Genomic DNA, 1,153,433 nt, shown 5'->3' with positions numbered 1-1,153,433 from the left:
TTAATGTTATTTTTAAGATTATTATATTTGTTAACGAAAAAATAATAAAATTTACAAAATCCCTAGAAATTTAGTATTGACTTTCAGTTAGAACTAGGATTGACTTTCATACAAATTGTGGTTTGAAAGTATTCGCAACAATGCTAGTTTTTTATTTTTCTCACATTGAAAACTGTTTGAGAAATTATTGAGTAGCGATGCATTTAAATTTGAGGATTACAATTGAGAAATTATTGCTATTTTGTTGAATTTTACTGTTGAGGGTAATGTCTGTTTTTTGTTGAGAACGCGATTTTCTCAACAATTTCTCAACTTGAATATTACCCTAATTCTTTGAAAAAATGTTTGAAAAATTATTGAATTTTAGTATTTTTCAAACGTTTGTGTTTATTGGGATGTATAATTTTATGCATTTTTTTTAACTGATTTAGTTTTCACTTTAGTGAAAAAATGACGATTTTAGCGGATAAACTCGAACTTAATAACCACCTTAATGTGTGAATAATTTAAGGACCCTGCCAGCATTTACACTGATAGAAAAGTACATCATCAAATTAATGAAAAAAAAATCATCAAAAAATCTTCATCAAATTGATGTAGAAATTACATTGTTTTGATGAAATCGGTGTTCAATTTGATGTATTATGTTTTCATTTGAAAAACACCATCATCAATTCAATGAAGAAACTTACATCAATTTTTGGTCATCAAGTTGATGAAAATCTTTCATTGATTTAATGAAATCAGTAATCAAATTGACGAAAATTTTCATCATCTGTTTTTAGTTTCTAATTTTCCGCCCCGTATATGAAAAAAACTGCAAAAACTGCATTATTTCCACATATTTTAATTAGTATAAGCCTTTTTAAGTGATGAATGATTTAAATTTGAAAAAATTAGGAAACAAACTACAAAAAACGTGAAATATGATATTCTTGTTGCGTTGCAAAGTTGTTTGTGCTTTTATTGCTAAAACACACACTCACACACACACAAAAGAATTGTGTGTGTTGTACACGTATGCAGGTATGGGAGTTATTACGTGTGAGCAACGTAATATTGAATAAGAATATAGCAGTGTTCGTTTAAATATAAAAACGAGCATAAAATGCAAAGTCACATCTCTGACATGCCAATAGAGGAAACCCCGTTATGTCTGCAGCGTGTTAAATAGTGGTTGAAGAATAAATACATTCATTTTTAAAGTGACATTCATTGTGATCGGACGTTGAAAAACTTGTTTTTAATATTTTTGTGAAGTAGAGATATTGTAAGTGTTGTAAGTTTAAATGGAGTGCTTTATTATATTATAATATTATTATTATATATATAATATTATTATTATATATATAAACTAATTTGCTTTTTAAAACTAATTTGAAACCAAAATATCATTTGTTACTTCATTATCCGGAAATAATGAGAAAATGCGGACCAGTGAGGAAATTCTGGAGCTTCCAATTTGAGTCTAAACACCGCAGTTTTAAGTTGTACACACATGCTATAACTTCACGAAAAAACATATGTTTTTCATTGGAGAAAAAATATCAGTTCATATTTTCAAACTATTTGCTAAACTCTTCTACAAGTAAAGATCTTGTTTTATTACAGAAAGATATAACCGTATGTGAATTAAATGATGAAATATGTGCTCAACTTAAAATACCTAAAAGAAAGTTATGTTTTTACAATAAAGTTTTGTTTAAAAACATTGTATATAAAAAGGAACTTTTTGTTGCTGAATGCGACATTGACTACCATATTTATAGAATCATAAACATATTTTGTTTGGACAACCAGATTTATATATTTGGAGAAAAATTAAAAGACATTGTTTATTGTAGCCATTATAGAGCTTTTGAGATACACGTCAATAAAGTGGAGGGAGTCTTTGCATTCAACATCAACAATCTAATTGGACATCCAACTACAGCCATAAGAACCCATACAGGCAAATATATGATAAGAATAAAGGAGATATATTAATAGATATCAATATGGCAGCCAGTGAAGATCAATTAGAAATTCTACTCGAAAAATGGAACGTATTTACTTCCCACATTAAAAGGTAATTATAATATAATATGATTTAAAATTTAAGCTTATTTATTTATTGTATTTTTCAGATGAAAATATAACGATTGATGTCTTACAAATCATTACCAGAAAACATTTAGAGGAACTCACACGAAGATTTAAATTAGGAGACAAAATAGTTTTTGAGTTTAATATTAATAAATGGAGAGAAGAAACCGGAAAACCTATTCACGACGAATATTACTTAGACGTGGCCAATATTTCGACTTCCTCACGGAAATCTAGCTGCTCTTCAATCACATTTTCTCAGGAACCTCTGACAGAACGCTTTGACTCAAATACTGGTGTAAAGCTGTCGACAATTTTAAATCACAATAAAACTGGAAAAAGAATTTTAGAGACCTATAAAAAATACGAACATATAAATGAAGATCAACGAAATTTAATAATTACAACAATAGCTAGTTATTTTCATGCCAATGGGTTGCACATGTCTTTACAAGAAAGCTATAATTTGGAAAAACAAATAATAGAAATGTTTCCCAATGAGAAACTCCATTCTTACCGCACCGACAGACGTGGAAAGCTATATGTAAAATACAACAACATGAAAAGAAATCAAATTTACCAGAAAGATAGAGATGATGTTAATTTGCACAAGGGATCTAAACCTGTGGATAATATCGGTAAGATATTCAAAAAACTCAATTTTGATTTATGAATTTGTAGTAAATTTGGTATTTATTTTTTTAGTTTCTGAAGAAAACGCAAAAGAAATAATTCATAGTCTAAAATATGATAATTTCGACCAAGAACAATTTTTGAAAATGTGGCAGTCATGCGCGAATTACCGAATACGTCAAATATTTGACAAACACGACAGCCTTAAGGATATATTTAAAGCTTGGCCACAGTATAAAGAGTGTCTTGGAGCAAAGTTGGTAAGTAACTTAATTTAAACATCCACTTAATTTAATATTTTTGCTACATGAAAATGTTAATGTTTCGTTTAGATTAACATGGACTTCGGAGTACTATATAAGGACTACACACCAATATTCGAATGGGAAACAAAACTAATATCTGTGTATAATGTGATTAAGAAGGAAAAATATATTAAAGATGCTGGAATTAAGTCAGTTTTCGATAAAATTGATCTATCAAACGCAGGTTAGTTACGAAAAAATTTAATAAGTACAATTACGCATATAATTAAATAACTACTATTTATATCTATCTTTATAGCCTCAAACATGTCTTTATTTATGATGCGTTTGATTTGGTGCCTACATGGCTACCTGTATCCAACAGCAAAATACGTCCGAAGAGATAAAGATGGAAAGAAAACGTATGGAAAATACACCATAAAAGACTCCCAAGAATCGTCAATATTCCTGGCAGAAAGTTTTCAAGAAGTAGACAACCATTTAAAATTTTTAGAAAAGAGAAATTAGAATATTCAACCATTTATTTTTGTTGTTGGAGATGTTAATTTAGAAGATAGTGAATATAATTACTACGTCTATCTAGACCATGCAATGCTGCATTTTGCTGATTTCCAGCGAGCACTGGATACTTGCTTCAAAAGTTTTTTATATTTAATTTAGAATTCCCCGGGGCATCCAATCAATTTTGGATCTTTGTACAAGAGTACTTTTATGATATGAAATCAGCTCATACAAACAAATTTTCGAAAATACTAAACATTTTGAACGAATTAAATTATAGCAAAAACGAATAACCTACAATATATTTATGTTAACATTATATTGAAACACTGGAAGTGTCTTATATTTATGTAAGTTTTTAATTTATATCATATACATACCAAATATTAAAATGTATATTAATGTCCGAAAAGCTTTTGAATAATTTTAAGTTTTTAAGTTTTTTAATAAAATAATATTTCATAACAGCCGTAAAACATTTGTAGTTGTATTGGATTTTGTAAAATTTAGAACGGCGTTTCTAAGGCGGACAGCAAAATTCAGTTCTATGTTATGGTTTCATTGATTAAATGTAAAATATACATTAGATTGATGAAATTTATTCATTGAAGTAATGTAATTTTAATGAATAAATTACATACTTTTGACGAATACCTTTCATTGAAATGATGTAGAATATTCATTATATAGAGATTATCGGACATCAAATTGAATATCTTTTTTCATCAAAATGAAGAAAAAATACATCAATTAAATGATACTTTTTCTTCAAGATGATGAAAATATTTCATTGAATTGATGAAGATATTTGATGAAAATTTGATGTAAAATTCTTCATTATGATGATGAAACGCGTTGTAAGCTCAAAATCGAAGAAACATTTCATCAAATTGATGCTGAAAATCATCATATTGATGAAAATTTTCCGTTCAGTGTACATATACACAAATCAATTATTGTATGTATTATTATACAATTCAATTATTGCTAATTTTGTTTCGGGTAATGCGCCCTAATCCAACTCTCGGATTCACGGACACCAGCCCTTCACCCTGAGCACGGTCGATGTTATAGGTAGCAAATAGTTCGATAGTTGGGATGCCAATCGTTTGGTTACAGCCTATACAGTTTATATCAATACCGATTTTACTCTTTTATCTCTCGATTTCCTGGAATCCCCCTGATGTCATTTAAGCGACATAATTCAAAGATATGACGACTAAAAGATATTAACAAAAAATATTTATAAATAATATAATATAAATCATTCCTTCTTATCATAATAACCATGTCATATGTAGATGCGCCTAGATTTCCAATAAATCAGAAAAAAATCAATAAAAATTTTATTAAAAGGACCTCAGGCGAAATAATAAAATAAATTTTACGATTTTTACTGTCCATTCTAGAGTATGGTTCTATCGTGTGGGATCCTCAGCATGAAGTTTACATTGATAGGATAGAATCGGTTCAGAAGCAGTTCTTGTTGTTCGCTTTGAGACATCTTCATTGGAACAGTGATTTTGTTCTTCCTTCATACACTTCTAGATTGAGGCTGATTAATTTGCCAACTCTTAGGAGCCGACGGACGATGTTGAGCTCCAACCTAACCTAACCTAGTTAGTGGGGATATTCCTTGCTCGGAATTGATATCCAGGATTAGGTTAGGTTAGGTTAGGTTATGTGGCAGCCCGATGTATCAGGCTCACTTAGACTATTCAGTCCATTGTGATACCACAGTGGTGAACTTCTCCCTTATCACTGAGTGCTGCCCGATTCCATGTTAAGCTCAATGACAAGGGACCTCCTTTTTATAGCCGAGTCCGAACGGCGTTCCACATTCCAGTGAAACCACTTAGAGAAGCTTTGAAACCCTCAGAAATGTCACCAGCATTACTGAGGTGGGATAATCCACCGCTGAAAAACTTTTTGGTGTTCGGTCGTAGCAGGAATCGAACCCACGACCTTGTGTATGCAAGGCGGGCATGCTAACCATTGCACCACGGTGGCTCCCCAGGATTAGGATAAATGTTCCTTTTAGGGCATCTAGGAATTACCAGTTTCTTTACATTGATTTTCAACGTTCGAATTATGCTTCTGTGGAGCCTATTCGTAGGATGTGCATTATTTTTAATTCAATCTATCATCTAGTTGACACTAACCTTAGTATTGATATGATGAAGTCTAGAAATTTAGCATATTTGGATAACTAATACATTAGCTTTATTGAATAACCTAATATTTGGTATTGTGCACGCACAGAAAAAAACATGTTTGGACATGATTGCCGCATCCATTTAATGCTTATTAATCCATGGTGGAGGGTACATAAGCTTCGGACTGGCCGAACTTACGGCCGTATACACGCAGAGAAGAAACATGATTGTCACAATCATATTCGAAGAACAAAATAATATGATAGGAGCTATTTTTGCGGCGACCATTTAACATTTTCACCTGCAACCATGTTGGCTCAGTGAACATGGTTCTAAGAAAAATAAAATTGTCCTCATCTAAAATGTTATTATATTGATAAAAATAATTTTGTTTGAATCAAAAGACAATGGTCACGATCTAAAATGTTATGGTATTCGTCAAAAATGTTTTTCTTCCAGTTAAAAGAACATGGTCACCACCTAAAATGTTTTGATCTTATGAAAAAACGTTTATCGCCGTCGAAAAAAGGACGCCACCTGAGAAAAGAAAACACAAAATTAACTTTATTTATTGGTTTTTATTTATTTATACATGAAATCATTGTTTATTTGTATTTATAATGTCGTGCAAGCAAACATCATATATTTTTACACACTCTATTTTGGTTCAATTTCAACAATAAGTAATCATTCCATATTTACTTCGTGCCCAACAAATGTACCAACGCAGACATCATGTAACTGCAAATAAAAATAAAATACCATATATCAAAATGCAGAACAAAAAACAGGTACATTTTTTTCAATTACACTTTCCTTTTTTTGTGGTCACATAAAACCACGTGTCACTTCTGAATAAATAAACAAGTATATACGGCCGCAAGTTCGGCCAGGCCGAATCTTATGTACCCACCACCATGGATTGCGTAGAAACTTCTACGAAAGACTGTCATCCACAATCGAATTACTTGGGTTGTGGTATCTTAAAACTTCTTATTCCTGCATGGTTGTTGGATACCATATACTAACATCACGTACCAAATTTCAAACGAATGGGAAGAATTTTGCTCTTCCAAGGGGCTCTGGAGGTCAATTCTGGGGATCGGTTTATATGGGGCCTATATATAATTATGGACCGATATCGACCAATTTTTGCATGGGAGTTTGAGGCCATATATTAACACCACGTACCAAATTTCAACTGAATCAGATGAATTTTGGTCTTCCAAGAGGTTCCGGAGGTCAAATCTGGTGATCGGTTTATATGGGGGCTATATATAATTATGAACCGATGTGGACCAATTTTTGCATGGTTGTTAGAGACCATATACTAACATTACGTACCAAATTTCAGCCGGATCGGATGAAATTTGCTTCTCCTAGAGGCCTCGCAAGCCAAGTCGGGGGATCGGTTTATATGGGGGCTATATATAATTATGGACCGATGTGGACCAATTTTTGCATGGTTGTTAGAGACCATATACTAACACCATGTACCAAATTTCAGCCGGATCGGATGAAATTTGCTTCTCTTAGGGGCCTCGCAAGCCAAATCGGGGGATCGGTTTATATGGGGGCTATATATAATTATGGACCGATGTGGACCAATTTTTGCATGGTTGTTAGAGACCATATACTAACACCATATACCAAATTTCAGCCGGATCGGATGAAATTTGCTTCTCTTAGAGGCCTCGCAAGCCAAATTTTGGGGTCCGTTTATATGGGGGCTATACGTAAAAGTGGACCGATATGGCCCATTTGCAATACCATCCGACCTACATCAATAACAACTACTTGTGCCAAGTTTCAAGTCGATAGCTTGTTTCGTTCGGAAGTTAGCGTGATTTCAACAGACGGACGGACGGACGGACATGCTCAGATCGACTCAGAATTTCACCACGACCCAGAATATATATACTTTATGGGGTCTTAGAGCAATATTTCGATGTGTTACAAACGGAATGACAAAGTTAATATACCCCCCATCCTATGGTGGTGGGTATAATAACACAAAACACAGTAATTCCGTATTCTCCGTCCATTCCAAGAAACAACCAAAACACGACTGACGCGAAAAATTAAAATCGTGTGTACCTGCTCAATGTTTTTATAAAATTCTTTTCGCTGCAAAAAAATTAAAAAAGTAAATGGTCACGAAAACAATGTACATGGTCTTTATGGCCATGTAATGGTTCTAGACATGTTTATATGTAACCTATAAAAATACTTTTTTCTCTGCAAAAAAAGTAAACAAATTGAATGATCAGGAACATAATTTTCCCGACCATGTAATGGTCTCAAATTCTATCATTTAAATAATAGAACATGTTTGCGGCATTTGAGAACCATTTAAATGCTTATTGCCAAAATATATTTTTCTTAGGTCGAAAATTATTTTTACAAAGACAAAATACATCGCGACAATTACCTACTCTATATAAGCATTAAATGGATGCGGCAACCATGTCCAAACATGTTTTTTCTGTGCGTGTATATACACCAACACGCACATTTTATATTGTTTTGTTATTAAAGAATAAATACTCTTCTCCGGAAACAACTTTTAGACAATTAAGATAAATTAATCCATAAAGGTGGGTATTAAGTTCGAGTTTTTTCACTAAAGTGAAAACTAAATCAGTAAGAAAAGGCATAAAATTATACATATTTGTTGCACATTTTATTATAACTTGATGGGGAATAGCCCAGAGCAAGTTTTCACAAAGTTTGTATTCCTTAAAAAGTATTATTAAAGAAAAGTAATCGTGAAAAAATGACAATTTTAGCGGCTAAACTCGAACTTAATACTCACCTTAAAGTATGACATGCGATGAAAAATTTTCTTTTTGTTTGTCTAAAGTTCTCAGAAATAGGATTTTTCATTCAGTGAATTTGAAAACTTGAATTAGAAACAAGCATGTACGGCCGTAAGTTCGTATGTATGTACCCTCCACCAAGGAAGTTCTACTAAATACTATCTTCCAGAAACGAATTACTTGAGTTGTGTTAAGGGATCGGATGAAATTTCTTTCTCCATGAGTCTCCAGAGGTTAAATTTGGTGATCGGTTTATATGGGGGCTATATATACTTATGAGATATGGACTAATTTTGGCATGAGTAGTAGAAATGATATACACCACGTACCAAATTTTTACCGGATTGGATGAAATTTTCTGGGGATCGGTTTATATAGGGGATATATAATTACGGACCGATATGGATCAAGTTTTGCATGGTTATGAGATGGCATATACTAACATCACGTAACAAATTTCAACCGCACTGAAAAAATATTTACCTGATATTAAAGATTACGCAACATAAATTTTAGGATGTGCAATTTACAAAATATTAAGGACAAATTTCTTTAAAAAATGCAAATTTAATTAAAATAAAGTTTATAATCTTTGCTTCAACATTTTTTTCATTAAATTTAGTACTCAAATTTTGGAAATTTGCGTCCCTCCGTTAAATTCGCATGTCTTTAAACCAAAGCAAAATTTCCTTAAAGTCTTTACTTTAAGGAAAAACATTTTTGATTTAAAGAAATCGTCCTTAAATTAACTGAAATATTGAATGTTTAAATTTAAGATAAAAACGCTTCGAATATAGGCTAAGACTTATTTTGAGGATTTAGCATCTTCGGTTTAAAGTTTTTTTTTTGGAATTAAGAAATCGCTGTTTACTTTGAAGTATCTGTTATAATTTAAATTTTTAAATTGGTATTTGTTTGTACGTGAATAGCTTTGTCAATATACTGCGAAAGGAGAATGAAAATTCGATAAATGAGTTCTGCATACTAATTTTAATTTTATTGATCCTAGATTTAAAGCCAGATAGGTCGCTAAAAATGTCTTTATTTTAAAGAAGCCGCATCTTTGGCTCGGAATCAATACCAAAATCCTTAAGGGAAGTTGAAAATCTTTGGATCCAAGTAAACTTTTTTTTTGAGTGCGGAACGGATGAAATTTGATCCTAAAGATCCAAAATCCTAATATGGGGGCTATACCTAAAAGTTGTCCGATATAGCTCATTTGCAATACCATCCGACCTACATCAATTCGTCATTCAACCGTCGAACGGAACGGACGTGTTTTTTTAATAGCGGACTAACTCATCGTAATAAGTACCTACTACGAATTTCAAGTGTGGTGGGATATTAAGCCACCATGCAGCGAAATTCAAATTCATCCACTGGGTTGCTAACTTCAGGGCCCAGTGGACGGGTATCGACTGGAGTTATAAATTTTGGATTGAGAGTGCTTTGTCTGGCGTCTACTCACAGGTGCTGGAAAAGTTTCCCGGCCCAGATCCTCGACACCAAGAGGCTGGTTGGTATCAAGGACGATTTAAGCTAGTCGCATTTGAGGACCAGAGGTCTATAGAATGTTTTAAAGCTGCTTTGATACTAATTGGTGAAGTTTGGGAAGGAGCTGCTCTACAGTTAGTCGAGAAGAAAGACATACCGGCTAGACCAAGAGTACATGCGTGGATACTTGCAAACCCTCCAGACCCTTAATCTATTTTAAATAGACTGAAATGCAATCCAGATCTTCCAACAGCTGATTGGAAGGTTGGCCGTTTGGATGAAGTGGATGAAGACGGCATGCAGTGTTTATATTGAACACTCAGTCTTTGACACATCTAGCAAATTCCCAGGGCCGTGTATGTTATGGCTTTCATTATATCCAAATGAAGGTATATAAAAACGATCAGCTAAAGGATTCAGAAATGGACAAGCCTCTGTCTGAATCAGAAGTAAGCGGATCCTCTTGCGAAGTCGAGGGAGATACCAAAGTTGAAGTCATGGATATACACCGTATGCGAGAGGAGGTTTATATTGCCTCAGAAGTCACCAAAGTTGAACCTATGGTTATTGCGAGAGTCACCGAGATCTCTGAAGAGAACATTCTTGATGACTCGATTGAAGCGGCTGATGTGACGGTTGTTGAAAATCTCGATGGTCCTACGGATCCTCCAGATAAATCTTCATCATTGTAAGGCTGCATGTGCTGCCTTAAAAGTTCTCCCGATGAAAGGGGACATAGATATAGTTCTTATTCAAGAACCATATGTTTATAGAAACAAAATATGTGAATTAAGTACTCCGGGGTTCAAACTATTGCAGTATACTGGTAACTGGAGCCTGTATAATTGCTAAAAACGAGCTCAACTTGTTTCTGCTTCCTTCAATACGCAATACGAGGGCGGTTCGGAAACTTCTTAGCCTATCAATGAAAGAGAATAGTTAGTTTTTCAAAAATATTTTTATTTTTCAATATAATCTCCTGAAACTTCAATACACTTAGTCCAACGCTTTTCTAGCAATCCCTTGATTAAAATAGTTTTCCTCAAGGTCTTCAAAATAGTGGTTTACAACTGTAATTGCATCTTCATTTGAGATAAAACGCTTGCCAGCAAGGATTTTTTTTTTAGATTTGGGAACAAGTAAAAGTCACTGGGAGCTAAATCAGGAGAATAAGGTGGGTGGTCAAGCAACTCGTTCTTTAATTCGTTGATTTTAGCCATTGTTAAAACACTCTTGTGCGCTGGTGCGTTGTCTTGATGAACAATTATTTTTTTTTGTGTTGTAAGCCAGGACTTTTTCTCGAATTTGTACATTTAATTGATCCAAAAGGTTGCAATAGTACTCTGAATTTATTGTTTTACCTTTTTGCAGATAGTAAATCAATAAAATACCTTTGAAGTCCTAAAAAACCGTTGCCGTAACCTTACCAGCCGATTGAATTGTTTGGGGCACTTCCTCCAGCCTCAGTCCATTTTTTGATTGTTCTTTTGTCTATGGAGTATAGTGGTGAATCCATGTCTCATCAACAGTTATGAAACGACGTTTAAAATCCAAGCTTGAGAAATTGTCATTATTATGCGTTTTTGATCGACTGTTAACAAATGCGGCACCCATCTTGCAGAAAGCTTTTTTATCTGCAGTTCTTCATGCAAAATTAAAGGGAGTCGAGCATTTGAAATGCCCATGATATTAGCAATTTCACGCACTTTTATTCGTCGATCATTTAATACCATATCATTCATTTTGGCTACAATTTCTGTTATTGTTGCTGTTTTTGGACGTCCACTACGTGGTTCATCTTTAATGCATGTACGACCACGTTAAATTCAGCAACCCAATTTTTTACTGTTGCATATGAAGGAGCACTTTCACCTAACACATTCACCATATCATTATGAATTCCTTTCCCGATAATCCTTTTTTGTCAATATTTAACGACAGCACGCATTTCTAATTTTTCCATTGTAAAAAAATTGGGGATGCGTCTTTTTTGAACACCTGTTTCCAAAGATACGTGTCTGTTCTGGTACACACATGTACAATTTTCGTGTGTTGTCACACTTAAAAGGTGTTCTGGCCAACACTATACACCGTCATAGACCTGAAAAATGTGCACGAACATTTATTTTGTGTAGGCTTAGTGTACAGCCATCGTATGCAAAGTTAAAAGTTTTTATAACAAATAAATAACAGATTCTGAAACTTTAATATGTTTTTTTTTTATAAATATTTGCAAATTTTATTGGGAAAGACACTTATATATGGCAGAAACCACGATTTTAAAAATTCATCTAAAATTTGAACCGAAATTTCCTCTGATTGGTGTATAAATTTTGGGGTTGTTTTATCAGCTGAATTTCAGTGTGTTCGAAAGTATAATGTTGCCACAATTTTTAAAAGTTAACACAAAAAAGTTTTAAGCAAAATTATCATTGATTTTTGTGAATACTATCCGCTTTCCTAAACAAATCAAAGGTCTTTTTGAAAATATAAGGTAATTAAATTATAACTTTTACAAAATCAATGGGCTAAGAAAAGTGAATCTTCAATTCTGCAAAGTGTTCTTGGTGCACAAATCACTGATCAAATTAAAAAAAAAAAAAAATAACGCCGCCAATATCTTTCTGCACATGGAGGTCGCCACGATAGAAAATTTGTTTGCAATATTATTGTAAATATTTAAGCAATACAAATGAGAAAAACCTTAACAGAATAGTTAATTATGCCCACTATAATTAAATTTCCTTTAATGTATGGATGTTAAAAACTGTTTGACCAAAACCAAAATAAAAACTTCTCCGCCGTCAAAAACAAAAACGAGAACGACACGACGATCGTTTGTTCATGAGTAACAAATAGAAAACAAAAACAAATCAAAACAAAGGTAGAAATCGAAATGTAATGTAATTGTCGCCTTCTTATTTGTTCTTGATAAATTGCTCTTGTCCTTACATTATTCACTGCTAACAAAAATCCGGCAGGCATTTTATGGCTTTGAATTACGCACTTACTTTTAATTTTTTATGTTTATACCGGCAAAATATGTTTTGTTTATAATTTCTGTCTGCAAATAAAATATGGCTTGCAGAAAAAATCAGCTGTCATATTTTTCGATTAAAAGTCCGAAAAAAGTGTTCACACGTGTGACTCAGAACAACTAACTTTGTGTGTGGTGTGTAGAAAATGTATAGTGTGGTGCACCCAGAACAGGCATGATAATTGAGTATAACAAGATTGAGCATTGTGCTCTTATCAAGAGAAGACAAATGTCAAGGTGTAGAGGGCTATGAGAAAAAAATTGTTTTATTTGTCAATTTTTTCCAAAGCAGCTCTGCCCAAGAATAAATTTAAACGGCAATATTCACATAAAACCATAATGAATATTTGCTTTAAAATACACATACGTTTTATTTTAATTTTCTACAATCGTTTTGGTACTGCTTTTGTGGGTTTTTATTCAGAAATTTATGAAAAACACAAATGTTATGATATTTTCCGACGCAAACAGCAGTACATTTGAGAGACACGTCGACGCAAACTTTATGATATTTTGTTGGCAGAGTCCTCTGGTGCTTCAGTTTTGCTATGACAAGTCTGCGTCTTCTTCTCAATTATCTTTGATACTGTCAAATGCTAGCATTACCAGATCTCATTTATTTAAATTTCCTGAAAAATATCCATACATTTTAAAAATTATTTTCCATAAAATTCAATCGAGTTACGTTACGTCTTCGTTCGCATTGACTTTCGTTTCTAATTTCGTTTAGACACCCCTTAGAGAAACCACAATCAGCTGTTTTTCGTTTTGTATGCGAACGAAGACTAGAATTCGGATAGCAGAAATAGGCTGTTAAAGCGCACACTAGATATGCTAGAGTTCTCGAGACGTCAGATATCACTCCTGTTATCTGCTATAACGGGTCGCTGCCTGAAAGGCGATTTTGCAAAAACTATAGGCGCGAAGTATAATGACTATTGTATGAGCTGTCATGATGCGGAGGAAAAAGAATCAATTAAACACCTCTTGTGTGAGTGTCCTGCATTTTGTCTAAGGCGTAAGCAAATTTTAGGGGCATATAGCTTTAGATTACTGGCGGACCTGGAATACGTTAACTTAAGCAGTCTGCTAATGTTTTTGGAACAATCTGGTTGGTTCAACAAAAGAAAATAATCGAGAAGGTTCAGCGGTTAAAACTAGAAGTGCCCATATGTAATAGGTACTTTTAGTTAATGTGATATCACAATGGACTGAATAGTCTAAGTGAGCCTGAATCTTAATCGGGCTGCCACTTTAACCTAACCTACATCAATAACAACTACGTAAACCAAGTTTCAAGTCGATAGCTTGTTTCGTTCGGAAGTTAGCGTGATTTCTACCGACAGACGGACGGGCGAACATAGCAAGTTCTACTCAGAATTTCACCATACTTTTTTGGGTCTGAGATTAATATTTCGATGTTTTACAAGCGGTATGACAAAGTTAGGATACTCCCATCCTATGGTGGACGGTAAAGAAAACACAAAAACAAAAAAAAACAGTTTTAAAGCTGAACATTTTTATTGAAAGCAAAAAGGTTTACAAAAAAATAATTTTTATTTTCATATGAACAACCATGATAAAGTGCTCTGAAACAAACTTATTCCCAAGGGGATATTGATGCAACCATTCTGGAGGTAACTTCACTAAATTACACTGGGACAATAATGTCTACATACATAAATTTAGAGAAATATATACTGTCAAATAATATGAGGTTGAGAAAATGAAACGTGGATACGACTACGTCCTAAATGCTAGTGCGTGTCTAGTCCACAGGAACCGAAAAATAATTTCGACCACTATAATGTTATGAACTAAATATACTCTTATATAAATATGAATATTTGTAGATAGACTTGTAATATTGAAAATATTGTTGTTGTATTTTTTCTTCTCTTTTTATAAACTTAAACATTAATAACGCAGTTCACAGTACTCGGTACTAAAAAGAAAAATAAATGTGTGCATTTGCTCGTTCATTATTTTGTATCTTTTGATTGTAAGGCAATTTTGTTTTAATAAAATTGTTTGTTTCACTATACTATCTAAATAAGTGAGTTTATAAATCCATGTAGCTTTTCAATAAAAAGGACTATAGTAATAATAATACACGATCATAACAGTCATGGGAATTTAACAACTCTATTTTTTGCTGAGACGTAGGATACGCTCCTTGAGACCTCCAGGTTTAATTTTTGTAGTTTTTACGGTTTTGCGCGATTGTACCGCCTTAGTTTTCTTCAATCTGAAATAATAAAAAAATATTTGCTTGTAATTTATATAAATATTTCAAAATTCCAAATATTTCTCAAACAGCAAATAAACTGTTTGCATATCGCATTTAGGATTTTAGAAGGCAGTAATTTACAAAAAAAAATATTTTACATATTAGAACCTACAACTTTTACCAATATTATTCACTAGAGCATGAAATACAATAGTATAACAGCAAACACCTGCTGCTGTTTTCAGCAGACTTTTTTCTATGAGTGTATGAACATTTACTTATTAAAACTGGAAGGTATAAATTCAAACAAGTATATAATCAAAACAAATTTAGACCAGGCCGATTTATGTACTCCCACCATGAATTCTGGTGAAGACTGTCATCCACAATCGAAATATTTGGGTTGTGGTAACTCAAGGTATAGTTTTATTTCTGTTACCAGTTTATCCAGAACACGTAACATACAGAACAAAAACAATAACAGAAAGTAATTATAATACTACATTTTTAATGTATACATTTTTAATTATAAATTAATTAACTATTAAGAAATTATTGATAGTGCGATTATTTATGACTTTTTAGTGCTTTTAATTTCATCGAATTGCACAAATTTGTTTATGTTCTGTATACACCCAGAAAAAAGTGCCTTCGAAACTAAAGGAAAAAAATTTCATCAATATAGTTTATCCATTTTATTTCCATTAAGGTAAATTTTTGTGAAAAATAATAAAATTTACTCGTTTCAGTAAAAAATCCTAAACTGTAAGCAGTTAGGAATAGTTCATTAACTAGAATAAGGCATGGAATTTTACTCATACTATTTTCTTCGCTGAGTATAAGAATTTACTACTGAAAAAGAAAATTTTATTCACCGATAACAAAGCATTCGTAAAAATAAACAAAAACCGAACTAAAACCAAGTTTCCTCAAAATTAGTAAAATTTCTTATAAAATGATAATTGCGACTTCCTTTATAATAGAAAGTTTTTCATACATACGAACAACACTTGGCATAGAAAAATATTTTAGTTCATTCGTACTAAGAAGTATGCAATCCTTTCAAAACTTAAGGAAACACACTTGTTAGAATATAGGAAATTTTCCTAAATTTCTATTGTCTACCTGTAATCGATACCTGTCATCGTAATCGATGTGTTTGCGCGTGGGTGTAATCGATATATTTGCGCGTCGGTTGTTTTTTTAGTTGGAATCGCGTTGTTTTGGTATACGGAGAGATTGTTAAAAAATAATATGGTAAAATAATATAATAAATAACAAATAAAATATATAAAATATTTGTTATTTTAAATTAGTGAGAAAAATTTTCGTTTTTTTAAATAAATCTATCAATGTTCGTGATAGTGTATAAAGAAAGAAAACACCAGCAGAATAACAACCCTTTCATTTGTCTTCATTTTGGAATCTTCAATTATCAGGTAATATTCAGTGACGCTAACCTTTTGCAACAAAAATGTTTTATGATTTTTTTATATTTGTAGGTATTGAAATTGTAAAAGGAGGACAAAATCGTTAGGCAGCAACTTATTAAAAGGGAAAAGTACAAGAAGAAGAAAAAGTTCGTTTTACAGTTGATAATATCACACGGAAATTGGAAATAGTGGAATAATAAACTAATATTTCAAAGAGATTCGATGCTGTTGATTCTTAATAAATATATTCAATATATTAATAAAACATGTCTTTTATTGAAGATAAAATTGCTTATAGAAATAAATAAAATTGTATTTAAAAACGAAGGTAAGCAGTTCTAATTATGAAGTAAAAGTTTTACCACAAATGTGTAAGATTTGTCGAAATGAATGAAAAAATTTCAATAAAATCATTCCATATATGAATTCAAATTAGTTAAATTTTTTCATTCTGTAGTATAGTGGTATATAAATATAGGAAAATGTTAACTAATATATGGAATGCATTATTCCTAATTTCTACGAAAATCACATCGTTCAAACAAATAAAAATGTCTTTGGCGCTATACGAAGTTCAACTTTCTTCACAATGAGTTCATTTTAACTTAAAGAAGGGGTCACTTTTTTCTGGGTGTAGCTCATACACATGTTTCATCCAATACTAAAAAACAGGTCTATGAACCAAGTTTTTCTTGACTATTAGAATGTATATACTGATATCACGTACCAAATTTCAACCGGATTGGACGAAAATTGTTCCTCTAAGAGGATTTCGCTATATATAATTCTGGACCTATTGACACCAATTTTTGCCTCTAAAACACTAAATTAAGAGGACAAAAATTATATGACGACGATTATATTTTTATTGAATCTTTCCAAATAATGGATGGAAAAGATTTCATATTTATAAATTCATTGAATTAAAAAAGTAATCGTGAAAATACGCTAAGTTTTGCCGCGGAATGCGAACGTAGTATTCATCACTGAAATTTTACTAGTTGTCATTCCAATAGAGTTAAATTTAAATTTCCAGGCTCACTTATTCTTTTTGTTGAACAGTCCAAACCAGGGATAATAAATAGCATTATTGATTCAGTACAAAATCAACTTCGAAAATGTACTCTTTTTGAAGCCAAAAGCGACTTGTTCAGTTTTATGAAAAAGATCCGTCTTGATAAAATGGTTAGCATGCCGGCTTGCCATAGAGTTTGTCATGGATTTATTGGGGTCTTTGCTGAAATTATGCTGTAATTCATAAATTGCTCAAGTGAACCAATTTGCCTTTCAAGTCTTATTGATGCCTTGAAAACGTCAATTAAGTGAAACTATGGGCATTCAAGGCTAAACCGGCTCAACTGATGTTTAGAAATTCGTGACCTTGGATCTCACTCAATCGGATTCAGTACGTACTGTAAGGATAAACTGATTGCGATTAGCCTTCACATTTTAATTTATTAACTAAAAGAAGTTTGAAAAAGGTACCATTTGTGTCTCGGTGGTATTTATTTTACTCAAATAGTGTCAACTTTATCAACCCTGGCCCGAATGGTATGTCACACTATGTCGGAAGCCACTAACAGAAGCTTAGAAATTCTCTGAAATGTCATTACTGAGAGGAGATAAACCACGACTGAAAAACTTGTTTGTGCCGAAAGTAAATTTCAACCCATGGTCCCTTGTATGCCAGGCGTTGGCTCCCACCGAGTCTTATCTCTATTAATTCTATATGTATAGCCATCTTTCCAGATGGTATTGATTTCTTTTTTAATTGCAGATATGCTTACTAGAATATTTTTATAACACCCTACTAGGAATGACGAATTTAAAATACGAGTCACTAAGTTGAACTACTTACAATTCATTCCACAGCACAGCAATTTCTTTCTTCATTATATCTTTAAAGTCATTTGTAAAATTGGTCCAATGCTCAAAAAATGTTTTGGGTGTACACGATTCCAGCGTGCCAGTCTTGGGCGAGTAATGGTAGAACTTCATGGTCTCCACAAACATGTCACGACAATCGTCCAACTCCTTGTAAAGTTTGTCAACGACTTTTGTAGCATGTTCTATGAACTCTTCCATTTTTGATTTGAATGGTTCCATATTTTCGGGTGTTGAGTTAGAAATTACTTTTTCCGTAATTGCTTTACTTGCTGCAAAGAGTGAATGAAGGAGGTCACAATCAGCCCATTATGTAAGCGCAAGGATTTTACTTACATTTTAATTGACGATTCAATTCGGATATTTGCCGCTTAACTTCATCGAAATCCACTTGACTGGCTCTCTCTACATCGGATGGCTCTGGTATGGGGAGAGGTATCTCCAGGAGTTGCATGCCTTCTTTGCGTTTTCGTCCAATATAGGTACGCACTATGAAATGCAGAAGAGTGGTTTGGGATTCTTTTGATTTGACATCCTTGAGTTTACTGAGAATCTCCAAAGTAAAACCATCGGCCTGACCTCGCTGTCGATTACCACCATTCATGTAATTACCCAAAGTCAAGATGATGGCAAAAATCAACTTTAGCTCCTCACTCTCCATCAAGAACTGGGATAAATGCATGACAACCTCTAGTTTGCGTTCAATAAGCGTGGCGGACTCCTCAAATTCTGCCATGAAGACTATGCAGGATATTCGTTCGGTAGACATGGATATTTGTGAGATTTTCAATAGGAACTGTTCGGGATAATCTAGTGGAATATCACTTTGAGCAGCCTCCTTGATTAATTCCAACTCTTCATTAGTTGCCTTGATGTTTATTATTTGCTGTAGAGTTTCCAGACTCACAACGGAGGTATCCACATGATAGATGGCATGCTCAATTTCGCAGAAGTCCACATGTGAACTGCGTGATATAATACCGACATTTTGAGATCTTTTGCTGTCGAGCACCTTCGTATGCCGTACTCGAACTTCAGTTTTTACCTTAGGCTTACTAACTGGCACAACAGCCTCACGGGAGAATAACTCGGTAAATTCATCGATATTGTCCAGCGATGTTTCATCGATTTCCTGCCAAATTTCTTTAGGCACATGGGGCTTACTAGCGGGACAATCATCAGGAGAGCTTGATGGACTCGAATCGGTTTCATCTGAGGGTGTCGATGATAGCACCTGCGGAGGCTTGGGTGGTGGAGGTTGTGTCACTATGCGTGTCCAATACAGGGGTTTCATTGGTTTTGGTGGATTAACGGCAGTCTTTCGTAAAGCTATGTGGTGGGCATTTTGCGGAATTACTGATAGTTAGTTTAGATAGGGATCTTGGGGGAGAAATACTTACTGTTTGATTGATTGAACCAGCCTCCTTCGGTTGGATTTGGAAGAGGAGCTGGTGTGGAAGGAGTTTTGGGGGTACCAGGTGGTGGTGGAGGTGATGTTGTGCCAGAAATAGACGTATTGAGGTTGTTTAAAGGAGGAGTTGATTGGTTAGGGCAAGGAGGAGCTGGAGGTGGCGGCGGAGGTGGATGTCCTGAATTCAAAGGCGGTGGTGGTGGTGGTGGAGGAAGTACTGATGCTGAAGGTAGTGGTGGAGGTGGTGGTGGTGGGGGTGGTAATACGTCGACTGGTATCATATCTGGCAAAGGAGGTGGTGGAGGAGGAGGTGGTAGCGGTACACTCTTATTGGAATCTGTATTACCATCTACTTGAGCTGTCTTATCATCGCATAGCGACACTTGTATAGCTTTATCGTCTGTCGCTTGTTTCCTTGGTAAATCATTACCAGTACAACTACATTTACTGCATACAATTTCATGCATTCCTTCATCATCAGTTTGTACTCCAGCTTCTTGTAGGCCTCCAATTTCAATACCGGAACTACCTTCACTTACGTTCTTGTCATATTCATACACTGTAGTCTCACTGGCATTCAGTAAATCCGTTATTTGGATGCAACGTTTGGAAGATTTTCTCAGAGGTTCTCCCGCTGACATGAGATCATTAACCACCGCATGGACTTCGGCGATAGTGGAACAGCTAAGAAGTTTTTTCCTTAACAGAGTCTGGAACCCGTATTCCTTTTCCAATTGTGGTGTATCAACTTGTATGCTTTTGGGCAAGCGTGTGATCACGGCTGGAGTGCTGCAATAGGGCCACACATTCACTTTATCTAATTTACCGGGGGTGTGAGGTTGTGATGTGGTTGGGGCCTCTGTGTGGGTCCATTGGTACATATGGAAAGGCTGTAAAGAGAGAGAGAGAGAGAGAGGTAAAGAAGATTTGTTTTTAATTTCAAAGCTTATACTATTACCCGATATTTCAGGCTCAGACTATTCAGTGGTACCACAGGTGCTATTACCTACATATTGCTATACACGCAAAAAAATAATTCTTTCCTCCGAAACAAAATTTTAGACAAACAAAGGTCGTTTCTCATTTGCTTTTCGTTGTGACGAAGTTTATTTGGAAGAAAAGTATATACTTTTGGTGATAAACGTTTATTTTTTTCCAGGATGTAAAAACAATTTCATAAAGACTAACTCAAAAAACAAAAAAACAATCTTTTCTGGCTAATTGGATTTTCCCTTACATCTTTCTCACTTCCACGAGGTTTTTTAGTTTTTAGCACCTTTTTCTGTAATACAAAAAATGTAGAACAAATTATTCGATTTTATATTTTTTTTTTTAAATTTTGCCTTTCGACTGGATGGAGAATCGAACTGTGGACCATTCAATTTGTAAGCTAACACACTATCCACTGGGCTACATAGCTGTTATTGTCATCAGCAGAAAATTATCGTTATAGCCACCAACGCAAACAGTCAAACAGTTATATTTATATAGCATAGTTTTCGGCGCCCACGACCCGTTTAAACAAATTTTATTTAACAGAAACACATTTAGTTGGGCACCGTGGAGCAATGGTTAGTACGTCCGCCTTGTATACCAAGGGTCGTGGGTTCGATCCCTGCGACCAAACACTAAAAAGTTTTTTTTGTTGTTTTTTGTTTTAATATATTCCAGATTTATTCGGAAGATTTCGAAAAGATATTCAACATTACATACTACTATATTAAATTTTTACTATGAAACTGTAAAATGTGTCTTATTAAAGACTTAAAGTTAGAAAAGAACAGTGCTTGATATAAACCAAATGGACTGTGTTGTTGGTTCAAAAATATGTTTTTTTATTGAAAAAATAAAAATTTTGCAACAAACGATTTTTTTTTGTGATAAAAGTTTTAAATTTTCGAAGAAATTCAAAAAACTCTGACAAAAGAAAAACATTTTCGATAAGAACAGTACTTGACATAGATGAAATGGACTGTGTTGTTGGTTAAAAAATAATTCTGTTTTATTGAAAAAAAAATTTGCAACAAACGAATTTTTTTGGTGATAAAAGTTTAAAATTTTCGAAGTAATTCAAAAACTCTGACGAAAGAAAAACGTTGTCGGTACAGGTTTCCAAGAGTTTTTTCCTTTGCGTGTACATGCAGAGTAAAATAAAGGGTGATTCTTTTGAGGTTAGGATTTTCATGCATTAGTATTTGACAGATTACGTGGGATTTCAGACATGGTGTCAAAGAGAAAGATGCTCAGTATGCTTTGACATTTCATCATGAATAGACTTACGATCTGCCACAACGTCGAATTTTCAGTGAATGGGCCCTAGAAAAGTTGGCAGAAAATCCGCTTTTTTATCGACAAATTTTGTTCAGCGATGAGGCTCATTTCTGGTTGAATGGCTACGTAAATAAGCAAAATTGCCGCATTTGGAGTGAAGAGCAACCAGAAGCCCTTTAAGAACTGCCCATGCATCCCGAAAAATGCACTGTTTGGTGTGGTTTGTACGCTGGTGGAATCATTGGACCGTATTTTTTCAAAGATGCTGTTGGACGCAACGTTACGGTGAATGGCGATCGCTATCGTTCGATGCTAACAAACTTTTTGTTGCCAAAAATGGAAGAACTGAACTTGGTTGACATGTGGTTTCAACAAGATGGCGCTACATGCCACACAGCTCGCGATTCTATGGCCATTTTGAGGGAAAACTTCGGAGAACAATTCATCTCAAGAAATGGACCGGTAAGTTGGCCACCAAGATCATGCGATTTGACGCCTTTAGACTATTTTTTGTGGGGCTACGTCAAGTCTAAAGTCTACAGAAATAAGCCAGCAACTATTCCAGCTTTGGAAGACAACATTTCCGAAGAAATTCGGGCTATTCCGGCCGAAATGCTCGAAAAAGTTGCCCAAAATTGGACTTTCCGAATGGACCACCTAAGACGCAGCCGCGGTCAACATTTAAATGAAATTATCTTCAAAAAGTAAATGTCATGGACCAATCTAACGTTTCAAATAAAGAACCGATGAGATTTTGCAAATTTTATGCGTTTTTTTTAAAAAAAAAGTTATCAAGCTCTTAACAAATCACCCTTTATGTTTGGACGTCATCGTCGAAAGTATTTTGATTACACGACAAAAAATATTACGAAGCGTGATAAAAAGGTACCGGTATTTCTTTAAGATAAATTTAATGCCGATAAAATAAATAATGTAAATTGTGACTATAGGCCAAAGATATAATCACAACCATTACATGGTAATAAACACTCAAAAAAAAAGTTTACTTGGATCCAAAGATTTTGACCTTCCGTCCAAAGATTTTGACCTTCCTTCTACTCACATCCCAGCAAAAAAATTTGGAAGTTCTTCCAAAGGCACAACTTTAAAAGCACTTCCAGAAGATGCACTCCCAATGATGTTCTTTATTTTAACTACCCAGAAAGTTCTTTTTTTATAACTTGGTTTTTTCACACTTTTAATGGATAATTTTAACTTTTTTTGTTTCAAATAGGTTAAAAACAGAGTAAGAATTCATAAAATGGTACAAATCATTTAAATTTTGTCGACAAAAATGCTAAATCCAATCTGAAAAAATTGTGAATTTTTAAAAATATTTGAGGTCAAACGTTTCCGACAAGCGTTAGAATCCATTAAAAATTATAAAAATTATTAATTTGACAAAATATCACAGAATTTTTTAATTTACATCCAAAACATTGAATTCGGATCACATTTAAAGAAGTGATGCAAATTCAGTGCAAGTGCTGTTGAAATGGAGGACTTCCGTCCTATGACAAGTCCATGTTAAATTCATCGCTTCTGCTTCAATTTTGCACCACTTCCGAATCCAAAAAGAACTTTTTTGGCGACGCTTTTTTTGCAGGGATATCATGCGCGAGTAAAAATATTTCTTCGTGAGTGAAATTTTACTCATGCACACACCTTGTTTGTAATCCATAAAAGAAAGTCGTGATGGAAGGGTGCCTATCGTAAAAAAAATACACTGAAAACAAGAATGCCCGGTCCCAAAGATCTAACTAAACATTTTGGTATTGCTTCCGAGCCAAAGAAGCGGAGAAATTAATTAAGGATACATTTAAGACACAAATCTCTTTTAAATTAAAATTTTGCGTAATTTATTCTAGGAAACAAATTTTAATCGAATCGTTTTTTCATCGTTTTTCTTAAAAAGTGTTTACGACAACATAAATTTCCAAATTCAGGATCGACTTCAAAAAAAGTCTTTAAAATAAAGTGTGGAAAAACAACTCCTATTTTTGAAAGCCTTTTTGTTTTGTAGTCAAGATACAACGTCAACAAATTTAAAGATGATTTCATTATTTTTGAATATTTTTCAGAATTATTAAACCAAGTTGACCTTAGTTCAATAAAAATCCTTTCATGTAAAGATACCCGTTGTGAAGTCTAATCACTTACCTATAAGGACAAATCAACTTTATTGAAAAGTTTTTCGATTTTTGGACAAAGAAAAAACTTTACATCAGAAAAATGCGTCTTCTACGCTAAGCAAAATTCGCAATCTCACAATAATATTTTTTTTTTTCAGTGTATATAGTTGGTCTCCAATGAATTGCTTTCACATCCTGGAAAAGACGTCAATAAATTCTATTTTTTTCTCCAAACGGATTTTTAAACAGTCAAAAGAAAATTACAAGCAACGTTTGTATACCCAACTTAAACCCATTTACTATTTTTACTATGAACAATTTGTGGAGTTAAATCTTGTAAACAAAATTGTAAGAGTGAGCGTCACGTTGGCATTGCTTTCTTAAAATGTTCTACTATATGTGCTAGTTTGTGGGTATCAGCGTTGCCAATTTTAGCGATTTTTATTTTCGGCATGTTTCCATTGAAATATGGACAAAACGGCGTTTTTATCTAGCCTTTGCTGCCAGAATAAGAGTTTCCACATATTTCAAAGCTCAATATGGGGCATTTTTGCAGCAAATGCAACTTGTTGTAAAGTTTTTGACTTGTTTATGGTGTCTTCATTATGTTATTATAATATGCTAGGGAGCCACCGTGGTGCAATGGTTAGCAAGCCCGCCTTGCATACACAAGGTGTGGGTTCGATTCCTGCTACGACCGAACACCAAAAAGTTTTTCAGCGGTGGATTATCCCACCTCAGTAATGCTGGTGACATTTCTGAGGGTTTCAAAGCTTCTCTAAGTGGTTTCACTGCAATGTGGAATGCCGTTCGGACTCGGCTATAAAAAGGAGGTCCCTTGTCATTGAGCTTAACATGGAATCGGGCAGCACTCAGTGATAAGAGAGAAGTTCACCACTGTGGTATCACAATGGACTGAATAGTCTAAGTGAGCCTGATACATCGGGCTGCCACATAACCTAACCTAACCTAACCTAACCTTCCGTTAACGATTTTGGTATTGATTCCGAGCCAAAAATGCGGCTTCTTTAAAATAAAGAAATTTTTTAGCGACCTAACTGGCTTTAAATCTAGGACCAATAAAATTAAAATTAAGATACAGATCTCATTTATCAATTTTTCATTCCCTTATTAATAAAGGTACTCACTTATAAACAAATGCCAGTTTAAAAATCCAAATTATAACGGATACTTCAAAGTAAAAAATGTTTTCTTAATTCTAATTTAAACCAAAGACGCTAAATCCTATATTTGAAGCGTTTTTATCTTAAATCTAAAGTTTCAATATTTCAGTTAATTTAAGGACAAGTTATTTAAATCGAAAATGTGTTTGTTTACTTTAAGGAAAATTAGCCTTAGTTCAAAGACATACGACTTTAACGGAGCGGCGCACTTTTTACAAAATTTGTGTCCTAAATTTAATGAAAAAAATTTTTAAAGCAAAGACTATAAACTTTAATTTAATTAAATTGTCACTATTTTAAAGAAATTTGTCCTTAATATTTTGTAAATTTCGCATCCTAAATTTGAAGTTGCATAATCTTTAATATCACGTAAATATTTTTTCAGTGAATACATTTACATATATCCCAGCTATTTATCCATTTTATTGTTAACCATAGAAAACTTAATCGCGTTGTTCGACCGTGTATCTTTCCAAGGTTCAAATGGAAAGTCAGTCACCATGGAATCAGAGTGTATTTGAAAAATGTCAATTAAAATGCAGAAAAACGTCGTTTTGGTATGGTTTATACAGAAAAAAGTGCGTAGTTAAAACAGTGCGAATTTTAACAGTGCGAATTTTAACTTGTTTGTACTTAAATTTTACAATTTTTTACGAAATTTTCCACAGCTCAATGAAATTTACTTTTTTTTAAATATGTCTCAAACATCTTATGAACTAAAAGTTTATTTATTACTTACTTTGTTATGATTACAAATTATAAATAAGGGCACTAGTAACTAGTTTAGGCAGATAACATTATCTGCCTAAACGTGGCTATAAAGTTCAATATGAACTAAAACAGTAGATCATTTTCGTACGATTCCCAAATATTCATTCGAAAATTGCATTAAGATTTTCTGGTTTTAATAAAACTTTGTGGAATTCTCAAAATGTGGAGTAAAATTTAGTTCAATTTTCGTACGAGATAGTTTATTCTTCCTATAAAACAGTTTACTTCAACATTCAACATCTGTCCTTACTAAAATTTTATTGGGGACAATTTCAGAGAAAATGTCGATGTTTAGCGAAAATAGTAAGAACAATTCTTATTATATTAAAGTTTGCGAGAAAAGAACTAGATTTTTTTGTACAATTTACATAGCACTATATTGGAATATGATATATTTCGCAGTAGTTCTTTGTCTCTCCCTGTACCGATGTTACGTTTACCATGTTAGTTTTCCAATAGAATGATTTCATTCCTATTCCCCAAATGGAGCAAATAATGCAAACCATTAAAGTGTAAATTCTCAATGAGATGGAAATACAATGAACTGCCCACAAAATAATACTTATCTTAACTCAATAACCCAAGAATATTGTCCATATCATAAAATGGGTACAATAATCGTTTCCGCCTCCGGCTTCATTCTAGTCGATATTAGATATTAGCCATTATTATTGCTGGTGTTAAAGCTTACTCTTGTCAACAATAAGCCACTCTCTGTTACCACTTTTAATCTGTCAGATATCAACCAATAGGGGCCAATAATAATAACAATTATGAATGTTTCACAAGAAATTAGCATTAAGCTTTATTGGCTGTGGTAAAATTCATGACAAAAGCCATCAAACTCCCATTCTCTCCCCCATCAAACAATTTCATAAAATACACACACACACTGACTCACAAATCCTATCTCTTATGATTGCCAAAGTTATCATTTCCCAAAATATTGTCTTATGTTTGCCTGAGAGCTAACGAAAAATGAGAGAGTATGGGTGAATGTACACTCAGAAAAAATATGTGTAAGTGCTAACAATTTGAAAAAAATTTCCGACACGGTTAATGCTGTATATGCTCATAATGTGCAAAATGTCATAAGGAAGCACTTTGCAGAAAAATGTTGAATAAGACGGATGATAAATGAGAATAATAGCGTATATTTAGAAAAACCGGATAGGGTTGATATTTTGCCGGTTTCAGTTCACCGGGAAAACAAATTTCGTCGAATGAGGATGTATTCAAAATGCTGAATTTAGTCCCTAATGATCCGATGTTTGTTAAGTTTATGTATCTGCACCCAAAGAAACAATACTTTCCTCCGGAACGAAATTTTAGACAAACGAAATTCTCTTTTAAGGTTAGTACTATGTTTAATTTTCAAGCTGAACAACAGCTTATTTTCTCTAAACGTTTCGCAATCAATATATTGGTTCTTTTCCATTGTCTGTAAAACTTATTTAACATCATTAGTTACAATTTAATATAGTACTATATAATGCCGCACAGTCTTTTTTGTAGCAAAAGCAATTTGCAAACTATGTTCTTTTGTTTAATATTTCGTTTGGGAGGAAACAATTATTTGGTGAGTGTGCTTATTCAAGCTTATTACGATTGAAAAGTAGATTTTAAATGAATACTCGTATAGTGTATATAACGTTCTTTCAAATATCGTATCGTACTTCGAATTTGTCTAAAATCTACAATATCTTACAATCCGATTAGATTAACTGGATTATATTTAGCTTATTATACTTTCTATCATCTGTTAACATCAAAACTTTCTCTGAGTGTAAGCTCGAATCAGAGAGAAATTTGGTTAGGGTGAAAGTATGTTGCGAAGAGATTACAATAAAGAATAAATGAAAAAAGTTTTGTTTATGACTCTTTGATTTTTTATCCTCTACAAATCCTATGATGATTTTGATGTGTGAATTGTTGATGTAGTATTGTAGTACGGCAAGAGAGAATGAGAGGAGTGATATCATCTCGCTAGTCAACAGACACATGTTTCCATAAGTCAGTGTATGTAACTGTTACGAGAAGGGGATTTGGTACTACACTCAAAAAAAAAAAGATTACTTGGATCCAAAGATTTTGACCTTTCCCTAAGGATTTTGGTATGGATTCCGAGCCAAAGAACGGCTTCTTTAAAATAAAGAATTTTTTTTACCAACATATCTGGCTTTAAATCTAGGATCAATAAAATTAAAATTAGGATACAGATCTCATTTATCAAATTTTCATTTTCTTTTCGCGGTTTATTAATAAAGGTACTCACGTACAAACAAATGCCAGTTTAAAAATCCAAATTATAACGGATACTTCATTTAATAAAAAGATTTCTTAATTCCAAAAACGCTTTAAACCAAATACGCTAAATCCTCAAAATAAGTCTTAGCCTATAGTTGAAGCGTTTTTATCTTAAATCTAAAGTTTCAATATTTATTTCAGTTAATTTAAGGACAATTTCTTTAAATGAAAAATGTTTGCTTTAAGGAAAATTAGCCTTAGTTCAAAGACATGCGACTTTAACGGAGCGACGCAAATTTACAAAATTTGTGTCCTATATTTAGTGAAAAAAAAATTTGAAGCAAAGATTATAAACTTTATTTTAATTAAAATTTCATTATTTTAAAGAAATTTGTCCTTAATATTTTGTAAATTTCGCATCCTAAAATTTAGGTTGGGTAATCTTTAATATGACGTAAATATTTTTTTCAGTGTAAAGATATTTCAAGAAGACGGCTTTAGTTTCGTTTGTTACCACAGGTTATTTTGGAAAATGCTAAATCGGTGTCTAGTGTCGTATTTATTGATTGATTGATACTTGAATTAGTGATAGTGGTATGACTAGAGATTTCATCTTCGTACTTATTTAATGCGCCATAAAATTACCAAATATACGAAAAGAAAAAAATTAAAACGTTGTGAAAAATGCTATCGGAAATGTTGTTAATTTGATACAATTCTTTGTGTTTCAATGAAAACTTTACATTTTTATAAAGAAAAAATGATAGGTATCGCATATCAAAGCCGACTTGAGACAGGGAAACCTGGAAAACAAAACGTAACCTAAAGGCTTAAGCCTTGTAGTAAGACCGTTTGCTGCAAAAAATGCACATTTGCAGCACCGTAGTTATACTAACGATAAATTTAACTTATTTTGATTGCAAATAATTATTTGTTTGTAGTTGAATTTTATTTTCCGTTTTTAAAGTATGTCTCTAACATTTTATGAACTAAAAGTGGGTACAAAGTTCATGGTCTTTGAATTTTATACACATAAGTTCAATACACCCTCAAATAAAATCGCTTCTTTAACATATGTTCCAAACATATTTTGCAGGAAGCACATATATTATTGGATACTGACGAAACAACAATATATTTGTTTTATGTGAACATATTATATGTTTGGAAGCATTTTGAGCACAAAAATATTATATGCTTGGAAGAATTTTTCCCAAAGACGATTGTGCTCATTCCCTAACATACTCGTAATTTTCACTTCCACGAAATTGTTTAGTTCGTGGCACCTTTTTCTGTAATACTAATAATGTTGAATAAATTATTCAATTTTGTAAACATTTTAAATTTTACCTTTCGCCTGGACGGAGAATCGAACCGAGGACCATACAGTTTGTAAGCCAACACACTAAAGGGTGATACGGCCAAAATTTGGTCAATATAAACTTGACGTATTTCTTTCAATTTTGCATTTAAAAAACCTGAACACCCCTCATTTTGAAGGTGTGTGTGTAGAATGTTGCTCCTATTTTGATTTTGGAATTCACTCTTCAGTTGTCAAAATGCCGTCCAAGCAAGAAAAGCAGCGTATCAAAATTTTGCTCGCGCATCGCGAAAATCCGAGCTACTCGCACGCAATGCTGGCAAAATCGCTAAAAGTTGCCAAATCAACCGTTACAAATGTAATTAAAGTGTTTGGGGAACGTTTGTCGACAGCCAGGAAGTCTGGATCGGGGGGAAATCGAAAACCGGAAGCCGCTGAGACGACAAAGAGAGTTGCCGGTAGTTTCAAGCGAAACCCTAACCTCTCTCTCCGAGATGCCGCAAATAAGCTGGCTGTATCGTCTACAACCGTGCATCGAGCCAAAAAACGAGCCGGACTATCGACTTACAAGAAGGTAGTGACTCCAAATCGCGATGATAAACAAAATACGATGCCAAAGCGCGATCCCGGAGGTTGTACACGACGATGCTGACGAAGTGTGACTGCGTGGTAATGGACGACGAAACCTACGTCAAAGCCGACTACAAGCAGCTTCCGGGACAGGAGTTTTATACGGCAAAGGAAGGGGAAAGGTAGCAGATATTTTCAAGCACATAAAACTGTCAAAGTTCGCAAAGAAATATCTGGTTTGGCAAGCCATCTGTACCTGTGGCTTGAAAAGCAGCATTTTCATAGCTTCCGGGACTGTCAACCAAGAAATTTACGTGAAAGAGTGTTTGAATAAACGTCTGCTGCCTTTCCTGAAGAAACACGGTTGTTCCGTACTGTTTTGGCCGGATTTGGCATCTTGCCATTACGGTAAAAAGGCCATGGAGTGGTACGCCGCCAACAACGTGCAGGTGGTTCCCAAGGACAAGAACCCTCCCAACACGCCAGAGCTCCGCCCAATTGAGAAATACTGGGCTATTGTCAAGCGGAACCTAAAGAAGACCAAAAAAACTGCTAAGGACGAGCAGCAGTTCAAAGCAAACTGGCTTTCTGCGGTGAAGAAGGTGGACAAGTTGGCTGTACAAAATCTGATGGCAGGTGTCAAGCGTGAAGCCCGGCAATTCGGATTTGGAAAAGCGAAAGCCTAACTGAATATTTTTCCTGAATTTTATACTAATTGAACTTGAAAAAGAAATTTAATTTGATTTTTTAATAAACGATTTCACCGATTTACACGCGTTTTCCCTTGACCAAATTTTGACCGTATCACCCTTTATCCACTGGGCTACGTACACAGTCTTACACAAGTTTACATACGGTTTAAGAAATTGTATTTTCTTTAATTATTAAAATATAATAAAATATGCATATATATGCTTTAGATTTTGTAAATTAATTTGAAAAACAAAGTATTTGTTCATTTTCAAGAAGATGTTTTTAGTCTGGATTATAAACAACAATAAGAAACATGTTTAGTTATAAGGTAAAAACTTCAAGGGTATGTAAACTTATGTGAGACTGTGTAGCTGCTATAGTCACCAGTAGATAATTATCGTTATGAGTTACATTTATATAGCATAGTTTGCAGCGCCCACGAGCTCATGCAAACATAACATTATTTAACAGAAACATACATTTGTTTGCCACGTGGAGCAGTGGTTAGCATGTCTGCCTTGCATGTAAAAGGTCGTGGGTTCAATCCCTGCTCCGACCGAACACGGGTTTTTTTAATTTACATATTTATATTTATACTATATTAAATTTTTATAATGAAACTTCGAAATGTGACTTATTAAAGATTTACAGTCAGTAACTGTGCTTGATATAAACGAAATGGACTGAGCTTTTGGATAAAATATTATTTTTTATTGCAAAAATAACAATTTTGTAACAGAAAACTGTTTTTGGTATAAAAGTTTGAAGGAATTCAAAAACTCTAACAAAAGAAGAACGTGGAGTCGAGTATAAACATACATAAATAATTGTATAATATAAACATAGATTTATTTAGGCGTGAACACCATCGCTCTAAAATGCCTTTTACTTTTTCTTTAATTATTCATTTTAAAGAAAATAAACTTTTTAAATTGTTTTAGCAGCAAAACTTGAACTTAATGCCCGCTACTACTTATTAATAAAGAGGAACTAAACTTTGTTTTATACATTTTACTGTGTAATTTTTCACTATTTCCTCCTTATTTCATTTTACTGTCCCAACTCTAAAAAGAGTATAGTGCCCCTTTGGTTATTTTTATGAAGACCCCTGATTTCTTTTAACGAACCAAGAAAAACATTGTGCCCATAATGCCAAAATGATAAACAAAACACATGTCCACACATTCAACGATTATAGATTACAGAAGATGGGAGATTGGCTACTGAGCACATCAAACCATTTACCACATTAGTTTAATACTCGAACCAAACGCGTATACGACAAGTATTGACATAGCATTAAAATGCAAATAAAAAGAAATTAAGAGCACGAACTAAATTTCCATAAAGGGGAAAATGTATTTTTTTGTTGTTGCCTAAAATTTAACATTGTTTCATGAAGAAAATTACATTTTTCATTTAAAAAATAAAAACTAAAAACAACAAAAAGATTACAAACATGTATTAAACTGGTAAATGCAACATTAGGTATGACGCAAGCCAATTTCCTATCTTCCTCGAATCTATAATCTTTGCACACATACATAAAATGCTGCTCTCAAGGCGAAAACATATGCTGTTTGTTTTTCAAATGTCTATTCCCTTTATTCAAATTAAATAATATTTAGACTTAAGCATATCAAATTTTTGGCCTTATCATAAAACAGTTTTCCGAAACAACATACAAGCGGTTTCACAGAAATTGTTCTCTTTTGATTCTTTTTCTGTGTTATGTTGATATCTTTCGTCAAATCTCCCGGTTTCCACTCTATTTCTTTCTCTATACTCTCTCTGTCGCTTTGAATAAAATATCACAACATATGTATGTTTAGTCGAAATTTAATTTTGTATTTTTATATATGTTTGCATTCACACATATGATTTTTATGAAACATTCATGCCCCAAACATAATATATTTTAACATATTAACATAGATGTCCCAAACATTTAGTGTTAGTTTCGGAACATTACATGTTTGCACTTAAATATATTGTGTTTTAAAATTGTGCCCGTAACACATTTTGTTTATATCGGAACATATGAAAAACATATTTTTCTAACAGTGTAGGAACTAACACAAAAAATTTCGTATGATTTTTAGTTCATTTTTATACCCTGCGCCACACTGTGGAACAGGGTATTATAAGTTAGTGCATATGTTTGTAACCGGCGTTGCCAGAATTGTTTCACCAAAAACCGCTAGATTTGCCCAAAAAAATAGCTAAAAAAGCTAAAAAATGCTAAAAAATAGCTAGAAAAAAAGCTAAATTTTTTTGTATCAAAAGTCACATTTTTTATTGAAATTTAACAAACTTAAAGGCTTTATTTCACTTACAATGCATACTATTTTCATTTTAATTCCACTTCTGTGAGACAGTAACAATATCTAAGGCATATTAGCTCTGTTTGCGTATTCGATACATTTTGATTACTATCACAAATTTTTTCCTGGAAGTCCTTCGTTTTGTGGGAGCTACCTTCCCAACACCTCTATTTTATTTACTTGTTATTTTAAAATATTAAATGATCTAAGCATGCTTTGGATTTGGTAAAAAAATGATTTGTCATTTTTTTAAATAAAATTTTTGTTTGGATTTGAAATTGTGAAAAATCCGAAATACATTACTTTTATTTAAATTGTAGAAAATACCTATAGTTTACATTTCCCAGTAAAAACATTTTCCTTTTCTTCATGAGCTATCAAAGTGCTTTAAAAACGTGCTAACGCCAACTTAAATTTCCAAATTCAGACTCGACTTCAAGTAGAAATTATTGTATATATACGTTTTTAAAATAAAGTGTTGAAAAACATCTTCTATTTTTGAACGCTATTTTGGTTGGTGGTTAAGATGCAAAAACCCCTCACATTTAAAGACTATTTCATTTATTCTTCCTTCTTTCATGAAAACATACCCATTTTTAAGTTGAATCACTTAATTATAAGAACAAAACGACTTTATCGTCTTTTGGACAAGGAAAACAGTTTATATAAAAGAAATTCACAAATGCTATTGTAACCAAAATTCGCGTTCGTATTTTAAGGAGACGACAATATTTTTTCAGTGCACAAAGCTATTCACATCTACTATTTTAATTTAGTAATATCGTAATAACTTTAGAATGTTATAATAACATAAAAAGGATAAACGAGTCAAATGATAATATTCCCAATAATTTACTGAAAGTTTATCTAACAAATTTGTATGGTAATAGTAGATTTAAAGTTTACGATAACCTTTATGTATATAATGAAAATCTTTACAACAAGGTGTATTTGCTACAAAAATGCCCGCATAATGGCTGGACTCATTATTAATGTTTCAACTGAGCTTTGAAATATGTGGAAATCCTTATACTTGCAGCAAGGCTTAGATAAAAACGCCGATTTATCCATATTTCAATAGAAACATGTCGAAAATAAAAAAGCCAAAAATAGCTAAAAGGGTCATGAAAAAAAGCCAGAAAAAAAGCAAAAAGCTAAATGCATTTTTTCCCCGCTAAACGTCTTCAAAAAAAGCCAAATCTAGCGGGAAAAAAGCTAAATTGGCAACGCTGTTTGTAACACCCAGAAGGAGACGAGATAGACACATGGTGTCTTTGGTAATAATGCTCAGGGTGGGTCCCTGAGTCGATATAACCATGTCCGTCTGTCCGTCCGTCCGTCTGTGAACACATTTTTTTTAAGTCCAATCGCCTTCAAATTTGGCACATGTTCCTAATTTGGGTCAGAATAGAACCCTATTTATTTTGGAAGAAATCGGTTCAGATTTAGATATAGCTCCCATATATATCTTTCGCCCGATATGCACTAATATAGACCCAGCAGCCAGAGTTTTATACCGATTTGCTTGAAATTTTGTACAAACATAACACTTAGTCGTATAGTCAAGTGCGCAAAATTTGATTGAAATCGGTTCAGATTTATATATATAGCTTTCGCTCGATTTACACTCATATGACCACAGAGGCCAATTTCAGTTTTTTGCTGAAAAAGGTTGACGAAATAATACAATTTTATTAATTAACTGGAAGCATTGGTGCTCATATTTATAAGTAATAAAAAATATTATAAAATGTTTTTTACTCGCAGGACTTTAATGCGGTTTTTATACCCTGCGCCACACTGTGGAACAGGATATTATAAGTTAGTGCATATGTTTGTAACACCCAGAAGGAGACGAGATAGACACATGGTGTCTTTGGCAATAATGCTCAGGGTGGGTCCTTGAGTCTGTCCGTCCGTCCGTCTGTCTGTGAACACATTTTTGTGATCAAAGTCTAGATCGCAATATAAGTCCAATATCAATAATTAAGAGCATATACAATAAATAGAAATAAAATGTTAATATTGTTTGATTTTATTCTTAATTAGTGAAATTCATGTTTATTGCCTAATTTATAAACCAAGTGTATATATTTTATAGAAGTCTAGCAAATTTTGCCCAGATCGGAAAATGTGGATCTACAAGGTGGTGCAGGGTATAATATAGTCGGTCCCGCCCGACTTTAGACTTTCCTTACTTGTTTACCTCTATGAGAGTGTGTACTTCCGTGAGTTGTACATAGCTAAAAAAGTACACTTGGGCATACAATTTTTCTGGTTTTAACAACGTTTTGTGCAAATCTCGAACGACGTTGTTTATTCCAAAGATTATAGATTTGAGGAAGATAGGAAATTGGCTTGCGTCATACCAAATGTTGCATTTACCAGATTAGTTTAATACATGTTTGTAATCTTTTAGTTGTTTTTCGTTTTTATGTTTTAAATGAACAATTTAATTTTCTTTATGAAAAAATGTTAAATTTTAGGCAACAACAAAAAAAAAATACATTTTCCCCTTTATGGAAATTTATTTCGTGCACTCAATTTCTTTTTATTTGCATTTTAATGCTATGTCAATATTTACTTGTCGTATACGCGTTTGGTTCGAGTATTAAACTAATATGGTATATGGTTCGATCTCCTCAGCAGCTAATTTCCTATCTTCCTACAATTTATAATGTTTGGTTTATTCTTCCTATAAAGCACTTTAGTTTTTTTCTGTGTAACAGCTTAGATGCGCAACGTAGATGTTATTTTTATTAGCATCATGTTCACTGGGCCAACAGAGAGGGAGAATGTTACAAGGGCTTTATTAAAACGACCCACTGACATATTTCGCCCTTCGAATATAATTGTGACAACCATTTCTAAATAAAACCCGATATTAAGTTCGCATTATCACGCGAAAACAGTAATTTTTTCACTGTTACTTTTACATTACTTTTATTATTATTTCATAATTAATTTTGAAGGTAATTAATTTATTAATGATTTGGACCATTCCCTTTTCATATTAAAATCAATTTTAACAAAAACAAGTAAGGAAAGCCTAAAGTCGGGCGGGCCGACTATATTATACCCTGCACCACTTTGTAAATCCACATTTTCGATACTATATCTAATCAAATGTGTTGGGTGCTATATATAAAGGTTTTTGTCCCAAATACATACATTTAAATCTGACTCCATCTGAACAAAATTTACAATCTATAGACTTAAAATTTAAGTCGGCTAATGCTTAAAATACGAATACGAATTTTGCTTAGAATAGAAGACGTATTTCTCTGAAATAAAGTTTTTTTCTTGTCTAAAAGTCTCTAAACTTTTCAATGAAGTCTGTCCTTATATCTAACTGATTCGACATAAAAATATGTATCCTAATATGAATGAAAAATTCGTTTTAATGAAGTCAAAATGGATTTAATATTTCTGAAAAAATCTTCAAAATTAATAAAATGTTTCAACACATTGTTTTAAAGTCATTATACCCTAAACCACATAGTGGTTAGGGTATAATAAGTTTGATCTGCCAAAAAATGTGCCTACCAGAAATATTGATTTTAGACCCCATAGAATATATACCGATCGACTCAGAATCACCTCGATCTAGCGCTTGGTGTCCGTCCGTCCGTCTGTCCATGTATTTGTTGTTCAAAGGATTTCGGTCGCAATTATTAACCGATTTTGATGAAATTTGGTACAGGGAGTTTTTTGGGCACAAGGACGAACGCTATTGAATTTGGAAGAAATCGGATCAAATTTAGATATAGCTTCCATATATATGTATCGCCCGATTTCGACAAATGGGGTCACGCTGTGCCCCCATAAAATAAAACTCAATTGAACAAATTATACAATGTTTGTACTATAATTTTCTCGAAGAGGAGCGGAGCGATTTTTTTTTTCTCGGAGCGGAGCCCTGGGGTGGTACAATATGTTAGTAAACAAATATGTGAAACATTTTAATCTGTACCAATTTTGAGGCAACTTCGCAAAAGTGTATTTTTGGTTTATCGGTCGATAGATATGTATTAGAAATAAAGGAAAATTGGAGTTACTTTTACAAATTTTCGACTTAGCAGTGGAGATTTTATAAGGAAAATGTGGGTATTTTGGCCATTTTTGCCCAAATCGGAAAAACATATATATGGAAGCTATATAGAAATCTGAACCGATTTCAAACAAATTTGACATGTATACTTAGTATTTTAATTCTACTCCCTGTGCAAAATTTCACGTAAATCGGACTACAACTTTGACCTCTGTGGTCATATGTCGGAAAATCGGGCGAAAGATATATATGGGAGCTATATCGAAATCTGAAACGATTTCAACACTACTAATTGTACTCCTAGTGCAAAATTTCAACCAAATTGGGCTAAAATTCTGTCTTCTGGGGCCATTTAAGTCTTTATCTGGCGAAAGATATATATGAGAGCTATATGTAAATCTGAAGGAATTTCTTCGAAAATCAATAGGGTTATATTCTGACCCAAAGCAGGAACTTGTGCCAAATTTGAAGGCGATTGGACTTAAACTGTGACCTAGACTTTGATCACAAAAATGTGTTCACAGACAGATGGACATGGCTAGATCGATTCAGGGATCCACCCTGAGCATTATTGCCAAAGCCACCATGTGTCTATCTCGACCAGGGATCCGGAGCGGAGCGGAGCAAGCCCTTTTTTTGCCGGAGCGGGAGCGGAGCGGGAGCGGTATTTCTAAATTCCAAATGAAAAACCGCTCCGCTCCGAATAAAATATTACTTGAATGAAATGTGTAACTTTGAAATTACACTGTGTAGGTAATTTCAAATATAGCTAGTACTTAGCGTAGTGTGAGTAAACGTTTAAAATGTACGATATGTATTTTTGTACGTACGTGCATTGGGGAAAACACAACGTGTTTTTTTAGTAATTGTTTTCAAAAACGGCAAATGTCAAAATATATCTCTAGTATGTGTTGTAAAAGTAAACAGTACTTTCGATCAATTTCATCCCGTATTACTACAAAGATGTTTGTAATGAACGTCAAATAAATGCAATTAAATCTTAATTATATTTAATTTTTTAGTTTTCTACACTGAAAAAAATATTGTCATGAAGTCAAAGATTTCATGTCCTTAGAATAAGAATGCAAATTTTGCTTAACATGGAAGACGCATTTCTCTAAAATAAATTTTTTTCCTTGTCCAAAAGTCAATAAACTTTTGAATGAAGTTGTAATGTCCTTATAATTAAGTGATTTTACTTAAAAATGTGTATCATAACATGAAAGATAAAATTTTTGAGGTAAGGTCAACGTGACTTTAATAATTGAGAAAAATTCTTTAAAATTAATAAAATTATCTTTAAATTTGTTTCCTTTTTGCATCTTGCCTACAAAGCAAAAAATCGTTAAAAAATAAGACATGTTTTTCAACACTTTATTTTAAAGACGCTTTTCACTTGAAACATAGCATAATTTCTACTGCAAGTCGAGTCTTAATATGAAAAATAAAATTGTCGTTAACTCGCTTTTAAAGGATTTTGATAACAACTGACGAAAAAATCTAAAAAAATTAAAAATTAACATTTGCTTCCTAGAAGCAAGTACATAACCCCCAAATTTAAAAGAGAATTGCGTCTTTAAAGTATCCTTACTTGTATTCTCCGCTTCTTCGGCTCGGAATTAATACCCAAACTGTTAAAGTAAAGACAAAATCTTTGGAACCAGGCATGCTTTTTTTCAGTGTAAGGACATTCATATTTGCTTTACTATTGTACTATATCCTAGCATTCTCTTACTTCTGATATTAGTTCTCGAAAATTTAATTAAAATTATGGATAGTTTCAATTTTGGTTGGCATATACATTTATTTTAATTTTTTCTCACATTGAAAACTAATGACTTGATTTGTATTATTGCATGTTATCTACTTTTTTTGACAACGAACATTTCTTAAAAACGCTGTTCGAAAATGTATTTTTACAATAAAGGGGAAAAAAGCGAAATTAGGTAACACTAGATCTGAGTAAGAATATTCGTAGGTATACCACGGACTGATTTCGATGGAAGTAGTTGCAAACATAAACATACACACATTACAAATATAACAAAACTTCTTCTCTACGTCTGTTGCAAAACAAAAAAAAAAAAACTTTCGGAGAGTAGTTACATCTACTCTGTGTATAGACTTTCAATTCCAATCAGCGTTGCCGTTTTGGTCCGATCGGACCAAAATTGGTCCAAAAGATTTCTAATTTTTAAATTTGGTCCGATGGTCGGACTAAACAGAATTTGGTCCATTTTCGTAAATTTGGTTTCTATCACATATTAAATAGTAGATGGTGCACCGCAAAGAATATTGTCGGGAGGCCAAATATTTCACATGCTTAAAATACGAATACGAATTTTGCTTAGAATAGAAGACGTATTTCTCTGAAATAAAGTTTTTTCCTTGTCTAAAAGTCTCTAAACTTTTCAATGAAGTCTGTCCTTATAGCTAACTGATTCGACATAAAAATATGTATCCTAATATGAATGAAAAATTCGTTTTAATGAAGTCAAAATGGATTTAATATTTCTGAAAAAATCTTCAAAATTAATAAAATGTTTCAACACATTGTTTTAAAGTCATTATACCCTAAACCACATAGTGGTTAGGGTATAATAAGTTTGATCTGCCAAAAAATGTGCCTACCAGAAATATTGATTTTAGACCCCATAGAATATATACCGATCGACTCAGAATCACCTCGATCTAGCGCTTGGTGTCCGTCCGTCCGTCTGTCCATGTATTTGTTGTTCAAAGGATTTCGGTCGCAATTATTAACCGATTTTGAAGAAATTTGGTACAGGGAGTTTTTTGGGCACAAGGACGAACGCTATTGAATTTGGAAGAAATCGGATCAAATTTAGATATAGCTTCCATATATATGTATCGCCCGATTTCGACAAATGGGGTCACGCTGTGCCCCCATAAAATAAAACTCAATTGAACAAATTATACAATGTTTGTACTATGATTTTCTCGAAGAGGAGCGGAGCGATTTTTTTTTCTCGGAGCGGAGCGTGGAGCGGAGCGGTTTTCTTTTCTCCGGAGCGGGAGCGGAGCGGAGCGAAAAAAATGGACCGCTCCGGATCCCTGATCTCGACTCCTCCTGGGTGTTGCAAACATATGCACTAAGTTATAATACCCTTTTCCACAGGGCTTTGTATGCAAGGTCGTGGGTTCGATTTCTGTTTCGACCGAACACCAAAAAGTTTTTCAGCTGTGGATTATCCCACCTTAGTAATGCTGGTGACATTTCTGAGGGTTTCAAAGCTTCTCTATGTTCACTGCACGGCGTTCCACATTCACTGCAATGTGGAACGCCGTTCGGACTCGGCTATAAAAAGGAGGAGGTAAAAAGGAGGAATCGGGCAGCACTCAGTGATAAGAGAGAAGTTCACCAATGTGGTACCACAATGGACTGAATAGTCTAAGTGAGCCTGATACATCGGGCTGCCACTATACCTAACCTAACCTAACCCAATTTAATGTCTCTAATAGATGATCCTGACTTTAGTCCTTTAGCCATTTTTAAGTGGTTTTCGTTTGACGGTTACAAACTCTGATTCATCCATAAAAAAGGTTTTTGTTTACATCCGCTCTCATGTGAAAGACAATAAAAGATGAACATTTAACTCGTGTATATTCTAGACGCAATCAGTATCCTGGCATTTTTATTATAAGAGATGGAATGTAGTCTGCCAAGCAGCTGCGTAATAAAAACGGCAAATTGTACAATACTACTCAAGAGCCATTAGTCTTATCCAAGGTCATAAAAGTGGCATAAAGTAATGACGGCAGCAAACCCGCATCTTTTGCATGCACATCTAGTGTCTCCCAGGACTAAGATCATATTCTAATCAACCGAAGAAGCTTGAGTAATAAAAAAATATGGCAGGATTTTAACACCGTTCCAAGATGCTCTTATCATATTTAATGGTACATCCTCCACCTCTGTGTGTAATATTCAATTTTTTCTTCCCATTGACCTTTAACTTTGCCATGAAGTCTCAACAAGTGTTAATGTGTGACTGGGTATGTGTTTCGTCATTTATTTCAAGAGCTCCAGTTCAAGTTCCCCCTTCGTTCGCTCAGCTTATGTTATCCTTTTAACGTATATTTAACACGCCACAACATGCAACTGTCACTTAAACAAATCCAGCCAGCGTTAATGTTTAGCGGTTACCAGTAAATGCTGACGTTAGAGCCAGCAGAGCCACCGCAAAAGGGGAAACTTTTGCTTTCTTTAGAGACAGGGATGTCGTATTGGGAAGGCAGAGAATTGTAATTAAGGTAGGTTTGACATATCTTACGAGTATATTGTACATACACGGAGGCTGACACGAAGTGTTACCAATTTCACACTGGTCTATCCGTCAAAGTACAAATAATTGCTACTTTGTATTATTATTGTGCGTAGTATTGCGATTGAGTTATTTCTATCTATCGTGATCCGTGAACGTCCCAACAAGTGGTAATGTCAGTTTCTTGTTGAGAACGCGGTATTCTCAACAATTTCTCAACCTAAATTTTAGCCTACTCCTTTCAAAATATATTCGAAAGCATGTTGAATATAAACATTTCTCCAGTGCTTGTGTTTATTGGGCATAAACCGCAATTGATTTCGTCCATACTGTTCTTTGCGCTATGAAGAATATGGACCCCAAAATTCACGCCAAATCTTTAATGGTGCAGATCCCCAACTTATGGACAGCAACAACACCAAATATTAATACTTATTACTTTGGGGAGTAACTTCATTTGTTTTGGGTCTGTTTGTATTATGATAATAAACCCAAATGTTACAAATTAGATTGGGTTTCGTTTTAAAGTTGGCTCTATTTTCGAACTTGGATTTGACAGTGATGGCAACTATCCACCATTTTGTTGTTCTCAATAACACACACAGAAACTAAAGGAAAAAATGTTCATAATTTTTTTTTATTCTGTAGTATGGTGCTACATAAATATAAAAAAATGTTAACTAATATATAAAATGCATTCTTCCTAATGCCTACAAGATTACCTCGTTCAAAACAAATAAAAATGTCTTTGGTGCTATACGAAGTAAAACTTTCTTCAAAATTAGTTCATTTTAACTTAAAGAAAGGATCACTTTTTTCTGGGTGCATGATGATGATTATAAGACCTACATGGCCCACTGAAAAGTGTGTTGGCCTGCAAAATGGATGGTTCGTGGTTCGATGTCAAAAAAAGGTTTTATTAAAAAATGTGTAAATGCAGTTGTTAGATCTAAATCAATCATGTGGAAGTGAGAAAAGTATGGGGAATATGGAATTAGCCAGAAAACAACAAACTTTCCTACTGCAAAAAGAAAATAGAAGACTATGTTCTTTTGTGATAAAATTTTGTTTTGGGAGTAAATAATTATTCCTTTGTGTGTAAAACTTTTCCTTTGTATAAAATTTCGTTCCGGAAGAAAGAATCGTTTTTTTCTTAAGTGTAATACATTATGCAAAAAGACTAGGCCAAATAAATTGAACAATAAATATGACAATCTTTGTTATTAAAAATTAGATTTATAGTAATGATACAGGCAAAAACATGTTTGGATAACAAGTTGTTACATTTTATAGAATTTCTTCGAAAATTGTTCTGTTACAAACACTGTTCATTTGTGTCTTAAATAACGCGTATTTAGACGTTTCGCAGTAAACAATTAGCACAGTACTATGCAATGTCGAAAATGCTTTAGAAATCTTGCGATCCTTTTTGGAATATACATAGGTAAAATTACATTACGTCGTTTGTAGAAAATGGATTAATAATAAGTGGTTTGTCTTCTCTTTAAATCGGCTTGTGTGTACCCAACAATTTGGTCTATAAATAGAACTGCATGACTGCATGCATTGCTTATGCGTTGATGGCAAGATCTGAATGGCCCAGTTGATATTATGTTTGCTTAAAAACTCTATGGTTCACGATTGGTCCTGTCATGTCATGAAAGGCAAAATTCAAAACTTTATAAAATCGAATATTTCCTTCTGCACTGTGGTGAGAATTAAATAAGTCACGCGAGAATGTTATAAAGGAGGATGCAATTAGTTTGATTTAGTTTTTATTAAACTGTTTTCAAATCATTTAACGGAGTCAACGTTTATCACAAAAAATCTATACTTTTCTAAGTATAAGTTGTGGTATCACTGAATAGTCGTAAGTGAGCCTGAAAATAAATCGGGCTGTCACTTTAACCTAACCTAAGTATAAGTTTAATTTTTGTACATTTTAATATTAACGTTAACATTCGAACTTAAAAAAAAAAAAAAAAAAAAAAAAAAAAAAACAAGTAAGGAAAGTCTAATGCGCCGTCCAGACTATAAGTAAATATTAGTAACCAAATGTGGGAAATATTTAACTTTAAAGCCATTTTTATGCAATTTCCCAAACATGTAAATTTATTTATTATATTTATTTATGGTCGATATATATGTATTAGAGGTGCAGGAAACGTCATTTTTATAAGTTTTCGGCGTAGCAGTGGCGATTTTACAAGGAAAATGTGGGTATTTTGGTCATATTTTGAAAAACATATATATTGGGGTTTTGTCTGAATCTGGGCTGATTTGAACCAAATTTGGCTTACATTGCAAAAATGGTACTTGATGCCTATGCGCAAAATTTCAAAATATTCGGATTGAAACTATAGCCTCCATCGTGGAAAGATATTTGGGAGCTGTATCTAAATCTAAATTGATTTTGACCAAATTTGTCATACATAAATAGAAAGATAATTCTACTTTCTGTGCAAAATTTACAATAAATCAGCATGACATTTTGACCTCCGTCGGCCATATGAGTGTATATTGACCGAAAGATATATATGTGAACTATATCTTAATCTGAATCGATTTCAATCAAATATGACATACATAGTCAGAATGTTGATTCTACTGCCTGTGCAAAATTTCACGTAAATCACGTTACTGCACTAACTTATAATACCCTGTTTCACAGTGTGGGGCAGGGTATCAAAATCAGCCGTAGTTAGGTTAGGTTAGGTTAAAGTGGCAGCCCGATTAAGATTCAGGCTCACTTAGACTATTCAGTCCATTGTGATACCGTATTAACTAAAAGTACCTATTACATATGGGCACTTCTAGTTATAACCGCTGAACCTTCTTGATTATTTTTCTTTGCTGAACCAACCAGATTGTTCCAAAAACATTAGCAGACTGCTTAAGTTAACGTTTTCCAAATCCGCCAGTAATCTGAAGCTATATGCTCCTAAAAGTTGCTTGCGCTTTACACAAAATGCAGGACACTCACACAAGAGGTGTTTAATTGATTCTTTTTCCTCCGCATCATGACAGCTCATACAATAGTCATTATACTTCGCGCCAATAGTTTTTGCAAAATCGCCTATCAGGCAGCGACCCGTTATAGCAGATATCAGGAGTGATATCTGACGTCTCGAGAACATTAGCATATCTAGTGTGCGGTTTAAGTTGAAATGGGGCCTTATTTGCTTGGTGTCGTTACAACCCTTGCAATTCTCCCATCGAACATTTGCCATCATAACAGCCTTCTCACGCAGCATGAGCTTGCAGGTAGCTAGGGGCATACCAACAGATTCTAGTTCCCCTGGAATATGTAAGGTAGTCCCTAGCCTTGCCAACTCATCCGCTTCGCAGTTCCCCGGTATGTTCCTATGGCCCATATTAGGTGAATATTGTACTGCTCAGCCATCTCATTGAGAGATTTGCGGCAGTCGATGGTCGTTTTCGAGTTGAGGAACACAGAGTCCAAGGATTTTATTGCAGGTTGACTGTCTGAGTATATATTAATGCCCACATTTTTTGGAACATTACTTCTCAGCCAATTCGCCACCTCTCTTATTGCTAATATTTCAGCCTGAAAAACACTACAGTGATTAGGTAATCTTTTCGCTATTCGAAGTTCCAGATCATTAGAATATACTCCGAACCCCACTTGTCCATCCAATTTGGAGCCATCAGTGTAGAAATCTATATATTCTTTATTCCCCGGGGTCTGTGTGCACCACGCCTCACTGTTGGGGATTAGAGTCTCAAACTTTTTATCGAAAAGTGGACTCGCCAAAGTGTAATCCACTACGTTAGGCACATCTGGCATTTTTTTGAGGACAGAACTTTGACCGTAACCTCTTTCCGACCACAGCGATAGTTCGCGCAACCGCACAGCCGTTGTTGCAGCTGACTGTTTGGCCAAAATGTCTAAAGGCAATAGATGCAGCATGACATTAAGGGAATTTGTTCCTGTCTTGCTGAATGCGCCTGAAATACACAAACACGCCATACGCTGCACTTTATCTAAACAAGTCGGTTTCTGAAGTGCCGGCCACCAGACTACAACACCATATAACATTATAGGTCTAACCACTGCCGTGTATAGCCAATGCACAATTTTTGGTTTTAGTCCCCACTTTTTTCCTATTTCCTTTTGTACGAGTACAAAGCTACAGTTGCCTTTCTCGCCCTTTCTTCAATATTAAGCTTAAAGTTCAGCTTCCTGTCCAAAATAACGCCAAGGTATTTTGCACAATCACCAAAGGGAATTTCAATACCCCCTAAGGAAATAGGCCTAACCGTGGGAGTTTTGCGATCTTTGCAGTACATGACTAATTCTGTCTTTGCAGGCTTTACCCCAAGACCATTGTCTTTCGCCCATTGTTCAGTCATCCGGAGGGCCCTCTGAATAATATCTCTGATTGTGGATGGTAATTTTCCCCTGACTGCCAGAGCCACATCATCTGCGTATGCTACCACTTTTATCCTTTCTTTTTCTAGAGTAACCAGAAGACTATTTATAGCAACATTCCAAAGAAGAGGTGATAGAACTCCTCCTTGGGGAGTGCCTCTGTTCACATACCTTTGTATGTTTGCTTGTCCTAGTGTGGCTGAAATACGTCTCTTCATTAGCAGTTCGTCTAACAGCCTGAGTATACATGGATCAACATTCAGAGTTGTCAGTCCATTTATTATCGAGCTCGGATGGACATTATTGAACGCCCCTTCGATGTCTAGAAACGCCACGATTGTGTATTCTTTGACAGATAGTGAGCTTTCAATAAAGCTGACTAGTTCATGTAGTGCGGTCTCAGTAGACCTGCCCTTCGAGTATGCATGCTGTCGTTTCGAGAACAAACTTGAATCGATGCTAGTTCTAAGATAAATATCTATCATCCTCTCCAGAGTCTTAAGTAGGAATGAGGATAAGCTGATTGGTCGGAAATCCTTCGCCCTCGAGTGTGAGGCTTTTCCCGCTTTAGGTATGAAAACGACTTTTGTTTCCCTCCACTTTCCTGGGATATATGATAAGTTGATACATCCTTTATATATCACCGACAACTAGGGGATAATTTTGTCAGTTACAGCTTGTAACTCCGCCGGAGTAATTCCATCAGGTCCGGGGGATTTGAATGGTCCAAAGCTATTTAGCGCCCATCTTATTCTAGTTTCCGATACAATTTCCTCGACAGGAAACGACCGCTGAGCAACTGTGGCACCGCCAGTACATGGTTCAGCCGTAGTTATGTCATCCTTCGAACATCCTCTAACGGAATTTGATCGGACTTATTTAGGATACAGATAGATAATCCGACCCATTGAAAAAATATAAGACTTCACAATATGTTCCCTTGTATCTGCCCTTAATGCCGGAAGTAAGATTGGCATCCCTATGTTAAAGTTACAAAATCCAAGAGCAAATATTATCACCACCACCACCACCACCAACGGTTCATCATTGTCATGCTTCTTTGGCCATGACATTGTCTCTTTTGTTCTAGACTTTTTTTCTTGTTCCAGCTGATGGAGAAAAGTTGACATATATAATAGTCGCCCCCTTAAATCCACTTGAATTGTGTTAATGAAAAAACTTTTCGATATTTTTGCATTATCTGATGAGCATTTAGAAGGAGTTTCTTGTTGAGTGGATCAATGAGGATTAGTTTTGATAGCTCACAACTTTTCTATCGTTGTCGTTTTAGTCATCTTCATCATTGTAGTCGGCATCCTGGTCGACCTATTCTTTGTTAGAGGGACTACTACATAAGACGTTCCAATTTTCAAATCTTGGTCTTAGCCCACACCCGAATTCTAAAGTAATTTTGCAAATTCACCACAGAGTGCAAAGATAAAAAGTCATGTTAATTTTCTGCAAAATATTTGGCAAGCAGTGGATGATTGCTAAATTTACACCCATCCCTTATCACAACTTAAGGGAAGCAAAATAATACTTCAAGGCAATTTCAACTTTTGGACTCAATCAAATACTTAATAAAATTGTAAGCCCTAAAGTTAACTATCTTCCCCATGTTTGTAGTATTTTTCCAAGTCATTGGTCTAGCCAATTTAATATCCGTTTCCCCTTGACACACTGATGCACGTACATCAATGGACTAACCACACACATTAAAGAAATCTTTCTTCAAATCTATGGAAAAGAGTTGATCCCTAAAGTTTTGTTAGTGGCTGGTATTGTGGTGTGTGCAGGCCAGTTACAAGAAAACTTTTCTTGAATGGTGACAGTGTCGTTCCATTCAAGTGCGGCAAACGCCATTGGGAGCAATTCACAGCGAGACATTGATTTATTATAGACCACTAGTGTGCCTACCTTAGGTTGTTCGAAGTTATAAATCCCAAGAAATTAATGATACTTATTTTTGATAGGCTGCAATCTAGTGAAGTTTAAAGAATAAGGAAGGTGTTAATTTTTATATGTGGCGAATTTATTAGAAATTAAATATCAAGATTAGAAGGCTTTTGGCATCACTCCAAAGTGCATTGCTGGGACTTTTACATTAACATTAACATTTTTCTAATTTTATTGTTTAATTTAATTTATTTTAGAATCTGTTTTGGTGGCCCTTGTGCGATAGAATGGAACCGATGAATCTCAATTTGAAGATATCTTTGGTTGACGCGTGCTGAGTGCGATGGTGCTGAGACCTGTGGGAATGACCCTGTTCTGCGGTCGAAATGTTTTTTTTGCGAATGGCATTTACTTTGAACCCACGGTCGATAAAAATACAAATTCAGACTCGACTTCAAGTAGACGTTTAAAATAAAGTGTTGGAAAACATATTTTTGAAGGATTCTTTTCTTTGTATACAAGATACAAAAAGTCAACAACAAAGCAAAGTTGACCTTAGTCCAACAATTTTTTTTCATATTAAGATATATATTTAATAAAAAAAAAAAAGCTTTCGTATTTGAAGGTAAACAAATTTTTGGCTTTACGACAATTTTTTTAGTGTGGCCAATGGAAGATATACATTATCAGCTGACTTCTTTGACAAGTAAATCCGATAATTTTGTTTCTTCGCTTATTGTTCAATTTGGAATGACTTCTCATCAGAGGAAACAAAATTCGGAAACTGAGCACATTGGTACAAGTGCAGCAACTCCTTGGCTTTTTCCAGCCTAACTTTATTTTGTTCATTGATGAGGTTTGTACTTTTTTGAACTTCAATGTCTTTAGTCGAAGCTCATTTTTCAATATGTGTTTCATCCGTTCTGGCGATATATTCAGTTCACGAACAAGCTGTTTATCACAGCGGAGTGGATTTTAATCATTTGTAGTGTATCAACCGTTTGTTTTCATCCGTTGTTTGGATGGGATGCAACGCTGCCAGTATCACGGTAAACAGCATTGGTAAGAGAAACAAAATATTTATTCACATTTAACTGCTAGAGGGCATTTAAATGTTAATAAAGCCACAAGTGGCTATGGTGGCTTTCCACAAGAAAAAGCCACAAGTGGCTATCGTGACTTTTCCGCCAAATGTAAAACAATCACAATATTCTGCTTGAATCCATCACGAATAACTTTCTTTCTGAATGCAATATAACGAAATTCTCTTCTAAGCTTGTAAGCAATAAAGCAGTTCAATGGAATTTTGTTCTCTGTAAAGATGCTCACTTTAAAGCCGAATTACTAAAACCTAATGAGCCACCCATGAATAGTTTACCAACTTTCCTCGAGAAGTCTCGAGAAATGCAATGATTGCTTACGACAATCATTTTTTCAGTGTACATATGGAAGGTCTCCATTTTCTTTTCTTTCATTCTCTATATTTATTTATTTGTATATTTCTACACAGCAATACAATGTCTTATAATTATAGTGCAGATTTCGATAGTTGAAATAATATCCATCTTAACTAGGATTACAATAATTAATAATTTATAAAAAAAATGAGGAAAAACATTTCTTTTAAAAAGTAATAATTTATATAATTAATGATTTTTGAAAAGTAATATGTTATTAGTATTTATAATAATATCGTAGAAAATTTAACATTTAAATGCAAAGACATGATAGTATGTAAAAAAGAAGTTTATGAAGGACAAAATAGATGTAAAGTAATTCCGATACAATTGAAGTATTCGCTTTTTAAAAATAAAGGGGTTGCTGATGCTTTGTATGTTGCTTGGTAATGTGTTCCAAAGACGTATTGTACTGATAAAGAAATGCCATTCGGAAATAAGACATCGACGCCTAAATGGTATTATTTTTCTTCTTCTGCTTGATCTTGTGAATCTCAATTTGCAATATAAGTTATCTGGTGTTCGTTTTACTATAAGTTTCTGCAAAAATATCAAAGCCTTTGAATTGAGGAGAGTCTGAAAACTAAATCCATACAGGAAATTCGCTAGATGGGTGACACGTTGTCGCCTATTCAGTCCATACACATAACGGATGATGCTATTGAAGGCAACATTTAACCTACGTAGACTCCCCGAGTCACAATTAGCAAAAAGATCACAGCCATAAATCAGTCCTGGTACCAGTAAAGTTTTCGCCAAGAGAATTCGTATGTTCAGTGGCGTATAGGAATGGCTAAACCACAGCGCTCTTAACCTAGCATAAGTCTGGCCCGCAGCAGAATTGACATGATCTGTCCAACTAAGTGAACTATTGAAAATTACTCCTAAATTCTTCGCTCTGGTGACAACATCTACCTTCTGACCATTTATAATAATATCCGGCGCATGTGGGTGGAAATGCTTGTTCCTGTGTATTATAAGGCATTTAGATTTAGTAGGGTGCAGCAATAATCCGTTAGCCTTCGCCCAATTAAATACAAGGTTAAGATCATTGTTAAGCCTTTCTACAGTGTCCCTGATACTGCCAACATTGCCGCTCAGGAAAACCTGGACTTCATCAGCATACATGACAGTCTTGCAATGCTCTAATTGTAGGGGGGGGATCGTTGGTATATAGTGAGAATAATAACGGACCTATAATGGACCCCTGTGGCACACCCTTATATACAGGTAGAGGTCCCGATCTATCACCTCCACTATAAACTGTTCGAATCCTGTCCTTAAGGTACGACGTAATCAGGTCCAATGCGGTTGATGTGAATTTAAAGAAACGTCTCAATTTCATGGCTAGATTTTGATGATCAACAGAATCAAGCGCTTTTGGGTGGTCCAAAAGTACAAGAAATCCAACTTTGTTGCCATCAATATTTCCTCTCAACGATTCTGAAACCTCCGCCAGGGCAGTGATGCAACTATGGTCCGGGCGAAACCCAGACTGCCTTTGAAGTTTTTGGGGCACGGAATCTTTTTTTTTTCAAAAGTTCCGATTTTTTGGAAATTAAAAATATGAATTGTAACCTTAATAACTTTTGAACTAATTGTGATATCGTTATGATTTTTTAATTTTTGCAGGGAAATTTGTTTAAAGAAATATTGCTGAATATACTATTCCTAAATTGGTATTAAAAATCCCCAAAATCCCCAAGGTGGGGACATATATTGAAAAAACCTTATTTTTTGTAATTTGCATATTTCTCAGCTGTTTATTAGTAGGACACGTAGGGCTTTTTGGAAAACATATCGGCTTAGCAATCGGTGCTTTGCCGAATGAAAATTTTTGAAAACAAAATTTTTTCTTTTTGAAAAATTGCCAATTTTGGGAGGAGAAGAACTTATATACTACTTGACCGAGATGGCTTAAAACGTATCCTTATTTGGTGGTCTATAAGAAACAAGCAAAAAAGATTGGGAGAAATCTATAAAAACAAGTTAAGACAGAAAGAATGTATGTGCCTTTTTCCAAAAAAAATGGTCAAAATTCGATATTATTTTTAAATTCTAATTTGTGGAATTTACAACGTTTAATCTGAAGCACATGGGTGCACAATTTTTTCTAGAATTCGTAGAATTTTGTAGGAAAAGCAAAAACGAACTTCTAGGTTCAAAATACTGAGCCCACTTTGTCCAAATTCTGCAAAAAATTAAATTGTGGGGCCTATATCTTGCGAACGGTAAAAGATAATTGCACACGTGCGCGAGCTTTACAAGTTCTACCCAGCAAAGAAAAAATCATCTAAATCGGTTCAAAATTGCGGTGTTGACAGCTAAAACAAAATTTCATACCCCCGAGGTGACCAACTTTCAACGCCTACAGGTCAGCTCGTGGAACCACTAGGGACCCACAAATTTTCAAACTTAGAGGAAAACACTTCAGCTTTCACATCTTTATCCGTTCAATAGTTACAGAAATATTTCCAAAAAAGCGATTTGGAACCACTGTGCGCCGTTGTGCTAACCCTGCTGATCCTAGAATCAAGGAACTGAATCTAGAGATTAGTCGACGAGCGCAAGCGGAACACATGGTTAGAGAACCTGAAGCAGGATCAGTAGGGACTACAAAGTTTAAGTGTATAAGATGTTGGTAAGTAAGGACCAGGTTGAGACAATAAGGGATACGCGGCTCAATAAGTTTCAGCAAATATAAACAGATGGGTCAGTAGTAGGGTTCCAAAACCGACACCGGTTATCCGATTAACCGGATTCAGTAACACAAACCGAAACCGGGTTTTGACCATCGGTTAACCGGTTTTCTGTATTTCAACGAAATTCCTTTCTATTTTTCATATATTTCTTTCAAAAATGGAACTTTTTGCAAAAATATACTGAAAGTGAGAAATAAATGACTACCCTACGAGTAATTAGTGCAAATTGCTACTAATGGACCCATTACAAGACTGGTACTAGTGCTCCAGTTTATCAACATTTTTAATTGTCATATAATTTATTGATTTTTATACACGCAAAGAAAAAAAAACGTTTGGAAAACGTGTATCGAAACCGTTTTTCTTTTGTTAGAGTTTTTTGAATTTCTTCGAACATTTCAAACTTTTATCATCAAAAAAATTTGTTTGTTACAAAATTTTTATTTTTTCAATAAAAAAAATATTTTTGAACCAACAACGGAGTCCATTTCGTTTATATCAAGCACTGTTCTTTTCTGACTTTAAGTCTTTAATAAGACACATTTTACAGTTCATAGTAAAAATTTAATATAGTAGTATGTAATGTTGAACATATTTTCGGAATCTTTCGAACATATCTGGAATATATGTAAAAAAAAAATAAAAAAAACTTTTTGGAGCATGCAAGGCGGACGTAGCAACCACTGCTCCACGGTGCCCAACTAAATGTGTGTTTCTGTTAAATAAAGTTTGTTTAATCGGCTCGTGGGCGCCGCAAGCTATGCTATATTAATATAACTTATATGGATAGTTAGCTATTGATGACAATAACAGCTACGTAGCTCAGTGGATAGTGTGCTGGCTTACAAATTGCATGGTCCGCGGTTCGATTCTCCGTCCAGGCGAAAGGTAAAATATTACAAATTTATAAAATCGTATAATTTCTTCTACATTGTTTGTATTACAGAAAAAGGCGCTAAGAACTAAAACACCTCGTGGAAGTGAGAAATATGTGAGGGAAAATGCAATTAGCCAGAAAAGATTGTTTTTTGAGTTAGTCTTTATGAAATTGTTTTTACATCCTGGAAAAGAGTATACGTTTATCACAAACAGTATATACTTTTCTTCCAAATAAACTTCCTTACAGCGAAAAGTAAATTAGAAACGAACGTTTTTTGTCTAAAATTTCGTTTGGGAGGATAGAATTATTTTTTTGCGTGTACTCACTTGATATTAAAATCTTTTTGAATCCAAACTTTTACTACATACAATTTATTTATTGCTCAACACATTCCTTTCTGGTGCGATACGGATGGAAACAGGCTCCTAAAAGTTTGCCCCATACTTTTTCAATAGCAGTTGTCTATGGGGTAGTCCTACTAAGTTGTTCCTGGACGTGTCATTTGGGATGAGTCCAAGTCGTGTCCTAAGTGTACATTTTCCCAGCCAATGACAAACCCATGTTAAAGTGACCTGTCCATTCCATACGCTTGGACCAGAACTGTGACTGGTCCATACACACCAGGAACTAACCCTGTACCGTTCCTGGGGTTGATCCATTTCCCGTAGGATACTTACAACATAGTATCACTAATTAAATGAAGAGATTTTAGTTCACTAAGTTGTAAAGTCCTTTCTTTGAGCGCAAATAAACCCGAATTTATTAGAAGCGTTGTGACATTGTCTCAAATCTTTTTTTATTTGCTTGTAAAAAAAATCTGTTAGAAAACTTATAGTTGGGTATCTACAATCAGTCAACGAGTATTTTCAGCGCAAAAGGAGCATCTTAACTGCATTAAATTTTCCTGCCAATGTTCTATAAATAGTTAATTTTATTACAATGAATTTTCATTTATTTTTTTTAATAAAATGAGTATTTAAAACTCATTTTCACGAATTTTTATAATTTCGATTTTAACCGGTTAGCCGGTTTTGAGCAAAATAAAAAACCGAAACCAGGTTTTTAGAAAATTGGGATTTTCGGATAAACCGAAAACGGTCTTTTAAAAAAAATCGGTTATTTGGAGACCCTAGTCAGTAGGGACACCATTGAGCCAAACAAGGTTTAAAATTGCAGATATCAGAGAAAGTAAGGACGGATTATGTGTTCTGCAATCGGCAATCGGGAGAAAAGAGTTGGATCAAATGTATAACAATACCAACTTATAATGGGCCAGAAAGGACCCCCCAGGAGCTTTAACTCAGTAAGGACCACCGCGAGACAATAGGGACTCCCGCAGTCGGATGAATATAGCAGGCTCAAATGTATAGCTGAAAAATTAGAAAACAACAACCCTTGGCTCAGCAACCTTTTTGGCCAAATTAAGTATAGTTTCCTTTATGGCAGGAATAGGTTCCGATAACGAGAGCAATGTATACACCGTGTTATCGTTTCTACACAAAACGTTAAGTGGATTAAATACTTCATAGTATGTCTACAAAAGTCAGTCTTTAAGAGTACAAAGTTCCTAGGCTAGAATAAGGGGGTAAGTCATATAAATTATTCCAATCAAGCCCTCTCAAAGCAAAAATAAGAAACTGTTTCTGGACAGATTCAATACGATCAATAGAACATGTAACATGTTTGTTGCAATTATGTGTCTGATTTCGGCAACCATGTATATGTTCGGCTAGAAAACAAAATTTTCGCTACGAAAATGTTCCATGGTCCCCGTCCAAAAATAACATTTTGCTCTTGAAACTTATTTGAGGTGATCATGTTCCTTCTCTGCGTGTATGCTAATTCTGAAGCATCTGGGAATACTGTGGGTTGAGTACTCTCAACTTGTCCTTGGAATCGCACATTGTACTCGATGTCTGGAAAACGGGTAGGGTGATTCCATTTCTGAAGCCAGGCAAACACTCAAGCAAGGGTGAATCGTACAGTCCAATTTCCCTTCTCTCGCTGGTAACCAAGATATTTGAGGTCAATTCTCTCCAGTTGTGTGGAGAATTTTCCAGCAGACAATCATCAAAATGGATTCCGCAAAATGGATTTCAGCATACACAACTATGGGACTAAATCAGCCCAAGCCGTGTCACAGGACGGCCTTCGTGGCGATTGACCTATCGAAGGCATTCGATACGATCAACCATGCGAGACTATTCGAGGACATCGAGAACACGTCCCTACCGGCAGTAATCAAGCGTTGGATTACTAATTATCTGTATGGGCGCTAATCGTAAGCGGAATTTAGGGATAAGAAGTCAAGAACACGTACAGTGAATCAGGGAGTTCCCCAGGGTGGGGTGATATCTCCGGCACTGTTCTTACCAGTTATTTCACTGTTAGAAATTTGAGGATATCCGCCTCCAAATCCTTAGTCACACAATTCACTACATGGACGACAGATGTATGTAGTCAGTTGAATATTCGTGTCGATGGCGAATCGATTCCGACCATAAATTACTCAAAGATTCTCGGGGCTATATTTGACAGCCTTTAAAATCGGCTGCCCATGCCGATACAACTTTTGGCCAGAACGAAATTTGTAATGCTAACTTTAGGAGGTGTAGCATTGTATGGTACATATTTGCTGCGTACAGCCAAAACAGAACAATGCTTGATATAAACGAAATCACCTGTGGTTTTCGAATAAAAAGGTATATCAAACGTTTTTTGTTTTGCTAGGGCTGTATTGCAAAAGGATCGATATATACTAACTTCTCATTAGACTATGAAATAATACTAAAATCGGGCTGCACTCTTTAAGATCAGAGAAGTTCGTCCTACTACCTCATAGGATTTTCGAGTGTGTCTGTTTAAGGGATAGAAATATCAGGAATATTGTTAATGTGGTAAATGAAGCTCTAGGTTGAAACCAATACTTCCCCACCTATGATTGAGTTCAATCAGGCAACAATTTCTCATAATCAAAACACTGTGAGATATGGAGATATCTTCATCCAATGTAGGCGTAGGCCGACATCCACCAATGTGTCAAAGTGTTCAACATTTTCCGTTTAGAAAAACTGAAACTTTTTTTTCGTTCAGCAAAATGGAATTTAATGTCGTTAACCTTGTGAGTGGCCAACAATTTCAGTTAGACTTCATAAAAAGAGGTGTCATGCAAGTGAATGAAAAATGATGTTCGAAAACAAGAAAACGAAACTTTGGCTTCTGTTACCTCATTGGTTTTGCGGTGAAAGCAAGAACGGCGAAGTAATTAAATATTTTGAAAAGAAAATGTATAAAATTGGCAAAAAGTTTATATTAAGTCATCAAAGTTGAAATATCTCCCACCACAAGAGATAGGTCTACAAATTTTGTATGAATTTCAAAAGAGATGGTGTAGAAGACATCAATTTCGGAATCTTCTAGTAAGAGAATATTTTATATCATGATTTAAAATATATTTTCTTAGAAAATGAAATAGAAGGAATATGATGGGATATTTAATTCGATCAAGTATTACTTTACAAAAAACTATGTACGGATTTGGGCATATTTTATATTCATGATATACAAAGAATACCAGGAAAATGGAAACACATAGTGTTTGTTTTCATTCATAAGTCGGGAAATACCTCTCATTTGGTTTCTAACGATTTCAATACATTCTCATTCCTCTTGAGAGACGGACGGCTATTGTTTCAAAGTTGCTCTAAAAACGACACAATTCGAATTTGAACTACAGATCTACTGAGACTAGTCGGATTTATTGGAGCCTCACTGTCTGTTTATGAATACACATTTGTGGCTTTTCTCGTCATGAAGGCATCTTGTATTCGAGTTCAAGCATAAATGGATTGTCAAATTTAAATGTTCATTAAGAAATACAGAGATTGATATGTAAATTCTCATTGAAGACATGGATTTTAGCACCAGCAGGGGAATCAATAGCCAAAGGTATGTAAATACACTGAAAAAACAGTGAACCCACCAGAAAGAAAACTTTTGGTTAATTTTAGAAAATTTTGAATATTTTTAGAAAATTTTAACTAAACATTACTACAAACGCTGGCATCACGCCGATATCGCAAAAATAAGTAAATATTTTTCGACAAATTCAAGAAAATTTATTAGACATAATTACTACAAAGTTCATGATGGACGTATTTGTAGTAAAAGAAGTACGGAGAATTTTCCAGAAGCAATTAGAGAACCCACAAATATTATATATGTGATCTTGTTCCGACAGAAATTAACAATAACAAGAATATACGGCTGAAAGTTCGAAAAAGGTACAACATTGGTCCCATATTAAATCTTGATTTTTTATGTGTGAAGTGTTTAAATATTAATAAATATGTATTGCTTTGATTATTTATGACACTTTGCCACTTTTAATTTCATTTGTCTGGACAAATTTAATCAAATATATGATGAATCAAGGAAACGTCACATTATCAAAACGCAACCTGGCAACTCCAACGCAATTTGCACTGATGAGATGTTCGTTCGGAAGTAGGCGTGACATCAAAAGGCGAACTGACATCGCTATATGGACTAAGAATTCCACTACGACCCAGAATATATGTACTTTATGGGGTCAGAGATCAATATTTCGATGTGTTATAAAATGAATGACGTTAGTGTACTTCCGTCCTATTTTTAACAATGCGCTTTTTATAGCCGAGTCCGAAGGCGTAAAACCACTTAGAAAAGCATCGGAAAGCTCAGAAATGTCACCAGCATTGCTGCGGGGGGATAATACACCCCTGCAAAATTGGTTGATGTTCGTTCGAAACTGCGATTGAACTCATGACTAAAGGTGTGCACGTGAGTAACACTTTACTCACGCTCACGCTCACGCACACTCACGCTTACCATCCCACCTCGGTGGATCACGATAAACATATTTTTTGTATACATAGACCAATTCTACCAATTCGTTTATTTAAAAAATCAAATTAAATTTCTTTTTCAAGTTCAATTAGTATAAAATTCAGGAAAAATATTCAGTTAGGCTTTCTCTTTTCCAAATCCGAATTGCAGGGCCTCACGCTTGACACCTGCCATCAGATTTTGTACAGCCACCTTGTCCACCTTCTTCGCCGCAGAAAGCCAGTTTGCCTTGAACTACTGCTCGTCCTTAGCAGTTTTGTTGGTCTTCTTTAGGTTCCGCTTGACAATAGCCCAGTATTTCTCAATTGGGCGGAGCTCTGGCGTGTTGGGAGGGTTCTTGTCTTTGGGAACCACCTGCACGTTGTTGGCGGCGTAATGGCCTTTTTACCGTAATGGCAAGATGCCAAATCCGGCCAAAACAGTACGGAACAACCGTGTTTCTTCAGGAAAGGCAGCAGACGTTTATTCAAACACTCTTTTACGTAAATTTCTTGGTTGACAGTCCCGGAAGCTATGAAAATGCTGCTTTTCAAGCCACAGGTACAGATGGCTTGCCAAACCAGATATTTCTTTGCGAACTTTGACAGTTTTATGTGCTTGAAAATATCTGCTACCTTTCCCCTTCCTTTTGCCGTATAAAACTCCTGTCCCGGAAGCTGCTTGTAGTCGGCTTTGACGTAGGTTTCGTCGTCCATTACCACGCAGTCAAACTTCGTCAGCATCGTCGTGTACAGCCTCCGGGATCGCGCTTTGGCCGTCGTATTTTGTTTATCATCGCGATTTGGAGTCACTACCTTCTTGTAAGTCGATAGTCCGACTCGTTTTTTGGCTCGATGCACGGTTGTAGACGATACACCCAGCTTATTTGCGGAATCTCGGAGAGAGATCCAGACTTCCTGGCTGTCGACAAACGTTCCCCAAACACTTTAATTACATTTGTAACGTTTGATTTGGCAACTTTTAGCGATTTTGCCAGCTTTGCGTGCGAGTAGCCCGGATTTTCGCGATGCGCGAGCAAAATTTTGATACGCTGCTCTTCTTGCTTGGACGGCATTTTGACAACTGAAGAGTGAAATCAAAATAGGAGCAACATTCTACACACACACACCTTCAAAATGAGGGGTGTTCAGGTTTTTTAAATGCAAAATTGAAAGAAATACGTCAAGTTTATATTGGCCAAATTTTGACCGTATCACCCTTTATCAATAATATGACCATTAGGCACAACAAAAGTGTCGCCAGATTTCTGGTTATCTTATTTGTTTTTTTTAATAATTGCATTATACCCAAAGACAATACAAATGACTCTGATGCATATTTTTTCCTTGAATCAATGGCAAATTAAATTATAAGCAATTCTGAATTCATATACACATCCACATTAAGCCGATTTCATTAAAAAATGGTACTTACACACACACACACACACTCAGGCAGAGTCAAACGTACATGCACATATGCATATTCAAACGAGTAAATGCGACTGAAGTCCTTGTGAATGATCGTTTTGATGCGGAAACAGACTCCAAGTTTCTTGGCTAATGACGCCGTCATTTTTAAGTCACTTCGAACTCATACAATTCATTTCCGGTTTGTCCGCATCCTTTCGGTTGGTTATTGCACAATTTCCGTTTGATGAAACATTTTGCTGCAGTTTTTACTAGATGCTCGCGGCTTCATCACTCACTCTGACAATTGCGTTCATGGAGTCACAATAAAATGAGAATGCAAGATAGATAGGAAGGACGGACAATTGGCAGATATGACGCTGAAGAAACGCTGTTTGTATTTGGCCATTGAGTGGAAATACATTTTGTTTCTGAAGTGGCGAATACGAGTATGTGTGTCCACAATGCACTTCACTTTACCCAGTAGTAATGGCCAGAACTTCTTTCTGTTCTTTTTTCTTTTGCCAAATGCAGTATATTTTTTCTTTTTTGCATTTAAAATCAATTTGAAAAGGAAATTAAAAGGGAAGCATTTCAAATTGTCCCGAATACGAAGAAAAATGAATTGGAATCTCGAACATCAAAAGGGGAGTCATTTTTTTATTCATGGACATGCCTCTAGACTCTGGGTACCCATAGAAGTAATTCGAAAAAAAAAATGCATTTAGCATTTCAATTGGATGATATAACAATGTTATAACAATTTACTGGGTCATTGACAGAAATCAACATTAATAGTAGCTAATGGACCATTAGGATCTCAAGAATGTGTCAAAGAAAATATTGTCTTAGCAATTCTGCCATCATTTGAAATATCTGTTAGTAATCGGGAAATATTTGGAAAGTGAGTTTTTAAACTATGATGTCGAAGAAGAAGAAGAAGGTAATCTTCAAGGCTGATTATACAAAGAAATAATGCAATAATTGACTTTACTACACTAAAAAATTGCATAGTTAAACTAACGTTAAATTTAACTTATTTCTATTGTAAACAAAAATTATTTGTATGTAGTTAAATTTTATTACTTTTTTCGAATTTTTCCACGGCACCATGAAATTTTTCTTTTGTTAAGTATGTCTCAAACATTTTATGAACTAAATATTCAATATGAACTAACGCAAAACTAAATTTTCGTATGATTCTCAAAAATAGTTAGAATGAACTGCAATATGGTTAAAATGGTCATGATTTGGCGCCAATGATTTAGTTCTGTATTTTTAGTTCATTTTTTCTTCTATGAGAGGGTGTAAGTTCGTGAGATGCAATAAAAATAATAAATTTAACGTTAGTTTAACTATGGAAATTTTTTTCTTTGTAGATATTGTTGAGCACACACGATGAAAATAAACTTTATTTGAGGAAAACAAACCCTTTAGTATATCTACTTTTGAAAACGGAAATAATGCAATTAATCCAAATCCAAGAACGTTTCGAAGATTTCTAAAGGATGTTACAGGCGCTAATTACTATTACATTAAATATGTACTACGAAACCTCAAAGTACGTTCTATTTAAGAAATAATTTCAGGAAATAAAATAGAATGGGAGTTTGGAAGAAAAATAATTGTTTTTATTTATGTGTAATATTATTATTTATGTTTATGTAAATGTGTATGTGTGTGTAATGAAATAACAACCCTGTAGGAATTAAATTATTAACTTTTTACTAACTAATTTGAGGCGATTTTTAGCTAACTTAATATTTATGCAGTCTTGAGTCAGTTGAATTTTTCCCAAACTCACTTTTTCTCGATCAGCAATGACTTACCTTTTCGCTCACTCTAAGCTGATGCATATTTAAGTGAAGTAAAGTCATGGAAACAATTCAAATAAACAAACAAAAAATATGTATTGACTTCTATAACTGTCAATTTGGATTTGGCTTTTTATGTTTGTATCAATTGTAATTTCAGAGAACTTTTGTAATTTTTTGTCACGGATAGCGGTAAGTAACATATAAATGCATAATTAAAATGGAATTTAATAATTAAACTTTGCTTTTTTCCACTAGAACCCATCATTATCAGTGACGGAATAAATGGAAACTTTGAATAAAAGTATTAAATGGCTGTTTGAGGACGAAGATATAGGGAAATACACTTAAGCCTTTTGGACTGCACTGAAGAATGCCACTTCCATTCAGTGTGCGTCATTACAAAAGTAGGTACAACTCCCTCTGAGTTAAACGAGAAAATTAAGACAACACTCAAACTCAACACATGATGAACTAAACTAATATTACCCGAATTTTTATTTACGTTATATTTTATTTATTGTAAAATAATTTAAAAAATCTGAATTGTTATTATTTTTTAATTAATTCAAAATAAAATGAATTAAAAATAATAAAACAAAAACAAAATATTTTATTATCTACAAAGAGCTCACCATAAACTAATCAGTTAGGAGCTAACTCATAGTATGCTCATATATTATCAGCCTAAAGCTAACTCACTTTGAGCTAACGTTTGGTTAGCTGAAGCTTATGCAGGGTTGAGTGAGGACTGACTCGTTCCAATGATAACACGTGTTAAAACTGAATAGGATTTTACATGGGAAATGAGTTAGGTTTTGAGCCACCTATGACTCAGTTATAACTAACAATTTATTAACTTAAAGTCACCTCAATTTCCTACAGGGAACGTTTGTTTTCTTTGCGTGCAAGTACTCAGAAAAAAGTGAACTGTTTTATGGGAGAATGAATTACTTTGTGCGAAAATTGAATTAAATATTATTCCACATTTTGAAATTGAGTGAGAATCGAATGATTCGACCTGTTCAAAACATTTGCAACTACCTAGCACCCTGTAATATTTTTTTCTTTAAGGCGATATTTTTTGTGTTTTTTATCTAACACAGAAAAAAATGAAGCAATAAAAAATTAATTATTGGAATAATTGAACAAAAAATAAAATTAATACGATTTTTAGTAAGTCAATTACGAAAATAATTGGACGAATGGAAAACAAGCTAAAATATTCAAAGTCTATGATAATTGAAAATTTACAATCCATCAATTGAATCACAAACAAATTTTGTTTTTCACTCACGCTAACGCCCAAATATTTTTTTCAGTTCTACGCAAATGTAGGAACAATTTTCATTAACGTCAAAAAATATTTGATGTCTATCAGGATGTATGGTTCATGGTCGTCCTAACAAAAGGTAAAAATCTTATAAATATATAAATTCAATCATTTCTAAATCTTTCGTATTACAGAAAATAAAGTGGAGGCGATTAAAATAATCATGTCAAATGAGTATTGGACCAAGTGGTACAAATCAGGGATCCGGAGCGGTCCATTTTTTCCGCTCCGCTCCGCTCCCGCTCCGGAGAAAAAAAACCGCTCCGCTCCGAGAAAAAAAAAAAATCGCTCCGCTCCTCTTCGAGAAAATTATAGTACAAACATTGTATTATTTGTTCAATTGAGTTTTATTTTATTTAGAAAAATCGGGCGGTACATATATGGGAGCTATAGCTAAATCTGAACCGATTTCGATGATTTTTTGCACATATAGTTAGTGCTATAGAAGATTACATTTCGCCAACTTTGAGTAAGATCGGTTGATAAATAAGGGTTTTATGACCTAATTTGACAAAATCGGGCGATACATATATATGGGACCTATATCTAAATCTGAACCGATTTCGATGAAATTTTCAGACTTAAAGGGCGATACAGAAGATCGGTTAGTAAAAAAAGTGCAACGTGACCCCATTTGTCGAAATCGGGCAATACATATATATGGGAGCTATATCTAAATTTGATTCGATTTCTTCCAAATTCAATAACGTCGTCCTTGTGCCCAAAAAAAACTCCCTGTACCAAATTTCATCAAAATCGGTTAATAATTGCGACCGAAATCCTGTGAACAACAAATACATGGACAGACGGACGGATGGACGGACGGACGCCAAGCGCTAGATCGACTCAGGAGGTGATTCTGAGTCGATCGGTATATATTTTATGGGGTCTAAAATCAATATTTCTTGTAGGCACATTTTTTGACAGATCAAACTTATTATACCCTAACCACTATGTGGTTTAGGGTATAGTGACTTTAAAACAATGTGTTGAAATATTTTATTAATTTTGAAGATTTTTTCAGAAATATTAAATCCATTTTGACTTCATTAAAACGAAATTTGCATTCATGTTAGGATACACATTTTTATGTCGAATCACTTAGCTTAAGGACAAACAGACTTCATTGAAAAGTTTAGAGACTTTTAGACAAGGAAAAACTTTTTTTCAGAGAAATACGTCTTCTATTCTAAGCAAAATTCGTATTCGTATTTTAAGCATGTGAAATATTTGGCCTCCCGACAATATTCTTTGCGGTGCACCATCTACTATTTAATATGTGATAGAAACCAAATTTATGAAAATGGACCAAATTCTGTTTGGTCTGGCCATCGGACTAAATTTAAAAATTAGAAATCTTTTGGACCAATTTTGGTCCGATCGGACCAAAACGGCAACGCTGATTGGAATTGAAAGTCTATACACAGAGTAGAAGTAACTACTCTCCGAAAGTTTTTTTTTTTGTTTTGCAACAGACGTAGAGAAGAAGTTTTGTTATATTTGTAATGTGTGTATGTTTATGTTTGCAACTACTTCCATCGAAATCAGTCCGTGGTATACCTACGAATATTCTTACTCAGATCTAGTGTTACCTAATTTCGCTTTTTTCCCCTTTATTGTATAATAAATGTATATGCGCACATTTTTCAACCAAAATTGAAACTATCCATAATTTTAATTAAATTTTCGAGTACTAATATCAGAAATAAGAGAATGCTAGGATATAGTACAATAGTAAAGCAAATGTGAATGAAAAAAGCATGCCCGGTTCCAAAGATTTTGTCTTTACTTTAACAGTTTGGGTATTAATTCCGAGCCAAAGAAGCGGAGAATACAAGTAAGGATACTTTAAAGACGTAATTCTCTTTTAAATTTGGGGGTTATGTACTTGCTTCTAGGAAGCAAATGTTAATTTTTAATTTTTTTAGATTTTTTTTCGTCAGTTGTTATCAAAATCCTTTAAAAACGAGTTAACGAGTTATTTTTTCCATATTAAGACTCGACTTCCAGTAGAAATTATGCTATGTTTCAAGTAAAAAGCGTCTTTAAAATAAAGTGTTGAAAAACATGTCTTATTTTTTAACGATTTTTTGCTTTGTAGGCAAGATGCAAAAAGGAAACAAATTTAAAGACAATTTTATTAATTTTAAAGAATTTTTCTTAATTATTAAAGTCATGTTGACCTTACCTCAAAAATTGTATCTTTCATGTTATGATACACATTTTTAAGTAAAATCACTTAATTATAAGGACATTACAACTTTTGGACAAGAAAAAAACTTTATTTTAGAGAAATGCGTCTTCCATGTTAAGCAAAATTTGCATTCTTATTCTAAGGACATGGAATCTTTGACTTCACGACAATATTTTTTTCAGTGTAGAAAACTAAAAAATTAAATATAAATAAGATCGTTTAATTGCATTTATTTGACGTTCATTACAAACATCTTTGTAGTAATACGGGATGAAATTGATCGAAAGTACTGTTGTTACTTTTACAACACATACTAGATATATATTTTGACATTTGCCGTTTTTGAAAACAATTACTAAAAAACACGTTGTGTTTTCCCCAATGTACGTACGTACAAAAATACATATCGTACATTTTAAACGTTTACTCACACTACGCTAAGTACTAGCTAAATTTGAAATTACCTACACAGTGTAATTTCAAAGTTACACATTTCATTCAAGTAATATTTTATTCGGAGCGGAGCGGTTTTTCATTTGGAAACCGCTCCGCTCCCGCTCCGGATTTTAGAAATACCGCTCCCGCTCCGGCAAAAAAAGGGCTTGCTCCGCTCCGCTCCACGCTCCGCTCCGCTCCCTGGTACAAATCCCCCATTTTCTTGTCTCCATTAAATCAGATATGTACATAAGTGTGGCTGGGAGATTCTGTAAAATTCTCTTTTCGACTTTACTCGAATTACATACGTTTCTTTGTGCGAACATTATTACTAATAAAAAGAATAAACACATTTTTCTAGGTGTATTTATTCATCTAAAAATTTATATTCTATACAGTTAACTCAATTATTATAGTAATTTATTACCATCGTAATAAATTTAATTACGGTTCAATTACGACGGGAATTAAAAATATCGTACATTTGAAAAACGAATGTATTTGGATTGATATCAGTATCATTTAAATGATATGACAAATTCCAATTACTTTTCTACTCAGTACAAATATCCATTTATTTGAAATTAATTTTACGACGACTTTACAATTTTGGTAATTGGATTCATGATTTTTGTAATAAGCTGAAAATCAAATACAAAAATATTTGAAATCCCAATTTTTGTATTTGATTCAAATATTCACTTTTTTCTGTGAATGTAAATATCTTTAAAATGCTAATCAAAATGGTCACATCTACCACTTCTATCATGTTTACTACGTAAGAAGTCTTATCTGCCACTTACTATGATAAAAAGTCACATTGACCAAATTTATTGGCGTTTAAGCCATTTTTTTCTTAGTATCTCCGATTTTATGTACAATATAACGCACAAATTTGTAGAATTTGATATGAAATGAATCTTTTTTTATTATACCCTCCATCATAGGATGGGGGTATATTAACTTTGTCATTCCGTTTGTAACACATCGAAATATTGCTCTAAGACCCCATAAAGTATATATATATTCTGGGTCGTGGTGAAATTCTGAGTCGATCTAAGCATGTCCGTCCGTCCGTCCGTCTGTTGAAATCACGCTAACTTCCGAACGAAACAAGCTATCGACTTGAAACTTGGCACAAGTAGTTGTTATCGATGTAGGTCGGATGGTATTGAAAATGGGCCATATCGGTCCACTTTTAAGTATAGCCCCCATATAAAGGGACCCTCAGATTTGGCTTGTGGAGCCTCTAACAGAAGCATATTTCATCCGATCCGGCTGAAATTTGGTATATGGTGTTGGTATATGGTCCCTAACAACCATGCAAAAATTGGTCCACATCGGTCCATAATTATATATAGCCCCCATATAAACCGATCCCCAGATTTGGCTTGCGGAGCCTCAAAGAGAAGCAAATTTCATCCGATCCGGCTGAAATTTGGTACATGATGTTGGTATATGGTCTCTAACAACCATGCAAAAATTGGTCCATATCGGTCCTTAATTATATATAGCTCCCATATAAACCGATCCCCAGATTTGGCTTGTGGAGCCTCTAAGAGAAGCATATTTCATCCGATCCGGCTGAAACTTGGTACATGGTGTTGGTATATGGTCTCTAACAACCATGCAAAAATTGGTCCACATCGGTCCATAATTATATATGGCGCCCATATAAACCGATCCCCAGATTTGGGTTGCGGAGCCTCAAAGAGAAGCAAATTTCATCCGATCCGCCTGAAATTTGGTACATGATACTGGTGTATGGTCTCTAACAACCATGCAAAAATTGGTCCACATCGGTTCATAATAATATATAGCCCCCATATGAACCGATCCCCAGATTTGGCTTGCGAAGTCTCCAAGAGAAGCAAATTTCATCCAATCCGGTTGTAATTTGGAACATGGTGTTAGTATATGATCTTTAACAACCGTGCCAGAATTGGTCCATATCGGTCCATAATTATATATAGCCCCCATATAAAACATTCTCCAGATTTGACCTCCGGAGCCTCTTGGAGGAGCAAAATTCATCCGATCCGGTTCAAATTAGGCACGTGGTGTTAGTATATGGTCGCTAACAACCATACCAAAATTGGTCCAATCACACAAAAATTGGTCCATATCGGTTCATAATCATGGTTGCCACTAGAGCCAAAAATAATCCAAATCCAAAAATTGTATGTCTACTTTGTCAAACTGAATTATATACGTATTGGATTGATCTTTTTTGATTTAATATATACCACGTATGGACTTACATACAATTTAGAAGATGGTGTTAGGATACCTTACCATCGGCGAGCGTTACCGCAACTTAAGTAATTCGATTGTGGATGGCAGTGTTTCGATGAAGTTTCTACGCAATCCATGATGGAGGGTACATAAGCTTCGGCCTGGCCGAACTTACGGCCGTATATACTTGTTTATTTTTAATTTTTTATATACGAAACACAAAAAAAAAAAATGTATGGGAGGTACAATAGGTCGTGGACCTACACGCTCACAAAAAATCGCTTCTGTAACATATACTCCCAAACATATTTTGCTTCAAGCATATACATTTTTGGGTATTGCCCAAACATTTATATGTTTGATCTCTTCCAATATATAATATGTTTGAAAGCATATTGGTCTAAACAATATATGTTTGGGTAGTCTAAGTTCCAAACATTTTGTATTTTTGCATCCAAATTCAATAATGTTGTCTTCCAAAAAACAATATGTTATTATGTGAACATATAATATGTTTGGAAGCATTTTGCACCCAAAAATATTATATGCTTAAAAAAAATTCTCCCAAACAATATTATGCTCAAAATTTTATTTATTTATTTATATATTTACAATCATAATGCATTATGAAAATAAACAGGTAATATAGGTGTTAACAACATAGGTTTTCGACCTGAATGCTCAAAATTTTGTTTCTGCCCAATTGTATATTCCCCCACATCTTTCTCACTTCCACGAGATTTTTTAGTTCTTAGCACCTTTTTCTGTAATACAAACATTGTAGAAGAAATTATTCAATTGTATGATTTTTTTATTTTAATTTTACCTTTTGCCGGACGGGGATTCGAACAGCGGACCACACAGTTTGTAAGGATCAAAGAAGTAGCTGATCAATTGCCCAAGGAAAAATAAAATGTTAATTTTGTAATAACAAGCAACAACCACCAACTTAATTTAATATCGCCCCCTGTTAAATAGCGCTCCAAGCTACTAAACACATATATGTTTATAAGCTATTTCTAAATTAATATATATTTGCATCCAAGCATATTATATTTACAAACATTTTATGTCCCAAACATAATATGTTCTAACATATTAACATATATGTCCCAAACATGTTATGCTAGTTTATGAACATTATATGCTTGCACTCAAAAATATTGTGTTTAAAAATTTGTGTTCCAAACATATAATGTTTATAGCCAAACATATGAAAAACAGTCTTTTTCATCCGTGTAGGGATCTAAGTGTACACATGGGTGTTAAAAGTCAATGTGCAAAATTTCAGATCGCTAGGATGACGACAAGTGGGCCATTTTTGACTTTTAGTTGACTGTGAAGTTAATATAAAGTATTTAAGAAAGTTATGTCCATTTACTCTACTTTATCATAAAAATGTCCCCTATTTGCTACGATAATAAAATTGCATAAGTTTTTGAAATTTTCAAAAAACATTTAACTTAAAGGCGCGAAAGACAAAAAACTAAAAAGCTTAATATCTCAAAACTACTAAAATGGAGATAAGACCTTCTTGCTTAGCACGGCAGTATAAGAGGATAGATTAAACTTACAAAAAGGGAAATTTAGGAATATCATTGCCTAATTTGCCCATAAACTGATCCTGACATAGGCCTTTGTGCTCTAATTTTAGAATAATTCGATAAAATGACCGGCAATACCTATACACCCAGAAAAAAGGCGCTCTAATGCCAACTGAACTTTATTTTAGTTCATGAAGATTAGTTGATTTTAGTTAAATTTTGCACAATATGAGTAAATGTTCCTTATTTGAACAAATTTTTGCTAAATTTAATGACATGAACTAAAAATAAGAAAAAAAGTTGTATACAAATATAGTGCACAATTTTACTAAAAAATAAAATAGTTCATATTATCCTAAAATGGCAGAAGTTTGCTTAAATTGAGTTCATAAGTCTCTCAAATGAGTAAATTTTACTAAAATTGTACCTGTCATGAACTTCGTATAGCGATAAAGACATTTTAACAATTTTTAAATCCAATTTTTGAAATTTTCTTAAACAAGAGAAAAAAATTAATTATTTTTAAAAATTTTCTTCAATTTGACAAAAATCATTAACTTATTTGTAACATGTTGCAATTAGAAAACTATTTTAGTTAAAATTTTCTAAAATAAACCTACATTTTCTTCCTCGGGTTCACTTTTTTTGGGTGTAATAAACATATTAAAAAGCAAAATATCGATGATTTTAAAGTAAGTGTATGTATTTCGGAAGAGTACAATGTCAAAAATCAACTGCGTCTCGAGTTATAAACAAGGGATGCACTAAAACTGTGCACTGAGGTAAAAGAAACCCCAAGACTACGCCAGAAGAAGATCATATTATTAAATGAAATATGACACAATTCACTCAAATATCATCTAAAGGAGTCAAAAATTAAATTAAACTGGATATATTAATCATAGTGATCAGATATAGAGCGATTATACAAAAATGTCAAAAACCACTTATATCCAAGAAAAATTGGTTAACGCACCTTCAATTTTCACAAAAATTTCTAAAATGACCTGAGGAGCAGTGGAAATGTGTAATATTATCCTACGACTCAAAGTTTAGCTTGCATGGATTGGATGGTAGAGATTTAGTACGAAGGCTGAAAGGAAATTCTTAATCCCAGAAATACAAAAAGTTCCGTTATGTTGGGCTAATATTATGGTCTGGGAGTATTTTGCTCGACAAGAAATTTGCCTGATTTATAGAGTCGAGGGTGTTATACCGTAGGTTAGGTTAGGTTAAAGTGACAGCGCGATTAAGATTCAGACTCACTTAGACCATTCAGTCCATTGTGATACCACATTAGCTACAAGTACCTATTCTAGTTTTAATCGCTGAACCTTCTCGATTATTTTCTTCTGTTGAACCAACCAGATTGTTCCAAAAACATTAGCAAACTGCTTAAGTTAACGTTTTCCAGGTCCGCCAGTAATCTGAAGCTATATGCCCCTAAAATTTGCTTACGCCTTACACAAAATGCAGGTCACTCACACAAGAGGTGTTTTATTGATTCCTTTTCCTCCGCATCATGACAGCTCATACAATAGTCATTTACTTCGCACCAATAGTTTTTGCAAAATCGCCTATCAGACAGCGACCCGTTATAGCAGATATCAGAAGTGATATCTGGCGTCTCGAGAACACTCGCATATCTAGTGTGCGGTTTAAGTTTAAATGGGGCCATATTAGCTTGGTGTCGTTACAACCCTTGCAATTCTCCCATCGAACATTTGCCATCATGACAGCCTTCTCACACAGTAAGATCCTGCAGGTAGCCAGGGGCATACCAACAGACTCTAGTTCCCCTGGAATATGTAAGGTAGTTCCTAGCTGCTAGCTCATCTGCTTCGCAGTTCCCCTGTATGTTCCTATGGCCAGGCACCCATATTAGGTGAATATTGTGCTGCTCAGATATCTCATTGAGAGATTTGCGGCAGTCGATGGCCGTTTTCGAGTTGAGGAACACAGAGTCCAAGGATTTTATGGCAGGTTGACTGTCTGAGTATATATTAATGCCAATATTGCTTGGAGCATTACTTCTCAGCCTATTCACCACTTTTCTTATTGCTAATATTTCAGTCTGGAAAAACACTACAGTGATCAGGTAATCTTTTCGCTATTCGAAGTTCCAGATCTTTAGAATATACTTCGAAACCCACTTGGCCATCCAATTTGGTGCCATCAGTGTTATACCGTAGGAAGTCTACAAAAACATTTTGTCCCATGTGATATTGCCATAAGCATTCCGGGAAATGCAATTTGCATGGATTATTCAGCGCGATCATGACCTCCAGCACACTTGTAAGGTGGTAAAACAATAGATTTCCGATGAAAAATTGAGGGTGCTTGACTGGCCTTGAATTGTAAAAGTGAGTTTTTAGACTTATGGGCTTTTGTCATAAATCCACAGAATTATTATCCGATATGGATCCATTTACGCGTGCTAATTAGAAGCGTACAATAAATGTCAACCTGATCGGATGAAATCTGTTCCTCCATGAGGGTCTACAAGTTAAACCTGGAGATCGGTTTATATAATTATGGCCCGATATAGACCAAAGAAAAAAACAACATTTGGAAAACGTGCACCGAAAACGATTTTCTTTTGTTAGAGTTTCTTCGAAAATTTCAAACTTTTATTACCAAAAAATTTTTTAATACAAAATTTTTATTTTTGCAATAAGCATCAATCACTGCTCTTTTCTGACTTTAAAACATCTTTAATAAGACTTTTGGTATGCAAGGCGGACATGCTAACCATTGCTCCTCGGTGGTCAACTAAATGTATGTTTCTGTTAAATAAAGTTTCTTTTCATCGGCTCGTGGGCGCCGAAAACTATGCTATGTAAATATAACTGTTTGACTGTTTACGTTGCTTGTGCGTTGATAGCTATTGAGGTAATTGTCTGATGATGAAAATAACAGCTACGTAGACCAGTGGATAGTGTGTTGGCTTACTGTATGGTCCGCGGTTCGATTCTCCGTCAAGATGAAAGGTAAAATTTATCAAATCAAATAATTTCTTCTATAGCGTTTGTATTACAGAAAAACGAGCTAAGAACTAAATAACCCTCGTGAAAATGAGAAAGATGTGGGGGTAGATACGTTTAGCCAGAAAATATTTTTTTTGACTTAGTCTTCATGAAATTGTTCTACATCATGTAAGAAATTTCAACCGGCTCAAAACATCACATCTAGATGAATAATCATATTAAATTATATCGGATGAAATTTGCTACTCCCTGAGGAAGACCAATCTGGGTTTTGGGTTATATATAAGGGATATGCATAAAAGTGGTAATATGGTAATTTGCAATACCTTCCGATCTACATCAATAAGAACTACTTGTTTCAAGCCGATATCTTGTTTCATTCGGAAGTTAGAGTGAATTAAACAGACGGACGGACTTCGCAAGATCGATTCAGAATTTCACCACGACGCAGAATATACAGTGACTCACACGTCTAACCGGACGCGTGCAACTTCAAATAAAAATTTATGATATACATGTGAAAAATAGAGATAAATTATTATTAATATACACAATCTCAATATTATCGAGCACGTTTGGAACAAAATTGGACAAAAAATTTACCAAAAGAGGCATTCCAATGTCCAGGAGCTCAAGTCATTTATTTTGGAAGCGTGGATCAATATGGATCCTGAAATTTGCAAAAAATCTTGTGTCTTCAATACCAAAGAGGCTAGAAGGTGTAATATCTGCTAAAGGATATGCGACAAAATATTAATAATAATACGCTTTTTGCATAATCCGGTTAGACGTGTGGAATGAATTTCATATGTTTTGTTAAATTTTTGATTTATAATACATAATAAACAAAATTTCCTTTATTTTGGTGTATCATTTTACCCATAAATCTATATTTTTCACAGAGATTTGATAAAAATTAAACCTAATATTTCGAGATTTCAGAACGACAAGGTCCTATGGAGAAGGGTATAAAAATAATAGGCTTTACACTCTAAGAAGAGTTTCCTTTTCCCAGGAAATAAACAAGATGTCACTTATCTTGTTTATTTGCTTTTAAATTCATTCCAAAACTTTTCATAAATTCCGGTTTTCTCTAGGAAAATACTTAATAGAATAACAGCCTATTTCTGATATCCGAACGAAAGCAATTGCGAACGAACGGTAGTCACTCACTTTTGTCTAGATTTGGGTTTCTCTAATTTCTTTCGTTCGTTCGCATGGCTTACGTTAATTTCAAATGCTTATATTACCAGATCTCAATTATTTCAATTACTTGAAAAAGGCCCATACATTTTAAAAATTATTTTCCAATTATATTCAATCTGGCATCTCCGTTTATTTTGCAAAATTTTCTCATTGTTGATATTTGGTTTAGCTCAATATTTTTTTTTTAAGAAATTAGCCCTCGTAGAGAGATAGTATTTGTATTTCTATATATCTGCAATAATTAGGTTTCGGTTTTCCTTTTAATGAGTGTTTCATTCCAAATGTATGTGTTTGTTCGTTTTAGAATTTCCTTCAAAGGGTCTATATGGCGGTTATAAAGAGAAATAGATCGATATAAACCACTTTTATCATATATTTGCACCAAAAATCGTTAATCATTTTATCAATTATTAAGTTTTTCTCTATTTATGAATGCCTTTTTCCACGAAACGAAAGGTTTGTGCAATGTGAGTGGATTTGACATTTCTGTTCGACAAAATGCGAACGAATGGAGTTAGAGAACCCCAATTTTAGTGGTAACGTTACGTTTTCTTTCGCATTGATTTTCGTCTCACTTGTCGTTTAGATAGAGCTTAGAGAAGCCGAAATCAGCTGATTTTCGTTTTGTATGCGAACGAACAGCAGAATTCGGATATCAGAAATAGGCTGTAATACTTTATCTTTATCTACAATTTCGTTTGGGAGAAAATATTTATTTGAGTGTGTAAGGAATTCTCTTTTAGCTGCTTTGTCATATTGATAACCAACGTGATAATTTATTTGATAATTGAAAATATCCACTCAATATTGGATCTTTATAATACTAATGCCACAAAACAATTTATTAATAGAATGTGCTTGAAGATTTATTTTATTTTTTTACTTACGCTGAATGCATCCAAATCATCTCGCTTCTCCGATATTTGCTTGAGAACACCAACATTAATTAAATTGTTGCAATATTGCAGTGTCAATACGTTGATGTCCTGTTCACTTAGATGAGTGCCATTGTTCTGCAATGATGATATGAACCATTTCATCAGCATTTGACCTGGAATCAGACAAGAGTAACAATCAGTCAAATCACTCAACTTGATAGGATAGGAGTTTCATTCAAATACGCGATTAAAATGTCCAAATTGGATTGTGGTCTTACTTAATTTGAATGGTTCACAGAACAAAAACAAAACGTCCATCATTGTTGCCATGGACTGAGTGAATGAGTGCACTCAAGTCAATGGGATTTGTGGACTAAAAAATTTTTGACAATAAATAAATATCTCCATTCACCTTAAAAGCTTGTGACACACTTCTCTCCAATGGAAGATGGTTTATTTATGGAAATGTGGGAGAAGTATTTTTAGAAATAATTTTAAGATTTTTTTAGAAGGAGTAGATACCCTACAACAGGCTAGGGTAAAGAAATAAAGTATGAGAGTTTACACAATTGTGATAATAAATATTTTGAGGAATTCTACAAAAAACCGGTCGAATGCTATTTCCATTAGAAGCTAGCATATAAGAGTCAAAATGAAAAATCTCCCTCCGACAGACCTATACGATAGACTATGAAAATGCGCTCTAGTCGGCACTGAGACATGTACAGTATGCAAAATCCGTATTCGTACACCCGCGAGGAAATAGGAAAATCGCTATAATTTTAAGGTGTGTAATACCAAAACCAAAAACTTTTTCATATTAATATTGTTTATGCAAAATACAAACCATACAAAAAAATACGGCACCGTATTGCATCAATTCTAATGTAGATGGCGCGTTTTTCATTTTATTTGAAACAAAATCCGTATTTGTACACAATAACATATATGAAAAAAAATTATTTTACAATATATTATAACTAAAGTTAATATTTTGTTGGATATCCTTTTTGTTTTAGAACTGCATTTAGACATCTTGGAGTGGATTCGACAAGTTTGGATGTTAATTCTGGGGATATTTGATCCCATTCAGTTTTTAATGCTGTTTTGAGGTCCTTTACGTTTCTAATATCGTATTTTTTAATTTTTCTTAAAAATTGACCATTGGTTCACAATAGGATTGAGGTCTGGGCTATGGGGTGGTGTCTTAAGATATTTTGGACAGTTGTACAGGATCCAAAGTCTGGAATCTAGAGCGGTGTGGTTTGGATCGTTGTCCTGTTGGAAGATAAAGTTCTGGGACAAACCTAATTTTACGGCACTCTGTTTCAAGTTTTGCTTCCAAATGTTTATATAATCCTTTGCTGTCATTATTGCATCCACAAAATTAAGGTTTCCAACGCCTGCTGCGGAAAAGCACCCCCATACCATCACTGATCCCCCACCATGCTTGAATGTACGAATTAGGTTATGGCGTGATAAGCATGTATTTTTCTCTCGCCAAATTTTTATGCGTCCATCGTATACTTTCATGTTGAACTTTGACTCATCAGTAAAAATAACTCTTTTCCAGAAGTTAAAATCTTCATTTTTGTATTTTTTAAAGAATGTAATTCTCTTTTGCTTATGAAGCCTGCTGACAATAGGTTTTCTGACAGCATACCGGCTCTTAAATCCACATTTTTTTAAATAATTTCTCACTGTCTGGAGGGTAACACGTATTCTAAAATGTTTTTCTAAACTTACAGCCAGTTATACCTCATTTACTGTCGGATCGATGCTAATTTGATGGCGAAGGAATGAACAGTGTCTCCTTGATAGCTTGGAACGGTTAACTTTTCGACGTTGTTTTTTTAACTGGCCACAAGTTTTGAATTTTGAAATAATATATTGTATTGTAGAAGCACTGCGCTTCATTAATTTTGCGATCTCACGTAAAGATTTTCCACTTTTATGCAGATCTATTACAATTTTTCGTTGTTCGGCCGAAAGTTCGCTTGATTTTTTACCTATATAGATTTTCGCGTGCTACTTGCAGAAACAACACTAAATTTGATTTATTTCGATAACACAGGGCTCTATAACCAAAATGCAAAACACCGAAACAAAGTTTTGTTAAAAACTCCCATTAGAATGAACAGTAAAAACAGGGATGTCAAGTGTACGAATACGGGTTTTGTTTCAAATAAAATGAAAAAAGCGCCATCTACACTAGAATTGATGTAACACGGTGATATATTTTTTTGTGTCGTTTGTATTTTGCATAAAAAATATTAATTTGAAAAACTTTTTGGTTTTGCTATTACACACCTTAAGTTTATAGCGATTTTCCTATTTCATCGAGGGTGTACGAATACGGATTTTGCATACTGTATAACTAGACTGAGGAAGAGTTTTATTTTCTGAAGAATAAAACTTTGTATGTAAGTTACAAAATTTTCTTTAAAAGCAAATAAAAATATTAGAGGCAATCGTCGCATCGTTTGTCACAAATTCGTATTCATTTGTTCGTAAGGAGGATACATTCCATTAAAGGAAATGAATTTCGTTCAGGAGGAAAGTATTTTTTCCTTGGATGTAGGTTTGTATAGATTGTAATCTGACATTTTTAGTCCAACGGAGTTTTCTTTTATGTAAAGTTACCCAAAGAGAAAAGAAATAGTTAATTTATATGTTTGCCTGATAACAATACTGACTGCTTCTTCGTCCAAATTAAATAATTACATTATTACATATTATTATTACAATTTTAATACGCGCTTATTGGAATTGAATATTAAGGAATTGATTGATTACCAAGAAAAAGATAACACCACACGGACGAAAAAGACTGTTCACATATGTTTGGGTGTAAAAATTATATGTTTGGAACTCAAATTTTTTAAAACAATATTTTTATGTGCAAGCAATGTTCATAAACTAGCATAACATGTTTGGGTCATATATGTTAATATGTTAGAACATATTATGTTTGGGACATAAAATGTTTGTAAATATAATATGCTTGGGTGCAAGTCTGGATACCAGTCTCAGAAGTCTAACTAGACATATGTATGCTGACTAAATAGTTAGCTAGTCCAAATTAATTTACATATTAGTAGAACACTCTTTTTACTTGAAAATTTGAAACCAACTACGCAGAAAAGCACACATCCTCCGGTTATATGAAATACAAAAATTAATATATACGTATTAACAATATATATACTTCTCTTAATTAATTGAGATTTTGATGAATCGATTAAAAAATGCAAAAATCGAGATAACTAAACGACGACTTCGGCTTTTCTGATAATTGTGTATCCCTTTGTTAGGGTCATTTAAGTCGACTTAAATTGCCTAAATAATTTTCTTAAAACAATCGTTTCTCCTGCAATTCGCCCACAACTAAATGCATAGATAGGTTGAAGGGGAGGGATGTATTGGCGCATGCTATTGTTTCTGGCCTACTGCTACCTAGGAACTGAGATGATGACAAATGCGTGTTTCTTGTATTTTCATTTAGATGTACTATAAAAGTTCATTGAATCTATTTCTGTGTATTTCTAATAAAAACTTGTATCTTTACATTGAATTTTTCGGAACAAAAAATTAAAAACATGAAGAGATACTTTTAGAAAACATTATTATGGTACGATTCATGGTTTATTAGTTTATATTAATTCAAATACTGATATGATGTATTGTATCATATCTATATCGATCGCCTTAAATTAATTAGTCAATTGACAGGTCAGGTGGAAAATCCTCGGTCAGAGGCATATATAACGCCATTAGAATTAAATTGCACACCAAAAGAAAAAGTACGAAATTGTAGACAAATGAAATTCTATTTTTTACTTGTTTCAGTAAAAAAAAATCTAAAAAGAAAGCAGATAGAAATAGTTCATTAACTAGAATAAAGTATGGAATTTTACAAATCCTGATTTCCTCTCGGGGTATAAAAATTTACAACTGAACAAGAAAATTTAGTAAAAATTCTTATAAAATGATAAATCTAACTTCTTTTCCTTCATATATATGAATAAGAAAAATATTTTAGTTCAGTCGTACTTTCACTTGTTGAAGGAAATTTCGTAGTTTGAAGGAAAAAATTGAACTTGGGCGCATTATTGGAAAAATTTACAAATTTTAAGAAATTCTGAACTATTTTGTGGGAGACACGAATTTAGTTAATCTGTATGCTTCATTTGTGTATAATTGTTTCCTATGTTTTTGTTAATTTAACTAACGTATGCAAAGAATTATTAAAGTCATGGAAACATTATTAAAAAGTAATAATACCATGAACTAAAATAGAATTAAATCGGTTTTAGTGAAATATAGGGTTCACTTTTCTTGAGTGTAGCGATTGTAAAAAATAATATAAAAGTCGGAAATATACAAATAAAATATTTGTTATAAATTAGTGACTAAAATTTCCAGTTTTTGTTTGAAAATTATTGTAAAACAATAACGAAACAATATAAATCTATTAATATGCGTATAAAGGAGGAATGAACAAGAAAACACCAGCCGAATAACAATCCCTTCATTCGTCTTCATTTTGGAATTTTCAATTATGTGGTAACATTCAGTGACGCTAACCTATTGTGAAAAAACATTAGTTTATGATGTTTTTATACACCCAGAAAAAAGTGACCCCTTCTTTAAGTTAAAATGAACTCATTGTGAAGAAAGTTGAACTTCGTATAGCTCCAAAGACATTTTTATTTGTTTGAACGATGTGATTTTCGTAGAAATTAGGAATAATGCATTCCATATATTAGTTAACATTTTCCTATATTTATGTACCACTATACTACAGAATGAAAAAATTTAACTAATTTGAATTCATATATGGAATGATTTTATTGAAATTTTTTCATTCATTTGGACAAATCTTACACATTTGTGGTAAAACTTTTACTTCATAATTAGAACTGCTTACCTTCGTTTTTAAATACAATTTTATTTATTTCTATAAGCAATTTTATCTTCAATAAAAGACATGTTTTATTAATATATTGAATATATTTATTAAGAATCAACAGAATCGAATCTCTTTGAAATATTAGTTTATTATTCCACTATTTCCAATTTCCGTGTGATATTATCAACTGTAAGACGCACTTTTTCTTCTTCTTGTACTTGTCACTTTTAATAAGTGGCTGCCTAACGATTTTGTCATCCTTTTACAATTTCAATACCTACAAATATAAAAAAATCATAAAACATTTTTGTTGCAAAAGGTTAGTGTCACTGAATATTACCTGATAATTGAAGATTCCAAAATGAAGACAAATGAAAGGGTTGTTATTCTGCTGGTGTTTTCTTTCTTTATACACTATCACGAACATTGATAGATTTATTTAAAAAAACGAAAATTTTTCTCACTAATTTAAAATAACAAATATTTTATATATTTTATTTGTTATTTATTATATTATTTTACCATATTATTTTTTAACAATCTCTCCGTATACCAAAACAACGCGATTCCAACTAACAAAACAACCCACGCGCAAATATATCGATTACACCCACGCGCAAACACATCGATTACGATGACAGGTATCGATTACAGGTAGACAATAGAAATTTAGGAAAATTTCCTATATTCTAACAAGTGTGTTTCCTTAAGTTTTGAAAGGATTGCATACTTCTTAGTACGAATGAATTAAAATATTTTTCTATGCCAAGTGTTGTTCGTATGTATGAAAAACTTTCTATTATAAAGGAAGTCGCAATTATCATTTTATAAGAAATTTTACTAATTTTGAAGAAACTTGGTTTTAGTTCGGTTTTTGTTTATTTTTACGAATGCTTTGTTATCGGTGAATAAAATTTTCATTTTCAGTAGTAAATTCTTATACCCAGCGAAGAAAATAGTATGAGTAAAATTCCATGCCTTATTCTAGTTAATGAACGAGTAAATTTTATTATTTTTCACAAAAATTTACCTTAATGGAAATAAAATGGATAAACTATATTGATGAAAATTTTTTCCTTTAGTTTCGAAGGCACTTTTTTCTGGGTGTATTTGTTATTGAACAAAATATGCGCCTATATAAAAAATAAAACTGTAAAACATAAGTAAGAAGTTCTAATTTGAAAGTAAAAGGTTTACCGCAAATATGTAAGATTTCTCCACATGAATGAAAAAGTTCAATAAAATCATTCGAAATCGTTCAAACAAATAAAAATATTTTTTGCGCTATACGAGAAAAAGGTAATGTTTTATAAAATTAAAAAAATACATATATTACTAAACTGTTTGTATAGATAATTCGTCCGTATCATCTCAATGTTGTATTGTTTGAATGGAAGATGTTTCTATCTATTTACATTTATGCAAGGGTTACCTTTTATATCTAGGGATTAGATAACCCTAGTCTTACAAAGCTTGTATTTTGACATACGAGGACTATTTGAGTTGTTTACAGCTTCGGATCCCACACAATCGTTCAAAACAAAAAGCTTGTGTCAATTGGTCGAATGAAATGCACCAAAAATACCAACGCGGTGCTTCGAAACAAGTCCATGACATTGTGATAGGTGATGAATAGTGGATTTACACGTATGAGCCCGAAAGTAAACAGCTAAATCCAACAAAATGATTTTTTCGGAAAAACTGTACAAGTTTTCCAAGAATTCAGGAAAACCAATTGTCGAAGACAGATCACTTTGCACCACGACAAGTTAGCTCTCACTCATTTATGAACACTCAAAACATCGACTTGATAGGCCTGACTTGGCATCGAATGGCTTTTTGGCATTTAAAAAAAATGAGAGGTGAACGTTTTTCGAATCCTGAAGAAGCGGTTGATGCGTCCAGAATGCATTTTTTGTTGAGATACCTCAATCAGAGTGGCAAAAGTGCTTCGGAAATTGGTTCAAACGCACACTATCAAATCGCTTCACTAACATATGTTTCAAACATATTTTGCAGGAAACACATATATTCTTGGATATTGCCGAAACATTATTATGTTTGTGTTATGTGAACATATTATATGTTTGGAAGCTAAAATATTATAAGTTTGGAATAATTTTCTGCCAAAGAAGAAAACGCCATTTTTTATATTTATATTTATATATTACTATATTAAATTTTTATAATGAAACTTCCAAATGTGCGCTATTAAAGATTTACAGTCAGAAAAGAACAGTGCTTGATATAAACGAAATGGACTGAGCTTTTGCATAAAATATTATTTTTTATTGCAAAAATAACAATTTTGTAACAAAAAAATGTTTTTGGTATAAAAGTTTTAAATTTTCGAAGAAATTCAAAAACTCTAACAAAAGAAGAAAGTTGAGTATAAACATAAATAATTTTACAATATAAACATAAACTTATTTAGGCGTGAACTATTTTTTACTAGCATTTAACATCATTTTAATTGCATATTAAGTTATAATAATATAAGTTATAATACAATTTGCCAAAAAGTTATGTAATTCTGCTTTTAGAGATTCGAGCTTTGCTGCTAAAATGAAAAATAATTTCATAATTTCCTTTCTTCCTAAATATTTTGACTCACTCGTTCTACGCTTCGATTTCTTTTGACGAACCAAGAAACAAACTTGTGCCCATAATGCCAAAATGATAAAAAACACATACGTCCACACATACACAAAATGCTGCTCTCAAGGCAAAAACACATGCTGTTTGTTTTAAATGTCTATTCTCTTGGTTCCGAATGTCTATTCTCTTTACTCCGAATACGCAATTTAATATTCAAATTAAATAATATTTAGACTTAAGCATATCAAATTTTTGACGAAGCCTTGTTAACATGCCAAGCGCATAGCCAAAACAAATGAACACATAAAACAGTTTTCCGAAACAACATACAAGCAGTTTCACAGAAATTGATCTCTTCTCTCGCTGTGTTATGTTGATATCTTTCGTTAACCCTCTCGGTTTCCATCCCTATTTCTTTCTCTATACTCTCTCTCTATTGCTCCCTGAATAAAATATCACAACATATATATGTTTAACCTAAATTTGTAAATTTAGATATATTTACATCCACACATATTATTTTTATGAAACATTTTTGTCCCAAACATAATATATTCTAACATATTAACATATGTGTCCCAAACATTTAATGCTAGTTTAGGAACATTACATTTTTGCACATAAATATATTGTGTTTAAACAATTGTGCCGAAACACATTTTGTGCATATTGGAACATATGAAAAACATCCTTTTCTAACAGTGCATGCAGAAGTATAGAGATCTTAATGGGGAATTTTTTGAAAAACAATACAGCTATTTTCGATGATTAGTATTTGTTTATAATCTCTAATTCCGAAATATAAAACACAACCCTCGTAATCTACAGGAGAAAGTGGACAGAGCTAAATAAGGAAGATATGGTGGGATTTCAGTCACCAAAACCGACACTGGTTAACAGGATTCCGTTACAAAAAACCGAAAGTGGATAGTGAAAATTTGAAATTTTCGGTTAAACGGTTTTGAATAGCGGTTAAACGCGTTTCTATATTTCCATTAAATTTCTATGTTCTTTCTTCATGATTTAGATTTAGTTCAATTTTCGGTTCAATTCGGTTTTGGGCTAAATAAAAAAAACGAAAACCAGTTTTTAACAAAATTTAATGATTATGGTATTGATTCCGAGCCAAAGAGCGGAGAATTGAAGTAAGGACACATTTAAGACACAATTTTGCGTACTCGATTTTAGGAAACAAAATTTAATGTACTCGTTTTTTCAGCTTTTTTCTTGATGTGATATTAAAGTCCATTAAAAAGTTTTTACGACAACTTAAATTTTCATATTCAGACTCGACTTCAAGTAGAGATTATGCTATGTTTCAAGAAAAAAAATGTTTAATTATTGAATTTTTTAGATTAAAACATTTCACATTTTTGGTGATCATCGTTCATTCGCCAGACGCACATAAAAATGAATTCAAGCACATTTATCCACAAAAAATATGTTTCTCAAGAATACCTACCACCTTTTGCTCTCATTTGATTCTCTCATTGTGTTATGGTGATGTCTTTTTATATCTATGTCTGTCGCCTTCTTTATATTTTTTCTCTATTCTCTATCGGTCTATCTGACGTTTCTAAACAGATGTATGTTTATACGAAATTTGTAAATTGATATATGTTTGCACCCAGAGACATTATATTTAAGAAAATGTGATGTCCCGAACATATTATGTTCTAACATATTACCATATATGTCCCAAACATGTTATGTTTATGAACATTATATGCTTGCACTTGAAAATAATTCACTAAAAATTTCAATTCCAAACATATAATTTTTACACCGAAACACATGAAAAGCAGGCTTTCTTCGTCCGTGTATAAGTTTTGGTCTTTATGCAAACTATCAAGATATTTCACTTTCAATTCAAATAATCAAAAATTCTAGTTTTTCACATTAATCCATAGCGATTATTTTTGCTTGAGGAACTAGTGTGCTGAAGTCTAGATGATGTCTACTTTATAATTGCGTTTCATTCAATCTGCCTCAGACGTGCCGCTACAAGAGTGTGGGTTATTATTTAATTATTGCCATTCATTGTTACTCACATTGTGCCGGTTGAAGAGAAGACATTATGACGTGTCTATCGGTGGAGCTGTTGTTTATTGTGTCAACAAAACTGTCGTCTTTGGATATGAAGCCCGATGCTCTACATTTGGAAGCGGTGGCGATAGATTGTTCACTGTGAATTCGACATTGTTTATCGATATCTTCTTGCTTCCATTGTGGCGTCACATAGTTTACCATAAACTCTTCAAGGTCATTGGGAGTGGTGGAGGTTAAGATCGTTAAGAAGTGTGACAGAGATTCTAGTGGTATTGTGACGAGTTTCAAACTTGGGTATAGTCTAATGGACAGCATTGGGTTTACGACAGCATTTGCTTCGCCATTATTCATTTGGTCACTATTATTGTTGGTGCAATGGTGCTGGATGTTTTTGTTGTTCAGTCTTCCTTCAATCTGTGGCATAAACAATCCCTGATTTTGCTGTGGCTTATGGAGCAGAGGCGGTGTTTCTGTCCTCAACTGTTTACCAATGGCTGTGAGGAAAGGACACCATGCTCCTGAGAACTCGGGTGATTTTATAGTCGGTGAGGAAATCGCCGTCAATCCCGGCTGTATCCTGACAGTCTGTATGGTCAGTGAAGCAGACAGTGGAGTTTGTGGCATTTTAGAAGGATTACTTTGGTTACTTTGTGTGGAATAGAATTATTTTTTGCATTTTTACATCACGTCATAGTTAAAAGTGCGACGTTTATAGGACGGCACGGTCTATTTGCTTAGAGATGCGATTTAGTACTAAAAACTCTTTCAAGTTAAAGAGTCAATATTTTGTTGTGTCTTGGCGATTTGTTTTTCTTTCTTCTTCTTCCTTCCATGTTTGTCTACTTAATTTCGTTTCTAAAACTAATCGTCATCGTCATCAATATCGCCTTCGTTATCTATGGCATTAGGTCGTCCATAGATTGGAACGTATGTATAGTCCCCTTTCCTCGTTCCCTTACAATGTTTATTACCTACCAATGTTTGATTGTTTAGCACAGTGGTATGAAGGGTACAAATGGAAAACTCAAATTAGAGACTATGCCCGACCTTACACGTAGTGAAAAAACACTAATTGCAATTATTTAGTTTCGTTTTTTTCGTGTAGGCATTACTTGTGTATTGGTGGCTATAGCCCCAAGAAAAATAATTTTCTCCAGAACGAAATTTTGGACAAACTTAATTCCCCCTTTTGACAAAGTATATTTTTTAGAAGCAAAAACCCCGAATTTATGACGATTGTTATTAATATTTTTAATTTGCTTCTTAAGAGAATATTCATGGGACGTATGTCCACCATTTCAACAGACGTTGCATCATATCTTAAAGTGTGATCCGAATTCAGTGTTTTGGATGTGAATTAAAAAATTTTGTGATTTTTTCCAAATAAATAATTTTTATAATGTTTTATGATTTTTAATGTATCCTAACACTTATCAGAAACGTTTGACCTCAAATATTTTAAAAAAATTGCAGTTTTTCTAGAATGGATTTAGCTTTTTTCGACAAAATTTGAATAATTTGTACCATTTTATTAATTCTTACTTAGCCTATTTGAAACAAAAACAACTTAAAATAATCCACATCCAGAAAAAAGTGCCTTCGAAAAAATGTTCATAAATTTAGTTTAGTCATTTTATTTTCGGTAAAAAATCCTAAACAGAAAGCAGTTAGTAATACTACATTAACTAGAATAAGGTATGGAATTTTACTAATCCTGATTTCTTCTCGGGGTATAAAAATTTACAACTGAAGAAGATATTTTAATACGCATTCGTAAAAATAACCAAAAACCGAACTAAAACCGAGTTTCCTCAAATTTAGTAAAATTTCATATAAAATGACTTCCTTTATTGTAGAAAGCCTATCATATATATGAATATTACTTAGCATAGAAAGTAATCGATATATCCTATATGTTTGCTAATATATGATGCTAACCTTTTGTGAAAATATTGGTTTATGAATTTCTTATACGTAACAGGTTGGCTGATAAGTCCCCGGTCTGACACATAGCTAGTATTAAATGCATATTATTTTTATATAGTACCAACCTTCAAATGATTCGTGTCAAAATTTGACGTCTGTAAGTCAATTAGTTTGTGAGATGGAGTGTCTTTTGTGAAGCAACTTTTGTTATTGTGAAAAAAAAGAAAAAAAAGGAATTTCGTGTTTTGAGAAAATACTGTTTTCTGAAGGGGAAAAATACGGTGGAAGAAAAAACTAGGATTGATAATGAGTTTCCGGACTCTGTCCCAGGGAAATCAACAATAATTGATTGGTATGCAAAAATCAAGCGTGGTGAAATGAGGACGGTGAACGCTGTAGACGCCCGAAAGAGGTGGTTACCGACGAAAACATCAAAAAATCCACAAAATGATTTTGAATGACCGTAAAATGAAGTTGATCGAGATAGCAGAGGCCTTAAAGATATCAAAGGAATATGCTGGTCATAACATTCATCAATATTTGAATATGCGGAAGCTCTGTGCAAAATGGGTGCCGCGCGAGCTCACATTTGACCAAAAACAACAACGTGTTGATGGGTCTGAGCGGTGTTCGCAGCTGTTAACTTGTAATACACCCGAGTTTTTCCGTCGATATATGACAATAGATGAAACATGGCTCCATCACTACACTCCTGAGTCCAATCGACAGTCGGCTGAGTGGACAGCGACCGGTGAACCGTCTCCGAAGCGTGGAAAGACTCAAAAGTCCGCTGGCAAAGTAATGGCACTATTTTTTGGGATGCGCATGGAATAATTTTTATCGATTATCTTGAGAAGGGAAAAACCATCAACAGTGACTATTATATGGCGTTATTGGAGCTTTTGAAGGTCGCGGCAAAACAGCCCCATATGAAGAAGAAAACAGTGTTGTTCCACCAAGATAACGCACCGTTCCACAAGTCATTGAGAACGATGACAAAAATTCATGAATTGGGCTTCGAATTGCTTCTCCACCCACCGTATTCTCCAGATCTGGCCCCAGCGAGTTTTTCTTGTTCTCAGACCTCAAAAGGATGCTCGCAGGGAAAAATTTGGCTGCAATGAAGAGGTGACCGCCGAAACTGAGGCCTATTTTGAGGCAAAACCGAAGGAGTACTACCAAAATGGTATCAAAAAATTGGAGGTCGTTATAATCGTTGTTTTGCTCTTGAAGGGAACTATGTTGAATAATAAAAACGAATTTTGACAAAAAAAATGTGTTTTTCTTTGTTAGACCGGAGACTTATCAGTCAACCTGTTATTTGCAGATATTGAAATTGTAAAAAGACAAAATCCTTAGGCGGAATCTTATTAAAACCGGAAGGTAGAAGTTGCAAAGATTACTTTTTACAGTTGAGGAAAGGTAACATTACATGGAAATTGAAAATGGTGTAATAAACTCATATTTCAAGGCCAATCGAGGCTGTTGATTCGTAATAAATATATTTAATATATTAATAAAACAATGTCTTTTATGGAAGAAAATATGGGTCTATATAAATAAATAAAACTGTGTATATAAAAACGTAAATAAGGAGCTCTAATTTTGAAGAAAAGGGTTACCATACATATGGTAACCCTTTTCTAACCCTGTGGTACATAAATATAGGAAAATGTTAACTAATATGTAGATTGCATTGTTCCTACACTGAAAAAAATATTGTCGTGAGGTCTAATATTTCATGTCTTTAAAATACGAATGCAAATTTTGCTTAGCATAGAAGACGCATTTCTCTAATATAAAGTTTTTTCCTTGTCCAAAAGTCGATAAACTTTTCAATGAAGTCGTATTGTCCTTATAATAAAGACATTTTACTGCAAAAGGGGTATCATAACATCAAAGACAAAAATGTTTGGGCTAATGCCAACTTGACTTTAATATTTCAGAAAAATTCTTTAAATTTACTGAAATTGTCTTTAAATTTGTTGTCTTTTTTTACATCTTGACTACAAAGCAAAAAATCGTTCAAATATAGGACATGTTTTCCAAAACTTTATTTTAAAGAAGTTTTTTACTTGAAACATAGCATAATTTCTACTGCAAGTCGAGTCTTAATTTTGAATATAAAGTTTGTTAACTCATTGGGAGCCACCGTGGTGCAATGGTTAGCATGCCCGCCTTGCATACACAAGGTCGTGGGTTCGATTCCTGCTACGACCGAACACCAAAAAGTTTTTCAGCGGTGGATTATCCAACCTCAGTAATACTGGTGACATTTCTGAGGGTTTCAAAGCTTCTCTAAGTGGTTTCACTGGAATGTGGAACGCCGTTCGGACTCGGCTATAAAAAGGAGGTCCCTTGTCATTGAGCTTAACATGGAATCGGGCAGCACTCAGTGATAAGAGAGAAGTTCACCACTGTGGTATCACAATGGACTGAATAGTCTAAGTGAGCCTGATACATCGGGCTGCCACATAACCTAACCTAACCTAACCTAACTCATTTTAAAGGATTTTGATAGCATATGAAGAAAAAAATTCCCTGTTGATGCCTGTCATTTTGTATTATTTAGAGGTGTTTTTTGGGACGTTAGGATTTGTCTTCAAGAGAATTCAGCTGATTTTTAATAGAATAATTAGATTTGTTTATGCTCTCAATGTTCGTCAGCATGTGACACCATGTGTCATTGACTTTTTGGGATGTGAATTTTGCAAATTTGTAGATATTCGTGTTTTGTTGCATTTCCATAAGGTATATAGGGCACAGACGCCTAGGTACGTTGCGGAATTGTTTACCTTCTGCAGGTCGGTTCGTAACCCACAAATATTTATACCTAGGTTAACGACTTCATTAGAAAAGTCTTATTTTGTCCGCGTTGCTCGTATTTTCAATGCATTACCTATTTCTCTCAAGATATTTAATTGTTCCTCAACTACATTTCGTAAAAGACTACATGTTCATTTTTCTAATTCATGAGTCAAATGTGTGATAAGTACTAAGTCTTATATAATTTATGTCAGATAATAATTTTAATTTTATTTTTATTATTATTTTTTTTTCTTTTTTTTTGTTATGTTAAATGTTAATTTAATTTTGCTGCATGTATTGTCTCATCCCTAACGTTGTGTTAGCAGATGTTGACTAGTTACTGAGTAGCTGTAAATTCTTTAATTAATTTGTTTAATTTTTATTTATTTATTTATATATATATTTTTTTTATTTAGTTTTTAGTTTTTTTTTATTTAGTTTGTATTATGTTATATAATTTTTTTATTTATTTTATTGAGTCTCTTTACTAGCTTTTTATGTTAGTATTGCTGTCTTACTCACATATTCATGTTTTTTTTTAACTTTTTTATATTTTTATTTTATTTTTATTGTTCTTATTTTTTAATTTTTTTAAATTGATAATTTGATTTATTTTTTTAATAGTTTTTTTTCTTAATTTTGTTAATTGTTTTAATTATTGTGTATTTGTTTGTTTCAAATTCAGCTTAGTCACTTATTGTTACTATTTTTGTTATAAATTTCTAGTTTTTAAGCGCATAATTTTTATAATTTGTTATTATTGCTATGTTTGTGTAGTTTTGGAATCTGTATATGGCTTTGCGGCTTGGATTCGCCAAGAAAAACTAAATAAAAATAAATAAATAAAAAAATTCTGAAAATATCGAAAAATCAAAATTTGCTTCCTAGAAGCAAGTACACAAAACCCAAATTTAAAAGAGAGTTGTGTCTTAAAAGTCTCCTTACTTGTATTCTCCGCTTCATTGGCTCGGAATCAACACAAAGTAAAGACAAAATCTTTGGAACCGGACATGCTTTTTTTCAGTGTAATTTCTACGAAATCACATCGTTCAAACAAATAAAAATGTCTTTGGCGCTATACGAAGTTCAATTTCCTTCGAAATTAGTTCATTTTAACTTACTTTTTAAACCTTTTTTCTGGTTGCATTACAAATATGAACAAAGCGAGTTATAAAAAAATTATTTAAAAGAACTTCCTGCGTACATACAAACAATTTTTTTCTAGTTCAATCACGAAATTAATTAATCCAATTAATTTTTTAATTGAAATGTCTTCAATCACAGACATGATAGTATCAATTAAAAAATTAATTGAAGGTCAATTAAAAATTAATTGATTCAATTAAAAAATTAATTGATACTCTTAATTTTTGTTTCAATTAAAAAATTTGTTGAATCAATTAAATTTTTAATTGAATATTTTTTGAAACTCAATTAAAATTTTAATTGGAAAAATTTTCGTGAAATTTTTCAAATTTTTTCAAATTCAAATTACGTTGCAGTCATTTTGTGTTGGACAGACATTTACTAGTGTTAATTTGGTAAAATTTCGTGCTAGCTAACCTCCATATATACATATATATGAAATAAATCTTAAATATTAAATGCAAATTTTCATTTATATCTTCTGTGTATACGATTAAAATTAATTACTTTTGTGCGTAGTTAGTAGTAACCACTGTCCTTTGTGTCGATCAGTGCCCTTATCAACCAAGTTTTTGATTGATCAGTTACTGGTGGGTTTGTCTTTCTTTAGAAATCACTAGAAAAGAAATACATGAATTCGCTTTATTTTTAACCCGTTCGTAGGGATTTCTCAAAAGTTGTAAATTTCGAACGAAACGAAAAAAACCTATATCCAAAAAAAATATTCTCCTCCTTTCGGATAAAAATTAAGAGCAATTAAACCCGAATTTATGGCAAGCGATTCAACGTTTGTCTCTAATCTTTGCTTGACTATAATGTCGTTTTTAGAAAAGAAAACTATTTTTACTGTGTATGTGTGTCTCCGTTAAATTTGAGAAAAATAATCTGTGAAAATGAGTTTATTTTATTTATTTTATAGAAGTATTAAAAAAATACAAGTAAGTGCGACCGAATGTTTGGCAGCACCGAATCGTATGTATACTCCATCATGGATTGCGTAAAAAGTTCTACTAAAGACCGTCGTCCACAATCGAGTTACTTGGGTTGTGTAAAATAATAAAATTTACTTGTTTCAGTAAAATATCCTAGGTTAGGTTAAAGTGGTAGCCCGATTAAGATTCAGGCTCACTTAGACTATGTTAACAAATATATCGAATGCATTCTACCTAATTTCTACGAAAATCATATAGTTCAAACAAATAAAAATGTCTTTGGCGCTATACGAAGTTCAACTTTCTTCATAATGAATTCATTTTAACTTAAAGAAAGGGTCACTCTTTTCTGCGTGTATGTTTATATGAAAAATCTAAATTAATCTAAGTTTGCATCCAGAGATATTATATTTAAGAAAATGTCCCAAATATAATATGTTCTAACATATATGCCCCAAACATGTTATACGAGTTTTTGAACATTATATTCTTGCTCTTAAAAATAATGTGGTAACAATTTGAGTCCCAAACGTATAATTTGTATACCGAAATATATGAAAAACATAATTTTTCGTCCGTGTACACATATTTAAATCCGAACAGATTTGGACAGAATTTTTAAAACTTCTACAAAATCTCTAGACTTTAAATTTAAATCGGCGATTCACAATATGTTATTAGTAATATAAATCCATGGTGGGGGTATATAAGACTCAACCTGGCTTTCCGTCGTATATGGCGTAATTTTTAGTTGTCTAAGAAAAGCTTCTAAAGTAACAACTACCGTCTTGTTGGAAACCTGTTTATGTTTTATAGAAAAACGCTTATCATTATCATCTTCAAATGCCTTGTACCTGTGTTAAATTCAATTATAATCCCCACATTGTTGTTATAAGGATTTTAACTTTGAAAACCCAATATGCCAATAAATTAAGCGCCTTTCACAATTCAGTTTAAGCACGATTGTGTTTGCCATAGCAGAAGCTGTGAAGTGTGATATCCAATCAAGCGAGAGAAACCGCGGATAATTTTCTAGAGAATTTAATCATTTAAGTTTTAACGCATATATCAGCGACTATTAATAATAGAGCAAAAACTATTCTTCTATAATAAAGTTGCTTGTGTTTATGTGTGAGAATATAAATATGTGTGCAAGTGCCTATGTGTGCTTAGGACGTACATATATGTTTCGCCAAGGGAGAAATACACGAACGAGTGAGCATTCATGGTATGCAACACAAAAACAAGTAAATTATAAATTATTAAAGAATAATTAAACGAGAAACAGGAACTCATGTGCACTTCATTTAAAACTTAATAAAGTTACGACTTTTCTAGGCTCTCTCTCTCTCTTTCTGACACACATACACATCGCGGAAGCAACTACCGACGGTCATACAAGTTTATGAATGTTAGGCCGCATATGGTGACGAGTTAGTTGGCAAGTGTGTTGGCAAAAAGTGTTGAAACGCGTCTGAGTTTATGTATGCGTATATGTGTGAGTAAGCGTATCATAAAGCCATTAAATTAGATTGGAAAAGAACTTCCACTACACTTCACTCTCAACAATGAGGGTATTTGCACGAACACATGCTGTATGAGTATTTTGAGTTAATCAGGATGTACCAAAATGTACGTTTTTTGTTTTGGTGTTGAACATATAACTCAATCGCTATTTGACCTTATTTAAGGATAGTCTAGTTAATGAGCTACGTTTAACGATCATCCAGGTTATAGCAAAATGGATCCGTGCAATTTAGATACAGTATTAGAGTGTCATTTTATATCCTAACAGAAGATTAGGATTAATTTTACCAAAAATATTACATTTTTAATATCAGTGCATGCAAAATAATATATTTTCTGGGAAACGAAGGTTTGGACCAACAAGGTTTTCGTTTGCTGTTAATGTTGCTTTATACCTTGAACAAATCTGTGGAACAGGGAATTATAAGTCCCAATGTTGCTCAGAGCCGGTCCGGAAGTCGATCTAGCCATGTGCGTCTGTCTGTAAACACATTTTGGTAATCAAAGTCTAGGTCGAAGTCGACTTCAAATTTGGCACAACTACACTGTTAGAAAAATATGTTTTTCATATGTTTCGATATAAACAAAATGTGTTTCGGGCATTTTTAAACACAATATATTTAAGTGCAAACATGTAATGTTCCTAAACTAAAACTAAATGTTTGGGACACATATGTTAATATGTTAGAATATATTATGTTTGGGGCATGAATGTTTCATAAAAATAATATGTGTGAATGTAAACATATATAAATTTACAAATTTCGAGTAAACATATATATGTTGTGATATTTTATTCAGAGAGCGACAGAGAGAGAGAGAGAGAGGGAGAAAGAATAAGAGATGGAAACCGGGAGGGTTGACGAAAGATATCAACATAACACAGCGAGAGAATTTATTTCGGCATAAGCCGGCTATCGTTAACCTTTTTTCGGAAGGTTCAAGTGTGGTTCACTTTGGGTTTAGTGAACTGTCTGAATTTATTCTGATAATTGGTTGATAGTTTTGCTGCAAGTAGAGGATGCTGATGAGGAATGTGGTAATTCCGAAATGTGCGTCCATCCAACCATTTTGCAGTCTATAGGGCTTTGCCCAAATAAATTTGACAAACATTATTTTCCTTTGTTGGTTAAGCTACACTTGTAGTTCAGTCAATGCATGGTTTTAAGCTGAAATCAAAAACAACAGCAAAGATATAATGTTAAATTAGCATAACATAATATGTTATAATGTATTAGTTTGGTACATAAATTTTTCGTAAGTATAATGTGCGTGGATGTGAATATACATTAAATCAGAAACTTCGAGTAAACATATATATGTTGAGATATTTTACTCAGAGAGAGAGAGAGAGAGAGACAGTATAGAGTAGATATATAGAGAGAGTTAACAACATCACACAGCAGTGCTGCCGCTACTACTTCAATCGAAGTATTTTGCTTCATTTTCACAAAATTTACTTCGTCACTCCTTCTTCCAAAAATCTGCTTCACTTTTTGTTCTGCTTCAAATTTTTAAATTTTTCCCCATATTACCTAATTGTTTTTCCTATTCCTTTAATTTCGATGAACATATCGGTTTTAATCATTGAATTATTAACCGATGTGGACCAATTTTTGCCTAGTTGTTAGAGACCACATACTTACACCATGTACCAAATTTCAGCCGGATCGGATGAAATTTGGTTCTCTTAGAGGCTCCGCAAGCCAAATCGGGGGATCAGTTTATATGGGGGCTACATATAATTATGGACCGATGTGGACCAATTTTTGCATGGTTATTAGAGACCATATACTAACACCATGTACCAAATTTCGGCCTGATCGGATGAAATTTGTTTCTCCTAGAGGATCAGCAAGCCAAATTTGGGGGTCCGTTTATATGGGGGCTATACGTAAAAGTGGACCGATATGGCCCATTTGCAATACCATCCGACCTACATCAATAACAACTACTTGTGCCAAGTTTCAAGTCGATAGCTTCTTTCGTTCGGAAGTTAGCGTGATTTCAGCAGACGGACGGACATGCTCAGATCGACTAAGAATTTCACCACGACCCAGAATTTATATACTTTATGGGGTCTTAGAGCAATATTTCGACGTGTTACAAACGGAATGACAAAGTTAATATACCCCCATCCTATGGTGGAGGGTATAATAAAATGAATTCTATTGCTTTGTTTTCAAAAATGAATGCTACTTCAATTTTATTCAATCTACTCCACTTCTTTCCAAAATCTACTTCACTCAATTTTTCACTAGCGGCAGCACTGTCACACAGAGAGAGGTACGAATGAGAGCAAATGGTTATTGCTCTGAAACTGCTCGGTAATAACTGTGCTTTAATAGTTCATGCATGTTGGCTATGCGCTTGGTATTTTATTGAGGTTTCCCAAAAACTTGTTATGATTAAGTTCATTCATAGGAACACTCTAAAAACTCAATTTGTGCCACTTCCACGGGTATACTTCATATCGAATTTAATAGTAATGTTTTTTTTGCATTATTTCACTATCAAGACTTAAGGCGCCTGAAAGTAGGCAAATATTTCATTTCGTATATGTGGAAGTATTCAAATAGAGTTCGTTTTGTCCAATTTTTTTAAAAGAGTACCCTTTGAAGAATTGAAAGAAACCATTTATTCTATTACGATTCACAGGTTTTTGTCATTTTTGGATTTTTTTCAGCGGTAACACTGAGAGGGTACCGAGAATAATTAAACATTTGTAGCAACTTTAATGTGCGAATATATACATGTACAAAGCATTAGATATTTCAGCAATTTATAATGTGGTGGCGACACATATCATATGAGCGGGTACCACCTATACATAAGCACTTGTAGTATTGGCGAATGTGGTATGGCATACCATACATAAACATATATTATTTTCTACAGCCGCAATGTAACATATGCGACCAGCACCTTGATATGGGTAATGGAAGAAATGTAACCGAGTGGGTGCGTGTATGTGTCGCTGTTTGTACGCTAAAAGTGATGAATGGTTGGTTACTGAACTTCTGGAATGGTGTGAGCAGTGTTGGGTATTTCCCCTAAATTGGGGATGTTTTTTCGTGGATGGGGACGACATTTTTGAGTTGGAGACTTGGGATTTGGTGGGGATTTTTCATAAATTTGGGGATTTTTGTGGGGATTTATTCGAAATCGGTTCAGTATTTTAAGGTGTCAATACTCAGCAAAAAAAGCGTCGCCAAAAAAGTAATGAAAATGTTCTTTTTGGATCTGGAAGTGGTGCAAAATTGGCGCGGAAGCGATGAATTTTCCGTGGGCTTGTCATAAGACGGATGTCCACCATTTCAAAAGCCGTTGCACTGCATTTGCATCAGTTCTTAAGATGTGATCCGAATTCAGTGTTTTGGATGGGGACCGGAAAATTTTGTGATATTTTGCAAAATACTTAAATTTTATAATTTTTTATGATTTTTATTGCATTCTAACGCTTGTCTGAAACGTTTAAGCCCAAATATTTTCGAAAGTTTGAAATTTTACTACACGCAAAGAAAAAAAACGTTTGGAAAACGTGTACCGAAAACGTTTTTCTTTTGTTAGAGTTTTTTGAATTGATTCGAAAATTTTAAACTTTTATCACCAAAAAAAATCGTTTTTTACAAAATTTTTATTTTTTCAATAAAAAAAAATATTTTTGAAACAACAACACAGTCCATTTCGTTTATATCAAACACTGTTCTTTTGTGACTTTAGGTCTTTAATAAGACACATTTTACAGTTCAAAATTTAATATAGTACAATGTAATATTCAACATTTTTTCGGAATCTTCCGAACATATCTAGAATATATGTAAAAAAAAACAAAAAAAAACAAAAAAACTTTGGTCGAAGCAGGGATCGAACCCACGACCCTTGGCATGCAAGTCAGACGTAGCAACCACTGCTCCACGGTGCCAAACAAACTGTTTGTTTCTGTTAAATAAACTTTGTTTATTCGGCTCGTGGGCGCAGCAAGCTATGCTATATAAATATAACTTATATGGATAATTATCTATTGATGACCATAACAGGTACATAGCTCAGTGGTTAGTGTGTTGGCTTACAAAGTGCATGGTCCGCGGTTCGATTCTCCGTCCAGGCGAAAGGTAAAAAAATTAAAACTTTATAAAATCGTATAATTTCTTCTACATTGATGGTATTATAGGAAAAGGTTTTAAGAACTAAAAAACCTCGTGGATGTGAGAAAGATGTGAGGGAAATGCAATTAGCAAGAAAACAATGTTTTTTTTTTTTGAGTTAGTCTTTATGAAATTGTTTTTACATCCTGGAAAAGAATAAACGTTTATCACAAAAAGTACATACTTTTCTTCCAAATACACTTCCTTACAGCGAAAAGCAAATGAGAAAAGAACTTTGTTTGTCTAAAATTTCGTTTGGGAGGAAAAAATTATTTTTTTGCGTGTAGAATTAATTTGAAATTTAATGGACAAAATGTAAATAATTTTTACCATTTTATTTATTTTTACTCTTTATTTGAAACACAATTAGTAAAAATTACCCATTAAAAATATGAAAAAACGATTTATAAACAATTGAATCAAAAAATTTCCCTTTGTAGTTATTAAACTAAAGAACACCTTCGGGGGGACATTTTTGGAAGTGCTTTTAAAGCTGTGCCTTTTTTTTGCTGGGAATGGTTTAAATGAAATTAATTTTATTTATAGAATATTATTATTATTATAGAATATTAAAAAAGACACAAGGAGATTCGTCAAAATTAAAAAAGTAAACTTTGCTCCTTTTTATTCCACGGCATACAACAAGACAAAATCGATACTACAGTTTTTTTAATATTATCGATAAGGCATATATCGATATCTTACAAACACAGACATTTGGTCCGCATAAACTTATAAAATGAACGGCTCATAAGACAGTTCCCAATAAACACGGGATGAGCGTTTTTCAAATGCAACAACTTTTTAGTTTGAGGGTAAATATAATATTCAACATAAATTCAACTTGACTTGAAACAGCTCATCTTCAATACGTCTTCAAATTGTTTGCGAATTACTTCCAATTTGGCAAAATGTTGATGAAATCTTTGAAAAGGTGTTGAAGATAATATGAGAAAACTTTAACAAAACACTACCCTAAAATACAACGAAAAAACCATGTGGTTTTCAATACATATTTGTGCAACGAAGTTCGTGGTCCATTGGAAGAAATAAAAAGTAAAGGTAAGTCAAAATAAAAAATGAAATAAAACTTTAAAGGAGTCACTAAATGTATATAACTTTGCAGAAAACTAAAATTATGGATTCTACGTTCTTGAAAATATTAAAAAGCTGACCGGTGACAAAATGTTGGACAATTAACTGGAACTGCTTCAAATAGTTTATAATAATTGGTAAGTCAATATGAAAAATTAAATCAACACTTTAGAGAAGCCACTAAATTTAAATCTCTTTGCAGAAAACTAAAATCTTTATACGGAACATTTTTGCAAATATTAAGAAGCTGACCAATGAAAAATTAATGGCTTATCGACAAGAAAAAGTTTCCAGAAAGTTTCAAAGTGCAACCAATTAAAATTGTTAAAATCAGCAACTTCTGGATGAAAATGTGCATCACATCGTTCGTTTAATGTATATCCTATTAACAGTTTAAAATGGATATTTTGTGAATTCCTTCTATTCTAAGACTCGATCCAACACGTTCCTAATTTCAAATTGCCCGCATATTAATAAATTTTAATGCTGTTTTATGACACCAACAGGAAGGAAATCGAATTATCAATGCAAAAGTGTTTACAAATAATGTTTAAGTTTTTTCTTATTTGTTGATATGTTTAATTATTGGTATTGTAGTGTATTATATAGTTTACTATTATATATTTTATTCTGACGAAAATTGATAAATTATACAAAATTCATAGAATTTTGGCTTTGACTTTTAATTTGAAGTGGGGATATCATTTATACAAATTTTGGTTGAAAAGTATTTGCAACGGATGTTCATTTTTAATTTGATTCGCATCGAAAATTGTTTGAGAATTTATTGAGTAGCGATGCATTTCAATTTTAGGATTACAATTGAGAAATTATTGCTAATTTTACTGTTGAGGGTAATGTCTGTTCTTTGTTGAGAACGCGATTTTCTCAACAATTTCTCAACTTGAATATTACACTAATTTTTTGAAAAAATGTTTGAAAAATTGTTGAAATTTTGCATTTTTCAAACGTTCGTGTTTATTGGGTTGTCTGCAATTGTGAAATCATTTTGTGGGGACTCGTGCCAAAATGTCCCCATCATCAGTGCTTCTCACTGATTTGGACAATATATGATGTAAATATAGAAATGATAAAGATGATTTTCCATTATATTGATCTGCCAACAAATTTAATAAGTCGAGTATGTAGACGTAAATTTTTGTTCATATATACATGGTGGCAGAACTCCCATTTTCATTTCTTGGTCATTTGGAAGATTATATCCGTCTCCTGGTTTGGTGTTTCGAAATCTTGATCATATTGCAAACATTTTATATATTTTTTTAAATCTTTAAATTAGTACTGATTTTCTTAATAAAAACTTGTCCAAAATTTATTGTTTTGAGGACGAAAGCATTCCAATTTGGGGACAATACCCAGAAAAATGCTGGCAACACTGGATGTGAGTGAGTGTCAATCAGTGTTACCATTTTGGTCCAATTGGACCAAAATTGGTCCAAAAAATTATTAATTTTCAAAAAATTATTAATTTTCCGATGGATTTTTAAATTTGGTTGATTTTGGTCCATTTTCGTCAAATCTGTAATTTTTCAAAATTTTCCATACAATTTTGACAAAATTTTCTATAGAAATAAAATGTTAACAAAATGTTCTATAGAAATAAAATTTGAACAAAATTTTCTCTAGAAATAAAATTGTGCCAAATTTTGTACAGAAATAAACTTTAAAAAAATTGTATATAGATACAAAATTATGTAAAAATATTGTATAGGAATAATTTTTTTTATAACTTCTATAGAAATAAAATTTTGACAAAAGTTTCTATAGAAATAAAATTGTGACAAAATTTTCTACAGAAATAAAATTTTGACAAAATTTTGTACAGAAATAAAATTTTGACAAAATTTTCTATAGAAATATAAATTTTGAGCAAAATTAAATATTTGACAAAATTTTCTATCGAAGTAAAATTTTTAAAAAAAATGTAACTTTTAAACTTCTGGATGAAAATGTGCATCACATCTTTCTTTTAATTTCTATTATCAGTTTAAAATGGATATTTTGTGAATTCATTCTATTCTAAGACGCGATCCAGCACGTTCCTAATTTCAGATTGCCCGCATATTAATAAATTTTAATGCTGTCCAATTTTGGAAATATGTTGGTCCAAAATTTTAGCATCTGAACTCGTAGAAACCACAAAAACCTTACCATCAAAAGAACAAACTTATACACTGAAAGAGCAATTTTCTTCCCTGTTTTGGACAATCGTTGAAACGGTATTTGTTGTCCGTTACCGGGGAAAATATTTTTTGTGTGTGTAGCAGTAGTCCAACGCGTACAATAAGTTGGTAGACTGAAAATAAGTCGCGGTATTCACGTCACCAGATGTGACCCTCCATGGTGTCTGTGTGTGAAAAACTTTCCTTTGTTTTAGTCCCCTTTTCCATTTGTATTCTTGTCTCCCATAGTCACTTTAACCCTTTGCTATTCCATTTGTGGCGAATGTAGAAACTATTGTACCCGATAAGAAGGATTGGGATTAAATAGAGGTATTCACGGCCGTAGGCCATCTTCTGTGTCTGCTTGCTGCCAAACAATTGCTTAGCAGTTCACAATGAACCTCGTGAAAAAAAGTTCGTTGAAAAAAGGGGAGAAATGCTTGGATAAAGTTAATTGGCCATAGCCACAAGCAAACTCACTTAGACCTTTCATTCTGGCTGAATATGTCGAGAAAATTCCAAGGCGACAACCAACCAGAGAAACCATCAATGTGGTTTCCGGTTGTTGTGTGCTGCAAATGGAGAGATCACAAACCACGATGACACTGAATAACCGGTGAGTCTATGAAATCTTAATTGCTGCATCATTTCCGAACAAGTACTTAGGTGAACTATTGGTCACTAGTACAAAGAGGATTCGATAGAGAGGAGTGGGTGAGTGCAATTGCATTCGCGTTGAAAATTTATTATACACTCCTGAAAATTGTTGTATATGCTCGCGGACTATTATGAATCAGGGCAAGAATTTGAGATAAAAGATTAGCCTTGTGGATCGAAGCTCCAACAAAATTGTTGTTGGAGAAGCTAGAGGAGCTTTCTACAAACGCTGGGAAAATATTTATTTATGAAATAAAAGGAAGCTATGGCTTTGACTGTGTTACTAATAGTACTTCTTGTGTAAAATCTGAAATCAAAGTAGAACTCTGGCTTCTGGGTAATATAAATTCAGTAATAGCGCATTTTATCGCTATCTTATATGGGGGTTATAATAACCCAGCAAAAAAATTTGGAAGTTCTTCCAAAGGCACAACTTTAAAAGCACTTCCACAAGATGCACACCAAATGATGCTCTTTATTTTAACTACCCATTAAGTTATTTTAATTCAATTGTTTATAACTTGGTATACTTTTAATGGGTAATTTTAACTTTTTTTGTTTCAAAGAAGTTAAAAAAAAACAAATATATACGACCGTAAGTTCGGCCTGGCCGAAGCTTATGTACCCTCCACCATGGATTGCGTAGAAACTTCTACTGAAGACTGTCATCCACAATCGAATTACTTGGGTTGCGGTAACACTTGCTGATGGCAAGGTATCTTAAAAATTCCTAACACCGTCTTCTAAATTGCAAGGTAGTCCATACTTAGTATATATTAAACTAAACAAAACGATTAAATACGTATATAATTAAGTTTAAAGTTTCTATAGAAATAAAATTTTGACAAAATAAAATTTTGACAACATTTTCTATATAAGTAAAATTTGGAAAAAATGTTCTATAGAAATAAAATTTGGAAAAAATGTTCTATAGAAATAAAATTTGGAAAAAATTTTCTATAGAAATAAAATTTTGACAAAATTTTCTATAGAAATAAAATTTGGAACATTTTTTTTTGAAATAAAATTTTGACAAAATTTTCTATAGAAATAAAATGTTTACAAAATTTTCTATAGAAATAAAATTTTGACAAAATTTTCAATAGAAATAACATTTTGACAATGTTTTCCATAAAAATAAAATTTTGGTAGATAATTTTTGGCTCGAGTGGCAACCATGAATATGAACCGATATGGACCAATTTTTGTGTGATTGGGGATCGGCTATATATAACTATAGACCGATATGGACCAATTTTGGCATGGATATTAGCGGCCTTATACTAACACCACGTTGCAAATTTTAACCGGAGAGAGAAGTTCACCACTGTGGTATCACAATGGACTGAATAGTCTAAGTGAGTCTGATACATCGGGCTGCCACATAACCTAACCTAACCTAACCGGATCGGATGAATTTTGCTCCTCCAAGAGGCACCGGAGATCAAATCTGAGGAACGGTTTATATGGGGGCTCTATATAGTTATGGACCGATATGGACCAACTCTTGCGTGTTTGTTGGAGACCACATTCTAACACCATGTTCCAAATTTCTACCGGATCGGATGAATTTTGCTCCTCCTAGAGGCTCCGGAGGACAAATCTGGGAATCGATTTATATCGGGGCTATATATAATTATGGACCGATATGGACCAATTTTTGCATGGTCATTAGAGAACATATACCAACACCATGTACCAAATTTCAGCCGGATCGGATAAAATTTTCGTTTCTTAGAGGCTCCGCAAGCCAAATCGGGGGATCGGTTTATATGGGGGCTATATATAATTATGGACCGATGTGGACCAATTTTTGCATGGCCATTAGAGAATATATACCAATACCATGTACCAAATTTCAGCCGGATCGGATGAAATTTGCTTCTCTTAGAGCGATCACAAGCCAAATTTTGGGGTCCGTTTATATGGGGGCTATACGTATAAGTGGACCGATATGGACCAATTTTTGCATGGTAGTTAGGGACCATATACTAACACCATGTACCAAATTTCAGCCAGATCGGATGAAATTTGCTTCTCTTAGAGGGTCTGCAAGCCAAATTTGGGGGTCCGTTTATATGGGGGCTATACGTAGGTTAGGTTAAAGTGGCAGCCCGATTAAGATTCAGGCTCACTTAGACTATTCAGTCCATTGTGATACCACATTAACTAAAAGTACCTATTACATATGGGCACTTCTAGTTTTAACCGCTGAACCTTCTTGATTATTTTTCTTTGTTGAACCAACCAGATTCTTCCAAAAACATTAGCAGACTGCTTAAGTTAACGTTTTCCAGATCCGCCAGTAATCCGAAGCTATATGCTCCTAAAAGTTGCTTGCGCTTTACACAAAATGCAGGACACTCACACAAGAGGTGTTTAATTGATTCTTTTTCCTCCGCATCATGACAGCTCATACAATAGTCATTATACTTCGCGCCAATAGTTTTTGCAAAATCTCCTATCAGGCAGCGACCCGTTATAGCAGATATCAGGAGTGATATCTGACGTCTCGAGAACATTAGCATATCTAGTGTGCGGTTTAAGATGAAATGGGGCCATATTTGCTTGGTGTCGTTACAACCCTTGCAATTCTCCCATCGAACATTTGCCATCATAACAGCCTTCTCACGCAGCATGAGCTTGCAGGTAGCTAGGGGCATACCAACAAATTCTAGTTCCCCTGGAATATGTAAGGTAGTCCCTAGCCTTGCCAACTCATCCGCTTCGCAGTTCCCCGGTATGTTCCTATGGCCAGGCACCCATATTAGGTGAATATTGTACTGCTCAGCCATCTCATTGAGAGATTTGCGGCAATCGATGGCCGTTTTCGAGTTGAGGAACACAGAGTCCAAGGATTTTATTGCAGGTTGACTGTCTGAGTATATATTAATGCCCACATTTTTTGGAACATTACTTCTCAGCCAATTCGCCACCTCTCTTATTGCTAATATTTCAGCCTGAAAAACACTACAGTGATTAGGTAATCTTTTCGCTATTTGAAGTTCCAGATCATTAGAATATACTCCGAACCCCACTTGTCCATCCAATTTGGAGCCATCAGTGTAGAAATCTATATATTCTTTATTCCCCGGGGTCTGTGTGCACCACGCCTCACTGTTGGGGATTAGAGTCTCAAAATTTTTGTCGAAAAGTGGACTCGCCAAAGTGTAATCCACTACGTTAGGTACATCTGGCATTATTTTGAGGACAGAACTGTGACCGTAACCTTTTTCCGACCACAGCGATAGTTCGCGCAACCGCACAGCCGTTGTTGCAGCTGACTGTTTGGCCAAAATGTCTAAAGGCAATAGATGCAGCATGACATTAAGGGAATTTGTTCCTGTCTTGCTGAATGCGCCTGAAATACACAAACACGCCATACGCTGAACTTTATCTAAACCAGTCGGTTTCTGAAGTGCCGGCCACCAGACTACAACACCATATAGCATTATAGGTCTAACCACTGCCGTGTATAGCCAATGCACAATTTTTGGTTTTAGTCCCCACTTTTTTCCTATTGCCTTTTTGCACGAGTACAAAGCTACAGTTGCCTTCCTCGCCCTCTCTTCAATATTAAGCTTAAAGTTCAGCTTCCTGTCCAAAATAACGCCAAGGTATTTTGCACAATCACCAAAGGGAATTTCAATACCCCCTAAGGAAATAGGCCTAACCGTGGGAGTTTTGCGATCTTTGCAGTACATGACTAATTCTGTCTTTGCAGGATTTACCCCAAGACCATTGTCTTTCGCCCATTGTTCAGTCATCCGGAGGGCCCTCTGAATAATATCTCTGATTGTGGATGGGAATTTTCCACTGACTGCCAGAGCTACATCATCTGCGTATGCCACCACTTTTATCCTTTCTTTTTCTAGAGTAACCAGAAGGCTATTTATAGCAACATTCCAAAGAAGAGGTGATAGAACTCCTCCTTGGGGAGTGCCTCTGTTCACATACTTTTGTATGTTTGCTTGTCCTAGTGTGGCTGAAATACGTCTCTTTATTAGAAGTTCGTCTAACAGCCTGAGTATACATGGATCAACATTCAGAGTTGTCAGTCCATTTAATATCGAGCTCGGATGGACATTATTGAACGCCCCTTCGATGTCTAGAAACGCCACGATTGTGTATTCTTTGACAGATAGTGAGCTTTCAATAAAGCTAACTAGTTCATGTAGTGCGGTCTCAGTAGACCTGCCCTTCGAGTATGCATGCTGTCGTTTCGAGAACAAACTTGAATCGATGCTAGTTCTAAGATAAATATCTATCATCCTCTCCAGAGTCTTAAGTAGGAATGAGGATAAGCTGATTGGTCGGAAATCCTTCGCCCTCGAGTGAGAGGCTTTTCCTGCTTTAGGTATGAAAACGACTTTTGTTTCCCTCCACTTTCCTGGGATATATGATAAGTTGATACATCCTTTATATATCACCGACAACCAGGGGATAATTTTGTCAGTTACAGCTTGTAACTCCGCCGGAGTAATTCCATCAGGTCCAGGGGATTTGAATGGTCCAAAGCTATTTAGCGCCCATCTTATTCCAGTTTCCGATACAATTTCCTCGACAGGAAACGACCGCTGAGCAACTGTGGCACCGCCAGTACATGGTTCAACCGTCTGATTTCCAGGAAAATGTGTGTCCAATAGTACCTCCAGCGTCTCCTCACTGGACGTTGTCCAATTGCCCTCCGATGTTTTAATGAAACCTGGAGCGGAGTTGGTGGATGCTAGAACCTTCCGTAGTCTGGAAGCCTCGGACGTATTCTCAATACTGCTGCAGTAAGCATTCCAAGAGTTATGCTGAGCCTTTCTCAGTTCTCGCTTGTATCCTCTCAGATTCTTCTTGTAAGCGTCCCAGTCCTCAGGGGCTCTGGTGGACTTTGCCTTGTTAAAGAGCTTCCTGCAGGATTTCCTCATATTACTTAATTCCGTAGACCACCATGGTGGTCTATGTTTCCCCCTTGGCTTTCCTCTAGGGCATGCAGCTTTCAGTGAGATGTTGAAGGCCTTAGTAATCCGCTCCACTGCGTGTTCGATATCTTGCACATTTCTCATATTTGTCTCTGTTATTTCCGGTATCATCATATTGAACGATTCCCTATACCTATTCCAGTCAGCTTTCCTAACATTTGGCGGAAATATGATCTTGGTGATATGAACATCAAATTTGAAACTGATGTAGCGATGATCTGAGAAGCTGTGTTCACTTAAAACCTGCCACTCAGATATCATTTCATTCAGTTCTTGCGAGGCCAAGGTGATGTCCAAAACCTCTTGCCTGTTTTTAGTGACAAAGGTTGGGACATCTCCCTTGTTGCAAACTACCAGATTAGTACGCAAAATAAACTCTATTAGCGACTCTCCCCTTGCATTAGTATCACTACTTCCCCATATACTATGATGTGCATTCGCATCGCATCCCATAATGAGTTTCGTCTTTGTTTTCAGTGACTCCTCCACTAAGGTCTTAACGGCATATGGAGGCATCTCCCTGTCATGTCCCATGTAGACCGAAGATACCCAATATTTGCATTTGGCTATTTCTAAACATGCAACGACAGTGTCTGTATTGCACATTGAAGGAAGCAGAAACAAGTTGAGCTCGTTTTTAGCAATTATACAGGCTCGATTTACATCATTACCAGTATACTGCAATAGTTTGAACCCCGGAGTACTTAATTCACATATTTTGTTTTTATAAACATATGGTTCTTGAATAAGAACTATATCTATGTCCCCTTTCATCAGGAGAACTTTTAAGGCAGCACATGCAGCCTTACAATGATGAAGATTTATCTGGAGGATCCGTAGGACCATCGAGATTTTCAACAACCGTCACATCAGCCGCTTCAATCGAGTCATCAAGAATGTCCTCTTCAGAGATATCGGTGACTCTCGCAATAACCATAGGTTCAACTTTGGTGAGTTCTGAGGCAGTAGAAGCCTCCTCACGCATACGGTATCTATCCATGTCTTCAAATGTTTTGGTATCCTCCTCGACTTCGCAAGAGGATCCGCTTACTTCTGATTCAGACAGAGGCTTGTCCATTTCTGAATCCTTTAGCTGATCGTTTTTATACACCTTCATTTGGATATAATGAAAGCCATAACATACACGGCCCTGAGACTTTGCTAGATGTGGCAAAGACTGAGTGTTCAATATAAACACTGCATGCCGTCGTGGCCCATCCACTTCATCCAAACGGCCAACCTTCCAATCAGCTGTTGGAAGATCTGGATTGCATTGTTTCAGTCTGTTTAAAATAGATTCAGGGTCAGGAGGGTTTGCAGGTATCCACGCATGTGCTCTTGGTCTAGCCGGTATGTCGTTCTTCTCGACTAACTCTAAGGCAGCTCCTTCCCAAACTTCACCAATTAGTATCAGAGCAGCTTTAAAACATTCTATAGACCTCTGGTCCTCAAATGCGACTAGCTTAAATCGTCCTTGATACCAACCAGCCTCTTGGTGTCGAGGATCTGGGCCGGGAAACTTTTCCAGCACCTGTGAGTAGACGCCAGACAAAGCATTCTCAATTTCCCCCCATTTTTGCTTTGGAACCATACCGTCCAATGCTCCTTTATTTATGATAGCCATCACAAGGCTGTCTTTAGCAACTGAGGCAAACGATCGTTGATCCCTTTTGGAGGATGGCAGCTCATCCGGTGATCGTTCCCTTTTTCCAGCCTCAAGAATTCCTTGAGCCCATTTTAAGGAATCGCTTTGTTTAGCCGACAACGTGCTTGGGTCGACTGATCCTAATTTCTTTAGGATAAACAAAGCATTTCTGCGTTCTTTGAATCTCTTTCGTGAGGGATTACCTCCTTTTGATGCCGTAACCTTGGAAAAGGTCCGACTTGTCAAATTGTCGGCTATACGTAAAACTGGACCTATATGGCCCATTTGCAATACCATCCGACCTACATCAATAACAACTACTTGTGCCAAGTTTCAAGTCGATAGCTTGTTTCGTTCGGAAGTTAGCGTGATTTCAACAGACGGACGGACGGACGGACATGCTCAGATCGACTCAGAATTTCACAACGACCCAGAATATATATACTTTATGGGGTCTTAGAGCAATATTTCAATGTGTTACAAAAGGAAAGAGAAAGTTAATATACCCCCATCCTATGATGGAGGGTATAAAAAACAGAGTAAGAATTCATAAAATGGTACAAATCATTTAAATTTTGTCGAAAAAAATGCTAAATCCAATCTGAAAAAATTTTCAATTTTTGAAAATATTTGAGGTCTAACGTTTCCGATAAGCGTTAGAATCCATTAAAAGTTATAAAAAATTATAAAATTTATTTATTTGACAAAATATCACAGAATTTTTTAATTTACATCCAAAACATTGAATTCGGATCACACCTAAAGAAGAGATGCAAATCCAGTGCATCGGCTTTGAAATGGAGGACTTCCGTACTATGGCAAGCCCATGTTAAATTCATCGCTCCTGCGTCAATTTTGCACCACTTCGGGCGAGGCTTTTTTTTTTGCTGGGAAGTTTGTCATTCCGTTTGTAACACATACAAATATCGATTTCTGGCTATAGAAATAACATATAGTCTTGATCATGGAGAAATTGTAAGACGACATAACAATGTCCGTCTGTGTGGCTGCCTGTTGTAATCATACTACATCCTACTCGTATTTTGTCTGCAGGATGGTCAAGTTCGAAAATGGGCTACATCGGTCCAGGTTTCGGTATATGTAAACCCCATATACCGAATCCCCATTTGGGGTTTTTGGCACCTAGACACCACAAATTTTATCCGATTTTCATGGAATTAAAAAAAAGCTCGATCATATTGTTTGCTGATATTTTTATCCATTCAAAAGTTACAGGATTATTTACCAAAAAAGCGATTTCGAACCACTTTGAGTGGTAAAATTTATAAAGTAAACAATTTTTTTTGTCATCACATATCTACTCCTTTTACTCGGAAGAATTTGTCGAGTAATTTCTAGTAACTTCTGAAGGAGATGCATTTTGATATTATTCCCTTAAAATTGTTTACTAAATGCTTTTACTATTTTTTGGGGTTGGGGAACGGTTCCTAGTAAAAATTAGTAACTAGTAGTAGGTAAAGGAAAACAAATATTATACAATGTTTCAAGTAAAAAACTATTATCGAACGCTTTTTTTTGTAGGCCAGATGAAACAAGTCACCAAATTCAAAGACGATTTCATTAAGCTTGGATAAATTTTGATACATATCTATACAAATTAGGTTCCTTATCATTGGGCTAAACATGAAATCGGGCAGCACTGAGTGACAAGAGAGAAGTCAAAGTAAGTCTAAAATAACGGGCTACCACTATACTTGATCTAACGCCAACTAAAAAATTAATTGTTCGAATTAAAAATGTAATTTTGATTGATTGATTGTTATTTTGATTATAAAGATAATGAAATCATTGACTTTTTATTTGATAATTTTTTCAAACTCAATTAAGATTTTAATTGAAAAATTATTAACGATATATAGGCTGGTTTGCATCTCTTGCGAAATTTTCAAAAATCTTCGACAAACAATAGTTTGTGTAGATAGTGTAGAGCAATATAATGTAGACAAATTGTAAACCATTTGTTCGCTCTTAAAATTTGTTAATATTTGTTCCAAATATTTCTCAAATAAATTGTTCATTTTTTACAGACCTCTTAAGTTTTTACTCATAAATTATTAAAAGTATAAAACGCATAACGTTGGAAAACAATAAAGTGGTTGCTGCCATGAATTGTCAACAACTCTCCAATATTTGCTGTTGACAACCCTATTATTTATTTAATGGTGATTTCGATTGGTAAAAAATATGTTGCATTTTTTACACCTTACCCCCATAAATCAAACATTTTTGTTCGATTGGAAAATTCAGTGCAGCCTACCCAAAATATGCACGTTCGATTGACGAAGTGTTACTCATCGCAAGAGCAAAAGCGCAACCCATTTTACACCGTAGCTGGTCTACGGTGCAGATGGTTACACTTTCAATCAGATGTTGAAGACGCTTTTATTCTTCGACCTAAACAATAGCGTTGTTGCAAATACAAAAGAAAGTGCGTGACGCGTGTATTGTGGTTGCTTTTCAATTTCTTCAACACACCTGCAGCGTTGCCAGAATTGTTTCACCAAAAACCGCTAGATTTGCCCAAAAAACTAGCCAAAAAAAGCTAAATTAAATTCTAAAAAATAGCTAGAAAAAAAGCTAAATATTTTTGTAACAAAAGTCACATTTTTGATTGAAATTTAACAAACTTAAAGGCTTTATTTCACTTAAAATGCATATTATTTTAATTGTATTCATATTAATTCAATTTATGTGAGACTGTAAGAAAATCTAATTTGATTACTATAGCAAATTTTTACTGGAAGTCCTTCGTTTATATTTCCTAGTAAAAACATTTTTCCCAATAAACTTGCAATTGTCAGCTGGTTAATCATCAGCAAGTCCAATGTGCGATATATTGCAGAATGTCACATAGAACTGCATTAGAAAATATCAATATATTTCGTTTTAACTGAATTAATGATAAATTCGAAACCCATTCTAACTGTCTTGCAAGTTTATATTGAATAACTTTTATTCGAAAATTTCCCATACAAACCTATTGTTGTCCAATTTTCGTAAATGTAAATCCATTCCATTAATATAAAGCAGATTTGTTTTGATCCTATCACTACGAATTTTTTATTGCATTTTTTGATGTTAAAACATAATACCACATTCAAAGCTTTATTTCCTTAATTATTTCTATGTTCGCTTATAAAGATTTTGTACACTAATGATTTTGGTATTGATTCCGAGTCAAATTTGAATTTATTCGTTTTTTCAGTTTTTTCTTCATGAGCTAACGACAACGTGCTAACGACAACTTAAATTTCCAAATTCAGACTCGACTTTAAGTACAAATTATTCTATGTATACGTTTTTAAAATAAAATGTTGAAAAACCTCTTCTATTTTTGAACGCTATTTTGGTTTGTGGTCAAAATACAAAAACTCCACAAATTAAAAGACTATTTAATTAATATAAGAGAAATTCACAAATGCTATTATAACCAAAATTCGCGTTCGTATTTTAAGGACATGAAATCTTTGGCCTCACGACAATATTTTTTTTAGTGTACAAAGCAATTCACATCTACTATTTTAATTTAGTAATATCATACTTTAGAATATTATAATAACATAAAAAGGATAAACGAGTCAAATGCTAATATTCCTAATAATTTACTGACAGTTTATAGAAGGAATTTGTATGGTAATAGTAGATTTAAAGTTTACTATAACTTTTATGAATACGAGGGAAAAACTTTACAACAAGGTGTATTTGCTTCAAAAATGCCCGCATAATGGCTGGAATAATTATTAATGTTTCAATTGAGCTTTGAAATATGTTGAAAACCTTATTCTGGCAACAAGGCTTAGATAAGTACGATGTTTTATCCATATTTCAATAGGAACATGTCGAAAATAAAAAAGCCAAAAATATCTAAAAGGGACATGAAAAAAAAGCTAGAAAAAAAGCTAAAAGCTAAATGCATTTTTTCCCGCTAAACGTCTTCAAAAAAAGGCAAATCTAGCGGGAAAAAAGCTAAATTGGCAACGCTGCACACCTGATTAATTTACAAAGAAGAAGCATAGCAATTGTTTAGTGCCGCGGCAACAAAATTCGATATTAAATATTTTCAATATAATAGCAAAATGCAAAAAGCAAATGCGTTTTTTTTTTGCCAACACCATTGTAGTTGCACTATTGGAGAGTAGTTCTTCTGACGACGATGAAGAAGTTACAACATCATTGCTTGGACGAAATGACCAACGGCGAGTTAGTTGCGTGTTAGTTGAGATTCCAATAATATTTGTTAATAATAATCGAAATATTTCCGCCAAATTTCTTTTGTTTTGATTTTATATCAGTGTTGCACCTTTTTTGTTCGATTTCACACATAAACGATGTTGTCAGTGCAAGGGGTTTCGGCAACGCTGTGGTAACACCATAAAATGTTGTACTTTTTTCCCAAACGAAATCACCATAAGTCTATAGAACAATATAGAATGTTATAGGTAGAAAATTCATTAGAAGTGGATAACAGCTTGTGGAATCTAACGAAAATTTTGTCAGCATAAATAGAATGCATTTCATATGAGAAGGAGATTCTGGCGTGAGGCGCAAACTGGTTTAAATACAATATCGTTGGTACTGGATACGCTGTTTTTACGCTAGATTTTATTTTAGTTTATTTCTTGTTTGGTGTAGAATCGTGTAACTTTCGGTACAAGTAAGTATTCATCTTGTCATAGTTTCCTTTTTATATAATGTTTGATTCTATCATGGAATAGTGGAGTTAATTTCGTTAAATTCGAACCATCACTTACCGAAAAATTTTTATCCCCACTATGGCAATATTGGCAACGCTACCAGTATTATTATACGAGTAAGTACTTGAGTGCGATACTCATTATTTTTGAAATATTGTTGTTCACTTTAAAGTATTTGATGAGCTGTCAACAATACATACATATATCTTGTATTTGACAGATAATTTAGTTTGACATATATACCAGAGTGGTCTATTTTTAATCACAAATGTGTATAATTCTAATTTTTGCTAAAGTTGCTTAACTTAACAGACATTCATTCAGTAATGCAAGAATGTAACCTTTAAAGATATGTATTCTAAATTTAATGTGTTTGTAGTAACAAAGTTGATGTAGTAATAAATAAATCTTTAAAGTTTTGTCAAACTGTATCACATAGATAAACAACGTTGTCAAATATTGCATTGGGTCCGTGTACTAAAATTTCGATTTCATATTCAAAATCATATCAAGTATTCGTAAGTATGAAAAGGGATTGATAGAATACAAGGGGATTCGTGTACATGACTGTGTGTTTAATAAACATTGTTATCCTTGTCCATATCCTGTGGAAGACAAATGAACAAACATCTAAATTGTAACTGTCTGCGCGGTTATTGTTGCCTGTCCGCCATATACAATCATGGCTGCATACGCTCCATTTCGCATCGTTGAATGTAAAGTGAGGGACATGCTACCATTTGCAAATTTTCAGTTTCCCTGCTTTCCAATCTTCTTTTCCTGCTGCTACTGCTTAAAAGTAAATATTTCTCATTGGTGACCATCACACCACAGCCGCAACTGAAGAACAACCGAAAAAATGGCCAAAGTGGAAACGGAAACAAGAGTAAACATTGCTTCCTAATACGTCTACTGGCGCGGATTCAGAGAACGGATAACGAAATCAAGTGTTGTGAAAAAAAGGATTTATTTGTCAATAAAGTGTCAACATGGAGAAGATTGAAGTGGGGGAGCGCAGTAACATTGGGTAAAGTGGTCAAATGGATGGATGGATATGGGTTTTCATGTGCACATGTGAAGCACAATCAGGGATAGTATGGCCATAATTTGTCATAATATGTATCTTTCGTTGCTTGTCCACAAAAACAATAAGAGTGAAGAAAAATACAAGGAGTGCTGAAAGGATACCACTGCGAATAAGTGGACATCACATAACGGTGGTTACAGTAGCGAATATTTTTTTTGTGGATTGCAAAATTATTACTCCCACAGTGGTAACCGCAAAACAGCGTAAAAGGGATTTTTTTTTGGGGAACAGTTGGTTATGGTCGGGGTTTACTAGCGATTGAATTCAATGAAACGGTTGTCATGTGGACTGATTGAAATGGGACGAAACAGAGAGAATGAAGTTGTGAAGCTATCAGTAAGGACACAAAGAATCCATTTAGCCATTTTCAATATTGTAAACCCCAACGGCCACTAAATGTTGGTGATTAATTTCAAATACAAATCAGTCTCATCGAAATATGTAGGAAATAAAGCATATCGATTTAGACCTTGGAAGATCTGCAAACTGACAGCTTGACATTTTTAAGGTTGAACGTACTCAGAACGTTTTGACATATGAGCGCTATTTGTGTTGTTTGCAGCATCTTAAAAGATTTACCTCGCCCATTAAATACAAATAATTGGCTTTTGTGCCCTACACCCTCAAAAAATCGCCTCTGTAACATACACGCACAGAAAAAACATGTTTGGACATGGTAGCCGCATCCATTTAATTCTTATCTAGAGCATGTGATTGTCGCCAAAAACTATGTATTTTGTCGTTGTAAAAATAATTTTCGAGCAGAGAAAAAAATTATGCTGGCAATAAGCATTTAAATGGTTCTCAAATGCCGCAAACATGTTCTATTATTTAAATGATTGAATTTGAGACCATTAAATGGTTGGGAAAATCATGTACCTGATCATTCATTTTTTTTTACTTTTTTGCAGGGAAAAAAGTATTTTTATAGGTTACGTATAAACATGTCTAGAACCATTACATGCCCATAAAGACCATGTAATTTTTTAACTTTTTTGCAGCGAAAAGAATTTTATAAAAACATTGAGCAGGTACACACGATTTTCATTTTGCGCCTCAGTCGTGTCTTGATTGTTGCTTGGAATGGACGCCGAATATGGAACTACTGTTTTTTGTGTTAATTTATTTATTCAGAAGTGGCACGTGGTTTTATGTGAAGACAAAAAAGGGAAGTGTAATTGAAAAATGTAACTGTTTTTTGTTCTGCATTTTGATATATGGTATAATTTATTTTTATTTGCAGTTACATGATGTCTGCTTTTGTACATTTGATGGGCACGAAGTAAATATGGAATGCACGGTATTATAAATACAAATAAACAATGAATTGGTTTATGAATAAATAAAGTTAATTTTGTGTTTTCTTTTCTCAAGCGGCGTCCTTTTTCGACGACGAAAAAAGTTTTTTCATAAAGATCAAAACATTTTAGGTTGTGACCATGTTCTTTTAACTAGAAGAGAAACATTTTTGATGAATACCATAACATTTTAAATCGTGACCATTGTCTTTTCATTCAAACAAAATTCTTTTTATCAATATAATAACATTTTAGATGAGGACAATTTTATTTTTCTTAGAACCATGTTCACTGAGCCAACCTGATTGCAGTTGAAAATGCTACATGGTCGCCGCAAAAATAACTCCTATCATATTATTTTGTTCTTCGAATATGATCGTGACAATCATGTTTCTTCTCTGCGTGTGTACTCCCAAACATATTCTGCTTCAAGCATATATACGTTCAAAATTTGTTCAAACAAACAAATTTTTGTACTGTGCAAACATGATATGTTTCATCCTAAACATATCATTTTTTAAGGCCCCAAATAGTTAATTACAGTTTCTATACATTACAGAAAGATTCACAACCTTTGTTATGTAGGTTGCTGAAATTTTAGACTTTTATACGAAATTTTTAAATCAATATATTTAAAAATTACAACACATAACTTTTACACCTAAACATATGAACAACAGTCTTTTTCGTCCATGTAGGGAGCACTAAATAGATGCAATGGGGAAACTTAAAATTCGCCAGGAAATTTGTTGCTTCACTTTGTACGATCTAGGCGGTCAATTATCTGAAACACAAAGTTCGCCGAACTCGCCTCTCAGTAACTCCAGTATGGCATGTAGCAATCAAGCTCTTGCATTTTGGACAAAAAAAGCGCTCACCATTCACGTTACGATTTGCATCATCCAATGATTGGTACAATGCTCATGTTGCGAAATTCGGACTCGCACTTCAACAAAATTTTAATTTGAAATTCTAATTAAAGATAACTATATTACCAAGATTTAATGGTGTTTTCTTTTCCGAAAAAAGTGCTTTGCCTTCATTTTGTCTGTACAGAATGCGCATTTTTAAAATGTTGCCAGCAACCTAAAAAATGCTGTCGTTTCAGCGGGCAGAAAAGATTTCAAAAAAAGAAACAGGTGAATCGCAGCACTCTCGTTTGTCGGCGGTGCTGAAAATGCCCGCACTTTGCCTCTATGCGTGGCGCTATTTTAACAAAAGAATTCGAAGCCTTTTCACACTTTTTTTAGAAAAGAACCTAAAAAATGCACTTTCCGGGCAAAATGCAAAAAAGTGCGCATTTTATACAAGAAAAGAAAACGCCATAAGTTTTAAAGTTTCAGGGTATAGAAATTAAGGCCAAACAAAATATGTTTTGGCCGCGAAGCAACATAACTTTACGGCATTTTAAAACATATTTTATGTTTTATTAAAATTTGTGGAATAACTTCCAAGTTTTGTTACTGGGATATATTATGTTACGAGCTCGTAGAGCTCAATACCATTTTTAAAATACGACAAAATTATTAGGAATTTTCGATACATTATACTTAATGTTTTTGTCAAATATATTCATAACAAACACATATTTCTTCTACATCGTTCATACCAAAAACAATGGAAGATGAAGATGGGAAAATGGCAGCAGAGGGTATCAAACCATTGACGGCGTTCGATGCAAACGTGTCGTTTATGATTTTTTGTTCCACAAATTAAACTAAGAATAAAAAGAAATTTATATCAGGGAATGACGTAGAACAATCGGTCAAAAGTTTCTCATTATTATTTACACAAAATTTAACATCATTTGTGAGTTTTTAACAAAGAATATTGCAAATTAAAAATGAACGAACGTGTATGTATCGAACACCGTAAATGCAACTTTTGGTATGACGTCGCCCATTTTCCAATCTTCCTTTTCTATTGTTTTTGGTTCATACCTTAAATGTGGCATACCAGGCAATGGTGTCCTTAACAAAAGATGACACCAAACCCAATTAAAGTCCCTACAATGTTGGTATACATAAAAGCAATTGTATCCGGAAAGGACAGAACAATTGACGCACAGAACAATTGGACAAATGAATTTAGTACAAATTGCTGACCTTGTCCACTGGCGTGCGGAACCATTGTTTACTTACCATGTTAAAGTTAATTGATGCGTTATGTTTAATTAAACCCACAAAAATGATACACCCCAATGAAATGGAACAATGGACGAGGAACAAGGAAAAATATGCCAAATTCTCATACAAATGCTCAAAATGTAACAGTCGAAGACAAATAAAAACACAAACTTAACAAACTCTAAGTGAAAATGAAAGCCATTACGACTGAATGCTAAGAGCCATGGGCATCACGGAAAAACTCTTTGCTCGATTAAAGTTTTTCCAGTTAGATGTTAGCTTTAGTTCTTCGTCTTCTTTGCAAAATGATTTTCGACATAGCAAAAGTTTTCTCTTTCTTGGCGTTTCTCGGCGGGTTTTCTAGTTCTTATTGTGGCAAATGCGATTTTCAAGAATTACAATGGGTTACAATCGCTTGCATTATTTTTAAGCGAAACAGGGGCGATACGAAGGCCTTATAGTGTTTTTATTGACTTCAATTATTGACATAAAGTAGGTGAAAGATTTCTACTCGAAAAGGCTACAAAAAACTCATTTTAACTTAATGTTCGAAAAGAATTGCTATGTTTTTATGCAAATCTTCAAAATTTTTCACAAGGAAACATGTCCATTGATGGTAAATATAGCATTTGTAAAGCAAATAAAATATATATTTTGTTTTAGTTAAAATATCCCAAGTATGAACTATAAACATCAATAACCGTATAATAAGTTCAATGAAAATATTCAAATATTGTGCTCATTCTCTTTCGACTGCTCTTTCATTTCTGTTTAATGAATCTTTGCGCACAGGTCACTTTCCTACGTTGTGGAAGAATTAATTTATCATTCCGCTATTTAAAAATGGAAGCAAGTCAGATATTACGAATTATAGAGGCATTGCTAAATTAAGTGCTATTCCAAAACTGTTGGAGAAAATTATTTCTGATAGTTTGAATCATCAAGTCTCCTCTCTTCTATCGCCTAAACAACACGGCTTCCGTAAATCTTGTTCGACCATAACAAATATCTTGGAATTGACTACAATGGTTAATGAAGGCTTTAGAGATCGTTTACAGACTGATGTCATTTATACTGATTTTAGTAAGGAGTTTGACAAAGTAAACCATTCACTTTTACTGTACAAACTGCATCGCATGGGCTTCAGTGAATTAATGGTATCCTGGTTTGAAAGTTATCTAAAGAATCGTACACAATTTGTAGTATTTGATAACATTATTTCAAAATCAATACATGTGCCTTCTGGTGTTCCACAAGGCAGTCATCTTGGCCCTCTATTGTTCTGCTTATTTATAAATGACCTTCCATCAGCCATTAAATATGGTTACACTCTCATGTATGCTGACGATGTTAAAATTATAAAGGTTATTCGGAATAGTGATGACCAATCCTTACTCCAATCTGATCTGAATAGCATGTACAGATGGTGCTCATCAAATATGATGGAACTGAACATAAGGAAATGCAAGCATATCTCTTTTTATAGATTAAATTATATCGACACGAATTATAACTTGAATGGCACAACGCTTGAAACTGTTGAATCCTTTAAAGATCTTGGAATACTTTTGGATCGTAGGCTAAATTTTAGATCTCACATTTCTATGACTGTAAATAAGGCCTATGGATCATTTGGATTTGTCAAGCGCTGGAGTAAGGAATTTTCTGACCCATTTGTTACAAGAAACTTATATACTTCACTTGTGAGTCCTATCCTGGAATATGGATCTGTAATTTGGGACCCACAGTACCAAATTCATTGCAATCGTATTGAATCTGTTCAGAAACAATTTTTACTGTTTTGTTTAAGTCGGAATAACTGGACACCTCAAACCTTGCCGTCTTACAAAGAAAGACTATCGCTCATCAAATTACCTACACTGAAAAGTAGACGTACCATGCTGAATATCTGTTTTATGGTTGATTTAATTAACGGAAGATTTAAATCTGACTTCCTTATTAACATCATATCATTCAATGTACCCTTTAGACGTACCCGCAACTTTGAACTGCTCCACATTGAATACTTTCGAACGAACTTTGAAAACAACGATCCACTTCGCCGTCTTTGTAAAGAATTCAATAAATTTTATTATTATATTGATTTGTCAGAAGAGAAATACAATGTAAAGAAAAAGATAACATTATTATTAAATACTTGATATATTAACAAACGATATGTATATAATGTAATATATTACTGTTAGTCTGTAAGGGTTTAATCCATAGATGAAAATAATAAAAAAAAGAGAACATTTGTACATTTTCAAAAAATAGTAAGAATGGACAACGAAATTGTTAATATGGTGATGATTAGGCGCCCATGATTTTCTCTTTAGTTTTAGTCCATTTTTTTGAGAAAGATGGTAGTTTAATTTTTAATCCTTTTAATCCTTTTAATTATTGTCCATCTTCAACTGTGTTTATGTAGATTTGTTCTTCCGTTTATTTATTACACTTGAAATTTATCCGATATTTTTATTTTTAAGCCTACACTGAAAGAAATTATTTACGTGATATTAAAGATTACCCAACCTAAATTTTAGGATTCGCAATTTACAAAATATTAAGGACATTTGTCCTTTATTATTTTCTTTAAAATAACGAATTAATTAAAAAAAAAAAACAATTATAATATTTGCTTAAATTTTTTTTTTCATTAAAATTAGGACATACATTTTGGAAATTTGCGTCCCTCTGTTAAAGTCGCATGTTTTTGAACTAAGGCAAAGTTTCCTTAAAATAAAGAAACTCATGTTTACTTTAAAGAAATCGTCCTTAAATTAACTGAAATATTGAATCTTTAGATTAAAGATAAAAACGCTTCAAATATAGGCTAAGACTTATTTTGAGGATCTGCCATCTTAGGTTAGGTTAGGTTATGTGGCAGCCCGATGTATCAGGCTCACTTAGACTATTCAGTCCATTGTGATACCACAGTGGTGAACTTCTCTCTTATCACTGAGTGCTGCCCGATTCCATGTTAAGCTCAATGACAAGGGACCTCCTTTTTATAGCCGAGTCCGAACGGCGTTCCACATAGCAGTGAAACCACTTAGAGAAGTTTTGAAACCCTCAGATATGTCACCAGCATTACTGAGGTGGGATAATCCACCGCTGAAAAACTTTTTGGTGTTCGGTCGAAGCAGGAATCGAACCCACGACCTTGTGTATGCAAGGCGGGCATGCTAACCATTGCACCACGGTGGCTCCCTCTGCCATCTTTGGTTTAAAGTTTTCATACCCTCCACCATAGGATGGGGGTATATTAACTTTGTCATTAAGTTTGTAACACATCGAAATATTGTTCTAAGACCCCATAAAGTAAAGTATATATATTTGGCTTGCGATTGCTCTAAGAGATGCTAATTTCATCCGATCCGGATTAGTACATGGTGTTAGTATATGGTCTCTAACAACCATGAAAAAATTGGTCCATATCGGTCCACTTTTACGTAGAGCCCCCATATAAACGGACCTCCAAATTTGGCTTGCGATTGCTCTAAGAGAAGCAAATATCATCCGATCCGGCTGAAATTTGGTACAGGGTGTTAGTATATGGTCTCTAACAACCATGCAAAAATTGGTCCATATCGGTCCATAATTACATATAGCCCCCATATAAACCGATCCCCCGATTTGGCTTGCGGAGCCTCTAAGAGAACCAAATTCATCCGATCCGGCTGACATTTGGTACATGGTGTTGGTATATGTTCTCTAATGACCATGCAAAAATTGGTCCACATCGGCCCATAATTATATATAGCCCCCATATAAACCGATCCCCAGATTTGACCTCCTGAGCCTCATAGAGGAGCAAAAGTCATCCGATCCGATTGAAATTTGATACGTGGTGTTAGTATATTGTCTCTAACAACCATGCCAAAATTGGTCCATATCGATCCATAATTATATATAGCCCCCATATAAGTCGATCCCCAGATTTGGCTTGCGGAGCCTCTAAGAAAACCAAATTTCATCCGATCCGGCTGAAATTTGGTACATGGTGTTGGTATATGTTCTCTAATGACCATGCAAAAATTGGTCCACATCGGCCCATAATTATATATAGCCCCCATATAAACCGATCCCCAGATTTGATCTCCGGAGGCTCTTAGAGGAGCAAAATTCATCCGATCCGGTTGAAATTTGGTACGTGGTGTTAGTATATGGTATCCAACAACCATGCAGGAATTGGTCCATATCGGTCCATAATTATATATAGCCCCCATATAAGTCGATCCCCAGATTTGGCTTGCGGAGCCTCTAGAGAAGCAAATTTCATCCGATCCGGTAAATTTCATCCGATATCGGTCCACTTTTACGTATAGCCCCCATATAAACGGACCCCCAAATTTGGTTTGCGATTGCTCTAAGAGAAGCAAATTTTATCCGATCCGGCTGAAATTTGGTACATGGTGTTAGTATATGGTCTCTAACAACCATGAACAAATTGGTCCATATCGGTCCACTTTTACGTATAGCCCCCATATAAACGGACCCCCAAATTTGGCTTGCGATTGCTCTAAGAGAAGCAAATTTCATCCGATCCGGCTGAAATTTGGTACATGGTGTTAGTATATGGTCTCTAACAACCATGCAGAAATTGGTCCATATCGGTCCATAATTACATATAGCCCCCATATAAACCGATCCCCAGATTTGACCTCCGCAGCCTCGTAGAGGAGCAAAATTCATCCGATCCGGTTGAAATTTGGTACGTGGTGTTAGTATATGGTATCCAACAACCATGCCGGAATTGGTCCATATCGGTCCATAATTATATATAGCCCCCATATAAATCGATCCCCAGATTTGGCTTGCGGAGCCTCTAGAGAAGCAAATTTCATCCGATCCGGTTGAAATTTGGTACGTGGTGTCAGCATATGATATCGGTTCATAATCATGGTTGCCACTGGAGCCAAAAATAATCTACCAAAATTTTATTTCTATAGAAAATTTTGTTAAAATTTTATTTCTATAGAAAATTTTTGTTAAAATTTTATTTCTATAGAAAATCTTGTCAAAATTTTATTTCTATAGAAAATTTAGTAAAAATTTTATTTCTATAGAAAATTTTGTCAAAATTTTATTTCTATAGAAAATTTTGTCAAAATCTTATTTCTATAGAACATTTTTTCCAAATGTTATTTCTGTAGATTTTTTTTCCAAGTTTTACTTCTATTGAAAATGTTGTCAAAATTTTATTTCTATAGAAAATTTTTGTTAAAATTTTATTTCTATAGAAAAAATTTTATTTCTATAGAAAATTTAGTCAAAATTTTATTTCTATAGAAAAGTTTGTTAAAATTTTATTTCTGTAGAAAATTTTATCAAAATTTTCTTTCTATAGAAAATTTTGTTCAAATTTTATTTTTATAGAAAATTTTGTTAAAATATTTTTATGTCTATAGAAAATTTTGTCAAACTGAAGTATATACGTATTTGATCGATCTTTTTTGATTTAATATAACCACGTATGGACTTACATACAATTTAGAAGACGGTGTTAGGAGTTTTTAGGATACCTTGCCATCGGCAAGTGTTACGGCAACTTAAGTAATTCGATTGTGGATGGCAGTGTTTAGAAGAAGTTTCTACGCAAACCATGGTGGAGGGCCTGGCCGAACTTACGGCAGTATATACTTGTTTTATTTTTATTTTTTAGTATCCGTTATAATTTGGATTTTTAATCAGGAATTTGTTTGTACGCGAATACCTTTATTAATATAATGAAAAAAGAGAATGAAAATTCGATAAATGAGATGTGTATCCTAATTTTAATTTTATTAATCCTAGGTTTAAAGCGAGATAAGTCACTAAACAATGTCTTTGTTTTAAAGAAGCCGCATCTTTGGCTTGGAATCAAACCCAAAATCCTTAATGGAAGGTCAAAATCCTTGGATACAAGTAAACTTTTTTTGAGTGTACACTGAAAAATAATCACAATATGAAGAAATATGTAATAATAACGGATAATCTTTTTTTTACTAAAATTCCTGCACTTTAGTTATAAGACTTAAATCTTTTTGTACATGATACCGCTTAAATAAATAATAATAAAAGATTTGGGCCAAATCAGTTTTGATACCACAGAAGGTTACCTTGTGCTAAATTTGAGTAAGACCTGTTAATGAATAAGGCGATAATCGGGCGATACATATATATGGGAGCTATATCTACATCTGAATCGATTTTGATGAAATTTTGAACACTTGAAGGGTGGTAAATTGAATTATGTTGTGCTAAATGTGACGTCGATCGGTTGGAAGAAAATTTGTAGTTCATTTTAGAATATTTAGATTAGTTTTAGAAATTTTTAACTAAACAGTACATCACGCCGATATCATAAAAATATATAAATATTTCAATATTCAAGAAAATTTTTTAGACACAATTAATTTTTTTCACTTGTAAAATAAAATTTTGTAGTTTGAAGGAATAAATTGGAGTTAAAAATTGCAAGAATGTCTTTGGTGCCATACGAAGTTCAAGATGGACGCATTTGTAGTAACATTTACAAATTAAAAGAAATAATGAACTATTTTGTGAGAAGTACGAATTGCGTAAATGTTTATGCTTTATTTGTGTATAATTTTTTCCCGGTTTTTAGTTCATTTAACTAACGTACGGGAGCCACCGTGGTGCAATGGTTAGCATGATCGCCTTGCATACACAAGGTCGTGGTTTCGCTTCCTGCTTCGACCGAACATAAATTGGCTTTAGTGAAATAGAGTTCACTTATTTCGAGTGCATCTAGCGATATGGGGCGATCATATATGTGGGACCTATATCTAAATTTGATTCCCTTTATTATTCGAATTGGAATCAAAAAATTAATTGCAATAGAAGCAAAGTTGAACTAATAATTTTTTCTATATGTGTATATAAGATTCATATTTTTGGCCCATTCGGTTGGACCCCATGATTCCTATTCCCTATTTCCCGCTACTGTCTGACAATTGAATTGGCTGTACGCTTTCCTAGTTATTTGTGGCGTTACCACCATGCCTGACATCTGCTATTGAGCCAAGTGTCTAACAAGACATGAAAACTTTTGATTTGCTGCAACTGGGGGAGTGAAAACAGGCGATTCTGCTGTATGGGATACGTCACTTACCTTCAAACTTTTCATATGCAGCGAAGCTTAACTTCTCGGGCACAAATAATGAACGTTTCATGCCATTGCTCTCCAATGCTCCCGCCATGCAAGAGTTGCTATCGCCATTATTGATTTTACTGCCACTGCCAGCCGCAGCCTTTTCCGCTGTGAAAGAGGCAACTTTCTTCAGGACATTATTGCGCGGTGTGCCAGGAGGCAAAGGAGATGCCATTTGCCCTGTCGCTCCAATCAGGCTACTCGATAGAGTTGTCGTTACTGTCGGTACTGTTGGTTCAGCATAATCGTTATTGTTCCCGACCGCACATTCATGCGATGATAATGTTTCGTTCGATGGTAAAGGCGATGCAGCAGTAACGGGACTGGCTAATGTCTGCTGAGATAGAACAGGTGTTTGGGATGATTTAAATGAAATTATAACGGTTGATTGGGTTTCCGTGGAAGACCCACCGAGAGCTGCCGTTGAACTCGAATTTAAGGATGACAACGAAGGTGTTGATGATGATGATTGTAAAGTTGGCAAATGTTTGGCATCTGAAAAAAACCACGTGCAAAAGAAGAAAGAATAATGTTAGCCCATTGTGTGCATCGACTGCCAAGTAGTATGAGATAAAACAGTTTTCGGATTATTATGGACGCAAAAACAATTGAAATATGTAAAATAAGTTATAAAAACTTTATCTGGCCAATATTTGTTCTTACAAAAAGAGGTTTCACAAACAGTTAGGTGGAACTAAGAGTGCGAAAAAACAATTCACAATTTCGTCGAATTTTACCTTTAATTATTGTTCGACATTTTTTGTACAAAGTACGTCAAGGAACTTCATTAATATGGAGTTATTGAAAAACAAATCATATATGCATACAAATCTATACACAACGAACTATACATGTTCAGTCCGAGCGAGTGAACATTTCAATAGCCTTCAGGAGCCACCGTGGTGCAATGGTTAGCATGCCCACCTTGCATACACAAGGTCGTGGGTTCGATTCCTGCTACGACCGAACACCAAAAAGTTTTTCAGCGGTGGATTATCCCACCTGAGTAATGCTGGAGGCATTTCTGAGGGGTTCTCTAAGTGGTTTCACTGGAATGTAGAACGCCGTTCGGACTCGGCTATAAAAAGGAGGTCCCTTGTCATTGAGCTTAACATGGAATCGGGCAGCACTCAGTGATAAGAGAGAAGTTCACCACTGTGGTATCACAACGGACTGAATAGTCTAAGTGAGCCTGATACATCGGGCTGCCACATAACCTAACCTAGATTAGGTTAAGGTTAGGTTAAAGTGGCAGCCCGATTAAGATTCAGGCTCACTTAGACTATTCAGTCCATTGTGATTCCACACTAACTAAAAGTACCTATTACATATTAATAGGTACTTTTAGTTTTTCTTCTGTTGAACCAACCAGATTGTTCCAAAAACATTAGCAGACTGCTTAAGCTAACGTTTTCCAGGTCCGCCAGTAATCTGAGGCTATATGCCCCTAAAATTTGCTTACGCCTTACACAAAATTGCAGGACACTCACACAAGAGGTGTTTTATTGATTCCTTTTCCTACGCATCATGACAGCTCATACAATAGTCATTATACTTCGCACCAATAGTTTTTGCAAAATCGCCTATCAGGCAGCGACCCGTTATAGCAGATATCAGGAGTGATATCTGGCGTCTCGAGAACACTAGCATATCTAGTGTGCGGCTTAAGTTTAAGTGTCGTTACAACCCTTACAATTCTCCCATCGAACATTTGCCACCATAACAGCCTTCTCACGCAGTAAGAGCTTGCAGGTAGCCAGAGGCATACCAACAGATTCTAGTTCCCCTGTAATATGTAAGGTAGTTCCTACCCCTGCTAGCTCATCTGCTTCGCAGTTCCCCGGTATGTTCCCATGGCCAGGCACCCATAGGTGAATATTGTGCTGCTCAGCCATCTCATTGAGAAATTTGCGGCAGTCGATGGCCGTTTTCGAGTTGAGGAACAAGGATTTTATTGCAGGTTGACTGTCTGAGTATATATTAATGCCAATATTGCTTGGAGCATTACTTCTCAGCCAATTCACCACTTCTCTCATTGCTAATATTTCAGCCTGAAAAACACTACAGTGATCAGGTAATCTTTTCGCTATTCGAAGTTCCAGATCTTTAGAATATACTCCGAAACCCACTTGTCCATCCAATTTGGAGCCATCAGTGAAGAAATCTATATATTCTTTATTCCCCGGGGTCTATGTGCACCACGCCTCACTGTTGGGGATTAGAGTTTCAAACTTTTTGTCGAAAAGTGGACTCGCCAAAGTGTAATCCACTACGTTAGGCACATCTGGCATTATTTTGAGGACCGAACTGTGACCGTAACTTTTTTCCGACCACAGCGATAGCTCGCGCAACCGCACAGCCGTTGTTGCAGCTGACTGTTTGGCCAAAATGTCTAAAGGCAATAGATGATATTAAGGGAATTTGTTCCTGTCTTGCTAAATGCGCCTGAAATACACAAACACGCCATACGCTGAACTTTATCTAAACAAGTCGGTTTCTGATGTGCCGGCCACCAGACTACAACACCATATAGCATTATAGGTCTAACCACTGCCGTGTATAGCCAATGCACAATTTTTGGTTTTAGTCCCCACTTTTTTCCTATTGCCTTTTTGCACGAGTACAAAGCTACCGTTGCTTTTCTCGCCCTACCTTCAATATTAAGCTTAAAGTTCAGCTTCCTGTCCAAAATCACGCCATGGTATCTTGCACACTCACCAAAGGGAATTTCAATACCCCCTAAGGAAATAGGCCCAACCGTGGGAGTTTTGCGATCTTTGCAGTACATGACTAATTCTGTCTTTGCAGGATATACCCCAAGACCATTGTCTTTCGCCCATTTCTCAGTCATCCGGAGGGCCCTCTGAATAATATCTCTGAATGTGGATGGGAATTTTCCCCTGACTGCCAGAGCCGCATCATCTGCGTATGCCACCACTTTTATCCTTTCTTTTTCTAGGGTAACCAGAAGGTTATTTATAGCAACATTCCAAAGAAGAGGTGATAGATCTCCTCCTTGGGGAGTGCCTCTGTTCACATACCTTTGTATGTTTGCTTGTCCTAGTGTGGCTGAAATACGTCTCTTCATTAGCAGTTCGTCTAACAGCCTAAGTATACATGGATCAACATTCAGAGTTGTCAGTCCATTTAATATCGAGCTCGGATGGACATTATTGAACGCCCCTTCGATGTCTAGAAACGCCACTTTGACAGATAGTGAGCTTTCAATAAAGCTGACTAGTTCATGTAGTGCGGTCTCAGTAGACCTGCCCTTCGAGTATGCATGCTGTCGTTTCGAGAACAAACTTGAATCGATGAATATCTATCATCCTCTCCAGAGTCTTAAGTAGGAATGAGGATAAGCTGATTGGTCGGAAATCCTTCGCCCTCGAGTGAGAGGCTTTTCCCGCTTTAGGTATGAAAACGACTTTTGTTTCCCTCCACTTTCCTGGGATATATGATAAGTTGATACATCCTTTATATATCACCAACAACCAGGGGATAATTTTGTCAGTTACAGCTTGTAACTCCGCCGGAGTAATTCCATCAGGTCCGGGGATTTGAATGGTCCAAAGCTATTTAGCGCCCATCTTATTCTAGTTTCCGCAACTGTGGCACCGCCAGTACATGGTTCAACCATCTGATTTCCAGACTACTATTGTGTGTCCAATAGTACCTCCAGCGTCTCCTCACTGGACGTTGTCCAATTGCCCTCCGACTTTTTAATGAAACCTGGAGCGGAGTTGGTGGATGCTAGAACCTTCCGTAGTCTGGAAGCCTCGAACGTATTCTCAATACTGCTGCAGTAATCATTCCAAGAGTTATGCTGAGCCTTTCCCAGTTCTCGCTTGTATCCCCTCAGATTCTTCTTGTAAGTGTCCCAATCCTCAGGGGCTCTGGTGGACTTTGCCTTGTTAAAGAGCTTCCTGCAGGATTTCCTCATATTACTTAATTCCGTAGACCACCATGGTGGTCGATTTTTCCCCCTTTGCTTCCCTCTAGGGCATGCAGCTTTCAGTGAGATGTTGAAGGCCTTAGTAATCCGCTCCACTGCGTGTTCGATATCTTGCACATTTCTCATATTTGTCTCTGTTATTTCCGGTATCATCATATTGAACGATTCCCTATACCTATTCCAGTCAGCTTTCCTAACATTTGGCGGAAATATGGTCTTGGTGATATGAACATCAAATTTGAAACTGATGTAGCGATGATCTGAGAAGCTGTGTTCACTTAAAACCTGCCACTCAGATATCATTTCATTCAGTTCTTGCGAGGCCAAGGTGATGTCCAAAACCTCTTGCCTGTTTTTAGTGACAAAGGTTGGGGCATCTCCCTTGTTGCAAACTACCAGATTAGTACGCAAAATAAACTCTATTAGCGACTCTCCCCTTGCGTTAGTATCACTACTTCCCCATATACTATGATGTGCATTCGCATCGCATCCCATAATGAGTTTCGTCTTTGTTTTCAGTGACTCCTCCACTAAGGTCTTAACGGCACATGGAGGCATCTCCCTGTCATGTCCCATGTAGACCGCAGATACCCAATATTTGCATTTGGCTATTTCTAAACTGGCAATGACAGTGTCTGTATTCCACATTGAAGGAAGCAGAAACAAGTTGAGCTAGTTTTTAGCAATTATACAGGCTCGATTTACATCATTACCAGTATACTGCAATAGTTTGAACCCCGGAGTACTTAATTCACATATTTTGTTTCTATAAACATATGGTTCCCTTTCATCAGGAGAACTTTTAAGGCAGCACATGCAGCCTTACAATGATGAAGATTTATCTGGAGGATCCGTAGGACCATCGATATTTTCAACAACCGTCACATCAGCCGCTTCAATCGAGTCATCAAGAATGTCCTCTTCAGAGATCTCGGTGACTCTCGCAATAACCATAGGTTCAACTTTGGTGAGTTCTGAGGCAATATAAACCTCCTCTCGCATACGGTGTCTATCCATGCCTTCAACTTTGGTATCTCCCTCGACTTCGCAAGAGGATCCGCTTACTTCTGATTCATACAGAGGCTTGTCCATTTCTACATCCTTTAGCTGATCGTTTTTATATACCGTCATTTGGATATAATGAAAGCCATAACATACACGGCCCTGAGACTTTGCTAGATGTGGCAAAGACTGAGTGTTCAATATAAACACTGCATGCCGTCTTGGTCCATCCACTTCATCCAAACGGACAACCTTCCAATCAGCTGTTGGAAGATCTGGATTGCATTGTTTCAGTCTATTTAAAATAGATTCAGGGTCAGGAGGGTTTGCAGGTATCCACGCCTGTGCTCTAGGTCTAGCCGGTATGTCTTTCTTCTCGACTAACTCTAGAGCAGCTCCTTCCCAAACTTCACCAATTAGTATCAGATCAGCTTTAAAACATTCTATAGACCTCTGGTCCTCAAATGCGACTAGCTTAAATCGTCCTTGATACCAACCAGCCTCTTGGTGTCGAGGATCTGGGCCGGGAAACTTTTCCAGCACCTGTGAGTAAACGCCAGACAAAGCATTCTCAATTTCCCCCCATTTTTGCTTTGGAACCATACCGTCCAATGCTCCTTTATTTATGATAGCCATCACAAGACTGTCTTTAGCAACTGAGGCAAACGATCGTTCATCCCTTTTGGAGGATGGCAGCTCATCCGGTGATCGTTCCCTTTTTCCAACCTCAAGAATTCCTTGAGCCCATTTTAAGGAATCGCTTTGTTTAGCCGACAACGTGCTTGGGTCGACTGATCCTAATTTCTTTAGGATAAACAAAGCATTTCTGTGTTCCTTTAATCTCTTTCGTGAGGGATTACCTCCTTTTGATGCCGCTACCTTGGAAAAGGTTCGACTTGTCAAATTGTCGCCACCAGTCGACCCGTCTACAGGTCGACTAATTGGGCCTAACTCTTGGTCATTGCCCAAATTTATAACTCCACACGCAAAAAAATAATTCTTTCCTCCCAAACGAAATTTTAGACAAACAAAGTTCGTTTCTCATTTGCTTTTCGCTGTAAGAAAGTGTATTTGGGAGAAAAGTATATACTTTTTGTGATAAACGTTAATTCTTTTCCAGGATGTAAAAACAATTTCATAAGGACAAACTCAAAAAAAAAAAAACATTGTTTTCTTGCTAATTGCATTTTCCCTCACATCTTTTTCACATCCAACATGTTTTTTAGTTCTTAACACCTTGTCCTGTAATACCAACAATGTAGAAGAAATTATACGATTTTATAAATTTTTAAAATTTTTTTACCTTTCGCCTGGACGGAGAATCGAACCGCGGACCATGCACTTTGTAAGCCAACACACTAACCACTGGCCTATGTACCTGTTATGGTCATCAATAGATAAATATCCATATAAGTTATATTTATATAGCATAGCTTGCGGCGCCCACGAACCGAGTAAACAAAGTTTATTTAACAGAAACAAACATTTAGTTTGTCACCGTGGTGCAGTGGTTGCTACGTCCGACTTGCATGCCAAGGGCCGTGGGTTCGATCCCTGCTTCGGCCAAAGTTTTTTTTTGTTTTTTTTTTTTTTTTACATATATTCCAGATATGTTCGGAAGATTCCGAAAAAATGTTCAACATTCCATTGTAGTATATTAAATTTTGAACTGTAAAATGTGTCTTATTAAAGACCTAAAGTGAGAAAAGAACAGTGTTTGATATAAACGAAATGGACTGTGTTGTTGTTTCAAAAATAACTTTTTTTATTGAAAAAATAAAAATTTTGTAACAAACGAATTTTTTTGGTGATAAAAGTTTAAAATTTTGGAAGCAATTCAAAAAACTCTAACAAAAGAAAAACGTTTTCGGTACACGTTTTCCAAACGTTTTTTTTTCTTTGCGTGCAGTCGATAACCTAACCTAATAGTCTTCATTAGAGATCTGTCGTTGTTGCAGCAGCTTGGAGAAGCTGATGTGATAATCCTTGAGTTGGAGAGGACTTCGCGCAGTCTTCATTACTTGGCATAATTTATTGTTATTGATGTAGGTCAGATGGTATTGCAAATGGGCATTATCGGACCACATATAAACCGATCCCCAGATTTGACCTTCTGACCCTCTTGGAGGAGCAAATTTCATCCTATCCGGTTGAGATTTATTACGTGCTGTAAGTATATAGTATCTAACAACCATGAAAAAATTAGTCCATATTTATAAGACAATGTAAAGAAGTTTTGAGATACCTTGCCCTCGGTAACATAAGTATTACCACAACCCAAGTAATTCGATTATGGATGGCAGTCTTTAGTGGAAGTTTCTACGTAATCCAGATTCGGCCTGGTCGATCTTACAGTCTATTTAAAATAGATTCAGGGTCAGGAGGGTTTGCAGGTATCCACGCCTGTGCTCTAGGTCTAGCCGGTATGTCTTTCTTCTCGACTAACTCTAGAGCAGCTCCTTCCCAAACTTCACCAATTAGTATCAGATCAGCTTTAAAACATTCTATAGACCTCTGGTCCTCAAATGCGACTAGCTTAAATCGTCCTTGATACCAACCAGCCTCTTGGTGTCGAGGATCTGGGCCGGGAAACTTTTCCAGCACCTGTGAGTAAACGCCAGACAAAGCATTCTCAATTTCCCCCCATTTTTGCTTTGGAACCATACCGTCCAATGCTCCTTTATTTATGATAGCCATCACAAGACTGTCTTTAGCAACTGAGGCAAACGATCGTTCATCCCTTTTGGAGGATGGCAGCTCATCCGGTGATCGTTCCCTTTTTCCAACCTCAAGAATTCCTTGAGCCCATTTTAAGGAATCGCTTTGTTTAGCCGACAACGTGCTTGGGTCGACTGATCCTAATTTCTTTAGGATAAACAAAGCATTTCTGTGTTCCTTTAATCTCTTTCGTGAGGGATTACCTCCTTTTGATGCCGCTACCTTGGAAAAGGTTCGACTTGTCAAATTGTCGCCACCAGTCGACCCGTCTACAGGTCGACTAATTGGGCCTAACTCTTGGTCATTGCCCAAATTTATAACTCCACACGCAAAAAAATAATTCTTTCCTCCCAAACGAAATTTTAGACAAACAAAGTTCGTTTCTCATTTGCTTTTCGCTGTAAGAAAGTGTATTTGGGAGAAAAGTATATACTTTTTGTGATAAACGTTAATTCTTTTCCAGGATGTAAAAACAATTTCATAAGGACAAACTCAAAAAAAAAAAAAACATTGTTTTCTTGCTAATTGCATTTTCCCTCACATCTTTTTCACATCCAACATGTTTCTTAGTTCTTAACACCTTTTCCTGTAATACCAACAATGTAGAAGAAATTATACGATTTTATAAATTTTTAAAATTTTTTTACCTTTCGCCTGGACGGAGAATCGAACCGCGGACCATGCACTTTGTAAGCCAACACACTAACCACTGGCCTATGTACCTGTTATGGTCATCAATAGATAAATATCCATATAAGTTATATTTATATAGCATAGCTTGCGGCGCCCACGAACCGAGTAAACAAAGTTTATTTAACAGAAACAAACATTTAGTTTGTCACCGTGGTGCAGTGGTTGCTACGTCCGACTTGCATGCCAAGGGCCGTGGGTTCGATCCCTGCTTCGGCCAAAGTTTTTTTTTGTTTTTTTTTTTTTTTTTTACATATATTCCAGATATGTTCGGAAGATTCCGAAAAAATGTTCAACATTCCATTGTAGTATATTAAATTTTGAACTGTAAAATGTGTCTTATTAAAGACCTAAAGTGAGAAAAGAACAGTGTTTGATATAAACGAAATGGACTGTGTTGTTGTTTCAAAAATAACTTTTTTTATTGAAAAAATAAAAATTTTGTAACAAACGAATTTTTTTGGTGATAAAAGTTTAAAATTTTGGAAGCAATTCAAAAAACTCTAACAAAAGAAAAACGTTTTCGGTACACGTTTTCCAAACGTTTTTTTTTCTTTGCGTGCAGTCGATAACCTAACCTAATAGTCTTCATTAGAGATCTGTCGTTGTTGCAGCAGCTTGGAGAAGCTGATGTGATAATCCTTGAGTTGGAGAGGACTTCGCGCAGTCTTCATTACTTGGCATAATTTATTGTTATTGATGTAGGTCAGATGGTATTGCAAATGGGCATTATCGGACCACATATAAACCGATTCCCAGATTTGACCTTCTGACCCTCTTGGAGGAGCAAATTTCATCCTATCCGGTTGAGATTTATTACGTGCTGTAAGTATATAGTATCTAACAACCATGAAAAAATTAGTCCATATTTATAAGACAATGTAAAGAAGTTTTGAGATACCTTGCCCTCGGTAACATAAGTATTACCACAACCCAAGTAATTCGATTATGGATGGCAGTCTTTAGTGGAAGTTTCTACGTAATCCAGATTCGGCCTGGTCGATCTTACAGTCTATTTAAAATAGATTCAGGGTCAGGAGGGTTTGCAGGTATCCACGCCTGTGCTCTAGGTCTAGCCGGTATGTCTTTCTTCTCGACTAACTCTAGAGCAGCTCCTTCCCAAACTTCACCAATTAGTATCAGATCAGCTTTAAAACATTCTATAGACCTCTGGTCCTCAAATGCGACTAGCTTAAATCGTCCTTGATACCAACCAGCCTCTTGGTGTCGAGGATCTGGGCCGGGAAACTTTTCCAGCACCTGTGAGTAAACGCCAGACAAAGCATTCTCAATTTCCCCCCATTTTTGCTTTGGAACCATACCGTCCAATGCTCCTTTATTTATGATAGCCATCACAAGACTGTCTTTAGCAACTGAGGCAAACGATCGTTCATCCCTTTTGGAGGATGGCAGCTCATCCGGTGATCGTTCCCTTTTTCCAACCTCAAGAATTCCTTGAGCCCATTTTAAGGAATCGCTTTGTTTAGCCGACAACGTGCTTGGGTCGACTGATCCTAATTTCTTTAGGATAAACAAAGCATTTCTGTGTTCCTTTAATCTCTTTCGTGAGGGATTACCTCCTTTTGATGCCGCTACCTTGGAAAAGGTTCGACTTGTCAAATTGTCGCCACCAGTCGACCCGTCTACAGGTCGACTAATTGGGCCTAACTCTTGGTCATTGCCCAAATTTATAACTCCACACGCAAAAAAATAATTCTTTCCTCCCAAACGAAATTTTAGACAAACAAAGTTCGTTTCTCATTTGCTTTTCGCTGTAAGAAAGTGTATTTGGGAGAAAAGTATATACTTTTTGTGATAAACGTTAATTCTTTTCCAGGATGTAAAAACAATTTCATAAGGACAAACTCAAAAAAAAAAAAACATTGTTTTCTTGCTAATTGCATTTTCCCTCACATCTTTTTCACATCCAACATGTTTCTTAGTTCTTAACACCTTTTCCTGTAATACCAACAATGTAGAAGAAATTATACGATTTTATAAATTTTTAAAATTTTTTTACCTTTCGCCTGGACGGAGAATCGAACCGCGGACCATGCACTTTGTAAGCCAACACACTAACCACTGGCCTATGTACCTGTTATGGTCATCAATAGATAAATATCCATATAAGTTATATTTATATAGCATAGCTTGCGGCGCCCACGAACCGAGTAAACAAAGTTTATTTAACAGAAACAAACATTTAGTTTGTCACCGTGGTGCAGTGGTTGCTACGTCCGACTTGCATGCCAAGGGCCGTGGGTTCGATCCCTGCTTCGGCCAAAGTTTTTTTTTGTTTTTTTTTTTTTTTACATATATTCCAGATATGTTCGGAAGATTCCGAAAAAATGTTCAACATTCCATTGTAGTATATTAAATTTTGAACTGTAAAATGTGTCTTATTAAAGACCTAAAGTGAGAAAAGAACAGTGTTTGATATAAACGAAATGGACTGTGTTGTTGTTTCAAAAATAACTTTTTTTATTGAAAAAATAAAAATTTTGTAACAAACGAATTTTTTTGGTGATAAAAGTTTAAAATTTTGGAAGCAATTCAAAAAACTCTAACAAAAGAAAAACGTTTTCGGTACACGTTTTCCAAACGTTTTTTTTTCTTTGCGTGCAGTCGATAACCTAACCTAATAGTCTTCATTAGAGATCTGTCGTTGTTGCAGCAGCTTGGAGAAGCTGATGTGATAATCCTTGAGTTGGAGAGGACTTCGCGCAGTCTTCATTACTTGGCATAATTTATTGTTATTGATGTAGGTCAGATGGTATTGCAAATGGGCATTATCGGACCACATATAAACCGATCCCCAGATTTGACCTTCTGACCCTCTTGGAGGAGCAAATTTCATCCTATCCGGTTGAGATTTATTACGTGCTGTAAGTATATAGTATCTAACAACCATGAAAAAATTAGTCCATATTTATAAGACAATGTAAAGAAGTTTTGAGATACCTTGCCCTCGGTAACATAAGTATTACCACAACCCAAGTAATTCGATTATGGATGGCAGTCTTTAGTGGAAGTTTCTACGTAATCCAGATTCGGCCTGGTCGATCTTACGGCCGTATATTCTTGCCACCTGTTATAAATGTTTCAGCTAAAACACCAACAACTGATGAAAAACCAAGGTTACCGTTTAGATTGAAATATACATGTGTTCCTTTACTGGCACACAAAATGAAGATACCGTCAAATAAATTCAAACCTTTTGATTTTTTTCAGAAGGATTATCTTATCTTTCGAAATATTCTGTAAACGATATGGTTGATGCAAAATGTCTCTAAAATTGCGATATTTTTTTAAACAAATAGTCTTTCCTCAGTTTTAAAAAATCAGGAAGACAAACCGAAACGAGCCGGGTAAGGCTACATTATTTATTAGTTATAAAAGTATCAACTTTATCAGTGCTAGACCATAGTTCATGATCAGCGTTAGCATCGCCTCAAATAATGAAATCCATTTATACCCTTCTCCACTACTGTGGTACAGGGTATAATAAGTTTGTGCATTTGTATATAACGCTAAGAAGGACCGGTCTTAGAACCATATGTTAGTATACCGATCGTCTTAGAATTAAATTCTGAGTCGATTTAGCGATGTCCGTCTGTCTGTTGATGTATTTTTGTGTGCAAAGTCCAGGTCGCAGTTTAAGTTCGATCGTCCTAAAATTTAGCATAGGGTCTTTTTCGGCTCAAAGACGATATATTTATAACCGATCTGATCGGAAATGACGTATTTATCAACCGATCTTCTTTCAATATCTTATAATCGATTATTTTGTGAGTCTCGTAAATTTTTGCAAAATATCAGTCAAATCGGTTCAGATTTAGATATAGCTCCCATATATAGCTTTCGCCCGATTTACACTCCTATGGCCCCAGAGGCCAAAGTTTTAACCCGAATTACGTGAAATTTTGCACAGGGTGTAGAATTAACATTATAAATATGCACACCGAATTTGGTTAAAATCGGTTCAGATTTAGATATAACTTCCATATATAGCTTCCGCCCGATTTAAACTTCTATGACCACCGTAGATCAAAATTTTCCTCCGATTTACTTAAAATTGTGAACAGGGAATGGAAATAAAATTTTTACTATGCATGCCAAATTTAATTGAAACTGGTTCAGAATTAGATATATCTACCAGAGGTCAAAATTTCACTCAGATTTACTTGAAGTTTTGCATAGACAGTAGGACTAGCATTCTTGCAACACATGCCAAATTTGGTTAAAATCGGTTCCGATTTAGATATAATTCCCATATATATCTTTCGCCCGATTTAGATTCATATGACAACGGAGGCCAATGTTTCATTTCGAAAATTGTGATGTTTTGCACTGAGAGTTCAATTAAAATTTTAGCAATGTGTGCCAAATTTTATCAAAATCGGCACAGAATTGGACACAGCCCCCATATATACGTTCTTCCGATTTTAGCAAATATGGCCAATATACAAACATGTTACTTGTAAAATCGTTACTGTTAAGTCGAAAACTCGCAAAAATTATTCAAATTTACCTATACTCGTATATATCGACCTATAAATCATAAATGAAGATTTGCGAAATTTTATGCAATTTAAATATTTCCAATATTTCCATCTTGGGAATAACCTTCAATTTGGCTCCTTCCCATAGTTCTACTTCCTCTAAGGTTCTTAGCCAAGCGAGGGTTTCTATTGTCTTACAGTGTCCCCGCTTTAATTGAATGTTACCGAGGCCTCGAACAGTAGCTTACACTCGAGTCCGTTCCTCGTTTATTCTTCGATCCGCACTTGAGCCGCTAATAATACACATTTATATATTACTTGTTGTATACACACAAAAAAAGTATACATTTATTTTATGAATAGTGTTCAAAAAAATTCTCTGAACACGGGATTCATAAATTGTATGAACAAAATTCATAAAATAAAACAAGTAACGAAAGTCTAAAGTCGGGCGGGGCCGACTATATTATACCCTGCGCCACTTTGTAGATCTAAATTTTCGATACCATATCACATCCGTCAAATGTGATGGGGGCTATACATAAAGGTTTGTCCCAAATACATACATTTAAATATCACTCGATTTGGACAGAATTTGATAGACTTTTACAAAATCTATAGACTCAAAATTTAAGTTGGCTAATGCACTAGGGCGGAACACAATTTTAGTAAAAAAATATGGGAAACGTTTAAATCTGAAGCAATTTTAAGGAAACTTCGCAAACGTTTATTTATGATTTATCGCTGGATATATATGTATTATAAATTTAGGAAAATTAGTTATTTTTACAACTTTTCGACTAAGCAGTGGCGATTTAACAAGGAAAATGTTGGTATTTTGACCATTTTTGTCGAAATCAGAAAAACATATTATGGGAGCTATATCTAAATCTCAACCGATTTCAATCAAATTTGGCATACATGACTATATTGCTAATTATACTCCTGGTGCAAAATTTCAACCAAATTGGGCCAAAACTCTGGCTTCAGGGGCCCAATAAGTCCATATCGGGCGAAAAATATATATGGAAGCTATATCTAAATCTGAACCGATTTCAATCAAATTTGACACACATACTACCAATTATACTCCTTGTGCAAAATTTCAAGCTAATCGGGATAAAACTCTGGCTTCTGGGTCCATATAAGTGCGTATCGGGCGAAAGATATATATGGGAGCTGTATCTAAATCTGAATCGATTTCAACCAAATTTGGCACGCATAGCTACAATGCTAAATCTACTCCCTGTGCAAAATTTCAACCAAATTGGGCTAAAACTCTGGCTTTTAGGACCATATTAGTCCATATCGGGCGAAAGACATACACAGTCTCACATAAGTTTACATACGCTTGAGATTTTTACCTTATAACTAAACATGTTTCTTGTTGTTGTTTATAATCCAAACTAAAAACATCTTCTTGAAAATGGACAAATACTTTGTTTTTCAAATTACTTTACAAAATCTAAAGCATATATATGCATATTTTATTATATTTTAATAATTAAAGAAAATTAAATTCCTTAAACCGTATGTAAACTTGTGTAAGACTGTGTATATGGGAGCTATATCTAAATCTGGACCGATTTCAATCAAATTTTGCAAACTTGACTATACTACTAATTGTACTCCTAGTGCAAAATTTCAACCAAATTCGGCTAAAAATCTGGCTTCTGGGGCCATATAAGTCCATATCGGGTGAAAGATATATATGGGAGCTATATCTAAATCTGAACCGATTTCAATCAAATTTTGCACACTTAACTATACGACTAAGTGTTATGTTTGTAAATTTCAAGCAAATCGGTATAAAACTCTGGATGCTAGGTCCATATTAGTGCATATCGGGCGAAAGATATATATGGGAGCTATATCTAAATCTGAACCGATTTCTTCAAAAATCAATAGGGTTCTATTCTGGCCCAAATTAGGAACATGTGCCAAATTTGAAGGCGATTGGACTTAAATTGCGACCTAGACTTTGATCACAAAAATGTGTTCACAGACAGACGGACGGAAGGACGGACAGACGGACATGGTTATATCGACTCAGGGACCCACCCTGAGCATTATTGCCAAAGACACCATGTGTCTATCTCGTCTCCTTCTGGGTGTTACAAACATATGCACTAACTTATAATACCCTGTTCCACAGTGTGGCGCAGGGTATAAATACAGGTTTTCATTGACTACGAATGTACACATAATATTAATGAAATTTTTAATATTATAAATGAAGTATATATATTTTTCAACGTTGAAAAATATGCAGTTTTACATAATATATATTAAAAACGTCATTCATTAAATGTAACTCTTTTTTTCCTTTGTATTTTGTCCCTATTCCTAATATCGACATAATTGGTTAAAATGTGTGCACCCTTTTATTAAAAGTCCAGCAAGTAAAGAATATAATTTTGTAATGTTTTATGTTACTTATAAACATGAGCACCAACGCTTCCAATTGATTTATAAAATTGTTTTATTTCGGCAAATTGAACTGAAAAACCAAACACAGCAAAGCCACGTGTTGCCTTCAAAAACGTCATGTTTGTTTTTTTTCTGTCTCGAATTGTATGCTTATATTGTATACGCTGAAAAAAATATTGTCGTGAGGTCAAAGATTTCATGTCTTTAAAATACGAATACAAATTTTGCTTAGCGTAGACGCATTTCTCTAAAATAAAGTTATTTTCCTTGTCCAAAAGTCGATAAACTTTTCAATGAAGTCGTATTGTCCTTATAATTAAGTGATTTGACTTAAAAATGGGTATCTTAACATGAAAGAAAAAATGTATAGGCTAAGGTCAACTTGACTTTAATAATTCAGAAAAATTCTTTAAATTTAATGAAATTGTCTTTAAATTTGTTGTCTTTTTGCATCTTGACTACAAAGCAAAAAATCGTTCAAATATAGGACATGTTTTTCAAAACTTTATTTCAAAGAAGTTTTTTACTTCAAACATAGCATAATTTCTACTGGAAGTCGAGTCCTAATTTGAAAAATAAAGTTGCCGTTAACTCGTTTTTAAAGGACTTCTTTAGCATATGAAGAAAAAAAGCTGAGGAAGCGAAAAATTAAAATTTGCTTCCTAGAAGCAAGTACACAAAACCTAAATTTAAAAGAGAATTGTGTCTTAAAAGTATCCTTACTTGTATTCTCCGCTTCTTTGGATCGGAATCAATACCAAATTTTTTAAAGTAAAGACAAAATCTTAGGAACCGAGTTTGCTTTTTTTTTCAGTGTACATATGAGAGTAACTCTATGTTGTGGGTCTCTCACGCTTAGAGAAAACCTGTATGTTTGGATATATTATGTAAAGTTTCATTAATTTTATGAAAGAGTTCAATCCTATTATTAAAAATGTAATCATTAAATAACAAGTATTTACGAAAAAATATATTTAGTAAACATACATCTATTTGATGGAGGAGTCCATAAATTTTCAAAAATGTACAAATTTATGTACAAATTCATATTTTATTTTTTTGTCTGTAGGTTCCTGACTTCATCGTCACGGGGTTTACAATAGCTACATCAGTAGAAGTATTTAGTATATTTTGTCCCATTCCTCTTGTGGCGCAAATACCAGAATTTTGTACCTCTAGACTGCTGGCGGTATTTCGAGTTACTCGGCTGGACGTGCACAATATCTCCGTACTGCCTATCCTTTCCCTGACGAGGGAGCGAGAAGCCGAGCGTGGCTAATCTATCCCGCCCATCTTGCATCCATCTTCAGCTATATTCAGCTACATCGGCGCACGAGGTTGGGCGAAAGTTCAATTTCAAATTGCTGTTCACTTTGGAAATTACATTACCTTCTAGAATTTCCTTGTTTGTGACCTACCATTTTTTCACGGACTCCTTCGCCGTAAATAGCCGTGTTCTGTCATCTGCAGACATAACCATCTTCCCTTCTAGCTTTTACCTCACCCTAAATGCCTCCTTGATCCTAAGGAAGAAAAATGCATAATCTCGCATTCTTCAGAGATCCCTTGTACATATGGAACGCCAAGAAGGAAACAAATAACATGGCTAAAAATTGCGTACTTTAAGACTGATTTAACAGTTGCGATTTTTATTTCGTGGTAAATAGTTTTTTTTCTTGAAGAAAATCTAGAATTTTTAGTTTTCTGCGTGTGCTCAATATTTTGATTTATTGTTAATGTCACCAAACCGTTATTTCACAACTGACATCAACGAAATTTGTTTTATTTTTAAATTTCGTGCCAATCGATACAAAAACCCATTGTGAATTTTCAATTGGATGAAATATCTTACAGAAAAAAGTCCGTAGTAAAACTAATGCCAAATATAACTTATCTTTATTTAAAAAAAAAAAATTTCATTTGTTTTAAGTATGCCTCAAACATTGTATGAATTTAACGTGGGTATAAAGTTCAATGACCGAACAAATAAATTCAATAAGAATTAAACCAGAAGAAAAATTTCTCACGATTCTTAAAAATAGTAAGAATTAGTTAAATTTTCGAACGGGGTAGTTCATTCTTCCTATAAAACAGTTTACTTTTGTTGTTTATGACCCTAGTAAACAGCGATTAATGATAGTGATTTAAATTTAATTAAAAGTCCTAATAAAAAATATTAACGTGATATTAAAGATTACCCAACCTAAATTTTAGGATGCGAAATTTACAAAATATTAAGGACAAATTTCTTTAAAGTAATGAAATTTTAATTAAAATAAAGTTTTCAATCTTTGGTTCAAACATTTTTTTCATTAAAGTTAGGACACAAATTTTGTAAATTTGCGTTCCTCCGATAAAATCGCATGTCTTTGATCTAAGGCTAACTTCCCTTAAAGTAAAGAAACACATTTTTGATTTAAAGAAATTGTCCTTAATATAACTGATATATTGAAACTTTACATTTAAGATAAAAATGCTTCAAATATAGGCTAAGACTTATTTTGAGGATTTAGTGTCTTTGGTTTAAAGTTTTTTTTTTTGGAATTAAAGAAACATTTTTGAATTTGAAGTATCCATTATTATTTGGATTTTAAAACCGGCATTTGTGTGTACGTGAGTACTTTTTTTAATAAACCGCGAAAAGAGAATGAAAATTTGATAAATGAGATCTGTATCCTAATTTTAATTTTATTTAAAGCCAGATAGGTCGCTAAACAAATTCTTTATTTTAAAGAAGCCGCATCTTTGGCTCGGAATCAATACCAAAATCCTTAAGAGAAGGTCAATATCTTTCGATCCAAGTAAACTTATTTTTTTTGTCATTGAGCTTAACATGGAATCGGGCAGCACTCAGTGATAAGAGAGAAGTTCACCACTGTGGTATCACAATGGACTGAATAGTCTAAGTGAGCCTGATACATCGGGCTGCCACATAACCTAACCTAACCTAAACTTATTTTTTTAGTGTAGATTGTTATTTTGCTATTCCATAATCTAGTATATATATTTGATTTATTTTACACAATTAAAATTTCTCTCTGATTATGTGTGTTCTATATTTAAGATCACTACGCAAATAGTAATACAACCTCTCCCAGCCATTATGAAAATTACCATTTAGGATTGTTATTAACTCATTTCATTAAAATATGTACCGCCCAAATACCTTACCCTGAATTCTAGTAACGTTAGACATTTGGCTATGAAATGTGGCAAATCTTCAACTTATCTTTGGCTGCAGATGGTACATTGGTTACTTGCAACTCCAAAATTGTTTCCATTCAACTGAAGTACGTCAGCCCTTCATTATAATTGCAATTTACCAAGTTCCAAAAATTGCTCACATACTCTATTCCGGCATCTGGATTCAGAATTCCAATTTCTCTATATATCATTGTCGTTTCAGTTCAGTTATGAGTGTCTCAGTTGTTAACATACACTGAAAAAATATTGGCTTGAGGCCAATGATTTCGTGTCCTTAAAATACGAATGCGTTTTTTGCTTAGCATAGAAGGCGCATTTCTCTGATATATAGGTTTTTTCTTTGTCGATCAACTTTTCAATAAAGTCGTTTTGTCCTTATAATTATGTGATTCGAATTAAAAATTGGTATCTTAAACTGAAAGAAAATTTCGTTTGGCTAAGGTCAACTTGTCTTTAGTAATTGTGAAAAATTCTTTAAAATTAGTGAAACCGTGTTTAAATTTGTTGGCTTTTTGCATCTTGACCACAAAGGAAAAAATCGTTCGAAATTAGAATATGTTTTTCCAAACTTTTTTTTTAAATACGATGTTTACTTCAATAGTGGCATAATTTGTACTTGAAGTCGAGTCTGAATTTGGAAATTTAAGTTTTCGTTAACACGTTTTTAAAGGACTTTAGTAGCACATGAAGAAAAAAAAATGAAAACATGAACAAATTAAAATTTGTTTCCTAGAATTAAGTACGCAAAACTCAAATTTAAAAAAGATAATTGTGTCTTAAATGTCTCCTTACTTCAATTGTACGCTTCTTTGGCTCGGAATCAATACCAAAATTATTAGAACAAAGTCAAAATCTTTGGAACATAGCATACTTTTTTTTTGTGTATAAGACCAAAGTTATTAGCACATAAGACCCAAATTGAATTATCTCACCCCGCCAGATCTACGCTAAAGGCTATGGAAACTTGCATTTGCCAACAAAGAAACATATGTCTAGTTACACTGAAAAAAAGCATGCCCGGTTCCAAAGATTTTGTCTATACTTTAAAAATTTTGGTATTGAACCTGAGCCAAAGAAGCGGAGAATACAAGTAAGGATACTTTTAAGACACAATTCTCTTTTAAATTTACGTTTTGTGTACTCTCTTCTAGGAAGCAAATTTTAATTTTTCATTTTTTCAGCTTTTTTACTTCATATTTAACATATGCTATCAAAATCCTTTAAAACCGAGTTAACGACAACTTTATTTTGCAAATTCAGGCTCGACCCCCAGCAGAAATTATGCTATGTTTTAGTAAAAACGTCATTAAAATAAAGTGCTGAAAAACATGTCCTATATTTGAACGTTTTTTTGCTTTGTAGTCAAGATGCAAAACGACAACAAATTTAAAGACAATTTCATTAATTTTAAAGAATTTTTCTGAATTATTAAAGTCAAGTTGACCCTAGCCCAAAAATTGTTGCTTTCATGTTATGATACCCATTATTAAGTGAAATCACTTAATTATGAGGACAATACGACTTATCGACAAGGAAAAAAACTTTATATTGGAGAAATGCGTCTCCTATGCTAAGCAAAATTTGCATTCGTATTTTAAACACATGAAATCTATGACCTCTCGACAATATTTTTTATACCCACCACCATAGAATGGTGACGGGGGTATAATAAGTTTGTCATTCCGTTTGTAACACATCGAAATATTGATTTCCGACTATATAAAGTATATATATATTCTTGATGAGGGAGAAATTCTAAGACGATATAGCCATGTCCGTCTGTCTGGCTGTCTGTCTGTTGTAATCACGCTACAGTCTTCAATCATAAAGCAATCGTGCTGAAATTTCGCACAAATTCGTCTTTTGTCTGCAGGCAGTTCAAGTTCGAAGATGGGCTATATCGGTCCAAGTTTTGATATAGTCCCCATATAAACCGACCTCCCTATTTGGGGTCTTGGGCTTATAAAAACCTTAGTTTCTATCCAATTTGTCTGAAATTAGAAATCTAGAGGTATTTTAGAACAATAAAGAGGTGTGCCTAAAATGGTGAGGATCGGTGCGTAAAATGGTGAGGATCGGTCCGATCTCCTGATTATATTTCTAGGGCTTTTAGAATCGATAGTTTCTATGCAATTCGCCCTGAAATTGGAAATCTAGAGGTATTTTAGCACCATAAAGAGGTGTGCCACAAATGGTGACTATCGGTTGATGTTTAGGTATAGCCCCCATATAGATAGATTTCCCGATTTTACTTCTTGGGATTCTAGAATCCGTAGTTATTATCCCATTTGGTTGACATTTGAAATCTACAGGTATTTTAGGACCAGAGAGAGGTGTGCTAAAAATGGTGAGTATCGGTTTTGGTATATCCCCCATATAGACCGATCTCCCGATATGGGGTCTTGGGCTTATAGAAACCGTAGTTTTTATCCAATTTGCCTGAAATTGGAAATCTAGAGGTATTTTAGAGCAATAAAGAGGTGTGCCGAAAATGGTGAGTATCGGTCCATGTTTTTGTATAGCCCCCATATAGACCGATCTACAGTTTTTACTTCTTGGGCGTCTAAAATCAGTAGTTTTTATCCGATTTGCCTGAAATTAGACATCTGGAGGTATTTTAAAACCCTAACCCTGAAACCCTGAAAATGATGAGTATCGGACCATGTTTTTATATAGCCTCCATATAGACCGATCGCCAGATTTTATTCTTGGGCTTATAGAAACCGTAGTTATTATCCAGCTTGCCTCAAATTGGAAATCTGGAGGTATTTTAGGACCATAAGAAGGTATGCCGAAAATGGTGAGTATAGGTCCATGTTTTGATATAGCCATCAGATAGACCGATCTCCCGATATTACTTTCTGGGCTTCTAGAAACCGTAATTGTTGTCCACTTTGCCTGAAATCGAAAATCTGGAGGTTTTTAGGAATATAAATAGGTGTACAAGAAATGATTTTATTTTTTAGGCTTCTAGAATCCGTAGTTTTTATCTAATTTGCCTGAAATGAGAAATCTAGAGGTTTTTTAGGCCTTAAATATGAGAGTCGAAAATGGCGTGTATTGGTCCATGTTTTGGTTTATCTCCCAAATAGACCGATCTCCCGATTTTACTTCTTGGGCTTTTAGTAACCATAGTTTTTATCAAATTTACATGAAATTTTAAATCTAGAAGTATTTTAGGAACATAAAGAGGTGTGCCGAAAATGGTGAATATCGGTCCATGTGCACTGATAATGAAAATTGCATGAAACTGAATTATAGTTTCCAGATTTTACTTCTGGTAATCATTTAAAAAATGGGGGGGTAAAAATCTACAGATGTTAGATTTTAAATCAAGGCGTTATTTCATCGTTTTCTTGCACACTTGCACACGATATTTATGATTCCTCTAAAACTCAAACAAATATGGTTCTTATAAATCCAGAATCTGATCTAGTCTTCATAGGTAAAATCTTTGAATTTATCTTCGGGAAGTGTACTGGTTGAACTGATCTGCTTGTCATAAAATTCCCCTGAAATTTTCACAGGAAACTATAATATTTGATTCATGGTGGTGGGTATTTAAGATTCGGCCCGGCCGAACTTACTGCTTTATATACTTGTTTCAGTTTAAGCTTGTGGGATAGGTATCTGGCATTTTCTTTTCAAAAGCTTCATAATCAATCAATTCCTTAATCTTCATGTCCAATTAGTTCGTATTAAAATTGTGATAATAATATGTAAAGAATACATTTGATTTGAAAAACGTTTCATTTGATTTGAAAACGCTATAAATTTTGTCAAGATTTAACCCTTTCACTACCGATGTCCACCTGGGAGGACATGATTTTGAGAGTCGATTATACATTATCCTTATATGCTTTATTTAAAATTTTTATTGGAATATGTTAAGGGGGTCCTTATAATATTAACTTACCAGTTTTATATAGTCGAACATGTGTTTCGTCAATTTTATGCAAGTTTTTTCTATGGAAAAAGTGAAATCCCCATTTTTTGTCATTTCTGAGCAGTTAACGTGACCTATTTATAGTATACAATTTTTCTGTATGAGAGGAAGTGTTATTTAACTAAAAGGACATACAAAAATTAAAATTGCGTGTAGTACGGTAAGTCGATTAAGTCATGTCCTCTATAGTGGACATCGGTAGCCAAAGGTTGCAAAATTTATAAAACCGTTTAAATATTATTAGACTAAAAATGTTATATGCAATGACAAAATTCGAAATTATTATAAAAATGGATTGCATCGGGCTCTGTAAATCCTATAGCAGCAAAAAAATATTTTCACGACTTTGAGATTTGAAGGAACTCGACACAATTTTAGTAAAAATAATTCAAGCACAGAAAAGTCTAAATTTAGTCTAAATCTAGCTAACCGGTTCGTAAAATAAACAAATATTCATCCTTTGTATATCCTATATACAAAATTCAAACCTTAAGGAGTTTTAATAACCCAGCAAAAAAAAATTGGAAGTTCTTCTAAAGACACAACTTTAAAATGTTCTCCCAAAGATGTTCTTTATTATAACTGTAAAGGAAGTTCATTTGAGTCAATTTTTTATAACTCGCTTTTTTCATAATTTAAATGGAACATTAAATTTTTTGTTAAAAACAGATTAAGAATTAATAGAATGACACAAATTATTTAAATTTTGCCGAAAAAAGTGTTAAATCCCTTCCAGAAAACTTGAGAGTTTTTGAAAATATTTGATGTTAAACGTTCCAGACAAGCGTAAGAATGCATTAAAAATCATAATTTTTTTAAATTTATTTATTTGTCAAAATATCACATATTTTCTTAATTCTCATCCAAAACGCTGAATTCGCATCACACCTTAAGAAGTGATGCAATGACAAGCACATGTTAAATTCATCGCTCCTGCGCCAATTTTGCACCACTTCCGGATCCGAAAAGAACATTTGCACTACTTTTTTGGCGACGCTTTTTTTACTGGAAAAGCATTTAATACCCAATTTGCGTTTTTGAACTCGTAAACCAGAACTGGGATAAAAAAGTTATCAAAACTAAGCTTTCGATTATTCAGGAAACTAGCAATTCTATCGATGGTTACATATCAGATCGTGTATTATAATCACGCTTAAAGGGATGGGGCTCAAGTAAATGCTGAATAATATAGCACAAAACATAAAATCTTTATTAGAATGAAAATTTGAATACATTTTAGAAGTCAGGTTATAAAGTCAGCCTATAAGCTCCTATAAATATTTTGAGAAATACTTCCAAAAATATTGGTTTAGACATTGTTACTTATTTTCCAAACAATACTACTACTTTCCAAAATACACGTACACAGTCTTACACAAGTTTACATACCCCTGAGTTTTTAACCTTCTAACTAAACATGTTTCTTGTTGTTGTTTATAAACCACACTTAAAATTTTTTCTTAAAAATTAATAATTACTTTGTTTTTCAATTTATTTTACTAAAATTAAAGCATGTCATATACATAGTTTATAATATTTTATTATTTAAAGAAAATACAAATTCTTTAATTGTATGTAAACTTGTGTGAGACTGTGTAATACCAAAATACATGCAAAAAAAAAAGAACAACATATTTTAACAGAATTAAAATGAGTTTAAGTATATTTAGGTGAATTGACTCTTTTGACTACCAATGTCCACCTAGGAGGACATTTTGCTACATCCATGTTTACATAATTGTGCACTGAAAAAAATATTGTCGTGAGGTCAAAGATTTCATGTCTTTAAAATACGAATACAAATTTTGCTTAGCATAGAAGACGCATTTCTCTATAATAAAGTTATTTTCCTTGTCCAAAAGTCGATAAACTTTTCAATGAAGTCGTATTGTCCTTATAATTAAGTGATTTGACTTAAAAATGGGTATCTTAACATGAAAGAAAAAATTTATAGGCTAAGGTCAACTTGACTTTAATAATTTAAAAAAAATTCTTTAAATTTAATGAAATTGTCTTTAAATTTGTTGTCTTTTTGCATCTTGACTACAAAGCAAAAAATCGTTCAAATGTAGGACATGTTTTTCAAAACTTTATTTTAAAGAAGTTTTTTACTTCAAACATAGCATAATTTCTACTGGAAGTCGAGTCCTAATTTGGAAAATAAAGTTGCCGTTAACTCGTTTTTAAAGGACTTTGATAGCATATGAAGAAAAAAAGCTGAGAAAGCGAAAAATTAAAATTTGCTTCCTACAAGCAAGTACACATAACCTAAATTTAAAAGAGAATTGTGTCTTAAAAGTATCCTTACTTGCAAGGCCGTAGCCAGGATTTTAATTCGGGGGGGGTTCAACTTAAAAAAAAATATTCATATAATCTCATGTGTAGAAAATTTTAATTATGCATAGGTATGTATACAATATTTTTATAATATTAAATTGAACCGACGGGCTTTTTGGGCAGCAAATAAATCAATGACTTCTTCAGTCGGCACATTTATTCGGCGATGAACCGACATTAATGCCAATCCTTTGAGTCTACTCTCGCTAGTCGAATTTCTAATATACGTCTTTAATCTCTTCCATGGCTGAGGTTGAATCATGATAACAAAAACAACAAATTTCAATATGTTGTTTACAATTTTAAGAAGTCAAAAGCTGATAAAAGAATCGTATGGCATTGGTAAAAGTGGCAATTATTTATTCTTTCAATTGTCCTGAAAAAATAATTCAAATCCAGAGAAAAATAAAGGTTCAAATTTAATTGCGTCACCTATGAGTTATTGTGAAGTGGATAATTCATCCGAGGAACGCCGATATGAGACCAAAGTAAATAATGGAAGTCAGTCAAATGGATATTCGCCATCTATTAATAAAAACAGTTTATGATGCAGTTTAAAAACTGATGTGCGTGGTATTTTGGGTCTGGAATATGTTATCAAGATACTCAAGTCAACAATGTCCAGCTATGAATGCGCGAGTTTGTTTGAGATGCATTTGCTATGCAGTGTCATTTGGAGAGCTGCAATCACCATAAACATATGATTTTGACATCTTAAAATTTGGTCGAAATAAAAAAATTGTAATCATACACTGAAAAAAATATTGTCGTGAGGTCAAAGATTTCATGTCTTTAAAATACGAATGCAAATTTTGCTTAGCATAGAAGACGCATTTCTCTACTATAAAGTTTTTTTCCTTGACCAAAGGTCGATAAACTTTTCAATGAAGTCGTATTGTCCTTATAATTAAGTGATTTGATTTAAAAATGGATATCATAACATGAAAGAAAAAATGTTTGGGCTAAGGTCAACTTGACTTTAATAATTTAGAAAAAATCTTTAAATTTAATGAAATTGTCTTTAAATTTGTTGTCTTTTTGCATCTTAACTACAAAGCAAAAAATCGTTCAAATATAGGACATGTTTTTCAACACTTTATTTTAAAGGCGTTTTTTACTTGAAACACAGCATAATTTCTACTAGAAGTCGAGTCTTAATTTGGAAAATAAAGTCGTCGTTAACTTGTTTTTAAAGGACTTTGATAGCATATGAAGAAAAAAAGCTGAAAAAGCGAAAAATTAAAATTTGCTTCCTAGAAGCAAGTACACAAAACCCGATTTTAAAAGATAATTGTGTCTTAAAAGTATCCTTACTTGTATTCTCCGCTTCTTTGGTTCGGAATCAATACCAAATTGTTTAAAGTAAAGACAAAATCTTTGGAACCGGGTATGCTTTTTTTTTCAGTGTATGGCCCCATGATTTAACCTTCTAGTTCAGCCATGAATCTCTTCATTGTTGAAAATGAACGTTCGGATGAGCACGTAGTAACTGTAGGTATGGAAAATGCAGTACTATAGTACTTTTTCAAAACTTTTTCACCCCGGTCAGTAACGTAGTACCCCCGCGAATGATTTAGTACCTTTTGTGTAGACATTTTTGAGTCGACATCAGATTTATGGTACAATAGCTTTGACAAAATATTTTAATATTTTGAGAAAGTCTTTATCAACCTTATTTGCTAATAGTCTTTTACAAATATGGCAAAACAGACATGTTCATGTGGGAAGAAAATTGTAAAAAACATAGTCAAAAACAGGATTTTATTGAACTTCAAGAATGTTTTAGTAGAAAAAAGAATGCGATTCTATAATATCGATTTTTTATTTCGGTAGAAAATGTTGTCAAAATTTTATTTCTATATAGAATTTTTGCAAAATTTTATTTTTATAGAAAATTTTGTCAAAATTTTATTTCAATTGAAAATTTTGTACAAATTTTATTTCTATAGGAAATTTTTGCAAAATTTTATTTCTATAGAAAAAATTTTGCAACATTTTTTTTTACAGATTTTTTTTGCAAAATTTTATTTCTATAGAAAATTTTTGCAAAATTTTATTTATATAGAAAATTTTGTCAAAATTTTATTTTCTTTAAAATTTAGTCTCTTGACAATAATTTTCCAGTGAAAATTTTGTTGAAATTTAGTAAAAAGTACCTTTCCGCTCAAAAAATACCTTTTTGTACTTTCTTAAAAATTGTATTTTCCATCCCGGAGTAACTGGCAAAGTGACCAAAATTTTTAAAAGAATATGCACGTTTGGAAATATCTATTTATTGCACTCTCCAAGTGCTTCCATCGCAGGTTCTTTTCGCAGGTTTTGCGCCATTTAATTTACACATGTGTGTTTGGTTGTTTCGTTGTTGTTGCTATGGCCAAACAAAGCGAGTCATGTTCACAAAAAGAACAAACACAAATAAAAAGCAGAAAGACATTTTCCAAAAATGAAATTTGTGGTGCGAGAACAAAAACAATCAGTTTTTTTCGACCGTCGTTTGACGGGCTTTTCAACTAGTATTCTATGATTTGTGCAAGTTTTATAGGTAAGCGTTTTTCAAAATAAAACCTCCAGCTTTTCTTCAACATCTTCGATAAGATTTTTCTATGCAGCTAAAAATATATATTTATTTATATAAAAATATACATTCATTTCGGGGGGGGTTTGATCCCCCTCATCCCCCCCCTGAATACGGCCTTGCTTACTTGTATTCTCCGCTTCTTTGGCTCGGAATCAATATCAAATTTTTTAAAGTAAAGACAAAATCTTTGGAACCGAGAATGCTTTTTCTTCAGTGTACTTCCAAGATTTGTTGTTTTGTGCTCTATATCACTAAAATACACTAGTTATGAAGAAAAAATAAGTTTGCAATGGCTACTTTTAATTCGGTAGTGAAAGGATTAACAGAAGTATGCTTGCCTTCTTGTATAGTTTTCATTGCTTTAATAAAACCAAGCGCGAAAATGAAGTGATTTGCAACTATAACACCAAACATAGTACCGGCCTAAAGACATGAAAAAATCTTTTAATTAAAGAACTATTTTTAACTCGAATTAACTTGTTTTTGTGTCAACTATTGGCATATTTCTTTATATGCTTTTTTTATTAAAAAAGGTAATTATAATAATATAGTATTACGCCCAGTAGAACGTGAAAAATAAAACTCATATTTATAGACCCAAATGTCCATTGGATTAAAAATGACGTAAACAAATCATAAAATAAATGCTGGGAAGATGCTAAGAGCATTTATTAATTTTTCAATTACGGCGTCTTTTCCTTTTAAAGTGTTCATTGAAAAGTTATTACCAAAGTTTTGGGTAGTATATCTTTGCAATAGAAAGTCAATTAAAATAAGGGGTCGATTATAAAAAAGAGGAAACTTTTTTATGATTTTGATTGAAAAATGCTTTCACATTTTCACTCAATGGAAGGAGACAAGGAAAAATTCATATTTTCGCACGTGTTAATTACAAAGACTATGCTGTAAATGGATCATTGATTTTCCATAGACAAGGGTCGGACTGTCAACTTTCAGGCTAAGAAAATACCCCACCACCGCCACTGCCATCATCATCATCATCATCATTGGAATACCTGTCGCACCTGTCCCAAACGGAACTTATTTAAGTATGAAAATATTTTGGAAGGTTTTTAATTTTTATGTTTATGACTTGGCCTGGCATTTCTTTTAAATTTCATTTGAAACCTGCCAGAGAAAAAGAGTTTTTGGCCACAATTTTAATGCTCTATTACAAGGGACGAGAAGGGTTGAATTTGAATTTGTTTTTCGCTCCTTTCTTAAGACTCTTTGATGGGTTGTTATTCACTGATGACTGTTGTTGCCGAGGCAACCGGCAGGAGCCGTTTGTCCTTTATAGGCTCAGGAGACTCGATCATATAAACTGGAAAAATAATTCCCAGGAAATTCTTTTAAGACAAGCACTGAGTACGGTATGATGGTGAGGACGTGTGGTGCGGGGAAATATTGGCAAGATTCGCGTACACCATTCAGTATTCCAAACAGAATCCCGTGAGTGTCGTTTATTTGTACGGACGCGCTTATGCTGTGCATTCTAAACAACTTGATTTAATTAAAATTTAACTTTAACCATGGCCAACCTGATGTCTGACCCACCGACCCAGCACTCTAGTCAGGCAAAAGAATGGTAATTCTACACAGAGAAATCATCCACAAAAAGAGATGCTAAAATGAATAATGAGTCTTTAGGGCTGGCGAATAGGCTTTCCCAAACAAAATTATGTTCAGTTACATCGAATATTATAAACCCTACTAAATAGTAATTATTTTAGGTGTTTTATATTAATGGAATTAATTAATAAATAAAAGTAAGATCTTTATTGAGTCATGACTGATTAGGTTTGGTTTAAAATGGTTGCTCGATCTGATTAACGATTTTCCTGGACTAGCTTATATCACTGATGCACTCAATAAAACTTTTACTACACAGAGAAATCATCCACAAAAGGAGATGCTAAAATGAATAATGAGTCTTTAGGGCTGGCGAATAGGCTTTCCCAAAAATAAATATGTTCAGTTACATCGAATATTATAAACTCTACTAAATAATAATTATTTTAGGTGTTTTATATTAATGGAATTAATTAATAAATAAAATTAAGATCTTTATTGAACCATGACTGATTAGGTTTGGTTTAAAATGGTTGCTCGATCTGATTAACGATTTGCCTGGACTAGCTTATATCACTGATGCACTCAATAAAACATTTACTAAGATCCAAGGATTTTGGTATTGATTTCGAGCCAAAGATGCGGCTTCTTTAAAATAAAGATATTTTTTAGGGACCTATCTGGCGTAATTTTCTCTGTTAGTCGAGTCAGTAGTCGTTCACATTTTTAATGGACTTTGGTAGCACATGAAGAATAATGCTGAAAAAAATTAATAAATTAGAATTTGTTCCCTAGAATCAAGTAAGCAAAACTCAAATTTACATTTATCCTTACTTCAATTCATCCCTTCTTTGGCTCGGAATCAATACCAAAATCATTAGTGTAAAGAAAAAAGCTTTGGAACCGAGCATGCTTTTATTCCCAGTGTATTCATTGGTTTCACTTGAATTTAAATGTGTAAGAGAAAGCGCACAGATTTAAAATTTTTAATAATGGAATTCCATTAGCAATAAGAATAAAAACGAATATCGAATTGGTACCGAATCCTTTGTGTTTCCAATTTCTTGGAGTTTTTACGGGTCTTTCATTATTTGGGGGAAATGCGAAATAAAAAATCATTAATCTTTGTACATCCCAGCAAAAAAATTGGAAGTTGTTCTAAAGGCACAACTTTAAAAGCACTTCGAGATATGTTCTCCCAAAGATGTTCTTTATTTAAACTACACAGAAATAACGTTTATTTCAATTTATTATACATGCTTTTTTCAAATTTTTAATTAAGTTTTTTGTTTCAAATAGGTTAAAAACAGAGTAAGAATTAAAAAATTGTACCTTTATTAAAATTTGGTCCAAAGAATACCAAAACCATCCTAAAAAAATGCGATATTTTTAAAATATTTTAAGTCAAACGTTTCAGACAAACGTTAGAATGCGTAAAAAATTATAAAATTTATTTATTTGGCAAACTATCACCTTTTAATTCATATCCAAAACACTGAATTTGGATCACACCTTACACTCAAAAAAAAGTGAACTCTCTATTTCACTAAAGCCAATTTAACTGTCGTTTAGTTCACTGAAAAAAATATTGTCGTGAGGTCAAAGATTTCATGTCTTTAAAATACGAATACAAATTTTGCTTAGCATAGAAGACGCATTTCTCTAAAATAAAGTTATTTTCCTTGTCCAAAAGTCGCTAAACTTTTCATTGAAGTCGTATTGTCCTTATAATTAAGTGTTTTGACTTAAAAATGGGTATCTTAACATGAAAGAAAATATTTATAGGCTAAGGTCAACTTGACTTTAATAATTCAGAAAAATTCTTTAAATTTAATGAAATTGTCTTTAAATTTGTTGTCTTTTGGATCTTGACTACAAAGCAAAAAATCGTTCAAATATAGGACATGTTTTTCAAAACTTTATTTTAAAGAAGTTTTTTACTTCAAATATAGCATAATTTCTACTGGAAGTCGAGTCCTAATTTGGAAAATAAAGTTGCCGTTAACTCGTTTTTAAAGGACTTTGATAGCATATGAAGAAAAAAAGCTGAGAAAGCGAAAAATTAAAATTTGCTTCCTAGAAGCAAGTACACAAAACCTAAATTTAAAAGAGAATTGTGTCTTAAAAGTATCCTTACTTGTATTCACCGCTTCTTTGGCTCGGAATCAATACCAAATTTTTTAAAGTAAAGACAAAATCTTTGGAACCGAGTATGCTTTTTTTTCAGTGTTCATGGAATTATTATGTTTGGAGAAAGTTTCCTCTACTCTAATAATTTTTTGTGTACGTTAGTTAAATTAACTAAAACCGAGGAAAAATATACACAAATGAAGGATAAAGATTAACTAAATTTGTGTCTTCCACAAAATAGTTCAATATTTCTTTAAATTTGTAAATTTTACTACAAATGCGTTCATCATGAACTTCGTATGTCACTAAAGACATTCTTGCAATTTTGAACTCCAATTTTTTCCTTCAAACTACAAAATTTTCTTTAACAAGTGAAAAAACTTAGTTAAGTCTAATAAATTTTCTTGAATTTGTCGAAAAATATTTACTTATTTTTTTGACATCGGCGTGATGCCAGCGTTTGTTATACTGTTTAGTTAAAATTTTCTAAAAATATTCAAAATTTTCTAAAATTAACCGAAATTTTTCTTCCTGGTGGGTTCACTGTTTTTTCAGTGTAAGAAGTGAAATGGTGGACATCCGTCCTATGACAAGCCCATGTTAAATTCATCGATTCACCACTTCCTGATCCCAAACAAACATTTTCAGTACTTTTTTTGCGATGCTTTTTTTGTTGGGATGTTATTGTTATAAGCACTATTGCCAAAGATACCATGTGTCTATCTCGTCTCCTTCTGGGTGTTGCAAACATGTGCACTAACATATATTACGCTGTTCCACAGTGTGGCGCAGGGTTCCTTGCCCCAAAAACTTTATATGGGGGGTTATATCCAAATTTCAGAATGTTAATTACACTACCCATACAAAATTTCAAGTAAAATTGAGTAAACCTGGAGTGAAATTTTTGTCTGCGGTGGACATATGAGAGTAAATCTGTCCACCAAATTAAGCACACTTGACTAATTGTACTCCTTGTCCAAAATTTTAAGCAAATCAAAGTAAAATTCTAGCTTGTGGAGCGGCACATTTGTCTGAAAATATTGTGGTACACACAAAGAAAAAATTTTCTGATTCAATCACGAAATTAATTGATCCAATTAATTTTTGAATTGAACTGTCTTCAATCAGAGAAATGATAGATAGTATCAATTAAAAAAACAATTGAAGGTCAATTAAAAAATTAATTGAACCAATTCAAAAATTAATTGATACTATTGATTTTTGTTTCAATTAAATTTTTAATTGAATATTTTTTAAAACTCAATTAAAATTTTAATTGGAAAAATTTTCGTGAAATATTTTTCCGTGTATGCCAACACGGATGAAAAAGGCTGTTTTTCATATGTTTGGCTATAAACATTATATGTTTGGAACACAAATTTTTAAACACAATATTTTTGAGTGCAAGCATATAATGTTCATAAACTAGCATAACATGTTTGGGACATATATGTTAATATGTTAGAACATATTATGTTTGGGACATAAAATGTTTGTAAATATAAAATGTTTGGATGCAAACATATATTAATTTAGAAATAGCCTATAAACATATATGTGTTTAGTAGCTTGGAGCGCTATTTAACAGGGAGCGATATTGAATTAAGTTGGTGGTTGTTGCTTGTTATTACAAAATTAACATTTTATTTTTCCTTGGGCAATTGATCAGCTACTTCTTTGATCCTTACAAACTGTGTGGTCCGCTGTTCGAATCCCCGTCCGGCAAAAGGTAAAATTAAAATAAAAAAAAATCATACAATTGAATAATTTCTTCTACAATGTTTGTATTACAGAAAAAGGTGCTGAGAACTAAAAAATCTCGTGGAAGTGAGAAAGATGTGGGGGAATATACAATTGGGCAGAAACAAAATTTTGAGCATTCAGGTCGAAAACCTATGTTGTTAGCACCTATATTACCTGTTTATTTTCATAATTCATTATGATTGTAAATATATAAATAAATAAATAAAATTTTGAGCACAATATTGTTTGGGAGAATTTTTTAAGCATATAATATTTTTGGGTGTAAAATGCTTCCAAACATATTATATGTTCACATAATAACATATTGTTTTTTGGAAGACAACATTATTGAATTTGGATGCAAAAATACAAAATGTTTGGAACTTAGACTACCCAAACATATATTGTTTAGACTAATATGCTTTCAAACATATTATATATTGGAAGATATCAAACATATAAATGTTTGGGCAATACCCAAAAATGTATATGCTTGAAGCAAAATATGTTTGGGAGTATATGTTACAGAAGCGATTTTTTGTGAGCGTGAAGGGTGTAGTGATAACAAGTATACGCGATTACTTGTTAAGGTCCCGATTACATTCGTAATCTTAACAGGATTTGGGATCAACATTTATGAAATATATTCAAATATAAAATGAATTAAATAAAAAATGGCACACTATGACAAAAAAGTTGATTAACAATTTAAAAGAATCGTATTTAGTGGCACAAGATACCACTCTATGTTGTGCCACTAAATAAGATTCAAAAGTATCAATGCTTGAAAAATGTGGCAAATTTGCCATTAAAGTGGCACAACGGTAACACTGTTACCAAGACTATTGTATGCTTGTATATTTTGTTCTTAAAGTTGGGTACTAAGTTCGAGTTTAGCCGCTAAAATCGCTAAAGTGAAAACTAGATCAGTAAGAAAAAGGAATAAAATTACACATATTTGTTCCAAATTTTTTTTATAACTTGAAAGCCCGTTGAAAAGCCCAAAGCAAATTTTCACAAGGTTTGTATTCCTTACAATAAATTATTAAAGAAAAGTAATCGTGAAAAAATGACGGTTTTAGCGGCTAAACTCGAACTTAATACTCACCTATTTCATCATATTCCTTTGCTCCTCAATATACTAAAACCAGTTTTTTTTGTTTAAGTAGGCCATTATGTACATGTCGTTATTCAAAAAATTAATTAACCAATGCACAGTCTCGTACATTCTGCACCCACTTGCCTAAACGAATATATTTCCCTTAATGTAGGGGAAAACTGGAGATGTTAAAGGCGAAATAAATAAACAACGTTTAGATGGAAATTCATGAATTCACATTGCCGCATAATGGCGTGCATCATTCAGGCCACACGCCAGTCATCACAGCTGTTGTCTGTTTGCAATTTGAAAGTTAACTTAGTCTTCTTCAAAAACAAGGAGTATCCATTAACGAGGCTCTATGTCCACACGTACAAATTTCGACGGTGTGGATCATGACCATTTTTGACAATACCTCCCATTTTACATTATTTACCCAATGGGGCTATACTTATCCCCCACTCTGGCCATAGGCATAGCCTATTTTTCCCTAGAAAGGATGAGAAGGTTGGTTTTCAATGGTTACCTTTTTGAGTAGGAAAGCTTATTGCATTTTATAATTTTTATTATTATCATTGTGCGTTCAAGTCCTTTGTTTTGTCTATCCTGAAATTATATTCTCACAAATGAGAATTTGGTGGGCGTATACCATGAGCCCCAGGGGATTTTAGGAATGGAAGAATGGAAGTTGAAAGATTGTTATTATGTTGTAGTGACAGCTAATGATACACAATGTAAATGGTTAATTATAATTATTTACATCCACTTTACTAACCTCCTCCCAAATTGTCTGGTTAGTATGAAAAAAGTAGAAGGGGATGGTGAGCTTCCAAAGCAATTAATTCAATATGAAAATTAAATGTATTGCTAAATAGCTTTAATGGTCAGTTCAGAAACGAATTGAATTGAAAAGAATTCCATTTCTACTACAAAGTTCAGAACAGTGGCTTGAATTTGAGTAGAACCCTACTGAAAACTGGACAAGAAGTGCAAGTTAAAAAGTGGTTACTAAGAGGAAATATTTCCTTACCTTCCCCAATACGGTATGATTGGCTGTAATTTCTTTCCCTTAACTGATTACCACTCAAAACTTTTCCATATACGGACGAAAAAGTGTGTATTTTCATATGTTCCGGTGCAAAACAGTATATGTTTGGGACTCATATTTAAAATTTATAGTGTGTAATATTCAAATAAATTACAAATTGGCTTGTCTGCACAGAGGTTCCAAATCGCTTTTTTTAGAAATAATTCTGCAACTTTTGAACGGATAAAGATATCGACATAATTTTTTCTTTGTGTAAAAGGCTCCAGAGGCTTGAGTTTTGCTTTAATTCGCTTCAAGGAGTACAATTGCGATATGTTCGGTTCATAATTTGCGGATTTGACAGCTGAAACAAAATTGGTACCCACACTGAAAAAACAGTGAACCCACCAGGAAGATAATTTTTGGTTAATTTTAGAAAATTTTGAATATTTTTAGAAAATTTTAACTAAACAGTATTACAAACGCTGACATGTCGCCGATATCACAAAAATAAGTAAATATTTTTCGACAAATGCAAGAAAATTTATTAGGCACAATTAATTTTTTTCAATTGTCAAAGAAAATTTTGTAGTTTGAAGGAAAAACTTGGAGTTAAAAAATGCAAGAATGTCTTTAGTGATATACGAAGTTCATGATGAACGCATTTTTGGTAAAATTTACAAATTTAAAGAAAAAATGAACTATTTTGTGGGAAGCGCGAATTTAGTAAATCATTTTGCTTAATTTGAGGATAATTTTTTCCCGTTTTTTAGTTCAATTAACTAACGTACGCAAAAAATTATTAGAGTAAATGAAACTTTCTCCAAACATAATAATTCCATGAACTAAAATAAAGTTAAATTGGCTTTAGTGAAATAGAGAGTTCACTTTTTTTTGAGTGCAGGGATATTATTATTTCCAAAAAAGCGATTTGGAAACACTGTGCGATGTCCCACTCGACAGTTTCGACTAAGTTATTCAGCTGTAGATTATTTCTCTCAGTAATGCTGGTGATATTTCTGAGTGTTTCAAAGCTTCTCTAAGTGGTTTTACTGCAATGTGAAACGCCGTTCGGACTCGGCTAAAAAACCCAGGTCCTTGTCATTGATTTTAACATAGAATCGTGCAGCACTCTGTGATAAGAGAGAAGTTCAGCACTATGGTATCACAAATATCGGACTGCCACTATACCTAACCTATTCACGACCTACAAAAAATCTTCCTTCCACACGTGATAAAAGAAAAAATAGGGAGAGTTCGAAATGGGACAAACATATCGTGAAACCTCTTAGAAGTAGTCATCCACGGTCGCTTAAAGTTTGTCCACATTTGGTAGGTGTCTACACCCTCAGAAAGATCGCTTCTGTAACATATACTCCAAAACAGATTCTGCTACAAACATATATATTTGCAGGATTGGTCCAAACAAAATATTGTTTGTATTTTTAAACATATTACGTTTCACCTTAGGCATACACTTGTAGAAAAAACTTTTAATGAAATTTTCTTTGTTTGTATATATTTTTAAGGCGCCAATTGTTTAATAAAAGTTTTTTACTTGCAACGTACTCTCTCGGCCTATCTTTCTAAACACATATATGTTAGTAGGCAATTTCTAAATTAATATAGGTTTGCATCCTCAGATATTATATTTAAACAAGTATATACGGCCGTAAGTTCGGCCAGGCCGAATCTTATGTACCCTCCACCATGGATAGCGTAGAAACTTCTACGAAAGACTGTCATCCACAATTGAATTAATTGCATTGTGGTATCTTAAAACTTCTTAACATCGTTTTCTAAATTGTTAGTTAGTGGTATATATTAGACAAAAAAGGTATGTATAGGTAAGTCTACAAATAATTACGAATCGATATGGACTTTTGCACGGTACGTAGAGAGCCAGAATTGAAATATGGGGGACCAATTTTTAGACCGATATGGACCTAGTTAGACATGGTTGTTAACGGCCATATACTAGCACAATGTACCAAATTTCAACTGACTCATATGAAATTTGCTCCTCCAAAACCATATGATATGAACCAATTGTTGTTGGATACCATATACTAACTTCAGGTACCAAATTTCAACCGAATCGGATGAATTTTGGTCTTCCAAGAGGCTCCGGAGGTCAAATCTGGTGATCGGTTTATATGGGGGCTATATATAATTATGGGCCGATGTGGACCAATTTTTGCATGGTTGTTAGAGATCATACACTAACACCATGTACCAAATTTCAGCCGGATCGGATGAAATTAGCTTCTCTTAGAGGATTTGCAAGCCAAATTTGGGGGTCCGTTTATATGGGGGCTATAGGTAAAAGTGGACCGATATGGCCCATTTGCAATACCATCCGACCTACATCAATACAACTACTTGTGCAAAGTTTCAAGTCGATAGCTTGTTTCGTTCGGAAGTTAGCGTGATTTCAACAGACGGACGGACGGACGGACATGCTCAGATCGACTCAGAATTCCACCACGACCTAGAATATATATACTTTATGGGGTCTTAGAGCAATATTTCGATGTGTTACAAACGTAATGACAAAGTTATATATACCCCCCATCCTATGGTGGAGGGTGTAAAAAGTGTTATGTCGCAAACATAATACGTTCTAACATATTAACATATATGTCGCAAACATGTTATGCTAGTTTATGAACATTATATATTATATGCACTTAAAAATAATGTGCTAAACATTTGAGTTCCAAACATATAATTTTTACACCGAAATATATGAAAAACAGTCTTTTTCGTCCGTGCAGTTATGAGAGGTAAATTTTTAACTCTTATCCTGTACTTAAAAAAATACCGCATATTGTAAAGGGTGGTTAAATTGTAAGGGCCGATGTTGAATGTGAACCACACCTAAACGCCAAGTTTTTTTCCGAATTTTATTTGACATTTCTCTATTTCGGACTTACTCAATTTGAACCATGGACGTCGTGAATGGGCAGAATGGTTCCAAGAAATGGCAACAGTGGATGATCAATTTTCGAAGAAATTCATCTTCAGTGATGAGGCACATTTTCACCTCAGTGGATTCGTCAATAAACTGAATTGCTGCATGGGCTGGCGGCATCATCGGGCCGTATTTTTTCCAAAATGAGGCCGGTCAGGCAGTTACTGTGAATGGTGTTCGCTATCGTGAGATGATAACGAAATTTTTATGGCCCGAATTGGAAGATATGGATGTGGACGAAATGTGGTTTCAGCAGGACGGTGCCACTTGCTACACAGCTAACGAAACAATGGCTCTTTTGCGCAACAAATTCATTGGCCGTGTTATCTCACGTAATGGCGATGTCAATTGGCCGCCAAGATCATGTGATTTGACACCGTTGGATTTTTTTCTTTGGGGTTATTTGAAAGAAAAGGTGTACGTCGATAAGCCAGCAACAATTCACACGCAAAAAAATAATTCTTTCCTCCCAAACGAAATTTTAGACAAAAAAGGAAGTTTCTTTGGGAGAAAAGTAAGGAAGTTTCTTTGGGAGAAAAGTATATACTTTTTGTGATAAACGTTTATTCTTTTCCAGGATGTAAAAACAATTTCATAAATAATTATGAATAATTTCACAAACTAAAAAAAAAACATTGTTTTCTTGCTAATTGCATTTTCCCTCACACCTTTCTCACATCCACGAGGTTTTTTAGTTCTTAACACCTTTTCCTGTAATACCAACAATGTAGAAGAAATTATACGATTTTATATTTTTTTTAATTTTTTACCTTTCACCTGGACGGAGAATCAAACCGCGGACCATGCACTTTTTAAGCCAACACACTAACCACTGAGCTATGTACCTGTTATGGTCATCAATGGTCATCAATAAGTTATATTTATATAGCATAGCTTGCGGCGCCCACGAACCGAATAAACAAAGTTTATTTAACAGAAACAAACATTTAGTTTGGCACCGTGGAGCAGTGGTTGCTCGTTCCAACTTGCATGCCAAGGGTAGTGGGTTCGATCCCTGCTTCGACCAAAGTTTTTTTTTTTACATATATTCCAAATATGTTCGGAAGATTCCGAAAAAATGTTCAACATTACATTGTAGTATATTAAATTTTGAACTGTAAAATGTGTCTTATTAAAGACCTAAAGTCAGAAAAGAACAGTGTTTGATATAAACGAAATGGACTGTGTTGTTGTTTCAAAAATAACTTTTTTTTATTGAAAAAAATAAAAATTTTGTAACAAACGAATTTTTTTTTTTTTGGTGATAAAAGTTTAAAATTTTCGAAGCAATTCAAAAAACTCTAACAAAAGAAAAACGTTTTCCAAAAGTTTTTTTTCTTTGCGTGCAAGAGCTAAAGGATGAGATAATTCGGCACATTAACGGCATATAACCTTCATTATGCCTCAGCGTCATCGAAAATTTGGACCATCGGATGAAGGTGTGCCACCGAGGTCGCGGCGCCCATTTGGTCGATATTTTGTTCCATACATAATTGAGTAATACCATTATATCATAATAAAATAAAATTACAATAATTTCCTAAATAGTTTGTGTTTTATTCAAAATCAACATCGGCCCTTGAAATTTTAACCACCCTTTATTAGTGGGTCAAATTTGCCCGATATAATACGGAACTTTTTTATAGTGCTCAGCCAAACAGAGCTTTAAACTCAACTAGTTCTTTAGAACAAAATTGTTAAAAAAAAAATAACAGTTAAGAAGTTTCAAGTCGAAATATGATCATACAAAAAATATACCCATATAAAAATGGTTTGGGCAATTTTAACCCACTAAAGGGTGATACGGTCAAAATTTGGTCAATATAAACTTGACGTATTTCTTTCAATTTTGCATTTAAAAAAACCTGAACACCCCTCATTTTGCAGGTGTGTGTGTGTAGAATGTTGCTCCTATTTTGATTTTGGAATTCACTCTTCAGTTGTCAAAATGCCGTCCAAGCAAGAAGAGCAGCGTATCAAAATTTTGCTCGCGCATAGCGAAAATCCGAGCTACTCGCACGCAAAGCTGGCAAAATCGCTAAAAGTTGCCAAATCAACCGGAGGCTGTACACGACGATGCTGACGAAGTTTGACTGCGTGGTAATGGACGACGAAACCTACGTCAAAGCCGACTACTAGCAGCTTCCGGGACAGGAGTTTTATACGGCAAAAGGAAGGAGAAAGGTAGCAGATATTTTCAAGCACATAAAACTGTCAACCAAGAAATTTACGTGAAAGAGTGTTTGAATAAACGTCTACTGCCTTTCCTGAAGAAACACGGTTGTTCCGTACTGTTTTGGCCGGATTTGGCATCTTGCCATTACGGTAAAAAGGCCATGGAGTGGTACGCCGCCAACAACGTGCAGGCGGTTCCCAAGGACAAGAACCCTCCCAAAACGCCAGAGCTCGCCCAATTGAGAAATACTGGGCTCTTGTCAAGCGGAACCTAAAGAAGACCAAAAAAACTGCTAAGGACGAGCAGCAGTTCAAGACAAACTGGCTTTCTGCGGCGAAGAAGGTGGACAAGGTGGCTGTACAAAATCTGATGGCAGGTGTCAAGCGTGAGGCCCGGCAATTCGGATTTGGAAAAGCGAAAGCCTAACTGAATATTTTTCCTGAATTTTATACTAATTGAGCTTGAAAAAGAAATTTAATTTGATTTTTTAAATAAACGATGTCACCGATTTACACGCGGTTTCCCTTGACCAAATTTTGACCGTATCACCCTTTAGTACAGGATAAGGGTTAACGTGTATAGTATAGCAAATGTCTCACAATTGTTGACTTTTCACGATTTACGAATTTGCGAGTGTTATACGGAAAGGATTATCTTTGTAAAAAGAAAAAATATGTAATTGTTTTACAACAGAAGAAAGTTTTCATTAAAAATGCTACGTAATGATACGTTGCTTTAACAATTTTTTTACGAAAATGTGCGAAGAATAATTAATGAAGAATATTTAGTGAAAATGACGAGAATTCTTTCAATGTATGCCATTTTTATTGTGCTCTTAGACAATTTGGATGGATATTTGATTCTTCAATTAACTGTTTTATATTTTCTTAAAATTCTCCCCAAAAAAATAATAAAAGTTAAATGGCAATACATTAGAATTTCTACATATGCCGTATGTTCTAAGTGATGAGCAACGAGTATCTTATGTAGCAATTAATTTCCTCTCTTCAGACGAGTTTAAGACAATTTTAATTACCATCACTCAAATGCCTGGGGCTACCAAGTGTGTACGGAAGGTAATATCTAATCGACATCTAAGGAATCACAGGTTCTTTTCTCTTTACATTTGGGACTTTGGGATTTTAAGAACATGCGAATCATTTTGGGTAGGTTTGATTGTGCGAATTTCTGGGTGAAACTTATGTGAATCACTTCTAAATGTTTTTGTTTCCTTTTTTGGCAAAACAAAAGATGTTGATATTCTTATCCAGTTCCAACATCCTTGCATTACTCACTTCCAGAGAAGGCATCATTCTGTCGATTCTTTTCAAATGTATCTAATCAAACAATGAACAAAAGGAGCAGGAGCATCAAATAGATTCAAATCACATCAACAGTGTATGTCTGATGAAAATGTCTGACAGAAGAGATCTCCTTACACACACTCACACACTGACACATATGAGTTTCCACATATACCAGCATTCATATCCCACACACAGGCAGCAATGATGTTTAAGTACGTGTATTATTGTTATTGTTAAATTAAATAACATTTGATTCGTTTTGAAATAAATAAAATTTTAAATAAAAACCAACAACAGCATCAACGACGATATCAAAAAAAGGACCGAAAACGTCAGCAACTAAACGGCAAGGAATCCTGTTTCGAAGGACGAATTGAAAATACTTTGAGATAAAGTCAGTTGTATGAAGACTTCGAGACACCCACATGATCAAAAGGCATATGTCCCTGCTTACTTTTGGGTGGGTAAGAAAGAAATTACCTTCGAGTGTTTTGTAGCAACAATCAACCTGAAGAGTCTCTCCTCTTTGACAATGAAGGAAAATAAACAGTGTCGACAAACCAGTTTTTATTCAACCAGATGGAAAAGTAATCCCATATACTCACATTGGGGGAAGCTTGAATCCATAGAATGACTTAAACTTTAAATTTATTATATACACACAAAGAGAAAAAACAAAACATTTGGAAAACGGGTGTGGTAAACGATGGATGTTCTTTAGTGACACTGATTTGAATTGCGGAAACTTAAAGTTTGTCACCAACATTTTTATTGTTGCATTAAAAAACGTTTTTTTTAATCCAAAATCACAGTTCATTTCGTTTATATGAAACACTGTCCTTTTTTGATTTTGACATATTTTGAGGTTTCGTAGTAAAAATTCAATATAGTACTATGCAATGTCGAATATCCATTTGAAATCTTCCGAAAATTTTTGGAATAAATATAAAAGTACATTATTTAAATTTCCAAAAGTTGTATTTGGTACGACGTTTGTAAGAAAGGGACCAACTAAAGTCGTTTGTTTTCTGCAAATGAAGCTTATTTAAATCGGGTGAGTGTGTACCCAATAATCTGGTCTATGAATAGAACTGCATGACTGTTCGTTGTGCGTTGATGGCCTAGTAGACTAAGTCTTGCTTACAAACTGTATGGTCCGCGGTTCGATTCTACGTCTGGCCGAAAGGTAAAATTTGAAAAATTTATAAAATCGATTAATTTTTTCTACATTGTTATAGAAAACTGAAAATGAATTTTGTTAAAATTGGAAATTCGATTGTTTGATTCCGATTAAACACAACCTATTTCAATTCAAATACTACTTCCCGAATTTGAAGTAAACACGATTTAAAACTTTATTTGCAGCTTCTAACTAAGAAACAGAATTGACTTAATGGAGCCCGATTTTGAGACAGAAATCAGTTTTGGCAATAAATTGATAATTTGTGTCGTCATTGCACCCTCAAAAAAACGCTTCTGTAACATATACCCCAAACACATTTTGCTTCAAGAATATATATTTTCAGGATTGGTCCAAACATAATATTGTTTGCATTGTTCTAACATATTATGTTTTTGGTATATATATTTTTAAGGCGCCAATTGGTTACATCCATTCTTTTACTTGCAGCATACTCTATAGGCCTGTCTTTCTAAACACATATATGTTTATAGGCTATTTCTAAATTAATGTATATTAGCATTCAAGCATATTATATTTACAAACATTTTATGTCCCAAACATAATATGTTCTAACATATTTACATATATGTCCCAAAAATGTTATGCTAGTTTATGAACATTATATGCTAATTGTGTTAAAAAAAAGCCAAGCCAAAAACACAAATTCGATATCAAAATTTACACACACAATGTTTCATGCATGCGAAAAAATTAGTTTTTGGTGGTTAAATATCTGTGAGAGTAATATGGACGGCGCAGACTGTAAAACTCTATTTTGTGCTCTCATTCGCTAATTCTCACTGGCGTGTTAACCCAGTGGTAAAAATGCAAACCCCTTACCAAAAAGATCGATTATGTTCTTGGGAAATTTGGAAGATTAAGTAAGTATGTTGTATGTAAACACACATATAGTTGACAATGCTACTACTTATACCTTAGCATTGAAAAATCGAACAGAATGTAATTCCATCAAAACTTAAACAAATAAAAGCTATTACATAGTCATCTAGTTGGTTCGTAGTGGGACAACCAGTGCTTACGACTTCCACTTATTGGGTAAGGGGTCTGTAATTAGGAATAAAAACTCAAAAATTTGCTAGGCAACGTTTCCAAGCAACATTGGTTTTTGTTTGTTCGTTTTTTTTCTTCAGTTTTCTGAAAAAATTTTCGGGCATAAATAAATTTTTATTTACATCTTTTTTTCTTTTCCAGATTATCAATTAATTTGTATTGAGTTGTACATCCTTTCCAAATATACAGCTAGACCTCGCTTTACGTCGCAGATACGCTCCAAAAAACACGACGCAAAGTGAATTATGAGTTTCTATGGCAAACCATGCAAAGATTGGAGACAGATAACAATGATAACAACGCAACTTCGAAAATCTAAGGACGCAAAGTGAAAACTAGTACTAAGTCAGCAGCGACACAACTTCGAAACAACGCAAAACGAAACGACGCAAAGCGAGGTCTAGGTGTATATGTGTAAAGGTAAGTGTGAAAATAATTAATTGAAATATGGAGGGATTTTCGTCCAGAAATTTAAAGCGATTAGCGCGTAAGGAAGAAAATTTTAGAGCGATTTCCCTGCGTTAATTAGCACCTTTCCAAGCGCCAGATTCAGGGGGAGCCAGGGAGCCATGTGCCAGTTTCAGGTAATATTTCTTATATAACTTTCTATTTGTATATTTATAGGCTAATAACATATAATCTTTTATTTCAGATGATGTCAAGACGGAAGAGTACACAGAAAAAGATTATATAGCGGAAATTAGTCGGTCAAAAACTTTAAGGGTCGCCATTTTCTGTAATTATACAATTTTCGCAAAGTTTGTGTGAAAAAAAAAAATAAAAATGTAATGAATAAATATATACCAGTTATTATAACAGTATTACCTAGTATTAAATATTGTATAGAAATATTATTACCAAATATATATTAATTGTTATAATATATAAAACCAAAAAAAAATAGTTATTTAGAATATTATTTGCATATTTGTAGGAAAAAACTATAAAATATATTTTTATAGTTTACCGGCGAATCCGGTGGTAAATAGGGGTGCTTAGCTCTAGATTACTTTTATAAATAGAAAGTAAAACTGGTTTACTCCATCGTTCCCATTACCGAGTAAAACACAATATTCAATAATCGTCATCCGAAGCCCTTAAGCATTGGTAATACCGTTGTAATGGGCTATCATTATGCTTTCATTTACCTTGTCATGGAAATTGCGAAGTACTTGACTGCCTATGACACGCCAACGTAAAAGTAATGCGGAAAATTGATCGGAAACGTGTAGTAGTTGTCTCGAAAAAATCGGTAGGATATAATCGATTTGGTAATGACGTTTTTTACCACTGGGAAGTAACAATTTTCTTGTGTTAATCCAAAACCAGCTTAATTCAAACTTTAAGTACTTGAATTACACAAATGAGCACGCTTTGTACTTAATATGAGTATAACCTAATATTTGCGTACTTAAAATTTTAAAAGTGAATTCAGGCTAAAAATAAGAATTTGAAACTTGCTTTTAGAAGTCCACTTTTCTTTGGGCGTATTCACTTTAAAGCGACAACCAGTTGCTCCTCTTGCTATGTTGCGGTATATAATTTGTACTTTGATTTTAAAGATGAGTACCTCGTTGTGATTAGAAAAATAATATTGATCTAGTAGTATTAGTTAGATAGAGAAAAGAAAAACAATACTCTCGTAAAAATTTGAATAGAAAGAAAAAGGGAAACGATTTTTAGTGTTGGACGCCACTAACACATCTTCTTAAAGAGATTGCATGGAACGATTGGAAATTCATATTCTAAACGGAAATAGAATTTGGTTGGGATTTCCGCTGTAGAAATCAATTAGCTCAATATTCTTAATTTATGTCCAAAAAAACACCACATTTCATCTTAATCAACGATAAATGAGGATAAATTGGAAAACGTAACGAACCAATAAAAGAATTATCTGGATTATGTTGGCTTACTGAAGAATGGAAACCCGTATTTATGGAGCAAAATACAAAGATCTGAAACCACTCCTGCATCGCATCGCATTGTCTTTTCATAACTATTGTTATAATTAAATTAACCAATCAATTTATATACATCACACACTGAAAAAAATATTTACGTGATATTAAAGATTACGCAACCTAAATTTTAGGATACGAAATTTACAAAATATTAAAGACAAATTTCTTTAAAATAATGAAATTTTAATTAAAATAAAGTCTATAATCTTTGCTTCAAATATTTTTTCATTAAATTTAGAACACAAATTTTGTAAATTTTCGTCCCTCCGTTAAAGTCCCATGTATTTGAACTAAGGCTAATTTTCCTTAAAGTAAAGAAACACATTTTTGATTCAAAGAAATAGTCCTTAAATTAACTGAAATATCGAAACTTTAAATTTAAGATAAAAACGCTTCAAATATAGGCTAAGACTTATTTTGAGTATTTAGCGTCTTTGATTAAAAGTTTTTGTTGGAATTAAGAAAACATTTTTTACTTCGAAGTATCCGTTATAATTTGGATTTTTAAACTGGCATGTGTTTGTACGTGAGTACCTTTATTAATAAACCGCGAAAAGAGAATGAAAACTTGATAAATTAGATCTGTATACTAATTTTAATTTTATTAGTCCTAGATTTAAAACCAGTTAAGTCGCTAAAAATTTCTTTCTTTTAAAGAAGCCGCACCTTTGGCTTGGAATCAATACCAAAATCCTTAAGGTTGACCTTCCCTTAAGGGTTTTGGTATTGATTCCAAGCCAAAGATGCGGCTTCTTTAAAAGAAAGAAATTTTTAGCGACTTAACTGGTTTTAAATCTAGGACTAATAAAATTAAAATCATTGGATCCAAGTAAACTTTTTTTTTGAGTGCACATACGAGTATATCTTGATTGAGCTAAGCGTTTTGGAAGTCAAACTTCTGATATAATTAATTAGAATTCGAATGAACCAGAATCCCAACCAACAGGCCTGTAAGGTGAAATAATTTTGTTTACCTTCCAAATTATGACAGCTATTCATTTATGTTCTCTTAGCACCTTATAACTGCATTATCAACTTTAATTGTACTTAATTTCAATATTTAACTACTAAGTTTATTTAATTATTTTCATGATGTTCATACCAGAGGTGTGCACGTGAGTAATATTTTGCTCAAGCTCACGCACACTCACGACACAGAAATCTTATTCGCGCACACTCACGCCCGATATTTTTAGTAGGACTCACGCTCACGAAAAGAAAATCTTTTTAATGTCGTGACTTACGAAAAAAGTCGTGACTCACGGAAAACCTCGTGACTCACGAATAATTTTATGAGTGATTCACCTATAGAACCTGACTGAAAACATGAGTATGGTTAAAATCGAGTGCGTTATAGAATTCTTTCCAACTAGGATATCACTAAAATTATAAATGAATTCAACTCGTAAGCATTTTATGTTCGTAAGCGGGATTATTTTCGTGAGCGTGTTTTTCCGAAATTTGTTACTCACGCACACTCACGAAGATATTATTTGCGTGACTCACGCACGACATTTGGTTGGTTAATCACGCTCACGCCCACTCTCGCCGTTGCGGTCAGCGTGGCTCACGACTCACGCATGAGTCACGAAAATTTTCGTGAGTCACGACAATTTCGTGTCACGTGCACAACTCTAGTTCATACTATTTGTTATGTATCAAAAATTGATTTCCTCTAAATTGAATTAGACATCTCATTAACTTCACCTAACCAAAATTAGTTGATGTACTTATCCATTTCTTCGCGAGTGTAAGACACTTTTACATGTTTAGCTGACGTTTTTAATTATTATATGTTTACATCCTCAATACTATATATTTATGAAAAATTGATGCCAAACATATATATTTTATTACATTAGTAACATATGTGTTTTTAACGCTAATTTAGAAACTTTAAATTTCAGCATTTAAAAGTAATGTGATAAAAAATCAAGTCGGAACAAGTGGTGGTACTTAGCTCACGAAATGGTTAAATATCTTGTATCACGAGAATTTTGTAGCCTATACTTTTGGAAGTTAAAAGATTTTAGTTGCTAATACCTTGAATTTGCTTTGAAGCACTCAATGTAACTCCTTAAACTGCAATCGTAAAACATTACAAATTCAAAAGTTTCAATCATTCTTCCACTGTTCTCTTGGGATATAAGACTATGTAAAATATATATTTGAACGATACCTTTGGTCTCAGATGGGCAATACCAAAGGGGACAAATGTACTGACAGGTTGAAAATAAAAACATTTCTAAACGCATTTGCAACCATGTAAACATTAAATACCAAATTTATTTCGAAACACACACAATGTGGCCATGTAATGCTAACATACGTATGCAAGCACATACAAATATATACGTTTAATAGGTTGGGACGAATTTAAAGTAAAGAGTATTCTTTCAAATCCCTAAAAACGGGGATTCGAAAGAATACTCAGAGCAGAGTAGAAATACACAGTGCTTGACAGATTTTACAGTTCTTCGTTGTATTTATTAAAAATGCAAAAAGGAAAAATTTTACCTACACTGTTAGAAAAATATGTTTTTCATATGTTCCGATATAAACAAAATGTGTTTCGGGCACAATTTTTAAACACAATATATTTAAGTGCAAACATGTAATGTTCCTATACTAACACAAAATGTTTGGGACACATATGTTAATATGTTAGAATATATTATGTTTGGGGCATGAATGTTTCATAAAAATAATATGTGTGAATGTAAACATATATAAATTTACAAATTTCGAGTAAACATATATATGTTGTGATACTTTATTCAGAGAGCGACAGAGAGAGAGAGAGAGAGAGAGAGAGTTAGTATAGAGAAAGAAATAGATATGGAAACCGGGAGGGTTGAATAAAAAATATCAACATAACACAGCGAGAGAATGAAATGAGAGCAATTTCTGTGAATGTATGTTGTTTCGGAAAACTGTTTTATAATAAGTCCAAAAATTTGGTATGCTTATGTCTAAATATTATTTAATTTGAATAGTAGAATGAGTATTCGGAATAAAGAGAATAGATATTCGGAACCAAGAGAATAGACATTTGAAAAAAAAAAAAAACAGCATATTTGTATTACAGAAAAAGATGCGAAGAACTCAAAAATTTCGTGGAAGTGAAAATTATGTGAGGGAATGAACATAATCTTCTTTGGGGAATTCTTCCAAGCATATACTATTCTTGGACTCAAAATGCTTCCAAACATATAATATGGTCACATAAAACAAACATATTAATGTTTCGGCGGTATCCAATAATATATGTGCTTCCTGCAAAATATGTTTGGAACATATGTTAGAGAAGCGATTTTTTTTGAGGGTGTACGAGGTAAAAGAAAATAATGATATTAATAATGAAGCTCTCATTACATCCAAGCCATGCGAATAAGCTCCTAAGAGAATTGTAAAAAGCTAAGTACTCTTCGACGATGTTCGGCTACAATCCAATCTATACAAATAAATGAGGAGAGATTGCAGAAGAATCCCTAGGGGTAGGGATGATCCCCCTAGCATTAATATAATATATAGGGTAAGGGCACAACATTGCCAAAACCTATGGCATGCTTCGTAACTTATGGGCTGTACAATCTTCAACACCTCTTCAAATCAGAATGCTATTAGCAAAAACGTACCTAATTACTGTTCTTCTACATGGAGTAGAAATATTTGCAAATTGTAATAGAGCCGATATGCAAAGACTAAACGTAGTTTACAACTCCATTGCACGATATGTCTGCATTCGCTTACCAGCTTTTTGACATGAGCCTGGAGAACCTAATCAAGTATAAATGTCTCGTTTTTCTTCAAAAAATTATCTATACCGCTGAACCAAAATATGCACTGTTAGAAAAATATGTTTTTCATATGTTCCGATATAAACAAAATGTGTTTCGGGCACAATTTTTAAACACAATATATTTAAGTGCAAACATGTAATGTTCCTAAACTAAGACTAAATGTTTGGGACATCTATGTTAATATGTTAGAATATATTATGTTTGTGGCATGAATGTTTCATAAAAATCATATGTGTGAATACAAACATATATAAATTTACAAATTTCGACTAAACATACATATGCTGTGATATTTTATTCAAAGCGACAGAGAGAGTATAGAGAGAAATAGAGATGGAAACCGGGAGAGTTGACGAAAGATATCAATATAACACAGCAAAAGAGTCAAAAGAGAACAATTTCTGTGAAATCGCTTGTATGTTGTTTCGGAAAACTGTTTTATGATAAGGCCAAAAATTTGATATGTTTAAGTCTAAATATTATTTAATTTGAATAAAGAGAATAGACATTAGGAACCAAGAGAATATACATTTGAAAAACAAACAGCATATGTTTTCGCCTTGAGAGCAGCATTTTATGTATGTGTGGACGTGCGTTGGGTTTATCATTTTGGCATTATGGGCACAATTTTTTTCTTGGTTCGTTAAAAGAATTCAGGGGTCTTCATAAAAATAACGAAAGGGCACTATACTCTTTTTAGAGTTGGGACAGTAAAATGAAATAAGGAGGAAATAGTGAAAAATTACACAGTAAAATGTAAAAAAACAAACTTTAGTTCCTCTTTATTAAAAAGTAGTCCACGAGGAGTTGACGGACACCATCAAATATAAAAGCGGGCATTAAGTTCGAGTTTTACAGCTAAAACAATTTAAAAAGTTTATTTTCTTTAAAATGAATTATTAAAGAAAAATAAAAGGAATTTTAGAGCGATGGTGTTAAATGCTAGTAAAAAACTGTTCACTCCTAAATAAATTTATGTTTATATTATAAAATTATGTATGTATGTTTATACTCGACGTTCTTCTTTTGTTAGTTTTTGAAGTCCTTCCAAATTTTAAAGTTTTGTACAAAAACAGTTTTTTATTACAAGATTGTTATTTTTGCAATAAAAAATAATATTTTATCCAAAAATCAGTCAATTTCGTTTATATCAAGCACTGTTACTGACTATAAATCTTTAATAACGCATATTTCGAAGTTTCATTTAAAAAAATTAATATAGTATAAATATAAATGTGTAAATTAAAAAAAAAAAATGTTCGGTCGGAGCAGGGGTTGAACCCACGACCCTTTGCATGCAAGGCAGACATGCTAACCACTGCTCCACGTGGCAAACAAATGTATGTTTCTGTTAAATAATGTTATGTTTGCATGGGCTCGTGGGCGCTGCAAACTATGCTATATAAATGTAACTTAAAACGATAATTATCTACTGGTGACTATAACAGCTACGTAGCCCAGTGGATAGTGTGTTGGCTTATAAACAGTATGGTCCTCGGTTCGATTCTCCGTGCAGGCGAAAGGTAAAATTTTAAAAATTTATAAAAGTGAATAATTTCTTCAACATTATTTGTATTGCAGAAAAAGGTGCCAATAACTATAAAATTTCGTGGAAGTGAAAATTACGAGTATGTTAGGGAATGAGCACAATCGTGTTTGGGAAAAATTCTTCCAAGCATATAATATTTTTGGCTCAAAATGTTTCCAAACATATAATATGTTCACATAAAACAAACATATTAATGTTTCGGCAGTATGCAATAATATATGTGCTTCATGCAAAATATGTTTGGAACATATGTTAAAGAAGCGATTTTTTTGAGGGTGTGTATATGAGAGATTGCAGTTTTCAAGATCCAATCGCGGAAAAAGAATAACTCAATTGCGATATAAATACACCAGGTCTGAACAACAGTTTCTAATACCCTCAATCCGCCCTTGGAACAATCTCCCAACTAAATTACAACTACACACTCAAAAAAAATCGCCTTTTTAACATATGTTCCAAACATATTTTGCAGGAAGCACATATATTATTGGATACTGCCGAAACATTAATATGTTTGTTTTATGTGAACATATTATATGTTTGGAAACATTTTGAGCCCAAAAATGTTATATGCTTGGAAGCATTTTTCCCAAAGACGATTGTGCTCATTCCCTAACATACTCGTTATTTTCACTTCCACGAAATATTTTAATTCTTGGCACCTTTTTCTGTAATACAAATAATGTTGAAGAAATTATTCACTTTTTTATTTTTTTAAATTTTACCTTTCGCCTGCACGGAGAATCGAACCGAGTACCATACAGTTTGTAAGCCAACACACTATCCACTGGGCTACGTAGCTGTTATGGTCACCAGCAGATAATTATCGTTATAAGTTACATTTATATAGCATAGTTTGCAGCGCCCACGAGCCCATGCAAACATAACATTATTTAACAGAAACATACATTTGTTTGCCACGTGGAGCAGTGGCTAGCATGTCTGCCTTGCATGCAAAGGGTCGTGAGTTCAATCCCTGCTCCGACCGAACACTTTTTTTGTTGTTTTTTTTTTTTTAATTTACACATTTATATTTATACTATATTAAATTTTTATAATAAAACTTCGAAATGTGGGTTATTAAACATTTATAGTCATTAACAGTGCTTGATATAAACGAATTTGACTGATTTTTGGATAAAATATTATTTTTTATTGCAAAAATAACAATTTTGTAACAAAAAAAACTGTTATTGGTACAAAACTTTAAAATTTGGAAGGAATTCAAAAACTTACAAAAGAAGAACGTGGAGTCGAGTATAAACATACATAAATAATTTTATAATATAAATATAAATTTATTTAGGCGTGAGCAGTTTTTTACTAGCATTTAACACCATCGGTCTAAAATGCCTTTTATGTTTTTTAATAATTCATTTTAAAGAAAATAAAATTTTTAAATTGTTTTAGCTGCAAAACTCGAACTTAATGCCCGCTTTTATATTTGAAGGTGTCCGTCAACTCCTCTTGGACTACCTATTAATAAAGAGGAACTAAACTTTGTTTTTATACATTTTACTGTGTAATTTTTCACTATTTCCTCCTTATTTCATTTTACTGTCCCAACTCTAAAAAGAGTATAGTGCCCTTTCGTTATTTTTATGAAGACCCCTCATTTCTTTTAACGAACCAAGAAAAATATTGTGCCCATAATGCCAAAATGATAAATAAAACACATGTCCACACATACAGAAAATGCTGCTCTCAAGGCGAAAACACAGGCTTTTTTTCAAATGTCTATTCTCTTGGTTCCGAATGTCCATTCTCTTTATTCAAATTAAATAATATTTAAACTTAAGCATATCAAATTTTTTGCCTTATCATAAAACAGTTTTCTGAAACAACATACAAGCGGTTTCACAGAAATTGTTCTCTTTTGATTCTTTCGCTGTGTTATGTTGATATCTTTTGTCAACTCTCCCGGTTTCCATCTCTATTTCTTTCTCTATACTCTCTCTGTCGCTTTGAATAAAATATCACAACATATGTATGTTTAGTCGAAATTTGTAAATTTATACATGTTTGCATTCACACATATGATTTTTATGAAACATTCATGCCCCAAACATAATATATTCTAACATATTAACATAGATGTCCCAAACATTTAGTGTTAGTTTAGGAACATTACATGTTTGCACTTAAATATATTGTGTTTTAAAATTGTGCCCGAAACACATTTTGTTTATATCGGAACATATGAAAAACATATATTTCTAAGAGTGTAGTCAGCAACACACTACAATTCAAAAAAGAGCTTAAAGAATTTTATACATTACATAATGAATAATTTGTCGAATTAATAATAAAAATTTTGTATTATTTAATATGTATACATTTTTATGTCTCAGAAATATTAAAATCATTGTTTCAACAATTTTATACAAATAATGAACATACATGTAACTCAGAAATATTAAAATCATTGTTTCATAATTTTTACACAAACATACATGTAACTAAAAGTATATAACCTAGTGCTATAATTTATAAGATTTAATATCTTGTTGTGCTAGGCTGTTATAACCACAAATAAATAAATAAATAAATAAAATCAAATGTGGTATACCCATTTGTTTTTCGATAGCCAAATTTTTTGTTCATCCACGCAACTATGAGCGAAAAATAAGAAACCCATAATTTCAGATATATGTCCGAATTTATTAAAATACTCATTACGCATGAATCCATAAAATGTGCAGGTAATCTGGTACACCATAATGATTTTTTTGCAAATAAAAAAAAACATAAATCCAATATATATCGCAATTGCGTACATTTTATGCTTATTAAGTACTTATCAGTTATTTACAATTATAATAAATATTAATATAATTATAAATATGATATATATGATTAAGACCAACCAAAAAAACGAAAAGTCTGTTAAAGAACTTGAAAGGTTGCGACTCCAAGGGCCCATGTGGCGCTATCTAAACTTGATGGGTACTCTACATTTTATAATTTTCTCAGTGTGTCAGTTGTAAATTCTAATATCCTGGTTCTGTAAATAGGGGTCCAACGAAAATAAGCTCCAAAATCTAAATGAAGCAGGATCCCTAAAAATTACAATAAAAACAATATCACCGATTCTTTTATATTTTTTGGGAGCCCGTTTGCATTTCGAAAATAATCCCCAACATTGCAAATGAAAATTGACCCCAAGTAGTTTAAATTTGGCCTTGTTTACACTTTCTGGGATTTGCCAATGGTGCCAACTATACAATGTGTATTTGGGGTGAAATATCAAGAGCAACTGCAATTTATGTATGTTGGTAAGTGCAGGGTCTTGAGGCATCCAATCCAATTTTTATTATGAGCTATCATCAAAATTTATATAAGAATCTACTATGTTTTATCAGTAGCCAGATCTAGTTCTATATCTGAAGGTGACTTTTCATTTGTAAACGCGTTAAACTCCGAGTGGTTGTGGATTAGCCTGGATGACTGCTTTGCAGACACTGGAAGGAATCATTGATTTGAACCACCCTAATACACACATATCCTTATACATGTCATATGTCTTTGTTTACGTTTGCTTACATTTAATGTGAATTGTTTGGCCAGAGGGTGTGTGGGTAGAGTACCCAGGGAGCGTACGTAGTTATTGTGGGTGACGAAAACCTGCAATATAATGTGCGAATCTTTATCGACTACTGTTTGCAAATTTTCATTTTATTCCATTGCCTCATGTAACGCATCTTGGAAGGTCGCAGTCATGTCGCTTAGCAACCTATAAAATCAGGAAACAATCCAAGCATCAAACATCAGCAGCTGATGCCAGCTGATCATACCGGATGATGATTGCCCGTTGTCTTCCTTTTGCTTTATCCTGTTATCCTAGAGTTCTTCAGCATTGAAATTTTATTTACTTTTTAAATTGCTTTTTTGTTTTGGTTTTGTGAATGTGCCAAATTGTTAATGGAAATTGATGTTGTTTGCTCCTTAAGGATCATTGTTGACTTGTCCGCTATGTCCCGGGAGTAAGTTTTATTGCCTAGGAAATCATTTACATTTTCAAATATGTATGAAGAAAAACACAGACAGTTGGACATTTGAGAAAGTAGTGCAGAAGGTTGGAAAACGCTCTACCAAGAACTACCTCAAATCAACCCTTCAAGTCTATTTGTGAGGGGCTAAAGCTATATATAACTCAATGGGCCCGACTGCTTCTTCTACTTAACCTTAATAACAATTTAGGGTAAATATTAGGTAATCGTAAAAGTAATTTTCATCTCCCTTATCAATTCCATGTAAAGCTCAATGAAAAGAGACTGAGGGGAGAAAATCCACCGCTGAAAAGCTTTTTAGTGTTTGGGCGAAGCTGGGATTGAACCCATGACGCTTTGTATGCAAGGGTGTGCTAACCACTTCCCTAGGCTGGTTCGCAATATATTCTTGTACTGCAGCAATGGTTCGCCTTGTACTGCAGCAAAGTGCACCCTCAAAAAAATCGCTTCTATAATATGTACTCCCAAACACATTCTGCTTCAAGTATATATATATTTTCGGCTTTGGTCCAAACAAAATATTGTTTGTATTGTTTAAACATATTATGTTTCACATTAGGCGTACAGTGGTAGAAAAAACTGAAAGTTTGGTTGTGTGTATATAGTATTTAAGGTGCCAATTGGTAACTTCCATCTTTTTACTTGCAGCATACTCACTCGGTCTCTCTTTCTAAATACATATATGTTTATATTATATTAAAAAAAATGTTATGTCCCAAACATAATATGTTCTAACATATTAACAATATGAACATTATACACGCAGAGAAAAAACATGTTTGGACATGGTTGCCGCATCCATTTAATGCTTATCTAGAGTATGTAATTGTCGCGAAAACAATGTATTGTGTCTTTGTAAAAATATTTTCGAGTGGAGAAAAATATATGTTGGCAATAATGTTCCATTATTTAAATGATAGAATTTGAGATCATTACATGGTCGGCAAAATCATGTACGTGACCATTCAATTTTTTTACTTTTTTGGAGAGAAAAAAGGATTTTTATAGGTTAGGAATATATATGTCTAGAACCACTACATGGCCATAAAGACCATGTATATTTTTTCGTAAAAGTAACATTTTGCTCTTGGAACATGGTTGAGGTGATCATATTCCTTCTCTGCGTGTACCTGTTTTTATACCCTCCACCATAGGATGGGGGTATATTAACTTTGTCCGTTTGTAACACATCGAAATATTGCTCTAAGACCCCATAAACTATATATATATATTCTGGGTCGTGGTGAAATTCTGGGTCGATTTGAGCATGTCCGTCCGTCCGTCCGTCCGTCTGTTGAAATCACGCTAACTTCCGAACGAAAGAAGCTATCGACTTGAAACTTGGCACAAGTAATTGTTATTGATGTAGGTCGGATGGTATTGCAAATGGTCCATATCGGTCCACATTTACGTATAGCCCCCATATAAACGGACCCCCCAATTTGGCTTGCGATTGCTCTAAGAGAAGCAAATTTCATCCGATCCGGCTGCAATTTGGTACATAGTGTTAGTATATGGTCTCTAACAGCCATGCAAAAATTGGTTCATACCGGTCCATAATTACATATAGCCCCCATATAAACCGATCCCCCGATTTGGTTTGCGGAGCTTCTAAGAAAACCAAATTTCATCCGATCCGGCTGAAATTTGGTACATGGTGTAAGTATATGGTCTCTAACAACCATGCAAAAATTGATCCACATCGGTCCATAATTATATATAGCCCCCATATAAACCGATCCCCCGATTTGGCTTGCGGAGCCTCTAAGAGAAGCAAATTTCATCCGATCCGGCTGAAATTTGGTACATGGTGTTGGTATTTGTTCTTTAATGACCATGCAAAAATTGGTCCACATCGGCTCATAATTATATATAGCCCCCATAAAAGCCGATCCACAGATTTGACCTCCGGAGCTTCTTAGGGGAGCAAAATTCATCCGATCCGGTTGAAATTTGGTACGTGGTGTTAGTATATGGTCTCTAACAAACACGCAAGAATTGGTCCATATTGGTCTATAATTATATATAGCCCCCATATAAATCGATCCCCAGATTTGTCCTCCGGAGCCTCTTGGAGGAGCAAAATTCATCCGATCCGGTTGAAATTAGGAACATGGTGTTAGAATGTGGTCTCTAACAAACACGCAAGAATTGGTCCATATCGGTCCATAATTACATATAGCCCCATATAAACCGTTCCCAAAATTTGATATCCGGAGCCTCTTGGAGGAGCAAAACTCGTCCGATCCGGTTGAAATTTGCAACGTGGTGTTAGTATAAGGCCGCTAATAACCATGCCAAAATTGGTCCATATCGGTCTATAGTTATATATAGCCGATCCCCAATCATACAAAAATTGGTCCATATCGGTTCGTAATAATGGTTGCCACTCGAGCCAAAAATAATCTACCAAAATTTTATTTTTATAGAAAACATTGTCAAAATGTTATTTCTATAGAAAATTTTGTCAAAATTTTATTTCTATAGAAAATTTTGTCAACATTTTATTTCTATAGAAAATTTTGTCACAATTTTATTTCTATAGAAACTTTAAACTTAATTATATACGTATTTAATCGGCCTTATTTAGTTTAATATATACCACGTATGGACTATGTGGTACATGTTACGGTGTTAGGAAGTTTTAAGATACCTTGCCATCGGCAAGTGTTACCGCAACCCAAGTAATTCCATTGTGGATGACAGTCTTCAGTAGAAGTTTCTACGCAATCCATGGTGGAGGGTACATAAGCTTCGGCCTGACCGAACTTACGACCGTATATACTTGTTTGTTCTGTTTTTTGATATATGGTATGATTCATTTTTATTTGGTACATTTGATGGGCACGAAGTAAATATTTAATGATTTCTTATTGTTGAAATTGAACCAAAATAGAGTGTTTAAAAATATGTGATGTTTGCTTACACGACATTATAAATACAAATAAACAATGAATTAGATTATAAATAAATAAAAACAAATAAATAAAGTTAATTTTGTGTTTTCTTTTCTCAAGTGCCGTCCTTTTTTCGACGACGAAAAAAGTTTTTTCATAAAGATCAAAACATTTTAGGTTGTGACCATGTTCTTTTAACTAGAAGAAAGACAATACCATAACATTTTAGATCCTGACCGTTGTCTTTTAATGGAAACAAAATTTGTATATCAATATAAAAACATTTTATATAAGGACAATTTTATTTTTCCTAGAACCATGTTCACTGAGCCAACATGGTTGCATGTGAAAATGTTACATGGTCGCCGCAAAAATAGCTCCTATCATATTATTTTGCTCTTCGAATATGATTGTAACAATCATGTTTCTTCTCTGCGTGTGTGCTTGCACTTAAAAATTCACTTAAACTTTGAGTTTTAAACATATATTTTGTACACAGAAACATACGAAAAACAGTCTTTTTCGTCCGAGTGGTCGGCCTATAGTTACAAAAGTCTACGAAACTATAAATAATTGAGAGTCGAATCATAAGCAGTCATGATATTGTCAAGAAACAAAATATTCATGATGAAATTGTTTTAACCATTTAGAAAAGACTGGTATTGCATTTAAAAAAGAAATTCCAGGAATGTTGGTACCACCTGTATTGTCTGTGGAAGATTTTATGAACCGAAACACGCGAGTTTGATTATTTGAGTTTGAGTCGCCGTCGCGATTTGAAGATTTTTTATTGCTGTAAAAAATTTACGAAAAAATAATATTAACTGGAGACGTTGGTGCTCATGTTTATCAATAATATAAAATATTATAAAATTATGTTCTTTGCTGGCTGGACTTTAATGCGGGTTTTAATAAATGTGTTCATACATTGTGACCAATTATGCAGGCATTAAGAATCAGGGGAAAAAATTAAAAGAAAAGTTGCATATAATGCATGACGTATATATTTTTCGATGACAAAAATATGTATACTTCATTTGTAATATTAAAATTTCCATTCATATTATGTACACATTCATAGTCAATGAAAACCTGCATTTTTGATTTTATGAATTGTTTTCATATAATTTATGAATCCTGTGTTTGGAAAATTTTTGCGAACAATATTCATAAAATAAATGTATTATTTTTTTGTGTGTAATGTGAAACGCCAATCGAACTAGAATCGAGCTGCACACATTGATAGGAGAAGTTCACCGCCTTTTGTGTCACAATGGGCTGAAAAGTCCAAGTGAGGCCAGCCAATAAAAAATAATTATATCTAATCTACACACAAAAAAAATTATTAATTTATTTTATGAATATGTTAGTGTTCACAAACACGGAATTCATAAATTGTATGAAAAAAGTTCATAATTTAAAAAAATACTGGTTTTGAATGACTACGAATGAATACATTATGTTAATGAAATGTTTTATGTTATAAATGAACTGTACATATTTTTCGATACTAAAAAAATATGCACTTTTACATAAATGATATTAAAAACGTCATAAATGAAATGTTTCTTTTCGATTTTGTTTGCCCTAATTGTTAGCATACATAATAGGCCCATATATTACAACAAAAAAAACAATTAAATCCAGCAAGCAAAAACATAATTTTATAGTATTTTATTTTACTTATAAACATGAGCAATTGCGTGGTTAGGGCTGTTTTATTTCATCAACCTTCCGATCGCGACGGCGACTCAAACTGGACTGAAAAAAACCAAACACAGTAAAGACACTTGTTGCCTTCAAAAACGTTATGTTTGTTGTTTTTTGACTCATGCTGTATTCATGTATTCATTGTATGGATGCAAAGACAATATACTTTAGAAGATAGGAAATTGGCTTGCGTCATACCAAATGTTGCATTGACGGCACTAGGTCCATACATGTTTGTAATTTCTTTTATTTGCATTTTTTTAAATGAAAAAATTCATTTTTTTTTAAATTGAACAATGTTAAATTTTGAGCAATAAATAAAAAAAAATATATTTTCCCGCTTGTTCCAAGATGTTTCCAATTCTTAATTTGCATTTTAATGTGACGAACCAAACGCGTAAACGACAAGTATGGTCCTAGCGCTATCAATGGTTTGATGTTGTCAGCAGCGAATTTCCCATCTTCTTCTCTTCTATTGTCTTTGATGGTATGTCTTTATTGGAAACATGTGAGAGTAACACTATATTGTGGCTCTCTCACGCTAAGAGAAACCCAGTATTTTTGGATATATTAAGTAAAGTTTCATGAATTGTATGAAAGAGTCCATGTACATTATTGAAAAGTTAATAATTTAATAACAAGTATTTACACAAAAATGCATTACGTAAACATACATCTATTTTATGGAAGAGTCCATAAATTTAAAAAAAAATGTACCAATTTCAACAGAATTTCCACCTTCACGAAGATCCGGAAAACAAATATGGATATCGGTTTATATGGGGGCTATATATAATTATGGACCTATGTTGACATCATGTACTAAATTGTAACCGGATCGAATGAAAGTCGATTGCTGGTTTCGTTCGGAAGTTAGCGCAATATAAGCAGACGGACGGACATCGCTAGTTCGACTTAGATTTGCACTCTGAGTCCAGAATATATATGTACTTTATGGGACCTGAGACCAATTTTTTGATGCATTTTGCCTTTATTTTAAATATATTATAATACCTTGAATTTGCTGTCGTGGCACTAAAAATTAGAATGCTTCTTCTTGGTAAATTAATTATAGATATTGAAAAGCAACCACATAACATAACAGCATCTTCTCTGTTTCAATATGCAACCATCTGCACCGCAGAGTACCTACAGAGCAAAATGGATTACACTTTTGGCCTTGCGATGGGTCAGTCTATTTCGATTTATAGGGGACAACAAATTTTTTATAATCGAAATCATAAGGACAAAACGACTTCATTCTAAAGCGTATCGACTTTTGGGCAAGGGAAACACTTTATATCAGAGAAATGCGTCTTCTATGTTAAGCAAAATGAGCATTCGTATTTTAAGGTCAAGAAATCTGTGGCCTTACGACAATAATATTTCCAGTGAAGGATACAAACTGTTTCCGTAGATTTGTTCCTGGCGTAAGTAAGCGTTTAGTCGATTTGATGCGTAACTTAGAATATGTATTTGAGGTTGTATAACAATTACGTTACCATAATATTTACTGTATAATTCACAATTGTTTATAGTTTATACAGTAAATCCTCTGCAGTTCATATTATATTTTTGTTTGAGTTTTCAACTAGAGGAATAAATTCCCTTGCCACAGGTAAAACGTTCATAATCAACATTTAAATCTCAACCGAAAAGAAAAACGTTATTTAATTTCAATGTAATTTGCCTGGGGTTTCAGTTCACAAACATGTTTATGCATGCATTTTGTCTTCTCCATCTCTCTATCTTCCCTGCTCCTATTTTTCGGTATTAGATTCTTTACTGATGCTTCGGGCAAAAAGTCAGATTTACTATCGTCTGTCGATGGATGAATGAGTAAATGGATGGATACTCTTCACCTTTCCACCTTCTTCCGTTTCCACTCACCTCAGCTTGCAATTGCATGCAAATATACCATTTCAGTGGAAAGTTCAAGGAGTGGAAGCAAAACAGGGCATTTGAATAAAATACTTTAGCACTCCTCGAAAAAAAGTTGCCATTGAAGCTATGGAACATTAGAAGAAGCAATGCTACAAGAGCCAGTCCTTGAGCCCAACAAGGAGAACATTCATCGGTTTGTTAATTTGGCAAATTTTCTTTTCAAAAGACTTTCGAGTGAGTACAACCGAAAAAAAACGGCCTGACCTGTGATAACAAAGACTGGCATATGTGCGTCGGACAGATTGAATAAAAGATGTGAATGTAAATGGAATTGAAGGAAAGCATTCCGATACTTAGGAGAAGCAGTCCATACCAAAAAGGTAATTAACCTTTGTGGCTGATTCAGCAATCCCCAACGAATCACTATCACTCTCAACAGAGATATCATCAAGAGGCTCTATCGTTTGGGGGCCGACAGCAACACTGTGTCTCTAAATCTCTACGCAATTATCCTCAATGTTTAACTTTTTCACTTGCCCCAAAATGGGGTGGAGACAGAGGAGCACCGAACATTTTAATTATTGACGCATTTAAGTTTAAACTAGCCTAAAATGTTTGCAAATGAAATCAAATGGCACCGCCCAACCCTCTAACACTGCATCCAACCGATATTTTGCGACTCCTGCTGTCTGCTCAATTAAATAGAGTGAAATGAGTTGGAGTACATTTTGAACGCATCCAATGCAATCTTCATGCTAATGGAAATATATGAACCAGTTGGAAGCATGTTCAAGTTAATTGTTTATGGAAAGGGCATCTCTAGAATTTCATCATTACCAACAAATGTTTGTTTGTTGGGCATAGAATGGACAATGAATCGACACGGTATATGTATATACAGTTATGTGCAAAATTATAGGGACAGTGTCCTCCCACATTTAGATAACATTAAAAACCGAACAAAAAATCTAAAATTCTTTCTTGTTTAAACGATTTATTCTTTCTTAAAAGGTAGAGACAAAATGGGAAACAAAATTTTTGTTACTATTATACGAGTAGTTCGCATTTCTTGCGATTTGTTATAAATTGACATGATTTACGTGTGAAAAAAAAACAAGGACACTTCATGAAAGTTTATACCTATTACTAAATTAAATAAAACTAAATAGATATTTATACTGAATATTGTTCCATAAAGCCGTAGTGCTACATTAGCACTTATTTGCGGATCCTTTGTTATCCAGAACGGTTGAACATCATCTAGGGATTGAATAGACCAAATTTAGGCAAAAATGTAACGGTATTTCATTCTATGCATCCTGTATTAGATTCCAGAGCTCATCGCAATTTCATGTACACTTTGCCCGGATAACCCGCTTAATTTCATTGCACAAATTTTCTATTGGGTTCAATTCTGGGGATTGTACCGCTCATTCTAATACATTGATTTTATTGTCCTGGAACCACTTCTTTGTGTAACTTGCCGTGTGCTTTGTGTTATTATCCTGCGGAAAGACCCATAAGAGTGGCATATTTTCTTCGGCATACGACAACATTGTATTTTGCAAAATATCAGTGCAATTATCTGATTTCATTATATTCTGTATACGGTGGAGAGAACCCACAGAAAAAAAATATTTGGGATTGAATTCTTAATGGATAGGTCTTCTTACATGGTGAACGCCTCTATCAGAAGAAAACAAGTTCACTTTTGTTTCATTGGACCACAAAATATTACGCCATTTTTGCTTAGGCCTATCGATTTGATTTTTAGCAAACTTTAGTCCTCGTTGAATATTCTTTTTGGATAACCCTAAGTCCATCTGCAATATGTGTTTTGCGAATAGTTTATGCCTCATCGTCAATATTTAAATCATTTATTATTTATTTAGATGCGAAAATTACACAATTTTCGGTTTTCTGGCACGGGTTTCTACCTTGGAAATCTATTTATTGGCATTTTCGCCATCAGTTTTAGATATTTCGAAGATTTTTATAATATTTCTGTACGAATTTCAACTTTGAATTAAATGTTTCTTACTATTTTGGGTAGCGCAGTCGTAGTGCTTTTTTAAACCCATATTTCACAAAAAGATAACAACAGTGCAACTTATTTAGCTATTAATCTGAAGCTATGAATACGTTCTATGCCTTTATATACAAACACGAAAGGGCTTTTAGTTTTTATTATCTTTTTTTACCAAAACGCAAAACTGTCCTTATAATTTAACACAGCAGAAATCGCCCATTTTGCAAAGAAAATGTTTTGTTATGAAAACAAAAGGAAGAGAAACACAAATTTTAACAGCTTTCTTAATTTCGTCTACATATATATCACACCAAATTTCTTTTATCAAAAAATCTTTCATTTTATACGAATTCGTAAACACAAAAGACGATTAATGCGACTGTCCTTATTATTTTTCACACGACTGTATGATGAACAAAATGCCAAATTCAATCACTTGTTTTAATTAGTGGGATAAAAACCCAAAAATTTGCAAACACTTTTATCTACAAAATGAGCGTGGTCTTAAAAATAAATAAAGTTAAGATGTACAAAAGTACAGGTTCTCAGACGAAGGTAACCTGCCAAGATTTTCGTGTATTTGTATGCACAAAGAAAAAATCTTTTCCTCTGAATTGTCTTTTCCTATGAAGTACATTCTTTTTAACCAAATTTACCTATCTTTATGTCGAGCAATTGAATCTGTTTTATTTGATTTTAAAGAATACATTTCACGAATAAAAGAAAACTTTGTCTAAAATTCGTTCCTGAGAAATGAAATCTCTTCTTTCGGTGTAAGCGAATTAGCGTTAGTTTAATATTAGCCCTACGAGGAAATGAAGTTCACAAATGTGGTATCACAATGGACTGAATAATCTAAGTGAGCCTGATACATCGGGCTGCCCCCTAACCTAATCTAACCTACGAGAAATGCCACCTGGTTCTTTTAACGTGACAATTTGGCAAAATCTAATGTTGCATATATACTCATAAATTATTTGGAATGGAAATTTTGAACTATGTGATTCTAAACTCCAAAGCAGACATAGACAGCCACAAGTCTCCCGACGATATATCAGAACAGTACAATCTTCATCTAATATGGCTGAATAGCCGCAGAAAGACTAGGAACTATCTTGATAATGACTTACACCCATGGATCCGAAGATTTTAACCTTTCATTAAGGATTTTAGTAAATTGCGACTTCTTTAAAATAAAGTCCTTTTTTTAGTTATCTAGCTAACAATTATAAAAAATAAAATAGATCCCGTTCTATAAGAAACCAAATAATGACAAATACTTCACAGCAAGAAACAACCTTAATTAAAAAAAAAAACTTTACATCGATGATTAAAATCCTGAAAATAAGTCTGAGTATACATTTGTTAATTCATGAGTGCTTGTTTAAATCAAATTGCCACCGTGGTACAATTGTTAGCATGCCCGCCTTGCATACATAATATCGTGGGTTCGATTCCTGCTTCGACCGAACACCAAAAAGTTTGTCAGCGGTGGATTATCCCACCTCAGTAATGCTGGTGACATTTCTGAGGGTTTCAAAGCTTCTCTACGTGGTTTCTCTGCAATGTTGAACACCATTCGGACTCGGCTGTGAAAAGGAGGTCTCCTGTCATTGAGCTAAACATGGAATCGGGTAGCACTCAGTGATAAAAGAGAAGTTCACCAATGTGGCATCACAATGGACTGAATAGTCTAAGTGAGCCTTATACATCGGGCTGCCACCTAACCTAACCTACACACGTTTAGTTCATAAAATGTTTGAGACATTCTTAAAAAAAAAAACGAAAATTTCATTAGGCTGTGGAAAATTTCGCAATAAATAATAACATTTAACTACAACCAATATTTTTTTAAAACATGGGTTTGTTTGTTTTTTTTTTTTTCATTTTATTATCTAGCTATCATTTACTTTTCTTTGCAGTTACACGATGTCTGCGTTTGTCCGTTTGATGGGCACGTTGTAAATATGGAATGATTACTTATTATTGAAATTGAACCAAAATAGAGTGTATAAAAATATGTGATGTTTGCTTACAGGACATTGTAAATAGAAACAAAGAAGGAATTAGTTAATAAATATATGAATATATATTAATAAAATTACTTTTGTGATTTCTTTTCTCAAATGGCGTTCTTTAAAAACATAATTGATAAATTAATTTTTTAATCGAAATAAAAGTCAATTAAGAAAGTGATTGATAAAATTACTTGATACAACCCCTTTCTTAATCAAACTAAGAACACAAAGTTAGTTAAGGAAATGAGTAAAAATTTGTATTGTTCCTTCTCTGTATTGATCCAATTAAGAATTTAATTAAAAAAATTAATCGATGTCGATTGCAAACACTCAATTAATGGTTTAACGGATTTAGTTAAATCGTTTAACTTAATAATTAAACGACATCAATTAAATTTTTTTTAGCTAAATCAATTAAAAAAATTTGATTTTTGCTATCAATATCAAATACATCTTTAATTGAATCAATTACAAAAATAATTGAAATTTTAAAATCAAATCAGTTAATTTATTAATTCAATATTTTTTAATGGCCAATTAAAGCTGTGATTGATACTAAAATTTTCGTGGTTGAAGACATTTCAATTAAAAATTAATTGTATCAACTAATTTCGTAATTGAATCATAAATTTTGTTTTTGTGTAGCTGTGAGTCAAACAAAACTCCACCATGTATAGAGTCCAGCTATATTGTCTATTTCCCGAAAAGATTAGGAATATTTTATTTACTACTTTAGTTTGAGTTGGTATAATAAGTATATATATAGCAAAAGTCGTAAACCTAAAGTAGAAAACCTAATTTTGAAAAAAAGAAATTGAGAATATTTTTATACCCTGCGCCACACTGTGGAACAGAGTATTACAAGTTAGTGCATATGTTTGCAACACGCATAAGGAGACGAGATAGACACATGGTGTCTTTGGCAATAATGCTCAGTCCGTCCGTCTGATTGTGAGAACATTTTTGTGATCAAAGTCTAGGTTCCAGTTTTAGTCCAATCGGCTTTTGGGTCATAATAGAGCCTTATTGACTTTAAAAGAAATCGGTTCAGATTTAGATATAGCTCCCATATATACCTTTCGTCCGATTTACACTCGTATAACAAAGGCCAACGTTTTAGTCCGATTTACTTGAAACACTCATATGACAACAGAGGTCAAAGTTGTAATTCGATTTACGTGAAACTTTGCACAGGGAGTATAATTAACCTTGTAACTATACGTATGAAAAAGACTGTTTTTCATATGTTTGGCTATAAACATTATATGTTTGGAACACAAATTTTTAAACACAATATTTTTGAGTGCAAGCATATAATGTTCATAAACTAGCATAACATGTTTGGGACATATATGTTAATATGTTAGAACATATTATGTTTGGGACATAAAATGTTTGTAAATATAATATGCTTGGATGCAAACATATATTAATTTAGAAATAGCCTATAAACATATATGTGTTTAGTAGCTTGGAGCGCTATTTAACAGGGAGCGATATTGAATTAAGTTGGTGGTTGTTGCTTGTTATTACAAAATTAACATTTTATTTTTCCTTGGGCAATTGATCAGCTACTTCTTTGATCCTTACAAACTGTGTGGTCCGCTGTTCGAATCCCCGTCCGGCAAAAGGTAAAATTAAAATAAAAAAAATTGAATAATTTCTTCTACAATGTTTGTATTACAGAAAAAGGTGCTAAGAACTAAAAAAAATGTCGTGGAAGTGAGAAAGATGTGGGGGAATATACAATTGGGCAGAAACAAAATTTTGAGCATTCAGGTCGAAAACCTATGTTGTTAGCACCTATATTACCTGTTTATTTTCATAATTCATAATTATGATTGTAAATATATAAATAAATAAATAAAATTTTGAGCACAATATTGTTTGGGAGAATTTTTTTAAGCATATAATATTTTTGGGTGCAAAATGCTTCCAAACATATTATATGTTCACAAAATAACATATTGTTTTTTGGAAGACAACATTATTGAATTTGGATGCAAAAATACAAAATGTTTGGAACTTAGACTACCCAAACATATATTGTTTAGAACAATATGCTTTCAAACATATTATATATTGGAAGAGATCAAACATATAAATGTTTGGGCAATACCCAAAAATGTATATGCTTGAAGCAAAATATGTTTGGGAGTATATGTTACAGAAGCGATTTTTTGTGAGCGTGTAGATATAGCTCCAATATGTGTAAATGTTTTTCTGATTTGAGCAGAAGTGGCCAAAATACCCACATTTTCTTTGTAAAATCGCCACTGCGTATGTGGCACTTACAACTTTGCGACAGTCACAAGCATAACAAGTATATAAGGCCGTAAGTTCGGCCAGGCCAAATCTTATTGCGTAGAAACTTCTACGAAAGACTGTCATCCACAAATTTCAACTCACTCGGATGAAATTTGCTCCTCCAAGAGGCACCAAAACCAAATCTCGGGATCGGTTTATATGGGGGCTATAAATGATTATGGACTGATATGGACCACTTTTGGCATGGTTGTTAAATATCATATACTACCACCACGTACCAAATATCAACCAGATCGGATGAATTTTGCTTCTCCAAAAGGCACCGGAGGTCAAATCTGGCGATCGGTTTATATGGGAGCTATATATAATTATAGACTGATAGGAACCAATTCCTGCATGGTTGTTGGATACCATATACTAACATCACGTACCAAATTTCAACCGAATGGGAAGAATTTTGCTCTTCCAAGGTGCTCCGGAGGTCAAATCTGGGGATCGGTTTATATGGGGCCTATATACAATTATGGACCGATATCGACCAATTTTTGCATGGGTGTTTGAGGGCATATATTAACATCACGTACCAAATTTCAACTGAATCAGATGAATTTTGGTCTTCCAAGAGGCTCCAGAGGTCAAATCTGGTGATCGGTTTATATGGGGGCTATATATAATTATGAACCGATATGGACCAATTTTTGCATGGTCATTAAAGACCATATACTAACATCATGTACCAAATTTTAGCCGGATCGGATGAAATTTGTTTCTCTTAGAGGCTCTGCAAGCCAAATCGGGGGATCGGTTTATATGGGGGCTATATATAATTATGGACCGATGTGAACCAATTTTTGCATGGTTGTTAGAGACCATATACTAACATCGTGTATTAAATTTCAGCCCGATCGGATGAAATTTGCTTCTCTTAGAGGCTCCGCAAGCTAAATCGGGGGATCGGTTTATATATGGGGGCAATATATAATTATGGACCGATGTGAACCAATTTTTGCATGGTTGTTAGATACCATTTACTAACACACTGTACCAAATTTCAGCCGGATCGGACGAAATTTGTTCTCTTAGAGGCCTCGGAAGCCATGGGGGCTATACGTAAAAGTGGACCGATATGACCCATTTGCAATACCGTCCGACCTACATCAATAACAACTAATTGTGCCAAGTTTCAAGTCGATAGCTTGTTTCGTTCGGAAGTTAGCGTGATTTCAACAGACGGACGGACGGACGGACATGCTCAGATCGACTCAGAATTTCACCACGACCCAGAATATATATACTTTATGGGGTCTTAGATCAATATTTCGATGTGTTACAAACGGAATGACAAAGTTAATATACCCCCCATCCTATGGTGGAGGGTATAAAAAAGTTTGATACAGACCATCTCTGGATATGACGTAAACGGCATTTCTTTGTAACTGGGAGTGCCCCATATTAAATCATCTTGTGGGATTCTCTATGGATATTGATAACCTTGCATTAGAAAATTCCCCTAAATAAATGACAAATATTTTACAAGTACTTTACTTACCTGTTGAATTTGATGTGTGTCCATCTAATGATGGGGCGGCTGTTGCTACCAAACGTGATGATAGGCTGGGCAGTTCAATTTTTTTCGCTTTTGCAATATTAAAAAGTTCATTTGTGGCCATTGTAGCTGGTGTCGTTGCAGCACTGCAAAAATTTCCATTATCTGGTAAGGGGGAGGCGGGAGTGGTGCCTGCACCACTGGTATTTGAAACCCCATTACCATTGCCACTTCCCGTACTACCACTCAGCACTTGGGCCAACTTTTTACCCAGATGCATTGCCATTTGCTCATCGGCACTTTCTGGACTGGATTCAGTGGGCAAGTCAGTTGGCACAATTTCCAAATAGCTAGTTTTGGCTACCGACAACACTGATAACTTGTCGGCCTGATGACGTCTTCGCAGTTCGAGTATAGCTCTCGCTGTTGTTGGTGATAGAATACCCGAAGTATCACCTGAGGCCAAGCTTATTTCACTGAGGGGCCGTTGTCGTTTAGCCGTGCTTGTTGCATTCGTTTGAGCAGCTGTTGTCGCTAGATCCTCTAGCGTTATTGGCAGTTGTACTGCCCTGTAGGATGTTTTGGTGTGCGTTTGATTTTGATTTGTTGTGGTCCTGTTTGCTTTTGTGTCAGTTGTTGCTGAGCTATCGTTGTCATTATCATCCGAGGCAATGGTACATGGCTCATCGGGTGTTTCCAAGGGCGCTGTAATACTGACACTTTGGGGTGTTTGTAGGGGGTCTGTAAAGAGCGAATCAGAACTTGATGACAAATCTCTAAGCAAAACAAGGTCGCAATTATCATTAAAAGTGTAAAGGCTATGACGACGTATATTACAACCAGTACCCCCACCGCCACCATCATCTGTAGTGCCATGTGTCCTGGTATTTTTCCTCATCCTTAAAGGACCGGGCATATTTTTATGGTAAATTTCATCAATGTCTTCCTGTTCACAAAAGGATTCTTTGAATATACGCTCTATTGGAGAGGATAGCGAGTGTATGTGTGTATAGGGGTATACGTAGGTGCAGTAGATCAACATTGAAGTGATAGAATTAAAAATCCAACAGAACGCAAGGTGAAATACATACATACACAATATCCAAACATGGGACGTAATGAGACATATTAAACAGAAGCGAATAAGTAAATATCCGTAAAGTGAGCAGTATGTTGGTATTTGTGCGTGTGTGTTTTATTGGAGAGAAAAAAAGAGAGGAGAAACGAGAAAGAGAGAAGTTAAAAGTGTATGTAGAAATTCATGATCATTGTTAGAATTGTGGAGTGGAGTGGAGCTATGCAATCACTTGTGTTTGTGACACACAGACAATTACTAGTTTCCGGAATGTTTCAAATAGTGACAATCCGGATTGTAATCGAAAGGGATAAATGAAGTTAGCAATAACACAATATGAAAGCGGACACTCATAATTGCAAATAATAATAATAAAAAAGAAAAAAGTTCGCTGTGAAATGTAATAAAATAATATTGACATCTAAAAAATTGCATGATACACGCAAAGAAAAAAAAAACGTTTGGAAAACGTGTACCGAAAACGTTTTTCTTTTGTTAGAGTTTTTTGAATTTCTTCGAAAATTTTAAACTTTTATCACCAAAAAAATTCGTTTGGTACAAAATTTTTATTTTTTTAATAAAAAAAATATTTTTGAACCAACAACACAGTCCATTTTGTTTATATCAAGCACTGTTCTTTTCTAACTTTAATAAGACACATTTTACAGTTCATAGTAAAAATATAATATAGTAGTATGTAATGTTGAACATCTTTTCGGAATTTTCCGAACATATCTGGAATATATTGAAAAAAAAAAAAAACAAAGTTCGGTCGAAGCACGGCTCGAACCCACGACCCTTGTCATGCAAGGCGGACGTAGCAACCACTGCTCCACGGTGTCCAACTAAATGTTTGTTTCTGTTAAATAATGTTTGTTTAATCGGTTCGTGGGCGCCGCAAGCTATGCTATATTAATATGACTTATATGGATAATTATATATTGATGACAATAACAGCTACGTAGCTCAGTGGAGAGTGTGCTGGCTTACAAGTTGCATGGTCCGCGGTTCGATTCTCCGTCCAGGCGAAAGGTAAAATAAACAAGTATATACAGCACTAAGTTCGGCCGGGCCGAATCTTAAATACCCACCACCATGAACCAAATATTAGGGTTTCCTTTGAAATTTCAGGAGGGCTTGAGGACATTTAAAGATTTCACCTATGAGAATTATATCAGATTCTGGATTTATAAGAACCTTTTTTGTTTGACTTTTAGAGGAATCATTAACATCTCTTGTAAGTTTGCAAGAAAATTATAAAATAACGTCTTGATTTGAAATCTTATATCTGTAGAAGTAAAATCTGGAAATTTTACATTGAGTTTCAAGCAATTTTCATGATCAGTGCGCCTTCTACACCCTCAAGAAGTGAAGTCGGTCTATATGGAGGCATTACCAAATGGACCGATAAAAACTTAATCCGATACACGTTTTTGTAAGCCTAAAATACCAGAATATTTACAATTTCAGGCAAATCAGATAAAAACTACGGTTTCTAGAAACGCAAGGAGTTATATCGGCAGATCGTTCTTATGGGGGCTATACTAAAATATGGACCGATACTCACCGTTTTCGGCACACCTCTTTATGACCCGCAAATACCTCTAGATTGCCAATTTCAGGCAAATATGAAAAAACTTCGGATTCTAGAAGCCCAAGAAGTAAAATCGGGAAATCGGTCTATATGGGGGCTATACCAAAATATGTACCGGTACTCACCATTTTCGGCACACCTCTTTATGGTCCTAAAATACCTCTAGATTTCAAATTTCAAACAAATTGGATAAAAACTACGGTTTCTATAAGCCCAAGACCCCAAATCGGGAGGTCGTTTTATATGGGGACCATACCAAAACATGGACCGATACTCACAATTTTTGGAACACGTATTTGTGGTCCTACAATACCTCTAGATTTCCAATTTCAGGTATATTGAATAAAAACTGCGGTTTCTATAAGCCCAAGAAGTAAAATCGGGAGATCGGTCTATATGGGGGCTATACCAAAACATGGACCGATACTCACCATATTTGGCACACCTCTTTATGGTCATAAAATACCTCTAGATTTAAAATTTCAGACAAATTGGATAAAAACTTCGATTTCTATAAGCCCAAGACCCCAAATCGGGAGGTCGGTTTATATGGGGACTATATCAAAACCTGGACCGATATAGCCCATGTTCGAACTTGACCTGCCTGCAGACAAAAGACGAGTTTGTGCAAAATTTCAGCACGATTGCTTCATTATTGAAGACTGTATCGTGATTACAACAGACAGACAGACGGACATCGTTATATCGTCTTAGAATTTCTCCCTGATCAAGAATATATATACTTTATATAGTCGGAAATCGATATTTCGATGTGTTACAAACGGAATGGCAAACTTATTATACATCCTTCACCATTCTATGGTGGTGGGTATAAAAAAAATATAAAATCGAATAATTTCTTCTTTACATTTACATTGTTTGTATTACAGAAAATGGTTCTAAGAACTAAACAACCTCGTGGAAGTGAGAAAAATGTGAGGAATAATGCCATTAACCAGAAAATGGACAGGAAAATGAACATTTTTTCCTTTAGTTTCGAATGCACTTTTTTCTGGGTGTATATATGTATTTTCCGATTAATCACAAATGATTTGTTGCACAATCGCATAAAAATTGCTTTAGCATTTTCATATTTTTTACTAACATTGGGCTAATGCCCTGGCATGAAACAGTGCATAGATTTTGTAGAAGGGTAAAAAGTTTTGTCCAAATCGGCTCTGATTATTCATATACATGAATATGTAAATATAAAGCTCTATATAGCTCCCAACTAATTAGAAGGATTTCAGATGGTATCAATAATTTTGGCCCCAAAGTGGTGGAGGGTATAAAACAATCGGCCCTGCCAGACTTTAGACTTTCCATACTTGTTTCATTTCATTTGTATTTGAGCTATAAAGTCAATGATCGCATAAACAAGTTCAATATGAACTAAATGAGCTTACAATTTTAGTAAAATGTCAATAAAAAGTAACAATGAACTTGATCATGATTTGACGTCAATGATGTTTATATCATTCACCATTGCATAAGGTATAACTAGCTTTGTCATTTCATTTGTAAGACATCCAAATATTGGCCTCAAACCCCATCAAGTCGGTCATCGTTAGATCGATTCGTAATGAAATTCAGTCCGACAGTTGAAATCAACCTAAGTTTCCAACGAAACTATCTATCGGCTTGAAATTGGCAAAAGTAGTTTTTATTGATGTATATCGATTGGTATTGCAAAAGGGGAGCTAAGTGGACCATACCGGTCCAAAATTATATATAAATAACCCCCAGATTTGTCATCTGGAGCCTACTGGAGGAGAAAATGTAATGCTAATATGTGCGCTTTAATAACCATTCAAAAATTTTGCATATTGGTCGATAATTAGCCCCTACACTTTTAAAAAAATATGTTTTTCATATGTTCCGATATAAACAAAATGTGCTTCGGGCACAATTTTTAAACACAATATATTTAAGTGTAAACATGTAATGTTTCTAAACTAACACTAAAAGTTTGGGACACATATGTTAATATGTCAGAATATATTATGTTTGGGGCATGAGTGTTTTATAAAAATAATATGTTTTATTCAGAGAGCGACAGAGAGAGAGAGAGAGAGAGTATAGAGAAAGAAATAGAGATGGAAACCGGGAGGGTTGACGAAAGTAGGGCTGCCAATTTTGCCGATTTATCGGCATTTTGACGATTTTTTACTCACAAAATGGACAACTCCGATTTTTTTCCGATTTTAACGATATTAGACACATAGTTTATGGAGTTTAAGTTTTTTACATTTTGAAGAAATTTTTGAAAATATTAAAATAAATTTGAAAAATGTTGGGAAAAAATTCGGAAACAGAACGTGGAGTACTTTGGCTTTTCGAGTTTTGTCAAAATTCGTAATCATGATTCTTCCAAACTCCACAGCAAACGTAGACATTTTTAAGCAAAAAACTAAAATTAGATGATAGCTGGAGAATAATTCATTGGATGGAATATTCTGTTTAAAAAACAACCTAAAATGAAATAACTCAAGTTGTTTTAATACCAAAATTGATAATGATTTACACAGAATGTGCAATAGAAACTTTTACTTATTATTATTATTATTATGATAAAATTCTAGTACGGTATAAAAATAACCACCATAAAAAATCACCTATTTTGGAAAACATGGGACTTTTTCTTTAGTTTCAAAATATATAATTAAAAATGTTACTCAATTAATTACAATATTTTAGAAAAATAGATTTTTTATACAAAAATTACGAAATATTTTTGTTTAACAAAAAATGATTTTTATGGTAATGTTATTTGTATACAAAACTGATTTCTTTATTTACTTTGTTTTTAGTTTACCCAAAAAATACGTTTAATTTTAATATAATTTATATTGCCGATTTTTTGACGATTTTTAAAATGGAAGTGCCGATTATGACGATTTTTATCGAAAAAAGTGACGATTTTTTTTGAAATTTTATTGGCAGCCCTGGACGAAAGATATCAACATAACACAGCGAGAGTATGAAAAGAGAGCAATTTCTGTGAAACCGCTTGTATGTTGTTTAGGAAAACTGTTTTATGATAAGGCCAAAAATTTGATATGCTTAAGTCTAAATATTATTTAATTTGAATATTAGAATGAGTATTCGGAGTGAAGAGAATAGACATTCGGAACCAATAGAATAGACATTTGAAAAAAAAAAACAGCGTGTGTTTTCGTCTTGAGAGGAGCATTTTATGTATGTGTGGACATGTGTTTTGTTTATGATTTTGGCATTATGGGCACAAGTTTTTTTCTTGGTTCGTTAAAAGAAATCGGAACGTGTGCTAACCACTGCTCCACGTGGCCAACAAATGTATGTTTCTGTTAAATAATGTTATGTTTGCATGGGCTCGTGGGCGCTGCAAACTATGCTATATAAATGTAACTTATAACGATAATTGTCTATTGGTGACCATAACAGCTACGTAGCCCAGTGGTAGTGTGTTGGCTTACAAATTGCATGGTTCCCGGTTCGATTCTCCGTCCAGGCGAAAGGTAAAATTTAAAAAATATAAAATTGAATAATTTCTTCAAAATTATTTGTATTACAGAAAAAGGTGCCAAGAACTAAAGATTTCGTGGAAGTGAAAATTATGTGAGGGAATGAGCACAATCTTCTTGGAGAGAAAATTCTTCCAAGCTTATAATATTTTTGGGCTCAAAATGCTTCCAAACATATAATATGTTCACATAAAACAAACATAATAATGTTTCGGCAATATCCAATAATATATGTGCTTCCTGCAAAATATGTTTGGAACATTTGTTAGAGAAGCGATTTTTTTTTGAGGGTGTATATAAACCGGTCCTCAGACTTGACATTTTGAGCCTCATAGAAGAACAAATTCGAAATTTGGTGTAGGTAGGTATTTAATCTGTAACAAAAACATAGGCTCCATATGAACTAATGCCAAGAGAAGACAATATACACACTCTTAGAAGTATATGTTTTTCATATGTTCCGATATAAACAAAATGCGTTTCGGGCACAATTTTAAAACACAATATATTTAAGTTCAAACATGTAATGTTCCTAAACTAACACTAAATGTTTGGGACATCTATGTTAATATGTTAAAATATATTATGTTTGGGGCATGAATGTTTCATAAAAATCATATGTGTGAATGTAAACATGTATAAATTTACAAATTTCGACTAAACATACATATGTTGTGATATTTTATACAAAGCGACAGAGAGAGTATAGAGAAAGAAATAGAGATGGAAACCGGGAGAGTTGACAAAAGATATCAACATAACACAGCGAAAGAATCAAAAGAAAACAATTTCTGTGAAACCGCTTGTATGTTGTTTCAGAAAACTGTTTTATGATAAGGCAAAAAATTTGATATGCTTAAGTTTAAATAGTATTTAATTTGAATAAAGAGAATGGACATTCGGAACCAAGAGAATAGACATTTGAAAAAAAGCCTGTGTTTTCGCCTTGAGAGCAGCATTTTCTGTATGTGTGGACATGTGTTTTATTTATCATTTTGGCATTATGGGCATAATTTTTTTCTTGGTTCGTTAAAAGAAATGAGGGGTCTTCATAAAAATAACGAAAGGGCACTATACTCTTTTTAGAGTTGGGACAGTAAAATGAAATAAGGAGGAAATAGTGAAAAATTACACAGTAAAATGTATAAAAACAAAGTTTAGTTCCTCTTTATTAATAGGTAGTCCAAGAGGAGTTGACGGACACCTTCAAATATAAAAGCGGGCATTAAGTTCGAGTTTTGCAGCTAAAACAATTTAAAAATTTTATTTTCTTTAAAATGAATTATTAAAAAACATAAAAGGCATTTTAGACCGATGGTGTTAAATGCTAGTAAAAAACTGCTCACGCCTAAATAAATTTATATTTATATTATAAAATTATTTATGTATGTTTATACTCGACTCCATGTTCTTCTTTTGTAAGTTTTTGAATTCCTTCCAAATTTTAAAGTTTTGTACCAATAACAGTTTTTTTGTTACAAAATTGTTATTTTTGCAATAAAAAATAATATTTTATCCAAAAATCAGTCAAATTCGTTTATATCAAGCACTGTTAATGACTATAAATCTTTAATAACCCACATTTCGAAGTTTTATTATAAAAATTTAATATAGTATAAATATAAATGTGTAAATTAAAAAAAAAACAACAACAAAAAAGTGTTCGGTCGGAGCAGGGATTGAACCCACGACCCTTTGCATGCAAGGCAGACATGCTAGCCACTGCTCCACGTGGCAAACAAATGTATGTTTCTGTTAAATAATGTTATGTTTGCATGGGCTCGTGGGCGCTGCAAACTATGCTATATAAATGTAACTTATAACGATAATTATCTGCTGGTGACCATAACAGCTACGTAGCCCAGTGGATAGCGTTACAAACTGTATATATGTTACACATATATGTTACAAACTGTATGGTACTCGGTTCGATTCTCCGTGCAGGCGAACGGTAAAATTTAAAAAAATAAAAAAGTGAACAATTTCTTCAACATTATTTGTATTACAGAAAAAGGTGCCAAGAATTAAAATATTTCGTGGAAGTGAAAATAACGAGTATGTTAGGGAATGAGCACAATCGTCTTTGGGAAAAATTCTTCCAAGCATATAACATTTTTGGGCTCAAAATGTTTCCAAACATATAATATGTTCACATAAAACAAACATATTAATGTTTCGGCAGTATCCAATAATATATGTGCTTCCTGCAAAATATGTTTGGAACATATGTTAAAGAGGCGATTTTTTTTGAGGGTGCAGAATTTTGAAGATGCCTTGCCATCAACAACTGTTATAACAACCCACGAAATTCGATTTGGATGACACTTTTTAATAGGCTTTGTTTTAACAGCGCATTAGAAATTTGATGAACTTTTCACTTTCTATTCGGTTTCTAACACCCCAATTCCCACCACAAAAAAATATCTACACGGACGAAAAAGACTGTTTTTCATATGTTTGGGTGTAAAAATTATATGTTTGGAACTCAAATTTTTAAACACAATATTTTTAAGTGCAAGCATATAATGTTCATAAACTAGCGTGAAATGTTTGGGACATATATGTTAATATGTTAGAACATATTATGTTTGGGACATAAAATGTTTGTAAATATAATATGCTTGGATGCAAACATATATTAATTTAGAAATAGACTATAAACATATATGTGTTTAGAAAGAGAGACATAAAGTGTATGCTGGAAGTAAAATAATGAAAGTAACCAATTGGCGCCTTAAAAACATATATACACAAAGAAAATTTCATTAAAGATTGGAAAAATACTATGTGTGAATATAAACAAGTATACATTTACAAATTTGGAGTAAACATATATATGTTGTGATATAAGACCGCCAAAAATTCTATATGCTCAAGTAAAAAGATTAAAATGAGTATTCGGAGAGAAAATTCATTCGGAACCAAGAGAAAAGACATTTAAAAAAAAGCAAGAGTTTTATTTATCATTTTCCATTACGGGCACATTGTTTTTTGTTTCGTCAAAACAAATCGGAACGTACACTGAAAAACCAGTGAACCCACCAGGAAGAAAACTTTCGGTTAATTTTAGAAAATTTTAAATATTTGTAGAAAATTTTAACTAAACAGTATTACAAACGTTGGCATTTATTAGACATAACTACAAGCTCACAAAAAATCGCTTCTGTAACATATACTCCCAAACATATTTTGCTTCAAGCATATACATTTTTGGGTATTGCCCAAACATTTATATGTTTGATCTCTTCCAATATATAATATGTTTGAAAGCATATTGGTCTAAACAATATATGTTTGGGTAGTCAATTTCCAAACATTTTGTATTTTTGCATCCAAATTCAATAATGTTGTCTTCCAAAAAACAATATGTTATTATGTGAACATATAATATGTTTGGAAGCATTTTGCACCCAAAATTATTATATGCTTAAAAAAATTCTCCCAAACAATATTGTGCTCAAAATTTTATTTATTTATTTATATATTTACAGTCATAATGAATTATGAAAATAAACAGGTAATACAGGTGCTAACAACATAGGTTTTCGACCTGAATGCTCAAAATTCTGTTTCTGCCTGTTTGTAGAAGAAATTATTCAATTTTTTTTTATTTTAATTTTACCTTTTGCCGGACGGGGATTCGAACAGCGGACCACACAGTTTGTAAGGATCAAAGAAGTAGGAAAAATAAAATGTTAATTTTGTAATAACAAGCAACAATCACCAACTTAATTCAATATCGCTCCCTGTTAAATAGCGCTCCAAGGTACTAAACACATATATGTTTATAGGCTATTTCTAAATTAATATATGTTTGCATCCAAGCATATTATATTTACAAACATTTTATGTCCCAAACATAATATGTTCTAACATATTAACATATATGTCCCAAACATGTTATGCTAGTTTATGAACATTATATGTTTGCACTCAAAAATATTGTGTTTAAAAATTTGTGTTCCAAACATATAATGTTTATAGCCAAACATATGAAAAACAGTCTTTTTCATCCGTGTAAGTTTTTCCACTTGTTAAAGAAAATTTTGTAGTTTGAAGAAAAAACTTGGAGTTAAAAATTGCAAGAATGTCTTTAGTGACATACGAAGTTCACGATGGACGCATTTTTGGTAAAATTTACAAATTTAAAGAAATTCTGAACTATTTTGTGGAAGACACGAATTTAGTTAATCTTTATACTTCATTTGAGTAAATTTTTTTCCTCGGGTTTAGTTAATTTAACTAACGTACACAAAAAAGTATTAGAGTACAGAAAACTTTCTCCAAACATACATTTCTATGAACTAAAATAAAGTTAAACTGGTTTTAGTGAAATAGAGAGTTCACTTTTTTTTGAGTGTAGGACGAGTAAGTCAAAATATTCAAACAAAGGTAATTAAAGGGATCTTCATAAAAACTAACGAAAGGGCACTATACACTGAAAAATAGCATGCCCGGTTCCAAAGATTGTGTCTCTATTTTAAAAATTTTGGTATTGATTCCGAGCCAATGAAGCCGAGAATTCAAGTAAGGATACTTTTAAGACACAATTCTCTTTTAAATGTGGGTTTTGTGTATTTGACTCTATGAAGCAAATTTTATTTTTTCGCTTTTTCAGCTTTTTTCATATGCTATAAAAAGTCCGTTAAAAACAAGACAGTAGAAATTGTGCTATGTTTCAAGTAAAAACGTCTTTAAAATAAAGTGTTGAAAAACATGTCCTATTTTTAGCGATTTTTGCTTTGTAGTCAAGGAAAAAAACTTTATATTAGAAAAATGCGTCGTCTAAGCTAAGCAAAATTTGTATTCTTATTTTAAGGACATGAAATCTTTGGCCACACGACAATATTATGACACACGACAATATTATGAGTAAAATGAAAACATTGGGAAACAGTGAAAAATTAAACAGTAAGATCTATAAAAACAAAGTTTAGTTCCTCTTTATTAATAAGTAGTCCAAGAGGAGTTGACGGATACTTTCGAAAATAAAAGCGGACATTGAGTTTGAGTTTTGCCACTAAAATTATTTCTCATTTTAACGGCAAAACTAGCATCGGTAAAACCAGAATAACATTATAACTTTTTTAGGCAAATTGTATTATAACTTGGTGGGGAATGATCCAAAGCAACAATTGAATAAGTTTATTTTCTTTAGAATAAATTATTAAAGAAAGCAAACAATTGTTCACACCTAAATAAATTTATGTGTTGGTTGTAAAATTATTGTTTCGAATTTAAATATAATGTGATTTTGAATGGTTATCGTTAACTTTAGGATTCGATGGAAAATATTTATATATTACTCGACTTCACATTCTTCCTTTGTAAGAGTTTTTTGAATTTCTTCGAAAATTTCAAACTTGTGTACAAAACCCTTTTTTGTTACAATTTTTTTATTTTTGCAATAAAAAATAATATATGATTTGAAATCAGTCCATTTCGTTTATATCAAGCACTGGTCTTTTATAAGACACACTTTACAGTTTCGTAGTAAAAAGTTAATATGTTGAACACCTTTTCGGGATATTCCGAACGTATTTGGAATATACGTAAAAAAATATATGTAAAAAAAAAAAATAAAAAAAAATGGTGTCGGTCGAAGTAGGGATCGAACCCAGGACCCTTGGCATGCAAGGCGGATGTACCAACCACTGCTCCACGTCGCCAACAAATGTATGTTTAACAATGTTATGTTGTTAAACAATGTTATGTTTGCATCGGCTCGTGGGCGCCGCAAGCTATGCTATATAAATATGACTTATAACGATAATTATCTCTTGATGACAGCTACGTAGCCCAGTGGTTAGTGTGCTGGCTTACAAACTGTGTGGTCCGCTGTTCGAATCCCCGTCCGGCAAAAGGTAAAATTTAAAAAAAATTATAAAATTTAATAATTTCTTCTACAACTAAAGACTCATGGAAGTGAGAAAAATGTGAGAGAATATACAATTAGGCAGAAAAAAAATTGAGCACAATCTTCTTTGGGAGAAACTTCTTCTAAGCATATAATATTTTTGGGTTCAAAATGTTTCCAAACATATTATATGTTCACATAATAACATATAGTTTTTTGGAAGACAACATTATTGAATTTGGATGGAAAAATACATAATGTTTGGAACTTAGACTACCCAAACATATTATATTGTTTAGACCAATATGCTTTCAAACATATTATATGTTGGAAGAAATCAAATATATAAATGTTTGGGCAATACCCAAAAATGTATATGCTTGAAGCAAAATGTGTTTGGGAGTATATGTTACAGAAGCGATTTTTTTGGAGGGTGTAGCCAGTTAAAATTCAGTCCGTAAAACAAACAAAAAAATCCTTGGCACTAGAATATTGATAATATATGGATATGGATAATTTAAAATATATATTATATAGTCAGATAACTTTTAAAATAGGTATTGATGTGACACAATTTTAAAATTATGAACCTTTATAAAAAATTAATCTGTTCGATGTACGCTGTACACAGTGCTTATATCAATTTCACTCTACTCATTTTGATCATTTGAGTTAAAAATTCTTCGACAAATTTTTAGTTATGGTTTTCAGAGGACAAAATAAATTTGTCGATATTAAACATGGAAAGATGCAATTTGATGCTTTTTGAAAATCAAAATGCCCTAAATTTTGTGCTAAAATCACCAAATTGGCACCACTCGTTTTCAAAATACGAAAAAATCCAAAGATTTCCATTTTATAATTAATTCAACCAACTTTATTCAAAAGTGTTTGAGAATGAACTAACCAAAACTAACCTTGTGCTAAAATCGTTCCATGTTCATTAGAATTCAAGAGGAAAGATACAGATATATACGACGGCTGCATTTTATATTTCCGGATTAGGGAACAGCATTCTGAACGCATCAATTGAAAAATGTTGATCTCACATGTCCCATAAAATCGATGTCTTGAGTACTCAAAAATGCAGTTATTTGTGCCGATGTGTGAGAGCTCTCATTATCGTTGTCAAGAATAATCCGCCGTCGGCGGTAGATTTTTTCCTGGAAGCCAACTGGCAAATAAATGGTTGTGTAGCACTAAGAATTGACTGTTCTGTATGCCTAAAGATGTCGCAATCTCACAATAGGACACATGATCAATGGTTTTATACCATTTTTTAAGTAAGATTAATTTCTGTAAGTTTCTGTAAACAACACAAATAGCGTTCATATATCCAAACGGTCTGAGTACGTATAACCTCAACAATGTCAAGCTTTACGATAGAGCTGTCAGTTGCCAGATTGCAACAATAGGGCTGCCTGATCCCGGCATATAAAAGCCAACCTCGTATTTCTTAATATTAAGTACGCGTTCAAACCAAAATCATCAAAGTTAAAACAAAATATTTAGATGTGATATAATAGAAATAATGCCAACCTACAAAAGGGCGTATTCAAAACTTCCAATTTATATCATTTATGCATTTTTATTTAGCTCCAAAAACATTTATTTATCCAATTTACAGCGAACCCAAAGGAATAGCCATCACAAGTATGTATTTTAAATTTTAATATCATTGATACCATAACAAACAAATGGATTAATATCTAGATTGCTTTATGTCCGACCATTTATCCCTTGGTAGAAGATGCCACAAAAATAAATGCTGTCAGAATACAAATTTTCCATCACAGCTAAATGTAACAATGTAATGGAATGAGAATTATTCCTAGACAATATGAAAATGGTGCAAACCAGTTTCTACATTCACGAAAAAAAAAACAAAGTAAATGAAAATTTCAGGAATTTTCATTTACAAGTCTAACTGAAATAGATAAGTTTACACTAAAAAAAATATTTTGACTTCCATTCTACAATTTTGACCTTATTTAAGTACCATCACACTCAGCTCGCGTCAACCTAGACTGACTTAAGAAGCATATTCTTCACTTTTCTTCCCATACAATGGGCACCAAAGTCTTGGTGTGTTAATCAGTTGGACTTTTGCGCTTGAGGTATTTTGGGGAGTAAGATTGACACTATAAAATACAAAGAAGCAACATGTGATGGCTTTGTCGGCCTTTGAAAGCTTTAATTCGTGGCAAAGAGGAGTGATGTACAATTTTTTCGAAAAAAAAACAAGCAGAATTGTCGAAATTAATTTCCGTTAAAGAGGGAAGAAAAATATGACAATACGCCGGGAATTGCCGTTATCCCGTTCCCAGAAAAACTCTAAGTGAAACTAAACCATTATATATCTGATTGGACTGAATAACTGATCATTCTGCAAGAAGTCTACTAGTTGAGAGGTTTCAAAGCTTCTTTAAGTGGTTTGACCGCAATGTGAAATGCCGTTCGGACTCACTATAAAAAGCTACACGTGAATAAGGCAGCAGTGATAAGATGGAGTGAATAGAGTGCAACAAAGGGATGTGTGTGAAGATAAATTCGAATTTAAAATTGCGGCAGAGGCCTTAGCCGAGACACAAACCAGCACCTTCAATGTAATTTTAAATTCGAATTTAATTTTTTAAATTCGAATTTAATTTTACAAATATATCATTTTTTTGAAAACGCTAAGAATTTTTAAATGGAATTTGATAGAATTCGTTAAAGACAGCCCTGAGTATCCTTAATTTGAACAAATTTCATCACAAAAATAACTTAGAAACCGGCAAAATTAAAATTTTGTTTAACAAAAAAGGGACCATTGTGCAAAAACCTTTCGGGGTTCCAAAACGAAACTACCACCATTGGATAGGTCTCAGTGCGCACTATTCAAATTCGAAATAATTTCATTAGAAAAGTATTTCAGAAAGCGGAAAATTGAAAAATATTTTCCGAGTGAATTTACATCAACGGGGCCACTGTGCCAAAACCGTTCGGGGTTCCAAAACGAAACTACCACCATTGGATAGGGGTTAGTGCACCCTATTCAAATTCGAAATAATTTCATAAGAAAAGTATTTCAGAAAGCGGAAAATTGAAAAATATTTTCCGAGTGAATTTACATCAACGGGGCCACTGTGCGAAAACCGTTCGGGGTTCCAAAACGAAACTACCAGCATTGGATAGGTCTTAGTGCGCACTATTCAAATTCGAAATAATTTCATTAGAAAAGTATTTCAGAAAGCGGAAAATTGAAAAATATTTTCCGGGTGAATTTACCCAGGTGAGCCCACTGTGCGAAAACTGTTCGGGGTTCCAAAACGAAACTACCACCATTGGATAGGGGATAGTGCACCCTATTCAAATTCGAAATAATTTCATAAGAAAAGTATTTCAGAAAGCGTAAAATTGAAAAATATTTTCCGAGTGAATTTACATCAACGGGGCCACTGTGCGAAAACCGTTCGGGGTTCCAAAACGAAACTACCACCATTGGATAGGGGTTTGTGCGTACTATTCAAATTCGAAACAATTTCATTCGAAAAGTATTTCAGAAAGCGTAAAATTGAAAAATATTTTCCGAGTGAAACTCTTAAACAATTGCAAAAAAATATTTCTTCGACTGGCGAAATAATTATAACATAAATAAATAATAAAAAATTATTCAATGGATTGTCTCAAATAAAAAAATTGAGTTTTCTACCAAAATCAATCAAATTTTTAATTGAAGCAATTAAAAATGAAGTGAAAGTGCCAAGAAAGCAATTACTTTTTAACCAAGAATATTTTTTATTTCAAATTAATTCTGTGATTGAATCAGAAAAAAATACCAGTGCAATTAAAATTATAATTGAAAATTTAGTAGAAATAATTATTGTAGTTTCTATATAAATATTTTCATATTCACAAATTCCAGAAAAAAATCCAACCACAATTGTAAACGGAAAAGACATCTTATGTTCAGTCATACAGAGAAAAAGAAATATTTTTTGTATTCAATCACAAAAGTAATTGATCAAATTTATTTTTTATTGAAATGTCTTAAATCATTGAAATGATAGTATCAATTAAAAAATGAATTGTTCCAATTAAAAAAATAATTGATACAATTATTTTTTTTTGATTGATTTTTATTTCAATTTAAAAATTTGTTGAAACAATTAAATTTTTATTGTATATTTTTTTAAATTCAAGTAAAAGTTTAACTGGAAATATTTTGGTGGTATTTTTTCTGTGTATGCACTGTTATGAAATTCAAAGAAACCTTAAAGTGAAATGTTTGCACAGAAAAAATATTTCCAATTAAAAAGTTGAAACTCCAATTAATTACAAAATTAAAAAAAAGAAAATAATTAAACAATTTTTATTGAATAAGAAATATTTTCAATGAAAAATATAATCGAAAATTTTGAAATACTTGGTTGCAATATATAATTAATTAATGTTTAGTTTTTTTGCACAATTGTTTTTAAATTTTTTTTTATCACGAAATTAATTGATCCAATTGAAAAATACTATTATTTTTTTAGTTTAAATAATTATAAATGAGTAAATTATTTTATTTTTTATTTTACTTACATCTTATAAGTGGCAGTACTAGTTTCAAGTTGTGATACAGAATGTAATTTTGTCACAAAACAATGAAAAATAATCTTAAATTATCAAAAAAAAGTGTATGTATAAATAGGTACAATGATATATACAAAATTTCTAAATTACTAAGAATTACTGCGAGTTTAAGAAATTATTTAATTTTATTTTAAAAGTGTTAGCATTGCCAATTGTTTGCAAATCCACAGACGGATGCTGAATATGAAAAATTGTCGTTCCGATAAAAGAGTCTTTATATATAATTAATTAATTTTTAGTAATGATACAATAAGCAGTTTATTAGCTTAATTTAAAAATTAATTAAATTAACACTACAATTGATTGTAAATTCCGAATTAATTAATTTAATTTATTAATTTCTAATTAATTCTGTGATTGATGCTATCTATTTCCTTATGTAAGCAGTTTTAATAAAAAAAATTAAATAAATTAATAAAAAATTGCTTCAGTGAAGAAAATTGTGTTTTACGATCTTAATCAATTACACTTTTAATCGAACCAAACCAATTAAGTGAATTTGCGATTCGGAACAAAATCTTCGTCACACAGCAAAAATACAACCAATATATTTTAAATTAAAGTTTTATTCAATAATTTAATTTAAAATCTATTTCATCACAATTTAATTGATTCCATTATTTATTTAATTAAAATAAAAATCTATTACAAAATTTAATTGGAACAACTAATTTTGTATTTGTTATAGATGATTGATATTATCATTTTCGTGTTAGAAACAATTTTAACTAAAAATTGATTGTAGCAATTAATTTTGCGATATTTTCTCTTGTAAAAGTACGTTATTGCAAAATTTTACTTCTTCGCATTTAAACCTAGTGAACATAAAAGTTTATTGATAAATATCACCTGTTCCCAAAGTGTGAGTCCTACACAGAAAAAAATATCACCAACACATTTGATAGAAGTTGAAAATTTTTCCAATTAATAAATTAATTGATACAATTAATTTCAAAATGGAAACATAAAGTTAATTAATAATCTTAAAATTTTTAAATAAAAAACTAATTGATACACTTAACTTTTTAATCAAACTCGGAAGACTATGTAATTGACAAAGTGATGTATTTTTTTAATTTTTAACAAAAAATTTATTTCACAAAAACAATTTTTTAATCAAATTAAAAACACTAAGTCAGTTAAGAATTTTATTGAAAATAGGTCCTTTTTTATTGAAAAATTAATTGAAATTGCAATCAATATCAATCAATTTTAAATTGTATCATTTAAAAAATTAATTGAAATTAATTTTTTAATCAAGTATATTTTTAATGTCATTTTCATGATTTAAGACATTTCAATTAAATAATTAATTGTATCAATTAAAAATTATTGTGTGTATATAGAAAAGTTTCTTTAACATTTAACTAAAACTTTAAAATTTAATTATATCTATATATAGTGAAGAATTTTGTGGGTATTAAAGCTGGAACCCCGAACCGTTTTCGTACAGTGGCCTCACCTGGGTAAATTTACCCGGAAAATAATTTCCAATTTTCCCCTTTCTGAAATACTTTTCAAATGAAATTATATCGAAGTTGAATAGGGCGCACTAAGACCTATCCAATGGTGGTAGTTTCGTTTTGGAACCCCGAACAGTTTTCTCACAGTGGCCCCGTTGATGTAAATTCACTCGGAAATAATTTTTCAATTTTCCGCTTTCTGAAATACTTTTCTAATGAAATTATTTCGAATTTGAATAGTACGCACTAACCCCTATCCAATGGTGGTAGTTTCGTTTTGGAACCCCGAACCGTTTTCGAACAGTGGCCTCACCTGGGTAAATTCACCCGGAAACTATTTTTCAATTTTCCGCTTTCTGAAATACTTTTCTTATGAAATTATTTCGAATTTGAATAGTGCGCACTAAGACCTATCCAATGGTGGTAGTTTCGTTTTGGAACCTCGAACGGTTTTCGCACAGTGGCCCCGTTGATGTAAATTCGGTCAGAAAATATTTTTAAAATTTCCGCTTTCTGAAATACTTTTCTAATGAAACTATATCGAATTTGAATAGGGCGCACTAAGACCTATCCAATGGTGGTAGTTTCGTTTTGGAACCCCGAACGGTTTTCGCACAGTGGCCCCGTTGATGTAAATTCAGTCAGAAAATATTTTTAAATTTTCCGCTTTCTGAAATACTTTTCTAATGAAATTATTTCGAATTTGAATAGTACGCACTAACCCCTATCCAATGGTGGTAGTTTCGTTTTGGAACCCCGAACCGTTTTCGCACAGTGGCCTCACCTGGGTAAATTCACCCGGAAAATATTTTTCAATTTTCCGCTTTCTGAAATACTTTTCTAATGAAATTATTTCGAATTTGAATAGTGCGCACTAAGACCTATCCAATGGTGGTAGTTTCGTTTTGGAACCCCGAACGGTTTTCGCACAGTGGCCCCGTTGATGTAAATTCACTCGGAAAATATTTTTCAAATTTCCGCTTTCTGAAATACTTTTCTAATGAAATTATTTCGAATTTGAATAGTGCGCACTGAGACCTATCCAATGGTGGTAGTTTCGTTTTGGAACCCCGAACGGTTTTCGCACAATGGTCCCTTTTTTGTTAAACAAAATTTTAATTTTGCCGGTTTCTAAGTTATTTTTGTGATGAAATTTGTTCAAATTAAGGATACTCAGGGCTGTCTTTAACGAATTCTATCAAATTCCATTTAAAAATTCTTAGCGTTTTCAAAAAAATGATATATTTGTAAAATTAAATTCGAATTTAAACAAGTATATACGGCCGTAAGTTCGGCCAGGCCGAAGCTTATGTACCCTCCATCATGGATTGCGTAGAAACTTCATCTAAACACTGCCATCCACAATCGAATTACTTAAGTTGCGGTAACGCTTGCCGATGGCAAGGTATCTTAAAACCTCCTAACACCATCTTTTAAATTGTATGTAAGTCCATACGTGGTATATATTAAATCAAAAAAGATCGATCCAATACGTATATAATTCAGTTTGACAAAGTAGACATAAAATTTTGACAAAATTTTCTACAGAAATAAAATTTTATCAAAATTTTCTATAGAAATAAAATTTTCACAAAATTTTCTATAGAAATAAAAATTTTGCCAAATTTTCTACACGCTCACAAAAAATCGCTTCTGTAACATATACTCCCAAACATATTTTGCTTCAAGCATATACATTTTTGGGTATTGCCCAAACATTTATATGTTTGATCTCTTCCAATATATAATATGTTTAAAAGCATATTAGTCTAAACAATATATGTTTGGGTACTCTAAGTTCCAAACATTTTGTATTTTTGCATCCAAATTCAATAATGTTGTCTTCCAAAAAACAATATGTTATTATGTGAACATATAATATGTTTGGAAGCATTTTGCACCCAAAAATATTATATGCTTAAAAAAATTCTCCCAAACAATATTGTGCTCAAAATTTTATTTGTTTATTTATATATTTACAATCATAACGAATTATGAAAATAAACAGGTAATATAGGTGCTAACAACATAGGTTTTCGACCTGAATGCTCAAAATTTTGTTTCTGCCCAATTGTATATTCCCCCACATCTTTCTCACTTCCACGAGATTTTTTAGTTCTTAGCACCTTTCCTGTAATACAAACATTGTAGAAGAAATTATTCAATTGTATGATTTTTTTTATTTTAATTTTACCTTTTGCCGGACGGGGATTCGAACAGCGCACCACACAGTTTGTAAGGATCAAAGAAGTAGCTGATCAATTGCCCAAGGTAAAATAAAATGTTAATTTTGTAATAACAAGCAACAACCACCAACTTAATTCAATATCGCTCCCTGTTAAATAGCGCTCCAAGCTACTAAACACATATATGTTTATAGGCTATTTCTAAATTAATATATGTTTGCGTCCAAGCATATTATATTTACAAACATTTTATGTCCCAAACATAATATGTTCTAACATATTAACATATATGTCCCAAACATGTTTTGCTAGTTTATGAACATTATATGCTTGCACTCAAAAATATTGTGTTTAAAAATTTGTGTTCCAAACATATAATGTTTATAGCCAAACATATGAAAAACAGCCTTTTTCATCCGTGTATAGAAAGAAAATTTTGACAAAAATTTCTACAGAAATAAAATTTTAACAAAATTTTCTATAGAAATAAACTTTTGACAAAATTTTCTATAGAAATAAAATCTTGGTAGGTTATTTTTGGCTCGAGTGGCAACCATGATTATGAACCGAATAAAATTTGAACAAAATTTTCTATAGAAATAAAATTTTGACAAAATTTTCTATAGAAATAAAATTTTGACAATGATGAAAATTTTATTATGAACCGAATAAAATTTTAACAAAATTTTCTCTAGAAATAAAATTTTGACAAAATTTTCTATAGAAATAAAATTTTGGTAGATTATTTTTGGCTCTAGTGGCAACCATGATTATGAACCGATATGGACCAATTTTTGTGTGATTGGACCAATTTTGGTATGGTTGTTAGCGACCATATACTAACACCACGTGCCTAATTTGAACCGGATCGGATGAATTTTGCTCCTCCAAGAGGCTCCGGAGGTCAAATCTGGAGAATGTTTTATATGGGGGCTATATATAATTATGGACCGATATGGACCAATTCTGGCACGGTTGTTAAAGATCATAACTAACACCATGTTCCAAATTACAACCGGATTGGATGAAATTTGCTTCTCTTGGAGACTTCGCAAGCCAAATCTGGGGATCGGTTCATATGGGGGCTATATATTATTATGAACCGATGTGGACCAATTTTTGCATGGTTGTTAGAGACCATACACCAGTATCATGTACCAAATTTCAGGCGGATCGGATGAAATTTGCTTCTCTTTGAGGCTCCGCAACCCAAATCTGGGGATCGGTTTATATGGGCGCCATATATAATTATGGACCGATGTGGACCAATTTTTGCACGGTTGTTAGAGACCATATACCAACACCATGTACCAAGTTTCAGCCGGATCGGATGAAATATGCTTCTCTTAGAGGCTCCACAAGCCAAATCTGGGGATCGGTTTATATGGGGGCTATATATAATTAAGGACCGATATGGACCAATTTTTGCATGGTTGTTAGAGACCATATACCAACATCATGTACCAAATTTCAGCCGGATCGGATGAAATTTGCTTCTCTTTGAGGCTCCGCAAGCCAAATCTGGGGATCGGTTTATATGGGGGCTATATATAATTATGGACCGATGTGGACCAATTTTTGCATGGTTGTTAGGGACCATATACCAACACCATATACCAAATTTCAGCCGGATCGGATGAAATATGCTTCTGTTAGAGGCTCCACAAGCCAAATCTGAGGGTCCCTTTATATGGGGGCTATACTTAAAAGTGGACCGATATGGCCCATTTTCAATACCATCCGACCTACATCGATAACAACTACTTGTGCCAAGTTTCAAGTCGATAGCTTGTTTCGTTCGGAAGTTAGCGTGATTTCAACAGACGGACGGACGGACGGACGGACGGACGGACGGACGGACATGCTTAGATCGACTCAGAATTTCACCACGACCCAGAATATATATACTTTATGGGGTCTTAGAGCAATATTTCGATGTGTTACAAACGGAATGACAAAGTTAATATACCCCCATCCTATGATGGAGGGTATAAAAATTAAATTCGAATTTAAAATTACATTGAAGGTGCTGGTTTGTGTCTCGGCTAAGGCCTCTGCCGCAATTTTAAATTCGAATTTATCTTCACACACATAACAAAGGGCTGCCAATACCTACCTACACTGAAAAAAATATTGTCGTGAGGCCAAAGATTTCATGTCCTTAAAATACGAATGCAAATTTTGCTTATCATAGAAGACGCATTTCTCTAATATAAAGTTTTGTTCCTTGTCCAAAAGTCGATAAACTTTCGTATTGTCCTTATAATTAAGTGATTTGACTTAAGAAAAAAAAGAAAGAAAGAAAGAAAATTTTTTTGGGGTAAGGTCAACTTGACTTTAATAATTCAGAAAATTTCTTTAAAATTAATGAAATTGTCTTTATATTTGTTGTCTTTTTGCATCTTGACTACAAAGCAAAAAATCGTTCAAAAATAGGACATGTTTTTCAACACTTTATTTTAAAGACGTTTTTTACTTGAAACATAGCATAATTTCTCCTGGAAATCTGAAGTCTGTACTTGGAAAATAAAGTTGTCGTTAACTCGTTTTTAAAGGACTTCGATAGCATATGAAGAAAAAAAGTAGAAAAAACGAAAAATTAAAATTTTCTTCCTAGAGTCAAGTACACAAAACTAAAATTTAATTTAATTGTGTCTTAAAAGTATCCTTACTTGTATTCTCCGCTTCTTTTGCTCGGAATCAATACCAACATTTTTAAAGTAAAGACAAAATCTTTGGAACCGGGCATTTTTTTTTTTCAGTGTAGGTGAGAGGTTATTTTCATTATGATTTTCAAATTCATGTTAGAATCTCAATTTTAAGTTAGAGTAAACAATAAGCTTGTCTCTACGCTCTTAGCAAATCAAGTATCGGTTTGGGATATGATAATTTAGTGATGTCCCTCTGTCTTTTATTACATTAAGGATATTTTACCATCCATAAAATACGTCCGACTTTAACGTCATTCAAGAAATAAGAACCAAGTTGATCAAGGGGTCTGAGACCCCAAATCAGAACCAACACATCACATTTGATGAACATTTATGAGCAGAAGTTTCAAGAATATTTATTACCTTATGGGACGGCACAAGAATTAATATATAAATTATATCTCAAATTTATCCCATTGTGCAGATGCCACCTTTGTTCAGATAAACAGCACCCATTCCAATGTAGATGTATAAATCAATAACTCTGTGTCTGGTCAATTTGGGAAATTTTGCATGTGCTATACAAACCCCTCTTTGTTATGATGATATCTGAAATTCTTGTTATTCGACAAAGACACACTAAAACGAGAAAAGCGAAATTGTTACAAAAATAATGCATTTTTAATTTAGCAATTTGCCCATCATGCCAATCCCAGTGTATTTCATGTCATGCATTATTCCACAATGATAGTTCAGTTTTCCCAATGTTGAGAGTATTAAATGCATAGTAAATTGAGTTTTTATTAAAATTGTCCAATGTTTAGTACAATGATTTTGAATGAAACTTCATTTCAAACAAAACTTATATGAGCTCAAAAATTTTTTTGTGCCGTTTTGAATATGTCTAATCAATGCCAATATGTCTAATCAATGGAATCAGTAGTTTGTCCCATAAAAAGAGCTGAGGACGATCTTAAGAATGGAGGATGTGAGACCAGGGCTGTGGAGCCGGAGTCGGAGTCTTGGAGTCGGAGTCTGAAGATTTTGCTGGAGTCGGAGTCGGAGTCGTAAAAATTTTGCTCGACTCCGACTCCGGCTAAACCAAATTTTTTAAAACACTTCACATTTTTGTAACTAAGCAAGTTTTTACGCAAATTAGTTTCCATTGCGTTATTCATTCGATCAATGTGTAAATGATGTAAATGAAAATCAACTTCCAATTACGGCTATCTTTTTATGTTTCCTAGAATGTTAGACTAGCAGATGGGCTGGATCGATCCATTTCAATGCCCATATCAATTTATTTGAAATATTTCGAACAATCGATATTATTTTTATTTTAAGGCCATATACATATGTGGAATATTGACAGAAAATTTTTTCAAAGTTGTTTTTTATAGAAAATTTTGTCAAAATGTTATTTCTATAAAAAGTTTTGTCAAAATTTTATTTCTATAGCAAATTTTGTCAAAATTTTATTTCTATAAAAAAATTATTCAAAATTTTATTACTATAGAAATATTTTTTTCTATAGAAAATTTAGTCAAAATTTTATTTCTATAGAAAATTGAGTCAAAACTTTGCTTCTATAGAATATTTTGCAAAATTTTATTTCTATAGAAAATTGTGGAAAATTTTGTTTGTTACACAAAATTTTTTTCAAAATTTTATTTCTATTGATAATTTTGTTTTTATAAAAATTTAAGTCAAAATTTTATTTCTATAGAAAACTTTGCCAAAATTTTATAGTAATAGATTTTTTTTTAGAAAATTTGGTCAAAATTTTATTTCTATAGAAAATTTTGTGAAAATTTTATTTCTATAGAAAATTTAGTCAAAATTTTGTTTCTGTAGAATATTTTGCGGAATTTTTTTTCTAAAATTTTTTTTTCAAAATTTTATTTCTAAAGGGTGATTTGTTAAGAGCTTGATAACTTTTTTTTAAAAAAACGCATAAAATTTGCAAAATCTCATCGGTTCTTTATTTGAAACGTTAGATTGGTCCATGACATTTACTTTTTGAAGATAATTTCATTTAAATGTTGACCGCGGCTGCGTCTTAGGTGGTCCATTCGGAAAGTCCAATTTTGGGCAACTTTTTCGAGCATTTCGGCCGGAATAGCCCGAATTTCTTCGGAAATGTTGTCTTCCAAAACTGGAATAGTTGCTGGCTTATTTCTGTAGACTTTAGACTTGACGTAGCCCCACAAAAAATAGTCTAAAGGCGTCAAATCGCATGATCTTGGTGGCCAACTTACCGGTCCATTTCTTGAGATGAATTGTTCTCCGAAGTTTTCCCTCAAAATGGCCATAGAATCGCGAGCTGTGTGGCATGTAGCGCCATCTTGTTGAAACCACATGTCGACCAAGTTCAGTTCTTCCATTTTTGGCAACAAAAAGTTTGTTAGCATCGAACGATAGCGATCGCCATTCACCGTAACGTTGCGTCCAACAGCATCTTTGAAAAAATACGGTCCAATGATTCCACCAGCGTCCAAACCACACCAAACAGTGCATTTTTCGGGATGCATGGGCAGTTCTTGAACGGCTTCTGGTTGCTCTTCACTCCAAATGCGGCAATTTTGCTTATTTACGTAGCCATTCAACCAGAAATGAGCCTCATCGCTGAACAAAATTTGTCGATAAAAAAGCGGATTTTCTGCCACTGATTTTGGTAATAAAATTCAATGATTTGCAAGCGTTGCTCGTTAGTAAGTCTATTCATGATGAAATGTCAAAGCATACTGAGCATCTTTCTCTTTGACACCATGTCTGAAATCCCACGTGATCTGTCAAATACTAATGCATGAAAATCCTAACCTCAAAAGAATCACCCTTTATAAGAAAAAATTGTCAACTTTTATTTCTATAGCAAATATTCTCAAATTTTTTTTCTATATAATATTTTGTAAAATTTTATTTCTATACAAAATTTTGTTTGCTACAATTTTTTTTTAAATTGTATTTCTATTGATAATTTTTTCAAACTTTAATTGCTATAAACAATTTCGCCAAATTTTATTTCTATAAAAATTTTATTCAAAATTTTATTTCTATATATTTGGTCGAAATTTGATTTCTATAGAAAATTTTGCCAAAATTTTATTTCTATAGAAAATTTAGTCAAGATTTTGTTTCTGTAGAAATTTTGGAAAAATTTTATTTCTATATACAATTTTGCAAAATTTTATTTATGAGACAAAAATTTTTCCAAAATTGTATGCTCACTGATACTCACGGCTAAGTCGAAAACTTGTAGAAATGACTCAAATTTTCAAATTTTTCAATGAGTGAATCATAAATGCATTTTTGCGAAATTGTCAAAACAATTATAAATATTTCCCAAATACTGCCCGAGATTTTGTAGAAGAGATTTTATCAAAATATAGATATAAATACAAAGTTGTGCAGAGTATATTATAATCGGCCCGCCCGTTTTTAGACTTTCCTTGCATTTTTATTTTTTGTTAAAATTATGTTACGTCCCATAACGTTAGATTTAAATTTTAAGTACATAGATTTTGTAGGAGTATATACAATATTGTCTAAATCGATTCAGATTCAAATTCATGCATATGGGAATATAAACCTTTATATAGCTCGTAACAAATTTAAAGGATTTGAGATAGTATCAATAATTTTGGTCCACAAATACATAACATATACTGTTGGTATCTTGTCATATTATGATGGGTATTTATATCATTATTTTATTTTTTAAACATTGCCTTAAATTTGAAATATAGAGTTCAATTGACATCTAATGTGAAATAAAACCTTTTTTTGCACACATAAATAAATATGATACTTTATATCGATCCACTTACGGTACCCCCACAATAGAACCACAAATTAGTGGTATTAAAATGAGATTTAGTTATATTACCCGGAGTCGACTCCGGAGTCGGAGTCGAGCTGATGAAAAATGCTGGAGTCGAAGTCGAGCAAAATTGGCTCGACTCCACAGCCCTGTGTGAGACATCTGTCTTATCGACATTTTTGGGCAGCATTTTAATTTTTTCAAACATAAACGAGTTATCACAGTAGTTGTTGTTGACTAGAAACAATACATTGTGTGATCGTTCACCAATCAGGTGAATTCAGCAATGCCTCTAAAAATAGATTTCAATCTGTTGTTGCAGTAATGTAATAACAAATTGAAATCGAAAAAATAAGATTAAGGGATTGTAGCTATATGAGAAGATGATACACAGTGGTGGTGAAAAAATGATTCAACTTGGGAGAAATGATTGTCGTGATTCTATATGAGAAGATGATACACAGTGGTGGTGAAAAAATGATTCAACTTGGGAGAAATGATTCTCGTGTGTAAATTCCATAAGAAATTAGCATATAAGACCCAAATTGAATCACCTCACCCAGCCAGATCTTACTAGAGACTATGGAAATGTGGATTAACCAACACTGAAACATATGTATAGTCAGGCTTGTATGATGGGTATCTGGCATTTTCTTTTCAATAGCATAATAATACCAATTCCTTAATCTTCATGTCCAATTAGCTCGCATTTAAAATTGTAATTAATGTAAAGTAATTGATTTTGACGAAAAAACCAGCCTGCGTTGATATTAGGCTAACATAAAAATAATAAACAAGTAATGATTGGAGTAATTTTTAATAGCTATAGGGAAATTTTTCAAAATAAAAAGAAACAGATACATACATTTCTTAAAAATGTATGAAATATTTTTCTGATCCGATTCGGACAAAATGTGCTCTAGATTTAAAATTTAAACCTGCTAATGAACGGGGAAGATGTACAATGTTGGTACCGATAAGGAAAGTCTAAGGTAGGGCGGTAGCTGCTACCTTAGACTACATATATTTAAAACCGAACCGATTTGGAAAAAAAATTTTACACTTCACCAAAATCTCTAGCTTTAAAATTTAAACCGGCTAATGCTCTGGGACGCAAAATGTTAGTAAAAATATGTAAGAAAAGCCTAAAGTCAGGCGGGGCCGACTATATTATACCCCGCAACACTTTTTAGATCTACCATCTCAAATCCTTCAACTATGCTAGGTGTCATATTCAAAGGTAAATATATTTGGACACCATTCTTAGACTTCTGCACAATTTCCAGACTTAAAATTTATTTTGGATCATATCCTAGGACGAAGCAAAATGTTAATGTTAAGGGGAAATAGTTAAATCAAAACCCATATTTATGCAATTTCGCAAAATTGCAATTATGATTTATCGCACATTTACGAAGCAAAATGTTTATTCATGTTTGCAAATTTCGGCTTACCAGTGGCGATTTTAAAGTGAAAATGTGTGTATTTTGGCCATGTTTGCCCAAATGAATCTAAACCGATTGTGGCAACTTTCTCACACTTTGCTAAACTGTTAATTGTACTATCTGTGCACAATTTCAAAATATTCGAAGTGGAACTTTTGTCGAAAGATATATGTGGGAGCTATATATATAAATATCAAACAATTTTGACCAAATTTGGTATACCTAGTACAAATGACAAAAATTCTTAACTTAAATATATCATTTCCCAACCGTCTAAATTTTAAATCGAAAATGAAACTACACGCCGTCATGTTGACGATGGGTCCCGAATCCCTGGTATAAAGTCGTTAAATCGCATGATATAGGTGGCCAATTTTCTGGTCCCAAGCATAAAAAAAGTTCACCGGACCCGCCTCTCTATAACCCCATTGTTACGCGTGCTGTGTGGCATGTGCTACTGTTTTTTATACCATCCACCATAGGATGGGGGTATATTAACTTTGTCATTCCATTTGTAACACATCGAAATATTGCTCTAAGACCCCATAAAGTATATATATTCTGGGTCGTGGTGAAATTCTGAGTCGATCTGAGCGTGTCCGTCCGTCCGTCTGTTGAAATCACGCTAACTTCCGAACGAAACAAGCTATCGACTTGCAACTTGGCACAAGTAGTTGTTATTGATGTAGGTCGGATGGTTTTGCAAATGGACCATATCGGTCCACTTTTACGTATAGCCCCCATATAAACGGACCCCCAAATTTGGCTTGCCGATCCTCTAAGAGAAGCAAATTTCATCCGATCCGGCTGAAATTTGGTACATGGTGTTGGTATAACAACCATGCAAAAATTGGTCAACATCGGTCCATAATTTTATATGGCCCCCATATAAACCGATCCCCAGATTTGACCTCCGAAGCCTCGTGGAAGAGCAAAATTCAACCGATTCGGTTGAAATTTGGTACGTGGTGTTAGTATATGATATTTAACAACCATGCCAAAAATGGTCCATATCAGTCCGTAATCATATATAGCCCCCATATAAACCGATCCCGAGATTTGGTTTTGGAGTCACTTGGAGGAGCAAATTTCATCCGAGTCAGTTGAAATTTGGTACATTGTGCTAGTATATGGCCGTTAACAACCATGCCTAACTAGGTCCATATCGGTCTATAGTTATATATAGACCGATATGGACAGATGAATAGACCCCAATCACAGAAAAATTGGTCCATATCAAGTTCATAATTGTATATAGCCCCAGAATTGAAATATGGGGGTCGCTTATCCCCCATATTTCAATTCTGGCTCTCTACGTACCGTGCGAAAGTCCATATCGATTCGTAATTATTTGTAGACTTACCTATACATCCTTTTTTTGTCTAATATATACGACGTATGGACTAACTCACAATTTGGAAAACGATGTTAAGAAGTTTTAAGGTACCACAATTATTTCGATTGTGGATGACAGTCTTTCGTAGAAGTTTCTACGCAATCCATGGTGGAGGGTACATAAGATTCAGCCTGGCCGAACTTACGGCCCTATATACTTGTTTTTTTTTTTTTTTAAACCACATGTCATGCAAGTCAAATTCTTGCATTTTGATCAAAGGTACTAATCGCAGCATCCTTGTGCAAATCCAATAATACCACCTGCCCAAACTGTGGCGAAAATTTTGCTTATTTCTGTACCCATTGATCCAAAAGTAAGCTTCGTTTCTGAACACAATTTTGCGATAAGAAGTGCGCGATAAACATGCTTAACAGAGAACGCATTTTGACACTAAAATTCAATAATTAGCAGGCGTTGGTTGTTTGTAAGACGATTTATGGATAAATTTTAGACAAAGAAGATGTTTGACAGTGAAACAAAACACGAAACGTGCGTCAGCCCTATATAAACCGATACCTACACGCTCACAAAAAATCGCTTCTGTAACATATACTCCCAAACATATTTTGCTTCAAGCATATACATTTTTGGCTATTGCCCAAACATTTATATGTTTGATCTCTTCCAATATATAATATGTTTGAAAGCATATTGGTCTAAACAATATATGTTTGGGTAGTCAATTTCCAAACATTTTGTATTTTTGCATCCAAATTCAATAATGTTGTCTTCCAAAAAACAATATGTTATTATGTGAACATATAATATGTTTAGAGGCATTTTGCACCCAAAAATATTATATGCTTAAAAAAATTCTCCCAAACAATATTGTTCTCAAAATTTTATTTGTTTATTTATATATTTACAATCATAATGAATTATGAAAATAAACAGGTAATATAGGTGCTAACAACATAGGTTTTCGACCTGAATGCTCAAAATTTTGTTTCTGCCCAATTGTATATTCCCCGACATCTTTCTCACTTCCACGAGATTTTTTAGTTCTTAGCACCTTTTTCTGTAATACAAACATTGTAGAAGAAATTATTCAATTGTATGATTTTTTTTATTTTAATTTTACCTTTTGCCGGACGGGGATTCGAACAGCGGACCACACAGTTTGTAAGGATCAAAGAAGTAGCTGATCAATTGCCCAAGGAAAAATAAAATGTTAATTTTGTAATAACAAGCAACAACCACCAACTTAATTCAATATCGCTCCCTGTTAAATAGCGCTCCAAGCTACTAAAGACATATATGTTTATAGGCTATTTCTAAATTAATATATGTTTGCATCCAAGCATATTATATTTAAAAACATTTTATGTCCCAAACATAATATGTTCTAACATATTAACATATATGTCCCAAACATGTTATGCTAGTTTATGAACATTATATGCTTGCACTCAAAAATATTGTGTTTAAAAATTTGTGTTCCAAACATATAATGTTTATAGCCAAACATATGAAAAACAGTCTTTTTCATCCATGTAGGAGTAACAATTTCTCAATTTTCTTGACCAATTAGCTCGAATAAAATTTGTAATTATATGTAAAAATTTAACATCAAAAATCAGCCAATTTTAAGATTGCAAATAGTAGACATCGACTTTTTGACTTTGGTAGCCCCAGCCCTGTCATTGTATTTGTCACCGGTACTTAGAGTCAAATTGCGTTTATATACAGCATCCTTCATCTATGAACAGTCCATGAAAATGTGCAACAGCCTTCTTTCCGGAGTATCAAATCTGCTAGAAAAGTTTGCGATGCAAAATCGCTGTAAAACCTTAGATTGTAGTAAGCATCCCAATTTTTCAGAGCACCCCAGGACCTTGTTAGCTTAAAAGTATTTTAACATAAGCTTAAGTCTAAATAAATCCTTATCCTTGATTTTCAACACGAAGAAATGAGTAACAGCAAATTTCTAGCGATTGGGAAGGTGGTAATCACTTAATCGATTTCCTGTTGACATTAGGCAATCTCTATACTTATATCGAGGGGTTTACGTATTATAAATCACATACAATGGTTGGCAAGTGTCCCAATGTCAATGTTATCGTGATGCCGGTCCTTTCTCCTGACAAGTGGTCATTTGTTACGCGTCCTCCTTATAAATTCCTCCCATAGTTACTCCTTTCTGATATCACATTTAGTTGTAATAAATATCAAACTGGTCATACAATGGCCCATTCTGTTCAAACAAACACTTAACGTACTCCACTTTATGCCAAGATAATCTAAAGGGCAATTTTCAAAAAAAAAAAAATCCAACATTAATAGCTGAAATGGTATCAAAGCAACACAATGGTCTCCGGCTTGAGAGGAGAGGCTACCTAGCCCACTTACTGGGACGTTGGTTAATCGCACACTATTATCGGAAGAAGTGAAAATTATTCTGTAAACCTTCATGCTGTGGCGGTCATTTTCTGTAATGGCCGTTATGCGTTGAAAACTATGAGAAATTACAGGAAATGCGATAAAGACGAAGGTTATTCAAGCACGTCAATGACACCCTGTTGCCACAGCCAACCAAAGGTTGGGCGCCAACAAACAAAAGCCGGCCGGTGACATTTGAGTGACTGACCGCCGCGAAAAAATGAGCAAACAAAAATTGAAGGAAGGTTAACTTATTCGCCCAAAAATCACCGCAGCCATTGCCATTGTGGTATGAAGAAGTGGTTGCGTGTTCGTGGCCACAAAAAAGGAAAATATCCAAGAAAAAAAGCGAAAATGAATGTCGTCTGCCACACGAATTCCAAGGGACTGTTTTTGATGAATAAAAATGACGTGATTAAGAGAAAGAGGTGCAAAACAGTGTAAAAAGAAAATCCATAAAGAAATGTGTAATGAAATGAGACCGATGGCCCAGGGACAAAAGAAAAATCTTTTATAAGCCATATACCAACATATGACGACCTCGAGACGAGTTTTAAGGTTGAATAGTTAAATTAAATAAAGCTATGACATAGCGGTAAACTTGAATTTTTCTCTTTGAACATCTAATAGTTCCTTTCGAAACGGAATTTATGACCAATAAAGTTCGGTTTTGTTGTTGTGTTATTGATGGCAAATAATAACAATTGCCACCAAATAAATTCGGTTTGTAAAAGCTTAGTAATTGCAAAAAATATAAGAAAACTTTGTTTCTAAGAAAATAAATTATTTATATGTGCGAAGATAGAGTAAGTGTTTATTTATTAAAGACCTAAACCACTTTTTTGGCAGAGTTATGTTATGTTAACAGAGCTTTTAACAATGCACTGTAAACAGTTACCACTACTCTGTTCAGTGCTTCCCGTACACATACAAATGTTGCCTTAGAAGAAAGATTGTGTAACTTAAATTTTGGAACAAGCAATTTACATCATATTAAGGATGAAATTCTTTAAAATGGAGAAAAGACAAATTCATAATATTTGCCTTAACATTTTTGTCATTAAAAGTAGGGCAACAATTTTTGAAATTTGTTTCTTTCCGTTGATATCGCACGTCTTTGATGTAAGGAAAATTATCCTTAAAAGAAAAAAAAATATTGAATTAAAGAAACAATCTTTAAATTAACTGAAATGTTGAATACTTAGATTAATACATAGGATGTGGGGTATACTAACTTTGTCATTCCGTGTGTAACACATCGAAATGTTGGTCTCAGACCCCATACATTATATATGTTATACTCTGGGATATGGTGAGATTCTGAGTCAATCTACCGATGTCCGACCAACTGTCCGTACATCGGAGGAAATCCCACTATCTACCGAACGAAACAAGCCATCGACTGAAAAAGTTGATTGAAGTTAAAATTTTTTTTTTCAATTAATAAATGAATTAATTTAATTAACTTTTTAATCAAGATAAAAACATTAAGTTAATAATGGAACATTTTTCAATTTTTAATTAAAATATTAACTGATACAATTAAGTTTTTAATCAAACTCGGAGGACTAAGTCAGTTAAAAAGTGTTAAAATTTTTTTTTTAATTTTCAATTAAAAATTTATTTCATACAATCACGTTTTAATCAAACTAAAAACACTAAGTCATTTAAAAAATAATTGAAATTCGTTACGTTCTTAATAAAATAGTTAATCGAATTTTACAATCAACATCAATTAAATTTTTAATTGAATCAATTAAAAAATAATTGAAATTAGACAATGAATCAATTAATTTTTTAATCAAGCATTTTTGGAAGAGGAAGTTTCATCCGATTGGAATTTGGTACAACAAGTTATTATGCCCTCTAACTACGGTGCAAAAATTTGTCAATATTGGTTCACATTTATGCCCCTAACAAACCGACACCCAAATTTGACTGGAACTCTAATAGTAATTATTTATATACTCCTCTATATAAAATGATCAAGGTCTAAGGAGGCTTATATAAGTATAGGTGTTCAATTTGCCTATTTTATCTAACATAGGCTCCGTATGGACTAATACACAATTTAAAAGACAATGTTAAGAAGGTTTAATATACCTTGCCATCGGTAACTGTTACCACCACAACCCAACTCGGTTGTGGATGACAGTCTTTAGTAAAACTTTGTAAGCAATCCATGGTAGAGGGTACATAAGATTTGGCCGTATTTACTTGTTTGAACTTAAGAATTGCTTTGTAGTATCTGTTATAATTGGACTTTGTACACCGGCATTTATTTGTACAAAACATCGATAAATGAGACCTGTAAAATGATGTAATTTTATAGGGCATAGATTTAAAGCTAGACAGCTCCCTTAAAATATCTTTTTTTGGAAGAAACCGCCTACATGGATCGGTATAAATAGGAAAATCTTTAAAGAAAGGTAAAATCTTTTGCCCGAATCTAAAGATATATACCATCCTTTAAGAATTGTTGGTATTGACTTTGTATAAAAGACGCTACTTACACCCAGAGAAGGAATATGATCACCTCAAACATGTTTTAAGAGCAAAATGTTATTTTTGGGTGATGACCATGTAAGGAATGTTTTTCTTAACGTTAAGGGCGATCTGATTTATTTCAAAGACATACGATATTAACCGAATAAAAACAGAATAAAAAGTGATAAAATTATACAAATTTTTTAAATGTTGTCGAAAAAATGCCAATTTCAGTTTTAGAAATTTCAGTTTTTCGGAGGGGTGCCAATTTCAGTTTTTCGGAGGGTTCAAGTGTGGTTTTTGTTGGGTTTAATAAACTGCCTGAATTTATTCTGATAATTGGTTGATAGTTTTGCTGCAAGTAGAGGATGCTGATGAGGAATGTGGTAATTCCGAAACGTGCGTCCATCCAACCATCTTGCAGTCTATAGGGCTTTGCCCAAATAAATTTGACAAACATTCTTTTCCTCTGTTGGTTAAGCTACTCTTGTAGTTTAGTCAATGTATGGTTTTAAGCTGAAATAAAAGAAACGACAACAATGCTTAAAGAACAAAACCAACAATAACAAAACAAAACAAATGGAAAAAGAAGAGGAGGCACGCTCAAAATAAACCCAGCCATGTGAATTCAAATCGATGATTTGACAGTGGCATAGGAAAAGAGATATGTTTGTTTCGAATTTATTTGGCATAAGCCGGCTATCAATGTAAAACCTTTTTTCGGAGGGTTCAAGTGTGGTTTTTGTTGGGTTTAATAAACTGCCTGAATTTATTCTGATAATTGGTTGATAGTTTTGCTGCAAGTAGAGGATGCTGATGAGGAATGTGGTAATTCCGAAACGTGCGTCCATCCAACCATCTTGCAGTCTATAGGGCTTTGCCCAAATAAATTTGACAAACATTCTTTTCCTCTGTTGGTTAAGCTACTCTTGTAGTTTAGTCAATGTATGGTTTTAAGCTGAAATAAAAGAAACGACAACAATGCTTAAAGAACAAAACCAACAATAACAAAACAAAACAAATGGAAAAAGAAGAGGAGGCACGCTCAAAATAAACCCAGCCATGTGAATTCAAATCGATGATTTGACAGTGGCATAGGAAAAGAGATATGTTTGTTTCGAATTTATTTGGCATAAGCCGGCTATCAATGTAAAACCTTTTTTCGGAGGGTTCAAGTGTGGTTTTTGTTGGGTTTAATAAACTGCCTGAATTTATTCTGATAATTGGTTGATAGTTTTGCTGCAAGTAGAGGATGCTGATGAGGAATGTGGTAATTCCGAAACGTGCGTCCATCCAACCATCTTGCAGTCTATAGGGCTTTGCCCAAATAAATTTGACAAACATTCTTTTCCTCTGTTGGTTAAGCTACTCTTGTAGTTTAGTCAATGTATGGTTTTAAGCTGAAATAAAAGAAACGACAACAATGCTTAAAGAACAAAACCAACAATAACAAAACAAAACAAATGGAAAAAGAAGAGGAGGCACGCTCAAAATAAACCCAGCCATGTGAATTCAAATCGATGATTTGACAGTGGCATAGGAAAAGAGATATGTTTGTTTCGAATTTATTTGGCATAAGCCGGCTATCAATGTAAAACCTTTTTTCGGAGGGTTCAAGTGTGGTTTTTGTTGGGTTTAATAAACTGCCTGAATTTATTCTGATAATTGGTTGATAGTTTTGCTGCAAGTAGAGGATGCTGATGAGGAATGTGGTAATTCCGAAACGTGCGTCCATCCAACCATCTTGCAGTCTATAGGGCTTTGCCCAAATAAATTTGACAAACATTCTTTTCCTCTGTTGGTTAAGCTACTCTTGTAGTTTAGTCAATGTATGGTTTTAAGCTGAAATAAAAGAAACGACAACAATGCTTAAAGAACAAAACCAACAATAACAAAACAAAACAAATGGAAAAAGAAGAGGAGGCACGCTCAAAATAAACCCAGCCATGTGAATTCAAATCGATGATTTGACAGTGGCATAGGAAAAGAGATATGTTTGTTTCGAATTTATTTGGCATAAGCCGGCTATCAATGTAAAACCTTTTTTCGGAGGGTTCAAGTGTGGTTTTTGTTGGGTTTAATAAACTGCCTGAATTTATTCTGATAATTGGTTGATAGTTTTGCTGCAAGTAGAGGATGCTGATGAGGAATGTGGTAATTCCGAAACGTGCGTCCATCCAACCATCTTGCAGTCTATAGGGCTTTGCCCAAATAAATTTGACAAACATTCTTTTCCTCTGTTGGTTAAGCTACTCTTGTAGTTTAGTCAATGTATGGTTTTAAGCTGAAATAAAAGAAACGACAACAAAATTGCGAATTTTTGAAAATATTAAAATGCATTAAAATCTGTAGATTTATGTAGATGTCTGTTGTATAAATAAAGAGAATTTTAAGATTCCCTCTACAATTAAAAATATTTCCCAAAAATTTAAATCTACCGACTGTCTTGAGAAAGGAAATTCATTAGAAATTCTAATACATACTAAATACATGCCCTCAAATGTCCATAACAAAGTCCCTGAATTGGAGCGATCGTGGTGTTAGCTAGCCTACATTGTATACGAAAGGTCATGGTGACAATTCCAATTTCAACCAAACATTGAAATGTTTTTCAGCGATGGATTTTCCCCTCTCAGTAATGTACTCTCTCTCCTCTAAGAGGTTTCAAAATATTGTGAAACGCCCTTCGGGCTCGGCTATACAAATTAGGTTCCTTGTCATTGAGCTAAGTGTTCCTGAAATATCAGGCAGCAACTACACCTAACATAAATTAGGTCCACAAACTGGCGTATCTTTGTTTTTTACTTCAACTAGGAAAAGGTAAAAGATTACAATACAGACTAATGATTCAAATCCATAGTTGAAGGCAAATGAGTGAGAAACAGTGAACCGGCCAAACTCTGCGACTTTCTTACTTGTTGCTATTTCTTAAGCAAAGGTTGGTGTCATTTATTTGGCTCCAAAATGAAGAAGACAATTAAAAAATAATTAAAAGCAAAATAATTTCCATCCATTCATGCTTCTTCATTTCACTATTCCACTATCGTTATGAACACGGGCCGCTAAGCAAATGTTTGGATGTAGATGATGTGACAGAGGGAAGAGTTAAATTTTTTCTCTCGTTGTGGTGAAAAACTTTGCAAGCCATCAGCCAAAGTTTCGTAACGGTACCTAAAGATGAAACTTCAAGAAAAACAAAAACAACTACAACAAAGTGTGAATAGCAGCCTAAGAGGAGGGAGGTAATGTGAATCTCTACAAGAAGAGTTTTGGTTAAGAGCGATTGTTTCACCAGGAAAGTTTTAAATGTGCCACAAGGGGAGAGATAAAGTTGGAATGAACTTCATTGTTCATTGAATTCAAGAGTGGTCCTCACCTGTGGCTTCTCTGCTTGGGCAGGGATTTGGGGGAAATTGAATCTTGTTTGACCACTTTTCTGGTGTTCTTTGTTTATTGTGATTGTTTCTTTTGTTGTTTCTGATCTTGGTGATGCGGTTTGTTCTTCTCCATGCTAACAAGGGAGTGTAATAATGAAGTTTGTTGTTGCTTTTGATCTTTTATTGGGACACTATTTTCACATTCTATGCTTTCGATTTCTCTTTCTTCCCATTCGATTTTCTTTTACTCTTTCCCTTTTTCTAGGGACTTTTCACGGTCAACATTCGCCAACCTATGACGAATGTGTCGCAATTGCTGAATGATTTTTCACACTAAAACAACCACCACTACGAAATGTATTCGCATTTGCGTTGCGAGTTTTTTCAATTCTTCACCCCGGCTTCGGCGACGTCACAACAACACTCGTTTGCCGTTCGTTCCGGCTTCGACCGAATGCAAAACAAAACTGAGTCGAATTGCTTACGACTGGAAGTAGTGCGAGAATGACTATGGCAGCGGCGGTCGACTGCGACGTTGACTGATGGGAATTATGGTAATGGATTTCCAAAAGACAGCCAACAAAAAGCCACCGTTTCTTCTTCCGCCGTCACCGACACCTTTCGGGTTACCCTCCAGCAAGAGGAGACCATAGTGTTGTGTTTTTTGTTTGTTTTTTCTCTGTTTTGGGATAAGAAGCGTCTCGATAGCGTGTCGGACATCACGTGCGTGTGTGTGTGTGCACATGTACATTGTTGCTACCATTAGTAGAAGAACTGTGCCTCACGTGTGATATTGGCCGGTTTTGTTTTTGGATTTGTTTGTTTATTATTTGAAACGGTAGAATGAATGGCTAGAACCACAATAACAATTTGTCTGCTGCAACCAAACGGGAAATAAGTCATTGCAGTCATTGGAACCGGGGTTTAAAATGCGTTTTCACTAAGCAAAGAGTACGATCGTAACTACAAGGTAGCTGGTGTTGAGTGTTATCTATTCCAACTACAATATATTTTTCATTAAGTCAATTTACTTATATATACATATGTGCAAATATTCAGCATTTCAGAATTTATCCGCTTTGTTTTGTTAATGGTTTCTACACTGAAAAAACAGTGAACCCACCAGGAAGAAAACGTTCGCTTAATTTTAGAAAATTTTGATTAAAAAATTTTAATTTAAAAATAAGTAAATATTTTTCCACAAATTCAAGAAAATTTTTGTTGAAGAAATTTTTGTAGTTTGAAGGAAAAAATTGGAGTTCAAAATAGTAACAATGTCTTTAGTGCCATACGAAGTTCATGATGGACGCATTTGTAGTAAAATTTACAAATTTAAAGAAGTAATAAACTATGTTGTGAGAAATACGAACTTAGTAGATCGTTATGCTTTAATTGTGTATAATTTTTCCCTGTTTTTAATTCATTTAAACCTTCTCTAAACATAATAGTACCATTTTTTAATGTAATTGCGTTTTCTTTTTTTGGTAGTTTTGCCCGGAATATGACCATTTTTGGTTTTTTTTTTAAACAAGCACCAATTCGAAAAGGCTTCGAATTATGTTGTGAAAATAGTGCCCCGCGCAATTGCAAATTGAGGGCATTTTCAGCACTGCCGACAAACGAGAGTGCTGCGACTGCCCTCATAAGTTGGAGACCGTGGGTGTCCACCTTTCAAAGGTTTCACTTTACATAGTTGAGACAAACATATTACATGTTCCCCTTTCAAAAATAGCATTATGCTCTTGAAACCTATTTGAGGTGATCACATTCCATCTCTGTTTTAAAACTGTGCACAGCTTGTTTTGCCGATACCTATTCTAGTCTCTCAATTATTAACAAAAAGTAATCAAAATGCATTCAAAAATTAATCAAATTTCTAACGGTACCTTTGTATACATACTCGTTGTTTGCACTATGGCATTTTCTGCGTTGTGCAAAGTGCATGTGTTTTTGCAAGAACAATTTGAGAGCCTACTGTTTTAAAATTCTAACAATCACATTCGCTACATGATTTTTTAAGTCTGTCCATATTTTTGTGAGAGAAGGCTGTTGTTTTCACTTTTTTCAAATACTATCAACAGCCTTCTCTCACAAAAGTATGGACAGACTTAAAAAATCATGTAGCGAATGTGATTGTTAGAATTTTAAAACAGTAGGCTCTCAAAGTGTTCTTGCAAAAACACATGCACTTTGCATAACGCAGAAAATGCCATAGTGCAAACAACGAGTATGTATACAAAGGTACCGTTAGAAATTTACAGATAAACAGGTTTTGTGTTCTAAATGCCTTATAAATTAATTTCGTAGATGTGAATAACGATGTGCATGTCGTTTCGATCGGACATCATGACAACACAACAAAAACTATTTGGTGGTGTGTAGGGTGACCTATTGACTTTTTAAAATCTCTGTAACTTTTTTGTTTATGAATATAAGTAAATACTTCAAAAGCAAAAGTTTCATATTTTGTTAAGGTATTTATAATGGTTGTAAGAAATGGACACCATAGGGGTATACGAAGCGAAATAAAAAAATTAAAAATCAAATTTGACGTCAGAGTCAAAAATGACCAATGCACGAAATATAGCCCCTGATCAACCACGAACAACGATATGCGTTTCTTTTCAATCGGACTTCAAATGACGACACAGCACAATAAATTGTATTTCGGGGGGTCGTAGGGTGCACGGAAAAAAAAAGTTTTGGTGTTCTGAAATTGTCTTCGAATATGCTACAAAACTGGGGGGTGACCGCATCAACTTTTTGTTTTCCTTTAGGCCGTGACCCTATCTAATGAACACAACTAATAAAATCATTGGAAACTACTCAGTAAACACAAGGATGAAAATCATCCATATCAATTTGAGGGTATACTCGATCCTAAACATAAATTTAAATGGCCTTACAAATTACTTTGCCTTTACACATTCTGTAATATGTTTGAAACATAGAAATTAATTTCCATTTGAGAAATCATTGCTAAGGCATTGATTAGTTGAATTCTACTGTGGAGGGTAATGATTGTTTTTTGTTGGGAACGAGATTTTCTGAGTATTTTCTAATAATAAAATTGACTCTACTAACTTTTTGCCTATATTTTCACTATTGGAACCACTGTGCTTTGCATCAAGTCTTTGTTTTTGTGCCGATAGTTTCCCCTCAAATTGTACTACTAATCCCGTGTTGTAATGAACTATAGCACAAATACTACAATGCCCAAGTCAGATAGATGGGGCAACAAAATAACTACAAAATTTTACCATTGTTTCTCTCATGCATAACATAACTCTGCTTCGGGTGCTGTTGGCGTTCTTCTCTCAACGACGCTTCATTGTTTGTTGTTTCCAAGGCTATTGGGAGATTTAAGCCACCACTTTTTATCGTTGGCTTTGTGCGATTTCCAGTTATTGAGCGCGGCTGATGAAGAGTAGAACTTCCATCAGTACTTTTTATCTCATGTTTTGCTATCGATTTTCGTTGCGTTGTTGTCGTTCTCACAAAAGAGTCCGTTGTATGAGTATCCATTTCCAAACGTTTTCCTTTGTCATTCTCATCAATATCGTATTCCAATTTACTCAGCGTTATGGTAGAATCAGTAAGCCTCTGAAGTCTGGGATGAGATTGTTGTTTAGTCACTTGCTTTTGTGTATGATCTTCAGAGTTGCCACCTTGTGCTGTCGACATTGAACTACAAAGGGTTGTTGTCTTTGCTAACACCGTTAGTTGATCGTCGGCAACCGTAACACAGGGTGGTTGTGGTGCCAACCGTTTCTTTGGCAAAGTGGAGATTTTGTCTCTTGATGTTGATTTTTCGGATATTTTATTCGGTTTGTATTTGATCGGGTGTTTAACTTTCTCACCTGCAGTGTAGAAGTAAACCAATAAGGATAGGAAATACACGAGTAAAAATTATTTTTTTTTTCATAGAGGTGTGGCCAGGATTAAACAACTGCATTAGCTACTGGGTTTTTACTTTGCTAGGTTGAATTAATTAACTTGTTTGAGGGGAAAATGTAAACAAACCATAAAATACAATAAACGAACACTCAAAAACCTACAAAAATCATGCAAAGGATCCATTTAATGATATATGTATGAATGTAACGGCGTGTTCTTTCCCAAAATATTTTGGTAATTCAGAGTTTAAGGTAAGTACTATGTTTAGTTTTTTGAATCAATTAATTTAGAATTATAAAATGTTGCTTTGGATCTTTTCCATCCATAATTTCACAAGACTTGCACGCAGAATTCACCCTATTTTCATCGATATATTTTGAACCATTTAACTTATCACAGATCCCATTATACATATTTGTTCGTCACTTCAATACACCCAGAAAAAAGTGCCTTCGAAACTAAAGGAAACAAGCATATACAGCAGTAAATTCGGCCGTGCCGAATTTTAAATACCCACCACATGAATCAAATATGATAGTTTACTTTAAAAACTCTTCGTCGTAGTGGGTTACTTGATAATATATAGAATTGTAGGGGGTTTGATGACAAATCTTCTCCCAAGGCAGTCAGCTCCCGAAGACAAACTTTAAAGGTTCTACCTTTGAAGACCAGATAAGATTCTAGATTTATGAGAACCAATTTTGTTTGAGTTTTAGAGAAATTATAAACATATCGTGTATGTGATTAAATTACGCCTTGATTTGAAATCTTAAATCTGTAGATTTTTTCTGCCATTATTTAAATAAATACGATGAGTAAAATCTGGAAATTTTACTTTCAGTTTGAAGCAATTTTCATGATCAGTGCGCCTGCTATATTAGAGAATTTTAGAGTTGAATAAACGAAAATACTTTATAAGAAAAGGAAATTTCGTTTGTCTAAATTTTATTATAGATTTCCAATTTCAGCCAAATTGGGTAAAAACTACGGATTATAGAAGCCCAAGAAATAAATTCGGGAGATCGGTGTATATGAGGGCTATACCAAAACATGGACCGATAGGTACCATTTGCTGCTCACATATTTGTGATCTTAAAATACCTCCAGAATTTCAAACAAATCGGCTAGAAAACATAGTCTCTAGACGCCCAAGAAGTAAAAATCGAGAGATCATGGTTATACCCCCATGGTTATACCAAAAAATGGACCGATATACCTCAATTTCGGCACACTTATTTGTGGTCTAAAAATACCTCTAGATTTCGAATTTCAGGCAAATCGGGTAATAAATACAGTTTATAGAAGCTCAAGAATTTCAGGCAAAGCGGATGGTAGATATAGTTTCTAGAAGCCCAAGAAGCAAAATCGGGAGATCAATCTCTATGGGGACTATATCAAAACATGGACCGATGAGCACCATTTTCGGCACACCTTTTTATGGTCCTCAAATACCTCTAGATTTCCAATTTCAGGCAAATCGTATTGTAAATATAGTTTCTAGAAGCCCTAGAAGCAAAATCGGGATATCGGTCTATATGGGGGCTATACCAAAACATGGACCGATGGGAACCTTTTTCGGCACACCTTTTTATGGTTCTCAAATACCTCTATATTTCCAATATCAGCTAAATTGGATAAAAACTACGGTTTTTATAGGCCCAAGACTCCAAATCGGGAGGTTGGTTTATATGGGGGCTATATCAAACCATGGACCGATACGGACCATTCTCGACACACCTCTTTATGGTCCCAAAATACCTCTGGATTTCCAATTTCAGGCAAATCTGATAAAAACTACGGTTTTTATAGGCCCAAGACCCCAAATCGGGAGGTCGGTTTATATGGGGACTATATCAAAACTTGGACCGATATAGCCCATCTTCGAACTTGACCTGCCTGCAAACAAAAAACTAATCTGTGCCAAATTTGGGGACGATAGCGCCATTATTGAATGCTGTAGCGTGATTACAACAGACAGACAGACGGACAGACGGACATGCTTATATCGTCTTAGAATTTCTCCCTGATCAAGAATATATATACTTTATATGGTCGGAAATCGATATTTCGATGTGTTACAAACGGAATGACAAACTTATTATACCCCCGTCACCATTTTATGGTGGTGGGTATAAAAATGTTTATCAATTTAGTTCAGCCATTTTATTTCCATTAAGTTAATTTTTTGTGTGAAATAATAAAATTTACTTGTTTCAGTAAAAAATCCTAAACTGAAAGCAGTTAGGAATAGTTCATAAACTAGAATATGGCATGGAATTTTACTAATACTGTTTTCTTCGCGGGGTATAAGAATTTACTACTGAACAAGAAAATTTTATTCTCTGATAACAAAACATTCGTAAAACAAAACAAAAACCGGACTAAAACCAAGTTTGCTCAAATTTAGTAAAATTTCTTATAAAACGATAACACTGACTTCCTTTATTATAGAAAGCTTATCATACATACGAATAACACGTGGCATAGAAAAATATTTTAGTTCATTCGTACTAAGAAGTACTTAATCCTTTTAAAACTTAAGGAAACACACTTCTAGAATATAGGAAATTTTCCTATATTTCTTTTATCTACCTGTAATCGATACCTGTCATCGATGTAATCGATATGTTTGCGCGTACATAAATATAGGAAAATGTTAACTAATATATGGAATGTATTCTACGTAATTTCTACGAAAATCACGTCGTTCACACAAATAAAAATGTCTTTGGCGCTATACGAAGTTCAACTTTTTCACAATGAGTTCATTATACCCTGCGCCACACTGTGGAACAGGGTATTAGAAGTTAGTGAATATGTTTGTAACACCCAGAAGGAGACGAGATAGACACATGGTGTCTTTGGTAATAATGCTCAGAGTGGGTCCCTGAGTCGATATAACCATGTCCGTCTGTCCGTCCGTCCTCCGTCTGTCTGTGAACACATTTTTGTCATCAAAGTCTAGGTCGCAATTTAAGTCCAATCGCCTTCAAATTTGGCACATGTTCCTAATTTGGGTCAGAATAGAAACCTATTGATTTTGGAAGAAATCGGTTCAGATTTAGATATAGCTCCCATATATATCTTTCGCCCGATATGCTCTAATATGGACCCAGCAGCCAGAGTTTTATACCGATTTAATTGAAATTTTGTACAAACATAACACTTAGTCGTATAGTCAAGTGTGCAAAATTTGATTGAAATCGGTTCAGATTTAGATATAGCTCCCATATATATCTTTCGCCCGATATGGACTAATATGATCCTAAAAGCCAGAGTTTTGTCCCAATTTGGTTGAAATTTTGCACAGGGAGTAAATTTAGTATTGTAGCTATGCGTGCCAAATTTGATTGAAATCGATTCAGATTTAGATATAGCTCCCATATATATCTTTCGCCCGATATGCTCTTATATGGACCCAGAGGCCAGAGTTTTATCCCGATTAGCTTGAAATTTTGCACAAGGAGTACAATTGGTAGTATAGTCATGTGTGCCAAATTTGATTGAAATCGGTTCAGATTTAGATATAGCTTCCATATATATTTTTCGCCCGATAAGGACTTATATGGCCCCAGAAGCCAGAGTTTTGGCCCAATTTGGTTGAAATTTTGCACTAGGAGTACAATTAGTAATATAGTCATGTGTGCCAAATTTGATTGAAATCGCTTCATATTTAGATTTAGCTCCCATATATACGTTTTTCTGATTTCGACAAAAATGGTCAAAATACCAACATTTTCCTAGTTAAATCGCCACTGCTTAGTCGAAAAGTTGTAAAAGTGACTCTAATTTTCCTAAACTTCTAATACATATATACCGAGCGATAAATCATAAATAAACTTTTGCGAAGTTTCCTTAAAACTGTTTCAGATTTAAATGTTTCCCATATTTTTTTTTACTAACATTGTGTTCCACCATAGTGCATTAGCCAACTTAAATTTTGAGTCTATAGATTTTGTAAAAGTCTATCAAATTCTGTCCAAATCGAATGATATTTAAATGTATGTATTTGGGTCAAACTTTTATATATAGCACCCAACACATATGACGGATGTGATATGGTATCGAAAATTTAGATCTACAAAGTGGTGCAGGGTATAATATAGTCGGCCCCGCCCGACTTTAGACTTTCCTTACTAGTTTTAACTTAAAGAAGGGGTCACTTTTTTCTGGGTGTACCTTCATTCAAGTACCAACAATGATAAAATCGGACATTTCTAGCTCGAGTTATAATTTGTTTAGTGAATAAAGTCCGAAAAACTAAAAATAACGGGATATCTCGAAAACTGTTCCATAAAAAAATATTAAACTTCATTTTCGAGTTCAGTAGATCAAAATACAAAAGAAAATTCACCTCTCATCAAATGTACATTTTCAGTGTAAACTAGTGTTACATGAATGCGTAAATAGATTTCATTTGCAGAACGCTTCCATTTGGGTACATAAACTTGGTGCTTCCCAATATTTTCTAATACAAAGGTCACTTGCAGTACATTCGGATGCGTTTATAAAGGGTGATTTGTTAAGAGCTTGATAACTTTTTTTTTAAAAAAAACGCATAAAATTTGCAAAATCTCATCGGATCTTTATTTCAAACGTTAGATTGGTCCATGACATTTACTTTTTGAAGATAATTTCATTTAAATGTTGACCGCGGCTGCGTCTTAGGTGGTCCATTCGGAAAGTCCAATTTTGGGCAACTTTTTCGAGCATTTCGGCCGGAATAGCCCGAATTTCTTCGGAAATGTTGTCTTCCAAAGCTGGAATAGTTGCTGGCTTATTTCTGTAGACTTTAGACTTGACGTAGCCCCACAAAAAATAGTCTAAAGGTGTCAAATCGCATGATCTTGGTGGCCAACTTACCGGTCCATTTCTTGAGATGAATTGTTCTCCGAAGTTTTCCCTCAAAATGGCCATAGAATCGCGAGCTGTGTGGCATGTAGCGCCATCTTGTTGAAACCACATGTCAACCAAGTTCAGTTCTTCCATTTTTGGCAACAAAAAGTTTGTTAGCATCGAACGATAGCGATCGCCATTCACCGTAACGTTGCGTCCAACAGCATCTTTGAAAAAATACGGTCCAATGATTCCACCAGCGTACAAACCACACCAAACAGTGCATTTTTCGGGATGCATGGGCAGTTCTTGAACGGCTTCTGGTTGCTCTTCACTCCAAATGCGGCAATTTTGCTTATTTACGTAGCCATTCAACCAGAAATGAGCCTCATCGCTGAACAAAATTTGTCGATAAACACATTTCGAACCGAACACTGATTTTGGTAATAAAATTCAATGATTTGCAAGCGTTGCTCGTTAGTAAGTCTATTCATGATGAAATGTCAAAGCATACTGAGCATCTTTCTCTTTGACACCATGTCTGAAATCCCACGTGATCTGTCAAATACTAATGCATGAAAATCCTAACCTCAAAAGAATCACCCTTTATAAATGTAGGATTTTTATTCCGGAATAAAAAAACAGTTTTACGCTGTTTACCTATGGGAAAATTATATTCATAATAAAACCATTCCACACCGAAAGAATTCTCTTCATTAATTTTACGATGAATTCCTCGTTAACTATTCTTCGTGAATTCTTCATTAAAACAACAAAATTTTCATTCATTTTCGTAAATTTTACGAAGAACATTTTACGAATATACGAAGCGTCTACGAAGTATTCTACATTAGGTTCGTATTTTAACGAAACTTTCTTCAAATTTCATGATTTTTTTGAAGAAGATTTTACGAACTGATGAATATATTACAAAACATTCTGCGTTAGAATTTCTTAATAAAAGGTACGAAACATTTTCTTTAAAATAACGAAGAAGTTTCATTGAAGTTGTAAAATTTCCGTTCGTGTTATAAAATTGTCTTTGGTAATGTGCATGCATGTCTAGGCTACTTCTCATTTGGGTGACAGCATGCTATGAATAAAAGTTAAGCAACCAAACTAAAAGTTATTCAAAAACTTAAGATGTAAAGTAGTGATTAAATTTTTCTAACTTGTTAATACAACCAAATGCACTTTGGATTATAATTTTTTTTTTCTAGAAGTTCGAAAATTTTTCACAAAAAGTACGAAAGTTTTTCATAAAAATTACGAAATTGTTTCATTAAAAGTACGTAATAATTTCATAACAAAAATATGTCAAATTTTCGTAAAAAGTACAAAACTTTTTCATATAAAGTACAAAGTTGTTTCTTACAAACTAAGAAAAATTCTTCATAAAATAACGAAATATTTCGTACTTTTAATGAAAAGTTTCTTTGGTTGTAAAACAATGACATATTTCGTACTTTTAACGGAAATTTTTGTTCTTTTAACGCAGAAAATTCTTTCGGCGCAGCAGAATTTAGAATTGCAAATTGGCTCACTGTTGAATTAAAGGGTTGGCTAGAGGCGGTCGGAAATAACGATTCTAAATGTCATTGCATTGCTTGTGGAAAGTTCGTAAATTGCGGAAATCAGTCCACAAGAAAAATTTTGGTATTGTTAAAAATTAGCAATGATGTTGCAAAGTTCGCAATCCGATTAAGAATGACAGTATTCATATTATTCAACATTTGGTCCCTTTATTGAAGGATATAGTCCATGACTATTAATTTTAAGGAAGTTGAATTCAATTTAAAATATTTGTTATTTTCTTGCCATATTTGTTTGAATTTAGTAATTTGTCACCGTAGGGAAAAACATGTTGGGCGTAGGGAAAAAGGAATTTTTAGGAGCCGCGTTGGGAATTTTCAAAGATTTTCCTGGCATCACTGACATGTGGTTTCTTGTTGAAACCACATGTCATGTGTGTCAAGTCATTGCAGTTTTATTTTTGCTGTAAGTCAATACCTTTATTCTAAATTAGAGATATGCGTGAGAGAGAAGTTTCGATAACACATTCAGGAAAAAGTATTGTTACTCACGCACGTATAAATTTTATCGTGATATTTTTAAATTTTACTCTCGCGCACTCACAAACAAATTTTTTCCTCATACGGTCATTCACGATATATTTTGTCAGTCCCATACATATATTTTTATTGGTGTGAACTGTGTTTTTACTTTGAAAACGTGGTTCGATTCTTCGTCCGAAAAAAGGTAAACGTTTTGTAAATTTAAATATGTGCTTCTAAACTGTTTGTATTACAGAAAAGAAAGAGAAGACTATAAAACAAATCAATTGAAAATGAGAAATGAGGATTGCACCGGATGGTATAGATAATTAAAAATCAGTTTTCGTGAGTCCCCATTAAAAATAGGAAAAATATTATCTATCGACTATATTACTATTATATACATCTCTGTAAACCAGCATTATTTATAATAAAAATCGTACACATATTGGAAGGTATTGCTAATGGGTCATATCAGACTACGTTTACGTATAGCCCACATAAAAACCGAACCCCAAATTTGACCTCCGGAGTCTAATGGAGGAGCAAATTTCATCTGATCCGGTTGAAATTTGGTAAATTGTGATAGTATATGATCACTAACAACCATACAAAAATTGGTCCATAACGGTCGATAGTTATATATATCACCCTGATAAACCGAACCCCAATCCCACAAAAATTGATCCATTTAGGTTCATAATTGTATATAGCCCCCCTAAATAAAGCGAACACCATATTTTAATTCTGGGTTTCTAATTACCGCGCAAAGGTTAGGTTAGGTGTCAGACCGATGTAGCAGGCTTAGACTATTCAGTCCATTGTGATGCCACATTGGTGAATTACTCTCTTATCACTGAGTGCTGCCCGATTCCATGTTAAGCTCAATGACAAGGGACCTCCTTTTTATAGCCGAGTCCGAACGGCGTTCCACACTGCAGTGAAACCACTTAGAGAAGCTTTGAAACCCTCAGAAATGTCACCAGCATTACTGAGGTGGGATAATCCACCGCTGAAAAAATTTTTGGTGTTCGGTCGAAGCAGGAATCGAACCCACGACCTTGTGTATGCAAGGCGGGCATGCTAACCATTGCACTATACCGGTTAAGAACTAAATTATATACATATTTAATCTGCTGTTTTTGTCTACTATATACTTAACATAGAATTTAGAAGACGATGTTAAGAAGTTTTAAGATACGTTGCCATCGGTAATTATTACCACAACCAGAGTAATTCGATTGTGAATGGCAGTCTTTAGTAGACGTTTCTACGCAATCCATGGTGGGGGGTACATAAGATTCGGCCTGGCCGAACTTACGTTCGTATTTACTTGTCCATGGTGTATTTATTCATATAAAAATGAGTATTCTATGGATTTGGTTTACTCTAATATATTGATTACCTTCACAATTTATTAATTAAAAGCGTCGTATAGTTTAAGTATTAATGTATTTGGATTGATTAAGTCTCATTTGAATGTCATGACAAATTCCATTTACCTTTCTATTCAATATCCCATTATTTGAAATAAATTTTACTACGACCTTGCAATTTTGGTAATTGGATTCATGATTTTTGAAATTAGCTGAAAATCATTTCATTTTCATTTTATTTATTTTGCTTTCCTAATACAAAAGATATAAAGGGTGATTCTTTTGAGGTTAGGATTTTCATGCATTAGTATTTGACAGATCACGTGGGATTTCAGACATGGTGTCAAAGAGAAAGATGCTCAGTATGCTTTGACATTTCATCATGAATAGACTTACGATCTGCCACAACGTCGAATTTTCAGTGAATGGGCCCTAGAAAAGTTGGCAGAAAATCCGCTTTTTTATCGACAAATTTTGTTCAGCGATGAGGCTCATTTCTGGTTGAATGGCTACGTAAATAAGCAAAATTGCCGCATTTAGAGTGAAGAGCAACCAGAAGCCGTTCAAGAACTGCCCATGCATCCCGAAAAATGCACTGTTTGGTGTGGTTTGTACGCTGGTGGAATCATTGGACCGTATTTTTTCAAAGATGCTGTTGGACGCAACGTTACGGTGAATGGCGATCGCTATCGTTCGATGCTAACAAACTTTTTGTTGCCAAAAATGGAAGAACTGAACTTGGTTGACATGTGGTTTCAACAAGATGGCGCTACATGCCACACAGCTTGCGATTCTATGGCCATTTTGAGGGAAAACTTCGGAGAACAATTCATCTCAAGAAATGGACCGGTAAGTTGGCCACCAAGATCATGCGATTTGACGCCTTTAGACTATTTTTTGTGGGGCTACGTCAAGTCTAAAGTCTACAGAAATAAGCCAGCAACTATTCCAGCTTTGGAAGACAACATTACCGAAGAAATTCGGGCTATTCCGGCCGAAATGCTCGAAAAAGTTGCCCAAAATTGGACTTTCCGAATGGACCACCTAAGACGCAGCCGCGGTCAACATTTAAATGAAATTATCTTCAAAAAGTAAATGTCATGGACCAATCTAACGTTTCAAATAAAGAACCGATGAGATTTTGCAAATTTTATGCGTTTTTTTTTTAAAAAAAGTTATCAAGCTCTTAACAAATCACCCTTTATATCTTATAATGAGTATTCGAATCTGTAATGTTATAACAAATATAATAAATACAATAAGTAGAAAGATAATTTAATAAAGATGATAATAATAAGGAATTGGATTTACATATAATATGATACTGAATTAGATATTGTTGTTTATACATAAAGATTTCTTTGTGATTAACTGCCCTGAATTAGATATTTCGTCAGCTTCATCTTGAACTGCACTGTGTTGTATATAAGTTGAAGTTGATTGGGTAAATTATTCCAGAGACGCGTCGCGTATATATAAAACTGCCGCTCAGATAACAGACTTCTATGTCGAATCTGTATCAAATTGTTACCACCTAGCGAATGTTAATCGTTCGTAGAGATATGGTGGTTCCTTTGTGTGTATAATCTTTTGGAGGAATATCAGAGTTCTGAGTTGAACGTATTTGTCAAACGGGATACCAAAAATTTTGTTCGCAAAAATTGTCACACTACGTAACGTTTCAATTCGAAGACATAACGGGCAATGTTGTTGAACGTGGTTGTTAGTCTTTTTAAGTCAGTGGTGTTACATCCAGAGAAAATTTCACAGCTATATAACAAAGTAGGCAGAACATAGGATTTGGCCAACAGCAGTCTTATACGAAAAGGTGTAAACGATTGAGTATACCAAAGATTACGCAACATACCGTATATTTTACCGCAGTTAGCATTCATATGATCAGACCAAGTTAAATTCTCATTGAAAGTTACTCCAAGATTCTTCACTTCCTTGACAAGTTCTATTTGGCAGTTACCCAGAAATATGTTAACATTCCCCACAGTTGTGGACTTCTTATGAATCAGAATTGCCTTCGATTTATTGGGGTTTAGAGCCAGACCATTGCCATTCGCCCAATCCAGGATCCTGTTGAGATCATTGTTAACATTCATTACACACCTATCGATTGTATCAGTAGTGGCAGATGTGTATAGCTGGACATCATCAGCATAGATTCTTATGTTGGTATGTTCAAGCTGGTTCGGTAAATCATTCGAGTACATCGTATATAGCAAGGGTCCAAGTATGGACCCCTGAGGAACACCCCTTTTTGTTGTTATCTGTGACGATGCATTGTTGCCAGAAACGGTTAGTTGCTTTCTGTCTTCCAAATAGCTAGACATTAGTCGTACAGTAGATTCAGAGAAAGAAAACAAGTGGATGAATTTATAATACAAAGTCGGATAGTGGACAGTTTCAAATGCTTTCGAATGATCTAACAGTACCAAAATAGAAACTTCATTTTTGTCAAGATTGTTACGTATCGATTCCACAACGTCTACTAAGGCAGTGAGACAGCTATGCCTCGGTCTGAATCCAGATTGACGGTCAGTTATAATCTTATGTTCAGTTAAATATTGAAGACTTTGTAGATTAACAAGTCTTTCAAACACTTTCGAGATAAATGGCAATGGACGGAATTCGTTGGAACCCTTTGGAACAGGTATGATTTTAGCCAGTTTCCACTAGTTGTTTATAATATGAGTAATGTATTGAAGTATTCTCGGAATAATAAGTTTGACAAATTTTGGGCAGATTTCGTCAGTACCGATAGCGTTTGACTTTATTGTCATGATACTATTGAACACCTCGTTATCAAATGCATGCTTTAGACTAAAATTACGTTGAGAGGTGGAAGTTACAGTTCGGGAACTATAGAAATCAGCATTCACCTCAGGCATGGGTATATTTACAAACGTTTCATTAAGTACGTTAACATCCAAGTTCGAGTTATGATTAATAGTCTTTATTTCAATCCACGTCTTCCTTGTGCTCGTAGCATTATTGAATTTGTTAGTATCAATCAAATACAAAAATGATTGAAATCACAATTTTTGCATTTGATTCAAATATTTAATTTTTCTGTGATTGGCATCATGTCCGTAAATATGTTGTACTTTTTTTTGAAATGCGATTGTTGCTACCATTAACGAGACCAACAAAATTAAAAAACCAAGTAAAAATAAAAAACAGAAATCATTTTTCAAATGTGGGATTCGAACCCGGACCCCAAGATATGATGTATTTGCTATTAGCGTCTGATAACCGATATTTTTTGTGAATGGTAATTCATATATGTTTTCAGCGTTAAAAGTTAGCATATAGCGCAACTGTTGCCACAGTTGGAAGAATTTTACCAAAAATGGTAGATTGATAGAATTCTTGATGTTTTGGTAGATTTTTGCGAAATATTCCTCTCTTTCTATTGAAATGAAATGTTGACAACATTTTAGAAATGAAATTTGGACAAAATTCCCTATAGAAATGAAATTTCGACAAAATTTCCTATACACGGACGAAAAAGACTGTTTTTCATATGTTTGGGTGTAAAAATTATATATTTGGAACTCAAATTTTTAACATAATATTTTGCAAGCATACAATGTTCATATTCTAGCATAACATGTTTGGGACATATATGTTAATATGTTAGAACATATTAAGTTTGGGACATAAAATGTTTGCAAATATAATATGCTTGGATGCAAACTTATATTAATTTAGAAATAGCCTATAAACATATATGTGTTTAGAAAGAGAGACCTAGAGAGTATGCTGCAAGTAAAAGAATGGAAGTAACCAATTGGCGTCTCAAAAATATATATAAACAAGTATATACGGCCGTAAGTTCGGCCAGGCCGAATCTTATGTACCCTCCACCATGGATTGCGTAGGAACTTCTACTAAAGGCTGTCATTCACAATCGAATTACTTAGGTTGCGATAACACTTGCCGATGGCAAGGTATCGTACAACTTTTTAACACTGTCTTCTAAATTGTAAGTTAGTCCATAAGGGGTATATATTAAACAAAAAAAAAAAGGCCGATTAAATACGTATATAATTCAGTTTGACAAAATTTTCTATAGAAATAAAATTTTGACAAAATTCTCTATAGAAATAAAAACTTGACAAAATTTTCTATAGAAATACAATGTTGCCAAAATTTTCTATGGAAGTAAAATGTTGACAAAATTTTCTATAGCAATAAAATTTTGACAAAATTTTCTATAGAAATAAAATGTTGACAAAATTTTCTATAGAAATAAAATGTTGACAAAATGTTCTATAGAAATAAAATGTTGACAAAATTGTCTATAGAACTAAAATGTTGACAAAATTTTCTACAGAAATAATTTTTTTACAAAATTTTCTATAGAAATAAAATTTTGACAAAATTTTCTATGGAAATAAAATGTTGACAAACATTGCTATAGAAATAAACTTTTAACAAAACTTTCTATAGAAATGAAATTTTGACAAAACTTTCTATAGTAATAAAATTGGACAATTTTTACATGGCTGTTAGAGGCCATATACTAACGAAATGTACCAAATTTCAACCGCATCGGATGACTTTTGCTCCTCCAAGAGGCTCCGGAGGTCAAATCTGGGGATCGGTTTATATGGGAGCTATATATAATTATGGACCGATATGGACCAATTTTTGCATGGTTGTTAGAGACCATATACTAACACCACGTACTAAATTTCAATTGGATCGGATGAATTTTGCTCATCCAAGAGGCTCCAGAGTTCAAATCTGGGGATCGGTTTATATGGGAGCTATATATAATTATGGACCGATATGGACCAATTTTTGCATGCTTGTTAGAGACCGTATACTAACATCAGGTACCCAATTTCAAACGGATCGGATGAATTTTGCCCCTCCAAGAGGCTCCGGAGGTCAAATCTGGGGATCGGTTTATATTGGGGCTATATATAATTATAAACCGATATGGACCAGTTTTTGCGTGGTTATTGGAGACCATATACTAACACCACGTACCAAATTTCAATCGGGTAGGATGAAGTTTGCTCCTCCAAGAGGCTCCGGAGGTCAAATCTGGGGATCGGTTTATATGGGAGCTATATATATTTATGGACCGATATGGACCAATTTTTGCATGGTTGTTAGAGACCGTATACTTACGTCAGGTACCAAATTTCAACCGGATCGGATGAATTTTGCCCCTCCAAGAGGCTCCGGAGGTCAAATCTGGGGATCGGTTTATATGGGGGCTATATATAATTATGGACCGATATGGACCAATTTTTGCATGGTTGTTAGAGACCGTATACTTAGACCACGTACCAAATTTCAACCGGATCGGATGAATTTTGCTGCTCCGGAAGGCTCCGCAAGCCAAATTTGGGGATCGGTTTATATGGGGGCTATACGTAAACGTGGGCCGATATGGCCCATTTTCAATACCATCCGACCTACATCAATAACAACTACTTGTGCCAAGTTTCAAGTCGATAGCTAGTTTCGTTCGGAAGTTAGCGTGATTTCCACAGACGGACGGACAGCCGGACAGACGGACAGACGGACAGACGGACGGACGGACGGACATGCTTAGATCGACTCAGAATTTCACCACGACCCAGAATATATATACTTTATGGGGTCTTAGAGCAATATTTCGATGTGTTACAAACGGAATGACAAAGTTAATATACCCCCATCCTATGGTGGAGGGTATAAAAAAAAGAAAAATCATAAAATGTTTTCTCCCAGTGTATGCCTAAGGTGAAATATAATATGCTTGAACAATACAAACAATACTTTGTTTGGACCAATCCTAAAAATATCTATGCTTGAAGCAAAATGTGTTTGGGGTATATGTTATAGAAGCGATTTTTTTGAGGGTGTAGAAATAACATTTGCAATTTTTTTGTTTTGTTGTTTTTTGGTAAAAGTTTCTCCAAAAATTGATAGATTTTTTTTATCTCGAGTGGCAACCGTGTATAGGGCACTAATTGAATATCTACCTCGGGCAGATCTATACTAATTTCCTTAATTCTGTCCATAATTACGAAAAGACTTTTTGTTTACACAGGTAAGTTATTATTTTTAAATACCGGTAATGCTGGAGGAATTACTAGTGTTTATTCAATTTTTTCTCTGTAACTACGTATAATTATTTGATTGTCGCTTTCACAACAATTAAGTAATGAAATGCTTCTTCTGGCTCAGCTGTACTCGTATTGTAGAAAATGAGTAGGAATTACAATGTGAGTATCGGAGATGTTCATTTGATACAGTAGCACGCTATTATTTAGGGAAGACAACAAACCCGTTCAGATTTTCTGCTTTCGTCATGTGGACACACCACCTTCAAAAATCAAAAACAAAAAATTTCGATATATATAAAATACTAGCGTAACCCGGCCCGCTTCTCTGCGCCTTCCGAAGCGTACATTTTGCGTTAACTTAGTCAACCATATCGTTCGTGCTGAAAACAAATTCGAAAAGATTTGAATTCTTTCAAACAAATCGGACTACTTGCTTTTTCGTTTATAGGTACAAATACGGCGGATATGCATACGTAAAACGGTTCGTCTTAAAAAATGTCGGGGAGAGGGTGTACCCTTTCCTCCAAATTTTGTTAATAATGTTCTGCATTCAAGTAGTTGGACAATCTTCTATATTGCATTTTAAGTGTGGTTTGTCAAGGAAAGGTATCCTTCTCCTCAACATATCTGAAAATTAAGCACTATATTATAATAACATACAAAGAATTACTGTTTCCCATCCAATAAATCGGTAGTAAAAAATTTTACCACATTAACATTTGCTAAAATGTTGGAAAATGATGCACTCTCTACGTTGACAGCCAATTTCATGTAAATTTAAGTTCTTTACTAAAAAGAAGTCTGGCAGAAGCCTGTGCAAAAACCATAAAATTATATACCGAGTTCCCATTTACGGACAACCCCCTACTTTCAATTTGAGAAAAAAAACGGACCAAAGGGAACCCTCTCCCCACCTTCGCTCCACTCCGACCTGATATCGGACTATCACGTACCCCAGATTAATTTCACAACTACTCAATGGTCCCTATAAACTCTATCGAAGAAAATCGACAAAGTTTATTTCAATTTTTCCCTTCCCCAACCAGATATCGAAAAATCATATACTAATTTAAAAATCATGTATAAATATAATCACCTCCTCCCACGTTCCCTGTAAATTTCAAGTAGATGGGATGTTTAAATTTTGATCTATTGTGTTAAAGGGACGTCACTTTCCCCGATACAATATCGACAAACACCGTAGTGAATAGCACCCCTAACCTTCCCTGAAAATTTTTGAAACTTTCAAGTGTGGGGCAAGAAAAGAAAAGTTGCCTCTTTGTTCATAACCTTCCCCACTGCCTTTGTAAATTTCAAGAAAACTTTTTTTTGCAGTTTTAGAGGAGGACCTCCTCCCCGACCAAATATCGAAAAGTGATGTAGCGTGTCTTTTGTAAACATCCCAGAAAATGTCAAGCAAATTATAAGCCTAAAGGGGCGGCCTCTCTTCCGTCCAAATATCACAAAATCAGGTATTAACTATTAATATCGTAACCTATCCCAATTTTACCGAGTTACTTGAAATTTACAGAGGGTACATTTCAAGTAAATCGGTAAAATTTAATTGTTTCTCTGTATGTACATAAGAGAAGCGGATGTCTCCTTATGCCCTTTTATTTTTATTAAAAAATCAGGAACCTGATATAAATGTCATAACCTCACCCATTTTTTTCTGTAAAATTTCAGTCGGGGGAGTTTAGTTTTGTTTTCACTGTACTTTAAAAAAATGTCGGGCAAATGGGTGGTCCACCTCCCCGACCAAATATCGAAAAATAATGTAGCATTCAATGAAAATTTCAAGCAAATCGCATAATTTTGTTCCAAGTTTCAAAAAGGTGGGCAAGGGGGAGGTCCCCCTCCCCTTCCACATATGAAATCATCAGGTACCTCATATTAATTCCATAACCTCACCGCATGTTCTCTGTAAATCTCAGATAATTTAGAGAATTTTAGTTTTTTCTCTGTACTTAAAAAAAAGTCGAACAAAGGGGAGGTCCCCCTCCACCACCAAATATCGAAATATAAAGTAGCGGATCTTTGTCTAGAAGCCAACCCCAAACTTCAATGAAAATTTCAACCAAATCGGTCAACTTTGGTCCGTTTTTCAAAAAGTCCGATAAAGGGAAGGTCCCCCTCCGCGAGCAGGTGTCAAAAAATGAGGTACCCTATTTTCACCACATGAACGCCCCCTACGATCTCTGAAAGTTTCAAGTAAATCGGTTCAGCCGTTTCGGAGGCAACTCGGAACATACAAACAAACAAACAACCAAAAAAACAAACAAACATAGATTGAATTTTATATATAGATGCATGTTGAGCAATTAAAATCAATCGAAATTTCATTTAATGCAGTTTTGCACCACATCCGGTTCCCAAAAAATCAAAGTAGTTGATTTTGTCTCAATATCTGCTTATAGGATTTATTCTTGAAGTTGCTATAGAATTCACTAAATTTCTCGTGGTTCCGTGCCAATTCCAATAGTCTATTTCTCTTTATTTACATACACACTATTTTCTAATTAAATAAAGCGGAAAGTTGTGTTATGCTTCATAGCCTGGCATATTGAAATGTAAAAATATGAAAACAAAATAATTGTTTATAACTTGGCTGACACAGCAACATCAGAAATAATTAATTGGCCACAAAACATGATTTATTAGCCTCTGAGGCTTGGTTGGGACGTGAGCGTGGGAAGGCCAATAATGATTTCTATAGCACAAAAATATTCGCATGTTTGCTTTCCACCAAACCTACTCATCATGATACTTTCATTCGTGGACCGACCACTCGTCCATCGTAAACGCAAGGACTTTCTTTAGACACGTACTTGGCTTAGAACATGATTGGTGACTGGTAAAATGTGGTTACATGTAAAGAAATCAAATAGCTATGAGGGAAACGATAACTTTAGTCCTGCAATTAAATTATGGCTAATTGCATTACGTTTTAATGCGGGAAATTCAATATGATTTTATGAAATAGAAAACTGTAGGATAAAAATATTCCCCGTTTCATCTCAGTCCTTTGCGAACACTAACAACATTTGTAGGAAAGAGTCTTTTATAGATAATTCTATCGGCCATTTTCATGTAGCTCCGTTAGGTAAAAATGGACATTGTAAATAAAAACTTGGATTTTTGGAATAATTGCTGAATGAAAAAATCGAATTTTTATAGTGACCCATGCTGAAAAAGTCGAAACCCGAGTCAAAAGCTGACTCTTAAAATTTTTAAAAGTAAAAAACTCGTAATTTTGGAAGTCGTTAGATTTTGAAAAAACTCAACTTTTTTAGATTAAAAAATCCGAAAGTTTACCTTCTCAAATTTCAAAAAAGGTATTTAGACCATTTCTTTCAAATTTATTGAACGCTTGATTATGTAATTATCTAAAGAATAACAACTTTTCCTATTAATTTTTCTTTCGACTGTGCCATACGATGACTTTTGATAAGTTTTGTGTATTTTATACACAGAACGAAAAATCAATATTATGTGATAAAAAATACGAAAATTGAAATGAAATATTATTCAATTATCCTGCGATATACTTTTTCAAGAATCCAATGTTCATAATTGTAGTTGTTTTATCGAAAATATTTTCTAATTGGAACTGATAACAAAACCCCACAATTCAACAAAAATATCGTAAGCATTTTATCACTTACAAAACCGATAAAGATATCCACAATTCAACAATTAGGTCGTAGTAGATTTGTAAGTTTAATATCAGTAAAAAACAAGTATATACGGCCGTAAGTTCGGCCAGGCCGAAGCTTATGTACCCTCCATCATGGATTGCGTAGAAACTTCTTCTATACACTGCCATCCACAATCGAATTACGTATCTTAAAACCTCCTAACACCATCTTCTAAATTGTATGTAAGTCCATACGTGGTATATATTAAATCAAAAAAGATCGATCCAATACGTATATAATTCAGTTTGACAAAGTAGACATAAAATTTTGACAGAATTTTCTACAGAACTAAAATTTTAACAAAATTTTCTATAGAAATAAACTTTTGACAAAATATTCTATAGAAATAATAAAATCTTGGTAGATTATTTTTGGCTCGAGTGGCAACCATGATCCTAACCTAACCATGATTATGAACCGAATAAAATTTGAACAAAATTTTCTATAGAAATAAAATTTTGACAAAATTTTCTATAGAAATAAAATTTTTGACAAAATTTTCTATACAAATAATCTACCAAAATTTTGGTAGATTATTTTTGGCTCTAGTGGCAACCATTTTGGTATGGTTGTTAGCGACCATATACTAACACCACGTTCCTAATTTGAATCGGATCGGATGAATTTTGCTCCTCCAAGAGGCTCCGGAGGTCAAATCTGGAGAACGTTTTATATGGGGGCTATATATAATTATGGACCGATATGGACCAATTCTGGCACGGTTGTTAAAGATCATATACTAATTGGACCAATTTTTGCATGGTTGTTAGAGACCATATACCAACACCATGTACCAAATTTCAGCCGGATCGGATGAAATTTACCTCCCTTTTAGGCTCCGCAAGCCAAATCTGGGGATCGGTTTATATGAGGGCTATATATAATTATGGACCGATGTCGATCAATTTTTGCATGATTGTTAGAGACCATATACCAACACCATATACCAAATTTCAGCCGGATCGGATGAAATATGCTTCTGTTAGAGGCTCCACAAGCCAAATCTGAGGGACCCTTTATATGGGGGCTATACGTAAAAGTGGACCGATATGTCCCATTTTCAATACCATCCGACCTACATCGATAACAACTACTTGTGCCAAGTTTCAAGTCGATAGCTTGTTTCGTTCGGAAGTTAGCGTGATTTCAACAGACGGACGGACGGACGGACATGCTTAGATCGACTCAGAATTTCACCACGACCCAGAATATATATACTTTATGGGGTCTTAGAGCAATATTTCGATGTGTTACAAACGGAATGACAAAGTTAATATACCCCCATCCTATGATGGAGGGTATAACAATTTGATAAAAATATCGTAAGCGATTTGTCAACATTAAAAAAATCCTGCTCTCGATAAAAATGTCGTAAGCATTTTATCCATTTTTACTTAATTGTAATTAATGAAAAATCCATTTATTTATTTATTAAATTTATAGTAAATATAGGTTATCAACTAACGATGAAAAAATATCGTCGTCAATTTATCAACATTCAACAAAAAAAAATGTGGTTGAAATAAAACACACTTTTACATAAAAAGAAAAATTTTATTATTTGTATTTAGAAATAATATGCAAAAAAAAAAAACATAAAATAAATAACAGGTTGGCTGATAAGTCCCCAGTCTGACACATAGATGGCGTCGCTAGTATTAAATGCATATTATTTTTATGTAGTGCCAACCTTCAAATGATTCGTGTCAAAATTTGACGTCTGTAAGTCAATTAGTTTGTGAGATAGAGCGTCTTTTGTGAAGCAACTTTTGTTATTGTGAAAAAATGGAAAAAAAGGAATTTCGTGTTTTGATAAAATACTGTTTTCTGATGGGAAAAAATACGGTGGAAGCAAAAACTTGGCTTGATAATGAGTTTCCGGACTCTGCCTCAGGGAAATCAACAACAATTGATTGGTATGCAAAATTCAAGCGTGGTGAAATGAGCAGGGAGGACGGTGAACGCAGTGGTGGTTACCACCGAAAACATCAATAAAATCCACAAAATGATTTTGAATGACCGTAAAATGAAGTTGATCGAGATAGCACACGCAGAGAAGGAATATGATCACCTCAAACATGTTTCAAGAGCAAAATATTATTTTTGTATGGTGACCATGTAACGTGTTTGTGACTAAAATGTTATTTCCTCGTCAAATATAACCTGCTTGCCGAAATCAAATACATGATTTCCGAGAAAATAACATGGTTGCGAAAACCATGCTACATGGTCACCACCCAAAAATAACATTTTGCTCTTAAAACATGTTTGAGGTGATCATATTCCTTCTCTGGGTGCAGAGGGCTTAAAGATATCAAAGGAACGTGTTGGTCATATCATACATCAATATTTGGATATGCGGAAGCTCTATGCAAAATGGGTGCCGCGCGAGCTTACATTTGACCAAAAACAACAACGTGTTGATGATTCTGAGCGATGTTTGCAGCTGTTAACTCGTAATACACCCGAGTTTTTTCGTCGATATGTGACAATGGATGAAACATGGCTCCATCACTACACTCCTGAGTCCAATCGACAGTCGGCTGAGTGGACAGCGACCGGCGAACCGTCTCCGAAGCGTGGAAAGGCTCAAAAGTCCGCTGGCAAAGTAATGGCCTCTGTTTTTTGGGATGCGCATGGAATAATTTTTATCGATTATCTTGAGAAGGGAAAAACCATCAACAGAGACTATTATATAGCGTTATTGGAGCGTTTGAAGGTCGAAATCGCGGCAAACGGCCCCATATGAAGAAGAAACAAGTATATACGGCCGTAAGTTCGGCCAGGCCGAAGCTTATGTACCCTCCACCATGGATTGCGATGGCAAGGTATCTTAAAACTTCCTAACACCGTAATATATACCACATAGTCCATACACAGAAAAAATATCACCAATATATTTCCAATTAAAAAGTTAATTGAAGTTGAAATTTTTTTCAATTAATAAATTAATTGATACAATTAACTTTTTAATCATGATAGAAACATTAAGTTAATTAAGTCAATGATTGAACATTTTAAAATTTTTAATTAAAAAATTAATTGATACAATTAATTTTTTAATCAAATTCGGAAGACTAATTCAGTTAAAAAAAGTGCTGATTTTTTTTTTATTTTTAATTAAAAATGTATTTCAAACAATCATTTGTTAATCCAAATAAAAACTCTAAGCCAATTCAGAAAGTAATTAAAAATAGTTACCTTTTTTAATGAATAAATTAATTGAGTTTTGCAATTAACATCAATTAAATTTTTAAATTAAAAAATTAATTGAAATTTGCTGAAAAAATCAATTAATTTTTTAATCAAGAATTTTTTCTATGCCCAATTAAAACTGTGATTGATACTATCATTTTCGTGATTGAAGACATTTCAATTAAAAAATTAATTGGATCAATTAATTTGGTGATTGAATCAGAATTTTTTTTGTGTGTACGTGGTTTATATTAAACTAAAAAATGCAGATTAAATACGTATATAATTAAGTTTAAAGTTTCTATAGAAATAAAATGTTGACAACATTTTCTATAGAAGTAAAATTTGGAAAAAAATTCTATAGAAATAAAATTTGGAAAAAATTTACTATAGAAATAAAATGTTGACAAAATTTTCTATAGAAATAAAATTTTGACAAAGTTTTCTATAGAAATAAAATTTTTACAAAATTTTCTATAGAAAAAAAATTTTGACAAAAGTTTCTATAGAAATAAAATTTTGACAAAAATTTCTATAGAAATAACAATTTGACAATGTTTTCTATAAAAATAAAATTTTGGTAGATTATTTTTGGCTCGAGTGGCAACCATGATTATGAACCGCTATCATATGCTGACACCATGTACCAAATTTCAACCGGATCGTATGAAATTTGTTTCTCTTAGAGGCTCCGCAAGCCAAATCTGGGGATCGATTTATATGGGGGCTATATATAATTACGGACCGATATGGACCAATTCCTGCATGGTTGTTGGATATTATATACTAACACCACGTACATAATTTCAACCGGATCGGATGAATTTTGCTCCTCTAAGAGGCTCCGGAGATCAAATCTGGGGATCGGCTTATATGGGGGCTATATATAATTATGGACCGATATGGACCAATTTTGGCATGGTTGTTAGAGACAATATACTAACACCACGTACCAAATTTCCATCGGATCGGATGACTTTTGCTCCTCTAACAGTCTCCGGAGTTCAAATGTGGGGATCGGTTTATATGGGGGCTATATATAATTATGGGCCGATGTGGACCAATTTTTGCATGGTCATTAGAGAACATATACCAACACCATGTACCAAATTTCAGCCGGATCGGATGAAATTTCTCTTAGAGGCTCCGCAAGCCAAATCGGGGGATCGGTTTATATGGAGGCTATATATAACTAGGGACCGATGTGGACCAATTTTTGCATGGTTGTTAGAGGCCATATACTAACACCATGTACCAAATTTCAGCCGGATCGGATGAAATTTGGTTTTCTTAGAGGCTCCGCAAACCAAATCGGGGGATCGGTTTATATGGGGGCTATATTTTATTTTTTTATTTAATAATTTGTAAAACTAGTACAACAAGATGATACATCTTATAAATTACAGTACTAGATTCATGTTTTATCAGAAATAATGTGTAAATGTGTTGGTGTAGGAGGAAACAAATAAATATTAATATAAATATGAATATGAAAATTAATTAATATAACATTTTTCTTTTTAATAATTGAATATTTTTATAAGTTAGCAATATTTTATATTGTGAACAAGATTGTTAAACAGTTAAGAAAATATTTTAAATAATTCATTTTTAAAGCGGATAGCATTGCTTGTAGTTTGCAGTTTGAAGGGTAAGGAGTTCCAAAGACGAATAGTGTATATGTAATTATGGACCGATATGAACCAATTTCTGCATGGTTGTTGGAGACCATATACTAACACCATGTACCAAATTTCAGCCGGATCGGATGAAATTTGCTTCTCTTAGAGCAATCGCAAGCCAAATTTGGGGGTCCGTTTATATGGGGGCTATACGTAAAAGTGGACCGATATGGCCCATTTGCAATACCATCCGACCTACATCAATAACAACTACTTGTGCCAAGTTTCAAGTCGATAGCTTGTTTCGCTCGGAAGTTAGCGTGATTTCAACAGACGGACGGAAGGACGGACGGAAGGACGGACGGAAGGACGGACGGAAGGACGGATGGACGGACATGCTCAGATCGACTCAGAATTTCACCACGACCCAGAATATATATACTTTATGGGGTCTTAGAGCAATATTTCGATGTGTTACAAACGGAATGACAAAGTTAATATACCCCCATCCTATGGTGGAGGGTATAAAAAGTGTTGTTCCACCAAGACAACGCACCGTGCCACAAAACATTGAGAACGATGGCAAAAATTCACGAATTGGGCTTTGAATTGCTTCCCCACGCACCGTATTCTCCAGATCTGGCCCCCAGCGACTTTTTCTTGTTCTCAGACCTCAAAAGGATGCTCGCAGGGAAAAAATTTGTCTGCAATGAAGAGGTGATCGCCGAAACTGAGGCCTATTTTGAGGCAAAACCAAAGGAGTACTATGAAAATGGTATCAACAAATTGGAAGGTCGTTATAATCGTTGTATCGCTCTTGAAGGGAACTATGTTGAATAATAAAAACGAATTTTGACAAAAAAAATGTGTTTTTCTTTGTTACACCGGGGACTTATCAGCCAGCCTGTTAAACACTCGAATTGTTGTCTTCAATGCAAATATAATTTTTGACTCAATACTCATTCCATCTCGAATTCAAATCGACGGCAGCTGGATGTTGTAACTCAAAATCAATTCCAATGCAATTCCAATAATGATAATAAAAATGCTAGCAGCACAATTCTAAATCACAAAATGAACTAATACTTACCTAGCAAAAAAACAAACGTCGCCAAAAAAGTAGTGAAAATGTTCTTCTTGAATCCGGAAGTCCTGCCAAATTGGAGCAGAAGTGATGAATTTTGTATGTGCTTGTCATAGGACGGATGTCCACCATTTCAACAGCCGTTGCACTGAATTTGCATCACTTCTTAAGGAGTGGTTCGAATTCATTGTCTTGGATGTGAATTATAAAATTGTGTGAAATTTTGTCTCATAAAGTTTTATATGTTTTATGATTTTAATGCATTATAACGCTTGTCTTAAACGTTTGACCTCAAATATTTACAAAAATTTGCAATTTTTCTAGAATGGATTTAGAATTTTTTTTCGACAAAATTTAAATAATTTGTACCATTTTATTATTCCTTACTTTCTTTTTAACCTATTTGAAACAAACAATTTAAAATTTCTTCTTAAAAATATGAAAAAAACCGTGTTTTAGAAATTTGAATCAAAAGAACTTTCTGTCTAGTTAAACTAAAGAACATCTTTGGGAGGGCATTTTTGGAAATGCTTTTAAAGTTGTGCTTTTAGAAGAAATTCAATTTTTTTGCCATTTCTCTAAATTAAAAACGCGTGTTCACTGTTTAAATGTTACGATATGAAGGATAGAACAAGTATATACGGCCGTAAGTTCGGCCAGGCCGAAGCTTATGTACCCTCCATCATGGATTGCGTAGAAACTTCTTCTAAACACTACCATCCACTATCGAATTACTTAAGTTGCGGTAACGCTTGCCGATGGCAAGGTATCTTAAAATCTCCTAACACCATCTTCTAAATTGTATGTAAGTCCATACGTGGTATATATTAAATCAAAAAAGATCGATCCAATACGTATATAATTCAGTTTGACAAAGTAGACATAAAATTTTGACAAAATTTTCTACAGAAATAAAATTTTAACAAAATTTTCTATAGAAATAAAATTTTCTATAGAAATAAAAATTTTGACAAAATTTTCTATAGAAAGAAAATTTTGACAAAAATTTCTACAGAAATAAAATTTTTACAAAATTTTCTATAGAAATAAACTTTTGACAAAATTTTCTATAGAAAATCTTGGTGGATTATTTTTGGTTCGAGTGGCAACCATGATTATGAACCGAATAAAATTTGAACAAAGTTTTCTATAGAAATAAAATTTTGACAAAATTTTCTATAGAAATAAAATTTTGACAATGATGAAAAATTTATTATGAACCGAATAAAATTTTAACAAAATTTTCTCTAGAAATAAAATTTTGACAAAATTTTCTATAGAAATAAAATTTTGGTAGATTATTTTTGGCTCTAGTGGCAACCATGATTATGAACCGATATGGACCAATTTTTGTGTGATTGGACCAATTTTGGTATGGTTGTTAGAGACCATATACTAACACCACGTTCCTAATTTGAACCGGATCAGATGAATTTTGCTCCTCCAAGAGGCTCCGGAGGTCAAATCTGGAGAACGTTTTATATGGGGGCTATATATAATTATGGACCGATATGGATCAATTCTGGCACGGTTGTTAAAGATCATATACTAACACCATGTTCCAAATTACAACCGGATCGGATGCAATTTGCTTCTCTTTGAGGTTTCGCAAGCCAAATCTGGGGATCGGTTTATATGGAGTCTATATATAATTATGGACCGATGTGGACCAATTTTTGCATGGTTATTAGAGACCATATACCAACACCATGTACCAAATTTCAGCCGGATCGGATGAAATTTGCTTCTCTTTTAGGCTCCGCAAGCCAAATCTGGGGATCGGTTTATATGGGGGCTATATATAATTATGGACCGATGTGAACCAGTTTTTGCACGGTTGTTAGAGACCATATACCAACACCATATACCAAATTTCAGCCGGATCGGATGAAATATGCTTCTGTTAGAGGCTCCACAAGCCAAAGCTGAGGGTCCCTTTATATGGGGGCTATACGTAAAAGTGGACCGATATGGCCCATTTTCAATACCATCCGACCTACGTCGATAACAACTACTTGTGCCAAGTTTCAAGTCGATAGCTTGTTTCGTTCGGAAGTTAGCGTGATTTCAACAGACGGACGGACGGACGGACGGACGGACATGCTTAGATCGACTCAGAATTTCACCACGACCCAGAATATATATACTTTATGGGGTCTTAGAGCAATATTTCGATGTGTTACAAACTGAATGACAAAGTTAATATACCCCCATCCTATCGACGCCTCCAAAAACTAACGGTTCTTTTGCACATTCTCATACCAAAAGTGAGAAGATCAATTCAGTTTTTCTGTTTTCTCTCTGGATTCTAAAAATTAATGTGCAGAGGTATGTATGTATGTGCGCAACATCAGAAATAAAACTGATACGATATTTTTATCAATTGGTTTTTTTTATCGATCAACTAATTGATAAAATCTTAGCAATATTTTTATCAAAAGAAGGATGTTTTTTTATCAGAAATACAAAAAAAAAAATATTAATAAAATCCTCGCACATTTGGTTGTTGACTCTCAACTTTTTTATCAGAAAGTATTCTCAAATATTATTGATAAAGCACTAGAACATTTTGCCGTTGAAATCCCAACATTTTTCATCAGAAACAAAATCTATAAAAAATTCAAAATATCTATGCAAAACTTTATCAAATTTTTAATAATTTTCTTGATAAATATATTTTTGTCAAAATTTAACAAGACGTATTTTTTTCTGTGTAGTGATTTTTAGTGACCGTGAACTAAGTCGGGAGCAAGAATTTTATAGTGAGTATGAATTTTATGTGAGCGTCAATTTTGTGGTGGTCATGATTTAGAAGAAATTTTACTCACTCACGCACAGATTTTTTTTTCATTCACACTCCCGAACAAAGTATTTTGTTTCAGTACCATTCACGTACATTCACGTGTTCTGAATTTTTTTTCACGACTTTATATATGTATCACGACTATCTCGTGTCACGCGCACACTTTTTTTTATCTCCACATAATTTAAAAATTTAAATATAATAGAAAATTATTTCTGGCCAAATGCCGAATGATAACCGTGTATGTGTCTGTTTTTATGGAAATCACATCGGGGAACCCACTGCTGATGTCATTCATCAGAAGTGGGATAAGGAAATTCTTCTATTGTCTGTAATTGGTAATGTAAATAAATGAAATTAAAGTTCTATGGAAACCTCTTCAAGATGCGTTTTACAAATTCCAATGCTCAAAAGCGAACATCAATTATTCTATTTTCATATTTACATAGAAAAGAAGTCAAAGAAAAAAAAAGAATAAACCTAAAAATATTTTTAATAAAAATTTGAAATGCACTACAACAATAAAAAGCAGAAACAGCAAGAAAAATATCATGAAATTCCAAGACTGAATATTCAAAGGAAAAGTGTGGTGATAGTATTAAAAAAAACACAACTTTGATGTATTGTTGTAGTTCTTACTTTCCACAGGCAAGGATAATAAAAGCAAAATAACTTCTTTGTACAACCACATCAAGGAGAAAAGCAAAAATTTATGTATAGGGGAAAGGGACCATGGATACATAAAGCAAATTCAAAAGTAAACATCAAATTTATCTTAAATTTTTGATAAAAGTTTTTAATTCAAATTTGAATCAACCACTAGGGAATTTAAGACGGGAAGGAAACCAATAAAAGAAATTTGAACTACTTACGGATTTCCATTTGTTCGAATTCCAATTGGCGTATAACAGCGTCATGGCTTCTTCGATGCAACGCCATGCGATCCTCTTCGTCTATCATTTCAATACAACTGGATGTGGAAGTTCCTCCTGTGGTATTGGCCGCATTTGTCGAACCGAATTGTGGTTTGGTGGAGGAGACTGTTGGTGTTGTCGGTGTTGTTGATTCCTTTGATCCTTTCTTTTGGCTCAATAGACCAAAAACTTTTGCCCGACTGCCACGACGATTTTTCAAGGAGGTCCTGCTGAATGTGGACGAAGACGAAAACCCACCGCCTGTGACAGTGGCATCCTCGCCATCTGCTGCCGCCGTCGTTTTCGCCTGGCTATTGCCCATTGTGAGGCTGGTAGTGTTGGTAATGCCGCTTCTGGTTTCTTGGTCAGTCAATGATGTGCTCCAAGATGTTGAACAAAACTGTGGGGCATGGTTGATTGAAATCCATGGTCGAAATGTTGATTGAGAAAAAAAAAATAAAAACAACAGAAAAAGAAAAGAAACTTTGTTATTAGTCAGGCCACAACAGCATGGGATTCGTAAGAAATCTGAAACAAAGACGACAGGACATGCCATTGAAGACAAGAATTGTTGGCCCTACAAAGTTGCCTCAATGCGATGAGGTTGAAAGAGATAAAATCAAAAATCAATTATAACTTTCCAATCAGATTATGAGCATGTTGTTCTTGTTATCCTTGTTAATTTACTATAAAATGAAATGCTCTGCCTGTCCTTGGTAGAGATCCAAGGATATGGCTTGTGATGCTGCCAAAAGCAATTGGCTATAATATTTGGTTTATTCGTTTTGATTTGAATTCTATAGTGTGTTGGGGGACGTTGTTAATAGGCACTGAGAAAATTATGGTAGTGAGTAGAAAGATTTGTTGTCATCATTGGATTTCTTGTCATCATTTTAAAGAGACTTTTTTAAGCGCATTTTTTACTTGGAACATGACATACTTTATACACCGAAAAAAAAGTTGACTATTTTTTATGAAAAATGAACTAACCCATAGTAAGAATGACCATGATTTGGCGCCAAAGATTTTTTTCATCTCGATAAGTTCATGATTTTCTTATAAATTAGTTCGTGTATTGCATCGTATTTTAGTTCTTTATTACTATGCTGTGGGAAGAATATAGTTAAACTCATTCAAAATATTCCTGCTATCCGGAAAAATGAACAATTTTTTGGGAAACCTGTATTAAGAAAGTGGTTTGAAATAAACTGTTTGTCGGTATAATTTTCAAAAAAGTAGAGAAATGGAGGAATCAAAGGTACAACAAGCCTGTATACAACTAAGAAATTTTTCGTACAAAACAAAACCATTTTCTATAACCACCAGTATTTTATTTCAAAAAATTATTATTATAAAGGGTGATTCTTTTGAGGTTAGGATTTTCATGCATTAGTATTTGACAGATCACGTGGGATTTCAGACATGGTGTCAAAGAGAAAGATGCTCAGTATGCTTTGACATTTCATCATGAATAGACTTACTAACGAGCAACGCTTGCAAATCATTGAATTTTATTACCAAAATCAGTGTTCGGTTCGAAATGTGTTTCGCGCTTTACGTCCGATTTATGGTCTACATAATCGACCAAGTGAGCAAACAATTAATGCGATTGTGACCAAGTTTCACACTCAGTTTACTTTATTGGACATTAAACCAACCACACGAATGCGTACAGTGCGTACAGAAGAGAATATTGCGTCTGTTTCTGAGAGTGTTGCTGAAGACCGTGAAATGTCGATTCGTCGCCGTTCGCAGCAATTGGGTTTGTGTTATTCGACCACATGGAAGATTTTACGCAAAGATCTTGGTGTAAAACCGTATAAAATACAGCTCGTGCAAGAACTGAAGCCGAACGATCTGCCACAACGTCGAATTTTCAGTGAATGGGCCCTAGAAAAGTTGGCAGAAAATCCGCTTTTTTATCGACAAATTTTGTTCAGCGATGAGGCTCATTTCTGGTTGAATGACTACGTAAATAAGCAAAATTGCCGCATTTGGAGTGAAGAGCAACCAGAAGCCGTTCAAGAACTGCCCATGCATCCCGAAAAATGCACTGTTTGGTGTGTTTTGTACGCTGGTGGAATCATTGGACCGTATTTTTTCAAAGATGCTGTTGGACGCAACGTTACGGTGAATGGCGATCGCTATCGTTCGATGCTAACAAACTTTTTGTTGCCAAAAATGGAAGAACTGAACTTGGTTGACATGTGGTTTCAACAAGATGGCGCTACATGCCACACAGCTCGCGATTCTATGGCCATTTTGAGGGAAAACTTCGGAGAACAATTCATCTCAAGAAATGGACCGGTAAGTTGGCCACCAAGATCATGCGATTTGACGCCTTTAGACTATTTTTTGTGGGGCTACGTCAAGTCTAAAGTCTACAGAAATAAGCCAGCAACTATTCCAGCTTTGGAAGACAACATTTCCGAAGAAATTCGGGCTATTCCGGCCGAAATGCTCGAAAAAGTTGCCCAAAATTGGACTTTCCGAATGGACCACCTAAGACGCAGCCGCGGTCAACATTTAAATGAAATTATCTTCAAAAAGTAAATGTCATGGACCAATCTAACGTTTCAAATAAAGAACCGATGAGATTTTGCAAATTTTATGCGTTTTTTTTAAAAAAAAGTTATCAAGCTCTTAACAAATCACCCTTTATTACAAAAAATTATGGGTTATGATATACAGTAAAGGAAATATTTTTATTAGTACGTTGTATGCAGTTACTTGTCGGTAGTTAGTAATTGCTTCTTCAAAAGAGTAATATTCTATGTTATTAGGACTAAACTAATTAATTTAAATTTCCATGTTTTCTATCCATACGAAAGATATATGTGGCATAAGTTGCTATATACAATTGAATTGTCCAATTTCATCGATTTTGACTAACTTTTGTTGGGCGGATCTGAAATTGCAAAGTTATACATCATATAAGAAAAATATTATCAAATTCTATCGTTCATATTGATTTTTAACTTATGGTTTTCAAGAGTATTTCCTAGAACCAATAAGGATATCAGCTTAATTAGCATTAAACAGTAAGAATATTCAAAAAAATTACCATTACAAAACCTGTCTACCTGCAAGTGAAAATAATTATTTTTAATAAATTGAAATTTTGGTTTTATTAAAAACGGACAAAATACCGTTTATAGAAAAACTTACCACATTGAAAAATCCATCCAGTATGTACATTATTGGAATCATATCCATGGACTAATGGGACGTTTTTGAAATTATTCTCAGAATATATTTGAAATAAAAAATATTATAAAATTAGACACTTGTCAGTATAGCATTTAGTATTTAAGGTGAATATTAAGTTCGAGTTTAGAGGCTAAAATCGCAATTTTTCTTTAATAATCCATTATAAAAAAATATAATCTTTATAAAAAACTTGGTTTGGCATATTCTCCATCAAGTTATATTTAAATTTGTATCGAAGACGTATTTTTAATTTTAGCGGCTAAACTCGAACTTAGTACTCACCTGTAGGAATTGCTGTAACATAAAAAATATAGATTCAAAAAAATGGTTGCAGCTCCAACCTGTGATCCAGATGTAGAATAAATATAGATCATCCTATTACCACTCATGTTGTATATTTTTTATGTAAATCAATTAAAACTCCGCACTAATTTTAAACTATTAACAGAAATATACAGTTCCTTAATCTGTTATTTGTTTTTTTATCAATAAAAAGCGTTTTTGATTACTCTAACATCACATCATTCAATTCTCAGTTTCTAAAATGTTTCGAATAAATGTATTTTCATTAATAAACACCAATACCGCACGTACAATTTTGCAAAATTAAATCCACGTGTGCACTTTATAAATGCATCAACAGAACTGAATGCAGCAATAAAACTCAAAGACACAAATAGTCATAAAGGATACATACCTGCCGTAAAGAAAAACAACTCCACACACACACACGATCCCTTTCTGATCTCGCTATTGCAAGAAAACAACTCTCCCCACAAAATATTCCATCGTCTCTAGAATCAAAACAACCAACAACAGCATAAATGACGCAATAACAAACACAAACAATCATACGAGATATACACAAAATGTCTCTAAAAACTCCCTCACATAATGCACTCACATTTTCCAGTATCACGTTTATTGATTAGTTGGAATTCTATCTATAAGTTAAGGTAAAATATATACCAAATCTATGAGGAATCTCTAAAAAATTATATACACCCGTCAAGGATTATATTAACTACTTTTTATTCTACTTTATCTAAAATTTTCAATGTGAGTAAAAACACTCCAACATATAATAAAAAGGGAAATAATCTGTAGGTAGCCATCGTACAAATCGGTAATGTCGTTAAGTTAATTTTTACTACAAAAATTTTTTTCCATACAAAATTTTTTCTTAGTAAATTGTCCACATTTCGTAGTAAGATTTTTATATTGCCCATTTATTTTTATAATAGAATCAACGATGCATTAACTACTGTGTTGGAAATTTATTTAAGGAAAAATCCTTCCCATTTCGTAGTTAGTGAACTAAAAAACATTTACTGAATTTTTATAAGTTTTCCTTTAACTAAGTTAATTTTCGTAGTGGTTACGAAAAATGAACTATATTACAGTAAATTTGTTGAACTATGTGAAAGTTAAAATGGTCCTTAAATTTACAAGACACTTTTTTTTTCTGTGTACTTGACGTCAAGTCTGAATTTGGTAATTCAAGTTGTGGTAACTCGTTTTTCAAGCACTTTGGTGCCAAACAAAAAGAGGGCAAACAATTAAAAAAAATCAAATTTGTTTTCCAGTATCCAGTATGAAATATTCACATCTTTTTTTTCTTGAATTCAAAGATTTTGGCCTTCTTTAAGGAAGTTGGTATTTATTCCAAGCCTTTGAACTCCATTTTTTCCTTCAAACTACAAAATGATCTTTAACAAGTGAAAAAAGTTAATTATGTCAAATAAATTTTCTTGAATTTGTCGAAAAATATTTACATATTTTTGTGATAGTGGCGTGATGTCAGATTCAAAGATTTTGGCCTTCTTTAAAGAAGTTGGTATTTATTCCAAGCCTTTGAACTCCATTTTTTTCCTTCAAACTACAAAATGATCTTTAACAAGTGAAAAAAGTTAATTATGTCAAAAAAATTTTCTTGAATTTGTCGAAAAATATTTACATATTTTTGTGATATTGGCGTGATGTCAGCGGTTGTTGTACCACCGTGGTGCAATGGTTAACATGCCCGTCTTGCATACACAAGGTCGTGGGTTCGATTCCTGCTTCCACCAAATACCAAAAAGTTTTTCAGCTGTGGATTAGCCCACCTCAGTAATGCTGGTGACATTTCTGAGGGTTTCAAAGCTTCTCTAAGTGGTTTCATTGCAATGTGGAACGCCGTTCGGACTCGGCTATAAAAAGGAGGTCCCTTGTCATTGAGCATAACATGGAATCGGGCAGCACTCAGTGACAAGAGAGAAGTTCACCAATCTCACAATGGACTGAATAGTCTAAGTGAGCCTAATACATCGGGCTGCCACCTAACCTAACCTAACCTTGTTGTACTCTTTAGACAACATTTTCTAAAAATATTCAAAATTTTCTAAAATTAACCAAAAAGTTTTCTTCCTGGTGGGTTCACTGTTTTTTCAGTGTATGTTGTTAAGATTAGTTAGATACTAGATTTGAATAGTTTCCGTTTCGCTTAATGTTATGAGGAACAGACTTCAATGCCGCACAGGAATTAATTTCCTACCCCTGTTGGATTTTGTAAAACGAAGACTCTCATATAAGTACCTTGGTTCATGCTGTTGAAAAAAACCAATCTTGATTTAAACTTGTGAAACCGTTTATTCAAATTTTGGTATCTTTTGGTAGAAGTTTTTCAACAATTAAATTATTTTTATGTATACTGACCATATGTGAAAAGTTATACAAATTTCAATGCTATTTTGATTTATATAAATCTGGTATGCACAAGTAACAATTATTAACACATGCATATCAATAACCCTATGAAGGAACGAAAGTTGTCGGATTTTCAACAAATTATCGAATGATACACCATAAAGAAGCTCCCTGTATCCGGTGCCTTAATCCTTCTGCTTCTTGAAAGATTTGATAGTTCCTGTTTGGCAGAGTTCAATTTGTATGTACACCCTCAAAAAAAATCGCTTCTCTAACATATGTTCCAAACATATTTTGCAGGAAGCACATATATTATTGGATGCTGCCGAAACATTAATATGTTTGTTTTATGTGAACATTTTATATGTTTGGAAGCATTTTGAGCCCAAAAATATTATATGCTTGGAAGAACTTTCCCCAAAGAAGATTGTGCTCATTCCCTAACATAATTTTCACTTCCACGAAATTTTTAGTTCTTGGTACCTTTTTCTGTAATACAAATAATGTTGAAGAAATTATTCAATTTGAACAAAAATGGGGCTTCAGGAGAGGATGTCAAATGCACCAACTGACACCAATAGCGCTAAATGAGTATACGACTCCAGAGGTTGTGTTTATTGTGGACTGTATGTGGATATTGGATATGCAGAGAAGACAGAATCCCAAAACTTCACAGAAGGTTCGATGGATGAGGTTGCTAGACGAGATAGTATTGTTATTTTGGGTTGGGAATGGTTCCTCGAGCAATGGGAAATCATAGCCCAATTCAAAAATAATTCATGAAAGAGAAATGAGACAAACACAAGTGGGTTAAATTTTGAGTTAAGTCTTTATTCGAGGATGATCTCACCAAGTAGTTCTATTCGTGGCTGCGGGAAAATAAAAAGTGTTTTATTGAATGTTTCCTGCCAGCCAGGAAACCTATCGATTTTCTATTTAACTAATTTTTAGAACTAGTTGAAAACAGAAATTATCTTTTGACATTTATCGATATTACTATCTTTAGTGTAAATCGAACAATTTCAAGTGATTCTTAAACCATAATATTTTTCCGTTACAATTCAATACAATTCAAAATTCAGAATGATTAATTTCTATACATAGTAAATTCACAAATGGGTTATAGTTAAATTAAGTCTAAACAGTCTTGTTTAGACACAATTTTATAAATTTTTTAAATTTTACCTTTCGCCTGGACGGAGAATCGAACCGAGGACCATACAGTTTGTAAGCCAACACACTATCCACTGGGCTACGTAGCAGTTATAGTCACCAGTAGACAATTATCGTTATAAGTTACATTTATATAGCATAGTTTGCAGCGCCCACGAGCCCATGCAAACATAACATTATTTAAAAGAAACATACATTTGTCGGCCACGTGGAGCAGTGGTTAGCATGTCTGCCTTGCATGCAAAGGGTCGTGGGTTCAATTCCTGCTCCGACCGAACCAATTTTTTTTAATTTATTTATTTATACTATATTAAATTTTTATAATGAAACTTCGAAATGTGGGTTATTAAAGATTTACAGTCAGAAACAGTGCTTGATATAAACGAAATGGCTTTTGAATAAAATATTATTATTTTTTTTTGCAAAAATAACAATTTTATAACAAAAAACTGTTTTTGGTATAAAAGTTTGAAATTTTGGAAGAAAATCAAAAACTCTAACAAAAGAAGAGTATAAACATTTTTACCTTTAAGGCCGTTAAAAAATGTGTGTCCATATTGTCAAAATGATAAACAAAACACGTGTCCACACATACATAAAATTCTCCTCTCAAGGGGAAAACACATGCTTTTTTTTCAAATCTCTATGCTCTTGGTTCCGAATGTCTATTCTCTTTACTTCGAATACTCGTTCTAATATTCAAATTAAATAATATTTAGACTTAAGCATATCAAATTTGTGGCCTTATCATAAAGCAGTTTTCCGAAACAACATCCAACTGTTTCACAGAAATTGTAAACATATATATGTTTACTCGAAATTTGTAAATTTATATATGTTTACATTCAACATATTATTTTTATGAAACGTTCATGCCCCAAACAAAATATATTTTAACATATTAACATATGTGTGCCAAACATTTAGTGTTAGTTTAGGAACATTACATGTTGGCACTTAAATATATTGTGTTTCAAAATTGTGCCCGAAACACATTTTGTTTATATCGGAACATATGAAAAACATATTTTTCTAACAGTGTAACGTTTAATTTTAATATTTTCTTATCCTTTTTATACGCATACAGGGCTTTCATATAAAATTTTTAATCGTACTATGACATAAATTTTGAAATAATCATCAGCATCAGGTGAGTTTTGTTTTTAGTGTTATTCCTGTTAAGCGTGGAGTTGGTAAATTAATTTGGTTGCAAATATTGTGAAACATGATATCAAAATTCTCATTTTTTTTAGTAAGGAACTCCATTAATGCGTAAATAACATGCAACTAAGGAGTTTTCTTGACGTACGCCCTCAAAAAACATCGCTTCTCTAACATATGTTCCAAACATATTTTGCAGGAAGCACATATATTATTGAATACTGCCAAAACATTAATATGTTTGTTTTATGTGAACATATTATATGTTTAAAAGCATTTTGGGCCCAAAAATATTATATGCTTGGTAGAATTTTCCCCAAAGAAAATTGTGCTCATTCCCCTCACATAATTTTCACGTCCACAAAATTTTTTAGTTCATGGCACCAATTTCTGTAATACAAATAATGTAGAAGAAATTCTTCAATTTTATAATTTTTTAAAATTTTACCTTACGCCTGGACGGAGAATCGAACCGAGGACCATACAGTTTGTAAGCCAACACACTATCCACTGGGCCAAATAGCTGTTATGGTCATCAATAGACAATTATCGTTATAAGTTATATTTGTGTAGCATAGTTTGCAGCGCCCACGAGCCCATGCAAACATATCATTATTTAACAGAAGCATACATTTGATGGCCACGTGGAGCAGTGGTTAGCATGTCTGCCTTGCATGCAAAGGTTCGTGGGTTCAATCTCTGCTCCGACCGAACACCAAAAATTTTTTGAATTTATACATTTATATTTATACTATATTAAAATTTTATAATGAAACTTCGAAATGTGGGTTATTAAAGATTTACAGTCAGAAACAGTGCTTGATATAAACGAAATGGACTGAGCTTTTGGATAAAATATTATTTTTTTATTGCAAAAACAAACAATTTTGTAACAGAAAACTATTTTTGGTATAAAAGTTTGAAATTTTGGAAGGAATTCAAAAACTCTAACAAAAGAAGAACGTGGAGTCGAGTATAAATACACTGTTAGAAAAATATGTTTTTCATATGTTCCGATATAAACAAAATGTGTTTCGGGCACGATTTTAAACCACAATATATTTAAGTGCGAACATGTAATGTTCCTACACTAACACTAAATGTTTGGGACATCTATGTTAATATGTTAGAATATATTATGTTTGGGGCATGAATGTTTCATAAAAATAATATGTGTGAATGTAAACATATATAAATAAACAAATTTCGAGTAAACATATATATGTTGTGATATTTTATTCAGAGAGCGACAAAAAGAGAGTATAGAGAAAGAAATAGAGATGGAAACCGGGAGGGTTGACGAAAGATATCAACATAACAAAGCGAGAGAATGAAAAAAGAACAATTTCTGTGAAACCGCTTGTATGTTGTTTCGGAAACCTGTTTTATGATAAGGCTAAAAATTTGATATGCTTAAGTCTAAATATTATTTAATTTGAATAAAGAAAATAGACATTCGGAACCAAGAGAATAGACATTTGAAAAACAAACTGCATATGTTTTCGCCCTGAGAGCAGCATTTTATGCATGTGTGAACATGTGTTTTGTTTATCATTTTGTCATTATGGGCACAATTTTTCGTTAAAATAAATCAGGGGTCTTCATAAAAATAACGAAAGGGCACTATACTCTTTTTAGAGTTCGGACAGTAAAATGAAATAAGGAGGAAATAGTGAAAAATTACACAGTAAAATGTAAAAAAACAAACTTTAGTTCCTCTTTATTAAAAAGTAGTCCACGAGGAGTTGACGGACACCATCAACTATAAAAGCGGGCATTAAGTTCGAGTTTTACAGCTAAAACAATTTAAAAAGTTTATTTTCTTTAAAATGAATTATTAAAGAAAAATAAAAGGAATTTTAGAGCGATGGTGTTAAATGCTAGTAAAAAACTATTCACTCCTAAATAAATTTATGTTTATATTATAAAATTATGTATGTATGTTTATACTCGACTCCACGTTCTTTTGTTAGTTTTTGAATTCCTTCCAAATTTTAAAGTTTTGTACATAAACAGTTTTTTATTAAAAAATTGTTATTTTTGCAATAAAAAATAATATTTTATCCAAAAATCAGTCAATTTCGTTTATATCAAGCACTGTTACTGACTATAAATCTTTAATAACACACATTTCGAAGTTTCATTAAAAAAAATTAATATAGTATAAATATAAATGTGTAAATTAAACAAAAAAAAAAAAAAAAAAAATGTTCGGTCGGAGCAGGGATTGAACCCACGACCCTTTGCATGCAAGGCAGACATGCTAACCACTGCTCCACGTGGCAAACAAATGTATGTTTCTGTTAAATAATGTTATGCTTGCATGGGCTCGTGGGCGCTGCAAACTATGCTATATAAATGTAACTTAAAACGATAATTATCTGCTGGTGACTATAACAGCTACGTAGCCCAGTGGATAGTGTGTTGGCTTACAAACTGTATGGTCCTCGGTTCGATTCTCCGTGCAGGCGAAAGGTAAAATTTAAAAAATTTATAAAAGTGAATAATTTCTTCAACATTATTTGTATTACAGAAAAAGGTGCCAATAACTAAAAAATTTCGTGGAAGTGAAAATTACGAGTATGTTAGGGAATGAGCACAATCGTGTTTGGGAAAAATTCTTCCAAGCATATAATATTTTTGGCTCAAAATGCTTCCAAACATATAATATGTTCACATAAAACAAACATATTAATGTTTCGGCAGTATGCAATAATATATGTGCTTCCTGCAAAATATGTTTGGAACATATGTTAAAGAAGCGATTTTTTTTGAGGGTGTATACATAAATAATTTTATAATATACACATAAATTTATTTAGGCGTGAACAGTTTTTTACTAGCATTTAACACCATTTTAAATGCCCGCTTTTATATTTGAAGGTGTCCATCAACTACTTTAGGACTTCTTATTAATAAAGAAGAACTAAATTTAGTTTTTATACATTTTACTGTTTAATTTTTCACTGGTTCCTCCTTTTTATACCCTCCACCATAGGATGGGGGTATATTAACTTTGTCATTCCGTTTGTAACACATCGAAATATTGCTCTAAGACCCCATAAAGTATATATATTCTGGGTCGTGGTGAAATTCTGAGTCGATCTAAGCATGTCCGTCCGTCTGTCCGGCTGTCCGTCCGTCTGTGGAAATTACGCTAACTTCCGAACGAAACTAGCTATCGACTTGAAACTTGGCACAAGTAGTTGTTATTGATGTAGGTCGGATGGTATTGAAAATGGGACATATCGGCCCACGTTTACGTATAGCCCCCATATAAACCGATCCCCAAATTTGGCTTGCGGAGCCTTCCGGAGCAGCAAAATTCATCCGATCCGGTTGAAATTTGGTACGTGGTCTAAGTATACGGTTTGCAACACCCAGACGTCGAACTGAACGGACGTGTTTTTTAATAGCGGAGTATTTCATCGTAATAAGTACTTATTACGAATTTCACGTGTGGTGGAAATAATAAACCACCATGCAGCGAAATTCAAAGTCATCCACTGGGTTGCTAACTTCAGGGCCCAGTGGACGGGTAACGACTGAAGTTATAAATTTGGGCATCGACCAAGAGTCAGGCCCAATTAGTCGACCTGTAGACGGGTCGACTGGCGGTGACACTTTGGCAAGTCGAACCTTTTCTAAGGTGACGACATCAAAAGGAGGCAATCCCTCTCGAAAGAGATTCAAGGAACGAAGAAATGCTTTGTTTATCCTAAAGAAATTAGGATCAGTCGACCCAAGCACGTTGTCGGCTAAGCAAAGCGATTCCTTAAAATGGGCTCAAGGAATTCTTGAAGCTGGAAAAAGGGAACGATCACCGGATGAGCTGCCATCCTCTAAACGGGATCAAAGATCGTTTGCCTCAGTTGCAAAAGACAGCCTTGTGATGGCTATTATTAATAAAGGAGCATTGGACGGTATGATTCCAAGGCAAAAATGGGGGGAAATTGAGAACGCGATGTCTGGTGTCTACTCAGAGGTGCGAAAAAAGTTTCCCGGACCAAGTCCTCGACGGCAAGATGCTGGATGGTATCAAGGACGATATAAGTTAATAGCTTTTGCAGACCAGAGGTCTATGGATTGCTTTAAAGCTGCATTGATGCTAATTGGTGAAGTTTGGGAAGGAGCCGCTTTGGAGTTAGTCGATAAAAAAGACATACCGGCTAAACCTAGAGCACATGCATGGATACCGGCAAACCCTCCTGATCCTGAGTCAATACTAGAGAGACTAAAAGAATGTAACCCAGATCTTCCAACCGCCGATTGGAAGGTTGGTCGTTTGGATGAGGTGGATGGACCAAGACGGCATGCGGTGTTTATATTAAACATAGAGTCGCTGCCACCTCTAGCCCAGACCCAAGGACGCGTAAGTTATGGCTTTCATGATATCCATATGAAGGTATACAAAAGCGATCAGCCAAAGGATTCCGAAACGGACAAGCCTCCGGTAGAGTCAGCAGTGGAAAAATCTCCTAGCGAAGCCGAAGGAGACATAAAACCTGCAGACTATGGCGAAAATCATATGAGGGAAGTTTCTACAGGCTCAAGCCTCACCAAAACTGAACCGCGGATTGTTGCGAGAGTCACCGAGATCTGTGAAGAGGAAGCCCTTGATGACTCAATTGAAGCGGCTGATGTGACGGTGGTTGAAAATTTGGATGGTTCTACGGTTCCTCCAGATAAATCTTCACCATTGTAAGGCCGCTTGTGCTGCCTTAAAAGTTCTCCTGATGAAAGGAGACATAGATATAGTTCTTATTCAAGAACCATACATATATAAGAACAAGATCTGTGAATTAAGCACTCCGGGTTTCAAACTTTTGCATAATACCGGTACCGATATAAATCGAGCATGTATAATTGCTAAAAACGAACTAAACTTGTTTCTGCTTCCTTCATTGAGCAATGCAGACACTGTCGTAGCCAGTCTAGAGATATCCACATGCAAATATTGGGTATCTTCGGTCTACATGGGACATGATAGGGAGATGCCACCCTGTGCCGTTAAGACCTTAGTTGAGGAGTCACTAAAAACAAAGACAAAACTCATTATGGGATGCGATGCAAATGCACATCATAGTATTTGGGGAAGTAGTGATACTAATGCAAGGGGAGAGTCGCTAATAGAGTTTATTTTGCGTACTAACCTGGTAGTTTGCAATAAGGGAGATGCACCAACCTTCGTCACCAGGAACAGACAAGAGGTTTTGGACGTAACGTTGACCTCTCCGGAACTGAATGATAAGATATCTGAGTGGCAAGTTTTGAGGGAACATAGCTTCTCAGATCATCGCTACATCAGTTTCAGATTGGCTGTTCGTACTTCAAAGACCATATTTCCGCCAAATGTTAGGAAAGCTGATTGGAATAGGTATAGGGAATCGTTCAATTCGATGATACCGGAAATGCCGGAGACAAATATGAGCACTGTGCAAGATATCGAACACGCAGTGGAGCGGATTACTAAGGCCTTCAACATTTCACTGAAAGCTGCTTGCCCTAGAGGAAAGCCAAGGGGAAAAAATCGGCCGCCATGGTGGACTACGGAGTTAAGTAATATAAGGAAATCCTGCAGGAAGCTCTTTAACAAAGCAAAGTCCACAAGAGCTCCGGAGGATTGGGACACTTACAAGATGAATCTGAGAGAATATAAACGAGAACTGAGAAGGTCTCAACAAAACTCTTGGGATGATTACTGTAGCAGTATTGAGAATACGTCAGAGGCTTCCAGACTACGGAAGGTACTAGCATCCACTAACACCGCTCCAGGTTTCATTAAAACATCGGAGGGAAATTGGACAACGTCCAGTGAGGAGACGTTGGAGGTACTTTTGGACACACACTTCCCTGGAAATCAGACGGTTGAACCATGTTCCGGCGGTGTAACAGAGGCTCAGCGATCATTTCCTATCGAGGAAATTGTGTCGGAATATAGAATAAAATGGGCTTTAAATAGCTTTGGACCATTCAAATCCCCCGGACCTGATGGAATTACTCCGGCGGAGTTACAGGCAGTGGCTGAAAGAGTTATCCCATGGTTGACGGTGATATATAAACGATGTGTAAACTTAGCATATATTCCAGAAAAGTGGAGGGAAACAAAAGTCGTCTTCATACCTAAAGCAGGAAAAGCCTCTCACTCGAGTGCGAAGGATTTCCGACCAATCACACCCTCAAAAAAAATCGCTTCTCTAACATGTGTTCCAAACATATTTTGCAGGAAGCACATATATTATTGGATACTGCCGAAACATTAATATGTTTGTTTCATGTGAACATATTATATGTTTGGAAGCGTTTTGAGCCCAAAAATATTATATGCTTGGAAGAATTTTCTCCCCAAGAATATTGTGGTCATTCTCTCACATAATTTTCACTTCCACGAAATTTTTTAGTTCTTGGCAATTTTTTCTGTGATACAAATAATGTTGAAGAAATTATTCAATTTTATAATTTTTTAAAATTTTACCTTTCGCCTTGACGGAGAATCGAACCGCCGACCATGCAATTTGTAAGCCAACACACTATCCACTGGGCTACGTAGCTGTTATTGCCATCAAAAGACAATTATCGTTACAAGTTATATTTGTATAGCATAGTTTGCAGCGCCCACGAGCCGAAGCAAACAAAACATTATTCAACAGAAACATATATTTGTTGGCCACGAGGAGCAGTGGTTAGCATATCCGCCTTGCATGCCAAGGGTCGTGGGTTCAATCCCTGCTCCGACCGAACACTTTTTTTTAATTTACACATTTATATTTATACTATATTAAATTTTTATAATGAAACTTCGAAATGTGGGTTATTAAAGATTTACAGTCAGAAACAGTGCTTGATATAAACGAAATGGACTGAGCTTTTGGATAAAATATTATTTTTTATTGCATAAATAACAACCGGGAACCATGGAATTTGTAAGCCAACACACTACCACTGGGCTACGTGGCTGTTACAGTCACCAGTAGACAATTATCGTTATGAGTTACATTTATATAGCATAGTTTGCAGCGCCCATTAGACCATGCAAACATAACATTATTTACAAGAAACACACATTTGTTGGCCACGTGGAACAGTGGTTCGCATGTCTGACTTGCATGCAAAGGGTCGGGGGTTCAATCCCTGCTCCGACCGAACCAATTTTTTTTTTTAATTTACACATTTATATTTATACTATATTAAATTTTTATAATGAAACTTCGAAATGTGGGTTATTAAAGATTTACAGTCAGAAACAGTGCTTGATATAAACGAAATGGACTGAGCTTTTGGATAAAATATTATTTTTTATTGCATAAATAACAATTTTGTAACAAAAAACTGTTTTATATAAAAGTTTGAAATTTTGAAAGGAATTCAAAAACTCTAACGAAAGAAGAACGTGGAGTCGAGCACAAACATAAATATATAAATAATTTTATAATAAACATACACATAAATTTATTTAGGAGTGAACAATTTTTTACTAGCATTTAACACTATTTTAAATACATTTACAATTTTCTCTTTACTTCGAATAGTCATTCTGATATTCAAATTAAATAATATTTAGACTTAAGCATATCAAATTTTTGGCCTTTTGATTATCTCGATGTGTTATGTTGATTTCTTTCGTCAACCCTCCCGGTTTCCATCTCTATTTCTTTCTCTATACTCTCTCTGTTGCTCTCTAAATAAAATATTACAACATATATATGTTTACTCGAAATTTGTAAATGTATATATGTTTACATTCACACATATTATTTTTATGAAACATTCATGAGCCAAACATAATATGTTCTAACATATTAACATATGTGTCCCAAACATTTAGTGTTAGTTTAGGAACATTATATGTTTGCTCTTAAATATATTGTGTTTAAAAATTGTGCCCGAAACACATTTTGTTTATATCGGAACATATGAAAAACATATTTTTCTAACAGTGCAGCTTATCCTCATTCCTACTTAAGACCCTGGAGAGGATGATAGACATGTATCTTAGAACTAGCGTGGATTCAAGTTTGCTCTCGAAACGACAGCATGCATACTCGAAGGGCAGGTCTACTGAGACCGCATTGCATGAACTAGTCAGCTTTATTGAAAGCTCACTATCTGTCAAAGAATACACAATCGTGGCGTTTCTAGACATCGAAGGGGCGTTCAATAATGTCCATCCGAGCTCGATATTAAATGGACTGACAACTCTGAATGTTGATCCAGGTATACTTAGGCTGTTAGACGAACTTCTAATAAAGAGACGTATTTCAGCCACACTAGGGCAAGCAAACATACAAAGCTATGTGAACAGAGGCACTCCCCAAGGAGGAGTTCTATCACCTCTTCTTTGGAATGTTGCTATAAACAACCTTCTGGTTTCCCTAGAAAAAGAAAGGATAAAAGTGGTGGCATACGCAGATGATGTGGCGCTAGCAGTCAGGGGAAAATTCCCATCCACAATCAGAGATATTATACAGAGAGCTCTCCGGATGACTGAGAAATGGGCGAAAGATAATGGTCTTGGTGTAAATCCAGCAAAGACAAAACTAGTCATGTACTGCAAAGATCGTAAAACTCCCACGGTTAGGCCCATTTCCTTAGGGGGTACTGAAATTCCCTTTGGTGAGTGTGCAAAATACCTTGGCGTTATTTTGGACAGGAAGCTGAATTTTAGGCTTAATATTGAAGAGAGGGCGAGAAAAGCCACGGTAGCTTTGTACTCGTGCAAAAAGGCAATAGGGAAAAAGTGGGGACTAAAACCAAAAATGGTGCATTGGCTATACACTGCAGTAGTTAGACCTATAATGCTATATGGTGTTGTAGTCTGGTGGCCGGCACTTCAGAAACCGACTTGTTTAGATAAAGTTCAGCGTATGGCGAGCTTATGTATCTCAGGCGCATTTAGTAAGACAGGAACAGACTCCCTTAATGTCATGCTACATCTATTGCCTTTAGACATTTTGGCCAAACAGTCAGCTGCAACAACGGCTGTGCGGTTGCGCGAGCTATCGCTGTGGTCGGAAAAAATGTACGGTCATAGTTCGGTCCTCAAAATAATGCCAGATGTGCCTAACGTAGTGGATTATACCCTGGCAAAACCACTTTTCGACAAAAAGTTTGAAACTCTAATTCCCAACAGTGAGGCGTGGTGTACACAGACCCCGGGGAATAAAAGATATATAGATTTCTATACTGATGGCTCCAAATTGAATGGACAAGTGGGGTTCGGAGTATATTCTAAAGATCTGGAAATTCGAATAGCGAAAAGATTACCTAATCACTGTAGTGTTTTTCAGGCTGAAATATTAGCAATAAGAGAGGTGGCGAATTGGCTGAGAAGTAATGTTCCAACAAATATTGACATTAATACACTGTTAGAAAAATATGTTTTTCATATGTTCCGATATAAACAAAATGTGTTTCGGGCACGATTTTAAACCACAATATATTTAAGTGCGAACATGTAATGTTCCTGAACTAACACTAAATGTTTGGGACATCTATGTTAATATGTTAGAATATATTATGTTTGGGGCATGAATGTTTCATAAAAATCATATGTGTGAATACAAACATATATAAATTTACAAATTTCGACTAAACATACATATGTTGTGATATTTTATTCAAAGCGACAGAGAGAGTATAGAGAGAAATAGAGATGGAAACCGGGAGAGTTGACGAAAGATATCAATATAACACAGCAAAAGAGTCAAAAGAGAACAATTTCTGTGAAACCGCTTGTATGTTATTTCGGAAAACTGTTTTATGATAAGGCCAAAAATTTGATATGTTTAAGTCTAAATATTATTTAATTTGAATAAAGAGAATATACATTCTGAACCAAGAGAATAAACATTTGAAAAACAAACAGCTTATGTTTTCGCCTTGAGAGCAGCATTTTATGTATGTGTGGACATGTGTTTTGTTTATCATTTTGGCATTATGGGCACAATTTTTTTCTTGGTTCGTTAAAAGAAATCAGGGGTCTTCATAAAAATAACGAAAGGGCACTATACTCTTTTTAGAGTTGGGACAGTAAAATGAAATAAGGAGGAAATAGTGAAAAATTACACAGTAAAATTTAAAAAAACAAACTTTAGTTCCTCTTTATTAAAAAGTAGTCCACGAGGAGTTGACGGACACCATCAAATATAAAAGCGGGCATTAAGTTCGAGTTTTACAGCTAAAACAATTTAAAAAGTTTATTTTCTTTAAAATGAATTATTAAAGAAAAATAAAAGGAATTTTAGAGCGATGGTGTTAAATGCTAGTAAAAAACTGTTCACTCCTAAATAAATTTATGTTTATATTATAAAATTATGTATGTATGTTTATACTCGACTCCACCTTCTTCTTTTGTTAGTTTTTGAATTCCTTCCAAATTTTAAAGTTTTGTACAAAAACAGTTTTTTATTACAAGATTGTTATTTTTGCAATAAAAAATAATATTTTATCCAAAAATCAGTCAATTTCGTTTATATCAAGCACTGTTACTGACTATAAATATTTAATAACGCACATTTCGAAGTTTCATTTAAAAAAAATTAATATAGTATAAATATAAATGTGTAAATTAAAAAAAAAAAATGTTCGGTCGGAGCAGGGATTGAACCCACGACCCTTTGCATGCAAGGCAGACATGCTAACCACTGCTCCACGTGGCAAACAAATGTATGTTTCTGTTAAATAATGTTATGCTTGCATGGGCTCGTGGGCGCTGCAAACTATGCTATATAAATGTAACTTAAAACGATAATTATCTGCTGGTGACTATAACAGCTACGTAGCCCAGTGGATAGTGTGTTGGCTTACAAACTGTATGGTCCTCGGTTCGATTCTCCGTGCAGGCGAAAGGTAAAATTTAAAAAATTTATAAAAGTGAATAATTTCTTCAACATTATTTGTATTACAGAGAAAGGTGCCAATAACTAAAAAAATTCGTGGAAGTGAAAATTACGAGTATGTTAGGGAATGAGCACAATCGTGTTTGGGAAAAATTCTTCCAAGCATATAATATTTTTGGCTCAAAATGCTTCCAAACATATAATATGTTCACATAAAACAAACATATTAATGTTTCGGCAGTATGCAATAATATATGTGCTTCCTGCAAAATATGTTTGGAACATATGTTAAAGAAGCGATTTTTTTTGAGGGTGTATATACTCAGACAGTCAACCTGCAATAAAATCCTTGGACTCTGTGTTCCTCAACTCGAAAACGGCCATCGACTGCCGCAAATCTCTCAATGAGATGGCTGAGCAGTACAATATTCACCTAATATGGGTGCCAGGCCATAGGAACATACCGGGGAACTGCGAAGCGGATGAGTTGGCAAGGCTAGGGACTACCTTACATATTCCAGGGGAACTGGAATTTGTTGGTATGCCCCTAGCTACCTGCAAGCTCATGCTGCGTGAGAAGGCTGTTAGGATGGCAAATGTTCGATGGGAGAATTGCAAGGGTTGTAACGACACCAAGCAAATATGGCCCCATTTCAACTTAAACCGCACACTAGATATGCTAATGTTCTCGAGACGTCAGATATCACTCCTGATATCTGCTATAACGGGTCGCTGCCTGATAGGCGATTTTGCAAAAACTATTGGCGCGAAGTATAATGACTATTGTATGAGCTGTCATGATGCGGAGGAAAAAGAATCAATTAAACACCTCTTGTGTGAGTGTCCTGCATTTTGTGTAAAGCGCAAGCAACTTTTAGGAGCATATAGCTTCAGATTACTGGCGGATCTGGAAAACGTTAACTTAAGCAGTCTGCTAATGTTTTTGGAACAATCTGGTTGGTTCAACAAAGAAAAATAATCAAGAAGGTTCAGCGGTTAAAACTAGAAATGCCCATATGTAATAGGTACTTTTAGTTAATGTGGTATCACAATGGACTGAATAGTCTAAGTGAGCCTGAATCTTAATCGGGCTGCCACTTTAACCTAACCTAACCTAAGTATACGGTCTCTAACAACCATGCAAAAATTGGTCCATATCGGTCCATAATTATATATAGCTCCCATATAAACCGATCCCCAGATTTGACCTCCGGAGCCTCTTGGAGGGGCAAAATTCATCCGATCCGTTTGAAATTGGGTACCTGATGTTAGTATACGGTCTCTAACAACCATGCAAAAATTGGTCCATATCGGTCCATAAATATATATAGCTCCCATATAAACCGATCCCCAGATTTGACCTCCGGAGCCTCTTGGAGGAGCAAACTTCATCCTACCCGATTGAAATTTGGTACGTGGTGTTAGTATATGGTCTCTAACAACCATGCAAAAACTGGTCCATATCGGTCCATAATTATATATAGCTCCCATATAAACCGATCCCCAGATTTGACCTCCGGAGCCTCTTGGAGGGGCAAAATTCATCCGATCCGTTTGAAATTGGGTACCTGATGTTAGTATACGGTCTCTAACAACCATGCAAAAATTGGTCCATAATTATATATAGCTCCCATATAAACCGATCCCCAGATTTGACCTCCGGAGCCTCTTGGAGGGGCAAAATTCATCCGATCCGTTTGAAATTGGGTACCTGATGTTAGTATACGGTCTCTAACAACCATCCAAAAATTGGCCCATATCGGTCCATAATTATATATAGCCCCCATATAAACCGATCCCCAGATTTGACCTCCGGAGCCTCTTGGAGGGGCAAAATTCATCCGATCCTGTTGAAATTTGGTACCTGATGTTAGTATACGGCCTCTAACAACCATGCAAAAATTGGTCCATATCGGTCCATAATTATATATAGCTCCCATATAAACCGATCCCCAGATTTTACCTCAGGAGCCTCTTGGAGGAGCGAAATTCATCCGATCCAGTTGAAATTTGGTACATGGTGTTAATATATGGTATTTAACAACCATGCAAAAATTGGTCCATATCGGTCCATAATTATATATAGCAAAAGTCATCCGATGCGGTTGAAATTTGGTACATTTTGTCAATATATGGCCTCTAACAGCCATGTAAAAATTGGTCAATATCGGTCTTTAGTTATATATAGCCGATGACTTATTACACAAAAATTGGTCCATATCGCCAAAAATAATCTACCAAAACTTTATTTCCATAGAAAATTTTATTACTATAGAAAGTTGTGTCAAAATTTCATTTCTATAGAAAGTTTTGTCAAACGTTTATTTCTATAGAAATGTTTGTCAAAATTTTATTTCCATAGAAAGTTTTGTCAAAATTTTATTTTTATAGAAAATTTTGTAAAAAATTTATTTCTGTAGAAAATTTTGTCAACATTTTATTTCTATACAAAATTTTGTCAACATTTTACTTCCATAGAAAATTTTGTCAACATTTTATTTCTATAGAAAATTTTGTCAAGTTTATATTTCTATAGAAAATTTTGTCAAAATTTTATTTCTATAGAAAATTTTGTCAAGTTTTCATTTCTATAGAAAATTTTGTCAAACTATATTATATACGTATTTAATCGGCCTTTTTTTGTTTAATATATACCCCGTGTGGGCTAACTTACAATTTAGAAGACAGTGTTAAAAAGTTTTACGATACCTTGCCATCGGCAAGTGTTATCGCAACCCAAGTAATTCGATTGTGGATGACAGCCTTTAGTAGAAGTTCCTACGCAATCCATGGTGGAGGGTACATAAGATTCGACCTGGCCGAACTTACGGCCGTATATACTTGTTATTGTTCATATTTTTCGGAACACAAATTGTTTCGGATAAGTACTAGTTAGTATTTGACAAGCAAGTGTTCTATTCACTGCTTGCGCTCTGAGAGGCAAATAGTGTACTCGTGTTTACTATATTCGACAGCGAATTGCATACATGTAGTGAAAGGTTATTCGATGCAGACCTCTATTTAACATGTCCGCCTAGGCTTGCCAGACGTACTGGTTTAACCAGTACACGTAATGATTTTTGGCAATTGTACTGGGTTTTCAAATGTACTGATAACAGTACAAAAATGTACTGGTTTTTGCTTTTTGTACTGTTTTGTTTTATTTTTTTTAACAGAATATTCCATCCAATGAATTATTCTCCAGCTATCATCCAATTTTAGTTTTTTGCTTACAAATTACTACGTTTGCTGTGGAGTTTGGAAGAATCATGATTATTTGTACGAATTTTGAAAAAACTCGAAAAGCCAAAGTACTCAATGTTTTTTTTTTTCAGAATTTTTCTCAAAATTTTTAAAATTTATTTTAATATTATTGATTAATGATGACCACATTACCAGTTTTTGAGCCGACAATGCAAATATAAACTTCGGATCTAAAAAAGTGTGTTTGTAGAACTTCAAAAAAGTCAACAGAACATTATTGGTATGGGTTGCCTTTGTCATGTTTTAAATAATGCTTTCAAAAATGCATTAAAAATTTTAAAGTTCGATACCGAAAACGTTATCATATAAATATTTAACGAGTTTGCAGCTTCTAGCAAAAAGACGCGAATCTCAAAGAAATGTTTGAATTTTGCGAAATATAATGGTCTGACATACTACGTTATGTCCCAACAAAATGACTAACACTTGCTCCACCAGTGGAGCGGCTCTCGAAAAACTATCCTGCCATTAAAGCGTACTTTTGGTCGCAAAGCAATTTTCCATATGTCTTAGCTCAATTCTTTGAACATGAACTTGCCGAAGCTTATCTTGGCCTAGTGCACAAAGTAGGAAATTCAATATAATTGACTGCGAAAAAGTTGGAAGAAAATAATAACATAACAATTGATTTATTTGAAATTATTAAACAAACTTACGAAAAACTTGAATAACAAAAAAAAACGAACAATTTTATGGGTTTTTAGCTGTAAAATTTGCTCGAATTCTGATACACGCACAGAAAAAACATGTTTGGACATGGTTGCCGCATACATTTAATGTTTATCTAGAGTATGTAATTGTCGTGAAAACCATGTATTTTGTCTTTGTAAAAATAATTTTCGAGCGGAGAAAAATATAAGTTGGCAAAAACATTTAAATGGTTCTCAAATGCCGCAAACATGTTCTATTATTTAAATGATAGAATTTGAGACCATAACATGGTCGGGAAAATCGTGTATCTGACCATTCAATTTTTTTACTTTTTTGCAGAGAAAAAATTATTTTTATAGGTTAGGAATAAACATGTCTAGAAACATTACATGGTCATAAAAACCATGTATTTTTTTCGTGACCATTTAATTTTTTTTCTTTTTTGCAGCGAAAAGAATTTTATAAAGACATTGAGTAAGTACACACGATTTTCATTTTGCGCGTCAGTCGCGTGTTGATTGTTGCTTCGAATGGACGGAGAATACGGAATTAATATGTTTTGTGATAATTTATTTTTTCAGAAGAGGCACGTGGTTTTATGTGAACACAAAAAAGGACAATGTAATTGAAAAATAAGTATATACGGCCGTAAGTTCGGCCAGGCCGAATCTTATGTACCCTCCACCATGGATTGCGTAGGAACTTCTACTAAAGGCTGTCATCCACAATCGAATTACTTGGGTTGCGATAACACTTGCCGATGGCAAGGTATCGTAAAACTTTTTAACACTGTCTTCTAAATTGTAAGTTAGTCCATAAGGGGTATATATTAAAAAAAAGGCCGATTAAGTACGTATATAATTCAGTTTGACAAAATTTTCTATAGAAATAAAATTTTGACAAAATTTTCTATAGCAATAAAATTTTGGCAAAATTTTCTATAGAAATAAAATGTTGACAAAATTTTCTATAGAAATAAAATGTTGACAAAATGTTCTATAGAAATAAAATGTTGACAAAATTGTCTATAGAAATAAAATGTTGACAAAATTTTCTACAGAAATACATTTTTTACAAAATTTTCTATAGAAATAAAATTTTGACAAAATTTTCTATGGTAATAAAATGTTGACAAACGTTGCTATAGAAATAAACTTTTTACAAAACTTTCTATAGAAATGAAATTTTGACAAAACTTTCTATAGTAATAAAATTTGACAATATTTACATGGCTGTTAGAGGCCATATACTAACGAAATGTACCAAATTTCAACCGCATCGGATGACTTTTGCTCCTCCAAGAGGCTCCGGAGGTAAAATCTGGGGATCGGTTTATATGGGAGCTATATATATAATTATGGACCGATATGGACCAATTTTTGCATGGTTGTTAGAGACCATATACTAACACCGCGTACTAAATTTCAATTGGATCGGATGAATTTTGCTCATCCAAGAGGCTCCAGAGTTCAAATCTGGGGATCGGTTTATATGGGAGCTATATATAATTATGGACCGATAAGGACCAATTTTTGCATGCTTGTTAGAGACCGTATACTAACATCAGGTACCCAATTTCAAACGGATCGGATGAATTTTGCCCCTTCCAAGAGGCTCCGGAGGTCAAATCTGGGGATCGGTTTATATGGGAGCTATATATAATTATGGACCGATGGACCAGTTTTTGCATGATTGTTAGAGACCATATACTAACACCTCGTACCAAATTTAAATCGGGTAGGATGAAGTTTGCTCCTCCAAGAGGCTCCGGAGGTCAAATCTGGGGATCGGTTTATATGGGAGCTATACATATTTATGGACCGATATGGACCAATTTTTGCATGGTTGTTAGAGACCGAATACTAACATCAGGTACCCAATTTCAAACGGATCGGATGAATTTTGCCCCTCCAAGAGTCTCCGGAGGTCAAATCTGGGGATCGGTTTATATGGGAGCTATATATAATTATGGACCGATATGGACCAATTTTTGCTTGGTTGTTAGAGACCGTATACTTAGACCACGTACCAAATTTCAACCGGATCGGATGAATTTTGCTGCTCCGGAAGGCTCCGGAGGTCAAATCTGGGGATCGGTTTATATGGGGGCTATACGTAAACGTGGGCCGATATGGCCCATTTTCAATACCATCCGACCTACATCAATAACAACTACTTGTGCCAAGTTTCAAGTCGATAGCTAGTTTCGTTCGGAAGTTAGCGTGATTTCCACAGACGGACGGACATGCTTAGATCGACTCAGAATTTCACCACGACCCAGAATATATATATACTTTATGGGGTCTTAGAGCAATATTTCGATGTGTTACAAACGGAATGACAAAGTTAATATACCCCCATCCTATGGTGGAGGGTATAAAAATTTACCTGCTTTTTGTTCTGCATTTTGCTTATGGTATAATTTATTTTTATTTGCAGTTACATGATGCCTGTATTTTTAAATTTGATGGGCACAAAGTAAATATGGAATGATTACTTATTGTTGAAATTGAACCAAAATAGAGTGTGTAAAAATATGTGATGTTTGCTTGCACGACATTATAAATACAAATAAACAATGAATTAGTTTATAAATAAATAAAAACAAATAAATAAATTAATTTTGTGTTTTCTTTTCTCAAGTGGCGTCCTTTTTTCGACGACGAAAAAAGTTTTTTCATAAAGATCAAAACATTTTGGGTTGTGACCATGTTCCTTTAACCGGAAGAAAAACATTTTTGGCGAATACCATAACATTTTAGATCGTGACCATTGTATTTTGATTCAAACAAAATTCTTTTTATCAATATAATAACATTTTAGATGAGGACAATTTTATTTTTCTTAGAACCATGTTCACTGAGCTAACATGGTTGCAGGTGAAAATGTTACATGGTCGCCGCAAAAATAGCTCCTATCATAGTATTTTGCTTTTCGAATATGATTGTGATAATCATGTTTCTTCTCTGCGTGTAACAAATAAGAAATTTTGTTATTGCAGAAACGCGCAAATGAGTTTGTGTGTATATATAAATGAATATGTAAAAGAAGGGTTTGATTTGAATAATAATAAATTTAAAATACTTTCAATTTTTTAACTTAAATCCCAACATTTCTTTTAATGCTTTCGCAGAAATAACTCACGTGTTTGCAATACCTGGCATTGCAGCTGTTGAGAGAATATTGAGCTTAATGTTAAATTTTTGGAGAAAAGAGCGCAATAAGCTCATAATTGAATATGTGGAAAATGAATTAATAATAAAAAAAACAACTTTGAGTATACGTGCAGCGATTTTTTTAATTTTTTAAAAAATTTAATTTTTTGAACAGTATAGTCATACATGTACAAACCAATGACAAATATTTATAATTATTATTATTAATATTAATTATTTATTATTAATTAAATGTGGGTATTAAGTTCGAGTTTAGCCGTTAAAATAACCATTTTTCTCTGTTACTTTTCTTTAATAATTCACTTAAAACAAACAAACCTTTTAAGTTGTTGCATTGGACCATTCCCCACAAATATTTAATATAATTTGTTTAAAAAAGTTGTAATTTGTTACACTTTTACAGTTTTGTTTTTGGTTTTAGCGGCTAAAGTCGAACTTAACACTCACCTTAATATATAACAATGTGAAGGAAGAGTAAAGCTCTTTTTTTCAAATAGCATATCTCTTTTTATACCCTCCATCATAGGATGGGGGTATATTAACTTTGTCATTCCGTTTGTAACACATCGAAATATTGCTCTAAGACCCCATAAAGTATATATATTCTGGGTCGTGGTGAAATTCTGAGTCGATCTAAGCATGTCCGTCCGTCCGTCCGTCCGTCCGTCTGTTGAAATCACGCTAACTTCCGAACGAAACAAGCTATCGACTTGAAACTTGGCACAAGTAGTTGTTATCGATGTAGGTCGGATGGTATTGAAAATGGGCCATATCGGTCCACTTTTAAGTATAGCCCCCATATAAAGGGACCCTCAGATTTGGCTTGTGGAGCCTCTAACAGAAGCATATTTCATCCGATCCGGCTGAAATTTGGTATATGGTGTTGGTATATGGTCCCTAACAACCATGCAAAAATTGGTCCACATCGGTCCATAATTATATATAGCCCCCATATAAACCGATCCCCAGATTTGGCTTGCGGAGCCTCAAAGAGAAGCAAATTTCATCCGATCCGGCTGAAATTTGGTACATGATGTTGGTATATGGTCTCTAACAACCATGCAAAAATTGGTCCATATCGGTCCTTAATTATATATAGCCCCCATATAAACCGATCCCCAGATTTGGCTTGTGGAGCCTCTAAGAGAAGCATATTTCATCCGATCCGGCTGAAACTTGGTACATGGTGTTGGTATATGGTCTCTAACAACCGTGCAAAAATTGGTCCACATCGGTCCATAATTATATATGGCGCCCATATAAACCGATCCCCAGATTTGGGTTGCGGAGCCTCAAAGAGAAGCAAATTTCATCCGATCCGCCTGAAATTTGGTACATGATACTGGTGTATGGTCTCTAACAACCATGCAAAAATTGGTCCACATCGGTTCATAATAATATATAGCCCCCATATGAACCGATCCCCAGATTTGGCTTGCGAAGTCTCCAAGAGAAGCAAATTTCATCCAATCCGGTTGTAATTTGGAACATGGTGTTAGTTATGATCTTTAACAACCGTGCCAGAATTGGTCCATATCGGTCCATAATTATATATAGCCCCCATATAAAACATTCTCCAGATTTGACCTCCGGAGCCTCTTGGAGGAGCAAAATTCATCCGATCCGGTTCAAATTAGGCACGTGGTGTTAGTATATGGTCGCTAACAACCATACCAAAATTGGTCCAATCACACAAAAATTGGTCCATATCGGTTCATAATCATGGTTGCCACTAGAGCCAAAAATAATCTACCAAAATTTTATTTCTATAGAAAATTTTGTCAAAATTTTATTTCTAGAGAAAATTTTGTTAAAATTTTATTCGGTTCATAATAAAATTTTCATCATTGTCAAAATTTTATTTCTATAGAAAATTTTGTCAAAATTTTATTTCTATAGAAAATTTTGTTCAAATTTTATTCGGTTCATAATCATGGTTGCCACTCGAGCCAAAAATAACCTACCAAGATTTTATTTCTATAGAAAATTTTGTCAAAAGTTTATTTCTATAGAAAATTTTGTTAAAATTTTATTTCTGTAGAAATTTTTGTCAAAATTTTCTTTCTATACACGGATGAAAAAGGCTGTTTTTCATATGTTTGGCTATAAACATTATATGTTTGGAACACAAATTTTTAAACACAATATTTTTGAGTGCAAGCATATAATGTTCATAAACTAGCATAACATGTTTGGGACATATATGTTAATATGTTAGAACATATTATGTTTGGGACATAAAATGTTTGTAAATATAATATGCTTGGACGCAAACATATATTAATTTAGAAATAGCCTATAAACATATATGTGTTTAGTAGCTTGGAGCGCTATTTAACAGGGAGCGATATTGAATTAAGTTGGTGGTTGTTGCTTGTTATTACAAAATTAACATTTTATTTTACCTTGGGCAATTGATCAGCTACTTCTTTGATCCTTACAAACTGTGTGGTGCGCTGTTCGAATCCCCGTCCGGCAAAAGGTAAAATTAAAATAAAAAAAATCATACAATTGAATAATTTCTTCTACAATGTTTGTATTACAGGAAAGGTGCTAAGAACTAAAAAATCTCGTGGAAGTGAGAAAGATGTGGGGGAATATACAATTGGGCAGAAACAAAATTTTGAGCATTCAGGTCGAAAACCTATGTTGTTAGCACCTATATTACCTGTTTATTTTCATAATTCGTTATGATTGTAAATATATAAATAAACAAATAAAATTTTGAGCACAATATTGTTTGGGAGAATTTTTTTAAGCATATAATATTTTTGGGTGCAAAATGCTTCCAAACATATTATATGTTCACATAATAACATATTGTTTTTTGGAAGACAACATTATTGAATTTGGATGCAAAAATACAAAATGTTTGGAACTTAGAGTACCCAAACATATATTGTTTAGACTAATATGCTTTTAAACATATTATATATTGGAAGAGATCAAACATATAAATGTTTGGGCAATACCCAAAAATGTATATGCTTGAAGCAAAATATGTTTGGGAGTATATGTTACAGAAGCGATTTTTTGTGAGCGTGTAGAAAATTTGGCAAAATTTTTATTTCTATAGAAAATTTTGTGAAAATTTTATTTCTATAGAAAATTTTGATAAAATTTTATTTCTGTAGAAAATTTTGTCAAAATTTTATGTCTACTTTGTCAAACTGAATTATATACGTATTGGATCGATCTTTTTTGATTTAATATATACCACGTATGGACTTACATACAATTTAAAAGATGGTGTTAGGAGGTTTTAAGATACCTTGCCATCGGCAAGCGTTACCGCAACTTAAGTAATTCGATTGTGGATGGCAGTGTTTAGATGAAGTTTCTACGCAATCCATGATGGAGGGTACATAAGCTTCGGCCTGGCCGAACTTACGGCCGTATATACTTGTTATTTCATTAATTTAATATTAATTGTTGAATTGTTCATGTTTTTCTGTTTTTATTGCTAAAATGAAAATGTACTGGTTTTTTTGCAAATGTATTGGTTTTTTTCTTTTTTCAAAAAATTTTTTTTCTGATTCAATCACGAAATTAATTGATCCCGTGATTGATTTCTGTTTCAATTAAAAAATTTGTCGAATCAATTAAATTTTTAATTGAATATTTTTTAAAACTCAATTAAAATTTTAATTGGAAAAATTTTCGTGAAATTTTTTTGTGTGTATGTCCGCCTTGCATACCCAGGGTTGTGAATTTAAACCTAGTTTCGACCAAACTCCAAAAAGTTTTTCAGTGGTGGATTATCACACCCCAGTAATGCTGGTGACATTTCTGAGTGTTTCAAAGCTTCTCTAAGTGGTTTCACTGCAATATGGAACGCCGTTCGGACTCGACTATAAAAATGAGGTCCCTTATCATTGAGCTTAACATAGAATCGGGCAGCACTCAGTGATAAGAGAGAAGTTCACCACTGTGGTATCACAATGGACTGAATAGTCTAATTGAGCCTGAAATATCGGGTTGCCACTATACCTAATCTAACCTAACATTTCAAATTTTTGGAGAACTCGTGCATGTGCCAGACGCATACCAAAATGAATGCAAGTACATGTATTTACAACAAAATATGTCTCTCAAGCACTATTTGCTCTTATTTCATTCTCTCACTGTGTTATATTGGTGTCTTTTGTTATCTATCTCCGTCGCTATCTTTCTTTTTTTTTTGGATTGAATTTTTGATTCGAAGTTTTGAATTTTTTCTATTAGAGTGAAATTTCACTCACACTCGCGCACGATAAGTGTGGTAGCCGCTCAAACTCACGCACATTCACGAAATTAAAACCAGTACTCACGCACGCTCACGACAATTCACGTGACTCACGACAAATTCACGAGACTCACGATATTTTCCAACCGGGAATGAGCAAAGGTATACTGAAAAAAATATTGACCTAATATGGAAGATTATGCAACTTAAATTTTATGACTCGAAATTTACGCAATGTTAAGGACAAAATTCTTTAAAATAATGACATTTTAGTTAAAAGAAAGTTTATAATCCTAGCTTCAAAAATTGTTTTCATTAAATTTAGGACACAAATCTTGAAATTTTGCGTCCCTCTGTTGAAGTTGTTGATCTTTGAAGTAAGGCAAATGTTCCTTAAAATAAAGAAAAACATTTTTAATTTAAAGAAATCGTCTTTAACTCAACTGAGCCACCGTGGTGCAATGGTTAGCATGCCCGCCTTGCATACACAAGGTCGCGGGTTCGATTCCTGCTTCGACCGAACACCAAACAGTTTTTCAGCGGTGGATTATCCCACCTCAGTAATGCTGGTGACATTTCTGAGGGTTTCAAAGCTTCTCTAAGTGGTTTCACTGTAATGTGAAACGCTGTTCGAACTCGGCTATAAATATGAGGTCCCTTCTCATTGAGCTTAACATGGAATCGGGCAGCACTCAGTGATAAGAGAGAAGTTCACCAATGTGGTATCACAATGGACTGAATAGTCTAAGTGAACCTGATACATCGGGCTGCCACCTAACCTAACCTAACTCAACTGACATATTGAATTTTTAAATTTAAGATAAAAATGCTTCAAATATAGGCTAAGGCTTATTTTAAGGATTTGCATCTTTGGTTTAAAGTTTTTTTTTTTAGCATTAAGAAAACAGTTGTTACTTTGAAGTTCTTGGCATAATTTGGATTTGGAAACTGGAATTTTTATGTACATTAATACCTTTTGTAAATATATCGCAAACAGAGAATAACAATTTGATGAATGAGATCTGTATCTAATTTTAATTTTATCTATCCTAGATTTAAAGCCAGGGAGGTCCCTAAAAAATGTCTTTATTTTAAAGAAGCCACATCTTTGGCTCGGAATCAATACCAAAATCCTTAAAGGAAGGTCAAAATCGCTGGATCCAAGTAAACTTTTTTTGGAGTGCAACAAAATTCATGAACAAAATATAGTTTGACAACTAAATTAATTTCAGTCAAAGAATTAAGTTTTTTTTCGTGAGCGTGATTTTGCAGAAATTTTATTCACGCACATTCACGAAACAATTTTATTTCTCATTTGTTTCAGTCCCATTCACGCACAGATTTCGTTCACGATTCACGCGTGTCACGACAATTTCGTGTCACGCGCACACCTCTAATCTCTATTGACAACATTTTGTATTGACGTTATCAATATTTTTATTTCCGATCTCAGTTATGTATACAAACAGAGAGAATAAAAACACAAGAGGACGAAAATTTCTCTTCTACAAAAACAACTAATGTCAACCGTATAGATGTCGCACAATGCATGCAGCTTTGGTATTACCGACGTTGCGGTCGAAGCGCTGTTTTGATAAATTGTTTATAAAGGCATCGGCAGTTATAATTTCAAATTGTCTGCCAAAAAATTTAATGGAATGAAAAGATTTATATAAAAGAACATTTGTTATTACAAATAGGTTTTAAATTCTATTTTCCTTACGTTTTGTAAAGCCGGCAGAGAACTGAACTGGGTGACGCCGACGCAAACTGTGATATTTGAGAAAAACGCTGACAAAAACTGCATTATATTAGAGAAATTGTCCTCATGACTGTCACCTACTAACGCAGTTTCGCTTCACAGATTTGTCCTTTTGTCTTTTTATTCTCTCTGATACAAAATTTAAAACAACCCTCATTTTATAGAAGAGTTCTATGAGTTTATGAAAAGGGCTGCTCATCTCATTGCCACTTGTGAGCGGAGCTGTCATGTCGGCCGGCTCTTTTTAAATAATAGCGAGCTTCATGTGTGCTCCGGCACACAAATAAAAAAGGGGTTTTTAAGTTTTTTTCAGCTGATTTTTTAGCAAAATTCGAGCACGGGGATAACTGTGAAATCTATGTTTTGAAATTTTGGGGCCCTATTCACTGCGATAAATGGTGCTAAAAATTTGAGTTCAAACACACATAATTTTTAAACAGAAAATATGAAAAGCAGTATTTTATTTCCATGTAGTCATTTCTCTTCCACATACACTGAAAAAAATATTGTCGTGAGGTCAAAGATTTCATATCTTTAAAACACGAATGCAAATTTTGCTTAGCATAGAAGACGCATTTCTCTAGTATAAAGTTTTTTTCCTTGACCAAAGGTCGATAAACTTTTCAATGAAGTCGTATTGTCCTTATAATTAAGTGATTTGATTTAAAAATGGATATCATAACATGAAAGAAAAAATGTTTGGGCTAAGGTCAACTTGACTTTAATAATTTAGAAAAAATCTTTAATGAAATTGTCTTTAAATTTGTTGTCTTTTTGCATCTTGACTACAAAGCAAAAAATCGTTCAAATATAGGACATGTTTTTCAACACTTTATTTAAAAGACGTTTTTTACTTGAAACACAGCATAATTTCTAGTCTTAGAAGTCTCTAGAAGTCGAGTCTTAATTTGGAAAACAAAATTCGTCGTTAACTTGTTTTTAATGGACTTTGATAGCATATGAAGAAAAAAAGCTGAAAAAGCTGAAAAAATTAAAATTTGCTTCCTAGAAGCAAGTACACAAAACCCGATTTTAAAAGAGAATTGTGTCATAAAAGTATCCTTACTTGTATTCTCCGCTACTTTGGCTCGGAATCAATACCAAATTTTTTAAAGTAGAGACAAAATTTTTGGAACCGGGTATGCTTTTTTTCGGTGTATATTTCGTGTTATACGATGCACTTCGATCAGACAGAGTGATATCAATTTGATAATGTTTGTTCTGCTTGTCTGTTACCAAATGTTTGTACATTCATTTTCGTGATCGGATATTCTTGAATATGATAACAGTTCAGGTTGTTTTGTATTGGTCTATGATAAATCTATACCCAACTTAATATACATATTTTTCTATAACTGCAACATCAGCTTGGACGAACGCTTAAATAAAAACAAAACAATGCATAGCACGTGACTCACTTCTCAAAGAAAAGCGATAATGACCATTAGAAGGCAATTAATGGGACTTTTGTTTTGATATTTTTCCAGATAATCCCACTCCTTTTTCCAATTCAATATTAAAGGCCATTGACGACAGAGTGGGAGTAATGACTATGAAAGAATTCAATGACAAATGCAACATCATTTTATATCTTCCCATTAAAGCGGAGGATAATTCAAGAACATTTTTTACATTAATGTGTTTGCCAACAAAAACCAAAATCAATATTCGGGGATAAAACATTTCTACAACACAAACTCTTGAGATTTTCGAAGCTAATGTAAAACCAACTAGCACTAGTACGCACTCACCCACAGATATACGTCAGCACATACAAGCTGAGGTTTGTAATTTTTGTTTCACTTCCGGTTAAATTTATTCATAATTCTCCTTAATTTCATTCACTTGTAAGTGGTGCACCAATAACCACGATTTAACAGCGAATGGGTATTGCTATTGAAGGTGGACGAAGTTTGCGAAGAATCGAAACAAATGCGATAAATTCGTGACATGAACGATTTCCTTTAATTTTAGTTTAATTTTCACCATCAACATTTTGCAATGAACTCACACCCTCCCCCTCACACACACGCGTTAACGACCTTCTTCGGTCACCATGGAAAGCACGCAGCACCCCACCTTGAATGACCGACGTTTGAGAAAAACAAAAACAAAACAAACACCTGAGTATTTTCTTACTACAGTTCGGGAAATAAGGCGTTTTTGAACGTGTTCAGCGGTGTTCTAAATTACATTTCCGTTCTTTTCGTTTTGCAAATCACTTTAACGATTTAGCAGCGACACTTTAACCGTTTGTTCGTATGCCTCTTGCTGTGGAATGATTGGTGTTGGTTACGATTTAATTTGTTTTCATAACATTCGAAGCCTATTTGTAAGGGCTAACGAATTAATCAAAATCAATTGTGCTTTTAGTTTACGGAGATGAGCGTTTGAGTATGAATGGGCTTTCGTTTTAGAGTCACTGATGTTTGTTTATTGTCGACATTTCTACATTAGCAATTTGTTTTGTTTGTTTTCTTTTGCATTTCGTTGCAATCATTTTGTCATTTGTTTCTCCATTTTTTTGTGTGTGTGCCTGCACTGCAGCTTGTTCTTGCTGTATACTTCTCACTGCTGGGAATGCATGCGAGGAACAAAAGTGTAATTTAACAAATGTCAAATTATAAACAACGGTTTGTCACGCACTCTATACTCTCTCAAACACTCAGAGATTTAGACACAGAACAGTGTTGCCACATTCCCTAAAACAGTTGACTTTCGGCCTTCACTTAAAGTCACAGGCTCGGTATCTTTAGGGTGAAGGAGTTTGTAGCAAATTGGTTTGGATGTAGTCAAGGATGTATAATAGAAGATCACTTGGCATTCAAATATTTCTTTCTTGATGTTTATTTCCTGTAACGGCTTTTTATGGAACCGACATATAGTGGTTCCAAATCGCTGTTTTGGAAATAATTCCACTTTAGTTTGTTCACGGACTACCCTATAGGCGTTGATAATTGGCCAGCTCGGGTGTATTAAGTTTTGCTTTGGCATCGATTTCTAAATCTGAAACGATTTCAACCAAATTCAGTATGGGTAGCTAGAATGTTAATTTGACTACCTGTGCAAAATTTCAAGTAAATATGAATGAATCTTTGGTCTGTGGTAGTGATATGAGTGCATGCCCAGAAAATCCGTTCTACTCAAAAAACAGTGAACCCACCAAGACGCAAAATTTTGGTTAATTTTATAATTCCTTTTATCCACTTTTTGAAAAATAGTTTGAAGAAAAAAAAAACTTGAGTTCGAATTATTGGTAAAATTTATAAATTGTAAGAAGTTCTGAACTATTTTGTGGGAGACACGAACTTAGAGAAAAAGAAAAAAAATCAACGTTTGGAAAACGTGTACGGAAAACGTGTTTCTTTTGTTAGAGTTGTTCGAATTTCTTCGAAAATTTTAAACTTTTATCGCCAAAACAATCGTTTGTCACAAAATTTTTATTTTTCCAATAAAAAAATATTTTGAACCAAAACACAGTCCATTTCATTTATATCATACATAATTAGACACATTTTACAGTTTCATAGCAAAAATTTAATACAATAGTATGTAATGTTAAACATCTTTTCGGAATCTTCCGAACATATCTGAAATATACGTAAAACAAACAAAAAAACTTTTTGGTGTTCGGTCGAACCAGGGATCGAACCCACGACCCTTCGTATGCAAGGCGTACATACTAACCATTGCTCCACGGTGCCCAACTAAATGTATGTTTCTACTCGTGGACGCCGAAAACAATGCTGTTTGACTGTTGATGACAATAAAAGCTACGTAGCCCAGTGGATAGTGTGTTGGCTTACAAATTGTATGCGGCGAAAGGTAAAATTTAAAAAGTTTATAAAATCGAATAATTTCTTCTACATTATTTGTATTACAGACAAAGGTGCTTAGAACTAACAAAAAAAAACTCGTGGAAGTGAGAAAGATGTGAGGAAAAATGCAATTAGTCAAAAAATGTTTTTTTTTTTTTTTTTTTGAGTTAGTCTCTATTCTTTTCCAGGATGTAAGAATAAACGTTTATCCAAACAAGTATATACTTTTCTTCCAAATAAACTTCCTTACAGCGAAAAGCAAATAAGAAACGATCTTTGTTTGTCTAAAATTTCGTTTGGGAGGAATAAATTATTTTTTTTGCGTTTACACATCACTTTTTTTAGTGTGTAAAATTGATGTTTAATTTAATTTATTTTTATTCCAAAAAACTTATTTTGTTATACACTCATAGAAAAAAGTCTGCAAATAACAGCAGTCGATGTCTGCTGTTATATTTTTGTACTTCAGAGCCTAATGAACAACAAATTATAAAATTTTTAGTTTATACATTTTTCCCCAAAGCATATTTAAGAACCAAAAGTAATTTTTGGTATATTTTAGTACTGTAATATTCTTAGAAGCTCATAAATGCGATCAGCAAACATTTTGTTTGCTGTTATGCCTCAATTCGATAAATATTCAGATTTCATAAAATATTGTTTTAATTATGTTAGGATAGCTCCTAAATTGATATTTTTATTTGTTTCAACCAGAATAAAACATGATTTAGTGTAGTCGAGCTTAAAAAATAGCAGGAAATGTTTGCTATTTCAGCAAACAGTGACTGCTGTCCCTTTTTCAACAGACTTTCTGCTGTTTTAGCAGACTTTTCTGATGTCCCTACTAACAAATTTCTTTGGGTGTAGTTTAATTTTATAATCATTATCGAAATTTTCCACGGCCCAATGCAGCTTTCCTTCTTAAGGTGGGTATTAAATTCGAGTTTAGCCGCTAAAATCGTAATTTGCTTTGGGCTTTTCCCCATCAAAATTTGCAACAAATATGTATAATTGTATACCTTTTTCTTACTGATTTAGTTTTCACTTTAGCGATTTTAGCGGCTAAACTCGAACTTAGTACCCACCTTTAGGTATGATTTATGAAATCGATGACCGTACAAGTAAGTTCAGTATAAACTCAAGGTAATATTTGTACAATTTCCAAAATTGTAAGAATGAACTATTATATGGTTAATATGACCATGTTTAGGCGACAATGATTATTTCTTCATTTTTAGATAGATATTTCTGAACATTATTTTCCAAAAATTGTCTGATGTGCGTCACAATTTTAAGTTCATTCATGACAAAACGTAGCACTTAATTAAATGAATTTACTGAGAAATTGAATAAGTAACTTTAAAAAGTGTTATTTTAATTTGGTAACCCTGGATTTACCTGCAATTCTCTCTAGTTGCATGGGCAGGAACTGCAGCACAAGGGGTGACAAACAGCTGATTTCAAAGCCCGAGAACAATGCACTCGACAAAATATAAACCAGAGAGCCGTTGTAGCGAACTTTTACTTTATGTGAAAAATCGATAAAGCACTTTTTGGTTGGCGTTTGTTGGCCGGCAAACACGAGAGATAATGCACGGAATACAATTCTCACAGTACTATTCTGACGCATGCATACTCAATAATAGGGAACTCAAAAATTAGAGCAAGAGAAGTGTTTTGAATTCATCATTTCCTCATGCCATACCGACCCCGACCTCCAATGAGAGAAATGAGCATAACCTCCACCAGATGTTGAAATGAATGAAAGTGAATCAACTGGTCGAACGAACAAAGTCAAAGCATTGATATCACCATTGTTGGCGTCATTATCATCATCTTCATTATGACGGCTATCGTTGTTCAAATGAATTAAACTCTCGCATTGTGAATTACCCTTGCCAAGCTTCCCGCATGCATACCCCTCTTTAACAAGCAAGCAACCAAATCACTTAAATGAGCCATACTGTAGTGGAATGAAGCAAAGTACAAAAAACCGTTGAACAAAAAAATCCATTTAAATGTTTAATAATTTGTCATGAGCGATAAAGCGATTAGCAATGGAAAATCAAATATGAGATTCTGAGTAGCAAAAAGTAGAACAAGAATATGTACGATGCTTTTAGTTGTAATTTTTTGCTTTTGATAATTCAATTAAAGGTAAATTTAATGCCTGTACTATTTCATCATGTCAACTTTGCCGAAAAATTTGTATACCCTACGCCACTACACGCAAAAAAACACAATTTATTTTGAAATACGTTTATCATCAATGATGCGCATTCAAGACCAGAGAACGAAGCCGACGAGTCGCGCCGCCAATTTTAGCCGCTGCCGACCATTTTATGATAGTCGACGCCGCCGCCGAATATGTCGACTCATCTCGATTCAAATTTAGCTGCCAATTAATGAAAAATATTGATTTAAAGATGTAAAATGTTTTAATAATTGTTCTAGGTTTGCTAAAAATGTCAACCTTCCACCCACAATCAATCAGTATTACGTTGCTATAATAATTTTGCAAAAATTTAGCTCAGAAAATTTTAATGAAATGTAAATTTGATTGTCAGTTTGGTTGTACAAAGCAATCTTACAAGATATAATTGTCCTAGTCTGGCGGATTGAGATTCAGAGATTTTGGTGACCATTGTGCGGTAGAAACGAAGCGGGGAACCGCCCCTTTAAGCCATTTTTGGTTTGACACGAGTTGAGTCCTGTTGGAATTTTCATGGTGTGCGGTTAAAATGTTTGTTTGCCGAGGGCTCATTAAGTCTTTAGAACATATTTCCGATAATATCCACGGTCGATGAATACCAGCGGAGAACATCGGCCGTTATGTTAGTGCAAATTTAAAACCCGGTCCTTGTGTTTGTTCACAAACTTTATTCACATTTGAGTGAGCCACCGTGGTGCAATGGTTAGCATGTCCGCCTTGCATACATGAGGTCGTGGGTTCGATTCCTGCTTCGACCTAACACCAAAAAGTTTTTCAGCGGTGGATTATCCTACCTCAGTAATGTTGGTGACATTTCTGAGTGTTTCAAACCTTCTCTAAGTGGTAATGTGGAACGCCGTTCGGAATCGGCTATAAAAAGGAGGTCCCTCGTCATTGAGCTCAACATAGAATTGGGCAGCACTCAGTGATAAGAGAGATTCACCACTGTGGTATCACAATTGACTGAATTGTATAAGTGAGCCTGATACATCGGGCTGCCACCTAACCTATTCACATTTGAAAGCTGAAGGGTTGTAACGATATCCACTTGAGGATTGTAAACAATAAACTGATCTATCAGTGGAATAAATCTGCCAGCTGTCAGACGAGTGGTTTAGAAATGATAGCAACCTAAAATTTGTTGCAATACATATCAGCTATACTGTATACATGCTGTGTAAAGTCGACATTCTGAACATGGCACAAAAGTACTAACTATTGGACGTCATCACCCATTTGCCATATGGATATGTTTCTCACAGGTTTTTAAAATCAATTTGATATTTTACTTTAGCTGTCAAATCCGCAATTGTGAACCGGTTTCGACGATTTTTTCTGTGCCGCATAGAACTTGTAAACCCCTCCAATTAAGTGTGCGTGCGAATATCTTTTATAGTTTGAGAGATTTGGGCCCCACAATTTATTTTTGTACAAAATTTTAACAAAGTGGGGTCAGTGTTGCGGCAAGGAACCAATTTTTAACTCCGGTTTTTATGGAAGTTAAAAATATGAATTGCAATCTTTATAACTTTTGAACTAATTTTTTTGATATCATAATGATACGAGTATTTATTGATTTTTGCAGGAAAATTGGTTTTAAGAAATATTCTTGAATATACCATTCCCAAAACAGCTGTTTATCGGTAGAATGTTGAAACCTTTTACTTAGTTAGTTAGTGGACACATGAGGCTTTTTGGAAAAGAGATTGGCTTAGCAATCGGTGCCTTGTCAAAGAGATAGTCTGTAACAAATAAATTTCGGAAGAGTACATTGTCCACAAATTAACTGCGTCTCGAGTTGTAAACAGAGGATGTACCAAAACTGTGCATTGAGGTAGAAGAAAACGCCAGAAGAGGATCATATAATCAGATCAACTATGCAACAGTTCACTCAAATATCATCTAAAGAAGTCAAAAATTAAATTAAACTGGCTATATCAACCCTGGCGATCAGATGTAGAGCTTTAGAAGTTGAAGTGTGATTATAAAAAATGTCAAAAACCACTTATTTCCAAGAAAAATAGGAGGGTTAACGCCTTAAATTTTCACAAAACTACCTTAAATGGCCTCAGGAGCAGTGGAAATATGTTATATTTACCTAAGACTCAAAGTTTAACTTGCATGGATCGGATGGTAGAAATTCAGCACGAAGGCTTAAAAGAAAGTCTTAATCCAAGAAATACAAAAAGTTCTGAGGGTGTTTTTCTGGACAAGTTATTGGTCCCATTTATGAGGGTGTTATGCTGTCGGAAGTCTACAAAAACATTTTGCCCCATTTTATTTTATTGGCATAAGCTGGAAAAATCGTCGGCATAGATTATTCTGCGAGATCATGACCTCCATCACACGCGTAACGTGCTAAAACAGTGGATTTCCGATGAAAAATTGCGGGTGCTTGATTGGCCTGGTCAGTCGCCTAAGGTAAATGTCATCAACTAACCTTTGGAAGGTTGTAAAAACGAAAAGTTGTTATTAATTTTTTGCAAAAGACTTATGATATCGTTTTGAACCTGAACTATAGGATATCATTGACCATTTAATCCTAACCAATGACAAGAACTTGCGGAGTAATCAAAAGGCATGGCTACAGTATCAACTATTAACATTTATTGTTAAAAGTTACAAAAACTTTGATTAGTTTTAAATATATGTGACACTTAGCGTTAGTTGAAACTGTTGTGAACAGGTGAAAATTCTTATTTTTAAATATTTCATGAATTATCAAAACATCTTTGTCGTTAGTTCTCTTATTCCCTTAAATCTTTAAAATTGACTTAATAAACAACAACATTGCATTAGTAGGTTTTGTATATTGTTTTTAATATTTTTATTTTTATTTTCATTATAATTTCGGTTTATTTTCAACAGGGAATGTGGTTGCAAATGTTTTGAACAGCATTGTATGTATGTATATGTAACGGCATCGAAAGCTGCAGGCGTTTTCTTCAAGTTAAATAAAACAAGTATATACGGCCGTAAGTTCGGCCAGGCCGAATCTTATGTACCCTCCACCATGGATTGCGTAGAAACTTCTACGAAAGACTGTCATCGACAATCGAATTACTTGGGTTGTGGTATCTTAAAACTTCTTAACATCGTTTTCTAAATTGTGAGTTAGTCCGTACGTGGTATGTATTAGACAATACGTAGAGAGCCAGAATTGAAATATGGGGGACGCTTATATGTGGGCTATATACAATTATGAACTTGATATGGACCAATTTTTTTGTGATTGGGGATCGATTTATCTGATGGCTATATAAAGGGTGATACGGTCAAAATTTGGTCAATATAAACTTGACGTATTTCTTTCAATTTTACATTTAAAAAACCTGAACACCCCTCATTTTGAAGGTGTGTGTGTGTAGAATGTTGCTCCTATTTTGATTTTGGAATTCACTCTTCAGTTGTCAAAATGCCGTCCAAGCAAGAAGAGCAGCGTATCAAAATTTTGCTCGCGCATCGCGAAAATCCGAGCTACTCGCACGCAAAGCTGGCAAAATCGCTAAAAGTTGCCAAATCAACCGTTACAAATGTAATTAAAGTGTTTGGGGAACGTTTGTCGACAGCTAGGAAGTCTGGATCGGGGGGAAATCGAAAACCGGAAGCCGCTGAGACGACAAAGAGAGTTGCCGGTAGTTTCAAGCGAAACCCTAACCTCTCTCTCCGAGATGCCGCAAATAAGCTGGGTGTATCGTCTACAACCGTGCATCGAGCCAAAAAACGAGCCGGACTATCGACTTACTAGAAGGTAGTGACTCCAAATCGCGATGATAAACAAAATACGACGGCCAAAGCGCGACCCCGGAGGCTGTACACGACGATGCTGACGAAGTTTAACTGCGTGGCAATGGACGACGAAACCTAAGTCAAAGCCGACTACAAACAGCTTCCGGGACAGGAGTTTTATACTGCAAAAGGAAGGGGAAAGGTAGCAGATATTTTCAAGCACATAAAACTGTCAAAGTTCGCAAAGAAATATCTGGTTTGGCAAGCCATCTCTACCTGTGGCTTGAAAAGCAGCATTTTCATAACTTCCGGGACTGTCAACTAAGAAATTTACGTGAAAAAGTGTTTGAATAAACGTCTGCTGCCTTTCCTGAAGAAACACGGTTGTTCCGTACTGTTTTGGCCGGATTTGGCATCTTGCCATTACGGTAAAAAGGCCATGGAGTGGTACGCCGCCAACAACGTCCAGGTGGTTTCCAAGGACAGGAACCCTCCCAACACGCCAGAGCTCCGCCCAATTGAGAAATACTGGGCTATTGTCAATCGGAACCTAAAGAAGACCAAAAAACTGCTAAGGACGAGCAGCAGTTCAAGGCAAACTGGCTTTCTGCGGCGAAGAAGGTGGACAAGGTGGCTGTACAAAGTCTGATGGCAGGTGTCAAGCGTGAGGCCTGGCAATTCGGATTTGGAAAAGCGAAAGCCTAACTGAATATTTTTCCTGAATTTTATACTAATTTAACTTGAAAAAGAAATTTAATTTGATTTTTTAAATAAACGATTTCACCGATTTACACGCGTTTTCCCTTGACCAAATTTTGACCGTATCACCCTTTATAACTATAGACCGAAATGGACCTAGTTAGGCATATCTGTTAACGGCCATATACTAGCAAAATGTACCAAATTTCAAATGACTCGTATGAAATTTGCTCCTCCAAGAGGCTCCAAAACCAAATATCGGGATCGGTTTATATGGGGGCTTTATATGATTATGGACTAATATGGACAACTTTTGGCATACCACCACGTACCAAATTTCAACCAGATCGGATGAATTTTGCTTCTCCAAAAGGCACAGAAGGTCAAATCTGGGGATCGGTTTATATGGGGGCTATATATAATTATGGACTGATATGAACCAATTCCTGCATTGTTGTTGGATACCGTATACTAACTTCAGGTACCAAATTTCAACCGAATCGGATGAATTTTGCTCTTCCAAGAGGCTCCGGACGTCAAATCTGGGGATCGGTTTATATAGGGCCTATATATAATTATTGACCGATTTCGACCAATTTTTGCATGGGTGTTTGAGGCCATACATTAACACCACGTACCAAATTTCAACTGAATCAGATGAATTTTGGTCTTCCAAGAGGCTCCGCAAGCCAAATCGGGGGATCGGTTTATATGGGAACTATATATAATTATGGACCGATGTGGCCCAATTTTTGCATGGTTGTTAGAGACTAACACCATGTACCAAATTTCAGCCGGATCGGATGAAATTTTCTTCTCTTAGAGGATTTGCAAGCCAAATTTGGGGGTCCGTTTATATGGGGGCTATACGTAAAAGTGGACCGATGTGGACCAATTTTTGCATGGTTGTTAGAGACCATATACCAACACCATGTACTAAATTTCAGCCGGATCGGATGAAATTTGCTTCTCTTAGAGGATTCGCAAGCCAAATTTGGGGGTCCGTTTATATGGGGGCTATAGGTAAAAGTGGACCGATATGGCCCATTTGCAATACCATTCGACCTACATCAATAACAACTACTTGTGCAAAGTTTCAAGTCGATAGCTTATTTCGTTCGGAAGTTAGCGTGATTGCAACAGACGGACGGACGGACGTGCTCAGATCGACTCAGAATTTCGATGTGTTACAAACGGAATGACAAAGTGGAGGGTATAAAAACAGCTAATTTGGTTGTCAATTAACAAAAAAATTTTCATTAGTACGCACGTGTCTAAAGAAAAAAATTACAAATCAAATTACCTCAAATCAAAAATTACAACCAAAATGTTGAAAATTTTTATTAAATCTGTTGTAGTACATATCAAAAAAATATTTGTGCAATTCAAATCATAGAATTGCAAAAAACAACAGGTGAGAAATTTTTAATGTTGTAATGTTGCCTGTGGGCAACTTTGGGCAATTAGGTCTACGAGGGCGGTTCGGAAACTTCTTAGCCTATCAATAAAAGAGAATAGTTAGTTTTTCAAAAATATTTTTATTTTTCAATATAATCTCCTGAAACAATACACTTAGTCCAACGCTTGTCTAGCAATTCTATCCCTTGATTAAAATAGTTTTCCTCAAGGTCATCAAAATAGTGGTTTGCAACTGTAATTGCATCTTCATTTGAGGTAAAACGATTGCCAGCAAGGATTTTTTTTAGATTTGGGAACAAGTAAAAATCACTGGGAGCTAAATCAGGAGAATAAGGTGGGTGGTCAAGCAACTCGTACTTTAATTCGTTGATTTTAGCCATTGTTAAAACACTCTTGTGCGCTGGTGTGTTGTCTTGATGAAAAAATATTTTTTTGTGTTGTAAGCCAGGATGTTTTTCTCGAATTTGTACATTTAATTGATCCAAAAGGTTGCAATAGTACTCTGAATTTATTGTTTTACCCTTTTGCAGATAGTCAATCCATAAAATACCTTTGAAGTCCCAAAAACCCGTTGCCATAACCTAACCAGCCGATTGAATTGTTTTTGCCTTCTTTGGGGCACTTCCTCCAGCTTCAGTCCATTGTTTGTATTGTTCTTAAAAAGATCCAAGCAAGCTTGAGAAATGTTCATTCTTATGCGTTTTTCATCGACTGTTAACAAATGCGGCACCCATCTTGCAGAAAGCTTTTTCATCTGTAGTTCTTCATGCAAAATTAAATGGACTCGATCATTTGAGATGCCCATGATATTAGCAATTTCACGCACTTTTATTCGTCGATCATTTAATACCATATAATGCACTTTGGCTACAATTTATGTTGTTGTTGCTGTTTTTGGACGTCCACTAAGTGGTTCATCTTCAATGCTTGTACGACCACGTTTAAATTCAGCAACCCAATTTTTTACTGTTGCATATGAAGGAGCACTTTCACATAACACATTCACCCGTGTTACCCGTTAAACCTTTTTTATGTAAATATTTAATGACAGCACGCATTTCCAATTTTTCCATTGTAAAAAAATTGCGGATGCATCTTTTTTGAACACCTGTTTCTATATGAAGGAGTTGCCAAATCGAAACAAAATTTAACAAGTGTTCATAACAGAGATGGAAATTTCCAAAACACTTAATTTTTTTCTGTTTACACCGCGCTTTTTGTGCTAGGCTAAGAAGTTTCCGAACTGCCCTCGTATATTAAATTTTTACAATGAAACTTCGAAATGTGGGTTATTAAAGATTTACAGTCAGAAAAAACAGTGCTTGATATAAACGAAATGGAATGAGCTTTAGGAAAAAATATTATTTTGTATCTTATTCATGGATTACTTATTAATAAAAAGTAACTAAACTTTGTTTTTATACATTTTACTGTTTAATTTTGTACTGTTTCCCCCATTTTTAATTTTACTGTCCCAACTATTTCGTTCCTTTTTAAGAAGATCCCTTTGTAATTTGTATATATTTTCCACTTTTCCATTTTTTTTTTATTTTCTTTGTCTGAATATTTTGATTTACTCGTCGTACATTCCGATTTCTTTTGACGAACCAAGAAAAAAATTGTGCTCATAAAATGCTGCTCTCAAGGCAAAAACACATGCTGCTTTTTTCAAATGTCTATCTCTTGGTTCCAAACGTATATTCTCTTACTCCGAATACTCATTTTAATATTCAAATTACATAATATTTAAAATTAAGCATATCAAATTTTTGGCAAAAGCCTTATTAACATGCCAAGCGTATAGCCAAAACAAATGAACGCATAGAACAGTTTTCCGAAACAACATACAAGCAATTTCACAGAAATTGCTCTGTTTTGATTCTATTGCTGTATTATGTTAATATCTTTCGTCAACCCTCGTGGTTTCCGTCTCTATTATCTCTCTGTCGCTCCCTGAATAAAATATCACAATATATATGAGTTTACTCGAAATTTGTAAATTTATATATGCTTACATTCACATATATTTTTCTTATGAAACATTAATGTTCCAGAACATAATATATTAACATATGTGTCCCAAGCGTTTAATGTTAGTTTAGGAACATTACATTTTTGCACTTAAATATATTATGATTAAAAAATTGTGCCCGAAACACATTTTATTAACAGTGGGGTTATATATGAAAACAAAGTTGAACAATTTTGTTTTCATATTTGTAAATGACAAAGAAGTAGAAAACACTAATGGCTACCATGGTTAGGTTAGGTTGGTATGGGCTACCATACAAAATAAAAAAAAAAAATTGTAATATTTAGTGTTTAAACCAATAATTTTTATTTATTTTTAGTGTACAAGTTTTTTAGTCAAAAAGTGAAATTAACAAGTTTTGGTTTTGTTATTTATTTACCTAAACGGAAATAATTTTGAATTAAGTTTCTTTCTACTGTATCCCAGCAAAAAATGTAATGAAAATGTTCTTTTTGGATCCGGAAGTGGTGCAAAATTGACGCAGAAGCGATGAATTTAACATGGGGTTGTCATAGGACGGAAGTCCTCCATTTCAACAGCCGTTGCACTGAATTTGCATCACTTCTTTAGGTGTGATCCGATTTCAATGTTTTGGATGTAAATTAAAAAATTCTGTGACATCTTGTCAAATAAATAATTTTTAGAAGTTTTAATGGATTCTATCGCTTACCGATTAAAAGTATGAAAAAACCAAGTTATAAAAAAATGAATTAAAAGAACTTCCCGGGTAGTTAAAATAAAGAACATCATTGGGAGTGCATCTGTATGTAACAGGTTGGCTGATAAGTCCCCGGTCTAACAAAGAAAAACACTTTTTTGTCAAAATTCGTTTTTATTATTCAACATAGTGCCCTTCAAGAGCGATACAACGATTATAACGACCTTCCAATTTTTTGATACCATTTTGGTAGTACTCCTTCGGTTTTGCCTCAAAATAGGCCTCAGTTTCGGCGATGACCTCTTCATTGCAGCCAAATTTTTTCCCTGCGAGCATCCTTTTGAGGTCTGAGAACAAGAAGAAGTCGCTGGGGAATACGGTGGGTGGGGAAGCAATTCGAAGCCCAATTCATGAATTTTTGCCATCGTTCTCAATTAATTATGGCTCGGTGCGTTGTCTTGGTGGAACAACACTTTTTATACCCTCCATCATAGGATGGGGGTATATTAACTTTGTCATTCCGTTTGTAACACATCGAAATATTGCTCTAAGACCCCATAAAGTATATATATTCTGGGTCGTGGTGAAATTCTGAGTCGATCTAAGCATGTCCGTCCGTCCGTCCGTCCGTCCGTCCGTCCGTCCGTCCGTCCGTCCGTCCGTCCGTCTGTTGAAATCACGCTAACTTCCGAACGAAACAAGCTATCGACTTGAAACTTTGCACAAGTAGTTGTTATCGATGTAGGTCGGATGGTATTGAAAATGGGCCATATCGGTCCACTTTTAAGTATAGCCCCCATATAAAGGGACCCTCAGATTTGGCTTGTGGAGCCTCTAACAGAAGCATATTTCATCCGATCCGGCTGAAATTTGGTATATGGTGTTGGTATATGGTCCCTAACAACCATGCAAAAATTGGTCCACATCGGTCCATAATTATATATAGCCCCCATATAAACCGATCCCCAGATTTGGCTTGCGGAGCCTCAAAGAGAAGCAAATTTCATCCGATCCGGCTGAAATTTGGTACATGATGTTGGTATATGGTCTCTAACAACCATGCAAAAATTGGTCCATATCGGTCCTTAATTATATATAGCCCCCATATAAACCGATCCCCAGATTTGGCTTGTGGAGCCTCTAAGAGAAGCATATTTCATCCGATCCGGCTGAAACTTGGTACATGGTGTTGGTATATGGTCTCTAACAACCGTGCAAAAATTGGTCCACATCGGTCCATAATTATATATGGCGCCCATATAAACCGATCCCCAGATTTGGGTTGCGGAGCCTCAAAGAGAAGCAAATTTCATCCGATCCGCCTGAAATTTGGTACATGATACTGGTGTATGGTCTCTAACAACCATGCAAAAATTGGTCCACATCGGTTCATAATAATATATAGCCCCCATATGAACCGATCCCCAGATTTGGCTTGCGAAGTCTCCAAGAGAAGCAAATTTCATCCAATCCGGTTGTAATTTGGAACATGGTGTTAGTTATGATCTTTAACAACCGTGCCAGAATTGGTCCATATCGGTCCATAATTATATATAGCCCCCATATAAAACATTCTCCAGATTTGACCTCCGGAGCCTCTTGGAGGAGCAAAATTCATCCGATCCGGTTCAAATTAGGCACGTGGTGTTAGTATATGGTCGATAACAACCATACCAAAATTGGTCCAATCACACAAAAATTGGTCCATATCGGTTCATAATCATGGTTGCCACTAGAGCCAAAAATAATCTACCAAAATTTTATTTCTATAGAAAATTTTGTCAAAATTTTATTTCTAGAGAAAATTTTGTTAAAATTTTATTCGGTTCATAATAAAATTTTCATCATTGTCAAAATTTTATTTCTATAGAAAATTTTGTCAAAATTTTATTTCTATAGAAAATTTTGTTCAAATTTTATTCGGTTCATAATCATGGTTGCCACTCGAGCCAAAAATAACCTACCAAGATTTTATTTCTATAGAAAATTTTGTCAAAAGTTTATTTCTATAGAAAATTTTGTTAAAATTTTATTTCTGTAGAAATTTTTGTCAAAATTTTCTTTCTATACACGGATGAAAAAGGCTGTTTTTCATATGTTTGGCTATAAACATTATATGTTTGGAACACAAATTTTTGAGTGCAAGCATATAATGTTCATAAACTAGCATAACATGTTTGGGACATATATGTTAATATGTTAGAACATATTATGTTTGGGACATAAAATGTTTGTAAATATAATATGCTTGGACGCAAACATATATTAATTTAGAAATAGCCTATAAACATATATGTGTTTAGTAGCTTGGAGCGCTATTTAACAGGGAGCGATATTGAATTAAGTTGGTGGTTGTTGCTTGTTATTACAAAATTAACATTTTATTTTACCTTGGGCAATTGATCAGCTACTTCTTTGATCCTTACAAACTGTGTGGTGCGCTGTTCGAATCCCCGTCCGGCAAAAGGTAAAATTAAAATAAAAAAAATCATACAATTGAATAATTTCTTCTACAATGTTTGTATTACAGGAAAGGTGCTAAGAACTAAAAAATCTCGTGGAAGTGAGAAAGATGTGGGGGAATATACAATTGGGCAGAAACAAAATTTTGAGCATTCAGGTCGAAAACCTATGTTGTTAGCACCTATATTACCTGTTTATTTTCATAATTCGTTATGATTGTAAATATATAAATAAACAAATAAAATTTTGAGCACAATATTGTTTGGGAGAATTTTTTTAAGCATATAATATTTTTGGGTGCAAAATGCTTCCAAACATATTATATGTTCACATAATAACATATTGTTTTTTGGAAGACAACATTATTGAATTTGGATGCAAAAATACAAAATGTTTGGAACTTAGAGTACCCAAACATATATTGTTTAGACTAATATGCTTTTAAACATATTATATATTGGAAGAGATCAAACATATAAATGTTTGGGCAATACCCAAAAATGTATATGCTTGAAGCAAAATATGTTTGGGAGTATATGTTACAGAAGCGATTTTTTGTGAGCGTGTAGAAAATTTGGCAAAATTTTTATTTCTATAGAAAATTTTGTGAAAATTTTATTTCTATAGAAAATTTTGATAAAATTTTATTTCTGTAGAAAATTTTGTCAAAATTTTATGTCTACTTTGTCAAACTGAATTATATACGTATTGGATCGATCTTTTTTGATTTAATATATACCACGTATGGACTTACATACAATTTAAAAGATGGTGTTAGGAGGTTTTAAGATACCTTGCCATCGGCAAGCGTTACCGCAACTTAAGTAATTCGATTGTGGATGGCAGTGTTTAGATGAAGTTTCTACGCAATCCATGATGGAGGGTACATAAGCTTCGGCCTGGCCGAACTTACGGCCGTATATACTTGTTTCTTCTTCATATGGGGCCGTTTTGCCGCGATTTCGACCTTCAAACGCTCCAATAACGCCATATAATAGTCACTGTTGATGGTTTTTCCCTTCTCAAGATAATCGATAAAAATTATTCCATGCGCATCGCAAAAAAACAGAGGCCATTACTTTGCCAGCGGACTTTTGAGTTTTTCCACGCTTCGAAGACGGTTCACCGGTCGCTGTCCACTCAGCCGACTGTCGATTGGACTCAGGAGTGTAGTGATGGAGCCATGTTTCAACCATTGTCACTTATCAACGGGAAAACTCGGGTGTATTACGAGTTAACAGCTGCAAACACCGCTCAGAATCATCAACACGTTGTTGTTTTTGGTCAAATGTGAGCTCGCGCGGCACCCATTTTGCACAGAGCTTCCGCATATCCAAATATTGATGAATTATATGACCAACAAGTTCCTTTCATATCTTTAAGGCCTCTGCTATCTCGATCAACTTAATTTTACGGTCATTCCAAATCATTTTGTGGATTTTTTTGATGTTTTCATCGGTAACCACCTCTTTCGGGCGTCCACTGCGTTCACCGTCCTCCGTGCTCATTTCACCACGCTTGAATTTGGCATACCAATCAATTATTGTTGATTTCCCTGGGGCAGAGTCCGGAAACTCATTATCAAGCCAAGTTTTTGCTTCCACCGTATTTTTTCCCTTCAGAAAACAGCATTTTATCAAAACACGATGCCTAGGCAACACTGGTAGGCATATTATTTTCAGCACTTTTGTTGGCCGAGTCAAGAGCTACAACTTTGCTAAATACATCAAAACCGAATTCACAGCTTCGAGCTATGGCCATACGAAAATTGCAAAAACTTGCTCAAAATCGAATTTTGCGACAAAAATTTTAGAGGCTCATAAAAGACGAACGGCAACGAATCTAGTAAAATCCATCGAGATTTTTTGTTTGGTTGGTAATGGTACGAAGAATTTGGTTTTGGGTTTTTTGAGCTGAATTACGTCGGCCCATAATGGATTAATTATCTGATTATATAACAATATTTTATTTTCCATTTTTTATTTCCAATATATGACATTTTTTTAAACATCAGAAAAAAATTATAATGATTACTTATTTTTGAAATTGAACCAAAATAGAGTGAATAAAAATATGTTATGGTGGCTTGAACGACATTATAAATAAAAATAAACAAGGAATTAGTTAGTAAATAAATAAAGTTAAATTTGTGTTTTCTTTTTTCAAATGGCGTCCTTTTTTCGCCGACGAGAAGTTTTTGTTTTATAAAGATCATAACATTTTAGGTTGTGATCATGTTCTTTCAACTTGGAGATAAACATTTTTGATGAATACCATAACATTTTAGATCGTGGCCATTGTCTTTTAATTCAAACAAAACTCTTTTTATCAATATAATAACATTTTAGATGAGGGCAATTAGAACAATTTCTTAGAACTATCTTCACTGAGCCAACATGCTTGCAGCTCCTATCATATTATTTTGCTCTTCGAATATGATCATGATAATCATGTTGGATTCTCTCAGCGTGTATGAAGAGAATATACAATGAATGAGATAGAATTCGAAATAGATTGATAGTCACGCTTTGCTACACGGACGATAAAGACTGTTTTTCATATGTTTGGGTGTAAAAATTATATGTTTGGAACTCTAGTTTTTAAACACAATATTTTTAAGTGCAAGCATATAATGTTCATAAACTAGCATAATATGTTTGGGACATATATGTTAATATGTTAGACCATATTATATTTGGGACATAAAATGTTTGTAAATATAATATGCTTGGATGCAAACATATATTAATTTAGAAATAGACTATAAACATATATGTGTTTAGAAAGAGAGACATAAAGTGTATGCTGGAAGTAAAATAATGAAAGTAACCAATTGGCGCCTTAAAAATATATATACACAAAAGATTGGAAAAATACTATGTGTGAATGTAAACAAGTATATATTTACAAATTTGGAGTAAACATATATATGTTGTGATATAAGACTTCGCCAAAAATTGTATATGCTTAAGTAAAAATATTAAAATGAGTAGTCGGAGAGAAAATTCATTCGGAACCAAGAGAAAAGACATTTGAAAAAAAAGAGCATGAGTTTTGTTTATCATTTTCGCATTACGGGCACAATTTTTTTTGTTTCGTCGTTTAATTACCTTTGTTTGTTTCGTCAAACAAAGGTAATTAAAGGGATCTTCATAAAAACTAACGAAAGGGCACTATACACTGAAAAAAAGCATGCCCAGTTCCAAAGATTGTGTCTCTACTTTAACAATTTAGGTATTGATTCCGAGCCAATGAAGCCGAGAATTTAAGTAAGGATACTTTTAAGACACAATTCTCTTTTAAATGTGGGTTTTGTGTATTTGACCCTATGAAGCAAATTTTATTTTTTCGCTTTTTCAGCTTTTTTCATATGCTATAAAAAGTCCGTTAAAAACAAGACTTTTTTAAAATAAAGTGTTGAAGAACATGTCCTATTTTTTAACGATTTTTGCTTTGTAGCCAAGACGCAAAAATACAAAAAAATTTAAAGACAATTTCATTAATTTTAAAGAATCAAATCACTTAATTATAAGGACAACACGACTTCATTGAAAAGTTTATCGACTTTTGAACATGGAAAAAACTTTATATTAGAGAAATCCGTGTTCTAAGCTAAGCTAAATTTGTATTCTTATTTTAAAGACATGAACACTTTGGCCTCACGACAATATTTTTTTCAGAGTTGTGACAGTTAAATGAAAACAGGGGGACACAGTGAAAAATTAAACAGTAAGATCTATAAAAACAAAGATTAGTTCCTCTTTCTTAATAAGCAGTCCAAGGGAGTTGACGGATTCTTTCGAAAATAAAAGCGGACATTGAGTTCGAGTTTTGCCGCTAAAATTATTTCTCATTTTAGCGTCAAAACTCGAATCGGTAAAACCAGGATAACATTATAACTTTTTTCGGTAAATTGTATTATAATATGGTGGGGAATGATCCAAAGCAACAATTGAATAAGTTTATTTTCTTTAAAATAAATTATTAAAGACAAGTAAAAGGGTAAACATGGCCATTTTAAAGCGATAATGCCAACTTTATATCGACCTTGAGAAGTAAATTAAGTACACAACTATTCGTTAATAAAAATTCATATTTATTTGTATTTCTAAATTAATGGTGCTACATGCTAGCAAACAATTGTTCACACCAAAATAAATTTAGGTGCTGGTTGTAAAATTACTGTTTAGAATTTAAATATAATGTGATTTTGAATGGTTATCGTTAATCTTAGGATTCGATGGAAAAATATTTATATATATATACTCGACTTCACGTTCTTCTTTTGTAAGAGTTTTTGAATTTCTTCGAAAATTTCAAACTTGTATACAAAAACCTTTTTTTCTTACAAAATTTTTATTTTTGCAATAAAAAAATAATATATGATTTGAACTCAGTCCATTTTGTTTATATCAAGCACTGTTCTTTTCTGACTTTAAGTCTTTTATAAGACACACTTTACAGTTTCGTAGTAAAAATTTAATATAGTAGTATGTAATGTTGAACACCTTTTCGGGGTAAAAAAAAAAATAAAATAATAATAAAAAATTGTGTCGGTCGAAGCAGGGATCGAACCCAGGACCTTGACATGCAAGGCGGATGTACCAACCACTGCTCAACGTCGCCAACAAATGTATGTTTAACAATGTTATGTTGTTAAACAATGTTATGTTTGCATCGGCTCGTGGGCGCCGCAAGCTATGCTATATAAATATAACTTATAACGATCAATATCTCTTGATGACCATAACAGCTACGTAGCCCAGTGGATAGTGTGCTGGCTTACTAACTGTGTGGTCCGCTGTTCGAATCCAAGTCCGCCAAAAGGTAAACTTAAAAAAATTATAAAATTGAATAATTTCTTCTAGAATGTTTGTATTACAGAAAAAGGTGCTAAGAACTAAAAAAACTCGTGGAAGTGAGAAAAATGTGAGGGAATATACACAATATACACAATTTTCTTTGGGAGAAAATTCTTCTAAGCATATAATATTTTCAAAATGTTTCCCAACATATGTTCACGTAAGAACATATAGTTTTTTGGAAGACAACATTATTGAATTTGGATGGAAAAATACATAATGTTTTGAACTTAGACTACCCAAACATATTATAATGTTTAGACTAATATGCTTTCAAACATATTATATATTGGAAGAAATCAAATATATAAATGTATGGGCAATACCCAAAAATTTATATGCTTGAAGTAAAATGTGTTTGGGAGTATATGTTACAGAAGCAATTTTTTTGAGGGTGTAGACATGCCCACATTTCAATTTAATTATCGTTTTCAAGATCAGAAGAGCTTCATGAAATCTCATCGAAGAGCACATTGGTTCACTTCAAGGCCGTATTCAGGGGGGCGGGGATGAGGGGGATCAAACCCCCCCCCCGAAATGAATGAATATTTTTATATAAATAAATATATATTTTTAGCTGCATAGAAAAATCTTATCGAAGATGTTGAAGAAAAGCTGGAGGTTTTATTTTGAAAAACGCTTACCGCTAAACTAACTTGCACAAATCATAGAATACTAGTTGAAAAGTCCGTCAAACGACGGTCGAAAAAAAAAAACAAATTGTTTTTGTTCTCGCACCACAAATTTCATTTTTGGAAAATGTCTTTCTGCTTTTTATTTGTGTTTGTTGTTCTTTTTGTGAACATGACTCGCTTTGTTTAGCCATAGCAAAAACAACGAAACAGCCAAACACACATGTGTAAATGAAATGGCGCAAAACCTGCGAAAAGAACCTGCCTAATTCAGCGATGGAAGCACTTGGAGAGTGCAATAACGAGATATTTCCAAACGTGCATATTCTTTTAAAAATTTTGGTCACTTTGCCAGTTACTCAGGGATGGAAAATACAATTTTTAAGAAAGTACAAAAAAAGGTATTTTTGAGCGGAAAGGTACTTTTTACTAAATTTCACTGGAAAATTATTGTCAAGAGACTAAATTTTAAAGAAAATAAAATTTTGACAAAATTTTCTATATAAATAAAATTTTGCAAACATTTTCTATAGAAATAAAATTTTGCAAAAATTTCCTATAGAAATAAAATTTTTACAAAATTTTCAATTGAAATAAAATTTTGACAACATTTTCTACCGAAATAAAAAATCGATAATATAGAATCGCATTCTTTTTTCGACTAAAACATTTTTGAAGATCAATAAAATCCTGTTTTTGATTATGTATTTTACAAAATCGAGATTTTCTTCCCACATGAACATGTCTGTTTTGCCATATTTGTAAAAGACTATTAGCAAATAAGGTTGATAAAGACTTTCTCAAAATATTAAAATATTTTGTCAAAGATATTGTACCATAAATCAGATATTGACTAAAAAATGTCTACACAAAAGGTACTAAATCATTCGCGGGGGTACTACGGTACTGACCGGGGTGAAAAAGTATTGAAAAAAGTACTATAGTACTGCATTTTCCATCCCTGCAGTTACTACGTACTCATCCGAACTTTCATTTTCAACAATGAAGAGATTAAAGACGTATCTTAGAAATTCGACTAGCGAGAGTAGACTCTATGGATTGGCATTAATGTCGGTTCATCGCCGAATAAATGTGCCGACTGAAGAAGTCATTGATTTATTTGCTGCCCAAAAAGCCCGTCGGCTCAATTTAATATTATAAAAATATTGTATACATACCTATGCATAAATAAAATTTTCTACACATGAGATTATATGGATATTTTTTTTTTAAGTTGAATCCCCCCCCTCCCCCCGGATTAAAATCCTGGCTACGGCCTTGGTTCACTTGAGAAATGTATGAATTGCAACATTAATTCAGGAAATACCCCAATAGAACCATGTTAATCTGTATGAAAAGCGGGCACACTGACCATTTTATCATGGCGAATCTCTGTCATATGCACAAAGAAAAAACGGGACAAAAATGTTTGTTTGAAGGAAATTCAGCTCAAATTTCTCTCTGACGTATCCATTTCCGCAGGCTCTTGAAAGCAGCCATTGTCTTAACCATATGTATACATCAATGCCGCTAGAAGCAAGGACAAGCATAGCTGAGAGAACAGCAATGACATCAGATTTTTTTTATTGTGGATTACCGAGAAAATATTCCAAGAAGCCCTGTCTGTACAGTTCTCGGTAAGTAAACCGGAATGATTGATTTGCGTTTGTTGCATTTAGAAAAAAAGGATAGATTATAGTCATTTGCCACTCATAAATTCAAACTAGAATGTTCAAAAATTGTTTTATCCTTTACACTTCCATGTTATTTGTTTGAGGAATCCAACTTTGGGCCTATTTTTGTTACCATATGATCGACAGTAAAGATAGATACTCCTTAAGCAGTCCAAATAATATTCCCACGAGATTCTCGTTGGGAACACAAATCTATCATCCATTCATAGGAAGAACATGCGAATAAAGTTTTCTATCTTTATTAGCCACATTTCAATTAAACTCCCTTGTACTATTCTCAATGATAGGCATACTCTTCATGCTGTTAAAATACTCTTCTACACTCATTCTATCACACCCATCGTTCGTTCTCAGCAATACTTGGACAAAACATCCAAACGGAATGCACTGCAATATCACGGTGATGGATGTATTCTTTGCGCCGCCAGAGAAACATCACAATTCCGATTTCCTCTATTCATTCGCATGTCTGGACAAAAATGTCACTGGCATAAAATTGATTTACCAAAAGGAATGGTTTGTTACATTCGCGTGATTTTGACACTTCCCATTACAATCTAGCTTGGAAGCGAGGTAGCTGGTGATACCAATAGAACTTCAATGCGAAAGTTTTGCCAATGCCATCATCGGTTTTGTAATTCTAGTTACGAATTTCCCTGTGTCCCCACGTTGTTTGTCCAATTCCCGCGAAAATATAATTAAATTTCAAAATCAGCAAGGTTTTGAAGCTGGAGATGGAGACAAACAAAAAAATTAAATCATTCACTGCTAACCACCGAATTTCATGTGATTGACTCGAGTCATCACGCATGGATGTGTGTGTGTGTGAGAGTGTGGCACAATCACATCGACAGGGCGACACTCGAATTTAAATTCGAATGATTTTCACTGTCCGGATGAAGCGTGAAAGCATTGGCATTTTTCATAGCGGCAGCAGCAACACACCTAGGCATGACCATCCACTCATCCGTGACAACCAAGCGTAGGATTACTGTGGGAAATTCTACATGGAATGTTTGTGAATAATTCCTGATGGTTTCACCGAATCCCAACCGCATGGAAACAGTTGTGTGGTGCAGTGATGGAGTTTTTGGAATATTTCACAGGTGACACAATATCTACGAAGTTCATTCCTTTTTTGCAGATGAAATATACCGTCTGTTGTCTTTGGTTTGGTTAACCGATATAGCAATATTTTCATTTTCGTGGATTATATAGCCACACACGCTGAGAGCACAGTAATGACATCGAATTTATTTATTGTGGATTACCGAGAAAATATTCCAAGAAGGCCTGTCTGTATCGCTCTCGCTAAGTAAACCGGAATGATTGATTTACGTTTGTTGCATTTTGAGGGAAAAGGATAGATTGTAGTTATTTGCCACTCATAAATTAAAACTAGAAGGTTCAATAATTTGGAGAATTTAGTTAAATGTAGAGGATATGTTAGTTGACACGAAGTGCCATCAGCTACGAAGTATTGTTTTTAATTTTACATCAGCTTATTATGAGGCTAAATATTTAGCTTATTTATACAAGCGTTGCCAGAATTGTTTCAACAAAAACCGCTAGATTTCCTTTAAATATAGCTAAACTAAAAAAAGCCAGAAATAAACTAAATATTTTTTGTACCAAAAGTCACATTTTTACTGAAATGTAAACAAACTTTCGTATTCCAAACGAAAGAAAATTGATTTTTGTTCTTTTATTTCGAAAGGCAAGTCACTTCATATTTTGTTGTCGAGTAATAAACGAACATATACAATAAGTGTCAAGAAAAAAGTAAAAGCATTGTTAACATTTGAATGAATTGTCAGGCCGAACATTTAAAAATACTCATTATACCCCTCACCACTACTGTGGTACAGGGTATAATAAGTTTGTGCATTTGTATGTAACGCCAAGAAGGAAAAGTCTGAGACCCATCGTTTAGTATACCGATCGTCTTAGAATTAAATTCTGAGTCGATTTAGCGATGTCCGTCTGTCTGTCTGTCTGTCTGTCTGTCTGTTGATGTATTTTTGTGTGCAAAGTACAGCTCGCAGTTTTAGTCCGATTGTCCTAAAATTTGGTATAGGGTCCTGTTTCGGCTCAAAGACGATCCCTATTGATTTTGGAAAAAATCGGTTCAGAGTTAGATATAGCTGCCATATATATTTTTCACCGATTTGGTCATAATTGGCGTGTATAACCGATCTTCCTCAAATTCCGTACATCCGAATATTTTATGAGTCTCGAAAAACTTGCAAAATATCAGCCGAATCGGTTCAGATTTAGATATAGCTCCCATATATAACTTTCGCCCGATTTACACTCAATTGACCACAGAGGCCAATTTTTAACTCCAATTTATTTGAAATTTTGCACAGGGAGTAGAATTAGCATTGTAGCTATACCTGCCAAATTTGGTTGAAATCGGTTCAGATTTAGATATATCTCCCATATATAGCTTCCGCCCGATTTACACTCATATGACCACAGAGGCCAATTTTTAACTCCGATTTAGTTGAAATTTTGCACTGGGAGTAGAATTAGCATTGTAGCTATGCGTGCCAAATTTGTTTGAAATCGGTTCAGATTTAGATATATCTCCCATATATAGCTTTCGCCCGATTTACACTCATATGACCACAGAGTCCAATTTTTAGCTCCGATTTAGTTGAAATTTTGCACAGGGAGTAGAATTAGCATTGTAGCTATGCGCGCCAAATTTGATTGAAATCGGTTCAGATTTAGATATATCCCATATATAGCTTTCGCCCGATTTACACTCATATGACCACAGAGTCCAATTTTTAGCTCCGATTTAGTTGAAATTTTGCACAGGGAGTAGAATTAGCATTGTAGCTATGCGCGCCAAATTTGATTGACATCGGTTCAGATTTAGATTTAGCTCCCATATATATGTTTTTCTGAGTTCGACCAACATTTTCCTTGTAAAATCGCCACAGCTTAGTCGAAAAGTTGTAAAAATTACCCTAATTTTCCTAAACTTCTAATACATTATATCGAGCGATAAATCATAAATAAACTTTTGCGTAGTTTCCTTAAAATTGCTTCACATTTAAATGTTTCCCATATTTTTTTTTTTACTAACATTGTGTTCCACCCTAGTGCATTAGACGACTTAAATTTTGAGTCTATAGATTTTGTAGAAGTCTATCAAATTCTGTCTAAATCGAGTGATATTTAAATGTATATATTTGGGACAAACCTTTATATATAGCCCCCAACACATTTGACGGATGTGATATGGTATCGAAAATGTAGATCTACAAAGTGGTGCAGGGTATAATATAGTCGGCCCCGCCCGACTTTAGACTTTCCTTACTTGTTTTTAATAATCAATGTATTCTCATACAAAGGAATCGAACTTTCAAAAATAGAAAAACCCAAATTCCTTCGAATTCGAGTGACTGCCTTTCTTTCGAACTGGTTTTTGTTCGATATACAGGAACAGGGCATTATTTCACTTATGGCCTGTTCCTGTATATCGAACGGAAGCTTTCTTTCGTATTCCAAACGAAAGAAAATTGATTTTGTTCTTTTATTTCGAAAGGCAAGTCACTTCATATTTAGTTGTCGAGTAATAAACGAACATATACAATAAGTTTCAAGAAAAAAGTAAAAGCTTTGTTACCATTTGAATGAATTCTCACGTCAAAAATTTAAAAATACTCATTTTTAATAATCAATGTATTCTCATACAAAGGAATCGAACTTTCGAAAATAGAAAAACCCAAATTCATTCGAATTCGAGTGACTGTCTTTCTTTCGAACTGGTTTTCGTTCGATATACACGAACAGGGCATTAAAATCGCACAAAGTTCTACTAAAGACAGCGGGTGATGTGGTAACAGTTTCCGATAGCAAAATATGTTATGGGCGGAAATTGTGAATTTGCGGCAAAAATTATTTACAACCAATCTAGTATCAGCAAACATGGTATATCGATATTTCTGATCAAAATCAAATGTTACCAACCAAAGGGGAGTCAATCCCCTCAGAATTATAATTCCACATGGAATACTACAGAATGTACTCATATATTGTTGTAATTTATGCTTGCCAATTTTCCTTATTAAGAAAATGTCATATTCCAAAAAGTTTATGTAATTAGTTAAAACCAGTTCTCATTTTACTAAATTAATTTTATTTAATTATAGTAAACAAATATGAATCATCAAAATCACTTTCTTCAGTATCTATTTCTAATTCCGCCCGTCTGTGTTGGTTGTAAATAGGATTCCGGTCGCAATTATTAACTGATTTTGATGAAATTTGGTAGAACACTGTTTTGTGGCAAGAGGGCGAATTCTGTTGAATTTGGAAAAATCGGAATTTATGTGTCGCCCGATTTCAGCAAGTGAGATCTTATTGCTCTTATTTACTACCCGATTATCTTCAAATTTAATACAAAGTTATTTTGCATATGCCTTCAAAAAATCATCGAAATCGGTTCAGATTTAGATATAACTCACATATATACGTATCGCCTAAGCTTCCCAATTTTGGTCGTACACTCAAAACAGAAAACCCTATATTTCCCTAAAGCTGATTTAATTCTATTTTAGTTCCTGGAATTATTCCGTTTTAACCATGACTTTAATAATTTTTTGCGTACGTAAGTTAACTTAACTAAAACAGACGACAAATTTATACTCAAATGAAGTATAAATATGAACTAAATTCGTGCCTCCCATAAAATAGTTCAGAGTTCCTTAATATTTGTAAATTTTACCAATAATGCGACCATCATGAACTTCGTATGACACTAAAGACATTTTTGCAATTTTCAACTCCCTTGTTTTCCTTCAAACTACGAAATTTTCTTTAATAAGTGAAAAACAATAATTTCGTCCAATAAATTTTCTTGAATTTTTCGAAAATTATTTACTTATTTCCAGAAAGCAACGATAGCATTTGTATCTTTTGTGCTTGTCAGGCAAAATGAGAATAATTCTATATTTTTATCTTCCCTATTTCTAGAAAAATTAAATTTATTTTCAGAATGGGCAAGTATGGACAGACTAACTCTTAAACAGTACGTAACACGTAAAAGTATACGTCCTCACGGACAATAAGAAACAAAGGTTTTCATGAACAATCGGCACTGTTAAAACCACAAATACACTCTCAAAAACAAAAATATTTTTTAAAGTGGTTGAACACTTATATCTCCTCTTAGAATCCACATCAAAATCTCTTTTTTGCTCACCTTGATTACACGCAAATTGCATAAATTTCGGTAAACATTTACAGCGTTTTGCTCATGAATAGGGTTGCCAAGTTTTAAATTTACTTTCGATTTATACTATCCAAGATGTTCTAAAGTAATTTCAATTGGAACACCTAACAATTTTTCATTTTGAAAATTTTACTTTTTGTCGCAGTTTTGCCATTTCCGACTATAGTGCATTGTCTTCTTCGTTGTAAGTTTGTTACCTTAGATAACACACAAAAAAATATCAATTAATTTGGTTGTCAATACAATTAAAATTATGTTTAAATTTGAGCTAACAACGTAATTTGTAAATACAATTACGATTTTAGTCACCTTAGCAACCAATTTTGTTATATCAACAAACATTTTGTTATATCAACAAAAATTTTGTTGAACTTAAAATTTTTCTGTAACAACAATTTATTGTTAGCTCAAAAATTATAATATTTTTTTCTGTGTAAGGTAGGAAGGATCCGGAAATCAAATCTGGGGATCGGGGGCTATATATATTTATGGACCGATTTGGACCAGTTGTTGCTAGATGGCATATACTTACATCACGTACGAAACTAACGGTTCGGACGAAATTTGCTCTTCCAAGTGGCTTCGGAAGTCAAATCTGCGGGATCGGTTTATATATGGGCTATATCAAAAATGGTCCGATATTGTCCATTTGCAATACCATCTGACCTAGATTAATAACAACTACTTGTAAAAAGTTTCAAGTCGATAGCTTGTTTTTTTTCGGATGTTAGCGCGATTTCAACAGACGGACTGACATCACTAAATCGACTCATAATTTCAAAAGGATCCAGAATATATATAGGATCTGAGACCAATATGTTCGATGTGTTACAATCCCCATCCTATGATACAGGGTATAAAATATTGGCCTAATGTAAAGAACTATGCAGAAGTTCTTCAATATTTCAATTCGATGATTTTTTGTATCATGACTATACATTAAAAAAAAAAAACTTTCAAATAGGAGATAACTTTCTATACTTTCTTATTATTATTTATTTACTTGAAAAAAATGGTATAATGGAAATTTAAAAGTGAATTGCGCCTTAAATGCATTCTTAGTGCAATTTTTCATTCTTTGGCTCGTAATCAATATCAAGAAGTTTATAATAAAGACAAAATCTTCTTTTTCAGTGTATCATAATATAAATTGAATAGATTTTAAGCTAAGTTACTTCCCCAAATATGCCTTTAATTTGAAGAAGGCGAATTCAATACTAAAATTCCTGGGTGAAAGTCCAAATGATTGAATCAGTCGTCAATATAGCCGCCTGAAATGTAAAGGGTGATTCTTTTGAGGTTAGGATTTTCATGCATTAGTATTTGACAGATCACGTGGGATTTCAGACATGGTGTCAAAGAGGAAGATGCTCAGTATGCTTTGACATTTCATCATGAATAGACTTACGATCTGCCACAACGTCGAATTTTCAGTGAATGGGCCCTAGAAAAGTTGGCAGAAAATCCGCTTTTTTATCGACAAATTTTGTTCAGCGATGAGGCTCATTTCTGGTTGAATGGCTACGTAAATAAGCAAAATTGCCGCATTTGGAGTGAAGAGCAACCAGAAGCCGTTCAAGAACTGCCCATGCATCCCGAAAAATGCACTGTTTGGTGTGGTTTGTACGCTGGTGGAATCATTGGACCGTATTTTTTCAAAGATGCTGTTGGACGCAACGTTACGGTGAATGGCGATCGCTATCGTTCGATGCTAACAAACTTTTTGTTGCCAAAAATGGAAGAACTGAACTTGGTTGACATGTGGTTTCAACAAGATGGCGCTACATGCCACACAGCTCGCGATTCTATGGCCATTTTGAGGGAAAACTTCGGAGAACAATTCATCTCAAGAAATGGACCGGTAAGTTGGCCACCAAGATCATGCGATTTGACGCCTTTAGACTATTTTTTGTGGGGCTACGTCAAGTCTAAAGTCTACAGAAATAAGCCAGCAACTATTCCAGCTTTGGAAGACAACATTTCCGAAGAAATTCGGGCTATTCCGGCCGAAATGCTCGAAAAAGTTGCCCAAAATTGGACTTTCCGAATGGACCACCTAAGACGCAGCCGCGGTCAACATTTAAATGAAATTATCTTCAAAAAGTAAATGTCATGGACCAATCTAACGTTTCAAATAAAGAACCGATGAGATTTTGCAAATTTTATGCGTTTTTTAAAAAAAAAAAGTTATCAAGCTCTTAACAAATCACCCTTTATAACACGTCGTATTAAGTTGCATACATTTCTACGATTACAAGTAATATGTTTTCAAACCTAATGTCTATCTACACATAAAAATAACTGAAAACGTCTATCATTTGGGTACTAATCGCAGAGTCATTTCAACGCATTCAAATAACTTTTTAATTGTATATCACTTAAATAATATTTGCATAGCTCCATGAGATAAATAGGAAATGTAACACTATTCCCATATTGAACATGGGGACGCGTTGTAAAATTTCTTCTATGTTATCCGTAATTTTCAATTTGATATGGATGAAACAAGCTCACATTTGGGATCAAATTGAAAACCGCCAACATCAACACCACGCAGCCTGGCAAACTGCTAAAATCTAACCGAGTTACATTTGGAATAGAGTCAAACCACAAATAAATGTAAGGCAGAAATGCAAATGTTTACATGGCCAAGTGTTGTTAGGTCCATAAAGGAATTACATCAATGGAATGTATTAAATATCACCTAGGGTGTAATTGGCATATTCTCGTTCTATATTCACACACATAAAGGCATTGTAAAATGGAACAATCGTGAGTAAATTTTGATAGCAGAATACTTGTTTAGAAAAAAATTTAACCAAAATGTATATGGATGGACAATAATTTTTAGTAAAATTTTTCTATGAAGAAATGTATACTTTTGTGGGAAATATAAACTTTTTCATGAGAAATTTGTCTTAATTTTTCTCAATATATATAACGCATTGCTAAAATAGCGAACACTTACTGATATTTCTGGATTTTAACTACTACATGATTATGAATGGCTGTGATATTACATAGCAGAAACAGACAGGAAAACAAGTAAGTAAAGTCTAAAGTCGGGGGGCCGACTATATTATACCCTTTACCACTATGTAGACCAACATTTGTGTTACCATTTCAACTACTTCAAATTTGCTGGGAGCTATATTAAAGTTTGCATTTCCAGACAGTGTTACCGTTGTGCGATTTTAGTCGCATTTTGCAACCTTTTTGACGTCATGCGACTTTTTTAAAATATGTAAAATGTGCGACTTTAGTCGCACGCATGCGTCTAAAGTGGCACAAAAAGGAAGTGCTTAAATTTTAAGCAATTTTTATAAGTGGGAATTCATCGCCGTGCGCCCTACGCGAAGCCACCGCAATGGCCCGCCCTGTATACAAAGGGTCATGGATTCAAACCCAGTTTCGACCAAAGAGCAAAATGTGTTTCTACAATGTGAGACGCCAGAACTCGGCTATAAAAAAGAGTTCACTTTTCAATGACAAGTTGTCATTGAGCTAAACATAGAAGCACTCATAACTAAGAGAGAAGAAAATCACGTATAGTATCACAATGGACACCTAACCTACGATACCTACCCTACACGGTGTTCTGGTTTGTTAAGTCGTTGTTTTGTTGCATATCATTTCAACCACTAGCTCCGTTCGAGTACCCACTAATTTTTGATAATTATCACAAATTTTTACTCGAGTCTTTCGTTTATTCCAAAAAGCCAGCAAAAGAGAGCCAGAGTGAGATCAAATTTAAAATTTGAGGAATAGATAAGTTGCAAGTTTTTGCTAGGATTTTTTTTCCCAGTAAAATCTTGCACGAGTTAGCCATAAACAAATAATACGTGCAATATATTTCACATAGTCAATTAGGAGTGTATTACAAAAAATAAATATTTTTGTTTTTTTTTTTTTTTTAATTGATTTAAATGCTTTTAATTGGCTGATAGTAAATTGGCACTTGATGGCGTTCTCGTACATTTCTGCTAATTTTAGGTAGGAGAAAAAAATCCATTTTTTATTTATTGCAATTTATTGCATTTTACTGGATTTTATGATACAATAAGTTTATGTTAGAGGGAGTGTTCCTTATTTTGTTTTTGTGTTGATTTATAGAAGATTTTTTGTAATAAAAATACTTCACAAATGTATGCGACTTTTTTATTATTACGCTACTTTCTGTGCGACCTTTTTTTAAGAATGCGACTTTTTTGCGACTTTTTCAAAATTTCCAACGTAAACTGTTTCCAGATACAAATACTTAATTTGGAGACAATTTTTTTTGTACTTCTATAAAATCTCTAGAATTAAAATTTAAATCGGCTAACGCCCTGGAATGAAACACAATGTTAGTAAAAATATTTGGGAAATATGAAGCGAGAGAAATTTTAATGCAATTGTACAAAAGAGCATTTATGAATTATCAGGCGATACATATGTATTCGAGATATAGGACAATTTGTGTAATATTTACAAATGTTGCTACTCAGCAGTGGCGATTTTATAAGGATATTGGTTAGATCTCGCCGCACTGAAAAAACAGTGAACCCACCAGGAAGAAAAATTTCGGTTAATTTTAGAAAATTTTGAATATTTGTAGAAAATTTTAACTAAACAGTATAACAAACGCGGGCATCACGCCGATGTTATAAAAATAAGTAAATATTTTTCGACAAATTCAAGAAAATTTATTAGACATAATTAAGTTTTTTCACTTGTTAAAGAAAATTTTGTAGTTTGAAGGAAAAAATTGGAGTTCAAAATTGCAAGAATGTCTTTAGTGACATACGAAGTTCATGATGAACACATTTGTAATAAAATTTACAAATTTAAAGAAATATTGAACTATTTTGTGGAAGACACGAATTTAGTTAATATTTATCATTTCATTTGTATATATTTTTTTCCTCGGTTTTAGTTAATTTAACTAACGTACACAAAAAATTATTAGAGTAGAGGAGACTTTCTCCAAACATAATAATTCCATGAACTAAAATAAAGTTAAATTGGCTTTAGTGAAATAGAGAGTTCACTTTTTTTTGAGTGCGAGATATTTATGTGGTCAAGTGTGGATTGTGATATATTATTTGGTCAAGTCGGGCGACTTGGAGCCTTATTTAAAACTCAACCGTTCTGTGGAAAGTCTGGCTTTACAGAGTGTAGGATATTACTACGATATGGGGAAATCATCGAATTTTGTGTAAAATGTGGGTATTTTGGCCATATTTGTATAAACCGGAAGAACAAATGTATGGAGGATCTTACCTAAAGCTGAACCCCATTAGACCAAACTTTACACACTTAAAAAGCATATTAAATATATTCTCTGTGGACACTATCTAGTCAATTGGAAGAAAATCCCATTGAAAATGGGTCTAAAATATGAAACATTATACCCTATTTCCCAAACTCTTGGAACTTTATCTAAATATGAACCGATTTTGACCAAATTTGACATGCATAGTTAGAATTATAACTCTGCTATCTCTGAAAAATTTCAAGTAAATGTGAGTATAACTTTGGCCTCCGTTGTCATATGAGTGTAAATCGGGCAAATGATATACAGCTATTTTTTTTTTAAGAGAGCTCCAAAATATTTGGCTGTGCAAAATTTTAAGAAAATACGTTGATAAATACGATCGGTATACTTAGTCCATACGTGGTATATACTAGACAAAAAAGGTATGTGTAGGTAAGTCTACAAATAATTACGAATCGATATGGACTTTTGCACGGTACGTAGGGAGCCAGAATTGAAATATGGGGGCTATATACAATTATTGATATGGACTAATTTTTGTGTGATTGGGGATCGATTTATCTGAGGGCATGGTTGTTAGAGACCATATACTAACACTATGTACCAAATTTCAGCCGGATCGGATAAAATTTGCTTCTCTTAGAGGCTCCGAAAGCCAAATCGGGGGATCGGTTTATATGGGGGCTATATATAATTATGGACCGATGCGGACCAATTTTTGCATGGTTGTTAGAGACCATATACTAACACCATGTGCCAAATTTCAGCCGGATCGGATGAAATGTGCTCCTCTTAGAGGGTCTGCAAGCCAAATTTGGGGGTCCGTTTATATGGGGGCTATACGTAAAAGTGGACCGATATGGCCCATTTGCAATACCATCCGACCTACATCAATAACAACTACTTGTGCCAAGTTTCAAGTCGATAGCTTTTTTCGTTCGGAAGTTAGCGTGATTTCAACAGACGGACGGACGGACATGCTTAGATCGACTCCGAATTTCACCACCACCCAGAATATATATACTTTATGGGGTCTTAGAGCAATATTTCGATGTGTTACAAACGGAATGACAAAGTTAATATACCCGCATCCTATGGTGGAGGGTATAATAAAAGGCATTTTAGAGCGATGGTGTTAAATGCTAGTAAAAAACTGTTCACGCCTAACTAAATGTATGTTTATATTATAAAATTATGTTAGTATGTTTATACTCGACTCCACGTTCTTCTTTTGTTAGAGTTTTTAAAGTTTTGTACCAAAACCAGTTTTTTGTTAGAAAATTGTTATTTTTGCAATAAAAAATAATATTTTATCCAAAAATCAGTCAATTTTGTTTATATCAAGCACTGTTACTGACTATAAATCTTTAATAACCCACATTTCGAAGTTTCATTATAAAAACTTAATATAGTATAAATATAAATGTGTAAATTAAAAAACAAGTATATACGGCCGTAAGTTCGGCCAGGCTGAAGCTTATGTACCCTCCATCATGGATTGCGTAGAAACTTCTTTTAAACACTGCCATCCGCAATCGAATTACTTAAGTTGCGGTAACGCTTGCCGATGGCAAGGTATCTTAAAACCTCCTAACACCATCTTCTAAATTGTATGTAAGTCCATACGTGGTATAAATTAAATCAAAAAAGATCGATCCAATACGTATATAATTCAGTTTGACAAAGTAGACATAAAATTTTGACAAAATTTTCTATAGAAATAAAATTTTCACAATATTTTCTATAAAAATAAAAATTTTGACAAAATATTCTATAGAAAGAAAATTTTGACAAAATATTCTATAGAAAGAAAATTTTGACAAAAATTTCTACAGAAATGAAATTTTAACAAAATTCTCTATAGAAATAAACATTTGACAAAATTTTCTATAGAAATAAAATCTTGGTAGATTATTTGTGGCTCGAGTGGCAACCATGATAATGAACCGATATAGACCAATTTTTGTGTGATTGGACCAATTTTGGTATGGTTGTTAGCGACCATATACTAACACCACGTTCCTAATTTGAACCGGATCGGATGAATTTTCCTCCTCCAAGAGGCTCCGGAGGTTAAATCTGGAGAACGTTTTATATGGGGCTATATATAATTATGGACCGATATGGACCAATTCTGTCACGGTTGTTAGAGACCATATACCAACATCATGTACCAAATTTCAGCCGGATCGGATGAAATTTGCTTCTCTTTGAGGCTCCGCAAGCCAAATCTGGTGATCAGTTTATATGGGGGTTATATATAATTATGGACCGATGTGGACCAATTTTTGCATGATTGTTAGAGACCATATACCAACACCATGTACCAAGTTTCAGCCGGATCGGATGAAATATGCTTCTCTTAGAGGCTCCACAAGCCAAATCTGGGGATCGGTTTATATGGGGGCTATATATAATTATGGACCGATGTGGACCAATTTTTGCATGGTTGTTAGAGACCATACACCAACACCATGTACCAAATTTCAGCCGGATCGGATGAAATTTTCTTCTCTTTGAGGCTCCACAAGCCAAATCTGGGGATCGGTTTATATGGGGGCTATATGTAATTATGGACCGATATGGACCAATTTTTGCATGGTTGTTAGAGACCATATACTAACACCATTTACCGAATTTCAGCCGGATCGGATGAAATATGCTTCTGTTAGAGGCTCCACAAGCCAAATCTGGGGATCGGTTTATATGGGGGCTATATATAATTATGGACCGATGTGGACCAATTTTTGCATGGTTGTTAGAGATCATATACCAACACCATGTACCAAATTTCAGCCGGATCGGATAAAATATGCTTCTGTTAGAGGCTCCACAAGCCAAATCTGAGGGTCGCTTTATATGGGGGCTATACGTAAAAGTGGACCGATATGGCCCATTTTCAATACCATCCGACCTACATTGATAACAACTACTTGTGCCAAGTTTCAAGTCGATAGCTTGTTTCGTTCGGAAGTTAGCGTGATTTCAACAGACGGACGGACGGACATGCTTAGATCGACTCAGAATTTCACCACGACCCAGAATATATATACTTTATGGGGTCTTAGAGCAATATTTCGATGTGTTACAAACGGAATGACAAAGTTAATATACCCCCATCCTATGATGGAGGGTATAAAAAGTTCGGTCGGAGCAGGGATTGAACCGACGGCCCTTTGCATGCAAGGCAGACATGCTAACCACTGCTCCGTGGCAAACAAATGTATGTTTCTGTTAAATAATGTTATGTTTGCATGGGCTCGTGGGCGCTGCAAACTATGCTATATAAATGTATCTTATAACGATAACTGTCTACTGGTGACTATAACAGCTACGTAGCCCAATGGATAGTGTGTTGGCTTACAAACTGTGTGGTCCTTGATTCGATTCTCCGTGCAGGTGAAAGGTAAAATTTAAAAAATTTATAAAAGTGAATAATTTCTTCAACATTATTTGTATTACAGAAAAAGGTGCCAAGAACTAAAAAATTTCGTGGAAGTGAAAATTACGAGTATGTTAGGGAATGAGCACAATCGTCTTTTTGGAAAAATTCTTCCAAGCATATAATATTTTTGGGCTCACAATGCTTCCAAACATATAATATGTTCGCATAAAACAAACATATTAATGTTTCGGCAATATCCAATAATATATGTGCTTCCTGCAAAATATGTGTGGAACATATGTTAAAGAAGCGATTTTTTTTGAGGGTGTATATATTTTGAACCACTTAACTTATCACAGATCCAATTATATACGTTGGTTCGTCATCTCAATACCCTACGATATAATTGGATATTTCTAGCATGAGATATGAGATATTTAGAGAAAAAAGACAGAAAAACTAAAAATAACGGGATATCTCAAAAACTGTTCCATAAAAAAATTTTAACCTTCATTTTCGAATTCATAATAACTACATAAGAAAATTCAAATGTACAATTTCAGTGTAAACTAGTGTAATTTAAGTAATGGCAAAATCTTTGAATCTGGGTAACTTAACCTAACCTATGTCCAAATGGCACATGATGTCGGACCTAAGCAAACACCTTCGTTCGTCGAAAGAGCAAAGGAGTATTGTGTTTGAATGAATATCGTGAATATCGTGAGTATCGTGTTACCTGACGGAAAAAATCAATTCTTAAAGAATTCTTAAACTCCCTACACCCAAAGATTTCTTGACCTTAAAATACGAATGCCTAGAAGACGCTTTTCTTCAATACAAAGTTTTCTTAATTATCCAAACTTGGCTGTAGTAATTCTGAAAAATTCTTTAAAATTAATGATATCGTCTTTAAATTTGTTGCTTGTTTGCATTACAAGGTAAAAAAGCATTAAAAATTGCAGATGTCTTCCAACACTTTATTTTAAAGAAATCTTTATTTGAAAAATAGCATAATTTCTACATGAAGTCGACTCGGAAATGTCAGTTGTAGTTAACACATTTTTAAAGGACTTAGATAAAACAAGTATAAACGGCCGTAAGTTCGGCCAGGCCGAATCTTATGTACCCTCCACCATGGATTGCGTAGAAACTTCTACGAAAGACTGTCATCCACAATCGAATTACTTATCTTAAATCGTTTTCTAAATTGTGAGTTAGTCCATACGTGGTATACACTAGACAAAAAAAGTATATGTAGGTAAGTCTACAAATAATTACGAGTCGATATGGACTTTTGCACGGTACGTAGGGAGCCAGAATTGAAATATGGGGGTCGCTTATATGGGGGCTATATACAATTATTGATATGGACCAATTTTTGTGTGATTGGAGATCGATTTATCTGAGGGCTATATATAACTAAAGACCGATATGGACCTAGTTAGGCATGGTTGTTAACGGCCATATACTAGCACAATGTCCCAAATTTCAACTGACTCGGATGAAATTTGCTCCTCCAAGAGGCTCCAGAACAAAATCTCGGGATCGGTTTATATGGGGGCTAAATATGATTATGGACTGATATGGACCACTTTTGGCATGGTTGTTAAATATCATATACTACCACCACGTACCAAATTTCAACAGAATCAGATTAATTTTGGTCTTCCAAGAGGCTCCGGAGGTCAAATCTGGTGATCGGTTTATATGGGGGCTATATATAATTATCTACCGATGTGGACCAATTTTTGCACGGTTGTTAGAGACCATATACTACCACCATGTACCAAATTTCAGCCAGATCGGATGAAATTCGCTTCTCTTAGAGGCCTCGCAAGCCAAATCGGGGGATCGGTTTATATGGGGGCTATATATAATTATGGACCGATGTGGACCAATTTTTGCATGGTTGTTAGGGACCATACATGGGGGCTATATATAATTATGGACCGATTTCGACCAATTTTTGCATGGTTGTTAGAGACCATATACTAACACCATGTACCAAATTTCAGCCGCATCGGATGAAATTTGCTTCTCTTAGAGGCCTCACAAGCCAAATTTGGGGGTCCGTTTGTATGGGGGCTATATATAATTATGGACCGATGTGGACCAATTTTTGCATGGTTGTTAGAGACCATATACTAACACCATATACCAAATTTCAGCCGCATCGGATGAAATTTGCTTCTCTTAGAGGCCTCACAAGCCAAATTTGGGGGTCCGTTTATATGGGGGCTATATATAATTATGGACCGATGTAGACCAATTTTTGCATGGTTGTTAGAGACCACATACTAACACCATGTGCCAAATTTCAGCCGGATCGGATGAAATGTGCTCCTCTTAGAGGGTCTGCAAGCCAAATTTGGGGGTCCGTTTATATGGGGGCTATACGTAAAAGTGGACCGATATGGCCCATTTGCAATACCATCCGACTTACATCAAGAACAACTACTTGTGCCAAGTTTCAAGTCGATAGCTTTTTTCGTTCGGAAGTTAGCGTGATTTCAACAGACGGGCGGACGGACGGACGGACGGACATGCTCAGATCGACCCAGAATTTCACCACGACCCAGAATATATATACTTTATAGGGTCTTAGAGCAATATTTCGATGTGTTACAAACGGAATGACAAAGTTAATATACCCCCCATCCTATGGTGGAGGGTATAAAAAGCTGAAAAAAAAACGAATATATTAATAAAGGGTGATTTGTTAAGAGCTTGATAACTTTTTTTAAAAAAAAAACGCATAAAATTTGCAAAATCTCATCGGTTCTTTATTTGAAACGTTAGATTGGTCCATGACATTTACTTTTTGAAGATAATTTCATTTAAATGTTGACCGCGGCTGCGTCTTAGGTGGTCCATTCGGAAAGTCCAATTTTGGGCAACTTTTTCGAGCATTTCGGCCGGAATAGCCCGAATTTCTTCGGAAATGTTGTCTTCCAAAGCTGGAATAGTTGCTGGCTTATTTCTGTAGACTTTAGACTTGACGTAGCCCCACAAAAAATAGTCTAAAGGCGTCAAATCGCATGATCTTGGTGGCCAACTTACCGGTCCATTTCTTGAGATGAATTGTTCTCCGAAGTTTTCCCTCAAAATGGCCATAGAATCGCGAGCTGTGTGGCATGTAGCGCCATCTTGTTGAAACCACATGTCAACCAAGTTCAGTTCTTCCATTTTTGGCAACAAAAAGTTTGTTAGCATCGAACGATAGCGATCGCCATTCACCGTAACGTTGCGTCCAACAGCATCTTTGAAAAAATACGGTCCAATGATTCCACCAGCGTACAAACCACACCAAACAGTGCATTTTTCGGGATGCATGGGCAGTTCTTGAACGGCTTCTGGTTGCTCTTCACTCCAAATGCGGCAATTTTGCTTATTTACGTAGCCATTCAACCAGAAATGAGCCTCATCGCTGAACAAAATTTGTCGATAAAAAAGCGGATTTTCTGCCAACTTTTCTAGGGCCCATTCACTGAAAATTCGACGTTGTGGCTCTTTAGTAAGTCTATTCATGATGAAATGTCAAAGCATACTGAGCATCTTTCTCTTTGACACCATGTCTGAAATCCCACGGGATCTGTCAAATACTAATGCATGAAAATCCTAACCTCAAAAGAATCACCCTTTATTTGTTTTCTAGAATCATGAACGCAAAACTCAAATTTAAAACAGGAAGTAACCAATTGGCGCCTAAGGCGAAACAAAATATGTTTGAACAATACAAACAATATTTTGTTTGTACGAATCCGACCGCCATTTTTGACGAATACCATAACATTTTAGATCATGACCATTGTCTTTTGATTCAAACAAAATTCTTTTTATCAATATAGTAACATTTTAGATGAAGACAATTTTATTTTTTGTAGAACCATGTTCACTGAGTCAACATGGTTGCAGGTGAAAATGTTACATGGTCGCCGCAAAAATAGCTCCTATCATATTATTTTGCTCTTCGAATATGATTGTGACAATCATGTTTCTTCTCTGCGAGTACAGAGTAAGAAGTAAAAATGGCGAGGGAGATATTTGACATAACATAAGACAGTGAGAAAATCAAATGAGAGCTTGAAGCAGAATGAGTTTGAGAGTATATGTTACAGAAGCGATGTGGGTGTAGTTGGATCTGATGTTAGATCTCGGCATATATGGAGTTAGATACAATTATTTCCAATTCATCATATCTGGGTATATCTGCTTATATCTAAAGGGAGATTTAATCATACCTGATTAGATCCCCCAATTTTTACTCGGAGATATAGAATAACAAGTTAGTAGAGTCTAAAGTCGGCCGTGCCCGACTATACTATCAGCTCCTTCAAATTTGTTGGGAGTCGTATAAAGGTTAACATTCCCATATACAAATATTTAAATCAGAAAATATTTAAATCGTCGTCGAAAAAGGACGCCACTCGAGAAAAGAAAACACAAAATTAACTTTATTTATTTGATTTTATTTATTTATAAACTAATTCATTGTTTATTTGTATTTGTCGAGCAAGCAAACATCACATATTTGTATACACTCTATTTTGGTTCAATTTCAACAATAAGTAATCATTTCATATTTACTTCGTGCCCATCAAATGTACAAAGGCAGACATCATGTAACAGCAAATAAAAATAAATTATACTATATAGCAAAATGCAGAACAAAAACGGGTACATTTTTTCAATTACACTTCCCTTTTTTTGTGTTCACATCAAACCACGTGTCACTTCTGAATAAATAAGCTAACACAAAACACAGTAATTCCGTATTCTCCAACACAAATGAAAATCGTGTGTACCTGCTGAATGTTTTTATAAAATTATTTTCGCTGCAAAAAAGTTTAAAAATTAAATGATCACGAAAACAATGTACATGTCTATACGAAACCTAAAAATATACTTTTTTCCCTGCAAAAAAAATTGAATGGTCAGGTACATGATTTTCCAGACCATGTAATGGTCTCATATTCTATTATTTAAATAATAGAACATGTTTTCGGCATTTGAGAACCTTTTAATATAAATTATTTTTACAAAGACAAAATACATGGTTTTCGCGACAATTACATGCGCTAGATAAGCATTAAATGGATGCGGCAACCATGTCCAAACATGGTTTTTCTGTGCGTGTACTCTATCTCTGTTATCTCTAAACAAATGTGCATACGATTACATGAAATTTCTAAATTATTATATGGTTGAATCCGCTCATTATATGTTGACATATTGAAGAATATATTCGCGCATTTAACATTAATGTGTTAAAAATGGAGTCAAAAGCACGTATATCATTTTCTATTTCATTTTTTGGTTTAATACATTTTGGCATTACAAATGAAACTTATAAACTTAACAAAGCAAACAATGGAGCACTATTTCAGCAGGATTGTAATGGAGAGAGACAGTACCAACTGCTTGCAAAACAACCGAATCAGTTCTGATTTTTGTGGGCAATGTCCCGATTTAGAGCAGCTTCTACATAGCGCTGATATAATTACTCATTTTAATAGAAAAATTGTGTGGATCAACTGCCTACTTTATTGTATACCAAAAAACGCAACTAAACTCTTACTGCTGAAGTATTTTTTGCTGGGAATTGGCCTCTCCATAAACTGTTTGTACCTTATCGTGAGTGCAAGGAACAATCTTTATGGCATTTTTGGCCACAAATTTCAGAAGTCCCAAATGGACTTTAAAGCTTTTCAGCTTGTATTAGGAAAATTGCATAAATTAAAAAATATTCGGAAACCACATGAATTCTCTTGATTTCCTCGCTAATGTCCTTACCATCGAAAAGTGTAAATGCACTCAGGCAAAGCAGCAGGCTGTTGTCATATTCTATTCACTTAACTTTTATTTTCTCCCATTGGACCATTTGTATCCAATGCTCTCTCAGACTCCTCCGATGCAGTGGAATCTTTGAATTTGTTTGTCAGGAACTTTAATGAAGTTCAAAACAATTATGAAAAGTGGAATTGCAATTTTCGGAAAGAAATCTTAATTAAAAATAAAATTTAATTACGAAAAGTGACATTTTTACAAATGTTTGTGCAATCACTTCAGCAGCAGCTTTTACCCAGGAATTATGTGCAATCCATTTGTGCTCCAATGTAAAGTGCTGAAAAAAAAAACAAACTTTGTAAAAGTTTCAAACCAAATTCAATTTGTGCAACACTTTGCGGTGGTCGTCTAACCAACGAACTGTGTCAATGAAACACAATTGCGATTTGTGGCAAATATTGTCAGGATTTCAGAGAACCTGTAAAAATAAAATATTGGCTTAGGGCAACAATGGTTGATGGATTATGCCACAATACAAATGGATCCATGGTCTACGTATGTAGCCACTATATACATGGTTTTAAACATATTTACTTTTGAAGTGAATTAAGACTATTTGGCATTGCTTAAATTTATATTGGGAACTTGTTAGTTCGGGAAATGTGTTTATGCCAGTTAGCTATTGGTACATAGATTACTGTCGATTGACATTTACCGCTCGCCTTGCTAATTTTGTTTTTTTTTTCGTTAGATCTGGATTTTTTAAGTATTGTTATGAATTAGATATTTCTAGATTTAAGTTTATTTAAATTAGTATCCGTTAATTTAAAAATTCAAATTGTAACGATAAAATTACGTCATCACTTGTTAGAATCACCTATTTATTTTCTGGTGCTTTCCTAAACTTCTTTTGCGTTCTTAGTTTCTCAATTGCTCATTGTAATTCCTAACGTAACTTTTGGCGCAGAATATGTTTAGCGTTGTTCTTTTAAATATTTTTAAGCATTGTATTTTTGGTGAAACAAATATGGCAACACTGGTTAATTGTATTCTGAGAGTAAACACAAACAACATAGCACTGAGATCAGGAATGAGAAACTCATTCATCCTCCACCATGGAGCTTTATTCTTAACCGCCTATCACAACCTAAATTGTAAGGCGTAAAATCTACATAATATTAATTACAATTTTATTTTAAAAAAGAAGTTTTAATTGAAACAAAGTTCCAAAACGTTTTAACATTTTATTAAATAATTGTAAGATACTCATTATTGTAAAACCATTTTCCTTAAGGGAAAGAATAACATTTTTGATTTAAAGACATATGCCCAGATTCATAATAATTTACTGACAGTTTATCAAAGTAATTTGTATTGTAATAGTATCTTTGAAGATTCCCAGTGGACGGGTATAGACTGAAGTTATAAATTTGGGCAGTGACCAAGAGTCAGGCCCAATTAGTCGACCTGTAGACGAGAGGTGGCGACACTTTGGCAAGTCGAACCTTTTCAGAGGAAACGACATCAAAAGGAAGTAATCCCCCACAAAAGAGATTCAAAGAACGCAGAAATGCTTTGTTTATCCTAAAGAAACTAGGATCTGTCGACCCAAGCAAGTTGTCGGCTAAACAAAGCGATTCATTAAAATGGGCTCAAGGAATTCTTGAAGCTGGAAAAAGGAAACGATCACCGGATGAGCTTCCATCCTCCAAAAGGGATCAACGATCGTTTGCCTCAGTTGCAAAAGACAGCCTTGTGATGGCTATCATTAATAAAGGAGCATTGGACGGTATGGTTCCAAAGCATAAATGGGGGAAATTGAGAATGTGATGTCTGGTGTCTACTCAGAGGTGCGAAAAAAAGTTTCCCGGACCAAGTCCTCGACAACAAGATGCTGGATGGTATCAAGGACGATATAAGTTAATAGCATTTGCGGACCAGAGGTCTATGGATTGCTTTAAAGCTGCGTTGATGCTTATTGGTGAATTTTGGGAAGGAGCCGCTTTGGAGTTAGTCGATAAAAAAGACATACCGGCTAAACGTAGAGCACATGCATGGATACCTGCAAATCCTCCTCATCCTGAATCAATACTTAGTGTAACCCAGATCTTCCAACCGCCGATTGGAAGGTTGGTCGTTTTGATGAGGTGGATGGACCAAGACGATATGCGGTGTAAGTTATGCGGACGTGTAAGTTATGGCTTTCATGATATCCATATCAAGGTATACAAAAGCGATCAGCCAAACGATTCCGAAATGAACAAGCCTCCGGTAGAGTCAGAAGCAGAAAGATCTCGCGAAGCCGAAGGGGACATAAAAACTGCAGACATTGACGAACATCGTATGCGGGAAGTTCCTACACGCTCCAACCTCACCAAAGCTGAACCGCGGATTGTTGAGAGAGTCAACGAGATCTGTGAAGAGGAAGCCCTTGATGGCTCAATTGAAGCGGCTGATGTGACGGTGGTTGAAAATTTGGATGGTTCTACGGTTCCTCCAGGTAAATCTTCACCATTGTAAGTCCGCTTGTGATGCATTAAAAGTTCTCGTGATGAAAGGAGACATAGATATAGTTCTTATTCAAGAACCATATATATATAAGAATAAGATCTGTGAATTAAGCACTCCGGGTTTCAAACTTTTGCATAATACCGGTAAAGATAAAAATCGAGCATGTATAATTGCTAAGAACGAACTAAACTTGTTTCTACTTCCTTCATTGAACAATGCAGACACTGACGTAGCCAGTCTAGAGATATCCAAATGCAAATACTGGGTATCTTCGTTCTACATGGGACATGATAGGGAGATGCCTCCATGTGCCGTTAAGACCTTAGTTGAGGAGTTATTGAAAACAAAGACAAAACTCATTATGGGATGTGATGCAAATGCACATAATAGTATTTGAGTAAGTAGTGATACTAATGCAAGGGGAGAGTCGCTAACCTGGTAGTTTGCAATGAGGGAAATGCACCAAACTTCGTCACCAAAAACAGGCAAGAGGTGTTGGACGTCACATTGGCCTCTCCCGAACTGAATGAGAGGATATCTGGCAAGTTTTGAGGAAACATAGCTTCTAAGATCAATGCTACATCAGTTTCAGACTGGCTGTTCGTACTTCAAAGACCATATTTCCGCCAAATGTTAGGAAAGCTGATTGGAATAGGTATAGGGAATCGTTCGATATGATGATACCGGAAATATCAGAAACAAATATGAACACTGTGCAAGATATCGAACACGCAGTGGAGCGGATTACTAAGGCCTTCAACATCTCACTGAAAGCTGCATGCCCTAGAGGGAAGCCTATAGGGGAAATCGACCACCATGTTGGTCTACGGCGTTAAGTAATTTGAAGAAATCATGCAGGCAGCTCTTTAACAAAGCAAAGTACACCAGAGCTCCTGAGGATTGGAACGCTTACAAGAAGAATCTGAGAGGATACAAGCTAGAACTGAGAAAGGCTCTTGGAATGATTACTGCAGCAGTATTGAGAATACGTCCGAGGCTTCCAGACTGCGGAAGGTACTAGCATCCACTAACTCCGCTCCAGGCTTCATTAAAACATCGGAGGGCAATTGGTCAACGTCCAGTGAGGAGACGCTGGAGGTACTATTGGACACACATTTTCCTGGAAATCAGATGGTTGAATCATATTCTGGCGGTGCCACAGTGGCTCAGCGGTCGTTTCCCATCGAGTAAATTGTATCGGAATCTAAAATAAGATGGGCGTTAAATAGCTTTGGACCATTCAAATCCCCCGGACCTGATGGAATTACTCCGGCGGAGTCACAAGCAGTGACTGACAAAATTATACCCTGGTTGTCGGCGATATATAAAGGATGTTTGATACAACTTATCATATATCCCAGGAAAGTGGAGGAAAAAAAAAAACAATTCAACCACCGTCACATCAGCCGTCATCAAGGGCTTCCTCTTCACAGATCTCGGTGACTCTCGCAACAACCCGCGGTTCAGCTTTGGTGAGGTTTGAGCCTGCAGGGACTTCCCGCATACGATGTTCGTCAATGTCTGCAGTTTTTATGTCTCCTTCGGCTTCGCAAGATCTTTCTTCTTCTGACTCTACCGGAGGTTTGTTCGTTTCGGAATCCTTTGGCCTATCGCTTTTGTATACCTTCATATAGATATCATGAAAGCCATAACTTATACGTCCTTGGGTCTGGGCTAGATGTGGCAGCGACTCAATGTTCAATATAAACACAGCATGTCGTCTTGGTCCATCCACCTCATCCAAACGACCAACCTTCCAATCGGCGGTTAGAAGATCTTGGTTACATTCCATTAGTCTGTTTAGTATTGATTCAGGATCAGGAGGATTTGCAGGTATCCGTGCATGTGCTCTAGGTTTAGCCGGTATGTCTTTTCTATCGACTAACTCCAAAGCGGCTCCTTCCCAAACTTCACCAATTAGCATCAAAGCAGCTTTAAAGCAATCCATAGACCTCTGGTCCGCAAATGCTATTAACTTATATCGTCCTTGATACCATCCAGCATCTTGCCGTCGAGGACTTGGTCCGGGAAACTTTTTCGCACCTCTGAGTAGACACCAGACTTCGCGGTCTCAATTTCCCCCCATTGCTCCAATGCTCCTTTATTAATGATAGCCATCACAAGGCTGTCTTTTGCAACTGAGGCAAACTATCTTTGATCGCGTTTAGAGGATGGCAGTTAATCCGGTGACGATTACTTCAAAACCAAAATATTGAAAAGAACTGTAAAACTATTGCTTTTGAATGTGATGGCTCTGCAATGCTTGACACTGTAATCGCTTTACAGTGGTTTTGTTTTATTCATTAATCGAAGTATTCGTGGAGTGTATTGCCTTCACTAGAACATCGATTACTTCGAATAGGCTTGTGCAGGCCTTTGATAGGTACCTATTACGATGAAATAATCCGCTATTAAAAAAAACACGCCCGTTCAATTCGACGGTTGAAATATGAGAAGGTACAGTGGTTAAAACTAGAAGTACCCATATGTAATAGGTACTTTTAGTTAAATGTGGTATCACAATGGATTGAATAGTCACTTTAACCTAACCTAACCTAGTGGTGCGAGTGATTGACGAGAAGTCGGTATATTCGCTAGCTCCTTATGCACTACCCCTGGTCGTACACAATAACTTTTACATGCGGATTAAACATCGGCTTGTCCTACGAAGGGGTCTATCGCTCCCGCCTGGTTTACCGGTGACTACCTACGGTGCTACCTACCCGATTCAGCTCCTAGTGGTGCCCACGGCACCAGTGCTTGTAGACAACACACATTTCACATAACCACATTTTCCACCCAATAATTGAGGCCTGAAGGTGATAGCTCTTGGTAGATGTCACATAGGTAATGCCATTTAGCCACCGTATTAACCGCTTTTGAGGCGATATCAGTAACGTTATCCTGTTTACCGCCCATTTTAATGCGTATATAAACAAAAATTTTATGTTTCAAGATTAAAATATATGTATATTAAATAACACAAAATATATAAGTAGCAAAAATACCAAACAATCAGCATTAATAAAACAAGTAAGTAAAGTAGAAAGTCGGGCGGGCCGACTATATCATACCCTAAACCACCCCTACTGAATTAGTAAACATTGGTTATGCGATATTAATGGTGTAAGTTTTGGAGATAAGCCGCAATTCCATATTTAAGAACATTAAGGGGTACATGGTTATGGGAGTTTTATCACAATTTGAACAGAAATGTCTGGTATTAGGAGCTATATTGAAACTACATCTATTCTGAACCTAAGGAGTTAGTATGCCACTAATATTGAGTCCATTATTAATCGCTAAATTCGTGTGGGTAATAAATAAAAAATTGCGAAACTTTGGAAATATATTTATGAAAGAGCTACATGTAAGTCTAATTACGATCGGCTAATACTTCCATATTAGAATTTTGAGTAACATTAGTTAATAAATAAAAGTCTTATGGCTAAATTTGAGAAAATCGAGCGATGCATATATATGGGATCTATATCTAAATCTGAACCAATATGGATGAAATTTTCCAAGTTGGGTTGATACAATAGAAGGTTACCGTGTGCTAAATATGAGTAAGATTGGTTACTAAATAAGGCTACTATGGTCAGAAATAAAGTTATAAAGTGTAAATTTTTCAAAAACGAGTTATACATATATATGGGAGCTATATCTAAATCTGAACCGATTTGGATGATATTTTGCACATATAGTTGAAAAATAAGGGTTTTATGGCCAAATTTGTGAAAATCGGGCGATACATATATACGGGAGCTATAGCTAAATCTGGACCGATTTCGACGATTTTTGCACATATTAGATTCGGCCAACTTTGAGTAAGATCGGTTGATAAATGGGCGACTTATGCCCATATTTGGGAAAATTGGCCGATACATATATATGGGAGCTATATCTAAATCTGAACCGATGAAATCTGGCACACTTAAAGGATGGTAAATTAGATTTCTTTGTGGCAAATTTGACGCCGATCGGTTAGTAAATGAGCGCAATCTGACCCCGTTTATCGAAATCTGGTGATAGATATATATGGGAGCTATATCTAAATTTGATCCGATATTCAATAGCGTTCGTCCTTGTGCCAAACAACCGCCAAATACCAAATTTCATTTTTAAATGAGGCCCACCTAAAGGCGTGCGTGGGCATTAGAGGGTTAATTGTTGGCCAGAAAGGCGGTCCATAGCAGACGACATGTGTGCAACGCCATTTCAAAGACATTTCTTCCTGAGTCATACATTGAGAAATTCACAATTCCGTGGATGTCAGATATAAAAAGCAAAACTGAGTGGAGAGTACACGAACGTACCAAATCCAGGATTAAATATTTGATGGTGCTCTTTCAACCGGTTATATCAAGATGTTAGAACCGATATTTCTGCAACAAAATGTTATATACCAATAAAATGGTAGAAGTAGGGAAATGAAACTGAATGGTGTAAAAAATGTGATAATTTCATCACTCATTGGTGGTAGAGCAAAAGCTCAACCTTTTATAACAAAGTGAGAATATGCAAAAACAATCCTGAGACATTTTTTGAACCTTCGTTTATATCGCGGTGGGAGCCACCGTGGTGCAATGTTTAGCATGCCCGCCTTGCATACACAAGGTCGTGGGTTCGATTCCTGCTACGACCGAACACCAAAAAGTTTTTCAGCGGTGGATTATCCCACCTCAGTAATGCTGGTGACATTTCTGAGGGTTTCAAAGCTTCTCTAAGTGGTTTCACTAGAATGTGGAACGCCGTTCGGACTCGGCTATAAAAAGGAGGTCCCTTGTCATTGAGTTTAACATGGAATCGGGCAGCACTCAGTGATAAGAGAGAAGTTCACCACTGTGGTATCACAATGGACTGAATAGTCTAAGTGAGCCTGATACATCGGGCTGCCACATAACCTAACCTAACCTAACCTTATATCGCGGTAGGGAATTAGTTCACGAAAGGTACACCGGAGTTATCATGAAACCGAAGAATGTACATTACAATGCGATAGGAAATTAGCTACGGATACGGGTAGGAAATTAGTACGATGAATTTCTACGTTGTATTAACGAAATTCTTCATTAAAAGTCAGCCAACGTAGCATTTCGTTATAACAACGTAATTTTACGTTATATTTACGAAACCCTTTATGGAATACATTTCGTAGTATTAACGAATAATTACGTTGTTATTACGTAGCCTTTTCGTTGTATTAACGAATATTATTCGTTGTATGAAGGAAATTTATTCATTGTATGGATGCAGCTTATACGTTGTATGAATGAAAATCATTCATTGTATGAATGAAAGGCAAACGTTGTATAAATGAACACAAACGTTACATTAATGAAATCCAAGCAATTATTGCATTTGAGTGTAGTTATTAGTAGTGTATTATTTTTTGTTAATATCTTTGAAATATGATTTATATACAGTAGGAAATAATATTTATTGATAAATTAAGTAATTTAATAATCATATATTGTGACTTTCACTTAAGAAAAAAAATGCCTCCTATTACTAAGACCAAAAAATGATAATCGTATGTTATCGCCGTGTCCATTTATCCAATTTTTTTGCAACCAAGGTTCATTGCGTTAATTGTTCTGCCTTCTTCATCTGAAAGTTCACTTCCCCGGGGCATTTTCACTAAAGATTAAAAATGTATACTAAATTTCTTGCGAATATACAAAAAACACCAATTTAACTCACCCACCATCTTTGTTTATTATTCACAACGAAACTGTAATGAGCCTGTGCACACGGATGAAAAAGACTGTTTTTCATATGTTTGGCTATAAACATTATATGTTTGGAACACAAATTTTTAAACACAATATTTTTGAGTGCAAGCATATAATGTTCATAAACTAGCATAACATGTTTGGGACATATATGTTAATATGTTAGAACATATTATGTTTGGGACATAAAATGTTTGTATATATAATATGCTTGGATGCAAACATACATTAATTTAGAAATAGCCTATAAACATATATGTGTTTAGTAGCTTGGAGCGCTATTTAAAATGGAGCGATATTGAATTAAGTTGGTGGTTGTTGCTTGTTATTACAAAATTAACATTTTATTTTTCCTTGGGCAATTGATCAGCTACTTCTTTGATCCTTACAAACTGTGTGGTCCGCTGTTCGAATCCCCGTCCGGCAAAAGGTAAAATTAAAATAAAAAAAATCATACAATTGAATAATTTCTTCTACAATGTTTGTATTACAGAAAAAGGTGCTAAGAACTAAAAAATGTCGTGGGAGTGAGAAAGATGTGAGGGAATATACAATTAGGCAGAAACAAAATTTTGAGCATTCAGGTCGAAAACCTATGTTGTTAGCACCTATGTTACCTGTTTATTTTCATAATTCATTATGATTGTAAATATATAAATAAATAAATAAAATTTTGAGCACAATATTGTTTGGGAGAATTTTTTAAGCATATAATATTATTGGGTGCAAAATGCTTCCAAACATATTATATGTTCACATAATAACATATTGTTTTTTGGAAGACAACATTATTGAATTTGGATGCAAAAATACAAAATGTTTGGAACTTAGATTACCCAAACATATATTGTTTAGACTAATATGCTTTCAAACATATTATATATTGGAAGAGATCAAACATATAAATGTTTGGGCAATACCCAAAAATGTATATGCTTGAAGCAAAATATGTTTGGGAGTATATGTTACAGAAGCGATTTTTTATGAGCGTGCACTCTTCAGCGAAAAGAACGTAAATGTTGTTAAGGTTTGCCCATCAGACAAGTTTTCAGTTGAACTTTTTACCGTTTGTTTTCCAAGACGCACATACAAACATGTGCATATTGCTATGCTTACATGTGTATGTACAAATTACATAGACGCTACATACGTATTAGAGAAAGTATGGAGAGACGTTTTGGAGAGAGAGAGAGTAAGGAGAGGCAGAAATACTCAAACTCCCATTCGTATTATTAATGAACATATTTCATTAATATGACGAAATATAACAATTTAAAATTTATTTTTTAACGATCCATATCATTATATTAACGATCGCTTTCGTTTTATAAATGAAATTTTCAATTCCAGTTTCGGAGTATATAAAACGACTATATTAAGGGCTAAAAGTTTCCAAAATTTACTCTATGTGCAAATGATTATAATAATTCCATCTTGGAAAATTTGTTTATTCTAATTCTTGAAAAAATTACAAAGTTAATATTCGTAATATTAACGAAACGTGTTTCATTAATATAACGAAAAGCCAAAACACAAAATTGTCTTTTAACGATTGATTTCGTTGTATTAACGATCACTTTCGTTCTTATAACGAAAAATTTCGTAATATTAACGAAAAATTATCAACGAAGCCCGTTCGTTAATAGTACGAAACATTTTTCTACCAGTGTAGAATCTACCATTAACTATGAAAGGAGGTAGGAATCACTAAGCATACCACAGCACCCACAGGTCCTAAAAAATGTCATTTTAAAAACGCCAAATCTTTGGTTCGGAATCAATACCAAATCCTCAAGGGAAGGACAACATTTTTGGATCCAAGTAAACTTTTTTTTTGTGTGTGTTGGAAAGTTTATCGACTCTTGGAAATGAGCCAAATCCAACAAAAGTTGCTCGGACATGAAGCACTTCCATGCAAATGTACGCCTTTTTATGTTCGCAAAAACTGGATATGTCGAAAATCGTACTACTAGAACAACACAGAGTAATCAATTCAGAACAGCCAATTGCCTGCACCAGAAAAGGGTGTCTTCGACAATGAAAGAAAAATTAAGTTTAGCCATTTTATTTCCATTATTTGTTTAAAACAATAAAATTTACTTGATTCAGTAAAAATTTCCTAAACTGAAATGGTTCATTGGCTATAATACAGAATGGAATTTTACAACAGAATAATATAAAACTAAAGAAAGTTTTATGCATTGATAACAAAGTATTCGTAGAAATAAAAAAAGCTAACTAAATCCACCTCATCAAATTTAGTGCAATTTCTTATAAAATGATCAATCTGAATTCCTTTATTATAGAAAGCTTACAAATTAATATGAATAAGACTTAGTTTAGTTCACTCATACTAGGAAGTATTCAATCCTTTCATAACTTATGGAATACACAGTTTTTAGAATATACGATATAGGAAAACGATGTAATCGATATGCAACGTTGCCAATTTAGTTTTTTTCCCGATAGATTTCGCTTTTTTTGAAGACGTTTAGCGGGAAAAAATGCATTTAACTTTTAGCTTTTTTTCTGGCTTTTTTCATGACCCTTTTAGCTATTTTTGGCCTTTTTATTTTCGACATGTTTCTATTGAAATATGGATAAAACGGCATTTTTATCTAAGCCTTGCTGCCGAAATTAGGGTTTCTCCATATTTCAAAGCTCAGTTGAAACATTAATGATTCCAGCCAAGGCCGTAGCCAGGATTTTAATTCGGGGGGGGGGGTTCAACTTTAAAAAAAAATATTCATATAATCTCATGTGTAGAAAATTTTATTTATGCATAGGTATGTATACAATATTTTTATACCCATCACCATAGAATGGTGACGGGGGTATAATAAGTCTGTCATTCCGTTTGTAACACATCGAAATATCGATTTCCGACTATATAATGTATATATATTCTTGATCAGGGAGAAATTCTAAAACGATATAACTATGTCCGTCTGTCCGTCAGTCCGTCTGACTGTCTGTCTGTTGTAATCACGCTACAGTCTTCAATAATGAAGCAATTGTAATGAAATTTTGCACAAACTCGTCTTTTGTCTGCAGGCAGGTCAAGTTCGAAGATGGGCTATATCGGTCCAGGTTTTGATATAGTCCCCATATAAACCGACCTCCCGATTTGGGGTCTTGGGCTTATAGAAATCGTAGTTTTTATCCAATTTGCCTAAAATTTGAAACCTAGAGCCATAAAGAGGTGTGCCAAAAATGGTGATTATCGGTCCATGTTTTGGTATAGCCCCCATATAGACCGATCTCCCGATTTTATTTCTTGGGCTTATAGAAACCGTAGTTTTTATCCAATTTGTCTGAAATTGGAAATCTAGAGGTATTTTAGGACCATAAAGAGGTGTGCCGAAAATGGTGAGTATCGGTCCATATATTGGTATAGCCCCCCATATAGACCGATTTCAAGATTTTACTTCTTGGGCTTCTAGAATCCGAAGTTTTTATCCTATTTGCCTGAAATTGGAAATCTAGAGGTATTTTCGGGTCATAAAGAGGTGTGCCGAAAACGGTGAGTATCGGTCCATATTTTAGTATAGCCCCCATAAGAACTATCTCCCCATTTAACTCCTTGGGTTTCTAGAAACCGTAGTTTTTATCTGATTTGCCTGAAATTGTAAATATTCTGGTATTTTTGGCTCACAAAAACGTGTATCGGATTAAGTTTTTATCGGTCCATTTGGTAATGCCTCCATAAAGACCGACTTCACTTCTTGAGGGTGTAGAAGGCGCACTGATCATAAAAATTGCTTGAAACTCAATGTAAAATTTCCAGATTTTACTTCTACAGATTTCAAATCAAGACGTTATTTTATAATTTTCTTGCACACTTACAAGTGATGTTAATGATTCCTCTAAACATCTAACAAAAATGGTTCTTATAAATCCAGAATCTGATATAGTCCTCATAGGTGAAATCTTTAAACTTATCTTCGGGAAGTGTCCTCAAGCCCTCCTGAAATTTCAAAGGAAACCCTAATATTTGGTTCATGGTGGTGGGTATTTAAGATTCGGCCCGGCCGAACTTAGTGCTGTATATACTTGTTATAATATTAAATTGAGCCGACGGGCTTTTTGGGCAGAAAATAAATCAATGACTTCTTCAGTCGGCACATTTATTCGGCGATGAACCGACATTAATGCCAATCCTTTGAGTCTACTCTCGCTAGTCGGAATTCTAAGATACGTCTTTAATCTCTTCATTGTTGAAAATGAACGTTCAGATGAGCACGTAGTAACTGCAGGGATGGAAAATGCAGTACTAAAGTACTTTTTTCAATACTTTGGCACCCCGGTCAGTACCGTAGTAACCCCGCGAATGATTTAGTACCTTTTGTGTAGACATTTTTGAGTCAATATCAAAATATTTTAATATTTTGTGAAAGTCTTTATCAACCTTATTTGCTAATAGTCTTTTACAAATATGGCCAAAACAGACATGTTCATGTGGGAAGAAAATTACGATTTTGTAAAAGACATAGTCAAAAACAGGATTTTATTGAACTTCAAGAAAGTTTTAGTCGAAAAAAGAATGCGATTCTATATTATCGATTTTTTTATTTCGGTAGAAATAGTTGTCAACATTTTATTTCTATATAGAATTTTTGCAAAATTTTATTTTTATAGAAAATTTTGTCAAAATTTTATTTCAATTGAAAATTTTGTAAAAATTTTATTTCTGTAGGAAATTTTTGCAAAATTTTATTTCTATAGAAAATTTTGTCAAAATTTTATTTTCTTTAAAATTCAGACTCTTGACAATAATCTTCCAGTGAAATTTTTGATCAAATTTAGTAAAAAGTACCTTTCCGCTCAAATATACCTTTTTGTACTTTCTTAAAAATTGTATTTTCCATCCCTGAGTAACTGGCAAAGTGACCAAAATTTTTAAAAGAATATGTACGTTTGGAAAAATCTCTTTATTGCTTCCATCGCTGAATTAGGCAGGTTCTTTTCGCAGGTTTACGCCATTTCATTTACACATGTGTGTTTGTCTGTTTCGTTGTTGTTGCTATGGCCAAACAAAGCGAGTCATGTTCACAAAAGGAACAACAAACACACATAAAAAGCAGAAATACATTTTACAAAAATGAAATTTGTGGTGCGAGAACAAAAATAATTTGTTTTTTTTTCGACAGTCGTTTGACGGGCGTTTCAACTAGTATTCTATGATTTGTGCAAGTTTTATAGGTAAGCGTTTTTCAAAATAAAACCACCAGCTTTTCTTCAACATCTTCGATAAGATTTTTCTATGCAGCTAAAAATATATATTTATTTATATAAAAATATTCATTCATTTCGGGGGGGGTTTGATCCCCCTCATCCCCCCCCTGAATACGGCCTTGATTCCAGCCATTATGCGGGCATTTTTGCAGCAAATACACCTTGTTGTAAAGTTTTTCCTCATATTCATAAAAGTTATCGTAAACTTTAAATCTGCTATTACCATACAAATTTGTTAGATAAACTGTCAGTAAATTATTGGGAATATTGGCATTTGATTCGTTTATCATTTTTATACCCTCCATCATAGGATGGGTGTATATTAACTTTGTCATTCCGTTTGTAACACATCGAAATATTGCTCTAAAGTATATATATTCTGGCATGTCCGTCCGTCCGTCCGTCTGTTGAAATCACGCTAACTTCCGAACGAAACAAGCTATCGACTTGAAACTTGGCACAAGTAGTTGTTATCGATGTAGGTCGGACGGTATTGAAAATGGGCCATATCGGTCCACTTTTACGTATAGCCCCCATATAAAGGGACCCTCAGATTTGGCTTGTGGAGCCTCGAACAGAAGCATATTTCATCCGATCCGGCTGAAATTTGGAATATGGTGTTGGTATATGGTCTCTAACAACCATGCAAAAATTAGTCCACATCGGTCCATAATTATATATAGCCCCCATATAAACCGATCCCCAGATTTTGCTTGCGGAGCCTAAAAGAGAAGAAAATTTCATCCGATCCGGCTGAAATTTGGTACATAGTGTTGGTATATGGTCTCTAACAACCATGCAAAAATTGGTTCACATCGGTCCATAATTATATATAGCCCCCATATAAACCGATCCCCAGATTTGGTTTGCGGAGCCTCAAAGAGAAGAAAATTTCATCCGATCCAGCTGAAATTTGGTACATGATGTTGGTATATGGTCTCTAACAACCATGCAAAAATTGGTCCATATCGGTCCTTAATTATATATAGCCCCCATATAAACCGATCCCCAGATTTGGCTTGTGGAGCCTCTAAGAGAAGCATATTTCATCCGTTCCGGCTGAAATTTGGTACATGGTGTTGGTATATGGTCTCTAACAATCATGCAAAAATTGGTCCACATCGGTCAATAATTATATATAGCCCCCATTTAAACCGATCCCCAGATTTGGCTTGCGGAGCCTCAAAGAGAAGCAAATTTCATCCGATTCGGCTGAAATTTGGTACATGCTATTGGTATATGGTCTCTAACAACCATGCAAAAATTGGTCTACATCGGTCCATAATTATATATAGACCCCATATAAACCGATCCCCAGATTTGGGGTGCGGAGCCTCAAAGAGAAGCAAATTTCATCCGATCCGCCTGAAATTTGGTACATGATATTGGTATATGGTCTCTAACAACCATGCAAAAATTGGTCCACATCGGTTCATAATTATATATAGCCCCCATATAAACCGATCCCCAGATTTGGCTTGCGAAGTCTCCAAGAGAAGCAAATTTCATCCAATCCGGTTGTAATTTGGAACATGGTGTTAGTATATGATCTTTAACAACCGTGCCAGAATTTGTCCATATCGGTCCATAATTATATATAGCCCCCATATAAACAGATCCCCAGATTTGACCTCCGGAGCCTCTTGGAGGAGCAAAATTCATCCGATCCGGTTCAAATTATGAACGTGGTGTTAGTATATGGTCGCTAACAACCATACCAAAATTAGTCCAATCACACAAAAATTGGTCCATATCGGTTCATAATCATGGTTGCCACTAGAGCCAAAAATAATCTACCAAAATTTTATTTCTATAGAAAATTTTGTCAAAATTTTATTTCTAGAGAAAATTTTGTTAAAATTTTATTCGGTTCATAATAAAATTTTCATTGTTGTCAAAATTTTATTTCTATAGAAAATTTTGTCAAAATTTTATTTCTATAGAAAATTTTGTCAAAATTTTATTTCTGTAGAAAATTTTGTTCAAATTTTATTCGGTTCATAATCATGGTTGCCAATCGAGCCAAAAATAATCTACCAAGATTTTATTTCTATAGAAAATTTTGTCAAAAGTTTATTTCTATAGAAAATTTTGTTAAAATTTTATTTCTGTAGAAATTTTTGTCAAAATTTTCTTTCTATAGAAAATTATGTCAAAATTTTTATTTCTATAGAAAAATTTGTGAAAATTTTATTTCTATAGAAAATTTTGTTAAAATTTTATTTCTGTAGAAAATTTTGTCAAAATTTTATGTCTACTTTGTCAAACTGAATTATATACGTATTGGATCGATCTTTTTTGATTTAATATATACCACGTATGGACTTACATACAATTTAGAAGATGGTGTTAGGAGGTTTTAAGATACCTTGCCATCGACAAGCGTTACCGCAACTTAAGTAATTCGATTGTGGATGGCAGTGTTTAGATGAAGTTTCTACGCAATCCATGATGGAGGGTACATAAGCTTCGGCCTGGCCGAACTTACGGCCGTATATACTTGTTATGTTATTATAATATTCTGAAGTTATTACAATATTACTAAATTAAAATAGTAGGCGTGAATCGCTTTGTGTTTTGTCCTTATAGTTAAGTGATTCAACTTAAAAATGGGTATCTATTCATGAAAGAAGGCTAGGGTCAATTCTAAAATTAATGAAATAGTCTTTAAATGTGAGGAGTTTTTGTATCTTGACCACAAACCAAAATAGCGTTCAAAAATAGAAGATGTTTTCAACACTTTATTTTAAAAACGTATACATACAATAATTTCTACTTAAAGTTGAGTCTGAATTTAGAAATTTCAGTTGCCGTTAGCACGTTTTTAAAGCACTTTGATAGCTCATGAAGAAAAGGAAAATGTTTTTCTGAGAAATGAAAACTGTAGGTATTTTCTACAATTTAAATAAAAGTAATGTATTTCGAATTTCTCACAATTTCAAAACCAAACTAAAATTTTATTTAAAAAAATGACATATCATTTTTTTACCAAATCAAAAGCATGCTTAGATTATTTAATATTTTAAAATAACAAGTAAATAAAATAGAGGTGTTGGGAAGGTAGTTCCCACAAAACGAAGGACTTCCAGTAAAAATTTGTGATAGTAATCAAAATGTATCGAATACGCAAACATAGCTAATATGACTTAGATATTGTTACAGTCTCACAGAAGTGGAATTAAAATGAATTCAAATGAAAATAATATGCATTTTAAGTGAAATAAAGCCTTTAAGTTTGTTAAATTTCAATTTTTTTCTAGCTATTTTTTTAAGCATTTTTTAGCTTTTTTAGCTATTTTTTGGGCAAATCTAGCGGTATTTGGTGAAACAATTCTGGCAACGCTGTCGATATGTCCGATATGTTTTGAGGGAACATGCATGTGAATATTTTATTGTACGGTATTCCGCGTGTTTTGAATCGTGTTGTTATGATAAATGCCCGTCAATTAACAACCCACTCTTTTGTCTTCATCGTGAAATCTTTAATTATCAGTTAACATTCTGTGGCACTAATCTTTTGTGGAAAATTTTGTTTAATGATCTTCTTATATTTGTAGGGATTAAAATCGTGAGAGGAGGTTGAAATCATTGAGGCAGTAACTTATTAAAACTGGAAGTTCCGATTCCCAAAAAAATCATGCGGAAAAAGTAATCAAAACAAATAAGTAAAAGCGCTAACTAGAAAATAGTCTCATGCACTCAGTTTTGCACTTAATAAGTTATTCTCAATAAGAACATGCATGTGAATATTTTATTGTACACTGAAAAAAAAGCATACCCGGTTCCAAAGATTTTGTCTTTACTTTAAACAATTTGGTATTGATTCCGAGCCAAAGAAGCGGAGAATACAAGTAAGGATACTTTTAAGACACAATTCTCTTTTAAAATCGGGTTTTGTGTACTTGCTTCTAGGAAGCAAATTTTAATTTTTCGCTTTTTCAGCTTTTTTTCTTCATATGTTATCAAATTCCTTTAAAAACAAGTTAACGACGACTTTATTTTCCAAATTAAGACTCGACTTCTAGTAGAAATTATGCTGTGTTTCAAGTAAAAAACGTTTTTAAAATAAAGTGTTGAAAAACATGTCCTATATTTGAACGATTTTTTGCTTTGTAGTTAAGATGCAAAAAGACAACAAATTTAAAGACAATTTCATTAAATTTAAAGATTTTTTCTAAATTATTAAAGTCAAATTGACCTTAGCCCAAACATTTTATCTTTCATGTTATGATATCCATTTTTACATCAAATCACTTAATTATAAGGACAATACGACTTCATTGAAAAGTTTATCGACCTTTGGTCAAGGAAAAAAACTTTATAGTAGAGAAATGCGTCTTCTATGCTAAGCAAAATTTGCATTCGTATTTTAAAGACATGAAATCTTTGACCTCACGACAATATTTTTTTCAGTGTACGGTATTCCGCGTGTTTTGAATCGTGTTGTTATGATAAATGCCCGTCAATTAACAACCCACTCTTTTGTCTTCATCGTGGAATCTTTAATTATCAGTTAACATTCTGTGGCACTAATCGTTTGTGGAAAATTTTGTTTAATGATCTTCTTATATTTGTAGGGATTAAAATCGTGAGAGGAGGTTGAAATCATTGAGGCAGTAACTTATTAAAACTGGAAGTTCCGATTCCCAAAATAATCATGCGGAAAAAGTAATCAAAACAAATAAGTAAAAGCGCTAACTAGAAAATAGTCTCATGCACTCAGTTTTGCACTTAATAAGTTATTCTCAATAAGACGTTCTCAGTCTCAAATAAATGCTTCAAAATTTACCATATACCTTTAGGCTAAGTGATCTGTGTTACTTTCATGCTTAATAATAATACTTATGGTAAAAGAACTAAAAAGCAAATACTCAAAAAAAAAAAAAAGCAAAACAAGTCGCTGAAGCTATAAATAGAATTGGGTTAGTGGCAGCAGTTAAAAAGAAGAAACCAGGAATGGTCGGATATTCCAAAATAATAGAAAACTTGGCACAAAGTATGCCAAGACGTGTAAAACAAAGGATTATTGACTAAATACTAAAATATTTGATTTTAATTTCAATTTTTATGCAGAAAGTGCAAAACCGAGTACATCCACGCTGACATGTAGTTTATTGTAATAAATTCGCTAGTATATGTACCCAGCAAAAAATTTGGAAGTTCTTCCAAAGGCACAACTTTAAAAGCACTTTTAGAAGATGCACTTCCAATGATGTTCTTTATTTTAACTACCCAGGAAGTTCTTTTAATTCAATTTTTTATAACTTGGCTTTTTTCATACTTGTAATGGGTAATTTTAATTTTTTTGTTTCAAATAGGTTAAAAACAGAGTAAGAATTCATAAAATGGTACAAATTATTTAAATTTTGTCTACAAAAATGCTAAATCCAATCTTAAAAAATTGTGAAATGTTGAAAATATGGAAGGCGATGTTATGTATCATTCAATGGAGTAAGCTCTTATTTATATGTTGCTACTTCGGGTGTTCCCCAAGGTAGTATTTTAGGGCCTTTACTTTTTATTTTATTTATTAATGACATAGGTAAATGTTTTCGTTTTGCTAAGTATTTGATCTACGCAGATGATATTAAGATATTTTTGAATGTATCATGTTTAGAGGACACGTTACTGCTTCAGGATGACTTGAATAGGCTTGCTGAGTGGTGTAGTGAGAATCATTTGCCGTTGAATGTTGAGAAGTGTTATTTTCTTTCTTATTGTCGGGGTAATATGCGCGTTTCTTCGAATTATTGCATTCTTGATCAGTCTTTGAAAGTGATTGATAGGATCTTAGATCTAGGTGTTTATTTTGATAGTAAGCTAAATTTCAAATCCCATATTGATTATATCTTGCCTAAGGCATATTCTACTTTTGCATTTATTAAAAGGAATAGTAAGGATTTTATCAGTCCATATACCCGCAAGATTTTATATACTTCGTTTGTCAGATCAAAGTTGGAATATGCGTCAATGGTCTGGAACCCGTATACTGTTGGTATTTCTGATAGAGTTGAGAGATTGCAAAAGAAATTCATAAAATTTGCACTAATAAGTCTTCGTTTTACTGAACCTCTTCCTGAGTATGAATCCAGATGTAGGCTCATACATTTGGAGACTTTGGCCAATAGGAGAAAGAAAGATTCGTTATTATTTTTGTATAAGTTAATTAATGGTTATATTGATTGCCCGCCTTTGCTTCGTGAAATTGGCTTCAATGTTCCTGCTAGGAGTTTAAGATTTTTCCAATACTTTCATGTACCTATGCATAGGAATAATTATGCTTGCTTTGAGAGAATTTAATTCAATAAGTTTAAATTGTAATATTGATCTATCCGTTCCTTTAAAAGATTTTGATCAAATTCTGGATGTATTTTATTTTAGAAATTAGTACATTTTTAAGTAGAACATTTTAGAAGTATATATACAAATTAGAAATTAGCGAGTCTGTAAGGATTATATTGTGAATTATCCAAAGACTGAATAAATAAATAAATATTGTAGGTCAAACGTTTCCGACAAGCGTTAGGATCCATTAAAAATTATAAAAAAATATAAAAATTAGTTCTTTGACAAAATATCACCGAATTTTTTAATTTACATCCAAAACATAGAATTCGGATCACAGCTAAAGAAGTGATGCAAATTCAGTGCAACGGTTGTTGAAATGGAGGACTTTCGTCCTATGACAAGCCCATGTTAAATTCATCGCTTCTGCGTCAATTTTGCACCACTTCCGGATCAAAAAGAAAATTTTCATTACTTTTTTGGCGACGCTTTTTTGCTGGGTATATAAATTATCCAGTAAAAAAATTTGGAAGTTCTTCCAAAGGCACAACTGTAAAAGCACTTCCAGAAGATGCACTCCCAATGATGTTCTTTATTTTAACTACTCAAGAAGTTCTTTTAATTCAGTTTTTTATAACATGGTTTTTTCATACTTTTAATGGATAATTTTAACTTTTTTTGTTTAAGATGGGTTAAAAACAGAGTAAGAATTCATAAAATGGTACAAATCATTTAAATTTTGTCGATAAAAATGCTAAATCCAATCTGACAAAATTGTGAATTTTTGAAAATATTGGAGGTCAAAACTCAAAGAATGCTTTTTATTTAATAAATAGTGCAGATGTGATAAACATGCACTCAAAAAAAAGTGAACTTTCTATTTCACTAAAGCCAATTTAACTTTATTTTAGTTCATGGAATTATTATGTTTGAGAAAGTTTCCTTTACTCTAATAATTTTTGTTTACGTAAGTTAAATTAACTAAACCCGAGAAAAAAATATACTCAAATGCAAAGCGTAAAGATTAACTAAATTCGTGTCTTCCACAAAATAGTTCAGAATTTCTTTAAATTTGTAAAGTTTACCAAAAAGGCGTCCATCATGAACTTCGTATGTCACTAAAGACATTCTTGCAATTTTGAACTCCAATTTTTTCCTTCAAACTACAAAATTTTCGTGTGCAAGTGTGCAAGAAAATGAAATGAAAATGAAATAACGCATTGATTTAAAATCTAATATCTGTAGATTTTTACCCCCACACTGAAAAAACAATGTACCCACCAGGAAGAAAACTTTCGGTTAATTTTAGAAAATTTTGAATATTTTTAGAAATTTTTAACTAAACGGTATTACAAACGTTGGCATCACGCCGATGTCATAAAAATAAGTAAATATTTTTCGACAAATTCAAGAAAATTTATAAGACATAACTAAGTTTTTTCACTTGTTAAAGAAAATTTTGTAGTTTGAAGGAAAAACTTGGAGTTCAAAATTGCAAGAATGTCTTTAGTGATATACGAAGTTCATGATGGACGCATTTTTGGTAAAATTTACAAATTTTAAGAAATTCTGAACTATTTTGTGGAAGGTACGAATTTAGTTAATCATTATGCTTCATTTGAGTTTATTTTTTTCCTCGGTTTTAGTTAATTTAACTAACGTCAACAAAAAATTATTAGAGTAAAGGAAACTTTCTCCAAACATAATAATTCCATGAACTAAAATAAAGTTAAATTGGCTTTAGTGAAATAGAGAGTTCACTTTTTTTTGAGTGCATTATTTAAATGATTACCAGAAGTAAAATCTGGAAACTATAATTCAGTTTCAAGCAATTTTCATTATCAGTGCACATGAACCGATATTCCCCATTTTCGGCACACCTCTTTATGTTCCTAAAATACTTCTAGATTTAAAATTTCATGCAAATTTGATAAAAACTATGTTTTCTAAAAGCCCAAGAAGTAAAATCGGGAGATCGGTCTATTTGGGAGATAAACCAAAAATGGACCAATACACGCCATTTTCGGTTCTCATATTTAAGGTCCTAAAATACCTGTAGATTTCTCATTTCAGGCAAATTGGATAAAAACTACGGATTCTAGAAGCCTAAAAATAAAATCATTTCTTGTACTAGGTTTGTATTCCTAAAAACCTCCAGACTTTCGATTTCAGGCAAAGTTGACAACAATTACGGTTTCTAGAAGCCCAAAAAGTAATATCGAGAGATCGGTCTATCTGATGGCTATATCAAAACATGGACCTATAGTCATCATTTTCGGCATACCTTTTTATGGTCCTAAAATATATCACAATGGACTGAATAGTCTAAGTGAGCCTGAATCTTAATCGGGCTGCCACTTTAACCTATGGTCCTAAAATATCTCTAGATTTCCAATTTGAGGCAAGTTGGATAAAAACTACGGTTTCTATAAGCCCAAGAATAAAATCTGGAGATCTGTCTATATGGGGGACTATATAAAAACATGGTCCGATACTCATCATTTTCAGCACACCCTTTAGAGTTTTAAAATACCTCTAGATTTCTAATTTCAGGCAAATTGGAAAAAACTACAGATTTTAAACGCCCAAGAAGTAAAAACTGGAGATCGGTCTATATGGGGGCTATACCAAAACATGGACCGATACTCACCATTTTCGGCACACCTCTTTATTGTTCTAAAATACCTGTAGATTTCCAATTTCAGGCAAATTGGATAAAAACTACGGATTCTATAAGCCCAGGACCCCAAATCGGGAGATCGGTCTATATGGGGATATACCAAAACCTGGACCGATACTCACCATTTTTAGCACAACTCTTTATGGTCCTAAAATACCTCTAGATTTCAAATTTCAACCAAATTGCATAATAACTACGGATTCTAGAAGCCCAAGAAGTAAAATCGGGAAATCGGCCTATATAGGGGCTATTCCTAAACATCAATCGATAGGCACCATTTTTGGCACACCTCTTTATGGTGCTAAAACACCTCTAGATTTCCAATTTCAGGCGAATTGGATAGAAACTATCGATTCTAGGAGCCCTAGAAATATAATCGGGAGATCGGTCTATATGGGGGCTATAGCAAAACATGGACCGATATTCAGATATTTTGGCACACCTCTTTGTGGTCATAAAATGCCTCTAGGTTTCCAATTTCAGGCAAATTGGATAGAAACTAAGGTTTTTATAAGCCCAAGACCCCAAATCGGGAGGTCGGTTTATATGGGGACTATATCAAAACTTGGACCGATATAGCCCATCTTCGAACTTGACTTGCCTGCAGCCAAAAGACGAGTTTGTGCGAAATTTCATCACGATTGCTTTATTATTGAAGACTATATGAAGCGTGATTACAACAGACAGACAGACGGACATGGCTATATCGTTCTAGAATTTCTCCCTGATCAAGAATATATATACTTTATATAGTCGGAAATCGATATTTCGATGTGTTACAAACGGAATGACAAACTTATTATACCCCCGTCACCATTCTATGGTGGTGGGTATAATAAAAGTGAACCCTATATTTCACTAGTGCTGATTTAATTCTATTTCATGGATTTATTACGTTTCAAGAAATTATTCTTCCTAGAGGGTGAGAGTGTAAGAAAATGAAAAACAAACAAAATGGAATTAAAAGACGCCATTTAGATCCAAAGACAAACAATTTTCACTTTGGAATAATCGGTCCCATACACGCTTACAAAAAATCGCTTCTGTAACATATACTCCCAAACATATTTTGCTTCAAGCATATACATTTTTGGGTATTGCCCAAACATTTATATGTTTGATCTCTTCCAATATATAATATGTTTGAAAGCATATTGGTCTAAACAATATATGTTTGGGTAGTCAATTTCCAAACATTTTGTATTTTTGCATCCAAATTCAATAATGTTGTCTTCCAAAAAACAATATGTTATTATGTGAACATATAATATGTTTGGAAGCATTTTGCACCCAAAAATATTATATGCTTAAAAAAAATTCTCCCAAACAATATTGTGCTCAAAATTTTATTTATTTATTTATATATTTACAATCATAATGAATTATGAAAATAAACACGTAACATAGGTGCTAACAACATAGGTTTTCGACCTGAATGCGCAAAATTTTGTTTCTGCCCAATTGTATATTCCCCCACATCTTTCTCACTTCCACGAGATTTTTTAGTTCTTAGCTCCTTTTTCTGTAATACAAACATTGTAGAAGAAATTATTCAATTGTATAATTTTTTTTATTTTAATTTTATCTTTTGCCGGACGGGGATTCGAACAGCGGACCACACAGTTTGTAAGGATCAAAGAAGTAGCTGATCAATTGCCCAAGGAAAAATAAAATGTTAATTTTGTAATAACAAGCAACAACCACCAACTTAATTCAATATCGCTCCCTGTTAAATAGCGCTCCAAGCTACTAAACACATATATGTTTATAGGCTATTTCTAAATTAATATATGTTTGCATCCAAGCATATTATATTTAAAAACATTTTAATGTCCCAAACATAATATGTTCTAACATATTAACATATATGTCCCAAACATGTTATGCTAGTTTATGAACATTATATGCTTGCACTCAAAAATATTGTGTTTAAAAATTTGTGTTCCAAACATATAATGTTTATAGCCAAACATATGAAAAACAGTCTTTTTCATCCGTGTATGTATATCATTTATTGACCGATATTATTTGAGGATAGAAGATAAACTTTGTACCATTTAAATTGGCAAAATATCGGTTAAATAATCATTGCTTTTAAAATATCTTGGAGAATACATCTTATTTTTAAACGTGTACTTAAGTATAAGGTATTTATACTGAGTATAAGATATTTTTGCTTAAAATATGTACAAACGGTTGTTAAGAGCTTCCGTCTTGGGTTAAAGGGTGATACGGTCAAAATTTGGTCAAAGGAAAACGCGTGTTAATCGGTGAAATCGTTTATTTAAAAAATCAAATTAAATTTCTTTTTCAAGTTCAATTAGTATAAAATTCAGGAAAAATATTCAGTTTCGCTTTTCCAAATCCGAATTGCCGGTCCTCACGCTTGACACCTGCCATCAGATTTTGTACAGCCACCTTGTCCACCTTCTTCGCCGCAGAAAGCCAGTTTGCCTTGAACTGCTGCTCGTCCTTAGCAGTTTTTTTTGGTCTTCTTTAGGTTCCGCTTGACAATAGCCCAGTATTTCTCAATTGGGCGGAGCTCTGGCGTGTTGGGAGGGTTCTTGTCCTTGGGAACCACCTGCACGTTGTTGGCGGCGAACCACTCCATGGCCTTTTTACCGTAATGGCAAGATGCCAAATCCAGCCAAAACAGTACGGAACAACCGTGTTTCTTCAGGAAAGGCAGCAGACGTTTATTTAAACACTCTTTCACGTAAATTTCTTGGTTGACAGTCCCGGAAGCTATGAAAATGCTGCTTTTCAAGCCACAGGTACAGATGGCTTGCCAAGCCAGATATTTCTTTGCGAACTTTGACAGTTTTATGTGCTTGAAAATATCTGCTACCTTTCCCCTTCCTTTTGCCGTATAAAAATCCTTTCCCGGAAGCTGCTTGTAGTCGGCTTTGACGTAGGTTTCGTCGTCCATTACCACGCAGTCAAACTTCGTCAGCATCGTCGTGTACAGACTCCGGGATCGCGCTTTGGCCGTCGTATTTTGTTTATCATCGCGATTTGGAGTCACTATCTTCTTGTAAGTCGATAGTCCGGCTCGTTTTTTGGCTCGATGCACGGTTGTAGACGATACACCCAGCTTATTTGCGGCATCTCGGAGAGAGAGGTTAGGGTTTCGCTTGAAACTACCGGCAACTCTCTTTGTCGTCTCAGCGGCTTCCGGTTTTCGATTTCCCCCGATCCAGACTTCCTGGCTGTCGACAAACGTTCCCCAAACACTTTAATTACATTTGTAACGGTTGATTTGGCAACTTTTAGCGATTTTGCCAGCTTTGCGTGCGAGTAGCTCGGATTTTCGCAATGCGCGAGCAAAATTTTGATACGCTGCTCTTCTTGCTTGGACGGCATTTTGACAACTGAAGAGTGAACTCCAAAATCAAAATAGGAGCAACATTCTACACACACACACCTTCAAAATGAGGGGTGTTCAGGTTTTTTAAATGAAAAATTGAAAGAAATACGTCAAGTTTATATTGACCAAATTTTGACCGTATCACCCTTTAGTATTATTGTGTAACTATGTTTAATTAGACTACTCATAAATTTGTATTTTTAAGATAAACACGAGTTTTCCTTATGAATTTGATATCAATAAAACAATATGCAATTTGGCAGACGAAGCATAATTCAAAGCCAAAGAATGGGTGACAATATTTCAGTTACTTTTCCGCCTGACATATCCTTGGCACTTCCGGTGGGTCATATTGTTTGCCTACACTGAAAAAACAGTGAACCCACCAGGAAAGATAACTTTCGATTAATTTTAGAAAATTTGGAAGTTTTTAGAAAATTTTAACTAAACGGTATTACAAGCGCTGGCATCACTCCGATATGGCAAAAATAAGTAAATATTTTTCGACAAATTCAAGAAAATTTATTAGACATAACTAAATTTTTTCAGTAGTTGAAGAAAATTTTGTAGTTTTAAGAGAAATCTTGGAGTTCAAAATTGCAAGAATGTCTTTAGTGACATACGAAGTTCATGATGGACACATTTTTGGTAAAATTTACAAATTTAAAGAAATAATGAACTATTTTGTAAGAAATACGAAATTAGGAAATCTTTATGCTTTATTTGTGTATAACTTTTTCCCGTTTTTTAGTTCATTTAACTAACATACGCAAACAATTATTTGACTAAAATAAACTTTTTCCAAACATAATGATTCTATGAACTAATATAAAGTTAATATGGCTTTAGTGAAATAGAGAGTTCACTTTTTTTTGAGTGTATTTAGGTCCATGTGTGCGTGGCCGCCATACAATACTGAATTTAAAGTATCATTGCTTGCGTAAGCAGTGCCCTGAACTGTGCAAATGTGCTGCCGGAGTCGTTGATGTGCAGAGGAAATTATGTCGGCTCATCAGCGGAAACGTAATAGAGCTCACGGCAATGACGATACCAATCCAATCCAGAAAAGACATCTTCAGAGAAACTTACGATGCCGTAACACACACACACACGCACACTTAAATGAACGTTTTCGTTCACATAAATTAGGGATATGGTATTTTTAGTAAGACGTCTACACGAAGACAGGTTTAATCAGCACAGGATTATAATGAAATTCTACAATTCGTATACTTTTACAATGATTCAAAACTTTATGTTTGTTTTTACATTACTTACTTCCCAAAATCTTTATTATTCCTTTTCTTTTCAATAACCACTATACACAAAAAGAAAAACCAATCGTAATACTATCGACGTTCAACCGGATCAGATGAAATGTGTTCCTTCATGAAACTCCTAGTATTAAATTTAGGGTTCGGTTTATAAGGGGTTATATCGAATTATGAAACGGATCTAGACCAATTTGTGCACGATTGGTAAAAAGCATATACTGACATCGCGTACCAAATTTTCATCGGATCGGATGAAATGTGCACCTGCAGGAAGCGTAGGAAATCAAATCGTTTATATTTTTGGGATGGTTGGCCACACTCATAAAATTAAACGTCGTAACTGTAAGTAAATTCCATAATATTGAGTAGTTCAAAATTTTACTTACAGTTAGTTAAATTTAGCTATTGATGAACAAAATTAACTCAGTGGAAGTAAATTGAACTTATGGCCATTACTAGCAAAATGGTTAAGAACTCCCAATGAGTTCGTAAATGGACTGAAGCAAACATAATTATAGGGAATACGTATTTTCTCGAACGTAGGAAGAAGTTTCTCAGTGTTACTGAACTTTTACTGTGCGATATTACAAACTCTATTGGACACGAAATTTCTATTTTTAGTATAAATAACCTAACGATGATGTCAATTCTAGCTCTCTTTAAGTGAATCTATTTCTAGACAATAATTCGTCTCCGAAACATGTGCTCGTGTGGTGTTTCTAAAAATAGACACCCTTGACTGTATGTGTTAATGAATACATGCAGCCAAGCAAGAAAAGAATAAACAATGTTACATTTTATTGTTGATGAGTAGTTAGAAAACTGATGGTACGCGGTTCGATCCTCCGTCCGGACAAAAGGTAAAATTTTATAAAATGATAAAAATAAAATCTAATAAATGATTCTAAAGGATTTGTACTACAGAAGAGTAAGTGGTTTGTACTAAATATAATATGACATGTAGAAATGGGGATCCTCCCCCTTGAGGTCTCCTTGCTCCAAGTCACCAGGTGGTTTAGGAAATCCAGAACATTAATTTCTTTCGTTAAAAAAAATGTATTATTTAGTTAATTTTTTACTTCTGAACAGTTAAATTTGTACTTGACAAAAGTTAAAACAAATTACTAACCTATAGGAAAATGTTGAACTTACTATGGGTACAAGCTTCTTTAGCGACATACGAAATTCAATATTAACACTGGTTAGTTAAAAATAACTCGCTAATGGGTTCACCCTTCTCTGAGTGCATATGTTGACATCACGTACAGACAGTACCATAGTACCATATACTAACATCACGTACCAAATTTCAACCGAATGGGAAGAATTTTGCTCTTCCAAGGTTCTCCGGAGGTCAAATCTGGGGATCGGTTTATATGGGACCTATATATAATTATGGACCGATATCGACCAATTTTTGCATGGGTGTTTGAGGCCATATATTAACATCACGTACCAAATTTCAACTGAATCAGATGAATTTTGGTCTTCTAAGAGGCTCCGGAGGTCAAATCTGGTGATCGGTTTATATGGGGGCTATATATAATTATGGACCGATATGGACCAATTTGTGCATGGCTGTCAGAGACCATATACTAACACCATGTACAAAAATTCAGCCGAATCGGATGAAATTTGCTTCTCTTAGAGGCTCCACAAGCCAAATCGGGGGATCGGTTTATATGGGGGCTATATATAATTATGGACCGATGTGGACCAATTTTTGCATGGTTGTTAGAGACCATATACTAACACCATGTAACAAATTTCAGCCGGATCGGATGAAATTTGCTTCTCTTAGAGGCCTCGCAAGTCAAATTTGGGGGTCCGTTTATATGGGAGCTATACGTAAAAGTGGACCGATATGGCCCATTTGCAATGCAATTCGACCTATATCAATAACAACTACTTGTGCCAAGTTTCAAGTCGATAGCTTGTTTCGTTCGGAAGTTAGCGTGATTTCAACAGACGGACGGACGGACATGCTCAGATCGACTCAGAATTTCGCCACGACCCAGAATATATATACTTTATGGTGTCTTAGAGCAATATTTCGATGTGTTACAAACGGAATGACAAAGTTAATATACCCCCCATCCTATGGTGGAGGATACAATATACGCAAATGAAACATAAAGATTTACTAAATTCGTGTCTCCCACAAAATAGTTCAAGATTTCTTAAAATTTGTAAATTTTACCAATAATGGGCCCATCATGAATTTCATGTGGTACGTTTCTGCAATTTTGAGCTCCAATTTTTTCCTTCACACTACGAAATTTTTCTTTAACCAAAATTAATTATGTTTTTCTTGTATTTGTCGAAAAGGTTTACTTAATTTTGAGAAATCGGCGTTACATCTGAGTTTGTAATACAGTTTAGTTAAAATTTTCTAAAATTAGTCTATATTTTCAAAAATTTCAACCGGAAGAGGCTTCGCAAGCCAAATCTGGGAATCGGTTGATGTATCAATAACTTGGCACAAAAACTTGTGCCAAGTTTCAACTCGATAGCTGGTTTTGAAGTTGACTTGATTTCAACAGACAGAAGAACATCGCTAGATTGACAGAGAATTTCACCACGCCCCGGAATATACTTTATGGGGTCTGAGACCAATATATAGATGTGTTGCAAATAGAATAGCAATGTTAACATACCTCCCATCCAATGGTGGAGGATATAAAAAATATATTGGCCAAAGTGCAATTGGTTATAGTAAAGACAAAGAAAAATGTCATAAGTACATTAAAATTTTTTGGTTTCAGTTTGTTTGACATTTGTCTATTAATTGAAACAACAAAAAATTTTTATAAAAGAGACAAAACGTTTGTTGCTTAGCTGTCGACCTTCTATAGTAAAATTAAACCAAAGTTTCGCCAAATCAAAATTCCTAACCAATATTACACTGAAGAAAATATTGTCGTGAGGCCAAAGATTTCATGTCCTTAAAATACGAATGCATATTTTGCTTAGCGTAGAAGACGCATTTCTCTAAGTTTTTTTCCTTGTCCAAAAGACGATAAACTTTTCAATAAAGTCCTTTTGTCCTTATAATTAAGTGATTGGATTTAAAAATGGGTATCATAACATGAAAGAAAAACTTTTTGGTCTATGGTCAACTTGACGTTAATAATTCAGAAAAAATCGTTAAAATTAATGAAATTGTCTTTAAATTTGTTGTCTTTTTGCATCTTGACTAGAAAGCAACAAATCGTTCAAAAATAGGACATGTTTTTCAACACTATATTTTAAAGACGTTTTTTATTTGAAATAAAGCATAACTTCAACTGGAAGTCATGTCTGCATTTGGAAAATAAAGTTGTCGTTAACTTGGTTTTAAAGGACTTTGATAGCATATGAAAGAAAAAAATTCTCCGCTTCTTTGGCTCGGAATCAATACCAAAATTGTTAAAGTAAAGACAACTTCTTTGGAACCGGGCATGTTTTTTTTCAGTGTACGTTGGGCATAAAAATTGCGTATGCTGCAAATTGCGCTCCTCGTTCTTTTTAAAAATTATGAAGTCCCTGTGCTTCATTTCGTAAACACATTTACTGGAGTCGTCGATGTGAATTACAAGAACTTAACAAGGACTTTTTACAACGCCGCATAAAAGTGTGAGAGCATGACTGTGAATGTTGTCGTTCACTACTAAATAGGCGGCGGCAAAGACCTTCATATTTTCATTTGGAAATCCCATTCACTGTGATGTGAGAGACATGTACGAGAGGACTGTGCCCTCCGACCGAGCAACTGTAGGCCTTGTTGCGCAGATAAAGCCTATTTTGGGTCGTTACATGATGATGGCACTTGAGAAGCTATAAAAAAAATTTTTAACATACCATTGAGACTAAGTGGCAATCAAATTGATTTATTCCCGTTTACCGTGTAGCGAAATGACAAAAGTTTCACGGATTGCCTCCTCGTTGACTGGCATAGCTCGTGAAATATGGAATTTCTCGAAAATAGTGTTGTTAGCAAGGAAAACATTCTGGATGGGGGAATGGGGTATATTGGGAAACGATGGGATGAATTGGAGCTATATCTTCTACAAGAATGTAGTCCTTGATGTTTGTGTACATATTTGTACCAAAAAAAAATTCTTTAATGTTTTGATTAAGGCTTCGTCAGGGTACCTCCAACTCTGGTTGGAATATCTTTACGGCAACATCGGCAAAGCAATGTCTTTTAATTCGTCTCACCATCAGACTCCATTGTTGCCATGACATCGCATCCCAGCACAAATGTCATTAGGAAACTATGTACACCGAAGAAGAAGCATTTCCTATTAATGTTGTCGTAGTTGTACTTGATGTTGCTACTACCGATGTTGTTGTTGTTGTTGTCGCCAAGATACATTCAAGATTCAAGACAAGAACAAACGGAACAGGAAGGCGTTCCTTGAAATGATGTAGGCCAGCTAGCTCTCTTTCATTGCGTCTTTGTTTTTATTAATTATTAATTATTCCATATTTCTTTTGTGCCCAGAGATTAAGGCTTAGGTTTTATGGGCTTGTTGAAGTGGAAAATACGGCAGTTATTTTTGATGGTCCTAAGGACATTGAAGGTCTTATTGTGGCACTACTTAGAATGAATTAATGGAAATGGAATTCAGGAAGAGCTTATGTTTTGACAATAAAATAATTTAAACCAATGGAATTTTTATAACGGTTGGTTGGATTATTTTCAAAAATTAAGTTTTCGTAAATGTGAATTTGACGGTCCATAATTGTTTGTGGCTAATTTAGTGGAATTTTTTTATTCGAAAATAGCTATGTCATACTTTGACCCTTTTGTTTTTCTATCGCGTACCAAGGAAACTTCGTATTTCGAAGGAAACAGAATTAATTTCGTGTCTTCTATTTCGAAAAGCAATTCACTTCCTATTTTGTTGTCGAATAGGAGTCGAAAGTATGTTATGTAACATAATTTGCTCTAAGGACTAAATAAAACCATTTGTAAAATTTAAATGAGCCACGTCATTTAAAAAAGAAACAACGTACACTCAAAAACGAAAATGAACCCTCCAGGGCACTAAAACTAATTTAACTCTATTTTAGTTCATGGAAATTATTATGTTTTGGTTACAATTAATCCAATATAAGAAAGTTGCCATAACTTTTATAATTCGTTAGTTAAATGAACTAAAAAAATAGAAAAAAAATTACAAAAATTAAGTATGTTTCTATACGAATATGTTAAAATGTTTATAAGAATGAATGAGAGAGTTGACAAAAGATATCAATGTAACCAAAGAAGTGACCGAGAGCAGTTGGAGATTGCTGTGAAACTACTTGTACGGTGTGGCGGCAAACTGAACTTGTATTAGTGCATTCGTTTTGGAAATGCACCTTAATGAGGTATCCCCAAAAATTATATATGCTTAAGCCTAAATATTATATAATTTGAATATTAAAATATGTATTCAGAGAAAAGAAAGCGATAAAGAGAAAATAAATAAGGGACCAAATGGGCTTGTGTTTTTACCTTTTATCACACAAACGTGTGGGTATGCGTTTTTTACCTACAACTGTTTTTATACACCATAGGATGGGGGGTATATTAACTTTGTCATTCCGTTTATAACACATCGAAATATTGCTCTAAGACCCCATAAAGTATATATATTCTGGGTCGTGGTGAAATTCTGAGTCGATCTAAGCATGTCCGTCCGTCCGTCTGTTGAAATCACGCTAACTTCCGAACGAAACAAGCTATCGACTTGAAACTTGGCACGAGTAGTTGTTATTGATGTAGGTCGGATGGTATTGCAAATGGGCCATATCGGTCCACTTTTACGTATAGCCCACATATAAACGGACCATCAGATTTGGCTTGCGGAGCCTCTAAGAGAAGCATATTTCATCCGATCGGGCTGAAATTTGGTACATGGTGTTGGTATATAGTCTCTAACAACCATGCAAAAATTGGTCCACATCGGTCCATAATTATTTATAGCCCCCATATAAACCGATCCCCAGATTTGGTTTGCGGAGGCTCAAAGAGAAGCAAATTTCATCCGATCTGGCTGAAATTTGGTACATGGTTTTGGTATATGGTCTCTAATAACCATGCAAAAATTGGTCCACATCGGTCCATAATTATATGTAGCCCCCATATAAACCGATCCCCAGATTTGGCTTACGGATCCAGTGTTGGGCGTTATTCAATAAATTTTTATTCAAATAACAAATAATTTTTTATTCGTTATTTTTCATTTAGAATTTTTTGAAATCAAATTTCAACTGTTATATGTTTATTTGTGTCACAAATAATTATTCGTCATTCGTTAGTTGTTATTTGTCATACAAATAATAATTTTTTTGAATCGAAGAAAATAAATTGAATTTATTGAATTGTTCTGATAAAATAATCTTTTTTTGAGGAGCGATAATCGTCTTTATAACTAGGAATGGAACCGGAAGGTACAACATCCAAAAATAGTGATTCAAGTGAATCTGGTTTTTCCATTTTTGATGGAAAATTCTACAGAATTTTGGAAGACGGAGTAAAGAATATCAGTGCTGTGTGCGTGAAATGTGAGCCTGATTTTGTTAAGATAAAAGGAGAGAAAAATTGAAAATCAAACTTCATATCTCACCTTAAGAGGCGACATGGTAAGGATGCGTTTGAAGAGTACCAGAGCTATAAACGAGTAACGAGAATTTTTTTTTCACATACGTGTATTATTTAAAATTTTATTTGAAACTTTCGAATAACAAATAAAAAGATAAATAAATTGAAGTTATTTGTTTTCACAAATAAACGAATAAAAAAATTATTTGTTATTCTAAATAAAAACTAAATCGAATTTATTTGTTACCTTTTTATTCGTTATTTAGAATAAATTTTGCCCAACACTGTGCGGAGCCACTAAGAGAAGCAAATTTCATCCGATCTAGTTGACATTTGGAACATGGTGTTAGCATATGGTCCACATAGGTCCATAATTATATATAGCCTCCATATAAACCGTTCTCCAGATTTGACCTCCGGAGCCTCTTAGAGAAGCAAAATTCATCCGATCCGGTTCAAATTTGGAACGTGGTGTTAGTATATGGCCGCTAATAACCATACCAAAATTGGTCCATATCGGTCTATAGTTCACACAATAGACCCAATCACACAAAAATTGGTCCATATCGGTTCATAATCATGGTTGCCACTCGAGCCAAAAATAATCTACCAAAAGTTTATTTCTATAGAAAATTTTGTCAACATTTTATTTCTATAGAAAATTTTGTTAAAAATTTTATTTCTACAGAAAATTTTGTTAAAATTTCATTTCTACAGAAAATTTTGTTAAAATTTCATTTCTATAGAAAATTTTGTCAAAATTTTATTTCTATAGAAAATTTTGTAAAAATTTTATTTCTATAGAAAATTTTGTTAAAATTTTATTTTATAGACAATTTTGTTAATTTAATATATACCACGTATGGACTACCTTACAATTTAGAAGAAGGTGTTAGGAAGTTTTAAGATACCTTGCCATCGGCAAGCGTTACCGCAACCCAAGTAATTCGATTGTGGATGGCAGTGTTTAGAAGAAGTTTATACGCAATCCATGGCGGAGGGTACATAAGCTTCGGCGTGGCCGAACTTACGGCCGTATATACTTGTTTCTTCTTGTGGTGTCAAAACAAAGCCAACAAGAAGTCAATATATTTGGGCAAAAAAACTCCCAAATTAAAATGAGTGAAAATGAAAAATTACATTTCCAAAGGGATATTCTTGCAAAATAACAAAATGATGATCTATTCTTGTTAGAGGTTACAGCTATAGTTAATTGTAGCAATATGTAGAGTATTGCACTTTACTGTTCATTCGCTTTTTATGTGATAAAAAATGGAAACAGTGAAAAACGAAACATTGAGGTGTATGAAAGCTAGGTTTAGTTCCTCTTTATTAATAGGAAGCTGAGGGACACTTCAAAACTAAAAGTCAAAGTGAAAAACCAAAAAGTGTTCCCGATACCAAATCGCAACCGAGTCGGATGAAATTTGTTCCCTCATGAGGCTCAAACAATAACATTTTGGGAATGAATCTCCTCAAGGAGGCTCAATAAGTCAAATCTGGGGCTCGACTTCGGTGAGAGCAGTAACTTAAAACGGTCCGATTCTTTTCTCACATTAAGTAAAACACATTTTGTCCCATAGTAATTGTAATATAATAGCATGAAATGTGAAACTACATTATTCAGTCTCCAAAAGTTGTATTTTTAAGGAAGTAGCCAACTATAGGTATGTTTCTGTTAAATAAAGTTTCTTTACAACGGCCTGTGGGCGCACAAAACTATGCTCTATAAATAGAACTGCTTAACTTTATGTGTTGCTTGTGCTTTATAGCTATAGCGATAATTTCCTGTTGATGACAATAACAGCTACATAGCCCAGTAGGTAGTGTGTTGGCGTACAAACTGTATGGTCCGCGGCTCGATTATCCGTCCAGGCGAAAGCTAAAATTTGAAAATTTTATAAAATTTCTTCTACATTGTTTGTATTAAAACAGAAACAGGTGCTAAAAACTAAACAAACCTCGTGGAAGTGAAATGAGGGAAGATGAAATTAGTCTGAAAAATGAAAGACAATTTTTCAGTTAGTCTTTATGAAATTGTTTTTACATCCTGTAAAAGAATCAACGTTTATCTCAAAAAATAGATACTTCCTAACTTTTATGTAGTGAAAGGCAACTGGGAAACGATATTTGTCTAAAATTTCCTTTGGGAGGAAACAAGTATTTTTTTGCATGTATATAAATTTCCTCTTCATCTCTAAGGTGGGAGCCACCGTGGTACAATGGTTAGCATGCCCGCCTTGTATACACAAGGTCGTGGGTTAAGGTGGTCCAATAGTTACATAGCTTCGACGCCTGTAGGTGATTCATATCATGTTCTTGGAAGATAAATCACGCAGCGAAATTAATGGAGAGTTTGTGAGCTCTGTACAGTGACTATCAGGGATCCGGAGCGGTCCATTTTTTTTGCTCCGCTCCGCTCCCGCTCCGGAGAAAAAAAAACCGCTCCGCTCCTCTCTCCGCTCCGAGAAAAAGAAATCGCTCCGCTCCGCTCCACGCTCCGCTCCGCTCCACGCTCCGCTCCACGCTCCGCTCCGCTCCTCTTCGAGAAAATTATAGTATAAACATTGTATTATTTGTTCAATTGTGTTTTATTTTATTTAGAAAAATCGGGCGGTACATATATGGGAGCTATAGCTAAATCTGAACCGATTTCGATGATTTTTTTGCACATATAGTTAGTGCTATAGAAGATTACATTTCGCCAACTTTGAGTAAGATCGGTTGATAAATAAGGGTTTTATGACCTAATTTGACAAAATCGGGCGATACATATATATGGGACCTATATCTAAATCTGAACCGATTTCGATGAAATTTTCAGACTTAAAGGGTGATACAGAAGATTATTTTTTGCTAAATTTGACGACGATCGGTTAGTAAAAAAAGTGCAACGTGACCCCATTTGTCGAAATCGGGCAATACATATATATGGGAGCTATATCTAAATTGGATCCGATTTCTTCCAAATTCAGTAACGTTCGTCCCTGTGTCCAAAAAAACTCCCTGTACCAAATTTCATCAAAATCGGTTAATAATTGCGACCTAAATCCAGTGAACAACAAATACATGGACAGACGGACGGACGGACGCCAAGCGCTAGATCGACTCAGGAGGTGATTCTGAGTCGATCGGTATATATTTTATGGGGTCTAACATCAATATTTCTTGTAGGCACATTTTTTGGCAGATCAAACTTATTATACCCTAACCACTATGTGGTTTAGGGTATAATGACTTTAAAACAATGTGTTGAAATATTTTATTAATTTTGAAGATTTTTTCAGAAATATTAAATCCATTTTGACTTCATTAAAACGAAATTTGCATTCATGTTAGGATACACATTTTTATGTCGAATCACTTAGCTATAAGGACAAACAGACTTCATTGAAAAGTTTAGAGACATTTAGACAAGGAAAAATTTTTTTTCAGAGAAATACGTCTTCTATTCTAAGCAAAATTCGGCAACGCTGATTGGAATTGAAAGTCTATACACAGAGTAGAAGTAACTACTCTCCGAAAGTTTTTTTTTGTTTTGCAACAGACGTAGAGAAGAGGTTTTGTTATATTTGTAATGTGTGTGTGTATGTTTATGTTTGCAACAACCTCCATCGACATCAGTCCGTGGTATACCTACGAATATTCTTACTCAGATCTAGTGTTACCTAATTTCGCTTTTTTCCCCTTTATTGTATAATAAATGTATATGCGCACATTTTTCAACCAAAATTGAAACTATCCATAATTTTAATTAAATTTTCAGAAATAAGAGAATGCTAGGATATAGTACAATAGTAAAGCAAATGTGAATGAAAACAAGTATATACAGCAGTAAGTTCGGCCGGGCCGAATCTTAAATACCCACCACCATGAACCAAATATTAGGGTTTCCTTTGAAATTTCAGGAGGGCTTGAGGACACTTCCGGAAGATAAATTTAAAGATTACACCTATGAGGACTATATCAGGTTCTCGATTTATAAGAACAATTTTTGTTTGAGTTTTAGAGGAATTATTAACATCTCTTGTAAGTGTGCAAGAAAATTATAAAATAACGTCTTGATTTGAAATCTTAAATCTGTCGATTTTCACCCGGGAAGTAAAATTTGGAAATTTTACATTGAGTTTCAAGCAATTTTCATGATCAGTTGGCCTTCTACACCCTCAAGAAGTGAAGTCGGTCTTTATGGAGGCATTACCAAATGGACCGATAAAAATTTAATCCGATACACGTTTTTCTGAGCCTCAAATACCAGAATATTTAGAATTTCAGGCAAATCAGATAAAAACTACGGTTTCTAGACACCCAAGGAGTTAAATCTGGAAATCGTTCTTATGGGGGCTATACTAAAATATGGACCGATGCTCACCATTTTTGGCACACCTCTTTACGGTTCTAAAGTACCTTTTGATTTCCAAATTCAGATAAATTGGATAAAAACTGCGGTTTCTATAAGCCCAAGAAGTAAAATCGGGAGATCGATCTATATGGGGGCTATACCAAAATATGGACCGATACTCACCATTTTTGGCACACCTCTTTATGGTCATAAAATACCTCTAGATTTCAAATTTCAGGCAAATTGGATAAAAACTACGATTTCTATAAGCCCAAGAAGTAAAATCGGGAGATCGGTCTATATGGGGGCTATACCAAAATATGGATCGATACTCACAATTTTTGGCACACGCATTTGTGGTCTTACAATACCTCTAGATTTCCAATTTCAGATAAATTGAATAAAAACTGCGGTTTCTATAAGCCCAAGAAGTAAAATCGGGAGATCGGTCTATATGGGGGCTATACCAAAACATGGACCGGTACTCACCATTTTTGGCACACCTCTTTATGTTCATAAAATACCTCTAGATTTCAAATTTCAGGCAAATTGGATAAAAACTGCGGTTTCTATAAGCCCAAGAAATAAAATCGGGAGATCGGTCTATATGGGGGCTATACCAAAATATGGACCGATACTCACCATTTTTGGCACACCTCTTTATGGTCATAAAATACCTCTAGATTTTAAATTTCAGGCAAATTGGATAAAAACAACGATTTCTATAAGCCGAAGAAGTAAAATCGGGAGATCGGTCTATATGGGGGCTATACCAAAATATGCATCGATACTCACAATTTTTGGCACACGTATTTGTGGTCCTACAATACCTCTAGATTTCCAATTTCAGGCAAATTAGATAAAAACTACGATTTCTATAAGCCCAAGACCCCAAATCGGGAGGTCGGTTTATATGGGGACTATATCAAAACCTGGACCGATATATCCCATCTTCGAACTTGACCTGCCTGCAGACAAAAGACGAGTTTGTGCAAAATTTCAGCACGATTGCTTCATTATTGAAGACTGTAGCGTGATTACAACAGACAGACAGACAGACAGACAGACGGACAGACGGACATCGTTATATCGTCTTAGAATTTCTCCCTGATCAAGAATATATATACTTTATATAGTCGGAAATCCATATTTCGATGTGTTACAAACGGAATGACAAACTTATTATACCCCCGTCACCATTCTATGGTGGTGGGTATAAAAAGCATGCCCGGTTCCAAAGATTTTGTCTACTTTAACAGTTTGGGTATTAATTCCGAGCCAAAAAAGCGGAGAATATAAGTAAGGATACTTTAAAGACGTAATTCTCTTTTAAATTTGGGGGTTATGTACTTGCTTCTAGGAAGCAAATGTTAATTTTTCATTTTTTTAGATTTTTTCATCAGTTGTTATCAAAATCCTTTAAAAACGAGTTAACGAGTTATTTTTTTCCATATTAAGACTCGACTTCCAGTAGAAATTATGCTATGTTTCAAGTAAAAAGTGTCTTTAAAATAAAGTGTTGAAAAACGTGTCTTATTTTTTAACGATTTTTTGCTTTGTAGGCAAGATGCAGAAAGGAAACAAATTTAAAGACAATTTTATTAATTTTAAAGAATTTTTCTTAATTATTAAAGTCACGTTGACCTTACCTCAAAAATTTTATCTTTCATGTTATGATACACATTTTTAAGTAAAATCACTTAATTATAAGAACATTACAACTTCATTCAAAAGTTTATTGCCTTTTGGACACGAAAAAAAACTTTATTTTAGAGAAATGCGTCTTCCATGTTAAGCAAAATTTGCATTCTTATTCTAAGGACATGGAATCTTTGACTTCACGACAATATTTTTTTCAGTGTAGAAAACTAAAAAATTAAATATAAATACGATCGTTTAATTGCATTTATTTGACGTTCATTACAAACATCTTCGTAGTAAAGGGTGATACGATCAAAATTTGGTCAAGGGAAAACGCGTGTAAATCGGTGAAATCGTTTATTTAAAAAATCAAATTAAATTTCTTTTTCAAGTTCAATTAGTATAAAATTCAGGAAAAAATATTCAGTTAGGCTTTCGCTTTTCCAACTCCGAATTGCCGGGCCTCACGCTTGACACCCGCCATCAGATTTTGTACAGCCACCTTGTCCACCTTCTTCGCCGCAGAAAGCCAGTTTGCCTTGAACTGCTGCTCGTCCTTAGCAGTTTTTTTGGTCCTCTTTAGGTTCCGCTTGACAATAGCCCAGTATTTCTCAATTGGACGGAGCTCTGGCGTGTTGGGAGGGTTCTTGTCCTTGGGAACCACCTGCACGTTGTTGGCGGCGTACCATTCCATGGCCTTTTTACCGTAATGACAAGATGCCAAATCCGGCCAAAACAGTACGGAACAACCGTGTTTCTTCAGGAAAGGCAGCAGACGTTTATTCAAACACTCTTTCACGTAAATTTCTTGGTTGACAGTCCCGGAAGCTATGAAAATGCTGCTTTTCAAGCCACAGGTACAGATGGCTTGCCAAACCAGATATTTCTTTGCGAACTTTGATAGTTTTATGTGCTTGAAAATATCTGCTACCTTTCCCCTTCCTTTTGCCGTATAAAACTCCTGTCCCGGAAGCTGCTTGTAGTCGGCTTTGACGTAGGTTTCGTCGTCCATTACCACGCATTCAAACTTCGTCAGCATCGTCGTGTACAGCCTCCGGGATCGCGCTTTGGCTGTCGTATTTTGTTTATCATCGCGATTTGGAGTCACTACCTTCTTGTAAGTCGATAGTCCGGCTCGTTTTTTGGCTCGATGCACGGTTGTAGACGATACACCCAGCTTATTTGCGGCATCTCGGAGAGAGAGGTTAGGGTTTCGCTTGAAACTACCGGCAACTCTCTTTGTCGTCTCAGCGGCTTCCGGTTTTCGATTTCCCTCCGATCCAGACTTCCTGGCTGTCGACAAACGTTCCCCAAACACTTTAATTACATTTGTAACGGTTGATTTGGCAACTTTTAGCGATTTTGCCAGCTTTGCGTGCGAGTAGCTCGGATTTTCGCGATGCGCGATCAAAATTTTGATACGCTGCTCTTCTTGCTTGGACGGCATTTTGACAACTGAAGAGTGAATTCCAAAATCAAAATAGGAGCAACATTCTACACAAACACATCTTCAAAATGAGGGGTGTTCAGGTTTTTTAAATGCAAAATTGAAAGAAATACGTCAAGTTTATATTGACCAAATTTTGACCGTATCACCCTTTAATACGGGATGAAATTGATCGAAAGTACTGTTGTTACTTTTACAACACATACTAGATATATATTTTGACATTTGCCGTTTTTGAAAACAATTACTAAAAAACACGTTGTGTTTTCCCTAATGTACGTACGTACAAAAATACATATCGTACATTTTAAACGTTTACTCACACTACGCTAAGTACTAGCTACACAGTGTAATTTCAAAGTTACACATTTCATTCAAGTAATATTTTATTCGGAGCGGAGCGGTTTTTCATTTGGAAACCGCTCCGCTCCCGCTCCGCTCCGGATTTGAGAAATGCCGCTCCCGCTCCTGCAAAAAAAGGGCTTGCTCCGCTCCGCACCACGCTCCGGATCCCTGGTGACTATTCTCCTTCAATGGCTATCGTCGTTATTGGATTACGTAGGTTTTTGATACATGCCATCCACAATCTCGTATTCGCAAATCGCCAATTCAAAGTGGGCGAGATAACAGAAATATTTGAAATTTCATATAAACCTTGGCTTGCGGAGCGTAATGGTAGAGAAAATTTCATCCGATCCGGTTGAAATTTGTAACGTGTTGTTAGTCTATGGTCTCTAACAACCATGTAAACATTGGTCCATATCAGTACATAATCCAAATAGCCTCCATATAAACCGATCGTTAGATTTGGCTTCCGTAGCCAGTTTAAACGGCAACGTTCATTCCACTCGGTTGAAATTTTGGTACGTGGAAACTTAGAGATATTTTAGGTCCACAAAAAAGTTTTCCGAATACAGTATGTATCGGTTCATGTTTTGGTGTAGCCCCCATATAGACCGAATTCCCAAATTAACTTCTTGGACTTTTACACGCAAAGAAACAAAAAACCTTTGGAAAACGTGTACCGAAAAAGTGTTTCTTTTGTTAGAGTTTTTGAATTTCTTCGAACATTTTAAACTTTTATCACCAAAAAAATTCGTTTGTTACAAAATTTTTATTTTTTCTATCAAAAAAATTTTTTGTGAACCAACAACACAGTCCATTTCTTTCATTCATGGTACTTCATCAATTTTCTATAGGTAAATACAAATAAATTTTTCACAAAGTTTTCTATAGAAATAAAATGTTGACAAAATTTTTTATAGAAAAAAATTTTTACAAAATTTTTTGACAAAAGTTTCTATAGAAATAAAATTTTGACAAATAAAATTTGAAGTGACCAGGGAGAGAAAAAATATTGAAAAATGTACTATAGTACTGTATTTTCCATCCCTGATCGGTCCATGTTTTTGTATAACACGCAGATACACCGATCTGCCGTTTTGACTTTTTGGGCTTCTACAAACAACATTTTTTGGTAAGTGTTTGATAAAAGCCTTCTATAAATCTGGCGCACTAATCATCCAAATTGCAAAAGTTGGAAGTAAACTTTCTCGATTCTGGAGCTCATTCGAGTAATGCAGGTAAACATGTATAGGAAATTTCATTTAATATGAAGGGCGTTATTTCATCGGATTTTCTTGCACGCGTAGACGAGAAATGAAAGTCATTTCGATTTATAAACAAGTGAGGAAAGTCTAAAGTCGGGCGGGGCCGACTATACTATACCCTGCACCACTTTGTAGATCTAAATTTTCGATACCATATCACATCCGTTAAATGTGTTGGGGGCTATATAAAGGGTGATTTGTTAAGAGCTTGATAACTTTTTTTTTTAAAAAAACGCATAAAATTTGCAAAATCTCATCGGTTCTTTATTTGAAACGTTAGATTGGTCCATGACATTTACTTTTTGAAGATAATTTCATTTAAATGTTGACCGCGGCTGCGTCTTAGGTGGTCCATTCGGAAAGTCCATTTTTGGGCAACTTTTTCGAGCATTTCGGCCGGAATAGCCCGAATTTCTTCGGAAATGTTGTCTTCCAAAGCTGGAATAGTTGCTGGCTTATTTCTGTAGACTTTAGACTTGACGTAGCCCCACAAAAAATAGTCTAAAGGCGTCAAATCGCATGATCTTGGTGGCCAACTTACCGGTCCATTTCTTGAGATGAATTGTTCTCCGAAGTTTTCCCTCAAAATGGCCATAGAATCGCGAGCTGTGTGGCATGTAGCGCCATCTTGTTGAAACCACATGTCAACCAAGTTCAGTTCTTCCATTTTTGGCAACAAAAAGTTTGTTAGCATCGAACGATAGCGATCGCCATTCACCGTAACGTTGCGTCCAACAGCATCTTTGAAAAAATACGGTCCAATGATTCCACCAGCGTACAAACCACACCAAACAGTGCATTTTTCGGGATGCATGGGCAGTTCTTGAACGGCTTCTGGTTGCTCTTCACTCCAAATGCGGCAATTTTGCTTATTTACGTAGCCATTCAACCAGAAATGAGCCTCATCGCTGAACAAAATTTGTCGATAAAAAAGCGGATTTTCTGCCAACTTTTCTAGGGCCCATTCACTGAAAATTCGACGTTGTGGCTCGTTAGTAAGTCTATTCATGATGAAATGTCAAAGCATACTGAGCATCTTTCTCTTTGACACCATGTCTGAAATCCCACGTGATCTGTCTGATACTAATGCATGAAAATCCTAACCTCAAAAGAATCACCCTTTATAAAGGTTTGTCCCAAATGCATACATTTAAATAGAATTTGATAGACTTCTACAAAATCTATAGACTCAAAATTTAAGTCGGCTAATGGACTAGGGTGGAACACAATGTTAGTAAAAAAATATGGGAAACATTTAAATCTAAAGCAATTTTAAGGAAACTTCGAAAAAGTTTATTTATGGTTTATCGCTCCATATATATGTATTAGAAGTTTAGGAAAATTAGAGTCATTTTTACAACTTTTCGACTAAGCAGTGGCGATTTTAGAAGGAAAATGTTGGTATTTTGACCATTTTTGTCGAAATCAGAAAAACATATATATGGGAGCTATATCGAAATCTGAACCGATTACACTCAACTTTGGCACACATGACTATATAACTAATTGTACTCCTAGTGCAAAATTTCAACCAAATTGGGCCAAAACTCTGGCTTCTGGGGCCATATAAATCCATATCGGGCGAAAACTATATATGGAAGCTATATCTAAATCTGAACCGATTTCAACCAAATTTGGCACGCATAGCTACAATGCTAATTCTACTCTCTGTGCAAAATTTCAATTAAATCGGAGTAAAAGATTGGCCTCTGTGGTCATATGAGTGTAAATCGGGCGAAAGCTATATATGGGAACTATATCTAAATCTGAACCGATTTCAACCAAATTTGGCACACATAGCTACAATGCTAATTCTACTCCCTGTGCAAAATGTCAACTAAATCGGAGCAAAAAATTGGCCTCTGTGGTCATTTGAGTGTAAATCGGGCGAAAGCTATATATGGGAGCTATATCTAAATCTGAACCGATTTCCACCAAATATGACACGCATAACTATAATGCTAATTCTACTCCCTGTGCAAAATTTCAACTAAATCGGAGCAAAAAATTGGCCTCTGTGGGCAAAGGAGTGTAAATCGGGCGAAAGCTATATATGGGAGCTATATCTAAATCTGAACCGATTTGGATGATATTTTGCAAGTTTTTCGAGACTCATAAAATATTCGGATGTACGGAATATCGGTTGATATACACGCCAATTATGACCAGATCGGTGAAAAATATATATGGCAGCTATATCCAAAATCAATAGGGATCGTCTTTGAGCCGAAACAGGACCCTATACCAAATTTTAGGACAATCGGACTAAAACTGCGAGCTGTACTTTGCACACAAAAATACATCAACAGACAGACAGACGGACAGACAGACAGACAGACAGACAGACAGACGGACATCGCTAAATCGACTCAGAATTTAATTCTATGATGATCGGTATACTAAACGATGGGTCTCAGACTTTTCCTTCTTGGCGTTACATACAAATGCACAAACTTATTATACCCTGTACCACAGTAGTGGTGAAGGGTATAAAAATGTGTTGCATATTTTAACTTAACCCCCTATAAATCTAAAAAATTTGTTCGATTGTACAAACGAGTGCACACCGAAAAAGTAAACTGTTTTATAGGAAGAATAAACTAACTCGTACGAAAATTGAACTAAATTGTACTCCATATTTTTAGATTTCCACGGGAGTTGTTAAAACCAGGAAAATTTAATGCCCTGTTATACTTTTTAACCGCAGTTCACAAAATTACACCCTATCATAGAAGAAACAAGTATATACAGCACTAAGTTCGGCCGGGCCGAATCTTAAATACCCACCACCATGAACCAAATATTAGGGTTTCCTTTGAAATTTCAGGAGGGCTTGAGGACTTGAGGACACTTCCCGAAGATAAATTTAAAGATTTCACCAATGATGACTATATCAGATTCTGGATTTATAAGAACGATTTTTGTTTGAGTTTTAGAGGAATCATTAACATCTCTTGTAAGTGTGCAAGAAAATTATGAAATAACGTCTTGATTTGAAATCTTAAATCTGTAGATTTTCACCCGAGAAGTAAAATCTGGAAATTTCACATTGAGTTTCAAGCAATTTTCATGATCAGTGCGCCTTCTACACCCTCAAGAAGTGAAGTCGGTCTATATGGAGGCATTACCAAATGGACCGATAAAAACTTAATCCGATACACGTTTTTGTGAGCCTAAAATACCAGAATATTTACAATTTCAGGCAAATCAGATAAAAACTACGGTTTCTAGAAACCCAAGGATTAAATCGGGAGATCGTCCTTATGGGGCCTATACTAAAATATGGACCGATACTCACCGTTTTCGGCACACCTCTTTATGACCCGAAAATACCTCTAGATTTCCAATTTCAGGCAAATAGGATAAAAACTTCGGATTCTAGAAGCCCAAGAAGTAAAATCGGGAAATCGGTCTATATGGGGGCTATACCAAAATATGGACCGATACTCACCATTTTCGGCACACCTCCTTATGATCCTAAAATACCTCTAGATTTCCAATTTCAGACAAATTGGATAAAAACTACGGTTTCTATAAGCGCAAGACCCCAAATCGGGAGGTCGTTTTATATGGGAACCATACCAAAAAATGGACCGATACTCACAATTTTTGGCACACGTATTTGTGGTCCTACAATACCTCCAGATTTTCAATTTCAGGTAAATTGAATAAAAAGTGCGGTTTCTATAAGCCCAAGAAGTAAAATCGGGAGATCGGTCTATATGGGGGCTATACCAAAACATGAACCGATACTCACCATTTTTGGCACACCTCTTTATGGTCATAAATTACCTCTAGATTTCAAATTTCAGGCAAATTGGATAAAAACTACGATTTCTATAAGCCCAAGACCCCAAATCGGGAGGTGGGTTTATATGGGGACTATATCAAAACCTGGACCGATATAGCCCATCTTCGAACTTGACCTGCCTGCAGACAAAAGACGAGATTAGACGGACAGACGTACATCGTTATATCGTCTTAGAATTTCTCCCTGATCAAGAATATATATACTTTATATAGTCGGAAATCGATATTTCGATGTGTTACAAACGGAATGACAGACTTATTATACCCCCGTCACCATTCTATGGTGATGGGTATAAAAATTAACTAAAAGTAAAGGTTAGTTCATAAAATGTTTGAGACATACTTAAAAACACGAACATTTCATTGAGCTATGAAAATTTTCCCAAAAAATAATAAAATTTTACTACGAAATTTAGTGCCCCGACAACAAATTCGATATTAAATATTTGTAAAATAAAACCAAAATGCATATGTGTATGCTCAATAATAGGTGTAAAGAACAATCGAAATATTTCCGCGAATTCTCGTTTATTTGCAAACCTCTTATTCTTGTTCGTTTTCAAACGCAAAAAACATGGTGGTAACACCATAAAATGTTTTGTATGCAAAAGTGGTTGTTCTAAATCCAGAATGTGATGTAGTCTCCATAGGGGAACTTTAAATCTATCTTCGAGAAACGTACCATTTGAACCAATCAGTAATCAAATCCCCCTGAAATGCTATAGCCGCTACCACGAAGAGTTTTCAAAGGAAAGTATTATTATTGATTCGTGGTGGTGGGATTTTAAGATTCGGGAAGGGCCATAAGGACATAAAGTCGTACATTCCTGTTTATCTAACTTAGACTTATAGACTACATAAAGAATTGTCTTACAATTTAGAAGGCATCGGCATTTGTTACCACAATTCAGGTAATTTTATTGTGCAAGACAGTCTTCAGTAGAACTTTGTACATAATCGCTGGTGGAGAGTACACAAGATTCGGCCTGCACTGAAAAAACAGTGAACCCACCAGGAAGAAAAATTTCGGTTAATTTTAGAAAATTTTGAATAGCTTTAGAAAATTTTAACTAAACGGTATAACAAACGCTGGCATCACGCCGATGTCATAAAAATAAGTAAATATTTTTCGACAAATTCAAGAAAATTTATTAGACATAATTAAGTTTTTTCACTTGTTAAAGAAAATTTTGTAGTTTGAAGGAAAAAATTGGAGTTCAAAATTGCAAGAATGTCTTTGGTGACATACGAAGTTCATGATGAACGCATTTGTAGTAATATTTACAAATTTAAAGAAATATTGAAATATTTTGTGGAAGACACGAATTTAGTTAATATTTATCATTTCATTTGTATATATTTTTTTCCTCGGTTTTAGTTAATTTAACTAACGTACACAAAAAATTATTAGAGTAGATGAAACTTTCTCCAAACATAATAATTCCATGAACTAAACAAAAGTTAAATTGGCTTTAGTGAAATAGAGAGTTCACTTGTTTTTTGAGTTTGGGCAAACTTTCGGCCGTATGTACTTGTTTAATTATTGACTTGGTCTATTCAAATTGAATTAAATTTAAAATTATTGGTACCAATACCGAATGGCCCGTATCGTTTTGTATAAGAACGCATATTCCCATTTGTGTAGGACGACCACAAAATGTTTTTGTGTGAGGAATGACTGCGGCAAACGGATGTAAATATGCTTGAGTGTGTGTGTGGGTACCCACATTTCTGCTTTGCGGTGGAGAAATCGTCTTTGATTTAAATTTCTTTGATGTTACTATTGTACAATGGTGATGCAATTTTTTCTCAGGTACTTTAAAACAAGGAACACATTTGGATGTCACATTTCGGAAGGAAACCATAGTGGTGCAATGGTTAGCATGTCCCAAAACGGGGTACAATTCCTCTCTTGGATAAAACACCAAGTAAAAGTCAGTGGGGGAGGCTACATTTCTGGATGTTGCAGGCCCTGAACGAGATATTTTTGCCAAAGACACAAATGGTCAATCTCGCAGACATCTGGCTGTTGCCTATAAATATGTTATTGATTTAATGCTCCGTAGATTTTTTCAGTCCTTTTAATATCATAGTTCCTATGCCCACCCCACTCTTTTAAATACAGAATCTTTAAATCTAGGCCGAATAAAATTAAAATTAGGATATAGATCTCATCGAAATTTCATTCTATTTGTACGATATATTAAAATTATAATTGATGCTTCAAAGTGAAAACCCCTTCCTGAATTTCATGAAAACTGCAAATGAAAGTTTGGCAAGTATATATGGCCGTAAGTTCGGCCAGGCCGAATCTTATGTACCCTCCACCATGGATAGCGTAGAAACTTCTACGAAAGACTGTCATCCACAATCGAATTACTTGGGTTGTGGTATCTTAAATCGTTTTCTAAATTGTGAGTTAGTCCATACCTGGTATATATTAGACAAAAAAGCTATGTGTAGGTAAGTCTACAAATAATTACGAAAAGATATGGACTTTTGCACGGTACGTAGGGAGGCAGAATTGAAATATGGGGGTCGCTTATATGGGGGCTATATACAATTATGAACTTGATATGGACCAATTTTTGTGTGATTGGGGATCGATTTATCTGAGGGCTATATATAACTATAGACCGATATGGACCTAATTAGGCATGGTTGTTAACGGCCATATACTAGCACAATGTACCAAATTTCAACTGACTCGGATGAAATTTGCTCCTCCAAGAGACTCCAAAACCAAATCTCTGGATCGGTTTATATGGGGGCTATATATGATTATGGACTGATATGGACCACTTTTGGCATGGTTGTTTAATGTCATATACTACCACCACGTACAAAATTTCAACCAGATTGGATGAATTTTGCTTCTCCAAAAGGCATCGGAGGTCAAATCCGGGGATCGGTTTATATGGGGGTTATATATAATTATGGACTGATATGAACCAATTCCTGCACGGTTGTTGGATACCATATACTAACATCACGTACCAAATTTAAACCGAATCGGATGAATTTTGCTCTTCCAAGGGGCTCCGGAGGTCAAATCTGGGGATCGGTTTATATGGGGGCTATATATTATTATGGACCGATTTCGACCAATTTTTGCATGGGTGCTTGAGGCCATGTATTAACACCACGTACCAAATATCAACTGAATCAGATGAATTTTGGTTTTCCAAGAGGATCCTGAGGTCAAACCTGGTGTTCGGTTTATATGGGGGCTATATATAATTATGCACCGATGTGGACAAATTTTTGCATGGTCATTAGAGACCATATACTAACACCATGTACCAAATTTTAGCCGGATCAGATGAAATTTGCTTCTCTTAGAGGCTCCGCAAGCCAAATCGGGGGATCGGTTTATATGGGGGCTATACGTAAAAGTGGACCGATATGGCCAATTTGCAATACCATCCGACCTACATCAATAACAACTACTTGTGCCAAGTTTCAAGTCGATAGCTTGTTTCGTTCGACGGACGGACATGCTCATATCGACTCAGAATTTCACCACGAGCAATATTTCGATGTGTTACAAACGCAATGATAAAGTTAATATACCCCCATCCTATGGTGGAGGGTATAAAAATTCTCAAAATAAGTCTTAGCCTATATTTGAAACTTTGTTTTTTAGTCCAAAAACTCAATATCACTGTTAAATTAAGGATTGGTTCTTTTAACAAAAACTATTTTGTTTACTTTAGGGAAAATTGTCATACTTCAAAGCCATATGACTTTAACGAAGGGCCGCACATTTCAAAGATTCCTGTCCTAAATTTAAAGAATAGAATTTGTGAAGCAAAAACTATGAATTAAATTGCGTGTATTAAAATTTAAGTTGCATAATATTACATATTCGGTTAATATTTTTTTCAGTGTGTGTTCAGTTTTCGGGTATACATTGTTTGTCATTTTCTTCGTAAAAGGACGAAAAACTAACAAACTTCAAAAACTGATAAAAAAATGTTAGCCTCTATTTTCGAATTTAGCGGATGAAAATACATAAGAAAAGTCAACTCTCATCAAAAGTACATGAAAAAAATTATTTTGTAAACTAGTGTATTTAGACTTTCAGGCTAATTAAAATATCGATACAATCCACCTCAGCAAAAAAGAGCTTCCAAAAGAGTAGTTTGGATCCCCAATTCGTGATCCGGAAGTAGTGAAAATTTGGATCATCTCCAATGAATTTTACATGAGCTTCCCATAGGACAGAAGTACTTCATTTTTTGATCATTTGCATTACTTTAAAAGTTGTGCCTTGAAAGTTCATTTGGATGAAGAAATTAAAAAAAAAAAAACAAAAATCTTTCAATTTCACTTTTTATTTTTATCAGTATTTCTAGTTAAACTTTTATTTTCTTATTTGCTAATTTTTACAAACTGAAAAACATCTTCGCTTCCACTGCGTGTTGAACCTGGGCCAGTTGGCACCATAACAGAACGCCTTAGCACACTCAACCACAAACGCTATTGAACACGATGCATCAAAAGTCTATTCAAGTATTTGTAATATGAACCTAATATGACACAACGGCATGACAATCTAACTACTTCCTGAAATGTTCTTTATTATTATGAATGAACAATTAAAGAACGCTGGTTCAAATCTAACCAACGGCAATTTTTTCATTAAATATTTTTCTAAAAAATAATTTTTTTATGTTATACATCGTTCTTATTTGATTTTTTTTATTTCAGGTGCACATTTCATTAAAAATCAACAAAAAATTAAATATTATCGTAAAACCTTCTCAAAAGAGCTTCCATGGAAGTGAAAAAGTCAAATGGCACAGGTTCAAATCCCAGCGGGGATGAATTTTTTAATTGTGCAAAACTTAAATTTTCACTTAAAACGGTCTCATTCCGTACTTTCTAAGACTTGCCTAAGAGGACTGCATCGGAAGTGGAAAAAAAAATAGATAGGGCATCCTGGAATGCGCTCTAAAAGAAATGTTTGCGGACTTGTCCAAAAGGACTGCATCGGAAGTTTAAAAAATTGATGGGGGGACGCTTCCCAGAAGCGCTTTTAAAGAAATGTTTGTGGAACAACTTCCAATTTTTTTGCTGGGACCCTAATAAATAATCAAACTCTTGCACTGTGTGTGGCCTCACCAGCATTTGTAGACTTGGTGACACAACATAAGTATCTTTGGGCAAAATACTCTCATCATTCGATTTCTATTTGTAGGAATCTCTTTGTCTGTGTTCATTTCATGGCACTGTATGAAGTGAATATGCATGAATGTAAGTGGGGAGTTACTTGATAACTTAAGGCAACCATAAAGACTTTGTGTGTGAGTGTTGGTTCCCAGTGGTGGAATGAAAAGGACCTTAAAAAATTCAGGCATGATAAATGCCCTAAGTTGCAAAGTGTACACCCAAGGAAAAACTACTTTCCTCAGGAACGAAATTCTCCTTTCTTTGTTTCAGACCAAACAAATCCAAATTTATGATATCCAATTCAACTATTATCTCTACTTCTTTTTATATGCCTTTAAAGATAATTCTTTAGCGTCAAAAGAAAACTTTGCTTGTCCAAAACTTCCTTCCACAGAAAACAAAACACTTCTTTCAGTGTAGTGTTTATTAAATGTGATTTCGTTTGGGGAAAAAAGTATTGCATACAAAGGGTGCAACATTATGGCGTTACCACAATGTTGCCGAAACCCCCTGTTTGCGTTTGAAAACGAACAAACATGTGCAACACTTATACAAAATCTAAAAAAGTGGTTTGTACACAAAAGAAAATTTCTTGTTAACAACTATTATTAAACAAACACATTTTGTTTTAGCATTTTGCTTTTATTTTATGAATATTTAATATCGAATTTGTCTCGACACTAAACAATTGAAATGTTTCATTTTGTTTTGTTCTTTGGTTTTTTGATGTGGCAAAGAAATTGTAAAGCAACCCCAATACACTTGTCTTACACTTCTTTTTGTATTTTCAACAACGCTATTATTTAGGTCGAAGAATGAAAGTGTCTTCAACAGCTGTTTGAAAGTGTAACGATCTGCACCATATACTAGCTGCAGTGCAAAATGGGTTTGACGGGGTAACACACCGTCAATCGAATGCGCACATTTTTGCTAGGCTGCACTGGATTTTACAATCGAACAAAAATTTTCGATGTAACAGGTTGGCTGATAAGTCCCCGGTCTAACAAAGAAAACACATTTTTTTTTGTCAAAATTCGTTTTTATTATTCAACATAGTTCCCTTCAAGAGCGATACAACGATTTTAACGACCTTCCAATTTTTTGATACCATTTTGGTAGTACTCCTTCGGTTTTGCCTCAAAATAGGCTTCAGTTTCGGCGATCATCTCTTCATTGCAGCCAAATTTTTTCCCTGCGAGCATCCTTTTGAGGACTGAGAACAAGAAAAAGTTGCTGGAGGCCAGATCTGGATACAGTGGGTGGGGAAGCAATTCGAAGCCCAATTCATGAATTTTTGCCATCGTTCTCAATGACTTGTGGCACGGTGCGTTGTCCTGGTAGAACAACACTTTTTTCTTCTTCATATGGGGCCGTTTTGCCACGATTTCGAGCTTCAAACGCTCCAATTCTTATTCAGTAGTAAATTCTTATACCCAGCAAAGAAAACAGTATTAGTAAAATTCCATGCCTTATTCTAGTTAATGAACTATTCCTAACTGCTTTCAGTTTAGGATTTTGTCATTCCGTTTGTAACACATCGAAATATTGCTTTAAGACCCCATAAAGTATATATATACTGGGTCGTGATGAAATTCTGAGTCGATCTAAGCATGGTCGTCTGTTGAAATCACGCTATCTTCCGAACGAAACAAGCTATCGACTTGAAACTTTGCACAAGTAGTTGTTATTGATGTAGGTCAGATGGTATTGCAAATGGGCCATATCGTTCCACTTTTACGTATAGTCCCCATATAAACGGACGCCCAGATTTGGCTTGCGGAGCCTATAAGAGTAGCATATTTCATCCGATCTGGCTGAATTTTGGCTTGGGGGCCTCAAAGAGAAGCAAATTCCATCCGATCCGGCTGAAATTTGGTACTTGGTGTTGGTATATGGTCTCTAACATCCATGCTAAAATTGGTCCACATCGGTTCATAATTATATATAGCCCCCATATAAACCGATCCCCAGATTTGGCCTGCGGAGCCACTAAGAAAGCAAATTGCATCCGATCTAGTTGACATTTGGAACATGGTGTTAGTCCACATCGGTCCATAATTATATATAGCCCCCATATAAACCGTTCCCCAGATTTGGTCTCCGGAGCCTCTTGGAAAAGCAAAATTCATCCGATCCGGTTGAAATTTGCAACGTGGTGTTAGTGTATGGCCGCTAATAACCATGCCAAAATTGGTCCATTAGGTCTATAATTGTATAGCCAATCCCCAATCACACAAGAATTGGTCCATATCGGTTCATAATCATGGTTACCATTCGAGCAAAAATAATCTACCAAAATTTTAATTCTATTCTATTGTCAAAATTTTAATTATATTGAAAATTTTGTCAAAATTTTATTTCTATAGAAAATGTCGTCAAACTTAATTATATACGTATTTAATCGGCTTTTTTAGTTTAATATATACCACATGTGGACTACCTTGCAATTCAGAAGACGGTGTTAGGAAGTTTTAAGATACCTTGTCATGAGCAAGTGATACCTCAACCCAAGTAATTCGATTGTGGATGACAGTCTTCAGTAGAAGTTTCTACGCAAAATACACTTTTGATGAATTTTTCTATAGAAATAAAATTTTGAAAACATTTTTTATAGAAATAAAATTTTGAAAAAATTATCTATGGAAATAAAATGTTGACAAAATTTTCTATAGAAATAAAATTTTGATAAAATTTTCTATAAAAATTTTTTTTGATAAAATTTTCTATAAAAATAAAATTTACAAAATTTTCTATTGAAAAAAAAATTTACAAAATCTTCTATAGAAATTAAATTTTTACAAAATTTTCTATAGAAATTAAATTTTTACAAAATATTCTATAAAAATAAAATTTTGACAAAATTTTCCATAGAAATAAAATTTTGACAAAATTTTCTATAGAAATAAAATTTTTACAAAATTTTCGATAAAAATACAATTTTGAAAAAAATTTCTATAGAAATAAAGTATTGACAAAATTTTTTATAGAAATAAAATTTTGACATTATTTTCTATAAAAATACAATTTTGATGAATTTTTCTATAGAAACAAAATGTTGACAAAATTTTCTATAGAAATAAAATTTTGAAAACATTTTTTATAGAAATAAAATTTTGAAAAAATTATCTATGGAAATAAAATGTTGACAAAATTTTCTATAGAAATAAAATTTTGAAAACATTTTTTATAGAAATAAAATTTTGAAAAAATTATCTATGGAAATACAATTTTGACAACATTTTCTATAGAAATACAATTTTGACAAAATTTTCTATAGAGATAAAATTATGACAAAATTTTCTATGGAAATTGATAAACATTTTTTCCTTTAGTTTCGAAGACACTTTTTTCTGGGTGTAGGTATGCTTAGGATTTCGTTGCGATCTTTTGAATTTTTAACTTTTTTGTTTCAAATAGTTTAAAAATAGAATAAGAGTTAATAAATGTGAATGCTAAGTCCACTCTAGAAAAATCGCGAATTTTTGAAAATAGTTTATGTCAAACGTTTCAGACAAGCGTTAGAATGCAATAAAAATCATAAAAATATAAAAATTATTAAAAAACAAGTAAGTAAAGTAGAAAGTCGGGCGGGGCCGACTATATCATACCCTAAACCACCATTACAGAATTAGTAATCATAACCATTTGTGGGGTAACATATAGGTCTGGGAGATAAACCGCAGTTGCATATTTAAGAAAATTAAGGGGTACATGTCTATGGGTGCTTTGTGTCAATCTGACTATAGCTCATAGTCAATGTTGCCACGGAAAATGTTCGGTTTACCCTACAAGGGCAAAAAAAGTTCCCTACTTTTCCAAACAATTTTCCCTACTATATTTTTCTTTAAATTTAAAAAATTATACAAAACAAAAATGGTTCTAAGTACTTTATTATCTTAGAACATGAATATGCAACGTATATAACTTAGAATATAAATTTGTATTACCACCACGGTTGCCACAGTTAGTAGAATTCTACCCAAATTAGTAATCTTTTTTGTTAAATCTCTATAAAAATAAAATTTTGGAAAAAGTTTCTATAAACAAATTTTTGTGAGAAATTTTTCTATATAAATAAAATTTTGACAATAAATTCTATAGAAATAAAATTTTGAGAAAAAATTCCACAGAAATAAAATTTTGAGAAAATTTTTTATAGTAATAATATTTTGAAAAAAATTTCTATAGAAGTACAATTTTGACAAAATGTTCTATAGAAATAAAATATTGACAAAATTCTCTACAGGAATAAAGTTTACCACACATTGTTAAAGATCAAGCCATGCCGGCTTCACATTTCCTCCTCTAGAGCTACCAAAATTTAAAAATTATTATAAATTGTGTTGAGTAAAAATGTCCTACATTGTGGCCCTATGTCCCTACAAGACGCTAAATATTAGAAAAACCCTACATATAGGGAATTTCCCCTATTTCTAGCAACACTGGCTGTGTTGATATGGCGCCTACCGAGTTAGTATGCCACTAATATTGAGCCCATTATTAAAAAAAGAGAAAATCGTTAAATTAGTGTGGGTAATAAATACAAATTTGTAAAAATCGAGCAATATTCTTATGTAAGAGCTACAAGTACACAGTCTTACACAAGTTTACATACGGTTTAAGAAATTGTATTTTCTTTAATTAATAAAATATAATAAAATATGCATATATATGCTTTAGATTTTGTAAATTAATTTGAAAAACAAAGTATTTGTCAATTTTCAAGAAGATTTTTTTAGTCTGGATTATAAATAACAACAAGAAAGATGTTTAGTTATAAGGTAAAAACCTCAAGGGTATGTAAACTTATGTGAGACTGTGTACGTATAAGTACGATCGGCTAGTACATCAAAATTTGAAATTTGAGTAACATTGGTTAATAAATAAGAGTACTATGGCCAAATTTGGGAAAATCGAGCGATGCATATATATGGAAGCTATATCTAAATCTGAACCAATTTGCATAATATTTTGCGGGTTTGATTAATACCACAAAAGGTGACCTTGTGCGAGATTTGAGTAAGATCAGTTAAGAAATGAGGCCTGTATGGTCAAACATAAGGTTATTAGGGGCGAATTTTTCAAAATCGGGTGATACATATATGGGAGCTATATCTACATCTGAACCGATTTGCACATATAGTTAGTACTATAGAGGACTGGATCTAGCCAACTTTTAGTAAGATCGGTTAATAAATAAGGGTTCTATGGCCAAATTTGGGAAAATCGGGCTATACATATATATGGGAGCTATATCTAAATCTCAACCGATTTCGATGATTTTTTGCACATATAGTTAGTGCTATAGAAGACTACATTTAGCCAAATTTGGGTAATATCGGTTGATAAATAAGGGGTTTATGGTCAAATTTAGAAAAATCGGGCGGTACATATATATGGGAGCTTTAGCTAAATCTGAACCGATTTCGATGATTTTTTGTACATATAGTTAGTGCTATAGAAGATTATATTTAGCCAACTTTGAGTAAGATCGGTTGATAAATAAAGGTTTTGTGGCCAAATTTGGGAAAATCGGGCGATACATATATATGAGAGCTATATCTAAATCTGAACCGATTTGGATGAAATTTTGCAGACTTGAAGGGCGATGGAAAATATTACCTTTTGCCAAATTTGGACGATCCGTTAGAAAAAACGCTCAACGTGACCCCATTTGTCGAAATCGGGCGATACATATATATGAGAGCTATATCTAAATTTGATCCGATTTCTTCCAAATTCAATAGCGTTCGTCCTTGTGCCCAAAAGACTCCCTGTACCAAATTTCATCAAAATCGGTTAATAATTGCGACCGGAATCCTGTGAACAACAAATACATGGACGGACGGGCGGACACCAAGCGCTAGATCGACTCAGGAGGTGATTCTGAGTCGATCGGTATATATTTTATGGGGTCTAAAATCAATATTTCTGGTAGGCACATTTTTTGGCCGATCAAACTTATTATACCCTGACCACTATGTGGTTAAGGTATAAAAATATCACAAATTCACATCCAAAACACGGAATTCGGATCACACCTTACGAAGTGATGTAAAAGCGTTTGAAATTATGAACATCCGTCCTATGACAAGCCCATGTTAAATTCATCACTTCCGCGCCAATTTTGCATAACTTCCAGACCCAAATCGAACACTTTCACTACTTTTTTGGCAACGCTTTTTTTGCTGGGCTATTAATCATAAAGGGATTATTTAGTGAATGTTCAAAATAAATATCTTTTGAACATGAATGCGATAACGCCGACAATAGAAATATCTTAGAATTGGTCCCTATCATTAGATAGAGATTAGAGACGCATTTGTTTACTTAGGATCGCCATAAAATCATTGTACTAGCTGATAAGAGCGCATGTGTGTGGGATCTTAATGTAACAAAATAAAGGGTGATTTGTTAAGAGCTTGATAACTTTTTTTTTAAAAAAAACGCATAAAATTTGCAAAATCTCATCGGTTCTTTATTTGAAACGTTAGATTGGTCCATGACATTTACTTTTTGAAGATAATTTCATTTAAATGTTGACCGCGGCTGCGTCTTAGGTGGTCCATTCGGAAAGTCCAATTTTGGGCAACTTTTTCGAGCATTTCGGCCGGAATTTCTTCGGAAATGTTGTCTTCCAAAGCTGGAATAGTTGCTGGCTTATTTCTGTAGACTTTAGACTTGACGTAGCCCCACAAAAAATAGTCTAAAGGCGTCAAATCGCATGATCTTGGTGGCCAACTTACCGGTCCATTTCTTGAGATGAATTGTTCTCCGAAGTTTTCCCTCAAAATGGCCATAGAATCGCGAGCTGTGTGGCATGTAGCGCCATCTTGTTGAAACCACATGTCAACCAAGTTCAGTTCTTCCATTTTTGGCAACAAAAAGTTTGTTAGCATCGAACGATAGCGATCGCCATTCACCGTAACGTTGCGTCCAACAGCATCTTTGAAAAAATACGGTCCAATGATTCCACCAGCGTACAAACCACACCAAACAGTGCATTTTTCGGGATGCATGGGCAGTTCTTGAACGGCTTCTGGTTGCTCTTCACTCCAAATGCGGCAATTTTGCTTATTTACGTAGCCATTCAACCAGAAATGAGCCTCATCGCTGAACAAAATTTGTCGATAAAAAAGCGGATTTTCTGCCAACTTTTCTAGGGCCCATTCACTGAAAATTCGACGTTGTGGCAGATCGTAAGTCTATTCATGATGAAATGTCAAAGCATACTGAGCATCTTTCTCTTTGACACCATGTCTGAAATCCCACGTGATCTGTCAAATACTAATGCATGAAAATCCTAACCTCAAAAGAATCACCCTTTAGATAAGAGATAGCTGTGTGCGACGATCAGTTGGTCTAATGCACAGGCAGTTTAGTTTGTAAGAGTATATAAGGAAGAATATTTTTGTAAATAAATTAGTATGAAAAGTATACTCATCTTGTTTGGTTATTAATCCAACAGTGAATGTTTGGGCAAGGCATAGTTAACCAACTTCACTGTATATGATTCCTGCCTTCCAAGGCCTTCCAAACATTTGAAATACTTCGCTGGGTTATTAAAGCCAGCTAACAGCCATCGTACATACAGACTCTCAGTCATGAGCACATATTCTCGAACATTGGCAAAGCACCAGTATTTTGTCAATGATAAAGCAAAATCCTAGAGGTATGTGGGCAATGCTGACGACTACTACAACAATGATGGCGGCAAAGCTTATGCTTATGATATTCCAATGCCAATGAACCAAATGCCACAGGCAATACCTAATGACCTTGTTTTCATACTCATATTGTCATTGCTACTGTCATTCTGCAAAAATATTGCTCTGTAAGTTCCAATATTGCACAGTGTTTTGTATGGATTGGATTTAAAACAAATCATTTTCTTATATGTGGACAAAAAATAATTTTAATTTTTGAAAATGTTGAAATTCTTTATTTACGAAGGTTAAATTTTATATTCCGGGATTGGGCCTGACCGATCTTGACATATTTGAAGTTATTCGTACTCAGAACGTTTTCACATACAAGCGCTATTTGTGTGGTTTACAGCAACTTATAAGGTTAACATGGGTCTAAAAATCTAATTAAATCGTGAACGTCTTCGTGTCATTATTTTTTACAATTTTCAACGTGAATCGATCAACTTATTTCCAGTATTTCTCGATGGTATTGTGAAGTCAACCGAGGACGTAGTTCATCCGGTAACCATTGATGCAGTGCGCCACTGAAATTCCAAGATCGTTATGTGACTGATCAATATTGCTTGAAAATTTTACCGTTAAAAAAGTTTTCGCCTTGGATCCTATACAATTTGCCAATCGTGTCGATTGGTCGAAATCCTCCAAAAAGACGATCGCGGTGATACGAAACATTTGCGCGTATGAGACCGAAAGTATGGATGTTTCAAGATGAGCCAAATCCAACAAAAGTTGATAGCGCACGAAGCACTTCCAAGCAAATTAAACTGGGTATGTCGCAATCGTACCACTAGAACACCGCAGAACAGTCAATGCTGAGTGTCCAGTTGTCATCCAAAACATCAGGAAAACCAACTGTCCAAGAGGGATCACCCTTCATCCACAGTGCTTCGAAAACGACAAAAAAATATGTGCTCCAACTTTTATTCTAATATCTGTTCTTAATAGTCTATGATACCTTGCTTTGAATACAAAAATAAAATTCTGCTATATTTGACTAGAACTATTTTTAAAAAATATTTATATTTTAAGCTTTTAGTTTGATCGAAAATGGCGTTAAATTACGTGGACGATGTAACAGAGTGACTTTAGTCAAGTTAAATATTTTGTGTAGGTTCTTGAACTAAAACCACAATAAATTAATTTCAACAAATTAAAAAGGTAAGATTTTTTAAAATTTTGGGATTTTTATACTCAAAAATATAATTTACGAGAACACCAACAAAAATTATATCTCTAAATTTTGTACTCACACTACTGTTTGTGTTGTGTATATTATTGAATAAAAAATTCTGATATATTTGTTTCGAAATATTTTTACTATTGGAGAATATTTTTGGTAAAAAAAACATTTTTTGTAACAGCTAAGGGATTTTGAGATAACGAGTTTTGTCATGCATTGCATTTTGTGCTAGATTTATTAGGTTTGGGAATTCGACTTAGCCAGCGATGAAACATGCGTAAGTCAGTCCTATGGAAATTGGTATGTGGCATTTTCTGTTCAATAACTTTATAATAAAAATTCCTTAATCTTCATGTTCAATAATATTAAAATTATAATAATATATAACGTAGTTAATTTGGACGCATTGATATCAGGCTAACATAAAAATATTGCCAATTTTGAAAAAGTAATGATGACCAGATAAACTGATCCCCAGTTTTATCATACGATGCCTGTGCGAAGAGTTTAAATTTGCAGTTTGTTTAAATTGGCTTTGTGTGGCCCGACAATGTGGCCTATAAATAGCATTACTTGACTATATTGGTTGCTTTTGTATTTATGATTACAGCGATAATTATCTGTTGATGAGAATAGAAGTTACATGACCCAGTGGATAGTGTTTTTGCCTACAAACTGTATGGTTCGCGGTTCGATTCTCCGTGCGGATGAAAGTTATACCCCGAAAAATTACAAAATCGAATAATTTCTTTTATATTGTTTGTATTACAGTAAAAAGTCATGAGAGTAAATAAATCACGGGGAAATTAGAAATAAATGAGGCATTATGCAATTAGTCAGAAAATGTCACACTTGTACGGTATGGAAACAAATCACAAATGTATTCGTCGCTACAGCCAAAGATTATAAATTGTAGGAAGATAGGAAATTAGCTACTGAGGAGATCAAACCATTTACCGGGTTAGTTTCATACTCGAACCAAACGCGTAAACGACAAGTATTGACATAGCATTAAAATGCAAATAAAAAGAAATTAAGTGCACGAAATAAATAAATGTCCATTAAGAGGAAAATGTAATTTTTTTGTTGTTGCCTAAAATTTAACATTGTTTCATTAAGAAAATTAAATTTTTCATTTAAAAAATAAAAACGAAAAACAACTAAAAAAATTACAAACATGTATTGAACTAACATGGTAAGTGCAACATTTGGTATGACGCAAGCCAATTTCCTATCTTCCTCAAGTTTATTGTCTTTGGCTACAGCCAAACAAATAAACACTTCTAGGTCATTTTGCGTATATAACATCTTCGTAGGAGTAATTATGGAAGACGGTATCAGTTAGTTTGAAACTGTCCCTGCAAAAATGTTTGAAACTCACTTTGATCAAATATTTACGTAATGTGACCATACCCTTAGCCTTAATAAAATTGTTTTCACGTTCTGTGGAAGAGTCAACATTTAGCGCACAAATCGTATTATTTTCTTCTTTATATCGCAAAGCTATAACAAACTATTGGTGAGTTTGAAGATATATGTATAACAAATTTGAGCCGATGTTCTCCAATTTCAAATCCATTCGTCCTTGTATGAAAAACTTCTGTACAAAATTTCTTATGGATTAATAATTCTGATATCTTAAATTGCATCCTTATCACATTGTGGTGTACATTATGATTCATATATCTTGTGGTGATGTGCCATCAAAAGGTTTTTATTACCACTGTACTTGGCACATACTTTGAACTCCAGCATGTCGAGGCAATAGATTCTCTTTAAAATATTTCTTATACTTAGTAACGATTTCGCTTGGCATTTGAGAGAGAAAGTTGACAACCTCCACTAGCAATATTATTCATGCTCCAGATCCCCTTCGCTTTGTTTGGGAGTGTTTGTGAGTTTGTTAAACGGTGGCAGGAGCCAAGAGGTCAGAGCCACAAATATTATTTTCTGACATCCGGTTAAAGATTTTAATTTAAATGATGACTGTAGTTTCACTTTATTTTATAACATATAATAGTTGTGAATCCTGAAATAATGAGCATGGTATTATTGCAAGTTTCTGTGGTTGATTCTATACGAAGCTGTCTTTCATTCAATGTTGTTGCGATTGATTTTATAGAAAACCACCATAGGATGGTAATGAGGGTATACAAAATTTTGCCATTCCCATTGAAGCAGCTATGATAATTCTCAGGGGGCTTAGCCCCTCAAGAAATTTTGAAATTTTCCACTCAAAATTTTAAATCGAAAAAATTGGTACGGTAAGTTTTACTTACTTTTTATACCCTCCACCATAGGATGGGGGTATATTAACTTTGGTATTCCGTTTGTAACACATCGAAATATTGTTATAAGACCCCATTAAGTCCACTGAAAAAACAGTGAACCCACCAGGAAGAAAAATTTCGCTTAATTTTAGAAAATTTTGAATATTTTTAGAAAATTTTAACTAAACAGTATAACAAACGCTGGCATCACGCCGATGTCATAAAAATAAGTAAATATTTTTCGACAAATTCAAGAAAATTTATTAGACATAATTAAGTTTTTTCACTTGTTAAAGAAAATTTTGTAGTTTGAGGGAAAAAGTTGGAGTTCAAAATTGCAAGAATGTCTTTAGTGACATACGAAGTTCATGATGAACGCATTTGTAGTAAAATTTACAAATTTAAAGAAATATTGAACTATTTAGTGGAAGACTCGAATTTAGTTGATCTTTATCCTTCATTTGTGTATATTTTTTTCCTGCGTTTTAGTTAATTTAACTAACGTACACAAAAAATTATTAGAGTAGAGGAAACTTTCTCCAAACATAATAATTCCATGAACTAAAATAAAGTTAAATTGGCTTTAGTGAAATAGAGAGTTCACTTTTTTTTGAGTGTATATATATTCTGGACCGTGGTGAAATTCTGAGTCCATCTAAGCATGTCCATCCGTCCGTCCGTCCGTCCGTCTGTTGAAATCACACTAACTTCCGAACGAAACAAGCTATCGACATGAAACGTGGCATAAGTAAAGGGTGATTCTTTTGAGGTTAGGATTTTCATGCATTAGTATTTGACAGATCACGTGGGATTTCAGACATGGTGTCAAAGAGAAAGATGCTCAGTATGCTTTGACATTTCATCATGAATAGACTTACTAACGAGCAACGCTTGCAAATCATTGAATTTTATTACCAAAATCAGTGGCAGAAAATCCGCTTTTTTATCGACAAATTTTGTTCAGCGATGAGGCTCATTTCTGGTTGAATGGCTACGTAAATAAGCAAAATTGCCGCATTTGGAGTGAAGAGCAACCAGAAGCCGTTCAAGAACTGCCCATGCATCCCGAAAAATGCACTGTTTGGTGTGGTTTGTACGCTGGTGGAATCATTGGACCGTATTTTTTCAAAGATGCTGTTGGACGCAACGTTACGGTGAATGGCGATCGCTATCGTTCGATGCTAACAAACTTTTTGTTGCCAAAAATGGAAGAACTGAACTTGGTTGACATGTGGTTTCAACAAGATGGCGCTACATGCCACACAGCTCGCGATTCTATGGCCATTTTGAGGGAAAACTTCGGAGAACAATTCATCTCAAGAAATGGACCGGTAAGTTGGCCACCAAGATCATGCGATTTGACGCCTTTAGACTATTTTTGTGGGGCTACGTCAAGTCTAAAGTCTACAGAAATAAGCCAGCAACTATTCCAGCTTTGGAAGACAACATTTCCGAAGAAATTCGGGCTATTCCGGCCGAAATGCTCGAAAAAGTTGCCCAAAATTGGACTTTCCGAATGGACCACCTAAGACGCAGCCGCGGTCAACATTTAAATGAAATTATCTTCAAAAAGTAAATGTCATGGACCAATCTAACGTTTCAAATAAAGAACCGATGAGATTTTGCAAATTTTATGCGTTTTTTTTTAAAAAAAAGTTATCAAGCTCTTAACAAATCACCCTTTAGTTGTTATTGATGTAGGTCGGATGGTATTGCAAATGGGCCATATTGGACCACTTTTACGTAGAGCCCCCTAACAACCATGCAAAAATTGGTCCATATCGGTCCATAATTATATATAGCTCCCATATAAACCGATCTTCAGATTTGACTTCCGGAGCCTCTTGGAGGAGCAAAATTCAACCGATCCGCTTGAAATTTGGTACGTAGTGTAAGTATATGATATCTTATAACCATGCAAAAATTGGTCCTTATCGGTCCATAATTACATATAGTCCCCATAACAGGTTGGCTGATAAGTCCCCGTTCTGACACATAGATGGCGTCGCTAGTATTAAATGCATATTTTTTTTATATAGTACCAACCTTCAAATGATTCGTGTCAAAATTTGATGTCTGTAAGTCAATTAGTTTGTGAGATAGAGCGTCTTTTGTGAAGCAACTTTTGTTATTGTGAAAAAAATGGAAAAAAGGAATTTCGTGTTTTGATAAAATACTGTTTTCTGATGGGAAAAAATACGGTGGAAGCAAAAACTTGGCTTGATAATGAGTTTCCGGACTCTGCCCCAGGGAAATCAACAATAATTATTGGTATGCAAAATTCAAGCGTGGTGAAATGAGCACGGAGGACGGTGAACGCAGTGAACGCCCGAAAGAGGTGGTTACCGACGAAAACATCAAAAAAATCCACAAAATGATTTTGAATGACCGTAAAATGAAGTTGATCGAGATAGCAGATGCCTTAAAGATAAAGGGTGATACGGTCAAACTTTGGTCAAGGGAAAACGCGTGTAAATCGGTGAAATCGTTTATTTAAAAAATCAAATTAAATTTCTTTTTCAAGTTCAATTAGTATGAAATTCAGGAAAAATATTCAGTTAGGCTTTCGCTTTTCCAAATCCGAATTGCTAAGCCTCACGCTTGACACCTGCCATCAGATTTTGTACAGCCACCTAGTCCACCTTCTTCGCCGCAGAAAGCCAGTTTGCCTTGAACTGCTGCTCGTCCTTAGCAGTTTTTTTGGTCTTCTTTAGGTTCCTCTTGACAATAGCCCAGTATTTCTCAATTGGGCGGAGCTCTGGCGTGTTGGGAGGGTTCTTATCCTTGGGAACCACCTGCACGTTGTTGGCGGCGTACCACTCCATGGCCTTTTTACCGTAATGGCAAGATGCCAAATCCGGCCAAAACAGTACGGAACAACCGTGTTTCTTCACGAAAGGCAGCAGACGTTTTTTCAAACACTCTTTCACGTAAATTTCTTGGTTGACAGTCCCCGAAGCTATGAAAATTCTGCTTTTCAAGCCACAGGTAGAGATGGCTTGCCAAACCAGATATTTCTTTGCGAACTTTGACAGTTTTATGTGCTTGAAAATATCTGCTACCTTTCCCCTTCCTTTTGCAGTATAAAACTCCTGTCCCGGAAGCTGCTTGTAGTCGGCTTTGACGTAGGTTTCGTCGTCCATTACCACGCAGTCAAACTTCGTCAGCATCGTCGTGTACAGCCTCCGGGATCGCGCTTTGGCCGTCGTATTTTGTTTATCATTGCGATTTGGAGTCACTACCTTCTTGTAAGTCGATAGTCCGGCTCGTTTTTTGGCTCGATGCACGGTTCTAGACGATACACCCAGCTTATTTGCGGCATCTCGGAGAGAGAGGTTAGGGTTTCGCTTGAAACTACCGGCAACTCTCTTTGTCGTCTCAGCGGCTTCCGGTTTTCGATTTCCCCCCGATCCAGACTTCCTGGCTGGCGACAAACGTTCCACAAACACTTTAATTACATTTGTAACGGTTGATTTGGCAACATTTAGCGATTTTGCCAGCTTTGCGTGCGAGTAGCTCGGATTTTCGCGATGCGCGAGAAAAATTTTGATACGCTGCTCTTCTTGCTTGGAAGAGCAGCAAAATTTGGTCAAGATTATATTGACCAAATTTTGACCGTATTACCCCTTTATCAAAGGAACGTGTTGGTCATATCATTCATCAATATTTGGATATGCGGAAGCTCTGTGCAAAATGGGTGCCGCGCGAGCTCACATTTGACACAAAACAACGTGTTGATGATTCTGAGCGGTGTTTGCAGCTGTTAACTCGTAATACACCCGAGTTTTTCCGCCGATATGTGACAATGGATGAAACATGGCTCCATCACTACACTCCTGAGTCCAATCGACAGTCGGCTGAATGGACAGCGACCGTTGAACCGTCTCCGAAGCGTGGAAAGACTCAAAAGTCCGCTGGCAAAGTAATGGCCACTGTTTTTTGGGATGCGCATGGAATAATTTTTATCGATTATCTAGAAAAGGCAAAAACCATCAACAGTGACTATTATATGGCGTTATTGGAGGGTTTGAAGGTCGAAATCGCTGCAAAACGGCCCCATATGAAGAAGAAAAAAGTGTTGTTCCACCAAGACAACGCACCGTGCCACAAGTCATTGAGAACGATGGCAAAAATTCATGAATTGGGCTTCGAAATGCTTCCCCACCCACCGTATTCTCCAGATCTGGCCCCCAGCGACTTTTTCTTGTTCTCAGACCTCAAAAGGATGCTCGCAGGGAAAAAATTTGGCTGCAATGAAGAGGTGATAGCCGAAACTGAGGCCTATTTTGAGGCAAAACCGAAGGAGTACTACCAAAATGGTATCAAAAAATTGGAAGGTCGTTGTATCGCTCTTGAAGGGAACTATGTTGAATAATAAAAACGAATTTTATCAAAAAAAATTTTTGTTTTTCTTTGTTAGACCGGGGACTTATCAGCCAACCTGTTATAATAGTCTGTTCCAAAGGGAAGGTAAAAGAATTATTCAAAACGTCTGTAATATGAACAAATTATTGAATTTCAGTTCATCCATCATGTAATGGCCGGTAAAAATCCAAAATTTCAGGATACAAACCGTGGGTAAATTTATTTCAAGAATTATATAATTGTAAATAAACAATAAATATATTAACGAAAAATTTATTGCATTTAATTTTTGGTGTAAAGTGAATTGTAAAATATTGGTTGTTCCAATAATCTAACAGACTGCTATGCCAGACAATTGTTGGTTGTCCTAACTAACAACAAAATGGAATGGTTGTGATACCCAATTTCAATGGGTTGTAGTAACAAATAATGTAGGTTAAATTCCGATAGTAGACGGAACCAAATATTTTGGTTGGCAAAAAAATTGGTTGCCACAACAAATTTGTTTTCTGTGTGAAATCATGACCATTTGAACCATATTGTAGTTCATTCTTATTATTTTTATTATTAAAGATCGCCATTATCATCCGATTTTTTCTAAATGTTTAATAACTTTGAAATGTACATGTTTAGAAAGTGTATTTCAGTCTGATTTCTGAAATTTTTCTTAGGGAGGTTAGCCCCCAGGAACTCCCTTGCTACACACATTAAAGTATCGATTGAGGAGTTTTTAATGTATATATATATTCTTGATCAGATCTAACGTCTGTGTCCGTCTGTCTGTTGTATTTATTAATTGAGTCAAAGACAGCTGTTGTTTTATAAATCATGTGGAAGTGAAAAAATAAAATGGAAAATTATGCAATTTTCCAGAAAATTTTTAATTTTGAGTTAGTCTTTATTAAGAGGTTTTTCCATCCTATAAAATTCTACACTTTTCTTCCAAACTAACTTTTTTACAATGATGTGTGTTTGCCTCAAATTTCCTTTAGAAAGAATTATTTGTTTGCGTGTAGAAATTGGGTAAACATTTTATTCTTTTTGACCAAGTGAGTTCGTATTGTTATACAATTAAACCTCCATTGAAGCATTCCTGTCATTTGTCTCAATCTAATACGGCCTTAGGCTACGTTTGAAATTAATTCAAAACATGCTATACTTGGATTTACTAACCCATTATTTCGCAGTCCCTCTAAGCCATGGCCATTCAAATGTGAAATTAAACGAAAAACCAACAGAAAAAATGAAAGTGAGTTAAAGCAATCCTGGTATCCGTTTGAATGTCTTTGCAGGGCTGCCAATAAAATTTCAAGAAAAATCTTCACTTTTTTCGATAAAAATCGTCATAATCGGCACTTACATTTTAAAAATGGTCAAAAAATCGGCAATATAAATAATAATAAAATTAAACATATTTTTTGGGTAAACACAAAACAGAAGTATTTATTTCACATAAAAAAACAGAAAATTAATGTACACAACTATGCATTTCAATAAAATAAAATGCAAAGAAATCAGGTTTGTATGCCAATAACATTAACATAAAAATCATTTTCTAGTTAAACAAAAATATTTTGTAATTTTTGTATAAAAAATCTATTTTTCTAAAATATTGTTATTAATTGAGTAACATAATCTAATACTCAAGAAAAACTCAAGAAAAAGTCCCGTGTTTTCAAAAGCAGGTGATTTTTTATGGTGTTTCCGATAGATATTTATGTCTATAGTGGTTATTTGTTTATACTGTACTAGAATTTTTTTTAGTAAAAAATTTCTACGTTTGCTGTGGAGTGTGGAAGAATCATGATTATTAGGACGAATTTTGACAAAACTCGAAAAGCCAAAGTACTCCATGTTTTTTTTCAGAATTTTTCTTAAAAATTTTTCAAATTTATTTTAATATTTTCAAAAATTTTTTCAAAATGTAAAAACTTTAACTCCCTAAACTATGTGTCTAATGAACGGAGTTAAAATCGGAAAAAATCGGAATTGTGCATAAATCGGCAAAATTGGCAGCCCTGTGTCTTTGCCAAAATTCCCTTTCGATGGGCAGATTGTGTCTCACTCTATATTCCATTTTTACACATCTTTTTTGTCTTCTTTTTATCACATTCATAGGCATTTCTAAATGACAATACGAATTAAAGACGCACACACAAACACATTCTAACGTATCCACTCGCATACCATTGAGCCTAGGGGGAATTCAAACATGAGCGAAAGGCAAAATACAAAACCAAACTGAATGGAATCTGTTTCATATCTCACGTAAAATATAAGGTAATTTTGTGGAAAATTGATGTTTATCGTTAAATTGTTTTTTATTTTCAGACGAAATCGTAGAACGGGGCGGTTTTTTGCAGACTGTAATGCGCAGTCATGGTAGTGCTTCACTCTCCTATTTTCTGTTTTTATGACAAATCGGTGTTGCTAAACAGTGTTTGTGATTAGAAATAGCTCCCACTTAAATCACCATTTCCTTTTTATGCCGTATGTTAGCTGGATTTGAATTTTGAAACCAAAAGCAGCAACACAGAAAAATCACACTAATTTAAAAAATATTTTTTTTTAATGTACCTTTGATGAGATGTGACTTTTCCTATGTATTTTGATCTGCTGAATTTGAAAAAAATTTAAAAAAAAAATATGGAACAGTTTTTGAGATATCTCTTTTTTTTTAGTTTTTCGCTCTTTTTTCACTAAACAAACTGTATCTCGAGTTAGAAATGTCAGATTATATCGTTGTTGATTCTTAAATGAAGGGTATTAAGATGACGAATGATCGTGTATAATTGGATCTGTGATAAGATAAGTGGTTATGGTTATATCGATGTAAAAAGAGCAAATTTTCAAAAAAATCATGTTTTACAGTGACCCTTTTTCGCCGGAAAAGTACAAACCATTGCCACTCGGCCACACAAAAATGCATTTTTGTGTGGGTGAGTTGCTCATATTTGTTTTTCTTCTAGTTGGTCTTATTACTTACGTTAGAGTACCATCTATACGACCTGACATTTTTTTTTCAATGATTTGTACTTTTCCAGCGAAAAAGCGTTACTGTAAAACATGATTTTTTTGAAACTTTGCCCTTTTTAGATCGATATTTTTTTGAACCACTTAACTTATCACAGATCCAATTATACACGATTATTCGTCTCAATACCTAACTCGAGATATAATTTGTTTATTGAAAAAAGAGCGAAAAAAATAACCGGATATCTCAAAAACTGTCCTATAAAATCATTTTTTTTTCGAATTCAGCTGATTAAAATACATAAGAAAAGTCACTTCTCATCAAATGTACATTTTCAGTGTTAACTAGTGTTATTTCAGTTACGATATTAATGGAATCAATTTAATTTTTTTTAAAGATATAACTTCTATCACGAAAATTATAAAATCAATTACAAAAAGAGTGACTTTTTAACTGATCTAAATACCTGACGTACTTTTCGGGTTGTGTTTCGCAACAATGGAGATATTGAGACACGATTTCGGTAAACATTTTTTCACATCCGGGACCGGTCAATTGGCCGCCTAAATCGTGCGAAGATTGTCTAGAGGAGTTATCCTTTAGACATTTTTTTGGGTACTGTTAAAGCTCATGTCTATACAGATAAGCCCGCTGCAATTGACGCATTCGAAGGCAACATTGAGATACCGGCCGAAATGTTGGAAAGAGTATACCAAAATTGGACTAAGCGAATTGATTATTTGAGTCGCTGTTGCGGTCAACATTTTCATGAAATAATCTTCAAACATTAACCCACATGCTCCGATTTTCGGAATCGGAAATCGCAAGAGTTTATTTTTTTAACGAAAAAATAGAGATATTCCAAAGAAATTTTAGTTTGAACTTCTCATTAAAGAGAACCAAGATTTAAGTTTACCAAGATTTAAGTTTATAAGTTTCAGAACTAAGAAATTATAGCCAAGTGATGTCTTCTGCGCTTATCATCTATGATGCGCATTCGAGGCAGTTGTTGTACGCACAGAAAAGGAATATGATCACCTCCTATAGTAAAATTTTTATTTTTGATGGCGAACATTGGAACATTTTTGCCGCAAAAATTTTGGTTTCTCACCACACATAAAATGGTTGTTGTAATCAGATACATAATGTCCGATAAAATAATATGGTTGCGACAAACATGTTACATTTTCACTGCCCAAAAATAACATTTTTCCCTAGTAGATGATCATATGCCCTCTCTGGGTGTACAGAGAAAATTAAATTAATTAAAGAAAATTAATTGGCGCAAATTTCCATTGGTGCTCCATTTTGTTCCAGTTTTTAAATGTTCATATAATTTATTGATTTCTATGCTGTCTTGATATTAAAATCTTATTAGATCTTCACATTTACTGGAGGAAAACTAATCGAATAATCTATTTTTCGTCATATCCCTAAAGTTTTTACTTTCTGGTGCGATTCGGATGCTCGAAATGAAGTGTGTCTCAGACTGGTTCATGAGGACCTTTCTATGGGGTAGTCGTACTAAGTTGTCTCAGGACGTGTCCTTTGGAATGAATCCAAGTCGTTTCTTCAAGTGTAAACTTACCCCGTCAATGCCAAACCGATGTTAAAGTGATCGGTTCCTTCCATTCTGGCTCTGGTCCATAAACACACCCATAGAAGGAATATGATCACCTCAAACGTGTTTTAAGAGCAAAGTGTTATTTTTGGACGGTGAACTTGTAACATTTTTTCATATAAAGGGTGATTTGTTAAGAGCTTGATAACTTTTTTTAAAAAAAAAACGCATAAAATTTGCAAAATCTCATCGGTTCTTTATTTGAAACGTTAGATTGGTCCATGACATTTACTTTTTGAAGATAATTTCATTTAAATGTTGACCGCGGCTGCGTCTTAGGTGGTCCATTCGGAAAGTCCAATTTTGGGCAACTTTTTCGAGCATTTCGGCCGGAATTTCTTCGGAAATGTTGTCTTCCAAAGCTGGAATAGTTGCTGGCTTATTTCTGTAGACTTTAGACTTGACGTAGCCCCACAAAAAATAGTCTAAAGGCGTCAAATCGCATGATCTTGGTGGCCAACTTACCGGTCCATTTCTTGAGATGAATTGTTCTCCGAAGTTTTCCCTCAAAATGGCCATAGAATCGCGAGCTGTGTGGCATGTAGCGCCATCTTGTTGAAACCACATGTCAACCAAGTTCAGTTCTTCCATTTTTGGCAACAAAAAGTTTGTTAGCATCGAACGATAGCGATCGCCATTCACCGTAACGTTGCGTCCAACAGCATCTTTGAAAAAATACGGTCCAATGATTCCACCAGCGTACAAACCACACCAAACAGTGCATTTTTCGGGATGCATGGGCAGTTCTTGAACGGCTTCTGGTTGCTCTTCACTCCAAATGCGGCAATTTTGCTTATTTACGTAGCCATTCAACCAGAAATGAGCCTCATCGCTGAACAAAATTTGTCGATAAAAAAGCGGATTTTCTGCCAACTTTTCTAGGGCCCATTCACTGAAAATTCGACGTTGTGGCAGATCGTTCGGCTTCAGTTCTTGCACGAGCTGTATTTTATACGGTTTTACACCAAGATCTTTGCGTAAAATCTTCCATGTGGTCGAATAACACAAACCCAATTGCTGCGAACGGCGACGAATCGACATTTCACGGTCTTCAGCAACACTCTCAGAAACAGACGCAATATTCTCTTCTGTACGCACTGTACGCATTCGTGTGGTTGGTTTAATGTCCAATAAAGTAAACTGAGTGCGAAACTTGGTCACAATCGCATTAATTGTTTGCTCACTTGGTCGATTATGTAGACCATAAATCGGACGTAAAGCGCGAAACACATTTCGAACCGAACACTGATTTTGGTAATAAAATTCAATGATTTGCAAGCGTTGCTCGTTAGTAAGTCTATTCATGATGAAATGTCAAAGCATACTGAGCATCTTTCTCTTTGACACCATGTCTGAAATCCCACGTGATCTGTCAAATACTAATGCATGAAAATCCTAACCTCAAAAGAATCACCCTTTATATGATTACCGAGAAAACAACAGAAGCGACAGAAATGTTCCATGTTCACTGGTCAAAAATAACATTTTGCTCTTGACCCATGTTTGGGGTGATCATATTCTATACGTGCACCAGGGACTAAACCTGTATCGGTCCTGGGATTGCGCCATTTTCCGTTGGTTTAATATATGTAATGATCAAATGGTTTATTTATTAGCCTATCATTACTGAATTTTACTAAATTTTTAATTGAAAACTAAAGTTTTCCTCTTTTCAACGGCCCGCGCTCGTCTGAACTATTTGCTTTACATTTCTAGGGAACCGAAAAGGTTCTGAAACCATAGATAGAGACACAGAGCTAGAACATACCCGCAAACAAATAATACTTCCTCGGAAAAGAAAAATTTTCTGTCTACGTAAACTTCAGGCAAGTATTACAGAAATTGTTGCCAAAGCGGATGAGGGAGTGATCATGTTGAAATCTTTAGCATACCTAAACATTGCTAGAGTCATGAGTTCAATCCCAGTCTTAATAGAACACCAAAAATGTTCCCTTAGTTTCTCACCTATTTTCGGCATGTCCGCGGTTGTGTCATATTGTCAGTAGTCGTCAATTGGCTAACGTGGTTCGTTGAAATGTCTTTTTTGTCAGAATCCTTAGAAGGTGGTATGTAGCGGTCACCCAGTTACAATAAGATTAACATTTCAAAATCCAAAACTTAGTTCTGAAAGGTCTTGTTGCCCCCATATGAACTCTATTATATATATTTGATATATATTGTCCAAATCAGTGATGTATGCAGATGAGGGGCTAACACTTCGACCCAAGTCCTTACGAAATAATTTCACAATAATAAACAATTTCTTAGAAACAAAGTAAATTGTAATTTGCAAATTTGTGGAAAAATCCCCCATACTGGTAACACTGGCAGCGAAGGGCCATTCTATCTTACAAATTCCATATACTTATTTATTGTAACCACAACAAAGCAGAAATTTAAGGTATTGGCAAGGCAGATTTAGTAAGGTAGTTTTAGTATTACAAAAACAAAATGTCAGTCGCCATATTGAAACTTTGATTGTCAGTCAAATTGAATTAAATTTCTCACTTGTTGAACAATATGTTCAACAAGTTGGAAATTTAAAATAGAGAAAATCTGGAAATGATCGATGTATGCTTCGAAATATGATACGGTCTACAAGAATAATTGAAGTAATTCTTACCATCAATTATGAGGATAATTTATTTCGATACTTTTCTGTCATAAATTTAAAGTAAATTGAAAATTCAAAATTTTTGGTATAAAATAATTTTATTTTGAATTTTTATTTTTATTTGTAACAATTGTCTATTAAACATTGGCGTAGCTAGCAACATTTTCGTAGGGGGTAAAAGCTACGGTGTGTGCTCATTGTGAAGATACCTCAAAAAGAGAAAAAATAAATTCTTATAGATGGGAAGAAACCATAATATTTAATTCAATGATATATAATCATGATTTGAAGAAATACGGAATGGTATTTGGTAGGGGGAGATGAAAAACCCATAAAACCCCTTTAGCTACGCCTATGCCATTAAGAAGATACCGACAATCAAAGTTCTGCTCAAATGAAAAAATTGTAATCATCTGATAGCTTGAAACTACCTTCCTAAATATACCTTGAGGTATTGGCAACATTGCCAGCATGGAATGAGAACGTAATGTGGTTTTGTTCTATGCTATAGACTGTAGATTCGTCTGACACTCACTGTTAGCATCTGCTTGTAAATACAACTCCAATATTACCACCAAATATCTTCATAATAATCTTTAAAATTTTTGCCAAGTCATGCAACATGGTGAATGGAAGTCCTTCTGTGGGAGGTCCATTGCATGGATAATTGTTGATGTGAATGTGTGGGGTTCCTTTGTGTGTGATTAAAATCTTAATGAAAATATTAATTGAAATCGATTTTCGATCTTTTCCCTCCCTTCTGTTGGCCAATCAAGATTGTCAAATGGCAAAAGCTATGGCCAATTACCACTACCCAACCAACACATGAAACACTTACCAATGTATGGGAGTCCGTGGTCTCATCACATGTTGTACAATTTTCTTTACAGACGTTGACAGAATCGTAACGAGGAATTGGAATATCTTCATCGATGTGTGATGTAAAGGCCACCAAATAAAGATGTGAAATAAAAAGAACGCAACTAAGAGACAATTGGAATAGTTCTGACGCCATAGAGGCTATAAGTCTTCTCACTGCTCTCACAATCACCGAAAGATTATTCATGCACATATTTCAATTTTTTTTCTTTTCCAATTTTGATGTACTGGAATTTTGACGTTAGTTTTTCTTTTTGAAATTTGTCTTTTTAAATTTTATTATTAATAAGGTAGATTTACTATATCTGACGAAAAACCCTGCAGCAAGGACCCTACCAACATTTTTTGAATTTGACGGCGCTTCTGAGAATTCCCACCACGTCGAAAACAATCGTATACGACATCCAAAACCTGTCGGAAAAGCGCCGTCACTATTGAGAAGTTGTACCTCGCCAAGTTACTACAAAAGTATCGCATGAGTGCAATTATTAGGTGCCTTTTCATATAAATTTAAAACGACGTCAATAGGAGCACCTTCAAGCTATCAGAAAAAGTGAATTTTATGAATCATAGCGGTCAAGTAAAACACGATTGTTTACAATTCTTATAAATATAACATTTATACGACTACCACATCACATTTGAAAATTTTTTGCATTAATAAAATAATGATGTTGAGTGCTTTTATTCTCGATGGAGAAGCTAGTTGCGCTTGGTGTTTCACAAAATATAAAATGGCTCTTGTAACAATAGTGATGGCAAAATACTTTCATGTACATTTCATACATTTTCATACGCTTCCCCATCACAGTTGGCGATTGTTGCAGTGCTACTAACGAGTCTGTGGTAGCGATGAGGATAAAATGGAACTTAGAAATGCTGGCAGAGGATGATCATGTGGTGAATATACGGTACACAATGTTTTGATATCCGATCGGGGAATTCCCACTTGATCGACTCTTAGAAAATTGGATCAAAATTCTCCGATTTGCTTGCAATTTTCAGAGAAGGTTGGAGGTGATGTCTAGACAAAGACCCGCTCCTTTATTTTTCGTTATTTGATAAGGGAGGGTGACTCTCCCCCTTGCCCGAATTTTTTAAAGTACAATGAAAACACTAAACAACGTCCTCTAGACATTTCAACTAATTCGGAGAAGTTTAGTTTTTACACTGTACTTTAATATTGTGTGCGTAAATTTTTCCAAATTTGGCTAGGAAAGAGGTTTCCGATATGCTTAACATTTTAAGGGAAGGCTGGGTGTCGCGTGTATATAAAGATCCGTTACTTTATTTGGTAGGGGAAGGCATCTTCCCCTTGCCCGACATTTTGAAAGTTGAAAAAAGCTCTTCGATATTTTTAAAATTTTTCAGGGAATGTGAAGAATTTTTCGATATTTGATCGGGGAAGGGACGTCCCTTTTTTAAAAGAATAGAGAAAAATCTATACTTCTCCGATTTACTTGAAATTTATTGGAAACGTGAGAGAAGGTGATTAATGCAGTGTACATGATATTTCGATAACTGGTCAGGAAGGGAAACTTCCCTGTGAAATAGTGAAAGATCTAAACTTCTTCGATTAACTTGGAATTAATAGGGAAAATTATGAAATGAATATAGGGTATGTGTATCACAATGGACTGAATATTCGTAGTCTAAGTGAGCGTGAATCAAATCGGGCTGCCACTTTAACGTAACCTAGGGTATGTGGTTTTTCGATATCTGGTCGGGGAGGGGCACCACCTCCTTGCCCAATTTGTTGAAAATTAAAAGATATCTGGTTTTCTGGAAAGGAGAAGTGTTCTGTCTATATGGGAACTACTTACTTAATTTGTTGATATTTGTAGGGGAAGCCCCTTCTTACCATTCAAATATCAAAACCAAATATCTACATAACCTAAATTTACACGAACCTGACAAACGGTAGTTAATTTCCGTTTGAGTGCGTATGCAATTATCTTTTACCGTTCGCAAGATATAGGCCCCACAATTTTTTTTTTTTGCAAAATTGTGACAAAGTGGGGTCAGTATAGTGAAGTTCCATTTTTGAGTAGATTCGTAATTTTTCTTTTTAACTGCATTCCCTACCAAATTCTATGAGTTCTAGAAGAAAAAAATATGTACCCATGTGCTTTAGATTAAAATTTGTAAAGTCCAAAAATTAGAATTTCAAAAAAATATCGAATTTTGACCATTTTTTTGGGAAAAGGCAAATACATTCTTTCTGTCGTAACATTTTTTTTATACACGCAGAGAAGAAACATGATTGTCACAATCATATTCGAAGAGCAAAATAATATGATAGGAGCTATTTTTGCGGCGACCATGTAACATTTTCACCTGCAACCATGTTGGCTCAGTGAACATGGTTCTAAGAAAAATAAAATTGTCCTCATCTAAAATGTTATTATATTGATAAAAAATTGTTTGTTTGAATTAAAAAACAATGGTCACGATCTAAAATCTTATGGTATTTGTCAAAAATGGTTTTCTTCCAGTTAAAAGAACATGGTCACCACCTAAAATGTTTTGATCTTTATGAAAAAACTTTTTCCGTCGTCGAAAAAAGGACGCCACTTGAGAAAAGAAAACACAAAATTAACTTTATTTATTGGTTTTTATTTATTTGTAAATGAAATCATTCTTTATTTGTATTTATAATGTCGTGCAAGCAAGCATCATAAACTTTTACACACTCTATTTTCGTTCAATTTCAACAATAAGTAATCAATCCATATTTACTTCGTGACCATCAAATGTACCAATGCAAACATCATGTAACTACAATTAAAAATAAATTATACCATACATCAAAATGCAGAACAAAAAACAGGTACATTTTTTCAATTACACTTCCCTTCTTTTATGCTGACATAAAACCACGTGCCACTTCTGAATAAATAAATGAACACAAAACACAGTAATTCCGTATTCTCCGTCCATTCCAAGAAACAATGAATACACGACTGACGCGCAAAATGAAAATCGTGTGTATCTGCTCAATGTTTTTATAATATTCTTTTCGCTGCAAAAAATTAAATGGTCACGAAAACAATGTACATGGTCTTTATGGCCATGTAATGGTTCTAGACTTGTCTATACGTAAGCTATAAAAATACTTTTTCCGTGCAAAAAAGTAAAAAAAAATTGAATGATCAGGTACATGATTTTCCCGGCCCTGTAATGGTCTCAGAATCTATCATTTAAATAATAGAACATGTTGAGAACCATTTAAATGCTCATTTCCAGCATATATTTTTCTCCGCTCGAAAATTATTTTTACAAAGACAAAATACATGGTTTTCGCGACAATTACATACTCTAGATAAGCATTAAATGGATGCGGCAACCATGTCCAAACATGGTTTTTCTGTGCGTGTAGATTTCTCCCAATCTTTTTTTACTTGTTACTCTTAGACATAAAGGAGTCAAACATAATAATCAACCATGGTTCAATGATTCAATTAAAATACTTATTAACAAACGTAATGATGCATTCCATAGATGAATATTATCACGAAAATGTTGTAAAACATTAATCGAAATAAATCCAAATGCATAATAATAAGTAAACGAGTTTGTCCTATATCCGTTCGTGAAGTAAAGCTAAATGGCAACACTATAATATATGTGCCTTCATCTATAATATATGTGCCTTCATCTACCAACCTTGGAATAATAGTCAATGAAAAACTTAATTGGTCTAATCACATCAACTTAGTAGCTGGGAAAGTGTACGGGATGTTAAGAAATCTTTGGATCGTTCAATTAGCAACACCTTTCGAAAGCTACTAGCCAAAACATATGTGATATCAACATTACTTTATGGTGCTGAAGTATTTTCTAATTGTAGCTATGCCGATTTTACTAAATTAAAAACTACCTACAACAATATTACGCGATATGTATTTAACAAGAAGAAATATGAAAGAATCTCTCAATTCGCATTCAAAATATTCAACATTAGTTTTGAGAACTTGCTGAAATATAAAAACTTGGTATTCCTACATAAACTAATTTATTCCAAAGAAACTGGAATCTATATGGAAAATTATCTTTTTCCAGATCAAACAGAGGAAAGAAGATTATACAAACAAAATTTAAAAGTCTAATATCTGAAAGACAATTTTTCATTTCAACCATACGTCTATGGAACACTCTACCTCACCATATCCAAACAATTAGCAACATTTCTATATTTAAAAAGGAGTTAACTAAAATTTTTAATTGAAATTTTCAATTAATATTCATTTTTATAATAGATATATAGTTATAATTTAATATTTCGATTGTTATTGTTTAAATCTGCAAATTACCCTAGCACATATCCGATAAGATTTAGTTCTTAATAAATAAATAAATAAACAAATAAAAAAACATCACGAGCGGTCCATGTTAATGATTCTGCATGTCCTTTTCTGTTAGAGTCAAGAAATTTGAAAATTTCATTGAATGTGATCCAGCGATAAAAACTGGTTAACGAATTGTCGAAACAATTTTTAAAATTTTTTAAATTTTATAACAATTGTATCCAACATCGCCCGGTGAAATGTATATATGCACTACACGCACAGAAAATACATGTTTTTAAATATTTATCGCATCCATTTAGATTTACATACTCTAGTAATTGTCGCGATGTATTTTCTAGCCGAGAAAAATGTGTGTTAGCAATAAGCATTTAAATGCTTCTCAAATGTCGCAAACATGTTCTATTATTTAAATGATAGAACACGCACAGAAAATACATGTTTTTAAATATTTATCGCATCCATTTAGATTTACATACTCTAGTAATTGTCGCGATGTATTTTCTAGCCGAGAAAAATGTGTGTTAGCAATAAGCATTTAAATGCTTCTCAAATGTCGCAAACATGTTCTATTATTTAAATGATAGGATTTGAGACAATTAAATGGTCGTGAGAATTTAATTTTTTTAACTTTTTTGCGGCGAAAAGAATTCTATAAAAACATCGAGCATGTACAGACGGATTTCATTTTGGGCGTCAGCCGACTGTTGTTGCTCAAATGGCGTCCTTTTATCGCTGACGAAAAAAGTTTTTTTATGAAGATCATAACATTTTAAATTGTGACCATATTCTTTTTAATGGTAGAAAAAATTTTGGACGAATATTTATTATAACATTTTATATCGTGACTGTTTTCTTTTAATTGAAACAAATTTATTTTTATCAATATCATAAAATATTAGAAGATTACAATTATATATTTCTGAACTATGTTCACTGAGCCAACATGGTGCAGGTGAAAATAGCTCCTATCATATTATTTTGCTCTTCGAATTTGATTGTGACAATCATGTTTCTTCTCTGCGTGTATATGAAACTCTTCAATGAGTGGCCCTCTCTTAAAAGTAAGTGCTGTCCGACAAGTAATAATGATATGGGCGGCACCATTTGAAGAAAAAAAAGCACAGCTTAAATAAAATTGTTGTATTCGCCCGGAAATATTGTATTTTACATGGAATTTTTCTTCTTCCTTAACATCAAATAAATAAGCCGAGGTCACTCCCATCAATAAATTAAACCCATATCGATATGCTTCGGATTTTTTGCTTTTGATTTTTTTCCAGAGGGATTATATAATTATCGTATCCTTCAAAATATTCTGTGACGGATGAAAGGATGACTTCGTTAATGCAAATTGTTCCTTAAAAATGCGATATAGTTTTACAAGGCACATCGAAGTGGACCTCGGAGACCAGCGAATTTTGTATCCTATAATATCCTAAATAGAAATTATATCTTCTTAAAGTTTATTCAGTGATTACAGTCCTATTTTAATTTTCTATAATTTAAATAAAATTTTATAGTAAATACTATATCGTTTTATTTAAATCGGCTATTATGCAACTGAAATTGTATACAGTGCAACTTCTGAAACTTTAACAGTCAGAAAAGGGGACTATTACTACATTAAATAAAGGGCTGTCACTCGAGACAAATCCCGTCCAGAAATCCCGGGGTTTTCGGGACGGGATTAATCCAGAATCCCGGAATTTTTTATTTTTAATAATTGATGGCTTTTTAGCATATTTATTAATAAATTTGAGTCTTCATTCAGTGCAAACGGCCCTTAGATTTCATACTCGACAAATTGAGTTAATAAAAATTTATGGTACACCTTGAGTAAAAACTTATTATACATGAGGTATACTATACAAAACACAAGTTCATCAAAAATCGAACTAAACGATAAGGTCATCCTTTGAAGAATGAGTTCATCTGAAATGTAATTTGTGGCAATGACAAAAGGTACCCCAAGATTCTTGGGGTCACATTCGACAGCCTTTTCAGGTCGTCTGCCCATGCCACTGCAATTTGTAATAAGCTCCGTGGTAGAAACAAGGTCCTCAAGTAACTTGCCGGCAGTACTTGGGGTGCGGACAAAGAAACCTTGTTAACTACCTATAAGGAAATTGGCCGGTCAGTGGTAAATTATGCAGCGCCAGTGTGGACACCGCAGACTGGTGATACGCAGTGGAATAACATTCAAACCTGTCAGAGCGCTGCCCTTAGAACTGCGACTGGGTGTCTCCGCAGCACACCCCTGGATCACCTTTATGTGGAGACAAAGATCATCCCTGTGCGAAGACATAACTACATGTTGTCAAAGCAGTATCTCCTGGGTTGTTATCGCAGTAATCATCCAAACCACCATCTCATGGATGCACAACCACCACCCAGGAACGTAAGGGTTGATATACATAATCTAGAGCGCGAGATCCAGCGCTACAAAAGAGAACCTCTAGATCAAGCAGCGTACCAGGCAGGTTTGAACAGGATTCATGAGGATACTGTAGCTGAAGCGGTGAGAAGCTACAAGGTTAATCCTGTTCTCGGAGTCCGTCCACCGCCCATAGCACCGGAGGAAACAGACCTCCCACGGCAGACTAGGGTAGTTTTAGCCCAGTTAAGATCAGGCAAGTGCAGCCACCTCAATTCCTATTTATCAGTGATTGATAGCAGCGTAGCTGACGTATGTCCAATTTGCAACCAAGGGCCACACGACACGCGTCATCTTTTCTCTTGCCCAGCTAAACCAACCCGACTTACCGCCAGGTCACTCTGGACGCACCCCACCTTAGTCGCAGAGTTCCTCGATCTGGCCACAAGCTGAAGTACCAAAGCGTATAACATAAAAATGGATGAAATCACAATAAACTGTTACAACAACAACAACAACAAAAGGTCCGGCCGCCCTCGTTGCAGTCGGGTCTACGGCCCGGGGCGGACACAGGGTTTCCAACCCTGTCCAAGGACTGCAAACCCCCATTTGGAGTATGCTTATTTCCCGAAAAATTCGAAAATACCAACTCCAAAGGGCTACAACAACAACAAAAGGTCCGTCGACAATATGGCAAGATTGTGTTTATCTGATAAAAATTTGGATGCCTTGATATTTTTAAGAAGGTACTTAAAACGATGAAGTACAAAAGGATTAAGGATTATGAAAATATACCAAATCTAATCAAAATCCTTAAAATGTTTTGCTGAGTAAAATAGCGAAATGGGTTTTAATTTATTTTGTCATATTTTTTGTCTTTCTTTTCTTGATATTGTTCAGTTGAACTAAGTGTTCGTTAAGTATGATAGCATTTGTAATTGGTTTTTAATTAATTTTTGTGTTCTTTTGTTATTTTTTTGTTAATAAATTGAATTAAACTAAATTAGTTTAATGTACAACAATTTTTTGCGCTGTAGATTGCTATTACATATTATATTTAAAAAATCCATAAAATTTCGGGATCCCGGGATCCCAGGATCCCTAAAAATTGATCCCGAATGACAGTCTTCATTACGAGTAAATATAACCACGCATAAATGGACCTCCCTCCCAAATGTGGAGTCGTGGATGTCCATTTATTAGAGGTCTCACTGTATTTGAATAAATATTTCCTTTTAGGATTTGCATTGCTAACAAAATCCTCATTACATTCAAACTCACCTTTTAAGTCCAAACATGCGATGTAATAAAGACACAAATTTTCATTTTGGAGATTATTTTTAAATTTATTCAATCGTTTATAATGTCTATGCTTTTAATTAAATGTCTAATGTATATTTCTATGGTAATAGTAAAAGTAAAACTTAATTGTAATTTCATATTTAATACATTTACATACATTTCGCCATAGGAAAAGGAAATAACCCTTACCACTCTCTTCTTCTTTGATTATTTTAAATATCTGTAAATATGTGTGTGGGTGTGTGTGTGTATTTTTATTATTATAATCGTCATTACTAAATAAATACCAATGGAATTGCTCAGCAGAAAACAAAAATGAAATTGTATTTAATACCCACAAAATAAATATTTTCCATCAATTTGACTAAATCTATATTGATTTTTTCTTTATTATTTTGTTACTTGTCCGTTATGACTATGAAAAGTACAATTATTACGTGCAATGGCAAATGAGAGAGAAAATGCTTTATGAAAATATTGAGATTGCAAATTTAAAACCAAATTCATTCATGCAATGACAAATCGCCCCAATTTTTTGTTGATATAGATACACTAAACATCACAAAAGTACTGAAGCCAGGGATGAAAAATCAATTTTTGGAACTTCCAAGGGAACTCAAAATTGTATCAGCTTTCAATTTCTAGAAATTGTTCTAAATTATAAAACTGTTTCTTCACACTTGTCGCCGCGTATACCTAATATTGGGAAATTGAATACGAACAACTCTTGAAAAATTACTTCCAACAAGTAAGGAAAGTCTAAAGTCGGGCGGGGCCGACTATATTATACCCTGCACCACTTTGTAGATCTAAATTTTCGATACCATATCACATCCGTCAAATGTGTTGGGGGCTATATATAAAGGTTTGTCTCAAATACATACATTTAAGTATCACTCGATCTGGACAGAATTTGATAGACTTCTACAAAATCTATAGACTCTAAATTGAAGTCGGCTAATGCACTAGGGTGGAACACAATGTTAGTAAAAAAATATGGGAAACGTTTAAATCTGAAGCAATTTTAAGGAAACTTCGCAAAAGTTTATTTATGATTTATCTCTCGATATATATGTATTAGAAGTTTAGGAAAATAAGAGTCATTTATACAACTTTTCGACTAAGCAGTGGCGATTTGACAAGGAAAATATTGGTATTTTGACCATTTTTATCGAAATCAGAAAAACATATATATGGGAGCTATATCTAAATCTGAACCGATTTCAACCAAATTTGGCACGCATATCAACAATGCTAATTCTACTCCCTGTGCAAAATTTCAACTAAATCGGAGTTAAAAATTGGCCTCTGTGGTCATATGAATTGGGCGAAAGCTATATATGGAAGCTATATCTAAATCTGAACCGATTTGGCTGATATTTTGCAAGTTTTTCGAGACTCATAAAATATTCGGATGTACGGAATTTGAGGAAGATCGGTTGATATACACGCCAATTATAACCAGATCGGTGAAAAATATATATGGCAGCCATATCTAAATCTGAACCGATTTTTTCCAAAATCAATAGAGATCATCTTTGAGCCGAAACTGGACCCTATACTAAATTTTAGGACAATCGGACTAAAACTGCGAGCTGTATTTTGCACACAAAAATACACCAACAGACAGACAGACAGACGGACAGACAGACGGACAGACAGACAGACGGACATCGCTAAAACGACTGAGAATTTAATTCTAAGACGATCGGTACACTAAAAGATGGGTCTCAGACTTTTCGTTCTTGGCGTTACATACAAATGCATAAACTTATTATACCCTGCGAAACCCCGTTCAGACACGGCTATTTTAATTAGGTCCCTTCTCACTGAGCAAATCGGACAGCACCATTGATAAGAAAAAGGCTCTCCACCTGTGGTATCTCAATGTAATGAGTCGTCTAAATGAGCCTGCAATAAAGGACTGCCCCTCCTAACTTACAAAAATTGTTAATAATATCTTCTTATTAAAAGGACGAACATAAGATCTTCAGTTGGAAACGTCTCTGTTTGAGAATGTAGATAACACTCATTTTAGAATTAGGATTTAGAATTCTAGAAATAATTTTTCGAAATTGTATTTTATTACTCTACACATTTCGTTTTAAGAGCATCCCGGGATCCCCCCATCAAATTTGTTCCATTTCCGATGAAGTTCTTTTGAACCAGCCTTAGAAAATACGCTATTTGACTGTTTGAAGTCAAAATTTAAATTTTGTACTGTTAAGTGTCGCAAAAAAGAATATAAACCAACAAACAATAAAGCAATGCAAACGATCCGAAAACGAATTACTTCCGTTTTTCCGTGACAAGCCCATGTAAAATTCATTGGAGACGATCACAAATTGGTCATCCAAACTACTTTTTTAGAATCTCTTGGATTCTTAAGCATTTTCCAAATGTACTGAATAATTCAGATTGTATCATAATAGGTCATTGTGGTACCATTGTACTTTTGGTATGATGAATATACCTAGTTTAGTACAATTGTGTCAAGCTATAGATGAATGATGGTTGGTTTGTAATTGCTGGTACACTCAAGAAAAAATCAGTTAGAACAAAAAATTGTTCTAATTTGACTTGATTGTGAAACCAATTGAAAAACTCGGAAATATTACTGACATTACTTAGTCGAATCACATGGACTGAATAGTCTAAGTGAGCCTGAATCTTTAACCTTAGTCGAATCTTGATCCATTCCATGACACCATGTATAAAAGCGTGCACCCTAACCATAGACATGAGATAAGTTTATTGTTACTTAGGGGGAGATTTGACTAAAAACGTTAAGCCTTTTGTGTTTCTTATGGGTTTCGATTAATTGTGTATTAGTTGGAAGTAAACGGGTAGATTTGTTGTCCACGTTTACAATTTAGCATTTGGTAATGCTGCAGAGAAGTACTTTCCTCTTATTTTCTACCTGTTCTAATCAAGATTTTCATTTAATTGTAACCGCTTACCAATTTGAAGTTATTTCTGATGTGATCATTTGAGTTAGTCTCATAAAAATGAGTCTCCAGATTTTAATTTTTTCAGCAGATGGATGATAACAGTTTTGTCAGATTCTCTTCAAGTCAAACAAAACAGAATCCGCACATGCTAATTTTACTGTTCACAATTGAAACCATATACCAAGAGAAGCAATATGATCCTCGCAAACATATTTCAAGAGCAAAAATTTATTTTTGATCGGGGAACATCTGATGTCGCCAACCGGGTATATGATTGGAGAAAAAACAAAATGTTTGACGCAAAAAAGTTCCATGTTCTCCGTCAAAAAAAAAAAACACGTGAAGGGAAATGAAAATGTTCATCCAAGAGGGAATTTGAACCTGTGCTGTTTGGCCTTTTCTCTTCCATGAAAATTGTTTTGAGAAGGTTTTACAAATTAGAGGAGCTATTAACATCGCTTAATGTAGGATAGTTTAGGTTAGGTCAAATTAGAGATCCATTTCACTTCTTTGGAAGTTATGTGATTACTGGAAATAAACACAACGCGACTGTGTTGTTGAAGGGCTTTAGTCCAATTGGTACTAAAGGAGAATATGCCGTACTCTGAGTGATTAACGATCATTGATGCTACATATTACCAAACCAACACAGCATGCATATGCTTTTGTTTCAGAGACATTAAATTAAACAAAATACAGTTGATGCCCCAAAAACTAAATAATTTGAATATTTCATGTGAAATAATTTTTCTCTCGTTTAATAAATGTATTTTTTGCGGGGTAGATTTGTCATACATGTGTTTTTTTTATCGATTTGATTAATTTTATGTGACATCATATTTTCATATTTCCCGTATATGATATTTATTTTAATTAAAATTTTTTTCTTTTATTTACAAAATTTTGCTTAAATACACAGAAAAGAAAACAATTAAGAATACTCTTTGACATATAAAAAGGAAAATTGTAAATTGTAGAGAATTTCTTTTCTGTGTAAATAATTTACGTTTGTGGTTTTTCCTACCACTACTTTTTTAGTTTAGTTTTATAATTTTTTACGTTTTATTTTTACTGTTTTTGTTTTTGTAAAATACTTTTAAAATAAATGCCACAAATATGTGCAGTTGAATAATTTTATATTAGATCTATAACTACAGCTATTTGTGTATTTGTAAAATGTAAAATATAGGTGTATATGTAAGTACGTGTATATGTATATCACCAGTGCAATTTGCCTAAAATAAACGAAATCATATTTACACTTAATTAAAAGAAAATAAAAAAATATATATCATCCGTAGTGGAGGAAAAATAAAAATAAATCACAAACACTTTGAGTATACAATGGAAAATCTAATGGAATGGAAAATGTCAAATTATCTACACTATTGCAATGTACTTATTTTTAATTTCCATCATTCTTTGATGATTTCTAAGGTTAGAGGTAAAAGGAACTCGATAATATCGGAGAGAGACGATTCAAGAAATTTAGAACTGAAGTGAAAATAACTGGAGATATGACCTTAATTTTAAGTTTGGAGGACTTTAGCCACGGTGGTTGAGCAACCGTGGTTCAATGGGTAGCATGCTTGCCTTGGTCGTGGGTTCAATCCCAGTTTCGACCGAACACCAAAAAGTTTTTCAGCGGTGGTTCATCCCCTCCCAGTATTGCTGGTGACATTTTTGAGTGTTTCTAAGCTTCTCTAAGTGGTTTCACCACAATGTTGAACGTCGTTCGGAATCGATTATAAAAAAGTAGGTCCCTTGTCATTGAGCTAAGCAGCACGGGCAGCACTCAGTGATAAGAGAAGTTCACCACGTTTGTATCACAATGGCCTGAATAGTCTAAGGGCTGCCACTATACCTAAACTAACCTTTGTATTATTATGGTAATATGGGGTTCAGATTGCAAGAGGGCTGTTTCGAACTATGTTTTAATATGGCCACCATAAGAAGTAGCCGAAACCTTGTGACACAGATCTTGCCCATATGTCATACATCATATTCTTCATCGTAGAGTTGCAGGACAGAAAACTTATAAGCTTCATACACTCAAAAAAAGTGAACCCTATATGTCACTAAAGGCAATTTACCTCTATTTTAGTTCATGGAATTGCTATGTTTTGAAAAAGTTTTCTTGAATGTAGTCATTTTTTGTGTGCGTTGGTTAAATTAACTAAAAAAGGAGAGAAAGCCTTGAACATCGTATTACACTAAAGACATTGTTGCAATTTTGAACTCCAATTTTTTCCTTCGCACTACGAAATTGTCTTTTACAAGTGAAAAAACAATAATTATGTCTAATAAATTTTCTTGAATTTGTCGAAAAATATTTACTTATTTTTATGAGATCGGCGTGACATCTGCGTTTGTATTACGGTTTAGTTCATTTTTCTAAAATTATCAAAAATTTTCCTATCTGACAAGGCAATGAGAAGTTGCCTTCTCTTTGCCTTAAACACTGAATCGGGCAGCACTCATAAGAGATAAGAGAAGAAGTCCATCACTGTGGTATCACATTGGACTGAATAATCTTATCGAGCCTGAAATAACTAGCTGTCGCCTTACCTAACACATAACCTAAGACTTTTAAGGCCATTTTCATGTTAATCCGGTTAATTTTAACTGAAAATATAGGAACGAAGATAGACGTGTCCTCAGTAAGGTTTAAAAGTTCGTAAGCCAACGTAGCGCTAACGGTGTTTGGATGGAATGGATGTTAATCGACTTGGACTTGAAATTATAAAAAAAATCACAATTATTTTCTTTTTGATAAAAAGCCGATTAGCTGAAAATTCGCTATTTTCACCACCCTCCCTCATCACCACGATCGAATTTTTCGAATTGATCTACCCAGCAAATAAAAAAACGTCGCCACAAAGTAGTGAAAATGTTTTTTTTTATTCGGAAGTTGCAAAATTGGCGCAGAAGCGATGAATTTAACATGTGCTTGTCATAGGACGGATGTCCAACATTTTAACAGCAACTGCGCTGAATTTAATTCAACTTCTTAATCCAATTCGCAATTTTTCTAGAATGGATTTCGCATTTTTTTTAACATAATTTAAATAAAATGTATCATTTTGTTAATTCTTACTCTGTTTTTAACCTATTTGTAACAAAAAAAGTTAAAATTACATATAAAAATAAACTGAGTTATAAAAAATTGAATTAAAAGGACTTTCTACACCCTCAAAAAATCGCTTCTGTAACATATACCCCAAACACATTTTGCTTCAAGTATATATATTTTCAGGATTGGTCCAAACAAAATATTGTTTGTATTGTTCAAACATATTCTGTTTCGCCTTAGGGCATACACTGGTAGTAAAAATTTTTAATGAAATTTTCTTTGTGTGGATATATTTTTAAGGCGTCAATTGGTTACTTCCATTATTGCAGCATACTCTCTAGGTCTCTCTTTCTAAACACATGTATGTTTATAGACTATTTCCCAATTAATATATGTCTGCATCTAAGCATATTATATTTACAAACATTTTATGTCCCAAACATAATATGTTCTAACATATTAACATATATGTCCCAAACATGTTATGCTAGTTTATAACATTATATGCTTGCACTGAAAAAACAGTGAACCCACCAGGAAGAAAACTTTCTGTTAATTTTAGAAAATTTTGAATATTTGTAGAAAATTTTAACTAAACAGTATTACAAACGTTGGCATCACGCCGATGTCATAAAAATAAGTAAATATTTTTCGACCAATTTAAGAAAATTTATTTGACATAACTAAGTTTTTTCACTTGTTAAAGAAAATTGTGTAGTTTCAAGGAAAAACTTGGAGTTCAAAATTGCAAGAATGTCTTTAGTGACATACGAAGTTCATGATGGACGCATTTTTGGTAAAATTTACAAATTTAAAGAAATTCTGAACTATTTTGTGGAAGACACAAATTTAGTTCATCTTTATGCTTCATTGGAGTATATTTTTTTCCTCGGGTTTAGTTAATTTAACTAACGTACACAAAAAATTATTAGAGTAAAGAAAACTTTCTCTAAACATAATAATTCCATGAACTAAAATAAAGTTAAATTGGCTTTAGTGAAATAGAGAGTTCTCTTTTTTTTGAGTGTGCACTCAAAAATATTGTGTTAAAAAAATTTGAGTTCCAAACATATAATTTTTACACCCAAACATATGAGAAACAGTCTTTTTCGTCCGTGTATGTAGTACAAAAAAAAAATACATCTTTGACAGCACATTTTTAGAATTGCTTATAAAATTATAGCTTTAGATGAACTTACAAGTTTTTTTGCTGGGTGATGCTTAATTCAACGTATTCCTTTGATCCAAAAATAGACAAAGAATTAATAGAATTAAAAGAAACCATATTGAAAAGTAAATTGAACCTATATGAAAATTGTTTGGTCTTTTTTCTGTAGTCCATATCCTTATGCTCCTTCTAAATTGATTGTTTTTCCTCCAAAACTAATCGTAGAAACATTTCCCCCTTACAGCCTATTTTCATCTTCGTATTTTCACATCCGATTTTGTCAATGGAAATGCGATTTGGGCAAGATGATAAAAATCCAAAAAAGGAAATTTATTTTCTTCTCAGTTCTATTTCAAAATCGTTTATAGCCGATAAAAAGACAAAGAAAGAAGATAAATGAATTATAATGGAATATTCAATAGAAATGTTGCATCCCTTTGTGATGCTTAAGACTTCATTTAAATTGCATCAAAATGCCATAATCTTTGGTTGAATTGGATATTCGGCCATTTTACTAGGAGAAAAAAAACCAAGTGGTTTGTGATTTATTTTTCTCTGTCTCTGTGGTTCATTTGTTCTTCTTTCTAAATAGACTTATAAAGGGTGATTCTTTTGAGGTTAGGATTTTCATGCATTAGTATTTGACAGATCACGTGGGATTTCAGACATGGTGTCAAAGAGAAAGATGCTCAGTATGCTTTGACATTTCATCATGAATAGACTTACTAACGAGCAACGCTTGCAAATCATTGAATTTTATTACCAAAATCAGTGGCACAAAATCCGCTTCTTTATCGACAAATTTTGTTCAGCGATGAGGCTCATTTCTGGTTGAATGGCTACGTAAATAAGCAAAATTGCCGCATTTGGAGTGAAGAGCAACCAGAAGCCGTTCAAGAACTGCCCATGCATCCCGAAAAATGCACTGTTTGGTGTGGTTTGTACGCTGGTGGAATCATTGGACCGTATTTTTTCAAAGATGCTGTTGGACGCAACGTTACGGTGAATGGCGATCGCTATCGTTCGATGCTAACAAACTTTTTGTTGCCAAAAATGGAAGAACTGAACTTGGTTGACATGTGGTTTCAACAAGATGGCGCTACATGCCACACAGCTCGCGATTCTATGGCCATTTTGAGGGAAAACTTCGGAGAACAATTCATCTCAAGAAATGGACCGGTAAGTTGGCCACCAAGATCATGCGATTTGACGCCTTTAGACTATTTTTTGTGGGGCTACGTCAAGTCTAAAGTCTACAGAAATAAGCCAGCAACTATTCCAGCTTTGGAAGACAACATTTCCGAAGAAATTCGGGCTATTCCGGCCGAAATGCTCGAAAAAGTTACCCAAAATTGGACTTTCCGAATGGACCACCTAAGACGCAGCCGCGGTCAACATTTAAATGAAATTATCTTCAAAAAGTAAATGTCATGGACCAATCTAACGTTTCAAATAAAGAACCGATGAGATTTTGCAAATTTTATGCGTTTTTTTTTTAAAAAAAAGTTATCAAGCTCTTAACAAATCACCCTTTACATAATCTTAACGCATACATATTTAAATCTAGGGAAATTTTGATTACTTAATAATACTTTAGAGTTAGCATTTGAGTACATAGCTTCATCATCGTCAACTCAAGTGACTACAACTGCCTGGGATGGTTGTCAAGCATTTAATATTCAATTCATATGTTGCAGTGTGAATCCTTGAATCCTTTTATCCATGTCTGTTTGTCTACTGTATTAATCTTGATTTCTGTATAAGTGTTAGCAAGTTGGTTTTTTGAATTTTCCTGTTGGCGGCAGTGTGGCTTTGTATATTCCATATTTCTTTATAATCGTATTAGTTCATCAAATAAATACAAAAATCCTTGCAGTATTTGCAGTTTATTTACAGAAACATCCTTTTCGAATGTGCTATGATTGTAAACTACTTGGAGATTTTTATATGACATTGATTTTTGGGTTTGTTTTTTGCCTTTATTTACTTATCGGGTTTCCTACGATTTTGCAGATTTTGTTATATTTTCTATTTGATAATTTAGTAAAAATATCTAAATATGTATTTAGATAAATGAATAAATATGACATCAAGTGCATTTCTATTATTTCTGTAGCAAATCTTATTTTCAGTAGGCGTTCTTTTAGGCTCTGTTTTATTTTTGTGTTTGGTTTTATGTTTTATGACATTTGTTTCTTTTTTGTTTTTGGGTTTTTTGATTGGATTTCATTTATGTTCTGTTTGCCAGCTCTCAAAGGTTAATACTTAATTCTATTTGTATGTGATATATCTTGTGTGAAGAAAAACTATCTCAAAAATAAAATCTGTTGACAATGTAGTTTAAGGATATTCAAAATGAAATTCACATGAATTGCTATAATTAAGATTCGAAAAGGCTTCTGTCACAATGTGACAGTTTAAAATAATAATTGAAAATTTCAGGAGATAAATAACATAAATCATTGAATACTTGTATATGCATATTGTACAAAACTGGATATAGTTGTGGAAATTGCAAAGTAGTATAACAATATTTAATTTATTTTAAAATAACGCGAAATATTGAACTGAAGAACTTCATTTGGCATAAATTTTTTGGCTTTTTATTAATTTTTATAAACTAACTAGCGTAACCCGGCCCGCTTCGCTGCGCCTTCCGAAGTGTTTTTGTAGGAACATTTTGCGTTAACTTAGTCAACCATATCCTTTGTGCTGAAAACAAATTCGAAAAGATTTGAATTCTTTCAAACAAATCGGACTACTTGCTTTTTCGTTTATAGGTACAAATACGGGGGATATGCATATGTAAAACGGTTCGTCTTAAAAAATGTCGGGGAGAGGGTGTACCCTTTCCTCCAAATTTTTTAAATAATGTTCTGTATTCAAGTAGTTGGACAATCTTCTATATTTCTTGTGAATTTTAAGTGTGGAAATGTATCCTTCTCCTCAACATATCTGAAAATTAAGCACTATACATACAAAGAATTACTGTTTCCAATTCAATAAATCGGAAAAAGCAAAAGTAGTAAAAAATTTTACCACATTAACATTTGCTAAAATGTTGGAAAATGATGCACCCTCTACGTTGGCTGCCAATTCCATGTAAATTTAAGTTCTTTACTAAAAAGAAGTCTGGCAGAAGCTTGTTCAAAAATCACACCCAGAAAAAAGTGCCTTCGAAACTAAAGGAAAAAATTTTCATCAATATAGTTTATCCATTTTATTTCCATCAAGGTAAATTTTTGTGAAAAATAATAAAATTTTCTCGTTTCAGTAAAAAAATCCTAAACTGTAAGCAGTTAGGAATAGTTCATTAACTAGAATAAGGCATGGAATTTTACTCATACTATTTTCTTCGCTGGGTATAAGAATTTACTACTGAAAAAGAAAATTTTATTCACCGATAACAAAGCATTCGTAAAAATAAACAAAAACCGAACTAAAACCAAGTTTCCTCAAAATTAGTAAAATTTCTTATAAAATGATAATTGCGACTTCTTTTATAATAGAAAGTTTTTCATACATACGAACAACACTTGGCATAGAAAAATATTTTAGTTCATTCGTACTAAGAAGTATGCAATCCTTTCAAAACTTAAGGAAACACACTTGTTACAATATAGGAAATTTTCCTAAATTTCTATTGTCTACCTGTAATCGATACCTGTCATCGTAATCGATGTGTTTGCGCGTGGGTGTAATCGATATGTTTGCGCGTCGGTTGTTTTTTCTAGTTGGAATCGCGTTGTTTTGGTATACGGAGAGATTGTTAAAAAATAATATGGTAAAATAATATAATAAATAACAAATAAAATATATAAAATATTTGTTATTTTAAATTAGTGAGAAAAAATTTCGTTTTTAAAAATAAATCTATCAATGTTCGTGATAGTGTATAAAGGAAGAAAACACCAGCAGAATAACAACCCTTTCATTTGTCTTCATTTTGGAATCTTCAATTATCAGGTAATATTCAGTGACGCTAACCTTTTGGAACAAAAATGTGTTATGATTTTTTATATTTGTAGGTATGAAATTGTAAAAAGAGGACAAAATCGTTAAGCAGCAACTTATTAAAAGTGAAAAGTACAAGAAGAAGAAAAAGTGCGTTTTACAGTTGATAATATCACACGGAAATTGGAAATAGTGGAATAATAAACTAATATTTCAAAGAGATTCGATGCTGTTGATTCTTAATAAATATATTCAATATATTAATAAAACATGTCTTTTATTGAAGATAAAGTTGCTTATAGAAATAAATAAAATTGTATTTAAAAACGAAGGTAAGCAGTTCTAATTATGAAGTAAAAGTTTTACCACAAATGTGTAAGATTTGTCCAAATGAATGAAAAAATTTCAATAAAATCATTCCATATATGAATTCAAATTAGTTAAATTTTTTCATTCTGTAGTATAGTGGTACATAAATATAGGAAAATGTTAACTAATATATGGAATACATTATTCCTAATTTCTACGAAAATCACATCGTTCAAACAAATAAAAATGTCTTTGGTGCTATACGAAGTTCAACTTTCTTCACAATGAGTTCATTTTAACTTAAAGAAGGGGTCACTTTTTTCTGGGTGCATAAAATTATGTACCGAGTTCCCATTTACGGACAACCCTCTACTTTCAATTTAAAGTAGACCAAATGTCGAAAAGTGATGTAGCGTACCTTTTGTAAACGTCTCAGAAAATGTCAAGCAAATTATAAGCCTAAAGGGGCGGCCTCTCTTCCGTACAAATATCACAAAATCAGGTATCAACTATTAATATCGTAACCTCTCCCCAGTCCTCTGTAAATTTCAAGTAACTCGGTAAAGTTTAATTGTTTCTCTGCATGTACTTAAGAGAAGCGGATGTCTCCCTATGCCCATTTATTTTTATTAAAAAATCAGGAACCTGATATAAATTTCATAACCTCACCCATTTTTTCCGTAAAATTTCAGTCGGGGGAGTTTAGTTTTGTTTTCACTGTACTTAAAAAAAAAGTCGGGCAAAGGGGTGGTCCCCTCCCCGACCAAATATCGAAAAATAATGTAGCGGATTTTTGTCTAGATGGCAACCCCAACATTCAATGAAAATTTCAAGCAAATCGCATAATTTTGTTCCAAGTTTCAAAAAGTAGGGCAAGGGGGAGGACCCCCCCCCCGTCCACATATGAAATCATCAGGTACCCCATATTAATTCCATAACCTCACCACATGTTCTCTGAAAATCTCAAATAATTTAGAGAATTTTAGTTTTTTCACTGTACATTAAAAAAAGTCGAACAAAGGGGAGATCCACCTCCGCCACCAAATATCGAAATATAAAGTAGCGGATCTTTATCTAGATGCCAACCCCAAACTTCAATGAAAATTTCAAGCAAATCGGTCAACTTTGGTTCAATTTTCAAAAAGTCCGACAAAGGGGAGGTCCACCTCCGCGACCAGGTGTCCAAAAATGAGGTACCCTATTTTCACCACATGAACGCCCCCTACGATCTCTGAAAGCTTCAAGTAAATCGGTTCAGCCGTTTCGGAGCCAACTCGGAACATACAAACAAAGAAACAAACATAGATTGAATTTTATATAGATAGAGATATGAAATTGCCATAGAAAAATTTAATCAATTGATGGATTAGTTTGAAGTGAATTTAGAATACAGAATAAGTAAAAATTTCTTAATTCATGTTTTCGGGAGTTCTTCAAAAAAAAAATATTGCTTGTATTGTTAAAACAGGCTTTTGTTTCACCTTGCACTGAAAAAGCAGTGAACCAACCAGGAAGAAAACTTTTGGTTAATTATAGAACATTTTAAATAGTTTTAGAAAATTTTAACTAAATAGTATTACAGATCACACCGATATCACAAAATAAGTAAATACTTTTCAAAAACAATTCAAGAAAATTTATTAGACATCAATAATTTTTTTCAGTTGTTAAAGAAAATTTTGTAGTTTAAAGGAAAAAATTGGAGTTCAAAATTGCAAGAATGTCTTTAGTGACATACAAAGTTCATGGTGGACTCATTTGTATTAAAATTTACAAATTTAAAGAAATAATGAACTATTTTGTGAGAAATACGAATTTAGTACAACTTTTTCACGTTATTTAGTTCATTTAACTAACGTACGCAAGAATTTATTGGAGTAAAGGAAACTTTCTCCAAACATAATAATTCCATGAACTAAAACAAAGATAAATTGGTTTTAGTGACAAAGAGAGTTCACTTTTTTTGAGTGTGCCCTCAAAAGAGGGGGCGCTAATGCCAACTTAACTTAATTTTAGTTCATCAAAATTACTTGATGTTAGTTAAATTTTGCCCAATGTGAGCAATTCCTTATTTGCTTACTTTAATGACGTGAACTAAAAGTGAGAAAAAAGTTGTATAGTACACAATTTTACTAAAAAATTAAACAGTTCATATATTCCTAAAATGGAAGAAATTTGCTTAAATTGAGCCCGTCATATCTTCGTGAAAGCAGTAATGCAAAAACAATATAAGTTTTAGTAGCATCAAAAAATAATGTCAATCGTTGGGCTGAACGGGCGTATTTTTTAGTACTCAGAAATGCAATAGGTATCATTAATGAATTTCTAGATAAAATTCTCAATGAAAATAAAATCCTAACAAAAGCCAAACATTTTTTTTAAGATCCTAAAGTAATTAGATTATTTAATTTTTTACAACTCACATAAATGAACTAAACAGTTATGTATTTTTGCATTTCATTCATTTATACATGAACAAAAATCAACATTTACGATTTTTTATTCTAATGTCAATTTATGTGACATTTTAATATCTATATTTACACCTATACCCCCTCCAGTTGATGGATTTATGTTTACAAATGTATTACTATAATCATTTTAATACATTTATTATTATTATTCGTATTAATATTACTATGAGTATTTAGCGTAATTATCGGCTTATTTATTATTCATCGGGTATGGAAATGATTAACACTAAAGTTGAAGATAAAATTTATAGAAAAATGCTCTTTACGATTAATAGTTATTATAGAATTGGAAAATATGCATTCATTCAATTATTGTTTTTAAATGTAGAGAAAATCGTTTTATATTCATTTAGGATATTGATTTACATCAAATACGATTTACTAACATACACCCTACGATATCTGAGTTGAACGTTTTGCATCAATGTAGCTTTTCAAGTCATCACAAAATAACTTAAATTTTCATCGAAATATACTTTTTTTTAATAAAATTCACAATTACTATAATAAGTAATGCTATTGTTATCGTAATTATCACAAAAAAAAAACTTGATGTGACTGTTTCTAGATTTCAACCAAGTATATATTGACTTTCAATAAAGAAGCTCGTTGGTTAGGTAGTTCCTTCAAATAACACTTATAGATTTATATTCACACTATTTAACCCTAGCTTTGGCACTATATACAAATGTAAATATTTCATTTTTGATACTCTTGCCATTTGAATAATATTTATCCAATTTTTATGAAATTTGGACTCAGTGGCTAATTTTTCGTGCTCTTTCATAATATGTAAAAATTTAACAATATTTTTTACAATATAGCAATTTTTCAATGCATTTTTGTATTTTTCTTCAATATCTGCCACTATTTACAAATGTAAATATTGTGATTTAACATACTTTTAGTTGATTTGTTTTGAATAATTTCATATGAAAATAATACAAATAAAAGATGGGGAAATAAAAACTTAAAATATATATATTTTGGGCAACTGTAGCATTTGGTTTGCACCCAGCTGTGCTCCACACAGACTGATTTTTTACACTGTCCACATTTTCGCCTTGTAGGACGCTTCCTTTTTTCTCACCATGGTAGCACATACAGCCAGCCTCTATCACCTTCATCAGGCATAAAAGAAATAGCAAGCGATTGTAATTGGTTTAGAGCCGTTAAAACAAGATTCACGAAAAATTTCATGTTTTCGCTCCATTGAGGATTTTCATCCAATTTAAATCCATTTTTACTAACCAAAATTGCTACCTGTCTAATTCTGATAGTTCACCGTCGTTTTCCATATGATATTCCCCCACTTCATTCTCATGTAAATCGGAGTAAAATTTGGCCTCTGTGGTCATATGTGTACACGCAAAAAAATAATTCTTTCCTCCCAAACGAAATTTTAGACAAACAAAGTTCGTTTCTCATTTGCTTTTCGCTGTAAGGAAGTGTATTTGGAAGAAAAGTATATTCTTTTTGTGATAAACGTTTATTCTTTTCCAGGATGTAAAAACAATGTCATAAAGACTAACTCAAAAAAAAAAACATTGTTTTCTTGCTAATTGCATTTTCCCTCACATCTTTCTCACATCCACGAGGTTTTTTAGTTCTTAACACCTTTTCCTGTAATGCCAACAATGTAGAAGAAATTATACGATTTTATAAATTTTTAAATGTTTTTTTTTTTTTTACCTTTCGCCTGGACGGAGAATCGAACCGCGGACCATGCATTTTGTAAGCCAACACACTAACCACTGAGCTATGTACCTGTTATGGTCATCAATAGATAATTATCCATATAAGATATATTTATATAGCATAGCTTGCGGCGCCCACAAACCGAATAAACAAAGTTTATTTAACAGAAACAAACATTTAGTTTGGCACCGTGGAGCAGTGGTTGCTACGTCCGACTTGCATGCCAAGGGTCGTGGGTTCGATCCCTGCTTCGACCAAGGTTTTTTTTTGTTTGTTTTTTTTTACATAAATTACAGATATGTTCGAAAGATTCCGAAAAAATGTTCAACATTATATTGTACTATATTAAATTTTGAACTGTAAAATGTGTCTTATTAAAGACCTAAAGTCAGAAAAGAACAGTGTTTGATATAAACGAAATGGACTGTGTTGTTGTTTCAAAAATAACTTTTTTTATTGAAAAAAAAAATTGTAACAAACGAATTTTTTTGGTGATAAAAGTTTAAAATTTTCGAAGCAATTCAAAAAACTCTAACAAAAGAAAAACGTTTTCGGTACACGTTTTCCAAACGTTTTTTTTTTTCTTTGTGTGTATAAATCGGACTAAAGATATATATGGGAGCTATATCTAAATCTCAACCGATTTAACAAATTTGGCTTGCATAGTAAGAATGCTAAGTCCACACCCTGTGCAAAATTTCACGTAATTCGGAGTAAAATTTAAGCTTCTGTGGCCATATCTGTATAAATCGGGCGAAAGATATATATGTGGGAGCTATATCTAAATCTGAACCGATTTCAACCAAATTTGGCATGCATAGTAAGAATATTAATTCTACTCCCTGTGCAAAATTTCACGTAGATCGGAGCAAAACTTTGCCCTCTGTGGTAATATGGGTGTATATCGGGCGAAAAATATATATGGAATCTATATCGAACTCTGAACCGATTTCAATAATGTCGAACAGATAATGTTCAAAAACAACAATATTTTTTCTGTAGCGAATATCAGAATGCAAAACAAACATAAAAATGCGGCTATGAAGTTAAAAATAACAAAGGAAACAAAATATTTACATACGTAAATAGTGGCAGATAATGTAGAAAAACATTGGTGCCTAAGCTAGGGTTAAGTTAAGTACTTCTTTATTGAATAAAATAGAAATCTTCAATTATACAATTATTTAAGGGAATAATTAAACATAGTATTCAATTTAAGAAGATTTGATATATTTTTTTTGCGACTATGTAAAGAAACACCTACGTCAGTCGTATACCATATTAATAATACAATTCCATATTTTTGTTTGTTTTGTATATTCACACTATTTAATGATATATTTTTAAAGATACAAAATTTATTCAAACTCATTCAAATTGAGATTTTCAAATTCAACATGTCAAACTATGATAGATGTCACTAGATACATCCCTATCCGCAATATGTTAGGTTAGGTTAGGTGGCAGCCCGATGTATCAGGCTCACTTAGACTATTCAGTCCATTGTGATACCACATTGGTGAACTTCTCTCTTATCACTGAGTGCTGCCTGATTCCATGTTAAGCTCAATGACAAGGGACCTCCTTTTTATAGCCGAGTCCGAACGGCGTTCCACATTGTAGTGAAACCACTTAGAGAAGCTTTGAAACCCTCAGAAATGTCACCAGCATTACTGAGGTGGGATAATCCACCGCTGAAAAAATTTTTGGTGTTCGGTCGAAGCAGGAATCGAACCCACGACCTTATGTATGCAAGGCGGGCATGCTAACCATTGCTCCACGGTGGCTCCGCAATATACAGTTTTTGTTTTTTAGGTTGAGGGTAACTTGGCAATAATGGAGTCGTCAATTTTATCAGTGACATAATATTACTTTTCCACGGGAAGCGTGGAATATTTTTGTTGCAAAAATATTTTTTTCTTGCCAAATATAACAATAAATTGCAAACTGCTAAGTGACAGCTCTATCGTAAAGCTTAACATTTTTGAGGAAGTTTTGACTTATAATACTATTATCGCCCAAAAAAAGGAATTAAATCGTGGGTCGAAAACCTTTGTAGTTAGTACCCTACTTTCTGTCATTATTTATATTCATAATATATTATGGTTGTAAATATTATAAATAAATAAATTTTGTACGATTATGTTTTACAGCATTCGACATGTACTAACTCTACAACAGTACATCGATGGAATTATTTCAATATTTGGTATTTTCATTAGTTCAAATACATACGACTTTAATGAAGAGAAGAAAATATCCATGAGAAAAAAATAAAGTATATTTTAAGTAAAATTGCATTATTCCAAAGAAATTTGTCTTGTGTAAAATGTGTGTCCTAAAATTTTGGTTGCATAATAATTCATATTAGATCAATATTTTTTCAGTGTAGGTATTAGTGGGACCAGAATATATAACATATTGCATAATAACATTACCGTCAAAAAAATTTTAATTTGTGGTATTTCAGAGTGTATGGCACAATTTCGCTTGGTAGGTACACTGAAAAAAATATTGTCGTGAAGTCAAAGATTTCATGTCTTTAAAATACGAATACAAATTTTGCTTAGCATAGAAGACGCATTTCTCTAAAATAAAGTTATTTTCCTTGTCCAAAAGTCGATAAACTTTTCAATGAAGTCGTATTGTCCTTATAATTAAGTGATTTGACTTAAAAATGGGTATATTAACATGAAAGAAAAAATTTATAGGCTAAGGTCAACTTGACTTTAATAATTCAGAAAAATTCCTTAAATTTAATGAAATTGTCTTTAAATTTGTTGTCTTTTTGCATCTTGACTACAAAGCAAAAAATCGTTCAAATATAGGACATGTTTTTCAAAACTTTATTTTAAAGAAGGTTTTTACTTCAAACATAGCATAATTTCTACTGGAAGTCGAGTCCTAATTTGGAAAATAAAGTTGCCGTTAACTCGTTTTTAAAGGACTTTGATAGCATACGAAGAAAAAAAGCTGAGAAAGCGAAAAATTAAAATTTGCTTCCTAGAAGCAAGTACACAAAACCTAAATTTAAACGAGCATTGTGCCTTAAAAGTATCCTTACTTGTATTCTCCGCTTCTTTGGCTCGGAATCAATACCAAATTTTTTAAAGTAAAGACAAAATCTTTGGAACCGAGTATGCTTTTTTTTCAGTGTAGTTTCTCATCTCAAATACTTATTCACGATTTGCTGGAAAGTCATTAATTTTATTGTAAATGCTATAATTCTCTTCCAGATATTTGCCTAATATTATATTCAGCGATTATAATCCGATTTTGCACCATTCCTCCATCTAAAAAAATGTCATATTTTGGGCAATACGTTTTTTTTTAGTGGAATGAAAAAGCACATGAATATCGACCATTTTTTGTCTAGACGGTCAAAAACAGTTGTTCAATCGATTTTCGATGATAGTTCATAAAAACTTTCTACTGATAATCTATGGGCACCTCAGGACTAGAGCGCATTTCATGAGGCAATCATGCATAACTAATTTGTGATAAAAATGCATTTACGTTTGATAATTATCACGATTTATTGCAAACCAGCAGAGATATTCATTAACATATTTGTCCTGGTCATCATTTAGCTTGCACTCCCATAGATACACAAATAACATACATAGTGTGTGCAACTAAATTTGCTAAACGGCGTTATGCAGTCATGGAAAAATTTTCACCATTTTTTCTTTTTTATAGGTTGAGGACAGTTATACATATATTAAAATATTTGAAATGGAATATCTTCATTTGAAAAGCAGTCCTTGAAATGAGGTGAGTTAGCCTATGGTTTGGTGACAATTAAACTTGCGACGCCGTCACCAATAAAATCATCGTCGGCTCTATAATCTAATTCCATATACACATGGTCATAAATAAACATATTCACATTTAGAGGATAAAGGTATTAATTTCGCTAATCATTTGTAATTAACATATGTCCTTTGATATTTGCATAAAATTCTAATTTGGCCAATGTTAACAGTCCATTGAATCGTTTGCTGTGGACTTCCTTCCTCTGCTTCCGCCTATTAGCCGGGATCATTGTCTGTCCTGTGTACATGTGGGCTTATCGATGACACCCATTGATAACCGGCCTGGATGGTTCCTTTGAAATGGAAATTATTTTGCAATATCCTGTAATTGATTATTTAGATATATGCGTGTGTGTCTGTCTATGCCGGTATGTGTGTGCGTGTGTGTGTGGACATATGCATGTGGTTTGAGGGAGTATTTGTGCAAACTAAATATTTATATAAAATATATGAAATTGATTGGAACAGCAGAGCCAGCCAGCGCTATGCTCCATAGCTTTTCACAATTGAGGTCACTTAGGAGATAAATGCAAATGAAAGTGCAAATAGTCCCGACTAGATAATTATCAAAAAATAATCTATGGCGAATTAGCCATGTAAATTTTCATGTTTGTGCATACGATTACAATAGTTGTTTGCAATTACATTTTCCAAATTATTATACATTCGATAAAACCATGCATTTTTGCATGGTGTATTTCACAATTGCACAGTGGTTTTCCTTTTTATTTTTTTGAATAATTGTGCAACTTTTCAATGTATAAATGTATCAATACAACATTCTTTTTGTGAAAGTTGAGGACTTTTCCTCTCAATTTGCAACTTTGTTGGTTTGTAGTGGGTCCGGTCTCTTCGAATGTATGCTTTTCGTTTGTTTTTCCTATTTCAAATATGAACCAATTTCCATGATTTTTCTTTGCTGCACGCAAAAAAATAATTCTTTCCTCCCAAACGAAATTTTAGACAAACAAAGTTCGTTTCTCATTTGCTTTTCGCTGTAAGGAAGTGTATTTGGAAGAAAAGTATATACTTTTTGTGATAAACGTTTATTCTTTTCCAGGATGTAAAAACAATTTCATAAAGACAAACTCAAAAAAAAAATTGTTTTCTTGCTAATTGCATTTTCCCTCACATTTTTCTCACATCCACGAGCTTTTTTAGTTCTTAACACCTTTTCCTGTAATACCAACAATGTAGAAGAAATTATACGATTTTATAAATTTTTAAATTTTTTTTACCTTTCGCCTGGACGGAGAATCGAACCGCGGACCATGCACTTTGTAAGCCAACACACTAACCACTGAGCTATGTACCTGTTATGGTCATCAAGAGATAAATATCCATATAAGTTATATTTATATAGCATAGCTTGCGGCGCCCACGAACCGAATAAACAAAGTTTATTTAACAGAAACAAACATTTAGTTTGGCACCGTGGAGCAGTGGTTGCTACGTCCGACTTGCATGCCAAGGGTCGTGGGTTCGATCCCTGCTTCGCCCAAAGTTTTTTTTTTACATATATTCCAGATACGTTCGGAAGATTTTGAAAAAATGTTCAACAGTACATTTTAGTATATTAAATTTTGAATTGTAAAATGTGTCTTATTAAAGACCTAAATTCAGAAAAGAACAGTGTTTGATATTTATATCAAACACTGTTCTATTTCGTTTCAAATAGTTCCATTTCGTTTAGGACTGTGTTGTTGTTTCAAAAATAACTTTTTTTATTGAAAAAATAAAAATTTTGTAACAAACGAATTTTTTTGGTGATAAAAGTTTAAAATTTTCGAAGCAATTCAAAAAACTCTAACAAAAGAAAAACGTTTCCGGTACACGTTTTTTTTCTTTGCGTGTGGATAACCTTTCATTTTTTCTGTGTTGTTGTTTCAAAAATAACTTTTTTATTGAAAAAATAAAAATTTTGTAACAAACGAATTTTTTTGGTGATAAAAGTTTAAAATTTTCGAAGCAATTCAAAAAACTCTAACAAAAGAAAAACGTTTCCGGTACACGTTTTCCAAACGTTTTTTTTTCTTTGCGTGTGGATAACCTTTCATTTTTTCTTTGCAAAATTTTACAAAGTGGGGTCTATATTTTGAACGTTTAACGGAATTATTTATTTTTTCTTAACTGCATTATACGCATTTTCGAAGAAATAATTGAGTACCTATGTGCTTTATATTAAAAGTTGTTACATTCTTTCTGTCTTAACATTTTTTGCTAGACTTTTCATATTTTTTTGCGTGCTGCTCAGCAAAATAATAGAAGTTTTTCCCAAGTCATTACTTTTAATGTACATCCAAAAATGCTCTTGTAGACCACAAGAAAACTGTTTTTACGCAGTTTTTGCAATAAATTTAAAATTTCTAAATTGTACTGTGTATAAAACACCATAGAGATACCTTATATAATTGCAATTGCCAAAAATAGGTGAAAAGTGTTCCGATCCATTGTCCATAAAAAAAAAATTGGAAGTTGTTCCAAAGGCACAACTTTAAAAGCACTTCCAAAAATTTCCTCCCAAAAATGTTCTTTATTTTAACTACAAAGAAAATGCTTCTAATTCATATTTTTAATGGGCAATTTTAACTTTTTTGGTTTCAAGTAGGTTAACAGAGTAAAAATTAATAAATTGGTACAAATTATTTAAAATTTGTTGAAAAAATGCAAAATCCATTTTAGAAAAATTGCGAATTTTCGAAAATATTTGAAGTGAAACATTTCAGACAAGCGTTAGAATACATTAAAAATCATAAAAAATGTGAAAATATTTATTTGGTAAAATTTTACAAAATTTTTTAATTCACATCCAAAACACTGAATTCGAATCACACCTTAAGGTTATGTTAGGTGGCAGCCCGATGTATCAGGTTCACTTAGACTATTTAGTCCATTGTGATACCACATCGGTGAACTTCTCGCTTATCACTGAGTGCTGCCCGATTCCATGTTAAGCTCAATGACAAGGGACTTCCTTTTTATAGCCGAGTCCGAACGGCGTTCCACATTGCAGTGAAACCACTTAGAGAAGCTTTGAAACCCTCAGCATTACTGAGGTGGGATAATCCACCACTGAAAAACTTTTTTGGTGTTCGGTCAAAGCAGGAATCGAACCCGCGACCTTGTGTATTCAAGGCGGGCATGCTAACCATTGCACCACGGTGGCACACCTTAAGAAGTGATGTAAAACGTCAACGACTGTTGCAAGCCTATGTAAAATTCAATGCTTCTGACCCCAATTTGCACTACCTCCGAATCAAAAAAGATAATTTTCTTTGCTTCTTTGGATACGCGCCCTATAACCGCGCTTGCTGGGCTTTAACATATATAGGTCATTTTGGTTAAGAAGTTTATGAAAATTTCAAACAATAATTGTTTTCAATTAGCAAACCAGTGGTTGCTAAGCTAGATCTCTTGTACCAAAAAGCCTTATGTGTCCACTAACTAACTACAAGAGGTTTCAACATCCTACCGATAATAAGGCCTATAAATCAACCCATGGACCTATTACCGTCCCACAAACACAAGCTGAAAAGAAAATATCTCAACTTCTACACAAAAAATGACAAAATGATTTGGAACCACTGTGCAGATGCAAAAATGTATGAACTACACAATAAAAAATTGTGTCAAATCTCGTATGTAGATGGAAAATTTGTATATCCTAAGAAGGATGAATTCTTCTTTTTGCAAGTTGCTTTGGAGTCACGAAGAAAACGGTAGTAGACCATGCATATTGTCGGCTTTGAAAAGGAGATATTTTGTTATTGAGCTAAATATAGTATCAGACAGCGTTACGCTGATAATTATTAAAACGTGACACAAATGAACTAAATTATACTCCATATTTTGAGATTTCCACAAAGCGTGGTTAAGTCCAGGAAAATTTATTGCCCTGGTGCACTTTTTAACTAAAACTGACGAAATTACACCCTCTTATAGAAGAAAAACTGAACAAAAAGTAAAGAAAAAAATCATTGGCACCAAATTAGAGCTGCAAAACTATCGATAGTATCGCTACTTTTATTTTTAATGTACTATCGATATTTATTTCCGATAGCGATACTATCGAAGAACCCCAGATCAATAAAAAAATGCCGGCGACGGTATGTACTACGAGTAATGTAGGTAAATAAACCATTCTTATTTATTTTAATGTCTAAGGTTTTATGTCCATATTCATAATAATTTATTGGCAGTTTATCAAAGAAATTTGTATGGTAATAGTAGGTTAAAAGTTTACGTAAACTTTTATGGCAATAAACATTTTTCCTGTAGTTGACGACTTAGCATTTAAATGAATTGCCTCTCCTCTTATATTTTCCATTTTTTCCATACAATAAACACCGCGAAGCTCAAGTTAACATCAATTAAAAAATTAAAATTCGGAACGGTAGGCTAAAGTGGCAGCCCGATTTATTTCAGGCTGTACTGTAGTTCATTCTTACTATTTTTGGGGAATCGTACGAAAATTTTCTATTACTTTAGTTCATATTGAACTTATATGTAGGGCCATTGAAATTTATACCCACTTTTAAACAAACAAATATTTTTTGCAATAAACATAAATTAAATTTAGCGTTAGTTTAACTACACCGAAAAAAAAATTCGTAGTTAAACTAACGCTAAATTTAACTTATTTTTATTGGGAAAAAAATTATTTGCTTGTAGTTAACTTTTATTATTTTTATCAAAATTTTCCATGACTTAATGAAATCTTACTTTTTTTAAATATGTCTCAACAATTTTATGAACTAAACGTGAGTATAAGTTCAATATGAACTAAAACAAATGAAACGATTCCCAAAACTAGTAAGAATAAACTACTGTATGGTTAAAATGGTCATTATTTGGCGCCAATGATTTTCTTCTTTACTTTTAGTTAATTTTTTCTTCTATGAGATGATGTAATTTCGTGAACTGCAGTTAAAAAGAACAACAGGGCATTACAATTTCCTGGTTTTTTTAAACGCTTTGTGGAAATCTCAAAATGTGGAGTAAAATTTAGTTCAATTTTCGTTCGTGGTAGTTCATTCTTCCTATAAAACAGTTCACTTTTTTTTCGGTGTACACTTTCTCATTAACCAAAATACGAATTCAATGGATATGGGTTTTTATAAAAATCAAATAATTTCTTTCAAACTAGGTTTAAATTATCCTACCCGTTACTTTATCTTTATTTCATAAAAAATGACACCGGTCAGAGGAGGAGCCAAATTTATATACTATAGTAGGCGTATCCTAATGTGCAAATTTGACCCATCAATGATAAATCCATGTTAAAGGGACCAGTCCCTTCCGTACGTTTTGACCAGAACTGGGACTGGTCTATACGCACTAGGGACTAGTTCTGTACCGGACCCGTAGGGATACGAGAAGTGCAAGTTCTCACAGCTACAGTAGTGTACTCTTAAACGCCAGTATTTGTTAAGGCACATATCATAACGTGATTCGAGATCAAATTTACCAAATAAGTATTGGCACAGTATGACTGAAAGTGTCACAAGTTTTCCTAAAGCATGGCTTAAAGTACACAGAAAACAAATAAACTGTTTTATAGGAAGAATGAACTACCTCGGGGTTTGTTGGTGAATTTTTTAACTGCAATTCACGAAAGAGAATTCACCAGGAAAGAAAGAAAAAATAGATTAATTTTAAAAAATTTTAACTAAACTCTATTAGAAACGCAGATGTCATGCCGATTTCACAAAACTAAGTAAATAATTTTCGACAAATTCAAGAAAATGTATTAGACATATGTTAATTTACTTTTTTCACTTGTTAAAGAAAATTTCGAAGTTTGATGGAAAAAATTGGAGTTAAAAATTGCAAAAATGTCTTTAGTTCATGATGGGCTCAATGTTGGTAAAATTTACAAATTTTAAGAAATTCTTAGACGCGAATTTAGTTAATCTTCATGCTTCATTTGTGTATAATTTTTTCCTCTGTTTTAGTTATTTTAACTAAAAATTATTAACGTTATGGAAACTTTCTTAAAAAAAGTTACCTCCAAAACTATTTGGTAATGAGAATTGTTGCTAGGGTATTTCTGTGTATTACCGATTCCTTTTTGAGTTCAATGAAAACGGATGACGTTTCATGACTCACAAATGCCTTGGACAACTAGCATTACTGAGAGCGCATAAGCCACAGCTAAAAAATATTTTGAAGCTTGGATCCACATCATATGGGTGTCGGGTCATGCCGGAATAAGAGGAAACGTAAAGGCGTCGAAGAAGTGATTCGGGACCTGGCCCAGATTGGGAACATGTAATTCGTTAAGAATAAAAGAAGGGTTCGATGGAAATAAGAGCGCATAACAAGCCGAATACTGGCTTAGGTATATGTCAGCGGACATGAGATAGGGCAACCTGAATCCTCTTTTCTATCGACCTAACCTTGGTCGAAAATAGACTTGCATTCATTACAGTTCGTATGCAAGTATTTGATACATAACGAGTTGTTTTTTTTTTAATTTATTCACTAAATTAATTGATTAAATTCATTTTTAATTGAAATTGCTTCAATCAATTTTTTAGGACAAGTAAAAGATTGATTGAAGCAATTTGAATATCGTTTTTTTCATATCTGACAACTCTGTATCTCCTTTATCTATTAAAGTTCAATTTGTATTATTTTGTTTCTCATCTATTTTCTATCTAATTGATATAACATTGCAAATTTATTATACCAAGGCATTGTTTGCATGGCTACATGTAATTAAATATTGCAATTAATAATAACATTTATAGAAATTGTTTTAAAGTTTAATTTAGTTTTGGTTAGGTTATACCATTGGCCTAAGCGCATAGGTCAATATTTCATTTTTGTTTTTTCTTTTTTGTGGCAGACATTAAATGCTAACCAAATAATTATTTGGTTTGCAATAAAATGCCTATAATTGGATTTCTTTTTCGGATCTCCGGGCAGATTTCGAATTTGCAGTAGGATGAAATTTGCCATTGTTTCGATTTGTTGTGAGGTCCCGTGTGGATTGGGGGGACCACATTAAATGGGTCTGTTTCATTTTGACCGCATTTATGATTTTTGTATATTTCATTGTTTGCCGTTTATCTGTTGCAACCGCACCACGATGAGTTTGCCACATATATACTGTGTTAGTTTTTTTGTTGTTGCCAAATGAACCATCGATAATATTCTCAGTGCATTGAAATTAATGTTGTTTCGTGGAAATCAGCCTAATTTTATGCTTTGTTAATTTCCAAATAAATCGTTGGTCGCTGTGCTATTTTATTCATATGTGTCTGTGTAGGAGTGTGAGAGTGTGAATATTTCTATGTCCTAATGACTTTAGCGATATCTATGTGTGAATAGATTTGTTGAAATTAATTTATTTGCCTATTATTTTGGGTTTGGTGGATGGCATCCGATTCATTCAAATGATTGTTGAATATGTGCAACCATCATTCTCACTCACACACACACACACATACGCATTAGCACATGTTTCAGCTCCTTGCCCCGTATTGTGTCCTGAGCAAATATCACGCAATAATATTTCCGATTTGACTGCCCCTAATGGTATGCAACAATAATTGCCAATAACTGATACTGAAACCCCCACACTCGGTGGCCGCATAATTTCATTAGTATTTCAATTGGGCCGCCTTATATTACTATTGACGTATTCTCGTTATTAAATTGGAATGTTTATATATAATTGCGTACAAGGTGACCATCAAATGAACCGGATTTATGAATGTGGACATTCAAACTATGGGCGAGGAAGTCGCCGCGAAATAGAAACGTTATTCTGAATCAATTATTCGATTGGAGAAGCACTGTAATTGTGAACACTTTTACTTATCGTATCATTGTATATTCACGACATATAAGTTCGTCCCTTTTTAAATTTTAATGTTTTTGTATGAAAAACTCTCAAATGATGTTAAATTTTCAGCAATACAAAAAAAAATGAGAAACATTTGCTTGATTTTTCTTTGTCATTTTCTGACACTAATTTCTTCTTATTCTTAGTTCAATTTGTGGAACAAAAAATATTGAATGGCAAGTATGTATCGAACCATGTCAATGGTTTGAATGCCTCTGAATTTACTTATCTTCCTCTTCTATTGTTCTTGATTGTAACCGGTTTTGACAGTAACACGTAACTAGCAAAAACTGACGCTATTGTAATGAAGTTTACTGCACTTAGATTTGTTGTTTGATATTTTAATGAACCCTTTGTCCATCTGTAGTAATATTTAAGCGGAAACAGTAAATCGGAAGTTAAAATATCAAATCTCCGGTATGACACCATTAAAATGTGTGGAAGTTATTTTTAATACATATATTTTAGGAGCGTATAATATTATTATTATTCGCGATTGTAGTTAATTTATAATCCACAAAAGTGAATGCACCAACACAGTTTCACTTGTTTTGTGGAAACTATCATGCCACGAACCAGTACAAATATAGTTTTGTATTGATTTCAAGTTAGAGATATTGAAGGTACTTTTGAGATGTAATTTGCCAATATTTTAGATATTTAATTGATACAATTCCATTTAGCATACTTTGATTATATCTTAATAAAAGATGTTTCTTAAGTTGACTTTGTTTCAGAAAAAAATTTGCTGCCTCTCTATTACACTATAACTCTATTACACTACTTGTTTACATCATTGTTTTGTTTTTGGCCCAAACTGACAGTGTCATTCCGAAGTTATAATAATATTGTTAGGGATTCTGTATCCAAATTCAATCAATTACGAGAATGTCTATGATGATGTTCCATGATTTTGTAGTACAAAATTTGTACGAGAAACATTTGTGTTATAGTTGATGCAATAGCTAAAGGCCGTATGGGGATTTGAAAATTCGAAAATTTTATGGACAATTCGGACTACATTGTAAATCAATATATTGTAAAACAATATATGTAGTAACTTCATAGACATAATCGTGAAGATTATACTTAAAAAGGTCAACAACAAATATTGGATAAATTAATTTTATTTATTCTAACAAAACTTTCAAATATCAAATAATAAAACTATTATATACAACTTATAATTTTTCATTTTTATTTGATATAAATTTGTTGTTGTTTGATTTGTTTAACCACCCTACATTAGATTTAAAATTTTCGTGCCCCATAATTTATACTTCATTAATAGCTTAGAAGCAGGAAGATTTTTTTATCCCATGCTGCAATGACCCAGTTAGCATTTGCATCACCAATATTCTCAAAAAGTCCAATTCAAAATCTATTCCGTTTTATGGCCTCAACTTAAGCTCTGGACTGAGAATTTTGTTTCTTATATGCGTTTTGTTCTTATAGGCAATTATTCTTCACAGGAAAAAGAGGTATGGTGTTTTTAATGACTTTCTTATATGCATAATTTTCTTCTATGAGATGTGCTTATATCTGTTATCTACTGTAATAGAAAATTGAAAATTGTTTCAGAAATTTCTTATAAGCTTCCTGGAGATGCAAATTTAATTCGATCCGGGGGAAATTTGTTACGTGATATCTATATGTGAGCCTAATCACCATTCAAAAATTGGTCCTCATAAACCGATATGGCCCGTTCGACCTAACATACAGTGGGGAGCACTGTATGTTAGGTCGAACGTCCATTGAGTCCAATTGCTACAAAATTTATTTAATTTATACTTTATTTCCTGATAAACAAAACAGTACATTCAGATAAATTTTATACCTATAATAATGCATTTATTAAAATAAAATAAAAGTAAGTCTAAATCCACTTTTGCACTTTATTGGGAACTGTGCTCCGACAACCATTTCCTTACTATTTTGTAAGTATGCCTGGATTTGCCGTCTTTTTGAAAAATAACTTGATCCTCAAAGTGGGCGCAACCTCCACAAACTTAGGCAAATAGGATTGCACAATGTCAAGGTAGTTTCCTTTTTTGCATGATTCCTTATCACTAATGTTCTATTGCATCAGATTAAAAACGGTTTACTTTTGTTTCATCTGACCATTTAACTTATTTCCAGTCATCAACGACCCAATCTTAGTGGGCCTTGCTAGACATTTTCTATTTAATAAAGATTGCAAAAAGTGACTACATGCACTCAATAACAACTACCCAGCAAAAAAATTTGGAAGTTCTTCCAAAGGCACAAGTTTAAAAGCACTTGCAGAAGATGCACTCCCAATGATGTTCTTTATTTTAGCTACCCAGGAAGTTATTTTAATTAAATTTTTTATAACTTGGTTTTTTCATACATTTAATGGGTAATTTTAACTTTTTTTGTTTCAAATACGTTAAAAACGTTAAGAATTCATAAAATGGTACAAATCCTTTAAATTTTGTCGAAAAAAGTGCTAAATGAATTTTTGAAAATATTTCAGGTCAAACGTTACCGAGACGCGTTAGAATCCATTAAAAATTATAAAAATTATTTATTTGACAAAATATCACAGAATTTTTTAATTTACATCCAAAACATTGAATTCGGATCACACCTAAAGAAGTGATGCAAATTCAGTGCAACGGCTGTTGAAATGGAGGACTTCCGTCCTATGACAAGCCCATGCTAAATTCATCGCTTCTGCGTCAATTTTGCACCACTTCCGGATCCAGAAAGAACATTTTCATTACTTTTTTGGCGACGCTTTTTTGCTGGGTACTTATGCAAAGTTTCAAGTAGATAGCTTGTTGCGTTCAGAAGTTAGCGTGATTTCATCAGACATACGGGCGGACATTGCTAGATCGACTCAGAATTTCATTACGACCCGATATATATAATAATTTTATGGGGTCTGAGACCAATATATCGATGGGTTACAAATAGAATGACAAAGTTAATATACCACCCATTCTATGAGTATAGAAATACAATTTTAATGTTCATTCTGCGATTGAAGATAAAAGCCAGCCAGTCTGTTTGAGAATATGAGTGAAACAATGTTCCAATGAGACTGCAAATTGAAAGACCTGATTATTTACGTATTAGTTAGTGATTTGATATTAGAAGAAGAATTATTTAAGAAAGAAGCAAATAAATTAATATGGAAAATAACATATACCCAGCAAAAAAAATTGGAAGTTGTTCCACAAACATTTCTTTTAAAGCCCATCCCAGGATCCCCCATCGAGTTTCTTCAACTTCCGATGCAGTCCTTTTGGACAAGTCCACAAAAAATACTTCTAAAGAGCATCGTGGGATCCCCCAATGATTTTTTTCCACTTCCGATGCAGTCCTTTTGGACAAGTGCACAAACATTTCTTCTAAAGCGCATCTTGGGATCCCCCAATGATTTGTTTCTACTTGCGATGCAGTCCTTTTGGACAAGTATTAGAAAGAACGCAATCAGGGTACTTTAAGTGCAAATTATGGACAATTAAATTTAAAAAATAGAAAACTAATAAAAAATAAAAAAAAAAAAATAGAAAATTAATAAAAAGGTAAAAAAATAATAATAAAAAAAATAAATTTCATGCCCGCTGGGATTTGAACCTGTGCCGTTTGACTTTTTCGCTTCCATGGAAGTTCTTTTGAGAAGATTTTGCAAATTACGAGAATTTTTAATTTTTTTTGGTGATTTGTAATGAAAAAATATATTTATACGAAAATATATGCCGAAAATAAAAAATAAAAAGGATGCATAACATAAAAAAATATTTTTTTTGAAAAATATTTGATAAAAAAATTGCCGCTGGTGAGATTTGAACCTGCGTTTCATATTTTTTCGTTCATACTAATAAAGAACTTCTCGAGAAGCAATTAGAATGTTATTCCTTGGTGTCGTATTACGAACATATCACACACATTTGAATTGACCTTTCGACGCTTTATATTCAAAGGCGTTTGTGGCTGAGTGTGCTAAGGCGTTCTGTTATGGTGCCAGCAAACCCAGGTTCAACCCCTGGTCGGAGCGAAAAAGTTTGTAAAAATTAGATAATAGGAAAATAATAGTGTAATAAAACATATGGTTGAAAAAAAAGTGAAATTGCTTGAAAAATTTTTTTTTTGCTTTTTAAATTTCTTCATTCAAATTAACTTCCAGGGCACAACTTCTAAAGTAATGCAAAGGATCCAAAAAGGGAGTACTTCCGTCCTATGACAAGCCCGCATAAAATTCATTGGAGATGATCCAAGTTTGCACTACTTCCGGATCACAGATTGGGGATCCAAACTACTTTTTTGGAAGCTCTTTTTTTGCTGGGTAGTTGCTATGAAATTAAATTTGTAGATTCTGCCTTAAAAAAAAAGTCAACGAAAATTAATGAAAATTATTTCAATTCAGTAAAATATTGGCAAATGTTGCTCACATTTTCTTAATTTATATATTGCTTTCTCTTTTAAAAATAAAAAAAATAGTTTTATACAAATGAAGCACATAATTTGACTAAATTCAAAATTCACACAAAATACTGTTCGGAATTCGCACAAGCGTGTAGCGTTATAGAAAATTTTTAACTCCATTGTTCCGAAATATTATTTTTAATTAATTTTCTTCAATTTGAAAAAAGTATTAACTTATTATTATTTTTATGGAGCTATTAGTAAAATATTTTAATTTAAATTTCCTTTCAATTTTTTTTTGTGTAAAAAAATTTATTAAAATTGAGAAAATTTCATTAAATGGAGCCAACGAAAATGTTCATTGATAGGACGAAACATTTATTAACAGAAAATTCGTTATAATAACGAACAATTTTGTTGTATTAACGAATTCGTTTCATTGGCTTACATTTAATGACACATTTCGTTAATATAACGAAACTTTTTCTATAGTGTAGTATAAAATAATTAAATCATTTTTTAATTCGTACATAAATGTTAAATGGGAAACATATCAGCTTGCCTAATTCAATATAAATTACGTTATAAAGGGAGGTAGATGGCTGATTTAGCTCAATTGAACTTAGAAACAGTGACCATTATAAAGTATGTGTCAGAGGTTGATGTTTTGTATGGCTAACCATCGAACTTGATTTCAATATAAAAATAAAACAAATCATTCTCCTCCATTATCTGTGCCTTTTTTTACCCGATGTTGGGATTTTTATTTATGTTTACACCATCGGAATTGATTCTTATTGCCCTTTATTTATTAAGCCTATGAAGTTCTTCTTTTCCTTTTTGGATTTAGTAACATATTAAACCAAAGCATGGAAAGTAAAAAATAATCTCTTGAAATAGGTATGTTTAATTTCATTTTAAAAGTATTTGCGGTTGAAAATAATTTTAATTATTCTAAGTGCCCAGGGTTAAGCAAAAGTAACCCAATAATCATATTAAAGTAATCGGTATGCCCACATCAATAATAATAATAATAATAAACATAATGGACGCAATTCTATATAACAATGATTGCATACAAATACATGTATTGATATTTTATGTATATGCATATGCATCTATAGATATGGGTAATCAAATAAATATGGGATAATTACAATTAAATTAAATTGCTAAAGTGGATCATTTCAAATGAAATCAGTCTACAAATATGTTTATATATATTTTTTTCTTTTTTTTCGTTTCTATGTATGTATGTATTAGAAATAACGTATACGCCATTGGGGATATAATCTTAAATGGATGTGTGTATGTTCATGGATTTGTGTTAGTGAGTATCGATATCAAATTAATTACACCATAAAATAAACGCAAGGATATACAATTACTCTTTCTCATGTATATGAGTAGAAGTATTTGTTCGTATGTAATTTTGTGTGTGTGTCTGTTAATCGAATGATTTTGTTTGTATTTCATATTAATTTACAGTGCATGTTTGAAACAATTTGAAATCTAGCTACAAAAGTACATCTATTCATAAATTATTTTAATTTTGGAGAAACTAATTTACTTGTATATATTTTATTAATACTCGATTTCAGTTTACTTATAATACATTATAAATAAATTGTTTATATAACATCCCAAGTATTTGAGTATTTCTGTATTGGTTTCATTTTCAATTCACGCCTCGGTATGAAGTCTTTGGTCAATTTAAGTTTGTTTTTGTTTTATGTTTAAAGGAATGAAAAGGGTTGACTTATATGAGTTACCATAACAGTTTGTATTCCAATAATTGAATTTTTCACACTTTGCATTGTAACTCTTCTATTGTTTTTACTCAAATTCCATGTTGATTTTGCAATTGAAATAATATTGATGACAAAAAATTGTTCCTTTAACCTAAATATGAGCATTTAGTTTGCTGTCGTCTCGGGTATGACATCAGCTGAAATGAAAGAAATAAATAATGAGGTGTTAGAAAACTTGTTTGATTATCACAATGACAATTCATAAAATAATCTTATCAATATACGCTTGCGGTGTTGTTTTTATACCCTGCGCCACACTGTGGAACAGGGTATTATAAGTTAGTGCATATGTTTGCAACACCCAGAAGGATACGAGATTGACACATGGTGACTTTGGCAATAATGCTCAGGGTGGGTCCCTGAGTCGATATAACCATCTCCGTCCGTTCGTCCGTCCGTCTGTCTGTGAACACATTTTTGTGATCAAAGTCTAGGTCGCAATTTAAGTCCAATCGCCTTCAAATTTGGCACATGTTCCTAATTTGGGTCAGAATAGAACCCTATTGATTTTGGAAGAAATCGGTTCAGATTTAGATATAGTTCCCATATATATATTTCACCCGATATGGACTTATATGGCCCCAGAAGCTAGTGTTTTACCCTAATTTGTCTAAAATTTTGCACAAGTAGAACAATTAGTACTATAGTCAAGTGTGGCAAATTTTATTGAAATCGGTTCAGATTTAGATATAGCTCCAATACATATGTGTTTCTGATTTCGACAAAAATGGTAAAAATACCAACATTTTCCTTGTAAAATCGCCACTGCTCAGTCGAAAAGTTGCTGGGTTACTCATTTGAGAGACTTATGAACTCAATTTAAGCAAACTTCTGCCATTTTAGGAAAATATGAACTATTTTGTTATACCCTGCGCCACACTGTGGAACAGGGTATTATAAGTTAGTGCATATGTTTGCAACACCCAGAAGGATACGATATAGACACATGGTGTCTTTGGAAAAAGTGCTCAGGGTGGGATCCTGAGTCGATATAGCCATGTCCGTCTGTCCGTGAACACATTTTTGTAATCAAAGTCTAGGTTTTAGTCCAATCGACTTCAAATTTGGCACAAGTATGTGTTTTGGCTCAGAATAGAACCCTATTGATTTTGGAAGAAATCGGTTCAAATTTAGATATAGCTCCCATATATATATTTCACCCGATATGGACTTATATGGCCCCAGAAGCTAGTGTTTTACCCTAATTTGTCTAAAATTTTGCACAAGTAGAACAATTAGTACTATAGTCAAGTGTGGCAAATTTTATTGAAATCGGTTCTGATTTAGATATAGCTCCAATACATATGTGTTTCTGATTTCGACAAAAATGGTAAAAATACCAACATTTTCCTTGTAAAATCGCCACTGCTCAGTCGAAAAGTTGTAAAAATGACTCTAATTTTCCTAAACTTCTAATGCATATATATCGAGCGATAAATCATAAATAAACTTTTGCGAAGTTTCCTTAAATTGCTTCAGATTTAAATGATTTAAAATTGTATAATTAGATGTTTCCCATATTTTTTTACTAACATTGTGTTCCACCATAGTGCATTTGCCGACTTAAATTTTGAGTCTATAGATTTTGTAGAAGTCTATCAAATTCTGTCCAGATCGAGTGATATTTAAATGTATGTATTTGGGACAAACCTTTAAATATAGCCCCCAACACGGATGTGGTATGGAATCGAAAATTCAGATCTACAAAGTGGTGCAGGGTATAATATAGTCGGCCCCGCCCGACTTTAGACTTTTCTTACTTGTTTTTTTAATGCAAATTATGCTTTTCTATGAATATGACGTGAAATGTAAGCAATTTTTTATTTTTATTTTTTATTTTATTGAATAAAAAAATGTTTATTTATGTTAAACTATAAATGTTTCCGGTTAATTTTGATAACCGATGGGTTGGGTATTATTAAAAAAGTTTGGGAGATAAACCCAACTTTTATACAATATAGCTGTTGCATCGCATTTTTATTGTATGTTCGTACTATGTTCGTACTTATGAGCGGGACAAATTTATGGAAACTTTATTTAGATCTGGACCGATATACACATCAAAGAAGTGTGGCGTAGTATTGTCATATGCTACATTTTAAAAGGATCAGTTAATACATGAGGGGTTTGTATTTTTTTTTTTTGATAATTTGGTGATACACAGAGATGGTCTGTATCAAGCTATTTTAGGTTTGCGACTGTCGCAAAGTTGTGAACGTCGTAAACGTCACATACGCGTCGTAAATGTAGAAAAAGTAGCAAATGATTTTAAATCTCCGGAATGTTCATAAAGTTAATAACGTGTTTAATAACTTTAAACACGTTAATACTCTCTAACTCTATTCTTGGGAATAGAGTTACCCAGCAAAAAAATTTGGAAGTTCTTCCAAAGGCACAACTTTAAAATCACTTCCAGAAGATGCACTCCCACTGATGTTCTTTATTTTAACTAACCAGGAAGTTCTTTTAATTAAATTTTTTATAACTTGGCTTTTTTCATACTTGTAATGGGTAATTTTAACTTTTTTGTTTCAAATAGGTTAACAACAGAGTAAGAATTCATAAAATGGTACAAATCATTAAAATTTTCTCAAAAAAAAAAATGCTAAATCCAATCTGAAAAAATTGTGAATTTTTGTAAATATTTGAGGTCAAACGTTTCCGACAAGCGTTAGAATCCATTAAAAATTATAACAAATTCCAAAACATCTTTATTTGACAAAATATCACAGAATTTTTTAATTTACATCATTGAATTCGGATCACACCTAAAGAAGTGATGCAAATTCATTGCAACGGCTGTTGAAATGGAGGACTTACGTCCTATGACAAGCCCATGCTAAATTCATCGCTTCTGCGTCAATTTTGCACCACTTCCGGATCCAAAACGAATATTTTCATTACTTTTTGGCGACGCTTTTTTGCTGGGTATTTCAAGCCACACTTACTATGAACTATTTGATGGTGCAGTAAACTTGACGGTCATTCGCTCATCCTTTCTTTCCAATATTTGTGAAGAAACTGGAAAGAAACCTACTTAAGCCTTGCATAAGTAAATATTTGTTTAGAGAGAATTTTATAAAATCACTTTTTCCATACTATTTAAAAATTTTAAAATTTTAGCTAGTCATTCCATGATGCAACTAAGGCTTGGGTGGACATTATAGGCCACGCAAACCAAGAATAGCTTGAAGTTGCGAATGAAAGATGTAAAACTAGTAGATTTTTGAATAAATACAATATAAAGCATTTTTTGCATCCCATTTATCGGGGAGCCTAACTAAATAAAATTAAAATATATTCACAATTTCTTTAATTCAAAATTGGGTGTTTTACATTAGGTTTACGACTTTTGCGACATACGTATTATACCGTCATAATCGTATGTCGCAAAAGTCATAGTTTGTGGCAGGCCAAGGTTATTTTATGACCTTTACATTAGGCGACTGAACAGTTCAGTCAAGCACCCGCAATTTTTCATAGGAATTCATTTGGTTTACCACCTTACACGTGTTTTGGAGGCCATGATCGAGCTGAATGATCCATTCAGATGGCATTTCCCGGAATGCTTTTGGCAATATCACTTGGGACAAAATGTTTTTGTAGCATAATACCTTCGCCTCTATGAATCGGCCCAATAACTTGTCCATAAAAACACCCCCAGACTATAATATTGCTCCCACTATGATTGACGTAAGGTTATACCCTCCACCATAGGATGGGGGTATATTAACTTTGTCATTCCGTTTGTAACACATCGAAATATTGCTCTAAGACCCCATAAAGTATATATATTCTGGATCGTGGTCAAATTCTGAGTCGATCTAAGCATGTCCGTCCGTCCGTCTGTCCGTCCGTCCGTCCGTCTGTCCGGCTGTCCGTCCGTCTGTGGAAATCACGCTAACTTCCGAACGAAACAAGCTATCGACTTGAAACTTGGCACAAGTAGTAGTTATTGATGTAGGCAGGATGGTATTGAAAATGGGCCATATCGGACCACGTTTACGTATGGCCCCCATATAAACCGATCCCCAAATTTGGCTTGGGGAGCCTCCCGGAGCAGCAAAATTCATCCGATCCGGTTGAAATTTGGTACGTGGTCTTAGTATACGGTCTCTAACAACCATGCAAAAATTGGTCCATATTGGTCCATAATTATATATAGCCCCCATATAAACCGATCCCCAGATTTGACCTCCGGAGCCTCTTGGAGGGGCAAAATTCATCCGATCCGATTGAAATTTGGTACCTGATGTTATTATATGGTCTCTAACAACCATGCAAAAATTGGTCCATATCGGTCCATAATTATATATAGCCCCCATATAAACCGATCCCAGATTTGACCTCCGGAGACTTTTGGAGGGGCAAAATTCATCCGATCCGGTTGAAATTTGGTACCTGATGTTAGTATACGGCCTCTAACAACCATGCAAAAATTGGTCCATATCGGTCCATAATTATATATAGCTCCCATACAAACCGATCCCCAGATTTGACCATCGGAGCCTCTTGGAGGAGCAAAATTCATCCGATCCGGTTGAAATTTAGTACGTGGTCTTAGTATACGGTTTTTAACAACCATGCAAAAATTGGTCCATATCGGTCCATAATTATATATAGCCCCCATATAAACCGATCCCCAGATTTGACCTCCGGAGCCTCTTGGAGGGGCAAAATTCATCCGATCCAGTTGAAATTTGGTACATGGTGTTAGTATATGGTCTCTAACAACCATGCAAAAATTGGTCCATATCGGTCCATAATTATATATAGTTCCCATATAAACCGTCCCCAGATTTGACGTCCGGAACCTCTTGGAGGAGCAAAAGTCATCCGATACGGTTGAAATTTGGTACATTTTGTCAATATATGGCCTCTAACAGCCATGTAAAAATTGGTCCATATCGGTCTTTAGTTATATATAGCCGATGACTTATTACACAAAAATTGATCCATATCGCCAAAAATAATCTACCAAAACTTTATTTCCATAGAAAATTTTGTCAAATTTTATTACTATAGAAAGTTTTGTAATCTACCAAAACTTTATTTCCATAGAAAATGTTGTCAAATTTTATTACTATAGAAAGTTTTGTTAAAATTTCATTTCTATAGAAAGTTTTGTCAAAAGTTTATTTCTATAGAAATGTTTGTCAAAATTTTATTTCTATAGAAAATTTTGTAAAAAATTTATTTCTGTAGAAAATTTTGTCAACATTTTATTTCTATACAACCGTCGAACTGAACGGACGTGTTTTCTAATAGCGGAGTATTTCATCGTAATAAGTACTTATTACGAATTTCACGTGTGGTGGAAATAATAAACCACCATGCAGCGAAATTCAAAGTCATCCACTGGGTTGCTAACTTCAGGGCCCAGTGGACGGGTAACGACTGAAGTTATAAATTTGGGCAGCGACCAAGAGTCAGGCCCAATTAGTCGACCTGTAGACGGGTCGACTGGCGGTGACACTTTGGCAAGTCGAACCTTTTCTAAGGTGACGACGTCAAAAGGAGGCAATCCCTCTCGAAAGAGATTCAAGGAACGAAGAAATGCTTTGTTTATCCTAAAGAAATTAGGATCAGTCGACCCAAGCACGTTGTCGGCCATGCAAAGCGATTCCTTGAAATGGGCTCAAGGAATTCTTGAAGCTGGAAAAAGGGAACGATCACCGGATGAGCTACCATCCTCTAAACGGGATCAAAGATCGTTTGCCTCAGTTGCAAAAGACAGCCTTGTGATGGCTATTATTAATAAAGGCGCATTGGACGGTATGATTCTAAGGCAAAAATGGCGGGAAATTGAGAACGCGATGTCTGGTGTCTACTCAGAGGTGCGAAAAAAGTTTCCCGGACCAAGTCCTCGACGGCAAGATGCTGGATGGCATCAAGGACGATATAAGTTAATAGCTTTTGCAGACCAGAGGTCTATGGATTGCTTTAAAGCTGCATTGATGCTAATTGGTGAAGTTTGGGAAGGAGCCGCTTTGGAGTTAGTCGATAAAAAAGACATACCGGCTAAACCTAGAGCACATGCATGGATACCGGCAAACCCTCCTGATCCTGAGTCAATACTAGAGAGACTAAAAGAATGTAACCCAGATCTTCCAACCGCCGATTGGAAGGTTGGTCGTTTGGGTGAGGTGGATGGACCAAGACGACATGCGGTGTTTATATTAAACATAGAGTCGCTGCCACATCTAGCCCAGACCCAAGGACGCGTAAGTTATGGCTTTCATGATATCCATATGAAGGTATACAAAAGCGATCAGCCAAAGGATACCGAAACGGACAAGCCTCCGGTAGAGTCAGCAGTGAAAAAATCTCCTAGCGAAGCCGAAGGAGACATAAAACCTGCAGACTATGGCGAAAATCATATGCGGGAAGTTTCTACAGGCTCAAGCCTCGCCAAAGCTGAACCGCAGATTGTTGCGAGAGTCACCGAGATCTGTGAAGAGGAAGCCCTTGATGACTCAATTGAAGCGGCTGATGTGACGGTGGTTGAAAATTTGGATGGTTCTACGGTTCCTCCAGATAAATCTTCACCATTGTAAGGCCGCTTGTGCTGCCTTAAAAGTTCTCCTGATGAAAGGAGACATAGATATAGTTCTTATTCAAGAACCATACATATATAAGAACAAGATCTGTGAATTAAGCACTCCGGGTTTCAAACTTTTGCATAATACCGGTAACGATATAAATCGAGCATGTATAATTGCTAAAAACGAACTAAACTTGTTTCTGCTTCCTTCATTGAGCAATGCAGACACTGTCGTAGCCAGTCTAGAGATATTCACATGTAAATTTTGGGTATCTTCGGTCTACATGGGACATGATAGGGAGATGCCACCCTGTGCCGTTAAGACCTTAGTTGAGGAGTCACTAAAAACAAAGACAAAACTCATTATGGGATGCGATGCAAATGCACATCATAGTATTTGGGGAAGTAGTGATACTAATGCAAGGGGAGAGTCGCTAATAGAGTTTATTTTGCGTACTAACCTGGTAGTTTGCAATAAGGGAGATGCACCAACCTTCGTCACCAGGAACAGACAAGAGGTTTTGGACGTAACGTTGACCTCTCCGGAACTGAATGATAAGATATCTGAGTGGCAAGTTTTGAGGGAACACAGCTTCTCAGATCATCGCTACATCAGTTTCAGATTGGCTGTTCGTACTTCAAAGACCATATTTCCGCCAAATGTTAGGAAAGCTGATTGGAATAGGTATAGGGAATCGTTCAATTTGATGATACCGGAAATGCCGGAGACAAATATGAGCACTGTGCAAGATATCGAACACGCAGTGGAGCGGATTACTAAGGCCTTCAACATTTCACTGAAAGCTGCTTGCCCTAGAGGAAAGCCAAGGGGAAAAAATCGGCCGCCATGGTGGACTACGGAGTTAAGTAATATGAGGAAATCCTGCAGGAAGCTCTTTAACAAAGCAAAGTCCACAAGAGCTCCGGAGGATTGGGATACTTACAAGATGAATCTGAGAGGATATAAACGAGAACTGAGAAGGTCTCAACAAAACTCTTGGGATGATTACTGTAGCAGTATTGAGAATACGTCAGAGGCTTCCAGACTACGGAAGGTACTAGCATCCACTAACACCGCTCCAGGTTTCATTAAAACATCGGAGGGAAATTGGACAACGTCCAGTGAGGAGACGTTGGAGGTACTTTTGGACACAAACTTCCCTGGAAATCAGACGGTTGAACCATGTTCCGGCGGTGTAACAGAGGCTCAGCGATCGTTTCCTATCGAGAAAATTGTGTCGGAATCTAGAATAAGATGGGCTTTAAATAGCTTTGGACCATTCAAATCCCCCGGACCTGATGGAATTACTCCGGCGGAGTTACAGGCAGTGGCTGAAAGAATTATCCCCTGGTTGACGGTGATATATAAACAATGTGTAAACTTAGCATATATTCCAGAAAAGTGGAGGGAAACAAAAGTCGTCTTCATACCTAAAGCAGGAAAAGCCTCTCACTCGAGTGCGAAGGATTTCCGACCAATCAGCTTATCCTCATTCCTACTTAAGACCCTGGAGAGGATGATAGACATGTATCTTAGAACTAGCGTGGATTCAAGTTTGCTCTCGAAACGACAGCATGCATACTCGAAGGGCAGGTCTACTGAGACCGCATTGCATGAACTGGTCAGCTTTATTGAAAGCTCACTATCTGTCAAAGAATACACAATCGTGGCGTTTCTAGACATCGAAGGGGCGTTCAATAATGTCCATCCGAGCTCGATTTAAATGGACTGACAACTCTGAATGTTGATCCAGGTATACTTAGGCTGTTAGACGAACTTCTAATAAAGAGACGTATTTCAGCCACACTAGGGCAAGCAAACATACAAAGGTATGTGAACAGAGGCACTCCCCAAGGAGGAGTTCTATCACCTCTTCTTTGGAATGTTGCCATAAACAACCTTCTGGTTTCTCTAGAAAAAGAAAGGATAAAAGTGGTGGCATACGCAGATGATGTGGCGCTAGCAGTCAGGGGAAAATTCCCATCCACAATCAGAGATATTATACAGAGAGCTCTCCGGATGACTGAGGAATGGGCGAAAGATAATGGTCTTGGTGTAAATCCAGCAAAGACAGAAATAGTTATGTACTGCAAAGATCGCAAAACTCCCAAGGTTAGGCCCATTTCCTTAGGGGGTACTGAAATTCCCTTTGGTGAGTGTGCAAAATACCTTGGCGTTATTTTGGACAGGAAGCTGAATTTTAGGCTTAATATTGAAGAGAGGGCGAGAAAAGCCACGGTAGCTTTGTACTCGTGCAAAAAGGCAATAGGGAAAAAGTGGGGACTAAGACCAAAAATTGTGCATTGGCTATACACGGCAGTGGTTAGACCTATAATGCTATATGGTGTTGTAGTCTGGTGGCCGGCACTTCAGAAACCGACTTGTTTAGATAAAGTTCAGCGTATGGCGAGCTTATGTATTTCAGGCGCATTTAGTAAGACAGGAACAGACTCCCTTAATGTCATGCTACATCTATTGCCTTTAGACATTTTGGCTAAACAGTCAGCTGCAACAACGGCTGTGCGGTTGCGCGAGCTATCGCTGTGGTCGGAAAAAATGTACGGTCATAGTTTGGTCCTCAAAGTAATGCCAGATGTGGGTTTGTTTTTTCAACCGTCGAACGGAACGGACGTGTTTTTTAATAGCGGATAAAATCATCGTAATAAGTACCTACTACGAATTTCAAGTGTGGTGGGATATTAGGCCACCATGCAGAGAAATTCAAAGACATCCACTGGGTTGCTAACTTCAGGGCCCAGTGGACGGGTATCGACTGAAGTTATAAATTTGGGCAATGACCAAGAGTTAGGCCCAATTAGTCGACCTGTAGACGGGTCGACAGGTGGCGACAATTTGACAAGTCGGACCTTTTTCAAGGTAACGGCATCAAAAGGAGGTAATCCCTCACGAAAGAGATTCAAAGAACGCAGAAATGCTTTGTTTATCCTAAAGAAATTAGGATCAGTCGACCCAAGCACGTTGTCGGCTAAACAAAGCGATTCCTTAAAATGGGCTCAAGGAATTCTTGAGGCTGGAAAAAGGGAACGATCACCGGATGAGCTGCCATCCTCCAAAAGGGATCAACGATCGTTTGCCTCAGTTGCTAAAGACAGCCTTGTGATGGCTATCATAAATAAAGGAGCATTGGACGGTATGGTTCCAAAGCAAAAATGGGGGGAAATTGAGAATGCTTTGTCTGGCGTCTACTCACAGGTGCTGGAAAAGTTTCCCGGCCCAGATCCTCGACACCAAGAGGCTGGTTGGTATCAAGGACGATTTAAGCTAGTCGCATTTGAGGACCAGAGGTCTATAGAATGTTTTAAAGCTGCTCTGATATTAATTGGTGAAGTTTGGGAAGGAGCTGCTCTAGAGTTAGTCGAGAAGAAAGACATACCGGCTAGACCAAGAGCACATGCGTGGATACCTGCAAACCCTCCTGACCCTGAATCTATTTTAAATAGACTGAAACAATGCAATCCAGATCTTCCAACAGCTGATTGGAAGGTTGGCCGTTTGGATGAAGTGGATGGGCCAAGACGGCATGCAGTGTTTATATTGAACACTCAGTCTTTGCCACATCTAGCAAAGTCCCAGGGCCGTGTATGTTATGGCTTTCATTATATCCAAATGAAGGTGTATAAAAACGATCAGCTAAAGGATTCAGAAATGGACAAGCCTCTGTCTGAATCAGAAGTAAGCGGATCCTCTTGCGAAGTCGAGGGGGATACCAAGACATTTGAAGACATGGATAGATACCGTATGCGTGAGGAGGCTTCTACTGCCTCAGAACTCACCAAAGTTGAACCTATGGTTATTGCGAGAGTCACCGATATCTCTGAACAGGACATTCTTGATGACTCGATTGAAGCGGCTGATGTGACGGTTGTTGAAAATCTCGATGGTCCTACGGATCCTCCAGATAAATCTTCATCATTGTAAGGCTGCATGTGCTGCCTTAAAAGTTCTCCTGATGAAAGGGGACATAGATATAGTTCTTATTCAAGAACCATATGTTTATAAAAACAAAATATGTGAATTAAGTACTCCGGGGTTCAAACTATTGCAGTATACTGGTAATGATATAAATCGAGCCTGTATAATTGCTAAAAACGAGCTCAATTTGTTTCTGCTTCCTTCAATGTGCAATACAGACACTGTCGTTGCAAGTTTAGAAATAGCCAAATGCAAATATTGGGTATCTTCGGTCTACATGGGACATGACAGGGAGATGCCTCCATATGCCGTTAAGACCTTAGTGGAGGAGTCACTGAAAACAAAGACGAAACTCATTATGGGATGCGATGCGAATGCACATCATAGTATATGGGGAAGTAGTGATACTAATGCAAGGGGAGAGTCGCTAATAGAGTTTATTTTGCGTACTAATCTGGTAGTTTGCAACAAGGGAGATGTCCCAACCTTTGTCACTAAAAACAGACAAGAGGTTTTGGACATCACCTTGGCCTCGCAAGAACTGAATGAAATGATATCTGAGTGGCAGGTTTTAAGTGAACACAGCTTCTCAGATCATCGCTACATCAGTTTCAAATTTGATGTTCATATCACCAAGATCATATTTCCGCCAAATGTTAGGAAAGCTGACTGGAATAGGTATAGGGAATCGTTCAATATGATGATACCGGAAATAACAGAGACAAATATGAGAAATGTGCAAGATATCGAACACGCAGTGGAGCGGATTACTAAGGCCTTCAACATCTCACTGAAAGCTGCATGCCCTAGAGGAAAGCCAAGGGGGAAACATCGACCACCATGGTGGTCTACGGAATTAAGTAATATGAGGAAATCCTGCAGGAAGCTCTTTAACAAGGCAAAGTCCACCAGAGCCCCTGAGGACTGGGACGCTTACAAGAAGAATCTGAGAGGATACAAGCGAGAACTGAGAAAGGCTCAGCATAACTCTTGGAATGCTTACTGCAGCAGTATTGAGAATACGTCCGAGGCTTCCAGACTACGGAAGGTTCTAGCATCCACCAACTCCGCTCCAGGTTTCATTAAAACATCGGAGGGCAATTGGACAACGTCCAGTGAGGAGACGCTGGAGGTACTATTGGACACACATTTTCCCGGAAATCAAACGGTTGAACCATGTACTGGCGGTGCCACAGTTGCTCAGCGGTCGTTTCCTGTCAAGGAAATTGTATCGGAAACTAGAATAAGATGGGCGCTAAATAGCTTTGGACCATTCAAATCCCCTGGACCTGATGGAATTACTCCGGCGGAGTTACAAGCTGTAACTGACAAAATTATCCCCTGGTTGTCGGTGATATATAAAGGATGTATCAACTTATCATATATCCCAGGAAAGTGGAGGGAAACAAAAGTCGTTTTCATACCTAAAGCGGGAAAAGCCTCTCACTCGAGGGCGAAGGATTTCCGACCAATCAGCTTATCCTCATTCCTACTTAAGACTCTGGAGAGGATGATAGATATTTATCTTAGAACTAGCATCGACTCAAGTTTGTTTTCGAAACGACAGCATGCATACTCGAAGGGCAGGTCTACTGAGACCGCACTACATGAACTAGTCAGCTTTATTGAAAGCTCACTATCTGTCAAAGAATACACAATCGTGGCGTTTCTAGACATCGAAGGGGCGTTCAATAATGTCCATCCGAGCTCGATATTAAATGGACTGACAACTCTGAATGTTGATCCATGTATACTCAGGCTGTTAGACGAACTGCTAATGAAGAGACGTATTTCAGCCACACTAGGACAAGCAAACATACAAAAGTATGTGAACAGAGGCACTCCTCAAGGAGGAGTTCTATCACCTCTTCTTTGGAATGTTGCTATAAACGACCTTCTGGTTTCCCTAGAAAAAGAAAGGATACAAGTGGTGGCATACGCAGATGATGTGGCGATAGCAGTCAGGGGAAAATTCCCATCAACAATTAGAGATATTATACAGAGAGCCCTCCGGATGACTGAGAAATGGGCGAAAGATAATGGTCTTGGGGTAAATCCTGCAAAGACAGAAATAGTCATGTACTGCAAAGATCGCAAAACTCCCACGGTTAGGCCCATTTCCTTAGGGGGTATTGAAATTCCCTTTAGGGAGTGTGCAAAATACCTTGGCGTTATTTTGGACAGGAAGCTGAACTTTAAGCTTAATATTGAAGAAAGGGCGAGGAAAGCAACGGTAGCTTTATACTCGTGCAAAAAGGCAATAGGGAAAAAGTGGGGACTAAAACCAAAAATTGTACATTGGCTATACACGGCAGTGGTTAGACCTATAATGCTATATGGTGTTGTAGTCTGGTGGCCGGCACTTCACCAGCCGACAAGTTTAGACAAAGTTCAGCGTATGGCGTGCTTGTGTATCTCAGGTGCATTCAGCAAGACAGGAACAAACTCCCTTAATGTCATACTGAATCTATTGCCTTTAGACATTTTGGCCAAACAGTCAGCTGCAACAACGGCTGTGCGGTTGCGCGAGCTATCGCTGTGGTCGGAAAAAAGTTACGGTCACAGTTCGGTCCTCAAAATAATGCCAGATGTGCCTAACGTAGTGGATTACACTTTGGCGAGCCCACTTTTCGACAAAAAGTTTGAGACTCTAATTCCCAACAGTGAGGCGTGGTGTACACGGACCCCGGGGAATAAAAGATATATAGATTTCTACACTGATGGCTCCAAATTGGATGGCCAAGTGGGTTTCGGAGTATATTCTAAAGATCTGGAACTTCGAATAGCGAAAAGATTACCTGATCACTGTAGTGTTTTTCAGGCTGAAATATTAGCAATAAGAGAGGTGGCGAATTGGCTGAGAAGTAATGTTCCAAAAAATGTGGGCATTAATATATACTCAGACAGTCAACCTGCAATAAAATCCTTGGACTCTGTGTTCCTCAACTCGAAAACGGCCATCGATTGCCGCAAATCTCTCACTGAGATGGCTGAGCAGTACAATATTCACCTAATATGGGTGCCTGGCCATAGGAACATACCGGGGAACTGCGAAGCGGATGAGTTGGCAAGGCTAGGGACTACCTTACATATTCCAGGGGAACTAGAATTTGTTGGTATGCGCCTAGCTACCTGCAAGCTCATGCTGCGTGAGAAGGCTGTTATGATGGCAAATGTTCGATGGGAGAATTGTAAGGGTTGTAACGACACCAAGCAAATATGGCCCCATTTCAACTTAAACCGCACACTAGATATGCTAATGTTCTCGAGACGTCAGATATCACTCCTGATATCTGCTATAACGGGTCGCTGCCTGATAGGAGATTTTGCAAAAACTATTGGCGCGAAGTATAATGACTATTGTATGAGCTGTCTTGATGCGGAGGAAAAAGAATCAATTAAACACCTCTTGTGTGAGTGTCCTGCATTTTGTGTAAAGCGCAAGCAACTTTTAGGAGCATATAGCTTCAGATTACTGGCGGATCTGGAAAACGTTAACTTAAGCAGTCTGCTAATATTTTTGGAACAATCTGGTTGGTTCAACAAAGAAAAATAATCAAGAAGGTTCAGCGGTTAAAACTAGAAGTGCCCATATGTAATAGGTACTTTTAGTTAATGTGGTATCACAATGGACTGAATAGTCTAAGTGAGCCTGAATCTTAATCGGGCTGCCACTTTAACCTAACCTTAACCTAATGCCAGATGTGCCTAACGTAGTGGATTACACCCTGGCAAAACCACTTTTCGACAAAAAGTTTGAAACTCTAATTCCCAACAGTGAGGCGTGGTGTACACAGACCCCGGGGAATAAAAGATATATAGATTTCTATACTGATGGCTCCAAATTGAATGGACAAGTGGGGTTCGGAGTATATTCTAAGCTCTTACTGCGTGAGAAGGCTGTTATGATGGCCAATATTCGATGGGAAAATTGCAAGGGTTGTAACGACACCAAGCAAATATGGCCCCATTTAAACTTAAACCGCACACAAGATATGCTAGTGTTCTCAAGGCGTCAGATAGCACTCCTAATATCTGCTATAACGGGTCGCTGCCTGATAGGCGAATTTGCAAAAACTATAGGTGCGAAGTATAATGACTATTGTATAAGCTGTCATGACGTGGAGGAAAAGGAATCAATTAAACACCTCTTGTGTGAGTGTCCTGCTTTTTGTGTAAGGCGTAAGCGAATTTTAGGAGCATATAGCTTTAGATTACTGGCTGACCTGGAAAACGTTAACTTAAGCAGTTTGTTAATGTTTTTGGAGCAATCTGGTTGGTTCCACAAAAGTAAATAATAGAGAAGGTTCAGTGGTTAAGACTAGAAGTGCCCATATGTAATAGGTACTTTTAGTTAAATGTGGTATCACAATGGACTGAATAGTCTAAGTGAGTCTGAAATTTAATCGGGCTGCCACTTAAACCTAACCTAACCTAACCTATACAAAATTTTGTCAAAATTTCATTTCTATACAAAATTTTGTCAACATTTTATTTCTATAGAAATTTTTTCCAAAATTGTATTGCTATAGAAAATTTTGTCAACATTTTACTTCCATAGAAAATTTTGCCAACATTTTATTTCTATAGAAAATTTTGTCAAGTTTTTATTTCTATAGAAAATTTTGTCAAATTTTTATTTCTATAGAAAATTTTGTCAAAATTTTATTTCTATAGAAAATTTTTTCAAGGTTTCATTTCTATAGAAAATTTTGTCAAACTAGGTTATATACGTATTTAATCGGCCTTTTTTTGTTTAATATATACCCCGTATGGGCTAACTTACAATTTAGAAGACAGTGTTAAAAAGTTTTACGATACCTTGCCATCGGCAAGTGTTATCGCAACCCAAGTAATTCGATTGTGGATGACAGCCTTTAGTAGAAGTTCCTACGCAATCCATGGTGGAGGGTACATAAGATTCGGCCTGGCCGAACTTACGGCCGTATATACTTGTTTATTTCTTGGATTAAGACTTTCCTTTCAACCTTCCTACTAAATTTCTACTAAATATTTTTGTGAAAATTGAAGACGCGCTAACCTATTTTTCTTGGAAATATGTGGTTTTTGACATTTTTGTATATTTGCACTCCGACTTCTAAAGCTCTACATTTGACCGCTACGGTTGATATATCCAATTTAATTTAATTTTTGACACTTTTAGATGATATTTGACTGAATTGTTGCATAGTTCATTTAATTATATGATCTTCTTCTGGCGTCGTCTTAGGTTTTCTTCTACCTCAGTGCACAGATTTGGTACATCCTCTGTTTATAACTCGAGACGCAGTTGATTTGTGGACATTGTACTCTTCCAAAATTCATTTTTGTGATACCCCAACTTTAAAAATTTTCCAACTAAAAAAACAACCCACGCACAAACATATCGATTACATCGATGACAGGTAGATAAAAGAAATATAGGAAAATTTGCTATATTCTAACAAGTGCGTTTCCTTAAGTTTTGAAAGGATTGAATACTTCTTTGTACGAATGAACTAAAATATTTTTTCTATGCCAAGTGTTATTCGTATGTATGTTATGATAAGCTTTCTATAATAAAGGAATTCAGTGTTATCGTTTCATAAGAAATTTTACTAAATTTGACGAAACCTGGTTTTAGTTCGGTTTTTGTGCTTTGTTATCAGTGAATAAAATTTTCTTGTTCAGTAGTAAATTCTTATACCGAGCGAAGAAAACAGTATTAGTAAAATGCCATGCCTTATTCTAGATAATGAACTATTCCTAACTGCTTTCAGTTTAGGAGTTTTTTACTGAAACAAGTACATTTTTTTATTTCACATACAAATTTAACTTAATGGAAATAAAATGGCTAAACTAAATTGATAAACATTTTTTCCTCTAGTTTCGAAGGCACTTTTTTCTGGGTGTAGAATAACGTTTTGCTACGTTTAGTCTATCCTCTTTTAGGTCCTTAGGTTAGGTTAAGTTATGTGGCAGCCCGATGTATCAGGTTCACTTAGACTATTAGTCCATTGTGATACCACAGTGGTGAACTTCTCTCTTAACACTGAATGCTGCCCGATTCCATGTTAATCTCAATGACAAGGGACCTCCTTTTTATAGCCGAGTCCAAACGGCGTCCTTACAACCTTTACAGATAAAAAATACAAAAATTAATGCTCATAAAGATTAATTTTTAAGTGGAAGCTGAACAATAAAAGGGCCATAAATAGCAAATTTTGTTTATTTTTATTAAAATAAATTTGTTTTAATTCAAGGTCTTTTATTCATTCTAATTTAATTATTGCAATTTAATTAAACTTCACACAATACCAAGCATTATCCATATTGTTCATGTTTGTTATAAAATAGTGTGCTCCGTACAACTTTCTCCGTCTAAACTCCAAAATGAAAAACTTGACTTCAGCAAACACTTTCCATTATAATAACACTTGAAATGTGATATCATGCATCTTTCATAAATGGCATTTAACTGAGCTCATATTAGTAACTGAGCACCGAATAAGTACTATTAATGTTTTTATATAATGTAATTGAAATAATAAATTAAATCGAATTTAAATATTGTTAGTTTTTTTTATTTTGCAATATTTGCATAGGATCGAGTTACGCCAGTTGAAATACAATACGAACAAAAAACGAACATAATATGACTGGATTTCCATTATATATATAATAAAACGCTAAATAAATTTTGATTTTCACACAAGTTTGCACACCCACGCGTTCTGGTTCTTCAAAGTAAATATGGTTGTACATTAGAGATGGCCTTCTATTCATACATGTATTTTGTATATTACAAACAGAATAGCTATAAAATATTCAGTTAAACATGAATATATGCCTACCAGAAGTACTGGATCTAGACCCCAAAAAAATGTCCACTATGGGGCAAATGACCGGTTGCAGAGGGAAAAATGATATAACGTTAGAAGAGCTCATAGGAATTTTCAGATCGATCCGCCCACTGACGCGTCCACTGTAACCGTTAATATTTATACCCTGCAACAGTCTGCCTGCACTGACGAAAATGACTGTTTTCCATTTGTTTCGGTGTAAAAACTATATGTTTGGAACTCAAATTTTTAGCACATTATTTCTAAGTGCAAGCATAAAATGTTCATAAACTAGTATAACATGTTGGGGATATATATGTTAATTAGAACATATATTATTTTCTTAAATATAATATATCTTGAGTTAAAAATATAAAGTTTAGAAATTTCGTATAAACATATCTTTGTTTAGAAATGTCAGAGAGAGAGAGAGCAAGAGAGTGGAAAAAGATAAATAGGTTGAAACATAATATGTTCGCACAGCGCAAACATTTGTGTTTGAACAAATTCTGAAAATATATATGCTTGAGGCAGAATATGTTTGGGAGTATATGTTAGTACAGAGGCAATGTGAATCCATTTTTGTAATCAATGTATAATTGCAATTTTAGACCAATCGACTTCAAATTTTGTATGTATGTATATTAGGTATAATAATGGAACCTTATTGAAGAAATCATTTCAGATTTAGGAATAGCTCCCATATATATCTGTCTCTCGATATGCATTTATAAGACCCAAGAAGCCAGAGTTTCATCCTGATTTGAATCAAATTTTGCACAAAGAGTAAAATTGATAGTATTTTCGTATGTGCTAAATTTGGTTGAAATCGGTTTCGATTTAGAAATAGCTCCCATATATCCTTCGCCCGATTTAGACACATGTGACCACAGAGGTCTAAGTTTTACTCCGCTTTACGTGCCAAATTTGGTGGAAATCGGTTCAGATTTAGATATAGCTACCATATATATCTTTCACCCGATATACACTTAATTGGCCATATAGGCCAGAGTTTCACCTTGATTTGCTTAAGTTGTGCACAAAGGTGGCTCTATTGAAAACATCCGTTATATTATGCATCCTCGAGTCCTTCTCTGTATGATCAAGTCGGGTTTTATTATAATTTTAATTTCATATCCCGCAAGCATCCAATGGGTACACATGACGTATCTGCTACTTGTGTTTCTTCCATTTTTGATATTTCCATATTACAAGTTTTCTTAATTATTGATACCAAACAAGCTTAATTTACATTTCCCGAAAATTTGGAACGTATCTAGTTTACAATACCAAAGGGATTCCGATCCTGTTAAAATATTACGAGTTGAAAATTGGTTATTTTTAAAAACACTGAATTTTTTGAAATTTTTCATCGTAAGCCGGACGGTGACGGATTTAAGCTTAGAACCACATGAAAGTAGACACAATAACCATTCTTCTCATACCAATATCTCCGTGAATACAGAAAGTACTATTCCACGATATACAAACATTACATGAAAGCAAGTAAGGAAAGTCTAAAGTCGGGCGGGGCCGACTATATTATACCCTGCACCACTTTGTAGATCTAAATTTTCGATACCATATCACATCCGTCAAATGTGTTGGGGGCTATACATAAAGGTTTGTCCCAAATACATACAATTAAATATCCCTCGATTTGGAAGAATTTGATAGACTTCTACAAAATCTATAGACACAAAATTTAAGATGGCTAATGCACTAGGGTGGAACACAATTTTAGTAAAAAACAAGTGAGGAAAGTCTAAAGTCGGGCGGGGCCGACTATATTATACCCTGCACCACTTTGTAGATCTAAATTTTCGATACCATATCACATTCGTTAAATGTGTTGGGGGCTATATATAAAGGTTTGTCCCAAATATATACATTTAAATATCACTCGATTTAGACAGAATTTGATAGACTTCTACAAAATCTATAGACTCAAAATTTAAGTCGGCTAATGGACTAGGGTGGAACACAATGTTAGTAAAAAAAAATATGGGAAACATTTAAATCTAAAGCAATTTTAAGGAAACTTCGAAAAAGTTTATTTATGGTTTATCGCTCGATATATATGTATTAGAAGTTTAGGAAAATTAGAGTCATTTTTACAACTTTTCGACTAAGCAGTGGCGATTTTAGAAGGAAAATGTTGGTATTTTGACCATTTTTGTCGAAATAAGAAAAACATATATATGGGAGCTATATCGAAATCTGAACCGATTTCAATCAAATTTGGCACATATGACTATATTACTAATTGTACTCCTAGTGCAAAATTTCAACCAAATTGGGCCAAAACTCTGGCTTCTGGGGCCATATAAATCCATATCGGGCGAAAACTATATATGGAAGCTATATCTAAATCTGAACCGATTTCAACCAAATTTGGCACACATAGCTACAATGCTAATTCTACTCCCTGTGCAAAATGTCAACTAAATCGGAGCAAAAAATTGGCCTCTGTGGTCATTTGAGTGTAAATCGGGCGAAAGCTATATATGGGAGCTATATCTAAATCTGAACCGATTTCCACCAAATATGACACGCATAACTATAATGCTAATTCTACTCCCTGTGCAAAATTTCAACTAAATCGGAGCAAAAAATTGGCCTCTGTGGGCAAAGGAGTGTAAATCGGGCGAAAGCTATATATGGCAGCTATATCTAAATCTGAACCGATTTGGATGATATTTTGCAAGTTTTTCGAGACTCATAAAATATTCGGATGTACGGAATTTGAGGAAGATCGGTTGATATACACGCCAATTATGACCAGATCGGTGGAAAATATATATGGCAGCTATATCTAAATCTGAACCGATTATTTCCAAAATCAATAGGGATCGTCTTTGAGCCGAAACAGGACCCTATACCAAATTTTAGGACAATCGGACTAAAACTGCGAGCTGTACTTTGCACACAAAAATACATCAACAGACAGACAGACAGACGGACAGACAGACAGACAGACAGACATACAGACAGACAGACAGACAGACAGACGGACATCGCTAAATCGACTCAGAATTTAATTCTATGACGATCGGTATACTAAACGATGGGTCTCAGACTTTTCCTTCTTGGCGTTACATACAAATGCAGAAACTTATTATACCCTGTACCACAGTAGTGGTGAAGGGTATAAATATGGGAAACATTTAAATCTGAAGCAATTTTAAGGAAACTTCGCAAAAGTTTATTTATGATTTATCGCTCGATATATATGTATTAGAAGTTTAGGAAAATTAGAGTCATTTTTACAACTTTTAGACTAAGCAGTGGCGATTTTACAAGGAAAATGTTGGTCGAAATCAGAAAAACATATATATGGGATCTAAATCTAAATCTGAACCGATGTCAACAAAATTTGGCACGCACAGCTACAATGGTAATTCTACTCCCTGTGCAAAATTTCAACTAAATCGGAGTTAAAAATTGGCCTCTGTGGTCATATGAGTGTAAATCGGGCGAAAGCTATATATGGGAGATATATCTAAATCTGAACCGATTTCAACCAAATTTTGCACGCATAGCTACAATGCTAATTATACTCCCTGTGCAAAATTTCAACTAAATCGGAGCAAAAAATGGCCTCTGTGGTCATTTGAGTGTAAATCGGGCGAAAGCTATACATGGGAGCTATATCTAAATCTGAACCGATTTGGCTGATATTTTGCTAGTTTTTCGAGACTCATAAAATATTCGGATGTACGGAATTTGAGGAAGATCGGTTGATATACACACCAATTATGACCAGATCGGTGAAAAATATATATGGCAACTATATCTAAATCTGAACCGATTTTTTCCAAAATCAATAGGGATCGTCTTTGAGCCGAAACAGGACCCTATACCAAATTTTAGGACAATCGTACTAAAACTGCGAGCTGTACTTTGCACACAAAAATACATCAACAGACAGACAGACAGACGGACTTTTCAGACTTTTCCTTCTTGGCGTTACATACAAATGCACAAACTTATTATACCCTGTACCACAGTAGTGGTGAAGGGTATGATTACAAGAAAAAACTTATCACCTTAACACAACACAATGCGTTTTACACAAACACATAGGAATTTGGAATACATTTGATGTTATTATATGAATCTTCCCTCCAAACATTCTGAGAGTCTTAGGATGACTGATCATTGGAATGACTATTTTAAGACTCCGACTGATGTTCAATTATGGATTAATTATAATTATGAGTAATTTGTTACTTTTTAGTTATTCAAAAATGTGACGTTCTCACTTTTATGACTCATTTTGTAGAGTATTTTCTTAATCACTCAAGATTGTGTGATGAAACTCATTAAAAAGTAAATTCTTAATCATTTTCGTTTCAATATGCAGATTTCCATATGCGTGAAGCCTAAAAGAATTATTAAAAAGTCATACATATGATTGATAAATCATCGTTTGTTGTTTCCTTTGGTTTGACAATTTGTATGTCTGAGAAATAGAATACATATTTTTTCAGTTGAATAAAATATGCTAACACAATAAGACTATATAATTTATGATGAATTTTAGGGACATGAAACAAAACAACAATTACCATATTTCTTCAAGTTTTTTTATTTTATATGTAATAATACAAAATATTAGATAATATAAAAAATTAAAAAAGAAAACATTACATGTAAGGACTCATAAACGAATATTTCTGGGTAATGCAAAATCAATCATAGATACAAATCATTTTGAGGGCACACTTTCTTTATACTGAATACTCATATTGACTCCTAAATGTATATATGGAAGGAGTGCTAAATCAATCACAAAAATGATTATTTAAAGACTCACTGAGGCAAATCGTTTTGAGGGCACATTTTCTTTATGCAGAATACTCATATTTGTCTCCAAAACTATATCATATATGATTGATTTAATCAGTTGGAAGAATCATTTGTGAGTCAAATGTGATTGCAAATGTTTGAAGGGTTTAGTAATATATTCCATATTACACAATGTGAATTTGCTCATTAGTTTCTTTTTAGTTTTTAACTAACTTTTCAAAATTTAAACAAACTAAAAAGTGCCAACTTTGCCAAATTGTGTTAGGAACAATGAGTTGCCACATGTTTCTCATATTTTGTATTTTGGGCTACTGGGATGTCTGTAATAGATTTACATTATCAGTTTTCCCATTTCCACTATCAAAAAACTGAGTTTTTGAAGCAGAATCTGGTCATTGGCGACAATTTAATCTTCTGTAGTATCAAATAATCTTGAAATATATCATTTAAATCGGTTAAGATTAATATGTATCGTCCGATTCCCAAATTGTTCATAATACCCTGATCTTATTGGAATTTTCCATCACTTAAACATGAAAAATATCATTCATTTTGGGTAAGATTTAGATATGCCCTCCATATATCAACGAGGGTTCTTTTTAAATTTGGGATCAGTGTTGTCAGATTAGGGGGTTTCCCGAAAACTGAGGATTTTTCTCGTGATTGGGGATATATTTCTTTGACTTTGGGGATTTGGCTGGGGATAAAGCCCAGCCAAATCCCCAAACGATTTGAAATTTATGTTCATAGTATGGCAACGATAATCAGGTGATGGGCAGAGAGAATAAAAACACAAGAGAACGAAACTGTGAAGCGAAACTGCGTCAGTTGGTGGCAGTCATGAGGAAAATTTCTCTAATATCATGCAGTTTTTGTCGGCGCTTCTCTCAAATATCATACAGTTTGCGTCGGCGTCACCCAGTTCAGTTCTCTGCCGGCTTTACGAAATGTAAGGAAAATAGGATTTAGAGCCTACATTGTAAGAGCAAATGTTCTTTTATATAAATCTTTTCATTCTATTAAATTTTTTGGCAGACAATTTGAAATTATAACTGCAGATGCCTTTATAAAGAATTTATCAAAACAGCACTTCGATCGCAACGTCGGTAATACCAAAGCTGCAGGCACACTGAAAAAAAAGCATACCCGGTTCCAAAGATTTTGTCTTTACTTTAAAAAATTTGGTATTGATTCCGAGCCAAAGAAGCGGAGAATACAAGTAAGGATACTTTTAAGACACAATCCTCTTTTAAAATCGGGTTTTGTGTACTTGCTTCTAGGAAGCAAATTTTAATTTTTCGCTTTTTCAGCTTTTTTTCTTCATATGCTATCAAAGTCCTTTAAAACAAGTTAACGACGACTTTATTTTCCTTCTAGTAGAAATTATGCTGTGTTTCAAGTAAAAACGTCTTTAAAATAAAGTGTTGAAAAACATGTCCTATATTTGAACGATTTTTTGCTTTGTAGTCAAGATGCAAAAAAGACAACAAATTTAAAGACAATTTCATTAAATTTAAAGATTTTTTCTAAATTATTAAAGTCAAGTTGACCTTAGCCCAAACATTTTTTTTTTCATGTTATGATATCCATTTTTAAATCAAATCACTTAATTATAAGGACAATACGACTTCATTGAAAAGTTTATCGACCTTTGATCAAGGAAAAAAAACTTTATACTAGAGAAATGCGTCTTCTATGCTAAGCAAAATTTGCATTCGTATTTTAAAGACATGAAATCTTTGACCTCACGACAATATTTTTTTCAGTGCATTGTGCGACATCTATACGATTTACATTTGTTGTTTTTGTAGAAGAGCGCTTTTCGTTCTCTTGTGTTTTCATTCTCTCTGTGATGGGTTTATTTTGCACACAGAGTAGTTTTCGGGGTTACCAAATGTTTCATAACTTCGTGAGTAGAATCAATTTTAATATACAGAGTATTATAAATTTGTTATAGAACGTGTAAAATCTAAGTACCATAAGACTTATACGTCAATCTTTACGAATTCATTTAGGTTGGGTTAAACCGCGTTCCTGTTTACCATCACAGCTTCATATTTATGAAAAAAAAAAATATGAAAAATTGTCCCATGGAAGGGTTCTTCACTAAGAAAAAAGTGAATCCTACACTGAAAAAAAGCATGCCCGCTTCCAAAGATTTTGTCTTTACTTTATGTTAAAAATGTTGGTATTGATTCCGAGCCAAAGAAGCGGAGAATAAAAGTAAGGATATTTTAAGACACAATTCTCTTCTAAATTTGGGTTTTATGTACTTGCTTCTAGGAAGCAAATTTTAATTTTTCGCTTTTTCCGCTTTTTTCTTCATATGCCATCAAAGTCATTTAAAAACAAGTTAACGACAACTTTGTTTTCCAAATTCAGACTTGATTTCCCGAAGAAATTATGCTATGTTTCAAGTAAAAAACGTTTTTAAAATAAAGTGTTGAAAAACATGTCCCATGTTTGAACGACTTTTTGCTTTGTAGTCAAGATGCAAAAAGACAACAAATTTAAAGACAATTTCATTAAATTTAAAGAATTTTTCTGAATTATTAAAGTCAAGTTGACCTTAGCCCAAACATTTTTTCTTTCATGTTATGATTTTTAAGTGAAATCACTTAATTATAAGGACAATACGACTTCATTGAAAAGTTTATCGGCTTTTGGACAAGGAAAAAAACTTTATATTAGATAAATGCGTCCTCTATGATAAGCAAAATTTGCATTAGTTTTTTAAAGACATGAAATCTTTGACCTCACGACAATATTTTTTTCAGCGTATATGGCACTAAAGCTAATTATTTTTATTTTAGTTCATGGAATTATTTTGTTTTAAGAAAGTTTTCTTGAGTTTAGTAGTTTTTTTTGTGCGCGTTAGTTAAACGAACCCACAAAGAAGGAACAATTATGTTATACACAAATGAATCTTAACGATTACAGTTTAGTTAGAATTTTCTTAAAATTAACCAAAATTTTCCATAATTTTTTTCAGTTTCGTAGTTTCATTTCACTTTCCTTTGTTCCTACTCTTGGTCATCTGAAAATAAAAATACTAAATTTGGAAGAAATAAAACCAAAATAGAAAACTATTTTGTTCTAAACGTTTTCATTAGAACATAGTACAGCTGCGTATAAATTTGCATTATAAGGTCTGTTTCTGAAGAACAGCTTTTTAAAGATTCTTTACATGAAGTTGACAATTTTTATAGCAAAAGCCACATCAACTGTTGACCACCTGACAGACTAGTAAATGTCCTTATCTATTAAAGAATTCGATAATATGAGGTTGTTTTTATTTTTTTGTAGAATGAAATTTATATTGTTGATGTTTTTATTGCAGCTTAAAACCATACATTGACTAAACTACAAGTGTAGCTTAACCAACAGAGGAAAAGAATGTTTGTCAAATTTATTTGGGCAAAGCTCTATAGACTGCAAGATGGTTGGATGGACGCACGTTTCGGAATTACCACATTCCTCATCAGCATCCTCTACTTGCAGCAAAACTATCAACCAATTATCAGAATAAATTCAGGCAGTTCATTAAACCCAACAATGAACTACACTTGAACCTCCCGAAAAAAGGTTTTGTATGATAGCCGGCTTATGCCGAAATAAATTCAAAACAAACATGCATATTATTATATGCAAAATGCATATAATAATATGCATTTCCTATGAAAATGCATATTATTATATGCATTTCGCTTTGGGGATTTTTCGTGAGGAAAATATTTTGGATGGGGATTGGTTTGGTTGAAAAATTGGCAACCGTGTTTGGGATTAGAAGGAAAACAAATATCAATAATATCTACACACTTTTGCACGCGTTTGAACCAATTGTTGAATTACTTTTGACACTCTTATTAAGGCATTTCCACAACATGCATTTTGAACGCATCATCCGCTTATTCATGGTGATATAGACGTGTTTCGAATCACCGCGACTGTAGTTTAGTAGCATTTCTTTCGAGGTCGTGTCGAGCTTTTTTTGAGTGATTGGTCGTGGGATCTAACGCGAACAATTTTTTTTTTTTTTGATTTTGGACGACCTTCACGAAATTCGTCTTAGAGTGAACATATTAACTATAAACACTGGTCCTTGACGGAGCTTCATCGCCAAAAATTGAATTAAGTTAATTGATGCACTGTTGTTTAATTAATCCACGTCAAAAGATGTAAAAAATAGTCGCACAAAATTGTTCATGATTTAATTCCATACTTTTTGGCAAGATTAATCTTGATGATTTAATTCCATACTTTTTGGCAAGATGAATCTTTTGAATGGCTGTAAACAATACAAATAGCGCTGGCATGTCAAATGTTCTGAGAACGCATAACCTCAAAAATATCAAGCTTTACAATGGAGCTGTTTTCGATATCTCTATCGTCCAATTATCTTCAATACAGACATATTAGATCAATATCAGCAATATCGATCAATATACAGTGAACAAATATGAAGTTATATGGGACAATATCTAAATTGGATCCATAATGGACTCTGATGTTGAGGCAACTGAATCTTGTAGAGGGCATCTCAACCCGCATTTAACATAATCCGACATTTAAATCCGTAATATCAATAGGGTTAACCATTTTAATAATTATATATTTCACGATTGTGTTTTTTTTTATTTCAAAGGTGTTGCTAAGGTACAGATTTGAAAGAAATGAAGTATGTTGCTACTAGTGCGAACTTCCAAACCTTCCAAACGTTTTCAAATTGATACTCTCAGAAAATTTAACGCCGTAACTACAAGTAAATTCCATAATATTGAGTAGTTCAACATTTTACTCACAGCTAGTTAAATTTAACTATTGATGAACAAAATTAACTTAGTGGAAGTAGATTGAACTTACGGCAATTACCAGCAAAATGGTTAAGAACTCCCAATGAGTTCGTAAATGGACTGAAGCAAATATAATAATAGGGAATACGAAAAAGTTTCTCAGCGTTACTGAACTTTTCCTGTGCAATACTACGAAGTCTAGTTGGACACGAAATTTCCATTTTTAGTATAAATAAACTAACGATGAATGTCAATTCTAACTAACTACCGTTGAGTGAATCTACTTCTAGACAACAGTTCGTCTCCGAAACATGTGCTCGTGTGGTGTTTCTAAAAATAGTCACCCTTCGCTGTATGTGTTAATGAATACATGCAGCCAAGCAAGAAAAGAATAAACAAAGTCACATTTGGTTGTTGATGAGTGTAAGAGCTAAGTGGCCAAGTGGATAGTGTGTTTATAACTATAGTTAGAAAACTGATGGTACGCGGTTCGATTCTCCGTCCGGACAAAAGGTAAAATTTTATAAAATGATAAAAATATAATCTAATAAATGATTCTAAAGGATTTGTACTACAGATGAGTAAGTGATTTGTACTGAATATAATATGACATGTAGACTTGGGGATCTTCCCCTTGAAATCCGGAACGGGGATCTTCCGTCTAGGAAATCCGGAACATTATTTTTCTCGTTTTCAAAAAATGTATTATTTAGTTCATTTTTTACTTCTGAACAGTTAAATTTGAACTTGACAAAAGTTAAAACAAATTACTAACCTATAGGAAAATGTTGAACTTACTATGGGTACATGCTTCTTTAGCGACATACGAAGTTCAATATTAACACTGGTTAGTTAAAAATAACTCGCTAATTGGTTCACTCTTCTCTGAGGCACTCATAAGCGCGGTTTTCATAAAACTATTCTGAAAACTCTGATTTGCAGTAGAGTATGGGACCCCAGGCGCTCCAAGTTCGACTTTCCATATGTATATGAACTACCCTATTATAGTAGAATGGACCATTTTGGCATGTGTGTGTGTGTGTGAGGATGAATATTTGTTTAGACCGCAATTATTTGAAATATTCACGATTTTTAGTTTTGCACACATTCGATAATGGTGCCACATGCAACCGCAATTGGAATAGCCACAAACACATTCGAATGCATACAAATCACTCACTCATACATTCTCACACCTACTCAGACACCTCATCTCACACACATTAGGCCAAATGCAACACCTGCTTTTCTATCCATGCATTGCCGAACAAAGCCAACTAAAATAACTTCCTCACACTAGATCAGGTTTTCCACTGAACTGCAGCCCATTTACCGAAGAGAGACGTCAACACAGCGAAACCGCACAATCGAAATGTTGAAAAATAAATTTTTATTTCATTTCCCACCAGAAATTATTTTGGCCTCTAAATGAAACCCCGGCAGGGTGATCCTCGTTGAGTTTTAGCTTTTGATTGGAATATGTCTGCATATGCAAATGGGAGGACAGTGTAACATATTAACTAAGAATCTATAGATGTTCATCATTGTCAACAATAATATAGCACTATCATCAGTATTTCTATGGCTGTACTACATCTGTGGTATTTGATGGAAATTGAAGCATTTACCAATGGAATGTCATACAAATATGTTGTAACAATGTAGATATATTTAATGTAAAGGTTATGGATTTGTGCTTCTCGTTAGAAATGTGAAGCAAAATTTACACAGCTTTACAATGGGGTGTTTATGTTGACTCTTAGAATAAACCGATTCTAAGTCTAAGTTAATGACAAGGGAATCTTTTCTCTTTACTCAGATAGTAAACTTGCAATAAAATCCTTGGGCTCTGTGTTCCTTAACTCGAAGACGGCCACAAATCTCTCAAGGAGATGGTTGAGCAGTATAACATTTATCTAAAATGGGTGACTGGCCACAGGAACATACCAGGGAAGTGCGAAACGGGTGAGTTAACAAGGCTACCCAACAAAACCTCTCAATACCCGCACGCACAGAAAACCCATGTTTGGAAATGGTTGCCGCATCCATTTAATGCTTATCTAGAGCATGTAATTGCCGCGAAAACCATGTATTTTGCCTTTGTAAAAATAGTTTCAGAGCGGAGAAAAATGTATGGTGGCAATAAGCATTTGAATGGTTCTCAAATACCGCAAAAATGTTCTGTCATTTAAATGATAGAATTGAGACCATTAAATGGTCGGGAAAGTCATGTACCTGACCATTCAATTTTTTACATTTTTACAGGCAAAAAAGTATTTTTATAGGTTAAGTATAGACATGTCTAGAACCATTACATGACATTTACATTTTTTCCGTGACTATTTAATTTTTTTACTTTTTTGCAGCGAAAAGAATTTTATAAAAACATAGAGCAGGTACACATGATTTTCATTCTGCGCGTCAGTCGTGTGTTGATTGTTCAATGGACGGAGAATACGGATTTACTTTCTTTTGTGTTAATTTATTTATTCAGAAGTGGCACGTGGTTTTATGTGAAGACCAAAAATAAAAGTGTAATTGAAAAAATGTACATGTTTTTTTGTTCTGCATTTTGCTATATAGTATCATTTATTTTTATTTGTAGTTACATGATGTCTGCGTTTGTACATATGATGGGCCTTATAATTACAAATAAACATTAATTTTATGTTTTCTTTTCTCAAGTGGCGTCCTTTTTCCGACGATGAAAAAAGATCAAAACATTTTAGGTTGTGACCATGTTCTTTTAACTAGAAGAAAAACATTTTGAATGAATACCATAACATTTTAAATCGTGACCATTGTCGTTTCATTCAAACAAAATTCCTTTTTTTCAATATAATAACATTTTAGATGAGGACAATTATATTTTTCTTAGAACCATGTTCACTGAGCCAACATGGTTGCAGGTGCAAATGTTACACGGTCGCCGCAAAAATAGCTCCTATCATATTATTTTGCTCTTCAAATATGATTGTGACAATCATGTTTCTTCTCTGCGTGCGGCAAGGTAATTGTAGGTAATCCTAATCAAAAAGAAATAACCACTTATGGAATCGCTTCGGATTACATTTACATAAGTATGTCCTAGGAGGAAAGGACTTCACCTCAGGCATATCTTCGGCCGTGAAATAAGAAGCGTAGTTACAACATATGATCATCGAATATGTAATCAATTATTTGTAGATATAACAAAGTATGAAAAATAACCACTTATTGTCTCTGGTAACCAAGTCTCGAAAATAATGACTTCTTTTGCCTATTACAATGTATCAAAATATGCGGCGTCATGCTGTAAGATTAACACTACTTGAGTTGGAACAAATATTTTAGAAATAAAAGAGAACAAAAATGTATTATATTAAAATTACAGTATGGTAATGTATTTATTTAAAACACAATTATTATAAAATGTTTGTGAAGAATACTCCTAAATGAAAAAATCTTCAGAATTAGCTTTACATATATTTTTGAGTAGGTGTTAACCATTGCACCACAGTGTTTTCTGTTAGTGCACGATGCAACATTTGTTTGAGCTATCCAGAATATTTCATCAGTACAAGTCACGTCGGTGTTGTCAGATTGCATTTTGGTAAAGTGACGTTTCCCCGATTCTCGAACTTTATTTTTTTTGTGATTGAATCATTAAATCGGTTTTTATAGGTGTTTGAAAAAGTTTAGTGCGCTTATGCGTGATAAGGCCCAATGGGACCTTTTAACAAGTACATACAGTAGTAAGTTCGGCCGGGCCGAATCTTAAATAACCACCACCATGAATCAAATATAATAGTTTACTTTGAAAAGTCTTTGCCGTAGAGGGTTACTTGATAATATATAGAATTTCAGGGGATTTGATGACAGATATTCTCCCAAGCAGATCAATTCAACCAGTACGCTTCCCGAAGATAAATTTTAAGATTCTGCCTGTGAATACTAGATCAGATTCTGGATTTATAAGAAACAATTTTGTTTGAGTTTTAGAGAAATCATAAACATATCGTGTAAATGATGAAATAAATCTTTAGATTTTTACAGCCAGTATTTAAATGATTACGCGGAGTAAAATCTTACTTTCAGTTTCAAGCAATTTTTATGATCAGTGCGCCTGCTATACCCTCAAGAAGTGAAATCGGTAAAAATAAATGCGATACAGATTTTTGAGGATCTTGAAGGTCCTCAAGTACCTCTAGAATTCAAATTTCAGACAAATTGGGTAAAAACTACGAATTCTACAAGCCCAAGAAGTGAAATCGGGAGATCAGTCTGTAGGGGGCCATACCAAAACATGGACCTATACGGACCATTTTCGATACACCTCTTTATGGTCCTAAAATACCTCTTGATTTTCAATTTCAGGCAAATCGGATAGAAAATACACTTTCTAGACGCCCATGAAGAAAAATAGGGAAATTGGTTCATATATACCAAAACATGGACCTATACTGAACATTTTTGCCACACCTCTTTATGGTCCCAAAATACCTCTAGGTTTCTAATTTTAGGCAAATCGGATTGTAAACAGTATCTAGACGCCTAAGAAGTAAAATCGGGAGATCGGTCTATATGGGGGCTATACCAAAACATGGACCGATACACCCCATTTTCGACACACCAATTTCTGGTCTTAAAATACCTCTTGATTTTCAATTTCAGGTAAATCGGATAGAAAATACACTTTCTAGACGCCCAAGAAGCAAAATCGGGAAATCGGTCCCTATGGGGGCTATACCAAAACATGGACCGATACTAACCATTTTCGACACATCTCTTTATGGTCCCAAAATACCTCTAGATTTTCAATTTCAGGTCTTAAAATACCTCTATATTTTCAGTTTCAGGCAAATCGGATAGAAAATACACTTTGTAGACGCCCAAGAAATCGGGAAATGAGTCCATATGAGGGCTATACCAAAACATGTACCGATAGGCACCATTTTCGGTACATTTTTGATGGTCCTAAAATACCTCTAGATTTCCAATTTCAGGCAAATTAAATATAAACTACGGTTTTTATAAGCCAAAAATCCCAAATCGGGAGGTCGGTTTATATGGGGACGATTTCCGTATGTAGACATTTTTAACTAGCTATAGCCCCCCTATCTATATTATAGCCCCCTATCTATACTGCAGTAACACTATATAATGGAAAATCATATATAGGTTTTCACATTCTAGGGGGGCTAATTTTTTTCTGGAAGGGGCTAAGCCCTCCCCCCAGAGGCCTTACTACGCTTATGATGGGGACTATATCAAAACTTGGACCGATATTGCCCATCTTCGAACTTGACCCGCCTGCAAACAAAAAACTAATCTGTGCCACATTTCAGGACGATATCACCATTATTGAAGGCTGTAGCGTGATTACAACAGACAGACAGACAGGCAGACGGACAGACGGACATGCTTATATCGTCTTAGAATTTCTCCATGATCAAGAATATATATACTTTATATAGTCGGAAATCGATGTTTCGATGTGTTACAAACGGAATGACAAACTTATTATACCCCCATCACCATTCTATGGTGGTGGGTATAAAAAACACCGTAAAGAAATTGCAATTTTTATGTTTGGAACAATTAATAACACTAATATCCTTTCGGAAAATACCGTTTTTTAGAAGAATTTGTCATTTTTGAAGTATCCATTGGTTCGTATCCACTATAGTGCAGAAATGTTATTTGAACTTTATAGAAATAGTGGTCGATCTAAGTTTTTTATATTTCTAAACATGTTCCAGACTCATCGGCTCCTGGAATTTGCCTCAATTTGGACCAATAACACTACAAACAAAACGAACGCCACTAAAAGAAATCATAAATCCAGTTTTTTCAGAATTTCAACTACCAAAACAATATATTGTTGCTTGGTACCTATAAGTATACTTGTATATACCACGCCTGCGACAAACATTAGGGACACTAGAATACTTATCAAAATTTTAAACATTATCTGTATCCAATTAAAAATTAAAGAAAACTCTATATTTACAAACAAATATCTACGTATGCAATATGTGCGTCATAGAAGAGTCCACCTACAGTAAATAATCGAAAAATATCGTAGGGATAACCTCTCTACCATATTTTTTTTATTGTGGGTCCCAGGGGACCTCATCACGCTGGTATCGCATCCGGAGGGCGAAACAAGGTATAGTTTTAACCTAAAATCGAAATAATAATAACGATTGATGGATGAAGGATGATGTTTGTGCAAAATTTATGAAGGCAAAGTCGACTATCAAAACCATTTTTTCATGAGGTTCAGTATACTTCAAATTGGGTTTATGAATTTTTCGAATTGATTCTGTTAATTGGCTAATAGTTTCGCTGCTAGTAGAGAATGCTGATGAGAAAAGATCATTCATCCAAACCATCTTGCATTCTAAAGGGTTTTGCTCAAATAAAATTGACAAACAAACTTTTCCTCTGTTTGTTAAGCTACTCTTGTAGTTTAGTCAACGCATGATATTAAGCGGACATCAAACAATAATAATGGAAATTTTTACTTAGTGTAAAACCACAATCTTGTTTAAGCGTAGATATTGTTTGGGTTAAAGTGATTCCAAACATGGTATGTATATCTTCACATAAAACAAACTGCATAATGTTTCGATAGTAACCATGTACGTTTAGGACTTAAGTTACACTAGCTGAAAAGCCAATATAATAACAAGTATATACGGCCGTAAGTTCGGCCAGGCCGAATCTTATGTACCCTCCACCATGGATTGCGTAGGAACTTCTACTAAAGGCTGTCATCCACAATCGAATTACTTGGGTTGCGATAACACTTGCCGATGGCAAGGTATCGCAAAATTTTTTAACACTGTCTTCTAAATTGTAAGTTAGCCCATACGGGGTATATATTAAACAAAAAAAGGCCGATTAAATACGTATATAATATAGTTTGACAAAATTTTCTATAGAAATGAAAACTTGACAAAATTTTCTATTGAAATAAAATTTTGACAAAATTTTCTATAGAAATAAAAACTTGACAAAATTTTCTATAGAAATAAAATGTTGACAAAATTTTCTATGGAAATAAATTTTTTACAAAATTTTCTATAAAAATAAAATTTTGACAAAACTTTCTATGGAAATAAAATTTTGACAAACATTTCTATAGAAATAAACGTTTAACAAAACTTTCTATAGAAATGAAATTTTGACACAACTTTCTATAGTAATAACATTTGACAAAATTTTCTATGGGAATAAAGTTTTGGTAGATTATTTTTGGCGATATGGACTAATTTTTGTGTAATAAGTCATCGGCTATATATAACTAAAGACCGATATTGACCAATTTTTACATGCCTGTTAGAGGCCATATATTGACAAAATGTACCAAATTTCAACCGCATCGGATGACTTTTGCTATATATAATTATATATAATTATGGTTGTTAGATACCATATACTAACACCATGTACCAAATTTCAACTGGATCGGATGAATTTCGCTCCTCCAAGAGGCTCCTGAGGTCAAATCTGGGGATCGGTTTATATGGGAGCTATATATAATTATGAACCGATATGGACCAATTTTTGCATGGTTGTTAGAGGCCGTATACTAACATCAGGTACCAAATTTCAACAGGATCGGATGAATTTTGCCCCTCAAAGAGGCTCCGGAGGTCAAATCTGGGGATCGGTTTATATGGGGGCTATATATAATTATGGACCGACATGAACCAATTTTTGCATGGGTGTTAGAGACCGTATACTAAGACCACGTACTAAATTTCAACCGGATCGGATGAATTTTGCTCCTCCAAGAGGCTCCGGAGGTCAAATCTGGGGATCGGTTTATATGGGAGCTATATATAATTATGGACCGATATGGACCAAGTTTTGCATGGTTGTTAGAGGCCGTATACTAACATCAGGTACCAAATTTCAACCGGATCGGATGAATTTTGCTGCTCCGGGAGGCTCCCCAAGCCAAATTTGGGGATCGGTTTATATGGGGGCTATACGTAAACGTGGTCCGATATGGCCGATTTTCAATACCATCCGACCTACATCAATAACAACTACTTGTGCCAAGTTTCAAGTCGATAGCTTGTTTCGTTCGGAAGTTAGCGTGATTTCCACAGACGGACGGACAGCCGGACAGACGGACAGACGGACAGACGGACGGACGGACGGACATGCTTAGATCGACTCAGAATTTCACCACGACCCAGAATATATATACTTTATGGGGTCTTAGAGCAATATTTCGATGTGTTACAAACGGAATGACAAAGTTAATATACCCCCATCCTATGGTGGAGGGTATAAAAAATCCCTTCTGTAAAATATACTCCCAATGACATTCTGCTTCAAGCATATATATTTTCAGGATTGGACCAAACAAAATATTGTTTGTCTTATTCAAACATATAATGTTTCACCTTAGGCATACACTGGAAGAAAAAATTTTTAATGGAAGTTTTTTTGTGTGTATATATTTATACCCTGCGCCACACTGTGGAACAGGGTATTATAAGTTAGTGCATATGTTTGTAACACCCAGAAGGAGACGAGATAGACACATGGTGTCTTTGGCAATAATGCTCAGGGTGGGTCCCTGAGTCGATATAACCATTTCCGTCCGTCCGTCTGTCTGTGAACATATTTTTGTGATCAAAGTCTAGGTCGCAATTTAAGTCCAATCGCCTTCAAATTTGGCACATATTCCTAATTTGGGTCAGAATAGAACCCTATTGATTTTGGAAGAAATCGGTTCAGATTTAGATATAGCTCCCATATATATCTTTCGCCCGATATGCACTAATATGGACCCAGCAGCCAGAGTTTTATACCGATTTGCTTGAAATTTTGCACAGGGAGTAGATTTAGCATTGTAGCTATGCGTGCCAAATTTGGTTGAAATCGATTTAGATTTAGATATAGCTCCCATATATATCTTTCGCCCGATATGCACTTATATGGACCCAGAAGCCAGAGTTTTATCCCGATCACCTTGAAATTTTGCACAAGGAGTACAATTGGTAGTATAGTCATGTGTGCCAAATTTGATTGAAATCGGTTCAGATTTAGATATAGCTCCCATATATATGTTTTTCTGATTTCGACAAAAATGGTCAAAATACCAACATTTTCCTTGTTAAATAGCCACTGCTTAGTCGAAAAGTTGTAAAAATGACTCTAATTTTCCTAAACTTCTAATACATATATATCGAGCGATAAATCATAAATACAGTTTTGCGAAGTTTCCTTAAAATTGCTTCAGATTTAAATGTTTCCCATATTTTTTTTACTAAAATTGTGTTCCACCCTAGTGCATTAGCCAACTTAAATTTTGAGTCTATAGATTTTGTAAAAGTCTATCAAATTCTGTCCAAATCGAGTGATATTTAAATGTATGTATTTGGGACAAACCTTTATATATAGCCCCCAAAACACATTTGACGGATGTGATATGGTATCGAAAATTTAGATCTACAAAGTGGTGCAGGGTATAATATAGTCGGCCCCGCCCGACTTTAGACTTTCCTTACTTGTTTTAAACTGCTAATTGGTTTCTTTCATTTTTTTACTTGCAGCATACTCTCTCGGTCTCTCTTTCTTACATACACTGAAAAAAATATTGTCGTGTTCGTATTTTAAAGAAGTTTTCTACTTGAAACATAGCATAATTTCTACTGGAAGTCGAGTCTGAATTTGGCAAATAAAGTTGTCGTTATCTCGTTTTTAAAGGACTTTGATAGCATATGAAGAAAAAAAGCTGAGAAAGCGAAAAATTAAACTTTGCTTCCTAGAAGCAAGTACACAAAACCCAAATTTAAAAGAGAATTGTGTCTTAAAAGTATCCTTACTTGTATTACCCGCTTCTTTGGCTCGGAATCAATACCAAATTTTTTAAAGTAAAGACAACATCTTTGGATCCGGCCATGCTTTTTTTCAGTGTAGACATTTCTAAATTAATATATGTTTGCAACCACACATATGATATTTAAAAATATGTTATGTCCAAACATAATATGTTCCAACATATTAACGTGAATGTGGCAAATATAACTACGGGAAATTAGTGCAAATTGCCACCAATGGACCCATTACAGGACTGGTACTAGTGCTCCAGTTTATCAACATTTTTAATTGTCATATAATTTATTGATTTTTATACTCACTTGATAATAAAATCTTTTTAAATCCACACTTTAACTACAATACAACTATCAGAATTATTTATTGTTCAACATATTCCTTTCTGGTGCGATACGGATGGAAACAGGTTCCTAAAAGTTTGTCCCAGACTGTCTCATGAGCAGTTGTCTATGGTGTAGTCCTACTAAGTTGTTCCAGGACGTATCCTTTGGGATGAGTCCAAGCCGTGTCCTAAAGTGTAAATTTTCCCAGCCATTTGACAAACCCATGTTAAAGTGACCGTTCCATTCCACACCCTCAAAACAAAAAAAAAATCACTTCTGTAACATATACCACAAACACATTTTGCTTCAAGCATATATTTTTGGGATTTCCAAACAAAATATTGTTTGTATTGTTCAAACATATTATGTTTCACCTTAGGCATACACGGGTAGAAAAAAATTTTAATGAAATTTTCTTTGTGTATATATTTTTTTAAGACGCCAATTGGGAGCCACCGTGGTGCAATGGTTAGCATGCCCGCCTTGCATACACAAGGTCGTGGGTTCGATTCCTGCTACGACCGAACACCAAAAAGTTTTTCAGCGGTAGATTATCCCACCTTAATAATGCTGGTGATATTTCTGAGGATTTCAAAGCTTCTCTAAGTGATTTCACTGGAATGTGGAACGCCGTTCGGACTCGGCTATAAAAAGGAGGTCCCTTGTCATTGAGCTTAACATGGAATCGGGCAGCACTCAGTGATAAGAGAGAAGTTCACCAATGTGGTATCTCAATGGACTGAATAGTCTAAGTGAGCCTGATACATCGGGCTGCCACATAACCTAACCTAACCTAAGACGCCAATTGGTTACTTCCATTCTTTAACTTGCAGCGTACTCTCTAGGTCTCTCCTTCTAAACACATATATGTTTATAGGCTATTTCTAAATTAACATATGCTTGCATCCAAGCATATTATATTCACAAACATTTTATGTCCCAAACACAATATGTTGCAACATATTAACATATATGTCCCAAACATGTTATGCTGGTTTATGAACATTGTATGCTTGCACTTAAAAATATTGTGTTAAACAATTTGAGTTCCAAACATATAGCTTTTACAACCAAACATATGAAAAACAGTCTTTTTCGTCCGTGCATACGCTTGGACCAGAAATGTGACTAGTCCATACACAACAAGGTCTAACCCTGTACCGGCCCTGGGGTTGATCCATTTTCCGTAGGAATGTTATGAAATTTAAGACAACTGAATTTTCCATTTGTTATAAAGTATTTTCTTTGATATCAAATAAACCCAAATTCGTGACAAATTATTTAACAATTTTCTCCAACCAGTTTCATTTTTTTAAGAATATATTTTAGCGACGTTACGGGCGATGTGGCCTATCCGGAAATTGAATCCAAGATGGGTAAAAATACTTCCTTTTGCCAAATTTCCTTAAGTTTCTTACGCCTTTTGTTTATATCAAATGAAGCACATTTTTCGGCGTCCTTGAGTGGGGAATTAAAAACGAAATCGTATTTTTTTATTTTACCTCTACCGCTGATAATTTTCACCAATTTTCTGAACTTGTGTACTTTTAATAAAGCCTAGAAATGTTTCTCGTATTTTTATTTTCGTAAAAAAAACACACAAACAAAATCGCATAAAATACTTGGCATATAGACCTGAAAAAAAGTTATTTTATTTCACTCCCATTAATGCCGCATATGGTGCTGTTGTTAAAATAAATGGATGCTCGATTTACATCGATGGAAAAATCATCTGGGAAAATCAACAGCTCTTAACAATGAGGGGCGGCATTGGTGGGTACCACCTGTATTCGTGTAGTAAACATTTCGTTTTTTATGATACTCCACCTACACACGCACACACATACACATTCACCTTTTAGTTTGTTTGTTTGTCAGCACCATTCACACATTTGGGAATGTTTCAACGATTTGTGGCATCAATACGCGCCTGCAGTGGTAATATCCTGACTTCAGTTATATGCAAGTAGGATTGTGTGTGGGTGAGACTGAATCCTTTGTGGCTTTCATTGTAAAGGTAGTGGTGATAGTGATGTGGTGGGTGCATCAGCGTTATTTGTTGCGGGTAAATACATTCTTATATTTTGTTGCAAATTGTTGCGTCTTGTCAATGGCAGCACCGCCCCAGATATATCTCCGTGGAGGATTGTGTATCAATCAATGATTGAGATTGAGTGAACGCATTTCGCACTTGATTTAATGAACACACATTTTATGCATTTACACAAATTTAAGCGCAGAAAAAATCTCGTTATTTTTAAGGATTCATTCTTTTGGTGATGCGTATTTAATTCTTTTCCAGTGATGCGTATTTAATTCGTGAATTTATTCAACGATTTCGAAGGAATGGTTAGAAGATGAAATGCAAAACGACACTGTTGATCATTATGTGGTATCAATACAAATTTTCCTTACTCCCAACAACCCAGATTTTAAGTTTTATTATAAATTTTATTATAAAGAACGAGGTAAAATGTACCACACATTTCGTCACGTGGAATATAAGTGCATTTGGTATTGGTATGGTAAGATGTTCCCAAATATGACTTTTGTTTTAATTTCATTCATAACTTGTACTATATTGTGGCTACTATGGACAGTTTCCGCGCCGAAAAGCATTTCGTTTTCACGGTAAATTTTATGAATCAATAAGTCTAAAACAATCACTGCGCTAGTTTTGTTTCATTATTGATTTGACAAGATTTGGCACAAATATAATACAATGCATATATACTGCGACACACATAACTATTGACACACTAAACAATTTTGTTAAAAACCACATGATAAAAGTTATATGAAGCTATTTTAAATTAAAAAATATTTTAATTCGCATTGCAACTGCATTAAGCATGTAGGTCATTTTTTATTTTAGAAAATAAATAATTTTTTTTTTTAATTTTTAATGCATTCTAACGCTCATCTTAAACATTTGACCCCAAATATTTTCAAAAATTTGCAATTTTTCTACAATGGATTTAGATTTTTTTTATACAAAATTTAACTAAATTGTACCATTTTATTATGTTAATGCGTACTCTGTTTTTAACCTATTTGATACAAAAAAGTTAAAAAAAATTGAATTACCCCCATTTTCATGAAGCTCCGTTAGTGCTACGTTAGCTAACGAAATTTTAAACCGTACTATCGACTTATCTGTCATCTTGCCTATATATTTCATATGACAGTTAGGACATTAACCGCTGAAAGTAGTTTCAGTAAAAGTTAACCGGAGAGAAGATATTTGCAATTTACTTCCTGTTAACTGGGACTTCATGTGTAGTTAAAATAAAGAGCATTTATTGGACATTTTTGGAAGTCCTTTGTGCCTTTAGAAGAACTTCCAAATTTTTTCCTGGGTATATATGTATATTCTTTCTCGTGGTAAAATTCTGTTATCTGTCTTTAAATCTAGGCTATCTAAAATTTAAATTAAAATACATATTTGATCTACCAAATGTTCACTTTCTTTTTGCGATATATTAATTCCAATTATAACAGATACTTCAAAGTAAAACTACACTAACAGAAAAAGTTACGTTGTATTAACGAAATGGGTCGTGCAAAGTGAGCCCATGAGACAAATTCGGTAATACAACGAAATTTTTCGTTATTATAACGAATTTTCTGTTAATCAACGTAACTTTTTGTACTATTAACGAATATTTTCATTGTATTAATGAAAATGTTTCGTTATATCAATGAAATTTTTTCCTTGGCTTAATTTTAATGAAATTTTCTTTGTGTGTATTTTGTTAACTTCAAACAAAAAAAAAAAACTTAAAACATGCAAAATCCTTAAGATAAGCCTATATTTGAAGCTTTTTTATCTTTAATCTAAATATAACATATCAATATCTCAGTTAATTTAAAGATTATTTCTTTAAATCAAACGTGTTTTTTCTTTACTTTAAGGGAAATTAGCCTTACAAAGACATACTACTTAAACTGAGGATGAAAATTTCAATAATTCGTGCCCTAAATTTAAAGAAAATAATTTTCAAACCAAAGTTTGTAAATTTTTTGTCAATTAAAATTCCTTTATGTTTAAGAAATTTGTCTTTAAAATGTTCTAAATTGCTTTACATAAAATTTAGGTTGCATAATCTTTCATACTATGTCAATATGTTTTTCAGTGTATCGGCCCATAATTATATAAAAAAAAAACATCCAAATAAACCGTTCCCCCGATTTGGGAGATTGGTGCAAATTAAGCTTTGTACTTCACCCGTATTGTAGAGAGAGCACTCCGCACAACAGGGGCTATTGTATTTGTTTGCTTAATGGAATTTAATACCAGCTCTTGTTCTCATTAAAAGCGATATTATACTTCTGTATCTCACATCATTCAAGTAGCATCAGGGTTAAGAAATCTGTAGTACCTACCATCGCTTGAGTAAACTTTATCTTTTTTTCAGCGTAACGTAAACATTTAAGCTGATGGTACATCAAATTCGTTGTCGTTATCCATTCATGTGCACTATGAATCAAATCTGAAAATTCATGAAATGTTGAGTTTTTGAGACAGTGATTTCATAGCTGTTACCCCAAGAAATATTCACCAATCAGTTTTTAAAATAAAGATTTCGACGTAAATCAAAATTCTCTTAATTGGCAAAAATACTTTCTCGGCATACTTGCAACCTCACCCATCGCTTCGCTCTCATATATTCGCCCATTATTTATTTGAAACCATTAATGCCATTTTTCACTCCAATTTTCGCTGCTATAGGGTCCACATCAAAAATCTATGACATATAGAAAATGGTAGTATCAAAATAAGTGTGTGACATATAATTATAATTTGTTATTTATTTTGATATTAGGCTTTTAAATAATTCTGAAATTTATGGCAAATACAATTTTTCAAAAATATCATACAAACGATGACTTTTCGAACTAAGGGTGCCAGATTATATTGGCTGTTTTGCACATACTCATGGGCATAGTCATATGACCCCATTGGAGGTTCTGATTTATTCGATGATAAATAATAAATTATTTATTTCAAATTAATTACCATTTATACACATGTATAAAATTTGATATTCTTTAGAACAGTGTCATAGACTGTATACAGAGGTATTTTAGAGGTGTTTATTTTGTAAATGAAAAATAAAGGGCCTTATTGTGAGTTGAATAATAACAAGAATATAACGCACTGAATATGACATTTGTTTATCAAATGCGATCAAGTGTCTTTATTTATAGATCAGAAGCAGTATAAAGCTGTCATACGTGTATTTAAAATTACAATAATAACGGGTCGCCCATAGTTGTTTGACTTTAAACAGGTGTCCTCATATGGGCACAAAGGGCGGTAATGGTTAAATAATCGGATTTAAATTGAAAAATCGATGATCGATTTTCAACTATTGATTTTGACTATGGACTTTTACGTTTTCTGTTTTATTTTCGTTCATGCCTACACGGACGAAAAAGACTGTTTTTCATATGTTTGGGTGTAAAAATTATATGTTTGGAACTCAAATTTTTTAACACAATATTTTTGAGTGCAAGCATATAATGTTCATAAACTAGCATAACACGTTTGGGACATATATGTTAATATGTTAGAACATATAAAGTTTGGGACATAAAATGTTTGTAAATAAATAATATGCTTAGATGCAAACATATATTAATTTGGAAATAGCCCATAAACATATATGTGTTTAGAAAGAGAGACCTGGAGAGTATGCTGCAAGTAAAATAATGGAAGTAACCAATTGACGCCTTAAAAATATATCCACACAAAGAAAATTCATTAAAATTTTTTACTACCAGTGTATGCCCTAAGGTGAAACATAATATATTTGAACAATACAAACAATATTTTGTTTGGACCAATCCTGAAAATATATATACTTGAAGCAACATGTGTTTGGGCTATATGTTACAGAAGCAATTTTTTTTTTTGAGGGTGTAGGATATATTAACTATAGGGTATATTAACTTTATCAATCCGTGTGTAACACATCCAAATATAGATCTATATAACTGACGATGTGATGCATTATGCTCAATGCCGTTCGTATCCGATGGTGCTCAGGAAATCTGTTATGGTTTGAGAGAAGCTCAACTCCTGGTTTGAGAGAAATATAAGATTAGATTTTAAAAATTAAAAATATAAGCGTATAAAAGTGTAATAAAAAATATGAAATAAAATAAACTGTGAACGAATTTTCTTTTCAAATTTTCTTTTCAGATTAAAAGTTCTTTATTCAAATGGCAAGGAAAAGCAATTCAAAGGATTCAAAAGCGGAGTTCTAATAAAAGCCCCTGTAAAATGTAAAAAATCAATTTGGGAAGTAGTTTGGGGACCTAAACTACTTTTTGAAGCTCAGGAAAGTATATGAAATAAGGTCGGCATTGGGTTTGCAAATATTGTTTGTTTTTGAACGATTTTGATTTAGATATTTTCGGCACCAATAGGAACCAAAAATCATTGAAAACACTAAACTTTTACAATGCATTGCAATAAAAAGAAAGAAACTAAAGTTAGCAGTAATTCAAGCAGTACTTTCCGTTTTAACTTCTTATATGTTATATAGTTTTTTTGTAGTAATAAAGTAAAAACAGAATATAGCTGAAGTATTCACTTTGCAAACCAATTTGTTTCTTCTTTTTTATTAAACTTAACTTTTACGAGTATAAGGAACACAATTTTTGGCTTTTTTTCAGTTTTAACGAAGAATGCTAAATCGTCGTATAATATACCTTTATTACCACATCTTTATTTGTACGTCTTTTTGCGGATTTTATATAAAACGGCGGAGGAGTGTAAAAAAAGATCTTTATTTGCGCTAAGATGAGTGGTTAACTGTTTCACTTCTTTATAATAATTTATGCACATATTCATAATAATTTACTAGCAGTTAATCGAAGGAATTTGTATGGTAATAATAGGTTTAAAGTTTACGTTAAATTATATGAATATTTGGGTTTGACTTTCGGAGGGTAGATATAAAAAGAGTAGATCTAATTTATTTGAAATAAAGGGTGATTTGTTAAGAGCTTGATAACTTTTTTTAAAAAAAAAACGCATAAAATTTGCAAAATCTCATCGGTTCTTTATTTGAAACGTTAGATTGGTCCATGACATTTACTTTTTGAAGATAATTTCATTTAAATGTTGACCGCGGCTGCGTCTTAGGTGGTCCATTCGGAAAGTCCAATTTTGGGCAACTTTTTCGAGCATTTCGGCCGGAATAGCCCGAATTTCTTCGGAAATGTTGTCTTCCAAAGCTGGAATAGTTGCTGGCTTATTTCTGTAGACTTTAGACTTGACGCAGCCCCACAAAAAATAGTCTAAAGGCGTCAAATCGCATGATCTTGGTGGCCAACTTACCGGTCCATTTCTTGAGATGAATTGTTCTCCGAAGTTTTCCCTCAAAATGGCCATAGAATCGCGAGCTGTGTGGCATGTAGCGCCATCTTGTTGAAACCACATGTCAACCAAGTTCAGTTCTTCCATTTTTGGCAACAAAAAGTTTGTTAGCATCGAACGATAGCGATCGCCATTCACCGTAACGTTGCGTCCAACAGCATCTTTGAAAAAATACGGTCCAATGATTCCACCAGCGTACAAACCACACCAAACAGTGCATTTTTCGGGATGCATGGGCAGTTCTTGAACGGCTTCTGGTTGCTCTTCACTCCAAATGCGGCAATTTTGCTTATTTACGTAGCCATTCAACCAGAAATGAGCCTCATCGCTGAACAAAATTTGTCGGACGTAAAGCGCGAAACACATTTCGAACCGAACACTGATTTTGGTAATAAAATTCAATGATTTGCAAGCGTTGCTCGTTAGTAAGTCTATTCATGATGAAATGTCAAAGCATACTGAGCATCTTTCTCTTTGACACCATGTCTGAAATCCCACGTGATCTGTCAAATACTAATGCATGAAAATCCTAACCTCAAAAGAATCACCCTTTACATACATTTTTTCAAAACCCGTTTTTTCACGATTAACACAATATTCAAATTTTTTCACTATCAACTTTCGATTTTTGTAAGTGAGCTAGACATCCTAGTTCGACTTCTATTGCTCCACATTTTTGTCATAAACGTATCCACAGATCCATCTGGGTAGAAATTTAAGTAACTTCGCTACGGGAAATGGATCAACCACAGGATCGGTACAAGACTAGTCCCTGGTGTGCATGGACCAGTTCTAGTTCTGGTCAAGACGTGTGGAAGGGACCGGTCACTTTAACATGGGTTTGTCATTGACGGGATAAATTTATACTTTAGGACACGTCTTGGACTCGTTCCTAAGGACACCTCCTGGGGCATTTAGTAGTAGCACTCCATAGACAGGTCCTCATGAACCAGTCTCAGACAAACTTTTAGAAATCTGTTTCAGTTTGGTTATCCGAATCGCACCAGAAATTGAAAACTTTTGAAAAATGTTGAACAATAGGTTATCCTGGTAATTCTACTTCACTAAATGTGTAGATCCAATAACATTTTTATATCAAGCGAGCATGGCAATCATTAAAATAAAGGGTGATTTGTTAAGAGCTTGATAACTTTTTTTTTTTAAAAAACGCATAAAATTTGCAAAATCTCATCGGTTCTTTATTTGAAACGTTAGATTGGTCCATGACATTTACTTTTTGAAGATAATTTCATTTAAATGTTGACCGCGGCTGCGTCTTAGGTGGTCCATTCGGAAAGTCCAATTTTGGGCAACTTTTTCGAGCATTTCGGCCGGAATAGCCCGAATTTCTTCGGAAATGTTGTCTTCCAAAGCTGGAATAGTTGCTGGCTTATTTCTGTAGACTTTAGACTTGACGTAGCCCCACAAAAAATAGTCTAGAGGCGTCAAATCGCATGATCTTGGTGGCCAACTTACCGGTCCATTTCTTGAGATGAATTGTTCTCCGAAGTTTTCCCTCAAAATGGCCATAGAATCGCGAGCTGTGTGGCATGTAGCGCCATCTTGTTGAAACCACATGTCAACCAAGTTCAGTTCTTCCATTTTTGGCAACAAAAAGTTTGTTAGCATCGAACGATAGCGATCGCCATTCACCGTAACGTTGCGTCCAACAGCATCTTTGAAAAAATACGGTCCAATGATTCCACCAGCGTACAAACCACACCAAACAGTGCATTTTTCGGGATGCATGGGCAGTTCTTGAACGGCTTCTGGTTGCTCTTCACTCCAAATGCGGCAATTTTGCTTATTTACGTAGCCATTCAACCAGAAAGAGCCTCATCGCTGAACAAAATTTGTCGATAAAAAAGCGGATTTTCTGCCACTGATTTTGGTAATAAAATTCAATGATTTGCAAGCGTTGCTCGTTAGTAAGTCTATTCATGATGAAATGTCAAAGCATACTGAGCATCTTTCTCTTTGACACCATGTCTGAAATCCCACGTGATCTGTCAAATACTAATGCATGAAAATCCTAACCTCAAAAGAATCACCCTTTATCACTATTTAAAAACTGCGACAAACTGGATCACCGGTACTAGTCCTGTGATAGGTCCGTCAGTGGCAATTTGCACCAATTTCCCGTAGGGTTATTTTACCAAATAATAATATAGGTTAGAATAATTGAAAAGTTAAGTTAGGTTAAAATGGCAGCCCGATTTAGTTTCAGGCTCACTTAGACTATTCAGTCCATTATGATACCACAGTAACTAAAAGTACCTATTATATATGGGTACTTCTATTTGTAACTGCTGAACCTTCTCGATTATTTTCTCCTGTTGAACCAACCAGATTCTTCCAAAAAAACATTAGCAGCCTGCTATATGCCCCAAAAATTCGCTTACGCCTTACACAAAATGCAGGACACTCACACAAGAGGTTTTTAATTGATTCATTTTCCTCCGCATCATGACAGATCATACAATAGTCGTTATACTTCGCGCCAATAGTTTTTGCAAAACCACCTTTCAAACAACGACCCGTTATAGCAGATATCAGGAGTGATATCTGACGTCTTGAGAACACTAGCATATCTAGTGTGCAGTTTAAGTTTAAATGGGACCATATTTTCTTGGTGTAGTTACAACCCTTGCAATTCTTCCATCGAACATTTGCCAAATTGAATTAAAAATATGTTCTCATTTTTTTTTATTTAATTAAATTTACTTTATTTTATTCATGTTTATGAAAAGACTGAATTATAACTACTGTGTTTTTATTATTTATTTAAATATTTAAATAAATAGTTTTATTCCTCATATTTGGGAATTTACGAAATCCAGATTTTTTTATTCAGCCAACTTTTTCAAAAATTCCAGACAATAAGCCATTTGAATCTGGCAACCCTAAGTAAGAGCTTGCAGGTAGCCAGAGGCATACCAACAGATTCTAGTTCCCCTGGAATATTTAAGGTAGTTTCTAGCCTTGCCAACTCATCCGCTTCGCAGTTCCCTGGTATGTTCTTATGGCTAGGCACCCATATTGGGTGAATATTGTACTGCTCAGCTATCTCGTTGAGAGATTTGCGGTAGTCGAGGGCCGTTTTCGAGTTAACGGGCACAGAATCCAAGGATTTTATTGCAGGTTGACTGTCTGAATATGTATTAATGCCAACATTTGGTTGAACATTACATCTGAGCCAACTCACCACCTCTACAGTGATTAGGTAATCTTTTCGCTATTCGAAGTTCCAGATCTTCAGAATATACTCTGAACAGTTGAAAGATCACTTCGGGAATTAATTTCGTATGAATGTATGAGTGCAAGGTTTCATTAATAATGGATACAAAGTCCATTTTCTTCTCAGATGTTTATCTTTTTCTGCAATTGTTTGGAAAGGGTCTTTTTCGTAATAATCACGAATTCTTAATATGCTACTGGCAGTTCACGTTTCAATGATTGCAATTCGAAACTGAATCGTTCAACTTATTTATTGGCATTACAATCGCTTTCACAATCATTGTGGTCGTCATCCGATTATCGGATACGGAATGTGATACTGTCAGCTATATTTTGTCCCATTGGCTTAATAAAATTTATCACCGTTCTAATTGATTTCAAATGCAAAACTAAATAATTATGACAGCACGAATAACAATAATGAAATGAAGCATTTTAGAATTTGGTCTAATTAAAAATTGAAATTATCACAAACTCAAATTGGAAAGTGCCAGACCAGCAGTGACAACTTAAATTGAGATTACAACATAGCCAAATTCATTCAGCGTTTTTCATAAAGGCATTGTCAATGCCGGTGGTTAAATGCAAGTTCGTAATACCTTGCACTTCATTGAGTATCTGCGAATGAATTGCTGGTGGATCGATGAGATTATTTAAGCAACCCTGCTGCATATTGGAAATATTAAAACAAAGAAATTATGGTAAAATTTATGAACATTTTGTTTATTTGTTATATCTTAACCGATATGGTCGTTTTTTTTACTTTGTTAAGTCGAAAGGGAGCCACCGTGGTGCAATGGTTAGCATGCCCGCCTTGCATACACAAGGTCGTGGATTCGATTCCTGCTTCGACCGAACACCAAAAAGTTCGATGGATTATCCCACCTTAGTAATGCTGGTGACATTAGTGAGGGTTTCAAAGCTTCTCTAAGTAGTTTTATTGCAATGTAGAACGCCGTTCGGACTCGGCTATAAAAAGGAGGTTCCTTGTCATTGAGCTTAACATGGAATCGGGCAGCACTCAGTGATAAGAGAGAAGTTCAGCAATGTAGTATCACAATGGACTGAATAGTCTGCCACCTAACCTAACCTAAATCGAAATTGCACTATTTCACAGTTTTAATCGTATAGTTTAATTTGTACAAGCATTTGTACATACAAAAAGATTTCAAATAAAAAATGTAAATAAATAAACCTTTCCTCCAAGGATATACACCTATAGAGATAAAGTCAAGCATTTCCAATTATCATATGGAAATGAATCTCACCAGTCAAGATAATTTTTTTGGTGGAATTCCGTATAATTTGCAAAAACTAGTATGTCGGCCAGAGATTTCATAGCATATGTCCCAAACATGTTGAATTCCATCACGAAAAACTTTATTTTTAAATGCAATAAATCAAAATATTTTGTTAGCTTGTAAAAAATAAACAGTAACTGGAATAAATCTGGTAACTGTCATTTCTAAATCAATGATAGCAACCTAAAGTCTTTTGCAATACATATCAGTCATTATACTTTTTTAAGAGTTAGTATTTAAATTTCATTTCATGGGGTTTGGTAGAAATTCATTATTTCGCTAAAACATATTTCTTCTGCCAAATTACCAGAGCATGTTTCCAAAACCAACACGCAGAAAAAAGTGACCCCTTCTTAAAATGTAATAATTTTGAAGAAAATTTAACTTCGTATAGCGCCTAAAACATGATTGTTGTAGAAATTAGAAAGAATTTTATATTTTATATTTTAGTTAACATTTTCCTATATTTATGTACCACTATTGCTTAGCAAAAAAGACGCATTTCTCTAATATAAAGTTTATTTCCTTGTCCAAAAGTCAATAAACTTTTCAATGAAGTCGTATTGTCCTTATAACTAAGTAATTTGCCTTAAAAATGGGTATCATAACATAAGAGAAAAATTTTTTGGGGTAAGGTCAACTTGACTTTAATAGTTCAGAAAAATTCTTTAAAATTAATAAAATTGTCTTTAAATTTGTTGTCTTTTTGCATGTTGACTACAAAGCAAAAAAACGTTCAAAAATAGGACATTTGTTTCAACACTTTATTTTAAAGACGTTTTTTTACTTGAAACATAGGAAAAGTTCTACTGGAAGTCGAGTCTGAATTTGGAAAATAAAGTTGTCGTTAACTCGTTTTTAAGGGACTTTGATGGCTTATGAAGAAAAAAGGGTGAAAAAACGAAAAATTTTAATTTGCTTCCTAGAAACAAGTACACAAAACCCATTCTCCGTTTCTTTGGCTCGGAATCAATACCAAAATTGTTAAAATAAAGACAAAATCTTTGGAACCGGGCATGCTTTTTTTTCAGTGAACTACGGAATAAACAATTTTAACTGAATTGAATTGATATATGAAATAATTTAATTAAGCTTTTTTATTCATGTGAAATAAACTTACTTATATGTGATAAACCTTTTACTTTAAAATCAGAATTGCTTACTTACGTTTTTGAATACAGTTTTATTTGTTTACATACACCCAAAAAAGTGAACCCCCCATGAAGGAAAATGTAGGATTACTTTAGAAAAGTTTAACTAAAATAGTTTTTTAAATACAACATGTTACAAATACGTTAATACTTTTTGTCAAAATTTATTAAAAATAATAAATTTTTTTTCTGTTGTTTAAGAAAATTTCATATGTTGTAAGAAAAAAATGGAATTAAAAAATGCTAAAATGTCTTTACAAGACAGGTACAATTTTAGTAAAATTTACTCATTTGAAAGATTTATGAACTCAGTTTAATCACACTTCTCTTATTTTTGGAAACTATGAACCATTTTATTTTTTATTAAAATTGTGCACCATATTTGAATACAACTTGTTTTCTTATTTTTAATTCATGTCTTTAAAGTAAGTAAAAACTTTTCAAATATTTGCTCACATTGGGCAAAATTTAACTAAAATCAACTAATTTTCATGAACTAAAGTAAAGTTATGTTGTCATTAGCTCCCCTTTTTTGAATGAATGGCGCATATTTTCTTCAAAAAAAGATATGTTTTATTAATATATTAAATATATTTATTAAGAATCAACAGCATCGAATATTAGATTATTGTTCCAATATTTCCAATTTCCATTTAATATTAAAGTAATCCAAGCCACGCGCGAACATATCGGAAATATCGACATCAATGACAGTAATATAAAAGATTTATATGAAAATTAGGAAATATTCTAACAAGTGTGTTTCCTTAAGGTTTTAAATGATTGAATACTTCTTAGTACCAGTGAACTAAAATATTTTTCTGTGCTAAGTCTCATTTACTAAATTTGAGGAATTTCGGTTTTAGTTCAGTTTTTGTTCATTTTTATGAATGTCTTGTTCAGTTGTAAATTCGTATACCCTGAGAAGAAAACAGTGTTAGTGAAATTCCATACCTCATTCTAGTTAATGAACTATTTTTAACTGCTTTCTCTTTGGGATTTTTTTTACGGAAATAAGTAAATTTTATTATTTTACACAGAAATTTAACTTAATGAAAATAAATTGAAGAATATCTTATCATTTGGTTTCCAAGGTACTTTTTTTCACGGTGTAAGATTGTTAATGGCCGTAAGCCTTCGTCACGTTGACGATTCAGTTTCATCAATGCGTTTTCGCCTATGCGTTGAAAAGTTTCGTCCATGTGAGTATTTCGGTAGTCCACGTGGCGAAATCAATCATCAAAGTCAATGTTTGTTCTTTTCATAGTTCGCCACATTGACGATCTAGTTTAGTCTACGAGACGAAATTATTTGCTTCCCGATATAGGGAAAGTTAATCAAAATTAACATTTGATTTAAATTTATTTCTTTTATATGAAGTCTCATTATATGAATTCCACATTTTAATATAAATTGGACAAGAGTTTTAAGTGTTTTATTTCCATGACGTATCATGGATTCTGGTTTTCGTCAATGCGATGAAAGAATCTTCAAATTGATGAAACACACTTTTCTCTGAAATATGTATCGAAAAAATCTCAACATTAAATGAAACATAAAACGATATACGGTATAAATAGTATATAAATGATTGTAATTCACATTTTTCCATTAGTACTAAAGCGAAACACCTAAAAGTCGAATCAATTTTGTCAAAAGTTTATTTCAATAGAACATTTATGAAAAAGTACCCTTTTTACCAATCTACAAAACAGTAAAAAATTTTCCATTTTTGTAGAATTCTGTGGAAAACGGCCTAAGCTCAAGCATTATTGCTAAAGGCACCATGTGGGTATTTCGTCTCATTCTGAGCGTTTCAAATATATACACTATCTTATAATTGTGGCGGAGAAAATCACTTTCCACGTTTAACATTTGCGGACGAATGGGGTATACACAATAGTCCTTTTAAAAATGTTGAGATCCTGTAATAAAAACTAAAATATCCTCATTTAAGTTTCTCCTTTTACATGCCATTCTAAACTAGTTTTGGTATATGGTTACCCAGCAAAACAAATTGGAAGTTGTTCCACAAATATTTCTTTTAAAGCCCATCCCAGAATCCCCCATCGAGTTTTTTTCAACTTCCAATGTAGTCCTTTTGGACAAGTACACAAACATTTCTTCTAAAGCGCATCTTGGGATCCCCCAATGATTTTTTTCTACTTCCGTTGCAGTCCTTGTGGACAAGTATTAGAAAGAACGCAATCAGGCTATTTTAAGTGCAAATTTTGGACAATTAAATTTTACAAAATAATAGAAAACTAATAAAAAAAATAAAAAAAAAATAGAAAATTAATAAAAAAGTAAAAAAAAAATAATAATAAAAAAAATCTATCCCCGCTGGGATTTGAACCTGTGCCGTTTGACTTTTTCGCTTCCATGGAAGTTCTTTTGAGAAGGTTTTGCAAATTACGAGAATTTTTAATTTCTTTTTTTTTTTTTTGATTTTTAATGGAAAAAATATATTTATACGAAAATATATGCCGAAAATAAAAAATAAAAACGATTTTAGAAAAATATTTTATAAAAAAAATTGCCGCTGGTGAGATTTGAACCTGCGTTTCTTATTTTTTTCGTTCATACTAATAAAGAACATCTCGAGAAGCAATTAGAATGTTATTCTCCGTGGTGTCGTATTACGATCATATCACAAACATTTGAATTGACCTTTCGCCGCATTATGTTCAATGGCGTTTGTGGCTGAGTGTGCTAAGGCGTTCTGTTATGGTGCCAGCAAACCCAGGTTCAATCCCTGGTCGGAGCGAAAAAGTTGTTCAAATTGTAAAAATTAGGTAATAGGAAAATAATAGTGTAATAAAACATATGGATAAAAGAAAAACTGAAATTGGTTGAAAAAAATTTTTTTTTTGCTTTTTAAATTTCTTCATTCAAATTAACTTCCAGGGCACAACTTCTAAAGCAATGCAAAGGATCCAAAAAAGGAGTGCTTCCGTCCTATGACAAGCCCATGTAAAATTCATTGGAGATGATCCAAGTTTGCACTACTTCCGGATCACAGATTGGGGATCCAAACTACTTTTTTGGAAGCTCTTTTTTTGCTGGGTATTTCTTCCATGTATGCTATTCACAGTTTTTACACGCACAGAAAAACCATGTTTGGACATGGTTGCCGCATCCATTTAATGCTTATCTAGAGCATGCAATTGCCGCGAAAACCATGTATTTTGTCTTTGTAAAAATAGTTTTCGAGCGGAGAAAAATGTATGGTGGCAATAAGCATTTGAATGGTTCTCAAATACCACAAACATGTTCTATCATTTAAATGATAGAATTTGAGACCATTACATGGTCGGGAAAATCATGTACCTAACCATTCAATTTTTTTTTACTTTTTTACAGGGAAAAAAGTATTTTTATAGGTTAAGTATAGACATGCTAGAATCATTACATGGCCATAAAGACCATTTACATTTTTTTCGTGACCATTTAATATTTTAACTTTTTTTGCAGCGAAAAGAATTTTATAAAAACATTGAGCAGGTACATACGATTTTCATTTTACGCGTCACTGATGTGTTGATTGTTTCTTGGAATGGACGGAGAATACGGATTTACTGTGTTTTGTGTTAATTTCTTTATTCAGAAGTGGCACGTGGTTTTATGTGAACACAAAAAAGGAAAGTGTAATTGAAATGTAAATGTACCTGTTTTTATTTTGTTCTGCATTTTGCTATATGGATCATTTATTTTTAGTTGCAGTTACATGATGTCTGCGTTTGTACATTTGCTGGGCACGATGTAAATATGAAATAATTACTTATTGTTGAAATTGAAATAAAATAGAGTGTGTAAAAATATATGATGTTTGCTTGAACGGCATTATAAATACAAATAAACAATGAATTAGTTTATAAATAAATAAAAACAAACAAATAAAGTTAAATTAATGTTTTCTTTTCTCAAGTGGCGTCCTTTTTTCGACGATGAAAAAAGTTTTTTCATAAACATCAAAACATTTTAGGTTGTGACCATGTTCTTTTAACTACGAGAAAAACATTTTTAATGAATACCATAACATTTTAAATCGTGACCATTGTCTTTTCATTCAAACAAAATTCTTTTTATCAAACAAAATTCTTTTAACATTTTAGATGAGGACAATTATATTTTTCTTAGAACCATGTTCACTGAGCCAACATGGTTGCAGTTTAAAATGTTACATGGTCTCCGCAAAAATAGCTCCTATCATATTATTTTGCTCTTCGAATATGATTGTGACAATCATGTTTCTTCTCTGCGTGTATACCTCGGCATAAGCTGAGTAATGCAGAACAAAAAAACAGGTACATTTACATTTCAATTACACTTTCCTTTTTTGTGTTCACATAAAACCACGTGCCACTTCTGAATAAAGAAATTAACACAAAACACAGTAAATCCGTATTCTCCGTCCATTCCAAGAAACAATCAACACATCAGTGACGCGTAAAATGAAAATCGTATGTACCTGCTCAATGTTTTTATAAAATTATTTTCGCTGCAAAAAAGTTAAAAAATTAAAAGGTCACGAAAAAAATGTAAATGGTCTTTATGGCCATATAATGATTCTAGCATGTCTATACTTAACCTATAAAAATACTTTTTTCCCTGTAAAAAAGTAAAAAAATTGAATGGTTAAGTACATGATTTTCCCGACCATGTAATGGTCTCAAATTCTATCATTTAAATGATAGAACATGTTTGTGGTATTTGAGAACCATTCAAATGCTTATTGCTACCATACACTTTTCTCCGCTCGAAAACTATTTTTACAAAGACAAAATACATGGTTTTCGCGGCAATTACATGCTCTAGATAAGCATTAAATGGATGCGGCAACCATGTCCAAACATGGTTTTTCTGTGCGTGTACGGAGAGATATTTTCTTACAGTTTTTCTTATCTTTTTAACATGCGATTTCATTGCGATTTTTTTTTTAAGTTTTATAAAATTTCTAGTAGTAAAATCGTGATTCAGAGATGATTCTTCTTAAAACGGTTAAAAAAGAAAAAGTTACTAGCTATACCACTTATAGCTCTATAGCCACTTAATAAATTCGCTCATTAATATCCAAAACATATCTAAATTACAAACGTATCTAATTGTTTGCTTAACCATCCGTCCTTTTTGTCATTGCCTGAAATGAAAAGTTATTTTAGTGATATTTTTGGGGTAAGTTTCAATCTCACATAGTTCTCACTTGTTGGGTTTAGTTCAAAGAGTAAAGGTGGTCGCGCATGTCGAAAATAAAGTGTTAATTAATAAAAGTGTGAAAGTGAATAGGAAAACGTTTAATTTTTATTTCAGAACCCGAACTTCTTGCACAAGTTTTAAAGTTCGATAATTTATCTGCGGAGGCTTTTATAGATACTTCAGGGAAGTGTTCAAAATATCGCTTTAATGTGATTGTCAATGAAGAAAAAACATTATTCATGTTCTAAACTTCTGACAGCACAACAAACCTTCAAATGGACTCACATTGGTAAGTATTTACCGACTCTTCTAATTAAAAAAAGCATGAACAAAAATTAAAAAAAAAAAATTGCAACTTCAACACGTTTTCAGCACATTACACAAAAATGCATCCACAATTTTAGAGTAGGACGAAATTTGAAAAACTTTTAATTTATTTGAAAAACTTTTAATTTATGTAAAAGCTGGCAAAAAATCAGTTATTAAGGATTTAGAGGAAAATAGAAATGAAGAAGGTAATAATTAAAGATACAATTTTTACAATTTCTCTTTAATAATTTTTTTACTCCACAGGTGGCGAAAACACTTCCCTTCCCTTCATTCTTGCCATTGGTGATCCAAACGTTATTAAGATAGCAGAAAGCTTTGTATATTTAGCTGGTCATAAAAATCAATAGTCCTCGGAGAGCAGTATATATTTGCTTTAAATGTTACCATATTTTTAATGTTCAATACCCGGAGGCTTAAAAAAAATTATAATATTAATAAAGATGGACCAATGAATGGTAAGGTTGAAATTCTAATCGATCAAATTAAGTCACAATAGTGTTAATATTTTAGCTTTGTGGTAGTTGTCTTTAATATAAAAAATGTGTGCCGTGGTTACACAAAAAATAATGATCTAATCATAAAAATGTGAATTTTAATTTATTTTGTAACTAGCGTGCAAAAATAAAATAAGAAAAAAATGTTTTCAATAAAAGTTCTTTATAAGACTAGAACATAAATACACATTGCACATATAATTTTTTTACGGTGGTATATAATATTTGTATGACCAATCAATCATCAAATAGATTAATAGTTTGCATCAAATTGATGAATCGATTACATCAAATTAATGAAAGGATTTCATCATGATGATGAATTGAGTATGTCACATTGGTGAATGGCTACATCGAATTTATGGAAAACTTTCATCCCTGCGACGACCGCGATTGTAGCGATGACAAAGGAGAATAGTAATATTGAATAATTTCATCACACCTCGGATGAAAGAGAATACTCACAGATACCAAAAGCGTAATCGCATAGATGATATTTTTTCATAACCTGGACGTAATATTGTTATCTATGGGATGTAAATATGTTCATCACAGGGATGAATTTCAATTCATCGCCATGACGAAAAATCATCAACGGGATGAAATGTTACGTTAGCTCATTTGTGACGAAATATTCATCACCGTTACGTAAAAATTCGTCCTCATGACGTACATTTTCCATTTGAGTAAAATAGTTATTAGATGTTTATATACAACTTTGTTGATCTTTATAAATTTTTATATTATCTACGAAAAATGTCTAAAAGTTAAAGTTGCAGATTTTTCTTTTGTTACTTTTATCAAAGGACTGAATTACAAATGAGTTTATTGCAATTTCTCTATTCAAATAGTCTTTACCATGTATGCTATATTTTAAAATTGGTTTAAAGAATTTAGTTTTAACTATAAGTTAGAGTATTCTGTTTAAATAATGCTGTAGGGCATTCCTTTTACAATTAAATGTACATTTCATGTCAGCTCGCCACCATATGGGAATAAATTTTCCATGTCGCAAATAATCAATAAATAAATCATTTGAACACCATGCTTACATTTCATTGGCAATTAATCATACTTCGCAAATAATAAATAATGTACACCGTTGTGGGTAAATAGGAAACCTAAATGTCATTATACAACACCATTCTGTCATCTCTGCGGCCTACCTCATTTCATTGGTGACCAATTGGGACTGGGATATATATTGTATTTGTATATCTGTTGCAGAGACCTACGTTGGACGTTTTGTAAGTGGGAGAGTGAAAATTATCCCAAGCATGTTACTTCCTATAAACAAAATATATGTTTAGACCTATTAACTTCAGCTTATTTAGACCATTTTATTGTCACGAATATCGTGGTGGGAATAAGCATTTAAAAAATCATCCAACACGATAATAAAAATGTTCTATGTTCTTTGTTTGCAGTGAAAATAATATTTCCTCATATTACTTAACACCGTAGACCACCATGGTGGTCGATTTTTCCCCCTTGGGCATGCAGCTTTCAGTGAGTTGGTGAAGGCCTTAGTAATCCGGCCCACTGCGTGTTCGATATCTTGCACAGTGTTCATTTTTGTCTCTGGTATTTCCGGTATCATCATATTAACGATTACCTATACCTATTCCAATCATTTTTCCCAACATATGGCGGAAATATGGTCTTTGAAGTACGAACAGCCAAACTGAAACAGATGTAGCGATAATCTGAGAAGCTATGTTCCCTTAAAACTTGCCACTCAGATATCTTATCATTGAGTTCCGGAGAGACCAATGTTATGTCCAACACCTCTTGCCTGTTTTTGGTGACGAAGGTTGGGGCATCTCCCTTATTTCAAAATACCAGGTTGGTACGCAAAATAAACTCTATTAGCGACTCTCCCCTTGCATTAGTATCACTACTTCCTCAAATACTATGATGTGCATTTGCATCACATCCCTTAATGAGTTTTGTCTTTGTTTTCAGTGACTCCTCAACCAGTATTTGCATTTGGATATCTCAACACTGGCTACGACAGTGTCTGCAGTGCTCAATGAAGGAAGCAGAAACAAGTTAAGTTCGTTCTTAGCAATTATACATGCTCGACTTCTATCTTTACCGGTATTATGCAAAAGTTTGAAACCTGGAGTGCTTAATTCACAGATCTTGTTCTTATATATGTATGGTTCTTGAATAAGAACTATATCTATGTCTCCTTTCATCAGGAGAACTTTTAAGGCAGTACAAGCGGCTATACAATGGTGAAGATTTATCTGGAGGAACGGTAGAACCATCCAAATTTTTAACCATCGTCACATCAGCCGCTTCAATTGAGTCATCAAGGGCTTCCTCTTCACAGATCTCGTTGACTCTCGCAACAATCCGCGGTTCAGCTTTGGCAATGTTTGAGCCTGTAGGAACTTCCCGCATACGATGTTCGTCAATGTCTGCAGTTTTTATGTCTCCTTCGGCTTCGCAGGATTTTTTCACTTCTGACTCTACCGGAGGCTTGTCCGATTCGGAATCCTTTGGCTGATCGCTTTTTTATACCTTCATATGGATATCATGAAAGCCATAACTTACACGTCCTTGGGTCTGGGCTAGATATGGCAGCGACTCAATGTTCAATATAATCACCGCATGTTGTCTTGGTCCATCCACCTCATCCAAACGACCAACCTTCCAATCGGCGGTTGGAAGATCTGGGTTACATTCCTTTAGTCTGGTTAGTATCGGCTCAGGATCAGGAGGGTTTGCAGGTATCCATGCATGTGCTCTACACGGATGATAAAGACTGTTTTTCATATGTTAGGCTATAAACATTATATTTTTGGAAAACAAATTTTTAAACACAATATTTTTGAGTGCAAGCATATAATGTTCATAAACTAGCATAACATGTTTGGGACATATATGTTAATATGTTAGAACATATTATGTTTGGGACATAAAATGTTTTTAAATATAATATGCTTGGATGCAAACATATATTAATTTAGAAATAGCCTATAAACATATATGTGTTTAGTAGCTTGGAGCGCTATTTAACAGGGAGCGATATTGTATTAAGTTGGTTGTTGTTGCTTGTTATTACAAAATTAACATTTTATTTTTCCTTGGGCAATTGATCAGCTACTTCTTTGATCCTGTTCGAATCCCCGTCCGGCAAAAGGTAAAATTAAAATAAAAAAATCATACAATTGAATAATTTCTTCTACAATGTTTGTATTACAGAAAAAGGTGCTAAGAACTAAAAAATCTCGTGGAAGTGAGAAAGATGTGGGGGAATATACAATTGGGCAGAAACAAAATTTTGAGCATTCAGGTCGAAAACCTATGTTGTTAGCACCTATATTACCTGTTTATTTTCATAATTCATTATGATTGTAAATATATAAATAAATAAATAAAATTTTGAGCACAATATTGTTTGGGAGAATTTTTTTAAGCATATAATATTTTTGGGTGCAAAATGCTTCCAAACATATTATATGTTTACATAATAACATATTGTTTTTTGGAAGACAACATTATTGAATTTGGATGCAAAAATACAAAATGTTTGGAAATTGACTACCCAAACATATATTGTTTAGACCAATATGCTTACAAACATATTATATATTGGAAGAGATCAAACATATAAATGTTTGGGCAATAGCCAAAAATGTATATGCTTGAAGCAAAATATGTTTGGGAGTATATGTTACAGAAGCGATTTTTTGTGAGCGTGTAGATTTAGCCAGTATGTCTTTTTTATCGACGAACTCCAAAGCGGCTACTTCCCAAACTTCACCAATTATGTTAGCATCAAAGCAGCTTTAAAGCAATCCATAGACCTCTGGTCGGCAAATGTTATTAACTTATATCGTCCTTGACACCATCCAGCATCTTGCCGTCGAGGACTTGGTCCGGGAAACTTTTTTGGCACCTCAATTTCCCCCCATTTTTGCTTTGGAACTATACCGTCCAATGCTCCTTTATTAATGATAGCCATCACAAGGCTGTCGTTTGCAACTGAGGTAAACGATCTTTGATCCCGTTTAGAGTATGCCAGTTCATTCGGTGATCGTTCCCTTTTTCCAGCTTCAAGAATTCCTTGAGCCCATTTTAAGGAATCGCTTTGCTTAGCCGACAACGTGCTTGGGTCGACAGATCCTAATTTCTTTAGGATAAACAAAGCATTTCTGCGTTCTTTGAATTTCTTTCGTGAGGGATTACCTCCTTTTGATGTCGTTACCTTAGAAAAGGTTCGACTTGCCAAAGTGTCGCCACCTGTCGACCCGTCTACAGGGGGGGCCTGACTCGTGGTCACTGCCCAAATTCATAACTTCAGTCGACACTAGGCTTGCCAGATGGCCGGGATTCGCCTGGATTGTCCCGGAATTTGGTCTCCAGGAAGTGTCCCGAATCTTTCACAAAATTTGTCAAAAATCCCGGAATTTCAATTACACAACGCATATATTTCAAGTTTCCGATTTTGTAGAAAAGATATGATTTGATCAGATTTTGTTCAACATCACAAAAAGAAACATAACAATTTACCGTCACTGTCACTTGAGCAGTAAACATAAAAGCACATATACCCAAATATCTAATTTGATTTGAAATTCACGTTTTTCTGTGAAATGTACACAGAAAAACATTACACGAAAGTTTTTCCAATTAAAGTCTTAATTTAATTGGGTTTTAAAAAATATTTAATTAAAAATTTTTTAATTGAAACAAAAAATCAATTACAAAAATTAACAGTATCAATTAATTTTTTAAATGGTACTATCATCTCTGTTATTGAAGACATTTCAATTAAAATTTAATTGATTGAAGACAAAAAAAATATTTTTGTGCGTATTTTTAGAAATTACAATAATCAGTGCACGGTAAGTGCTACCGCAGAACCAATGTTTGTTGCCATAAATACTTCATGGGATTATTGTGTTTGGAGAATGTTTTCTTTACTCTAACAATTTATGGGGTACGTTAGTTAAATGAATTGAAAAACAGGAAAAGATTATACAAAAAAAAAAAAAAGATTTACTAAATTATAATTTTACTACAAATGCGGCCATCTTGAACTTCGTATGGCACTGAAGACATTCTTGCACTTTTAAATTCATTTTTTTTAAACAAAAAAATTAATTATGTCTAACACATTTTCTTGAATTTGTCGAAAAATATTTACTTATTTTTGTTATACCTGCGTGATGTCAGCTTTTGTAATAGTGTTTAGTTAAAATTTTCTGAAAATGGTATAAATTTTCTAAAATTAACAAAAATTTTCCTTCCTGGTGGGTTTACTGCTTTTTCAGTGTTTACTCTAATAATTGTGGTATTGATTCCGAACCAAAGAAGACTCAATTCACTTTTAAATTTGAGTTTTGCGTACATGATCCTAGGACACATATTTTAATTTATTTTTCCCTTTTTTTCAAAGTTCATTAACGATAACTTAAATTTCCTGATTCAGACTCGACTTTTAGAATTATTCTATGTTTTTGCTTTGTAATCAGGACACAAAATCACAAATTTAAAGACGATTTCATTAAGTTGGAAGTATTTTTATTAAAGCCTCGTTGACCTTCGTCAAACAAAATTTTCGTGTTAAGCTACCCACTTGTGGGTATTGAAAAGTTTATTGACTTTTTAACAAAGAAAAAAAACTTTACATCTGAGAAATACGTCGGCTATGCTAAGCCAAATTCGCATTGGTATTTTAAGGACACGACAAAATTTTTTTCAGTGTACAATAGCCTGGATTGCCAAGTGAAATGGATCTAAACATATATCCCGATAGTAATATGTCAGTGAATATGAGCTTCTTCGCTTCATCGCTGGAATCATAGGAGAAAGAGGCTCCAAGATATTTTTGAATTTCCCAGTCTGTAGGCAAAAGCGGACTTTACACCCATAGAAAAAATCATGAGTCATAACGATCCGTTCATGAAAGTGAATCAATACACATGTGTTGTCAAACTGAGAACGGACGCGGTCAATCTGACAACGTAAAAATGACACCATGCGTTGTCAAAACAACAATCAGCGTTCTGAAAACGTAATAGTTACCAATTTATAAACAAAATAAAAAAAAGATTTCCGAATCTGTGTTGTCTGCACCATACCATTTAACAATTGCCTTAGCACATTGCACCACCGACGGAGTTTTTATAACAACGTCTAGCGATTATTTTAAGACTCATGGCCAAAGAAAAAATAATGTCGTTCATGAAATCCTGAACGCCCGTGGACGAAATCGTGAACATTCCGTTTTGATTTTTTGTGAACATTTCCGTTTCATTTTGTCAACGCCCGTTTACGATTGTGGAACCTATTTTTTTTTCTATTAGAGTAAGTTCAGCAAATTTGGTCCAGGCTGGAAATGTGGTATAGTAGCTTTTTTCCCTATCTAAAAACATGCGAATAACTAAACCAAGCTGAACAGATTGTGCCTGTCAGAGAATGTTCTTTGAGTCAGTTGAAAAAAATCACGAGTACTGGGCCCTGAAGTTAGCAACCCAGTGGACGACTTTGAATTTCGCTGCATGGTGGTTTAATTTCCACCACACGTGAAATTCGTAATAATTACTTATTACGATGAAATAATCCGCTATTAAAAAAACACGTCCGTTCAGTTCGACGGTTGAATAGAATAAATTATAAGTTAGTCCATATCAATGCTACACTGAAAAATATTTTGTCGTGAGACCAAAGATTTCATGTCCTTAAAATACGAATGCAAATTTTGCTTAGCGTAGAAGACGCATTTTCTTTGTCCAAAAGTACATAAACTTTTCACCGAATTCGTGTCGCCCTTATAATTAAGTGATTGGATTTAAAAATAGGTATAATAACATGAAAGAAAACTGTTTTGGGCTAAGGTCAACTTGACTTTAATAATTCAAATAATACAAAGCAAAAAATCGTTAAAAAATGGGACATGTTTTTCAACACTTTATTTTAAAGGCGTTTTTTATTTGAAACATAGCATAATTTGTAGCGGAAGTCGTGTCTGAATTTGGAATATAAAGTTGTTATTAACTTGTTTTTATAGGACGAAAAAATGAAGAAAAAAGGTGAAAAAGCGGTATGTCTTAAAAGTATCCTTATATGAATTCTTGAAGTAAAGACAAAATCTTTGGAACCGGGCATGCTTTTTTTTCAGTGTAGATCAAAAACGGCATATTAAACTACCCCTGTAGGAATGTCTCGAACTCACTCAAAATCAAACTAACTTTTTACTAACTAATTTGAGGCGACTTTAAGCTAACTCATTATTTATGCAGTCTTGAGTCAGTTGAATTTTTCCCAAACTCACTTTTTCTCGATCAGCAATGATCAATTACTCTAAGCTGATGCATATTTAAGTGAAGTAAAGTCATGGAAATAATTCAAATAAACAAACAAAAAATATGTATTGGCTTCTATAACTGTCAATTTGGATTTGGCTTTTTATATTTGTTTCAATTTAGCTTCTATTTTCAGAGAATTTTTGTAATTTTTTGTCACGGTTAGCGGTAAGTAGCATAGAAATGCATAATTCAAACGCAATTTAATAATTAAACTTTCCTTATTTCCACTAGAACCCATCATTATCAGTGAAGGAATAAATGGAAACATCGAATAAAAGTGTTAAATGGCTGTTTGAGGACGAATATATTGGGAAATGCACTTAAGCCTTTTGGACCTCCCTGACGAATGCCACTTCCATTCAGTGTGCGTCATTACAAAAGTAGGTACAACTCCCTCTGAGTTAAACGAGAAAATTAACACAACACTCAAACTCAAGACAAGATGAACTCAACTAATATTATCCGAATTTTTACTTACGTTATATTTTATTTATTGTAAAATAATTTTAAAAAATCTGAATTGTTATTATTTTTTAATTAATTCGAAATAAAATGAATCAAAAATAATAAAACAAAAAAAATATATATTTTATTAACCACAAAGAGCTCACCATAAACTAATCAGTTAAGAGCTAACTCATAGTATGCTCATATATTATCAGCCTAAAGCTAACTCACTTTGAGCTAACTTTTGGTTAGGTGAAGCTTATGCAGGTTTGAGTGAGTACTGACTCGTTCCAATGACAACACGTGTTAAAACTGAATAGGATTTTACATGGGAAATGAGTTAGGATTTGAGTCACCTATGACTCAGTTATGACTAACAATTTATTAACTTATAGTCACCTCAATTTCCTACAGGGACTTTAGTACATATACACCTATTAATATTGACAATTTTTTTGTGTTGTTGTGAGAAAATGAATCCTAAGGCACCGGAAACATGGATTAAAATCAACTCCAGAACGTAAAATCTGGGCATTGGAGATTTATATATAATAATGAACTGATATGGACCATTTTTTTGCATGATTGTAGAGGACATATACTGGCATCACAGTCGAATATCAGCCAAATTGTACGAAAATTGTGGCCTCATGAGGCTCAACAAATAAAGTCTAGGGATTGGTTTATAATTATGATCATTACTGACATTACATGTCGAACATTAACCACATCGTTGTTAGGATTTTGAAATGTCATATTTCAACAAAATCGTTATTTAAAATAGAGATATGATTTTTAGTTTCACAATTGATGCATTCATATATTTTGAGATAAACATAAAAATTGATGAAAATCACTACATTGTTTACAAATTAGTTTTCCGCTGACATTCTATATATTTTTATTGTGCCTGCCAACATTGAGTGTTTATTTTCTAAACCAAAAATCAAAGTTGATGGCATTCCGCCTATTTGGAAATGCAAATTCCAACGATACCATTTATCTAAAATGAATGCTAACCATTAAATCGTTGTCTATGGAATTGATGGTGTGGAAATGAAAACATTCAAACACAAACATCCAGAAATGACATCGAAAATAATGGAAACCCATGTTGCCAATCACTGGAATAACTTGAAGAAGACAAACTAAAAATGAATTTCCATTTCCCGCATGACTATAGCAAAGGATTCATTGTTGCCAAAAAAATCGTTAAGTTTTTTGTTATTTGTGAAGACACAATAGAAGATTTCGTGTAAAGCGACAAAGGAAAACGAAAATTTCACACACCACAAAGCACAATTTCTTTCTTCTCTAGGAAGGCCAAACCATTGCGAATGGTATTAGGTTAGGTTAGGTGTATGTTAGTTAAACATTTCAGTCCATTGTTATACCACACCACAGTGGTGAACTTCTCTCTTCTCACTGAGTGCTGAGCGATTCCATGTTTATCTCAATGACAAGGGACCTCATTTATATAGCCGAGCCCGAACGTGGTTTCACATTATGGTGACCACTTAGCAGCGTTACCAATTTAGCTATTTTCCCGCTAGATTTGGTCGTTTAGCAGAAAAAATGCATTTAGGTTTGTTTCTGGCTTTTTTCATGACCGTTTTAGCAATTTTTAGATTTTTTTAAACATGTCGAAATGTTTCTTTTGAAATTGCGATAAAACGGCATTTTTATCTAAGCCTTGCTGCCAGAATAAGGAGTTCCACATATATCAAAGATCAATTGAAACATTAATGATTCCTGTCAGTCAGTCGATTATTAGGAATATTAGCATTTGACTCGTTTATGTGTACTTTTTATGTTATTATAATATTCTCAAGTTATAATGTTATTACTAAGTTAAAATAGTAGATGTGAATTGCTTTGTTCACTGAAAAAAGTGATGTCGTGAAGCGAACGATTTCATGTTCTTAAAATACGAACAGGAATTTTGCTTATAATAGCATTTGTGAATTTCTCTTATATAAACTGTTTTCTTTGTCCAAAAGCCGACAAAGTCTTTTTGTCAGTGTCATTATAGTTAAGAGATTAAACTTAAAAATGGGTATCTTTACATGAAAGAAAATTTTTTTAGGCCATGGTCAATTCTGAAAAATTCTTAAAATTAATGAAATAGTCTTTAAATCTGTGGAGTTTTTGTATCATGACCACAAACCAAAAAAGCGTTCAAAAATAGAAGATGTTTTTCAACACTTTATTTTAAAGACGTATTTTACCTGATACATAGAATAATTTCTACTTGAAATCGAGTCTGAATTTGGAAGAAGAAAAAGCTGAAAAAACGAATAAATTCAAATTTGACAAACTCTTTGGAACCAGGCATGCTTTTCTTCGGTGTATGAAAGAAAAATTAAGGAAATAAAGTTTTGAATGTAGTATTATTATACCCTTCACCACTACTGCGGTACAGGGTATAATAAGTTTGTGCATTTGTATGTAAGGCCAAGAAGGAGTAATCATAGACCAACCTTTTAAAGGGTGATTCTTTTCAGGTTAGGATTTTCATGCATTAGTATTTGACAGATCACGTGGGATTTCAGACATGGTGTCAAAGAGAAAGATGCTCAGTATGCTTTGACATTTCATCATGAATAGACTTACTAACGAGCAACGCTTGCAAATCATTGAATTTTATTACCAAAATCAGTGTTCGGTTCGAAATGTGTTTCGCGCTTTACGTCCGATTTATGGTCTACATAATCGACCAAGTGAGCAAACAATTAATGCGATTGTGACCAAGTTTCGCACTCAGTTTACTTTATTGGACATTAAACCAACCACACGAATGCGTACAGTGCGTACAGAAGAGAATATTGCGTCTGTTTCTGAGAGTGTTGCTGAAGACCGTGAAATGTCGATGAATGAAATGTCGCAGCAATTGGGTTTGTGTTATTCGACCACATGGAAGATTTTACGCAAAGATCTTGGTGTAAAACCGTATAAAATACAGCTCGTGCAAGAACTGAAGCCGAACGATCTGCCACAACGTCGAATTTTCAGTGAATGGGCCCTAGAAAAGTTGGCAGAAAATCCGCTTTTTTATCGACAAATTTTGTTCAGCGATGAGGCTCATTTCTGGTTGAATGGCTACGTAAATAAGCAAAATTGCCGCATTTGGAGTGAAGAGCAACCAGAAGCCGTTCAAGAACTGCCCATGCATCCCGAAAAATGCACTGTTTGGTGTGGTTTGTACGCTGGTGGAATCATTGGACCGTATTTTTTCAAAGATGCTGTTGGACGCAACGTTACGGTGAATGGCGATCGCTATCGTTCGATGCTAACAAACTTTTTGTTGCCAAAAATGGAAGAACTGAACTTGGTTGACATGTGGTTTCAACAAGATGGCGCTACATGCCACACAGCTCGCGATTCTATGGCCATTTTGAGGGAAAACTTCGGAGAACAATTCATCTCAAGAAATGGACCGGTAAGTTGGCCACCAAGATCATGCGATTTGACGCCTTTAGACTATTTTTTGTGGGGCTACGTCAAGTCTAAAGTCTACAGAAATAAGCCAGCAACTATTCCAGCTTTGGAAGACAACATTTCCGAAGAAATTCGGGCTATTCCGGCCGAAATGCTCGAAAAAGTTGCCCAAAATTGGACTTTCCGAATGGACCACCTAAGACGCAGCCGCGGTCAACATTTAAATGAAATTATCTTCAAAAAGTAAATGTCATGGACCAATCTAACGTTTCAAATAAAGAACCGATGAGATTTTGCAAATTTTATGCGTTTTTTTTTAAAAAAAAGTTATCAAGCTCTTAACAAATCACCCTTTAGTATACGGATCGGCTTAGAATTAAATTCTGAGTCGATTTAGCGATGTCCGTCTGTCTGTTGGTGTATTTTTGTGTGCAAAGTACAGCTCGGAGTTTTAGTCCGATTGTCCTAAAATTTGGTATAGGGTCCTGTTTCGGCTCAAAGACGATCCCTATTGATTTTGGAAAATATCAGCCAAATCGGTTCAGATTTAGATATAGCTCCCATATATAGCTTTCGCCCGATTTACACTCATTTGCCCACAGAGGCCAATTTTTTGCTCCGATTTAATTGAAATTTTGCATAGGGTGTAGAATTAGCATAGTAACTATGCGTGCTAAATTTGGTTGAAATCGGTTCAGATTTGGATATATATCCCATATGACCACAGAGGCCAATTTTTTGCTCCGATTTAGTTGAAATTTTGCACAAGGAGTAGAATTAGCATTGTATATATGCGTGCCAAATTTGGTTGACATCGGTTCAGATTTAGATATAGCTCCCATATATATGTTTTTCTGATTTCGACAAAAATGGTCAAATTCCAACATTTTCCTTGTAAAATCACCATTGCTTAGTCGAAAAGTTGTAAAAATGACTCTAATTTTCCTAAACTTGTAATACATATATATCGAGCGATAAATCATAAATAAACTTTTGCGAAGTTTCCTTAAAATTGCTTCAGATTTAAATGTTTCCCATATTTTTTTACTAAATTGTGTTCCACCCTAGTGCATTAGCCAACTTAAATTTTGAGTCTATAGATTTTGTAAAAGTCTATAAAATTCTGCCCAAATCGAGTGATATTTAAATGTATGTATTTGGGACAAACCTTTATGTATAGCCCCCATCACATTTGACGGATGTGATATGGTATCGAAAGTTAGATCTACAAAGTGGTGCAGGGTATAATATAGTCGGCCCCGCCCGACTTTAGACTTTCCTTACTTGTTTTTTTTTTTTAATAAAATATCGTATTGATAGGATTATTAAACGCGCGATAAAAACAAATCTGCTATTTATTAATGGAATGCAATTACATTTACGAAAATTGGACAACAATATATTTGTTTGGGTAATTTTCCAATAAAAGTTATTCAGTATAAACTAGCAAGGCAGTAAGAATGGGGTTTACTCTCTTGGGTAAAATTAGCAAAAATGTACACGTTCATAAATTTATTATTAATTCAGCGGATTTAAGCCAATTAAAACGAAACATATTGATATTTTCTAAAGATACAACTTAGATATTTTTGCAGTCTCACAGAAGTAGAATTAAAATGAATACAATTAAATTAATATGCATTTTAAGTAAAACAAAGCTTTTAACTTTGTTAAATTTCAATGAAAAATATGACTTTTGATAGCTTTTTTCCAGCTAGCTTTTTTCCAGCTATTTTTTAGCTATTTTTTGGGCAAATCTAGCGGTTTTTGGTGAAAAAATTCTGGCAACGCTTAGTATCAATAAACTCAGAAATGTCACCAGCATTACAGAGAGGGAAAGAAACCATCGCTGAGAAACTTTTTGGTGTTCGGTCAAATATGCAGCTAAATGACTTAACTAACTAAAAATATTTCGCAGCATATCAGAGTTAAACCCATCTCCTTGGGTGATATTACCTCGGAGTTGTATTGGACACCGTACTGGACTGTATACAATGACCAACATAAGACTGCATTCAAAATATACAACTTTTGGAAAGGGCATATCCAAACATAAGTAACACTTTGTTCTTGAAACATGTTTGAGGTGCTCATGTTCCCACTCTGTGTGTATGAGATTAAAAAGTACGGAAATTTTCTATAAGAAGCTCGAAATGGTTGGGTGGAAGGTACACAAAGTACTCATTAAAAGTACTAAAGTTCTTCGTTAAAAGAACATAGTATTTCGTTTTTCTAATGAAAAGTTCCTTTGGTGGTAAAACAATGACAAATTTCGTTAATTACACGAAATCTTTTGTTCTTTTTAAAACGAACTTTTTTTCTTTTTAAAACACTTTCAAAAGCCGATTATTCGATTTTAACTAACATTAAAAGTCATTTTGAGTCGATTTTCAAACAATCCATACTGTCTCTAAAATTAAATACAGTCGGCTTATTCAGAAATGACTTCTATAAAACTTCAGAGACTTATCCATTTTTAACTCAGTATGTGACATAAGCTCTGTATGAACTAACATCCAATTCAGAAGATATCCCTATGAAACTACACCTTGACATCTGGTATCGCTGTAAAAACACAAGTAATTCTATTGTGGACGAGCATCCTTAGTAGAATTTTGTACACGCAAAGAAAAAAAGTTTGGAAAACGTTTTTCTTTTGTTAGAGTTTTTGAATTGCTTCAATAATTTTAAACTTTTATCACCAAAAAAACTTGTTTGTTACAAAATTTTTATTTTTTCAATAAAAATAATTATTTTTGAACCAACAACACAGTCCATTTCGTTTATATCAAGCACTGTTCTTTTCTGACTTAAGGTCTTTAATAAGACTCATTTTACAGTTCATAGTAAAAATTCAATATAGTAGTATATAATGTTGAATATCTTCTCGTAAAAAAAAACTTTTTGGTGTTCGGTCGAAGCAGGGATCGAACCCACGACCCTTGGCATGCAAAGCGGACTTGGCAACCATTGCTCCACGGTACCCAACTAAATGTATATTTCTCTTAAATAAAGTTTGTTCTATTGATGACAATAACATCGACAGTGGATAGTGTGTTGTCTTACAAATTGCTGTTCGATTCTTCGTCCAGGCGAAAGGTAAAATTTAAAAAAATTATAAAATCGAATACTTTCTTCTACATTGTTTGTATTACAGAAAAAGGCTCTAAGAACTTAAAAACCTCGTGGAAGTGAGAAAGATGTGAGGGAAAAAATTTAATAATTAAAAAAAAATACTGGTTCTGAGTGACCACTAATGTACCGGAGAGAAGATATTGCGATTTTACTTTCTGCTAACTGGGAGTTAAAGTCTAACGGAGATACATGAAAATGGCCGTTAATTCGATTTTTTTATAAATCATTCTTTACGTATGTTTAATGGGAAATTTAAAATTTAACTCTGTTTGTTTCAAATATGTTAGAAACAGAGTAAGAATTAATAAAATTATTCAAATTGGTGAAAAAATACTAAATCCATTGGTGAAAAAATACTAAATCCATTCTAGAAAAATTGTGAATTTTTGAAAATATTTGATGTCAAACGTTTCAAGCAAGCGTTAAAAGGCATTAAAAATCATAAATATTTTAAAAATTATTTGGTAAAATATCACAAAATTTTTTAATTCACATCCAAAACACTGAATTCAGATCAAACCTTAAGAAGTGGTGCAAATTCATGTTAAACACCTAGAAAAAGTGCCTTCGAGACTAAAGGAAAAAAAATTCATAAATTAGTTTAGCCATTTTATTTCCATTAAGTTAAATTTTTGTGTGAAATAATAAAATTTACTTGTTTCAGTAGAAAAATCCTAAACTGAAAGCAGTTAGGAATAGTTCATTAACTAGAATAAGGCATAGAATTTTACTAATACTGTTTTCTTCGCTGGATATAAGAATTTACTACTGAACAAGAAAATTTTATGCACTTCTAACAAAGCATTCGTAAAAATAAACAAAAACCGAACTAACATATAACCAAGTTTCCTCAAATTTAGTAAAATTTCTTATAAAATGATAATTCTGACTTCCTTTATTATAAAAAGCTTATCATACATTCGAATAACACTTGGCATAGGAAAATATTTTAGTTCATTCTTACTAAGAAGTATTGAATCCTTTCAAAACTTAAGGAAACACGCTTGTTAGAATATAGGAAATATTTCTTTTATCTACCTGTAATCGATACCTATCATCGATGTAATCGATATGTTTGCGCGTGAGTTGTTTTTTAATCGTGTTGTTATGGTATACGGAGAGATTGTTAAAAAAATAATATAATAAATAACATATAAAATATATAATATACTTGTTATTTTAAATTAGTGAGAAAAACTTCGATTTTTAAATTTATTGACCATAAATAACAAACAATAAGTCTATCAATATTCGTGATGGTTTATAAAGATAGAAAATACCAATAGAATAACAACCCCTTTCTTCACAATGAATTCATTATACCCTGCGCCACACTGTGGAACAGGGTATTATAAGTTAGTGCATATGTTTGTAACACCCAGAAGGAGACGAGATAGACACATGGTGTCTTTGGCAATAATGCTCAGGGTGGGTCCCTGAGTCGATATAACCATCTCCGTCTGTTCGTCCGTCCGTCTGTCTGTGAACACATTTTTGTGATCAAAGTCTATGTCGCAATTTAAGTCCAATCGCCTTCAAATTTGGCACATGTTCCTAATTTGGGTCAGAATAGAACCCTATTGATTTTGGAAGAAATCGGTTCAGATTTACATATAGCCCCCATATATATCTTTCGCCCGATATGCACTAACATGGACCCAGCAGCCAGAGTTTTATACCGATTTGCTTGATATTTTGTACAAACATAACACTTAGTTGTATATTCAAGTGTGTAAAATTTGATTGAAATCGGTTCAGATTTAGATATAGCTCCCATATATCTTTCGCCCGATATGGACTTATATGGCCCCAGAAGCCAGATTTTTGTCCAAATTTGGTTGAAATTTTGCACAGGGAGTAGATTTAGCATTGTAGCTATGCGTGCCAAATTTGATTGAAATCGATTCAGATTTAGATATAGCTCCCATATATATCTTTCGCCCGATATGGACTAATATGGCCCTAGAAGCCAGAGTTTTGGCCCAATTTGTTTGAAATTTTGCACTAGGAGTACAATTAGTAGTGCAGTTAAGTGTGCAAAATTTGATTGAAATCGGTTCAGATTTAGATATAGCTCCCATATATAGCTTTCGCCCGATTTACACTCATTTGCCCACAGAGTCCAATTTTTTGCTCCGATTTAGTTGCATAGGGAGTAGAATTAGCATTGTAAAGGGTGATTTGTTAAGAGCTTGATAACTTTTTTTTTTTTAAAAAAACGCATAAAATTTGCAAAATCTCATCGGTTCTTTATTTGAAACGTTAGATTGGTCCATGACATTTACTTTTTGAAGATAATTTCATTTAAATGTTGACCGCGGCTGCGTCTTAGGTGGTCCATTCGGAAAGTCCAATTTTGGGCAACTTTTTCGAGCATTTCGGCCGGAATAGCCCGAATTTCTTCGGAAATGTTGTCTTCCAAAGCTGGAATAGTTGCTGGCTTATTTCTGTAGACTTTAGACTTGACGTAGCCCCACAAAAAATAGTCTAAAGGCGTCAAATCGCATGATCTTGGTGGCCAACTTACCGATCCATTTCTTGAGATGAATTGTTCTCCGAAGTTTTCCCTCAAAATGGCCATAGAATCGCGAGCTGTGTGGCATGTAGCGCCATCTTGTTGAAACCACATGTCAACCAAGTTCAGTTCTTCCATTTTTGGCAACAAAAAGTTTGTTAGCATCGAACGATAGCGATCGCCATTCACCGTAACGTTGCGTCCAACAGCATCTTTGAAAAAATACGGTCCAATGATTCCACCAGCGTACAAACCACACCAAACAGTGCATTTTTCGGGATGCATGGGCAGTTCTTGAACGGCTTCTGGTTGCTCTTCACTCCAAATGCGGCAATTTTGCTTATTTACGTAGCCATTCAACCAGAAATGAGCCTCATCGCTGAACAAAATTTGTCGATAAAAAAGCGGATTTTCTGCCAACTTTTCTAGGGCCCATTCACTGAAAATTCGACGTTGTGGCAGATCGTTCGGCTATTCATGATGAAATGTCAAAGCATACTGAGCATCTTTCTCTTTGACACCATGTCTGAAATCCCACGTGATCCGTCAAATACTAATGCATGAAAATCCTAACCTCAAAAGAATCACCCTTTATATCTTTCGCCCGATATGGACTAATATGGTCCTAGAAGCCAGAGTTTTGGCCCAATTTGTTTGTAATTTTGCACTAGAATTACAATTAGTAGTGCAGTTAAGTGTGCAAAATTTGTTTGAAATCGGTTCAGATTTAGATATAGCTCCCATATATATCTTTCGCCCGATATGGACAAATATGGTTCTAATAGCCAGACTTTTGGCCCAATTTGGTTGAAATTTTGCACAGGCATTGTAGCTATGCGTGCCAAATTTGATTGAAATCCGTTCAGATTTAGATATAACTCACATATATGTGTTTTTCTGATTTCGACAAAAATGGTCAAAATACCAACATTTTCCTTGTAAAATCGCCATTGCTGAGTCGAAAAGTTGTAAAAATGACTCTAATTTTCATAAACTTCTAATACATATATATCGAGCGATAAATCATAAATAAACTTTTGCGAAGTTTCCTTAAAATTGCTTCAGATTTAAATGTTTCCCATATTTTTTACTAACATTGTGTTCCACCCTAGTGCATTAGCCGACTTAAATGTTGAGTCTATAGATTTTGTAGAAGTCTATCAAATTCTGTCCAGATCGAGTGATATTTAAATGTATGTAAAACCTTTATATACAGCCCCCAACACATTTGACGGATGTGATATGGTTTCGAAAATTTACATCTACAAAGTGGTGCAGGGTATAATATAGTCGGCCCCGCCCGACTTTAGGCTTTCCTTACTTGTTTTAACTTAAAGAAGGGGTCACTATATTCTGGGTGAATTCATCGCTTCTGACCCATCTCTCAATATTTTGGTGATATTACCTTGTCGGTTTAGAAACTAATCTTTAAACTATATTTTAGTTTTTACACTGTAACATATGAAAATGTATTTTCTTGTTTGTTGAGAGGCTAGTCATAGAAATATATTTTGTCGATATAAGCATTTTTATTTTTTTCTAATTCATATTTATTAATGCCTTCTACCTTAATTCGATATTTACATTATTTTTATACCCTCCACCATAGGATGGGGGGTATATTAACTTTGTCATTCCGTTTGTAACACATCGAAATATTGCTCTAATACCCCATAAAGTATATATATTCTGGGCCGTGGTGAAATTCTGAGTCGATCTGAGCATGTCACTCCGTCTGTTGAAATCACGCTAACTTCCGAACGAAACAAGCTATCGACTTGAAACTTGGCACAAGTAGTTGTTATTGATGTAGGTCGGATGGTATTGCAAATGGGCCATATCGGTCCACTTTTACGTATAGCCCCCATATAAACGGACCCCCAAATTTGGCTTGCGAGGCCTCTAAGAGAAGCAAATTTCATCCGATCAGGCTGAAATTTGGTACATGGTGTTAGTATATGGTCTCTAACAACCATGCAAAAATTGGTCCACATCGGTCCATAATTATATATAGCCCCCATATAAACCGATCCCCCGATTTGGCTTGCGAGGCCTCTAAGAGAGGCAAATTTCATCCCATCCGGCTGAAATTTGGTACATGGTGTAAGTATGTGGTCTCTAACAACCATGCAAAAATTGGTCCACATCGGTCCATAATTATATATAGCCCCCATATAAACCGATCCCCCGATTTGGCTTGCGAGGCCTCTAAGAGAAGCAAATTTCATCCGATCCGGCTGAAATTTGGTACATGGTGTTAGTATATGGTAACTAACAACCATGCAAAAATTGGTCCACATCGGTCCATAACTATATATAGCCCCCATATATACCGATCCCCCGATTTGGCTTGCCAGGCCTCTAAGAGAAGCAAATTTCATCCGATCCGGCTGAAATAATTATATATAGCCCCCATATAAGCCGATCGCCAGATTTGACCTCCGGAGCCTCTTGGAAGACCAAAATTCATCTGATTCAGTTGAAATTTGGTACGTGGTGTTAATATATGGCCTCAAACTCCCATGCACAAATTGGTCGAAATCGGTTCATAATAATATATAGCCCTCATATAAACCGATCCCCAGATTTGACCTCCGGAGCCCCTTGGAAGAGCAAAATTCATCCGATTCGGTTGAAATTTGGTACGTGATTTTAGTATATGGTATCCAACAACAATGCAGGAATTGGTTCATATCAGTCCATAATTATATATAGCACCCATATAAACCGATCCCCAGATTTGACCTCCGGTGCCTTTTGGAGAAGCAAAATTCATCCGATCTGGTTGAAATTTTGTACGTGGTGGTAGTATATGATATTTAACAACCATGCCAATAGTGGTCCATAATCATATATAGACCCCATATAAACCGATCCCGAGATTTGGTTTTGGAGCCTCCTGGAGGAGCAAATTTCATCCGAGTCAATTGAAATTTGGTACATTGTGGTAGTATATGGCCGTTAACAACCATGCCTAACTAGGTCCATATCGGTCTATAGTTATATATAGCCCTCAGATAAATCGATCCCCAATCACACATAAATTGGTCCATATCAATAATTGTATATAGCCCCCATATAAGCGACCCCCATATTTCAATTCTGGCTCCCTACGTACTGTGCAAAAGTCCATATCGATTCGTAATTATTTGTATGATGATTCTTAATATGTAGTTTTTCAGATGTGACAGTATTTCTTCCTGGATTGTTTTAATATTCAGCGTTTGTTCGTTATGTAATGTGGTGATCAAGCGATTTTACGCAATGCTTTCGATTGGAATTGTTGTAGTATTTTGATTGTTGTATAGCTGTTCCCCATAGTTGGATGCCTTATGTCCAAATAAGTTTGATTATGCATTTTTAAATAAGTAATTTATTCTCAAGGGATAGTTTAGAGTTTGATCAGGTAACTCATTTTGTTCACTTCCAAATCGACAATTTAGTTTATTGTCAAGATGCAAACCAAGGTACTTTGCTTCAGTTTCTTGCGAAAGTACTATTTGGTTCATCTGTACTGGTAGACCGCACCCTTGTTTAAGAGTAAAAGTAACATGGATCGATTTGGATTCATTTGCTTTTATACGCCAAATGGGATTATTAATTTCAAATGGGATTATTAATTTTTGGTTGTGATTTTATCTTCTTTGTAATTTGCCACAAAACGAAATCAGATTGCATCGTTGGACCTAAGTTCTAGATTTCTCTCTCAACTTCTCGCTCTTTTTCAATTTTGAGTAGCTTTTGGAGCTCGTATGTGGCTTTATTAAGTTTACGTTTGTCTTCTGGTGACTGAGTTGTTTGCCACCTCATTTTGGCTTTTCTTTTTTCATTAGTTTACGCTTCACTAAATTGGAAACATCAGGAGGATTGTCAAAACTTTTTTATTTGAATTCCATACAGCTTTCTGAATTACCTCTACTAGGTGTTATACACTTTTATTAATATCATATTCAGTTTTAAGTAGCAATTTCTGGTTTAATGTGTTAGTGATTAGGTATCTAAAATAATGTCAGGAGTAATCCTTACGGACTAACAATGCTATACTACAATATTTACAAATGGTATCTTATGTCTAAGTTTTTAATAATAAATAGTGTTATATTTCTTTTTATATTTATCTTCTGAAAGATTCAAATATTTATAATATTTATTAAACTCTTCACATAATCGGCGAACAAGATCGTAATTTTCAAAGTTTGTGCGAAAGTACTGAATGCGAAGCAGTTCAAAATTATGAGTAGGTCTTGACGGTATATTGAATGAGATACTGTTAAGAAGGAACTCAGATTTAAATCTACCATTAATAACATCAAGCATAAAACAGATATTCAGCATAGTACGTCTACTTTTCAGTGTAGGCAACTTGACAAGTGAAAGTCTTTCCTTGTAAGATGGCATGGTTTGAGGAGTCCAGTTGTTCCGACGCAAACAAAACAGTAGAAACTGCTTTTGTACAGATTCAACACGGTTGCAATGAATTTGATACTGTGGGTCCCATATTATAGATGCATATTCAAGGATTGGACGCACAGGTGAAGTTCCTTGTTACAAATGGGTCAGCAAACTCCTTACTCCAGCATTTGACAAATCCAAGTGATCCCTATGATTTATTGACGGTCATAGATATGTGAGATCTATAATCTAGTCTCTGATCCAACAGTATTCCGAGATCCTTAAAGGATTCAGCAGTTTCAAGCAAGTCGTTATTAATATAGTAATTTGTATCAACGTGGTTCAATCTATAAAAAGAGATGTGCTTGCATTTTCTTATGTTCAGTTCCATCATATTTAGAGAACACCAGTTGTACATGCTATTTAGATCAGATTGAAGTAATGCTTGGTCATCACTATTCCGGATAATTTTAACATCGTCAGCATACATAAGTGTATTACCAAATTGAATTGCTGATGGAAGGTCATTTATAAATAAACGGAACAATAAAGTTCCAAGATGACTGCCTTGACGAACACCAGAAGGCACATGTATCGATTCCGAAATAATGTTATCGAATACTACACATTGAGTGCGATTTGTCAGATAACTTTCAAACCAGGATACCATCAAATCACTGAAACCCATGCGATGTAATTTGTACAGTAGAAGTGAGTGATTTACTTTGTCAAACGCTTTACTAAAATCAGTATAAACGACATCTCTAAAGCCTTCATTAATCATTCTAGTCAGTTCCAAGACATTTGTTATAGTTGAAGAAGACTTACGGAAGCCATGTTGTTTAGGTGATAGAAAAGAGGAGACTTGATGAACCAAAATATTAGATATAATATTCTCCATTAGTTTTGGAAATGTTCTTTTTGGATCCGGAAGTGGTGCAAAATTGACGCAGAAGCGATGAATTTAACATGGGCTTGTCATAGGACGGAAGTACTCCATTTCAACAGCCGTTGCACTGAATTTGCATCACTTCTTTAGGTGTGATCTGAATTCAATATTTTGGATGTAAATTAAAAAATTCTGTGATATTTTGTCAAATAAATAATTTTTATAAATTTTTTATAATTTTTAATGGATTCTAAATGCTTGTCGGAAATGTTTGACCTCAAATATTTTCAAAAATTCACAATTTTTTCAGATTGGCTTTAGCATCTTTTTAGACAAAATTTAAATGATTTGTACCATTTTATGTATTCTTACTCTATTTTTAACCAATAAAAAAAAAAGTTCAAATTACCCATTAAAAATATGAAAAAAGCAAGTTATAAAAAATTGAATTAAAAGAACTTCCTGGGTAGCTAAAATAAAGAACATCATTGGGAGTGCATCTTTTGGAAGTGCTTTTAAAGTTGTGCCTTTGGAAGAACTTCCAATTTTTTTTGCTGGGTAGTAATATCAGACTTGTTTCCACTTTTAAATAGTGGAATGATAAATGAATCCTTCCACAGAGTAGAAAAGATACCACTACGCAAAGATTCGTTAAATAAAATAGAAAAAGAAGTCGATAGAGAATGAGCACTATACTTTAGTATGTTACTGGGGATTCCGTCAGGCCCCGGACGAAAATAACATTTTATCTTTTCCATATAACTCAGTACAATATTAGGAGATATAAAAGGAATGGAGAGTGTAGAATGTTCCATTATCTTATATGGGTACACATCAGATTGCTTGAAATTCTTATGGGAGTATGTTGTTGCAAAGAGCTTGGAAAACATATTACATATAGATACATTATTATTCGCCTCAACAGTACCATAGTGAAGATTTCTTGGATAAACATTCGATTGATGTTTGGAATTAACAACATTGTAAAATGATTTTGGACTAAGTTTCAATTCATTTTTGATTTTTGATAGATAATTGTTGTATGATGGTCTATTCCACTAGCTGTATTCCGAACGAGCGATTGAGTAATTTGCGTAATCAGTAGCTGAGCCAAATTTTTTGTACTCTTTGCAAAGTTTATTCTTCCTGTTCTTTAAGTTACTTAATTTATTGTTGTTCCAGGGCGGACCAGTGTAATTAGTAACGCGAATTAATGGGACAGATTGGTCAATGAATGAATTCAAAGTTTCGTAAAATATATTTATTGATTCCTCAAGATAGTTCGCAGGAAGAATATCAGGCCAATTTACATTTAATAGTAAGGAGTTCAGTTTTCCGTACTCAGTTTTATAAAAACAGTATTTCTTTTCAGTTTTCGTATCAGTTTTATTTCGCACAGATCTTGAATAGGACATATTTATATTCATACAGATAGTGGGATGATAAGGGTCTTCTGGATTTACATTAGCGTTGACTGTCTGAGTATATATTAATGCCCACATTTTTTGGAACATTACTTCTCAGCTAATTCGCCACTTCTCTTATTGCTAATATTTCAGCCTGAAAAACACTACAGTGATTAGGTAATCTTTTCGCTATTCGAAGTTCCAGATCATTAGAATATACTCCGAACCCCACTTGTCCATCCAATTTGGAGCCATCAGTGTAGAAATCTATATATTCTTTATTCCCCGGGATCTATGTGCACCACGCCTCACTGTTGGGGATTAGGGTCTCAAACTTTTTGTCGTTAGGCACATCTGGCATTATTTTGAGGACCGAACTGTGACCGTAACTTTTTTCGGACCACAGCCATAGCTCGCGCAACCGCACAGCCGTTGTTGCAGCTGACTGTTTGGCCAATATGTCTAAAGGCAATAGATGCAGCATGACATTAAGGTAATTTGTTCCTCTCTTGCTGAATGCGCCTGAGATACACAAACACGCCATAAGCTGAACCTTGTCTAAACTTGTCGGCTGGTGAAGTGCCGGCCACCAGACTACAACAACATATAGCATTATAGGTCTAACCACTGCCGTGTATAGCCAACGCACAATTTTGATGATGATTTGTTCCTTCTCTCCATAAATTGCAGTTTAGATACTTTGACATCAACATTTGCATTCAGTTTAGATTTAATGTAGAATTGAATATCATCATCAGTTGTTTCAGGAGCAAAACGAGCACTAAAAATAGTTTTCATTGGCGGTAAGACTCTTATTTGTTTTGGTGCAGTACCAGCATGTAACTGATTTGCAGGCGTATTGAAAGGGGAATAGAAAGTATTAGTATCAGTGGACACAGTAGCTGACGCCATGACTGTTTCACTATTCAGTGTGGCAGAATGTGACGGGGTAATAATAATGGGTGGAACAGCTAAAGGATTAATTTCAGTATTGTTAGTCGGAGTAGTAATATCTGAATCTGTTATAGTAATAGAATGCAATGGTGCCGGAGAAATTGTCTCAGTTCCGTTTTTCGATGAATTTTTTATTAGTTTTAAATTTCTTCCTTTTTCTAGAATTTTCATTTGGTGACTGTGAATCCAAATCCAGGTTAGATGAATTATCCAGAATGTTCTTAAATCTTTTAAAGCGATCCGACAGTATATCAAAATCATTTGCAAAGTCATCAAGTCTAGCTCTACAGTTTTTTTAAAAAGTTAAAAAACTCTCTATCAGTTTGCACTTTTCACAGCACGATCGAAGACCCTTATCTTCATGTAAGTTATCTATGGTACGTGCTGCCAATTGTGCACACTTTAAATGGAAGTTTATTGAACAAATCCAGCAAGAAATCACTTGTTCATCCAATTTAGTTATACGACACGATGATATTGTGTAAGTCATCTCAAAAGTTTATTTGATATATCAAAGATAGATTATGGATTCCAAGATAATTTCAAGATTTACTAAAGTATATAGGGAGCCACCGTGATGCAATGGTTAGCATGCCCGCCTTGCATACACAAGGTCGTGGGTTCGATTCCTGCTTCGACCGAACACCAAAAAGTTTCAGCGGTGGATTATCCCACTGCTGGTGACATTTCTGTAGGTTTCAAAGCTTCTCTAAGTGGTTTCACTGCAATGTGGAACGCCGTTCGGACTCGGCTATAAAAAGGAGGTCCCTTGTCATTGAGCTTAACATCCAATCGGGCAGCACTCAGTGATAAGAGAGATGTTCACCAATGTGGTATCACAATGGACTGAATAGTCTAAGTGAGCCTGATACTTCGGGCTGCCACCTAACCTAACCTAAAGTATATATACTACTTTCAGACTTGAATTCAAATGTTGGTATACAACTTGAAATACAGAAATCTATAAGATCAGGGGTTTTGTTTAAATCGGTAGGTCAGTAAGAAGGAGAATTTGGTGATATGACTCTTAGATTGAGATCTTCTATAGCTAAGTAAAGCTGCCATATGGTGTGCTTAGCGTTATAGTTCCCGCATGACGATGTAACTGTATATCCTAAAGACTTTTCAAGAATATAAATATCCACATAAGGAATTTTAAAAGTTTTTAATAAATTTATATTGAAATAAATTATTAACGGCATGTTCTTATTTCACTTCAAGATAAAGTTTCCATTCCTTACAGTTTTCTCCTTATTATTCCTACTCGCGAATTCATCACAAGGCAAACTCCCATTTAAAAATTCAAAAAGATTGATTTTCTCTAAAATGTATTTCCTCTTTGTCGCTGCATAGAATCGTATGTCAGTTGATACTTTTCATAGGAATCTCTTTGCATTTGCATTGAAGCGTAACACCAAAAAGTCGTTTAGAAAACAAAAAGGATAAAAATGAAAAATAAACACACACACTCACACGAATGATTGAGAAGAAAAACTGAAACCGATTTATGCTAAAACTATGCACTCAACCAGACACAAAGAAATGTGTGTGACAATTTTAAGTACATTGGAGACACATTTGAATTCAAAGAAAACACACAAAATAGTAACTACGAATTTTAAGGCGAAATAGCATGTATCCAAGCCGTGTCACTTGCCAAATAGACTGTGAAAAGTAGGTTTGTGTGTATACGAGTATGTGTGGGAGTGTAAAAGAAAAAGGAGTTAGATATTGAGATGTGTATAACCGACATTGTGTTTCGTTCTCAAACAATTGATTTCTATGTATGGTGGGTAAAATTTATTTTGGAATTACATATCAGTGGGAACTGACACCCTCGTATATGGCAAAGAAAAATCCACTTCCGTTTTTTGTAGTGTTGCATAGACTACATCCCTTTTCAAGTGAGACACATTTTAGCATCCGAATAATTGTAACGTTGTTTCATTTTACTCGAAATTTCCTAATAGCTTATGTCACTGTTTTGTCATGTTTTTACATTTTAATCGTTGTATCCTCTTCTTATGCCATTTATTGCTGTTGGAGCTAAAAAAACAACGGGAAATCCTTTAGTACACTGTAATGCAAAAGTGTTAATCAGCAAAGCGAGTCTTGCTGATTGCCTGTACACTAAAACGGCAACGATTTCACAAGGTCCATTCTGTTAAACAAGCCTGCACGCACAGAAAAAACATGTTTGGGCATGGTTGCTGCATCCATTTAATGGTTATCTAGAGCATTTAATTGTATTTTGTCTTTGTAAAAATAATTTCCGAGCAGAGAAAAATGCTGGCAATAAGCATTTAAATGGTTCTCAAATGTCGCAAACATGTTCTATTATTTAAATGCTAGAATTTGAGACCATTAAATGGTCGGGAGAATCATGTACCTGAGCATTCAATTTTTTTTTTTACTTTTTTGCAGAAAAAAAATATTTTATATAAGTTACGTATAGACATGTCTAGAACCATTACATGACCATAAAGACCATGTAAAGGGTGATTCTTTTGAGGTTAGGATTTTCATGCATTAGTATTTGACAGATCACGTGGGATTTCAGACATGGTGTCAAAGAGAAAGATGCTCAGTATGCTTTGACATTTCATCATGAATAGACTTACTAACGAGCAACGCTTGCAAATCATTGAATTTTATTACCAAAATCAGTGGCAGAAAATCCGCTTTTTTATCGACAAATTTTGTTCAGCGATGAGGCTCATTTCTGGTTGAATGGCTACGTAAATAAGCAAAATTGCCGCATTTGGAGTGAAGAGCAACCAGAAGCCGTTCAAGAACTGCCCATGCATCCCGAAAAATGCACTGTTTGGTGTGGTTTGTACGCTGGTGGAATCATTGGACCGTATTTTTTCAAAGATGCTGTTGGACGCAACGTTACGGTGAATGGCGATCGCTATCGTTCGATGCTAACAAACTTTTTGTTGCCAAAAATGGAAGAACTGAACTTGGTTGACATGTGGTTTCAACAAGATGGCGCTACATGCCACACAGCTCGCGATTATATGGCTATTTTGAGGGAAAACTTCGGAGAACAATTCATCTCAAGAAATGGACCGGTAAGTTGGCCCCCAAGATCATGCGATTTGACGCCTTTAGACTATTTTTTGTGGGGCTACGTCAAGTCTAAAGTCTACAGAAATAAGCCAGCAACTATTCCAGCTTTGGAAGACAACATTTCCGAAGAAATTCGGGCTATTCCGGCCGAAATGCTCGAAAAAGTTGCCCAAAATTGGACTTTCCGAATGGACCACCTAAGACGCAGCCGCGGTCAACATTTAAATGAAATTATCTTCAAAAAGTAAATGTCATGGACCAATCTAACGTTTCAAATAAAGAACCGATGAGATTTTGCAAATTTTATGCGTTTTCTTTAAAAAAAAGTTATCAAGCTCTTAACAAATCACCCTTTATATTGTTTTCGTGACCATTTAAATTTTTAATTTTTTTGGCAGCGAAAAGAATTTTATAAAAAAATTGAGCAGGTGCACAAAATTTTTATTTTGTGTGTCAGTCGTGTGTTGATTGTTGCTTGGAATGGACGGAGAATGCGGAATTACTGTGTTTTGTGTTAATTTGTTTATTCAGAAGTGGCACGTGGTTTAATGTGAACACAGAAAAGGGAAGTTTTTGTTCTGCATTTTACTATATGGTATCATTTATTTTTATTTGCAGTTACGTGATGTCTGCGTTTGTACATTTGATGGGCACGAAGTAAATATGGAATGATTATTTATTGTTGAAATTGAACCAAAATAGAGTGTTAAAAATATGTGATGTTTGCTTGCACGACATTATAAATACAAGTAAACAATGACTTAGTTTATAAATAAATAAAAAAAAATAATTTAATTTGGTGTTTTCTTTTCTCAAGTGGCACCCTGTTTTCGACGACGAAAAAAGTTTTTTCATAAAGATCATGACATTTTAGGTTGTGACCATGTTCTTTTAACTGGGAAAAACATTTTTGACGAATATCATAACATTTTAGATCGTGAACATTGCCTTTTGATTCAAACAAAATTCTTTTTGTTTTGTTATTGTTGGTTTTTGTTCTTTAATCATTGTTGTTGTTTTTTTTATTTCAGCTTTTATTTGGGCAAAGCCCTATAGACTGCAAGATGGTTTTGCGGAGGGTTCAAGTGTGGTTTATTGTTGGGTTTAATGAACTGCCTGAATTTATTCTGATAATTGGTTGATAGTTTTGCTGCAAGTAGAGGATGCTGATGAGGAATGTGGTAATTCCGAAACGTGCGTCCATCCAACCATCTTGCTGTCTATAGGGCTTTGCCCAAATAAATTTGACAAACATTCTTTTCCTCTGTTGGTTAAGCTACACTTGTAGTTTAGTCAATGTATGGTTTTAAGCTGAAATCAAAAAAACAACAAAATTCTTTTTATCAATATAATAATATTTTAGATGAGGACAATTTTATTTTTCTTAGAACCATGTCCACTGAGCCAACATGGTTGCAGGTTAAAATGTTACATGGTCGCCGCAAAAATAGCTCCTATCATATTATTTTGCTCTTCCAATATGATTGTGACAATCATGTTTCTTCTCTGCGTGTGGTGTTAGATAAGGTTATGTTTTCAATGGGAAAGGGATCAACCCCTACACCGCACACAGAGAAGGAATATGATCACCTCAAACATGTCTCAAGAGCAAAATGTTATTCTTGGATGGTGACCATGTAACATGTTTGTCGCAAAAATGTTGTTTTCTCGCCAAACATAACATGCTTTCCGAAAACAGATACATAATTTCTGAGAAAATAACAGGGTTGCAGTGAACATGTTACATGGTCACCATCCAAAAATAACATTTTGCTCTTGAAACATGCTTGAGGTGATCATATTTCTTCTCTGGGTGCGGTACAGGTGTAGTCCCTAGCTGATATGGCATTATGGAAAGGACTTGTCTGCCTTTAACATGGGTCAGTCCGAAATAACATCTTATTTTCGAATCAGTTTATATTGATTCGAATAGGCTACCTTTTGCACAAATTATGGCCTACAAATTGTCGAAAAAGCCGCCACACACGGCTCTGCTGTATTTTAGTTCTTCGATATTGTTTAGTACCAATCATAGGTTAGGTTAGGTCAAAGTGGCAGCCCGATTTATTTGGAGGCTCACTTAGACTATTCAGTCCATTGTGATACCACATTAACTAAAAGTAACTATTCCATATGGGCACTTCTAGTTTTAACCGCTGAAACTACTCGATTAGTTTCTTCTGTTGAACCAACCACAAACATTAGCATTAAACTGCTTAACCCACTACACGCCAAGACAATTTAAAATAAAACAAAAAAAAAACAAATTTAAATTCATTTATATATTTACGAAAAAGATATAATCAAAAAGCACAAAACATAAAAAAACGAAAAGAAAAGAAACGTTGCCTACGAACAATCTGGTTGGTTCAACAAAGAAAAATAATCAAGAAGGTTCAGCGGTTAAAACTAGAAGTGCCCATATGTAATAGGTACTTTTAGTTAATGTGGTATCACAATGGACTGAATAGTCTAAGTGAGCCTAAATCTTAATCGGGCTGCCACTTTAACCTAACCTTAACCTAACCTAACGTTGCCTAATTTAATTTATAAACAAAGTTCTGCGAAATTAAATGTTGCCAATTTTCGGTACTCAAGCGAGTACAATGGCAGGAAATGGGTTAAGTTAACGTTTTCCAGGTCCGCCAGTAATCTAAAGCTCTATGTTCCTAAAATTCGATTACGCTGGGGAAATTTCTTAAAAAATGTTGAAAATAAAGTAAAACAAAATAAGAGTTTTTATAATAAATATAAGCTAATTTTAGTATAAACTGCCTTTTTTTTCTGTGTATACTATAAGATTCCTTTAAAATCATGTTAATGACAACATAAATTTCCACATTCAGACCCGACTACAAGTAAAAGTTATGCTTTGGTTCAAGTCAAAAAGTTTTTTAACCGTTTTTTAGCATAGCAATGTCAACAAGTTTAAAGAAGATTTCATTAATTTTGAATAATTGTTATTATTTTATGTCGAATCACTTAACAATGAAGACAAAACGACTTCATTGAAAAGTTTATCGACTTTTGGACAAGGAAAAAACTTTATATCAGAGAAATGCGTCTGCTATGCTAAGCAAAATTCGTTTTTTTCAGGATATGAAATCTTTGGCCTCACGACAATGTGTTTTTCAGTGTACAGTAATGAGCAATGGTACGAGAAACAAAAGATTTATTTACATTTAAGTACTTGGGGACCAAAATATAGCTGCTTTCCGCTAGTGAGCCAGCGTTCTTTATTTTTTCATTCATACTAATAAAGAACATCTCAGGAAGTAGTTAGACTGACATGCAGTGGTGTCATATTAGGTTCATGTCACAAACATTTGAATAGAGGTTTCGATGCGCCGTGTTCAATGGCGTTTGTGGCTGAGTGTGCTAAGGCGTTCCGTTATGGTGCCAACAAACCCAGGTTCAACCCCCGGTGGATGCGAAGAAGTTTTTCAATTTGTAAAAATTAGATAATAAGAAATTAAAATTGTAAAAAAATACTGATAAAAATAAAAAAAGTGAAATTAGTAAAATATTCCACCGTTTTTTTAATCTCCTTTGCCTGATTATTTTGACTTACTCGTCGTACGTTCCGATTTCTTTTAATGAACCAAGAAAAAAAATGTGCCCATAATGCCAAAATGATAAACAAAACACATATCCACACATACATAAAATGCTGCTCTCAAGGCGAAAACACATGCTTTATTTCAAATGTCTATTCTCTTGGTTCCGAATGTCTATTCTCTTTACTCCGAATACTAATATTCAAATTAAATAATACTTAGACTTAAGCATATCAAATTTTTGGCCTTATCATAAAACAGTTTTCCGAAACAACATACAAGCGGTTTCACAGAAATTGCTCTCTTTTCATTCTCTCGCTGTGTTATGTTGATATCTTTCGTCAACCCTCTCGGTTTCCATCTCTATTTCTTTCTCTATACTCTCTCTCTCTCTCTCTCTGTCGCTCTCTGAATAAAATATCACAACATATATATGTTTGCACTTAAATATATTGTGTTTAAAAATTGTGCCCGAAACACATTTTGTTTATATCGGAACATATGAAAAACATATTTTTCGAACAGTGTATTTGCACACCAATATATGTGGAATGAAAATAAAATTCCAAAAAATCTCACGAAATCCTTCAGCTCGGCTTGGTGGTTGGGATGACGATATTCAATGTTCAAGTGAAATTGGGATATACAGATAGACCTCCCTGATTATGTAATTTAACAGAATGTGCGACAATTTTATTTTATCAGAATTACCATTAGATGTGTATTATTACAGCAATTAGCTTTTACCAAGTAAGCTGAAACAGAAAAAAAGTGAAAAAGTGGCAGTCGATCTAATCACATCTACTTACATAACTTTATTTGCACATACACTGAAAAAATATTGATCTAATATGAAAGATCAAGCAATCTAAATTTTGGGACACGCAATTAACTCAATATTAAGAACAATTTTTTTGGAATAATGAAATTCTAACTTAACGAAAATGTATACTCTTTGCTTCAACAATGTTAGGCTAAGGATATTCGAAATTTTACTCCCTTCGTTAAAGTCATATGTCTTTGAATTAAAGAAATTATCTGGTAATATACGAAGCTAAAAAGTCTTCAAATGTAGGAGATGTGTTTTACTTGAAACATAGCATAATTTGTACTTGAATTCGAGTCTAAATTTGGAAATTTAAGTTGTCGTTCACAATTTTTTAAATTACTCTAATAGGACATGAAGAAATAAACTCGGATTAAAAGAGAATTGCGTCTTAATGGTATCCATACATCAATTATCCGCTTCTTTAGCTCGGAATCAATCCCAAAGTCATTAGTATAAAGACAAAATCTTTGGAACTGGACATGTTTTTGTTTTCAATGCGACATATATTTGTATATGAACTGCTTTGTTAAGATATCACTAACAGCTCTTTTCCCTTAGTTTAATTTTATAATTTTTAATATACACCATTTTAGAAAATGTTAACTCCAAAGTTTTGCTGAACATTTTTCTTCGCTTTTTAGTGATATCCCAAGAGGGTAGCTTCTCTCTTATCAATGAGTGCTACCCGATTCTACGTTAAGCTCATTGCCAAGCAACCGCCTTCTTATAGCCGAGTCCGAAGGGCATTTCACATTGCGGTGAAACCACTTAGAGAAGCTTTGATACACAATGAAATATTAGAAGCATTACTGATAGGGAAAACCACCGCCCTTTATATTCAAGGCGGGCATGCTAACCATTGCACAACGATAGCTCCCATTGAGCCACTTTATCGACTTTTGTACAATGAAATAAACTTTATATCAGAGAAATGCGTCTTCTATGCTAAGCACAACGCGCATTCGAACTTTAACGTCAAGAAATTATGATGTTCAAACTCAGCTACTGGAAGATAATTAAAGGTTTTAGCCGCTATCTACATAAGTCGAGGTTTACCTGTATCTTCCTTTCGATATATGAAGTGTACCTTGAATTAAAGCTGTGGCATTTTAAAAGTACGAATGCATGTATATATGCGGGACATTCGTTTATACGATCAATTCGAAATCAAGTGATTTTGAAATTTAATTAAACCAAGTTTGGCAAAATGTCAATGGAAGTGATTTTTCGATATAAACATAAAGCTAAATTACCAGTACCGATTGCTTAATTTCAGCAAAAGTAATTTAAGAACTTTTAATTTTCCAAAATAGCTATATGTATATGTTAGTTATAGTTGTGTCTCTTTACTTTACTAGTAGGGGAACTTAAAACTAATAAAAATTCTAGATGCTAAATGTTGATAAAAAAAAGTTATTTCTGAATTTTGGCACATATAAATCAAACATCTACAACTTTTAATCGGAAAATATTGTTTAGATTTTTAAACATGTGCTATCTGCGATATACGTATTTAAGATACACCGAAAGAATTCTCTTCGTAAAAAGAACGAAAAATTTCATTAAGTTTGTCATTGTGTTAAAAACAAAGAAACTTTTCATTAAAAGTACGAAATATTTCCTACTTACTTACGAAAAATGTTCGTACTTTTTATGAACTAACTTCATTCTTTTTATAAAAAGATTCCGTACTTTTTAAGAAAAATGTTCGTACTTTTTTTGAATAATGTTCGTGCTTTTAGAAAACAAAAAATATAGTCCAAATTGCATTCGATTGTAGTAACTTGAAAAATTTCATCACTACACTAATAGAAAAAATTACGTTCCATAGTCGTGAACGGACGGTGAAAAATGAAACGGAAACGTTCACACAAAATCAAAACGGAATGTTCACTTTTGTCCACGGGCGTTCACGATTTCATGAACGGCATTCGTTTTTCTTGGGCCATGAAAAGTCTTAAAATAATCGTTAGATTTTATTATGGCAACTCTCTCGGTGGTACAATGTGCTAAGGCGACTGTTAACGCGTATGGTGCAGAAAACACAGGTTCGAGTCACGCTAGCGGAAATCTTTTTTTTAATTTTGTTTATAAATTCGTAACCATAACGTTTTCAGATCATGAACGCTGGTTGTTGTTTTGACAACGCATGCTGTCATTTTATCGTTGTCAGATTGACACCGCCTGTTTTCAGTTTGACACCACATGTGTTTTGATTCACTTTCATGAACGAATCGTTTTGAAATGAGCACCCCGTGCATGATTTTTTCTATGAGTGTACACCCTCAAAAAAAATCGCTTCTCTAACATATGTTCCAAACATATTTTGCAGGAAGCACATATATTACTGGATACCGCCGAAACATTAATATGTTTGTTTTATGTGAGCATATTATATGTTTGGAAGCATTTTGAGTCCAAAAATAGTATATGCTTGGAAGAATTCCCCAAAGAAGATTGTGTTCATTCCCTCACATATTTTTAACTTCCACGAAATTTTTGAGTTCTTCGCATCTTTTTCTGTAATACAAATACGCTGTTTTTTTTTCAAATGTCTGTTTTCTTGGTTCCGAATGTCTATTCTCTTTATTCCGAATACTCAATCTACTATTCAAATTAAATAATATTTAGACTTAAGCATACCAAATTTTTGGCCATATTATAAAACAGTTTTCCGAAACAACATACAAGCGGTTTCACAGAAATTGCTCTCATTTCATTCTCTCGCTGTGTTATGTTGATATCTTTTTATTCAAACCTCCCGGTTTCCATCTCTATTTCTTTCTCTATACTAACTCTCTCTCTCTCTGTCGCTCTCTGAATAAAGTATCACAACATATATATGTTTACTCGAAATTTGTAAATTTATATATGTTTACATTCACGCATATTATTTTTATGAAACATTCATGCCCCAAACATAATATATTCGAACATATTAACATATGTGTCCCAAACATTTTGTGTTAGTTTAGGAACATTACATGTTTGCACTTAAATATATTGTGTTTAAAAATTGTGCCCGAACACACATTTTGTTTATATCGGAACATATGAAAAACATATTTTTCTAACAGTGTACTTTATATTTTAAGTTTTTGAATAATTTATAGTTTTATTGCTTCTCTTTTATTAATAGCATGCTATCACCCAAATGAGAAGTAGCATACACTGACAAAAGCATGCCCGGTTCCAAAGATTTTCTCTTTATTTTAACAATTTTGTTATTGATTCCGAGCCAAAGAAGTGGAGTGGACAATTCTCTTATAAATTTGGGTTTTGTGTACTTGACAAATTTTAATTTTTCGTTTAGCTTTTTTCTACATATGCTATCACAGCTCTTTAAAAACAAGTTAACGACAATTTTATTTTCCAAATTCAGACACGACTTCCAGTAGAAATTATGCTGTGTTTCAAGTAAAAAACGTCTTTAAAATAAAGTGTTGAAAACATGTCCTATTTTTGAACGATTGTTTTGCTTTGTAGTCAAGATGCAAAAAGACAACAAATTTAAAAACAATTTCATTAATTTTAAAGAATTTTTCAGAATTATTAAAGTCATGTTGACCTTAGTCCAAAAATTTTTTCTTTCATGTTATGATACCCATTTTTAAGTAAAATCACTTAACTATAAGGACAATACGAATTCATTGAAAAGTTGATCGATTTTTGGACAAGGAAAAAGCTTTATATCAGAGAAATGCGTCTTCTATGCTAAGCAAAATTGGCATTCGTATTTTAAGGACATGAAATCTTTGACACGACAATATTTTTCTTCGGTGTAGACATGCATAAAAAAAAATAAAATAAAGGAATACACTAAACCACATTATCGAAGACAATTTTATGTTGCGAACGGAAATTTTACAACTTCAATGAAAATTCTTCGTTATTTTAAAGAAAATGCTTCGTACATTTTATGAATAAATTTTAACGCAGAATATTTTGTAATATATTCATAAAAACTTCTTCACAAAAATCACGAAATTTGAAGAAAGTTTCGTTAAAAGTACGAACTTTTTACGAAGAAAAGTTAATGTAGACTACACCCTCAAAAAAAAAATCGCTTCTGTAACATATACTCCCAAACACATTTTGCTTCAAGCATATACATTTTTGGGTATTGCCCAAACATTTATATAGTTGATTTCATCCAATATATAATATGTTTGAAAGCATATTGGTCTCAACAATATAATATGTTTGGGTAGTCTAAGTTCAAAACATTATGTATTTTTCCATCCAAATTCAATAATGTTGTCTTCCAAAAAACTATATGTTATCATAAGCGTAGGAAGGCCTCTGGGGAGGGGGCTTAGACCCACCCCCCCCCCCAGGAAAAATTTAGCACCCCCCAGAATTTGAAAACCTATTTACGATTTTACATTTTTATAAAAATTAAACAAGTATATACAACCGCACAAAGTTCCGCTAAAGACTTTCATGCACAATCGAATTACTTGGGTTGTGGTAGCAGTTGCCGATGGCAATGTTTGAAGTCTGATATTTATGAAATACAGCTGTGATTGAACTTATGGTTTAGTTGAATAACTAACAGCCTGTTTCTGTATGTCGAACGAGTTCAATCGATCGACTGAAATGCATAGAAACAGCTGTTTTTTGGTTATAAATTCAGCTGTTTGTTTCCATTTAGTCGATCGACAGAGCTCATTCGACATACAGAAACAGGCTGTAAAGCTCCTTTATTACATTGTTTAGTCTGGTTTAGTCATCTTAATTAAAAAATAGTAATTGGTATTGAAACTATTCTTTCATAAATTAATATCTTAATAATGCTGAAAAAAGCGTCGCCAAAAAAGAAGTGAAAATGTTCTTTTTGGGTCCGGAAGTGGTGCAAAATTGGCGGGGAAGCTATGAATGTAATAGGAACTCGTCATAGAACGAATGTCCACCGTTTTAACAGCCGTTGCAATAAATTTGCATCACTTCTTACGGTGTGATCCGAATTCAGAGTTTTTAATGTGAATTAAAAAATTGTGTGATATTTTCCCAAATAAATAATTTTTATTTATTCGTTTTTTATTTGATTTTTGGTCGACCTTTTGTTAGAATTATATAAATATTTATAAAGACCTCGAGCTTCAAGAAACATTAATTTATAATAATTTTTATATTTCTTATGATTTAAAAAAAAAATTATCGATTTTTCTATAATGGATTTAGCATTTTTGTGGCAAAATTTGAATAATTTTTACCATTTTATTTATTCTTACTCTTTTTTTTAACTATTTGAAAAAAACAAAACAAAAATTACGTATTAAAATATGAAAAAATTGAAGTAAAAAACTTCCTGTGTAGTTAATATAATTAACTTCTTTGTGAGGACATTTTTGGAAGTGCTTTGAAAGTTGTGCATTTAAAACAAATCCCAATTTTTTTGCTGGGAAAAGTGTGGAAATACTTTTAGTTGCTTTATTATATATTATTTTGATGTCTATTTTTTATTCTTTTTTATGAAATAAAACAATAATTTAACCTATAAGTTCAGTCTATAAATTTGTAGCTAGGGGGGCTATAGCCCCCCCTAGGAAAATTGTCTAGCTACGATAATGTATGTTATTATGTGAACATATAGTATGTTTGGAAACATTTTGAACCCAAAAATATTTCATGCTTAGAAGAATTTTCTCCCAACGAAGATTGTGGTCAAAAATTTTTTTGCTGCTTAAATTATTGTCTGCTTAATTAGTTGTATATTCCCTCACATTTTTCTCACTTCCACGATTTTTTTATTTCTTAGCACCTTTTTCTGTAGTAGAAACATTGTAGAAGTAATTATTCAATTTTATAATTTTTTTTTAAATTTTACGTTTTGCAGGACGGGGATTCGAACACACAGTTTGTAATCCAGCACTCTATCCACTGGTCTACGTTGCTGTTATGGTCATCAAGAGATAATTATCGTTATAAGTTATATTTATATAGCATAGCTTGCGGCGCCCACGAGTCGAAGCAAACATAACATTGTTTAACAACATAACATCGTTAAACATACATTTGTTGGCGACGTGGAGCTGTGGTTGGTACGTCCGCCTTGCATGTCAAGGGTCCTGGGTTCGATCCCTGCTTCGACCGACACCAATTTTTTTATTGCAAAAATAAAAATTTTTTAACAAAAAAAGGTTTTTGTATACAAGTTTGAAATTTTACAAAAGAAGAACATGAAGTCGAGTGTATATATAAATATTTTTCCATCGAATCCTAAAGTTAACGATAACCATTCAAAAGCACAATATATTTAAATTCTAAACAATAATTTTACAACCAACACATAAATTTATTTAGGTGTGAACAATTGTTTGCTTTCTTTAATAATTTATTTTAAAGAAAATAAACTTATTCAATTGTTGCTTTGGATCATTCCCCACCAAGTTATAATACAATTTCTCAAAAAAGTTATAATGTTATGCTGGTTTTACCGATTCGAGTTTTGCCGCTAAAATGTGAAATAATTGTAGTGGCAACCGGGTATGCTTTTTTTCAGTGACCTTTCATTAGTTTTTATCAAGACCCTTTAATTACCTTTGTTTCAATATTTTGACTTACTCGTCCTAAAGGGTGATACGGTCAAAATTTGGTCAAGGGAAAACGCGTGTAAATCAGTGAAATCGTTTATTTAAAAAATCAAACTAAATTTCTTTTTCAAGTTCAATTAGTATAAAATTCAGGAAAATATTCAGTTAGGCTTTCGCTTTTCCAAATCCGAATTGCCGGGCCTCACGCTTGACACCTGCCATCAGATTTTGTACAGCCACCTTGTCCACTTTCTTCCCCGCAGAAAGTCAGTGTGCCTTGAACTGCTGCTCGTCCTTAGCAGTTTTTTGGTCCTCTTTAGGTTCCGTTTGACAATAGCCCAGTATTTCTCAATTGGGCGGAGCTCTGGCGTGTTGGGAGGGTTCTTGTCCTTGGGAACCACCTGCACGTTGTTGGCGGCGTACCACTCCATGACCTTTTTACCGTAATGGCAAGATGCCAAATCCGGCCAAAACAGTACGGAACAACCGTGTTTCTTCAGGAAAGGCAGCAGACGTTTATTCAAACACTCTTTCACGTAAATTTCTTGGTTGACAGTCCCGGAAGCTATGAAAATGCTGCTTTTCAAGCCACAGGTACAGATGACTTGCGAAACCAGATATTTCTTTGCGAACTTTGACAGTTTTATGTGCTTGAAAATATCTGCTACCTTTCCCCTTCCTTTTGCCGTATAAAACTCCTGTCCCGGAAGCTGCTTGTAGTCGGCTTTGACGTAGGTTTCGTCGTCCATTACCACGCAGTCAAACTTCGTCAGCATCATCGTGTACAGCCTCCGGGATCGCGCTTTGGCCGTCGTATTTTGTTTATCATCGCGATTTGAAGTCACTACCTTCTTGTAAGTCGATAGTCCGGCTCGTTTTTGGCTCGATGCGCGGTTGTATACAATACACCCAGCTTATTTGCGGCATCTCGGAGAGAGAGGTTAGGGTTTCGCTTAAAACTACCGGCAACTCTCTTTGTCGTCTCAGCGGCTTCCGGTTTTCGATTTCCCCCCGATCCAGACTTCCTGGCTGTCGACAAACGTTCCCCAAACACTTTAATTACATTTGTAACGGTTGATGTGGCAACTTTTAGCGATTTTGCCAGCTTTGCGTGCGAGTAGCTCGGATTTTCGCGATGCGCGAGCAAAATTTTGATACGCTGCTCTTCTTGCGTGGACGGCATTTCGACAACTGAAGAGTAAATTCCAAAATCAAAATAGGAACGACATTCTACACACACACACCTTCAAAATGAGGGGTGTTCAGGTTTTTTAAATGCAAAATTGCAAGAAATACGTCAAGTTTATACTGACCAAATTTTGACCGTATCACCCTTTACGTTCCGATTTGTTTTGACGAAACAAAAAAAAATTGTGCCCGTAATGCGAAAATGATAAACAAAACTCATGCTCCTTTTTTAAATGTCTTTACTCTTGGTTCCGAATGAATTTTCTATCCGAATACTCATTTTAATATTTTTACTTAAGTACACCCTAAAAAATCGCTTCTCTAACATATGTTCCAAACATATTTTGCAGGAAGCACATATATTATTGGATACTGCCGAAACATTAATATGTTTGTTTTATGTGAGCATATTATATATTTGGAAGCATTTTGAGTCCAAAAAAAATATATGCTTGGAAGAATTCCCCAAAGAAAATTGTGCGCATTCCCTCACATAATTTTCACTTCCACGAAATTTTTGAGTTCTTCGCATCTTTTTCTGTAATACAAATATGCTGCTTTTTCAAATGTCTATTCAAATGGTTCCGAATGTCTATTCTCTTTATTCCGAATACTCATTCCAATATTCAAATTAAATAATATTTAGACTTAAGCATATTAAATTTTAGGCCTTACCATGAAACAGTTTTCCGAAACAACATACAAGCGGTTTCACAGAAATTGCTCTCATTGTGTTATTTTGATATCTTTTTATTCAACCCTCCCGGTTTCCATCTCTATTTATTTCTCTATACCAACTCTCTCTCTCTGTCGCTCTCTGAATAAAGTATCACAACATATATATGTTTACTCGAACTTTGTAAATTTATATATGTTTTCATTCACACATATTATTTTTATGAAACATTCATGCCACACACAATATATTCTAACATATGTGTCCCAGACATTTTTGTGTTAGTTTAGGAACATTACATGTTTGCACTTAAAAATATTGTGTTTAAAAATTGTGCCCGAAACACATTTTATTTATATCGGAACATGTGAAAAACATATTTGTCTAACAGTGCATATACAATTTTTGGCCAAGTCTTATATCACAACATATAAAGGGTGATTTGTTAAGAGCTTGATAACTTTTAAAAAAAAAAAAAACGCATAAAATTTGCAAAATCTCATCGGTTCTTTATTTGAAACGTTAGATTGGTCCATGACATTTACTTTTTGAAGATAATTTCATTTAAATGTTGACCGCGGCTGCGTCTTAGGTGGTCCATTCGGAAAGTCCAATTTTGGGCAACTTTTTCGAGCATTTCGGCCGGAATAGCCCGAATTTCTTCGGAAATGTTGTCTTCCAAAGCTGGAATAGTTGCTGGCTTATTTCTGTAGACTTTAGACTTGACGTAGCCCCACAAAAAATAGTCTAAAGGCGTCAAATCGCATGATCTTGGTGGCCAACTTACCGGTCCATTTCTTGAGATGAATTGTTCTCCGAAGTTTTCCCTCAAAATGGCCATAGAATCGCGAGCTGTGTGGCATGTAGCGCCATCTTGTTGAAACCACATGTCAACCAAGTTCAGTTCTTCCATTTTTGGCAACAAAAAGTTTGTTAGCATCGAACGATAGCGATCGCCATTCACCGTAACGTTGCGTCCAACAGCATCTTTGAAAAAATACGGTCCAATGATTCCACCAGCGTACAAACCACACCAAACAGTGCATTTTTCGGGATGCATGGGCAGTTCTTGAACGGCTTCTGGTTGCTCTTCACTCCAAATGCGGCAATTTTGCTTATTTACGTAGCCATTCAACCAGAAATGAGCCTCATCGCTGAACAAAATTTGTCGATAAAAAAGCGGATTTTCTGCCACTGATTTTGGTAATAAAATTCAATGATTTGCAAGCGTTGCTCGTTAGTAAGTCTATTCATGATGAAATGTCAAAGCATACTGAGCATCTTTCTCTTTGACACCATGTCTGAAATCCCACGTGATCTGTCAAATACTAATGCATGAAAATCCTAACCTCAAAAGAATTACCCTTTATATGTATACTCCAAATTTGTAAATTTATACTTGTTTATATTCACACATAGTATGTTTCCAATCTTTAATGAAATTTTCTTTGTGTATATATATTTTAAAGGCGCCAATTGGTTACTTTCTTTATTTTACTTCCAGCATACACTTTATGTCTCTCGTTCTAAACACATATATGTTTTTAGTCTATTTCTAAATTAATATATGTTTGCATCCAAACATTTTATATTTACAAATATTTTATGTCCCAAACATGTTATGCTAGTTTATGAACATTATATGCTTGCACTTAAAAATATTGTGTTTAAAAATTTGAGTTCTAAACATATAATTTTTACACCCAAGCATATGAAAAACAATTTTTTTCGTCCGTGTATTTCGTAGAATTTTCGTATATTCGTAAAAAGTTCTTCGTAAAATTTACGAAAATGAATGAAAATTTCGTTGTTTTAATGAAGAATTCACGAAGAATAGTTAATGAAGAATACTTCGTAAAATTAACGAAGAGAATTTTTTCGGTGTAGATAAGGCTGATAGCAGGCGATTAAAATAAAAATGAGAACGCATTACATGTGCAGCGGTAGCTGATAACACACCAATGTGCTGCTAAAATCTTATTTAAGTGCACTGATGAAAAAGACTGTTTTTCATATGTTTGGCTATAAACATTATATGTTTGGAACACAAATTTTTAAACACAATATTTTTGAGTGCAAGCATATAATGTTCATAAACTAGCATAACATGTTTGGGACATATATGTTAATATGTTAGAACATATTATGTTTGGGACATAAAATGTTTGTAAATATAATATGCTTGGATGCAAACATATATTAATTTAGAAATAGCCTATAAACATATATGTGTTTAGTAGCTTGCAGCGCTATTTAACAGGGAGCGATATTGAATTAAGTTGGTGGTTGTTGCTTGTTATTACAAAATTAACATTTTATTTTTCCGTGGGCAATTGATCAGCTACTTCTTTGATCCTTACAAACTGTGTGGTCCGCTGTTCGAATCCCCGTCCGGCAAAAGGTAAAATTAAAATAAAAAAAATTGAATAAATTCTTCTACAATGTTTGTATTACAGAAAAAGGTGCTAAGAACTAAAAAATGTCGTGGAAGTGAGAAAGATGTGGGGGAATATACAATTAGGCAGAAACAAAATTTTGAGCATTCAGGTCGAAAACCTATGTTGTTAGCACCTATATTACCTGTTTATTTTCATAGTTCATTATGATTGTAAATAAATAAATAAATAAATAAAATTTTGAGCACAATATTGTTTGGGAGAATTTTTTTAAGCATATAATATTTTTGGGTGCAAAATGCTTCCAAACATATTATATGTTCACAAAATAACATATTGTTTTTTGGAAGACAACATTATTGAATTTGGATGCAAAAATACAAAATGTTTGGAACTTAGACTACCCAAACATATATTGTTTAGACCAATATGCATTCAAACATATTATATATTGGAAGAGATCAAACATATAAATGTTTGGGCAATACCCAAAAATGTATATGCTTGAAGCAAAATATGTTTGGGAGTATATGTTACAGAAGCGATTTTTTATGAGGGTGTGGTAACAAATACAATATAGCGTTGTATCAGTATTTGCTTATTTTTAGGTTTTAAGAATATTTAGATTGTAACATTAATATATAAAGTTGAGTAGTTTTTAGAATAAATCAGTGACTTACAACCACTCAATATGTAAGGAATATAATATCTTTACAATATTGTCGAGGAAACCCTGGTAAAAGATAATTATAGATAACGTCTTTTCACCTTGAACATATTAATATCAAAATACGTTCAATGTAAAATAAAACCAAAAAATATAGCTAAGATTGGACAAAAGCCTTTTTGTGCAATCTAACATCTGGTTTCCATCATATTCTTCATTTAAGCCAAGATGCTGGCGTGCGAATGCCCTAATTCTTTTTCAACTCCCGTTTCCAGGCTTTGTCAGGTCCTGAATCACATCCGATATGGTAAAATCATCTAATAATCAAAAATCCCTTCTCCTCAAATCCGAGGTTTTTTCCTTCGGCAGATTTCCTCTCTAGGAGTGGCGAGCTCTCCCAGAAGATTTTTAGTAGTGGCGCCATAAAGTTTTGAACATTTTATCAATGTCCACTATTCCTGTGCCCTCTGGGTTAAATCGCTGCAGGTGGCACCATTTCGTAGGAGAATTATTGAATTTACAATAAAATGTATACAATGATTACTATTTATATCCGGTAGAAAGTGAAAAGGAAGCTCCACTCCTCCTCTACTTGTGCATCAACGAATTTGGGAGAAAACATTTTCCAATTAAAAATCTTGTAGCAATATTCTTCGATTACTTTAATGAATGAGTTCAAGGAAACCAGCAAAAAATCTATCGTGATATGAAAGGCAGAGCACATTCAATAACAATAAAACGATGGTGATGAGAAATGCGTATAATGGCCGGAAATGAAGTAGACCTCAAACCAAAGATCCGCTTCATAACCACCATTTTGGTTTCGGTGTTTCTTGGAAAGAAGGAAGCTGATACGATTCTGTAGCTAAAGTGCTGAAATGTTTCTTTAATTTTAGATTTCGACTTTGTCCACTTACCCAACTGTTGTTGATGGAGGTGGTCTACGGATGTGTGTGCTGGTGCCCCCGAGGCTGCATATTGGGAGTGATGTTTGCTGGACTTCTTTAGTGTGCCGTAGCGTTGGGCTACTATTGGTGGATGGTTCGGTGAATCTCTGTGTTGTTTCTTTTCCCGTCTTTGGAGAGTGCTGCAACTGTTGGATGTATCAGCACCACCAGCGGTTGCATTGGATGTGGTGGTTGCGCTGGTCACGGAGGATGAAGCTGCATTTAAACTTGGCACATTGTGGCTGCTGCCACTTTGGAAACTGTGTTGACTCCCGGAAGCAGTCACTGATGTTATGTGTGGTGGCGGTGGCACCGGATATCCGACGTAGTCGACGACATATTGTGTTAGAGGATCTGAACCCATTCCACCAGCCCCACTAGCACTACCACAGCTACTGAATGCCGACGGTGGCCTTTCAATGTAAATCTGTGCAGAAGAATGCTGCTGCTGTTGCATTGATGATGCAGCAGTCGCTGACATTTTCATGCGCCATAATGTATCCTGATTGCTGCCAATGCTTGCACAAATGTTACTGGAATTCGTGTAATTGTTCTCCGACGAGGGATAATGAAGTGATGACCCTAAAAAGTATAGCAAAAGAAAAAAATTGTTACGCGTATGCTTAAGATACGATGCAATGCGATATGAGTTAACAAAATCTTTTAATTAAGTGCTGTGACAGGCAGTATATACTTATAGCAAACTTTACCATAAAGGAAATTATAAAAATGGATAAGAATTTTTTTGTTTTTATACCCGGAGGAGAGTATAGTTCATTAGAAATATTTCGAGATTTTAAGTATTTTTGAAAAATATTATTTTATTTATTTATTCATTACAATTAAAATTGATAACTTAAATGGCTATGACAACTAAGGTCTTCAGCTCACAAGGTGTATTTATTACATTTATTCTTTCTAATTATAGATAATATTCTTTGTTTTATAGATAATTATACAATGATGTGTCTTTCAAAAATTTTAAGATTTTACTTATGTTGTTAAATATAGGAATTGAAATTAATTCGAGCGGATCGCAATTGTGAAAAATTGTGTGTTCCAATGAGATCAAATTTAGGCCACAAAAGATGTTCCAATAGCAATGAATACGGTATATCGCACTCGCATATCTGGATCTCTCCGAGCTTTATCAAGTGGCCATGAGTCAATCTGGTGTGTCCTAGTCTAATCCTGATCAATTTCATACATTCTGTTCTTGTTATTACCTGTGATGGTTCCTTAAAGAAGTTAAGTATAGAATTTCTATTAATATTTATACGTTTGTACCATTGAAAAGTTTGGTAATATGTGGTGTCTCTCTTAGTAAACATATCTGTAATATCTTTTGATGTATCTTTAATATTGAGATTATATCTATAAAATAGAGGTGATCTTAAAGTGTCTTTAGCGATATAATCTGCAAACTCGTTGCCGATAATACCGCAATGTCCAGGTATCCAGATTATCGAAATTCTAGGATAATAATGTGTTAAGTAGTTCCGGATAGTTCTGGAATAAATATTGTTGTTGTTTATATTCAGTATAGTGTTTATTGCCGATAGAGAATCAGAACAGATAACATATCGTCTTCTCCTGGAAGTTGTAAATTTTATTGCCTCATATATAGCTATCAGCTCAGCTGACAGTATTGAACTATATCCTTGGATTAAGGCCTTTACCATAACTTTATCTTCAGTAGTTACACTGAAACCTACGAGATCTTGTGAAATCAAAGATCCGTCGGTGTAAATGAAAGTATGTTGCTGAAACTCCTCCTGGATATTCTTGCACATCACATTCGTTTCACACTTTGTTATGTCGAATAGAGATTATCTGTCCATCCATCTGTTTGGCTAAGGGCCGGTTTCCGATGGAAAACTTTTACCAACCGATGGTCTATCCTCCAATTAAGTTTTAATCGGAGGATGACAAAATGACCATAACTCTAGCAGAAATCAAGCAATAGACTTCTAATATGGTATAGGATAATATTTTTACTCACCTCAGTTTTAATGAAAAATATTTGCATTAAATTAATCAGTGCCAATTGTTCAAAGAATGACAAAAAATAAAATCTAGGATGTGTCAGCTTTGAGACCGAGCTACATCAACTTCATCATTCTGTTACTTATCTAATGGACTTCTCGATGTAGGGCCAATATGTACCTAATTAAACCATATTCTGTGGTGAAGTTAAATGCGACAGAATTTGTTCGATTGGAAATCAATCTCAGAAAGAATCTGCATCTCATGTATAATACGACCTGCTTATAGCAAGGTTGTGTGTATGTATAATTGCTCTACACAGTAGTTAGACATTACATTTGTTGTACGTTATTGCACTGTTAAAGACACAGAATCTCTCCATGTTAGATACTCCAAAGAGAGTCGTCGCTGAAACCAGACCTGCAATGGCATAGTGGTAGAGCATTCGCCTAGGACGACGAAGGCCCAGGTTCTAATCCTCGCTCGGTTGGATACACTGTTATTATAATTTTTTATTGATCTGTGTTGGACTTGGATAATGCGGATTAGGAAGCAAAAATATCCGATGGTATACCCTTAGAGTAGGATAAAGAAAGAAGAAACAATTGCCCACTCAGAATTTGAGCAGTTTGGCATTTTATTTTTATACTTGCTCAAATATTTTTTTCTCTCTTCGGCAATAATGAATATACGAAGACACTTTTTGTAAGACCTCTTCGCTGGCTCACCAGTTTTTTCTGTTTCTTTTGGTCAATTAACGCTGGCGAAGCACGTTAACTCAGGAAGACTTTTTGTTTAATACATTTCACGAAGTTAAATGATTTAAATTGTGTACAAATATTGAATTAAATCTAGTTATTTCGTGGACATCATAAACTTTTGTAAGAAAGAAATCATTGAATGTGTTTCAAATAATTTATTCGTGGTGATTATTATTTACGTCGATTTGCAAGCTTGTCAAATGTGACCATGGATGTTTCATTTTAGGACATCCATATAGCATTGGTGCTACATTATTCCGCTTATATACTTTGAGCTTTAGATTCCTTGCGATCCTAAATCGAATGGTGGACATATAACCCATTTTCGTTTCTGGTTATCCAAGAAAAAGTGATTATTGCATCTTTGTATGCAGAGGTAAGTGTGATTGATAACCATAATGTAACACGCGTGAATTATATGAAAATCATTATTTCAGGAATATATCAATGCAACAGGCAGTTATCGTTGAAAACCTCCTCACCTATGAGGGATTAAAGTCCGCGGGTGAGGAGACTTATTATGTATGTATTCCGGAGCAGCACCGAAAACCAATTAGGGCTCCACCCCTAACTGAACCCATCTGCGAATGTATTAACAACATATCCTGTAGAACTATTCGCCAGCGGATATAATTGTGAAATTATAAGTTTTACATAGCAGTTCTAACCTATTCAGCAACGGAGAGCGCCCTTTGTAATGTCGGACCCCTGTACGGTGCTCTCTTAGTCGCTTACAGCTATGTTTTCACATTATACCAAAACCTGCTTTACCACCAACTCATTGTCTATAATTCGGCACTTCAACATAACAAGGGACTATGGCCCAGTGGGTTAATAGCTAGTTTATTGTTGGTGCAAATTTTATTGATCTTAGTTCGATTCCCAGAACCGACCATTGGAAATAGTATGTTAACCTAATTTAGAAAAAAACTAAAGTCAAAAAAATAATTAACTGAATTAATGTAAAAAGGAAAATGGATTTATCTATCAGAGCGCTATGCAAAATTGATAATTAACAAATAATCTTAATTCAAATCTAGCTAAGTACCACATCATCCACCAGGAATGAAACAATTCATCGAGGCCGCGACAACTAACCTGGCTTAAGAGAAACCACAGTGTGAGTTCTTATAATATATATTTTTTTCTTTTTTTTTGTAGATTATTATAATTATAAATTTTATTATAATAAATTTTGCATACGATTTTTTTAAAGAAGATAAAATCAATTTTGGTATTTGAAATTTTGAAAAGAATAGTAGAATTTAATATTCATCGGAAAGAAGTATTTTGTAAGATAAACAATTGAATTTCTACACCCTAAAAAAATCGCTTCTCTAACATACAGTATGTCAAGAAAGTCTTTTGACATTGCCAACTATTTCAAATTCTAGAAATAATTGAAATATTAAATATTTTATTAAATTTTTAATTCTTTGTACGTATGTATACTTTGCAAAATACATAATAAAATATTTTTTTAAAATTTCATTATATTTAATTTTGGAACAAAACATAATTTTTATCCCATTGTCAAAACACTTTCTTGACAAACTGTATGTTCCAAACATATTTTGCAGGAAGCACATATATTATTGGATACTGCCGAAACATTAATATGTTTGTTTTATGTGAACATATTATATGTTTGGAAGGATTTTGAGTCCAAAAATATTATATGACTGGAAGAATTTTCTCCAAAGAAGATTGTGCCCAATCCTTCACATAATTTTCACTTCCACGAAATTTTTTAGTTCTTGGCACCTTTTTTCTGTAATACAAATAACGTTGAAGAAATTAATCAATTTTATAAATTTTTTACATTTTACCTTTCGCCTGGACGGAGAATCGAACCGAGAAACATACAGTTTGTAAGCCAACACACTATCCACTAGGCTACGTAGCTGTTATAGTCACCAGTAGACAATTATCGTCCACGAGCCCATGCAAACATAACATTATTTAACAGAAACATACATTTGTTGGCCACGTGGAGCAGTGGTTAGCATTTTTGCCTTGCATGCAAAGGGTCGTGGGTTCAATCCCTGCTTCGACCGAACACCATTTTTATACCCTCCACCATAGGATGGCGGGTATATTAACTTTGTTATTCCGTTTGTAACACATCGAAATATTGATCTAAGACCCCATAAAGTATATATATTCAGGGTCGTGGTGAAATTCTGACTCGAACTGAGCATGTCCGTCCGTCCGTCTGTTGAAATCACGCTAACTTCCGAACGAAACAAGCTATCGACTTGAAACTTGGCACAAGTAGTTGCTATTGATGTAGGTCGGATGGTATTGCAAATGGGTCATATCGGTCCACTTTTACGTATAGCCCCCATATAATTGGATCCCCAAATTTGGCTTGCGAGGCCTTTAAGAGAAGCAAATTTCATCCGATCCGGCTGAAATTTGGTACATGGTGTTACTACATGGTCCCTAACAACCATGCAAAAATTGGTTCACATCGGTCCATAATTATATATAGCCCCCATATAAACCGATCCCCCGATTTGGCTTGCGAAGCCTTTAAGAGAAGCAAATTTCATCCGATCCGGCTGAAATTTGGTACATGATGTTAGTATATGGTCTCTAATGACCATGCAAATATTGGTCCATATCGGTCCATAATTATATATGGCCCCCATATAAGCCGATCACCATATTTGACCTCCGGAACCTCTTGGAAAACCAAAATTCATCTGATTCAGTTGAAATTTGGTACGTGATGTTAATATATGGCCTCAAACACCCATGCAAAAATTGGTCGATATCTGTCCATAATTATATATAGGCCCCATATAAACCGATCCCCAGATTTGACCTCCGGAGCACCTTGGAAGAGCAAAATTCTTCCCATTCGGTTGAAATTTGGTACGTGGTGGTAGTATATGATATTTAACAACCATGCCAAAAGAGGTCGATATCAGTCCATAATCATTTATAGCCCCCATGTAAACCGATCCCGAGATTTGGTTTTGGAGCCTCTTGGAGGAGCAAATTTCATCCGAGTGAGTTGAAATTTGTGGATGACAGTCTTTCGTAGAAGTTTCTACGCAATCCATGGTGGAGGGTACATAAGATTCGGCCTGGCCGAACTTACGGCCGTATATACTTGTTTTTTTTTTTCAAATGTCTATTCTCTTGGTTCCGAATGTCTATTCTCTTTACTCCAAATACTCATTCTAATATTCAAATTAGATAATATTTAAACTTAAGCATATATCTGAATAAAATATCACAACATATATATGGTTACTCGAAATTTGTAATTTTATGTATGTTTACACTCACACATATTATTTTTATGAAACATTCATGCCCCAAACATAATATATTCTAACATATTAACATTTAGTGTTAGTTTAGAAACATTACATGTTTGTACTTAAATATATTGTGTTTAAAAATTCTGGCCGAAACGCATTTTGTTTATATCGGAACATATGAAAAACATGTTTCTAACAGTGTATAGAAGCAATTCCTAATGTAATATACTTATGACAACCGTTTTTGTCATATCGATTTTTATGTTTTTTTGATGTTGTTATTATTTTATGCAAGGTGGTGGGTTAGAACTGGGGGTGTAATTTACTAATGGGGTATTATAAAACTATTTGCCAATAATACCATCAGGGTTTTGTGGCCAGGAATTCCAGCTCCATCCGGAATTCCTAATTAGAGAAAATAATTGACGGTTTTACTATCCACCTTTCATTAATCTATTTAAATTTAACTCCAAACGTATGTAATATTGTGTGGTTATTTCATCCGAGGTTCATTTTAGAATCATTTTGCCATTCCATCCATCCTTTAAAGAAACCCGGGAGTCTATAAAATTTTTATACCCTTCACCACTACTGTTTGTGTATTGTATGTAACGCCAAGAAGGAAAAGTCTGAGATCCATCGTTTAGTATGTTATACCGATCGTCTTAGAATTAAATTCTGAGTCGATTTAGCGATGTCCGTCTGTCTGTCCGTCCATCTGTCTGTATATGTAATTTTGTGTACAAAGTACAGCTCGTGGTTTAAGTTCGATCGTCCTCAAATTTAGCTTAGGGTCGTTTTTTGGTACAAAAACAATCGCTATTGATTTTGAAAACAATCGGTTCAGATTTAGATATAACTGTCATATATATTTATCACCGATCGGGCAGCCAAACATTTTGGGGCTTTCGTAAGATATGCAAAATATCAGCCAAATCGGTTCAGATTTAGATATAGATCCTATATATATCTTTCGTCCGATTTGAACTTATAGGGCCAAAAAAGCCAGAGTTTTGTCGTGATTTGCTTCAACTTTTGCACAAGGAGTACGTTTAAGAGTATCGTTCAGTGTGCTAAATTTGGTTAAAATCTGTTCGGATTTAGATATAGCTCCCATATATATCATTCGCCCGATCTAGACTCATATGGCCTCAAAAGCCAGATGTTTGCCCTGATTTGCTTAAAATTTTGCACAAGGAGTACGTTTAATAGTATCGTTAAGCGTGCCAAATTTGGTTCAAATCGGTTCAGATTTGATATAGCTCCCATATATATCTTTTGTCCGATTTGCACTTATATGGCTTCATAAGCCAGAGTTTTGCCCTGATTTGCTTCAATCTTTGCACAAGGAGTACGATTAATAGTATCGTTAAGTGTGCCAAATTTGGTTGAAATCGGTTCAGATTTAGATGTAGCTCCCATATATATCTTTCGCCCGATTTACACCCATATGATCACGGAGGCCAAAATTATTCTCCAATTTACGTTTTTTGCAGAGATAGCAGAATTATTATTATAACTTTGCATGTCAAATTTGGTCAAAATCGGTTCATATTTAGATTTAGCACCCATATATATACGCCAGAGTAGGGGAAATATGGTAGAATGTTTCATAATTTTAAACCCATTTTCAATGGGAGATTTAACCAATATCCTTGCAAAATTGTAAATATTACTCAAATTGTCCTATATCTCGAATACATATGTATCGCCCGATAAATCGTAAATGCTCTTTTGTACAATTGCATCAAAATTGCTCTAGCTTTATATTCCCCATATTTATACCCTTCACCACTACTGTGGTACAGGGTATAATAAGTTTGTGCATTTGTATGTAACGCCATCGTTTAGTATACCGATCGTCTTAGAATTAAATTCTGAGTCGATTTAGTGATGTCCGTCTGTCTGTCTGTCTGTTGATGTATTTTTGTGTGCAAAGTACAGCTCGCAGTTTTAGTCCGATTGTCCTAAAATGTGGTATAGGTCCTGTTTCGGCTCAAAGACGATCCCTATTGATTTTGGAAAAAATCGGTTCAGATTTAGATATAGCTGCCATATATATTTTTCACCGATCTGGTCATAATTGGCGTGTATATCAACCGATCTTCCTAAAATTCCGTACATCCAAATATTTTATGAGTCTCGAAAAACTTGCAAAATATCAGCCAAATCGTTTAGATTTAGATATAGCTCCCATATATACACACAAAAAATTATCACCAACATTTTTTCAATTAAACACTTAATTGAATTTGGAAACGGATTCAATTATTATGTTAATTGATTCAATTAATTATTTAATCAAATCCGAATAAAAACCAATTAAAAAAATGATTGATATTTGTTACGTTTCCAATTAAAATATTAATTGATTCAATCAATTTCTTAATCAATTCGGAAATAATTTCCAATTACAAACGTGATTGAAATTTTTTCCGTTTCCAATTACACATGTGATTGATCCAATCACCTTTATAATTGAAACTGAATAATTTTGAGCAATGGAAAGAGCGAAAAGAGAACAAGAGAATGGGTTTTTATTCAACAATGTATGATGGAGAGATCAGATTTTGAACGCAACAACAAATCATAGCAAAGGGTTGAAATAAATAAAGTGTGCCACAACAAACGGCCACGTGGTAAAGGTTTGAAAAAATATATGACAGAACGCATTTGAAATTACCTGTGTTTGTGTTTTGTGGCATTGTAGAAATGGAAATTGTGAAATGTGAATACCGTTTTCCATTGAAGCCTGTTTACATTAACGGACTAAAATAATATATTTTTTATTCATTTCTTTTAGTGACCAATTTTATTTCGTGAAATTGACCAATCAACCCATCAACTCCATCGTTTTATCAAATATATAATAATATGTTTGCAATAAAAAAGCGGGTACCGTATTGATATTTAAAATTATAAATTTTTTCACTCCTAGTTTTCTTAAAACCAAGAGCGGTATGGGTTTGGTGGAAGATTCACCTTGAAGTTGCGAAGTAGCATTGGCATTAAATTGCATTTTTGTTTTACCTGCCTTTTTCAGTTTGAACCCAAGTAGAGAGCAGTATATCTGGTATATAAACTAATGAGCTGAATTATGTAATGGTAAAAAAGTTCTTTCTTTTGGATTTAAAAATATTAAAAATATCCGAAAATAATAAAAATATGTATTTTCCATTTATATTTTTTTTCTATTTCCAGAATTTGCAAAGTATTATTTTTGTCTTTGATTGGTTCAAATTTTAATAGACGATTTTAATGTGTGGAAATTTTGGAAAGGAATTGGTACTAAAATTAAATTACCGAGCTCCTTAATACACCTTTTTATGCTAAAAGACTACAACTGCAAACAAAGATTATAAATCTGCAAGCTGGAACTAAGAATTGAACTTGATATTCTATGCAGGTAATGTTTAACAAAATTAACTTTTAATTGAATAAAATGAAATTCGAATTATTCTGTTTACTTTCAGAAAAACTAATTTAGCTTACAGGCTGCTGATTTATTGGAAATCTAGGCGCATCTACATACTAGAAGGAACATGCTAACATGGTTATTATTATAAGGAAGATAATGATTTATATAATTTATTTTTTCACCCTATAGTTGTTATTGATAGCAGTTGTATTTGTAAGTTATGTTAGAACAAAACACAAATGACAACAACCAAATTTATCTGTCTATTGCATAATTCAAAAAATAATAAAATATTAAATATGTTTTATAAGAAACACATATTTTCTTTTATTTCAAAAGAAAACAAGTATATACGGCCGTAAGTTCGGCCAGGCCGAAGCTTATGTACCCTCCATCATGGATTGCGTAGAAACTTCTTCTAAACACTGCCATCCACAATCGAATTACTTAAGTTGCGGTAACGCTTGCCGATGGCAATGTATCTTAAAACCTCCTAACACCATCTTCTAAATTGTATGTAAGTCCATACGTGGTATATATTAAATCAAAAAAGATCGATCCAATACGTATATAATTCAGTTTGACAAAGTAGACATAAAATTTTCACAAAATTTTCGATAGAAATAAAAATTTTGACAAAATATTCTATAGAAACAAAATTTTGACAAAAATTTCTACAGAAATAAAACTTTAACAAAATTTTCTATAGAAATAAACTTTTATTTGTTTTGTTATTGTTGGTTTTGTTCTTTAAGCATTGTTGTTGTTTTTTATTTCAGCTTAAAACCATACATTGACTAAACTACAAGAGTAGCTTAACCAACAGAGGAAAAGAATGTTTGTCAAATTTATTTGGGCAAAGCCCTATAGACTGCAAGATGGTTGGATGGACGCACGTTTCGGAATTACCACATTCCTCATCAGCATCCTCTACTTGCAGCAAAACTATCAACCAATTATCAGAATAAATTCAGGCAGTTTATTAAACCCACTGCCTGAATTCAAGTGTGGTTTTTGTTCAAGTGTGGTTTTTGTTGGGTTTAATAAACTGCCTGAATTTATTCTGATAATTGGTTGATAGTTTTGCTGCAAGTAGAGGATGCTGATGAGGAATGTGGTAATTCCGAAACGTGCGTCCATCCAACCATCTTGCAGTCTATAGGGCTTTGCCCAAATAAATTTGACAAACATTCTTTTCCTCTGTTGGTTAAGCTACTCTTGTAGTTTAGTCAATGTATGGTTTTAAGCTGAAATAAAAAACAACAACAATGCTTAAAGAACAAAACCAACAATAACAAAACAAAACAAATGAAAAAGAAGAGGAGGCACGCTCAAAATAAACCCAGCCATGTGAATTCAAATCGATGATTTGACAGTGGCATAGGAAAAGAGATATGTTTGTTTCGAATTTATTTCGGCATAAGCCGGCTATCAATGTAAAACCTTTTTTCGGAGGGTTCAAGTGTGGTTTTTGTTGGGTTTAATAAACTGCCTGAATTTATTCTGATAATTGGTTGATAGTTTTGCTGCAAGTAGAGGATGCTGATGAGGAATGTGGTAATTCCGAAACGTGCGTCCATCCAACCATCTTGCAGTCTATAGGGCTTTGCCCAAATAAATTTGACAAACATTCTTTTCCTCTGTTGGTTAAGCTACTCTTGTAGTTTAGTCAATGTATGGTTTTAAGCTAAAATAAACTTTTGACAAAATTTTCTATAGAAATAAAATCTTGGTAGATTATTTGTGGCTCGAGAGGCAACCATGATTATGAACCGAATAAAATTTGAACAAAATTTTCTATAGAAATAAAATTTTGACAAAATTTTCTATAGAAATAAAATTTTGAAAATGATGAAAATGTTATTATGAACCGTATACAATTTTAACAAAATTTTCTCTAGAAATAAAATTTCGAAAACATTTTCTAAAGAAATAAAATTTTGACAAAATTTTCTATAGAAATAAAATTTAGGTAGATTATTTTTGGCTCTAGTGGCAACCATGATTATGAACCGATATGGACCAATTTTTGTGTGTTTGGACCAATTTTGGTATGGTTGTTAGAGACCATATACTAACACCACGTTCCTAATTTGAACCGGATCGGATGAATTTTGCTCCTCCAAGAGGCTCCGGAGGTCAAATCTGGAGAACGTTTTATATGGGGGCTATATATAATTATGGACCGATATGGACCAATTCTGGCACGGTTGTTAAAGATCATATACTAACACCATGTTTCAAATTACAACCAGCTTGGATGAAATTTGCTTCTCTTGGAGACTTCGCAAGCCAAATCTGGGGATCGGTTTATATGGGGACTATATATAAATATGAACCGATGTGGACCAATTTTTGCATGGTTGTTAGAGACTATATACCAACACCATGTACCAAATTTCAGCCGGATCGGATGAAATATGCTTCTCGTAGAGGCTCCACAAGCCAAATCTGGGGATCGGTTTATATGGGGGCTATATATAATTAAGGGCCGATATGGACCAATTTTTAACATGGTTGTTAGATACCATATACCAACATCATGTACCAAATTTCAGTTGGATCGGATGAAATTTTCTTCTCTTTGAGGCACCGCAAGCCAAATCTGGGGATCGGTTTATATGGGGGCTATATATAATTATGGACCGATGTGGACCAATTTTTGCATGGTTGTTATAGACCATATACCAACACCATGTACCAAATTTCAGCCGGATCGGATGAAATATGCTTCTCTTAGAGGCTCCACAAGCTTCTCTTAGAGGGTCCCTTTATATGGGGGCTATACGTAAAAGTGGACCGATATGGCCCATTTTCAATACCATCCGACCTACATCGATAACAACTACTTGTGCCAAGTTTCAAGTCGATAGCTTGTTTCGTTCGGAAGTTAGCGTGATTTCAACAGACGGACGGACGGACGGACGTACGGACGGACATGCTTAGATCGACTCAGAATTTCACCACGACCCAGAATATATATACTTTATGGGGTCTTAGAGCAATATTTCGATGTGTTACAAACGGAATGACAAAGTTAATATACCCCCATCCTATGATGGAGGGTATAACAACTAAATACGATTTTGGGGTCGCAATATATAAATTTTTTGATCGAAATGTATAGCCAATTTCAATTAATTATTTATTTGAATGAATCAAATAGTTGATTGATTTTTGTCGCGAAATTAATTAAAATTTTAATTGATTCAATTAAAACTGTGATTGAATTTTATGTTAAAAATCAATCACATTTTTAATTGATTCAATCACACAATTAATTGATTCCGTGACAAAAGTCAATTAAATTTTTAAATAAAAATCGTGTTGGGTTTCAATCAAAATGGGTGATTGATACTATCATTTTCGTGATTGAAGACATTTCAATTAAAAAATTATTGAATCCGCGATTTTCGTGATTGAAATCAAATTTTTTTTTTTTTGATTTCAATCACTCATGTGCCCACAGAGGCCAATTTTTTGCTCCGATTTAGTTGAAATTTTGCACAGGGAGTAGAATTAGCATTGTAGCTATGCGTGCCAAATTTGGTTGAAATCGGTTCAGATTTAGATATAGCTCCCATATATAGCTTTCGCCCGATTTACACTCAAAAGACCACAGAGGCCAATTTTTTGCTCCGATTTAGTTGAAATTTTGCACAGGGAGTATAATTAGCATTGTAGCTATGCGTGCCAAATTTGGTTGAAATCGGTTCAGATTTAGATACAGCTCCCATATATAGCTTTCGCCCGATTTACACTCATATGACCACAGAGGCCAATTTTTAACTCCGATTTAGTTGAAATTTTGCACAGGGAGTAGAATTAGCACTGTGGCTACACGTGCCAAATTGGGTTGAAATCGGTTCAGATTTAGATATATCTCCCATATATAGCTTTCGCCCGATTTACACTCATATGACCACAAGGCCAATTTTTAACTCCGCTTTAGTTGAAATTTTGCACAGGGAGGAGAATTAGCATTGTAGCTATGCGTGCCAAATTTGGTTGAAATCGGTTCAGATTTAGATATAGCTCCCATATATAGCTTTCGCCCGATTTACACTCAAAAGACCACAGAGGCCAATTTTTTGCTCCGATTTAGTTGAAATTTTGCACAGGGAGTATAATTAGCATTGTAGCTATGCGTGCCAAATTTGGTTGAAATCGGTTCAGATTTAGATACAGCTCCCATATATAGCTTTCGCCCGATTTACACTCATATGACCACAGAGGCCAATTTTTAACTCCGATTTAGTTGAAATTTTGCACAGGGAGTAGAATTAGCACTGTGGCTACACGTGCCAAATTGGGTTGAAATCGGTTCAGATTTAGATATATCTCCCATATATAGCTTTCGCCCGATTTACACTCATATGACCACAAGGCCAATTTTTAACTTCGCTTTAGTTGAAATGTTGCACAGGGAGTAGTATTAGCATTGTGGCTATACGTGCCAAATTGGGTTGAAATCGGTTCAGATTTAGATATATCTCCCATATATAGCTTTCGCCCGATTTACACTCATATGACCACAGAGGCCAATTTATAACTCCATTCACACAAAAAAAAATTTTTCTGATTCAATCACCAAATTAATTGATCCAATTAATTTTTTAATTGAATTGTCTTCAATCACGAAAATGATAGTATCAATCACAGTTTTAATTGGGCATAGAAAAAATTCTTGATTAAAGAATTAATTGATTTTTTCAGCAAATTTCAATTAATTTTTTTATTGATTCAATTAAAACTTTAATTGATGTTGATTGCAAAACTCAATTAATTTATTAATTAAAAAAGGTAACTATTTTTAATTACTTTCTGAATTGACTTAAAGTTTTTATTTGGATTAACAAATGATTGTTTGAAACACATTTTTAATTAAACATTTAAAAAAAAATCAGCACTTTTTTTAACTGAATTAGTCTTCCGAATTTGATTAAAAAGTTAATTGTATCAATTAATTTTTTAATTAAAAATTTTAAAATTTTCAATCATTGGCTTAATTAACTTAATGTTTCTATCATGATTAAAAAGTTAATTGTATCAATTAATTTATTAATTGAAAACATTTTCAACTTCAATTAACTTTTTAATTGGAAATATTTTGGTGATATTTTTTTCTGTGTTGTAGCTATGCGTGCCAAATTTGGTTGACATTGGTTCAGATTTAGATTTAGCTCCCATATATATGTTTTTCTGATTTCGACAAAAATGGTCAAAATACCAACATTTTCCCTGTTAAATCGCCACTGCTTACTCGAAAAGTTGTAAAAATGACTCTAATTTTCCTAAACTTCTAATACATATATATCGAGCGATAAATCATAAATAAACTTTTGCGAAGTTTCCTTAAAATTGCTTCAGATTTAAATGTTTCCCATATTCTTTTTTACTAACATTGTGTTCCACCCTAGTGCATTAGCCGACTTAAATTTTGAGTCTATAGATTTTGGAGAAGTCTATCAAATTCTGTCCAGATCGAATGATATTTAAATGTATGTATTTGGGACAAACCTTTATATATAGCCCCCAACACATTTGACGGACGTGATATGGTATCGAAAATTTAGATCTACAAAGTGGTGCAGGGTATAATATAGTCGGCCACGCCCGACTTTAGACTTTCCTTACTTGTTTTTCACTAACATTGTGTTTCATCCCAGGGTGTTAGCCGATTTAATTTTTAATTCTAGCGATTTTGTAGAAGTACAAAAAATTGTCTCCAAATCGTTTCAGATATAAATATTTGTATATGGGAATATATAAATCTTGATAATAACTCCCTACAAATTTGCTAGTGCTCATTGGCTCCCATCCCTTTTGGTTTAGTATTAAAAGTGCAATTCTTAATGTCATCTTCTCTTGCTATCTTTGTCCAATGTTAAAGGCATCCTTGAGGTACCGACTTCAAGGAAAAGTGTGTCCGATGGACTCGACCGAATTAGTTGAACATTACAATTCCTATGGATTTAAAAAGCTTCAGATTCCATATTTTGGAAACCTCAGATAAAAATAGCCCCGTTTGTTAACAGGTCTACAATAACCTCAGATTTTCAGCTAAATAGAGTATCGGATAAAAAATTTTGCACGCAAAAAAATTTTTCTGTCACTATACCTAATCTGCACGGTTACCTGAGGGCATACAGGATCCACTGTTGTGCAATATTTATGTAATGCCCAACATTCTTTCGAAATCTTACAAAATTTTTAGAATAAATATGTGTAACATTACATTATTACCGTTTCCAAAAGTTGTATTTGCTAGATCGTTTGTAAAAAAGGACCGACTGAAGGTTATGTTTCTTTTATATAAAATTTCTTTACATAGGCTTGTGGGCTCCCAGAACTATGCTCTATAAATATAACTAATTGACTGTATGGGTTGTTTGTGCGTTGATAACAGCTACGTAGCCCAGTGGATAATGTGTTGACTTCTAAACTGTATGTTAGTACGAGTATTTATGAAATTATATTCATATCCTGTAAAGTTTGAAATGTATGGAAATCGGTTAATAATTGCGACCGGAATCCTGCGAACAACAAATGCATGGACAGACGGACGGACACCAAGCGCTAGATCGACTCAGGAGGTGATTCTGAGTCGATCGGTATATATTTTATGGGGTCTTAAATCAATATTTCTGACCACTATGTGGTTTAGGGTATAAAAATATTAAATCGAATATATTCTTCTACATTGTTTGTATTACAGAAAAAGGTGCTAAGAACTAAAACACCTCGTGGAAATGAGAAAGATGTGAGGGAAAATGCAATTAGCCAGATTTTTTTTGAGGTAGTCTTTATGAAATTGTTTTTGCATTCTGTAAGATAATCCAAGTATATATATATATATATATATATATATATATATATATATATATATATATATATATATATATATATATATATATATATATATATATATATATATATATATATATATATATATATATATATATATATATATATATATATATATATATATATATATATATATATATATAAATATATATATATATATATATATATATATATATATATATATATATATATATATATATATATATATATATATATATATATATATATATATATATATATATATATATATATATATATATATATATATATATATATATATATATATATATATATATATATATATATATATATATATATATATATATATATATATATATATATATATATATATATATATATATTCCTTCCAAACAAACTTTCTTACTGCGAAATGCAAATGTCTAAATTTCGTTTGGGAGAAAGACTTATTTTAAAACAATTGAGTAAAGTACAAAGTCGGGCGGAGCCGACTATATCATACCCTAAACCATCCATACTGAATTAGTAGACATTGGGGTATCAATGGTATAGATTTGCATTTTCGTATTTAAAAAAAGGGTACATGTTTATGGAAGTCTTGTCACAAGCTGAATAGAAATGTCCGATATTAGGAGCTATAGTTGATTTTGCACCACAGAGTTAGTATGCTACTAATAATGAGTATATTATTGAAACAAGTATAAACGGCCGTAAGTTCGGCCAGGCCGAATCTTATGTACCCCCCACCATGGATTGCGTAGAAACTTCTACGAAAGACTATCATCCACAATCGAATTACTTGGGCTGTGGTATCTTAAATCGTTTTCTAAATGGTGAGTTATTCCATACGTGGTATATATTAGACAAAAAATGTGTAGGTAAGTCTACAAATAATTACTTATTAAATATGGGGCTCGCTTATATGGGGGCTATATACAATTATGAACTTGATATGGACCAATTTTTGTGTGATTGGGGATCGATTTATCTGAGGGCTATATATAACTACACTGAAAAAAAAGCATACTCGGTTCCAAAGATTTTGTCTTTACTTTAAAAAATTTGGTATTGATTCCGAGCCAAAGAAGCGGTGAATACAAGTAAGGATACTTTTAAGACACAATTCTCTTTTAAATTTAGGTTTTGTGTACTTGCTTCTAGGAAGCAAATTTTAATTTTTTCGCTTTCTCAGCTTTTTTTCTTCATATGCTATCAAAGTCCTTTAAAAACGAGTTAACGGCAACTTTATTTTCCAAATTAGGACTCGACTTCCAGTAGAAATTATGCTATATTTGAAGTAAAAAACTTCTTTAAAATAAAGTTTTGAAAAACATGTCCTATATTTGAACGATTTTTTGCTTTGTAGTCAAGATCCAAAAGACAACAAATTTAAAGACAATTTCATTAAATTTAAAGAATTTTTCTGAATTATTAAAGTCAAGTTGACCTTAGCCTATAAATATTTTCTTTCATGTTAAGATACCCATTTTTAAGTCAAAACACTTAATTATAAGGACAATACGACTTCAATGAAAAGTTTAGCGACTTTTGGACAAGGAAAATAACTTTATTTTAGAGAAATGCGTCTTCTATGCTAAGCAAAATTTGTATTCGTATTTTAAAGACATGAAATCTTTGACCTCACGACAATATTTTTTTCAGTGTATAGACCGATATGGACCTAGTTAGGCATGGTTGTTAACGGGCATATACTAGCACAATGTACCAAATTTCAACTGACTCGGATGAAATTTGCTCCTCCAAGAGGCTCCAAAACCAAATCGCGGGATCGGTTTATATGGGGGCTATATATGATTATGGACTGATATGGACCACTTTTGGCATGGCTGTTAAATATCATATACTACCACCACGTACAAAATTTCAACCAGATCGGATGAATTTTGCTTCTCCAAAAGGCACCGGAGGTTAAATCTGAGGATCGGTTTATATGGGTGCTATATATAATTATGGACTGATATGAACCAATTCCTGCATGGTTGTTGGATACCATATACTAACATCACGTACCAAATTTCAACCGAATCGGATGAATTTTGCTCTTCCAAGGGGCTCCGGAGGTCAAATCTGGGGATCGGTTTATATGGGGGCTATATATAATTAAGGACCGATTTCGACCAATTTGTGCATGGGAGTTTGAGGCCATATATTAACACCACGTACCAAATTTCAACTGAATCAGATGAATTTTGGTCTTCCAAGAGGCTCCGGAGGTCAAATCTGGTGATCGGTTTATATGGGGGCTATATATAATTATGGACCGATGTGGACCAATTTTCGCATGGTTGTTAGAGACCACATACTAACACCATGTACCAAATTTCAGTCGGATCGGATGAAATTTGCTTCTCTTAGAGGCCTCGCAAGCCAAATCGGGGGATCGGTTTATATGGGGGCTATATATAAGTATGGACCGATGTGGACCAATATTTGCATGATTGTTAGAGACCACATACTAACACCATGTACCAAATTTCAGCTGGATCGGATGAAATTTGCTTCTCTTAGAGGCCTCGCAAGCCAAATCGGGGGATCGGTTTATATGGGGGCTATATATAATTATGGACCGATGTGGACCAATTTTTGCATGGTTGTTAGAGATGATATACTAACACCATGTGCCAAATTTCAGCCGGATCCGATGAAAGTTGCCTCTCTTAGAGGCCTCGCAAGCCAAATTTGGGGGTCCGTTTATATGAGGGCTATACGTAAAAGTGGACCGATATGGCCCATTTGCAATACCATCTGACCTACATCAATAACAACTACTTGTGCCAAGTTTCAAGTCGATAGCTTGTTTCGTTCGGAAGTTAGCGTGATTTCAACAGACGGACGGACGGACGGACGGACATGCTCAGATCGACTCAGAATTTCACCACGACCCAGAATATATATACTTTATGGGGTCTTAGAGCAATATTTCGATGTGTTACAAACGGAATGACAAAGTTAATATACCCCCCATCCTATGGTGGAAGGTATAAAAAGAGAGAATTGCTCAATTAGTTGTTGGTAATAAATCCAAATTTGAAAAATCGGGCAATTTAATTTTGTAAGAGCTACATGTAAGTCTAAATACTATCGGCTAATACATCTAAATTTGAAATTTTAGTAACATTGTTTAATAAATAAGAGTATTATGGCAAAATTTAGGAAAATCGAGCGATGCATATATATGGGAGCTGTATGTAAATCTCAACCAATTTGTATAATATTTGGCAGGTATGATTGATACCACAGACGGTTACCTTCTGCAAAATTTGAGTACGATCAGTTAATAAATGAGGCCTCTATGGTCAAAAATAAAGAAATTAGGACCAACTTTGGCAAAATCGGGCGATACATATATATTGGTGCTAGTTATATCTAAATCTGAATCGATTTCGATGAAATTTTGCACATACAGTTAGTGCTATAGAAAATTACATTTAGCCAAATTTGAGTACAATCGGTTGATAATAAGTTTTACGGCCCAATTTGGCAAAATCGGGCGATACATACATATGGGAGCTATATCTAAATCTGAACCGATTTCAATGATTTTTACACATGTTGTTAGTACTATAAAATATTAGACTAAGCAAAGTTTGAGTAATAAATAAGGGTTTTATTACCTAATTTGGCAAAATCGAGCGATACATATATATGAGAGATATATCTAAATCTGAACCGATTTCGATAAAATTTTGCAGACTTAAAGGGTGATGCGGAATATTACTTTGTGCCAAATTTGACGACGATCGGTTGGTAAAAAAGTGCAACGTGACCCCATTTGTCGAAATCGGGCGATGCAAATATACACACAAAAACAAAATTTTCTGATTCAATCACGAAATTAATTGGTCCAATTAATTTTTAATTGAAATGTCTTCAATCACAGAAATGATAGTATCAATCAAAAAATTAATTGAAGGTCAATTAAAAAGTTAATTGATCCAATTAAAAAATTAATTGATACTATTATTTTTGTGATTGATTTTTGTTTCAATTAAAAAAATTTGTTGAATCAATTAAATTTCTAATTGAATATTTTTTAAAACTCAATTAAAATTTTAATTGGAAAAATTTTCGTGAAATTTTTTTGTGTGTATGGGAGCCAAAAAAACACCCTGTACCAAATTTCATCAAAATCGGTTAAAAATTGCGACCGAATCCTGTGAACAACAAATACATGGACAGACGGACGAACACTAAGCGCTAGATCGACTCAGGAAGTGATTCTGAGTCGATATGTATATATTTTATGGGGTCTAAAATCAATCGGGTATGTTCTGGGTTTCACATGAGAGGTTTGCGGGGAATTTTTCCCGTAGGGGTTGTTCTCTGAACTACTTTTCCCCTCACAGACGGGAAAAATTGTCACGGATTTTTTTTAATGGAATCTTTCTTATTTAAAAAAAAAGGATTTGAAACCGAAGTAAATCTATTATTTAAAATTTTTTCATATGTTTTCTATATGCGTGATAAATATTGGGTGATAAAATAAATAAATATCGCAAATTGTCCAAGATTCCCTTTTCACTTATTGCAAAAAAATGGTGATTGCTAAAAGCAGCTGATTTTATGTATATTCGAAACGACAGTGTTCCAATATTTTGTGAAAACGCATTGAAACTTTTGTAATTGAAAATATGTGTGTTAATGATTTTTAGATTACAACGAAGTGTGTATGAATATGATTATGCTTATTAAATTAATATATTAAATAAAAACAAACACATTTTTTAACCAGACAAGACAAATTAAAACAATATTTTTTATAATAGAAATGCTATAAACGATTGGGTAACTTAACTTCTGCAAAGCGTCGCACGTAAGAGTCAGTCATTAATAATAAAATATTAAATTAATAATAAACAAAATAATTCGCAATTTTGAATTTTTCAGACGATGAAAATTCATAAAATATTTTTGCAATAGATTTTAATATCAATATTTATTTCGGTCGTAGTTCCTCAAATTTGGAGCTTTGCTCTGAACTCTTAAATAGTAAACAAAAGATAATTGGCCAAAAACGTAAGAACGATTTCATGATTTTTATAAATATTTTACAACTCAGTAGTCTTTCTTTAGATTGCAGCACATGAGTTTCTTTGCATTTCCTTAACAGTTTGCCACAAACTTAGAAAAAAAAAGAATTGTACCACATACGTGATTATATATGTTTATATTTTCCTCTGAAAATCATATGATTTGCAGACTTTAATTTTTCGGCAAGAGATTTCGAAAAATCTTGTTTCACGGGAAACCAAGAACAACCAAACATTTTTGGGGGGAAATCAAAGTGGAAGGTGAAATCCATTTGAAGGGAAATCCATAATATACCTGAATATTTCTGGTAGGCACATTTTTTGGCAGATCAAACTTATTATACCCTGACCACTATGTGGTTTAGGGTATAAAAAATGGTCTCAAAATTGCTTATTTTTCGTTTATTGTTGAAAAAGTTTATAAAAATGCATTTTATTTTCCACTAATATGGAAAGTAATTATTTACGGCGCTAAAATGCTAGTTTAATACTTTTAAATGTAAACAGGAGTAGATGGAGCAACGATATCAACTATCCAACTAGTCATTGGAATTTAACATTTTTGTTTCGCCTGTTCAATTAATAGAAATATTTGCAAAATACACGAGGGCACATCACTAGTTAATAATTCCAATCATTTGGCTTATATTCATTATTTCGTCAATGAAACTGATGACAGTTGACATTGGGAAAACCTTCAACAGAATCATTTGTTTGGAATACTCGTTTAACTCGCCCAAACTCATGTTGTTGCGACATTAAACCAACACGGCCAAATGGATGACGAAGAGGGCATCATTTGAAGTGCTTTGTTACTATGGTTGCTGCGTCAGTGTCCGGAATTGATGCTACAGTTTTTACTTTTTTCACTCTGTTATAATCCTGTTTTTTTTTCATTCAAATACTTGCCATAGAAACTCTTTGAATAGCAATAGCATACAAAAGGATATTATTTATAACGTACCTCTGTAGCATCAATGGCGAATGGTTTCTGTACATGGGTGTATGTGTGGTGTGTGTGATTGTCTATACACCAGATGGATGAAGGGCAAGCTCTTTGCTTTGCATACCACATTTCCGTCATGGGCTTCCGTTTCAAAATGACATACCCAGCGGGAAAATTGCGAAGTACCGCAAAAATCATACCTTCTTAGCCCATGATTTTGGGATCCTTGACACCTTCCCATATGCCTTCTCCTATCATGCATTCTATAATGCCTTGCACTTCCTTTCTAAAAAATGCCCGCACACATTATTCTGTGCCTTCTTTGGGAATTGGAAAAAGAAGGACCTACATTGTTGTTATAAGAACGAAAATTCAGTTTTACAGACAGTTTTAATCAAATCTTTAATTCGTGAAATTGAATCTGACTTTAGGTGAAAGCAATATTTCTTCCTTGGAGTTAAAGAAGCAAACAAATTGTCTTTGATAGATCAGCTCGCCCATTCTCTCTAGTAATTTTGACAACTTGTTTCACGGTATGAAATTGAAATCTTTTTTAATGCGAATCGTAAAGTCCAATAGGAAAACACGAATTCTCATATTAAACAAGTAAGGAAAGTCTAAAGTCGGGCGGGGCGGGCTATATTATACCCTTCACCACTAAGTATACCAATATCTTAACACCTTCAAATTTGTTAGGAGCTATATAAAGGTTTATGTTATTTTCCCATATACAAATATATAAATATCAACCGATTTGGGCATTTTTTTTAAAAATTCACAAAATGTTTAGACTCAAAATTTAAATTGGTTTATGACACGGACGGACAACAGTGTTAGTAAAAAACAAGTAAGGAAAGTCTAAAGTCGGGTGGGGCCGACTCTATTATACTCTGCACCACTTTGTAAATCCACATTTTCGACTCTATATCAAATCCGTCAAATGTGTTGGGCGCTATATATGAAGGTTTTTGTCTGACTCCATCTGAACAAAATTTATAACCTATAGACTTAAAATTTAAGTCGGCTAATGCCCTGGGATGGTACACTATGTTAGTAAAAAAATATGGGAAACATTTTAATCTGAACCAATTTTGAGGCAACTTCGCAAATGTGTAATTATGATTTATCGGTCGATAGATATGTTTCTAACTGACATATGGAATATATAGGCAAGATTGCAGCTATGGCCATACTACGGTTTAACGGATCACTAACGGAGCTTCATGAAAATGGGAGTTATTATTTTAATTCTACTCCCTGTGCAAAATTTCACGTAAATCGGACTACAACTTTGAACTCTGTGGTCATATGACGGAAAATCGGGCGAAAGATATATGGGAGCTATATCAAAATCTGAACCGATTTCAATTAAAATTCGCTCGCATATCCAGAACCTTAATTCTACTCCCTGTGCAAAGTTTCAAGTAAATCGGGGTAACTCTTTGGTCTCTGTGGGTATATGAGTCGAAATAGGTCGAAAGATATATTCGGGAGCTATATCTAAATCTGAACCGATTTAAACTAAATTTGGTATAATTAACAATACTATTAAATACTCCTTGTGCAAAATTTGAAGCAAATCAGGGTAAAACTCTGGCTTTTGGGGCCATATAAGTCCAAATCGGACGAAAGATATATATGGGAGCTATATCTAATAATTTTGCATATTTGACGAGAGCCCCCAAATATTCGGCCTTGCGAATACGTTGATAAATACGTCAATTATGGCCATATCGGTGATAAATATATATGGCAGCTATACCTAAATCTGAACCGAAATCAATAGCGATTGTCTTTGAGCCAAGGTAAAACTCTGTGCCAAATTTGAGGACGATCGGACTTAAACTGCGACCTGTACTTTTCACACAAAATTACATATACAGACAGATAGACGGACATCGCTAAATCGACTCAGAATTTAATTCTAAGACGACCGGTATACTAAACATACAAATGCACAAACTTATTATACCCTGGAATTGGAATCATACGAAAATTTTCTTTTGCTTTAGTTCATATGGAATTTATGCTTGCTATAGTTCATATGGAATTTATAAAATGGTTGAGACATACGTACAAAAAACGAAAATTTCATTGGGATGTGGAAAATTTCGAAAAAAATAAATTTAACTACAAACAAATAATCAATAGTTATCAATAATTATTGTGCAATAAAAATAAGTTAAATTAAGCGTTCGGTTAACTACGGATTTTTTCGGTGTAGTAATATCGTCTTTTCATTTTCCCCTAATCAAGTATATATAAGTAATAATATTTTAGTTCTTTCTTTATTTTATTTATTCTTTACCAGCGTCATCGGCTTGGTTTGAGTTACGGTTTCATTTAATTTTAATCTTTTCTTTATTAATACAAAATCCGAACTGAAGCTAAAAACATGATTTCTTATAGCTAGACTTAGATGCTTTCGTTTCTTTTTGGACACATGCATTTAGATGGTATTCTTATTTCTATCAAAGTGCAAAGTCAGCGGTTGACTGCTGTGTGCTGATGACTTTGCTGTCGATGGTGAATTTTGTGGGATATTGGGTTACCCATGCAGTTTCGCACACAGCATGGTCTTGATTATGTTAATTTCTGGTTGACTGTGTTAACATATACACTGTATATAGTCGGAAATAGATATTTTGTTGTGCTACGCACGGAATGACAAATTTATTATACCCCCAATACCATTCTGTGACGTCAGGTATAAAAAGGATTTCATACTCATTCTTTGTTGGCTGCCAAGCTATTAATTTACTTATTTCTAGTTACTCCTAACTTTGGCCTTCTAGAAGGCATTCTCTGTAACATATAAAAGATCCGATACCCATTATACGTTCACTTCCAACGGAATGGAACGCGGAATGACCTCACGTGTAGCTTAAGTTTACCTTTTGGTGCCCACATCACTTAAATGTGTCATAGGCCAGTGGATGAGTGTAGGACTATCAATAACGAGGACCCCGGTTCAAATCCCGACGGAGCAGAAAAATAAAAATACACTTGAGGTAAATATTAAAATCACAAAAGTAAGATAAATTGTATAGGAAAAGTAAGTCAAATTAAATTGTAATGTAAAAGGTATGAGGGCAAATGTTCAGTTCATAGACAACCTTGCTTTCAAAATATTTATTTATACACGCTTTCTTTTATGCCTTCCTGTCCAGGCCTTTTTGAGGGCCTTCTTTGGAAGGCATGATTTTTGTACTTAGTATAAAGGCCTGATAACATGGCATCGACGACATCACCTCTAGAAGGCATACGAATAGAAGCGAGAGACAAGGCCTTGGTCTCCAATCCAATCCAATGTTATTTTGAAATGAACACGTAATGCAGCGCCCAGGCCTTATAGCTACCCGGACAACACTTCCATCATCGATTCCACGTCGCTTCCATTTCCCGCTGGGACATAGTCGGTGTTTGTGTGTTGTTAAGGACAGAGAAAGAGAGATGGTCTACCCAGCGGGAAATGGAAGCGACGTGGAATCGATGATGGAAGTGTTGTCCGGGTAGCTATAAGGCCTGGGCGCTGCATTACGTGTTCATTTCAAAATAACATTGGATTGGATTGGAGACCAAGGCCTTGTCTCTCGCTTCTATTCGTATGCCTTCTAGAGGTGATGTCGTCGATGCCATGTTATCAGGCCTTTATACTAAGTACAAAAATCATGCCTTCCAAAGAAGGCCCTCAAAAAGGCCTGGACAGGAAGGCATAAAAGAAAGCGTGTATAAATAAATATTTTGAAAGCAAGGTTGTCTATGAACTGAACATTTGCCCTCATACCTTTTACATTACAATTTAATTTGACTTACTTTTCCTATACAATTTATCTTACTTTTGTGATTTTAATATTTACCTCAAGTGTATTTTTATTTTTCTGCTCCGTCGGGATTTGAACCGGGGTCCTCGTTATTGATAGTCCTACACTCATCCACTGGCCTATGACACATTTATGTGATGTGGGCACCAAAAGGTAAACTTAAGCTACACGTGAGGTCATTCCGCGTTCCCTTCTGTTGGAAGTGAACGTATAATGGGTATCGGATCTTTTATATGTTACAGAGAATATCTTCTATAAGGCCAAAGTTAGGAGTAACTAGACATAAGCAAATTAATAGCTTGGCAGCCAACAAAGAATGAGAATGAGATCTTTTTATACCTGACGTCACAGAATGGTATTGGGGGTATAATAAAATTGTCATTCCGTGCGTAGCACAACAAAATATCTATTTCCGACTATATACAGTATATATATACTTGATTAGGGGAAAATGAAAAAATGATATTACTACACCGAAAAAAATCCGTAGTTAACCGAACGCTAAATTTAACCTATTTTTATTGCACAACAATTACTTGTTTGTAGTTAAATTTATTTATTTTTTTCGAAATTTTCCATATCCCAATGAAATTTTCGTTTTTTGTAAGTATGTCTCAAACATTTTATAAACTAAACGTGGGCATAAAGTTCAATGACCGTACACATAAATTCCATATGAACTAAAGCAAAAGAACATTTTCGTACGATTCCAAAAAATAGAATGAAATGCCAATGTTTTTGTCCTTTATTTTTAGTTCGTTTTTATACCCTTCACCACTACTGTGGTAAAGGGTATAATAAGTTTGTGCATTTGTATGTAACGTCAAGAAGGTCGTTTAGTATACCGGTCGTCTTAGAATTAAATTCTGAGTCGATGTAGCGATGTCCGTCTGTATGTCCGTCTGTCTGTCTATATATGTAATTTTGTGTGCAAAGTACAGGTCGCAGTTTAAGTCCGATCGTCGTCAAATTTCGCACAGAGTTTTACCATGGCTCAAAGACAATCGCTATTGGTTTCTATTCAGATTTAGATATAGCTGTCATATATATTTATCACCGATATGGCCATAATTGACGTATTTATCAACGTATTTTCTTAAAATTTCGCAAGGCCGAATATTTGGTGGCTCTCGTCAAATATGCAAAATTATTAGATTTAGCTCACATATATATTTTTCGTCCGATTTGGACTTATATGGCCTCAAAAGTCAGAGTTTTACCCTGATTTGCTTCAAATTTTGCACAAGGAGTGCGTTTAATAGTATCGGTAAGTGTGCCAAATTTGGTTGAAATCGGTTCAGATTTAGATATAGCTCCCGAATAAATCTTTCGACCGATTTCGACTCATATACCCACTGAGACCAAAGATTTACCCCGATTTACTTGAGTAGAATTAAGGTTCTGGATATGCAAGCGAATTTGAATTGAAATCGGTTCAGATTTTGATATAGCTCCCACAGAGTTCAAAGTTGTAGTCCGATTTACGTGAAATTTTGCACAGGGAGTAGAATTAAAATACTGACCCCCATTTTCATAAAGCTCCGTTAGTGTTCCGTTAACTAACCAACTTTTAAACCGTATTATGGACGAAGCTGCCATCTTGCCTTTATATTCCATAAACCAGTTAGGAACTTAACAGACGAAATTTTTATACCTTTCACCACTACTGTGGTAAAGGGTATAATAAGTTTGTGCATTTGTATGTAACGTCAAGAAGGTCGTTTAGTATACCGGTCGTCTTAGAATTAAATTCTGAGTCGATTTAGCGATGTCCGTCTCTCTGTCTGTCTGTCTGTCCGTCTGTCTGTTGATGTATTTTTGTGTGCAAAGTCCGATTGTCCTAAAATTTGGTATAGGGTCCTGTTTCGGCTCAAAGACGATCCCTATTGATTTTGGAAAAAATCTGTTCAGATTTAGATATAGCTGTCATATATATTTTTCACCGATCTGGTCATAATTGGCCTGTATATCAACCGATGTTCCTCAAATTCCGTACATCCGAATATTTTATGAGTCTCGCAAAACGTGCAAAATATCAGCCAAATCGGTTCAGATTTAGATATAGCTCTCATATATAGCTTTCGCCCGATTTACACTCATTTGCCCACAGAGGCCAAGTTTTTGCTCCGATTTTGTTGAAATTTTGCACAGGGAGTAGAATTAGCATTATAGCTATGCGTGTCAAATTTGGTTGAAATCGGTTCAGATTTAGATATAGCTCCCATATATAGCTTTCGCCCGATTTACACTCAAATGACCACAGAGGCCAATTTTTTGCTCCGATGTAGTTGAAATTTTGCACAAGGAGTATAATTAGCATTGTAGCTATGCGTGTCAAATTTGGTTGAAATCGGTTCAGATTTAGATATATCTCCCATATATAGCTTTCGCCCGATTTACACTCATATGACCGTAGAGGCCAATTTTTAACTCCGATTTAGTTGAAATTTTACACAGGGAGTAGAATTAGCATTGTAGCTATGCGTGCCAAATTTGGTTGAAATCGGTTCAGATTTAGATATAGCTCCCATATATATGTTTTTCTGATTTCGACAAAAATGGTCAAAATACCAACATTTTCCTTGTAAAATCGCCACTGCTTAGTCGAAAAGTTGTAAAAATGACTCTAATTTTCCTAAACTTCTAATGCACATATATCGAGCGATAAATCATAAATAAACTTTCGCGAAGTTTTCTTAAAATTGCTCCAGATTTAAATGTTTCCCATATTTTTTTACTAACATTGTGTTCCACCCTAGTGCATTAGCCGACTTAAATTTTGAGTCTATAGATTTTGTAGAAGTATATCAAATTCTGTCCAGATCGAGTGATATTTAAATGTATGTATTTGGGACAAACCTTTATATATACCCCCAACACATTTGGCGGATGTGATATGGTATCGAAAATTTAGATCTACAAAGTGGTGCAGGGTATAATATAGTCAGCCCCGCCCGACTTTAGACTTTCCTTACTTGTTTCAGTTAAAATTAACCGGAGAGAAGATATTTGCAATTTACTTTCTGTTAACTGGCAGTTAAAGCCTAACGGAGCTACATGAAAATGGCCGTAAGTATGAATGTCAAACTTGGTTAAAATCGGTTCAGATTTGTATATAGCTTCCATATATGCTTTTCCGATTTGACAAAAATGACCAAAATACCCACATTTTCCTTATAAAATCGCCACTGCTAAGTCGAAAACTTGTAAAATTGACTCAAATTTTCTTTTATTTCTAATACATATCTATCGACCGATAAATCATAAATACACTTTTGCGAAGTTGCCTCAAAATTGGTTCAGATTAAAATGTTCCCATATTATTTTTTACTAACCGACTTAAATTTTAAGTCTATAGGTTATAAATTTTGTTCAGATGGATTCAGACAAAACCCTTTAAATATATCACCCAACACATTTGACGGAGTTGACATAGTGTCGAAAATGTGGATTTACAAAGTGGTGCAGGGTATAATATAGTCGGCCCCGCCCGACTTTAGACTTTCCTTACTTGTTGTTTACTAACATTGTGGTCCGTCCCGGTCATAAACCTATTTAAATTTTGAGTCCAGACATTTTGTAAATGTTTAAAAAAATGTCCAAATCGGTTCATATTTATATATTTGTATATGGGAAAATAAACCTTTATATAGCTCCCAACAAATTAGAAGGTGTTGGCATACATATTGGTGAAGGGTATAATATAGCCGACCCCGCCCGACTTTAGACTTTCCTTACTTGTTTAATATGAGAATGAGTTAATTCGTGTTTTCCTATTGGACTTTACGATTCGCATTAAAAAGATTTCAATTTCATACCGTGAAACAAATTGTCAAAATTACTAGAGAGAATGGGCGGAGCTGATCTATCAAAGACAATTTGTTTGCTTCTCTAACTCTCAAGGAAGAAATATTGCTTTTACTTTCACCTAAAGACGGATTCAATTTCACGAATTCAAGATTTGATTAAAACTGTCTGTAAAACTGAATTTTCGTTCATATAACAACAATGTAGGCCCTTCTTTTTCCAATTCCCAAAGAAGGCACAGAATAATGTTTGCGGGCCTTTTTTTGAAAGGAAGTGCAAGGCATTTTAGCATGCATGATAGAAGAAGGCATATGGGAAGGTGTTAAGGATCCCAAAATCATGGGTTAAGAAGGCATGATTTTTGCGGTACTTCGCAATTTTCCCGCTGGGGTACTGCGGACACGGTGATATTTGTAACAAGCATCACATCACATATGTGATAAAATGTGCTCTGTATGTAAAGTTACGTAGCCATATGATTTTATCAATGTGTATGTGTTGAGATGTTTCACTGAGTATTGTTTCTATTTAATTTAATAATACGTATAAATTCATCTTTGTCATTGTAGTTGGATAAACTAAACTCTCATGTACACATACAATTTATCACAATGGACTGAATAGTCTAAGTGAGTCTGAATCTTAATCGGGCTGCCACCTTAACCTTAACCTACACATACATACACACACATATGTATACCCAGCGGCGTAGTTCATGTGCTTGGAAGGTCTTTTTCCAGGCCTATCTAGGCATTACAGAGGCCTGCTTAGGACATTACACCTTCCTTTCCATTTAACATAGGATGAGATTGGAGGGCAAGGCCTTCTTTGTAGCTTACATAAAAGGGCGTTCACCAGCCCTCTAAACAGAAGGAGTTCTATAGGGGTGTATATAAGAATTCCTACATAATTACTGAAAATAAAACCACACCTTCGCTCCTTCTTATTACAGGCATGTTGCAGCGCTACGTCAAGAAGGTGTTCTGTAGTACAGGGCGGTCTTCCCTATACGTTCTCAAAAGAATGACTTTATCATTACTAGACATAGTTATTGTTTTAATTCAGATTTATACTTACAATAAGAAGTTTCGAGTTCAAAGATAGATAAATAAATAGATAATTAATATAAAATTAAAGAAAAAAAAAATATACAAATTTTTAAGTCAGGACTTCTTTCGCCACATTTGTTGTCGAGATCTGGAAGAATTTAAATTCAAGAAATTATAGAAAAATAATGGCCCTTTTTGGGAAATTGAAGGCAATCCAATTATGTTAGATGCTTGTCTACTTATATTTGTAAGTGGGATTTTATAAAACGAGCGATTGACTTAGAAAGGCATTGAAAATGTATTGTAATTATAATTAAATAGCTCCTTCTGCATAACTTTAACACCCATGCTGTAAGTTTAACTTTTCACAATTTCACAAATTTAAAAACACAAAACAAGGAACGCGTCTGTACTTCACAAAATCAAAACTGAACGAACGAATGGCGTGAATTGTCGTCCGCAAAATTATTATGCACTTTTATTATGCACTCTCTTATAAACGAGAGCACAAGACAACTCTCTTGCTACATCATTTTAACACCCATGCTATACAACTTCTATAAAGAAGGCAAAGAGAATGTCCGGGTGTATAAAATGAAAAAGTAAATGAAATGCAATGCTTAATTACAGGTCTGATTTTAGAATGCCTACGATGAATGTAAAATCAGTACACATGCATGTCTTATAAACACAACTCCTTCCAATTTAAGGCATTTAACATGCCTGAATTTGTAAGGTCCTTCTCGATTCCGCCGCTGGGTATTCACTCTCAACACACATAAGTAAACTAAATGGAATGTATAATGAAAACGTCTCTTTGTGTTAATATGCGAGGATATATTGAAAAAGTTTCCAGACTATACGGATTTCGAGATTTCCGTTTTAAATTGAGTTCGCATAGCGATGACAATAAACAAAACTTACATACCAAACATATTCTTCACCAGTCATTTAACTCTTATGGGAAATAATCCCTGTGCTAAATGTCTCTGTTTTAAATGATCTTGGAAAGAGTTAAAAAATAGTTTTACAATCGAAAATTCATTTGGACGCGAAAACGAAAAACTGTAAATTTGATTTTTAACGGGGAATAAATGTATTTGCAAGTTACAATTAAACAAGCCCCCCTTACGAGTTTATTAAATGCCATTTCATTGCATATCAAATTCTGGGTTAGGTTAGGTATAGTGGCAGCCAGATATTTCAGGCTCACTTAGACTATACAGTCCATTGTGATACCAAGGAAGTGGTATCTATACCCTCACAAAAATCATGTCTGTTACATATACACCCAACGCATTCTGTTTCAAGCATATACACAGAAAAAACTGAAGCAAAATAAAAATCAATTATTGGCATAATTGAATGAAAAAATTATATCAAATACGATTTTTATTAAGTCAAACATGAAAATAATTGGTTGAATGAAAAACTGACAAAAATATCAAAATTCACTGGTAATTGAATTCACAACACATCAATTACTATGTTCAATTGGACTAAGTATAAAAGTTATTGATTTAAGTATAATGCGTAATTGCCTGATAAAACTGTTTATGACGTTGCTACGTAACGAAAAATAAATTAATACAAACAATAAAATGTCATTTATTGTTATTATTAAGAATCTTCTTAAGAAAATGGTCGAATTTACCCGCAAATAAACCGTGGTATCGGTACCGCGATTCGAAATGTTAACATTTACAACATTTTTGGCGCACCATATTGTATTTTTATCGCAGGTAAGTACCTTTATCTAAATACCAGTTTTTTTGGTCAAGCGCATTTTATGGAAACTACACTGAAAGAATTCTCTTCGTAAAAATGAACATTTTCATTGTGAGTCTAACCTGTGACGTGTTGGTAGAATTCTTTCTCTCTCTCAAGCACATTCAAGAAATACTCATGTACGTTCACGCAAACAGAACTTTTAAAGACGATTAACGGTTCACAACAATTTCTAGACTCACGAGAATTCTCGTGACTTCGACTATTAGTCGGGATCACGACGAAAGTATCACAGCACAAACTTTTTACTATGGAAAGTTAATTTAATATATTTAGTACATATTTCTACGTTCGTAAAATTTTTAAAATTGGCTGAAAACTCTAATAAAATATGTAAATGATTTCTTTCGTTGTATAAACTTACACACATCCTGAATTGGGTCGTTTAAAAACTTGCGAATAAGCTTTGGAATGTATATACAATTACATTCTTTCTATTTTGTTTTTGCAATTAGTTCGTGTACACGTCAAATTGCCCTATTAATGGATATAAGCCGACTGTCGAAAATATGTGGCCTAGAGGAAAATGTGTTTACTTCGAAAACGGGGATTTCGAGGATTTCTTCCCAGCAACAGAAGGTAAAATCATGTAAAACTTTGAAATATTTTCGAAACTTTGAAATGAATAGATGTTTGTATTACAGAAGAGCAGGATGCCTAAACAAATCGCATATAAATGAGGAAGATTTGGGAAATTCCAGCAGGTGGTACAGATAATTCAAAAACTTTGTGCGTTAGCCTGTTAAATACGTCGTTTATAATGAATATTCTGTATTTTTCTACCAAACATGTACTTCGCTGTATTTTCAATTATACATATTTTCAGAATTTCTTTTTTATAATAAAATGCATAAAATTTTTTTCAGAGTGTATTTGTATAATTTTCTTAAATTAATATAGATTATATAGTACAAAGATTGTATTGATTAACATCGTAATAAACACAATTACGATAGTAATTGTATAGGTTACAAAATTCTATAAACATTGTACTCAGTTCAATTACGACTGTAATTGAAAACACTATATACTTCAAATACTAATGTATTTGGATTGAGTACTATGTCATTTGAATATTTTGACAAATTCCAATTACATTTATACTCAACGCAAATATTACTTCATTTGAAAATAGTTTTATGACAACCTTACAATTTGGGTAATTGGATTTACAATTTTCGTCATAAGCTGAAAATCAAATACAAAAATAATTGAATTCACAATTTTTGTATTTGATTCAATTATTCACTTTTTTCTGTGTATGTATTAGGATTGGTCCAAACAAAATATTGTTTGTACTGTTCAAACATATTATGTTTCATCTTAGGCATAAGCTAGTAGAAATACATTTTTATGAAATTTTCTTTGTGTATACATATATTTTTTAGGCGTCAATTGGTTAATTCCGTTCTTTTACTTGCAGCATACTCTCTAGGTCTCTGTTTCTAAACACATATATGTTGAAAGGTTATTTCTAAATTACTATATGTTTGCATCCAAGCATTATATTTACAAAAATTGTATGTCCCAAACATAATATGTTCTAACATATTAACCTATATGTCTCAAACAAGTTATGCTAGTTTATGAACATTATATGCTTGCACTTAAAAATATTGTGTTAAAAAATTTGAGTTCCAAGCATATAGTTTTTACACCCTAAGATATGAAAAACAGTCTTTTTCGTCCGTGTGTAACGCAATTGGAATATACTGGTCTAATGAAATTAGATCTTAATAATGTATGCCAAAAATTACGCCAATATAAGTCAGCAAAAAAAAGTGAACTAAATATATATGTATTATACCTTAAATTAATTAAATAATTAACCCTCCAATGCCCAAGCCCGCCTTTAGGCGAAAACTTATTTGAAGCTATTCAAGAGGATTTGAAGCATATGCTGAATTTTACCGTATACATTTTTCTTGCTTAGTTCTTTTGCTTTTGTGTCGTTAACATTGAAAATTTAATCAGCAGGCAAAAAAATTGGGGCATTAGAGGGTTAAAGCTTGAGCTTCGGGCTACAATATAGAAGGAAAATTAATTCGGATTTAATTCTGTGTAAATAGAAATAAAAAAATGGAGTCTATTTGGCATTGAGTGGATTAGAGTTTTCGTCAAATCTATGGGAATTGTACTCCATATAAGGACGTTTTTGAGAGTTTGTTTGCTAAAAATGTAGCCCGGATTTAATTTAAGATATAATGCATAAATATTTAGTTCAAATTATTCATGTCGTTTCACAATTGAATTCAAATTGATAGGTGAACAACTATATATATATATATATATATATATATATATATATATATATATATATATATATATATATATATATATATATATATATATATATATATATATATATATATATATATATATATATATATATATATATATATATATATATATATATATATATATATATATATATATATATATATATATATATATATATATATATATATATATATATATATATATATATATATATATATATATATATATATATATATATATATATATATATATATATATATATATATATATACATTTTCCTTGGATATTTGTTAACATATTTTTTTTAAATGCTGTCGAAAATATGAAGAAGATAAGAATGTAGGTTGTTGGGTACACGTTCATGTTGTTGTTGGGTACACGTCATCGACTTATAAATTCAAATAAATTACAAACATATGTTTTTATTTGTATTCCTATACAAATATATTTAAAACATTTTGACGCAAGCAAACAAATGTTTTGAAACAGGAATTAACTATCACCAAAATTAATTAGTTAATTGTTCCAATTAAAATGATATATTTTGGAGATATTTTTTCTGTGAAAGAATTTTTTGTTTGAACAAATTCTGAAAAAATTATATGCTTGAAGCATAGTATGTTTGGAAATATATATTTAATGCAAAAGAGATATTGAATCTTTGGTTTAAAGATAAAAGAGGCGTTCCACATTGCAGTGAAACCACTTAGAGAAGCTTTGAAACACTCAGAAATGTCAGAAGCATTACTGAGGTGGGATAATCCACCGATGAAAAGCTTTTTGATGTTTGGTCGAAACTGGGTTTGAACCCACAACCATGTGTATGCAAGGCGGGCATGCTAACCATTGCACCACGATGGCTCTCACTTATGGAAGGGACCGTTTACTTTAATACGGATTTGTAATTGACGGGGTAAACGTATACTCTAGGACATATATGCAATTAACTTTTAAATTTGAGTTCAGGTATTTGATATTGGGAAACAAATGTGAATTTATACGCTCCTTCATGTGGTTATTAAAGCCTTTAAATTAATAATTATTATAATAATATATCTGTTTCATTTGCTCTTAAAGGCAAGCCCAAAATAAATCTTTGATTGGTGTTTGAGAAGGGAAAGTTATTCTTTGAGTACACTTAAAAAAAATTTAACTCTCTATTTCGCTAAAGCAAATTTAACTATATTTTAGTTCATACAATTATTATGTTTGGAGAAAGATTCCTTTACTCCTATATTTTTTTTTTTTGCGTACGTTAGATAAATGAACTAAAAAATGGGAAACATTTTACACAAATGAAGTAAAAAGTTTTACTAAATTCGTATTCCTCACAAAATAGCTCATTATTAATATTTGAATAACATTTGAATAATATTTATTGAATAATATTCGCACAACAAGATTTATTTTATATCTTTATTTCTTTAAATTTTTTACTACAAAAGCGTCCATCATGAACTTCATATGTCCCTTAAGACATTCTTGCAATTTTCAACTCCAATTTTTTCCTTCAAACTACAAAATTTTCTTTAACAAGTGAAAAAAGTTATTTACGTCTAAAAAAATTTCTTGAATTTGTCGAAAAATATTTACTTATTTTTGTGATATCGGTGTGATGTCAGCGCTTGTAGTACTGTTTAGCTAAAAATTTCTAAAAATACTCAAAATTTTCTAAAATGAATAAAAAGTTTGCTTCCTGGTGGGTTCACTGTTTTTTTCAGTGTATGGTCATACCCAGCAAAAACTCTCATTACCCGGTAATCTTGTTGGTAAGCCTATTTAGAAAATAATAACTACTTAATAATTGACATCGCTCCGGATTACAATTACATACGCCTGTCCTAAGAGGAAAGTACTTCTCCCCAGGCATACCTTCGGCCAAAAAATAAGTAGTCTTTTAAAGTACATAACCACCTAATATGTAATCAATTAATCGTAAATATAACAAAGCTTGCAAAATGGCCACTTATTGTCTCAGGCAATCAAATTCTCTTGCCGATTACAATGGATCAAAATATAGCGAGTAATGCAGTAATATGAACATAGAAACGAATAATGTAGCAATAAACAAAAATGTAACAAATCAAATTATAAATAATCTGCGTGTAGTCTAAATAAGATTGCATCAGATTAATTTCACACTTAAAATAAAAATAAATAGTTTTTTTTTTTTTTTAAATGAGTCGGATTCATGAATTGCGTTATAATATACCTACTAGCCCATTCACATTAGGTTCGAAATCTACTAAAAGTGGATTTCACCGCAATGTAATGCAACGTGTAATGACAGTTTTACACCTGGTAATGGTAATTGTAATGAGATGTGGTTACCTAGTTTTTGCTGGGTATTTGTATAAAGTGTTGGAAACACTTGTGTCATGTGTCGTGTCAGATGAATCATTTTCACCACATCCTCGTAGGAATTGAATCCACAAACAGAGTCTGTGGATTGTCATAATAATATCTCATAATACAACATTCATGGTACGAGTAAGCATTCACATTTCATCTAACTCAAATGGATTTAGTTATTCACATCCGGTATCACACTTATGACCGTATGCATACATGTTGAGCACGTATATGTGATTGTTAATGAAAGGATGTTGCCTTGTAAATAGTAGGAGCTGTGTTCTTGCGAGTGTGTGTGTGTGTGTGTTTATATTGGTGAATGTATGCATTTGTACTTGACTCAAATCAAATATTATATTTGCTAACATCCACTTCCTTGCGACTGATTCAGAGTTTCAATTTACACAATTACACTGATATTGTACTGCAGTGGCTAGAGTGAAAGAAGTAGAAGCGCCGACATCAGCATTTGTGGCCGTTACTTAAGTGTTGGTCTAGCCATCCATTTGATGGAAACCATCTGTCTCCATCTCTTCAACTTTCCAATTTCCTCCATTCGTTGTCCTTTAGTTATTTGGTTTTTACTTTAAGCCCGGCTGCAACGCCTCAGTTACCAGGATAAACAAACGTAGAGATGGTTGATGTACATAAGTAAGTAGCTTGTTGTGCCCGTACCCATGCATGTTGGTTTATCACCATCATCACTAATTTATTTTTTGTTTCTTATTTCTGCTTTGCTCACTAATTTATTTGTTACTTTTTGCCTTCGTTGTGGACACTAGAAACCGGGGATTGTGGTCAGGAAATGAGGAGTCATTGTTAGAGTCCAAACTAATGATAGGCAGGACATATACAGTGCTATTCAAAACATTTGCAACCACATTCCCTGTTGAAAATAAACGGTAATTATAATGAAAATAAAAATATTAAAACCAAAATTTTAACGCAATGTTGTTGCTTACTATGTCAATTTTAAAGATTCAAGGAAATAATGGAACTAACGATATTTTTTTTTTTTTTGATAATTTATAATTTTTTGTTTTGTAAATGAGAGTTTTCGCCTGTTCAAAACATATGCAACTAATATTAAGTGTCACATATATTTAAAAATAATTAAAGTTTTTGCAACTTTTAACGATAAATGTTAATAGTTAATACTATAGCCATGCCGTTTGATTACTTCTGCGTAACTTTTTGCCATTGGTTAGGACTAAATGGTCAATGATATCCTATGGTTCAGGTTCAAATAGATTTCATAAGTCTTTCGCAACAACTTCGTACCAATTTTTCGTTTTACAGCTTTCCAAAGCTTGTTTTATGACTTTTAATTTAGGCGACTGAACAGTCTAGTCAAGCACCCGCAATTTGTCATCGGAAATCCATTGTTTTACTAAGTTACATGTATACTAGAGGTCATGATCGCGCTGAATAATCCATACAGACGGCATTTCCCGGAATGCTTACAGCAATATTACATGGGACAAAATGTTTTTGTAGACTTCCGACAGCGTAATACCCTCGACTCTATAAATCGGCCTAATAACTTGTCCAGGAAAATAGCCCCAGGCCATAATATTGGCCCCACCATGATTGACGTCACTTTTTGTATTTCTTGGATTAAGGCTTTCCTTGCAGCCTTCGTACTACATTTCTGTCATCCATGTCATCCGATCCATGCAAGTTAAATTTTGAGTCCTAGAAAAATATAGCATATATCCACTGCTGCTGAGGCCATTTAAGGTATTTTTGTGAAAATTGAAGACGCACTATCCTAGTTTTCTTTGAAATAAGTGATTTTTGACATTTTTGTACAATTACACTTTTTATTATGTTGATTATGCTTATTGCTGGTAATTTTATAGAATTATTCAAAAACAAGTATATACGGCCGTAAGTTCGGCCAGGCTTATGTACCCTCCATCATGAATTGCGTAGAAACTTCATCTAAACACTGCCATCCACAATCGAATTACTTAAGTTGCGGTAACGCTTGCCGATGGCAAGGTATCTTAAAACCTCCTAACACCATCTTCTAAATTGTATGCAAGTCCATACGTGGTATATATTAAATAAAAAAAAAAAATCGATCCAATACGTATATAATTCAGTTTGACAACGTAGACATAAAATTTTGACAAAATTTTCTACAGAAATAAAATTTTAACAAAATTTTCTATAGAAATAAAATTTTCACAAAATTTTCTATAGAAATAAAAATGTTGACAAACTTTTCTATAGAAAGAAAATTTTGACAAAAATTTCTACAGAAATAAAATTTTAACAACATTTTCTATAAAATCAACTTTTGACAAAATTTTCTATAGAAATAAAATCTTGGTAGATTATTTTTGGCTCGAGTGGCAACCGTGATTATGAACCGAATAAAATTTGAACAAAATTTTCTATAGAAATAAAACTTTGAAAAAATTTTCTATAGAAATAAAATTTTGACAATGTTGAAAATTTTATTATGAACCGAATAAAATTTTGTTAAATTTTCTCTAGAAATAAAATTTTGACAAAATTTTCTGTAGAAATAAAATTTTGACAAAATTTTCTATAGAAATAAAATTTTGGTAGATTATTTTTGGCTCTAGTAGCAACCATGATTATGAAACGATATGGACCAATTTTTGTGTGATTGGACCAATTTTGGTATGGTTGTTAGCGACCATATACTAACACCACGTGCCTAATTTGAACCGGATCGGATAAATTTTGCTCCTCCAAGAGGCTCCGGAGGTCAAATCTGGAGAAAGTTTTATATGGGGGCTATATATAATTATGGACCGATATGGACCAATTCTGGCACGGTTGTTAAAGATCATATACTAACACCATGTTCCAAATAACAACCGGATTGGATGAAATTTGCTTCTCTTGGAGACTTCGCAAGCCAAATCTGGGGATCGGTTTATATGGGGGCTATATATAATTATGAACCGATGTGGACGAATTTTTGCATGGTTGTTAGAGACCATATACCAATATCATGTACCAAATTTCAGGCGGATCGGATGAAATTTGCTTCTCTTTGAGGCTCCGCAACCCAAATCTGGGGATCGGTTTATATGGGCGCCATATATAATTATGGACAGATGTGGACCAATTTTTGCACGGTTGTTAGAGACAATATACCAATACTATGTACCAAATTTCAGCCGGATCGGATGCAATTTGCTCCTCTTTGAGGCTTCGCAAGACAAATCTGGAGATCGGTTTATATGGGGTCTATATATAATTATGGACCGATGTGGACCAATTTTTGCATGGTTGTTAGAGACCATATACCAACATCATGTACCAAATTTCAGCCGGATCGGATGAAATTTGCTTCTCTTTGAGGCTCCGCAAGCCAAATCTGGGGATCGGTTTATATGGGGGCTATATATAATTATGGACCGATGTGAACCAATTTTTGCATGGTTGTTAGAGACCATATACCAACATCATGTGCCAAATTTCAGCCGGATCGGATGAAATTTTCTTCTCTTTGAGGCTCCGCAAGCCAAATCTGGGGATCGGTTTATATAGGGGCTATATATAATTATGGACCGATGTGAACCAATTTTTGCATGGTTGTTAGAGACCATACACCAACACCATGTACCAAATTTCAGCCGGATCGGATGAAATTTGCTTCTCTTTTAGGCTCCGCAAGCCAAATCTGGGGATCGGTTTATATGGGGGCTATATATAATTATGGACCGATGTGGACCAATTTTTGAATGGTTGTTAGAGACCATATACCAACACCATATACCAAATTTCAGCCGGATCGGAAGAAATACGCTTCTGTTAGAGGCTCCACAAGCCAAATATGAGGGTCCCTTTATATGGGGGCTATACGTAAAAGTGGACCGATATGGCCCATTTTCAATACCGTCCGACCTACATCGATAACAACTACTTGTGCCAAGTTTCAAGTCGATAGCTTGTTTCGTTCGGAAGTTAGCGTGATTTCAACAGACGGACGGACGGACGGACATGCTTAGATCGACTCAGAATTTCACCATGACCCAGAATATATATACTTTATGGGGTCTTAGAGCAATATTTCGATGTGTTACAAACGGAATGACAAAGTTAATATACCCCCATCCTATGATGGAGGGTATAATAGGGCATTAAGACCTATGGCGATCAGTTTATGGCCAAATTAAGCAATGAACTTACCGATATTCCTACAATGCCATATTTGTACATTTAATCCACCTTCTTATAGGTCCTTATTATTATTTCAGGTAAAAAATAAAAAAAATAATGTCTTTAAAGAAGAAAATATTACAGGGTGCTAGGTAGTTGCAAATGTTTTGAACAGGTAGAATCATACGATTCTTAACCTTTCGTGAAATATCGATTTTAATAAGAGCCCATTCATTTTCCCAATTAGAATTTGGAAATACCACTCCATAGCGATTAGTTTTTAAGTAGAAGCTAAACAATAAAGTTATTATTATGAGAGATATACCTAGATTAAGTTCATGGTAGGGCTAGTTGCAAATGTTTTGAACAGCACTGTATGTCCGCTGAATGCAACATCACAAATACAAGAAAGAAAGAGTTATGCCTTATTATACTGCCCTGAAAAAAATATTATCGTGAGGCAAAGATTTCATGTCCTTAAAATACGAATGCGAATTTTGCCTAGCAGAAAACACGGATTTCTCTGATATAAGGTTTTTTCCTTATACAAAAGTCGATAAAATTTTAAATGAAGTCGTTTGGTCCTTCGAATTAAGTGATTGGACTTAAAAATGGGTAACATAACATGAAAGAAAAATGTTTTGGACTAAGGTCAACTTGACTTTAATAATTCAGAAAAATTCTTTAAAATTAATGAAACTGTCTTTAAACTTTTTGTTTTTTGCATCTTGGAATAAATTTTCGGAATCAATACCAAAAACATTAGAGTGAAGATAAAATCTTTGGAATAGGGCATGCTTTTTTTCAGTTTGGAACGTTTGTAATAACCGACTCATAATTGGTTACATCGACGTCAAGAAAAGAAAACGTCTTCCTTTTTTAAAGGACCTTTTACTTAAAAAATGTCATAGTTTACACTTGAAATCAATTTATATTGTGTTTAACAAGTTTCTCAACGACATTCATACCATACGATAAGAATGCAGTAAAATCGAATAAGTTCAAATTACGTATCTAGTACGCAAAACTTAGTGACAAAAGAATTTGGTCTTAAATGCATCGTTGCAATTTTTATTTTGCTCGGAATCAATAAAAAAATCTTTAGAATAAAGAAAATATCTTTGGAACCATCGAATCTTGGTTTCATTGGTTAAAGAAAATTTAAAAATATTGACCTTATATTAAAAATTATATAACTATAAGGTCAGATTACTTTAGGATAAAGAAATTTTAGTTCCATATAATAATTTATGTTTGGTTACAAATTAAAATTTCTAGTGAATAGCAAAAATATATTACGACCACCATGGAGGAAAGAATTATTTTTTTGCGTGTAATTTTGAACATAACGGTATATCTCGAAAAGTCGAGCTGAGTGCAGATTTGGATTTAGCGACCTCAAATTAGTAAATATTTGCTATAAATTTCAAATCAAAACTAAAAAACTTCAGTTTTGTTCCCTTGTGGAATCCTTCAAATTAGGTCAATTGTTTTTTTTAGTGTGGTTACTTTGACGCTTGACATGTAGAAATAAAGATGTTATTAAAAATTTAACGATACGTGCATCAACAAAGTATTGAAACTATTAAAGTTTACTAGAAAAATTGTGCAATTCTGCAGTCACCGTTGGCAATCTAAAGCCGGTTTGTAAAGAGAGCAAAGACGTTTCTCTAAGTAGTTCACCGTAATGTGAAAAACCTTTCGAACTCGACTATAAGAAGGGGGTCTTTTTGTGATTGAGCTAAATATAGAATCAGGCATCATACATTGACAATGGACTGAATAGTTTTAAAATAATATGCTGTCATTATACCTAACCTAGCCTATTGTTGAATCGCAACGTCAAAGTTGGATTTGTAGGTTCAGTCGATGTTCAAAAATTTCAAAAATCTGTGTCAAATTTTAAGATTCCAAAATATGGAATTTACGACATTTAGTCTATTTCAGAGCAAAATGTTATTTTTGGATAGGTAACATGTAACATGTCTGTCGCAGCCATGTTATTTTCTCAGAAATTATGTATTTGATTTAGGCAACCTTGTATATTTTTTGGCGGGAAAACAACATTTATGGCATAAAAATATTCCATGTTTTCCGTCTAAGAATTTTTGGGGTTTCCTTCTGTGTATGTAGAAACAAGTAAGTTTTTTGTGTACGAGTATTTGGCTTTTGGGTTGACTGTTTTTGTTTCTCTTGTACGTTTAAGGATTTTTTCATTTTTAATTATTGACATCATCCTTATTTTGTGGGTTTTATTAGCATTCATTACATCTTTTGTATATGCAATAACGTGCAGTGTGAATATGGATGAGATAAGGATGAATAATGAATAAGAATAATTCTTTCATCCCAAACTATTTTCCATTCCATTTCTTTTTCGATGCAAAAAAGTTTGTGTTTAAAAAAAATATAGAATGTTAATGATAAACGTTGATATCTGTTGAAGGATATAAAACAATTTACCAACCAAATAAGATGTTTGGGACAACAATATTAAAACAATAAATGAGGGCACAAAAATATTGTATTATAAAACTAGTATATTACGAGTATGTTTGTAATCGATATGTTAATATGTTAGAACATATTATGTTAGGTGAATACATTTTAATAGAATTAATTGTTGCTCAGAAAAATGTAATTTTTACAACAAACATAAATGCGAAAACACATTTTATGCATTCATTAAAAATAAACCTAATACAAAATTTTTTTAACCTACTCACATTAGGACATTGAATTCAACCATTTTTATTTTCTTTCTAGCATAAATTAGATTGTTTTTAAATATCTTGCTTTCGATTATTTGTTTCAAGTTTATGAGAGTAAGATTTTCACCAAGCCTTTTTGTTTAATTGTTGAATTAAAACAATTTTTATTTCGAAGATATATCCTCCGTCTTTTCACCCAAAACTTGATTGGGAAATTTTATGATTTTACCAGTTTTTTATAGACCTAATACATTTCCACTACCTTCCCTGGTACGTACCCAGTTATATCCATTGTACACCTCTGTGATATCACAATGGATTGAAGTGAGCCTGGATTGAAGTATTTGACTGCCACTACACATATCCTAACTTAACCATTTCCATTGTTCACTGCCAAAAAATCATGCCCGGTTTCAAAGATTTTGCCTTTACACTAATGATTTTGGTATTGATTCCGAGCCAAAGAAGCGGATATTTGATGTAAGGATATATTTAAGACATCCGTTTTCCAACTCGTTTCTATTTTTGTGTGTATTTTTAATAAGGTTTCGACTTTGTGTCCAAAATTTTTTTAATTTGTACTTTTATTGTTTTTATTTTCGCGTTTAGGACTGTTATTGTACTAAACCATTTTGGATAATATTTTAATCTTTCAGTAATAATCAGAGATGGTCCGTGTAGTATTTTTTTGAGTTTTCTACTGTCAAAAAGTTGTAAAACGTCATATACCTATATAAAACGTAGTACATGTCAAAAAGACCTACAGGATCCCTAGATTTGATTTCAAAAATTATTTTTAATATCCTGAGTCATAGAAACGTCATATTAAAGTATTTTAGATTTTTTTCATAATAATATTTGCAAATTTTTACACAAATGCAACAATTTGCAGGCGTAAACGTTTTCAAATTGCTGAAACTGTGAAAATTGTTGTAGCAAAAATCGGATTTAGATACAAGGTGTAGGTATGCAAAATACCAAACACGCATATTGGAAATGATCCAATAAATGGTGGAGATTTATCAATAAAACGTTCGGTAGAAGTTGTAAACCTGTCTCAAGTCTAAGAGACCCTCAGGCTAGAGTCGTCTCGGATGATCAGACTAAAGTCGATATATTCAATAGACATTTTATTGAATCTATCTCAAATTTAAGAAGATAGATAGAATAGACCCCTTCGAATAATTTCAACTCACAGCGAACACTTTCTCGACAGCATCAAAAGTTCATTTTACATGACATAGACGATAGTGAAGTGATGGATGTAATTACAAACATGCTAGTTAGTAAGAGTCCCGGATATGATAATGTCTCACCCAAATTCATAAAGTAGTGCAAGGATGAATTGGTGCCAGTGTTTGTCATATTGTTTAATAAGATTATTGCAACATCTGTGTACCCCTAGGAATTTCGGATACATAAAATAGTTCCAATTCCTAAGGAAATCAATACAGCTAATATTAATAGATATCGTCCGGTCGCAATTCTTTCCACTATTGACAAAATACTGGAAAAATTGTGTTTGATAAGCTTCAAACACAAACAAACACAAAGGCAAACAAATTCTTATATGAGAAACAGTTTGTATTTAGGCGGGGATGGGGCACAGAAGATGCTGTTGTAAATGTGGTTTGGAAGGGCCTAGACGGTGGTTACAGTGGATTTGCGGCAATATTTTCTGATTTCACGAAGGCATTTGAGCTTGTTGATCATGAAATCTTATTACATAAACTTTTTTATTATGGTGTTCAAGGCAAAACAACTTATGTTGTTTAAAAGTTATTTTTCAAATAGGAGACAATTTGTTCAAATAAACGATTGTCAGAGTTTTATGGGTGGTGTACAACAGGGAGTTCCACAAGGTACTAGTTTAGGGCCTTTATTATTCACTATTTATTTAAATGACTTAGCGAATCTTGATCTCACCGGTGAACTCTAAATATATGCGGATGATATGTATCTGTTTGAGTTCTCGAGACTAAACAAATTGGCTATAAATGAATCGAACAACTTATTAGATTTATACCAACTATTACCAGCAGTAACGGTAATTTCGTGATAAATTTGAACCAGAAGTCTAAGTTTCTGATATATCATTTTTTAATACAATCACATGTTAACTACATGGCAGTCAGTTGCGCTTACAATAATGCTAATCAAAATCTGAAGGCATTGAAGTCTGTTTTTAATCTCCCACGTAACTTTTCAACATTGAAATTATTCAAAGAATTTGCGAGTTCAATTTTGCCATTAAATGGACTGCATACATACGGGCTTTTAGTCTATGTTCTCAAGTGTGTCAAGGATATTGGAAGTCACCCAATATCTTTTACAACAAATCAGATTAATGTAACTACGAGAATTTGAATTTGAGAGTAACCGTTTGTAGACTAGAAAGGACCAAGCAAAGAATTGATTTTATTGGAGCAAATAAAGGGTGATTCTTTTGAGGTTAGGATTTTCATGCATTAGTATTTGACAGATCACGTGGGATTTCAGACATGGTGTCAAAGAGAAAGATGCTCAGTATGCTTTGACATTTCATCATGAATAGACTTACTAACGAGCCACAACGTCGAATTTTCAGTGAATGGGCCCTAGAAAAGTTGGCAGAAAATCCGCTTTTTTATCGACAAATTTTGTTCAGCGATGAGGCTCATTTCTGGTTGAATGGCTACGTAAATAAGCAAAATTGCCGCATTTGGAGTGAAGAGCAACCAGAAGCCGTTCAAGAACTGCCCATGCATCCCGAAAAATGCACTGTTTGGTGTGGTTTGTACGCTGGTGGAATCATTGGACCGTATTTTTTCAAAGATGCTGTTGGACGCAACGTTACGGTGAATGGCGATCGCTATCGTTCGATGCTAACAAACTTTTTGTTGCCAAAAATGGAAGAACTGAACTTGGTTGACATGTGGTTTCAACAAGATGGCGCTACATGCCACACAGCTCGCGATTCTATGGCCATTTTGAGGGAAAACTTCGGAGAACAATTCATCTCAAGAAATGGACCGGTAAGTTGGCCACCAAGATCATGCGATTTGACGCCTTTAGACTATTTTTTGTGGGGCTACGTCAAGTCTAAAGTCTACAGAAATAAGCCAGCAACTATTCCAGCTTTGGAAGACAACATTTCCGAAGAAATTCGGGCTATTCCGGCCGAAATGCTCGAAAAAGTTGCCCAAAATTGGACTTTCCGAATGGACCACCTAAGACGCAGCCGCGGTCAACATTTAAATGAAATTATCTTCAAAAAGTAAATGTCATGGACCAATCTAACGTTTCAAATAAAGAACCGATGAGATTTTGCAAATTTTATGCGTTTTTTTTTTTTAAAAAGTTATCAAGCTCTTAACAAATCACCCTTTAGTTACAATAATCTTCCTCCTGAAATAAAAGCACATACGAGTATTTCAAGTTTTAAAAGATCAATGCAAAAATTATATTCTCGACACAGTTGAAACACTTTTACATTAAATTAAGGTAGTTTAATTGGTTTCCTAAGTTTTGTTTGCAATAGTAATTATGTGAATTACTATTGCAAACTTTTGTACAATCATGAATTTTTGTTAGCCAACTGCACTCAAAAAAAGTGAACTCCCTATTTCACTAAAGCCAATTTAACTATATTTTAGTTCATGATATTATTATATTTGGAGAAAGTTTCATTAACTCTAATAATATTTTGCGTACGTTAGTTAAATGAGCTAAAAGACGGGAAAAAACTATACAAAAACTATAAGCATAGAGATTTACTAAATTCGTATTTCTCATAAAAAAGTTCATTATTTCTTCAAATTTGTAAATTTTACCACAAAAGCGTCCATCATGAACTTCGTATGTCACTAAAGACATTCTTGTAATTGTGAACTCCAATTATTTCCTTCAAACTACAAAATTTTCTTTAAAAAGTGAACACAATTATGTATGTCTAATAAATTTTCTTGAATTTGTCGAAAAATACCTCAGTTACACTGTGACGCAAAATTCAACTTTTTGTCTCCAAGCAAAAAAAATCACTTATCCCAGTCGAAAGTACTCGATGAGAGGAGAAAAGTAATTTCTGGAGTTTGCTAGATCGAGTACTTTCGACTGGGATAAGTGATTTTTTGGGTTGCGCTGTGTTATTTATAAAGCTATATGTGTTTGTTCTTAGAACTTAATTTTCGCATTGTGACCAAATGGTCATATGAAACTTAACGCTATTTGGCCTGTAATATCTGCTGAAGGGTTGAAAAAAAATCAAAAAAGAATCTTAAATAATATAGTCTATAGTTTTTATATGAATATCCATTTACCAGAGACGTACACTAGAGAAATTGTCTCAAAATTGTGTATTTTTCGTTTATTGTCAAGAAATGTTATGAAAATACATTTTAGTGCCCAGCAATATGGAAAATATTTATAGCTTTCAAATATCATCGAGAAATAAATCGAAACTAATTGGGGAGTTAGAGTTTGGAGTCGTTTTCGAATGTCCTCTGTGGTGGACATCGGTAGTGAAAGGGCTAATGAAACGAATGCCTTTCGTAAATACAAAATTTGCAAAAAAAAAGGATGAAATAAACGGTTCTACAACAAGCGTACTGTACAAATTCTTATATTGTCAAAAACTATGTATTTTCAGAAGGTTTACGACGTTTTCGACGCATGGTAAAATAGGTCGTAAATGTATGTCAAATACCTTACAGTTTACGACAGACCATCTTTGGTAATAATAGATGATAAATACATTTGCACATTTGGTTTTGAACTTGTTTAAATTGCTCGGTAATTGTTTAACAAAATTTTATCTTCGGGGGAAATTTAAAAAATAACATTTTTCATTACAAAAAAGTTTTTCTTGAACTCATTATCGTAAAATTATTATATCTTTACTCTATTTGAGGATTTATATATGTACGCGTATTTATTGCTGCTCTACCATATGGGCTATATGGACCAACCTTCATAGTATTGAATAAAATATAATTCATTACGTAATACGTATACAATTAGTGAAAGCATGCATGTTTGTGGTAAGCACATCCTTACAAAATACATACGAATGAAATAATTTGCAGCATTATTGTATTAATATCATTCGGAGCTGTTTAATGCTTTAATCAATTTTAAAATGATTATTTGCTTTAATATGCTTACGACGAATGTGTAAATGCTAATGGGAATAATACTTAACATAATTCTGCGAAATGTAGAGCAAGAGCTATGGTGATGAACAAAAGTGCATTTATTTCAAACTGAGAGCTTTGAGTGTTATGCTAGGTTAGGTTAGGTGGCAGCCCAAAGTATCAGGCTCACTTACACTATTCAGTCCATTGTGATACCACATTGGTGAACTTCTCTCTTATCACTGAGTGCTGCCCGATTCCATGTTAAGCTCAATGACAAGGGACCTCCTTTTTATAGCCGAGTCCGAACGGCGTTCCACATTGCAGAGAAACCACTTAGAGAAGCTTTGCAACCCTCAGAAATGTCACCAGCATTACTGAGGTGGGATAATCCACCGCTGAAAAACTTTTTGGTGTTCGGTCGACGCAGGCATCGAACCCACGACCTTGTGTATGCAAGGCGGGCATGCTAACCATTGCACCACGGTGGCTCGGTGGTTTGGGTGTAAAAATTATATGTTTGGAACTCAATTTTTTTAACACAATATTTTGTTGGAACATTAATAATATTTGCGTGGAGTGAATGAAAGGGAGCTTTGTTCTTGATCACCACCAAAAAATCGGAACCTGTATCCAAATCCTGAAAAAAAACTTATTTTGCTCATAACTTCTAAACTTAACTCTCAAACCAAAAAATCGAAATTTCAATTAGTTTTAACACATGTGGTGTCAAACTGAGAACAGGCGGTGTCAATCTGACAACGATAATATGACACCATGCGTTGTCAAAACAACAACCAGCGTTCATGATCTGAAAACGTTATGGTTACGACTTTATAAAGAAAATTTAAAAGAAGACTTCCGCTAGTGTGACTCGAACTTGTGTTTTCTGCACCATACGCGTTAACAGTCGCTTTAGCACATTGTACCACTGAGGGAGTTGCCATAAAAAATCTAACGATTATTTTAGGACTTTTCATGGCCAAAGAAAAACGAATGCCGTTCATAAAATCGTGAACGCCCGTGGACGAAATTGTGAACATTCCGTTTTGATTTTTTTGTGAACGTTTCCGTTACATTTTGTCACCGTCCGTTCACGACTACGGAACGTTTTTTTTTTTAGTGTAAACACATTTCATTCTCCTACGTTTTCTATCACTCAGGAATGTATTAAGTTATTATATCTTCACACGCCTGATTCATGTTGTAAAAGGGGTTTGAAGTGAGTAAACAGCACTCATTCAAATTATTGTACTGCGTCTCATTCGTGGGAATTTTGGTAGAATTTTTGCTTGACTGAATGATGCCATTACACGCAAAGAATACGACGCAAAATGGGAAACTAAAAAAATCATAAAGTAGGGATACTCGAAAAAATTAAAAATAAAATATACCGCTCAGTGGAAATGAATTGTGTTTCGAATTCATTTGTACTTTTCATTTATCTAAATGTTATCGTATGTTTTTGCACCTCCCACGACTATCCATTAATTGGTTATTCAACCACTAGACATGGTGGCGTATACTTTACCCTTAATGTATGTGCAACATGTATACGTCACCGCGTACGTACATGAAGGAAGCCAGTAGTTGCTTTTCGATCGTGGCATTAGACAACTCGTAAGAGATTGCATTAAATGGTAAATAAAAAAGAACGCAAAAGAATGGTTAGACAAACAAAGTATCTTTTTGAAAAAGGTTACAAATATGTTATTTAGGCTATTCGAGCAGAATTGTATGCTGGGTTTTACTCATTTTTCAACAAGAAAAATTTAATTTCATAAAAATCCTATTTTAGAAAAAAAATATTGACGTGGATTTAAACTCTGACTAAGGTTTTTTTTGGGACGAACGTGATATTTGTTTCTTTTAATAATTAATTAAAATTTTTTTACTTCTCCAATTGATTCTTTTTATGAAGGGACGTGACTTACTATGCATGCGTGATTGTTAGATGGCACACCCTCAAAAAATCGCTTCTGTAACATATAGCCCAAACACATCTTGCTTCAAGCATATATATTTTCGGGATTGGTGCAAACAAAATATTGTTTGTATTGTTCAAACATATTATGTTTCACCTTAGGGCATACACTGTTAGTAAAAAATTTTAATGAAATTTTCTTTGTGTGGATATATTTTTAAGGCGCCAATTGATTACTTCCATTATTTTACTTGCAGCATACTCTCTAGGTCTCTCTTTTTAAACACATTTATAAGCTATTTCCAAATTAATATATGTTTGGATCTAAGCATATTATATTTACAAACATTTTATGTCTCAAACATAATATGTTTTAATATATTAACATATATGTCCCAAACATCTTATGCTAGTTTATGAACATTATATGTTTGCACATAAAAATATTGTGTTAAAAATTTTGAGTTCCAAACATATAATTTTTACACCCAAACATATGAAAAACAGTCTTTTTCGTCCGTGCATATACTGACAGCACGTACCAAATATCAATTCGATCGCATGAAATTGGTCCAACTGATGAATTGATTTTTGACGAGTTGATAGTTTAGGAGTAAATATTGACAGTTTTATTTGAAAGTCTCAGACAATACCCACTCTGCAAGCTAAATATGAATCCAGGATCTCACACTAATCAAATAGTAGTTCACCCTTGAAATCATGTTTATTCTCTTGTAAAGGCTACATACACTGAAAAAATATTGAATGATTATGAGACCTAAATATTAGGACACGCAATTTACACAATATTAAGGACAAATTTCCTTTAATGTTTCATTAAAATAAAGAAAAACATTTTTGGTTTAAAGAAATCGTCTTTAAATTACCTGATTAAAATAAGATAAAAAAAAATCCAACTACAGACTAAGACTTAATTTGAAGATTATGCATCTTTGATTTAAAGTTTTATATACCCCCATCCTATGGAGGGTATACACCATAGGATGGGGGTATATTAACTTTGTCATTCCGTTTGTAACACAGTGAAATATTGCTCTAAGACCCCATAAAGTATATATATTCTGGGTCGTGGTGAAATTCTGAGTCGATCTGAGCATGTCCGTCCGTCCGTCTGTTGAAATCACGCTAACTTCCGAACGAAACAAGCTATCGACTTGAAACTTGCCACAAGTAGTTGTTATTGATGTAGGTCAGATGGTATTGCAAATGGGCCATATCGGTCCACGTTTACGTATAGCCCCCATATAAACGGACCCCCAAATTTGGCTTGAGATTGCTCTAAGAGAAGCAAATTTCGTCCGATCCGGCTGAAATTTGGTACATGGTGTTAGTATATGGTCTCTAACAACCATGCAAAAATTGGTCCACATCGGTCCATAATTATATATAGCCCCCATATAAACCGTTCCCCAGATTTGATCTCCGGAGCCTCTTGGAGGAGCAAAATTCATCCGATCCGGTTGAAATTTGCAACGTGGTGTTAGTATAAGACCGCTAATTACCATGCCAAAATTGGTCCATATCGGTCTATAGTTATATATAGCCGATCCCCAATCACACAAAAATTGGTCCATATCGGTTCATAATCATGGTTGCCACTCGAGCCAAAAATAATCTACCAAAATTTTATTTTTATAGAAAACATTGTCAAAATGTTATTTCTATAGAAAATTTTGTCAAAATTTTATTTCTATAAGAATAGAAGGAAGCTGTGTACACCAGAAAAAAATCCTTGAAAACGGTTTTGACGAAGTCAACCGAAATATTGGAAATAAAAATAAAAGAAAAACATCATATCTATGTTTTTTAATCGACCTATAGCCGAAACTATGAAAAATAATTCTTAAAGATAAATAAAAAGGTCAACGATAATCATCCAGAAAAATTTTATTTCTATAGAAAATTTTGTCAAAATTTTATTTCTATAAAAATTTTTTTCCAAATTTTATTTCTATAGAAAATTTTTTCCAAATTTTATTTCTATAGAAAATTTTTTCCAAATTTTATTTCTATAGAAAATTTTTTCCAAATTTTATTTCTATAGAAAATTTTTCCAAATTTTACTTCTATAGAAAATGTTGTCAAAATTTTATTTTGTCAAAATTTTATTTCTATAGAAACTTTAAACTTAATTATATACGTATTGAATCGGCCTTTTTTAGTTTAATATATACCACGTATGGATGGATATGTGGTACATATTATGGTATTAGGAAGTTTTAAGATAGCTTGCCATCGGAAAGTGTTACCGCAACCCAAGTAATTCGATTGTGAATGACAGTCTTCAGTAGAAGTTTCTACGCAATCCATGGTGGAGGGTACATAAGCTTCGGCCTGGCCGAACTTACGGCCGTATATACTTGTTTTTAATTAAGAAAAACGTACTTTGAAGTATATGTTATAATTTTAATTTTTAATCTGCAATTTATTTGTACGTGCATAGCTTTATTACTATCTGTATACTCATTTTATTCAATTTTATTGATCCCAGAAGCTTAAAGCTAAATAGTTCTCTAAAAAATTTCATTATGTTAAAGTAGAAGATGGATCGGAATCAATACCAAAAACCTTAACGGAAGGTCAACATTATTGGATGCAAGTTAACCTGCTTTTGAGGATAGGCTACAATTAGGCCTCCATCCCCATAGTTCTGATCTACGATTACCAAGAACTCGCTAATATGGGTTCTTGCCCGATAGAAAAGCATTTTTAAATTTTAGAACTATAAATCTTTTTTACGAAAATTGAAAATAAAAAAATTGAATATATACTTTCACTCACATCAATACCAAATTCAGGTGAAATGGCATATTAATATTGCCCATTTGGATAAATTCAAGCCAATTTTAGCGAAGCTTTATCTTCTTGATGGGGTGGCACAAGACTGTCTACCTACCATCATTACTGAGGCACCAAGCAAACATGGATGCCACATAAAAATGGAAACATATTGCAATATAATAATCTATTTGTCAGGTGCATTAATCTATTTCAGAAAATTTTTGGCGAAACTTTATGCCACACTCGAATTGCATGGCATGTGGATGGTGTAGGATTCCACCAAAGCAAGAGTCGTGCGTGCATGTACAAACATATGGATGTCCTTGAGGATTAACGTGGGAGCGACCCAGAAGAGCAGAGCTGTTATAACATTTGCCATTTCTTGCAACGGGATGCATCCAACCAACCAGGCAACGAATCAGCGAAGCGTACTGTACTATATGTTCAGGCAGAAGTCTACGCACAGTGACAAGAGATATATACTAAGTATTTAGCACTTGGAAAGTAGAAAGAGATATGAAATGCCTCCTACACGGACGAAAAGACTGTTTTCCATATGTTTCGGTGTAAAAATTATGTATTTGACACTCAACACTATTTTTACACACTATTTTTACGTGGAAGCATATAATGTTCATAAACTAGTATAACATGTTTAGGGCATATATGTTAATAAGTTAGAACATATTTTGTTTGCGCCATCACATATTCTTAAATATAATATCTCTGGGTGCAAAGATATAATAATTTGGAATTTTCGTTCGTTAGAAACGTCAGATAGAACAAGGGAGATAACTATGGCGATGGAGATAGATAACGAAAGACATCAACGTAACACAGTGAGAAAATTAAATGAGAATTGGGCTCTGCTTGAGAGACATATTTTTTGTTAATAAATGAGCTTGCATTCATCAACATAAAAAATTTTAATACCTTAAATCTAAACATTAAAAAATATGCTTAGGGTGAAACATAAAATATGTTTGCACAAATTCTAAAAATATATGTATATGCTTGAAGCAGAATATGTTTGTGAGTATACGTTACAGAGGCAATTTTTTTGAGGGTGTATGAATCTGGCATGACAGTATCTTCAGTGCGGAGACTTTCGAAGTGCTTCTAGATACATATTTTTATGGAATTCACATGACTGAATTCTGTCAACTGGCAATATTAAAATACGATTGGTCGTCAGCTAGGAGATTATAATCGGGTCTGAATGACAAATATTTTTGTTTTTCGATTGTCCCAAAAGTGGTAAACGTCGAAAACGTCACATACCGCTCTAAAACATATTGAATGTTAGAAATCTAAAAAAGGTAAAATTTCGTTATGGAATAAAGATACAAAATACTAGACTCGTTGATTTAGACTTATGAATAGCCCCGATATTCACTAATATGCCCATATTATCCTAAAATTAAATCGGTGCAAAGCTTTTTTTGCGATTACAAAGCAAATGCCACATGTAAAATAAATCTGAATAAATAAATTTGTCGGTTCCAAAGATTTCTTCTTTACAATAATTTTGGTATTAATTCCTAGCCAAAGAAGAGAACGGCAACGGAGTGAGTATGCGTTAGCGTGATTACCAACCAAATGTCGTCCGTGAGCGTGAGTCACGAAAATAATATCTTCGTGAGTGTGGGTTAGTAACGAATTTTGAAAAAAATACGCTCACGAAAATAATCCTGCTCACGAACATAAAACGCTTACCAGTTCAATTCATTTACAATTTTACTGATACCTACGATGTTACTAATTTAATTACGCTCTCAAATTTAATCATGCTCATGTTTTCCGTCAGGTTCCTCAGGTACATTACTCATAAAATTATTCGTGAGGTGGCGAATTTCTCGTGAATCATGACATTTTTCATGAGAACATTCCTAATCGTGAGTGTGTGTCTTTAAAGATTTCCTTTCGTAAGCTTGTGTGAGTAAAATATTACTCACGTGCACACTTCTAAAATTAAGCTATGTTTCATGTAAAAAAGTTTTTAAAATAAAGTGTTCAAAGACGCTTCCTATTTGTGAACGCCTTTTAGTTTTGTAGTAATATACAAAAAGTCAACAAATTTAATTATTATTTTTTCAGAATTATTTATGGCGTGTTGATCGTTGTCCAACAAATTTTTCTTTAAAAGAACTTCCTGCACTAATAGAAAAAGTTTCATTATATTAACGAAATGTGTGATTAAAAGTGAGCCAATGAAAAAAATTCGTTAATATAACGAAATTTTTCGTTATTATGACGATTTTTTTGTTAATCAACGTTTCATTTCGTTCTATTAACGAATATTTTCATTGTATTAATGAAAATGTTTCGTTATATCAATGAAAAATTTTCGTTGGCTCAATTTTAATGAAATTTTCTTTGTGTGTGTGTGTGTGTAGCTAAAATAAAGAACATCTGTAGGAGAACATTTTGGGAAGTGCTTTTAAAATTGTGCATTTAGAACAACTTCCAATTGTTTTTGCTTGGTGGGATGGAATATCCCAGCAAAAAAATCGTCGCCAAAAGAGTAGTGAAAATGTTCTTTTTGGATCCAGAAGTGGTGCAAAATTGTCGCAGAAGCGATGAATTTTACAAGGACTTGTCATAGGATGGATGTCCACCATTTCAACAGCCATTGCACTGAAATGGCATAATTTCTTAAGGAGTGATCGAAATAATACTGAGTCCATTAAATCGAGGAAATCGCTCAATTAATGTGGATAATAAATCAAAATTCGGGAAAATCGGGCAATATTATTATGTAAGAGTTACATATAAGTCTAAATACGATCGGATAGTACATAAAAATTTGAAACATGAGTAGCATTGGTTAATAAATAAGAATATTATGGCCAAATTTGGGAAAATCAAACGATGTATATATATGGGAGCTATATCTAAATGTGAACCGATTTAGATGATATTTTTCAGGTTTAATTGAAACCACAGAAGGTGACCTTGTGCTAAATGTCAACGGCGTGATTGTGCGTGAGCGTGATTAACAAACCAAAATGTAGTGCGTGTGTCACGAAAACGATACACAGAGAATACAGATTGGTTGTGACAATCGAATTTATTGCCAACCTCCTTTTGGCAGTTATAGCAACTACCAGTTGGCAGTTGTGTCACCCGACTGATTCGGTCGACACAACTAATATCTCATATGGTGTAGGTTGGGTCTGCCGACGACATCGGTTGTTGCTACCTTCATCATTCGGTTGAGCTGCCCGACCTTAATAGTGCTCATGACCAATTTCTTCTCAATTAAATATTTTATTTTATTTTATTTAAATATATATAGTATAAATCGAAAAACAATGTATTTGATCAAATGTCTTGTAATTACAATACAGCCTTCAATAATGAAGTTATCATGTTGAAATTATTTTGTCTTCAGGTAGGTCAAGTTTGAAAATGGGCTATATCAGCCCATATTTTGCGTTCTTTATCATCGAGACATTGCAATTTCTATCCGTTTTGCTTGAAAATTTAAATCTTAAGTTATTATAGGTTCCCAAATGTGTGTGTGGTATAAGAAGTGTATCGGTTTCGTCTAACCTCAATAAAGGCCGATCTTCCGATTTGAATTCTTGAATCTAGAAAACGGATATTTTTATCCGATTTGATTAAAATTTGAAATCTACATGTACTTTATTTTCCTGAAATTGTAAATCTAGAACCATTAATTTTGCTTTATACCAGTATGGGTTTGATATATTCTTCATTTACACCGCTCTCCCGTATAAACTTCAGTGAAAAAAGCGTACCAATCACCCAAATTGGATGTGACTAGAAGTAAAATTTCCGAGTTTAGTTTTGGTACTCATTCGAATAATGCGGGTAAAGATATGTAGAATTTAGATTTGACATCATATTATAGGCAGATACTCTTGCACGCTTAGAAAAGAAGTTAAAAATTCCTCTACAACTCAACCAAAAATGGTTAATATAAGTCCAGAATCTTATGTTGTCTCCATATGTATAAACTTTATATTTATCTTCGGGAAGCATACCATTTGAACCAATATCTTTGGGAGAGTACCGGAACCAGCAGGATTCAAGTTAAACCACTCCTCCATGTTTGTTTGCCATACATGCTAGAAATTCGGTACATGGAGTTATTTTGAGTTATCTAAAAAAATATTTTCAATACAAACCAATGTTTTGTTTTTTTTTTTTGTCCACAGGAAACATGGTGAAGATTCCACATTCCTCGATTTAAAATTTCGATATTAAATGTGAACATTTTTCTTCTTCAATTAATTTTAATATCATCAAATGACATTTAAAAAGTATTTGAAATATCATTCGGCTGTAACTACTATATGAAAATGGTGGCTACTAACTGATACTTAAGAAATGTTTTTACGGTTGGTCGTATCAACCAATTTGAATCAAAATTATTAAAAGGAGGTAAATTTGGTTGCCACAACCATTTATCTTGTGACACGACAGAAAATTTGTTGAAAATCTCACCAAATGGTTATAAGTACGAACAAATACATGTAAATACTGAAAATTGATATGAACAACTTATATATATTTCTAAATATAGAATGTTCCTAGCTATAACCGAATTCCAACCAATCTCTTCTCTGTGTGTATCTTCGTGAGTGTGCTTGAGTAACGAATTGTACTCACGAAAATAATCCCGCTCTCCAACATAAAACGCTTAAAAGTTACATTAATTTACAATTTTAGTGACACCTAGGATGTTAAGAGTTTAATAGCGCTCTCGATTTTAATCGTGCTTATGATTTCAGACCCACAGAGAATACAGATTGGTTGTGGTAACCGATTTTTTTGTCAACCTCATTTTGGAGGTTGTAGCAACTATCTGTTGGCAGTTGTGTCACCTAACTAATTCGGTCGACTCAATCGAATTATGGGAGATGCAATTAATACTCCATAGGGTATTGATTGTGTTAACCTATGTAATTGGTCGTTATTACCTTCTTCATTCGGTTGCATTACCCAACCTAAATAGCACCCACAACCGAATCGCAAATTAATGTTTTTCCGAAAAATATTCTTTTTTATTTAGATATATTTATTTTAGATTGATAGAGTATAAATGAAAATAAACGATTCCTGTAAACATGTAAGTATCCGCGACGGTTTTAGATGAAGCTCATGTAGCCTACAGCAGGATTGTCCAATGAACGGGCAACGCAGATTGAACCACTGGTAACTTGGAATCCATCAGTATTTTTTTACCTGACTCGTGGAATTGGGTATCCAAAAACCATTATGGGTTTAATACATTACAGTCGTCAACCCACAGAAATAAATGCTACTCACGACCAAGGACCTACATACATTAATTAAATTATCTCTTTAAAACATTTTTTTATATCTACAAAAAGAGAACCCATACCGACCATGTTCAGCGCACCAGATTTCAAAGTGCAACTTTCATGGTAAAGGCTTTTGTGCAATTAAATGTTCAGTCTGGAGAGAGAAATTAGTATTATCAGTGAATATTGCAGCAATTTGATCATAAAAATTTACCTTTAAGATGTTACCAAAATTAAGCCCATTGCCTCGTTATAATAAAAAAATATCTTCTAGTAATTCCCCTAAAATATTTAAATAATGTAGTAAACACACCAATTTTGGTTTGACTTTTATAGGACGAGGTTTTTGTTTTTTCCTCGACAACAAATATAAATAATATTAAAATGAAATGAAAATATTAAAATGACAATCAAAAATATTTCCAATAACATTTGGGTTGTGCAACCGTATGGTTATGATGAGTACCGAATGAAAGTTGCAAAATGTTTTCTTGGTAGGTTGTATCAACCAATTTCCAATAAAATTATTCATAGTTGAAGCATTTGGTTAACCCAATCATTTGCCTATTATCATAAATAACATTTCCTTGATACCGCTCCCAGATGGTCTTAGGAATAGGGGAAAATTCCCATCAACAGTTCGAGATATTATACAGAGAGCCCTCCGGATGACTGAGAAATGGGCGAAAGATAATGGTCTTGGGGTAAATCCTGCAAAGACAGAAATAGTCATGTACTGCAAAGATCGCAAAACTCCCACGGTTAGGCCCATTTCCTTCGGGGGTAATGAAATTCCCTTTAGGGAGTGTGCAAAATACCTTGGCGTTATTTTGGACAGGAAGCTGAACTTTAAGCTTAATATTGAAGAAAGGGCGAGGAAAGCAACGGTAGCTTTATACTCGTGCAAAAAGGCAATAGGGGAAAAGTGGGGACTAAAACCAAAAATTGTACATTGGCTATACACGGCAGTGGTTAGACCTATAATGCTGTATGGTGTTGTAGTCTGGTGGCCGGCACTTCACCAGCCGACAAGTTTAGACAAAGTTCAGCGTATGGCGTGCTTGTGTATCTCAGGTGCATTCAGCAAGACAGGAACAAACTCCCTTAATGTCATACTGCATCTATTGCCTTTAGACATTTTGGCCAAACAGTCAGCTGCAACAACGGTTGTGCGGTTGCGCGAGCTATCGCTGTGGTCGGAAAAAAGTTACGGTCACAGTTCGGTCCTCAAAAATAATGCCAGATGTGCCTAACGTAGTGAATTACACTTTGGCCAGTCCACTTTTCGACAAAAAGTTTGAGACTCTAATTCCCAACAGTGAGGCGTGGTGTACACGGACCCCGGGGAATAAAAGATATATAGATTTCTACACTGATAGCTCCAAATTGGATGGCCAAGTGGGTTTCGGAGTATATTCTAAAGATCTGGAACTTCGAATAGCGATCACTGTAGTATTTTTCAGGCTGAAATATTAGCAATAAGAGAAGTGGTGAATTGGCTGAGAAGTAATGCTCCAAGCAATATTGGAATTAATATATACTCAGACAGTCAACCTGCAATAAAATCCTTGGACTCTGTGTTCCTCAACTCGAAAACATCGACTGCCGCAAATCTCTCAATGAGATGGCTGAGCAGCACAATATTCACCTAATATGGGTGCCTGGCCACAGGAACATACCGGGGGACTGCGAAGCAGATGAGCTAGCAAGGCTAGGAACTACCTTACATATTCCAGGGGAACTAGAATCTGTTGGTGTGCCTCTGGCTACCTGCAAGCTCTTACTGCGTGAGAAGGCTGTCATGATGGCAAATGTTCGATGGGAGAATTGTAAGGGTTGTAACGACACCAAACAAATATGGCCCCATTTAAACTTAAACCGCACACTAGATATGCTAGTGTCCTCGAGACGCCAGATTTCACTCCTGATATCTGCTATAACGGGTCGCTGCCTGATAGGCGATTTTGCAAAAACTATTGGTGCGAAGTATAATGACTATTGTATGAGCTGTCATGATGCGGAGGAAAAGGAATCAATAAAACACCTCTTGTGTGAGTGTCCTGCATTTTGTGTAAGGCGTAAGCAAATTTTAGGGGCATATAGCTTCAGATTACTAGCGGACCTGGAAAACGTTAACCTAAGCAGTCTGCTAATGTTTTTGGAACAATCTGGTTGGTTCAACAGAAGAAAATAATCGAGAAGGTTCAACGGTTAAAACTAGAAGTGCCCATATGTAATAGGTACTTTTAGTTAATTTGGTATCACAATGGACTGAATAGTCTAAGTGAGCCTGAATCTTAATCGGGCTGTCACTTTAACCTAACCTAACCTAGGAATAGAATCCATGTTGTAAATACAGAATATTTGTTGATACACTTGATATTTCATTCTATAATTAGAATGTTCATTATTACAACCGATTGCTAACCAATCTCTTTTCTGTGTGCACGTCCCTCAGGTAAATTACTCATAAAATTATTCGTGATTCACGATATTTTCCGTGAGTCACGTCATTTTGGTGTGTGAGTTTTCTTTTCGTGAGTGTGCGTGAGCGTGAGATCTACCAAGCAATATCGTGCGTGAGTAAGATTTTTCCGTCGTGAGTGTGCGTGAGCGTAAGTAAAATATTACTCATGTGCACACCTATAGTTCAAAATTAAACCAGTGTACTCGTATTTACATCCTTGAATTAAACCTACACTGGTATTCTCTGATATTTAAACGAAAATGTTCATTAGTTTATACCAATTAAAGTTTTTGCAAAATAATAAGGAAAAATAAAATAAAACACCCTTTTTTAATTCATAATTGATTATGCGTGCCGCAATAGATAAACCACTGTTCCTCGGTATCGAAATTCCATGAGCGTAACGACAACACAGAAGTAATCGAAGTAAGTAAGGATATTTACGCTTCTATCCCCCCGAAGTGAATGTATTGTAGAACTTAACTACAAAAATAAAATAAACTCGTGAAGAAAAGTTATTCCCTGATTATGTTCTTAGTTCTATTTGCATTTGATTTCGCGGTAAAATTCTTTTCTTGTTGTAACGGAAGTGCAATGGAACAATTACGCTGGGAATTTGATATTTTATGCTGTGTAGTACTGGCGTTGAAACAAATTTACAAGGACATGCGAATGAATAAATATCAGCAAAAGGATAAAAAGACATTAAAAGAAAAATGTGGTGGAGTTGGGTTAAATGGAAGAAAATTGTGAAATAAGAAAAAAAATGTACCGTGTTGTGCGTATAGAGAGCAAAAGAAATTACTGAAAACGGAAATATAGACGACTGTTAAATTACACTGCCATGCATTCGAAGATAGTTGATCCTTTTGTTCGTTAAGCAAAAATAAAATGGCTTAAGGTGGGTATTAATTTCGAGTTTAGCCGCTAACATCGCTAAAGTGAAAACTAAACTAAAAACTAAAACCAGTATAAAAAGGCATAAAATTATACAAATTTGTTGCAAATTTTATTATAACTTGATGGGGAGTAGCCCAAAGCAAATTTTCACAAAGTTTGTATTCCTTAAAGTGGATTAATTAAGAAAAGTAATCGTGAAAAAATGGCGATTTTTAACTCGAACTTAATACCCACCTTTAAGGTGACAATTGACTATAAATAAATATGCTGTGTCTGTAACATTCATCTTCAATTGAAGATCATTTATTAAAATACTCTGAATTTTCACCATATCTCTTGGTTATATGAAGAGGGGTGCTCCGCATAGCCTTTTTGTAAACAAATTGAGGTATTATACGGTGCGATTATACTTTTTCTTCATCAAGTGTGGTCGTTATACATTTCTCTAATTAACTTATGTGAAGGAATATCTGAGATCGTTTTGCCTTTCTATAGGTAGCCGATGTGAATGAACCTTACGATCAACCTGGACCAATTCTTCGACCGGTACAGCCTAGGCCCTATGGACCAGTTCTGGTCGAAACGTTTTGAATGAACCGTTAATGAGGTAAATTGACAAATAAGGATACAGAAGTAATGTCCTTGGACAATTACTAAGACAATCCCGTAAACCGATTCTCATGAACCAGTCTGGGACAAAATATTAAGAATCTGTTTCATTTTGAGCACCTGAGCATTTGAACCAGAAATGATAAACTTGTGGAATATGTTGAACAATAAATTATTGTGATAATTGTATTTCAGTAAACGTGTAGATAGCGCACTCGCAATTTCCATGATTTTGGTTGCACCAATAACAAAGATCGCATCGCAGGCCAATAATGCCTCTTTCTAAAAACAATGGCTTAATGCTGCAAATGTCATATATTATTTTTTTTAAACATTTTTGGAATATATTTGAAATTATTCTAAAGCCATTTTTAATTTATTTTATTCGTATATTGAAAGGAAGGGAGGATCAGACCTTTGTTGAAGTTTATCAGAAGTTGAATTTAAAAATAAGACATTTAGTAGGAGATAGACACTATACTTTCTTAATTAAAACAAATTCGCTTTCGACGTCGTCAATGTTTTTGCAGTATGTTTATAATGGGACCTTGAACATAAAATTCAATTGGAATTTAAATTTAATATCTAATATATAAAGTCTTCAATAGAGTTGAATTGAAAGATTGAAAAAATCAACGCTTTAAAACTCTACTAAAATTAATTCAAATTTTAATTAAAAAAGGGAGATATTGTCGTGAGGTCAAAGAATTCATGTAGTTAAAATACTAATGCGAATTTTGTTTAGAATATAAGATGCATTTCTTTAATATAATGCTTTTTCCTTGTCCAAAAGTCGAAATATTTTTCAATGAAGTTGGTTTGTCCTTATATTTAAGTGATTAAACTTAAAACTGGGTATCTTCGCATGAAAGAAATTTAGTTTGTCTAAGGTTAACTTGGCTTTAATAATTCGGAAAAATTCTTCAAAAATAACCGGACCTCCTTCAAATTTGTTGACTTTTTGGTGTCTTGCAAAAAGCAAAAAGTGGACATGTTTTACAATACCTTATTTTCAAGAAGGTTTTACTGAAACATAGTATAATTTCTACTTGAAAGCGAGTCTGAATTTAGAAATTTAAGTGTTCGTTAACACGTTTCTAAAGAACTTTGATAGCTGAAAAAACGAATGAATTAAAATTTGTTTCCTAGGATGAAGTATGCAAAACTTAAATCGAAAAGAGAGTCGTGTCTTAGAAATACGCTTCTTTGGCTCAGAATATCAAAATCATTAGTGTAAAGACAAAATCTTTGGGCATGCTTTTCTTTCAGTGTAGGTTTTGTAACCAGAATTAAAAATGGTTTTTCAAATTTTAGATTTGTCTACTTTCTAATTTCAGACATATTAGCAGTGCCAATTGGCACCCAAAATTTTCAAACTAAAATTGTCGAATCGGAAATGACACATCTTAAAGATTCATAGTAAAACTTATATATTGTTCTATGCTATGCCTATATTGACCCTTCCAAAATTTGTACGAGAATTGTTGGAGTATATGTAAAAATTACTCTATTTCCGTTTTTGTTCTAACAATAAGTTGAATTTGGAAGATCTTTTCAAGAAAGGGATTATACAACTTTGTGTACTTTAAACGAAGTCCCATTAATTGTGCTTGTGTGTTCACTGGTCTATAAAAAGCCATCCATGGCTATATGCGTTCCTTGTGTGCTCTTGACTATAGTGATATTGGTGTGTTGATGAAAACACTTAGAATTTTTGGCAAATGTTTACCTTCCATTGTAAATATTAATAATTAAGTAATCTTTCATCACATTTTGCAATATTTTTACAGAAAAAGAATTTGTTTAAACTGAGAGTCATTGATGAAAACAATTTATATATTACTCTAAATACAAACAATAAACAAATAGAAATGAGAGTAAGAGGTGAACAGCAGTCAACCGTTCACCATAAAAATTTCACACTTTTCTTCTTCTTGTTGGTCTAAAATGTCGTTTGTAAAAAATATTTCTCCAAAAATATTATCTCCAGATTTGCAAAGAACCTAATTTACTTGGTTAAGAAATCTAATATCTCCCTTACATGCAGATTTTCATATTTGCTTTCCTCGCACATTGAAATAAGAGTTTTTTTCTGAGTAACGAAATTTTTGGATAAATTGGAATATTCTTTTCATACTTTAAAAAATCGTTGAAGGTATAATAAATTCGGGTTCAGTTGCTCTTAAAGAAAATAAAAGGAAAACATGTTTGTTTAAACTTCCACTCCGGGAGAAAGCTTATTATACCTGTAGTAACGCTTTTGCCTTTTATTTTCACACAGTAATTTTTTCATTATATATTTTTTATTCCAAGTGTTTTCAAAAAATATTTGGTTTTTGTTGAATTCCTTGTAAATTAATGATAACACATGGCACTTACCACAACATTGAATTCCTGTAAACTAGTGTAAAAGTTGTAGTATAAAAGCAAGAAAAAATCAAAAATATCTCTTAATGAAAAGTGAGTTAGATGCGTTCGAGGAGAAATATTGGTCTAACAACAAAAATGAACTCCCACCAGTCTTCCTCTCTCTCTCTCTGGCTTTCTCTCTTCACTCACCTTTGTGTTTTAATAAGTGCGAGTGGTTTAAGTGGAAATGAAACCATGTTAACCAGGAAGGACCTGTAATGTTGGTATCTATGAACGTGCTTGTGGATGTGTTTGTGTGTGAAAAGAAAGATGTGACTGTGTGCCATGCAATAAAGATTGGTGCAAGTGCAAGAAACGTGTTGCAAAAGTTTCAACTCAATATAGTGACACAGAGCGAATATTGCTTAGGAGAATGAATGAAAAAAAAAACGACAATGCCCGGGGGCAGTGCAGTGCGAGTGCAGAACGACAAAAGTGCTTCTAGACGCTCTATGGTTGGACCCCATGGTCCATGGTGTAAATTGAGTGCGTGCTTATGTGTGCGAGACCATCAAGAAATTTACCTGGACCCATGGAAGGAGTATTGGCATTGAGAGCCGCCAATGTTGATGCACGTTCGAGGCTCGACATTAATGGAGATATAGACTCGGAATTTCTCAAGGAACAATTCATGCTAAAGCCTGTGGTGACGTTGTTGTTGTTTCCTCTATTGTTGTTATCTTTATTATTGCAATTTGTTGCAAGCACACATTTTACCTTTGAGGCAATGCCATTGCCACTGCCACTGTCGTTGCTGCTGTTGTTGATGATGATGCCATTATTGTTGGCAAACGAGACGTGACCACTATTCGTTGACGTCGTAGTGTTGCTTGTCTTCATGTTGCTGCTGTTATTCCTGTTTTTGATTGTGTTATTGGTGGGTTGCTGTTGGTGTTTTTGATGCTTGTGAAGTGTAGAAGTCGGTGGCGTCGCACTTTTTCCATTCAAATCAAATAGTCCTGTAAAAAATGGCCGTAGTTCCATGAAAAATGTTCCAATGAAAGAAAACGAAAGAATGCCATGAGGAGAAAAAAAAAGAGAAATTCACAATTATCCCTTGTCTATGGCAACGAAGCAAACGCCAATTTTTGCTTCTATTGCTTTCTTTGGATTACCGTTACCGTTTTGGTTTTTGTTTTTCATATGGAAATTAATACCAAACATTTTCCTTTGATATCATTCTCTTGCAACAAAGAGAAATAAAATATGATCGCTGGCATCCACCAAAGGACCATTTTTTGAAAATTTTTCTCTTGAAAATTAGTATTTAAACTTGCAGCCGATTTGAAGCTTAATCAGTCTTTGTAAAAAATCATCGACAGTTTATCCACTTACACCAAATCAGGACCCAAAATTACCCATTTACAAGCAAATGTTGGCATAAATAATAAATATACATATGTATAATCAAACAGCCTGCCGGCACAAGAAAAATCCTTGGACTCGGCAATGGCCGTAGACTGCCGCAATTCTCTCAGCAAGATGGGTGAACGGTACTTTATTCATCTAAAATGTGTGCCTGGCCATAGAAACATACCCGTGAACTGCAAAGCGAATGAGTTAGCCAAGCTACTTTACATAATCTAGGAGATCTAGAATGGGTTGGTATGCTTCTGTCTACCTGAAGCTCACATTCGCCGTCACTGCTTGAGACGGCGAATGTCCAAAGGGATATAATGACTGCTGCATACATTGTCATGATGCGAAGGAAAATTAATCAATTAAGCTCCACGCCTCACATTCTGTGTGAGGCGTGGCGAAATTTATGGGTACATAGCTTTAGATTACTGGCGGACCTAGGAAATAGTAACTTAAGCAAACGACTGCTAGTTAATCCAAACCTAAACTTTTTTAATTTCAATATCCTAAATTCAATTTCACCATTGAGAAACGAAATCTTTCATTCATCAAACTGGTTACTACCAACCAGTCGAAAAAGGCCTACATTTTTGGAAATTCCACGTTCCTTAAAGCAATTCCACATTCCTTAAAGCAATTCCACGTTCCTTAAGTAATATGCAAAATAAACATGTCGAGGGGGTATACAAACATGTATACTAGGCGTGCATGCTAGCCATTGCACCACGGTGGCTCCAACAGTGGGTGACAATTCAAATTGGGAATTCAGTATATGTGCCTACATCTGATTTTTCTGTTGTAAATACAACTATCTACCATATATTAACATTTCCAAAAAGTGGTTTTACGCTTTCAAGGGGTTTTCGAAATATTTAAAATTTTATTCACTTCACTCTCCAAAAATGAAAAGTAAACTATACAATTGAAATCAAAAGCTTTTTCTTTAGTTTCTAAGGCAATTCATCTTGAAGTCTTAATTTGTTAGCAGAAGTTGTAGGAAGCATTTGCTCTTCATTTGGTACGAGTTGGAAGGAGAAGTGCGTCTTAATTGTAAATTGAGAGTATTCAAATATGAATGTTATACACTTCCACCATGGACATGGTCTCCTAATGAATGAAATTCAAGTGAATACTAGAAAATTTCATGCCACTCTCCCTCCAACCACTTGCCAGTGAACGCATGAGTCTATGAATAGGACATTATTGAATTGCGAAACAAGTTTTCATTCAGAATAAAGTAGAGTGCTAGCAAATGAATGGGAAACTTTTTTCTGGCGCAACATTTTCAAGTGTCTCTAAGCAAGAAATATTCCATGAATTATTGCAAACGGCGGAGTATACATTTCATTACCTATCCCAAAAAAATTCATATTCACTAAAGAATACTATGATAATTTACAATAATTTTAAAAAATGTATTTATAGCATTATTTCATATCATATTTAAAAACTTGTAGGGACCTAGGGCCACAATATAGGACATTTTCACTCAACACAATTTGCAATAATTTTTACATTTTGGTGGCTCTAGAGGAGGAAATTAGAAGCCGGCAAGGCTTGATCTTTAACAATGTGTGGTAAACTTTATTCCTGTAGAAAATTTTGTCAACATTTTATTTCTATAGAACATTTTGTCAAAATTGTATTTCTATAGAATTTTTTTCAAAATATTATTTCTATAAAAAATTTTCTCAAAATTTTATTTCTGTGGAATTTTTTCTCAAAATTTTATTTCTATAGAATTTATTGTCAAAATTTTATTTCTATAGAAAAAATTCTCACAAAAATTTGTTTATAGAAACTTTTTCCAAAATTGTATTTCTATAGAGATTTAACAAAAAAGATTACTAATTTGGGTAGAATTCTACCAGCTGTGGCAACCGTGGTGCTAAAACAAATTTATATATAAAGTACTTAGAACTATTTTTGTTTTGTAAAATTTTTTAAATTTAACGAAAAATATAGTAGGACAAATTGTTTGGAAATGTATGGGAAAGTAGGGAACTTTTTTTTGTTCTTGTAGGGTAAACCGAACATATTCCCTGGCAACATTGACTATGAGCTATAGTTAGATTGACACAAAGCACCCATAGACATGTTCCCCTCAATTTTCTTAAAGATGCAACTGCGGTTTCTCTCCCAGACCTATATGTTACCCCACAAATGATTATGATTACTAATTCTGTAATAGTGGTTTAGGGTATGATATAGTCGAGTCTGAATTTGGAAATTTAAGATGTCGATAACGCGGTTTTAAAGGAATTTGATAACATATGAAGAACAAAACTGGGAAAACGGTTGAATCAAAATTTGTTTCCTAGAGTCAAGTACGCAAAACTCAAATCTAAAAGAGAATTGCTTTTGTACTTCAATTCTCCGCTTCTTTGGCTCGGAATTAATACCAAAATCATTAGTGTAGAGACAAAATCTTTGTATCAATAACAGCATGCCGTTGTTTTAGAGTACGTTGCGATCTTTATCAGTTTGAACTAAAAGGTTTATCCACTCATTAATTGGCCGATGAAAAGAAGCGGTAATCAAAAAAAAATTCACTAAATTAGCATTTGATGTTTTGCTATTTGCAATTTGCAAATATAGTTCGAAGATGCCCTTTTATATTTTCGGGCCCACTTTCACTCGTTTGCATTAAACTTGGCATTTGTGGACAAAGGAAAATTATGTTATTCTGTCGAACACGCCTTTTGTCGCTTTTCGTGTTTAGGTTTGTCACTAGAATTGTTGGATTACATGGAATTCTGTTTAACGAGCAATTTAGAGATTCGACCAATGTTTGCCTTAGCTGCTTTAGTGGCTGGTTTCCTTGCTGTTCATTGCAAATACCGCTTCTGGTCATATTCATTATTCATTGCCATTCGGTTTTATCATTTCCAAATAATTGTTTTACATTCAATTTCATGACATTGTTTGACCATTCCCTTCATGCTTTCGCTATGTTGTACTTTGATGGCTGATGTTGTTGTTTTGGTGGTCCTACACTTGTAGAAAACAGCTTCGTAATATTAATGGACGGGCTTCGTTAATTACCTTTCGTTATTATTACGAAATATTTCATTATAAGAACGAAAGTGATTGTTACTACAGTGAAATCGATCGTTAGAAGAATGTTTTGTGTTTTCGTTTAATGAAACACGTTTCGTTAATATTATGTATATTAACTTTGTAATTCTTTCGAGTATTAGAATACAACATTTTACAAAGATGGAATTATTGTAATCATTTGCACATAGAGAGTAACATTTGGAAATTTTTAGCTTTTATAAACTCCAAGACTGGAATTGAAAATTTCATATATAAAACGAAAGTGATCGTTAACATAATGATATGGATCGTTGCAAAATAAATTTAAAATTCGTATCTTTCGTCATACTAATGAAACATGTTCGTTAATATTAAGAATGGGTCTCTCTACTCTCTAATACGTCACAACACATTAAATCTGTATCGCCTATGTAATGTGTAAATACACATTTATACATGACAATAAGCACATGTTTCCGTGTGTATCTTGAAAAACAAACGGTAAAAAGTTCAAATGAAAATTTAGTGTAAATTTTTAATCTTTAGTGAAAATGCCTCGGGGAAAGTGAACTTTCAGATGAAGAACGCAGCACAATTACCGGAATGAACCTTGGTGCAAAACATTGGAGAAATTGTATATGCGATAAATCGACACGGCGATAAGATTACCATTTTGTGTTGGAATAAGAAAGATAGCGGCCGCGCAAAGAATTAAGACATGCTTTGGTCTTAGAAATAAGAGGCATTTTTTTCTTAAGTAATATTGTGACTTTCAATATAAGATAAATTGTCCAATAACATGATCAAAATTTGTCCAAATTAAAAAGAAAATAGCCCAATTCTGAACGAAATATAATTAAATTGCTTAATCAATATAAATTATTTCCTACTGCATTTAAATTATATTTCAAAGATTAAAAAAATACACTAGCAATGACTAAACTCAAATGCAATAATTCTTGTTTTCATTTATACAACGGATGTCGTTCATTCATACAACGTATAAGCCGCATCCATACAATTAATAAGTTTCACTCATACAACGAATAAATTTCTTTAATACAGCGAAAAGGCTACGTTAACTATTCGCTTATACTACGATGTTTATTTTATAAGTGGTTTCGTATATATAACGAAAAATTACGTTGTTATAACGAATTGCTACGTTGCACAGTGGTACCAAATCGTTTTTTGTTTTGGAAATAATTCTGCACCTTTTGAACGGATAAAGATATCAACATAATTTTTTCTGTATATGAAAGCTGAAGTGTTTTCCTCTAGTCTGCAAATTTGTGGGTCCTTAGTTGGTCCACGGGCTGACCTGTAGGCGTTGAAAATTGGTCACCTCGGTGGTATGAAATTTTGTTTTAGCTGTCAACTCCGCAATTTTGAACCGATTTCGATTTTTTCTTTGCTAAGTAGAACTTGTAAAGTTCTACAAAAAAGTTTGTAAGCGTGTGCAATTATCTTTTACCGTTCGCAAGATATAAGCCCCACAATTTAGTGTTTTTTTTGCAAAATTTTGACAAAGTGGGGTCAGTTTTTTGAACCTAGAAGTTCCGTTTTTGAGTGGATTCGTAATTTTTCTTCTTAACTGCATTCCCTACAAAATTCTACGAATTGTAAAAGAATGTATACCTATGTGCTTTAGATTAAAAGTTGTAAAGTCCACAAAATAGAATTTCAAAAAAATATCGAATTTTGACAATTTTTTTTTGCGAAAAAGGCACATACATTCTCTCTGTCGTAACATTTTTTTATAGATTTCTCTCAATCTGTTTTTACTTGTTTCTTATAGACCACCAAATAAGGATACGTTTTAAGTTTTTAACGGCCATTTTGGTCAAGTAGTATATGAGTTATTCTCCTCCCATTATCGGCAATTTTTCAAAATGAAAAAAAATTGTTTTCAAAAATTCTCATTCGGCAAAGCACCGATTGCTAAGCCGATCTGTTTTCCAAAAAGCCCTGTGTGTCCACTAAACAGCTGAAGCACAGTAAACAGCTGAGAAATATGTAACGTTTTTTCAATATATGTCCCAACTTTGGGATTTTTGATACCAATTTTGGGAATGGTATATTCAGCAATATTTCTTAAAACAAATTTCCCTGCAAAAATCAATATCACAGTTAGTTCAAAAGTTATTAAGGTTTCAATCCATATTTTTGATTCCCAAAAAATCTAAATTTTTGAAAAAAATTATTCCGTGCCCCAAAAACTTCAAAGTTTTGTATTTGTTGTTCTTTCCAATCGCATAGAAATAAAGCTCTCTCCAATACCTTTAACGATGTATTATATTTATACCCGTGCCTAGCCAAATGCGCCAAAAACTTGCACTAAACGTCACTAACTCGGGTACAATAATGCATTTCTGCAAATGTACGTTTATATGGGGGCTATACCTAAATCTGAACCGATTTAAATCAAACTCGGCACACTTAACGATACTATCAAATATACTTCTTGTGCTAAATTTGAAGCAAATCAGAAAAAAATCTGGCATCTAGAGCCATATAAGTGCATATCGGGCGTAAGATATATATGGGGGCTATATCTAAATCTGAACCAATTTCAACCAAGCATACGTACATAGAATGTTAATTATGCTACCTGTGCAAAGTTTCAAGTAAATCTGGTCTCGGAGTGAAAATTTAGTTGCTGGTGGCCATGTAATTGTATATCGGACAGTAGATATATGTGGGAGTATCTAAATCTGAACCGATTTCCGCCAAATTTTGCATACTTGACTGTACTACTAATAAGAATTTCTAGGTTCAAAATACTGACCCCACTTTGTCAAAATTTTGCAAAAAACTAAATTGTGGGGCCTATATCTTGCACACAAACTTTTTTCTAGAGCTTTACAAGTTCTACCCAGCAAAGAAAAAATCATGGAAATCGGTTTAAAATTGCGGAGTTGACAGCTAAAACAAAATTTCATCCCCCCGAGGTGACCAACTTTCAACGTCTACAGGTCAGTCCGTGGACCCACTAGGGACCCACAAATTTGCATACTTAGAGGAACACACTTCAGCTTTCACACATAGAAATTATGTTGATATCTTTATACGTTCAAAGGTTGCAGAATTATTTCCAAAAAAGCGATTTGGAACCACTTTGCGTTGGCTGAATTTTAATGAACAATTTCGGTAATACAACGTAGGTATTCATCGTATTAACGAAACTTTTCCTACCAGTATAGACTTTCGACTTCTAATTTCTTTGAAAATCGACCATTTTAACCTTCTTACTATTTTTGGGAATCGTACGAAAATTTTCTTTTGCTTTAGGTCATATTGAACTTTATACCCACGTTTAGTTCATTAAATGTTTGAGGCACACTTAAAACAAGGAAAATTTCATTGGACTGTGGAAAATTACGAACAAAACAAAAAATTAAATTTAACTACAAACAAATAATTTTTTTGTGATAAAAATAAGTTAAATTTAGCCTTAGTTTAACTATGGATTTTTTTCGGTACACTTGAAGGAGCAAATTTTGGTCAATAATGGTTCATAATTATATATAGAACTAAAGTTGCTTATTTAATTAATCTGCCTTTTTAGCTAACGTATACTTCACATGGACTAGCTTAAAATTTAGATGACAAAATTAAGAAGTTTTAAGACACACTGAAAAAAAGTCCGTAGTTAAACCGACGCTAATTTTAAGTTATTTTTATTGAAAAACAAAAAAATATGTGCTTGTAATTAACTATTCAGTCCATTGTGATACCACATTGGTGAACTTCTCTCTTATCACTGAGTGCTGCCGAATTCCATGTTAAGCTCAATGACAAGATACCTCCTTTTTATAGCCGAGTCCGAACGGCGTTCCACATTGCAGTGAAAACCACTTAGAGAAGCTTTGAAACCCTCAGAAATGTCACCAGCATTAATGAGGTGGGATAATCCACCGCTGAAAAACTTTTTGGTGTTCGGTCGGAGCAGGAATCGAACCCACGACCTTGTGTATGCAAGGCGGGCATGCTAACCATTGCACCACGGTGGCTCCCTGCAGTTAATAAAACAACAGGAAATAAAATTTTCCTGGTTTTAACAACGCTTTGTGGAAATCTCAAAATGTGGAGTATAATTTAGTTCAATTTTCGCACGAGGTAGTTCATTCTTGATACAAAACATTAAACATTTTTTCTGTGTACGTGCCATCGGCAACACTTTTCGCATTCACTTTTCGCATTCTACTTCTTGTGCATAGAAATTGTTTAGACTCATAAAGTGATACGAATGAAAAAAATCTGATACGGCACATTAGGAGTTTCAAACTACATGAGAGACGTCGGTATTTCGACCCATATCGATTGGCTTTTCTTCTTTCTTATTCCTTACCACACTCTCTAAAATGACAATATAAAAGATTAGCGTATTGGCATCTGGCGGATTGGACAACCATTGTGTGGATGAGATGTGGAATATGACTTTTTAATCCTTCTGGTTTAGACGTGTTTTATGTGACGGTGTTGAGTATACCATGGTCTATGACTGAAATGTTTTCGTGATGATTCCCATTTCTCCTCAGAATATTCTTAGATATGTAGTTATTTGATTGCCACTATGGGGCGTTTGTTGTGGAACGTGGAACCATAAATATGACTTTGGAGACGGTACCAGTATCATTACAACGATCTAATAGTGTACTCACAAAGATCGCGAACAGAAACTTGAACTTAACTTCAACATCATTTTATCTGCAAACCATTGTTATCCAATTAGTTCTATTTATATCATTTATCTTATCGCTGAGCAATGCATTTGACAATGAAACGCACATGTTTGTTCCAATCTTCGAATCATTTTGACACTTGGAAGTGAGTAGTGAGTAAGGATATACAAATGCTAAGAACAACGGAAGAGCGAATATTGGGGACACCATTGTATTTACAACTTACAAAGTAAAGTCCCCACAGAGAATGAAAATCGTTGATGGATGGGGGGAGCAGGGATGGTTGGGATGATGGAAAGCTATTAGATTATTTGGGAGATGATTGTGTCACTGTGCTTTTGTTGTTTGATACTTACACTCTGGACCGCCTGTCAATGTGTGTAGGCCGGACGATGGTATCACTTGGTAGCTGTCCCCTTCAACACCAATGGCACTTGTCATGTGATAACCGTATCCATTTTGTGTTCCATACAACGATGATGCTGCCGACGTGTTTTGCTGTTGCTGCTGTTGTTGTTGCTGGTGATGCATTTGGTCGTCGGGATCATGGACGGCCGTTAGTGTCAGTTCCATGGCATGTGAGTCAAGAGTTTTACTATCTAAACTGCCAGTGGGATAGTAAGGTGGTGGTGGTGGTTGCTGTTGTTGGCCACTGGTTTGGGCCACAATCGATGGCCGTCCTGAATCTAGGTCATATTCTTTGGCAGTTGTATTTGTAGACTTCTTTGTAGCCGTTGTTGAACGCCTGCAGCGGCATAGCATTATAGTGAATGCTGTAAAAAGTAGGAATGCCACTGAAGCTATTACGATTGCCACAATAGCAGACGTAGTCATCGCTGACTTCTCGGGTAGATATGACTTTCCAACTGAAAAACAAAAACAACATAGAGAAATGTTTGAAATACATTTGAGTAACATTTGGAAAAACTAACCCCCTCCCAAATCCCCTCTCCCATACACCCACAAAGCCAGAGGAAACTAGTTTCCAAATGAAATGTAACACTCCAATATCGTAGAAAGCCTTAGTGGGGAAATGGGTCTTGTAGTTAAAGTGAACGAGGTCACTTGACGCAGCACTTTGCATTTGTTCAGTCCTAAAGTTCAAACAAACATCCGCTATTGCCTTTGTTTTGCAAATGGAAATAACCAAGTCTCTTAAACGGGTGGAGATTGTAGTTTTTAGTTGGCAAAGTCTAATTAAACCAATTTCTTTTGAGTCTCTCAAGGCATGATAAGGCAATGGGGTGGTACAAACGTTGGCATAGTTCAACATCAAATTTCGCTGAATGTTCCAAGTTAATAACTGTATTCCCAGTTTGTTACTAGTCGTTGGATGCAAAGACAGTGAAAAACAAAACTATGAGCAACCACAGAAATACGCAAGTATTTGACATCCATAAAGACCAATTCTAAATCTGCTTTACATCGATCCATATTCTATTATATGCAACCGAAACCGTAATTTTGACCAGGTTTGTCTACATTCATATATATATATATATATATATATATTGGTCTACATGCAGATTAATGGGGGGCTTCCATATTTTTCGGTGTACAACATATGTATTTGGGACACAATATTCAATAATCATGTAGTGCAAATGGCGTACCTTATTTATTGGTATCTTGTTGAGAGGGGGACCCCCCTTCCCGGACTTTTTGACAATTGAATCAAATTTCTCTAATTTTCTGTAATTCTAAGGAGTTTAGATAAAGTTAGGTTAGTTTAGGTATAGTAGCAGCCTGATATTTCAGGCTCACTTAGACCACTCAGTCCATTGTGATACTATAGTGGTGAACTTCTCTCTTATCACTGAGAGCTGTCCGATTCTATCTTAAGCTCAATGACAAGGGACCTCCTTTTTATAGCCGAGTCAGAACGGCGTTCCACATTGCAGTGAAACCACTTATAGAAGCTTTGAAACACTCAGAAATGCCACCAGCATCACTGAGTTGGGATAATCCACCTCTGAAAAACTTTTCGGTGTTTGGTCGAAGCAGGAATCGAACCCACGACCTTGTGTATGCAAGGCGGGCATGCTAACCATTGCACCACGGTGGCTCCCATATGTAGCATGGGTAAGGTATGGTAGTAAGGAAAATCTAAAATCTGGCAGGGCTTTCTGAATTATTCTGTAGATCTACATTTTCGATACCATCTCAAGTCCTTCAAATTTGTTTGGAGCTACATTGGTCGAAACTGAGTTTGAACCCATGACCCTGCATCACGGGGGCTACCGTACTGAAAAAACCATGACCGGATCCCAAGGATTTTGTCTTTGCTCTAAAGGTTTTGGTATTGATTCCGAGCCAAAGAAGCGGAGAATTCATATAAGGACACTTTTAAAACACAATTCTGTTTTAAATTTGGGTTTTGTGTACTTGATTCCTGGAAGCAAATTTTAATTTTTCGTTTTTTCAGCTTCATATCCTATCAAAGTCCTTCAAAAGGTGTTAACGACAACTTTAATTTTCAAATTCAGACTCGACTTCAAGTAGTAATTATGCTATGTTTCAAGTAAAAACGTCTTTAAAATAAAGTGTTGAAAAACATGTCCTATTTTTGACAACAAATCAATACAGTGATTTGTTGTCAAGGTGCAAAAAGACAGCAAATTTGTAGACAATTTCCTTCATTTTAAAGAATATTTCTGAATTTTTAAAGTTAAGGTGACCTTAGCCGAAAATTGTTTTCTTTCATGTTATGATACCCATTTTTAAGTCGAATCACTTAATTCTAAGGACGATATGACCTCATTGAAAAGTTTATCGATTTTTGGACAAGGAAAAAAGTATTTATATTAGAGAAATTCGTCCCCTATGCTAAGTAAAATTGACATTCGTATTTTAAGGATTTTCTTGAATGTTGGGCGAAAAAAAAAATTCCCCAGGCCCAACATTATTAAACTTGAAGAAAAGTTGCCCATTTTTTTTACTTTTTTTGGAAGGTTCTAGACAAAAACGTTTATTTTTTTTCTTTTTTGACGGGGGGAGGGGAACTCCCTTTTGGCGTTGTGAAACCCCTAACCTTCTTCAGTTTTATGAAAACTTTGTAATTTGGAATGACACTATCATTTGGGTGAAAATGCAATGAAGGAAAAAGCGAAAACGCCCTTAGTTAAATTATTTAAACGATATATTGAATTCTCAAATTTTTATATTTCTACAGAAAATAAATTTTTCTGTATATGTTATATATATATAACAAGTATATACGGCCGTAAGTTCGGCCAGGCCGAATCTTATGTACCCTCCACCATGGATTGCGTAGGAACTTCTACTAAAGGCTGTCATCCACAATCGAATTACTTGGGTTGCGATAACACTTGCCGATGACAAGGTATCGTAAAACTTTTTAACACTGTCTTCTAAATTGTAAGTTAGTCCATAAGGGGTATATATTAAACAAAAAAAAGGCCGATTAAATACGTTATATACGTTTCAGTTTGACAAAATTTTCTATAGAAATAAAATTTTGACAAAATTTTCTATAGAAATAAAAACTTGACAAAATTTTCTATAGAAATAAAATGTTGACAAAATTTTCTATGGAAGTAAAATGTTGACAAAATTTTCTATAGAAATAATTTTTTTACAAAATTTTCTATAGAAATAAAATTTTTACAAAATTTTCTATGGAAATAAAATGTTGACAAAAATTGCTATAGAAATAAACTTTTTACAAAACTTTCTATAGAAATGAAATTTTGACAAAACTTTCTTTAGTAATAAAATTTGACAATTTTTACATGGGTGTTAGAGGCCATATACTAACGAAATGTACCAAATTTCAACCGCATCGGATGACTTTTGCTCCTCCAAGAGGCTCCGGAGGTCAAATCTGGGGATCGGTTTATATGGGAGCTATATATAATTATGGACCGATATGGACCAATTTTTGCATGGTTGTTAGAGACCATATACTAACACCACGTACTAAATTTCAATTGGATCGGATGAATTTTGCTCATCCAAGAGGCTCCAGAGTTCAAATCTGGGGATCGGTTTATATGGGAGCTATATATAATTATGGACCGATATGGACCAATTTTTGCATGCTTGTTAGAGACCGTATACTAACATCAGGTACCCAATTTCAAACGGATCGGATGAATTTTGCCCCTCCAAGAGGCTCCGGAGGTCAAATCTGGGGATCGGTTTATATGGGAGCTATATATAATTATGGACCGATATGGACCAGTTTTTGCATGGTTGTTAGAGACCATATACTAACACCACGTACCAAATTTCAATCGGGTAGGACGAAGTTTGCTCCTCCAAGAGGCTCCGGAGGTCAAATCTGGGGATCGGTTTATATGGGAGCTATATATATTTATGGACCTATATGGACCAATTTTTGCATGGTTGTTAGAGACCGTATACTAAAATCAGGTACCAAATTTCAACCGGATCGGATGAATTTTGCCCATCCAAGAGGCTCCGGAGGTCAAATCTGGGGATCGGTTTATATGGGGGCTATATATAATTATGGACCGATATGGACCAATTTTTGCATGGTTGTTAGAGACCGTATACTTAGACCACGTACCAAATTTCAACCGGATCGGATGAATTTTGCTGCTCCGGAAGGCTCCGCAAGCCAAATTTGGGGATCGGTTTATATGGGGGCTATACGTAAACGTGGGCCGATATGGCCCATTTTCAATACCATCCGACCTACATCAATAACAACTACTTGTGCCAAGTTTCAAGTCGATAGCTACTTTCGTTCGGAAGTTAGCGTGATTTCCACAGACGGACGGACAGCCGGACAGACGGACAGACGGACGGACGGACGGACATGCTTAGATCGACTCAGAATTTCACCACGACCCAGAATATATATACTTTATGGGGTCTTAGAGCAATATTTCGATGTGTTACAAACGGAATGACAAAGTTAATATACCCCCATCCTATGGTGGAGGGTATAAAAAAAAACAATATAAAATATAAATCGCTACTGATGTACCATAAGAAACTTTTAAAAGTCAACCTTTGTTCAATTTTATGCATGACTGCTGTATGCCCCGGGAAACTCATTAGTGACAAAATCTCAGTTCAATCAGTGTCATCATCAAACAAGTCCTCCATTCATTTGTCTTCCAAAGGGCATTAACATAGTCCCCTTCCACGCCCCCAACTTCTGCTTAGAAATAGCATCATTCCTCCATACTTACTTTCAGCATTCGCATATTCGCCACAATGGTCGTGGTTGGAGTGCAAACACAATTTCACACGCACCGCCGGACTTGCTTGCTTATTTTCTGCCAAAGCTAGAGTCATATCCTCGGCATGTCCTACAGATGTCCGATGTCCCGATATTGTGTAATGTGCTCTTTGGGCAATGTGATTAATTGTGGTCTCCCTGAAGGTGGCCTCATTGCCCGATGGCAATAATGCAACGGTGTCAACTATTTCCCATGTGGCCATGGGCGACTCACGATTCACCAACGATTCAACAATTGCAATGAGAGACAAGCAGGTGGCGGCAATGTTAATTCCTACCACATGTGAATTGGGATCATAGGTGACATGCAGTGGTGGTGGTATTTTGCTCACTTTTGTGGTGGCCTGTACCTCATTAGAGTATCCAGAACTTCCTTTGGCATTGAGGGCATAAATCTTGAATACATAACTCTGGTGTTGATCCAGTGGAAAAACTTTGCAGGGATTATCACGGAAACAGTCAAACTCTAACCATTCTGGAGATCCCATTCCACTTGGAGAAATATAGGTGTGGGCAACCGTGCAATCGGAGAGCAATTGCTCCTTGGGTGTGGGTACACGGCGATAAGTCACTAGGAATTTAGTACTCATCATGCCGCCATTGAATCCCGGTATCCAGCTGATAACAACGAAATTATGCGACGTTTCCAAAACCTTGAGTGATGTAGGCCTCTCTGGAGGACCCTTGGGCTGAAGACGTATCTGTGTGCGTATGGTATCCAGCGGATTCACAGCTCGGCATGAATAATCCCCATAATCGGAATGCGAAAGATGGTTAATTCTCAAAATCGAGGTATAGATGTCGTTGTTGTCAACTCTTGTGCTTATCTCATAGTGGCCATCAGAAGACATAGTCAGAGGTGACGGATTGTTGCCAAATTGCCACTGAAACTCTGGCTTGGGATAAGCCTGGACCTTGCACTGAACCTCGGCCGATTCACGAACATCATAGGCAACTTTGTTGTACTGATGCAGGACTATAGGTTCATGTTCTATGCGCAGGTGCATGCTGGAGTTCGCCGAGTTTACCTCATTCTCATAGAGGCACGTGTATAGGCCTCGATCTGAAGGTACCAATTGATTACCATTTGGCCGACCTTTGCCTCTAAATTTGAGAATGCTTTGCACTGTAACAACTCCGTTGGACGTTTCCGTTGGGGTTGTTCGTATATCGAACATCTTACGGCCGGCCAATATCTCCGTTCCATCCTTGATCCATCGGATAATGGGCACAGGCTTCGCCTTAGCGCTACACGTCACAGCATAATCGACATCACCAACACGACGGGTCATATGTTGCTGCAACTTTGCTATGAATTGAGGAGGTTGGTGAACCTCCAGAGTAATGGTGGCCATTTGACCTATGCCCAATTCATTGACAGCATGACAGTGATATCTACCCTCACTACCCAAATGAGCCTTAGGTATGGAATACTGCGGACCTTGGGCCAATATCTTTTGGGTATTGCTGAATTCACCTTCAATGTCGCGGAACCAGCGATATTGTGGCACAGGCCAACCCGGCGGACTAGCCGAACAACTCAGGGTAACACCGTTTCCCACATGCACCACCGGCTTGTTGGGTGTGATGTAGGCCTGGCCAGGACGGTGGCGCACCAGCAAAGCTACTGTGGAATTGCCCACTCCCTCAACTCGTTTGGTGCCATAAGGTTGCATTTGATTCACCGCTCGGCAGATGTAGTTGCCCGCATGTTCAGCTCTCACAGATACCAGAGTCAGCTGTTCGCCTGTGAAGCGAAAATCCGGTGCCCCTTCCTTGAGCCATTCGATAGTAACTGGTGGTGGATTTGCGGTGACATTGCATCGCACCACTACCGTTTCACCCTCTTCAGCCTCATGGGTTTTCGTTTCAATGACCACAATGGGTGGATACAGAACATCCAAGATGAGATCCTTTTCACCTGTTTTGCCTAGCCCATTGTCAGCGGTGCAAGTGTATTTGCCGGCATGATGGCGACTGACACGGTAAATTGTGTGCGTTGGTGTTGTGCTGACATACTGGCCATTTCGTGTCCAACGGACATTGGAAACCATTGGTTTGGCATCGACCCGGCAATCCAATTTGGCAACATGATCTCGTTCAACACGTAAGGGATTTTGGGGGCCAACTTCGACACGAGGGTAATCTGCAAATAAGAATTATATAAACAAATCAATCAATGTTTTTACAAAAACATGTTACTTTAATATTTAAATTTAAGTGAAGAGTAAAACGGAATATATCATCCATATCATATCAGATTTAGGATATATATGTGGCTAGATTTGTCCAAAATACCCACATTTATGAAACGTTTTTATATCATTATCAAGTGTATCGACTTGAATTAAGATATAGCTCCTATATACATATATGTATTACCCAATAAGATTTGGAATTACTTCGAATATACAGGGTGGCTGAGATCTAGTTCAACCAATTACAGGTTGATATAATTTCTAAACCATTTGTCTGGCAGCTAATAGATTTATTCCAGTGACAGCTCATTTTATTGTTTACAATCTTACAAAAGCATTGTGATTTTGATTGCATCCAGAGATAAATTTATTCGTGATGGAAAAAAACTAAAGGCCAACATTTATTGAAATCAAGCTCGTTTTTATCAACAATTATCAATTGGAAAATTACAGGTCATATATAATAAAAAAAAAAAAACAAAACATTCATACACTGTTAGAAAAATAGGTTTTTCATACAAGTCAATTTTTTATAACCACCAGTATTTTATTTCAAAAAGTTATTATTATATTACACAAAACTATGGCTTATGTTATACAATAAAGGAAATATTTTTATTCGTACGTTGGATGCAGTTACTTGTAGGTAGTTGGTAATTGCTTCTTCAAAAGAGTAATATTCTATGTTATTAGGACTAAACTAATTAATTTAAATTTCCATGTTTTCTATCTATATGAAAGATATATGTGGCATAAGTTGCTATATTCATTGAATTGTTGTCCAATTTCATCGATTTTGGCTAACTTTTGTTGGGCGGATTTTTCTTATAAGCATCTGAAATTGCAAAGTTATACAAAATATAAGAAAAATATTATCAAATTCTATCGTTCATATTAATTTTTAACTTACGGATTTCAAGAGTATTTTCTAGAGCCAATAAGGATATCAGCATAGTTAGCATTAAACAGTAAGAATATTAAAAAAAAAAATAACTATTACAAGACCTGTCTTTTTGCAAGTGAAAATAATTATTTTTAATAAATTGAAATTTTGGTTTTATTAACCCTTTCGACCCTAAAGTTGCCTGTGGGCAACTTTTTGTGTTTTGAGACTCACTGTCAGCGTTGTTTTTGTTCTTGTTCATAAAACTGTAACGGTATCGAAAGCTACAAGTGTTTTCTTCAAGTTGAATAAAAAATCAGCTAATTTGGTTGTCAATTAGCAAAAATTGTTTCATTAATACGCACGTGACTCAAGAAAAAAATATTAACGAATTTAAAAAGAGGTGTTTATACATGTGCCTTTTTTCAAAAATTACCACTAAAATGTTGAAAGTTTTTACTAAATCTGTTGTAGTACATGTCAAATAAAATATTTCTGGAAGTTAAATCTTAGAATTGCAAAAAAACAACAGATGAGAAATTTTTAAAATTGAAAAGTTGCCTGTGGGAAACTTTGGGTGTGAAAAACAATGATTTTGAAAAAATTTTGAACTTCGATTGGGATGTCCCAGTGAGGAGAAATGCGGCGATGATGTGGAAAACATATGTGCAGTGCAGTGGGGAATTTGTAAGGAATCGTAAAAAGGGAGGAAGCCACTTCTTCGCAACATACTAGTCGATTAGCACGAATATTGGCGCTTTATAATACTTTGGTTTTTTTACACCGCCAGTTAAATTGACATGGGTTAAAAACAAAAAACAAAAACAAATCATGTTCGTGAGTCACGTGTGATTTCGTTTAAATTTCATTCACGGCTTCGTGAATGTGCTTGGACGGGACTAAAGAAAGTGGCGCGAGAGCGTGAGTAAAAATAAAATTGTGTTCGTGATTGTGAGTGAGTAAAATTTCTCCGAAATCACGCTCCCGATAAAAATTTACTTTCACGATCCAACTCACGCTCAAGATAAAATTCACGTCAACGATAAAATTCGTGTTCACGATAAAATTCACACTCATGGCAAAACAGAGACACAAAAAGTCACCAACAAGAACAAATTCACGTTCAGGATTAAATTCAAGCTCGCCGATTTTAATCACCTTTACTTATTTAATCACGTTTAAGATTTCAATAGCGTGTGTCACGAGAAATTTCGTTAATTACCAGAATTTTATTGAGCCACAAAAATTGTCGTGTTCCGAAAATATTCGTGATTCACGAGATTTGTCATGAATTACGAAAATTGTCGTGAATCGTGCGAAAGCGCGAGGCAATTGTTCATGTGTGAGCGTGCGCGAGTATGACTTTTCATTTCGTGACTTCATTTCGTGACCGTGAATTCCTACCCACATGGCGTGCGTGAGTACAAATATTTCTTTGTGAATGTGTTTGAGCGTGATTGAAATTCCACTCACGCGCGCATCTATGTATATATTTACTGTAAAATAATAAAAAACATAAAAAATCAAATAAAACGTAATACGTCTATCATTGTAGTCACAATTGTCCAAAGTTGTCCACAGGCAACATTATCTACCGCCTAAACGAATGGGCGTGGCGACCCGAAATTTTGGCTAGACGCTTCTGAAATGACTTAAAAATGATTAAGAGTATAAAAAAATTTTTTAGCGATACCTATAAAAATTCGGGGTCGAAAGGGTTAAAAACGGACAAAATACCGTTTATAGAGAAACAACATTGAAAAATCCATCCAGTAGGTATATTATTGGAAGGGAGCCACCGTGGTGCAATGGTGAGCATGCCCGCCTTGCATACACAAGGTCGTGGGTTCGATTCCTGCTTCGACCGAACACCAAAAAGATTTTCAGCATTGGACTATACCACCTCAGTAATGCTGGTGACATTTCTGAGGGTTTCAAAGCTTCTCTAAGTGGTTTCACTGCAATGTGGAACGCCGTTCGTACTCGGCTATAAAAAGGAGGTCCCTTGTCATTGAGCTTAACATGGAATCGGGCAGCACTCAGTGCTAAGAGAGAAGTTCACCAATGTGGTTTCACAATGGACTGAATAGTCTAAGTGAGCCTGCTACATAATCTAACCTAACCTTCTCTTGTTGGTGCAAATTAAAAATATTTTAAATTTCTACACATTTTCAATTCATGGGATAATTTACACACTCAAATAAATTGTCGCTATTGGGAGTGATGAAAAAAATAATAAATTAACTTCTAAAATAAAATAATAAAACACTTCTTTTGAAGAGACTTTTTTAACCGCAAAAATTTGATCAAACACAGCAAAATAATATTTTATATTTTGGTAGTTTTTGGGCAAAATTTTCTTTAAATTTTGGAAGATTATTTTTGGCTCGAGTGGAAACCGTGCTTTCGGTGCCCGCTCGTATTCATCGACACCTACAACAAGGAAGACGACCGGATAACCATTCCTCCACCATAACATTCCTCTTTCAGTTTAATGATACAGTTTTTATACCCTCCACCATAGGTTGGGGGTATATTAACTTTGTCATTCCGTTTGTAACACATCGAAATATTGCTCTAAGACCCCATAAAGTATATATATTCTGGGTCGTGGTGAAATTCTAAGTCGATCTGAGTATGTCCGTCCGTCCGTCCGTCCGTCCGTCTGTTGAAATCACGGTAACTTCCGAACGAAACAAGCTATCGTCTTGAAACTTGTAGAAACAAGTAGTTGTTATTGATGTAGGTCGGATGGTATTGCAAATGGGCCATATCGGTCCACTTTTACGTATAGCCCCCATATAAACGGACCCCCAAATTTGGCTTACAGATCCTCTAAGAGAAGCACATTTCATCCGATCCGGCTGAAATTTGGTACATGGTGTTAGTATATGCTTTCTAACAACTATGCAAAAATTGGTCCACATCGGTCAATAATTATATATAGCAACCATATAAACCGATCACCAGATTTGAACTCCGGAGCCTCTTGGAAGACAAAAATTCATCTGATTCAGTTGATATTTGGTATGTGATGTTAATATATGATATTAAACTACCATGCCAAAAGTGGTCCATATCAGTCCATAATCATATATAGCCCCCATATAAACCGATCCCGAGATTTGGTTTGGAGCCACTTGGAGGAGCAAATTTCATCCGAGTCAGTTGAAATTTGGTACATTGTGCTAGTATATGGCCGTTACTAACCATGCCTAACTAGGTCCATATCGGTCTATAGTTATATATAGCCCTCAGATAAATAGATCTCCAATCACACAAAAATTGGTCCATATCAAGTTCATAATTGTATATAGTCCCCATACACGCAAAGAAAAAAACGTTTGGAATACGTTTTTCTTTTGTTAGAGTTTTTTGAATTGCTTCGAAAATTTTAAACTTTTATCACCAAAAAAATTCGTTTGTTACAAAATTTTTATTTTTTACAAAAAAAAAAGTTATTTTTGAAACAACAACACAGTCCATTTCGTTTATAGCATACACTGTTCTTTTCTGATTTTAGGTCTTTAATAAGACGCATTTTACAGTTCAAAATGTAATATACTACAAAGTAATGTTGAACATTTTTTCGGAATCTTCCGAACATATCTGGAATATATGTATGTAAAAAAAAAAACAAAAAAAACTTTGGTCGAAGCAGGGATCGAACCCACGACCCTTGGCATGCAAGTCGGACGTAGCAACCACTGCTCCACGGTGCCAAACTAAATGTTTGTTTCTGTTAAATAAACTTTGTTTATTCGGTTCGTGGGCGCCGCAAGCTATGCTATATTAACATAACCCAGCAAAAAAATTTGGAAGTTCTTCCAAAGGCACAACTTTAAAAGCACTTCCAGAAGATGCACTCCCAATGATACTCTTTATTTTAACTACCCAGGAAGTTCTTTAAATTCAATTTTTATAACTTGGTTTTTTCATACTTTTAATGGGTAGTTTTAACTTCTTTTGTTTCAAATTGTTTAAAAACAGTTTAAGAATTCATAAAATGGTACAATTTATTAAAACTTTATCAAAAAAAAATGTTAAATTCGATCTGAAAAAATTGTGAATTTTTGAAAATATTTGAGGTCAAACGTTTTAGACAAGCGTTAGAATCCATTAAAAATTATAAAAAATATTTATTTGACAAAATATCACAGAATTTTTTAATTTAAATCCAAAACATTGAAATCGAATCACACCTAAAGAAGTGATGCAAATTCAGTGCAACGGCTGTTGAAATGGAGAACTTCCGTCCTATGACAAGCCCATTTTAAATTCATCGCTTCTGCATCAATTTTGCACCACTTCCGGATCCAAAAAGAACATTTTCATTACTTTTTTGGCGACGCTTTTTTACTGGGTAACTTATATGGATATTTATCTATTGATGACCATAACAGGTACATAGCTCAGTCGTTAGTGTGTTGGCTTACAAAGTGCATGGTCCGCGGTTCGATTCTCCGCCCAGGCGAAAGGTAAAAAAATTTTAAAAATGTATAAAATCGTATAATTTCTTCTACATTGTTGGTATTACAGGCAGGGTTGGCCTGTCACATACTGTGACTTTTGCGACATACATTTGCGACGGTATAATACGTATGTCGCAAAAGTCGTAAACCTACTGTAGAAAACCAAATTTTGAATAGAAGAAATCCTGAACATTTTTTAATTTAGTTTGACAGCATTTGCTGTGAGTTTCTGCAGAAATTTGTGAAAGTTTTCCCATGGCCAAGCCTATTTTCTTAGGTGGTATCGAAATTCCCATTGGTGAGTGTGCAAAATACCTTGAGGTTATATTGGACAGGAGACTGAACTTAAAGCTAAGAAAGGACGAGAAAATCCACGGTTTCCCTGTACTCGTGCCAAAGGCAATAGGGAAAATGTGGGGACTAAAACCGAAAATTGTGAACATTCCTAAGAATTGAAACTTCTTCGCACATACCATCGTCTCGGATATCATCGAATTCGCTGCCTAGCTGACGCGACTAAAGTATTTTCAGTTTGCGACTTTTGTTACTTTTTCTACATTTACGACGCGTATGTGACGTTTACGACGTTTACAACTTTGCGACAGTCGCAAACCTAAAAAAGTTTGATACAGACCATCTCTGATTACAGGTGGTATTAAGGTGTTAAGAACTAAAAAACCTCGTGGATGTGAGAAAGATGTGAGGGAAAATGCAATTAAAAAGAAAACAACGTTTTTTTGGAGTTTGTCTTTATGAAATTGTTTTTACATCCTGGAAAAGAATAAACGTTTATCACAAAAAGTATATACTTTTCTTCCAAATACACTTCCTTACAGCGAAAAGCAAATGAGAAACGAACTTTGTTTGTCTAAAATTTCGTTTGGGAGGAAAGAATTATTTTTTTGCGTGTATAAGCGACCCTCATATTTCAATTCTGGCTCTCTACGTACGTTCAAAAGTCCATATCGGATCGTAATTATTTGTACACTTACCTATACATACCTTTTTTGTCTAATATATACCACGTATGGACTAACTCACAATTTAGAAAACGATATTAAGAAGTTTTAAGATACCACAACCCAAGTAATTCGATTGTGGATGACAGTCTTTCGTAGAAGTTTCTTCGCAATCTATGGTGGAGGGTACATAAGATTCGGCCTGGCCGAACTTACGGCCGTATATACTTGTTAAAATTTTGAGCTATATCATATCATTAATTAAACAAATATAAATAGATTTTCAATTGCTTTGATTAACTTTTTGCAATAATTTATTATTCTTCTTTTGATAAATGTTGGAAATTTTACATCAATATTTGGATGCATCACATTCAATTATGGCTGCAGTGCATTGCAATTCGTCGAGGCAATAGGATAATAACTTTGCTAGAGGTTTGATAATGCTTTCGAGTAAGATTTTGTTATGAAATCTGTATTTAGTGCTTAAAATTGGTTCGAGAGAAGCAATGGAGAAAAAGTCCTCATGTAAAGTCTCAGCTTGTAACAGTTTCTTCATGCACAATAATGTGTTCCATTCCTTCCAAAAAATCACTTTACATTTCCTTTGATTATTTTTTGTTGTACTGTATTTACCCTTCTCATGGACACGTACCCAAGGAACTTTGGTGCATTATGGGACCGAGGCTAATTAGCAATTCCAGTAAAAATATAAATAGAATTAAGTTTAGTTCATGTGCATGTGTCTGTGGCTGTGGCTGTGTGTATAAAAATGTATTGTACACTCATACAAGCGCACATATGCGCCAAAGGACTTACTACTCATATAAGCTTCTATGCATATATTCATGTTAAAGGAACTACATGAGTTCACGTGTACGTGGGATAGTACCAGTAGTAGTTCTAGGTCCGTATGTAAGTCGTTTCTAGTTTGGTGTATACCAGCGAAAACTTTTAATAAACACAAATAACCCGAGGTCTGGAACATTAAAAGCGCAGATGTGAGAAATAAAGAAAAAAGGAAACATCTGCATTATTAGTCAATATGGGAGGGGCTTTAGGTTATACACGAATATATGAGATTACTGATATATTAGTGTACACTTCACTTTATCCTAATAGTGTATTGTGTATTAGGCTGAGAATTTCTTTGACTATATTTTGAACAAGGATAGCAAGAACTTTCTATTTCGGTTCAGGCAATGCATGTTGACAAAAACATGCTTGAAACAACATGTAAAAACCGACATTGTACGGAGACTTTTTATTTCCACTTCATGGTTTCTCAATTATATTGCAAGGTTTGCGAATTACTTTCATTTGTAATTTATTTTTATCTCCATTTCTATTATTGTAGTCATAGCGATCAGTTGCCATGATATAAAATAAAGATGTGGTTCTTATTTAAATTTTATGGTGATCAGTTACTATTGTGAGGCTTGTGGTTCTATAAACATGTAGTGGCAAAACATTGAGCCTAGACATATCATGTACTATAACTATTTTCCCAACGGGAAATTTGTGGCAAATGCCGCTGACAGGCCTTACACAGGACTGGTACCGAAGCTCCATTTTTTCAATTTTCATATAATTTATTAATTTCTATACTATACGTATAATAAAATCTTTATATTACATTTACTGACATACAATTGCTACAATAAACTTTTGTTGAACAAATCCCAATTTTTTTTCTTTCTTGTGCATTCGGATGCTCAAAATGAAACAGGATCTTAAGAGGTTGCCCAAGACTGGTTCATGCAGACCTGTTTATGGGATGGTCCTGCCAAACTCTTCAGGGACGTGTACTTTGGAATGAGTCCCAATTGTGTCCATAAGTGTAAATTTACCCCGTCAATGGCAAACCCATGTTAAAGTAACTTGTCCCTTCCACAGGACTCACACTCACGAAATCAGAAATGACGAGACTCATAAAAAACTCGTGACTCACAAAAATTCGAGACAATTTTAGTGACACACCATTGAGTCGTATGTTACGTTTGCATTTTACTTTTGTGAGTGCATACACCCTCAAAAAACTCACTTCTAAATATAACATATACTCTCAAACACATTCTGCTTCAAGCATGTATATTTTCAGGATTGAACCAAACAAAATATTCTTTGTATTGTTCAAACATATTATGTTTCACCTTAAGCATACACTGATAGAAAAAAAACTTTTAATGAAATTTTCTTTATGTGTATATATTTTTAAGGCGCCAATGAAACAAATTAGATGTTGTTCCGGAAACCATTGATGCTGTGCACCAACCGATATTGAAAGATCATCATGTGACCTACGGTGATATTGCTACAACATTAGTAGGACTAGCAAAAAAATTTGTTCGCGTTGGATCGCACACAATTTGCCAATCGCTGAAAACAAGACTCGTGGTGATTGGTCGCAAGAAATGCTCCAAAAATGTGATCGCGATGCTTCGAAACACAGTCGACTGTATGGACGTTTCAAGATCCAAGTTGTGAGAGCCAAATCAAGAAAAGTTGTTCGCGCATGAAGCACTTTCAAGCAAATGATCGCCTTTGTTTTTACGAAAAAAAACTGGATAGGCCGCGGTAGTACCACTAGAACAACGTAGAATAGTCAATTCTGAGAGGTAAGTAGACCACAATGTGTTTGCCAGATGTCTTCTAAGAAATCAGGAAAACCATCCGCCGAATACGGATCACTCATCACCATGTCAATGCGTGTTCTCACACATCGGCTTATACAACTGAATTTTTGAGCACTCAAAACATCGAGTTGATGGGTCAACCGCCGTATAGTCATGACTTGGCTCCGAATGACTTCTTTTTATTCACGTACGTTAAAAAATATAATAGACGGTCAGCGTTTTGTGACACCTGAAGAAGTTGTTGTTGCGTTCAAAATGCAGTTTTGTAGCTTGGAGAAGTTTTTTCTGTCTACTAAGGGCATTGATTTTCGCCGATGAAAGCGTTTTTAGTATATATCCCGATTTAATGCAGATCTTGACATGGGTTTCACAAATTCTTCCTGAAATTATCTAAATTCATGTGTACTCAGATGATAACAAAATTTCGACTCTCGCTTTCGATATTGCCGATAATAAAAACAGGTCTAAGATAATAATGCTTCAGTAAAATTGTTCTTTTGCGTCCAAAATTTGGACAATTTTTTTGCCCAGATGTTTTTTAATTAAATTTCCATGAGTTAATAATTCTTTACAGTGTTTTTTTTTTAATTTTTCTAAATTATATAAATGAGCTCTAATCTAATCATTTGCTGGTTACATGTTATTTTGTATAATTCTAATGGATGTCTATACCCCTGATTACATGGGTAAGTCCAGAGGTGCTCACAATTAATTACCCTAATGAAGTTGGCCATAAAATCACAGGATAACACCTTGTAACACACACAAACACACCGACACCACCAATACATCCTTCTCGGTGAAAATTAAGCGTCATTCAATGACACTCTTTGACTGGCAGAAGCATAATTCAATTTCTCCCGTTCTCATTTTTCGACAACACATCACGGCCACTCAAACTAACACCCATATACAATGGACATCAGCAAGAGTGGAAATGAACAGGAAACCGGAAACATGTTTGTAAAGCCCTCGGGCAATAAAAATATTAGCTACGACAACATTATCATATGACAGCAACATCATTGGTGGCGGCATGCGGCAATTTGAGCTAGGCGCACTTGATGTTGTTTCTGCTTTGATGGCAGCGAAGCGTCATATGCTAGGCCAACCATATCGACCACGTTAGTAAATTAGTTAAATAGCATCATTGACAGGGACAGAGAAACAGGATGTCGAAATGAGGAAAATTTGTAAAATTTTAATACTCCGCATTTAGAATGCAGGGCTCTGCTCGGATTGGAGGATATTTGACACCTCTACCGGTATTCAGTCTGTACGTTGAATGACCACTGCATCCCACCAGGGGTTATGTGACTACTGACGGAAGTCATTTTTGCCTTTTAATTCTCGCAGTTGTTGCCGGCAACCAACCAACTGCAACCCCTTGAAGCCACAGAACACAAATGACTTTGTTGCGGGGAATCTGTAATTTGTTGCTTGACATCAACAACAACAAACAAATGGTTAGCTATTAGCATTATGGAGTTGGAGCTGCTCATCGGTTGAGGGCATATGGGGAAAAATACCAAAAAAAAGTTGATGATGTTTACGTAGAGTTCATGATTTTTACTCCAAATTGGCCACGTATGTGGGAGGAAAATGTCCATAAAATTAAATTTATTTTGCTTTGTATATGTCCATGTCGCTTTCGCTATTTTGCATGATTTGCTTTTTATGATAATTTATAGGATAAAATTTTGTGACTATTAGAATTAAACTCCATGAGGCTCTGATATTAGACAACTAAGAGAACACTACAACTATGAACACTGCAAACATGTTTTTCTGTTAAGAGCATTTGATTGTAGCAGGTAATATTATATTGGGTAACCATAATATCTTTGTATTTCATTTCATAGAGCTAACAATTGAGAACATAAGAGAAGTTCATAACCTAGTTCTACAAATTACGTCTTTACTTAAATGATTTTCGTTTTGAGTCCGAGCCAATGAAGCACTCAGAGAAGGAATATGATCACCCAAAACATATTTCAAAAGCAAAATGTTATTTTTGAACGGCGAACATTAAACATATTTGCCGCGATCATGTTATTTTCTCGAAAATTGTGTATTTGATTTTTGCGACAAAAATGTTCCATACTCACCATCCAAAAATAACATCTTGCTCTTGAAACGTATTTGTCGTGATCATATTCTATATCTACTTGATACTACACCTAAAAAAAGTAAACTGTTGTATAGGAAGAATGAACTACCTCACACGAAAATTGAACTAAATTTTACTCCACATTTTGAGATTTCCACAGAGCGTTGTTAAAACCAGGAATATTTAATGCCCTGTCGTGCTTTTTAACTGCCGTTCACTACACTGAAAAAAATATTGTCGTGAGGGCATTTCTCTAATATAAAGATTTTTTCCTTGTCCAAAAGTCGATAAACTTTTCAATGAAGTCATATTGTCCTTATAATTAAGTGATTTCAATTAAAAATCGGTATCATAACATGAAAGAAAAAATGTTTCGCCTAAGGTCAACTTAACTTTAATAATTCAGAAAAATTCTTTAAATTTAATGAAATTGCCTTTAAATTTGTTGTGTTTTTGCATCTTGACTACAAAGCAAAAAATCGTTCAAATATAGGACATGTTTTTCAACACTTTATTTTAAAGACGTTTTTTACTTGAAACATAGCATAATTTCTACTGGAAATCGAGTCTTAATTTAGAAAATAAAGTTGTCGTTTTTAAAGGATTTTGATAGTATATGATGAAAAGAAGCTTAAAAAGCGAAAAATTAAAATTTAATAGAAGCAAGTACACAAAACCCAAATTTAAAAGAGAATTATGTCTTTAAAGTATCCTTACTTGTATTCTCCGCTTCTTTGGCTCGGAATCAATACCAAAATTTTTAAAGTAAAGGCAAAATCTTTGGAATCGGGCATGTTTTTTTTTTTTTCAGTGTAAATTACATCCTCTCATAGAATAAAGAAGTAACTAAAAGTAAAATCATTGATGCCAAATCATGACCACCAGTAGTACATTCTAACTATTTTTGAAATCGTTCGAAAATCTTCTTTTGCGTTAGTTGATATTGAATTTATGTGTACGGTCATTGAATTTTATACCCACGTTTAGTTCATACGATTTTTGAAACCTACTTGAAAAAAGTAAAATGCTATTAAGCTGTGGAAAATTTCGAAAAACATAATAAAATTAAACTACTAGCAAATCAATTTTTTCCAATAGAAATAAGTTAATTTTAGCGTTAGTTTAACTACGGATTTTTTCTGTGTAGGACACAAAACTTAAATTATTAGTTTTTCTCTCTGCACTCAAAAAAAGTGTACTCACTATTTCACTAAAGCCAATTTACCTATATTTTAGTTTATGAACTTATTATATTTGGAGAAAGTTCCATTTACTCTAATAATTTTTTGCGTACCTTAGTTAAATGAACTAAAAGACGGGAAAAAATTATACACAAATTAAGAATAGAGATTTACTAAATTCGTATTTCTCATAAAATAGTTCATTATTTCTTAAAATTTGTAAATTTTACTACAAAAGCGTGCATCATGAACTTCGTATGTCACTAAAGACATTCTTGCAATTTTGAACTCCAATTTTTTTCCTTCAAACTACAAAATTTTCTTTAAAAAGTTAAAAATTTTATTTATGTCTAATAAATTTTCTTGAATTTGTCGAAAAATATTTACTTTTACTGATATCGGCGTGATGCCAGCGCTTGTAATACTGTTTAGTTAAAAATTTCTAAAAATATTCAAAATTTTCTAAAATTAATCAAAAGTTTTCTTCCTGGTGGGTTCACTGTTTTTTCAGTGTGTTTTCATTATTTTTTCTGTAATTTTAAAGTCGAAAAATCTAACTCTAAGGAAAAACCGCCCTCAATGAAAAGTTTATCAAGAAAATATTGGCCAAGCAAAAAATCTTTGTATCAGAGGAATGCGTATTATGCAAAAATGGCATTAGTAGTTGTAGGACCTGAAATCTTATGTTTGCTGCAATATTTATTGACTGTGTGGTATCATAGTCGAGCCCGAAATAAAACTACAAGCTATCCTACCGTACTGCGAAAATTATTCAAACATTGCCTAAACCCTATTTTATATGTCTCTTAATAGATCGAAAATAACACTAGATTCCAGATTTCTGACAAATCGTATAAAAAGTGTCACTACTCCCAAATCTGAAATAAGTAAGACCGATAAATCGGTCTATATGGAGTTATATCAAAATATGACTGATATATACTAGAAGCCTAGATTTCATATTTCAAAAAAATCGAGTGTAAATTGCAATTTTTTTTTCACATAACGAAAACATCGAGCTACTCTCGGACTTCTAATTAAAGAGAACTGTATTGCAAAATTTTGCGAATATCTGAATATCTATCTATATGGGTGCGAAATGATGAACTAACATTTCGTTCATTTCCCAGCAAAAAAATTTGGAAGTTCTTCAAAAGGCACAACTTTAAAAGCACTTCCAGAATATGTACTCCCCATGATGTTCTTTATTTTAACTACACAGGAAGTTCTTTTCATTCATTTTTTTATAACATGCTTTTTCATGTTTTTAATGCGTAATTTTAACTTTTTTTGTTTCAAATTGGTTAAAAACAGTTTAAGAATTCATAAAATGGTACAAATTATTTAAATTTTGTCGAAAAAAAAATGCTAAATCCAATTTGAAAAAATTTTGAATTTTTGAAAATATTTGAGGTCAAACGTTTCAGACAAGCGTTAGAATCCATTAAAAATTATAAAAAATTATAAAAATTATTTAGTTGACAAAATATCATAGAATTTTTTAATTTACACCCAAAACAATGAATTCGTATCACACCCTAAGAAGTGATACAAATTCAGTGCACCGGCTGTTGAAATGGAGGACTTCCGTCCTATGACAAGCCCATGTTAAATTCATCGCTTCTGTGTCGATTTTGCACCACAATTTCATTAATTTTTTTGGCGACGCTTTTTTTGCTGGGTTGTTAATGCTTCAAAAATGAAGAAGTCACATCAGGAGATTGGTGTGTATTTGACGACTAGGAAATTTGTCGAAGTGGCCCACTTTCGTCTGCAGATGAAGAATGAACTTGTACTAAATTTCAGGTTCTTCCCAAGTCATTAATTGTAATGTATATCCAAATATGATTCTCTAGGGTGATTAGGTGAAACATACAAATCATTTGACTCAACAAAGTAAATTTTTTCTACCGGGTATAAAACACAGTAGGGACAAATACAAAAAATTAAAACTAAGTCAAAAAAGATTAAAACTAAGTCAATTCATTTCTCTGCAGACGTATAATATTTAATAAAATTAGAGTTTGTTTTGAATAAAGCGTCATTTCATAAGAAGAGGAATATTTTTAAGTTGTTAGTTGTTACTCAGTTTTTGAAATGCAATCCGAAGTACTGAAAACGCATTACATCCGAAGAACTAGTGAGAAATGAATGCACAGAATGTTTCAAACAACGACTTCCACCATGTGACAAGTCCCTGTAAAATTCATTGCCTCTATTTCGAGGTTACATTAGCTCTGGATCCATAATGTATATTTTTTCGGTGGCACTTTTTTAATGCGCATTGAAAACTGTGCCATGATTTAAAAGAGAATTAAAAAAATGTATAAAATCGGATATTTGCTCCTACGTGGTTTGTATTACAAAAAAGAGTGATGAGAATTAATTAAATTATGTGAAAATCAAAAATATATGGTAAAGATGCAATTATCTAAAAAAATAATTTTTATTTTGGAGTCAGTCTTTGTTAACTTGTTCGACAGCCTGTAAAAAAACAAGTTTATCATACAATTCTACATTTTTCTTCTAAACTAAATTATTACGTCATGGGGACGAATTACATTGAAAAAGTAATATTTTTGCGTAGAATAGAAGACGTATTCTATATTTCTCTTAAACACAATTAGAAAAACTTTTCATTGCAGGTCCTTTTGGAGCTACAGTTATGCAATTCGTCTTTACACTGGATACTGCCTAAACAAATTTGCAAGCATATCTCTGTTCCTTTGCCAAACTCAAATCATCGATTTGAATGTAGTTGGATGGGTTTGTTTTTGAGCGTGCTTCCTCTATCTTCATTTTGAATTTGAACGATTTTTTGCTTTGTAGTCAAAATGCAAAAAGACAACAAATTTAAAGAAAATGTCATTAAATTTAAAGAATTTTTCTGAATTATTAAAGTCAGGTTGACCTTAGCCTATAAATTTTTTCTTTCATGTTAAGATACCCATTTTTAAGTCAAATCACTTAATTATAAGGACAATACGACTTCATTGAAATGTTTATCGACTTTTGGACAAGTAAAATACTTTGTTCGATGGGAGAATTGCAAGGGTTGTAACGACACCAAGCAAATATGGCCCCATTTCAACTTAAACCGTACACTAGATATGCTAATGTTCTCGAGACGTCAGATATCACTCCTGATATCTGCTATAACGGGTCGCTGCCTGATAGGAGATTTTGCAAAAACTATTGGCGCGAAGTATAATGGCTATTGTATGAGCTGTCATGATGCGGAGGAAAAAGAATCAATTAAACACCTCTTGTGTGAGTGTCCTGCATTTTGTGTACAGCGCAAGCAACTTTTAGGAGCATATAGCTTCAGATTACTGGCGGATCTGGAAAACGTTAACTTAAGCAGTCTGCTAATGTTTTTGGAACAATCTAGTTGGTTCAACAAAGAAAAATAATCAAGAAGGTTCAGCGGTTAAAACTAAAAGTGCCCATATGTAATAGGTACTTTTAGTTAATGTGGTATCACAATGGACTGAATAGTCTAAGTGAGCCTGAATCTTAATCGGGCTGCCACTTTAACCTAACCTAACCTAAAATACTTTGTTTTAGAGAAATGCGTCTTCTATGCTAAGCAAAATTTGTATTCGTATTTTAAAGACATGAAATATTTGACCTCACGACAATATTTTTTTCAGTGTGCAAGTAGAGGATGCTGATGAGGAATGTGGTAATTCCGAAACAGCTGTACATCCAACCATCTTGCAGTCTATAGGGCTTTGCCCAAATAAATTTGACAAGCATACTTTTCCTCTGTTGGCTAAGCTACACTTGTAGAGTAGTCAATGCATGATTTTAAGAGATCAAAAACAACAATAATGATTGAAGATAAACCAACAATATTTTTAATATTTGCTTTAATTATTTTTGCAATAAATTCAGGACAGATTTGCATCCCTCCGTTAAGCCGTATTTCTTTGAACTGAAGAAAACTTAAACTGAAGAAATCTGAACTTAAGGTAAAGAAAAATATTTTTGATTTAAAGAAATCGTCTTTAAAATAACTGGTACATTGAATCTTTAGAGTTTAAATAAAACGCTTCAAATACAGGCTACGGCTTATTTTTAGGATTTTGCATTTTTGGTTTAAAGTTGTTTTTTATGGAATTAAGAAAATATTTTTTACTCTGAAGTATCTGTTATAATTTGGATTTTTAAACTGATATTTTTTTGTACGTGAATATATTTATTAATATAACTCAAACTGAGAAGGAAAATTCGATATACAGTGGCGTGCAGATATGAATACATAATTCATTTTTTTCCAACTCTATACGAATAAAAACGCAGCAATAAAGAAACTCAAAATATTTTATTTTTCCTTTATTCCTTCAATTCTTAATAAAAAAAAACATAAAACTAAAAAATAAAGAATTAAGAGAGATAAATAAACATAACAAAAAAACTCGCATGTACTCAATTTTGCACTTTTTGATGTACTCAGCATAAAACCAATATATACCGTTAGTTTTTTATCTTTTTTTCTTTATGAACAGTAATACAACTTTGTGTTTAGAAACGTGTTTGCTAGAAAGAGTTCAAGCTTTATTCGAAGTGTACTGTAATAGTATCAAGTATAAATTAAAACGAAAAAGTTATCGCGTGATGTGGAGGACAACACAGTTTCCTTAACTAATAATGGGTCGTCATCGCGGAAAATAGCCAAAGAACTAAATATAACATGAGTCAGTCTGTGGTCATTCGCGTCCAAAAAGGACGAAATGCTACTCCCAAAGAGCAAACCAGAGGCCGCCGAAAACTGTTGACCGAAGCGGACGCTCGTCTTATGATGGCAGAAATGAGTCAGAACAAGTCCGTAACGCCGAACAATACTATTGTTGCCAAAAATAAGCAAGTTAGTGAATGGACAGCAAGACGAGCGCTCCACACCATTGGTTATGTTTCAGCTGTTAAAAAAATAAACCTGCATTATCCGAAAAGAATCAAAAGGCGCGAATGAAGTTTGCAAGAGAGCATAAAAATTGGACGACCGATGACTGGAAACGTGTTATCTGGTCCAATGAATCAAAATGTAACCGTTTGCAATCGGACGGAAAACAATATTGCTGGCGTCGTCCTGGTCATACCCTTCAATGCCCCCATGTTAGTTAAGCAAACTGTGAAGCATGGTGGTGGAAGCATCATGGTTTGGGTTTCTTCACTTGGTGGCACATTGGGCCATTGCAGAAAATTGATGGTATAATGAAGAATGAAGACTACCTCGCCATTTTGCAGACTCATCTTCCCGAGGGAGCCACCGTGGTGCAATGGTTAGCATGCCCGCCTTGCATACAAAAGGTCGTGGGTTCGATTCCTGCTTCGACCGAACACCAAAAAGTTTTTCAGCGGTGGATTATCCCACCTCAGTAATGCTGGTGACATTTCTGAGGGTTTCAAAGCTTCTCTAAGTGGTTTAACTGCAATGTGGAACGCCGTTCGGACTCGGCTATAAAAAGGAGGTCCCTTGTCATTGAGCTTAACATGTAATCGGGCAGCACTCAGTGATAAGAGAGAAGTTCACCAATGTGGTATCACAATGGACTGAATAGTCTAAGTGAGCCGGATACATCGGGCTGCCACCTAACCTAACCTAACCTTCCCGAGTTTGTTGACAAGAGTGCCTATACTGAAGATTAAGTCGTATTTCAACAGGATGGTGACCCGAAGCATAGTGCAAAAATAGTCCAAAAATGGCTTAGTGAGCAAAAATCATGTTATGAATTGGCCAGCGCAAAGCTCCGACCTCAACCCGATTGAGAATTTATGGTCAATCGAACACCAAAAAGTTTTTCAGCGGTTGATTATCCCACCTCAATAATGCTTGTGACATTTCTGAGTATTTCAAGGCTTCTCTAAGTGGTTTCACTGCAATGTGAAACGCCGTTCGGACTCGGCTATAAAAGGGAGGTCCCTTGTCATTGAGCTTAACATGAAATCGGGCAGCACTCAGTGATAAGAGAGAAGTTCACCACTGTGGTATCACAATGGACTGAATAGTCTATGTGAGCTTGATATCGGGCTGCCTCCCAACGTAACGTAACCTAGTGCACAAACCATAAATTTAAAGGCGAATTGCATTTTAAAGATATAATTGATGTAATTCTTCTCCTCTTTGTCTTGGAATAGAAATCATAGACATTAAAGTAAAGACGAAATCTTTGAAGCGAACTATTCAGGAATGGCTTTTTACATTTGTAAAGTTTGAAAAATGCATCCTTTTTGTTTGTACTTTAACTCGTACTTTATCGTATAAACTGCTTAGGTCGAAATTCCTGAATTCCCACAAAAAGTATATTGCTTCCAGTAAAAACAAGAAATAATCTTAACTAAAGAGTTTTAAGTATCTACATTTGTGTGAAGGAAGTAAGTGTATCCTCTGGTAGCAGGATATTTGTGCTTCAATGTACATGCGTGTATGTTATTTGCTGAATTGCATTTAATGATACCGACTTTTAGGCATTTTCCCTGTTTATTGAAAGCTATTTACGTATAATTATGTAGCCTTAACTGCGCCTTGGCTAATGGTGCTTACAGGCATTCAAACGCACGCTTTTGTTCTTCAATAAATGTTGTTATGTAAACTAAGGTGGGTCGAATGGACAAAATTGCACGTTTTGGCGTGCATTTCATCATCATCATCATTTCAATGAAGGAGTTACATGGCCGAAAATTCGGACGTATACACTGAAAAAACAGCATGCCCGGTTCCAAAGATTTTGTTTTTACTTTAAAATTGTTGGTATTGATTCCGAGCCAAAGAAGCGGAGAATACAAGCAAGGTACTTTTAAGACACAATTATCTTTTAAATTTGGGTTTTATGTACTTGCTTCTAGGAAACAAATTTAAATTTTTCGATTTTTCAGTTTTTTTTTCTTCATATGTTATCAAAGTCCTTTAAAAACGAGTTAACGACAACTTTATTTTCCAAATGCAGACTCGAATTCCAGTAGAAATTATGGTATATTTCAAGTAAAAAACGTCTTAAAAGTGTTGAAAAACATGTCCTATATTTGAACGATTTTTTCTCTGTAGCCAAGATGCAAAAAGACAACAAATTTAAAGACAATTTCAATAAATTTAAAGAATTTTTCTGTATTATTAAAGTGAAGTTGACCTTAGCACAAAAATTTTTTCTTTCACGGTTTGATACTCATTTCTAAGTGAAATCACCCAAAATGCCCCAAATGCCCCAATTTTTTTGCAAGCTGATTAAATGTTCAATGTTAACGACACAAAAGCAAGAGAACTAAGCAAGAAAAATGTATACGGTAAAATTCAGCATACGCTGCAAAGCCTCTTGAATAGTTTCAAATAAGTTTTCTTTTTATTTTGTCCATTTTTGTTGTCTTAAGGTGTGTTTTACTAAAAGCTTACTTATTAAATGAAGCCCGCCTAAAGGCGGGCTTGGGCATTAGAGGGTTAATTATAAGGACTATACGACTTCATTGAAAAGTTTATCGGCTTTTGGACAAGGAAAAAAACTTTATATTAGAGAAATGCGTCTTCTATGCTTAGCAAAATTTGCATTCGTATTTTACAGACGTGAAATCTTTGACCTCACGACAATATTTTTTTCAGTGTATACTTCATGGATTGTGTATACAGGGGCTATATATACATGGACCGATATGGGCAAATTTTTGCATTCTAACATCGCGTACCAAATTTTAACCGCATCTGATAAAATTTATTCCGTTATAAGTAAAATTTTGAAGGTCGGTTTATATGAGGGCTATATATAATTATGAACCAAAATGGACCAATTTTTGCATAGCTGTTAGAGGCAATAGATTTGGTCCTCCAAGTGGCTCCAGACGTCAAATCTGGGTATCAGGTTATATGGGGGGTTTATATAATTATGGATCGATGTGGACCAATTTTGCATGGTTGTGAGGGGCTACATCACGTACTAAATTTCAATCGGATTGGATGAAATTTCCTCCTCTAAGAGGCTCCGGACTGAATAGTCTAAGTGAGCCTGAAGTAAATCAGGCTCCCGAGGCTCCGAATACCAAATCTAGAATGCGAGTTTTGATACGCACAGAAGACACATTTCTCTATTACAAAATGCTTATCCTTGATCAAAAGCCTATAAACAATCGAATGATGGTATTTGGTCCTTACACGCAGAAAATAGTACCTTCGAAACTAAAGGAATAAATGTTCTTCAACTTAGTTTAGCCACTTTATTTCTATTAAGTTAAATTTCTGGGTGAAACAATAAAATTTACTTGCTTCAGCAAAAAATCCTAAACAGAGAGCAGTTCATTGACTATAAGGCACGTAACTTTACTAATACAGAATTCTTCTCGGTATATAAGAATTTACAACTGAACAAGAAATTTTTAGTTACTGATAACAACGCATTCAAAACAAGTAAGTAAAGTCTAAAGTCGGGCGGGGCCGACTATATTATACCCTTCACCCCTATGTAGGCCAAAATTTGTGTTACCATCTCAACTACTTCACATTTGTTGGAAGCTATATAAAGGAGACAATTTTTTTACTTCTACAAAATCTCTACAATTAAAATTTAAATCGGCTAACGCCATCCAGTTAATTGGAGGAGACTTCTATTGAAAATGGGTCTAAAATGTGTTACTGTCTACCATATTTCCCCAAATATTGTGTACGTATATATGGGAGCTATATATAATCTGAACCGATTTTGACTAAATTTGACATGTATAGTTAGAATAATAATTCTGCTATCTATGCGAAATTTCACGTAAATGGGAGTATAACTTTGGCCCCCCTGGTCATATGAGTGCAAATCGGACGGAAGATATAGATGGGAGCCATATCTAAATCTGAACCGATTTCAACCAAATTTGGCACAATTACCGATACTACTAAACGTACTCCTTGTGCGAAATTTGAAGCAAATCACGGCAAAACCCTGGATTTTGTGGCCATATAAGTTCAAATCGGACGAAAGGTATACATGGGAGCTATATCTAAATCTGAATCGATTTTGACCATATTTGGCACATACAATAGTACCGTTAAAAGTACCGCTTGTGCAAAATTTGAAGTAAGTCAGGGCAAAACTCTGGCTTTTGAGACCATATAAGTCCAAATCGGGCGAAAGATATATATGTGAGCTATATCTAAATCTGAACCGATTTTAACAAAATTTGACACACTTAACAATACTAAAGGGTGATTCTTTTGAGGTTAGGATTTTCATGCATTAGTATTTGACAGATCACGTGGGATTTCAGACATGGTGTCAAAGAGAAAGATGCTCAGTATGCTTTGACATTTCATCATGAATAGACTTACTAACGAGCAACGCTTGCAAATCATTGAATTTTATTACCAAAATCAGTGGCAGAAAATCCGCTTTTTTATCGACAAATTTTGTTCAGCGATGAGGCTCATTTCTGGTTGAATGGCTACGTAAATAAGCAAAATTGCCGCATTTGGAGTGAAGAGCAACCAGAAGCCGTTCAAGAACTGCCCATGCATCCCGAAAAATGCACTGTTTGGTGTGGTTTGTACGCTGGTGGAATCATTGGACCGTATTTTTTCAAAGATGCTGTTGGACGCAACGTTACGGTGAATGGCGATCGCTATCGTTCGATGCTAACAAACTTTTTGTTGCCAAAAATGGAAGAACTGAACTTGGTTGACATGTGGTTTCAACAAGATGGCGCTACATGCCACACAGCTCGCGATTCTATGGCCATTTTGAGGGAAAACTTCGGAGAACAATTCATCTCAAGAAATGGACCGGTAAGTTGGCCACCAAGATCATGCGATTTGACGCCTTTAGACTATTTTTTGTGGGGCTACGTCAAGTCTAAAGTCTACAGAAATAAGCCAGCAACTATTCCAGCTTTGACAACAACATTTCCGAAGAAATTCGGGCTATTCCGGCCGAAATGCTCGAAAAAGTTGCCCAAAATTGGACTTTCCGAATGGACCACCTAAGACGCAGCCGCGGTCAACATTTAAATGAAATTATCTTCAAAAAGTAAATGTCATGGACCAATCTAACGTTTCAAATAAAGAACCGATGAGATTTTGCCAATTTTATGCGTTTTTTTTAAAAAAAAAGTTATCAAGCTCTTAACAAATCACCCTTTATTAAATGTACCCCTTGTGCAAAATTTGAAGCAAATCACGGCAAAACTCTATATCTAAATTTGAACCGATTTCAATCAAATTTACCAAGCATTGGTAGAATGTCAATTCTATCAAAACTTTTTACTTCATTACCCATTTTTTAGTTAATTTAACTAACGTACGCAAACAATTATTAGAGAAAAGGAAACTTTCTCCAAACATAATAATTCCATGAACTAAAATAAAGTTAAATTGGCTTTAGTGAAATAGAGAGTTCACTTTTTTTTTTAGTGTAAGCATGAAGTTCCTTAAATTGAACTTTTGAAATTATTTGGAGGTCAAAATTCTCAGACAACCTTGTTTCTTAAAAAATAATTTTCCTTTGTTATTTAGGAGTTTCGCTATAAAATCCAAATATTTTTTGTCCCACTCTAATTTTAACATGGGCTTGGTACTCATATCAATGGTTGGTTGTCGATGTCCGATGTTATTACAGTCATTGAAATATTTTGCATGTCCAACTAGCTATAGAGGAACAGTGCTTTCTTTTTTATTAGTTTTCTGAAATGACGTTAAAAGTGGGGATGGCCAAAGTCGTAAAAATTTACCCGCAATAGGCCCAGTTTATAGCATAATTTATATAGTGTCTCAAAGCAATCATTGTATATCAATCTATAAATTGAACATTCTCCAATAACCAAATTATGTTTGAGACTTCTTCAGTATATTCCTCCAGTTCAAAGTTCTTGAATCCTAATCAACTTTTTGAAGTGTAGACATGGTGCACCAACACCATAGTGCACAAATATATTTAATGACATTTCCAACCACCGTTGCTTGCTCCCTTTTGGATTTTGCTATTCGACTTACTTCCTTATCGTTAAGAGAAAAAATAATTGAGATCGAATCATTAATTCGAGAGAGGATTTCAACATGATTATTGAGATATTCATAGGAAGTATTTAACCCAAATTGTGCTGTAATTATTTTTTTCGAATTTTGAAATGTCAATGGTATGTTTATCAGTGATCAACACGACAAAATTTAGTGACGGTCTAATGTGTGTGACCATATGTTCACGCTAGTACAGCCCGGGATAACTAAATCGTTCTTTTGAAGTCACCAAAATGTCTACATAGAGTTATTAGAAATGCCTAGAAAGTCTTGGCAGGTTGGAGCAACAATAAATGGCACGGAATGTATTTTATTTGTTTTTTTTTTTTTTATCAATTCAAATTATATAAACTTTACACCTTGTGTATATCTTGTTAACTTTGGGCCAATGTATGGTGCTCCTACATGTACACGCAAATAAGTGGAACGTCAAAATGTGTTTGATTTTGATGTGAGCTAGACGACGCCCCATTGACAATATGTCCAGCTAACTTATTGACTCGTTGAGTGACTGGCTGAAATCAACCGAGCCCAAAACCTATGACCAGTTATGCTTACGTCCTACTCCGAACGAACGGCAAATCCATCCATCGCTATAAAATTGACATAGAAACGTGGCCAAAGCAACCCATAGACAAACATACATATGTGTGCGTGTGTAAATTCATGTACATGTAAAGGTAATAATTGTATTAATTTGTTTTCGTTCCTCTAATATTATGGGCACGTAAATACGATGTACTCGCACTTACTCCTGGCCGGTGACTGCAATTGACTTCACATGGTGATGTACGAAGGTAGGTGTTTGAATTAGAAATGGCGAATTGGTTATTTGCGAACCGTGACGAGAGACATTTCCTGTTCAGTGATCATATACGATTAGCCATATTTATTTACAAATATCGGGAATAGTATGCCTCTTTTCATAGCTAATAAACTAGGCCTTCATAGAATTGGCCTTAGGCTATGGCAAAAGTTGAAGTTTTGCTAGGATTCGATTCGTCATCCGTAAATATCTATTAAATTGGTATATTGCCATCAGAGCAACATTTTTGCTGCAAAAATTTTATTTTTCTCCCCATTCAAAAATGTGATCATATTCGCTCTCTGCGTGTGGTTCAGTGATATGACTTAAAAAGGATATCCTTACCTCAAAGAAAATATTTTCTTGAAATAAAGCACGAGTTCTACTTGAAGAAAAAAAAAAAAAACAGAAAAATTAATTCAAATTTGTTGCTCAGTATCATGTAAACAAAGCTCAAATTTTCAAAAGAAATTTGTCCTAAAATTATCCTTACTTCAATTCTTTGCTTGGGCTCGGAATCAATACCAAAATCATCATAATCTCCTTTTAATAACTTTCGCAAAAAACCGGTGCATATTTGTATTGTCTTTATATATATATATATATATATATATATATATATATATATATATATATATATATATATATATATATATATATATATATATATATATATATATATATATATATATATATATATATATATATATATATATATATATATATATATATATATATATATATATATATATATATATATATATATATATATATGTATATATATATATATATATATATATATATATATATATAGAAAGATTACAATCTTTGCTTCAAATTTTTTCACTAAATTTCTGACGCGAATCTTGGAAATTTGTCTTAGTTATGGCGAAAGACTTTATAAAGTAGCATGTCTTTGAAGTAAGGGCCAATTACCTTAAATTGAAGAATAGCATTTTTGAAAATAAAAGTAACGAAAAAGTCTATAAATGATACTAAAAAGAAGTTTTACGAAAAATGTCAACTTTTGAAAGAAGTACGTTGCGGCCTTCATTAAAAAGATCTGGAACGTGACCTGAAAATATACTTAATAAGTAATAAAATTGTGGATTAATTTCTCTCTTTAGAAGGTCTTTGATAACGGCAAGAAAATTTGAAGAATTTATATTTTCAGAAAACATGAGCTATCACACCTACCCAGCAAAAACATTTTGAAGTTCTTTCAAAGGCACAACTTTAAAAGCACTTCTTTATTTTAACTAACATACACAGGAAGTTCTTTTCATTCAATTTTGTATAACATGCTTTTTTCATATTTTTAATGGGTATTTTTAACTTTTTTGTTTCAAATTGGTTAAAAACAGTTTAAGAATTCATAAAATGGTATAAATTATTTAAATTTTGTCCAAAAAATGCAAAATCCAATCTAAAAAAATTGTGAATTTTTGAAAATATTTGAGGTCAAACGTGTCAGGCAGGCATTAGAATCGATTAAAAATTATAAAAAAATATTTATTTGACAAAATAAACATTTTTTTAATATACATACAAAACATTGAATTCGGATCACACCTAAAGAAGTAATGCAAATTCAGTGTACCGGCTGTTGAAATGGAGGACTCCCGTCCTATGACAAGCCCATGTTAAATTCATCGCTTCTTCGGCAATTTTGTACCACTTCTGGATCCAAAAAGAACATTTTCATTACTTTTTGGCGACGCTTTTTTTGCTGGGTAATATCTTGAACATCGGATCATTGTTTTTGTGTCATCACTTCGTTGAACTTCAGAAAAAGAATGCAAATATTAATGTATGGCAATTTTAAGTTGTTGGAATAATGTGATTGTTCCAATAAAAAGGGTATAAATGGACACAGTTTTGTTATTTACCCAATACACTCATGACCCTAAGGATTTAGAAAAGGTCTCTGTAATATGATGATATTAATTATATTTGTCGTGTGCATGTGTATAGTACATATACACATGTACATGTAGTATGAAAGGACGTACTACGTATATCAGTATGAAGTTTCCTGGGTCAAACTTTTTTATAGATGACTGGCATTACCATTACTTTGCTACCGCCTTCCGTCACTCAACCATTCATTCAACCACAATTATTCATTCAGGCTATATGAAAATTTAATATATTAATTAAAACCATAAGTAATTGAGGAGTTTGTTGATGTGAAACATGCAAAAGGAACATTCTAAATAGTATAATTTGCAACCGTTAAACTTAAATGGATGGATATTAAATAGTTTACATGACAAGCAGATTTATATCGAAAATTCTATTAAGTGTCCCAGCGACAATCATGTGGTTGAGTTTTACAGGTGAGCTTGATTTCACTATTATTTATTTTATTATTTAATGCTTACTCTAGCAATTGTAACCATCAAATAAGTAACAATGAGGTGTAATTTTCGGAAATTTGATTTTATTTGCATTCGCATTGCTTCTGGACATAGGTTAGGTTAGGTTAGGTGGCAGCCCGATGTATCAGGCTCACTTAGACTATTCAGTCCATTGTGATACCACATGGGTGAACTTCTCTCTTATCACTGAGTGCTGCCCGATTCCAAGTTAAGCTCAATGACAAGGGACCTCCTTTTTATAGCCGTGTCCGAGCGGCGTTCCACATTGCAGTGAAACCACTTAGAGAAGCTTTGAAACCCTCAGAAATGTCACCAACATTACTGAGGTGGGATAATCCACCGCTGAAACACATTTTGGTGTTCGGTCGAAGCAGGAACCCACGGCCTTGTGTATACAAGGCGGACATGCTAACCATTGCACCACGGTGGCTCCATAGATGACAAATGTATTTTTATAAATTCTGGTTAGGGTGTCCCAATATCCGGTATTTTGAGAAGTCGGTTTATCATAAAATCTCATCTTTTCTCATAATAAATAAATAAATAAATAATAAATATAAATTAGTGAAAATGAGTTTTAAACACCCAATAAAATGGTAATTTTAAGATAAACTAATAATAAACCCATGCTGTATTGTATGAATATACTCGTTAACTGATGGTAGATGTCGGACTATAAGTTCATTGTATATATTGAAATATTTGTTTTTTTTGTTCTATGGGAGGCTAACGACATTTCATTTTGATTTTTTTATACCCTCCATCATAGGATGGGGGTATATTAACTTTGTCATTCCGTTTGTAACACATCGAAATATTGCTCTAAGACCCCATAAAGTAAATATATATAGTCTGGGTCGTGGTGAAATTCTGAGTCGATCTAAGCATGTCCGTCCGTCTGTTGAAATCACGCTAACTTCCGAACGAAACAAGCTATCGACGTGAAACTTGGCACAAGTAGTTGTTATTGATGTAGGTCGGATGGTATTGCAAATGGGCCATATCGGTCCACTTTTACGTATAGCCCTAATATAAAGGGACCCTCAGATTTGGCTTGTGGAGCCTCTAACAGAAGCATATTTCATCCGATCCGTCTGAAATTTGGTATATAGTATTGGTATATGGTCTCTAACAACCATGCAAAAATTGGTCCACATCGGTCCATAATTATATATAGCCCCCATATAAACCGATCCCCAGATTTGGCTTGCGGAGCCTAAAAGAGAAGCAAATTTCATCCGATCCGGCTGAACTTTGGTACACTGTGTTGGTATATGGTCTCTAACAACCGTGCAAAAATTGGTTCACATCGGTCCATAATTATATATAGCCCCCATATAAACCGATCCCCAGATTTGGCTTGTGGAGCCTCTAACAGAAGCATATTTCATCCGATCCGTCTGAAATTTGGTATATAGTATTGGTATATGGTCTCTAACAACCATGCAAAAATCGGTCCACATCGGTCCATAATTATATATAGCCCCCATATAAACCGATCCCCAGATTTGGCTTGCGGAGCCTAAAAGAGAAGCAAATTTCATCCGATCCGGCTGAAATTTGGTACACTGTGTTGGTATATGGTCTCTAACAACCGTGCAAAAATTGGTTCACATCGGTCCATAATTATATATAGCCCCCATGTAAACCGATCCCCAGATTTGGCTTGCCGAGCCTCAAAGAGAAGCATATTTCATCCGATCCGGCTGATATTTAGTACATGGTGTTGGTATATGGTCTCTAACAATCATGCAAAAATTGGTCCTCATCGGTTTATAATTATATATATAGCCCCCATATAAACCGATCCCCAGATTTGGCTTGTGGAGCCTCTAAGAGAAGCATATTTCATCCGATCCGGCTGAAATTTGGTACATGGTGTTGGTATATAGTCTCTAACAATCATGCAAAAATTGGTCCTCATCGGTCCATAATTATATATAGCCCCCATATAAACCGATCCCCAGATTTGGCTTGCGGAGCCTCAAAGAGAAGTAATTTGATCCGATCCGGCTGAAATTTGGTACATGATGTTGGTATATGGTCTCTAACAACCATGCAAAAATTGGTCCACATCGGTCCATATTTATATATAGACCCCATATAAACCGATCTCCAGATTTGGCTTGCGAAGCCTCAAAGAGAAGCAAATTGCATCCGATCCGGCTGAAATTTGGTACATGGTATTGGTATATGGTCTCTAACAACCGTGCAAAAATTGGTCCACATCGGTCCATAATTATATATAGCGCCCATATAAACCGATCCCCAGATTTGGGTGTTAGTATATGATCTTTAACAACCGTGGCAGAATTGGTCCATATCGGTCCATAATTATATATAGCCCCCATATAAAACGTTCGCCAGATTTGACCTCCGGAGCCTCTTGGAGGAGCAAAATTCATCCGATCCGGTTCAAATTAGGAACGTGGTGTTAGTATATGGTCGCTAACAACCATACCAAAATTGGTCCAATCACACAAAAATTGGTCCATATCGATTCATAATCATGGTTGCCACTAGAGCCAAAAATAATCTAAATAATAAAATTTTATTTCTATAGAAAATTTTGTCAAAATTTTATTCGGTTCATAATAAAATTTTCATCATTGTCAGAATTTTATTTTGTTAAAATTTTATTTCTATAGAAAATTTTGTCAAAATTTTATTTCTATAGAAAATTTTGTTCAAATTTTATTCGGTTCATAATCATGGTTGCCACTCGAGCCAAAAATAATCTACAAAGATTTTATTTCTATAGAAAATTTTGTTAAAATTTTATTTCTGTAGAAATTTTTGTCAAAATTTTCTTTCTATAGAAAATTTTGTCAAAATTTTTATTTCTATAGAAAATTTTGTGAAAATTTTATTTCTATAGAAAATTTTGTTAAAATTTTGTTTCTGTAGAAAATTTTGTCAAAATTTTATGTCTACTTTGTCAAACTGAATTATATACGTATTGGATCGATCTTTTTTGATTTAATATATACCACGTATGGACTTACATACAATTTAGAAGATGGTGTTAGGAGGGTTTAAGATACCTTGCCATCGGCAAGCGTTACCGCAACTTAAGTAATTCGATTCTGGATGGCAGTGTTTAGAAGAAGTTTCTACGCAATCCATGACATAAGCTAAGCTTCGGCCTGGCCGAACTTACGGCCGTATATACTTGTTTTAAATTTTTAATTATTTTAAATTTTCTTTAAAAGCAACAAATTTTTATTTATTTGAAACACTTCTAATAAATTAGGGTGTATTTGGTTTCAAAGTATAGAACTTTACAACGTTCGACTTATTTACATTTTGTTCCGGAGGAATATGTTTTTTGGTGCAAAACACACAATTTATCTCTTCAGTTTTATCGAAGTATGCAAAATCATCGCAGAAAGAGAGAGTAGCGTAGTAAAAGGGAATTTTGTACAACTTGGCGGAAAATGGTCAAAACCAGGTTGTCGCGATTAAGCGAAAATGACAATTTTTCACTATTTGTGTTTTTTTACTATCTGGTACAAAAATTATATTTAAAGCTCGATTTGGTCAATCAAAATATTCAGTTGAATATTTAATTAAAGAAACGGAGGATAAATGTGTAAAATTTACATCTGCTTATATATGGGCCCAATATCTAGTCCGATATAGACGACTTTTAGAGTATTTAAGTATCCGTAAAAAATAAAACAAATAAAACTTGTATACGCACAAATTTGGCCGGATCGGTACCGAACACCAAAAAAAAACAGTTTTGTATGATTGAATTTAAATATGGGGTTGTCTGGAATATATCTAATGTACACGGATTTAATCACATCTTTGTGTCTGCGGACACAAAATAATTCTCAGTGTGAACCTTATTTTGTGATAATCATGTACACGCAAAGAAAAAAAAAAAACGTTTGGAAAACGTGTACCGAAAACGTTTTTCTTTTGTTAGAGAAATTTACAATTTTAAACTTTTATCACCAAAAAAATTAGTTTGTTAAAAATTTTTATTTTTTCAATAAAAAAAATATTTTTGAACCAACAACACAGTATATTTCGATCATATCAAGCACTGTTCTTTTCTGACTTTATGTCTTTAATAAGACACATTTTACAGTTCATAGTAAAAATTTAATATAGTAGTATGTAATGTTTAACGACTTTTCGGAATTTACCGAACATAAGTTCGGTCGGAGCAGGGCTTGAACCCACGAACCTTAGCATGCAAGGCGGACGTAGCAACCACTGCTCCGCGGTGCCCAACTAACTGTACGTTTATTATAAATAATGTTTGTCGGCTCGTGGGCGCCGCAAGCTATGCTATATAAACATAACTTATATGGATACTTGTCTAATAACAGCTACATAGTGGATAGGGTGTTTGGTTCTTCTATGACGCACAGATTGCATATATAGATATTTGTTTGTAAATATAAAGTTTTCTTTAATTTTTAATAGATTACAGATAATGTTTTTTTTTTTTTTTTTTTTTTTGTTTAGTATTCTAGAGGCCCTGATGTTTGCCACAGGCGAGGTACCTACACGCAAAGAAAAAAAAAACGTTTGGAAAACGTGTACAGAAAACGTTTTTCTTTTGTTAGAGTTTTTTGAATTGCTTCGAAAATTTTAAACTTTTATCACCAAAAAAATTCGTTTGTTACAAAATTTTTATTTTTTCAATAAAAAAAGTTATTTTTGAAACAACAACACAGTCCATTTCGTTTATATCAAACACTGTTCTTTTCTGACTTTAGGTCTTTAATAAGACACATGTTACAGTTCAAAATTTAATATACTACAATGTAATGTTGAACATTTTTTTCGGAATCTTCCGAACATATCTGGAATATATGTAAAAAAATCAAAGAAAAACTTGGGTCGAAGCAGGGATCGAACCCACGACCCTTGGCATGCAAGTCGGACGTAGCAACCACTGCTCCACGGTGCCAAACTAAATGCTTGTTTCTGTTAAATAAACTTTGTTTAATCGATTCGAGGGCGCCGCAAGCTATGCTATATAAATATAACTTATATGGATAATTATCTATTGATGACCATAACAGGTACATAGCTCAGTGGTTAATGTGTTGGCTTACAAAGTGCATGGTCCGCGGTTCGATTCTCCGTCCAGGCGAAAGGTAAAAAAATTTTAAAAATTTATAAAATCGTATAATTTCTTCTATATTGTTGGTATTACAGGAAAAGGTGTTAAGAACTAAAAAACCTCGTGGATGTGAGAAAGATGTGAGGGAAAATGCAATTAGCAAGAAAACAATGTTTTTTTTTGAGTTTGTCTTTATGAAATTGCTTTTACATCCTGGAAAAGAATAAACGTTTATCACAAAAAGTATATACTTTTCTTCCAAATACACTTCCTTACAGCGAAAAGCAAATGAGAAACGAACTTTGTTTGTCTAAAATTTCGTTTGGGAGGAAAGAATTATTTTTTTGCTTGTATAAGTATCCTTATACGTACCAAGGAATAATACATTGTTTTGGTAGCTGATTGTTCTGAACAAACTGGTTTTTTGAAGGAAAAACCATACGATTTTTTAGTGACACTCGTTTTGTTCGCAGTATTATGTGCATAGTGGGTGCTTCAAACTTGGTCTAAATTGAGGAACATCTTGCCAAATTCCAGGAGCTGATGGGTCTGGAATATGTATGTATCTTTACTTTCGCTACACTGGATATATCTTCGGAAGACATAAAATTATGTACTATTTACGAAGCAACGAAACCAAACTGTGCTGTGAGAAGTTCACCACTGTTGTATAATAATGGACTGAATAGTCTAAGTGAGGCTGGTACATCAGGCTTCCACCTAACCTAAGCTATGGTGCGCGGTTCGACTCTCAGTGCGTAAAATTTGGAATGTATAAAATGGTATATTTTTTCTAACATATTGCAGGAAAAAAGAGCTGAGAGTAAACAAAAAATACAACGAAGTGAAAAATATGAATATGAAATATGAGGAACTATATATATATATATATATATATATATATATATATATATATATATATATATATATATATATATATATATATATATATATATATATATATATATATATATATATATATATATATATATATATATATATATATATATATATATATATATATATATATATATATATATATATATATTCATTCTAATTTTTTTAATAACATACACCAACTAGCTACGAAATATATTTTATTCCCCATTTCATATTAAATATTAAAATGGCATTTAAACTGTAAGTGCTACCACTGTAGTGCTTTAAACCAACACTATTTGTTTAAGAGATCCACTTGAAGAAGGACTCCGCTCATATGGCATATAATATTTATTTACATGCATTTATTTATTTATTTATTTTTGTTTTTTTTTTGCTAAAATATGCACCACAAATGGTTGGAACACATTGAAGAATGTTGTACTCGTCAAGTCGGATCTATTGTCAAGGACATAAAACGTTTCCCAAGCAATAAAGACGTGCATTTAACCATCCGTTTTTCCCTTCGCTCACACAAACCCAAATTGAATGGTACACACATTGTCGAATAAAGAGAAAAACAAAAAACGGGCTCTCCTAACCATAGGGGTAAATTGTATCCACGTACATTGATGAGGCGCCTCGGTGCTCACATTCACAACCGCATTCCATTGGAGCGGGCGAATGCGAGTTCGAATTCAGTTGTAGTAAAATTAAATTTGCAATTTGTTTAAATGTAATAAAATTTCAACAAATCTGAGCGGTATGTTATTTTATGGGATCAAATGATATAACGTGGCACTCACGTACGCCAACAAAACCCATCCCCACGAATGGGGATACTCACATCTTCAATTTTCCACTCACACACACAAGCAACCATGTCACAAGTGATGGTTTACGTGCACACATTCCTCTTTTTATTCATTTTGGTGCAAAAATGGCCAAATTCCAACTGCTTGTGGTTGTATACGAAAGCGATTGACGTTTTTCGCTGGCTTTTTATTCGGTAATAAAAACAACAAGCGTCATGTAATCCTGGTGCTACTGTTTTATCCAAAGAAACAGAAAAAAACACGGAGGACCAAAAAAGCGTAAATGAAAAACGGTGGTTATGGCACACACTTACTAACTCATTCACACGCACTGCCATCCACAATTTCACCTGCATTGCATTGGGATATGTACAATACCTGATGCCAAATACGTAAAAACGTTTTCCGTAACACTATTATTTGGCATAATTTTTACCAGATGTTGGCACTGAATGCTGGTCTCGAGGACAATGGATGATGTTTTAAAAATGTTCATTTAGTGAGCATTTTTATTCTGCAAACGAAAGAAATTGTATCCCATAAAATTCAGGCATTCTACTATCTCCTACGGTTTGCTAGCTCATTCAATTATTAGGAACAAAGGATGTACTTTTTCCACACCTTTATTCTGTTGTATGATAATTTATACACCGTCTCTTTGTAAACAGTTGGAGATTCTTTGATTTTCCACTATATTTGAATAAAAAAAACAAACGTTTTATGCATTTTTGGTAACAGCACCCAATATGTTGCATTGGTTTTCATGCTATCCATGATCACTACTCGTAATTAAACTCAGAATTTGTGTTCACAATCAAACACAAAAATCGCTTTTGTTACATTTACTCTCACACACATTCTAAACTCCTAGAATATATCATATAATATAATACACTTTATACTCTCAGAATGCGTTCAAACAAACTATTGTTTGTACCATCGAACATGTTATGTTTCACCCCAGACATACTTAGTTTTATGGCCCCAAATGAATAAATTCAGTTACTAAGCATTGTTTGCTGGCAGCAAAGTGACCCAAAATGTAATTGTGTTGAACCACAATTAAAATTCCACGTTTGTAATACATTTGAACACTATATTCCAAACAATTATTTGTATACCAAAAATGTAAATTGATAAGCAATCACAAACGCTTACTTACTAAAGATCGCAATTAATATCCCAGCAGAAAAAAGAGCTTCCAAAAAGTATTTTGGAACCCAAACTTGCACTCAAAAAAAATGAACTCTCTATTTCACTAAAGCCAATTTAACTTTCGTTTAGTTCATGGAATTATTATGTTTGGAGAAAGTTTCCTCTACTCTAATAATTTTTTGTGTACGTTAGCTAAATTAACTAAAACCGAGGAAAAAATATACACAAATGAAGGATAAAGATTAACTAAATTCATGTCTTCCACAAAATAGTTCAATATTTCTTTAAATTTGTAAATTTTACTACAAATGCGTCCATCATGAACTTCGTATGTCACTAAAGACATTCTTGCAATTTTGAACTCCAATTTTTTCCTTCTAACTACAAAATTTTCTTCAACAAGTGAAAAAACTTAACTATGTCTAATAAATTTTCTTGAATTTGTCGAAAAATATTTACTTATTTTGATGACATCGACGTGATGCCAGCGTTTGTTATGCTGTTTAGTTAAAATTTTCTAAAAATATTCAAAATTTTCTAAAATTAACCGAAATTTTTCTTCCTGGTGGGTTCACTATTTTTTCAGTGTGTGATCTCCAATTAATTGCTTGCATGGGACGGAAGTACTTCGTTTTCGGATTGTTTTAGAAGTTGTGCCTTGGAAGTTCATGTGCATGTAGAAATTTAAAAACGAAAAAAAAAATCTTTTTTCACCAACTTCAATTTTTTTTAATATTTTCATTACACTTTTATCTTCTTATTATTTATTTTTTTCAATTTGGAAACCTTTTTTGCTCCTACCGGGGATTGAACCTGGGTTTGCCGGCACCATAACAGAACACCTTAGAACACTCAGCCACAAACGCCGTAGAACATGAAACATTGAAACATTAATTAAAATATTTGTGATATGATGGTAATATGTCAACCACCAATGCATACCATTCTAACTACTTCTCGAGATTTTCTTTATTTATATGAAAGAAAAAATAAAGAACACAGGTTCAAATCTCACCAGTGGTCAATTTTTTTATCAACATTTTTTATACCCACCACCATAGAATGGTGACGGGGGTATAATAAGTTTGTCATTCCGTTTGTAACACATCGAAATATCGATTTCCGACTATATAAAGTATATATATTCTTGATCAGGGAGAAATTCTAAGACGATATAACGATGTCCGTCTGTCCGTCTGTCTGTCTGTCTGTCTGTCTGTCTGTCTGTTGTAATCACGCTACAGTCTTCAATAATGAAGCAATCGTGCTGAAATTTTGCACAAACTCGTCTTTTGTCTGCAGGCAGGTCAAGTTCGAAGATGGGCTACATCGGTCCATGTTTTGATATAGTCCCCATATAAACCGACCTCCCGATTTGGGGTCTTGGGTTTATAGAAATCGTAGTTTTTATCCAATTTGCCTGAAATTTGAAATCTAGAGGTATTTTATGACCATAAAGAGGTGTGCCAAAAATGGTGAGTATCGGTCCATGTTTTGGTATAGCCCCCATATAGACCGATCTCCCGATTTTATTTCTTGGGCTTATAGAAACCGCAGTTTTTATTCAATTTACTTGAAATTGGAAATCTAGAGGTATTGTAGGACCACAAATATGTCCGCCAAAAATTGTGAATATCGGTCCATATTTTGGTATAGCCCCCATATAGACCGATCTCCCGATTTTACTTCTTGGGCTTATAGAAACCGCTGTTTTTATTCAATTTACCTGAAATTGGAAATCTAGAAGTATTGTAGGACCACAAATACGTGTGCCAAAAATTGTGAGTATCGGTCCATGTTTTGGTATGGTCCCCATATAAAACGATCTCCCGATTTGGGATCTTGGGCTTATAGAAACCGTAGTTTTTATCCAATTTGTCTGAAATTGGAAATCTAGAGGTATTGTAGGACCACAAATACGTGTGCCAAAAATAGTGAGTATCGGTCCATATTTTGGTATAGCCCCCATATAGACCGATCTCCCGATTTTACTTCTTGGGCTCATAGAAACCGCAGTTTTTATTCAATTTACCTGAAATTGGAAATCTAGAGGTATTGTAGGACCACAAATACGTGTGCCAAAAATTGTGAGTATCGGCCTATGTTTTGGTATGGTCCCCATATAAAACGACCTCCCGATTTGGGGTCTTGGGCTTATAGACATCGTATTTTTTGAATCGTATTTGTCCAAAATTAGAAATCTAGAGGTATTTTAGGACCATAAAGAGGTGTGCCGAAAATGGTGAGTATCGGTCCATATTTTGGTATAGCCCCCATATAGACCGATTTCCCGATTTTACTTCTTGGGCTTCTAGAATACGTAGTTTATATACAATTTGCCTGAAATTGGAAATTTATAGGTATTTTAGAACTATAAAGAGGTGTGCCACAAATGGTGAGTATCGGTCCATGTTTTGGTATAACCCCCATATAGACCGATATCCCGATTTTACTTCTTGGGCTTCTAGAATCTGAAGTTTTTATCCAATTTGCCTGAAATTGGAAATCTAGAGGTATTTTCGGGCCATAAAGAAGTGTGCCGAAAACGGTGAGTATCGGTCCATATTTTAGTATAGCCCCCATAAGAAAGATCTCCCGATTTAACTCCTTGGGTTTGTAGAAACCGTAGTTTTTATCCGATTTGCCTGAAACTGTAAATATTCTTCACTTCTTGAGGGTGTAGAAGGCGCACTGATCATGAAAAGTGCTTGAAACTCAATGTAAAATTTCCAGATTTTACTTCTACTGATTTAAGATTTCAAATCAAGACGTTATTTTATAATTTTCTTGCACACTTACAAGAGATGTTAATGATTCCTCTAAAACTCAAACAAAAATGGTTCTTATAAATCTAGAATCTGATATAGTCCTCATAGGTGAAATCTTTAAATTTATCTTCGGGAAGTGTCCCCAAGTCCTCAAGCCCTCCTGAAATTTCAAAGGAAACCCTAATATTTGGTTCATGGTGGTGGGTATTTAAGGTTCGGCCCGGCCGAACTTACTGCTGTATATACTTGTTTAAGAACCATTTTTTTTTATATTAAACACCCTCTTTGTTTTGTTATTTTCGGCGTATATTTTTGTAAAAATAGATTTTTTTGCATTTGCAAATTCTTGTTTTTTACTTTTTTGTTGATTGTCTATTCTTTTATGCGACATATAATTGTCCAACATTTTAGATTTCACTTAAAACGGCCAAATAACGTATTTTGTAAGACTGACCCAAAAGAACTTCTTCGGAAGTGGAAAAAAATTGATTGAGGATCCCGGGATGATCTTAAAAAGAAATGTCTGTGGAACAACTTCCAATTCTTTTATCGGAATACTAAAACTACATGATCATATTCCTTTTCTGTGTGTACGCACTGAAAAAACAGTGAACCCTTTTCCATTGCAAAATGAACTAAACTGTAGTAATATTGACCATGATTTAGCCCTTAAGATTTTTTTCAACTTGTCTAGTTTATAATTTTCTTAAATTTTAGTTCATCTATAACATTGTAGTTTAGTTCATTTTTACAACACCATAAGATTTATATACCCCTACCAAGTTAAAAAGTCAGTATTATTTTGGTTTACTTGCTTATTTTGTGGGAAACCCGATAATAAAAATTGGTTAACAGTCTCTTTGAAATGTCGAAGACTAAACTATTTTTAAATCAATCATTCCACAGTACAGAGAAATTAAATAATTAAAGGAACAACAAACCGTTTTACAATTATGAAAATTTTCATACATTAAAATTAAACTTTCTTTAAGCAAAAGTACTTTATTATAAAAACGTATGATGAAAGTTCTTAATACAATGTTTTTTGTGAATAAAAATTATGACCACGTGGAACAGAGAGTAGTTCATTTGAACCCGATGTTTGCACATTTTGACTTATCCTTTTTTTATTCATCGTGGGTAATTTTTTCATATATCTTGCTGGAAAAAATGGAAACAACAATGAAAATTGTTAAAATTTAGCACCATGTAAGAAATATAATTTTTAATTATTCATTTTAGCTTGTAACTTACCATATTTGGGGCATTTTATCAAATGGTGTAAGGAATTCAACTTTTCTTTGGAAAACGTATCTCATAAAATTTGTACCTGAAACAATTAGAGAAATAATGAAGTTTCTAAATAAACTCATAAAACTGGGTTGTTATCGATGTGAAGGATATAATAAAATAAATATTCTAGTTGAAGAAAGCCAAAGTTTTAATATAAAACTTACCAATTCTCTATTAAAATGTACGCTGAGGGGAAATATAAAAAGTCCAAATTTATTTGGGTTACTCTGAAATTAAATATTTATTTTTCACATTAAATAAAATTATTAAATAGGTTTTCAAAAAATCTAATGAAACCAATAATAATATGCATAAAAACCAAATATTCTTGATAACCCTAGACAGTCATCAATCTTCAAAACGACGACACTTAATTTCATTTTCGATTTAAAATACATTTTAGTCTATTGGGAAATGGGAAATTTAAGTTATACTAATTCGACCGTTTTATGAAATTTTGTTTTATACTACTTAAAACCAAATTGAATAAGAAAATAAATTCAAGTTTGGTTCACTTTTTCGCTCACGATGAAAATTATAGCGTCTTGAAATCAGCCGTAGTCAAAATGACGAAGGATGACGTTAATGTACAAAAAATAAGGATGACTGTCCAGGGTTAAAAGAAAGTTAAAGAATCCTTACCAATTCACTATTAAATTACAAGCAAAGGAGTACTAACAATGTTTCCAAATTTTTAATGGGTTACTCTGAAATTAAATATTTGTCTTTTACATTAAAAATATTACATTGCTTTCCGAAAAAAATTGATTAAAGAAATACTAAAATAAGGCATTAAAAACCTGTAATTTTGATGATAAAAAGGTCACATAAACGTAAATATTCTAGTTGAAAGAAAGCCAATTTTTAAAAGAAAACTTACCAATTCTCTATTTTTTAAATTTGTTCGAATCCATCTGGAGTTGCTCTGAAATTAAATATTGTTTTTACAACAAAGAAAAATATTAAACTGGTTTCCAAAAAAATTAATTAACAAATAATAATATACATAAAAAATATTATTTTTAAAAGAAAGTCATATTAAAAAAATACTTACCAATTTATGAATAAACTATACGCTGAGATATAACAAAAATTTTCCAAATTCATCTGGAACTGAATATTAATTTTTTACAGAGAATAATAAAAATTTCAATACACTTTCAATTTCAACATATTTTCCTAAATATTCTTAATAACTTTTTTCTAAACTACCGATAAAATATTAATAACTTTAATTTAAAAAGTTTAATAAACAAACACCAATATATGTGTCAAAAATCCAAAATATTCCATGTCTTTATATTCCCTTGTTGCATACCTACTTAAAAGATGCAACAGTCCACGCCAACGCCAACTATACAACTGAAGAATGTCAAACAAAACCAAGCAAAGCCAAAACATTCCTACAACAACAAAAACACATGTGCCTTTATTGAAAACAACACCTCATCCAGCCAAATAAACCATCCGCGAATAAAAAACACACACACAAACCACAAAATGAACAAAAATAAAAACAACCCCACGCTCATGTATACACAACAAAACTCAAGTAACATCATCTTTACATTTATCACATTCCACTATGCCGATAAAGATCTCTGTACTATGCATTAGTTCATCGCATCTGCTGACAATTTACTCTAAGAATTATATTCGTAAAGGCACACCAGTTTATGAACGATGAAACGTTTAACTTAAAATTTGCAAAATTTTCATGAAATGTTTCCTACCATTTTTGAGAAAATGTCTATAAATTTAATTACATGTGAACTAAAAATATTTCATTGGGTAATTTTTTACCAACAATTATTAACTATAGGAATTGTCAGTAAGAAATTGCTATCCACTTTCAAGTTCATTTTTCGTAAAAAAATATTTTCTCATACAAAAAAATCTTATAGTAAATTGCACTTATTATTTAGAAAATACTTTACATTTCACAAGTAGTTTTATAGCATGACAAACGATTTTTTAACTACCAGTTAAGAAATTTTTTAAGGAAATTTCCATCGTATTTTGTAGGCCATGAACTAAACGTTTGCTACTTAGAATTTGTAAAATTTCCTTTCGAGTAGTTAATTTTCGTTGAAGATACGAAAAATGAACTAAAATTCTGGAAAATTCTTGTAATAAAATATTGTAAAAATCTTCTTAAATTTACGAGACACTTTTTTTTCTGTGCGTCCATTCAGATCTTGCATATTTGACAATAATTTGCTAATTTTAAAGTCTAAGTCCTTCATAAACGTGTCACTGCAAGTTAAAATTCAGTAGAAATTATGTGATGCTCGATTATGTTGAACATGGTTTTTAGTCTACACAGAAAAAAAAGTGTCTCGTAAATTTAAGAAGATTTTTACAATAATTTATTACAAGAATTTTCCAGAATTTTAGTTCATTTTTCGTATCTTCAACGAAAATTAACTACTCGAAAGGAAATTTTACAAATTCTAAGTAGCAATCGTTTAGTTCATGGCCTACAAAATACGATGGAAATTTCCTTAAAAAAAATTCTTAACTGGTAGTTAAAAATTCGTTTGTTATGCTATAAAACTACTTGTGAAATGTAAAGTATTTTTTAAATAATAAGTGCAATTTACTATAAGATTTTTTTGTATGAGAAAATATTTTTTTACGAAAAATGAACTTGAAAGTGGATAGCAATTTCTTACTGACAATTCCTATAGTTAATAATTGTTGGTAAAAAATTACCCAATGAAATATTTTTAGTTCACATGTAATTAAATTTATAGAAATTTTCGTCAAAAATTTTAGATAACATTTCATGAAAAATTTATAAATTTTAAGTTAAACGTTTCATCGTTCATAAACTGGTGTGCCTTTACGAATATTGTTCTCAGAGTAAATTGTTAGCAGATGCGATGAACTAGTGCATAGTACAGAGATCTTTATCGGCATAGTGGAATGTGATTAATGTAAAGATGATGTTACTTGAGTTTTGTTGTGTACACATGAGCGTGGGGTTGTTTTTATTTTTGTTCATTTAGTGGTTTGTGTGTGTGTGTTTTTGTTATTCGCGGATGGTTTATTTGGCTGGATGAGGTGTTGTTTTCAATAAAGGCACATGTGTTTTTGTTGTTGTAGGAATGTTTTGGCTTTGCTTGGTTTTGTTTGGCATGCTTCAGTTGCATAGTTGGCGTTGGCGTGGGCTGTTGCATCTTTTAAGAAGATATGCAACAAGGGAAAAGGGAATATAAAGTCATGGAATATTTTGGATTTTTGAGACATATATTGTTGTTTGTTAAACCTTTTAAATGAAAGTTATTAATATTTTATCGGTAATTTAGAAAAAAGTTATTAAGAATATTTAGGAAAATATGTTGAAATTGAAAGTGCATTGAAATTTTTATTATTCAATGTAAAAAATTAATATTCAATTCCAGATGAATTTGGAAAATTTTTGTTATATCTCAGCGTATAGTTTATTTATAAATTGGTAAGTATTTTTTAATATGACTTTCTTTTAAAAATAATATTTTGTATGTATATTATTATTTGTTAATTAATTATTTTTTTTTTTTTTTTTTGGAAACCAGTTTAATGTTTTTCTTTGTTGTAAAAGCAATATTTAATTTCAGAGCAACTCCAGATGGATTCGAACAAATTTAAAAAATAGAGAATTGGTAAGTTTTCCTTTAAAAATTGGCTTTATTTCAACTAGAATATTTACGTTTTTGTGACCTTTTTATCATCAAAATTACAGGTTTTTAATACCTTATTTTAGTATTTCTTTAATCAAATTTTGTGGAAACCAATGTAATAATTTTAATGTAAAAACTAATATGTAATTTCAGAATAACCCCTTAAAAATTTGGACAAATTTTTAGTACACTTTGCCTGTAGTTTAATAGTGATTTGGTAAGGATTCTTTAACTTTCTTTTAACCCTGGACAGTCATTCTTATTTTTTGTACATTAACGTCATCTTTCGTCATTTTGACTACGGCTGATTTCATCGTGAGCGAAAAAATGAACCAAACTTGAATTTATTTTCTTATTCAATTTGGTTTTAAGTAGTATAAAACAACAATTCATAAAACGGTCGAATTAGTATAACTTAAATTTACCATTTCGCAATAGACTAAAATGCATTTTAAATCGAAAATGAAATTACGTGTCGTCATTTTGACGAATGATGACTAGTCTAGGGTTATCAAGAATATTTGGTTTTTTATGCATATTATTATTTTTATACCCTCCACCATAGGATGGGGGTATATTAACTTTGTCATTCCGTTTGTAACACATCGAAATATTGCTCTAAGACCCCATAAAGTATATATATTCTGGGTCGTGGTGAAATTCTGAGTCGATCTAAGCATGTCCGTCCGTCCGTCCGTCTGTCCGTCTGTCCGTCTGTCCGGCTGTCCGTCCGTCTGTGGAAATCACGCTAACTTCCGAACGAAACTAGCTATCGACTTGAAACTTGGCACAAGTAGTTGTTATTGATGTAGGTCGGATGGTATTGAAAATGGGCCATATCGGTCCACGTTTACGTATAGCCCCCATATAAACCGATCCCCAAATTTGGCTTGCGGAGCCTTCCGGAGCAGCAAAATTCATCCGATCCGGTTGAAATTTGGTACGTGGTCTAAGTATACGGTCTCTAACAACCATGCAAAAATTGGTCCATATCGGTCCATAATTATATATAGCCCCCATATAAACCGATCCCCAGATTTGACCTCCGGAGCCTCTTGGAAGACCATAATTCATCTGATTCAGTTGAAATTTGGTACGTGATGTTAATATAAGGCCTCAAACACCCATGCAAAAATTGGTCGATATCGGTCCATAATTATATATAGGCCCCATATAAACCGATCCCCAGATTTGACCTCCGGAGCCTCTTGGAGGAGCAAACTTCATCCTACCCGATTGAAATTTGGTACGTGGTGTTAGTATATGGTCTCTAACAACCATGCAAAAACTGGTCCATATCGATCCATAATTATATATAGCTCCCATATAAACCGATCCCCAGATTTGACCTCCGGAGCCTCTTGGAGGGGTAAAATTCATCCGATCCGTTTGAAATTGGGTACCTGATGTTAGTATACGGTCTCTAACAAGCATGCAAAAATTGGTCCATATCGGTCCATAATTATATATAGCTCCCATATAAACCGATCCCCAGATTTGAACTCTGGAGCCTCTTGGATGAGCAAAATTCATCCGATCCAATTGAAATTTAGTACGTGGTGTTAGTATATGGTCTCTAACAACCATGCAAAAATTGGTCCATATCGGTCCATAATTATATATAGCTCCCATATAAACCGATCCCCAGATTTGACCTCCGGAGCCTCTTGGAGGAGCAAAAGTCATCCGATGCGGTTGAAATTTGGTACATTTCGTTAGTATATGGCCTCTAACAGCCATGTAAAAATTGTCAAATTTTATTACTATAGAAAGTTTTGTCAAAATTTCATTTCTATAGAAAGTTTTGTAAAAAGTTTATTTCTATAGCAATGTTTGTCAACATTTTATTTCCATAGAAAATTTTGTCAAAATTTTATTTCTATAGAAAATTTTGTAAAAAATTTATTTCTGTAGAAAGTTTTGTCAACATTTTATTTCTATAGACAATTTTGTCAACATTTTATTTCTATAGAACATTTTGTCAACATTTTATTTCTATAGAAAATTTTGTCAACATTTTATTTCTATAGAAAATTTTGTCAAGTTTTTATTTCTATAGAAAATTTTGTCAAAATTTTATTTCTGTAGAAAATTTTGTCAAACTGAATTATATACGTATTTAATCGGCCTTTTTTTTGTTTAATATATACCCCTTATGGACTAACTTACAATTTAGAAGACAGTGTTAAAAAGTTTTACGATACCTTGCCATCGGCAAGTGTTATCGCAACCCAAGTAATTCGATTGTGGATGACAGCCTTTAGTAGAAGTTCCTACGCAATCCATGGTGGAGGGTACATAAGATTCGGCCTGGCCGAACTTACGGCCGTATATACTTGTTTTCATTAGATTTTTTGAAACCCTATTTAATAATTTTATTTAATGTAAAAAATAAATATTTAATTTCAGTGTAACTCAAATAAATTTGGACAACTTTTTATATTCCCCTCAGCGTACAATTAAATAGAGAATTGGTAAGTTTTATATTAAAACTTTGGTTTTCTTTCAACTAGAATATGTATTTTATTATATCCTTCACATCGATAACAACACAGTTTTATGAGTTCATATAGAATACTTCATTATTTCTCTAATTGTTTCAGGTGCAAATTTTATGAGATACGTTTTCCAAAGAAAAGTTGAATTCCTTACACCATTTGATAAAATGCCCCCAAATATGGTAAGTTACAAGCTAAAATGAAGAATTAAAAATTATTCATTACATGGTGTTAATTTTTAACAATTTTCATTATTGTTTCCATTTTTTTCCAGCAAGATGTGTGAAAAAAAATACCTACGATGAATAAAAAAAGGATAAGTCAAAATGTCCAAACAGCGAGTTCAAATGAACTATTCTCTGTTCTACGTGGTCATAATAACATTGTATTAAGAACTTTCATCATAAGTTTTTATAATAAAGTACTTTTGCTTAAAGAAAGTTTAATTTTAATGTATGAACATTTTCATAATAGTAAAACGGGTTGTTGTTCCTTTAATTATTTAATTTCTCTGTACTGTGGAATGATTGATTTAAAAATAGTTTAGTCGTCGACATTTTAAAGAGACTGTTAACCAATTTTTATTATCGGGTTTCCCACAAAATAAGCACGTAAACCAAAATAATACTGACTTTTTAACTTGGTAGGGGTATATAAATCTTATGGTGTTGTTAAAATGAACTAAAATACAATGTTATAGATGAACTAAAATGTAAGAGAATTGTAAACTAGACAAGTTGAAAAAAATCTTAAGGGCTAAATCATGGTCAATATTACTATAGTTTAGTTCATTTTGCAATGGAAAAGGGTTCACTGTTTTTTCAGTGTAGTTCTAAAAAATCGTCGAATTTGTAGGACGATTTTATAGTATTTAAGAAGTGGGTCAGTTTTATTAAATACAAAGAGGACGAAAAAAGACTGTTTTCCATATGTTTCGGTGCAAAAGTTATATGCTTCAGCACATTATTTTTAACTGGAAGTGTATAATCTTCATAAACTAGTATAATATGAGTGGGACATATATGCTAATTTATTAGAACATATTATGTTTGGACATCACATTTTATTAAATATGATGCAAAAATATATTATTTTAGAAATGCTATAGAGAATTGAGAGCCACATTTGTATGAGTATGTATTTTTTATCTACAATGGCATCGTGTCGGGTCGACATTTTCCGATCAAACCAAAAAAAGTAATAAAATAGCGGATAGCATCAACAATTTAAGAAGAGATTTATTAAAAAAGAAACAAGGAAAGTGCCGTATTTTTGATGAAATATCGTTTGTGGATAGTAAATACCATATTTAAAAAAAGAAAAATTAAAAGTCGGGCGGAACAGACTATATTATCTCAAATCCGTCAAAATTTTTTGGCGTTACATATAAAGGTTTATGGTCCCATAGGTTAGGTTAGATTAAAGTGGCAGCCCGATTAAGTTTCAGGCTCACTTAGACTATTCAGTCCATTGTGATACCAAATTAACTAAAAGTACCTATTACATATGTGCACTTCTAGCTTTAACAACTGAACTTTCTCGAGTATTTTGTATTTAAATACATTTTATTTTGTTTTGCAAATCTCTGTGCTCAATGATTATCGTATATTCTTCATTCATAATTTTGAAATAACAACTAAACTTGGTTTACTACACGCAAAGAAAAAAAACGTTTGGAAAACGTGTACCGAAAACGTTTTTCTTTTGTTAGAGTTTTTTGAATTGCTTCGAAAATTTTAAACTTTTATCACCAAAAAAATTCGTTTGTTACAAAATTTTTATTTTTTCAATAAAAAAAGTTATTTTTGAAACAACAACACAGTCCATTTCGTTTATATCAAACACTGTTCTTTTCTGACTTTAGGTCTTTAATAAGACACATTTTACAGTTCAAAATTTAATATACCACAATGTAATGTTGAACATTTTTTCGGAATCTTCCGAACATATTTGGAGTATATGTAAAAAAAAAAAAAAACTTTGGCCGAAGCAGGGATCGAACCCACGACCCTTGGCATGCAAGTCGGACGTAGCAACCACTGCTCCACGGTCCCAAACTAAATGTTTGTTTCTGTTAAATAAACTTTGTTTATTCGGTTCGTGGGCGCCGCAAGCTATGCTATATAAATATAACTTATATGGATATTTATCTATTGATGACCATAACAGGTACATAACTCAGTGGTTAGTGTGTTGGCTTACAAAGTGCATGGTCCGCGGTTCGATTCTCCGTCCAGGCGAAAGGTAAAAAAATTTTAAAAATTTATAAAATCGTATAATTTCTTCTACATTGTTTGTATTACAAGAAAAAGGTGTTAAGAACTAAAAAAAACTCGTGGATGTGAGAAAGATGTGAGGGAAAATGCAATTAGCAAGAAAACAATGTTTTTTTTTTTTGAGTTTGTCTTTATGAAATTGTTTTTACATCCTGGAAAAGAATAAACGTTTATCACAAAAAGTATAAACTTTTCTTCCAAATACACTTCCTTACAGCGAAAAGCAAATGAGAAACGAACTTTGCTTGTCTAAAATTTCGTTTGGGAGGAAAGAATTATTTTTTTGCGTGTACTTTTCATTCATATTTGTTTTTACGCACTCATTCAATAATTTTGGATACCTTCAATGCACTTGTCTTTTAGTGCTTTTTACAAATATGTTACTGGTTTCTAGCTTTCATGTCTTCAGTCCGATTTTTGATTTAGATAAAGAAGTTGCAAACAATTTTTTCTAAAAATTTTTCTAAAAAAAGGAAAAAAAAAATAATAAAAATTCTGATTTCGTGTAAATAAATAGATATTTAAAATTCATTTATTTTATAAAGATCTAATCTATACGTGAAAAAATATATTGAAGATCAGCTATGCTAGTGTTTTGACCTAGCTGTCAACGAAATTTTCCTTTTAAAGTGGCAACACCCGTGTACTGAATCATAGCATTATTTTTGACATTTGTCATTTTTTCCTATTTTGGCTTGTATCGCATCATCCACGATGTTTTAACAATTTCATAACTTAATTTTTTTGTGTAACCTTCAACAAGATAATATTAAAACGTGCTTCAAGTGAAACCTAGTTTAATTCATTAATCTAATCTAATTGGAAGTTTAACTGGATTTTTTGAAAGGAATTATACATATTTTCTAAATATTTTCGAGAAAAGTATTTTGGAAATATTAATTGATTTATTAAAATCAATGATCTAACAGACACCTAAATTTCTCAGGTGAAGTGGCTATTCTGAGGAAGCTAAAATTAAAGCCCCAATCAAATTTGAGGAATCACCATTTGAAATATACGAGCAGAATTGTGTAAACTCCCTTCAAAGGCAACTACGTTTTCTGTCAATTTTTTTGGAGAAAACCACAAGCAATTCATACCTCATCGATTTCGGAAACACCATATTATAACTTCCTGGATTGACAAGAATTTTCAAATCTACAATTTATACTACCACCCTCCAAGATTCTGCATTTCTCCAAAATTTACGCATCCACGAATTTTGCATTAATCGACAGTTTCGGCTTCCACATTGCCACAATGATGTAAAACCAAGTTGCTGCAAAAACAACAAAAAAAAAACCAATCACCACTATTGTGATGTGTTCCTTCAATACAAAGAAAATCTTCAACTCATAAATTTTCATTCCCTAATTACGAATTCTGGATGAAGCCCTGCTAAATACCATTCTGCATCATCTGATTTCGACCAGAAGCTATAAAAACACAGCTAAATTGTATTGTGTTCGTTCTAAGTAAAACATGATAACACAGCAAAAACTGGGTAAGCACTAGTGATTCTTTCAGTAATACCGGTAATCAAAAAGTTACTACTTGCAGTATTACCTGGGATTTAAAAATAATAACTTACCTGTGTAGGCAAAAAGTGACTCTTTCTATTAATACCGGTATCAAAATCATATCTTGAGGTCCGGTTTCGGCTCTACAGTGGGCACCGTTTATAGTAGCGATAAGTAATGCCAAATTACATTTCAGAAAAAAATTGCCAATAAAATATACCTTTGTTTTCTAAAGTTGTATAGTACATAATTTATATCACAAAATAACATTATTGAATAGATCCATGTCGTGGAGCGTGGTATATGTTGTTGGATTACAAAACAACAGGGGTGAGTTCGCACTTTTTGGGTATCTTTATGGTAAAGATATTATTTTTGGAGAGCTGGTAGCTTGTGAAGAAGTACTTATTTTTCGACTGCTGGTATGCTTGCACGGAAGTACTTTCCACCAATGTCATGACCGTGTAAAAGTTTTACTACTGATCTATGTACGAGGAAGTTGTTACCAATTTGGCTCAGGCATACTTGTACTCATATCTGGTAATAGGAGTTTTTGCTGGGAAGTCATACATTCTAATAATTTTGAAAAATTTGCACATATTTGAGAAATGGATTTAACCAACATTTTGACAATATGAGCACTGTGCAAGATATCGAACACGCAGTGGAGCGGATTACTAAGGTCTTCAACATATCACTGAAAGCTGCATGCCCTAGAGGGAAGCCAAGGGGGAAAAATCGACCACCATGGTGGTCTACGGAGTTAGGTAATATGAGGAAATCCTGCAGGAAGCTCTTTAACAAAGCAAAGTCCACCAGAGCTCCTGAGGATTGGGACGCTTACAAGAAGAATCTGAAAGGATACAAGCGAGAACTGAGAAAGGCTCAACATAACTCTTGGAATGTTTACTAGATTTCCTATAGAGGAAATTGTGTCGGAATCTAGAATACAATGGGCGTTAAATAGCTTTGGGTCATTCAAATCCCCCGGACCTGATGGAATTACTCCAGCGGAGTTACAAGCAGTGACTGACAGAACTATCCCTTGGTTGACGGTGATATACGAGTATAAAGGATGTATAAACTTGGCATATATTCCAGAAAAGTGGAGGGAAACAAAAGTCGTTCTCATACCTAAAGCAGGAAAAGCCTCTCACTCAAGTGCGAAGGGTTTCCAACCAACCGTATTATCCTCTTTCCTACTTAACATAAGACTCTGGAGAGGATGGTAGACATTTATCCTAGAACTAGCGTCGATTCATGTTTGCTCTCGAAACGACAGCATGCATACTCGAAGGGCAGGTCTACTGAGACCGCTTTGCATGAACTAGTCAGATTTATTGAAAGCTCACTATCTGTCAATGGATACACAATCGTGGTATTTCTAGACATCGAGGGGCATTCAATAACGTCCATCCGAGCTCGATATTAAATGGACTCGCAACTCTGAATGTTAATCCAGGTATACTTGGGCTGCTAGACGAACTGCTAATGAGGAGACGTATTTCAGCCACACTAGGACAAGCAAACATGCAAAGGTATGTTAACAGAGGCACTCCCCAAGGAGGAGTTCTGTCACCTCTTCTTTGGAATGTTGCTATAAACAACCTTCTGGTTTCCCTAGAAAAAGAAAGAATAAAAGTGGTGGCATACACAGACAATGTGGCCCTAGCAGTCAGGGGGAAATTCCCATCCGCAATCAGAGATGTTATACAAAGAGCCCTCCGGATGACTGAGAAATAGGCGAAAGAGAATGGTCTTGGAGTAAATCCTGCCAAGACAGAATTAGTCATGTACTGCAAAGATCGCAAAACTCCCACGGTTAAGCCCATATCCTTAGGGGGTATTGAAATTCCCTTTGGTGAGTGTGCAAAATACCTTGGCGTTATTCTGGACAGGAAGCTAAACTTTAGGCTTAATATTGAAGAATGGGCGAGGAAAGCCATGGTAGCTTTGTACTCATGCAAAAAGGCAATAGGAAAAAAGTGGGGACTAAAACCGAAAATTGTGCATCGGCTATACACGGCAGTGGTTAAACCTATAATGCTATATGGTGTTGTAGTCTGGTGGCCGGCACTTCAGCAACCGTGGAGCAGTGGTTGCTACGTCCGACTGGCATGCCAAGGGTCGTGGTTTCGATCCCTGCTTCGACCAAAGTTTTTTTTTTACATATATTCCAGATATGATCGGAAGATTCCGAAAAAATGTTCAACATTACATTGTAGTATATTAAATTTTGAACTGTGAAATGTGTCTTATTAAAGGCCTTAAGTGAGAAAAGAACAGTGATTGATATAAACGAAATGGACTGTGTTGTTGTTTTTTATTGAAAAAATAAAAATTTTGTAACAAACGAATTTTTTTGGTGATAAAAGGTTACAATTTTTGAAGCAATTAAAAAAACTCTAACCAAAAAAAGCGTTTTCGGTACACGTTTTCCAAACGTTTTTTTTTTCTTTGCGTGAAGAAATGTAAAATTACACTCTCTAATGATTTTGTTCTGTTTGATTGTTATTTTCTGCTAATTTGTTATTTTTGCCTTCACCATATAAAATATGTTTTGTTTGATATATAAACCCTTTGAAGACAAACATAAAAATATAAAATCGTAAATTTTTTTTTATACAATGCACATAACTATATATGAAGTTATAACACAATATTTGTTTATTATCTCAATGTAATGAATTTTTGACATTCTAAAAATTTTCGTTAAATATCGTATACCTATAAACTTTTTATACCCTCCACCATAGGATGGGGGTATATTAACTTTGTCATTCCGTTTGTAACACATCGAAATATTGCTCTAAGACCCCATAAAGTATATATATTCTGGGTCGTGGTGAAATTCTGAGTCGATCTAAGCATGTCCGTCCGTCCGTCCGTCTGTCCGTCTGTCCGTCTGTCCGGCTGTCCGTCCGTCTGTGGAAATCACGCTAACTTCCGAACGAAACTAGCTATCGACTTGAAACTTGGCACAAGTAGTTGTTATTGATGTAGGTCGGATGGTATTGAAAATGGGCCATATCGGTCCACGTTTACGTATAGCCCCCATATAAACCGATCCCCAAATTTGGCTTGCGGAGCCTTCCGGAGCAGCAAAATTCATCCGATCCGGTTGAAATTTGGTACGTGGTCTAAGTATACGGTCTCTAACAACCATGCAAAAATTGGTCCATATCGGTCCATAATTATATATAGCCCCCATATAAACCGATCCCCAGATTTGACCTCCGGAGCCTATTGTAAGACCATAATTCATCTGATTCAGTTGAAATTTGGTACGTGATGTTAATATAAGGCCTCAAACACCCATGCAAAAATTGGTCGATATCGGTCCATAATTATATATAGGCCCCATATAAACCGATCCCCAGATTTGACCTCCGGAGCCTCTTGGAGGAGCAAACTTCATCCTACCCGATTGAAATTTGGTACGTGGTGTTAGTATGTGGTCTCTAACAACCATGCAAAAACTGGTCCATATCGGTCCATAATTATATATAGCTCCCATATAAACCGATCCCCAGATTTGACCTCCGGAGCCTCTTGGAGGGGTAAAATTCATCCGATCCGTTTGAAATTGGGTACCTGATGTTAGTATACGGTCTCTAACAAGCATGCAAAAATTGGTCCATATCGGTCCATAATTATATATAGCTCCCATATAAACCGATCCCCAGATTTGAACTCTGGAGCCTCTTGGATGAGCAAAATTCATCCGATCCAATTGAAATTTAGTACGTGGTGTTAGTATATGGTCTCTAACAACCATGCAAAAATTGGTCCATATCGGTCCATAATTATATATAGCTCCCATATAAACCGATCCCCAGATTTGACCTCCGGAGCCTCTTGGAGGAGCAAAAGTCATCCGATGCGGTTGAAATTTGGTACATTTCGTTAGTATATGGCCTCTAACAGCCATGTAAAAATTGTCAAATTTTATTACTATAGAAAGTTTTGTCAAAATTTCATTTCTATAGAAAGTTTTGTAAAAAGTTTATTTCTATAGCAATGTTTGTCAACATTTTATTTCCATAGAAAATTTTGTCAAAATTTTATTTCTATAGAAAATTTTGTAAAAAATTTATTTCTGTAGAAAGTTTTGTCAACATTTTATTTCTATAGACAATTTTGTCAACATTTTATTTCTATAGAACATTTTGTCAACATTTTATTTCTATAGAAAATTTTGTCAACATTTTATTTCTATAGAAAATTTTGTCAAAATTTTATTGCTATAGAAAATTTTGTCAACATTTTACTTCCATAAAAAAATTTGTCAACATTTTATTTCTATAGAAAATTTTGTCAAGTTTTTATTTCTATAGAAAATTATGTCAAAATTTTATTTCTATAGAAAATTTTGTCAAACTGAATTATATACGTATTTAATCGGCCTTTTTTTTGTTTAATATATACCCCTTATGGACTAACTTACAATTTAGAAGACAGTGTTAAAAAGTTTTACGATACCTTGCCATCGGCAAGTGTTATCGCAACCCAAGTAATTCGATTGTGGATGACAGCCTTTAGTAGAAGTTCCTACGCAATCCATGGTGGAGGGTACATAAGATTCGGCCTGGCTGAACTTACGGCCGTATATACTTGTTCTAATTATAATCATAAAAAAACATGTCTTGAATAAATAAGTTGAACAAATGTTCCATTTAGGGGTTGTAAAAGAAATGTATGCCATTAGAACAATCGGTAGGTGCGGGCTATGAGGCCTTAATCTCTTTACCATCTAAAGAGATTCTATAAGCGATATTTGTTGATACTATTGATTTCATTACGGGTGAAGTGATTAATATTAGATTTTTGGTTTTAATTTCAGGTTGGTTTAAGATTTTTAATTTTTGTAATGATATTCGATTTTATTAATATTAAAATAGATTCATTGTTATATTTTGAGCAGGGAGTCTATAATATTCTATGTAATGGAAAAGGATATTAATGGAGAAGGATACGAATCCCCCACCCGACTGTACAGCTAGTTTTTCAAAGCTTTCCGCCGTCCTTTTTCCATTTTTATGCAGCGATGCTATTAAACATATTTTGATATAAAGATTGCATCGAAAGTCCTTTTGGCCTTTCTTGTACATTACAAATTTGTTCAACCGCAACACCGAAAAAAAGTGAACTCTTTTATAGGAAGAATGAACTACCTCGCACGAAAATTGAACTAAATTTTACTCCACATTTTGAGATTTCCACAAAGCGTTGTTAAAACCAGGAAATTTGAATGCCCTGTTGTACTTTTTAACTGCAGTTCACGAAATTACATCATCTCATAGAAAAAAAAATTAACTAAAAGTAAAGAAGAAAATCATTGGCACCAAATCATGACCATTTTAACCATACAGTAGTTCATTCTTACTATTTTTGGGAATCGTAAGAAAATTTTCATTTGTTTTAGTTCATATTGAACTTATGTGTACGGTCATTGTACTTTATACTCACGTTTAGTTCATAAAATTTTTGAGACATACTTAAAAAAAGTAAGATTTCATTAAGTTGTGAAAAATTTCGATAAAAATAATAAAATTTAACTACAAACAAATAAATTTTTTTCCTATAAAAATAAGTTATATTTAGCGTTACTTTAACTACGGTCAAAACGTGTGGAAGGGAAATGCCACTTTAACATGGGATGGACATTGACTGGGTAATTTTACATATGAATTGGACTCATTCTAAAGCATACGTCCTGCAACAGTAGGACCATCTCATAGATAGGTCCCCCATGAACTCTGTTGAACAAGTATTTCAGTAAATGTGTAGTTTCAATCAGACCTATATAACCCATTTCGTATTTCCGTATAAAAACAACATTTTAATATTAAAAGTATACTTGATTGAAATTGAATGTGATTTTTTCGGATATAACATAAATAAGTAAATTAATTGTTTCTGAGGGAAATTGTCAATAATATGTTTGATTGGAAACTTTTTTTATTTTATTAAAAGCTACACTTGTTTTAAGCTGAAATAAAAACAACAAAAAATGATTTAATTAAAATGTTAATTGGAATAACTAAAATTTTAATAAAAATTATAAAAATTGGTAGCTAAACTTTTTAAAACAACTTTTGGTTAGATATTTATTTATTTTTGTTATATTTTATTCTGTGTGATTAAAATTCTTCTAAAAGTTATCCATATCTTTACACCATAATTATTCATAACTAAAGGGTGATTCTTTTGAGGTTAGGATTTTCATGCATTAGTATTTGACAGATCACGTGGGATTTCAGACATGGTGTCAAAGAGAAAGATGCTCAGTATGCTTTGACATTTCATCATGAATAGACTTACTAACGAGCCACAACGTCGAATTTTCAGTGAATGGGCCCTAGAAAAGTTGGCAGAAAATCCGCTTTTTTATCGACAAATTTTGTTCAGCGATGAGGCTCATTTCTGGTTGAATGGCTACGTAAATAAGCAAAATTGCCGCATTTGGAGTGAAGAGCAACCAGAAGCCGTTCAAGAACTGCCCATGCATCCCGAAAAATGCACTGTTTGGTGTGGTTTGTACGCTGGTGGAATCATTGGACCGTATTTTTTCAAAGATGCTGTTGGACGCAACGTTACGGTGAATGGCGATCGCTATCGTTCGATGCTAACAAACTTTTTGTTGCCAAAAATGGAAGAACTGAACTTGGTTGACATGTGGTTTCAACAAGATGGCGCTACATGCCACACAGCTCGCGATTCTATGGCCATTTTGAGGGAAAACTTCGGAGAACAATTCATCTCAAGAAATGGACCGGTAAGTTGGCCACCAAGATCATGCGATTTGACGCCTTTAGACTATTTTTTGTGGGGCTACGTCAAGTCTAAAGTCTACAGAAATAAGCCAGCAACTATTCCAGCTTTGGAAGACAACATTTCCGAAGAAATTCGGGCTATTCCGGCCGAAATGCTCGAAAAAGTTGCCCAAAATTGGACTTTCCGAATGGACCACCTAAGACGCAGCCGCGGTCAACATTTAAATGAAATTATCTTCAAAAAGTAAATGTCATGGACCAATCTAACGTTTCAAATAAAGAACCGATGAGATTTTGCAAATTTTATGCGTTTTTTTTTTTAAAAGTTATCAAGCTCTTAACAAATCACCCTTTACAAGCATATTCAAATATTTTCTAATCCCATAGAATTTAAGAATTTTAAATAATTTTGAAGATATAAACCTAGTAGGATTTTAAAATGCCCATACTCGTTCACACTCGTTAGTATTCAACTGACAGCAATGTGTGACCTACACTAACTGGCAAAAATATGAGAGAAAGTCAAATTCAGCATAGCCGGACGAATGACAGAGGCAGTGAATGGTATTATTCAATTGGATCTGGCCAACCATAAATATTTATTAGACGGTTTTTTGTCCCGTTTTTTTTTTAATGTTGACACTACCTGTAAAAACTGTCATAAAAGTTGGTTGTACTATTCGGAATACTCCTCATCTGCCATTGCACATTCACTTGAGCTATTGTAGTATACATCCTACCACTAAAATACATCAGGGTTGAAGTGAACGGGTGTTCAAATGCAAGCAGTCTTCAAACGAGGCCTTTTTTATTAGTGAATTTTAATAATAATACCACTGTTGTTTATTTCTTGGTATGTATCCTGTTTCTTTCTTTTTCTTTCATTTGGAAAAGGTGGTAAAGTGAAAAAGCCAATAATACATGTACAAGTATAAAATCGGACGAAGTATGGCTTTTAAAATAATTCGAGGTATGTATATGTTATACACAATACTCAAATCAAGAATTTGTACTTCTAATTTTAGGTAATTTAGCAATTAAGAAGTCAAATAGGGAAATCAATATCATAATGTACTCAAAAATGAAATCGAGAGATCAGACTATCGGGAATTATATCGGGAGAGTATAGACTGATATAACCATGGGGAACATATCAAACATGGACCTAGATAACTCATATTTAGCATAATGCATTACAATACCTCTAGATTTCGAAAGAGAATTGCGGCTTTTATGTACTCAAGAAGTCGAATCTTGAAATCAGGCTTTATGGGGGCTAAACCAGAACTGATATGATCAATATTAAGCACATCTATTTGTAGGCTCCACTGCTTTTAAAATTTCTGACAACTTGAATGAATATTGATATTTGATTTTCTTGACATTTTTTGAAATTTAAACCACCACAGTCATATTCTGAAGAAAATTTGCATCGATTGCAATAAAGAAAAACTCGTTGGGCTGGGGAAAATTTTCAAAATAAACTAAAACAAAATAAATTCTTTGCAATAAATGTAAGTTAATTTTTTCTGTGTATATTGGGGTTTATAATCAAATCGACAAAATTTCGACTTCGATTGCTTTTGACAAGAAGTCGCAATGTCCAAAATTTGATTTTCCACCTTTGTATCCCTAGTGCTAATGTGCATTAAGCGTCTTTAATAGTCGTATTTCCAAAGTTGGGCAAATAGTTTTAGGGCCTTGCAAACTATTCCATTTAGCATGCTAGAAAGTGTCATGGCTGCAGAGTATGGCATGAAGCCGTGGGAGTTGTATTATTTGGTTTATGCATTGTTGTTGCGACAATGTATCCACAGGGATATGTGAATACAGCAGCACTGTGTCACTGGGATGCACTTTTTGTCGTTTTTAATTCTACCTTCCCCCTTGGTTTTTGTGGCTTTGTTTCGCATGACAGTTTGCTCCATGCGGCTTGTGTTTTGCACCTTACCCTCCCAACAACCCAACGTATTTGGGGAATTGAAATTTTATGTTTATGTTTGCGGTGACAAAAAATCCATAAAATCATTTCAAAGTATTTTATTTTCAGAAACATGCATAAAATTGTGTCATTCTATGCGATTTTTTCGTATTTTATTACAAATTGATAACACACATATTTCATCAGTGCACATACACCACGCACATCGAATGCTTCGTTGAGAATTTTACTGATATGGAAATAAAAACTCGCTGTTTTTGCCGTATTAAATTAATAAAATATTTTTGTTCTGTCTTTTTTTATTTTTACATTACTCACTGAATAATACTCCCAATGGGGAGTATCCTGTGACATTGTCCCAAGAGTCAGAAAGGCTTTTGTCTATGTATTCTATTTCTTGGATGTTTAACCAAATGGATTCAACCATCCACATCAATTTGAATATATATATTATGGCCTGGAATAATAATTGCCATCAGAAATATTGATCTATACACAAAAAAAACCAAACAAATAATTCGTTCCTCCCAAACATAATGTTAAATAAATGAACTTCGTTTGCCATTTCCTATTGGCTGAAATAAAGTTATTAGGTAGAAAACTCTAGAATTTTTGTGGTAAACGTTGACGTCTGTTACAATATGTGAAGACAATATAATGAAGTCTAACTCAAAATATATTTTCTGGATAATTGCATTATCCCCCTCTTTCTCGTTTCACATGCACACAAAAAAACTTTTGGATTCAATCACGAAATTAATTGATCTAATTAATTTTTAATTTAAATGTCTTCAGTCACAGAAATGATAGCATCAATCACCAAAATCAATAAAAAAAAACAAGTAAGGAAAGTCTAATGTCGGGCGGGGCCGACAATATTATACCCTGCACCACTTTGTAGATCTAAATTTTCGATACCATATCACATCCGTCAAATGTGTTGGGTGCTATATATAAAGGTTTGTCCCAAATACATACATTTAAATATCACTCGATTTGGACAGAATTTGATAGACTTCTACAAAATCTATAGACTCAAAATTTAAGTTGGCTAATGCACTAGGGTGGAACACAATTTTAGTAACAAAAAATATGGGAATCATTTAAATCTGAAGCAAAAGTTTATTTATGATTTATCGCTCGATATATATGCATTAGAAGTTTGGGAAAATTAGAGTCATATTTACAACTTTTCGACTAAGCAGTGGCGATTTTACAAGGAAAATGTTGGTCGAAATCAGAAAAACATATATATGAGAGCTAAATCTAAATCTGAACCGATGTCAACCAAATTTGGCACGCATAGCTACAATGCTAATTCTACTCCCTGTGCAAAATTTCAACTAAATCGGAGTTAAAAATTGGCCTCTGTGGTCATATGAGTGTAAATCGGGCGAAAGCTATATATGGGAGCTATATCTAAATCTGAACCGATTTCAACCAAATTTGGCACGCATAGCTGCAATGCTAATTCTACTCCCTGTGCAAAATTTCAACTAAATCGGAGCAAAAAATTGACCTCTGTGGTCATTTGAGTGTAAATCGGGTGAAAGCTATATATGGGAGCTATATCTAAATCTGAACTGATTTCAACCAAATTTGACACGCATAGCTACAATGCTAATTCCACTCCCTGTGCAAAATTTCAACTAAATCGGAGCAAAAAATTGGCCTCTGTGGGCAAATGAGTGTAAATCGGTCGAAAGCTATATATGGGAGCTATATCTAAATCTGAACCGATTTGGCTGATATTTTGCAAGTTTTTTGAGACTCATAAAATATTCGGATGTAAGGAATTTTAGGAAGATCGGTTGATATACACGCCAATTATGACCAGATCGGTGAAAAATATATATGGCAGCTATATCTAAATCTGAACCGATTTTTCCAAAATCAATAGGGATCGTCTTTGAGCCGAAAGGACCCTATACCAAATTTTAGGACAATCGGACTAAAACTGCGAGCTGTACTTTGCACACAAAAATACATCAACAGACAGACGGACAGACAGACAGACCGACCGACCGACAGACAGACAGACGGACATCGCTAAATCGACTCAGAAGTTAATTCAAAGACGATCGGTATACTAAACGATGGGTCTCAGACTTTTCCTTCTTGGCGTTACATACAAATGCACAAACTTATTATACCCTGTACCACAGTAGTGGCGAAGGGTATAAAAATAATTGATCCAATTAACCCATTACCGCCCTCTGTTTAAAGTCGAACAACTATCCGCTACCCGTTATTTTTGAAATTTTTAACACACGTATGACAGATTTATACTCCATCTGCACTAAAAAAAACATGTTCGGTTCCAAAGATTTTGTCTTTACTTTAACAATTTTGGTATTGATTCCGAGCCAAAGAAGCGGAGAATACAAGTAAGGATACTTTTAAGACACAATTCTCTTATAAATTTGGGTTTTGTATACTCGCACATTTGAATTTTTCGATTTTTTTTCAGCTTTTTTTCGTCATATGCCATCAAAGTCATTTAAAAACGAGTTAACGACAACTTTATTTTCCAAATTTCAGACTCGACTTCCAGTGGAATTTATCCTATGTTTCAAGTAAAAAACGTCTTTAAAATAAGTGTGGGAAAATAAGTGTGGGAAAATATGTCTTATTTTTGAACGATTTTTTGCTTTGTTGTCAAGATGCAAAAAGACAACAAATTTAAAGACAATTTCATTGTTTTAAAAGAGTTTTTCTGAATTATTAAAGTCAAATTGGTCTTACCCCAAAAAAATTTGTATTTCATGTTATGATACCCATATTTAAGTCAAAGCTTTAATTATAGGAAAATACAACTTTGAAAAGTGCAACGACTTTTGGACAAGGAAAAAAAACTTTATATTAGAGAAATGCGTCTTCTATGCTAAGCATTTTAATGACATGAAATCTTTGGCCTCACGACAATATTTTTTTTTCAGTGTGATCTATAAACAAAGACACTTGGTAAACAAGTGTCACATTCAGTGCGTTATATTCTTGTTATTATTCGGATAATTTTCGTAAAATACTTTCAATAGTTTTATGTGTACAAAGTGATCTAAAATCTATAATTATTGGCATATAATATCTCGATTGTGTGTAGATAAAAGGTAAGCTTATTGTATAAAAAAGTTTAAAATTTTACTACCAGATAGTGGAGATTTTTGGAGAATTAAATGTGATAAAAATGACGGCATTTAAATGATAATACAGTTATATCGGGATGGATAGTATCACTGAAATTGATATGAATGCAGATATGTGTTAAATTTCAGCGTATTTTTTTTTTTTCTGAAGTTCTTCAGTTTCCAAACTGAGTTCTTTAGGTCATCGAATCCGCAATTTTTTTATAATGGAAAAATTAGAAATGCGTGCTGTCATTAAATATTTACATAAAAAAAGGTTTATCGGGATAAGAAATTCATAATGATATGGTAAATGTGATAGATGAAAGTGCTCCTTCATATGCAACAGTAAAAAAATTGGGTTGTTGAATTTAAACGTGGTCGTACAAGCATTGAAGATGAACCACGTAGTGGACGTCCAAAAACAGCAACAACAACAGAAATTGTAGCCATAGTCCATGATATGGTATTAAATGATCGACGAATAAAAGTGCGTGAAATTGCTAATATCATGGGCATCTCAAATGATCGAGTCCATATAATTTCATGAAGAACTACAGTTCATGAAGAACTACAGATGAAAAAGCTTTCTGCAAGATGGTTGCCGCATTTGTTAACAGTCGATCAAAAACGCATAAGAATGAACATTTCTCAAGTTTGTTTGGCTCGTTTTAAGCGAAATAAAATTGATTTTAAGCGTCGTTTCATAACTGTTGATGAGACATGGATCCACCACTATACTCCAGAGATAAAAGAACAATCCAAACAATGGACTGAAGCTGGAAGAAGTGCCCCAAAAAAGGCAAAAACAATTCAATCGGCTGGTAAGGTTATGGCAACGGGTTTTTTTGGGACTTTAACGGTATTTTATTGATTGAATGTACAAATTCGTTAAAAACGTCCTGGATTAAACCATAAAAAAAAATATTTTTTCATCAAGACAACGCACCAGCGCACAAGAGTGTTTTAACAATGGCTAAAATAAACGAATTAAAGTACGACTTGCTTAACCACCCACCTTATTCTCCTTAGCACCCTTAGCACCCAGTGACTTTTACTTGTACCCAAATCTAAAAAAATTCCTTGCTGGCAAGCGTTTTACCTCAAATGAAAATGCAATTACAGTTGTAAATCACTATTTTGAAGACCTTGAGGAAAACTATTTTAATCAAGGGATAGAATTGCTAGGAAAGCGTTGGACTAAGTGTATTGAAGTTTTAGGAGATTATATTGAAAAATAAAAATATTTTTGAAAAACTAACTATTATTCTCTTTCATTGATACACTGAAAAAAATATTGACCTAATGTGGAAGATTATGCAACTTAAATTTTAGGACTCAAAATTTACGCAATGCTAAGGACAAAATTCTTTAAAACAATGACATTTTAATTAAAAGAAAGTTAATAAAGTTTGAAATTTTGCGTCTCTCTGCTGAAGTTGTAGATCTTTGAAGTAAGGCAAATTTTCCTTAAAATAAAGAAAAACAATTGACATATTTAATTTTTAAATTTAAGATAAAAACGCTTCAAATATAGGCTAAGACTTATTTTAAGGATTTGCATCTTTAGTTTAAATTTTTTTAGCATTAAGAAAACTGTTTTTACTTTGAAGTACCTGGCATAATTGGGATTTTGAAATTGGAATTTGTTTGTCCATAAATACCTTTATTAATATATCGCAAAAAGAAAATAAAAAACTCGATGAATGAGATCTGTATCCAATTTTAATTTTATTGATCCAAGATTTAAAGCCAAGGAGGCTCGTAAAAATGTCTTTTTTTAAAGGAACTGCATCATTGGCTCGGAATCAATACCAAAAGGTCAAAATCTTTGGATCCAAATAAACTTTTTTTTGAGTGTAGGCTAAGAAGTTTCCGAACCGCCCTCGTATATATGGTGTGATCAGACATCGATATTTGGGTGAGTTACAAATGGAATGGCAAGCTTTTTATACCACCAACCTATGATACTGTATATAAAATCATACAACAATAATTTAATCTATTCTCTGACAGACTGACTTGGGATTACTTCTACACAGAAAAAAGTGAATAATTGAATCAAATACAAAAATTGTGAATTCAATTATTTTTGTATTTGATTTTCAGCTTATGACGAAAATTGTAAATCCAATTACCCAAATTGTAAGGTTGTCATAAAACTATTTTCAAATGAAGTAATATTTGCGTTGAGTATAAATGTAATTGGAATTTGTCAAAATATTCAAATGACATAGTATCCAATCCAAATACATTAGTATTTGAAGTATATAGTGTTTTCAATTACAGTCGTAATTGAACTGAGTACAATGTTTATAGAATTTTGTAACCTATACAATTACTATCGTAATTGTGTTTATTACGATGTTAATCAATACAATCTTTGTACTATATAATCTATATTAATTTAAGAAAATTATACAAATACACTCTGAAAAAAATTGTATGCATTTTATTATAAAAAAGAAATTCTGAAAATATGTATAATTGAAAATACAGCGAAGTACATGTTTGGTAGAAAAATACAGAATATTCATTATAAACGACGTATTTAACAGGCTAACTCACAAAGTTTTTGAATTATCTGTACCACCTGCTGGAATTTCCCAAATCTTCCTCATTTATATGCGATTTGTTTAGGCATCCTGCTCTTCTGTAATACAAACATCTATTCATTTCAAAGTTTCGAAAATATTTCAAAGTTTTACATGATTTTACCTTCCGTTGCTGGGAAGAAATCCTCGAAATCCCCGTTTTCGAAGTAAACACATTTTCCTCTAGGCCACATATACAGTCGGCTTATATCCATTAATAGGGCAATTTGACGTGTACACGAACTAATTGCAAAAACAAAATAGAAAGAATGTAATTGTATATATATTCCAAAGCTTATTCGCAAGTTTTTAAGCGACCCAATTCAGGATGTGTGTAAGTTTATACAACGAAAGAAATCATTTACATATTTTATTAAAGTTTTCAGCGAATTTTAAAAATTTTACGAACGTAGAAATATGTACTAAATATATTAAATTAACTTTCCATAGTAAAAAGTTTGTGCTGTGATACTTTCGTCGTGATCCCGACTAATAGTTGAAGTCACGAGAATTCTCGTGAGTCTAAAAATTGTTGTGAACCGTTAATCGTTTTTAAAAGTTCTGTTTGCGTGAACGTACATGAGTATTTCTTGAATGTGCTTGAGAGAGAGAAAGAATTCTACCAACACGTCACAGGTTAGACTCACATTGAAAATGTTCATTTTTACGAAGAGAATTCTTTCAGTGTAGTTTCCAAAAAACGCGCTTGACCAAAAAAACTGGTATTTAGATAAAGGTACTTACCTGGGATAAAAATACAATGTGGTTCGCCAAAAATGTTGTAAATGTTAACCATTCGAATCGCGGTACCGATACCACGGTTTATTTGCGGGTAAATTCGACCATTTTCTTAAGAAGATTCTTAATAATAACAATAAATGACATTTTATTGTTTGTATTAATTTATTTTTCGTTACGTAGCAACGTCATAAACAGTTTTATCAGGCAATTACGCATTATACTTAAATCAATAACTTTTATACTTGGTCCAATTGAACATAGTAATTGATGTGTTGTGAATTCAATTACCAGTGAATTTTGATATTTTTGTCATGAAAGCTTCTATTCAATGGACCCAAATTGAATAATATTTTTGGACTATTTTTTATACTCGAATTAGTATAAAAACGCCTTGTGCCTGTTGTTAGTCAAAAAACAATGACCAGAAATGACGACACATTTACTATCGACAAAAAAGCTTTTTAATTGCTACATATTTGACGACATAAGCAAAAACTGAATCTGTTCACAAAAGCGTATTGAGTGACTTATGCATGATTACATCAATGGAATCAATTATGCACGTATGAGCTACCAAACAAAAGCATTTCCTGTTTATGAAAAAAATTAACATTTAATATTCACTATTATCTAACGAGTTGTATGAACTCTGAATCAAAAAAGTCTTCGTACCAAATTTGTTGGCGTAAAACGTAGATTAAGTTTTAGTTAAAAGTTATATATACGAGTTTTTTTTCCAAAGAATATTGAAGGATAGTTCACAAAACAAATTTTATAAATTATTAAAGAAGACACTTTCCAAAAAAAGTCTCCTAACTGTATACAATGTTTCATCTAATATTTTAAAATTCTCTGTGATATCATATAAAATTTAGTAGGTTGTTGATTCACCTTTTTATTTTGGAAATTTCACTATTAAATATGTTTTCCATACACTGAAAAAAATATTACCTAAAGCGTTTTTTGCTTAGCGTGGAAAGTCGAGTCAAAATGTCAATAAGCTGTTCAATGAAGTCGTTTTGTTCTACTAATTAAGCGATAGTAATTCAGTAGGGGTGGTTTAGGTTATGATATAGTCGGCCCCGCCCAACTTTCTACTTTACTTACTTGTTTTCAATAAAAATGGTCCTTGAATAAAATTTCAATGAAATCTCCTATTTTTGAATGTGTTTTTGTTTTGTAGTCAAGATGCACAAAAACAAAAAATTTAAATGTTAATTTTGAAGAATTTTCCACAATTATTAAAGACAAGTTGACTTTAGTCAAACATATTTAAAAACATTAAGGTACATTTTATGGGAGTTTTGGCACAATCTGAGCAGAAATGTCTGATATTATATAAAGTTGTAGCTGTAGTTGATTTTTGCACCTACAGAGTTAGTATATAATTAATATTGAGTCAATTATTAATCGAGCGGTACATATATATGGGAGCTATAGCTAAATCTGAACCGATTTCGATGATTTTTTTGAACATATTGTTAGTACTATAGAAGATTATAGTAATCTAACTTTGAGTAAGATCGGTTAGGTTAGGTTAGGTTAGGTTAGGTTAGGTTATGTGGCAGCCCGATGTATCAGGCTCACTTAGACTATTCAGTCCATTGTGATACCACAGTGGTGAACTTCTCTCTTATCACTGAGTGCTGCCCGATTCCATGTTAAGCTCAATGACAAGGGACCTCCTTTTTATAGCCGAGTCCGAACGGCGTTCCACATTGCAGTGAAACCACTTAGAGAAGCTTTGAAACCCTCAGAAATGTCACCAGCATTACTGAGGTGGGATAATCCACCGCTGAAAAACTTGTTGGTGTTCGGTCGTAGCAGGAATCGAACCCACGACCTTGTGTATGCAAGGCGGGCATGCTAACCATTGCACCACGGTGGCTCCCTTGAGTAAGATCGGTTGATAAATAAGGGTTTTATGGCCAAATTTGGGAAAATCGGGCGATACATATACATGAGAGCTATATCTAAATCTGAACCGATTTGTATGAAATTTTGCAGACTTGAAGGGTGATGAAGAAGATTACTTTTTGCCAAATTTGGAGTCGATTCGTTTGTAAAAAAGCGCATCGTAACCCCATTTGTCGAAATCGGGCGATACATATATATGGGAGCTATATCTAAATTTGATACGATTTCTTCCAAATTTAATAAAGTTTGTCCTTGCGACCAAAAAACACGCTCCACCAAATTTCATCAAAATCAGTTGATAATTGCGACCGGAATCCTGTGAACAACAAATATATGGACAGACGGACGGACGAACACCATGCGCTTCATCGACTCAGGAGGTGATTCTGAGTCGATCGGTATATATTTTATGGGGTCTAAAATCAATATTTCTGGTAGGCAAATTTTTTGGCAGATCAAAGTTATTATACCCTGTCCACTATGTGGTTTAGGGTATACTCGTAAATAGCATAATTCCTACTTGAAGGCCAGTGTGAATTTTAATTTTCAATAAACGTTTTGAAAGGAATTTGATGGCACATGAGGAAAAAAGTAAAATTTGTTTTCTAGTATCAAGTACGCAAACTCCAAATTTAAAAGAGATTTGTGTTTTAAACTCTACACACACAAATATCACAACCAAAATATTATTATTTGTATTCATTAATTGATCCAATTAATTTTTTATTGAAATGTTTCCAAATACAGAAATGATAGTATCAATCAACAAGGTCAATTAAAAAAAGTTGATTCAACTTTTGTTGAATCAACTTAAATTTTAATTGAATAGTTTTAAAAATGCAATTAAAATTTTAAATATAAATATTTTGGTGAACACTTTCTCGGCATAGAGGTGTGTTTGGGATCATTATCATGTTGAAAATAATAAACTGACCCAAACCTAATTTATTGGTAGTTTCAGTTAAATTTTCTTTTAATATATTTGTATACCCTCCACCATAGGATGGGGGTATATTAACTTTGTCATTCTGTTTGTAACACTTCGAAATATTGCTCTAAGACCCCATAAAGTATATATATTCTGGTTCATGGTGAAATTCTGAGTCGATTTGAGCATGTCCGTCCGTCTGTTGAAGTCACGCTAACTTCCGAACGAAACAAGCTATCGACTTGAAACTTGGCACAAGTACACTGATAGAAAAAGTTTCGTTATATTAACGAAATGTTTCATTAAAAGTGAGCCAATGAAAAAATTCGTTAATACAATGAAATTTTTCGTTATTATAACGAATTTCCTGTTAATCAACGTAACGTTTCGTACTATTAACGATTTATTTCATTGTATTAATGAAAATTTTTCGTTGGCTCAATTTTAATGAAATTTTCTTTGTGTGTAGTTGTTATTGATGTAGGTCGGATGGTACTGCAAATGGGCCATATCGGTCCACTTTTACGTATAGCCCCCATATAAACGGACCCCCAAATTTGGCTTGTGGATCCTCTAAGAGAAGCAAATTTCATCGGATCCGGCTGAAATTTGGTACATGGTGTTAGTATATGGTATCTAACAACCATGCAAAAATTGGTTCACATTGGTCCATATAAACCGATCCCCAGATTTGGCTTGATGAGCTTCGAAGAGAAGCAAATTTCATTCGATCCGGCTGAAATTTGGTACATGGTGTCAGCATATGATCTCTAACATAACAACCATGCAAAAAGTGGTCCACATCGGTCCATAATTATATATAGCCCCCATATAAACCGATCTCCCGATTTGGCTTGCGGAGCCTCTACGAGAAGCAAATTTCATCCGATCCGACTGAAATTTGGTACATGGTCTCTAAGATTTGACCTCCGGAGCCTCTTGGAAGACCAAGAGCCTCTTGGAAGACCAGTTGAAATTTGGTACGTGGTGTTAATATATGGATATATTTCAACCGTCGAACGGAACGGATGTGTTTTTTAATAGCGGATAAAATCATCGTAATAAGTACCTACTACGAATTTCAAGTGTGGTGGGATATTAAGCCACCATGCAGCGAAATTCCAAGTCATCCACTGGGTTGCTAACTTCAGGGCCCAGTGGACGGGTATCGACTGGAGTTATAAATCTGGGCAATGACCAAGAGTTAGGCCCAATTAGTCGACCTGTAGACGGGTCGACAGGTCGCGACACTCTGACAAGTCGAAGTTTTTCTAAGGTAACGACATCAAAAGGAGGTAATCCCTCACGAAAGAGATTCAAGGAACGCAGAAATGCTTTGTTTATCCTAAAGAAGTTAGGATCAGTCGACCCAAGCACGCTGTCGGCTAAACAAAGCGATTCCTTAAAATGGGCTCAAGGAATTCTTGAGACTGGAAAAAGGGAACGATCACCGGATGAGCTGCCATCCTCCAAAAGGGATCAACGATCGTTTGCCTCAGTTGCTAAATACAGCCTTGTGATGGCTATCATTAATAAAGGAGCATTGGACGGTATGGTTCCAAAGCAAAAATGGGGGGAATTGAGAATGCTTTGTCTGGCGTCTACTCACAGGTGCTGGAAAAGTTTCCCGGCCCAGATCCTCGACACCAAGAGGCTGGTTGGTATCAAGGACGATTTAAGCTAGTCGCATTTGAGGACCAGAGGTCTATAGAATGTTTTAAAGCTGCTCTGATACTAATTGGTGAAGTTTGGGAAGGAGCTGCTCTAGAGTTAGTCGAGAAGAAAGACATACCGGCTAGACCAAGAGCACATGCGTGGATACCTGCAAACCCTCCTGACCCTGAATCTATTTTAAATAGACTGAAACAATGCAATCCAGATCTTCCAACAGCTGATTGGAAGGTTGGCCGTTTGGATGAAGTGGATGGGCCACGACGGCATGCAGTGTTTATATTGAACACTCAGTATTTGCCACATCTAGCAAAGTCCCAGGGCCGTGTATGTTATGGCTTTCATTATATCCAAATGAAGGTGTATAAAAACGATCAGCTAAAGGATTCAGAAATGGACAAGCCTCTGTCTGAATCAGAAGTAAGCGGATCCTCTTGCGAAGTCGAGGGGGATACCAAGACATTTGAAGACATGGATAGATACCGTATGCGTGAGGAGGCTTCTACTGCCTCAGAACTCACCAAAGTTGAACCTATGGTTATTGCGAGAGTCACCGATATCTCTGAAGAGGACATTCTTGATGACTCGATTGAAGCGGTTGATGTGACGGTTGTTGAAAATCTCGATGGTCCTACGGATCCTCCAGATAAATCTTCATCATTGTAAGGCTGCATGTGCTGCCTTAAAAGTTCTCCTGATGAAAGGGGACATAGATATAGTTCTTATTCAAGAACCATATGTTTATAAAAACAAAATATGTGAATTAAGTACTCCGGGGTTCAAACTATTGCAGTATAGTGGTAATGATGTAAATCGAGCCTGTATAATTGCTAAAAACGAGCTCAACTTGTTTCTGCTTCCTTCAATGTGCAATACAGACACTGTCGTTGCCAGTTTAGAAATAGCCAAATGCAAATATTGGGTATCTTCGGTCTACATGGGACATGACAGGGAGATGCCTCCATATGCCGTTAAGACCTTAGTGGAGGAGTCACGGAAAACAAAGACGAAACTCATTATGGGATGCGATGCGAATGCACATCATAGTATATTGGGAAGTAGTGATACTAATGCAAGGGGAGAGTCGCTAATAGAGTTTATTTTGCGTACTAATCTGGTAGTTTGCAACAAGGGAGATGTCCCAACCTTTGTCACTAAAAACAGGTTGAAGGTTGGCCGTTTGGATGAAGTGGATGGGCCACGACGGCATGCAGTGTTTATATTGAACACTCAGTATTTGCCACATCTAGCAAAGTCCCAGGGCCGTGTATGTTATGGCTTTCATTATATCCAAATGAAGGTGTATAAAAACGATCAGCTAAAGGATTCAGAAATGGACAAGCCTCTGTCTGAATCAGAAGTAAGCGGATCCTCTTGCGAAGTCGAGGGGGATACCAAGACATTTGAAGACATGGATAGATACCGTATGCGTGAGGAGGCTTCTACTGCCTCAGAACTCACCAAAGTTGAACCTATGGTTATTGCGAGAGTCACCGATATCTCTGAAGAGGACATTCTTGATGACTCGATTGAAGCGGTTGATGTGACGGTTGTTGAAAATCTCGATGGTCCTACGGATCCTCCAGATAAATCTTCATCATTGTAAGGCTGCATGTGCTGCCTTAAAAGTTCTCCTGATGAAAGGGGACATAGATATAGTTCTTATTCAAGAACCATATGTTTATAAAAACAAAATATGTGAATTAAGTACTCCGGGGTTCAAACTATTGCAGTATAGTGGTAATGATGTAAATCGAGCCTGTATAATTGCTAAAAACGAGCTCAACTTGTTTCTGCTTCCTTCAATGTGCAATACAGACACTGTCGTTGCCAGTTTAGAAATAGCCAAATGCAAATATTGGGTATCTTCGGTCTACATGGGACATGACAGGGAGATGCCTCCATATGCCGTTAAGACCTTAGTGGAGGAGTCACGGAAAACAAAGACGAAACTCATTATGGGATGCGATGCGAATGCACATCATAGTATATTGGGAAGTAGTGATACTAATGCAAGGGGAGAGTCGCTAATAGAGTTTATTTTGCGTACTAATCTGGTAGTTTGCAACAAGGGAGATGTCCCAACCTTTGTCACTAAAAACAGGCAAGAGGTTTTGGACATCACCTTGGCCTCGCAAGAACTGAATGAAATGATATCTGAGTGGCAGGTTTTAAGTGAACACAGCTTCTCAGATCATCGCTACATCAGTTTCAAATTTGATGTTCATATCACCAAGATCATATTTCCGCCAAATGTTAGGAAAGCTGACTGGAATAGGTATAGGGAATCGTTCAATATGATGATACCGGAAATAACACAGACAAATATGAGAAATGTGCAAGATATCGAATACGCAGTGGAGCGGATTACTAAGGCCTTCAACATCTCACTGAAAGCTGCATGCCCTAGAGGAAAGCCAAGGGGGAAACATCGACCACCATGGTGGTCTACGGAATTAAGTAATATGAGGAAATCCTGCAGGAAGCTCTTTAACAAGGCAAAGTCCACCAGAGCTTCTGAGGACTGGGACGCTTACAAGAAGATTCTGAGAGGATACAAGCGAGAACTGAGAAAGGCTCAGCATAACTCTTGGAATGATTACTGCAGCAGTATTGAGAATACGTCCGAGGCTTCCAGACTACGGAAGGTTCTAGCATCCACCAACTCCGCTCCAGGTTTCATTAAAACATCGGAGGGCAATTGGACAACGTCCAGTGAGGAGATGCTGGAGGTACTATTGGACACACATTTTCCTGGAAATCAGTCGGTTGAACCATGTACTGGCGGTGCCACAGTTGCTCAGCGGTCGTTTCCTGTCGAGGAAATTGTATCGGAAACTAGAATAAGATGGGCGCTAAATAGCTTTGGACCATTCAAATCCCCTGGACCTGATGGAATTACTCCGGCGGAGTTACAAGCTGTAACTGACAAAATTATCCCCTGGTTGTCGGTGATATATAAAGGATGTATCAACTTATCATATATCCCAGGAAAGTGGAGGGAAACAAAAGTCGTCTTCATACCTAAAGCGGGAAAAGCCTCTCACTCGAGGGCGAAGGATTTCCGACCAATCAGCTTATCCTCATTCCTACTTAAGACTCTGGAGAGGATGATAGATATTTATCTTAGAACTAGCATCGATTCAAGTTTGTTCTCGAAACGACAGCATGCATACTCGAAGGGCAGGTCTACTGAGACCGCACTACATGAACTAGTCAGCTTTATTGAAAGCTCACTATCTGTCAAAGAATACACAATCGTGGCGTTTCTAGACATCGAAGGGGCGTTCAATAATGTCCATCCGAGCTCGATATTAAATGGACTGACAACTCTGAATGTTGATCCATGTATACTCAGGCTGTTAGACGAACTGCTAATGAAGAGACGTATTTCAGCCACACTAGGACAAGCAAACATACAAAGGTATGTGAACAGAGGCACTCCCCAAGGAGGAGTTCTATCACCTCTTCTTTGGAATGTTGCTATAAATAGCCTTCTGGTTACTCTAGAAAAAGAAAGGATAAAAGTGGTGGCATACGCAGATGATGTGGCTCTGGCAGTCAGGGGAAAATTCCCATCCACAATCAGAGATATTATTCAGAGGGCCCTCCGGATGACTGAGAAATGGGCGAAAGACAATGGTCTTGGGGTAAATCCTGCAAAGACAGAATTAGTCATGTACTGCAACGATCGCAAAACTCCCACGGTTAGGCCTATTTCCTTAGGGGGTATTGAAATTCCCTTTGGTGAATGTGCAAAATACCTTGGCGTTATTTTGGACAGGAAGCTGAACTTTAAGCTTAATATTGAAGAAAGGGCGAGAAAGGCAACTGTAGCTTTGTACTCGTGCAAAAAGGCAATAGGAAAAAAGTGGGGACTGAAACCAAAAATTGTGCATTGGCTATACACGGCAGTGGTTAGACCTATAATGCTATATGGTGTTGTAGTCTGGTGGCCGGCACTTCAGAAACCGACTTGTTTAGATAAAGTTCAGCGTATGGCGTGTTTGTGTATTTCAGGCGCATTCAGCAAGACAGGAACAAATTCCCTTAATGTCGTGCTGCATCTATTGCCTTTAGACATTTTGGCCAAACATTCAGCTGAAACAACTGCTGTGCGGTTGCGCGAACTATCGCTGTGGTCGGAAAAAGGTTACGGTCACAGTTCTGTCCTCAAAATAATGCCAGATGTACCTAACGTAGTGGATTACACTTTGGCGAGTCCACTTTTCGACAAAAAGTTTGAGACTCTAATCCCCAACAGTGAGGCGTGGTGCACACAGACCCCGGGGAATAAAGAATATATAGATTTCTACACTGATGGCTCCAAATTGGATGGACAAGTGGGGTTCGGAGTATATTCTAATGATCTGGAACTTCGAATAGCGAAAAGATTACCTAATCACTGTAGTGTTTTTCAGGCTGAAATATTAGCAATAAGAGAGGTGGCGAATTGGCTGAGAAGTAATGTTCCAAAAAATGTGGGCATTAATATATACTCAGACAGTCAACCTGCAATAAAATCCTTGGACTCTGTGTTCCTCAACTCGAAAACGGTCATCGACTGCCGCAAATCTCTCAATGAGATGGCTGAGCAGTACAATATTCACCTAATATGGGTGCCTGGCCATAGGAACATACCGGGGAACTGCGAAGCGGATGAGTTGGCAAGGCTAGGGACTACCTTACATATTCCAGGGGAACTAGAATTTGTTGGTATGCCCCTAGCTACCTGCAAGCTCATGCTGCGTGAGAAGGCTGTTATGATGGCAAATGTTCGATGGGAGAATTGCAAGGGTTGTAACGACACCAAGCAAATATGGCCCCATTTCAACTTAAACCGCACACTAGATATGCTAATGTTCTCGAGACGTCAGATATCACTCCTGATATCTGCTATAACGGGTCGCTGCCTGATAGGCGATTTTGCAAAAACTATTGGCGCGAAGTATAATGACTATTGTATGAGCTGTCATGATGCGGAGGAAAAAGAATCAATTAAACACCTCTTGTGTGAGTGTCCTGCATTTTGTGTAAAGCGCAAGCAACTTTTAGGAGCATATAGCTTCAGATTACTGGCGGATCTGGAAAACGTTAACTTAAGCAGTCTGCTACTGTTTTTGGAACAATCTGGTTGGTTCAACAAAGAAAAATAATCAAGAAGGTTCAGCGGTTAAAACTAGAAGTGCCCATATGTAATAGGTACTTTTAGTTAATGTGGTATCACAATGGACTGAATAGTCTAAGTGAGTCTGAATCTTAATCGGGCTGCCACCTTAACCTAACCTAAGAACGTAACAAATTCTTTTGGCAATAAATTCAATTAAAATGAAAAAATTCACACATTGAAATTAATTCAATTTTAAATTGCGAATAATGATTCTTATTTTCTATCATTAAAATAAATGTTAAGAAATAAACATTTTTTTAGAATAAAAAATATATAAATTCTAAATTAATTAAGTTTTCATTTAGGTTTTTTCTTTTAAATTTCACACTAAAGGATATTATTTTTCGATTTTTAAAAAAAGAAAAACAATAAACTAAAAAATTCTTTAAAATAAACAAAAAATCATAAGAAATTGAATTAAAATGAAAAGAATATAAATAAACATATTGAAATTAATTCAATTTTAAATTAAGAATTTCATCCTTTAAAATATTAATTTTTGTATTTTTTTTTCTAATTTCATATTATAGAAAAAGCACTGAATAAAACATCTTAAATAATAGGTCGACTGCCGTTAGAACTTTGATTATCAAAGCTGATGGAATTTTCGTCTTTAAGATGTGTATGATTTTTGATTACTTTTTCGATTTCCATTTTGCTAGCTTAAAACACACGTGTTCAATCTTTAAATGTTACACTATAATGATTAAAACGTAATATCAACAACTAAAAGGGCATAATTGAATATTTCTCTACACTTCCGAAAACTAACGGTTTATAAATTCTTTTGTCATTCTTACACGCAAAATGAACTAACTCCAGCTATTAAAAATTATTTTATCTCATATATGTTACTTATGTATATGTTACCATGTATTGGCAACAGTTTTACTTTTGTGCATGTATTGCTTTTGAGTTAGTCTATTTGTATTGTAAGGCATGCATTCTTATAAAACCCAAACAGAAGAGAGAACACCGTTTGTTTTTACTCTACAGCTCACCCACTTTGTAAACAACGAGAAAATCAATGAGTGTTTCTCTTATGTGTATGTATGTGCGTAAAATCTGAATTAAATTAAAACTGATAAAACACATACGATATTTTTATCAATTCGTGAATTTTTTATCGACCAACTAATTGATAAAATCATAACAATATCTTTACCAAAAGAAGGATATTTTTTATCAGAAATATTTAAAAATTATCTTAATAAAATACTCGTATATTGGTTCACTGATATTTCAACCTTTTTATCAGAAAATATCTATAAATAATTTTCATAAAATACTCGTACATTTCGGCGTTGATATCCCAACTTTTTTTATCAAATAAAAAATTGATAAAGATATGTAAAGTATCAATGCAAAACTCTATCAAATTTTTAGTAATTTTCTTGATTTTATCAATATTTAACAATGCGTATTTTTTCTGTGTACCAAATTCTCTATGTTTTGGAAGATTTTCCTAACCAACTTAGAGCTCCTTCAATTTTCTATTGACAAAATTTCCCATAAATGTAAATTTTCTATGGAAGTAAGATTTTTACAAAATTTTCTATGAAAGTAAAATCTTGGCAAAATTTTCTATAGAATAAAATTTTGACAAAATGTTCTATAGCAATAAAATTTTGAAAAACATTTCTATAGAAGTAAAATTTTGAAAAAATTTTCTAAACATTCATTATCTTTAAAAATTTTAATTTTCGTGTAGATCATAGTAAATGGTGTTTTTATGAAGGTTTTGTTTAAATATGAATCACTTTGTTGTCTGACAGCTGTTTTGACAGTTTAGAGACGTCCCAGTGTTGTTCAATTAAATTCAATTAGAGAAATATCCGCTTCTTTACCGAAAAATTATCTTAAGTGATGAGGCGCATTTTTTGTTGAATGGATATGGCAACAAGAAAATTGCCGTATTTGGAGCAAAGATAATCCCCAGTTCGTTCAAGAATTACCAATGCATCCCGATAAATGTACTGTTTGGTGCGGTGTATGGGCTGGTGGAATCATTGGTCCTTATTTCTTTAAAAATGAGGAAGGCCGATGCGCTACAGTGAATGGAAGTTGATACAGGCTCATGATCAATGATTTTTTGCCAAAACATACACACAGAGAATAGAATGGGTGGAAATTGGTTGTAATAATTTAAACTCCATATTTGGAACAATAAGTCGTTTGTGTCTACCTAGACCCAGAGAAATGATTGGTTGGAATTCGATTAGGACAACAGTTTGATAGTGGAGACCCACAATTTTTAATTGTGTGGAATAATTGTTAGTTATTTCTCTTGTTTGATAGTTTATATAATCAATATAACGATGGTGTGACCAAAAGTTGGTACACATGACCAAATATTGGTCGTTATTTATACATTGAAGTAACTAACCATTTCAATTTATTCCACCCTGTTGTGATAACTGATTTGTTTTGCCAATGTGTCACCAAACCCAACTGAAAGTCCGCCTAGCCAATAAGTTGGTTGTGTTAACAAATTGTATAGTTATAAAGGAATTTGTTGCTATGGACTACATAAATATGACAACAAATAAGTTGTTGTTTGATTTCATTAATTATAAACTCTAAATTCTCAAAATTTCAATACAATTCAAATTTTTCATGTCGAGTACCCAATATTAGAGAAAATTCTGGCCATAAAGACTTTCTGTGAATTAGGTATATATTCTTTTTAAATCGGTAGCTGCATTCTTAAGTGGTAAGTAACATAATCATCAAATGAAATTAATATCACTCACTCACTTACGTTTTTCCCTACTAGAGATATTTTAACAAATGTGACGATTTCCGAGGATGTGAATGGCTACCTCGCCATCGAACTTAAAATCGATCAGAACTGAAGAAAGATGCAAAGACATAACAACATTTCAAGGTCCATGCGTGAGTCACGATCGGGTAATTGTGAGTGGAGCATCAGCAGTATCTGCATCATTTCCATTCAGTTTTTAATCTCTGTTGGGGTTTTGGGTACATTGGGGTACTGCCACTCAAATCGAATGACATATATAATCATGTAAGGCGTGTTCTATTAGACAAACTTTGCCAACAGAACACGATCAAAGGTACATTTTTTAACGTTAACGCAATTTTTTTTTATATTATGTCTGCTTTTCTTCCAGAAATTTAAAAAAATATATTTTGACCTCCTTGGACCTGAAAATTGTGTAGATTTCGCAACTCTTGCTATCTCATGGAGTTTCTTTTGCAGTTCATAAAAGGTTCTAAAGATGACGATGTTTTTTTAGGTTAATAGTCAATAAAAATATCAATATGTATTAAAATTAAATACAGACTAAAATTAATTCACCAAATGGTTTCTTTAATTTCTCAAGCATTGGTTGTCCGAAAATAATAAATAGTTGTTTCAACAAACGAATAAAATCTTATTGGTTGGGATTACCAATTAGACTTATAATGTGCCCAAATTTTAGTTATCCAAACAATTTGATATACTGTTGTGCAAGACTTCAGTTGGTTGCTTTGACAAATTTTGTCAGTTATATTCTGGTAGTAGATGGGACCGAATAATTTGGTTGGCAAAAGAATTGGTTGGCACAACAAATTTGTTTTCTGTGTGTACTCTCTCTATTTTCAAATATATTTTCATCTACTCAACCATTAGACAACTGTTATAACAGATTTTCCTTCGTGTTTTACGATAAATAGTTGTAGCAACCAAATGTATCTATTTTTAAATTGTTTGTATGAAATTGGTTGGTACAACCTTCCTTAATAGAATTTCATGGCTGTAGTTTAGTAATCATAATTTACATATGGTTGCCACAGCCGAAAGTAAATTGAATATTTTCAAATGTTAATATTAAAATTTCTTATGTCGAGAAAAGACATATGTTTAAAATAGAAAAATATTACGACGAATTTTCTGTAAGGCCTTTTTTCGGCATTTACTATGGATCTCATTAAAAAACAAGTAAGGAAAGTCTAAAGTCGGGCGGGGCCGACTATATTATACCCTGCACCACTTTGTAGATCTAAATTTTCGATACCATATCACATCCGTCAAATGTGTTGGGGGCTATATATAAAGGTTTGTCCCAAATACATACTTTAAAGTATCACTCGATCTGGACAGAATTTGATAGACTTCTACAAAATCTATAGACTCAAAATTTAAGTCGGCTAATGCACTAGGGTGGAACACAATGTTAGTAAAAAAATATGGGAAACGTTTAAATTTGAAGCAATTTTAAGGAAACTTCGACAAAGTTTATTTATGATTTATCGCTCGATATATATGTATTGGAAGTTTAGGAAAATTAGAGTAATTTTTACAACTTTTCGACTAAGCAGTGGCGATTTTACAAGGAAAATGTTGGTATTTTGACCATTTTTGTCGAAATCAGAAAAACATATATATGGGAGCTATGTCTAAATCTGAACCGATTTCAACCAAATTTGGCACGCATAGCAACAATGCTAATTCTACTCCCTGTGCAAAATTTCAACTAAATCGGAGTTAAAAATTGGCCTCTGTGGTCATATGAGTGTAAATCGGGCGAAAGCTATATATGGGAGCTATATCTAAATCTGAACCGATTTCAACCAAATTTGGCACGCATAGCTACAATGCTAATTCTACTCCCTGTGCAAAATTTCAACTAAATCGGAGCAAAAAATTGGCCTCTGTGGTCATATGAGTGTAAATCGGCCGAAAGCTATATATTGGAGCTATATCTAAATTTCAATCAAATTTGGCACACATAGCTACAATGTTAATGCTACTCTCTGTGTAAAATTTCAACCAAATTGGGGTAAAACTCTGGCTTCTGGGACCATATTAGTCCATATCGGGCGAAAGATATATATGGGAGCTATATCTAAATCTGAACCGATTTCAATAAAATTTGGCACACTTGACTATAGTACTAATTGTTCTTCTTGTGCAAAATTTTAAGCAAATTAAGGTAAAACTCTGGCTTCTGGGGCCATATAAGTCCATATCGGGCGAAATATATATATATGGGAGCTATATCTAAATCTGAACCGATTTCTTCCAAAATCAATAGGGATCTATTCTGAGCCAAAACACACACTTGTGCCAAAATTGAAGTCGATTGGACTAAAACTGCGACCTAGACTTTGATTACAAAAATGTGTTCACGGACAGACGGACAGACGGACATGGCTATATCGACTCAGGAGCCCACCCTGAGCATTTTTGCCAAAGACACCATGTATCTATCTCGTCTCCTTCTGGGTGTTGCAAACATATGCAATAACTTATAATACCCTGTTCCACAGTGTGGAGCAGGGTATAAAAATATATGGGAAACATTTAAATCTGAAGCAATTTTAAGGAAACTTCGCAAAAGTTTATTTATGATTTATCACTCGATATATATGTTTAGGAAAATAAGAGTCATTTTTACAATCTTTCGACTAAGAAGTGGCGATTTTACAAGGAAAATATTGGTATTTTGACCATTTATGTCGAAATCAGAAAAACATATATATATTTCAACCAAATTTGGCACGCATAGCAACAATGCTAATTCTACTCCCTGTGCACAATTTCAACTAAATCGGAGTTAAAAATTGGCCTCTGTGGTCATATGAGTCTAAATCGGGCGAAAGCTATATATGGGAGCTATATCTAAATCTGAACCGATTTCAACCAAATTTGGCACGCATAGCAACAATGCTAATTCTATTCCCTGTGCAAAATTTCAACTAAATCGGAGTTAAAAATTGGCCTCTGTGGTCATATGAGTCTAAATCGGGCGAAAGCTATATATGGGAGCTATATCTAAATCTGAACCGATTTCAACCAAATTTGGCACGCATAGCAACAATGCTAATTCTATTCCCTGTGCAAAATTTCAACTAAATCGGAGTTAAAAATTGGCCTCTGTGGTCATATGAGTCTAAATCGGGCGAAAGCTATATATGGGAGATATATCTAAATCCGAACCGATTTCAACCAAATTTGGCACGCATAGCTACAATGCTAATTCTACTCCCTGTGCAAAATTTCAACTAAATCGGAGCAAAAAAGTGGCCTCTGTGGTCATATGAGTGTAAATCGGTCGAAAGCTATATATTGGAGCTATAGCTAAATCTGAACCGATTTCAACCAAATTTGGCACGCATAACTACAATGCTAATTCTACTCCCTGTGCAAAATTTCAACTAAATCGGAGCAAAACATTGGCCTCTGTGGTCATATGAGTGTAAATCGGGCGAAAGCTATATTTGGGAGCTATATCTAAATCTGAACCGATTTCAACCAAATTTGGCACGCATAGCTACAATGTTAATTCTACTCCCAACCAAATTGGGGTAAAACTCTGGCTTCTGGGACCATATTAGTTCATATCGGGCGAAAGATATATATGGGAGCTATATCTAAATCTGAACCGATTTCTTCCGAAATCAATAGGGATCTATTCTGAGCCAAAGCACATACTTGTGCCAAATTTGAAGTCGATTGGACTAAAACTGCGACCTAGACTTTGATTACAAAAATGTGTTCACGGACAGACGGACAGACGGACATGGCTATATCGACTCAGGAGCCCACCCTGAGCATTTTTGCCAAAGATACCATGTGTCTATCTCGTCTCCTTCTGGGTGTTGCAAACATATGCACTAACTTGTTATGGTTGCCTACCATAGGGTGTGTATCCCAAACTGAAAGGTGTTGTTCTGACACGGTGGCTTAGCCGGCTAATTTCAGACGCTGGGAGAGGTTCAACCACCTTGAGATACACTCAACCACACCATAAACTTCGTGTCAGAAAAAGTAAGTTTCAAGATAAACTAAAAAAAAAATATATTCACAAAATAACAGTCCGAATACATATATGTTAACCCTAAAGAAACGTCCGTCAGTGTATTTGACGTGGAGATAAGAGAAATGTAAAATTCGAATTTATAAAACTCTCTGTTGTGTTCTCTCATACAGTATATCGCTGTACTGTATGCTGAGGTGAGTACCTTAATTTAAGAGTAAAAGAAATATTACTGAAAATCCCAGGAATTTGCTTATATTATGTCAAATGGGTTAATTTAATGTAATACACCAAATTTCATGGATCCGGCGAAGAACTCAAAAGTGAACTTCAGTATCTAATTTTATGAGGACCTAATGAAAAATCCGCCCTAATGAATGTACAGAAGAACTTGCAAGGAGTTAACAGTATAAGCAAATTGGGTAAATTTAATTTGTTTTATGTATTTGTCTATTTTTGCACCAGTTTTGGTCAGAGTATAAATACTTTTATTCTCAATAACATCTGGCTACACGAAGTATCGTTTCTGACATGTTGAGATAGATTCTTTAGCGATCTAGCTCTTCCTACCTTTATTCCTTTGGGAAGATCCTGCTAATTATGAATGGAAACTTTGGTTTCCATTTATGTATATCACACAGATTTCAGATTACGATTAATTTACTTATGTCCCAGCAAAAAATACTTCAACAGTAAAGGTAGAATTACATACCATGCGTTCAATGCGTACTATGCGTCCGATGATTGAAGAGTTGAAATTTCTCTTTGAAATCAAAAGCTCGAATAGTCTGTCGCAAACAGAAAAAAATCAACCCTTCCATCAACGCACGGATTGACGCATGGTGTGTAATTCAACCTTAAGAGTTTAGTTGAGCTTTTTGGCATACAATAAAGTAGGCAGTGCATTCACACTGCATGAATCGGTGGCAATAACGTAAACGAGTAATCAAAGTAGTTTATGATAATTCGTTTACGTTATTACAACCAATTCATGCAGTATAGATGGAGCCACCGTGGTGCAATGGTTAGCACGCCCGCCTTGCATACACAAGGTCGTGGGTTCGATCCCTGCTTCGACCAAACACCAACAATTTTTCAGCGGTGGATTATCCCACCTCAGTAATGCTGGTGACATTTCTGAGGGTTTCAAAGCTTCTCTAAGTGGTTTCACTCCAATGTGGAACGCCGTTCGGACTCGGCTATAAAAAGGAGGTCCCTTGTCAATGAGTTTAACATGGAATCGGGCAGCACTCAGTGATAAGGGAGAAGTGGTATCACAATGGACTGAATAGTCTAAGTGAGCCCATCGGGCTGCCACCTAACCTATAGATACATGAGAGGTAGTGCTATTTTCCATCACGCCATCAATGCTATACTCAATATTTTATATCACTTCTGAGCAATATTTCTATTAAAATGAGCGGTATGTAGAAGCTGCTCTAAATCGGGACATCGCACACAAAAATCAGCGCTGATTCAGTTGTTTTGTAAGCAGTTGGTACTGCCTCTCTTCCTTACAATCCTGCTGAAATAGTGCTCCTTGCTCACCACCCAAAAATAACATTTTGCTCTTAAAACATGTTTGAGGTGATCATATTCCTTCTCTGGGTGTGTGAACACATTGATAAAATCGTGCAGATTTAGTAAGATTTTCTACATCCAATTGCTTTCGTATCTGAAATGTAGCATCTTAAACGCCAGAACTAAATCACTGGTTACACCGAGTTGATTGCTCTGCTCAAAGTTGTGTCCAGAGTACATAATGTTACATACCTTAAAATAGTCCACTATTATATGGATATTAACAAATAAAATTAGAAAGTTCTGGGGTACATGTATCCATGTTGGAGTCAATAAAACTAATTCCAGAACATATCCACAAATGTGTCATATGTTCGATTACCTGATACAAAATGAGAGGCGCCATGAACAGTTAAAATCCACAGTTCATATTGTTATCCTATATACTATGTATATGTTTTTCGTGGTAAAATCAACATCTACGATGTAGCATAAAATTCCACTGTTTTTAGTTTTAATTTCAAACAAATAAAAATGTCTTGTTTGAATAATAAATAATTTGTTCAAATAGAAATGACATTTGGAAATTCATCAAAAGGCATTCGGCTGAGACTACCATATATCAGTGAGGACTACTAAATGAGAGTTACGACATTTATTTAAGGTAGGTAAATCAATCGAATTCAAATAAAATTTTTCAAACGAGAGACATTTAGTTGCTACAATCATTTATTTTCAATTACAAGTGAGAATCTATTGAAATTATAGCCAAATGGTATTAAGGACAAAAAAATGGTTGTGATCCAAGTAAATAGATTGGCAGAACTGATATATAACTCTGAATGTAGAATTTTCGTTAGTACAACAGATTTCCAACCAATCTGTTTTCTGTGTGTATTGACGCTTTGGAAACCAATATTCAAAGTGTCAAATACCTGTTGAAATACGCCTTCAAATGCTTGAATTGGTAGACGAAACGGACCTCCAGAACGACCTTTGTGCAAAATAGTCGCGGTGGACATATGTCCGAAATTACACGCCAAGAAAATAAAGCTTTGGAAGATGTGTACTGAAAATGTTTTTCTTTTGTTAGAGTTTTTTGAATTCCTTCGAAAAATTTAAACTTTTATTACCAAATAAAAAATCGTTTAATACATTTTTTTTTTTTTTTTCAATAAAAAATATTTTTGAACCAACAAGCCAGTCCATTTTGTTTATATCAAGCACTGTTCTTTTCTGCATTTAAGTGTTTTATAAGACCCATTGTACTGTTTAATAGTAAAAATTTAATATAGTAGTATGTAATGTTGAACACCTTTTCGGAGTGTTCCGAACATATCTGGAATATATGTAAAAAAAAACTTTTTGGTGTTCGGTCGAAGCTGGGATCGATCCCAGGACACTTGGTATGCAAGGCGGACATAGCAACCAATGCTCCACGGTGCCCAACTAAATGTATGTTTCTGTTAAATAAAGCTTGTTTAATCGGCTCGTGGGCTCCGCAAGCTTTGCTATATAAATATAACTTATATGGATATTTGTCCATTGATGACAATAACAACTACATAGCTCAGTGGATAGTATGTTGACTTACAAATTGGATGGTCCGCGGTTCGATTCTCCGTCCAGGCGAAAGGTAAAATTTTAAAGATGTACAACATTGAATAATTTCTTCTACATTGTTTTTATTACAGAAAAAGCTGCTAAGAACGAGGGAAATTGCAATTAGCCAGAAAAGATTGTTTTTTTTTTTGAGTTAGTCTTTATGAAATTGTTTTTATATCCTGGAAAAGAATAAACGTTTATCACAAAAAGTATATACTTTTCTTCCAAATAAACTTCCTTAAAGCAAAAAGCCAATGAGAAACGAGCTTTGTTTGTCTAAAATATCGTTTGGGAGGAAATAATTATTTTTCAAATGTTAAGTGACAAGAAATAAAACAAGTATATACGGCCGTAAGTTCGGCCAGGCCGAATCTTATGTACCCTCCACCATGGATTGCGTAGGAACTTCTACTAAAGGCTGTCATCCACAATCGAATTACTTGGGTTGCGGTAACACTTGCCAATGGCAAGGTATCGTAAAACTTTTTAACACTGTCTTCTAAATTGTAAGTTAGCCCATACGGGGTATATATTAAACAAAAAAAGGCCGATTAAATACGTACATAATCTAGTTTGACAAAATTTTCTATAGAAATGAAACCTTGACAAAATTTTCTATAGAAATAAAATTTTGACAACATTTTCTATAGAAATAAAAATTTGACAAAATTTTCTATAGAAATAAAAACTTGACAAAATTTTCTATAGAAATAAAATGTTGACAAAATTTTCTATGGAAGTAAAATGTTGACAAAATTTTCTATAGCAATACAATTTTGACAAAAATTTCTATAGAAATAAAATGTTGACAAAATTTTGTATAGAAATAAAATTTTGACAAAATTTTGTATAGAAATAAAATGTTGACAAAATTTTCTACAGAAATAAATTTTTTACAAAATTTTCTATAGAAATAAACTTTTGACAAACATTTCTATAGAAATAAACTTTTGACAAAACTTTCTATAGAAATGAAATTTTAACAAAACTTTCTATAGTAATAAAATTTGACAAAATTTTCTATGGAAATCTTTTTTCCTCTGTTGGTTAAGCTACTCTTGTAGTTTAGTCAATGTATGGTTTTAAGCTGAAATAAAAAAAACGACAACAATGCTTAAAGAACAAAACCAACAATAACAAAACAAAACAAATAGAAATAAAGTTTTGGTAGATTATTTTTGGCGATATGGACCAATTTTTGTGTAATAAGTCATCGGCTATATATAACTAAAGACCGATATGGACCAATTTTTACATGGCTGTTAGAGGCCATATATTGACAAAATGTACCAAATTTCAGCCGTATCGGATGAATTTTGCTCTTCCAAGAGGCTCCGGAGGTCAAATCTGGGGATCGGTTTATATGGGGGCTATATATAATTATGGACCGATATGGACCAATTTTTTCATGGTTATTAGAGGCCGTAAACTAACATCAGGTACCAAATTTCAACCGGATCGGATGAATTTTGCCCCTCCAAGAGGCTCCGGAGGTCAAATCTGGGGATCGGTTTATATGGGAGCTATATATAATTATGGACCGATATGGACCAATTTTTGCATGGTTGTTAGAGGCCGTATACTAACATCAGGTACCAAATTTCAACCGGATCGGATGAATTTTGCCCCTCCAAAAGTCTCCGGAGGTCAAATCTGGGGATCGGTTTATATGGGGGCTATATATAATTATGGACCGATATGGACCAATTTTTGCATGGTTGTTAGAGACCATATACTAACATCAGGTACCAAATTTCAATCGGATCGGATGAATTTTGCCCCTCCAAGAGGCTCCGGAGGTCAAATCTGGGGATCGGTTTATATGGGGGCTATATATAATTATGGACCGATATGGACCAATTTTTGCATGGTTGTTAGAGACCGTATACTAAGACCACGTACCAAATTTCAACAGGATCGGATGAATTTTGCTGCTCCGGGAGGCTCCCCAAGCCAAATTTGGGGATCGGTTTATATGGGGGCTATACGTAAACGTGGTCCGATATGGCCCATTTTCAATACCATCCGACCTACATCAATAACAACTACTTGTGCCAAGTTTCAAGTCGATAGCTTGTTTCGTTCGGAAGTTAGCGTGATTTCCACAGACGGACGGACAGCCGGACAGACGGACGGACGGACGGACGGACAGACGGACGGACGGACGGACATGCTTAGATCGACTCAGAATTTCACCACGACCCAGAATATATATACTTTATGGGGTCTTAGAGCAATATTTCGATGTGTTACAAACGGAATGACAAAGTTAATATACCCCCATCCTATGGTGGAGGGTATAAAAACACACGTTTTTTAATAGTAACTGCAAAAATTTGATCAAAAAATTCAAAAAAGTTTCGTCAATTTGGTAGATTCTTGGTAAAATTTTATTCGAATTTTGGTACATTATTATTTTTGGCACGAGTGGCAATCGTGGTCACTACACCTCGGTGACATATATTCATCCCATTTCCACCATCGGCAGTTTTTAGATTCTATGTGATTAACGTGCCGAATCCATTAGTTCTTGAATTACTACTAAAGAAATCATGTGATCGAGTAGACATCGCCACCCCTTAGGAACACAACCACTTTTTCACAATTATGAAAGCCAAGTTGAATTTAGTCCAAAACACGTTCTTTCATAAAGAGATAATCAAGTTTTTCGACATTTTCAATTTCAATTTGTAAAAATATAGAAATTGCAGTTCTAATGGTATTTTATTTCTAGATCATCTAAAAGATATTTATGAAAATAATATTCTAATATTATTTAGGAATCAACAATACTGCTACATCGAACGATTAGAAACTTTACACAATTCTCAATAAATTTTTACTTTTGTCTGCAGGTATCTTTCAAAGTTGAATCGTACTTATAAGAAACTTACATTTCATAAAATTAAATCCTAAGAACGTAACAAAGAGAAAACACAGATAATGTTATACCCCCTATACAGTGGGAAGAAATCAGATGTATTTATAGGCTAACTATAAAGCATAATACCCAAGCAAACAAAGGAAGTTGTTCCACAAACATTTCGTTTTAAGAGCATTCCGGGATGCTCCATCAATATTATTCCACTTCTCCATTACTTTTTATTCCATTTATTTTGAACCAGTCTTAGAAAATACTCTATTTGGCGGTTTAAAGTCCAAATTTAAATTGTCGACAATTAAATGTCGCAAAAAAGAATAGAAAATTAACACATATGTAAAAAATAATAAAATTAAATTTAAAAATTCATACTAATAAAGAACATTTCAAGAAGTTGTAAGAATTTTATGCTTTAGTGTGGTCCCAGCAAAAACTGGGTAAGCACTAGTGATTCTCCCAGTAATACCGGTAATCAAAAACTTACTACTTGTAGTATTACCTGGGATTTACAAATAATAACTTACCTGTGTAGACCAAATGTGATTCCTTTTATTAATATTTACCAGTAATTAAAATCATATCTTGAGGTCCGGGTTCGAATCCTGCTGAGACTCTATTTTAAAATTTATTTATTTTTTTGTTTCTTTATTCGTATTAAATATTAATTAATTAAATATTTTTTGAAAATTTGCTTTTTTCTTCACATCTGAGCATGTCCGTCCGTCCGTCTGTTGAAATCACGCTAACTTCCGAACGAAACAAGCTATCGACTTGAAACTTGGCACAAGTAGTTGCTGTTGATGTAGGTCGGATGGTATTGCAAATGGGCCATATCGGTAAACTTTTACGTATAGCCCCCATATAAACGGACCCCCAAATTTGGCTTGCAGACCCTCGAAGAGCAGCAAATTTCATCCGATCCGGCTGAAATTTGGTACATGGTGTTAGTAAATGGTCTCTAACAACCGTGCAAAAATTGGTCCACGTCGGTCCATAATTATATATAGCGCCCATATAAACCGATCCCCAGATTTGGGTTGCGGAGCCTCAAAGAGAAGCAAATTTCATCAGATCCGCCTGAAATTTGGTACATGATATTGGTATATGGTCTCTAATAACCATGCAAAAATTGGTCCACATCGCTTCATAATTATATATAGCCCCCATATAAACCGATCCCCAGATTTGGCTTGCGAAGTCTCCAAGAGAAGCAAATTTCATCCAATCCGGTTGTAATTTGGAACATGATGTTAGTATATGATCTTTAACAACCGTGCCAAAATTGGTCCATATCGGTCCATAATTATATATAGCCCCCATATAAAATGTTCTCCAGATTTGACCTCCGGAGCCTCTTGGAGGAGGAAAATTCATCCGATCCAGTTCAAATTAGGAACGTGGTTTTAGTATATGGTCGCTAACAACCATACCAAAATTGGTCCAATCACACAAAAACTGGTCCATATCGGTTCATCATCATGGTTGCCACTAGAGCCAAAAATAATCTACCATAATTTTATTTCTATAGAAAATTTTGTCAAAATTTTATTTCTAGAGAAAATTTTGTTAAAATTTTATTCGGTTCATAATAAAATTTTCATCATTGTCAAAATTTTATTTCTATAGAAAATTTTGTCAAAATTTTATTTCTAGAGAAAATTTTGTTAAAATTTTATTCGGTTCATAATCATGGTTGCCACTCGAGCCAAAAATAATCTACCAAGATTTTATTCCTATAGAAAATTTTGTCAAAAGTTTATTTCTATAGAAAATTTTGTTAAAATTTTATTTCAGTAGAGATTTATTCCTATAGAAAATTTTGTCAAAAGTTTATTTCTATAGAAAATTTTGTTAAAATTTTATTTCAGTAGAGATTTTTGTCAAAATTTTCTTTCTATAGAAAATTTTGTCAAAATTTTTATTTCTATAGAAAATTTTGTGAAAATTTTATTTCTATAGAAAATTTTGTTAAAATTTTATTTCTGCAGAAAATTTTGTCAAAATGTTATGTCTACTTTGTCAAACTGAATTATATACGTTTTGGATCGATCTTTTTTGATTTAATATATACCACGTATGGACTTACATACAATTTAGAAGATGGTGTTAGGAGGTTTTAAGATACCTTGCCATCGGTAAGCGTTACCGCAACTTAAGTAATTCGATTCTGCCTACACACAAAAAATTATCACCAACATATTTTCAATTAAACACTTAATTGAATTTGGAAACGGATTCAATTAATATGTTAATTGATTCAATTAATTATTTAATCAAATCAGAATAAAAACCAATTAAAAAATGATTGATATTTGTTACGTATCCAATTAAAATATTAATTGATTCAATCAATTTCTTAATCAATTCGGAAATAATTTTCAATTACAAACGTGATTGAAAATTTTTCCGTTTCCAATTACACATGTGATTGATCCAATCACCTTTGTGATTGAAACTGAATAATTTTGAGCAATGGAAAGAGCGAAAAGAGAACAAGAGAATGGGTTTTTATTCAACAATGTATGATGGAGAGATCAGTCTGTGGAAGTAACTCGTAACGAACGGTTGGGTTTTTGTTTTTCGCGTAAATTGAAAAACATGATTGGCGACATTCTGTCTGCTGCATTCGAAATGTGTGCATAAATATTTTGAACGCTACAACAAATCATAGCAAAGGGTTGAAATAAATAAAGTGTGCAACAACAAACGGCCACGTGGTAAAGGTTTGAAAAAAAAAAATATATGACAGAACGCATTTGAAATTACCTGTGTTTGTGTTTTGTGGCATTGTAAAAATGTAAAACAATCTACGTTTATTGAAGGTAAGAAATTGTGAAATGTGAATACCGTTTTCCATTGAAGCCTGTTTACATTAAACGGACTAAAATAATATATTTTTTATTCATTTCTTTTAGTGACCAATTTAATTTCGTGAAATTAACCAATCAATCCCATCAACTCTATCATTTTATCAAATATATAATAATATGTTTGCTGTTCACGCAAGTAGGGGTGAATGACCTATTATATGTACAAATGATTTCTATGTGACATCCGTACATGCGTGAACTTGCTGCTCTCCTTGTTCTTTGTTTGCCGCCGTTGCGCGTAGCAACTATGACATGCGCCTGTCATAACGAATCAAGAAGAAAGTTAATTAGAGTAAAACCAATTAGCTAAATGTGTGGAGCTTAAACTCAAAACCAATCAATTCGGCTTTTGTAAAACCACCACCATAAAAACACTCAGCCCCGCGCGCATCGGTAAAAAAGTCCACAGTGATTTGTGCACTCGTTTGAATTACAAGAAATAAACAGCGGCAAACAAGGAAACAAACAATAATCAAAGAAATCAGTGTTAAGCCATAGAAGTGAATTCGAACAAAATCATAAATAAAAAGAAGTGTTCTTCTGACCAAATTAAACGAAAAGTGAAGTGTTTTTGTCTATAGTGCTTAGAAAGATAACTTCATTAATTTGTCCCTACGAGGCTTGTGACCAACCACCAGGAGAATAGCTCCAACAATTTTTCTGCTTCTACAAGGCGATCAACAAATCCATCCCAACGTGCCAGACATACTGCCCTATTCGAAGTTGCTACAATAAGGCCGGAGAGTTGGGGACAGACCCTAACACTTGCAATAAAAAAAGTGGGTACCGTATTGATCTTTTAAAATTATACATTTTTTTCACTCCTAGTTTTCTTAAAACCAAGAGCGGTATGGGTTTGGTGGAAGATTCACCTTGAAGTTGCGTTGGCATTAAATTGCATCTTTGTTTTACCTGCCTTTTTCAGTTTGAACCCAAGTAAACAGCAGTATATCTGGTATATAAACTAATGAGCTGAATTATGTAATGGTAAAAAAGTTCTTTCTTTTGGATTTAAAAATATGAAAAATATCCGAAAATAATAAAAATATGTATTTTCCATTTATATTTTTTTCTATTTCCAGAATTTGCAAAGTATCATCAATATAGTACCAAATATTACATTGCTTTCCCATTATTTTTGTCTTTGATTGGTTCAAATTTTAATAGACGATTTTAATGTGTGGACATTTTGGAAAGGAATTGTTACTAAAATTAAATTACCGAGCTCCTTAATACACCTTTTTATGCTAAAAGACTACAACTGCAAAAGAAGATTATAAATCTGCAACCTGGAACTAAGAATTGAACTTGATATTCTATGCAGGTAATGTTTAACAAAATTAACTTTTAATTGATTACTTTCAGAAAAACTAATTTAGCTTACAGGCTGCTGATTTATTGGAAATCTAGGCGCATCTACACGCAAAAAAATAATTCTTTCCTCCCAAACGAAATTTTAGACAAACAAAAGTCGTTTCTCATTTGCTTTTCGCTGTAAGGAAGTGTATTTGGAAGAAAAGTATATACTTTTTGTGATAAACGTTTATTCTTTTCCAAGATGTAAAAACAGTTTCATAAAGACTGAAAAAAAACATTGTTTTCTTGCTAATTGCATTTTCCCTCACATCTTACCTTTTCCTGTAATACCAACAATGTCGAAGAAATTATACGATTTTATAAATTTTTAAATTTTTTTTTTTACCTTTTGCCTGGACGGAGAATTGAGCCGTGGACCATGCACTTTGTAAGCCAACACACTAACCACTGAGCTATGTACCTGTTATGGTCATCAGTTATATTTATATAGCATAGCTTGCGGCGCCCACGAACCGAATAAACAAAGTATATTTAACAGAAACAAACATTTAGTTTGGCACCGTGGAGCAGAGGTTGCTACGTCCGACTTGCATGTCAAGGGTCGTGGGTTCGATCCCTGCTTCGACCAAAGTTTTTTTTTTACATATATTCCAGATAGGTTCGGGAGATTCCGAAAAAATGTTCAACATTACATTGTACTATATTCAATTTTGAACTGTAAAATGTGTCTTATTAAAGACCTAAAGTCAGAAAAGAACAGTGTTTGATATAAACGAAATGGACTGTGTTGTTGTTTCAAAAATAACTTTTTTTATTGAAAAAATAAAAATTTTGTAACAAACGATTTTTTTTTGGTAATAAAAGTTTAAAATTTTCGAAGCAATTCAAAAAACTCTAACAAAAGAAAAACGTTTTCGGTACACGTTTTCCAAACGTTTTTTTTTCTTTGCGTGTACATATTAGAAGGAACATGCTAATATGGTTATTATTATAAGGAAGATAATGATTTATATAATTTATTTTTTCACCCTATAGTTGTTATTGATAGTAGTTGTATTTGTAAGTTATGTTAGAACAAAACACAAATGACAAAAACCAAATTTATCTGTCTATTGCATAATTCAAAAAATAATAAAATATTAAATATGTTTTATAAGAAACACATATTTTCTTTTATTTCAAAAGAAAAAAAAAACCAAATACGATTTTGGGGTCGCAATATATAAAATTTTTGATTGAAATTTATAGCCAATTTCAATTAATTATTTAATTGAATGAATCAAATAGTTGATTGATTTTTGTTGCTAAATTAATTAAAATTTTAATTGATTCAATTAAAACTGTGATTGAATTTTATGTTAAAAATCAATCACATTTTTAATTGATTCAATCACACAATTAATTGATTCCGTGACAAAAGTCAATTAAATTTTTAATTAAAAATCGTGTTGGTTTTCAATCAAAATGGGTGATTGATACTATCATTTTCGTGATTGAAGACATTTCAATTAAAAACATGATTGTGTTTTTACTGCTGATATATGTACGAAGAAGTTGTTACCTATTTGGCGCAGGCATACTTGTACTCATACCTGGTAATAGGAGTTTTTTCTGGGCTATTACTATCATATTTGAATTGACGTTTCGATACTTCGTGTTAAATGGCGCTTGTGGCTGAGTGTTCTAAGGCGTCCTGTGCCAACACAACCCCCGGTCGGAGCGAAAAAGTTTTTCAAATTGTAAATATTACATAAGTAGAATATAAAAGTGTTATAAAAAAATAATGATAAAAATAAAAAGTTAAATTCGTTAAAAAAATGTTTTTTATTTATTTTTAATTTTTAATTTCTTTATTCAAATCAAATTCCAAGGAACAACTTCCAAAGCAATGCAAAGGATCCCAAAACGAAGTATTTCCCTCCTATATCAAGCCCAAGTTTGCACTACTTCCGGTCAAAACTACTTTTTTGGAAGTTCTTTGTTTGCAGGGACACTATATACTATAAAACATAATAAAGTCGCCACAACGACATACAATTTTGTACATATTATTTTCTTATATGAGGCCTCTTTAAAATGTTGGCAAATGCAAATGTTACTCTATGTTAGGTATAGTAGCAGCCCGAAATTTCGGACTCACTTAGTCCGTAGTGATACCACAGTGCTGTTGCCTATTTTTAGCTTAATGACTAGGGACCTCCTTTTTAAAGCCGAGGCCGAAACATATTCCACATTGCAGTGAAACCATTTCGAGAATTTTTAAACACTCAGAAATGTCACCAGCATTACAAAGAGCGGATAATACACAGCTGAAAAATTATTTGGTGTTTGGCCGAAATGTTAAACATTGCACCACGGTGACTCCCTAAATAGTATTCACTATTAGTCCATCGAGGCGGAATATTTTGGAATGGTTTGCCCAAATTTAGGGCGGAAAAGAATAAAAGATAATCAAGAGTTCTAGTATAGTCCACATACATTAGGTTAAATTTATAATTATGGCCTATAAAAATATTCTCCCTCTAAATATCTAAAAAATCGTTCCCACTCTATTACACCTCAAATAAGTTTGTAGAGCATATGAAGGCAGCTCCAGTGCGAATATAAAATAAGAAGTTAACGAACATAGATAGCACAGATTGCATTCTCTATGGTTTATGGGTTTCCATTTGTACACAAAGCCTTAGACGAAAATGTGTAGAGGAATGACCAAAATCCATTGACAGCATAAAAAACAAAGTATGTGTCGAACATTTTTTAAAAGATTTAGTGCTGAACTATTTTCTCTGTAATGGAATTCATTGTTCAAGTGTTTTGCCACCTAGGCAATGTCTGAAGTTAACACCTGCTAGAAAAGCCAAGAAAATCTGTGACCAAAAATAGTCAAAAGTATTTTCAAATATCTATAGGAAGCACTTTTAAGCTTTGACTAAAGGAATAAGTAAAAACACTTCGTTTATCATGAATGAACATATTCGCATTGCATTTTCAAATGATTTTGTGAATACAACTTGAAGTAGTTTTAAGTGAAACACACAAAAACAAAAGACTCCTTCAATTTCGTCACTAAGATCTAAGATTGAAATATTCAGGTATGGGAAGTTGGTAAAAACTTCTTGATAAAGATTCATATGGAAGAGTAAGAGCATTTCGTATACACCATGGAAGGTTTAGTTGTTAACCTACCGAAGGATGTTTCCGCAATGGACAAAAGTAAAAACTTACACTTATAGAAACAGTGTTTTTCCAAATGTGTTTTAATGTAAGCATATATTGTTCATAAACTAGAAAAATGTTTGGCACATATATATTTATAATTAGAATTTATTATTATTGTGGTATTAAAGTTTTTTGCAATACAATATAATAATAAATATCAGATGGTGAAGGACCAAAGACTTAAATATTATACAGTAAGAGTATTGAATGAAAATCAATTATTGTTGCTCTACCTGAGATATATATATTTTGCGTTGTTGATAGCTGGGCCTGTGTGATCTTATGCCTGTTCCCATAAATCGAACGAAACCATTCGAAAGATAAGCAGACAATCAAATTCAAATATATTTTGGTTTTTCTAGTTTTGAAAATTCGTATAAGCGTTTGTATAAGCGATAGACGAATACTTAGTGACGTGTATTTCTTATGAGGAGCCCGAAATCCGCTACGGAATACCGTGACGACAAGCGTCGTGTCACAGAAATAAAATCTTCTCTAAATCTAAATCAATTTTTTTAAATCACCACTCGGCATTGTTGTTGCCTGACCACGTGGAATTTCTTTTTGATTGGAATGACTAAACAAATAACAAGATATTATATTTAATTCAGCTCCAATGTTGACTTTTTTGCTGTTCGTCACGGAAAAATGTTTTACCTGCCACTTATCCAAGGCTGCGGAGTCGAATTTTCCTCGACTCCGACTCTAACTCCAGAATCTCATAGTAATAACAAAGGCTGTGGAGTCGGAGTCGAAGTCTTGGTGTCGGTGTTTGAAGATTTTGCTGGAGTCGGAGTCGTAAAAAGTTTGCTCGACTCCGACTCCGGCTAAACTAAATTTTTTGATGTGAAGTATTTTAAAAAATTTAGTTTTTAAGTTTTTACGCTAATTAGTATCCATTATGTTATTCATTCGATCAATATTCAATATGACTGTAAATGAAACGCAACTTCCAATTATGGAGATCATTTTATGTTTCCTAGAATAATCAGATGGAACAATCGTGTTTATTTTTTAATTTTATTTTAAGACCATATAGCTATAATATTGGCAGAAAGTTTCTTCAAAAATTTATTTCTAAAGAAAATTTTGCTAATATTTTATTTCTATAGAAAATTTTGTCAAAACTTTAGTTCTATTGAAAATTTTGTCAAAATTTTATTTCTATAGTAAATTTTGTGAAAAATGTATTTCTATAAAAAATTTTGTCAAATTTTAAATCTATAGAAATTTTTTTGGTTATGCTACAGTTGTAGTTTAGTCAATGCATGGCTTGATGCATGGATCAAAAACAACAATAACGATTGAAGAGAAGCCAACAATAACAAACAAAACGAATGAAGATAGAGGAAGCACGCTCAAAAACAAACCCAACCAACTACATTAAAATCGATGATTTGAGTTTGGCAAAGGAAAAGAGATATGCCTGCAAATTTGTTTAGGCAGTAGCCGACTATCAAACCTTTTTTCGGAAGGTTCAAGTGCAGTTCACTTTGGGTTGAGTGAATTACCCGAATTTATTCTGATAATTGGTTGATACTTTTGCTGCAAGTAGATGATGCTGAGGAGGAATGTGGTAAATCCGAAACAGCTGTACATCCAACCATCTTGCAGTCTATAGGGCTTTGCCCAAATAAATTTGACAAGCATACTTTTCCTCTTTGGTTTAGCTACACTTGTAGTTTAGTCAATGCATGGCTTTAAGCTGAGATCAAAAACAACAATAAAGAAATAAAATTTTGACAAAAATTCCTATATCTTTGAAAAAAAAACAAGTAAGGAAGGTCTAAAGTCGGGCGGGGCCGACTATATTATACCCTGCACCACTTTGTAGATCTAAATTTTCGATACCATATCACATCCGTCAAATGTGGGGCTATATATAAAGGTTTGTCCCAAATACATACATTTAAATATCACTCGATATGGACAGAATTTGACTTTTACAAAATCTATAGACTCAAAATTTAAGTTGGCTAATGCACTAGGGTGGAACACAATTTTAGTAAAAAAATATGGGAAACATTTAAATCTGAAGCAATTTTAAGGAAACTTCGCAAAAGTTTATTTATGATTTATCGCTCGATATATATGTATTAGAAGTTTAGGAAAATTAGAGTCATTTTTACAAATTTTCGACTAAGCAGTGGCTATTTAATAAGGAAAATGTTGGTATTTTTACCATTTTTCTCGAAATGAGAAAAACATATATATGGGAGCTATATCTAAATCTGAACCGATTTCAATCAAATTTGGCACACATGACTATATTACTAATTGCACTCCTTGTGCAAAATTTCAACCAAATTGGGCCAAAACTCTGGCTTCTGGGGCCATATAACTCCATATCGGGCGAAAAATATATATGGAAGCTATATCTAAATCTGAACCGATTTCAATTAAATTTGGCACACATGACTATACTACCAATTGTACTCCTTGTGCAAAATTTCAAGCTAATCGGGATAAAACTCTGGCTTCTGGGTCCATATAAGTGCATGTCGGGCGAAAGATATATATGGGAGCTATATCTAAATCTGAATCGATTTCAATCAAATTTTTCACACTTGACTATACTACTAATTGTACTCGTATTGCAAAATTTTAACCAAATTCGGCCAAAAATCTGGCTTCTGGGTCCATATAAGTCCATATCGGGCGAAAGATATATATGGGAGCTATATCTAAATCTGAACCGATTTCAATCAAATTTTGCACACTTGACTATACGACTAAGTGTTATGTTTGTACAAAATTTCAAGCAGATCGGTATAAAACTCTGGCTGCTGGGTCCATGTTAGTGCATATCGGGCGAAAGATATATATGGGAGCTATATCTAAATCTGAACCGATTTCTTCCAAAATCAATAGGGTTCTATTCTGACCCAAATTAGGAACATGTGCCAAATTTGAAGGCGATTGGTCTTAAATTGCGACCTAGACTTTGATCACAAAAATGTGTTCACAGACAGACGGATGGACGGACAGACGGACATGGTTATATCGGCTCAGGGACCCACCCTGAGCATTATTGCCAAAGACACCATGTGTCTATCTCGTCTCCTTCTGGGTGTTACAAATATATGCACTAACTTATAATACCCTGTTCCACAATGTGGCGCAGGGTATAAAAAATAATTTGTCAAAATTGTATTTCTATAGCAAATTTTTAGCAAAATTGTATTTCTTATTGATGCTCATTGCTAAGCCGAAAACTTCTAAAAATGACTCAAATGTTTCTTTACCTCTAATACATACATATGTATCTATCGACTGAAAAAATCATAAATGCTTTATTACGAAATTGCCTAAATCATAAATGCTTTTTTACGAAATTTACTAAAATTGCCCTGCGCCACACTGTGCCCAAGTAATTAGCCGTGCCCAAGATATTGTAGAAGTCTGACAAAATGTTGTCCAAATCGGGTCAGTTTTAAATATTGGGTAATGGGAAAATAAACCTTTTTATAAAGTTCTCAAAAAATTTTAAAGAATTGAGATTTCATAAAAATGTAGATCTACACGGATGAAAAAGACTGTTTTTCATATGTTTGGCTATAAACATTATATGTTTGGAACACAAATTTTTAAACACAATATTTTTGAGTGCAAGCATATAATGTTCATAAACTAGCATAACATGTTTGGGACATATATGTCAATATGTTAGAACATATTATGTTTGGGACATAAAATGTTTGTAAATATAATATGCTTGGATGCAAACATATATTAATTTAGAAATAGCCTATAAACATATATGTGTTTAGTAGCTTGGAGCGCTATTTAACAGGGAGCTATATTGAATTAAGTTGGTGGTTGTTGCTTGTTATTACAAAATTAACATTTTATTTTTCCTTGGGCAATTGATCTGCTACTTCTTTGATCCTTACAAACTGTGTGGTCCGCTGTTCGAATCCCCGTCCGGCAAAAGGTAAAATTAAAATAAAAAAAATCATAAAATTGAATAATTTCTTCTACAATGTTTGTATCACAGAAAAAAGTGCTAAGAACTAAAAAATCTCGTGGAAGTGAGAAAGATGTGGGGGAATATACAATTAGGCAGAAACAAAATTTTGAGCATTCAGGTCGAAAACCTATGTTGTTAGCACCTATATTACCTGTTTATTTTCATAATTCATTATGATTGTAAATATATAAATAAATAAATAAAATTTTGAGCACAATATTGTTTGGGAGAATGTTTTTTAAGCATATAATATTTTTGGGTGCAAAATGCTTCCAAACATATTATATGTTCACATAATAACATATTGTTTTTTGGAAGACAACAGTATTGAATTTGGATGCAAAAATACAAAATGTTTGGAACTTAGACTACCCAAACATATATTGTTTAGAACAATATGCTTTCAAACATATTATATATTGGAAGAGATCAAACATATAAATGTTTGGGCAATACCCAAAAATGTATATGCTTGAAGCAAAATATGTTTGGGAGTATATGTTACAGAAGCGATTTTTTGTAAGGGTGTAAATACAAAGTGGTGCAGGGTATATTATAGTCGGCCCCGCCCGACTTAAGACTTTCCTTTTTTGTAGAAGTGTAAACAATTTTGTCTAAATCGGTTCAGATTCAAAATCATGCATATGGGAATATAAACCTTTATATAGCCCGCAAAAAATTTAAAGGATTTGAGATGGTATCAATAATTTTGGTCCACAATGCGTAATACGTAATACATAATACAATGAGCCCCGTTCAACTTTGCACTTTCTTTGCTTGTTTATAAATATGTACATATACTGAAGACTGTTGATAACTGCTCATATTATGATGGATATTTACATTATTATTTTATTTATTAAACATAGGACCGACATTGCCTTAAATTTGAAATATAGATTTCAATTGGTATCAAATGTGAAATTAAAATCTTTTTGCACACATAAATAAGTACGATAATTTATATCGATCCGGTTACGGTATACAAAATCACATTAGTGGTTTTTGTCCCGATAACGACAGAAAACCACTAATGTTATTTTGTGTCTCCAAAAAAACATACGATCCAAATTAAGGCTATACCAAAATCTGGAACGACAGGAATCTCATTTTCCATATTTTTTAGGGATTCCAAATTCTGGCAAATCGTATGAAAATTTCAGATTGACAACAAATGCTAGACTAACCTTACCAAAAATCGGTTTAGGTTAGGTTAGGTTAAAGTGGCAGCCCGATTAAGATTCAGGCTCACTTAGACTATTCAGTCCATTGTGATACCACATTAACTAAAAGTACCTATTACATATGGGCACTTCTAGTTTTAACCGCTGAACCTTCTTGATTATTTTTCTTTGTTGAACCAACTAGATTGTTTCAAAAACATTAGCAGACTGCTTAAGTTAACGTTTTCCAGATCCGCCAGTAATCTGAAGCTATCTGCTCCTAAAAGTTGCTTGCGCTTTACACAAAATGCAGGACACTCACACAAGAGGTGTTTAATTGATTCCTTTTCCTCCGCATCATGACAGCTCATACAATAGTCATTATACTTCGCGCCTATAGTTTTTGCAAAATCGCCTATCAGGCAGCAACCCGTTATAGCAGATATCAGGAGTGATATCTGACGTCTCGAGAACTCTAGCATAGCTAGTGTGCGGTTTTAGTTCAAATGGGGCCATATTTGCTTGGTGTCGTTACAACCCTTGCAATTTTCCCATCGAATATTGGCCATCATAACAGACTTCTCACGCAGTAAGAGGTTGCAGGTGGCCAGAGGCACACCAACAGATTTCTAGTTTCGCAGTTCCACGGTGTGTTCCTATGGCCAGGAACATTTATATGTGAGTGCTATATCTGGTGTGCCCAATGTGACCTATCTAGGGCACTACGTATATGACTATACCGTCTTAAAATAAAATTAAAAAAAAAAAAAAAACTAAATTAAATTAAAATCGATGTTTCGAAAATTTTCAAACAAAACTTTTTTTTTGTATTTTTAATATTTTAGTTTAGCCGGAGTTGGAGTAGTACATCTATTATCAATATACACCCAGCAAAAAAAATTGAAGTTCTTCCAAAGACACAACTTTAAAAGCACTTGCAGAAGATGCACTCCCAATGATGTTCTTTATTTTAACTACCCAGGAAGTTCTTTTAATTCAATTTTTTATAACTTTGGAAGATGCACTCCCAATGATGTTCTTTATTTTAACTACCCAGGAAGTTCTTTTAATTCAATTTTTTATAACTTGGTTTTTTCATACTTTTAATGGGTAATTTTAACTTTTTTTGTTTCAAATGGTAGAAATCATTTAAATTTTGTCGAAAAAAATGCTAAAAATATTTGAGGTCAAACGTTTCCGACAAGCGTTAGAATCCATTAAAAATTATAAAAAATTATAAAAAAATATTTATTTGAATTCGGATCACACCTAAAGAAGTGATGCAAATTAAGTGCAACGGCTGTTGAAATGGAGGACTTCCGTCCTATGACAAGCCCATGTTAAATTCATCGCTTCCGCGTCAATTTTTCACCACTTCCGGATCCAAAAGGAACATTTTCATTACTTTTTTGGCTGGGCATTTATATATCTGTGGTCACAACCCTTAACAGCCCAACTCGAGTTAGGACACAATTGAGTTATTAGTACCATCGTATTCAGCGTATCTAAATTTATTTGCTCTAAATTTTTCATGTTTTTATCTCTTCTAGGAATCTGTAGCAAAGGTTTCCAAAAAACACCTTCTCCTGATTTTCAGTGAAGATTCAAAACTTTAAACTCCTGTACTGAAAATATTGAAAAAACAGACTTAGGCTGTTATGGGTTGTGACCACAGATATATACATTTATATATTTTCATATTTCTCCCCTGACAACTGATTCAATTTTTAAAAATGTTTTTACTTTTTTTCTTGACACATATGCCACGGTGACTCTGATGGTTTTCGAAGATAAATTTGAAATTTTAAAATTAACACATATTTAGGAAGGTAGTTTCAATATTGCAGAAACAACAATGTACGTCACCATTATGCCACTTTGATTGTTAGTCAAATTGAAACATTGTTCAACAAGTGGGAAATTTAAAATAGAAAAATAGAGAAAATCGCAATATGTGTAGATAGATGTATGCTTCGAAATATGAAGAAATGTGTTGCGGTATGCACAAATAATTGAAATAATACTGATCATCAATTATGATACTTTTCTGTCAAAAATTTAAAGCAAATTGAATATTTAGAATTTTTTGAATAATATATTTTTTATTTTGAATGTTTACTTTTGTTTGTCAATTAAACATAGGCGTAGCTAGCAAAGTTCTCCTAGGAGGTGAATGCTACAATGTGTGCTCATTGGTAAAATACCTCTAAAAGAGAAACTATTAATTCGTGCAAATTGGAAGAATATAGAATATTTAATTCAAGGATATATAATCATAGTTTGAAGAAATACTACATGGTATTTGGTATGGAGAGAAGACAAACCCATAAAACCGCTTTAGCTACGCTTATGTTATGTCATTAAATCAAAAACATTGTAATCACCTGATAGCATGAAACTAACTTACTAAATATGCCTTGCTCACAGATTAGTTTCTAGATTAGAGATTAGGAATTTAGAAAATGCAGGGAATCTTATATTTCTCATCTAAAAGTTAAAGAAAATCGATTGACAATATCACATTCTACTTGATTCGATATCCCAAGACTGTACATGTATATATTAGGAAGGATCCTCTTTATTAGGGAGATTGGTTTATATATCAAAATACACCAATATTTATTATATACACAGAAAAAAATATCACCAAAATATTTCCAATTAAAAAGTTAATTGAAGTTGAAAATGTTTTCAATTAATAAATTAATTGATACAATTAACTTTTTAATCATGATAGAAACATTAAGTTAAATAAGCCAATGATTGAAAATTTTAAATTGTTAATTAAAAAATTAATTGATACAATTAACTTTTTAATCAAATTCGGAAGACTAATTCAGTTAAAAAAAGTGCTGATTTTTTTTATTTTTTAATTAAAAATGTATTTCAAACAATCATTTGTTAATCCAAATAAAAACTCTAAGTCAATTCAGAAAGTAATTAAAAATAGTTACCTTTTTTAATTAATAAATTAATTGAGTTTTGCAATCAACATCAATTAAATTTTTAATTGAATCAATTAAAAAATTAATTGAAATTTGCTGAAAAAATCTATTAATTCTTTAATCAAGAATTTTTTCTATGCCCAATTAAAACTGTGATTGATACTATCATTTTCATGATTGAAGACATTTCAATTAAAAAATTAATTGTATCAATTAATTTGGTGATTGAATCAGAAAAAAAATTTTTTGTGTGTAGTGTCATTTTTTGCGAACACAAAAGAAATCAGGTAAATTATGTGAAAATTTCATTTTCCATGGGCTCAAGAAGTCGGTAGGGAGAACGGCCACTGTAGGAGTTATATGGAAACATTGAACGATATAAGCTTAATTTGGCACGAAAGTAAAATAAATCCAATTTCAGCTAAATCGTATGAAAAATATGTCAATTAGGGTGATCGATCCATATATAAATAGTGCCACATTTACGAAATTTGTTGCAAAACATAAATGACTGTGATGTAGCTTTTGAAGTTGTAATCCCCGATGCATTATGCTGTAGCACACTCTTTAGGATACAGAGCAAAAACATCACCAAGCATTTCCAATTAAAAGGATGATTGAAGCTGAAAACTTTAAATTAAAAAATTACTTGATACAATTAACTTTTTATACCCTCCATCATAGGATGGGGGTATATTAACTTTGTCATTCCGTTTGTAACACATCGAAATATTGCTCTAAGACCCCATACAGTATATATATTCTGGGTCGTGGTGAAATTCTGAGTCGATCTAAGCATGTCCGTCCGTCCGTCCGTCTGTTGAAATCACGCTAACTTCCGAACGAAATAAGCTATCGACTTGAAACTTGGCACAAGTAGTTGCTATCGATGTAGGTCGGATGGTATTGCAAATGGGCCATATCGGTCCACTTTTACGTATAGCCCCCATATAAAGGGACCCTCAGATTTGGCTTGTGGAGCCTCTAACAGAAGCATATTTCATCCGATCCGGCTGAAATTTGGTATATGGTGTTTGTGTATGGTCTCTAACAACCATGCAAAAATTGGTCCACATCGGCCCATAATTATATATAGCCCCCATATAAACCGATCCCCTGATTTGGCTTGCGGAGCCTAAAAGAGAAGCAAATTTCATCCGATCCGCCTGAAATTTGGTACATGGTGTTGGTATGTGGTCTCTAACAACCATGCAAAAATTGGTCCACATCGGTCCATAATTATATATAGCCCCCATATAAACCGATCCCCAGATTTGGCTTACGGAGCCTCAAAGAGAAGAAAATTTCATCCGATCCGGCTGAAATTTGGGACATGATGTTGGTATATGGTCTCTAACAACCATGCAAAAATTGGTCCAGATCGGTCCATAATTATATATAGCCCCCATATAAACCGATCTCCAGATTTGGCTTGCGGAGCCTCAAAGAGAAGCAAATTTCATCCGATCCGGCTGAAATTTGGTACATGATGTTGGTATGTGGTCTCTAACAACCATGCAAAAATTGGTCCACATCGGTTCATAATTATATATAGCCCCCATATAAACCGATCCCCAGATGTGGCTTGCGAAGTCTCCAAGAGAAGCAAATTTCATCCAATCTGGTTGTAATTTGGAACATGGTGTTAGTATATGATATTTAACAACCGTGCCACAATTGGTCCATATCGGTCCATAATTATATATAGCCCCCATATAAAACGTTCTCCAGATTTGACCTCCGGAGCCTCTTGGAGGAGCAAAATTCATCCGATCCGGTTAAAATTAGGAACGTGGTGTTAGTATATGGTCGCTAACAACCATACCAAAATTGGTCCAATCACACAAAAATTGGTCCAATCACACAAAAATTGGTCCATATCGGTTCATAATCATGGTTGCCACTAGAGCCAAAAATAATCTACAAAAATTTTATTTCTATAGAAAATTTTGTCAAAAGTTTATTTCTATAGAAAATTTTGTTAAAATTTTATTTCTGGAGAAATTTTTGTCAAAATTTTCTTTCTATAGAAAATTTTGACAAAATTTTATGTCTACTTTGTCAAACTGAATTATATACGTATTGGATCGATCTTTTTTGATTTAATATATACCACGTATGGACTTACATACAATTTAGAAGATGGTGTTAGGAGGTTTTAAGATACCTTGCCATCGGCAAGCGTTACCGCAACTTAAGTAATTCGATTGTGGATGGCAGTGTTTAGATGAAGTTTCTACGCAATCCATGATGGAGGGTACATAGGCTTCGGCCTGGCCGAACTTACGGCCGTATATACTTGTTAATAAAACTATAACCATTAAGTCAATTAAGTCAATGATTGAAATTTTTAAATTTTTAATTAAAAAATTAATTGATGCAGTTACCTGCTGCAAGTAAAATAATGGAAGTAACCAGTTGGCGCCTTAAAAATATATCCACACAAAGAAAATTTCATTTTTTACTACTGTGTATACCCTAAGGTGAAACATAATATGTTTGAACAATGCAAATAATATTTTGTTTAGACCAATTCTGAAAATGTATATGCTTGAAGCAAAATGTGTTTGGGGTATATGTTATAGAAGCGATTTTTTTGAGGGTGTATATGGTTACACTTTTCTACCAAAACGTTATCGCCTTTAGACTATTCAGTCTATTGTGACACCACAAGCGGACCTGCTAACCATTGCGTCACAGGGGGATGGGGGAGTAATGACAATTTAAATATGGTAAAATATCTTCTTAGCTCGAATACATCGTCTTTGTGGCTCGGAATTTATAACAAAATCATAGACATGGACACATAGTAGTTGAGTCTACAGAAGTTTTATTTTTTGAAGCGCATGTTAAATTTTCAGGATATCTATTGTATTGAAATTTCTATTTAGTTGGAACATTAATAATAATTGCGTGGAGTGAATGAAAAGGAGCTTAGTTCTTGATCACCACCAAAAAATCGGAAACTGTATCCACACCCAGAGAAGGAATATGATCACCTCAAAAATGTTTCAATAGCAAAATGTTATTTTTGGATGGTGACCATGTAACATGTTCGCTGCAACCATGTTGTTTTCTCCGAAATTATGTATCTGTTTTCGGAAAGCATGTTATGTTTGCCGAGAAAACAACATTTCTGCGACAAACATGTTACATGGTCACCATCCAAAAATAATATTTTGCTCTTGAAACATGTTTGAGGTGATCATATTCCTTCTCTGGGTGCAAATCCTGAAAAAAACTGATTTTGCTCATAACTTCTAAACTTAACTCTCAAACCAAAAAATCGAAATTTCAATTAGTTTTAACACATGTGGTGTCAAACTGAGAACAGGCGGTGTCAATCTCACAACGATAATATGACACCATGCGTTGTCAAAACAACAACCAGCGTTCATGATCTGAAAACGTTATGGTTACGACTTTATAAACAAAAAAGATTTCCGCTAGCGTGACTCGAACCTGTGTTTTCTGCACCATACGCGTTAATAGTAGCTTTAGACATTGTACCACTGAGGGAGTTGCCATAAAAACATCTAACGATTATTTTAAGACTTTTCATGGCCAAAGAAAAACGAATGCAGTTCATAAAATCGTGAACGCCCGTGGATGAAATTGTGATCATTCCGTTTTAATTTTTTTGTGAACGTTTCCGTTTCATTTTGTCATCGTCCGTTCACGACTACGGAACGTATTTTTTTTTAGTGTAAACACATTTTATTCTCCTACGTTTTCTATCACTCAGGAATGTATTAAGTTATTATATCTTCACACGCCTCATTCATGTTGTAAAAGGGGTTTGGAGTAAGTAAACAGCACTCATTCAAATTATTGTACTGTGTGTCATTTGTGGGAATTTTGGTAGAATTTTTGCTTGACTGAATGATGCCATTACACGCAAAGAATACGACGCAAAATGGGAAACTAAAAAAACATAAAGTAGGGATACTCGTAAAAAAATAAAAATAAAATATACCGCTCAGTGGAAATGAATTTTGTTTCGAATTCATTTGTACTTTTCATTTATCTAAATGTTAGCGTATGTTTTTGCACCTCCCACGACTATCCATTAATTGGTTATTCAACCACTAGACATGGTGGCGTATACTTTACACGGCATGTCTGTGCATCATGTATACGTCACCGCGTACGTACATGAAGGAAGCCAGCAGTTGCTTTTCGATCGTGGCATTAGACAACTCGTAAGAGATTGCATTAAATGGTAAATAAAAAAGAACGCAAAAGAATGGTTAGACAAACAAAGTATCTTTTTGAAAAAGGTTAAAAATATGTTATTTAGGCTATTCGAGCAGAATTTAATGCTGGATTTTACTCATTTTTCAACAAGAAAAATTTAATTTCATAAAAATCCTATTTTAGAAAAAAAAATATTGCCGTGGATTTAAACTTTGACTAAGGTTTTTTTTGGGACGAACGTGATATTTTTTTCTTTTAATAATTGTCCCTCTCTTCAAAATATTCAATGAAATCTCTATACACCACACAATGTAGCAAAAGAGCTAAATAAACAAATACATGGTGTGAAATAAAATAATAAATAAATTTGAATTGCTTAATAAATTCATATTCATTTCCCACTGACATTTTGTTGTACTCACTGGCAAGAAGCCATAAACAAATGTTCCTCAACAAAGAACCATCGAAATAGAACCAAGCTCTAGCACACTCGACAATGCTACAGAGACACAACACAAATAATAACATCCACATAACATTAAAAAAAAAAAACACACACACACACACAAAGAGAAATCAACCAACCAACGAAATGGGATAGCACCAGTCAGATAGAGCAGGAACATTGAGAACGCTCACCATACACCAGGCACGAAATGCATAAAATATATTCGACGAAGGAAGACATAAATTGCAGTCATTTTTATACTCTTCGGATTTGTTTCCGCACAAATGCATATGGCCCGTGATTTTTTTAAAGTTAAAAAAGATTTCGATTTACTCGCTGACTAACTATGGCGTATGGTCGGTGGGTTGTCTTCTGGCTGTAATTGTGTCAGTGTGCTGCATATTTTTTATTTTATTTTATTTGTTTGAGTTTGTATTTCGTTTGATTGTGCGTATATGAAAACTTCTACATATGTATAAATACTATTATTATTATTATTTTGTTTATACTTCTTCCCTGTATATGAAATACATGTGTTACCGACAAAAGATTCAAAAAAAAAAAAACACAAATTGCATTCACAGCTTGTCCATTAGTTTTCACGAGGACGGTGTGACAGAAATGTTCCCTGCAATGGATGCAATCCCAGTTTTGTATAAACACCAAAAAGTTATCCAGCAGTGGATTATTCCCACTCGTAATCGTGGTGACATTTCTGAATGTTTCAAAGCCTCTCTGAAAATTTAACTAAATCGTACTCCATGTTTTGAGATTTCCACAAAGTGTTGTTAAAACCAGGAAAACCTATTGCACTGTTGTACATTTTAACTGCATTTTACAAAATTACATCCTCTCATAGAAGAAAGAATTAACTAAAAGTAAAGAAGAAAATCATGATCATACAGTAGTTCATTTTTGGGAAAATGTTCCTTTGCTTTAGATCATATTGAACTTATGTGAATGGTCCTTGAACTTTATAGCCACGTTTAGTTCATAAAATGTTTGAGACATACTTGAAACAAAAAAGATTTCATTAACCAGAAGAAATTTTTGGAAAAATAATAAAATTTAACTACCAGAAAAAATATTATTTTTTTGCAAAAATAAATATGTAGAATGTTTAACTAGGGATTTTTTTTCTGTGTAGTACTCATAATAAGCGTTGTATCACAATGGACTAAGTAGTTTAAGTGAATCTAAATTAATGGGCTTTCTCTGTAGCCCGGAGGGCAATTGGACAACGTCCAGTGAGGAGACGCTGGAGGTACTATTGGACACACATTTTCCTTTTGCCACAGCGGCTCAGCGGTAATTTTCTATAGAGGAAATTGTATCGGAATCTAGATTAAAATGGGCTTTAAATAGTTTTGGACCATTCAAATCCCTCGGACCTGATGGAATTACTCCAACGGAGTTACAAGCAGTGGCTGACAGAATTATCGTTTGGTTGTCAGCGATATAGGATGTATTTTCCAGGAAAACAAAAGTCGTTTTCATACTTAAAGCGGGAAAAGCTCTCACTCGAGTGTGAAGGATTTCCGACTAATCAGCTTATCCTCATTCCTTCTTATTACTCTGGAGAGTGTGATAGATATTTATCTTAAAACTAGCATTGATTCAAGATTGCTCTTGAAACGACAACATACTTACTAGAAGGGCAGGTTTACTGAGACCGCATTGCATGAACTAGTCAGCTTTATTGAAAAATCGCTATCTGTTAATGAATAAACAATTGTGGCTTTTATAGACATATAAGGGACATTAAACAATATCCATCCGCGCTTATTCATGTGTTTCGATTCAATTTTTAACATTACCCCTATATAGAAAGTACAATCGATTTTACTTCATGATCATTTGGACACCAAATTTATATCAAATTTGGTAGTGTAAAAATTGTAGTATAAAATTGGTTTTAGTTCTGAAATTAAGTGAATTAAATTGTGGTTCTAATATAAATTTTGTCTTTTCGATATTTAAAGAAGTAGAAATTTTCTTTAGCAGTCTTAAATATCTGGCCGATGATATATGAGTTTTGCTCCTATCGAATGGAGCATCACCCGTTGTTCCGTATGACCTCAGCATGGATAAAGGTGATTTTCCAAAATTGTAGCACAACAATTTCGTACCAAACTCTCAGTCAAACGAAACCGGGAAATAGTTGTTTGCCAAATTTTGAATACCGCCTTCTTTTAGTTTGCATTGCACTTTCATTTAAACATAACTATAAACAATTTTATTTATTGCATTTCGTTTCCTTCTCCTCTCTTGAGGGGTGGTGGGGCTTGATGTACGATGCAAAAAATCTCCACTAAATGATTCCTGGTGAAAAAGGAGGGAACCAACTTTAAGTCTGGAATGTGCATTTCTGGATCATAGCTGCTTTTGCGGCCTCTACAATTGTGGTACATCGACTCTTTCATTTCTGTGGAATATTCAAACAAATTCTACTGGCAAATGTTTGTTGATATTTATGAGGCTCATTTAAAATCCATTAGTTGCAGCCCAAAAAAAAAACAACATGGCGGAATCGGAAGATACTACGACCAGAGCCATCAACAGCACCACATTGAAAGGACATCATCTCAGTGTACCATATTGTCGGTGCCAGTGGCCATAGGGAAAGAGGCATAGTTTCATCCCCTCTCCGAAATACTCACCGAACTCTCTGCTCACTGCCCTCGTAGTTTATTCCACTTAACAAGTTGGAAAGTAAAATTAAATGATTTCCGTTCCACTCCACCCTCTACAATGAACTCGAATAAAAAAAATCGAAAAGGGACTGGTGTTGGGAACACAAACTAAAGCCATAAACATTTATGATGGCATTATGGACAATAAATGACATTATGGCCAATGTTGGCCCTTAGTGTTTGAGCGAATGTGAGCTCATATTCAAAGTGGCTGGAGGGATCATGCCTCTTTATTCCTTTTACTTGATTCACCATTTAAGGGCTATTTAAATGTCCTGTGTCCTGGGGAAACAAATGCTATGCTGAATTCCATTAAAAGTCCACATCCATTGAGCCGTGCGTATGCAATGACATCTAACTGTAACATAAGGATGAGTTGACAGTTGGTGGGCTATACTACGAAAATAAATTTCCCGCGGCACTCTTCGCAATATCTCTGAAGATAAGAGGGCACGAGTCATTTTCAAGTGTGGAAATATGTTTAGTATGCCCAGCAATTTGTCCGTGTAATTTTTGTTTAATTCAGCAATTTGTGATCCATTAAATGGAAGAGAGAGAAAGATAGGAGGAGTTTTTTTTCTTGTATCCCGAAAAGCTGTCTGTTGGAATGAAATTAACAGTCAATGAAGTGGTTATACGAATTCTGTAAAAGGCTTCTTCCATAAATGGGACAGCAAAATGAAAAAGAAAAATAACTGAATAATGTTTAGATCCATTGCATTTGACTGGAAACAGTTTGAATGCTTGGAAAGTAAAATTGGAACTTGTGTAATATATTTGGTACTTTAGTTTTCTATCTTTGTTGATCTTTTAAGGTCCTAAATGTACGACACGCTTTGATTGTATTTTTGTTTCATACGATAAAAGGCAGTTTGTAAAGATCCCTCACACTGAAAAAACGCATGTCCGGATTCAAAGATTTAGCCTTTATGTTACACTACTTGATTTAATATTGATTCTACGCCAAAGAGAAGGAGAATTGAAGAAAGGATACTTTTAGGACACCTTTCTCTTTTAACTTTGAGTTTTGCTTACTTGATTTTACGAAACAAATTTTAATTTACTTGTTTTTTCTTCATGTTCTGTCAAAGTCTTTAAACACATTTTAACGACAGCTTAAATTTATAAATTCGTACACGATTTCAAGTAGTAAGTAAAATATTTTTTTTTAATAAAGTATTAAAACAACAACTCCTATTTTTGAACGCTTTTTACTTTATGGTCAAGATACAAAAGTCAAAAAATTTAAATACAATTTCGTTAATTTTGAGGATGTTTTCAACATTATAGATTATGATTCATTTTGGGTTTTATATGCTAACTTCTCATGGAAATAAGATTCGACCATGCCGAATCTTATGTACCCTCTACCAGGGATTGTTGTGGTAACACTTGTAGATGGCAAGATATCTTAATACATATATAAGTCAATTAAGTTCTTCATCGGTTTATATAGAGAAGTCTATACGTAATTATGAACCTATATGAACCAAGGTTCTTGCGGTAATTAGAGGCTCAAATTCCCACTGAATCGGATGAAACTTTTTCCAAAAGTAATATATGGGGATCGGTTTATATGGCACAATTAGTAGAAAGAATACATTAACATAACCAAATCTGGGGATCGGTATGAAAAAATTTTTGAATGGTTGTTAGAGGCCACACCAGGTACAAAATTTTAAATTTTAACCGGAATGGATGAAAGTTGCACCTCCAAGCGCAAGAAATCAAATCTGGAGATCGGTTTATGTGGGGCTGTATATAATTGTGGACCAACATAGACTAATTTTTACATGGTTGTTACAAGCCGTAGACTAACACCACGTACCAAATTTCAACTGGATCGTATGAAATTTTCTCCTCCAAGAGCCTTCACAAGGCAAATCAGTTTATTGAGAGCTATACATAAAAGCGGTCCGATATGACCTATAAGCAATACAATCTGAACTATTTGTGCCAATTTTGAGTTCGATTTGTTCGGAAGTTGGCGTGATGTTAACAGAGGGACGGGCGAAAGGACGCACGGACATCGCTAGATCAGCTCAGATTTTCTCCACGACCTGGAATATATATATATGTACTTTATGGGGTCTGCGACCAATATTTCTACGTGATAATGATAATAAAACATGAAACTGGTTGTTAAGGTCATAACAACAATTCTAACGACAATATTAGTAGTGTTTTTTTTTCTGTTTTACGACGGGCTCTTCGTTGTTTACTATTTTTGTGTTAGCTTGATATTAATGCAGACCGATTTAATGATCAACTTATTTATTGCAATATTTCTTCTAGCTTATTGGACAGTAAGATAGAGGGAATCGATATTGAAAGATTTTGTTTCGTTAAATTTGTAATACACGTCTTTGAAATTTAAAGAAACAAATTGGTATTGTAGTGATGAAATGATGTAGATAAATGTCTCAGTTTTCATATGCAACAATATGGAACAATAATTTATTTTAAATATGGAACAAAATGTAGGCTTTCAACATGGTTCATACATTTTTCCCAAGGGTAGATTCTAAAATTATCTAGCTATGTGTTTGCAGAGTTAACGCAAGCGTCTTAAGAAATTGAGCTGATGGTGAAATTTACAGCAGGTACGCCAGGTACACAGAAAAAAGTGTCTTGTAAATTTAAGGACCATTTTAACTTTCACATAGTTCAACAAATTTACTGTAATTTAGTTCATGTTTCGTAACCACAACGAAAGTTAACTTAGCTAAAGGAAAACTTATAAAAATTCAGTAAATGTTTTTTAGTTCACTAACTACGAAATGGGAAGGATTTTTCCTTAAATAAATTACCAACACAGTAGTTAATGCATCGTTGATTCTATTATAAAAATACATGGGCAATATAAAAATCTTACTACGAAATATGGACAATTTACTAAGAAAAAATTTTGTATGGGAAAAAATTTTTTTAGTAAAATTTAACTTAACGACATTACCGATTCGTACGATGGCTACCTACAGATTATTTCCCTTTTTATTATATGTTGGAGTGAAAATTTTAGATAAAGTAGAATAAAAAGTAGTTAATATAATCCTTGACGGGTGTATATAATTTTTTAGAGATTCCTCATAGATTTGGTATACAGTTTACCTTAACTTATAGATAGAATTCAAACTATTCAATACACGTGTTGCTGGAAAATGTGAGTGCATCATGTGAGGGAGTTTTTAGAGACATTTTGTGTACAGTATGTCAAGAAAGTCTTTTGACATTGCCAAATATTTCAAATTCTAGAAATAATTGAAATATTAAATATTTTATTAAATTTTTAATTCTGTGTACGTATGTATACTTTGCAAAATACATAATAAAATATTTTTTTAAAATTTCATTATATTTAATTTTGGAACAAAACATAATTTTTATCCCATTGTCAAAACACTTTCTTGACAAACTGTATATCTCGTATGATTGTTTGTGTTTGTTGTTGCGTCATTTATGCTGTTGTTGGTTGTTTTGGTTCTAGAGACAATGGAATGTTCCTTGTGTGTTGTTGGTATTTTTTGTTGTGAGAGTTGTTTTATTGCAATAGCGAGATCAGAAAGGGATCGCGTGTGTGTGGAGTTGCTTTTCTTTACGGCAGGTATGTATCCTTTATGACTATATGTCATAGTCTTTGAGTTTTATTGCTGCATTCAGTTCTGTTGATGTTTTTATGAAGTGCACACGAGGATTTAATTTTGCAAAATTGTACGTGCGGTATTGGTGTTTATTAATGAAAATACATTTATTTCGAAACATTTTAGAAACTGAGAAGTGAATGATGTGATGTTAGAGAAATCAAAAACGCTTTTTACTGATAAAAACATTACAGATTAAAAAACTGTATATTTCTGTTAATAGTTTGAAATTAGTGCGGATTTTTAATTGATTTACATAAAAAATATACAACATGAGTGGTAATAGGATTATCTATATTTGTTATACATCTGGATCACAGGCTGGAGATGCAACCATTTTTTTTTTGAATCTATATTTTTTATGTTACAGCAATTCCTACAGGTGAGTACTAAATTCGAGTTTAGCCGCTAAAATTAAAAATAAATCACTAAGACAAGTATAAAATTATACGTCTTCGATACAAACTTATATATAACTTGATGGAAAATAGCCCAAACCAAGTTTTTTATAAAGATTATTTTTTTTATAATGGATTATTAAAGAAAACTTATCATGAAAATTGCGATTTTAGCCTCTAAACTCGAACTTAATATACACCTTAAATACTAAAGCTATACTGACAAGTGGAAATTATGTCTAATTTTATAATATTTTTTATTTCAAATATATTCTGAGAATAATTTCAAAAACGTCCCATTAGTCCATGGATATGATTCCAATAATGTACCTACGGGATGGATTTTTCTATGTGGTAAGTTTTTCTATAAACGGTATTTTGTTCGCTTTTAATAAAACCAAAATTTCAATTTATTAAAAATAATTATTTTCACTTGCAGGTAGACAGGTCTTGTAATGGTAATTTTTTTGAATATTCTTAGTGTTTAATGCTAATTAAGCTGATATCCTTATTGGATTTAGGAAATACTCTTGAAAACCGTAAGTTAAAAATCAATATGAACGATAGAATTATATAATATAATATTTTTCTTATTATACCCTCCACCATAGGATGGGGGGTATATTACCTTTGTCATTCCGTTTGTAACACATCGAAATATTGCTCTAAAACCCCATAAAGTATATATATTCTGGGTCGTGGTGAAATTCTGAGTCGATCTGAGCATGTCCGTCCGTCCGTCTGTTGAAATCGCGCTAACTTCCGAACGAAACAAGCTATCGACTTGAAACTGGGCACAAGTAGTTGTTATTGATGTAGGTCGGATGGTATTACAAATGGTCCACTTTTACGTATAGCCCCCATATAAACGTACCCCCAAATTTGGCTTGCGAGGCCTATAAGAGAAGCAAATTTCATCCGATCCGGCTGACATTTGGTACATGATGTGAGTATGTGGTCTCTAACAACCACGCAAAAATTGGTTCACATCGGTCCATAATTATATATAGCCCCCATATAAACCGATCCCCCGATTTGGCTTGCGAGGCCTCTAAGAGAAGCAAATTTCATCCGATCCGGCTGAAATTTGGTACATGTTGTTAGTATATGGTCTGTAACAACCATGCAAAAATTGGTTCACATCGGTCCATAATTATATATAGCCCCCATATAAACCGATCCCCCGATTTGGCTTGCGAGGCCTGTAAGAGAAGCAAATTTCATCCGATCCGGCTGAAATTTGGTACATGGCGTTAGTATATGGTCTCTAACAACCATTCAAAAATTGGTCCACATCGGTCCATAATTATATATAGCCCCCATATAAACCGATCCCCAGATTTGACCTCCGGAGCTTCATGGAAGACCAAAATTCATCTGATTCAGTTGAAATTTGGTACGTGGTGTTAATATATGGCCTCAAACTCCCATGCAAAAATTGGTCGATATCGGTCCATAATTATATATAGCCCCCATATAAACCGATCCCCCGATTTGGCTTGCGAGGCCTCTAAGAGAAGCAAATTTCATCCGATCCGGCTGAAATTTGGTACATGTTGTTAGTATATGGTCTGTAACAACCATGCAAAAATTGGTTCACATCGGTCCATAATTATATATAGCCCCCATATAAACCGATCCCCCGATTTGGCTTGCGAGGCCTGTAAGAGAAGCAAATTTCATCCGATCCGGCTGAAATTTGGTACATGGCGTTAGTATATGGTCTCTAACAACCATTCAAAAATTGGTCCACATCGGTCCATAATTATATATAGCCCCCATATAAACCGATCCCCAGATTTGACCTCCGGAGCTTCATGGAAGACCAAAATTCATCTGATTCAGTTGAAATTTGGTACGTGGTGTTAATATATGGCCTCAAACTCCCATGCAAAAATTGGTCGATATCGGTCCATAATTATAAATAGGCCCCATATAAACCGATCCCCAGATTTGACCTCCAGAGTCCCTTGGAAGAGCAAAATTCTTCCCATTCGGTTGAAATTTGGTACGTGATGTTAGTATATGGTATCCAACAACCTTGCAGGAATTGGTTCCTATCAGTCCATAATTATATATAGCTCCCATATAAACCGATCCCCAGATTTGACCTCCGGTGCCTTTTTGGAGAAGCAAAATTCATCCGATCTGCTTGAAATCTGTTACGTGGTGGAAGTATATGATATTTAACATCCATGCCAAAAGTGGTCCATATCAGTCCATAATCATACATAGCCTCATATAAACCGATCCCGAGATTTGGTTTTGGAGCCTCTTGGAGCAAATTTCATGCGAGTGAGTTGAAATTTGGTACATTGTGCTAGTATATGGTCGTTAACAACCATGCCTAACTAGGTCCATATCGGTTTATAGTTATATATGGCCCTCAGATAAATCGATCCCCAATCACACAAAAATTGGTCCATATCAAGTTCATAATTGTATATAGCCCCCATATAAGCGACCCCATATTTCAATTCTGGCTCTCTACGTTCCGTGCAAAAAGTCCATATCGATTCCTAATTATTTGTAGACTTAACTATACATAACTTTTTTGTCTAATATATACCACGTATGAACTAACTCACAATTTAGAAAACGATGTTAAGAAGTTTTAAGATACCACAACCCAATTAATTCGATTATGGATGTTAGTCTTTCATAGAAGTTTCTACGCAATCCATGGTGGAGGGTACATAAGATTCGGCCTGGCCGAACTTACGGCCGTATATACTTGTATTTTGTATAACTTTGCAATTTCAGATGCTTATAAGACAAATCCGCCCAACAAAAGATAGCCAAAATCGATGAAATTGGACAATTCAATTGAATATAGCAACTTATGCCACATATATCTTTCATATGGATAGAAAACATGGACATTTAAATTAATTAGTTTAGTCCTAATAACATAGAATATTACTCTTTTAAAGAAGCAATTACTAACTACCGACAAATAATTGCATCCAACGTACTAATAAAAATATTTCCTTTATTGTATATCATAACCCATAGTTTTGTGTAATATAATTATAATTTTTGAAATCAAATACTGGTGGTAATAGAAAATTGACTTGTTTTGTACGAAAAATTTCTTACTTGTATACAGGCTTGTTGTACCTTTGATTCCTCAATTTCGCTACTTTTTTGAAAATTATACCGACAAACAGTTTATTTCAAACCAATTTCCTAATACAGGTTTCCCAAAAAATTGTTAATTTTTCCGGATAGCAGGAATATTTTGAATTTGTTTAACTATATTCTTCCCACAGCATAGTAATAATGAACTAAAATACGATGCAATACATGAACTAATTTATAAGAAAATCATGAACTTATCTAGATGAAAAAATTTTTTGGCGCCAAATCATGGTCATTCTTACTATGGGTTAGTTCATTTTTCATAAAAAATAGTAAACTTTTTTTTCGGTGTATATCCATATATTCGTAGACTATACGACTTATAGTTTTAATCGAAATCCATCTTTTATTTAATGTTAAACTTTAAAACTTATTATATGCCTTCTAATGACCGTCTAATAATTTCTCCATATCGGTCAATAATTATTTGACCTCTGGGATCTCTTGGAGGTGTAAATTTCATTCGACCCGGTTGAAATTCGGTAGGTGATGTTAGTTTATGCCCTCTAAAAACCGTGCACTAATTTGTCCATATCGGTCAATAATTATATATAGCTCCTAAACAAACCAAGAACTTGTACCCAATCCATGGTAGAGGGTACATAACATTTCGCCGTATTAAACTAATTTGACTTAAAATATGTTTACCTTGAATTATTTTTTTGGCTTTTTATATAGAATTATTATATTGTTATAATTTTTGAGGATTTTTTCACAAAATCATTTTGTACCTATTTACATTCCTGGAAACATATTGGAGGTTATTAAAAAAATTAAGAGTTATTGAGCGTTCCTTAGTATTTATAAGGAAGGTTAAAGAAAATCTTGGCACACCAGGAACATAGTATGCCTATGTTTCATCTTAAGGCTTTCGAAGCGTTTGTCCCAGCCAGTTTTACTTTTTTTTTTTGTTTTTTGATTTGGATGACATTTATAAATATAAGACCTTTGATTATATTTTATGCAATATTCAATTGAAGGACTCATCTGTAACTGAAGATTGATTAATAAATCTTTCTTGCAGGCAGGATATAGATCAACACAGGGGATGATCCTATATCAACCAGTGGAGCTAAACACACTTGCACGCTGATAACCTTTATTATCCCTTACCCAGGTAAGGTTGAAGAAATCAAAATTATATTTCACCTCACACTAATAAATAAATATATGTACTATGTTATATATCTATAGATAAATCAGTATATTTGGACATTTACATGAGCTTGGAGATTATAGTGCATCCAAATATTGTAGCCAATGATACTGCAGCTAAAGTTTACTTATTCAGATGCAGATGAGATGATATTGTGGAATTTTCAATAAACACTGATTGATTTTTTCCAATTTCAATATGGCATGGACTCAACAATGACCTGGCCACGCTCTCAGCAATGAGAAGTGGGAGATTTGAATGTGAAAGAGATTGACCCTAACATAGTTCATTCCTCCCCTAGGTTCATTGTTACGGTTGACGGCGATGATTGATTTACAAGTTTCTCTGTTCGTTATTTATTTGAAATTGTATTCAGAGTTGTTGGCATTTTTTCTTTGGATCATGTTCGTTAGTTGTTATTATATTCTTTATTCGGGTGTGTTGTTACACTATCGCATCTATATGCATTTGGACAAACAAAATTGGTAAAATTTCATCAAACTCCACATGATTTGAGAGAAAATAAGAAAAAAAACTTCAATTCATTTTAACTGTGGGGGAGTTTAAAATGCGGATTATTGACTTAACTTTGCTACGAAAGGAATTTTTTAACCAGCACTGGTACCGCTATTGTACTGTGTTTTATACCGAGACTTAGTAAAACTTCTAGATTCGTATATACTTAGGTGTGCAAAAAATAGTAAACAGGGATAAGATTTAGTTAGCGTAACTAAGGAGGTTTTTCGATTCTTCATGAAAATTGAAACGATTTAACTGCCCTCTCATATCTTTCTCTTTTTTTGATTCCAACAAACTCCTTAGATCTGAAATCAATTATGTGCGTGAAGATAAATTGTAAATTTAACTAACCGAAACACAAACCAGGTAGTTTTTGCCTACGCACAAAATGGGTTAATTACAATTTGGGGAGAAAAAAATTTTATTAAAATTCTGCATTTTCCACAATACCTGTGCAATATATTTTGGTATTAAATGAAAGACCTTCCATTGTGATCTTCGGGTTGGTTTCAAATTTAAATTTAGGCTTAAAAACTCCCTTAAAATCGATTTTTCTGAGATGATTTCTAAAGATTAAAACCACTTCCATTTATAGTACTCGTCAAGAGCTTGATACCAAATATGTAGAGCAGGTATTGCACAGTGGTCCAGCGTGCACTATATTGTAAATTCTGACATATTAATTATATTTTTGATAAAAATCGATATTTCTGGGATGCTTTCGAACACAACAACCACTTGCACTCTTCAAGAGCTTCCATTTGATACCAAAAATGTAGAGCAGGTTTTGCACTAACATTTATGGGATACTTTCGACACAAAAAAAACACTTGAATTTATAGTATTTTTAAGGGTCTTTCGTTTAATACGAAAATATATTGCACAGATATTGTGGAAAATCTGAATTTTAATAAAAAATTTATCTCCCCAAATTGTAATTAACCCATTAGGTGCGTAGGCAAAAACTACCTGGTTTGTGTCTCGGCTAGTAAAATTTACAATTTATCTTCATGCACATAATCAATTTCAATGTAGTCACATGTAGTAGAAGCAGGTCGTACTAGATGCCGAAACCTATGTTAGAGAGAAGTTTGATAACCAACTTTTAAACATTACAAGAGATATTTATTAATTTTCTTTTTATTCGACCTCTATCAATGATTAATCAAGCTCGAGGTCTGTGTGTTTTTATTTTTTTTTTTATTTATTTATTTGTCGATATTTCGCCTTAATCTGCAAGACACTTTCAAGGCGACCTATCAAAATAAAAAATAAAAAAACACACAGACAAGAGATATATAAGTAATCCAGTGGGACTTTATCTGCGAAAAGAAAAATCATTTATAGTTAACAGCAATTCAAAACTAGGCCTTAATTAATGTGCTCTTCTAGATATACTCTAAAAAAAGCATGTCCGGTTCCACAGATTTTGTCTTTACACTAAGGATTTTGGTATTGATTCCGAGCCAATGAAGCGCAGAATTGAAGTAAGGATACATTTAAAACACAATTCTCTTTTAAATTTAAGTTTTCGTACCTGATCTTAGTAAAGAAATGTTAATTTATTCGTTTTTTCCAAATTCTTTCATCATGTGCTATAGAAGTCTATGTTATGTCAAGCAAAATTCAAATTCGTATTTTAAAGACATGAAGTCTTTGGGCTCACGACAATATTTTTGTTCAGTGTAAGCGTAATTTTCCTTCACAATAAGATATGGCGATTTTGTTTCGCAAAAAAAAGTTGCTTTGGTGTTACACTACTTTTTCCTTCATTTCGTTTTTACCCAAATGATAGTTTCATTTAAAAGTTATTGTTAATTCATAATATTGTGAGGGATACAGGACGTAAAATCTATGAGCAATTTTTTTGAACAATGTTGCACCTTTTATTCCAAGCGAAATCGCCATTAACTTCAGATTTATAAGAGCGATTTGTTAAGAACTATAGGGAAATTACAAAAAACAACACATCAAATTCAGTATTTGAATAGTGGAAATGCTTCTACTACATTTTTGGCCATGTTCGATTTTTTAAAGCTCGCATAGAATAAACCAATATAGTCTAATAATTAAAATGAGTAGATCGTCCAATCACACTGAATAAAAAGCATGCCCGGTTCCAATGTGGTATCACAATGGGCTGAATAGTCTAAGTGAGCCTGATACATCGGGCTGCCACCTAACCTAACCTAACCTAACCATGCCCGGTTCCAAAGATTTTGTCTTTACTTTAACAATTTTGGTATTGATTCCGAGCCAAAGAAGCGGGGAATTGAAGTAAGGATACTTTTGAGGCACAATTCTCTTCTAAATTTGGGTTTTGTGTACTTGACTCTAGGAAGCAAATATGCTATCAAAGTCCTCTAAAAACAAGTTAACGACAACTTTATTTTCCAAATTCAGACACGACTTCCAGTAGAAATTATGCTGTGTTTCAAGTAAAAAACGTCTTTAAAATAAAGTATTGAAAAACATGCCATATTTTTCAACGATTTTTTGCTTTGTAGTAAAGTTGCAAAAAGACAACAAATTTAAAGACAATTTCATTAATTTAAAAAAAAAAATTTCTGAATTATTAAAGTCAAGTTGACCTTAGCCCAAAAAATTTTCTATCATGTTATGATACCCATTCTTAACTAAAATCACTAATTTATAAGGACAACACGACTTCATTGAAAAGCTTATCGACTTTTGGACAAGGAAAAAACTTTATATTGGAGAAATGCTTCCTCTACGCTAAGCAAAATTTGCATACGTATTTTAAGGACATGAAATCTTTGGACATACGAAACAATTTTTTTTTCATTAAATTTAGTATGCAAATTTTGGAAATTTGCGTCCCTTCGTTAAAGTCGCATGTCTTTAAACCAAGGCATTAACTGAAATATTGAATCTTTAAATTTAAGATAAAAACGCTTCGAATATAGGCTAAGACTTATTTTGAGGATTTAGCATCTTCGGTTTAAAGTTTTTTTTTTTTTTTGAATTAAGAAATTGCTGTTTACATTGAAGTATCTGTTATAATTTTAATTTTTATACCCTCCACCATAGGATGGGGGTATATTAACTTTGTCATTCCGTTTGTAACACATCGAAATATTGCTCTAAGACCCCATAAAGTATATATATTCTGGGTCTTGGTGAAATTCTGAGTCGATCTAAGCATGTCCGTCCGTCCGTCCGTCTGTCCGTCTGTCCGTCTGTCCGTCTGTCCGTCTGTCCGGCTGTCCGTCCGTCTGTGGAAATCACGCTAACTTCCGAACGAAACAAGCTATCGACTTGAAACTTGGCACAAGTAGTTGTTATTGATGTAGGTCGGATGGTATTGAAAATGGGCCATATCGGCCCACGTTTACGTATAGCCCCCATATAAACCGATCCCCAAATTTGGCTTGCGGAGCCTTCCGGAGCAGCAAAATTCATCCGATCCGGTTGAAATTTGGTACGTGGTCTAAGTATACGGTCTCTAACAACCATGCAAAAATTGGTCCATATCGGTCCATAATTATATATAGCCCCCATATAAACCGATCCCCAGATTTGACCTCCGGAGCCTCTTGGAGGGGCAAAATTCATCCGATCCGGTTGAAATTTGGTACCTGATGTTAGTATACGGTCTCTAACAACCATGCAAAAATTGGTCCATATCGGTCCATAGATATATATAGCTCCCATATAAACCGATCCCCAGATTTGACCTCCGGAGCCCCTTGGAGGAGCAAACTTCATCCTACCCGATTGAAATTTGGTACGTGGTGTTAGTATATGGTCTCTAACAACCATGCAAAAACTGGTCCATATCGGTCCATAATTATATATAGCTCCCATATAAACCGATCCCCAGATTTGACCTCCGGAGCCTCTTGGAGGGGCAAAATACATCCGATCCGTTTGAAATTGGGTACCTAATGTTAGTATACGGTCTCTAACAAGCATGCAAAAATTGGTCCATATCGGTCCATAATTATATATAGCTCCCATATAAACCGATCCCCAGATTTGAACTCTGGAGCCTCTTGGATGAGCAAAATTCATCCGATCCAATTGAAATTTAGTACGTGGTGTTAGTATATGGTCTCTAACAACCATGCAAAAATTGGTCTATATCGGTCCATAATTATATATAGCTCCCATATAAAGCGATCCCCAGATTTGACCTCCGGAGCCTCTTGGAGGAGCAAAAGTCATCCGATGCGGTTGAAATTTGGTACATTTCGTTAGTATATGGCCTCTAACAGCCATGTAAAAATTGTCAAATTTTATTACTATAGAAAGTTTTGTCAAAATTTCATTTGTATAGAAAGTTTTGTAAAAAGTTTATTTCTATAGCAATGTTTGTCAACATTTTATTTCCATAGAACATTTTGTCAACATTTTATTTCTATAGAAAATTTTGTCAACATTTTATTTCTATAGAAAATTTTGTCAAAATTTTATTGCTATAGAAAATTTTGTCAACATTTTACTTCCATAGAAAATTTTGTCAACATTTTATTTATATAGAAAATTTTGTCAAGTTTTTATTTCTATAGAAAATTTTGTCAAAATTTTATTTCTATAGAAAATTTTGTCAAACTGAATTATATACGTATTTAATCGGCCTTTTTATACCCTCCACCATAGGATGGGGGTATATTAACTTTGTCATTCCGTTTGTAACACATCGAAATATTGCTCTAAGACCCCATAAAGTATATATATTCTGGGTCGTGGTGAAATTCTGAATCGATCTAAGCATGTCCGTCCGTTCGTCCGTCTGTCCGTCTGTCCGTCTGTCCGGCTGTCCGTCCGTCTGTGGAAATCACGCTAACTTCCGAACGAAACTAGCTATCGACTTGAAACTTGGCACAAGTAGTTGTTATTGATGTAGGTCGGATGGTATTGAAAATGGGCCATATCGGCCGACTTTTACGTATAGCCCCCATATAAACCGATCCCCAAATTTGGCTTGCGGAGCCTTCCGAAGCAGCAAAATTCATCCGATCCGGTTGAAATTTGGTACGTGGTCCAAGTATACGGTCTCTAACAACCATGAAAAAATTGGTCCATATCGGTCCATAATTATATATAGCCCCCATATAAACCGATCCCCAGATTTGACCTCCGGAGCCTCTTGGAGGGGCAAAATTCATCCGATCCGGTTGAAATTTGGTACCTGATGTTAGTATATGGTCTCTAACAACCATGCAAAAATTGGTCCATATCGGTCCATAATTATATATAGCTCCCATATAAACCGATCCCCAGATTTGACATCCGGAGCCTCTTGGAGGGGCAAAATTCATCCGATCCGTTTGAAATTGGGTACCTGATGTTAGTATACGGTCTCTAACAAGCATGTAAAAATTGGTCCATATCGGTCCATAATTATATATAGCTCCCATATAAACCAATCCCCAGATTTGAACTCTGGAGCCTCTTGGATGAGCAAAATTCATCCGATCCAATTGAAATTTAGTACGTGGTGTTAGTATATGGTCTCTAACAACCATGCAAAAATTGGTCCATATCGGTCCATAATTATATATAGCTCCCATATAAACCGATCCCCAGATTTGACCTCCGGAGCCTCTTGGAGGGGCAAAATTCATCCGATCCGTTTGAAATTGGGTACCTGATGTTAGTATACGGTCTCTAACAAGCATGCAAAAATTGGTCCATATCGGTCCATAATTATATATAGCTCCCATATAAACCGATCCCCAGATTTGACCTCCGGAGCCTCTTGGAGGAGCAAAAGTCATCCGATGCGGTTGAAATTTGGTACATTTCGTTAGTATATGGCCTCTAACAGCCATGTAAATATTGTCAAATTTTATTACTATAGAAAGTTTTGTCAAAATTTCATTTCTATAGAACGTTTTGTAAAATGTTTATTTCTATAGCAATGTTTGCCAACATTTTATTTCCATAGAAAATTTTGTCAAAATTTTATTTCTATAGAAAATTTTGTAAAAAATTTATTTCTGTAGAAAATTTTGTCAACATTTTATTTCTATAGAAAATTTTGTCAAAATTTTATTGCTATAGAAAATTTTGTCAAGTTTTTATTTCTATAGAAAATTTTGTCAAAATTTTATTTCTATAGAAAATTTTGTCAAACTGAATTATATACGTATTTAATCGGCCTTTTTTTTGTTTAATATATATCCCTTATGGACTAACTTTATTTAGAAGACAGTGTTAAAAAGTTTTACGATACCTTGCCATCGGCAAGTGTTATCGCAACCCAAGTAATTCGATTGTGGATGACAGCCTTTAGTAGAAGTTCCTACGCAATCCATGGTGGAGGGTACATAAGATTCGGCCTGTCCGAACTTACGGCCGTATATACTTGTTAAATTTGCATTTGTTTGTACGTGAATAGCTTTATTAATATACTGCAAAAGGAGAATGAAAATTCGATAAATGAGTTGTGCATGCTTTGTTGAAATCTCAAAATGTGAAGTGAAATTAAGTTCAATTTTCGTGCAAGTTAGTTTATTCTTCTTATACAACAGTTTACTTTTTTCGGTGTTGGAACCGGGTAAGCTTTTTTATCACAATGAACTAAATAGTCTACGTGATTCTGAAAATAAATCGGGCTGCCACTTTAACCTAAGCTTTTGTTTAGTGTATCAAAAACGTTTTTAATTTGTGTATGCTGTGTAAGTGGGCCATCAATGATCCTACCAAATAACAATTTACTGTAATCATTAAAGATTATTATTTCACATATACAAAACTAAATTCTATCAAAACACTTTTTATTTTAAAATTCCAAATTATTTAAGCTTCAATTTTTAACAATTCAATCTAAAACAAAGTCTTAATTGTGAAAATTATAACACAAAATATGTATGATTGATGCTAAGCCGATATAGGTATAGAATTTTTTCTTTCTTTTATCATTCGAGAAAATATTATTTGGTGTCGTATTAAATCTTGATCCAATTGAACATAAGCCTATCACCACTCACTTGGAAGGAAGACAGAGCTACTGGGAATGTCAGTAGGATATTCGAATGAAAACCATACATGAATGTAAGTTACCTAGACTTAGAATGAGTGGACATTGGAATGTCCTCATATGCACATCAGTACACAATTCAATATGAATAGAGGATACTACACTCAAAAAAAGGCGGTACTAAAACCAATCAAAGTTCAATGTACGTCTTTTAAACAATTATGTCTAGGTTAAAATTTCTGCAATATATGAAAAATTATATAAAATTTCTTACAAAGTAATTGAAAGCTATCTAAAATTTGTTACGTTTACCAAAAATGCATTCATCGTAAACTTTGTATGGCTCATATGAAAATTTAACTAAAATTTTTGCATTATATTATAGTTTTGATTTCCGCTTAGAACCATATGTTGACTAAACTACACGAGTATTTTTTGTCAAATTGATTTATACTTCAAAACACGACATTTTCATTGACAAGAGAAAAATTTAAATTTCTTAAGAGTCACCGTGATACAATGGTTAGCATACCCGCCTAGTATAAAAACGGTTCTAGGTTCTATAGTACCAGTTTCGACCAAACACAAAAACAGTTTTTCAGCGTTGGATTATCCCCTCTCAATAATGCCGGTGATATTTCTGAGTATTTTAAAGTGGTTTCATCACTATGTGGGACGCCGTTAGGACTCGACTATAAAAAAGAGGTCCCTTGTCATTAAGCTAAGAATGGAATTGGGTAGTACTCAGTAATAAGATAATAGTTTACCACCGTGTTATAATAAAGGACTGGATAGTCTAAGTGATGCTGAAATAACGGGCTGCCACTATACATAATCTAGCTCAACCTAGTACATTTTCTTGAATTCCTTGAAAACTATTTCGATATTTTAATCGTGTATGCGGAATGGGAATATTTTTTTATACCCTCCATCATAGGATGGGGGTATATTAACTTTGTCATTCCGTTTGTAACACATCGAAATATTGCTCTAAGACCCCATAAAGTATATACATATATTCTGGGTCGTGGTGAAATTCTGAGTCGATCTAAGCATGTCCGTCCGTCCGTCCGTCTGTTGAAATCACGCTAACTTCCGAACGAAACAAGCTATCGACTTGAAACTTGGCACAAGTCGTTGATATCGATGTAGGTCGGATGGTGTTGAAAATGGGCCATATCGGTCCACTTTTACGTATAGCCCCCATATAAAGGGACCCTCAGATTTGGCTTGTGGAGCTTCTAACAGAAGCATATTTCATCCGATCCGGCTGAAATTTGGCACATGGTGTTGGTATATGGTCTCTAACAACCATGCAAAAATTGGTCCACATCGGTCCATAATTATATATAGCCCCCATATAAACCGATCCCCAGATTTGGCTTGCGGAGCCTCAAAGCAAGGCCGTATTCAGGGGGGTGATGAGGGGGATCAAACCCCCCCCGAAATGAATGAATATTTTTATATAAATAAATATATATTTTTAGCTGCATAGAAAAATCTTATCGAAGATGTTGAAGAAAAGCTGGAGGTTTTATTTTGAAAAACGCTTACTTATAAAACTTGCACAAATCATAGAATACTAGTTGAAAAGTCCGTCAAACGACGGTCAAAAAAAACAAATTGTTTTTGTTCTCGCACCACAAATTTCATTTTTGGAAAATGTATTTCTGCTTTTTATGTGTGTTTGTTGTTCTTTTTGTGAACATGACTCGCTTTGTTTGGCCATAGAACAACAACGAAACAGCCAAACGCACGTGTGTAAATGAAATGGAAATGGAAATGAAATGCGAAAAGAACCTGCCTAATTTAGCGATGGAGGCAATAAAGAGATATTTCCAAACGTGCATATTTTAAAAATTTTGGTCACTTTGCCAGTTACTCAGGGATGGAAAATACAATTTTTAAGAAAGTACAAAAAAGGTATTTTTTGATCGGAAAGGTACTTGTTACTAAATTTCAACAAAAATTTCACTTGAATATTATTGTCAAGAGACTGAATTTTAAAGAAAATAAAATTTTGACAAAATTTTCTATATAAATAAAATTTTGCAAAAATTTTCTATAGAAATAAAATTTTCCATTCGTTTTGTTTTGTTATTGTTGGTTTTGATCTTTAAGCATTGTTGTTTTTTTGTTGCAGCTTAAAACCATACATTGACTAAACTACAAGTGTAGCTTAACCAACAGAGGAAAAGAATGTTTGTCAAATTTATTTGGGCAAAGACCTATAGACTGCAAGATGGTTGGATGGTTTCGGAATTACCACATTCCTTATCAGCATCCCCTATTTGCAGCAAAACTATCAACCAATTATCAGAATAAATTCAGGCAGTTCATTAAACCCAACAATGAACCACACTTGAACCCTCCGAAAAAAGGTTTTGTATGATAGCCGGCTTATGCCGAAATAATTTTGCAAAAAAATTCTATAGAAAAAAAATTTTGCAAAATTTTTTCTATAGAAATAAAATTTTGCAAAAATTTTCTATAGAAATAAAATTTTTACAAAATTTTCAATTGAAATAAAATTTTAGCAAAATTTTCTATAAAAATAAAATTTTGCAAAAATTCTATACCGAAATAAAAAATCGATAATATAGAATCGCATTCTTTTTTCGACTAAAACATTCTTGAAGTTCAATAAAATCCTGTTTTTGACTATGTCTTTTACAAAATCGAGATTTTCTTCCCACATGAACATGTCTGTTTTGCCATATTTGTAAAATACTATTAGCAAATAAGGTTGATAAAGACTTTCTCAAAATATTAAAATATTTTGTCAAAGCTATTGTACCATAAATCTGATATCGACTCAAAAATGTCTACACAAAAGGTACTAAATCATTCGCGGTGGTACTACGGTACTGACCGGGGTGAAAGAGGTTTGAAAAAAGTACTATAGTACTGCATTTTCTATCCCTGCAGTTACTACGTGCTCATCCGAACGTTCATTTTCAACAATGAAGAGATTAAAGACGTATCTTAGAAATTCGACTAGCGAGAGTAGACTCAAAGGATTGGCATTAATGTCGGTTCATCGCCGAATAAATGTGCCGACTGAAGAAGTCATTGATTTATTTGCTGCCCAAAAAGCCCGTCGGCTCAATTTAATATTACAACAAGTATATGCAGCACTAAGTTCGGCCGGGCCGAATCTTAAATACCCACCACCATGAACCAAATATTAGGGTTTCCTTTGAAATTTCAGGAGGGCTTGAGGACTTGAGGATATTCCCGAAGATAAATTTAAAGATTTCACCTATGAGGACTATATCAGATTCTGGATTTATAAGAACCATTTTTGAACCATTTTAGAGGAATCATTAACATCTCTTGTAAGTATGCAAGAAAATTATAAAATAAAGTCTTGATTTGAAATCTTAAATCTGTAGAAGTAAAATCTGGAAATTTTACATTGAGTTTCAAGCCATTTTCATGATCAGTGCGCCTTCTACACCCTCAAGAAGTGAAGTCGGTCTATATGGAGGCATTACCAAATGGATCGATAAAAACTTAATCCTATACACGTTTTTGTGAGCCTAAAATACCAGAATATTTACAATTTCAGGCAAATCAGATAAAAACTACGGTTTCTAGAAACCCTAGGAGTTAAATCGGGAGATCGTTCTTATGGGGGCTATACTAAAATATGGACCGATACTCACCGTTTTCGGCACACCTCTTTATGACCCGAAAATACCTCTAGATTTCCAATTTCAGGCAAATAGGATAAAAACTTCGGATTCTAGAAGCCCAATAAGTAAAATCTTGAAATCGGTCTATATGGGGGCTATACCAAAATATGGACCGATACTCACCATTTTGGGCACACCTCTTTATGGTCCTATAATACCTCTAGATTTCCAATTTCAGACAAATTGGATAAAGACTACGGTTTCTATAAGCCCAAGACCCCAATTCGGGAGGTCGTTTTATATGGGGACCATACCAAAACATGGACCGATACTCACAATTTTTGGCACACGTATTTGTGGTCCTACAATACCTCTAGATTTCCAATTTCAGGTAAATTGAATAAAAACTGCGGTTTCTATAATCCCAAGAAGTAAAATCGGGAGATCGGTCTATATGGCGGCTATACCAAAATATGGATTGATACTCACCATTTTTGGCACACCTCTTTATGGTCATAAAATACCTCTAGGTTTCAAATTTCAGGCAAATTGGATAAAAACTACGATTTCTATAAGCCGAAGACCCCAAATCGGGAGGTCGGTTTATATGGGGACTATATCAAAACCTGGACCGATATAGCCCATCTTCGAACTTGACCTGCCTGCAGACAAAAGACGAGTTTGTGCAAAATTTCAGTACGATTGCTTCATTATTGAAGACTGTAGCGTGATTACAACAGACAGGCAGACCGACAGACAGACGGACATCGTTATATCGTCTTAGAATTTCTCCCTGATCAAGAATATATATATATATATATATATATATATATATATATATATATATATATATATATATATATATATATATATATATATATATATATATATATATATATATATATATATATATATATATATATATATATATATATATATATCCCCAGATCCCCAGATCCCCAGATCCCCAGATTTGGGTTCCGGAGCCTCAAAGAGAAGCAAATTTCATCCGACCCGCCTGAAATTTGGTACATGATATTGGTATATGGTCTCTAACAACCATGCAAAAATTGGTCCACATCGGTTCATAATTATATATAGCCCCCATATAAACCGATCCCCAGATTTGGCTTGAGAAGTCTCCAAGAGAAGCAAATTTCATCCAATCCGGTTGTAATTTGGAACATCCAATCCGGTTGTAATTTGGTCCATATTGAGATTTGACCTCCGGAGCCTCTTGGAGGAGCAAAATTCATCCGATACGGTTCAAATTAGGAACGTGGTGTTAGTATATGGTCGCTAACAACCATACCAAAATTGGTCCAATCACACAAAAATTGGTCCATATCGGTTCATAATCATGGTTGCCACTAGAGCCAAAAATAGTCTACCAAAATTTTATTTCTATAGAAAATTTTGTCAAAATTTTATTTCTATAGAAAATTTTATATATATATATATATATATATATATATATATATATATATATATATATATATATATATATATATATATATATATATATATATATATATATATATATATATATATATATATATATATATATATATATATATATATAGAGAAAATTTTGTTAAAATTTTATTCGGTTCATAATAAAATTTTCATCATTGTCAAAATTTTATTTCTATAGAAAATTTTGTTCAAATTTTATTCGGTTCATAATCATGGTTGCTACTCGAGCCAAAAATAATCTACCAAGATTTTACTTCTATAGAAAATTTTGTCAAAAGTTTATTTCTATAGAAAATTTTGTGAAAATTTTATTTCTGTAGAAAATTTTGTCAAAATTTTATGTCTACTTTGTCAAACTGAATTATATACGTATTGGATGGATCTTTTTTTGATTTAATATATACCACGTATGGACTTACATACAATTTAGAAGATGGTGTTAGGAGGTTTTAAGATACCTTGCCATCGGCAAGCGTTACCGCAACTTAAGTAATTCGATTGTGGATGGCAGTGTTTAGAAGAAGATTCTACGCAATCCATGATGGAGGGTACATAAGCTTCGGCCTGGCCGAACGTACGGCTGTACATACTTGTTTTATCATATTGTAATATAATTTAGTTAAACTTTTCTATAATAATTCTACATTTTATCTCCTGGTGGCTTTAACTGTTTTTTCAGTGTATACGATTATGGTATTTGTATGGACACACTTGTTGACTGAGGCAGATAGATTGACACATATCACAGATTGATATATTGTATGTATGTGAAAAATCACAATCAAATGTTCGGAATGAATATAAAAGTCATTCTTTAGTGAAGATATAAAATATTTATAAAACATTATTTCCATAGTGTGTTAAGTTGTAAAAGAATAAAATTTAAAGACAATCGATTTAAGTCATCTACGTCGTGTGATTTGAATTGCTTTTAAAATTGCAATTGCAAATTCGGCATATTGTTACGTTTGGAGTTACTGATTATTGGCTACTTAATGGTCTTCAAACTTGAATGAGAAATTTCATAGTCCTCTTAGTATATACTTGATTGAAGGAACACAGTGGTATGTAACTCATTTGATGTTATGAATGTATGTAGAATCTTTTCGTTCGAGTTTTTTGGAAACTTCAGTCAAGAATATAGGATTATTACTTATAATATTGTTTGTTTTTTTTTTTTCAGTGTAACTTCCTGAATATGAAAGTGGGAAACAACAAAAAGAAAAATAGGGTGGAATCAGTACTCCTTTCAAGGTTAAAAAAATCTATTCCAAACTTAATGTAGTTTTTTACATATATTATCGGCTACGTAGTTTAACATAATGTCTCAAAATCTGAAAATACTTACACCCTAAAAAATTGAAAATATGTTTGCAGGTAACACGTATAATTTTTGATACTGCGACAAACATTGTCCATGTTTCCCGTCCAAAAATAACATGATGCTCTTGAAACATGTTTAAGGAGATCATGTTCCTCCTCTGGGCGTATGGTGATTGTTTTATATGAATGCTTGGGAGTCAAACAATATAATTTGTTTGCCACCATGCTCTACCAAACAAGATTTTCGTCTTACTGCGTTTAATACTATTTTAATTGCACACAAAATTAATTGTATTTACCAGCTCAAATAGAACTAAAATACATTGATATCTGAAATTAACATATAAGACCGAAATCGAGTTATGTCAACCCGCCAGATCTACACAAAAATTATGAAAATTCGACTTGGTTACTAAAATTGTAATGACATGTAAAAGATTTCGATATTTTAAGTCGAAATTTTGAAAATATTCATTCGAATTGGAGTGACAGCTTTACATTCGCTTTTCTTGTCGATTTTCTTTTACAATTTAGCTCATTATGTTTTCGCGACACAATTTACTATTTCTAACTCCAAAAGTTTTGATTATCATTTGAAATATGCACATTTGCGAGTAGAATTTTGAAGTTTGTTGGGATATTGCAATTTAAAGGATAATGAACTTGCTACCACATTAAAAAATTAAAGTTTTCGAAAACTAAACAGCAGCAAATAAAGTCCATCCCTACTGCTCTCAGTTGAACGCCCCCTTGGTGGGAGTTGAATTCACATTTTTGGAGTTTAGACGGGTATACCAAAAATATCTTGGCTTTATTCTACAACTCATGCATATGCATTTTCCTATCTCTTTTTATGCAAAGCTTCCAACATGCACACATACCACAATTCATGAAAATATTTTATTCACTCTGAGATATGAAGAGGACTTTTCACTACACCTACCACACAGAAGTATTCCTGTTTAGCAAAAACAACGAACAAACCAAAAACACAAAAGAAACCCAATTCAAAAGGACACCAAATAGACCTGCAGAAGGAATATGTACTCGCATGTCTATTGAGAGTATATGTAAAACAAAATTATGGTCCTATGCTTGCAGAAAAGCTACTTCATTTCAAAGCCATATTCAAATACAACAGGGAACTGAGTGTAAATGTGATTACAAAAGCCTTGTACAAATGGAATTTTCGGCCAATATATCATGAATGTATTGTAATTTCTATACAGTACACCACTACTGATACAGGGGTATTACATGTAGTTTTGTGCATTTTATGCAAGAAAAGCCGTATGAAAGTCAATGGGTAGTGTACTACTTTTGGTACACAAAGTCGATTCAACTACACTGAAAAACCTATTGACCTAATATAAGAGATTGTGAAAGCTTAAGTATAAGACAAGAAATGAATATTAAATATAAAATTATTTAAAATAAATACATATAAATAAGGGAAGGATCATAATCTTGGATTTAACAATTTTTTTTTTTAAATAAATGAGGGACACCAATTTTTTTTTAGTTTATATTGTTAATTTTTTTTTAACTAAGAAACCGTGGCAATTTAGAACTTTTAAACTGTCTTTTATTTGTACGTGAATAGCTTAATTAATATCACTATTTGAGATCTGCATCATAATTTTAATTTTGCAGAGCCTATATTGGCAGTTATGTTAAGGACAAAACGCCTTCGATGAAATCCTTATCGACATTTGCTCATCTTAAACATTTTTGCCATTATATTAACGGCGAAGCACTTCATTCTTACTATTTTTTAGAATTCTTCATCTTTACATTAAACTCATTTGTGGGGTCATTGAATATTTTAAAATTTCAAATACACCTATCGATTTTTGTTGTGATCGTTTAGCTCTTTTTTTCGTGAATTTCAAATATTAAAATTGCTTTATAATTCCAAACCCACTGACATTTTTCAAAAATTTCATGAAATTAAATTTATAATTAAGTTTTTAATACTACTAATAATCAAAATAAAAGACTATCACACCAGAATGTCTAAAACTACATAATGGCTATGTTTTGTTCTGAAATTGAAAGTTTGCTAACGTGAACTCTCTTGGTTTTAATTAGTTCACGTTACCGCAAATGCACTGCAATATGACACATTACTGGACCAAACACTAAATTAAAGTAACGGGGGCCCAACTTGGTAAAGATACACCCTAAAAAAATCGCCTCTGTAACATATACCCAAACACATTTTGCTTCAAGCATATATATATTTTAAGGATTGGTCCAAACAAAATATTGTTTGTATTGTTCAAACATGTTATGTTTCACCTTAGGGCATACACTGGTAGAAAAAATTTTAATAAAATTTTCTTTGTGTGGATATATTTTTAAGGCGCCAATAGGTTACTTCCATTATTTTACTTCCAGCATAATCTCTAGGTCTCTCTTTCTAAACACATATATGTTTATAGGCTATTTCTAAATTAATATATGTTTGCATCTAAGCATATTGCAGTTACAAACATTTTATGTCACAAACATTATATGTTCTAACATATATGTCCCAAACATGTTATGCTAGTTTATGAACATTATAGGTTACTTAGGTTAGGTTAGGTGGCAGCCCGATGTATCGGGCTCACTTAGACTATTCAGTTCATTGTGATACCACATTGGTGAACTTCTTTCCTATCACTGAGTGCTGCCCGATTCCATGTTAAGCTCAATGACAAGAGCCTCCTTTTTATAGCCGAGTCCGAACGGCGTTCCACATTGCAGTGAAACCACTTAGAGAAGCTTTGAAACCCTCAGAAATGTCACCTGCATTACTGAGGGGGATAATCCACCGCTGAAAAACTTTTTGGTGTTCGGTCGAAGCAGGAATCGAACCCACGACCTTGTGTATGCAAGGCGGGCATGCTAACCATTGCACCACGGTGGCTCCCGTGCTTGCACTTAAAAATATTGTGTTAAAAAATTTGAAAAACATATGAAAAACAGTCTTTTTTGTCCGTATAACAGCTCACTCTGTCGTCTCGCCGTGGAAAACTTGACTCGTAAAGTAGATTCAAAATTGGCGAAGAGAATGTAAAACATAAATACTTTCATCCGGAGCGAAATATTAGGCAAATAAAATTTGACTTTGTTATGAAATATTTTCATTAAGAGAAAATAAGCTTGAATTTACCTCAATCATTGTAACGATTGTCTCTTATCCTTTTGGTTTGCTTTTTAAGATTTCTTTTTTTTTGCGTCAAATGGTAACTACGCTTGTCTAAAATTTCGTTCGTTAGAACAGAAGACACTTCTTTCAGTGTAGTGTAGGAGAAGTGCATACAAATTAGTAGTAAAACCCTGGATATAATTCTCGGTTTCGAATAAGTTAAGCAAAAACGCAAAACCTCATTATCATTGTGTAGTTTTTTTTTATACTTTGTTTTTCCCTCCATCTTGTCTTCAAAAATGAAATTTATTCATTTTGTAATTAAAGATCATTCTTTTGTGACTGAAGTTACTCTCAATAGGCCTCATCGTTCAAGCGGAAGAGTCCTATCGGTTCAAGATGCCAGTATGTCCGACAAAACGCCTCTGGTTAATGCTACCATCTTTGGAAATCTTGGTAGAAGTCTATGAAAATGTGGCTGTCACTCTAATTTGCATGAGCTGAGAAAAGCAGGACGAAAGTCCAAATAACCCATACTGTGAATGTGTGACATGTGGTTCGTTTATTGGGTTTTGTTAGCCGGGTGTTGGAGACTTTGTTAGATTCATTAGTCTGCCATGAAGAGGACATGTATGGAAAACTGTAAGCTTATAAGTGTCGGCATATTAGCTTCGTTTGCCAGGAAGTATGCATGAGAAAATGGATAACATCATTTGCAAAATTCCCTATGGGTCACTCAATATTAAAATAGTAAGGTGACCTTTATTGGGCATGCGAGTGGTCATTGTCATAATAATCGTCTTGGAGCTTTTCCTAGAAATGAAACCACTCTATAAACGATGCTTATTATAAAGTGGTTCGTTGTAAGCTATAACAAATATTTTCGTTCCAGTGGAGATACAAATAGGATCAAATTTCACGAATTTAAATGAGAAAAGTTGTCCTTCTTGAGATTTTAGAGGAAAAATCTATGCATTCGTTATGGTGTTGCAATTCAATTATGAACCATAAAAAGTGAACAAGATGTATGTATGCGTTTTTAGTCAAGCTGAAGTAAAACGTTTAATAATAGTAATATTTTCTTATATTTAAGAAAATTTAGTTTTTAGAAAACGAAACATGAAGTTAAAATGTGTTAGAATGCTTTTAGCGTCATACCATGTTCAATACATACACAATTTTGCAAAAATATATTAAATTTAGGTTTTTTGTCATTCTTGCTTTTCACACTTTAACTTAAAAACACTGTGCTAAACCAGATTCTTTACGAGTACTTGGAATGCCCTTGGAATGTCTTTGTGTCTAAGCATCCACAACTGCACTGAAAAAAATATTTACGTTATATTAATGATTCGCAACCTAAATTTTAGAATGCGAAATTTACAAAATATTAAGGATAAATTTCTGTAAAATATTTAAATTTTAATTAAAATAAAGTTTATAATATTTGCTTCAAAATGTTTTTTTCATTAAATTTATTACAAAAATTTTGTAAATTTGCGTCCCTCCGTTAAAGTCTCATGTCTTTGAACTAAGGCAAATTTTCCTTAAAGTAAGGAAATACATTTTTGATGTAAAGAATTTGTCCTTAAATTAACTGAAATATTTAGATTTAAGATAAAAACGCTCAAATATAGGCTAAGACTTATTTTGAGGATTTAGAATCATTGGTTTAAAGTTTTTTTGGAATTAAGAAAACATTTGGTGGGTTGATGTATCAGTTATAATTTGGATTTTTAAGCTCTCATTTGTTTGTTCATGAATAGCTTTATGAATATACCGCGAAAAGTGAATGAAAATTCATCCGCATCTTTGGCTCGGAATCAATGCCAAAATCCTTAAAGAAGGTCAAAATCTTTGCATCGAAGTTAACTTTTTTGAGTGTGCCTTCGAGTTGAGAAAGACTAATTCCAAATTGCAATTGCATGTAGTTCAATTTTCTGACTCAAGTAAATGGATTTTCCGTTGGTAATAATGTTGTTAAAAAAGACGAGTTTTTAAGTCAAAACCAATTGTTTGAAGGTGATGAGATATTGTCATTGCTTTGGGAAATTCACGATTTCTTCAACAGTGATTTCCGTTGGTCTTCGTTTATTTCTACAGCTCTTCAAAGTTCATGAAATGACACCCCAATGAAATAAAGTACCCAAAGATGAAATAAAATAAGGCCTCAAAATTTTATATACAAAAACAAGTATATACGGCCGTAAGTTCGGCCAGGCCGAATCTTATGTACCCTCTACCATGGATTGCGTAGGAACTTCTACTAAAGGCTGTCATCCACAATCGAATTACTTGGGTATCGTAAAACTTTTTAACACTGTCTTCTAAATTGTAAGTTAGCCCATACGGGGTATATATTAAACAAAAAAAGGCCGATTAAATACGTATATAATCTAGTTTGACAAAATTTTCTATAGAAATAAAATTTTGACAAAATTTTCTATAGAAATGAAACCTTGACAAAATTTTCTATAGAAATAAAATTTTGACAAAATTTTCTATAGAAATAAAAATTTGACAAAATTTTCTATAGAAATAAAAACTTGACAAAATTTTCTATAGAAATAAAATGTTGACAAAATTTTCTATGGAAGTAAAATGTTGACAAAATTTTCTATAGCAATACAATTTTGACAAAAATTTCTATAGAAATAAAATGTTGACAAAATTTTGTATAGAAATGAAATTTTGACAAAATTTTGTATAGAAATAAAATCTACAGAAATAAATTTTTTACAAAATTTTCTATAGAAATAAAATTTTGACAAACATTTCTATAGAAATAAACTTTTGATAAAACTTTCTATAGAAATGAAATTTTAACAAAACTTTCTATAGTAATAAAATTTGACAAAATTTTCTATGGAAATAAAGTTTTGGTAGATTACAAAATAAATCAAGAAATAAAGTTTTGGTAGATTACAAAATTTTCTATAGAAATAAAATTTTGACAAAATTTTCTATGGAAATAAAATTTTGACAAACATTTGTATAGAAATAAACTTTTGACAAAACTTTCTATAGAAATGAAATTTTGACAAAACTTTCTATAGTAATAAAATTTGACAAAATTTTCTATGGAAATAAAGTTTTGGTAGATTGTTTTTGGCGATATGGACCAATTTTTGTGTAATAAGTCATCGGCTATATATAACTAAAGACCGATATGGACCAATTTTTACATGGCTGTTAGAGGCCATATATTGACAAAATGTACCAAATTTCAACCGTATCGGATGACTTTTGCTCCTCCAAGAGGTTCCGGACGTCAAATCTGGGGACGGTTTATATGGGAACTATATATAATTATGGACCGATATGGACCAATTTTTGCATGGTTGTTAGAGACCATATACTAACACCATGTACCAAATTTCAACTGGATCGGATGAATTTTGCTCTTCCAAGAGGCTCCGGAGGTCAAATCTGGGGATCGGTTTATATGGGGGCTATATATAATTATGGACCGATATGGACCAATTTTTGCATGGTTATTAGAGGCCGTAAACTAACATCAGGTACCAAATTTCAATCGGATCGGATGAATTTTGCCCCTCCAAGAGGCTCCGGAGGTCAAATCTGGGGATCGGTTTATATGGGAGCTATATATAATTATGGACCGATATGGACCAATTTTTGCATGGTTGTTAAAAACCGTATACTAAGACCACGTACTAAATTTCAACCGGATCGGATGAATTTTGCTCCTCCAAGAGGCTCCGGTGGTCAAATCTGGGGATCGGTTTATATGGGAACTATATATAATTATGGACCGATATGGACCAATTTTTGCATGGTTGTTAGAGGCCGTATACTAACATCAGGTACCAAATTTCAACCGGATCGGATGAATTTTGCCCTTCCAAAAGTCTCCGGAGGTCAAATCTGGGGATCGGTTTATATGGGGGCTATATATAATTATGGACCGATATGGACCAATTTTTGCATGGTTGTTAGAGACCATATACTAACATCAGGTACCAAATTTCAATCGGATCGGATGAATTTTGCCCCTCCAAGAGGCTCCGGAGGTCAAATCTGGGGATCGGTTTATATGGGAGCTATATATAATTATGGACCGATATGGACCAATTTTTGCATGGTTGTTAAAAACCGTATACTAAGACCACGTACTAAATTTCAACCGGATCGGATGAATTTTGCTCCTCCAAGAGGCTCCGGTGGTCAAATCTGGGGATCGGTTTATATGGGGGCTATATATAATTATGGACCGATATGGACCAATTTTTGCATGGTTATTAGAGGCCGTAAACTAACATCAGGTACCAAATTTCAACCGGATCGGATGAATTTTGCCCTTCCAAAAGTCTCCGGAGGTCAAATCTGGGGATCGGTTTATATGGGGGCTATATATAATTATGGACCGATATGGACCAATTTTTGCATGGTTGTTAGAGACCATATACTAACATCAGGTACCAAATTTCAATCGGATCGGATGAATTTTGCCCCTCCAAGAGGCTCCGGAGGTCAAATCTGGGGATCGGTTTATATGGGAGCTATATATAATTATGGACCGATATGGACCAATTTTTGCATGGTTGTTAGAGGCCGTATACTAACATCAGGTACCAAATTTCAACCGGATCGGATGAATTTTGCCCCTCCAAAAGTCTCCGGAGGTCAAATCTGGGGATCGGTTTATATGGGGGCTATATATAATTATGGACCGATATGGACCAATTTTTGCATGGTTGTTAGAGACCATATACTAACATCAGGTACCAAATTTCAATCGGATCGGATGAATTTTGCCCCTCCAAGAGGCTCCGGAGGTCAAATCTGGGGATCGGTTTATATGGGGGCTATATATATTTATGGACCGATATGGACCAATTTTTGCATGGTTGTTAGAGACCGTATACTAAGACCACGTACCAAATTTCAACCGGATCGGATGAATTTTGCTGCTCCGGGAGGCTCCCCAAGCCAAATTTGGGGATCGGTTTATATGGGGGCTATACGTAAACGTGGTCCTATATGGCCCATTTTCAATACCATCCGACCTACATCAATAACAACTACTTGTGCCAAGTTTCAAGTCGATAGCTTGTTTCGTTCGGAAGTTAGCGTGATTTCCACAGACGGACGGACAGCCGGACAGACGGACGGACGGACAGACGGACAGACGGACAGACGGACGGACGGACGGACATGCTTAGATCGACTCAGAATTTCACCACGACCCAGAATATATATACTTTATGGGGTCTTAGAGCAATATTTCGATGTGTTACAAACGGAATGACAAAGTTAATATACCCCCATCCTATGGTGGAGGGTATAACAATACATTTTGGGGCTTTTTTCATATATAAGATTGGGATTTTATTTCATAATGAAATAATACCGCAAAATGAAAATCTAATTTGTGTCCTCAAAATAATATTTTTGTTTCCTACTAAACCCTCTCCGGACTTTTATCTTCGAAAGAGTTCAAGTCATATGTTAACGTGTAAATTGGTCAGTCCTTTCCGTATGTTTTGGCCAGAACTAAGGCAAGTCTGTACAAACCAGGTCCTGGAGTTGATGCATTTTCCGTAGGGCAATTAGTTATGCCTGTGAGAACTTTTGTATTTCGTACATAGATCACTCATCAGAAAGATTTTTTGTATGATATTTGGAAATGTTTACCCAGAGAACGAAGCAGAAGCATTTTCGTCAGTTACAAAGTTTTTACCATCGGCAGCTTGGTAGAGTCTATACAATTTTGTCTAGTTGGTGGGCTATTCTCATTAGAAGAAATTCCAAATAGTGGGAATCAACATCGCGCAATGGTTGGCATCCACGCTTTGCATACAAAGAGTCACTGGTTCCATCCCACTTTAGACCAAACCTCAAAAAGTTTCTCAGTGGTGGTTTATCCTCTGAATAATGCTGATAACTGCCTTTTCGGAACCTTTGCATTGCTTTCGAGGTTGTGCCTTTTTGATGAAAGAATTAAAAAAAAATCGAATTTCATTCTCTATTTTTATTAAAATATATTGTATCACACTTTTATCTTCATATTATCTACATCCAGAGAAGGAATATGATTTCCCCAAAATGTTTTAAGAGTAAAATGTTATTTTAGGATGGCGAAAATTGATTTTTTTTATCACATATTTGGGAGCCACCGTGGTGCAATGGTTAGCATGCCCGCCTTGCATATACAAGGTCGTGGGTTCGATTCCTGCTTCGACCGAACACCAAAAAGTTTTTCAGCGGTGGATTATCCCACCTCAGTAATGCTGGTGACATTTCTGAGGGTTTCAAAGCTTCTCTAAGTGGTTTCAGTGCAATGTGGAACGCCGTTCGGACTCGGCTATAAAAAGGAGGTCCCTTGTCATTGAGCTTAATATGGAATCGGGCAGCACTCAGTGATAAGAGAGAAGTTCACCAATGTGGTATCACAATGGACTGAATAGTCTAAGTGAGCCTGATACTTCGGGCTGCCACCTAACCTAACCTTTATCACATATTTATACCCTAAACCACATAGTGGTCAGGGTATAATAAGTTTGATCGGCCAAAAAATGTGCCTACCAGAAATATTGATTTTAGACCCCATAAAATATATACCAATCGACTCAGAATCACCTCCTGAGTCGATCTAGCGCTTGGTGTCCGTCCGTCTGCCCATGTATTTGTTGTTCAGAGGATTCCGGTCACAATTATTAACCGATTTTGATGAAATTTGGTACATGGAGTTTTTTGGGCACAAGGACAAACGCTATTGAATTTGGAAGAAATCGGATCAAATTTAGATATAGCTCCCATATATATGTATCGCCCGATTTCGACAAATGGGGTCACGTTGCGCTTTTTTTCAAACGGATCGTCACCAAATTTTCCATCGCCCTTCAAGTCTGCGAAATTTCATCCAAATCGGTACAGATTTAGATATAGCTCTCATATATATGTATCGCCCGATTTTCCCAAATTTGGCCATAAAACCCTTATTTATCAACCGATCTTACTCAAATTTGGCTAAATGTAGTCTTCTATAGCACTAACTATATGTGCTAAAAGTCATCGAAATCGGTTCAGATTTAGATATAGCTCCCATATATATGTATACCCCGATTTTCCCAAATTTGGCCATAGAACTCTTATTTATTAACCGATCTTACTAAAAGTTAGCTAGATCCAGTCCTCTATAGTACTAACTATATGTGCAAAATTTCATCGAAATCGGTTCAGATGTAGCTCCCATTTCAGATATAGCTCCCATATATGTATCACCCGATTTTGAAAAATTCGCGCCTAATAACCTTATATTTGACTATACAGGCCTCATTTCTAAACTGATCTTACTCAAATCTTGCGCAAGGTAACCTTTTGTGGTATTAATCAAACCCGCAAAATATTATGCAAATTGGTTCAGATTTAGATATAGCTTCCATATATATACATCGCTCGATTTTCCCAAATTTGGCCATAGTACTCTTATTTATTAACCAATGTTACTCAAATTTGATGTACTAGCCGATCGTACTTATACGTACTTGTAGCTCTTACATAAGAATATTGCTCGATTTTTACAAATTTGTATTTATTACCCACACTAATTTAACGATTTTCTCTTTTTTAGTAATAGGCTCAATATTAGTGGCATACTAACTCCGTAGGTGCACTATCAACACAGCTAGTGTTGCTAGAAGTAGGGGAAATTCCCTTTATGTAGAGTTTTTCTAATATTTAGCGTCTTGTAGGGACGTAGGGCCACAATGTAGGACTTTTTTACTCAACACAATTTGTAATAATTTTTACATTTTGGTGGCTCTAGAGGAGGAAATTAGAAGCCGGCAAGGCTTGATCTTTAACAATGTGTGGTAAACTTTATTCCTGTAGAAAATTTTGTCAACGTTTTATTTCTATAGAACATTTTGTCAAAATTGTATTTCTATAGAAGTTTTTTTCAAAATATTATTTCTATAAAAAATTTTCTCAAAATTTTATTTCTGTGGAATTTTTTTCTCAAAATTTTATTTCTATAGAATTTATTGTCAAAATTTTGTTTCTATAGAAAAATTTCTCACAAAAATTTGTTTATAGAAACTTTTTCCAAAATTTTATTTTTATAAAGATTTAACAAAAAAGGTTACTAATTTGGGTAGAATTCTACCAACTGTGGCAACCGTGGTAGTAATACAAATTTATATTCTAAGTTATATACGTTGCATATTCATGTTTTAAGATAATAAAGTACTTAGAACCATTTTTGTTTTGTAAAATTTTTTAAATTTAACGAAAACTATAGTAGGGAAAATTGATTGGGAATGTATAGGAAAGTAGGGAACTTTTTTGTCCTTGTAGGGTAAACCGAACATTTTCCCTGGCAACATTGACTATGAGCTATAGTCAGATTGACACAAAGCACCCATAGACATGTACCCCTTAATTTTCTTAAATATGCAACTGCGGTTTATCTCCCAGACCTATATGTTACCCCACAAATGCTTATGATTACTAATTCTGTAATTGTGGTTTAGGGTATGATATAGTCGGCTCGGCCCGACTTTCTACTTTACTTACTTGTAAAAAAAAATATATTTTGTATTTTATACTTTGTTTTTTTCTATTTTTTTTTAATTTTCCAAAATTATAACGATCAAAGTGAAAAAATTGAACATTTCTTAAATGGCTACAGCAATTATATTTTGCAAAGTCCTTACCACAAATTTAATTAAATTTTTTTAATGAATTTACTATAATCCTTTATTGTAAACCGTATGTACATTGTTAATATATTTACCATTTAATGGAACCATGGAAACACCCATTGATAATGTTTGTAAGTTGAATTTAAAATTTAAATAAAGTGTTGGCTTGAAAGCAAAGTTATTGGACATCATGTAGCCTGATATTTTAGTCTATGCAAGTCTTAGTCTATTCATTGAGACAGTCTGGTTTAGTGGCATTCACAAAACTTTAAATAAGTTTTCCAAATAATTTTTCTTTTCTCGACACTTCTTTCATATTTCTATCTTCAACACACACACATACACAGGCAGTTATCAGCCTGCGTGATGCTATCCTTTAATTCGTGCATGTCAAACCATATCCCAAGTTTCATATTTTATAAAATTTCATATGAAAAATAAACCAATATTAAAATATTGTAGTCATGACATTACTTACGAGCTATTTTACTTTATGCGATATAACCAAAAGGGCTACAATAAATCATTGTTTGCTACAATGGACGAGGATCCTTTTACCAAATCCCATGTAAGAGAAAGACATCGTTAAGGACAACAGTATCTACAAGCAATATCCCTATATTAAATCAGAATAATAAAAAAAACGAAGAATGAAGTTTTAAAGCATGTTACTTTGTACTCAGATAATGATTATTTTGTTCTTAAGCAATGATAATAATGGTATCGTAGATGAATTTGAGAAGAGTGTCAGAATGAGCATCCTCAATGTAAGGGGAACCGGTATCTCCCGGTCATTCATCGCACCCTAGTAACTGATACCACACAATAACAAAATCGGATCTCATTTCTCATACAAAAACGCATACACTCACTCACTCTTACCATGGACTATATCCCATTTCCTGCAATAGTCTTTACTATATTATTATTAAACCATGGACCAGCAGCTATGATGCTGGGACCTCAACTGAAATAGTGAAAGCAAAAGCAATTAATTTTGTTGCGTACTTACAGTTCACATTCAGGGCGACAGTTGTTTCCAGAGTATGACCCTCGGTCATGGCACGATTCCAAACAACGCATTTGTATTTGGCGCCATCATCGACCCGTCTGGGCAGTATCTGCAGTGTGGCATTTGTATAGTGATTCTTGGATCCACCCTTTAGGATGTAAGACTGCAATGGCACAGTGCTGCCTTCACGATACCAACTGCAAAATAAATCGAACAAATGGACAAAATGGGGCTACATGAGTATTGAGTTCATGAAAATGGAAAGCTGTAACGAATTAATTAAAGCACAAATACATATACATATATTAGGATGGAAAGGAAATTGAATTTCATTTTCAAAAGATCCATCAATTAGGAATACATAGGCCGAAATCGCATATTCGTAAAAAAATTTTTGTAATCTTCAAAATCTTCAGTTAATAATCAAAAAGTTTTTTTCTTAAGGGTAAGAAAATTTTGCGTTAACATTTAAAAAACGATTTTAACGGAGTGATGTACATTTCAAAGTGTCATAAATTTAACGAAAAATGTTTCTTCAGCCAATACATGATCTTTCTTTTAGTTAAATGTTTTTTTATTTTAAAGAAATTTGCCCTTTGTAAACCAAACATGTTGTTATTAAAATTGAGAAAATTTGTCTTAACATACTTCATGTTAATTTTCAGGCTCACTTAGATTATTTTGTCCATAGTGATAAGGTTAGGTTAAAGTGGCAGCCCGATTTAATTTTTACTTCATAGACATACGGTTTTAACTTGGGGGCTCGAAATTTCAAAGATGAGCGTCCAAAATTTTATTTTAAAGATTTTTGTGCTAAATTAAGTTGAGTTTTCTTCTCCTTCAAACTATGTCCCGATAAAAAACCTCTTTACTTTACATTGTAAGAACAATGTAATAATTTGTCCACATCCATTGTTGAAATTGTGTGGAATACTGCAATCGGGTAGTTTACTGGCCTTCTCAGCACCGTCAACATTTTCTCAGAAAACAAAACACCATAAGATAAATTATCATATTTAGTCATTATTCAGTATTTCATATTTCCCGAATTTTGCAAAATGAAATATAATGCGCCGACTAAGTAACAATGGCGGCGGTTTAAGGTGTCATATAGTCTGATGTTACTTACTTGTTATACAAAAAAGAAACACTGCTCTGGGTATAAGTAGTAACTTTGAAATCTAACTCTGATTAGATCTAGCCTTGACATGGCTCGCTTTCCCAGCAAAAAATTGAGAAGTTCTTCTAAAGGCACTACTTTAAAAATATTTTTTTTTATTTTACACAGGAAATTCTTTTAATTAAATTTTTTTATAACTCACTTATTTCATATTTTAATGGATAATTTTAACTTTTTGGTTTCAACTAGGTTAAAACCAAAGTGTTAAAATTTGCTTCCTAGAAGCAAGTACACAAAACCCAAATTTAAAAGAGAATTGTGTCTTAAAAGTATCCTTACTTGTATTCTCCCCTTCTTTGGCTCGGAATCAATACCAAAATTTTTAAAATAAAGACAAAATCTTTGGAACCGTGTATGCTTTTTTTCACTGTGACAAGACGATGTCAATTTCTTTGCTTCTGCGCCAATTTTGCACCACTTCGAGATCCAAAAAGAACATTTTCACTCGTTTTTGGCGACGCCTTTTTACTGGGTTGTTATTTACAACTCTTACACTTTTATCCAATTTTCGTGCAATTACTGCAATTTAATTTGGAACATTGAACTTTTCTTCTATGTTAAGCAAGTCGATCCATTAGCTTCGCATTGTATTTTATTAAAAAATGTGAACTATATCGTTCACCATTTCCAGCAAGCACCGAAAAATTCTCAGATCTGCATCGAAAATCTGCCATCCCTAATGTTTTTGTATGTATGGAAATGGTATTGGTAAAAATTGATTATTATGTGCAAAGAACCAGAGACCCATCGAAACTGAATACATGGAAATTTCAAAAAACTAAATTAAGTTTTGGTCGTTAGTTTTTAAAGAAATTGGATTGATGGGTATTTAAATTTTATACATCCGTTCTTTTTTGCTAACAAAAATGACAATTAGATCGATTCAGAATTCCAAATGGAATTTGAAGCTTATCATTCCCTAACAAATTCCAAAGTTCAGGCTTCTCAATGTATATGTCTTAAAAGTACTAGATTTCAGTTATTAAAATCAATCAAAAAACCATCACATTCTGACTCTTAAATTTCGATTCCAAAGCTCTGGGTCGGGGTAATTTTTAGTTGGAATCGAGTCCCCTAACACTGGCTTTAAGTGGACATTTATATATAACATTCTTTTAGCAAAGAGTTATATAATGTTAGGCCTTTTTTGGATGTGGGCTAATTTCATAACGGTATTTGACCATATCACCAAATATAGGGATCATCGCTATGGTGTACGTAAGCTCACGTCCCACTTTGTGCTGAATGACTAATCTGGGATTAAAAAAATCAATATGTGTTCAACCATTAAACCTAGAGCCTTGAAATTTGGTTTGAAAGAATCTCATATATACACTGAAAAATTTTTTTGTCTTTACTAATGATTTTGGTATTGATTCCGTTTTTTCTGTTTGTTTCTTCGTGTGCAATTAAACTCTTTTAAAAACGTGTTAACTACAATTTAAATTTTCAAATTCACACAACTTGACCTTAGTCAAACAAAATTTTCTTTCATTTTAAGATACCCATTTTTATTTGAATCACTTAATTATAAGGAAAAACGACTTTATAGAAAAGTTCATCGTTTTTCTGGCATGGAAAACACTGTATATCAGAGAAATACGTCAATCCTACACAAAATATAAATACTTTATGGGTTTTAGACAAATATTTCGATGTGTGCACTGAAAAAAAAGCATACTCGGTTCCAAAGATTTTGTCTTTACTTTAAAAAATTTGGTATTGATTCCGAGCCAAAGAAGCGGAGAATACAAGTAAGGATACTTTTAAGACACAATTCTCTTTTAAATTTAGGTTTTGTGTACTTGCTTCTAGGAAGCAAATTTTAATTTTTCGCTTTCTCAGTTTTTTTTCTTCATATGCTATCAAAGTCCTTTAAAAACGAGTTAACGGCAACTTTATTTTCCAAATTAGGACTCGACTTCCAGTAGAAATTATGCTATGTTTGAAGTAAAAAACTTCTTTAAAATAAAGTTTTGAAAAACATGTCCTATATTTGAACGGTTTTTTGCTTTGAAGTCAAGATGCAAAAAGACAACAAATTTAAAGACAATTTCATTAAATTTAAAGAATTTTTCTGCATTATTAAAGTCAAGTTGACCTTAGCCTATAAATTTTTTCTTTCATGTTAAGATACCCATTTTTAAGTCAAATCACTTAATTATAAGGACAATACGACTTCATTGAAAAGTTTATCGACTTTTGGACAAGGAAAATAACTTTATTTTAGAGAAATGCGTCTTCTATGCTAAGCAAAATTTGTATTCGTATTTTAAAGACATGAAATCTTTGACCTCACGACAATATTTTTTTCAGTGTGACAAACGGAATGAAAACGTTAGTATACCCACACGGGTGTGGAGTGACATTAATTAAAATATGTTAAAATATTTATTTAAATTCAATAAATTCAGTTCCAAATGGGCCAATGATAGTGTTTGGTTTGACTTGATTAACAAAATTATTTTATATGATTCATATATATGATTAATCGTGCAAATGCAAATAATAATTAATCAACAAACACACTAAAAAAATGCATGGCTCCAATTAAAAAATTAATTGGCGTTTGATTTCTCTTTGAATAAACAAGTAAGGAAAGTCTAAAGTCGGGCGGGGCCGATATATAAGGGTTTTTGTTCCCATACATATATTTAAATATGACTCGATTTTGACAAAATTTTTTTACGACTTTTCAAAATGGAACACAATGTTAGTAAAACACTATGGGAAACATTTACACCTGAAGAATTTTTAAGCAACTTCGCAAAAGTATATTTAAGATTTATCGGTCGATGTCAACGATTTCAGCAGCCGTTGCACTGCATTTGCATCACTTATTAAGGTATGATGCGAATTCAGTGATTTGGATGTGAATTAAGAAATTTTGTGATATTCAAAAATTCGCAATTTTTCCAGATTGGATTTAGCATTTGTTTCGGCAAAATTTAAATAAATTGTACCATTTTATTAATTCTTAATCTGCTTTGAACCTATTTGAAACAAAATACAAAAATAATTTCCCATTAAAATTATGAAAAAAGCGAGTTATAAAAAATTTAATCAAATGAACTCCTTATGCAGTTAAAATAAACAACATCTTTGGGAGCACATTTTTGGAGGTGCATTTAAAGTTGTGACTTTAGAAGAACTTCCACATTTTTTGCTGGGGTAATTCTATTCCCTGTGCAAAATTTTAAGTAATTCGGATTAGAACTTTGACCTCTGTGGTCATACGAGTGAAAATCGGGCGAAATATATATACGTGAGCTATATCAACATTTGAACAAATTTCAACTAAATTTGATATGCATAGCTACAATGTTAATTCTACACTGAAAAAATATTGTCGTGAGGCCAAAGATTTCATGTCCTCAAAATACGAATGCAAATTTTGCTTAGCTTAGAACACGCATTTCTCTAATATAATTTGTTTTTCCTTGTCCAAAAGTGGATAAACTGTTCAATGAAGTCGTGTTGTCCTTATAATTAAGTGACTTCAAAATGGCTATCAAAGATTTTTTTTTGGCTAAGGTCAACTTGACTTTAATAATTCAGAAAAATTCTTTAAAATTAATGAAATTGTCTTTAAATTTGTTGTCTTTTTGCATCTTGACTACAAAGCAAAAAATCGTTGAAAATATGGCATGTTTTTCAACACTTTATTTATTTTTTTTATTGTGGTACTATCATATTTACATTATTTCTTAAGACTATATAAGTTAAGTATATGAGTTTTTTTTTGAGAATTTACTAAAAAGTATTGCAACAAAAGAATAACACTTTATTTTAAAGACGTATTTTACTTGAAACTAGAGGTCTGCACAATTGCATTTGTAAATGCAGAGTACACGTGTACTTGCTACATGAGTGCATCTATTTGAGAGAGTCGCAAAACAATTGGTACACATTTTAATGAACATCAAAAGCCACGAGTAACTTCTTGTTGCTACTCTGATGTCTTCACTACCAACAAACACATATTCCTCTTTCTCTCTTATTGAAGTGTACTCAGATTGATCACGTCGAGTATGTTGCGAGAACAAAACTTCATAGAGTACTCCATGTACCACGTGAAGTTTCAGAAATACAAGAAAACAGTTACTCTCCATAATATATGTTTTCGGATTGATATAAAGAACGGAAAACGTTAAGGTAAGTGTGTGACATACATAAATATATGAAATATGTGACATACATACATATCTATGATTAATAATAATGGAAAGTTTTGCTTCGCACATAGCTAAGCAATACTTGTGGTACCACGTGAAGTGAAGAGAATCCATGTTGTACTTTTTCTCAAGTACTTACATTTTTATTGTTCCTTTTTTTCGGAACACATATTGTTTCGGATAAGTACTTGGTGGTATTTGACAAGCAAGCGTTCTCTTCACTTCACTACTTGCGCTCTGAGAGAAAGACAGTGTATGTACTATATTCGACAGCGAATTGCATACGTGTAGTGAAAAGTTATTCGATGCAGACCTCTACTTGAAACATAGCATAATTTCTACTGGAAGTCGTGTCAGAATTTGGAAAATTAAGTTGTCGTTAGAAAAAAAAAAGCTGAAAAAGCGAAAAATTAAAATTTGCTTCGTAGAGTTAAGTACACAAAACCCAAATTTAAAAAAGAATTGTGTCTTAAAAGTATCCTTACTTGAATTCTTTGGCTTGGAATCAATACCAAAATTGTTCTTTAGCTTGGAATCAATACCAAAATTGTTGAAGTAAAGCCAAAATCTTTGGAACCGGACATGTTTTTTTTTTTCAGTGTAGACCCTGCGCAAAATTTCACTTAAATCGGATAACAAATTTGACCTCTATGGTCATATGAGTGTAAATCGGATGAAAGATATATATGGGATAAATATAACATTTAAATCTGAACCGATTTCATCCAAAAATGGCATGTATATCGAGAACGTTAATTTTACTCTTTGCACAAAATTTAAAGCAAATCAGGGTGAAACTTTGGCTTCTGGGGTCTTATAAAAGCATATTGTTTACAACACAAAATTTAAAGCAAATCAAGACCAAATTCTTGCTTCTGGAGTCATATTAGTAGATATCGGGAGAAAGATATATATGGGAGCTATATCTAAAACTGAATAGATTTCTTCCAAAATCAATAGGGTTCTATTCTGACCCAAAGCACATAATTGTGCGAAATTTGATTGGGCTAAAATTGCTACCTAGACTTTTATTACAAAAATGTGTTCACAGACAGACGGATCGACACATGGACCGGTCCTGAGCAATATTGCTAAAAACACCATATGTGTATCTCATCTCCTTCTGGGTGTTGCAAATATACGCACTAGCTTATTCCATAGTGTGGCGCAGGGTATAAAAACTAACTAAATTATTTAAATTATTAAACCATATAGCCAGGGTATAACTTTTATCTGCCAAAAAATGTGCCTACCAGAAATATTGATTTAGATCCCATAAAATATATACCGATCGACCCAGAATCACCTCCTGAGTCGATCTAGCCCTTAATGTTCGTCAGTCCGTCCATCCGTCCGTCTGTCCGCTTTTTTGGCACAAGAACGAACGCTATTGGATTTGGAAAACATCGGATCAAATTTAGATATAGCTCCCATATATATGTATCGCCCGATTTCGGCAAATAGAGTCAGATTGCGCTCATTTACTAACCGATCAGTGTTAAATTTGCCATAAAGGAATCTACTTTGCCACCCCTTATGTGTGCAAAATGTCATCGAAATCGGTTCAGATTTAGATATAGCTCCCATATATATGTATCGCCCGATTTTCCCAAATGTGGTCATAAATCCCTTATTTATCGACCGATCTTACTCTAAATTGGCCAAATCTAATTTTCTATAGTACTTACTATATGTGCACATAATCATCCAAATCGGTTCAGATTTAGATATAGCTCCCATATATATGAAGCACCCGATTTCAAAAAATTTTTCTATTTTCCCAAATATGGCCATAATGCTCTTAACCAATGCTACTCAAGTTTAAAATTTTTATGTATTATTTAGACTTACATGTAGCTCTTACATAATAATATTGCCCGATTTTCACGATTACCTCTTTTTTAATAATGGACTCAATATTAGCAAAGACAGAAATATAGAGACATACCTTGATAATTCACCATGGTTTTGTTTATTTGCAGTACGCAGTCATTCCACTCAATTGCGCAGTCAAGTGACTCAATTTCTTTTTGGAAAACGAGTATAACCGTATAAATTAGTCAATTTGCATTACAAAAAAGGTGTGGATGAATAGTATTTTATAAACTTTCACAATATTTGGTGTTTCAACGAGAGAATAAAGGAAAGAAAACTAATTAAAGCCAAATTAAAAAATCACTCAATTGCAGACGAAATAGAGCCATCTACGGTGTGCAGACAAACTACAGCGCTGTGACTTCACTTGAGATGTCTATACCTTCCTTGGTCTATGATATTAGTTACATATTAACTCTGTAAGTGTAAAATCAACTATAGATACAAACATATCAGACATTTCTGCGTTGATTGTGATAAAACTCCCATAAAAATGTACCCCTTACTGTTCTTAAATATGGAAATGCGGTTTATTTAAATCTATACCAATGTTACCCCACAAATGCTTATGTTTACTAATTAAGTAGGGGTGGTTTAGGGTATGATATAATCGGCCCGCCTGACTTTCTACTTTACTTACTTGTTTTTAATTAAAAAAAAAAATAATTGCAAAATTATTAATGATATTTTTCAGTGTATAACTATGGACCACAAAAGGGAGAGTCTTCAAAAAAAGTTGGTAGAGTATTTAAAGCAAGTTTCTATCAACAAACCATAGAAAAAAGCAACTTGTCTGTTAAAAATAATAGAGATTCTATGCTAACTATTTAAATTTCTCTAAAAGCGACGCGAATTAAAATGGCCAAGTGACTAAAATTTCTCAATGTTTATTGCAGTATTTTTCGTATACTTTGATGATGCAAAACACAAGAACTTTCAAAACACCACACCATGAACGAAATTCCTGCCATCGGCTCGAATTCTTTTCGTTGTGATTAACTGACATTTTCCATAATCAGAGAAGCGAAAGGAAAATCCTTTGGAATATCATGTCGTCCATTAATTGAAAGTTTCTCAGTTTGCAGCCTTCTAACCATTCACCTCTTGCGCTTCATGGCAAGGCGTTGTGTAAACATTTGTTCTTAAATTGATTGTATTTTCATATTCCTTTCATCCGAAAGCCATAGCTTCAGTCAGCATTTACCATCGTTATCCCTGCTGATGTATAAGTGATGTGACTGATGTTCTTGTTTTTTTTTTTTTTTTTGATATTATCATTTTTGTTGTTGTTTTCTTGCTTGGCATTAAGTTAATCCATTGGAGTCAAACAGCAACAGCTGCACTTACAGTAGAAAAAATGAAGCGGACCACCTCAAACAAAGCCCTTAACAAACATCCAACCCCCACTTAATCTGCATCTAAATTATAGCAGAATTACATAGAAAATACTTGAAGAGTTACGATGGAAACAGGAACCGGATGTCGGCAACAAACATTTGCTATTCTAAGCACAGTGATTTGTTAAAGGCAGTGTACATGATCTGTATGTGCCACAAAATGTCTTTATAGTAACATTACAAAAAAATAGGAACCGGAATTGAAATCTGGGAATCGCTTTATATCGGGGCTTTATGTAATTATGAAGATATACGGACCAATTTACGTATAGTTGGGGAACAGTTTATATGGGGTCTATATAAAATTATGGGCTGACACGGACCTACTGTCCTACCCTTTCACCTGATAGTTTAAAGGTTAAATAGAAGATAGTAAGGCCAAATTAAGCCCAATACAACCAATCAGAAATCTAAATCGGTCGTCTGAGAGCTGACCGAAGTATTCAGAAATTAAATTATTAGTGATGGAATTGATTGCTTTATATTTTACTGAAAACCCACAAGGGGATATTGCTTAAGCGCCCCAGCATTAACCCTCTAATGCCCCAATTTTTTTGCCAGCTGATTAAATTTTTAATGTTAACGACACAAAAGTAAGAAAACTAAACAAGAAAAAATTATACGGTAAAATTCATTATATGCTGCAAAGCCTCTTGAACAGTTTCAACAAAGTTTTCTCTTTATTTTAACCATTTTTGTTGTCTTAAGGTGTGTTTTACTAAAAGCTTCCTTATTAAATGAAGCTCGCCTAAAGGCGGGATTGGGCATTAGGGGGTTAAGATGTGAATCAATCTTTTGTTTCTCGTCCCATTGCTCGTTACCGTGATACTGCACCCATAGAAGAAATATGATCATCTCAAATCTATCTCAAGAGATAAATTATATTTTTAGATGGGAAACATGTATCATGTTTGTCACAGCAATGTTTTTTTTTCTCGAAAATTACGAATATGATTTGAGCAAACATTTTATGTTTGCGAAGACAACAAAAGTTTTGTGGCAAAAATTATTCCCATCCAAAAATAACATTTGCTCATGAAGGTGATAGGTGCATAGCGTCCTAAATGATCCAAAAACGAAGGCTAGATTTAAAAAAAATACCCACCTTGTTCTGAATATATCCCGAGATCTAGAGTGTTGAAGAATGGCTTAAAAAGGAGATTCTCATTTCATTTCTACCGTACAATTGCCAACGAAGTCTTCCTTTAGAATTTTGCGCCTGGTGTATTTTGTACAGTAAGGTTGGCACTAAAAATTATTTCATGACGTCGCTTCGCCGCGAATTGGCGAAAAAACGCAGAACCACAAGAATATCTTTAGTGCCATACGATGTTCAAGATGATCGCATTTGTAGTAAAATTTACAAATTTAAAGATAAAATGAACTATGTCTGCAGGCAAGTCAAGTTTGCAAATGGGCTATAGCGCTCCAGGTTTTGATATAGCTTAAATATAAACCGACTCCCCGATTTGGGGTCGTTTTCATTCAAGTATTTCTTGGTTTTATACTTGGTTTTACACTGGATTCAAAATTAAATTGGGAAATTCATATTGATAATAATAAGTGCGAAGAATTAAATATTAAATACCGCAAGTTAATTAGACAAAATGCAGTACTCTCCACAGATAATAAATTCTTAATATATAAACATGCATTAAATCCAATATGGATACATGACATTCAACTGTAGGAATGTACGGCAAACAGTTCTGTCGAAAAAATGCAAAGTGATAAGAAGCGCAGTAAACGCTCCGTGGAAATAGTGACCTCCACCAAGACCTAAAATCATTTTATCCGCTCCAGAACCATACTAATCGTGAAGCCCGTATTTTTTTTTTTTTATTCATCTATGGAGTAATCCTTACAGACTAACAATGCTATACTACAATATATACAAATGGTATCTTATGCCTAAGTATATAATAATGTTATATTTCTTTTTATATTACATTTATCTTCAGAAAGATCGAAATATTTATAGTATTTGTTAAATTCGTCACATAATCGGCGAACCGGATCGTGATTTTCAAATTTTGCGCGAAAGTATTGAATACGAAAAACTTCCAATCAACCGAGGAAACTACGCCGCTTCAACCCACATGATTTGTTAACTTGCTTTAGTATATGAAAGCCTCAATTCCAATGAATATGTTTACATCAATAATCGTCCTAGTTCAACTATATATCGATGTCCTCATTCCAGAGTACGCTAAGTCGACTTAGCGTTTTTTGATGGAGTTCGTTGTTTTTTATTCGGATTGATGTGAATTGCATCCTGTCAAAAGTTCGAATTTATTCGACACTCCTATCAAAATTTATGGTTAATATTGTACGTAGCCTGTGGTTAAAGTTTTAAAAATTTCCAGTCCAAAAAGGGCAAAAAGCTTTGTTCGGTCTAACGTGGTCTAAATCATTTTTAGCCATCACTATTTTGAATTCGTACAACCAAGAAAAAAAACTACAATAAACATGATTTTAAGAACGAAAAATGTGAATACGGTTTTTGAGAAATTCCAAAAAAATACTTTGAACTTGTTTTCTGTAAAATTCACTTTTAAGACTTAGCGTACTTTGGAATGGAGACAGCGATATATATATAGGATATTTTAATTTCTATAAATCAACTGATGTCAATAAATAAACTATTGTTTGGTCACTTCTTCATAATAGAGACTAGTTGTAGTATAAAATAAGCATCTAATATGTATTTGATTAAATAAGTAAAAAAATCAAGTAATTCGAGTAAAAATCATGAATTTAGATTTCAAATCATATGAATGGCGTTTTTTTCATCGTGCGCTTAGACCAGAAATTTAAGATTCCTCTAAAACCCAAACATACATGCACGCAAAAAAATAATTCTTTCCTCCCAAACGAAATTTTAGACAAATAAAGTTCGTTTCTAATTTGCTTTTCGCTGTAAGGAAGTTTATTTGGACGAAAAGTATATACTGTTTTTGATAAACGTTTACTCTTTTCCAGGATGTAAAAACAATTTCACAAAGCCTAACTCAAAAAACAATCTTTTCTGGCTAGTTGCATTTTCCCTCACATATTTCTCACTTCCACAAGGTTTTTAGTTCTTAGCGCCTTTTTCTGTAATAAAAACAATGTAGAAGAAATTATATGAATTTATAAATTTTTAAAATTTTACCTTTCGCCTGGACGGAGAATCGAACCGCGGACCATGCAATTTGTAAGCCAGCACACTATCCACTGAGCTACGTAGCTGTTACTGGCATCAATAGCTAACTATCCATATAAGTTATATTAATATAGCATAGCTTGCGGCGCTCACGAGCCGATTAAACAAATTTTATTTAACAGAAACAAACATTTAGTTGGGCACCGTGGAGCAGTGGTTGCTACGTCCGCCTTGCAAGCCAAGGGTCGTGGGATCGAACCCCAAAAAGTTTTTTTTTTACATATATTCCAGATATGTTCGAAAGATTCCGAAAAGATGTTCAACATTACATACTACTATATTAAATATTTACTATGAACTGTAAAATGTGTCTTATTAAAGACTTATAGTCAGAAAAGAACAGTGCTTGATATAAACGAATTGAAAAATTAAAAATTTTGTAACAAACAAATTTTTTTGGTGATAAAATTTTAAAATTTTCGAAGGAATTCAAAAAACTGTAACAGAAGAAAAACGTTTTCGGTACACGTTTTCCAAACGTTTTTTCCTTGCGTGTGATTATTACAAATACCAAATCTGATGTAATCTCCATGTGGAGAAACTTTAAATTTAATTTCGGAAAGCGGACTAGTTCAGCCGATTTGCTTGGGCGAGTATCTATCATCAAACCTCCTGAAATTGTATATATTTTCAACTAACCCGCTACGACGAAGAATTTTGAAAGGGAAACTATTATCTTTGATTCATGGTTGTGAGTACTTAAGATTCGCCCCGGCGGAACCTATATACTTGTTTGGGTATATGCTAACTCCTAATTGAAAAAACGAGAAAATTCCTCTTCTCAAAGATAATTCTATACTCTACTCTACGAAGTATCCGGTTTAGATTTCAGTTTTGATTTCGATCTGATTCTCAAATATGGTTTGAGTTGGATTACTGACAACCTTTTCGAGCTTATTACTTTCAAACTATCTACAGAAAATTAGGCACGCATGCAAATCAGAATTGACCTTGTTTTGCATTTAACCGGATACTTTCACATCATTTTTACGAATATATTCCAGGATTTCAAGTACAAAGTGCCATCAGGGAGAACGACACTGAAAGCACTGTGGGGCTTCTGCGGTTGCACAACTATCATGACGACAATGTCACAGTGACCAGGACTATTAACAATGCAACCATGATCGCCATCATAATCATCCACCAGCAGCTGATGCCTGGCATCGTCCTACTCCTTGTCGTCGATTTAGTTCACAACATCACGATGAGCATACCGGAGCTCCTTGCTTCTGATTTTATTTTCTGCTTTGTTATAAGTTATCCACATTCCAGGTGGGATGGGGGAGTTCACACCTGCTATGTGGAATAGCTAGATGGCGAGGGAAATTCTTAACTGGAATGTGAATGAGCAAATGTGGTACTTACGTTATCATGGGATCTGGCGAACCGCCAATGCTGCTGCATGTTAACTCCAGTGACTTGTCCTCTGTTGCAACGGCAATATTTCCTGGTGATATAATGGGTGGATGAGGCGGTGTCAAAACTGTCAAATTGTAAAACTCCTGGTGAACATCTGCACCAGTACCTTTGGCCTTGATGCGGCACTCGAAGCGGCCATTGTCGCGATTGTAGGATGTGTTTTTAATTTGTAAATCATAAATGCCCCGACTCGGGCGGAAGTCCAGTCTGCAAATAAACAAGACGGTACATTAGGAAGGGGATGTAACATTCATTCAAAAGCATCAGGTAAAGGACAAAATTTATGCTAAATTTCTAAGGTAAATACTCCTGATGGGAAATTTGTGGTAAAGAGTTCACAATCACCATCAGAGGAAAACAGATGTCGTGGCACTCCACTATCATCCCCACTTGAGGTTCCATGGTGCGGACAATGGTTCAGACGCTATTCGTCACGAGTTTGAAGTTTTGTTTGATCCGCTGCTTTGGGGGAAATTTCTAGGGATGGCAGCGGGTGGATAAGTGGGTTGTTGTGAATTTAATTACGAATATTGTAAATGAGTTCACTGAGTGCGAGATGAAGCGTTGTTGGTAATCCTGTATCCTTGTCTTTCCCCCAAAGAAAACCTAAGAGAGCTGTTGCTGGTGATTATAATAAAAGCTTGATAGTTTGTTTTCTCTGAATCATTGAAATGAATGGTAATGGACGTAATGCAAAATGAGTTTCATATTTTTAGTTGTTGTTTTTTAATCTAGCTCGAGTGATGTTTTGTTTTACGAATAGAGAATATAAAAAGTGTTTCCAGGAATGCAAATCGAAAGAAATCACGTTAGTATTTGTTTTTATCAAGTATCACTCAGAGGTATATTCGTTTAAATTGCCAGCTGAATTAAAGCAAAACCTAGATCGCTCTAAATCTATCTATTCATTGTACCCGAGTATCGCAAGTTATATTATTTTTACAGCTTATTGCAATTTCTCCGAAAATTTCACAAGAAAAGCATTGTTAGATTTTTTTATTTTTCCCGTAAATAAAAAAGATTATTATAAAATAATGCGCTATTGCTTTCATATAAAGCACTGATAATCCACTGACTTTATCCTCCAAATATGACATATTTTGAGTTACAAATGTATATGATACAAAGCTGTATTTTTTTCGGAATCTTCCGAACATATCTGGAATACATGTTTAAAAAAAAAAAACAAAAAAAAAAAAACAAAACAAAAAAACTTTGGTCGAAGCAGGGATCGAACCCACGACCCTTGGCATGCAAGTCGGACGTAGCAACCACTGCTACACGGTGCCAAACTAAATGTTTGTTTCTGTTAAATAAACTTTGATTATTCGGTTCGTGGGCGCCGCAAGCTATGCTATATAAATATAACTTATATGGATATTTAACTATTGATGACCAACAGATACATAGCTCAGTGGGTAGTGTGTTGGCTTACAAAGTGCATGGTCCGCGGTTCGATTCTCCGTCCAGGCGAAAGTAAAAAAAAAAATTTTAATTTATAAAATCGTATAATTTCTTCTACATTGTTGGTATTACAGGAAGGTTAGGTTAGGTTAGGTTAAAGTGGCAGCCCGATTAAGATTCAGGCTCACTTAGACTATTCAGTCCATTGTGATACCACATTAACTAAAAGTACCTATTACATATGGGCACTTCTAGTTTTAACCGTTGAACCTTCTCGATTATTTTCTTCTGTTGAACCAACCAGATTGTTCCAAAAACATTAGCAGACTGCTTAAGTCAACGTTTACCAGGTCCGCCAGTAATCTGAAGCTATATGCCCCTAAAATTTGCTTACGCCTTACACAAAATGCAGGACACTCACACAAGAGTTGTTTCATTGATTCCTTTTCCTCCGTATCATGACAGCTCATAGGTTAGGTTAAGGTTAGGTTAGGTTAAAGTGGCAGCCCGATTAAATTTCAGGCTCACTTAGACTATTCAGTCCATTGTGATACCACATTTAACTAAAAGTACCTATTACATATGGGCACTTCTAGTCTTAACCACTGAACCTTCACTATTATTTACTTTTGTGGAACCAACCAGATTGTTCCAAAAACATTAACAAACTGCTTAGGTTAACGTTTTCCAGGTCAGCCAGTAATCTAAAGCTATATGCTCCTAAAATTCGCTTACGCCTTAAAAAAAAAAAAAGCAGGGCACTCACACAAGAGGTGTTTAATTGATTCCTTTTCCTCCGCATCATGACAGCTCATACAATAGTCATTATACTTCGCACCTATAGTTTTTGCAAATTCGCCTATCAGACAGCGACCCGTTATAGCAGTTATCAGGAGTGCTATCTGACGCCTTGAGAACACTAGCATATCTAGTGTGCGGTTTAAGTTCAAATGGGGCCATATTTGCTTGGTGTCGCTACAACCCTTGCAATTTTCCCATCGAATATTGGCCATCTTAACAGCCTTCTCACGCAGTAAGAGCTTGCAGGTGGCCAGAGGCATACCAACAGATTCTATTTCCCCTGGAATATGTAAGGTAGTTCCTACACTGTTAGAAAAATATGTTTTTCATATGTTCCGATATAAACAAAATGTGTTTCGGGCACAATTTTTAAACACAATATATTTAAGTGCAAACATGTAATGTTCCTAAACTAACACTAAATGTTTGGGACACATATTTTAATATGTTAGAATATATCATGTTTGGGGCATGAATGTTTCATAAAAATCATATGTGTGAATGCAAACATATATAAATTTACAAATCTCGACTAAACATACATATGTTGTGATATTTTTTTCAAAGCGACAGAGAGAGTATAGAGAAATAAATAGAGATGGAAACCGGAAGAGTTGACAAAAGATATCAACATAACACAGCGAAAGAATCAAAAGAGAACAATTTCTGTGAAACCGATTGTATGTTGTTTCGGAAAACTGTTTTATGATAAGGCCAAAAATTTGATATGCTTAAGTCTAAATATTATTTAATTTGAATAAAGAGAATAGACATTCGGAACCAAGAGAATAGACATTTGAAAAAAAAACAAAACAGCATATGTTTTCGCCTTGAGAGCAGCATTTTATGTATGTGTGGACATGTGGTTTTTTTTATCATTTTGGCATTATGGACACAATTTTTTTCTTGGTTCATAAAAATAACGAAAGGGCACTATACTCTTTTTAGAGTTGGGACAGTAAAATGAAATAAGGAGGAAATAGTGAAAAAATTACACAGTAAAATGTGTAAAAACAAAGTTTAGTTCCTCTTTATTAATAAGTAGTCCACGAGGAGTCCACGGACACCTTCAAATATAAAAGCGGGCATTAAGTTCGAGTTTTGCAGCTAAAACAATTTAAAAAGTTTTTTTCTTTAAAATGAATTACTAAAGAAAAATAAAAGGCATTATACAGCGATGGTGTTAAATGCTAGTAAAAAACTGTTCACGCCTAACTAAATTTATTATATTATATATTATAAAATTATGTATGTATGTTTATACTCGAATCCACGTTCTTCTTTTGTTAGAGTTTTTGAATTCCTTCCAAATTTTAAAGTTTTGTACCAAAAACAGTTTTTTGTTACAAAATTGTTATTTTTGCAATAAAACAATAATATTTTATCAAAAAATCAGTCAATTTCGTTTATATCAAGTACTGTTACTGACTATAAATCTTTAATAACCCACATTTCGAAGTTTCATTATAAAAATTTTAAAAAAGTGTTCGGTCGGAGCAGGGATTGAACCCACGACCCTTTGCATGCAAGGCAGAAATGCTAACCACTGCTCCACGTGTCAAACAAATGTATGTTTCTGTGAAATAATGTTATGTTTGCATGGGCTCGTGGGCGCTGCAAACTATGCTATATAAATATAACGTATAACGATAATTATCTGCTGGTGACTATAACAGCTACGTAGCCCAGTGGATAGTGTGTTGGCTTACAAACTGTATGGTCCTCGGTTCGATTCTCCGTGCAGGCGAAAGGTAAAATTTAAAAAATTTATAAAAGTGAATAATTTCTTCAACATTATTTGTATTACAGAAAAAGGTGCCAAGAACTAAAATATTTTGTGGAAGTGAAAATTACGAGTATGTTAGGGAATGAGCACAATCGTATTTGGGAAAAAATTCTTCCAAGCATATAATATTTTTGGGCTCAAAATGCTTCCAAACATATACTATGTTCACATAAAACAAACATATTAATGTTTCGGCAGTATCCAATAATATATGTGCTTCCTGCAAAATATGTTTGGAACATATGTTAAAGAAGCGATTTTTTTTGAGGGTGTAGCCTTGCTAACACATCTGCTTCGCAGTTCCCCGGTATGTTCCTATGGCCAGGCACCCATATTAGGTGAATATTGTACTGCTCAGCCATCTCGTTGAGAGATTTGCGGCAGTCTATGGCCGTTTTCGAGTTAAGGAACACAGAGTTCAAGGATTTTATTGCAGGTTGACTGTCTGAGTATATATTAATGCCAATATTTGTTGGAACATTACTTCTCAGCCAATTCACCACCTCTCTTATTGCCAATATTTTAGCCTATTTTCACTACAGTGATTAGGTAATCTTTTCGCTATTCGAATCCAGATCTTTAGAATATACTCCGAACCCCACTTGTCCATTCAATTTGGAGCCATCAGTATAGAAATCTATATATCTTTTATTCCTCGGGGTCTGTGTACACCACGCCTCACTGTATTACAGGAAAAGGTGTTAAGAACTAAAAAACATCGTGGATGTGAGAAAGATGTGAGGGAAAATGCAATTAGCAAGAAAACAATGTGTTTTTTTTGAGTTTGTCCTTATGAAATTGTTTTTACATCCTGGAAAAGAATAAACGTTTATTACAAAAAGTATATACTTTTCTTCCAAATACACTTCCGTACAGCGAAAAGCAAATGAGAAACGAACTTTGTTTGTCTAAAATTTCGTTTGGGAGGAACGAATTATTTTTTTGCGTGTGTGTGTGGCCTGCAATATGGCCTAGAAATAGAATTGTTCAATAGCAATAACAGCTACATAGCCCAGTGGATAGTGTGTTTGCTTGCGAAACGTATGATCCACGGTTCAATTCACCGTCCGGACAAGAGATTACATTTAACAAATTTAACATTTCCTTCCACATAGTTTGAAAAGAATGGAGAGAACTAAATAGCTGATGCGGAAGTGAGAAATATAGACCATGAAATTTAGCGAATAGTCTTCATTCATTTTTTGAGATCCGATGAAGGAACGATGTTCGTTTGTCTAACATTTCGTTTGGAAAGAAAAAAGTAGTTTCTTGCGTGTATCCTTAAAAAATGCAGGAGCTTCTTGGAAGAGCAAGTTGTATGCGAAGTCTATAGACCATATATGGACTAATATAAATTTAGAAGACAATGTTAAGAAATAAAACTATAGCTTGTTATTGGCAAGTGTTACCATAACTCAAGTAATTCGATTGTGGAGGGTACGTTATATTCGTCTTGGCCGAACTTTGGGCCGTATATGCTTGTTAGTTTTTATTTATTTAATATTTCGTCATTTTATTGAAATACTTCATCGGAAAAATCTTTTTGTACAAAATGTACAATAGCAAAGAATATTAATACAGTACGTTGTAACAACCAATTTGTACGTATTTCAATGTCTTACATATATTTTCAGTATAATATTTAATAAAATGACGAAACATTGAATAAATAAAAATACGTCTAAAACAAAAAATAATTTCTTCCGGAACGAAATTGTAGACAAAGAAAATTTCGCTTTGTTATGTGATATTTTCCTTAATAGCAATAAGGCCAACAATGAAATAATATTATCGTGAGGCCAACGATTTCTTGTCCTTATCCATAAGTCGATAAACTTTTCAATGAAGTCGTTTTGTCCTTTCAGTTAAGTGATTCGACTTAAAATGTTTCGACTAAGGTCAACTTGGCATTAGTAATTCTGAAAAAAACAAAAAAATCTCAAAATCGTCTGTGGATTTGTTGACGTAAAAAAGGCTTCAAAAGTAGAAGAAGTTTTTCAACACTTTATTTTGTAGATCTGTTTATTTTAAACATACAATAATTCTTACTTGAACTCGAGAGAATTTAAGTTGCTGTTAACACATTTTCAAAGGACTCTGACAGCACATGAAGAAAATAGCAGAGAAAGCGAATACATTTAAATTTGTTTTCTACACTGAAAAAGCTATTGACCTAATATGAAAGAATGTGCAATTGAAATATTATTAAGGACAAATTTTCTTAAAATAAAGAAATTTTAATTAAAATAAAGTTTATAATCTTTGCCTTAAAATTTTTATTCTTTAAACATTGGACAAGAATTTTTGAAATTTGCGTCTATCCGTTAAAGTCGTAAATATTTGAAGCAAGGCAAATTTTCATTAAAGTAAAAAAACATTTTTGATGTATAGCAAAATTCCTTAAATTATGAGGTATTGAATATTTGGATTAAAGATAAAAAGCTTCAACTGTAGGCTAATACTTATTTTAAGGATTTGCATATTTGGTTTAAAATTGTTTTGAAATTAAAGATATATTTTTTCTTCGAAGTATTTTTTATAGTGTGGATTATTTAACTGAATTTTATTTATACATGCAAATGTGTGTGTATATTGCGAAAAGAGAATAAAAATTCTACACTGAAAAAAATATTTACGTGATATTAAAGATTACGCATCCTAAATTTTAGGATGCGAAATTTATGTTCGGAAGATTCCGAAAAAATGTTCAACATTACATTGTAGTATATTAAATTTTGAACTGTAAAATGTGTCTTATTAAAGACCTAAAGTCAGAAAAGAACAGTGTTTGATATAAACGAAATGGACTGTGTTGTTGTTTCAAAAATAACTTTTGTTATTGACAAAATAAAAATTTTGTAACAAACGATTTTTTTTGGTGATAAAAGTTTAAAATTTTCGAAGCAATTCAAAAAACTCTAACAAAAGAAAAACGTTTTCGGTACACGTTTTTTTTTCTTTGCGTGTTGGTCCTAGATTTAAAGCCAGATAGGTCGCTAAAATGTATTTATTTTGAAGAAGCCGCATCTTTGATTCGGGATCAATACCAAAATCTTTAAGGGAAGGTCAAAAAATGGATCTAGGTAACATTTTTTAGAGTGTAAAAATGACATCTGTATCCTAATTTCAATTTTATAGAGCATAGATTTAAAGCCACATAGCTCGCTAAAAAGTACTTGTTTCAAAGAAGCAGAATACTTGGCTCGGAATTAATAACAAACTTTTTAAAGGAAGGTCCAAAACTTGGGATCCACACTTTAAAAAAATTTTACTTGGATCCAAAGATTTTGTCCTTCCCTTATGGATTTTGGTATTGATTCCGAGCCAAAGATGCGGCTTCTTTAAAATAAAGACATTTTTGACGGACCTCCCTGGCTTTAAATCTAGGATCAATAAAATTTAAATTGGATACAGAATTTTTATCCTCTTTTTGCGATATATTAATAAAGATATTTATGTACAAACAACTTCAAATTTCAAAATCCAAATTATGCCAGGTACTTCAAAGTAAAAACAGTTTTCTTAACGCTAAAAAATGTAAAACAAAGATGCAAATCCTTAAAATAAGTGTTAGCCTATATTTGAAGCGATTTTATCTTAAATTTAAAAATTCAATATGTCAGTTGAATTGAAGAAGATTTATTTAAATTAAAAATGTTTTTCTTTATTTTAAGGAAAATTTGCCTTGCTTCAAAGACCTACAACTTCAGCAGAGATACGAAAAATTTCAAGATTGTGAGGCCATTTTTGGAAGAGCTTTTAAACTTGTGTCTTTAGAAAAACCCTCAATTTTTTTGCTGGGAAAAAGTGTGGATCTACTTTTATTCGCTTTATTATAATTTAATTGTCTAGTTCCCAGCAACAAACTTGCTGAATTTTCAGCAGCTTTGTAAGGGAAGTTAAAGTCAATCAGCGCTTACTTCTGCGAGGAATTCACTGATGAATTTATAAGGAAATGTCACACTTAAATGCGCTTATTCTTTGTATGAAATTCAGCTCTTTCAGAAGCAGTACATTTACATGAGGAAATCATTGCAACTTTAGTGCGCTTAAGAATGCACATATTAATTTCGAATATTGGAAAGTGCTACCAGATAGCGGTAATATACTGTCTTTAGAAATTATTAAAAGTAACAGTCTTCCTTTTGTATACCCTTGTAACGGATTTAGTTTTTATCGCTCCATTTGGTAAGGCCTCCATATAGACCGATTTCAATTCTTGAGGGTATAGTTGGCGCACTGATCATGAAAGTTGCTTGAAACTGAAAGTAAAATTTCCCAATTTATAGATTTTAGATTTCAAATCAGGTCATTATTTAATCATTCCTATATATTATTATTCTATTCATTATAAAGAAACCCGCTGTATATTATTAAGTAACACGCTACGACGAATATTTTTTTGAGGTAACTGTTATATTAGACTCATGGTGGTGGGTATTTAAAATTCGTCCTGGCCGAACTTACTGGTGTATATACTTGTTATAATTATACTAGCTGGGGCCGGTCCGCGTTGCTGGCCGCAAGAGTTATCCTTACCTTGAATTAATGAATTCGCCAATACACAAAACAAGACAAAATGAATTAAATCGTCGGCAAAATATGTCAACTGATTTATGTTCACTAATATATTTTCGCACAAAATCGTTCGTTTGTAAGAAGTCGTGATAAAAAACACAAAAAGCTCTTGCTTACAGAAATGCAACTTGGTAAGCAAAGGAGGAAGCACCCGCTTACTCTAGTGCAACGAAGCACCCGCTTACTCTAGTGCAACGTGCAACACTAATTTCAGCACATCCATATTTTAACAAATTTTTGTCGGGCGTTCAATAAAATCTTTTTAAGTGCGTCGACCGCTTTAAACAAAGAACTTATTTACATCTTTAGAAGAAGTAACGCTGAATTCTTCAACTTGGCGCAGAATAGTAGTGCCTACAGTATGAACACTATAATTTGGGTGCTTCCAATTTTATAATTCTTTTTTGCTGGGTTATATTGAAGTCTGCACCCAGAGAAAAAATTCAAGTACGACAACAAATAGATAGTGGAGACCTACAATTTTTAGTTGTTTGGAATAAATGTTAGTTACTTCCCTTGTTTAATGGTTTCTATAACCAATATAATAGCTGTGTGACTAAAAGTTCGTACACCCGAACAAATATTGATCGTTATTTATATATTGAAGTAAGCAACCATTTCAATTTATTCCATATTGTTGTGATAACTAATTTGTTTTGCCAATGTGTCACCAAACCCAACAGAAAGTCTGTCTGGCCAATAAGTTGGTTGTATTAACAGATTTGATAGTTATAAAGGGAACTTGTTGCTATGGACTACATATATGACAACTTATAATCTTTTGGTTCATTAATTACATAAAATTTTAAAAATCAAGTTAGATTTTTTTTTTCAAGGTAAGTAAGATAAACATCAAATTGCAACTCACTCTTCACCATTTCTCTTAATTTCCATATCATATGTAGAGATATCTTAGCAAATGTGACCATTACCGAGATTGGGAAAGGTAAATATAAGGTTTGTCTGCCTCATCATCGGTCTCAAAATCTCAACTTTCCCCTGCTGCCGATATATCAGAAAAATTTCATGAGTCTGATTGAATCCCAAGTCACACTGAAAATTGATCACGTGATTGTGAGTGGTCGAACTAACAAAGTTAATGTATGGGCGTGAGAATTGGCGGAAGTTGGGAAAATCCATGTTATTCATTTGCTATGGGACGCTTCCAATGATGATAATATGGTACTACAACAACAACTGGAAATATTTGATTGTGCTTTTGAAGATTTTGCAAATCTCCACCTTAGCTATTTCATGGGGTTATCTTTTACCCTTCATAAAAGGCTTTTTACAAGATCCTTTTTGATCAATAACTACAATATACATTAATATATAATAAAATAAAAACTAAATGATTCCAACGGATTTTTTCTTTAAATTCGCAAGCATTGGTTATCGGGCAAATAGTTAGTTGTTTTAACAAACGAATGCAATTTTATTGGTTTTGATTGCCAATTAGACTATTAATGTGCCCAAAATGTAGTTCTTTAAACTATTTTATATACTGTTGTGTCAGACAACAATTGGTTGCTTCAACAAATTTTGTCGGTTATATTCTGATAGTAGATGGGACCAAATAATTTGGTTGGCAAAAAAATTGGTTGGCACAACAAATTTGTTTTCTGTGTGTGACTTTTTAATTGAACCTATAACTTCAGTCTATTAATTTTTAGCTAGGAGGTGCTATAGCCCCCTCTAGGAACATTGTCTAGCTACGCTAATTCTTCGCGGGTATCTAATCCACTTTATTTGATTTAAGAAAAAAGTCGTTCCTCACAAACAAAAAAAATTTTCTTACAGTGCAGGAACAGACTTTGAACTCTTCTTGACTGTTCTCGTATATTTTAGTAGACATATGATAGGTTAAAGAAAAACAAAACTCGTAACAAAAAAATATTCAATTTCTTAAGACTTTCAATGCCTAGTAAGTTGAACATTATCTATTTAACTTTCGTCATAAATTACCAAACGAATATTTCATTACTTCCTTTACAAATGGATTGCCTTCCGCTGGGAATGCATTATTTAGCAGTATATTACGAATTTTCGCCTACATTAACACAACTTTGTCACAAAATTCTATTTGTGGCAATAAAAATCGATGCAAGTCGCATCACAACAGCAAAAAACAGTCTGCAACTGATGATGGATTGGTGCCTCTGAATTCGAAACCGCATTTCTTAAGCACTGACTTAAGCACCGGCAGGATGTCATTTCCAATGTGCATATGGTTTTCTATAGTACAGAATCCCTCTTATATCCTACCTCCCACCACAAAACTCATTGAGAATTCTACAACGAAGTATTTTCGAACAAAACAGCGGGGATGCTAAAGTTTTTTCGCGGGCAAAGATTTCATTTCATCCATGCCACATTTCCACCTGAATCTCTCTCATGTGGGTCTATATACAAGGCACTCAGTGGCTCTAGAAGAGCTATTCCTCTACATTTTTTATGCAAGTGCATATCCGGTACTTCTTAATTCACGTCATTCGAAACATAAAAGCGAACAGGATAAACGCGCCAAGATGAAAAAAAAAAATAGGAAAGCTTATATAACTTGTTATACTTGCGATTTAATGCTTTCTCCAGAGTGGATAAATGAATGTTCCATGCGAGTGTTCCATGATTCACTTGTTGTGTATTGCCACATTTGTATGGCATAAAGGAGCATAGAAGAAATGCTCATTTGAAGCGCACATAATTGCCAGCAGTTTATGTGCATATCTTATGGTAGCGGTAACATCCTTTCTCCATACATGCCCGTCGAGCGAAGGACTGAAACCTGAAAAACCCTCAAAGTGAAAAGAATGCTAGAAAAAGCGAAGCAAGAAAAATCGAGTTAGAATTTCAAATGGAAACTCGACTGGCGAAGTAAACCAATATTCTGCTCCTCCAGTTGTGACATTAAAAGGCCAACAAACAAGCTTCCTCCTGCGCACATATTTATGTATAGATGAGTTGTCTGTGTTGCTTGCCGCAAAATTGCTTCAATCAAAAGCTCTTGAGAATAAATGTGAATGTGTACCTTGGGCTGAAATCAATTTTCGGACCATGTTTACTGGCGATTTTCTTTCCAATGGAATGTGCAACATTTTGGAGATCTTGTGTAAAATTTAGGAGTCTTCCAATGTAAGACAATGAAAATATTGATTTTATAATGATCACACATTATTGCGAATATTTTAATATTTTCTAGAAAAATATTTTAAAAATTAATCAATGTTATATACAGCGAAAGACAAAATTATTCAAGTAGAAATTTTCTGCAGCTTCGTATCGATGTACGTGTAAAATAATTTGTAGCACAACTTCTAAACGGACGAAAAAGGCTACTGTTCATATGTTTCGGTGTAAAAATGATAAAACAAAATGAGGCTAAAAGTCCAAAATGAAGGAATATGTAGAACGTATATGTTCGTGATTGCTTATTGGATTTTATGTTTTGTTTATAAATAAATATTTGCAGTACGACATTCAAATAAATTATAAGCATGTTTTTATTTATAATTGAATATAAGTATGTTTATGGCATTTTACTGCAAGTAAAAAATGGTGCCTTGCTTGAAACAGAATGTGTTTGGCAGTATATGTTACAGAAGTTATTTGTTTACGGTGCATCTAATAATAACGATGTTTTCAATTTTATAGACCGCCAATGAAATAGGTGTAATAATCTTAGATTTCCTATGATCGCAAATTTTAGTTTTGTAGGAGACGCGGAAAATGTTTGCCGACAAAAAGTGTGTTTTCTTGCCGAAATCAGATACATAATTTCCGAAAAAATAACATGGTTGCGATAAACATGTTACTGTTCCTCATCCAAAAATTGAAACATGTTTGAAGTGATCATATTCCTTTTCTGGCTGTATAAAAAAAAAAAAACAAAATGATGCACAGTGTTGGTGAAAAATGGTTCAATTTGGAAGTATAATTCTTGTATCTACACCCAGAGAAGGAATATGATCACCGCAAACATGTTTCAAAAGCAAAATTTTATTTTTGGACGGTGAAAATGGAACATTTTTATCGCAACCATATATACAGTCGAAGCTCTGTTTAACGAATACCCCATTTAGCGAAAATCCAATTTAACGAACGTCCAAATTCTTAACATTGAGTATTCTAAATAAAGAACGGTTGAACAAAATTTACGTTCGATTTAACGAAAATGCTTCTAATCTTAAGAAAATAAACAAGAAAAAATCAGCAATATTTGACGATTGTGAGAATGGTTTAAGTCCTTCGGAAACGTCCACAAAGTGCGGCATTCCCATGATATTTATATCGAATCAAGTGTTTGGAAACACATATTCAATGGCCGTATACCTAGGTAGGTAGGTAGGATAGATAGAGTGGCATCTCCGCTACGGGAAATCGATCTACCCCAGAACCGGTACAGGACTACTGTGTTAATGGACCAGAACTAGAAGCGAACGACCACCGTAACACGGGCTTGCCATTGACGAGGTAAATTGAACTCATTTCAATGGACATGACCTGAGAGAACTTAGTAGGACCATACAGGTTCTCATGAACCTGTCTGGGACAAACTCTTAGGGTCCATTTTTTTAGCCCAATTCCAATCGCATCAGAAAGGAATCACTTTTGGATTCTGTTGATCTAATAAGATTTTAAAATCAAGAAAGTATAGAAATCGATAAATTAGCACTTGAGCACTATTACTAGTCCTGTGATAGGTTCGTTAGTGGCAGTATGCACCAAGTTTCCGTTGGATCGCTATTTGGACTAAATAGTCTAAGGAGTTACTCAGTCTATTGTGATACCAAATGTGGTGAACTTCTCTCGTATTAATGAGAGCTACGCGATTCTATATTTAGCTCAATGAAAAGGAACCTCCTTCCTACAACAGAGGAGGAACTATGAAATGCACATGAATGTCAGCATCATTACTGAGAGGGATAAACTACCGTTGAAAAAAAACTACCGGGAATTTAGGAGTAAATCTATGCGGCACAGGAATCAGTGAACAATGGTGTAACATATAGGACATGTTAGGATGTTACTATGAACTCTAACTTTGCTTGGCCCAGCTTGAAACCGGGCATACATCAAGGCGAATATTGACATGGGTGTATATAGGCCCTTACCTATTCTAGATATATCAAATTCAACAGTTTATTTTTTAAGTGCCTCTGTAGTACTTTAATTTTGCCAAATGCTTATGAAATTTTTCAAATATTGTAAAAAAAAAAACTACGATTTACAATAAAAGTTAACATTTTAAATTCCCGTTCGATTTAACAAATTTTTCTAAATAACGAAAGGGCCTGACAATATATCGTTTGTAAAACCGAGCTTCGACTGTATTTTCGCCGAGAAAACAACATTTTTACCACAAAAATGGTCCATGTTCAACGTCCAAAAATAACATTTTGCTCTCAAAACATGTTGGGGTGATCATATTCCTTCTCTGCGTGTAATTTCCATAAAAAGTTAGCATACAAGATCCGAAATTAATTATCTTCCCCGCCAGATCCATACTAAAGGATTTCGAATTAGCCAGCGATGAAACATGTATGCAGTAAGTCTTGCGTAGATTGGTATCTGGAACTTTCTATTCAATATTTTAATAATACCAATAATATGTCCAATAAGCTCGTATGAAAATTATAATATGTAGAGGAATCAGGGAGAAATTCTCAGACCATCTGATGATGTCACTTCTGTCCGCATCATTGTCTGTTGTAATCACGCTACAACTTTGAATAATAATGTTATCGTGCTAAATTTTTGCACAAGCTTTGTCTGTACGCATTTTCGAAAGAGCCCCCTCATATAAACCGATTCACAGGTTTTACGTCTTGAAGATATGGTAGCCGCAATTATTATCTAGAGATATTTGGCATATTTCCATACAGTCCTCACAATATAAAAAACATGACTGGTTCCACAGATTTTGTCTTGCACTATTCCAAAGGTTTTGTCCTTACACTAATGAATTTGGTATTGCTTTCGAGCCAAAGAAGCGGATAATTGAAGTAAGGATACTTTTTGGACACAATTCTCTTTTAAATTAGTATTTTGCGTACTTGGTTCTAGGGAATAAATTTTCATTTATTCGTTTTTTCTCTTTTTTTAAAAATCTTTTAACAACGTGTTAACGACAACTTAAATTTCCAAGTAGAAATTATGCTCTGTAAAAAAGTAAAAACATTGTTACAATAAAGTTTTGCAAGACATCTCCTATTTTTGAAAGCTACTTTGCTATGTAGTGTAGATTAAAAGTCAACAAATTTAAGAATTTTTCAGAATTATTAACGACACTGACCACGGAATTTCTATGCTATGAGAAAGTTTCCTAGACTTTAGTAAGTTTTTTTTTCGTAATAACGTACGTTAAATGATCCGATAAAGGGGAAAAGTTATACATGAATGAAGCATAATGATTTACTAAATCTGCGTCTCAATAATGCGACCATCTTGAACTAAAGACATTTTTAATACAACTTTTTACTTCAAACTCCGAAATTTTCTTTAACAATTGACAAATAAAAAACTATGTCTAATAAATTTTCCTAATTATGTCGAAAAAAGAATTACTCAATTTTGTGAAAAGGCCGTGGCATATGTGTTTGCAATACAGTTTAGTTAAGATTTTCTAAAATATACCTAAGTTTTCTATAATTAATCAAAATTTACCTTAGTCAGAATAAATTTTCTTTCATGTTTAGTTTTGTGTCAAATCACTTAAATATAAGGATAAAACGACTTCATTGAAAAGTTTGTCGAAATTGGGAATGGAAGAAAATTTTATATGGGAGAAATGCGTTTTCTATGCTAAGCAAAATTCGCATTCGTATTTTACGGACATGACATGATGATATTTTTGCATTCACGGAAAAAATATACCAACCAAATTGTGGGGGGATTGCAAAAAATGACAGTGGAGAACCAATGTAATAGATGAAATCCCCTGTATGAGATGAGTGGACTGTATAAGGTTGTGTGTGTGTGTGTGTGTGCTTGGGTTTATTATTTCTCAAAGTAATGAGAAATAATAAACAAAGTGTTGATAGAGTGAAACCCAACTGGAAAAGGAACAAAAAATAACAAGTGGAGGTTTCAGTTTTCAATGTACAAGTTAATAATATTTATACAGAAATTAATTATAGGGACAAGTGATAGAGAAGAGATGTAAGTAAAATAGAGAAGAGGGATAATGCTCACCGTTGTGTAGTTGAAGAAAAAGTGAAGGAAAAACCTAGGATCTTAAGGCTTAGTGTACTAAATTTTACAACAATAATATTTACAATAGGCGTTATCGATACCAATTCAGCGACTTTTTAGTAATAACAATTCCAAATAGAGAAATTCAAAAAACAATTCAGGAAATCGATAATTACAATATAATCAAATTCATTATTTATACAATTCAAATTCATAAAAATTCATTAAAAATGTTTGGCAAACTATGAAGTTTGTCCATAAAATTTTAATTATTAATAATGTTATTTATTCTAAAAAAAATCAATAAATTAATACTTGTATTTACAATTTTAAAGAAAAATTCTAATTAAATGCTTTATTGCTAAAATTGTAGATGTAATTATTGGAATTGTATTACTTCAAAAACATTTATTAAAAATCAACAGTTGGCAATTTTGTATATTATAATCGAAAATATAAAACCTACAAACAACGTATGTTAGTTGAAAAAAATTGTCAGATTTCGTGCTTTTAATAATCACCGTAATTATATTTACAAAATTTATATGTTAAAACAAAATCGTATGCGAAACTGAATTTAATTATCGTTGTAATTAGAAATAATACGAAATGGTTGCAAATCTAATTATTGGTATAGTTGAATATACAATTTACTTTGTTGAAAAGGAGGTATGTAAAAAACAACAAAACACATAACATCGTTATACCATGGTGGTGGATTTATAGGCCAACCATTCATTCCCGCTCTTCTTCTTCTAAAAATAATACTGAATGGATTCAAATCCAATTATTCCAATAATTGGCATTACAATCGGCTTTCTTAAAAAAAATTGGAGAGAAGACAAAAATTAGCATGGATGAAAAAAAAAAAGAAAAAAAAAACGCACCACAACAACGTGTTGATATGGTGGTGGGTTTATACGGTCAGTGATGCCAACTTTCGAAGGGCAAAAAGCACCAAAATATGTTATAAATTCTAACATAACAGATCCCACTACAAAAACTACGCCATCAAGGTGAAACTCAACTAAAAAAAGAAACTTCTAACGATGTTTAGAACTTTTGGGTATTGATTTCATTTAAATCATTTTTACGAAATCTTTTTATACCCTCCACCATAGGATGGGGGGTATATTAACTTTGTCATTCCGTTTGTAACACATCGAAATATTGCTCTAAGACCCCATAAAGTATATATATTCTGGGTCGTGGTGAAATTCTGAGTCGATTTGAGCATGTCCGTCCGTCCGTCCGTCCGTCCGTCCGTCCGTCTGTTGAAATCACGCTAACTTCCGAACGAAACAAGCTATCGACTTGAAACTTGGCACAAGTAGTTGTTATTGATGTAGGTCAGATGGTATTGCAAATGGGCCATATCGGACCACTTTAATTTGGCTTGCGAGGCCTCTAAGAGAAGCAAATTTCATCCGATCCGGCTGAAATTTGGTACATGGTGTTAGTATATGGTCTCTAACAACCATGCAAAAATTTGTCCATATCGGTCCATAATTATATATAGCCCCCATATAAACCGATCACCAGATTTGACCTCCGGAGCCTCTTGGAAGACCATAATTCATCTGATTCAGTTGAAATTTGGTACGTGATTTTAATATAAGGCCTCAAACACCCATGCAAAAATTGGTCGATATCGGTCCATAATAATATATAGGCCCCATATAAACCGATCCCCAGATTTGACCTCCGGAGCCTCTTGGAAGACCAAAATTCATCTGATTCAGTTGAAATTTGGTACGTGATGTTAATATATGGCCTCAAACACCCATGCAAAAATTGGTCGATATCGGTCCATAATTATATATAGGCCCCATATAAACCGATCCCCAGACTTGACCTCCGGAGCACCTTGGAAGAGCAAAATTCTTCCCATTCGGTTGAAATTTGGTACGTGATGTTAGTATAGGGTATCCAACAACCATGCAGGAATTGGTTCCTATCAGTCCATAATAATATATAGCTCCCATATAAACCGATCCCCAGATTTGACCTCCGGTGCCTTTTGGTGGAGCAAAATTCATCCGAAATTGGGTACGTGGTGGTAGTATATGATATTTAACAACCATATGAGTTGAAATGTGTGGATGACAGTCTTTCGTAGAAGTTTCTACGCAATCCATGGTGGAGGGTACATAAGATTCGGCCTGGCCGAACTTACGGCCGTATATACTTGTTAATCTTTTTAATTTGTAATGCTTATTTTACACTCATTCAATTTATTTTTATCAGTAATGACTTTCAAATTTCAAAATAGGTTTTTTTCACAGTAGAAAATAAATGTTTTGGCATTCTTATTTCAATTATGAGTGTTTTCGTGAATTTAATACTAAAGTTTTTAATAACATCTTTATCAGAAATTCTCCACTCGTCGCTAGACTTTTCAAAAGAATAAAAATATTGATTAAGAAAGTATCAATACCACCTTCATAACAATCCAATTCTATAACAATATAGTTGAGCTTCTTAAGTTTTTGACAGACTAATCAGAATTTTTGTATGAAGAGATGTCGTCAATTATACTCAATATTGTTCAAATTGAAAAACGCACCAAAAGCATTAAAAGAAAACGCCGGAAAGCACCAAGTTGGTGCTTATTTTGAAAAGGCGCTAACAAGCCAATTTGGTGCTTTTTGGAAATCAAAAGGCACTAGATTTGGTGCTAAAAGCACCAAATTGGAATCATTGTATACGACGACAATTCATTCTCTCTCACTGGCTCTCATGCTCACACGCATTCTCAAAAAGCAAATTAGTTTCCAACTAAGTTTTATGGTATATTGTAGGAATCTAACGGAAATATACATTGGGGTTGATGTGTAAAAAAGTTTTCGTCTACAATATTTAGAAAAAATACACTGAAGAAGAACAGATATTAAATAATTAAATCCAATGAGTTTAACCACCCTAATACATCGTTTGTGAGTATATGCGATTTGTGGAATTTTTCCTTAAACATGCATTCGTTTGGCAAGATAATGTTAGTATTGCATCAGACGATCAAAACAAAGTTAAAGCACATCGATGCAAGACGTGTATTTAAAAGTGAAAAAGTTAAAGAAATTTGGATAATAATATTTCTTGTTTATAAAAAGCTTTTTTCTTGTTTGTAAGAAGCTTTTGAATTTGCAATCTTGTAATTCTGGTAAGTGTCAATTTTGGTAACTAAAATTGTCATTAACTGAATTTATTACTTTTGAAGACTCGAAGAACTTTTCAATATTATGGTACATTCACCACCTGTTGCCACCACAGCAAAAAACTAAAACTGATGTATCGGGAGCGAAATTCAGAAAAAGGAACACAGTGGTAGAATCTCAGGAAGGATTTGCTATAATCGGACTCTCAATGGAGGAAGTTCTGAAGTTGCAAGGAACTACTATTCAACCGCGATTATTGATTGTTGGCGAGATTCACGATGTTAAGTCCAGTTTTATTTATTTTGATGACGATTCGACACACTATTTAAAATTATTTTTATATTTAATCTTAAATTTCCTGAGGAGTCCGAAGTATATTATAACTTTGTTCAAATGTTTTTTTTTTTTTATGAAATTCCAACGGCCAAAAAATCACGAAATATTGGCTTGCAATATTTAATTTTAAAATAATAAATTTAATGTAATGAAACACAAAATTGATGTTACACTTTAATATACCTTGAATTATTTTTAACATGTTTATATTACATTTTATTATAAATTATTATTTTAATTACATTTTTAATTTTCTATTGTAATTGCAAAAATGCAATAAATTTTATATGTAATAAACTGTGTTAAAAAATACTAAGTTTTCAATAAACGCTGTAATTGAAATTTCTTCCGCATTTATTAGATTGTGTTACAAATTCAGCTATTGCGTTTATTAAAGGTATAATTTAGTTTATTAAAATGTGGATTTTTTTAACAAACAAAATAATTGATATTACATCGACTGTTATTAGTTTTCCATGGGCTTTTAATTAACATAAATATTAAAATTGTCTCAAACTTTAATTATCGTAGTTATTGTACTAACTATCGAAGTTATAATTTTATTTTAGATTTTAACTATTGGATTAACAAATCTAATAATGCTGTTAATTGAAATATGACAATAGTTAAAATAACGATGGTAATTATATTTGTTCGAAATTTTAATTATCACTAATAATTAAAAATACAACTATTATGATTAAAAAGAATCTTACGAAAAAAATACAAATTTTAATGATTGGGCATACTATTTTGTTTATTAACCCAAAATCAATACAAGTTATAATTGGATTTAGAGATGTAGGCCACTGCCGATAATTAAAAACGAAATTTTGTGCTTTGTGTATACAGACCAATCTCCTGATTTGACTTCTTGAAGGCATGCACCGACGAAAAACACTGTCATATGTTTCGATTTGAACACTATATGGAACTCAAATTTTTATCACGTTATTTTTAAGAGCAAGTATATAATGTTCCTAAACAACTATAATATGTTTGGGACATATATGATAATATGTTAGAACTTATTATGTTTGGAACATCTCAGGATGCAAACATATATATATTTAGAAACGTCAGGGCAAGAGAGAATAGAGAAAAAAATAAGGATGGCGACGGAGATATATAACAAAAGACATCAACGTGACACAGTGAGAGAGACATAAATAAATTTGCACTTTCAATTGTGTATTCGGAGCCTTCAAAAAGATATTCTAGGGTGAAACATAAAATATGTTTGTATGTATATACTTCAGGCAGAATATGTTTGGGAGTATATGTTACAGAGGCGGTTTTGTTTTTTGTTTCGATGGTGTGGAGGCTGCAATTTTTATCCGATTTGCTTTACATTGGAAATCTGGCAGTTTTGATCAATTTCTCGGAACATTAGTTGATTGTACATTGAAACTAAATATTTCTTGTCCTTCAAATACAAATGCGAGTTTGGCTTAGAACAGAAGACCAATTTCTCTAGTGCAAAGTTTTTCCGTGACCGAAAGTCTATACATTTTTCAATAAATTATCTTTTGCTAATTCTAACGACTTTTACTCAAAATGATAAACATATAGTCTTACACTATTTACTAAAAATATTACTTTTCAAAAATCGGTGAATTTTACCAAATTGTGTTTAACTATGTTTGTTGCTAAAAACACTTTTGCAAGCTAATATAATTAAATTAAATTTATTTTATTTTTAATTAACATATTTAAATTTTAGCTTAAATAAACAACGATGATTCATCAAGCGATTTATATAAATCATAATTCAATCGCTTTACACAGTAGCCTACAACTAAGTTACCTATCTGAAATAGGCATCCGTGGTACCCTGGCGATTCATTTAAATTTATTCGAGAATTTCATGCATTAGCTTGCCACTTAGACGAATGAAGACTACTTCGCACATTGCTCTCCTTCTCCGCATCATAATCTCTTCTGACTAAAGCTCTTATCCGTAACCACAAATGACGATCTGTAATTCAAAACTTAAATCAACGTAATGGCTGTATGGTTATGCTATTCTTCTCCGAACAAGGATAATGCTTGATGAAACTTTCTCCAGGACATACAGTGCAATTACTTATGAAGCAAGAGGTTTCGATTTACATACAAGAAATTCGATGATGTGATTGCAGATAAGTGCAAGTAATTGTTTAGATTTGTTAAGGCAGCTATCTATGGACGTGTAAGTGTACAAGTAGGTGTATGTATCTATGTTCACTTATGCCCATATAGATACATTAATATTCGAGTATGGAATGGTTGTGAACATCTTTAGTTACTGTCATCATTGAGCATCCTTGGAAATTATGTAAAACAGTCAATTTGGATTGTTATGCAAATTGTTGGCAATTGCGATAAATGGAATCATTGCCGTCATCATTGTCGTTGTTGCCATCGGCTGTAGTAACGTTAATATCAGTTGAAGTTCAAGGCATCTGTAAAAGATGCAATATCATCTTCATCATTGCCGTTAACAGACTCCATTCATCATTCCCAGTTGTATCTCCACTGAGTTATTGCGCAAATTTCACAAAACGTTCCCATCAGCCTTGAAAGGCAAACTTGGAATATGGGTATTCTTCACTGATAGCAAATTTGCATATATGATTCTATTAAGGCGGTATTCGTTTCGTATTTGCTTGGCTCAACACAGATGCACATTTCCTTCTAATTTATTATTACGAGTTCCATTTAAATATGAAACAGTTTTCGTTTCGATTTCGAAGAAGAAGATGCTAATTAAAAAATTCGTGATTTTAAAACATTGGATAACATTTGCATAGAAATCATTTCGGCTGTTACAACTGAGTTAACTGTTATCAGTCGGAAAGTTTCTTAAATTACTTTTGCTTTCTTGGACGAATTTTGACATAATATTGAAAATCTTCATATTTCATGTGATGCAAACCGAAGCGACATAATTCGTCACAACAATTGACTTATGACAGATAATATGAGATTACATAAGAGAACGTGATCAATTGTGTAAGAATCGTTATATGGGTGTTAAGTACAGGCAATTTTTATTATTCTCTAATGTGAAAGATTCGACAAATAAATATAATATGTCTAATAATATCCTAAGAAATTAATATGAAAAGTGTGGCAACGATAACCCCTGACAAGTTCTGAGAAAGAAACAAGCCTCAAATTTACCTTTACAAAGTCGATCCGAGTTTGGCTGTGGGATCAATAAGAAAGGAAGAATTAAATGGACTATGTACAGTTGCCTCAAAATAATAGTAGTCGTTCAGACATTATTTCTTCTTCTTCCATTCATTCAACTTTTGGTTTATTTCATCTCTTTGTTTCTTCATTGCCCGAGGGCATGAGGGTATGATACAGTCTCCAAAAATTCAAAGTAAAGAAGCTAATCATTTAGAGCATTATAACATATACAAACGTAAAATAACGGATCATCACAACTGAGTAATTGAGAATATGAGAAGGGAATACAAAACAAACTCATACATATAATAACTGAGAGTGCGAGTACGTATTCGTAAGAGCAAGTTAAGAGTTAGAATTGAGTATTAATTGACTTAAGAGTTTAGAATTGAGTACAAACAAGAGTCTGAATGTTATTACAATAACAAATAATTGACAGAATAAATACACTTAAAAATATATGTATATATGTTTCACAAAATTAAACGATCAATTATTCAAAATTACATAGATGAATAATATTAAAACTAAATAATATTTCATTTGCTACATGTTGACTTTTAGCATCTTGACTACAAAGCAAAAAAGCGTTTAAAACAAGTAAGTAAAGTCTAAAGTAGGGACAATGGACTGAATGGTCTAAGTGAGCTTGAAATATTGGGCTGCCACTATACCTAAAGTAGGGCGGGGCCGACTATATTATACCCTTCACAACTATGTATACCAAAATGTTTCATAGCATTTGTTTGTTGGGAGCTATATAAAAGTTTATATTGTCATATACACATGTTTAAATATGAACCGATTTGTACATTGTTAATACAAATATATGAGGAATATAAAGTTACACACAAAAAAATAATACATTTATTTTATGAATAGTCTTCACAAAAATTTTCCAAACACGGGATTCATAAATTATATGAAAACAATTCATAAAATAAAAAATACAGGTTTTCATTGACTTTGAATGTGTACATAATATGAATGTAATTTTTAATATTATAAACGAAGTATACATATTTTTGTCATTGAAAATTATGTAATTTTACATAATATATACTAAAAACGTCATGCATTATATGTAACTTTTCTCTTAAATTTTTTCCCCTGATTGTTAATGCCTGCATAATTGGTCAAAATGTATGAACCAATTTATTAAAACCCGCATTAAAATCCAGCCAGCAAAGAACATAGTTTTATAATATTTTATATTATTAATAAACATGAGCACCAACGCATCCAGTTAATATTGTTTTTTCGTCAATTTTTTCTAAAGCAATAAAAAATCTTCAAATCGCGACGGCGACTAAAACTGTACTGAAAAACTCAAACACAACAAAATCACGCGTTGCCTTCAAAACGTTACGTTTCGGTTTTTGTCTCGTATTATATGATTGTATTGTATACATATGAGAGTAACTCTATGTTGTGGCTCTCTCACGCTAAGAGAAAACCAGTACATATTATTAAAAAATTCATAATTTCATAACAAGTATTGATGAAAACAATATAAAGGGTGATTCTTTTGAGGTTAGGATTTTCATGCATTAGTATTTGACAGATCACGTGGGATTTCAGACATGGTGTCAAAGAGAAAGATGCTCAGTATGCTTTGACATTTCATCATGAATAGACGAACGATCTGCCACAACGTCGAATTTTCAGTGAATGGGCCCTAGAAAAGTTGGCAGAAAATCCGCTTTTTTATCGACAAATTTTGTTCAGCGATGAGGCTCATTTCTGGTTGAATGGCTACGTAAATAAGCAAAATTGCCGCATTTGGAGTGAAGAGCAACCAGAAGCCGTTCAAGAACTGCCCATGCATCCCGAAAAATGCACTGTTTGGTGTGGTTTGTACCGTATTTTTCAAAGATGCTGTTGGACGCAACGTTACGGTGAATGGCGATCGCTATCGTTCGATGCTAACAAACTTTTTGTTGCCAAAAATGGAAGAACTGAACTTGGTTGACATGTGGTTTCAACAAGATGGCGCTACATGCCACACAGCTCGCGATTCTATGGCCATTTTGAGGGAAAACTTCGGAGAACAATTCATCTCAAGAAATGGACCGGTAAGTTGGCCACCAAGATCATGCGATTTGACGCCTTTAGACTATTTTTTGTGGGGCTACGTCAAGTCTAAAGTCTACAGAAATAAGCCAGCAACTATTCCAGCTTTGGAAGACAACATTTCCGAAGAAATTCGGGCTATTCCGGCCGAAATGCTCGAAAAAGTTGCCCAAAATTGGACTTTCCGAATGGATCACCTAAGACGCAGCCGCGGTCAACATTTAAATGAAATTATCTTCAAAAAGTAAATGTCATGGACCAATCTAACGTTTCAAATAAAGAACCGATGAGATTTTGCAAATTTTATGCGTTTTTTTTTTAAAAAAGTTATCAAGCTCTTAACAAATCACCCTTTATTATGTAAGTGTACACATTTTTTATGAAAAATTCCATAAATTTATAAAAATGTACAAATTTATGTACAAATTCATATTTTATTTTTTTGTGTGTAGTCATTTTTATTCAGCTGCACAAAAGTGATTTTATAATTTATCGGGCGATACATAAGTATTAGAGATATATAAGTAAATTTGAGACATTCTTATAATTTTTGTTACGTAGCAGTGACGATTTTACAAGGGTATGGGCTAGATAGGTGGTCAATTGTGGGGTTTTTGTCAATAATTGACCATATCTAGCGAGATTTAAACAAATCGGAGCCTTATCTAAATCTTAACCGATTCTTTGGAAAATCTGGAGAAATCATCGCTGACGTTGTGTCATTTTTCCCTAAATCGGAAAAATATATTGTGTTTCATATAATTCTGAACCGATTTGGATAAAATTCGACACAGTTAGATAGAATGTTAAATCTTTTCTCTGTGTAGAATAAAATCAATTGGAGTGAAATCTTGTTGTGAAATTGTATACCATATTTTCCCAACTAATGCGTATGTAAATGGGAGCTATACCCCAATCTTAACAAATTTGAACCAAATGTGGCACATTACTAAAAAGGTAATTCTACTCTTAGTGTAAAATTCAAGTAAATCGGAATGAAGCCTTGACCTTCGGTGGTCCTATGAATCTAAATCGAGCAATATTTATACGTGGGAGCTATATTTAAATCAACTGTACTCTTTGCGGAAGGAGTGTACTTTTTGAAGGAAATAAAGTCAAGAATCTGGCCTCTGGGGCCAATTAAATCCATATAGAGCGAAAGATATAGATGGGAGTTATATCTAAATCCGAACCGATTTCAAATCTAAATCCAACCAATTTCCAAATTTGGCACACACAATAAGAACGTTAATTCTACACCGTGTACAATATTTCACTTAGATCGGAGTAAAGTTTTGTCCTCTGTGGCCATACGAGTGTAAATTGGGCGAAAGATATATATGGGATCTATATCTAAATCCGAACCGATTTCAACTAAATTTGTCACAATTAACGATACAATCAATGGTACTTGTGCAAAATTTGAAGCCAATCAGGCTAAAAGTAGCTTCTGGGTCCATATAAGTGCATATATGGGATCTATATCTAAATCCGAACCGATTTCAACTAAATTTTGTCACAATTAACGATACAATCAATGGTACTTGTGCAAAATTTGAAGCCAATCAGGCTAAAAGTAGCTTCTAGGTCCATATAAGTGCATATATATGGGAGCTATATCTAAAACTGAACCGATTTAAACCGAATTTGGCTAGCCTATTACGAACGTGTGCAAAATTTCATGCAGATCGAAGAAAAATTTTGTTCTCTGTGACCATACGAGTGTAACTCGGGTGAAAGATATATATGGGAGCTATAACTAAATCTGTACCGATTTCAAACAAATTTACCATGCTTAATAAGAATGTTATGGCCTGTTCCTGTATATCGAACGAAACCCCATTCTAAAGAAAGGCAGTCACTCGAATTCGAATGAATTTGAGTTTTTATATTTTTGAAATTTCGTTTCGGTTGTATGAGAAGACATTGAATATCAAAAATTAGTATTTTCAAATTTTTGGCTTGAGAATTCATTCAAATGTTAACAATGTTTTTACTTTTTCTTGACACTTATTGTATATGTTCGTTTATTGCTCAACAACAAAATATGAAGTGACTTGCCTTTCGAAATAGAAGAACAAAAATCAATTTTCTTTCGTTTGGAATACGAAAGAAAGCTTTCGTTCGATATACAGGAACAGGCCATTAGTTTTACTTCCTATGCAAAATTTAAAGCAAATCATTGTAAATCTCTATGTTAGCTTCTGGGGTCATATAAATAAAAGTCGGCCGAAAGATATATATGGGAAGTATATGTAAATCTGAACCGATTTGTCTGATATTTTGCAGATTTACGAGACTCACAAAACGTTTGAATGTATGAATTTGAAGATGATCGGTTTATAAATACGTCATTTATGACCAGATCGGTTATAAATATATATGGCAGCCATATCAAAATCTGAACCGTTTTTTCCAAAATAGGGATCGTCTTTGAGCCGAAAAACGACCCTGTGTTAAATTTTTACTTTGCATACAAAAATACATCAATAGACAAACGGACATAGCTAAATCGACTCGGAATTTAATTCTAAGATGATCAGCATACTAAAAGATGGGTCTATGCGAATTATAATATCATTATATCCGGCGATATCAATATCATTATATCCTCTTGTAGCAGATTCTACCAGGTCTTAGAGAGGATCTAGATCAATTGTTTTGTTGAGTCGCAAACATCCGAAAAAGAATCACTTACGAGCAACACCTCCTCTATGACCTAACCAATCAAATCATAACAGCCCAGCAAATAAATTTGGAAGTTGTTCTAAATGCACAACTTTAAACGCAATTCCAAAAATGCCCTCCCAAAGATGTTCTTTGTTTCAACTACATAGAAAGTTCTTTTAAGTCATTTTTGCATATTTTTAATGGGTAATTAACTTTTATTATTTCAAATAGGATAAAAACAGAGTAAGATTTTATAAAATATTACAAATTGTTTAAATTTTGTCGAAACAAATGCTAAATCCATTCTAGGAAAATTCCGAATTTTTGAAAATATTTGAGGTTATGTAAAATTATCTTATTTCCGTTATCAAAAGTCGCATTTTTAAGAAAATTGCCAATTAAAGGGTATGCTTATGTTAAAAAAAGTTTCTTTACATCGGTTCGTAATCGCACAAAGCTATGTCTCACGATCGTTAGAATGCATTACAAATCATAAAAAAAACTGTTTATTTGGCCAAATACCCCAAATTTTTTTAATCACATCCAAAACACTGAATTCGGACAACACCTTTAGAACCAATACAAATTCATTACAACGTCTGTTAAAATGGTGAACATCCTATGACAAGCCCGTCTCTAGGCCAGTTTTGCATTATTCCCGGATTTTCACTACTTTTTTTGCGATGCTTCCTTTGCTGAGAGAGAGAGAGAGAGAGTATTCTCATACTTCAAGCAATTAGCTTACCTATAACACATATTAAAAACTCAAAATTGATATAAAATAGGGTTCATTTCTCCCTTGAAGTAGGAACACAATACTACACTCTTTTCCATTCTGTATCAAATTCATTTAAATAATGGAAATATTTTGTAGCATGTTCATAGTTATTTATCATAACAAATTTCCATTCCTTCAGTCGATTTGCTTAATATCATTGTGAAATAATTGACAATTATATAACTATTGATGATTAATCGCAATTACCACACGTTTTTAATCTTTTGTCACTTGGCACGCAAATGCCTCTTCTTGTATATGCGTAGGTAATTTTGCCAATGAAGTTGCAAATTAAAATTGGATGCAGCAATTAAATAGCTCAAAAGTTATTTTGGTATCCTACGTACGATTTGAATTTTTATTTCACCAAAAGTCGGTAAACTTCTCATTGAAACCGTTTGTCCTTAAAGTTACACTCAAAAAAAAGTGAACTCTCTATTTCACTAAAGCCAATTTAACTTTATTTTAGTTAATCGAAATATTATATTTGGAGAAAGTTTTCTTTACTCTAATATTTTTTTGTGTACGTTAGTTAAATTAACTAAAACCGAGGAAAAACATATACTCAAATGAAGCATAAAGATTAACTAAATTCGTGTCTTCCACAAAATAGTTCAGAATTTCTTTAAATTTGAAAATTTTACCAAAAATGCGTCCACCGTGAACTTCGTATGTCACTAAAGACATTCTTGCAATTTCAAACTCCAAGTTTTTCCTTGAAACTACAAAATTTTCTTTAATAAGTGAAAAAAACTTAGTTATGTCTAATAAATTTTCTTGAATTTGTCGAAAAATTTTTACTTATTTTTATGACATCGGCGTGATGCCAACGTTTGTAATACTGTTTAGTTAAAATTTTCTACAAATATTAAAAATTTTCTAAAATTAACCGAAAGTTTTCTTCCTGGTGGGTTCCCTGTTTTTTCAGTGTAAGCGAACCCAACTTAACTTGGGTATCTGTACCTAAAAGAAAATTATTTTAAGTGAGCCAAGTTGAGCCTTTAAAACGCCTCAAAAAGCTCTTAAATATTACAGGTAATTCGATGTTATTTGCAATTTACACAATATTAAGGAAAAATTTCTTTAAAATAGTGATATAAAAAAAAATAGTGATATAAAAAAAAAAAAATCATTCTTAAATTAACTGAAATACTCAATCTTTAGAGTTAAGATAAAATCGCTTCAAATATAGGCTAAGATTTATTTTGAGGATTTTGTATCTTTGTTTTAATTTTTTTTACTATTATAGCTTTGATTTTTATACCGGCATTTGTTTGTACGTAAATAGCTTTATTAATATACCGCAAAAAGAGAATGAAAATGCCATGCTTGAGATCTGTATCCTAACTTTAATTTTATTGATCCCAGATTTAAAGCTGGATATGTTCCTAAAAATGTCCTTATTTTAAAGAAGCCGCATCTTTGGGTTGGAATCAATAACAAAATCCTCAATGAAGGTCAAAATCTTTGTAAATAGAAGTAAACAATTTTTTAATTTAAAAATAAAATATATCTATAAAGTAATTCTTCGCAACTTTCTTCCGGAATCAATACCAAAGAAAATTAAACCTTTCAATTAAATTTTAATTTTGAACATAGTTTCATTTTTATTAAAATTATGTAATCATTTCATTTTGTTTTAATATAAATTATTATTATCATGATTCATTTTTGCTTTTTTTAAATTTATAACGGATATTGTTCTTACTTAAAATTCCTGTACTTTAATCATAAGACTTTAATCTTGTTGTACAGGATATACTTAAATAAATAATAAAATAAAAGTCTTTAAATCAAAGGCAACATAGTGGAAACTTGGTACTCTCGTTTTTCAGTGTATTTAGGCACATAGTGAACCATGTAAAATGCTCCTTAGTTTGGAATTCTCAACAGTATTCATAATAGGCGACCTATTGTATGGCATTTGAAAGGAAACCAAATACCAGTACAAATCAAATAACATACATGGACTCTGGACAAAGGCAGAGGAGTGTACAATGAATTTTCGAAAGCAATGGCATTCTGCTATTCATTAAGCGGATATGAATGTGAACAATTGGGGCATTGTTAGTCTCAATTCCAGGAGACGGACATTAGGAGTAAATTTCGATATTGGCACCTGTAGTATGACCACCTTCTCGCATTTCGCCAGTGAAGTAGTTCTTGTGTCATAGATGATGCAAACGGCTTTGGATAAGTTGATTCCAGCTTCTGATGATTTCGGATGTCCATTAGTGAGGAATTTTTCTCTTAACTCCACATATCTGACTTTTAATTAACTTTCTCTAACCAATAGGGACAATACGAGATACGAGCGAGAATACGAGATAATGAAAAGACGTACGGAGGAAACTGGAATAATATGCAATAGAGTTTTGGTGTTTGAATCATACAAAAGCAACAGAATTCACAGGATATTTTTCTTTTCATTGAATCAAGCGGTTTTTTATTTTACTTACTTCAATTTTTATGATGCTAATGAAGCGTATTACATATATGTTTCTCATGTTTTCCATATGTTTCGGTGTAAAAACTATATGTTTGGAACTCAATTTTTTATCATATAATTTACAAGTGCAAGCATGTAATGTTCATAAACGTGTTTGCGACATTTACGTTAGAACATATTATATTTGGGACATTTTTTTTTTAAATACAATGTGTGTGGACGCAAACTTATGTATGTATATTAATTTAGAAAGTCGTGTAAACATATACATATTTAGAAAGATTGAGCGAAAGAATATAAAGAAATAATAATGATGGCGAATGAGAGATATAACGAAGGACATCACGAACCACAGTGAGTCTAAAAGTTCAATATGAAGGAATATATGAAATGCAAATTTTCATGATTACTTGTTGACTTATATATTTTGTTTGTATATAAATATTAGGATAATAACATTCAAATTAATTATAATATACTTTTTATTTGTAATCCAACACAAGAATGTTTAGGACATTTTGCTGTAAGTAAACAAATGTGAAAAAAGTGCAAGTCACAACTATGGCCTTAAAAATGTGTACGCCTAAGGCGAAAGATAACATGTTCTCGCTAGGATTTTACACTCGAAAAAATATTACTTGGATCCAAAGTCTATCGGAATCGGATCAGTACTACCGGAAATTAAGAGCTTTTTTGGAAGATATTTCTACAAAGACTCGACCAAATGATGTTGATATTCTAGTTATTGAAATTAAAAACGGTTGAAGAGGGCAACGAACGTCGCGACGGTACCACGGTACTGTACTTATCAAACCTACTCTAATAATAAATTTGTTCTCTCGTGGTTCGAACCCAGTTTCGACCAAACACCAACAAGTTTTTCAGTGGTGGCTTATCTCATCTCAGTATTGATGGTAACATTTCTGAGCGATGTGGAACGCCGTTCGGACTCGGCTATAAAAAGGGGGTACCTTGTCATTGAGCTTAACACAGAATCGGGCAGCACTCAGTGATAAGAGAGAAGTTCACCATTGTGGTATCACAATGGGCTGCCACTATACCTAACCTAACCTAACCTAACACGAATTACCTAAGATAATATTTTTGGACGTCTAGGGGTCGTAATTGATGTGGCACTAGCAGTGATGGTGGTGATCTAGGAATAAACCTTACAATGGTGGAGCAAGTAATAACCTTTGACGAATGCGCGAGAGACTGTAACGACTAGCTCAGATTCTTTTAATTTCGGCTGTGATCATAGCTAGGAGTGTGTTCTTGCTACAAAAGATAAAACTCGGTCCGTTAACAAAAAATATAATATTTTATAAAGAAGTTATCTATCCTTTCTTGAGTAAAACTTACCTACCATACTGACCTGCCCATTTACTGAACTTTAATATATCATCTTACAATTACGTGGTTTTTATTTATATTTAAAGAATAATAAAGGGTGGTTAAAATTTCAAGGGCCGATGTTGATTTTGAATAAAACTCAAACTATTTAGGAAATTATTGTAATTTTATTTTATTATGATATATTGGTATTACTCAATTATGTATGGAACAAAATATCGGCCAAATGGGCGCCACCGAGATCGCGGCGCCCATTTGGCGCCGTAATGGTAATAATAGAAGCAATTGAAAATTAATTTGTAACTCAAATAGCAATGCCTACTTTTCTTGTAGAAAGTTTTAACTCAGAGTGACAAATGCATGATACCAAACCATAGGTAGAAATATTTCAAAATTAATTTGAGTTATTAAAATGTACACCCGACAGGGATTCTAGACAAGACATCGTCTAGAATCCCTGTTTTGGCCGAACGGTGGCTTATCTCTGAAATCCTTGTAATGTTTCTTATTGTTTTAAAGCTTCCCAACGTGCTTTCCCACATTGCACATTGTTGTGTCACAATTGAATGAATAGTCGGGCTGCCTATCACTCAAAAACAAAACTTTGCTTGGATCCAAAGATTTTGACCTTCCTTTAAGGATTTTGATATTGATTCCGAGCTAAAGATGTGTCTTATTTAAAATAAAGACATTGTTTAGTGTCCTATGTGGCTTTAAATCTAGGATCAATAAAATTGAAATTAGAATAGGAATTTCATTTACCGGATTTTCATTCTCTTTTCACGGTATATTAATAAAGCTATTCACGTACATGGTTAGGTTAGGTGGCAGCCCGATGTATCAGGCTCACTTAGACTATTCAGTCCATTGTGATACCACAGTGGTGAACTTCTCTCTTATCACTGAGTGCTGCCCGATTCCATGTTAAGCTCAATGACAAGGGACCTCCTTTTTATAGCCGAGTCCGAACGGCGTTCCACATTGCAGTGAAACCACTTAGAGAAGTTTTGAAACCCTCAGAAATGTCACCAGCATTACTGAGGTGGGATAATCCACCGCTGAAAAACTTTTTGGTGTTCGGTCGAAGCAGGAATCGAACCCACGACCTTGTGTATGCAAGGCGGGCATGCTAACCATTGCACCACGGTGGCTCCCATTCACGTACATACACATGATATTTTAAAACTCCATATTATAACGGATATGTTATTTCAAAGTAACAAATGTTTTCGTAAATAATTCCAAAAAACTTTAAACCAAAGATGCTAAGTCCTCAAAATTAGTCTTAGGCTATATTTGAAGCGTTTTTATCTTATCTGTTTCCATACTTTAAGGAAAATTACCTTAGTTCTAATACAAATTTCCAAAATTTGTGTCCTAAATTTAATTTTTTTTTTGCACTAATAGAAAAAGTTTCGTTATATTAACGAAATGTGTCGTTAAAAGTCAGCCAACGAAACAAATTCGTTAATACAACGAAATTTTTCGTTATTATAACGAATTTTCTGTCAGTCAACGTAACGTTTCGTACTATTAACGAATATTTTCATTGTATTAATGAAAATATTTCGTTATATCAATGAAAATTTTTCGTTGGTTGACTTTTAATGAAATTTTCTTTGTGTGTGGAGCAAAGATTATGAACTTTGAATGTCTATTACAATTTCATTATTTTAAAGAAGTTTGTCCTTTATATTTGGTAAATTGCACAACCTAAAATTTAGGTTGCGTAATCTTTAATATCACGTAAATATTTTTTTCAGAGTACCTAGAGGAGTAATGGTAGGAAGAAATGGACGAACATCTTAACAATTTTCAGCGGTGGTTATCTTAGAAATACTGCCTGACCAAACTCACGTAACCTGACGACTTTAGCGGAAAACAGGAGACCAAAAAAGAGAACTTATGAGTTGGCTGCGTTTTAAGTACACTGAAAAAAAAGCATGCCCGTTTCCAAAGATTTTGTCTTTACTTTAAAAATTTTGGTGTTGATTCCGAGCCAAAGAAGCGGAGAATACAAGTAAGGATACTTTTAAGACACAATTCTCTTTTCTTTCTAGGAAGCAAATTTTAATTTTTCTCTTTTTCAGATTTTTTCTTCATATGCTATCAAAATTCTTTAAAAACGAATTAACGACAACTTTATTTTCAAAATTAAGAATCGACTTCTAGTAGAAATTATGCTATGTTTCAAGTAAAAACGTCTTTAAAATAAAGTGTTGAAAAACGTGTCCCATATTTGAACGATTTCTTGCTTTGTAGTCAAGATGCCAAACGACAACAAATTTAAAGACAATTTCATTAAATTTAAAGAATTGTTCTAAATTATTTATGTCAAGTTGACCTTAGCCCAAACATATTTTCTTTCATTAAATGATACCCATTTTTAAGTCAATCACTTAATTATAAGGACAATACGACTTCATTGAAAAGTTTATCGACTTTTGGACAAAGAAAAACATTTTATATTAGAGAAATGCGTCGTCTATGCTAAGCAAAATTTGCATTCGTATTTTAAAGACATGAAATCTTTGACCTCAGGACAATATTTTTTCAGTGTATAGTGATCTGGTGATCAGCATTTGGTGATTTTATTCGTAGAATTACGCCTTTGTGCACCTTAGGCACAGCTCGTAAGACAGCTACTGATTCACTCAATGCCATTTTGCAGAGCACGCTCTATCTTTGTATCGTTTTTTTTTTTTGGTTATTTGAATTTTTTTGTTTTTTTTTTTTTTTAATTTTTAATAGAACATTTAAATTTGAAAACTTGTCTCATTGTATATAAAGGCGAAAATAGATTACAATTTATTGAATAGCCCCAAGCCTCAACGTATTTTAAATGTCCACTCGCAAGGTTACTTATCCTTTATTAAATTGACTTTTCACCATCCCCAACCATGGGTTGATAAAAAGCTCCTTGGTCGCAATTTGAAAATTGTTGGGGTCATTTGGCATGCCATTAACATAATCAGCCATCAAATGAAATGTCTAAATCAAAAAACCCACATCAGCAACCTTTAAGTACAAGTGGACGTCGCCAACCTTATCTATTTGGTTATGCCTTTGTCGTTCATTCGTTCGGTGCAAGAGTGAGTGTTTTGTGGGATATCTTCAAATCGGACATAATTTTATTTAAATAAAATGGGGGTAAATGTGAAAACGTTTTCTGCTGACTGCACACAAATCAAAGAACTTTAGCACAGAGTGTGGTGTTGAGGTATGAAGTAAAAATAAAAAAGGACACACAGTTGTGGAATACTTGTGGCATCGTTAACATTTGGATTTAATGCAATAATCGTTATTTAAGCTTAACGTAAAATGGCCTAAAAACTCATTAATTATATCATTTATCTTTCGTAATGTGATATTCTCACGCAATTTTGTCCGAGACACACTGACATACATTCTCCAAGGCATTTCGCATACAATCGCAGAGACACACACGTATCGAAATACACGCACTCAAGTAGAGATTCACAATAGGCAAATATAGAAAATACAAATTCCCATGTAAACACAATCACCTTCACATTGTTAAATTGAACATTTCCACCAGAAGACACTCACTCACTCGCATGTACACTCATTTAAGAGCTCGAATAGAGACAAGTCATCCATATGAGGGAGAGAGAAATATTCCATTTTAGCACACAATTGTTACATCATAAAAGGACCAATAATAACAACAACATAACAGGAATATAAAATTGCTATTGTCATCGTCATCGCACATTGGGATAGAAACTTTTAACTGATAGTTTAATCTAACGAGCTTAGACTTATGCCCTGTTTCAAACGAGAGAAATTTGATTTGGTTTCCCTATATTGTCTTGGTCGAGTAAGAAACGAACCTGCACAATATGTTTCAACAAAAAAGTAAGTACAAATCACAAAAATTTGAAAAAGTTCAAAAATACAGAAACTCGAGTGACTGCTTTTCTATGGACTCGATTTTCGTTCGATATACAGAATCAGGATATTAGTTATTTTATTTATACAGTGGATAACGGATATGAATCCCGCAATTTTTTCTTATATCCAATATTGCATAGAAGAAAAAAGTTTCTTATAAAAATATACATTTATATAAGAAATTTCTTTCTTATAGAAATATATTTCACAAAAGTAACAAAATTTCGGTTTATAGATTTAAAGTATTTTAAAAGTTTAAATGGAAAATTTAAGGACTCCAATCTGAACAATTAGAATAAAATAAACAAAACATAAAAGATTTCAATCAATATGCACTTATTAAAGGTGCTTAGTTTTATATTTTAGTTCGTTAATTGCTTAGCTATGATTTAAAATAATCTTAAAATCAGAATAAGTAACAAAGGGTATTTAATAACATCAATATAATAAAATAAAACTAAAAAAATCAACACATAAATAAAGTTTCTTATAGGACATTTTTATACCCTGCTCCACACTGTGGAACAGGGTATTATTTATAATGGGGTTTTGGGGTCTTGTGTGATTGTTAGATTGTTCTTTTATCAGTTTTTTCTTATACACGTTTTGCTTTCTGAAATAATTTTTGCAAGAAAACACAACAAAAAGACATGATGTTTGTATTCGGAATGCATAACGTTAATTTTTTTTTACAAAAAGAATGCTAACTGGGACGGCTTCAGACACTACATCGATCGCCGCTTTAGTGAGCCCCCGCCGCTTCTCATGATTGTGTTCCCCAGATGGTGTTCCGGGACACAATCAACGCTGCTGCCGCTTCCTTCATACCTGATAGTCGAACGATCCTTCGTGAATGTGCTGGAGTAACGAATTTCGGAAAATTACGTTCACACCGAAAAAAGAATTCAGTAGTTAAATTAACGCTAAATTTAACTTATATTTATTGCAAAAAATTATTTGTTTGAAGTTAAATTTTATTATTATGTCTCAAACATTTTATGAACTGAACGTGGGTATAAAGTTTAATGACCATACACATAAGTTCAATTTGAACTAAAGTAGACGAACATTTTCGTACGAGTCCCACAAATAGTAAGAATGAACTACTTCATGATTTGCCGCCAAAGATTTTTTGCTTTATTTTAGTTAATTTTTCTTCTATGAGAGTTGCACCCTCTCATGAGTTAAGCTGAGTACTAGGTTCAGTTTTCATGCTGAAAACCAGCTTTTTTTCACGGTTACTTTTCTTAATTAATTAATTTAGAAATATAAAATGATTACCAATCAATTCATTGGATCTTTTCTATCCATTATTTGATAAGACTTGATAAAAATATAATAGTCTTCATAAATATTTTTGTACTTTTAATTTAGTGTTTTGGTGAAAAATTTATAGTTATAGTTTATAGTTAAAAAGTACACCAATGCATTAAATTTTCCTGGTTTTAACAACGCTTTGTTATAGCACAACGAAAATAATACCGCTCACGAACATAACAACGTTTACGAGTTGACTACGCTTACAATTTTAGTAAAACTAATAATGAATAACGTGATCTTTAAAGCTATATATATACTATTGTCATACAAATACGATAAACTGTCAGTAAATTATTATGAGTATGGACATAAGAGTTTAATGACAGCAATTCTAATCAGACTCATGTTTTAAGTCTGGTCCTTGGGAGCCACCGTGGTGCAATGGTTAGCATGCCAGCCTTGCATACACAAAGTCGTGGGTTCGATTCCTGCTTCGAACACTAAAAAGTTTTTCAGCGGTGGATTATCCCACCTGGTGACATTTCTGAGGGTTTCAAAGCTTCTCTAAGTGGTTTCACTGCAATGTGGAACGCCGTTTGGACTCGGCTATAAAAAGGAGGTCCCTTGTCATTGAGCTTAACATGGAATCTGGCAGCACTCAGTGATAAGAGAGAAGTTCACCAATGTGGTATCACAATGGACTGAATAGTCTAAGTGAGCCTGATACATCAGGCTGCCACCTAACCTAACCTAAGTCTGGTCCTTCAGGTAAATAACTGATAAAATTATTCGTAAGTCATGACATTTCATTTGTGATTATACAAAAAATATCGTGCTTGAGTAAGTTTTTCCGTTGTGAGTGTGCGTGAGTAAAATATAAGTCACGTAAGAACCCTCTCGAACTCGGTTACAATGGTGGTGGGTACAAATATGACTAAATATTTTTTTGTTTGGTAATATTTGAGGATTTATTAAAATATTGACAGAGTGCTAAAATTTTTTGTGAACACTGTAGTAGTATGGCTAATCACTGTGTATTATATTATAACTGCCCTTACATTTTGCTTCATCCACGGATAGGTGTGAGGGGTGTATACATATAATTTGCGTTTTCATATTAATTTCCTTCTTTAGTTTTGGCCCCCAACCATTTTTATTGTGCCAGAAATGGCAAATAAAAGAGAATCAGAATCCATTAAAAGTGTATATGAATTTATATGGATTGTACATCCATTTCTTGTCATTATAAGTTCACTTTATTGGGCAAGTTTTCTGCGACAGGGAAGTCATCGTATATTGTTGTCCTTTTGTTGTGTAATATTGTTGATGGAGCTATTAACGAAATTTCATATGGGACTGTATTTTCGCAGAAACAGAAAGAGAGAGAGAGAACGTTTGTATATGTAGGAAACAGAAAAAAATTATTTTGTTGGTGTGTGTTCAAGTTAAAGATGGCCAGGACTTAGGACATTTGGACTTACTCGCCCCAAAGGTAATCATTTGTAATGATGGCCTTGGGATTTGTTGCAATGGTGAAATGGATGCCGTGATTTCCAGGGAAATACAGGATTAAAAATCTTTATGTTGTTATGGCGAACAAATATCCGATATGTGGGGGCAATGTTATTGTCTAGATACAATGTTGACAATATTCAAAGTTTGGTCACTAAGATGAATCCAAAGGACAATCATTAAATATGAGATTATGCTAGGTAGTTGATAAAGTAACTGTTGAAAAACTGCTCAGCTTTAAAAATTTAATTTTTATTCGTTTTTAGATATTACACCACATTGTGTTAGTGTGAAATGCTCAGAAATACTTATAGAAAGTCCACATATATAGCATTTTCACTTCAAATGGAACCTTTTACATTTCAAATGAAACCTTTTTCAAACCTTTTTCATATCAAATGAGACCTTTTTCAAATCAAATGAATCCTTTTTCAAATCAAATGAAACCTTTTTTAAATCAAACGAAACATTTTACAAATCGAATGAAATCTTTTTCATTTCAAATCAAACTTTTTTCATATCAAATTAATCTTTTGAATTTTTAATGAAATTTTTACCCAGATTTTTATTCGAATTCATATTTAGATCATCGAATTCGTACTTAGATCTTTATACTTTAAACCCCATATTCATAAAAGTTAACGTAAACTTTAAACCTCCTATTACCATACAAATTCCTTCGGTAAACGGTTAGTAAATTTTTATGAATATGGGCATAAGACTGTAAAAAGGAGACCAGCGAAAAAAACTAGCCAAAAACGCAATGATAATGTTCTTCTTCGTTCAGAAGCAATGAATTTTACATGGGCTTGTCATAGGGCGTAAGTCATTTTTATAAGCATCCGCAGCATTGATTTCGCTTTAGTTTTTCATGTGTGATGATATTTCAGTATTTCAGATTTCAATAAGAAAAAAATAAGGAAAATCATAAAAAATATCGATCGTTTTCTAATTGTATCTTTACGTAAATGAGTTTTGATAACACTGGCAAATATTTAATCGCAAATCCCACGAGTAACGAGAAATGGGTCATTACACTTTTTTAATATGTTTTGGAAATTTCCATTATTTATGTGTGTTTTATATCCGGTAAAATTCAAAATTTTAATTACTTATTTATTTATTGTTTATTTTAATTATACAGTAAATGTATGATAAAAAGAGAAAAGTAGTATTGGTTGCTAAAGCCATCAGCTATTTAAAATTTTAATTTACTGCGAAAACATAGAAAAATAAAGAATTTTTATATATCGCCCCGAAAGAGCTTCTTGTGATGGGAAATTAAGTCCATCTCTAGAAGATCATTTTTGGATGTACATTACAGGTAATGACTTAGGAAGGACTTCCGAACTTTTTGCTGGGATATGAAAAATTTCCAATATATATAGGTTCCGTACACAAAAAAATTGTTTTGACTTAACCCTTAGTTTACAACCCTCAGTTTACAACTGACTTGAACTGAAAGAAATTAAAAGTTACTGTTAATATTGTACGTATTACATAGCCTGTGACTAAAGTTTTAAAAATTTCCAATCCAAAAAGGACAAAAAGCTTTGTTCGGTCTAAAGTGGTCTAAGTCATTTTTAGCCATATTCTATTATCACTATTTTAGGTTAGGTTAGGTGGCAGCCGGATGTATCAGGCTCACTTAGGCTATTCACTCCATTGTGATACCACACTATCACTATTTTGAATTCGTACATACTAGGTTAGGTTAGGTTAGGTGGCAGCCCGATGTACCAGGCTCACTTAGACTATTCAGTCCATTATGATACCACATTGGTGAACTTCTCTCTTATCACTGAGTGCGGCCCGATTCCATGTTAAGCTTAATGACAAGGGACCTCCTTTTTATAGCCGAGTCCGAACGGCATTCCACATTACAGTGAAACCACTTAGAGAAGCTTTGATACCCTCGTACACACTAAAAAAATATACAATAAACATGATTTAATAAAAACAAGTAAGGAAAGTCTAAAGTCGGGCGGGGCCGACTATATTATACCCTGCACCACTTTGTAATTCTAAATTTTCGATACAATATCATATCCGTCAAATGTGTTGGGTGCTATATATAAAGGTTTGTCCCAAATACATACATTTAAATATCACTCGATCTGGACAGAATTTGATAGACTTCTACAAAATCTTTAGACTCCAATTTAAGTCGGCTAATGCATTAAGGTGGAACACAATGTCAGTAAAAAAAATATGGGAAACATTTAAATCTGAAGCAATTTTAAGGAAACTTCACAAAAGTTTATTTATGATTTATCGCTTGATATATATGTATTAGAAGATTAGGAAAATTAGAGTCATTTTTAAAACTTTTCGACTAAGCAGTGGCGATTTTACAAGGAAAATGTTGGTATTTTGACCATTTTTGTCGAAATCAGAAAAACATATATATATGGGAACTATATCTAAATCTGAACCGATTTAAACCAAATTTGGCACTCATAGCCATAATGCTAATTTTACTCCCTGTGCAAAATTTCAACTAAATCGGAGCAAAAAATTGGCCTCTGTGGTCATATGAGTGTAAATCGGCCGAAAGCTATATATTGGAGCTATATCTAAATCTGAACCGATTTCAACCAAATTTGGCACACTTGACTATAGTACTAATTGTTCTTCTTGTGCAAAATTTTAAGCCAATTAGGGTAAAAGTCTGGCTTCTAGGGACATATAAGTCCATATCGGGCGAAATATATATATGGGAGCTATATCTAAATCTGAACCGATTTCTTCCAAAATAGGGATCTATTCTGAGCCAAAACACATACTTGTGCCAAATTTGAAGTCGATTGGACTAAAACTGCGACCTAGACTTTGATTACAAAAATGTGTTCAGGGACAGACGGGCATCGCTATATCGACTCAGGAGCTCACCCTGAGCATTTTTGCGAAAGACACCATGTATCTACCTCGTTTCCTTCTGGGTGTTGCAAACATATGCACTAACTTATGATATCCTGTTTCACAGTGTGGAGCAGGGTATAAAAAAAACGTTGAACCTGTTTCATGTAAAATTTAATTTTTAGACATAGCGTACTTTGGAATGGGGACATCGATATGGGAGCTATATCTAAATATAATCCATTTTCAACCAACCGGTACGCATATTTATAATGTTAATTCTACTCCCTCTGCAAAATTTCACGTAACTCGGAGTAAACCTTTGGCCTCTGGGGCCATAGCAGTGTAAATCGGGCGGGAGCTACATCTAAATCTGAACCGATTTCAACCAAATTCGGTACGCATATTTGTAATGTTCATTCTACTCATTTTGCAAAATTTCACGAAAATCGGAATAAAACATTGGCCTCTGGGGCCATAAGAGTGTAAATCGGGCGAAAACTATATATGGGAGCCATATCTGAATGTGAACCGATTTGACTGATATTCTGCAAAATTTACGAGACTCACAAAACATTCGATTATACGAAGTTGAAAAAGATCGGTTGATAAATATGTCATTTATTACCACATCGGTTATAAATATATATGGTAGCTATATCTAAATCTGAACCGATTCTTTTTCAAAATCAATAGGGATTGTCTTATGGCGATTTCGATTGGGAAAAAAGTTGCAACATTCTCGAAATTGATTGCAACATATCAAGGACACTGTCATAGATTTTGGATCCTTTATACCTCACAATATTATAAATTAACAATAACTTTAGAATTACACTATCATTTGGGCGAAATGTCAATTAGGGAAAAAGTAGTGTAACACCAAGGCAACATATTTTTTGCGAATCGAAAACGCCTTTAGAAAAATGACCGCTATGAGCTGTACCGAGCACACAAAACTACATGAACAGACAGACGGACATCGCAAAACCGACTCAGAATTTAATTCTAAGACGATCGATATACTAAAAGATGGGTCTAAGACCGGTCCTTCTTAGTGTTACATATAAATGCACAAACTTATTATATCCTGTACCACAGTAGTGGTGAAGGATATAAAAATGACAACCTTTTCCCCAGAAAAAATTGGAAGTTGTTCCAAAAGGCAGAACTTTAAAAGCATTACAAAAAATGTCCTTCCAAAGATGTTATTTTTTTAACTACACAGAAAGATTTTTAATTTAATTTTTTAGAACTTTTTTGGTTTCAAATGGGTTGAAAACAGCTTAAAAACAAGTAAGTAAAGTAGAAAGTCGGGCGGGGCCGACTATATCATACCCTAAACCACCATTACAGAATTAGTAATAAAAAACATTTGTGGGGAACATATAGGTCTGGGAGATAAACCGCAGTTGCATATTTAAGAAAATTAAGGGGTACATGTCTATGGGTGCTTTGTGTCAATCTGACTATAGCACATAGTCAATGTTGCCAGGGAAAATGTTCGGTTTACCCTACAAGGACAAAAAAGTTCCCTACTTTCCTATATATTCCCAATCAATTTTCCCTACTATATTTTTCGTTAAATTTAAAAAATTTTACAAAACAAAAATGGTTCTAAGTACTTTATTATCATAAAACATGAATATGTAACGTATATAACTTAGAATATAAATATGTATTACGACCACGGTTGCCACAGTTGGTAGAATTCTACCCAAATTAGTAATCTTTTTTGTTAAATCTTTATAAAAATAAAAATTTTGGAAAAAGTTCCTATAAACAAATTTTTGTGAGAAATTTTTCTATAGAAATACAATTTTGACAATAAATTCTATAGAAATAAAATTTTGAGACAAAATTCCACAGAAATAAAATTTTTGAGAAAAATTTTTATAGAAATAATATTTTGAAAAAAATTTCTATAGAAACACAATTTTGACAAAATGTTCTATAGAAATAAAATGTTGACAAAATTAACAGGAATAAAGTTTACCACACATTGTTAAAGATCAAGGCTTGCCGGCTTCTAATTTCCTCCTCTAGAGCCACCAAAATGTAAAAATTATTACAAATTGTGTTGAGTGGAAATGTCCTACATTGTGGCCCTACGGAGTTAGTATGCCTACGGAGTTAGTATGCCATTAATATTGAACCCATTATTAAAAAAGAGAAAATCGTTCAATTAGTGTTGGTAATAAATACAAATTTGTAAAAATCGAGCAATATTCTTATGTAAGAGCTACAAGTACGTATAAGAACGATCGGCTAGTACATCAAAATTTGAAATTTGAGTAACATTGGTTAATAAATAAGAGTACTATGGTCAAATTTGGTAAAATCGAGCGATGCATATATATGGAAGCTATATCTAAATCTGAACCAATTTGCATAATATTTTGCTGGTTTGATTAATACCACAAAAGGTTATCTTGTGCAAGATTTGAGTAAGATCAGTTAAGAAATGAGGCCTGTATGGTCAAACATAAGGTTATAAGGGGCGAATTTTTCAAAATCAGGTGATACATATATGGGAGCTATATCTACCATCTGAACCGATTTCGATGAAATTTTGCACATATAGTTAGTACTATAGATCACTAGATCTAGCCAACTTTTAGTAAGATCGGTTAATAAATAAGGGCTCTATGGCCAAATTTGGGAAAATCGGGATATACATATATATGGGAGCTATATCTAAATCTGAACCGATTTCGATGATTTTTTGCACATATAGTGTAACGTACAAAGGTGATACAATGGTATCATGTCTCTTGCAGGTTGGGAATCACTGAAGATCTTCATACAGTGTAAAAATATTTTCACCAACTTGGTATGACCTACAAGGTTTTTTTTTGATAGAAACAAGGACTGCGGGAGCCATTCATCCTAGCTACAGTCGGGAGGGGGGTTCTCGTCCTTTTCCTAATCAAAACGATTACACAAAAAATTTTATAGACTCCCTTTTTAGTTCGACAGTGGATGTAAAATTATATGGAAATTATAGACAGACTACCAAAACGAAATAACCCCCATGACAGTCTATTTGCCGGAGTAACAATCCATTCCATAATCTCAAGTTGGTCTGAGATTCTTAGCGCATTTCTTACCCTTACCCTACCATTATCCTATTCGCGCCATACTATAATAGGATCCCTTAAAAACTCTGCCCTAACGATCCATTACCACATACTGGTATGTAACACAGAAATTCAGGAATTAGTAATTCATTTCAATAAAATGTATTTATTCAAGACATTAGAAAAAATAGCTTAAATTATAAAAATAGTATGATATTAAGAAATGTTCATAGGGATATGTTGTTCGAAATATTATTTTATATTTCCATGGACAAAATGTAAACTTGATTTGAGAAAGAAGAATTAAAATATTATTTCAAATTCAGGATTCGGAAATATGTGAATAAGTACTTAAAATTTTTAATTTATAAATGTATGGTACTTAGTTTATTGTTTGTTAAGGATTTCTCTTACATTTAACAAATTCATTATTCAGAAAAACAAAAAAAATTGGGGTATCCTTCCCAACTAATTATGCAGACCACTCATAGCTAGTGTATAAATCGAAAGACAATAACAAAATAAATGCAAAAAAATAAGTACCACACATTTTCCTACTTTACTTTTGACACGATCATTCATAACAATTATTAGTATTTTATAGTATTTCTAGCATTCGTTAATATTTTGTATTTGTAATTATATTTTTTTCTTTTGCATGTCTCATTCACAAACAGAGAATAAATACTCTATCATCACTCGTAAAATTTGTTGTAATTTTTTTTTATTCTCTTCATTTACCATTCATACAACTCATTCTTAAAATTCTTTCTAATACCATTGATACATTTTTCTAGTGGTACTTACCCGCACTTTCGTCGATCGTTGAAGGCCTTCAGCATCTCATATGTGCGGCGGTAATGATGATGTTTTACTATTTGAAATTTACTATTTTAATTTAATGCAATTATGACGTTTTATGCAATGGTACTATTATGCTGCAATGATCATTATCTTTATAGAACATCATTAAATGTTGCACTAGGGCTTGTGACTACAAAGTAAATGATCATTGCACTAGGTCGTATCAAAAAATAGGCTTTTAGCGTTCTAATATTTTTGTAATAATTTTTTGTTAAAAATTTTAAGTGATATTAAGTGATGATAATAAGTGATTGTTTTTTCGGAAGTTGAAGGAATTTTTCCTAGATTTCTGCACACATGATGGATTTATAAAACTGCAAAATTTAACCACTGCTAATAGTTATATCTGCCTCTGATTTCTTCAATAATGGTAGCACGTTGAGGTGAAACTTATATGCCGACTAATAAAATGATGTTGGAGGCAGAGCTTTTAGAACGCCTGTTTAGTTGCCTTCTATGATAAAATGATGATTGCCTAAAACGTGGGCAAGTTGACCGGGACCTCGTATCCAAAGGCCAAGCCACGTGTGCCAGATAGATAGTGGGCGTGACAGGTTTGCACCGGTCTAAGAAAAAAAACATTTTTTTTTATCACTTTCACATCTTGGACTTAAGTTAGAAAAATAAATTTTACCTTTTTATTTAAAAAAAAAATAAATGCATACACTTTAATTTTTAATTTTCAGCCTCTTCAGAAAATCAAATGAGTTTCGCCGAGCACGACAAAAATTGGTTTAATTTACAATTGTCTTATTATTTCCAATTTCTTAAAACCGTCGTAAAAATTCGTCACGACAGAAATTCTTTTATGGAAAATTATTAGTAACTCGGAAAATTTATTTAAAATTTTCAAGATTACTTTAGATTTTTTTCAATGCTTCTACACCTTAAGCGAACGATTGACTTGGAAAAAAGGAAATAATTCAGATCAGCGACTATGAATGAGAGAGAGAAGTTATTGATGAGCTTCGATCATTAACAAATCAAAATCACTGTCCAGCATTACGTTAATCGATTTTGCTATCGACTATAGTAAAACACTGCAATTCATTCAAATCGTTTGAAATTTCTTTGAAATATAGCAACTAGAAAAACCTCCGAGGCAAACATTTTGAAAGCAATCATAATTGAAAAAAAGATAGAGGATATTTTATTCAAATTGTGTATTATTGAAAACTTTTTCCTTCTTCTAATACTTGAGCTATCCACATTAAACTAAATTTTGTTTTAATTACCAGTTAAATTTTATGAATTAGATTAAACAATTGCATGATTTAATCAATCTGGTAATTGATTTGTATCTTAATTGCAAAAAGGAATATATAATGATTTTTAATTGGAATTTTAAATTTTCAAATTTTAAAAATGGTGCCAAAATTCCTTTCTCTTTGTGTCATGGACATTACAAACCAAGTAATATTGGTATATATACTACAATATTAATTGGAAGGATATAGTCTATTTGCGAATATCCTTTCCGTGGAAAGTCCCTATTGTTTTTCCATCAGTATCTTCTAGGATATAATAATTATTCCCGACTTTTTCCTTAATCCTAGCTTTTAGGAATAGATGAGAAAGTTTGGAGTTAAATCTTTTCTCGGCGCTACTTTGCGCAAAATTCCTTCTATATACTTCTTGTCCTACATCGAAGGATACTGGACGAGCCCTCAAATTATATTGTATTCGGTTGCGGTCGTGAGCACTCTTTATATTCTTCCGTATATCTTCTCGCAAAAGTCCAAGTCGGTCGTCTCTAGATATAGTAAAAGATGGTTCATCTAGTAATTTGATATTGCGCAAAAGTTTGTATGAGGTCCCATGGGTAATCATGTCGAACCCATAAAGGGCATGGTATGGTGAGTAATGGAGAGACTGATGAATGGAATTCCTTAATGCACAACATATATGACTCAAGTTCTCGTCCCACAAGCTTTGATCGCTTTTCAAAAAGGTGCGTATTCCAGAGATTATGGAGCGATTAACTCGCTCTGAAGCGTTAGCCTGTGGGGAGTAGAGTGCAGTATATGTGTGATTGATTCCCAGAGACGTCAAGAAGGCATTGAACTCATTGGCGCGAAATTGTGATCCATTGTCGCTCACTAGAGTTTCAGGGACTCCGTACACATGGAAAATTTGTTTCTGTAAATATTCCTGAATTGCTGCTGATGAAAATTTTTTTAGTGGACAAACCCAGGGAAATTTCGAAAAATGGTCTAGAACTATGAGTAGTCCTATGTGACCTTTCCTGCTCCGAGGATAAGGACCTAGAATGTCCACAAACAATCTCTGGAAAGGGCGATCAGAAACAAAATGGTGAGTCATTTCAGGCCTCATTATCTGATTTGGGGCCTTCGTCATTTTACATATTTCGCATGAACGAACATATGCCCGAACATCCCCAACTAGGCCTGGCCAAAAGAAATTTCTTTTGATCAAGTCTATGGTCTTCCCCATTCCTCCATGGCATGCAATGTCTGATCCATGGAATCGCCTAATAATATCGTTACGGAGTTCTAAGGGAATCCATAGCTTCCAAGTTCTCTCCTCTTGGTCCAAATCCCCACTATAATGATCCGTCCTTATATACACATATTGATCAACTGTCTTAATATCAGGGTATTTTGAAGGTTCATTTTGTATTTTCTCCCAAAGGTTCCTATATTCAGAATCAAAAAAGTGGGAGGAATTGAGATCAATTTCTGGTCCCAATTCTTCGTTTGCCAAAACCTCATCGCAATACATCCTTGAGAGAGCGTCGGGAACCACATTCTCCTTGCCCTTCCGATGGCTCACTGTAAACTTATACCCCTGTAATTTAAATGCCCATCGAGCTAGTCTGCCTGATAAATCAGGTTGTTTCATCAACCAGACTAGACTCGAATGGTCTGTAATAACCTCAAACTCATGAAGCTCGATGTAACAGCGAAAACGTTTAATTGCCTCGATGGCAGCTAAACATTCCCTCTCTGTTACAGAGTAGTTTCTTTGAGCTGAGTTGAGCTTTTTGGACATGAACGCTATAGGGCGTTCATCTCCGTTTTCATCCAACTGTACCAATACGGCCCCGATGCCAAAATCACTGGCATCGCAGTGCACGTAAAACTTTTTGGTAAAGTCGGGGTTCGTCAGAACAGGAGCAGTCGTAAGAAGATCCTGAATTTTCCTGAACGCTCCGTCGGCCGCTGGAGTCCAGTGGAATTTCCTTTTGGTCGACAGGACTTCCGTTATAGGAAAGACGATGGACGAAAAGTTTTCTATAAATCGTCTATACCATCCACATAGACCCAAAAATCCGCGGACTTGTTTTAAGTTTTTCGGAACGGGCCAGGCCAGGATGGATCTTATCTTTTCGGGGTCTGTTGTTAAGCCATTTGGTCCAATGATGTACCCAAGATATTTGGCTTCGGTAACGCAAAATTGGCTTTTTGCAACATTTAAAGTCAAATTTGCTTTCCGAAACTCATGGGCAACCCTAACTAAAACCGACAGATGCGATGTAAAACTCTCTGACACTATAATCAGGTCATCTAAATACCCAAAAACACAATTCTTCAAATCCGCAGGAATTAATTCGTCCACGAGACGACACATCGTTTGTGGGGCGTTGCACAGTCCGAATGGCATGACCACGAACTGGTAAAGTGGTCTGCCAGGGACTGTGAACGCCGTAAGTTGCTTCGCCTCATCGGCCAGGCCGATCTGCCAGAAGGCATCCTTTAAGTCAAGTTTCGTTATTATGTTTGCTTTTGGAAGGCGTGAGAAAATACCCTCAATACTTGGCAACGGATAAGCGTCTTTTTTGGTGACGGAGTTAAGTTTTCTGGCATCTAAGCACAGACGGACTTTATTTGGTTTAATAACCAATCTCATGGGAGAACTCCATGAAGAGGTAGAAGGTTCTATAACTCCCAGTGCCAACATGCGATCGATCTCTTTGTACATCAGCTCCTCCACGGCTGGAGAAACCGGATAGAACCTCTGTTTTATTGGCTTAGCATTGCCAATATCAATTTCATGCTTAATTAAGCTGGTTCTGCCCAACCCTTGTATTTCGAAATTTGGGAACAGAGCCTTTACAGCTTCTAACTGTTGCAGCTGGCAAGGAGTTAGCGGATATTTATGATGATTTGAATCATTTGATTCTTTATTATTTTCTTTATCGGACGACGAAACGGACTTTTCAAAAGCGGACAATTCGGACAGGACTTTTGACGATTTACTATTTCCGGACGGACAAGATACAAGTACTGACTCAAAAACGTCAGGCGCTAAATTGAATTTCTTCCAAAAGTCAAGACCTAATATCAAATTTTGACTTAAAGTTGGGACGATTAATAACCTCAACCGATGCGTTTGATCCCTAAATGATACCCTGACCTCTAAATAACCTTTAACCTTTTGTCGGCTACCATCAGCGGTTCTAACTGATGCCTTACAATCACGATATTCGTCATAAGCGGAAAAATCTGTCAAAGCTAGCTGTGCACCTATGCAGCTAACATTAGCTCCGGTGTCGAGGAGTCCATGTTCCACAAAATTCAGAAACGATATCTTCGCATAATATCTCTGGTCCATTGAGTCATTGATAATGCTAGAAATCGTATATTTTGAGCATTTCTTCTTCGACTTAAAATATTTACGTAGCCTCAAGGTTGAACGTTTAGGTCTAGTTTGTAAATTTGTGCTCAACATCGCAACATTAAAGATTTGATTTCGTCTCGCAGTATATTCGGACAATCGGACATGGTAAGGACGAATTGGAAAAAGAATTCTCATTCTATTATTTGTGGGTTCATTATGTCGCAGAATTTCAATTATTTCATCATCATTGGGATTGTCTCGAGATTCAAGTACATTTTCATTTACAATTGGAAAAGGTGTATTGTTGTCCTTATTAAATAAACTCACATCCCTATTACTAATTAGTTTTTTGGCTGGTTAGATACATTATCTGATTTTCCAGCATTAATTCGTTTCAAGGCACATTTGGAGCATTGTGGTTTATAAACATTTTTTGCTCCACATCCGTAGCAAAAAATGTTCCGCTCCTGCAAACAATCTTCCCAGATATGACCTGGTACATTGCAGTTCCAACATCTCACCGTAGTGGAATTATAATTTATAGCGTCTATATTAGCATCAACGCCAAAATCGGATCCTATACTACAATCTTCGTTAGTTTCAAGAGCAGCGATAGTCTTGCGACCAAACGAATTATTGCCGGGTCTGTACAAATTTTGCTTACGGAAGTTTTCCTCACCTAATAAATCTTCTCGCATCTGTACTAACTTTCGTAAATGGGCAATAGAACAGATTGGGACATAGAGTAGCTCATGTCGTATATCAGGCCGTAAATTCTTCTTCAAAATTTCTACTAATTCCGTCTCATCAATAGGTGTATTCAGCTTATCGGTTATGCCGCATACGGACTCATAAAATGAGTCGAAACTTTCTCCGGATTTCTGTTTTCGGCTGCGCAACTCATCGCATATATCAGAATCCGATTTAAAATTTTTATACTGGTACCGGATTTCGGTACAAAATTCCTCCCATACGACGGTCTGAACTCTTTTATGGTACCTCCAGAACCAAGACAGAGCTTTACCTGATAAAAGAATCTGCAAATTTTTGCAAATTACAGAAAAGTCGTTATCAAAGTTGTCTGCCGTAAGCGTCCTAACTCTATACAAAAATTCTTCTATACTTAAACCGTTGGGAGACCCATCAAATTGTAAATTCCAATTCTTGATTATAGACGTAATTTTATCAGTTCGAAGAGCTAAACTAGAATTTGGTGTTGAAGGCGATTGTCTAACAGAATTATTAGGTTCATACTGACGGTTCACTTGACCATTTCCTCTAATGTTGGTATCTGTTCCGACAGCCTGACTATGTTGAACTTGTTGGGTGGTCGGATTTGAATTTAAATTAAGGTTTGCCAAAATTCGGGTAACTGTTGACTCTACAATCTGACTTATTTGATTGTAATCGATCGGATGATAATTATGAACCATTTGAGTACGTTGGAAATGTTCTGAGTAATGAACAGGATTCTGACCTTCAGGTACAGATACTTGATGAGGTGATTTGTTATCGTTAACCATGTTAACTGAATCAACGGTATTCGTTAAAGGATTGGGATCTTGCCACAAATTTCTACTGGCACTCCTAGTATTGTAGTGCTTGGATTTGTTACCACGAATAAATCCTCTTTTATTATTTGTGACTGGATGTAATCTTGGTGAATTTGTCACTATAGCCGCAGCTTGATCTGATAAATCCATTTGTACGTTAAGTTGCTCATCCTCTTTAGATAAGGTTTGTCTGTTTACCGATCGTAGCTCCGAAAGCTCGCATGGTCGTTTACAAATCGGACATTCAGAAGTTTGAGATAGAGAATTCTCTATGCAAGTTCGGTGAAATATGTGATTACATTGTTGTATTTTTAAACATTCCTGATCGTTATTTAAAGGGGAATTGCATATCATACAATTCGAATCACCTTCGGTATTCATTTTGGAATTGTTATTAGGAGGGGAACGAAAAAGTGACATTTGAATTCAACTGGTGATATATGATAATATATAATCAAATTCTAAAATAATATGTTCAGTGTTACATTTTCCATAGTGGATGGTCATTAGGTTTTTGGAGGATTGAATGTTACTTGATTAAACTGGTCTATTGCTTGTCTGAAATAAATCTTAAGATAAAATAATTTGGTCAAACCGGAAACGAGATTATGCGGTCGTTTTTGAAATAATGAGGACTTTTGAAAGCCAGCAGCCTTCGAAAGTTTTTCCAATCATTTTCCAATGTCCGGTAACTAAGTCCAAAATTACGCTACCATCTGATTTCGTAGAGAAAGTAATATATACAAATTTACTAGGAAAATCACCTTAAAGACTCATCGGTCAACTGCTCGAATTTTCAACCTCAAGCAGTCGAAAGGTCCATATGATCCTAAAGTGTATTCCTAAGTCAAATTTAAATAATATACACAATCTTACATTAGTCTATGGCAAAGTGAAATTTAAAATAAATGAAATTGTGGATTTTATGGAGCCTTAAGGCCCCACGTTGGGCGCCATTTATGTAATGTACAAAGGTGATACAATGGTATCATGTCTCTTGCAGGTTGGGAATCACTGAAGATCTTCATACAGTGTAAAAATATTTTCACCAACTTGGTATGACCTACAAGGTTTTTTTTTTGATAGAAACAAGGACTGCGGGAGCCATTCATCCTAGCTACAGTCGGGAGGGGGGTTCTCGTCCTTTTCCTAATCAAAACGATTACACAAAAAATTTTATAGACTCCCTTTTTAGTTCGACAGTGGATGTAAAATTATATGGAAATTATAGACAGACTACCAAAACGAAATAACCCCCATGACAGTCTATTTGCCGGAGTAACAATCCATTCCATAATCTCAAGTTGGTCTGAGATTCTTAGCGCATTTCTTACCCTTACCCTACCATTATCCTATTCGCGCCATACTATAATAGGATCCCTTAAAAACTCTGCCCTAACGATCCATTACCACATACTGGTATGTAACACAGAAATTCAGGAATTAGTAATTCATTTCAATAAAATGTATTTATTCAAGACATTAGAAAAAATAGCTTAAATTATAAAAATAGTATGATATTAAGAAATGTTCATAGGGATATGTTGTTCGAAATATTATTTTATATTTCCATGGACAAAATGTAAACTTGATTTGAGAAAGAAGAATTAAAATATTATTTCAAATTCAGGATTCGGAAATATGTGAATAAGTACTTAAAATTTTTAATTTATAAATGTATGGTACTTAGTTTATTGTTTGTTAAGGATTTCTCTTACATTTAACAAATTCATTATTCAGAAAAACAAAAAAAATTGGGGTATCCTTCCCAACTAATTATGCAGACCACTCATAGCTAGTGTATAAATCGAAAGACAATAACAAAATAAATGCAAAAAAATAAGTACCACACATTTTCCTACTTTACTTTTGACACGATCATTCATAACAATTATTAGTATTTTATAGTATTTCTAGCATTCGTTAATATTTTGTATTTGTAATTATATTTTTTTCTTTTGCATGTCTCATTCACAAACAGAGAATAAATACTCTATCATCACTCGTAAAATTTGTTGTAATTTTTTTTTATTCTCTTCATTTACCATTCATACAACTCATTCTTAAAATTCTTTCTAATACCATTGATACATTTTTCTAGTGGTACTTACCCGCACTTTCGTCGATCGTTGAAGGCCTTCAGCATCTCATATGTGCGGCGGTAATGATGATGTTTTACTATTTGAAATTTACTATTTTAATTTAATGCAATTATGACGTTTTATGCAATGGTACTATTATGCTGCAATGATCATTATCTTTATAGAACATCATTAAATGTTGCACTAGGGCTTGTGACTACAAAGTAAATGATCATTGCACTAGGTCGTATCAAAAAATAGGCTTTTAGCGTTCTAATATTTTTGTAATAATTTTTTGTTAAAAATTTTAAGTGATATTAAGTGATGATAATAAGTGATTGTTTTTTCGGAAGTTGAAGGAATTTTTCCTAGATTTCTGCACACATGATGGATTTATAAAACTGCAAAATTTAACCACTGCTAATAGTTATATCTGCCTCTGATTTCTTCAATAATGGTAGCACGTTGAGGTGAAACTTATATACCGACTAATAAAATGATGTTGGAGGCAGAGCTTTTAGAACGCCTGTTTAGTTGCCTTCTATGATAAAATGATGATTGCCTAAAACGTGGGCAAGTTGACCGGGACCTCGTATCCAAAGGCCAAGCCACGTGTGCCAGATAGATAGTGGGCGTGACAGGTTTGCACCGGTCTAAGAAAAAAAACATTTTTTTTATCACTTTCACATCTTGGACTTAAGTTAGAAAAATAAATTTTACCTTTTTATTTAAAAAAAAAATAAATGCATACACTTTAATTTTTAATTTTCAGCCTCTTCAGAAAATCAAATGAGTTTCGCCGAGCACGACAAAAATTGGTTTAATTTACAATTGTCTTATTATTTCCAATTTCTTAAAACCGTCGTAAAAATTCGTCACGACAGAAATTCTTTTATGGAAAATTATTAGTAACTCGGAAAATTTATTTAAAATTTTCAAGATTACTTTAGATTTTTTTCAATGCTTCTACACCTTAAGCGAACGATTGACTTGGAAAAAAGGAAATAATTCAGATCAGCGACTATGAATGAGAGAGAGAAGTTATTGATGAGCTTCGATCATTAACAAATCAAAATCACTGTCCAGCATTACGTTAATCGATTTTGCTATCGACTATAGTAAAACACTGCAATTCATTCAAATCGTTTGAAATTTCTTTGAAATATAGCAACTAGAAAAACCTCCGAGGCAAACATTTTGAAAGCAATCATAATTGAAAAAAAAGATAGAGGATATTTTATTCAAATTGTGTATTATTGAAAACTTTTTCCTTCTTCTAATACTTGAGCTATCCACATTAAACTAAATTTTGTTTTAATTACCAGTTAAATTTTATGAATTAGATTAAACAATTGCATGATTTAATCAATCTGGTAATTGATTTGTATCTTAATTGCAAAAAGGAATATATAATGATTTTTAATTGGAATTTTAAATTTTCAAATTTTAAAAATGGTGCCAAAATTCCTTTCTCTTTGTGTCATGGACATTACAATAGTTAGTGCTATAGAAGACTACATTTAGCCAAATTTGAGTAAGATCGGTTGATAATTAAGGGTTTTATGGCCAAATTTAGAAAAATCGGGCGATACATATATATGAGAGCTATATCTAAATCCGAACCGATTTGGATGAAATTTTGCAGACTTGAAGGCCGATAGAAAAGATTATTTCTTGCAAAATTTGGTGACGATCCGTTTGAAAAAAAGCGAAACGTGGCCCCATTTGTCGAAATCGGGCGATACATATATATGGGAGCTATATCTAAATTTGATCCGATTTGTTCCAAATTCAATAGCGTTCGTCCTTGTGCCCAAAAAACTCCCTGTACCAAATTTCATCAAAATCGGTTAATAATTGCGACCGGAATCCTGTGAACAACAAATACATGTACAGACGGACGGACGGACGGACACCAAGCGCTAAGATCGACTCAGGAGGTGATTCTGAGTCGATCGGTATATATTATATGAGGTCTAAAATCAATATTTCTGGTAGGGACATTTTTTGGCCGATCAAACTTATTATACCCTGACCACTATGTGGTTTAGGGTATAATTAATAAAATGGTACATAGAATTATTAACATTTTGTCTAAAAAAATGCAAAATCCAATCTAGAAAAATTGCGAATTTTTGAAAATATTTAAGGTCAAACATTTCAGACAAGCGTTAGAATGCATTAAAAATCATAAAAATTATGAAAATTTTTTAATTTGCGTAATATTGCAATTTTTTAATTTTCATCCAAAACACTGAATTCGAATCACACATTAAGAAGTAATACAAATTCAGTGCAACGGCTGTTGAAATGGTGGACATCCGCTCTACGACAAGCCCACCCCAGCAAAACAGCGTCGCCAAAAAAAATAGTGAAAATATTCTTTTTCGTTCCGGAAGGGGTGCAAAAATGGCGCAGAAGCGATGAATTTAACATGGGCTTGTCATAGGACGGATGTCCACCATTTCAACAGACATTGCATTGAATTACTTCTAAAGGTGTGATCTGAATTCAATGTTTTGGATGTAAATTAAAAAAGTTTGCGGTATTTTGCCAAATAAATAATTTTTATATTTTTTAATGTTTTTTAATTCTAACGCTTGTCTTCAACGTTTGACCTCAAAAAATTTCAAAAATTCGAAATTTTTCTTGAATGGATTCAGCATTTTGTCGGCAAAATGTTAATTATTTGTACCACTTTATTAATTCTTACTCCGTTTTTAACCTGTTTTAAAACAAAAAAGTTTAAAATTTCCTATTAAAAATATAAAAAATGAGAGTTATACAAAATTAAATCGAAAGAACCTCCTGGGTAGTTAAAATGAAGAACTTCTTTGGCAGGACATTTTCGGAAATGCTTTTAAAGTTGTGCCTTTAGAAGAACTTCCAACTTTTGCTTCCCCCATCAATTTTTGTCCACTTCCGATGAAGTACTTTTGGACAAGTCCACAAAAATTTCGTTTAAAGCGCATCCCAGGATCGCTCTTTTTCCACCTCCGATGCAGTTCTTTTGGACAAGTCTAAGAAAATACGGAATTAGGCCATTTTAAGTGAAAATTTAAGTTTTGAACAATAAAATTTGGCAAAAAAAATAGAAATTAATAAAAAAGTAAATAAAAAATAGAAAATTTCATCCCCGCTGGTATTTGAACCTGTGCCGTTTGACTTTTTCACTTCTATCGAAGTTCTCTTGAGAAGGTTTTGCAAATTACGATAATTTGTAATTTTTTGTTGATTTTTAATGGAAAAAATAATTTTTTACAAAAATATATGCACAAAAAAACAAAATAAAAACGATGTATGTTATAACATAAAAAAAATAATTTTTTAGAAAAGTATTGATTAATTTTTTCTTCATTATAATAAAGAACATCTCAGGAAGTAGTTAGATTGTCATGCCGTGGTGTCATATTGTTTTGATGCATCGTGTTTAATGGCGTTTGTGGCTGAGTGTGCTAAAGCGTTCTGTTATGGTACCAACAGGTTCAACAACCACCGGTGGAAGCGAAGAAGTTTTTCAATTTGTAAAAATTAGATAATAAGAAAATTAATGTGTACCAAAAAATACTGATAAAAATAAAAAGTAAAATTGGAAAAAATTTACTTTTTTAGTTTTTTTTTTTAATTTCTTCATCCAAATGGAAGGCACAACTTTTAAAGCAATGCAAAGGATCCAAAAATGGAGTACTTCCGCCCTATGTCAAACCCAAAAAAAAATTCATTGGAGATGATCCAAGTTTGCACTACATCCGGATCACGAATTGGGAATCCAAACTACTTCTTCGGAAGCTGATTTTTTTGCTGGGTTGGTCTGATCATATTAATGCTAACAATATACACAGCATGTTACGTAGTCTCTGGTATACTCAGTCGTTTACACCTTTTCGTATATGTTAAGAATGCTGTTGGCCAAATCTTATGTTCTCCCTATCATGTTATATTGTTGCGAAATTTTCTCTGGATGTAACACCACTTAAAAAGACTAAAAATCACGTTCAACAACATTGCTCGCTACACACAAAAGTATCAGTATCAATTAAAGAATTAATTGAAAGTTAAAAAATTAATTGATCCAATTAAAAAATTAATTGATACTATCAAATTTTGTGATTGATTTTTGTTTCAATTACAAAATTCGTTGAATCAATTAAAATTTTAATTGAATATTTTTTAAAACCCAATTAAAATTTTAATTGGAAAAATTTTCGTACAAATGTTTTCTGTGTTTTTTTTTTTCAAATTACAATAGTGTGGCACTTCTTGCAAACAAAACTTTTGGTAAACAGTTCTATATAATCGTACTTCAAAAAACTCTGAAATTTCTTCAAAAATAATACACTCTAAGGAACCATCATATCTCTACGATATGATATTAATCAACTTTCTCTACATCAAAATACTGACCACCTTTGATAAAATAAATTGTAGAAAAATTTTGGAAATCGGTTCATAATTGCGGATTTGACAGCTAAAACAAAACTTTATACATCCAATTGTCAACGGAAAATATCTCAGCTGCCCCACAAAGAAATCACTATACTGATATCTTTATTCATTCAGAAGTTGCAGAGTTACTTCCAAAAAACGAGTTGGGACCACTTTGGGTAGTAAAATTTACACGCAGAGAAGAAACATGATTGTCACAATCATATTCGAAGAGCAAAATAATATGATAGGAGCTATTTTTGCGGCGGCCATGTACCATTTTAACCTGCAACCATGTTGGATCAGTGAACATGGTTCTAAGAAAAATATAATTGTCCTCATCTAACATGTTATTATATTGATAAAAAGAATTTTGTTTGGATGAAAAGACAATGGTCACGATTTAAAATGTTATGGTATTCATTCAAAATGTTTTTCTTCCAGTTAAAAGAACATGGTCACAACCTAAAATGTTGTGAAAAAACTTTTTTCATCGTCGAAAAAAGACGCCACTTGAGAAAAGAAAACACAAAATTAACTTTATTTATTTGTTTTTATTTATTTATAAACTAATTCATTGTTTGTTTGTATTTATAATGTCAAACATCACATATTTTTACACACACTATTTTATTTCAATTTCAACAATAAGTACTCATTCCATATTTACATCGTGTGCCCATCAAATGTACAAACGCAGACATCATGTAACTGCAAATAAAAATAAATGATCCATATAGAAAAATGCAGAACAAAAAACAGGTATATTTTTCAATTACACTTTCCTTTTTTGTGTTCACATAAAACCACGTGCCACTTATGAATAAATAAATTAACACAAAACACAGTAAATCCGTATTCTCCGTCCATTCCAAGAAACAATCAACACACGACTGACGCGCAAAATGAAAATTGTGTACCTGCTCAATGTTTTTATAAAATTCTTTTCGCTACAAAAAAGTTAAAAAATTAAATGGCCACGAAAAATATGTAAATGGTCTTTAAGGCCATGTAATGGTTCTATACTTAACCTATAAAAATACTTTTTTCCCTGTAAAAAGTAAAAAAATTGAATGGTCAGGTACATGATTTTCCCAACCATTTAATGGTCTCAAATTCTATCATTTAAATGATAGAATATGTTTGCGGTATTTGAGAACCATTCAAATGCTTATTGTCACCATACATTTTTCTCCGCTCGAAAACTATTTTTGCAAAGACAAAATACATGGCTTTCGCGACAATTATATGCTCTAGATAAGCATTAAATGGATGCGGCAACCATGTCCAAACATGGTTTTTCTGTGCGTGTATAGAGTAAACAGTTATTTTTGTCATGACATATATTCTATTTTTACTCTGAAGATTATGTCGATAAAATTTGAAAAGAGAGGTTCATTGTTTACTAGTTTTATTATTTTGGGGTTGAGGTTTCTTGTAAAAACTAGTAAAAATTGTACATAGTACAACTGTAATACCTCGAACTCTCAATCATACATTAGTTGTGAGAACCTGTTTGAATACCTTTACAACGAAATCATTAGATTTTATACCCTTCACCACTACTGTGGTACATGTTATAATAAGTTTGTGCATTTGTATGTAACGCTAAGAAGGACAGGTCTTAGACCCATCTTTTAGTATACCGATTGACTTGGAATTAAATTCTGAGTGGATTTATCGATGTCCGCTTGTCTGTTCATGTATTTTTGTGTGCACCTTACGCAGCTTATGTCCGATCGTCATCAAAATAAGTAAAGTGTAATTTTTCAGCTCAAAGACGATCCCTATTGATAGTTGTCATATATATTTTAACCCATGTGGTAATAAATAACGTATTTATCAACCGATCTTTTCGTATAATCGAATGTTTTGTGAGTCTCGTAAATTTTGTAGAATATCAGTCAAATCGGCTCACATTCAGATATAGCTCCCATATATAGTTTTCGCACGATTTAAATTCGTATGGCCTCATAGGTCAATGTTTTATTCCGATTTACGCGAAATTTTGCACAGGGAGTATAATTAACATTTCAGATACGCGTAACGAATTTGGTTGAACTCCGTTCACATTTAGATATAGGTTAGGTTAGGTTAGATTAGTTGGCAGCCCGATGTATCAGGCTCACTTAGACTATTCAGTCCATTGTGATACCACATTGGTGAACTTCTCTCTTATCATTGAGTGCTGCCCGATTCCATGTTAAGCTCAATGACAAGGGACCTACTTTTTATAGCCGAGTGCGAATGGCGTTTCACATTGCAGTGAAACCACTTAGAGAAGCTTTGAAACACTCAGAAATGTCACCAGCATTACTGAGTTGGCATAATCCACCGCTGAAAAACTTTTTGGTGTTAGGTCGAAGCAGGAATCGAACCCACGACCTTGTGTATGTAAGGCGGGCATGCTAACTATTGCACCATTGTGGCTCCCAGATTCTACATTCTCTTTTCTTCGTAAAAAGTTGGTACTTTTAACGAAATTTTCTTCAAATTTCATGATTTTTGGAAGAATTTTTTACGAATTTATGAATAGTTTACGAAACATTCTGCGTTAAAATTAAAAACATATTCTTCGAAATCAGCAAAAAGTTTAACTGAAGTTGTAAAGTTTCCGTTCGCGACATAAAATTGACTTTGATAATGTGCTGGAGAGTATTCCCTTATTCAAATTCTTAATTCATGTCTATCCTACTTCTCATTTGGGTGACAGCATGCCATGAATAAAAGTGAAGCAACCAAACTAATGGTGCTTTCTTTTCTTGTAAAAAATGCGCACTTTCTTTGCATTTTGCCTGGAAAATTAACTTTTTAGGTTCTGTTCTAAAACAAACAGCCAAAATTGCGAATTCGAAGCCCCGAATTCTCTTGTGAAAATAGTGCCACGCATAGAGGCAATTTCGGACATTTTCAGCACTGCCGACAAACGAGAGTGCTGTTGTTGTTGGGCATGTGTTTTGTTTATCATTTTGGTATTATGGGCACAATATTTTTTCTTGGTTCGTCAAAAGAAATCGGAACGGCGAGTAAGTCAAAATATTCAGACAAAGGAAATTAAAAAAAGTGGAAAACATATAAAAATTACAAAGGGATCTTCATAAAAAACAATGAAAGGGCTTTTTAGAGTTGGGACAGTAAAATGAAAAAAACGGAAAATAGTGAAATATTAAATAGTTAAATGTATAAAAACAAAGTTTACTTCCTCTTTATTAATAAGTAGTCCAAGAGGAGTTGACGGACACTTTCAACAATAAAAGCGGGCATTAAGTCCGAGTATTGCCGTCAAAATTATTGTTCATTTTAGCGGCAAAATTCGAATCTCTAAAAGCATTATAACATTATAACTTTTTTGGCAAATTATATTTTAACTTGGTGGGGAATAATCCAAAGCAATTTCCTGATATCTGGTATCATGGATATCATGGACCAATCTGTGTGCAAACCTGGATGTCAATTCTTCTTGCCCAGGTGATCCTAAATGTAGCCTAAATGTTCCTTCAACCATCTTCTAAAGCAGTGATACATTAAGGGATTCGGGATGTAAAGAAATGTTCATATTTCATAACGTTAGCTATTCTAATGGTTTTGGAATCGCTCCATTAAAAGCCAACACATCACGTCTATACCAAAACATCACCGAATGATAACTCGTGAATACAAATGGCTTTGATAAGAAAAAATCATGGTTGTTTAGGTGGAAAGGAACGGCTGATGTGTAGTAAATCTAATGAACATCTGCATTAAAATCATCTCACTCAGCATAAACGTAAGTGGATGAATGAAATATGTGCGCTTCTTGTTCAGGTTGTGTTGATGCAGAAGCTCTTAAGCTTTTTTGTTTGCATAAGAATGTTTTATGGAGTTGCATTATGGCTCCGCCTCATCCCACTCACGGGATATATAAAAATCAGACATAGATCTTATGCGTCTATTTATTTATTTATGCAAAATAGCGGAATGGAACCTCAACAAGAAAATAAACACTCCGGAAAGAATAACGAATGCAGCACTACATATTTTCACCAAGCCATAGTATATAGTAAAATATGAAATATGGAAGTGGGGGAAAACACAAGACCATAATGCATGATAATATTACTACAGGTAGATGATACATAAATCCGTTTGTGATAGCTTCATAGTCTATTTCAGTGTTGGCTACTGATAAATAAAAACAAATTCCATGGATACTCCAATGAATAGCCTTTTGAAATGCTTGTTTGTTTTCAATATGCTCCTCAAGTAAATGACATAGCGAAACCATTTGGTATATGTGCGTTTTATTCTAGTGAAATTTAAATGTAACCCAAGAATTCAAATGACACAAATATTTGAGCCTATAAGCCGTTCTTGAAATACGCATTTGTCATCAGTAGGCACTGCCGTCTTTTACTCTCAACATGTCATTTCAGCTCCAAATTGTATATTCAGAGTTAATAGAGTATACATTACCCTCAATAACTCGCAATATTATCCAATCCAATAGCATTGCTTGCAGAAATGCCAGGATATCCTCGGAATTACCCACTTAAATCGCGAATGTGATGCTCATGAATAAGGCTGCCTACTGTGTGTTATTGAATTGTAACTCAAACAACTCGGTAAAGCCGATAATAACTCTGCTTCAGTAACAACTCAATGAAGTGTACGGAATGAAGTACGGGATGGCTGACTAGATTGGCCTACTGGATGCACTCGTAGCGAAGCTACTTCCACAAACTGACACAGTTATGAGTTGTGGTATTATCGGCGATGACATTTGATTTGCATGATTATGCCTTATTTTCTTTAGCTCTTTTCAGTCACAAATATGTATTTCCTGTATCAGGAATGGAAAGCATCTCATTTGATTATCCTCGGCATTGTCGCAAATGAGGATGAATGAATGTTGATATGAAGTTTTACTGCCTTTGCAGTTGTTTAATGTGTGTCATAGTTAATGCAATGGCGTTTTCTTTTCAATGTAAACGGCGCTCGTTTTTTGCTGAGTTGGAGTTATTTAATGTTAGATGAGATATGGCAATTAGGAAAGTACCAAGAAATGTGTAGATCTAAATAAATATTTGAATGCTTGACCAGGGATCCGGAGCGGAGCGGGAGCGGCATTTCTAAAATCCGGAGCGGAGCGGGAGCGGAGCGGTTTCCAAATAAAAAACCGCTCCGCTCCGAATAAAATATTACTTGAATGAAATGTGTAACTTTGAAATTACACTGTGTAGGTAATTTCAAATATAGCTAGTACTTAGCGTAGTGTGAGTAAACGTTTAAAATGTACCATATGTATTTTTGTACGTACGTACATTGGGGAAAACACAACGTGTTTTTTTGGTAATTATTTTCAAAAACGGCAAATGTCAAAATATATCTCTAGTATGTGTTGTAAAAGTAACAACAGTACTTTCGATCAATTTCATCCCGTATTACTACAAAGATGTTTGTAATGAACGTCAAATAAATGCAATTAACGGTCATTTTCATGTATCTCCGTTAGACTTTAACTCCCAGTTAACAGAAAGTAAAATCGAAATATCTTCTCTCCGGTTAACTTTAACTGAAATTTTTTTAGCAGTTAAGTTCGAACTGACATATGGAATATATAGTACGGTTTAAAAGTTCGTTAGCTAACGTAGCACTAACGGAGCTTCCTGAAAATGGGGGTAAACGATCTTATTTATATTTAATTTTTTAGTTTTCTACACTGAAAAAAATATTGTCGTGAAGTCAAAGATTTCATGTCCTTAGAATAAGAATGCAAATTTTGCTTAACATGGAAGACGCATTTCTCTAAAATAAAGTTTTTTCCTTGTCCAAAAGTCAATAAACTTTTGAATGAAGTTGTAATGTCCTTATAATTAAGTGATTTTACTTAAAAATGTGTATCATAACATGAAAGATAAAATTTTTGAGGTAAGGTCAACGCGACTTTAATAATTATTATTATTATAGATTTTGATGAAGTTTGGTACAGGTAGTTTTTTTTGGGCACAAGGACGAACGCTATTGAATTTGGAAGAAATCGGATCAAATTTAGATATAGCTCCCATATATATGTATTGCCCGATTTTGCCAAATAAGGTCATAAAACCCTTATTTATCAACCGATCTTACTCAAAGTTGGCTAAATGTAATCTTCTATAGCACTAACTATATGTGCAAAAAATCATCGAAATCGGTTCAGATTTAGCTATAGCTCCCATATATGTACCACCCGATTTTTCTAAATAAAACAAGTAAGGAAAGTCTAAAGTCGGGCGGGGCCGACTATATTATACCCTGCATCACTTTGTAGATCTAAATTTTCGATACCATATCACATCTGTCAAATGTGTTGGGGGCTATATATAAAGGTTTGTCCCAAATATATACATTTAAATATCACTCGATCTGGACAGAATTTGATAGACTTCTACAAAATCTATAGACTCAAAATTTAAGTCGGCTAATGCACTAGGGTGGAACACAATGTTAGTAAAAAAATATGGGAAACATTTAACTCTGAAGCAATTTTAAGGAAACTTCGAAAAAGTTTATTTATGATTTATCGCTCGATATATATGTATTAGAAGTTTGGGAAAATTAGAGTCATTTTTACAACTTTTCGACTAAGCAGTGGCGATTGTTGATGTTGGTATTTTGACCATTTTTGTCGAAATCAGAAAAACATATATATGGCAGCTATATCTAAATCTGAACCAATTTCAACCAAATTTGGCACGCATAGCTACAATGGTAATTCTACTTCCTGTGCAAAATTTCAACTAAATCGGAGTTAAAAATTGGCCTCTGTGGTCATATGAGTGTTAATCGGCCGAAAGCTATATATGGGAGCTATATCTAAATCTGAACCGATTTCAATAAAATTCGGCATACTTGACTACACTACTAATTGTACCCCTAAATTCAACCTAATTGGGATAAAACTCTAGCTTCTGGGACCGTATTAGTCCATATCGGGCGAAAGATATATATGGGACCTATATCTAAATCTGAACCGATTTCAATAAAATTTGGCACACTTGACTCTAGTACTAATTGTTCTTCTTCTGCAAAATTTTAAGCAAATTAGGGTAAAACTCTGGCTTCTGGGGCCATATAAGTCCATATCGGGCGAAATATATATATATATGGAAGCTATATCTAAATCTGAACCGATTTCTTCCAAAATCAATAGGGTTCTATTCTGAGCCAAGGCACATACTTGTGCCAAATTTGAAGTCGATTGGACTAAAACTGCGACCTAGACTTTGATTACAAAAATGTGTTCACGGACAGATGGACAGACGGACATCGCTATATCGACTCAAGAGCCCACCCTGAGCATTTTTGCCAAAGACACCATGTGTCTATCTCGTCTCCTTCTGGGTATTGCAAACATATGCACTAACTTATAATACCTTGTTCCACAGTGTAGAGCAGGGTATAATAAAACTCAATTGAACAAATAATACAATGTTTGTACTATAATTTTCTCGAAGAGGAGCGGAGCGGAGCGATTTTTTTTTTCTCGGAGCGGAGCGTGGAGCGGAGTGTTTTTTTTTCTCCGGAGCGGGAGCGGAGCGGAGCGAAAAGAATGGACCGCTCCGGATCCCTGTGCTTGACAAATCTGGATAACAGAGAAGAAGAAAATTTTGATTTCTACTATTAGATTTACTTTAATTTCTGATACATTTTCCATTTCGTAAAAGATAAAGAATTAAAAATAATGACGAAAACCTTAAGTCCGTAACATACTACAAATTAAACTGAATTCTATCTTGCCAAAGGATATCACTAGCGGGGTAACACTTCATCTTAACACGTCAAGTGGCCTTGGAGTTGTTTACCTCATCGCAACTCTATTGCAGTAATAAATTACTGTGTGGCTGATATGCATTGCAACCAATATAAGGTTGCTATCATTTCTGAACCTTTCGTCTGACTGCTGACAGATTTCAGTGACAGATAATTTTATTGTTTACAAGCATTTTGATCTATCGCATACACAAATAATTCAAGCGTGATAATGATTGTTTTATATATTGAAAAAGCACAATAGCTACCAAAATCTCCTGATCTGCGTCCGTTTGAAATTTGCGTTAGGGTCCTTTTGAAGGATAATGGCGATTCCTATTAAGAAAAAAAGTTGGAACATTCTCGAAATTGATTGAATTAACAATAACTTTGGAATGACACTATCTTTTGGGCGAGAATGCATTGAGGGAAAACGTAGTGTAACACCAAGGCAATACAGTTTTTTTGAAACGAAAACACCCATAGATTTTCACTAAAAAATACCAAAGATTTGATTAATTCAAGTTGGCGCTTCGCCGGGAATAGGCCACTTCCGTGCAGCGTGCGATGGCTTTGTCGGCCGCTGATAATTCGTGCCAAAGATAGTTATTTCGTAGATACATTCGAAATAACTATCTTTGGCACGAATTATCAAATGATCCTATATCCGAAATTTTTTACTTTGGAACAAAAACAAATCCATAAAAAATTATTTGTGAAACACATAAAAAACTGAAGCAAAATAAAAATCAATTATTGACATAATTGACTGACAAAAATATATCAAATACTATTTTTATTAAGTCAAATATGAAAATAATTGGTTGCATGAAAAACTGGCAAAATATCAAAATTCCCTGGTAATTGAATTCACAACACATCAATTGCTATGTTCAATTGGACCAAGTGTAAATGTTATTGATTTAAGTATAATGTGTAATTGCCTGATAAAACTGTTTATGACGTTGCTACGTAACGAAAAATAAATAAATGGAAACAATAAAATGTCATTTATTTTTATTATTAAGAAACTTCGTAAGTACATGGTCGAATTTACCCGCAAATAAACCGTAGTATCGGTACCGCGAATTGAAATGTTTATATTAACAACATTTTTGGCGCAACATATTTTATTTTTCTCGCAGGTAAGTACCTTTATCTAAATGCTTGTGTTTTTGGTCAAACGCATTCTTTTGTGGAAACTACACTCAAATAATTCTCTTAGTAAAAATGAACATTTTCATTGTTAGCCTAACGTGTGACGTGTTGGAGGAACTCTTTCTCTCTCTCAAGCATATTTACGAAATACTGATGTACGTTTACGCAAACAGAACTTTTTAAAGACGGTTAACGATTCACAACAATTTTTAGACTCACGAGAATTCTCGTGACTTCGATTATTAGTCGGGATCACGACGAATCACGAATGTTTCCCAGCACTAACTTTTTACGATGGCAAGTTAATATAATATATTTAGTATATATTTCATATATTCGTAAAAAGTCGTTCGTAAAATTTGCAAAATTCGCAGAAAACTTTAATAAACATGTAAATGAATTCTTTCGTTGTATAAACTTACACACATCCTGAGTTGAACCACTCTAAAACTTGCGAAAAAGCTTTGGAATATATATATATTTACATTCTTTCGATTTATACCCTTCACCACTACTGTGGTACAGGGTATAATAAGGAATATGGATCTGTAATTTGGGACCCTCAGTACCAAATCCATTGCAACCATATTGAATCTGTAAAGAAGCAATTTTTGTACTGTTTTGTTTATGTCGAAATAAATGGACACCTCAAACCTTGTCGTCTTACAAAGAAAGATTTCACTTGTCAAACTAGCTACACTGAAAAGTAGACGTACCATACTGAATATCTGTTTTGCGGTTGATGTTATTAACGGTAGATTTAAATCCTACTTACCCCCATTTTCATAAAGCTCCGTTAGTGTTCCGTTAACTAACCAACTTTTAAACCGTATTATGAACGAAGTTGTCATCTTGCATATATATTCCATATGCTAGTTAGGAACTTAACTGACGAAAATTCTTCAGTTAAAGTTAACTGGAGAGAAGATATTTGCAATTTACTTTCTGTTAACTAGCAGTTAAAGCCTAACGGAGCTACATGAAAATGGCCGTTAACCGTATATCGTTCAATGTGCTGTTAGGACCTACCCGCTACTTTGAACTACTTCACATTGAATACTTCCGAACGATCTTTGAAAACAACGATCCTCTTCGCCGACTATGTAATAAATTCCATAAATTCTATAAATATCTGGATTTATCAGAAGAGAAAGATACCATTATTATTACATGCTTAAGATATTAAGATACCATATGTATATATTGTAATATATTAGTGTTAGTCTGCAAGGTTTACACAATAGATGGAAATAAAGAAAAAATATTAATACCGACCAAAAAACTGGTGAAAATTTTGCAGTCACATTTTGTGACAAGATCAGAGTCGATTTAAAACCTCAAAGAGAGAATTACTGAAACGATCGCTGACATAGCCAGTTTGCGTGTTTTTGTATCCAAAATTTCACGAAAAAGACTGGAAAAGCGTGGTCTCCATGACCACATTTTCATTGTTATGGGCATACCTTCTTCTTCATTATGAAATACACATTCGATCAATTCTCTCAAAACTTGAAATGTTTCTTTCAGTATCATAATACTCGTAACACCTCTGTTTGCAAACCCCTTTACATTCTTTCAAGCTGCTACTGTCTAAATTTCAGTAAGATCGGAAAGAGTGGAACAATGTCGATCGCTCATTCGATTCTGTTTTTTACCGGCTGCGATTGCATAGTGAGCGTTTGCCACAGTGAATTTTATATTGCATTTAGAATGGAATATTAGAACTATTCCTCTCATATTTATACAAACTCGATTCGGGTATTATTTTCTGTTTTTCTAATTTTCAGAAACTCCAGCATAGTTATGTTATGGTTTAGCCAGAATTCCTCTGTCATTGGCATTTCCGGTTTTGCTTTGAAGTTTTGTCACTGACATGTTGTCATAGAATATTAAAATATATTTTATTCCATTTGTTGGCTTGCCTTTATTAACGAAAACTATTGCATAGTGAGAGCAACGGAAAATGAATGATTTTATATTAAAAGAAGCATTGTTAGGATGTTGTAAAAGTTGATGACGGCATTCAAGCAGACGATGTGAGTCAATTCTAATGCAAAAGGAAACGGAATAACTTTTGATGAAGGCAATGCTTATGTGTTTATTTCCCCATTCTATAGCACATAAACATTTCAAGATTTGAACACAAACATATTTGCATGTGTATTTGTGTGTGCGTTTATAGCCCAGCGGCGGAATCGAGAAGGACCTTGAAAATTCAGGCATGTTATATGCCTTAAGTTGGAAGGAGTTGTATTTATAAGGCCTGAATGTGTATTGATTTTACATTCATCGAAGTCCTTCTAAAATCAGACCTGTAATTAAGCGGATCATAGACTTTTTCATTTTATACACCCGGACATTCTCTTTGCCTTCTTTATAGAAGTTGTATAGCATGGGTGCTAAAGTTATGCAGCAGGAGATTTGCCTTGGGCTTTCTTTTAAAAGAGAGTTTTAAAATTGTTTACATTCCTATTTAATTATAATTAGAATGCATTTTCAAGGCCTTTCTAAGTCAATCTCTCGTTTTATAAAATCCCACTTACAAATAGATGTAGACGAGCATCTAATTGGATTGCCTTCAACTTCCCAAATTCGGCCATTATTTTTCTTTAATTTCTTAAATTTAAATTCTTCCAGATCTCGACAACAAATGTGGCGAAAGAAGTCCATACTTGAAAATTTTTATAATTTTCTTTTTTTTTTTTAATTTTATATTAGTTATCTATTTATTTATCTTTGAACTCGGAACTTCTTACTGTAACAATAAATAATTGTGAATTAAAACAATAACTATGTAATATCGTATTATTTAGTAATAATAAAGCCATTCTTTTGAAAACGTATAGGGAAGACCTTCTTGTACTATAGAATACCTTCTTGACGTAGCGCTGCAATAGGCCTGTAATAAGAAGGAGGGGAGGTGTGGTTCTATTTTCAGTAATTATATAGGAATTCTAATATACACCTCTGTAGAACTCCCTCTGTTTAGAGGGCTGGTGAACGCCCTTTTATGTAAGCTACAAAGAAGGCCTTGCCCTCCTGTCTCACCCTATGTTAAATGGATAGGAGGGTGTAATGTCCTAAACAGGCATCTGTAATGCCTAGACAGGCCTGGTAAAAGGCCTTCCAAGCACATGAACTACGCCGCTGGGAGATTTGAATTTGTATGCGTATGCGGCAAAATGTAACTCAAATACCCCCATCGCCAGTCAAACACATCAAAAGTAGTAAAACTTTCAACAGTGTCTTCGTTTTACATTCTGAAGGGAAAAAAACATTCAAACTTTCTCATAAAATTTTAAGATATCCGTTGTCAGAATCAGCATTTTAGTGAGCTTGTGTACATCCAGCAGGGTAATTTTGAAATACTATGTCTCTGCATACGATTTAGGACTAAACGAGCCACCGTGGTGCAATGGTTAGCATGCCCGCCTTGCATACACAAGGTCGTGGGATCGATTCCTGCTTCGACCGAACACCAAAAAGTTTTTCAGCGGTGGATTATCCCACCTCAGTAATGCTGGTGACATTTCTGAGGGTTTCAAAGCTTCTCTAAGTGGTTTCACTGCAATGTGGAACGCCGTTCGGACTCGGCTATAAAAAGGAGGTCCCTTATCATTGAGCTTAACATGGAATCGGGCAGCACTCAGTGATAAGAGAGAAGTTCACCAATGTGGTATCACAATGGACTGAATAGTCTAAGTGAGCCTGATACATCGGGCTGCCACATAACCTAACCTAACCTAACCTAGGACTAAACGAAGTCACAACATTAAATAAATATATTTTTTATTTCTCTTTTTTCAGCTACTGGATATAGTGCAAACTGGCAACTATGTCGTTATGTTTGTTTTCATGACTTAACACATAGTCAAGGAACGTGCTTTAATCGTTTTTGGTTTTACCAACGATTTGTCAACTAAATTTTAAGAGAATTTCAAATTATATAAAACATTTATAACTCACATACACGTACATTTCAGTCATCAACGGATACATTTTTATGGCTACCTAACAGACATTTCAACATCCCAGAAGGTACTGCTGAGAGAAGTGTCATATTCTTCTCCATATCAATATGTGTATGAAGTATTAAGAAAAAATATCAAAAAGTCCAAGGCAAATATCTCAAAGTCATATTGCAATGAGAGTAAACGAACTAAAAACAAAGATAATTGAGTATAACAAGATTAAGCATTGAGCTCTTATAAAGAGAAAACAAATGTCAAGGTGTAGAGGGCTATGAGAAAAAATTGTTTTATTTGACAATTTTTCCAAAGCAGCTCTGCCCAGGAATAAATTTAAAACGGCAATATTCACATAAAACCACAATGAATATTCGCTTTAAAATACACATACGTTTTATTTTAATTTTCTACAATCGTTTTGGTATTGCTTTTGTGGGTTTTTATTCAGAAATTTATGAAAAACGCTAATGTTATGATATTTTCCGACGCAAACGGCAGTACATTTGAGAGACACGTCGACGCAAACTTTATGATATTTTGTTGGCAGAGTCCTCTGGTGCTTCAGTTTTGCTATGACAAGACTGCATCTTCTTCTCAATTATCTTTGCTAAAAAGCTTATGCAGTGTTGCCAGATTAGGGGGGTTTTAGGGCAAAAATTACTTTAACCTTTTTAATGTGGAACAATACTCAACCAAATTCGGAACAATTCTGGCATGAATTTGCAGAAAAATAAATAAATAAAAATTCAATAAATATTTAGGGATTTGTTCTTAATATTTTTAATAATTTTTGGGAGAGGTGTCTGCTTTTCAGAGTGACCAAGTTAAATATATTTGTGTAATACTCGTTCTAATCTTTCTTAAACCTTTCACTACCGATGTCCACATAGAAGGACATACGAAAAAGACACCAAATTCTATATTCCCACTTAGTTTCGATTTATTTCTCGATGTTATTTTAAAGTAGAGGTTTTAGTCTAAATAATCTATAAATATTTTTCATATTGGTGAGCACAAAGATACATTTTTATAAACTTCTTTAACAATAAACGAAAAATACCAAAATTTGAGACAATTTTTCTACTGTATGTTTCTAGTAAATGGACATTTATAGAAAAACTATAGCTGATACTCTTTCGGGTTCTTTTTTGTATTTTTTCTCACACTTTGAAAGATATTGTAGGCCAAATAGCGCTCATTTTCGTAAGGCCATTCGGTCGCAATTCGAGAATCAAGTTTTCAAAACAAGCTCATATAGCTCTTGAAGTATTTGAGGTAGATTATCCAAATGACAATTTTTCTTCTACATGCTGTTAGTACAAGTAAAAACAGAAGAAAAATTAAACCTTTTAAAATAAGGTTTATTTCGGAAGTGAAAGGGTTAAATTTAGTTAAATTTCAAGGTTACGTCTTCATTAAAACATCGGACTTCTTTAAATGAAATTGTGTGTTAATTAAATTGTTATTTTTTATATAAAATAAGTATACTTGTAAAAAGCAAGTTTTTCCAGCAAAAGTTCGGTCGGCCGAAGCTTAAACCATGGAACGAATACAACACTCAAAACACCAGATGGAATATTTTGGTCAATTTTAACTAAACTGTATAACAAAACGGCGATTACACGCCAATATCACAAAAATATGTAAAGATTAGCTTAATGTGTAAATTTAAAATTTTACAGAAGAGACAAAAAACTTAATAAATTGTGAAATAAACCTATTTTCGAAAAACTGTAAATGTAGTTACCATAAATGTCCCACTGTTCAACATCAACACTCTAAAAAAAACACAAAACAACATGTATTTTCTTCGTTATAGTTGTTTTATGACTTAGCACTTTTTCTGATGTTAAAAACCATTTATTTTTTTTTTTTTGACTTAGCACTTTTTATTTAGCATACTTCTCCACAATAATAAGTACTCAGTTGAAGTTTTAAATGAAGATATGGATATGATCTCAGTGTAAACTAGTGTTATTATCTTACAATAATAACACTAGTTTACACTGAAAATGTACACTTGATGAGAGTCGACTTTTGATCTGCCGAATTCGAAAAAAATGTTTACAAATTTTTTATGGATCAGTTTTTGAGATATCCCGTTATTTTTAGTTTTTCGCTCTTTGTTCACTAAACAAGCTATATCTTGAGTTAGAAATGACCGATTATTAATGAAAGGTAATAAGATGAATAATCGTGTGTAATTGGATCTGTGATAAGTTAAGTGGTTCAAAAAATATCGATGCGAAAAGCCAAAAGTATAAACCATTGGGGGGTTTCTTTGGATGATCATATAGATGATATTCTAACGTAAGTAATAAGACCTAGAAGAAAAACGACCGAAAAATGACAAAGTTATAAGCAATTGAGTGAACAAATCCGATGTCAAATCATGCAAATATGAGCCACTCAACACACAAAAATGCATTTCTCTTTGGCCGAGAGGCGTTTTTGTGTGGGTGAGTTGCTTAAAATACGATTTTTTGTTTGTTATTGTTGGTTTATTCTTCAATAATTTTGTTGTTTTTGATTTCAGCTTAAAACCATGCATTATAGCTTAACCGACACAACAGAGGAAAATAATGTTCGTCAAATTTATTTGGGCGCTTTTTTGGAAATAATTCTGTGACTTTTGAACGGATAAAGATATCAACATAATATTTTTTGTGTTTGAAAGCTGAAGTGTTTTCCTCTACAATTTTTGGGCCCCTAGTAGGTCCACGGGCTGACCTGTAGGCGTAGCTGGGTAGAACTTGTAACATAAAGTTCGCGCGCGAACTTTATGTTACCATTTACCGTTCGCAAGATATAGGCCCCACAATTTTTTTTTTTTTTGCAAAATTGTCAGTTCCGTTTTTGAGTGGATTCGGAATTTTTCTTCTTAGCTACAAACAACCCTACAAAATTCTACGAATTCTAGAAGAAAACAAGTAAGTACAGTCTAAAGTCGGGCGGGACCGACTATTTTACCATCTCAACTCCTTCAAATTTGTTGGGAGTTATTATCAAGGTTTATACACTGTTAGAAAAATATGTTTTTCATATGTTCCGATATAAACAAAATGTGTTTCGGGCACAATTTTGAAACACAATATATTTAAGTGCAAACATGTAATGTTCCTAAACTAACACTAAATGTTTGGGACATCTATGTTAATATGTTAGAATAAATTATGTTTGGGGCATGCATGTTTCATAAAAATCATATGTGTGAATGCAAACATATATAAATTTACAAATTTCGACTAAACATACATATGTTGTGATATTTTTTTCAGAGAGCGACAGAGAGAGAGTATAGAGAAAGAAATAGAGATGGAAACAGGGAGAGTTGACGAAAGATATCAACATAACACAGCAAAAGAATCAAAAGAGAACAATTTCTGTGAAACCGCTTGTATGTTGTTTCGGAAAACTGTTTTATGATCAGGCCAAAAATTTGATATGCTTAAGTCTAAATATTATTTAATTTGAATAAAGAGAATGGACATTCGGAACCAAGAGAATAGACATTTGAAAAACAAACAGCATATGTTTTCGCCTTGGGAGCAGCATTTTATGTATGTGTGAACATGTGTTTTGTTTATCATTTTGGCATTATGGGCACAATTTTTTTCTTGGTTCGTTAAAAGAAATCAGGGGTCTTCATAAAAATAACGAAAGGGCACTATACACTTTTTAGAGTTGGGACAGTAAAATAAAATAAGGAGGAAATAGTGAAAAATTACAAAGTAAAATGTATAAAAACAAAGTTTAGTTCCTCCTTATTAATAAGTAGTCCACGAGGAGTTGACGGACACCTTCAAATATAAAAGCGGGCATTAAGTTCGAGTTTTGCAGCTAAAACAATTTAAAAAGTTTATTTTCTTTAAAATGAATTATTAAAGAAAAATAAAAGGCATTTTATAACGATGTTGTTAAATGCTAGTAAACAACTGTTCACGCCTAAATAAATTTATGTTTATATTATAAAATTGTTTATGTATGTTTATACTCGACTCCACGTTCTTCTTTTGTTAGAGTTTTTGAATTCCTTCCAACAGTTTTTGTTACAAAATTGTTATTTTTGCAATAAAAAAATAATATTTTATCCAAAAATCAGTCAATTTCGTTTATACCAAGCACTGTTACTGACTATAAATTTTTAATAACCCACATTTCGAAGTTTCATTATAAAAATTTAATATAGTATAAATATAAATGTGTAAATTAAAAACAAAAAAGTGTTCGGTCGGAGTAGGGATTGAACCCACGACCCTTTGCATGCAAGGCAGACATGCTAACCACTGCTCCACGTAGCAAACAAATGTATGTTTCTGTTAAATAATGTTATGTTTGCATGGGCTCGTGGGCGCTGCAAACTATGCTATATAAATGTAACTTATAACGATAATTATCTACTGGTGACTATAACTGCTACGTAGCCCAGTGGATAGTGTGTTGGCTTACAAACTGTATGGTCCTCGGTTCGATTCTCCGTGCAGGCGAAAGGTAAAATTTATAAAAGTGAATAATTTCTTCAACATTATTTGTATTACAGAAAAAGGTGCCAAGAACTAAAATATTTCGTGAAAGTGAAAATTACGAGTATGTTAGGGAATGAACACAATCGTCTTTGCGAAAAATTCTTCCAAGCATATAATATTTTTGGGCTCAATATGCTTCCAAACATATAATATGTTCACATAAAACAAACATATTAATGTTTCGGCAGTATCCAATAATATATGTGCTTCCTGCAAAATATGTTTGGAACATATGTTAAAGAAGCGATTTTTTTTGAGGGTGTATTCCCATATACAATATATATTTACAATTTTTGCTACTCAGCAGTGGCCATTTCAATTGTGGGTTGTGATATATTATTTGGCCAATTTGAGCGATATTTCCACAAGTCGGAGCTTTATTTAAAATTCGACAATTCTGTGGAATATTTGGCATTTCAGTGTGTACACGGATGAAAAAGACTGTTTTTCATATGTTTGGCTATAAACATTATATGTTTGGAACACGCATTTTTAAACACAATATTATTGAGTGCAAGCATATAATGTTCATAAACTAGCATAACATGTTTGGGACATATATGTTAATATGTTAGAACATATTATGTTTGGGACATAAAATGTTTGTAAATATAATATGCTTGGATGCAAACATATATTAATTTAGAAATAGCCTATAAACATATATGTGTTTAGTAGCTTGGATCGCTATTTAACAGGGAGCGATATTGAATTAAGTTGGTGGTTGTTGCTTGTTATTACAAAATTAACATTTTATTTTTCCTTGGGCAATTTATCAGCTACTTCTTTGATCCTTACAAACTGTGTGGTCCGCTGTTCGAATCCCCGTCCGGCAAAAGGTAAAATTAAAATAAAAAAAATCATACAATTGAATAATTTCTTCTACAATGTTTGTATTACAGAAAAAGGTGCTAAGAACTAAAAAATCTCGTGGAAGTAAGAAAGATGTCGGGGAATATACAATTGGGCAGAAACAAAATTTTGAGCATTCAGGTCGAAAACCTATGTTGTTAGCACCTATATTACCTGTTTATTTTCATAATTCATTATGATTGTAAATATATAAATAACTAAATAAAATTTTGAGCACAATATTGTTTGGGAGAATTTTTTTTAAGCATATAATATTTTTGGGTGCAAAATGCTTCCAAACATATTATATGGTCACATAATAACATATTGTTTTTTTGGAAGACAACATTATTGAATTTGGATGCAAAAATACAAAATGTTTGGAACTTAGACTACCCAAACATATATTGTTTAGACCAATATGCTTTCAAACATATTATATATTGGAAGAGATCAAACATATAAATGTTTGGGCAATACCCAAAAATGTATATGCTTGAAGCAAAATATGTTTGGGAGTATATGTTACAGAAGCGATTTTTTGTGAGCGTGTAGGATATGACTACGATATGGGGAAATCATCACAGAATTTTGTGTAAAATGTGGGTATTTTGGCCATATTTGATCAAGATGACACACCTAATTAGCATATTAAATGTATTCTCTGTGGAAACTATCGAGTCAATTAGAGGAAACTCCCATTGAAAATGGGTCTAAAATATGAAACATTCTACCATATTTCCCCTACTCTGGCGTACATATATATGGGAGCTATATCTAAATATTAACCGATTTTGACTTGCATAGTTAGAATAATAATCCTGCTATCTCAGCAAAAAAAGTAAATAGGAGAATAATTTTAGACTCCGTAGTCATATGGGTGTAAATCGGACGAAAGCTATATGGGAGCTATATCTTAATCTGAACCGATTTCAACTAGATTTGGCACACTTAACGATACTATTAAACGTATTCCTTATGCAAAATTTGAAGCAACTCAGGGCAAAACTCTGGCTTTTGAAGTCATATAAGTGCAAATCGGACAAAAGATAGATATGGGAGCTATATCAAAATCTAAACCAATTTGAAACAAATTTGGCACGCTTAATGATACTACTAAACGTACTCCTTGTGCAAAATTTGAAGCAAATCCGGGCAAAACTCTGGCTTTTGGGGCCATATTAGTCGAAACCGGACGAAAGACATATATGGAAGCTATATCCAATTCTGAACCGATTTCAACGAAATTTGGTACACTTAATGATACTATTAGACGTACTCCTTGTGCATAATTTGAAGAAAATCAGGGCAAAACTCTGGCTTTTGAGGGCATATAAGTTCAAATCGGACGAAAGATATATATGGGAGCTATATCTAAATCTAAACCGATTTTTTTCAAAATCAATAGCGATTGTCTTTGAGCCAATGTAAAACTCTGTGCCAAATTTGAGGACGATCGGACTTAATCTGCGAGCTGTACTTTGCACACAAAATTACATATACAGACAGACAGACGGACATGTCTAAATCGACTCAGAATTTAATTCTAAGACGATCGGTATACAAAACGATGGGTCTCAGACTTTTCCTTCTTGGCGTTACATACAAATGCACAAACTTATTATACCCTGTACCATAGTAGTGGTGAAGGGTATAAAAATGTGTATCCATGTGCTTTAGATTAAAAGTTATAAAGTCCACAAATTAGAATTTCAAAAAATATCGAATTTTGAGCCTTTTTTGGAAAAAGGCACATCCATTCTTTCTGTCGTAACATTTTTGTATAGATTTCTTCCAATCTTTTTTTTACTTGTTTGTTATAGACCACCTAATAAGGACACGTTTTAAGCTTTTATCGGTCATTTTGGTCAAGTAGTATATGAGGTTTTCTCCTCCCAAAATCGGCAATTTTTCAAAAAGAATAAAATTTGTTTTCAAAAATTCTCATTCGGCAAAGCATCGATTGCTAAACTAATCTGATTTCCAAAAAGCCTTATGTGTCCACTAACTAACTGTAAAAGGCTTCAACATCCTACCATAGACCAAGAAAATATAGAGACATACCTTGATAATTCAATTGCGCAGTCAAGTGACTCAATTTCTTTTTGGAAAACCCTATAAATTTGCATTACAAAAAAGGTGTGGATGAATAGTTTTTTATAAACTTTCACAATATTTGGTGTTTCAACGAGAGAACAAATTTAAGCCAAATTAAAAAATCACTCAATTACAGACGAAAAAGAGCCATCTACGGTGTGCAGACAAACTACAGAGCTGTGAATTCACTTGAGATGCCTATACCTTCCTTGGTCTATGATCCTACCATAGACCAAGGAAGCTATAGACATCTCAAGTGAATTCACAATGGTTTTGTTTATTTACAGTGCGCAGTCATTTCACTCAATTGCGCAGTCAAGTGACTCAATTACTTTTTGGAAAACGAGAATAACCGTACAAATCTGCAAATTTACATTACAACAGGGTACATAAGCTTCGGCCTGCCTCCACCATGGATTGCGTAGAAACTTCTACTGAAGACTGTCATCCACAATCGAATTACTTGGGTTGCGGTAACACTTGCCGATGGCAAGGTATCTTAAAACTTCCTAACACCGTCTTCTAAATTACAAGGTAGTCCATACGTAGTATATATTAAACTAAAAAAAATATTTATATATTTAAGTTTAAAGTTTCTATAGAAATAAAATTTTGACAAAATTTTCTATAGAAATAAAATTTGGAAAAAATTTTCTATAGAAATAACATTTTGACACAATTTTCTATAGAAATAACATTTTGACAATGTTTTCCATAAAAATAAAATTTTGGTAGATTATTTTTGGCTCGGGTGGCAACCATGACTATAAACCGATATGGACCAATTCTTGTGTGATTGGGGATCGGCTATATATAACTATAGACCGATATGGACCAATTTTGGCATGGATATTATCATCCTTATACTAACACCACGTTGCAAATTCCAACCGGATCGGATGAATTTTGCTCCCCCAAGAGGCTCCGGAGGACAAATCTGGGAATCGATTTATATGGGGGCTATATCTAATTATGGACCGATATGGGCCAATTTTTGCATGGTCATTAGAGAACATATACCAACACCATGTACCAAATTTCAGCCGGATCGGATGAAATTTTCGTTTCTTAGAGGCTCCGCAAGCCAGATCGGGGGATCGGTTTATATGGGGGCTATATACAATTATGCACCGATGTGGACTAATTTTTGCATGATCATTAGAGAACATATACCAATACCATGTACCAAATTTCAGCCGGATCGGATGAAATTTGCTTCTCTTAGAGGCTCCGCAAGCCAAATCGGGGGATCGGTTTATATGGGGGCTATATATAATTATGGACCGATGTGGACCAATTTTTGCATGGTTGTTAAAGACCATATACTAACACCATGTACCAAATTTCAGCCGGATCGGATAAAATTTGGTTCTCTTAGAGGCTTCGCAAGCCAAATCGGGGGATCAATAACAACTACTTGTGCCAAGTTTCAAGTCGATAGCTTGTTTCGTTCGGAAGTTAGCGTGATTTCAACAGACGGACGGACGGACATGCTCAGATCGACTCAGAATTTCACCACGACCCAGAATATATATACTTTATGGGGTCTTAGAGCAATATTTCGATGTGTTACAAACGGAATGACAAAGTTAATATACCCCCATCCTATGGTGGAGGGTATAAAAAAGGTGTGGATGGAATCGAATTTTATAAGCTTTTACAATATTTGGTGTTTCAACAAGAGAACAAGGGAAATAAGACAAATTAAAGCCAAATTAAAAAATCACTCAATTGCAGACGAAAAAGAGCCCTCTACGGTGTGCAGACAAACTACAGCGCTGTGAATTCAATTGAGATGTCTTATATTTAATTGGTCTATGATCCTACCATAGACCAAATATGCAAATTACAAAAAATAACGTTTTTTCAATATAAGTCCCCACATTGGGGTTTTTTGATACCAATTTTGGGAATGGTATTTTCAGCAATATTCCTTAAAACAAATTTCCCTGCAAAAATCTATAAAAATCATAATGATGTCACAATTAGTTTAAAAGTTAATAAGGTTTCAATTCATATTTATAATTCCCAAAAATCGGAATTTTTGAAAAAAAAAATTGTTCCGTGCCCCAAAAACTTCAAAGTTTCGCGAGAGATTTGTCTAGATTTGCTCGTAATTTTGCACAAGGAGTTTTATTAGTAGTAGTACAGTCAAGTGTGAAAAATTTGGTGGTCCACGGGCTGACCTGTAGGGAAAAACACTTCAGCTTTCACACACAGAAAAAATTATGTTGATATCTTTATCCGTTCAAAAGTTACAGAATTATTTCCAAAAGAAGCAATTTGGAGTCACTGTGTGATGGTGGGGAAGTAAATACAGTTAAAACTTAATTTTTTGAAAGCCAGTATTTTAGCGCTACCTGATTGCGATTACCAGAGCGCGTTTATAGTTCGAATATTTTTGTCGAAAACGAAAATGCATTCCATGTGATCTCCCTGATTCGCTTGGGCACAAAACATTCTATGTAACCATTTTCGATAACCTATTCATTATGGATAAAAGCTCTCAAGTTGTCTCAATACCATAGAAATTTTAAATCGAATAATGACAATAACTCTTAAACTAAGCCCATTGTTTGCTTCTCTTCATTCAAATCAAACATGTCTCTATTAGCAAACTGTCCACTGACAAATCCAAAACAAAAAAAAAATATTTTTCTTCTTTCCATCGTTTACTTTGAAAGTGAAAGATTATCCCCATCTATAAAATAATCGAAACAATTTGAAAAGCAAAACGGAAAAGCAAATTTAAATTCTTCTGATGGCCATCTGTGACGGAAAGGTAAGACAGCATGGACTGACTTGCACTCCCATTCCATTAACCGATAAAAATCATTCGTATTGTCAATGTTGAACACACAAGGACACCAGAGCCTCAAATCCAAGAATGATGATAGTGTACGATATTGTATGTGAATGCTTGACATATGTCATTTTGTTAGCTTTACTTTCTAGATAAAAGGAATCATAAAAATTGTCTTCGAGCTAACAAAACGACTACAAAATGCCTCAGAAACTACAAAACTCTTGGTGAACATCATCGCCATGCATATTTTAAGATGACAAATTCCTTTATTCTAGAACTACTTCGTCCGACACATATATGGATACGTTGGCTTTCGTTGATGGCCAGGGCGTCTGAGGAGGAAAATCCTCTACGGGAATGTCATCTGAAATGATTGAGGTGATCCTTTGACATGGTGTTATTGTTTGGCCTACAACTCAAATGAATATAAACAGAAGAAGGAAAACAACAACAGCAGCAATGGCATCAACAACATCTCAAAAAACACTATTAAAGGCCATGAAAGGATAAAGAAGAAAATGACAATGACGATAAAGAAGGCGAACCATAAGTTGCCGAACAAACGCAAATGAAATTGATGATTGCAAATGATGATGTACAAGTGGGTGGATTGGCCCAATAGTTGCGAACTAACAAAAGTGGCTATGATAAATGCATGAATATTTTTTGCAAGATTTGTTCGTACATTTTAAACTTTTCTCCCAGTGACAAGATGACAAACAAAACTACCATACCAAAGCTAACATAAGCCCACGAAAGGGACAACCAACATTTTTTTGTCTTTCACATGTACACTGTAAAATATAAGCGCTGTGTACACTCAAAAAACAAGTTTACTTGGATCCAAAAATTTTAACCTTCCCTTAAGGATTTTCGTATTGATTCCGATCCAAAGATCCGACTTGTTTGAGAGAAAGAGGATGAATAAAATTACAATTAAGATACTGATCCCATTTATCGAATTTGCATTCTCTATTTGTGGTATCCAAATTATAAGAAATGCTTCAAAATAAAAAATGTTTTCTTAATTCCAAAAAGCAAAAACTTTAAGCCAAAAACGCTTAATGTTAAAAATAAATATTAGCCTATATTTGAAGCGTTTCTATCTTAAGTTTAAAGATTCAATATATCAGTTAATTTAAGGATGATTTCTTTAAATCAAACATGGTTTTCTTTACTTTAAGGACATTTTGCTTTACTTCAAAGACATATGAATTTAACGAAGGGACATAAATTTCAAGATTCGTGGCCTAAATTTAATGAAAAAACAAGTAAGGAAAGTCTAAAGTAGGACGAGGCCGACTATATTATAACCTGCACCACTTTGTAGATCTAAATTTTCGATACCATATCACATCCGCCAAATGTGTTGGGGCTATATATAAAGGTTTGTCCCAAATACATACATTTAAATATCACTCGATCTGGACAGAATTTGATAGACTTCTACAAAATCTATAGACTCAAAATTTAAGTCGGCTGAAATATCGGACTTCCACTATACCTAACCTAACCTACATCAACAAGTCTCTATACACAATAGTTTTTCTTAAATAACGGAACTTCTAGATTTGATAATGCCTTCTATTTATTGACAACAAAGATAGATTTTTCGTCGAAAAAGAAAAATTAACAAGTATCAGGTATTCCGGCCAGATATGGTCTGTCTCAAACTTTTTTAGGTTTGCGACTGTCACAAAGTTGTAAACGTCGTAAACGTCACATTGCGTCGTAAATGTAGAAAAAGTAACAAACGCCTCAAATTCAAAATACTTCAGTCGTGTCGGCTGGGCAGCGAATTCGATGATATCCAATATGATGGTATGTTCGAAGAAGTTTTAGTTCTCAGAAATTTTCATAAATTTAAAAAAAAAGTGGAAGACAATAGACTTATATACTAGTTTGAAGTTGCGAATGCGAGATATAAAATTACGTAAGTTTTCAATAAATATAATGTAACAGCATAATTTCTATATCCCTTTTATCGGGGAACCAAACTAAATTAAATTAAAAACAAATTAAAAATGGTGATTTGTGGAAAGCATTAAGTTTTGGGTTTCATTTGAAGAATATGCTTGTCGAGGCATATGGTGATCATGATCTATCAGAAGCAACTTGCCAAAGATGGTTTCAACGGTTCAGAAATAATGATTTTGATGTGAGAAATGAAGAACGTGGAAGACCATCAAAATAGTTTGAAGACGCCGATATTGGATGGAGATGACACTTTGAGTCAAAAGCAAATGGCAGCAAGTTAAATGTTGCACAACAAGCAATTTCTGACCGTTTAAAATCTATGGTAAAGATCCAAAAATGGGTGCCACATGAAACGCCCATTTCATGTACAGAAAAAAATGTGTCTTGCAAATTTAGCGATAATTTTAACTTGCACATATTTAAAAAATGTTTACTCTAATATAGTTCATTTTTCGTAACCTTAACGAAAATTAACTACGAGATGGGAAGGATTTTTCCTTAATTAAATTTCCAACACAGTAGTTAATACATCGTTGATTGTATTATAAAAATAAATAGGTGATATAAAAATCTTACTACGAATTGTGGACAATTTACTAGGAAAATTTTTTGTATGGAAAAAAATTCTTGTAGTAAAACTGAACTTAACCACATTACAAATTCGTATGATATCTTCCTACAGCTTATTCCCTTTTTTTATAATAAGTTGGAGTATTTTTCATATTTGATTTTGGAAGAAATCGGTTCAGATTTACATATAGCTCCCATATATATCTTTCGACCGATATGCACTAATATGGACCCAGCAGCCAGAGTTTCATACCGATTTGCTTGAAATTTTGTACAAACATAACACTTAGTCGTATAGTCAAGTGTGTAAAATTTGATTGAAATCGGTTCAGATTTAGATATAGCTCCCATATATATCTTTCGCCCGATATGGACTTATATGGCCCTAGAAGCCAGATTTTTGGCCGAATTTGGATGAAATTTTGTACTAGGAGTACAATTAGTAGTATAGTCAAGTGTGCAAAATTTGATTGAAATCGGCTCAAATTTAGATATAGCTCCCATATATCTTTCGCCCGATATGGACTAATATGGTCCTAAAAGCCAGAGTTTTGGCCCAATTTGGTTGAAATTGTGCACAGGGAGTAGACTTAGCATTGTAGCTATGCGTACCAAATTTGATTGAAATCGGTTCAGATTTAGATATAGCTTCCATATATATTTTTCGCCCGATATGGACTTAAATGGCCCCAGAAGCCAGAGTTTTGGCCCAATTTGGTTGAAATTTTGCACTAGGAGTACAATTAGTAATATAGTCATGTGTGCCAATTTGATTGAAATCGGTTCAGATTTAGATATAACTCCCATATATATGTTTTTCCGGTTTCGACAAAAATGGTCAAAATACCAACATTTTCTTTGTTAAATCGCCACTGCTTAGTCAAAAAGTTGTACAAATGATTCTAATTTTCCTAAACTTCTAATACATATATATCGAGCGATAAATCATAAATAAACTTTTGCGAATTTTCCCCAAAATTGCTTCAGATTTAAATGTCTCCCATATTTTTTTACTAAAATTGTGTTCCACCCTAGTGCATTAGCCGACTTAAATTTTGAGTCTATAGATTTTGTAAAAGTCAATCAAATTCTGGCCAAATTGAGTGATATTTAAATGTATATATTTGGGACAAACCTTTATATATAGCACCCAATACATTTGACGGATGTGATATGGTATCGAAAATTTAGATCTACAAAGTGGTGCAGGGTATAATATAGTCGGCCCCGCCCGACTTTAGACTTTCCTTACTTGTTTTATTTTGCAATTTCAGATGCATACAATGGAAACCCACAAATACTTGCCAAATCGATGGAAAGTGGACAACAATTCAATGAACATAAAAACTTATGACCTAGCCACAGTATTAAAAAATATATTAATTTAATAATATAGAAATTAATTAGTTTAGTCTTTCTAACTAAGAATAATACTCTAACTACACCCAATGTGTGAATAAAAATATTTCCGTTATTGTATGTTATTAGCAATTGTTTTGTGTAATATAATAAGTTTGTGAAATAAAGTACTGGTGCTAATAGAAATTTGAACTTTATTGTACGAAAAATTTCTTAGTTTTATTAAGGCTCTTTGTACCTTTGATTCCTTAATTTCTCTAGATTGGTGAAAATTATACTGACAAACAGTTTATTAGAAACCACTTTTATAATATGGGTTTCCCATAAGATTTGTTAATTTTTCCGAATAGCAACAATATTTTGAATGACTGTGATTAACTTCATCCCATAGCGTAGTAAAACTGAACTAAAATACGATGAAATGTATGAACCAATTTGTAAGAAAATCATGTACTTAACTAGACGAACAAATTCTTTGGCGCCAAATTATTGTCAATCTTACTATGGGTTAGTTCATTTCTCGTAATTAATAATTCAATTTTTTTCGGTGTACCAGTATAATTATTATATACAAACAATGAACAGATATTTTCCTAAGGAACGAATTTTAGACAAACGAAATACGCCTATTTTATAAAATATTTTCTTTAAAAACAAATAAACCCGAAATTATGATAAGCGATTCAATGATTATCTCCAAACTTTTTTATTTGGTGCTAGGAATATGAATCAACTTTCACATCGTAATCACAGACGCAAATTTTAACCGGATCCGATGAAATGTTTTCTTCCATGACGCTTCAGAAGTCAAATCTTGGGGTCAATTTTTATTGGGGATAGATTTAAAAGTAGTCCGATCTGGTTCATTTGCAAAACCATCTCACCTACATCTGACCTACAGAACAACTACTTATACCAAGTTTCAAGTCGATAGCTTATTTCGTTCGGAAGATAGCGAGATTTAAACAAGCCGATGGGCTGATATTCCCAGCAAAAAAAGCGTCGCCAAAAAAGTAATGAAAATGTTCTTTTTGGATCCCGAAGTGGTGCATAATTGACGCAGAAGCGATGAATTTAACATGGGCTTGTCATAGGACGGAAGTCCTCCATTTCAACAGCCGTTGCACTGAATTTGCATCACTTCTTTAGGTGTAATCCGAATTCAGTGTTTTGGATGTAAATTAAAAAAATTCTGTTATATTTTGTCAAATAAATAATTTTTATAATTTTTTATAATTTTTAATGGATTCTAACGCTTGTTGGAAACGTTTGACCTCAAATATTTTCAAAAATTCACAATTTTTCAGATTGAATTTAGCATTTTTTTCGACAAAATTTAAATGATTTGTACCATTTTATGAATTCTTACTCTGTTTTTAACCTATTTGAAACAAAAAAAGTTAAAAATACCCATTAAAAGTATGAACAAATCAAGTTATAAAGAATTGAAATAAAAGAACTTCCTGGGTAGTGGGAGTGCATCTTCTGGAAGTGCTTTTAAAGTTGTGCCTTTGGAAGAACTTCCAAATTTTTTTGCTGGGTTGTTACATCGACTAAGAATTTCACTACGACCCAGAATATATATAATTTATGGGTTCTAAGACCAATAACTCGATGTTTTATAGATGGAATGACAGTGTTACTACCCCCCATCACATTGTGGAGGGTATAAAAAAGATGCAAATTGTTATTACTAGCAAATAAAGCATATTTTCATTGACACTAAAAAAATAGTTAACCCGCAAAAACGACAGGAAAAGTTTATCAGAAATCGTTAAGAGATCGCGCTCGTATATGTATATGCTACATCGATACTCAAAACCACAAAAATGTTTGCAAGGAAGCCAAGATCATTACGACCAGGGAAGATTGACCATCGTATGGAGAAGATAACTGTACGAACTGTGAAAAATCTCCACACCTAAAGTAGAAATATTATCACCTCCAAGAAAAAAAACTTATTTTTGGACATTTTGCTCTAGGTGGTGATCATAGTCCACTTTGAATAAAATCGGTTAATAAATATATAATAACATAACAACGACTTGCATTTATAGTACTCCTCAAGAACTTTCATTTGATACCAAAAATGTAGAGCAGGTTTTGCACAGTGGGCGCAGTTAAAGTTTATTTAAAGTTTGGAAAAACTATAGCAGCAAAAACATTTATTGGATGCTTTCGAAATAAAAACCACTTGCATTTACTCTTACGATTTTTCGTTTAATACCAAAATATATTGCGCAGATATAGTGCAGAATTTTATAAAATATTTTATCTCCCCACATTTTAATTAACCCATTAGGCGCGCAGGAGAAAACTACCTGGTTTATGTCTCGGCTAGTTAAATTTACAATTTGTCTTCAGGCACATCATAATATTGCAATTTAAATACGATCTTATTGGAAATAAAGATTAACTGCCCAGCAAAAAATGGAAGTTCTTCTAAAGGAATGACTTTAAAAGGACTTCCAAAAAACTTCCTCCCAAAGATGTTCTTTATTTTAACTATACAGGAAGTTATTTTCAATCAATTTTGTTATTTACAATCGCATTTTTCAAATATCACAACAGTTTTTAATTCACATTCCAAACACTGAATTCGGATCACACCTTAAGAAGTGATACAAATTCAGTGCAACAGATGTTGAAATGGTGGACATCCGTCCTATGACAAGCCCATGTTAAATTCATCGCTTCTGCATCACTTCCGGATTCAAAAAGAACATTTTCAATATTTTTGGCGCCGCTTTTTTTGCTAGGAAGGAATTGGTATTACAAAATTATTGAAAAGAAAATGCCAGATACCAATCTCTTCAAAACACTATTACGGAGTCAGAGAAATTCATCAATCGATTCAATGCGGAACTGACAGTCGTAGGTTAATTTGAGTCGGTATTGCAATCAGTGCATCAAAATTATTTGATCCACATTTACCATTAATTTTCAATAATTAGTCATTGATGTTTCGCTTTCAGCTTAAATCTGTTACAATAACATGATTCTTTTTTCTCCCAGTATACAAACACATCGAAAAATAGTCAATTTGGAGGAAAAAAAAATTGCCTGATGGGACTCAAGAACGGCAGGCGCACATCATCTCCTCTGATTGATGTGAGACAATCATTTTCTATTATTTATGCAATTGAAACTAACTCTCCATATGTGTTTCATTTGTATGTAGTGCTGCGAGTCCTTGTATTCTACTGCAAGGATGATGGGATTTTGTATGGCTTGTCTTGATGGCAGTTCAAAACGACAAGGACTACAAGTGAATAATTTTGTTATCAATTTTTGCAATATTTTTTTCTCGTTCCATAAACAATTGTGTGATGATATACAATGATGAGGAAGAGTGAGAAGGGATGGATACACGCGCCCATCATGCGGCACATACATCCATTGTGACATTTGAATTACTTTGAATATCAATTTCTGGAAAATTGCTATGATATATTGTAGGCAATGAAAAGATTTACTTGGCACCATGGCAATGATATGGAGCCATACTCAATCGCACATCACACATCATGGAGGTAATCAAACACATACCATTGCATGTATGACTAACTTCATCGAAGGATAAAAGCCTTCGATGGTTATTGTCATCGAATGTAAAAGGGGAAAATATTGGACAAGCAATCACAATATTGAAAAATTGCCAGGTGATTTTGTTAATGTAGAGTACATGAAGTTTGTTTGATTAATCATATCAATGAGACGTGGAACACTTAGAATTTCAAGCGGATCAGATGAAAAGAAAGCAAATCAGGACACTGGAAAAGTCAAATCTGGGGAACACGTATACCAAACGCATAAATTCTGAAACATTGAAAAGGATGAAAAAAATGAAGTTACAATTCATGGGTAATTTGCAAGCCAGCCTTTTGTGGGCTCTTGTTTTACTGCACTGAAAAAAGCTTGTTCCAAAGATGTTATCCCAGATAATGAATCTGTTTTTACAGTGATTCTTCACGAAGAAGTCGAAAGTCGCACTTCAAAAGACGACTTTTTACAATTTAGGAGAAGTTAATAAAAATTGAGCAAGTTTTTTATTTTTTTTTTTTCGCAAAAAGATATTAATAACGGTGTTCGTTGGTCTATAATTTTGCGTGAAAGGTAAGATTTGTTTTGTTTGCAACAAGCTTTACAACTAAACTGAATGAAAAGTAAACCGCCCGCTAAGAAAATATCAGTTAATTTTAGAGGTTTTAACCACACTATATTAAAAATTCCGATAGGTCAATAGGTGTAAATTCAAAAAACTTACACCAAAACTAAAAATAGTTTACTCGAAATTAACTTGAATTGGTTACATGCTTTGCAACTTTTTTTGTATCCATTTTTTATACCTTTCACCACTACTGCAGTACAGGGTATAATAAGTTTGTGGATTTACATTTAGAAGTTTTGTAAGAGTGGAAAAAACAATTTTCCAAATCGGTTCAGTTTCTAAAATACCTTTATATAGCTCCCAACAAATTTGAAGGATATGAGATGGTATCAAAAAATTATATAAAAAAATATAGTCAGCACCGGCCGATTTTGGACTTTCCTTACTTGTTTTTATTTGCTTTAAAAACTTATAGTGCTTATAGTGTAGGCATAATTAATTTAAAAAAACTCATATTTTCGTGAAAAACATTGGTGTTGGGATTTTTAAAAATGTTCTCAGAGCCATACGAATTTTTGGTAAAATTTACATTTTAGGAATATCTGAACTTCTTTGAGCCAAATTCAAATCTACTAAAATTTAATGTTTTATTTATACATAAGCTTCCTTTTTCTTTTAGTTCATATAACTAAAGAAGATAACAAGTTATCAAAATGAGGGAAACAATTTGATATTGGGGAAAAATTTAAAAAAAAAAAACAAGTATATACGGCCGTAAGTTCGGCCAGGCCGAAGCTTATGTACCCTCCATCATGGATTGCGTAGAAACTTCTTATAAACACTGCCATCCACAATCGAATTACTTAAGTTGCGGTAACGCTTGCCGATGGCAAGGTATCTTAAAACCTCCTAACACCATCTTCTAATTTGTATGTAAGTCCATACGTGGTATATATTAAATCAAAAAAGATCGAGCCAATACGTATATAATAAAATTGTGACAAAATTTTCTACAGAAATAAAATTTTAACAAAATTTTCTATAGAAATAAAATTTTCTATAGAAATAAAAATTTTGACAAAATTTTCTATAGAAAGAAAATGATGACAAACATTTCTACAGAAATAAAATTTTAACAAAATATTCTATAGAAATAAACTTTTGACAAAATATTCTATAGAAATCAAATCTTGGTAGATTATTTTTGGCTCGAGTGGCAACCATGATTATGAACCGAATAAAATTTGAAAAAAAAATTTCTATAGAAATAAAATTTTGACAAAATTTTCTAAAGAAATAAAATTTTGACAATGATGAAAATTTTATTATAAACCGAATAAAATTTTAACAAAATTTTCTCTAGAAATAAAATTTTGACAAAATTTTCTCTATAAATAAAATCTTGACAAAATTTTCTATAGAAATAAAATTTTGACAAAATTTTCTATAGAAATAAAATTTTGGTAGATTATTTTTGGCTCTAGTGGCAACCATGATTATGAACCGATATGGACCAATTTTTGTGTGATTGGATCAATTTTGGTATGGTTGTTAGCGACCATATACTAACACCACGTTCCTATTTTGAACCGGATCGGATGAATTTTGCTCCTCCAAGAGGCTCCGGAGGTCTGGAGAACGTTTTATATGGGGGCTATATATAATTATGGACCGATATGGACCAATTCTGGCACGGTTGTTAAAGATCATATACTAACACCATGTTCCAAATTACAACCGGATTGGATGAAATTTGCTTCTCTTGGAGACTTCGCAAGCCAAATCTCCACCGATGTGGACCAATTTTTGCACGGTTGTTAGAGACCATATACCAATACCATGTACCAAATTTCAACCGGATCGGATGAAATATTCTTCTCTTAGAGGCTCCACAAACCAAATCTGGGGATCGGTTTATATGGGGCTATATATAATTAAGGACCGATATGGACCAATTTTTGCATGGTTGTTAGAGACCATATACCAACATCATGTACCAAATTTCAGCCGGATCGGATGAAATTTTCTTCTCTTTGAGGCTCCGCAAGCCAAATCTGTGGATCGGTTTATATGGGGGCTATATATAATTATGGACCGATGTGGACCAATTTTTGCATGATTATTAGAGAACATATACCAACACCATGTACCAAATTTCAGCCGGATCGGATGAAATTTGCTTCTCTTTTAGGCTCCGCAAGCCAAATCTGTGGATCGGTTTATATGGGGGCTATATATAATTATGGACCGATGTGGACCAATTTTTGCATGGTTGTTAGAGACCATATACCAACACTATATACCAAATTTCAGCCGGATCGGATGAAATATGCTTCTGTTAGAGGCTCCACAAGCCAAATCTGAGGGTCCCTTTATATGGGGGCTATACGTAAAAGTGAACCGATATGGCCCATTTTCAATACCATCCGACCTAAATCGATAACAACTACTTGTGCCAAGTTTCAAGTCGATAGCTTGTTTCGTTCGGAAGTTAGCGTGATTTCAACAGACGGACGGACGGACATGCTTAGATCGACTCAGAATTTCACCACGACCCAGAATATATATACTTTATGGGGTCTTAGAGCAATATTTCGATGTGTTACAAACGGAATGACAAAGTTAATATACCCCCATCCTATGATGGAGGGTATAAAAAAACATTCGAGCACTGGTAAATTTGAATTCTTTCAACTGGCACAAAGAGTTGCAAAAATCAAACTGATCTTTGATTGCTTCATTCTCTGGCAGCCACAATCTATTCAGCTTGGTTTAGTTAACATATTCTTATGTTGTTAGATAGAGAAAAAGCTACAATACCACATTACCAGCCTGTACCACATTTGCTGCACTCATCCTAATTGGTTGAAATTTTTCCTAAAATATGGTATGCTGATGAAGATTTACTTGATTTTCGAATTTTCGATTTTCGCATTCCTTTATTTCTTTATACGTTCATCGTTATTTAAGTTATTGATGGTTTCAGTTAAATTTGTTTTTATTTTAGTTTAATTTTAACAACTGCGAGAAAATTGTCCTTATTTTCATTATTTTTACTTACTTTAATGACATCACCTAAAACTTGAGAAATTCTCATAAAATATCCAGCAAAAAAAGCGTCGCCAAAAACACGGGCTAGTCATAGGATGGAAGTCCTCCATTTCAACAGTCGATGCACTGATTTTACATCACTTCTTTAGGTGTGATCCGAATTCAATGTTTTGGATGTAAATTAAAAAATTCTGTGTTATTTTGTCAAATAAATAATTTTTATATTTTTTTTTTATAATTTTGAATGGATTCTAACACTTGTTGGAAACGTTAGACCTTAAATATTTTCAAAAATTAACGATTTTTTCAGATTGGATTTGGCATTTTTTCGACAAAATTTAAATGATTTGTATAATTTTATGAATTCTTACTCTGTTTTTAACCTATTTGAAACAAAGCAAGTTAAAATTACCTATTAAAAATTAAAAAACCAAGTTATAAAAAATTGAATTAAAAGAACTTCATGGGTAGTTAAAATAAAGAACATCATTGTGAGTGCATCTTCTGGAAGTGCTTTTAAAGTTGTGCCTTTGGAATAACTTCCAAATTTTTTTGCTGGGTTGTTAAAAGATAAATGATGGCGACCGAGATGGAAGTTGGCGTCAGAGATAGATAACGAACGACATGTATAGATAAGTAAAACAGCAAATTTAATTACAACAAATAAAAACGTAGGTCCATGATTGATTATCGACTTACACTGTCTCAAACAATTGTGCCTATACTTAACTGTTGAAAATATATTTCATCGTATCCAGGGCTGTGGAGTCGAGTCAATTTTGCTCGACTCCAGCATTTCTTATTAACCTCGGCTCCGACTCTGGAGTCGACTCCAGGTGGTGTACCTAAAACTCATTTTAACAGTATTCCACACTCAAAAAAAATGAACTCTCTATTTCACTAAAGCCAATTTAACTTTATCTTAGTTCATGGAATTATTATGTTTGGAGAAAGTTTCCTTTACGCTAATAATTTTTTGGGTAAATTAGTTAAATTAACTAAAACCGAGGAAAAAATATACACAAAGGAAGTACAAAGATTAACTAAAATCGTGTCTTCCACAAAATAGTTCATTATTTCTTGAAATTTGTAAATTTTACTACAAATGCGTTCATCATGAACTTCGTATGTCACTAAAGACATTCGTGCAATTTTGAACTCCAATATTTTCGTTCAAACTACAAAATTTTCTTTAACAATTGAAAAAACTTAATTATGTTCAATAAATTTTCTTGAATTTTTCGAAAAATATTTACTTATTTTTATGACATCGGCGTGATGCCAGCGTTTGTAATACTGTTTAGTTAAAATTTTCTAAAACTATTCAAAATTTTCTAAAATTAACCGAAAGATTTCTTCCTGGTGGGTTCACTGTTTTTTCAGTGCAATTGCAATTTTAAGGTGTAGTGTTCCAAAAATAAACCGATATAAGTATTCTATTTTGCCATATATGTTTATATGTCCTAAATAACACTAATTTTAAATTTTGATACGATTCGACGACAAATCTCAGCATTTTAGGGATGTAAAGAACTCTACATATTAATGTCAGGCCAATAAATTAAAATACGACACAATACTATATAGAGACCACATCAAAATATGGGTAGATAACAACAATCTCCAGAATATGAGTTTATAAAAACAAAAAATTTTAAAAAATTATTAGGCTTCCAGAAGTTTAAGAAATAAAATCTTGGTATTAATCTAACATATATATGCATTTTTATAAAAAACAAATCTATATAAAAAAGAAAAATACACAAAAATCTAAATTTCGGGCTAATCAGATGTTAAAAAATGTAATGTGTCGGATATATAAAACAAACATAAACTGCCAAAAATTAGGACGGGCGGAATTTTAAATAATAACTACCATATGTTACAACATATGACAGGAATAGCTAGAAAGTTACGAATATTGTTTCTATAGAAATAAAATGGTGAAACATCGATTTATAAATGGTCTATCAGTTATGGACATTATAGGCCATTAATTTAATGTAAAGAATTTCGAGTGGCTTTGATGAAACAAACTTTCTCCCAAAAGACCGGCAGTGGTTTAATTTAAAGAAGGAATATGATATCCTCAAACAGCTTCCAAAGACATCGGGTGTATATTTCTCAAGTAATATGTAGGACTATCTCAAAATCTAGACTATCTCAAAATCTATGAATCTCAAATAACTCTAAATTCAAAATTTCTGATGAAAATTTTAGACTGGGATCACAAAACTGTCCGGTATGACCTATCTTCGAACTCGACATGCCTGCCAAAAATTCAGAACGTTAGGTTATACTGTTGTATTGCCTTAAAATTGTACCTTTCTTTATCAAGATTATATATAGGGTAAAAAATCGATATTTTAATATGTTAAAAATGGAAAATGCAATTGACCTATTCAGCCCATATTCTAGTCAAACCTAGTTTTAGTTAGAAAGATATGAAGTGTTTTTCAATTTTTTTTTCGCCGGAGTCGGAGTCGAGCAAAATTTCTACGACTCCGACTCCATCAAAATCTTCAGACTCCGACTCCGACTCCGGCTCCGACTCCACAGCCCTGGTTTCAACAAGACAAGGAACCTAAACGCACTTCTCGCTTTATTAAAAATTGGTTGCAAGACAATGACATAACCCTTCTACATTAGTCTACTTAGAAGTTCAAGTTCAGAGAGAAGTTCACCAATGTGGTATCACAATGGACTGAATAGTCTAAGTGAGCCTGATACATCGGGCTGCCACCTAACCTAACCTAACCTAGTCTACTTAGTCTCCAGACCCTAAACCCATTGATAACCTTTGGGGAGAGTTAAAACACAGAATTGGGAATGAAACATTTAAAAATAAACAACTTTGCAATTTTGTGAAGATTAAATGTTAATGAAAACTTAGATGAAACCAGATAAGCAGTTTGTTAATGTTTTTGGAGCAATCTGGTTGGTTCCACAAAAGTAAATAATAGTGAAGGTTTAGTGGTTTAAGACTAGAAGTGCCCATATGTAATAGGAACTTTTAGTTAATGTGGTATCACAATGGACTGAATAGTCTAAGTGAGCCTGAAATTTAATCGGGCTGCCACTTTAACCTAACCTAACTAACCTAGATGAAACCAGTCGTATGTCAACGCGAGTATGAAATGTTATCAAAATAAAGTTGGATACACTGGTATTGATAATGTAACAAAATTATGTTCAATTAAAACCAACAAAATTCAAGTAGACCTGTATATTTCACAATTTGGCCGCGACAACGTAAACCGAGACGACGTAAATCGAGGAATTACTGTATATTGAAATTTCACGCGTGAATCACGTGAATAAAATCATAAGCAACTCTCGTGAATGTGCGGTTCGTGAATGTGCGTGAAAGATTTAATTCTTACTTATGTTAAATGAAATTGAGTCTCGTGAATTTGTCGTGAGTCACGTGAATTGTCGTGAATCGTGCGAAAGCGTGAGTCTGTGAAAGTTGTTCGTGCGTGAGTACTACTTTTCATCTCGTGAACGTGCGTGAGTGTGAGTGGCTACAACACTTATCGTGCGTGAGCGTGCGTGAATAAATATTTGACTTCGTGAATGTGCGTGAGTGTGAGTGAAATTTCACTCACGCGCACACCTCTACTGGAAACCGTATTAAAATGCAATTTTTTCCTCATAACATATATTTTATTTAAATATGTATAAATATATTATTTATCAAATAAAGAAAGCGCAGCTTATAAATTCCCAGCGATTTAACACTCCTATTGAATGTTGTCCATTGAGCGATAAACGATCGGGATAACAAGCCAATTTAATTCCTTATTTAAGTGGTTACAGGTGATATATGTTATAACATACAACGATTTGATTTCTTCTGCGCTTTATGTTCTTCCTGTCTGTTCCTCTGGCCGCATTTTTTTTTTTTGATTTGAATTAAAATGTGTAATGTCTACACGTCTTCTTCGACTTATACAAATTGGAAATAATAAAATGATATTTCAAAAATATTTCACATGTCATTCGGTTATGTAGACCGTATGTACCTGATGACTACTGAAAGACTGTTGTGGAATTTATTTATGGTTGGTCGTATCAACCAATTTAAATTAAATTTTTTTATAGGTGAGACATTTGGTTGCTACAACTATTTGATTATTATGAGAATAGATAATCTATTAACATGTTCGCCAAATGATAGTGATGATTGCAAAATGATTTTGAATATAGAATAAGTTTGACAAAACTGACAAATAATTCTTAAAGTAAAGGGTGATTTGTTAAGAGCTTGATAACTTTTTTTTAAAAAAAAACGCATAAAATTTGCAAAATCTCATCGGTTCTTTATTTGAAACGTTAGATTGGTCCATGACATTTACTTTTTGAAGATAATTTCATTTAAATGTTGACCGCGGCTGCGTCTTAGGTGGTCCATTCGGAAAGTCCAATTTTGGGCAACTTTTTCGAGCATTTCGGCCGGAATAGCCCGAATTTCTTCGGAAATGTTGTCTTCCAAAGCTGGAATAGTTGCTGGCTTATTTCTGTAGACTTTAAACTTGACGTAGCCCCACAAAAAATAGTCTAAAGGCGTCAAATCGCATGATCTTGGTGGCCAACTTACCGGTCCATTTCTTGAGATGAATTGTTCTCCGAAGTTTTCCCTCAAAATGGCCATAGAATCGCGAGCTGTGTGGCATGTAGCGCCATCTTGTTGAAACCACATGTCAACCAAGTTCAGTTCTTCCATTTTTGGCAACAAAAAGTTTGTTAGCATCGAACGATAGCGATCGCCATTCACCGTAACGTTGCGTCCAACAGCATCTTTGAAAAAATACGGTCCAATGATTCCACCAGCGTACAAACCACACCAAACAGTGCATTTTTCGGGATGCATGGGCAGTTCTTGAACGGCTTCTGGTTGCTCTTCACTCCAAATGCGGCAATTTTGCTTATTTACGTAGCCATTCAACCAGAAATGAGCCTCATCGCTGAACAAAATTTGTCGATAAAAAAGCGGATTTTCTGCCAACTTTTCTAGGGCCCATTCACTGAAAATTCGACGTTGTGGCTCGTTAGTAAGTCTATTCATGATGAAATGTCAAAGCATACTGAGCATCTTTCTCTTTGACACCATGTCTGAAATCCCACGTGATCTGTCAAATACTAATGCATGAAAATCCTAACCTCAAAAGAATCACCCTTTAGAATTTTCATAACAACAACCGAAGTACAACCAATCTCTTCTCTGTATGCAGTGATATTATATTTAAGAAAATGTAATGTCCCAAACATAATATATTGTAGCATATTAACGTATGTGTCCCAAACATATGATACTAGTTTATGGACATTATATGCTTGCACCTTAATATGATGTGCTAAATTATTGAATTCCAAACATATGATGTTTACACAGAAACATATGAAAAACAGTTTTTTCTGTGTATAAGCCAAGACAGTTTAAGTTTTTGGGGTAATAATAGTAATGAGTATCCATACATTCCTAGACGGTTATCATTAGAGAAGGAGTTGATACACATTATACTAAACATACAGCCACCTCACGCAACAACAAAAAAAATATTAAGTGAAACAAATTCCAGATTTATCATGTTTATTAACATACTTTCCCACAGGCAAAATACGAACAAATACTCCAATTTACAACTTTATAGCTATTATTTTTAAAATTGTTTGATAAAAGTAGATTTTACAACGGAAATACGAAATGGGACATATATTCATGCCACATTCATCGTCAAAGGGTTAAGGGTTTTTTATTCAAGTATTTCGCTATTATAAACAAAACAAAAAAACATAACATTACTCGGTTCTGGTCAAAAGGGTAAAGCGAAACCCCTTAAGGGTAAACCGAAACCACTTAAAATATATTTTGTATACATACATATATATGAATATAAAATATATTATTTATAAAAAATGCATTTTTTCCAAATCATTCAATCGGTAACAATACCATAATCCTTACTTACGTGAAGTTCAACATTTTTGGATCCAAGTAAATTTTTCTCAGTGTGGGAATCATTTTTACTTTGTCAACTGCATTTATCATTATTTGTAGCCACCCTAATAAACACGTGTATACATTATTCGTAAGCCATCAATAAGCAGTATGTCATCTAAAATATTAAAATTGAAATAATAATAATGATTTTAACTTTTCAATGGTTGGAGACCAACAAATAAACGATACACGCGCATTCATTGAATGTTGTCAAAGGCATATGTGACAGGGATTCCATATATATGCGTGCTTTTACATTTACATCTACATCAGACTCTGGTAACACGTCAGCCTACACAGCGACTACATCCATACTTCTGAGAATGTAGGACATTTGCTTTCGATTCACGAATGAATGATCATATTTTTGAAACACCTTCGTTTATGTAAATTGATATGCAAATGAGACTAAAAGTCGTTCAATATACCAACACATACACACATGTCCTATTGAAAGGCACATCCTCTTATACACGTACTTGCCTATTCTATAAGAGTTTAACCCAAAAATTATTCAAACATAGAAAAATGATATTTGAAATGAATTATTCGAGCATGTGTTCAAAGAACACATTCTGTATTTCTATGGAAAATCTGAGTAATATAACATTAAGTATGGCATAATATTGGAGACAGAATGTATCCACTTCGTTGGCAAGTGATTCAAAGGAATATTCAATACACCGAAAGAATTTTCTTCGTAAAAAGAACGAAAAATTTCGTTAAAAGTACGAAATTTGTCATTGTTTTACCAACCAAAGAAACTTTTCATTAAAAGTACGAAATATTTAGTTCCTTTTACGAAGAATATTCTTCCAAATTTTTCGTAGATTGTAAGAAATAACTTCGAACTTTTTATGAAAAAGTTTCATACTTTTCATGAAACAATTTCGTTCTTTATATGAAATTGAAAATGTTTCATACTTTTTATGAAATTGTTACGTACTTTTAATGAAACAATTTCGTACTTTTTGTGAAAAATGTTCGAACGTTTACAAAAAAAATTTAAAGTCCAAAGTGCATTTGGTTGTAGTAACAAGTTTGAAAAATGTTATCACTACTTTACATCTTAAGTTTTTGAATAATTTTTAGTTTGGTTGCCTCATTGTTATTCATAACATCCTATCACCCAAATGAGAAGTGCATAGACATGTATTAAAAATTAAATAAAGGAATACACTCAAGCACATTATCAAAGACAATTTTTTGTCGCGAACGGAAATTTTACAACTTCAATGAAACTTCTTCGTTTTTTCGTAAAATTTACGAAAATGAATGAAAATTTCGTTGTTTTAATGAAGAATTTACGAAGAATGGTTAATGAAGAATTTTTCGTAAAATTAACCAAGAAAATTCTTTCGGTGTAGCTAGCTAAAAGGCAAGTTAAATTTAAACAAACGTGTGGATATAGATTTCTTAAAATTATTCCCAAGTTATGTTATTTCAAGAGGTCAATACACTAAAAATGTTTTTTTAATCAAATTGTGTGTGTGATATTCTATTTTAGAGGATATCTTTAAATGTTTGTTTGTGAGTCGATTTACTTGAAATTTTCATTGGGTACCTCATGTTTTTATATCTAGTCTTGGGGGAGGGGAACTCCTGTGTATTTTATATAGGGTATCTTTTTTTCTTTGAAATGCCCGACATTTTAAAAATTGGGCTTAAGTTCTACGATTTGTTTGAACATTTTCAGGCAAGATTGAGGTGGTGTCCAGAAAGATCCGCAACACCCTCAAAAAATCGCTTCTGTAATATATACTCTCAAACATATTCGGCTTCAAGCAGGATTGGTCCAAACAAAATTTTGTTTGTTAGGCATACACTGTTAGAAAAAAATGGAAGTAACGCCAATTGGTTACTTCCATTTGTTTACTTGCAGCATAGTTTCTCGGTCTGTATTTCTAAGCATATATACAGTGGCGTGCAAAAATAACATAATTATTATTTTTTATACCCTAAACCACATAGTGGTCAGGGTATAATAAGTTTGATCGGCCAAAAAATGTGCCTACCAGAAATATTGAGTTTAGACCCCATAAAATATATACCGATCGACTCACAATCACCTCCTGAGTCGATCTAGCGCTTGGTGTCTGTCCGTCCGTCCGTCTGTTCACAGGATTCCGGTCGCAATTATTAACCGATTTTGATGAAATTTGGTACAGGGAGTTTTTTGGGCACAAGGACGAACGCTATTGAATTTGGATCAAATTTAGATATAGCTCCCATATATATGTATCGCCCGATTTCGACAAATAGGGTCACGTTGCGCGTTTTTTCAAACGGATCGTCACCAAATTTGGCAAAATGTAATCTTTTCCATCGCCCTTCAAGTCTGCAAAATTTCATTCAAATCGGTTCAGATTTAGATATAGATCTCATATATATGTATCAACCGATCTTACTCAAAGTTGGCTAAATATAATCTTCTATAGCACTAACTATATGTGCAAAAAATCATCGACATCGGTTCAGATTTAGCTATAGCTCCCATATATATGTACCGCCCGATTTTTCTAAATTTGGCCATAAAACCCTTATTTATCAACCGATCTTACCCAAATTTGGCTAAATGTAGTCTTCTATAGCACTAACTATGTGTGCAAAAAATCATCGAAATTGGTTCAGATTTAGATATAGCTCCCATATATATGTATAGCCCGATTTTCCTAAATTTGGCCATAGAACCTTTATTTATTAACCGATCTGACTCAAAGTTGGCTAGATCCAGTCCTCTATGGTACTTACTAGATGTGCAAAATTTCATCGAAATCGGTTCAGATGTAGATATAGCTCCCATATATATGTACCGCCCGATTTTTCTAAATTTGGCCATAGAACGCTTATTTATTAACCGATCTTACTAAAAGTTGGCTAGATTCAGTCCTCTATAGTACTAACTATATGTGCAAAATTTCATCGAAATCGGTTCAGATTTAGCTATAGCTCCCATATATATATACCACCCGATTTTTCTAAATTTGGCCATAGAACCCTTATTTATTAACCGATCTTACTAAAAGTTGGCTAGATTCAGTCCTCTATAGTACTAAATATATGTGCAAAATTTCATCGAAATCGGTTCAGATGTAGATATAGCTCCCATATATGTATCGCCCGATTTTGAAAAATTCGCCCCTAATAACTTTATGTTTGCCCATACAGGCCTCATTTCTTAACTGATCTTACTCAAATCTTTCACAAGGTAACCTTTTGTGGTATTAATCAAACCCGCAAAATATTATGCAAATTGGTTCAGATTTAGATATAGCTTCCATATATATGTATCGCTTGATTTTCCCAAATTTGGCCATAGTACTCTTATTTATTAACCAATGTTACTCAAATTTCAAATTTTGATGTACTAGCCGATCGTACTTATACGTACTTGTAGCTCTTACATAAGAATATTGCTCGATTTTTACAAATTTGTATTTATTACCCACACGAATTTAACGATTTTCTCTTTTTTAATAATGGGCTCAATATTAGTGGCATTCTAACTCCGTAGGCGCAATATCAACACAGCCAGTGTTGCTAGAAGTAGGGGAAATTCCCTATATGTAGGGGTTTTCTAAAATTTAGCGTCTTGTAGGGACGTAGGGCCACAATGTAGGACATTTTCACTCAACACAATTTGTAATAATTTTTACATTTTGGTGGTTCTAGAGGAGGAAATTAGAAGCCGACAAGGTTTGATCTTTAACAATGTGTGGTAAGCTTTATTCCTGTAGAAAATTTTGTCAACATTTCTATAGAAATTTTTTTCAAAATATTATTTCTATAAAAATTTTTCGCAAAATTTTATTTCTGTGGAATTTTTTCTCAAAATTTTATTCCTATAGAATTTATTGTCAAAATTTTATTTCTATAGAAAATTTCTCACAAAAATTTGTTTATAGAAACTTTTTCCAAAATTTTATTTTTATAGAAATTTAACAAAAAAGATTACTAATTTGGGTAGAATTCTACCAACTGTGGCAACCGTGGTGGTAATACAAATTTATATTCTTATATACGTTGCATATTCATGTTTTAAGATAATAAAGTACTTAGAACCATTTTTGTTTTGTATTTTTTTTTTTTAATTTAATGAAAAATATAGTAGGGAAAATTGTTTGTGAATGTATGGGAAAGTAGGGAACTTTTTTTGTCATTGTAGGGTAAACCGAAAATTTTCCCTGGCAACATTGACTATGAGCAATAGTCAGATTGACACAAAGCACCCATAGACATGTACCCATTAATTTTCTTAAATATGCAACTGCGGTTTATCTCCAGACCTATATGCTACCCCACAAATGCTTATGATTACTAATTCTGTAATGGTGGTTTAGGGTATGATATAGTCGGCCCCGCCCGACTTTCTACTTTACTTACTTGTTTTTCATTTCTAAACGAATAAATTTAGCAGTAACATAGAAACTCAAAATAATTTTATTTTTTCTTTATTCCTTCTTCAATTCAAAATAAAACAACAAAAAACGCAAAACAAAACGTAAAAAATTCAGAGAGATAAATAAACATAACAAAAATACTCGAATGTACTCAATTTTGCACTTTTCTATACCGGTGTCAGTTGGAACATTTTCTAGTACTTGGTCTATAACCCTTTATTTTCTAATACCATATTTAAACGTTTTGGCATACTTTCAACCAAAACCTGCGTATAATTTCATCTGGTATATTCTACCACTCAAACTGTACTCGTTCCCACAGGTCTTCTGTTTCGGATCACCATCCTGTTGCAATACGACTTCATCTTCAGTATAGACACTCTTTTCAACACACGCGAGAAGATGAGTCTGCAAAATGGCGAGGTAGCCTTCCTTCTTCATAATACCATCAATTTTCTGAAATGGCCCAATGTGCCACCAAGTGAAGCAGCCCAAAACCATGATGATGGCGTTGAATGGTATCACCAGGACGACGCCAGCAATATTGTTTACCGTCCGATTGGAAACGGTTAAATATTAATTCATCTGACCAGATAACATGTTTTCAGACATTTGTCATCCAATTTTTATACTCTCTGGCAAACTTCATTCGCACCTTTTGATTCTTTTCGGATAATGCAGGTTTATTTTTTTTTTTTACAGCAGAAACATAACCAATGTTGTGCTCGTCTTGCTGTCCATTCACTAACTTGCTTATTTTTGGCAACAGTAGTATTTTCGGCGTTACGGACTTGTTCTTCTTCATTTCTACCATAATAAGGCGAGCGTCCGCTGCGGTTAACAGTTTTCGGCGGCCTCTGGTTACTCTTTGTTCGCGGTGAAGACCCATTATTAGTTAAGGAAACTATGTTGTCCTCCACATCGCGCGATAACTTTTTCATTTTAATTTTTACTTGATATTATTGCAGTACACTTCAAATAAAGCTTTAACTCTTACTAGCAAAAACTCTTACTTTCTAAACACAAAGTTGTATTACTGTTCATAAAGACAGAAAAATAAATTAAAAAAGTAACGACATATATTGGTTTTATGTGCAAAATTGAGTACATGCAAGTTTTTTTATGTTTATTTATCTCTCTGAATTCTTTACTTTTTGTTTTGAGTTTTTTGTTGTTATATTTAGAATTGAAGAGGGAATAAAGGAAAAATAAAATTATTTTGAGTTTCTTTATTGCTGTTTTTTTTATTCGTTTAGAACATAAACAAATAATATATGTTTGCATCCACACAAACAAACATTATATGTTTCAACATATTGACATATTTATCGCAAACATGTTATGCTAGTTTATGAACATTATATGCTTGCACTTAAAAATAATGTGCTAGAAATTTGAGTTCCAAACATATAACTATAACACACAAACATATGCAAAATAGTGTGTTTCGTCCGTGTACTTTCCAACAAAAAATTGGGTAACCACTAGTTATTCCTCCATCATTACTGGTAATAAAAAAAATACCATTTACGCCATTACTGGGGATTCCTTTTACGTATATAAGTAATCAAAATTGTACTAGTCTCAACATTACAAAAACTTTCAAAACAATAATATACAATTTTGAAAAACAAGGGGTATGTTTTATTGGCATCATGAATCATCATTTGAAGGACATCTAAGTAAAACCCTGGTTTCTGGGACCATACAAGTGTATATCGGGCGGAAGATATGTAACCGAATTTCGATTAAATCGGTCCAGATGTACACAGAAAAAATGTTTTTTCTGATTCAATCACGAAATTAATTGATCCAATTAATTTTTTAATTGAAATGTCTTCAATCACGAAAATGATAGTATCAATCACAGTTTTAATTGGTCATAGAAAAAATTCTTGATTAAAATATTAATTGATTTTATTAGCAAATTTCAATTAATTTTTTAATTGATTCAATTAAAAATTAAATTGATGTTGATAGCCAAACTCAATTAATTTTTTAATTAAGAAATGTAACTATTTTCAGTTATTTTCTGAATTGGTTTTTATTTGGATTAACAATTGATTGTTTGAAATACATTTTTAATGAAAAATTAAAAAATATTCATCACTTTCTTTAAATGACTTAGTCTTCCGAATTTGATTAAAAAGTTAATTGTATCAATTAATGTTTTAATTAAAAATTTTTAAATTTCCAATCATCGACTTAATTGACTTAATATTTCTATCTTGATTAAAAAGTTAATTGTATCAATTAATTTATTAATTGAAATTTTTTCAACTTCAATTAACTTTTTAATTGGAAATATTTTGGTGATATTTTTTTCTGTGTAGATATAGCTCCCAAAAATAAGGATCCGCCCAAAAACGGCCCTTTTAAGTACACAATAATAACCTTACTTTATTAAACTTTTGCAAAGAGATAATAAATTTTTGGGGTTCATATCTCACGAAAAGTGTGTTGATATATTTATCCGTTCAAAAGTTGCAGAATTATTAAATTGGAACCACTGTGCGGCCTTGAAATGTTATTTCAATTGTATTTTGTTATCTTGCCTGTTAATGGTCTTTTTCTGTTGACCTTTTTCATTTTATTTTTATAGAAAACTGTTTTACTTACTAAGACTCTCACTAGCACTCACGCGAATAACGTCCAATGTGATTTACTGAGATATTGGCGCTTTACATTTCCATACACTATCGCATTATAGTCTTGTTTATGTTATTATCTACGCTACTATCCATGCTTGTATAATGGTAATAGAGAGATTTATGTAACATACAGTTTTCAATCGCATATTGCTTGTGATCAAAATATTTTTGCAACTTTTTTTTTTGTTGAATTCTGACTAAAATTTAGTGCCACAAATCCATGAACAAAACACTGCAAAAAATCCAATTGGGATTACAACTTTGTTGATGACATACCATATCGAATTCATCAAGTGGAGAGCAAAACATCTAAAATTCCTATCGACAACAGATGGTGTAAAAGAAAATATTATTTTTGCTTCCACAATATTTAATGCTCGATTAATAACAAAGGTTCCAACGGTGGCGGCTTCAGATGATCCGCTGCTGCATACAAAAACAATGAATTGCCAACAGAAACATTTATAATTTGTTGAAATGATTATTATTGAGTATTTTACGCCCAATTACCATTTTTCAATGGGTTCAGCCGGCTCAAGTCCAAGCACCACTCCCATTAGCATCGTTTCCCAGCCACCATAATAAAATACGAAAAATATCTGTAAATTACGGTTGTTGAAAGTGAAATGAGTGAGGCGCATATCCATACAGTCCCCGTTTACACACCATTACAAGGACGGACACAAAATCCACCAAAAAAATATTCACCAGTGAGTGATAAATTTAAACCACAGCCCATCACAACAGCCAAAATACAAAAAAAACAACGCACCAAAATCCTTATTTTTGGCCCCCCATAAGACCCTCAACACCCACACTAGTACAAGGGGCTTTAGTACCAGCATCAATACTATCTTAAATAACAACAACAATGCAGCATTGAGGCCAACACTCAACATTCAGGATTCAGAATTCAACATCCACAGCAACATCATTATAATCATATTTTGTGTTTGTTTGTGTGGGTGAATGAGTGGTGGGTGCGTGTGTGTGTGTGTGTTTACAGAGTTGTTCGTCTGTCTATTCAGTTACCATTGAGTGTGTTTGTTTAACGGCTACAATGGACCAAAGACCACAAGTGTTGCAAAATGTATTGCCGACACAATACTTGCACAACAATGAGTTGCGGTGCCCAAACAAACAAACACACACACACACACACCCATCCATATCACTTCCACCACTTGGCAACGAGGGAAACGGAAATCGACCAAAGCAAAGAAAAACTTGTCTAAATAAAACATCATAATGCGAACATTTAACATGAACATATTTTTTAATAACGGCCGACACTACTACCGACGGTCCAGGATTCAAGGACTAAACATTAACTCACTTCCTTTGTTGGTTCTGTTTACATTTCGTGGGACAATGAACTAAAAAACTCTATGATATATACCTTTTTCCCACAAAGCATGCAAAACAACACAATCGGAACTAAAATGTTTAAGGGCGACGAGTATATAATAAAAAAATGAATGTTTTTGATGTTTAGTTGTTGTACAGTGGGCATGGTGATATAATTTAAACATTAAATTTTTCCTCTTTTGATAAATCATTATTTTTTTAATTATTTAATTAGGTCATCCTTTAGCCCTAAGAGAAATTGAAAAGGATCGGTCACCATTTAGGACATAACTTATGCCATGGTAACACTGGGCAAATATTTGACAGAAATCTATGAAGAATCTGTCGTCAAGCCAAACCAGCTTACATGTTTAGCTCATATTGGATATATAATATCATGGTAGGATTATTTTCCAACACCGATATTCGGAAAATGATTCTGGAAAAAAGTTTGTCACTCATTTTGGTCACATATTGGCCTAGTGTAACCATAGCCTTAGACTCATTCCAAAGTACATATCCTGAACAGTTTGTACACGCAAAGAAAAAAAAAACGTTTGGAAAACGTGTACCGAAAACGTTTTTCTTTTGTTACAGTTTTTTGAATTGCTTCGAAAATTTTAAACTTTTATCACCAAAAAAATTCGTTTGTTACAATTTTTTTTTTTTTTCAATAAAAAAAAGTTATTTTTGAAACAACAACACAGTCCATTTCGTTTATATCAAACACTGTTCTTTTCTGACTTTAGGTCTTTAATAAGACACATTTTACAGTTCAAAATTTAATATAGTACAATGTAATGTTGAACATTTTTTCGGAATCTTCCGAATATATCTGGAATATATGTAAAAAAAAAAAACAAAAAAAAACTTTGGCCGAAGCAGGGATCGAACCCACGACCCTTGGCATGAGAGTCGGACGTAGCTACCACTGCTCCACGGTGCCAAACTAAATGTTTGTTTCTGTTAAATAAACTTTGTTTATTCGGTTCGTGGGCGCCGCAAGCTATGCTATATAAATATAACGTATATGGATATTTATCTATTGATGACCATAACAGGTACATAGCTCAGTGGTTAGTGTGTTGGCTTACAATGTGCATAGTCCGCGGTTCGATTCTCCGTCCAGGCGAAAGGTAAAAAAAAAATTTAAAATTTATAAAATCGTATAATTTCTTCTACATTGTTGGTATTACAGGAAAAGGTGTTAAGAACTAAAAATCCTCGTGGATGTGAGAAAGATGTGAGGGACAATGCAATTAGCAAGAAAATAATGTTTTTTTTGAGCTAGTCTTTATGAAATTGTTTTTACATCCTGGAAAAGAATAAACGTTTGTCACAAAAAGTATATACTTTTCTTCCAAATACACTTCCTTACAGCGAAAAGCAAATGAGAAACGAACTTTGTTTGTCTAAAATTTCGTTTGGGAGGAAAGAATTATTTTTTTGCGTGTATCAAGCTATTTTGGGTTTGCGACTGTCGCAAAGTTGTAAACGTCGTAAATGTAGTAAAAGTAGCAATCGTCGCAAACTCAAAATACTTCAGTCCCTTCAGCTAGGCAGCGAATGATATCTAACATGATGAGATGTGCGAAGAAATTTCAGTTATTAACGAGTTTAAAAAATTTGAGAATAGAATTATTTCAATTGGAGACTTCTGTCTAAGGCTTGGGTGGACATTATTGACCACGCAAACCAAGAATAGTTTGAAGTTGCGAATGAGAGATGTAAAACTAGTAGAGATTTGAATAAATACAATATAAAGCATTTTTTGGCATCCCTTTTATCGGGGAGCCTAACTACGCGCACAGAAAAAAACATGATTGGACATGGTTGCCGCATCCATTTAATACTTATTTAGAGCATGAAATTGTCGTGAAAACCATGTATTTTGTCTTTGTAAAAATAATTTTCGAGCAGAGAAAAATGTATTATTTAAATGATAGAATTTGAGACCATTACATGGTCAAGAAAATCATGTACCTGACCATTCAATTTTTCGACTTTTTTGCAGGGAAAAAAATATTTTTATAGGTTAGGTATAGACATCTCTAGAACCATTACATGGCCATAAAGACCATGTACATTTTTTTCGTGACCATTTAATTTTTTGTTTACTTTTTTGCAGCGAAAAGAATTTTATAAGAACATTGAGTAGATACACAGGATTTTCATTTTGCGCATCAGTCGCGTGTTGATTGTTGCTTGGAATGGACGGAGAATACGGAATTACTGTGTTTTGTGTTAATTTATTTATTCAGAAGAGGCACGTGGTTTTATGTGAACGCAAAAAAGGAAAGTGTAATTGAAAAAAATTGCTTGGTTTTTGTTCTGCAGTTTCCTTATGGTATAATTTATTTTTATTTGCAGTTACATGATGCCTGCGTTTGTACATTTAATGGGTACGGCGTAAATATGGAATGATTACATATTGTTGAAATTTAACCAAAATTATGTGATGTTTGCTTGCACGACATTGTAAATACAAATAAACAATGAATTAGTTTATAAATAAATAAAGTTAATTTTGTGTTTTCTTTTCTCAAGTGGCGTCCATTTTCGACGACGAAAAAGTTTTTTCATAAAGATCAAAACATTTTAGGTTGTGACCATGTTCTTTTAACTGGAAGAAAAACATTTTTGACGAATACCATAACATTTTAGATCGTGATCATTGTCTTTTGATTCAAACTAAATTATTTTTTTTATCAATATAATAACTTTTTAGATGAGGACAATTATATTTTTCTTAAATAGAACCATGTTCACCGCACCGCAAAAATAGCTCTTATCATATTATTTGGTTCTTCGAATATGATTGTGACAATCATGTTTCTTCTCTGCGTGCAAGATGATGGTATGTTTGAAGAAGTTTCAGTTCTCAGGAATGTCAATAAAATTATAAACGGATTTAATAAAAAGTAGAAGAGAAAAGACTTCAAGCCAAAATTACTATGTCCTATTCGATGGTGTAGTAAACGTGACGATCTATTCACGCTCATGCTCATATTTGCCTTCCATAAATTTCTGCAGAAACTGACAGCGAAGAAAAACCACTACTTAAGAGTGCATTTTATAAATTCACTTTTTGACTTATTAGAACCAATTTCCATACTAAATAAAAATTGTGAAAACTCTAGCTAGTCATTCGCTGATGCAACGAAAGCTTGGATGAACATTATGAACCACGCATAATCCGCATAGTTTGAAGTTGCGAATGCGAGATGTAAGTTTTCAATAAATACAATGTAACAGCATACTTTTTACATTCATTTTATCGGGGAGCCAAACTAAATTAAATTAAACAATGTTTAAAATTATTTTGTTCAAAAGTATATTTTCTACGGAGGTAATTGGACAACGTCAAGTGAGGAGATGCTGGAGGTACTATTGGACACGCATTTTCCTGGAAATTGGACGGTTGAACCAGGTTCTGGCGGTGCCACAGTGGCTCAGCGGTCGTTTCCTATCGAGGAAATTGTATCGGAATCTAGAATAACATGGGCGTTAAATAAAAAGATTCGTGTCAAAATTTGACGTCTGTAAGTCAATTAGTTTGTGAGATAGAGCGTCTATTGTGAAGCAACTTTTTTTATTGTGAAAAAAAAAATGGAAAAAAAAGGAATTTCGTGTTTTGATAAAATACTGTTTTCTGAAGGGAAAAAATACGGTGGAAGCAAAAACTTGGCTTGATAATGAGTTTCCGGACTCTGCCCCAGGAAAATCAACAACGAGCACGGAGGACGGTGAACGCAGTGGACGCCCGAAAGAGGTGGTTACCGACGAAAACATCAAAAAAATCCACAAAATGATTTTGAATGACCGTAAAATGAAGTTGATCGAGATAGCAGAGTCCTTAAAGATATCAAAGGATCGTGTTGGTCATATCATTCATCAATATTTGGATATGCGGAAGCTCTGTGCAAAATGGGTGCCGCGCGAGCTCACATTTGACCAAAAACAACAACGTGTTGATGAATTTTCCCCTGAGCGGTGTTTGCAGCTGTTAAGTCATAATACACCCGAGTTTTTCCGTCGATATGTGACAATGGATAAAACATGGCTCCATCACTACACTCCTGAGTCCAATCGACAGTCGGCTGAGTGGACAGCGACCGGTGAACCGTCTCCGAAGCGTGGAAAGACTCAAAAGTTCGCTGACAAAGTAATGGCCTCTGTTTTTTGGGATGCGCATGGAATAATTTTTATCGATTATCTAGAAAAGGGAAAACTATCAACAGTGACTATTATATGGCGTTATTGGAGCGTTTGAAGGTCGAAATCGCTGCAAAACGGTCACATATGAAGAAGAAAACATTGTTGTTCCACCAAGACAACGCACTGTACCACAAGTCATTGCGAACGATGGCAAAAATTCATGAATTGGGCTTCAAATTGCTTCCCCACCCACCGTATTCTCCAGATGTAGCCCCCAGCGACTTTTTCTTGTTCTCAGACCTCAAAAGGATGCTCGCAGGGAAAAACTTTGGCTGCAATGAAGAGGTGATCGCCGAAACTGAGGCCTATTTTGAGGCAAAACCGAAAGAGTACTACCAAAATGGTATCAAACAATTGGAAGGTCGTTATAATCGTTGTATCACTCTTGAAGGGAACTATGTTGAATAATAAAAACGAATTTTGACAAAAAAAATGTGTTTTTCTTTGTTAGACCGGGGACTTATCAGCCAACCTGTTATCCCAGGAAAGTGGAGGGAAAGAAAAGTCGTTTTCATACCTAAAGCGGGAAAAGCCTCTCACTCGAGGGCGAAAGATTTCCGACCAATCAGCTTATCCTCATTCCTACTTAAGACTCTGGAGAGGATGATAGATATTTATCTTAGAACTAGCATCGATTCAAGTTTGTTCTCGAAACGACAGCTGCATACTCGAAGGGCAGGTCTACTGAGACCGCATTACATGAACTAGTCAGCTTTATTGAAAGCTCACTATCTGTCAAAGAATACACAATTGTGGCGTTTCTAGACATCGAAGGTTCGTTCAATAACGTCCATCTGAGCTCGATATTAAATGGACTGACAACTCCGAATGTTGATCCATGTATATTTAGGCTGTTAAACGAACTTCTAATGAATAGACTTATTTCGGCCACACTAGGACAAGCAAACATACAAAGGTATGTGAACAGAGGCACTCCCCAAGGAGGAGTTCTATTACCTCTTCTTTGGAATGTTGCTATAAATAGCCTTCTGGTTACTCTAGAAAAAGAAAGGATAAAAGTGGTGGCATACGCAGATGATGTGGCTCTAGCAGTCAGGGGAAATTCCCATCCACAATCACAAATATTATTCAGAGGGCCCTCGGGATGACTGAGAAATGGGCGAAAGACAACGGTCTTGGGGTAAATCCTGCAAAGACAGAACTAGTCATGTTCTGCAAAGATCGCAAAACTCCCACGGTTAGGCCCATTTCCTTAGGGGGTATTGAAAATCCGTTTGGTGAGTGTGCAAAATACCTTGACAGGAAGCTGAACTTTAAGCTTAATATTGAAGACAGTGCGAGGAAAGCAACGGTAGCTTTATACTCGTGCAAAAAGGCAATAGGAAAAAAGTGGGGACTAAAACCAAAAATTGTGCATTGGCCATACACGACAGTAGTTAGACCTATAATGCTATATGGTGTTGTAGTCTGGTGCCGGCACTTCAGAAACCGACTTGTTTAGATAAAGTTCAACGTATGGCGAGCTTATGTATCTCAGGCGCATTTAGTAAGACAGGAACAGACTCCCTTAATGTCATGCTGCATCTATTGCCTTTATACATTTTGGCCACACGGATGAAAAAGACTGTTTTTCATATGTTTGGCTATAAACATTATATGTTTGGAACACAAATTTTTAAACACAATATTTTTGAGTGCAAGCATATAATGTTCATAATCTAGCATAACATGTTTGGGACATATATGTTAATATGTTAGAACATATTATGTTTGGGACATAAAATGTTTGTAAATATAATATGCTTGGATGCAAACATATATTAATTTAGAAATAGCCTATAAACATATATGTGTTTAGTAGCTTGGAGCGCTATTTAACAGGGAGCGATATTGAATTAAGTTGGTGGTTGTTGCTTGTTATTACAAAATTAACATTTTATTTTTCCTTGGGCAATTGATCAGCTACTTCTTTGATCCTTACAAACTGTGTGGTCCGCTGTTCGAATCCCCGTCCGGCAAAAGGTAAAATTAAAATAAAAAAAAATCATACAATTGAATAATTTCTTCTACAATGTTTGTATTACAGAAAAAGGTGCTAAGAACTAAAAAATCTCGTGGAAGTGAGAAAGATGTGGGGGAATATACAATTGGGCAGAAACAAAATTTTGAGCATTCAGGTCGAAAACCTATGTTGTTAGCACCTATATTACCTGTTTATTTTCATAATTCGTTATGATTGTAAATATATAAATAAATAAATAAAATTTTGAGCACTATATTGTTTGGGAGAATTTTTTTTAAGCATATAATATTTTTGGGTGCAAAATGCTTCCAAACATATTATATGTTCACATAATAACATATTGTTTTTTGGAAGACAACATTATTGAATTTGGATGCAAAAATACAAAATGTTTGGAACTTAGACTACCCAAACATATATTGTTTAGACCAATATGCTTTCAAACATATTATATATTGGAAGAGATCAAACATATAAATGTTTGGGCAATAGCCAAAAATGTATATGCTTGAAGCAAAATATGTTTGGGAGTATATGTTACAGAAGCGATTTTTTGTGAGCGTGTGGTTAGTTCAACAAAGAAAAATAATCAAGAAGGTTCAGCGGTTAAAAGTCACAGTTTGCGACAGGCCAACCCTGCTGTTGACCACAGTGCGTAGGATTCTTCGATGTAAACATCCGAGAGTAACATCAACAATATCAACTATAACAACAACTACTTTAATACAGCGTTCTTGTATACATGTCCTTCTATTGTAGTTGCTATATAGGTGTGTGTGTGTGTTGGTGTTTGCTCTAGTGCGTGTATCTTTTGCCATTGATGTGGGTGTGTATATGAATTCATTCGACTCTATTCGGGTGGGTTCGTTAACGAATATGGCCATTGTATGCAAATAATGTAAACAATAATTTTAATTTATTCCGTGGCCATATCGTGTTGAGTGTAGTGAGCTCTGTATGCTTTTGTTTATCACTCACGTTATCGTACGCGTCAGTTGTTGTGTTATTTTATAGATTTATTAACATTATAATGTGTTTCCTCCTCGCTGCCTTCTTTATGATGCTGTGCAAAAAATGGTTTTCTTATGGAATTTTACAAGGAATATATGCATCTTTGGTAAGAATAACAAGAGCAATGGTGTCTGTGATTTTCACAACTTCCGGCTGAATATGTTATGACGTTTTAATGCCTCAGATATGAATCATGTCAAATCGAGAACATATATTTTACGATATACGAGATAAAATTCCAAGGAAAAATCGTCAAGAAGTAAGCAACTATGATGTCAACAATTTTATAAATCTTTCTCCCATAAAGATTAGATAACATAATCAATACTTGAACTATGCACTGAATGAAAAAATACTTTAAATACATACTTGTAGTGGAAACAAATTTTATTTGGTTTTAGGTGGGTATTTAGTTCGAGTTTAGCCGCTAAAATCGTCATTTTTTCACGATTACTTTTCTTTAATAATCCATTTTAAGGAATACAAACTTTGTGAAAATTTGCTTTGGGATATTCCCCATCAAGTTATAATGAAATCTGCAACAAATATGTATAATTTTATAACTTTTTTTACTGATTTAGCTTTCACTTTAGTGAAAATTAGCGGCTAAACTCGAACTTAATACTCACCTATAGTTAAAATGTCCACAGCCCATTGCAATTCAATTTGGCGCCAATGATTTTTTCTTTACGTTTAGTTATTTTTTTTTCTTTTAAAGTGTGTACTATGTTCGGTTACCGCGTCGTGGAGCTTATTACCATAGAATCCATTAATTTCATAAAAGAAATCAATGCCTTAAAAATTTTCCATACATATTTTGGCCCGAGGTGATGTGTGATAATATTTCTTTGTATATATTTTTTCACTTCTAATTTAGTTTCTTGGTGGAAAACCCGAACATAAAATGTGATTTTTTTGGCTTTTATTTTTTTTTTGCAAGACTGGTTTAAACAGATTACGAACGTTTCGTGTTTTCTTTCACCGTCAAACATCTTCAGTTCGATCTATAATTTACGCATGAATCGTCTTACAAACCAACAACGTACTGTGCTTCCAAATCGCTTTTTTGGAAATAATTCTGCAACTTTTGAACGGATAAAGTTATCAATATATTTTTTCTTTGTGTGAAAGCTGAGGTATTTTCCCCTACGTTTGCAAGTTTGTGACTCCATAGTGGGTCCACGGGCTGACCTGTAGACTTTGAAAATTGGTCTCCTCGGGGGCGTCAAATTTTGTTTTAGCTATCAAATCCTCAATTATGAACCGATTTTAATGAACTTGTAAAACCCTTTATAACAGGTTGTGAGCATGTGCGAATATATTTTATAGTTTGCGAGATATGGGCCCCACTATTTATTTATTTTTTTTGCAAAATTTTTACAAAGTGGGTCAGTTTTTTGAACCTACAATGGCCGATGCTTGTTTTCTTTTATTAACTGCAATCACTACAAAATTCTACGAATTTAGGAAAAGAAAATTGTGTAGCTATGTGCTTTAAATAAAAACTTGTAAATTCTACAATTTAGAATTTCAAACAAAATACAAAATTTTGACCAAATTTTTCGAAAAAGGCATTCCTTTTGTCGTAGATTTTTTCTATATATCCCAATCTTTTTTGTTTGTTTTTTATAGAAAACCAAATAAAGATAGGTTTTAAGCTTTTATCGGTTACTTGGTCAAGTAGTGCATGAGTTCTTTTCATCCCAAAAACGGCAATTTTTAAAAATGAAAAAATTTTGTTTTGAAGAATTCTCATTTGGCAAAGCACCGATTGTTAAGCCGATCTCTTTTCCAAAAAGCCCCATATATCCACTAACTAACTGTAAAAAGTTTCAATTTTTTTAAAATATATTTTTAATTTTTTATAATTTTAAGATAGAAGATTCGTTAGTAGTTGACTGAAAGACAACGGGATTTAACACATTCCTAGATCAAAATGCCAGCACAACAAAACATGGAACCAATAATGTAGTACCAACAAGCAAAAAGTGAAATTAAATGTAATCACAGTTACTATGACGTCATTTTTGTAGGATTACAAAAAATAATTTGCAATATTAACATAAATAAATATAAAATGCAGTATTTTGCGAAACTATATGAGCAAAAATTAAGGAATTTTTCAATAATTCAATGTTAATAGAGTTTCTCTGCATTTCCATGGTGGTAGGTATTTAAACTTCGGCCCGGCCGAACATACTGCTGCATATACTTGTTAGTTTTTAAATCCTTATTTTATTTTATGTCCCCTCCTATCAAACCATCGGCGACTGTCAACGCGTATGGTGCAAAAAACACAGGTTCGAGCCATGCTAGCGGAAATATTTTTTTAATTTTGGTTTATAAAGTCGTGATCATAACGTTTTCAGATCATGAACGATGGTTGTTGTTTTGACAACGCATGGTGTCATTTTATCGTTGTCAGATTTACACCGCCTGTTCTCAGTTTGACATCACATGTGTGTTGATTCACTTTCTTGAACGAATCGTTTTTAAATGAGCACGCCGTGCATGATTTTTTCTATGAGTGATGAAAATTCGATTGGAAATTTTTGGAAAAAATTAAAAGTTGAAAAATCGATTAAAAATGTCACTTGGAGTTTCGACTGTTGGTCACGGTTGGTTAGGATAAAAATCAAGTACGTCGCTAAATTTTTTCGACTGATAAAATAGTTTCGTATATACGAACTCTAACAGACGGTTGCTATATATTTAAAAAATTCTGTTAAACTTGTAATTAATTAAAAAATAATTCTTCTTTACTTATAGTTTACTTCTTTCCACCTTAAAGAATCAATATAATCTGATATTTAAATCTTGAGAGAGTGTTTGTTGCAACAAAAACCGCTAATTTAATATTAAAGTAAGGCAGTGACGGCTTCCATTCCGGCCAGAAACAATTCCACCGGACTGTGGACTGAAGTTGTTTTTGTTCCCCTATAATGTGATCCAACCATATACTCGGCTCCAAATGGCATCTCGGCCATCATCAGCATGATGTATATGGCGGTACGTATTGTACTTTACCCCACATTGGATCACCTGTGTGTGTGTGTGTTCTTTGTCTTTGTTATTGGGAGGTAAACTTTCCTAAAATATTTATGAACTCTGCGAGTGTAAATTTATGCCTTCCGCCAAGTGGAATATTTTGGTTGTTTTGGTTTTTGAGTTTCTACACCGCGGTCGTTGAGTACCTGTGAAGGTGATGCTGTCGTCTGGTATATGGACAACAAAGGACGAACGATATTGTCATCACCCCTGTGCCACCCAACCTCTTCATCATCTTTATCGTGGACACAATCACGATGGTAACACAAACTCCGGATACAAAAGACCCCCTCCTTACCACCTGGGATTCGATTTTATGAAAAGTCCCCAACAATTGCGGTGTGGAATTTGAATTACTTAACATGCAAATAAAGCTCGCACATGGAGAAACCAATGAAATTTCGAATGGTGCCAAATAAAAACAAAACCAATTGCAGGTATTCTACACTAACAAAAGGAATGGGCGAATAAAAATCTAAGTAAATAAATAATTGGCAAACATGGAATTCAAAATTTTATAACTCGACCACGTATCTTGTTCCCCACTTGTTTCACACTTCGTTGCCCAAGAAAAGTTTACGAGGACCCGGCCAAAGGACCAGTCTCGCAAAGTCAAATAGGTAAAAAGTGTAAATTGTCAGTATTATAATGGAGTGATAATTTGTATACGAGTCACATCATGACGAGTTCTTTTATTATGCATACATTTCTAAAGGACAATCATAAGATTGGTTCTCTATCAAATGTAGTTGTATGTTTTATGTAGACTTTATTCACCCAGACGAATATGATCACTACAAACTTGTTTCATGAGCAAAATTTATTTCTGGATGGGTCGCAACCATGTTATTTTCTCGAAAACAAGTAATCTGATTTCGGCTAGTATTTTATGTTTGCCAAAAATTATATGCACCGTACTATTGATTCAAATAAAGATTTCAAGCATAATTCGCAATTTTATGTGATTTGTTTTTAGTTCCTATAGCTTTTAAAAAGTCACCCATTATTTATTACATCTCATGGGCTGATTGTTTTTAGTGATATAGCCATTGTGTTGAGCAAGTATTGAATTTAGTACATAAAGTAATCGCGAGTACCAAACTAATGTTAAGACGTTGGACTATCGTAAAAAGCGTTAAAACGGCAACGAAAACTTCGACGACAATAGAAATAAAAGTGAATTTTTTATTATGGGATATTTTAGCATAACTGGGAAATATAAATTGAATAACTTCTAAAGAATGTAAATTATTCCAATACTCATAAGTATGTTAAGATAAATTTTAACGTTTATTTTTATATTGGTTTTTTCTTTTGTTTTGTTTTTATTCAGTACTTTTATTTACAAATGCATTTATCATCTATGATGATATAATATCTTGTTTATTTATTGCAGATTGCAGACTTCTTAATCCTCATGAGTTCCATTTGACTTATAAGACTATATTGGTAAATCGTTTTTTTATTTGTTGAGAACCAGCTTTAAAAACTCCAACATATCAATAAAAGTAAAGACATTTTCACTTTCCAGTACACTATACAAAGTGAAATCTAATGGAACTAAAGGCTATTTAATTCTATTTTAGTTCATGGAATTATTATATTTTGCAAATTTTTCTTGATTTCACTAATCTTTTGCGTACGTTAGTTAAATGATCTAACAACGGGAGAAAATTATACACAAATAAAGCATACAAATTTACTAAATTCGTGTCTCCCACAAAATAGTAAAGGGTGATTTGTTAAGAGCTTGATAACTTTTTTTTTTTAAAAAAACGCATAAAATTTGCAAAATCTCATCGGTTCTTTATTTGAAACGTTAGATTGGTCCATGACATTTACTTTTTGAAGATAATTTCATTTAAATGTTGACCGCGGCTGCGTCTTAGGTGGTCCATTCGGAAAGTCCAATTTTGGGCAACTTTTTCGAGCATTTCGGCCGGAATAGCCCGAATTTCTTCGGAAATGTTGTCTTCCAAAGCTGGAATAGTTGCTGGCTTATTTCTGTAGACTTTAGACTTGACGTAGCCCCACAAAAAATAGTCTAAAGGCGTCAAATCGCATGATCTTGGTGGCCAACTTACCGGTCCATTTCTTGAGATGAATTGTTCTCCGAAGTTTTCCCTCAAAATGGCCATAGAATCGCGAGCTGTGTGGCATGTAGCGCCATCTTGTTGAAACCACATGTCAACCAAGTTCAGTTCTTCCATTTTTGGCAACAAAAAGTTTGTTAGCATCGAACGATAGCGATCGCCATTCACCGTAACGTTGCGTCCAACAGCATCTTTGAAAAAATACGGTCCAATGATTCCACCAGCGTACAAACCACACCAAACAGTGCATTTTTCGGGATGCATGGGCAGTTCTTGAACGGCTTCTGGTTGCTCTTCACTCCAAATGCGGCAATTTTGCTTATTTACGTAGCCATTCAACCAGAAATGAGCCTCATCGCTGAACAAAATTTGTCGATAAAAAAGCGGATTTTCTGCCAACTTTTCTAGGGCCCATTCACTGAAAATTCGACGTTGTGGCAGATCGTTCGGCTATTCATGATGAAATGTCAAAGCATACTGAGCATCTTTCTCTTTGACACCATGTCTGAAATCCCACGTGATCTGTCAAATACTAATGCATGAAAATCCTAACCTCAAAAGAATCACCCTTTACAAGATTGCTTAAAATTTTTAAATTTTACCAATAATGCGCTCATATTGAACTTCGTATGACACTAAATACATTTTTGCAACTTTGAACTCCAATTTTTATACCCACCACCATAGAATGGTGACGGGGTATAATAAGTTTGTCATTCCGTTTGTAACGCATCGAAATATCGATTTCCGACTATATAAAGTATATATATTCTTGATCAGGGAGAAATTCTAAGACGATATAAGCATGTCCGTCTGTCCGTCTGTCTGTCTGTCTGTCTGTCTGGCTGTCTGTTGTAATCACGCTACAGCATTCAATAATGGAGCTATCGTCCTGAAATTTGGCACAGAATCGTCTTTTGTCTGCGCGCAGGTCAAGTTCGAAGATGGGCTATATCGGGCCATGTTTTGGTATAGCCCCCATATAAACCGACCTCCCGATTTGGGGTCTTTCGCTTATAGAAACCGTAGTTTTCATCCAATTTGCTCGAAATTGAAAATCTAGAGATATTTTGGGACCTTGAAGAGGTGTGCCAAAAATGGTGAGTGTCGGTCCATGTTTTGGTATAGCCCCCATATAAACCAACCTCCCGATTTGGGGTCTTTCGCTTATAGAAACCGTAGTTTTCATCCAATTTGCGCGAAATTGAAAATCTAGAGGTATTTTGGGACCTTGAAGAGGTGTGCCAAAAATGGTGAGTGTCGGTCCATGGTTTGGTATAGCCCCCATATAAACCGACCTCCCGATTTGGGGTCTTTCGCTTATAGAAACCGTAGTTTTCATCCAATTTGCGCGAAATTGAAAATCTAGAGGTATTTTATGACCATAAAGAGGTGTGCCAAAAATGGTGAGTGTCGGTCCATGTTTTGGTATAGCCCCCATATAGACCCATCTCCCGATTTTACTTCTTGGGCTTATAGAAACCGCAGTTTTTATTCAATTTACCTGAAATTGGAAATCTAGAGGTATTGTAGGACCACAAATACGTGTGCCAAAAATTGTGAGTATCCGTCCATATTTTGGTATAGCCCCCATATAGAGCGATCTCCCGATTTGGGGTCTTGGGCTTATAGAAACCGTAGTTTTTATCCAATTTGTCTGAAATTGGAAATCTAGAGGTATTTTAGGACCATAAAGAGGTGTGCCGAGAATGGTGAGTATCGGTCCATATTTTGGTGTAGCCCCCAAATAGTATCAATTACTATTTTTTAAATTAAATTGACTAAACCAGACTAAACAAAATAATAAAGGAGCTTTAGTTATTCAACTAAATCAAAAGTTCAACCACAGATTTATTTTATAAATACCAGATTAAAAACATTGCCATCGGCAACTGCTACCACAACCAAAGTAATTCGATTGTGCATGAAAATCTTTAGCGGAACTTTCTGCTGTGTATATACTTGTTTAATTTTTAGAAAAATGTAAAATCATAAATAGGTTTTCAAATTCTGGGGGGGGGGCTAACATTTTTCTGGGGGGTCTAAGCCCCCTCCCTAGAGGCCTTCCTACGCTTATGGTCCCCATATAAAACGACCTCCCGATTTGGGGTCTTGGGTTTATAGAAACCGTAGTTTTTATCCAATTTGTCTGAAATTGGAAATCTAGAGGTATTTTGGGACCATAAAGAGGTGTGCCGAAAATGGTGAGTATCGGTCCATATTTTTGTATAGCCCCCATATAGACCGATTTCCCGATTTTACTTCGTGGGCTTCTAGAATCCGAAGTTTTTATCCTATTTGCCTGAAATTGGAAATCTATAGGTATTTTCGGGTCATAAAGAGGTGTGCCGAAAGCGGCGAGTATCGGTCCATATTTTAGTATAGCCCCCATCAGAACGATCTCCCGATTAAACTCCTTGGGTTTCTAGAAACCGTAGTTTTTATCTCATTTGCCAGAAATTGTAAATACTGATCATGAAAATTGTTTGAAACTCAATGTAAAATTTCCAGATTTTACTTCTACAGATTTAAGATTTCAAATCAAGACGTTATTTTATATTTTTCTTGCACACTTACAAGAGATGTTAATGATTCCTCTAAAACTCAAGCAAAAATGGTTCTTATAAATCCAGAATCTGATATAGTCCTCATACGTGAAATCTTTAAATTTATCTTCGGGAAGTGTCCTCAAGTCCTCTAGCCCTCCTGAAATTTCAAAGGAAACCCTAAAATCATGGTGGTGGGTATTTAAGATTCGGCCCGGCCGAACTTACTGCTGTATATACTTGTTTTTCTTCAAACACGAAATTTTTTTAACAAGTAAAAAAAAAATAATTTTGTCTAATAAATATTTACCTATTTTTGTGAAATCGGTTTGACATACAGTTTAGTTAAAATTTTCGAAAATGACCCTAAGTTTTCTAAAATTAACCAAAAATTTACTGCCTGTTCATGAAACGCAAAATCGACTCGAGACGAATCGTTCGTCGAGATTTAAACTAAAATAACTTTAGATATATTTGCTAGAAAATGCTGAAATTTGTCATGAACTCATTATTAATGATTTACTATCGAACACCGAAACAATTGGTATTCCACTGACTCTAGTTTTCGAGATATCAATATGGGATTTTTGACGAATCGTTAGTCTAGAGGCGAACGAAAACTCCACGAACAGACAGTTAGTTTCTGGTGAGTTCACTGTTTATTGAGTGTATTTTTTAAAGTTGTAACCCGAGTAAAAATTGAAAGATCTAATTTTATACGATGTGTTATGAGTAGTCCCGAAAAATGGTAAGATCTAATTATATCTAATTACTATGGAAATAGATCTGAGCAGATCTCACACTCAAAAAAAAGTGAACCGGATATTTCACTAAAGCCAATTTAATTCTATTTTAGTTGATGGAATTATTATGTTTTAAGAAAGTTTCAATGACTTTTATATTTTGCGTACGTTAGCTAAATTAACTAAAATAGTGGAACAAATTATGTAAAAATGAAACATAAAGATTAACTAAATTCGCGTCTCCCACCAAATAGTTCCGAATTTCTTAAAATTTGTAAATTTTTTCAATAATGCGCTCATTTTGAACTTCATATGACACTAAAGATTTTCTTACAATTTTTAACTCCAATATTTTTCCTCCAAACTACGAAACTTACTTTAATAAGTGAAAAATAATAATATTGTCTAATATGGTTTCTTGAACTTGTCGAAAATTATTTACTTATTTTTGCGAAATCGGGGTGACATCTGCGTTTCTAATACAGTTTATTTAAAATTTTCTAAAATTAATATAATTTTTAACTAAAGTTTTCTTTCCTAGTGGGTTCACTTTTTTTTTCAGTGCAATATTAATCTAGATCTAATGTCTGAGATATAAATTTTATCTGGTCATATATGGAAATATATAATTCTATCTCATCATATCTGGGTATATCTGCTTATATCTAAAGGAGCTAATTTTGAGATCTAATCATATCAGATTAGATCTTCCAAAGTTTTTTAGGGGAAGATACGTTAAATGTATTTCGTACAACAACAATTCTGAATGCCCATCATAAATGACCTTCCACAATCCGAAGAAGCGGTAATCGGAACATTTGCTGACGATACTGCAATATTATCAATAAAAAGGAAATCCAGATCAAGCTAGTCAAAAATTACAAAGATGCTTGGACTCGATATCATTATGGCTGAAAAATTGGACAATAAAAGCGAATAAATCAAAATCCACACAAGTAACATTCACATTGAATAACAAATCATGTCCTCCAGTTAAATTAAACCAAATTGAAATCCCACAGAAAGTTGAGGCTTTGAATCTCGGAATGCATCCTGACAAAAAACTGAACTGAAAAAAGCATATCGTAACCAAAATGAAATTACTTGATATACAATTCAATAAACTAAAATACGAGATCAAAACTATCTCTAGAAAATAAAATTTTAAAGTACAAGTGCGTCATAAAGCCGATATGAACATGTGGGATTCGGTTGTGGGGAACTGCGTCAAAAACTAATATAAAAATGCTCAAACACGCCAACCTACTTTAGCAATAATCGTTTTCACTATGAGTTAAATGTACACAGAACGAAAAAAACAATTTTATTTCATAAAAAATACGAAGATCCGAATGAAATATAATTCAATTTCCCTGCGATAAGCTTTTTCAAAGACTCAAATCCATATGTTACTTGTAGGTGTTTTATCAAAAATATTTTCTAATTTGAACTGATAAAAAAATCCACTATTACACAATTAGGTCTTAGTTGATTTGTAAGTTTAATATCGATAAAACTAAATCCACAAATTTATACAAATATCGTAAGCGATTTATCAACATTAAAAAAATCCTAATTTCGTTAAAAATGTCGTAAGCAATTGATAAATTATAATTAATAAATATGTCCGCAGTTGATAAAAATGTCGTCATCAATTTATCAATATTGATCAAAAAATGTGGTTAAAATAAAAAACATTTTTACATAAAAAGAAAATTTTTATTATTTCTATTTAGAAAAAATTTGTTCAATCAAAATAATAATAAATATAAATTTTGACGTTTCAAAAAATATTAAATAAATAAACACTCGAATTGTTGTCTTCATTGCATATATAGTTTTTGACTCAGTACTCATTCTATCTCGAATTCAAATCGACGGCAGCTGGTTGTTTTAACTAAAAATCTATTCCAATCTGGAAATAAGATTAGCAGTTGTAAGATATTAATAATAATGACCATAACAATTCTAGCAAGACAATAAATACTAAATCACAAAATGAACACTTAATACTTACTTTTTCCATTTTGCTAAATTAAGAACGCATGTCCACTGTTTAAATATTACGTTATGATTAATAGAAACATGACATTCACAATTATTGGGCATGATAGATTAATTTCGACGCTTCCAAAAACTAAGGTTTCTAATTTTTTTGCACATTCTCATACGAAAAGTGAGAACATCAATGCATTTTTCTGTTTTCTCTCTGGATGCTGTAAATTAATGCGCAGATGTATATACACTGAAAAACAGTGAACCCACATAACATAATAATTCCATGAACTAAAATAAAGTTAAATTGGCTTTCGTGAAATAGAGAGTTACATTTTTTTGAGTATATGTATGTGCGCACCATTTGATACAAAACCGCTAAAATACTTACGATATTTTTACCAATTGGTGGATTTTTTTATCGACCAACTAATTGGCATAATCATAACAATATCTTTACCAAAAAAAATGATATTTTTTGTCAGAAATATTTAACAATTTATTAATACAATTCTCGTACAATTAGCCGTTGATATCTCAACTTTTTATCAGAAATTAATTTCAAATATTATTGATAAAATACTCGTACATTTCGGCGTTGATATCCTAACATTTTTTATCAAATACAAAATCTTTAAAGAAATTCAAATTATTAATGCAAAAATTTATCAAATTTTTAATAATTTTCTCGATAAATATTTTTAAATTTTTTTCTGTGTAAAAACTGTACATGAAGAAATCACGTCCCACATAACATCTTAAAATTACGAATCACCCAAATCCACTGGCATCAGACTTAATGATAAATCATGAAACCTTCAAAAGATTGAATAAAAAGGCTCCACGGGACTCACTCACATAGCTTCACAAGTCTGATATACAAAAAAAAAATCAACTTATGTAAATATGGTAACACCACTGGGTTGTGCCATTTAATATACTACTAATATAATAAGAATAATGTTAAATATCGATAATATAGATCGCATTAATAAAAAGCAACAAAAAAAATGATAACTACTTTTAATGTTATTTTAATAAGCACCATCGGAAAAAAGATAGAAATAGTAAATTTTCTTTTTTAATGAATATAATTTGATTGTTGCCATTTTTGTTAGATTGTGTTATTCTCTTGTGTATATGTCTGTAAAAATGTCATTTTGTCATACTCTTCGCGTGGCGTTGTATTGTCGCCGTCGTATACATGTGGGGTATTCTTTCATCTCGTATATTTATTTTGTCACATTTATGTTCCACTGACCCACAAACGTACCTACTCAACGCTTAAACATTGTCACTGTCCACTTCTAATGACTGTCAAAAATGAAATTTGTGTGACAGGAGAGCTCGTTTAAAAGCCACCATGTCACCGTGTCTGACATATTGTACGTGACAAATTACGTACGAACAACACCGTGATGGCATGTATGCACTACCCAGATTTATCACAATGACCTCGTATTCAACTCGACATATTTACGAGAAAAGTTTCGCAGAAAGCTCAAGCCATGGTGACGCCACATTTAGATGGCTGAATAAAGGCTTCCATTTCGAGCAACGGAAATTGTCGGCAACACAAGTGAGACTTGTCAAAGTGTACTTCCTCTCATTGCAGTTGTCGTCTTATTTGTCATTTGTGTGTTGACTTCGGTTGGTATTTGAAATATTAAATACCACAATACAGGTTTATATTTTTGTAATGGGACATTAGTGTTATTTTTGATTGGATTATGTTTATATAAAACAAGTAAGGAAAGTCTAAAGTCGGGCGGAGCCGACTATATTATACACTGCACCACTTTGTAGATACCATATCAAATCCGTCAAATGCGCTGGGTGCTATATATAAACGCTTTTGTTATAAATTGTAAGGGCCGATGTTGAATGTGAACCACACCTAAACGCCAAGTTTTTTTTCCGAATTTTATTTGACATTTCTCTATTTCAGACTTACTCAATTTGAACCATGGATAGATACACAATCCAACAACGTGTTAAAGTTATCCAGACTTATTATGAAAATGGGCGTTCAAATCAAAATGCATATCGTGCACTTCGTGATTTTTTGGTCAATTTGATCGTCCAAATGTGCGTACAATCGCAAAAATCGTGGAAAAATTCGAGCAAGAGCCGTCCACCTCAACTCGTCGTCGTTGATGAACATTATGCATAAAGAATTGCATTTACACGCTTACAAGGTGCAATTGGCTCAAGAACTAAAGCCTCTTGACCATCCCAAACGTCGTGAATGGGCAGAATGGTTCCAAGAAATGGCAACAGTGGATGATCAATTTTCGAAGAAAATCATCTTCAGTGATGAGGCACATTTTCACCTCAGTAGATCCGCCAATAAACTGAATTGCCGCATTTGGGCGAATGAGAGTCCAAGAGTGATTGTCGAAAAACCAATGCACCCACAAAGAGTGACTGTTTGATGCGGTTTATGGGCTGGCAGCATCATCGGGCCGTATTTTTTCCAAAATGAGGCCGTTCAGTCATTTACTGTGAATGGTGTTCGCTATCGTGAGATGATAACGAACTTTTATGGTCCGAATTGGAAGATATGGATGTGGATATGTGGTTTCAGCAGGACGGTGCCACTTGCCACACAGCTAACGAAACAATGGCTCTTTGGCCGCCAAGATCATGTGATTTGACACCGTTGGACTTTTTTCTTTGGGGTTATTTGAAAGAAAAGGTGTACGTCAATAAGCCAGCAACAATTCAAGAGCTAAAGGATGAGATAATTCGGCACATTAACGGCATAGAACCTCCATTATGCCTCAGCGTCATCGAAAATTTGGACCATCGGATGAAAGTGTGCCACCGAGATCGCGGCGCCCATTTGTCCGATATTTTGTTCCATACATAATTGAGTAATACCAGTATATCATAATAAAATAAAATTACAATAATTTCCTAAAAAGTTTGGGTTTTATTCAAAATCAACATCGGCCCTTGAAATTTAACCGCATACATACATTTTACTATACATACATTTAATTCTGACTAGATCTGGACAAAATTAGAAGTATAAGAAAATTCAAGTCATTCTTACAAGTTTTCGACTTAGCAGTGGCGATTTTACAAGGAAAATGTTCGTATATTGACCATTTTTGCCGAAATAAGAAAAACAAATATATGGGAGCTATATCTAAATCTAAACCGATTTTAACCAAATTTGGTACATATAGTTATAATGTTATTTCTACTCCCTGTACAAAATTTCACGTAAATTGCATTAAAACTTTGACCTCTGTGGTCATATGAGTGAAAATCGGGGGAAAGATATATATGGGAGCTATATCTAAATCTGAACCGATTTCAACCAAATTCGGCTTGCATAGCGACAATATTAATACTACTTCCTGTACAAAATTAACAGCAAATTAGGGCAAAACTCTGGCTTCTGGGTCCGTATAAGTGCCCTGCGGGAAATTAGTGCAAATAGCCACTGACGGACCTATCGCGGGACTGGTACCAGTGATCCAGTTTATCGCAGTTTTTAAATAGTCATAATTTAATGATTTCCATACTTGCTTGATATAAAAATCTTATTGGATCTACACATTTAGTGAAGTAGAATTACCCGAATAACCTATTGTTCAACATATTTCAAAACTTTTTCTTTTCTGGTGCGATTCGGATAACCAAACTTAAACAGATTTCTAAGAGTTTGTCCGAGACTGGCTCACGAGGACCTGTCTATGGAGTGCTACTACTAAAATGTCCCAGGACATGGCCTTAGAAACGAGTCCAAAATGTGTCCTAAAGTGTAAATTTACCCCGTCAATGACAAACCCATTTTAAAGTGACCGGTCCCTTCCATACGTCTTGACCAGAACTAGGATTGGTCAATACACACCAGGGACTAGTCCTGGACCTGTGGTTAATCCATTTCCGTATGGTGCATACCGGGCGAAAGATATATATGGGATCTATATCTAACTCTGAACTGATTTCTACCAAATTCGGCACACTTTACGACACTATCAATTGCACTTCTTGTGCAAAATTTAAAGTAAATCAGGCTGAAATTCTGTCTTCTGGGGCCATACTAGTAGATATCGGGTGAAAGATATATATGGGAGCTATATCTAAAACTGAACCGATTTCTTCCAAAATCAATAGAGTTCTATTCTGTACTAGTGCCAAATTTTAAGTCGATTGGACTAAAATTGCGACCTACACTTTGATTACAAAAATGTGTTCACAGACAGATGGACGGACGGACAGAGGGACATGGCGAGATCGACTTAGGGGCTGGTTCTGAGTAATACTGCCAAAGACAACATATGTCTATCTCGTCTCCTTGTGGGTGTTGCAAATATACACAGAAAAAACTTTTACGAAAATTTTTTAATTGAAATAAAAATCAAAGTGAAGGCCATATTTCGTCTAAATCCACGCCGCACAGAAAAAAGTAAACTATTGTATAACAAGCATGAATTACCAAATTTAACTAAATTATACTCCACATTTTGAGATTTTCACAGAAAGTTGTTAAAACCATGCCATGCATACTTTTCAACCCCAACTCACGAAATAACACCATCTCATAGAAAAAAAAAAAATAAACTAACAATTAAAAAAAAAAATTAAATTACCATTATAAACATACAGTATTTAATTCTTACTAAATTTGAGAATCGCACGAAAATTTTCTTTTGCCTTAGTTCACATTGAAAAAAATATTGTCGTGAGGCCAAAGATTTCATGTCCTTAAAATACGAATGCAAAATTTTGCTTAGCTTCGAAGACGCATTTCTCTAATATAAAGTTTCTTTTTTGTCCAAAAGTCGATAAACTTTTCAACGAAGTCGAATTGTCCTTATAACTAAGTCATTTGACTTAAGAATGGATATTATAACACGAAAGAAAAAATGTTTGGATTAAGGTCAACTTGACTTTAATAATTCATAAAAATTCTTTAAAATTAATGAAATCGTCTTCAAATTTGTTGTCTTTTTGCATCTTGACTACAAAGCAAAAAATCGTTTAAAAATAGGACATGATTTTCAACACTTTATTTTAAAGACGTTTTTTACTTGAAACATAGCATAATTTCTACTGGAAGTCTGTTTGAATTTGGAAAATAAAGTTGTCGTTAACTCGTTTTTGAAGAACTTTGATAGAATATGAAAAAAAGCTTAAAAAAAACGAAAAATTAAAATTTGCTTCCTAGAAGCAAATACACAAAACCCAAATTTAAAAGAGAATTGTGTCTTAATAGTATCCTTACTTGTATTCTCCGCTTCTTTTCCTCGAAATCAATACCAAAATTGTTAAAGTAAAGACCAAATCTTTGGAACCGGGCATGCTTTTTTTTGAGTGCATATTGAACTTATATGTACGGTCATTGAACTTTATACCCAAGTTTAGTTCATAAAATATTTGAGACATACTTAACAAAAGGAAAATTTGATTGGGTGGTGGAAGATTTCGAAAAAAAAACATAATAAAATTTAATTACAAAATCAAAAATAACTGTTTTGACATAAAAATAACTACAAAAGTAATAAAAATAATTCACTGTACGCACAGAAAAACCATGTTTGGACATGGTTGCCGCATCCACATAATGCTTATTTAGAGCATGTAATTATCGCGAAAACCATGTATTGGGCCTTTGTGAAAAGAATTTTCTCCCCAAGAAAAAATTATGCTGGCAATAAGTATTTAAATGCACCAAAGATGGTCAGGAAAATCATGTACCTGATCAATAAATAGTTTTTTTGCAGGGAAAAAAGTTTTTTATGGGCTACGTATTTGGAACCTTAGAGGAAAAGACCTCAGCTTTTAGGTTAGGTTAGGGGCAGCCCGATGTTTCTGGCTCACTTAGACTATGCAGTCCACATTGGTGAACTTCTTATCACTGAGTGCTGCCCTATTTCATGTTAAGCTCAATGACAAGGGACCTCCTTTTTATAGCCGAGTCCGAACGGCGTTCCACATTGCAGTGAAACCACTTAGAGAAGCTTTGGAACCTTCAGAAATGTCACCAGCATAACTGAGGTGGGATAATCCACCGCTGAAAAACTTTTTGGTGTTCGGTCGAAGCAGGTATCGAACCCACGACCCTGTGTATGCAAGGCGGGCATGCTAACCATTGCACCACGGTGGCTCCCTCACCTCAGCTTTTATACAATTATGTTGATATCTTTATCCGTTCAAAAGTTGCAGAATTATTACAATTATAAAAAAGCGATTTGGAACCCCTGTGCGGCGGCGGCGACTTGATAAAAATTTGTATTTTCGACGGCGGACATTTATCTATTATAAAATCAAATTGAGGTTATCTGAATGGTTATGAGATTAGTTACACAACCAATCTTACAATTAATATAATAATGAATAATTTTCCCAGCAAAAACTCTCATTACCCGGTAAACTTGTAGGTAAGCCTATTTAAAAATTAATAACCACTTATTAATTGGCATCGTTTCGGATTACATTTACATACGCATGTCTTAGGAGGAAAGTACTTCTCCCCAGGCATACTTTCGGCCATAAAATAAGTAGTGCATTTAAAGCATATAATCACCTAATATGTAATGACTTATTCGTAGATACACCAAAGCTTGCAAAATAGCCACTTATAGTCTCAGGCAACCAAATCTCGAAAATATTGATTTCTATCGCCGATTACAATGGATCAAAATATGGCGAGTGGTGCTGTAATAGGAGAACTACTGTATAGAAATAGAATATTGTATAAATAAACAAAAAATCTAATAAATAATCTAAATACGATTACACTCAAATTAATGTCACACTTAAAATAGAAATAAATGTAGGTTGTTTAAGGGAGTTGGATTCGTGAATTACGTTATAATATATCCAATAGCCAATTCACATAAGGTTCGAAATCTACTAAAAGTGGATTTTAAGTCTCTTTTTTATAAGGCAAATGGCATTTGATTTATTTATTTATTTATTATTGTAAAACTAGTACAACAAGATTTGATATCTTATAAATTACAGTACTAGCTGGTATTTGGCAATACAAATGATTTGAAATTATTATTAGAATTATACTTAGTATTAATATAAATTTTAATATAATTTTAAGATTTTAAATAATTGAACATAACAAAAAAATTTGAAATTTAGTTTAAGCGCATTTTGGATTATTATCATATTATGTTTATTTAAAACATAATATGATAATGTCATTAAACACAATTATTATGAAATATTTGTGATAAAAAATTCTTAACGGAAAAATCTTCAGAATTACCGTTACATTACATATTCTTTTTGATTTTTTATGTAAGTGCTCGATTATGTGAATACTTATATTAACTACAACTGCCTAAAAATTTGAGAATAACAATTCGAAAATTACCGAGAAGTATTTATTTTTGTCATTACAAGTTAGTCATTATAACTCGCCGCAATGTAATGCAACGTGTAATGACAGCTTTACTCCTGGTAATGTCAATTGTAATGAGATGTGGTTACCTAGTTTTTGCTGGGTTTGGATCGAAAGTTCAAAATTTTGGCAGAAAAAAGAACAATTGTGAATACATTTTTCTATTTTTAATAAAAATTTTTGACTAATTGGCGGCTAAATTTGAGTCAAGACGAATCGACATATTCGGCAGCGTCGACTGCCAAAAATGTTTTATTTATCATTTTGGCATTATGGGCACAATTTTTTTTCTTGTTCGTTAAAAGAAATCGGAACGTACGACGAGTAAGTCAAAATATTCTGGCAAAGGGAATTAAAAAAAAAACGGTGGAAAATATATAAAAATTACAAAGGGATCTTCATAAAAAATAACGAAAGAGCACTTTACTCTTTTTAGAGTTGGGACAGTAAAATGAAAAAAGGAGGAAACAGTGAAAAATTAAATTAAATTAAATGTATAAAAACAAAGTTTAGCTCCTCTTTATTAATAAGTAGTCCAAGAGGAGTTCACGGACACCTTCAAATATAAAAGCGGACATTTAGTTCGCGTTTTGCAGCTAAAACAATTGAAAAAGTTTATTTTCTTCAAAATAAATTATTAAATAAAAGTAAAAGGCAAAACAGGGTTATTTTAGAGCGATAATGCCAACTTAATACCGGCCTTAAAGGTAAAAATGGAATTAAGTACAAAACACGATAAGTTTTAAATGCATTTAAAATGTTAATGTGTTATATGCTAGGAAAAAACTGTTCACGCCTAAATAAATGTATGTGTATATTATAAAATTATTTATGTATGTTTATACTCGACTCCACGTTATTCTTTTGTTAGAGTTTTTGAATTCCTTCCAAAATTTCAAACTTTTATACCAAAAACAGTTTTCTGTTACAAAATTGTTATTTTTGCAATAAAAAAAATTATATTTTATCCAAAAGCTCAGTCCGTTTCGTTTATATCAAGCTCTGTTCTTTTCTGATTGCAAATCTTTAATAACCCACATTTCGAAGTTTCATAATAAAAATTTAATATAGTATAAATATAAATTTGTAAGTTACAAAACTGTTGGTCGGTCGGAGCAGGGATTAAACCCATGACTCTTTACATGCAAGGCGTACATGCTAACCATTGCTCCACGAGGCAAACAAATGCATGTTTCTGTTAAATAATGATTTGTTTACATCGGCTCGTGGGTGCCGCAGACTATGCTATATAAATATAACTTATAACGATAATTGTCTATTGGTGACCATAAAAGCTACGTAGCCCAGTGGATAGTGTGTTGGCTTACAAACTGTATGGTCCTCGGTTCGATTCTCAGTCCAGGTGAAAGGTAAAATTTATAAAATTGAATAATTCCTTCAACATTGTTTGTATTACAGAAAAAGGTGCCAAGAACTAAAAAATTCTTCCAAGCATATAATATTTTTGGGCTCAAAATTCTTCCAAACATATAATATGTTAACATAAAACAAACATAATAATGATTCGGCAGTATCCAATAATATATGTGCTTCTTGCAAAATGTGTTTGGAACATATGTTAGAGAAGCGATTTTTTTGAGGGTGTGGCTGGGACATTTTGGAGAGTAAGGTTGGAATTAAAAATAGCAGACTGTGTTGAAGGCCATAATTCGCCCAAATTTGGCCACTTCTAACAGATCTAATCTAATACTAAAATTTTATGTTTTTCCGGCATTTGTGCTTTTGAACAATCGACCCGAGACGAAAATTTCGCGCTTTCCATAGGGCTCATATTCAACAGGTTAAATCTTCACTTTTGCTATTCTCCATTAATTAAACATCTCTTAGTTAGCTCACAAAGAGTAAACGCCATTAATAATTCATGTGAATTTTTGATATAAAAGTTTCCAGTTTTCCCTCCATAAAAGACCATCGACTGACTCAAAAGTAAAATTTCCCGAGGATATTGCAGGTGTTAACACCTAACGCAATACATTGAGTATGTGTGCCAAAGCACATGCGGCTTTGATCCATAGGGGAATGTGTTTGTTTACACTCGAAAGTGTGAAATCAAAGTTGGAGGCTACAAAACCGTATCGTAAATACCAAATATAGCAATAACAATATTAGACCAAGTAAATATGTACGGTCAATTCGCAACCACGTATATATACACGGCCTTACTCTCGGATGGAATATTAGTTGATGCATGAATTCAATTTACACCCGGCATGTATATGAGAAAATACGTATTACGCTAAGAAACGAAAAAAAAAACAAAAAATATATATAAATGCACATTATATACATGTTTATATATACACGTTTACACATTATTGCATGTAATTATGGTCTGATATTCATATTTTTCTTGTGTGGCTGTTAATGTTGGAATGAAGTCTTTTATGGAGATGGTACCTCGATAGTACATTCAACAGACACGCGGATGAAAAGAAAGTTGTTCATATGTTTCGGTGTAAAAAAATATATGTTTTTATAGCACATTATTTTTAAGTGCCAGCATATAATGTTCATAAACTAAACGCAGAGAAGAAATACGATTGCCACGATCATATTCGAAGAGCAAAACAATGTGATGGAAGCAATTTTTGTGGTGACCATGTAACATTTTCATCTGCAACTATGTTGGTTCAGTAAACATAGTGCTAAGAAAAAAACCATGGTCCTCATTTAAAATGTTTTGGTCATTATGACCATGTAATGGTACTAGATATATCTATACGTATAAAAACTCGTTTGTCGTATTTGAAGACCATTTAAATCCTTATGGCCAGCATAATTTTTTTGCTGCTAGAAAATTCGTTCACAAAAACACAATACATGTTAATATGTTATTACATAATATTTTTTAAACAATTAAATACATAAACAATTGCATAATATTTTTTAAACATATTTTTGTGTGGATGCAAACATATATTAATTTAGAAATTGCGTATTAGCATATACATGTTTAGAAGAAGAGAGTACTGAGTAAAAACTAAAGATGGCGAATGAGAGCGATAACAAGAGATATAAAAAAATTCAACGTGAAAGAATGTGTACAACGTAAAAGTTCGTGCGTAGTGACTTATTTATTGGGTTTATAAATAAATAATTGGATATTTATTTATAATTCAACACAAGTATGTTTAGGATATTTTACTGCAAGTAAACAATCAATTGAAACTTGGAAGGAACTAATATTTTGTTTAAGCAAATCCTAAAAATATATATGCTTGAGGCAGTATATGTTTGGTAGAATATGTTGCAGGAGCGATTGGTTAAGGGTCTATACACTGATATGGATCAGGGTTTTGGTGTCTGCGGGCATAGGTCTCTATTACTTTTCTGCGTCAAAGATTCTTAGAGACGCTATGGGTATAGATAACTTGGCCAATACACGGAAAAAATTTCCGCACTTAAACTAATACTGAATTTAACTTATTTTTATTGAGAAAATTATTTGTTGGTAGTTAAATCCACAGCCAAATGCAATTTTCCTATTTGTAAGTATGTCTCAAACATTTTATAAACTAAACGTGGTTATAAAGTTCAATGATGGTACACGCAAAGAAAAAAAACGTTTGGAAAACGTGTACCGAAAACGTTTTTCTTTTGTTAGAGTTTTTTGAATTGCTTCCAAAATTTTAAACTTTTATCACCAAAAAAAATCGTTTGTTACAAAATTTTTATTTTTTCAATAAAAAAGTTATTTTTGAAACAACAACACAGTCCTTTTCGTTTATATCAAACACTGTTATTTTCTCACTTTAGGTCTTTAATAAGACACATTTTACAGTTCAAAATTTAATATACTACAATGTAATGTTGAACATTTTTTCGGAATCTTCCGAACATATCTGGAATATATGTAAAAAAAAAAAAAAAAAAAAAAAAAAACTTTGGTCGAAGCAGGGATCGAACCCACGACCCTTGGCATGCAAGTCGGACGTAGCAACCACTGCACCACGGTGACAAACTAAATGTTTGTTTCTGTTAAATAAACTTTGTTTATTCGGTTCGTGGGCGCCGCAAGTTATGCTATATAAATATAACTTATATGGATATTTATCTATTGATGACCATAACAGGTACATAGTGTGGTTAGTGTGTTGGCTTAGAAAGTGCATGGTCCGCGGTTCGATTCTCCGTCCAGGCGAAAGGTAAAAAAATTTTAAAAATTTATAAAATCGTATAATTTCGTCTACATTGTTGGTATTACAGGAAAAGGTGTTAAGAACTAAAAAACATCGTGGATGTGAGAAAGATGTGAGGGAAAATGCAATTAGCAAGAAAACAATGTTTTTTTTTTGAGTTTGTCCTTATGAAATTGTTTTTACACCCTGGAAAAGAATAAACGTTTATCACAAAAAGTATATACTTTTCTCCCAAATACACTTCCTTACAGCGAAAAGCAAATGAGAAACGAACTTTTTGTGTCTAAAATTTCGTTTGGGAGGAAAGAATTATTTTTTTTTGCGTGTACACATAAATTCAATATGAACTAAAGCAGAAGAAAATTTTCGGGCGATTCCCAAAGATAGTAAGAATGAAATACTGTGTGCTCAAAATGGCCATGATTTGGCGCGAATAGTTTTTTCTTTAATTTTTTCTTCTATTAAAGGGTGTAATTTCGTGAGATGTAGTTAAAAAGTACACTAGGCCGTTAAATTTTCTTTGTTTCAACCATCAATTTCCCTACAAGTTAGTTCATTCTTCCTATCAAGCAGTTCACTTTTTCTCTGTTTAGTACAATCCTAGATAACTCTTTATGTTTCTTTTGTACCAATGCCCTTTCCCTTTCAGGATTTTCCCCAAAACAAATATGCTCCCTTTGTAGAAAGCGCCTTAACATATACAACATTCTGAGACTCTAGACAAAAAATAAGATGTTATATAATCACAATAAACCGCGAAGTTTTAATGCCATTTCGGCCAGTGTTCTGCGGGGTATTGTGCTAGTTGGTGTAAGCATCCCTTAATGTATCCCTCAAAACATGGAGACACCTGGTTAGCATGTCCCAGAGAACTGAATACATTTATTATTCTTGTCATTGTTTATTGGTTGCTGATGCTTATGTTGCCGACGCCGCCAGCTAACGCCAATTCATTTGTTGTAGTTGTAACTGGAACCGCTGTTTTACAAACGATGACAACGATGCCAGAAGGTATTCTGTTCGTTTTGTCCTCGTCCTAATAGTATTAGACCCTTTTGTGTAGTTGTGGTTTGGTGATAGTACAGTGTTCCACCATATGGGGAATTCTTTGAACGAGGTACGTCAATGGAGTTTGGCCAATGCTGCATAGTGCAGATTATTTCAATAGCACTTAGTGTTCTCTGCAATATAAAATGAGACATAATATTAGGTACTCTTTTACTATACTGCAATATGCTCAAGAGAATTGATAAGGAAAAATCCAAAATATAACAGATGCCGAAGTATGTTTAGTGCCAACATCATAACCATGGTAAACTTTTTCCGTGCTTTGGATCGGGTTTATCCATATCAAATCCTTTTCATTATTATGCATGCCCGCCTTGCATACACAAGGTCGTGGGTTCGATTCCTGCTACGACCAAACACCAAAAAATTTTTCAGCGGTGGATTATCCCACCGGTAATGCTGGTGACATTTCTGAGGGTTCCAAAGCTTCTCTAAGTGGTTTCACTAGAATGTGGAACGCCGTTCGGACTCGGCTATAAAAAGGAGGTCCCTTGTCATTGAGCTTAACATGGAATCGGGCAGCACTCAGTGATAAGAGAGAAGTTCACCACTGTGGTATCACAATGGACTGAACAGTCTAAGTGAGCCTGATACATCGGGCTGCCACATAACCTAACCTATCTCTACACACTGCTCCGGATTTTAAACTCATCATTATTTTTGGTAAAAAGTCAGTTCGAACGCAGGACCATTCTCATATAAAAATTCGTGAATGATAAGACGCTACACGATCAGTAAACGTGATTTTGTAATTTTCCTCCTTCAATTTTATCGTTAAAAGTCAATTAGTTGCATTGTTATAATTGATATTAAAAACTTAAATTTTTTTAAACAAAATTGTTTAGTCGAAATCTAAATTGTTGACTCTGTATCCTTCTATTTGTTCGATAACACCCTCTTATAAGCGTTCAGCGAGTGAATTTTTTTTTGGATCGGGAAGTGGTGTAAACTAGAGGTATACGCGTGACACGCGTGAATTACCTGAGTTAAGAGTATGAACAAAAACCAAAGAAACTCTCGAGAATGTGCGTGATTAGGAATATATAGTGCATAATAAAAATGGATGTGCAAAATCACGGTCACAAAAAAAATATTAAGTTTTTACTCGTATGTTAAATTATATTAATTTAGCTGTAGAACTATATTATATTTTATTACCTGCGCAAATTCTCGATTGGAAAATATCATTTGTCTCGTGAAGTAGTCGTGAGTCATGAATCGTACGTGATCGTGAGATTTTAAAAGTAGTTTGGGCGTGAGCGTGCGTAAGTAATGCTTTTCATTTCGTGAATGTGAGATTAGTTTCACTCACTCGCGCACCTCTAGTACAAACTTGGCTCAGAAGAAATGAATTTAACAAGGGCTTATAGGGCGAAAGTCATATGTTTAAGGACACTGGCACCAACAAGAAATCCATCAATTCTTCAGATGTGATGTCATTTAAGAATTTCGAACTACATTTGTAAAACATATTAAACAAAAAAAAATTATTTGATTTTTATCTCTACATAAGATGTTTTGACTAATACTAGCAAATATAAGTACTAGTCATTCAGTGTTATCGGTACTCAAAAACTTACTACTTGGAGTTTTACCGGGAGATTAAAAACAATAAGTTACCAGTGGACACTGAAAAAAATATTGTCATGAGGCCAAAGATTTCGACCTAAAATTGCGTATCCTAAAATGAAAGACAATTTTGTTTGACTAAGGACAACGTAGTTATAATAATTCAGGAAAATTCTTCAAAACTAATGAAATTGTCTTTAAATTTGTTGACTTTTTGATTTTTTTTTCAACACATTATTTTAAAGACTTGTTTACTTGAAACAAAGCGTAATTTTTACTAGTAGTCGAAAATTTGGAAACTTAAGGTGTCGTTAACATGAATTTATAGGATTTTTTTTTTTTTTTTTTTTTTTCATCGTTTATTTTATTTCATTGAGTATACTTAATTACTAAATAAACAAAAGTAAATAATCTATCTCTATTTATACAATGCCCAAAAAAAGAAACGGGGTCTCTAGTATAATATATTTTATAATAATTAGTTATACATTTAATCGTAAATATTCACTTAGAAATAGATTGAGTTTTATTGCAATGAAAAATTTAGGAAAACATTGCTAGCTGAATTTTGAAGGGGGAGGAGGTCAAGTCTTAAAAGAAGTGAATTTATAGGACTCTGATAGCACATGAAGAAAAAAGTTGAAAAAAAAAATAAATTAAACTTTGCTTCCTAGAATTAAGTTTTTTTTTTAAGTTTTTTCTTCATAGGATATGAAACAAGCTGAAAAAAAATTAAACTTTGCTTCCTAGAATTATGTTTTTTTTAAGTTTTTTCTTCAATATATTTTTCACTGTATAGTGTAAGGAACTATAATGGCATTATCTTACACAGTTGCCTCCATCATGCATGATTCTTGTGGGCGATGTCCCACTAAAATGCGATGCAATCAGTATTAACTTACACAACTGATAATTGGAAGCAATATGGATGCAAACCAAATATTCTTTGCCTTGAGTTAAAACTATAATTCATGCATGCCGTATGCAATGAATTATTGCACAAAATTGAGTTAACATCATATTGCTCTCCAAGATTGAGTTAACATCATATTGCTCTAAAGATATTTTCATACATACTTTCTGAGCATTCCAAATAAGCATTAGTATGCCAAAATAATTTTTTATTGCTTCCTACGCATGTTAAATTTTCTGCCGGGAACATAAAGGGTGATTTGTTAAGAGCTTGATAACTTTTTTAAAAAAAAAAAACGCATAAAATTTGTAAAATCTCATCGGTTCTTTATTTGAAACGTTAGATTGGTCCATGACATTTACTTTTTGAAGATAATTTCATTTAAGTGTTGACCGCGGCTGCGTCTTAGGTGGTCCATTCGGAAAGTCCAATTTTGGGCAACTTTTTCGAGCATTTCGGCCGGAATAGCCCGAATTTCTTCGGAAATGTTGTCTTCCAAAGCTGGAATAGTTGCTGGCTTATTTCTGTAGATTTTAGACTTGACGTAGCCCCACAAAAAATAGTCTAAAGGCGTCAAATCGCATGATCTTGGTGGCCAACTTACCGGTCCATTTCTTGAGATGAATTGTTCTCCGAAGTTTTCCCTCAAAATGGCCATAGAATCGCGAGCTGTGTGGCATGTAGCGCCATCTTGTTGAAACCACATGTCAACCAAGTTCAGTTCTTCCATTTTGGGCAACAAAAAGTTTGTTAGCATCGAACGATAGCGATCGCCATTCACCGTAACGTTGCGTCCAACAGCATCTTTGAAAAAATACGGTCCAATGATTCCACCAGCGTACAAACCACACCAAACAGTGCATTTTTCGGGATGCATGGGCAGTTCTTGAACGGCTTCTGGTTGCTCTTCACTCCAAATGCGGCAATTTTGCTTATTTACGTAGCCATTCAACCAGAAATGAGCCTCATCGCTGAACAAAATTTGTCGATAAACACATTTCGAACCGAACACTGATTTTGGTAATAAAATTCAATGATTTGCAAGCGTTGCTCGTTAGTAAGTCTATTCATGATGAAATGTCAAAGCATACTGAGCATCTTTCTCTTTGACACCATGTCTGAAATCCCACGTGATCTGTCAAATACTAATGCATGAAAATCCTAACCTCAAAAGAATCACCCTTTACTAATTGACATGATACCCTGCCTTTTAAAGTTGTTAAATATCATCACTTATGTTGCAAAATTACGTCATTGACACATGCTGTAGAGTAGTGCAATCACTGAGATTCAACGTGGGCGTGAATGTATTTTCAGGGTCTTGGTTCCAAATCTCTTTTTTTTTAACAATTCCGAAACTTTTGAACGGATACACTCAAAAAACAATGAAACCACACTGAAAAAAATATTGTCGTGAGGTCAAAGATTTCATGTCTTTAAAATACGAATGCAAATTTTGCTTAGCATAGAAGACGCATTTCTCTAATATAAAGTTTGTTTCCTTGTCCAAAAGTCGATAAACTTTTTAATGAAGTCGTATTGCCCTTAAAATTAAATGATTTGACTTAAAAATGGGTATCATAACATGAAAGAAAAAATGTTTGGGCTAAGGTCAACCTGACTTTAATAATTCAGAAAAAATCTTTAAATTTAATGAAATTGTCTTTAAATTTGTTATCTTTTTGCATCTTGACTACAAAGCAAAAAATCGTTCAAATATAGGACATGTTTTTCAAAACTTTATTTTAAAGAAGTTTTTTACTTGAAACATAGCATAATTTCTAATGGAAGTCGAGTCTAAATTTGGAAAATAAAGTTGTCCTTAACTCGTTTTTAAAGGACTTTGATAGCATATGAAGAAAAAAAACTGAGAAAGCGAAAACTTAAAATTTGCTTCCTAGAAGCAAGAACACAAAACCTAAATTTAAAAGAGAATTGTGTCTTAAAAGTATCCTTACTTGTATTCTCCGCATCTTTGGCTCTGAATCAATACCAAATTTTTTAAAGTAAAGACAAAATCTTTGGAACCGGGTATGCTTTTTTTTCAGTGCACCGGAAAGGAAAATTTTGGTTAATATTAGAAAAATTAGGTTAATTTTAGAAAGTTTTAAATAAACTGTAAATATTACAAACGCTGATGTCGTGTCGATTTCACAAAAGTACTTAAATATTTTTCAACAAATTCACAAAAATTTATTAGAAACAATTACTTTCTTTCACTTGTTAAAGCAAATTTCGTAGTTTGAAGGAAAAAAATGAGTTAAAAATTGCAAAAATGTTTTTAGTACCACATGAAGTTCAAGGTGGGCGTATTATTGCTAACATTTTGAAAACATAATAAAAAAGTGAACTGAAATAAAATTAAATTGGCTTTACTGATATATAGGAGTTGTTGGAGTTTGCAAGTTTGTGGGTCCCTAGGGGGTCCACTGGTTGACCTATAGGCGTTGAAAGTTGGTCACTTCGGGGGTATGAAATCCTGGTTTTCTTTTCATAACTGCATTTCAAACTGCCTCAGCACACAAAGAAAAATTATGTTAATATCTTTATCCGCCGAAAGTTGCATCTTTATCCGCCACTGTGCGGCGGAAGATGATTCAATCTGATGATCAATTCCTTTGTAAATCAAATCATCTCTATTCGCACTGTGCATCATCCCTTCATATAACTACAAATCCCTTAATCTTATTTTTATTTCGTTTTTGTAGTGCGCTAATGCAACAACAAACAAATTTATGGGAGGTTTTCGACTTCGTATTGACTTTGTTTATTATTACTTTATTTTTATTAAAAATTTTAATTCCATTTTATTCCCTCAAAAACAGAGAACCCACCAGGAACAAAAATATTGGTTAAGTTTAGAAAACTTTAACTAATCTGTATTGTCACGCCAATATGACAAAGACAAACTAAATATTTTTGGATAAATTAAATTTAACTAACGTACACAAAAAATCATTAAAGTCAATGAATCAAATCGTGCACAGAAAAAAGTGTCTTGTAAATTTAAGGACCATTTTAACTTCCACATAGTTAAACAATTTACTGTAATATAGTTCATTTTTCGTAACCACAACGAAAATTAACTTAGCTGAAGGAAAACTTATAAAATTTCAGTAAATGTTTTTTAGTTCACTAACTACTTCTCATACGATAGTTAATGCATCGTTGATTGTATTATAAAAATACATGGTTAATATAAAAATCTTACTACGTAAGTTGGTGTATTTTTGAAATTGAAAATTGTAGATGAAGTAGAATAAAAAGTAGTTAATGTAATTGTTGACGGGTGTATATAACTTTTTATAGATTTCTCGTAAATTTGCACTGAAAAAAAGCATGCCCGGTTCAAAAGATTTTGTATTTAATTTAACAATTTTGGTCTTGACTCCGAGCCAAAGAAGCGGAGATTTCAAGTAAGGATACTTTTAAGACACAATTCTCTTTGCTCTAGGAAGCAAATTTTAATTTTTCGCTTTTTCAGCTTTTTTTTCTTCATATTCTATCAAAGACCTTTAAAAACGAGTTACCGACAACTTTATTTTCCAAATTCAGACACGACTTCCAGTAGAAATTATGCTATGTTTCAAGTAAAAGCTTCTTTAAAATAAAGTTTTGAAAAACATGACCTATTTTTGAACGATTTTTTGCTTTGTAGTCAAGATACAAAAAGACAACAAATTTAAAGATAATTTCATTAATTTTAAAGAATTTTTCTGAATTGTTAAAGTCAAGTTGACCTTAGCCCAAAAAATGTTTCCTTCATGTTATGATACCCATTTTTAAGTTCAATCACTTAATTATAAGGACAACTCGACTTCATTGAAAAGTTTGTCAACTTTTGGACAAGGAAAAAAACTTTATATTAGAGAAATGCGTCTTCTACGCTAAGCAAAATTTTGCATTCGTATTTTAAGGACATGAAATCTTTGGCCTCACGACATTATTTTTTCAGTGTGGAACATATTGTACCTTATCCTATAGATAGAATTCCAACTAATCAATAAACGTGTTACTGGAAAATGAAGTGAGAAGAGAGTAATGAATTCATTACATCATGTGAGGGAGTTTTTAGAGACATTTTGTGTATATATATCGTATGATTGTTTGTGTTTGTTATTGTGTCTTTTATGCTATTGGTTGTTTTGATTCTAGAGACAGTGCGGATGAATTTCTGGAATGTTCATTGTGTGTTGTTGGTATCTTTTGTATGTTAGTGATATTTGTTTTGTTGCAATAGCGAGATCAGAAACTGATCATGTTTGTGGAGTTGTTTTTCTTTACGGAAATTATGGGTCCTTTTTGACTATTTGTGTCTTTGAGTTCTATTGCTGCATTCAGTTCTGTTGATGCATTTATGAAATGCACACGAGGTTTTAATTTTGCAAAATTTTGCCAATTTTGCAAATTTTCTTATTGGTAAAGATGTTTCTTTAAGGAAGAAACGTTTTCGTCCGTTCTTTCAAAATTTCAGATTTTTTATGGTATAAATAAAATAAAGACATTCGCATATATACATATTATGTACACATAATAGTTATGTTCGAATTCAAATGTATAACGTGTCAAAAAAATACTGCCTTAAAGTCGTAAATTGTGTATTTTTATTGTTATTCATCAATGGATTAATCCTTTGAGACTAAGGCTATGGTCACACTAGGCATATATTTGACCAAAATGAGTTCAAACATTTTTCCAGAACCATTTTCCATATATCTGGATCGGTATTTGAAAAATAATCCTACCATGGTGTTATATATCCAATATGAGGTAAAAATGTCCGCTTGTTTGGCTGTGGCGACGGATTCTTTTTTGATTTTTGTCAAATATTTGCCCAGTGTGACCACAGCATAACAATACTATACTACAATATATACAAATGGTATATTATGCCTAAGTATTTAATAATAATGTTATATTTCTTTTTATATTATATATTATTCACTCTTCAGTTGTCAAAATACCGTCCAAGCAAGAAGAGCAGCGTATCAAAATTTTGCTCGCGCATCGCGAAAATCCGAGCTACTCGCACGCAAAGCTGGCAAAATGGCTAAAAGTTGCCAAATCAACCGTTACAAATGTAATTAAAGTGTTTGGGGAACGTTTGTCGATGGCCAGGAAGTCTGGATCGGGGGGAAATCGAAAACCGGAAGCCGCTGAGACGACAAAGAGAGTTTCAAGCGAAACCCTAACCTCTCTCTCCGAGATGCCGCAAATAAACTGGGTGTATCGTCTACAACCATGCATCGAGCCAAAAAACGAGCCGGACTATCGACTTACAAGAAGGTAGTGACTCCAAATCGCGATGATGAACAAAATACGACGACCAAAGCGCGATCCCGGAGGCTGTACACGACGATGCTGACGAAGTTTGACTGCGTGGTAATGGACGACGAAACCTACGTCAAAGCCGACTACAAGCAGCTTCCGGGACAGGAGTTTTATACGGCAAAAGGAAGGGGAAAGGTAGCAGATATTTTCAAGCACATAAAACTGTCAAAGTTCGCAAAGAAATATCTGGTTTGGCAAGCCATCTGTACCTGTGGCTTCAAAAGCAGCATTTTCATAGCTTTCGGGACTGTCAACCACGAAATTTACGTGAAAGAGTGTTTGAATAAACGTCTGCTGCCTTTCCTGAAGAAACACGGTTGTTCCGTACTGTTTTGGCCGGATTTGGCATCTTGCCATTACGGTAAAAAGGCCATGGAGTGGTACGCCGCCAACAACGTGCAGGTGGTTCCCAAGGACAAGGACCCTCCCAACACGCCAGAGCATCGCCCAATGGAGAAAAACTGGGCTATTGTCAAGCGGAACCTAAAGAAGACCAAAAAACTGCTAAGGACGAGCAGCAGTTCAAGGCAAACTGGCTTTCTGCGGCGAAGAAGGTGGACAAGATGGCAGGTGTCAAGCGTGAGGCCCGGCAATTCGGATTTGGAAAAGCGAAAGCCTAACTGAATATTTTTCCTGAATTTTATACTAATTGAACTTGAAAAAGAAATTTAATTTAATTTTTTCGCGTGTAAATCGTTCACCGATTTACACGCGTTTTCCCTTGACCAAATTTTGACCGTATCACCCTTTAGTATTTATTAAATTCATCACATAATCGCGAACAGGATCGTGATTTTCAAGTTTGTAGGAAAGTACTGAATGCGAAGCAGTTCAAAATTACGAGTAGGTATTGACGGTATATTGAACGAGGTACTGTTAAGAAGGAACTCAGATTTAAATCTACCATTAATAACATCAACCATAAAACAGATATTCAGCATGGTACGTCTACTTTTCAGTGTGGGTAATTTGACAAGTGTCAGTCTTTCCTTGTAAGATGGCATGGTTTGAGGTGTTCAGTTGTTCCGATGTAAACAAAACAGTAGACATTGCTTTGTACAGATTCAACACGGTTGCACTGAATTTGATACTGTGGGTCCCGTATTATAGATCCATATTCATATGTTCTATTATTTGTATTTCTTTCAATCTGTTTAATATTTTGTCCTTTGTAACATCGATGAACATATATTTGCGTCTTTGAGTCACTGTTCCTCTTCTCCTTCTCTCCCACTCTAGAGGTACTGATTGCCATTTTGTATTTTCAACATCGGTAGGTGGCACTTTTGTATTATAGTGGGACAGCCACCACTATCTCTAAGGCAGCACTTTCGTTGATGGTTTTTCAACGCCACAGCGATGATAGACGAATAAAACAAGCAAGGAATTTAATTTTCCTCCATGTCATTTATTCTCGGATCCTTACCAGATTCTTTTTTTATTTCTTTTGGCAACGAAATGTTTTAGGTATTTTCGAAAATCATTAAAACACGCCATTGTGTATGCGAGGCGTTATGGAATCTCGCGTTATCTCCTGAATCACCACCTTCATGGCTGTCATCAATGCCATTCATCAGTCGCAATACCAAGACCGTGACTGCCAACAATCATTGTGGCCACCTCATCAGATCAACGCTATAACAGGACCATCATCAACATCCACGGCAGCTGTCATCTTAATTGTCATCCTGACAGATATAGGGAAAAAACAAACAAAAAATAATAATGGGGCTTGGAATGGAGAATAGTTTAAGCAAATCAGGGAATAAAAACGCTACTACTCGCTAACATTCTTGAATATCTGCTTGATATGTTAGTGCGACAGATGAGCATCATAACCATCGGGTTCATCTTTGGTCGCAGCATGAACCACTGAACTGAAAGTGTGGCAGAGAATTGGAGGTTACGCACAGTAATCACCAACGTTTGTCTGCGAATTCCATGACCATTTGCTAGTCTTGTTCCTCTTTTATTTGTTACCACTTACGAAGGACCTCCTCTCCATTTCGTCGCCATCAGGAATTTATCATCAAAATTATGCGTCTTTCATCGACTCTCACTTATTTACACCTATCAAATAACACAAAGTTCAACATGGTGGCCAACTCGTTTTCTTTGAAACAGCTCAAGGCCAAAATGAAAGAGGGGGGAAACAGGGAAAGAGAGGCATAAGACTATGCTAATTTTTGTTGTTATTTTGGTTTTCCAAAAATCCAGGGAAGATATTGTTTTTGTTTTCACAAATAATTTTGTAACCATACTTGAGCCACATTTATAGTTAAACAAAATAAATACGTGGGAGGAAATGAAATGCGCGCACACAAATTCACTCTAGCAAGTACAATTACGAATATAATTACGCTTACACGCTCACACAATCCCAGCGCAATATTGCAATTCTTCGTAAGCCATTAATTATAACCCTCCGACGCACAGAGTGGCAAAATCGGATATTAATTGATAAATGATTTTACTTTTAATACTTAGTATCCGATTAAAGTATATAAAATTCTACATCACTACTGAAAATTTCAATGTCATATGTTGTTTACTTGTCAAGCTATTCGCGCAAAGTAGTGTATATTTCTGAGTTATATATATATATAGTATTTAGAGGTGTGCACGTGAGTAATATTTTGCTCACGCTCACTCACACTCACGTCAGAGAAATCTTATTCACGCACGATATTTTTTGGTAGAACCCACGCTTACGAAATGAAAATTTGTACTCACGCACGAAAATCTTTTTAATGTCGTGACTCACGAATAATTTTATGAGTAATTTACCTATAGAACCTGACTGAAAACATGAGTATGGCTAAAATCGAATGCGTTATAAAACTCTTACCAACTAAAATTATAAATGAATTCAACTCGTAAGCATTTTATGTTCGTAAGCGGAATTATTTTCGTGAGCGTCTTTTACCGAAATTCGTTACTCACGCACACTCACGAAGATATTATTTTCGTGACTCACACTCACTCACGCTGTTGCAGTCAGCGTCACCACAACGTGATTCACGACAATTTCGTGTCACTTGCACACCTCTAATAGTATTTCACAAGCCAAAACTAATATTTTCACTATGGAATCTCCAACCTCAGGTATTTTAGCGTTGTTCTACAAAACTTGTGTAAAAAAAAATATGTGTATAAATATTTTCAAAAAATATTTTAAAATTTGTCTAAATTTTGTCTATTTTCAAAATTTCTTGGATATTTAAATATGAATGGGGTCACTTGACATTAGAATATTAATGTTTTAATAAACTACAATTCCTAGGCTTTCATTTTAAGTAATAAAATGTTACGCGTTTTGCGCGATTTTTTTTATTTAAATTAATTGTGAAAATAGTCACTCAAGCAAAAAACTTCAGTTCTTGTCTTCTGTTAGTTTTTCTTCGTTTTCTTTGTTATAATTGTTGCTTTTATATATCGTTAGCAACTATGTGTTACAATGATAATAGTATTTGTTATTGTGAGTTATATGTTGTGTATTGAAATGTGAAAACGTCAAACGTGTTGAAAAAGATGTAAAACTTGTACTTAAGTTCCTGGGCTGCCCGAAACAAAGATTTTAAGAACTACGGATAACATTTTTCTCGCAAATGTAGTCGAGAGGATTGCCATCGAGACATATGCATTAAATAGGTTCCTACTTAGTTAAGATCCAATCCTATCTGGTAAATCAAAAGTGCAAAAAAAAAATGCCACCAACTTCCAAAATCAGTGGTAGATCTACTTGTGTCGCCTTCAGTTTTGACGAACGTGGCACAAGAAGGCACAACTCATGAAACAGATGACGACGACGATTATTTGGAGGACAATGCTTTGGAGTTTGATGACTTTGGCCATATATTTTAAAATAGCAGGTCAGAAACATATGTCTTATAATATAAAACGATATATATAAAAACTTAAGTATAAACTTTTTTCCTTCTTTGTAGATATGAAGAAAGAAGCTATTTTAATAACAATTTTAATATCTGCTTTGGGTCCCGAATTTAGTTACATATATGATACACCAATCCTCCTTTCATCAACGTTATTATAATAAAAATTACTAAGTGAAAATTCTATTAATTTTTTCCCCAAAACAAAATCCGACTGTGCAGAACATTTTTTAGAAGGGGGCGTAGCACCGCCCTATTCAACCTTGGATGTAATTCATACTGTACGATCAACATATATACCGAATCTCATATTCATACCTCTGATAGTTCATGAGATATATCCGTTCCAAGTTTGAATGGGCGGTGCCACGCCCAATCATAACCAAGTATAGCCAAGGACTATTAGCAGAACAACAGTACAAAATTGGGAAAGTTTCATGACAATCAGTCCATTACTATGGCCGCTAGAGCAATTTTTAATAGTGGGAGTGGCACCGCCCACTTTTCAAAAAGATGTGTAGCCTATGCCACTCAGTGATAACGTATCATTATAAAAGTGAAAGAATTTTTAAAATCGGATAAGTAGTTTAATTACTCTCCATTTTTTGTGATTTTGCACCACTGTGCGACGGTCGAGTCATCCGTTGCCTTTATGAGGAGTACAAGGTCCTAAGGGATATTTTAATTCTCAATTTGTATTGCGTTTAAAACACATCGAAATATTGGTCTCAGACCTCATTAAAAATATATATTCTGGATTGTGGTGAAATTCTGAGTCGATCAATCACGCCAACTTCCGAACGAAACAAGCTATCGACTTGAAACTACTGCAAGTAGTTGTTATTGATGTAGGTCGGATGTTATTTAAAATTATCCACATCGGATATAGGTATAGGCTCCATACACACAAAAAAAATTTTTTCTGATTCAATCACAAAATTAATTGATCCAATTAATTTTTAATTGAAATGTCTTCAATCACAGAAATGATAGTATCAATTAAAAAATTAATTGAAGGTCAATTAAAAAGTTAATTGATTCAATTAAAAAATTAATTGATACTATTAATTTTCCTTATTGATTTTTGTTTCAATTAAAAAATTTGTTGATTCAAGTAAATTTTTAATTGAATATTTTTTAAAACTCAATTAAAATTTTAATTGGAAAATTTTTCGTGAAATTTTTTTCTGTGTATAAACCGGTTTGTAGCGGAAAAGCAAATTTAATACGATCCTATACAGCTTTCATAAAGCTCTAAAATCCGTGCAAAAATTGTTCAACATTCGTCGTCATCAATAATTTCTTCATTGATTCTATTTTCGTTCAGAGATGGACCATCAAGGAGTAATTTAAGTTTGAAAAGATGGATTTAATTTTCACTTCGCAAAAGGTTCTTTTGTGGTGATATATAAAACCCTTTATTCTTTCTGAATTTAACTGTGTATAAAATACAGACTAATGATTTTGGTATTGAAATCGAGCCAAAGAAGCGGAGAATTGGAGTAAGAATACATTTGAGACACAGTTCTTTTTTATTTGACTTTTGCGTAAAAGGAAACAATTTTGAATTTTATTCGTTTTTGAAACCGATTTGTCCGATGTTGTTTTAAACTCATTAAAATAATTTAGATAGAGAAGAAGATAAATTTCGAATCGAAATATTTGATTTATTTAGACCCGCATCTTGGTATAACCAAGATATTTTGATCCATTGTAATCGGCGAGAGACATCAATATTTTCGATATACAGGCGAACATTTTGGAGAGATGTAATATATTGCGACGACACAAAGATCATGCTCTACTTTCATGACAGACCTCAAAAAGATTTCACCAAACAGTCGAGGGAAGAAATGTAGCCTATAAAATTATGAAGAACTTTGTAGTACATGCCAAATTCATATGACAACTCCTTGATACGGATTTTGCCATACAAATGTGATTAATTTCAATATTTTCGAGAATATAATTAATTTGCATTTTTAACAACAACGATTTTACAAATACGCATTTGTTTTGTTGTTTCGTACACAAAACACGAAAAATAAAATTGCAAAAGGAGTATCAAGGCGTGGTCATATGAATTTGGCCTCTACTACAAAGTTCTTCACAATTTTGTAGGCTACTTTTCTTCCCTCGATTGTTTGGTAAAATTTTTAACAGTTCAAGAGCTGTAGTCGAAAAAAGGAAAAAAATCCATGATAAAAGTAATAATTTTATCGACATAATGCATTCAGCACTTTGACCGAGTAGAGCTACGACTTTACTGAACACCTCAAAAATGAATTCACAGCATTTTTCGAGCTATGGTCATACGAAAATTGCAAAAAGTGCTCAAAATCGAATTTGACGACAAAACTTTAGAGGCTCATAAAAGACGAACGGCAACCAATCTAGCAAAATCCAGCCATTACTTTCTTTTAAGTGATTTTTTGTTTGGTTTTTTTTTGTGTTGCACTATGTTATGCTAATAATTGTATTTAAGTAAATGTGTAGAAAAGATGTTAACATGAAGGGAATATAGAAATTAGAAAATTATATGAAGATTTAAAAATTCTCCCAGACATCCCTAGTTAGCTACGCCAATGATTTTTTAACCTCTGCAAGTTCTGATGATCTGTATATCCAAGACAACGACTTTGATCAAGGATAAGGTGACATTTTTAAATTCATAGAAATGATATCGTTTTGTAACTGTTGTTGTTTCAGAACAAAAACATCTCTTTGTTTTTATTTACATTCAACTTTGTCTTCGGGTCTTTTATTTTGACTTAATCAGATTCTTGGCAAGAAAACAACGAAAGCGAATAATATAAATATCCACAAGGTAATAAGTTTCCTTGCCAACTCATAACCCATTCTTGTTTTTTCTCTTTGCTTCTCTTCTCTTTGCATTCGTTTTGTTGTGGAATAATTCTAGAAATACCTGTGTTTATATAATTTAGAGAATATGTTCAACTTAACCATGGTTATGTAAATCTAGGACCATTAATGTAATCTGTGTAGATTTTAATACGACCATAATGTAGCCACAAAATATGTATAACCCATAAGATATTACTCTCATAAATTGAAAGATACGAAGGAGTAAAAAAAAATCAACATCTGCCACAACTACAAGAAAAAAATCTAGAGAAAAACATTCTTTAGAACATATTAAGGACACAAATAAACCCGTATTCAGATTCACATTCTCCTGACGCACCTCCGCCCTATAAAATATGGAGGAAGCAAAACAACAACAAAAATCACAATAACAACAAAATATTATCCAGTCTAGGATGAATGAAATCCTTGGCCCAAGCAGACGCTGCTACACTGCTGGTATTGTTAACACACACACACACGCACGCACACATATACAGCCATTTACACATGCTACTGCCATGCAAGCATTTGGGCGTTCATTTAATCGTTTAATTTTTCTATAACACCTCTTTCGATCAGAAAAAGAATATGTAGTGTTGCCAGTATTGTTCTGGTTCTTTTTCACCAAATTAGGACGTTTTCGTCTCAAAAAATCTCCAATATAAATTAAAATTCCTCATAGAAATCCCCAATATCACAATGGACTGAATAGTCTAAGTGAGCCTGAAACTAAATTGGGCTGCCACTTTAATCTTTAACATTAACAAACACAATACATGTTTGAAAAGTTTTTTTATGAAATAATTAAAGAATATGCTCTGCTGTAGAAAATTGGTAATAATTTGCAATAAAACCAAGATTACGAACTACAAAACCAGGAGACTGTCTTTCAAATGCTCGAGAGATGGAAATGATAGCTTGGCCACCACATACTTCTGAACGAAAATTTGCTTCTAAATAATCAAGTAATAAAATTGGGTGGTACACGGATGAAAAAGACTGTTTTTCATATGTTTGGCTATAAACATTATATGTTTGGAACACAAATTTTTAAACACAATATTTTTGAGTGCAAGCATATAATGTTCATAAACTAGCATAACATGTTTGGGACATATATGTTAATATGTTAGAACATATTATGTTTGGGACATAAAATGTTTGTAAATATAATATGCTTGGATGCAAACATATATTAATTTAGAAGTAGCCTATAAACATATATGTGTTTAGTAGCTTGGAGCGCTATTTAACAGGGAGCGATATTGAATTAAGTTGGTGGTTATTGCAAAATTAACATTTTATTTTTCCTTGGGCAATTGATCTGCTACTTCTTTGATCCTTACAAACTGTGTGGTCCGCTGTTCGAATCCCCGTCCGGCAAAAGGTAAAATTAAAATAAAAAAAATTATAAAATTGAATAATTTCTTCTACAATGTTTGTATTGCAGAAAAAGGTGCTAAGAACTAAAAAATCTCGTGGAAGTGAGAAAGATGTGGGGGAATATACAATTAGGCAGAAACAAAATTTTGAGCATTCAGGTCGAAAACCTATGTTGTTAGCACCTATATTACCTGTTTATTTTCATAATTCATTATGATTGTAAATATATAAATAAATAAATAAATTTTTGAGCACAATATTGTTTGGGAGATTTTTTTTAAGCATATAATATTTTTGAGTGCAAAATGCTTCCAAACATATTATATGTTCACATAATAAACTATTGTTTTTTGGAAGACAACATTATTGAATTTGGATGCAAAAATACAAAATGTTTGGAACTTAGACTACCCAAACATATATTGTTTAGACCAATATGCTTTCAAACATATTATATATTGGAAGAGATCAAACATATAAATGTTTGGGCAATAGCCAAAAATGTATATGCTTGAAGCAAAATATGTTTGGGAGTATATGTTACAGAGGCGATTTTTTGTGAGGGTGTAGACCAATATGAAGGTGAACTAGCTTCATCTCTTCTATATTTGTGTAATTTCACAATTGTAGAAAAATATCTTAGCCAAGTTGACTAAAGTTATAAATTAGCTCTTGGGACACCAAAATAAAATCATGCACCGTTTTGTATGCCGTGGGAGCAAAGTTTCCCTTTTTTAAAATTTGGACGAATCGCTGTGCTGCTTTTTAATAATAATCCTAATTATTATACTGAACTGATTTTGGAAAATCCATCACAGAAATCCCCAAATGTATGAATATTCTCCACAAATTTGCCAAGTCCTCATCTCAACAATTTCATCCACATGCACCAAAAAATATCCCCAATTTTGGGGAAATCCCCAATACTGGCAACAATGATTCACCTGAAACATGATTCAAAGGCATAATGTTACTTTTTCACGGGTATCATGTTACATGTTTGTCACAACCATTTTATTCTCTTGGAAATTATGTACATGATTTCGGCAAGCCTGCATATGTTTTTACTACAAACATGTTCGATCTTTCTCTTGAAAAAGTAACATAATGCTCTTGAAATATGTTTGAGGAGATCTCAAATATGTGCGTAAAAAGTGTGTTATTTATATGTTTGGATACAAAAATAATATGTTTGGGACATACATTTTTAACACAATATGTGTGGGTACAAGAATATTTTGTTTGAAAACTAGTATATTATGTTTGCAATCGATATGTTAATATATTACAACATAATATGTTTATGTGAATAATTTTTTTAATACAAAAAATGTTTGCAGAGAAGCATATAATTCTTACAACGAACGTTCAAACACGATATTTTTGGGAAACTTACATTAAAAATAGAAATAATACTTGCCGCGGAAAAATATATTTGTACGACGTTTAAAACATATATTTTATGTTTTCATTACAACTAAACTCAGATTTTTAACCTACTCGAATTAAAAAATATTATTTCCAATTAAGTGTTTGTGATTGTCACCAATACTGTTTATTTAATTGTTTAATTGGCACGGAAAACTATTATTTTTCATTTCGAAGATAATACACTACAATATGCATGATTCCCCTATTTTTATACCCTCCACCATAGGATGGGGGGTATATTAACTTCGTCATTCCGTTTGTAACACATAGAAATATTGCTCTAAAACCCCATAAAGCATGTCCGTCCGTCCGTCGGTTTGTTGAAATCACGCTAACTTCCGAACGAAACAAGCTAAGGACTTGAAACTTGGCACAAGTAGCTGTTATTGATGTAGGTCGGATGGTATTGCAAATGGGCCATATCGGTTCACTTTTACGTATAGCCCCCATATAAACGGAACCTCAGATTTGGCTTCTAAGAAAAGCATATTTCATCAAATCCGGCTGAAATTTGGTACATGGTGTTGGTATATGGTCTGTAACAACCATGCAAAAATTGGTCCACATCGGTCCAAATTATATATAGCCCCCATATAAACCGATCCCCAGATTTGGCTTGCGGAGCCTCAAAGAGAAGCAAATTTCATTCGATGAAATTTGGTACATGGTTTTGGTATATGGTCTCTAACAACCATGCAAAAATTGGTCCACTTCGGTTCATATAGCCCCCATATAAACTGTTCTCCAGATTTGACCTCCGGAGCCTTTTGGAGGAGCAAAATTCATCCGATCCGGTTCAAATGTGGAACGTGGTGTTAGTATAGGGTCTCTAACATCCATGCAAAAATTAGTCCACATCGGTTCGCAATTATATATAGCCCCCATATAAACCGATCCCCAGATTTGGCTTGCGGAGCCTCTAAGAGAAGCAAATTTCATGCGATCCGGTTGAAATTTGGAACATGGTGTTAGTATATGGTCTCTAACAACCGTGCTAGAACTAGTCCATATCGGTCCATAATTATATATAGCCCCCATATAAACCGTTCTCCAGATTTGCCTTGGAGGAGCAAAATTCATCCGGTTCAAATATGGAACGTGGTGTTAGTATATGGCCGCTAACAACCATACCAAAATTGGTCCATATCGGTCTATAGCCGATTTCCAATCACACAAAAATTGGTCCATATTAGCTCATAGTCATGGTTGCCACTCGAGCCAAAAATAATACCAAAATTTCATTTCTATAGAAAATTTTGTCAAAACTTTATTTCTATAGAAAATTTTGTCACCATTTTATTTCTATAGAAAATTTTGTTAAACTGAACTATAAACGTATTTAATCGGTATTTTTTGATGGACAACGTATGGACTTACTTACAATTTAGAAGACGGTGTCCGGAGGTTTTAAGATGCCTTGCCATCGACAAGCGTTACCGCAACTCAAGTAATTCGATTGTGGATGGCAGTGTTTAGAAAAAGTTTCTACGCAATCCACGGTGGAGGGTACATAAGTTTCGGCCTGGCCGAACTTACGGCCGTATATACTTGTTATTATTAACGTAGTCTTTGCATCTAACATGGAAATAATTGAAAAATTTATATGTGTGAGTGTAGGTTAGGTTAGGTGGCAGCCCGATGTATCAGGCTCACTTAGACTATTCAGTCCATTGTGATACCACATTGGTGAACTTCTGTGAGTGTGTGTGAGTGTATATAACATATATATAAATTTACAAATTTCGAGTAAACATACATATGCTGTGATATTTTATTCAGAGAGAGAGAGAAAGAGAGAGTGTATAGAGAAAGAAATAGAGATGGAAGCCGGGAGGGTTGAGGAAAGATATCAATGTAACACAACAAGAGAATCAAAAGAGAGCAATTTATGTGAAACTGTTTGTATGCTGTGTCGGAAAACCGATTTATGAGTTCATTTGGTTTGGCTATGCGCTTGGCATGTCTATAAGACTTCGCCAAAAATTTGATATTCTTAAGTCAAAATATTTAATTTGAATATTAAAATGAGTATTCGGAGAGAATATGCATTCGAACAAAGAGAATATACATTTGAAAAAGAGAGCATGTGTTTTGTTTATCATTTTCGCATTATGGGCACAATTTTTGTTTTGATTCGTCAAAACAAATCGGACTGTAGGACGAGAAAGTCAAAATACTCAAACAAAGGAAATTAAAAAAAATATTTTTGCAATAAAAAAATACTATTTAATCCAAACACTATATCAAGCACTGTTCTTTTCTGACTGTAAATCTTTAATTTCGAAGTTTCATTGTAAAAATTTAATGTAGTAATATGTAATGTCGAACATCTTTTCGGAATTTTTGGCGCCGAAAACTATGCTATAAATATAACTTACAACGATAATTGTCTATTGAACAACTACAAACTGGGTGGTCCGCGGTTCGAATCGCCGTCCGGAAGAAGGTAAAATTTATAAAATTGAATAATTTCTTCTACAATGTTTGTATTACAGAAAAAGGTGCTAAGAACTAAAAAACGTCGTGGAAGTGAGAAAGATGTAAGGGAATATACAATTAGGCAGAAAAAAAATGGTGAGCACAATCTCCTTTGGGAGAAAATTTTTCTAATAATATTTGTGGGCTCAAAATGCTTCCAAACATATTATATGTTCAAATAAAACAAACATACTAATGTTTCGCCAATATCCAATAATAATGTTTCGGAAATATCCAAAAACATATTGTTTTTGGGAAGACAACATTTTTGAATTTGGATGAAAAAATACATGTTTGGAACTTAGACTACCCCAACATTTTATATTGTTTAGACCAATATGCCTTCAAACATTTTATATATATTGGAAGAAAACAAATATATAAATGTTTTTGGCAAAAATTTACATGCTTGAAGCAAGATGTGTTTGGGAGTATATGTTACAGAAGCGGTTTTGCATGTAGGTAACACAAAGTGAAAATCTCTGGTTTTAAAAACGAAAGTTTTCGAGATGAAAGCTCAATAGGGGCGATCATCATTTTCTATTTGTTAAAAAATGGCTATCATGGAAATTAGTATGCTTTAATTAAAAATTTCCCAATATGAGAAAGTTTATTTCACTTTTAGAACGCTTTGTTTACTGTACCCAGCAAAAACCTACTGAATTTTCAGCAGCTTTGTAATTGAAGTCAAAGTCAGTCAATGCTTACCTTTGCCAGGAATTCACTGATGATTTTATAAAGAATTTCAGCTCATTCAGAACACTGTTAGAAAAATAGGGTTTTCATATGTTCCGATATAAACAAAATGTGTTTCGGGCAAAATTTTTAAACACAATATGTTTAAGTGCAAAAATATAATGTTCCTAAACTAACATTAAATATTTGGGACACATATGTTAATATGTTAGAATATATTATGTTTAGGACAAGAATGTTTCATAAAAATAATATGTGTGAATGTAAACATATATAAATTTACAAATTTTGAGTAAACATATATATGTTTTAATATTTTATTCAGGGAGCGACAGAGAGAGAGAGAGAGAGAGAGAGTGTAGCGAAAGAACCCGGGAGGGTTGACGAAAGATATCAACATAACACAGCGGTAGAATCAAAAAAGAGCAATTTTTGTGAAACTGCTTGTATGTTTTTTCGGAAAACGGTTTTACGTGTTCATTGGCATGTGCTTAGCATGTTAATAAGGCTTCGCCAAAAATTGGATATGATTAAGTCTAAATATTATTTAATTTGAACATTAAATTGAAAAAATTATAAAATTGAATAATTTCTTCAACATTATTTGTATTACAGACAAAGGCGCCAAGAACTAAAAAATTTGTGGAAGTGAAAATTATGTGAGGGAATGAGCACAATCTTCTTTGGGAGAAAATTCTTCCAAGCATATAATATTTTTGGGTTCAAAATGCTTCCTAACATACAATATGTTTACATAAAGCAAATATATTAATGTTTCGGCAATATCTAATAATATGTGTGCTTCCTGCAAAATATGTTTGGAACATATGTTAGAGAAGCGATTTTTTTGAGGGTGAAGCAGCAAATGAAGGCATATAATAATTTAGACGAAATTTTTGAACCATAATAACGCTAAAATATTGCCAGATAGCGCTAAAATATTGCCTTTCAAGCTTATAAAAGTAAGAGTTACCTCCAAGAGTTACTCTTACCTTCAATTAAATTCACGGATATACAAAAGAAGAGAACACAAATTAAGTTAAATCGTCCGCAAAAGTCGTCTTTATCCTTCAAACTCAAGACATCAATTAAATTATTTTTACTAATATCTCTTCACACAGAATCAAATACAACAAAATGTTTGCAGAAGTGCAACTTGATAAGAGAAGAAAGAAGCAACGATTATTCTATTGTCACGAAATTGCACTAATTTCAGCATATCCACATTTAACCATATTTGCGTCGGGTGTTCTACAAAAAATAATATTAAGTACGAATAACATTTTGTACTAACACATTTAGAAGAAGCACTGAATTCAGTACTTACAACTTTGCGCAGAATAGTAGTGCCTTCAGTATTGACACATTAATTTTAGTGCGTCCAATTGAGTTTATGAAAAAAATTACACATATTTATCCGGACGACAGTGTTCGTATCAAACATATCCTAGATATTGGTCACACTATACGTTATGTTCGAAGACATAATCGATATTGCAGTTTGTTAATGGGATCAATATCGATTTTACTTACCACCGACAATTCTTAGCGTTCGGCCACACTGTAAGATTCTTTACAAACACAGAAATTCCGTTCGGATAAACTTATAGTCTACACTAATTCGATAAGAATATAATATCGCTTGCGAAAAAAATGTTCTTCATTTGCTCAACGATTTAGATACTTTTTCGATAGAAAATGTTTGCATGGTAACATTATGTAGAGGCAGCATGCGATTTATTTGGAATAAGCCAACGTACAATGTACCAGCACCACCCCCTACAGATAGCACAGATATGCTTAATAGGCCAGCATGCATGTATGTGATGAATGAATATGCATGTATATGTAATTTATAATAATCTATTCTCTCACACATACCCACAATACTATGGCAGGGAGTAAGTGTGTAATGGAGATTTATGACTTACCTGTAATTTGAATTTAATTGAACATCACCGATGGCCACATTCTCGAATTGTATGGGACAGCAGGTCCAACGTGCCCAATAGAAAGTAAAATCTTTGGAATCATAGTGCTCGGTGAAGCGACATTTCAGTACTAAGTCTGCACCTTCTCTTGTATCAATTGATTCATCTGCTCTCGTTGAGGCCAGCCATAGACTGAGGACTGAAATTAAAGTAAAAAAAAATTGACGTTAGAAAGGGACGGATTAAAGAAACAGAACACAGGGGTGTTTTAGATGAATTGATGTGATAAAAATTTCTTTAAAACGTTTAATAAAAGATCCAATTCCTGAACATAGATTTATTTGTGTTCACCGAATATGTCGTTTTTGTTCGTTGATCCTAAAATCGTATGGTTTTGATTGCTTAATTAATATACGAAAAATTTCTTTGGCCTTTGGTATAAGAGAGCCACATCGTTCTATTTGTAACGCATGGAAATATTCTATTCCACAATGTGAAAATATTGAACATATTTATATTGATTCAAATGATAAAAAAAGGTGTATGGAAGTAATCTAATTTCCGCGATGTATAAATGTTTGCTCGATGTACACGCTTATAGTCTTAGCTTTTATTACACGCAGAGAAGGAATATGATCACCTCATAGAGCAAAATGTTATTTTTGGATAAACATAAAATTGTTGTCGAAATCAGATACATAATGTCCGTACATTTTATTTACATGGTTGCGACAAAAATGTAACATATTCATCGTCCAAAAATAAAGTCATCATTATTTTTATGGAAAACTTACAAATACGAACCATAATCAAAATGCCACCAATATCGCCAAAAAGTGAAAATTTTATATGTTTAAATTAGATAGAATAGACAATTCGAGAAACTGATCACAAAAACGAAGAATATATATAACGAATTAGATGAGGGGTAAGAACTGCTCGACCTGCTCGACCTGCTCGACCTGCTCTATCAAACAGGAAAAATCGATTTGTATGTGCACTCTACACAAATATGACTCGATTTCAAACAAAATTTGCATGTAGGTAGAAGACCTATACTGACTACACACATGTACAATTGTCACTCGATCGATTGATAATTGCTCCCGAGGAGGCCCAAGCTCATAGTTTTAAGCCGATATCTACAAATCAAACTGTGGTTGAACTTATGATTTAAGTTCCTAAATTTCTGTTTAGTTTAATAACTAAATCTCCTTTATTATTTTGCTTAGTCTGATTTTTAGTCGATTTAATTTAAAAATAGTAATTAATATTCAAACTTTTCTTTCTTAATAACGCTGCAAAAAACCAACGTTGCCAAAGAAGTTGTGAAATTATCTTTCTGGGTCCGGAAGTGTTGAATAAATAGCGCAAAATCGATAAATTTGCCATGGGCATGTCATAGAACGAATGTCCACCATATCACCAGCCGTGGACTGACTTTGAGTCGCTTCTTAAGGTGTGATCCGCATTCTGTATTTTGAATGTGAATTAAAAAATTTTAATTGTAGCCTATTGGCTATTAATTGGCTAGTTGAAGACTGGTTTTTATTCATTTTTATAAAATAAAACATTAATTGAGCCTACAACTTCAGTCTATTAATTTTTAGCTAGGGGGGCTATAGCCGCTTATGAAAATCGTCTAGCTACGCTAATGGAAACGCGTCTCTATACGAAGCAAAAGACACAGTCGTATTTTAAAGACATGTAATTTTTGGCTCCACAACAATATTTTTTTTTGTGCTCTTCTAACATCTTAAAAATGATCATATTCCCTCTCCGCACTGAAAAGGATATTTAAGTGATATAAAAGATACGGAACCTAATTTTTACAAAATATTATGAAAAAACTTCTTTAAAAAATGAAATTTTAATAAAAATAAACTTTATTATCTTTGCGTCAAAAAAATACACATTTTGAAAATTTTGGAAAACATATTTTACTTATTTACTTTGCGAAAACAGAATGAAAATTGGATAAATGAAATCTGTATCCTAATTTTAGTTTTATTGATCCTACACCCAGAAAAAAGTGACCCCTTCTTTAAGTTAAAATGAACTCATTGTGAAGAAAGTTGAACTTCGTATAGCGCCAAAGCCATTTTTATTTGTTTGAACGATGTGATTTTCGTAGAAATTAGGAATAATGTATTCCATATATTACTTAACATTTTCCTATATTTATGTACCACTATACTACAGAATGAAAAAATTTAACTAATTTGAATTCATATATGGAATGATTTTATTGAAATTTTTTCATTCATTTGGACAAATCTTTCACATTTGTGGTAAAACTTTTACTTCATAATTAGAACTGCTTACCTTCGTTTGTAAATACAATTTTATTTATTTCTATAAGCAACTTTATCTTCAATAAAAGACATGTTTTATTAATATATTGAATATATTTATTAAGAATCAACAGCATCGAATCTCTTTGAAATATTAGTTTATTATTCCACTATTTCCAATTTCCGTGTGATATTATCAACTGTAAAACGCACTTTTTCTTCTTCTTGTACTTTTCACTTTTAATAAGTTGCTGCCTAACGATTTTGTCCTCCTTTTACAATTTCAATACCTACAAATATAAAAAATCATAAAACATTTTTGTTGCAAAAGGTTAGCGTCACTGAATATTACCTGATAATTGAAGATTCCAAAATGAAGACAAATGAAAGGGTTGTTATTCTGCTGGTGTTTTCTTTCTTTATACACTATCACGAACATTGATAGATTTATTTAAAAAAACGAAAATTTTTCTCACTAATTTAAAATAACAAATATTTTATATATTTTATTTGTTATTTATTATATTATTTTACCATATTATTTTTTTAACAATCTCTCCGAAACAACGCGATTCCAACTAAAAAACAACCGACGCGCAAATATATCGATTACACCCACGCGCAAACACATCGATTACGATGACAGGTATCGATTACAGGTAGACAATAGAAATTTAGGAAAATTTCCTATATTCTAACAAGTATGTTTCCTTAAGTTTTGAAAGGATTGCATACTTCTTAGTACGAATGAACTAAAATATTTTTCTATGCCAAGTGTTGTTCGTATGTATGAAAAACTTTCTATTATAAAGAAGTCGCAATTATCATTTTATAAGAAATTTTACTAATTTTGAGGAAACTTGGTTTTAATTCGGTTTTTGTTTATTTTTACGAATGCTTTGTTATCGGTGAATAAAATTTTCTTTTTCAGTAGTAAATTCTTATACCCAGCGAAGAAAATAGTATGAGTAAAATTCCATGCCTTATTCTAGTTAATGAACTATTCCTAACTGCTTACAGTTTAGGATTTTTTTACTGAAACGAGTAAATTTTATTATTTTTCACAAAAATTTACCTTAATGGAAATAAAATGGATAAACTATATTGATGAAAATTTTTTCCTTTAGTTTCAAAGGCACTTTTTTCTGGGTGTAGATTTAAAAAGCCTCATCTTTGGCTCGGATACCAAAATTAATACCAACATCCTTAAGGGAGGGTCAAAATCTTTGGTTCGAAGAAAACTTTTCTTTTTGAGTGCACGTATGATTCCGTTCGAAAGTTAGCCACGAGAGGACCGACGTCGTGAGATCGGCTCAGATTTCAACACATCCTACAATATTTTTGGGGTCTGAAATCAATATTCCAACAAAAATTAGTATACTCTTCTCCAACATTAAAAAATGTTTACTTGGATCCCAAGATATTAATCTTTCCATGAGGATTTAGGTATTGATTGCGAGTCAAAGATGTGGCTTCTGTAAAATAAAGACATTTTATAAGAAGCTATCTAGCCTTAATTCTAGGCTCTCTAAAATTAAGATTATGCATCTTCACATACGCGTATATATTATGAACATTCTTTTAACTAAAATTTATTTATTAATTTTAAGAAATTTGTTCTTGACATTGTGCAAATTGCATGTACTAAAACTGAGGTTGCTTAATCTATCATATTCCAATTTGCATAAACACGAACAAAAAATAGTGTGTTAGCAACATCATATGATATCTTACAATTTAAAGACAACTTTTTATAAAACAAAGAAAAGTCATAATCATTACTTTAAATTTGTTTTCATTGTATTTATGGTTTATAAGAAAAATTTCAGTTAATTTAAAAATTAAATCAAAAATGTTTTTACTTATTTAAAAGAATTGCCTTACTTCAAATAAACACGAATTTTTCGGAGGTATGCAATTTTGAACGACTCGTGTCATAAATTTATTAAAAAAAAAAATTAACGCAAAAATACAATAAACTCTCTATTGATTATTTTAAAGAATTGTGTCCTTAATATTGTAAATTTGCGTATCCAAACATTTTGCTTGCACGTTTTCAAATTAGGTAAAAATGTTTTTTAGTGTAGCCTCCTCAAAACGGCCTTTATTAAAAAAATGGCTCTCCTTGCCTCAGAATCAATACCAAAATCCTTAAGCAAAAATAAAAATCTTCGAAACCCATAATTTTTTTGGAGTGTACACTTTATAAAAAATAACCTAATCTCTTAGATTTCTTAACCAGTCTTTATGGTTATCGTCGCAACTAAGTATGGCAAAGTTTTTCGTACACAATTTTGCAATTTAAGTTATCCCTGGGATCATGAACTAATACGATTTTGATCTTGCCTTCAATTAATTTTACCATTGTGAAAGAATCGAAATTGCCATTAATGCAGCGATAAAGAAACAAAGTTTCAAATTTAAAATTAAAGCGATGAACTCTGGCGAAAATAACGATAAGGACGATGACTGGGTGGTACGTTAGCCTTCGTCGATGTTGTCCTGAGACATTTTTTAGTGCGTGTGATTTTGTGTGGGTTTGTGTTGGGCATGTTAGCGTTCCACTTGAAGTATGCTGAGAACATTTTAAGACCATTTTCCAATGACATGGGTCAGAAGCAAAGCAACGTTTAATGCCACTTCACTCCTCCACCATACCAACCAGGAGGCTATGTTATCAACAACAGCGACCAACCACGGAGAGAATAGAAGGAATGAAGGAGATAACTTGGAACAATAACAGTCTTGTTTTGTAAACAAATTTCTCAGCGTTAACACACAATTTGTGGCATGGCATTGAGCTGGAGTGTGAAATGTGGAAAATTAGTTGGTTGAGTGTGTGAAACCACCTTCGTTGGCCCATTTAAGCAATGAGATCTCTTTTTCCACTCATCTTGGAAAGCTCACATGTTCCTCCCCCCTCATCGACAATGAATTCGAACAAAAAAAGTTTTTGTTGTTCAAGTTTTCCGCGCCATTGCCAACGCAACAATGGATGGAACTGGCCTTTGTTGTTTTGTATCCACACATTTGAGCCAACGCACATTAAAACTTTCCCCCAAAAGGATGTCAAGTGAATACATCAACTCTAAGCACTACGGTTGCTGTGTCAAGGATATGTTGATATTTGTGAAAAGTAAAAAAACGTGAAACGGAAAAAGGGAAACCCATTTTTTTTGCTATAGGTGCCTATTATCGATCAGATCGGAATCAAGACAAAATTACATTTCTTACAAAAGCCGAGTAAAATTCGTTTTCAAACCACTAGGGGATTTGTCGATGTCTTAGATTACAACAGGAAATCACATAATTTCCATCAACCTCAACAAAGTCTTTATATGTTAATTTAATGAAATTTTTCAAGTTGCAGAAGAAACAGACTAGTGTACACGCAAGGGGAAAAGATGGAATGGAAAACTTGTATCAAAAACGTTGTTTTTTTTTTTTGGGTTTGAATTTCTTCGAAAATTTCAAATTTATATCACCCAAAAAAAATATTTTTGAAATAAAAAAATTCATTTGTTCCGAAATCACTGCCACCCAACCTAACCATAGTAAAAAATTAATATAAGGGCTGTTTTCTTTTTGCACTGGATGCAACATTTGTATTAGAGCATTGCATCGGTCATATATTTTTGTGTTCGAGAACATCTCAAAGCTCAACAAGTAAGGTAGAGAAGCTCAACAAGTAAGGGTCCGTTTGGACCGATGTTTGTAAGTTCGAATACAACCATAACTCGTTCTCGTTTGTGTTGTATGAAACGGTCAATCAAACAACTTCAGTCTTCGGGATCAAAAACAACGAGTCAAATTGTTTTCGAAAACAAAGTGAAGGAATCGAGGATTTCGAATCTTTTTTTGCCCTCACGTAGTAACAATAACAACAACTTTTATATGTATTGTACGTTTGTTTAGTTGTAACTTGATGGAAAGGCGCTTGTGTATGAAGTAAAAAAAATAACATAAAGTGGAAAAAAACCTTCTGCATTTCTATGTAAAAAGGCATTAACAGCAAAACAAAATATTGCTCTAGTTTTTAGGGGAAACATTTGGGATGATATTTTTGGGCATTATAGTAAGTAATCGTTAAAAATGCAATTCACTTTTTCGTATAAAAAATAAGGGGCATTCGTATTTAAAGGAAATGAAACATTTTTCCTTTTTCTATAGAAATAAAATGTTGACAAAATTTTCCATAGAAATAAAATGTCGACAAAATTTTCTATTGAAATAAAATGTTCACAAAATTTTTTATAGAAATAAAATGTTGATAAAATTTTCTAGAGAAATAAAATTTTGACAAAATTTTCTATAGAAATAATATTTTTGATAAAATTTTCTATAGAAATAAAATTTTGATTAAATTTTTTATAGAAATACGATGTTGACAAAATTTTCTATAGAAATAAAATTTTGAGAAAATTTTCTATAGAAATAAAATGTTAATAATTTTCTATAGAAATAAAATTTTTTTTTTATAGATTTACTCGTTTGCGAATAAGTTCATTGTTCTTTACTTCTAAAAAATTTCCCTGAAGACGAACATCGGAGATGTTTCGAAATATTGGATAATACTAAATAAAAATACAACTCAAAAAAACAACAACATCTGTTTTTATTCATATGACCTCAAGCCGAACTATACAAATATAATGTTGATAAAATTTTCTATAAAAATAAAATTTTGACAAAATTTTCCATAGAAATACAATTTTGATAGAATTTTCTATAGAAATAGAATTTTGATAAATTTTTTTATAGATGTTAACAACATTTTCTATAGAAATAAAATTTTGACAAATTTTCTATAGAAATAAAATTATGACAACATTTTTTATAGATATAAAATTTTGATAAAAATTTTTATAGAAATGAAATTTTCACAAAGTTTTCTATAGAAATAAAATTTTGATAAAATTTTCTATAGAAATACAATGTTGATAAAATTTTCTATACAAATAAAATTTTGATAAAATATGGCCCGTTTGCAATACCACCCGACCTACATCAATGACAACTACTTACGCCAAGTTTCAAGTCGATAGCTTGTTTCGTTCGGAAGTTAGCGTGATTTCAACAGACGGTCGGACGGACATGCGTAGATCGACTCAGAATTTCACCGCCACCCAGAATATATATACTTTATGGGGTTTTAGAGCAATATTTCGATGTATTACAAATGGAATGACAAACTTAATATACCCCCTTCCTATGGTGGATGGTATAAAAAACAGACAAAAAATACAAAAATAAATTTACTTTTGCTAGTTACATATAAAAACATAACAAATTTAAACATTTACCTTGTTAGAATTACTCATTTTATCGTCAATAAGCTTAACTATTAATTACACACTTATATCTAAAGAAACACAAACTGTATGACTTCTTTTCTCATTAAGCATGATTCCATTTTTTGTCATAACATACTCGAGAACTTTGCAAATTCCCGAAACTCCCGCTAAATGTTCGAGTATTCTCGATTATCCCGTTTCACCAAATGCAATCGAATGTTTGCTTGCGACCGAGAATGGAAACAAATGCACAACTTCAATGATGTGACGTCACAAAAACATTCACTCGATACTGAATTATTGGGTGTGATTCAAACCATGTCTCATTCATACATTTACATTCATTCGAACCGATTCGATCAAGCCAGTGTTTTCATTCTATTCATTCGATCAACGAAGATTATTCAGTCTTCTCGAACCGTTTCATGAGTGCAGTTGTGTGCGCTATGAATGAATGTTCTCATGCAATGCTCTAATTTGTATGAGCTATCCAGAACATCGTTGCACTGGTGTTCTATCCAGAACGAAAGATTATCCAAGAGGAAGATGGGAGATTGGCTACTGAGCCCATCAAACCATTTACCACATTGGTTTAATACTCGAACCAAACGCGTATACGACAAGTTTTGACATAGCATTAAATGCAAATAAAAAGAAATTAAGAGCACGAAATAAATTTCCATAAAGGGAAAATGTAATTTTTTTGTTGTTGCCTAAAATTTAACATTGTTTCATTAAGAAAATTACATTTTTCATTAAAAAAATAAAAACGAAAAACAACTAAAAGATTACAAACATGTATTAAACTAATCTGGTAAATGCAACATTTGGTATGACGCTAGCCAATCTCCCAACTTCCTCAAATCTATAATCTTTGTCCAGAACATCTCATTAGTGCAAGTCGCGCCGATGTTGCCAGATTTTATTTTGATAAAGGGACGCTTCATCGATTCACAATAGCAATTTATTGTGACTAATTTGTCGAAAAACATGAAATTCAAAGTGGTACAGTGTCATAAATAATCGCAGCATTAAATATTTATTACTAATTGGAGCATTTCATACATTAAAAATGCAAGATTTCACTTCTTTTCTGTGATTGTTTTTAAACAGCTGATTTCAGTGTTGCATATTTTTGGAGATGTCCTGGATAAACGAGTACTCTGTTTTCTTTTAGTCCTTCACGACTTAGCATATCCAGTGCTAAAAGAAAACAGCCCTATAGTAGTATGTAATACCGAACATCTTTAGAAATCTTGCGAAAGGAGCTAAGAACTAAAAAAAAATCGTGGAAGTGAGAAGATACGAGGGAAGGTGCAATTAGCCCGAACATTTGAGTTCGTCTATATCAAATTGTTTTTACATCCTGTAAAAGAATAAACGTTTATCAGAAAATGTATATACTTTTCCTCCAAACAAACTTCTTTAAGCATATGGGAAACGATATTTTTTCTAAAATTTTGTTCGGAAGGAAAGAATTAGGTTTTGCGTTTGTGTCACTCTTTCTGAAAGGGGTACACCTTTCTTGATATACGAATATCGTCAAAAGAAAAACTGAAGTAAGCAAAGCTTACACACAAAAAATTGATTCATTTATGTTATGATTCATAAAAATCTTCGCATAATGGAATTCATAAATTTTACAAACTGATTACATAAAATTAGTGGTGTCGATTGCAAACATAGTATTCCTGATATTGTTTATATTCAGCGATTTTGTCACGTAAAACATTGCAGACACGGAAGAAGTACCTCTCGTGATGCGGGCAGTTCTATACTATTTTAATCTCAATTATCATGACCTCTTACCTAAATATGAATACGAACGGAATAACAAAAGTTATTACAACGATGATATACTCAAGAATAGTGGAGTACTACACAAAAAAATATTGAATTACAAAAGGAGTTGTCACGCCGATTTCACACAAAAAGTTAATAAACCCATCTTGTGATCCAGAAGTAGTAAGAACTTGGATCATCTTCAATGAATTTAAATGGGGTTGTTAGAGAACTGAAGTACTTCGTTTTTGGATCATTTGCATTGCTTTAGAAGTTATGACTTGGAAGTTCATTTGAATGAATAGTTAAAAAAAAAAAAAACTAAAAAAAAAATTTTTCAACAATTTCATTTTTGATTTTTATGAATGTGTTTTATTACACTTCTATATTTTGATTGGTTGGGGTTGAACCTGGGTATGTTGGCACCATAACCGAATGCATTAGCACACTATGCCACAAACGGCATTGAATACGAAGCGTCGAAAAGTCAATCCAAAGGTTTGTGATATGAGATGTTCTTTATTAGTATGAATAAAAAAGAAAATAAAGAACAGGTTGAAATATTACCACACTTGTAGTTTAGTCAATGCATGGTTTTAAGCTGAGATCAAAAACGACAATATTGATTGAAGAGAAACCAACAATAACAAACAAAACGAATGATATTTATGGACACATTTCGAATGCAGCAGACAGAATGTCGCCTATCATGCTATTCAATTTACGCGAAAAACAAAAACCAAACCGTTCGATACGAGTTACTTCCACAGATTGATCTCTCTTGTTCTCTTTTCGCTCTCTTTTCATTGCTCAAAATTATTCAATTTCAATCACATTGGAGTGATTGGATCAATCACATGTGTAATTGGAAACGGAAAAATTTTCAATCATGTTTGTAATTGAAAATTATTTCCGAATTGATTAACAATTAATATTTTAATTGGAAACGTAACAAATATCAATCATTTTTTAATTGGTTTTTATTCGGATTTGATTAAATAACTAATTGAATCAATTAACATATTAATTGAATCCGTTTCCAAATTTAATTAAGTGTTCAATTGAAAATATTCCGTGATAGTTTTTTGTGTGCAGCGGCAAATTTGTCTATCAAATTTTTTCTTTGTGTTTTTGTTTGCGGAGTATATTTTTGTAGAAATATATTTTTCAATTTTATAAGACTGGTCAATTTTATCAGAAGTGGAAAAAATTTATGGGGGAAATGTTGGTAGAAAAACTTTCTATTTTTTTGCTGGGTTGTTAACGAAAATTTCGAAGATTAAAGAAAAAAATTGCAAAAATGTCTTTAGTACGAAGTTCATGATGCGCGCATTACTGGTAAAATTTACAAATTTTAAAAATTCTGAACTAATTGGTTGGAGACGCGAATTAAGTAAATCATAATGCTTCATTTGTATATAATGTTTCCTGCGTTTTTAGTTTATTTAACTAACGTACACAAACCATTTTTAAAATCAAGTAAAAATTCTCGAAACACACTAAATTCATGAACTAACATATAAATAAATTTGCTTTAGAATGGTACAATATTTTTTTGAGTGCATGAAAAAAAGCTTTAAACCGAATAAATTAAAATTTCTGTTGTAGTATTAAGTACGCAAAACTCAAATTTAAAAGAGAATTATGTCTTCAATTCTCCGCTTCCTTTTCTCAAATTCATTAGTGTAAATACTAATATCAAATTCATTAGTGTAAATACAAACTGTTTGGAACCGGACATGCCTTTTTTCTGTGTACAAACTTCAAAAAAGCGTTTACTCCAAATCTGGGAACCTTTCGGCCCTATGATAGTTCTTTCACTAGCAATACTTATGTTTTCCTTATTGGTCCTTGGTTAAATATAACTAGCCTGGAGTATCCTTTCTCTTTAAAGTTTCTAACTACAGTACAAAGATTTACTGAATACACTCTGTTGGCCATAGAAACAAATGTGAAAGCAAACGTAAATGTTGTATTCCGAAACATTGTTGCAAACGATTTATTCCCAATGGTCGCCTAAACAAATGGATATTTGACAACAAAGACCAAAGCAATGAACATCAAAAACTCGTTGTTTAACCAAACAATGCATTTATCATCATGAGCTGGACGGGCAGCTAACACAAGTTTAGTGGTTCCACATGAGGAACTACTCAAGTATTTGCTTTAACTTTGTCCTAGAACAACTTTTCACTTTGCTGTGTTTTGTTCTCTTTTTCAGGAGAGACTAAGCACCAGCACGGGAGCTTTGTCACAAGTGCTTTTATTTGTTTTCTCCACACAAAAAGAACTAAAAAGCACAAAATTGAAAAATTAGTTCCCCTCAAGTGATGCTGCCAAACTCGACTCAAAAATACTATTAATTTTTTAATACTTCGCTGCCATTACCATCCATCAGTCAGTTGAATTGGCAAGAGTGAACTGAACCAACTACAAATGGACAATGGGATGAATTTCTGAAAATTACAAATTGTTGAGAAAATGCTATTCCCATGCAAATGACAAGCTGGCATTGACATAAATTCCATTCATAAAGGCCATTTTCCTCATGTGAACAAGTTAATATTTCTACATCCTCTACAGTAGGTGTTTAGTATAGTTTTGCCTAATTTGAATTTTTAAATGAGCCGTTTTGAGCCGAGGTGACTTGGTAAAAAACAGTGGTACATGCTTCCTTCTTTTCTCTTTGACATTCACCGTAAGCACATTATCCCATCTCAATAAATGTAAGTTTAACTGGACATCCCTTTGTTTTACTCTTTTTTTACACTGGTGTTTGTGGTAAGGGTTACCACGTAAGTATTCTTTCTCTACTGCGCCTTCCCTGGCAAGAGCCTTTCCTCATCAGCATTCCTTTTTACACGGTGGTGTAACTATTCATAGTGTTCGAACCTACGTTCAGCATTTGGCCAGAAGCCAATAAAAATCCTGACTTCTCGCGAATAGAACCTAAGTTCCAGATTTTATTCGATTTACTTCCTGTGGTAACTAAAAGAATATACAGTAGGGTAAACACGTTTGCTATTGAGGAATTATCTAATCGAAATAAGATGTAAAACAATCTAGCGATTATCAGTCCTTATTATTCATTAATTTTACAAAATGGCAAAATTTGAAATCCGTTTTTTATTTGGTGTTATTTTAGACCTCTCTATGTCTAACATACTGCTCGCTTGCACATAACGTTACGTCTTAATTAATTGCCCTGAAGTTTTGCATAGAATTTGATGAAGTTTTACAATAGCCCCCATATACATAGAAAAACATTTCACCAAAGTAATTTATCATTAAAAGCCATAATTGAACTTAAATAAAATATTCATGTAATTTTGTGATGAACACAGTCATTTCGAGAGTATCCAAACAGTCAAAGGGCGTAGTATGTCCATTCAAACTAATCGCAATACGAACTCAAATAGTCGCACAAATTTCTTGCTAACGCACTGTGTGATCTGTCATTTAGCTTGCTTCTCACTAAATGTTCGGCACCCACACGGACGATAAAGACTGTTTTCATATGTTTGGGTGTAAAAATTATATGTTTGGAACTCAAATTTTTAACACAATATTTTTAAATGCAAACATATAATGTTCATAAACTAGCATAACATATTCGGGACATATATGTTAATATGTTAGAACATATTATGTTTGGGACATAAAATGTTTGTAAATATAATATGCTTAAATGCAAGCATATATCAATTTGGAAATAGCCTATAAACATATATGTGTTAAAAAAAAGCCACATTCGCACTCTCTCCTCACACTTAAAATATCTACTTCGGATAATATTTGATTACAACAATGGCAGACTGCCACAGGAATTAGCAAAAAAGACGTTGGAAGCCCAGATATTTTGGACAAAAGAATTGAACGCATTGTTAGATGAACACAACATGGCTCGTGTAAATCTATGGTCTTCGAAAGAAGAATGGATCAGCAACATGGAAATACTTCTACATTCTTTCACGTCAAAATACATTTCTAGCGCATACATTAAAACAAATCAAACAAATCGAATTTATTCAAAACTGGACCCTGGAGTAGGGCATACATATTTTAATGAAAACTTAGCTCAACATGAAATAACATGGATCCTTAAGGCAAGGGCCGATATGATAGAATTAAATGGCAGAACATTTCGCATGGGTGGTAATACGAATTGCTCTATGTGTAATTTAAATGAGACAGAAAACATACTACATTTTCTAGGCCGATGTCCAGCCCTAAAGGAATTCAGAAAAATGTACTTCCAAAGGATATTCCTTGAAGAACATGAACTTATATCAATACTAAATGGGTTTATAATTACCTGGAAAAATTTAGCTTCTTTCATCAGAGTATGTACTCAATATAGAACGTATCTACTAAGTGAATACAACTTATAAATCAAAACATGTATATCTTCAAAATTTTATGTAAAATATTATAAAAGACTGACGACCTAAGGTCATAGTCGAATGAATCCTATCTTTCTTATATTTAAATTATACATACATATATTGCTTACTTTTATTCAAATATTTGAATTGTAATTTAATGAAATTTAAATAAAGAATACTTACTACTAAGAATACTATATGTGTTTAGAAAGAGAGACCTAGAGAGTATGCTGCAAGTAAAATAATGGAAGTATCCAATTGGCGCCTTAAAAATATATATCCACACATAGAAAATTGCATTAACATTTTTTACTACCAGTGTATGCCCTAAGGTGAAACATAATATGTTTGAACAAAACAAACATATTATGTTTGCAGCAATCCTGAAAAAATGTGTTTGGGGTATATGTTACAGAAACGATTTTTTTTTTTAGGGTGTACGGACAATTGTTTGAGACAGTGTATCTGGAGAAATTTGTGTTTGTGAATTAAAATTTCTTGTTTCTTGTTGTTGTGCCATCAACTGGGCTAGAATATTTTCTGAAGTAGCCATCGCGTAGACTAGAGTTCGACTGAAGCGGGTTTTTTTTTTGCCCAAGCCGAAGCCGATGTTAGGCAAAAACGCAATAATCGGCCGAAGCCGATTAGTTTCCTCAAATTTGTAATTAAAGAAATTTTCTGTTTTTAGTTCAATATTTTTTAACGAAATACATAAATACAATAATAAAAGGTAATTCATTTGAATTACATATAGTGATAAAACAAGATTTTTTATAATTTTTTTACGTATTATTTGTACTGGGTGTTTTGACTGAGACAAATTCAACACTTGGACAATTCAGTATCAAATAAATTATTCCAGAAGCTTCGGCTTCGGTTAATCGGCCTCTTGACGCCGAAGACCGATTCGTGGCCGATCGATTTTTGGCCGAATGCCGAAGCCGATGCTTCGGTCGAGCTCTAGCGTAGACTCGTTAGAATCCTCGTCCTACAAACGTTGCCGTGAAATGAAAACTATGTGATACTTTCGATTTCAATACAAAAATTAAAAACTTTTTATTTTTCAATCTAGAAAAACTCCAAACTAAAGGCTACTATTTCTAAAAACTTAAATCTAGCATAATCCAATTATCCAAAAAGTCATGACTACTACGATTAGAAATCGTTCAAAGTACTGTTCCAATAAAAATTATTGAGGTAGTCTTTATTAAATTGTTTTCACATCCTTTAAATAAGGCTAGGTTTGTCACAAAAAGTCTATACACGCAAAAGAGTAATTCTTTCCTCCGAAACGAAAGTTTAGACAATCAAATATCGTTTCTCATTTGCTTTTCGCTGTAAGGAAGCTTACACACTGTTAGAAAAATATGTTTTACATATATTCCGATATAAACAAAATGTGTTTCGGGCACAATTTTTAAACACAATATATTTAAGTGCAAACATGTAATGTTCCTAAACTAACACAAAATGTTTGGGACACATATGTTAATATGTTAGAATATATTATGTTTGGGGCATGAATGTTTCATAAAAATAATATGTGTGAATGTAAACATATATAAATTTACAAATTTCGAGTAAACATATATATGTTGTGATACTTTATTCATAGAGCGACAGAGAGAGTTAGTATAGAGAAAGAAATAGAGATGGAAAACGGGAGGGTTGTTACGTTGAAAGATATCAACATAACGCAGCGAGAGAATGAAATGGGAGCAATTTCTGTGAAACCGCTTGTATGTTGTTTCGGAAACCTTATTATGAAGGCCAAAAATTTAATATGCTTAAGTCTAAATATTATTTAATTTGAATATTAGAATGAGTATTCGGAATAAAGAAAATAGACATTCGGAACCAAGAAAATAGACATTTGAAAAAAAAAAACAGCCTATTTGTATTACAGAAAAAGATGCGAAGAACTCAAAAATTTCGTGGAAGTGAAAATTATGTGAGGGAATGAGCACAATCTTCTTTGAGGAATTCTTCCAAGCATATACTATTTTTGGACTCAAAATGCTTCCAAACATATAATATGCTCACATAAAACAAACATATTAATGTTTCGGCAGTATCCAATAATATACACAGTCTCACATAAGTTTACATACCCTTGAGGTTTTTACCTTATAACTAAACATGTTTCTTGTTGTTGTTTATAATCCAGACTAAAAACATCTTCTTGAAAATGGACAAATACTTTGTTTTTCATATTAATTTACAAAATCTAAAGCATATATATGCATATTTTATTATATTTTAATAATTAAAGAAAATACAATTTTTTAATCCGTATGTAAACTTGTGTAAGACTGTGTATATGCTTCCTGCAAAATATGTTTGGAATATATGTTAGAGAAGCGATTTTTTTTGAGGGTGCATGGAAGAAAAGTATATACTTTTTGTGATAAACGTTAATACTTTTTCAGGGTGTAAAAACAATTTCATAAAGACTAACTCAAAAAAAAAAAAAAAAAAAAAAAAAAAACAATCTTTTCTGGCCAATTGCATTTTCCCTCACATCTTTCTCACTTCCACAAGATTTTTTTAGTTCTTACCACCTTCTTATGTAATACAAACAATGTAGAAGAAATTATTCAATTTTATAATTATTTAAAGGTAAAACCTTTCGCTTGGACGGAAAATCGAACAGCGGACCATACAATTTGTAAGCCAACACACTATCCACTGGGCTACGTAGCTGTTATTGTCATTAACAGGAAAACAGTTTTATTTATATAGCATCGTTTTCGACGCCCACGAGCCGATTAAACTTTATTTAACAGAAACATACATTTAGTTGAGCACCGTGGAGCAATGATTAGTGCGTCCCTGCTTCGACCGAACACCAACAAGTTATTTTTTTTACATATATTCCAGATATATTCGGAAGACACCGAAAAGATGTTCAACATTTTACTATGAAACTGTAAAATGTGTCTTATTAAAGAAAGAAAGTAGGAAAATAATAGTGCTTGTATAAACGAAATAGACTGCGTTTTTGATTCAAAAAAATTTTTTATTGAAAAAATAAAAACTTTGTAGCAAACGAATTTTTTGGGTGATAAAAGTTTAAAAATTTCGAAGAAATTCAAAAAACTCTGACAAAAGAAAAAAGTTTTCGGCATACGTTTTCCAAATTTTTTTGTTTTTTAAATTTCTAATTTTTTTTGGAGTAGCGCGTCGCAAAATGATATATGTAGTACACTAAAAACACTATTGGCCTAATACCAACGATTGTGCAACCTAAATTTTAGGACACACAATACTAATGAAAAAAAAGTATCTACATTATCTAAATTGTATTTTTAAACGGGCACGTGAATAGCTTTATTAATATATTACAATTAGTGAACGAAAATTCGACAAATGAGATATGTATCCTAATTTTACATTTATTGAACCTATCACTGAAAAAAATATTGACCTAATATGGAAGATTATGAAACTTAAATTTTAGGACTCGAAATTTACGCAATGATAAGGACAAAATTCTTTATAATAATGACATTTTAATTAAAAGAAAGTTTATAATCCTTACTTCAATTTTTTTCATTAAATTAAGACACAAATCTTGAAATTTTGGGTCCCTCTGTTGAAGTTGTACATCTTTGAAGTAAGGCAAATGTTCCTTAAAATAAAGACAAACATTTTTAATTTAAAGAAATCTTCTTTAACTCAACTGACATATTGAATTTTTAAATTTAAGATGAAAACGCTTCAAATATAGGCTAAGACTTATTTTAAGGATTTGCATCTTTGGTTTAAAGTTTTTTTAGCATTAAGAAAACAGTTTTTACTTTGAAGTACTTGGCATAATTTGGATTGTGAAACTGGAATTTGTTTGTACATGAATAACAATTCTATGAATGAGATCTGTATCCAATTTTAATTTTATCGATCCTAGATTTAAATCCAGGGAGGTCCGTAAAAAATGTCTTTATTTTAAAGAAGCCGCATCTTTGGCTCGGAATCCCAAAATCCAAAATCCTTAAAGGAAGGTCAAAATCTTTGGATCCAAGTAAACTTTTTTTTTGAGTGTATTTCTAAAACTAAATACGTCCGCAATAATGGTTTTATTCTTAAGAAACCACATTTTTTGTTCGGTATCAATACCAAAATCCTTAAGAAAGTCAAAATCTTCGGATCCAAATAAACTTTTATTTTGAGAGCATATATCATGTACGTAATGTGAAAATGTGAAAATTTTAAAACTCACCCCACTGTGCAACATTAGGATCTGGTATTGTGGATGGTAATAGGAGGAGCACAAGTTGAATAAATACTTTGTGAACTTTAAGTAAATTTTTGGCATAAATGTTTGAACAACTTTAATTACCAGTCGGCCACTTGAGTGGGTGCTCTGGATAAAGTTGGCCAAAGGACTATTAACAACTCCATCCCAAGCCACAGCCTAGCAAGTGACGCATATTGCACAATAGCCAATGAACGATACAGAGGGGGGAAGCGCCCCGAAAAGTAGTTGTACAAGCACGTAATTTCCGCGCGAGTGCATACGCTTAATTTGCTACTTTTTCACCCAGTTGCTTGCTCTTACGGGCATCAGTGAAGGAAGAACCACGCAAAAAACAAACACTCTCTGAGTAACATTATGAAGGGCTCGTGGCGGCCATTGAATTCCAAAGCATGTAGTGAATATTATCTGTGGCCTTCAATAAGGCCTACTAATTACATACTTTAGGATCTATTGTTGTACCAGTTTGGTCATTGAGTGGGCAATTGCTTCCTATTGTTTTCCTTTATAGAACAAATTGCAGATTCTGATTTTCAGACATATTGTCATAAATTATTATTTTCCAAGTACTCTACTCTAGTATATTGGTATAGTTGGGAATCACTTAGCTAAAGATTTTTATTTTTAACACAATTTCCACAGCCCAATGAACATATACCCGCCTTGCATACAATGGTCCTGGCGTTCAGTCCCAGCTTTGACCGGGTTTTAAGCGGTTCATTATACAATTTCAGTAATGCTGGTGACATTTTTGAGTGTTTCAAAGTTTCTCTAAGCTGTTTCACCGCAATATGAAACGGCGTTCGGTATAAAAAGAAAGTCCCTTGTCTAAGTAAACCTACAAGTTAGCATTGCGTTTAAAACGCAATGCTAAATTGAGTTCGATGCAAAGCACTTGTGATCGTAACATCAAATAGGAGAGTTGATTTTTATATTTCGGGATTAGGGGAACAAAAACAGATACTGTTAATCAAAAATCGCTTTATTGGTTTTCAAAATATTCCCCATCTAAACTCCATACACTTTTACATACGTTTGAATTGGATGAACTTCATCGATGTCGTGAGTGTGTGCAGCGTGATTAACAAAACAAATTTCGTGCCTAAGCGTGAGTCACGAAAAGATTCTCTTCGTGAGTAACATTTAATTTATGTTGATTGTAAAACTCAATTAATCACTTTTTTAGTTTGATTAAAAAAATCAATTTTCAATGAAAAAAACCATAATTCTTTCAACTGACTTAGTTTTCCGAGCCAATAATATCAATTAATTTTTTAATTGAAAAGAAAAGGAAAGATTTCAATTTTAACCACCTTTTTAATTGGAAATATGTTTAAAAACGACTATCACATTATTTTAGTCGGGGAACGTTTTTAACTCTTATTCGAGTCTGCATAATTTTCTTGAGTGGGACCAACTTTCGAAGTCACGAAAATGTATGTGAATTTACAGAGTTGTCGTGTGTCACGACATTTTTGTGCGTTAGTGCCTTCTTTGATCGTGAGTGTACACTAATAAAAAATATGCACACGCGAGTGTGCGTGAGTCTTTCAAATGTACCGTGCGTGATCGTCGGTCCTACCAGAAATGTCTTGCGTGAATGAAAAATTTCGGGCGTGAGTAACACTAAAATGATCAATGATAAATTTAATCTTGAAGATATGCCTCAAAGCAAACGGCCAACAACTCGTAAATTGGCCGATTGATTTTTCTCAAAAACTCGGGCCATCTTCAAACACTAAAAACTTATGTTACAATACAATATAATTTGAAGAAACTGGTCTGACATTCTTGCGGTAGAACTACGACGCCAATGTTAGGTCTGAAGAGAACATTTCTATGGACAAACATTCCATAGAAAACATTTTAGTACAATATAGAAGAACGAGGTAATTTTGCATGAAAATTTCGGTCAGAATTAAAAAGGACCTTGCACAAAATATTTAAATCACCCCACTGATGTTGCATGGTAGCTACAAGGTTCTCGTCCATATTGCCAATTGTTAGGCCTTTTAGATTACCATGCTCTCTTTTATACAGCTTGGCTTTACCACCCAACTTTTGTGTTAAATAAGCAGTAGCTTTTGGCAAACATCCATGGAATTCCTGCCGCAGTGGAAAGACGTAAAATTATTTCATTGAAGCCTCTACTCAATGGAGATGTTCAATAAATCCGTTGAAGGAGAAAACAAAAAAATATGCCAAGTTAACATGATCCATGCCTGTGGTGGCCCCATTGCCATTCATTTCATCCATAGATGTTCGTTAAGGCAAAGGTTAAGCTATTGACCAACATTTGGACAATGGAATATGGGATGGCTTTACATTCTTCATTGCTGTCCAGTGTTGATAACTTTTTGATATTTCAGCTAATATGCTTTGATTGGCAATGATTTGTGCCCGGAATAACAAAATACAAAGACAAAAAAGATTGCTAGCCATCACTCACATTCCTGTTCATGTAAATCCCTATGCTTCGTCCAACACACAAACAAAGAAATGAACTTAGATTTGCTATCTTCAGGGGAAATTGGAAATAAGTCACCTCCAAAGGACTCCGGGTGTACTTTGCAAAGCTTAGCATTCAATGATTGGTGCTCATCCATTATTAGCAGCTACTACATGGGCTAATATCAACAGTTCGTGCGAGAGATTGACTTAAGTCCATAACCATTGAAAACGAGACATAAGCTTTTGTTTAAATAGTTGGAGAGGGGTAGGAGGGTGATATCATAAGGTTACTATGTCGTTGTAATGTTACTTTAACTATAAAGATAAAGATTTGACCAATTTCATAGAAACGGATGAAACGCAAAAGTGGATGCACGTTCTTCGATATCCAAAAAGATACAACAAAATAAATCCGAAAGTATGTAACAGAAATCAATTGTTTATCTTCTATCAAACTTTAGAGAGTTAAAGTCAAATAAACTCTAATGAAATTTTGCATTAAATTTGGAAAACAAATAAAAGAGACAAAACCCGGGATCCTTCACATCGGATATTGTATGTAAAGTTTTTGTTAAGATCGTAAATTTTAACAGGAGACTTCTGGCCACTGATAGATGTAACATTGATTTCAATGAACAGGGAAAATGTTTTTTTTTATTGCAACTGCTTCAATAATAAAAGTTATAGTTTTAACAATAATGCATTGGAACATATCTACACTCCAAAAAAATTTACTTTTGTCAAATGTGTTGACTTTCCCCTAAGAATTTTGATATTAATTCGGACACAAAGATGCTACTTATTTAAAATGAAGATATGGTTTATTTAGATTTAAATTTATAATACATTTATTGTTCGTTCTCGTTTTGCCATATATGTTATCATGTACAAACAATTATCAATTTAACCCTTAAATTAAACTGATTTCTTAAAAAAAAAAAAAATATTATGGTATATGGAAAATGGTAGAAAAAGAACATCTGTATACAACATTTTTTTCCAAATTTGTTTTTGTGTCTTTTTGCATAAATACACACAAAATTTTTTTTCTGGTTCAATCACGAAATTAATTGATCCAACTAATTTTTAATGTCTTCAATCACAGAAATGATAGTATCAATTAAAAAATTAATTGAAGGTCAATTAAAAAATTAATTGATCCAATTAAAAAAATTTATTGATACTATTAATTTTTGTGATTGATTTTTATTTCAATTAAAAAATTTGTTGAATCAATTAAATTTTTAATTGAATATTTTTTAAAACTCAATTAAAATTTTAATTGGAAAAATTTTCGTGAAATTTTTTTCTGTGTAGTGGAGTATCTTAAAAGATACAGTGGGCATTTAACTAAGTTTTTATTTACAAATAAAAAATTTGATTTTTTATAAAATACATATATTTTTACATTACGTAGATTTTTTACCGACATTACATTTATCTCTGGTAAATATTATTTATCTTCCTACACTGAAAAAAATATTGTCGTGAGGTCAAAGATTTCATGTCTTTAAAATACGAATGCAATTTTTTCTTAGCATAGAAGACGCATTTCTCTAATATAAAGTTTTTTTCCTTGTCCAAAAGTCGATAAACTTTTCAACGAAGTCATATTGTCCTTATAATTAAGTGATTTCACTTAAAAATGGGTATCACAACATGAAAGAAAAAATGTTTGGGTTAAGGTCAACTTCAGAAAAATTCTTTAAATTTAATGAAATTGTCTTTAAATTTGTGATCTTTTTGCATCTTGACTACAAAGCAAAAATTCGTTCAAATATAGGACATGTTTTTCAACACTTTATTTTAAAGACGTTTTTACTTGAAACATAGCATAATTAATACTGGAAGTCGAGCCTTAATGTGGAAAATAAAGTTGTCGTTAACTCGTTTTTAAAGGACTAAAAGGGATTTGAAATCCACTTTTTGTATATATCGAACCTGATGTGAATGGACTATTAGGTATATTGTAACGTAATTCATGAATCCATTAACCTTAAATAACCTACATTTATTTCTATTTTAAGTGTGAAATTAATTTGCGTGGAAATCCTGCAGGAAGCCCTTTAACAAAGAACTGAGAAAGGCTCAGCATAACTCTTGGAATGTTTAATGCAGCAGTATTGACAAAACGTCCGAGGCTTCCAGACTACGGAAGGTACTAGCATCCAGTAACTTCGCTCCAGGTTTCATTAAAACATCGGAGGGCAATTGGACAACGTCCAGTGAGGAGACGCTAGAGGTACTATTGGACACACATTTTTCTGGAAATCAGACGGTTGAACCATATTCTGGCGGTGCCACAGTGGCTCAGCGGTCATTTCCTATCGAGGAAATTGTATCGGAATCTACACTGAAAGAAATATTGTCGTGAGGTCAAAGATTTCATGTCTTTAAAATACGAATACAAATTTTGCTTAGCATAGAAGACGCATTTCTCTAAAATAAAGTTATTTTCCTTGTCCAAAAGTCGATAAACTTTTCAATGAAGTCGTATTGTCCTTATAATTAAGTGATTTGACTTAAAAATGGGTATCTTAACATGAAAGAAAAAAATTATAGGCTAAGGTCAACTTGACTTTAACAATTCAGAAAAATTCTTTAAATTTAATGAAATTGTCTTTAAATTTGTTGTCTTTTTGCATCTTGACTACAAAGCAAAAAATCGTTCAAATATAGGACATGTTTTTCAACACTTTATTTAAAAGACGTTTTTTACTTGAAACATAGCATAATTTCTACTGAAAGTCGAGTCCTAATTTGGAAAATAAAGTTGCCGTTAACTGGTTTTAAAGGACTTTGATAGCATATGAAGAAAAAAAGATGAGAAAGCGAAAAATTAAAATTTGCTTCCTAGAAGCAAGTACACAAAACCCAAATTTAAAAGAGAATTGTGTCTTAAAAGTATCCTTACTTGTATTCTCCGCTTCTTTGGCTCGGAATCAATACCAAATTTTTTAAAGTAAAGACAAAATCTTTGGAACCGAGTATGCTTTTTTTTCAGTGTAGAATAAAATTGTGCATTGGCCATACACGGCAGTGGTTAGACCTATAATGCTATATGGTGTTGTAGTCTGGTGGCCGGCACTTCAGAAACCGACAGGTTTAGATAAAGTTCAGCGTATGGCGTGCTTGTGTATCTCAGGCGCATTCAGTAAGACAGGAACAGATTCCCTTAATGTCATGCTGCATCTATTCCCATTAGACATTTTGGCAAAACAGTCAGCTGCAACAACGGCTGTGTGGTTGCGCGAGCCATCGCTGTGGTCGGAAAAAAGTTACGGTCACAGTTCGGTCCTCAAAATAATGCCAGATGTGCCTAACGTAGTGGATTACACTTTGGCGAGTCCACTTTTCGACAAAAAGTTTAAGACTCTAATCCCCAACAGTGAGGCGTGGTGCACACAGACACCGGGGAATAAAGAATATATAGATTTCTACACTGATGGCTCCAAATTGGATGGACAAGTGGGGTTCGGAGTAAATTCTAAAGATCTGGAACTTCGAATAGCGAAAAGATTACGTAATCACTGTAGTGTTTTTCAAGCTGAAATATTAGCAATAATAGAGGTGGCGAATTGGCTGAGAAGTAATGTTCCAAAAAATTATGGCATTAATAGATACTCAGATAGTCGACCTGCAATAAAATCCTTGGACTCTGTGTTCCTTAATTCGAAAACGGCCATCGACTGCCGCAAATCTCTCAACGAGATGGCTGAGCAGTACAATATTCTGAAACTTAATCGGGCTTCCACTTTAATCGGGCTTCCACTTTAACCTAACCTAAATCGATGTCGAAAGTTGATTGATTTGGGCGAGAAGAATCCTTTAAGTTGGTGTAAACAACAAATAGCGCCCGTATATCAAAACGCTCTGAGAGCTACTGGAATATTTTTATATAGGAATATTTTACAGTCAACCCACCATTTATACAATACTGTGAAATTTGACCCATATGTATAGTCTGCAACCTATGCAATCTATTTTGTGAGAATTTGTAAAAATTTGGTTCTAAAACTTCAGACTCCGACTACAAGATTTCAGCTCCGACTCCACAGCCCTGGACTTTCACTATCAGCTCAAATTTGAATAAACTGATAAACCCATTTGAACATATTTGGAAACTATTAATTAGTTTGCGTATTTATTTTTACTTAGAGAATACAATTAATTTAGCTTTAAATAAATAAAGATCAATAACAAATTTGGGTTTTTAAAAGTTGGCAGTGCGATGAAATATTAGTTATTAGTTATCGCAAACTAGCCTGTTTGCTTTGTGATCTCTTTTTTAATTATCCCACATTACAAATGTACATATCAAAAGATCCCAAATTCTACTTAATTTTCTACATTGGAAAACATTTTTACACTTGAGCACTTAAGCACGTTCTTATGTGTGTACTCGCATGCATTGTAAATTTTCCACGGAAATATTCAAATATTAATACGTTCTTTATTGAAAGGACACTCTAATGAATATCGTTTAGATGAGACTGTTGCTACATTTTCGGAACACGTCCCATATGTAGAAATTCACTCAATTTCTCACACCCCCATGGCCCGGGCATCAACTGCTTGTCGTCTTCATGGGTCCTATGAATATTCAAGCAGTAAACTTACAGTGAATGTTAGGGGAACCTAAGAAGGTCTATTATTATGATACTCCCATACACCCGCTGTGGCCAAGTCGATATTAAAGTTATGGGGAATCGGTATTTGTGTTTGTTTTCGTTCGATAGTGTGCGTGTGTATCAAGGGATGCTTCGTTTTTTATTTACAAGGACATTATGTACTTCCATACTTTTCTTAGAGAATTCGAGATAGCCATCTTCATTGTCTTTGGTGGCACTACTGCTGCGAACTTGGTGTTTGATGTCATGATGGTTGCTTTTCCCTCCCTAGAGGGTTGGAAGGAGTACGGACAGCAGTATGTTTATGTGAACATTTATATTAAAATTTTTGAAAAGTGATTTGGGTTCACTTAAGGGACTTCATGGGGTAAAAATACGTAAAACAACATAAACAAAATTTTGAGAAAATAAACCCAGAATGGCCAAGGCTTAACGAAAGCATAGGCCTATACACACACACACACATCAAAATACCCAGTGTAGTTTTGGCCAAGGTCTTGTGGATTGTAAGAAAATGTCCAAAACTTTAAATCGCAAGATCGATTTATGAACACATTTCAACCGTGTGTTGCAGCCCATTATCCCAGCCCCATTTGATTCTGGCTCACTTAGACTATTCAGTCCATTGTGATACCACATTAACTAAAAGTATCTATTTCATATACACGAACGAAAAAGACTGTTTTTCATACGTTTGGGTGTAAGAATTATATGTTGGGAAATCAAATTTTTTAAAACAAGTGTTCATAAACTAGTAGAGGTGTGCACATGACACGAAATTTTTCTTATTTTTAGTGGGTAAATTTAATTTTTTTTTTGTTTCAAAAAAGTTAAAAACAGAGTAAGCTTTAATAAAATGGTACAAATTATTGAAATTTTGTCGAAAAAATTCAAAATCCATTCAAGACACATTGCGAATTTTTCAAAATATTTTAATTCAAACTTTTCGAGCAAGCGTTAAAATGCATTAAAAATCATCAAAAAAATTATAAAAATGATTTATGTGTCAAAATATGACAACGTTTTTTAATTCACATCCAAAACACTGAATTTGAATTACAGAATAAAAAGTGATACAAATTCAGTGCAACGTCTGTTGAAATGGTGGACATCCGTCCTATGACAAGCCCGTGTTAAATTCATCGCTTCTGCGCCAATTTTGCACTACTTCCGGACCCAAAAAGAACATTTTCACTACTTTTTTGGCGACGCTTTTTTTACTGGGAAGTTTTATAAAAGACTATCATCCACAATCGAACTACTTGGAAGAGCTCTTAAAAATGTATTTTCAAAATTGCAAGTTAGTACATAAGGAGTTAATGCTACACGCAAAAAATCTTTCCTCCCAAATGAAATTTTAGACAAACAAAGATCGTTTCCCATTTGCATTTCGCTGCAAGGATGTTTGTTTGAAAGAAAAGAATGTACATTTTGCGATCCACGTTGATTCTTTTACAGGATGTAGAAACATTTTCATAAAGACTAACTCAACTTTTTATACCCTTCACCACTACTGTGGTACAGGGTATAATAAGTTTGTGCATTTGTATGTAACGCCAAGAAGGAAAAGTCCGAGACCCATCGTTTAGTATACCGATCGTCTTAGAATTGAATTCTGAGTCGATTTAGCGATGTCCGTCTGTCTGTCTGTCTGTCTGTTGGTGTATTTTTGTGTACAAAGTACAGCTCGCAGTTTTAGTCCGATTGTCCTAAAATTTGGTATAGGGTCCTGTTTCGGCTCAAAGACGATCCCTATTGATTTCGGTTCAGATTTAGATATAGCTGTCATATATATTTTTCACCGATCTGGTCATAATTGGCGTGTATATCAAGCGATCATCCTCAAATTCCGTACATCCGAATATTTTATGAGTCTCGAAAAATTTGCAAAATATCAGCCAAATCGGTTCAGATTTAGATATAGCTCCCATATATAGCTTTCGCCCGATTTACACTCATTTGCCCACAGAGGCCAATTTTTTGCTCCGATTTAGTTGAAATTTTGCACAGGGAGTAGAATTAGCATTGTAGCTATGTGTGCCAAATTTTGAGATTATGTGTGCCAAGAGTTGAGATTTAGATATAGCTCCCATATATATGTTTTTCTGATTAGATCTACAAAGTGGTGCAGGGTATAACATAGTCGGCCCCGGCCGAGTTTAGACTTTCCTTACTTGTTTATAGTTATATTATATTTATAGACCATAATTTTCGGCGTCCACAAGCCGATGCAAAGAAACTTTATTTAACAGAAGCATTCCTTTAGTTGGCCACCTTCTTAAACGTGAATAATGAAAATTTACATATATTCCAAAAATGTTCATAAGATTTCGAAAAGATGACCGGTATTACATACTACTAAATTAAATTTTTATATGAAACAAAATGTGTCTTATTAAAGACTTACTGTCAGAAGAGACCAGTGCTTGATTTAAACGAAATGAATTGTGAGTTTCGAATAAATATTATATGTTTTATTTCAAAAATTTTAATAAATAAATATTTATAATTACAAACCGATATAAACCAATTTTCGCATGATTATTAGAAATCATATTCCCGCACGAAATTGCAACAAGATAGGATGGAATTTGTTCCTCCAAAAGGCTTCGGAAGTCAAAACTTGTGATCATTTTACATAGGAGCTATATATAATTATGGACTGATATGGACAAACTTTCACATGGTTACTAGAGGTCATATAATAACATCACGTACCCAATTTAAATCAGATCGGATGAAATTTGCTCTTAAAAGGGCCCCAGAAATGAAATCTAGATTTATATGAGGGTTTTATATAATTATGGACCGATAGGAACTATTTTTTGTATGGTAATTATAGGTTATGTATTAAAATTGGGTATCTAGTTTCAGCAGGATCAGATGAAATTTGCTTCTTCTAGAGGCTCCGGAAGTTAAATCTGGGAATGGGTTCATATGGGAGCTGTATGTAATTATGGACCGATATGGACCCATTTTCGCATGGTTGTTAGAGGGCATATAGTAACATCATGCAGAAAATTTCAGTTGGTAGTATGTTTCGTTAAGCAATTAACGTGATTTCAATAGACGGACGGACATCGCTAGATCGACTCAGAATTTTACCACAAACCCGAATATATGTAGGGTGAGTGCAGCAAATGTGGTATACCCATTTGGTTTTCGATAGCCAATTTATTTATTTTTCTCTGACGACGGCTAAGATTTTACCACATTCATTTTACTGTCATTAGCCATCCACGCAACTATGAGCGAAAAAAAGAAACCCATAACTCCGGATATTTTTGCGAATTTATTAAAAACACATTAAGCACGAATTCATAAAATGTGCAGGTGATGTGGTTCACCATAATGTAGATTTTTTTTTATAAAAAAAAAAAAACAAGTAAATAAAGTCTAAAGTCGGGCGGGGCCGACCATATTATACCCTTCACCATTATGTAAACCAAAATTTGTGTTACCATCTCAACTCCTTCAAATTTGTTGGGAGTTATTATCAAGGTTTATATTCCCATATACAAATAAAATAAAAGAATTAAAAATTAAGTGGGCTAACACCCTGATGTGAAACACAATGTTAGTAAAAAAATGTGGGAAATATAAAGCTAGAGCAATTTTGATGCAATTGTACAAAAGAGCATTTATGATTTATCGGGCGATACATTTGAGTAATATTGAGTAATATTTACAATTTTTGCTACTCAGCAGTGGCGATTTTATAAGGATATTGGTTAAATCTCGCCAATATATGTGGTAAATTGTGGGTTGTGATATATTATTTGGCCAATTCGGGCGATATTTCCACAAGTCGGAGCTTTATTTAAAATTCTACCATTCTGTGGAAAGTTTGGCATTACAGTGTGTAGAATATGACTACGATATGGGGAAATCATCACAGAATTTTGTGTAAAATGTGGGTATTTTGGCCATATTAGATCAAGATGGCACACTTAAATACACGCACAGAAAATCCATGTTTGGACATGATTGCCGCATCCATTTAATGCTTATCTAGAGCATGTAATTGCCGCGAAAACCATGTATTTTGTCTTTGTTCTATCATTTAAATGATAGAATTTGAGACCATTAAATGGTCGGGAAAATCATGTACCTGACCATTCAATTTTTTTACTTTTTTACAGTGAAAAAAGTATTTTTATAGCTTAAGTATTGACATGTCTAGAACCATTACATGGCCATAAAGACCATTTACATTTTTTTAGTGACCATTTAAATTTTTAACTTTTTTTGCAGCGAAAAGAACTTTATAAAAACATTGAGCAGGTACACACGATTTTCATTTTGCACGTCAGTCGTGTGTTGATTGTTTCTTTGAATGGACGGAGAATACAGAATTACTGTGTTTTATGTTAATTTATTTATTCAGAAGTGGCACGTGGTTTTATGTGAATACAAAAAAGTAAAGTGGTATCGAAAAAATGTACCTGTTTTTCTTCTACATTTTGATATATGGCATAATTTATTTTTATTTGCAGTTACATGATGTCTGCGTTTGTACATTTGATGGGCACGATGTAAATATAGAATAATTATTTATTGTTGAAATTGAAATAAAATAGAGTGTGTAAAAATATATGATGTTTGCTTGAACGGCATTATAAATACAAATAAACAATGAAATATTTTATAAATAAATAAAAACAAAGTTAATTTTGTGTTTTCTTTTCTTAAGTGGCGTCCTTTTTTCGGCGATGGAAAAAGTTGTTTCATAAAGATCAAAACATTTTAGGTTGTGACTTTTAACTAGAAGAAAAACATTTTTAATGAATACCATAACATTTTAAATCGTGACCATTGTCTTTTAATGGAAACAAAATTAATTTTATCAATATAATAACATTTTAGCTAAGGACGATTTTATTTTTCTTAGAACCATGTTCACTGAGCCAACATGGTTGCAGGTGAAAATGTTACATAGTCGCCGCAAAAATAGCTCCAACACGCAAAGAAAAAAAACGTTTGGAAAACGTGTACCGCAAACGTTTTTCTTTTGTTAGAGTTTTTTGAATTGCTTCGAAAATTTTAAACTTTTATCACCAAAAAAATTCGTTTTTTACAAAATTTTTATTTTTTCAATAAAAAAAATTATTTTTGAAACAACAACACAATCCATTTCGTTTATATCAAACACTGTTCTTTTCTGACTTTAGGTCTTTAATAAGACACATTTTACAGTTTAAAATTTAATATACTACAATGTAATGTTGAAAATTTTTTCGGAATCTTCCGAACATATCTGGAATATATGTAAAAAAAAAAACAAAAAAAACTTTGGTCGAAGCAGGGATCGAACCCACGACCCTTGGCATGCAAGTCAGACGTAGCAACCACTGCTCCACGGTGCCAAACAAACTGTTTGTTTCTGTTAAATAAACTTTGTTTATTCGGCTCATGGGCGCCGCAAGCTATGCTATATAAATATAACTTATATGGATAATTATCTACTGATGACCATAACAGGCACATAGCTCAGTGGTTAGTGTGTTGGCTTACAAAGTGCATGGTCCGCGGTTCGATTCTCCGTCCAGGCGTAGGGTAAAAAAAAATTAAAAATTTATAAAATCGTATAATTTCTTCTACATTGTTGGTATTACAGGAAAAGGTGTTAAGAACTAAAAAACCTCGTGGATGTGAGAAAGATGTGAGGGAAATGCAATAGCAAGAAACCAATGTTTTTTTTTTTTTGAGTTAGTCTTTATGAAATTGTTTTTATATCATGGAAAAGAATAAACGTTTATCACAAAAAGTACATACTTTTCTTCCAAATACACTTCCTTACAGCGAAAAGCTAATGAGAAAAGAACTTTGTTTGTCTAAAATTTCGTTTGGGAGGAAAGAATTATTTTTTTGCGTGTATCATATTATTTTGCTCTCCGAATATGATTGTGACAATCATGTTTCTTCTATGCGTGTAGCATATTAAATGTATTCTCTGTGGAATCTATCGAGTCAATTGGAGGAAACTCTCATTGAAAATGGGTCTAAAATATGAAACATTCTACCATATTTCCCCTACTCTGACGTACATATATATGGGAGCTATATCTAAATATGAACCGATTTTGACCAAATTTGACATGCATAGTTAGAATAATAATCCTGCTATCTCAACAAAAAACGTTAATGGGAGAATAATTTTGGCCTCGGTGGTTATATGGGTGTAAATCGGGCGAAAGATTTGGCACATTTAACGATGCTATTAAACGTACTCCTTATGCAAAATTTGAAGCAACTCAGGGCAAAACTCTGGCTTTTGAAGCCATATAAGTGCAAATCGGACGAAAGATATATATGGGAGCTATATCAAAACCTGAACCGATTTGAACCAAGTTTGACACGCTTAACGATACTATTAAACGTACTCCTTGTGCAAAATTTGAAGCAAATCAGGGCAAACCTCTGGCTTTTGAGGCTACATGAGTCTAAATCGGGCGAAAGATATATATGGGAGCTATATCTAAATCTGAACTGATTTTAACCAAATTTAGCACACTGAATGGTACTCTTAAACATACTCCTTGTGCAAAATTTTAAGCAAATCAGGGCAAAACTCTGGCTTTTGCGGTCATATTAGTCGAAATCGGACGAAAGATAAATATGGGAGTTATATCCAAATCTGAACCGATTTCAACCAAATTTAGCACAATTAACAATACTATTAAACGTGCTTCTTGTGCAAAATTTGAAGCAAATCAGTACAAAACTCCGGCTTTTTTTGGCCATGTAAGTTCAAATCGGACGAAAGATATATATGGGAGCTATATCTAAATCTGGACCGATTTGGCTGATATTTTGCATATTTTACGAAAGCCCCAAAATATTTGGCTGCCCGAAATTTTGAGAAAATACGTTGATAAATACGTTAATTATGACCAGATCGGTGATAAATATATATGGCAACTATATCTAAATCTGAACCGATTTTCAAAATCAATAGCGATTGTCTTTTAGCCAATGTAAAACTCTGTGCCAAATTTGAGGACAATCGGACTTAAACTGCGAGTTGTACTTTGCACACAAAATTACATATACAGACAGACGGACAGACAGACGGACATCGCTAAACGATGGGTCTCAGACTTTTCCTTCTTGGCGTTACATATAAATGCACAAACTTATTATACCCTGTACCCCAGTAGTGGTAAAGGGTATAATAAATGCAATATATGTATCGCAATTGCATACATTTTATGCTTATTATCATCAGTTATTTACGTCAAAAAATTAATAAATTGAAAATAACATATATACCCAGAAAAAAGTGACCCCTTCGTTAAGTTAAAATGAACTCATTGTGAAGAAAGTTGAACTTCGTATAGTGCCAAACTTTTTTATTTGTTTGAACGCTATACTACAGAATGAAAAAATTTAACTGAATTGAATTAATATATGGATTGATTTTATTGAACTTTTTTCATTCATTTGGACAAATCTTACGTATTTGTGGTAAACCTTTTACTTTAAAATTAGAACTGCACCCAGAAAAAAGTGCCTTCGAAACTAAAGGAAAAAATTTTCATCAATATAGTTTATCCATTTTATTTCCATTAAGGTAAATTTTTGTGAAAAATAATAAAATTTACTCGTTTCAGTAAAAAAATCCTAAACTGTAAGCAGTTAGGATTAGTTCATTAACTAGAATAAGGCATGGAATTTTACTCATACTATTTTCATCGCTGGGTATAAGAATTTACTACTGAAAAAGAAAATTTTATTCACCGATAACAAAGCATTCGTAAAAATAAACAAAAACCGAACTAAAACCAAGTTTCCTCAAAATTAGTAAAATTTCTTATAAAATGATAATTGCGATTTCCTTTATAATAGAAAGTTTTTCATACATACGAACAACACTTGGCATAGAAAAATATTTTAGTTCATTCGTACTAAGAAGTATGCAATCCTTTCAAAACTTAAGGGAGCACACTTCTTAGAATATAGGAAATTTTCCTAAATTTCTATTGTCTACCTGTAATCGTTACCTGCCATCGTAATCGGTGTGTTTGCGCGTGGGTGTAATCGATATATTTGCGCGTCGGTTGTTTTTTTAGTTGGAATCGCGTTGTTTTGGTATACGGAGAGATTGTTAAAAAATAATATGGTAAAATAATATAATAAATAACAAATAAAATATATAAAATATTTGTTATTTTAAATTAGTGAGAAAAATTTTCGTTTTTTTAAATAAATCTATAAATGTTCGTGATAGTGTATAAAGAAAGAAAACACCAGCAGAATAACAACCCTTTCATTTGTCTTCATTTTGGAATCTTCAATTATCAGGTAATATTCAGTGACGCTAACCTTTTGCAACAAAAATGTTTTATGATTTTTTTATATTTGTAGGTATTGAAATTGTAAAAGGAGGACAAAATCGTTAGGCAGCAACTTATTAAAAGTGAAAAGTACAAGAAGAAGAAAAAGTGCGTTTTACAGTTGATAATATCACACGGAAATTGGAAATAGTGGAATAATAAACTAATATTTCAAAGAGATTCGATGCTGTTGATTGTTAATAAATATATTCAATATAAATATTAATAAAACATGTCTTTTATTGAAGATAAAATTGCTTATAGAAATAAATAAAATTGTATTTAAAAACGAAGGTAACCAGTTCTAATTATAAAGTAAAAGTTTTACCACAAATGTGTAAGATTTGTCGAAATGAATGAAAAAATTTCAATAAAATCATTCCATATATGAATTCAAATTAGTTAAATTTTTTCATTCTGTAGTATATATACCACTATAAATATAGGAAAATGTTAACTAATATATGGAATGCATTATTCCTAATTTCTACGAAAATCACATCGTTCAAACAAATAAAAATGTCTTTGGCGCTATACGAAGTTCAACTTTCTTTACAATGAGTTCATTTTAACTTAAAGAAGGGGTCACTTTTTTCTGGGTGTGCTTACATTCGTTTTTAAATTAAACCTAAATAAAAAAATAAACACAAAAGGGTAGCGTTACTGAATATTACCTGATAATTGAAGACGAATTAAGAGGTTGTTATTCTTCTGGCATTTTCTTTCTTTATACACCATCACGAACATTGATATTGTTTGTTGTTTATGTAATAATTTTCAAAAACGAAAAAGTTCTCACTAATTTAAAATAACAAATAGTTTATTTGTTATTTATTATATTATTTTACTAAATTATTTTTTAACAATCTCTCCGTATATCATAACAACACGATTCCAAATAAAAAAAAAACAATACACGCTCAAACATATCGATTACATCGATGACAGGTATCGATTACAGGGAGATAAAAGAAATATAGGAAAATTTCCTATATTATAACAAGTGTGTTTCCTTAAGTTTTGAAGGGTTGAATACTTCTTAGTACGAATGAACTAAAATATTTGTCTATGCCAAGTTTACTAAATTAGCGGAAACTTGGTTTTAGTTCGGTCTTTGTTTATTTTTACGAATGCTTTGTTATCAGTGAATAAAATTTTCTTTTTCAGTAGCAAATTCTCTAAATATACCCAGCGAAGAAAACAGTATTAGTAAAATTCCATACCTTATTTTAGTTAATCAATTATTCATTACTGCTTTCCGTTTAGGATTTTTTTTACTGAAACAAGTAAATTTTATTATGTCACACAAAAATTTACCTTAATGGAAAAAGATTAAGAACCACAAAAAAAACATTCGACCACAGGTAAATGTGATTTTTTTTCAACTGGCATAAAAAAGAGTTGCAAAAATCAAATTGATCTTTGATAGCTTCATTCTCTGACAGCCACAATCTGTTCAGCTTGATTTAGTTATTCGTATGTTGTTAGATAGAGAAAAAGCTACTATACCTCATTACCAGCCTGTACCACATTTGCTGCACTCACTCTGCTTTATGGGAACTGAGACCAATATTTCGATGTGTTACATTAAATTTAAGTTTACCTATGGTGGAGGGTAAACAAATTTATGTTGGGTTTGAAATGTTGATTGATGTGTAAAATGAGAACAATTAAAAAATTAACTGATACTATTAACTTTCTAATCAAATTTTAAAATATATTTGAAAAGTTTGTTTGTAAACAATTTGCTTTTATATATACACAAAAGAGTCAATAATTTTTGGCCAACTTGAGAACAAAAATATAACTATAAATTATAATTATAAATATAATTCATAATTAAAACGCTTAATCGTACGAAAGTAATTGGAAAATATTTCATTATTTCATCAACTGTAAACTAAATATTAATAAATAAACAATATTAATTTAAATAATTCATTATCTTATTTCAAATATTAATTGATTTCTGTGTCTAAAATAAATAGTAATTACTTCAAAAATTAATCGGAAGTGTTAATTGGAAGAAATCAATAAAATTTTTATGATTTTGGTGACTGAAGCAAAATCAATTAAAAACTTAATTGAATTAATTAATTTACTGATTCGTGATATAGAACAAGTTTTCTGTGCATACAAGACAACGTGGTGAAAACTTTTCCGTCAGAACAGCTTTATATTCGCTATGTATCCTTTAAACCTATTCGTACCAAGCTACATGCACCCTCAAAAAAATCGGTTCTGTAACATATACCCCAAAGACATTTTGCTTCCAGCATATATATTTTCAGGATTGGTCCAAACAAAATATTGTTTATGTTGTCCAAACATATTATGTTTCACCTTAGGTCATACACTGGTAGTAACAAATTTTAAATGAAATTTTCTTTGCGCGGATGTATTTTTAAGGCTCCAATTGGTTACTTTCATTATTTTACTTACAGTATACTCTCTAGGTCTCTCTTTCTAAACACATATATGTTTATAGGGTATTTCCAAATTAATATATGTTTACATCTTAGCATATTATATTTACAAACAGTTTCTGAACATTATATGCTTGCAATTAAAAATATTGTGTTAAAAATTTTGAGTTCCAAACATATAATATGGAAAACAGTCTTTTTCGTCCGTGTGTGTAACGTTCAGTGCCATGCAGTGACTTTAAGTCCCTGGTATTAAAAAAAGAGATGCTGATACCTTGTTAATATTTTATTTATTATTAGATAAATGAAAAAGACAATTCAACCCAACAAAACAAACGTCGCCAAAAAAGTATTGAAAATGCTCTTTTTGGATCCGGAAGTGGAGCAAAATTGGCGAAGAAGCGATGATTTTAACATGGACTTGTATGACGGATGTCCGTCCGTTGCACTGAATTTGCATCACTTCTTAAGGTGTGATTCACATTCACTGTTTTGGCTGTGAATTAAAAAAAAATAATATTTTGCCGAAAAAATAATTTTTACAAATTTTTTATGATTTTTAATACATTGTAACGCTTATCAGAAACGTTTGACCTGAAATATTTTCAAAAATTCGCAACTTTTCAAGATTGGATTTTGCATGTTTTCGCAAAAATTTAAAAATTTGTACCACACTCAAAAAAAATTGAACTCTCTATTTCACTAAAGCCAATTTAACTTTATTTTAGTTCATGGAATTATTATGTTTGGAGAAAGTTTCCTCTACTCTAATAATTTTTTGTGTACGTTAGTTAAATTAACTAAAACCGAGGAAAAAAGTATACACAAATGAAGGATAAAGATTAACTAAATTCGTGTCTTCCACAAAATAGTTCAATATTTCTTTAAATTTGTAAATTTTACTACAAATGCGTTCATCATGAACTTCGTATGGCACTAAAGACATTCTTGCAATTTTGAACTCCAATTTTTTCCTTCAAACTACAAAATTTTCTTTAGCAAGTGAAAAAACTTAATTATGTCTAATAAATTTGCATGAATTTGTCGAAAAATATATACTTATTTTTATGACATCGGTGTTTAGTTAAAATTTTCTAAAAATGTTCAAAATTTTCTAAAATTAACCGATATTTTTCTACCTGGTGGGTTCACTGTTTTTTCAGTGCATTTTCTTATTTTTAATCTGTTTTTAACCCTGTGTAGATAAAAAGAACATCTTTGGGAGGACACTTTTGGATGTGCTTTTAAAGTTGTGCCTTTAGAACAAAGAAACACAACGCATTTCGTATCATTTTAAGGTAATTATTAAACCTCCACCATATGATCGGGGTATATTAACTTTGTCATTCCGTTTGTAACACATCGAAATATTGCTCTAAGGCCCTATAAGTAACAGCTAAAACAAATTGATTTTGATCTGGATATTATACTCAAAAACAATACACCCATCAGGAAGGGAATTTTTGATTTGTTTTTGGGAATTTGGTTAATTTTAGAAAATTTTTACTAGACTGTATTACGAACGCAGATGTTACTGACATTTCACAAAAAAAGTAAATATTTTTCGACAAATTCAAGAATATTGATTACACATTATTACTTATTTAGAACGTACAGAAAAAATTAGTAAACTCAATGAAACTTTCTCAAAACATAATAATTCCATGTACTAAAATAGAATTAAATTGGCTTTAGTGTCATATACCCACATTTAGAGGGACAATGATTTCGACGGCCTGATCATATTACATGTGCAATTTTGAATAAACCTTGACAATTTTGCATTTTTTCTCGATTTAAGCTCTCTCTCTTCCATATGGCAACCATGTCTTATTTTCAATGCCAGTGGCCTTATAAGGCCTTAATTATCTAGAATATGTAAGACTCAATGGCTATGAAAGCTATGGTAACTCTTCTTTGCATCACTGGAATCAAAAGCATTTTTGAAACACCTTCTACAATTGAGTCTATAAAAGACCACTGATACACTCGGTCCCAGAAGTATATCTTTGCCAGTTCATATTTCATTTGTTGGTATTGTTGTTATTGCGTTTAGATACCATATCAAAGGCGAATTGTCAAATCATAGTTTTTGGGTGACTGGTTTGGGTAACTGCTGTACAAAACAAAAAAATAAATAAATAAATAAAGTGTCCCTGAGATATTTTAGTCAGAAAAGTCAGAATAATTGTATGCGTGCATATGTGTAAGTATACATGAGTTTAAGGATACCAAAGGAACCATAACATCTTAAACACTTGTAGGCAAAAATTTAACCTAATATAAAATGTAACCTTTGTTAAGTTTCCACTTCACAGTTGGTGGTCATAAAAATAAGTTTCCAAAGGCATATGGTTTCCACTTTTTTCTCCATATAAAGGAAGGGAGACTATAGAAATCAATTTGAAAACAACTTTCGAGTACCATGCTATCAATTAAAGTGTTCTACAAATACCCGTACTGTAAAGAAGGCAATAAACAAATTTCAAGAATTTGTTTTCTCAGCTTTTTTCTGGAAATGCCAAATATTTTGTCTAATATCCAGAAGAAAATTTTCAAAACGAAAAAGAGAGCAATTACAATTTACATATAAAATTTCATACTTCTATCTGTACAATCTACGAGGGAAGAAAAAGGGAATTGATTTTATTTATAAAATGCCAATTACTAAAGACTCGTATCAGAAATTATTATTTAAAAGATTTGTTTCCAAACCCCATACAATGAGATTCTTCTATGGTCTAAACGTCATGTCATGTTAGTTACCCCTCTAATGTGCTATTCTGCCCACTCTATATAATCTTGGCCATAACGAAACCACAATGTGCTTTTGTGGTCATTTTTGTAGACAAATAAATAATTACTGGGATTGTTTATTTAGTAACAAAAGGGGTCCAAATTAGAAAATAAAACATAACATTTAATGCGTATATTGTATTAAACAACAAGACTACACTATCCTTTAAAGGCGAAATTATGTAAAAACACTATAGAATATTAGCTTCGGAAGATGTACGCTGATTTGTATTTACTAGCGAAATGTGCTGTCATGCAATTTCTGGTTTAAAGTATACAAACAAAAAACATCCTGTCATTATCCTTTGGGCTATTTACAATACAGTAAAAAGTGTAATGACAGATAATGTTGGTGGCTCAACTTACTGCACAGTTGAATTTAAAAATTGCTTCAAAAGTTGACAAAATGGACACGCACAGTGCGATATAGGCCTGGGTATGCATTCGTAAAATTAATTTTATAGCTGATTTATTATGCCAATATTTATTTTTTGTTGAGCGTTTCTTTCTTTCTTTTGGCGTCAACATTAAAGCTGCAGCTGTTTTCCATTAAATTTTTGATATTGTTCTTAGTATGTGAGATGTTTTAAGCCATAACACAGAGCTATTGTGGAAAACAGTATTTAAATGAAGGAAAGAATAAAAAACAAGTATATACGGCCGTAAGTTCGGCCAGGCCGAAGCTTATGTACCCTCCATCATGGATTGCGTAGAAACTTCATCTAAACACTGCCATCCACAATCGAATTACTTAAGTTGCGGTAACGCTTGCCGATGGCAAGGTATCTGAAAACCTCCTAACACCATCTTCTAAATTGTATGTAAGTCCATTCGTGGTATATATTAAATCAAAAAAGATCGATCCAATACGTATATAATTCAGTTTGACAAAGTAGACATAAAATTTTCACAAAATTTTCAATAGAAATAAAAATTTTGACAAAATATTCTATAGAAACAAAATTTTGACAAAAATTTCTACAGAAATAAAACTTTAACAAAATTTTCTATAGAAATAAACTTTTGACAAAATTTTCTATAGAAATAAAATCTTGGTAGATTATTTGTGGCTCGAGAGGCAACCATGATTATGAACCGAATAAAATTTGAACAAAATTTTCTATAGAAATAAAATTTTGAAAATGATGAAAATGTTATTATGAACCGTATACAATTTTAACAAAATTTTCTCTAGAAATAAAATTTCGACAACATTTTCTAAAGAAATAAAATTTTGACAAAATTTTCTATAGAAATAAACTTTAGGTAGATTATTTTTGGCTCTAGTGGCAACCATGATTATGAACCGATATGGACCAATTTTTGTGTGTTTGGACCAATTTTGGTATGGTTGTTAGCGACCATATACTAACACCACGTTCCTAATTTGAACCGGATCGGATGAATTTTGCTCCTCCAAGAGGCTCCGGAGGTCAAATCTGGAGAACGTTTTATATGGGGGCTATATATAATTATGGACCGATATGGACCAATTCTGGCACGGTTGTTAAAGATCATATACTAACACCATGTTTCAAATTACAACCGGCTTGGATGAAATTTGCTTCTCTTGGAGACTTCGCAAGCCAAATCTGGGGATCGGTTTATATGGGAACTATATATAAATATGAACCGATGTGGACCAATTTTTGCATGGTTGTTAGAGACTATATACCAACACCATGTACCAAATTTCAGCCGGATCGGATTAAATATGCTTCTCGTAGAGGCTCCACAAGCCAAATCTGGGGATCGGTTTATATGGGGGCTATATATAATTAAGGGCCGATATGGACCAATTTTTAACATGGTTGTTAGAGACCATATACCAACATCATGTACCAAATTTCAGTCGGATCGGATGAAATTTTCTTCTCTTTGAGGCTCCGCAAGCCAAATCTGGGGATCTGTTTATATGGGGGCTATATATAATTATGGACCGATGTGGACCAATTTTTGCATGGTTGTTAGAGACCATATACCAACACCATGTACCAAATTTCAGCCGGATCGGATGAAATTTGCTTCTCTTTGAGGCTCCGCAAGCCAAATCTGGGGATCGGTTTATATGGGGGCTATATATAATTATGGACCGATGTGGACCAATTTTTGCATGGTTGTTAGAGACCATATACCAACACCATGTACCAAATTTCAGCCGGATCGGATGAAATATGCTTCTGTTAGAGGCTCCACAAGCCAAATCTGAGGGTCCCTTTATATGTGGGCTATACGTAAAAGTGGACCGATATACATTTTCAATACCATCCGACCTACATCGATAACAACTACTTGTGCCAAGTTTCAAGTCGATAGCTTGTTTCGTTCGGAAGTTAGCGTGATTTCAACAGACGGACGGACGGACGGACGGACATGCTTAGATCGACTCAGAATTTCACCACGACCCAGAATATATATACTTTATGGGGTCTTAGAGCAATATTTCGATGTGTTACAAACGGAATGACAAAGTTAATATACCCCCATCCTATGATGGAGGGTATAAAAACAGGAGGTAGGAAGCTAATTTCGAAGGAAATCAACAATTCCTGGTAACAAAAAGAGGAGAGCACAAAAAATATAAATGCTGATTGGAGACTTTTGTTTACCCCCATGCGTAAATATCACAATTTTCGAATCCCAGTATATTTTGTTAATACAATAATTTTTGGAGTTATCTACCCTTAATATCCCATTACGGTTTGACTGAAAACAAATTAACGTGAGACCAAAGATTTCATGACCATAATATACAAATGCGAATTTTGCTTAACATAGAAGATATACAATTTTTTACTTAAACTCAATAAACTTTGCAATGACGTCGTTTTGCCCTTATTGTTAAGTGATTTGACTTAAAACTAGGTACCTTTAGATGAAAGAAAAATTTGTTTGTCTAAGCTCAACTTGGATTTAATAATTCTTCAAAATTACAATTATTCGCTTTTTAATTGGTTGAATGTTTATATCTTAAGTGAGTACTATGTTCGGTTTTTTTTTTTTCACCAAAACACAAAATTAAAAGTACAAATATATTTATGAAGACGATTATATTTTGATCGAGTCTTGCCAAATAATGGATGGAAAAGATCCAAGGAATTGATGGCAAATAATTTTATATTTCTAAATTAGTTAATTAAAAAGAGTAACCGTGAAAACAAGCTGGTTTTCAGCTTGAAAACTGAACATAGTACTCAGCTTTAACAACAATACAAAAAAATTGTTTAAAACTATGTGATGGTTTTCAACTCTATGGTTTAAAGACTTTTTTATTAGAAACACAATTTCTACTTGAAGTCAAATCTGAATCCCAAAAAAGCCCAAAAATTAATTGTCCGTAGATATAAAGGGTGAGACGGTCAAAATTTGGTCAATATAAACTTGACGTATTTCTTTCAATTTTGCATTTAAAAAACCTGAACACCCCTCATTTTGAAGGTGTGTGTGTGTAGAATGTTGCTCCTTTTTCATTTCGGAATTCACTCTTCAGTTGTCAAAATGCCGTCCAAGCAAGAAGAGCAGCGTATCAAAATTTAGCTCGCGCATCGCGAAAATCCGAGCTACTCGCACGCAAAGCTGGCAAAATCGCTAAAAGTTGCCAAATCAACCGTTACAAATGTAATTAAAGTGTTTGGGGAACGTTTGTCGACAGCCAGGAAGTCTGGATCGGGGGGAAATCGAAAACCGGAAACCGCTGAGACGACAAAGAGAGTTGCCGGTAGTTTCAAGCGAAACCCTAACCTCTCTCTCCGAGATGCCGCAAATAAGCTGGGTGTATCGTCTACAACCGTGCATCGAGCCAAAAAACGAGCCGGACTATCGACTTACAAGAAGGTAGTTACTCCAAATCGCGATGATAAATAAAATGCGACAGCCAAAGCGCGATCCCCGACGATGCTGACGAAGTTTGACTGCGTGGTAATGGACGACGAAACCTACGTCAAAGCCGACTACAAGCAGCTTCCGGGACAGGAGTTTTATACGGCAAAAGGAAGGAGAAATGTAGCAGATATTTTCAAGCACATAAAACTGTCAAAGTTCGCAAAGAAATATCTGGTTTGGCAAGCCATCTGTACCTGTGGCTTGAAAAGCAGCATTTTTATAGCTTCCGGGACTGTCAACCAAGAAATTTACGTGAAACAATGTTTGAATAAACGTCTGCTGCCTTTCCTGTTCCGTACTGTTTTGGCCGGATTTGGCATCTTGCCCTTACGGTAAAAAGGCCATGGAGTGGTACGCCGCCAACAACGTGCAGGTGGTTCCCAAGGACAAGAACCCTCCCAACACGCCAGAGCTCCGCCCAATTGAAAAATACTGGGCTATTGTCAAGCGGAACCTAAAGAAGACCAAAAAAACTGCTAAGGACGAGCAGCAGTTCAAGGCAAACTGGCTTTCTGCGGCGAAGAAGGTGGACAAGGTGGCTGTACAAAATCGGATGGCAGGTGTCAAGCGTGAGGCCCGGCAATTCGGATTTGGAAAAGCGAAAGCCTAACTGAATATTTTTCCTGTATTTTATACTACTTGAACTTGAAAAAGAAATTTAATTTGATTTTTTAAATAAACGATTTCACCGATTTACACGCGTTTTCCCTTGACCAAATTTTGAAGGTATCACCCTTTATGTTACTTCAAATTTTGGTTTAGAAAATGTGGAAACTCCAATTTGAGTGTATTGAATCTACCACTATGTACACTGGAAGAAAAAACTTAATGATATTAATGAAATTTGTCACTAAACTGTCGTTGGATTAATTTGAATGAAATATTTTTTTAAACCGCTGAGAATTTACCTGAAACTTACCAGAAAACTTAATTATTAAAAAGTTTATTGTATCAGTTAATTGTTTAATTGCTTTAATCAACTCTTCAAATTCATATATTTTGGTAGAATTTTTTTCCTGTAAATTATTAACTCATTAGCTAATGATCCAATAGCTGTTAAATTTACATAAGCTAAAAATAAAAATAGTACGGACGACTCCCAATACGATGTGCTTAAGATTGCCACATCAGATAGATGAAATAACCACATATAACGATTTATTACCTCGCTGAAAATATCCAAAGTTTTGAGTAATTACACTAGAATTTGATCTGCTGAATTCGAAAATGAAGGTTAAAAAAATTTTTTATGGAATAATTTTGAGATATCCCGTTATTTTTAGTTTTTCGGCATTTTTTCATTAAAAAATATCATATCTCGAGCTAGAAATGTCCGATTATATTGTTGTTCGTACTTGAATGTAAGGTATTGACATGACGAACAAACTTGTATAATGGGATGTGTGATAAGTTTAGGGTTCAAAATATATGTCGATGAAAATAGGGCAAAAAATCGTGTTTGATTCGTTGCCGCCAGAAAAGTATGAACCATTGAAAAAAAATTGTTTCTCTTCACGTTCGTAAAGATCAAGTGTACATTTTCAGTGTAAACTAGTGTTATCGGAGTGAGGAATATATTTGTTCTCGCTTAATTAACTCCAAGCTTTAAAACTAAACAAAATAAATATATTAAAAACAAATATATATGGCCGTAAGTTCGGCCAGGCCGAAACTTATGTACCCTCCACCATGGACTGCGTAGAAACTTATACTGAAGCCGATGGCAAGGTATCTTAAAACTTCCTAACAACGTAATATATACCACATAGTCCATACGTGGTATATATTAAACTACAAAAGAGCCGATTAAATACGTATATAATGAATTTTAAAGTTTCTATAGAAATAAAATTTTGACAAATTTTGACAACATTTTCTATAGAAGTAAAATTTTGACAAAATTTTCTATAGAAATAAAATTTGGAAAAAATTTTCTATAGAAATAAATTTTTGACAAAATTTTCTATAGAAATAAAATTTTGTCAAAATTTTCTATAGAAATAAAATTTTGACAATGTTTTCTATAAAAATAAAATTTTGGTAGATTATTTTTGGCTCGAGTGGCAACCATGATTATGGACCATGAACCGATATGGACCAATTTTTGTGTGATTGGGGATCGGCTATATATAACTATAGACCGATATGGACCAATTTTGGCATGGTTATTAGCGGCCTTATACTAACACCACGTTGCAAATTTCAACCGGATCGGATGAATTTTGCTCCTCCAAGAGGCTCCGGAGATCAAATCTGGGGAACGGTTTATATGGGGGCTATATATAATTATGGACCGATATGGACCAATTGTTGCGTGTTTGTTAGAGACTACATTCTAACACCATGTTCCAAATTTCAACCGGATCGGATGAATTTTGCTCCTCCAAGAGGCTCCGGAGGACTAATCTGGGGATCGATTTATATGGGGTTGTTAGAGACCATATACTAACACCACGTACCAAATTTCAACCTGATCGGATGAATTTTGCTCCTCTTAGAGGCTCCGCAAGCCAAATCGGGGGATCGGTTTATATGGGGCAAGCTAAATTTGGGGTCCGTTTATATGGGGGCTATACGTAAAAGTGGACCGATATGAACCAATTTTTGCATGGTTGTTAGAGACCATATACTAACACCATGTACCAAATTTCAGCCGGATCGGATGAAATTTGCTTCTCTTAGAGCAATCGCAAGCCAAATTTGGGGGTCCGTTTACATGGGGGCTATACGTAAAAGTGGACCGATATGGCCCATTTGCAACACCATCCGACCTACATCAATAACAACTACTTGTGCCAAGTTTCAATTCGATAGCTTGTTTCGTTCGGAAGTTAGCGTGATTTCAACAGACGGACGGACATGCTCAAATCGACTCAGAATTTCACCACGACCCAGAATATATATATTTTATGGGGTCTTAGAGCAATATTTCGATGTGTTACAAACGGAATGACAAAGTTAATATACCCCCATCCTATGGTGGAGGGTATAAAAATGCTTTATATTGTATTTATTCAAAACTCTACTAGTTTTACATCTCTGATTCGCAACTTCAAACTATTCTAGGTTTGCTGGTCCATAATATCCACTTATGCTTTAGTTGCGTTAGCGAATGACTACACTGTTAGAAAAATATGTTTTTCATATGTTCATATATAAACAAAATGTGTTTCGGGCACAATTTGTAAACACAATATTTAAGTGCAAACATGTAATGTTCCTAAACTAACACTAAATGTTTGGGACACATATGTTAATATGTTAGAATATATTATGTCTGGGGCATGAATGTTTCATAAAAATAATATGTGTGAATATAAACATATATAAATTTACAAATTTCGTGTAAACATATATATGTAGTGATATCTAAGTCAGAGAGCGACGAAAGATATCAACATAACACAGCGAGAGAATCAAAAGAGAGCAATTTCTGTGAAACCGCTGTTTTATGATAAGGCCAAAAATTTGATATGCTTAAGTCTAAATATTATTTAATTTGAATATTAGGATGAGTATTCGGAGTAAACAGAATAGACAATCGGAACCAAGAGAATAGACATTTGAAAAAAAAAAAAGAAACAGCATGTGTTTTCGCCTTGAGAGCAGCATCTTATGTATGTGTTGACATGTGTTTTGTTTATCATTTTGGCATTACGGGCACACTTTTTTTCTTGGTGCGTTAAAAGAAATAGGAACGTACCAGGAGTAAGTCAAAATATTCAGGCAAAGGAAATTAAAAAACAAAAAAACGGTGGAAAATATCCAAAAATTACAAAGAGATTTTCATAAAAATAACGAAAGGGCACTATATACTAGTTGGGACAGTAAAATGAAAAAAGGAGGAAACAGTGAAAAATTAAACAGTAAAATGTTTAAAGACGAAGTTGAGTTCCTCATTATTAATAAGTAGTTCAAGAGGAGTTGACGGAAACCTTCAAATATAAAAGCGGACATTATGTTCGAGTTTTGCAGCTAAAACAAGTGAAAAAGTTTATTTTCTTTAAAATGAATTATTAAAGAAAAGTAAAAGGTAAAAAGAGCGATAATGCCAATTAATACCGGTCTTAAAGGTAAAAAGGAAATAAAGTACAAAACAAATGCATTTAAAGTGGTGTTAAATGCTAGACTATTCAGTCCATTGTGATACCATATGGTGAACTTCTCTCTTATCACTGAGTGCTACCCGATTCCATGTTAAGCTCAATGACAAGGGACCTCCTTTTTATAACCGAGTCCGAACGGCGTTCCACATTGCAGTGAAACCACTTCGAGAAGTTTTGAGACCCTCAGAAATGTCACCAGCATTACTGAGGTGGGATAATCCACCGCTGAAAAACTTTTTGGTGTTCGGTCGAAGCAGGAATCGAACCCACTACCTTGTGTATGCAAGGCGAGCATGCTAACCATTGCGTATGTGTATATTATAAAATGATTTATGTATGTTTATACTCGACTCTGCGTTCTACTTTTGTTAGAGTTTTTGAATTCCTTCCAAAATTTCAAACTTTTATACCAGAAACAGTTTTTCTTACAAAATTGATATTTTTGCAATAAAAGTAATATTTTATCCAAAAACTCAGTCCATTTCGTTTATATCGAGAACTGTTTCTGACTGTAAACCTTTAATTACCCACATTTCGAAGTTTAATTATAATAAGTATATATATCCGTAAGTTCAGCCAGTCCAAATCTTAAGACTGTCATCAACAACCGAATTACTTTGGTTGCGATAACACTTGCCGATGGCAAGGTATATTACTACTTTTTGCACCGTCTTCTCAATTGTAAGTTAGTCCATATGCATAAGCGTAGGAAGGCCTCTGGGGAGGGGGCTTCGACACCCCCAGGAAAAATTTAGCCCCCCCCAGAATTTGAAATCCTATTTACGATTTTACATTGTTATAAAAATTAAACAAGTATATACAACCGCACAAAGTTCCGCTAAAGACTTTCATGCACAATCGAATATAAATTCAGCTGTTTGTTTTCATTTTAGTCGATCCACAGAGCTCATTCGACATACAGAAACAGGCTGTAAAGCTCCTTTACTATATTGTTTAGTCTGGTTTAGTCATCCTAAATAAAAAATATTAATTGGTATTAAAACTATTCGTTCATAAATTAATATCTTAATAATGCTGGAAATAAGCGTCGCCATAAAAGAAGTGAAAATGTTCTTTTTGGGTCCGGAAGTGGTGCAAAATTGGCGGAGAAGCGATGAATGTAATAGGAACTCGTCATAGAACGAATGTCCGCCGTTTCAACAGCCGCTGTAATAAATTTGCATCACTTCTTACGGTGTGATCCGAATTCAGAGTTTTGAATGTGAATTAAAAAATTGTGTGATATTTTCTCAAATAAATAATTTTTATTTATTCGTTTTTTATTTGATTTTTGGTCGACCTTTTGTTAGAATTATATAAATATTTATAAAGACCTCGAGCTTCAAGAAACATTAATTTATAATAATTTTTATATTTGTTTATGATTTTTAATGCATTCTAACGCTTGTTTGAATATTTTCAAAAATGATCGATTTTTCTATAATGGATTTAGCATTTTTGTGGCAAAATTTGAATAATTTTTACCATTTTATTTATTCTTACTCTTTTTTTAAACTATTTGAAAAAAGAAAACAAAAATTACGCATTAAAATATGAAAAAAACTGAAGTAAAAAACTTCCTGTGTAGTTAATATAATTAACTTCTTTGTGAGGACATTTTTGGAAGTGTTTTTAAAGTCCCAAATCCCAATTTTTTTTTTGCTGGGAAAAGTGTGGAACTACTTTTAGTTGCTTTATTATATATTATTTTGATGTCTATTTTTGTATACTTTTTTATGAAATAAAACAATAATTGAACCTATAAGTTCAGTCTATAAATTTTTAGCCCCCCCTAGGAAAATTGTCTAGCTACGCTAATGTCCATATGGGTTATATTAACAAAAAAAAAAAAAAGACGATTAAATACGTATATAAATCAGTTCGACAAAATTTTCTATAGAAATAAAATTTTTACAAAATTTTTTATAGAAATAAAATCTTTACAAAATTTTCAAAATTTTCTATAAAAATAAAATTTGTATAAAATTTTGACAAAATTTTCTAAAGTAATAAAATTTTGACAAATTGTTGTATAGTAATAAAATTTTATGTAGAAATAAAATTTTGGTAGATTATTTTTGGGGATCGGATCGGGACTACATATAATTATGGACCGATATGGACCAATTCCTATATGGTTATTAGAGACCATATACTAACACCATGTACCAAATTTCAACCGGATCGGATGGAATTTGCTTCTCTTAGAGGCTCCGCAAGCCCAATCGGGGTATCGGTTTATATGGGGGCTATATATATTTTTGCATGGTTATTAGAGACCATATACTAACACCATGTATTTCAGCCGAATGGGAAGATCGACTCAGAATTTCACCACGACCCAGAATATATATACTTTAGGGGATCTTAGAGCAATATTTCGATGTGTTACAAATGGAATGACAAAGTTGATAAGCCCCCTATTCTATAGTGGAGGGTATAAAAATTTAATATAGTATAAATAGAAATGTGTAAATTAAAAAAAAATGGTGTTCGGTCGGAGAAGGGATTGAACCCCCGACCCTTTGCATGCCAGGCAGACATGGTAACCACTGCTCTACGTGGCCAACAAATGTATGTTTCTGTTAAATAATGTTGTGTTTGCATGGGCTCGTGGGCGCTACATAAATGTAACTTATAACAATAATTGTCTACTGGTGACTATAACAGCTACGTAGCCCAGTTGATAGTGTGTTGGATTACAATCTGTATGGTCCTCGGTTCGATTCTCCGTCCAACGAAAGGTAAAATTTAAAAAAAAAATTATAAAATTGAATAATTTCTTCAACATTATTTGTATTACAGAAAAAGGTGCCAAGAACTAAAAAATTTCGTGGAAGTGAAAATTATGTGAGGGAATGAGCACAATATTCTTTGGGGAAAATTCTTCCAAGCATATAATATTTTTGGGCTCAAAATGCTTCCAAACATATAATATGTTAAGATAAAACAAACATAATAATGTTTCGGCAGTATCCAATAATATATGTGCTTCTTGCAAACAAGCGATTTTTTTGAGGGTGTAGCTACAATTTTGAAAATTTTTAATTAGTATGGAAATTGACTCAAATAAGGCAAAAAGTGATTTTATAAAATTCACTCTGAACAAAAATTCACTTATCCAAGACTTAAGTAGTTTTCCTTCCTTCCAATTTCTGCAGAAATTATTATCGAATACCGACCGCCTCATTTACTACGCCATCAAGTAGTTCATAGTAATTTTGACTTTGAATCTGCAATTGAAGTAACTCTATTCTCAGGTTTTTTTAACTCGCTAATAACTATTTGTTGTTTTGATCTCAGCTTAAAAACCATTACGTTGACTAAACAAGAGTAGCTTAACCAACAGAGGAAGAGAATGTTTGTCAAATTTAATTGGGTTGGATGGACGTACGTTTCGGAATTACCACATTCCTCATCAGCATCCTCTACTTGCAGCAAAACTATCAACCAATTATCAGAATAAATTCGGACAGTTCACTAAACCCAAAGTGAACCACACTTGAACCTTCCGAAAAACGGTTTATGATGGCCGGCTTTTGCCGAAATAAATCTGTGCAAACATTTCTCTTTTCCTTTGCCACTGTCAAATCATCGATTTGAGTGCAGTTGGCTGGGTTTATTTTGAGCGTGCTTCCTCTTACTTCATTCGTTTTGTTTTGTTATTGTTGGTTTGTACTTCAATCATATTTGTTGTTTTGATCTCAGTTTAAAAACCATTGCGTAGACTTAAACTTAAGAACAATCAGAGATTCAGTAATTTGGACAATAAAATGTAAAAGTTACTTAAGCGTGGGGGTAAATGTCGGTGTAACTGTATCACAAAATCGGTGTTTTGCTTGTTATTCGCTATAAATTACCCTTTCCGGCATACCAATTTCTACCAGATCCCCATATGACGCGAATCCCGCGACATAATTATTTGTCATGGTTCGTCAGGGCACAGCATTTTCTCCTATTGCTCTCATCAACAACCATAAGCCGTTCCACACAGTCCCTTATAGTATGGGCTTCAGTTTGCGGAATGGTGCTATCGGCAATCGGAAGACCATGAATGGCGCATTCTCGTCCTTACCTTATCATCGATCTACTTATTTATCTAACAATCATTACCCTCAGTTTTGGTCAACTTTTCTTCACATTGAGGAGAAAAGGCATATGGTTGGGTTTCATCTATCATTTTTAGTCATTGCATTTCATAACATTTAGCGTAGGGTAAATTAATTATTGTAATACATTTTTGCACTATTATTCGTTTTTGCTCCTCCTGATATGTCTGTACATATTCTCAGTACATATTTACATTAAATACATTTCATCCAATTTATTCATTCATTTTGATTCGTTTTAAATAAATTTAATTGAGTATATTATCAATTGAAGCATAATATCACTTCACTTGTTATACGTGTTTATATGAGTGTCGATATTTTCTTCCAATAAAATTCCTCAAATGTGTGAAAAAATCCATTTTCAAATGTCAACACTTTAAACATTTATTTGATCACACACACAATGTTACATAAATAAAATCTATTTAGTTTGTAAAACGATTTCCAATTATTATGGAATATTACTGACCACAATACTAACATAAGATTAATAATTCATACTTCAATGACACTCATAAATGACAACGTGATGAACAATAATTTTCCATAAATGATCCTTGAAAATTATAGAGATTGAGCACAATTTCACCACAAACCCGTAAGTACTGCAATATATTTGTATTTGCCTACGGGTGTAATCAGTAAATGTTGAAGTGAATTATTTAATTATGTTCCATAATAAAAAACAACAGTGAAAAGTTATTACAATAAAAGTTCCGTCTAGAAAATAATGTTACCGTTGGTACAACACCATGCATACAGAGAATAGAGTGGTTGGCAATCGGTTATAATAATGAAAATTCTAATAATGTAACGAAATATCAAGTGTATCAACAAATATTCTGTGTTTACAACCTTGGTTCTAGTCCTAAGACCATTTGGCAGCAGTATCAAGAAAATGTTATTTGTTATAATAGACAATTGATTGGGTTAACCAAATGCTTCTACTGTGAATGATTTTATTGGAAATTGGTTGATACAACCTACCAAGAAAACATTTTGTAGCTTTCATTCAGTACTCATCATAAGCATATGGTTGCATAGACCAACACGCAAAGAAAAAAACGTTTGGAAAACGTGTACCGAAAACGTTTTTCTTTTGGTAGAGTTTTTTGAATTGCTTCAAAAATTTTAAACTATTATCACCAAAAAAATTCGTTTGTTACAAAATTTTTATTTTTTCAATAAAAAAAGTTGTTTTTGAAACAACAACACAGTCCATTTCGTTTATATCAAACACTGTTCTTTTCTGACTTTAGGTCTTTAATAAGACACATTTTACAGTTCAAAATTTAATATACTACAATGTAATGTTGAACATTTTTTCGGAATCTTCCGAACATATCTGGAATATATGTAAAAAAAAAACAACAAAAAACTTTGGTCGAAGCAGTGATCGAACCCACGACCCTTGGCATGCAAGTCGGACGTAGCAACCACTGCTCCACGGTGCCAAACTAAATGTTTGTTTCTGTTAAATAAACTTTGTTTATTCGGTTCGTGGGCGCCGCAAGCTATGCTATATAAATATAACTTATATGGACATTTATCTATTGATGACCATAACAGGTACGTAGCTCAGTGGTTAGTGTGTTGGCTTACAAAGTGCATGGTCCGCGGTTCGATTCTCCGTCCAGGCGAAAGGTAAAAAAATTTGAAAAATTTATAAAATCGTATAATTCCTTCTACATTGTTGGTATTACAGGAAAAGGTGTTAAGAACTAAAAAACTTCGTGGATGTTAGAAAGATGTGAGGGAAAATGCAATTAACAAGAAAACAATGTTTTTTTTTTGAGTTTGTCTTTATGAAATTGTTTTTACATCCTGGAAAAGAATAAACGTTTATCACAAAAAGTATATACTTTTCTTCCAAATACACTTCCTTACAGCGAAAAGCAAATGAGAAACGAACTTTGCTTGTCTAAAATTTCGTTTGGGAGGAAAGAATTATTTTTTTGCGTGAAGGAAGGTATAGACAACAAAAGTGAATTCACAGCGCTGTAGTTTGTCTGCACACCGTAGATGGCTCTTTTTCGTCTGCAATTGAGTGATTTTTTAATTTGGCTTTAATTTGTTTTCTTTCCTTTGTTCTTTTGATGAAACACCAAATATTGAAAAAACTTATAAAATTCTATACATCCACACTTTTTTTGTAATGCAAATCGATTGATTTGTACGGTAATTCTCGTTTTCCAAAATTAAATTGAGTCACTTGACTGCGCATTTGAGTGGAATGACTGCGCACTGCAAATAAAAAAAACCATGGTGAATTATCAAGGTATGTCTCTATATTTTCTTGGTCTATGATGGTTGCATAGACCAAGGAAGGTATAGACATCTGAAGTGAATTCACAGCGCTGTAGTTTGTCTGCACACTGTAGATGGCTCTTTTTCGTCTGCAATTGTGTGTTTCTTTAATTTGGCTTTAATTTGTTTTCTTTCCTTTGTTCTCTCGTTGAAACACCAAATATTGTGAAAGTTTATAAAATACTATTCATCCACACCTTTTTTGTAATGAAAATTTACTAATTTATACGGTTATTCTCGTTTTCCAAAAAGAAATTGAGTCACTTGACTGCGCAATTGAGTGGAATGACTGCGCACTGCAAATAAACAAAACCATGGTGAATTATCAAGGTATGTCTCTATATTTTCTTGGTCTATGATGGTTGCACTAACCATATGTTATGGGAAATATTTTTGATTGTCAAATATGTTATTTGACAATGAAAAATTATTTATATTTTTTGTCGAAGAAAAAAACATTTTAGAGGTAAATTTGTATGATCAAACTACTGCAATTTACACTAATAATATTACTTTCCTTTCCAGACTGTACAATTAATGGCACAACAAAATTAGGGACATCATTAAAATGCCCCAAAAATTGTTAGTGCTTCGTTAGTTAATATTTTTCAAAAGCCTTAAAATAAATTAAAGTTGAAGTTTGGAATCTGGTGCGCTGAACATGGTCGGTATAGGTATGTAGGTCCTAGGACGTGAGTTAATTTTACGTTCCTATGCGTTAACGACCGGAATATAATTATGTATTAAACCTGTAATGTCCGCAAATGGTTTCTGGACACCCAATTCCACGAGTCAGTTCAAAAATACGCATCCTGAACTGTTAAAGATTTTAATGCAGATTTATTGTACTCTGATGTAAAATGATTCAACACGATGCCTTATCTATATGAGACCCAAGTGAAAAAGGACATGCATGGTAAAGGGTGATTTGTTAAGAGCTTGATAACTTTTTAAAAAAAAAAACGCATAAAATTTGCAAAATCTCATCGGTTCTTTATTTGAAACGTTAGATTGGTCCATGACATTTACTTTTTGAAGATAATTTCATTTAAATGTTGACCGCGGCTGCGTCTTAGGTGGTCCATTCGGAAAGTCCAATTTTGGGCAACTTTTTCGAGCATTTCGGCCGGAATAGCCCGAATTTCTTCGGAAATGTTGTCTTCCAAAGCTGGAATAGTTGCTGGCTTATTTCTGTAGACTTTAGACTTGACGTAGCCCCACAAAAAATAGTCTAAAGGCGTCAAATCGCATGATCTTGGTGGCCAACTTACCGGTCCATTTCTTGAGATGAATTGTTCTCCGAAGTTTTCCCTCAAAATGGCCATAGAATCGCGAGCTGTGTGGCATGTAGCGCCATCTTGTTGAAACCACATGTCAACCAAGTTCAGTTCTTCCATTTTTGGCAACAAAAAGTTTGTTAGCATCGAACGATAGCGATCGCCATTCACCGTAACGTTGCGTCCAACAGCATCTTTGAAAAAATACGGTCCAATGATTCCACCAGCGTACAAACCACACCAAACAGTGCATTTTTCGGGATGCATGGGCAGTTCTTGAACGGCTTCTGGTTGCTCTTCACTCCAAATGCGGCAATTTTGCTTATTTACGTAGCCATTCAACCAGAAATGAGCCTCATCGCTGAACAAAATTTGTCGATAAAAAAGCGGATTTTCTGCCACTGATTTTGGTAATAAAATTCAATGATTTGCAAGCGTTGCTCGTTAGTAAGTCTATTCATGATGAAATGTCAAAGCATACTGAGCATCTTTCTCTTTGACACCATGTCTGAAATCCCACGTGATCTGTCAAATACTAATGCATGAAAATCCTAACCTCAAAAGAATCACCCTTTAGGTTCTTATTTGCATTTAAAAACTCCACACTAAATTTTAACGCTTTCACGCATGTGAAAACGCTATTATTGCTACATCTTCATGGTAGTCCACTATATACATATGCTTATATGCAAAAAAAAAATTATTTAACGACAGTTTATCGAATGAATTTATATGGTAAAAGTAGGCTTGAAGTTTTCTTTAGCTTTTTTGCATATGGGGGATATACTCGCAATGATGAATTTAAAGTTACCTGTGATTTAATCTGCGTTGCCCTTTCAGTCTACAATCAATGCTGTATGCTATGTTACATGAGCTTCATCTTAAATATTTAAAGGAATCATTTATTTTGATTGATACTAATGTATTGTATTTATAAATATAATATTTTTATTTACTCTCTAACAGGCTAACATTAAATATATTAAAATAAAATAAAAAAAATTGCGGAAACAACATTAATTTGCAATTCGGTTGTACAACCGAATGAAGAAGGGAGTAACGACCAATTCCATAGGTTGATACAACCAATTCCATATTGAGTATTAGTTGCATCTCCCATAATTCGATTGAGTCGACCGAATTAGTCAGGTGACACAACTGCCAACAGATAGTTGCTATAACTGCCAAAATGAGGTTGGCAAATTCGGTTATCACAACCAATCTGTATTCTCTGTGTGTGCATTATGACGGAATGACACAAAATAGTGGAACCACTTTAGATTACGTGACCACTGATTATTATAGACTAACATGGACCATAGTTTCATTGTTCTACCTAACCGCTGGCGGAGCTAGGAGCTTTTTCTTTGTGGAGGGGAGCTAAGCCCCTCGACCGCATTGAAATTTTCGATTCACAAATTCAAAATGAAAACATTTGGAGTGATTAATAAAATTATACGTACACTGAAAAAAAGCATGCCGGGTTTGAAAGATTTTATCCTTACTTTTAATGATTTGGTATTTAATTTAAGCCAAAGAAGCGAAGAATTGAAGTAAGATCAAAATTCCCTTTTAAATTTGAGTTTTGAATACACGATACTAGGAAATAGATTTTAATTTTTAGTTTATTCAGCGTTTTTCTTCATGTACTTTCAGAGTCATTCCGTGTTAAGGAAAAGTTACATTTCCAAGATACAATAAGTCAACAAATAAATAAAGATAAAGACAGCCAATTTATCTATAATGGCGGAAGGACTTCATTGAAAAGCTTGTTGGTTATCGAACAAGAAAAAACTTTATATAAGAGAAAAGCGTCTTCTACGCTAGGCAAAACTCGCTATCATTGATATCGACTCCAACTATCATTTATGTCGGTTAATTGCATATAGTTCCCATACAAACGGATTCCCAGATTTAAGTTCTTGAGAGACCTGGAATTGTTTACTTTCTTACAATTACACAAAAAATGGTCATATTTAGTCTCCTGCTTTGAATAAAGGTTTCATGGTTTCAATCCCAGTTTCGATTGATAGTTATTCAGTGGTGGTTTTCTCACACAGTAATGCTGGCGGCATTTCTGAGTGCATCAAAGCTTATCTATTCGATCTCACCGTAGTGTGGAACGGCCTTCAGACTCATTTATAAAAGGAAGTCCCTTTGCCATTGGCCTAATCATAGAATCGGCCGGCACACATTGATAAGAGAGGAGTTTACCACCTGTGGTAAATATATGGTAGCCACCGAATCATAACACAGGGGAACAAAATTGAAATTTTTGTTGTGTTGATTTGAAATTTATAGCAAAGTTGTAGTAATTTGAGGTTGCTGAATCCAAATCTACACCTGGTTTTTTTCTATCAGCTCGACTTTAGGAGATATACCGTTATGTTCAAAATTAACCCATTAACGCCGACGGGTGCGAAAACGCACCAAAAATAGAGGTGTTTTTGAGCATGCATAGAAACGGTTTCATATTCGATATCGCTTTTCTGTTTCTTGGTAAAGATAGTAGATGGATGGGTCTATTTATTTGACTTGGGCTGTTTTTTCATCAGACGTCACCTACATGATGATAAACGCATCGCCATGTGCAGGTTTTCGCACATGCAAAAAATAACCCTATTATACAAAGAAAACATATAGAAAAAAATATTTTTTTAAATATATATTGGTATGGATCGGTAGCCCTCTGCCCTATATTTAACTCATAAAATTTTCAAAATTGTACATATAAACGTCTTTGCATATATACGTGTTGTGCGTTTTCGCACCCGTCGGCGCTAATGGGTGCTCTTTTACTAAGAAAATTATTTTCGGTCAACCATATGTGCGAAACCTAATGAAGCGCTCCCAATCAAAATAGCTGTCACACCGTCTGCTCTCTGTCACGATCTCTTTAATGCATCATTTCGCTTTAAAATTATCTAAAGAGATTACATACGTATATATTACATATTATATATTACATATTACATACAGATATATATGTATATATATTACAGTTAATCGTACAAAGCATAGTCAAACAAGTGAATGCCATAATCAGTGATAATTGTTATTGAGTTGTGATTGAGATTTATATTCTAATTGTGCCTCTTCGTGAGTTCAGTTTTAATTATGGCAAAGTGTTCAAGAGTTACTTCGAAAAGGACAGGATTATCAGTTCGTGAACTGGAAGAAATAATTGAGAACGAATTGTCTGATGATGAAAGCGAGCCACAAAAACAGTTGTCGAACGCTTTGGCCATTGATATAACCGTTTTGCCTCCGAATGATGTGGACACCACGACAGATACCGAAGATGTCCCGGACGACCAAATGTTCTGTGATGACCCTGGACCTAACAAAACTGATAGTGTCTTAGCAAGTATGCCCGAAATTTGTGGTTCCGTCGAAATGCACGTTGAACGTGCAATGGTTGAGCAACCAGAATCATTCAGCAGTATAACAAACGAATGGGAGGCGTTGATTTTTTCGACAACGCAATGAACAACTACAGGATTTTCCTCCGTGGTAAAAAATGGTATTGGCCATTACTCACAAACGGTCTTGATGCTGCAATGATCAATGCTTGGAAGCTGTTTTGCGCCATTCGTAGTTTCCAGCGCCAAAACGCAACGACAAATAAGGATGGCTCCAAGAAGGAATTCAAGAAGATGGGACAATTCGAATTCCGCAACATTGTGACTGGTTCGTTGCTGCAAATTGAGACAGTGGCATATCATCGTGGTCCAAGAACTCAAGACACACCAGCTCTAAAACGATTAAAACTGGATAATGTTGGCCACAACATTGAGAAAGAAAAAAACGGATTCGCTGTCGCCACTGTGCCTCGCATACCATTTACTACTGTGCCAAGTGCAAAGTGGCAGTGCAACCAAAATGGTTCTCATACTATCATGCCGGAAACTATAAACAACGTGCAACCTTTGGAACATGCATTACTTCACTATTTTTTAATATTATCATCTAATTTTTGAGTAATTTTATTAAAACTCCAACTTAATTCATGTATTTTCCTTTACATTGCTATTAATTTATTAAAACATTTTCTAGTACTGAAATTGTACTCACTAACGCCGACGGGTGCGAAAACGCACCACCCCCTGCACGAACAAGGGGTAGAGGTAGGGGGCTGAATTTTTGTGCGCGGAATATGAGTGACATTATGGCATCCTCCACTAAGTTTCAACATTTTTCTCCCACTAATAAGGGAGCCGGCGTAAATGGGTTAAGGCACTTCAGCTACATATATTGGAATAAATGGAAAACCGTTCACCATATTACATGAAAAAAATCCGAAACTCCCAAACAATATTCTCCTTAAGACGTGCTTACATTGATTTAAATTTTCCAAGTACACTGAAAAAAAAGTATGCCCGGTTCCAAAGATTCTGTCTTTACTTTAAAAATTTTGGTATTGATTCCGATCCAAAGAAGCGGAGAATACAAGTAAGGATACTTTTAAGACACAATTCTCTTTTAAATTTGGGTTTTGTGTACTTGATTCTAGGAAGCAAATTTTAATTTTTCGCTTTCTCAGCTTTTTTCTTCATATCCCATCAAAGTCCTTTAAAAACGAGTTAAAGATAATTTTATTTTCCAAATTCAGACGCGACTTCCAGTTGAATTTATGCTATGTTTCAAGTAAAACATGTCTTTAAAATAAAGTGTTGAAAAACATGTCCTATTTTTGAACGATTTTTTGCTTTGTAGTCAAGATGCAAAAAGGCAACAAAGTTAAAGACAATTTCATTAAATTGAAAGAATTTTTCTGAATTATTAAAGTCAAGTTGACCTTACCCCAAACATTTTTTCTTTCATGTTATGATACCCATTTTTAAGTCAAATCACTTAATTATAAGGACAATACGACTTCATTCAAAAGTTTATCGACTTTTGGAAAAGGAAAAAAAAGAGAAATGCGTCTTCTATGCTAAGCAAAATTTGCATTCGTATTTTAAAGACATGAAATCTTTGACCTCACGACATTATTTTTTTCAGTGTAGTTTTAGAGATATCGTCATTTGGATAATATTCCTCTAATGTTACTAAACCAGGAACATCTGAACAATAAAAAAATTCATCGTCTTCGGAAAAGAATGGAAGTATTTTTTGTGTACATCTCCAAAACGAATAAGAGATTGTTTTTGTATCATTAAAAATATTCCCAATACATAAGTTTTTGCGTATACCCGGAATCAGTAAGCAATCAGCAACCCTATTTTGACATTTTGAAACTGACACGAAACGTATACATCTTTATGCCATTCAATGACATAATATGTGAAAATTAAAAGTTTAAATTTTAAACCATACCTTACATGAAACCATATTTGGGTTGTTTGCTTTTTTTTAATTTTGCGGCTTTCCACTTTTAACAAACGATGTGTAATTTATCATTATTAAACAATAAATAACGTGGTCGGTACATATTCCAACATACTAAAATATTCAAACTTATACCGGGGAACATTCAGTTTCCCTTTTAAAACGATTTATAGGGATGGTCATAGTCTTGGGGAGGGAAGCCATAAAAACTAAAACCAAATGAGTTTGCATATTAAGACCACTATCAGGGTCTTTGGATTATCCATAGTATAGGCCAAAAGGTCTCTGGTTAAGTTTAAACAGCTATTAATAACAACATATCCTTTGTGTTTCTATGGACACATGGAGTTTTAAACAAATACTTGTAGAAAAATATCTTAAATATGTGCAAGATGTAAAAACTATGTGTTTGGGAATTTTTTAACACAATTTTGCAAGCATGTAATGTTCATATTATACAATGACGGACAAAATTATTCACCTACAAAAAAAAATTATTTCAATCACGAAAATCGCGGATTCATTCATTTTTTTAATTGAAATCTCTTCAATCACGAAAATGATAGTATCAAAATTTATAATTAATATCGCGACAAATATCAATCAACTATTTGATTGATTCAATTAAATAATTAATTGATATTGGCAATAAATTTCAATCAAAAAATTATATATTGCGTTCCCAAAATCTTATTTAGTTTTATTTGAAATAAAAGAACATATGCGTTTCTTATAAAAATATTCAATATTTTATTTTTCTGACAAAGAAAATTCTTCTGTCTATAGCATAGACATAACTAAGACTTACAATCAATATTATTTTAGTCCGTTTAATATAAATAGGCTTCAATGGAAAACTTTATTCACATTTCATAATTATTTACCTTCAATAAATGTAGGTTTGGTCTATTTTTACAATACCGCAAAACACAAACACAGGTAATTCCAATTGCATTCTGTCAGATATTTTTGCCAGTCCTTTACCGCATATCCATTTGTTGTTGCACACTTTACTTTCACTTTCACCCCTTTTTTATTCAAAATATTTATGCATATATTTCGCACGTAACAGTAACAATGTCGTCAATCATGTTTTTCAATTTACGCGGAAACAAAAACGCAACCGTTGAATAAATACAGAAAAGTTTTCAATCACGTGGGTAATTGAAAATTATTTCCGAATTGATTAACAAATTAATTGAATCAATTAATACTTTAATTGGAAACCTAACAAATATCAAACATTTTCAATTGGTTTTTATTCGGATTTGATTAAATAATTAATTGAATCAATTAACATATTAATTGAATCCGTTTCCAAATTCAATGAAGTGTTTAATTCAAAAATTTTCGGTGACAATTTTTTGTGTCTATAGAAGTTTTGAATAAAACAACGAATTTCATGAAAAAAAAACTAATGTAGTAATAGTAGTAGTAGTACTACTACTTAAAAAAATAATAATAAATAAACATTAAATACAAAAAATATTTATTGGTTTTGAGATGGACATTCGTACACCCCAAAAAATGGGTTAGTTTTGGTAACCTATTACTTCAGAGGCTAAACAAACACAAATACAAACGTGGCATCAGCCTCGCATAAATATGTATGTTTGTGCGTTTACCCCTGAAATGCATTTTTACGCTCTCTCTACAACATCAACAACATGCGACGCAATGCAAAAATGCATATTGATATCCTATCAACTTGCCTAAATAGATAATGATCAACAAGAAGATGATAATGCTTTTGATATTTTTTCTCATTCCTTTTTTGCATGGAAAGCTTTTTTTTATATTCAGTTTTTTTTTTTTTTTATAGTTAGTAGAGTTGCATTTACAGCCCAATAAAACGATCAATTTGGATCACTAAAATTATAAAATTTTCGAGTTTTAATTTTTGAAATAATAGCCTATAAAACAGCTTATACACTCAAAAAAAGTGAACTCTCTATTTCACTAAAGCCAATTTAACTTTATTTTACTTCATGGAATTATTATGTTTGGAGAAAGTTTCCTTTACTCTAATAATTTTTTGTGTACACCCTCAAAAAAATCGCTTCTCCAACATATGTTCCAAACATATTTTGCAGGAAACACATATATTATTGGATATTGCCGAAACATTATTATATTTGTTTGTGAACATATTATATGTTTGGAAGCATTTTGAGCCAAAAATATTATATGCTTGGAAGAATTTTCTCCCCAAGAAGATTGTGCTCATTCCCTCACATAATTTTCACTTCCACGAAATTTTTAGTTCTCGGCACCTTTTTCTGTAATACAAATAATGTTGAAGAATTTATTCAATTTTATAATTTTTTGGAATTTTACCTTTCGCCTGGACGGAGAATTGAACCGGGAACCATGCAATTTGTAAGCCAACACACTACCACTGGGCTATGTAGGTGTTATAGTCACCAATAGACAATTATCGTTATAAGTTACATGTATATACCCGCAAAAAAATAATTATTTCCTCCCAAACGAAATTTTAGACAAACAAAGTTCGTTTCTCATTTGCTTTTCGTTGAAAGGAAGTGTATTTGGAAGAAAAGTATATACTTTTTGTGATAAACGTTTATTCTTTTCCAGGATGTAACAACAATTTCATAAAGACTAACTCAAAAAAAAATTTTTTCTGGCTAATTGCATTTTCCCTCCCATCTTTCTCACTTCCACGATTTTTTTTTAGTTCTTAGCACCTTTTTCTGTACTACAAACAATGTAGAAGATATTATACAATTTTATAAATTTTTAAAATTTTTTTTACCTTTCGCCTGGACGGAGACTCGAACCGCGAACCATGCAATTTGTAAGCCAACACACTATCCACTGAGCTATGTAGCCGTTATTGTCATCAATAGATAAATACCCATATAAGTTATATTTATATAGCATAGCTTGCGGCGCCCACGAGCCGATTAAACAAAGTTTATTTCACAGAAAAATACATTTAGTTGGGCACCATGGAGCAGTGGTTGCTACGTCTGACTTGCATGCCAAGGGTCGTGGGTTCGATCCCTGCTTCGAGCAAAGTTTTTTTTTTTTTTTTTTTTACATATATTCCAGATATGTTAGGAAGATTCCGAAAAAATGTTCAACATTACATTGTAGTATATTAAGTTTTGAACTGTAAAATGTGTCTTATTAAAGACCTAAAGTCAGAAAAGAACAGTGTTTGATATAAACGAAATGGACTGTGTTGTTGATTCAAAAATAACTTTTTTTATTAAAAAAATTAAGATTTTGTAACAAACGAATTTTTTTGGTGATAAAAGTGTATTCTTTTCGAAGCAATTCAAAAGACTCTAACAAAAGAAAAACGTTTTCGGTACACGTTTTCCACACGTTTTTTCTTTGCGTGTAGCATAGCTTGCAGCGCCCACGAGCCCATGCAAACATAACATTATTTAACAGAAACTTTACATTTGTTGCCACGTGGAGCAGTGGTTAGCATACGTTCCGATTTCTTTTATCGAACCAAGAAAAAATTTTTGCCCATAATGCCAAAATGATAAACAAAACACATGTCCACACATACATAAAATGCTGCTCTCAAGGCGAAAACACGTGCTGTTTTTTTTTTCAAATGTCTATTCTCTTGGTTCCCAACGTCTATTCCCTTTACTCCGAATACTCATTCTAAAATTCAAATTAAATAATATTTAGACTTAAGCATTTTTTTGGCCTTATCATAAAACAGTTTTCCGAAACAACTTACAAGCGGTTTCACAGAAATTTCTCTCTTTTCATTCTCTCGCTTTGTTATGTTGATATCTTTCGTCAACCCTCCCGGTTTCCATCTCTATTTCTTTCTCTATACTCTCTCTCTCTCTCTGTCTTTGTCGCTCTCTGAATAAAATATCACAACATATATATGTTTACTCGAAATTTGTAAATTTATATGTTTACATTCACACACATTATTTTTATAAAACATTCATGTGCCAAACATAATATATTCTAACATATTAACATATGTGTCCCAAACATTTCGTGTTAGTTTAGGAACATTACATGTTTGCACTTAAATATATTGTGTTTAAAAATTGTGCCCGAAACACATTTTGTTTATATCGGAACATATGAAAAAAATATTTTTTAACAGTGTACGTTAGTTAAATTAACTAAAACCGAGGAAAAAAATATACTCAAATGAAGCATAAAGATTAACTAAATTCGTGTCTTCCACAAAACAGTTTCTAGTTTAGAATTTCTTTAAATTTGTAAATTTTACCAAATGTGCGTCCATCATGAACTTCGTATGTCACTGAAGACATTCTTGCAATTTTGAACTCCAAGTTTTTCCTTCAAACTACAAAATTTTCTTTAACAAGTGAAAAGACTTAGTTATGTCTAATAAATTTTCTTGAATTTGTCGAAAAATATTTACTTATTTTTATTACATCGGCGTGATGCCATCGTTTGTAATACTGTTTAGTTAAAATTTTCTACAAATATTAAAAATTGTCTAAAATTAACCGAAAGTTTTCTTCCTAGTGGGTTCACTGTTTTTTCAGTGTAGGCTCAACATATGTTATATTGGAAAATACTAGTATGTTTCATTACATTAGTTTACAAAATAAATTTTTTTTCCTGTACATTTATGTATTTTGATCTGCTAAACCCGAAAATTAAGGATAAAATTATTATATTATTATTGAGATATCCCGTTATTTTTAGTTTTTCGGCCTTTTTCACTAAACAAATCATAGTTTCAGACTTTTGGACAAGGAAAAAAATTTATATCAGGTAAATGCGTCTTCTATGCTAAGAAAACCAAAGACAATAAACTATAGCTACTGAGGAGATCGAACTATTTACCGTGTTAGTTTCACACTCGAACCAAACGCGTATACGACAAGTATTGACATAGCATTAAAATACAAATAAAAATAAATTAAGTGCACGAAATAAACTTCCATAAAGGGGAAAATGTATTAAAATGTTGTTGCCTAAAATTTAACATTGTTTCATTAAGTTTTTCATTTGAAAAATAAAAGGAAAACAAATAAAAAATTACAAACATGTATAAAACTAACATGATAAATGCAATATTTGGTATGACGCAAGCCCATTTCCTATATTCCTTAAGTTTACTACAAGACGCCCAGCATCGAACACCAGTTAAAGCTAGCTTTGCCATGAAACATCGTTATATTTCTACCTATGTCTTTTTCCTCGTACCTTGGAAAAATTGTCTGTTTCGAGAATTGTTCCAGTTCTCTTCTCTCCTGCTCTGAACGTATCACTGTTCCAGCCTTCCAAGTTGTTCCTGTTAACCCATCTCGTCTGTCAGCAAATTCCTGCCACTACCGTTCTATTAATTTCTTCTATTTACTGTTTCCTGGTTGTCACGTCACCGATTCCTGTAATCTGATCGCTTCAATTGTTCCTGTCACCGGCTTACATTTTACGTTCCTGTTTGTGACTATCCCTTTATTATACCAACGTCTACCAGGTTTTTTTCTTCTCAACTTTTTTTTTTGGTTGCAATAGTCACTTTTTTATACCCTAAAGAAATTGAATTTATTTTGATCATTTCAAGCAGTTTTTTATATCCTTAATTAATTTTGTTTTGTTTTTGTTCCGTAATTATTTTAACTCTAACGTAACCATATAAATTTATTGTATTCATGACTTTATCTTCGAACTGGCTTACCATAGCTGAATAAATAAATATATGTGTGTATACGAAATTTCTAAACTAACATATGTTTGCATCCATTATATTTTCCTTAATATAATGTTCCACAAATAATATGTTCACAGATATAATATGTTCGCAAACTAATTTATGAATGAATATTATACGCGTGCACTTAAAAATAATGCGCTAAAAATTCCATTTCCAAACAAATAATGTTTGCACCCTGTGCTATCGAAGTAATTTAAAGAAGTCTTAACAAAAACGTAAATTTCCAAATTAAGACTCGACTTCAAGTAAAAACTCTGCCATGTTTCAAGTAAAAATCGTCTTTAGAATAAAGTGTTGAAAGATATGACTTATGTTTTAAAGCTTTTTAGCTTTGTATTTAGTCATGATCCAAAAAGAACTAAAAAATGTTTCTTTCATGTACAGATACCCGTTTTCAAGTCGAATCACTTAACTATAAGGACAAAGCGACTTCATTGAATAGTTTATCGACTTTTGGACATGTCGCATTCGTATTTGAAGGACATGAACTCTTCAACCTCACGACAATGTTTTTTTTTTTTTCAGTGTACACTTGTTTTGAAAGCTTATAACCGTTCGTGAAGTTATCACATTTGACCTAAGTCTAAAGACAATGCTGGGGTTTTAATGAAGCAATTTCATATCTAAAACAAGTAAGTAAAGTAGAAAGTCGGGCGGGGCCCACTATATCATACCCTAAACCACCATTACAGAATTAGTAATCATAAGCATTTGTGGGGTAACATATAGGTCTGGGAGATAAACCGCAGTTGCATATTTAAGAAAATTAAGGGGTACATGTCTACGGGTGCTTTGTGTCAATCTGACTATAGCTCATAGTCAATGTTGCCAGGGAAAATGTTCGGTTTACCCTACAAGGACAAAAAAAGTTCCCTACTTTCCTATACATTCCCAAACAATTTTCCCTACTATATTTTTCGTTGAATTTAAAAAAAATTTACAAAACCAAAATGGTTCTAAGTACTTTATTATCTTAAAGCATGAATATGCAACGTATATAACTTAGAATATAAATTTGTATTACCACCACGGTTGCCACAGTTGGTAGAATTCTACCCAAATTAGTAATCTTTTTTGTTAAATCTTTATAAAAATAAAATTTTGGAAAAAGTTTCTACAAACAAATTTTTGTAAGAAATTTTTCTATAGAAATAAAATTTTCAGACAAAATTCCACAGAAATAAAATTTTGAGAAAATTTTTTATAGAAATAATATTTTTAAAAAAATTTCTATAGAAATACAATTTTGACAAAATGTTCTATAGAAATAAAATGTTGACAAAATTTTCTACAGGAATTAAGTTTACCACACATTGTTAAAGATCAAGCCTTGCCGGCTTCTAATTTCCTCCTCTAGAGCCACCAAAATGTAAAAATTATTACAAATTGTGTTGAGTGAAAAAGTCCTACATTGTGGCCCTACGTCCCTACAAGACGCTAAATATTAAAAAAACTCTACATAAAGGGAATTTCCCCTACTTCTAGCAACACTAGCTCTATTGATATTGCACCTACGGAGTTAGTATGCCACTAATATTGAGCCTATTATTAAAAAAGAGAAAATCGTTAAATTAGTGTGGGTAATAAATACAAATTTGTAAAAATCGAGCAATATTCTTATGTAAGAGCTACAAGTACGTATAAGTACGATCGGCTAGTACATCAAAATTTGAAATTTGAGTAACATTGGTTAATAAATAAGAGTACTATGGCCAAATTTGGGAAAATCGAGCGATGCATATATATGGAAGCTATATCTAAATCTGAACCAATTTGCATTATATTTTGCTGGTTTGATTAATACCACAAAAAGGTTACCTTGTGCAAGATTTGAGTAAGATCAGTTAAGAAATGAGGCCTGTATGGTCAAACATAAAGTTATTAGGGGCGAATTTTTCAAAATCGGGTGATACATATATGGGAGCTATATCTACATGTGAACCGATTTCGATGAAATTTTGCACATATAGTTAGTGCTATAGAAGACTACATTTAGCCAAATTTGACTAAGATCGGTTGATAAATAAGGGTTTTATGGCCAAATTTAGAAAAATCGGGCGGTACATATATATGGGAGCTATAGCTAAATCTGAACCGATTTCGATGATTTTTTGCACGTATAGTTAGTGCTATAGAAGACTAGATTTAGCCAAATTTGAGTAAGATCGGTTGATAAATAAGGGTTTTATGGTCAAATTTAGAAAAATCGGGCGATACATATATATGAGAGCTATATCTAAATCTGAACAGATTTGGATGAAATTTTGCAGACTTGAAGGGCGATGGAAAAGATTAGCTTTTGCCAAATTTGGTGACGATCCGTCTGAAAAAAACGCAACGTGACCCCATTTGTCGAAATCGGGCGATACATATATATTGGAGCTATATCTAAATTTGATCCGATTTCTTCCAAATTCAATAGAGTTCGTCCTTGTGCCCAAAAAACTCCCTGTACCAAATTTCATCAAAATCGGTTAATAATTGCGACCGGAATCCTGTGAACAACAAATACATGGACAGACGGACGGACACCAAGCGCTAGATCGACTCGGGAGGTGATTCTGAGTCGATCGGTATATATTTTATGGGGTCTAAAATCAATATTTCTGGTAGGCACATTTTTTGGCCGATCAAACTTATTATACCCTGACCACTATGTTGTTTAGGGTATAAATAGCACATTTCTGTCAGTTAATTTATTGTTGTCCAAGTCCCTGAAATAGTAAAACGTTCGAAAGTTGAAAAAATATACATCCCATGAGACGAAAAGTGCGTGAAAACCATCCCTAGCTTCCCTTGCTTCCATTTATTTGCCCAAAACGGATATGAACTAAAGTGGTAAAAGATACAATTAAATTTCAATTGGATATGGATGTAGCCACAGAGGTCATAATGTATCTAAAGATGTTTGTCTATTTCAGGTGTGTGTGCAGTATTGTACACTAGGAGATAAATTTGCGAATATGTCAGGTTGTTGCTATGGCTTAGTGTTTTGTTTTATTTCCGATTTAGACCCATGTGAATATGATGGTACTTTGAACACCTAAGCATTTGCAACTCAAGCACATTTTTCAAATGTAATTAAGCATACATAAATTTTAATTGAATTATTATTGCTTATGTATATATGTGCCTGTGTGTGTATATAATATATTTACCGCATGTGCAATTTGTTTCAGCTGAAATTTATTGTCTTTACTTTACATTTTCAACTTTATTTGGGGACTAGAGCATTCGAAATTCGGGAACAGTATTTTCACTATGAAGTTAATGATTTAATGGCTATGATATTACAATGGTAAATTATTTACAGTGGGATCAAACATTGAAAAAAATACTGTCGTGAGACCCAAGATTTTTTGTCCTTCAAATAGGAATGCATCCAAAAGTTGATAAATTTTAAAATGAAGTCGTTTTGTACTTTAGTGTAAGTAAAGTCAACCTGTATTTTATAATTCTGAAAAATTATATTTCATATTTAACTCAAATTTTCGTTGGTTCTTTCGAAGTTCATCTGTAGTTTTTATCGAAAAACTTACATGCCCAAAAAATTATGCCGTTCCAAATCGTTTGTCTTTACTAATGATAATGATTTTGGTATTGATTCTGAGCCAAAAAAAAAAAAAAAAACGGAGTATTGCAGTGTGGATACCTTTAAGACATAATTCTTTTTTGTATTTTAGTTTTGCGTACTTATGCCCTGTTCCTGTATATCGAACGAAAACCAGTTCGAAAGAAAGGCAGTCACTCGAATGCGAATGAAATCGGGTTTTTCTATTTTTGAAAGTTCGATACGTTTGCATGAGAATACATTGATTATTAAAAATGAGTATTTTTAAATTTTTGGCCTTAGAATTCATTCAAATGTTGACAATGCTTTTACTTTTTTCTTGACACTTATTGTATATGTTCGTTTATTACTCGACAACAAAATATCAAGTGACTTGCCTTTCGAAATAAAAGAACAAAAATCAATTTTCTTTCGTTTGGAATACGAAAGAAAGCTTTCGTTCGATATACAGGAACAGGCCATTAATTGTAGGAAACAAATTTCAATTTATTTATGTCTTCATTTCATTAATTTCGAAGAATTTTGCTGAATGATTACAGTCAAGTCAAACAAAATTTTCTTTCAGATAACGATACCCATTTTTAAGTCGAATCAATTTCAGTTTCAATTTCTTAAGAAATAAAATAAATAAGAATCACAAAACGACTTTATTGAAAAGTTTATCGACTTTTGGACAAAAACTTTATATCAGAGAAATGCGTCTTCTATGCTAAGAAAAATTCGCATTCGTATTTTAAGGACATGAAATCATTGGCACATTGTCTTAGAGTAGAGACAAAATTGCACATTTTTTACATTGTTCTATGACTTACATAACAAGCTCTAATAATTTCTATTTTAAGTATATTATTTAGTTAGCACACAATGGAATAGTAAAAAAAAGGAAACAAACACAAACTTTGGTTTGAGCATCTTTTCCTTTAAATTTATGACATTAATCTTTGAAATTTGTACACCTCTTCAAAATAACTCAGTTTCAAATATATGCTAAAACGTATTATAAAATCTTTGGTTTAATTATTATTTATTTATCTATATTTTTATTTTTTAAATTAAGAAAATTTTTTTTGTTTAAGTACACTGGAAGAAAGGGTTTCTTTTTTGAGGAACGAAACTATAGTCGAACGAAATTTTCTTTTAATGCTATTTTTTTAAGCGAATGAACAAGTTTGGAGGTATTCGTTGCACCCTTTGTCATAAATTCGCATTTATTTATTTTTAAAGAAAAAATTTAAAAACAAAACGGTAGTCTAAAATTTCGTTAAGAAGTATGTTATTCCTCGGAAACGAGTACTCTTCCTTCTTTGTATATCCTATTCTTAATTTTACCGGGCATAAAGATATTTCAAAGTAAAAAATATTTTCTTAATTTAAAAAAATTAAACCAAAAATGCAAAAAAAAATAAGTATTATAGGCTAATACTTTGATATATGATGTAAATTTCAAAGCTTCGTGCCCTAAATTTAAAGAATAAGAATTTTAAAGCAAAGACTATGAACATTCTTTTAATTATTTTTTTGATTTTTAAGTTATTTGTCCCTAATATTGTATAAATTGTGTGTCCTAACAAAAATTTAATCTTTCATATTGGGTCTGTATTTTGCAGTGTAGATAACTCACTAATAAAATTCTTTAGTTTAAAGAAGCAGCATTTTTGATTCGAAATCAATGTAAAAATACTTGGTCAACATATTTTGATCCAAGTTAACTTTTATTGAAGGTTGACTCCATTTAACCTTACTTCCAATTTCGAAGAAAATTTTTCAATAATTTCATTACACAGAAAAAAAATTAAGCAATAAAAAAATCCATTATTGGCATAATTGAATAAAAAAATAAAACTAAATACGATTTTTATTAAGTCAATTATGAAAATAATTGGTTGAATGGAAAACTCTCTAAAATATCCAAAGTCTCTTATAATTCACAATCCATCAATTACTTTATTTAATTGGAAGAAGTGTAGAAGTTATAGATTTTAGTACGCTAAGTAATTGCTCAATACATGGTAACCAAATGACATATATTGTTGACGCTACTAGGCATTAAAAAAAAATCAATAAGTACACAAATATAAACAGAATCTAATATTAATGTCATATTGGGCTTTAAAGTACACAGATCGAAAGTACGCCCGAAAATATACTTCGCGCTCTTTCGAAAAGTTTAACTGAAAACCATTTGTAGCGTTGCTGTAGGTAAATATCATTATTCTAAACCTCGTTTCTTTAAATTGAGATATGTGCGTGAGAGAAATTTCAGTCACGCAAACTCACGAAGTAATATTTTTGGCCCCGAACGTGTAAACTTTATCCTGAATGTTAATTTTATCATAATTTTTTCGTGATCGTGATTTTGAAGAAATTTTACTCACACTAACGCTCCACATTTTTTCAGTCCCACGCAAATGAAGGAACAATTTATATTTACGACAAAAAATGATTTGATGACTATCAGAATTACATGGCTTAGTGTATCGTTCGTGGTGGTCCGAACAAAAGGTAAAATTCTTATAAATATATAACTTCGTGTATTTATTTCTAAATTCTTCTCTTTTTTATTACAGAAAATAAAGTGGAGACGATTAAACAAGTCATGTTAAATGTGTATTGGAGCAGGTGGTGCAAAACCCCCGTTTTTTCGAGTCTCCATTAAATCAGATATGTAGATATGTGTGATTGGGATATTCTGTAAAATTCTCTTTTCGACTTTACGTTTCTTTATACAAACATTATTTCTAATAAAAAGCACAAACACATTTTTCTGGGTGTATTTATTCATCAAAAATTAATCTCGACTACAAAATTTAATAAACATTGTACTCAGTTCAATAACGACCGTAATTAAAAACATCATATATTTTAAAAATTAACGTATTTGGGTTGATTACAGTATAATTTAAATGTCATGACAAATTCCGATTACAATACAAATATCCCAATATTTGAAATTAATTTTACGACGACTTTACATTTTGGTAATTGGATTTATGAATTTTATAATGAGCTGAAAATCAAATACAAAAATAACTGAAATCACAATTTTTGTATTTGATTCATATATTCACTTTTTATACCCACCACCATAGAATGGTGACGGGGGTATAATAAGTTTGTCATTCCGTTTGTAACACATCGAAATATCGATTTCCGACTATATAAAGTATATATATTCTTGATCAGGGAGAAATTCTAAGACGATATAACAATGTCCGTCTGTCTCTCTGTCTGTCTGTTGTAATCACGCTACAGTCTACAATAATGAAGCAATCGTGCTGAAATTTTGCACAAACTCGTCTTTTGTCTGCAGGCAGGTCAAGTTCGAAGATGGGCTATATCGGTCCAGGTTTTGATAAAGTCCCCATATAAACCAACCTCCCGATTTGGGGTCTTGGGCTTATAGAAATCGAAGTTTTTATCCATTTTGCCTGAAATTTTAAATCTAGAGGTATTTTATGACTATAAAGAGGTGTGCCAAAAATGGTGAGTATCGGTCCATGTTTTGGTATAGCCCCCATATAGACCGATCTCCCGATTTTACTTCTTGGGCTTATAGAAACCGCAGTTTTTATTCAATTTACCTGAAATTGGAGATCTAGAGGTATTGTAGGATCACAAATACGTGTGCCAAAAATTGTGAGTATCGGTCCATGTTTTGGTACGGTCCCCATATAAAACGACCTCCCGATTTTACTTCTTGGGCTTATAGAAACCGTAATTTTTATCCAATTTGTCTGAAATTGGAAATCAAGAGGTATTTTAGGACCATAAAGAGGTGTGCCTCCATGAGAACGATCTCCCGATTTAACTCCTTGGGTTTCTAGAAACCGTAGTTTTTATCTGATTTGCCTGAAATTGTAAATATTCTGGTATTTTAGGCTCACAAAAGCGTGTATCGGATTAAGTTTGTATCGGTCCATTTGGTAATGCCTCCATATAGACTGACTTCACTTCTTTAGGGTGTAGAAGGCTCACTGATCATGAAAATTGCTTGAAACTCAATGTAAAATTTCCAGATTTTACTTCTACTGACTTAAGATTTCAAATCAAGACGTTATTTTATAATTTCTTGCACACTTACAAGAGATCTTAATGATTCCTCTAAAACTCAAACAAAAATGGTTCTTATAAATCCAGAATCTGATATAGTCCTCATAGGTGAAATCTTTAAATTTATCTTCGGGAAGTGTCCTCAAGTCCTCAAGCCCTCCTGAAATTTCAAAGGAAACCCTAATATTTGGTTCATGGTGGTGGGTATTTAAGATTCGGCCCGGCCGAACTTAGTGCTGTATATACTTGTTTCTGTATATGAATGACTTTTTGTGGAGTTTTGAAGTCGAAAAAATAACTCAAAAAGTTGGTGTCCAACAAACCTCACCACAAATGGTGTTGAGCGAGGTTAGGTTGTCTTGTTACAGTCTCTTGTAATTTGAGGGTGAGCTACATCGATACGGTATAAGCATTCATATATCCGATATTATCTCTTGTACACTAATAGAAAAACACAGGTTCGAGTCGCGGTAGCGGAAATGTTTTTTTTTTTAATTTTGTTTATAAATTCGTAACCATTACATTTTCAGATCATGAACACTAGTTTTTTGTTTTGACAACGTATGTTGTCATTTTAACTTTGTCAGATTGACCCCCTCTGTTGATAACACATGTGCATTGATTCACTTTCATGAACGGATCGTTTTGAAATGACCATGGGTGTAAGAGAAATTCTTCGAAGGAAGAATGAACGTCCAAGGTGGTCATAAGGCGGACGGATTCACGTATGGGGTTTTAAGTAAAATATAATATGGAAAATCGATGTGGCTTCCATTGAGAATACCTTTCCCTTGGTCCTTGAAAATGTACTGGTCCGAGCTCCTCTGAGAAATTCTGAAAAGTTACATACGCTTTACAAATCAGTCCTAACCATTTTCTGAGTGCAATGACAATGTTCCCAATCGTATAGATTAGATCGTCGTATATGATCACATCAATTATGATTCTTCAATGTGCATAAAACTAATCACACTACATTGACGGCATGATTGGTTTTAAACTCACACCGTCCCACTCTTATGTTATTCTCGAAAATGAAATATTCACCAATATTGCCAAAATTACAATGTACTTTTTCAAATGAATACCATAACCTCTTCAATACACCACCCTGCTCCCATTCAGATAATTTCAATGCACAGATAATTCTTTGAATTAAATGATTGGAAAACCATAGACATTGCAACAAAGAAGAAATTTTAGCAAACGAGAAACTGCCACATCTCTACTCTACAGGAAATCTAAATGAGTTAAGTGCCAAATAATTCGAGCTAATTTAAAATGGTAACAACTGCAACTACGAAATACGTAACAATTGCATCATTTAGACCAAAGCTGTTTTCAAATCGAACTGAAAACATTTTCCAAATTAACTAAAAACGAGTGAACATGCCTGGTTGTGTACAGAGTTGCCAATTAAGGTACAAATGGCTATACAGAGGTAGACAAGAACTAAAAGTGGTAGAAACAGTACAAAATAATACGAAAAGTGTTCTGGTTTATGGACAATAAATTCTATTAAAAAAATACTGAAAAAAGCATGAGCTAGTTTACGTATTTTAGGCAACACAGGGTGAATATAGATCTGTTTTGGTATTGTATAGATGCGCAATGCTAAAAGCTTGCCCATGTTCGGTCTGAGTAAAGAAGCGGAGAATTAAAGTAAAGATACCTTTACGGCACAGTTCTTTTCTAAATATGAATTTTGCGTACCTGGTACTAGGATACCAATTTTCACTTTCAATTTCAGACTCGCAAAAAGAGAACAAATATTAACGAATATTTCTGAGGGTGTAAACGAGAGTTTCCCGATTATATGGTTAGCTCAGTGAGAAGGTAATTACTTTTTATAGCCCAGTCTGCTCCGCGTGTCATACTTCATTATTAGAAAATCATTGAAATAATCACAAACCAAACAACTTGACATAAACCTGAAAAAATATTGTCGAGAGGCCAAAGATTTCGTGTCCATAAAATACGAATGCGAACAAACAAGAGCATTTTTCTGATATAAAGCTTTTTTCCTTGTACAAAAGTCGACGAACCTTTAAAAAGTAAAGCCGTTTTGTTCTTCTACACTGACGAAAGAGACTATTTTTCATATGTTTCGGTGTAAAAATTATATGTTTGCGACTCAAATTTTTAGCACATTATTTTTAAGCGCAAGTACATAATGTTCATAAACTAGTATAACATGTTTGGTACATAATGTTAGTATGTTAGAACATATTATGTTTGGGAAATCACATTTTCTTAAATATAATATATCTGGACAAGCATATATAAATTTAGAATTTTCGTATAAGCATAAATTTCTTTAGAAAGTGGAAGGGAGAATACAGAAGATAAATATGGCGACGGGGATAGATAACGAAAGACATGAATGTAACACAGTAACACACAGTAAATGAGAAAAGTGCTCTGCTTGGGAGACATATCTTTTTATGCTCACAAATGAGCTACGAATGCAACATCAAAAATTCTGAAAATATATATCCTTGAAGCAGAATATGTTTGGTAGTATATGTTACACCCAAAAAAAAAGTGACCCACCGTGGAAGAAAATGTAGGTTTATTTTAGAAAATTTTAACTAAAATAGTTTTCTAATTGCAACATGTTACAAATAAGTTAATACTTTTTGTCAAATTGAAGAAATTTTTTAAAAAAATAATTAATTTTCTTCTGTTGTTTAAGAAAATTTCATATGTTGGAAGAAAAAAATTGGATTTAAAAATGGTTACAATGTCTTTAGCGCTGTACGAAGTTCGAGACAGGTAAAATTTTAGTAAAATTTACTCTTTTGAAAGACTTATGAACTCAATTTAAGCAAACTTCTGCCATTGTAGGAAAATATGAACTATTTTATTTTTTAGTAAAATTGTGCACTATATTTGTATACAACCTTTTTTCTTATTTTTAGTTTACGTCATTAAAGTTAGCAAAAAATTATTCAAATAAGGAACATTTACTCATATTGTGCGAAATTTAACTAAAATCAACTAATCTTCATGAACTAAAATAAAGTTCAGTTGGCATTAGAGCCTCTTTTTTCTGGGTGTACAAAGGCAAGTTTGTTTTGGGGGTGTAGTTAAGTGATTCAACACTGGGTATCAATGAAATGGTCTTTGTAAACTTTTTATATCTTGATTACAAAGCAAAAACGAGTTAAAAAATATGAGATGTTTTTCTACAATTTATTTTAAATTTACTTCAAACATAGCATAATTTCTACTTGAAGTCGACCCTAAATTAACACATTTTTAAAGGACCTCAGTAGCACGGGCTGAAAACAGCAGAACAAATGAAAGAATTAAAATTAGCTTCCATGTATCAAGTACGCAAAACTCAAATTTAAAAGAGAATTGTATCCTTAAAGGTATCCTGACTTCAATTCTCCGGTTTTTTTTTTTTGGCTCGGAATCAATACCAAAATCATTAATGTAAAGACAAAATCTTTGGAGCGGGACATTGGTTTTTTAGTGCATAACAAACTTCAATAATTTTTGTGGATTTCTATTGTCTCAACTGAGTCAATCACAAAAGCCAATAGAAAATAATCATAATAAATAATTCTGTTGTGCTAAAAAATTTTAGGTTTTGGGAAACCAAAATTAATAAAAATTTAAATTTAAATTGTTAACAAATACACGTTCGAACTAATCAAGCAAAATATTTGGAAAGCTACATCGGTGAAAATGTTTTAACCAATTATGGCAACACTAACTCGGCTTTCACCCCATTTTGAATATAAGCTATGAAAGAATGAACGAATTGTTGATGCACCAACAGTAACCCCAGGCCAGTTGTGTAAAAAAATGTTTGTGCTAAAGAAGTTTTCCATACTAAAATGAAAGGCAACGATTAAAAATTAAAAGGCTCGAAAAGAAAAAAATGAGCCATTTCAAACTGAACCCCCGCCGGAGGCATGATTCATATGTTGCAACCTCAAAATTCTCCTAAAATATTTCTAATTATTCTGTAATGTTTTCAGACTTTACTGTCGGAAAATGTTAGCAAACTGAATGAAAAAAAAACTATAAACTATTGGATCTAACTTATCATCAATGCCATTCAAATGAATCAATTTTGAAACTACACCAAGTTCCTGCTAAACAAAAAATGAATGTGTCCAAGCAAAATTTCAATTAGGCAATCTTATAAATCAATTAGAATTTTAATTGGCTTCCCTGTTCCATAATTTTATCAAATGGTAAAATCATTTCTTGTATGGATATCTAGACCTCACTTTATACTATGATAGATATGTGCTATAAAATGCAATTAAATATGAATTAGATTAGGAAATATAGCACTCTTTAATTTTACGGCTAGGATTTAGGAAAAATTGTTATAACATTAAATTTGTGTACCCTTTTGATGTACAACATAAGAAAATATCAAAATGTTATGGTTATAGCATGTTTGTTAACTGTTTAAAGCAGGGCTGTGGAGTCGGAGTCAGAGTCGTAGACATTTTGCTCGACTCCGGCGAAACAAAATTTGAAAAGCACTTCATATCTTTGTAACTAAAGAAATATTTCGACAAAAAATTGTGTAATCGAACAACGAGAAACGAAGTACTGGATTTCAGGCCATTCAAAGTGTACACAGAAAAAAAAGTGTCTCGTAAATTTAAGAAGATTTTTACAATAATTTATTACAAGAATTTTCCAGAATTTTAGTTCATTTTTCGTATCTTTAACGAAAATTAACTACTCGAAAGGAAATTTTACAAATTTTAAGTAGCAATCGTTTAGTTCATAGCCTACAAAATACGATGGAAATTTCCTTAAAATTTTTCTTAACTGGTAGTTAAAAATTCTTTCGTCATACTATAAAACTACTTATGAAATGTAAAGTACTTTCTAAGTAATAAGTGTATTTTACTATAAAGAGTTTTTGTATGAGAAAATATTTTTTTACGAAAATTGAACTTGAAAGCGGATAGCAATTTCTTACTGGCAATTCCTATAGTTAATAATAGTTGGTACAACATTTCTCAATGAAATATTTTTAGTTCACATGTAATTAAATTTATAGACATTTTCGTCAAAAATGGGTAGATATCATTTCATGAAGTTTTTGCTAAATTTAAGTTAAACGTTTCATCGTTCTTATACTGATATGCATTTAAGAGTATTGTTTTTGGAGTAAATTGTGGACAGATGCGATGAACTAATGCATAGTACAGAGATCTTTCTCGTCAAAGTGGAATATGTTTAATGTAAAGATGATGTTACTTGAAATTTTTTTGAGAGTGAGAGCATGCAATGCAATAATGAGAAATGGTAGCGAGTGATGGGGATGTTGTGTATATCTGAGCGTGGGGTTGTTTTTATTTTTGTTGTTTCAGTGGTTTGTGTGTGTGTGTGTTTATTATTCGCGAATGGTTTATTTGTCTGGATGAGGTGTTGTTTTCAATGAAGGCACATGTGTTTTTGTTGTTGTAGAAATGTTTTGGTTTTGCTTGGTTTTGTTTGGCATGCTTCAGTTGTATAGTTGGCGTTGGCGTGGGCTGTTGCACTTTTTTAGCAAGTATGTAACAAGGGAATATAAAGGTATGGACTATTTTGGTTTTTTGAGACATATATTGGTGTTTGTTTATTAAAACTTTTAAATGAAAGTTATTAATATTTTAGCGATGAGGTGTACAATGGCGAAGTGATGATCGGTAGCTTAGAAAAAAGTTATTAAGATTGTTCAATATTTAGGAAAAAATGCTGAAATGGGAAGTATATTGAAATTGTTTTATCTAATTTAATTTTTATTATTCACATTGAAAAATAAATATTCAATTTCAGAGTAACTCCAGATGAATTTGGAAAATTGTTTGTTACACCTCAGCGTATAGTTTAATCATAAATAGGTAAGTGTTCTTTTTTCAATGTGGTTTTCTTTTAAAAAATAATATTCTTTATGTATATTATTGTTTGCTAATTATTATTATTATTTTTTTTTTTTTTAACCAGTTTCATGTGTTTCTTTGTTGTAAAAAATATTTAATTTAAGAGCAACCCCAGATGGATACGGGCAAATTTTTATATTTCTCCTCAGCGTATAGTTTAATAGAGAAGTGGTAAGTTTTCTTTTAAAAATTGGCTTTCTTTTCACTAAAATATTTACGTTTTTATGACCTTTTTATTATCAAAATTACAGGTTTTTAATACCTTATTTTAGTATTACTTTAATCAAATATTTTTGGAAACCAATTAAATATTTTTAATGTTAAAAAACAAATATTTAATTTCAGAATAACAATTTGGAAACATTTTTATGAATTGGTAAGCTTTCTTTAACATTCTTTTAACCAGAATATTTACTTTTTTATGCATATTATTTCTTTAATTAGATCCTTTGGAAACCAATTTAATGTTTTTTATTTAATGTAAAAAATAAATATTTAATTTCAGAGTAACCCCAAATGAATTTCGATAACTTTTTAACCTCAGCGTACATTGTAATAGAGAATTGGTAAATTTTATACTAAAACTTTGGCTTTTTTTAACAAGAATATTTATTGTATTATGTCCTTCACATCGATAACAACACAATTTTATGAGTTAATATATTACTTAATTCATTATTTCTCTAATTGTTTCAGGTACAAACTTTATGAGGTACGTTTATCTAAGAAAAGTTGAATTCTTTACACCATTTAATAAAATGCCCCCAAATATGGTAAGTTACAAGCTAATTCAAAGAGATAAAAAATTATATTTTATTACATGTTAATTTTTAACAATTTTCATTATTCCTTCCATTTTTCAGCAAGATATGTGAAATATATACTTACAATGAATAAAAAAACGAAGGAAAAGTCAAAATGTCCAAAAAGCGAGTTAAAATAAACTACTTTCTTGTTTCACGTGGTCATAATTTTTATTCACAAAAACATTGTATTAAGAACTTTCATCATAAGTTTTTATAATAAAGTACTTTTGCTTACAGAAAGTTTAATTTTATTGTATGAAAATTTTCATAATAGTAAAACGGTTTGTTGTTCCTTTAATTATTTAATTTCTCTGTACTGTGGAATGATTGGTTTAAAAATAGTTTAATCGTCGACATTTTAAAGAGACTGTTAACCAATTTTTATTATCGGGTTTGCCAAAAAATAAGCAAGTAAACCAAAATAATACTGACTTTTTAACTTGGTAGGGGTATATAAATCTTATGGTGTTGTAAAAATGAACTAAAATACAATGTTATGGATTAACTAAAATTTAAGAGAATTATAAACTAGACAAGTTGAAAAAAATCTTAAGGGCTAAATCATGGTCAATATTACTACAGTTTAGTTCATTTTGCAATGGAAAAGGGTTCACTGTTTTTTCAGTGTATTTATACGGCTGAAATTTCACGGTGATATAAAAAGTAGGTTTTACTAGAATATGGGCTTAATTGATAAATTGTATTGTCCATTTTTAACATATAACAAGTATATCCAGCAGTAAGTTTGTCTGGGCCGAATCTTAAATACCCACCACCATGAATCAAATATTAGGGTTTCCCATGAAATTTCAGGGGGGTTTGAGGACAGATCAAACAGAGCAGTTCAAGCAGTACACTTCACGAAGATAAATTTAAAGATTTTACCTACGAAGACTATATCAGATTCTGGTTTTATAAGAACCATTTTTGTTTGAGTTTTAGAGGAATCATAAACATCTCTTGTAAGTGTGCAAGAAAATTATAAAATAACGTCGAATAACGAGAAGTAAAATTTGGAAATTTTACGTTGAGTTTCAAGAATTTTCCTGATCAGTGCGCCTTCTATACCCTCAAGAAGTGAAATCGGTCTAAATGGAGGCATTACCAAATGGACCTATAAAAACTTAATTCGATACACGTTTTGTGAGTCTAAAATAGGAGAATATTTACATTTTCAGGCAAATCGGATAAAAACTACGGTTTCTAGAAACCCAAGGAGTTAAATCGGGAGATCGTTCTTACGGGAGCTATACTAATATATAGACCGATACTCACCGTTTTCGGCACGCCTCTTTATGGCCTGAAAATAACTCTAGATTTCCGATTTCAGGCAAAATGGATAAAAAACTTCGGTTTAGAAGCCCAAGAAGTAAAATCGGGAAATCGGTCTATATGGGGGCTATACCAAAACATGGACCGATACTCCCCATTTTCGGCACACCTCTTTATGGTCCTAAAATACCTCTAGATTTCCAATTTAAGGTAAATTGTATAAAAACTGAGGATTCTAGAAGCCCAAGAAGTAAAATCGGGAGAAACCTGGACCGATGTAGCCCATCTTCGAACTTGACCTGCCTGCAGACAAAAGACGAGTTTGTGCAAAGTTTCAGCATGATTGCTTCATTATTGATGACTGTAGCGTGATTACAACAGACAGACAGACAGACGGACAGACGGACAGACGGAACTGGTTATATCGCCTTAGAAATTCTCCCTTATGCACCCGATGTCCTTGGAAGCTGTAATTTTAAAATAAACCTCTGCCAACGTTCTTTACATTAAATTAATGGCCTCTAATATCCATAACTGATAGACCATTTATAAATCGATGATTTACCATTTTACTTCTATAGAAACAAAATATCCGGAAGTGTACAGCTATTGTTGTTATCTGTTATATGGTAGTCGGGCTACATTTTGATTTTTGTGTATCATTTTGTTTGTGTTTCTATTTTATATAGATTTATTTTTTATAAAATGCGTATATAGACCAATACTAGGATTTTACTTCTTAAACTTCTGGAATTTTGTGGTTTTATAATTATATATTCTAGAGATTGTTGTCTCTAGAATATATATGTATATGTGTCGTATTTTAATTTATTGGCCTGAAATTAAAATGTAGATTTCTTTACATCCCTAAAATGCTGAGGTTTATCGTCGAGTCGTATCAAAATTTAAAATTAGAGTTCTTTTGGTCATATAAACACATATGGCAAAATAGAGTACTTATATCGGTCTATTTATGGAACACTACACCATAAAATTACAATTGGAATACAGTTAAAATGAGATTTAGGTACATCACCTGGAGTCGATTCCGCAGTCGGAGTCGAGGCTAATAAGAAATGCTGGCGTCAGAGTCGGAGCCGGAGTCAAGCAAAATTGACTCGACTCCACATCCCTGGTTTAATGTTTAGGTGTAAACTTGCTATATTTCTGATCTGACACATATAAAAAAGAAGTTTTTAATAATGCGCAATCAAGCATGAAATTTGACCAGCTTTAAATAGTTGAAAACTATTTATTGTACTACGTAAATGCCAGACATGTAATGAACAGGCTTATTTTCCTCAACTTACTGTTACAGTATTATGGAAAAAATAAAAATACAGTCCTACGTGGTGAAAAGACAACTGTTTCGGATTTTCACATCCTCATCACTAAAAACTAGAACTGTATAGAACTATTCAGTAAGACAGGAACAGATTCTCTTAATGTCATGTTGTATTTAGTGGCTTTAGACATAAGCCAGGCCTAGGGTTTCCATATGGATAATTTTCAAAAGAGAACTTTCGCTTTAAAAAGAGAGAATATTTTAACTAAAAAAGAGTTTACAATAAAAAATTATTTATTAAATAATTAATAATTTTATTGATGTTAAAATTAAAATAATAAAAGTTTCTAATGATAGAAACAACGAAATAAATATATAATAAAACAATAAAAAACAAAGAGAATCACATTTTCTTAAAAAATAAATTCAAAAATACGCTGTTAAAAATAAAATACACATGTTCTTATGAGCTCGCACACAATTGACGACGACAACGTATTGGCGTATTTACGTCGAAACGTCGCAATTGTGTTCCGGCCTTTAATTTGTCAACAGATTTAACCCAGTAAACAATTAGTGGCGAACAATTGTGGCGAATTCCTACTAAATAAATAAAATCCCATCAATCTGGGATTTTTTTTGAAATAGAGTACATAAAGAGCACTGTTGGACATAAAAATACGGCACCAAAAAAAAGAGAGTGAACAAAAAGATACGAACACAAAAAGAGAACATGTTCTCTTTAAAAGAGATGTAATGGACAGCCTGGCCCAGGCCAAGCTGAAAAAACGGCTGTATCAAGGCTCGAGCTATCGCTGTGGTCAGAAAAACTGTATGGTCATAAATCGGTTCTCAAAATAATGCCAGAGATGGTCTGTATCAAACATTTTTAGGTTTGCGACTGTCGCAAAGTTGTAAACGTCGTAAACGTCACATACGCGTCGTAAATGTAGAAAAAGTAACAAAAGTCGCAAACTCAAAATACTTTAGTCGCGTCAGCTAGGCAGCGAATTCGAACATATCCAAGACGATGGTATGTGCGAAGAAGTTCCAATTCTTAGGAATGTTCACAATTTTCGGTTTTAGTCCTCACATTTTCCCGATTGCCTTTTGCACGAGTACAGGGTAACCGTGGATTTTCTCGTGCTTTCTTAGCTTTAAGTTCAGTCTCTTGACCAATATAACCCCAAGGTATTTTGCACACTCACCAACGGGAATTTCGATACCACCTAAGAAAATAGGTTTGACCATGGGAAAACTTTCACAAATTTCTGCAGAAACTCACAGCGAATGCTGTCAATCTAAATTAAAAAATGTTCAAGATTTCTTCTATTCAAAATTTGGTTTTCTACAGTAGGTTTACGACTTTTGCGACATACGTATTATACCGTCGCAAATGTATGTCGCAAAAGTCACAGTTTGTGACAGGCCAACACTGATGTGGATTGCACTCTTGTGGAACCGCTTTTCGACAAGAAATTTGAAACACTAATTCCCAGGTTACCTGGTCGCAGGAACATACAACATTCCTGTCTTACATATTCCAGGGTATTTAGATTCTTTTGGTATGTCTCTGGCTACCTGTGCGCTCATACTGCGTGAGACTATCTAAACTTAAACGGTAAACTAGATAAGGTAGTACCTTCAACACGTCAAATATCACTCCGGATATTTTTAATAACGGGCCGTTGTCTGATAGGTTAAAGTGGCAGCCCGATTAAGATTCAGGCTCACTTAGACTATTCAGTCCATTGTGATTCCCAGGTTACCTGGTCGTTGTCTGATAGGCGAGTTTTCAATTCAACTATCGGCGTGAAGCATAGCGCAGATGTGTATTCTAGATGCCGGGTATTATTTCCGCGATACTCCAGACTATCGTCCTTGAGTAGTTCTTCAGTGATTCCATGATAAAGTACACACAAAGAAAATTGCATAAAAATTGGGCCAAGGGAATTTGTTCATTACGTCAATGAAAATATTCATTTATAGTATGAAATGGTTTATTATTTATAAGAACTCCATTACAATAACGAATACTTTAATTATTACATATTACTAAAGAATATTATGTTTATGAATTTGTTTTCTTGGCTCAAATTTACAACGAATTTCGTTAATATCTTTTCCTTCCAGTATAACGACTATGGTAGCCCACCACCGACGGAGATGACTGTATATTTATAATAAAGGACGAGTCAACCAATCAAGTCTCCGGAGCTAATTCGGAAGGTAAGTTATCGAACCCAAAGGAGAATTGATCGCATTCATTGAAACAAATCTTCGTTAATTTTTATGCAAATTGACAGAACAACAAATATTTAATCTTATTGTATTTATTTTTTGTGCAAATAAATCCTCTTTTAGTTTTATACAAAATCTCTGCCCCAACTGAATTAAGTTAAATGTTAAACTATATAATAAATAAAATCATATTTAGTTTTCAACATTTATTTTTTCGTGTTCATCAATCGTATTATCCATAACATTTTATAGTCTGCCCAGTAACGAACAAACTATTTTTCATATATACTGTCCTTTTGTGTAGCTTCAAGTTAATTTCTAGCTTATAGCCGAGATGAGAGAGGCTCATGAAATTCAAACCGGATTTATGGATTTGTGAAATTTGGCCAACTCGTAATAATTAAGTATCCATCATATTTATCGTCTTGCTGCGAATCAACAATGAATAGATTATTACGTTACAATGGCTTATGGAAAACGCAACACAAACAATATCCTGCCGTCCATCACCATCTCCTCCAGTTTGTCCACAATGTTACATAATCATATGAAACGAATCCAGCAGCAACGGCGACCGCATCAGTAGTCAGCACGAAATATGATTTAATGCTTATTTAATGGGGAAAATATGCTTTTCTCCTCCAGCTCCATTTTCCAAATTGAGAAAATGCGATTTATTATTAAACTACCGATGATGGATGATGGATAAATCTATTGATTTCTCTCGCAACGAACTGGAACATATGGCCAGAACTTACGATTGTCTTAGCCATAATGAAAGCAACCGAAATTGCTCCAAATCAGCATTAGGGAATTCTTCGATTTGGAAAAAAGAGTAATGGATGCCATTCATATTTATTCGAATGAATGCTGACGGAAATGGAAATAAATGAACGCAACACCACATGTAAGCATATCGATAGCTGATAAAAAAAAAAAAACAAGTCAGTCATAAATTAGAGGCATTGGGTCTAAATAAATGCATGAAGATAAGTGGTTCTGCGGTATCGTGGCCCACTGCCGGCGAAGCGCCGTCTTGAGTTGATCAACAATATGGTATTTTTTAGTCCCAACCTTACTCTTTAAAATGCACTAGGCGCAAAAGCCCATCGCATTGGGATACAGATATTTTGGTGACTATTGCACGGTAGAAATTAAAAATTCTGTTGGAATGTCCATGGCCTGCGGTTTGTCTGTTCAACGTTTTAATATTCTCTTTAGGACATATGCAGCATTTATTTAGACCCCAGGTTCGGTGAATACGACAACCTTTCGACTTCTGTAGCCACCTGGAGGAGCACATTTCATCCGAGCTGTTTGAAATTTAACATGTGATGTCAGTATCTCTCTTCTAATTAGTAGTATAGTCAAGTGTGCTGAATTTTATTGAAATCGGATAATATTTAGATATCGCTTCCATATATATCTTTCGCCCGATTAAGACTAATATGACCACAGAGACCAAAGTTGTTCTCCGATTTATGTGAAATTTTGCACAGAGAGTAGAATAATAAAAATACACTTAACATTATTGCCAAATTTGGTTGAAATCGGTTCAGATTTAGATATAGCTTCCGTATATATGTTTTGCCTATATAGGCATAAATGGCCAAAATACACAAATATTCATTGTAAAATCGTCACTGCTAAGTCGACAACATGTAAAACTGACTCCAATTTTCCTATACTTCTAATACACATCTATCGACCGATAAAAACACTTTTGCGAAGTTGTCTCAAAATTTAATTTTAATGTTTCCCATATTCTTTTACTAATATTGTGTTCCAGCCCAGCCGACTTAAATTTTAAGTCTATCGATTTTGTAGAAGTCTAACCTAACCTAACCTAACCTAACCTTATACATGTATAACGCATAGCACATTTGACGGATTTGATATATTATCGAAAATGTGGATCTACAAAGTGGTGCAGGGTATAAAATAGCCGGCCCCGTCTGACACTGGACTTTCCTTACTTGTTTTTGCTATTATCTTATTCGCAATACTGGTTTAAACAACTGACGCACATTTCGTGTTTTGTTTTACAGTCATACATCCTCAGTTTGGCCTATAATTTAACCGTTAATGGTCTTACAAACGAACAACGCTTGCAATTTTTTTTAAATTTTACTATCGAAATGTGTGTTCTGCAAAGGGACATACATTTCGGGAGCCACCGTGGTGCAATGGTTAGCATGCCCGCGGTGGATTATCCCACCTCAGTCATGCTGGTGACATTTCTGAGGGTTTCAAAGCATCTCTAAGTGGTTTCACTGCAATGTGAAACGCCGTTCGGACTCGGCTATAAAAAGGAGGACCTTGTCATTGAGCTTAACATGGAATTGGGCAGCACTCAGTGATAAGAGAGAAGTTCACCAATGTGGTATCACAATGGACTGAATAGTCTAAGTGAGCCTGATACATCGGGCTGCCACCTAGGGATGCCAGAAGTGCTCTTTTAAAGAGCACATGTGCTCTTTTTTACAAAGTGTGCTCTTAAAACAAGATAGGCTAAAAGAGCACGAAAAAGTGCTCTATTTTTAGTTAAATACTCTTTTTGTGCTCTTTTTATGCATCACAACAAATATTACTCCAATGCGATTCAATAAATGGTACAAGTAATATGGACATACGTAAATGTCACCCCACGAGATTTTCCTACGCCGTTATTTTCTAATTCAATAGTGTTTTACTTTATATATCAGAGTCGAAGAAGAGCACGCCGATGTTGCTTCTTCACTTTGTACTCTGTTCTTAATGTAAACAAACTTCTTTCAATAACATTTTTCACAAAAACACCAAAAAATTACTTACAAAGTATTGTAAGAAAATTAGCTTGAGTTGAAAGGGGGTTATTTTATGTTTATGTTATGAACCTTTTTTCGCTGCAAACAAGTTAAAAAATTAAATGGTCACGAAAAAAATGTAAATTGTTTTTATGGCCATGTAATGGTTCTAGACATGTCTATACTTAAACTATAAAAATACTTTTTTCCCTGTAAAAAAGTAAAAAAATTGAATGGTCAGATACATGATTTTCCCGACCATTTAATGGTCTCAAATTGTATCATTTAAATGATAGAACATGTTTGCGGTATTTGAGAACCATTCAAATGCTTACTGCCACCATACATTTTTCTCCGCTCGAAAACTATTTTTACAAAGACAAAATAAATGATTTTCGCGGCAATTACATGCTCTAGATAAGCATTAAATGGATGCGGCAACCATGTCCAAACATGGTTTTTCTGTGCGTGAATTGAATGAAAATTTCAGTTTCCAAGGCCTCAAGAAATCAAATCGATAGATTATTTTATAGTCCCACTATTTATAAATCATGGACCCATGTATACTCGATTTAGCACAGCTCTTTATGGACCTAATATACCACTAGATTTCCATTTTATGAAATCTATATGCTCAAGAAGTCAAATCGGAAGATCGGTCTAATATAAGTATAAATAAATATAGTATATAGAGGAGTCTATAAGGAGTTATGAACCGACATAAACTATTTTTATACCCTCCATCATAGGATGGGGGTATATTAACTTTGTCATTCCGTTTGTAACACATCGAAATATTGCTCTAAGACCCCATAAAGTATATATATTCTGGGTCGTGGTGAAATTCTGAGTCGATCTAAGCATGTCCGTCCGTCCGTCGTCCGTCTGTTGAAATCACGCTAACTTCCGAACGAAACAAGCTATCGACTTGAAACTTGGCACAAGTAGTTGTTATCGATGTAGGTCGGATGGTATTGAAAATGGGCCATATCGGTCCACTTTTACGTATAGCCCCCATATAAAGGGACCCTCAGATTTGGCTTGTGGAGCCTCTAACAGAAGCATATTTCATCCGATCCGGCTGAAATTTGGTACATGGTGTTGGTATATGGTCTCTAACAACCATGCAAAAATTGGTCCATATCGGTCCATAATTATATATAGCCCCCATATAAACCGATCCCCAGATTTGGCTTGTGGAGCCTCTAAGAGAAGCATATTTAATCCGATCCGGCTGAAATTTGGTACATGGTGTTAGTATATGGTCTCTAACAATCATGCAAAAATTGGTCGACATCGGTCCATAATTATATATAGCCCCCATATAAACCGATCCCCAGATTTGGCATGCGGAGCCTCAAAGAGAAGCAAATTTCATCCGATCCGGCTGAAATTTGGTACATGATGTTGGTATATGGTCTCTAACAACCATGCAAAAATTGGTCCACATCGGTTCATAATTATATATAGCCCCCATATAAACCGATCCCCAGATTTGGTTTGTGGAGCCTCTAAGAGAAGCATATTTCATCCGATCCGGCTGAAATTTGGTACATGGTGTTGGTATATGGTCTCTAACAACCATGCAAAAATTGGTCCATATCGGTCCTTAATTATATATTGCCCCCATATAAACCGATCCCTAGATTTGGCTTGTGGAGCCTCTAACAGAAGCATATTTCATCCGATCCCGCTGAAATTTGGTACATGGTGTTGGTATATGGTCTCAAACAATCATGCAAAAATTGGTCCACGTCGGTCCATAATTATATATAGCCCCCATATAAACCGATCTCCAGATTTGGCTTGCGAAGCCTCAAAGAGAAGCAAATTGCATCCGATCCGGCTGAAATTTGGTACATGGTATTGGTATATGGTCTTTAGCAACCGTTCAAAAATTGGTCCACATCGGTCCATAATTATATATAGCCCCCATATAAAACGTTCTCCAGATTTGACCTCCGGAGCCTCTTCGAGGAGCAAAATTCATCCGATCCGGTTCGAATTAGGAACGTGGTGTTAGTATATGGTCGCTAACAACCATACCAAAATTGGTCCAATCACACAAAAATTGGTCCATATCGGTTCATAATCATGGTTGCCACTAGAGCCAAAAATAATCTACCAAAATTTTATTTCTATAGAAAATTTTGTCAAAATTTTATTTCTAGAGAAAATTTTGTTAAAATTTTATTCGGTTCATAATAAAATTTTCATCATTGTCAAAATTTTATTTCTATAGAAAATTTTGTCAAAAGTTTATTTCTATAGAAAATTTTGTTTAAATTTTATTTCTGTAGACATTTTTGTCAAAATTTTCTTTCTATAGAAAATTTTGTGAAAATTTTTATTTCTATAGAAAAGTTTGTGAAAATTTTATTTCTATAGAAAATTTTGTTAAAATTTTATTTCTGTAGAAAATTTTGTCAAAATTTTATGTCTACTTTGTCAAACTGAATTATATACGTATTGGATCGATCTTTTTTGATTTAATATATACCACGTATGGACTTACATACAATTTAGAAGATGGTGTTAGGAGGTTTTAAGATACCTTGCCATCGGCAAGCGTTACCGCAACATAAGTAATTCGATTGTGGGTGGCAGTGTTTAGAAGAAGTTTCTACGCAATCCATGATGGAGGGTACATAAGCTTCGGCCTGGCCGAACTTACGGCCGTATATACTTGTTTTAATTGTAATTAGAGGACCAAATTTCAAAATTCCGAATCGGATGAAATTTACTCCTTCATGGCTTCAGCAGACAAATCATGGGGGGTCGTTTTATATGGGGGATATATAAAATTATGGACCGATATTTAACAATCGTTGCATGGTTACTAGAAGGCACACGCACAGAATAAACATGTTTGGAAATGGTTGCCGCATCCATTTAATGCTTATCTAGAGCATGTAATTGTCGCGAAAACCATGTATATTGTCTTGGTAAAAATAATTTTCGAGCAGAGAAAAATGTATGCTGGCAATAAGCATTTAAAAGGTTCTTAAATGCCACAAACATGTTCTATTATTCAAATGATAGAAGGAGAATATGGAATTACTGTGTTTTGTGTTAAGTGGAAGTGACACGTGGTTTTATGTGAACACAAAAAAGGAAGTGTAATTGAAAAAATTTACCTGTTTTTTGTGCTGCATTTTGGTATATGGTATAATTTATTTTTATTCGCAGTTACATGATGTAGGCGTTTGTACATTTGATGGACACGAAGTAAATATAGAATGATTATTTATTGTTGAAATTGTACCAAAATAGAGTGTGTAAAAATATGTGATGTTTGCTTGCACAACATAATAAATACAAATAAACAATGAATTATTTTGTAAATAAATAAAAACAAATAAATAGAGTTAATTTATTGTTTTCTTTTCTCAAGTGGCGTCCTTTTTCGACGACGTAAACAATTTTTTCATAAAGATCAAAACATTTTAGGTTGTAACCATGTTTTTTTTAGCTGAAGGAAAAACATTTTTGACGAATACCATCACATTTTAGATTGTGACCATTGTCTTTTGATTCTAACAAATTTATTTTTATCAATATAATGACATTTTAGGTGAGAACAATTTTATTTTTCTTAGAACTATGTTCACTGAGCTAACATGGTTGTAGATGAAAATGTTAAATGGTCGCCGCAAAAATAGCTCCTTTCATATTATTTTGCTCTTCGAACAATCATGTTTCTTCTTTGTGTGCATATACTAACATCGTGTACCAAATTTCATCCGGATAGGATAAAATTTGCTCTCCGGAAGTCAAATGAGGGGATCAGCTTCTATGGGGCCTATACATATTTGTGGGCCGATATGACCCAATTTTGGCATAGTTTTTAGAGGGCACATACTAAGATAGTGCATCAAACTTCAACCGGATCGCTTGAAATGTCGACTTCCAAGAGGCTCCGGAATTAAAATCTGGGGGTCGGTATATATGAGGGCTATACCTGACAGGGCTCCAATATGGCCCATTTGCTATACCATCTGACTTGCGTCAGGAATCTCAGATTCTATGGTGGAGGGTATAAAAATGTGTTCAAGTTTGATTCGAAAGAGAGCTTTCCATAACCCAATATATGAAGTCTTCGATTTAAGAACAAAACAGAAAAAAAACAAACCGTTGAGAATGCCATATATTGGAGTCAACAATTACTACTTGGAAACTATAACCAATCTCGCGTTGCTTTTCATATATTGCAACCTCAAGAGTGTATGCATTGTGTTGACTTGCATCTTTTATGTAGAATGGAAAATTTACAACTTTGATTGTATGAACCAATAAAAGTAATCGTCGTCATTGACTTTGTTTCACTAGGCTAGGCAATGTCCTGGTATTTGGTATTCATTCCGACAAAGGCAAATACGAAAACCAACGGGCGCATACAATACTCACACATACGGAGACAAACTCTCATACAATTACACTTCTTCCCATTGAAGGAGGAAACACTGAAAAATTGCATAGTTACGTTTGTGTGGTCATTGTTTATCATTGCCTTTCTAAAACATCACTGAGATTACAAACCAAAATCGGGTTGTATATTGCCTTTGTGCATACAAATGCATATCCAAGGCAAGGGCTGTCCAAGTGCTGAGCTAGACCAGACATTAATGATAGCAGAGTGCGTATACGTTGGCTATCCTCTTCTATTCAGGATTCGTGTGAGTCTGTTTTTTTACTCCCTTTCTCGGATTTCTATCTACTGTTGTATTTGTCAGCTTCCCAATAGAGGAGTGCTTGTTTTATTCTGTCCACATTGTTGAAAAGCAATGACCGGAAGGATGTCACTCACTAGTAGTGATACAACCACTCCCAGTATCACTACTACTTCATGGCAGACAAATGCTTGTAGTTTCCAGTGCTCGACTTGCAAGCCCATAAAAATGACAACATAAAATGCTAACGCATATCATATTTACACAATGTGGCTTTGAGTTTTAATTCCCCAGCTCCCTAGTGTCCCTTTCCATATTCTGTGTTTTTGTTTTTTTCGCTACAAGAGATTGGATACAGGCATACTCCTTTCACTTGGATGGGGTTTATGAGTCCATGAAAGTGCTTCCTTATTACTTTTTCAACACACTGACATTCTTATAATGAAAGGGGTGACCTCAATGATCTTTCGATATTGTGCTTTTTTCTGTAATTCCTGCTTCATTTCACTTCTGCTATTCATAAAAGAAACAAAATTACCAATGGCCTCATGTCCCAAATTCATTGATTCACTCGGCACATGCATCATCGCAAGAATAGGATGCAGGATTGCAGTAAAATATTCGAAATTAACGATTAATGGTATACAAATTTTGATCAGATATACCACTCATAAAACAAGTTTACTTGGATCCAAAGATTTTGACCTTCCCTTAACCTATATCTGGCACCAATTTTATTCTACATTATCTGCCACTATTTACATATGTAAATATTTTGTTTCCTTTGTTATCTTTAGCTTCAATACCACTGTTTTATGTTTGTTTTGCAATTCGCTACACGCACAAAAAAACATGTTTGGACATGGTTGCCGCAGCCATTTAATGCTTATCTAGAGTAGGTAATTGTCGCGAAAACCATTGTAAAAATAATTTTCGAGCTGAGAAAAATATATGCTGGCAATAAGCATTTAAATGGTTCTCAAATGCCGCAAACATGTTCTGTTATTTAAATGATAGAATTTTAAACCATTACATGGTCGGGAAAATCATGTATCTGACCATTCAATTTTTTTACTTTTTTGCAGAGAAAAAAGTATTTTTATAGGTTACGTATAGACATGTCCAGAACCATTGCATGTCCATAAAAACCATGTACATTGTTTTCGTGACCATTTATTTTTTAATTTTTATACCCTCCATCATAGGATGGGAGTATATTAACTTTGTCATTCCGTTTGTAACACATCGAAATATTGCTCTAAGACCCCATAAAGTATATATATTCTTGGTCGTGGTGAAATCCTGAGTCGATCTAAGCATGTCCGTCCGTCCGTCCGTCCGTCCGTCCGTCCGTCCGTCTGTTGAAATCACGCTAACTTCCGAACGAAACAAGCTATCGACTTGAAACTTGGCACAAGTAGTTGTTATCGATGTAGGTCGGATGGTATTGAAAATGGGCCATATCGGTCCACTTTTACGTATAGCCCCCATATAAAGGGACCTTCAGATTTGGCTTGTGGAGCCTCTAACAGAAGCATATTTCATCCGATCCGGCTGAAATTTGGTATATGGTGTTGGTATATGATCTCCAACAACCATGCAAAAATTGGTCCACATCGGTCCATAATTATATGTAGCCCCCATATAAACCGATCCCCAGATTTGGCTTGCGGAGCCTAAAAGAGAAGCAAATTTCATCCGATCCGGCTGAAATTTGGTACATGGTGTTGGTATATGGTCTCTAATAACCATGCAAAAATTGGTTCACATCGGTCCATAATTATATATAGCCCCCATATAAACCGATCCCCAGATTTGGCTTGCGGAGCCTCAAAGAGAAGAAAATTTCATCCGATCCGGCTGAAATTTGGTACATGATGTTGGTATATGGTCTCTAACAACCATGCAAAAATTGGTCCATATCGGTCCTTAATTATATATAGCCCCCATATAAACCGATCCCCAGATTTGGCTTGTGGAGCCTCTAAGAGAAGCATATTTCATCCGATTCGGCTGAAATTTGGTACATGGTATTGGTATATGGTCTCTAACAATCATGCAAAAATTGGTCCACATCGGTCCATAATTATATATAGACCCCATATAAACCGATCTCCAGATTTGGCTTGCGAAGCCTCAAACAGAAGCAAATTTCATCCGATCCGCCTGAAATTTGGTACATGATATTGGTATATGGTCTCTAACAACCATGCAAAAACTGGTCCACATCAGTTCATAATTATATAAACCGATCCCCAGATTTGGCTTGCGAAGTCTCCAAGAGAAGCAAATTTCATCCAATCCGGTTGTAATTTGGAACATGGTGTTAGTATATGATCTTTAACAACCGTGCCAGAATTGGTCCATATCGGTCCATAATTATATATAGCCCCCATATAAAACATTCTCCAGATTTGACCTCCGGAGCCTCTTGGAGGAGCAAAATTCATCCGATCCGTTTCAAATTGGGCACGTGGTGTTAGTATATGGTCGCTAACAACCTTACCAAAATTGGTCCAATCACCCAAAAATATATACATATCGGTTCATAATCATGGTTGCCACTAGAGCCAAAAATAATCTACCAAAATTTTATTTCTATAGAAAATTTTGTCAAAATTTTATTTCTAGAGAAAATTTTGTTAAAATTTTATTCGGTTCATAATAAAATTTTCATCATTGTCAAAATTTTATTTCAATAGAAAATTTAGTCAAAATTTTATTTCTATAGAAAATTTTGTTCAAATTTTATTCGGTTCATAATCATGGTTGCCACTCTAGCCAAAAATAATCTACCAAGATTTTATTTCTATTTTTATTTTATTTCTATATATATAATTTTGTCAAAAGTTTATTTCTATAGAAAATTTTGTTAAAATTTTATTTCTGTAGAAATTTTTGACAAAATTTTCTTTCTATAGAAAATTTGTCAAAATTTTTATTTCTATAGAAAATTTTGTGAAAATAGAAAATTTTGTTAAAATTTTATTTCTGTAGAAAATTTTGTCAAAATTTTATGTCTACTTTGTCAAACTGAATTATATACGTATTGGATCGATCTTTTTTGATTTAATATATACCACGTATGGACTTACATACAATTTAGAAGATGGTGTTAAGAGGCTTTAAGATACCTTGCCATCGGCAAGCGTTACCGCAACTTAAGTAATTCGATTGTGGATGGCAGTGTTTAGATGAAGTTTCTACGCAATCCATGATGGAGGGTACATAAGCTTCGGCCTGGCCGAACTTACGGCCGTATATACTTGTTTTTTTTTTTGCAGCGAAAAGAATTTTATAAAAACATTGAACAGGTACACACGATTTTCATTTTGCGCGTCAGTCGTGTGTTGATTGTTTCTTGGAATGGACGGAGAATACGGAATTACTATATTTTGTGTTAATTTATTTACTAAGAAGTGCACGTGGTTTTATGTGAACACAAAAAAGGAAAGTGTAATTGAAAAAAATGTACCTGTTTTTGTTCTGCTTCTTGATAAATATATGGCATAATTTATTTTTATTTGCTGTTACATTATGTCTGCGTTGGTACATTTGATGGGCACGAAGTAAATATGGAATGATTACTTATTGTTGAAATTGAACCAAAATAGAGTGTGTAAAAATATCTGTGATGGTTGCTTGCACGATATTATAAATGAATTAGTTTATAAATAAATAAAAACAAATAAATAAAGTTAATTTTGTGTTTTCTTTTCTCAAGTGGCGTCCTTTTTTCGACGACGAAAAAAGTTTTTTCATAAAGATCAAAACATTTTAGGTTGTGACCATGTTCTTTTAACTGGAAGAAAAAAATTGTTGACGAATACCATAACATTTTAGATCGTGACCATCGTCTTTTAATGGAAACAAAATTCTTTTTATCAATATAATAACATTTTAAATGAAGACAATTTTATTTTTCTTAGAACCATGTTCAGTGAGCCAACATGGTTGCAGGCATTAGCGTAGCTAGACAATTTTGCTAGGGGGGGCTATAGCCCCCCTAGCTAAAAATTTATAGACTGAACTTAGAGGTTCAATTAATGTTTTATTTCATAAAATTGAATAAAAAATTAGACATCAAAATAACTCAACAATTAATTTGTAAACAAGCAACTAAAAGTAGTTCCACACTTTTCCCTGCAAAAAAATTGTGAGTTGTTCTAAAGGCACAACTTTAAAAGTACTTCCAAAAATGTCCTCAATTATTTTAACTATACAGGAAGTTTTTTTACTTCATTTTTTTCATATTTTAATGTGTAATTTTTTGTTTTCTTTTTTTTTTTAATAGTTTAAAAAAAGAGTACGAATAAATAAATTGGTACAAATTATTCAAATTTTGCCACAAAACTGCTAAATCCATTATAGAAAAATCGATAATTTTGGAAATTATTCGAGGAAAAACGTTTCAAACACGCGTCAGAATGCATTAAAAATCATAAAAACAATATAAAAATTATTTGTTTGGTAAAATATTACAAAATTTTTTAATTCACATTCAAAACACTGAATTCGGATCTCACCTTAAGAAGTGATGCAAATTCATTGCAACGGCTGTTGAAACGGTGGGCATTTATCCTATGACAAGCTCATATTACATTCATTGCTTCTCCGCCAATTTTGCACCACTTCTAGACCCAAAAGAACATTTTCACTACTTTTTTGCCAACGCTTTTTCGCAGCATTATTAAGATATTAATTTATGAAAGAATAGTTTTAATATCAATTACTATTTTAAAAATTAAATTAAATTGACTAAACTAAATCAATCATAAGTTCAACCACAGCTTTATCTCATAAATATCTGACTTAAAACATTGCCATCGGCAACTGCTATCACAACCCAAGTAATTCGATTGTTCATGAAAGTCTTTAGCGGAACTTTGTGCGATTGTATATACTTGTTTAATTTTTATAAAAATTAAAAAAATATTGACATTTATTGAAAAATGGAAAATCATAAATAGAGTTTCAAATTCTGGGGGGGGCTAAAATTTTTCTGGGGGGTCTAAGCCCCCTCCCCAGAGGCCTTCCTACGCTTATGGTTGCAGGTGAAAATGTTACATGGTCTTCTATTATTATTTTGCTCTTCGAATACGATTGTGACAATCATGGTTCTTCTCAGCGTGTACAGAGGAAATATTGTTATTTTTTACATTATCTGTTTGACATTAATGTCAAAATTTGTTGAAATCGGTTCAGATTTAGATATAGCTCCCATATATCTTTAGCCTCCGATTTACATGAGAATGTATTAGGGGAAGATAATAAGAAAAACGACGATGAACTACCCAGCGGCGGAAATCGCTCTTCATAAGGCCTTTTAAAAGGCATTTATTTGCAGACACAAGGCATTGACTTCTCATTACATATTCATTGTATTTTTACACAGGGTGTCATAGCCGACCAAGGGCTCCGACTTCAACTTACAGCATAAGGGCTAATATAAGGTCATTATTTTAAGGCCTTTTAGGAAGTGCCTCAAATAAGTTCTTTATAATGTGTGATAAAATAAGGCCTTTTATAATATATACATCAAAAGGCTTTATGAAGCATATATAAATAGAGGCCTCTTAATAGGAGTTTAAAATAATGCCAATTTAATGCCTTTTTATGAAGGCTGTTTAAAAGGCCTTGTTTACATACCTTATAAAGGACCTACTCCAAATTTCATATATAAATAAGAAACCCAAGATTTGTGCAGAATTATTTTTATTTTATTTTGAACTATATACAATTGTACTATAAAAAATAAATCACCTTCTTCATAGGAACTGATTTCGTATTGGACGTCTGATTTCCACATATTGAACAGATCATTGGCTTTCATGGCAGAAGTTGCCGCTAAATAAATAAGTAAAATTATTATAAAATTATTATTATAATGCAATTCAATATAGTATAATATTCGTCAAAAAATATATACTTACCGCATATTTGACACTTCAGCTACTTAAAATAAAAAAACAAATACCTCGACTTGCTCGAACGAAATCACAAACCCGAATGAAGAAACACGTGTTGCTTTAAATTGTGCAAAATTATTTTTATTCTTAACTTTCGGTTACTTATAAACTTACGGCATAAGGGCTTATCAAAGGTCTCTTAGATTAAAGAAGTGCGCATATGAGAACATGTCTTTTTTTTAAAGCCGTTATAATGTTTGCGACTCGTTGTCGAAAAACTTATAAATTGGCTTACGGCATAAGGGCTTTTCAAAGGTCTCGTAAATTATAAGAGCTTGCTATGAGAATATGAGTTGCTTTTTAAAAATCGTTTTATTTTGCCTCGTTGCAAGAACACATTGTAATTCACAATACCAAACAAGGCCTATTAGGAGTTCTTTAAAATGTGTCTTTAAACACATGTTCCAGATAAGCCATTTCAAAAGGCCACGACAAGTATGTTATGAGAAAAGGAATAGCGATCTTAGTAAATAAATACCTTTTTTAAGGCCTGTTTTTTGCAATGAATGATGAATGAGTATCAACTTTTTTTGTAAAGAAGGAAGAGGTCTTAGAAAAGGGATTATTTTATAAGACCTAATCGTATAAGTATTGCCTCTAAAATAAGGGCTCCATGAATGCTTTAAATCGAAAGTGCTCTCGATTTACGCCGCTGGGTATCTATTAGTCAGGTAGCAATTTCTGGATGGCAAAGGCAGATTTAGATAGGATAACAATCCTCCCAAACTCCAATGGATGCAAAAACATAAAATTGTTCGTGAATATGGTTTTAACGGACCTAAACCAATTGAAATGGCAACAGTTTCCAAAGTGAAATATTTATATTTGTATATAATGCCAAAGCTAGGGTTAGAAATTTTGTTATTGATTTATTTATTTATTTATATATTTACAACCATAATGAATTATGAAAATAAACAGGTAATATAGGTGCTAACAACATAGGTTTTCGACCTGTTTTGTTTTTGATTCTGAGCTAAAGATGCGGCTTCTTTACAATAAAGACATTTTTTAGGCTTTGTTCTAGGATCGATAAGATTAGAATACAGCTCTCATTTATCGAATTTTAATTTTCTTTTGGCGGTACATAAATAAAGCTTAATAAACAAATGCCAGTTTAAAAATCCAAATTATTACCGATACGTCAAACTAAAAAAGTTTTCTTAATTCTAAAAAAAAAACTTCAAACCAAAGATGGTAAATCCTCAAAATAGGTATTAACCTATTGAAGCGTTTTTATCTTAAATCTAAAGATTCAATATTTCAGTTAATTTAAGGACGATTTCCTTAAATCAAAAATGTGTTTCTCTACTTTAAGGAAATTTTGCCTTAGTTGAAAGACATACGGCTTAAGTGGAGGGATGCAATTTTCCACGATTTGTATTCTAAATTTAATATATATTTTTTTGAAGCATACTTTATTTTAATTAAAATGTCATTATTGTAAAGAAACTTAATATTTAATTTCACGCAACTATTTTTTCAGAGCACAAAGCTCACTTTTTATAGTTACGTTACGATTCGCATTATTTTTCAAGAACTACGGCCCTATGATGCCACCAGCCCATGAAACGTACTAACCTGTGACTTTTTCTGGATGCATTGGTAGCTTTTGCTATGCTTCTGGGTAATCTTCACTCCAAAATCAACCGTTCTGCTTATTTACGTACCCAGTGAGCCAAAAATGAGCTTAATTGTTGAACACAATTTTCCGATAAGAAGCGCGCGATGAACTTATCTTACAGAGTACCCATTTTTATAATGAAAATCAAGAATTTGGAAGAGTTGTTCGTTGGTAAGACGATTCATGGTTAATTTATAGATCAAACTGAAGATGTTTGAGAGTGCAGTAAAACACAAAACGTGTTGTCAAAAAGGTAATAGATACAAAATCACCCTTTATTTCACAAAACCAATGGTAAGTTCGATAATTGAGCTCTGTAAAATAAAAATTTTTATTTTAAGGAAGACACTCCTTTGGTAGAACCTACATTACTATGTCGCCTACACGGATGAAAAATAATGTTTTTCATATGTTTGGCTATAAACATTATATGTTTGGAACACAAATTTTTAAACACAATATTTTTGAGTGCAAGCATATAATGTTCATAAACTAGCATAACATGTTTGGGACATATATGTTAATATGTTAGAACATACTATGTTTGGGACATAAAATGTTTGTAAATATAATATGCTTGGATGCAAACATATATTAATTTAGAAATAGCCTATAAGCATATATGTGTTTAGTAGCTTGGAGCGCTATTTAACAGGGAGCGATATTGAATTAAGTTGGTGGTTGTTGCTTGTTATTACAAAATTAACATTTTATTTTTCCTTGGGCAATTGATCAGCTACTTCTTTGATCCTTACAAACTGTGTGGTCCGCTGTTCGAATCCCCGTCCGGCAAAAAGTAAAATTAAAATAAAAAAATCATAAAATTGAATAATTTCTTCTACAATGTTTGTATTACAGAAAAAGGTGCTAAGAACTAAAAAATCTCGTGGAAGTGAGAAAGATGTCGGGGAATATACAATTGGGCAGAAACAAAATTTTGAGCATTCAGGTCGAAAACCTATGTTGTTAGCACCTATATTACCTGTTTATTTTCATAATTCATTATGATTGTAAATATATAAATAAATAAATAAAATTTTGAGCACAATATTGTTTGGGAGAATTTTTTTTAAGCATATAATATTTTTGGGTGCAAAATGCTTCCAAACATATTATATGGTCACATAATAACATATTGTTTTTTGGAAGACAAAATTATTGAATTTGGATGCAAAAATACAAAATGTTTGGAACTTATACTACCCAAACATGTATTGTTTAGACCAATATGCTTTCAAACATATTATATATTGGTAGAGATCAAACATATAAATGTTTGGGCAATACCCAAAAATGTATATGCTTGAAGCAAAATATGTTTGGGAGTATATGTTACAGAAGCGATTTTTTGTGAGGGTGTAGTGCACGCACCTAATCTTGGTCTCAGGATCACAATGTATGGCAATCATACTTTTATGCAACTCAAAGTTATTATGAAACTGAAATTTATAAATATCTTTAATCAATAAAAAATAATTCTTTTGCTATTATTCCCCCAGTTTATTATCTACTTGACACTGTACAACAATCCATTTGTGGTCATGTGTTTCATCCATGTTTTCAGTTTCATGGTGAGATTTCAATGGTTTCGCAAATATTGATTTTCATGTTGCGCGTCATTAGATCTGAATTATTATTATTACGATTATAGCATCAATAATGCATATCCATTGTTAATTTGTTTTTTTTTTTTTTTCATCGTACCATTTCTCTTTTGCAGCTGTGAAGTAGTGAAATATTTGGTTTTTACGAGCTTTGTTTTTCTATCGTACTTCAATGTACTCTTCACCATTCCACAAAGTGCATCTTCAAAACATTCCATCTGGACGTTGGAAGCACTCTGTTGCATGTCCGGTGGTGGTCGCATGATATTTGTTCCGTGTTACGTCTCTAGATACATGAATCATTTTGCTGTAAAAATTATTGCAAATGAAAATTTGTGGTCGAGTAATTGGTAGCAAACCAATCGATTTTTATTAATTGAATACAGAAAATGTGCACTAAAAATTCGCTTAAAATTAAATTATGATTGGCAGTTTTTTGCAAGTGATAGTTTGAATGACATTAATTTACATTTCCTACACCAAAAAATATTTCCATTTAATTTTCTTTCCCTATTAATTACAAAACAATCTTTGAATATTCACGAGGAACAAAGTTTCGAAAGGTGCCCAGATAGGTTTGATAAAAATCTCAAAAATGAGGCCCCAATTGAAATAAAATAAAAAGACCCAAAACTATGTTTGCAATGAAAGAAACGCCGGCTTTGGCTAATAGTCACTTGCCCACCAAAAAGATTGAAAGTTGTTACACAAACGCTCCGGGCTTCTCCAAGAATATTTTCCACGTCCGATGAAATTCTTTTGAACTACTCGTAGTTGTAAAAAAATAAGCTGTTTTAAAAACAAAATTTAAAATTTGTACAATTAAATGTCGCAAAAAAGAATAGAAAAAAACATTTTTATATCCTGCGCCACACTGTGGAACAGGGTATTATAAGTTAGTACATATGTGTCTTTGGGAAAAATGCTCAGGGTGGGCTCCTGAGTCGATATAGCCATGTCCGTCTGTCCGTGAAAACATTTTTGTAATCAAAGTCTAGGTCGCAGTTTCAGTCCAATCGACTTCAAATTTGGCACAAGTATGTGTTTTGACCCAGAATAGAACCCTATTGATTTTGGAAAAAATCGGATCAGATTTAGATATAGCTCCCATATATATATTTCGCCCGATATTGACTTATAAGGCTCCAGAAGCCAAAGTTTTACCCTAATTTGCTTAAAATTTTGCACAAGAAGAACAATTAGTACTATAGTCAAGTGTGCTAAATTTTATTGAAATCGGTTCAGTTTTAGATATAGCTCCCATAAATATCTTTCGCCCGATATGGACTAATGCGCTCCCAGAAGCCAGAGTTTTAACCCAATTAGGTTGAAATTTTGCACTAGGAGTACAATTAGTAGAGTAGTCAAGTGTGCCAATTTTTATTGAAATCGGTTCAGATTTAGATATAGCTCCTATATATATGTTTTTTTTTTTTGATTTCGACAAAAATGGTCAAAATACCAACATTTTCTTTGTAAAATCGCCACTGCTTAGTCGAAAAGATGTAAAAATGACTCTAATTTTCATAAACATATATATATCGAGCGATAAATCATAAATAAACTTTTGCGAAGTTTCCTTAAAATTGCTTCAGATTTAAATGTTTCCCATATTTTTTTTTACTATCATTGTGTTCCACCCTAGTGCATTAGCCGACTTAAATTTTGAGTCTATAGATTTTGTAGAAGTCTATGAAATTCTGTCCAGATCGAGTGATATTTAAATGTATGTATTTGTGACAAACCTTTATATATAGCCCCAACACATTTGATGGATGTGATATGGTATCGAAAATTTAGATCTACAAAGTGGTGCAGGGTATAATATAGTCGGCCCCGCCCGACTTTAGACTTTCCTTACTTGTTATAAAGGAGTTTGTTTATAATTATGAAGTTTTGCATGAGGGCCAAATTTCAAACTGATCAAATGAATTTTTTTCTTCCATGCACTCAATAGAAAATGAACCCTACGAGGGCGGTTCGGAAACTTCTTAGCCTATCAGTGAAAGAGAATAGTTCGTTTTTCAAAAATATTTGTATTTTTCAATATAACCTCCTGAAACTTCAATACACTTAGTCCAAGGCTTTTCTAGTAATTCTATCCCTTGATTAAAATAGTTTTCCTCAAGATCTTCAAAATAGTGGTTTACAACTGTAATTGCATCTTCATTTGAGGTAAAACGCTGGCCAGCAAGGATTTTTTTTTTTTAGATTTGCGAACAAGTAAAAGTCACTGGGTAGCTCCGGAGAATAAGCTGGGTGGTCAAGCAACTCGTACTTTAATTCGTTGATTTTAGCCATTGTTAAAACACTCTTGTTCGCTGGTGCGTTGTCTTGATGAAAAACATTTTTTTTTGTTTGTGTTGTAAACCAGGACGTTTTTGTACATTTAATTGATCCACATGGTTGCAATAGTACTCTGAATTTATTTTACCCTTTTGCAGATAGTCAATCAATAAAATACCTTTGAAGTCGCAAAAACCCGTTGCCATAACCTTACTAGCCGATTGAATTGTTTTTGCCTTCTTTGGGGCACTTCCTCCATGATCCATGTCTCATCAACAGTTAATTCTATATTAGTTCATGGAAAGTTTCTTTGACTTTCTTTCAAAGAAACTGTTTTGAGAAAGTTTCTTTGACTTTAACAAATTTTGTACATTAGTTAAATGAACTAAAGACTTACATTAGTTAAATGAACTAAGAACGTGGTAAATTATATATAAACGAAGCATAAAGATTTACTAAATTCGTGTCTCCCACAGAATAGTTCAGAATTTCTTAAAATTTGTAAATTTTACCAATAATTCGCCCATCTTGAACTTCGTGTGGCACTAAATACATTTTTGCAATTTCGAACTCCAATTTTTTCCTTGAAACACAAAATTTTTTTGCCAAGTGAAAAAAAAAGTAATTATGTCTAAGACATTTTTTGAATTTGTCGAAACATATTCACTAATTTATGAGAAATCCGCGATACATCTGCCTTTGTAATACAGTTTAGTTAAAATTTTCTAAAATTAACCCAACATTTCTAAACTTAATCAAAAGCTTCCATCCTGATGGCTTCACTGTTTTTTGACTGTGAGGCACCAGGATTCAAATCTTGGCGGTTGTTTATATTGGCGTTATATGTTGTTATAAAGCGATATGGACCAATTCGGGCACGTGCAGAGATATTTAGATGATTTACACAAACAGTATCTCAACATTGTCTTCATATAATTTGTATCTAGGAGAATTACATGATGGAGGCATGATGGAAATTTCTAACCATCAGCCATAGTTTCGGTTATAGAGTACAAAAAATCGAGAAATTCCCATACAGAAATATATTAAGTCATAACGATGTTAATATTGTTATCTTAGATTAAAGTTGTGTGTTCAAAATTAGCTTTAAGATTTTCACACTCCTCCTGGAAGTATTGACATTTTTCCAAATTTATACTCTGCATATTAACATTCACAAGACCTTTTCGTAAATTATTCCCAAAACGCCAATCCGGCCATAAAATGGACTTCTTATGATGGCAGATCTTCACCTCAAGTATTCAGCAAATTATCCCTTAAACAGCAACAGAAAACGGAAACAGAGTTTATAGCTGCTGCAATAAAGGCATTCTTGAAGAGGATTCAATGCGAGTTTCTCAGCCAAAGGGGCATGTTCATAGTACAATAGGAAATTACTGCAAAATCCAAACATACTCAGGCTTAAACGCTGTCGAGAAGAAAACAAAAGCGGGCCAAAAGGAAATATGCTACAATTGTTCCAGTTTCAATGGAGGAGTTATGAGTATTTTGTACATTTTACCGAACAAGAAAAAAACAACAAAAACAACAACATTTTAACAATTTATGAGTTGTTAAAACATACGATCTACAACAATAATTCCGACATTACATTTACAATACAGAGCAAATATAAAGATGAAATAACGAAAAACGCCATTGCCAGCTATTATTTTATGGTTACGTTTTTATTTAGGCCCAGCACTGGTATGTAACCCCCCACCACCCTTGGACATTCTTCATTCACCACACCACAACTTGACTACCTGTGCTATGTTATAAGGCCTAATAGCTAAGGAGAAAAATGCTTTATATCCTTCCACCAAATGGTTGATGATATATGAATGAGTATGAGAGCGCGTTTGCATGTGTGTTCGTGACAGAACCAGTAAGAGTTTGTGTGCAAGTGCATACAAAGGTCCTTTTTATTTATTGTGTTCCATTTTGTTTTTGCACATTTTATATGTTATTGTGGCAATTTTGTTATGTTTAAAACACACAGAGAAACAGTAGGTGAATTTAGAACAGAGGATTGAAGAGTAAGCTGCAGCCAAGCTGGGAGTAGCTATTTTGCGACCTCAACAAGTCACATAATAATCGTGAAAAAAACCATCACAATGTCCTGATTAGGGTGATGACTGCATTGAAAAAAAGCATGCACGGTTCCAAAGATTTTGTCTTTACTTTAACAATTTTGGTATTGATTTCGAGCCAAAGAAGCGGAGAATACAAGTAAGGATACTTTTAAGACACATTTCTCTTTTATATTTGGGTTTTGTGTACTTGCTTCTACGAAGCAAATTTTCATTTTTCGCTTCTTCAGTTTTTTTTTTTCTTCATATGCCATCAAAGTCCTTTACGAGTTAACGACAACTTAATTTTCCAAATTAAGACTCGACTTCCAGTAGAAATTATGCTATGTTTGAAGTAAAAAACATCTTTAAAATAAAGTGTTGAAAAACATGCCCTATTTTTGAACGATTTTTTGCTTTGTTGTCAAGATGCAAAAAGACAACTAATTTAAAGATAATTTCATTAATTTTAAAGAATTTTTCTGAATTATTAAAGTCAAGCTGACCTTAGCCCAAAAATTTTTTCTTTCATGTTATGATAAGCAAAATTTGCATTCGTATTTTAAGGACATGCAATCTTTGGCCTCACGACAATATTTTTTGCAGTGTGGTGAAAATCGATTAATCCATGGCAGTCCTGAGCAACTTCCAATGTTATAATTCGAACACCTTCATCAATCGAACACCTTCATCATACTTTCTACTGGAAGTCGAGTCGTAATTTGGAAAATAAAGTTGCCGTTAACTCGTTCTTAAAGGACTTTGATAGCATATGAAGAAAAAAAGCTGAGAAAGCGAAAAATTAAAATTTGCTTCCTAGAAGCAAGTACACAAAACCTAAATTTAAAAGAGAATTGTGTCTTAAAAGTATCCTTACTTGTATTCTCCGCTTCTTTGGTTCGGAATCAATACCAAATTTTTTAAAGTAAAGACAAAATCTTTGGAACCGAGTATGCTTTTTTTTCAGTGAACCGTTCACTTCCCCACAACAATTTCAACAATGGACGCTGCAAAACTACCAACATTTTGGAAACTTAATGCTCTGCTGAGGTCCAACTAACTCAACATGGGACTAGAATCCGCAAAAATGTACGTTATCGCTGAAATGTACCAAGCGATTTTTACGTTAATTAGTCGTATTGTTTTAAATTAACCGACAAATATATACCAACAGATTATAAAACGAAAAGCAAAAAATCCCAACAATTTTAGCGACTACAGAATTTTCGGGCACAAAGTTATCTCATTCGATATTCGAAGAGCAAAATAATATGATAGGAATTATTTTTGCGGCGACCATGTAACATTTTCAACTGCAATAATGTTGGCTCAGTGAACATGGTTTTAAGAAAAATAAAATTGTCCTCATCTAAAATGTTATTATATTGATAAAAAGAGTTGTTTCCATTAAAAGACAATGGTCACGATCTAAAATGTTATGGTATTCGTCAAAAATGTTTTTCTTCCAGTTAAAAGAACATGGTCACAACCTAAAATGCTTTGATCTTTATGAAACAACTTTTTTAGTCGTCGAAAAAGGACGCCACTTGAGAAAAGAAACACAAAATTAACTTTATTTATTTGTTTTTATTTATTTATAAACCAATTCATTGTTTATTTGTATTTATAATGTCGTGCAAGCAAACATCATCTATTTTTACACACTCTATTTTGGTTCAATTTCAACAATAAGTAATCATTCCATATTTACTTCGTGCCCATCAAATGTACAAACGCAGACATCATGTAACTGCAAATAAAAATAAATTATACCATAAAAAATGCAGAACAAAAACCAGATTAATTTTTTCAATTACACTTTCCTTTTTTGTATTCACATAGAACCACGTGCCACTTCTGAATTAACACAAAACACAGTAATTCTGTATTCTCCGTCCATTCCAAGAAACAATCAACACACGACTGACGCGCAAAATGAAAATCGTGTGTACCTGCTCAATGTTTTTATAAAATTCTATTCGCTGCAAACAAGTTAAAAAATTAAATGGTCACGAAAATAATATACATGGTCTTTATGGCCATGTAATGGTTCTAGATATGTCTATACGTAACCTATAAAAATACTTTTTTCTCTGCAAAAAAGTAAAAAAAAATTGAATGGTCAGGTACATGATTTTCCCGACCATGTAATGGTCCCAAATTCTATCATTTAAATAATAGAACATGTTTGGGGCATCTGAGAACCATTTAAATGCTTATTGCCAACATATATTTTTCTACGCTCGAAAATTATTTTTACAAAGACAAAATACATGGTTTTCGCGACAATTACATACTCTACATAAGCATTAAATGGATGCGGCAACCATGTCCAAACATGTTTTTTCTGTGCGTGCATTTGCCGCATGAAATGTATAATCTCGCTATAAGCGATATATTGGATGAATTTTAAACCCCGTTTTGGTTAAACAGACTCCCATCACATATACTCGTACAGGCTACACTCATCGCGTTATCGGAATTTCTTGAAGACCTCTCAAAACTAGCCGACAAACATCGGAATAAAGCACGATGGTAGAGAATCGACTTCACTGCTATTACCATCATAGATTCGGCATTAATTATCGTAAGTGCATACAGCCCTCCAAAATAATACAGGAAACACAGAAGACGGTGACTAAGCGGCGCTTGTAATCGGTGATCTTCAATGAGCCATTGAGTTAAGTCCTATTTTCGGACTCAAAAGGAAATTCATTGTATCTGACGTCAGTTATCCCATTGTCGGTGCCGACTTACTAAAATATTTTTGTTTGATTGTTCATTTCAAAAGAAACAAATGTTGATACCAGGGATCCGGAGCGGTCCATTTTTTTCGCTCCGCTCCGCTCCGCTCCCGCTCCGGAGAAAAAAAAAACCGCTCCGCTCCGAGAAAAAAAAATAATTGCGACCGGAATCCTGTGAACAGCAAATACATGGACAGACGGACGGATGGGCGGACGGACACCAAGCGCTAGATCGACTCAGGAGGTGATTCTGAGTCGATCGGTATATATTTTATGGGGTCTAAAATCAATATTTCTGGTAGGCACATTTTTTTGGCAGATCAAACTTATTATACCCTAACCACTATGTGGTTTAGGGTATAATGAATTTAAAACAATGTGTTGAAACATTTTATTAATTTTGAAGATTTTTTCAGAAATATTAAATCCATTTTGACTTCATTAAAACGAAATTTTCATTCATGTTAGGATACTCATTTTTATGTCGAATCACTTAGCTATAAGGACAAACAGACTTCATTGAAAAGTTTAGAGACTTTTAGACAAGGAAAAAACTTTATTTCAGAGAAATACGTCTTCTATTCTAAGCAAAATTCGTATTCGTATTTTAAGCATGTGAAATATTTGGCCTCCCGACAATATTCTTTGCGGTGCACCATCTACTATTTAATATGTGATAGAAACCAAATTTATGAAAATGGACCAAAATGGACCAAATTCTGTTTGGTCCGACCATCGGACCAAATTTAAAAATTAGAAATCTTTTGGACCAATTTTGGTCCGATCGGACCAAAACGGCAACGCTGATTGGAATTGAAAGTCTATACACAGAGTAGACGTAACTACACTCCGAAAGTTTTTTTTGTTTTGCAACAGACGTAGAGAAGAGGTTCTGTTATATTTGTAATGTGTGTGTGTATGTTTATGTTTATGTTTCAACAACCTCCATCGAAATCAGTCCGTGGTATACCTACGAATATTCTTACTCAGATCTAGTGTTACCTAATTTCACTTTTTTCCACTTTATTGTAAAAATACATTTTCAAACAGCGTTTTTAAGAAATGCTCGTTCTCAAAAAAAGTAGATAACATGCAGTAATACAAATCAAGTCATTATTTTTCAATGTGAGAAAAAATTAAAATAAATGTATATGCGCACATTTTTCAACCAAAATTGAAACTATCCATAATTTTAATTAAATTTTCGAGAATTAATATCAGAAATAAGAGAATTCTAGGATATAGTACAATAGTAAAGCAAATATGAATGTCCTTACACTGAAAAAAAAAATCTTAATTATTAAAGTCACGTTGACCTTACCTCAAAAATTTTATCTTTCATGTTATGATACACATTTTTAAGTAAAATCACTTAATTATAAGGACAATACAACTTCATTCAAAAGTTTATTGACTTTTGGACAAGGAAAAAACCTTATTTTAGAGAAATGCGTCTTCCATGTTAAGCAAAATTTGCATTTTTATTCTAAGGACATGAAATCTTTGACTTCACGACAATATTTTTTTCAGTGTAGAAAACTAAAAAATTAAATATAAATAAGATCGTTTAATTGCCTTTATTTGACGTTCATTACAAACATCTTTGTAGTAATACGGGATGAAATTGATCGAAAGTACTGTTGTTACTTTTACAACACATACTAGAGATATATTTTGACATTTGCCGTTTTTGAAAACAATTACTAAAATTACGTTGTGTTTTCCCCAATGTACGTACGTACAAAAATACGTATCGTACATTTTAAACGTTTACTCACACTACGCTAAGTACTAGCTATATTTGAAATTACCTACACAGTGTAATTTCAAAGTTACACATTTCATTCAAGTAATATTTTATTCGGAGCGGAGCGGTTTTTCATTTGGAAACCGCTCCGCTCCGGATTTTAGAAATGCCGCTCCCGCTCCGCTCCGCTCCCGCTCCGGCAAAAAAAGGGCTTGCTCCGCTCCGCTCCACGCTCCGGATCCCTGGTTGATACTCTCACAAACTTCATCGGTCTTACAGAGGGGAGATACCGTTTGTTGTTTTCTTTTGAATAATTTGAAATTAGCTATGCGAATATATATACAGGTTTTAGCGGTTACATTACTTGCGTCCCATTGTGCACTTTGTGGCGTATGTAAACGAAAAACACCAGTATTAACACAAGCATACCGCAATAAAGGCAGCATCTGCAGCTGGATATTTATGCTCGGTCTTTCACATGCCACAGAGGTCTGAAGTATGGCAAACATGTGTATGACGACGTCTACAGAGGCGCACACAATGGCGTCGGCAATATCGTTTAAAGATGTACAAGTGTATGTGTGTGCATGTGTTGCTGAACATGTTTTATGGATGTATTGTGTGTGGTACTACAACAGCCAACAAATGAACATAAACCCCTTTTTTATGAGTAAAAAATGAAAACATTTGTTACTCTCTCTCCCTCCCTCTCTCTCCTTGCAGATTGATATCATTAATGCACCCAACAGCAGGACCAATGCTTACATCACCACATTCACCACTATCATCCTAACTTTTAAAATCTCCACAAAAAGAGCATATACATACACACACACTCATAGTGGATAGCGTAGGTGCAACCATATAACATTATATGCGAGGCCAGTACAGGGGGATGGTTAACGTATCACAAATAAAATTAAATGTGAAAATGTAGCAATAAACCATTCTTGCGTATATTTTTCCCATTTACACATAAAAGAACCCTGTACTGACCCTCACTCACACACACATAAACTGTGGCAGATTCTGTCACATTTGTGTGTGGTGGCGTATGAGTAATGGTTATATTTTGTAAAGGTGTTTATTGTTGGTTTCTTGGCTGGCACTTTTTGAGAATATTTTCCATTAATTATCATTTTCCACTCATGAAGAGTCAATTCATATAGCGCTATGTCTCCCTTGGCCAATTTAGACGATTAACATAAGTCGTAAATATCATGAGTGGTAAGAGAAATTTTTAAAATTTTATTGTATTGTTCCAATCTATCATGTTGCCATAGCAGATATAACCTTCATGTAAACAGATAAATCTCGGTTTAACTAGAGAAACTAGCAAATACGAAACATATTTTCTTTTCCTTACCAATCTTAATTAAAATCATAAAAAAATATATGTATGATCCGGTTTCATATAGAACAGCAAACTCGGGAGTAAAACCTAGGGGAAGACATATTGTCTTTTCTCAGAGCTTTCGTTAACCTAGAGACGAATAAACTCAAATTATAACAGAATCTGGGAACCACCATTGTGCAATTTCCATTGCACATCTTACACACAAAGGATCATGGATTCACTCCCAGTTTCGACCAACAAATTTTTCAACGGTGCATTATCCCATCTTAGTAATGCTTGTGACATTTTTGAGTGCTTCAAAGCTTCTCTAAGTGTGGATCGCCGTTCGCACACCCTAAAAAAAATTGTTTCTGTAACATATACCCCAAACACATTTTGCTTCAATCATATATATTTTCACGATTAGTCCAAACAAAATATTGTTCAAACATATTATGTTTCACCTTAGGACATACACTGGTAGTAATAACTTTTAATGAAATTTTCTTTGTGTGGATATTTTTTAAGACGCCAATTGGTTACTTCCATTATTTTACTTGCAGCATACTCTCTAGGTCTCTCTTTCTAAACTCATATATGTTCATAGGCTATTTCTAAATTAATATATCTTTGCATCCAAGCATATTATATTTACAAACATTTTATGTCCCAAACCTAATATGTTCTAACATAATTACATATATGTCCCAAACATGTGATGCAATTTATGAATATTGTATGCTTGCACCTACACGCAAAAAAAAAAACGTTTGGAAAACGTGTACCGAAAACGTTTTTCTTTTGTTAGAGTTTTTTGAATTGCTTCGAAAAGTATACACTTTTATAACCAAAAAAATTCGTTTGGTACAAAAGTTTTTATTTTTTCAATAAAAAAAGTTATTTTTGAACCACCAACACAGTCCATTTCTTTTATATCAAACACTGTTCTTTTCTGACTTTAGGTCTTTAATAAGACACATTTTACAGTTCATAGTAAAAATTTAATATAGTAGAATGTAATGTTGAACATTTTTTCGGAATCTTCCGATCATATCTGGAATATATGTAAAAAAAAAACACTGTGGTCGAAGCAGGGATCGAACCCACGACCCTTGGCATGCAAGTCGGACGTAGCAACCACTGCTCCACGGTACCCAACTAAATGTATTTTTCTGTTAAATAAACTTTGTTTAATCGGCTCGTGGGCGCCGCAAGCTATGCTATATAAATACACTAATAGAAAAAGTTTCGTTATATTAACGAAATGTGTCGTTAAAAGTCAGCCAATGAAATAAATTCGTTAATACAACGAATTTTTTCGTTAATATAACGAATTTTCTGTCAATCAACGTAACGTTTCGTACTATTAACGAATATTTTCATTGTATTAATGAAAATGTTTCGTTATATCAATGAAAATTTTTCGTTGGCTGACTTTTAATGAAATTTCCTCTGTGTGTATAACTTATATGGGTAATTGTCTATTGATGACAATAACGGCTACATAGCTCAGTGGATAGTGTGTTGGCTTACAAATTGCATGGTCCGCGGTTCGATTCTCCGTCCAGGCGAAAGGTAAAAAAATTTTTAAAATTTATAAAATCTTATAATTTCTTCTAAAGGGTGATTCTTTTGAGGTTAGGATTTTCATGCATTAGTATTTGACAGATCACGTGGGATTTCAGACATGGTGTCAAAGAGAAAGATGCTCAGTATGCTTTGACATTTCATCATGAATAGACTTACTAACGAGCAACGCTTGCAAACCATTGAATTTTATTACCAAAATCAGTGTTCGGTTCGAAATGTGTTTCGCGCTTTACGTCCGATTTATGGTCTACATAATCGACCAAGTGAGCAAACAATTAATGCGATTGTGACCAAGTTTCGCACTCAGTTTACTTTATTGGACATTAAACCAACCACACGAATGCGTACAGTGCGTACAGAAGAGAATATTGCGTCTGTTTCTGAGAGTGTTGCTGAAGACCGTGAAATGTCGATTCGTCGCCGTTCGCAGCAATTGGGTTTGTGTTATTCGACCACATGGAAGATTTTACGCAAAGATCTTGGTGTAAAACCGTATAAAATACAGCTCGTGCAAGAACTGAAGCCGAACGATCTGCCACAACGTCGAATTTTCAGTGAATGGGCCCTAGAAAAGTTGGCAGAAAATCCGCTTTTTTATCGACAAATTTTGTTCAGCGATGAGGCTCATTTCTGGTTGAATGGCTACGTAAATAAGCAAAATTGCCGCATTTGGAGTGAAGAGCAGCCAGAAGCCGTTCAAGAACTGCCCATGCATCCCGAAAAATGCACTGTTTGGTGTGGTTTGTACGCTGGTGGAATCATTGGACCGTATTTTTTCAAAGATGCTGTTGGACGCAACGTTACGGTGAATGGCGATCGCTATCGTTCGATGCTAACAAACTTTTTGTTGCCAAAAATGGAAGAACTGAACTTGGTTGACATGTGGTTTCAACAAGATGGCGCTACATGCCACACAGCTCGCGATTCTATGGCCATTTTGAGGGAAAACTTCGGAGAACAATTCATCTCAAGAAATGGACCGGTAAGTTGGCCACCAAGATCATGCGATTTGACGCCTTTAGACTATTTTTTGTGGGGCTACGTCAAGTCTAAAGTCTACAGAAATAAGCCAGCAACTATTCCAGCTTTGGAAGACAACATTTCCGAAGAAATTCGGGCTATTCCGGCCGAAATGCTCGAAAAAGTTGCCCAAAATTGGACTTTCCGAATGGACCACCTAAGACGCAGCCGCGGTCAACATTTAAATGAAATTATCTTCAAAAAGTAAATGTCATGGACCAATCTAACGTTTCAAATAAAGAACCGATGAGATTTTGCAAATTTTATGCGTTTTTTTAAAAAAAAAAAGTTATCAAGCTCTTAACAAATCACCCTTTACATTGTTTGTATTACAGAAAAAAAGGTGCTAAGAACTAAAACACTTCGTGGAAGTGAGAAAGATGTGAGGGTAAATGCAATTAGCCAGGAAAAAATTTTTTTGAGTTAGTCTTTATGAAATTGTTTTTACATCCTGGAAAAGAATAAACGTTTATCACAAAAAGTATACACTTTTCTTCCAAATACACTTCCTTTCAACGAAAAGCAAATGAGAAACGAACTTTGTTTGTCTAAAATTTCGTTTGGGAGGAAAGAATTGTTTTTTTTGCGTGTAGAAATATTGCGTTTAAAAATTTGAGTTCCAAACATATAATTTTTACAAAGCAGTCTTTTTCGTCCGTGCACTTGGCTATATAACTGAGGTTCCTTGTCATTGAGAAAGACAGAGAATTGGGCTGCACTCAGTGATAAGAGAGAAGTTCATCACTAAGTGAGCCTGAAATATCGGGCTGGCACTATACCTAATCTAACCACTTACAATACAACTTAACTTCACGTCACAATCAATTTCTACACATGCTATAAAAATAGGGCCCTTGTCATTGAGCAAAACATAAAAATACTAGTACGCTGTAATAAAAGAGATGATTAGAGTGAAGTAACAATCTCTCCCATAATCTTAACTAATTGTATTGGATCTTGATTTTATAGCTCCAAAACCTTCAAAAAAATATGACTCTTGATTATTTCAATGACACTTTTAACAAAACTTATGTTACGGTTCACAAGGAATCATGAAACCAACTTGAGAATTAATTGAGGACTGTTGGTAGTAGAACCAAATGTCTAAATACCAGGGCTGTGGAATCGAGTCAATTTTGCTCGACTCCGGCTCCGACTCCAGCATTTCTTATTAGCCTCGACTCCGACTCCGGAGTCGAGTCCAGGTGGTGTACCTAAATCTCATTTTAACAGTATTCTAATAGTAATTTTAAGGTGTAGTGTTCCAAAAATAGACCGATATATGTCCAAAAGAACTCTAATTTTAAGTTTTGATACGACGACAAACCTCAGCATTTTAGGGATGTAAAGAACTCTACATTTTAATTTCAGGCCTATAAATTAAAATACGACACAAGACTATATAGAGACCACATCAAAATATGGGTAGATAACAACAATGAATTTATAAAAACACAAAATTTCAAAAAATAACTAGGCTTCCAAGTAAAATAAAATAAAAAAGTAAAAATCCTGGTATGGGTCTATATAGCTATTTTATAAAAAATAAATCTATATAAAAAAAGCTTCCAAGTAAAATAACTAGGCTAAAAGTAAAAATCCTGGTATAGACATTTTATAAAAAATAAATCTATATAAAAAAGCACAATACACAAAAATCAAAATTTTGGGCTACTCAGCTAGAAAGTTTAGATGTTAAAAAATGTAATGTGTCGGATATATAAAACAAACATAAACAGCCAAAAATTAGGACGGGCGGAATTTTAAATAATGACAGAAATAGTCATACAACAGATGACAGAAATAGCTGCACTGAAAAAAAGCATGCTCGGTTCTAAAGATTTTGTCTTTACTTTAAAAATGTTGGTATTGATTCAGAGCCAAAGAAGCGGAGAATACAAATAAGGATACTTTTAAGACACAGTTTTCTTTTAAATTTGGGTATTGTGTACTTGCTTCTAGGAAGAAAATTTTAATTTTTCGTTTTTTTCAGCTTTATATGCTATCAAAGTCCTTAAAAACGAGTTAACGACACCATTATTTTCCAAATTCAGACTCGACTTTCAGTAGAAATTATGCTATGTTTCAAGTAAAAAACGTCTTTAAAATAAAGTGTTGAAAAACGTATCCTATATTCGAACCATTTTTTGCTTTGTAGTCAAGATGCAAAAAGACAAAAAATTTAACGACAATTTCATTAATTTTAAAGAATTTTTCTGAATTATTAAAGTCAAGTTGACCTTAGCCCAGAAATGGTTTCTTTCGTGCTATGATACCCATATTTAAGTCAAATCACTTAATTATAAGGGCAATACAACTTCATTCAAAGTTTATCGACTTTTGGACAAGGAAACTTTATATCAGAGAAATGCGTCTTCTATGCTAAGCAAAATTTGCATTCGTATTTTAAAGACATGAAATCTTTGACCTCACGACAATATATTTTTCAGTGTGGACAGTTACGAGTATAGTTTCTATAGAAGTAAATGGTGAAACATCGATTTATAAATGGTCTATCAGTTATGGACATTAGAGGCCATTAATTTAATGTAAAAAGTGGAGTGGCTTTGATTAAACAAACTTTCTCCCAAAAGACCGGCTCAGATGTCACGTGTGCAGAGGTTTAATTTAAAATTACAGCTTCCAAGGACATTGGGTGTATATGGAGATTTCTCAATTAATTATGTAGGGCTATCTCAAAATCTGGACCGACGGGAAATTTTCGCATTTATTTATGGATCTCAAATAACTCTAAATTCAACATTTCTGACAAATCTTATGAAAATTGTAGACTGGGAAAAACGTCTTAAAACAAATCGGAAAATGGGTTTATATGTAGGTGCCGGTATAACCCATCTTCGAACTCGACATGCCTGCTAAAAAGCCAGAACGTGAGGTTCTACTGCTATATTGCCATAAAATTTGACTTTTATTAAGAGATAGGGTCAAAAATCGATATTTTAATATATTCAAAATGGGCAATACAATTGATCAATTCAGCCCATATTCTAGTAAAACCTACTTTTTATATCACCGTGAAATTTCACTCATAAAATACACTTTGAATGGCCTGAAATCCAGTACTCCGTTATACGTTTTTCGATTAAAACCCCTAATGGAATCTAATTTGCCAAACTATTTCTTTAGTTACAAAGATATGAAGTGTTTTTCAAATTTTATTTCGCCGGAGTCGGAGTCGAGCAAAATTTCTACGGCTCCGACTCCGACTCCAGCAAAATCTTCAGACTCCGACTCCGGCTCCACAGCCCTGCTAAATACGACCCTGTGATCGCGATGAAAGCGGTACAAACTTTCTGAGGGCATATTAAGAGATCATAAAAGTCCAACTATTTAATAAATATTTTCTGTTTTCTTTTTATGACCACTTAGTTTTAATCAGATTTTTGTTTATTTTAATGGGTTGTTTAGATCAGAGTATATAAATGCAAATAAAACAAGTTTATTTCATCTTTTTTCTCGACGTTTCGTCGGCTTTTTTCTGACCATTTTCTTTATTTGAAATATAATTGTTTTACATTTGTTTCATTTATAAATTATTTAAAATGGGACATCACAAACAATAATAATTACTAACTAAATAAATAAAATGTAAATATTGGAGCAAAACTTAAAATTTATATCACAGAAATATGTATGTTTTCTCTTTAAACTATTGCAATGGATATTTTCATTATTATTGTTTTCATTTCAGCTTAATACCATGAATTGACAAAACTACAAGAGTAGCTTAAACAACAGAGGAAAAGTATGTTTGTCAAATTTATTTGGGCAAAGCTCTTTATGGTTGGATGGACGGTCGTTCCGGAACTACAACATTCCTCATCAACATCCTCTACTTGCAGCGAAACTCTCAACTAATTATCAAAATAAAATCGGTTAATTCACTAAACCCAAAGTGAACTACACTTTAACCTTCCGAAAAAGGTAGTCGACTTTGCCTTAGTAAGTTTGCAAAAAACATATCACTTTTATTTTATCAAAGTCGATTTGAGTGATGTTGGCTCTGTTTAATTTGATCGTGCTTGATCTTTCTTAATTTGAAGAAAGAGAAGAAAAAAGGAGTTTTGAGTACATACTTAATAAAAAACAAAAAGGCAACAAAGTTTAAGAAAATTTAATTAAATTTGAGGAATTTTTCATTACCATTATCTAAATTGTAGTAAATAGTTTTTTTTTGTTTAATGGAAGAGAGAAAGAGAATTTTGGAACTAACGTTAGTTGTATGTTACACTAGTTTACAAAAAAAATTGTTTTCATGTACACTCGATGAAAGTCCACTTTTCTTGTGTATTTTGATCTGCTGAATTTGAAAAAAATTGTAAAATTTTTTTTTATGGAACAGACTTTGAGATATCCCGTTATTTTTAGTTTTTCGCTCTTTTTTCACTAAACAAATTATATCTTGGGTTCGAAATGTCCGATTATATCGTTGTTGGAACTGAAAGGTATTAAGATAACGAATAATTGTGTATAATTGGTTCTGTGATAAGTTAAGTGGTTCAAAAATTATCGATGCAATAAAGCCAAATTTTCATGACCATGAAGAAATACCCGATGTTTTTTCATTGGTTTATACTTTTCTGGCGGAAAAGGTCCTTTGTAAAATACGATTTTTTGAAAATTTGGGTTTTTCGCATCGATATTTTTTGAACTAGCGAATAATTGTGTATAATTGGTTCTGTGATAAGCATTAGCGTAGCTAGACAATTTTCCTAGGGGGGGCTATAGCCCCCCTAGCTAAAAATTTATATTTCATTTATTTATATTTCAATTAATGTTTTATTTCATAAAAATTAACAAAAAAAATAGACATCAAAATAACTCGAAAATTAATTTATAATAAAGCAACTAAAAGTAGTTCCACACATTTCCCAGCAAAAAAATTTGGAAGCTCTTCCAAAGGCACAACTTTAAAAGCACTTCCAGAAGATGTACTCCCAATGATGTTCTTTATTTCAACTACTCAGGAAGTTCTTTAAATTCAATTTTTTTATAACTAACTTTTTGGTTCAAATACCTTAAAAACGAAGTAAGAATTCATAAAAAGGTACAAATAATTTAAATTTTGTCGAAAAAAATTTTAAATCCAATCTGAAAAACTTGTGAATTTTTGAAAATATTTGAGGTCAAACGTTTCCGACAAGCATTAGAATCCATTAAAAATTATAAAAATTATTTATTTGACAAAATATAACAGAATTTTTGTAATTTACATTCAAAACATTGAATTCGGATCACACCTAAAGAAGTGATGCAAATTCAGTGCAACGGCTGTTGAAATGGAGGACTTCCGTCCTATGACAAGCCCATGTTAAATTCATCGCTTCTTCGCCAATTTTGCACCACTTCCGGATCCAAAAAGATCATTTTCATTACTTTTTTGGCGACGCTTTTTTGGCTGGGCTTGTTTATTTTTTATAAAAATTGAAAATCGTAAATAGGTTTTCAAATTTTGGGGGGGGGGGGGGGGGCTAAAATTTTTCTGGGGGGGTCGAAGCCCCCTCCCCAGAGGCCTTCCTACGCTTATGGTGATAAGTTAAGTGGTTAAACATTTATCGATGTGATAAGGCCAAATTTTCAAAAAAAAAGTCGTATTTTATAATGGACCTTTTCCGCCAGAAAAGTATAAACCGTTAAGAAAAAAATCTCTCTCCATTGTCGTCTAGATCATACTCTAACGTAAGTAATAAGATCAACTATATGAAAAACGTCCGAAAAATGACAAAGTTATAAGCAATTGAGTGAACAAATCCGATGTCAAATCATGCAAATATGAGCAACTCACCCACACACAAATGTCTCTCAGCCACGGAGAAATGCATTTTTGTGTGGGTGAATGGCTCATATTTGCATGATTTGACATCAGTTGGTCTTATTACTTACGTTACAGTATCATCTATACGACCATGGAGAAAGACCCGATGTTTTTTCATTGGTTTATAATTTGGGTTTTTCGCATCGATATTTTTTTAACTACTTAACTTATCACAGATCCAATTACACATGATTATTTGTCATCTTAATACCTTTCATTTAAGTACCAACAACGGCATAATCGGACATTTCTAACTAGAGATAAAATTTGTTTGTCCGAATTCAGCTGTTCAAAATACATAAGTTGACTCTCATCAAATGTACATTTTGAGTGTAAACTAGTGTTATGAGAGCTTTGTGCCTTACTTAATAGTTTGTTTACTTAAAAACAGATGGTACATAGTTCGACTCACAAAAGGAGTAGTTTTATAAAATCTACCATACCTATGTACGATTTAAGATATGCAGCTAATCATAAAAAATTGATTGTCATAGTCGATCGTCAACAATATCGTTTTGGATAAAAGGATTATGATTTTCTTTTTTCATTGGTTTATACTTTTCTGGCGGAAAAGGTCCTTTGTAAAATACGATTTTTTTCTTGAAAATTTGGGTTTTTCGCATCGATATTTGTTGAACTACTTAACTTATCACAGATCCAATAGGAAAAAGGATTATGATTTTCTTGCGTCTAAAATTCTCAACTTGTTGACTGTCAACTTTCAATATCACTACAATCTTCCATGCTATACCATCTGAACCATCTCTCCCAACGACTTCGTATTTCTCTGAGTGGAATATTTGGTATAATAAAATAAAAATCACTTATGGCATTACAAAAACGGAATAATGTTTATAAACATTTGCCAAAGAGATTGCAAATTAAAAACTTTTGTTGAAACAAAACATTGCGTTACTCCTACATTGTCGATGCAATGCAATATGCTACCCTTCATGGAAGGCGAAGGGATTGAGAATGTGTTTTATGAGATTACTTTGCAGTTGCTGCATTGTCGTCTCCAATGTTATCTTTGGTCGGACTTTTGTGAGCTTAAGTGGATTCTCTTGCAAGGAGTGGCCCAGAAAAAAATGTTTTCTTTACAAAAGTTATTAAGTTTTATTTACATAAATGTGGATGTGAATATGGTTGGCGAAGTTGAATGCAACTGCATATGCTTCTGGGTATGTCGGGGAGGAATAAATGCATGTAAGTAAAGGAAATATTTGTTGAGGAAACATATTTGATTATTGTTTACCCTTAAGGAATTTTAATATGAATCAGTTTATACCATTACAATGATTATAATGGGGTCGACGGCAAGATGTCATCCATTTCGCCTCAAGGAGAATGTAGACACTCTTCATAGTTATATCCCAAGATTTATGATAAGGTAAGAATAGAATAAGCGACCCACATGGGGGAAAAGAATTAGCTACACACAAAGAAATTTTTTTCTGATTCAGTCACGAAATTAATTGATCCAATTAATTTTTTAATTGAAATTTTAAATTGAAATTAAAAATTAATTGACAGTCAATTAAAAAATTAATTGATACTATTAATTTGTGTGATTGATTTTTGTTTCAATTAAAAAATTTGTTGATTCAATTAAATTTTTAATTGAATATTTTTTAAAACTCAATTAAGATTATAATTGGAAAATTTTTCGTGAAAATTTTTTCTGTGTATAATGACGATATGGTGTTGATACTATCAACAAAAAATGTCGATTACATTGGGCAATATGGTTGAAAACTACAATTTGGAAATAATCCGAAGTATTACCTATCTCTTTGCAGCTATAAACGAAACGAAAGACGTGTCGACATTTAAGATTTTAGGTATAGTAGAAGGAATATAAAATAAACTTAAAACAGAATTTTGTCACAAATCCTTCCTTCAATTCTCTGCTTCTCTAGCTCGAAATCAATACTATAATCATTAGTGTAAAGATAAGATCTTACGAACTGGACTTACCTTTTTTCAGTGTGATCAATAATCTCATTTTGTTTTAGTTTAATTTTGCCTTTTATCAAAATGGTTAGTCTGCAGACTAACGGATAATTCCACAAAGGATGTATTTTAAACACAATTATCGTTTAAATTTGAGTTTTCAAAATTAAGAACGATTTCAATAATATTGAAGATATTTTTTTAGGATCTCCGCTTAACAGAATTTCCTTTTCTACAATACATTATGCTTACGTTTCAATAAAGTCCTTTTGTCCTTATAAATAAGTGATTCGACATAAAAATGTGTATCCTTTTATGAAAGAAAAATTTGTTTGACTAAAGTCAACTTGTCAACTTAAGTAAGGCACGAAGCTCTCATAACACTAGGTCACAAATAACAAAATTTTCTTTGTTATTTGTTTCTAGCATACTTTTTCCCATTGATTTTGACCTACTAAACACGAAAATGAGTTTTAAAAAATTTTCTGTCGATTGGTTTTCGAGATACAAATTTTTGAACTTTTTTTTTTTAATTTTTGGAGGTACACTTACAATTTTGAGCATATCTTTCGTCTTCTTTAACCTATTTGATCCTAGTGCTACACACAAAAATACATGAATAGACACACGGTATACTAAACGATCGATCTTAGACTGGTTTTTCTTGGGGTTACCTACAAATACACAAATTTATAATACCGTTTCAGACAAGCATTAAAAATCATAAATAATTATAAAAATTATTTATTATCAAAGTATTACAAAACTTGTTTAATTCGCATACAAACCACTGAATTAGAATCACACCTTAAGAAGTGATGCAAATTCAGTGCAACGGCTATTGAAATTGTGGACATCCTGCCTATGACAAGCCCAGTTTAAATTCATCGCTTCTGCGTCAATTTTGCACCACTCGAACCTGGCAATGTAAGGATAATTTAATTTATATTTTTTTACTTTGCCATCTAAACTTGTGAAACATTTCACTACGACTCACTCAAAGATCACAGCCCAACCCAAGTGAGTGGCAGCAGCAAACAGATGCAGTGGCTTATCGTAGGGAGCACTTACTTGCATTTCAGCAAATAAAAAAGTGCCCAGAAAATTGCAAACACTTAAAAACGGAAAGGACTCCGACTTGTTGTTTTTGTTGCATAATATTGTTATTGTATCCTTTTAAGTATCAGCTGAAAAGTCATCTTGAAGTGCCACCGCCTTTATGAGTAGTAGATGTCGAAGGGGGTGTAGTAGTAGATGAAGAAGTCCAAGTGATGAACAAAAACCGAAATAGACGAACCGAGACATTATAAATAACAAAACATAAACTTGTACAGAAAGCATTAGGATAACAAAGGATACGGCTCGACAAGGATATCAAAAACAAAAAATGGAAGGAGGAAAAAGAAAACTAAAACTTTTAGCGCTTGTTTTAAACTTGCTAAAATGTTTATTTTTGTTTTCAATTCTCCTGGTGTGGTGGGTCCTGCTTTCTTCAATCCGGTCGTTGGCAGTAACGCTATGGTCTTTGTCAGGTAAGAAGGAAGCATGATAAGGCCGAATATTGCATCGAGACCACTACCACAAACAGTCGCTTGACAAATATGTGTGGGAGGGTTGAGAGAGATGTTCAAGCCATAAATTGTCGTAGTGAATATTATTTGACTTTTTTCATATCGAAATTTTACAATAGCTAGCATTAATACAAATTCCTTACATTAAGGACCGAACAATCAAATCGGCAATACACTACAACGTTCACCCAGAAAAAAGTGCCTTCGAAACTAAAGGAAAATTTTTTCATCAATATAGTTTATCCATTTTATTTCCATTAAGGTAAATTTTTGTGAGAAATAATAAAATTTACTCGTTTCAGTAAAAAAATCCTATACTGTAAGCAGTTAGGAATAGTTCATTAACTAGAATAAGGCATGGAATTTTACTCATACTATTTTCTTCGCTGGGTATAAGAATTTACTACTGAACAAGAAAATTTTATTCACCGATAACAAAGCATTCGTAAAAATAAACAAAAACCGAACTAAAACCAAGTTTCCTCAAAATTAGTAAAATTTCTTATAAAATGATAATTGCGACTTACTTTATAATAGAAAGTTTTTCATACATACGAACAACACTTGGCATAGAAAAATATTTTAGTTCATTCGTAAATTATACCTAATTTCTACGAAAATCACATCGTTCAAACAAATAAAAATGTCTTTGGCGCTATATGAAGTTCAACTTTCTTCACAATGAGTTCATTTTAACTTAAAGAAGGGGTCACTTCTGGGTGTTTATGTAATACTAAAGCCAAGGAATTATTATCTTGAAGAATGTAAACAAATCGAAATGATTTCGTATGAATCGAATATTTCCGTATTTATTTTATGGCATCTCAAGGCAAGGCTTGCATATTTTGTCCTTTTATCGATTGCATCAACGCTACAGCCAATTTGGATATAAACGTTTCAACGGATTAATTTTCGTTCGCATGCATATCAGGCTCCGAAATGCGATACTTCAGTCTCAATTTGATACTGGCTGTCGTTTAAGCATCTCTTCTAATTCAAATGTGTTGGCATCTAGAAAACGTAACTTTATGCGGAAACCATATTCACAAATCAGGAGAGCAACAGTGGGTTCAAACACAAACATTGCCTGTCGGGCAATAGTTTTAGCCCTTGACATTGAGTTAAACCGATTCCATGTTTAGCTTCACTCAGTGATAAGAGTACACCACTGCGGTATCACAATGGACTGAATATACACAAAAAAAAATACATTATTTTATAAATAGTGTTCACAAAAATTTTCCAAACACGGGATTCATAAATTATATGAAAACAATTCATACAATAAAAAATACAGGTTTTCATTGGCTACGAATGTATACATAATATGAATGAAGTTTTTAATATTATAAATGAAGTATACATATTTTTCGTCATTGAAAAATATGTACTTTTCCATAATATATATTACAAAACGGCATGCAATAAATGTAACTTTTCCTTTAGATTTTTCCCCTGGTTCTTAATGCCTGCAAATTGATCAAAATGTATGAACTCATTTACTAAAAACCGCATTATAGTCCAACCAGTAAAGAATATAAATTTATAATATTTTATATTACTTATGAGCACCAACGCTTCCATTTAATATTGTTTTTTGTAAATTATTTACAGCAATAAAAATTCTTCGAATCGCGACGGCGACTCAAACTGTACTGAAAAACTCAAACACACGTGTTGCCTTCAAAAGGTCTCGTATTATATGCCTGTATTGTTACATATGAGAGCAACTCTATGTTGTGGTTCTCTCACGCTAAGAGAAAACCAGTATTTTTTGATATATTAAGTAAAGTTTCATTTATTTTATAAAACCGTCCATATATATTATTACAAAAGTCATAATTTCGCAACAAGTATTTACGAAAACAATATATTATGTAACTAAACATATTTTTCATGGAAAAGTCCATAAATTTATAAAAATGTACAAATTTATGTACAAATTCATATTTTATTTTTTTGTGTGTAGTCTAAGTGAGCCTGAAATATCGGGTTGCCACAATACCTAATCTAACTTAACCTTGAGTTAAAAAAATAAGCTGCTTCCTTAAAATCTTTGGACCCAAGTAGCCTTTTTAGAAAATAATGATAGTATGGTATAAGTTTGTTTATTAATTTTTAAGTTCAACACCATATGACGAATACATGCGAGGGTTGAACAGGTGTCGAACATTCGTCTGCTATTTTATTTCGGCCTCATATGCGTAAATTCACGATCCATCACCTGACATAGACGACTTTCGAAGCACAGCGATGGTATTTCTGGAGCATTTCTTGTTCATACAATATTGAATGTATGCTGGTCTTATTAATGCCTAGGGTTGTGACAATAAACTAACGCTAAATCTACCTTATTTGTATGGCAAAAACATATTTATTTGTATTTAAATTTTAATTTGCGCATTTTTCCATAGCCCAAAGGAATTTTCGTTTTTTAAGTATGTCTCCAACATTTTATGAACTAAACGTGAGTACGAGTTTCAATGACCGTAGACATACATTCAATATGAACTTTTACATGTTACTTTTCTTCGGTGTAACGATAGATCACATGACGATCTTGCAATTTTCTTTGGAATGAACAACGACCTCGGTTGAATTCACCTTAGCATTGACAAGCAAGTACCTAGCTTACCGATAGAGCTGCCAGTTGACAGATTGCAACACTAGGGTTTCCCAATCCCTCCATATAAAAGGCAACCCTATTAAAGTACAGAGGTTAGGTATAGTGGCAGCCCGATATTACAGGTGTACAGTGATGTTCTTCTTTCTCTTATCTCTGAGTGCTGCCGCTTCCATGTTTACCTCCTTTTGCCGTCAGGCAGCTGACAGTTCACTTTATTGTTTACAAGCCTACAAAAGCATTCTGGTCTACTACATTCAGAAATTAAGTTATTCGTGATGGAATTGCAAAGTGATAGTTTTATTGCTTTCTATTTTGCTGGAAAACCACAAGTGGCTGTTGTATGGAGTCCTCCTGCACTTACACACAGAGAAGAAACATGATTGTCACAATTATATTCGAAGAGCAAAATAATATGATAGGAGCTGTTTTTACGGCGACCATGTAACATTTTAACCTGCAGCCATGTTGGCTCAGTGAACATGGTTCTAAGAAAATTATAACTGTCCTCATCTAAAATGTTATTATATTGATAAAAAGAATTTGTTTGAATGAAAAGACAATGGTCACTATTTAAAATGTTATGGTATTCATTAAAAATGTTTTTCTTCTTGTTAAAAGAACATGGTCACAACATAAAATGTTTTAATCTTTATGAAACAAACTTTTTTCATCGTCGAAAAAAAGACGCCAATTGAGAAAAGAAAACACAAAATTATTTTTTTTATTTGTTTTTATTTATCTATATAAACTAATTCATTGTTTATTTGTATATATAATGCCGTTCAAACAAACATCATATATTTTTTACACACTCTATTTTATTTCAATTTCAACAACAAGTAATTATTCCATATTTACATCGTGCCCATCAAATGTAAAGGGTGATTTGTTAAGAGCTTGATAACTTTTTAAAAAAAAAAAACGCATAAAATTTGCAAAATCTCATCGGTTCTTTATTTGAAACGTTAGATTGGTCCATGACATTTACTTTTTGAAGATAATTTCATTTAAATGTTGACCGCGGCTGCGTCTTAGGTGGTCCATTCGGAAAGTCCAATTTTGGGCAACTTTTTCGAGCATTTCGGCCGGAATAGCCCGAATTTCTTCGGAAATGTTGTCTTCCAAAGCTGGAATAGTTGCTGGCTTATTTCTGTAGACTTTAGACTTGACGTAGCCCCACAAAAAATAGTCTAAAGGCGTCAAATCGCATGATCTTGGTGGCCAACTTACCGGTCCATTTCTTGAGATGAATTGTTCTCCGAAGTTTTCCCTCAAAATGGCCATAGAATCGCGAGCTGTGTGGCATGTAGCGCCATCTTGTTGAAACCACATGTCAACCAAGTTCAGTTCTTCCATTTTTGGCAACAAAAAGTTTGTTAGCATCGAACGATAGCGATCGCCATTCACCGTAACGTTGCGTCCAACAGCATCTTTGAAAAAATACGGTCCAATGATTCCACCAGCGTACAAACCACACCAAACAGTGCATTTTTCGGGATGCATGGGCAGTTCTTGAACGGCTTCTGGTTGCTCTTCACTCCAAATGCGGCAATTTTGCTTATTTACGTAGCCATTCAACCAGAAATGAGCCTCATCGCTGAACAAAATTTGTCGATAAAAAAGCGGATTTTCTGCCACTGATTTTGGTAATAAAATTCAATGATTTGCAAGCGTTGCTCGTTAGTAAGTCTATTCATGATGAAATGTCAAAGCATACTGAGCATCTTTCTCTTTGACACCATGTCTGAAATCCCACGTGATCTGTCAAATACTAATGCATGAAAATCCTAACCTCAAAAGAATCACCCTTTACCTTAACCACTATGTGGTTTAGGGTATAATGACTTTAAAACAATGTGTTGAAATATTTTATTAATTTTGAAGATTTTTTCAGAAATATTAAATCCATTTTGACTTCATTAAAACGAAATTTGCATTCATGTTAGGATACACATTTTTATGTCGAATCACTTAGCTATAAGGACAAACAGACTTCATTGAAAAGTTTAGAGACTTTTAGACAAGGAAAAACTTTTTTTCAGAGAAATACGTCTTCTATTCTAAGCAAAATTCGTATTCGTATTTTAAGCATGTGAAATATTTGGCCTCCCGACAATATTCTTTACGGTGCACCATCTACTATTTAATATGTGATAGAAACCAAATTTATGAAAATGGACCAAAATGGACCAAATTCTGTTTGGTCTGACCATCGGACTAAATTTAAAAATTAGAAATCTTTTGGACCCATGTTGGTCCGATCGGACCAAAACGGCAACGCTGATTGGAATTGAAAGTCTATACACAGAGTATAAGTAACTACTCTCCGAAAGTTTTTTTTTTGTTTTGCAACAGACGTAGAGAAGAGGTTTTGTTATATTTGTAATGTGTGTGTGTATGTTTATGTTTGCAACAACCTCCATCGACATCAGTCCGTGGTATACCTACGAATATTCTTACTCAGATCTAGTGTTACCGAATTGCGCTTTTTCCCCCTTTATTGTATAATAAATGTATATGCGCACATCTTTCAACCAAAATTGAAACTATCCATAATTTTAATTAAATTTTCGAGAACTAATATCAGAAATAAGAGAATGCTAGGATATAGTACAATAGTAAAGCAAATGTGAATGAAAAAAAGCATGCCCGGTTCCAAAGATTTTGTCTTTACTTTAACAGTTTGGGTATTAATTCCGAGCCAAAGAAGCGGAGAATACAAGTAAGGATACTTTAAAGACGTAATTCTCTTTTAAATTTGGGGGTTATGTACTTGCTTCTAGGAAGCAAATGTTAATTTTTAATTTTTTTTAGATTTTTTCGTCAGTTGTTATCAAAATCCTTTAAAAACGAGTTAACGAGTTATTTTTTTCCATATTAAGACTCGACTTCCAGTAGAAATTATGCTATGTTTCAAGTAAAAAGCGTCTTTAAAATAAAGTGTTGAAAAGCATGTCTTATTTTTTAACGATTTTTTGCTTTGTAGGCAAGATAGAAAAAGGAAACAAATTTAAAGACAATTTTATTAATTTTAAAGAATTTTTCTTAATTATTAAAGTCATGTTGACCTTACCTCAAAAATTGTATCTTTCATGTTATGATACACATTTTTAAGTAAAATCACTTAATTATAAGGACATTACAACTTCATTCAAAAGTTTATTGCCTTTTGGACAAGAAAAAAAACTTTATTTTAGAGAAATGCGTCTTCCATGTTAAGCAAAATTTGCATTCTTATTCTAAGGACATGGAATCTTTGACTTCACGACAATATTTTTTTCAGTGTAGAAAACTAAGAAATTAAATATAAATAAGATCGTTTAATTGCATTTATTTGACGTTCATTACAAAATTGATCGAAAGTACTGTTGTTACTTTTACAACACATACTAGATATATATTTTGACATTTGCCGTTTTTGAAAACAATTACTAAAAAACACGTTGTGTTTTCCCCAATGTACGTACGTATAAAAATACATATCGTACATTTTAAACGTTTACTCACACTACGCTAAGTACTAGCTAAATTTGAAATTACCTACACAGTGTAATTTCAAAGTTACACATTTCATTCAAGTAATATTTTGTTTCCAAATGAAAAACCGCTCCGCTCCGGATTTAAGAAATGCCGCTCCCGCTCCGCTCCCGCTCCGCTCCCGCTCCGCTCCCGCTCCGGCAAAAAAGGGCTTGCTCGGCACCGCTCCACGCTCCGCTCCGGATCCCTGGTCTCAACAATATATGCTTCAGTGTTGTCTTCCAATGTGTCAATTGAAACGGGCTTGTCTTTATAGACATGAGCTTTGGCGTAGACCCATAAAAACTAGTCTAAAGGCTTTAAATTGCGTCTGATTGAAAGCACATGTCATGCAAGTCAAGCTCTTGTATTTTGAAAACAAAAAGTCGCACCAACCTGTGACTTTTTCTGGTGCATGGGTAGATTTTGCAATGCCTTTGGCTGATCTTTACTCCTGATTTTCCAATTCTACTTATTCGTCGGTGAATACAACTTTTCGCTAAAAAGCTCGCGATGATCTTTCTTAGCAGAGCACGCATTTTGGTAATAAAATTTAATAATATGCATTCGCTGTTCATATGTAGATTTAAAATATTTCGTCTTTTTCCCACCAAAAAAAATCAAAATTATTATTATTATTTTGAATTATTGCTTCTTATGGACCACTTTTTCGTTCATGTGACCCAAAAGAAGCCGTCCAATAGTACGCTATTTAATTTGTATAACTTTACCGTATTCCCCTTTCCATGAGTCCAATTGGATTAGTTTAAAGTTGAGAAATGCAGGAAAGAGCCGGTCGTTACTTAAGATGTGTATTTTTAAACCACGCTTTTCTTAAAACTAGTTCAGAAGTGAGTGATCGATTCGTTAGAAATTGAAGTTTTGGTGGATTTTAGAGATTAATCTTTGCGCCTTTCTAGTCAAACCCAACTGATGAATTTCCCATATGTACCACTATTTGTGAAATAGTCATTATTCTTCACAATAATGCAGTTCCAAAGCACGACCATCTGGTACACCAATGTTCACAACCAATATGGATAACACAACTGCACAGCATTGTATATCCATATTTGGAATTGCTTTCCATATCTCCAGAAAGAAGATATTTCTCGGCAGTGTAAAAGTAAATATAGGGGAAGATGCAATCACATTAGTCCATGTTCCTAGAATTTTTCATAACCTTTGGCCTTAGAGTAAAAACCTCACTTTTCAAAGTAATTGCTAAGAGTTGGTTGCATCTGTAATGCGGTACCATAATGCATGCACAAATACCATACCCAATACACCTACACGCACTTCCCAGCTCATCATCATAATGCATGGCTGTGTTTGTGTGAGAGTATACGCATTTTTTGGGATAGGAAGGAGACCAGAGAGCCGGAGGACGTTCATTGTTTGTCTTAAATGCTGTTACAGTTTTTACCACTTCCTTTCAGGACTTCTGCTGATGTTGTTGCGGTTTCATACTTTTATTTTGCTGTTTACAGACCGGAAGTCACTTTTATTATATGCACGAATATGACAATAGTGCCTTAATGCCCTTGCCAAGAGATCTGAGTAATGTCCTAACCACCGACTGACTGACTCAATGTACTTAGCTTTGCAAAGGATAACATACGAATATGCATCTCTTCACATATCCTTATATCTATGGTTATTGTGTGTGCGTGTGAGTGGTAACATGGATTATGCAAATACATACATATAATGTATGTTCCAGAATGTAAATACATGTTGTATACTTAGGTGTCGTTCGGAATGATAATGTAATAACTCAATTTTCACATCGTATGGGTAAAGCAAATATTATTGCAACTACATATCTTGTAATACATTTTGAATACTTATTTCTGTGCTATGGAAGAGCCAATGAAAAAAGCCTAAAGTTCGGAAGGATCGGCTATATTGTACCCAACACAATTCTGTATATCAACACTCACGAATTTCCGATATTACTTCCAGAAACCCTGGAAGCAGTAGTTTTCATGTAAATTTTACTTATTTAATAGACTCGTACAAATTAGCAGATGTCCTTATCCACATCAAAATATGCCTCTCTAGCAAAGCATCATAGGCTCTCATTTGATTCTCTTATATTTTTCCTCTACTCTCTCCCTCCCTCTCTCTGACGTCTCTAAACATATATATGTCCCAAGCATGTTATACTAGTTTATAAACATTATATGCTTGCAATTAAATATGCACTTAAATAATGTGTTCCAAACATATATTGTTGCACCTAAACATATGAAAAACAGTATTTTTCATCCGTGTACATTTTTACACTTGTGTTAATATTTCGAAAGGGTAAATGGAGGCGATATTTTAAGAACAAAACTAATTTGTGTCTCCTCTTCCACATACGTCGTCTTTAGGTTTAATTTCTGAAACCTGTTGAACCTATCTATTTGAGGGAGAACTTTTCATCAAATCTATTTGACTTAAATGTTATAGTCTTCAAAGTCCATAACTGATATGGCTCCCATCGATCCATAATCTATCGATACTAACCAATTTTATGTTCATAAGAGGTGGTGTCTTCAGTGGAATTTCTTATGTGCGGCCCAAAATAACAGAGTCAGTAATTAATTTTGGGTTCTAGAATGTAATGTCGCTTTAGTCTTCTGGTTTCGAAATACCATCTAGTAAACAAATAGCCGATGGATTGACATGGTCGCTCAGTCTTTGCAGAAAAACTTCTAATTTCTTTTCAGAAAAACTTCTAATTTCTTCCTTAACAGTTGGGATTTTAAGATCATCATGAATAGTTTTGTTGGAAATGTACCATGGGGCATTAAGGATTATTCATAAAGTTTTTAACTAGTATCTTTGCAATATTTCCAGATTAGAGTTACTTGCTGTACCCCATAGCTGTATTCCATATGTCCAAGTAGGTTTCAGGATTGCCTTATCTAAAAGTAGCTTGTTTTCCACTCTTACGGCCATTGTCATGTAGCTCCGTTAGGCTTTTACTGCCAGTTAACAGAAGTACATTGTAAATATCTTCTCTCCGGTTAATATTAACAGAAAACAAGTATATACGGCCGTAAGTTCGGCCAGGCCGAATCTTATGTACCCTCCACCATGGATTGCGTAGAAACTTCTACGAAAGAGTGTCATCCACAATCGAATTAATTGGGTTGTGTTATCTTAAAACTTCTTAACATCGTTTTCTAAATTGTGAGTTAGTCCATTCGTGGTATATAACATATTAGACAAAAAAGGTATGAATATATTAGGTAAGTCTACAAATAATTACGAATCGGTATGGACTTTTGCACGGTACGTAGAGAGACACAATTGAAACATGGGGGTCGCTTATATGTGGGCTATATAGAATTATGAACTTGATATGGACCAAGTTTTGTGTGATTGGGGATCTATTTATCTGAGGGCTATATATAACTATAGACCAATATGGACCTAGTTAGGCATGGTTGTTAACGGCCATATACTAGCACAATGTACCAAATTTCAACTGACTCGGATGAAATTTGCTCCTCCAAGTGACTTCAAAACCAAATCTCGGGATCGGTTTATAAGGGGGCTATATATGATTATGGACTGATATGGACCACTTTTGGCATGGTTGTTAAATATAATATACTAACATCACGAACCAAATTTCAACCGAATCGGATGAATTTTGCTCTTCCAAGGGCCTCCGGAGGTTAAATCTGGGGATCGGTTTATATGGGTGCTATATATAATTATGGACCCACGTGGACCAATTTTTGCATGGTTGTTAGAGATCATATGCTGACACCATGTACCTAATTTCAACCGGATCGGATGAAATTTGCTTCTCTTAGAGGCTCCGCAAGCCAAATCTGGGGATCGGTTTATATGGGGACTATATATAATTATGGACCGATGTGGACCAATTTTTGCATGGTTGTTAGAGACCATATACTAACACCATGTACAAAATTTCAGCCGGATCAGATGAAATTTGCTTCTCTTAGAGAATCCCCAAGCCAAATTTGGGGTTTGTTTATATGGGGGCTATACGTAAAAGTGGACCGATATGGCCCATTTGCAATACAATCCGACCTACATTAATAACAACTACTTGTGCTAAGATTCAAGTCGATAGCTTGTTTCGTTCGGAAGTTAGCGCGATTTCAACAGACAGACGGACGGACATGCTCAGATCGATTCAGAATTTCACCACGACCCAGAATATATATACTTTATGGGGTCTTTGAGCAATATTTCGATGTGTTACAAACGGAATGACAAAGTTAATATACGCCCATCCTATGGTGGAGGGTATAAAAAATAAGCAGTTAAGTTCTCAACTGGTATATGGATTATATAGGAAAAATAATGGATATGTCAATGGTACGGTTTACGCAGCACTAACAGAGCTTCATTAAAATGGGGGTTAGTAGGGATTTTGGCTCTACTATCCAGTAGAGTTGTTTCGTTTTCATGCTAAAGTGTTTTCTTTTATTTTTAATATGTGGTTTCCATGTTAAATAATATTCTATCAATATGAAGTCCGAGATATTTAACACAAGTGGTATGAGGTATAGTGCTTCCATTTATCGTCACATTGGAACAATATTTTCTTTTCAGACAAAATGTAACATGCGTCGACTTAGAGGCATTAATGTTGTGTAAAGCACTCTACCCTGTGGGACACCTGCTCTCATTTCGTATATTTCAGTGTGGTCAGAGTTTACATTTACGTAAAAAATGCGTACGATTTTTGGACAAGATACATATGTGTGGGTAGTATTCGTTTTAATTTGTACAAGAGGCCAGTGTCATACTCTGTCGAATATTTGTTGTACGTCTAAAAAGACTCCGGAGGAATATTGTTTCTTCTCCAAGCTATATCGTATATCGGAGATGGTCTGTAACAAACATGTATAGGTTTGAGACTGTCTCAAAGTTGTAAACGTCACATACGCGTCTTAAATGTAGAAAAAGTAACAAATTTCGAAGACTCAAAATACATCAGTCAAGTCCGATGATATACAAGATGTGCGAAGAAGGTTCAATTCTCAAGAATCTTCATAAAATTATTAACGACTTTAAAAAAGTATACTAGATAATAGACTTATTTGAATGGGAGACTCCAAACCGAATGTTGTTGTTGTTGTTGTTGTAGCATACTCCAAATGGGGTTTGCAGTCCTTGGACAGGGTTGAAAACCCTGTGTCCGCCCCGGGCCGTAGACCCGACTGCAACGAGGGCGGTCCAAACCGAATTACTATGTTCTACTTGATGGTGCAGCAGCGAAGGAAAACTGCTACTTAAGTCTTGCATAAGTGAATTTCTTTTTAGAGAGAATTTTCTAAAACCACCTTTTTACTTATTAGAGCTAATTTCCATACTAATTAAAAATTGTCACAACTCTTAGCTAGTAATTTGCTGATGTAGCAGAAGCTTGGATGGACATTACACCCTCAACAAAAATTGCTTCTCTAACATATGTTTCAAACATATTTTGCAGGAAGCACATATATTATTGGATATTGCCGAAACATTATTATGTTTGTTTTATGTGAACATATTATATGTTTGGAAGCATGTTGAGCCCAAAAATGTATATGCTTGGAAGAATTTTCTCCCAAAGAAGATTATCCTCAAAAAAATTTTATTTTTGCCCAATTCCCTCACATCTTTCTCACTTCCACGAGGTTTTTTATTCTTAGGACCTTTTTCTGTAATACAAACAATGATGAAGAATTTATTCAATTTTATATATTTTACCTTTCGCCTGGACGGAGAATCGAACCGAGGGCCATACAGTTTGTAAGCCAACACACTATCCACTGGGCTACGTAGGTTTTATGGTCATCAATAGACAATTATCGTTATAAGTTATATTTATATAGCATAGTCTGCGGCGCTCACGAGCCGATGCAAACAAAACATACATTTGTTTGCCACGTGGAACAATGTTTACCATGTCCGCCTTGCATGCAAAGGGTCGTTGGTTCAATCCCTGCTCCGACCGAACACCAATTTTTTGTTTGTTTTAATTTACACATTTATATATATACAATATTAAATTTTTATAATGAAACTTCGAAATGTGTGTTATTAAAGATTTACAGTCAGAAAAGAACAGTGCTTGATATAAGCGAAATGGACTTTTGGATAAAATATTTTTTTATTGCAAAAATAACAATTTTGTAACAAAAAACTGCTTTTTCTATAAAAGTTTGAAATTTTGGAAGGCATTCAAAAACACAAACAAACGAAGGAAGTGGTGTCGAGTATAAACATACATAAATAATTTTATAATATACACATAAATATAATTATGCGTGGACAGTTATTTTAGTAGCATTTTAAATGCATTTAAAACTTATCGTGTTTAGAAATACAAATAAATATGAATACATATTAGCGAATAATTTTGTACTTAATTTCATTTTTACCTTTAAGGCTGGTATTAAGTTGGCATTATCGCTCTAAAATTAGCAAGTTTTCCCTTTTACTTTTCTTTAATAATTCATTTTAAAGAAAATAAACTTTTTCAATTGTTGCTTAGGATCATTGCCCACCAATTTGCCAAAAAAATTACAACTTTATTCTGTTTTTAGAGATTCGAATTTTGCCGCTAAAATGAATAATAATTTTAGCTGCAAAACTCGAACTTATTGCCCGCTTTTATTTTTGAAAGACTACTTATGACTACTTATTATTAAAGGGGAACTAAACTTTGTTTTTACAATCTAGACCACATAGTGGTACCGATCGACTCAGAATCACCTCCTGAGTCGATCTAGCACTTGGCGTCCGTCCGTCTGTCCATGTATTTGTTGTTCACAGGATTCCGGTCGCAATTATTAACCGTTTTTGATGAAATTTGGTACAGGGTGTTTTTTGGACACAAGGACCAATAGCGTTCGTCCTTGTGCCAAAAAAAACTTCGAAGAAATGGGATCAAATTTAGATATAGCTCCCATATATATGTAACGCCCGATTTCGACAAGTGGGGTCACGTTGTGTCTTTTTTCGAACCGATTCTCTTCAATTTTGGCAGAAGATAATATAATTCACCTCCCTGCAAGTGTACTAAATTTCATCGAATTTGGTTCAGATTTAGATATTGCTCCCATATATATGTATCGGCCGATTTTGCCAAATTTGCTTATAAGTCCCTTATTTATCAACCGATCTTACTCAAAATTTGCCAAATCTAAGCCTCCATAGTACTGACTATATGTGCCAAATATCATCGAAATCGGTTCAGAAGTAGCTTTAGCTCCCATATATATGTATCGCCCGATATTGACAAATTTGGCCATAAAACCCTTATTTATCAACCGATCTTACTCAAATTTAGCTTACTCTAATCTTCTATAGTACTGAAAATATGTGCAAAATATCATCCAAATGACCATATTAAAAAACACGTCCGACCGTCGAACTAAACGGACGTGTTTTTTAATAGCGGAGTATTTCATCGTAATAAGTACTTATTACGAATTTCACGTGTGGTGGAAATAATAAACCACCATGCAGCGAAATTCAAAGTCATCCACTGGGTTGCTAACTTCAGGGCCCAGTGGACGGGTAACGACTGAAGTTATAAATTTGGGCATCGACCAAGAGTCAGGCCCAATTAGTCGACCTGTAGGTCTATGGATTGCTTTAAAGCTGCATTGATGCTAATTGGTGAAGTTTGGGAAGGAGCCGCTTTGGAGTTAGTCGATAAAAAAGACATACCGGCTAAACCTAGAGCACATGCATGGATACCGGCAAACCCTCCTGATCCTGAGTCAATACTAGAGAGACTAAAAGAATGTAACCCAGATCTTCCAACCGCCGATTGGAAGGTTGGTCGTTTGGATGAGGTGGATGGACCAAGACGACATGCGGTGTTTATATTAAACATAGAGTCGCTGCCACATCTAGCCCAGACCCAAGGACGCGTAAGTTATGGCTTTCATGATATCCATATGAAGGTATATAAAAGCGATCAGCCAAAGGATTCTGAAACGGACAAGCCTCCGGTAGAGTCAGCAGTGGAAAAATCTCCTAGCGAAGCCGAAGGAGACATAAAACCTGCAGACTATGGCGAAAATCATATGCGGGAAGTTTCTACAGGCTCAAGCCTCACCAAAACTGAACCGCGGATTGTTGCGAGAGTCACCGAGATCTGTGAAGAGGAAGCCCTTGATGACTCAATTGAAGCGGCTGATGTGACGGTGGTTGAAAATTTGGATGGTTCTACGGTTCCTCCCGATAAATCTTCACCATTGTAAGGCCGCTTGTGCTGCCTTAAAAGTTCTCCTGATGAAAGGAGACATAGATATAGTTCTTATTCAAGAACCATACATATATAAGAACAAGATCTGTGAATTAAGCACTCCGGGTTTCAAACTTTTGCATAATACCGGTACCGATATAAATCGAGCATGTATAATTGCTAAAAACGAACTAAACTTGTTTCTGCTTCCTTCATTGAGCAATGCAGACACTGTCGTAGCCAGTCTAGAGATATCCACATGCAAATATTGGGTATCTTCGGTCTACATGGGACATGATAGGGAGATGCCACCCTGTGCCGTTAAGACTTTAGTTGAGGAGTCACTAAAAACAAAGACAAAACTCATTATGGGATGCGATGCAAATGCACATCATAGTATTTGGGGAAGTAGTGATACTAATGCAAGGGGAGAGTCGCTAATAGAGTTTATTTTGCGTACTAACCTGGTAGTTTGCAATAAGGGAGATGCACCAACCTTCGTCACCAGGAACAGACAAGAGGTTTTGGACGTAACGTTGACCTCTCCGGAACTGAATGATAAGATATCTGAGTGGCAAGTTTTGAGGGAACATAGCTTCTCAGATCATCGCTACATCATTTTCAGATTGGCTGTACGTACTTCAAAGACCATATTTCCGCCAAATGTTAGGAAAGCTGATTGGAATAGGTATAGGGAATCGTTCAATTCGATGATACCGGAAATGCCGGAGACAAATATGAGCACTGTGCAAGATATCGAACACGCAGTGGAGCGGATTACTAAGGCCTTCAACATTTCACTGAAAGCTGCTTGCCCTAGAGGAAAGCCAAGGGGAAAAAATCGGCCGCCATGGTGGACTACGGAGTTAAGTAATATGAGGAAATCCTGCAGGAAGCTCTTTAACAAAGCAAAGTCCACAAGAGCTCCGGAGGATTGGGACACTTACAAGATGAATCTGAGAGAATATAAACGAGAACTGAGAAGGTCTCAACAAAACTCCTGGGATGATTACTGTAGCAGTATTGAGAATACGTCAGAGGCTTCCAGACTACGGAAGGTACTAGCATCCACTAACACCGCTCCAGGTTTCATTAAAACATCGGAGGGAAATTGGACAACGTCCAGTGAGGAGACGTTGGAGGTACTTTTGGACACACACTTCCCTGGAAATCAGACGGTTGAACCATGTTCCGGCGGTGTAACAGAGGCTCAGCGATCATTTCCTATCGAAGAAATTGTGTCGGAATCTAGAATAAAATGGGCTTTAAATAGCTTTGGAGCATTCAAATCCCCCGGACCTGATGGAATTACTCCGGCGGAGTTACAGGCAGTGGCTGAAAGAGTTATCCCCTGGTTGACGGTGATATATAAACGATGTGTAAACTTAGCATATATTCCAGAAAAGTGGAGGGAAACAAAAGTCGTCTTCATACCTAAAGCAGGAAAAGCCTCTCACTCGAGTGCGAAGGATTTCCGACCAATCAGCTTATCCTCATTCCTACTTAAGACCCTGGAGAGGATGATAGACATGTATCTTAGAAATAGCGTGGATTCAAGTTTGCTCTCGAAACGACAGCATGCATACTCGAAGGGCAGGTCTACTGAGACCGCATTGCATGAACTAGTCAGCTTTATTGAAAGCTCACTATCTGTCAAAGAATACACAATCGTGGCGTTTCTAGACATCGAAGGGGCATTCAATAATGTCCATCCGAGCTCGATATTAAATGGACTGACAACTCTGAATGTTGATCCAGGTATACTTAGGCTGTTAGATGAACTTCTAATAAAGAGACGTATTTCAGCCACACTAGGGCAAGCAAACATACAAAGGTATGTGAACAGAGGCACTCCCCAAGGAGGAGTTCTATCACCTCTTCTTTGGAATGTTGCTATAAACAACCTTCTGGTTTCCCTAGAAAAAGAAAGGATAAAAGTGGTGGCATACGCAGATGATGTGGCGCTAGCAGTCAGGGGAAAATTCCCATCCACAATCAGAGATATTATACAGAGAGCTCTCCGGATGACTGAGAAATGGGCGAAAGATAATGGTCTTGGTGTAAATCCAGCAAAGACAGAACTAGTCATGTACTGCAAAGATCGTAAAACTCCCACGGTTAGGCCCATTTCCTTAGGGGGTACTGAAATTCCCTTTGGTGAGTGTGCAAAATACCTTGGCGTTATTTTGGACAGGAAGCTGAATTTTAGGCTTAATATTGAAGAGAGGGCGAGAAAAGCCACGGTAGCTTTGTATTGCAAAAAGGCAATAGGGAAAAAGTGGGGACTAAAACCAAAAATTGTGCATTGGCTATACACTGCAGTAGTTAGACCTATAATGCTATATGGTGTTGTAGTCTGGTGGCCGGCACTTCAGAAACCGACTTGTTTAGATAAAGTTCAGCGTATGGCGAGCTTATGTATCTCAGGCGCATTTAGTAAGACAGGAACAGACTCCCTTAATGTCATGCTACATCTATTGCCTTTAGACATTTTGGCCAAACAGTCAGCTGCAACAACGGCTGTGCGGTTGCGCGAGCTATCGCTGTGGTCGGAAAAAATGTACGGTCATAGTTCGGTCCTCAAAATAATGCCAGATGTGCCTAACGTAGTGGATTATACCCTGGCAAAACCACTTTTCGACAAAAAGTTTGAAACTCTAATTCCCAACAATGAGGCGTGGTGTACACAGACCCCGGGGAATAAAAGATATATAGATTTCTATACTGATGGCTCCAAATTGAATGGACAAGTGGGGTTCGGAGTATATTCTAAAGATCTGGAAATTCGAATAGCGAAAAGATTACCTAATCACTGTAGTGTTTTTCAGGCTGAAATATTAGCAATAAGAGAGGTGGCGAATTGGCTGAGAAGTAATGTTCCAACAAATATTGGCATTAATATATACTCAGACAGTCAACCTGCAATAAAATCCTTGGACTCTGTGTTCCTCAACTCGAAAACGGCCATCGACTGCCGCAAATCTCTCAATGAGATGGCTGAGCAGTACAATATTCACCTAATATGGGTGCCTGGCCATAGGAACATACCGGGGAACTGCGAAGCGGATGAGTTGGCAAGGCTAGGGACTACCTTACATATTCCAGGGGAACTGGAATTTGTTGGTATGCCCCTAGCTACCTGCAAGCTCATGCTGCGTGAGAAGGCTGTTAGGATGGCAAATGTTCGATGGGAGAATTGCAAGGGTTGTAATGACACCAAGCAAATATGGCCCCATTTCAACTTAAACCGCACACTAGATATGCTAATGTTCTCGAGACGTCAGATATCACTCCTGATATCTGCTATAACGGGTCGCTGCCTGATAGGCGATTTTGCAAAAACTATTGGCGCGAAAACTATTGGCGCGAAGTATAATGACTATTGTATGAGCTGTCATGATGCGGAGGAAAAAGAATCAATTAAACACCTCTTGTGTGAGTGTCCTGCATTTTGTGTAAAGCGCAAGCAACTTTTAGGAGCATATAGCTTCAGATTACTGGCGGATCTGGAAAACGTTAACTTAAGCAGTCTGCTAATGTTTTTGGAACAATCTGGTTGGTTCAACAAAGAAAAATAATCAAGAAGGTTCAGCGGTTAAAACTAGAAGTGCCCATATGTAATAGGTACTTTTAGTTAATGTGGTATCACAATGGACTGAATAGTCTAAGTGAGCCTGAATCTTAATCGGGCTGCCACTTTAACCTAACCTAACCTAACCTATTGCGCTCATTTATTAACCGATCTTACTCAAATTTAGCACAGGATAATCTTCTGTTATATCAACCAAACCTGAAGAATTTAATCCAAATCGGTTCAGTTTTAGATATAGCTCCCATATATATGTATTGCCAGTTTTTCAAAAAATTTACCCCTTATTACTTTATTTCTGACCATAATAGCCTCAATCTAACTCAAATTTAGCACACGGTAACCTTCTGTTGTATCAACCAAACCTTGAAAATTTCATCCATATCGGTTCAGATTTAGATATAGCTCCCATATATATGCAACGCTCCATTTTCCCAAATTTATTGTTATTCAAAATTCAAATTTTGAAATATTAGCCGATCGAAATTAGACTTATATGTAGCTCTTACAGAAATATATTTCCCAAGTTCTAGAAATTTGAATTTATTACCCACACTAATTGAGCGATTTCCTCTTTTTTAATAATGGACTCAATATTAGTGGCATACTAACTCTGTACGTGCAAAATCAACTATAGCTCCTAATATCAGACATTTCTGCTCAGATTGTGACAAGACTCCCATAAGCATATACCCCTTTATGTTCTTAAATGCGGAAATAGGGTTTATCTCCAAAACCTATACCAATCATACCCCACAAATGCTTATGTTTACTAATTCAGTAGGGGTGGTTTAGGGTATGATATAATCGGCCCCGCCCGACTTTCTACTTTACTTACTTGTTATACATTTTACTGTTTAATTTTTCACTTTCTTCATTTTAATGCCCCAACTCTAAATAGAGTATAGTGCCCTTTCGCTATTTTTTATTAAGATCCCTTTGTAATTTTTGTATATTTTCCACCGTTTTTTTAATTTCCTTTGTCTGAATATTTGGACTTACACGTCGTACGTTCCGATTTCTTTTAACGATCCAAGAAAAAAATTGTGCTCATTATGGGCACATTTTTTTTCTAAATGCTGCTCTCAAGGCAAAAACACATGCTGTTTTTTTCAAATGTCTATTCTCTTGATTCCGAATGTCTATTCTGTTTACTCCGAATACTCATTCTAATATTCAAATTAAATAATATTTAGACTTAAGCATATCAAATTGTTGGCCTTATCATAAAACAGTTTTCGAAACTACATACCAGCAGTTTCACAGAATTTGCTCTCTTTTGAGTGTCTCGCTGTGTTATGATGATATCTTTCGTCAACTCTCCCGGTTTCCATCTCTATTTATTTCTCTATACTCTCCCTCTGTCGCTCTCTGAATAAAATATCACAACATATATATGTTTACTCGAAATTTGTAAATTTATATATGTTTACATTCACACATATTATTTTTATGAACACGCAAGAAATAATTATTTCCTCCCAAACGAAATTGTAGACAAACAAAGTTCGTTTCTCATTCGCTTTTCGCTGTAAGGAAGTGTATTTGGAAGAAAAGTATATACTTTTTGTGATAAACGTTTATTCTTTTCCAGGATGTAAAAACAATTTCATAAAGACTAACTCCAAAAAAAATTTTTCTGGCTAATTGCATTTTCCCTCACACCTTTCTCACTTCCATGAAGTTTTTTTGTTCTTAACACCTTTTCCTGTAATACCAACAATGTAGAAGAAATTATACGATTTTAAAAATTTTTAATTTTTTTTTTACCTTTCGCCTGGACAGAGAATCGAACCGCGGACCATGCACTTTGTAAGCCAACACACTAACCACTGAGCTATGTACCTGTTATAAGTTATATTTATATAGCATAGCTTGCGGCGCCCACGAACCGAATAAACAAAGTTTATTTAACAGAAACAAAAATTTAATTTGGCACCGTGGAGCAGTGGTTGCTACGTCCGACTTGCATGCTAAGGGTCGTGGGTTCGATCCCTGCTTCCACCAAAGTTTTTTTTTTTTGTTTTTTTTATGTATATTATTTTACATATCTTCGGAAGATTCCGACAAAATGTTCAACATAACATTGTACTATATTAAATTTTGAACTGTAAAATGTGTCTCATTAAAGACCTAAAGTCAGAAAAGAACAGCACATTATTTGCATCCCTTTTATCGGGTAGCCAAACTAAATTAAATTAAAAATGTTCATGATTCCTTATATTCAAAATTAAGTTTTCTACATAAGGTTTACGACTTTTGTACGTATGTCACTTTGTACCGTCGTAAATGTATGTCGCAAAAGTCGCAGTTTGAAAATTCTTGAATTTTTGTTATCAAAATCCGTACTCTGTTAAGTACGTTCATCACACCTTTCTTCCATTCAGCGACGAAGTTCATTTTTGGCTCAATGGGTATGTAAATAAGCAGGGCTGTTGCTACATAGATATGATATCCAACTTGTTGTGCCCACATTGCAATGGAGTTATTAAGAGACGAGTTCAATGAATATTGTACTTCACGTTCGGTACCGGTCAATTGGTCTAGATCGTACGATTTAACTGCTTCAGAGTATATTTTGTGGGACTATGTTAAAGCTGATGTCATGTTAAATTATATGGAACCTATCGACTCAAATAAAGTTTTCTGAATTTGTTGTTCTTAAACAATAATTCATTATATGTTCTTCCAATTTAGACAAATATGGTCAGAATACCATATTTGTACACATTTTCAATTATGATTTCTCTATTTTGTAGTCATATCCTACACATTGTAAAGGCAGACATGTTACAGAATCGGTGAATATTTACATATGGCCCCGACTTTTGTCCCAAAGTCCACAATTTACAAATTATTTGGCTAGATTTCCTTTCGCTACTACTAAGTCGAAAAAGTTGTTTCTTTAATACCTATCCCCTATCTCATATGAACAAAAAAACAAACTCATTTGAATTTTTCGAATCGTACGATTTACAGGAGTCTTAAAAAGTGGCCCAAAAGGTTTCACTCGCAATAAAAGATGGAACACCAATTTTATAAAAAAAGGCACACTTTTTCAAAATGAACTTATGTAAGCTTTTGATATACTCTAATAGACAAACTTGAGTTTCCAAATCGTGACTGAACCGTAACGAAATGAAACGGAAACGTTCACGAGAAATCAAAACGGAATGTGTTAATCAATTTTCCCTAAATATTAAAACATTTATAAATCCTCCACAAACACCAGACTCTTTTTTCTAGATTTGATATCGTCGCGATTATGAGATAGTCCACTTTTGATGTAAGCGGCAGGATTGCTGAGAATAAGTGAATCTGCAACCACAGTTTACTTTTATCGTCATATGTTTATTGTGACTTCAAAAGAATTGCTCCAAATAAAATCTAGGGAAGACAACTTTTATAACAATATCATGTACATATGTTCTCATTGCATGCATTATGCCTTTGGACATAGAAACTACAAAGTAAACTGTGGGGGTTATACTTGTCGTCACAAAGTGATGTCCTACCGTATGTGAGGAGCACAAAACACTGTGCAACACAAAACTTTACTCAAGAAGGACCCATGGTCCTTTGCCAGAAAAATTTTGATTAGTCTTTCTTTGCTATCCTTTTGACTTACCAGTGAGTGAGGTATTTTTTCATTGCAACTTACCTGAAAATAAAGGAAATGAAATTATCAATTATTTGTGTGTCCTCAAAAACTCCAAGATATATTAAACTATGTTCTGTTGTTTTAACTGGACTCAAAAAACAGTGAACCGACCAGGAAGGAAAATTTTGGTTAATTTTAGAAAATTTTAACAGATGTCAAGACGATTTAACAACAATAAGTAACTATTTTCAATGAATTCGAGAAAAATTATTAGACATATTTACTGTTTCACTTGTTAAAGGCACTTTGAAGGAAGAAATTGAAGTTCAAAATTGGAAAAATGTACATTGTAATACCACATTAACTACAAGTTCCTATTACAAATGTATAGGCACTTCTAGTTTTTACCCTTGAACCCACCCGATTATTTTATTCTCTTGAACGAACGATCATTAGCAGACTACTTAAGTTAGCATTTTCCAGGTCCGCCATTAATCTAAAGCTATATAAGAGCAATATTATTATTTAGAAAGTACTTTACATTGCACAAGTAGTTTTATAGTATGACAAAGGATTTTTAACTACCAGTTAAGAATTTTTTTAAGGAAATTTCTATCTTATTTTGTAGGCCATGAACTAAACGTTTGCTACTTAAAAATTGTAAAATTTCTTTTCGAGTAAAATGAAACAAAATTCTGGAAAATTCTTGTAATAAATTATTGTAAAAAATCTGCTTAAATTTACAGACACGTTTTTGTCTATAGGTACTTAATAAAATGAAATGAAAGTACGAATTCAGCAAATCTTTATGCTTCATTTGTGTATATTTTTTTAGTTCATTTAACAAACGTAGGCAACAAAATATTTTTCAACTTCCCTAATATTTTTTGCAATTTTCAATTTGTTCTTGCTGTGTTTCATGTACTGAAAAATTCAGATACTCAGCAAAAGGTTTGCAAGTTCTTCTCAAGGCACAACTTTAAAAGAACTTCCAAAAACGCCCTATAAAACTGCACAGGAAGTTCATTTGAGTCAATTTTTTATAACTCGTTTTTTTCATATTTTTAATGGGAATTTTTTTTGTTTGTTTCAAATAGGCTAAAACCAGATTAAGAATTAATAAAATGGTACAAATTATTTAAATTTTGCCGTAAAAATCCCAATCTTTTGTAGAAAAATTTCGAATTTTTGAAAATATTTGATGACAAACGTTCCAGACAAGGGTTATAATGCATGTAAAATCATAAAAATTTTACAAATTATTTATTTGTCATAATATCACAAAATTTCTTAATTCACGTCCAAAACACTGAATTCGTCTCAAACCTTAAGAAGTGATACAAATTCAGTGCAACGGCTATTGAAATGGTGGTCGCTTCTGCGTCAATTTGGCGCCACTTACGGATCCAAAAATAACCTTTTCACTACTTTTCTGGCGACGCGTTTTTGCTGGGTAATTATAATTTATTGGTAAAACTGCGTAAAACAAAGAACTTTTATTTGGATGTACTTTAAAAGCAATGACTTAGGAAGAACTTCCAAAAATTTTATGCAGCACACAAAGAAAATTTCATTAACATTGAGTCAACGAAAACTTTTCATTGATACAACGAAACATTTTCATAAAGATAATGAAAATGTTCGTTAATAGTAGGAAACGTTTCGTTGACTAACAGAAAATTCGTTATAATAACGAAAAATGTCATTATATCTATGAATTTGTTTCATTGGCTCAATTTTAATGACACATTTCATTAAAATAACGAAACTTTTTCTATCAGTGAGGGTAATCTTATTTGTAGTTGGCAGTTTTTTAGTAACACCGCGCATTATTTGCATTATTTTATACTAATCAGCGATTCAGGCAATCGAAATCCCGAAAAAATAAATCGATGGTTTTGAATTAAAAAAATATTCCTTATCCCATAGTGAATGATATAAAAAGGAAATCAAATTTATTCACATTGTAAATACCGTCGACATGCAATAAATCATTCAACGGTTAAGAGGTGGGCACATTCACTTGTACACAACGTCACTGTCATTCTACGTGTATTGCCCCAATACCTCGTCCAACCTCTACCATTAACCCTGTGTATGCCACGTAGTGAAAGTGAGTTATAAAAGACACACAATTTTCTGCTGGTCTCCGACCAAAAATCCACAAAATTACCCCTTCACCCCTTCACGCCACAAAAAGGACAAAAGACCTTTGCCGCAATTCAACCTGAATTTGGTGGCTATATTTAACGTAGTATCGAAGAGAGGAGGGGGAGGAAATTTTGTTTGTCATTTTTATGAGCTTAGCTTTTCAAAAACACATTAATAAATAAAACAATATCCTGGAAGCAATGATTTATAAACTTGACATTTTTCCGCTTTTGCTCCCATATTGAATAGCATACATGTAACCTGTCGGGCTACGAAGGGTAGCCAAACATTGGACACATGAACCTAAACTACATGTCGCGTATTCATGACACAGCATACAAATGGAGGAAGTAAACGGCATTTGAATCTTCCAAAGATCAAGTATTTTAGGCTTCATTCTAGACAATTTACCATAGCATTGTAGGTGGACTATGGGTTGGTAAAAAGTTAGCGTTTATGCGTATGTGTGTGTGTAGGTGGACTATGGGTTGGTAAAAAGTTAGCGTTTATGCGTATGTGTGTGTGCGTGCGTGTGGATGAGTAATTCTTTTGGTAATACCCTTGGATATGGTCATAAATTTTAACCGGACTAAGTTGAAAATATTGTCATGGGTGTACAGCGGCTACATGGGACCTCTACCGTTCTAGCATTAATGGCCGCACTTATTCAGTTGGGTTCACTAGTACTAGCATTCTTACCGATCCACGTACACAATGGCATCTATTTCACGTACATCGCGCTGAGCCACAGTCGAGATACCCCAGCGGCGGATTTGGTTAGTACTTTCAAACTCATGCCTCGTATTAGCCCTTTTTATTAATAATATCCCAGAAAAAATGTAGTTGTGGCCCAAACATTTCTTTTTAGGCACATCACGGGATTTTCTTCCAACTTTTTACCATTTGCTACGACAGTCTCTAGACAGTTTTAAGGGAAAACTTAAATCTTATAAAATTATTGTTATTGTTGGTTTCTCTACAATCATTATTGTTGTTTTTGATCTCAGCTTAAAACCATGCATTGACTAAACTACAAGTGTAGCTTAACCAACAGAGGAAAAGTATGCTTGTCAAATTTATTTGGACAAAGCCCTATAGACTGCAAGATGGTTGGATGTACAGCTGTTTCGGAATTACCACATTCCTCATCAGCATCCTCTACTTGGAGCAAAACTATCAACCAATTATCAGAATAAATTCGGGTAATTTACTCAATCCAAAGTGAACTACACTTGAACCTTCCGAAAAAAGGTTTGATAGTCGGCTACTGCCTAAACAAATTTGCAAGCATATCTCTTTTCCTTTGCCAAACTCAAATCATCGATTTGAATGTAGTTGGCTGGGTTTGTTTTTGAGCGTGCTTCTTCTATCTTCATTCATTTTGTTTGTTATTGTTGGTTTCTCTTCAATCATTATTGTTGTTTTTGATCTCAGCTTAAAACCATACATTGACTAAACTACAAGTGTAGCTTAACCAACAGAGAAAAATGCTTGTCAAATTTATTTCCTCTGTTGGTTAAGCTACACTTGTAGTTTAGTCAATGCATGGTTTTAAGCTGAGATCAAAAACAACAATAATGATTGAAGAGAAACCAACAATAACAAACAAAATGAATGAAGATAGAAGAAGCACGCTCAAAAACAAACCCAGCCAACTACATTCAAATCGATGATTTGAGTTTGGCAAAGGAAAAGAGATATGCTTGCAAATTTGTTTAGGCAGTAGAAAATAGAAAATTAATAAAAAAAACTATAAAAATTACGAAAATAACATTAACAAGGTTTGCCAGGATGAATCTTATGTACCTCCACCATAGAAAGTTTTAAATTGGACTTTTTCTTAATGTTGTCTTCTAATTTACAAGTTAGTCCATATGTAATCTATGTAAGACAAAAAAAAAAAAAAAGACGGATAAAATACCTATATAGCCAATTCAGTTCTTGAACGGATTGTATAGAGGAGTCTCTAAATAATTATGAGCCGATATTTATCAATTTCCACATGGTAATTAGAGAGCCAAATTTCAAGTGGATGGGATGAATGTGAACCAATTTTTGCATGGGTGTTAGAGGTTATATTTCAACACCAAATATCAAATTTCAACCGGATCGGATGAAATTTGCTCCTACAAGTATCTCCGCAACCCAAATCTGGAGATCTGATTATATGGGCACTATACCTAAAATGACCCATAAGATATACCATCCAACCTAAATCAATAACAGCTACACCTAGAGAAGGAACACGATCACCTCAAAGATGTTTCAAGAGCAAAATGTTATTTTTAGAAGGGGAACATATAACATATTTGTCACAACCAAGTTTTTTCTCGGAAATTATTTATCAGATTTCGGATAGCATTTTTGCGACAAAAATGTTCCATGTTCGAAATCCAAAACTAACATTTTGCTTTTGAAATATGTTTGAGATGATCATATTCCTTCTTACGCCAAATTTCAAGTCGATAGTTTCACGACACGAACCTCTCATGACAATTGTCCACCTTTGAGAGGTGTCCAATTGAGTGTTCTGTTTTGACAGGTTTCATTGTATATGGGAACTATATCTAAATTTGAAACGAATTCGACGATTTATTGTAGGTATAGTTTGTACTATAGATGATTGTGCCAACTTTGAGTAAAATCGGTTAATAAATAGCCCGATTTTCCCAACTCTGGCCATAATCGACCGATACCTATATATGAGAACCATATATAAATAAAATTTAGCGTACTTGAAAGATGCTATTGGAAAGGAATTTGTAATAAATTTGACGACGATCGATTAGTTAATAGGCGCAATATAACATACCGGGTCATACAGTTGGTAGAATTCCCCATAAAAGGTAGATTTTATACTCTTTGGTAAAATTACTGGTGTTTTCGTAGATTTTGCAAAACATTCAAATAAACTATTCCATTTGTAGTTATTATGTTATATTCGCATGGAATATTAACAAATTTCAGAAGGGAAGACATCCTTTCATTTTCGAAATGTTTCATAAAGATGCTTGTGAATTATCGAACCATTAAGTCAATATCTATAAAAATCTTAATTTTCGTCTTAAGCTATTTTTATACAGCCCTAGGCTAAATAGTCAAAGCACATGTGAACCACATTGTAAGTTCTTCCTGTTAGTAGAATTAGTGACCTTCCTTTATAAGTACAAGCTGAAACCGTTAACATACAATTCAAGGAATACTTGTACACCCATCAAATTAATTGCTGTTGGAATGATCGTTTATATTTAAAACTTTTACATAACATATATGAAAGAGAGTAATACAATTTTTGTTTTGAAGAACATTTTTTCCCTTCAACAACCAAAATTTGATCAAAACCGTAAATTATATTTGGTAGATTTTGGTAGAATTTGTTTTTAAAATTGTTGAAATCGGGCGACACATTGATATGGGAACTATATCTGAATTTTGATTCGAGAGATGAAACATGTTTGGTGTGATAATATTCCTTTTCTAGGTCCAGGATGCATGGACTTTCCCTTCATTTCAATTCACAATGAATGCATTTCATATATTTTACCAGGTGTCCAGAAGGCCTATTTAATGCAATGAGAGTAGGAAACTAATATGGTTTTGCAAGCTATAACGAATTGACAAAAGCCGTAATAAAAAGGAAATATCGATGTTTCTCATGAAATAGAATATTAAAATGTTCTGTGTATAAAATCGCTACAATAAAATATCCCAGCAAAAAAGCGTCGAGAAAAAGTAGTGAAAATGTTTTTCTTGGATTCGTTGGAGTGATGCGAAACTGGCGCAGAAGCGATGAATGAATAGGATGGATATCTATCATTTCAACAGCCGTTGCACTAAATTTGCATCACTTCTTAAGGAGTGATCCGAATTCAGTGTTTTGGAGGTGAATTAAAAAAACTTTGTGATATTTTGCCAAATAAATAATTTTTATAATTTGACTTCAAATATTTTCAAAAATTCGCAATTTGTCTAAAATCCAATCTAGCATGTTTTCGACAAATTTTAGATACTTTGTACCAACTTATTAATTCCTACCTATTGAAACCAAAAAAAAGTTAAAATTACCCATTAAAAATATGAAAAAAACGAGTTATAAGAATTGTAATTAAATGAACTGGCTCCGTCGTTAAAAGAAAGAACATCTTTGGGAGGACATTTTGGGAAGAGCCTTTAAAGTTCTGCCTTTAGAATAACTTCTAAATTGTTTTTGGTGGGATGTTATTCAGTTTTCGTAACCGCTTCATGAACAGGCCTACATTACCTGATTACCATTTTCTGCCACTGGAAGTATTTCTTTTTCAATTGATACACACATACACATGGTGTATTTGTGCGTTTGTGCTCGAATGTCCTGTTGGAGTGTATATGGGAAAATAATCCACTTGAAATAAATGTTTGTGTGAGTCGAGTCGAATATCATGTGGTGAAAAAATAAACTGTTGCTGGAATATGGATATTGTTCACGAATAAGAAAGCGATTTTTTATGGTTAAATTCAAGGATTCCTTAAATCTCCATTATCTGCTCATGAAGAAATTGAGGACGGTTGTACATGAGTGACACTCCAAATTCCCCAACCTTAATGTATATTCATTTTAAACCTTTTGGGTGAAAGTGCTTAGCCTGTCCAATGCCAAAACGAATGACTAGTCCTGCAACATAAATTCTTAAAGAAATTTCAATTCTGCCGCAATGCTGCAGCCCTAGGTGCAGAACATTACAATTGGGTTCACGAAATGGGAAATTTCCCCTTTCAAGAACATCATATGTTAACTGAATTAAAACCATAAGTGCCGCACGGTTACACCCAGAAAAATAGGTGTTTAGTGTTGTCAGATGACATTTTAGAGAGAAGGACGCAGTTTGCTTGATTAGGGTTTCGTATTGATCAAGCTCGCAAAACAACAAAATATTTGGCCGTTGATTAATTTTGATTTTCTGCCGAAGAAGACGTAGGCTAGATGCTATCAATGCAGCAATTTATTGGTTGTAGACTTCGATTCCTTGTAGAGGTCAATATCAAAGACAATTATTTGTCAAGCTCGAAAAAACATAAAAACTTTTATTTTCAAAAACACAAAAATATTAGAAAAAATTACTGTGTGCCAGTATCTCATACAGTGAACTAAATAAAATATTTCAGCTTAAAACCCTGCGTTGACTAAACAAAAGAGGAAAAGTCAAATTGATTTGGGCAAAACCCTTTAGACTACAGGATGGTTAGGTGAATGATCGTTTCGGAACTACCACATTTCTCATCAGCATTCTCTACTTGCAGCGTAACTATCAACCCATTATCAGAATAAATTCGTATAGTTCCCTAGATCCTGTGTGAATTATACTCAAACCTCCCGACTTTGCCTTTATCAATTAACATAAACATAAACATTTCAAATTTTCTTTGACAAAGTCAAATCATCTATTTGTATGCAGTTGGCTGGTCCAAAATCAGAACGTTTTCGTAACGAAAAATCCCCAATTTAATTAAAAATTCCTCAAAAAATACCCACTAATTTTTCTTACACTTTTATTATAAAAACAAATCAGTAAAAATTTAAAATTATAAAAAATATAACATTTTTGTCATAAAAAATTTGTAAACACAAAAACAGGAGAGCATTTGGAAGGCGGTCACTGGTCTTCCCAATGCTCGAGATATGAAAATGGGAGCTCGGTCAACATGTAACGAAAATTTACATGTAGATAATCAAGTAATAAAATTGAGTGGTAGATATATATCAAGGTGAAACGTCTTCATCGTTTTCATATTTATAAGATATGTTGTCTAAATCATTAGTAAACACTGATAAAGCCCGAATTCTCACGAAATGAAAAATGTCTTAGCCAAGTTGAGTAAAATTACCAACTTAAAAATTTAGCCCCCATCCACGCATAATATCCCCGATTTGGGGAAAAATCTCCAATACTGACTTCAATCGATATTGTTTTGACTTCAGATTAAAATCATGAGTTGACAAACCTACAAGGGTAGATGTTTTTGGTCTAAATATCCGTAGGATGTTTGTGTCTTCCACAAAAAAATCGTTGAAATCCATTTAAAAACAAGTAAGTAAAGTAGAAAGTCGACTATATCATACATAAACCATCCCTACTGAACTAGTAAATATAAGCATTGATATAGGTTCGGAAATGTTTCCAATTTATGATGATTTCATTACTAAACCCTAGATTAAGCTTTAAGTGAAAAGTTCATAACGTGTCATTTTTCAGCAATTCTTGCAATAAGCTAATTTAGTTTCTTGCTACTTTATCTGAGTTCGAACATAAGATGTGCCATAAACACTATGCCATTATATGAACTAACTATGTTATTACACATATGTAATTTTATTGTGAGTGTATTATGGCTCGAACCTCATGTGCTACGTGGATCACAGCATACACACACATAAAGTCGACCAATGTTAATTTCTTTTGTGTTTTAAATTTCAAGACAACTCCTGGGTGAATCGTTCATCCAACCTTTTGGGATCTGAAATAAGAAATTACGATTTTCCTTCATTCCAATTTCTTTACGGAGTGTCGTATTTTATCCTTTTAATGCGGATGTTCATTCGTCCGCATTTGTCTGTCCTTATGACTACACGTGTATTTTGCGTGTGTTAGTAATAACACACATATGCAATAGTATGAGTATTTCGGTGCGCTGGTATGCGGTTTATATTTGAATATGCGAAAAGTTTATTGTCTGATCTTCATTAAAACATTCCGCACATGTAGGAGAGACATCGTATGTTTCCGACCTTCATCATAGCAAATGCCACGACTTGGAAGGTACACTGGAATTTCATAATTATGTTTCATTTGGTGGGAAAATTCTGCTAATATTAAATATTTGGAAACTCAAATACACATAACATACACACACTACCTTAAAACCACATTGGCACATATGCATGTGTCTATGCGTGTTCAAGTGGAAGTGCCCAGCGGCGGAAATCGCTCTTCATAAGGCCTTTTAAAAGGCATTTATTTGCAGACACAAGGCATTGACTTCCCATTACATATTCATTGATTTTTTACACAGGGTGTCATAGCCGACCAAGGGCTCCGACTTCAACTTACAGCATAAGGGCTAATATAAGGTCATTATTTTAAGGCCTTTTAGGAATTGCCTCAAATAAGTTCTTTATAACGTGTGATAAAATAAGGCCTTTTATAATGTATACATCAAAAGGCTTTATGAAGCATATATAATTAGAGGCCTCTTAATAGGACTTTAAAATAATGCCAATTTAATGCCTTTTTATGAAGGCTGTTTAAAAGCCCTTGTTTACATACCTTATATAGGACCTACTCCAAATTTCATATATAAATAAGAAATCCAAGATTTGTGCAGAATTATTTTTATTTTATTTTCTACTATATAAAATTGTACTATAAAAAATAAATCACCTTCATAGGAACTGATTTCGAATTGGACGTCTGATTTCCACATATTGAACAGAACATTGGCTTTCATGGTAGAAGTTGCCGCTAAATAAATAAGTAAAATTATTAAGTTATTATTATAATGTAATTCAATATAGTATAATATTCGTCAAAAAATATATACTTACCGCATATTTGACACTTCAGCTAGTTAACAAAAACAAACACCACGACTTGCTCCAACGAAATCACAAACCCAAATGAAGAAACACGTGTTGCGTTAAATTGTGCAAAATTATTTTTATTCTTAACTTTCGATTACTTATAAACTTACGGCATAAGGACTTATCAAAGGTCTCTTAGATTAAAGAAGTGCGCATATGAGAACATGACTTGTTCTGTTTTTTAAGCCGTTATATTGTTTGTGACTCGTGGTCGAAAAACTTATAAATTGGCTTACGACATAAGGGCTTTTCAAAGGTCTCGTAAATTATAAGAGCTTGCTTGAGAATATGAGCTGCTTTTTAAAATCGTTTTATTTTGCCTCGTTGCAAGAACACATTGTAATTCACAATGCCAAACAAGGCCTATTAGTAGTTCTTTAAAATGTGTCTTTAAACACATGTCCCAGATAAGCCATTTCAAAAGGCCTCGACAAGTATGCTATGAGAAAAGGGATAGCGATATTAGCAAATAAAGACCTCTTTAAGGCCTGGTTTTTGCAATGAATGATGAATGAGTATCAACTTTTGTTTGTAAAGAAGGAAGAGGTCTTACAAAAGGGATTATTTTATAAGACCTAATCGTATGAGTATTGCCTCTAAAATAAGGGCTCCGTGAATACTTTAAATCGAAAGTGCTCTCGATTTACGCCACTGGGTGGTTGAATGCTCGTGGATATTTCCGCTGAATTCTTACGAGTAGATATGAATCACATTATTTAAAATGAGAGTATTTAAGTAGCAAATTGAATAAAAGAGATTTCCTTAAAATGAAATTATTCTTAATTTTAGCAACAGCAAAGGTGATTCCATGAATCAAAAGCTTTTTCTGCATGCTGATTTGCTACTTTGATCACAAAAATGTGTGGACGGACATGCTTAGATCGACTCAGAATTTCACCACGACCCAGAATATATATACTTTATGGAGTCTTAGAGTCGATGTGTTACAAACGGAATGACAAAGTTAATATACCCCCATCCTATGATGGAGAGTATAAAAACGGTGGAAAATATATAAAAATTACTAAGGGATCTTCATAAAAAATAACGAAAGGGCACTATACTCTTTTTAGAGTTGGGACAGTAAAATGAAAAAAGGTGGAAACAGTTAAAACTTAAACAGTAAAACGTATAAAAACAATGTTTAGTTCCTCTTTATTAATAAGTAGTCCAAGAGGAGTTGACGGACACTCTCAAAAATAAAAGCGGGCATTAATTTCGAGTTTTTCCGCTAAAATTATTTTTCATTTTAGCGGCGAAACTCGAATCTCAACACTCAGAGAAGAGTGAACCCACTAGCGAGTTATTTTTAACTACCCAGTGTCAATATTGAACTTCGTATGTCGCTAAAGAAGCATGTACCCATAGTATGTTAAGTTCAAAATTTTCCTATGGGTTAGTACTTTGTTTTAACTTTTATCAAGTTCAAATTTAACTGTTCAAAAGTAAAAAATTAACTAAATATTACATTTTTTTAAAAATGAAAGAAATTAATCTTCTGGATTTCCTAGACCACCAAGTGACTTGGGGCATGGAGACCTCAAGGGGGAGGATTTGAGTTATTATATCCCCATTTCTACATGTCATATTATATTTAGTTCAAAGCACTTACTCTTCTGTAATACAAATCCTTTATAATAATTTATTAGATTTTATTGTTTATCATTTTATAAAATTTTACCTTTTGTTCGGACGGTGGATCGAACCGCGTACCATCAGTTTTCTAAGTAAACACACTATCCACTGGGCCACTTAGCTCTTATACTCGTCAACAACCAAATGTTACTTTGTTTATTCTTTTCTTGCTTGCCTGCATGCTTTTATAAAAGCAAACAAAAAACCTGAAAACATGGTCATTTTAGAACGATAATGCCAACTTAATACCGGCCTTAAAGGTAAAAATGAAATTAAGTACAAAATTATTCGATAATAAATATTCATATTTATTTGTATATCTAAATACGATAAGTTTTAAACTCATTTAAAATGGTGTTAAATGCTAGTAAAAAATAGTTCACGCCTAAATAAATTTATGTGTATATTGTAAAATTATGTATGTTTATACTCGACTTCACGTTCTTCTTTTGTTAGAGTTTTTGAATTTCTTCCAAAATTTCTTTTTTTGCACTAAAAAAATAATGTTGTTTCCAAAAGCTCTCCATTTCGTTTATATCAAACACTGTTCTTTTCTGACTGTAAATCTTTAATAACCCACATTTCGAAGCTTCATTGTAAAATGTTAATATATAAATATAAATGTATAAATTAAAAAAAAAATGTGTTCGGTCGGAGCAAGGATTGAACCCACGACCCTTGCAAGCAGTAGGTCAACACAAATTACACAAACCAAATCTTCAATTGCCCAAATATTTACCAGTGCATAATACGCAAACTGACACGTATCTATAATTTTAATTATCCCAAAAATATGCAAATAATCTCATTGATATAGCACTTGATTCAATGAAATGCGAGTGAATAACATAAACGTGTGCAATTTAATTTTGAGGATTCGTAGATAAATCGTCCAAGTGACGTGTGCCATGTAATCTAACTACAAATTGCAGTCGGTGAGTGATACAGCACCCATTAATTTCAAACGTAAATCTTTTGTTGGTTAGGGATTTATGGGAATGAGGGTACTTGTGTTGGGGCATTCCCATGTGTATGTGTGAGTGTGTGTGTGTGTCAGGTCATTTTGGCTAGGGTGGTAATGTCGTAAATCAGAAGACCACACTTAATTGTTTACATGTGGTAAACATGTGGAAGAGTCAAATTTTCAAAGGACACCAAACTTTAACTAAATTGGTAAGAGTGCGGATGGGAACTGCTATAAAATCTTAGTCTTGCTTAACAAAACATTTCAAAGGATTAGACAATCCTTGTCAAAAAAACATCCAAAGGATTTGAAGATATTTTCGAAATGGACAAGAATGCTGATTGGTGATCACGGCTGTTTTTGGTTAAGGAAGCAGATGAAGCCCTATTAACATTCAATGGTTCCTGGCGAACACAACCTTTTTCGTTCGACTGTGGTTTATTTCTCTTCTAGTGGTGTGACCAGGGCTGCCAAATTATCCGATTTATCGGCATTTTTACTCACAAAATGGACAATTCCGATTTTTTCCCGATTTTTACGATATTAACTCCGTTCTTTAGACACATAGTTTAGGGAGTTAAAGTTTTACATTTTGAAGAAATTTTTTAAAATATTAAAATAAATTTGAAAAATTTTGGGAAAAAATTCGGACAAAACGTGGAGTACTTTGGCTTTTCGAGTTTTGCCAGAATTCGTACAAATAATCATGATTCTTCCACACTCCACAGCAAACGTAGACATTTTTAAGCAAAAAACTAAAATTAAATTATAGTTGGAGAATAATTCATTGGAAGGAATATTCTGTTCAAAAAATAACCCAAAATGAAATAACTCAAGTTGTTTTAATACCAAAATTGATAATGATTTACTCAGAATGTGCAATAGAAACTTTTACTAATTATGATAAAATTCTAGTACAGTACAAAAAAATTTGTTTCTTTATATTTTTTTTATTGAAATGCATAGTTGTGTACATTAATTTCTGTTTTGTATATGAAATAAATACTTTTGTTTTGTGTTTACCCAAAAACTATGTTTAATTTTAATATTATTTATAGTGCCGATTATGACGATTTTTATCGAAAAAAGTGACGATTTTTCTTGAAATTTTATTGGCAGCCCTGGGTGTGACTCATGCCAGTATTATCCGTTAAGCAGAATATGATAGAATTCACTCATACACTGTTAGAAAAATATGTTTTTCATATGTTCCGATATAAACAAAATGTGTTTCGGGCACGATTTTAAACCACAATATATTTAAGTGCGAACATGTAATGTTCATAAACTAATACTAAATGTTTGGGACATCTATGTTAATATGTTAGAATATATTATGTTTGGGGCATGAATGTTTCATAAAAATAATATGTGTGAATGTAAACATATATAAATTAACAAATTTCGAGTAAACATATATATGTTGTGATATTTTATTCAGAGAGCGACAAAAAGAGAGTATAGAGAAAGAAATAGAGATGGAAACCGGGAGGGTTGACGAAAGATATCAACATAACAAAGTGAGAGAATGAAAAAAGAACAATTTCTGTGAAACCGCTTGTATGTTGTTTCGGAAAACTGTTTTATGATAAGGCTAAAAATTTGATATGCTTAAGTCTAAATATTATTTAATTTGAATAAAGAGAATAGACATTCGGAACCAAGAGAATTGACATTTGAAAAACAAACTGCATATGTTTTCGCCTTGAGAGCAGCATTTTATGCATGTGTGAACATGTGTTTTGTTTATCATTTTGGCATTATGGGCACAATTTTTCGTTAAAATAAATCAGGGGTCTTCATAAAAATAACCAAAGGGGCACTATACTCTTTTTAGAGTTGGAACAGTAAAATGAAATAAGGAGGAAATAGTGAAAAAGTACACAGTAAAATGTAAAAAAACTAACTTTAGTTCCTCTTTATTAAAAAGTAGTCCACGAGGAGTTGACGGATACCATCAAATATAAAAGCGGGCATTAAGTTCGAGTTTTACAGCTAAAACAATTTAAAAAGTTTATTTTCTTTAAAATGAATTATTAAAGAAAAATAAAAGGAATTTTAGAGCGATGGTGTTAAATGCTAGTAAAAAACTGTTCACTCCTAAATGAATTTATGTTTATATTATAAAATTATGTATGTATGTTTATACTCGACTCCACGTTCTTCTTTTGTTAGTTTTTGAATTCCTTCCAAATTTTAAAGTTTTGTACAAAAACAGTTTTTTATTAAAAAATTGTTATTTTTGCAATAAAAAATAATATTTTATCCAAAAATCAGTCAATTTCGTTTATATCAAGCACTGTTACTGACTATAAATCTTTAATAACACACATTTCGAAGTTTCATTTAAAAAAATTTAATATAGTATAAATATAAATGTGTAAATTAAAAAAAAAATGTTCGGTCGGAGCAGGGATTGAACCCACGACCCTTTGTATGCAAGGCAGACATGCTAACCACTGCTCCACGTGGCAAACAAATGTATGTTTCTGTTAAATAATGTTATGTTTGCATGGGCTCGTGGGCGCTGCAAACTATGCTATATAAATGTAACTTAAAACGATAATTATCTACTGGTGACTATAACAGCTACGTAGCCCAGTGGATAGTGTGTTGGCTTACAAACTGTATGGTCCTCGGTTCGATTCTCCGTGCAGGCGAAAGGTAAAATTTAAAAAAATTTATAAAAGTGAATAATTTCTTCAACATTATTTGTATTACAGAGAAAGGTGCCAATAACTAAAAAATTTCGTGGAAGTGAAAATTACGAGTATGTTAGGGAATGAGCACAATCGTGTTTGGGAAAAATTCATCCAAGCATATAATATTTTTGGCTCAAAATGCTTCCAAACATATAATATGTTCACATAAAACAAACATATTAATGTTTCGGCAGTATGCAATAATATATGTGCTTCCTGCAAAATATGTTTGGAACATATGTTAAAGAAGCGATTTTTTTTGAGGGTGTAGAAGAATTTCATGTATTGTATATTTAAATTTTTCCGATCGATATTTGTTAAAATTGTAATAAAAATTTTATAAAATATGAATTCAGAAACTCGACAAGACGTCATTCAGTTTTTAGAGCTGGATCACCTTCACATAGGTCTTTTATAATTCAAGCTTATCGGTAACCTTGCGTTTTTGCTTTTTAAGGGATGCTTATACACAGATATACGTATGTTAATATTCTTAATAAAAAGCCGGCGAGAGGATGGTCCCTTCACATCATTTTTTAACATTTCCTGTAAATTTCAAGCGTACACGCTCACAAAAAATCGCTTCTGTAACATATACTCCCAAACATATTTTGCTTCAAGCATATACATTTTTGGATATTGCCCAAACATTTATATGTTTGATCTCTTCCAATATATAATATGTTTGAAAGCATATTGGTCTAAACAATATATGTTTGGGTAGTCTAAGTTCCAAACATTTTGTATTTTTCCATCCAAATTCAATAATGTTGTCTTCCAAAAAACAATATTTTATTATGTGAACATATAATATGTTTGGAAGCATTTTGCACTCAAAAATATTATATGCTTAAAAAAAATCTCCCAAACAATATTGTGCTCAAAAATTTATTTATTTATTTATATATTTACAATCATAATGAATTATGAAAATAAACAGGTAATATAGGTGCTAACAACATAGGTTTTCGACCTGAATGCTCAAAATTTTGTTTCTGCCCAATTGTATATTCCCCCACATCTTTCTCACTTCCACGAGATTTTTTAGTTCTTAGCACCTTTTTCTGCAATACAAACATTGTAGAAGAAATTATTCAATTTTATGATTTTTTTTTTATTTTAAATTTACCTTTTGCCGGACGGGGATTCGAACAGCGGACCACACAGTTTGTAAAGATCAAAGAAGTAGCTGATCAATTGCCCAAGGAAAAATAAAATGTTAATTTTGTAATAACAAGCAACAACCACCAACTTAATTCAATATCGCTCCCAGTTAAATAGCGCTCCAAGCTACTAAACACATATATGTTTATAGGCTATTTCTAAATTAATATATGTTTGCATCCAAGCATATTATATTTACAAACATTTTATGTCCCAAACATAATATGTTCTAACATATTAACATATATGTCCCAAACATGTTATGCTAGTTTATGAACATTATATGCTTGCACTCAAAAATATTGTGTTTAAAAATTTGTGTTCCAAACATATAATGTTTATAGCCAAACATATGAAAAACAGTCTTTTTCAACCGTGTAGTTTTTCAAGGGGAGGTATCCCTCTCTTCAAAATACCGGAAAGTTTAGTATCAATCGCTTTGGTTTTATGTCAAATAAATCAGAGAATATGTTAAATATCTAAAAAAAAAATCTAAAGAAATAAGCATAATAACATTTTCAAAAATGCCGGTCACGGGGAAAATTTCTTTCCGAATATATACCGAAAAGTGAAGCACCGTCTATGTTACCTGTACATTTCACGTATTTTTTGATTAATCAAAAAATGTTTTACTTAAAATAGGTCCCATGCAAATATCAAATAATTAAGTACTTAGTTCCAGAAATAAAATTAAAGAGTCGGGCAAGGAAGAGGTGCCCCTCCCTGTCCAGATATCGAAAATTCACATTCCCCACATTCATTTCATACCCTTCCCCATATTCCCTACACATTCCAAGTAACTGGAAGAAGTTTAGAGTTTTCACAATGCCAAGGGGGAGTTTCTCTTCCCCTATAAAATATCAAAATTCTCTAAAAATTCAAAAACAAAAAAAAAACATCGGGGGACTTTTCTTCGCGTTTCAAAATATCGTGCAAGGGGTAGACTAAATATCGACTAATAAAGTAGTGGACTTTTGTCTAAACTCTACTCCCAAACTTTCGTGAATATTACAAGCAAATCGGATAACTTAAGCCCAATTTTTAAAATGTTGAACAAAGTGGAGGTTAAAACTGCAGGTAACAGACACCAATAGACACAATCATGAACGGCGTGGTCATTTCAAAACGTTCCGTTCATGAAGTGAATCAATACACATGTGTTGTCAAACTAGCAACAGACGCGGTCAATCTGACAACGTAAACATGACACCATGCGTTGTCAAAACAACCCCCAGCGTTCATGATTCGAAAACGTGATGGTTACGAATTTTAAACAAAATTAAAAAAAAGATTTCTGATACCGTGACTCGAACCTGTATTGTCTGCACCATACGCGTTAACAGTCGCCTTAGCACATTGCACACCGCAAAGTGGACCGATCTGCCCACTGCCACGCCCACTTTATAATGGAGGATGTATCTCAACCACTTTTATCATACACCAAATTAAATATATCAATATGTAGTAACATTGGACACTGAAAATCTAGATTAGAACTTATGCACACTGTTACTCCATCTTGATCACTACCTTAGAGTGTATATGATTTCAGCAATTTTAGTTCAATTCAATCTCTTACACTCTCATTTGAGCTAATAGTTTTGAATAACATTATTTCTGCAATGTGGTATTTCACCAATGTGGTATCACAATGGACTGAATAGTCTAAGTGAGCCTGATACATCAGGCTGCCACCTAACCTAACCTAACCTATTATTTCTGCAACACTATGCAGAAATGGGAACATATTCGTTAAAAATGTCCAGATTTTGCCAACCCTGTATGTGTTTGTAGAAAAAAAAACACACATTTTTGCGTTCCCAGTCCAAAAATAACATTTTGTTCTTTAAATATGTTTGAAGTGATCTAAACAGGTTGCTGATAAGTCCCCGGTCTGACACATAGATGGCGTTGCTAGTATTAAATGCATATTATTTTTACATAGTACCAACATTCAAATGATTCGTGTCAAAATTTGACGTCTGTAAGTCAATTAGTTTGTGAGATAGAGCGTCTTTTGTGAAGCAACTTTTGTTATTACACTGAAAAAACAGTGAACCCTTTTCCATTGCAAAATGAACTAAACTGTAGTAATATTGACCATGATTTAGCCCCTAAGATTTTTTTCAACTTGTCTAGTTTATAATTTTCTTAAATTGTAGTTCATCTATAACATTGTAGTTTAGTTCATTTTTACAATACCATAAGATTTATATACCCCTACTAAGTTAAAAAGTCAGTATTATTTTGGTTTACTTGCTTATTTTGTGGGAAACCCGATAATAAAAATTGGTTAACAGTCTCTTTAAAATGTCGACGACTAAACTAATTTTAAATCAATCATTCCACAGTACAGAGAAAATAATTAATTATAGGAACAACAAACCGTTTTACTATTATGAAAATTTTCTTACATTAAAATTAAACTTTCTTTAAGCAAAAGTACTTTATTATAAAACCTTATGATGAAATGTTTTTTGTGAATAAAAATTATGACCACGTGGAACAGAGAGTAGTTCATTTGAACCCACTGTTTGGAAATTTTGACTTATCCTTTTTTTAATCGTCGTAGGTAGTTTTTTCACATATCTTGCTGGAAAAAATGGAAACAAAAATGAAAATTGTTAAAAATTAACACCATGTAATGAAATATAATTTTTAATTCGTCATTTTAGCTTGTAACTTACCATATTTGGGGCATTTTATCAAATGGTGTAAAGAATTCAACTTTTCTTTGGAAAACCTATCTCATAAAATTTGTACCTGAAACAATTAGAGAAATAATGAAGTATTCTAAATAAACTCATAAAACTGTGTTGTTATCGATGTGAAGGATATAACAAAATAAATATTCTAGTTGAAAGAAAGCCAAAGTTTTAATATAAAACTTACCAATTCTCTATTAAATTGTACGCTGAGGGGAAATATAAAAAGTTGTCCAAATTTATTTGGGTTACTCTGAAATTAAATATTAAATAAAATTATTAAATAAGTTTTCAAAAAATCTAATGAAAAAAATAATAATATGCATTAAAAACCAAATATTCTTGATAACCCTAGACAGTCATCATTCGTCAAAATGACGACACGTAATTTCATTTTCGATTTAAAATGCATTTTAGTCTATTGGGAAATGGTGAATTTAAGTTATACTAATTCGACCGTTTTATGAATTTTTGTTTTATACTACTTAAAACCAAATTGAATAAGAAAATAAACTCAAGTTTGGTTCACTTTTTCGCTCACGATGAAAATTTTAGCGTCTTGAAATGAGCCGTAGTCAAAATGACGAAGGCTGACGTTAATGTACAAAAAATAAGGATGACTGTCCAGGGCTAAAAGAAAGTTAAAGAATCCTTACCAATTCACTATTAAATTACAGACAAAGGAGTACTAAAAATTTGTCCAAATTTTTAAGGGGTTATTCTGAAATTAAATATTTGTTTTTACATTAAAAATATTACATTGGTTTCCAAAAAATTTGATTAAAGAAATACTAAAATAAGACATTAAAAACCTGTAATTTTGATGATAAAAAGGTCGCAAAAACGTTAATATTTTAGTTAAAATAAAGCCAATTTTTAAAAGAAAACTTACCAATTCTCTATTTTTTATTTGTTCGAATCCATCTGGAGTTGCTCTGAAATTAAATATTGTTTTTACAACAAAGAAAAACATTAAACTGGTTTCCAAAAAAATTAATTAACAAATAATAATATACCTAAAAAATATTCTTTTTAAAAGAAAGTCATATTAAAAAAAATACTTACCAATTTATGAATAAACTATACGCTGAGATATAACAAAAATTATCCAAATTCATCTGGAGTTGAATATTAATTTTTTACATAGAATAATAAAAATTTCAATACACTTTCAATTTCAACATGTTTTCCTATATATTCGTAATAACTTTTTTCTAAACTACCGATAAAATGTCTCGAAAATCCAAAATATTCCATGCCTTTATACTCCCTTGTTGCATACCTACTTAAAAGATGCAACAGCCCACGCCAACGCCAACTATACAACTGAGGCATGCCAAACAAAACCAAGCAAAGCCAAAACATTCCTACAACATTAAAAACACATGTGCCTTTATTGAAAACAACACCTCATCCAGCCAAATAAACCATCCACGAATAACAAACACACACACACAAACCACTAAATGAACAAAAATAAAAACAACCCCACGCTCATGTATACACAACAAAACTCAAGTAACATCATCTTTACATTAATCACATTCCACTATGCCGATAAAGATCTCTGTACTATGCATTAGTTCATCGCATCTGCCGACAATTTACTCTAAGAATAATATTCGTAAAGGCACACCAGCTTACGAACAATGAAACGTTTAACTTAAAATTTGCAAAATTTTCAAGAAATGTTATCTACCATTTTTGACGAAAATGTCTATAAATTTAATTACATGTTAACTAAAAATATTTCATTGGGTAATTTTTTACCAACAATTATTAACTATAGGAATTGTCAGTAAGAAATTGCTATCCACTTTCAAGTTCATTTTTCGTAAAAAAATATTTTCTCATACAAAAAAATCTTATAGTAAATTGCACTTATTATTTAGAAAATACTTTACATTTCACAAGTAGTTTTATAGCATGACAAACGAATTTTTAACTACCAGTTAAGACATTTTTTAAGGAAATTTCCATCGTATTTTGTAGGCCATGAACTAAACGATTGCTACTTAGAATTTGTAAAATTTCCTTTCGAGTAGTTAATTTTCGTTGAAGATACGAAAAATGAACTAAAATTCTGGAAAATTCCTGTAATAAATTATTGTAAAAATCTTCTTAAATTTACGAGACACTTTTTTTTCTGTGTATGAAAAAAAATGGAAAAAAAGGAATTTCGTGTTTTGATAAAATACTGTTTTCTGAAGGGAAAAAATACGGTGGAAGCAAAAACTTGGCTTGACTCTGCCCCAGGGAAATCAACAATAATTGATTGGTATGCAAAATTCAAGCGTGATGAAATGAGCACGGAACACGGTGAACGCCCGAAAAAGGTGGTTACTGACGAAAACATCAAAAAAATCCACAAAATGATTTTGAATGACCGTAAAATGAAGTTGATCGAGATAGCAGAGGCCTTAAAGATATCAAAGGAACGTGTTGGTCATATCATTGATCAATATTTGGATATGCGGAAGTTCTGTGCAAAATGGGTGCCGCGCGAGCTCGCATTTGACCAAAAACAACAACGTGTTGATGATTCTGAGCGGTGTTTGCAGCTGTTAACTCGTAATACACCCTAGTTTTTCCGTCGATATGTGACAATGGATGAAACATGGCTCCATCACTACACTCCTGAATCCAATCGACAGTCGGCTGAGTGGACAGCGACCGGGGAACCGTCTCCGAAGCGTGGAAAGACTCAAAAGTCCGCTGGCAAAGTAATGGCCTCTGTTTTTTGGGATGCGCATGGAATAATTTTTATCGATTATCTTGAGATGGGAAAAACCATCAACAGTGACTATTGTGTGGCGTTATTGGAGCGTTTGAAGGTCGAAATCGCGGCAAAACGGCCCCATATGAAGAAGAAAAAAGTGTTGTTCCAACAAGACAACGCACCGTGCCACAAGTCATTGAGAACGATGGCAAAAATTCATGAATTGGGCTTCGAATTGCTTCCCCACCCACCGTATTCTCCAGATCTGGCCCCAGCGACTTTTTCTTGTTCTCAGACCTCAAAAGTATGCTCGCAGTGAAAAAATTTGGCTGCAATGAAGAGGTGATCGCCGAAACTGAGGCCTATTTTGAGGCAAAACCGAAGGAGTACTACCAGAATGGTATCAAAAAATTGGAAGGCCGTTATAATCGTTGTATCGCTCTTGAAGGGAACTATGTTGAATAATAAAAACGAATTTTGACAAAAAAAAATGTGTTTTTCTTTGTTAGACCGGGGACTTATCAGCCAACCTGTTATTACTTCTGCACGTGTCACTACCTTGACACTCTGCTACATGTAAGACTATATTTAAATATTAGCTTTATGATTTAGAAAATTTTTTAACGGAACCTGTGTCGAAGAATCAGCTACAGTAAGAAACCCAGGACGACGTTTTATTTTATATATCTTTATTAATGATATGGTAGATATTGCAGATTTTTCCAAATTTCGCATTCGTTACCATTGTTTTTTTTTTCAAGATGCTTCAACTAAACGAAGTAATGCTACTTCATTCTATTTCGTTGCACAATTATTTTACTTTTTTCTTCAAGTTGTCATGGTAGACTTCTCTCTTCTTAATATTTTTGCACTATTATTACAGCACTGGGAGTTGTTTTCTATCCAATATTTAATAATTTCTGCGTTTCGATTGTAACACAATAATTATAATGGGGTACCTTCATTAGCACTTATAAGCAGACAAATTTATGTTTGCAAGAAAGACAACATCTCAACCTTTCTAACGCAGTATAGAGCTCTACCAGCCGTTCCAAGTTAGTAAGTTCTACTCCAGACAACATGTGGCATACATTAAATTAAGCAAAGAAAAAATTTGCTTTTTGTCACACATTTTTCTTAAATAACCAAACAATATTTACAATCGCTGTTAATTTTTGCTAAAAGTACATACCTTGACTTAAATTTTACATTTTTCCAAAATCTCTAAAGCACCCTTCTAAACTATGAATTCAAGAAAAAATCAATAACAAAGAGTTGCCACATCGTCGGCCTGAAACGGCAAAACGGGTTGCCATATTGTTTTACCATTTCGGATTTGTTTTTGGTAATGTGTTGTCAACTTTTTCGTAGCACCAAATGTTTAATTTTCACAAGTTCAAAAATTGCTTTTTTTGTGTGTGAGATATCGGTAATTTGGCCCAATGTGCACCGGCGGAGTTGCCATAACAACGTCTAACGATTATTTTACGACTTTCTAAGCAAAAGAAAAACGAACGCCATTCATGATATTGTGAACGCCCGTGGACGAAATCGTAAACATTCCGTTTTGATCTTTTGTGAAAGTTTCCGTTTCATTTTGTCACCGTCCATTCACGATTCTGGAATGCAATTTTTCTATTCGCGTACCCTTTTTTAATTTCCCAGCCTGTCCCACGTCTTTTATAAATATCTCGTATATCGGAGAAGTTTAGTTATTTCACTGTAATTTAAAAACATGACGGGTAAAGGGGAGGGCCATTCCCCGACCAAATATGGAAAAATAAAGTAGATAATCGTTGGCTAGACGCCAATCCCAACTTTCCCTGAAAATTACAAGCTAATAGGAAAACTTTGATCTTTGATTTTCAAAACGTCGGGCAGGAGGAGTGTCCCCAACCAAATATCAAGAAATGAGTTTTCAATTTTCACATACATGAATACTACCTACGTTCTCTGAAAGTTTCAAGTAAATTGCTTCAAACGTTTTCGAGCTTACCCGGAACATTCAAATAAACAAAAATATTACTAAATATTTATTTTCCAAATATATGACAATTTTACATCTATCCACAATATTTAGAAATAAATATCCAATTAATTAAATAAAAACTCGGTAACAGGCCACGTAATAAGGAATAACTTTCTTCTAGCAAGATAGGAGACTGTGCTCATCTTGGTATCCCCTCGACAAATCATAAGTGTGACGTAAAATTCATAATCATATGTCAAAGTCACGTGTTTTCCTACACGCACCACAAAACTCGACTCCTCCGCATATGCAACTATCAGATATGGGAGAATGTGTGTCTGTATGTGTTTGTTTGTACAAACGTATGGAAATGGCATCTAATAATTCAATTTATGTCATCTGGTTCTGGAAATTGTGGTGGAGTTTCTTGTCTAATTAAATTGACACAATGACATGTTGCACTCATTAGCAAGACTTTAATCTCAGAGCTTACACGCACACAAATGTACAGAAATTTATTGTTGCTATAAAATGATAGCATCAGCTATATTGCTGCTTCCAAACCATATTATGATAAATGGACTTGGCATGGGTTATAAAAAAATTCGGACAAACAACACCATTCTTATATAACAATACCTTACTTATTCCGGACCTACTTTATTCCTACGACAGAAAAATGGTGAGTATGTATTTAACAGAAATGAAAAAATCAGTACTTTGGTAACTTTTTCATTACTTTTTAATATGCCAAAGTACCGCAGTATCCCCACGAGCTAAAAATTACTTTTTGTAATACTCTATTACAAAAAAGGGAATGTTTGAAAATTGTTTGAATTCATGCCACTTTCTTCTTCAATGGACCAAAGATTCGTTTATATCATCATTTATTTGTGGCTGACCCTTCACCGCAGTTTGCTTAAGAGTTGTAATCCGGAGTATAAAATTGTCAAGGGAGAAATTCTGAACCGCCTACAGGGTCAAGAAATTGTAAGGATCGTTACTGCTTCCCACAATAATTGGAAAATAGCCCCAATTGATCTATTACTTAATCAAGAGCAATAGATGAAAAATCGGACTGCACAGTGGCCTCGAATTGAGCAATAATTGTGTGAATCTTTGGCGGAAATTTCCGCGTTAGTTTTTTGGTTGGTGAGAACTCACATTGTCGTGGTGAAGAGTGATCCGACTTTGGTGGTTTGTTTTCCTGATTTCTTGGAAAAACAACTGGCAAACAAATGAATGTTTAGCACCGAAAATTAACTGTTCTGCGTTTTTCTAGTGGTATAATTACAATATATACAGTTTCTCTGAAAAAGAGGCGATAATATGCTTTAGAGCTGTCAGTTGGCAAATTTCAAGGCTAATCCCGGAATAAAGAAGGCAAACTTCGTAATAAATTAAGATTTGTGTCCTCGTGTATAAATTGGTATCAACCTTGCATACTGCTCCACATTTTCATTGAATATTTCAGTTACCTTTTACCCAAGTCATGATTAAACGCCAATCTTGTCGTTGTACGAACTAATTAACCTTTTCCTATATTGATATTAATTAGGTTATCTCTTTGGTTGGTGACCTTGCTTTTATTAATTCATTAGAGAATGGTTAGGCGTATAATTAAATTCGATGAATGATTTTCTATTGCAACATCAAACATTTTTTTATTCCAGTGTTATTAAGGTTGCACCGCCCATATGAAAATACAAAGCGTAAAGGTGGGTATTAAGTTCGAGTTTTTTCACTAAAGTGAAAACTAAATCAGTAAGAAAAGGCATAAAATTATACATATTTGTTGCAAATTTTATTATAACTTGATGGGGAATAGCCCAGAGCAAGTTTTCACAAAGTTTGTATTCCTTAAAAAGTATTATTAAAGAAAAGTAATCGTGAAAAATGGCAATTTTAGCGGCTAAACTCGAACTTAATACTCACCTTAAGAGTAAATTGATTTAACTAATGGTGAATATGCTAAAATAAACATAAATTAATTAATGATCTAGGATCACTAAATCAAACAAAGAGTATTGTTTTGCTAAAATAAATTATAATATGGTTAGGTTAAGGTCCGGTCATATATTGGGACGATATTCTTGACTCTGACAATATTACTGAAGTAGCAGCCTCTGTTTTACACCGTTCTACAAGATTGCATATCTAAAGCAGTGCATCGATATACTACAGATAACAATTCGGGACCAGAATTTTATTAAAACTAAAACATACAAAGAACAAAATGTACAAAATATTGATTTTTCAAACTATTCAAATAGAACTTGGAGAACAAAGTAGGTCATCAAAACTTTTTAAATAGGATGAATGATCAAATTAGAGTTGATCCCAAGTCTTTCGACAAAGTTGTGAATTCAATACTCCAATCTAGTACCCTGAGTCTTCAACCGCTGGTAATGGTATAACATAGATATTTCAAATATATTCGCAGATTTCTTTGCTACAACTTATTCCCATAAATTTTATGAATGTAGTAATACATATCCATATATAACTAGGAGTTGTAATCGAACCGATGTCTTCCACATAGATAAAATTAGCATTTTGAATTTGAAAACTCTGCTACTGATGTGACTTGTATCTTGAAAAAGTATCTCAAATTCTCAAGTTGATGGAGAAGAACTTAACAAATTCTATCACCCACCAGATATCTTCATTATTAATTGCAAGTCAACATGGTTTTAGAAAATCCCGATCTCCTATAACAAACCTTGTTGGTTTAATGAAGCTTTTGGAAACTGTTTTCAATCTGATACTATATACTGATATACTATACTGATTTCAGTAATGCATTCGACAAAGTTAATCATGCTCTCCTTTTACAGAAGTTAGATATGATTGGCTTCAGCAATTCTTTATTGAAATGGCTTCAATCGTATTTAGTTGGTCAGACACAATATGTTACGTTCGGCAATGCAAAATCTAGACCTATTTCTGTTAGCTCAGATGTTCCCTAGGGTAGTCTCCTTAAGTAAAATAATACATATAATAATACATTGTTAATGTCATTATTTATATATTTAGTTTTTACATGTATCTACTTTTATATAATATATATCTACTTTTAATACTAAATATGTTGTATTTGTTAATGTGGATTCTAATTCTCAAAACTCGTTTTATATTTAACTTTAGTCTCTCTCATTTTTATACTCTCTCTCTCTCTCACATGTATTACATTCTCACATTTATAATATTCTTACAAACACACATTCTCTCTTTCTAATAGTATTTTAGTTTTTGTGGATCCAAACTCACTAAGATTGTATACTACTTAAGTTTGGCTCCACTCTCACCCAGTGCTGCCGCTACTACTTCAATCGAAGTATTTTGCTTCATTTTCACAAAATTTACTTCGTCACTCCTTCTTCCAAAAATCTGCTTCACTTTTTGTTCTGCTCCAAATTTTTAAATTTTTCCCCATATTACCTAATTGTTTTTCCTATTCCTTTAATTACGATGAACAAAGCGGTTTTAATCATTGAATTATTAACCGATGTGGACCAATTTTTGCATAGTTGTTAGAGACCATATACTTACACCATGTACCAAATTTCAGCCGGATCGGATGAAATTTGGTTCTCTTAGAGGCTCCGCAAGCCAAATCGGGGGATCAGTTTATATGGGGGCTATATGTAATTATGGACCGATGTGGACCAATTTTTGCATGGTTGTTAGAGATCGTATGCTGAAGCCATGTACCAAATTTCAGCTGGATCGGATGAAATTTGCTTCTCTTAGAGTCCCCGCAAGCCAAATTTGTGGGTCCGTTTATATGGGGGCTATACGTAAAAGTGGACCGATATGGCCCATTTGTAATACCATCCGACCTACATCAATAACAACTACTTGTGCCAAGTTTCAAGTCGATAGCTTCTTTTGTTCGGATGTTAGCGTGATTTCAACAGACGGACTACTTCAATTTTATTCAATCTACTCCACTTTTTTCCAAAATCTACTTCACTCAATTTTTCACTAGCGGCAGCACTGCTCTCACCAATACTTGTAAATATTTTATTTTTATGTTGTTACTTTAGTATTTAAGTTATTGACTAATGAATTAATGAGTCAGTTTTATTTTGTCTTTCGTTGAGGATGTTTAAACCATATGAATTAAATAAAGTGAATTTTAAAATAAATGCTAAAATGAAATAGTTTAATTAGGAAAACTAAAAAATATAAGCTAAAATGAATTTTCAAATAAATAATAAAATGAAATAGTTTCATGTGGGAACTAGAAACATATGTCTTGGGTCGCTTTATTTTGTCTATTTATCAATGATTTACCATCGATTATAAAGTCGTCTAATATACTTATGTTCATTGATGGCGTAAAGATATTTCGTTCATTTAATGATACCGATGAACAATATTATCTACAATCGATCTTGCTAACTTCTACAATTGGAGTGAAATTAACTATAACTGTAAAATAATGCGCTTCTCGAGATGTACTATACTTGATTTTCGGATCTAATGATAAGCAGTTGATTCTTTCATATATATCGCCATCCAATTTAAATGTACGTGTTCATAGCTACCCAGCAAAACAAGCGTCGCAATAAAAGTAGTCAAAATGTTCTTTTTAACATGGGCTTGTCATAGGACGGAAGTCCTCCCTTTCAACAGCCGTTGCACTGAAGTTTCATCACTTCTTTAGGTGTGATCCGAATTAATTGTTTTGGATGTAAATTAAAAATGTCTTTGATATTTTGTCAAATAAATAACTTTTATAATTTTTTATAATTTTTAATGCATTCTAACGCTTGTCGGAAACGTTTGACGTCAAATATTTTCAAAAATTCACAATTTTTTCAGATTGGATTTAGCATTTTTTTCGACACAATTTAAATGATTTGTTCCATTTTATGAATTCTTACTCTGTTTTTAACGTATTTGAAACAAAAAAGTTTAAATTACCCATTAAAAGTATGAAAAAAAACCAAGTTATAAAAAATTGAATTAAAAGAAGTTCCTGGCTAATTAAAATAAAGAATCATTGGGAGTACATCTTCTGGAAGTGCTTTTAAAGTTGTGCCTTTGGAAAAACTTCCAATTTTTTTTTGCTGGGTAAATGTGTTCTGCGTCGATATAATCTGTTTTTGTTTTTCTTTTTTTTAATCGGTTGATAAATGTAGATTGTAAAACGGAAATACGAAATGGGACATACGAGTATATGAATGGGACATATACTCGTATGTCGTCAAAAGGGTAAACGGAATAGAATTACATACCAAAAAATAAAATAACGTGAATTAACAAAAAATCAAATTCAAACTCAAAACTAAAGTTAATCAAAATAAAAAACACAACTTAATTTAAACTAAACAAAATTTAATTATATTATATATACCAGCAAAAACATATTGGAAGTAGTTCTTCTAAAAATGTCTTCCCAGAGATTTTCTTTATTTTAATTCGAAGTTCTTTTACTCGCTTTTTTCATTGATAATTTTAACTTTTTTCAAATAGGTTTAAAACAGAATAAGAATTAATAAAATTGTACAAATTGAAAAGGTGGACAAACGTCCTCGCTTCTGTGCCAATTTTGAACTACCTCCGGATCCAGAAGGACATTTTCACTACTTTTTTGACCACGCTGTTTTTGCTGTGATGTTGAATAAAATTCGAACTAAGGAAGTAGCAAACCCATTTTTAATTTATTACAGATGCTATAAATGTATATTACTTTCCAATTACAAATAGGGAATCCAACTCAATTTCGTTTTTTTAGCTTGTCTCATCATGGAATATCAATGGCTGTCAAAAGCATTAATCTGTAGCTGGCATATGTGATAATGATACTTTCTAAATAATTTTTCCAACTAAACTAACCAAACTACATGTACATGAGGAAAAATTAACAACTTTAAAATTTATACAATGTTTCCATATGGTATGAGAGCTAAATTTGTAATCTCCATTGCAGATTAGAAATCTGACGTACACTATTTCGTTTTAGATTATTATGAACGGACATTAAATTGTGCGATGAGGTCTTATCTGTTTTCGCTAAACGTTTTCATTCTTTTTCTTCAGGCTTTGGTTTGTTACAGCAATTAACAACAACATCGGCATTTTATGAACCATGTAATTAGGCAAATTAGCCTTAATGAGCGCCTTTTGTAGTCAACTTTAGTCTGACCCCGTGTTGTGGCATTTTGCTTCTGACTAAAACAAAACGGCAAAGGAAAACTTCAAACTCGTCTGATAAGAGGACAACCAAAAGTCGACAGGCTATAAAAAATATTACAGAAGCGGCAACTTACATATAAGGGTGGTTCTTTTTATACCCACCACCATAGGATGGGGGGTATATTAACTTTGTCATTCCGTTTGTAACACATCGAAATATTGCTCTAAGACCCCATAAAGTATATATATTCTGGGTCGTGGTGAAATTCTGAGTCGATCTGAGCATGTCCGTCCGTCCGTCCGTCCTTCCGTCCGTCCGTCCGTCTGTTGAAATCACGCTAACTTCCGAACTAAACAAGCTATCGACTTGAAACTTGGCACAAGTAGTTGTTATTGATGTAGGTCGGATGGTATTGCAAATGGGCCATATCGGTCCACTTTTACGTATAGCCCCCATATAAACGGACCCCAAAATTTGGCTTGCGAGGCCTCTAAGAGAAGCAAATTTCATCCGATCCGGCTGCAATTTGGTACATGGTGTTAGTATATGGTCTCTAACAACCATGCAAAAATTGGTCCACATCGGTCCATAATTATATATAGCCCGCATATAAACCGATCCCCCGATTTGGCTTGCGAGGCCCCTAAGAGAAGCAAATTTCATCCGATCCGGCTGAAATTTGGTACATGGTGTTAGTATATGGTCTCTAACAACCATGCAAAAATTGGTCCACATCGGTCCATAATTATATATAGCCCGCATATAAACCGATCCCCCGATTTGGCTTGCGAGGCCCCTAAGAGAAGCAAATTTCATCCGATCCGGCTGAAATTTGGTACATGGTGTTAGTATATGGTCTCTAACAACCATGCAAAAATTGGTCCACATCGGTCCATAATTATATATAGCCCCCATATAAACCGATCCCCCGATTTGGCTTGCGAGGCCTCTAAGAGAAGCAAATTTCATCCGATATGGCTGAAATTTGGTACGTGATGTTAGTATATGGTCTCTAACAACCATGCAAAAATTGGTCCACATCGGCTCATAATTATATATAGCCCCCATATAAACCGATCACCAGATTTGACCTCCGGAACCTCTTGAAAGAACAAAATTCATCTGATTCAGTTGAAATTTGGTACGTGGTGTTAATATATGGCCTCAAACTCCCATGCAAAAATTGGTCGATATTGGTCCATAATTATATATAGGCCCCATATAAACCGATCCCCAGATTTGACCTCCAGAGCCCCTTGGAAGAGCAAAATACTTCTCATTCGGTTGAAATTTGGTACGTGATGTTAGTATATGGTATCCAACAACCATGCAGGAATAAGAAGTTTTAAGATACCACAACCCAAGTAATTCGATTGTGGATGACAGTCTTTCGTAGAAGTTTCTACGCAATCCATGGTGGTGGGTACATAAGATTCGGCCTGGCCGAACTTGCGGCCGTATATACTTGTTTATTTTGTCAACGATCATACATTAGCAATTTTCAATTTCAATTTTATAACATTAACGGCCATTTTCATGTGTCTCCGTTAGACTTTAACTCCCAGTTAACAGAAAGTAAAATCGAAATATCTTCTCTCCGGTTAACTTTAACAGAAAAATTTTTAGCAGTTAAGTTCCTAACTGGCATATGGAATATATAGACAAGATGACAGACATGCCCATAGTACGGTTTAAAAGTTCGTTAGCTAACGTAGCACTAACGGAGCTTCCTGAAAATGAGGGTAACAGTCATTTTTATATAGCTCCGTTAGGCTGCCAGTTAAAATTGAAGAATATTTTAAATGTCTTTTCTCCGGTTAAATTTAATTGAAAAATTATCAGCAGTTCAGTTTTTAACTGGCATACTCCATATTCCATAACTGGAATATGTCCATAGTACGGTTTAAAAGCTAATGTAGCACTAATGGAGCTTCATGAAAATGGGAGTAAATTGTACGAAAACATTTAGCCAAGAAACAAGTTCATACGATCGTAAGTTCGGCCTAGCCGATATATATACTAGCATGGCGTACCAGATTTTAGCCCCGGTCAGATGAAAATTATTTATCTAGAATGCCGAAAGTCACATCTCGGTGCTAGATATTAGTATGGACCGATATGGACCATTTTTGCATAGTTATTAGAAAGCCTATACACACATCAAGTAAGACATTTCAACCGGATCGGATGATATTTACTTCTCCAAGAATCTCCGGAAATCAATTCTGGGGCCAAATCACCGCATTCGTCATCGAGTTCGGTTTCGTATAGAGAAACATTTCGATCGCATTAAATTTTTGGATCACCGCATTCGATCGTAATTTATTTTGTCTACTACTTTTTTTTTACATTGCTGTAAACATATGGTAATAAGAAATTGAAAGAGAGTAGAATTTCAAAATAATGTTTTGTTATCAAATTATGTTATTTCTGAGATATTTATATTGTTTTTGTGTGTTAAAATATATGTGTAAAAATATATTATGAATCCAAGTGTTTTTTTTCCTCGTTTTCGGATTCAGACGATGAGTACAAGTGGCAATTATAAGCAAAAATATTCGTGACAAAAGCAGTCCTTTAGCATTGCCTGAAGTAGAGTAAGAGTAAATTGTGTTTTTAACATCCATAGATTTAAAAGACGTTTTCATATGTCAAAAGAAGCTTTTAAATATGTTCTTGAAAAAATAAGTTTTTTTGAAGCAGCTACTGAGCATTCCTTTCTTTGATCCGATTCCCTAAATGCAAGTAATATTATATTTTCTTAAATGTATTTTGCCAAAATGGAATAATAATTACATTTTCACCAACTTTTTTCTTTTTGTTTACCTTTTTTCTGGTCAAAAATCACTACATACTTCGTTTTCGATAGCATGCTACCTATCGTGCTCAACTTCGAGTAGAAACAATTCGATAACGACTGCGGTGATCCGCGTAAACTACATTACGAAGACGAAGTACTCGATTTCGACTGCGGTGATTTGGCCCCTGGAGGTCGCTTTGTATGCTTTTGCTTCGATATGTCCCATTTGCAATTTCATCCGACCTACATCAATAAGAACTACTTGTACTAAGTTTCATATAGCTTGTTTCGTTCGAAAGTTAATGGATTTTTTTTCCTCAAATTCAATTAAAACATTGACTGAAATACACGGACGAAAAAGACTGTTTTTCATATGTTTGGGTACAAAAATTATATGTTTGGAATTTTTAAACACAATATTTTTAAGTGCAAACATGTAATGTTCATAAACTAGCATAAAATGTTTGGGACATATATGTTAATATGTTAGAACATATTATGTTTGGGACATAAAATGTTTGTAAATATAATATGCTTGGATGCAAACATATATTAATTTAGAAATAGACTTTAAACATATATGTGTTTAGAAAGAGAGACATAAAGTGTATGCTGGAAGTAAAATAATGAAAGTAACCAATTGGCGCCTTAGAAATATATATACACAAAGAAAATTTAATTAAAGATTGGAAAAATACTATGTGTGAATATAAACAACTATAAATTTACAAATTTGGAGTAAACATATATATGTTGTGATATAAGACTTCGCAAAGTATTGTATATGCTTAAGTAAAAATATTGAAATAATGAGTATTCGGAGAGAAAATTCATTCGGAACCAAGAGAAAATACATTTGAAAAAAAGAGCATGAGTTTTGTTTATCATTTTCGCATTACGGGCACAATTTTTTTGTTTCGTCAAAACAAATCGGAACGTAGGACGAGTGAGTCCACATATTCAAACAAAGGTAATTAAAGGGATCTTCATAAAAACTTACGAAAGGGCACTATACACTGAAAAAAGCATGCCCGGTGCCAAAGATTGTGCCTCTACTTTAACAATTTTGGTATTGATTCCGAGTAAGGATACTTTTAAGACATAATTCTCTTTTAAATGTGGGTTTTGTGTATTTGACTCTATGGAGCAAATTTAAATTTTAAAATAAAGTGTTGAAAAACATGTCCTATTTTTTAACGATTTTGCTTTGTAGTCGAGATGAAAAATGCAACAAATTTAAAGACAATTTCATTAATTTTAAAGAATTTTTCTGAATTATTAAAATCAAGTTGACCTTAGTCCAAAAATTTTTTCTTCCATGTTATGATACCCATTTTCAAGTCAAATCATTTAATTATAAGGACAACACGACTTCGTTGAAAAATTTATTAAAGAAAGCAAACAATTGTTCACACCTAAATAAATTTATGTGTTGGTTGTAAAATTATTGTTTAGAATTTAAATATAATGTGCTTTTGAATGGTTATCGTTAACTTTAGGACTCGATGGAAAAATATTTATATATATACTCGACTTCACGTTCTTCTTTTGTAAGAGTTTTTGAAATTCTTCGAAAATTTCAAATTTGTATACAAAAACCTTGTTTTGTTACAAAATTTTTGCAATAAAAAAATAATATATGATTTGAACTCAGTCCATTTCGTTTATATCAAGTACTGTGCTTTTCTGACTTTAAGTCTTTTATAAGACACACTTTACAATTTCGTAGTAAAAATTTAATATAATAGTATGTTATGTTGAACACCTTTTCGGGATATTCCGAACGTATCTGGAATATATTAAAAAAAAAATAAAAAATAAAAAAACAAAAAAAAAATTGGTGTCGGTCGAAGCAGGGATCGAACCCAGGACCCTTGGCATGCAAGGCGGACGTACCAACCACTGCTCCACGTTGCCAACAAATATATGTTTGTTAATGTGATGTTGTTAAACAATGTTAAATATAACTTATTACGATAATTATCTCTTGATGACCATAACAGCTACGTAGCCCAGTTGATAGTGTGCTGGCTGACAAACTGTGTGGTCCGCTGTTCGAATCCCCGTCCGGCAAAAGGTACAATTTAAAAAAAAAATGTAAAATTGAATAATTTCTTCTACAATGCTTGTATTACAGAAAAAGGTGCTAAGAATTAAAAAAAACTCGTGGAGGTGAAAATTATGTGAGGGAATATACAATTAGGCAGAAAAAAATTTTGAGCACAATCTTCTTTGGGAGAAAATTCTTCTAAGCATATAATATTTTTGGGTTCAAAATGTTTCCAAACATATTATATGTTCACATAATAACATATGGTTTTTTTGGAAGACAACATTATTGAATTTGAATGGAAAAATACATAATGTTTGGAACTAAGACTACCCAAACATATTATATTGTTTGGACCAATATGCTTTCAAACATATTATATATTGGAAGAAATCAAATATATAAATGTTTGGGCAAAACCCAAAAATGTATATGCTTGAAACAAAATATGTTTGGGAGTATATGTTACAGAAGCGATTTTTTTGAGGGTGTATGTTGCAGATATCATCTTCAATGTAATTTAAATGAATGCAATAAAAATATTTAATTCAAATAAATTAAATTTGGTTTATTTTAATTGATTTTTTCTAATTACGTTTTTTGTTCATATTATCTAATTTTGGAATTTTAAATACATACTTTGGAATTAAATTTTCCATCCATCCAAAAAAACATTATGCTCTTGAAACCTGTTTCAGATTCCCTTCTTCCTTTGATCTACCCTTATACAATATTCAAACAGGAACTACCAAATGTCATCTTCAGTAAACAGCTTCGAAATGTTTTTAAATTGGTAAAGATATTTCAAAGTATATTAAGTGGAACACTATGATTGTTATCCTAGTTTCTTCAAACAGCAATGGATATTTTGTAAAGACTTTTAAACAAATGGCTTTGTAAGCCCTTAAATAAAATGTATATTTTGTCTTTGCGAAAAGAGTTTTCCGAAACAAAAATATCAAGAAACATGTTCGATTATTGAAATAATTCAATTTGAGAAAAAATAATTTCTCTGCTCGGAAACGAAATTTTAGATTAACGAAGTTTTCATTGTGGTTAAAGATGTCTATTTTAGGTCAAACTAAGTTCGATGGGAACAAATGTGGCAACGTGTATGTACTTAATGATACAACTTTATCAATAAAATAATACATCCTTAGTCTAAAATTTCATTTCGGTCGAGTGTTAATCGTTGCTTAGAAAATGGAAAATATGGAGGATACATAAATGCATGTGATTACATGCATTACATATTAAAAATTTTAATTTTTTTTTATTTTTTTTTGTTTGAATTCAACGATATCCCTAAAACTACTTGCACGCAAAACAATAATTCTTTCCTCCCAAACGAAATTTTAGACAAACAAAGTTCGTTTCTCATTTGCTTTTGGAAGAAAAGTATATACTTTTTGTGATAAACGTTTATTCTTTTCCAGGATGTAAAAACAATTTCATAAAGACTAACTCAAAAAAAATGTTTCTGACTAATTGCATTTTCCCTCACATCTTTCTCACTTCCACGAATTTTTTATTCTTAGCACCTTTTTCTGTAATAAAAACAATGTGGAAGAAATTATACGATTTTATAAATTTAATTTTTTTTTACCTTTCGCCTGGACGGAGAATCGAACCGCGGACCATGCAATTTGTAAGCCAACACACTATCCACTGAGCTATGTAGCCGTTATTAGGGCTGTTTTCTTTTTGCACTGGATACCCTAAGCTGTCACGGACTAAAAGAAAACAGAGTACTCGTTTATCCAGGACATCTCCAAAAAATATGCCACACTGTCATCAGCTGTTTAAAAACAATCACAGAAAACAAGTGAAATCTTATATTTTTAATGTATGAAATGCTCAAATAGTTATAAAAATGTACTGCTGCGATTACTCATGACACTGTATCGCTTTGAATTTCATGATAATCGATAAATTTGTCACAATAAACTTCTATTGTGAATCTAAAAAGCGCCTCTTTATCAAAATGCAATCTGGTAACACCGACTCGACTTGCACTGATGAGATGTTCTGGATAGAACACCAGTGCAACGATGTTCTGGAAAGCCCATACAAATGCTGCATCCAGTGTTAAAAGAAAACAGCCCTATTGTCATCAATAGACAATTACCCATATAAGTTATATTTATATAGCATAGCTTGCGGCGCCCACGAACCGATTAAACAAAATTTATTTAACAGAAAAATACATTTAGTTGGGCACCGTGGAGCAGTGGTTGCTACATCCGACTTGCATGCCCTGCTTCGACCAAAGTTTTTTTTTTTACATATATTCCAGATATGGTCGGAAGATTCCGAAAAAATGTCCAACATTACATTCTACTATATTAAATTTTTACTATGAACTGTAAAATGTGTCTTATTAAAGACCTAAAGTCAGAAAAGAACAGTGTAACAAACGATTTTTGTTGATGATAAAAGTGTATAATTTTCGAAGCAATTCAAAAAACTCTAACAAAAGAAAAACGTTTCGGTACATGTTTTCCAAACGTTTTTTTTTTCTTTGCGTGTGGAAAATGTGAACACAATGTAAGCACGGCTTAAAGAAAATATTGTTTGGGAGTTTCGGATTTTGTTTTTAATTTAATATGGTGAACCGTTTTCAAGTTATTCCAAAATATGTAGCGAAAGTGCCTTAATTTTGAACATAACGATATATCTCGAAAAGTCGAGCTGTTCCCCTGTGTTATTTATTTCTGATTGTAAACTCACCAAAAAAAAAATGCTTTCCTCGGGACGAAATTTTAGACAAACGAAATTTGGCTTATTATTAAGTATTTTCTATTAGAGCAAATGAATTCTAATTTGTGAAAAGTGATTCTTTGGTTATCTCTGGTATTTTTGTCGTTAAAAGAAAAAATTTTAGGGTCAAAAGAAAACTTTGCTTGTCCAAAATTTCGTTCCTCAGAAAAGAAAACTCTTCTTTCTCTGCAGAAATAAAGTGGAAGAACTATCTTTGTTGTGTGCTTGCATGAAATTTAAACGCAAATATTTAATAAACTAGTTGAGAAATAAAAATTTCAAAAATTATTTTAATTCGAACATAAATCTTTTCATCGGTATCACAACATCTTAACATAGATAGCACCCACTTTATTTTTATTAGCCCCATGTTCAAGGTTGCGTTGAAAACGTTACATGGTCACCACAAACAATCCCACATCATATTATTTTGCTCTTCGAATATGATGATGACAACCGTAGGATTAGGGTATGGATGATGACGCGACTCCATGCCAAACGGATTGCGGTTCCTCAAACTCCGTTTCTTTTTCTCTTCGTGTCTGTCCCACTCCGGCCAGATAATTCCATTATATGAAAAAATTGTTTTTCAGATCTGCCGAGATCTGCATTCAGAGGTCGAAAGTTAAAATACTCCTCAGGCTGCAATCCAGTATCTTGTTACTTCTGAAGGATAACGCTGGACACTGGCACTTAAAATGGAATGAATGCTTCGTAGCTTCAGGGTCCAGACAAATATCATCTTTCGTTAGACCGATCCTTACCATGTTTGTTCCCAGGTTAGGTTAGGTTAAAGTTGTAACCCGATTTATTGTCAGACGCACTTAGACTATTCAGTCCATTGTGATACCACATCACAATGATTGTGTTTATCCCTAGTATTGTCCTCATCCCCTCTCTTTACATCGATAGTAGTATTTCAGAGTTCCTACTATTATTCTCGTCCCATATCAGTTTTGTTTGTTCACAGCCCGCAGAAGAAGCCCAACGTCGCTGCCCTAAGTCATCCTTTTTGCCTTTGATCCTGTAAATATACAAAGAAAGTGCCTTCTTAGCCAGTGCATGTGCCTCTTCATTTCCTGCTATGCCACAATGTCCAGGAACCCAGCACAATGTTACATTATAGTCCTTGCAGTACATATCACTGCCTGTGCCCTCGGGCATTTCAGAACCAACCGTATAGATGTCAATATCACCGAAATGTATCCTGTGTCCGTCACAGCTCTCTATATTCGTGATAACTGCGTTTAGATCATAAACATGCCGTGTCGCCATATAGTCAGTCCTCATATGTCGACCGACCGAGCTGTCAGTCCAGTATTCTCTAATGAGTGGGGTGTTCTCTAATAAGCAACCCTTCAGTAGAATTAGTATAGCCTCCGCCACCGTGGTGCAATGGTGTTAGCATGCCCGCCTTGCATACACAAGGTCGTGGGTTCGATTCCTGCTTCGACCGAACACCAATAAAATTTTCAGCGGTGGATTATCCCACCTCAGTAATTCGGATTCAGATGTGTAACCGAGAGTGACACACTTCAATCGATTTTGGACATTAAGTCGAATGCTGTGGGATTGGACAATATTGACCCTAGATTTTTAAAAGTGATTCTACCATTCATTCTTCCTATAATCACACACATATTTAACCACGTAATAATGACATCTAAATACCCAGATAGCTGGAGAAGTGCAAATATTTTACCCACGCCCAAACCTAATGGTGAATATAGACCCATTGCCATCCTCTCATTCTTGTCAAAGGCTCTAGAGAACATTATGTTTAAGCAAATCAATGATTATATACAACACAATGATTTACTGACAGATCGTCAGTCGGGATTTCGATCAGGTCGCAGCTGCACCATGGTGTTGGTTGATGTTGTTGAGGAGATACGGCGAAATATTGATTGTAACCGGTATTGTTTCCTTGTTTTTGTGGATCATTCCAAAGCTTTCGACACAGCGTGTCGCAAGATACTTTTGGGAAAGCTTAGTGTACGATTTGGCTTTGATGGTACTGCATGTTCACTTCTATCTTCCTACCTGAGTCGAAGAAGACAAATAGTCGTTGCAAATGGAATTTATTCGCGGCCAATGGAGCTCATAAGAGGTGTGCCACAGGGTTCTGTTTTGGGTCCTTTGCTCTTCTCCTTATATGTTAATGATATAGTTGAGGTACCTCTGGACTGTCAAGTTCACATATATGCAGATGACGTGCAGCTATGCTTTTCATGCGAAATATCAGATTGTGGAACATGTATCAACAACATAAACATGAACTTAGAACGTATTGCTCACTGGGCCTTGACAAACGGCTTACAAATCGACCCAGTCAAGACGAAATGTTCAGTAGTTGCAAGGAATACGGTCGATCTTGACACACTTCCGCCAATGACACTCAATAGTTGTATAATAGAGTATGCAAAATATGGAAGGAATTTAGGTATTGCTTTTGACAATAGCTTGTCATGGAATAGACATATTGATGGTATAGTAGGCAGTACATATGGTATGCTTCGCTCTTTGTTGGCTGTTCAAAATGTCATTCCACAACACATCCGAAAATTGATAGCCAAGACACACTTACTATTTAGAATAATGTATTGCTGTGATATCTATGCCAACTGCGACTCGGAGCACACTAGGAAATTACGAACAGTGACTAATGACATAGCCAGATTCGTTTATGGAGTGAAAAGGTATGACAGTGTATCGCATTGTGTTAAGGATCTATATTGTATGTCTTTTGATAATCTGCCATAATTTCGTTGTTTGTTACTTTTACATAAAATTGTTTATCGAGACGAACCAAAGTACATACCTGCATGATAGAATAGTTCCCTCCCGTTCATCGCGTTTAAATTGCCTCACCCCATTTAGAACAAGATATCTAGTATCAGATCGACAATTTTTCATACATACAACTCGATTGTGGAATAATTTGCCAACAAATTTAAGAATAATAAGCAATTTTTTTCAATTCAAGAATGCGCTATTTAAACACTTTACTTTAAACAGTTGAAACATTGAACAATCAAAAATTTTTCTAATAATTCTTCCTGGACCTATGAATTTGTGTTTCACATAGTCGTTTTAAATTTGTATTGAATTTTTCCTGTTTTCAACTTTACTTTCCTTTTAAAATGTTCATATATACTTTTTATTTTATTTTTTTTTTTTTATTTTACCGTATCCACTTTTAATTTTTTTTTTGTTTAACATCTTCTTAATATAATTACTTTATATCCCACTAATATTTTTCAAACATATATTTAAATTTAAATGTATTAAAAATAAATAACTGTAAATTAAATGTAGTACTGTTATAAGTCAATACTTGTTGTACTATTATATCAATAAATAAAATAAAATAAAATAAAATAAAATAAAATAAAATAAAAATAAAATAATGCTGGTGACATTTCTGAGGGTTTCAAAGCTTCTCTAAGTGGTTTCACTGCAATGTGGAACGCCGTTCGGACTCGGCTATAAAAAGGAGGTCCTTGTCATTTAGCTTAACATGGAATCGGGCAGCACTCAGTGATAAGAGAGAAGTTCACCAATGTGGTATCACAATGGGTTGAATAGTCTAAGTGAGCTGCCACCTAACCTAACCATAGCCTCCGCAGTCTTCCTTATATGCAGTGGACATATCCCCATAAACAAGATTAAAATTATACTTTTATTTCGATTCTATCATATTTATATTCATGACGTTTTTCTGCAAGTAATCAAATGTTTACAAACTGGAAGTGACTTTTTGGGGCTTTCATATATTTACGTATTGGAAACATATTCAAATTTTGTTTGAACAGATTTTAAAATAAAAAAATATATGAAGCACTTTGTGTTTGGAAGAAAATAAATACTTAAGAAAATCATGTTATTTTGTGTATTATTTAAATTATTGGAAAATTTTTGATTTGAAATTCGGTGCCTCAGAGTTTGGCTGCTTATTTTCTGTAAGATAATAGGTAAGTATTTTCCCTTCACGTGATATCACAATTCCCTGACTGCCAAAATTGTTTTAAAGTGCCAAGTTTAATTTCATTTAAAATGAAATTTCAAGCCTTTTTAATATTAAAAGAAATAATTCGTTTTTATTAAATACAATCAATCATTTTATAATCGCCTTTCATGATTTTTATTTTTATTAAACATATTTTCGAACACCATAGATTGATAATCGCGAAGAAATATTTGATTTGTATTTGAACACGTTTTGCTTCTTCAAGGACTTTTTAATGAAAACCATAATAATGGTAACTTTCACTCTTGTTCTAGGACATATTCAATACCATAAAACTTTATGGAATCTTGGTTGGTTTGCTACAATCACTTTTCCCCAAGTACCTTTCGTCGAAGATTAAAACGAAATGCCAGTGCCAAATCCTTGGCATCAGCAACAGAGAAATATGTTCCTTACCAACTGATTTTAATTAACGTTTCTCATTGAAGTCCTGTTTTGCTCAAGTAAAAGGATTTTATGTTGAGGCTTTAAATCTTAGCAATGTGCAACAAAGATTGGCAGATTTTTGTTTTTAGAACTCGTAAACTCTCTTCCACAAAATTTATGGTTCAGTCAGTTTTGGAATGTTGCTTTATTTTCTTTGGAATAGGGTCATCGCTTTTTTTACACGACTTTTGTTTATTCCTCTTTGCATTATATTCCTTAGTTGTTCATTTCATTTGTTCGGAATCAAAAAATTCCATACGAACATTATAGATGCCATCACTCAAAGTGGCGCTTTGGCTTCCATGTCAATTTGTTTTGTTAAATCCCACTATCACTAGGGTCAAAATCGATGAGTACGATTAGACGAATAAAAAAAGAAAATGGATAAGATTGCAATTCAAACTCAAACATTTTCTACCATCAATACATGGTTACATTATTTCACATGGATATGGGGCAGAATGAAAAAGGTTGGTACCTCGTACCGTGGTACACTTGCAGCACATTGAGTACCCTGTCAGATCACCAGCTAATAATTTTTAATGCAAATTTCTTTAATGTAAAGAAATTCTAATAAAAAGAAAATTTATAATCTTTTTTTTGTTAAATGTCCTTCTTTGAATTTAGGACACGAATCTTTGAAATTCGCGTCCTCTATTTAAGTCGCATTTCTTTGAAGAAAGGCAAATTTGTTGTAAAGAAAAAAAATTTTGATATATTGAATCTTTGGATTAAAGATAAAAAATCCTTGAATATATATCAAGGTTTTTTTAATTAAGATGTTTTTACTTTAAAGTATTTGTTATAATTTGGGGTTTTAAGCTGAAATTTATTTGAACATGAACAACTTTGTTAATATATCGTAAAACGAAAATTAAAATTCTATAGATCTGGTCTGTACTCCTATTTTTATTTTATAGAGCCTAGATTTAAAGACAGATAAATCCTTAAAAACTTTATTTATTTTACAAAAGACATATAAGGAATCCATACCAAAATCCTTAAAGGAAACTGAAAATATTTGGATAAAAGTAAACCTTTTTTGAGCCTGTTTATAATTAACACAAACATTGCCGTGTACACGCTCACAAAAAATCGCTTCTGTAACATATACTCCCAAACATATTTTGCTTCAAGCATATATATTTTTGGGTATTGCCCAAACATTTATATGTTTGATCTCTTCCAATATATAATATGTTTGAAAGCATATTGGTCTAAACAATATATGTTTGGGTAGTCTAAGTTCCAAACATTTTGTATTTTTGCATCCAAATTCAATAATGTTGTCTTCCAAAAAACAATATGTTATTATGTGAACATATAATATGTTTGGAAGCATTTTGCACCCAAAAATATTATATGCTTAAAAAAAATTCTCCCAAACAATATTGTGCTCAAAATTTTATTTATTTATTTATATATTTACAATCATAATGAATTATGAAAATAAACAGGTAATATAGGTGCTAACAACATAGATTTTCGACCTGAATGCTCAAAATTTTGTTTCTGCCCAATTGTATATTCCCCGACATCTTTCTCACTTCCACGAGATTTTTTAGTTCTTAGCACCTTTTTCTGTAATACAAACATTGTAGAAGAAATTATTCAATTTTATGATTTTTTTTATTTTAATTTTACCTTTTGCCGGACGGGGATTCGAACAGCGGACCACACAGTTTGTAAGGATCAAAGAAGTAGCTGATCAATTGCCCAAGGAAAAATAAAATGTTAATTTTGTAATAACAAGCAACAACCACCAACTTAATTCAATATCGCTCCCTGTTCTATTTCTAAATTAATATATGTTTGCATCCAAGCATATTATATTTACAAACATTTTATGTCCCAAACATAATATGTTCTAACATATTAACATATATGTCCCAAACATGTTATGCTAGTTTATGAACATTATATGCTTGCACTCAAAAATATTGTGTTTAAAAATTTGTGTTCCAAACATATAATGTTTATAGCCAAACATATGAAAAACAGTCTTTTTCATCCGTGTAAAGATCAATTGCTGGATGAACTTTTTTTGTTTGGCGATGAAGCTGCATATAGGACCAGTGTTGATCCGAAAACTTTTAATGCTGTGCGCGCAATTATTTTCAAGGTATGGACTATCGCGCGATTAACAAAAAATCCTAACAGTGCATTCCTATTTTTCAGTGTACCTGTCATTTTCATTTCAGTAACATAATAGAATCACTTCTCTTAATGTTCTTGTCTAAAAAGATTTTATAAAAATGATAATTACATATTATTAAGAAATTTTAGTTAATATTTCTTCTTTTTAAATTTGTGTCATTAAATTCTCATACTCATATTTGGAATTTGCGTCCCTTTGCATGCCTTTGAAGCAAGGAACATTTTGCTTTATATGATAAAAAAAATCGTTTTTGATTTAAAGAAATTAACCGTGTTTCAAACACAATCACAAACTTCTTATATCCCTATCCACTATTTGTTTCATTATTTCCAGATAAAAATAAAAATGTCCTCCTTGTACACCATACGATTGGTTCTCATTCCATTAGTTTATCATAGCTAATTTGATAATTTTGTGTTGTTAATCCCATAGCCCGTTTCATATTAACAAAATGCATGCGATGATTTCCCCCTCCAAGTTTAAATCGCTAGAATATCAGTTCTCCGACAGACATTTAAAGGCAGAGCCAGCCTGGAGAAGATGACCCAAATATTTTTTGCGAATGATTTGGCAACTAAATCGAATTTCCGTCCCTATCAGTCGGTAGTTCGTGTTAGAAGTCAACTTGCCAGGATTTTTCTTTCCTTTGCTTTGGTGGTGGTGGTGCAATGTTGGAAAGCCTTTGGCGTTAATGTAAGTCCGTGTGTTTTATTGCAATCTTTGGCCACAGAATTGCCATGATAAAAATAGGGAGAATTCTGAACGAATGAATGGAAAAAATCAGGACCACTATTGTTCTTGTGATAGCTTCTGCTGTAGAAGCTGATGTCCGTTTGCCTCACTAAGAAAGTTATAAAGACTGTAGAAATTTTCTACAAAGCTTTTTCGTTTTACACTCAAAGATGCCGATATTAAATGCTCACAACATAGCTGTTAAGGAGCCAAAATAGTAGCCCCCAAAGGATTTTAGCACTGTTGCATCGAATGCAGCAGGCCACTCAGTCAATGACTTCAACTCGAACGGAAGAACGGACAAATGAACGATGGCGGCGACCATTGGAGCAACTGGTAAATTTCTGAAGTGCCATTTATCACAAGTGTTTGTTTGCTGGAACAAATGCTCCAACATAGTCTACAAAGTTACTCCCAAGGATTTTTCGTTTTTGTTTATTTCATTTGTCGATAGAGGAATGAGTTTCAAATTTTCAAAGTTGGAACATCAAACCTCTTTCGAGTAGAGTATAGTGAGTGGCCTTCGAAGTTTAGTAGAAGGATAAAGACTGCGTTTATAGAGAAGAAATTCATTAAGAATTCTCGCATGAAATGAAACGGAACCAACAATGGGAATCATGCAGAGTTTTGTATTCTAGAGACTAGACAGCTAGCTGTACAGTGCACCTGAGCTTTTTAATTTGCACCCTTTGCAGTTATGCCCCATATTTGGTGGAATGATATTTCTTGTTTTAAAACAAACGCAGTTTTTGTAATACCACTAAATTGCAATGTAGTACCATTTGGTGGTGAACTTCATTTTAGCAGTGATCAGTGATGGCTGATTCTACACAGAAAAAAAGTCGCCGTTAAACTGATGCTAAAATTTACGTTTTTCTTACAAATGACTCATTTTGTCTTAGTTTAGTGTAATATTTTTTCGAAATTTTCCAAACCCTAATGAAATGGTCTTTATCCCTAGTATGCCTCAAAAACTGTATAAACTTAATTTGGAGATAAAAACTATGACCTTACAAAAGACAATGTTCGTGCAATTTCCAAAAATAACAAAAAAGGAAAGTCTAAAGTTTGGCGGGGTCGACTATATAAAATACTGCGCCACTTTGTAGATCTACATTTTCGATACTTTTTTTTAAACCTCAAATAAATCTCTAGACTTAAAATTTCATTGGCTAAAGCAATGTTTGCGCCACAGTGTGGCCCAGTGTATAAATATGAGAAATATATAAATCTAAAGCTATTTTATGCAACTTCAAAAAAGTGTATTTATGATTTATATGTCGACAGTATAGGGAGCTATGTCTAAATCTGAACCGATTTTGACCAAATATGGCATGTATATCTAGAATGGTAATGCTATTTCCGATGGAAATTTAAAGTAAATCGGAGTGAAATATTGACTTCCGGTCGTCATATGAGTGTAAACAGGGTGTAAGATATGCAATATGGATGATATATATGTAAATATGAACAACCATAGAAAGTTAAGTCTGTGCAAAATTTCACGTAGATTGGATTAAGTTTCAGACTCACTTAGACTATTCACACATACATTTAACTAAAAGTACCTATTACATATGGGTACTTCTAGTTTGAACCACTGAACCTTCTTGATTATTTGAACCAACCAGATTGTTCCAAAAACATGAACAGACTGCTTAAGTTAAAATTCGCTTACGCCTTACACAAAATGAAGGACATTCACAATAGTCATTATACTTCGCACCAATAGTTTTTGCAAATTCGCCTATCAGGCAGCGACCCGTTATAGCAGATATCAGGAGTGATATCTGACGTCTTGAGAACACTAGCATATCTAGTGTGCGGTTCAAGTTTAAATGGGACCATATTTGCTTGGTGTCGTTACAACCCTTGCAATTGGGAGCATCGAACATCATCATGACAGACTTTTCACGCATTAAGAGCTTGCTGGTAGCCAGAGACATACCAACAGATTTTAGTTCCCCTGGAATATGTAAGGTAGTTCCTAGCCTTGCTAGCTTATCTGCTTCGCAGTTCCCCGGTATGTTCCAACGGCCAGGCACACATATTAGGTGGATATTGTATTGCTCAGCCATCTCGTTGAGAGATTTGCGACAGTCGATGGCCGTTTTCGAGTTAAGGAACACAGAGTCCAAGGATTTTATTGCAGGTTAACTGTCTGAGTATATATTAATGCCAACATTTTTTGAACATTCCTTCTCAGCCAATTCGCCACCTCTCTTATTGCTAATATTTCAGCCTGAAAAACACTACAGTGATTAGGTAATCTTTTCGCTATTCGAAGTTCCAGATCTTTAGAATATACTCCGAAACCCACTTGACCATCCAATTTGGAGCCATAAGTGTAGAAATCTATATATCTTTTATTCTCCGGGGTCTGTGTACACCAAGCCTCACTGTTGGGAATTAGAGTTTCAAACTTTTTGTCGAAAAGTGGTTTCGCCAGAGTGTAATCCACTACGTTAGGCACATCTGGCATTATTTTGAGGACCGAACTGTGACCGTACATTTTTTCCGACCACAGCGATAGCTCGCGCAACCGCACAGCCGTTGTTGCAGCTGACTGTTTGGCCAAAATGTCTAAAGGCAATAGATGCAGCATGACATTAAGGGAATCTGTTCCTGTCTTACTGAATGCGCCTGGAATACACAAGCACGCCATACGCTGAATTTTATCTAAACCTGTCGGGTGCTGAAGTGCCGACCACCAGACTACAACACCATATCGCAATATAGGTCTAACCACTGCCGTATATAGCCAATGCACAAGTTTCGGTTTTAGTCCCCACTTTTTCCCTATTGTCATTTTGCACGAGTACAAAGTTACCGTGGCTTTCCTCGCCCTTAAGCCTAAGTTCAGCTTCCTGTCCAGAATAACGCCAAGGTATTTTGCACACTCGCCAAAGGGAATTTCAATATCCCCTAAGGATGTGGGCTTAACCGTGGGAGTTTTGCGATCTTTGCAGTACACGACTAATTCTGTCTTGGCAGGATTTACTCCCAGACCATTCTCTTTCGCCCATTTCTCAGTCATCCGGAGGGCTCTCTGTATAACATCTCTAATTGTGGATGGGAATTTTCCCCTGACTGCTAGAGCCACATCGTCTGCGTATGCCACCTTTCTTTTTTTAGGGAAACCAGAAGGTTGTTTATAGCAACATTCCAAAGAAGAGGTGATAGAATTCCTCCTTGGGGAGTGCCTCTGTTCACATATCTTTGTATGTTTGCTTGTCCTAGTGTGGCTGAAATACGTCTCCTCATTAGCAGTTCGTCTAGCAGCCTAAGTATACCCGGATCAACATTCAGAGTTACCAGTCCATTTAATATCGGGCTCGGATGGACGTTATTGAATGCTTCCTCGATGTCTACAAATGCCACGTTTGTGTATTCATCGACAGATAGTGAGCTTTCAATAAAGCTCACATGTGTGTAAATCGTGCTTATCTAAATCTGACCTGATTTCTATCCATATAAGCATATATCGGCCGAAATATGTACATGGGAGCTATATCTAAATATGAACCAATTTCTTCGGTTAGTGCGTTCAGAATGCAAGTGACAAAAATGCTTCGACAATGGGTTGAATAGATCTTAATGCGAAATCTTAAAAACGAATCCATACAGCGATTTTCGATCATTAATACTTGTTTTTGTTCTCTTATCACGAAATATATAAGGCAACTTTCGTATTGTCATCAACACACAATTATCGCTATAGCCATCGAGGCGCAAGCAAGGCAAACAGTCAAGCAATTCTAATTATAGACGTCGATGTAAAGAAAATTATTTGAAGATATCAAACCAATGAAGTAGTCCACTTTCTTATAAACGATGTACCAAGTATAACTTTTACATGTATTCCAAAAATTTTCTCAAGATTTCGAAAGAACCTCCGACATTACAAGCTACTATGTTAAATGGTTGCTACGAAACCTCAAAATGTGTCTTAAGAAAAGACAAAATGTGGAACTTAGCGTTACTTCAGACCCTTAACAAATATTTGATGAATGTGGATAATATCGGTCAATGTAGCGTTACTATGAGAATGCTTTATAACATTCAAATGGTTGGCCACTCACACACATACAGTGGGGAGTAAAACCGAGCGTATGTTTTTACCTTTCGCAATCTTTATTAAATAGAAATCGTCCAAAAATAGCATTTGGAAAAAGTAATCAAAACAAATAAGTGAAAGCACTAACAAGAAAATAGTCTCATGCACTCACTTTTGCACTTAATGTGTTATTCTACTTTGTGGCAGCAGTTAAAAAACCAAACCAGAGTTGCCTGACAAAAATATAAAGAAACGGTTAGCATTTTGCAAGGCCCACAAAGACAGGACCGTTGATAACTGGAAACGGTTATATGGTCTTATGAAACAAAAATAAACCCCTTTCAATCCTATGGAAAAGAATATTATTGGAAACGACGTCATGAAAGTCTTCAAAAATACCAAGTCATGCAGGTATGGGGATGTTCTAATCGGTGGTAAACTTCGCCGCTGGTAAAAATTTTAGGAATCATGAAAAAGGAAGACTACCTTGACATTTTGCAATCAAATTTGCTCAAATTTGTGGAGGTTTGCGCTTACCCTGAGGAGCAAGTAATTTTTCAACTAGACGGCGGCCCAAAGCATTCCTCCAATATACACTCAAAAAAAGTGAACTCTCTATTTCACTAAAGCCAATTTAACTTTATTTTAGTTCATGGAATTATTATGTTTGGAGAAAGTTTCCTTTACTCTAATAATTTTTTGTGTACGTTAGTTAAATTAACTAAACCGAGGAAAAAAATATACTCAAATGAAGCATAAAGATTAACTAAATTCGTGTCTTCCACAAAATAGTTCAGAATTTCTTTCAATTTGTAAATTTTACCAAAAATGTGTCCATCATGAACTTCGTATGTCACTAAAGACATTCTTGCAATTTTGAACTCCAAGTTTTTCCTTCAAACTACAAAATTTTCTTTAACAAGCGGAAAAACTTAGTTATGTCAAATAAATTTACTTGAATTTGTCGAAAAATATTTACTTATTTTTATGACATCGGCGTGATGCCAACGTTTGTAATAATATTTAGTTAAAATTTTCTACAAATATTCAAAATTTTCTAAAATTAACCGAAAGTTTTCTTCCTGGTGGGTTCACTGTTTTTTCAGTATAGTAAAGGAATGGTTGTCGGTGCAAAAATTTAAAATGCTTGAATGGTCCGTACAAAGCCTCGATCTCAACCCCATTGAGAATTTGTGGTTTCTGGTTAAAAGGCGTTTGGGATTACACAAAAGAGCGCCAATAATATCGATGAGCTTTGGAGCCGAGTTCAGCAGGAATGGTCGGATATTTCAAAAGAAATACAAGAAAACTTGGCAGATAGTATGCAATGGCGTGTAAAACGCGTAATTAAAAACAAAGCATTATGGACTAAATACTAAAATATTTGATTTTAATTTTTATGCATAAAGTTCAAAACTGAGTGCATCCATCTTATTGCATTTGTTTGTCATGAAATAAAATATAAATGAAGAAAATTTTGTAGAAATTAGACTCAAGGATTTTTTTTATTAAATAAATACTGCAGATGTGATAAATATGCACTCGGTTTTGCTCCCCACTGTATGTTGAGGAACTTTGCGAAGCTGAAGCACGTACTGCGTATTGATTTTCCAAGAGGAAAAGGAAATGCAGCTTTGTGGTGTTGGTGGAAATTTTCAAATATTTTTCTTTCATTCTTGTTCTATTTGTCTTTGTTAGATTTCGTATGGCAGCAGCTTGATGAATTTTGGAATGATCTGGTTGCTCCAAAAGGGAGAAAGTGATAAATGATATATTTGTAAGAACTATCCAACATTCATCTATGCCGTCGCCTATCGCCCATCCCCCATACCCACACCCACACCCACACTTACACATACGCTTCATAAACAAGGGAAACTTTCTAAATTTGAGTTTCATTAAAAAATGACTTTTAATAGTTAAAAGTTCTTAGAGTTTCCTGAAACGAAGCTAAACTCAAGTTTTTTCTGACATGTTTCACAAAATGTTTGTAAAAATTACAAAGTATCAGATTTTTATCAAGTCTTGCGCTTCAAATACATCCATCCCACATGGCTTTATGAACCGAAGGATGAATGGTATCCTATACGCAAGGTATTCAACTCTGGGAGAATCCTACGCCAATTGTTTAAACTTCTTCACGTCCTTTAAGGAATTTTGTGAGAGTGATAGGGGAGAATAGAAACTAACTAGCCCTCCTCTATGCTTGGGGTCAAACAAATTCCAAAAACATTTGCCATTATCACAGACATTGTGTAGCAGTTGATGGTGCAATGATAACAAACTGACTGAATGGGTGGCCGTTTGGCTAGGTGGATGGATGGTACTGGCTTCCATCTACAACACCTGCTGCGTTTCTTTTCCCATTGAGCAAGACAGAATCTCTGTTGTTATTGTTGTTTTTGCTGCCCACTAGAGTGGTTATTGCCCCTAGTGCTGGGACCACAGCACGGGTGTTACATTTGTCCGGATGTGGTAGTTTTGTGCAAATTGTGATAAGCTCCAGTTTGACAATCAACTAACATTGTGACTTAACAACTGTCATAAACTTGTGACACATTCTTTGGACAGGACATAAAACGGACATTTCCCAATAGCTGCAGGCAACACAAAATAGTGCAATCTATGTCCTTGCAAGATGACGCCAGCGACATTGTGTTTGCTTTATGACTTTCGGTCGTACGTTTTAGCGTTTGCTAGTAAGCGAAAGCTTTTATTGGCCCGTTAATCCCATAGTCTTAACTATGCAATGCAGGACCTAAAAGATAAATCGTTATAAAATTTAAAAATCGTGCGACACTCAAGTCATCATATTTAATTTTTTTGGTGACATTCGCTGGCATTTCACCTGTTAATGAAATGAGATATTGATCTATGATTTCAAACAAGTTTATCTTAGATAGACGAGCAAGATTCACAGAAAAAATACCACCAAAATATTTGCAACTAAAAAGATGATTGAAGATGAACATTTTTTTCATTTACCAAAATAACTGATACAATTAACTTTTACATAAAACTAAGACGACTAATGAAGTTAAAAACTTGATAGATTTTTTTAATTTTATTATTAATTAATTCAAAATAATCAAGCATAGAAGTCGTCAATTTTTTAGTCAAACTAAAAAAACTAAATCAGTTAAAAAAGAGATTCCGAATAGAAAATTAAGTAAGTTTTGTGAATAACATCAATAAAAAAGTAATTGAATCAATTAAAAATTTAATTGAAATTTGCTAATGAAATTACTTAACTTTTTCATGCTCAATTAAAACTGTGATTGATACTATAATTTTCGTGATTGAAGACATTTCAATTAAAAAATTAATTGCATCAATTAATTTCGTGATTGAATCAGAAATAGACTGTTTTCAACCAATGTTGTTATTTATATACATTATGAGAACCAATAAGATTCATGCGTAATTGATCCAATTAATTTGTAATTGAAATTTCTTCAATCATATTTAGTATCTTCCTGTTTTCTTTTATGACCACTTAGTTTTTATCAGGTTTTTGTTTATTTTAATGGGCTGTTTAGGTCAATGTATATAAATGCAAATAAAACAAGTCTATTTCATATATTTTCTCAGCGTTTCGTCGGCTTTTTTCCGAACTTTTCCAGAGGATTTGGTATCAATTAAAAATTAATTGGCGCTATTAATTTTTGTGATTGATATTGGTTTTCAATTTAAAAGTTTGTTGAATCAATTAAATTTTTAATTGAATATTTTTTTAAAACTTTAAACAAGTAAGGAAAGTCTAAAGTCGGGCGGTGCCGACTATATTATACCCTGCACCACTTTGTAGATCTAAATTTTCGATACCATATCACATCCGTCAAATGTGTTGGGGGCTATATATAAAGGTTTGTCCCAAATACATACATTTAAATATCACTCGATCTGGACAGAATTTAATAGACTTCTACAAAATCTATAGACTCAAAATTTTAGTCGGCTAATGCACTAGGTTGGAACACAATGTTAGTAAAAAACAAGTATATACGGCCGTAAGTTCGGCCAGGCCGAAGCTTATGTACCCTCCATCATGGATTGCGTAGAAACTTCTTCTATACACTGCCATCCACAATCGAATTACTTAAGTTGCGGTAACGCTTGCCGATGTTTGTATTGAAATTGTATGTAAGTCCATACGTGGTATATATTAAATCAAAAAAGATCGATCCAATACATATATAATTCAGTTTGACAAAGTAGACATAAAATTTTGACAAAATTTTCTACAGAAATAAAATTTTAACAAAATTTTCTATAGAAATAAAAATTTTGACAAAATTTTCTATGGTAAGAAAATGTTGACAAACATTTCTACAGAACTAACATTTTAACAAAATTTTCTATAGAAATAAACTTTTGACAAAATATTCTATAGAAATAAAATTTTGGTAGATTATTTTTGGCTCGAGTGGCAACCATGATTATGAACCGAATAAAATTTGAACAAAATTTTCTATAGAAATAAAATTTTGACAAAATTTTCTATAGAAATAAAATTTTGACAATGATGAAAATTTTATGATGAACCGAATAAAATGTTAACAAAATTTTCTCTAGAAATAAAATTTTGACAAAATTTTCTATAGAAATAAAATTTTTGACAAAATTTTCTATACAAATAAAATTTTGGTAGATTATTTTTGGCTCTACACCCAGAAAAAAGTGCCTTCGAAACTAAAGGAAAAAATTTTCATCAATATAGTTTATCCATTTTTTTTCCATTAAGGTAAATTTTTGTGAAAAATAATAAAATTTACTCGTTTCAGTAAAAAAATCCTAAACTGTAAGCAGTTAGGAATAGTTCATTAACTAGAATAAGGCATGGAATTTTACTCATACTATTTTCTTCGCTGGGTATAAGAATTTACTACTGAAAAAGAAAATTTTATTCACCGATAACAAAGCATTCGTAAAAATAAACAAAAACCGAACTAAAACCGAACTAAAACCAAGTTTCCTCAAAATTAGTAAAATTTCTTATAAAATGATAATTGCGACTTCCTTTATAATAGAAAGTTTTTCATACATACGAACAACACTTGGAATAGAAAACTATTTTAGTTCATTCGTACTAAGAAGTATGCAATCCTTTCAAAACTTAAGGAAACGCACTTGTTAGAATATAGGAAATTTTCCTAAATTTCTATTGTCTACCTGTAATCAATACCTGTCATCGTAATCGATGTGTTAGCGCGTGGGTGTAATCGATATATTTGCGCGTCGGTTGTTTTTTTAGTTGGAATCGCGTTATTTTGGTATACGGAGAGATTGTTAAAAAATAATATGGTAAAATAATATAATAAATAACAAATAAAATATATAAAATATTTATTTTAAATTAGTGAGAAAAATGTTCGTTTTTTTAAATAAATCTATCAATGTTCGTGATAGTGTATAAAGAAAGAAAACACCAGCAGAATAACAACCCTTTCATTTGTCTTCATTTTGGAATCTTCAATTATCAGGTAATATTCAGTGACGCTAACCTTTTGCAACAAAAATGTTTTATGATTTTTTATATTTGTACACTCAAAAAAAAGTGAACTCTCTATTTCACTAAAGCCAATTTAACTTTATTTTAGTTCATGGATTAATTATGTTTGGAGAAAGTATCCTCTACTCTAATAATTTTTTGTGTACGTTAGTTAAATTAACTAAAACCGAAGAAAAAAATATACACAAATGAAGGATAAAGATTAACTAAATTCGCGCCTTCCACAAAATAGTTCAATATTTCTTTAAATTTGTAAATTTTACTACAAATGCGTTCATCATGAACTTCGTATGTCACTAAAGACATTCTTGCAATTTTGAACTCCAATTTTTTCCTTCAAACTACAAAATTTTCTTTAACAAATGAAAAAACTTAATTATGTCTAATAAATTTTCTTGAATTTGTCAAAAAATATTTACTTATTTTTATGACATCGGCGTGATGTCAGCGTTTGTTATACTGTTTAGTTCAGATTTTCTAAAAATATTCAAAATTTTCTA

At 33.7% G+C, this 1,153,433-nt stretch overlaps 3 protein-coding genes and 3 long non-coding RNA genes across 10 annotated transcripts in view; 3 read left to right on the top strand and 3 right to left on the bottom strand.

Moving 5' to 3' along the window:
• The window catches only part of LOC142226063 (uncharacterized), a 2,837-nt gene extending 2,768 nt beyond the window's left edge, over window positions 1-69 (top strand). The window contains exon 7 of the long non-coding RNA XR_012719593.1: window positions 1-69. This exon is cut by the window's left edge and continues 426 nt beyond it. This is a non-coding gene — a long non-coding RNA (uncharacterized LOC142226063).
• A 2,080-nt stretch (window positions 70-2,149) lies between these two features.
• LOC142223879 (uncharacterized) lies at window positions 2,150-3,961 on the top strand. The gene is made up of 4 exons (XM_075293715.1): window positions 2,150-2,723; window positions 2,791-2,978; window positions 3,051-3,207; window positions 3,283-3,961. Exons 1-4 carry the CDS (start codon window positions 2,528-2,530, stop codon window positions 3,489-3,491), a joined length of 750 nt encoding a protein of 249 aa, XP_075149830.1. The 5' UTR covers window positions 2,150-2,527; the 3' UTR covers window positions 3,492-3,961.
• A 10,532-nt stretch (window positions 3,962-14,493) lies between these two features.
• Window positions 14,494-413,316, bottom strand: capu (formin protein cappuccino). 5 transcript variants are annotated; one of them, XM_075295921.1, is made up of 10 exons: window positions 413,044-413,316; window positions 261,702-262,143; window positions 233,445-234,044; window positions 192,335-193,072; window positions 122,971-123,504; window positions 74,038-74,201; window positions 19,939-20,839; window positions 18,875-19,894; window positions 18,513-18,810; window positions 14,494-15,239 (listed from the first exon to the last, which is right to left on the bottom strand). In XM_075295921.1, the coding sequence occupies exons 1-10, from the start codon at window positions 413,275-413,277 to the stop codon at window positions 15,137-15,139; spliced, it is 5,034 nt and encodes a 1,677-aa protein (XP_075152036.1). In that variant the 5' UTR covers window positions 413,278-413,316; the 3' UTR covers window positions 14,494-15,136. The 5 variants fall into 5 exon arrangements, with proteins under 5 accessions (XP_075152036.1, XP_075152037.1, XP_075152039.1 ...); XM_075295922.1 differs by having other exon boundaries at window positions 18,875-19,867; XM_075295924.1 differs by lacking the exon at window positions 413,044-413,316 and adding an exon at window positions 299,105-299,248.
• A 40,577-nt stretch (window positions 413,317-453,893) lies between these two features.
• fred (friend of echinoid) lies at window positions 453,894-959,118 on the bottom strand. Its single transcript, XM_075294791.1, has 8 exons — window positions 958,980-959,118; window positions 953,779-953,977; window positions 794,463-794,723; window positions 781,263-781,459; window positions 635,134-637,329; window positions 630,307-630,816; window positions 555,082-555,693; window positions 453,894-454,707 (listed from the first exon to the last, which is right to left on the bottom strand). The coding sequence occupies exons 1-8, from the start codon at window positions 959,116-959,118 to the stop codon at window positions 454,676-454,678; spliced, it is 4,146 nt and encodes a 1,381-aa protein (XP_075150906.1). The 3' UTR covers window positions 453,894-454,675.
• On the bottom strand, window positions 700,013-701,213 carry LOC142223876 (uncharacterized). Its single transcript, XR_012718938.1, has 3 exons — window positions 700,926-701,213; window positions 700,306-700,424; window positions 700,013-700,240 (listed from the first exon to the last, which is right to left on the bottom strand). It is a non-coding gene; the product is annotated as an uncharacterized LOC142223876 (long non-coding RNA).
• LOC142223875 (uncharacterized) lies at window positions 713,196-713,685 on the top strand. The gene is made up of 2 exons (XR_012718937.1): window positions 713,196-713,321; window positions 713,385-713,685. It is a non-coding gene; the product is annotated as an uncharacterized LOC142223875 (long non-coding RNA).
• Window positions 959,119-1,153,433: the final 194,315 nt, after the last annotated feature.

This window comes from Haematobia irritans, chromosome 2 (assembly GCF_050003625.1).
Source record: "Haematobia irritans isolate KBUSLIRL chromosome 2, ASM5000362v1, whole genome shotgun sequence".
NCBI classification, from domain to species: Eukaryota; Metazoa; Arthropoda; class Insecta; order Diptera; family Muscidae; genus Haematobia; species Haematobia irritans.
The sequence above is the reverse complement of the archived record's forward strand: the minus strand, read 5'-3'. Positions and strand labels throughout refer to the sequence as shown.

Bases quoted from the DNA above. Each gene is read 5' to 3' on its own strand.
- capu (XM_075295921.1), bottom strand. From the start codon at position 413,277: ATGTGCATGAATAATCTTTCGGTGATTGTGAGAGCAGTGAGAAGACTT. The intron at 262,144-413,043 runs GTAAGTGTTTCA...CATGCCCCACAG, and splicing joins CCACGGACTCCCATACATTG to TTTTGTTCAACATCTTGGAG. The intron at 193,073-233,444 runs GTAAAATTTTGT...CGCTCTTTACAG, and splicing joins TATGCATGAGAGAAACAATG to ACCCCCTACAAACACCCCAA.
- fred (XM_075294791.1), bottom strand. From the start codon at position 959,118: ATGTGCGTTGGCTCAAATGTGTGGATACAAAACAACAAAGGCCAGTTC. The intron at 781,460-794,462 runs GTAAGTACCACA...TTTATTTTGCAG, and splicing joins TCGCCAGATCCCATGATAAC to TTGGTATCGTGAAGGCAGCA. The intron at 630,817-635,133 runs GTAAGTATGGAG...TTTGTTTTTCAG, and splicing joins CGAATATGCGAATGCTGAAA to TTGGAAAGTCATATCTACCC.
- LOC142223879 (XM_075293715.1), top strand. From the start codon at position 2,528: ATGTCTTTACAAGAAAGCTATAATTTGGAAAAACAAATAATAGAAATG. The intron at 2,979-3,050 runs GTAAGTAACTTA...TGTTTCGTTTAG, and splicing joins AGTGTCTTGGAGCAAAGTTG to ATTAACATGGACTTCGGAGT. The intron at 3,208-3,282 runs GTTAGTTACGAA...CTATCTTTATAG, and splicing joins AATTGATCTATCAAACGCAG to CCTCAAACATGTCTTTATTT.